General features: G+C 41.1%; 1 protein-coding gene across 1 annotated transcript; it reads right to left on the bottom strand.

Annotated features, from left to right (window-relative positions):
• Positions 1–88,641: 88,641 nt before the first annotated feature.
• On the bottom strand, positions 88,642–1,026,860 carry PTPRN2 (protein tyrosine phosphatase receptor type N2). The gene is made up of 23 exons (XM_075922745.1): positions 1,026,486–1,026,860; positions 919,554–919,604; positions 796,592–796,705; positions 698,913–699,030; positions 694,181–694,343; positions 681,020–681,470; positions 669,469–669,723; positions 666,890–666,930; positions 665,098–665,489; positions 635,456–635,542; positions 604,369–604,448; positions 409,307–409,371; positions 228,507–228,722; positions 200,741–200,935; positions 166,596–166,743; positions 157,560–157,633; positions 147,478–147,555; positions 125,055–125,174; positions 123,620–123,786; positions 117,710–117,763; positions 115,384–115,448; positions 97,465–97,538; positions 88,642–90,386 (listed from the first exon to the last, which is right to left on the bottom strand). The coding sequence occupies exons 1-23, from the start codon at positions 1,026,595–1,026,597 to the stop codon at positions 90,315–90,317; spliced, it is 3,192 nt and encodes a 1,063-aa protein (XP_075778860.1). The 5' UTR covers positions 1,026,598–1,026,860; the 3' UTR covers positions 88,642–90,314.
• Positions 1,026,861–1,058,732: the final 31,872 nt, after the last annotated feature.

Raw genomic sequence — 1,058,732 nt, 5'->3', positions numbered from 1 at the left:
AAATAGCACGCTGAAAACTGCAAAATTCTCTTTTATGGTTCCTGAGATCAGAAAACCATTCTTGAATTTTTTTTCTCAGCTTAACAATTTTGCCCACATACCTGTGTGTATTGTCACCGCATTGAATTCCAATAGTGTCATGTTATGATCGCAGGGTGGGAAAATGTGCCACATTGCTCTGGGAAAGTTGTTTCACCTGCAGCTAAAGTTTAATTTGAAAGCTTCAGAGGGGTAGCTGAGTTAGTCTGTATGAGGAAAAACTTTAAATACAACAACACCTTAAAGAGTAACAAAACATGTAGATGGTATCATGAGCTTTCGTGGGCACAGCCCACTTCAGATGAAAGGCATGAACATTGTCACCTTATTCTGTGACTATTTGTCTGTAATCTTGCTTGCTGTGTTGTGTGTTCTGGTTCTCCAGAATACCTGCTATGACAGCAAGGTTTTGTGGCTGTTCATTGTCTTGAAATTCAGTGACATCTTCGCCTTTGTTGGCTAACTCTTTTTAAGGTTAATAATGTTTGGATCGATGGCCAGTTGACCTGACTGATAAGATTGTTACCTCAGCATCAGGATATTCAGAACTAATGCAATGGAGTTCAATATCTCCTGGGGATTTCAGGGTGGAAGGGCACTCATGCTGAGGGCAAACTAAAACTTAAGCCAGCCTTATTAAAGAAAGCCAGAAAAGGCCCAAGGCACACAAAAAAGGTATAGATAATAAAATATTGGCGTTACCTACAGTAGCATGCTTTGTGTGAGCTCTTGGAATTGCATCCTGAGGATCTGGCATGAGAGAGACAGGGGCCTTGTCACAGTGTCCGATGGGCCAAATTCCTCAAGGAGTTGAAGGGTCAAGTAGTAGAATGCACACAGTGATGGAAAAGACCAGAAAAGACCACATGGACCATGTAATAGGACATGAGCATTATCTACCCTCCATGCCAAAACTGAGCCTTTTCACCCGCACTCTATTGAGATTGTACTTATTGTATAGGTAAACCACCATCTTAGCTGATTATCATACCAGTCACCCATTACTTATGTGGATTTGCAGTTATTACTCCTGTTTCTTGTGGTAACACTTACTGGTACATTCTAACTCCCTACCACTGAGCAAGCTCTCCTTACTTCCCAACATCTAAAGGTAACCCTTAGGCCATTTATCTATGCCAAGAGTTCTGGCCTACTTAAGCTAAATTAATTTATGCTGAAGATAATGTATTACAGGATATAGCGCTATAGATGGTCTGGTGTAGCAGGCAGATCTAAGGAAGGCAAACCAGTGAATATAGTAAGCAAGCTAGCCCAATAGGATACACCTTTCTAGTCTGCCAAATTGGACATAATTTAAAAAAGTGCTTCAACACAGTTCTGTGATTTAGCCACTAAACTGCAGTGATCGGGTGGTCCACCATGAATGTCAAATTCTTCCAACAGCTGGCTAAACTGTTGGTGTTTGAGACTTCCAGCCCTCCTACCTCCGGCTCTGGTTGGCCTCCTTACCACTGGCCTGGCTGGATTGCTGGCCCCGGCCCTACATGCTGGCCCCAGCCCCAGACAAGCTGCTTGCCCTGTTGCCACTGACTCTCCTGCTACTAGGCTCCCAGCCCTGGGGCTCTTTGGTCCAGGAACATCCATGGGCCAGCAGACCACAGATGTTGCCAGAACAGAGAGTTCCGGCTTTGGGAGGTGTACCTTGTATTACAAAAATCTTCCTGATCTACCCCATGTTGCACCCCCCCACACACACACTTGGAATGAGCCCTAGTAAAACTCCCCTTTGCCAGGAAGTCTACAGAACACTTGGCAGGGGCTAGGCTCCAGGTATACTGAGACCACTTCCTATCATGCTGACCAGCACTCTCATTGTTTTCTTGTACTCTTCCTTCTTTCTCTGTATCCATCTGTTGTATCCTGTCCTATACACAGAGGGTAAGCTCTCTGAGGCAGGGGCCCTGTTTTAATTCTGTATTTGTACAACAGTGAACATGGGGATGGGGACCCCTCATTCATAAGATGGGCTCCTAGACACTATGGCAATACAAATGAATAATAGCTGTAAAGGAGAGTAATAATTCTTGTTTAACATAGTAGTCTGCCTACATTTCTCCACAGGCTTGTGCTTTAGAATTTTATTTGGAAAAAGTGAAGTGTACGCCACTTTGCTTCTACAATCATGCAGCTAATATTGATTTTTTGTTAAAAGCACCAATATTTTGGTTAGCCTTGTGAAATGATATTGTACTTTATTTCATTCTATAGTGTAATCTATCAGATGCCTTTTTTTATATGCAGTTTTTTGAGAAGCCACTGGAGGGACACCTCCACTACAAAAGAAAAAAACAGTTGCATCTAACACACACACACGGGCACTCAAAAGGAGGACTGAGCAGATGAGTCAATTCTGGGTAAAAATCAAAGGCCCAACATGACTCAAAGTTACTAGTTTAATATAATGGGGAGAAGAAAAAAAGATGAGAGTACTTCATGGTCAAATAGTTACCTTTAAAGCCCTGAATTTCATACAGCTGATAGCAAAGGATCTGATCATGCAATCCTTACTCACCAGAGTAGTTCCTTTTGATTTCAGGGAGATTATTTGCATGTGGTTGAGGATGGTTTATGTGAGTAAAGGTTGCATGATGGAGTCTTTACCATTCATTGGAATGCAGTTTACAGGAAAGGGATATAAAGCATTTAGGCAAATATAAACTTGTTATCAAAGATGATAGTTGGTGAATGTTTTTATGATAAAAGGTGAGAGATGCAAGTAGCAAAGCAAGAATTTGCATATATTGTCATGTAATACTTCATGTAGAATCTCACCTTCCTCTCTCCTGCCCCCCACTACCCTGCTCATGTTATTGCAAGATCACATTTGACAAATTATAATTTCCTCTAATAGAGAAAATAATATTCCTGACCATCATTTCTAATACCTTTCAGTTAAAATAATTAAATCACCCAAAAAGTGGTACTATGAAAATGACATGTCAAATCTCTCCAAATCATAGAGCAAATATTATTCTATCCTTATATGAAGTGGAAGTCAGAAAATTGTCATGTTTGTGTATGTTAACATATGTATTAAGCTCATTTATAGAATTTGACTGCTATACTTATTTGATTTTCTTTAAACAATTAATGTTGCCTAGATTTCATTGTTCCATGTAATTTGGGGACATTATGCTATGTTTTGCTATAGCTTTAAAAAAGTCTTTTGCAATAAACTATAAGATTATTTGCTAAATTTGTCTTAGTTGTTAATTTAAATCCTTAAATTAAAGGCAATTGTTGCTGTGGACTGTCACTTTCAGAAGGACAATAGGGCTACGTCTACACTGCAACACTATTTCTGGATACCGGAGTATCCCCGAATAGCTATCCCGTGTCTTCATACCAAGCCCGTTATTTCAGGCTCATGATTCCAATGTCCCTGTAAACTTCATTCCACGAGGAGTATGGGACATTTCAGAAGAGCGCTTGATTTTGAAATTTGGCACTGCTTAGACCACGCCAAATGATGAAATAAGCTATTCAGAAACAGCATCAAAATTAGATACACAATTTGCGTAGCTCAAATTGCATATCTTATTTTGTGTTATGGTGCAGTGTAGACATACCTTAGATGACTTGAGTGGTATTTGAAGTCTGATTTATTTTTTTAACAAGAGCATTCTTTAAATCACATAGGACCCATATTTGTGCCATTCTTTTAAAAAACAAATTCTCCCATTTAAATCCTGATTAAAGTTAGTTGCATGCTATGGTCCATTGGTTCGTTATTATTGTACATGTTGAAAATTAAAATTTAGAAAGGAGATCATATATATTTCATGCTCACCCACTAAACTTCTTCATAGCTGAGCTATTGCATTTAAATGCATTTGAAATGAGAAATATTTCACTAGTATGCTTTCTGCTTACAAAATATTGAACATAGAATTAACTGTGTTGTAAAGAAAGATCTGTCGTTCCTGTTTTATTACTATATATAGCTACACTGAATGATGCTTAGCTGTTTCTGTACCCCTGAGAAAAAAGTAAATAGTGATTCATCAGCTAAGGCAGGGATTCTAAACCTTTTTTCTTTGAGATCTTCCCAACGTGCTATGAAAAGTCCATGGCACACCTGTTTTCCTGCATATTAAGTAGGTTAAAAGCCTTGGCCAGTATTATGGGGTAGCAAGCAAGGCAGTTGTCTAGGGCTCCAAACCCCATGAGGCCCCTATGAAGCTCAGTTACTCAGGCTTTGGCTTCAGCCCCACATGGTGGGGCTCAAGGCTTCAGATCTCTCTCTGGGACTCCAGGGAGTCTAACACTGGCCTTGCTCTCTAGCTTATTTTGGAGGATCCCTTGAAAATTGCTTGTAGCCCCCAGGGAGCTCCAGGCTGCTGGATGAGAACCTCTGAACTCAGGGACCTTGATCAATAATCAGAAAACTGATATCTATTACGTAGCAGGGTATATTTCAAACCAAGTTTTTAAGCATTTTTCGCTATGTACATGGGACAGTCCCTACTTCATATTAAGTATCAGAGAGGTAGCCGTGTTAGTCTGAATCTGCAAAAGTGGCAAGGAGTCCTGTGGCACCTTATAGACTGGCATCTGACAAACTGGGTCTTTGCCCACGAAAGCTTATGCTCCAACACTTCGGTTAGTCTATAAGGTGCCACAGGACTCCTTGCCACTTTTACTTCATATTAACAATACCGAGTTTCATAGTTTGCAATATAACTAATCTGAATGTTCTTGGCTGTGAGTCTCACCTTTTATCTATTAGATATATTTTCCAGGAGCACCATTGTAATCCTGCATTCACGGGTTATATTTATCACAGATGGTTTAAGCAGTGGTGGAATTAATTAGGAAATGTCTCAAATGTCAGATCATTAAATGAAATAGCAAAAAGTTAAATTGTAGTAGTTCGTGAGGAGGCATTTCACAAAACGAATACAGATTCTTGAATCAAATTGCATTTACTGTAAAATATTAATTTCTTCTTTCCAGCCAATTCTAGGGACAATATACATGGTTCTATTTAAAAACTAAAAAGTTTCTAATTTGATGTGAATGTCAATGTAGAGTTCATGATTAGGAATTTATTTTAATCTCTGAGGAATGACCGAAGTCTGAACAAATATTTAATTTGCATTTTATGCTCCTATTGAATACATTTTTCTATTTCTCTTTTTTCTTTAAAAAATTCCCTCTGGAATTTATTTGAGTTCTTCATTCTTTGGTGGAAAAATTACAGGAATTAGCTGAAAAACTAATAATAACTTGTAGTGTTTACTTGTTTAATGCACGATCCTCCTTTGATTTATTTCTTACTGTATAGGCGGTGCAATATTCAAAACACAAAGCAAAACAGCATATTTTCATTCCTCCCTTTCTAAAGTTCAGATATTTCTCCAATTGAAATCAGTGTAAAAACTCCCATAGATCTCAAGGGGAAGAGACAAGGACCATAACATTATTAATAGGAGAAATTTGCAACCAAACATTGGTATCTCCCATGATGAATAATTCTGTATTCTTTCAATAAACTATTGGATTTCAGCGACCCTGAGAGAGTTTCTGAACAGAGGTGGAAAAATTGTAATGTAAGTGTAATGCTAAACAAAAAGTAACAGACTAATGCACAACCTTGCTCACAGGGGGATAATTTATTGTTCTCCTTTCCTTCTCCCCCTCACTTGAATCTGTTTAGACTGAACTATCTTTCATTTAGTGTCAAAGTAATGTAGGCAGCATTAAAGAAGTGGGTGGATTGAAAGAGATGCGACTTGGGCTGCATGGTAAAGGTTGTATGGTGAAGGTATCTATTCATAATGCAATAGCCGGCTCAGGGAACTACTGGTACTATGCAGAAAGTGCCTGGAGTATATGTGCAAACACAACAGTGCAAACAAACCATTCTTTGTCATAGGAACTAGTACTGCAGAGCTGTAGTGGAAAAAGAGTCACTTGTTTGTGTGTCTTCACATTAAATACAAGAGCTATAATTTTCCCACTCTTTCTGTTACTTTCAGTGTGTGTGTGTGTGTGTGTGTGTGTGTGTGTGTATCTATATATATACAGAGCTAGGCAAAAGGAGGGGTGTGCCCACTACCAAAAGAAGGGAGTATATGATTATTGTGGTAAACTTATAATATAATTTGTCATATTAATGTTAAATGATAAATACCAAACAGTGAGTTGAAATGCCCTTGAATACATTTAGAGAACTCTGTTGTTTGGTAAGGTGTTAAAATACTTTTTTAAACGCATGAGGTTCCCCAATAGAATCTGCAGGTTACATTAGTAGCCTTCAGGCATCTGCCTACCTAGCATGTCCCTGTGGCAAAACTCACAATTTCAGCATGTAGCATTGGACCATTGTTGCATTAAAATCCATGAGACTGGGTCCTTCCTGCAACAAAGTTCACAGGACAAGACTCGAAGGTTGAAAATCTCCACTAGGATTCCCCTCAGAGTTTTGTCCCAATCGCTGTGGAGCAGAGGGGCTGCTTGCCCCTCTCCACTGCAGAATATGTCCTGGGACCTGCTGCCAACCCTAAGAGATGCCCAGGGATCCACAGGAAGCCAGAGCCACCTGTATGTAGGTCCTTTGCCCCTACACAAGCTTTGGTTTTAGGCATCACCCTTTTCCCCAATCACTGGCAGGACTCCATGACCTTGTGGCGTGAGGGTTTGTTGGCAGAAAATTTATATAGTTCCAGATTGTATATCCAGCAGCACTGGAGAGAAGAAGAGGGGGCTATGGCTGTCCCAGACTCCACTGCTCTTTGTTCAGACCCCAAAATCATGAAGCGAGTGTGGATTGTGTCACAGCAATGTGTATGGAAGAGCGGAAGGGGAGCTCAGCTGAGGGAAGATGAGCCAGATCATTGGTTCAGGCCCATCTCTAAAGACAGATACCAGCTCCTGTGGGTTTGAAGGCAGAGGATTTTGAAGTCCATATCTCAGCTTTCCAGCCCAGGCACCTCTCTAATTGTGTTGTGCTTGTGCACCTGGTACCTGTTGTCTGATACGTTGCAGTATAGTGTTCGCACTTGCAGTACTATCTAAAACAAAAGTGAACTTGAACATTTGCTGTAATGTGGTTCAACCCCACAGTGCTTAGAGAGGCAGGGAGCATGTGCAATCCATTGCCTGCATGCTTTAAAAAAACAGAGTAAATAAAATCCAGATCCATTCAAGCTGGACTGATCCTCAGTCTCCAATGGCCCCCCAGTGTGGCTGGTTATCTTGACTCAAGCTTCCTTTGTTCTTACCTGATGTTCTTTCAGTTATGTAGCTGTGTCGGTCCCAGGATATTAGACGTCCAAAGAGGCGAGGTGGTAATCACCTCACCAGCCTTACCTTATGCCACATTTTTTCCTTCCGGTACATGCCCCAGCCAAAAGAAAAAGCGTTAGTCAGTCACCGATGAAGAGGGAGCAGCGAACACTATATGGATGTAGTCTTGGGTTTTGTTTCTTTTCTTTGTGAGCAGCTATAAATTGCTCCTTGAAGATGCCTTTTATGGCTGTTTCCATCTCCACTCCCTCGTCTTCCTCTTTTGAGTTGAGGATGTTTGAGAAGTACAGATCACGTTGCGTGAGAGCATGGAATATTTGCAGCTTCCATGCATGAATCACAGCTGTTCTGTTTTGTTCATACAGGCGGTATAACTAGGGATTTTGCTATTAGAGAGCTCTTTCTATCAACAGACTTAGACTGGGTATTTTCAAGAAGAATAGGATTATTGAGAAAACAGAAATTGTAAAAAAAAAAAAAAAAAGTCCGGTTGTTTTTTATTTCATTTTATATAGTGATGAGGCTAAAATAGGCATCAATTATATTTGCACAAGTATATTTTTCCTCTCTGTTTTAGCCTTATATGTTGCTCTGATTAAGGGCAATTGATCTTTACTGTCACATGGAAATGGAAAGGCAAACAGGAGTTGAATAACTGCTATGCTGGACTCAAGAACCATAATTTGAGAGAAGGGGGATTGTGTGGTGGATTAGTCAGACCATGCAGACGAGTCTATCAAATGAGCAAGGTGTCATATACAGATTTCTGGTTAGTGAACCTTTCTGTCCCAGCCTCTACATTTATCATTGTCTCCCTGACAGGAGCTCTGCCCTGTTATCCTGACTTGTATGTCATTTATCAGTGTTAAGTACAACAAAAGAGTATCTCTTTAAACCCCCTTTACCCTTTCACATGCTTCTACCCTTGAATAATGATATCTGTCTCCGCAGCCACAAATATTCCATTTCATCTTTCTTTATATTCTGTTAGTTGCTCAATAAATGATTAAATAGCATTGGTGGACTTTAAAATGAGAATTATTATATTATTGCTCAAGTCATGTGTAAGAGAAGAGATAACACTACATCAGTGCTTTTGGCCCTTTATATTCTTGTGAATAAATAGAATTTTATTAAAAATGCGTGATTCAAAACTAGATTAGAACAAAAAAACACCCCCCCAATAAAACTAAAATAATACCCAAAGCTGCATGTGTAAATATCAACAGTTGTTTCCAGAGCACAATGGTGTTACTTATGTAATGAATTTATAGGTCCAAAATTGAAATAGACTTTGTGTCTACCAAAAAACCTCTAACTGCACATTAGTGGGATTCCACTAGTGATAGAGACTGTTTCTGAATATGTACAGACTGTGAGATCTGTATCAATAGAAAATATTCTTATTTCCTAGGCTGTTAGGAGTAATGTCAAGTATACTAAATACCAGAAACTTTACAGAGAAGAAGTATTTTTGATAAAGAATCTCTTACCACATATTCTACAAAAGATGACATCAATATAGTCACCTATTACAGAACTTGGTTCTAAACGTAGTCCACACCCTTCCAACTTCCACTGCAATTAACAAGAGTCTTTTCATTGACTTTTAGTGGGAGGTTTTCAGATCATAAAATTGTGTAAGTTGTAAGGTCTCATTTTAAATTAAGATCAATAAATAGTAAATCATGAAGGGAAATACCTTGATGTTTTTGAATATCGCATGGGGTTTTTAAATTTTTTTTGTTGTGGTTCTATATAGATAAATATAACAAAAATGTGATTAAACTAGAATTATAGTGAGTTGTTCAAAGGCAAAAAATTTGCACCCTCTTCAGCTGTTCATCACATTTTATTCTTACTGCATTGTTAGTGTAATTAACTATACAGCCACCTGAACCATTCTCTTTGCTGGATAAGGCCATATTTGCTCAATTGGGTGTCATGCTTTCTATACTGCTAACATATAAAAGAGATTTTTATTTAATTCCAGTGCTGTGCTTTGTAGCAGGAGGTTTTGAGTTCTATCGAGATCTGGAGAAATAATTCACAATGCATAATTTGTCTGAATATAGTTCCTTTTTTAGCTCACAGAAAATGTATGATAAAGTGGTGATTTCCTTGGATTATTCATTCGTGTAAAGTGTTCCATTTCTTCTGTGACATTTAAAAAAAATCTCTGGATGGATCCCAACCCATCTTTGTGTTAGTAACTTTGTGATTTGGCCTGTTAAATTATCTGGTGGCATTTCTGTTCCCTCTTTGGGTGCTTGTGGAAAAAATAATTAAAAAAGCAAAATTTAAAATTCAGTTTTAGGAAACACTCAGTGGTGAAATTTGCTTTCTGTGAACATTCATGGAAATGTAATTTAATTGTATGAATATTCACAGAACATGAACACACAAGGAGCATGAGCACAGTTGAAGCAAACGTATTTCAAATTCCAAGCCAATAGTTGTGGAAATACTTTTTTAGAGTATCTGTCTTATTTTGCTTTTACTTTTTCCAATCTAAGCGTTCCTGGTTTACAGGATAGGGAAAACGGCAAATTCCTTATGTAATCACAGGTTTGACAGTACTTTTGATGGTGTGCTGCACAAAAAGCAGTGATTCCATCACTAGATTCTATGGTTTGATTGGGATTTGCAGTGGTCACCTCAAATAGGCAATGTCAGCTTAGAAGTGGATCTGAAAATGGAGGTACAATGGACCATTACTGCTCAAAGGAGAAAGAGCTGGTTAAAAGGAGACAATCACTATTATTGTAAAAATAGGCTATCAAATCACGACCTATAATGGGAAAGAAGGGTGGAACATTTAATTCTGCAGGCAAGAGGCAACTGACTAAGAGATTATTATTTTTGTTGGAAATACATGTACTCCTGTTGGGGATTAAACTGAGGAGCAAGAGTGTGGGGTTTTTTTTTGCATCTGCGAGTGGGAGAGGGAAATAAAGAAGAAATGCATGGCTATGTTTTTTTCCCCCATTTCTTTAAAATGTTCCTACTTAGCTGCAGCTGTGAGTGGGAGCCTGGAGGAGCGTCACTAAGGCAGGAGTGGGCATGTGAATTTAATTAAACTCCACTAGGCTGCTGAGGCTGGAGTGCTATGTTTTGTTATTCGTGAACTTTCATGATGCATTTGATTTCGCCCACAAAGAAATTATTATTTCTCTCTCTCTTTCTTCCTCCCCCCCCCCCACGCTTGCACTGTCTATAAGGAAAGAACATTTGAGGTTATGACCAAATCAATTAAAACTAAAATGATGAAATTCAGGCATTTGGAAAGCTAATGGTACTCCTCGTCTTCAGAGCATGTTATGAGTATTGCCTAATTAAGTCCCACCATGTTTCTGAGATAGTGACAGTGCATCATCCATCAATTACAGAAGGGGAAAACTGAGGCACAAGTAATTAAAGTCCCAATTCAGCAAAGTTCTTCAGCAATCGCTTAATTCTAAGTATGCGAGTAGTCCCATGGAAGTTAAGCATGTGCTTAAGTGCTTTGCTGAACTGGGGCCAAAATAATCTGTATAAGGTACAGGGGGAGGCAGGGTTAGCCATGTAATTAGAATGCAGAAATTCCTGGCTCCAAGTCCTCTGCTTAGACTATTAGGTAAAGTGGTATTCTAGACTTGTCCTTATCCGATGGAGGGCTTGAGGGGTTAGTGAAAAAGGAATAGTCCCAGCCAGTAGTTGGTAAAAATAATAATAAAAAATTGACACCCTAATGTGCAAGAAGGCTCTGATAAATGCATCGATGGGCACACATTAGTGCTTCTGCAGAAGACAGGCAAGTACCCCTGAGACAGCAGACCACACCTTCCAGTTGCCTCGGCATAACAGCTGGTCCTCACTCCTAGAACACCAATGAGGCTACATCTACACTGCAGGCTTCTTGTGCAAGAGCGCATCCAGACTGCATGGACGCTCTCTTGCAAGAAAGTTCTGATTGCCATTCACAGAATGGCTACCAGGGCGCCCGTGCGTCTTTCAATAGGCTGTTTTTGCCCAAAAAAGCCCTGCTACCCATCCACACACACCTTTTTGCACAATAACTCTTGCACAAAAAAGTTATTCCTTGTAGAAAAAGGAATACCTATGTCACAAAAACCCCTCTGTTCTGTTGATTCACTGTAAATTTTCTTGTGCAAAAATGTGCTTGAGGTGTGGACGCTCTGTGAGTTTTTGTGCAAAACCTCTGCAGCGTAGACGTAGCCGGAGTACCAAGAGTAGAGGTCTTCTCTTAATGTTTATGCAGAGGAAACTGAGAAAAGGGCCTTTTTCCAGCACAGGCCAGAACTGGACTGTCTTCATGCTGCACTCTCTGTTTGTCCCATTCTGCCCTTTACTCAAAATTAAGAAAAGCCACAGTGTTTAGTTCTGATACCACAGCCAAGGCGGGATCTGCCATCCTAAGTCACATTGACTAGTATCTTACCCTTCAGATCAGAAATGGGCATATATTTACTTACTTATAAGACACAGAATATCTTACTGTCCCTGTATAAAACTATGGTATGCCCATATCTGGAATACTGTGTACAGATGTGGTCTCCTCACCTCAAAAAAGATATTTTGGCCTTGGAAAGGGTTCAGAAAAGGGCAACTAAAATGATTAGGGGTTTGGAATGGGTCCCATATGAGGAGAGGTTAAAGCGACTGGGACTTTTCAGTTTAGAAAAAAGGAGGCTGAGGGGGGATATGATAGAGGTCTATAAAATCATGAGTGGTGTGGAGAGGGCCGATAAAGAAAAGTTATTTATTAGTTCCCTAAATAGAAGAACTAGAGGTCACCAAATGAAATTAATGGGTAGCAGGTTTAAAACGAATAAAAGAAAGTTCTTCACACAGCATGTAGTCAACCTGTGGAACTCCTTGCCAGAGGAGGCTGTGAAGGCTAGGACTATAATAGAGTTTAAAGAGAAGCTAGATAATTTCATGGAGGTTAGGTCCATAAAAGGCTATTAGCCAGGGATAAAATGGTGTCCTTGGCCTCTGTTTGTCAGAGGCTGGAGAGAGATGGCAGGAGACAAATCGCTTGATCATTGTCTTCGGTCCACCCTCTCTGGGGCACCTGGTGCTGGCCACTGTCAGTAGACAGGATACTGAGCTAGAAGGACCCTTGGTCTGACCCAGTACGGCTGTTCTTATGTACTTACCAATAAGGGGTCTAATATTGTAGTAGCTCTGCTAGATCCCCTGTGCCAGTGTTTCTCAACCTTTTTTTATAAAGTACCTCTTTAAAAAATTATAAGTACCCCCAGTACCTACAGTTTTCACACACACACACAATTTTTTTCTATCATTGCAACACATTTGTTTAAACAACTTAATTGTAGCCAGAGGTGGGGGGGAGGAATTAAATTTGTGGGTGTAAAAAGTATAAAAACAAAACACTGTAAAATTTAAAATAAAAATTCAGTTTTCTCCAAATTTAGTTGTTGATGTACCCCCCAGACTTCTCTAGAGTACCACTAAGGGTACTCATACCACTGGTTGAGAAACACTGCCCTATTCAGCTGGCCGGAAAGAATGTATTCAAATTCCATTTCAAGCAATTTTTAGACCTATCTTTCATTGGTTTCATAGTATTTGTGTTGACACTTCTACTAGTAGGACTGTACAGCAGCTAGAAGCACGCATCCCAGAGAGGGTAGACAGATGTGCTAGTGTGCTAAAATCAGGGGGTCCAGATGAATTTGTATTCCAGCAGCTAGCCCACGTTCCCCAAAACTACACTGCTCCTTTTTAGTGCTCTAATCAAGAGCTCATATGTCTAACTATGCTGGGAAGCATGCTCCCAGCTGCAGTGCAGATGCACTGTCAGGGACAGCTGCCATCTTACTGCTGTTCCCTAGGAAGAACTGCCCTCTAATTACATACTGTAGTTTGTATTTAAGTTTTGCTACTATTTTGTTGAATTTTGATTAATCTAATGATGGTTAATGCTGTGATATTCTAAGGCTGCCTCATAAATGTGATTCCTAATAATAGTAAACTTTACAAAATTCTGTTCTCACACACTCAGTTGTTTTAAAACACTGACACTTATTTGATGCTAGCCTTCAAAGCCACCTACTTCTCTGATGGTTTTCTATGTGGAATGATGCTCTGCCTATCCTACTCCATGTCACTTCCAGCCTCGTCATCAAACTGGAAGTGTTGGTGGTAGAATCTGATGATTTGGAGGATAGTATCTTCACAGTGGTAAGTCAACAGCTGACACTCTCCTGTTAACTCCATTTACTCTTCTTGTTTTGGTGGAGTACCAGAGTCAGTGGGAGAGTGCTCAGAAGTTGATTTATCATGTCTATATTAGACATGATAAATTGACCCCTGCAGGATCAATCACTGCCCATCAATCTAGATTGGAGAGAAGACATGCCCATTACTGGGGAGTCTGGAACTGCCCAGTGGTTGTTCTACTCAGACCTAGATGGTAGGAGTCAATTGATGGTGATGATCTACTGATGAATGCAACATTCCTAACTATCAGTGCCATCTCCCGTATGACAGAAGGTGTAATGGTAGACTTCTTGCTGAGTTCATTTCTATACCTAAGGCAGAGGAACACCAGCCAACTAATGGCATTCAGCTATATAGCTCTTGACCCATGAGCCTAAAAATTGGGTCTCTGTTTTGGAGCTGTAGAGCCAACTGGACATAGGTGCTGGAAGTAGGGCTGCAGCACCCTGAGGTTTGAAGTGGTTTCCACTGTTTGGTTCAATGGCATTCAGAACCCCCATTAGAAAAATTGTTCCAGTACCCCTGCAACTTGATACATCTGTCCTACTTAATCCTCAGATTGGGAAAGTCAGAAGCCTTGCTCTTGGGTAGAGGCCACTGGTGTCAGGTTGCTCTTTGGGTCCTTGCTTGTTGAGGTGATTCACTGGCATTCACTTAGCAAATGAGGCTAAGATTAGTGGTGCCATTTTCAAGCAGGCCCTGTTCAAAGGAAGCTGAATAGGATGCAGAAATGTTGTTTCAGTTGCACAGTCTTCTCATGCTGTGCCCTTTTTTTAATCCCACCTGACCCCATAACATCAGTGTATGCCCTTGTGACCCTACATGGCTCAGTTAACTGATTTCATTCGTTGCAAAGCTTTCATCAGGACAACTACATGGCCATGTGCTTGGAATATAGCAGCACACCTGTTCATTAGTTCGAGTGTGTGTGATCATATCTTTCTTTGGCTTCTTTACAGTGGCGTGTTGAATGCACGCTGGTCCTGGGAGGTTCCAGGATGTAGCTAGTATGGGAGCTGGTGACATTTGCTCTCTGGCTGTGTCTACACTAGCTTTTTCCCCTCACATTTTCAAACTAGTTGTAGCAACATAGGGAATACTAGCATCGACAGGACCTCAGCGGCCACCAGTATTTTTACCATCATATAATTTGTCAGTTCAGATCAAATCTTGCTGACTTTGTGGTAAAAATGCCAATGGGTTCTCCATAGCAGCACTCCCATTTTTGTCACCACCCTAAGGCAAAGAATATTTAAGGTATTTTCCCTTGGAATGGCCAGGAAGGCTTCTAACTTCACAGTATCAGGTGTTTGATAAATGTTATTGTGGTTCATAATTGTTATATTACACAGTGTACACATTTACCCAATAAGCCATATGGCTTTCACATAAATAAAATGTGCCTTCACATTCAAAAATGGATGCATCCCCAAATCTGTATCTATCTAGCTAAGTGTAATGGGTACAAAGAAACCACTATTATTCAAGAATGCATAATTAACAAAGTCCACTGTAGCGTCAGTATGTGTTTACCTTATCTGAACTAGATAGCTGTGCTGTGGAGGTTTCAAAGATTTCTAGGAAAATTTTGATGGTGAAACCACATATCAGGAGTTAAGTCGGGGAAACCAATCAGTGATGGGATGGAAATGTATAGTCATGGCTGCATTTTTGCCCATGTTAGTGCCATGCCCATTTTTATTCCCTCTGTATTGTTCAGATAATACAGTCCATATAAGGCTTGAGCCAAAGCCCCACTGCACTCAACAGAAAAACTCCCCTGGACTTCAAAAGACTTTGAATCAGCCCCATATTTTCTTATGAGCTGCAAGAATAAGCCCCTTTAATAATTGGTGAAATGCTCCCCCTGTTCCCAATGGCTAAAGGTGAGTGGAATTACTATAACCCACCTGTATGCGGATAAGAAATAGAAGCAGAAGAAATTAACAGCTCGTTCTTATGTAGCATTTTCATTCCTAAATTTAAAAGAAATTGACAAAGGAGGCAAATTATATTCCCCCATTTTAAATATGGGGAAAATGAGGCATGGGAAGGAAATGGATTTGCTCAAGCTCACCTAGTAAATCAATGGTAGAGGTTTGAATTGAGGCTAAGACTCCTAACTCCAGTGATCTATATGGTAGGGCACACCCTTACGAGCCAGGGGGACTCCTCAGCCCACTTTACAGAAGGGCATGATGAGCACAATGGGATTGAAGGGTATGATGAGTGTATGAGGCTATAGGCCATAAAACCTTGTACATCTCCAGAGGAGGGAGGGAAGGAATAAATAAGCACTTTTCTCTCCAGGCACAACTCCTTTACTGTGCTTTGCACAGTATGCATGAGCCTTGCTCAGGAAAATATGTTGACAATGTGGGGAGAATTTAGCCTTTCCAAATAAAAGCAATACAGCAACTTACAGGAAAGTCTCTAGACACCTTAAGAACACTGCTGGGAGTTGGGCTTTGGACCAATACTGTAGTACTCTGTTGTCTTTCAATAGGGGCCCTGGCAGGAAACAGAGCAAACACAAATACTGGGGAAATGCATTCACAAACATATTAACTGAAAAATCCCACTCAAAATGAGAGCCAACCATGGTCATGCCCCTTTTTCTTCACTATTTGCACACATTTGTGTGAATGGGATTTTAATTGGGGGAATGACTTGTTCTTCCTATGAATACTCTCATTTGTATGCTAATAGGGTACTTGAGTGTGAACAAGAGCATTTATCTGTCATGCCATGGTTTCCTGTGTACAGAATTTCAGTTGTCCAATCAGGAAACATAAACAAGACCACGTGACCAGTAACCCAATGTAGCTAAGGACTAAGGAACAGTCAAAGAACATTTTCCCTGAAATTATTCCCCCCTACACTATCAGATAATTGCAACTGATGAATCAAAGTGAAGAGAAAAATAGGCTGACCCCACTGAATAACCTATTCCAGGGGTTCTCAGCCTGCAGGTATCAGGGGGTTGTGAGGGACAGCCCTGCTGCCCACAATATTAAATGGGAGAGGAGCTGCAGATGTATCCTGAATTGAAGAGGAGGTGGGACTTAGTGTGAGAAAGAGAGTTGCATTATGGAAAAGGCTGAGACCTCCATGGAATTATTCCTTACCAATAGTTGAAGTCAGTCCTAGTATAGGCTACTACTTGGCATCTTGGGACTTCCAAAGGCTAGGGCCAGTGGGCAGATGAAGAATCTGGCTCCACAGGTGAGGAATGAACTCTGACATCCCTGTGTGTTCCGGGGTTTTTGTCAGCTTAATATTATTTAAAAGTCATTTTTTCCTTGACTGGCTAAATTAATTCCACAAAGTATGCAGCTGAAATGTAAACAGTATGCATCTTTGATTTCCTGTGAATATAGAACACATGCTGTTAGTGAAAAGAATGTACAAGATTGCTATGCTTTTAGAAATCAAATGCTAATTGAGTCTGGACTAGCATATACAAAAAGCCTCCTGACCATTCAGTGTGTCCGTACATAATTTCCAAGCATCTGCAACAATCATTCTTTGAAATGCTTTCTCTCTCCCATAGATTTTCACCCACTGAAACAAAAAGAGCCACAGTGCTGTATCTAGTTCTACTGCATGGTGCCGTGGCTGCAGCAAGGAAGCTGTCATCTGTGCTCCCCTTCACAGCCCTCCTCTGTCAGTGTCCAGATACTCACCTGAGCTGTTTAAAAGTCTCTGCTATGTTGTAAATGTGCTATTGATGCTTTGTGGGCTACATTGCACAGTGCATTTCTGATGAAAATGTTTCTCTCTCCTGTGAGTACTTAGTCTGTATATCAAGCCTGGAATGAGAAAACAACATAGTCATGAGCCAGAAGCTTCCATAGCATCAGAATGAAATCAATGGGTGTGCAGATTCTTTTTATCTTCCCAACAATTATCACAAGCGTCAGCACCTAGAGTGTGTGTATATGCATGAGTAGGGATGGGGGCCTGGCTGTCAGTAGCAAGCAATAAGCTGGCATTCAGATTTACTGAAAAAGGTAGCTAATTGTATAAGTGACTCCTCCCCTTACTGTGGAGAATAGCTTCTAGAGTGTCTCTCTCGATTTTGTATGGTTTGATTAACAGAGAGAGAGAGAGACAGAAAGCAGCTAATTTTCAATAATTAACTTTTCAAAATCTTGCTGTTTTAAAATGGAATGTTAAAAATGAGAGAAGGCAGTAGAAAACTTGTAACTGTAGAAATATGTCTTGACTAGCTATTGCCCCCTGGAAGAGTAGTAGATAAGGGCATAGCTACATTTTTTCCAGAACATGGTAATTGAGGAAGGAGACATGAGAAGGGCAGAAGGGCAAACAGTTGGAAAAATAAATCCTATCTCACTTGCTGTCAAACCTTAGCCTCATCCGAGAACTAAACTCAAATCAAACCTTCTTAAAGACCTGGAATTGGATATAATCTCCCTTCCCATTGTCATGTATATCGTTTGCTCTTTCAGGTTCTGAAAATCACTGTACTAAGGATGTTTTAATGGTATTTCCATCCTGAAATGGGTAGTGATGGTAGGAATCTCATGGAAAAATGATTCTTCCAGCACAGAATTGCAATGGTCAGGCTTTGAATAAACATCTGACCCTATTCAGGATGCAGATCCAAACCAAACCTTTAACCTGAACTGTTTGAGGATTTCCCATTGGTATGATTTGTTTTTATTTGTTAAGCACTGAGAATATGCTCTGCCCTCAACATGACACAAAATACAGCTCTGGAGAGCTTTTCGTCTTATCAGTAGAGGCAATTTCAATGTAGGAAGTTAAGAAGACATTTGTAAAAATGGAGATTGATTTTCAATTTGAATACTAAAAAAGAAATCCCTCCTGGTTCAGAATATAAACCAACCTCTAGATCAGGGCTACTCAACTTTGGAAGCCCCAGAGTGACCCTCACAGCACATGCCGAGGGCTGCAACATAAGTGTGGTTGCAGATGCATATAAATACATATGGAAATATATGCAAATAGCTTCTTTCTCACTGACGGGCATGAATACAAAGATTAAGGCAAGACTACACAACACACAGGCCCCATTTAAGTCAGTTCTGCTGATATTAATAAAATACAATATTTACCTGATTTCCACCCATATAACAGCATTTTTAATGAGCAATGACAGTCTAGGAATTTAACTACTAAAATGCATATCAACTAAAGACCATTATATTGACTACTTTTTCCTTTTGGCTTCACAACTGTCCAGGAATTTAACTACTAAAACACATATCAACCCAAACCACACAGTAATCCCAAACTGCACTGTAGGCCACATGTTGAGTAGCCCTGCTCTAGATGATGGAGGTTGGGAAGTAATCACCTACTATATTTGCTTGTTTGTTTTTGTTTTGTTTTGTTTTGCATCTTCCTCTAAAGCACAGACTGGTCACTGTCAGAAATGGCTTGCAAGACTGGGCTCCTGCAGCAATTCCTATCTTTCTATAATTATGTGATTGACTAGTGCAGATATTGTGGTAGAAGCCGGTCTTCAGCAAGGTAGTAGTTAGACTGGCTAAAATTTGGAAGGTATCTCTTTTGTATGTTTTTCTTTTCAATTTATACGCATTCCCATTTCCAATTGTTTTCTGCACATGACATTGAAAAACAAACAAGCATGTTATTTAGAATGTTTTTTCCTCTATGCCTCTTACCCTGATTTTTCTTTAAACAGTCCAATCCTCCTTCAGTATATCCATGTTCAGCATGGAGATTTGTAAGGAAAAATCATGTCATTTAAAAATAAAAATAGTTGAGCTGACTTCTTGTACTGTTTTCTTTAATCAACACCATTACAACTGATGACTCTGAGTCTTGATTACACCTCTTCAGAGGACACCCCCTGATTTTGCTTTACATCCCTGATTTTTTTATTTATTTGTTATCTTTTTTCCCCCCCACTCTTTCCTGATTTCTCAGGCGCAGAGTTGAGGCTCATTCTTGCTTGAAATGAATTACTTGTTTTTCAAGGGCAGGTTATTTTTCTTAAAGGGGCTCTGGGCAAATGTGCTCCCTTTTCAGAAGAAGCCTGAAATCCCACTCATCACATATTCTTCAAGTCCTTTTTTCCCTCTGCCAACCCCTGTGGAGAAAAAGATTGTACCAGGAGTCATTCCTCCCGACCTCTCCCCAGCCCCCATAGAGCTAAAGGGCAAAGGGTCATTTTCTCAGAATCCCTTTGGTAGAAAGAACCAACAGTCACTCCTCCCCCAATCCACCAAGTGTGGATCTGACACACAAATTCAAATCCTTTTGAAGAGGGAAGAGAGACAATGAGAGACCCTGACTTTACCCAGCTTGGAGAAGCGCTACGTGTGAGAAGTGTGTGCCTTGACACTCACACCCATTCAAACTTAGCCTTGGACTCAAGCCTCTATGCTGCTGTGAACATCAGCAGACATGGGTAGTGATTGCTCATCCAGCGGAGGAACTGCCATGCCCCCTGCTGCACAGCCAGCTACCCTGGCTAGCCCCCAAATGAGCCTTCTGCCTGCAACAAGCCCCCAGCCGCCCCTCCCACCTCTCTTCAAAGGGATGGCCCAGGGCTTGGTAGGGAATAATGAGGGGTTGTTGGGGGCGGCGGGTCAAACAGACTTGAATCTCTTAGTGAACCAGGCCCGGTTTGCTTCCAGGCTTTGTGAACCAAACAGCAGGGTTCATTTAGCGAGCCCCTTTACAAAGCAAACCCTACAGGGCCCATGCAACCTCGCTGTGAGCCATTCTCCTTGCCCACTGTGCTGTCACTCTTCCAGCACCTCTGTGGAGGCAGGAGGTCTACTCAGGGCCACATGCTGTTTCCCACGAGGGAAGGAGAAACTATGGGTTATTACCTAAGCAGCTGAGCTCCTTAAAGGAAAAGATTCCCTTTCTCCTGCTTTCCTGGGTGAAGGGGAAAAAACGGTGACTTGTTTTAGTTAATTCCCTTGACTTGGCTTTGCAGGAAAGGAAGGGCAGATCAACAGTTATTTCACTGGCTCCGTGGCAGAAGGGGCAGCAAGAGTTACCCCCTCTGACTCTGTCCTATCAGAAGGGAGGGGTACTCTGTGTCAGTGCCATGCTCTACTCTATGGATGGACAGATCCCTGCTCTTTCTTTCCCTTCCCCTACAGAACGGAAGAGTTGTTCCAGGCTCCGTTCTTTTTCCTCCCTCTATCTATGGAGGAACTAATCACAGGTCACCACCTTGCCCCCATTTTGGAAGGAGACAATAATTAAGCGGGGGAAGGGTGGGAGCTCCTACTTTTATCTGTGAAGTCTTTCAGTGTCATGACACAGGCTGCCAGAGCATGTGGAAGTGGCTGAGCAAAGCTTTAAAAAAAACCCAAAACAGTGAAATACAAATATTGAGCCACATTCTGTTTTCAATTACACTGGGGAGCATGCCTGCTGTGGCTATAAAAATGGGCCCATTTAGGTTCTAATTGCTGTGGATTATTCCTTTAGAGCCCAATCTAAAAGAAAACTGAAGTCAGAGGTAGTCTTACCACTGATTCAGTGTGCTCTGGACCAAACCTTTCTTGTGCTGCAGTCAGAAGTGAATGTAAGCGGGTGCGCCTTGGTGCGCAACTCTGTTACTTTCACCACTGACTGGATTGCTCCCCAAAAGATCACTGAAGATTTAGAATTAGATTCCTCAGTATAATTTTTTGCATTTTAAGTGCTAGTGCCAAATTCTACTCAGAGATACAACAGTGTGCAGCTCCCACTGAAGCCAAGCATCTGGTCTCCTATGCCTTCATATAAGGAAAAATAGAATGGAAGGGCACCAGGAGCCAAGAGAAAGAGGTGTTGCATGCAGGCTTATCTTGAAGCCTGAATTTGTCCCTAAGGTAAAATGGAAAACACATTTCCATCAAGATGTATTAAAAACACAGCCTTTGGTATTTAAAAGAGAGCAGCAATAAGCTGCTCCAGAAAGCCACATGGACTTGTCCTTTCCCATTTGTCCATAAGACTCATTGAAAAAGAAAACAAATTAGGCAACATAAATTAAAATGAAACATGTGCCTGGAACCTGTAGGTGCAACTTTCAGTGCTGTTTGCCGATTTCTTTGATATGCTCCGGATTCGTTTAGGTGGAACCATTTTATAGTGAAGTTATTGAAAAAAAAAATCAGAACAGCTTTTCTTTAAGCCTCTAAAACTGTGATTGCAATGTACACATTTCAGTGCACTGAAACAGTCTGGGGCATTCATATTAAACTATTGCTGTATTTCCACCACAGAGGTGGCTGCACTTTAATGTGGACTGACATAATCTTTATTCCCTGTTTTGCCTATCCCAAATGGGGAGGAGGGAGGCTGGTTTAGTTAATTATTGCAAAATGCTTTGAGATCCTTGAACAGAAGCCTCTATAGAAGTGCAAAAATATTATTGATGTTATTATTCAATGCAGTGTCATCATAGCTGAATTCACCACGGACAACTTTAATCATTGCTTTATACTCATTGACAAGAGGAGAATTTTTAGCCTTTACAAATAAAAAGAATACATTATTCTACAGCTGGGTTTGTTGTAGTACTAGTTCTCTGTGAAGAGTTCAGTTTTGCCCTTTGGATGCATAGCTATTCAGGGAAATGAATCATAGACTTCAAGGGGAGCAGGATCCATCCTCCTATGTTCCATACTTTGTCTTGAACTGGACATACAAGAATTTCTTATAAATCATTCTTATTTAGTTAAATTATTGCCATGCAACTGCTTGTTAAGTCTTATACAATGAACTTTATCCATTGTACGTTCCCCTCCCCAAGTAGAAAGTGCAAATCCACTTAAAATGCTGAGATCTTTTGACTTCTGCTAGAAACTTTTATCAGGATAAGAGGATAAGAAAATCATTAGCTTAAGTTGTATGATTCTAACAGCTCATTAAAGAACACTGTGCTTTTCAATGTGAGCATGCCTCTAGCTCTGTGTTGAATCTGTCAAAGTTAAAGATGAAGGTATAGGACCACTTAACCATCTTGGAAGGCAATTTCTTATTTTTAACTGTGTAGACCACAGGGTTCATTAGATGATTTTAATGAACAGTCACAAGGCTGATGTTCAAATCCCCCTCTCATTTTGTGTCTAATTGCAACTAAAATATGAAATTGCTAAATAGAGCCACCTTCCCAAGGAACTAGAATGTAAATTTCAGTCAGTAACTGTTTGCAGTTTCAATGTGAATTACAGTTATATTGTATAATGTAACAAATATTTTGATTTCAGATTGAACTGCAAAAAAAATCTGCTGTAAAATAATTTCAAATGGCTTCTCTTCAAAATGGAAGAAAAACAGCCAAGTTAAATAAAAGAAAAGCATTATATCTAGCTTTACTGATTTGCTGGGAAACAATGATTAAAACAGGGATCTTAGCCATATTTTAGTACTGAAAAGTAGTTGGGATATGATGTTTTTCATCTGTGGAATCTCAAACAGCATCACCTGACAAAGCTGGTCATTTGCAATAGTTTATAAAATATATGGGGGGAGACTGGAATATATTTTTCAATCATCCTCTGACAGCCTTCACAGCTTTAGTCAATTTATGCATCATCTGTAAAGTTCAACACAGGGCACTGGGTCCCAAAATGTCCTTTGAAGCATCCATAGCAAATCTTCTAATCTTGGCTTTCACTAGCTGAGCAACGTATGCATTAGAGTGGAATTTAGGATAAGCTTTCAGGTTGAGGGGCAAGACATTTACTCAGATAACCTACCATATCTTGGCTTCAAGTGTAATGTTCAGCTAGGGATAAATGATTGCTTTTCATTTCCCCCAAAGATAAATGATAAAAGTTAAAGGTTTATAGGAGATTTATATTTCTCAGTATCTGCATGTCTATGCAGCATATACCTAGCATCACTTTTTAAACTTAGATTAAGTACAAATATTCCAAGTACAAGTATTCTTTTATGCCAGCCATGATTAAAATAATATCCTTTTACAGATAAAGGTTTCATAAATCACAGTCCTGTACCTTTAATTGTCAGAGTATTTATGTCCATAGTATCCTTATTTAATCTGAACAAAACTCAGTATTTTTCCTGCATCTGAGTCTGAGTTTGTAATGCTCTTATGGCCTTATATCAGTCAACAAAACTTCACCTTAGAATTGCATGTATGAGGGCTCAGGTTCTTTCCTTTTCCTTTTCCTTTTCCTTTTCCTTTTCCTTTTCCTTTTCCTTTTCCTTTTCCTTTTCTTGAGATTTTATCCTAATGGATTTGTTATTGTTTTGTATTTCATTTTGTCTCCATGCGTCTTCTGCTTTTTTTTTCTTTATTCTCCCTGGTATCATCTCAGGACACCCCACATATCATACGAGGAAAAACAAGCTATTAGCATTCACAAAATTCTGATTATCCTTGTGGCTATAGAATGTTACCAATTTAATTCACAGTCTGACTGTTATAAAGGCAGATCTCATTGTATCTTTTATTTGTGAGGTGTTATGACCTGAGTTGTAGTAGCTTGTCTGTTCCAGCTTTGTGAAGGTCTAGACAATGTAAGAACACATTCACAATTAGGCCGTTTCATGCAGTGCAGGATCTGATGTTTTAAAAAAAAAAGATGATGAGTTTCCTATAGGCTTTGTGGCTAACCATAAAACCAGTGTAAAACATTTCAAGAGTACTTATTCTCAAGAGATTAGCAATTCTTTGTATGAAAGAGCATTTTAAAATGTTTCTTTTTTACAATAAAACAGTCTTAAGTATCAATATTATTATTCCTCTAGTATCAATCAAAAGCCCAAATACTTTAATATTAACATATTTTGTACTTAATCTAGCTGTGTATTTAAGGTTTTGTTGAACAGAGTGTCCGATTTCAAGTTTACATGGAATTTCCTACAGAAAAAATCAGCACATCAATGACGTGGATTCAGAAATGTTTGTCCCAGTCAATGTATTAGCTGTTAGTGAGAATTCCAATAGCAGATTAGTAGAAAACCAGGCTCATCACAGTTTACCAGTTGGTTGACAATATTTCTGTCTCTCTCCTTCCCTCCCGCCCCCCCGATTGGTTAAGTGGGATCAGAAAGCCTGACACTGGATTGGCTGGGATTTGCTGCTGTTGCTATGACTCTGTTGCTAGGATCTCTGCTGTCTCCAGGCCCTGCAGGAAACATGTAATGAATTATGGATGGTTGATTTTCTCAAAGAGACCTGATCTGTAATGCAGATGAGCTCCAAGTCCCCCCTTTTCTTCTGGATTCTTAAAAAAAAAATCTGAGTTTTAAATCAGAATCTGGCATTTGCGTAGTCCCCAGTCACAGCAGTGACTCCTGAATACTGATGTTAATTCTTATGCAAAGAGAGGGCCAGAGGTCACTATCTATTATTGGTTCAGGAAAAGCATGTAGGATTTTCACTGAACTCTGTGACCCCTTGGGGCATTTTAATTTTTCTATTTATTTCGATTTGGAGGCAAAATAGGATATAAACCTCCAAAATGATATTTTCTGTGACTGCTGGACAGGAAATTGTCCCCTGGATTGCCATGAGGCAGGGAGGGGTTGTGATGGCTAATCTGACTACTGGGCTGGCTAACAGAACCTTTTTTTTGTCCACTTAATCAGAGGAATCTTTGCCAAAATATGATCTAAGACTCTCTGTCTGCAGATTGTGCACAATTTGGGTCTCTTTAATCAATGTGTTTAATCAGATTGGGCTGGAGTGGGGTGTACAGTTACTATAACATGTACAATGTGCTCATTTCATACAAGTGAAAACCAGAATGTAGTTGTTCACATGTAACTTCCCAGCTGCCATTCACTACATGTACAGTGCATCGGATCCTTTAATCTTAGATAGTGGGGAACTAAGCAGGTTTGGATAAGTCATTTAATTTCCCTAATCTCCTGCATATACATCTATTAGGCAGTTCAGTGTATATGATGCTACTTAAATGATAATATATTTTCTATATGTATCAGTGATATCATCAAAATAGATGCTGCCTGGGCATAAATCAGAATATTTAAGATTTTCATTTAGTAGTGACAAAATGATTTGAAGCCTCTTTATATCAGACCTTAGTGGTCAGATGTGAACAGGAAAATTATAGATCTGGCTTAGCTATATGGGCCCAATTCTTATCTCATGCTGGTTTTAAGCCTATGTAACTCCATAGATTTCAATAGAGTTACTTCTGATGCACCCCAGGATAAGGGTTTGATTCTGGAAAGTGTGAAGCTCCTGCAACTCTCACTGAAAATCCGTTGAAGGGAAGGGTACTTAGTATCTTAAAGGATTGGGATGTTAGTGAGAGGAGAATCAAGTCCAGCATTTTCCTTCGAAGTCTCATATTCCATTCAGGTACACATTAAGCAATTAACCCAACACTGAAATTAATGTAAAGCAATCAGATGCATTTCTGCAAATTTTACAATAGGGTTTATGCTTTCACACCCTATAGTTTCAATTGCTTCATGATTCTTCCTCAGGGAGAAGTAAATGACTTAAGTAGCAAGTCTGAAATGAAGATGAAATACACACTATCCCCCATGTGATTCATAGGTATGATCATACTCTGTTTTCCAGGATTAGTAAGCAAAATGTTCCATTGTTTAAAAACCAATGAGCAACTAAAAACCAGTAAACAGAGCAAATCAATTAAATACAGAAAAGGCAGACATTGAAAACATGTTATTACCTGCTTTTACCATCTGTCAATTTCTAACAGATCAATTTATAAATTGATCATTATTATATTATCATTATTTATTATTCTCTGTTATTAAAAGGTTTCATGGAAAAATATGGTTAAGATGAAAACTGCATTCCCCATCTAAACCCTTACACAATGGCCCAATTTGCTGAAAATATTCTGTGTGCATGCATGCAGGCACATGTATGCACACATTTGTGTGTGTGTGTGTGTGTGTGTGCACATGCGTATGTGAATTTTCTGTGACAGTGATTCTCATTAAAATAGAAAACACATTAGCAATTTGTACTCACAGAAAATGTTGGTCATTGTTTTTGTGAACCAAATAATTATATTTTAAACTGTCCATTTAGTGCCTTTTATTTTTTTGTTTAATACCCTAAAGCTAATGTAACACCAACAGGCAGATTCAAACCTGGGACATCTGGAGCTTAGTGCATGAGCATCTACCATATATGAGCTGAAAGCCAGCTGGCTACTAGGTAAGTTTGTAGAAGAGACTCATTATTTTCTCTGTAAGAGGTCTCATTGTCACTAGATGGGACAGTACGCCACATCTAGAAGATTATGTTGGTTAAATAAACACACAGGAAAGTGACAGTTCTCTCAGTTTTCTAAATTACTATGCCATATGAGATGGGAATACAGCCGCTCCCCGAGTTGCGAATGATCGAGTTATGACCGTTCACACTTACGACCAAAGCTCCCAAGGAGCAGTCATAAAGGCGGTCCCCGAGTTACGAACGCGACCTGCGCTTACGAACAGCGTGGTCGTGTGTAACTCAATGGGGTCCGAGTTATGAATCGATTAAGTTACGGCCAAGTGTTTGGTCCGTAATTCGGGGAGAGGCTGTACCTTAAATATTCACCTAGGCCCCGATACAACAAATGACTTGAGCACAGTCATAAAAGCAAGCACATGAATAGTTCCATGGACATGAATGGACCTGGCATCCCTGCATGGCATCCTCTACTGAACAGCCACACTTCTCAGCCAACGGCAAAGTCATGCAACCAGGTGGTACAGCAGCCGGAACAGCTGAGCATTGTTGCAAACATCCCTAACGAACAATTCATCTCTCTTTCTTGGACCTACTGGCATGGTGTATGAAGACCTCATCTCCAGAGAATTCTCTGGCATGTGTGTTATAGGCAATTCCTTCAAGGGAATAGCCTGAGTTCTCCTGACTAAGGCACTATGATTCCCCAGTATTTGTATGCAGAGAGTGGAGGGCAGGGCAAAGGAAGGGCATCCATCTCCTGTTCAAGTACCAGAAGGCTGGGAGACAACAGCAAGACACGCAGTGCAGGAAGTTTGCACAGAAGAAGTGTTTTTTAAGGAAAGATGGGAGTGAGCATGGGAAGTGGGAGGTTGGTATATGAATTGGAGGGGCGTGGAGAAGACAGTTGAGTGATAGTCAGTGGGAATATTTTGAGAGAAAATGCAGAGAAAGTGTCTTCTGATCAAATTTTGCCTTTACAATTGCTGCAAATATGAAATATCAGCCAAGCATCTGTGATTTCACTTTATTTCTTTATGATTTGTAAAATATGTCTCATTGATTAGAGCTGTCTGAAAGACCCATTGTCACCAAAACAGTGTCTAATTTTAAAAAGGTTTAAAGCAAACTTTTTTGGTATCAAAAGCTTTTGTCCTTCAAAAATTTTTTAATCTTTTAATCTTTTAATTGAAAATCCTATCATTCTTTTTCATTTACTGTAAAATGTATTTTTGGGAAATAAAATTTGATAGCATTTTTATTATAAAAGTTTTTAAAATGACATTTTTCACACAAAAATTCTCACATATTTGAGGGTTTTTTTTAAAAAAAAATGCTTTAGAATAAAGAACCCTTTTATTAAAATTAAAAAAAATAGAAACATTTCAAGTGGTTGAACTCACAATCAGTTGAAAACATCATATAGTGTAATGAAGGTAATAAGAACTGACAAAGGTCAAACAGGATATCCCAGCCCACTGCTTCATGGCACCTGCTCAGGAAGTGCCAAGTGAATAGATTGTCCCTACAATGTGAACCAAAGGTCACCAAATCACAGCTTTGTTAGACCAAGGGTGAAATGAGTTCCAGTCTTAGGGCACTCTGTAGGAATACCCTGCCAGCAGCTCTAAAACTCCGTGGATTAGTATGAACAGCCCAATGATCCCAACATCCGGGTTGACGCATGGAGATAGAAAAGGTCTGTGACCCCAACCACAGTGTTTCCCAACCCTTACCTTACAAGGAGGGTGAGCAAAACCGGTGGGCACACTGCTCCTTAATGCTTGTGGATGAACTCTTCTTGTTTATTCTAAACCAAAATCAACTAAAATGCATGTGTTCAGAGCTACATGTTTAGGAGGCAGCTTGTCAGCCCTTACTTCATGTGCCTGTTCTTCTAGGACAGAGTTTAACTGAGAGTGAGAGCATTTATCTTGACACCCATAGTAAAGAATAGCGTCCTCTCATACATCCACTGCTAAAGCACCATTCAGCTATCTGGTAAGCAAGGGCAAATGAGAGAGGTGGGGGAGAAAACATATGGTCAAGAGCAAATATAAATAAAAATTAAGTCAGGAAAATAAGATGGAAAGTGGAGAAGGTGAAAAAATGTCAACAAATAAGGAGAGGGACAAAGACTAGACAAAAAGCAGAGCTATGACAGCTGTGCTAGGGCATGGCGTAAGGAAGTGGAATAGCAGTTGTCTGTCCACTAATACATTACAAATAGGGACTCCTGGCATACAATGGTTGAAGGCTACTGAGTTAGGGGATTGTAATAAAAAAATCAAGCTCCTCAATTGCATCTGGAAATAGACGGAGTCAGCACAGCCCAGAGTACAAGTACGACTCATACATGGCAGCAAATCAAAGCCCTGAACTTTAATAGGGAGACAGGCTGGATTATATTTCCTCAATGGACAGAAACAAAACCCTAGATCCTTTAAGCAAGTTGGCTGCCGTATTCTGAATTAACTGATTTTTCAAAGTGGACCTCAGACCATAGCCTCAAGTAAAGTGTATTGAACTGTGGGATGTGTAACTGTAATGTTAGTCTGACATTTATATGGCTGTCTCAGTCAGTAGCGAAGTCCCCATTGTTGTTGATAGAAACAGGATTTGGCCCTAAAGCTGAATATCTACGAGGGAGATCCTCTGGTGGGGTAAATTGCTATAGTTCCTTTGAATACAAATTACAACAGCGGAGGATCTTCCCTATAAAGCTGGTTTTTGACTTTTTCCCTCCCTGTTTCCAAAACTTCCTTTTCATGTCCTGCATCGACTTAGGCGGGGTGTTGCGCATGGTCAGCAGCAGGAATAGAACAGGGAAAATAGTGAGGAAAGTGGAATGATGGTAGGTTCCTAACTGCAGTGTCCAATGGTCACTCATTGGTCTGACCTTGGGGCAAGACACAAGTTGTCCATTGACAGGCAAATTGATGAAAATGTGTATAAACAAAACCCCTCATCCGGCCTGCTCTTGAGAGGCGGAGTAGTTCTTCCATTTTGTGTCATTTGCATATAGAATGGGGCCATAGCGCAAACTGAGTTAAACCAGAAAAGCTTTACTGACGTCAAAGGCCCAGGGAGCCACACCAATTTCTACTTAGTGAGAAGATGAACCTCACCATACAAAAAAGCTCAGCCTTGTGAGCTTCAATGGGAGTTGATCATGTGTCCCCTCCAGGGAACTGTACAGCACCCTGTGGGATGTCTGAGGTGTACAGTGATGAATTGAATCTAGAGCACCATGCAAGACAAAGGGGCTTATACAATCTTTTTGTGATTAGGTAGCATCTCCTGAAATTTGTGCTCATTCTAGCAGTAACCACTGTATTTAACAGAATGCTACTTTAGTATAAATAATTACACATACTCTAAGTACAGAGCCAGTTTATTAGGCTAAAACAGAGCCATTTGATTAATGAATCCCATTCATCTAGTTATGTGATGAAACAGAAATGTGTTCCTAGCTACACTGTAGCTCTCTCCCTTGGGATTCTATAGTTTATTACCGATTTCTTCTTTTTGAAAATGTGTATTTATATTAAAATAATCAACATACGAGGGACAAGATTGTAAACTCCTGATTCCCATTGGTCATCATTTACTCATCTGAACATTCCAGCTGATGTGAAGGAGACCACTGACTGAGTAACTGCTCACCTGTGGGGGCATGGGCTCACAAACTAACCCTAAATAATGAACCTGACAAGTGCTACGTTGTACACAACACAATGATACAATTTCATTACTAATTTTATATTTGGATTCATAGTGCCCCACCCTATTATTATAATTTTCTATAGATATACTGACTAGAAGATTTACCTAGGATTGCTTGGATTCGTAACTCAAATAAGGTTGTTGTTTTTTTTTTCATTTAAATCATTGGTCTGGGGTGGAGCTAGGGATGAGGTGTTCAGTATGCAGGCTGCTTTGGGAAGAAAGGACAAACCCAGCCCTCTCTCACTGCAGCAGATTAGGGCCAGGTGAAAAGCACCTGCCCATGACTGTGCATGCATAGGCAGGGGAGAGGTGCATGTTCACCAGCTGGGGGGCAGACAGACAAACAGAGACATAAAAAGACAAACTCTCTGATATATATACTAGACAGCTGTTCCTTTCTCCACTTCTGCCCCCTGCTGGCCCACCGGTCCCATCTCTTGCCCCTTGCTGCACCCTTGTGGTCATTCTATAGTATAACTCCCTCCTACCAGATCCCCCCTTTCCATTTTATGAGAAATAATCAAATTCCACACACAACCCATTATCCTGGCACAACCAAATCCTGATCTTGCTTTAGATTATGATAAGAGGAAGGTTCATACCAAATTTGGTGGTCCTAGCTCTTTCTGTTTAGGAGGAGTTCTTGAACAAATGGACTCACAGGCTGATGGACAAACAGACATGCAAATTTCTAAAATATATAGTGAGATTATTGATCATTTATATAGTGGAAGAGCCTAGAGCCAACCAAATTGGGGCCCAATTGTGCTATGCTCCATACAAACAGCTTATAAATGACAGTCCCCAGTGCTTTTTTTGTAAAAAAATGGTGCCGGTACTCTTTAAGACCCAGCCAACTGTCAGCCGTTTTCATTACAGAGGTGCCGATACTCTCCATTCTTTCCAGGTAAGCTCTGACTGGAGGTGCCGGTATTGCGTACCGTGCAGTACCGTCACAAAAAAAGCACTGACAGTCCCTATCCCAAAACGTGTATCGTCTACAAGATAAGATACAGCAGGTGAGTGGGGCAAAGCAGAGTAGAAAGTGAGAGAGGTGAGGTGGTAAAACAATAATAGGTTGTGTGTAATTCTTAGCAGACAGGAGCCATGATCAGCACATGCCTGCTCTTCAATTTACTGTGTATATTATGGAAGATGCGAATTTGGAAAGAGTGACTTATTTTGCCATGTTTTTCCCTCTAGGAGAAGTAAATGGTTTTAAACCACAGCTATAATATACACATAGAATTTAATTAAAGCATCCACATGATTCACTGAAGTAATCCTCCTATATTTCCAGGCTCCAAACAAAGCACCTGCTGAATTTTGTTTAAAAAACATATTGTATGTGTTATCCCTTTGCTTATTAGTTTTTCTTAGACTCTGCTGCTGCAACTGGATCAGTGCCCTAGTCCACTGAAGTTTCTATTGGAACCTTTCTGCAATGGAATAGAACTAAGTGGACAGTACCTTTTACCTACAGTGAGCACCAGTGACTGCTGCGCTTGGTCTTCAGGGTCTTTACTTGTGGGCCTGATGGCAGGATAGGGGGTCCTTAATCTGTAAACTTGTTGAGGCCAGGGCAACATCTTCTTATATATTTGGACAGCGCTCTAGCCTACCATTGCGGGTACTGACATAATAAATAATAATTAATAATAAATAACTAATAATAATTAATGCATACTAATACATACATAATAACAATAATACAATATTTCATCCATTGGAAAAATCCTCAACATTTTTGAAAGCATGTGCATTTAAACAAGACATGCCATTAAAGGTGACTTGCAAATCCTTAGCTGTCTGTTATTGCCTGTCTCTCTGTGTTAGTGGTGGGTTTTTTTTTTTTTTTTGGTTTTTGCTTTTAGTAGTTTCAATGTACTAAAAGGTTTTCATTGATGAGGACAAAAATAATTACTCTTCTGTGAAGTTAGCCAGTTGATTGGCTTTAGTCTCCTTGAACTTTGACCATAGACATAGAGTATACTCTGTTCCAGCGCTTTTATAGAGTACGTGGTATAGGTCCCATGTTAGCACCGTTTTTTTTTTTTTTTTTTTTTTTTTGCAATTGTTTTTCATTCTGGCACTGAGTGGGTAGACGAGACTCTTGAACAATCTGTAATTATACAGTGTCACAGTTGATGAGGTTACAAAGAAGTAAATATGTAGTTGGTATTAGAGGGGATATTTTTAACAATACTCCCTCTACATCTAATGGAGTGCATCTGTGTCCTCTGTGGGCAATCTGCCTTTGATAATGTACCAGGAGGGTGATGGGGGAGAGAGGAGCATAATAAGAGCTGTACAGTTCTTAGGAGAATAATGTTCTGCAAATATATACTTGAAATGTGAACTCTTTCTCACTAATACTGCTCCTATTGATGTCAGTGGGAGCTTTGCCATTGTCTTAAATGGGATTTGGTCCTGAGCACTGATTCTCTTCTCAAAGGGAAATGGAAGTTTCCCAGAATGTATCATCGTATTAATTGGAGATGTCTTATTACATCATCTAGTTAATGGATCTCAGCGATGGGGTCAGGTTTTGGGAAAACACAACTCTCCTCCCCTTCTTCCCAGCTATGTATCTTCTTTGGACCAAAATATTTTACATGACCAATATAGATTATATACCAAGTCTTGGTATTCTGTTGCTGAATGAGTTACTCTAGTGAAGAGACATGGTATAAATAGTATTCCAAGGCTATGGTAGAAATTATCATGGTTATTAACTAGTTGTGTTCCAGCAGAACCCAGGATTCAACAACACACCCTGTGCCCTGAAGTAAATCACTTAAATATAAGTTGAACAGCTCTAGTCCAGAACCCTTGGGAGGGACCTGGCTGTTGCCAAATCAGAGAATTCGATGAACCACGGGAGTCCAATATTGTCTAGAAGCATTACCAACACTTCCACTGCTTACTGGGCTCTTAGAGACATTTGGGGTAAGTAAGAGCTAAATAAGAGCACAGAACACTCAGAGCCAGGGCTGTAACCAAACTTTATGGGATTGCAGGAAACTTAGCCATATCCTCCATAAGAGGGCATCTGTTTTATTAAAATCATGCCAGGCCACGGATGTTGCCATACCAGAAAGTGCTGGATTAGAGAGGCTCATCTTGTATCAGGGCCAGCTCCTAGCTGGTGCAAATCAGGGTAACCCCACTGATTTCCAAGGAGCAATGTCAATTTACACTAGTTAAGGATCTGATCCTGCATATAAGAATGCTAATCAGGCTATTCTGTAATGTCACCTCCCCTCCCCTTACTCCTTCAAAATATTTAGATTTTCAGAAGATATAGCCTCTGAATTCAGTCCCCTGGCTATTACAGTGCTCTGATTGAACTATTCTGGGTGTAGGATTATTCATTGGCTTTTATGTTGTTTTATATGTAGCTGTTCAAAACCTGCTTGTTTTCTGAAGTTATTTGGAGAATTCCTGAGAAATGGCAGTTCATTTGTTGTTGTTTTCCTTGCCATGCTCATTTTCTTTTTTTTTCTCCAGTCGTGACGGTTTTCAGAGGCTGACAATAGTACCGCCTACACAAAACAGCAGAAATGATCAAGAAAGAGCAAGGGGAGTGGTTTTCTGAGCTGCTCCTTGAAACAGCCTCTGTGAAGAGGCAGCTTTTTGAATGAATGAGGAGTCAGAGATGGTACAGGAGAAATCAGGTGTTGAAGTATGTGGCTTTTTAAATCCCTCCACTTCTGTAGCCACAGGAATGGATTGAAGGAGTGCTTCAGTGGGCCTGTTGCAGGATTTATGTCTTCCTCAAGCTGCTGTTAGATTTTGGCTTGGGTTCTGTCATTTCCTTTCTCTGGGGTGTTTCTCTCAGGTATAAATATCTCCCCTGGGTTCCAGTAAAGTGAGCGGCAGACGATGTAATGGAGTTGGGGCTGCGTACTCAAGACCATGAAAAGCAAAAGGAAATCAGATTTTTTCTTGACCCTCCTTATCAGTTACTCTTCCCAGTCCTAATCAACACCATTCCCTTTGTCTGACTATTTCCATGGGATATAGTCTGTACACTCAGTCATACGAATCATCCTTCATGGTTCTTCCTCTCTTTATTTTTTTCTCTAGCCATTAAACATTGCGACATCTGGGTAATATGTTTCCTCCCTTAACCCTCCTCCTCCTTTCTTACATTTCTGTTACATGATGGAACCAGCTGAACATGGAAGGAGGAAATAAGAAATCCTCCGCAGAAATCCCACAGATTCACAAAATAATTTGGAGCCAAATCCTGCCAATTTAGAGTTTAAAATAAACCTCACAGATTGTTTTTTGGCTGCTTTACACTCTGCATTTTGCTGACGTCAAGAGCTGGATTGTTTCTGCACAGCTCCATGTCACGCAGGTAATTGCTATGCATTCTTTTGTATTTCTGCTACCACCTACAGTACCATGTACTTTCTCAAACAATCATTTGCACAGGTTCAGAGCAATCTGTCTCACTCTAGACACGAGGATAACAGCACTTTGATATTAAGGGTCTCCTAGGAGCAAGTGAGAATCTTACACCATTTCCTGGAAATCAAACAGAATGTATTTTTAACCTCTTCTTCCAGATCATTAGCAAAGAGGTGTATAAAACCAAGCTGTCTTTATAACAGTTGCAGCCTCTTCTCAATTGTATTTCATTGGACGATATCTTTTCCACGTGTGCCCTGACTTGATACAGTGTCATTTATCGTTACCCATTGTTTGCAGCCATTCAGCCAGTTGTCACTCCATGTGACAAAGCCTACATTCAAGCCAATATCAATTTATTTTCAGGGAAGACTTAACTAAGGCTGTGAGGCTGCTCTGCAGTCCAGCTTTCCCTTTGTTGACCATCATCGATTACATTCGTGACTTGATAAAATACAAAGCAACCAAGCTTGCTAAGCACGATTCCTACAGTCTATATTCATGTCAATTGTTGTTCATTGTTCCGTTATTTTCCACATCGTCACAGTTTTCATTTTTATTTGATACTGAGCCATCTTTGTAAAGAACATTCAGATCAACTGATGACAAGTGCTATACCAGGGCTAAGTCTCATTAATTATTAGTATTTTGTTGTTCTCATTCCATTCTATTGCACTTAAGTGAGTAATCATTGTCAGGATTTCCCTTTTGTTCCTCTGTGTCTTATAGGCTATTTCCCCCTCTAGATCTAGAAATATAAATATTCCCATACTCCATCAGACTGCCCCTTATCAAATTCAGTGCTCTGGCTCCAACTGGGGGCCATTACCAGCTGCTTGAGAAAATCATTTAAGAATGCACAGTAGGCAGCCATGGGCTCTAACAGCATTAGGACTAACCAGTGTCATATAAGAGTGACTCCTGTCCAACAAAGTTGGCTTCAGCAGACTCCAGAAATGGGAGTCATTGCTCCAGAGACAAGATCCAGTTAGCCATAGCCCCCCATTCAGCCAAATGGAGTTCACGAAGCTATGCTCAATTTGTCGCACATGCAGTTTTCTTGCTAGTGTATAAAAAATTCCTGCTAATGTTCCAAAGTGTGCAAGGGGTCCAGAAATTCTGCAAGAGAGGAGTTCTCCATCCGCTGACTTCCCACACTCCAGGAAGTTCAGCAGACAGGCTCTTGGGAGCGGGTGCTGGCTTATTGTGCTATATTGTGTTGGTGGCTGTACTTCAAGGCAGTCATTTGGGTGAAGAGTATTTTCCCCAATAGTTTCCCATAGGCTGAGTTATTCTGACAACACCATGTTTTATATCCCAGTCTTTGTCAAATGTAACCGAGGCAAAGCCAGTCTTTGTGGTCACCCAAAACTTGCACAAGTTAAACTAACATTGGTTTAATAGCTGATTTAGTTATATGGGTGCAAATTCCAGACCCATATCAGTCAATCTCCAGGCACTTTAGATTATGAGGCTTGAATAATGTAATTAATGACTGAATGATAGAGATGAGCTGCATCTGGGGAAGGTTTAGGCTAGTGTTTGGGGTTTAAGTTCAGTGCCAAATAAGCACTGGGTTTATGTGCCAGAATTTGGTAAATAGCATCAATTTTGTAAACAGCAGATTTGAGTCCCAGGGGACAAGGAATCATGAATCAGAAGGAGTAAGTTAAATGGCCTTTTAAAAATCTTTAACCTTACATTGAGAAAAGCCTCCTCAGGGAAGATCCCTAACTGCTGTATCGTAGAACTGCTGCATTAACCTCTTTGGTGACAAAGACCGATCTGAGTTTTTAAAATAGAACAGAGGTTGAAATCTTGGCCCTAGCAAGTTCAATGTGAGTTTTGCTATTGATTTCAGTGAGACCAGGATTTCACCCAGAGAGTTTAAAGCTTTTCCTTGTATCCACACTTATGACACAATGGACAAAAACCACTTTCTCAGTCCTTTGTGAGATTTCTGGATTCAAGTAAAATCTTTCTCTCCTGTTAGGAGAAATTAAATCGCTTAGTCTAGGGACTCTGATTCCATGACAGCATTGCAATTGGAAAAGAAAGAACTGAGACAGGGCACATATTACATGCTAACAGTAAAGAAGTACAGAAGAGTCAATTTTTCTTTTAATACTGACCAAGAAAGTCCATCAGAATAAAGGAAAATAGCATGATTGCCAAAGCTTTTCTGTGCCTTTCTGTTCCACTGCAAAACTTCTGCCGTGTCTTTCCCTCACCTTGCAGCTACCTGATTGCTTGCTACAGACTGACAGAAACAGTGCACATATCAGGACAGGGTGGAGCTTTTTGTAGTTTGGGGTTCTGAAATGTGTTGTTCATTGAGCATCAGGGACAGCCTAACAACTTACTGTCAGTGTTTCTGAAGGGCAAATACAGTATTACCAGTCAAAGCATTCAGAGAAAAATTCCCTACATGAGATTGACTTTTAAAAAATCATGAGATATTAAAAAGTAAAAAATTTGGGACCTACCATTTGGTTTCTGATTCATTAAGATGACTTCGATCAAGTCTTAGACTTTCTTCATAACCACAAGAGTAAAAAGTGTATCTATAGATACAGAAATTCTCACAAAAGCACTTGAATCCAGGAGCTGGAGATGTATGAAAAGTGCACAAAATAAAGAAGACTAGCTGTTATCAGCAAATTATTGTTAAATATAAATCAGAAGTGGAAAACCAGCCCCTTTTAGGTTTAGATCAGGTCCAAGCAAATTCCTCCAATCTCCAAATAATAAGGGTGTCTAATATGAGTTTTCAGGATTTTGCTGCTCACTCAGTATTATCTTTTTTTCAGGCTTATGAAATGTTTTCATCCCACTATCCACTCTGTATTGTAGATTTAGGAATCATTCTGCTCACCCCTGAAATGGGACTACCTCTGGCAGCATTTTATGCATTTCACAGCTCCATTAAGCCACATTTCAGGACAGGTGGATAAAGCATAAGTGCCCATAGTGAAATGCCAACAGGACATTGGTGCTAACACTGTTATTCTTGTGGAGAGGGCTAGAGGCTTGCTAATGGCCGCAAGTGATAAAGACTGTGCTTTTATGGTTTCCCCAGTTGGCAAAGTTACCTACCTTCCCATTCAGTAGATACTACATTGCAAGGTCTCATTCATGAATCACGTTGTCTCTGAGGTTGTCAGGTGAAGACTCCATACATAAGTGCAAAAAGAAAGCAGTGCTGTACTGCGTCCCCTAGCCCCAAGGCATTGTCTCAGTACTATTTATTTTCTTACAGCCAAGAACTCAGTCACATGCTCCCATTGTGCTTTTCTGATTTTGAATATTTGAGACTTTCCCGAAAGGTCTTCCATACATGGAGTGCATAGGACTTGGGTAGTATTCCTTTAAATGGATTATGAGCCCTCAAGTGGCCCTTAACTGTCTTCTATGATTCAGGAGCCACCAGAGGCCTGTCAGCAGCAACGTGTATATGGAGCCTGGTCTTGTACTTATGTATGGTAAGTAGATGTAGGTATTTGGACCCCACTGTGACTGTGCATTTTCCTTCATATTACATGTGTGGTGGAAAAAGAAACAATAGAAATTCAGACTAAGGGTCAATCCGGCTTAGATCTCCCAAGCCCACTAGATCCCTGCACGCATACAAAATTGGCATCTGCAGCCACATCTGCAGAAATGATCCACGGCTATCCACATCCACATGTGGCTATGCATGGATGTAAAGTGGATATCCTTGCATTTTCAGGGCTCTAAGGACCACATGGTGGTACAGCTGTGTATGGCTCTGAGGCAAATTGAGAGGAACCAGAGTCTTGATTTAAAGCCCATTGAAGCGAATGGCAATCTTTTCACTGACCCCAATGAACTTGAGAGCAGATATGTCCTTGACATATGTAGATGCATGGTAGGAGCAGTGAAGCAAAGCTTGTTTAAGCTGCATTTTGTTAATGCCTACTATAGTGCCATTAACATGGGAACCTTAGATTTAAAATATAATGAACCAGCACAATGTTTTTCTACCATTGTGTACTTTGGAATCATAAGCACACAATTTTTTGATCAAATTTCAGCCCAAAGCAAATTTTCACAGCTAAGTAGCTCTCTAATCCATCTTTCCACAAATATATATATTTGCTTTTAATAAAACTTGTTAATATTTACCAGACATTTAATGGAGCTTTTATTTTTATACAACACATGTACACTACCTATTAAATGTTATACAGTCTTTCTAATACCAAATTAAACATAGACATTAGCATCAACCAGTTGAATTTAGGCATTATTTTAAAAATCTAGCTGTTTTTAAACATTGGAGTGAAACTGAAGAATATTGCTACCTTGACAAATTATATTTTTAGCCTATTGAAGCTAAGTGAGTTAAATTATGTGATTAATTAACTGTGCATCTGCACAATTAGCTGGACATTTTTGTTCCATTAACTTATAGATTTATTTCTAGTTAGAAAAAAAGGAACCATAACATGATAAAAGAAAGAAAATCTTCAAGAATAAGAGAGACCCAAAAATACCACTATATTGTGGTTAAGGGGCCATCACTGTTTCCATTATAGACTTTTGCATTCATTGGCTTATAATCCAGCCATGAAAATTTGAAAGGTCTCATCTTATGCTACATGTTTTTTATTGTTCCAAAAACTGTTATGATTTAGAAATGCCATAAAAGCAGACTTTGGCTGTAGTTTGATTTTTGTGCAATTTTTCCATGTGTAACTTAAAGCTGACGTTAAATGTTGGTGTTTTCAATTTCATTTTGCAATAACGTAAGACAATAGTGCCTTAAAGAAATTAGTCTGTGGGCACATGGAACTCTATGTAGCAGCTGGAGCAGCTTTTTAATATAGGAACAGTTTAGTTCAACAAGAATGGCAGCCTCTGAGAACACAACACTGGTGTCTTCGTTCCCATTTCAGTACTTCCGGAGAAGTTCAAAGACACAAAAGGGAGGGAAGCACTCAATTCTCATTGCCTGTTAGTGGAAGGAAGGCATCAACAGCCCTTAATCACAAAGCCATATTTGAGCAGCAGTGGTTTGTATTGGTGAACTGATATAAAAATCCCTGTCTTCTTATTCCTGCCACATAATCTTGAATAGACTCATCTTGCTACTGTAGTTGCCCTCCATCTCTTTATAAAGCTATTCTTCCAGTCCTTTACTGGGCTTTCAATAATTCACCCCAACAGGACTAGTCTGATGGAGAGGAAGGGTGCTGGAACCACCCTCCAATGCTGATACTTGCCTAACCTTCTTCCAGGGGTTATAGTATCCCTGAAAACAGTAGAGTTACTCTGCTTAGTATGGGCTCTGTAAATCAGGGGTAGGGAACCTTTTTTGAGTTGGGAGCTGCTGACCTACAGAAAAATCAGCCAGGGGTCGCACAAAAGTAAGAAGCAAAAGTGGGAAGCACAGCAGAGCTGGGGCGGGGTGGGGAGTGGGGTTTAATAGATTTTATGGGAGAAAAGCCTCCAGAGGTCTCCTCAAAAGGTCCTAGTACATTCTGGGAACCCCCGACATTCTAATCCATCAGTCACCAGGATAGCCACCGTCTCTCAATACCCTTGCACACCTCCATGACAAGAGCCCTGACAATTATCTCCCAACTGGTTAGCTACTGACCAGTAGTATCTGGAAGGGTTGTGAGCTTCTAAATGCTAATGGACACAGACATCTCCATACTGAGGAGGACTATCATGCTGGTGTGTTACTACTCTGCAAAGCTCTCTAGGGGTATGTCTACACTCGCCACCGTAGTTCAAACTAGGGTGACAATGTAGCCATTCAAACTTGCAAATGAAGCCTGGGATTAAAATATCCCAGGCTTTATTTGCATGTTCCCGGGCGCCTTTTTTAAATGCCCAGTAGTTCAGACTCCCTGCCCGCGGCTACACGCGGCATGGGCTAGGTAGTTCGAACTAAAGCCCCTAATTCAGACTACCATTACTCCTTACTGCAATGAAGAGTAGCGGTAGTCTGAATTAGGGGCTTTAGTTTGAACTACCTAGCCCGTGCCGCGTGTAGCCATGGACAAGGAGTCCAAACTACTGAGCATTTAAAAATGGCGGTGCCCGGGAACATGCAAATAAAGCCTGGGATATTTTAATCCTGGGCTTCATTTGCAAGTTCGAATGACTACATTGCCACCCTAGTTCGAACTAGGGTGGCTAGTGTAGACATACCCTAGGACTGTAGCCTTCTGTGTGCTGCATTTTTGCAGGGCATCCCAGGTTTGCACCTCTATCCAAGGCTACCAGTCAGTGCTAGTTGGCCAAGACCAGAATCAATGCTCCACCAAGTGAAGTCACTCCAGGAAAATGTCTGGCTGAAGTAACTGTTTGATTTCATCCGCTTCTTCCTCCTCTGCTAGTCATACAGGTATATCTATCTCCCACCTCATGCAAAGCCATCTGTCTGCATGACCACCAATAAGTGTAGTGGTGCAGTCTGTTTGCACTCATGCTTGTCAAGATCACAGAATTGAGTGGTGTTTCTGCCATGCTGCCTGGCAATGCACCGTGAGAAAAAGCTCAGGGAGCATCGAAACCTAGCAGCACAACACTGCACCTTCGGCCATCTGCCTATAGAATTCTATGCAATGATTCTGAAAACATGCAGAGTTGTGCGGCCACAACAGAAGAAGCTTAACCTAGCATGAGCAAAGCAGTGTGGTCACAGTCTTTTGCTCTCGTTGTTCTGGTGTGGGCAAACATATGCTGAAAATCCTTTCCCTGGTGGAAGGGCTGTGTGGCTGGAGAGATTCTGGACAGGGATGGGAGTGGAGGGGATGAGTGGGCAGAGTCTTTGGCCCCCCAATAGCTGGCCAGGAACATAAAAATGGATACAACTGCACCACGAAAGAAAATGCAGTAATGATTTCCCCAGCCACTTTCTACCAATGTATATACTGTTTTGGGTCAATAAATGGCATAATTCCCTTTAAAAAATCAATTAGTTTTTTAAAATTAAAGAAACCAGCATATTTTATTGGTAACTATTTTATAAATTTGTCAGAGATTTTAAAATAAATAGAATAAAAATCTAGGTACACATGCCTAGAAATGATTGGAAGATAACATCTAATTTTGCTGTTAATTAAATGAATTCCAGAGCATCTGGTTTTTTTTAAATGCTCTTTTCATTTATGAGTTCTTGTGTATATTTATTTCTATTTAATACATAAAAAGTATGCCTCTAATCTGTTTATGGTTAAATGATTCAGAACCCTCCAGTCTTTTGTCCCTAGTCAACACTACTGAGTTATTTCGGAATAACTAGTGGAGTGTCCACACTACCAAGCCCGTTATTTTGAAATATGTACTCCTGCTTTCCTTTGGGAATAACTCTTATTCTGAAATTGTTCCTGGCCAAGAAGGGACACACCCATACCCTTGACCGGGTCTGAAAGAAAATCAAGGAGATCCTGCAGGCCTATAACAAGGCCAGGAGCAGAGTGGATGCTCTGGTGTGGCACCTCACATGTGGTGGTACTACAATTAGCTTGATCCTATCCTGGGAGGGGGACTGGTCACCTCCCCCCCTGCCACCCGGTTCATAGAGTCTGGTCAGGATACACCTGGTGTCAACCTCCAAGAGTGCAGGGTTGTGGAGGAAGAGGAGCAGGCCAGACAGGCAGCCATGCCCTCAAGCCAGGAGCTGCACCTGACCCTGGAGCCAGTCTCCCACCCCCCAGGATGTCTGCCAGCCATCGGATGAACCCAGGGAAGGCACTTTAGGTGAGTTTTATAACTTTCCCTATACACACACGGGAGCAGGCGGCAGGGTCTGCATGCTCCTCTCGTAACCTACTTGGCCTGGGGGGGCGGAGGTCGCACAACAGCCTGTGCATGTGGGTGCACATGGAGTGCTAGTCCAGAGCACTCAGACCCATGACGCTCTCACACAGGAACCTGTCGATCCTTCTCACAAGGTTTCTGGAGAGGCCTGCCTGATACTTGACTCCATGCTGGGACACCTTCCCACGACAACCCACTACTAAGGAGGTTGGGCTCATGGAAACACACAGCAGTGCTGCAAACGGCACAAGCTCATGCCTGCACTCAACAGCATCTGAGCCTGCTCAAGGGCGGTGATGCAGAGAGGACTGAGCCCATCCATGGGAACCTTCTGGGGGGGAGGAAGAGAAGGGGACCCCAGTAGCAAGCAGCATCAGGTGCCTTCCCTGACCAGCCGATGCTGATGTCGGTGAAGTGTCCCTTGTAGTCCACCAGGGTCTACTGCACCATTGAAAAGTTCTCTTTATCAGAGGGGTAACCATGTTAGTATGGATCTGCAAAAACAACAAGGAGTCCTGTGGCACCTATAGACTAACAGATGTATTGGAGCATAAGCTTTCGTGGGCAAAGACCCATTTCTTCAGATGCATGCTCCAATACATGTTAGGCTATAAGGTGCCACAGGATTCCTTGTTCCTTTCTCTTTATGTAGTCTGAGGCCCAGTGGTCAGAAGCCAGGATGAGGATATGTGTGTGCCATCTATCCCCCCCTGCCCCACAGTTGGGGAAGCCCATGGTGGCAAAATCATCCAGGATGGTGCCAATGTTGCCCAGAGTGATGACCCTCTGTAGCAAGATGTTATTGATGGTCTTGGCTATCTGCAGAAGCATGGCCCCAACTGTGGGTTTCCTCATGCTGAACTGGTTCCCAGCAGAGTGGTAGCTGTCTGGAGTGGCGAGCTTCCACAGGACAATGGCAACCTGCTTCTGCAGGAGGATGGCAGGTCGCAGTCAGGTGTCCTGTTGCCTGAGGCAGGGATGAGCCACTCATAGAGCTCCAGAAAGGAACCCATCGCTGTATGATGATGTGGTTGCACCAGTCTCAACTGGTCTCCCTTCTGCAGAAGCGGTGTTCGACAGTGTCCAGAGGATTGAGGGGCATTTGCAGCAGCAGGAGCACCAGGACCTGGGTGAAGAGGTCCTGTGGTCCGGGCTGGGTGTCGTCCTGCTGGAGCAGCATGTGGGCAGTCCAGACAAACTGCACAATGAGGTGCAGCATGAGGCCTGTAAGCATGACACTGCTTTGTTAGCAGCTCTGGCTCCATGGTGCCAGTGCTGTGGCTTCCACTAGGGCAACCAGAGCACACCGGGTCCATTTGGTGTCCCGCAAGGGGGCAGGCAGTGGAGAAGTGGCGTGTGAGACATGGCCATAAAGAAAGCATGAGTCACAGCTTGCCTGACCAAGCAGGCACAGGAAGTATCCCCCCTCCTGGTGCCCTCCCTAGAGTGCTTCTGGGGGCTCTAATTCCCCCAGGCTCCAAGCAACATGGATGTGCTATTCTGAAAAATTTCTAAGTAATTTCAATGCTCCCCATAATGGGGATGAGCTATTTCGATTTTGTTATTTTGGGACTTATTATTTCAATTGTACTTATTTCAGAATTATTTCCTAGTGTAAGCATGCCCTCAGAGAGTTATTGATGCAGTGCATTGGTTCAACGATCAGGATGATTTTTGAATCAGTGTAACATGGAAGAGGATTTACAATACTGCTACCATAAAATATAATCAACCGCCTAGTATATTTGTCTTAAGAATGATTAAAGCCTTGAATGCAAAGTGGCAGAAATAGAACTGTAATTCTGGTAAAACCATCAAAGGATGCAATAACCAAGTTAGAAAATGCAGTGACAGATCTAATTAATGAACTAAATTACAATCCAGTCCAAAAATAATTGACTTTAGAAGGAAAAATCACATTTCTGTCTGAAGCAGCTCCTCAGCATGTTTGCTGTAGTGATTGGTTAAAACTAGAAAGAAACCCACTCCCATTACTTCTTTAATGCAATTATTACACACAAAAATCAGTCATGAAATCAAATATGCCAAAATAGCAAACGGTTCCCAGCTGAGAAAGAAAGAAAGAAAGAAAGAAAGAAAGAAAGAAAGAAAGAAAGAAAGAAAGAAAGAAAGAAAGACCCATACAGTTTTAATCTAGAGCTAATAATATATGCTGTTCTCCTTTTATGTTCATGTCAAATTCACTACTATTTTTATCCCCCTTCATTTTTTTGTAATATTTTTATTTTCAGCATAAAAATAACAGACCAATTATTTGAAATAGTCTCCTGATGGTGGCTCTAAGTCAGTTGGAGGATATGTCATAGAAGGAAAATTCTAATAGGCTATGTGCCAATTTGCAGTTTAAGTTAGTCTGCTTCTAATATGAGCTGAAGAGCTTTTGTATTAACCTCTAACAATGGATAAAATCAGCCGCTGAAGCTGATTACTTAAGCAACCTCCAGATACATTCACACAACAGATTTGAATTCCAATCAGTTTGCATACTATTTCCACCTATGTAATTGTCCACTGGCCCTTATCATTATTTATTATGCAAAACTGATTTTTTTTGGAAGCATGAAGAATGAAGTAATTTAGTATGCAAACAGTTAAAATTCTCATGTGTATTCCCATTCCATACATGTTGATAAATTCACTTACGATGAGTGACAGTGTGAGATTTTTGGGGTCATATTGGTCACTCTTTCCATGACACTGATGAAAATGATAAACTAAATGCCAGAAGTGTCCCTGGTGCATCATAGGATGAAATGTGTAAAATGTCAGTGTCTAGCCAGCGTCTATTAATAACTAAATATGATTGCGTGTAATGAGCAGAGATTTTCATGTTGATTGAAGTATGATTTCTTTTGATCTTCCAGATGTTGCTGCTTAGAAATTCATATTGCTCTTTTGCTTCTAAATGCATAATGACCTTTTAAAACCTTTTAACTGCTAAAAACCCTATTATTTTCAACACTGAAGTCAAGCTCAGGAGCTTTTATTTTTCACGTAGATTTGAAGTTTCTCTTTTATTGTCATTTTTCTTTTTAGTCTGCTCTTCTTCTCTCTTTTTTTTGGTGTTGCTTTTCCTCTAAAGTATTTATGACCAGAGTTACTCACTGCACATTGACTACTGCACAAGGAGGGACCGCTCAGTAGGACCGAACTCTGCTCTCCCTTTGGTCAGTGCCACTCCCTTGAAGTCTGTGGGAGTTATGCCAATGGAGAAGAGTGAAATCTGTATTGAGCATTGTAGCCAACCTGCTACTACTCCTTCAAGCTACAATGAGGAGCCAGATGATCATACTACCTCTATGCCTCTTGTTCCAGGCTAAAGGTTAGCCTCATACTATGCAAACATGTTGTTGTCTCCCTTTCATAAATTAAAATTATAGCTGATAGAAATAAAGAATCACAATGCTGAGGTTATGGAAATAGCTATTTGCTGTAAAGGAATTCTGCAGCATCACAACTTTCCTGCATGAATAATGTATTGGTAGCACTCACTTTGGCACTTAATCACACATTGCATTGCACATTTGCACCCTTAGTGCTTGCATCTATGCATGAATGGTGGATAGCTGAGAACTAGGATGAGTGAGGCCTAGTCTACATTATACCGCCCTCCCCCCAGTCAATTGTTTTGCCGCAGTGTCTTCCATGTGGTAAGGTCATTGCTGAAGTGTCGATCCACCATCTAGTGTAGACAATCCCTAAAATCCTTTAGGAAGCCATAACACAGGAAGTAGCAGTGTAAGCTTCCTCGCACAAGTCAGCCATCATGACTCAATGATATTTAATGGGTGACAGTCTTTGGGCTGAGAAGTGCATTTCAGATGTTTACTTCACTCACTGGCTCTTCTATTAAGATGGCCACTAGTGCTGTTATTTTTCCTCATGTTGATATCTGAACAGTCATTATTGGTGTAGGAGCAGTGAACTAATTTCATATAGGATAGAAAAGCATCACTACCTGGGAATTACTTTTGTTCAGAGCAATGCATATATTGCTGAATTTATGGATGGTCTTCTTGAAGGGGCGGGACTGTAAAAGAAGTGCCTTGTGTACATATTGTCTATAGTAGGAGTGGTGAACCTCAGGCCTGGGGTCCAGCTGTGGCCCCCGGCTTGCCTGGATCTGGCTCCCAAGGTTCAGGGCTCCCCCTTCAGCATTGGGGAACCTGTGCCTACTACAGGCCGGGAGCACACAAAATCTACTAGCCAGTGCCTCACTAGGCTCTGGTGTGTGAGGGGGATGTGGGGAATGTCTTTCTCCTCAGTCAGTCAGGGTTTGGGATTTTTTTAGCTTCTTATTTGTGTGTGGCTCCTAACTGATTTTTCTGTGGTTCAGTGGCCCCCGACCCAAAAAAGGTTGTCCACCCCTGGCCTATAGTATGGCACTCTATTGGTTAAGGGCCAAATCCTGCTCATCTTCAAGCAAATGCTCTCATTTACATCAAACATTACTTAAAAAAATAACTTGTGTGCTGAGGCCAGTCCCACTTGAAACAATTTAATCATCTCACTGTTCAAAGAAATATTCTAGGCCCCCAGAACCAGAACTATTTAGGCACAGCAGCGAACCACATTGGAAATTGGAGCGCACAAATGCAGTCTTGTCAACTTCTCTCAGGATCTGGATTTGTGGTTCTGAACACCCTTTCATCAGTCACTGAAGTCAAGGGTAGACTAGAGCACTATTCATATATATGTATGTGTTGGTTGTCATGTAACACCGCAAGAAAAGCAACTAATTCTGCACAGATGATATACAAATAAGGAAAGGATGAGGGCAATCAATCTGGACAACCTTCCCTGAAACAAAACGAATTCAGACCGGCTGAATTTGGACCCAATTTTAAAGAGCTATATGCTCAGAATCATTCTTTCTTCAAGTTCAGCTGTTTTGCCAATATGTCTAATTCTGCCAAAATCTAAAGTTCTTGGGAAATCCAGCAAGCCAAATTTCACCATGATGACAGTGAAGTGCAACCTCCAAGTGGTGATTGTGCTGGCTTACCCAGGTCTATTGCATTCTCAATCAGTCAGCTAGTGTGATCTAAATGGTGGCAGGAAAGTTTCCATGGAATTGGCAAAAATCATTAAGGTGTGTTTTTTTTCCTAATCTGCATGTTCCAGAGAGACTAATGATGTTCTCAGGACCTATGTGATGCCTATCACCTCGGTGGCCTGGCCACATACTGTATCATATTATCAGACATGCCAGCTTTATCTGTTGTGATGAGGCAGCACCATCCTCAGTAAAGATTACAAATAACAGCGACAAAACTTGGATAATTTTTGCTTCATGCTGAAGGGCGCTGTATTGTGGGGCATGGTGAAATGTTCTGCACAGCCCAGGGTCACCGAGTTCTCCAGGGGTAAACATTTACCAGCCTCCTTCAATCAGATTCATAGGAGGAAGAGCATCTGGAAGCTCATCTGAGAAGGATGCAGTTCTTGTTTATCTGTACTGCTAGCTGTCTATGGAAATTTACTAAAGAACGAGGTGAGGCTACAGAGCATGCTGTAGGGTTCAGGGAAGCTACTGTGAAGCAAGCAATTTAAACATACATAGTAATGGTTTCATTAGCTTCCTGCCAAAATACTTAAAAAAAACCCAAACCAAAAACAAACAAACAAAACCTCCAACACTGCATAATTAAGTGTGCATTATTTGGAGTTTCTGTCTGTCAGTTTAATACCATTAAGGATTATTAAGAGGAGACCGTGAGAAGACATCATTATACAATGTGATACGGGATGGGGAAGCTACAAAAAATAACGTTAATGACTGTTGAAGTTTAACTCGTGTCTTACTCATGCCATGATTTCTTCAATGGGCCCTTTAATTAGTGATATATTAGTCATTCATTAGTATTATCATTTTGTTGCACATAGTTTTGAGTAAGTTAAGTGACCAACAGTGGAATAGACATAATAGAATTTGGTGGCTTCCTAAAAAAAAAGTCTTTTCAGGAGAGATTTGAAGCTGGAGAGGATGCAGCTTACCAAGGGCGAGTTGCATGCCCCTTTGTTATTCCTTTCCTAGTTTTAGTAATAAACTGTTCCCAAGGAATGGCATTATTCAGGTAGGTGAGCTGTCATGAAGTTACAGAAGGAGCCACCTGATTAGAAGAAGGTTGAACATTGAACCTTGGCACTGCAACTTACTGTTTGCCCCTGACATAACCACCAAACTATCAGAAAGTTCACCTTGTCTTCCCCCAAAAGTCCAAAAAGGGAGATGCATTCACCTTGGTGAGAATCTCTGTTCTAGAGGGTAGGAAGGGTGGCAATGGCACACTGAAATTTTGGAAAGAGGGCAAATTGTCTGGAGTGGTCTGAACTTTTGTTACAAATGTGAGAGCAGCTGACTGGCTTGAACTGATGCTTTTCTTAATGCTTTCCTTGCACCTTTTTATGCAGGCCTAACCCCATGTCAGGTACCCTGATTTCAGTGTGTCTGGATATAAAGTACTGTAAGAATACCTCCTTGCAAGAGGCTGGCTGAACAGAAGACCTTGGGGTCCTCTGGGTTGGTTTCATTTAGGAAAAGATATCATTAACACAAGAGAGTCCCAGGCACAGCCTTAGTTTGACTTGCTTATACACGTGGGTCCTAAAACTGTGGTGGTCACAAATAGCATGCAATCAAACCCCTCTTTAAAGAATCTCAGGGCAACATCAATAATCAGTTTCCACGGAACAATTCTTCTCCACAAAATGACTTTAGTTTAAGAGATTAAGGCAGAGAGCAAATTAGCACAGGCTGCTGCAGATGCACCAAGAATGCTGTCTCCGAAACCAATATTAAAGGTATTTCTTCCAAGACTAAAAACTTGCTCACATGCTGAAAAGAACTTGAAAACACTATGTGTAATAGCACCATCTGGTGATTCCTGACATAACTATACCGAACAATATAATACAGCCTTAAACAGCATCTCACATACACTGCTTTTTAAAAACAAAAATTCCTTAAATAAAAAACCCCCTTAATAATCTTCATTAAACAAATACAGCTGAGAGGGGTTCACTGATGTTGGCAAACATACTTTGGTTTTACTTCAAATATTCCATCTCTTACCATATAGTTTTTCCTTCCCCATCCCGCCATGTTATCTTTGATGCAACAAAAAGGTCAGCATAGAACTCAGATAGAAAGCTGTGTGTAACTGATATTTCTATCTGATACTGAATTTTCCTACACTCTGAACTGACAGAAGGGAGAAGGCACAAGATACTTAAGGGAGCTTTTTGAAGAAGCTATGCTTAAGACTCAGAGGAAGTCTCACCTGCTGTAAACATACTCAGGTAAAATATGCAATTATGCCGTGTTAATGATGGCCAAACATGAGAAAATTGGAAGTGAAATCTTGGCCTCCTTGGAGTCAAAGGTTGAAATTAACTTCAGCAGTGTCTGACTTTCATCCAGGGTGTTCAAATGTTTTTCCACATCACATACATGAGGAAGAACTCACTTCTCACCAGTTACAGATGAGCAAGAAAGAGAGAATAACACAAATGGAGGTAGCTGTTTACAGGCTGAAAGGGAAGGATTTGCAACCTGCAGCAGTTAAAAAGCAAAAGGGCCATTCTGAGGTAGCAACTGATTAGCTTGCTCAGATTTAAAGGACCATCTCTGGGGATCTCATTCTGGGAAAAGCTCTTATAAAAGAATTAACCCAGACTGAAGGGTACATCAACAGCCATAGTTAGAAAGCTGGGAGGCTCCATGGAAAAGGTGCTGAATTCCCTTTTCTGAGGACTCTGGATATGGGTGAGAGCTTGAAATTTCCAGAACTGAATCTAATGTTAATAATTTTCACATAGGACCTGACCCCAAACCCACTGTAATCAATGGAAAACATTCAAACCTTTAGTGGATTGCTCCCTCACATGCTATGGCTGTGCTCTTGGGGTCAGACCCCTTAGGCAAAGGTAAGGATAGTGCACAAAGAGTGTTGCCAAGGATGTATGTACTTGAAAAATCCAAACCTTTGGATATTTCATTAGCAGCACAAAATGGCCTAGGAAACATCTGTGGTTCAGAATTGTTCAACAAATATGTTCCTTTTAGAGCTCCACTCTTATTGCTTCCATATTGGCAGATGTAGTTCAGTGTAGCCTGATCATTCTCTTATGTACGGCCCAACACGGCTCCTACCGAGTTCAGTGGCAATTGGATTGATATTACCTGCAGGTATCTTTAAAGGGATGCTGTTAATATCACATCTTAAATAGCTTTATCAATACATTAAGGCTATGGTTACACTGCCAGCTTTTGCCGGCAGAGAATATGCAAATGAAGCACTGATTAGCATTTTGTCATGCTTCATTTGCATAATCTATTCAAGCCATTTTCATGCAAGGGGTTTTTGGGCAAAAACAAGCAGTGTGGACGTTTCCATTTTGCGCAAAATCCCCTTTTTGCACAAGATCCTTATGCCTCCCCACACTGCTTGTTTTTGTGCAAAAACTCCTTGCGCAAAAATGGCTTGAATAGATTATGCAAATGAAGCATGATAAAATGCTAATCAGTGCTTCATTTGCATACTCTCTGCCAGCAAAATAGGACAGTGTAAACAAAGTCTAACTGGTGCTAAAATATTGACTGCCTGTCATTTTGGTTACTTGGCTCTAAGTAACCTAAAATTTTTAGTCAATAATAAAATTCCTTTGTGACCTTAATCTGTTTTGGAAGATACTGAGCAATAGGTGTGCAGGTAGTTACACTCTTTAAGGAACATAATCCAGTATGATTAGCAGATCCATCATGTATTAGTATTACTGTATTTCCCAAAGAGCTTTGGTCAGGCTCAGGATTTGGTTGTTTTAGGCACCACAAAAGGTATTTAGGCTCCTAACATCTACTGACTTGTGAATCTAGGTCTGTATGCAGAACTAGTCATCTAATTCAGAATGTGTCCCCATCAGATTAGTATATACATTTAACAAAGACTCAATATAAACATTTTCAGAATTACCTAAAATGTCCTTCCCAATGAATTGCTCGTACAAACTAAAATGATTTTATGGGACAAGGATAGTTGACACAGTTAATACTGAAAGTTAAGTACTTCAGCAATACTGAAGTAATTACTGGAGCAAAATCCCATCCTTGCTAAAGGCTCCATAAAGGCAAATCTTTGCAGCCCTAGGGACTCTTTGGGAAAATCACACATCTCTGGCAGGACTAAATCTGTTTACTTTTCTGTCTTCGTTAACAGGCTCCAAAGCCATACCAGGCTGATTCTTAATCTATCCTTCCTGAAGCCACATGCAAGGCTCAGAACTCTCACCTCACTTTGTACCTCTAGTATGTCATAAAAGGGGGACTTAGAACAATCCTGAAAAACTAATAAGGGTCAGACAAAGAAGATTTATGTAGATGGGCCTCAACATGACCACAATAAAACAGGCACAATTTTGCACCCACAACACAGGTGCAAAATTGGAGGTGTGATTATGTGCCCCTGCAAGTGACAAGATACAAAAGCATAAATCTGTGATTTGTGGATGCAGAATTGCATCTATGATTTTGCAGGCTAGTTTTGAAGAATTAGACCAATGTTTTGTCATTAAAAATAGTGTGTATGTGTGTGTGGAGGGGGGAGATATTTTCTATACACAAACACTTCTCTAGATATTTATTTCACTGATTATTGTGTTATATGAATCAGCGAATTGATTTTTTTTCATTCATTCATATAATTAATATAGCTTTGCTGTTCACTGGTGCCTAAAGTAGAACCTCTTAGAAGACTGGGCGTCTTTCTTATATTTCAGTTGTGTTCCTATTTTCTTTTCTGTTCACCTTAATAAAAGATTTAATTAAAAAATCTGAATCTTTTCAGCCATCACTGTATATATGAAGGCTCTGAAAGTTCCAGGCAAGGTCGTGCCTCTGAATCAGACCTGTAGATTGCTGGGAGAATGCTATGGGATTCCAAAGGTAGGTGGTGCTGATAATTCAGTAGGTGGCACTCTTCCCTCTTGAGTTAGGACTTAGCCTAACCTCCAGCAGTGTTCGGAGATCCTGTGCCACTGGAAGGGATGCCTTTGAAATGACTCTGTTTGGTGTTTCTGCATGACATGAAACTAAGTTTCTACTTCCAGTGCACAGGGGTGTTAGCTGTGGCATGCTACTTAAAATTCAGTTTGAGTCATTTCATTCTGCCTATCTAAATCCCCCTGGCAATTTCAAGCAGATGTTTTATTCTTCTTTACTTTCTGCCCTAAAATCTGCTCTGCTGTGTTCAATGCACTTCACTAAAAAATACCCTAAAACAGTTACTGCCTTCTACTCCAGAGGTGATTGCATTTCAGTGGTGGGAGATATGACCCTGTGCAATCCTTAATTCAGAGTCGAATCATAATTAGTTGGCATTTTAAAAGTGCTTTGATATTCCCTAGAGGGGGAAAACATATAGAAGTGCAAAATATTGCTGTTAATTGTTAATTTAACATTTTAAAAGCACAAATCTAGCCACAAAAATACTCTAATTTCAAATTCTGCATGAGAAAACTCAGGGCCACATGAGAATTTGAAAGGTTCTTAATTAGGCAGAATTCACAATGCAGGCAAAAGCTGGAAAGACGAAGATTAGACAAAAAGAAACAAGAATATATTTCATATGAATCTGCAGGAGACAGAGTAGCATAGTGACAGACAGATACTTGGTATAGATAGCAGAGCAAATGTGGATTCACCTAGGAGCTAGCATACACTTTAACATATCCTGCACTATTAAACACACTGAATAAAACTCACCTTGACATAACTCCATCAACTTCATTTGAGTGACGACAGGGACAGATATGGCCCCTTTTGTTTAGCTTCTCTCACCACCGCATAGTCAGAGAATTAGACTGACACTGATAACTGCCTGCACTACAGTTAGAGGAGAGAATGATCATTTGTATGTTGACAACACAACCCTATAGAGGTTTTAAAGTTGGGCTTTTTTATTTTAAAGAAAAGCCCATGGAGAAGGAGAGAGCATTTAAATACATTAATAGTGCATCACAAATGAGTAGCAGACCATGGGATCTTTTTGGGGCAGGAAAGCCACCTTATGCCTCTTGTTTTTTTAATAGGTAATGTTAGTAACCTTTTAGAATAAAATTAGACACAAAGGGCCAAATTCCACTCCAAAACCTGAGTGTGAATCCAGGCTAATGTAACTGAAACCACTGGAGGAAATCTAGTGCAACAAAAAATGGAATTTGAATAAAAGGAGCATAATTTTAAAAAGTAGCTGTAGAATCCATTTGTCTGGACTGGTGCCTTATTTTATTCATGCCTTCACATGACCCATTCATCACTCTTCACTATGCCTACAGATGATCTGCAGCTGCACAGAAAAAAGGAATGGTTTCCTTTCCTTTTGCTTGTTTCATCCATGTCCAGGAATCAATGTCTATGCCCATTTCCTGACCATGGCACCAGATACAGCAGACTCCAGAAAGGCAGTATGCAGATTGTGTATGAGGCTACAGCCACTGCTGGATCTGGAACCTATACAGGCTTCACACACCTTTTCAGAGTCTGACTTGCTCAGGAAGATGATGAACTCTCAGCCACCAAAGTCCATTTTCCTATTAATCCAAAGTTCTGTCACTGGCGGTTTGATGTGAATGGTTCTATCTATCTGGCTACCACTCAATTAACTCCTCACATCATTTTCAATCCCTCTGTCTTTCAGTCTGTTCGCCTGAATTAAACACTATCTAGATTTTGATTCTGCCTTCTTACTCCTTAGCAATCCCTAATCATTTTCTGTTAGTTCTACTGCAGTTCCCTATTTTATGGCATGCTGCAGCAATACTGCTCTGCTGTTCAAGAAGTCTTAAATCCCTTCCTCCAACTTCAGTAGCTTGCTATCCATCTCCAAATTCTGGTCAAATGTTCTCTTATGAGTTTCAGAATTCACTCTCCATTTTATTAAACTGGAACCTACATCCCCAAACTCTTTTCTCTTATTTTAGCTTCCACTCATTTACCATGATCTGTTTTGCCAATACTGCAGGAAGAAGAGACTGGATATTAACCATTTGAATCTTTATAATTTCATGCCTTCTCTGTAAACAGATGCATCTTTGGTATTTTTACTCAGGCTACATCTATACTACAGAGTTTTCTGGGATACCAAAGGTATCCCGGAAAAAACTCTGCATCATCCAGGGAACACGTCTGCTTTTTTGGATCAGTTTCAAAAAAAGCGGGTGCATTCTTTCTGAAGCTCTGTATGCCCCATTTTATGAGGAATAAGGGCTCTTCTGAAAGAGGAGGTTTTCCCCACATTTGTCCCCATGTAAACGGGCCAAATGTCGGAAAAGCCTCTTCCGAAAAAAGAATCTGAAAAAGAACTGCAGTGTAGACATAGCCTCAGTCTACTAGAGAACAAAACCTTGATTAAAGCTGTGAGTAAGTTTGAGTCAGGGAGAAGGACTATCCTGGCAGTGGTAATGGACAGTGATTACCTGCTTTCTGCTGTAGTGTTTAGGCCTTAGTGTTGTCCTACGAGACTTCAGCAGAACCTCATAGCCCTAAGAGCTTTGTATTCAAGAGGGTGGTGCGAAAAGTCCCATACTAGATCAGCAACATCAGTGTTCTGCATAACTTTGAATAAGAGCAGCAGTGGTGCTGAACATGTATCTCTTCAGTTTGAAGAGATCCTTGTTAGTGAAGAGCAGGCTATGCAGAAGTACTGCAGAGGAAGCTACTTCTATAGTGATTCTAAAGAGAGGTTGAGAGGGGTCTCTTGCCTTTTTCCACCTGGCTGAGTAGGTGCAAGACACATGTGCAGAGACAGCTTTCGTAAAGCATGACGAGATGCATGTTGAATGCTATGGATGTGCTTGAATTGTCATGTCTAGCTTGCTACTCAAAAATGCACATCATACCTGAACTGACAAAGACTCTATTTCCTATTCCTTCTCCTGTTTCATTGGAACTTCATGTTATTTGAATGAATTTGGTGGGTTTTATTATAGAAATATCAATAGCAAATCAGATGCAAAATCTCCTGTCCCATACTATATCCCATTATTCCATTTGTCTTACCTCACCTGGAAAGTCAAGCATGTGGCATGGTCCTCTTAGAGAGCATGTTAATTTCTCACCCTAAGATTCCCCTGGGCCTGCATTTGAATTCCTCCATTTTTTTTCTGATAGTTGCCAAACAAGGAATCTTGTCCTACGCTGTGTTTTCATTGAAATGATTCTACTTTAGTTCCCTGCATCTCTTCAATTGATTATGCTTTTTGTTTACCATTTGCTCTAAGAGTTCTGATTTGCATGACAGACAATTATGTTTCTTCCACTTGACATCAAAGGGGCCCACGCTGGTTGCAGGAATTCACCCTTGATTGTGCCATAAGCCCTTCAGCAGAGAAATCAGAAGCTATAGGATCTTTCAAAGAAGGACGAGAAGCAAGATCATCATGAGGGGTTCTGCTAACTGTTCTTCTCTTTCAGGATGCCCTGCTAAATATTTCTGTTAACTTCTCCTACCCCAAATGTACTGATACAGTTGAATAATAAATAGGAAACAAGTGCAGCTGCATATTAACCTAACAGGCACTCTTTCTACATGACCCCCACCTGTAACAATGATTATTTATGTAATCAGTGGAAAAATTCATGATGAACTCAACAGTGCAGGCCAGTCTGCGATCAGTCTGATTTGGATGATCAGAATATGATACAATCATACAAAGTACCCCTGAAAGAAATGATCTGCAGGGAGATAAATGCAAGAACAACACTGAGTTGTTACAGAAGAATACTCTGGATTCCTTCTCTGCTGCCTTGTGCCTCATGCAGTCATTTGCAACCATTAAAAGTGAGTACAGGACCCTATCACTATTGTAGATAAGTAGAGAATGGTGATGATAGCATTTTGCATCCATTTTGCACCAATGTGAATAATTACCTGTGTTTTAAGGCAATAGAGAAGCAGATTCTTTATAGTAACAGAAATGTAGCCGTGTTAGTCTGGTGTAGCTGAAGCAAAATACAGGACTATGTAGCACTTTAAAGACTAACAAGATGGTTTATTAGATGATGAGCTTTCGTGGGCCAGACCCACTTGATCTGAGGAAGTGGGTCTGGCCCACGAAAGCTCATCATCTAATAAATGTTAGTCTTTAAAGTGCTACATAGTCCTGTATTTTGCTTCAGATTCTTTATCTTTGCCATTAACTTTTTAACATAACGAAATAACAAACACACTATCATTTGTTGCATGTTAAGCCAAATAATTTCAAGGCTCCCACAGTATTCTACATGTTATTCAAGGATTTAGTAAAATTAACAAGCTGAAGCTGTGTCTACACTACAAAGTTATGTCAACACATATTATGTGGGTATAAAGCTGCAGAAGTTGATATGTTCCATGTGCACATGCATCCTTGGCTCCTTATATCAGTAGTACATGTATTCACCAGGTATCTTTGTCTCAATGCACCTTGGGAGGCATCCCAGTGTACAACCTGCCATTGTCCAGCACACTTTCAGAAAGTTTTCACAATGCACAATGCATGATGGGGGAGGTGGGTTCAGCATCTCAGTTTGCAACTGTCGCCATCCCATAATGTCACCAGTATCCCATACTTTTTGGACATTTTTTCAAAATCCCACAACCTGTGCTTCCCTTCTTACTGTCTGTCATCTTTGATAGAAGCATGATGTCTGCCCAGCTCTACACTACTGTCGTGAGTGTTGTAAATACAGGGTGCCCAGTCCTGCCATATTTGAAACTTCATAAGAACAACTGAATCAGTAAAGAACATGATGATTGCTGGGAGGACAGTTTGCTGGGTTACATAACAAGAATCAATTCAAAGATGTTGGTGGAGTTCACAGAGCAGCTGCTGATGGTTGAGTGCCAATGTTGGGCCTGAGAAACGAACTGTGTTTGGTAGGATCACGCTGTGATAAAGGCTTGTGATGATAAGCAGTGGATGAAAACTTTCAGATGTTCAAGGCCACATTCCTGGATCTGTGTGCTTCACTTACTCCATTCCTCCAGTGCAGGAACACCAGACTGAGAGCTCCACTGAAAATGGAGAAGCAAATGGTGATCATACTGTGGAAGCTTGCAATGCCAGATTGCTACCGACGAGTTGGAAATTAAGTAGAAGTCAGAAAATCCACTGCAGTAGATCTTGTCATCTAAATGTGCAGCACCATTAATCTCCTTGTGCTATGACGGGCTGCAACTTTGGACATAGGCTGGAGATCTGCTGAGTTAGAGCAGCTAAACATAAGGGCTATTAGAAAAACTCAGTGCAGAGTTCAGCCAGGCTTTGAAAGACCATTTTGACAGTGAGCCACAACAATGTGTTTTGTCGTGGTGAGAAATATCTGCCTTGCCGTTTTATGCTGTCTTAGGACTTCTATGCTGATTGCTGTTCATGTGGGAATATAAAACTGTTAGTACATATATTAATTTTGTTTGTGGCTTTTCCTATGCAGGGGTGCCATTTCAGATTTTTTGGGGTGTGTGTGGGGGTGTGTATGAGACCTGTGCATACTGTGATGGGGGAGGAGACTGAGGATAGAGGCTTCAGCAGCATTAGTGAGCATGCTCAGTACAAGCCAAGCAGAAAACTGGGAGGGAGTACCAATCCCTTTTGCCATGTTTACATCTAAGAAACCTGCTATAGAAGCTGCATGGGTTAAGAATGCAATTTTTTTTCTAGATGATTCGGTATAGTCTGTACAGTGATGTTCAAACTCTGTGTGTGTGTGTGTGTGTGTGTGTGTGTGTGTGTGTGTGTGTTGTTGTTGTGAGGAGGGAATCTCTCCTTGGCACAGGACTTATTAGTATCATCAATCATCAGGGGTGTCATTTCCAAATTCCCTTTCCCTCACCTAATTTGCTAAACCTAATTCTTTATCACACTACACAAGCCAGCATGAGAGATGGAAGTGATAATGAGAGGTGGCTTGCTCATCCATGCTCTACTGTACAGAAGCAATGTGATCTGGCAACTTTCAGCGAGAGGTTTCCCCCCTTGTTTTTTATTCCTTTCACTGAGAGCAGAAAACAGCAACTCCCTGCCTGATTTTAGATGTGGCCCCTTCTCCCCACGGCTTTGAGAGTGTGTTTCATACTCTAAAGGTGCTAGTAAAAGCATTAGTCAACCATCTTTTGTTGCTGGCTGCACACAAGTTTGCTGGTGGTCTGGAGGTATTTTGCAGCACCACAAAACATTTGCTGATGCATCCAGTTCAGCGTCCCGCCAAAACGCTCCTCATTAATCACAGCAACAAAAGGGCAATTTTTTGTTTGGCTTCAAAATTAAAGTAATTTAAAAAAATCCTTGTCACAAACATTTATATCCCTTGTTTATTGAATTTGCCAACCCTTTATTTGGGCAGAAAATTGCTTATCCTTAAAATCTATAGGGGGGAGGGGATTTTGAGTGAAATCCTGGGCTCATTAACAATGGCAAAACTCCCATAAACTTTGACAGGGCCAGAATTTCACCCCTTGAGTGTGACACTTAAGACCCGGTTATGCAAGCCTGGCTCATGTCAGTGAAGTTAATTCACACCAGAGGCTTCTTGATTTTCCTGCGTCTAGTTACCCAAGAAAGGGCCTGACCCTACAATGTGAGCTGTGGAGAAAGGGAGCAGGCGTGATAGCTGTGCAATGGGGCGTTTTGCCCACAAGGCAGGGTTCAGGCCTAATATCCAGATCTCAACTGTACCTAATTATTAATAAAATCAATGTTCTTGGTTGGCCCCCCAAATACATTTAAGGCTCTGCATGGAAGTGCTCATCAGCGTGACCCAGGGTTTCACCATCAGGTTCCTAATGCATCACTCTTTGACGGATACAAGCTCCTCCCCCTGGATCTAACAAAGACAGGCACAGAGCTCTAGCAAGGAAACAGAAACAAACAGAATTAGTAATAACTCAGCTCTAGATCCCCAGTGGGAAATTACCTTCAAAATCTTCAGTGTGAGTGTGTGTGTGAGAGAGAGCGCACGTGCGCATGCGAGCGAGCACTAGCTCTTAATACAAGGAATATATATTTAATATGTATACATTTAATACAAGCACAAAGACTCTGCGCAGACACTCTTGATAGATTGTCTTTTCTAGAGGAAGGAAACTGACTAAAAATCAGGATGCAAAGGTGGCTCCAATTAAATGCCCTTTTGTTAAAAATTATTACATTTTTAAAAATGAGCCAATAATAAATGATTTTGTTTAAAACCAACAGGAGATTTTAACCAAGTAGAAAAGCAGACATTATGGGAGAGTTTTTTCAAAGGCACTAATGGGAGTTTGGCACCCAGCTGCCACTGGGAGTTGGTGCCTAACTGAAAATTTCTGTCTTTTACCAGATGTCCACACAGTGATAAAAATTCCCCGATGTGCCAGGTTTGTAAGCTGGTCCATTGAGACTGGTCTCTGTGCTGACATAGAGCTTCATTGCCTTCAGTGGACCTCTGTATGGGCTAAAATATTGCAGTTTCAGAAAATCATAATCCTCCTGATTATAATTTTCAGGTAATGTTGGGATTGCCATAAAAGAGCCCTAAATCCATGCCTATACACAGAAGTGGGTGAGACTTCCCTCCACAAATGAAGGGAGCTAAAAAGCCCGTGTGTGCTATAGTTATCTGAGAATCCATAGAGAGCTGATTTCTAAAGCAAATATTTTGGTAACAGGAAAAATATAAGAAAAGGCCAAATTGTGACCCCATTTTCCCACAAGGGTAGTCTGTAAGTGCTCCCATTGACTTCAGTGGGATTGTGTATGGAGTAACACACATAAGAGTAACACAATGTAGCCAAAAGGCTATTGATGTGCTAATTCCAGCAATAAGTTCTGATTTTACAAAGAAGGAATTATTGCTCCTCAGGAGAGGCATTTCCTTGCCAAGGAACTCCCAGATTAAAAACTGTGTCAAGTCAAAGTTTTATTGTTAATAGAGAGCTAAATTATGTTATTCAGGGTATCCTTTGAAGTATAAGATTACCTGGGCAGAGACTGTGATAGTCTGTGTCTCTACATGTCTTAACAAAATGAAACCCTATTCTTGGTAGGTACCTAGGCACTACAGTAAACTAAATAATAAATAAATGCCCCTTTTGGAAAAATACTTCCTAACATAATTACCTTTATGGAATAAAGACTGCTTTGTTCATAAATATGAGCTAGAAAATAATGTATTCAGGTAAATTCAAATTCACCCCTCTCAAGAGGGCCAGTGCAAGGCCTATCCAACATATATCCAACATATCAATCCCACTAGAAATTACAGTGAAATCTGGACCAGGACTAGGGTTGACAGTCCTTTCACAAAAAATACCAAACATGGTGGGGAAAAAATTGGTTGAGAAAAAAAAAAAGGCCAATACTGGACACCTAACAACCCTAACACTTACCAAGACTCTAATACTTCAATTGTGCTAGGTTCAAACACAGAGCAAAAAGACAATCCTATCCCAAAGGGATTCACAACCTCGGACAAGAACTATAGGTGGTTACAGACAGACAGGGGGTGCACAAGAAAGCAGTGCTATAATTATGGGGTGGCAGACATCTCGGCTCATCAGCTTCCCTCACCTAATTTGAACTCTGTGGAGTGATGCTGATTTCCACCAGCTGAGACTCTAATCATTGTGTGTCTCTGACATCAAATCATTTCACACCTATATATGAAAAATCATACGAGAAGAGTGTTGGCCAAATATGGCCTTGTGAATCAGGAATTCCAGTCTAACCTGTGGCTCTGATATCTGTAAACTTGAGCAAGTCCTTCATAGCTCTGTGCCTCAGTTCCCCCATCTGTAAAATTAGGATAATAATACTTCCTTCCCAACGGCACAGAATTCTTGTGAGCTTCATTAGTTAATCTTTTTGAAGGTTTTGAAACTTAAAAAGTAGACACCCACCCACTCACCCACAAGAAAAATATTTTTTAATGGATAAGGCCAATATCATTATTATGTTTTGTTAATCCTAATCCAATAAAAAGGCCCATCTGAGTGGTATTTATGCCATGTCTGGAAAATTATCTTGACAATTTTAAAAGGTTAAGTGTGTTTATTATTATGTCCTGATAATAGTCATAACCACCTGTATTTGGATCAGCTGTACTAAGTGAAATCTTATTATTTGCAAATCCTCCAAAATATTCACTGATGTGCAATGCACGTTACAACAGTTTTCAAGGTGGTTATTGAAAACCTGTGTAACAATTTTGTCAAAGCAGACAGCTGAGCACTAGGTTAAAACAATAGCAATTTTAATCTTGAAGACAGATTTAGTGGAATGTATTGTTTTTAATTTGCAGCTTTAAGAAGTGTAACTGTTTCTGTTTTATTTTCCCGGTGGGAGACTCATCTGCTCTGATGTGTGGAATCATTGATTCTCTGTATTAAGGAACTGATAAAATAGATTAGTCACAATAGAATGTTAATTAAGACCACGTGGCACAATCAGCTGCCCCAAATCATTGCCTTTTTGGTAAAAAAAAGCCAAGCCATTATTTGCTGATGAGCTACGGGCTGCATAGAAAGTCAGAAACAAGAAAATAGGCAGACATATGGGTATGATGCCAAAGATAGAATGAATAATGAGACAATACAATCATGTTCTCACCATGCCCTGTTCTGGATGAGTGTGTCTGAAGGCTGTAAACAAGACACCCCATGCACATTTAGACTGGGCGCTGAACTGGCTATTTTCTGACTGGACTTGTTGTAAGTGTTACACATTTGGTAGACTGGGCCTCAGGAGCCATGTGGCCTATATCCAGAGCTGCTGAGTGATTGCTTATCTCGGTGCATCTGATTCCCTTCTTGCCATTTTATTGTCCTGTTTATTAAGACTATGAGCTCTGGAGGGGCAGGAGTGCTTGTACAGAGCCTGGTGCAATAAAGCCCCAGCCACAGCTGGAGCCTCTAGTTTCTAACAAACAACAACGACAATAATAATAATACATAAAATTAATAAACAACTAAAAGAGAAGGACTAGAATGCCTTGTACTGTCAGGCTGTTTAACCATCTTGGGCCCACTATGGCACTCACAGAGCCAGCACTGCTCTGGAGTAAAGGCTTTCCCCAGGCCTGAGTGACCTACCGAGGCTGCCTCCTTGCCCTCTGTCACTCCAGAGGTCTGTGTCTGCAGAGAGGACGCAGTATAATTTTTTTTTTTTTTTGCAGGAGGCAGTCCTGTGTCCCCTGTGCTCCGATTAGAATCAGAGAAATATCTCTGGGCCGTTCACAAAAGAGAAAATGGAAAATGTCATTGTTTAATGTGGCATGAGGTATAGAGACTGTGTTATGCTCCTTCCAGAGACCTAAGAATCCAGTCAAACAAGAGAGCTGATAAAAGCTGCCACCATACAGTGACTCAGCTCCTCTCGCTCTGCTGTGGCAGCAAGTCCCCGCTGCACATGCCATCTCTTCAGGGAAGAGTTCCAGTGACTCCAATTTGAGTTCTGGGCAGAGACAATTTGCAAGGGCCCATCCACTAATTTGAAACAAGTCGTGTAGCTTGGACTAAGTTAGTGGGAGTTTATTCACTGAAATCAATGGGCTCTGAGTCGGGTCATTAGTGATTTGTCCCAGGCCACACAGGGATGCAGTTGTGCGTGCTGGGACTGGGAACGAATGTGAGAGCTGAGATCAGACCATCAGCACACCCGTATGCCTCTTTTTAGCAGCACTATCAATTAGGACTGTGAATGGTTACTTTAACCGGTTAACCGGTTAACCAATAAACCTGTAATGGATGAGGTTCACTAGTTACAGTGAACCAGAGGTAGGGTAGGGGGGGCTGTAGCAGCCTCTACACACTGCAGGCAGGGGGCTGCTTCAGCCCTACAGGGCCTGCCATGGGCAGGCAGCTGCTCTAGCCCAGCCAGAGTAGCCCCAGTTTGTGGCAGATCCGGCCCAGCCCAGGCATGCCATTGGCAGGGGTGTGCTAGACAAGCCCTGGCCCATGGTGAGGGGGGACTGCTCTAGCCTGGTCTCCCCAGCTTGCCCTGTTTATTTGGTTAACCAGTTAAACATAGACTATGTCTACACTGGAGCGATCTTGCGCCAGATGTATGCAAATGAGGCTAAGTGTGGAATATTGCTGAGCCTCATTTGCATCCCTAATGAGCCGCCATTTTGGCAGAAGAGGCTCTTGCGCCAGAAGGAGCTGTCTACACTGCCCCTGCTTGCACAAGAAAAACCCTCTTGTGCAATGCCGTTATTCCTGAAAACAATCAGCGTAATGGCATTGCGCAAGAGGGTTTTTCTTGCGCAAGAAGGGGCAGTGTAGACTGCTCCTTCTGGCGCAAGAGCCTCTTCTGAAAAATCGCGGTTCATTAGGTATGCAAATGAGGCTCGGCGATATTCCACGCTTATCCTCATTTGCATACTTCTGGTGCAAAATCGCGCCAGTGTAGACATAGCCATAATGTTTAACCCTGTAACTAATTAAATGGGATTTTACATCCCTTCTATCAATAGTTTCGAGAAAAGTAAATAAAATGCTTTATATATCTATATCTATCTATATATATATGAAAGAAAGATGAATTCAGACTGAACCAAATGCAGAAGGTGTTATTGGTGTAATCAGAAGAATGAAACTTCAGGAGCTTGACATATTTAGCCTAATAAAACCTGCTTTCCTTACATTCAACAGGATTACTTGTTTTTTTCAATGTCTCAGAGGGATAGTTGTGTGAGTCTGTAACTTTAAAAACAACTTTTAAAAAATGACTAGTCCTGTGGCACCTTAGAGACTCACAAAAATATATGTCTAGTATAATGAGTTTTTGTGGGCTACTCCTCTGAGACCAAAAAAAAACCAACCCAAAAAAGAAAAAGGATGAAAGGCGATAAGAGTGTTCTCTATAAATAAATCAGAGGCATAAACACCAGAGAAGGAGAGGAGTTATTTCTGTTAAGTACCAATGTTGGCACAAGACCAAATGGATCTAAACAGACCATCAATAACTTTAGGCTTGAAATTAGACAAAGGTTTCTAACGACGAGAGGAGTGAAGTTCTGGCATAGTCCTCTAAGAAGGGTAACAAGGAGTGTGGTGGGGAAACAAACTTGTTTCAAGACAGCTTGATGAGTTTATGGTCTGCTAGGAAGGAATTGCCTACAATGGAACATGGCCCATTTAGGATGGCTATTAGTAAATATTTTCAGTGACCTGAGCTGAGTTACTCCCGAGAATGCTTTTCCAGCTGTCTGGCTGGTGGGTTTCTCCACGTGCTCATGCTCACCATTTTTAAGATCAGGAGGGGATTTTCCCCCAGGTCAGAATGGCAGAGCCCCTATGGGTTTTTCCAGTAATAATCCCAACTATATGTATACAATGATGGGGTCTAAATTAGCTGTTACAACTCAAGAAAGAAATCTTGGTGGCATCATGGATAGTTCTCTGAAAATGTCCACTCAATGTGCAGTGGCCGTCAAAAAAGCTAACAGAACCATTAAGAAAGTGATAGATAACAAGATAAAAATATCATATTACCTTTATATAAAGTCACTGTGTGCCCACATCTCAAATACTGCATGCAGATGTGGTTGCCTCATCTAAAAAAAAATATACTTTGGCATTGAGAAAAAAATTAAAAAAGGGCAACAAAAATAATTAAGGGTATGGAACGGTTGCCATATGAGGACAGATTAATAAGATTTGGGACTTTTCAACTTGGAACAGAGAGGACTAAGACTGGATATGATTGAGGTCTACAAACTCATGCCTGGTGTGGATAAAATAAATAAGGAAGTGTTATTTACACTTCATGACACAAGAACTAGGGGGTCACCAATGAAATTAATAAGTAGCAGGTTTAAAATAAACAAAAGTTCCATGTGTGGAACTTTTTACCAGCACATGTTGTGACGGCCAAGACTATAACAAGGTTCAAAAAAGAGCTAGATAAATGCATGGCATTAGGTTCATTAACGGCTGTTAGCCCGGATGGACAGGGATGGTGTCCCTAGCCTCTGTTTGCCAGAAGCTGGGAATGGGTGACCGGGGTTCACTTATGTTCTTACTGTCTATGATTATAAATAAGATGTAAGGACTTCAGCCAAAGATTCTGGGCCTATTATAGGACTGGGTGAGTGAACCTTTAAAGCCTGCCACGTGAAGGAGATCAGAGCAGACCACGATGGGCCCCTTCACTTCTATGACAATGAAAGACTATGCAATAGCACTACTTACTTGCACCAACTGCATTTAAAAAGTCCTGCCCCACACACTGACGTATATCACTAAAAGAATTAGCTATACAATTCTACCTCAGGTTTCATTCCCAGTCACTTATTAAGACATAGCTCTTGTGAGCTATGTCTTAGAAAGGGACTTTTTTTTTCAGTGAGGTCATCCAGTAAGATCCATTTGTGAAGGAAATATGTAGTTGGCCTTTTAAATAATATAATATAATGTAATATAATAAAATATACATGGGCATTTTAAATACATTGGGGCAGGGTGTCTCAGCCATTAGGTCCTCTTTCTAGCAGCGTAAAGGGCGGTGTAAAAAACTAGTGGAGTGTCCTAAAACATCTTGTGGAGCATTCCACATGGGCGGAGAAGCTCTGATCTGGAGGAGCTGGTGCCCCGTCTGAGCTGTGTCTCATCATGGGAAGGATTTTAGCCCCTTATAGGCTTGGGTCCTCAAAACTATATAGGCTTTGCTTACATGTAATGTATTTCAGAAAAGTCAAGGTGCTGCTCATGTGAGTAAAGTTTCTCTCGTGTGTAAGTTCTTGCAGGGTCAAGGTTTTATCCTGTCCATGATTCTTTTGAAAAATTACAATCACCCTGGAAAATAATCTAGGTCTGTGCTTTGGTTGCTCTTTCAGTATCTAAAACAGGTGTTTTAAAAACTGACCCAATCTACAAAGGACTCTTGGAATAATCAAATCTGGGCCCAGATCCTAACTATAGGAGTTATTCTGACGCAAAGACAGCTTACCATGGTGCTGTGAACCACAGCTTCAGACATCCAAGATGGTTCTCAATCTCTGTTCCTCCACTACTCCATAAAGGAAGTAAACTCTGCCAGGTCTCTAGCCAGCACAGCAAACATGTGCATGGGGAGCTATGGGTACCAGCATATTGTGGATGTGGAATGTAGGCTCTATCCACCTGTTGTCCCTACAGATGTTAAATTTCGATTAATCAGCGAATCGCTTAGTTGATGGAAGTTCCATCGACTACTCGATTAGTTGATGGGTGTGTGTGTGTGTGTGCTTGCTATCCTGCTTCTCTGTCTTTTAAATGCAGTAAGAGCCACCTGTGGCTTTTACTATGTTTACAAAGCAGAGGTGCAGCAGGGAACCTGGACTCAAGCAGTCCCCACTTGCGCTGGGTCCTTTAAAAGGCTGATACAGAGGCAACAAAAGGGGAGGGGATAGTTGAGTAGTGACTTGACGACCCGATAAACCTAGGCGTATCGGGTAGTCGACTAGCCGACTTGTTGCTTACATCCCTAGGTGTCCCTTCCTGGATACTCAGAGTGGGGCATTAGTAGCTACACAACTATCCATGATGTAGGCAGCCAGGCCAAGCACCTTACACCCATGTAGTGCAGCACAAGCTGGATCAAGGTTTGGCCCTTGGGGGATAAATAATGTGTTGTATAACAGGCCTGTATAATACACATCAGCTAAAGGTGGTATGCATGGGAGCCCATGTAAGGCGGAGACCATATAAACTGTGGATTTATTTTATTCTTCTCCAATTGCAATCCACTCATTGAGCTCACTCAACTTCCCCACCCTCATCCAAAATCGCTTTAGTAACAGCTTTCTTTCTTTCTTTCTTTCTTTCTTTCTTTCTTTCTTTCTTTCTTTCTTTCTTAAAATCTGGGGGAGACAAGACCATTAAAGACCTCTTGAGTGGCTTCCGAAAGAAAAGACCATTTCACCTGTCAATCAGGCCTTGCTTTTCATTAATTCTATTTCAATGTGTTGTATCTGACCAAGTTTTTGCCTTTGCAACCACAAGAAATCTCAGTGGGATGGAGCAGCTTAATCGATCAGCAATCCTGCTCACCCAGAAAGAGTGTTAATTGGCTTGAACACTTGAAACATGTGACACAGTCTGACCTAATCACCAGCACTGGAGGAATCAATAAATTAGAGGAGAAATGCAGGCAGGCAAAACAAGGACCCAATCCTCCAAACACTGCTGTGAGCACTCTCATTAAAATCAATGGGACTATGTACAAGAGGAAATGTATTCACGTGGCTAAGTGTTGCAAGATCAGGCTCTGGTGAGCTAAGAGTGAAACTAATTGGGTAGCTTTGGTTCTTAGTCCTCTGTCACTTATGTTTTGCATCCATAATCCTTTCATTAAATCTATGAAAATAGTTTGTTTACTTGCCTCCAAAATGCCGACATATCTCAGCTTGTCTTGCGCACACATTGCAATGCTCGCGTGCACGCGCACACGCACACGCACACGCACACGCACACACATACAGGAGATGCAGAATAGGCAGATTAATGGAAAAAGGACTGGGTGGTTGAGGCAGAGGCTGATACAGAAAGGCTAAGGCCTGGCACTTCAAAGCACTCATTGCTGAAGCATTTGCCCAGAAGTTGTTACTGTCAGAAGGCAGCTCAGATATTCTACATGAAATGAGCTACTTGTCGCAGCTCAGTTCCCACCACAGAGCTGCCCACATCCCTAAACCCACCACAATCAGCAGCCCGGTCATGGTATTGTCAGTAGGGATGAGGACTGCGTGGGACTGAACTATCTATTCCCCAGCTCCCTACTTGTGGTCTCTTGGGAGAAGCACTGAGACATGTTAGGAGCATAGCACTAGAGCCAGAAACAGATTTGGGCACTGAATTTAGACCCTCCAAATCCCTACCCAGTTGTTGTTTAACCCTGTAGGTACCTAAATTCCCTATAGAAATAATTATTGGACAAGTAATTTGAGTCTCCCACGTGCTGAGTGAATGCCCCAGTCAGGTCGGCTGATAGTGGGGGAGAGGCACTGGGGCAGTTGCCGTGGGTGATTCAAAGGGCCCCAGGGCACCAGCCGCTGCTGGACTGTTGAGGGCATGTTCTGGGTGGCTCTTAGGTCTGTCTGGAAAGTTGGGGCTGTCATGTGATGCACGCAAGGCAGCACTGGGGTGTGTATGTGTGCCGCGGTGCAAGTGGTGGTGTCAACTCCGCCCCTTCTGACTGCGGCCCCGCCCCCTCTGGGAGCATGGAGCTGCTGAGTCCACCTTGCCCAGGGGTGTGTAGCTGTCAGCTCCTCTGGCCCCAATATCTCGGCTATTCAGTCATTCTCACACTTTCGCTTCCCCAGTGACTATTAAGTATTCCAGCCAACATGGCCTCACCTCCACAGGAGAGACTGAGGGCCACTCAGCTCAGAATATTCCCTAGCCCAATAGTTAGGGCACATCGCCAAAATGCAGGAAAACTTGTGCTACAGTCTTTGCTCTGCAGCTCCTGGATTTGAACCAGGTGCTTTTATAGCTTGGGTGTGTGCGTTAAGCACAAGGCCAAAACTTCCATACAATGTTCCTCTTTAGTTTTTACAACAAAGGGGGGTAACACCTCTAACTGCTGGAGAGGGTTTGCAGCTGTGACTCCTGAACAAAGGAAGGCACCTAAGTCTGGCAGGCTGTGGGCACCTAAATCTCTTTGAAGTGTGGGGAATCACATGACACCTATCATTTAGGTGCTGTTACCTCCCAGATGAGCAGCAGAAGCTGGAAGAAGCAAAAAGGACTATGCATTATTAGATCCACAAGAGGACTTGCAGTCAACATTGTAATACTTAATGTTTAGGCACCCTGCCACCCTAACGACACACAGCCTGGCGCTAGGTGTACACTGCAAGAGAGAGCTGGGCATCTAAGAATGGGACTCACAAAAGCCAGCAAGCTGGGCAAGGAGCTGCCAGAGTTAGCCAATAGGAATGCTGAGGAGAGGGGTATGGCTTAAGTCCCAACACCTCCGAGGGATTTCAGCACCTCACTGTGGGCCAAAGGGAGGAGCCTCCCTTCCCCAGGGAGTCACAGCTATGAACCCTTTTCTGGAGTTAGGCACCTAAGCCAGGTGAGAAGCTAGTGTGGTGCCCTCCTTGGATCCAGTGGTCAAGTGATCTCTTGCACACTCATCCAAAATGCAAGAGACCAGGCTTAAATCCCCAATCCACCTGAGTCAGAGGAAGGACTTGAGCCCAAGGCTCCAAGCTCCCAGGTTGAATGTCTAAGCCCAGGGGCTCTAAGAAGCTATGCTGGGGTAGGCCAGTAGTGCCTGTTGAAGATAGGTCACTTCGTACGACATAATTAAATATGCACTGAACCAGAACAGGAGACTTACTCTGTAGCTTGCAAGTTAAGGTACTTATTTGGGAGCCCCTGGCTCTAGTCCCTGCTCCAGTGAAATGACACTAGTTGTGCCTTCCAAGAAAGTGGTTTTAAAAAGGAAGCTGGGCTGAGAAGCTCTGATAAATCTAGCCCTTAGGAGCTGCCCCAGAAGGGAAGGACTGGGTTATGAATGTTGCCCTTCTTGGATGCCTGCTCTTTTAGCATCAGCTATGAAAGAAGTTCATCAGCAAGAATAATGCAATTGTACACCATCTGTAGCTACGTAGAGATTGTGAGCTCTTTGGTGCAGGAAACTTTTAATCATTTGTAGCGAATCATGTACACTTGTGCTTGATGACTAAATAAATAATCATTAGAAATAACAGTAGCAGGTCTTAAAGGCAGTGGACTCTAGCCTTGCCCTAAAAAATGGGAAAATAAGCAGCCTATTGACTATTTTATGTCTGGGCATGCACTCTTCAGCTGCCTCTCACTCTTTTTTATTACTAGTAGGCAAATAATCTGATCGAACAAAGCAAATCTGGGAATTCTGTCTGTAATGGTCACCTCTTACCCGCCATTTCCCCACAATCTATTCTAGAAGAAGCTGACAGCACCTTGTCCTCCTTGCAGGTGGTGGAATCTCCAACCCTAGAGGTTGGCTTGGCTTGACAAAGCCCTGGCTGGGATGATTTAGTTGGGGTTGGTCTTGCTTCGGGAAGGTGACTGAACTCAATGACCTCCTGAGGTCTCTTCCAGCTCTAGGACTCTATGATTTCAATGCAGAAAGCTAGTAGTAAATAGCAGACAATGTGTGCTGTCCCTGCAAGGTCCCAAACTGAGATGGGCATTGCCATACTGGATGAGACCCATAGTCCAGTAGCCTGTCTCCAAAAGTGACCAATACTAGATGTGTCAGAGAAAACTATGGGGTGGGGTATTATACTACTGCCAACACCAAATATGGTAAAATGAGGCAGACACTTCCCCCTCACACCGTCCCTCCCCTAAATCATAGGATTGGCTGAAAAATAAATTAGTTTAAAAAAAATACAAATTAAGTTGTTTTAATTTCCTTTCTCGGTTTTGCATTTTTAATGGTATTGTGAAGTCAAATGTTAAGGCTTTCCTCCACTGCCATGGAGCCTAGACATCTATCTTTAGAAAGTAAAAGCTCACATTATTACATAGTCACAGGATGTCAGGGGCTGAGACTTTAAGAAAAAGAATGGGTGACCTTTGACTTGTGATAAAGCTGTACATTGGAAACACTGTATGGGATAATCTGCCGAAAGGGGAATCTCCTTGGAGCTAGACCTGTTCAAAATTTTCTAAATTTTGAATTTTCAATGACATTTTTTATTAACATTAAAATTTTTGAATAAGAAACACTCATGTGAAAATTTTGTAAATATTTTTCAGGTGGCAGGCTGGTTGAAATGTTTTGTCAGTTGAATTATTTTGCTGAAATTGCAAAAAAACAAGTAACAAAATTTTAAGGCATTCAGTGAATGTCTTATTTTTTTTAAATAACAAAAACAACTCCCCTCCTCAGCTTTATTAGCACATATGACAGCTCAGGTACTTGATTCCAAGTCCTGTGCTCTATTAGCCTCACAGATACATGTCTGTGCACATGCAGAACAAAATGGTCACTCATAGCCTGACAGAGTTTTAGTGGAACACTGCAAATACCAACTCCAGTACACATGGGCAGAACCTGATATAACAATGTAATTATGGCTGTGAAGTGACTAAAAACGAATTGTGATTACTCACACTGTTAAACAATAATAGATTATCATTTATTTAAATGTTTGAATGTTTTCTACATTTTCAAATATAGTTATTTCAGTTATAACACAGAATTCAAAGTGTACAGGGTTTACTTTATATTTATTTTTATAACAAATGTTTGTACTGCAAAACGAAAAAGAAATAAAAGTAGTATTTTTCAATTCACTGACCACAAGTACTGTAGTGCAACTGTTTTATCATGACAGTTGAACTTATAAATATAGTTGTACAAAATAATTTCATTCAAAAATAAAACTCCAGTGCCTACAAAACCATTCAGTCCTACATCTTGTTAAGCCAGTCACACAGACAGACAAATTCGTTTACATTTCTGAGAAATAATGCTGCCCATTTCTTATTTAAAATGTCACCTGAATGATGTTGTTGTAGCTGGTGTTGTAAGATATTTACATGCCAGCTGTGATAAAGATTCATACATCCCTTCAAGCTTGTCCCACCATTACAGGGGCCATCTGTCCTTGCTTATGTAGTTCAGGTTCTGTGGTTTCTATGTTGGAGTGCTGCTCTTTTAAGACATCTGCAAGCATGCTCCACACGTCATCCCGCTCAGATTTTGGAAGGCATTTCAGATCTTCACACCTTGCATCGAGTGCTCTTGCTACCTTCAGGAATCTCAATTTTATACTTTGTGTTTTTGTCAAATCTGCAGTGAAAGTGTTCTTAAATAGAACATGTGCTGGGCCCATTTACTCAAAGGGAAAACGGATTCATACAGAGGGCTGGCCCAAGGCCCCTCTCTCTCTTCCCCATGTGCAGGACTGGCCCATGCACCCCCCTAACATTTACCTGCATGGGGCCAGCCCAAGACCTCCCTCTATTCCCTGCATGGGGCCAGCCGAAGACCACCTACTGCCTGCTTGTGAGGGACTGGCCTGGCCTGGCCTGGCCTGGCCTGAACAGTCCTTCTTGTTCAGGGCTGGCATTACTGCTTGTCCCCTCTCCTTCCTCACACATTCTTCTGTTCCCTGGTAGGGGCCACACCCCATTTTTCCCCAAAAAACTGTATTTGTTCAGTTTGTTCTTGCCAACTGATGATCACTTGACAAGAGCAAGTGGGACAAATACTGGGTAAACAGTGCCATGCAAACCACTGTTCTTACATTCAGGTGACATTGTAAATATGAAGTGGGTAGCATCATCTCCCATAAAGTAAACAAACATGTTTGTCTTAGTGATTGGCTGAAGAAGCAAGACTGAATGTACTTCCTGTCTCATTATATTGTTTTGTTTTTGAGTGCAGTTTTGTAACAAAAAATTCTATATTTGTAAGTTGCACTTTCATGATAGCGGTTACACTAGCGTACTTGTATGAAGTGAACTGAAAAATACTTTATCGTTTTATAGTGCAATTATTTGTAATAAAAATAATATAGAGTGAGCACTGTTCGTGTTCTGTGTTGAGATACATATATTTGCAACTATATAAAATTGGCATTCTATTGTTCAACAATGTGATTAAAACTAAGATTAGTCATGATTAATTTTTTGAATTGCAATTGTTTTGAGTTAATCGCATGAGTTAACTCATGAGTTGACGTTAATCAACAGACCTAAATATAACATATAAGAGAAAAACTTAAAACTAAAATACAGCACCATACACTAATGGAGGTGCTGTCTACACTGACGCTACAATAAGAAGATGATTTAATGCCTATCTAGAACTTTCAGTCTACAGCTGAACTTAAAGGTGGGTAAGCATCATTATCTTCATTTTATAGATGGGGAAACTGAGGTACACCAAGGCTAAATTCCATCACTAAGGTCACATGGCAGCCCAAGTTTCTTGACATCCAGTTGACATCCTGTTCTAAGCCAATTTGTCTCTCTCTGTTAGATTTAAATACATTCAAAAACTTACCACTACAAAGGCCATTAGGTAAAAAACCCTACCAATTCTTAAATGAGCAGAAATCGGGGTGACGGTAGTGAAGATGTGGAAGTCTTCCACACTGCAGTGCAAAGGAGTCACAAATGTATAATTGTGAGCAAGTGAACATGTGTTTGGTAGGCGTGTTATGATGATTCTCTACCCATAATATACATCTGAAGATGCACTTGACCATCTGTTGTAGATGTAGCTGTTTTCTTTGGGTTTTTTATTTACCATTATAGAGATTTTTTAAGACAGATTAACATCTGCAGTTAAATCTTGGATACACTGGCAAAATACATCATGTTAGAAAAGAAGTTAACTCGCAAGCTTTAACTAACCCCAGTCAAACAAGAGTCACAAGGATGGTCATGAAAGTTCTCTCATCCAATGCTTTTTTCCTAGCATAGTCAAGGCCTACATGACCATACAAGCTAAAAATTAACAAGGGATACGAAGTGGAAGATCATTCTCTTTTCAGTAATGAGAGGTGTTTAGCTAGTATGAGACCATATATTAAATTAGCTAGATGAAGAAGGCAGATCAGATTAGATTAGATTAGATTAGATTAGCAAATAGGAAGGACAGACAAACTGGAAAAGCAGAGGAAACAAAAGTTACAGGTATTTCTAAACAAACAGTGCAAAGATGCATTCATTGCTCTGCTTTCATTTTTCTGGAACTAACAAAAGTACACCATGTCACTTTCACCTCTTGGCCTCGCAGAAGGAAATCTGGATGTATTTAAAGAAACAAAACAAAAAACAAAAACGCTTTCTGTTTGAACTTTCATAATGAAAGGTATCAGACTGTAATGTTAATAAATGCAAAGTAATGCACATTGGAAAAAATAACCCTAACCATACATAAAAAATGATGGGGACTAATTTAGCTATAACCACTCAAGAGAGAGATCTTGGAGTCATTGAGGATAGTCCTCTGAAAATATTCACAATCAGTGTGCAGCAGCATCTCAAAAAAGATATATTGGCATTGGAAAAGATTCAGAAAAAGGCATAAAAAATGATTGAGGGGTTGGAATGGGTCCCATATGAAGAGAGATTAAAAAGACTTGGACTTTTCATCATAGAAAAGAGAAGACTAAGGGGTGATATGATAGCAGTCTATAAAATCATGACAGGTATGGAGAAAGGCTGTGTCTACACTGGCCCCTTCTTCTGAAGAGGCATGCTAATTTCTAACTTTGGAATAGGGAAATCCAAGTAGGAATAAGAGATCCTCTGGAATAGGGCTTTATTCCGGAGGATCGCGCCAGTCTGGACGCTCTTTTCTGGCTTTTCCCCAAGTCGGAAAAAAAGCGGCAGCCATGTTTATTTAAATCCCGCGGGGGATATTTAAATCCCTTGCGGATTTCCCTATTCGAAAGTTAGAAATTAGCATGCCTCTTCCGAAGAAGGGGCCAGTGTAGACACAGCCAAAGTGAATAAGGAAAAGGTATTTACTTGTTCCCATAACATAAGAACTAGGGATCACCAAATGAAATTAATAGGTAGCAGGTTTAAAACAAACAAAAGGAAGTATTTCACCGTGAAGCACATAACCCGTGGAACTCCTTGCCAGAGGATGTAATGAAGACCAGATAAATTCATGGAAGATAAGTCTGTCAATGGCTTGGCCAGGATGGGAATGGTGTCTCTAACCCCTGTCAGAGGCAGGAAATGAATGACAGGAGAGGGATCATTTGATAATTTCCTGTTCTGTTCACACTCTCTGGGCATCTGGTATTGGCCACTGTTGGAAGACAGGATACTGGGCTATATGGACTTTTGCTCTGACCCAGTATGGCTGTTCTTAAGTTCTTATGCATTAGCAGGCCTGTCATGATTCACCTATGAGCCCTTAATTTGGCTAATAAATTTATATTCCACTCTCTAGGGCTACGTCTACACTGGCCCCTTTTCCGGAAGGGGCATGTTAATTTCATGAGTCGTCGTAGGGAAATCCGCGGGGGATTTAAATATCCCCCGCGGCATTTAAATAAAAATGTCCACCGCTTTTTTCCGGCTTTTAAAAAAGAGCGTCTACACTTTGAAGTAGGAATAAGAGCCTCCGGAAAAGGGTGCTTTTTCCGGAGGATCGGGGCCAGTGTAGATGCTCTTTTCCGGCTTTTTTAAAAGCCGGAAAAAAGCGGTGGACATTTTTATTTAAATGCCGCAGGGGATATTTAAATCCCCCGCGGATTTCCCTACGACCACTCATGAAATTAACATGCCCCTTCCAGAAAAGGGGCCAGTGTAGACGAGCCCTAGGGGAACAATGCCATTACCAGCATCGGTCCTGCAGAGGCACGGAGAAGACAGAAATTCCTACCTGACATTATTTGTTCCAGCTTCATGCTCTTGCTGGGCCTGCTGCTTTTGTAGTGCTTTTGTCATGCAGAATGATGCTCAGCGTTTGTGTTGCTCCCTAATTCAGTCAACAGGCAGGGCTTCTGTGCCCTAGGGTGCATCTACACTACACCGTAACTCAAAATAAGATACGCAATTTGAGCTATGCAGATTGCGTATCTTATTTCGATGCTATTTCAATATCCCGAAATAACATTGTAGTGTAGACGTACCCTAGAGGTATAGTTTTTTAGGCCAGCCGAGACCCATTTATCGTGACCTTTTATCCCTCTTAGGGTCTGTCTACACTACAAAGTTAATTCAAAATAACAGCAGTTATTTCCAATTAACGTTAATAGCATCAACACAGGTGTGACGGGCTGTCACTGGTTGGGGGGGCGGGGCGGCCGGAGCCCCCACCGGCAGGGGGCTGACGGCCAGGATCGGGCCCCCCAGCATTCCCCCAACGCAAGCCGGAGGAGGCGGCGGGCGGGGGCACTACCCCCGCGCCTGCGCCGGCTGCAGGAACACAGCCCGTTCCCCGCGGCCCCGGACAGCGGGGGCGGGGCAGAGCAACGCAGCTGGTCGGCCGGGCTGCACACCGGAATGTGCCCGGAAGGGGCGGGGCCCCGGGTAGCGGCCGGCGCGGCGGGCCAATTCAAAAGAGCCCGCCGCCGACGGGGCAGGGGGCAGGCTCCTCGCGGCAGTGGGGGAGCAGCCCCGGCAGCAGGACGGAGCCCGAGCGCCACACCCCACAGCTGTCGGCCCGGCGCTGGTCCCGAGGCCTCCAGGACAGCCACTGCCCTTGGCGGTCGCTCAGCCCCTCGGCAGACGGTGGGCGAACCCCACCACGCCGTACCCGGAGGGAGCGGGACAGCCAGAGGTGGATCGGGACCCGAAAGCTCTCCCCGGAGGCCGCACCTGGGAGCGGGACACCGCAGGACGCCGAACCAGGGTAGGTTCAGGGACGCCGGGCATGATCGGCAGGAGCCACCCGGAGGGAGGAAGGAGCCCGGGGCAGGGCGCTTCTGGCGGCCATGGGTGGACGAGTTGCGGAGGGAATGACCCCCTCGTCCACCGCGCCGGGGCATTGACACGCCCCGCCACTTAGGGCCCCGGGCTGGGACCCGGAGAGAGGGTGGGACCGGGTCCCCCTCCCTCCCTGAAGGAAGCATCCCTCTCCCCAAGACCTTGACGAAGGGAAGGCGCAAGGCGCAACCCCGCAAGGGGAAATTCCAAACCGGGGGCCTTTCGCCCCACCCTGCAGAGACGGGTAACTATTGCAGGGTTCGCTGACCCCCCCTTCCTCCCGGGAGGGGGTGATCGCACCCATTATCGTGGGCCCCATAGCAGGGACCCGAGAGTTGGTGTGGAACCAAGAGGGGACAAGAGGGTTCGCAGACCCCCCCTCTCAGGCCGAGAGGGGGTGATCGCACCCCGAATCTCCACAACAGGCAAACAGCCTTTATTTCAAATTTGGTAAACCTCATTCCACGTGGAGTAATACCAAATTCGAAATAGCTATTTCGAATTAAGTGCTATGTAGACACTTAATTCGAAATAGGGGGCCTCCTGGCCTTCCCAGGGAGCCCAGGAGGCCACTCGGGGCACAACCATGAAAACTTACTCTCCTCTCCCCCAGCCCTGGAGGCATTAAAGGGGTAGACCCTGGCCGCAGTGCCTGTGCCAGTTCCAAGCCTGCCAGCCCAGAGCCAGCAGTGGGCACCGGGGGAGCACCTGACCCATTGGCCCCAAAACATGAGCCAGCAAGCCACTGGCAGCCAGCCCTCCACCACTCCCCAGGAGCAGTCTGCCAGCTCCCAGGAGCCTGACAGGGGCTGGAGAAGGTGGGCACCTTCCTGGTCCAGGGTGGAGATCATGGCCCTTATTCAGGTTTTGGGTGGGATGCCCTCAACATCCATGATCTCTACACTAGATGGAGGAATGCGGCCGTCTATGGCAGGATAGCTGCCAGCCTGGCCACCAAAGGCCACATGTGAACCCAGGAGCAGGTTTGCATGAAAGTCCCCCTTTTTCCACTTGCTTCCCCCTTCCAGTTCCTTCCTCCCAGGTTTCCTCCTCTCCTCTCCCATCCTCTCTCTTCCCCTCTCCCACCTCCTTTTCCCAGTCTCCCAAGAGGTTCAGCCCCCTCCAGTTTTGTTCAATAAACCCAGTTTCTATTTTTGAACATACGTGTCTTTTATTTGACATCAGGAAGGGGGGGCTAGGGAGGGGTAAGTGGAAGGATGTGAGGGAGGAATGGGGCATGAATCCCCAGTGGGGAGGACTGGGGAGGCTCTGAGGGCTCCTTGGGGTGGATGCTCCCCCCCAGGGCCTCCTGGACTCTGACAGCCCCCCAAAGAGCCCCCCCCAGATGGCAGCCTGCAGCAAATGCAGCCGGGCTGATGGCAATGACCCCATGAGACGCACTGGCGTGCCCAAGGGCAGCTCTGGTTTTATATGGCCGAGTGCTGTGGTGTCCTGAGTTCGGGCACTCCAAGACAGGACTGCTTTGCTGTCCCTCATCGAGGTAGACAAGCAAGCAGGGAACCCTGAGAACTGTCTGTCTGGGGTGGGGGTAGGGTCCCTTCAAGCATGGAGTTGTTAGCCTCAGGCAGCAGCCCCACACACGAAATCCTAACCTGATGCCCTGCCGGCCCTGGTTCCGGCCAGTCTTAACTTCGGTTCAGGGTCCACTCAGTGTGGACATGCTATTTTGAAGTAGCAAAATGCTATTGCGAAATAGTTTTTGTGTCTAGATGCGTTATTTCAAATTAGCTTAATTCGAATTAACTATTTCGAATTAAGTTAATTTGAATTAGCACTGTAGTGTAGACATACCCTTAGATAGGATTCTGCCCCCATGGGGTCTTTTCCCACGAAAGCTTATGCTCCTACACTTCAGTTAGTCTATAAGTTGCCACAGGACTCCTCGTCGCTTTTGCAGATTCAGACTAACACGGCTACCCCTCTGATACTTTACTATACATTAATTTTCATCATGCCAACTAAGTCTTGAATAGTGACACTAAACACAGCTTCTAGAAAGTTAGTGAGTTTTTAACACTCCTTTGCAATTACAATCCTGCATGTTACCTTCCATCTCCTGGAATATCTAACCTTCAATAGTTCTTCATGCTCTGATTCATGCAAACAATTTTATTAAGAGCCCTACTCTAGAATTTCTCCTCCTCTTCCACAAACTCAACATCCACCCAAAAGGAAAGTTAATCAGCTTTGCTAATGAAATTGCTTTTTCTTGACTTAAAAATGTTGTTATTCAATAGGCTTTAACAGCCCAGCAAAAGTAATTTTGATTCTCAAGCCACATTTAATTGTTAGGTCATTGACATAAATGCTTAGATTAGAAACTGGGGTAACACACATGGGGCACCTTCGTTCAGAGTAGGCCTTTAAAATGCAACTGCCTGAATGTGGCACACAGGTTAGAAACGGCCCTGCTTACATACAGAAGCACAGAATCCTGTCTGGTGACAAAGGGGGTAAACATCAATGGTAGCAAAACTGCTTTCTGTGACTAGTTGGGCCTATGCCTCCTTATTTAAACTTTTTTCTTTCATCCTGAAGTTGCTGGGGTTTGCTGGAACGCTGTGGACTGAATTTCCTCAGCTGTCTCACTTAATGCCATGAGGCCAAAAATGATTGACGGGCACTCCCATTTATTGGGTTGGAGAAGGGTATGAGGAGGACAGAGCATCTCCGAACAGATAATTAGATGGGTTGTCACATCACTGACTAAATGTGGGAAAGTGGATTTGCTGTTTTGGTTGGTACTAGAGGAACTTCAGCGGGAAAAAGATGTTAGCATGGTAATGTAGCAGCAGCCAGCAGGGTGACATATGCAGTAGCCAAAAAATGATCACACACCCTCTCTCTCCTGCACCCTTGTGGGTTTGGACAACAGTGCTATGCATGGGGCAGCATGTGAACGGGTTTGCCCATGTAGCTCACTTGGCAAACTTCACGGCTTTCTGATGTTGAAATTCCTCCCAGTGCCAGGATGGGACCACATTGAGTTTCACAAGCCAATGTGTTGGGGCGAGCTGGCTTTGTGGGATTTTCTGTGCTTTGATGCAAATTAGTCATGGTGAAAACTTACAGAGAAACAAATCTGGGTGGTATGGAATTGCAGAGGAGCGCACATTTACTCACAACTAAATGACAAAAATTTGTCAAGGCTTGTGTCAGTCAAGCAGAGCAAAACCATTTCTGACCAGGCCATGCATGGGCAGAGAGGGGAAAATGCCAATCAGTCCTGAAGGTTCCTTTTAGGCACTTCTTATACTAGCACATGTTAGATACTGGCCATTGTCCCTACGTGCTGCAGCGCACCCAGGCTGGGCCTTGAGCGGTCATGTAAAGAGCAGCTATGCCATGATGAGATGTATTGCTCTTGGGCTCTAAGTCCTGCCATGATGATTGACTTTGTTGCCAACTTGGGCTTGTGTGCAGAGTGAGCCAGGCATATGGGGCATGTATCATCTGTATTCCTTCCACAGGCTTATCCCTTTGGCAGTCTCCCAAAGTGTACTTGGCTTCTAAGCAGTAAAGCATTGGAAAGTTATGCAGACACAGAGAGAGGGGGAAGCAAGGGTCTGGCACAGCAAGGATTCCAAGTTGTTTTCTCCCTGTATAACCCATTGTAAAACTAATGTCAGCACAGCACACAGAGGTAGGGAGGCGTCAGACACAGGGATGACAGCTTAGGCAAGTGACCTTCTGACAGAAGTGAAAATAGTCTCTTGGTCACTTACAAACAGCATGAAGAGGTTAGAACATAAGAATGGCCATACTGGGTCAGACCAAAGGTCCATCTATCCCAGCATAAAGATCCATTTAGCTCAGTGGTTTGAGCATTGGTCTGTTAAACCCGGGGTTGTGAGTTCAATCCTTGCAGAGGCCATCTAGGGATTTGTGGCACAAATTTGTCAGGGATGGTACTTGGTCCTGCTGTGAAGGCAGGGGAACTGGACTCAATGACCTTTCAAGGTCCCTTCCAGTTCTAATTTAGTATCCTGTCTGCTGACAGTGGCCAATGCCAGATGCTCCAGAGGGAATGAACAGAACAGATAGTCCTCACATGATCCTTCTCCTGTTGCTCATTTCCAGTTTCTGACAAACAGAGGCTAGGGACATCATTCCTGCCAATCCTGGTGAATAGCCATTGACAGATCTATCTTCCATAAATTTACCTAGCTCTTTTTTGAACCCTGTTAAAGTCCTGGCCTTCACAACACCCTCTGGCAAGGAGCTCCACAGGTTGACTGTGCATTGCATGAGTGAGACAGGAATGTGTTACCGTTCAGGTCATATTAGTGCTGTTCGCATTCAAGGGACTCAAGGTCAGACCTCTGTCTGCTTCCATGACTGAGAAATCTTGTTTTTTAAAAGTCAGGGGACCTACATACTGCAAAAACAGAGATAATGCCAGCAAGATAAGAAATCAACAGTGAAAAGGGCTTTTAGCTTGTTTGGTTCACCTTGGAGGCCCAAACTAAAGACCTTGTTTTACTGGTCCTCTTCAGGACCATGCTTGATTCCAGAAACATGCATCCATGAATAACTGTACCAAACAGGTCACTTATATTAATGTTTGCAGGCTCCATACCCTACAACTTCAGAATTTTTCTTGAAGGATGAATTTATATTCCAGCTCCTTTGAATAAAATCCAGGTTTTTTGCTCAAGTCTGGATTTTGTTTCAAGGAGCAGAAATATACATTCATCTCTGCAAAAGGCTTATTTCCGCCCCCAGCGACAGGTAAGAACAATAGCTTCATGTCTGGAATCTGCGATTCCTTTATAAGGAGTGTCGCTATGGATCCAGTTTGATCACCACCATTCAAACTGGTCAGTGGTAGCTGTCACCGGAGAGCTCTTACTCATCAACATGTCAGGCCATAACTGATGTGTTGTGGTAGGAGAAACTTTCTAACTTGGAAAACAGAGGAACGTGTTGGAAGCAGGAAGGGTTTTCCTGCCTAAAGGAAATGTATGTTGCATTTATAAATAAGGGCCCGAAGACAGTGCTATTCTATAATTTCACATACAGTCTAAAAACAAACTACCTTGCTTTGGGCCACTTTTCCTTAGGCTAGAAAGCCACAGTATCTTCTCTCCCAGCTCCCACTGCCACATGCTATCAAACGCACTACCCAGTTACGTGTTACCCTATAGATCTGAGTCTCCAGTCATGCTTTTCTCCTGTCATCGTTGAATCTCCTGCTCTGGTTCAAAGGACACTTAGGGCTTCTGTTGTTAAGAGTTTTACTCATTTTATTCCATAACCAAGATAGCAAGGGCTACTAAACCTGCAAAACACATGAATACTTAGGTGGCGTACCACCTGCCTCCTGAGCATAAAAGCATTGTAGTATCATAGATTATTAGGGCTGGAAGAGACCTCAGGAGGTCATCTGGTCCAACCCCCTGCTCAAAGCAGGATGAACCCCAACTAAATCATCCCAGGTAGAGCTTTGTCAAGCTTGGCCTTAAAAACCTCCCAGTATGGAGCTTCCACCTCCTCCTCAGGTAACCCATTCCCTTGAGCACACTGCACAAGGCCAACAAACCCAAATCTCTTCTCCAGGTCAGTTTCTCTTGGCAAAGAGCATGAACAAGACCACAGTATAATAGCAGTAAAGACAGTGAAGGGGTAAAAATGTGTCCTACTGTGGAAATCCATTGTGCCTACTGGGCTTGTCCAGCTGAGATGTATGCAAAAACAGCCACCTGGACAGAGAAGCTAGAATGTTAAAGGTACTGAGGTGGAACCTCCTTTACCATTGTATCCAAGCATTTCACATTCTTCAGTGCAGTTGTTCTCACAATACCTCTGTGAGGTAGGCAGGTGCTATTGGTCTCATTTTACAGATGGGGCACCAAGGCACAAAGATACTGACTTGCCCAGGGTCACGTAAGATATCTGAGGCAGAGCAGGGATTTGAAACCAGTTGTCAGCCTAATGCCCAAACTCCGACCTAGAGCAAACTTCCTTTCAAGTTTATTCCTTTCTCCTGGCTAGTGAGGAAGATGCATTGCCATTGTCACCAGGGATGAATTTTGCCCAAGCATGAGCTAGCCCAGACTCATTGATGGACAGAGCAGAGATATCATACCTTTCTTTGGACGAACAATTAGCCTATTGGTTCAGGCAGCACCACAACCATGTCCTGGCTCATCTGCCCTTCCCTGAAGTTTTGTATCAAGTTCTTAAAAGAAAGCCAGACTTTTGTAGACTTTGCACATATGACTACAAAGCTCCCTTGTCAGAGGACAAAAGACTCCCCCCTCCTGAGGCCATGATTGAAAGCACTACTACAAAAATCCATGCTCATCGGAATCAAAAGGTGGCAAGTTTATTATACTTGGGCCAGTACAATTAGAATACACAGTGCGGAGGCACATGCCATAATCTAACAATGGAAAACATTAGCAATGTGGTACAGCATAGCAGCTACGTTCTGCTGGACTGATGAGAACCTCTGTGCTAGGATGTTTTACGTGACTGCTGCAATTCACACTTTATTAACATTTCTCACAGGAAGAGCTGTGTTATTCAATACCTGCAAAAACAGCAAGGAGTCCTGTGGCACCTTAAACTCATAAGCTTTTGTGGATAAAAACTACTTAGTTAGTTGCATCACTTCATGAGATCCATGAAAGCTTATGACCAAATTTTTTAGTCTTTAAGGTGCAACAGGACTCCACATTGTTTTATTGACGTTATTTCCAAGGTCTTTTTCAATTCCCACCATTACCAGTTGCACAATTCTCAAAACAGTTTGTGTGTCAGATCTACTGAGGTCAAGAGAAGCAATGCTGATTTATACCAGCTGCATATCTGGCCCGTGTCATAAATATATGCAACATGAAACCAGTGCAAACATTCACAGGACACAAAGCGATGTATAGGTAAGCTTCTGGCTTACCTATGAGATGCTGCAGTAGTTATACAGTTAAATGCACTTCTGTTTTCAACTTCTAGCTGATGTCACCAAAGGCTTAGAAAGCTGTACTGCAGATGAAAGAACTGCTAAATTACAGCACAAAGAAAATAACTATAATAGTGCATATATATTGTTTTCAAGATGAAAGTTACCTGCTTACACTGAAAAAGCTGCAGATATTAAAACCCATAACTACATAAACAAGGGTAGAAGATGTAAAACAAGACCCTTCTGATGAGGAAAAGTAGGCTGTGTAGCCTTCCAACTTTCTGCACATTAACATTTTTACAGTTATTTTAGGGGACACCCCAAAGTATGTTGATTATTCTTTCTCCAAGAACAACAAAATACAACACACATTTACGGACATGAAAATTGCCATCTTCAGTCAGACCCATGCCCCATCAAGTCCAATATCTTGTCTCTCATAATAGATAGTACCAGAAATTTTAGGGGAATTTACAAGACTCCTCATAATGAACAACTATGGAAAGATTTGCTTATGGAGAAGTTATTTTCTAACCCACTCATTTAGGGCATAACTACACTGAAGAGGAAGGTTGACTTATCTACGCAACTCCATATACATTAATTATGTAGGTGGAGTCGTATCTTAAATCACCGTTCACACAGCTAGAGGTTGATGGGAGCAAATGCTCCAGTTGGCTTCCCTTACTCCTGTGAGGAGCAGGAGTTCCAGCGCCAATAGGGGTGCCTCCTTTTCAATTAATGGGTCTTCACTAGATCCATTAAATCGAACCCAGAAGATTGAGCAGAGAAGAGTTGCTCTTCCACATAGTATAAACATGGCCTCAGTGATTATCCTGGCTGTGAAGGTTTATAGTGAATTCTGTGTCAATCCTACCTGATGTAATAGTGAATGGTCTCATTACCCATATGAATCCTGCCATTCTCTTGTAATCAATGACATCTTGTGGTTATCAGTTACATGGATTAATTATGTGCTGTGTAAAAAGGCAATTGTAGCAGCTTTAAATTTAGTCTTTCAGTCTCTTTGCATCTCTGTGCTCCTGTATAAAAGTTCCTAGTCTACTTTTTTCTATATCATTTGCTGTTTTGTATACATCTATTGCGACATTCCTGATTTGTCTAGTTGCTCAGAAAACAGTACTAATCCTTTTGCACTCTCCTCACATGGATGTTTTTCCCTGCCACTGATCAGGTTCCTCCTCCGTTCTGGATTCTTACCTGCAGTTCTGTCTAAATCTGAGCATCCTTCACCCAGCTCAAGAGGGAGAATCTTCTGTTAGAATCTCCAAACATTTCTCATGAAAGTTGAGGATGGCTCTGCTATATTTTGGGTAAATTAGATATAGTCCTCTGGGCTCTGATCAAGATGCCACTGCAGCTCTCATCTGGAAAAGTGCAAATGGCCCATATATACAGAATGAAGATCAAGCAAAGGATAATTTACACATAGGTACAAAAAGGCACCAGACTATGTTGCAGTGTTTACAATACTCCACAGACAATGCGACTTTATTCACAAGTGAGATTTTTACATAGGTAGAATAAAATACTTTGTATAATCTTTTTATTTATCTTAGTTATATACATATAAATAATCTATTATAATCCAATGAACATGAAAGAAAAACTTTTGAAGACATAATGTGTGCCATCAAGTACAGTACGATCATGTGCAAGAGCATCTTCAAAAAAGATCTTGCTGGTGTAATTTTATTTTACTTTTAATGCGGTACATTAAGACTAGTGGAAAAAGTGTCATGCTTTAACTGGATTAAGTATACCATGGTTTTGTAAATTATTTTGTTGGTTTCTTGCAAAAATAAACAGAGTATTTTTTTCTTTACATCATGGTGGGGAAAGCTTTTTTTTTCAAAGGTCCAAGGTAGTTGTAACAGAAAAATATAAATCAAATCTGTAAAGTGTACTCCCGTTTAAAAAGCAAAATCACAGAAACTGTACAATTTTAAAAAGTGAATTATCACAACAGCTTCCTAAGAGAATTTCCTAAACAAATAGGCAGAAAAAAGTTAAAACACAGTCACTGTTCTGTAACAAAGCTAATCAAATATTTATTTTCTATTATAATAAACAATTTTTAAATTAATGTCTACTCCAGTAATTATAAAGTGGGTTGGTTTTTATTATTAATGTTCTACTTGATTAATAAAGCACAAACCCACAAATTACAGGTCTATTGCTGTCATTTCCTCATGGAATGTGCTTGGGTTGTTTTATGCATGTATTTCATATAGATGTACAGTTACATTTTGTTTTTTTTTTAAGCATTTTAATAACCACGGAGAGAAAAGTAGTTCTTGGTATTGGACTACATTTGTATATTGAAGTCTCTGCTAAAATTCCTTCTGAGCACAATCCAACCCCAAGAAAAAAAACACTGGATTTCAGTGGTACCTGGACCAAGTCTTCAGAGTGATATTCAGAACTGCTGGATAAAGCTCATGGGTGAAATTCTGCCCGATGAAGGCAATGGCAAAACACCAGTTGACTTCAATAGTGCTAGAGTTCCACCCCGAGTATTTGGACTTTGGGCATGTGGGCTATATGGGGACTGGTGGGGATGAAATCTACCACCATAAAATGGTGGGGGGGAAAGGGGAGCACTGTGTTACAGTTACATACCACCCTCTACTCTCTTTATGCCAGAATTGCCAGCTATTGGAGTTACTTACTGATGGATCTTGTGGCCTCTCTTCCAGCCTCCCTTTCCCTCATATTCAGAGCTGGCACGGAGTCCCCTCTGTGGCACACTTGGAATACTTGAACTCCCTACCCAGACTGCAGCCTTCTCAAAGCGGTGAAGAGGTGGTGTTCTCGCAGCACTGGGGTTAATTTAATCCTTTCTTCACTTCTCCAATTACGCCTTAGGTCCATGGCAATTAAAGATTCAAACAGCGTCTATAGATTTGGTTTTAATCAATGAGATTAGCTAAACCACTACGTAATGCACACAATTTATTCCAACTCTCCTAAGAGTCGGATGCCAGCCCGAGTTTCAATATTGGACATTAGTTTAATAATGATCAAGCTACTCCACAAAGCACTGCAGAAAGGAGGGGTTGTGATATCTAATACGTTATCTGTCTTAAGGCAGATGTTTTGCTGAAACAGAAGGAAAGAGCCCTTTCTAATGTCGATTCAAAATGCACATGCAAGACAGAGGCTACTAGATGGGCTGGTGAAAAACAACAGAATTCTAGGCAAGGGCAGGTATGCAGGCACAAATCCCACAGCAAAATAGATTTAGTAAGTAAACTTCTACAAAATGGATAAACTTCACTTTAAAACATATTCTTCTTTGCATTCTGACATGCCAGGCTGCACCAGGTAATATTTTCATGGATGTAAATGTCACTTGGAGATGACATGACTTGACACCACAATTTAACCCGATGGGATAAAAAAGTGGATTTTGCTGACAGGCTTGGTATTAATGATAATTGTGAGAAATAGCAGTATTTCCGCCAAACTTTTATAAAGATTAGTGTTCAACTCCACCTACCCAAGCAGGATCCCTGGGTTGCTTTCTGAAGAAGAAAGCCAGAAAATCTCTTGGCCTTGTAATGCTAAATTGTGCAATAATCTTTAGATTACTGAAAGGTGTTTCCTTTTTACAAAATAATCCTGACCTTATGGAGAAGCAGGGTAGCAGTTAATCAGGATGAAACCTATAGGCTTGTAATTGGGATTCAACAGAAAATACACTGAAAACCTATAGAATTTAATGGAAAACATTATTGTCTTTCTGTAATTTGTAGTTAAATTCTGTAGAATTCCTGCTCTATACTGTATTCCCACTCTAGCTGTTTCTGAATTACTAGGGATAACCATTATGTTATTAACCTGAAATATATCATGATTAAAAATTTGCAGAAGAATTAGGTTGAAAGAGATTTTTGAATTTTAAAAAGAAATTGTTAACACTTTGGAAAAGCATCACAAAGTGTTTTACCAACCCAGAGAAATTGAGGATTGCCATTGTCACCCATGTCTGATGTGGGCATTGGGAGAGAAAGTTCTGCAAGTTCTAACAAACTGCAGCGGAGGGATCTGCCCTCAGAAAAGTTACTCTCCCCTGGGATTGTTAGTGAGTAACAACACAGCATCTCTTCAGTGAGATCATTCCATTTGGCAGCAGGAAGTGGGGGCAAGGATGTACCAAGATTGAATCTTTGGTAGGTTATTTTGGATGTAGCTACCTACATTTTCAGAAAGCTGCATCATACTGTCTCCACAATAAATCTAATTCAAACGCTGGCAGATATGGTTCAGACTGATTTAATCTGCCCTGATCTGCAATTTTGTGTTAGCTAAAGTCATAAAGGAGTCCTTTTAAACCTAAATTATCAAATGAAAAAGGCAATTTTCTCATTCATACCCCATTAGTTTTTTTAGTTATTGCTAGGAAAGCTCTAAAATGCTTATGCCATAAAATAAACATGTGGCTTAATGTACAGTATGTGTACTTAAGAGGATGATGGCATCTGCAGTAACTACTCTATACTGCCATGGTAATGGGATACACAAATTAAGCAGTAGCACACATTGAGAAGAGTGTATGAAAACATACATAGAAAAGTAACACGTCTGGCGCTTTTTGAAATAACTCTTTAATCACCAAAAAGAAGAAATCACCAACATTCATACCTACAACACAAAACTGCAACATGTTATTAGATTTCAACCAGTGTCTGTCGTCTCTCTTCTAGCAAAACTGCAATGCTATTTTTAAAACAATTTATCGAATAGATTTACAAAAGACCCCAAAATTAAAACCATTGATATGTTTTGCAATTCTGAAACCAAAATGATTAACGTGGCACAATTAAAAGCATACAACACTTTCAAGTAATTTTGAAAAAATATAAACTTGGAACCAACAACCATGTTAGGTAACATTTTCAAAAGCATCTACAGGGCCTAGGTCCCACTTTCAAAAAGGAGTTACAGAACCCTAAGTCACTTCACTTATGAAAATGTTACTCATAGTTTCTCATTCAAATAAATCAAAGTGTGTCTATCAGCAGTTTTAATCCCTCCTCCCAAATGAAACAAGGAAACATGTGGGTGTGTTTAAGCAAAGTTACATCACTGGATCATTTACAGACATACTTTAGCATCACTTTGCAACAGTAGGTTTAAGAATTTAGAGCACAGAAATGCTACCTACACTTCTTTATCCCACTATCATGAATTAGAATCTGTATTATTTAGAATGGGGGAAAGAACAGAAATATTGCAGAGCGATGAAACCAATGTCTGCATGGAGCCAAATTCATACATTGTAAACTGAAAACTTACTCTTCAGGAATGCCTGGAATGCATTTACTTAAATATCCTTTCTGGTCTAAAAAGAATGGTAACAACACTATCTCAGGGGGAAAATAATGCCAATATATAAAGACGCCCCCATTCTCCCCAGTAATCCTATAAAATCAACAATCTGTTTTCATAACAGCTCAGGCCATTCATCCAGTTGCTATCTTGGGCCTACAACCCACTTCTTGAGGTTACTGCTTCCTTTTCTGCTAGGCCAGTGATACATAATAAGAGTTGTTGTGCTCTTTATACATTGGATTCCCATTAACCTGACCGACTTGTTCTCTGCAGTTGTGACAACTGTGCAGGCCTATTTACTTATAGCTCAGATTTTCTCCCATTCATTGAACAAAGCGGAAAAGTAAACAACAGTTAAGAAAACATTCGCTTGCCAAAGCCCAGCATGAAAAGGCGCAGCCTCTGTATGCAAGAGGGCAGACCTGTGTTTATTAACACACACGGCATTGTTTCACGCTCTTGTTTGGTATTGTGTAAGAACAATCCCAGTCCTTTTCAGGCCCCCTGCTCTTCTTATTCAGCCTCTGAGAAGTTACAAAATATAACAGAACACTGTTTTCTGAGAATATATTGACGGCACTAAATACCCACAATACTGTATAATTGCTATTAAGAACATGAACGTGTGCTTTCAAAGTGTGAAATTCAGAGCTCTGAGGGTGTAAAAGGAATTAGATGGATTGTTCTGTCACGTAATCCGAGGCTTCAAGGTATCATTTTTTAAAATTTTAAAAACCAGAAGCAGAATACACATTTTAACTGTTGAACTTTTACTGGCTATAGAAGTTTGTAAGGACCCTATTACTATGTGGTTACAATAGAAGATACACAGTTAAGGTCAGGTCACGGTTTCCAACAACATTCACAGGGACTGAGAATAAGGAAATGAGGGATGGATCCTCAGGGAACCTCAAGGAGATTGAACCTCTCATTGTGGAAGTGCCTTGAGTATTGCATTCACTTCCTCTGCAACTGCTGTCAATGCAAACTCAAACTGCTCCTGTGGAGAGAACAAATACACAGTCTAAATAATAAAACAAAACGTTTCCAGGAAGAAGCCTGGTGCACTATGCAGTCGTGAAACATCTCCACAGTCATCTTAACAGAATAAAATACAGATAGCAGAAACCAAAAAGAACCTCTTATTATAGTTGGATATTAGCATACAATGACATATTAAAATTATATGGTTAAAAAGGTCTCTGAGCAATGGAGCATTATCCACTTCCATCTGACTGATGAAAACTGGTTAAATATCCACGACTGATGTATGGGAGTAGGCGGGGCACTGAAGATAGGATTCCTTCCCCTCCTTCAACCAGTTTTTCCAGACGATAGCAACTACTGTAAATCTTTCACCACATTAGACACGCTGTAAGAAAACAGTGACTGTAACATTTTGATTTTTCAGCATCTAATACCTGGGACAAATTACAAAGCATTCTTCAATCACCAGCCTGCCATTTAAAATCATGTTTCTCTCTGAAAGTAGCTTTTCTTTGCTACTGATTTTACAGTAAACACAACTGCCAAATTACTAAAATCGATTCTGTACTTGATTATTTTTGGAGATTCACCTTCCAAATACTGATGTGACCTGGTTTTGAGAGATTAGATGAAATCATAACCAAAAGTGGGAAGGCTACAGGCATATACACCTGTCCTATAAAACACCCACATTAACACATTCTAGTCTCAAATAAAGACAGAGAATTTTCACTTCCTCAAGGTGAGTCAGTGTGAAGACACTGGAATAAGTAACAGAATCTATGCGAGAGATCATATGTAAAATTAAAATTTTGATACTTATTTTCTAAGCAATCTATGTTGCTAAGAAATTTCATTTATTGAAATGTTTGAATCTACTTTTTTACATTAACAATAATTTTCTATTTGACTGTTAAGGCTGTTTGTACACAAAGGAATCATGAGTTGAGTGGAATGAATAGTGAATCTGATATAAAATCAAACTTTAGACTACTTTTATTTAGCAGATGTTTTAAATAATCTAAAGCACCCAGAATTTAAAAGACTCTGGAAAAGTTCAAGCACATACATTAGTTCAAGCTGCATTTCTGATGGCTGCTCTGAGGAGCACTCTTTGAAAGGGAGGTCAAGTTAGGAACAAAGGGGGGAAGGCAGGAGGAGCACTGAAAAAATAAATGCAGGTTAACTACATTCAGAAACCATAGGGATGAGCATAGTTTAAGAACCTATACAGAACACAACTGGGTCAGAAGCCACGGTTATTGGGGGATGACTGTGACCATAGCTCAGACATGCTCTGATTAATATGGTTTGGAGCTATCAGTGCAAATACCGCTATTCAATGGAAGAATACCTGTCTCTAGTGGTGAGGGAAGTAACAAGTACACTAGGTATCTTCTAGCCCATGATCTTGACAAACGCTGTGCCGTGAGCTGGAAATCCACAGGGTATACAAGCAAATGCAGTAGTGGCTTATGGCCCCTGAAAATGGAGAGCTGCAAAAGGTGATTATTGAAGACTGGGCTACGAATATGCAATTGCATTTTGTCTCCCACAAGACTCCACCCAGGTGGAAAGCTAATGGAAGAACTGAAGGTTTGGAGGAATCAGAGCTAAAAGTGCTCAGTGGAGAATGACAATTCCATTTCATAGCAAATGTTGAGGTTTTGAAATGTGCTTTCATTCCACTTTGGAACAAAAACAAAACCTTTTAAATGTTTTTAGAAAAATAGAATTGTATTAAAATGTCCATGTTCTCTGATGATTCAAATGTCGAAATAGCCATAAAACAAGAAAGCTGATGATCTTCTGGCCTAGGATGTAGAAGACCCAAGGTAAAGGCCCTGTTCTCCCTGATTCAAAGGAGAATTCTGCATCCGAAGCTCTTTTTCAGGCACTTGATGGTGTCTTAACTTTCCAGTTGCTCTACCTACCAGGCTAAGACTCTCTCTCTCTCTCTCTCTGTCTCCTGCACCGCCCCCAAGAAAGTGTTTGGATTTTGACAAAACAACATATTTCAACAACATTTCATGACACTGAAAATGTTTCAACTACCTATTTCAGACTCTACTGAGAATACATAGTGACTTGTACTTCACTCATTTCAATGTCAGACTTCTACAAGACCTACATTGACTTGAAAACCCTATCGTGTCACAATGAGCCATAGCTAAGGACAAAGTTCCTAGATAGGAATGGATGGGAAAAAAATCAGTATAACTTCTCAGATACATCTGAGATCATGAGTTGTGCAGTCAGCCTTGCAACATCTACAGCCAAACTAGCACATACGTCAGCTTCAAGATGGGGGCCTCTGATTTGGTATTAAATGTCAATCAGCCCTAGAGGGCTTACCCTTGCTAGGCATGGAAGGATGATGTTCCAGTACAGAAGCTCCTCCATAACGTGTGGGGAAACCGCCAAGGGATGATTTGCCTACCTGAATTAAAGTAAAATCTGAAGTGCTGATGGTGGCCACACAGTAGGAGCAGGCATGGGATGTTAGAGCTGATACAGCACACTGAATTCATAAGAGCATGAGCAGAAAAAGGCCAAGATTGGGAAGCAAGAAAGGGCATTCCACACGGATATGCATTTGCAGGGGCACATATGGCCAGAGCACATAATTTTACCTATTCAGAACAAATTTACTCTATGTCTCCAGGTGAGGTTCTCTTGGAGCAGAGGACTCCAATAGAGCTACATGAAGTTACACTACCAGAGGATTCAGGCCTAAATTACAGAAGCAACTCACCTTATAAAGCATAAGCCTGAGAATCTAGGGTTAAAACCAACAGTACAATACTGCAGGGAAAGGGATGGTACAGCCGACGCACAGCACTGTTCCCCCAGCACAGGGCTAGGGCTATCAGGAACAGCGAACTCAAAATGCTGTGGCTTCCAGTGATGCCCATTACTAACTTTCAGAGAGCAAAACCACCTCAGCTATCTCGACACACATTTTTAAGCTAAACCTCCTCAATCTAGTTTCAGAAGGGTAGCTGTGTTAGTCTGTATCTGCGAAAATGAGGAGTCCTATGGCAACTTATAGATAGAGTAACAGATTTAACTGAGCATAAGATTTCATGAGTAAAAACTACTCTGACAGATGCATGAACATCCATGCACGCATGAAGCTGATGAACTGTTTAAGCTTATGGCCAAATACCTCTGTTAGTCTATTAAAGGGTACATCTACACAGCCATTCTGTTATTTCAAAATAACGGATGGCTTATCCCGAAATCTGTAAACCTCATTCTACGAGGAATAAAGCCTATTCTGAAACAGCTATTTAGTAGACACTCCACTGCTGCTATTTCAAAATAGCCCCATACCAGGGCCAGTGTCTCCTGGGGCTCTAAATTGAGATAGCATGTCTTCATTAGGGAAGCCTGCCTTGGACTAATTTTGAGGCTTCACTGCAGAGTAGATGTGCCATTTTTTAATAACTTTTCCAGAATAGCTTATTTCAAAATAAGTGTGCAGTGTAGACATATGTTAGGATTGAAAGTTTTAGTCTTTTTTATATTTGTATTTTAGGTTTAGTAATGTAAAGTAACATATATAATCATATTTAATATTGTAGTAAGTCATATCCTTTAGTTAAGTATATATCTCCTATATTTCCTTGTTCTAAAGTGTAGTGAATAAAGAGATAGAGTTTTGGTATTATGTCTGTGTTAATGAGACTAGAGGAATGTTGAAAGCTGAGGTCTGAATTGTTTGATTTACAATGCCTTTTTGCCTTGCCCAATGCAGATACTGATGTTATGCTTTTGTTTGAGAGTCCTTGTAAAATGATTGTTTGTGTGTGAAAGTGGTACGTATGTGTCGAGATAAAGATGCAAAAGTTATTGCTCAGAACCAGATGGCCGAAGAAGGAGGAGTGAGTGAGGGTGAAAGCTAGACTACCCAGAGTCAAAGAAGAACCATCTATAACCATCGATGTGTACCCTTACTCACAAGATGATTGGATTATTGGCAGATTGACTGTCTTAAAGCGGAGCTAGCACCCCTGAAAGACGATTGATTACAGAATGAGCTTTGGAAATGTTTTGGGAACACTGACATAAAAAAAAAAAAAAGATAACACTCCGGTCACAGGTTGACACAGCGGAATCCATAGACTTCAACAGAGAAAAGGCTTATAAAAGCAGGATGCTTTGCCATGGAACTTTGGGTTTGTCTTGCCACCAACTCCATAGGAGCATCGGATCGATCGACTGACAAAGGCTCTGCTCTCTCTCTGTGATCTAACTGGCCACTAGATTGATACAGAATCTGGACTGGTAACTATGACATTGTCTGGTGGGACTGTGTATGCATGGTGTTTGTGTGTGTGAGTGACTGAATAGTATATGCAACTGTTGTATTCTCAATAAATGCGGCGTACTGCCTTTTCCCCTATAAAAGATCTTGTGTGCTTTGTTTAAGCATAACATGTACCCTAAGGTGCCACAGGGCTCCTCATTGCTCCTAGACCTAGATCAGCAGGTCACCAGGGCTGGCATTAGATTTATTAGAGCTCAAGGCTGAAGCCTGAGCCACACCATGCAGGTTTTGGCTTTGCCTCCCCCACGTAGGACAGAGAGGCCTAGGTGAGCTCAGGGTTCCTGGCATCATTCCAGCTTTCGGGAAGAAAGCTAGAGTAAGGGGAAAAGGAAAGAAAGTTTTTTCTTATCCTAATGAATATTCTCATTCAAAACTCTTCTATTTCACGTGTGTCATTTCACCAATATTTTGTTATTCTGACTGAAAAAACAAAATCGTAAGACCTTTATTGAACCCATCAGAGACAAAATGATAGTTTTATTTATGATTATTATATACTGTACTTTTGAACAAAATATGTCATCTTATAGGCAACATGGCGCTAACAAATCATTTGTACAATTATTGAAAATGTGGAGCACTATCTGCTGGAAGTACAATGACATTGCTGAAGTAACACAGTGTGTCTCTGCCTAGGGACATTCTGTAATTGGCATTTCTAAATGGACTTTTAATCAATTATTTTAAATTACTCCAAGAACCTGATATTCCTTATTTGTATTCAGCTGGGAAAGCACATGGGTTTGTTTAAATACAAATAAAATAAATACATAATTTGCTTAGGACAACATAGCATGGGCATATAACCAGACATTTACAATTTTCAGTGTGCTAACTTGAATAAGTGATTCAAACAGTTCTCAGATGATGATAATGATGGAAAGAGAAGCCAAAGAGATGAGCATTGTATTCAAGCTTTTCATAAACAACGAGGAGTCTTGTGGCACCTTAAAGACCAGCAGATTTATTTGGGCATAAGCTTTTGTGAGCAAAGGCCTGCATCTGATAAAGTGGTTTTGAGCCATAAAAGCTTCTGCCCACATATATCTGTTAGTCTATAAGGTGTTAAGGACTCCCTATTGTTTTTGCAGATACAGACTAATACAGCTACCCCTCTGAAGCTTTTTATAATAGATCAAAGGATATGATTAATTTTATTTGTGAAGATTGTTCTGGTACACATTTTAAGGGGATAACACCACAATAAAGTGTAACTATCAGTGAGATTTCTAGTGATTAACTGATCAAGCTCAGAGACGTTCACTTTCCATTTTCCTACCCTGTAGTTTAGGAATTTTGGGGGGAGGGATGTGCGTGGGGTGATGGTGGTTAACATACCCTTCTGTACCAAAGGAAAGGAATACCAGAATAAGGACTCAATAGAAAAACTAGACTGACATGTATATCTGGATTCAACAGAAAGACTAGACTGACAATGTGAGTCAGGATTTATATTTTCACTATGGATCAAATACTTACTCAATTAGATTCTGTATGCTATTTCTTTTTCTAATTTTCAAATTAGAGTAGAAGAATAATTTGTGATATGATAGAACCTCAGAGTTACAAAAACTAGAGTTATGAACTAACTGGTCCATCACATACCTCATTTGAAATCATAAGCATGCAATTAGGGAGCAGAGATAAAACAAATGAATAGTGCTCTGTGTTAAACCAGCCAGGGGGGAGTGGGGCTGGTGGCACATGGAGCATCTTTCCCCAGGGCTCAGCAATTCAAAGGGGGATGGAATTCCTGGCCACCGCTGCTGCTCCTGTGACAGTGGCAGTAGCCAGAGCCCCAGGCACTGTAAATCTCTGCTGCAGTCCTACCCAGTGCACTGCAAAGCCCCCAGCTGCACACTCGGGATGGCACTGGGGGAGGGAGAGCGGCACAGTCTGGGCAGCACTGAGGGGTCTGCCTGGATTCACCACTTCTGCCTGAGACCTTCCAGGAGCAAGTAGCCATTCTTGCTCCACCTTGTCCAGGAGCCCGATGAGTTTGTGGACTTGCCTGATCATAAACAACTATAACAATAAAAGGAAAATCTAAAAAGAGTTTTGACAAAGTAAGGAAACTGCTTGTTTTATTTTAATTAAGATAGAAAAAAACCTTATTTTTAATTCTGCAAAGTAAGCTTCAACGTTGTATTAAGTCAATGTTCAGTCAATCATTCTTCCTTCACCTACTGCTATGGCACCACATATCGTTGACAATCTTCAGCACCAGTTTTCCCAGGTTAAATATGGAACGGAAGTGAATGGGACTGAGAACAACCCCTTTTTTCCTTGAGAAAAGTTATGGAACAGTATCTGGTACAGAAAACCATCTGTTCCACAACTATGCCAGCAACAACTTTCACTTCCGATACATTACCAATAGATATTTCCATCAGTACCTACTTAATTGTGACCATACCATTGCTCTTTGTTGTTCACGCACACACTTTGTGAGCTCCAGGGATTTTTTTAAAGCAGGCATTTTCTTAAATAGACAATAGATTGTTGTCTTGTCTTGCCTGTCTTTCAGATATGTTAATCAAGACAGATGTGGAAGTTGTTACACAAAAGAATAGTAAACACCGCAGAAAGTAGCTTAGATAAATCTTCAGCATAAATAACGCATACTTGGTAGGGATACAGAGTAATCAGCTAGCGACTTCTGTTAAATTAGGTCATGCCCTCTCTTTTCTATCATGAAAATAACTACAGTGCAATACCTTTAATGTATTTAAAATCCCAGTGGATTTATTGACAGTACCTTTGTCTGAACCATGCCTGGTCTCTGGTCCCTCAAGTGCTCCAGGGTAGCAGCAATATCAATCTCTTTAGCACCTGTAACAAATCACAAATTGGGCTGAGTTCAGAGTAAAAGATAATACATACTGCATCTGTCAATCTCCTGCTATCGGGTTCCCTTTAGGCTAACAGTCCAATTGAAAATTATTACATCCATCCCTCAGCAGACTAGGCAGGCAGCTGCAATTTCTGTGTTAATATATATATATATATATATATATATATATATATATATATATATATATATATATATATAAAAAGGAGGAAAGGGCAGCTTTGATTAGCATTAATTCACAAAATCCCAGAGAAAAAAAATTCTTAAGAGATACCTAGACAGTTACTTCCCAGCAGCAGAACATATTTATTAGAAATTACTAGCCCATCCTGGCAGTGCTTACTGCTGTAAATTGTCCCATTGCAGGCACAGAGGACATGCAGGATTAGGCCCTAAACATTTACCACGATCAATTCTATCCCATTTAAAAAGATGTACCATAAATCACATGACGTGCTGACACTGAAAAGTCTCAAAGTATCTGCAGTCAGGTTTATGCTAATATCAAAGGCGTAAACACCCTGGCTATGTCTAGACTGGCAAGTTTTTCCGCAAAAGCAACTACTTTTGCGGAAAAACTTGCCAGCTGTCTACACTGGCTGCTTGAATTTCTGCAAGAATGCTGACTTCCTACTGTCTGAAATCAATGCTTCTTGCAGAAATACTATGCTGCTACCGTTCGGGCAAAAGTCCTTTCGTGCAAAGCTTTTGCGCAAAAGGGCCAGTGTAGACAGCTCAGATTTGTTTTGCGCAAAAAAGTGCTTTTGTGGAAAAGCGTCCGTGCCAATCTAGATGCTCTTTTCCGCAAATGCTTTTAACGGAAAACTTTTCCGTTAAAAGCATTTGCGGAAAATCATGCCAGTCTAGACGTAGCCTCTGTGTAAGAGAGAGTCCTACAACTGAATGGCATTTTTTCAGGAAATCTCACACTCAGAGCATCCAAAAAAGCCAATTTAAAGTAAACAGCTTAATTTTGTTTTAATATAGGTGTGTGTAGAAGGTGTGTGTGTGTGTGTGGGGGGGGGGAGAGACAAGAAAATGTTATACACTAAATCACTGAGCGTAAGAAAATGTATCGGTTTATAACACCTTCATGAAAATGAGCATTTCTTTATCTGTATCAGAAATAGACCTTTATTCATACAATGGGCACAGCCAGGACAGGTCAAAGGTTGCCACTTGAGATCTCTACATCTAATATTACTCCTGTTGGAATTCTGCAACTGTACTATGGCTCTAAATGCAACTTCTGCAGAATACTGCACAGGAATTTACCTGGAGACTATTTGATGATAAAGTAGAAAGATGTTTAAGACAAAAATAAAGCTCTCCTCGATGAACCAACAGACAATACGTTCCCCCGAAGTCCAATAAATAAAATAAAAACAAAGTGTAATAACATCACTTCTCAGCCACAGCAGATGTCACTAGAATTTCTATGGAAAGCATCAATTTAGGTGAGGACTGCATCACAAAAAACTGCAAACAACAGTTGCTCTTATCTGCAAAACAGGACACTTTTTTACATGGTGAATATTTCATGTTAATGGGAGCCATGCTGCTTAATCCACACCTACACAGTGAGGGAAGGATTTTCAAAGTTTCACCTTTCCAGTGGAAGAAGAGGTAGGCCGGTGCCACACATTTTTCAAAATCTCACCTATAATTTTTATAAAAGATGGCATCCTCTATGCCGAGCCATTCAAATTAAAATGTCAAGGTAACCCAAGTGGGGAAAAGGTTTGTGCTGGTATCTAATGATATTGTTCAATGTTCAGGAAGGCTTCCACACATCCTTTTGTGAATGTTTCAATATCAGGCAAAAGTTGATTTTTACAATACACACTTCTCAAGTCTCTTGAGAATCAACATCCAGAAAAATCCTAAAAGGGCATGAAAACAAGCCATTTACCTCCTTCCTTTCTATTGTACAGATTATGGTGCTGATGCAATGAACATTTCCCGCTCAACAGGGAGTTTAAGTACTATCATCAACAGGACTATAGTCTTGGTAGCGTGCACTGTGTCTGGACACAGGGCCCTGATTCAGCAAAGCCGTTCAGCACATGCTTAAAGAAAAGCACATGAATAGGATTACTGTACTAGTGAGCTTAAAGTTAAGCGTGCAAGTGTTTTGGTGAATCTGAGCATAAGTATTTGGAAGATCAAACAGTGTTGTGTTCAGCATATATACCCTTACTAGAATATGTTAGTTGACAGAGAAGGGAAGATAATGAAGTACAATCAGACAGAATACCCCTTTGCTCTCCCCAACACACACACAACTCAAGTGACTCAGAGGCAGAGGAAGACACAAATTCTTTTGCTGCTCTTAAAAAAAACAGACTTTTGAAATGCTCAGAGACTATGATCTACAACATAAATGCCTACAGAGATGGACCACTTGAACATAGTGCTGCAAAAATGGGCTACTACTTTGAAGGGGGAAAAAAAAAGCGGAATGAGAAAATTCAGAACTGAAGATGAGATTTACGGTAAGAGGAACCAGTGGTAGTTTTTCTATGTGAGCAAAATTCCTCCTTCACAAACACTACCACACCTTTTACATCTATTCCCTGACTGAGCCAAAATCAAACTAAATACGGGTAACTATTTTTCTATTGAAACACAGTGTGTCTAAAGCAAGGGTGCTGGTGGTTTACCAAGGATAGCTCCTGGAGGGCCACTACTGCTGTATTTACCTGGGCCTTCGCAGGTACAGCTGACTGAAGCTCTCATTGGCCACAGATCATCGTTCTCAGCCAATGGGAGCTGTGGGAAGTTGTGTCCTGGTCCATGCCACTTCCCTACAGTTCCTATTGGCTGCGAACAGTGATCCATGGCCAATAGGAACTGCAATTGCCTTTGCCTGTACCTGTGGAGGCACAGGTGAATACAGTGGTAGCAGCCTGTCAAGGGCTAACCCTGGCAATCTAGATCCAGCCTGTGGACCAGTATTTGCCCACCTCTGATCTACAGCTTTTTTTGGTTTTCTGAGTATGCCAGATGGGTAGAATATTATGTAATCACCACTATATTGTGTGTTGGTCTATGGAATAGCTCAAATTACAATACTAGATTAAGGAGGAGATTTTCAAAGTCACCAAAGGACAGTTGGGTACCCGACTCCTATTCAGAACCAAGGGAAGTTGGATGCCTAACTGACCTTTGTCTAGTTGTCCATGTCTTCCTAATTGTTTTAGTGGCACAAGTAACAAATTCAGAGTCTTTATCATGTTGAGATTTCCCTTCCCACCTGGAAGTGCAGAACAGTGACATAATGGATAGCACTTTTCACCCGGGAGCACACAACAGCATTTTGCACATGGTCACCGCTGTGCAGACATCCCTAGGAAAGAAAGCATTGTAGTGGGAGAAAGGGAAGTCTTATCCAGGGACACTAGGTCAAATTCCTGCTCATACAAATGGAGCTGAAAGGACTGCAAATATTTACAAGTCTCATCTGAATGGCTCACACAAAAGCTGCAGGTAATTCAATTTATCTATAGTGGAAAAGAGAAATGAGTTAACTTTATCAGGACTTGACCCTATGACGTGCTTTGCGTAGGCCATTGTCCCAACTCCTTCACCAATACACAGAAATATGAGTATGCCATCTTTGGAAACAACATATATGAGATAGGAAAAGATAAAAAGCACTGACTCAAGTAGAGCCACAGATAACTGGGAAGGCAAAAACAGAATATGTCAGTAAGGCAAGATTCTCTACCAACACATATTCCTCTGTTGTATAATGCCATTGGCTTCAGGTATAAAGTTAAGAGGGCAATAACTAAACTGGATAAAGAACTGTCCAGTTTATACTTTACCTCATAGTCAAAGTCTTTCATGAAATAAATTTGATCACCGCTTGTCACAGGCTGCTTTTTAATAAGAGATTTCAGTCTTTGTTTTATATGTAACCAAGAGCAAAATATACTGAGAGAATGAGTGGCTACTGTAGTAATACTGGTTGAACCTCTCTAGTCCAGCACTTCCTGGTCCGGCTATATCCACAGTCTGGCATGATTTGAGTTATCTGGATGTCTATTTTCATGGGTGTGGCCAAGTTTCCTGCAGTCCCATAAAGTCTGTTTACAACCACCATCCTGACTTTCCATGGTCTGTGCTGTTATTTATCTCTAATTTACCTCTAAATCTCTTCTAAGAGCACAGCAAGCAGTGGAAGTGTTAGTATTGGTGCTAGACAATATTGACCTCTTTCAGTTCAGCAAATTCTCTGGGTTGGCCCCGATCAGGTCCAAAAGCACCAGACTAGAGAGGTTCAACCTTTAGAAGCAGTAATATGACAGGTGAATTTGTAAGTATTTTTACAGGACATAGCTTAGCTGCTGTCATCCCTATTTATGCTGAGGAGCACCTGAGTCTTACTGAGACCAGTACCACTGCATGCCAGAAACCAATATTCAGTTTCAGAAAAGCAGCAGAATTCAGCCTTTAGTAATTAGCAATAACATTTTAAAAGATCACAGCGTTTACAGTGACTGGCCAAAATTCACATCAGAGAATGTTAGCCCAAACAGAGAGAAAACATGAAAAGATGCTAGTTGAGTTATATTTTGCCCCAAGGAGAGAAACCGTTTCTGAAGTTTAGGGTCAACTCTCCTGCAACCCCTGCTGCTCCCCTGGGCTGCAGAGTAGGAACTGGCACTTACTTAGCAGCTGGTGCTGCAGATTAGTAGCCTCCGAATGGTAAAATTTTTGGCTTGCAGAAAATGATATCAGTAGAATATCCAGTAATAATAAATAATACACATGAGCTAGTCAAGATTCACTTTAATAGGCTCTCTGAGCCCGGGTCTACATTAGGGAGTTATTTCAGAGTAAGTCTCACTTAATTCGAAATAACAAACAGAGAATCCACACTATCAAGCACTATTTTGAAATAACAGGCTGGTTATTTTGAAATCTGTATTCCTGCTTTCCTCGGGGAGTAATGCTTATTTTAAAACTGTTTTTTCAAAATAGCGTTAGTGTGGATGCTCCGGTGCTGCTAATTCAAAATAATTGGCCTCCAGAGACCTCTTACAGCTGCACTTGTGGCTACTCCGGCCACACCTGCCAGCTCCACTACTCCCATCCTCCTGTGGAGCTTAGAGTGGCAGGCTGCAGGAAATGGGCTTGTGGCACAAGGAGAGCTTTGCCAACCCTGTGCCACATAGCACCATCCCAGGAGCGATGGCAGACCCCAGTGCTCCTTCTGAGCCCCACAAGGCTGCCAGCCCTCCCGCAGCACCCCCGGCTGCCACTGGCCAGGGACGCAAGAGAGCACTGACCTGAACTGGTGCAGAGATCCTGGATCTCATTGGGGTCTGGGGCGAGGAGACCAACTTCCAGGATCTCTACACCAGGAAGAGAAATGCTGATGTCTACAGCCAGATGGCCACCAGCCTGGCTGGAAAAGGACACAACCGGACCCTCAACTAGGGATGTAAGTGACTAGTCAAGTAGCAAATGCTTATCGGATAGTCAGCTAGTGACTTGACTAGTCGCTTCCCCCTCTTGCTGCCTCTATCAGAGAGAGGAAGAGAGGGGCAGCTTAAAGGCCAGTTCTCCCCAGCACTGTCTCTGTGGGGAGAAGGGGCAGAAGCGCAGCTGGGAACTGGCAGCATGTCCACCTTTGAAATGGAGCCCCGGGAGGGCTCTTGCTACATTTCAAAGGTGGAGGCACCTTTATCGACTAATTTAATAGTCGATGTGAATTACATCAACTATTTGATTAGTTGATTAATCTAAATTTAACATCCTTACCCTTCACCGGGTCTGGATGAAAATCAAATCAAGGAGCTCTGGCTGGCCTACATGCCAGTACTATGACCAGCTCAATGCCATCCTGGGAAGGGGGCCTGTCACCTTCCCTGCATCATCATTGATTTTGGCCAGGACATGCCCAGCGTCAACCTCTACGAGGGCAGGGTTGTGGAGGACTAAGAGGAAGAGGAGGGGCAGGCCAGCCACACAATCATGCCCACGAGCCAGGACCTGCTCCTCATCTTGTAGCCTGTCCTCCTTCCCCTGCAGGATGACTCCCACGAATCAGACAAACCCGGTAAGGACGTTCAGTGTCTGCTGAGAGATCAAGGCCAGGCCTCATGCACAGTGTCTCCTGGGATGATTGCTCCTGTAACCTTTCTTCACAGATGGGCCAGCTGTGAGCGTGGAGCCTCCAACACCTCCCACACCATTTTCCTGATTCCACAGGATCTGCCGGAGGGAGAGAACCCAGGAAGACCTGATGTGTGAGCAGATGGCCTACCTCCAGTCTCTCGTCTGGAGGCTCGACAAGGAGCACCGGGAATGGGCCGTTGACTGGGAGGAGTGCTGAGCTGACTAAGAGCTGTGGAAGGCTGCCTGGGACAAGCTGGCATGCCAGCATGAGGCCATGTGCTCCTCTCTCAGTTCAGTGATGGAGTGCATGGAGTGGGCCACCAGCCACCTCCCTGCCCCTACCCACCCAGGGCTTCCCCAGGGGCCACCAGGGCCCCAGAATATGGGGCGGTGGGCCCTGCAGGGCAGCTGAAGCCTCATGAGCTGACTGAGGCAGGCACCAATCTTAGCCCCATCCCTGAGCCCCCCTCTCTTTCCTCCATTCCAGGTATGTTCCCCAGTCCCTCCCCTGTTTTATATCCCCCAAATAAACACACTTATTTGTTTTAGAAAAGGCTTTTTTATTTGCTCTGAAGGTGAGAAGAGAATGTGGGAAGGGAAGGGTGGGGAGAAGGAAAAGCACAAAGGGGGAATGCAGGGGCCCCTGTGGAGAGGCATGGAGGAGAGTCTCACAGCTGGCCTTGGCTGAAACTCTCCCTCAAGGACTCCTGGATGAGCACAGCCTCCTTATGAGCTTATCGAATGGCACTGGTGTCTGGCTGCTCATAAGCCTTGGCCAGCAATTCAGTCTCTATCACCCCTCTCCCCAGCAGGAAAGTCTCCCCCTTGCCTTCACACAGGTAGTGGAGGACATAGCAGACTCACACCACAAAGGGGATGTTGTGCTCGCTGAAGTCCAGGCAGGTGAGGAGACTCCTGAACCTCCCCTTTAAGGGGCTGAATGCACACTCCACCACCATGTGGCACCTGCTCAATCTGGCATTGAAATTCTCCATAGCGGGGTCCAGGCTGCCCATGTAGGATTTCATAAGCCAGGGGAGCAAGGGGTAGCCTGCATTGACCAAGATACAGATGGGCATGTCCATGTCCCTGAAAAAAGTGCATCTTCTGGAACAGGCGTGAGTTTTGAAAGATGCAGACATCGTGCGCCTTCCCTAACCAGCCGACGTTCATGTCAGTGAAGCATCCCTTGTGATCCACAAAGCCCTGCAGAACATCAAGAAGTACCCCTTCCTGTTATTGTAGTCTGAGGCAGGGTGGTCGTGAGTCAGGATGGGGATGTGTGTGCAATCTATGCCCTCAGCACAGTTGGGGAAGTCCATGGTGGCAAAGCCATCCATGATGGTATCGACGTTGACCATGTTATTGATGGTCTTGGCTATCTGCAGGAGCACAGCCCTGCCTGTGGGTTTCCCCATGCTGAACTGGTTCCCAGCGGAGAGGTACCTGTTTGGCATGCTGAGCTTCCACAAGGCAATGGCAGGTCGCAGTTCTGGAGCCACTGCTGGTCATCCGATGGTGTCCAGGTGATTTAGGGGCATTTGCAGCAACAGGAGCATCAGGACCTGGGTGAAGAGGTCCTCCAGTTCGGGCTGGTCTTTATCCTGCTGGAGCAGCTTGTGGACAGTTTGGACAAACTGCACCATGAGGAGCATCATGAAGCTTGTGAGCCTGGCACTGCTTTGTAGCAGTTCTGGCTCCATGTTGTCAGTGTTGTGGCGTCTGCAAGGGCAACCAGAGTAGACCGTGTCTATTTGGTGTCCTGTGGGGCGGCAGGAAGTGTAGGAATGGCCTGTGAGATGTGGCTGTGGAGAGGAGCCCATAGAGAGGGTGGATACTTACTGACCAAGCAGCCACAGGAAGTATCCATCCTCTTGATCCCCTCCCAAAGTGCTTCTGGGGGCTCTAACTCTGAGGCAGTCTCTAATCTGTGGGTGCACTATTTCAAAATAATTCTGAGCACTAATTCTTACCAAGTACCCTAACTCACCTTATAATGTTCTTAGCAAATAAATGCACATGCACCAGGGGTGGGGAACCTCTTTTGAGTCGTGGGCAGCTGACCCACAGAAAAATCAGTTGGGGGCTGCACACAAGTGAGAAGCAAAAAACCACTCATTGCCTTTGCACACCATTCCCTTCACACACCAGAACCTAGGGGTGCCCAGGCTAGTAGATTTTGTGTACTCCAGCCCTGTGGCTGTGTGGCAGGGGGGCTGGAGCACCAGCATGGGATCCCTGAGCCTTGGGGACCAGATCCAGGTAAGCCAGGGTCACATCCAGCCCCCGGGCCTGAGGTTCCCCACCCCTGACATATAGAATGCACAATTTTCATCTTTTTCTAGAGCATTTGCTGCTATGTCTGAAAGTGATTCCTAGAATGAATACCCTCCTTTGTGTAACACAGATGGTTAGCTCAGTAAAGACACTGGACTCTTATAAGGCTTTTGCCCTTGGCTTCAGTGTAAGCATGTGTGAGGATACTGTGTAATATATAATGCCATGTTTTAGTTGTTCACAAGCTTCCTCTGATAAAATGCTGCAAGTATGGGACCCCAATACCGACTGGGGTCTCTGGGCATTATAGTAATATAAGTAATATTAATATCCTGTTTATTTAGATATTGTGAGTTATCTGTGGGAACCTCGAGGCATGTCTACAATAGGAAATGATTTCAAAATTACCAAAATCAACATAATAACTCCTGAAATAACAAAATCAATAGAGTGAGTGGCAATCAAGGTGGTTGCCCTGGATGTCAATGTCCAGGGTATGTCTACACAGCAGAGGGTTGTTGTTTTTTTTTTTGAAAAACAGCTGTTTGTCAAAAAAAACTTCACTGACGTCCACACTGCAATTGTGTTCTTTCGAAAAAAAATCAAAAGAACAGAGGGGTTTTTCCAACATTGGTAAACCTCCTTCTACAAGGAAGAAGTCGTGTGTGGACGAGGAACAGGGAGTTCTTTCAAAATAAGAGGAAAGAGGAAGAAGCACAGGTGCTCTGGTAGCCACTCTGTCCATAGTAATCACAGCTCAAATGTGAGATAACATCCACACTGAATGGATGCTATCTTTTAAAAAAGCAGATAGCTTTTTTCTATGCACTTTTGCTATGTAGACACTCTCTTTCGGAAGAAGTTTTTCGGGAAATCTCTTCCAAAAGAAGCCTGAAGTCTAGACATAGTCTCTGTGAGCAGCATACCAGCGGTGGGGTCTGGAAACATCTTCCACCTTTGCTGACAAAATGCTCAAGGCTGTTTCTGACAAAATCCATTCGTGGTTGAGAGGTGCTCAGTTAATTACACAGATGAGGGCTAGATAGATCATCTATATTACTGTTTAAATAGTTGTGACACTGGTGTGTGGGGGTATAAACATGGGATTATTAGGACTTCTATTGTATCCTTATGGAAGAGGCTACAAGTTGTGTGAAAATAATCTCTCCTCCAATCAGAAAAAAATGGAACACTAAAGAAAATATAGAAAATGACCTTCCATACATTTCTTTTTGTGCCTTGTAGGTGCTCAGTTTCACCCCTGTGAGCTATTCCCTCTTTAATGTGTCTTTTTATATTTACTATATCATAAAGATTTTGTATTAGTTCTTGAAGGGCAAAGGGTCTTGTTAGGTCTGGTTAAAACCTGTTTTATTAAAATCTCCAAGGAAACAGTCCTGACGACAGTTCTTTTCAATGATATTGCTAGAAGCTGAAAGAGGACCAATTAATATTTGTAAGATGCTGTTGATTGGCAGACTTTCAGCTTCAGACATGTATTGTGCAGTATATGCAGTCTGTCAGACATGCCAGGAAATAATCATTTTGGAGTAACATGCTTTAATATTACAAAATAGTAAAAAAAACAACACATTTTACGGGCATATGTATAATGACAGAGGAGGAAGTCAGATGTCTGATCCAAGTGTATGTATATATTGGGAGAATATTGCCAGTTCACTGACCATTAGTTTCTATGGCACCCAAGCAATAACTCCAAATTCAACAATGTATGAGGCCTATAACTCTTGTCTTTTGTTGCTCTTTTGTTCTCTTCAACAATTTGGAAGGAAATATGAAAAAACAACAACACGGAACCTAAATAAAAAAGACACACCCACAGCCAGGCACAATGTAGGCCTGGAGCCTAAGGGATAGAAGAGTCTTAGGAGTCATGTAGCCCATTGCAGGCTCTTCCATATACCTCACTGGACAAAAGCTAAAACCAATCACTGCCAGTCATAAAAGACTCTGCAGGAAGGATGTGGGACCTCTTCTTTCTTCCTTCTTTCTGCTTTGTCTCCAAGGCAAGTGAAATAAAATACACTTGTAACCAATGTTTGGAGTAAAAACATTTTTTAAATTGAAGATGGACAGAAATTGTAAAAATTTAAGCAATTCTCATTTGCTGCAACTGCTGCAGGTTGTAAACAAAGAAAAGCCTCAGCATAGAGTAAGTGAAGCTGTAACACTTCTGAGGAGGGAAAGAAAACCTAACCATATTTAATACAATACAGATCATAAATACAAACTGGAGTTTTCAGTAAAAGCCTGTTATCCCACTCGGTTGCAAAAAGTGGATTCCAGTGTGTATATTTGGGGATGAGAATAAGAATATTAGATCGAATCTCAAGGGTCATAGCCACTTTTTCAATCCAGACAGCAATACATTTTACTCTTATCCATCCTATTAGGAATCTTCATCCCTGTCAATATATACACACAAGATTTTTTAAAAAAAATCTACAATCAGTGTTTCACATTTTACAGGAAAAGTATTCATGTCACAGTGAAAAGAATATTAAACCACAATGATGAAAAAGGAAAAAAATATTTCAAAAATGTAATAAGGCGTGGAGTGTGCACATATGCATTACACAGACTAATGCTGGGATGCAGCTGGCCCATATGGATCTTTCACATTGCAGGAGGAATATTTATTTTTCTGTTTTTTTATTGGGAGTACATTAGCTAGTGATAGAGCATCCATGAGATACTACACAGAATGAACTGAAGAAAATATGCAACAATTCTGCACAAGTCTATGAAGAGTTGCAATGTAATTAGTTTAAGACTGCACAGAAATTATACTTTGGAGTCATAAATTACATTGTATCTTTAAGCTCAGAAGACTACCCTTTGGTCAATTAAACACTTCTCTTGAAATCCATTTTATGGATTGACTGCATAAAATTAACTGCAAAAATGTAGTTCTTCATTCTGTATTTACCTCATTTTCCAAATATTTGTCCAACTGCTTACTGAACTGATAGCACATTATTTCTATGGCTGCCTTTTCAGTTTGGGCCATATTCTAACCTATCCTTTGTGTAAAGAAATGCTGCCCAAATTCCTTATATGCTTGTCTCCTTAGCTTCACTAAATGACCTCTTGTTTTCAAATTAGTTACTATCTCAAGCTGCTTACTGACATCAATACATTCCTTTCAGGATCTTCTAAAGCTCTATGGGGACCCTATTAGTTTTTCTTTCCCCAAGGTATAGTCTATGTCTGATCAATCTTTCTTTGCAATTCATGTGCCCTATACCCTGAATAATTCGAATTATTTTCTACCTTACTTTAAGTCCCAACAGCCTTCTATAAAATTACAAGAATTGCACAGAAACTTCACAAAATGACTCCTACAGAGCAACCTCTGCGAACTTCAAAGTATTAAAAAAAAATCACATCAATAACTTGTTTGCCTTTTGTTTACAACCTCTATACATCATAAAGGAAAACCTCAGCTCAATCAGTCCTCAGAATATGGTCAGGGAAATATAAACCAGCACCACTTTCCCAGTGAGCTTTCACTCATTTTTCAGGAGAAGCTTGCTGGTATGTTCAAGATTTTCCTAGGTTTTTGTTTTCTTTATTATTAATGGATAACTTTACAGCATCAATCACTCATTCAAAAAAAATGAACATAATGATACTCATCCAAATGTGTTATTTAAAAGCAGAAATGCATACAATTAAAATGTGCTTTTAACTGTTTGTTCTAAGGAGCACAAGTTTGCCTTTCATGGAAAGTCTACCATTAACAAAAAAAATTTGACCGAGACATCCACCGTGCACTTTTGCCTGTGGCTTGGGGCAAAGCTCCCTTTGTGGTCAATTATGTGGTGGAATTGCCTGCAACAAGCAATATTGCTTAATTGTGTTTCCTGAGTAACTCATTGCCAGTTATATTACATAAAACCAATTCACTTGTAGAAGTGCCCTGGTTAATATATAATATGCATATGTGGATGCAAAAAACACCTCCATAAAAAAGACTGAAGAAGAGATGAATAGGAGACCTGAAAAATTCTCTTTAAGCTTGAAAGCTTCTCTTTCTCAATAAGTGTTATCATTTCATCCATCTTGTCTCTTCATAAAAAGCAACAGTAACATTTCAGACATTATTTGACCACCATTATTACTAAGACTTGGATGCAAGATTCTGGAGAATACAAAAATGCAGACAGCAAAACCTAGAACTTTCTTTCACTGACCTTATTTTTTACCTAAATTATCTAAATTTAACTAACTAGATACAGAATTCAAGGATAATATATATAAAATGCAATTAAAACTAAAAGACAAAAATAAATAAATCCCAACTACCCATCTTAAAGCTCAAGAATTTTTCTATGCTAAATTGTCCAGAGGAATTCCATCACTTTCTAGTCCCACTTCACAGCTTCTGAAATGTCAAATAAATAATAAGATGACAATCTTCTCTTTAAACTTTAGATAGTCCATCCACTCTGTAATAATCACTCTATAAATTGTGTTTACAATGGAAACTGTATCCTAGAACCAAATCTACTCTCTTTTTAGCCAGTATAAATCCAGTGTTAACTGAAGTCCAAGAAGCTGACCATATTTACATCACTGTTACTGGAAAATAGAATTTTGCTTAATCTTTATACAAGAACATAAAAATTATTGGATTAAATCCAATTTAAAATACTACTGTGTACAAGACTTATCTTATACAGCCTTCTTTTCAGTGGAGGTGACTTGCTCAGTTGATTATGCTAGTTAGATCTGATTTATGATTACGCAAAATGCCTTAGTGAAAAGGGATCTGTTTCGCTAAATGCTCAGATGCTAAATGCTGTTGGTAGTTATGAGTCACAAGAGGAACTAAGGAATCCTTCTAGCTTTCACACTTGGAAGAAGATTCACTGAGTCTGGCTCTGCTACATCCAATCTTTACTCTGGATTTTCAGGTCCAGAAATTTAGAATGTATTGCAATAGAAGTTGAAAATGCATATTTTCCATCTTCCAAATTCTAATGGCTTCAAAACACAATTAGTATCCTAAATTCAAATAATTATCTGCACTCTCCAAAACTGTCCAAAGAGAACTTGAAGTCTCATTCAGATTCCTTCTTTTGTTCATCCTACCAGATAATACTCGAATAATAGTCTCTTGCAGTATTTCTGTACTTCGCTGCCAGAATGAAGAAGGGCATAAAGGAAAGGTGAGGAAGGGAAGAATACTGAAGTTCTTAGTTTAAAAAAAGAAAAAGCCCAAACAGTTCATGTTTGGTGTGGCTTTGGGGGAATGATCAGATGGATTATTTTATCGAAATCAGGTTCTCCAGTCCTGTGGAAAAAAGCTAAACAAACTCTTGTTGAATATATTAGTGTGAACATTTGAATGAAGAATGTTACAATTCATAACAGGAAACGGCCTCTGAAATGCACTCTAGCAAGCAATCTCTAATCACCAAAAAAACAATGACCTGTCATTTTCTTTCCTCACTCAAACACTGAAAACACACACTGATTTGAAAGGAAACCTCTTAAACTTTTCACTCAGGACCAAGGCTTGGATTAAAAATGTGCATCTGGAAACTGAAAAGGCGGTATTCCCTGTTCACTTTTCTGTAACCCCCTTAACATTCCACTGCTCATTGAAATGGAATATCACCATTTAGAGGTGTCAAGTTCTAGAGCTTTCAGTAAGGCTAAACATGAGGCACCACTCAAGTCAATGGGAATTTTGTTATTGATTTCAATAGGAACAGGATTAGATCTTTGTTATGGCACTGCTCTGCATAAGGAATAATAATCAGCAATATTTTAGCAAAAGTATCTGGATGGCAGAGCATAACACTGAAGCTACTGGAATTGTTAAATATCAAAATAAATTTAATTTTAAAACTTTTCACTGCCCCCATGATAGAGGAATACTTTGGACATTCATATATGACTGATTTGTTATTGCAGAGCATAAAAATGAAGTTGAAGAGACTGTCCATGTTGAACATTTGGTACAGAATGGATATCATCATCATCATGATGTCTTAACTATTCCAATTTTATACAATTAGATTATTTAACATGGCACCTTTAACTAATGGATTTTATAATACACGAATACAGCTACTATGTTTACAATAAAGAGTATACGATAAATCATTACAAACAGACAGCCCAACAAGAAATCCTTCATGATGATGTGCAAAGTCAAAGGGGCTCCAAAAACACATGCTGAAGTTGTTTGAATAACAATGGCAACTGGGAACTGGAATGTGTTTACTCAGCATAGTGCTTCCCCCAGCATCATGAGATCTTTTCATATGCTCTGCCCTCTACTCGAGCACAGAACGAAGGAGGAAATCCTTAACATTTATGACAAAAGTATTCTGGCGGTGCCATTTCAATGATCAGTGTTAGTTTTAATGTTCTTATGCCACTGCAACTGAAGTGTAGTGTGGGAGGTGTTTTGTTTTGTTTTTTTAGTAAGGGGGAGAGTGTGATTAGGAAGATTTAGCAAATGTTATATCATTGTCAAGTTGTACCACTTAACAGAGAATATGAAATCCTTGTCTATTGATTTCTGCTGCCATAATTTTGAATAATTGTAATAATTAATTGTTTGCTTTAAGTGTATAAAACAGTACAGTTTTAGTGCAACTCTGAGCAGCTGTAGTAACAATAGGTCTGAATTTATAACAGAAGTATTAGCACTAATTTACTATGTGATTAGGTGTGGAAATTTTAAACGACAAAAGCATTTACAGTTAAATGTCCAAAGGAAACTATTTCAAATGTAGAAAAGTAAATCATTACATGAAAAAGGAGCACCCTTTTCTAAATCTGCCCTATTAAAACCCCTGCTAAAGAGCCAAAGTGTTTTATTGATTGTTTTCTACTTTCCCACTGCTGAAACTAAATAGTCCTCTATTTACGTCGATTTAAAAATGCATTATTGTCTACTTTCTAATAAACCAGACAGTGGAACAATAACTCAACTTATTCTAAGTTTATTCTTAAAAGTCTTTTTTTTTTTTTTTGAAAGACTGAAGCCTTAATCCTTAAAAGCCTTTTTGAAAGAAATGTTAGTAGATGCTGGCCTTGCAGCTGGGCCCAGATTGAAAGTGCACTTACATTTTTCTGTTTAGAACTGAAGGACTCTAAAGTTAGAGCTAGCCCTCCACATAAAAGCTTTGGAAATGGCATTCTTTGGTACTCGTGCAATTCATTCTTTAAGAAAAGGAAATGGAAAGAAAGATTTCATGTCCAGGGCTTCAGGCCTTTGATCATTTGATGAACATTGGATCCTCAACCTGGGCCTCAAACTTCTCAGGACAGACAAAGAAGGCCTAGGCCTCACAGACTGGGCCTAGATTCCTGTCAGAACAAAACCTTTGGCTGCCTCACAGTGTGACAGCCTGGGAAAGGCCCACCTCAGCAGGGTTGAGATGCCCGCTTTGCCCTTTGATCTTTCATTTAAACTACAGCCAAAGCACCAGGTCAGAGGATTTCAAATTGCACACCCCCATTGGCAGAGGGGAGCAGGTCAAGAACAAAATGGGGGTGACCAATCTAAAAAGCCCTGTGACTCCTTTCTTTGGCCAGTTTCACATGACTTGTCTTGTATTGTGCAACACTAAGCCCACACTTAAAATGGAATTTGACATTACATGGTACAATGGAGTCAATAAATGGCATTCTTTAGTGCTCTTACAACAAAGTCAACCCTTCCTTAAGTGGTCGAAAGCCCGAAGCTAGAAAATACTTCTAATTTATTTCTATATGCAAGTACATTTCATATATTTTAAATTTACTGTTCATCACACCCTCTCCTGGCTGAAGGCTGAATGAAAGTATAATAAATATTTAATAGAAACTGTGAATCAGTTTTACCTTACATCACATATATTATTTGGAGAGATCAAGTTGCCACTGGAAACAAAAATGTACCATGTAGCTGAAATTCCTGCAAATGCTTTCACAAAACACAAATATTTTATCCAAAGAGATTGGAAAAAAATCATCTCAACCTGCTGGAAAATCTTCACTCTGGGACTTGGCATAAAGCGGGCAACATAACTTCTTTTCACATCAATAGCAAGTTTCACATGATGCTCAAGGGCACAAACTATAGCTCTTTATGAGTGTGTTTGATGAGACATGTTACCAGTCAGAACTAGAGGAGAAGAAATGTCAAACTCCTGCATCTGAAGGAATGGCAAGTAATTATTTCTTGGACATGACAATTTCAGACATAACAGAAAATCGAAACCATGGATTTAATTTTTAAACCATATGAAGCTAAGATGAGTTTACTTAATTAAACAATGTTGGTACCGTGATTAGAATGACTGGCCACTGCACTAGTTTTAAAAAAGGGATGCAGAAGAACAGTGATGAGAAGACAAAAGACTACTATTTATTTCTGAAAGTGTTTGGTACCGTACAAACACAAAAGCAACACATTCCCTACCCTCAAAACTCTTACGCTGTAGGAATACAACACAGACAGAAATTATGTGAAAGGGGTAGAACATAGACGCAAAATACTGATTGACCAGGTCCGTATAATATAGGATAGGGTTTTCAGAAGTGTTCAGCATTGGCTTGCCTCTGCTTCTACTCAGGTAAATGACTAATGCTGAGCACTTTTGAAACGCTCAAGTATTACACTTTTAAAACAGTGGGTAATTTACTTTATTTTATGGTCTGTTTCTCAGACAATGACTTTTTCCATGTGCCCTAACATTTCCCATAATCAAATATTTATTGGAGAATAAAAAGAAAGATTACTGCATCACTCCTTAAGACAAGTCATAGAATTAAAAAAAATAATAAAGGTATAATAAATAATAATGTTGACTACTTATGATTTTCAGCTATGTAGCTAAAACACTCTATAGAAAGGAGCATTTTACAGATGGGCAAAACAGAGACACAGGGAAGTTAAGTGACCTGTCCAAAATCTGCAAACAGACAATGACAGACAGGAGACTACAGTTCAAGTCAGCCAACTCTCAATCCATTTCATTGCCATATTCCCTGAAATACCCCTTCTCTAAAGGCAGGTAATTGTGTTTACTGCTATGTACATGAGCTGCTTGCACAACGCACTGAAAAAAAAAATTTACTGATTCAACAACATTTATAAATATTTATCATATAGTTCAAATCTTTTTTTAGCTATAAAAATATTTAAAATAATAAAGTCAAAGATACAAATCCTGCTTCTTCCAACAGCATATGTGTATAGACTCCGTTCACGAACAGCGTTATTTTTTAAATAACATGAGCACTGAAAATAAACTTAAGATCATTCAGTAAAGGGTACAATTTGTTTCTAATTTATTCTTGGGCCTTCTGTGAATACTTCTCTGTATGTTACTATGGTAACACCACCACATCTTTCAGCACTGAGAAAGCCACACGCTTTTTGATTCTCACCTTTGGCCATTTTATTGAGAACCATGTCAATTAGAATGTAGGTTCCACTTCTTCCTGCACCATCACTGCCAACAGAAAGGGAGAAGGAAAACAATCATCAATGAACAACCAGACTCAAAAGAGAGGTAGCTACCATTATTTTTATACTGTTTCATACAGAGGAAGAGAGGATAGATGGGGAAGGAAACAAGAATAAGAGAAGAGGGAGAGAAAGCTTGTAATGGCTTTAATTAACACAAGCTGTTCATGTAGGATTAACTGTTGTTCTACATGGATATCAGGGTTTTGTTTTATAGAACCAAAGATGTGTTTATTTTAAAAATAATTAAACAACAGTGAAAGGGTCAGTAATCCCACAACAGACAGCCATTTCTATTCACAAAGTGTTCACATAATAAGCTTATGGAATCTTGTATCCAAGATCAAGAATCATACAATAGACAATCACACGAGAGCTGGGAATAGAACATCATCTCGAATCCTCCAAAAATGATTGCTAATTCTATTTGTACTTGAGCAGCCAGGTTACTCTGCATATGCACCATAGTGATGTATTTTCCTTTTAGTTATGTTCCGCTTTCCTGGAGTTCTATCCAAGAACTAAAAATATTTTATTACTTAAGGATCAAATTCTTTCTTTGAAAAAAAAAAAAAAAAAAAAGATACTAGACATCTGGACTTGAAAAATCTCTAAATTTCTCTATTGATTTCTTCCCCATCCATCCTGTTTAATTTTGCCTCAGTTGTAATAAGGGGGGAAAATACTACCATGTGATTTAAAAAAAATCTTTAACCTTAGTGTATTTCCAATCCTCCCTCAGAGATTTGTGATCAAGCCTTGTGAGGAGGCAAAGCTTCCTAATCTGAATGCAGTTTGTGTTCCTGTCAGGGAGCAGCTTGTAATTGGCAGCGTGATGTTCTTTTATGGCTGCTGTTAGCAAACATAATTAAGACTTTAAGTAAAAGATTTTTTTCACTTCCCTCACCAATATTTCTCAAAATGGGCATGTGTGGACCAATTGATTAGTTATTTTTTCCAAGTAAATTATTTTTAGTGATACACTTTGTCTACAGTATTACTAAGAAGAAAAAAAACGCAACACTGTAATCTGCTTTATAATGTTCCATCTACATATAGACTGTGAAAACACATTTTTGATAAACCTACATAGGTAGGAGAAGTTTGATCTGAATGATTTACTAGAACAACTTTTGCAGTGAGGCAGCTAGTGGTACTGAGATCTTTTGCTTTCTTTACACCATGCCCGGTTCCTGACTGTAAAGGAAGCAATCCCCTTCCCCCTGAATCTTATTAATTCATCCAAGTAGTGACAACGTCATGGGCAGACCTAATAAAACAAGAACTGCTAGGCTGAATGTTAGAGACATTTTCATCTATTAGATTAAGAGACAGCCTGCAAAATTTTTAAAGAACAGATCTTTCTATATTATTCCTTCTTTTTTGGACCTTCTCAGTGAGACACAGGCTCCCCTCCATATTGTGCATGTTCTTGGAGAGTATCACTACACAATGTGTTATATGACCCTATCCCTATATAATGATCGCAGCAGGCTTGTGACATATGGAAAATATGCTGCTGTTCTCCCCCCACCCTCCAATAACATGAAGGAGCACGTAGTAAGCTATGTGGTGATTCCTTCCAATGTTATGATTTTTCCCCTGTCCACAAAAACATCTTAGGTAGAAAGGAAGTTGGTAAAGAATGAGAACATAGCCTTCTCTATATAACCTGGTCCATACAGCTACAAAAATGAGTATTTGCATTGATACTTTAAGTTCTGTTTTGAGACATCAAACTGCTCCCATTTACATCCACCATACTGGCAGGTTTAAATAAATTTATGTTTAGAAGGTTTGAGCTTACTGTCCAGCAAGAGGACAGTTTTCCCCATCCTATTTCCTCTCATCATGATTATTTAAAGAAAACATACATAAACATAGATAAATGTTTTTATATTTAACAATGCAAAACACTTAGTCTAAATTGGGAATACAAAGAACTGAAATAACTTTGAAGAATATTTCTAAAATCAAAAAGCAGTAAATGAGATTTTTAAATACAGAAATCAGATGTAACTTGTGAATTACCACCCAACATCATATTAAAGGGCAGATTTACCATGAAATCAGATCATCAGCTTTAGTAGCATAAGAACTAAACTAAATAAATATTTGATCTGATACAGAAAGTATTTTATTTGCTTAGGTAATAACTAAAACTTTAATGTACCCATTTGGTTTTATTTACATTAATTTCTTATTGCACAAAAACTTATTTTAAAATATTTTAATATTTTTACTTGCCTGCAGTGAACAATTACTGGACAAGAACGACCCCTGTAACACTTGTTTACTTTTCTGCAATAAAACAGACAACAATTAATAATTATATGTAAAATTTCCTAAGCCAACTGTCAAAATCACAAGTGGTAAGACAAAGCAAATATTCATTGTTATTCTTAATGAAATATGCATTTTTATTAGCTCATGTTTAACAAATAGCTAAGTTACATACATCATTCTGTTTCAAGTTTGTTTCTATTTTCCTGTTAGAACAAATAATTTAAATTCCAGACATTGTTTTACAATGCTTTTTTAGACAATTACTGGTTAGCCAACAAATAAAGACACTTTCTTCCCAAACTCTTTGCTAGTTAAGCAGAATCTCAGGATGTTTTCATAAAATATTTTGATTTTCAAAATGAACCTTGAATTTGTGAACTTACTCACAGAAATGTTTAAATGCAAAAATAAAAGCAAGTATTACAGTCAGAATAATGTGGTCTTGTATGAAAAAGATTATTTCCAAAAAAGCAAAGAGTAAGTACTCTGAAGTAACTATTCTTTCAGAACTCTAATCACTCGTGGTAGAGGTGACTAAAATACCAACGCCAGAAAAGAGCTGCTATACCGATATGCTGTTGTATTAAGGTATTGGGACTGATATATAAGAATACTGAAGTAAACCAAGATACTCAGTCTCAGATTTTGAACATGTGACAAGAACCAAAATCTGTTCAAGTAGGTTTTAAAAAAATGTGTTACTGCTTTAGATATGTATTTTATATGTGAAACATATTACTCATCTAAAAATATAAAGTGTCTATGCATACATTAAAAAGGCAAACAGAACAAAGGATAAAATTGGAAAGTGTTCTTTCTAAAAAATTAAACTCCTTCTCTCTTCTTGATTAGACATTTGATCTCACTTGAAGATCAGCTATAAAACTATTTTATAAGACACCTTCCAAAGGAAGTCTAGATGCACCAAGGCAATAACTGTTAACAGCAAGTGTATAACAGAAACTTAATGATAAAAAACATGATAAAGTATGCTACTGGAATTTAGCAACTATGAGCTTTGGTATTAGACTTTTAAAGCATCACTAATCACTTGAATCATAGTTCTTGGTTGTTCATCTATATTCTGTAACATCTGTGCTAGATAAATATTCATATATAGTTTTAAAAATTGCTTACAGCACAGCTTGAAAATACTTAAGGATCTACATTTGAAAGGCAGTCTTTCAGATACCCACAACTCGACCAAAACTGGCAACCAAGATTATAATGACACCCCAAATAACTCTGTTTTCACAACTGGCTTTTTGTCATGAAGAAGTCTAACCAGAAACTACACATAGTAATAATACATAGTTCCTGTAAAGCACATAACACTGTTAGAGCACTTTAAAGATATAAACATTAAAAATGAATTTTCACAAAACACCTGTGTGATAGATAAGAAAGATTAATCCCCATTTTAGAGATGCAGAAACTGAGGCAGGGAGGTGAAATGTATCCTCAAGGCTTCAGAGCAAATAATAAGTAGAGCTGGGACTAGAACTCTGGATTTCTCCATTCCCAGCCTTGAACTTATTTCTATAAACCATACAGCCACTTACAATTCATTATAGGGACTTTATCCACATTTTTGCTATAATAAGCTCTGATAACGTGGTAGAATAATTCACATTCTCTGAAATACATGTAAAATCAATAAAGAGCACATGACAGTGGAAATTAAGTGTGCTTTTTATCTACTTTCATGAAAGTATTTTTACAATTTCTGAAAACAAGCTAACTTATTACCATCCAAAACCTGAAAACCACCACCCTACCCTCCCAGTTTTAAAAGATTTTTAATTAAAGAGTTATATTTGTCTGTACGGATACATCTTTTGATTACTGTTCTTAATGTCACATATAGGAGTCTTATAACCAACAGATAAATTTCATATTTGGGAATCAACTTGATGAACAAAAAATTAAACTGGATATTTAATTATTTCTGTATTACAGGGTAAGTTAGATTTCAAATGTCTATAACGTAACTGATACAATAATATGTCCAAACTGTAGCCAATCACTCTCTACCCTCTTCTTCCCTCCCCTGCACACCTTGACAGAGTAACTTTCTCCATTTTGAGCAAACAACTAGACAGCAGGTCTTTTGCACTTGTGCAGTTCCATTCCATTCTTTATAGAATAGCAACTTTACCAGGATATTAAGCATATTGTAATTAACTACAGAGGAAAGTATATCCTCAACAAAAACTGCATTGATCCTATTTGTAAATAAGACAGGCAGATATATGTTGGGAAAATTCACCTCAAGTTTAGCATTTATATTGATAAAGTTTCAAACATTTTTATTATCACACATTTCAGACAACATGTTAAAACATGATTCCCAGCTTAGCCTACAATTTTATGAAGATATTTAAAAAATGCACCAGTATCCCATTTCTAAGCAGAGTGAATCTAAAATTCATCAGTAAGCAAAGGTCTTGAATGCTTAAGAAAAAATATATATAAAATACAGGAAGAATTAACTTAGAAAAGAATGATTAGTAATACAAACCAACCCTTGGCTCATTGAGTGAAAAAGAAATCATCATGCAAACCATCAGCAAGCAAAGGTCAGAGGTCGTTAGAGGCTCAGAAAAGGGGTTTCCCACATTGTCCCTGCAGCAGAGTCACAGTTTCCAATGATCACTTTTGTGACTATGCAACTGGGCTCATATTACTAGCTGCAACATCACAAAAATGACACTGGCAACCGCTAATTAGCTGGCAAAATAAGAATTTGTCCATTTTTAAAGTGAGCAGTGTTAGTAAATGCCATTGCACACAGCAAGAAGTGATAGCATAATATATATATTTTAAGCAAAGCCCTCACATGTGATGCTAATTATCTTTTAGCTTAGCAGTGTCTCTTTAAAGTGTAAATGTGCTCCCTCTGGGCTCAAGAAATATTTAATTACACATATCAGTGCATGACTAACAAGCTAGTCCAGAGCTATAATGATTGGTCTATTCTTCAGAATGAAATTAGGACTCCAGAAGCATTAAAACTGACCAGTGGTTTCTGTAGTAGCCTCACCTTTTAAGTACTGCATTTTGTATGGACTTCTTAATATATAAAATAGACTTGTTTCAGCAATTTATACCTAAAAGAACTACATTAAAATGAAATAGTTTTTTCCTCTAGGTTTGATTAACCTGCTAAATGCAACACCATCTAAAACACTGTCTGATACATAAGAAAAAGAGAAATGTAAACTTTCCATTTTCAAAGAGACTTGCAAAATGTACTTCAATATAGTTATAGAATCCATATTTCCATAGACTCTGGGCAAGGTAATTTTGGGAATCCAATTTTTCTTGGTGATGAACTATAAAACTAGAGGGTTGGTTATGTATATGTTTAACTTCATATATGTATGTGAATATATAAATATACACACATATCCATATATATATATATATATACACACACACACACAAACACATTCACTGCACATAAAAACATGGATATTAAAGGGATGAGAGTAGCACTTGCTAGCATCACTTTAAATAAGGGGATGTCAATATTCTGTCAGGCACCTAGTCTGAGGGCTTTATAACTCAGTTGTGATAATTTACCACAGGTGAAACTTCAAACAGCAGGTTTTGAGTGCAAAGCATTTATTTTGAAAACCAGTTATAAAATAAATTATCTGAGTAATAGTGTTATTAAAAATCTTTTGTCATTTGTCATTAAAAAAAACACACACAAACGAGATGGCCAAGAAACTGAGTCATAAAAAGCATCTATTTTGCATGCAAAGATTACTTTTCAGAGGAATATTAATATGCATTCAATATTATGGATCTATAATACAAAATCTACACTCAAGGAATGGTTATGGTAGTTTGTGAATATATATTAAATGACCACTGAAAATGCAGTTAAATCTTAACAGGTTCATTCTGGCATCTATGTCAAGTAGGAAGCATGACAAATGAACTACCTTACCCCTCCAGTTTTAATTTATTTTTTAAAAAATACAATGGGACCTTTCATAGTGTTGTTATTTTTCCACATAACTTCATTATAAGACTGTATATTTTTAATACAGGGATTGTGTCTCACTAGAAGTCTGGTTCTGTAGTGAATTGAGTGACCTCGCTTCCTATTAAAGTGAATGAGAAATCAAGGTGCTCAGCACATTAGACAATCAGGCTGTATGGATTCATTATATTTTCACGGCAATCAATAGAAAACTTTCTACTGACTGCAAAGGGGCAGAAACAGGCCCTGTGTTGGAACAATGCTCTGGACTTCTACACTATAATAGAATGAATTGTATTGTTTATTAAGTGGAAATTCAGAATTGCAGTTTTTTACATTGCAAAGCATGGAACTAGTTCAGGATTTTCACTATAGGATAGTTCACTATAGACACTATTCTATTCCACACAGTACCATTTTTAAAAAAAGGAAAGCAAGCTATAAAAACCACATTATAGTAATATTAAGTGTTTGGATTAGAAGCCAGAGCAAAATCCTTGTAAAACTCAATTATCGCTCCAATTCCATTCTGATGCTAGTGCTCTCAATTATTCCCTCTTCCTGCCAAAACGCACATTGACTTCAGCAGGAGTTGTATCTGAAGATCATATCCATGATATACAAGATAACCTGGGGTATAGGACATATAAGAACAGATTGATGGCTCAGGGATGGAGTTTTGTTCTTAATTCCATGGGTAACATTTTGCTGGCAGACAATTATACAAACACCCACCAACTTCAGTTGGATTTAGGGCCAGTTTCTTCCCTCAAAGGCACAAGAGTAGCTTTAAGTTGGTGTTATGACCATTCACTGGAGGGCAGAAATTGGCAGTAGAATTCCTTGCTTTTGAGCATTTAACTGAGACCTTTAAATTATCTTTGCAGTCTGCAGGTTAATATTACAATAAAGAGAAAACTATACAAGCTATTATTCAGCACCTTGCAGGATTATGAACTGATTGCTCAAAGTTTTCAGAGACTCTTTTCACTGGTCACAAATTTATCACTGTGGAGTATCTAATATAAATTAATAGCTATACAGGACATCTTAAGCATGGTTTGCAAGCAGAATGTGATTATTTCATTCCAATCTTTGTCATTCCTTCTTTAATTTTCAAAATGTAGATTAACAGTAAATATTCAAGTAATCCACTAATTAATAAGAAAGTTAACGAAGAGGTTAATATTTTGTCTTTTTATATATGTACGACACCTGTATTTTGAAGCAGTATCAACCTCCTTTACAATTCTTGAGAGATCATACTTTGTCAGAATTTGCCTCTCCCTCCTCAGACTCCTATCTTCTTTCAACCAAATAAACATTAAGGGTCTGACCCTGTGATCCTTAAAGGCATGCAGCTCCCACTGGCTTGTCTTCACGGTCCTATAACTCAATGGGAATTTAGCATATAAACACTGCACAGTGATTTATTTGTGAGATTCCTGCAGTGAGAGTCAGAGGGTAGCCACACAAAAGGTCTCGAAGATGTAAACCTAGGTAAATGGCAGTGAAAAGGAGAAATAATGCAAAGCCATAGGAAAACTATAACTAGAGGAAACAAATGTTTTCATTCCCTGCATGATAAGCGAGTGGGTCTTAGGAGCCAGGGAACAGTTAGTTTGTGGGAGAATATGAAAAACTACCTCAGCCACCCTTTCTCCCATTACCAACCAAAAAAAATCACTGTTTATGTATACATATTGCAGAATGGGAGCCTACGTTTGTATATAAACAGGTTGTGGCTTCACAAACATGGTATAGAGTTAGTAATTGAGGGACCTCTCTCCAGTACAGAAACAGAGGATAATAGTATTTCCTATACAAATTGTTCCCCAAATTTATATTCAATAAACTGTTAATGCTTTGTGCTGTACCTGCGAAAATCCAGAAGTGACCTTGTGGAAGCAGGAACTTTCTGGTCATGCCAGCTAAGGAAATGGAATTGTGTCACGGTTCGGGTCTCATTGGTCTGTAGGTTTTTCAAGTAAAAGCTCCTCACTAGGAAATCCTCACACCAGATGTGCTCAGAAACCAGATTTACCTACATTATATAGAACGAGAAAAAACAACAATCAAGAATTCAAGTTGAAAGTTGGTCTTTGAACAGAATGGAATCTTTTGAATGAAAAGAACAAGAATAAGATTTATTGTTAGTAAATTTGTATCACCATTGAAAAAAATTGTTATTTAGTAGTTACTGTGGCTGTTCTTGCTACCGTGTGGGGAGTAATTTTTTGTTTCATTGAATTATGCTTAACATTTCTAGATAGTTTTCTTACAAGTAAAAAAAAATCTCCAAATTAAAATTTTAGATTGATTGTAACGGGTCATATAATTGGAAAAGATGCTACTAGATAATATGCCTTGGTTCTACCCTTTTATTCTGCACTGGGAGATGCCCACAATCCATTGATTGAACTGCTCAGGATGATCTGACTAGTTTTAAACAAACAAACAAAAACAAACAAACAAACAAACAAACAAACAAACTCTTTTAAACTTGAGAACTGTAAGTTGATTTATTCAGTTCTGCAGAAGCCTACACATAATATGAAGAGCAGGATAATTTTTAGAACTGACAATATTTTAGGGAACAATGCATAATTCTGGGGTTCAACTAACTACTCAGAATCATTTATTTCTTATTCTTTTCATTGTGTTCATTCTGGCATTATTGTTTTCTTTCATTCAACCAGAAGACCAGGAAAATATAGAAATCCAAAAGTCATTTTATATAGCAACAATGTGATATGATAGACATATTGGACCAGATATATTAAGCAAAAAGAATGTAACTATTTTTTATGTAACTGAGGCAGATGCTAAAAATAGTTTTAATTACAAAGGAATTTATATATATAATTATACACACACACACACACACACACACACACACACACACACACACACAAATATACAGACTTTTTATATAACCCATATATAGCTCTCATAAGGTACAATTCATTATTTATAAATATACGATTTTCCTTTAAAATATAAATATTCAGTTAGAACACACTTTCATATTTTAATATTAAATCAATGAGTAAAAGATTAGCCATCCTTTATCCTACTGATTTAACACATCATTTACTTGATTTTTTTCTATGTAAACAATGCTGTCTTTAAGATATGCATAGGTTTTTTCTGTAAATATAAAACAACTCAAAGGTACTTTTACACTAGCATTATATGGGAGACCTCAGATCAATTTACAGGTCAAATCCGATTAAACAATATTTTTGCTCTGTATGAAATCAATCCACACACTTAATGTCAAGTTTACAAGCAGATATTTTGTTTAAGTACCTCATAGATGTGGTAGAGGTTTGACCCTTCATCTGGCCAATAGTGGTAGCACTGCTTGACTCCATTTTCAGTAAGGGGTGTCAGCATGACAATAACCACACAGCCGTTCTCCCAGACCATCTGCAGACAAAGACAGACACCGTGGCCACACTGTGACTGCCTAATTACTGCGTGACATGTATAATTACTGCACTCAGACACACAATCAAAATTTATTCCATTCACAGGAAATTTATTTCATTTTCATTAGACACTTTTCCTCTGCAGCTGCTTTCAAATCCCTGAATAAACTGGCACCATATTTTGCATGCTTCCTTGAAATATTAAAGAATGTCCAATGAATTCAATCCATGCCCTTAAACCCTCCTCCCCCCCACCCAGAGAAGACCCATAAACTTCCCATCATTAGGACTGTTTTCAGCTCTTTTCCTTTCAACATTCATATCCATAAAAGAAATGATTAAAAAACACAACAGTTTAGTGTCTAATGTTTTGCACTAATACAGGATGGACACATACAATATATTGATTTACTAAGGTAATGCAAACTGAAATTGTTTGTGTGCTCAGATTTGTTTATTTATATATTTTGTTATGTAGAAAAAGCTGCTGAACAACTACCTTAATGAAATAGTCATAAAAATTGAATCAAATCAAACTTAAAGGCCACAAAATACTTTGCTTGAGAAATATTTCATGTGGAGAAATGTTCCTTTCAAAAACATTGCGTTAAAAATATATGTGCAGACACACGCATTTTTAATTTAAATTTTATGTAGGATATAAAATGAAATAGTGCAACCCACCCTCCAGGCTATCCACTCCCAAAACAAGACAGCAGGAGTACAAGAGAACAACGAATCAGCAAACAGCATGACTGTTTAATAATTTAAAATAGCCAGAGAGGAAAATAGGAATCCAAGGCTCTTCAGCTAAGAGTTTGTAGATGTTTTTACACAAACAAGAAAACAAGCAAAGATTGTCTGGCATATCTGCTTTCCAAACACAGCTCATGAATGAACACAAAAACTGCTATGAATTAATATTGAGACAAATAATCATGAAAAAAACATTATTATGGTTTACATTGATATATTTGCATCAACTTTCATTTTCTTTATTAGCATATTACATTACTGTGTGAAAAGAAAAAACTGCTCTTTTTGTAAAGGGTTAAGTTTATTTCAGATAAATGTTTATAAGCAACTATATTGAGATGTAAATTTTGTAAATAAAAGGCCTTTACCTAAACTGCACAAAAATGATACAATTTAAAAATTTTTAAAAGTGCATATTATACAGTAAAATAAAAAGGGTTTCCATTTAATAGTATCAAGACTTCGCATTTAAATCTATCTTGCAACATATACAAATATATTTTTCTTTAACATAAATGTATTTCCTCATGCAATATAATAGCAACATCCTTAAAGCATTGTTTGTACTAAAATTTATTGGCACTTTATGAAATATATTTGGTGTTTCTAAAGTTTAGGACTTTTTGTGATTTTGAGGGGAGTGCAGAGAGGCAAATTATGGGATTTTTTTTTTTGAGTAAATGTATTCTTCCGTCTTCTCACCCTATCTCCCAAGACTGGTCTCTGAATGAACCAAGGTTCCCAACTAGATCTTTAGAATCCGTCAATCCCGTCTAACACAAATTCTCAAAATTGCAAAAATGGCAAACTTGGGTTAAATTGGTATATAATTTATTAAAATTGTTTTCTCATTCTTTGGTGGATTTTTATTGGTTATATGCTATAACTAGACACCTTAGGTACATTAAGGAAGATTCTACCTTTTTTTCCACCCAGGCCTCCACACCTTGAAATTTCTTTAGATTTCAGACGAAAATAAGAATTCTTACATTAAGGTATACAGGCTTTAAAACTATCCTCACTAAATCAGTACTTTCATCACATAACGATTTAATGTGCCTTTAGAAGGTATAGAAGCTCATTGAAGCCATTACGAAAATGAGGAGAAACACAGTTTTTATGAGTGTAATAAAAACACAATGATCTAGACCATAAACTAATCATCTAGCACTCTGCTTGTGCCACCCAAGTGTAACATTATAGAAGCCCACTCATTTAGAGAGGAATCCTTACAATTTGGCTACACTGTTCATTGGTTCAAAGATACAGCATTTCATTACAGAGGAGCTGCCTGAATCTCTGAAGATTTCATTAAGCATAAATCCAAATGAAAGTTAATTTAAACAAACAATTTGAACGTTACTCTGGGGTATAATAGATCTTTTGGGTCATTGTGTGAAAACACAGAAGTCAAATACACTAAATCAAACAGGCAATGAAATCTAGGACCATCAAAATCATCACCACAGGCAATTGTGAGTATCTCCAGAGCTTACATAGATAAGAGATATTCACTAAGACTCATTGACTGTGACTTTAAGATTACCATATTTTCTCCATTTTTTTAAACAACACTGTTGGGCCATCAGACATTTACTTGTATTTCTTCATGGATAAAAGAAGAGGGAGGGACTAAATCTAGTCCACAGATTTCACACTGCAGACAAATGAATGACTTCATGCATAATCTACTGAACAGAACCCATCCCAAAACAGACCCCTGTGGAACTCCACTTGTTACGCCCTTCCAGCATGATTGTGAACCAATCTTAAACCAAGACAGCTTCTTGTTGTTGTTCCTTACACTGCAACCTAGGTTAGGGTTCAGAGTTCCTACCATGGTGGCATTAAACATGACTTCATGCGGTATCACACTGTTGACTCATATTTAGCTTGTGGTCTACTATGACTCCTAGATCCCTTTCTGTAATACTCCTTCCTAAACAGTCATTTCCCATTCTGTATATGTGAAACTGATTGTTCTTTCCTAAGTGGAGTACTTTGCATTTGTTCTTATTAAACTTCACCCTGTTTACCTCAGACCATTTCTCTAGTTTGTCCAAATCATTTTGAATTATGAGTCCATCCTCCAAAGCACTTGCAACCCTTCCCACCATGCTATCATCTGAAAACTTAATAAGCTACTCTCTATACCATCATCTAAGGCATTGATGAAGACATTGAACAGAACTGGTCCCAGAACAGATGCTTATGGAACCCCACTCATTATGCCCTTCCAGTATGACTGTGAAAGAGAAGTTTCTCATGCTGTGTAGTAACGATGATTCTTTGAGAAGTGTGTCCCCATGGGTGCTCCACTGCTGGTGTCAGGCTTGTCCTGGTGCCACGGATCAGAGAAATTTACAGCAGTGCCCAGTCGGGCTGCACTTGCGCAAGAGGTGCTCGGTGTTCCCACCTTTGAAGTTAGTGCATGCAGCCTGATTCCCCTCTGTTTCTTCTCTGATGCCCTCCTGGCAACTTATTAATGGCCAAAGAAGCAGGGAGGGGGTGGATAGAGGAGCACCCACAGGAGGACACATCTCAAAGAAGAATCGTTAATGCACAGAGTGAGTAACTACTCTTTCTTCTTCGAGTGCTGTCCCCATGGGTGCTCCACTATCAATGACTATGTAGCAGTACCCATTTAGATGGTAGGTGGGCTTTGGCTAGTTGTTGCAGGCCCTGGAGAGGACCACAGTAGCTACTGTGGTGTCCGTTGTCGAGAATGGTGGAATTGCATACTGCTTCATGAAAGTATGATTCAACAACCAAATGGCTGCTCGATGTATTTCATGGAGTGGGACTCCGCTAAGGAAGGCAGTTGATGTTGCTATCGCTCTGGTAGAATGAGCTTTGGGAGTCATCATAGAATCATAGAATACTAGGACTGGAAAGGACCTTGAGAGAACATCAAGTCCAGTCCCCTGCCCTCATGGCAGGGACCAAATACTGTCTAGACCATCCCTGATAGACATTTATCTAACCTACTCTTAAATATCTCCAGAGATGGGGATTCCACAACCTCCCTGGGCAATTTATTCCAGTGTTTGACCACCCTGACAGTTAGGAACTTTTTCCTAATGTTCAACCTAAACCTTCCTTGCTTCAGTTTAAGCCCATTGCTTCTTGTTCTATCCTCAGAGATCAAGATGAACAAGTTTTCTCCCTCCTCCTTTTGACACCCTTTTAGATACCTGAAAACTGCTATCATGTCCCCCCTCAATCTTCTCTTTTCTAAACTAAACAAACCCAATTCCTTCAGCCTTCCCTCATAGGTCATGTTCTCTAGACCTTTAATCGTTCTCGTTGCTCTTCTCTGGACCCTCTCCAATTTTTCCACACCTTTCTTGAAATGCGGTGCCCAGAACTGGACACAATACTCCAATTGTGTCTACTTCCTAGACAGTCACTTCCCATTCTGTATATGTGAAACTGATTGTTCTTTCCTAAGTGGAGTACTTCGCATTTGTTCTTATTAAACTTCATCCTATTTATCTCAGACCATTTCTCCAATTTGTCCAGGTCATTTTGAATTATGACCCTATCCTCCAGATTAGTCTCAATCCCTCCCAGCTTGGTGGTATCTGCAAACTTAATAAGTGTACTTTCTATACCAATATCTAAATTGTTGATGAAGATATTGAACAGAGCTGGTCCCAAAACAGACCCCTGCGGAACCCCACTTGTTATGCCTTTCCAGCAGGATTGTGAACCATTAATAACTGCTGTCTGAGTACGGTTATCCAGCCAGTTATGCACCCACCTTATAGGAGCCCCATCTAAGTTGTATTTACCTAGTTTATTGATAAGAATATCATGCAAGACCGTATCAAATGCCTTACTAAAGTCTAGGTATAGCACATCCACCGCTCCTCCCTTATCCACAAGACTCGTTATCCTATTAAAGAAAGCTATCAGGTTGGTTTGACATGATTTGTTCTTTACAAATCCATGCTGGCTGTTCCTTATCACCTTGCCACTTTCCAAGTGTTTACAGATGATTTCCTTAATTACTTGCTCCATTATCTTCCCTGAAAAGAAGTTAAACTAACTGGTCTGTAGTTTCCTGGGTTGTTCTTATTTCCCTTTTTATAGATGGGCACTATATTTGCCCTTTTCCAGTCCTCTGTAATTTCTCCTGTCTCCCATGATTTTCCAAAGATGATAGCTAGAGGCTCAGATACCTCCTCTATCAGCTCCTTGAGTATTCTAAGATGCATTTAATCAATTCTGTGCCCATGAAAGCTCATGATACCACCTGTATGTTTTGTTAGTCTATAAAGTGCTACCAGACCATTTGTTGTTTTTTAAGTTTATAGGAGGACCATCGGCTAGGATGCTAAGGATAGTACTGCCAGTCAGGATGTCGGGCGGGGGGGGGGGGGCAGTACTGGTAGTGCCATAGCCTGTGTGCCCCATATGATGTACATGCTCTGTCTGGGGATGAGTTTGTGAAGAGAATACACTCCTGGTATCCCCCTGACTAAATTGCGATAATGTAGGTGAACGTGGCGAGAGTTGAGAGCTTCTCCTTGATAAGGGGGAGCAGGAACGGTGCCGTGCCGAGGACTTGGCCAGGGATCTGTTTTTTGGTGCTCTGTCAGTCATTGGTGGAACATGTGTTTTGTGAATTAGGGAATGGTGGCGGGATGCTGGTGTATGCCATGGTGCAGAGTCCACTGGTGTCAGCGGTAGAGGCATTGGTGCTGTTGGAACCCCGGGAGACCTGGGGTTAGTCTGAACTGGGAGAGGGCAGTTGGAGCTTGCCCAGTCATTTCTCAGTGGTGGAGGTGAAAGCCTCATCGGGGGCTCAATGGCAACGGGGATAGCACTGGTGCGGTGCCGGCAGTGCCAGTGGTGCCTTTGTTCATTCAGGGCCCTTAGCAGGTGCTGTTTTAGACGGCTGGGGAGCCAGTTTTACAGCCTGTTTAGAGCACGTTTTTGAGCCTGTTAGTGAGGAGGCTTGAGATTTTTCAATGCCCAGGTGCATTATTCATCTCCCTTACTCATTCGTGATAGAAGGAAGCAGACTGGCGAGGGCTTTGTTTTTTAATGCGCTTTCTACGGTGCAGAGCTTGAGAGGTTCCCCTGAGCGGCCGTTGTGCCTGAGCCTTTATTGCCCCCGTTATACAGATGGGGGTCCAGAGCTTTCTCTATGGACACCATGTGTATTCTGAGTTCTCTATCCTTGCAAATTCTCGCTGTCAGACTGTGACAATGAATGCATTTTTGTGAAACATGCATCTCTCCCAAACAGTGAATGCATTCCCTGTGCCTATCAGAGGCTGGCATGGAATCCCAGCATTTCTCACATCTTTTGAATCCGGGAGAGGCCAGAATTTTGTCTGGTGGTGGACAATGCCACTTGCAGCTGTGTGTGCCACCTTTCCTCCTCTTTACATATTTTTTTGGTGGTTTATAGTTTGCTGAGGCTTGCCACTGAGCAGCGGTAAACTGTTGTTCTGACTAACCATATACAAGCTGAAGTAAAGAACTGGGGTTTTTTTTGTAACTATTCACTGTAACAGAAGGAGGAGGAACAGGAACAGAAAAGTCTATGCTATCTAAAACATTTGTTTTCTTCAGAAGTGAGATGAGGAGGAGATAGGTTGGAACTCCGTCTGTAGCTGAGGGCGGCGAAGAAGGAACTGGGGGGAATTGGGCTGTGCATGCTAACTTCAAATGCGGGAACACCGAGCACCTCTCACGCATGCACAACCCAACTGGATACTACTGTAAAAATCTCCGATCCATGGCACAGGACAAGTCCGACACCAACACTGGAGCACCCACAGGGACATGTCTCATAGAAGAACTATTAGTAACTACTCTGAGAACAGTTATCCAGACAATTATGCACCCACCTTATAGAAGCCCCATTTAGGTTGTATTTCCCTAGTTTATTGATAAGATGGTCATATGAGACCATATCAAATGCTTTACTAAAGTGTATACCATGTCCACTGTTTCTCCCCTATCCACAAGACTTGTTATCTTATCAAAAGAAAGCTATCAGATTGGTTAGACATGATTTATTCTTTACAAATCCATGCTGGCTGTTACCTTATCACCTTCCAGATGTTTGCTGATGAATTTCTTAATTACTTGTTCTATTATCTTCCCTTGTTCAGAAGTTAAAGTGACTGGTCTGTAGTTTTCTGGGTAGTTCTTATTTCCTTTTTATAGATGGACACTATATTTGCCCTTTTCCAGTCCTCTGGAATCTCTCCTGACTCCATGACTTTTCAAAGATGATAGCTAAAGGCTCAGATACCTCCTCTATCAGCTCCTTGAGTATTCTAGAGTTCACTTCAGAACTGCCCTGGTGACTTGACATCTAACTTTTCTAAAAAAGTTTTAACTTGTTCTTTTTCTATTTTAACTTCTAAACCTACCCCATTTCCATTAGCATTCACTATGTAAGGCATCCCGTCACCATCAATCTTCTCAGTGAAGAACGAAATAAGTTTCTGGTTATTGTTTTTCTCTTTTCACTGAGCAATGGGCCTAATCTTAGTCTTCCTCTTGCTTCTAATGTATTTGTAGAATGTTTTCTTGTCACCCTTTATGTCTCTAGCTAGATTGAGCTCGTTTTGTGCCTTTGCCTTTCTAATCTTGCCCCTGCATACTTGAATTGTTTGCTTATATTCATCCCTTGGAATTTGATCTAGTTTCCACTTTTTATACAACTCCTTTTTTATTTTTAAATCATGTAAAATCTCCTGGTTAAGCCAAAGTCATCTCTTGCCATACTTCCTATCTTTCCTACACAGTAGAATAGTTTGCTCTTGGATCCTTAACAATATCCCTTTGAAAAACTGCCAACTGTCTTCAGTTGTTTTTCCTCTTAGTCTTCCTTACCATGGGATGTTGCCAACCAGCTCTTTGAGTTTACTAAAATCTGCCTTCCTGAAATCCACTGTCTCTATTTTGCTATTTTCCCTTCTACCATTCCTTAGAATCATGAACTCTATGATTTCATAATCACTATCACCCAAAGTGCCTTCCACTTTCAAATTTTCAACCAGTTCCTCCCTATTTGTTAAAATAAAAAATAGAGCAGCTTCCTCCCTGTAGTTTTCTCAACCTTCTGAAATAAAAAACTGTCTCCAATGCAGTCCAAGAACCTGGATAATCTGCACCCTGCTGTGTTAGTTTCCAACATATGTTTGGATAATTGAAGTCCCCCATCATCACCAAATCCTGATCATTGGATGATTTTGTTGTTTAAAAAAAAAAAAAAAAAAAAGCCTTATCCAGCTCTTCTGGCTGGGTAGGTGGTCTGTAGCACACTGCTAGCATGACACCACCCTTGTTTTTTTACCCCTTTTAACCTAATCCAGGTACTCTCATCAAGTGTCTCCCCTAAGTCTATCTCAACCTCAGTGCAATTGTATATACATTTTAATACACAAGGCAAAACCTCCCCCTCTTTTTCCCTGCCAAGCCTTCCTGAACAAGCTGTACCCTTCTATACCAATATTCCAGTCACGTGTATTAGCCCACCAAGTCTCTGTGATACCAACTATATTATAGTTGTGTTTATTTAGTAGAACATCAAGTTCTTCCTGCTTATATCCCATACGTCTTGCATTTTTATACAGACATCTAAGATACTGATTTGATGTTGCCTCCTAATTCTGCCTTGTCCCTCCTTTATGTCTGCTATTATTGCCCATGCTCCCACACATTTCTGACCCATTTCCCAGGTCTCTATGTATACTTTGGCTAAGCCCTGCTTATCTTCCTCCAGCTTTTCCTACCGGCTGTGAAGATGTCTCAGAGTTTGCAAGTGATCTGACAAGTCTTTCCAGTCCTCGTGTGTGCCCAAAAGGGGTGAGCAACTCTGATTCTAGCTTCCCTGATTCTGAATAGGTTTCTCTTACTTGCTCTAGTATCATCCCCTACCATATCAATGCCAGAAAACTTTGCCAGTCTGAGTCTCTGCCCTAGATCACAAACCATGAAAAACTCCTCACCATTCAGCCATGCTGGCCTTGTACCTCTAAGTCCACACAGCTGGTAGGTAGGCTTGGATCCCTCCTTGTGCATAAGCCATGTAGAATGGTAAGTGTCCATCTATAGTAGCAAGTGGAAGTCCATTTCCCCTAATAAGAGTTTGCCTGTAGCCTGAGTCCACCAAGGCTTTCAGTACTTGTTTCCTCACAGATGTTGGTGTTCGCCCCCTTTTTAAGGGGCTTCTCAAACTACAAATATGCCTATACCAGCACTCTAGGCAGTCACAATCAATCAAGGGACAGTGTTTAATGGCACATTCCAGTCACTCAAAGCTGAAACACAAAATGAGTCTTCCCTGGCAACCTTCCAGATGTTTCCCCTGAGCTGAAGGAAAATTGGGCTGCCTGCATGTCAATGGCCCATCTGAGCTCCAAAAATTCAGTCTGTCCAGAATTCTTCTTGGTGGGAATTCCTCAGCTTCCAGAGACCGGGGTCTTATCTTTTCCTGCCTTATTGAGGTTATGTTCCTACTATGGCCCGGAACTCAGCTTGCTTGGTACTATCTGTCCCCAAATACACCTCTTTCCTTTCTTTCCATTATAGCACTGGCAGAAACTGGCCAAAACAGCCAAACCCAACTAACAGAACCTGCAGAAACTGTTCTGTGACAATTTGATCAATAATTCCCTCTACAGAGCATGTCTTTGTGTACAGCCTGCATGGGGGGATTGGTTCTATTTTACAGTGGTGTTGATAGGCTTCCGGTGTCCGCTCCAACTGATCTAATAGGACTTTGCTGATGAGGGCATGTGATTTTGCCAGCTCATCAGATGGGGCATTATATTCTGCTTGGGCCTCTCGGGAGAGAAGCAGGTGATACTAGGGCCACCCAGGATGATTCTGCCCATCTGTTGCTCTACACACCTTTTCAAAAATACATAAAGTGCCTCCAGGTTATTGTCTGACCCCAGCTTTACCAACCCCTAGACTGCGCTACTGAGCTCTCCTTCTCCGGGAGTTAACTCCCTGAGGTCATTTTTCCCAGGCACTGCAGGAGATGCTCCTTCTGCTTTGCTGTCCTTGCAGCAACTGCAGGAGGTGGCCTAGGTCTGATCAACATGCAGGCTACATCCTCTATTTTGTAGCTTTTCCATTGTTTCTCCTTTTTCAGCAGGGTTCTCACTGGATCTCAGACAAGCCCCCACATGTAATAAAGCTGTCTTCACAGCATTCCCTCCCTTGTGGGCAATGTGTCATTGAAGCAGCTGTGCCTCAATTTCCCTCTACTGTTCTTTGGCCTACTATAGGAGTGACCTAAATATATGAAGTAAACCTTCAGCGTGGCCGTTGTTCATCTTCCTCCTCTTCCCTGGTTCGGTCAATCCCCTAATCCAGGTGCTGGCATGCTCCTCCCATTATGCAGGGTTCCAAGCAGGCTCCAAGTCATCAGGGCCGGAGAAATCTTCTCCCCCTCACAGCCTTCCTTTCAGGCTGCTTCCCAATAAAAGAAACAAAATACAGGACTATGTAGCACTTTAATGACTAACAAGATGGTTTATTAGATGATGAGCTTTCGTGGGCCAGACCCACTTCCTCAGATCAAATAGTGGAAGAAAATAGTCACAACCATATATACCAAAGGATACAATTTTAAAAAATTGAACACATATGAAAAGGACAAATCACATTTCAGAACAGAAGGGGGATGGGGGGGGGGGAAGTGTGGAAAAGGTAAATGTCTGTGAGCTAATGGCATTAGAGGTGATAATTGGGGAAGCTATCTTTGTAATGGGTAATATAGTTGGCGCCTTTGACACAATCTCAGCCGCGCTGAACACCATGCCATCCAGAGTCTCAAAAGCAACCTGGACATTATAATCAAACCAGCTGACAAAGGTGGTGCTGTGGTCATTATGAATAAGACCGACTATAACCAGGAGGCAACCAGACAACTCACCAACACCACATTTTACAAACCTCTCTCCTCTGATCCCACCTCGGAATACCAAAAGAAACTACACTGTCTCCTTAAAAGCCTCCCTACAGCTATTCGGGAACAAATCGACACAGAAACACCTTCTGACCCCCGACCAGGATTGTTCTATCTGCTTCCTAAGATCCATAAACCTGGACACCCCGGACGTCCCATCATCTCTGGTATTGGCACGCTCACTACTGGTCTATCCAGCTATGTAGACTCTCTCCTCAAACCTTACACAACCAACACCCCCAGCTATCTCCGAGACACTACTGACTTCCTAAGGAAACTACAAAACATCGATAACCTCCCCAATAACACCATCCTTGCCACCATGGATGTACAAGCACTATACACCAACATCCCACATGAAGACGGATTACAAGCAATTAGAAACACTATCCCAGAGGACACCACTGCCAACCTGATAGCAGACCTATGTAACTTTGTTCTCACCCACAATTATGTCCAGTTTGAGAACAACTTATACCTCCAGATCAGCGGCACAGCCATGGGTACACGCATGGCCCCACAGTATGCTAATATCTTTATGGCTGACCTAGAACATAGTTTCCTCAACTCCCGTCCCCTTTTATCCCTTCTCTACTTACGCTACATCGATGACATCTTTATGATCTGGACGCATGGCCAAGAAACACTGGAGACATTCCACAGAGATTTCAACAACCCTCACCCCACCATCAATCTCAGCCTGGACCATTCTACACGAGAGATCCATTTCCTGGACACCACAGTACAAATCAGCAATGGAAAATTAGACACCACTCTCTACAGAAAACCCACTGACTCATACAGTTACCTACATGCTTCCAGTTCCCATCCAGCACACACTATACGATCCATCATCTATAGCCAAGCCCTTCGATACAACCGCATCTGCTCTAATCCCACTGACAGAGACCAGAAACTTCAGGATCTCTACCAAGCATTTATAAATCTCAACTATCCACCCGGAGAAATAAAAAAGCAAATTGAAAGAGCCAGACAAATACCTAGAAACCATCTACTTCAAGACAAACCGAAGAAAACCAACAATAGAACACCACTTGTCATCACCTACAGCCCCCAACTTAAACCTGTCCAACACATTATCAATAAACTACAGCCTATACTGGAACAGGATACTAAACTCCAAGAGGCTCTGGGAGACAGACCCATAGTCTCCTATAGACAACCACCTAACCTCAAGATGATTCTTACCAACCACCACAGGACATACCACACTAATACCAACCCTGGCACCTTCCCTTGCAACAAACCCCGTTGCCAGCTTTGTCCACATATTCACTCTGCTGATACCATTATTGGACCAAACCAAGTGAGTTATAAAATCAAGAACACATATTCCTGCGCATCCAGAAATATAATTTATGTTGTCATGTGCCGACAGTGTCCGTCTGCTTTGTACATTGGACAAACGTCTCAGATGCTTCGCCAAAGAATCAATGCACACAAAACAGATATCAGACAGGACCACAAAGAAAAACCAGTTTCTTGCCATTTCAACCAGAAAGCACACTTTCTCAATGACTTAACTACCTGCATCCTACTTCAAAATCATTTTAAATCTGCACTCGAAAGGGAATCCTCTGAACTGTCATTCATGCTAAAATTCGACACTCTATGTGTCGGTCTCAACAAAGGCACCAACTATCTTACCCATTACAAAGATAGCTTCCCCAATTATCACCTCTAATGCCATTAGCTCACAGACATTTACCTTTTCCACACTTCCCCCCCCATCCTCCTTCTGTTCTGAAATGTGATTTGTCCTTTTCATATGTGTTCAATTTTTTTTTAAATTGTATCCTTTGGTATAAATGGTTGTAACCATTTTCTTCCACTATTTCATCTGAGGAAGTGGGTCTGGCCCACGAAAGCTCATCATCTAATAAACCATCTTGTTAGTCTTGAAAGTGCTACATAGTCCTGTATTTTGTTTCAGCTACACCAGACTAACACGGCTACATTTCTATCACTATTCCCAATAAAAGAGTAATTCCCATCTTCTCTTCCCTGGGTCTCTTCCCAACAACTGGGCTCACCTAGCTTTCTACCGAGATAAACCCTCTTCACCTTCCTGCTGCATTTTATTTATAGTTAATCCAGGCTGATTAACTGGCCTCTCAGGGACATAGTAACCCTTTTTACTACTTGTATGTGGTAAACAACCTATCTCGGGTTTTTGTGCTTCTATTAAGCTGGCATTGTGGCACCCTGCTTAGAGAAGATACATTTCAATGACACTCAGAAGGTGGTAGGAGCACTGATGAAGTTATGCTAATTACTGGAAGACCACTTGCAAATTTTGCAAATTGTGTGTGCAATGAAAGAGCAAAGAGATTGATGTAGGGAGTCTGTTAATGTGTTTGTACAGTGCCTAGCACCCTTGGGCCCTAGCCGCTAAATGCTACTGTAATACACAAAGAAACAGATAATTACGTAAAATAAAACTTGTTCATTTAGCTAGTGCAGTTTTAGTTTAATAATTCATTACTGTATAATACTTCCAAGAAGACCAAGAAACTTCAAATGGAATGTATTGCGCAAATGTAATGAAATCATAGTTATATGCGATCTCACTCCTGCTCTCTGTGAAAGCTTTTCTGAGAAATGAGGAGAGTACCACTAGCTAGAAATTTCACAAACTACATGAACATGGATTAGCAAAAATCAATTTAACAATCTTTGGCGTGGTTCTGCTGTCCACTTCAATCTCAAGACAGTTTTCACAAGTGAGCAAAACCATCTTTATCATTCATTACAAATTAAGAGCCAAGTCATGCAACCCTTAGATGAGAAGTATATTAATTTCTTATCATTGGGGCTACTTGTGGGTGAAATTCACAATATGGACAAAACCTGCACTAGGGACATATGTCATGTCAGTCTCAGAAGTGGTGAATAGAACTGGTGAATTTCACTTTGAATGAATAACTTGAATAAGGATTGCAGAATTGGCTACCAAATAAAAACAAAGCTGTAAATGAAAGAATTGATGTAGTGTAACATGACCATCAACAGCAACAATGTAAAAATGTTTTTAAAATAGCTTGGTTATTATTAAATAAAAAATCTTTGGTTAATCACTTAAAAAATTCTCTTGCTTCAGGTAGTCTTACAAGGGATTGGCAATTGTTTTAAGTGTATATTAAAAATATTAGTTCATCCAAAATCTTTTATATGGAAGGGCCATTAATCCTACACTTATTTTAATGTCCAGGGAAGCAACCACAAATGTGGTTCAAATAGAAATACTGCATTTCTTTAAAAGTGACTGATGGACAAATTTTAAGAACGAATGGATTTCACTGTAGACAACATGTACGGTGAAAGGGGCCAACTTCTATTCATTAACAATAACAAGCTGATCATCCAAGTAATCTACTATGTATTTGAGAGAGTTTGTGCATCTGTCTGTGTGTCCACCTGTCAGAGTCCATTTGTTCAAGAACTCTTCCTAAATGGCAAGCTCTAGGACCGCCAAATTTGGTATACAGCTTCTTCTTCTCATAACTTAAAGCATGAGTTTGGTTATGCCATTGCAGATTTGAACCTAGAACTTTTGGAGCTTTGTATCGAAGCCTCTAAGCTTTAGTTATAAAGCCAGCTGGCTCTCAGCCAAAGCTGTAGAGGTCTCTTGTTCTTATCTGTTGCTGTGGTCTAAGTATCACTGCATGGAACACTGAACCACACTACGTGTGCGGGTTACATACTTCCCCTAGCTGAGGAAGCATGTCCTGAGCTTCAGAGACCCACTTGAACTCCTGGACGAGCCCCCACTTGTAACTGCCACCAGGTGGATTTGAACCTAGGACCTGTCAGCTTAGTGTTGAGCTCTCTGGTTCTTATCTCTCATGCTAAGTGGTCTAAGTGCCACTCCAGAGGACAGTTCCACACAAAAAAACATAGTGTAGACATAGCCCTAGTGTGGTTCAGAGGCAATGCAAATGAAGGGCTCATTGGCATTTTCTCATGCTTCATTTGCATAATCTCTTCCAATCCATTTTACAGAGGGGGTTTTGGTAAAGGAAAAAAAAAAAAAGCCGTGTAGACGGGTCCGTTTTGCACAAAAAAAAAAAACCACCTTTGCGCAAGATTGTGTATACCTCCTTTTTTGAGGCATAAGGGATCTTCGCAAAAGGGTTCTTTTTGCACAAAATGGACCCATCTACATGGGTTTTTTGGTGCAAAAACCTCTTCCACAAAACAGACTGGAAGAGATTATGCAAATGAAGCATGAGAAAATGCTAATAAGCGCTTCATTTGCATTGCCTCTTCTGCAAAAATACGTAGTGTAGACATAGCCTCGGTATGTGGGCTACACTAGGACAATGGGATGTGCTTTGAATGTGATTATTTCTCATCAGCTGAAAAGGGAGGAGTGTGATAGTAGGGACAGTTATACTCACAAACAAGGGCACAGTTATACCCCTGAATGACCACAAGCAGACGGCAAGCACCCCAACACCAGGGAGCAGCTGCGGCCAGCAGGATGCCCTGGCATCTGCTGTGGGAGGCAAATGCTGGCCTGCCAATGCAGCCTCCACACTTCACTGTGTCCCACCCTGGGGCAGCCCCCAGGGAGTAGCAGCCTGCCGGGCAGCATAGCACCCCCCCACCTACCTGGGGCTGGCCCTAGGGAGCAGCCAGTGGGCAGGCCCTGCGGTCCTTTCCCTGGCTGCCCAGGCCCCAGGGAGAAGTCAGCAGGCACCCCCACCATTTCCCCTGAGTACTGCACCCAGTCTCCTGTGCCACCCCACACCTTCCAGCCCCCTGTTCTGACTCCTGCACCCTCCACAACCGCAGCCTCCTGCCTTGAAGGACCCAAGCAATGACAGGTAAGTCTTCTAGTAGGCAATATTTTAAAATACATTGCAGCAGAACCATTTTGAGTATTTTAAGAATGGCAGGAAAATAGTAGCATGGTAAAAACTAGTAAATGTATTTTTCACAATTGTAATAAAACCAGGCAACTTTAAAGAAAAGAAAAAGCAAAGCACCAATAAAGAAAACATTCTTTAAAATTAAAATTGTAAAATCATTGCAGAATGAGATATATTTTACAGGGTAGATTTTGTGAAGTTGAATTCATTTAACAGTGATTTATTTTTAATTTCCTCATTTCAAATGAAGAAAGAAAACATATCTGATAGAGTTAATCACAAAATGATTTTTCTAAAAGGTTTTGATTAATGGAAATGTTTACATTTAAATTTTGAGGTTTTCACTGAAAAAACAAAAAAATTTAAATAAAAGCATGTTTTTTATTTTGGATTTGCAAATTTTCACCTAAAATATCAATAAAAATTGATAATTTTCATGAAAATATTCATGGAATCAAAAAAACAATTTCCATTAAAAATGTTTTGATAGAAAATATCTGATGAACTCCAATATTTCACATAAGACAAGAGTCAAACTAGGCCAACTCATGGCTGACTCAGCAAACAGATACTGATGATGATAAAAGCTCTTTGGTGCTCTAGAATGTAAGCCGTGTGTGTGTGTGTGTATGTGTGTGTGTGTGTAAAAAGCCTGTTTGACTGCAAAGATAGCCTTCAAAATATGTGTTCTATAGATATGTGGCTCTGCAGATGGCTTGAAACAATAACTAAAGAACTGGGAGATCGACACCCTGAAAGACATAAGTAAGCTGGACCTAACCCGCACTCTAGACAGCATCAGATCAACAGAATTCTTCTGTCAACTTCGCTACCACTTCTTGGGGAGGTGGATTACTCAGAACAATGGGAGGAGTTCTCCTGTCAGAGTAGTTAGTGTCTGCATTGTACTGCTACAGTAGTGAAGATGCAGTTCTGTAGCTGTACCACTGCAGCAGTTTAAGTGTAGATACACCTTGAGAGGCAAAAACTGTTCCCAGTCATTTAAGTGTGGCATTAAATCAAGCCAAATTATGACAATTTAAATGACAATATTGTTAACCAATGAAACACTGTCGATTGACACAAACACAAAAGAGGAACAATTGTATTATGAAGATCTGCACAGCACATGGCTGGCATTTCATTTTGGTACTGAATGCATGACATTTGGTCAATGGGCAGAGACTTGAAGGCTACAACCGCTACTCCCCCATCCAATTTGAGCTATAAATCAAGGACAAACATGGTTACCCCGCACTTCTTTATTGAATGGCTGTGCAATTACTAATGATGTATTTATTTCACATAACTTGACATGTTATTAAACCTCAAGGGACACAGTTATATACCCATCTTTGCCTTGCCTTCTTTCATTTATCACATTAAATTTGCATATTCTACACATCAGATCACTGTGCCTTTTTTTTTGCCTATTCCCCCTTTTCTGAAGATAAGAACTAATTAGGGATGCAGCAAGTTCAGTTCCATGCAAGGAAAATAAACTCATGAATCAAGTCAGCTTGAAAGCAATCTGTTCTGTATGTATCCCCACAGTCCACAAGAGAAAAATCTGTAGAGATTCCAGTTTGTTTTAAAATCAGTTTTAGAGCTCACAAACCATGCTACCCTGAAAGCACCTGGGATGGAAATCATATTTTTCTTTTGCTGAGGTAGGGACAGAATGCTTCCCCACACAACCCTACCTTACCTTAAAAATTGTGAAGTGCTCTGATACTATTGTAAGGGGGGGAGGCATAAGGGTGGTAGAGAGAGATGGAAACATAGATTTTTTTCCTCTATCCCTCTCCTATATATATATATATATACACACACACATACACACACACACACACACACCTCAAATGACAAAGTGAAGTAATGTTATGCTCCACACAGATTCTCATCACCTACTTCTAATCCAAAAAGATGGTATCAGACACAAAGGCAAAAATGAATGGAAAGGTTAAACCAGAGAAAAATGGGAGGTCCTCTAAGTTCTAAGAGGTTAGAGAGGATAATAAAAAACCTGACTTTTTAGTATCTTAAAAAGTAAGAAAGGGTTAGGACTTTGTACAGAAAACCGAATGCATACCAACTGTGAGATCAGGGAGTCTAGCAGATGTGCAATTTACAAAACTGGAACAATTAAGTTTTTTTTAGCATAAAGATAAGTGATTCTATACATTTATACACAGGACTCCTCACCGCTCTATACATCTGCGCATCTAACATCATCTTACTGGAATAATATGATCAAATATCTTTTTCAAGTTGTTCTGTGTTCACAAGCTAAAGTGAAATTGAGGTAAGTCAAATACTTCACTGTATCATGGAATTATATATGTGGTACATACACATCATAATAAAAGGTTATGACTCCAAAATTATTCACAACATGGAATTCCTGGTCGGATAATTTGGTACATACTAGAAATGTTCTCTATCCTTGTTTTCAAATCATGCTCCAAGAGGAGCCGAGTATTGTTGTTACATCCACGAGGCAGGTAGTGAAACCTCAAATGAAACCAGGTAGGCATAACCACTGTTCCTTCATTCAGGATAAATGTAAGAAATAATAAAACACTATTATGGAATCAGACAGATGAAAAAATAGGAGCCACTGCCAAAAAACCTCAAGCAAATGGTTAGGTTTGAATAGAAACTGAACTACAGATCCTAGGGTTTTCCTTAGAGGCTAATACAGAAAACTCAGGGTACGGTTAGACTATGGGGTCCAGGGATTTTGCGTATCTTTTTCCGATAGATCCTTGCAGTCTAGCCCTCAGGGGCCACGGAATTAATTCTTGGAGTCACACATAGGAGAAAAAAAAAGCAGAAATACACAGAAGGAGCAAACATACCCCAATCAGGGTACTTCTACATAGCAGGACAAAAGTCTAATTAAAGATACGCAACATCAGCTACTTCTATTGCCTAGCTGAAGTTGAAATAGCTTAATTCGACTTTTGGCACTATCTACACAGCAGGAAGTTGAAGGAAGAACACTTTTCCTTCAATTTCCCTTACTCCTCATGAAATGAGAGTTACAGGAGTTGGAGTAAGAAGTCCTTCAGCTCGTTATTATTTCAAAATAAAGGCTTGTCCTGTAGGTGCGCATTTTGTTATATAACAAAATAACGTAAGGTATTCCGAAATAATGCTGCTGTGTAGACATGCCCTCACAGTCAGAGAAGCCCTGATAGAGTGAATCTTAGGAAGAAAGTGAAGAAAAAACGTTTGGGTAAAATGGAATAATGAGGATGCTTGCAGAAATCAAAATTGGTCCAAAAGAATTAAAACAAGAGCTAAAACAAAAGCTTATTGTTTCACTAATGAGATTAAAGCAGCATCTGAAAATTTCCCAGAAAGGTTTGGGGGATGATTTACAGATGGAGCTATAAAGCTCCTGGCTGGGAATGGCAAGATGGATTGATGAAGTGACAAGCAGCCTGAATGCTATTAATCAGAAAATGTTCCTTGGAGGAGACCAAGCATGTTTGGTCGACTTGTTACTTGCTAATAAAGATAAGAGGCAGCCAGGGTTTAGGCAGCTGAAAAATCATCTTAAGGAAGAAATGAAAGGGTCAGAGAGCACAATGGAAGTCAGCTGCCTGGATGTGGAATTGAGCCAATCAGAAGACTTGGCAAGACTGGACATTTGCAACAATTTTAAAATCCTGTTTGTAACCCATAGTGAGCCAGAGTGGGGAGATTAAGTGTCCCAACTCAAACGATGGAAAATTCCACTATTGCTGAGGAAAGAATTTCTAGGAAGTTTATTGGCTCAGTTCAGCATCATGGCTCAAATGAATGGCTGGGAGTTTCTAGCAGCCAGTATAGATCGGGGGGGGGGGGGGGGGGGGGGGGGGGGGGAGAAGAGGCAGAAAAAGAAATGGTGGAGTTACAATATTATAGTATTAGAAGCTGGGGCACAAGCATGGTAATCAGCACAGTGAGAGATAGCAAAATTATATGGACAAATGCAGCCACAATGGAAAGTAAAATCACTTCAGAATACTCCAGTAAAGGCTTTCTGGTTGCAGCTAGAGAGCTTGGAATTTAAAGATGATTATATTGTATAGGTACAGGAAAAGGGGAAAATCAGCAGGTGAAGGATACATGGATGGGCTTGATGCACCAAATAACCTCAAAACTTTTTTTTGTCAGTGTATGTCATGGTTTTAAAACTATTGGACAGTTTGGGGTTGACAAAATTTTAAATTAAGGCAACATTTCTGATGGAAGACAGGCAGGATATAGAAAACTGGTACAGAAAGTGTGATGCTAAAGCAGGGAGAGCCCTAGGCAGCAGTATCTCATGGGGTACCAATGGAACATATCGCTGCTGATGACTTTGGACCCACCTCAGACAGAATTTGAAGATCATTATTTCACAGAAGGGCCTGAAGCTTATGCAGTAAGGGACAAAAAGGCTGTGCCAATAGCAGAGGTCCTGGTTTATGAATATTTGGGGTCCCAGGTGAGTTACCCAGAAATCAATGGAGAAACTTTTAATCCAAAGTTTTTCCACAGTTTTGAGAGATTTAAGACACACAGAAGGACACAGAGAAGGAGCAAAGAATTCCCAGTCCTACCCAGAAAAGCCCTAGTAGGTTGACTCTGAGGAACAAAACAATGAGCTTTTGGATAAAGTGCTGGTTGAAAGAGGTTGAGTTACTTGTGCCCCTTACAGTGCTCCTGTCCACCGCCAGACCTCTTTCTTCCTGGGCAATGTGGTCCAGGAACATCCATGATCCAGCCAGAACAGGGAGTCCCATTTAAGTGAGGATTAGTTTGAGTCAGAAAGGGACAACAATAAATCTATCAGGGCGAGGAAGCAAATTTAGCCACCAGCATATCCAGGTGTGATCATGTCCAAATTTTTGCTGACATTTCCTATAAAGTTTGTTTTTTAAATGCCATATTTAAATGTAAGAAGAGGCATATGTATTCACCATAGCATATATACTCGTACTTGCATGTATGAATACTTGAAATATGCACACAAACATTTTTTCTAAAAAATGAGGCTTTTCATATATTTGCCTGAAAGAATCAGGAAAAGTTAGCTCTATAGACAAAATTACTTCTGGGTACCTTTTAAACTGGACAGCAATAGAGACAGCTTCTTATTACAACAAGGAGCTGCGTCCCTCTTGGAAGTGACTACGTAATAAAGCCTTTGTCCGCATGCTGCTATCCTGGCCATATCACTCCCCACAGCATTGCCACACACAACTATCTGACTCAAGGGAATAAAACAAGGGACACACGGAGTGTTCTTATGTATCCTCCAACACAATGACACAGGGAAGAGTACCTCACTGGCACAGATTCAGGGAATAACTTAGAAGTCACATCTCCCTGGGTGGCCTAACTAAGGAGTATAAGCATAAGAGGCTCAAATAATTGAGTCTAAGGATAACAGCATCCAAAAAACCTGGCAATTAATGGGTGTTCCCATCACTGATAAGTGATAGAATGTCTCAACTCAGCAACTCCAGGGTTTCTGGAGTTGGGTTTTTTTTCCAATTAAATAATCTCTGCCTGAGATTCAGTCCCATCCCTCTCAACCAACTTTCTTTTGTAACCAAAATCAGTTTTGAAAAATTTTGACCTCGATCTTCATTTGTCCACAAATACAGAAATAGAAATGCAAAAGAAAATGTTAACATACTTTGTAAAATAAATACATTGAATATAAAATATTTTGTAATGAAGATGAACTCCATGTTTATGGGTGGACCTGGATAGAAAAATGATGTGATGACTTTCAGTTGAATACAGGCTCCTACGACGCTTCTGAAAATGTTATCTATAGTCCCTCTAACTTAGCTAAGAATTTCCTACATTTGTAAGGTAAAACAGTAGAGCAGTGAATAAAAACATTTTCTGCTCCTGATAATAAGCACCAATAGTTGTAATGCTGTTTAAGCAGAAACAGTTTGATGTTTAGTGTGTTTCTGGCATAGACTTGTTCTTACAAATAAAGGTCTAATTTTCTCTTTGTCACTTATACACATGTGTGATTAACAATTTACCTAGCCAAGTGTCTGCTCAAGTCATGATTTTCCATGTGTTCTCCCAATCAAGCTCATGCAAAGTAAGTCCATTTTCCCATCTAGTTAACTACAAGCTTAGGCCCTGATTTTGCAAAGACTTACGTACTTTGTTTTACACACAGTGGCACGATTCAGGATATTTTCCTTGTCCAGAAGATCACTTAAGGGTGTGGTCAAGTATTTTTCTGAACTGGACCTATTAGGAGTAGATTTAAGTGGTTCTACTCAAGAGATCTTAAGTTAAAAGTGCATACAAGTCTATGCAGGAAAAGGGCCTTAATCTGAATTAGGTTCTCAGGCAAGTCAAGTCTCAGAAACCAGTTTCAAGTAGACATCTAAATATGGAGTTAGGAGCATACATTAGGCATTCATGGTTGAATATTTTGGCCTATACAGATAATGTATTTTCTTTAACATAATTTGTATATTTACATCACTTGGTTAATTACATGTAATATCTTTAAAAGGCATGTAGCCATCTCAGGATAGCTTCTCAACTGAATTACAAAGGCTGCCTAAAATATAATTGGTTTATACCTCTTAAATTTCTAAAAGTGCAGGAAGGTTTTCAATTTAAGACATAAAACCAGCTTCATGCCTGAACTTTCAAAAAGACAGTTATAATTGAGAAAGATTTACCTGCCAGAAGTCAGCAACAGTAGCAGGAAGAGGGCCCTGAGTAGCAATATATGCAGGGTTCCTAGGATCATGGTCCATCTGGAGTGATAAGAGAGAGAATGGACTAGTATTACTAAAAGTAATGATGGTGAGCAAAACATTTTATTTCTGTTCATGAGGTCAGGAGAGCTTCCTTTCCACAAAAGAGTGAGGTTACCAGATCAATATTAGTGTTCGATGTACTAAATATGCAATATAAGATCATATAAAAGAATTTGCTGTCAAAAGCATTTACTTGAGATCCATAGCCTTGGTTTCACAGCAACCCAGAAGTAATCTTAAAACATTTTTCTTCAGAGAGTTAGGAAAGCTGGACACAGCTAAATAACTGCTCCATATTCATTGTGCTACTCAAGAGCTCATATAACAAGCAAAAATGGAGAACAAATTCAGTTTCTGGCTTTCTCTGGCTAATTGATTTGTCTAAATGCATGCTCAGTAGATGAATTTCTGCTTTTTGACTTAATTATAACATTTAATTCAAAGACTGACTGAGCAAGGGGGGAAAAACCTAAGAAACAGAGCCATCAGAGTAAATAGGATTAGCGAGTTACAATGAATGTTTTCAAACTGATGGTTGGTTTTCTTGGTCCTAAATCACAGTCTCCATTCTCCTGGTAAAGATAAGATTGTCTGAGATATTGTTCAAAATACTTATTCTAAACCTTAAGAGACCAAGACAAAACTTTGAATGTACAGAAAAAAAGGGCCAAATTCTGCTCTGATTCTCCCACTGAAATCAGTGAGAATAATTTTTAGCCAGTGCCAAGTTACTGAGAACAGAATTAGACTCAAAGATTTCACTTTATAGTTTTCTGTACTAAAAGTGAAGTTAAGATCTTAATAGAAATGAATGTAAGTTATAGTTTCGTTAACAGATAGCTACTGAATTTATTCATAGCCTATCAACATTTTCAGTGATAGTGGATGTCAGCATAAAAGAAAGTATCTCATAATTATGTGCAATAGAAAAGAGGGAAGGAGCATAAAAGAACAGATGTAAGGTATTCTAATGGAACAACATGATGAATGTTGCAAAAAAGTAAAAGAAACCATTTATGCTTTTAATTTTCTGATTCAGAATTAAAACTGGACCTAATATTAAAATTCACTATTACAACACAATGCAAGTAAAATTATATTGCTAAATCCATTTTGAATAAAAGCCTACTTTTAAAATACAACACACTGTTAGGAGAAAACTTGATAAAAATAAAGTGTTTCTAATTCCTTGTTTATATTATATTCTTTCTTGAGCAACTAATTCATTGAGATGTTTACTTTTTCAGCAAAGTTATGCAGACCAACTCTCCCCATCTCAATAGAAATATAATTATCCAAAAAAGTGGGAATCATATATAGTTTTATCATAAAATTATATTGCACACATATTTGTATATAATGTAATCATGTATATTATTTTCAAAAAATAAAGTTCTAAATTAAGCATCTAAAAAGGGCCAAATTCAGCAAAACATGTGAGTAAGTCCCATTGACTTTATTTACTTTGCTGAACTGGGCCCAAATCGTTTTGTTTTCAAAAGTAATCTGCCCAAAAGGTCCCATTGACTGCAATGGAAATTGCAGTGCACTTAGCACTTTTGAAAGCAGGCCACTTATTTAGATATCTAACTATGTATTTAGGAGCCTGACTTTAGGCTTCTCTCTCTAAATCTCAGCAAAAGTATATAAGTTGTATTATTAAAGCTCACAATTTGGTTGATCTTTTTTGAACTAATTATAAGCATGCATGCGTGTATACACTAGAAAACAACGACAGTGATGATGTAAGTAGCACGGTCTTGGAAGAAATACTTCTAAACATTCATCTATCTGATAAATCAGGAATAGGCTACTCTTGGCATTTCAGCATTAATCGGCTGTTGTCACAAAGGTGCTGTTTGGAACGTGGCAAACATCATAATGAGCACAGAGTGGTGAAATGTATCGTCAATTTAACAATAACTAAATTATAATTACAAGTACTACATTCTGTGCACACTTTGTTATACAGAAAATAATTATAAGCAGGAACACTTTGTATGCGCAGAGCAAATAGAAGATGGCAAAAAGCCCTATCATGCTATTAAATGATCTTTAATTGAACAAAATAGAGCAAAGACTAAACTAATTAAGCATAATGCCTGTTTTTGTTAACATTTTTATATTTACAGCTTCAAAGGCTACTTATTTTAGGAAGGTCCCTCACTTTTATCATATTTGATATGATGTGATCTGGGACAACTGATGAATCAGTTTTTTAATTAATGTACTTTTAAAAGTCTATCAAGTGTACTCTTTTCCTATAATTAATAATAATAGGAAATTATAAATAAAATCATTAATATTTTAATCAACTGACCAATGAGCAAAATAGATCATTTTATATTCCCCCTTAATCACTATCCTACCTCCAGGATCCCCTATCCTATTTCTTCCCCAAAATTAGACACAGACACAGATACAGACAAAAGCCATCCAGAGCAGAGAACATCAGGTTCCAAACTATCAGTTTATGAAAACAAAAATCAACATGTCTGCTTTGCTCAAGTTTTGTCCTGAAACAACCCTTAGAAATCATGTTACATATGTAATTGTTCAATGAGAACAAGATTTCTCTCTGCTCACCCTACAAGCCCCAGATTCATATGGTTTACATAAGCAGTAAATGGATCAGCCACTTTTAGAAAGAAAGTAGTATAATTATAAATGTTCTACTATAATGGAATTTTCATTTTCCACCGCAGCATAGGAATGGCAGAAAAGATTGTATGATAATGTACCAGTCTATTTTTCCATTATTTCATTTGTGGGAAGAAAAAAGAAAGGCTTGAGGGCCACTACAAACCAAAGCATAATTAACTGCATTGATTTTGATCACTATCACTGATAAAAGTTAAAACGAAAGAAAAACTGCAAAAAGAACCTCCGAGGAATTATCTATCCTATGCAGACTTATTATCAGAAAAGGAGTTCAGAAGGAGATCAAATCAAATAACTCATAAACCTAAGATGAGTTAATACCATGTCTTGTCTCTTTTTAGTGTGTTTTAAAATGAAATTTGATATACGATATCTTAAATAGAACAGCACAAAGGATATGATGTCATGATTAGTAGTGCCAACTTTAACTACAATATTTTCAAGCTATGATACTACATAATTATGTTTCCATCTTTACATTGGTACAAAATTATAACGACTGCTTTACTTTTTCTATTTGTTTTTCTTACTATAATACTATCCAACTTGTCCATGATAAGACTTTACACAAATCTCATTGATTTCTACTCACAGTAAAATTCTTTGTTTCCTTAGGTGTTTTAGACATAAGTTCGGCTGTTACATATTTCACTGATAGTGCTAATGAAATACAGCAACATCAGTATATTTCAGTTGTAATCAGCCAACTCGGATGTATTTGGATTTAAGAAGTTGTTTGTGGTACCTGCTAACTATTGTCCAAAAAAAGCAAAGTAAAATAAAGGCATAAATGTATACCTGCAAGATTAGCCATTTTGAAATCTTATGCAATTTACAAATATGTTACATTTATATATACACACACATACTTAAGCCCTCCCTAGAATCATTGCTATGCACAGACAGACGGAGATGGATATACTGGGTCAGATGTTGCATCACTTAAGCCATTTTTACATGTATTTAAGTCCACTGAATCCAATAGAGTTACTCTTAATTTGTACTGGTGTAAGATTAGAAATAGCATATTCCAGCTTGTATGCAAGATTGATACATCTATCATTTTTACAGTTTTTATCATTATAGTAGTAAGGAAAGTAGGTTAAACACTGACCAGTATCTTTAAAGTATGTACAAAACAAGGCTTTTTAGAATGCAATGTTCAGATCTGATTTTTTGCAAAATTAAGAATTTACTTCCACATATTTTTCATTAAGTACAGGGACTATAAATATTCTTGTGTTAATATTGAAATGTCTTCCTTAACAGTAAAGACTAACAGCACAGATAGTACTATTTAGTCATCACTTCCATCTCTACATTAAAATAAAAAAAAAAGATGGGTTAGTAATTGGTCCCTATCTTTATACTTGAATTAACATTTAAAACAATTTTAAAATCCTTCTTTTGAAAACCATTATGGAATGAAAGTAGAAGATCTGGTTGCGAATGTGATTATGAATTACAGTGTCTATTCTCCATGATAAAATTTGTATGCTGTGTTTGAACAAACTGTCATGTTAATGACATTCCTCAGTCTGGTGTCTTCAATAATAAGCAAGCTGAGTTTTTAATGTAGTTGATGGGGTTTTTTTCTCCTCACAGAAACCCTATGAGGAAAAACAGAATTCCCATTTACTTTCATGACCTCTGATTTAAAAGCAAAGATTGCACATTATTTACTACTGGATGATTTCCCTGAAATTTAATGAGGACTAAGTACAAATATGACAGATGTAATTATCACAGTTTTATTCTGCACAGTCAGGGTCTCCTTGTGCTGTAATTGCAAGCTTTTCATTCAGCTGCCAGTAGCAGAGTTATTATCTTAGTACTTTACGTTATTTCAGGGGATAGGGAAACCGACGCCCATCTCACTTTTATTCCATGGAATTTCATAAGAATCCCATCTGCTCCGTTTGCACTAGAATAAAATTAAAGGGATAAGGAAAGAACACTGATCAAATCACTCTGCTGACTTTCCTCATATATGTTCAACCACGCTAAGGCTGTGAGTCTAACCCCCGTTTTCCTAACATACTGGGAGGAATGGACATCTTGAAGGGGTAGCTTTTTAAAAAGAAGAGAACATGTGGGGCAGGTGGCCAGCTCATTGTCTAGTGTGGAGAATTTTTTTTTCAGCCTGTATTGCTGCACTCATTTAGACTTAAATCAAGGTTGAGTGAGCCCCAGCTGGAGATTCGACCACTGACCCAAAAGCTGGGTACACACAGCTACAAGTACACCACCAGAAGCCTCCTTTTCTGAGTCCTGAATATAATTGCTTGATTTTACACTGCACCCCCATGAGATGGTTTACACACGTAAGGGGGAAATCCTCCTCTCATTCAGTTCAGACTGTTCTGATCCTGTGTTTTTAATGCTCACTTTACAGTACACTACAATATTCACTTCCCGTCCAAGCACTCCAAAGCACAAATGCATCAAAAACATCATTGTATAATGTAATAATTACTGATGTTATTTAAACTGAAAGGCAGAATTCTAAATAAGTATGTGGTATGACTATTGCAAGGAAAAGTAAAGGAGGAATCACTGGTATTTCAAATCTACTGTACATCCAAAGAAAGAACAAACCAAATTTGTAGCTAATAAAACTAACAGAAAAGATCTCAGGCAAAAGCAACAGCCACAGGCATTATAGACATTAGGCTCTGCCTTCAATGGTTGTTTCAACTGGGTAAGGACTACAGTTCAAGTGATCCTAGGGTGCGTATACACGGCACTCTTAGCTCAAAATAAGTTACACAATATGAGCTATGCAAATTGCATAACTTATTTTGAGTGTATTTCAGAATAGGTTATTTCGTAATTTGGCACTGTCTACACAGCGCCAAATTTCAAAATAAACTGCTATTGTGAAATGTCCCTTAATCCTGGAGGAACGAGGTTTACAGGGACGTCAGAATAGCGCACTTGTTATTTCGAAAGACATTTCAAAATAACGGGCGCACTGTCAAACATGGAATAGCTATTTCAGTATCCTGAAATAGCGCTGCAGTGTAGCTGTACCCCAAGGGACTAGTTCTAAATGGGCAGGGGAGAGGAAGGATTGGGAAGACTCTTGATTTCCTACGAACTAGAATAGCTCTGTCTTTCCAGTTTTTATTTCCATTATCTGATAGATTTCTTAATCTGATATCAATTTAACTAAAACAAAACATTCTTGGCTCCACTTAGAGAGCTTCTGACTACTAGTTTTCCACCGTGGGCAGGTCACTGCTCCTCAGCAACCTCCCACTGTGTCACCTTGGGGAATTACATTTGGTTTGCAAGCGGTTAAAATGGTTTGCAAGTGGTTAAAATGGATCCCAATGAACTCTTAGGAAACAGCTCTAATCTTGCAACAGTGTTCCTCCTTCATGTAACATAGATGGTGCATGTCAGCTCTTTACAGCTTTCCAATAAACCTGAACCAGAGTGTTTTCTTCTGTCTAATCACCTACAAGTTTCTCTTTGCAGTTTTCCCTGAGAGCTTGATCCTACAAGATCCTTCAGCTCTTGTCAGAGCTATCCACTACAGGTGACAAATGATTAAAAAAATCAATCACGATTGACCACGGAGTTAAACAATAATAGAATACCGTTTATTTAAATATTTTGGATATTTTCTACATTTTCAAATACTTCAGAATAATAGAATCATAGAATACTAGAACTGGAAAGGACCTCAATAGATAATTGAATCCAGTCCCCTGCTCTCACAGCAGGACCAAGCAAGGTCTACTCTAGATCATCCCTGATAAATGTCTATCTAATCTGCTCTTGACTATCTCCAGTGATGGAGACTCCGCAGCCTCCCTAGGCAATTTATTCTAGTGTTTAACCATCCTGACAGTTAGGAAGCTTTCCTACTCTCCAACCTAAACATCCCTTGCTGCAGTTTAAGCCCATTGCTTCTTGTCCTATCAGCAGAGGCCAAAGAGATCATTTTTTTCTCCCTTCTCCTATCTTTTGATATTTGAAAACTGTTATCATGCCCCCTTGCAGTCTTCTATTTTCTAAATTAAACATGCCCAATTCCTTCAGTCTTGCACTGGACACAATACTCCAACTGAGGCCTAATCAGCACAGAGTAGTGCGGAAGGATGACTTATGTCTTGCTCACAACACTCCTGCTAATGCATTCCAGAATCATGTTTGCTTTTTTTGCAACAGTGTCACACTGTTGACTCATATAGATCCCTTTCTGCAATACTCCTTCCTAGACAGTCACTTCCCATTCTGTATGTGTGAAATGGATTGTTCCTTCCTAAGCGGTGTATTTTGCATTTGTCCTTATTAAACTTCATCCTATTTACCTCAGACCATTTCTCTAGTTTGTTCAGATCATTTTGAATTATGAGCCTATCTTCCAAAGCACTTGCAACCCTGCCCAGCTTGGTATCATCTGCAAACTTAATAAGCATATTTTCTATGCCAATACCTAAAATGTTGATTAAGATATTGAACAGAACCAGTCCCAAAACAGACCCTTGCAGAACTTCACTTGTTGTGCCCTTCTAGCATGACTCTGAACCATTAATAACTAATCTCTGAGAATAGTTATCCAGCCAGCTATGCACCCACCTTACAGTAGCCCCCTCTACATTGTATTTCCCTACTTTATTGATAAAAAGGTCATGTGACACCATATCAAATGCTTTACTAAAGTCTAGGTATACCACGTCCATCACTTCTCCCTTATCCACAAGACTTGTTATCTTATCAAAGAAAGCTATCAGCTTGGTTTGTCATGACTTTTTCTTCAGAAATCCATGCTAGCTGTTACCTGTGTATCACCATATTATCTTCCAGATGTTTGCAGATGAATTCCTTAATTACTTGCTCCATTATCTTCCCTAGCACAAAAGTTAAACTGACTGGTCTGTAGTTTCCTGGGTTTCTTATTTCCCTTTTTATAGATTGGCACTATACATTGATTTAAATTATAACACAGAATACAAGGCATTCAGTTCTTATTTTATATGTATTTTTATTACAAATATTTCAATATAAAAAACAACATAAATAGCATTTTTCAATTCCCCAATTAAAAGTACTGCAGTGCTCTTTATCATGAAAATTGGACTTACAAATGTATAATTATAATATAAAAATGAACTGCATTCAAAAATAAAACTATGTAAAATGCTAGGGCCGGGTGGCTGAACTACAACGTTTAGGCTGATTCTGCCCAGAATCTTTAATTCAGCCCTTGAGTTCCTGTTGGGCAGCAGAATTAGGGGCTTATCCCACTCTGCCCGCCCATTGCTCCTCACTCCCTGATTCACAATTCCACCATCTTCCAGCACGTTTAACCAGTTACTTTCACATTCCGAGTGCTGACCAGGGAATAGTCCAGACCCAGAAACATTTAGGGCAGCTTAAAGGCTATGTCTAGGCTACGTTCTATTTTCGAAAGAGGATTTGCATCTGATTTCACTTTCAAAAGTGGATCTTACGAAAGTGAAAGTAGCCCGGACACATTTTTTTTCCGGAAAACCCCCTTTTTTGAAAAAAAACCCGCTCTTCCTTAAAAAATGAGGTTGACATCAGTTTTTTTTCCAAAGAAGGGTTTTTTTTCCTGAAAAAAACGCATCCAGACTACTTTCACTTTTGAAAGCTCCACTTTTGAAAGTAAGATCGGACAAAAATATGCAAATTCTCACAGAATTTGCATATCCTCTTTTGAAAATAGCACATAGTTTAGACTTATGCTCAGCTGCCCTTGACCCCAAGAAACCATTCCAGCAGCTGGGGATTGCTGGAATGCAGTGGTACTCTGGTCATTCCCCTTTGCTCCGGGACAGAAGCCACAAGTGGTTAGTATGCCACCAAAAGATTCTCTTACACAGGAGAAATCCTGATATGGCCTGATCCACTGACTGTTATAGCTGCTTTGCACGACTGATTGCTAGAATAGTCAGAACAGAACTGATGATCTGGTGAACAGAATACATATTAGGAACAAAATCCTAATACTTTACAGCACTCTAAAGACTTTCAGAAGATTTGGTATCTTGTACGGACTCCATGGAAAAGAGTTTCATTAAACGGTTTTATAGTCAAGAAAATCAAGCCTTTCAAATTCTACTCAAAATACCAGATGAGTAGCTAACAATCCTAACAAGATGTGTTTTAGAAAGGGAAGTGTTGTCAAAAAAAAGTGGAAGGAAACAACCTGTAACTTCAAATCTCAGGGATGCAATTTGCCAGTTGCATAGCCTACACAAAGTGGTTTCATTGGAAGAATGACACTGGAAACTGGTCCAAGAGTCTGTAACAGGATACACAGCCTGCTACAGTGTCACCTAATTCTCCAGCTTAAACAGTTGGTCAAAGTTATTTCCTTCTGATTGTTCTAGTGTTCTAAAGTGATACAAATTAAAACCAGCCGTTGGCAGCCTCAGAGAGGCAAGGACTAAGTGGGCAATAAGACAACACTATTTCCTCATGCCTAAACAGGTCCCGCTATGTCGTGATTAAGGCACCATGATAGTGCAGTGCTACTGGCTGTGCCATATGTATTCTTTAGCTAAAAAACAGAGAGGCCTTTGGTTTTTAAAATGACTGCACTAGTCTCTTTCATGGACAAAATAAAAGATGCCTATTCAATTTGTGTGCAGATGGGAGAAGTAGGAGGGGCCTTCTAATGTAGTTTGGAGGGATATGACCTCAGAACTGTATTAACCTCAATTGCAGTTTCAACTATAATATAGGTAGTGGGAAAAGATTCCATTCTCTGCTTTGAGAATGGCAAGATCAGAGGGAGACACATATTGCTGCAGAAGTAAATTGCTCAGCATCAGGAACACAACAGATGAAGGAGGGGAAAAGGAAACGTCACCTCTGCAATTTGAGAAGCAGCACTGACTGGCTTTTGTAAGAAGCCAAGCCAGCTCTCTGTGGCTGCAGAAACCATTCGAATAACATGGTAGGATATGTTAGGATAAAGAAAGTAAGAGTGAAAACTTAGAGAGTGACAGAAAGGCAGGCAAACCTCCTTACACAACTGAAAAGGTTTGTTGAATTAAACATACTATGTTGGGTTATGCAGTAGACAAATCACTATTAACACATATAGGAAAATGACATGCAGATTTAAGATTAGTTATCTATTGGCATTTATCTTCCTTTAGCTACAATCTTCAAAGGTACGTATGTAGTTTCACTCTCAAATGACAGCTTGAGTCATTAATGTTGGAGAACTGGAGCTAGATATTCACCCAGGCTGCTGTTACTACAGTGGTGACTTGCATCAAGTTAACATATTACATTGATATGATAGGATAAAATCTGGATTATTTGGATTACTTCACATTGGATACTGTACTTACAATTGGGCTGGCATTGATGTAGTCTGAATTGTCATGGCTATTCTCAGCTTTCAAGCATATCCTGGAATGATCATCTGCAAAGGCAAAATAAAAGAGGGCATTTCTACCCAACTTTTCCACACTAAAATTAAAAATAACTAAAGTAAAATTAACATTGTTTCAAAAGCAGACAATGAAATATTGGAGGGGGAGTTAGTTTAACTGCTAAGTTAGCTTAGTTTTGAAACAACTGCAGAGCCATTCATGAAATGAAACTCTTTGAAAGAAGATTTTAGAGGCTAACTTTTGAAAACATTTTTTCATGGTAAAAATCTACCACATATGGAATAGTCTCACTAAAGAAGAGAGACAAGCTCCATTGCTCATGAAACTTAAGACGAGACTAGACAAAGTGAACCTAAAAAAATTTGTAGAGAACAACCCTGCAATTTCAGGGAGATGGACTAGATAACCCAATGAGCCTTTTACATCTAGCTTCTTTATACAACGATATTGTTCTGAGGTAGGAAGTCAGGAATTAATACATGCAGACCTTGCATTTACAATTATTTCTCACATGAACAGCAAAATACAGTTTAGTGTTGGACTGAGAGATAAGGAACTGCCCAATTAAGGGACAGCCCTCTGCAACAGTACAGAAGGGAATTAGTGAGGCTGAGTCTTTTCCCCTGGAAAAGAGTAAATTGTATCTGGTACATACCCAGTACAACACTTATCTGGCAAAGCTACCCTGCTCAGTGCAGTTATGAGATAAGCCAGGCCCATTAACAGAATTTTGGGCTCTACTACATCATTTTCACTGGGGTCCTATCCTCACCCTTTTCATTTTAATCACACAAATGTTATAGAAGGGTTTTTTTGGGTGACCCCTGAACTCAGTACATCCATTCTGTTGCCTGAGTTTAGATTACTCACGAATTTCCTGTTACCGATTTTAGGGTTGACAGGTCATTTGTCTCAAGATCAGGCCCAGTATTCAATTATTCTATGGTTGGGAACCCTGACATGCAGTTGCAATACGCACACTATAGGAACTCTTGTATATTTACAAATGTATTAATACACTTATCACAGTCACAAACACTCCAACTTTATAAGACAGATAGGGAATGTACATCTATATTTCCACACTATATACCCCTCTACAACAACCTGAAGTGTTAGCCATCATCTTCCTCATCACCTTTGCCTTCTCCATTGTCACCAGTGGCCCTCATTCTGACATCTCCCAAGGACTCTATCTTCTTCTCTGCTAACCCCCTCGGCTGGGATGTCATTTTTATACTATATTACGCTGACAGTGTTATGTTTGATGCATATTCAGTAGAGGATGTTTCCTTTGCTTTTTATTTGTATTTCCTCACCTTGCAGATGGTGATGTTTATTTTCCCTATAGGTTAGTGTATATCATTGATCTTAACTTATTACATGTCAATTCATTGCTATGGGCCTTTTGTGGTTTCCTATCACATTTGTTATTTCTGTCCTACCTGGTTATTCAGTCTGGTCTTCACCAGTTATTTTGGATTTTTCCAAGTAATGATGTACCTGCTAAGTTTGAGTGTATTCTTGGAAGCTCCTATGCCACTGAAGGTTGCTTCATTTAGGTGAAAGAAATATATGCACATTGACTTTTCTATCTAGGTGAAAGTTCCCAGGCCTGCTAGCTTTGCCTTAGCTCAGTGGTTGTCAAACTTTTTGGCTCGGGACCCACCGGGCTCAATGCAAATCTTTCCTTGGACCAACAGTTGCCAATGGAAAATCGCCATTAATTACACCATTACTCCTGAGCCATTTTGCTAGAGCTCCAGCTAAGGAGAATGGTTTAATTTAACCAGTAGGAAAGGAAATATTAATTTAAATTATTAAACAGACTAAGGCTACGTCTAGACTGTAAGCCTCTTTCAAAAGAGGCTTTTTCGAAAGATACTTTTGAAAAAGCCTCTTTCGAAAAAGAGCATCTAGACTACAACCAGTACTTTCGAAAAAGCAAGCCACTTTTTCAAAAGAGAGCACTCAGGCAGACTGGATGCTCTCTTTCAAAAAAGCATAGTTTTCATTACATAGCGCCTTTTTTTCGAAAGAGCACTTTCGAAAAAAGGCATTATTCCTCATAAAACGAGGTTTTCTGTGGTTGAAAAAACTGCCGCATTCTTTTGATTTACTTTTGAAAGAACGCGGCAGCAGTCTAGACGCAGGGGAAGTTTTTTTGAAAAAAGTCCACTTTTTTGAAAAAACCCTTTAGTCTAGACACACCCTAAGTTTATTAAACTTCATTTTATATAAAGTAAAATATTAATTTATGTCCAACACAAAAGATTCCCATATTTTATTTATGGGAGGAGTGGAGAATCTTTTTTGGGTTGGGGGCCAGTAACCCACAGAAAAATCAGTTGGGGACCACACAAGTGAGAAAAAACCCCCTCCAAAACCATACAATCCTCACTGATGTGGCTCCCAACTGAGACACCTCACTCCTCTGGCACTCCAGCCCCATCAGGGGAAGGGAAGGGACAGGGAGGACTGACCTTATTAATGACCTGGATGAGGGGATGGATTGCACCCTCAGCAAGTTTGCAGATGACACTAAGCTGGGGGGAAGAGGTAGATATGTTTAAGGGCAGAGATAGGGTCCAGAATGACTTAGACAAATTGGAGGATTGGGCCACAAGAAATCTGATGAGGTTCAACAAGGACAAGTGTAGAGTCCTGCACTTGGGATGGAAGAATCCCAAGCATAGTTACAAGCTGCGGACCAACCAGTTAAGTAGTAGTTCTGCAGAAAAGGACCTGGGGGTTACAGTGGATGAGAAGCTGGATATGAGTCAACAGTGTGCCCTTGTAGCCAAGAAGGTTAATGGCATATTAGGTTGCATTAAGAGGAGCATTGCCAGCAGATCCAGAGATGTCATTATTCCCCTTTATTCAGCTTTGGTGAGGCCACATTTGGGCTGTGTCTACACTGGCCCCTTCTTCGGAAGGGGCATGCTAATTTTGAACTTGGGAATAGGGAAATCCGCGGGGGATTTAAATATCCCCTGCAGGATTTAAATAAACATGGCCGCCGCTTTTTTTCTGGCTTGGGGAAAAGCCGGAAAAAAGCGTCTAGACTGGCCCGATCCTCTGGAATAAAACCCTATTCCGGAGGATCTCTTATTCCTACTTTGAATAGCAAAAATATGTTCAGCAATTATGGACATCTGCTCTTTGTGGTGACAATAATGGCAAATAGTGATGGGTGCAATTTTAGTGGACAATTTTGCTATGAATTGTGTATTAAGTTCTAAGCAGAGAAAAGCAGAGTAGAAGCAGCAGCAGCAGATAAAGGCAGGAAAGAGAGGGTACGTCTACACTACAAGTTAATTCGAACTAAGCTAATTCGAACTAACGGATCCAGACTAAAAAACTAGTTCGAATTAGCGTTTTGGATGGCCGGAAGCAGTGCCGGCAGAGCATCAGAGGAGGACTTAGAGCGTGGAGATGCTGTCTCAGGCTAGCCGAGGGCTGTGCTTAAAGAGTCCTGAACCCCACCCCGGACAGACAGTTCTCAGGGGTGCCCCGCTTACAAAGCAGTCCTGGCTTGGATTGACCGAAGTACCCACACTGGGCACATCACAGCACTCGGCCATCAGCCCGGCTGCACTTGCCTCAGGCGAGGGGGCAATTGGGGGGCTGCAGGAGAGCTTCCACCCCCAGAAGCCTGCAGAGCCAGCCCAGTCCTCACCATCGGGGGCACGTACCCCATTCCTCCCTCACCTCTTTCCACTTACCCTTCCCTAGCCCCTCTTCTTGATGTACAAAATAAAGGACAATTGTGTTCAAAAATGGAATATGTCTTTATTGAACAAAACTGGGGAGACTGGGAAAAGGAGGTGGGAGAGGGGAAGAGAGAGGGTGGGAGAAGGGAGGGCAACTAAAATGATCAGGGGTTGGGAACAGGTCCCATATGAAGAGAGGCTAAAGAGACTGGGACTTTTCAGCTTAGAAAAGAGGAGACGGAGGGGGGACAGGATAGAGGTCTCTAAAAGCAGGAGTTGGGTGGAGAGGGTGCATACAGAAAAGTTCTTCATTAGATCCCATAAAAAGGGACTAGAGGACACCAAAGGAAAGGAATGGGTAGCAGGCTTCAAACTAGTAAGAGAAAGTTGTTCTTCACAAAGCAAAGAGTCAACCTGTGGAACTCCTTGCTGCAGGAGGCTGTGAAGGCTAGAACTAGAACAGAGTTTAAAGGGAAGTGAGATCAAGTGATGGAGGTTGGGTCCATGGAGTGCTATTAGCCAGGGGGCAGGAGTGGTGTCCCTGCCCAAGGTTTGTGGAAGGCTGGAGAGGGATGGCACGAGACAAATGGCTTGGTCACTGTCTTCGGTCCATCCCCTCCAGGGTCCCTAGGGTTGGCCGCTGTCAGCAGACAGGCTACTGGGCTAGATGGACCTTTGGTCTGACCCAATACGGCCATTGTAAGCTCAGGGTCGGGGGTCTCACTGGACCACCTTGATTTTCATGCCAACCTGCTCCTGGGTGGCCAGGCTGGCAGCTCTCCTGCCCTAGACGGCCACTTTCCTGTGCCTAGTGCGGAGGTCGTGGACGAGGTCCACGATGTCCGCACTAGACCAGGCGGGTGCCCGCCTCTTGCGGTCCCGGGGAAGCTCCCAGGAGCCGCCAGCCTGGTTCCAGGAAGAGGGGGAGGGCTGGGGGGCATCGCGTGGGCGGCTCGATCCGTGCCAGGTGCAGGGTCTGCTGGCTGGGTGCTGGCAGGCTTGCACCTGGCACGGGCACCGTAGCCAGCCCGTGCCCCTTGAAGGGGTCCGGGGCCGGGAGGGGGGCAGACGAGTTTCCCTAGTGTTGGCCAGAGTGGCCACCAGGGAAAGCTGGGGAGGGCTAGCCTCCCACTAGTTCGAATTAAGGGGCTACACACCCCTTAATTCGAACTAGCTAGTTCGAACTAGGCTTAATCCTCGTAAAATGAGGTTTTCCTAGTTTGAACTAAGCGCTCCGCTAGTTCGAATTAAATTTGAACTAGCGGAGCGCTAGTGTAGCGCCTATGAAAGTTAGTTCGAACTAACATCCGTTAGTTTGAACTAACTTTGTAGTGTAGACATACCCAGAAAGAATAAGGGAGCAGGGTGGGCACAGAAAGAAATTATGAAGTAAGAGAGAAGATATAACTCAGAGAGGCCTAATGCTAGTCATTACTCCCCTAGTTCAAATGTTTACTATATCTACTAAAGCTATGGTAAACACCAGACTAGTTCTTTGTATTTGCATTATTCTGATCAGATAAGCAACATGCAGAGCAAGACATGTGATATAGGAAAGGTGCAGGAAAGAAGGCTACCTAACCGGAGAGAAAGAGTAAGGGAGAGAGGAAGTGCGCAAAAGAGAAAATACCACACACTTTTAACTGGGGCTATATAAACTTTTAACTGGGGCTATATCCCTGCTGGAAAGGGATAACAAGTGGAGTTCCGCAAGGGTCTGTTTTGGGACCCGTACTGTTCAATATCTTCATCTATGATGTAGATATTGGGATAGAGAGTACGCTTATTAAGTTTGCAGATGATACCAAACTGGGTGGGGTTGCAACTTCTTTGGAGGATAGGGACATAATTCAAAATCACCTTAGCAAGTTAGAGAAATGGTCAGAGGTAAACAGGATGAAGTTTAATAAAGAGAAATGCAAAGTGCTCCACTTAGGAAGGAACAATCAGTTCCATACATACAAGATGGGAAGCGACTGTCTAGGAAGGAGTATGGCGGAAAGGGATCTAGGGGTCATAGTGGACCACAAGTTGAATATGAGTCAACAGTGTGATGCTGTTGCAAAAAAAGCAAATATGATTCTAGGTTGTATCAACAGGTGTGTTTGTAAGCAAAACTCGTGAAGTCATTCTGCCACTCTACTCTGCACTAGTTAGGCCTCAACTGGAGTACTGTGTCCAGTTCTGGGCGCCACATTTCAAGAAAGATGTGGAGAAATTGGAAAGGGTACAGAGAAGAGCGACAAGAATGATTAAAGGTTTAGAGAACATGACCTATGAAGCCAGGCTTCATGAACTGGGCTTGTTTAGTTTGGAAAAAAGAAGATTAAGGGGGGACATGATAGCGGTTTTCAAATATCTAAAAGGGTGTCATAAGGAGGAAGGAGAAAATTTGTTCCTCTTGGTTTCTGAGGACAGGACAAGGAGTAATGGGCTTAAAGTGCATTTAAGAGGTTTAGATTGGACATTAGGAAAAAATTCCTAACTGTCAGGGTGGTCAAATATTGGAATAAATTGCCAAGGGAGGTGGTGGAATCTCCCCCTCTCGAGATATTTAAGAACAGGTTAGATAGACATCTGTCAGGGATGGTGTAGACGGAGCTTGGTCCTGCCTTGAGGGCGGGGGGCTGGACTCGATGACCTCTCGAGGTCCCTTCTAGTCCTATGATTCTATGATTCTATGAAAAGTAGGTGTATTTACCCATCTTAGGTACTGATGTAGTCCACATTACCATTGTTGCTAAGCACCTCACAACCTTCAGTGCATTTATCCTCAACATACTCCAGTGAGTTAAGGAAATTCCATTATTTTTCATGTAGGGAAGTGAGGTTCTGAGAGATTTAGTAACTTGCCCAAGGTCACACAGGAAATCTATATCACAGCAGGGAACTGTACCTATATCTCCCAAGTCCCGGATTTGTGTCCTCATCACTAGACCAGCCTTCCCCATACTTAATGTGTGATTTTTTTTGCTAGATTTATAGATATACATAACATACTGTATAGAAATGTGGAATTTGTGAACTGTTGAAGAATAAAAATCAAACAGCCAGATGATTATGTAAAGCTACACATAACTCTTTTCACTTAGTTTACTTGATGTTAGCCAAAAGTTTGACTCGTCTTGCATTTGTCCTGAAATCTAGTTATTTCACAGTACCATTTGTGCAAGGTATGCAAGTACATTATGCATGGGAGTGAAGCCATAAAAATATTATTTTAATGAAGAGGGCCACTGTAAAACATTTACTTACTAAATGAGTCATTTATTTTGAAAAGGGTATATAATTTTCCCTACAAATATATAACCACCAACTGATCAAAATGAAACAATTGAAGCTCTGGCTTGTATTTCCCTACCTATCACTGAAACACCTCTGGGATGTAACATACCAGAATTTTAACACAGCACAGCAACTATACTACAATTTAGAAAATAAAGTAAAGAGCCTACCCTGTCCAAGGCAAAGTGTAAGGGAAACACGAGATTGCATTCTGCTTCAGAGTGTGTTTTCAACATTTAAATTTGCCCAGAAGACTGGGTTTTAACACTCTTACCTTTCTAAAATAGTGATAGAACTATATTGAACTTAAACACCTTCATTTAAAATCTCAGCCAAATTGTAACCTTTCCAGAGCACAGTGTCCCCTAGCACCATACAGTATTACTTTAATTAGGACTCAGACGGAAGAGTCACGTGCAGAATAACCAATGCCCTTTCTTATAGCATCTATGCTTTCTTTGGCAGCCTTCTGCTCAACTACTAACCAGGGATGATCCATCTTAGTTTATGAGATGAGACAGATCACAGCCTAAAGTGGAATGGCTGCAAGTCCATACTGAAAAGCACACTTTAAGGAGATTCATTCTGAGCAGTGTCTGTTAACAAGAAGTGATAAACCGCACTACGCTATCTCAGCAAATATTTTTTCCTATTAGCACTTAAAAGAATGCAAAAGCCTAGCAGTTCTTTCACTCTGGTGGATAAAGTTACTTTTCCAGAACTTGGTGCTTATTACTGCACTTTTGAGATTGAAAAGTTTCTATCGGCATAATTTCAAAGCCCACTGAAATCACTGGAATCTTGCATTTTACTTTAATGGGTGTTGGGTCGGCCCACAATCCTCAGGGTGAATTGAGAGTGCAAAACTGACTATTTTACATTCTGTATTCTTCTGTTTTATATACTCTAAGGAAAAACAAGTGTTGGTTATGATCAAGGTTCTCTTCCCATGCAAAATTGAAGGGCTCTCCAAGCTTCCATGCAATGAAGGGCTAAGCTAAGTAATGTGGCACTAGCAACTCTACAGTTCTAATCTTGGCTCTGACTCAAGGTTACCTGTCTTCATTTCCCCAATGGTACAACATACACTTGCATCTGTCATAGGGAAAAATTAATGTTTTCAGAGCACTTTAAAAATGTAAACAGTTAATGGTATCTGCCAAACCACACAGCTGGATTGCAGGCATTCTTTGAAATAAAACTGTCATTGTAGCTGTGGGTCCTGACAGTTCTTGATTTAGGTTTTGTTCCACTGGTTATTTAATAAAAATTGTGGTGAATTTCTCTTCCTTTTTCTGGAACTCAACAGTCCACAAATAATCTTATTTACTGCCAATGGTGTAATGTATTAGAAATACATACTGTAAATATGCTGCCCGTATTTATATTCACGAAAGACAGCCTCTTACATAAAATAGATTCTAGAAATACAAATATTGGCCACTGTAAGCCTTGTTTTTCTTCCTAAGCCTAACGGAGAACAGCCAGTTCATAAGCTTTTCCAATTAAACCTATAGGGGCTTACTCACTGCAGCTGAGTATCTGATGAACAGATTACTTGCGCTCATTACAAACTGCTGGTATTACTGCTTTGAATGAACATGATACCAGCTCATCCAAAGCCAAGCCAAACTTATTTCTACTAAATAACCATAACTGCTGATCTTGCACAGAAACTGTATTACAATGTTTGAAAAGCAAGCTGGGTGTTGATTTACATGATACAGCGCTTGCTGTCACCGTTCTAAACATTGTGTGATATAACTATACATTTTGCATGCAAAACATAAGGAGACAAGTCAAATGCCTGATAGGACAACAGGCTACATATCAAGCAACTATTGAAAGCTATGGTTTTATTTCAGATAGAAACAAAAATTGTTTTGCATAATGCTTTGCCCTTCACTTTTAGCTTTGATAATGCTTTACCAAAAAGTGATAAAAAGAATATCAAGGAATTAATACGAATTCACTTCAATTAAAGTTTACGTACATGTTACAACACTTTGAGAACGATTCTTCTGGACATTTTCCTCCTTTTGGGCAATGGTAGTAGCATTGGGTTCAGCTTGATAAGCACAAAGGGCCTCCCACTCTTTCTCCAGACGATTTTTATTCTTCAGATGGTCTTCCATATAAGACTGAAATGAAAAGAATATACTGTCAGGCACCATTTTATGGACAGATTTTCAATATACTATAAAAAATATAGGGTTGAGCTAAAAGAATTTATATACTGTATATGAAGTCAAATGTCAAACAGGGCCAACTGTAAGGTGGCACTTATAAAGTTAGAAACCAGAGGTGGATCAGATCCCGCTCCCAATTTCCAAACTCTCAAAATTCTAGGGGATTGAATAGTGGAGAAATGGGAAGTGCAGAGAAGATGCTTCAGTTTGGCTTACCAGTAAGGGCAGGGATGTAGTGTGGCATATATACAAATCAAACAACAGGAATTTTGAACTATGTTTGAATAGAGGTGATGGATGATACATAAACGGTCTTATTGAGGCAAAAAATGTGAATTAGTATAGCTGCAGATTGTGGTTGGCAACCAGTGCATGCAGGTGGCTTTCAGAGGCTAGCTCCAGCATAAGCTCAAGCATAGTACCTTGATTGGTGGACCGTGTTTTCCATTAGCCTGTGCGGGTATAGGAATGTCTTAAGTTTTTGTCGACTTAGTTATTCTTTATCTCCATGAGGAGGAAGGAGGGTGTAAGGGGGGATAAGAGTTTTGACATTGAGTTGAATCATTAATTTGATAGCAGGAGTCTGGCAAAAGGTGGCCAACAATTATTACCTTAAGCAGCTCTAGAGTCAATTAAAACCTTGCAATTCTGAGAGCAGGGGAGATCAGTCCCTCTCTTTATGATTAAAGTTAAAAAAATTATGACTTGCCACTTTAAATCTGTTTACATGTCTATATCTTCCTGTATCTTCTCTTCATAATCTCTTCAATCATAATAAGCAATAAATTAATTGGTGAAGCTGAGGGAGAAACTGATGTTTGAAGAGGTTATATGACATGCTACAGGTTGTGAAAGAAGTTTGGGGCAGAGTCATAAAAGAACCCAGACTGCCTCATTTGGGATAATATATTTTGATATATCTGTTCCTTAAAAACCCTTTGTGTACAGTGAAAGCAGAAAATCTTTTATTGTTTGCTTTTTCACTCATCTTCTAACAGTGATTTCCACTGTGACACTTGCCTGCAAACAACAGCAGGCAAGATTTCCCAAAAAGTTTCCATTGCTCAAAAATATTTTATGAAGACTATCCATACCATGCCACATACTCACTTCCAATCATATTTCAAGGAAGAAGGCTGACATGTCCTTTCCACAGGTTTAAAAGAAAGATATCATAGGCTTTAAAACTGCCTTTTACCAAATGCAAGCTTTGCTAAAATCACCATCTCATCATGTTTCTTATGGAGCATTCAAAGCAGAATACTGTTTTCTCTTGCCAGTCAGTGTTTGTCAGTAAAGAAATGGTGTCTGACACTTTGCCTTTGCTTTCTGAAAAACACATGCGTCTCCCGTGGGCTGGGACTGAGGAGTGGAAATCATCCCACCAATACAAATAGCAAATAAATATGGACATTCGTAGAAAAAAAAGATTTAAATGCTACTCAACATATTGGACTAAAAGACATTTTGAGAGAGGCAGAGAAACAGTGGTAGAATAGAAACACATATGATAGCTACACATGTTGTATCTAACATGCCTGAGAGTGAGAAAAAAGGCATTTATATTGCTAAACAAAGATTCTCTCTCAAGAAAAGTTGGCACACTTGGAAAAAGAAAATAAGGAAAAGGGGTGTAATATACAGGAATTGGGATACCGCAGAACCAAGATTTGGGGTACTGGAGAGCTATTTATTACGAGATGGCCAAAAAGCAGATGACAACCATTTCTGAGGACAGCCAATAGTATCTTCAAATTTGAAGCTATGGTCCTGCAATCTGATTCATATGGGCAGGCACCTATCCCTGTGAGTTCCACAAATGTCAGTGGAACTCTGTATAGGTGTAAGGGTCTGACAATACAGGGTCTCTTTGAAGTCCCTGTAGCTCTGCTTAGTTGCAGGGATCTGTCTGTGCAGATCACATTCCTAAAATGAGACGGAAACTGCTTATTACGCAGCCACCACTATCCTATCCAGGAAGTTTCCAGTTGCTTCTATTTGTCACCTCAGAGATCTCATTTTATTTTTGTTGTTTACATTCCCTTTCTCCGTAAATAACGGAGTTCAGTATAATTAAGGAACTTGGGTTTTTTGGATATATATGTGTGTGTGTGTGTGCGCACATTTTAAAACAGCTTATGCTGTTTTTTTAATTTTTAAAAGGAATAACCTCTTATTCTAGGACAAATCTTTTTTTTTTCCTGACACTTGCTGGTAAACCTTAATTGAAGATGAATAAGAAGAAAATGTACTGAAAACCTTGCCTCTAACAAAGACAACTGTCTCTGAAATCATAATCAACATTTAAAACTGTGTTCATACATCACAGAGCAACACAAACCATTTTCAGCATGGAACACCGAGAATTGTTAGATATTTGAATGGCTATAGCAAGATGTGAAGGGGCCTCTCTCTATTCAGACTGACCTACCAGTTAAAAACAACTGCATAAACAAATGCATTAAAATTATTTTAAAGAAAGAAAAAAATAAAACAGCTTCAAACCACTCAGAAATCAGGAACTTCTACCATAATTAAGCCACATACTTTAATTTATTATCCCTTACAGCAAACTCCATTTCCCCACTGAATCTTGCTAGACAGGAATCTAGACAGGATATTCTGAAACAACCTCATGGGAATTCATGGGAGTATGCTACGCTCACTGGTGTGCTTCTGATATTTCAGAGTTTGTGCATGTCTACTCAAATCCACTCACTAATTAGGATGTTTTCATGAGACATTCTGCAATGCTTGTCTGGCACAATGGAAGTTCATTAACTGCATATCAAACACAAACACCATTTTTCAGTTCCCGAGGAGTACTCAAGAGAAAGGGAGGTTGTCACCCTTACAATTTTGATGTTATTGAAAGCCCTACATACACTGGCAGTGGCTAGTCTTACCAAGGTGCTCACTTATAGATCTGTCCTCAGCAATCTTGAGGGCATTGCTGTTGTCTACAGTGTTATGTGGAAATCCAGATTCAAGTCTCCTTGGGCAGTTTAGCATCATGAGATATTCACTTTCCTCAAGAACAGGGGCCCCAGTGATGCTGCACTTTCACATGTAGCATAGCTTACACATTCCCTTCTACAGCCAGATGAGCTATTCTTCCCAGGATCATGCTTAGTGGCAAGAAAGTGGACTCAAGTGATGCATCCAGTGCACAAAGTGTGTGCAGTGTGTTCTCAACCCAATATCCAAGACTGCAATCAGCAGGGACATGCTAGTTCGAAATTTCAGTGCACTCACATTAGGCTTTTACCAGGGTATTAAAAAAGCTACTCCCAAGGAAGGACAGCGAACTAGCACACTTGGTGGTGTCTTGTAGCCCATACTAAGACAGGTCGCAAACTCCCGAAAACAGGAAAGTAACTAACACTTAAATGTATGATTGGGGTTTGATAAGGACTTCCTGCCTGCTTTGCATTTGATTCACTGATTCTTATGATAGAATAGCAGTTAATTTGATGCAACAGCCATACCACTTGTCTGTTTTTATGTAAGACTTTACATTTGTGTAAGTGTTTTGTGGATAAATTAAGATTAACAAACAACAAACTGAAATCCTAATAGCATTGCTGTATCTCCAAATGCCACTTTTGAAGTTACTGTCTTGTCTGCCTGTTTGTTTACATGTAGCATGACCACCATCTGCTTTCAAAGCACCTGTTTTGCTAATGATTGTTCAGCAGTTACAAATTGCAATTATTTTTGGCAAAACACTTCCTATATTGATCATTGCTTAGAAAAGCACTCCTTTGATGCATTCCGTCACGAACAGGGATGCCTCTTTCAGTAAAAGATCAGCAACTTTAATATGATGGACCCGGGCAGATTTAATCTAATCTCAAATGTCAGCTGTGAAGGGAGGATTGAACATTATCTTAATCCTTATAACCAGTGACCACACAAATCCACACTTTACTCCTGATGGATCCATTGCCTCCAACATCCAAGCTGCTATTTATAAAGACAGTGGAAGGAAATCGAAATAAGAATTTGACATGCAAGAGCTTCCGAGTGTGGTAGATTTTGTACACTCACACACAATACTCTCCGCATAGGGAACATGAAACACATTGAGCCCTGCATCCTTGTCACACACTGGGTGTCACACACTCTCTTACAACCATCACAGACTCCATGGACTCTCCAAGCTCTACAGGGTGCCAAGTACCAAACCGAGCTCAGAAGCTGCTCTGATGCTGCTCCTTGGGCTGTACCCCTCCTCCCAAAAACTCCACAAAAGGCAGAACAGCCCTGACAAGGGATGAGCTAGGCAGAAATGTAATATGTCCTCTGGCTGTATTACATTTCCAGAAAAAACACTTCAGATGTAACTGTTATGTGCACTGTCACCTCAACCTCCTGGAGCCTGCCCACTCTCTACCTCCTCCTGGTGATCCAGAGATATCTAAATGGAACATGTCATGGGGCCACTGGCAGTACCAAGACAAGTGACCGAGACCACCGATGAGGGACATGGACAAGTTACTGAGACTGCCTAACAGAGACAGTCAGAGAAATCACCCACTTCTTTCCCTAACAGACCCACAAGCCACTAGCAGACCAAAGCACATGCTCCACCCAGGTCCCTGCTTGCTTTACTGCCACAGTCAGTGAGTCTATATCCTTTGTGGATGGTATCCTCGAGGATATTTATTTGCTGATGTTTCAAAAACTCACACACCTTAATCTGGGACTATGCTAGTTAGGCATTCTATGTATCACGTGAACTATACAAACAGGATACTTTTAGCTTCCCATAATGCAAGCTTGGCCCTGAACAAATAGTGCCTTCCTTTTTAACTTTATTTGAAGCATTAGCATTAATATTTTTTCCCCTTTGGCTGTACTACATTTCCAGAAAAACCACTTCAGATGTAATTTTGATGTGCACTTCCACCTCAACCCCCCAAAACCTGCCCACTTCTGCCACTGCCTCCTCCTTTCTACATCAGACCCTGGAGCCACACAGCACTTTTTGCAGGGCCCAAGCAAAAAGGGAGAACAGGGCGTTGAAAATAGCTGATCCCATTTCCACTCAGAAAGGCTGGGGAGGGGAATGCAGAGAGAAGGACCCTCTTCATGTCAATCATAAGGGCTTGGTGTTTTCAGGATGCTGTCAATTGTCTCCTAAACGGGAATTCAGATACAAGGGTATTGACTCTGTACATTAGATTGCATCTGAAATATCATATTAAACACTGAGGACTCTTCTTGCAGAACCACATTTGCTTCTATTTCCTTTTATTTTTCCTTGTTCTTTCCAATTTGACCCCAACATTCTATTTTTAATATGAATTTTCCCTTTTGTTGTTGTTAGCCTGCAGTTCCAGGTCTATACATCATGTTAGCACAGTACATCCCATCCCATCATCATCCCATCGCTTCTTTCCATCTAATCTCTTTGTCTATTATTCTTCATATAGCCCTTTGCTTCTTCTTACACCAATATATTTCTTTTTAAGTAATAACTCAATAATAATGCGGGATTTCAATTATCCCCATATTGACTGGATACATGTCACCTCAGGATGCGATGCAGAGATAAAATTTCTCAATGCCTTACATGACTGCTTCTTGGAACAGCTGGTACAGGAACTCACAAGGGGAGAGGCAATTCTCGATTAGTACTGAGTAGAGCTCAGGATCTGGTTCAGGAGGTAACTATTACAGGACCACTTGGGAATAGTGACCATAATATATTAACATTTAACATTACTGTGGTGGGAAGAACACCTCAGCAGTCCAGCACTCTGGCATTTAATTTCAGAAAGGGGAATTATGGAAAAATGGGGAGGTTAGTTAAACAGAAGTTAAAAAGTACAGTGACTAGAGTAAAATCCCTGCAAGGTCTATGGAAACTTTTCAAAGACACCATAATAGAGGCCCAACTTAAATGTATACCCCAAATTAAAAAACATAGGAAGAGACCTAAAAAAGAGCCACTGTGGCTTAACAACCATGTAAAAGAAGCAGTGAGAGATTAAAAAGGCATCTTTTAAAAAGTGGAAGTCCAATCCTAGTGAGGTTAATAGAAAGAAACAAACACTGCCAAATTAAGGGTAAAAATGTAATAAGAAAAGCCGAAAAAGATTTTGAGGAACAGTTAGCCAAAACCTCAAAAAGTAATAGAAAAATGTTTAAGTACATTAGAAGCAGGAAGGCTGCTAAGAAACGAGTGGGGCCCCTGGATGATCGAGATACAAAAGGAGCAATCAAGGACGATGAAGCCATTGCGGAGAGACTAAATGACTTCTTTGCTTCAGTCTTCACGGCTGAGGATGTTTGGGAGATTCCCAAACCTACACCATCCTTTGTGGGTGATGAATCTGAGGAACTGTCCCGGATTGAAGTGTCATGAGAGGAGGTTTTGGAACAAATTGAAAAACTTAATGTTAACAAATCACCGGGACCGGATGGCATTCATCCAAGGGTTCTAAAAGAACTCAAATGTGAAATTGCGGAACTATTAATTGCAGGTTGTAACCTATCCTTTAAATCAGCTTCTGTACCCAAGGACTGGAAGACAGCTAACGTAACGCCAATATTTAAAAAAGACTCGAGGCAACCCTGGCAATTACAGACCAGTAAGTCTAACATCAGTACCGGGCAAATTAGTTGAAACAATAGTAAAGAATAAAATGGTCAGACACGTATAAGAACATAATTTGTTGGGCAAAAGTTAACATGGTTTCTGTAAAGGGAAATCGTGTTTTACTAATCTATTAGAGTTCTTTGAAGGGGTTAACAAACATATGGACAAGGGGGATCCAGTATATATAGTGTACTTAGATTTCCAGAAAGCCTTTGACAAGGTACCTCACCAAAGGCTCTTGTGTAAATTAGGTTGTCATGGGAAAAGAGGGAAGATCCTTTCATGGATTGAGAACTGGTTAAAAGACAAGAAACAAAGTGTAGGAATAAATGGTAAATTTTCAGAATGGAGAGGGGTAACTAGTGGTGTCCGCCAAGGGTCAGTCCTAGGACCAATCCTAGTCAACTTATTCATAAATGATCTAGAAAAAGGGGTAAGCAGGGAGGTGGTAAAGTTTGCGGACGATACGAAACTGTTCAAGATAGTCAAGACCAAAGCAGACTGTGAAGAACTTCAAAAAGATCTCACCAAACTGAGTGATTGGGCAACAAAATGGCAAATGAAATTTAATGTGGATAAGTGTAAAAAAATAACATTGGAAAAAATAACCCCTACTATACATACAATATGACGGGGGGCTAATTTAGCTACAACTAACCAGGAAAGATCTTGGAGTTATCATGGAAAGTTCTCTGAAAAAGTTCACGCAGTGTGCAGTGACAGTCAAAAAAGCAAATAGGATGCTAGGAATTATTAAAAAAGGGACAGAAAATAAGACAAACAATATCTTCCTGCCTCTATATAAAGCTATAGTACACCCAGATCTTGAATACTGTGTACAGATGTGGTCTCCTCACCTCAAAAAAGTTATTTTGGCATTAGAAAAGGTTCAGAAAAGAGCGACTAAAATGATTAGGGGTTTGGAACGGGTCCCATATGAGGAGAGGCTAAAGAGACTGGGACTTTTCAGTTTAGAAAAGAGGAGACTGAGGCGGGATATGATAGAGGTATATAAAATCATGAGTGGTGTGGAGAGGGTGAATAAAGAAAAGTTATTTACTTGTTCCCATAACAGAAGAACTAGAGGACACCAAATGAAATTTATTTGTTTTAAACCTGCTACCCATTAAAGAAAGTTCTTCTTCACACAGTGCACAGTCAACCTGTGGAACTCCTTGCCAGAGGAGGCTGTGAAGGCTAGGACTATAACAGAGTTTAAAAAAGAGTTAGATAAATTCATGGAGGTTAAGTCCTTAAAAGGCTATTAGCCAGGGGTAAGGAATGGTGCCCCGGGCCTCTGTTTGTCAAAGGCCGGAGAAGGATGGCAGGAGACAATTTGCTTGATCATTGTCTTCAGTCCACCCCCTCTGGGGCACTTGGCACTGGCCACTGTCGGCAGACAGGATACTGGGCTAGATGGACCTTTGGTCTGACCCAGTATGGCCATTTTTATGTAACTCTGTTTTACTATCATATGCTTTTTTTTTTTTTTTTACACTTATTTTTCTGCTTTACTATTTACTCCTTACTGGTGTCAGGGTAGAATGTTTTCCTTCTGTCTGCAGCTCACAGAGTTATAGAAGTCAGAGATGTAAAAGACCTAACTCCCCAGATATTGTCATGCAATCAACAGATGGAATTGCGGTGATCTCTACTTATGCAGAGAATCGCATTTTGCTCTGCATAACCTGATCGCACATGTATGGTGCGTGCAAGGTCACGATAGATAGTGAATGCTAGTTTGCTCTACAAAATGACATCTTTTGCACAGTATGACCTCACGTGCACTATTTGTAAGAGGTCTCACTGTGCAGAGGACACCATTTTATAGAGCATGGGGATGGCATTTTGCTATATGGTGTCCCGGCAGGTAATACTTCATCAAAATGGGGCTGTGGTGGCACGGCATCTGGAAATCCTGGCCTAGCCAATCAAGGTCAGATTGTTCCCTGTACTTCAGTTGTTAGAAATGCCCAGCCTCATTTTAAACAGGCAACATTCAACAGTTTCCTGTCAATGCGCTGTTTTAAGCTATTTTCTCTTTCCCAGTACCATTCTATTTGTACTAGTTGGATCTTTTTTCTACTTCCAAAAGGTGCAATTCAGCAAGCTCGTACTATGCATGGAGCACTTGTCGGACTTAATCCAGAAGAATTCTTTTCTTCCTTAGAATGTATGACGACTTATCAGGTCCCCTGTTTAGCTACCACATAGACAGAAGGTGCATACTATTTAATCTTTACATCATAGATTGATCTCTCCAGCTCTGTGATTATTTTTGTTGTCCACTTCTGATCTCTTTCTAGTTTGCAACTAATATATGGGAAATGTGGTACTTTGAATTGGACACAACATTCCAGATGGAAGGACCATATTACATTCCACTACTGGCCTTGCTTACTTTGCAAACTTACATCTAATTTACTGTCCAGTAGAGCTCTTACGTTTCTTTCAGCTTCTTTCCTTCTCACTGAATATATGTCATTTATTATTATTTCCCTGAGGACATGTTTACACTGCAACACTATTTCAAAATAACTAGTGCTATTCCGAAATAATTTAGTCCACGTCTACACAGCAGGCAATTATTTTGAAATAGTGTCAAAATATTGTCGAGCTGGAGAACTTCTTACTCCGACTCCTGTAAGCCTCATTTTATGAGGAATAAGGGACGTTAGAAGAAGAGTGCTGTATTTCGAAATAAGTGCTGTGTATACTCTCCCTATTTCAAAATAAGATACACAATTGACATAGCTCAATTTGAGTAGCTTATTTAGATTTAAGCCCTGCAGTGTGGACATACCCTTAGCTGTATTCCTGTGTTTGTTATACTGGTATGTGAGCCAATGGAGCCATGCAGATCACAGACCCCACTGATCACAACTCACCATGTATTTTAGATTAATTTCATTTTATCTGGTATCCAGGTTTTCAGTCCAGCTAAATGCTTTTGTACTATTACCCCATCCTCATTGGTGTTCGCAACACCTAATTTAGTCCCACTTGCAAATGTCACTAAAAAGTCATTTCCTTCCACTTCCAAATCATAAATGAAGATGATAAATAAAACTCTACTGAACACCAATCTTGGTGGTACTTTGCTAGATACCACCTCTATATATTGCATTTTATCATTACTGTGTCTACCATCCGTTAGCCACATTTCAATCCACGAAAGTCCCCTAAAATAATTCAAATTAATCTTTCAATTAACATTTCATGAGACAGTTTCAATGCTTTATTAAAATCTAAATCTATTACATCTACCATTTTCATTCCACCTACTGATTTATTCCATTTAAAAAAAAACCAATCAAGTTTGTTCAGGCAAGATTTATTCTTTATTAAACCTATGCAGATCTGACTCATAGTGCATTTTCCCTCTGGGAGAGATGGCAGGAGATTTTCTAAAACATACAAAAGAACAAAAACAACAAATGGTCTGGTAGCACTTAATAGACTAACAAAACATGTAGATGGTATCATGAGCTTTCGTGGGCACAGCCCACTTCTTCAGATGAACTCTAGTCATCTGAAGAAGTGGGCTGTGCCCACAAAAGCTCATGATACCATCTACATGTTTTGTTAGTCTATAAAGCACTACCAGACCATTTTTTTTTTCTGTAACAGACTAATTCGGCTACCCCCTGAAACTTCTATACAAAGAAGAGTTAGGCACGTAATCTCCCTCCCTCCCCCTTCACTCCTCAAAAACCAAAAGGGAGCCAAACATTTAATTCCCTTTTATGACTTTGGGTGTGTCTAGACTACTGAGTTTTGTCGACAAAAGTAGACTTTTGTCGACAAAACTATACCAGCGTCTACACTACCGCTGAGTTCTGTCGACATAACGTTGACAGAACTCAGCAGTTTTGTCGACGCTGGTATACCTCATTTTACGAGGCATAACACCTTCTGTTGACAGAGTTCTGTCGACAGAAGGTGTTATTGCCTGTAGGGTTGCGTCTAGACTACAGGGTTCTGTCGACAAAGCAGCTTGCTTTGCCGACAGAACTCAATGTGTCTGGACGCTCTTTGTCGACAGAAGTTTTGTCGACAGGTACTGTCGACAAAACTTCTGTCAACAAAACCCGGTAGTCTAGACGTACCCTTTGTAATTCTCTTCTACTTAGTAATTTCTGTTTTTAATACAAGTTCCATTATTTTCTAGAGTTAGAATCTGGATGTAAGGAATGGCAATAGCTAACACTCCTCCAGATTAAAAACAAAAGTTTGCTTTTCTCTAAATATTTTGGTGCCTCCTCTGTTGTCCACGGTAAATACTGTAACTAATTTCCTTAAAAACTTAACATGCATAGTATCAAGACTGTACTTTCTTATAATTGTTAAAATTCCCATTTTAAAGGATGATCCTTGCTTACCAGAGCTCTGAAGTTTGCAGAGAAACTCCTGTGTCCATACAGAGCACAAATGACTTTACCAAGCTTTGAGAAGAAGCAGGGTTTGCTCATACACATCTAATTACAGGAGTGGGCTTAACTGCAAATTTCTAAGTGAAGACAAGACTTCAAAATTATTTTGAGTCATTTAATCTATTCCCCACCTTCATCTATTTCCTCCTATATTGTTATATAATGATATATCATCTTATATTATTTTCCCCATTAAAAGAATAATCATTAATTCAGCATTAAATATGTTCATGCTTCTCTGATCTTACAAAGTTACAGTAACTTAGAGTATCTGAAGGGGTTGCCAATTTTGCATACTAGACTCTGCACACTTCTGTTAGAAGCCCACGCTGCAGATATTACAGACTATGAGATATTGGCTCCCACTTTTCAGTTTAGGTGGGAATTTATTGGGCCTTATGTGCCATCTGAATAGACACTGGGGCTACAAAAAAAAAAGTCTATTAAAATACCATACGAGACCCAGTAGCTCATATTCTGTTCCTCACCAGTGAGCTTGCCATTAGAAAAAAAATTCTGTAAATTAAGTCACAAAACCTCCTGTGCCTTGCAGAAAATAGGTGGTTATCCTAGGTCCATCGATGTTAATGGTAAAATTTCTATTTAATTTCAGTGGAGCCAGGATTTCACCCATTTATTCCATTACCAATTCATTTCACACGACTATCTAAACTCCTCCCTCTTTTCTCCTTTATCCCTTGTAGTAGAGAGAGAGCCTCGTGCACTGGGGCTTAATGCACAATCTTAGGCCTGAACCAGAGGCTGTGAAACATACATTTCTGCTAATACAGAGACATTCCAGTCTAGCACAAGATTACACAGTATGACAAAACTAGGAATAAGGATGTTGTGTCCCAAGGGAAGTAACAAACATATGTCATGAAATATGGTTAGGTTATGTTCCTTTCCCTGCTGCTCCCTTCAGGTAGGAAAAGGAACAGAACTCCCAGCCCCTGACCTGCATGGACAAGGCTGGGGTTGGGGCTGGCAGTCTTCCTCCTTTTCTCACAGGGAGGAGCAGCGGGGAATGGAACAGAATACCAGCCACTTATCCAGCTGCTATAGTTCTTCCAGCCCTCACCTTAACCCCATCCCCAGGCTCCAGCCCTGTACACAGAGATGCAGCCGCTCAGTGGAGGGGCTGTGGATGACCAGATGGGTGTCTTTCCAGTATGCCATACCAGCTAAAATTAACATGCTGATACTATATGTCCCATTTGCACGACTGGTCTTGACAGCAATAAACCTGGCCGATTGCTTCTGTCAGTGAACCATGTCTGCTGTCTTCCTATAGGAGTAATATTGAAGTCTGCTGGGCATTTTCAGCACTTAACAGCAATGGGTAGCATTACTGAGGTTTGCTGAATCAGCTCTCTGCACAGATCTGGACGGTATAAGGAAAAAACACATACATGCCAAATGACCACATTCCTACCAGCTCTCATGAAGATCTGATCGTTTGAACTGTGCTTCCAATGTGGTCACAAATGAAAATCTCTTGATAATAGAGAAAAAAGGGAGGGGACGGTTGAACTTAATCTGTTTGAATCTTCACAAACCACATTGAGTGCTGATGTTTTTTCTTCAACGTTTAAGAACTATGACTATATTACTGGGCTTTAATTTGATTTTGCTCAGACTTTTCACTATCTGATAAGAATTGGAAGGATCTGAAGAAGTCAGTCAGCCTTGCAAAACTACTGAGAAAATGTACCAGCCATGGCATAGAACATGCTTAATATGATGGATGGGCATTAAATAACCAGACCAAAGTGAAATTAATAATTCTCTCAGGCAACTACTCTTCCTCGGAGGAAGAATTTTGAAAGACTCTTTTAACTGGATTACATGATTAGTAAATAAATGCTAATTTCCATTGTAGCACTAAAGAATAAAAATTGGCACCCGCCCCTTTAGATTTTATATTTATAAATGTCAAGATTTTTGTAAATGACTGAGTAAGTGGAACTGTACTCAGAGAGCACCATACTACAATGGCATGTCATATAATCGAATTTAAAAGATCACTCCTAGGATCTCTAAGGAAATTTCATGTTTATACTGAACAGCATATTACACACTAAACTACACAACTTTTATAATGTTTATTCTCAAGGACATTAAATGACAACCCTGTGTTCTATTTACCTAAATTAATATACCCTTGATACAGTGGATATCACTATGGCCCCCACTCTTAATGCTCTGATAATAGAGTTTTGTAACGTGTAAAAGGATTATTTCAATCCAATCAGCAGGTGCTGGGATCAGTGTGTGTCAGACAAACACTTGCTAATCCCTTTTCTTACAGCTCCCAGCTGCCAAAGGTACTCTATGAAATCCAAATGAAATTGTGGGATACAACCTGCACGGACTGAGGCAGATTTTCAGCTCTGCTGAAGCTCCTGAAAATTACGTTATTCTGACCATTGTTAGAGGCAAAAAGGATGGGGTCAGTAGGCTTTTTTAAAAAAGGTAAATAAGAAAATGAATATTGAAAATGCATAATTCTGAAATGCTTCCACTACCTACAATGTAGTGTAACTCATTCTATAATCTCTTTTCAGATTACCTGCTAGCAGTGGTGTTTCTAGCTTCTAAATCAACCCCCCAACCCACACACACACCTACCAAATTATGCCTATAAAGTTTCATCCCTAAATTACTGTGCTTTAAATAAGCATACAAAATGGAAAAGACAATTACCAAAATACAATACAATTACTTTATTACAAGTTATTTCTGTAGCACCTTCTTTCCAATCATCTGAAGCACTCCCAACATTGCTGAAATGGGGGCAAATATTACTGCCATTTTACACATGGAAAACTAAAGGACGTCAATTGCCCAAGGTCACAACATATCAAACAACTGGGGAAAGAACTGGACCTTAACCTTCCGTTCATGACTGTTCATAAAAGGTCTAAAACTAATGTTAAAGAATATATTTTATGCCACTGTAATAAATAATTTGGAGATGTGTGTGTTTGGGGTTTTTAAAAGGTAAAGTTGCTGGTGAAGACAGCAGTGTATTGTAATATAATTTAACGCAAAGTTATATTCTGTTTATATATGAAATTCCATGTTATGTACAAGAGTGGCAAAGGATGAATTAGCTCAAATATTTTTTTATTTTTTTCTACACCCTCTCTTCCCCATGCTGGCCTTTGATACTAGATATTTAGAATAAATGAAAAGGACTATTTTTAAAAAATAGTGAAATCAGATTATTTAGCTGAATGTTGCAATTTCAGTGTTTGACATATGATAATGTGGATGTTCATGAAAATTAAAACAACATATTTTAAATCAAATCTGCATAATGGGTAGAAAAACCAAAAATGGACACTGTTTAATTATTCACATGAGTGGTTTTGCTATGTGCTTTCAGTAGCTTGGCTAAAAAGCAAAATCCAAAGCTATACAGTTGTATCCAAATTAGCAGATGCCCCAATAAAAAGTGTATACACCAAATCACCACCTCATCACTGTAAGGGTTATAATTTAAAATGTATGTGTTTGCCTGGCCTGGTGCACAACTGTACTTGAAACTTCCATTTTTTTTAGAATAGTAATAGAGATATAGCTGTGTTAGTCTTCTGCTTGCTTCATTTTTCCACTACTGATCTGCACATCAAACAGTAAATGGAAGATGCAAATGTGATTTACTAACATGGGTGTTGTGTACCTAAATGAGACCATTAAAGATATGAGGCACCTATTTACTAACTGAGAACACAAAAATAAAAGCCTCACCTCAAGGTGGATTAACACCATTAGCTAAGTTTGTGTTCCCTATTGGAGACTATATTTGAAAATTAAGGTCTTAATTATCTTTTCCATAACACTAAGACATTCATATCAATTTACTACATACAGAAAATTACTGAGGAATAAATATTAGGTTCTAAAAATATTCAGTTTTTAAAAATGTGTGTCTGCTGAGTTTTACAAAGATAAAGAGACTAGGGAAAACCTAATGAGCCATGACAAAACACACTCAAATACAGTATGTGCATTGACTTGTAGGTGGGAACACACTATGGTCCTCATAGCAGTTGGACATCTTGGTGTCTGTGGGCTGTACAGAACATTATGTATACTGTACTGCAACTCTTCTACTCATCAAAGAAGGCAGCCAATTGTTTCCTAAGAGCAACATCAAGAAAACATTAAAAAACAGAATATTTATGAGGGACAGGAGAACAAGTTATAAAAATGGATGATGGGATAGTGTGCATACACATTCAGGGGTGTGTGTGTGGGGTGTGTGTGTGTGTGTGTGTGTGTGTGTGTGTGTGAGTGAGTGAGAGACACAGAAGCACACAAGTGAAAAAATGCAGTAGAGAAATGGAGGGTAAAACCAGCCCTTTTATGAGAACAATGAAACTAGATCCATGACCATGAAACTCTGGCCAACAGGGCTTCTCTCCATTAAACCCTAGATTTCAGGATCACCATGAAAAAAATTCATGAATCTTGGGACATCTTTCTCGGTAGTGCTGGCTCTCTTGGTAGCAACAATAAGAGCTTCTAGGATGGCTGCTCAGCTTCTTGTGCAGTTTGTAGACTCTGGAATATGTTTCAGGGTACACAGGAAGAATCCACATAAAATTGCTGACCATGTCACCAAGTATCATATGCTGGAAAAACCTTCTAGGTTTCAAGGAGGATGGCTAACGGTGATAAAGAGCTAGGACATTCCATGGCTGGCCTGACACACCAACACCAATTGCAGAATGAACATGCAAAGAGTGATTCTGCAGTGCTGAGGATGGGAAAGTTGCTGTTATTCAGGCTCTGCCCCTTGTATCCCAACAAAAAGTGGCTCATTTTTGTCAAAATTCCATCTCTCTGCCTTGGGATTTTCAGCAGCGCAAGATCTAGCCTTGAGATGAGAAGCAGGATATATGGGGGGAGGGAAGCAAATTAAGGGGAACACAGGGAATATAATATGACATGGAGAAAGAAAGAATTCAACAGCAGCAAACATGGGTTAATGGAAAAGAGACAGGATTCTGATGAAAGCAGATGCTGCTTTCTAAAGAAAGAAGATTATAGAAATGAAGAAAACAGACACATGATAAACCAGGAAAATGTTATGCAGAGTGAAGAAGAGACTCTTAGGAGCATAAATAACATTTGCTCATATTTTACTGCTTTCCCCTGACAAATGTCCCTTTTCACACCCTAAGTTGGGAGGAAAGGGTAGGAGAGCTGTTCTGAGCACTTGGTAAGTTAGTACTACTGTCTACTCAGAATTATGCAGTTAATAATGAGAAGAAAACAACACAGATAACCTCATATTCACAGTATTCATAATAGCTGAGTCGCTGGCAGCCCCCAGTCTTAGCATATTCGGGAAACTGTCCTTGCAAAAACCGCATCCTTTTGCAACTTTGCACAAACTTCAATGCAAGCAAACGGGCACTGTTCTATTCATGATAACAGTGACTAATGGTGACCTAAACACCACGATTTAGGCTTAAAGATTCTTTCTGTTTGGAACTGCCACAAATGTATTCTAACCATTCTAAAGCCAGTTTATCCTGTAACGCAGGTAGCAAATATCTTACCCATAGATTAAAAGGCCAACACTAAATCATCTCTCAGAATAACTAAAAATAATTACATTATCAAACCTATCAACAGAATTCCCCTCTATTTTCACATGTTCTCATGTACCTGTGTGGGGAGGGATGAAGGCAAAAAAATAAAAAATAAAAGTGAAGAAACTCCACCTACAGGTCTGATCCAATGTCCAAGTGAAGTCAGAGGAAATGCCCCCACTAACTTCAATATTGGGGTCTTATCCAGTAAATATTGTAAAGCAAGTATTCTGAAGAAGGGCTGATTGGAAAATGGATTTTTTTGTACTCTGGAATCTGTCCCATTAAAAAATGTTGATATAGATACAAAAATTGTGACAAGCAGCCAACTTGTTGAGTTTTTTAATTAAACAATATTATAGATAAAATATTCTAATCAGAGCATTCATTTAAATAAATTCAGAACACTGTTCTAATTTTGACTATTTTATTCTCTACATGGATATAAAATAAATTTCAAAACAATAAGGTGCATAATAATGAAAAACTAGATCTCTCCAAATAAAATTCCATTTAAATTGGTACGATTTCATGAAAAAGTTCAGTTTAGTTGAAATATCACTGAAAATGGCAAACATGGTTTCAATAAAACATCTTTTTACTCTAATAGTACTCACATGGATACATGTGAATGAATCTTCTTTTGCAGGACTAGAACATTAAACTGTTCATATGCGAAAGTAACTAACATTTTGGTCTCAGTCTATCTGAACCAATGCTTTCATTTGCTACTAATTGTTTTCCTGGTAATAAAGAACATTACTTTACTCTAAACAGCTTGAATGACAATACTGAAATCATGGGGTGTCACTGCAGTTTGTGTGCACATACCTGAGCTAGTTAGATCAGTACCAGAGCACTGAAGTTCTAAAAGCATACACACTTCAGCATGGACTAGCTTTGGGTTTCAGACAGGTTTGTGCAGCCCACACAAAAGTGTGCTGCTGCAGATTCAATGATCCTGTACCCACGCTACTTAGATTACAGTTAGCTTGTGTCTGTCCTCACATTGGGATAGATTCATAAAGACACTTAAGGGTGGCAGTGTTGAGCCTCTCCATGCCTACCTTTTAGGCATATGGAAAATCACTGGGACTCACAAGCCCTGAGTTCAACACCTAAATCCCCATTCAATGAATGGGGAGAGACAGGCACCTCAGAATGGGATTCACAAAAGCCAAGCATGCACCTAAACTAACCAATGAGCGATGTCAACATGAAAGGTGAGTGCTAAAACACGTCCGACCTTGCCATTTTTGGAAGATGCTGTAGGATGGAGGAGAAGGAGGAGGACCGGTTAGCCAAATGATTCTTTCATAACATATCCATAATTTAATCCCTGTTCAAATGCCTTCTCCACCTCTGGAAGAGGTGGGACTTGAACCAAGGTCTCTCACATTCCAGATGAGTACACTAATCATGGGGCTAAAAGCAAGGAGAGTACTTCCTCCACACCAGCTGTTTTGTGCAGGCTTGTCTATAGGACTTAAATCTGATAAATCAGCCCTGAGCCCATTTACTGGATCAGGCCCCACAGGAGAATTAGTTATTCAGATACCTTTCTTCCCCAGTTCATGCATTGCTCCGGGCCTAGGTGATCAAACACTTAGAGTGAAGCTGCAGTGCACATGCCCCTATATGTCAGCCTAATAGGCCAATGCAGCTTATACTGCCAAAGTTTAGGTCCTGAGCGAGATTAGACACCTACAGGGTTTGCAAGCATCTGAGTGGAGACTATAAGTATCAATTGTGGGCCTGATTTGTGATGGAGGTATCTATGTTCTTTTGTGACTCTAGCCCATGCTGCAACTATATACCATGGCTGCCATATAGACATGCCCCAAAGCATAAAGAAGAGATCAATCAGTAACTGAGCAAGGAAGCAGTGATTTGGGTTCAAATAATAGCACAAATATTTCTCCGAATCTGGTATCATTCATTGACACTTGGGAAGCTGCTGGGTGCACGTTTCATTTAAATGCTGAAGTAGGTGCACTTTTGGGCACGTAAAATACTTTCTTTCAAGCTGCAAGATTGTCTTATATTAGGCTTAGCCCACATTCTAAATCATGCAATTATATCTGCCTACCAAATCTTCACTGAAGTTTCCTTCAATGTAATATGATGTACTATTCAACGCCTGCTGTAAACTGTTTATTACAGATTAAAAAGGCCACCTATCTTTCTGCTTAGGTGTTTTTGCAATCATTTAAAATGCAAATATATACAACCAGCATCATCATAACTAAATTGCCTCTTCCAGAGTTATATGTTATTACTGTAGGCTGTTAAACAGCTTCCAAGTTCCACCTAACAGTTGGTTGCATTTCAATGATGAAGCAAGCACCTATATATTAACAGTTTATGGGGCTCAATGCTGCTATAATTCTGGATCCAGGACTCCTGCCTGAAGTCAACAGCAACTGCTGTGGAACAAAAGCAGGACTAGCCCTGCAAGGCCAGTTTTGCTTCCTTTAGTCATCAGAGGGTATATCTACACTACAGGACAAAGTCTAATTAAGATACGCCACTTCAGCTACGTTAATTGTGCAGCTGAAGTCAAAATAGCTTAACTCAGCTTTTGGTGCCGTCTACACTACAGGAAGTCCCTTACTCCTCATGAAAACAAGGTTACTGACATCGGAGTGCCCCTCTCACTTTGAATTAGCGGTCTTAATTAGACCACTAATTCGAACCGTGGAAGATCGACAGCAGCAGATTCAATTTTTCTCTGTAGACGTACTCTGTGCAAGCTGAATGAAGTGCTTAGGAACAAACAGGAGGATAAAGACCACAGGTGAGTCCCATAGTAGAGGAGTGCTCTGGGAACTCACAGGTGGATAGTGACTTTTATGTAAAGTCTACCTGTGCACACAATATCTTAAATGTCACATCTCTAATGCAATCTTAAAAATCTAGCCTACAATTCATATCATTTTGCCAATGATAAAAGAAAAACACAGTCTTCCATAGTATCATCTCCTTTCTTTATTGAAACATTGACTAATTATCAATCTTTTTAAATACACTTCTTGTACTAGCTGTGTGACTAAAATAACGCAAATTAGATTTTGTAAATTTTAGTTTTACTTTTAATCATTTATACTGTTTCGTTTTTGCACACTGTTCATCATCAGCAATGAAAAATAGACTAGTTAGCTTAATTTGCTCATTGCTATAGGATTTAGGATAGCAAACATTGCAGGAAATTATTTAAAAATTAATTTTCATTATAATTTAAAAGATATACGTGTGTGAGCACATATAACACACACACACACACACACGTGTGTGTGTAAATATATTTTCACACAGAGTTTAAAATATTTGACCTAAATATGATATCCTTTAACAAAAACATGAAAACTTGAAAATGTATCACCTTTTAAAATGATTAACAAGGCCTCTCTAAACATGAAGCTATGTTGCCAAACAATGATATACATTTTAAATGTAAAAATATCATCATAATCTAGGACCCAATTCTCTCTTATTTACACTTGCTAATCAAAGCTGTGTGGACAGAGCCAAAGACATAATTTGCCCCTTCAAATAATGGGCCAAAGTTGTGGGTCAGTGTTTTTTCTCCATTGTTATCTTAACAGACATCATAACTTGGTAGGATATTGTGCTACCATCCCACTTCACATTCTAGAAATATACACACAGCAAGCAGCTCTGCATCAGCTCACACATGAACAGCCTCAACTCCCATAAAATATTAATTCATTTAAAAAATATTTGCACCCTGCTGTCAAACTTCGACAAATTCATACTGAGCTTCATAAAATGGCTGTTTTAATGGTAAATGATGTTCCAGAAACCTCTTTCAGGCTAAACACTTTTGTTAAAATTATTTTAATAAGAAAGATTAACAATTTCAACATTAGCTGCTAATCCCCTTTCATTTGAAACTCTGCTGATAAAATTCTTTCCTTGTCATTCAAATAGTAAGTAATAATTATAGATTTGGGGCTTCCATCTCTTGCTTCATTAATAGTAAATTGCATGGAAGTCTGAAGCATAAAGTCAGCTTTGATACATCTTAAAATGCAATTTCCATAGCTTTTCTTAGCTATGTACAATTAATTACAGAGTTAATAAGGAGAATATGTTAATGAAAGGGAAATTATTCACTCAGACCACCTGCCTTTATCAAATTTCTTTTATATATTTCCTTCTGTCTATGAGTTTGGTTGACAGCAAGAACACAATTGATGATATATGTTACTAGTATTGGCCCCTCTGCTATTTTTACTTTTATGCTAGTAAACATATAGGCTACTTAAGTAAAATACAAGAAAAAAGTCTAACAACTAGCTAATGCTAAAAAATTCATTGACTGCTCCAATATTTTAGTGCCTTTTAAAGATATCTATTTTAAATAAAATATAATTATTTAAAATGTGTTGGCATTTTAATTTAAAATATAAAATGACAAAACATTTTTAACAATTAGACTCTCTGTACTTTGCTTAAAGCCTAAACATTTTGTGTCCAATGAAGAGATACTGTCATATTTTGATTTTAACAAAAGCACTGTATATGCACATAGTCAAATCAGTACAAAAAACAACTTAAAATTAGCCATAGTTCCTGGATCCTGGTTGCTATGCTTTTAACACAAATGGAAGGTCAGAGTATTGCAGACAGTACAAACAATAGGTCAGGCAAAAGCCAAAACTTTGTACATTATAGGGATTAAAAACAATGTGGGATGGATGCACAAGTGTACTGATTATGCAAATTAAAAAAAAAACAGACTAAATTCAGCAGCTAGCTTGCCCATGTTAACAGAAGAGCCATCACTCAGTCTGAGGACAAAAAAATAAATGTTATGATTTAGGAGCCAGTCTCCAACCTGACCAACATAACCAAAAAGAGGTAATTTCAGAGAAACAATAATCAGAACAAGAAGAAACAGCCATGCACTAATTCAGTGCAATGACATGACCATCCCTAAGGAGATCTGCATTACTTACAGCCTGACCTTCCCATGCTTTCTACTCTTTATATGACATGAGCAGGGCAACTAGAGAGCCTATAAAAGGGTGAAAACAGGAGCAGCTATCATCTTTCCCCATCTGTGGCCTTGATTTTCTCTGCATGGGCTTTTTGGCCAGTCTAGCAGCCCACATGAACAGTGGACCAACTGGGCTTAATGCCCATAGAAAATTATAAGACAGGAATTCTAGGCAGACATTATAGAACTGGGAGTGGACAGAATAACAGACAAAATGCAACCCTGCAATTTCAAGAGGAGTCTTTGGCTGAACTTGTAGAAAAAAAAGGGGGGGGGGAGGATTCTTTTAAAGGTCCTCCTCTTGGAGGCTGTGGGGGTGAAGGCATCACATGAGGTGATGAGTGGACCATTAAGGTTCAGGTAAGCCACTGGTCCTAAGCAACATGAGAGAGGGGGTATATAAACCCTCTCATTCCACCCCGCCCCTCCCCCCATACCAGATTAAGACATCTGGTTCCCTGATAAAATGAACCTGGAGTAGGGGAAGGCAACCTAACGAATCTTGGGAACAGAGATGTGCCTCCTAAGGTCTCTTGTACATACAGGCGAAAATCCTCTTTCCCCAGCCCTTACGCCTCATACAAGAGGACGACCATGAGATGCCAGCAACAGCTGGGACTAGTTGTGGAGGGATGGGAAACCCTCAGCACCACCAAATAGAAATAGAAGTAGTCATGCTCGGCACTGTGAGAGCTATCACTGGATAACTCCCAGTTGAGTTAAGCTAATAAAGCTGCAGCCTAATTAAAACACATCCCTTGCATTTTATCTTTCTTCTAGCATGTCTTGGACAAAAATAAGGACATGCTGCTTCATTCTAGAACAAAGGAGGGAGATTTTATTCAGAGGGAGATACATAGGAAGAGAAGAGAACATATTATATGAAGGAGGATGAGGATAAGTGGAATAAAGAGCTCTATAATTTGAGTTAGAAAAAAATGTATTTAAGGCTAGTGAAAATCTTTTTTTGTCTGTGTATGTCCAAAATAGCATAATCTTTCTTTACAAGAGGGTAAATCCTGTGGGGATTTAAAAAGGATGTCTTTATATATTTACACAGTATTTAAAATTTAATATTTCTGTATTTAAAAATACATCCAGTGTGCAACTCTGGGAACATGTACAATGTTTAACCATCATCACGTACATAATAGAACCAATGTCCTTGTGAGGGGTCTGGATACCGTACACTGGGCCAGACAAGGCTAATACTCTGTGGGCAGAAGAAATCATGCTTCCCACAGCTATCCTGGGCATGCTCCAAGTGCTGGGCTAGTATAGATGGGAGCAACTTAGCTCAGTCTGGGCTGGATGCTGGAGAAGAAGGACCTTCTGCAGGAGCGCCAAAGGTGGACCAGCCACAGACCCTGACAGTGTGAACGGTAGATCCAGCACACGGATATGAGCCTCCACAGCTCATGGGGCCCTAAAAAATAATTACACTGTGGAGCCTGAGGATCCAGAAACCTCACAGGTCACCCTGCCACCAGAGACGGTAGGAAGCGAGCCAGGGAAGGTGTGCGAGTGGTATCTCCTGCTTGAGTGAGCTTTGTGCGTTTTGGTGGCATTCCCTACTGAGTAGTGGTGGTCAACTCCATTACTGACAAGGCCCTGGATTGGGGCCTGGTGGAGTTGGATGAACCTGGTCCTCCCTATTGGTGCTGGTGGCAGGCCCAATCTAGTGACAGTCCCCTCGACTTTAGCCATTAGGCTGCAATCCAGGGGCTACTCTATATATTCTGGCCATTAAGATGTACCACCTTGTGATCCAGGGGTTGTTCTATAGACTCTGGCCATAAAGCTGTGCTGCCCAATGGTGACTGACTTGGGTAACTGACAGATGGGGAACAGTGATAGCAGTGTCCATGTGCCTCAATGACCTCCCCTCTTGGGATGGAGTGCGCATACACTGCCACAGTCCTATATATGAAATCATACAAATGTCACCTAAGCGGAGATTCTCCCACCATCTTAAAATCCCCACTGACTCATCTCCCACAGAAAAAGCCTATAAAGCAAGAAAACCTTTTGCAAGTTGCCTTGTAGATCAGCATACTCAGGCAGTGATGGGCCAGTAAGGGAAACCAGTCCCATTAACTGAATCCAACTATCTCCTGATTAAATCAGGACACTAGTAACTAAAGAACCTCAACTGATCTCTTCTTCATAATACAGAGAGAGAGAGAGAGAGAGAGAGAGAGATGAGGTCTCTGTACATCCCAATTAGGACTGTAGGGGTTAACAGCAGCACCCTAATTTAGAACCAGAAGTTCAGCCAGTGCAATTCATGAAGCATAAATGTAAGCACCACTAAGCAGAAAAGGCAGCTACAGTCTGAAATTTCTATAGATTTCTGGTTGTTTTAAGGGTATTGCCCCATATATAACCCAGTGCCATAATCTAATATGGAAGTGACAAAGATATGATTTACTGCCATCCAATTTGAGAAATTCTGATCTAGATAAGTCGAGTATGCGCTGGAAGACTTTTACATACCCATGGTTGAGAACCATCGTTCGAGAGATCTACTCCAATCTCTTAAACCCTAAGGCTAGATCTAGACTGCCCCCTCTTGCTCAAAAAAATATGCAAATGAGGTGAAGTGTGGAATATTGTCACACCTCAGTTGCATAATTAATGAGGCTCTGTTTTTGTGCAAGAGGCTTTTGCGTAAAAAGGAGCCATCTACACGTCTCCTTTTTGCGCAAAACACTCCTCTTGCGCAAGAGCTGTTCTTCCTCTTTTTTTCAGGAAGAACGGCTCTTGCACAAAAACCTGTTGCACAAAAAAACCCCCTCATTAATTATGCAAATGAGGCACAGTGATATTCCACACTTCACTTCCATTTGCATTTTTTTGTGCAAGAGCGGGCAGTCTAGACAGTCTAAATGTGGTGAACAAGCCACATCTGCCATGAGTCAGCAGACTCTCTTCAGCTTCATGTGGTTTTAATAAATTCAACAGGATGAATCAACAGGAAAGCCCAGCATTACCCAGGGCAAAACCACATTCCAGAAGAAAATATCAGCCTCATGGAAAAGAGTACATGATAAGCATTCCAGGATGCTGAAGCTCTCTAGACACCCAAAGCAGTTGAGCATCCAGTAAAACCCTAGTTTTCACACCTGAGTAGCCGAAGGCAGGTATACTACTTTAATTTAGGGTCCGTTTCTGTTTCCTCCACTGGTTGCCACCAGCTTTGCCGTAGTCTGATTTGGACTTTAACTAGAGCTAGAGAAATATTGGTGTAGAGGAGGCGAATCCTGCAAATATCCCAATTTTAAACTGATTTTCTTTAGTTGTGTTCATGAACCTTTTCTGCTTGCTTTCTGCTAATATTTTAACAAGCCAGTTCTCTGGGAGGAACTTTTACCAAGATAAGTTTTAAGTGAGTGTTAGGAATATTAATGGGAAATTAATTGTGAATATTTGCACTGAGACCCTGGTTGCACTTACCCACCAGAGTCTAATTAAAACAGCTGAGTTTTGCAAAGTAAAGCCTTGAAAGGACCATCTCACAATCAAACTCCAGACCAAGATCTGCTTTCAAATTATATGGCAAGTTATTTCTAATTACAAATAAATTTGGGAAAAGATTGAGAAAAAATACCAACATTCATTGAATGGTTTCCCTGCTCTAATATTAACCTCTTAATTCATGAGTACTATTTAAAACTCCATCAATTTCTACCACCTCATTTTTGAAGAATGTGTGGCATGAAGAAAACTGATTGGTGGACTAGTAGCAGTGGGGTTCGTGGTGATGGGGAGTCAAATCAGGAGATGAGGAGATTGCTCCTGCTGTGATCTCCCTTATCCACTCAGCTCTTGATGTGTCCTCACCACCACGCTATTAGACCCTGTTGCTCATGTTGGCAGAAAGCAGTGTCCATGGAAAGAGGAAAGCATTACTTCTGCGTTACCAAAGCAGCAGCTTAATTGATAGATGGAGTGGGGGAGGCATGAGCAAAACTCTTGCAGTCTTGTTCCTGCTAAACCAATGATGTCAGAGAAAATTCAGCATACCACTGTGACAGAGTGGCAGAATCAAGGAACTAATACCCTTAGCATGAGTCATTTCCCCCACGCCCAGTTCATTCATAATGAGCATATATAATAGACCCACATTCAAACAGAGCTGTAACTAGTTGGGGTGTGTGTGGAGAGGCAGAGAAGGGACTTGATCGACTTATATGTTAAGTACTATTATAGGCCTGGTCTACACTAGACCAAGCAGGTTGGCTTAAGGTACACAATCCAACTACAAAAAATGTGTAACTGGTTTGGCTTACCTTAAGCCGAGCCACCGCAGTGACTACACTGCAGGATGCTGACAGGAGCACACAGAATGAGGAGTAGAGGAGGCCAGTGGAGGCTGCCCTCAGGGTTCATTTTTGTAGGTCTACATTAGACCCACTAAATCAAACGCTGGAGGGCTGATCTTCTCTGTAATGTAGATAAGCCCATAAAGATAATGATTAATTGTTCACCATGTCCACTGAATGCAAGACAAGTGATGGGCATATTCTGCAGCAAGAGAGATTTTGGTGAGATATTAAGATAACTTTCTAAGTCTAGGGATATTTAACCCTGGAATAGGCTTCCAAGGGAGGCTGTGGAATCCCCAATCACTGGAGGTTTTTAAGAACAGTTGAACAAACCCCAGTCAGGGATAGTCTATGTTTTCTTGGCTCTGGCCTCAGCACAGGAACTGGACTTGATGACTTCTCAAGATCCAATCCAGACTACCTTTCTGTGACTCTATATTAAGGAGAGAAAAAAAACTACTTATTATATTAAAGCTCTATATTAAAAAGCTGCTTACTGCTGTTGCCAGTTATTCCTGTTGCAACATTACAAGTCTCAATTCTGAACAGAGGAAAATATTTCAAAATAACTTTAAAAATCAGAGAGGAAAACAGGAAGAAGGAAGTGCCCTTTGGTAACCATGGGGTGTCAGGGAGGCAGCCTACTCCGCTGGTTCATAAGAAAATAATTTATAAGTCAGCTACTCATTCAGCAGGACAAGGGCACAGATTTCTGTGTTGGTATTTATGTCTTTGTGGATACTAGCTATCTTAGTACTAGCATTAAATCAGTGTTTTAACAAAAGAATGAGCGCTAGATAAGCAACAGCCCTTTCCCGTGTGACCTCTATGCTTGGAATGCTCTTCCTGACCTGGCCTGCAAGGTCACCATCATTTTCTCATTCAAATGCTTCCTGAAGACCCACCTATCTCTCAGGACACCTACAACAAAGTATAGCAGCACAGTTGCAGGGTAATTTGGGAATGAAAAACATCCACATGGGTGTGTACACATACAAGAATGGCTGTATTTTTTAAAAATGTGCTATTTCTCTTTTTCCCCTATTCTACACCTACTTTTTCTCTCTCCTTTTTTTAAAAGAAGATGTAAATCCTTTGGCATGTGCCTTCTTCATATTTGTATAGTTCTTAGCACATTGTGGTGCTACTGAAAACAAAGAAAATTCAAATAAAATCAAAATTGTGAGACATTCTTGTTTGAATCTATTTGGTCTAACTAGTGATTTTATTTTCCTCCCCACCTTTGACCTTCTCTAAGTCTGTCATATAGCCAGAGTGGGGATGTACCACTGTCACTTGGCAAAGAACTCCCAGGCTATAAATGAATCCCTTTCTCCTCATGGAGGAAAACATTTCTCTTTATGCAGATTATGCCCATTATTTGTCTTGCCTTCAGTGGACATGGAGAACAAGTGATCATCCTCGTTATAATAGCACTTAATATATTAAGTCTATCAGGTCCTGCCTCTCCCTTTATTTTCCACAAGACTAGTTAGAACTGTTGAATGTGGATCTATTATAGGTACTCTTTATGAATGAACTGGGAGTAGAGGGAATGACTCATGTTAAAGGTATTAACCCTTTGGTTCTGCCACTCTTACATTGTGATATACTGATTTTGCTCTGACTTCACGGATTTTGCAGAACCCAGAGTACTGAAATAAAGCCAGGGCTGGGATTTTGCTCATGCCTCCCCATCTATCAGTTAAACCACTGATTTGCTAACATAGAGGTAATACTTTCTTCTTTCCATGAACACCGTGATCTGCCAACATGAACAGCAGGGTCTAGTGATGTGGTGGGGACACAGGAGCTGAGTGGACAGGGGAGATCCCAGCAGAAGCAGATCCCCTCCTTCCCATTGCTGCCAGTCCTCCAATCATTTTCCATCAATTTCCACAACCTTGTTTTGAATGAATTGTAAATAGTACCCATGAATTAAGGGGTTAATGTTAGAGCAGGGAAACTGTTCAATGAATGTTGATATCTTTTCTAAATTGCCTCTTTTCCCCCAAATTTATTCATTATTAGAAATATCTTGCCAAATAATTTCTGAGAGTGAATCTCTACCCTCTCTGCTGCGGCCTCTTTCTGCCTGCATTTGAGTGTGTCCTGGTATCCAGCCTGGTAGGATCACTCTTCATGTGTTGGGCATTCCTTTGTCTAGCACAGCATTTTAGAAGCTATAATGTGAGGCAGTTTCGTGATTTTTATTAATGGTTTAGGATGAAATCAAAGCCTTGTGGCAGTTTCATAATTTAGTGGGCAGTTTAACAAGTTGCTTTGCCAGAATATATTTTAAATACCATTCAGCACCATTTTACAGACCATTTAAATGAAATCTGTAGGGGATACTCCCTGCTTCTCAAACAGAAGAGAAAATAAAAAAAATAAGATATTTTTATTTTAAAAAGTGTGTGGAGAGTGCAGTTAAAAAAACAGAATGATGATGACAGAACAGAATACAAATACTGTCTGAAAGCCCTACACCTAAGTTCCAGGGGGCTCTATTCCTTTCTTGTGGCACCACACAAGTTCATGACAATCACTTTGTTAAATCAACTTCAAGACTAAATCAAACCATACCCTGTGAAATGCAAAATACAGAACTTAAGTTTTAGTCTCTACGTCCTAAGTTTGGTTAAATATAATACTTCTAGGATTTCTGTAGTCCAGTTCTAGCTTTATTACAGAAATTCCTCACAGAATAGAAAGTGATCTTTTGAAGAAACATCTTCTGAAGAGCCCATCTTGCACTCCTCAGGTTACTATGTCCTAGCCTTCAATCTCCCATTCTCTTTACTCCCAGCATGCACTGTGGCGATAAAACACTATATATCCTCTGCTCTTGTTTTGAAAAGCACTATACACATGAAGTATCACAAACACTTTGGAGCATTTTTTCCAAAATATATTATTTTTACACATTCTCCGAAGATTTCTCAGACCTTCCGTTTTAATGGGGTTTTTTTGTGTTTAAAAAGGCAAGACTATTCATCCTTTCCTAGATTTTAATCTGTGACTGGTACTTTCAGTTTCACACCTCCTTTACTCCCTCTCCCTGTCTCCCTCACCAAAAAAATGCATAAAAAAGGCAAAGCATGAGAAGTCAATTCTGTTTCTGCACACTCTCACTGATGAAATATACAATATTTAAAGAGAAAAATTTAGCACTCTTAAAAATCGTACAGGCCATTTCAGGAAAATTCATAATGAGTTATGATTATTTTTGTCAAACATGGAGATAAATCACTCTCAATCACTATGACTTCTCCAAAAGTGCTCCCCACTATTTTTTATACAACACCAAACATATCTTAGAATCATAGAATACTAATCCCCTGCCCTGATGGCAGCACCAAGCATCACCCATCCTAGACCATCCCTCCTAGATGTCTGTCTAACCTGCTCTTAAATATCTCCAGAGATGGAGATTCCACAACCTCCCTAGGCAATTTATTCCAGTGTTTAACCACCCTGATGCTTAGGAAGTTTTTCCTAATGTCCAACCTAAACCTCCCTTGCTGCAGTTTAAGCCCATTGCTTCTTGTTCTCTTTGGCCTCCGATGATAGGACAATTTTACTCCCTCCTCCTCGTGACACCCTTTTAGATACTTGAAAATAGCTATCACGTACCCTCTCAGTCTTCTCCTTCCTAAACTAAACAAGCCTAGTTCTTTCAGTCTTTCCTCATAGTTCATGTTCTCTAGACCTTTAATCATTCTTGTTGCTCTTCTCTCTAGTTTCTCCACATCTTTCTGGAAATGTGGTGCCCAGAACTGGACACAATACTCCAGTTGTGGCCTAATCAGTGCAGAGTAGAGCTGAAGAACGACTTCTTGTGTCTTGCTTACAACACTCCTGCTAATGCTTTCCAGAATCATGTTTGCTTTTTTTGACACAATGTCACACTGTTGACTCATATTTAGCTTGTGGTCTACTATGACCACTAGGCCCCTTTCTGCAGTACTCCTTCCCTTAGATAGTCGCTTCCCATTCTGTATATGTAAAACGGATTGTTCCTTCCCAAGTGGAGTACTTTGCATTTGCCCTATAAAACTTCATCCTATTTACCTCAGACCATTTCTCCAGTTTGTCCAGATCATTTTCAATCATGACCCTATCTTCCAAAGCACTTGCAACCCCTCTTAGCTTGGTATCATCTGCAAACGTAATAAGCATACTCTCTATGCCATCATCTAAATTGTGGATGAAGATACTGAACAGAACTGGTCCCAAAACAGACCCATGTGGAATTCCACTTGTTATGCCCTTCCAGCATGATTGTGAACCAATCTTAAACCAAGACAGCTTCTTATCGTTGTTCCTTACACTGCAACCTAGGTTAGGGTTCAGAGTTCCTACCAAGGTGGTATTAAACATGAATCTCATTATATCCTCTGTAATCACAACTTCTCTAGGTCAAATACTGGGATCTTTTCACAAGATAACAATGACATTCTATTTACCTGCTAAAAATGTAAAATTTATAGAAAAAAAACCCAAAAGAACAAAAATTGCACTTTGTCATTACTCAAAATTGCCTGTCCTGATCACCTGAGTCTCTACTTCCTGTGCTAATACAAAGTAATTTATACTACTGTCAGCATTGCAGAGGCAACATATATTTGTGGAAGAGCAAAGTAGTATTCCATCATTTGCCAGACTGAAGCAAGGTGAGCTTAGGGTTCTGGTATTTCTTGTTCATGCATGCGGGCAAATAAAGAGCAGTTATCATTTTAAAAAATAAGACTAAACAGGATACTGGGTATTTTAAGTGAATTCTTCCTCAATTTCCATAACAGATTTGTTCAATTTACAAGTCAAATCAAGATGTTTCCAACTGTAAGTTCTTAACACTATGTGAACATTACAATGTTATTTCCTCTGGGAAGATCCAAGCGACTACAATCAATCAAGATTCTAGAGTCCTAACTCTGCTACCTACTTTATTGCTGAGCATTGTGAAACTGAATGCCACTTTACTGTTCCATAAGTCTATTTGCTCTGCAGTGTGCATCATCTTTATTAGACCCTTATTAACTTTTGCTTTTTTGTACTAAAGCATCTCTGCATAAAATATCTATACAATAATTTATTTCATATGACAACAGCAGGAGAGGATAGAGTTGGAAAGCCTGTTGTATATTGTCTGATTAAAGTGACCAATAAGCTCTGAAATGGGGCCTATGGCTCCCATCTATTAACTACAGGATGTATGAAAAAGCTGATCATTGGCACGTTTTTCTTGCTGCTGAACTCAAACAAGTAGCACTTTCTCAAGGGACATACTAAATTCAGGAAAATAAGGTATTAAGGTTGCCTGCATTTATTTTTGACCAAACGTAAATCAGGTCAGCTCTCAGGTTCCAGCCAGACTGCCAGCATAACTTCTAGTGCCATGCAGTACAGGCAAGCCCAATTAAGTTTAATTAGCTGCTTCAAAGAGGATCTTTCCATAAAAACCCAACTTTGCTTTAAAGAAATCTAGATCTTATGTAAACAGTTCCACTGTCTGCCTGACCCTTCTATGAAACTTGTCTTATCTAAGCTAAATGTGTCCTTTAAAATTCTAACTCTTTTTTTTGCTAACTAGATCCTTGCTGTTTATTAAGAGCAATTATTTTTTGTACTGTTTCCCTTTCTCATATTTAGAGGCAGAGATGCAGATTTCTCTGAAACGTTACTTTGTTCATTTTCATTTTAGGCTAACCAGGTTTAACTTTTTTCACTCTCTCTCCTTGTAAGTTACACTCTTAAGGTATTGTCGCATTTCAGATGCCCTTCTTTGAACCCTCACTATCTAAGATTTAACATATGTTGTTAGATAGCTAACATATGCATGAGTTCACGCAGGGTTAAATAGGACTGACTGAATTATGGACGCTGAACCACCACTGCCACCGCAGCACTCCCAATCAATCTGTTTGTTTTTTAAAAACCCACTGATAGGTTGCAAACATATGGCTTATTTCCACACACACTTAGTTGAACTTTCGGAAGAATTCCCAGATCCAGAATTACTACTACATTGTTCCCTTATGCATGGTTCATTTGGAATTTTGTGATTTTTAGATTTATTTATTTTTAAACTATTTTGCTCCATTTAAACTAGTCTCATTATCTTAAGCACATACATTGCCATCTACTTAGGCAATTTTGCACTTCCTTTTGTTTTACCTGCAGATGCTGGGGATAAAAGTATTGTATCATGGCTCACTATTGTGCCCTTCCTTACTTTAGAGGTTTTGGAAGGTGAGATGGGGGGTGGGGGAGAGGAGGAGGTAGTAGGGGGGAGAAGGAAAGATGTGTTGGTAACTACAATGTCCCAGTAACTGAAGAAACACAAAAACAAGTGTAAGGTTCTATTTCTGAGTAGGCGAAAGTGGAATTGCAAGAGCTAAGGTCACAGACCTCTGGGGTAATATATCCATCCCACATCCCCAGGTGCAGTTGTGCATCTGTTATGTATCAGGTTAAAAACCTAACTCTTCAATTTGAAAATGTATTTACCCAGGAAAGATCTGCTCAGATGCAGCATCTGGTTTTCAAACAGGTCCTGCTTTTTCTCAATTTTATAGCGGAGCTGACTAAGGCTGAAGGAGGTCAGTGACTTGGCTAAGGTCAAATCAGCACTCTGACTTCTATTCCATTTTCTATTAAGCCATATGGCTTCCTCACCAAACTTGGAAAATATTTAAGTAGGTGAGCAGTTTTATGTACAAAACCATAAAAAGAAAAAAAGGTGCACAGAAGGGGGAAGCATGAGACAGCATGACATGGACAGAGCACAAATTCCTTCCCATCAAACCCATTGGTCAGCCCTCTGAGCTATATATATACTGTAAATAGAAAATTAGCGAGGGACAGCAATTTATTGATTGTGATGTGTATTGAGATTAGGTCCAGATGGATAATCCTAACAGTTAGCAGAAGAGAAATGTAGAAGATAAAATACCTTGCTCCTTTCATCAGTCGATTTCATGGAACTCTGCAAAGGAGATCAGTATTACCACCCCCATCTTACAGATGGGGAAACTGAAGCACTGGGATGTGAAATGACTTGTTGAAGGTTACCATCAAAGGCAGGAATGTAACACAGGTGTCTTGAGCTCCAGTGTCCTAACCATTAAGTCATGCTGCCTCTCTGAGGTAGTGAAAAGCCTTTCACTAGCCATATACTATACATACACTCCTGTGAATAAAGTATCAGAGGGGTAGCCGTGTTAGTCTGAATCTGCAAAAGCGACGAGGAGTCCTGTGGCACCTTATAGACTAACTGAAGTGTAGGAGCATAAGCTTTCGTGGGCAAAGACCCACTTCTGAATAAAGTGTCCATCTCCCACAATGTTTTCTAGCCCAGACTCCACAAACAAAACATATTTGTGTAGCTTCGAACATGAGAAAGATCCAATTACTTTAAAGATGGAAGAAAAAGAGGAAGACCAAGTTAGGCTCAGCATTCAGATCTTCCTCCCACCCAACCATGATTTCAGTGGAAAAAAAAAAAAAACAGTCCTCTACACATTGTTAATATTCTACTACAGCATTTACAGCACGATTATACACATGACAGAAAATAAAATGGAACAGAAATCACACAGTCTTATTTAATTGTCCAAACCAAGTAAAATGTTGAAAATAAACAGGACAATTTACTTTTTGTCCTTTTTATCTTCTGTTTAAAAAAAATCTATGATAAATGTCCACGCTAAGAGAATGTATCCTAAACAGAAAACGGCACACTGACAAGGATTTTTTTTTAAATCCAGTTTTAGTTTTAACTATTTAAAGGTAAGATTAATATAATAGGCAAAGGAATTTTTTAGGTTTTGTAAATTGGCATTATCCCTTCAGAAGTTAAATATTTTTCAACCTACTGTAAATTGATGAACAGCATTGATTTCAACTGATTACATTTCACATGCCATAGAGAGAACTCTGCTTACCAGGATCATGTGACCGGTGGAGATGTCCATGTTTGACTGAACTGGTTCCTCACACCAGGATGATGTGCTGCTTCGAGTGGAGGGACTGGCAATGGGCCCATCACTAAGTTGTGAAGAGACACTGTTTATGCGAGATGCGTGTGGGGGCTCTGGTCGATCAGATGATTTTACAGCCATGCGCTGACGGCACAGCTCCTAGAAGACCAAGAAAGAAAGGAACAATCTGGGGTTAATAGAAGCCACTACGGAATAAGTCTGCTAATGACAATACTATTTATAATACCTCTCTAAAGTGGAAGTGTTTTTGTTTCCACTATGAGCTAATAATTTGGGCATCTGTTACTTTGGATATTTACATTTACTAGACCCACTATATGAAAAAAATTGACCATCTCAGTCACATGCAAAAGTTTAGCTATGAGTGTATGCACATTGCTAATAGAATTTGAGCCCCAAAATATTATTTATGAAGCAATTTGAGAGCAGTTTTATACCATACTGCATTCTATGAACTTAATTCTGCAATGTACAACCTGCTGAAGTTAATGGGGTTGCCCTGGTGTAATTGAGAGCAGAATTCAGCCCTGAATTTGCAAGCTCAGCAAGCAATAGCAACTGAATTGATGTGCTCTAATATAAATTCTAGTTGATAGATGGGCTATTTCTCTTCATTAAAATAGAGTATACACAACCTTACTCCTAGATGTGGGACACAGAAAATGAAGGATGACATTAAGAAAGAATAAAAAATAGAAATCTGCCATGTGCTATAAGCACTTTGACAAAGAAAGAAAACTGAATCTACCATACACCCCCATTCAATCACGATACAACACCAAAAATCAAGTGAAAAGTAAGGCATTTTAGTTGTACCATACATGAAACGCATATCTAAAATGTATTGTGCTTATGTAGGAATGGAAAATGCTGATAGCACAAACAGGGGCAGATGACCATTTCGCGGGGCCCCCCCTTTGCCACGGCGCATGCGCGGTGGCGCCACGGCGCATGCACGAGGCTTCTTGAAGCGCGGGGCCCAGGGTGGCCGCCCCGCTCACCCTGCCCTATATCTGCCCCTGAGCACAAACAATGCTTCCAGAGAAACAACACTCTGTATTTTGAAATTCTCAATCTAATTTGGTGAAATAGACCCTTCTTTATATTGTCTTTGTTACAATGCATTCAGATTAACTCACGTGTAGTAAAATTTCAAAATAAATTAAAAAAAAAAAAAGACAATTTTGTTAACACATGTCTATTGCCCAGGAAGAATTTTGGGAAGCTTATGCTGCACACTAAGCCTGGCTATATCCATGGTGCTTAGACGCCTATGTACATGTGGTGTACTTGCACATTTGTCTCCAATTACTTATTTTACAAAAACACGTATAACAGCTTAGGTACTTGCCTCTGGCTATCAAAATAATACATTTTAAAGAATCCATACTGTTAAAATGCGATGGCATCTGTTTTCTTATTCAATAACAACTCCAAGTTTATGAGTATGATGAGTTTTAAAACTCCATAGATCATGGGAAATAAGGGCTTTCTTCTTGTGATATAAATGCATCCATTTAATGCATGAATGTCTTTTTTTAAAAGGTTCAACAGGTATCTTTCATTCATCTTAGCTGTGACAATGGTTCCAGCATTCAAAACTAGGATTCTCCTTTTCAAATGAAAATCTGAATATAGTCATATATAAAGATTGCTCTTGCCACTTCCTAAGCAATACACTGAATAACTATAAGCCAAAAGACCATCCAAATAGTTTGTTTTCCTTCATCTTAAGTTGCCATCTTAAGCTGCTCTGTATTAAGGTCCTTTGTACGTGCAAGGCAGTATTTTTTTGCCTAGGGTGGGAGTGGTGACACATTTATATATAAATTAATGAGAGAGTGAGACAAAGATGCTATAACGTATAATATAAAGATATACTTGGCAAAAGTTTGGAGTACATTGCTCGCTTGTGGCAGATGCGACAATTGTGCAAATCATCCTTAATGCATGTCCATAAATCCTCAACAGGGAAGGTGTCCATTCATGCCTTTTTACAGAAAAAAATATAATTGATTTTTATGTAAAGTAACTTTTCTTTTCTCTTTCCTATTGACAGTTTTCCATATCTCCTTGTTTGTAGCAGTAGATGCCTTAGGGCTAATCTATGCTACATAGGTTCTACCTATGCAGGTATACTGGTAGAGCCCCCTAATATAAACTCAGCATATGTCAACAGAAAGAAGCTTTTCAGACAGCATAACACCACCATCTTCCTGAAGGACATTAGCTATGTTTTCAGAAGCATTCTTCTGTCAGAATAGCTGCATCTATTGTGAGGTTTTGCTGGCATAGCTATGTCAGCAAAGAGGTTGTTGTTGTTTTTCCCCACACCGTTGACTGACACAGCTTTGCTAACAAAACTTTGAAGTGGAGAACTGGCCTTAGTTACCTGGGACTGACCTCATTATGCTGATGAGAAAAAAAAAAAGTAAAATTTAAACCCTAAAATTAATTTTAAATAGCTTTTATATTAGGACTCTGAGGCATACCTGGGTGATCGACAAATGCCTTTGATGTCGACACCCGCGCGTCCAGACTACCGCGCTGAGCCGACAAACAGCTGATCGGCTCAGCGCGGCAGCCATGTAAATTTAAATGAAGCGGTGATTATTTAAATCGCCGCTTCATTTTCCAATGCCTGGTAGCCTGACGACAGAGGCATGTAGTCTAGACGTATCCTTAAACTAAGCTTTTATACTACAGGAAGTCTAGGCTCTCTGCTTTGTAAAAGAGAGAGTGATTATCTCTCTGAAGGGTCACATGAGCTATCAGATGTTAAAATATCACCAGTCCAGAATGACTTTTGCTAGCCCCAGAATTACCTTGGGGCACAGTAATTTTAAATCCCCCTTTTAAAAAACAACTGCATATTTGGGAGAAAGCTGACAATGTTGCATCTGATGGCTTCTTTATTAAAAGGTAACAGCTGTTCAGACATCTAAATATTAGACATTCCTGGTAGGGATGGATTACTGGACAGAGAGCAGATGAAGTGGTTAAAGGTAAAATATACACAGTTTCTCGTGGCTAATACATAAGTGGCTTTGCACCATATTTGGCTTTTCCCATAATTGGGAATCATCCATGATCCTGCCTAGTCTTGGTATAAGATTAAGCAGTCTCAGGACTGCTATAATTTGTGCTCTGCCGCTGCCCACAGCCCTTACAGATTCTTGTAGCTGCCAAGGATAGCCAGAGCACAGTGGATTCCTGTCACGATTCCTATACTTAGCTGGCTATGCTACTCCCTCTCAGGACTATGAAAACTCTATGCCATACATGGATACCACAGTTCTAAGAGTATCTGTGTGACCAGATGTGATGCCTTTATGAAAACAGTAAAAATAGGTCACAAAGGGGTTACTGAATAAGGAAGAACCATATGTAAGTTACTCATGTCCCTGTACATGAAGATATAACCTCCTTCTCAGGCTGCAGCTCTGGGAGGGATTATGCTTCCTGAATTCTTGAGGGTTGCTACACTGTCTTTTCTCTGTTCATGTGGGATTCTTTGCACTCCTGGAAGTAGTCGCAGGAATCAACAACAGGAACTGTAATACTGGCTAGTCCTTGTGAAGAGCATGGCTTGGAGTCAGTGTTGGTCCTTACTCCTCACCCAGGGCAACAGTTTACTCAACAATATAAGAAAGGCTTAAAGAGGTGGTCTGGGCTATACACGGGGGGGGGGGGGGGGGAGGAAAGAGACACACAAAAAAAGGGACCTCACAAGGTGGTCACTGCAAATATTTAATAAACTTAACTGAGCCCAATATTGTTAATATAGAAATTTCATCATTGAGCCCTAACAGAATTGATGTCACTTCATTTACGCCCCTAGTTAAGCCCTGCACATTTAAGGCCATAGTCAAGAGAATCATCAGCCATCTACATTCTTCACTCTCAAGTGTTTATGTTTTTAATTCCAGAAACAGCAAACATTGTGCTCACCAGAGGAAGCTTAGAACCCAACACTGAACCCAAATGTGAAAGTTCCAAACAATTACAAACTCCAGGAACATTGATATCAGCACACACCCATTTAATAATCCTTTGCAAAAAGTGAATTCAATGAATGTGTCACACTTCTGAATTTAACATAGTGGCCATGGCTATTATGATCCTACTGTGACTGTAATGTACTGTCTCTGTATACTGCTTGTCATTCTTCATTTAAAAGCATCATTTACACCTAAAAAAGCAATCATACTGCATACAGTGAAATATGAAGGAGTGATCCTTCTGACCCTTTTGGGCTATGATCTAATGGATGGGCTGGACTTAGACATTTATTTAAAATGTAATTTGAAGTTTATGACATTATTTCCCATTATATGGCAATTGCTATCACACAGAGGTAGTGCCTCTGTTTTTTATTTCCCAGCATTTATTATCAAACTTCTGTGAAATAGACATGCAGCATATAATGGAAAACTAATATCACTGTATGACAAACTGCAATAACCAAGATAAATATTCTGAAAATAATCTCCAGTTAAATGAGTTTAAAGTACAGTGTTATGACGACGTGGAGAGAGCTTTTTCATTTGAGAAAAAAAACCTGATAAACCTAAAAACACAATTAATATTTTCAGAGAAACCTTGAACTATTCCAAGGAGATTTTGAAGTGGTCCTAATTTTTTATTGTTCCATAGAGAGATGGAAGGGTGAAAAAAGAACTTTTATAAAAAAGGGAAAACAACATATAAAAATGGTGTTAAAGTAGATAAATCAAATCTTTAATTGGCATTAAATACAATGTGGATTAGTTGGCACATACAATTTAGCCAATTCTAAAGAAAAGCCTTAATTCACCCAGTGTTCCTCATTACAGGCACAACTATTTGCCTTCTTAGCACAGGAGCCGGAAGTCAGTATTAGTGCAGACCTTTGTAAACCATTATACAGGGAACTTATGCAGAGAGAGAAGCCACAGTAAGGAAATCTTACCACAGCACTTTTTTGAATTGTGATTGAAACCCTCTTCAAGAAGCCAGATAGCAGCTGCATTAGTGAAAGCCTCTCTTTAATCAAAAAGACAGAATGGACACGTGGTTTGTACATTCTTGGCTAGGTCTCCTAACTATCACAACTGATTTTCATGCATAACCTCAACTCTCTGCATTCCCACCAGACGCCAGGAGGCATCATGCCCACTCAGAAATGAATCTCACTCTTTCAATGAGGTGTCAAGCCAGGGCTGCTTTAGAAATGCAGCCAACATAATACAGCAAGTGCCATCTCTTCTTTAGGATGTCCCTGTGCCATGACAGCATTGCGCATTTGCTGCCACATGCTTTTACACTGGATGACAGCTGTCAAGTATCACAGAAGTGTAAGAGAGGAAACTAGAATTTCTAAGAACTTATTTTACCAAGAAGATAGGATTTAATACAGTAAGTACCTGGAAAATCCATTAAGACCGCATGGGTTACTAAAAGGCCTATCTTGAAAGATAAATCCATGTACACTCCATTGTAAGGTAAGTTTATAGCAAAGGATGACATTCAAACTTGCTTGAACTAGGGCTTCAATGGTAGATATCAACCTGTTTCCTTACATGTAATGAATAGTTAAGCTTTCTCTACATCTGACGTTGGGCTCCACCAGAAAGGGGTGTAGGAAGAAAATTTCAGAACATGCTGAGTATTTGCTCTAAAACAGTGGTGGGCAAACCATAGCCCATGGGCCACATGTGACCCACTGAGGCACTACCAACAGCCTGCCTCTGTCTGCCCTTCTCCCCCATATGCCTCTCATGCATTGGGGCCTGGAGCTCTGCACTTCCTACTCCTCTCCCTCCCTTCCAACACTTTCAGAGTGCCATCAATCTGCAGATTTGTGTTCTGCCCCTACTCTCTACCCTCCCTCCCAAATCTGGAAACCACAAAACAGCCTTTTGCAGCTGTTCAAGTTATGGGTGGGTGGGGAAAAAGTGATTATGGAATGTGAATCAGGTGGTTCATGGTGGAGAGAGAAGTAGGAAGTGTGGGGCTCCAGTGCCCCAGTGTGCAAGAGGTGCATGGGAGAGGAGGGCAGTCAGGGGTCTGCAGACTACAAGTGGAACCCCAGTGGGCCGTGGGTTGCTGTGGTCTGCTGAGAAGAAAGAGGGCTACTCATGCGACCCACTCCCTATTGTTGGTTGCCCATCACTGCTCTAAAAGGTGTAAGCTTATCCAAAATAATAGCATGCTGACTTTGACAAAACAGTCCCCTCCTCCCCCGATAATTGTGACAAAACCCCAAAAGACCCTTTTGATGTTGATATTGATTCTCTTTAAGCACAACTATGCAATACATGATAATATGTAGCATAGTTAAAATTAGAGCAAAGTAACTAGCTAGATAACATAAAATAAAACCAGAAGACTGTATGGCACAGTCAGTCAGAAAATGGACTCTGATTAGCACAGCAGGGTGCTAATATCAGGAGATGAAGCCTGAAGATGGCAGTTAAGAGATGCCTGATACACATCTCTTGCTTATACTCATTTCTTTTCAAGATGAGCTGTTGAGTGCTGTCACCCTTTCTTCAAGCCACCTTATATTCAGCTATCACCGTTTATTAAAATGTGTCCACAGTCTGGCTGTGCTCACTGTGCGTGTCTTCAGATGTTTTGCCAGGGCCTGTGCTTTTAGCTCAGTAACAGATTTTGACTCCTGAATCATTTTCACCTAGTGAAAAACAGTAGGCTGGTCATAGGAGCCAGTAGATGCTTTGCAACGCAAACTTAAGGTTACATGGACTCATGATAAAAGATGATAGACTCCATATAGACAGGAATGTAGACTAAAATATTTAAACTTGATCAAGAGACTCTCACTTTATACTTGTGACCAACGTTCCCTCTAATTTTTCCATCCATGTGCAGAATATATTTTGTTATGTGCACTGAGGTATGTGGGGGTGTGCACAATCAGTAGAATCATACGTTGCTGGCTGTGGGCAATTGTGGGTGCTCTGCTAATCATTTGGAGGGCACCTGACTCTCTCCTAGGTGGCTGCTCAAGAACACAGCTTACAGGGAACGCTGCTGGTGACCTAACTCACAAGCAGATATAATGAGCTATAGGTGGAATTGCTCAATCTAGAGCAAACACGAGTATTCTCATAACATCTGACATATTGTGTGTAATATCTATCTGAACACCTGTTATTAAGGTTGCCAACTTTCTAATTACAGAAAACCAAACACCTTTGTGCTGCTGCTTACCCTGCTACTTCTCCAAGGCCCCCGCTCACTCCACCTCACTTCTATAACACGAGTAGCCATGTTAGTCTGTATCCATAAAAATAAGGAGTTTTATCGTACCTTAAAGACTAAAGCTGCATCTAGACTGGCAAGAAAAACTTGCCAGCTGTCTACACTGGCCACTTGAATTTGCGCAAGAACACTGACGACTAATGTATGATCATCAGTGTTCTTGCGCAAATACAATGACTCTCCCATTCGGGAAAAAGCCCTCTAGAGCAAATGCTTTTGTGCAAGAGGGCCAGTGTAGACAACTGAGAACTATTTTGCGCAAAAAAGCCCCGATGGCGAAAATGGCGAGCCAGCATGTCCCTTTAGTTCTTAGGCAGAGAGGTGGCCAAGGGAGCTGAGAGCTGTGCATGCTGCCCCCATCAACAGGCACTGTTCCAACAGCTCTCATTGGCTGTGGTTTCCAGCCAATGGGAGCTGCCAACCTGGCACTTGGGGCAGTATCTGCAGATGAGGGCAGTACTCAGTACCTTCCCAGCTGCACCTCTACTTAGGAGCCACAGGGACTTACTGACTGCTTCACAGGAGCCATGTAGAACTGGATACTGAATCTGCCTGGCTTGCTGCGGCCAACTGGACTTTTAGTGATCCAGGCACCTGTGCTGATCAGAGCTGCAAGGGTCCCTTTTTGAAAGTGTATCCTGGTAAAAAAAACCCAAACACCTGGCAACCGTAGCAGTTATTTTTCCCTACATGCTTACCTCAGTTCTACTGAATAGGAACCTAGAAACTAAAGATTCAAAATTTTCCAGTTTATTTAAAACAAAACAAAACCTTATCCCCAAAACTACACACCAGTACTATAGCCAAATTTCTTCTTTATGCATCTGAAGTTACACAATCTAGAAAAGTCAAAATTAATCCTATACAGAGGCTTGTCATTCTCAAATGCCGTTAAACTGTTGATAATCCAAACCAAAGACACCTCTGCTTCTTCACGTCTATTTGAAAATTATGAACACCAAACCTGGAATCAGAATTAAGATATCAAAGGAAAATTGCAAAGATATCAAATGCAAAGATATCAAAGGAAAATTCAAATATATTAAAAGTTGTGGACACTTACACAGCATGCCCTTTAAATGTAACTGGGACAAAGCATTGCAGAGCCTACTGTAAAGCCCACTTTAACCAGGATATAGTGTAATGATCTAATATTTATTTTCATTTGTAATAAAATTAATGTTTGTACAGGGAAATGAACAATGTGAAATATTAAATTGTAAACGATTCTATACTAAAACTGATAACGAAACATACTGTGAATGCTAAGAACATATGCGAATTATATAGCATGACCTTTAAAATTACTCAGGAAAACTCTCCTATCTGCTTTCCTCTCACTTATTTGAACATTTTTCTTATTTTTCTTAAAAAAAATATCAATCTGCCCTTTACAATTAAAGCAGAACCGAATTTTGCACATACCACATGGATTCAACCATTTTGTTGCACAGCACAACAAAAAAGTTTTCTATATTGAGAAAAATCAGATTAATCAAAACCTGGACTACAAATACTATGATACATTAGTTATAATTGTATGTTGTCATTACAGAACAGAATAAAAGTTGTTTGGCTGCCTTTACAGTGCATTTCCATAGCTTAAAGTTAAATTTCAAAGAAATCCAAACATGTTAACTAAGTTTCCTGGGTTTGTAATACTTGTTTCAGGGATCATTAAAACCTTCCAGTAATTGTTTTACTCTTAAAATACTGAAACAATCTCAACATTAATTCCATTTTACGATAATTTTTGTCCTGGAATACAATAAAAAAAATCATATGTTGTGAATAGTTATGTATATGATTTACAATGATGAAACAGTAACTCTTGGAATCACAGACCATTACAAGAATAAACCATCCGATATGTATTGAAATAATGCTTAAATGAGATGCATCTAGGGAACAAAATGCTAACTTTGGACTAGATGCACACACTAGATAAATACACTTTCTGCTGCTCTTTTAACCCCATCCAGAACCCAAGGAGTGAAGAGGAAGAGGAACAGAAATAACAGATTTATTACTTTAGCTGTAGGTGCAGAATTGCTCTCTAGATTTTAATTGTCTACCTGGATTCTGATACTGCATCAATCACCAGGGTCTCCAATCCCATTATATAATCTCAAGTACTTTGTTGTGATTTCGTTTTTTAAAATTACTTAGATTATGAGGTTATCATTTCTTCTGAGATACTATTGCAAAGTCTATTATCTTTCAGCTAGAAATCATGCAAGGCTTTAATAATCATGTTTGTGTTTTTCTAATAAGACCCCAGTTTTTTCCATCATGATCTTTAAAATGAAAAACTTCAATTAGTTTAGCACTCTAGGTGATTCTTGGTCATGACAAACAATTATAATCCCATACTTTCACACACACAAGAAAGCGGAAGTTGTTGCAGGGAAGTGGAAAGCAAGGGAAAAGTTAGTGTTCCTTAAACTGGAGAGAATTTTTTTGGTTTTGGTTGGTTCCCTTCACTCCTTGGTTGAAACACTGAACAGAGTGATGAATTGTCCTCCCATAATAAGAAAGTCACATGCTAAAAGACCATGAACACATCTATAACGTTTCCCTGGACTTATAATAATAATAATAGAAAAACAAATGTCCAACACTACAATTACTCCATATTTAATACTTGAAGATTTATCCAGTGTTGCTTGGGTCCTTAATTCCCCCCCTCCCCCATTTAAATCATTGTTCTGGGGTGGAGCTGGGGTTCAGTATGCAGGCTGCCCTGGGAGAAAGGATTACTCCAGCCCTCTCTTACTTCAGGAGCTTGGGACCACGTGAAAAGTGCCTCTCTGTGGTCACTGCAGTTCCAGCAGGCACAGCTGGAAGAGCAGTGCACATTCCCCTGCTGGGGCAAGTCCATGTTCATCTTTCCGGTGCTCCCTAGTCAGGGTGAGGAATGTAGCAAACTGTGCACTTTCCCCTTGTTCCCTGATGAAGGGAAATAACCAATAATGTTGGTGTAGGAATCAGGGGGAGGGAGAGGAGCTTCAGCCCTGCCACTCTCCCTGAAGGATGCCCCGAGGGTGGGAGGCTCATGGATGGGGCAGTCCCAGACTGGGGCGGGGAGGAGTGCCCCCAGAAAACCCCTTTCACATGCCTGTTGATTCTCTCTTTTCTGTATGGTTTTATGAGAAGCATTTCCATTCCAGGCACATTCCATTTTCCTGGTACAATCAAACCCTTACCTAGCTTTAAGTTATGCTAAGAGGAAGCTAGATGCCAAATTTGATGGTCGTAGCTCTTACCATGTAGGAGGAATTCTTCAACAAAGAGACAGACAGACACACAAATGCTCTCAAATATATAGTGGATACAAAATTTCCATAATCTCACCTTAGTTCCTCAAATGGCCCCTCATAGCAGATGTTTAACAGTCCATAAAGCTTGTGCTGGTTTTCCTGGGAGCAGAGCCCAGGCGGGGCTCTAATAGTGACAGGTTCCAATGAATCTGTACTGCCACGGAACAATTGTGGTGTGGTTTCTCTTGATGCCCAGAGCACAGGCTTTTTTCACAGAGGATAGTGGCCCTCTGAAGATCAGTGTGATTTGGGGGCAACATTCAATTCTCTTCTGCCACTTTTTCCTAATGGAACAACATGGGGGATAACTAAATGGAACCTGAAGCACACTTCTTCCCCCATACTCTTCCTGCTCTGTGCTTTCCCGGTAAGAGAGTGACTGGGGGTATTCTTATTAGGCCAAGGAATGTGAAAAATAGTCTCATGAAGCCAGAGTCTTGTTTACCATGATTCAAAATGGAAATGCTTCAGAGAGAGAGAAGAAATATACAGTAAGAAAGTTTTAGAACTTTCATTTTAAAAAGGACCTCAAGTAACTTTTCCAGATATTATTGTAATTCTGGAGAGGGACAGAGGTCTGAGGCATACCTAGAAACATTTCTGTGACAGATAGTTTTATCTGTTTGAACTAAAGGCAGCTACTAATTGAATATCACATGGCTGTCATTGCTACTGATGTGGTTGTGTATAATATACTATACACACAAGATAACATGGCACAGCTGTAAACTGGAGAGGAAGGATGGATTTGTGGTAAAGCTAACGTGCTGGAATATAATACAGGGTTCAGTTCCTGGCTCTGCCACAGATAGGAGAGGCCCGAGGCCGGCTACAGCAGGTGGCAGCTAGGCGGGGCGGTGCAATTGACACCCCTGCCTGCATGGCCATCAATGGCCATGACATCATCTCGGGGCACCCCAGAGCCCCATGACGTCATCATCGGGCGCCCAGGCCAGTGGCACCCTAGGCAGCTGCCTAGCTCACCTAGGCTCCCGGGCCGCCCCGGCCACAGACCTTATAGGAGTCATAATAACCAGATTTTCAGTGTTATTATTCCCCTAGAAACAGTGAGAGCTGCTAAGTCTGAGCACTCTTGAAAATCTATTCTTTGATTCTCCAGCTCTGTTTCCCCATCTGTAAAATGGGGATACTATTACTTTAGAAGGTACACATAAGAACGGCCATACTGGGTCAGACCAAAGGTCCATCAAGCCCAGTGTCCTGTCTGCTGACATAGGCCAATACCAGATGCTCCAAAGGCAGGGATCACAACAGGTAATCTTCACGCGATTGCTCCCCTGTCACCCACCTCCAGAGAAACAGAAGCTAGGGATGCCATTCCTACCCATCCTAGCTCATAGTCATTGATGGACCTATCCTCCATGAATCTCTAGCACTTTTTTGAAGCCTGTTAAAGTTCTAGCTCCTACCGCATCTTCTGGCAAGGAGTTCCACAGGATGACTGTGCGCTGTGCATTCTTTTCCCCATCCTTCATCTGTATTTCTATTTCTATGATATGCTCTGTGGGCACAGGGACTACTATTATACGTTTGCACAGCATCTAACACAATGGAATCCATATAATACAGTAGAGGTTAGTATAATACAAATAAATAATAATGGTGCTATTGATGTGATAATACCAGACAGAATCATGTTATAAATGTGTTTATCACGCACTTTGAGTTCATTTGCCTGCTGCCCATTAACCTAGTTTTTCACTATGACACCTTTTTCAGCAGCTGCTGCTATTTGGGGAGGGAAATGAGACAAAAATATTTCCTCTTCCTCTCCCCAAGTGCAGAGCTGCCAAGAACTCAAACTAGGCAAAATTTAGTCCTGAACCAGCTACAGTTTCTCAATAGATAAAAATGTTCAGACCTTATCTTGTGGCCGCCCAGGGGTAGAAATGGGGGTTTAGCCCATTATAAGGAAAGATTTCTAGCTTAAATGAAACATAGCATTTACTTCTAGGTATGGAAGGACCTGACAGATTTTGAAAAAGTTATATTTTCATGGCTCAAGAAGCTATTATAGCCCATTTTAGAGGTTTCTGTGGCTACCCCTGAACACTGGACTCATAAAAAAGTCTGAATTTAAAAAAATATAAAACAGTTTTTCCTTGTAAAATATGGGGTATGTACATAGCAGCTTCTTATTTGGAAGGACCAGCATAATTTACTTTTTTTTAAAGTTAGGTTTTTATAAAGATACCCATCATCATGATTTCTTAATTGCCGCCCATGGAAAGTAAACACAGAATCACTCTCCTCTTCTATGCCTGCCACGGGAACAAACTTACAATTCAGATTTTGTGCAAAATACATATTTTATGAAATGTGAAATTACTGGTGTGTTTGAGGGGGACGAAAAGAGGGAGCTAGGACAAGATTGTTTGTCTTTTGTAAAGTAAAGTCACTATCCCATATTACTTTATAAGAATTTGTGAGGTTCTCTTGAACGGCAGCAAATGTGTATATATATATGTTAAAGAATATGAACTCTCTCAGAACAGGCATTCTTCCCTTGGTACTATAGCCAACAAAAGCCAGAAGTAAAAAGGATTAATAATGGCAGTAAGTATTATTACAGGAGTTTCTGAAAATTAGAATGTACTTACCGGTAGTGCCAAAACTTTAGTGGAAACACAGCAACTTGGATATTTAATATGGGGGGAGAGGGAGGAACAAAAATACAAAGTCTCTGGATCAATTTTCTCACTGGCCTTTTTAAACTCCTATGGTATGCTAGCCAATGATGAAGAGATCACGGCTGATACCCTGATTTGCCTTGCTGCTGTCATATGCAATAAAGATCTTATAGGAACAGGCGCAAGAAAAAAAAAGGGGGAGGAGAAGGGAGGAACAGCTCAGTCCCTAACTGAAGTTTCTTAGCATCTTTTTTAATATAATAGCTCTCTAGTAATTATGAACATAGGCACTGTCATACCAGATAAGCTCTGTGATCGATCTAATCCAGTAACTTGTCTCCCAAACTACAAGTAGGCAGATGCAGAAGAATCTCTCTCCATAAAGATCTCATCATAACTTAGATACTGTCTTAAACTCTAAAGCACGAGGCTTTACAACCCTTTCAAAACTTCTTCTTGGCGTTATCTATTTTAGCCAGGCTATTTTGTCCAATTCTTCCCTGCATCTTACTAAATTCTTAGTTTTTAGGATAGCCTGTGGCAATGAGTTCTACAGTCTAAATATGCGGAAAACCAAAAGCGTTTCCTCTATGTGTTTTGAATTTTCTCTTATAAATTCAATGAAAGTTCCCTTCTTTTTGTATGATTAAAAAAAGGAGAACAGACATTCCTGTTTCATGGTGATAGAACAATTGTTTTGAGGTTGAAGAATGGCCTCCTACAAGGATCAGTATTATCGCCAATGTTATTTAAATTATATTGAAATGACCTACTATAGACTGGGTCTTACAAGTTTGTTTAGGAAGACGACATATGTCTCCGCACTTAGTCACTCTCCTTTGACATGCTTGAGAGCGTTCTGAAAACAAATATGGTGGCTATGGCCCATTATTATTGTCAGTTGCGCCTGATATTATAGTGAGCATCTTCCACTTACATCATGCACACACAGGCAAGAAATCTGTACATAACTCTCAATAATCAGTACATAAAGGTGACCATTATTCAAATCCGGTCTATCTAGATGTCATGCTGGTCAGAATTCTCACGTATCATGACCATCTTACAAGAAGACAAGTGACTAACATCAAAATATTTAACAGCCTGCTTGGGAAACCGGTCCCAACAACTTGGGATGCCAGTGTCCAAGAGCGACGCACTTCAGCCATGACATTGCTATTCAGCTTCAGTGTACTGTATTCCAGTATGGGCTCACTTATCGCAATAAGGATCAATGCATAACTTACACCACACATTATTTCAGGCACACTTAAATCTTCTCTACCATAGTGACTGGTTCCCTGCAACATTGCTCTGCCCTACGTTTGCAGAGAGGAAAATGTAGTAAAGCTTGTGATGAAATTGTATAATATGTCACATCTACTGGAAAGGTGATAGGGAACAGCCAGCATGGATTTGTAAAGAACAAATCATGTCAAACCAATCTGATAGCTTTCTTTGATAGGATAACAAGTCTTGTGGATAAGTGGTGGATGTGGTATACCTAGACTTTAGTAAGGCATTTGATACAGTCTCGCATTATATTCTTATCAATAAACTAGGCAAATACAACTTAGATGGGGCTACTATAAGGTGGGTGCATAACTGGCTGGATAACCGTTCTCGGAGAGTAGTTATGAATGGTTCACAATCCTGCTGGAAAGGCATAACAAGTAGGGTTCCGCAGGGGTCTGTTTTGGGACCGGCCCTGTTCAATATCTTCATCAACGATTTAGATATTGGTATAGAAAGTACGCTTATTAAGTTTGCAGATGATACCAAGCTGGGAGGAATTGCGACTAATCTGGAGGATAGGGTCATAATTCAAAATGATCTGGACAAATTGGAGAAATTGTCTGAGGTAAACAGGTTGAAGTTTAATAAAGACAAATGTAAAGAGCTCCACTTAGGAAGGAACAATCAGTTTCTCACATACAGAATGGGAAGCAACTGTCTAGGAAGGAGTACGGCAGAAAGGGATCTAGAGGCTATAGTGGACCACACGCTGACTATGAATCAGCAGTGTGATGTTGTTGCAAAGAAAGCAAACATGATTCTGGAATGCATTAACAGGTGTGTTGTGAGCAAGACATGAGAAGTCATTCTTCCGCTCTACTCTGCGCTGGTTAGGCCTCAGTTGGAATATTGTGTCCAGTTCTGGACACCGCATTTCAAGAAGGATGTGGAGAAATTGGAGAGGGTCCAGAGAAGAGCAACAGGAATGATTAAACATCTATAGAACATGACCGATGAAGGAAGGCTGAAAGAACTGAAAAGAGAAGATTGAGGGGGGACATGATAGCCGTTTTCAGGTATCTAAAAGGGTGTCATAAGGAGGAGGGAGAAAACTTGTTCTCCTTGGCCTCTGAAGATAGAACAAGAAGCAATGTGCTTAAACTGCAGCAAGGAAGGTTTAGGTTGGACATTAGGAAAAAGTTCCTAACTGTCAGGATAGTCAAACACTGGAATAAATTGCCCAGGGAGGTTGTAGAATCTCCATCTCTGGAGATATTTAAAAGTAGGTTAGATAATTGTCTGTCAGGGATGGTCTAGACTGTATCTGGTCCTGCCATGAGGGCAGGGGACTGGACTCGATGACCTCTCGAGGTCCTTTCCAGTTCTATGATTCTACTGTTAATTAAAGACTTTTAAACCCAACATGTGGTCATTTGCCTGTACATTGTCTGTTGTGAATAAGTTTACTGCAGAGGTGTCATGGCAAGCTTAATTGTCTGTAGAAAAAGTGAAAAACAATTATCTTATCTTGGATCCCACTTCAACCCAAATTTGATTGACCATGAAGGCAATGGAGTCTTTTGAACTGGTTTCATAGTGGACATGGAATTTCAGTGATATTTTAGAGACAGTCCACTATGTCAGTGTGGGCAGTCACAAACTGACATATTGTTGAGGACTGCAAAATGACTCAACTTCCTGGAAGTATTCGTACCTTGAACATCATTGTTAAGAATGCTGTGGCTTGGCTTGATCTGACCAGTTTGCATATACCACCAAAAATAAAAAATAAAAGAAAAAAGGTCTGTTTATTGTAGAAGGAAGACAGAATGGGAATCTCTTTTCATGGGAGTTTTCCATGCTCTTAATCGTCTTTGTCTCCCTTCTCTGAGCCTCTCCCATTCTTCAGTATACCTTCTGACATGGAATAACCAGTATTGTTCACAGTATCCAGAGGAGGCTGAATCATTGATTTATATTTAGCTAACTTCCAAAGCTCTCAAAGAAAGGATTATCAATCAACAATGTTTAGAAGGCCCCTGGGTTGATCCAGATAATCAAGACAAAGTCAAACTGAGAACAGCCTGCTAGGCAATTCTACTATATATTTTAATTTCACAGTTAAGAGATTTCTAGAGAGGTTAATAAGAAAGCCTGTCACTGAATCACAACCCTTAATTCAAGCCAAACACTTTCCTTCCACAGAGAACCATGGAGGGATTCTGTTACTGGCTGTTGGAAAGAGATGGTGTCAGGGGACCTTTCTCCATACTACCAGCCAAAAGGCAGAAGAACCTTTCCTTTTCTCACTATCATCCTCCCCCAGTCCTCGTATTCCTAGTTCAGTGGTCGCCAACCTTTTTAAGCACTAGATCACTTTTTGAATTTAAGTGCAATCCAGGATCTCCCTCAAATCCAAATATCCTTGTCCCATCTCCTTTGTGCTCCTTGCCCTGCCTCTCTCTGAGGCCCTGCCCCTTCTCAATCCATTCTCCCTCCCCCCTCGCTCACTTTCACCAGGCTAGAGCAGAGGGTTGGAGTGTAATTTCTGGTCTTGGGTTAAGGGATTTAGAGTGTGAGGGGCTCTGAGCTGAGCTTGGGGCAGGCAATTGGGTTGCAGGAAGGGGTCCTAGGTACAGGTTCTGGGAGGCTGTTTGGTTGTATGGAGGCTCAGGGCTAGGGCAAGGGCTTTAGGTATAGAAGAGAGTTTATGACTTGGGTAGGGGTTCAGGATGTGGACTCCAGTTGGGCACTGCTTACCTCAGGTGGCTCCTGGGTGGTGGTGCAGTGGGGCTAAGGCAGGCTCATCCCTGCCCCAGCCCTGCACCACTCCCAAAAGCAGCTAACAAACTTGCTCTATCCCTAATTCTGTTGTGCCCCCTCTCTGCTCTGGAGATAGGATACAGGGTGGGAGAAGAGAGCACCTTGACATCATCACCCTCTTCTCCCTCCCCTGTCCTGCACAGCAAGCAGGAGGCTTGGAACTGGGGAACAGTTCCAAGGCAAAGGACCAGAGATGCACAGCAGTGGGAAGAGGAGAAGCTAAAGTGCTGGCACTTGATAGCCATGTGGCCAAACCAGTCATGATCACCCGTTAGAACCTCCACGATCTACCAATAGATCCTGATCTACTGGCCGGTGACCACTATCCTAGTTACTGTGAAAGATCAGTTGTCTCTCCTCCCTTATGCAAATATTCTGCCTGATACATTTAGGAGCCAGAGTTTGGAAAGCACACCTGTAGTACTATAGCTGGGTAGGAATGCCTGCATGCTACCATACCCATCCGCTTCAAGCTCTTCCATTTGTGGGCAGAAATCAGTTGGAATGGAGAGCTGTGGGGCTAAAAAGTTTCAGGTCTCAGTTCATGGAGTGGGGAGGAGAATGGTTTGCCCCCAACAAACATTTAACTAAAGAATGAAGGAAGATTTGCAATATGATAAAGATGAACTGTTCCTTCTTGGAAGTAATAAGTAAGCCACTTATGAGACCTGTATGCTGGCAGAACAATACAGTTCAGGAAAAGCAAGAACAGCCCAAATAACATGAAAAAGCTATGTAGCAGCCTACAACTAGGTTACCTAGACTAAAAACAGTTTGCACAGAACAGAAATAGAATTATATCAGCCTGAAATATCAAAACAAAGTATTTACTTGATCAAAACAGCTATTTATTTAGAAGGCAGTAATCCCAAACAGCAATACAAAAATCACTTGTATTTGCCTTCAGCAAAAATAAATAAATAATGTAGAATGGTTGAGCAAACACTAGAGAAGGAAAAACCCAATTCACTTAACCATTTGGTTATATCATCTGCATCAAACTAGACTTCTTCCAACTAAAAAGAAAAAACCTATTGGGCTTCTCTTAAAATAAATGACTTGTTCTTTGAAAGGCTTCAATTATGTGTGTTCTTTCAAAGTTTCTTTTCTGCGGTCTTGCTGTAGTCATTTTAGAGAAATGTAAGTGATGGCAATTGGATCTGTATGCTGAAATGTGACATCCCCTAGCAACCTGAATTTGAAATGCAACATTAAAAAGGCAAGATCATTCCTGTTATGATGGAACATATTAGAGCCACTATTGCCAAAAATATTTAATGGTAAAGTAAAAATATGAAATAACATCTGCTTCAGTTTTTATTTTTTTCTTATTGTTTTGTAGAATGTTCAAAAGAAGGGGCTCTTTTTGTTTTTTTACTTATCAGGAGGTTATTGCTCCTATGTTTAACACACACAAATGTCTTGGTAAACAGGCACTCTCACCCCTCTTTAGCTGGAATCTTTGGAAGAATCTGAACACTGATATCTCATGAAGCTTATCCCTCCCAAACATTTTTCCTGAGGCTTATTTGATACTGCATAATTTTTTTAAAAAAAAATCAAAGAACAATTTTTTTTCTAGTTTTGCTTTTCAGAGTCTGCCTAGTTCTTACAGGAGTGCTATGTGATCATGTCAGAGTAGTGAATCTCTGGAATAAATTGCCTCAGGAGGTCATGGGAGCTCCATCACTGGAGATATTTAAGAACAGGTTGGATAGACATCTATCAGAGATGATCTAGATGATGCGTGGTCCTGCCATCAGAAAAATTCAGGTTCTGCTCATCTACAGTCCCATAACATCTCAGAGGGGCTACGTCTAGACTGCATCCCTGTGTCGACAGAGGGATGCAAATCAAGTACGTCAAAATTGCTAATGAAGCAGGGATTTAAATATCCCACGCTTCATTAGCAGAAACGTGGCTGCCACTTTTTTTTTTTTTTTTTTTTTTTATATGGAGCTTTTTCGAAAAAACAAAAACAAACCCAGCAGTCTAGACATGGATCTGTCAAAAATAAACCCTTTTTCAACAGATCCTGTATTCCTCAAAAAATGAGGTTTACAGGATCTGTCGAAAAAGGGTTTATTTTCGACAGATCCACGTCTAAGCTGCTGGGGGTTTTTTTTTCGAAAAAGCTCCGTGTCGAAAAAAAGTGGTGGCCATGTTTATGTTAATGAAGTGTGGGATATTTAAATCCCTGATTCACTAGCAATTTTGACATGCCTAAACTACATCTCTCTGTCGACAGAGAGGTGTAGCCTAGAGATGCCCAGGAAGTGAAGATGCGGAGAGCTGTGCCTGCTCGTCTTCCCTCACACTGGCCTATTGAAAGGAACTGACAAGAAGTATGTAGCAGGAAAAATGCTGCTTCTTGACATCAGGGAGACATATTGTACCTGGGCTCCTCCCAAGCAGTCCAGTTCTACCCTAGCCCCAACAGACAGGATCTTCAGTAGTCTCATGTGTTTAACTAGTCAGACTCCCTCCATTCCAGGAATTGTGATCTGACTGCACTCAGTTATTCTGGACCTTTGGTTAGAGGTCTCCCACATTAAATTAGAAATGAATAGCTTTATCTAGTCTAAATGAACTGGGAAAAATAAATTAATTGAATGTGTATGGCTCATTTTGCTGTTGGATGTTCCATGGACCTGTCAGAGCATAATACTATGGTATTGGACACTTTAGAAAACCCTAAGTCAGAGAGAGAGAGAGAGAGCAAGCAAACAGAGAAGGAACAGGACTGATTTTCCTCTAACTTCTACTGTTGTAAATCACAAATAACTCCAATGAAGACAATGGAGGAGAAATCAGATCCCCAGCACTGCTTTTTAAGGAATGTAAAGATGCACCCCATGGGACTGCAGATCAAATACTTCCCAATCCATTAGGCAAGGTTGGCTCTCTCTGCCTTCTCGGTATGGTACAGGCATTGTGCCATAATTGATTTACTACAGGGAAACAATCCACTGCACTGTGCCTGAGAGTAGCCTGAAACAGCTCGAGCTAAACTGGCAGTTAGCCAGTGGTGTCAGCGCGATGAAATTGGGGCAGTTCTGGAAGGCAGGCACTTGGTGAGCCAGAGTAGGGGTCAAGACCTTGTCATTCAGGTAGTGGCCATCACATCAGGCAGAAAAGTGAGAGTAACTGCTGTTGCAAGCTCAGAGAGATGCCCCATCATTGCCAGGGAAGTATAATTGTTGGGTGCTCCTGTTGAATTGGTAAAGAGAAGGGATTTGACCATTTTTAGTTCCAGTTGCTTGTTATTACTGCTGCCACTCTTGCCACCCAGAAGACCAAAATCCGGAAAGAGTATCTCTGAATAAGAGGAGCTTCTTTTCAGACCCGAAATTCAGAGAAAAAAGGCAGGAAAGATAGTTATAGTTACCTTCAGTGTCCAGAGGTACTGACTATTCAGTACACTTTCCTAAGCAAGGCTATAGTTTGTGTTTGGGAAAGATGGATACACTATCTAATAATTAAAGGATAATCACTAATTTAAAACTACTACTCCCACTAGTTTTTTCTTAGCCTTCTCCTGTACCACCAATGAACAAATGAATTATAGGAAGGAACTAGCTTTTTTTATTTGTTCTGTTATGGGCTATGACCAGCTATGGTACCTATAGACAGTAAAATAATAAAGATGACTGAGTTCTATAGAATAAATTTAAATAACAAATTTAATGGGAGAAAACAAACCTCCCTTCACTCCCTGCTGCCACCCATCCATACCAGTCAGGTTTATGGACAGCTGGCTCTCAGAAAGATTGGAATGAAATGAAGTGCCTATGTCCGTCTGGCACCCTCTCTTCCAAGGAATAACAACAGGAGTTCAGTATATACTTCATCTTCTTTAGTAGGCCCTCAAAGAACAACTCTCTCCAAATCTCCCACTTCCTTCTCCAACAAAAGTGTTCTAGCATGGACTGCAGTGCTCACATTACAACAATCATGAAACTATTTTGGAGGATGATGCCTGCCTACAGTCAGGGTGAGTCATTTCTCTCCTCCTAACATTCAGCAAGTCTCAAAAGTTTATTTCTCAATTTTCATATTTAAAAATAATACATTTTCAGTTGATAGCTGAATGTTACTGGAAGGGTAGAAACTCACGCTAATAATATGCAGACTCTGCTCTCCAAAGATGTTCCATAGGGCTTACAATATAGGCAGGACTGTTCATGCTAGAGCATTTAATCAAAGAAAGGGGTACTAAATCTAAATATTTGGCCTTTCAGAAGCTAACAATTAAGTTGGACATTTTTTATTAAACTTTTTCTGCAGGTCACTTCAATGCTAGGAGTACAATAGAACTGTTTGACAAATTTCTAATGCTTTTAAACTCACAGTATCCTATAACTATATTACTATTTCATACATCCTTCTGCTATAACAGGTAGTGAAGTGGAAGTCACATATTCCACTGCACTCTAGTAGTGTGAATCATCCTGTACAGTTAATCAGATAAAATCTGATTAAGAGTTAATCGCACCTTTGTACACCACTTCTTTTGCCGCATCCTCTGTTAGCCATCTATTTAACTAACTTTAATGAAATATTTACCTCCATACACCCACTTTAAATTATTTGCCCTGATATTACCACATTTAATCACCTCACATAATTCCCTTTTTTATTATTATGCACCATTTTTGTATTGAATATACTCTGTGGCATATAAAAACTGTCCCGTACTATGGATCAAGATTTTATGTTACAATGAACTATATAAGTTACATTTATATAGGATTATTTGCTTATTCTTAAAACAAAAATCCAGTTAATTAAAGTATACAAAATAGTTTATACTGGGAGTTTTCCTAACACCAAAAAGGCTCTAAAAAAGAGCAACTTTGAAAAATATATTTATGACAGAGACCAATGTACTTTTGCTTGATAGGATATTGAAGTCTGTCTTGTCACTTTATACTCCCATGTGAGTATTTATCTTTTATAAGAACACAGAAAAATTATGTTTTAACGCTATCATTTATATTGAGGGATGATGCACAAGTGATTTGTATATATCATGCGTGCTATAATACTTAAGGTATTTTTGAATTTCTCAACTTGTCAGATTACTTAGTCACAAAAAAGATCTTGTTTTTTTTCTTCATCAACAGAAGCATATTAGGTTGCACTGTTCCAGAGAGTATTGATAGGCCAACACCATAATAAGGCAAATATATTAATTGTGAAAATTGTATATCTATTAAATATCAACGTGTAGATCACATACAGAGTCTGAAATATCTAGCTACACCATAGTATACCCATATCTGATGATACAAGACTGGCAAGATAGTCAAATTAGAAAAGCATGACTCTGTTGGAGTCCTTCTATCAGATTCTGTTAAAAAAATTGGTTTTGGCAGAATCAGTTTTCAAATTATTTAACAGGCAACTGACATACATTATTTTTTAAAAAGCTGTTTCAAATCATAAATGAGAGCAGAATCAGGGGCTTCCAGTCACGGAGAATTTTACTATTGGCTTTGATATGGGCAGGACCAAGACATTATTAAGAACACATTTTAAGACAAAATATTGCATTTTCCCTTATTTACCTGTCAAAATCAGGTATCTGGGTTCTACAAAAGTGGAGTATATCACTACCCACTTGAACTGATAGCATTCAGTACTTTTAATGTCAACAACTCTTACAAGAGCACTAGAACCCTGAATGCAGACCTCACAAAGTATTTCATTGTCTTAATCTCTCATTTTCTGGTACATCTCCCAACAAAGAAGTTCCTTTACTTCACCCTTGGAGGAAGTAAATATGTTCTTCTGTGCTTCAGTAAACAAAACTTAATAGCCCTAGAAATTGTATCAGTATAATAATAGAGCTCACTAATCATATATCTGAAGGTGTGCATTTAGCCTCAACCATAGTGATGTTGCATGGACCACTAACACTGATGCAAAGAAACCATATTCACTAGCTAAGTTCTCCAATTCAAAATATAAAGCAAGCAAGTAACTTTACATCTCTGTGCAATTCAGCAATCCCCCTCTATGCAAGGGTCAAAAGACAGGTACAGTTGGACTCGCAATACTTCTCTGTGAACTGACAGAGCATTCCTAAACAGTAGGAAAAGCTATGTAGCACTTTAAAGACTAACAAGATGGTTTAATGGGTGATGAGCTTTCGCGGGCCAGACCCACTTCCTCAGATCATATTCCGGAATATGATCTGAGGAAGTGGGTCTGGCCCGTGGAAGCTCATCACCTGTTAAACCATCTTGTTAGTCTTTAAAGTGCTACATAGCTTTTCCTTTTGTTTTAGCAAGATCAGACTAACACGGCTACCTCTCTATTCCTAAACAGTAGCAGTCACCAGCATAAACCATCATTATTTTAATAAACTGCACGCTAATGGGAGCAGCGACAACTAAGATGTGCACTTAGTGGCACTGTTTGCAGGCTGCCCCTAATGCCTGTTTTCCTCTGGGTTATGTCCCAAAGGCTTCAAAGTGCACAAGAAAAATCTGCTTAGTGTTGCGAACTAAATCAAAGAGTATTTGCTGAAGATTCCTACAGAGCTTCTGCCCTAATGTTGTGGAAGAAGGAGTGAGCTTGCCCAATACTACATTTGCTTTCCAAAGACGATCAAAGCAACAGGAACAACAAATACAAACATGACAGAGAGAAGGGGAAATAAGGACATCTCTTTAATGATCTCTGAACTACACTGATTTAAACCACCAACTATACATATACTGGACAAGAATATGAAAAGTACAAAAAGGTACACAAAATATTTGGTCTGGGTCTATGAATAAATTGTGTTTTATGACATATAACATTTGACAAGATAGACAACCATTAAATTTGAAAAACTGTTTGATCACATCCTAGCAAAACCAACCTACATCTTTTCTTTGCAAATGGACAAATTAAATCTGAATAGCACATTTATCCTTCCAAATGTTTGAACCATATTTTTTAAATATTCTGTTAGGGATGGCAGAACAGCTACAGCCAAAGGCGAGCTGTTACCATTATATAACCTCCGAAAAATCAAGGTAACGCAGATATTTCAAATTTGTTTTGCACTACTAACTGACAGGTTCTTGGAAGGCCAATTTTCCCCCAAGTTTTAAAATGGTTGAAACTTTTATTTAAAGTAGTTCACACACACACTATGTATACAAGACATATTTCCGCTAGGAAAAAATAACTGATTGTTCATAGCAGAGCTACATTTCATAACATTCATTCTGTCTCAGCGCCTTATGCAGCAGGCTACGTGCACAGCATGGCTATTACACAGACTTTGTATAGTTAGATTTGCATTGTAACTGTCACAGATCTGATACAATATCAGAAGACTGGACTGAATCCCAGCTCCCACTAGCAGTGTTTCTACAAAGGTAACAGTGAATGTTGACAATACAGTTTGTTTTTGCTTTCTCCCCACATACAGGCTACAAGGAGACCCCAAGTTTTGAAAGAATCCTTCTATGTTCACACGTAAAAATGAAGAATAAGAAAGGAGAAAAATCTTCACTGATTTTTTTGTGGCTGAACTAGGTTAAATCCATAATGTTTTTGTTAAGAATAGAAAAAGTAGGTGGGTCTTGTTTATATGATAAGAAGATCCTCCCAATAAATATAAATGTCAAAATGTTAAAGAGTTCTTCCTACTTGACAATTGTATTTACCAGTTGATTTTCTCTCTCCACTTAATTGCACAGAAGTTAAATCTGATTTGCTATTTAAGCTGCAGACAATAGTGCATTATCAATCTGTCATGCCTTAAACGTCAGCAGACATATTCTGCATCTACCCAGCTAATATTCAATTATGTCATATATTTATTATACATATGTGTTAATTAAGTGGATAGCTAGGAAACTGTTTAAAATTGATAAGGTAAGAAGAGTTTACATTTGAACTTCTTGTATTCAAATTTCAAAGAAACTTTCTGGGGTTCTTCTCCTCCCAAAATATTAGTAGGGCCTGCAGGTTCATCTTTAAGAGTGCCAGTCAAGATCAGGCAACAAGATCATTTGCTTCTCCTTATTTCCATATTTGTTTTGATGATGCAATGCAAAATTTCCATCCCTCAAACATTACAGATACATCTTAGATTTAGCCAAATTCAAAGCAAAATTATTTTTACTCGAAGGACAAGGGCTCAATATTCCTCCCATTGAAGTCCCTGGGATTTTGTTACAGAAAAAAAAAACAGCAAGCAAATGGTTAGTCTGTAACAGACTAACACAGCTACCCCTTGAAGCTCCTGAACATACAAGACACTGGGATTTTGTCACCTTCTCATTAGAAAGAGGATTGGACACTACAGACACACTTGGCTAGATCACTGCTTGATGAGAGTAGCAGTAGCATCACCAGAACTGTCTGAATGTTACCTTTGGCTCCAATTCTGGTGGCTGTTCCTGCTACCATTGAACTCAGAAGTAAAACTCCCATTGACTTCATTGAGAAAGACCAAGATTTTTAGGAATCGAGAGCCAAATCATGCCTTCCCCCCCACTCCCAGTAGTTCCACTGTTAACCAATGGGACTTCTTAGGAAAATGAGGTTAGTAGGATTTAGTCAAAGAATGTCAATTTTATCTTTAAAACGGAATATATTGTTAGCATTTACATATTTTGTTTCAGAAAACAGATCCTTAGATCTTATTTGTAGCAAATTTTTTAAAATATAAAAATCTGGCAAGAAGAAATGAAGCGCACATTTCATTTAGCATCTGGATTACAGATTCTTATTAAACAAACCAGAGCTCATTATAAAATCAATATCAATTTAACCACCATGCCCCCAAGAGAAATGGCAAAAAAAGGTCACTCCATGAAATTCAAACAATTTTCCTGCTGGAAGGGCACGATTTTAATTACAGATACTATTAATTAGAACTGTCACTGGGAAGACTGTCCTGTTAATTATCACAAATTCAGTTTCAAGTGAGATTTTATAACCTGGAGGGCTTTAAAAAAAAATAAGAAGTCTTACATTCATGTTTAAGTGAAGAAAAAGATTACCTATCTAACTGGAAGTCAATAGCAGGTTTCCTATTTTAAACCTTTTTTGCTTCTCTAAAATAAACCCCACTCCATATTGACATGGTTTTCTTTACCACAGACAACAAAACTAGTTTAGAAATTTGTCCATACTTAGTCTTAGAGAGCAGGTTTTATTGACAATTGCTAGCAACCCTTTCTGCCACTTTGATAAATCCAGACTTTGAAACTAAAGTTTTAAGCTTTCACAATTAGATTTCTTCCCCTTGCTTAGAACTAAAGGTAAAGTCATTCCTTTGAAATGCTAATAGCCATGTGTATGTTTGAATTCACCAGTTCTTTACTGAAAAATTCTCTGGACTGCTTAGCACATCTGAACCCAGGAGGAAATCATCTTTACCACAATTACTGAGAGCCTTCAGAACTTTTGAGTGAATTTATTCCTTTTAAGACTTATAGTTTCAAACTTCAAACTACTCCAATTTACCACAATACAGAAAGAGCACTGTTTGATCTTCAGTACAACTCTGGGAGGTAAAACACTTAATGGCTTTAATTCAAAGGCACCACTAAATAGAATATATTTCGTTTTTTACAATTACAGAGAATTAATAGAAAGGCAATCATATCTTGGAATAATACATATAAAATAACATTCTAAATGTTTTGGGGCCCCAGACGTGTAGCTTCAGGGTGTAACATCTATGTTTTCAGACAGCTAACTAACCAGGAAATAAACACTGATTATTCTAAAGTAACCCTCCCCCCCCCCGCAAAAAAAAACAAAAACAGGCAGTTGTCTCTTAGCCTACTGTTTCTGAAACTGCACGCTCAATATTTCCATTGACTTTTGATTTATTTCAGAAAATTCGGGTGAAATATCCCTGTAATACTCGACACGCATCTGCTCCCATTATGTTCCTGGAAACAGTCCTGGGTATACCTCCCCATCTATCAGCATTATATTTCACTTTATCTGAATAACGGCAGAAGGTGGCAACAGATCGGGTCAAAGGCTCTTTTCATATCAGACCCAAGAAGTCGATGATTCAAAGAGAGAGACGTTTCCCGACAACTAATGCGCAAGCCATTCCCCAGACCCGGAGGAGAGTTTGGTTATGAAAAGTGGCAGGGGGTGACAGATTACAGATATTCGTGTTAATTTTCGGAGAGTTCTACGTTTCCTAGTCGATGCACCTTTCCAGCAACTACAAGAACTGGCCAGATTACTAGCCCGCAGTAAAAAGCGGTTACGAGGTATCTGCGGGGCCCTTACCAGGGTGGCTCCGAGCCTGCGTTGAAAAAACAAAGCCACACCCTTAACTATGAATAACTGATCTCTCGCCCTTGGGGCTGAGAAATGATCCTCTTAAGTGTCGGGGGAGGGGAGAGAAGAGCTGGAAGCACAGCCAGTCCTTACCTGGTACGCAGCAGGGGCATCTGAGCCCGTGTCGGTGCCCAAACCGGACAGCTTCTCTTTCAGCCTGTGATGAGACTGGTGGCGGAGGCAGTAGAGGACCCCAGAAATGACGAGGACCCCAATAATGCAGGCGATGGAGAGAAGGGTGAGGATGATGAATTTGGTGGAGTCTTCATCTTCTTCGGCGCGGTGAGGGAGAAGCTTCAGTTTGCTTTTCTGTCGGGGAGGAGAAAGAAGCAGCGACTGAGCATTTGCTATAGACACTTCAGAGAGACAGAATTTGCCACTGAAGGGAGGGAAAAAACACTTCAGCTCTGCGGTTTTAAAACTACGCCGGGAAAAACACCAAATGGGCACAGATGCAAAGTTTCAGTCAAGCACCAACCGGAGAGAAACGGGCTCAGCAAAAACCAACGGGACACGCAAAGATGAAAGCATTTGTTTTGTTGCTGCTTTAATTTTAAGACCAAAAATAAAAAAGAAGAGTACATGCCTCTCTCACGTACCTGGTCTCATTCTGTAAACATTTGCATAGCTAATGGATTGAAACGTCTTACGATCGGTCCTACCACTGGGTAATCAGAAAAAAATATTTCCAACAATAAGCACTTCACGTCTGCAGTAAGTGTCTGCACTGTAACTATAGGCTGATTGCTTTTATTTAAGTTAACGTAGAACAAGAAATCCCTCTGGTTGAATGATAAGCCACCCTAAAAATTGTTCAGTTTGTTTTTAAAATAACAGTACTCAGGACGGGTCCTGAGTATCTCAAATCACGAGTGAATGGTTTAAGTTGTATTTATGTGTTATGGGCTTGGGGCGTTATAATCAAACATCCACTTTTTTCCTTGAGTAAAAAGCAAACAAAACAAGAAGTAGGTGCTTGTCCTTAACTTCTGTAGAAGGAAAAAAAAGTAACAAACAATGCCAAACTCCTCCAGAATTTTAAGCCATAGGAGAGAATCCTTCTGGTACATTTCACTTGTCTCCATGTGCTAAAAAGTTGTACAATAATTTCCCCTCATTAGCTTCATTATAAGCTATATTAGCAACAATTAAAAACGCAACATGAAAATGAAAAGACCAGGCACGCAAATTGCAGCAAGACTCATTTGGCCAGCATTCCCCTTTTCACAATTACCAGGGAAATGAATTGAAAAGCACGCCCCTGCCTCCGTCCTGGTTGCTACAAGATGAGAACAATTAGCAAACTCCTTTCCACCACCTAATTTCGCGTGGTAACAAAATGGATTTTTCCTCATGAATGCCTGGCCGGCCTATTCATTATCTCTCCTCTATTAGTAATTTTCTGCTCCGTATTCAGATAGCCAGCTCTTAATTTCCTCCTGTCTTGCAGTGTACACAGTGGCTCTTATGTCAGGCCCGGTCCATTTTTATCTTGTAATCATAAAGGCCACCAAAGCAATTATCGCTGGTCTTGACTGTAAAAGCTTGTCATTAATTAGCCTCCTTGCCTTCACAGCGCCGCGGATTAGCTGGAGCTGGGGCTGAGTTAATGGAAATGCAGGTTCAATACGGCTCCCAGATCTCCTTGCCTGGCTGAGCTGAGCACAGGAGGCTCGTTAGGTCTGTGAGCCCCGGGAGGTGGAGTGAGCGGGGTGGGGGCAGGCGCTGGGATGAGCACACAGCGGCTTTGCAGTGCGGGGGCGGCTGCAAAGCCCCCTCCTGCCGGCGCCGCCGGAGCCAGCGGCACTTTTCCTGCACCGGAGCGCAGGGGACTGCGCTGGCTCCCTCCTCTCACGCCTGGCTACAGCTGCGAGCTCCCGGGGCGAATTCCCTCCCCCTCTTTCCCCCCTCCCAGCTCGGAGCGCCCCTCCTCCAGCCCCGCACGGGACGGGCCCGCGCACCAGCGCCAGGGCAGACGCTGGCACAGCCGGGAACAGGCTGGGGGCCACACCCGCACTCTCCTCCTCAAGCGCCTGCTCGCCCGAGCTCGGCGCCTCGCTCCCTACAGCGCCGCAGCCCGGCGCGGGACACCCTGCTCCCCTCCGCCAGGCTCTGCCCAGCCAGCCCAGCCCAGGGGACACCCCGCCCCGCTGCAGCCTGCTCCCTGAACGGCCTGGCTGAGCTAGCCGGAGCAAACCCAGCTGCCTCCCTGGCTGGGCACCTCCCCCTGCCCCTTGGGGCGGGACAGGCCACCGGGGTGTCAACGGGGGCTGGCGGAGCGGAGCGAGCCCCTTTGGTGACAGGCGAGGCAGATCCAGGCGGAGGGGAAACCCCGGGTCACGGAGCCCGCTCCGGCCCTGGCAGTTGAAAGCTTTTCCGCGCTGCCATTAGCATGTCAGTGAAAGGACTTTGTCCCCTCCGGGGGAGCGGGAGCGGCCGCATCTGCATCTCAATAGGACATTCTGGGCAGTGGCCGCGCGCCGCGCCGCTCCCCGCGCTGGCGGACAATGCTCCGCTCCCAGCGCCGAGCGAGGTGTTTTTCCAGGCTACGCAGGGCCTGGAGCTCCGTTCAACAGCAGCCCTACCTCCCTTGCAGCGTTCTCCAGCCAGGGGCCACCTGCCACCTCGGCCGCTTCCCCCAGAGAAACGAAGCAAAGGCCCCGGAGTGAAACGCCCGCATGAGGCCAGGTGTGGCGGGCCGCTCTCTTCCCGCAGCAGAATCGAGCCCCACGGTTTATTTTCCAGCGCGCTACCCAATGAGTTGTGAAAGTCTCCGCTCTGTGCAGACGCACATATCAGCCTGAATACGTAGCCACTTAAAGGGACACCATCAACAAATGTATTCGGTTAAAAAGAAACAGAGTTAACAGCAGTGTCAGCCGCTGCCCTTGCCCCCGAATCCCCCGCCACTTTCCGTCGTTCCATGATCACGTTTGAAACAATTTTCTCTCCTGGGTTTCTACTCTCACAAATAACAGGGGAAAGGACTAGAGAGGAGAAAGATGAAAATGACCAGGCGACGTGCTGTCAAATGGTCCAAGTAAACACATTCAAAAGACGGACACACATCCATTTGCTGCCTACGAGAATGTAAAAGCAATCGTCACCTTTCAAAGTCATCTTTTTCTTTGCGACTGTTAATTTTGCATCTTGAAGTAAAATATTTCTACCTCTCTGTGGGTTCGCGGGTTTCGCTTACAAATGCTCTGATAATTGCCATTCAAATACATCAGGGCTTCCAAAGGTAGCTTGACATCAAATGGAGGAGAACTCTAACACGCCAAGGCATGGCTTTCACATGTTTTCCGAGATTTCTCTACTAGACCGACTGTAGCCTGGAAAAGGCACAAGGCCTATCGATTCTTCCAGGTAATCACAAATGATGAATAATATTTCAACGCGGACGGTGGAAACTTCCTTAGGATCAGTCAGAAGGGACCCAATTACATGGCACTGGCACATCTGAGAAATCCTGCAATTAAAGGGTCAAATAAAAACCACAAGAATCTCACTCAGACTTTGAGCAACCGATCGTTTGCAGCAGGGAGTCTTGCTTAAAAATGAAGGCGTCGCTGTTGTCCATTTACTGCTATTTGGGGGTGGGATGGAAGCTCCCATTACTCTGTCATAATTCCTAGCTACTTAAATTCCTTCAGCGTCCCGCTCTCGGGCGGTTCCTTAAAGGAGACAGGCAGGGAGCCAACTCTTGCTCGCCTTTCCTGCAATGCCTTGACTTCAGTGGGGCTATTCTCCTAGGGCAAGAGCGAGATTTGGTCCATGGTCCGGAGCGGCAGATCTCTCCGAGTCACTTGAATGCCAATGGCTCTCCTTTCGGTACGGTGCAGTTCTGGTGGGCATTACTTTAACCCCCAGAGACTGGAGCGTTGCTCTCCCTCCTGCGGTCGCTGTACTCCCCACAAGCTAACGCGAGTAAGAGCTACAACACCCGAGAGCAAAGACGCAGGCACCGCTTTCACTGAAATGTTCCCATCCACACACCGGATGGGCACTGGGCTCTAAATGCCCGATCTCGCTCTCAGTGAGGTCACTTTGCTGTTCTGCTAATGGGTAGCAAGAACGGACCTCAGATTGTCTGGAAAATTAAGTTTATATCACTACAAGTGAGAGCCAAGACTCCTCGATCCGGGGCGCTAAGTGGTAAGGGGAGCTGCCTAGTCATGGGCTTGCTGGAGAGGCAAGAGCTGTTAGCCACTCATTCTTCAGACACCGTTCACAAGGAGGAGTGAGCGTTCGCACTGCCACGCAGAGCGCTGGACACTTACAGTCGCGTGGAATTGGAAGATTTACCAACTTTGAAGTTTAAAAGGCGCCAAACGGAACGCAAGGAAAGAGTGAGCTGGATCGGGCCATCCGCTTATAATCGAAGCTCCCGCCTGGCAGTTACCACAAGCCAAGGGAGCTTTGCTTTCAAACTGATGGCAGGACGGGGCCCAATATTAGCCAGTTCTTGTCCTAAGGATGCTCAACTGTTTTTAAGTTCGCGTTTCTAGCAGCATCGCCGTGCAAAGAACTCCAGTTCATATTTAGTGGTTTCTTTAAAATATGCCAATAAAGCATTCTGATCCCCAGGAGATGTGCGTAAAATAAGTACACATTGTCTTTTTAGCTTTGCAAGTCTTCAGAGGGAAGGAAATGTTATCCATTGTAAATGGTGATCATGGATTTGACTCCATCTCATACCCTCCCACGACCCCCAGCTCCCATAAGCCAGGAAATTCGAATTTCCCAGTTTGTCTAAACCCCTGGATTTCTCTCTGAAATTGGGTCCCAGTCCGGAATAAGAACCCAGAGTTAATTAAAGTCGTCCTGCCAGTCTTGACTTGAAATTGAAAGAAAAAAAATCTTTAAATATTTATGAATTTGACATTAACAGTCGGATGTCTTTTAAAGCAGGTCACTTCTCTCTGGGCCAGTTCACTTTACTGAGAGGAGGAGGAGAAGACACGATATCTGTTGCATAATAAGAAAAGCAAATAAATACTCCTTTCTTCCAAGGCGTAACAAATCAACTGATTATAAAATGTAGCCATCATTAAGTAAATATTAATCTCAGACACGGGTATTAATTATCAAAAGAATCTATAAAGCTGGGGTACACAGGATGTTACTTCTGAAAGATTTTTTTCCTCCTCTATATCATAAAAGCAGTGAACATCGACAATTTATGGCTTAGGAAGTTATTTTAAATACGTGCTTTTTCGAATGTCATATCCATAGTAGGCATGCTTTTAAATGGTCTCCAATACTGAATACCGCACTTAAATATTATAAAAGCATGTATACATTTTGTCTTAGAATATCACAAGTCCTACCACTTAGATTTCAGTCAAAAATTTGTTAACGGCCTCATTTGTAGAAAGCTTTTCTCAAAGAAAAAAGCGTTTAGCCCCCGAACTTTTGTGTGTGTTTTTAAATTCACTGGATTTGTGTGTGTGGACCACACACATATAAGTTCAAAAATGTATAGGAATATTTAAAAGTCACACTGCTATAAAACACTAGCATAATAAAAAAACAACATACTACTCTGTTGTGATATCTAGGGATGCAGCCGTATAGTATATATGTATCTGTAAATCTTTATAGCCCAAAGGCAGAGAATGATTGTAAATATTTAATGTGCTGTTTTAAGTACATATGTTTCCACGCCTATGTTTGTAATGTGGGGGAAAGGCTATGAAGCGACAGAGTATGGCTGATACCTGATGATGTTCACCTTCCAAATATAGCACCACCACTATAATTTATTTATTTATTACTCCAGGATAGAAGGCTAGATTATGAACCAAACTCTTACTGAAGTTAATGGGAATTTGGTCCTTGTTTAAAGATGGCAGAAATTGGGATACAGTTTGCCAATCTCAAAAGTTATTTCTAGGTTGAAATAAAACCTATTATTCTGCCAGTTCTCGCATTCTGGTTTTCTGTTAGTTTGAAAGAAAAAAAGTATTCATTAATACTCATTTTACAAAAAAATTACATAACACCATATATTTTCTGGGAGAAATTGAATTCTTTAGCTGAAATCTTTAAAATGTGAGTATTGCGTCTAAGGAATATCAATTAATTTCTGAGCATAAATACAAATGAAAAGCAAACTAAGCGAGGGCATAAAACTTTAGAATAGGATTTGAAATTGTTTTAAAATATTGCAAAGTTAAAACTTAAGAATGCTATTTTTAATTTGGAATTCACTACAGAATCTAATAAATGAGAGAAGTGAGGTGGAAATAATCATGTATTAATTCTCTGCATTACAAAATCTTTTCAGAAGCTATTATCAGAGCAAGAGGCATTGTGGTTTGGATTCAGGGTGGGAGAAATCCTTTGTGCAACTGAAAGCTATTGTTCCTCTGTGCAGATGAAATTGTACTTGCAAATCTGCCATTCAAGGGGAGGGGAATAAGGCAAGGTGCCTGGGCAGAAGAAAAGAATTATCCAAGAAAATAATTATTCTTAAAAATAAACTTCACTGAAACCAAATTTAGCTTTAACAGTTTCAAAAAAGGATCCGCTGCTAACATTTTCGGGAATTGACATAAAAAAAGTAAAGACGATTGGACACTTTTTATTTATCATCTTCTTAATACTGTCAGCATAAAGAAGGAGAATGTATGTAGTTTAAAGAAATCTGAAACTCAGAACTGATTTCAGTATAATTCCTCATATTTGAGGTGCAATTTGAGAAACATGTTAAGTTTTGCTGGGAAGGAAAAAAACTGAGACGAACAACTCTACAACAGGACAAACATGGCGACTCTCAAAACAAAAAGGTACTCGCAGGCAATTTTCACATATTTACTTCAGTAAAGACAACAACAAAAAGGATATTTTTGTATTGCTTGTCCCATTTAAACTTGCACTCAGAAGAAGCAGTTAGAGTTTTTAGAGTAGCAGGGCCTGATGGTTTACAGGTTCCATGCGCTGTGTTGTTTACTTTGGATACCAGAACTCAAAACTCTATAATCGAACTCATCTGTCGGTGTTTTAAGGCACTATTCTTTAGTGTTGGCAAGAGACTCAACTCTTCTCTCATCCGTACCTCTCCCTCTGCCTCTCTACTAAAAAGTCCTACTTGCAGCTAGGGTATTGCTTTAACATCACTTTCACCTGAAACGAGGTCAATGTGGCGCTTTGACATGGGGGACTGAGATCGGATGGGAAGGTACGTTTTTCTTCTTTTAGGCTCTATATAGGAGTCGGAAAGATTAGACAAAATCGACATATACAAAAGGCAGATGGATTTCTGGGAACTCCAGCTTATTCAAATCACTGAGAAAGGTCACTGCAAAGAGCCACAGATCTATTCATTTGAAGGGGCACAATGATCCTTCCTCAACCTTCAACGCCACAAAGCGCTCTGGAGCTTCTCTATACCTTTTAGTGGGATTAATATCCCGAACAATGACTGAATAAAATCAAGAATTCAGCGAGTTCAAAGATCCCTTGATCAATGGCAGATACTCCCCTCTAGTTTCTTAAAGGCAATAAACAGAAGCGAAGTTTTTGGATGGATTAAAAAACACACAAGCTGTAGTCTGTATTCTCTTATACAATGTGAAGCTATTTTAATGTGAGAGACGTCTACGCATCCAAACCAAGTTTGTGGCATGGGAGGCATAAGGTTGAGGCAGGTGAAATTTTGAGAGTTTCAATGTTTGCTTTGAGTGACTCAAAAACTGCAAGAGAGTTTAGGCGTTGTTGAAGTAAGAAGCAACCAGGATGTTGGAAAGAGAAGCAGGAAACTGAACCCAATACTATTGCATAGACAAGCTACGTATGATTCGCACACTTTGTCTCATATGTGCCAATAATGTTAAGTGAAAGAAGTGGGACACCATAAAGGAAGAGGAAGGTGTTCAAGCTTTAGGTCCCATCCTATAAGGATTCGACTAACTAAGGAGCAAATGGGAAAAGACAGAAGCGCTGGGGGCAGACACTTGAAAATTTAACTCCCCGCCTAATGCTTTCCACCCGGACCAGAAGAGATAAATACAGGGATTTATGCCATATGCCCTAGGTACGACTGTCAGAGCCAGAACCAAAAGGATGCTCAGTCATAGCTGAACTCCATGCAATACCTTCAACAGGAACGTAAGAAACCTCAGACTCTGCCAAAGTTGAATTAATGCTGAATCTGAAGGAATATCATTCAGGAATTAAACCGTCTGCCCGTTTTGAGTGCCAACATGATTAACTGTCAATATATAGAGCGCCGTTTGGATAATTTTATTGTGGAGATGGCCCATCCCACAAGGTATCAGGTAACCACATACAGCTTTAGATGACACGTATAAAAATGAAAATCTAAGAGATCCCAGACCAAGGAGCATCCTTCGCTGCACGGGTTGCAGCAACTTTTGAATCTGTGAGCTAGATTGAAAAGCCTTCCTTTCATTTTTTAAAGTCTTTCCTTGATTTTTTTACACAGAGAGCAAGACACAAACTTGAAGTGGTTAATTTTAAGGAGCAGGAATGGAAAGTGTCCTTCATCCAATAGGCTCTGAGAGTAGTGGTGGTGGGGGAGGAAGGCTGTGCAGTGTTTGTAGCCAACAAATCAGAGTGGTCACCCTTCCAAACTCTCCCATTTAACTGCAAACACGTTCAACCAGCAAATCCAAACAGGGAAGAGTTAAAGACCTCTTGGCAAGAGAGAGAAAAAGGGATTTTAAACAACGATCAAACAGTAAACGGCAAAGTAGCAGCCTCCACTTTTTTCTTTAACTTCAATATCGCAAAGAAACAATGCGTGTCAAACTGACGCAATCACGTGCCCTGCCATGCACAGTTACAGCTAGTGGCTTTCATCCAGGGGTAAAACTCCGCCGCTGCACTGCCCTTTGCCACCCTTCCCCACTAGCCGAGAGTAACGCGAAGGCTGGGCACGCTGTCCCAATCAGACGTGCACTTGCAACACGGCTCCCAGCCTGCTACCCGACTGGGAGCTAACCGTGTCTATTGACTTGGCTAAAAAGAGGCTTCCCCCAAAGCCATCAGTCCTGGTCCCCTCCACACACACTAACACGCACCCGCGCGACCTCCGGTTCAGCCAAACCACGGGCAGCATTCGCCCAGTGACATCTCCCACTGTCTTTTACCTGCTGCCATTGTGCGCTCAGGGCTGGCGAAGGCTGCGGAGGACTCCTGTCCTAACGCACACAACCCGGGCTAGCAATCCTTCTTCTTTGCCAAACTTCATCTCCCCCCCAGGCACAAAGAGAGCAGAGCTCGCCGCGGTACCAGCGTGGCTCGGCGGCAGCCTGCCCAAGCCCCCACTTTCGCGGGTGCGGCAGGCGGTGGAGGAGGACGGGCGCTATTGCTGTCCCCGCGGAGCTGTCCATCACCGTAGGGCGCTAGGCGTGTGCGAGAGATTCCGGAGCGCCCCGGCTCTGCCCCTCCTTATATTCGCCCGCTCGCAGCCCCTGTCGGCTGCAGCACATGGCCCATCCACCGGTTACTATAGCGATGCCTCCTCTCCACATGTTGCTGACAGCAATTGGCTAAGGAGGCCTGGGCCGTTAATAAACCCTTCGCCGGAGTGAGACTATGAATGGACATTGGCTTTGTCACTCATTTGTAAAGCTGCTTGGGGTTTCTGCTCCCCCCCGCGATATTTTTGTGCCACTCTTGCAAGATGGAAGCGGAGTGGAGAACAATGAGGGAATAATAAAAAAAAATTAACGCCAAGGAAAAACTAAAAGATCATTTGCATGAAAATACCGCAAAGAAATTTGCATCGTTTCCTCTTTTTAAAGAGTTTTCCCTAGGGACCCCCTCAAATAAAATTAATAATAATAAGCCAACAAAAAGAAATTCACTGAAACTTGGGTCTGATAAGGTCGTCCCCCTATGATGCATCTAAATATTTTGCATTAAAAAGATACCTTTTGTAAACGGTAATACTTCAAACATTTTAGTTTATAATGAATTTTAAGCTTACGTTAGAAACTGGATAAAAAAAACCCTTCACCTAGCTGATAAAATGTGAATTGCCATATTGTTATAATACAATTATTCATGACTAGAGATGCGTGATCTTGTGCTAGGGGCTGTACAAACACGCAGCAAAAGACACTGAAGAAAGGACAAAGGAAATTGTTTAGAGACTATTAATTGTTCACTCATTACTCCACAAATTTGGATAGTTAACTGATTCTGGGAAGATGTCAAAAACATAAGAAATTACACTCTCCCCAAATGTTACTGGCCTACCTTAAACTCTATTATGCTTAGTAGGGAGACTGCTTAGGTTAAACTGAACATCTGTTTGCAGAGTGTGCTTGAAAGCCCCACAGCTGCAGCAAACAGGAGAAGAAAGCAAGCTCCAGGAAGAGGGGATCTTGTCAGATGCAGCTGACAAGTCTTTGGGAGATCTCTTTAGTCTTTCCAGCTCTTGAAACCCAAAGGTCTCCTCCCGCCTCCCCTCTTCTATTGTTTTCCCTTTTGCTACGACAGCTGGAGATGGCAGGCCCAAGCAGGGCAAAGCGAGTCCTTCCCTAACGACCCCTCCTCTGCCCCTTTCATGGGCCCCCAGCTGCAGAAGGAGGCAGCCGGGCCTCTGCCCTACAGCCCCTGTAGCGCTGCCCGCCGCTGCCTCCTCCTCTACTACTGCACCCATCTGCAGAGGCCAGAGGCCCGCCTGCTACACACAGTCCCACTGAGAGGCTCCTTTCGTTGTGCCACCCCAGCCGGCGGGACGCACATCCTGAGCTTCCTCCACCGCCACAAATCTCCTCCGAGTTCTTCCAATCCAGACCTCTCGCCCTCCGGGCACCTGGGCAGAGCAGAATCGGAATCAGGGGCTCCCAAACCGAGGGTCAGGGGCCCCTTCGAGGGTCTGAGGTTGCATCTGAGGCGCGCGCGCGCGTGTCTCCCAATGGGCTGGTGCGGATGAGACTGTAGGTGTCCCACCCAAACCCTTCCTCGCCCGAGATCTTCTACATTACTCGGGAACGAGTGAGCTGTGCCCGTCAACCTACCCCCCCCCCCCACGCGCGCGCCTGTTTGTCCCCGCACGTTAACGCACATCAAGGCGCACGCCACGCGCCACGCCCTGAACCCACCACTAGCTGCGGCCGGGCTCCCCGCGCTCCCCTCCCCACTCAGGTGCCGTGGCAACGCGAGTCCCCGGCTCTGCGACACGTGGTGCTGAGGTGGCGATGACGCCACCAGCCGCGGGGCGGGGGCAAGGGAGGGAGGAAGCGGAGAGAATGGAAGCGAGGATGCCGTGTCCTCGCTCCAACCCGCTCGGAACGAGCTCCCCTAGCAACGGAGCCCCGCCCCGCCGCCACAGCTGCCGGGAAGGGGGGGGGGGGCGTCACTCACCGCCCGGCGCGGGCCTGCCTGTGGCCGCTCAAGGCAATGGGCGGGGCGGCGGAGCCGGCGGCCTGCAGGGGGAGCGCGCGCTCTTGCTGCCCCACGCGGCCGCCTGGGAAGAAGGGTCAGCGCCTCAGTGCTGGGCGCGGAGAGCTGCCGCCTTGGCGGGGCCGGGCAGAAGGAAGGCCCTGCCCGGGCCAGGATGATTCAAGCATAGGCTGGGGGGAGGGGACAGCTACTGTGCAGCCCGATCTGGTTGGTCTGGCGGCGAGGAGCAGCTGGAGGGGGCCTCGCCTGCCCCGGTTCAGCGAGTGGGGGACGTGTCACTGCCTCGCTCCGTGAGCCGCGCCGCGAACCCCTGGCCTTGTTCGTTACGTTGCCCGGCTGTGTCCGCGCGCATCGCCAGAGGGACCCGGGCCACTTTCACCCCTCCCCCCAGGGCGCTCCGATGTTTCCGCGCGTGCTGTGGGGAGGGGACACGAGGGTTTGGCGGGGAGAGGGAAAGGAGACCGAGTTCGGTCGGTGGGAGAGAGGAGGGGACTGGGTCCGGGTTCTGGTTTGGCTGGGAGGGGAGACGGTGCAGGGTGGATTAGGTGGGGGAGAGAACTGGGTCCGGTCACTGAGGGGTCGGGTTTGGCTGGGAGGGGAGACAAGGTGGAAACTGGGTTTGGTGAGTGGGGGGGGGGGGGGGGTCGGGATGTGTGTGGAGGGGAGACAGGAGGTAGACTGGGTTTGGCCGGGTGTCAAAGAGCCACAAGGTGAAAAGGGCACTTTCCTCCCCAGTGCCTATCCTGCAGCAGCAGGCAATTGCTATCACTGCAGTGGGGAGTGTGGGATTTGCTTTGCCTACCAAGAGTCCGCTTTGCACCAGGGTTGGGCTGTCGCTCCTAGCGGGGTGGGGGTAGGGTTTGTAGGAGCTGGACTGTGAAGTGGGGGGGCTGGCTTGGTGCAGAGAGCACTCTGTCTTCAAGGCACAGCAGGGACGTGGGTCAGTCGTCTTAGCCACACACCACCAGGAAGGCAAAGGCCTTCCTTGGCCAGCTGGGGCTTCCCTGAGCCCTCCCTTCTCTCCCCAGGGAGCAGAGCTCTTCCCTCTGCCTGGGAATCCTGCAGCCCACTCCCACACTGACAGCCCAGCTCAATCCTGGTGGGGGGACTTGCACTTCCTGTCGCAAGCTGCCCCACTTTAAGTTGGGCTGCTGTTCAATCTACAAGACGGAGCTATTACCGTAATGCACCAACACAGCACTGTCTGTACAATTATCGAGTCACAATCAAAGGACTTCGCTGGCTTTCTAAATGGCAGGAGAGCAATTCATTGATAGCCTGGTTCTTATCTTATACTTCCTCTCTACAGTCTGCAATCTGCAGCCAGTGTCTTGATTGTTATCTGCTCCTAGCCACCAAGCAAAGAAAGCAAACAAAAGTGGAAGACAAAGCATGTCTCCATAGCCACATGGACAGTTCATTTCAATCTATAGGTCGTTTGGGAAAGTATCATTTTAGTTGACTATCCCAATATTGGGTACCATTTTCAGAGAGAAGGCACACGCACACAAGTTCATTTGTAGATATAGAATTACCTTGGTATAGGATTAAGGTTTACAGAACATGACTTTTTTGGGAATAATATTTTCAAGAAGGGAAAGAAGGTAGCCACTTTCTTATCCTATATCAACCTGACTAGCAGCGCTGCAGAACAGAAAAATGCTTAGATTTCTAAACTCATTTACGTATTGCCTACATTTAACCAGATACATTTTTAGCACGCATTACATATTATTATTTGTTAATGTACGTTTTCAACATGACATTTTTAGTCTTCTATCACTATATTGTGTTAGTAATATTGTCATAGCATACACGATTGGCTCACTAACCTATTTTTTTAAGACCAGAGATAAACGGACCTGTCAAGGGACTTCATTAAAAGGATATATTTGTGTTGTTTAAATTGATCTTTTTAGTGAACTGTTTCACAAACTACTAAAGAATTCTGCGTTCTAGCTTATTTTCCTTACTTACTAATCCTCTGTTGCTTTTGGGAAACATTGCATATTTTCAAAATCATTAGAAAATAAATTGTTTGAGCACAAAACTAACTTAGCAACAGTATCATGAGAGAAATCAGTACTATTTTTAATACTCATTTGAATTGCTTTTTTCAAATAATTGTATCTTTGAACTTAATTTAACAAACTAGTTTATGTGACTCCTATTATTTCTTTGGCATAGAAGAATTTTAATCATGTGGCAAAACATAATTGAGAGGTATGTTATAAATATTACATTATTTTCATGTGAAATAAACAATGTATTATTTAAAATAAGATGTTTTGTCAAATATAATACACATAATATAAATATGTTCATTCTATGCTATGTATATTATCTAAACAATTTAAATTGCTTTAAACAATTTCCATATATGATTCAGAGCTGATTAAGGCATGTTCTGCAGTTATTTGTAAAATTTAACATTCTATGATAAAATCTCTTTCAATTTAAGAAACCCAGAATGCCATATAAGATATTTAACTGACTTGCATAAACAAAACTATCTGAAAAAAAATCTATTTTTAAACAAGAAAATGAAAGACTGACATCAACAATAGTTTTGTCACTAAATACTACTTCTTGTTTGTCTACAATTAACTTAAAGTCTAAGTGAAAAGCAAACAAATTTGAGACATTTTATCTCTATTTTATATAAATAAAACAAATAACATTTGAAAGATAATGCAGGTTATTAGACAAATTCAAGAGCTATATTTAATATATTTCTATATTCCAAGCAAATTTAAATATGAAAATTTTGGTTATGTACATCCACTAAGGATATAGCACAATTTTTTTTTTAGAATAGCAATATCTAACATTCCAATAATATTAATAATTGTATGCTATATTTTTAAAAAATGCATTAAAATGTTTAACTTTCCATAACTTCTAGTCCACAAATCTTACTGCAATGCTATATTTTAGATTTACTTATATATTACTGAAAATGCACACATGAGGTTTTGTATTAAATTAAGTATATTTCTCTCTCCCTAAAATAAGTCTGATAGCACAATAACAAAACAACAAATGAAAATAAATAATGCTTTATTTTGTTTAAAAGTTTTGTCTAACATCCTTTGGAGCCTTGTCATTTAAATGCAAATCATAGAATGCTGCATAGGCCTTTTCAAAGATATTTTCTGTCCCCAAGGATTTTAGTATGAATCAAAGTTGAATTTCATTCTTTTCCATGCACATATATTCTATTCTAAATATTTGCTTCAGCTTTCTACGTATAGTGTACAATCCATTTCTTTAAAGTAGGTAATGTTTACTGTGTTACATGTGTACATGCTAATAGGAAGATAGACACTCTCTATGAAAATAAAACAGTAAGTTTCCTGAAGACAAAGGTCCATTTCCAGATTATGTTCCTAGGATTAGTCTTTAATTCACTTAGTTTTGTGCATTTTATACACTATATTAGTAGAACCAGAATTATATTTCTTCTTTTTTACTAATTGTGCTTTGAAAAGCTGCACAAAGACATCTCCCACCCCCAAACTACCCAGCTCTTATATTAAAATATTATTTCATTTTGGCTACAATTTTAATTTAATTAATCTATTTTAAGTTTTTCAAACAATTCATTTCAAGGTGGGTACTCTACTTCAGAAACAGTTAAACATCTTTTAAAGAGCATTTAATCCCCTTTCTTTTAATGGAATTAATATAGTTTGAACAATCAAAACAGCTTTTATGACTTCATCTGAGCAAATAAACTTGGACATAAATTTTGAGTATTTCAGTCTCATAAACTGTATTCACTTTGGGGTTTTTGTTTGTTTTTAAAACATTAAAAGATGCAGAACATTTTTTTCCCCAGTGAAGACTGAAATCAGCCTGCCTGAAAAAGGCCAACTCAACCCTAAAGCAGGTTGACATTGTCCCTTTAAAAGCAACTTTATTATAACAAATAGCTTTTAGAGACAGTGGTATAAACCTTACTATCTTCATAAATATTTTTAAGCAAGTCCAGGTTCTCTTTTTTGTTGATGTTATTTGTTTTCTATCATGCCTTTCAAAATAAAGACAATGCACCCATTTGCTGTCTTTGATGCAGTATATATAATAAGAACAGAAAAAAATCCAAAGCAAATTTCTAGATCATGCTTTCAATATTCAGCTTAATTAGAGATGGCATGTCTTAGACCTGCATCTGATCACCTTTCAGGAGCCAGGGCACATGGTAAGACAATGGAATAGTCTTGGTAGTAGTGGTTATGCTTGCAAGAAAAACAGAAAGTGAACAGTTCAAGAGTGATTCCCACCTTCAAATAGCAAAGAGGATTATTAACTAGAGACAGAACAGACTATAAGAAATGCATACAAATATTCATTGAGTGTATCATTTGTGTTAATGATGAATGTTTTAACAATAAATTTCTTATTAGCTTTCAGTTCTGTTTGAATTTTTTTGTAATTTAAAGTCCAATTTTGCACACACTAGTTAGTTCTTTATAAGTCAATGGGACTAATCAGAATACACAACAGTGTTTGTAAGATCGTGTCATATGGTAGAAAGATCAGTATTCCAAGAAAATGTGTATTTAGCTAAAGTTTAATTACATAATAATTAGCTTTAAACTAACACATTTAAATTTAATATATTTAAATTTAAAGTTTGTTTGTGTTTGAAAATGGGAATTTAAATATCAAATTATTGAAAGTCTATTTAAGCAGTGTTATTAAAAAATTACATCAGAATCTGTTCAGTAGTGAAATTTGGGAGCAAAACGTAGATAGCTAATTTTGCATTGTACTTTTGTGTTACAATTGAATATGTCTGTCATTGAAACATCAAACTTATTTGAGTATATTTGGAAAATATTTTTACATAGTATGTCCGTAATGTAACCGTAACACATGAAGGCAGATGCTAAGCACCAAATTCTATGGTTTCACACATAACTTCTACTAAAGGACTGTTATAGTAATAAAATATTACCTAAAAATTTATTTATTTTCTTCCGGACTTCCAAAAACACTTATTAGGTTTGCATATTAAAAAAAAAATGTTTCTAACAGTCAACATTAAAAATTCAGTCTGATATCTACAAACAAGACGTGCACACTCTTTCCAGTTCATCCTTATCTGATTTTCATAGGCAAAGTACAGACACCTGCTGAGATAAGTTTACAGTAGAGAGAGTTGTACTTCGTTATGGGCCTAAATTTACATTTATCCTGCCTGAATCTTAAGCTAGCATGTTTGTACTGGTTTTACATTATTTGCATTATGAATTTAACTATTAAAGAATTTCTAGAAAAATAGTAATATGTACTAAAATGGGCTCTTACACGTCATCTTGTGGACCACATATTAATATGGAGATTGTCTATACCTTTCTTCTATTTATAGTTGCACAGATCTAAGTGCGTCGTCATGGCAAGTACATCAATTTTCTTGTATGAAAAAAGTAATACTAGGACAGACTTGAATGATTTTTTTTTATAAGACAGTTTAGCAACTTGAAAAACAGGAGTAGATAACACCATGAGACTAACCAATGCCCTTTGGACTACCCATAGTCTATCCCATTTAATATTTCTAATTCATATAACTGTTTTAAGTGTGCCTTCCTTGGATCTTGGTTCTAAATTATGACCCACATTCACACTGTAAAAGGTTGCAAAATGTTAGCTCTATCACCAAGAATAATGATCTTAGGACAGGACATTAACTGACAGTTTTGTTGATGGAGCCACTTTGATGCATCGTGTCTAAGAGGAACAAAACCGTCTTTTGGGTTTCGAGTCCACATCCCCTGAAATACACAACAAATCAATTGATTTCAACAGGATTTGAAGTAGGCCCTTTTCCAGTAAAGAAAGCAGGTATGCCCCATAAAATTGTGCTCTTTTTAATATAACTAGTTTTCTGAAGATATGAACACTTTAAAATAAAAGGAGACTACAACTCAGAAAACAAAAGAGAGATACTTGGTACCTTTCAGAAGGTTCTTTTGTGAATAGCACAAGTTTTGAGGGACTTTTAAGAGCATTCTACCTTTTCTAGCTACTCAGGAGGCAAGGTGAATTCTAAAACCTTGATACATGTTATAAAAATGGAATGAGAGCACTTAAGATGTAATGTATTTCAACCTCATAGGGTAAACTTGTGCTTTTAGTTTATACCTGTGGACCAAATGGACATGTATATTGTAGATTTTTATATGTAGCTTCTATGCAAGAACCTGTCCAATTCAAATTCCATTAAAATGAATGACATTTCTATGTAGCTACTGCTTTACACTTGTAGGTATGCCAATTTACACCAAATGAAGATTTTCCCCACATACTTTTTTAGCTATGACTGTTCTCTTGAGGTATGTACACAGCAGTGTTATTTTGGAATAAGCTGTAGGACTTCTTACTTGTAATCTTAATTTCACACAGAGTAAGGGAAGTCGAAGGAAGAGTGTTCTTCCTTTGACTTCGTGCCATGTAGACAGCACCAAAAGTTGAATTAAGCTATTTCGACTTCAGCTATGCAACTGACGTAGCTGAAGTTGTGGAGCTTATTTCGGCTTTAGCTCTGCTGTGAAGATGTGCCCCTAGTGACTGATCTGATTGCCACTGAAGTCCCACTCATTTTAATACAGCTAAAGTCAATGGAGCTATTCTCATTGACACCAACTGAAGTGAGGACTCCATAAAAGAGGAAACACTAGTTGTTGAAATAATTATAGATTGTAAATGGATTTTTTATCTCTTGTTTTTGGAAAATGAGCAATCACAAAGGATAATATTAATATAAGGGATTTCCCATCATTTGTTAATAAAGAATATATTAGATTTTTATTTATATACTTGTTATTTGTAAGCCAGCCCTTGATGCAGCTAGTAATTTAAACAAGGCCACTTTCTGCACCAACTGACACCAGTGAGAACTGCATGTGCAAAGGGTGCAGCAGCAAACCCAGTACCCCTAGTTCCAGCATCTATGCATGTACCTGCATGAAAAATCTGGATAGTATTTTGAAAGAAAAGAAACTATGTTAATAGCAGGTACAGAAATTGTTCACACTGTGCACATGGTACGTCCGGTCTTGACCAGCTCAATATTTAAAGCTGCCAGTAATATCAACGGGTCATAGCTTCTTCATAGTGGTCTACTCCCATGCAGGGCTGAGAAAACTTTCTGAAATTTCCTTTATGGACTTTCCTACATAGCCTTCTATTTATTATGCATTGGGTTTAGCTCCCCACAAGTAATTAGAAGAGGATCCACTTCACAAAACCAGCCAGTCCTCCTAATATCTGAAGAGATAATGAGGAATCCATGAAGGTCAGAACTATTCATGCAAAAATTCGGAGTCCCCTTATTGGTCCTCCCAGTCCCTCTCTGCTACTGTCAAGAAGGCTTTTAAAAGAGCAATGCTTCCATGGGCTACTCAGTAGGTTGCTGTACCTAGAAACTAGGGTAGACATTCAGGTCATCCTTAACATAGTCAGTGAAGCTCTTCAGGGGTGGTGTCAATACCCCCTCCTGAGGCATGAACCTAGAAACACTGTGAAGCACCGTTCTGTGCAGTTGAGAGAGGGAGCCAGTGATGCAGGAAAGGCTTAAACTCTTGCAGGCCACCCATGCTTCAATTCTTTGCTTATGGGAACAAAGGGTATGATTCGGTCCCATTCCACTATAAAAGGTAATTGTGCCTGAAAATATTCCATTGTTTAAAATCATTAGTGTACTGAAAGCTTTTAAAATTTTATTTATAGCAACATCGATAATAGCAGCAGTCTGCTCTTTTGTTCTTACTGCAAATGAAAAAGACACAGTTGAGAAAATGATACGCACAGACTTGTGGTAAAGGTTTTGTTTTACTTAGTCATTACTTCCCCTCAATGATTTTTATTTAAAAATTTCAATCCTTTTAGTTCCTCTTTGCTAAATTAAAGTTTTGGATTGATAAAATTGTCTCCAGCTCTGTAGCACATCTGGTATGTATCTTTAGTGTGAGGTAGACACTCATAATATTTATCTTTCATGTTCTAATAAGTTAAAGGTTCTCACCCTTTCCACATCCAGGGCCTAAATTATTTGCTGCAACATCTTATAATCCACTGCAGCCACATTGTATAATGTATAGCTTATGCAGTGAGTAAAATACACCTGTTTCCAGAAGGTGAGTACAAGGATTACAAAACTCTTTGGCCATATTTTAAGCCCATAAACTGGACCTTAAATTGAACTTTTGTGGTACCCAGGACATGTTCTGGCCCTCTGCAAAGTGGTGAAATAAAAAATAATTTATTATAATTAGTCAAATACAATGGATTCATTAGCTGAATTAATGGAATATATTAGAATTATGAAAAACTGTTAGAATAAGAAATAACAAAAATAGAAAATATTTCCAGAAATTGTCATTATTTTTATAAAACAAGATAGAGTACTTAAGATAAATTAAATTAAAATTTCATCAGTATAGCCTTCATTCTATTGTTGAACAACATTATAAATGAACTGAAACAAACCCCCATTCTTACAGAAACCCATTTTATAAAAAATAAGTAAAGATATCACTCCCATTCACACATTAATCTGTGGACCACGGGATATAACAACATTAGTCTGGGATAAAAATGTGCACTATATTCAGTGAATCATTTTATTTTATTAAAAAATGAAATGTTAAGTATGATGGCTATGCTTGCTCCAGTGAGAAAGAGAGGTGGGGGAGGAGAGGGATGAGTGAGGAAGGGGTTTGTCTTAAAGCCAAATTTGTAATACGTGCCTTAAAAGTCTCAGATGACATTTCATTTTCCACTATGAAATCAGAGAAATATTCACACATGAAACGAGGGAGGGATGTGATATATGGTGGCAGGTGCTAGTGTGTTCAAATGAGTTGTCAGTGCTTTCCTGCACAATCAGGTGCACGTGAGAATGAATTCAGATTTCACTTTTAAAAAATTTGGCTGCTGGAACTGACCTATAACTAGCATTGGCATCATGGCTGCATGGTTGAGACGTGTTGGAAAATGTCGTCTAGTGTTCAAATACTTGATTAAAAGAGACCAGCATATATTTCAAAAGCTCATCCCATATCAAGACTGACACAGACAGGAAAATGAATTCAGACAAAAATATTGATGTATACACAGTAGTAATGTGTACACAAACACACAGCACTAGACTAGATGAAAGGAAACAAAAATGTCTGAAACTAGGCTGATGGCATACGTTTTTTATATTTGAGAGATGTTTCAGTTACTGGTTTGAATTCCCAAATTCTAAGTCCAGCTATGATGTTCACTTTCTCTGTGATCCTGTGCTAGTCTTAAATTCTTTGTGCTTCAGTTTCCCCATCTGTAATGTGGGTATAATTATAGTTGCCTGTTTTGATGATTAACTCAATAGAAGCTGAGTAAGGCATTTAGATAATGAGTATGTCAAAGAGTATACCAATGCGTGTGGACATAGGAGGAAATTCAGAGTTAGAAACAAGAAAGCAACCAAGCACACTGTAAAGTTGATATATATACTAAAGTACATATTTAGATAATTGTAAAGGTGCCATGTGTTCCTTGGGTTTATTTTAAGTAGATAAGCTATACAGCTGGATCATGCATATCAAAGTGAAAATATCTTTTTCTAGTCTAATTACATTTATTCAAATGATATGAGGGGGGATTGAAAAAAGTGAAGTAGTTTTTTTCCCTGAAAGTTTTTTTGTTTAGTCAACATTTTGTGACAAGTTTAATTGAAAATTATTAGTTTTTAGATTTGGACAGGTCAGTATCTACTCTTTCATCTTTTCTCCCTCACCAGTTCCCTAATTTTCTTCTTCCCTGTCCTTCAGTTTTTTTTCATTTGATACCTGAGAAGGGAGTGGTGGAGAGAGAGGGTAGGAAAAAATATAACAGCATTATCATTAGCACCACCACTAAGTGTAAGTTGTTCTGACTTCCACTATGCTGGGAGAAAAAAAATACAGAATTTTTTAAAAAGAATTGTTAAAATCTTCCATTTTTTAAAAAGGCATTTTTTCCAGTGAAAGATGTTCATTTGAAAATGTCTGACCAATTCAAATTATTATTATGCTTGTAGTAAGATAACAGAAAGTTTAATTTTTATTAGCAAAAACCAAGGTTTTCTATAGGAAATAGTGAGGAAAATGGTTTCAACAAAGGAAATACAAATGAAAAAGACTCTGATGATAGTGTTAATACCAAATGCAGCAACAGAATGTTTTACATAGAAATGTATCACTTGAAAACTGGGGTGACCAAACTTTGTCCAGGTTAGCATAATCCATTCTTTGGTTTATTAATTCAAAGTAATCAGAGAATATGACAAATCCATATGGTTCTCCTGAAACCTGTACTTTGCATTTGGATCTCAGTTAGCTGAGAGATGTGCAAAAAATACAAGCACTCACCTCCCTATTGACCACACATCTGTGAGTAGTATAAGGACCCTTATACTACTTCTGTGTAAAGGAAGCATGAGAACTGGCAAGAAGAGCATCAGTTTCTACATTCAGCCCCCTTACTTCTCCCACCAGAAGCCTTATATGCCCTCTCTCTCTCTCAACTAGATTCTCCCCACTCTCACCTCTTTCCATTTATTAAAAATGCAATTAGACTCCAATAAGAAATCCTCACTCGGGGTCCAATTCTACATCCCTTACTCCCACTAACTTGTGATGGAGCCACTCATGAGTAACACAAGATACTATAAACCCATCCCAAAAAACCTGTATTCCACTTCCCATTATTGTATAGTTTTCTCTGGGGCAGAAGTCAGTAGACATACGACAGTTTACACCACATGTGGATTTGTTTAATTCGGTCTCTGCACTGGAATAACGCATACAATCTAAGAATAAAACAATAACAGCTGGAAAAATTAAAAAGACTTTAAATAATTTAGGGCTTAATTAAAGTACAAGAGAATTGAAATGAAAAATGTAGCCAGTGGGTAAGATGTGGCTAGTAGTGGGTAAAATCAAAGATATAGGCATATGTTAATGTATATCACGTGCCATATGCCTTGTCTCATAGTTCAATCCAGAACAAATGTCCTTGTCATTTTTTTTCTCAGACACAACATAGACCTATATAAAAACTATGATAAACATATGAAAATTAAACAGCCTCGAAATTGCAGAGTTTGGAACTACATCCAATATATAGATATCAAGGAAAAACTATATATCGCTATATCATTTCATATCATACATAGAAAGTGGGCTAAATCCTGCTCTGCCCCCATTTGTTCTGCACTGCCCTGGTGGTGCAAACTAACTGTAAAGCTGGCTTAACCAGCTACCTGATCATTGTCCTTGGCTACGTCTAGACTGGCATGACTTTCCGGAAATGCTTTTAACGGAAAAGTTTTCCGTTAAAAGCATTTTCGGAACAGAGCGTCTAGATTGGCATGGATGTTTTTCTGCGCTTTTCCGCAAAAAAGCCCCAATCGCCATTTTCACGATCGGGACTTTTTTTTGCAGAAAACAAATCTCAGCTGTCTACACTGTTTTGCGCAAAAGGGACTTTTGCCCGAATGGGAGCAGCATAGTATTTCCTCAAAAAGCACTGATTTCTTACAGTAGGAAGTCAATGCTTTTGCAGAAATTCAAGCGGCCAGTGTAGACAGCTGGCAAGTTGTTCCGGAAAAGTGGCTGATTTTCCAGAAAAACTGGCCAGTCTAGACACAGCCCTTGTGTATAAGGTATAAAGGTAGTGTAGAGCCCTGCAGTGGCACCATACATCACCTCTCTACTATTCTCAATGAAGAAGGTACCAGTCAGAGGACAGAGTCATGGCTAAGGTGCATTCAAATAGCTGAGGATTATCATGCTCTAAGAAGTGAGCCAAATTCTATTTTTAATGATGGTTTGTGGCATGGAGCAAACATCGAGAACTACATACTATACTCTATCAACAGCAGAACATCTGATCATGCCAATGGAAGAATAGAGCAGAGCATGGTAGGACAAGGGTGTTCCTTTTTATTATCACTATTTAATTTTTGTCCATTGCATTACTGACAGATTTAGCATCAGTCAGTGAAAAAATATGCTCCAGCATATATGTCCTCTGTTCCTGCCCTCTGTTTCTCTTCTTGCCCTTTGTTTCTCCTCCTTTCCACTCTCCTTTTTCTGTTTCTCTCCTTCTCCTCTGTCTGTGTCTCTTTTGAATTTCTTTCCTCGCAGCAACTTCCAGTTTCCACCACGGACTTCTCTTCATCATTTTAGTGGATGGAAAGAGGAAGAACAGTGAAATAGTTCATGTGTAGTATTAAAGTGGTACAGTTGGGTTTTTGGAACAGCACTCCAATGTGATAGCTGGAGCAGGGCAGTGAGAGTTCACACCTCCCAGAATCATTGTTTCAGGCTGTCTGCAGGCTCAGGAAGACAACTCAACTTTGCTGTCCCAGGCAGTCTTAACTGTGTTCTTTTGTGTATATGTAAAACCATTGAGTCCTTAATTCCATAGCCACATATTTGTGCAGCATCCCGTCTAGCTGAATGTGCATGCTGGACAGTGAAAAAGGTAGGCTTGTAAGTGAATGAATCTGGAGTCTGATAGAAACCTGTCACAGTTTCTACAGATTCTGAACAGTAAAGAGTGAGTGAGACAATGGGACAAAGGACTTCTGATTTTTTAGTGCAGAGACTAATGTACAGCATGGGAGTCAGGAGGTAATACAATGAATGCTGAAGATACATGTAAATATTGAACAGCAGCCTCAGTTACTGAGTTCTGTTTATCTTGTACACTGTATGATATAGGGTCTTGCACCACATCGTATGTGATAATGTAAATAATAACAGGTATGTCAAACATTCAACCTCCTTGATGTATTTCTATGGCTTGCATTGCATACTAAGATTCCACAAAATCAACGTCTACATTTTTAAAAAGTAAGCTTCGAGCTCTCCAAGTTGTGAAGAAAACCTTACAAATATGACCTGAAGATGAACTTTAATTCTGGCATTTGCCTGACTTTGAATACTTCATTTTGCCATCTTAATGTTCCTTTAACGTAGGCCTTTGTATGTAATTCCCTAGGCTATTTAAAAAGAAAAAAACCCTCTATTTTCAACATGCACAATTATTTGCTAGACAGCAATAGAATACTACACTAAAAATGTTAATTCAATATACATCTTCACATACCATATAAAAGAAGTCAAGGCTTCTTTTGAGCTCTCCTTTCTTCTACCCATGCTGCTAGGTATTTCTACTCTTCATTTTCCTCTCATCCATAATTTTTTGTAACCTATATATAAAAAGTGTAACTTTGGCTGTTCTGCACAATTGAGTGATCATAAAAATTGTTTTGTAAGTACACAAAATGGCTCCAAGATATGTTTTTTTCCACTTGTATTTCTTAAATCATATTTCTTTGCTGAATACTTAATCCTATTTTTTTTTAGTCTTCAATTTAATGAGATTCAACATAAACATACAAAATAATAGCATATGCTATTGATGGTACAGAGCACTGACTATAAAATTCCATTTAAACCAAGGATTCAATAAAGACAGCTAGTGCCTTTTAGGGCTCATTCCACTCTGCCAGATGTTAGGATTATTACTGAAGGTCTCAACCATGCAACTTAATTGGTGTGGATGGACTCTCTTCTTTGAGGGACTCCTTTTGGATGTAAGGATGTGCACGTGTGAATGCTATTACAGGATCAGGGTCCAAATTATTTTGGGTCATAGGATGTCAGAGCCTCTTGGGATAACTTTCTTTTTCATTGGGACATCCATTTTAAATGTATTTTTATATTGTGACATTCTCTGATCCCTTAAACTCCTGAGAAATGGATGCAGCAATTGCCTTAGCTGTCCTGGGCCTGCAGTGGGCTACCTCGAAGATCCCATTCAAGTTCCCAGGTTCTATTCTGCTGAATTAGGTGTCAGTTAGTGGGGAGTAGAGAGGTGATGCTTAAGGCCTCTGTACCATGCAGTGGTCAAATGTTAATGAAACCTATTATACACCAAGGCTCCCCCTTGTCTATTCTAACAAATTGAAACTCTTGTTCTTGCCTTGGAGGCTGCTGAGGGCTCTCCACCATCATAAATCTCTGATTATATATTTTTCCAAGTCTCCTTCTCAGGGAGAGAATGCCACCTCCTCATTTCCAGTTTACTCTTTCTTCTTTCAAGACCCTTTTAATTGTTCATTTCCTCTGTGGTGGACAAAAAATAACTTTGAGAGGATAAATGATATTTTAGACAGTGGAAATGCATCAAATCTAATCTACCTGGATTGCAGTAAACCATCTGATACAGTTCCACATGGGAAATATTAATTAAATTGGAGAAGATGGAGACTAATATGAGAACTGAAAAGTGAATAAGGAATTGGTTCAAGGGGAAAATACAACAGATCATACTGAAAGGTAAGCAATCAGTCTGGAGGGAAGTTACTAATGAATTCCACAGAGATCAGTCTTGGGACCTATCTTATTTCACTCTTTTATTAATGACTTGGCATGAAAAGTAGGAATGTGATAATAAAATCTGTGGATGACACAAAGTTGGAAGGTATTGCCAGTATGAAGGAGGACCAGAATATCATACAAGAAGTTCTGGATGGTCTTGAAAACTGAAGTAAAATAAATGGAATAAAATGTAATAGTGCAAAGTACAAGATCATACATTGAGGGACTAACAAGAAGAATTTTTGGCATAGCTGGGGACTTGTCAGTTGGAACTTGGAAGTGATAGCGGAAGAGAAAAATCTTGGGATATTGGCTGATCACAGTCTGATTATGAACTGCCAACAGGAAGCATATGTGGTACATCAGTAGAGGCAGGGAAGCAGTATACAGACACTGGTAAGACCTCATCTGGAATACTGTGTGCACAATTCCAATCTCATGTGTTTAAGAAAGATGAAATCAAACTGGAACAGGTGCAGAGAAGGGCTACTATAGGTAGAACCTTTCTTGTCCAGCACCGTCGGGACTTGATCAGTCCCAAATGAGGGAATTTGTTGGATCGGGGAGGTTCCTTGCCACCAGCCTCCCAGAATGCTCTCCTACTCTGCAGCTGGCTCTGCTCCAGCCCCATTGCCACGGGGCTTCAGCCTGCAGGGCTTAGACTTAGGCTCTGGCCCACTGGGGCTCCCTGGGGACAGAGCTACCCAGCTGCCACAGCTCCGTTTCTCCCCTGCCTGCCTGGGAATCCCCGGGAGTGGGGCTTGTCGACTGCCCCACTTTTGCTGTGTTCTGCTGGGAATTCCCAGGGATGGGGCTTGCTGGCTGCCCTGCTTTTACTGCTGGCTGCCCCACTGCTGCCCCACGCAGCCAGGGCTCCCCAAGAATGGGGCTCGCTGGTCCCGCTGGCTGGGGCTCCCCGGAGACATACTTCCCAGCCAGTCTACACTCCTGGGCACTGGGGCTCTCTGATCCAGCAACATCCGTGGTCTGGTAGAGAATCCCAGATTTCAGAGGTTCAACCTGGAGGATGATTAGAGGAATGGAAAACCTACATCATGAGAGAAGACTCAAAGAGCTGGGCTTGTTTAGCCTAACCAAAGGAAGTCTAAAGGGAGATAGATATGACTGTTGTCCATAAATACACCAGAGGGATCAATAACATGTAGAGGAAGGAGTTATTTATGTGAAAAACCAATTAATATTGGCACAAGAGCAACTGGCTATCAATATGCTTAGGCTTGAAATTAGATTAAGGTTTCTAACCATTGGAGGAGTGAAAGTCTGGCATAGCCTCCCAAAGAGTGAGTGCAAAAAACCTACTTGGCTTCAAGACTGAGCTTGATAAATTTATGGAGGGGTATGACGAGACTGCCTACAGTGGCACATGGCTGAACAGCAACTGCTAGTAACAAATCTCTCTGATGGCTAGCCTGATGTGGGAAGGACTCTGAGTTAATACAGAGAATGCTTTCCCAGGTGTCTCACTGGTGGGTGTTGCCACATGCGCACAGTCTAACTGATCACCATATCTGGAGTAGGGAAAGAATTTTCTACTGGGTCAGATTGGCAGAGATACCAGAGGGTTTTCACCTTTCTCTTCAGCAAAGGGCACAGGTCAGTTGTGGGCTTAAATTTTTGCAAATTAGGGAATAACTGTAACTTTTGGAAGCCTTTAAATCCCAATTTGAGGACTTCAGTAACTCAGCCACAGTTTATGAGTCTAGAACAGGATCGGTGAGATTCTGTGGCCTGCAATATACAAGAAGTCAAGCTAGAAGATCATTGTGGTCTCTTCTGGCCTTAAAGTCTTTAAGTATACATGGATTGTTGAATTTTTTTTAAGTCACTTCCTCCTCTGTTGCTTACTTCATCTGTATCTGCTGTCAAAGTGTAACTTCTTTATGACAAGGAAGCCTTGTACAACTCCAACTACATTATGATGTTTTACAAATGAAATGATGATAAACAAACGGTACTATGAATCCTTTTGGTAATCTTGGAGGGAAAGGGAGGCAGTCCTTGAAATTAGGAACAGTATTAGTTTACCACTTATAAATCAAATCAGCATAGACAAAATGCATTAAAACATTAATCCAAAAGCCATATTTTAGGGTATGTCTAGACTGCATCCCTCTGTCGGCAGAGGTATGCAGATTAGGCAGGTCGGCATTGCAAATGAAGCGGGGATTTAAATATCCCACACTTAAATTGCATAAAAATGGCCACCGTTTTTGCCGACTTAGCACTTTGTCAGCAAAAAGCAGCAGTCTAGAAGGGAATCTATTGAAAAAGAAAGCCTTTTTCGTCAGATCCTGTAAACCTCCTTGAAGGAGGCATAAGGGATCTGTCGAAAAGGCTTTCTTTCTTAACACATCCCCCTCTAGACCGCTGCTTTTTGCCGACAAAGTGCTGAGTTGGCAAAAACGGAGGCCATTTCTATGCAAATTAAGCATGGGATAGTTAAATCCCTGCTTCATTTGCAATGTCGACCTGCCTAATCTGCATCCCTCTGCCGACAGAGGGATGCAGTCTAGACATACCCTTACTGTAATAAAGAGCTAAAGAAGAACAATACTAAAAACTATTCAGCAATTCCACAAGAAGCATATGAATCTAAAAGGCAATCTCCTGGGTTAAGCAAATCAGACAAGTGGGATGTATCCCATTTACTGACTTGTGGTTTAAGGCTACACTGAAAATTCATAATGTTTAAGAATGAGCTCCATGAGTAGAGAGCACAGACTGAGGAAATGGGCTCTGCACTCAGGCAGATGTGCATGAACTGAGGAAGGGAATGGTCCACCCTAACCCGCAGTAGCTGGTGCATCAAATGTGTAGCAGCTGGGGCAGAAATAGCAGGTAATAGTTTGCTTCTTCCCCCTACTCAGATTTATGGATAGGTTTATGGAAGTTACTTGTTATGCCCAGGAATGCCTCCACCATTCATCTGTGGTATAGTCAGCCCAGAGTTCTGTTCTGTGCCCACGGTAGTGTGTGGAGACCTCAGCTTTTCTATGGCTCAAACCATCCTAGAACATGCAGGGGAAAATGTGCTGATTCCCCTTACAATCTGGGCCTTTTTTGGCTTGGGTAGGATTTGTCTTTAAAACAGAAAAATCTCCTAGCAGAGAAAATTATCCCAAAATAAAGAAAAACCTTAAAAGATACACATGGAAATTTGCAATAACTCAGTCAATGGGCTCTAAGGTTTTTGTTTCAGAAACATATTTTAATGGACTCACTTGTGCCCTTAGACATGCACACGTACCTCCAGGGAAGTTGCACGTGTGTTGCTACAAATGTATTTAGTCCACTGTAATTATAAAAACTAGCCAACCAACCAGCCTTCTTATGCTTTTTATTCCCATGAAAACAGATTCCTATACCAACAGAGCTAAAGAGTATGTATGCATAAACACATACAGAAATTAAGAGACCTACAGAGAAAACTTAACCCCACTAAAATTCCCATGGACCTCAACGGGGACAGGATTTCAGCACAAATATTTTGAACTTGATCCTGTACTCAAGTTAATAAGAGTTCTGACAATGATGTCAATGGATGCAGAATCAAACCCTTAGATTGCTAGGTTCCAACAATGGTTATAGAAAATGCCAATCCACAATTCCAGGGGCAATATCCCAAACCAGTCAGAGATGCTGGCACACATTTTTTATTCTTTAAAGTTAGCTCTAGTGCTTTTAAGAGCTGAAACTGCATATTTATCCTATACAAAGCAGTTGGGTTATTTACCAGTGAAAACCAATCACTCTGAAAATAGCATTGCTTTAAAATGTTAATATGAAACTATTTCTTAGCACATCTGTGAAAGATTGTACCACAGAGCTTATGGTCAGAAACACCAAAGCATACCTTCTCTTTCCTTTGTTGAATTTTAACTACACATTCTGTTATTTAGATATATTTTTACTTTAACACAACTCTGATGATTTACTGCTTTTCTTAATTAAAGAGGGTACCTTCAGAGTATTCCCCCCCTGTAATGTCTAACATGTGATAAAATGTGCTTGTGCTAATATGTAAATACTGTACTTCTTTTTTGATGGTCAGACCAGAATATCTTGGAATAATAATAATAATATCCCATTTAATCAGAGATAGCTTCTTACTTTTTTTAGACAGGATGATTTTACCAAAATGTAAATAATTCATGTGAGAGAGGATTATAGAAAGCCCCTATGAAATCTATTTGGCCAGTACAAGTATCCACATAATTTTTATTTAAAATGGAGAAGTCATGACCTGGAGGACTTTATCTTGGGTGTAACTGGGCTTGGCAAACAGACACCTAAGTTGGTTGTATGCATGGGAGATTTGGGGCAGATGGGAAGGAACTAGTTGAGTGATTGATTCACTTGTCCTTGAAGGGTATAAGATGGTTTTGCCAACTGGCAAAAGGTTATGGAACTTGTCATTTAAAAGTGTTGCTCAATGTGTAAGGGACTGTCTACATTAAAAAATTCTGAAGTGATACGAGCACCACCTTACGGATTGGTGAGTGCACCATCAATGGAGGTACAATGGTACAAGTTTCCTTAATAGATTCAATCTCCTTTCTCATTGTGGATTCCTATGACTATCTGTTTGGCCTACCAACTCTTCTATGGTGAGACCTCCAGGGTGCTGCTTCTGTTTTAAAAATTGTATTTTAGACCAGTGTTTCTCAAAGCTTTCAGAAAGCTGCTCCACTTTGTTTATCTAAAGCAGTGTTTCTGAAAGTGTGCCGCAAAATCACTTTGAGAAACACAAATTTCATTTGGACGTACGGCAAGGAGACAACATCTAGGTTGCATGGATTTCTGACAAACTTTGTGATCAGTCTAGGTAAACTGACTAGAAAGGAAAAAGTTTTCAGAGTGCTCAGGAAAGTGGAAGGGAGTGCAGCAGAGCTCACATGATGAATATAGTTCACTTTTGTATTTAGGTGTGTTCCTGATTCACTAGTTAACATTCTTGACATCATGACAAAATGTCACAAGTTCAGTTCCCAGATGAGGAGTTTTGACATAATCCATCTTCCAGGGAGGTAGGGAGTTGAAAAATGAAATTATTAATCTTCTTCTGCCAGAATTAATAAATAAATCAAACTGTTTAATTCTTTACCTTGACTTCAAAACAAGTAGAAGTGGCAGAACTGCAAAGGAATGTACAGGCAGTCCCCGGGTTACGTACAAGATAGGGACTGTAGGTTTGTTCTTAAGTTGAATCTGTATGTAAATCAGAACTGGCGTCCAGATTCAGTCCCACCACTCCCGTCGTCTGGGGCGAGAAAATCCCCGTTCGTAACTACGGATCCGACATAAGTCGGATCCGCGTAACTCGGGGACTGCCTGTAAATGTATGAAGTGGGTCAATATAAAACACAACTGATAGTACACAGATATATACATCTATATAGAGAGATATATAGACAGGCTATTATAATGAGCAGACTAAAACAGACACACAAATTGTGTTATCCCATCTTTGTGAAAAATAGAACAGAAATGGCAAAAAAAATATCAATTTTTGTCACAAAAATTGTAACAGGACTTGAAAATGGTATAAAGTTCAGCCATTATTATTATGGTGCCAAGACTGTAATGTTATGGTCTTCCTTGGATACTGTAATAGGCTGTGGATATGGAAAGTCAGACAATCTGTCTTGCCTCCACCCCCTAAACATGAGATACAAAAAAGCATTTCTAAAATTTAATGAGGTTGCTATTTACTGATAGTCTGAAAAAGCTATTTCACTTCAAAAACATCCCTCCTCTGTTTTGATGTAGTCTTATAGAGAGAGAGAGAGGGAAAAAAAGAAAGATGTGAATTGTTTGGCAAAAGCCAAGTTAGCTCTGAATATGTGGGTACTAGATTTGCTATCTTCAGAGTGACAGGATGAATTATCTGCACATCAAAAGACCTACAAAAGATTAGCATGGATTGCAACTATTAAGGCCCAGTTTAAGGACAGAAAAATGGAGGAAGAAGTATACTTAATCATTGAGACCTGGTCTATGGTAGGGAGTTATTCCAAAATAACCCTCCTTAATTTGAAATAATAAGCGGAGCGTCCTCACTTCTAAGCCCATTATTTCGAAATACCAGGCTGGTTATTTTGAAATCAGTACTCCTGCTTTCCTGGGGGAATAAGCGTATTTCAAAATAGTTATTTCAGGAGTTACTATTTAGAGCTTAGTTATTTTGAAATAATTTCCTAGTGTAGACTCCCTAAGAAATTACCTGAAATCAGGACCCTTATTCCTGGTTCTTTACTTGCCTTGAATATGTAAAGTAACCTCTGAGCCCTGGTCTACACCAGGACTTTATTTTGAAATAACCCCCATAAGATTGAATTTGTAAGTGGAGCGTTCACACTACCAAGCCCATTATTTTGAAATATCGGCCCGCTTAATTTGAAATCTGTACTCCTGCTTTTCATCAACTTGCTTTGTCGACAGAACTGAATGTAGTCTAGATGCTCTTTGTCGACAGAAGCTTTGTCGACAGTATCTGTCGACAAAACTTCTGTCGACAAAAGCCTGTAGTCTAGTCGTACCCTTAATGTATACTTTCCCTTCATCCCCTTTCCCTTCACCCAGTACTGACTTATCTTATTACTTCTCATGACATAAGAAACTGTGATCAAGACAGATTTGACACAACTGTGGTTGTGTCAGCTGAAAAAGTTTTGTATGCAACATACATTGCTTCATTATAATGACATTTTATAATGTTTCTGCATGCATTTCAGATGACCATTTTGTTGAGTTTGGAATCCATGAACAGGCAACATAGTTCCTACTATTTAAAAAACATGGCACTTCAATGTTCATTTTGTGAAAAAGAGAAATCGCTGCTCACCACAATTGGGTGGGAAAAAGTTTTCAGATCCTGTGAATATTTGAGTGTTTGGAAATGTTTCCCATTTTGTAAACAAGGAGAAACAACTTTAGGAGAGATACAAAGGGACACCAAAACTCTCAAATAGCCAGTCTGGTGGTTAGGGTACTCCCCTCAGTCTGGTGGTTAGGGTACTCCCCATGGATGTGGGAGGCTTGGTTTCAAGGCAGTGCTTTGCCTGACTTGAAACAAGGACTTGAACCCAAAAATCTAACATCCAAGGTGGGTGCCCAGCAACCAATTTGCTATGGTGTCTCTGTCTGTTTTGATGAAGAGTCATTTTTCAATGAAAAACCATTTAATCTAAAACCTACTAATTCTATTGCTCCTCAAATGCTCCTGGCCATAAATCTGTTAGAAGTTATCTTGAAGCAAAATTCCAGAAGAGTTCTAAAACCAATTCTACGTCTATCTGAATTTAATAGCTGAGTTTTAACTCTATACAATGTCAAAACAAAAGGCTGCATCCAAACCCATCCTAACTGTGTGAGTGAGACACATGGAGAGAGAGACTCAAAAGGTCATTTTGAACATTAGGTGTCAAATCAGTCTCACACCTATAACTTTGAAAGGTGCAGTTCATCCACTAATTAGGCTCTTGATCCTATAAAGCATTAAGTATGTGCTCACCTTCCCAATCCACTGCTTTATGACTGCTCATGTGAGCAAAGTCAAGCATGAGTTAAAGTGGTATGCATGATTGGATCCTAGATAAGTAGAACCAAAAGTTTCCCTTTCTCTCTACAGAAACATAGATGGATAAGAAGCATCTCCTCTTCTAGCATTTCCATACCTAAGATTTCACTAAAACCACTGGAGTCACTATATAGTGAATCTGCTATTACAAGAAAAGCACTCATTATGGCAACATTTCCTTTGGAAGTTCATTGCACCCTTTTGACTATTTAACTATTCCCAGCAGCGGGCAGCAATAAAGCTTTGTAGAGTTGATTTAGTCAGTATAAAAAGCAGCACAACAGTAGTTCAATCATGTCAGTCTTGAAAATGAAAGATTAACTTAAGAGAATGGGACATCTATTTTTAAAAGCTAAAATGGGTTTTCTTATTCATGTTATTATTAGACTGCTGTCCCTTTATATGCATTTTGCCCCAACCCATTAGAAGCTGAATGTGGCAAAACAGGTGTTTAAGCAGGAGGAGGAGAGATTAACACAATAGTCTGGCACATGATAAATAACCCTGAAAACCATCATTTTCTCCATATCCATTTACAGTCATTTCCAGGTGATTTCTGCAGTGAGTCCCAAATAAGAAGGCTATAAAAGGCAGTAATATGCTAATGCAGAACTGACCTACCTACCTACCTGGGAAACAGTTGGCAATGTGTTTGTTGCACTGCTTTATGAGAACCTCAGCATCTTGCCGGATCATTTCCTAATTGCCGTAACACTGTCATGCATAACGGGGGTTTCCAATATCTGTCTACTGTAGGTACTTACCTAGTCCCTGTCACTGTAGTATCTCAGCACCACACCATCTTTAATGCATGTATCCCTTACAACATCTCTGAGAGGTAAGGCAGTACTGTTACCCTGTTTTGTAGGTGGAGAACTGAGGAATAGATAGGGAGTCTAAGGTCTAGATCCTCAAAGATTCAGACACCTAACGTGGATTAAATCAACTGATTATTGTGTTCAATAGGATTAGAATCTGTGCCTGAGGACTTGCCCAAGGCCACACAAAGAGCAGAGACCTGGCCTTGATCTCCTAAGCCTTACACAGGTGCTCTAACCACTGGACCATTCTACCTTTCTCTGTAGTTACTAATTTTAGAAAAAGACTATGTCTGTAAATAGTCTTTGGAACGATACTTCCATGGATAGGTAAATAATGGCATAAACAAGGGACATAGCATTTTACTCATTTATCCACTATTATATCTAAAGGGGTGATCAATGAGAGCCACCAATTATTACACCTGTATATTTGAAAGGATCTGGAGATATACTAAGTAGATCTCTAAACCTTGACATAATATGCTTTTGTAGAAGGAAATAACCCAGTAAAGGAATTAGGTAGGTTGATGAGACAACGGGAGAAGAAGGATCAGTGTATGTATAATCAAACCCTGCTTCCTGATGTTTTAAAATCTATGCTATCTAAGGTTAGTGTCAGTTAACATCTTCACTGATGTGTCTATCACCTGCAAATTATATCAATATGCAGATTCACAAACTGCTGGAAAACATGCAACATGCTTCTGCAAGCTGGTAATCATATGCAGCAATCAATAAACATTTTATATGAGATGTAATTGAAAATAATTTTACAGACAATGACAAGTTCAGCCTAAGTGCAATTTGATAGCAAGGGCTCCTAATACAATAAGACTAGTCAAATCTAAGGGGAATGAGGCTTAGAAAATCTTTGCTACAAAGAAACAAGCATTTTAGCTCTCTGAAGTTATGACATTTTGTGTTGGATAATTTTCTTGGCACGTACTATAGTCCAGCATCAGAAGGAGAAGAAAGAAAGAGACTGTACAATACTTTTTATTTTATACATCATGTGGTGTCTTCTGGTTCGGTACACAAAACAGCTTTAAAGTTCAAGGCTAATTCAAATTGGATTTTAGAAACACAAAATCTTAAACATTTGCACCAAACTAAGGGATAACCACTCTTATATCATCCTCAGGAAAGCTTTTGGGAAATTATAATAGCTCATCTTTTAAATCGGGACCTCAAAATGTGCTTGTCTGTGGCCGTGTCATCTGCTTGGTTGCCTGTTGTCAAAAGGTAAAATGTCATTCTATTGAGAGAAGGATTTGCACGAATTGTTTTCACCTGCTGGTCATCCCAGGTTAAATAAAATAATAATTAAAAATGCAAGCAGTCCTAATCTTTCTTAATGCTTTCACTGCTGGTGAATTTTTTTTTTTTTTAAATTTTCAACCTATTCTTGTACCCCTGTCAGTGGGGACGTTGCTGTTGCCTTGAAGAGGAGTAAGGCTAATCTTTTGGCTCAACAAATGTTCTTTATTAGCCCTCTCCTGCTCCCATTGACTTCAATGTGAGCTGTGATTAGGTGTTGACAGGACACTCCATCAGAGAAATGGACCACATAATGTAATGGGTCACCCAAATGCCATGAGTGAAGCTACTTCAATACAGAAATAACTCCCCCCCCCCCGCGACTGCACCATTATAATTGTCACCTACCACCTTGTCACAGGGAACCCTGCATATCAAGCAGGATTGTCCCTGTTGGCCCAGTGTAGAGTTGGTACACGCTATTGCATAACTGTCCAGATACCCTATGGGATCAGACAGTTGTAATAAGGAAAGCTCAGGACAGCAAGCAAAACTGAGGAAACAATCAGTTTGCAGCCCCTGTGCAGGGCAGGGCAGAACAACCTGACTATAGCCCCTGAGCCTCCTGGCTGGAGCAGACAATGGCAGTTGGGAGTTCTGACCCTCTAAGTGGGGCCGAGCAAACAATGATTCTGTAGCTCCTGGGTGTGACAGAGCAAGCAAACAGTAGCCATACACAGTGGCAAGTGTGTGGAGATGATAGAGTAACCCGACCCCACCTGCTCCACCAGATTCCGATCCAGGGCCTTATGAAGCCAGGAAATTATAAGGGTTTAAACATCGGTTTCTAATACATTCCCTAGATCATGTACTACGACAAGGTTCATCTCAGGCATCTTCTCAGCTGGCATAGGGACAGCCTCTCAGTCAATCTCCACAATCAGCTGGTCATCCATAGTGCAGTTGGGCCAAAGGTTCCCACTGCTTAGAGAGTTGCAGGTTCCTTTTCAGGAGCCCGTGGCACAGCCTCTTCCACCTGCCCAGACTGAGCTGGGTTGTCTCTTTTTATCTGTCCCTTCCACCTAGAGCATGTGCAGGGACAAGAGGGCAAGCTCTCCTAGGCCCACAGCAATTGGTCAAACCTCATTGGGCCACTGTGGGGTTGATAATTCCTATCACACACCCATAATGGAACCCAATATGGGGTCTCATCAAACAATTCCAGCCCATACTCAATAGGGATCATATTCCAAGAGAAATCTTAACCAAACCCCTATGTCTGGCCTTCAAAAAATCCCCGATCTCACCAAGCTTTTGTCAGAAGCAAGCTCCCCCCACATCAGGACACACCAGCTCAAAGCAGCGTCAGACCTTTCCAGAATAACGAATGCAAAACCTGAGGGCACATCTCTACTGTTATGATAACCAAGACTCCCACATCCTACTAAATACACTTTTCAAGATCACTAGGCCCTACACATGCTGATTACAATCTATCATGTAACTTATTCACTGCACTAAATACCTCAATAATAACTGTATGGGTGAAATGAGGCAATCTGTACTTTCTCAAATGAATTCACCTGTAGAAATTATAAAAGACGAAAACATCCTATTACCCAGGGGTGAGTATTTTTCACAAAGCAAATCACTTTATATCCAATCTCTTAGTTCTCACACACAGAGGAAATCTGCACAACACCTTCAGCAGATGAGCCTGGGAGCTTAAATTCATCCCTTTGCTAAATCCTAAAACTCATGGACTGAATAGAGACACAGGCTTTATGACTTATTAAAACAACCTATAACCACCACCCTCATCATGTTTTTTTCCCTTTCCTCCTATAACTGGCAAGGTGTTAATGGGCCACTTCACCTCGAATGGTCTCTTGAATTATGTACTAAATGCTTATGCTAAACAATCTGTTCCACCTTGTTCTTAGCAATACCTTTCCCAGAACTGCAGAAGAGCTCTAGGCCAGCTAGAAGTCTGTCTCTCTAACCAACAGACGTTAGTCCAATAAAAGGTATTTCACCCACCTTCTTTCTTTAATATTCATGTGGATTTTGTGACTACACTGATAGGAGGATAGCCGATGAAGTATTTCTGTCACCTATAGCACACTCTCATTTATAATACACTTTTTTACTAATGCTCTTTATTATATAGCTACATTATGTGTTACGGTCAGCCAGCTATGCGTGCAGTATAAGACACCCACAAAAGGGTTAATCAGATTGCAGAAGTTGCTAGGTAACAGCATCTTGCCCTCAGGATCCCTAATTACTAGACAGCTTGTCTGATGATGTAATGCTTCTGACTTGTGTTTCATTGGCTCAATGTATAATTTCTTGATAGTCTGTGCGGGTGGAGCTCTGCGAGCCTTACAGAAGATTCTGGGTTTACACCAGCTGAGGATGTGTCCTTACCTCTCCATTGTGCAGTTTGAATTAATCTCTCAGTAAAAACTCCCTAATCATGATAGCGCTAATTGACTTCTGGATTCTTAAATATTATTATGCTAAACATTATTACTCCAAGTACAATAGCACCCTCTCTTTATAATGTTTAAAATTCATTAGGAGGCAGCTGAAGTAAATTTGATTTTCTCAAGCTATCTTGCAAAAGCAGTATTACAAAGAGAATAGAATGCATTTATGTTTAGCATACTGCATGCACATATTTTTTTGTTTTCTAAAAGGAAGCAATCCTAGTTTTGGAAAAAAAAGGGAGGAGGAGAGGGAGGGGACAGGGACAAACAACCCCTTCTTCTGCAAACCTATAGGTAGATCTATCTGTACCTGCAATAGGATTAAGGTCACAAAAACACAACCAACATTTTTCTGCAAATAGCCAGGATTAAAATAAAATTATTCCTAGTTATAAAAAGCCCATACATTATTAATACTAGAAAGAATCACGTTGAACTAAAAGACAAAACAAGAGGCTTTAACCTGAGGTAAGAACTTAATCTCCATTATACCTTACATGTGGGGGGGAAAACCCCCCAAACCACCCAAAAAACAAAAACAAAACTCTTCTGTCTGTTGCATTGAGAAATGTACATTTTTGTCATTAGAGATGGGTTCAAGACTGAAAAGAAAATTTGTTTTAAAAATATTCCAGCTGAGAACATTTATATCATTTCCTACTCTAAGATGATATAGATGAGATTGAAGCTCAAGGACTACATTTTGTTTTGAAAATGCATAGTAATAATATGGAGAGACACTGCACAATAAAAAAGCAGCTAAAGAACGTTACGTGTGAATATACTGGTTCTTTTAAAGCATTATGAGCAATATGAAAACACAGCAATTCATAGAAAAAAAAAAACCAAGCCACTAGAATTTTTTACAGAAAGCTGTAATTTGCGTGTTTTTGGCAAACAGCCCATTTGAAAAAAATCAATAGTTCTGTTGTATAATTTAGAAATGGCTTTTCTCCTTTTGTATTAAAATTAATATACAGGTTGACAAATTTTATGCTAAGTCTCAGCTCCCGAGGATTAGAAACAGCGGAGATATTACACAGGAACTTTGGGGGTTATAATGTGAAAAATGCTGATAGATCCAGACAATATTCCCCCTAATCTTTTCCATCCATGTGCAGAAAAATGTTTATGTGTACTGAGGCATGTGTGAATGGGCACCACCAGTAGAAACAAAAACCTAGCTGTGGGCTCTCCGGTAATCAAGCTAGGCGGCATATGAATCCTTCTTCTGTGGGTGCACAAGTGAACAAGTTGTATGTGTGTGTGTGGGGGTGGGGGAGGCACTGGACCAGAGATGATGACACAGTCAGAGGGGCTCACAGAATTGCTGAGTTCTTGGACAAGCTGTGTGTATGGGGAAAAGCTTTGCACTCCTAGAAGGGGTGGGACATGTAGGGGGTGGGCCTGAGGGTTAGCCTCCCCCTGCCTGTCCTTCATTGCTACCTATACCACCTGGTGCTCCAGTGGTGATTTAAAGGGCCCAAGGCACCCGACTGTCACCACTGCTAGGCCCAGGGTCATCTGTCCCCTCTGCCCCTTCCCCATTGGCTGGCCTGGACACAACTGCTGCGATAACTGGTTTATACTGGGAAGCATTTGTTTCATGGGCCATTACTGACAGGGTATAATGTCTAAATCTCCATCCACTTTTTCAGACAAAGAAAAATAGGTTTCGTAATAAACTGAGAAGTCCAGATTGTATCTGCTTTATTACACTATACCCTTGAAAACTATAATGTACCTTAAACAGGCTACAAACCAGTTACTCTCAGCTGGTGAAATTCACCTTATATGAACAGCCAGCACAAGGCCCACATGCCACCTGAGCCCCATGTTAAGACTTCAGATTACTGCGTAAATGGCTCTTGGTGCACTGGCCTCATGTTGGCTTTCTAAGGAACCCCCACTCTGGACTTCCCTCCTGTGGCATGCCATGGCATGATAGGTGCATCTGTCTCAATTTCCAAACCCTTTAGAGTCTCCAGAAATCGTCCAAACTGTCTTTCTGAATTTATATATATTATCTCCCTGTAGTGAGCCAGCGTGGCCTCCCACTGACCCAGAGGAGGAAACCCAGGAGACAGGAAGCCAGGGCTAGGGGTATAAGAAGGGAAGCTCCCAGCTCAGTTAGGGCCCAGCTGCCGAGCAGGGCAGAAGCTCTCCCCTGGCCCCAGTGGAGGAAGACCTGGCCAAGCCGCGCGCCGCAGGATGACTGGGTTGGACTGCCCAGGCTTAGACCGCCCGGTTGCGGCTGGACCTGGATCCCCGGACACCTCTGCAGAGGCTTCTGCCTGGATCCACGGAGCTACCCAGATACTCTGGACCTGTGCAATGCCCAGCCGAGTGGGCTGGACTGCCGGGACCCTTACCTGCCCCGGATCCCGAGCCTACGGACATGCTGCTGGCATCTGCATCCACAACTGACACTACAGAGCTGCATCCAAGCCAGGTAGACCCCTCCTCGGGGGGATGAGGAAGTGGCCCAGGGACAGCCAATCCCGGGGCGGCTGAGGACATGGAGGTTGGCTGGGCAGTGCATTATGGCTCAGAGCTCCACTGACCCAGTGACTTGGACAGTGTGTTACGGCTTGGAGCCCCGTCAATCCAGTGGTTGTGGCGCGGCCACTACTAGGGCCCTGGGCTGGGACGCGGTGGAGTAGGGAGGGCCCATGTCCTCCCTGCTATCCCTTTCTTTGGGTGGCAGATTCCCCCAGTGGGGTGAAACCCCCTGCACTTGTTGGCTCTCCGCTAGCAAGGAGACCCGACCCTGGCTCTGTCTGTGAACAGGCTTGAGCCACTGGACTTTCAGATTGTTTCACTATTTGTTTGCTGTGTTGCCCTGACTCAGGGCCTGGGCCTACAAACTGTTGTGCAACCCACCAGACTACTGTTTAACTATTAATGTGCTGTCTGGCCCTGACCCAGGGTGAATCACTAGAACTGCTAATAGGCCAGCAGTCAGGCCCTCCAGGCTCTGGTCTCGGGGCTTACCGTGAGTCATCGTGGCATCCCTGACTAATCTGATAATTTGTTACAGAAGTTCCATGCACATAAATCATAAATTTCTAGAATCTTAGTCCAGAATTCCCAATCATAGTCCAAATAGTATCTGCAAAACATCAAGTACAGCTCTGTTGACTTTTGCTGGGCCTCAGTCCTTCAGTAAGCTCTGGTTCTTTACTTGCTCCCAAGTTTCAGCTCTCTACCCATTCTCTAGTATGCATTAATGTATTAAATATTGGGGGGAAGAGGAGGGAGTTTCTACATGGACTAATCAATGTACATCATCTTAATGAGCATAAGAAATCGCATCCTTGTGGAGTACCTTACCCCATCATGTAGATGAGCCCTATGCATAAAAATTCCTTAAGGTGTGAAGTAATTGCAACACCTAGCTGTCATAGCAACAGATGCTACATCGACTGATGTACTATATTTGAATATGTGGGAGAGTTTAGGTTGAAGTCATCATAAGCCTGTTTTTTAATATCACTCCTCTCTTCAAACCTTTTGTCTATATAAAATCTGCATATGCATCTCACCCATAGACAAAGTTTTCTTGGGAGATTCCAAACCTGTCAGAAATCTGCTGGGATGGTCCCACAATTAACTCCACACTAAGGGAATGCTGCTGAATTTGCCCACCCTGAGCAATAATATTAAAAGTCTGCAGACTTTGGAGAATGTAAGCCTTTAGTTTTGCACAAATTGTGCTCTTAATTATCAAGAAGTAATGTAATACTGCCTAATACACCATTCAATTCATCAGTCATCACATCAGCTGGGTCTACTAGCCAACATCATACTGCCCTGGAACTGAGAAAATCAATGGAGGTTAAAAATGCACATATCAAGGCATTGTGATGATCCATGGTCCCATTAATTTAAACCATTTGGGGCAGCTAAAAAGCAACCTAATTATTTTCTATTTGCAATTCAAGCATAAAGCTAAAACACAGTGCAATAGCTAGTATATAAGGAAATGTAAACCTGTCAGTTTACTGCTAAGTGACCCAGCTTATGCAGCTGCAATTAGAAAGTTATTAAACTAGAGCCTGGTTAGCCATGGTTTCAACTGAACAGCTCTGCTGCTAATACTCTCCATTAAATTGCATCCATTTATAGCTTGAGCACTAACAGTCTTTAATAGTATTAGTCCTAACAATCAACCAGTATGGGCTCTTTTGAACATTAATCCTTCCCTTCCATGGGCTAATTAAAAAAACAATATAAATTAAAATTAAAAGAACCTCCACACTATCACAGAAAGTCCCCTGCTTTGATAAGAAATGAAAGCCCTCTCCTTCAGAGATACAAATGCTTAGGATCAGATTTTCACCAGGACTATGATCTGCTTAGGATGGGAGAGGGGGATAGAGCATCAAGGAGGAACTGGTTACACCTACCTGATTTTTTTGCCCTTTATATCTTCAGCCATGGCCAAAGGCCAGCTCTAATAGCTACCTAGTAAAGGTCCCTGAGGAATCAGCAAGCTAAATATTACTGGAATATAAACACCTTCATGCCTCTTCCTTCAAGACCATGTGGAAGAATGTCAGAGGAGCAAGCTATGCTCTCCGTATACCAGCTGGAGCTCATTCTTCCCATTGGGGGAATTCTCAGCTAGCCAGACACATCACATATACAGCCCTGTTGAGCCACTGCAGTGCAAAAGGATCAAATCATGGCAAGAATCTGCCTTTTACCATTCACCATAATGCTTTTTGATCCAAACAGGGAATGTGACTTGTGCCTAATAATGAGTTTATACCACCATAAGGAGAATGTCAGGATAATGATATTTTTTCCATGTGGAGCACACATGAAAGGTTCAATCTACCCTGCAGTATGTGGGTATTCATTACCTCCGACTTTTAAAAATCATCACTGTTGCTTCCACACTTAGCTGTCAGGATACAATTTTAGGGTACTTCTAAACTACACGGCTCTGTTGACGGAACCATGTAAAATAGTTTACTCGGCATGGTCAAAAAAGTGGGGATTTAAATAATCCCTGCTTCATTAAAATAAAAATGGCCGCTGTGCTTGCCGGCGATCATCTGATCCGGCACAGCACAGCAGTCTAGATGTGGCACGGTCGACAAGGGAAGCCTTTGTCGACTTCTCCGGTATGCCTTGTGAAACGAGGTTTACTGGAGTGGTTGACAAAGGCTTCCCTTGTCGACCGTGCCACGTCTAGACTGCCACGCTGTGCCAGATCAGCACATCATTGGGACAGCACGGCGGCTATTTTTATTTTAACGAAGAGGGGATTATTTAAATCCCTGCTTGTTTGACTGTGCCGAGTAAACTATTTTACATGGCTCCGTCAATGGAGCTATGTAGTCTAGACGTACTCTTAGTGGTGAAATTCACCCCTCTTCAGTGTATCCATATTAGGACATGTAAGACCCATCTGAAAACCTCATAATATGGCTTAAATGGGAAGTAATTGAGGAATATGCCTTTTTGGGTCTTCTGCATGGGGGCCAAGTTTCAACTCTTTTTCGCTGCTTATATTTTCATTTATACTAACTTTTCTAAATACATATTAGCACGAATTAAACTGCAGACATCTAAAAATGAGACATTTTACTAATTTAAAAAAATCATTTTGTCATGTCTAGACAAATGTCATCTTACTGGAGCTCTAAGACAGAAGTATTCTGGGCTTGCACTGCAGGGAATGGTTTAAATTGACCAGAGAGCATCATATTTTGAGGAGGACTCATCTATTATATGGAAGCAATCATAAAAATTGAATGAGCTCTGGAAATAGCTTGCTTTTTCTGAATATACTTAGAATCTAATTTTTATTTTTAGATTAAAAATAAGTCTTCGCTTTAAGCCATGTATAGGTTGTATACTTACGTACATGACACCCATTTAGAACTGAGCTCGCCAGATTGCTCTAGGTCAGATTTTGGGAACCTTCTTTAAAGATGCGGGCTAGATTAAATGGCTTAATATATTTATTTGCATCAAAATGCCACTGCTTCCCACCCTCCTGAAGGTACAACTGCCCACTTAGCAAAAGCATGCGGGGTTATGGGCACATTTTTTGTTTTTATAGATACATCTTTTACTTTTATATTTAGGAAACAGTGGGAGTGCTTCTTCCAAAGCCAAGAAGAATACACCTCAGCTCAGGAATTAGGCACACTATTTTCTACCTCCCACTCAGGAAGTAGTGCTAAGCCCAAAGTTTATGAGATTGCTTGCATTCCCCACCCATGCCCATAGCCTGTACACCCACTGCACTGAATACCATACAAACACTCACACACACAGAATATTTGAAATAGGTTTTCCTCAATAACTATGTATGTAAGGAGAAGCTTGGTGTTTCATTGAGTATGTAGTGTCTATGTAGATTTAATTTGGAGCGTGGAATAATTTTTATGTAGAATTTTTTTAAATGGTATTTGTGGGACTCCTCTCCCAGAATACTGTGAAAAGTTAGTCGCTAAAGTTATCTACATTATATGAAGCATTTGAAATCAAAGATTTTATGCACTAAATTGTAAGCCTTCCTGGCATTATGAATTAAAATAACTTTATAGAAAACCTGTGAGAGAAATATTTTTCCCTTTCTGCGAACATTTGAGAGTGAGATAATTTTCCCCATTCCAGTTTCATGAAGTGAACATTTGAAAAAAAAATTCAGTTCAAGCCAATCAAAACCAAAAATTTCTATCAAAATGTTTTGCTTTTGTTTTTGATCTTTTATTTTTTCTCTAATCAACTTAAATTTTGTAACAGCAAGTTGTTTCATACCAGAAAGTTGGATTTTTTCAGTTTGAAAATACATTTTTAAAAAATGTTTGAGTTGGGAAATTTGCCAAAATCAATTCTATCCCACAAAGTTTTGGTTTTGATGAATCAGCATTTTGATTAAAAAAACCCATGTTGCTAAAAAATTCCAGCCAGCTTCACATAATATAACAAATCATGTTCTGTTGAAATTCCAGCAACTCTGCATCAAAATGACAGGGCCTTAACACAGTGAAATACAGCATTTCCTGTCAGAATCACATAAACATCATACATCAAAAACATTAATACAGAAAGCATCAGCACTTTTCGGGGGTGGGAGGGGAACATAACTACAGAAAGTTATTCTTTCCCCCAGATGTAGAGGGTGATTAACATAAGGGGGGTGCAGAGCTTCTGAACTGCTCCACCTTCCCACATATCTGCAAAACAGAGATTTTCATTAACAACCAAGCCATACCCTGCCTCTTGGGGAGCACATTCCCCATTGCTTCCTCTAGATATTCAAAAAAGAAATGATCAGATGCTTTTTTTTTCCAAAATACATAAGTGAGTGGTTGTTAAGGTCTTAGCACCTTGCAGGATTGAGCCCTTTATTCTTCATCATTCCATTTTAAAAAAAATACTGTTAAACAGATGGAAGAGAGAAAGGTCCTGATTACAGGTGAAGTCCTTTGTCTGCATGGAGCCCTAATATCATCAATGGAACTCTGTGGTAGTCTGACCCAAGTGTAGCACTTTGCATATACGGGATCACAGGGAACAACTATGTCTACAGACAATGTGTTTTCTTAGTCTTGTCTTTCTAACAATACAATTTGTTTAAAAAACTTGTTAATGGTATTGTCTCCATCTACCATTCTGTCATGTTCTATCATTGTGAAGACTTTTTTTTGCTTAAAATACAGTTTTTGATGAAACTATTAAATCTTGAAATATCATTGATCTAAGTGATATTTCTTAGATCACCTGGTACACACAGTCCAGTTATCATGTTTATAAGGGGCCTAATCCCTCTTAAAACAGTTAATAACATGGCAGAACCAGAGGGGATACACCAGATTAAAGACTGTCCTTTTCATATTGCAGGATAAATGTTTCAAAATAAAAATTAAAGGTAAAATAAAAGTATATTTTTCTAAAGGTACATGGTAGAAATGTAGGCGTTATAAAAATTCATGTTAAAAATAAACCTCTCATATACTGTACAATCCCTTTTTAAACATATTCTCAGGCTATCCAGTCATTGGAAATAGATCCATAAGATTAGGTAAGCATCCATGAAAATTTGAAATGCTTTTGTTTAAACCTGGTGGAGCATTTAGGGAAGATATATGAGTTAATTTAGTCAAATAATTTAAAAAGCATTAATCACCAGCCCCAGATGGTACACATCTAAGAATTTTGAAGGAACTTAAGTATGAAATAGTTGAACTTTTGGCAAAAATTTGCAATCTGTTATTAAAATATAGCTAACTTGCAGGATTGTAAGAATGCAACTTTTATGCCTATATTTAGAAAAGCCTGCACGGTGATCTAGAGATAATTACAGAACAGTAAGCTTTGCACTGGTACCTGGCAAATTGGTTGATGCAATAATTAAATGAGGAATTAAAAATGCATGGAAGATCATACTTCATGGCACAGCTTTTGCAAAGAAAAATCATGTTTCGCTAACCTCATAGAATTTTTTCAACATGCCAGTGAAACAGAGGACACATGAGAAGTGGTTGATAATTCATTTAGGGTATGTCTACACTACCCTCCTAATTCGAATTAGGAGGGTAATGTAGGCATACCGCACTTGCAAATGAAGCCCGGGATTTGAATTTCCCGGGCTTCATTTGCATAAGCGGGGCGCCGCCATTTTTAAATCCCCGCTCGTTCGAACCCCGTGCAGCGCGGCTACACGGGGAACGAACTAGGTAGTTCGAACTAGGCTTCCTAGTTTGAACTACCGTTACTCCTCGTGGAATCATTTTGAACAGCTCAATGAAGACTTTCCCTCAATGTACAGCTCCAGCCAAAAAAGGAAATAAGATGAGATGCGGGGCTGCTCACAATTTTTCCATCAAAATTATTTTTTTTCAATGGAAAATTGGATATTTGATTAACTTTTCACAGAAGCATCTGCTTTTTGTAGAAATGTGTTTTCTGCATGCCCCAAAATAGGTATGTCTGGGAGATTCTGATATAAGACTAAAAGGGAGGTTCATGCGTTATACTTTGTTGTAATAAGTTGCAAATCCAGTGTCCCTGTTCAGTCCATGATTTTTTTGTCCTGGTCTATACTACTCACCTAGGCTAAATCTACACAGCAGTGTTATTTTGGAATAACTGACTTTATTCCGAAATAATAAAGAGCGTGTCTACATTGCAAGCCATTATTTTGAAATAATGGCGAACTGGAGGACTTACTCTGACTCCTGTAATCCTCATTTCATGAGGCATAAGGGAAGTCAAAGGAAGAGTGTTCTTCCTTCAACTTCCTGCTATGTAGACATTGCCGAAAGCCGAATTAAGCTATTTCAATTTAAGCTATGGAATTGATGTAGCTCAAGTTGTGTAGCTTAATTCGACTTTAGCCCTATTGTGTGGTCTAACTACTGACCTAGCAGCCATGTAGAAAGCTCTGTGTCAATGGGAAAGGGGCATTGGAGAAGGTTTTATTTCAGTGTTGAAGCAGGTTCTTGCGTGGTATTTGGGTGGCCTGGTTCCATGATGCAGTCTACTTTTTCGATGGCTTATTACAATCATCTGCAACTCACTAACTTTCCCCCTCCCACTTTTTGTCCTATGACTGCAGAGATGCTAGTAGGCCCCCTCTGCCTCAAATAGTCCCTTACAAATATATGCTAATTGTTCCATTTTGCATTTAGGTGTGACATTTGGAGTTACCTTTCTGCGATGTGAAACTCGTCATGAGTCAAAAGCTCATCCCTCTCACCAGCCAAAGTTGGTCCAATAAAAGATACTACCTCACCCATCTTGTTTCTCTAGGTTCATAATAGTTTCACAGAGGCTTTGAAGATATAAAGTGCCTAGTGAGGCACCGAGCTAGTAAAGTAATTGAGCATGTTCTTAACTTTAAAGGCCCATTGAACTACACACATGTTTAAGTGTTTTGCTAGATCTGACCCTAGGTATTAAAATTTGTTATTAATAACAATTCAGTAGTTAAGGGAAAAATAAAACTAAATAACATGTATTCTACTTATCCTCAAAATGAAAGATGAATCTGTGTTCAGTCCCTTCCTCCTCTTTGCACCTTCTTTAGATGTAGAACTCTTAGTTTTTCTCGTTTGTCAGAGATCTTCCCTCTTCACTGCCTTTTTAAAGGTCCATTGCCCCTATGAATCAATTGTACACTGATCCCATTTGTGCACAGACATTTCCTGATGCCTAGATATTACAGTGAAAATGTGTAAGAATATAATAATGGCCATACTGGGTCAGAACAAAGGTCCATCTAGCCCAGTATCCTGTCTTCTGACAATGGTTAGTGCCAAGTGCCCCAGACAGAATGAACAAAACAGGTAATCATCAAGTGATCCATCCCCTGTTGCTCATTCCCAGCTTCTGACAAATGGAGACAAGGGACACCATTTCTGGCCGTCTTGGCTAATAGCTATTGATTCTTCATGAATTTATCTAGCTCTATCCTCCATTAATTTATTTAGCTCATTTGCGGTTCATTCATAAATATCTAAATAGATGGACAAAGTTACCATAGCCAAAGTTTTCAAATTTGTCTGCCTGCATTCAGGCATACTGAGGCTACATCTACACTACAGAGTTTTTCCAGGAAACGCCTCTGCTCTTCCAAAAAAATTTTCAGAAGAGCAGACACACTTTTTCAGCATCTCTTTAAACTTCATTTTACAAGGAAGAAGAGATGTTCCAAAAAGGGTTTTTCCCCCGACATTTGGCCCAGTGTAGATGGGCCAAATGTTGGAAAAGCCTCTTCGAAAAAAAGAAGCGGAAAAAGCTACACAAATTGCAGTTCGCAACTTGCATAGCTTTTTCCAGAAGAACAGTGTAGTGCAGACATAGTCTGAGTTACTTTAATAAGTATCTTGATTTACAGAATTAATGAGCACCTGCAACACTTGCTGACTTTAATGTGAGTTGAGGATGCTCAGCCCTTTTGTAAAGTAAGCCTCTCAAGTAGGTGCCTAAACATGGATCTAGAAGCCCAACTTGAAATGTCAAAATTTAAAATGTTGCCTTATGTAGGGAAACAATTTTGTTCATACTTGATGGGAGCCCAGTCCTGAAATCCTTGTGCATTCAAACCTCCAATTCAGTTAACTAAGAATTGAATCATGCATAAAGGCTGCTATAAAGGGCCCTGAAATTGGGTCAAAGACCATGCTGCCTTACTGTGTGTTTGCATAGTGCCAACCACACTGATAGCACTTAGCAAATAATAAAAATAATCTGTAACACATCTGAAGTGATAGAACTCACCAATTTCCACTCAGGATGTGTGACCTTTTATAACTTCCCTCAGAAGAGGATGCAAGATTCAAAGATCTGCTTTAGACTCCAGGTTGATGACAAAACTGATGGTGCTTTGGTAAACCAACGAGTTCAGAACAAACTGTGAAATACAAAACTCTACTGTACAGTGTACATGGATTCATCTGGAGCTCCTACTTCAACATACAGAGAAGATAAACTTTCCATAGCCCACTGTTATATAAATGTATATTCTATAGGCTAGGTTGTAGCCAGATTCTGCAGGCATACACAAGGGCTACGTCTACACTGGCCCCTCTTCCGGAAGGGGCATGTAAATTTCACCAGTCGTCGTAAAGAAGACTGTTTTTAGGTAATCAGGAAATGATGTATATTTGATGTTAGAAAATGAGGTTTGGTAAATCTCATAGCTTGAGTGTATCTTTGATTAAAGCTATAATATTTTACATATTGTTAATGTTGTAGTATTTCTTATTCAGAAGTAACTAGTAGAGAGAAAGATTCCAAATACCATTAGAAAGCAATAATACTTTCTTAAATTACAGTAACTGTTATAATGTGCAACATCATTCACTGCCTCCTACACAATAATTACAATATACTACACTGTAATTGTTCAAGCATCATATGACAGAAGAGAAAGGAGAGTGTAGGGTCTATTTTGGTTGTGTGCGCACATTTTAGAAACCTATGCTATTTGTCCAGGATGTATTCTGATCAGCAATCTTCCCCTCCTAGGGTATGTCTACACTATCCTCCTAGTTCGAACTAGGAGGGTAATGTAGGCATACCGCACTTGCAAATGAAGCCCGGGATTTGAATTTCCCAGGCTTCATTTGCATAAGCGGGGAGCCGCCATTTTTAAAACCCCGCTGGTTCGAACCCCGTGCAGCGCGGCTACACGGGGCATGAACTAGGTAGTTCGAACTAGGCTTCCTAGTTTGAACTACCGTTACTCCTCATTTCACAAGGAGTAATGGTAGTTCGAACTAGGAAGCCTAGTTCGAACTACCTAGTTCGTGCCCCGTGTAGCCGCGCTGCACGGGGTTCGAACCAGCGGGGTTTTAAAAATGGCGGCTCCCCGCTTATGGAAATGAAGCCTGGGAAATTCAAATCCCGGGCTTCATTTGCAAGTGCGGTATGCCTACATTACCCCGCTAGTTCGAACTAGCGGGGTAGTGTAGACATACCCTAGTTACTAAGCATGGCTATGTACTAGACCCCAACAAGGAGTTTACGCAATTCAGTTAACACATACAGAGGGAAACATGCCCTTTTCAACAAGCACCATCTAGCCAGGGCACAGCTTGAGCACCAGGATTGCCAACTTTCTGACCAAATAAAATCAAACACGGTTGTCCCTCTTTTCTCCAAAGTCTCACCCCCCTCACTCCAGCTCTCCTCCCTCTGTCACTTGCTGTCTCCCGCTCTCACTCACTCGTCCTTTTCACTAACCTGGAGAAAGCTGTGGGGAGGACCCTTGTTTGATGGGGTGTTCAGTTGAAACCGGACACCTAGTCACTCTACTGAGTATGTTTATTCTATACAAGTCCCGTAAGGAATCTGCATTAGAAAACAAGGACAAATGGACATACTGGGACTCTGTTTTTAAATCAAAGCAAACGTCACCCAAGGAGCTATTTACCAATCAACTAAATTCTGCTGTTGATAATGCCAGCTTCAAAATACGTTTTTTGCATTAATATTTTAGAAATAATATGAGATGTATTTTGTACCATGTAATTATGTTAATAATTAAGTTTATTTGATGTTAAATATTTATTCTTCTCTGACCATAATGGTAGTTTTGATGTTGCATACATTTACTGTGAAATAATGCATTTTCAACTGTCTTCTGTCTGTTTTTAATTATTATTTGTTAATCACAATTCATTAAAACTTTGAGGGTTTTTGGATGATCTGTTTTGCTTTGGATAGCACAAAGAAAAGCAAAAAGTAATTGGGGTTTAGTGTGTGAAATTTAACTAAGCCGTATTTATTTTATTGTCTGAAGTAAGAATAGGCAGTAATTTAAGTTTTTTAACCTGGGCTTTTAGTGGTCTTTTGAAGCACAATCTCATTAAAGTTAATATGACTTACATCTAGGGAAGAATATTTCTCTTTATGTTAGTTCTTTTTGCAAAGAGGGTGAATTGATAAATTCAGCAGCAACAAGTTACCAGAGTTGGGGGGTTATGCTGAGGGAATGCTCTCATGGCTCTTCTACTTCATGCTGACAGGAGTCAGATTTGTGCTCATTCAGAACAGTTGAAGAAGAGAGTGCCGCAGCCATTGGCCAACTACTGAGAAAGCTATGTCTCTGGCTCCTATGACCCCAACCTTTACTGCTAACATGATGATCTCACTTTTCATAAACAAGTCCTGGAGAAAGAAGCAAAGGCTGTAGTAGCAACTTACTATTCAGTGGTTGCAGGCTGAATAGGAAGCAGAATTTATGTAGTTAAACTAGAATTTGGTAAGAATACTGAACTACCAACTCTCCACTTGCAAAAACAATGAGGAATCCTGTGGCACCGTGATTAACAGATTTATTTGGGCATAAGCTTTCAACATTCTAGTCAATGTGACAGGTCAACCAGAAGCAGGAAGGGATCTGTGTATGTGAGTAACATTTTAACCCCTTTGAAGCGTGCTTTACTGTAATATGGGAAAGTAAAAGGTAAATAAGGTCTTGATGATTTAAGAGCTACGTAGACTACGTCTTCACTTTTCCAAAGTAAAGGTGTAAGACATGGCGTGCATCAGCCAACCCAAAGCAAAGGCCTAACACGTAACTCCAGCCAGATTGTGGAGAGGAAAATGAATCAACCCAAAGCAAAGGCCTAACACGTAACTCCAGCCAGATTGTGGAGAGGAAAATGAAAACCTCCGAGGGCCTCCCTGGGTATATTTTCCAGCTCTCTTTATACAATCAGTGTGGGCCATTAGATTAGTACCAATTTGCAGGAGAAAAGTGTTGCTTATTGAATCACAAGTACAACTTCCTTCAGTACCTCTTTTAACCAAGTCATGATCTCACCTAAATCTGCTTAGTTAGTGAGGACTGATGGGCTCATAATGCATCCACATATATCTGCAAAACCAGCACTGTTTACCTAACTCAGAATTGTACATGTTATTGATTATTAGTTCAAGGATACGGCATATGCTAAAACACGCAGAACCTTCACAAGAGCTCTTAATAAAATGTGTTTTCACATTGTAATTGCTTCAGTAATAAGGAAAGATCGATTTCTTTCTCTTTGCCTGAGAAGCAATCATGCAGATTTATATTCAGAGGGATGCATATATTTGAAAAACTAAGCGTGGAGAATCAGGGTAAATTTCAGAGAGTGTGAACTGTAGAAAAAATCATCTCTCTGTGGTCTTACTACTAATGCAATAAGCAACATTCATTCATTTTTGAATGAAGGCAATATGAGTTTAAATTAAATGTCAAATATAATTTAACATTAAAGCATGAAGTGGTTGACTGTGTTCATGGAAAAAAACTGTCAGCTCTTCTGAGTGGTTAATTGCTATCCACCTAGTAATACCCTATAAAAAGATCTCTAATTTTCAGTAGGTGAGTCTTCAATCTACTTCACTAGAATAATCCTAAAGATGTAAAAATCAGAAGCCTTTCCAGTCAGCTGAAGTCTTAGTGATTTAAAAATGACCTTCCAACATGAATGCTCTACTTAGGCCTCTCTTTCAGCTGTCAACATGTTTTATCTTATTTATTGTTACAGGTTATTTAGGCAAAGTGTACAGTATGCTAGACACTTGTCAAACTTAGAAGGCGGCACAGTCCTTTGCTCCAAGAAACTCAGTCTAATCTTAATAAAGAAGTGACTGGCAAATATTAGGACAATCAACCTGCCCTAGGGCAAAGCAAACCAGTACAGATAAACTAAGGTTGTAATCCGGCAAGGACTACACATAACTTATGTTTCACTTCATGCACATGAGAAGGCCCATTGGCTGTGTCTAGACTACATGCCTCTGTCAGCAGAGGCATGTAGATTAGACAGATCAGCAAAGGCAAATGAAGCCACGATTTAAATGATCGCAGCTTCATTTACATTTACATGGCTGCCGCGCTGAGCCGACAACCAGCTGATTAGCTGTTTGTCGGCTCGCGCACTAGTCTGGACGTTCCCCCTGTCAACATCAAAGCCCTTTGTCGGCAGCCCCGTTATTCCTCGTGGAATGAGGTTTACCGGGGCTGCCGACAAAGGGCTTTGATGTCGACAGGGGGAACGTCCAGACTAGCGCGCGAGCCGACAAACAGCTGATCAGCTGTTTGTCGGCTCAGCGCGGCAGCCATGTAAATGTAAATGAAGCCACAATCATTTAAATCGCGGCTTCATTTGCCTTTGCTGAACAAACAAATCTACATGCCTCTGCCGACAGAGGCATGTAGTTTAGACGTACCCATTGTGTCTAATGGGACATCTGTGTGTAAGGTGAAGCTTTTGTGTGACTATCTCAGGCATGAGAACTGTCTGGGTTTGGTACTGTAATATGGAGGTCTTAAACTGTGATAGGAAGCACACATCTTTCTGTAGCCCGTTTTAGTTCAGACCAAGGAGACATTGACCAAAAGAGACAAGTCTAATGGCTGTTAGCTGGCCTAAAGGAAATGAAATGGGTCTTCCCTGCACTGCTGTAGTTAGTGTTTCTCCTGAATCTTCTGGTTCTCTGTGCAAAAGTATTTCTCTGCATTTGTTCTGACTTCTTCTGCCATTAATTTCAGCCTAGATCTCCCATTATGAAACAGGGTTAAAAGGTGGTTATTAAAGGAAGATCCATCTTGGTCAAATCCTTAATCGTTTAGAAGGACCTCAATTGACTCTGCTGAATCTCTTTTGATTCTACCATGTCTGAATAATTCTGACACACAGAATGGAAAGGTAAAGTACCAAGTGGATTGAAATTTTGGGGATAAACACTTTCTATCTCTCAACTGTCCCCGACTTTTTGGATCATGTGTAACGTTCATCACATTTCTTGGTCTTGATTTCATCTTGTGTCCTCCCTTCTTAAATACATGAAGACCTACTTCATTAATGTATAAATGTGTCCATCTCATTTCCCCCCTCTTCCCTCAGAGGCTGTACCAACTTTTGATCGTGTATCTCAGATTTCTTCCTGTCACTGATTTCTCTGTCAAGTTCAGAGCTGGAACCTGTGTTAATATTTTGGTGATATGTGTTAATGTCTTTTCTTTCTTAACTCTTTCTCTTTGAAATGTGCTCACGAAAGGTTAAAAACATTGGAGGTTAATGTCCATGAAGCCTCTCTTTTAAAAAAAATACTCACACAAGGCACAATTGAGTTACTACCGTAGACTGATGTGTGTAAGGCCTTTTTCAGACCCAGAATTTGGTCTATTGAACACAGAGTTCAATGATAGGTATAATGGTTGGAGCTCAGATACTTTTGTAACCAAGGAGTGAACCAGGAGAGTTATATTACATACTCACCACTCCACCATTGGTCTAATGCATCTGTTTTTCACATTGAAATCCAGGTACCCTGTGTTAAGCTGGTTGAGAATGGAACCTTCCTGTTCTGGCAGGGCATTTCTGGAAGACTCTGTAAACGAAGCTACCTGCAGGCATTCAGGGGATTTTCAATTTTATCTGGATTATATTCAATACTGTTTGGATGTTCTTTCTTGTGACTCCCTTTGCTGCTGTTTGGACTCTTTTCATTCATCTGGTTAGAACAGGGGCAACAAAGTAGGAGAACATAACAGGGCCATGAAGAAATCTCTCCCCTGATGGAGTGGCAACTTCTATTTATACCTTTTTTATACAATCTTTTGGAGTAGACTCATTCTCTGGGATTGGTGTGTGTTCATTAAGAGGCAATGGAGAACACTCAGCAGAGGGAAATGTGTCCTTCTGAGTTTTGTCTCACTGCTGGTTTTCCACAATAAAAAGAGAATTGCAAGCATGAACCATACTACTCTGCTGTCTTAATACTGTCTTTCAAGAACTGAAAAGACAAATACTTCTCATATGAGAAGAACCCTTCCTCTAGCTAATATACCTCTAGATGCTTTGTGATTCATCTTTTTAAAAAACAAACAAAATAAAAACCACATGGGGAAAAAAATCCCACACCAGACTTAATCTAGATTTCTAACGCTTTGATGGAATGGGATCAATGGAGAACAGCAATGGAACTCTACCAGGCAAAAAAATACTATAGTAAAGTTGTCAGATGAGCTATTCTCTCTACTTGTTTTGCAGTAAATAAAACATCATGGCTTCTTTAAATTATTTGTTTGTATTAAATGACTCATTTGCATGTTTTGTTTTATCCAAGAGAGGCTATTATAATACAGCACACTCACACACTCAATAAGGCTATTCTTTAGGTCCAAGTGGCAACATGCACACTGGATTTAGCAGTGTTGGAATCTGCTACATAAATTAAAGAGTTTCCTCTTCTCCTTTGTACTTATTCTTGCTTGTTGAAACAACACAAAGTTTGGAGTAACAAAAGGCAGCATGGCCCAGTAGCTGGGACACAGGATTGAGGCGCAGGGGACCTTGTTTCTATTCCTGGCACTCTCACTGACTTGACATGTGACCTTCTGTGATTCACTCAGAGCCAGTTTTGCAGCAGTGCTGATTATTATTATTATTATTATTATTAGATTAAGTATTTTTATTAAGAAAGCTTTCAAAGGCCTCTTTGGGATTTTAACCACTTTGTCCTGGAGCATCACCACTCCATTTGAAGCTAAGGAAAGTTTCAACCCTTCACACGTCTGAAAAATCAAGCTCTCAGTTTTTTAGTGTCTCAGTTTACCCATCAATAAAGGGGGGTGATAAAGGAACCCACTTTTGTAATATACATTGAGAGCTACAGTTGTAAAGCAGTTGAGTGCTAAGTGAAGTCTGACAAGACAATGGTATTGTGGAAGCGGTACACTATTACATAATGGAATTGGAGATTAGCCCACTGAAGATTTACATTCTGAGTGGGATAAAGTACATGACACAGAAACTGGAAGTTAAATAAACAGAAAATTTGTAAACCCATTCAGAGTTTGTAAAAAGTATTGTTGTTTTGTTACTGTTTTTTTTATCTAGATCATGCTTGCTCTGCTTAACAGAAATAAAACATAGGCAGTCTTTGCTTTAATTACTCGCCCTATTCTTCAGTAAACAATGCGACGTGATTAGAGATGTTTTTTGGCATGCACAGTCCAAAGCCACCAAGTGAGAGTTCAAAGAACAAAGCAAATGCTTACTGGAAGAAATTACTCAGCTAACTAAACTTGTATATCTTTGAGTCAGACATTTTTCGGCATCTTTACCCCATTTATCAATGCACAATTACTGTCACTATTGTGTTGTGTCATTAGGCATAAGGTTACAAGTGCCAGTCGCAATAAAAAAATTGCAGTAATGTTGGCATAATTTTTCATTATCATCTTCATTAACCACAGCTAGTGGGAGTAAGAGTTTATCCTTGCTCCTGTCATCGTCATGACAACGCTTCCAAAGCTTGTCTGCTGAGAGTCCACCAAATACAAAAAACTGAATGTCCTCATTATTCCGCCTCTCACACTCTCGCCCATGCCCAGGGTGATCTGGGATGCACAGGGCCCTTGATTTATCCCCTGTGATTTCTCTTGACAGCCTGGTATGGTGTCTCGGCTTAAGGCAATCGGTCTGATTTCACAGTTTAATTACTGCTAATCTGAAAGAGCGTGGCCAATGCTAATGAGCCACCAGCAATCAAAGCAATAATGGCTAAACTCACCCCATTTCATTCTTCTTTTTCTTCAAAAAACAAAACAAGAATCATCCTTGCCTTGAAAGGAGCAAGTCATATCTCCCCTATTCTGAGAGAACATAAGAATTTTGAGTTAATATTTGTAGTTACATAATTTCTAAAATAAAAGAAATGGTTACTTATTGTAATTGGTTCCTCCAGTTGTGATAGACACGTATATTCCACTTAGAGGTGTGTGTGTGTGTGTGTGTGTGTGTGTGTACACATGTGCACGCCCAGTGCATCAGAACTGGAGAAGTTTGCTTAGTAGTACCTAGAAAAGAGTGGTGTGTGTGCCTTGTAGCTGGAGCCCCAGCTCTGACTAGAAGAGACCTTCTCTCAGGTCCTTTGTGCTTAATGGCCAGAAACAAGACAGATACAGAGGGGATGGAGGGCGTGTCCTGGATACACGTCTGCATCACATCTCAAAGAGCCACAGTTACAGTAAGTAATCTTTTCTTCCTCGAGAAGCTGCAGTTATTTATTCCATTTAGGAGACACACAAGCTGTAACCCCTGCAGAAGGTGAGGCTTGGAGTCTACCTAAACAAGGACTGCAGGACAGCTCTACCAAAGCTTGCATCTGGCCTACAAGATGCAGTTATGGTGTTCATGAATATATGTATCAATGAATTATAGAATTCTAGAACTGGAAGGGACCTTGAGAGGTCATTGAGTCCAGCCCCCTGCCCTAACAGCAGGAACAAGCACTGCCTAGATCATGCATACATGATCATGCAAATGAGCAATATGGAAATGTTACTGAGGGACACTAGAGATGTTGTGTGTGCCCTTGTTGAATGAGCTCATTCCTCCAGAGAATAGTTGAAGCTATTTCATATGCAATCTTGGTGCAAGGTTTTATCCATTTGGAGATCGTCTATGAAGAGATGATATGATTCTTCATATGAGCTGTATATGATGCAAAGAAACAAGGTAAAGCACAAAACAGTTGAATCCTGGCCAGATAAAAGGCTAAACATCTCCTGACAGCTAACATATGGAGATGTTTTTCCTCTGGAGATGAAGAAGACTTAAGAAAAGACATAGGTGATATACTACCTTGTTGAAATGAAACTGAGAAACTGCTTTAGACAAAAATTTTGGATACGACCACAAAGTCACTTTGTCTTTTGGAGAACAAGTAGGCTCTTCCATCAGAGCCTGAAACTACCACACACTTCTTTCAGGTGTCATTGCCACTAAGAACGCAGAAAATGACACAAAAGCAGAAAAGAAGAAGGTTCTATGGGCTTAAACAAAGATCCTAATAAGGCTATTAGGATTGAGTTAAGAACCCACATATAAATTGGCTCTTGGACAACAGGATGTAGATGAAGGAGTCCTTTTAAGGTTTTTTTTCCCCATGGTATGAGAGAGGACTGATATTCCCTGAGGGTACGTCTACACTACCCCGCTAGTTCAAACTAGCGGGGTAATGTAGGCATACCGCACTTGCAAATGAAGCCCGGGATTTGAATTTTCCGGGCTTCATTTGCATAAACTGGGCGCCGCCATTTTTAAATCCCTGCTCGTTCGAACCCTGTGCCGCGCGGCTACACGCGGCACGAACTAGGTAGTTCAGACTAGGCTACCTAGTCCGAACTACTGTTACTCCTCATTCCACGAGGAGTAACGGTAGTTCAGACTAGGAAGCCTAGTCCGAACTACCTAGTTCGTGCCGCGTGTAGCCGCGCGGCACGGGGTTCGAACGAGCAGGGATTTAAAAATGGTGGCGCGCAGTTTATGCAAATGAAGCCCGGGAAATTCAAATCCCAGGCTTCATTTGCAAGTGCGGTATGCCTACATTACCCTCCTAGTTCGAACTAGGAGGGTAGTGTAGACATACCCTGAAATACTGACATTGCTGCCAGATGTATTTTCAATCAAAGAAATGTAACATCCAATGACTGAAGGTGCAGCAGGTATTCTAAAACCATGGTATCCAACCAGTTCTGAAGCAGCAGCCGCTATAGTGGCTACTGCTATAGCGAACTAGCCACACTCATGTGGCTAGTGTGTTGGACACCATGGCTCTAAAATGTCCTGGATAGAGGCCAGCATTTGCTGGATTCCATGGGCTAACGATCACATTGAAAATAATTTTCATTTAGCTGAATAGCTATCCTGGTGAAAGCTTTTCCACAGTTAAGGAGTATTTGTTGTACAGCTTCCTCACATTACTCTTCCTCGTTTGATCATGCTGCAGCTACATCATGAGACACAAGGAGTTGAGTGCAGGATGCAAGCTCAGGCCTTGGTTCTAACCAGGTAACTCAGGATGGGGAGAAAGTGATATGGAAGGCTGAACAGATAGAGAGAGACGGTCAGAGAAAGAGAACTGTCTTAACCACACTGGGGCAGTGAGGATGAGCTTGGTTAGATGTGCCTTAAACTTGAAGACAACCTGAAAGATGACCAGAACTGGGGAAAAGGTGTACAGGAGAGCCAACTACTGGGCTGAAGTAGAAAACATCATCCAGGGAGTCTAGACTGAGGCCCCCTCCAGAGCAGAACAGATGACATTTCCTGTTGGCCCTTATAGAAACATGTCCCAAGCTGTGATGATGACTTAGAGGACACTGGTCTTCAAGGGTAACTTGTGATGCAGAGAAACATACCTACTGAGATTTTCTACAAGATAATTGTGAGTCCTGGACAGTGAATGGCTATCCGAGGAATATTCTCTTCAATGTAGAATTGTCCCAATCTGCTCTCTTTTAGGCAGAGCAATCTGGAGTCTGCTCCTCCTTGTTTGTTCACTAATACATATGGTGGCATTGCTGATAAATATGTGTGACAGTCTATATCTATATGTTCATCTTTTTTACAAAACTATAATCAATTTTTGTTCAAAGTATGCCAGTAAGGTATCGTTTGAAAACTCATAATATGCTGATTATTATTATCCTGCTATAGCATGTTTGGCAAGAATGTATGTAAAGTTATATGGTTCTACTTTATAATATTACTGAGACATCTTCCAAGTTTAAAATAGTAAGCACAAACCAATTCTGCAAATATAATAGGCAAACTGATGCCTCAGCCAGGTGTCAACAAAATCAAATGGACTGTCTCCTGGTTAAGGAAACAGGAAAGTAGTATGAGTAAGAAATCTACATTGTGGCAAAGAAACACCTGGAGGTTTCCTACCCCACACTTGGAGATGATTTTCAAAGAAAAAAGAGAACTATGAGAAAGGGTAACAGATACCCTAAAATCTCTACCCTTTCTCTGTGTCCATGGTTCCACAATTACCTGAAGGACAAGAAAATTAACACTGAACTGGGGAAGTGGTCTTGGCTGAAAGGATTCCAGGTGGCAAGATTGCTGAAGCATGCAATGAGAGAAACCTTTGCTTTGAATTCATTTAGCTTGTTAAGGTAAATATTATTTGCATTTTACCTTTTATTTTTCTTGTAATCAATTTTGACTCTTATATCTAATTACTTGTAAACACTTAATTGTTTTAGATAAAACAATGAAGTAAAAAGATTCATTTTAACTGATTATAAGTATCTAAACGAGTGTGTGTTTGGATTGGGAATACAGACCCACACTTTTCTTGGAGATGCAGAAGACCCACTTCTCCAGACTTCAAGAAGTACTACCAGACTATCTGTTATTTTTCAAGAAATCTCAGTTTGTCTTACAAGAGCTTTTCCTAGGTGCAGTTGATAGGAAACAGCCTCTCCATCTCTTTAGAGAGGTGCCTGAATTATAATGGAAAGTGGCAGCCCTCTTGGAACTCAAGGACAAGCTCTGACCCTGTGAGGGCATCAAAGCTGGACCAGGCCACATGGCCTGTTCAAAGAGATGCTCCTTCAGGCAAAGGTAACAGAAGATGCTAGGAAAGCAAAGCTAATAATGGAAGATGACAGGCAGGCACAGCTGCTTAGTGCCTACTTTGCTCCAGTCTTCTGACAAAAAATAACATGCAACTGCATGACCAGTGAAGTTACCATAAACAAATGAAGGGGAAGGGATGCAGATCGGGATACGTAAAGAACACATCAGAGACCTTCTGACCAATCTGAATGAATTCAAATAATCAGGGCTTGATGCCATTCACCCAAGGAAATGAAGGAATTAGCTGAAGAAATCTTAGAGCCAGTGGCAATAATATTTGCAAATTCATGGATAACAGGAGAGGTCACAGAAAACAGGAGAAGAGCTAACATCGTGTTTAACTTTGAAAAAGGGGAAAAAGGGGAAGCCAGGAAACTACAGACAAGTCAGTCTGACTTAGATACCTGGAAAGCTACTAGAGAAATATATAAAATATTCAGTTTGCAAATACCTGCAATCACTAGGGATGTGAATGTGTAACCGGTTAACTGGCTACCTGGTAAGCATCACCCTTAACCATGTTAACCGATGCCCAGGACCAGCCCTCTGCATGTGGTGTGCCACAGGTGGAGGGCTGCTCCAGTCCTGTGGGGCTGCTGGCTCCCATCCTGTATGGGCTGGGAGTCAGCAGGCTCACACTGGGCAGAAGTGGAAGGGGCAGAGCCAGCAGCCCTGTGGGGCTGGAGCAGCTCCTGCCCATGGTTGTGGGGGCAATTAAAGCACACCTGTCCCTGTTTAATCAGTTAACCAGTTAAAATTAACCTTTAGCCAATTAACTAATGAAGCAGGATTTTACATCCCTGGTAATTACTAGCAGTCACCACGGAGATATAAAAAACAAATCATACCAAACCAATTTGATTTCCTTCTTTGACAGGGGAACTGGTTTAGTGGATGGGCGAATACAATCCATACAATATGAAGGCTTTTGACACAGTCCCAGTTCCACATGACATTCTGATAGAATGCTGGTGAAATGCAGGCTCGATGGAATTAACATTAAATGGATAAATAATTGGTCAAACAATCACAAACAAAGACTGTTAATGGAATGATGTTGGAATGGAGGGGGATCTCAAGTGGGGTTCCACATGGATCTGCTCCGGGTCCGATGTTGTCTAATATCTTTATTAATGACATGGATTTAGGAATAATGAACATATTGAACAAATTTGCAGATGACAGAAAATTAGAGGCAGTTGCCAACACTTTGGAGGATAAAGCAAAATTTCAGAGGGATCTTTATATATTGGAGAACGGGGCTATAGGCAACAAAATGAAATTCAACAAAGACAAATGTAAGGTGCTACACATAGGGAAGAAAACTAAATGCACAAACACAAAATAGGGGATAACTAGTTTGGTAGCAGCACTGCTCAGAAGGAGAGAGATGTGGTGGATCTTAACCTCAACATGAATTGGCAATGCAATGATGTTTCAAAAAAGCAAATACAATTTTAGATTGTGTTAACAAAGACATAGCATGCAAATCACAGGAGGTGAGAGCACCACTCTAGTCAGAACTGATTAGGCCTCAGATGGCTCCAGTTTTGGTCACCAATATATAAAAAGGTTGTAGAAAAACTGGAAAAGAATCAGAGGCAAGTGACAAAGATGATCAAAGGGATGGAATGCAAGCCATATGAGCAAAGGCTCAAGGAACTGGGTATGTTTAATTTGGAAAAAGAGGAGATTAAAAGAGGGACAGGATAGTGGTCTTCAGGTACTTGAAAAGCTGCCATTAAAAGATAGAGAAAAGTTGTCTTCTCTTGTCACAGAGGGAAGAACAAGAGGCAATGGGTTCAAACTACAGCCCAACATATTGAGATTTACTCTTAGGAAAACATTCCTGTCTGTAAGAACAGTAGGAAAATGGAACAGATGTTTTGGGTGGCTGTGGAAGATCCTTCACCGGAGGTTTTCAAAAGCAGACTGGATGGCCAGCTGTCTTGAATGGTTTACACACAACAAATCCTGAATCTTGGTAGGGGTTAGACTAGATGACCCTTGTGGTCCCTTCTAATCTACGATTCTATGAAGGTCTTGAGCCATTTGAGTCTTTTCCTTCAAGAAACTGCAGATCACACAACATTCTTTAATGTAGGCCCTGCTAAGACAGAGCAAGCACCATGTGTGGGAATCACTCCCCCCCCCCCCCCCACAATGGACAGTGTTTAAACACCACTGAGGGCACCACCAAGGAAAGCTCAACTAATAACAATCTAACACAAAGGTACTACTAACTGTATACAATAAGAGAAAATTAAATTGTTAAGAGGTTATAACTTTAAGATCATACAGAACTCCGACTCCAGTCATGGGTAGTAAGAAGAAACTGAGGGAGGATTGGGGTTGTACTACCATGAGGTGCACAGCTACCCATCTATGGATACTTTTAGACACATTTCTTCAGCTCCAGTGTACTTGCTACACATACACCAAAATGGAATATACAACTGTATCTACTCAAAGAAGATTACTCAAAGCTGCCATCCCCCCCACCCAGCTTTAATTGCATTTCCCAGGGTATATCATGGCACAATGGATCGAGGGCTGTCTCAAGATCTTGCTGATGGTACTCATATGGTAGCACTGAATCTTGTGGCAAGTTAAAATGTCAGTTATGAATGCAGAGGAATTCAAAGAGAAGTATTTTGTTTATAAATGTAATTAAATATTAAAATGAATAACAATCAATACTGCAGAATACACAAGGGCCTAAACATAAGTTAGCCAGTGGCACAACAGTCTAGTGGGAAATGTTAATTAAAAATACTTGAACAGGAACAGTCTGAGGATAAAAAAAATCCTATACTAAGTGTTTTCTTATTTGAGACATTTACACAAAAACACCCAAATCTTGACATTCATTTCTGAGCTTGTCTGCCACTGTTAAAAGCACAGAAAACATTTTCAGGCCCAAATCCCTGCTCAGTATCAGTGTATCATTTTGGAGCAATGCCATTGATTTCAAGAGTTGTAGCAGTGTCAGTAGGAAGAGTATTGGGCCTTTTGTCTAGCTGGGTGTAGCACAATATATCCCTCAACTGTATTTCAGACAAACTGTTTCTCTAGATTCTTCCTCAGAGAATGTTAGCAAACATTCCTGTGATGGATCCAATGAAGTATAAACCCCCTTAAATTAATTTAAGATTTCTCCAAACAGACAACTGTATATAAACAGAATAGGTCAAACATTGCTGTAAATCTAGTCTAACCACATCAAGTTGCTTAGAGTTATGCCGTATTTACACTAGTATAGCTGAGAGCAGAAACTGGCTCAACATTTAGGTATCTAGCAGAAGAACTGAGTTTAAATGTGCATATGTATAATTCATGTCATATAAACAGAAGGTTATGCAAGGCTTTGCTTTGTTAAATGATCCAGAAAAAGAGAATGACTAAGAGAAATCAGCCTTAAATAAAACAATTCAGAACAATTTTTGAAGAGCATCTGGTGTCCTTCTGCTTGCCTCAAGTTCACCCTCAAACTTTACTCTGGTTAGTTATCCCCAGGGAAAATGGGATTCTATACAGTGGAGCGGCCCTGACCTGAGTAGTAAAATGCTCCTCCTTTGTAGATGAAATGTTTAATCAAAATGTAATTATTAGGCTATGCCATTCTCTTTTAAAAGCAATGCAATTTTAACATACACTATATCAAGATAATGCCACTTCATAGGACTAAGTACATGTGGCCCGTCCCGCGGCCCCCTACAGTCAATCCCTCAGTGGGGACCCATTGATGCTTCGGGCTCTACGGTCACTGCTCAGGTCTTTGACGTTCTTCTCTCCGTTCGAGTCACCGCTGCGATACACTCTCCACTGCGGTGGGGGAAATGGGAAGGGAGAAGGGGGGGCCTGGGCCCAGGCCCGCCCTCGCTCATGGGCCCCAGCCCAGGGCCTTAAGGACTCGGATCTACGGGGATCCAGTCCAGCTGGTGGGGTGTTCCACCTCAACTCACCAACACGCCAACCACACCGGGTTCCGCCCTGGGCTACTTCCCTTCCCCTCGGGAGCCCCCTACCTTGGAGCTCACCTTCCCTTTTGTAGACAGGGTTGCTGGAGGGGGAGTGGCAGTTCCTGGCCATGGACGGCCTCTTCCTCCCTAGCCCGGACCCCCCCTCCTGGTCCGGGCAGCCGCATTTTAAAATGCTGCGACCTCCTCATTCTCCCCATCACCAGCGGGGACTGTGCTGGTGGATCGCCCCGTCCCCGTCCCATGCTGACGTCAGCCCCTGACATCCGGGGTCCAGGCTGCCAGGCCACCTCCGTCTTCCCTTGGGGGCGGGGCCTCTCCCCACTCCCTCTTCACGCCCCGGTCCATCCCTGATGTCGCCTATAATGACGTCAGCCCGGGGCGATGGTTGAACGACGTGGGAGCAAGCCGCACACGGCCAAGCCCCCCTGCCGTGGCAGCCGAACAGCATCTGTCCGGCCACAGAGAAGGTGCAGGGTGAGGGCGCCTCGTCACAGTACATTATAAATCATTTGATTTCATCCATTCAGTCAGATGGTGCTCCTGCCATAAGCAAGGCTGTTTCTTTAACAAACATTCACACTATTGTGTTTAATAACAGAGAACTACACCCTATGACATTGTAGGGCGACGTGTTAGATTGCAGTACCACACACTTATACTCATCTTTGCTGCTCAAGAGAAATGACTGCAGACATGCAGGAAACACAGATGTTTCCTTACTGTAAGAGAGAATGGGCCACATGAAAACAGGGAAATTACTCAAACGACATTTTGCACGGCATGACTCCAAGTCATTTTAAAGAACCACTTCATTTATAGGGAACAAATTCATTCCTAATTAAGTTGGGAAGACCCCTGGAATAACAGACATTATTCTAAAATAACATAGTCCATGTCTACACAACAAGCAATTATTTTGACACAATATCGAAATAATGTCCAGCCAGAGGACTTCTTACTCTGAATCCTGTAACCCTCATTTTATGAGGAGTATGGGAAGTGAGGGGGGAAGAGTGTTCTATTTCGAAATAACTACTGTGTAGACAATGCCAAAAAGTCAAAATAAACTATTTAGACTTAAACTATGTAATTAACATAGCTCAGGTTGTGTAGCTTATTTCGAGTTTAGCCCTTCTGTGTAGATATGCCCTCTGAGAAATCTGAGGTCAGTAAAGCCTTGTTGACATAAAAATAAAAACTGTGCTAGTCAAACCATGCCACAAATCTAGTTCCTTTTACAAAAGGTTCTTGCCATACTGCTTTAGCTTAGGGAAACTGAACTAAAAATCTGCTAGCAATAAAAATAGAAAAAAGTGGTTAACATCAAAATATAAGAGAGTTATCAGTCCTCTATTTTCCATCTAAGGTGATTTTATCGTTCCTGTTATGAGAGTAGCTAAACACTTCACAGTCTTTATCCTCATTTTATAAATGGGAAACTGAGGCACAGAGACGGACTAAATGGTTTGTTCATGGTCATATAATGGAGCAGGGAATTAAATCCAGGTCTTTTGACAGCCAGACTAGTAACCTAACTACTGGACCATTCTTCTCTTTCAACAAAACTCATGGCACTATGAAGAGCTGTAATATTTTGGTCACCCTTGAAGGAGGAAACATAGACACATGACAGGAGATAGTTTTAGTAACCACGGCATAGTTCAGTGTAGTATGATATGTGACCAATGAAATTAATGTCCTTGTTTAAACTGCAATGTGGCTGTGGGGAGGCTTCCAGAGAGGCTTTTCATGGTCCTTCTGCAGAAGGAAAGTCATGACGATAAGGAGACAAAGAGGGTATGTCTACACTACCCCCCTAGTTCGAACTAGGGGGGGTAATGTAGTCATACGGAGTTGCAAATGAAGCCTGGGATTTGAATTTCCCGGGCTTCATTTGCATAAAGCCGGCCGGCGCCATTTTTAAATGCCGGCTAGGTCGGACCCCGTGCCGCGCGGCTACATGCGGCATGGGCTAGCTAGTTCGGATTAGGCTTCCTATCCGAACTAGCTGTACGCCTCGTGGAACGAGGCGTACAGCTAGTTTGGATCAGGAAGCCTAATCCGAACTAGCTAGCCCATGCCGCGTATAGCCGCGCGGCACGGGGTCCGACCTAGCCGGCATTTAAAAATGGCGCCGGCCGGCTTTATGCAAATGAAGCCCGGGAAATTCAAATCCCGGGCTTCATTTGCAACTCCGTATGACTACATTACCCCCCCTAGTTCGAACTAGGGGGGTAGTGTAGACATACCCAGAGTGATCTGTGTAGAATACAGAGTTGGGTGCCGGTTTAAAAATTGGAAGATGTGTTTATTAAGTCTGGCTGGCGGGCTGGCAGTCTGGTATCTTCCTAAGTAGTTTCTCAAATAATATTCAGCTCACTGGCAAGGTCTGATGTTATTGAAACTGTATTTCTTGAATTGTTTGAACTAGCTTGATTTAAAACCTATAATAAGGTTGCCACCTTTTGTTATTCTAAAGCAATGTTGCGGCGGTTTTTCTCCAGGAAAAGAGTGAAATAGCAGTGGACCTGCCTCTGTTATAAAATGAAGAAATCTGAGAAACTGAAAAGAGTAAACAGGACAGGGCACATTTGAAACAACAAGAAGAAGGAAGAAAAACAAGATGAAGAAAGCTCGTGAAACTTTCAGACAAAATGAAGTTTCAGAGTACAAAAGGGAAATAAAAACAAACTACAGGTTGAATCTCTCTAGTTCAGCACCCTTGGGACCTGACTGGTGTCAAACCAGAGAATTTTCCAAACCACAGCAGGTCAATACTGTCTAGCAGCATTACTAACATTTCTACTGCTTACTGGGACATTAGAAGACATTTAGGGGTAAGTTAGAGCTAAATAACAGCATAGAACAATGAGAGCCAGGACTTGTGGCTGTAAACAAACTTTATGGGACCATAGGAAACTTGGCCACACTCATGTTAAGTAGACATCCGGCTAATTAAAATCATGCCAGACCACGGATGTTGATGGTTTGTTCATGGTCATATAATGGAGCAGGGAATTAAATCCAGGTCTTTTGACAGCCAGACTAGTAACCTAACTACTGGACCATTCTTCTCTTTCAACAAAACTCATGGCACTATGAAGAGCTGTAATATTTTGGTCACCCTTGAAGGAGGAAACATAGACACATGACAGGAGATAGTTTTAGTAACCACGGCATAGTTCAGTGTAGTATGATATGTGACCAATGAAATTAATGTCCTTGTTTAAACTGCAATGTGGCTGTGGGGAGGCTTCCAGAGAGGCTTTTCATGGTCCTTCTGCAGAAGGAAAGTCATGACGATAAGGAGACAAAGAGGGTATGTCTACACTACCCCCCTAGTTCGAACTAGGGGGGGTAATGTAGTCATATGGAGTTGCAAATGAAGCCTGGGATTTGAATTTCCCGGGCTTCATTTGCATAAAGCCGGCCGGCGCCATTTTTAAATGCCGGCTAGGTCGGACCCCGTGCCGCGCGGCTACATGCGGCATGGGCTAGCTAGTTCGGATTAGGCTTCCTATCCGAACTAGCTGTACGCCTCGTACAGATAGATCGGAATGGCTACATAGTTCGAACTATCTAGCCCGTGCCGCGTGTAGCCGCGCGGCACGGGGTTCGAACAAGCCGGCTTTTAAAAATGGCGGAGCCGGCTTTATGCTAATGAAGCCCGGGAAATTCAAATCCCGGGCTTCATTAGCAAGTTCGGTATGCATACATTACCCCCCTACTTCGAACTAGGGGGGTAGTGTAGACATACCCTTATAGACTAAATGCTTTATATTTGTACCTGTCATTATTTGCTGGAGATGGTGGGGAGGGAACCAAATATTTTTTTTTAGCTAGCCAAATATTTTATAAGAATTCCTGTGAACAATTAATGTGATTCTGTTGCTTTACAAATGGATATTCATTCACCCAATTTTAACCTATCAAAGAGGGTCACCTGCAAATCCAAATGAAACAAATGGGAAACAGGGTACTCAGTACTTTTTGTCATGTAGCGGGTCTTTTTGACCACGGCCTCATGCGTATTGCCCATACTGCCACACTAAAGCCCCTCACAAGAAAAACACAGGCCGCTGAGGCAGATCCAGAGACAGATCTTGAAGTCCCTCGGGTGCTCAGCACTGTTCTCAGTAAACGGAACTTAACTTGGTAAGCACCCGGGTCAGGGGCCTTCAAGCCTCAGTAAATGGAACTTAACTTGGCAAGCACCTGGGCCAAAAAGATAAGAGCAGGGACACAAGCTGTCCCATACACTAAGTTAATGAGCACTAAAAAACAGGACAAGATAGGAATAAGAGAAATGAGCTGTCGTATACTTCTGTTAACAAGCACCTGGAGCAGGGAAGCAAAAACATAGCTAGCTTTCACGTGTGCCAGTCATGTCTGCATCAGGTTCACTGACCACAATGCCTTGAGACAGATGTCATGTCACAAGGAAAGAACCCTAATATGGTACCGGATATAAATAACCCTAATATGGTACCGGATGTCAAAATTATAGTATAAAGCACCCTGCGCCCTAAGCTCAGGGAGGTTCCATATAAAAAAATAGAAGGCACGTATCGTCCAGCCTGGCTGAAGGGTTGATCACCCAAGGCCGCCTCCCACCTACTGAATCACGAAAGGGTGTATGAGTCCGGAGCATGCTACGTGTTGTTTTGTGTCTGTGCATCGTAATCGTTTCTGGGCTTGTGAGTATTGCTTACTATATTGTATTAACCATTTCATATTTAGAGGTTGTTAAGTATATGTAGATTAATGACTAACTCCACCAGCTGTTCAAAGATAACCATAGAAGGATTGGCTACAGGAGGAATTTTTAGTATTGCTGTATTGGTTTTATTTGTTATATTATTTTTTTGCATGCTGTGCTAAGACAAATCAGAGACAGTGATTTAATATAATCAAATTGTAGTTAATAAAGTTTGTAATTGGTTAAGTGTATTTAAGTCTCGGGCTTTTCCTCCTTCACAGCCCCAGACCCTTGCCACAAAAAAACCACCCCTAGACAATCCTCAAACCTCTGGTTCATCACTTTTAAAAATCAATCCTTAAATAAGTAACATCATGTGATGTTTAACTTCTGTGCCAGGGAAGATAATGGAGCAAGTAATTAAGGAAATCATCTGTAAACACTTGGAAGGTAGCAAGGTGATAGGGAACAGCCAGCATGGATTTGTAAAGAATAAATCATGTCAAACCAATCTGATAGCTTTCTTTGATAGGATAACGAATCTTATGGATAAGGGAGAAGCGGTGGATGTGGTATAGCTAGACTTTAGTAAGGTGTTTGATACGGTCTCGCATGATATTATTATCAATAAAGTAGGCAAATACAACTTAGATGGGGCTACTATAAGGTGGGTACATAACTGGCTGGATAACCATACTCAGAGAGTAGTTATTAATGGTTTACAGTCCTGCTGGCAAGGTATAACAAGTGGGGTTCTGCAGGGGTCTGTTTTGGGACCGGCCCTGTTCAATATCTTCATCAACGATTTAGCTATTGGCATAGAAAGTACTCTTATTAAGTTTGCAGATGATACCAAGCTGGGAGGGGTTGCAACTGCTCTGGAGGATAGGGTCATAATTCAAAATGATCTGGAGAAATTGGAGAAATGGTCTGAGGTAAACAGGATGAAGTTTAATAAAGACAAACGTAAAGAGCTCTACTTAGGAAGGAACAATCAGTTTCACACATACAGAATGGGAAGCGACTGTCTAGGAAGGAGTACGGCAGAAAGGGATATAGGGGCTATAGTGGACCACAAGCTGAATATGAGTCAGCAGTGTGATGCTGTTGCAAAAAAAGCAAACGTGATTCTGGGGTGCATTAACAGGTGTGTTGTGAGCAAGACACGAGAAGTCATTCTTCCGCTCTACTCTGCACTGGTTAGGCCTCAGTTGGAGTATTGTGTCCAGTTCTGGACACCGCATTTCAAGAAAGATGTGGAGAAATTGGAGAGGGTCCAAAGAAGATCAACAAGAATGGTTAAAGGTCTAGAGAACATGACCTATGAAGGAAGGGTGAAAGAATTGGGTTTGTTTAGTTTAGAAAAGAGAAGATGGAGGGGGGACATGATAGCAGCTTTCAGGTATCTAAAAGGGTGTCATAAGACGGAGGGAGAAAACTTGTTCATTTTGGCCTCTGAGGATAGAACAAGAAGCAATGGGGTTAAACTGCAGCAAGGGAGGTTTAGGTTGGACATTAGGAAAAAGTTTGTAACTGTCAGAGTAGTTAAACACTGGAATAAATTGCCCAGGAAGGTTGTGGAATCCCCATCTCTGGAGATATTTAAGAGTAGGTTAGATAAATGTCTATCAGGGATGGTCTAGACAGTATTTGGTCCTGCCATGAGGGAAGGGGACTGGACTTGATGACCTCTTGAGGTCCCTTCCAGTCCTAGTATTCTATGATTCTATGAACATTGTACTGACTACACTATTCTTCAAAAAGTTCCCCATTCCTAAACACGTGGAGGTGAAATCCTGAGTTAGTGACGTAAATGAGAGTTTGGCCATTGACTTCACTGGGACTATGATTTCATCCTTGGGGGACTGTTGTTTTGCCAAAGGACTCCAGAGCCTAATGTTTCCCAGGGTCCATGGGTTACTCCTGTGTTACTGCAGAAGACTTGGGTTCTATATAATTTCAACTAACTACACATAGCACAGGCCAGCCTTCCTGTCTCCATTTCTAAAATAAGGTCAGAGCATTGATTATTATTTATTGCAGATTCATTATACATAAAATAAAGAGTGTCCAAAGATCTGTGAGATTAAATTTTCTCCCCCAAACCAATTGCTATGGCATTGTAATACACAGGAGATACTGTTTAGAGAGGGTCAGAACCAGAACAGTAGATCTGGCCTTCCAGAAACTTTGGCAGAGTAAATGTTATAGCTGTTTTCTTTCTTTGCAATGGGTCAATCCAAGCTCTTTGTCCCCTAGTTTCTAACTGCTCTTGAACGTTGGGATTCAAATTCCAAATCTAGGTCTGAATGTTGTGCAAGATCATGTTGATCAAGATGTTGCTCTAGTTATGGTGGGGAAGGTCTAGGAAAAACTATGTCCCTAGGAGGGTGGAGCACTGGAATGGGTTATTTAGGGAGGTGGTGGAATCTCCATCCCTAGTGGTTTTTAGGTCTCAGCTTGACAAAGCCCTGGCTGGGATGATTTAGCTGGGATTGGTCCTGCTGTAGGTCTCTTCCAGCCCTAGGATTCTATGATTCTATCATCCCCAATATAAACTTTCATTGGCTTTTGTCATTTCTCATATCAGCAGTTTCCAACCAAAAATTAAAACTACAACAATGACACCCAGCATTTAAGAAAGAAAGCAAGAGAAATGTTATACTGTAGTATGACAGATTGTGGCGGTCCATGTGCTGTTTATGAGGGAATGCCCAAATTCTCCATGTCAATAACTGAAACATCCTCAATAGAAGACACATCTCAAATTACTTTGAAAAATTAATGAAGATGATTGTAGATAAGAATAACAAGAAACCATCCATAGTTCTACACTTCAATGAAAAAGATATATGGAGACTGAATATGCTGAATGATTGAGAAGAGGGAGTGATAGAAAACGTCTATTGCACCAAACAGAATAATTTTTGATCTCTCATCAACCAACACTAGACCTACAGGCGTGAGTGAAATCTTGAAGTCCACATATTCTATGACAGATACATAATCTGTAGTAATAAGTGAATACTCTATGTCTGATTGGATCAGTACCCATATTTAAAGAAAGGGGAAACAGATTTGTGGGGCAAAACAGTCAAACAATCAGTTAAAACTTATCTGTAACGTCTGTAATTCACATTCATATTGTTTCTCAGATATGGTATGTGATACAGATTCTATTGAACAAATCTATTCTGAATTCATGAAATGTAAGTGTCTAAATCCCCAGGAATTTGTTTATAGTGTGCTCCTACCTTTAGAATAATAATATGAGAGCTATTTAAGAACTATAATTTTCCAGTTTCTTTACTGGAGCACTGTAAAAGATTTATTGTTCTAGCTTGTATTTCTTGTTACTTGATATCACTTGAATGTTTAATATAAAAAATGTGAACTAAGCTTTCTTATGACAGAATAGTAGGGATCCTACTGGTGTGGCATCAAGAAGATAATAGTAGAGAATGTACATTTAAACAAAAAATGTGTATTAATATAACATAATCAATAGGGTTTATTTAGGCTTGTGTTGTCTTTAACAGAGTCAAGTGCTTACAAATTAATGAGGAGGATTCACACTGATTTCAGGAGATGCAAAGTGTAAACAACTCCCTACTAAAACAATTCAAGTAGAGAACCCTATAAGTGTGTGTTACAAGCTTCTTTTGCTTGTAAAACATGACAGTTCTTAATCCAGATATAGTGAGATAAACCACTTCATGGCCCTACATTGCTCAGACTCTGTTTACATCTTTGACCTTGTATCCCGTCTTCTTCCTCTCTACTCTGTCACTTATGCCAATTTCAATAACCCTCTTTATTCTTTCAAAATGATCTCATTGCCTTCTTCCAAGCTGCCCCTTAAACCGAGAACACCGCTCCTCAGTCCTCTCCAAACTGCATACAGCCAACTTCTCATATTCACATTCCTTCTAACAATTTTCATTGGCTGCTTCATCTAGGAGAAGTGAAAGTGAGGAAAGATGTATTTTTAAAAGTAACAGAACCATCATGCATCTGACAAAGTGGGTCTTTGCCCACCAAAGCTTATGCTCCTACACTTCAGTTAGTCTATAAGGTGCCACAGGACTCCTTGCCGCTTTTGCAGATTCAGACTAACACAGCTACCCCTCTGATACTAGAACCATCAAGACATTCCTCTTCAGCTTCCTCTTCTCACTTGTCTAGGATCCTCACTTTTTGTGTCATACTGAATGTCTTTTGCACACTGTATTTTTTATCTCGATAAAAGACAAATTAGACCCACCTAGCATTTATCTATAAACATGACATCTGTATAAGATTTGGATTATGATTCAGCTAGTTTTGGTTTAAACAATTTCTGAAAATGATAGGTGTGCATGTGGAATTCCCGCCAAATAAATCCTCCAGGAGGGAAGCTCACGTCACTCATAAACTGCAGTGTCTTCTCGTTGGTATGAAAAGCTGTGCTGTGCAAGTGCAAATGTTAAACTCTGGAACAAGCTTCCAAGGGAGGTTGTGGAATCCTCGCCACTGGAGTTTTCTAAGAACAGATTGGACAAAAAGCTGTCAGGGATGGTCTAGGTTTTCTTGGTCTTGGCCTTAACAACTGCTTGAGGCCCTTTCAGGCCTGAATTTCTGTGAATTCACCATACAAATTAGGTCCTCACTTCAGCTAAAAAGCAATGTGTATGTTTATCTGACACACAAGATTCAAGCCTTGATCCTGCAATCTGATCCATTTTATGCACCCCCTGGAGTCTTACTGAAATCAGTGGGGTCACAGATCTGAGTCAAACAGATTGCAAGGACCTTGGATTGTGTTTCATCAACTAGAATTAGCCAGATATTCTTCCACTGAGCAAAGGGACAGGAGAGGATCAAAAATGAGAGAGAGAGAGAGAGAGAGAGAGAGAGAGAGAGAGGGAAAGAGAGATATAGTTGCCCTCATTACTAGTTCTAATTATAACAAGCCATTTGAATCTTGCTCTCTCTCCAGAGACCCCCCCTTTTGCTTTCTGGGTCCTTCACTTTTCCTTATGACAATAACACTACTACTAGAAGGAAATGTATCAGTCTTCCTCCCAATCCTATGGAAGTATTCAAGAGAAAAGCCCCATGCTCCTTATTAACCAACTACAGCAAAGATCTACATAGGCACCAATGATATTGGACCTACTGTTGTGGCTTCTGATTTTGTTGTTTGGGAGTTTTCCAATTGTGCTGCCCAGGAGTCCAGGCCATACGAGATCCCCAAGCTGCAAGACAGTAGGTTTTTCTTGGGAGTGCTGCAGTCTCAGTGGTCACTGAGGGTATGTCTACACTACCCTCCTAGTTCGAACTAGGAGGGTAATGTATGCATACCGCACTTGCTAATGAAGCCCGGGAAATTCAAATCCCGGGCTTCATTAGCAAGTGCGGTATGCATACATTACCCCGCTAGTTCGAACTAGCGGGGTAGTGTAGACATACCCTGAGAGTCAGAGCAGCCCCAGAATCCAGGGCAAGATACCCTCAAGCAAGCTACAGGAATAACGAATGAGCATGGACTGCTTATAATAAATGAGTACAGTATCCAGCACAATGAGGCTTGGACCCCGGTTGGGGCCTCTGAGGGCATCTTAAATCACTATCAAAAGGAGAAATGAAAAGAGATAGACGCAAAAATTAAACAATGTTTCTTGACCACAAAAGTTTAGATCATTTCAGTACAAGGGCTTGTTCAAGTCAATTTGTCTGTCCCTCGTATTTAATCCTTTCATACTATAGGCTTAGCCCTTGAATCAATTCCCTAACACACCCTCTGCTGGACAGGAAAAAGCCAAAACTATGGCTGTGTCCAGACTACATGCCTCCTTCGACGGAGGCATGTAGATTAGCCAGATCGGAAGAGGGAAATGAAGCCGCGATTAAAATAATCGCGGCTTCATTTAAATTTAAATGGCTGCCCCGATCTGCCGATCAGCTGTTTGTCGGCAGATCGGGAGAGTCTGGACGCGATGCCCCGACAAAGAAGCCTTTCTTCATCGACACAGGTAAACCTGGTTTCACGAGGCTTACCTGTGTCGATGAAGAAAGGCTTCTTTGTCGGGGCATCGCGTCCAGACTCCCCCGATCTGCCGACAAACAGCTGATCGGCAGATCGGGGCAGCCATTTAAATTTAAATGAAGCCGCGATTATTTTAATCGCGGCTTCATTTCCCTCTTCCGATCTGGCTAATCTACATGCCTCCGTCGAAGGAGGCATGTAGTCTAGACACACCCTATATGTGGCCATGTATATAGTCAGCTAAACTACTTTTGTCGACAACAAGCAAAAGATGCTGCAGGCCTTATTTAAACAAAAGCTCCAATTCAGGTTACTCTCTTTTTCAAAGTTTTAAGCCTGCCTAGAGTTTTTTAATCATGTTCTTAAAGGTCGAGTGTTTCTGCAAAAATGTTGTTAAGCTCCTTAACCATGTTCCTTATGAACAGAAAAGCTCTGACTTTCATAACATTAACCTTTTTGGAAATTTACAGACAGGAAAAGAACCAAAAGGAAATATTCACAAATGATCTTTAGGTTCCCTATTTGGCATCATTTTATAATCTAGTAAATACCAACTAGTCCATCTAAAGATTTTGCTCTCCAAAACTAAATGTTGATCATCTGAAAATTATCCACAAATTACAAAAATTCCCTCATTTGCTACACTACTGGAAACTGCTAACCAAAAAGACACAATGGTTGCAAATTTATTGTTCATTGTTTAAATAGGAATGTTATATCTATTTTTTAAAATATTGTTTTAGATAAAGGCAAAGTTAGAACCAAAATGAGCCAATTATTCAATCCTAGGATTGCTCTTATCCTGTGTTAACTGGTAACTCATTTCCATAATTTGGTAGCTTCTGTAGCTGATGATAAAATTCCGAAGGAGGGAGAAGTTGATTATTTCCCACTGTTTCTACATAAGCTACCATTACTCTACAAGCTGCAGGTCTGTCGAGTGTAGAAGAACTGACAGATGATTTGAAGACTTCCATTTTGCTGAAGTCTCCCTCAGATTCCCTCTACCCACTGCTTCTGAAGAGTGCTTCTAGATAAAAAAAAAGGCCCTGGACAGAGCTTGAGAGCTTTCTGCACATTCTTAAGGAATCCATGATAGTCAATTAACTGGACTGTTTGGCTCAAAATGTGTTATCATGTTTGGTACCTGTTGAAAAGCAGCCTCCTCTCAACTGAGATGTACAGGCTGTGATGTGGGTAGCTTCTGTCAGTGAGAGTCAAGCATAGGGTTTGGGCTTAGAAGTTGCTGTTGGCATTTAACTGGTTCTTATTGCCAGGCTAACAGAGTCTCCCCATTCCTGCTTCAGTTGTTCCTGTAAAAATCCTTTCTCTAAGACAAGGTGCAGTGAGAGGGGGAAAAAATGAAGAAAGTCTGAGAAGCCAAAGGCCTGAGGTTTGCAAGTCTGGGGGTGGGGGATGGGGAGTGGGGGACGGACGGAGGAAGAGAATATTGCCACAGTTTGAAAAGGCCTGCCCTAGAGGGCAATCTAAAACAGGCTGTTCATGGATGGGAAATTACAAGAGCAATATCTTGTTCCGGTTCAAAGCTGAAAAAGGTGCAAAACTCCAGCAGTTTTTTACCCCCTAAAGGAGAACACGTAAAATGTTCTGGAGCACTGGAAACAGTAATGCCTGAAAAATTACTCATTTGCTAATCTATCCTTAGCTACCTGAAACTACTACAATGTCTAATAAGCTGGTGGCTCACAAAAGTCATGTTCTGATTTGATGAGAGAGGAAAGTGGACCAGAATATAAACAGTGGCCATATTCTGGCAAATCACTGAGTATAGATGCCTAACAGAAAATGCACACACGGGATGTATGGAACAGATGTCTTCAGGCTCAAATGTAGATCCTGCCAAACTCATGAGCAGACTACTCTGCAAGCCTACAAGAGAAGACTTAAAAGGGTGATCCAGGGTGTAAGGGAGTGTGATCTGTATATTTCTCTTTTGCATACAATAATTTGCTCCCACCGCCATGGGCCAAATCCATAGCTGGTGGAAATCAACATTAACATCAATGAATTCACTAGCTGAGGATCTGGTCCATGTGTGCAGACTGCTAAGAGCCGGGATTCAAGCACACATTCATGCTTGCCATTTGGTGGCTACACTTACGAGCAGCCGGTCAGACATCCCGAAGAAGCTGCTTCAATCCAGCATTCAAAATAGTGATAAAAACTGCTACCTGAGAGATTTTTTTTTTAGTTATCTCTGCATTGTATTAGATGCTGTTGGTTTTTACAAGCTACTGGGATGTGCACAAGCCTGAGGTGAGGTGACATTTTCATGGTTACGAACCTTAAAATCCAATCTCTTCTGGGTCAGGCATCCCACTCTCTCAGGAGACAGCTTCCCAGGATGGAAGAGTCACTACCTTCTATTCTATTCACACATACCGTATGACTACTTCTGCCCTGCAACTTGCTATGAAACACGCATTGCTGTTCTCCACGAGAATGCTTTGAGAGGAGGCAGGGCCCACAGCATGGCCAAGCCATTGTAACATTGCTGAATGGCTGCATTCTACCCCACTGTTTTCTAACATAATTAGAAAACAGCTGTGAAAGAACAGTCAATTATTTTTTGGCAGCAATTGTCGATTTTTCACCTATAGAAATGATTAACCAAACCCTGAAAACTAGTAATATCTGCAGAGAGTGTAATGGCAGAAGGCAGGCTCGTGATTTTAAGTCTCACTTACTTCATTTTTGACTGGCTGATTTATTCCCATGTCCCCTGAGATCCTACAGTGTATGTGAATTTCCATAGACTTTATCATAACCCTCTTGGGAAGGGAAATGCAGAGTCAATTGCTGGGATGTGAAAATAGTATAGCCACAGGTAGTGCCCTTTATCCATGGCTCCTCTTTGTCATCAAAATGATGATGGGACCACACTAGTGCTAATAATGTGCCTATTTTGTTTAAAAAAAGTAAAGTATGAGCATGGAGGGCAAACAAAATGATGAGGGGGCTGGAGCATATGACCTACGAGGAGAGCCTGAAGGATTTAGTCTGCAGAAAAGAAAAGAACGAGGGGGGGGGATCTGATAGCAGCCTTTAACTTCCTGAAGGGAGGTTCCAAAGAGGATGGAGAGAGGCTATTCTCAGTGGTGACAGATCGTGGAACAAGGAACAATGATCTCAAGTTACAGTGGGGGAGGTCTAGGTTGGATATTAGAAAAAAACCCTATTTCACTAGGAGGGTGGTGAAGCACTGGAATGGGCTACTGAGGGAGGTGGAGAGATCTCTACCCCTAGAGATTTTTACGTCCCAACTTGACAAAGCCCTGGCTAGGTTGATTTAGTTGGGTTTGGTCCTGCTTTGGGCAGGGGGCTGGACTCGATGACCTCCTGAGGTCTCTTCCAGCCCTATGACTCTATGGAGAGAAAGGAAAAAAGGGGAATTGAAGAAATTGGTATCCCTTCTCTCCCACAGCTTCATGATAATTCTTGCATCTCACCAAAATGTGTGTAAGATTGGCAATAAGGAATGGTACTGTACAACTGGATGTTACTGATCTCCTTCTTGACAGAAACTAAATTCAGCCAACTATATGCCTAGTAATGCAGCAGAAATATTACAATTAGAATAATGCTATTCCTTACAGTCTATTTCTCATCTCTTCTTCTTTTAGTAAAAGTCCATCGAAATATGATAAGATGGCTAAACTTCAGAATGTGAACTGGGATCTTTTCCTAGATGGCATGAGTTGCTATGGCCTAAATAATTAAAATTGCTCTTAAAATATCCAAGGCCAAATTTTCAAGTGAGGTGCAAAATGAATGCCATCATATGCATATGGGAAATGGATAACTGCTAAGAACATATTTTTGTACTTGTTTCAGTGCCTGTTTACATGCCCAAATGCAAATTAGTTGCAAATTTAGACATAACATGTGAAAATGTGGCCCTTTGGTCTCCTTGCTAATAACTATTCTGGAAAATTGTTTTTGTCTTCAAAATTAAACATGTTGGCTCAATACTCTTTAATCTTAATCTTAACAGAGCTAGCCTTGGACAAAAATACCATCCAAAAACAGATCAATATATAATATGGTAATCTGAATCCATATGGCACCTGAAGGAGTGGGAGAAATGAGAGTTTGGTATTAAAGAAATTATCCATAAAGTGACGCCTAAGATGGGAACAAATTAGCTCATTAGCATTCATCATGAAATAGATAAAAATACAAGAACCAGAGATGTTAAAGGATGAGCAGAGAAAAGAAACCCAATATTGTTTCTTAAATAGTTGAGCAAGAGATAGCAATGATATAATCTACACATAAACACCACCTTGCAGAATACAGAGTCAATATTAGGTAGCATTATGGTGTCATATACTTCACTCTTCCCTTTATTGCACAAGGTATTAATGGAGGAAAGCAACGCCGGAAGCTACAACCTAATACTGGCCAAGCTTCCAGTGACTTTAGTGAGTGCATCAAAGGCAAAATTTGGTCCCATATTTATAGCTACAAATACTCACTAAAGAGAAGAAGGATGACCCTGTAGCTCAGTCACCAAGTTGAGCATCAGGACATCTAGGGAGCGATATGTGGCTCTGCCACAGACTTCCTGTGGAACGCAGGCAAATCATTTGAATCTCTCTCTACCTTGGGTTCCTAATTTGATATTGTCTATGTAACATTAAAATGTGCTAAGGTTTTCCACCTATAATATAAGATGTATCTCTGCCATAAAGAATTTACAATGTAAAAGATGATACTGAACAGGAAAGAGACAGATGCAGGATACAATCAAGGGGGCTCACTGATGTACTGTGCAGACATCTTGTTAATTCTATGTGTTTTCCCTTTATGCTTTCCCCTTATCTCACCAAGGGTGTGTCTGGATTAGAGGTTTTTTTTGAAAAAAGTGGCCTTTTTTTGAAAAAACTTTCCCTGTGTCTAGACTGCTGCCGCGTTTTTTCAAAAGTAAATCAAAAGAACGCGGCAGTTTTTTTGACCGCAGAAAACCTCGTTTTACGAGGAGTAACGCCATTTTTAGAAAGTGCTCTTTTGAAAAAAAAGCACTATATAATGCAAACTGTGCTTTTTCGAAAAAGAGCATCTAGACTGCCTGGGTGCTCTCTTTTGAAAAAGCGGCTTGCTTTTTTGAAAGTACCGATTGTAGTCTAGATGTTCTTTTTTGAAAGAGGTTTGCAGTCTAGACGTAACCCAAGTTCAGCTGCCCTTTGTTACCCCACATTTGAAAACGTCCTTGTGCTACATCCTCCCTTCACTTGGTCTTTCATATCATTGGACCTGATCTTACAAGACTGAACGTCCTCACTGGGAGATAAGGGTATTCCACCCTTGGAAGAGAAAGCTCATTAGCCCTCACACTTTTAGTACATCCTCTTACACCGTTCATGAGAGCAACTGGATCCTTAGAATCTTTGCAGGCATTATGCCAATGTGAATCAACCCAGCCGCTAGTCAGCCTGGACCTTCTCACCACTTTGTGGTGTCAATCTGACCCATGGGATTCATAACTAAACCAAAACAGGCAGTTTTGCAAGTTTAACATAATCTTACAACAGTGATGCCTTTCGTACCTCCGACACAGACACAGACCATGGGATAAATAAAAGGAAGCAATTGAAACAATGTGGTGGCAGACAGCATGTTGCAATATGAAATAAGACGTGACTAATGCTTCCAATTGGAGATTATACAAAATGCACAACTAAAGAATTATTTTCTCTTACTTTCTAGGGGAAGGCTATTGGATTTGACTGCAAAAGCAGTGGCCAGTATATCCAGCTCCTCTTCTTTGTGTCAGTTCAGCATTCCAATTTGTGTTAGAAGTATGGACTGAAAATTCCAGACCAGTGAACAAAGGTAACAGACCCATGCCTTTGCTATGTGAGCCTGCACATAAACACTTAGAATGCTCAGCTCAGACAAAGCTAGAAAATCCCACTAAGACCAAGAGTTCCAAGATAGGAACCTCAAATTAGAAAAAAATCTCAAGCAGAGCCTGTAACAATGAAGCACCTACACCAATGAAGCAAAGTGCTTTTTGTCTCTCTCAAACTGATGGTAGTAAACATGACTTTTACTGAACCCGGTTCTGCCAAGGCAGAGTCCATTGGGCTGCTATATGAGTGCTGGGGTGTATTCACAAAGAGCTAGTTGCAGACTTGGGTCTTAAGGTAGTAAATGTTTGCAGGATCTGGCCTCTTTGCACTTCTCATTCTTCCCCATTCTCTTCCCCTCACTCAGGCCATGTCTTTACTAAGTGGAAGATTGACCCTGCTGTGATTAATCTTTTGGAGTTTGTGCTGAGGGCTCCTCCATCGGTGGCTGGTGGCTGGTAATCCTGCTCTTGCAAGGACTTAGGAAAGCTGATGAGAGTGTTTGCTCCCATTGGCCTCCCATTGTGGGGACGGCAGGGAAACTTGAAACCAGGTATGATGATTCCAGCTACATAATTTATGTAACTGTAGTTGCATATCTTGATTCATCTTTCCCTGGTAATTTAGACCTGGCCTAAGAGGCACCCACCTCTCTACAAAATGTTTCCAATCTCTCCAAGAAAACTTTATCTTTTTCTCTTCTGTAAAACAATCCTCCTTCTGAGAAAAATACACACAACCTAGCAGCTTTAATTTTGAATGGGGAACAGCTGGGAAAGAGAGGACAGAACATCCTTTTAGAATATACTTTAGAAATAATGGCGGAATCCTTGAGACATTCCTTGCAAGTAAAAAAGCTGAAGTACCCATGGAACAGGCCTGGGGAAAGAGCTCTTCCTGCTGCATTAGGGTAGATCTATGCTGCAATTAGACACCTGAGGCTGGGCCATGCCAGCTAATGCAAGCTTGTGGGTCTCAAGCTAGAGAACTGTTTAATCACAGTGTAGATGTTCCAGCTTGGGCATCCTGAGCTCTGGGAACTTCCTTCCCTGCAGGGTCCTAAAGCACAGAGTCCAGTCTGAGCCTGAACATCAGCACCTCAGATAAACAGTCCCACAGCCTGAACCCTATGGCTACGGCTAGACTGCAGGCTTCTTTCGGAAGAGATCTTCCGAAAAAACTTCCTGTGAAACAGAGCAGCTACACACAAAAGTGCATCGAAAACATGATCTGCTTTTTTGAAAGAGAGCGTCCAGACTGATTGGACGCTCTCTCACATAAAAGGCCACCTGGAACCACTTCAGGCAGGGCTTTAGGTCACCAGTTGCTTCCAAGTGCTGGTGCCGGAGCCTTGCAGAGACACGCGCTCAAAGGGACCTCCCTGGACAGCCATTTCTCTGCTTCTGCTGTATGTTTGCCTACCTCTTCCAGGGACAGCAAAGCTCTCACAGTACCTGCTGTGGTTGCCCTGCTTTTTTGTATGCCACAGCTTTTCTCTTGGTGCCATGGAGCCGGAGTTGCCCCTGGGCATGCATTGGCCCCACGCAGCCATGCTGCAGTTTTTGCAGTACTTTGTGCCAGCTCCTTTCCTGCTCCTGCATGAGCTTGATCTTGAGCTCTTTCTGGGGACCTTCTCCCTGGGTGCAGGAGCTACACTCTGGCAACCCAGTGTGGAAAGGCGTTTCTGGAGGCTGGACACCAGTTTGGACTGGTGGAACCGGCTGGTCATGGAGCAATGGGATGACCAACAGTGGCTTCAAAACATCCACATGCGGAAGGCCACCTTTTTGGAGCAGTGTGCCTGGCTTACCCCCGCACTCTGGAGATGTGACACCCAGCCTGCCATTCCCCTGGAGAAGTGGGTTGCAATCGCCCTCTGGAAGCTGGCCACCCCCGACAGCTACCGGTCAGTGAGCAACCAGTTCGGCGTAAGGAAGTCCACTGTTGGGGCCCTCCTCATGGAGGTCAGGCACTCTGGGGCTGCAGTCCCTGCCCAGAGGGGGGAGGGCAAGGAGTCCTGGAAAAAGGGGTCCCTCGGGAAAGGGGGGTTGGGCACTGTGGGGCATGGAGTGGGGGTGAGGGAAAGCCCTGTCCCTGACGGGTTGTGCTATCCCACCCTCACACAGCCCTGCTGCTGGGGGGGGGGGAGCAGCCTCATAGGGGGGTTCCTGAGGTGCTTGGGGGAACGGGTGGGGAGGGGATGGGAGGGTGGTGGGCGCCTCATAAGGGCTTAGGCACTCCGTCTCTCATTCTCTGTTTTGCGTGTTTGTTTGTCTCCTTTTGCAGGTGGTGAGGGCATCAACTCGATCCTGCTGCGGAGGGTCATCCGTCTGGGAGAGCTGGACCCAATCACGGCTGGATTTGCTGCCTTGGGGTTCCCAAACTGCGCTGGAGCCATAGATGGGACCCACATCCCAATCCGAGCGCCAGAACATTGAGCAGCCTAGTATATTAATAGGAAGGGTTACTTCTCCATGGTGCCGCAGGCCCTGGTCGACCACTATGGACACTTCATGGACATTTTTGTCGGGTGGTCGGACAGGGCTAACGATGCCTGTGTCTTTAGAAACTCAAGCCTCTACGGCAAGCTGGAGGCAGGCACATTCTTCCCTCGCCGTGAACTTGCCATTGGGGATGTGCAGATGCCACTGTGCATTGTGGGGGACACGGCCTACCCGTCATGCTGTGTCTTATGAAACCCTATACTGGTCACGTGGACCCCAGCAGGGACCAATTTAATGCCCGTCTGAACCTGGGGCTGGATCGAGGTGGAGTGTGCCTTCGGCTGCCTCAAGGTGCATTTCAGGTGTCTGCTGACCCGCCTTGATGTGGGGAACACAACATCCCTGAGGTGGTTGTTGCATGTTGTGTCCTCCACAACATTGTGGAGCAGAAGGGGGAAGCCTTCCTCCCAGTATGGGGGGCATTTTTCTGACAAAACTCTGTAGTGTAGACATACACAATGAGCCCAAGTCAGCTGGCACAGACCAGCTGTGGGTTTCTAATTGCAGTGTAGCTATGCCTTTAGTGTCACCGTTATAGGGTAAGCTGCGCTTGAGAGCCTCTTCTGCCCCCTTTTAAGTGCACCCCTCAGGGGAGAGGCCTGGATGCACCTCTCTCAAAGGACAGAATCCCAGGGTACTATCACTCATGGATTGGGTCTCTGGGATTTAGCTCCCTCTCTCCCAACTGTGTTAACACAACAGAGCCCAAGGTACTTGGCACATGGAAGCCCTTTTCCTCCAGGGACCTCTGACCAGCATGCTGATTAAAGGGCCTTAAAAACAGGTTCTTCTCAAAGCATTATTTACTCACAGGCACAAAACAGCCAGAACAAAGAGTAAAAACAATAAAGATCTGCACACATTTCTCCCTGACCTAAACCTTAATCTTTCCTTACAAGCCTGGGTAAGTTCCATTAAGCCCAATTACCTCCATCTCTCAGCTGGGAGAAGCAGACTGTGCTGCTGCAGAGTGTTCTCTCTGTCTCTCTGTTAGAGGCTGCCCTCCAGCTGCCGCTGACAATCCATTCCACTCTCCACTTCCTGCCTAGGGCTACTATCTGTAAGGTTTTAGTATCTCCCTTGATTCTAGGTTTGGCCTGGGAAGAATAAACTTTGCCAACCTAGCTGGAGCCAGGCCAAGGGGCATTCCCCAATTAATAGCTTCCTCATTGTTTTCCAGAGCACCCTTGGCTGAACTGTACCTTACCATTGCCATTTTTTCCTTTCCTGTTGCTCCACCCCTGTGCAACAACCTCCTTTGATTTAACTCCTTGGAGTCAGCCAGGATAATACAAATTATGTGAGGTGCACCTGATGTTCAGAAAAATAATACCTCTAACTCCTCCATTCTCCACACTGAGGTAAGCCAGGCATTCCCTAATTTAAAAACGTGGGTGGGGTAGAACCCTTTTCTGAAAATGTCATTTTGTTTGCACAGCATACAAAGCATCTCCCCACTCTTAGGGTGTGCTTGGGATCACTGGCAGAGCAGTGGCTGCTTCCCTATCAGCCTTTGGAAGAAAGTCCTTTATTGGCAGCTTACAGGGCAAAATTGGCAGACACAACGTAAACAGAAGCAACTATACCGATAATCCTTTACTAAGCTTATTTTAAAAATGTCTTTCAGATTATAATATACTAGCCTATCAGCAGGGAGATGTAGGGAGGATGTGTTTTCTTGTGTCAGTGTTTGGCTAAAATAAATTAAATAAATGCTTAAGAAGGATATCTTGGCTTTTTGCCTACTATAATAGCGTCTTAATTGTATGTTATTTAGTTATTTGTAATATTTTGTTCATTGACCTGCAATATTTGAAAGGCAGAAAAATGAAGTTTGGTCATATGGGAATGTAATACCATGTTTCCCACAACATACACAACGAATGATGTTATTTTGTTTCAGTTCAATAATCTTGTTTAATACATGGTTTTGAGGTATGAGAAAACAGAGTCCCTGATACTGATCTATCAGGTATAGTAGAATAGCTGCATGGAATTCAATGGACTTATATGGGTATAAGGAAGATCAGAATTAGGTCATAGTCCATTTAGGGATTTGATCATATATAAGGACAATAGCACCAGTAAACAAAGCAACTAGGCTTATGCTTAGTGTTAAGCACTAGTAGACCCACTGCCTTTGGCTGGTTAAACAGGGGATATGACTACCTTGTATTCTAGAGGTGGCACAAAGCAGCCAAAGTAAAACAATGAATCTAGGCAAAAACTGATTTAAATGGCTGATTAGCCATTTTCTAGAAAGGCTAAAATTCTCCATATACTTCTCAGCATTCAGAGCCTTTATGATTAACCTTTCAGTACTCTTCAGAATACTGTTTAATAACAAAAGCACAGACTGGAGACAGAAAAAGGGGTGAGCAAGACTTATGTCATCAAACTTAACTAAAGATGGAGTTAATGGATGGAGCTCATCAATCTCATCTTATATTTGTTACAGAGACTGTTCAAAGTGAATCTATGCCCTAACTATACAAGGGTAGTGTCACATACATGACAGCTATAAATGCAGTGTCAACAGATGCCTTGAAATATTTTTCTTAAACAGTTGTGATGGATTCCTGGATTGTTGAAAGTTTTATGTGACATTTTGTTGTCATGAATTTCCAGGCATAAAAACATCAAGGTTGTTAGTTAATGCTGATACTGTTGAAAGAGTTAAAGAACACTGAACTCTTCTTGTTTACAGAAACCATGTTAGTGTAAGGCGGGGTGGGCAATCATTTTTGATGGGGGGACTATTCCAAGAATTTTGCAGGTGGTCAAAGGTTGCACGCTTCCACAATATTAATGGAGGAGGTGCAGGGTCTGGGATGGAGGTTGGGTGCAGAAGGGAGCTTGTGGAAAGGGACTGTAATGCAGGAGGGACTATGGAATCTGGGAAGGAGTTTGGATGTAGGAGGGGGTTGTGACCTGGGGCAGGAGACTAGGGTGCAGGAGGTGGTGCAGGGTCTGAGAGGAGGTATGGATGTGGGAAAGGATTTTGACCTGGAGAAAGGTTGTAGGAGGGGGTGCAGAGTCTGGGAGGGGGCATGGGTGCAGAAGCAGGGGTATAGAGGGTTTGGGTAACATGGGGTAGGAGTGAAGAAGAGGGGCAGAGGGTTGGGAGAAGGCAGGGGCTGGGGCACCAGAGGCAGGCTCTGACTGGGAGGCGCTTACCTATGTGGTTCCTGGTGAGCAGCCCAGCTGGTTCCTTAGCCAGGGTCCCTGCCTTCCATGCTCATGTACTGGTTGCAGGGGCCATGTGTGGCTCTGAACTCTGTTAGCGTGGAGAGGGGAGAGGTATTTTGCCTGCTGCCATTCCTATTGGCACCTCCCATTGGCTGGAAACTGGCTAATGAGAACTGCAAGACTCTGCTGGGGGTGGGAGTAGCACGCAAAGCCTTTTACCCACTCCCTCAGGCTCACAACATTCAGAGAACTGCTCTGAGCAGTGTGCACGGGTGGGGCAGATGGGAGTATTAATGGAGGCTCACACAGGCCATATTTTGCCTGCATCTGGTGTAAGCCATTCACAGGATGCCAAGACACTGCAGGAGCGCTAAGTTTTCCCATCAAACAATATGTATCTCTTTCCTTTAATTAGTTATAAAGAACAAATCAGTCTAATCCAAAGCCCACTGAAATCACTACAGTCTTCTCACTGACTCCACGCAGACCCATAGTGCCCTTTTTATCTTGAAGGTTCACAAAACACTCTGCAAATGTATAAATCTGTGAAATTCAGCTACTCCTGAAGTGGGGCTGGGCAACTTTTTAACAGCCCTCAGCACTACTACCTGCATTTTAGAACAGGAGGGGAAGTCTAATGTAGCTAATATGAAATTTTAGGAGTTATTTCAGATAGACAGAATTTAATTGTCAAAATTACAAATTGTCTACAATACTTGCTGCTAACATTATTAATGATGTTTATACAGTAGGAAGAATGTGCATTGTGCTCTTTAGTCTTGTGAAAAACGCTATTGGACCTTTCATGACCGTTAGTGATCATGTTAAAATTATATTTGAAAGATGATGCTTCCAGCAGTATTGTGTCTGTACTGAACCATTCATTTAATACTGGCTTCTGATAAAGGACCAACCATTTTTATTGTGGCACTTTGGGTTTTCTTGGTGATCTCCTACACTAATTTTGATCAGGTTCAAGCTGTATAGTGCATTATAAGGTCATGATTAATACAGCTGCAGAGAACACTCTGGGGATACAATGCAAAGTGTCCCAATTCTTCACTGTCTAGTCAACTCATTTACACCTGTACTCAGTGAGTGTAAAATGTTACTATTGTGATTTGGCAGCATCTCATTCCCACTTCATAATCATTGTGCAGAGGTGAAAAAATGAGCATACCAGTGGCTAATGAAGTCCTGTATCTTCACTTTAACAATAAAACCTTCTTTCCATTGTTTTGTGATATGGCTGTAAAAATGTGCATCAAAAATGTTTGAAATGTGGCAGTTTAGAACTAAATCTAGGGGAGATTTTTTTAATAACTACATTAAATGTAAATCTCCTTTTTTTTGCCCTTAGTTCCATAAGTACCAAAATGTCTATTTCAATTTTAAAAATATAGTTTATTTTTGCAAAAAAAAAATCTAATTCAGAATATGGTCCTATGTGTGTTGATATTTTGGTTAAAAAACCAAAAGGACATGATCAACTTTACTGAGTTTTAATATGCTTTTAAAAATATTTCCTTGTATTTGTAATACACTTTAGAATAGTGGAAAAATGTTTGGCTTGTTAGTTTTGATCATTCTTCTGGTAACTTTTTTTTGCCCTTGTGTTTCTCATCGAGACTAAACTTTTTATTAACTTTCTTGCTTTTGCAGAAGCTTCATAAATGAATTCTCTACAGTTCTAATGAAAATGTTTGCTATTGCATGATGCTTTACAGACAGCAGGGGGAGCTCACATATAGTTTTTTGTTGGCCTTGCACAAACTGTCTTCTTAAAAATTCCACTATCAGGGATGGAATGGGTAAGCTATAAAGTCAAAAAGACTTTTCATAAGTTTAATTAAGGTTCAATTTTGAAGTCTGAACTATAGGATGGATTCTTTCGTACTTTTAAAAATGGCTATTGTTGATATAAAGTTACTTTACCAATAAATTCCATAACTATTAATATTTCTTGCTTTATAGATGTTTACTTGGCACATAATAATGGAAGGAAGGTTTCTATAGGTTCTCATTATTACAGAATATATGCTGTGAGTGTTATCTATAACACTGATTTACTGGCTTTTGTCTTTGTGCCAAAGGCTTAATGATACATTATTTATTTTCAGATGTCTGAAATATTTTCTTTAACCACAAAAATCAGATTAAGACCACTAGAGCTTTTTCCGGTATCTTGGGAAAATATATTTCTCTGTTACGAAAGAAAAAGACAGAAAGATTTGCTTACCTATTTATTGGGCAAGATTATGACTTGATTTGAGCGAAATTAAGAAAGCCCAAGTTAGCCTTAAGGTATGTCTAGACTGCACCCCTCTGCCGGCAGAGGGATGCATTTTTCTGGCATGGAGCTTTGTCGGAAAAAAGCGGAAGTCTAGAGGCTGATCTATCACTAAAGAAAGCTTTTTCTGATTGTTACCTTATGCCTCGTAAAACGAGGTATACAGGATCTATCAGAAAAGGCTTTCTTTAGTGATAGATCAGCCTCTAGACTGCCGCTTTTCTCTTACAAAGCTCCATGTCAGAAAAAAGCGGTGGCCATTTTTATGCTAATGAAGTGCGGGATATTTAAATCCCCGCTTCATTAGCTATTTTGCACAACCTAATCTGCATCCCTCTGCCAGCAGAGGGGTGCAGTCTAGACCAGTGTTTCTCAAACTGGGGCTCCACAAGACATCTCCAGGCGCTCTGTGAGGTTGACAAACTGGAAACATCAATTGGTACAACACATACAATCAGTGGACTTCTGGGACGCCACATACATTTTTATGCATGTAAAGGGCTCTAGAGCCTAAAAAGTTTGAGAATCACTGGTCTAGACATACCCCTGATGTGTACATCCAACACAGACACGCACACACCATGAGATGAATGCTTCACTGCTGCCTAATGAATAAACCCAGGTCCAATGTCGCCCAATGAGGCTTATTGATCTAGAAATGTTGATATTCCATTGACTGTGTGAAGAATATATCTCTGGTCTCCTACCAAACAGCGGTCAAAAAAAAGCATTTCAAGGATAATCCCATGTTTGATTTTTAGAGCTGTTCTGTTTTTGAACAGATCCCTAACATTGTTTAAATACGGTCTATTTCCATTTAAAACAAAGCAGGCATGAGCCCAGGGCAATCAATGAAGGAGAGAAAATAAAAGGAAGAAAAAAATTCTAAGTAATAGCACCAAAGCAAGATGCAGAGAAGAGTACATGCCCAAATGGTGCCTATTGCAATAGGTGCCTTAGATAATATTGATTAGACAGATAGACAGAAACTGGTCACGCCGAGCCAGTGGGAAAGGAAAAACCAACTGGGCCCTCTCTTTATGTATTCTCTGTTGAAACAGAATAACTCAAAGGAGAATGTGTATTTTAATAAATTGGCTATGTCTATTGCTCTGACATTGGCCTCAAAACAACAAACACAAAAAACAAGAAAAAGCTCTGTAACCTTTTCAATATTCTTCATTATACTCCACTGTCTGTGACCCCCAGAGTAAATTGCATCATCAAATCAATGGTACCAAAGCCTGCTCTAATTTATGAAAGGCCTCACCATGGAGTCTTCATATACTAGTTATTTAAGCACTGAAAAATCTTACCTATAGATCCTTAAGTAATTACACACTGAGCAGACTCATGCAGTGCAGATTTTCAACTAAGGGAGGTCACTATAGAAACAAAAGCCTTTCACAGCTGAGAACAGACATGTACAGCAGGGTTGGGTTTTTATAACACTGAATTCTGATTCCCTGCACAACGTCAGAGTAAAAGGACTTTCTAAGGAGTATGTATGAGGGTGCAGAAGGGACAACATCATCCCCATTCAACACCAAGGGAGAAAACAGGCAGCTGCACAGCTGTCTGCAGGAGTGCCTAAAGTTCTCTGAATCCTGGGCTTTGAGACAGGGGATCCCCATATTCTGTCCCCAATGCCCTTGTGGGGTAGAGAACCATCACTGAGCACTGTGCTCTCAGTTTGCTACAAGTCCTGCTGCAAGGTAATTCTATGAAGTGGTCGGGACATGCAGCAGAAATTGCCATTTCTGCCATATTTTGGGGAAAGGAGACCAGATCTGGCTTCTTCATGCTTGAAACTCAATGGTTCCTTCCACTGCATAGCACAATACAACACCAACTAAAATGCCATCTTCTTGACAAAGGTGAAATTGTAGAGATAATCTTTTTGCATGTCATTCCCCTCATTCAGAAGATTCCCAAATGACACTCTAGCTAGGCAAGTGAAACTGTCCCTATCCTTTCATAACAGAGTGCAGGCAAGTCATCGCTTAATCTCTCCTTGAATTGCTCTTGGACTTTTTAGTAGAAATACACAAGCTGATTCAAATCAAGTCAGAACTTTTATTCCAAACTCAAAAGAAACCTCAAACCTTTGTCAAGATTTGATCCACTTTAACACTTTTTACTCTCTCTGTATTTCCTGACTCTTATCACAAATATTGAAATTGTACCCAAAACCCTTAGGCTCTGTTAAAAATTTCAGCCATAAACCCCAAACAAACAAAAATACCCACATTCAACAAAAACAACAAGCCAAACTGCATCCCTTTTTCTTATCAGATCAGCAGTTTGCATCTCGCCATTAGAGTGATTATTCACACCAACCATCCAAACTTTGGTTCATCCAACCCAAAGTTTGAGCTATTCATTTGTTTTAATGCATTGCTAATATATACTCACACATATGCTATATAACTTCGTATAGAAAATATATTTGTTAACATTAAATAACTAGTAAAATTATAGCTCCAATTTAAAGATACAAAACTACCACTGCAACATTATGGTTAAGATTTTAAATGCATTCAAATCAGGGAAAGGCAAAAACTCTGTGTCCCTGTGCAACCGTCATGGACGCATTTTGCATACACACTGTTCTGTGACACTACAGTTCTTAGTGGTTATATCCTGGGAAAAACCATGGGATGTGGTGTATTATGGTGAAAATCAGCATGCTTCCATTACTTCAGAGGTGTTACATCAATTTACACTTTGTGATGATCTGGTCCATTGTTTAGAAAGAAAAAATATTTAAAAATTGCACATCATATTTAGTTACTTATGTAATTTCTGTAACACTTGCTACCAAAAAAATAACCAACCAAACAAACAAAAAACCACCACTCAGCTGCTGTGAACTGAACAGCACCAAAGTGTAAAATCATAAAATGGATGCAGTGGTCAAGCTACAGATCATCCACCACCAACGCTCCCGCTTTGACTGAGCCATAACAACACAACAGCAAGGGTGAGGGAAGTTAAAGAGGAAAGTTAAATTAATGGTAACATAGAAGAACTTGGAAGTTCAGAAAACTGGTGTGGAGAACTTGAATAGACAGACATCTTCCTCAGGGAGTTCCACAGATCAGGCTAACACTGGACCAAATACACAGAGGAATGACAACATTGTTGATTTCAGTTCACTTCGTAGGATATATTCTGCTCCATTATACCAAAAATTAGGAAAATTCTAAATGTAATTTTGTCGGTATAATCTACATTTTTTCCTATAGTGCATTCATTCTGTGCACTTAATGAGGGATGGCAGAAAAATATTAAGTGATCATGTAATTAAAGACTATATCATGTTGCATATGCACAAGGGATATTAATTAAGGAAGCATGAGCAACCTTAATTTGGGCATTCCTGAGTTTTGAATACTGGACTGCTTAACCTAAATAATGTTCTTTAGTGTATTTCTTTACATGGAGTTTCTTATATTTTTTTTAAAGGGAAAAAAGTAAAAACAAATTATATTATGTACAAATGTAAGTGTCCTATCGTGCAGCCTCATCAGGATTTGAATCCTGAATTTTCAGCACTGATTGCTACTTTCTGATTTACAGAAGTAACTATAAGGGAGCTGCAAGAGAAGTCTGCTATTTGGAGGTGGGCTGAGGAAAATTCATTAATATTTTTCATATCCATGGGTGGTTGGAGAAGGCAGGGGCCCCAGCCCCGCCCCTTGTGCTGAGGCCCCGCCCCTTTCCCATTCCCCACAGGGTGGCGGGGCAGTGTGCCATGTGTGCGCTCCCCCCTCCCAACCATGGGCAGGGAAGGTGAGCAGGCGGGGGTGCACGCTCACCCCAGTCTGGGCGGGGGTAGAGAGTAGAGGGTATGCTGCATGGCCACACCCTCCCAGCCCTGCAGGAGGGCATGCTGTGTGGTCTGGCCTGTCCCAGCCCAGCCTCACCTCTCCAGTCTCAGAGCACTGGGGGAGGGAGATGGGCACATAGCTCAGTCTCTCGAGCCCCGGAACACTGGGAAAGGGAGGAAGGTGCACCTCTCTGCCCGGCCCTGCTTCTCCAGGCCCGAGGAGGGTGGAGGGAGTGCAGCATGGCCCCAGCCTCCCGAGCTCTGGGAGGAAGGGCATCAGGGGCAGCAACACGAGTGCCTACAGCAGGCGTTCTTGGGGCGGAATATGGGTGGGGCTATGCTTGATGATTTGGGAAAGCAAAGCTCTCCCCTGCCTAACATACTGGATGCCGAAGTTCATACTATATCCTTGTCTGCATTTATTCCTCTCATTTTTACAATCATCATAATCTGTCCATTCTCACATTATGTTTATCTGTAACACTGCTTTCTATTAGATTGCAAAGCAGATTAGCATATGAGTTATGAGCATATCGCCTTTCAGTGGTTGCAGCCTAACAAGGATGTAGAATAGGATTTTCAAAGGATTCTAAGGAGAATTAGATGCCCTAGCTGAGCTCCCTGAGGCTCTGTTCAAAATTTCAGCCATAAACCCTAATACTAACTTTAGAGTGGTAGTTCCACAGATGGGTTAGAGGGTTTATCTGGCACAGGCACTAGAAGGAAAGAAAGAAGGAAATATCTAGACATATAGATCTGCCCCCCAGAATAACACTTTAATGTTTTTGAAACTCACTGATAAATGTATTTTCTTTTCTTTCAGACTGTGAAAAAAGATTCATACAATAGTTTTCCAGCTATTCCAGCAGTTTTTTTCAAATGAATGTTTTGTTGTGAAATTAATATAAAGACTTCACATTTGGCATCCCTATGTCCTCTACCACTAGTGCTTCTATAGTTCTCAAGCCTTCAAATTCCAGCTGTCCTGAGGGCAAATTATATTGTTTAAAACTGAGCAACTGTAACAAGACACTCCTTGCAGACCACCAGGGATTTCACAGCTTCTGTACTGCACACATAGGAGATGAAGTCAAAAAAGCTCCTACGTTCAGCATTGGCACCCAGTGAAAGTCACTAGTGAAAGAAGAAAGCAGCTGTTGACAAATGTTTTTGAAATCAGATGAAACATACTGAAGTAATCTCCTTCCTCTCCCTTGAGATGTGTAATAAATACCACAAATCTGAATTATTAATAGTGCATGAAAGTGATATGTTATGTAAACCATGAATATATAATACTCAAGGATCTCAACTATATATAAGGATCACCTCTCCATATTCTCCAATCAACTTACAGAGTGACTGCAAATATCACAGTGAAAGATTTCTAAGTAGTTTAAGCCAGAAACCATAAAGAATGCCACATCCAGCTGAAATCACACTGGGTACTGTATTGATAGACAGTAGGTATTAGAGATGGCATTTTGATAGGGTATTGGGTATCTGCTGTTGGAAAACTGTCACTGGATTTTCAGTGAACAGAAGATCAACACCATTTTATCTTCTCATCTGAAATACTCCAAAATTCCCCTTCATCATGATGGGTCCCTAGAATGGGTGCCATCTACCAAATAACCAATACCACTTTATACAGCATCATGGTGTTCTTCAAAAATCTCCAATTCAGGTAAGTGACCCTGTTTAGTTTGTGAAATCACACATGATCGCAGGCAAAGGGTGTACTGGTGTAAGGGAAGAGAACAACAAGGATAGGACATATGTTGACATATTTCTTTTTTATTATATTAACAGGAAGAGTATTAACACCAATTACATTTCACAGAACAGAATGTGGCACTGCTTTTGTGCAGATACCTGCAAAGCCTTTAAAGTTGAAATTAAGGGTTGCTGGGAATGAACTGTTATTTCTGAACATTTTTAATAAGGAGGAAAAATAAATGAAACTAAAACTTAGTTTTCATTCTGATGATTTGGAAGACCTTTGTATCAAAGCTAATTTGTAAATACTGTTCTCAAAGCTCACACAAAAGTTCCATTAAACCTCCAAATGATCTACACAAGAAGAATTTGTTTCAATTTTTGAGGCAAAAAAAATCATGAAGTCCTTTTCTTACTATGGGATTTATATAAATAGTTTGCATTTCGCATCTCCAGTATAGGCACACACTTAAGGGGTTGGAAAAAGATGTTGAACTTTACTTTTCCCCCCAAGCCAATATCAGACAAATAGTGTTTTTGTTGCTGCTCCCAGAAAACAGTATTAAAACAGGTATACTTTCCATGTTTTGCATTTTTTAAAAATGTTCAGGAAATTGGTTTGATGTTTAGGCTTCAATATAATCTATTAAAGATCATGTCCACCACTCGGGAAACAAGAATAATTTCAGGTTTTGTTTTAATAACACGAGAAATTATGTTGAGTTTTACCAATATTTACAGTGAACGTATAAAAAAAGTTGGCATTTTTAACAAATTAAAATGGCATCTGTCCTTGGAATAATAAAAGACCACTTTTTAGTAAAGGACAGTTTGTATAATCAGCTCCATGGAGATGTGAATGTTTTGTGGTTGATCACCTTCACACAATTGGAAAATGAATGAAGAAAAGAGAAGTTAGATTACTATTGTTATTATACAATAACTGAATTGCCTACAGACTTGATTACGGCAAGCCCCTTGTTTGTGATCTCATTAATAAGTTCATGCTTTCCATATTTAGGGTACATCTACATTGTACCCATAGCTCAAAATAAGCTATGCAATTTGAGCTATGCAAATTGCATAGTTTATTTTGAGTCAAATTTGAAATAGCTTATTTTGAAATTTGGCGCCGTCTACACAGAACTTATTTTGAAATAAATCGCTATTCCAAAACATCCCTTACTCCTCATAGAATGAGCTATTTCGATATAATGGGCGTGCTCAAAAGATGCGGAATAGCTATTACGGGATACCTCCAGTATCCTGAAATAGCACTGCAGTGTAGATGTAGCCTTAGGATGCTACCGCTCACTTACACACATACACAATAAAAAAATCTCTTCAAGCAACTCAACTGGCTCCCCATTCATTTCAGAATCCAATCCAAAACTAATCCTCTTTCTAAAAATTCCCCCAGATTTTGCTTCCATGTATTTCACAGACTTTGTTTATCTTTGTTCATCTCCTTGCTCTTTCTGCTCATCTACACTTCTTTGTCCTTCGCATAATCTCAATCTACTTTTCTTATACTGGTGCTCATCACATAATTTATGAGTGCCTCTGACGGTGAAAGAGCCCCAGTGTTCCCAAACTTCTTTGCTTTTGGCTTCCAATTTTTTTTCATATGGGAAGATCATTGCTTCCTTGTTTTATATTACTCTTAATATTGTTCTTCCTCTGATTTTTTACTTAGCTTTGTGATTTGTTAACTCTTTAAATTGTTTTGGGATACAGTTTGTCAAAGATTTTATGCAAACTATGGAGAGTTATCTAATTATGCACAAAACTTCACCCTTTTTCACCCTTTTCTATGAAAAATGTTCATAAGAAAGACTATCTTGTAAAACATTGCTGGCCACATTCCAAATTGATTTCAAGGTCAAACCTATTGAAGTCAGTGGAGTTTAAGGGGTATGTTGTGCAAGATAGGACATATTTTAGCTCTATTTTCTTCATGATATATAACTGTATTTCCTGAATACAGATTACATATCAAGTGGATGACGGACCACTCAAACAATAGCTTGCTGGGAGAATTTACATGTGACAACCTCCCAATTATTTTTATTTGTGGATTTCTCATTTTAAAGTTTTGATTTATAATTTAATATAACAAATATAAAATCGATGATAATTTAATTCTGACTATAAAGCATATCTACTATGGATCAATTTTTATATCATGGTTATATGATCTTCTAAATGACAACTGATGCCTGATGGAAAACTTTGACAAGCAGTCTGTTTAGGAATATCAGCTTCTGTCTTCATGTAGAGAAGAAGCACGAGGAGCAACTCTTAAGAAACAAAAATTCTGTGTGAAGCAAAATTTCACCATTCATACCTGAGGTAGAGCACACCTTATTGCTATGTTATGATTGTATTTTGAGAAGCACTGAATTAGGGCTTCAAACAGAACTAGCATATCCTAACTTTCCATTCAAGACTGGAGATGTTCAGATGCACTAGTTTTTTATGGGACTACAGATCTGTTCAGACTTTGGATTAAGCAAACCCAGGTAGACTTCAGGGTTAGATGGGCCTGTTGAAAGGGATGGTACTTGGTCCTGCCTTGAGGGCAGGGGACTGGACTCGATGACCTCTCAAGGTCCCTTCCAGTTCTATGAAAGAGGAATATCTCCATATATTATTATATTATTATTAAACCTTAGATAATGAAGACAATCAGTGCTATGAGAATACCAAAAGGGTTACTTTCCTCTGCCTGTTCCACCACCTCCAAAACTTTTAACTGTAGATCTTGCCTTATTAATTTTGATTTAATAAACTTGAGAGATGAAATAAGTGAGGTAATATCTTTTACTGGACCAACTTCTGTTGGTGAGACAAGCTTTCTTCCTGAGAGCATTTTCTAAGCTACAAAGCTTGTCTTGCTCACCAACATAAGTTGCTCCAGTAAAAGATATTGCCTTACCCACGTTGTGTCTCTAATATTCTGGGACTGATATGGCAACTCCTACATTTAATGAAGTTGAGGTATTTTGGGCACTTTCTAGACAAATTGGGCCCATGCTCATTTTTCATAAAAAATAGCCCTAATATTAAAGCCATATACTAAATTATATAAAAAACCTATGTTAAAAGAAGGATATTTAGGCACACAGTTGAGCATGTGAAAGTGAGGAACATATCAGATTTACAGTAGTATTAACAATCATCACAGTTCTTCTCTAGAGTATTTTGAAGCATCAAGATAGAAAACAAAAAAGATGTGAGTACATGTGTGTGTATGTCAATTTTAATTTTTGGAATTTTGTAGTATATCTGTCCACCATGACTCTCAGTTTTGGAAACAAGAATCAGGAAACCCGTAAAGGAAAACATAGAATTTTTGTCACAATGTAAATAAGAACTAATGAATATCAGGTATCTACTGCAAAGCTTGGGGCCTCAATGGGAAGTCAACTGTGCACCACAAGTGCCACTGGTACAGATTTGTTCAGTCTCACAGAATCACTCCACACAGGATTCAGAATTAGCAGATAGGGAACTTGGTGTCTGGACAGAATCCTCGAACTTGAATCCCATTCTCAAACTGGGATTCAAGTCAACTCACTTATTCCAGGGCATATCTTGAACAGTTTCTAAGCCCTTTCATGAACATACCACAGTAACAATATTTTATCATTTATATAATCAGTACATAGATTCTAGTAAAACCTAGTGTGTGAACTATGGGGACACAACACGATCAGTTATGTGAAAGAAGCTGACCAGCACTAACATTTCCCCTCTTCCCCTGCAGAGGGAGTGGAAAATTCTATCCTTCAAAGCCCTCTGCTTCTGAGGCTTACAGATCTGTAGTTATAATGTAGGCCCTTTTTTAATATGGGACCTTTCACAGGATTTGGTTAATATGATTAATCATTAGATGATGAAGAAGTTTGCTATTAATTCTTTTTTTGGATAAACACTGAACTTGGATGAGGTAACAAGTGGAGTCAAACAATGTTTTTCCATTCCAGACCAGGCTTTTATAAAACAAGTCTAAGAATATACAAACTTTTGCTCAAGCAATGGCTATATTGGGAACTAGTCAGAACTCTGATGGTTGCATCTAAATTGATCACGGTGCAACCATCTTCATCTTTCACACAGAGGTACTGGGCACAGAAATTACATTTATTAGTATTCAATGATCTAGTTTGATCAGCAGCCCATTGTCCTAAAAATAAATGCTTTATTTTAATCTCAACTGGTGGACCAAAAGGGGTCACATTACCTATATCTGAACTTTTAGGATCAAGAGAGAGGAAGTGTGAAGAGCTAATATGTGGACCAGAGACATATGATTCCACTTCAACCACCTCTTTCAGTCAGGGGTCAGGAGAACTTTCATAAATTCACTAGTTTTAAATGCTTTGGATGCCACACTCCAAACTCTGATTAATAGTTTGAGATGCTCTTATAATCTCAGACTCAATTATATTAATCTGTCCTCATAAAGTACATTGTGAATTTAGCTCTAGCTTTGTAATACAATATGATCAGTGATGGTAGTGATGTATCTTTTCCTTCTTTATTTTATTTATTGATTTGATCTTGAATACTTTTTAAAAAAATGTAGAAAGTCAATATGCAAATATAGCTTACTCAGGTGATAGCTAGAGCCATATGTGTTTCTTTGTACAAACTTTACTTTATAAACCAGAATGAATCTCTGTGATATATAGCTTTCCTACAGAGGTAGTTCTGCCAATTATTTTGTTAGTTCTGCCAATTTATGTATTCTTCATATTAACATCTGAAATTGTCTGGGATTGTGTGAATGCATTTTTAGCATTTATTCTGCTTAGCTCCATAATAACTTACTTTTACATATTTTGTATCATCCCAAAAGACTGCAACAAGCTTTAAAAACTTATACAAATGACAGAGGGAGATAGATAGATAGATAGAAACTCACCCACCACTGACATTTAGCAGCAGTGTAATAGCACACAAACACTATTCAAGGAATCATCTTGTTCTCTTATGGTTATTTCTTCAAACTATAATAAATCATTAACGAATAAAAATATTACTTTGTTAAAGCAAATGACAAGCATGTAAGAAAGTCCGTTGAAAAATTATATAAATTGATACATCAATACTTGCAAAAGCAAAATAACCCAGTGACTGGTGTGTTATCAGTTTGGGTCTGAGAGGATTTACAGCCTTCTGTAAAGGGCATATTTATGTACTTTAGATGGAAAATCTTTTGTCTGATGTATATGAAATCTGTTTTTCCTATCTAGATTGGGACATATGCACAGGCTTTAGCTCTGAAGGAGGAGGTGATGTATAAAGCCCATTGAGATTTACAGATCAACAGTCTATTTACTGTAAGTGCAAGTTATTATTATCACTAATTGCTATTGTTCAAAAGAAGATTCTATAAAAATTTGTTCAGCCTCTTCACTGTTTACGTGAGCCTATGTGTGAGCTCCTGCATCATGATGATGGACAATGAAAAGGAGGAAAAGTAAGTGAATAGTGCTCTAAAGAGATATATCCTCCCGCTCCATTCATACAAAATCTTTTTATCTAGGTATTTATACCTCGTTCATTATTGTGGCATCTAAGGGTCCTACAAATTCTAGAGAATAACAATATTAGAAGATGTAAAAGAAGGGTGGTTTCTAACTCTCTCTACCTGTCTGGTTATAACAAAAGATCAGTTACTTGCCAGTGTCTAGAACAAAATGTCAAATCAGAAGTTAGGGTTCAGGTTTGACAAGTAGGCCTGAGTTTGGATCCAGTTTGATAACCAAAGCAGGAACTCTCGTGTTCTTACAAAATTTTCATCAATCAACAGTCTACACTCTTCCTCCACCCATGCACTTGCCTCTACCTAAGAACTTTGCTCACCACTGTTGGTTTCTGTGGAAGAGTGTAACTGTCTCCACCCATCTCAGGTTCCTTTGAGGTCCCAACCAAAATAGAAGAACCATATAAGGTCTTACAGGCTTTGTCATTCCTGTAAGCAGAGTTAAGAAGGAGGGAAGATTGCACCATTCCTGGCTGCCCTGTACAAGGTTGCCCTATTAGCACACTCCGATTAAACCTACTGGCTAGAAGGTACCATTTCCTCTTGATCTTGCAGCCATCTGAAGGGACATCATGGGGGGCAGCCAACCAAATAGCCCTTAAGAGTTTAGGATAAGGGTGGAGTCATTACAAACCTCTTCCAAAATAAGAGTGATCGTGAATAGGAATGGTGACTAAGAACATGGCCTAGGTAAAGTTAAGACAGTATTTCTTCTTACAAAGACCAGAAGTAACAATTAGCTTTTCTAGGGCTTTTCCAAAAATCCAAACCACAGAAGATGGACAGGCCAATATTAACCAATGTGAACTTATTGCACTTGCTCTAGGCCCCAATAGCAAAGCAGCCCTGGAACACTGAGAAGGAAGGACACACACATCAAGTCAGGACCACGTAAAGGATGTGGTGGGGCCTCATGGAGGGTGGGCCATATCTGCACACCGTGGTGAGAGCTAATGAGCTGGAGTGGGGATTCAAGCCAACCACACAGGATGCAAGCTTCTGTGCAGGAAGTGCAGGGCATATTCATGCTCTATGGGGCCTGAACCCAATCCTCAAGTACAGGGAATGTGGAGGGAGCTCAACTGTCATAGTGCAAAAGGTCTTAACATTTTTTATTCCAGCTCTGGATCTAGACCTGACTATCTAGAATCCAGCATGTCTAGGAGAGGGGGCACTTTATTTTCTTCATCATCATAATCTAGTATAAATTGTGAGCCACAGTGTTCCAAGTTGACGTTAGAAGATCTATTGTCTACATTGTAAAAATATTTTCATTGGGGCTATGCAAACCAGTTGCTGGAGTAGGTCAAACAACTAATGATGAATAACGTTTGTTGTTGACATTTACCAGTTTCCCCCACATACGTATTTTCATTTCTTGTCAGCTCTAATATTTGCAAACAATTCAATATCAATATTAAGAGGTTTAAATATTTTCTTTTGCTTTTACAAAGGTTCAACTTTTGTAAAAAAAAACACCCCAAAAATCTAACACCTGCAAAACTGAAGTATTTCAATCAAAATAATATTGTCATTATTATATTCAGAATGATATCTTTTCAATCAAAAGCAGTCATCTTTCTGAATTTTAAAAATTTCACTTAAAACCCACTTAGTGTGAGTCTACAAAGCATAGCAATGCGAGCATCTACATAGCAATTCCAATATTTGAATAAATTTGAAATAATGGACAGCTTATTCCAACTTCTGTAAACCTCATTCCATGAGGAATAACGACTCTGCTGAAATTGCTGTTATGAAATAGCTGTAGTGTGGATGCTCCACTGTTGCTATTTCAAAATAGCATCTCTCTAGGCCCATTCAAAGTAATTACTCCTTAGTGTAATTACCTGGGGGCTCTAAATCGAGGTAGCGTGTCCACATTAAGGGAGCCTTCCTCAGATTAATTTTGAGGCTTCCCTGTAGTGTAGACGTGCTATTTTGAAATAAGCTACTTCGGAGTATTTCTTCTGGAATAGCTTATTTCGAAATAAGTGTGCAGTGTAGATGTACCCTCAGGAAGTTAATGTTTTTAAATTGCAGCAACCTCCTCAATATTGATATGATACTTTTCAAACAAAAGACAGTCCAAGTATAAGCAGGTGTAACTGATTAGAACTACCATTGGATCCGACTACAACTGAATTCAATAGACACGTCAGGGGAATGATCAGATCCTCAGGTAAGTTTAGTATCCCTACTTTATACAACAGGAAGTTGAGGCAAAGAGGTTTAGAAAGTTGAGCAAAAGCATGACAAGGTCAGTGTCAGGCCACATCTTCTTTTCATTTGTTTTTGGACCATCTTTTGTTACATGTCACCATAAAAATATTTTAGTCAAAGCATGATAATACAATTCAGAGTTGATCTTTACTCTGTGTTTTCAGTATGACATTATTGTATTTTCACATGTAATCTGATTCCATTACACAGGTCTGAGTTTCTCATAGCTAGAATTTGAACTAACAACACAAGGAATCATTGATTTTTCTTGTCTCTTCATGAGAAGATTAGACTCTAGTTTATCTTAAAAGGACCTGTAACAGAAAATATATTTAAGAATTTCTTTGCTTTTCCCCCTTTAACTCAAGGTATCTGACATGGTTTATTTTTTCTTTGCCTTGCAAACACATATGATTATCCATTTTTTGTAAGATGACACACACTGAATACAACTGCAGTGGCACATGGTTTTTAAATGGAAACCTCTGCATGAAAACACAACATAAATATCCTGCTCTTCACCCACTGCTCAAAGGAATCTGGGGGTGACAGAGTGTAACCAGAAAGTCCATTTGCAGCCTGCAACAAAACAAATGTTATGATGGAAAAGAAAAGTTAACAGGAAACATATTTTTAGAAAGAACTTAAATCATCAGTTTGCATAGCAGGACATTGTGACTGACATATCATTTTATAGCCGTACTGATTAATAACATTTAAGGATACATTTTAGTAAGGAAAATTATTCAATTGTTAGTATTTATGCTGGGATCAAAATGAATCCTTTAAATATCAGGAAGTGTATTATAAATTTTCACTTTTATCCTTGTAAATTGTACATTTAACACAGTTAACTACTAAAGTTTATATTAGTTTACAGTTGGAATTACTTGCTTACAGCATGGCAGAGAAGCCATGAAAAACATTATGCTTACTGCTTTCTCATTACAAAAATAAGGCCTCATTCTTTCATTTGACTCCAAATGGGCTGCAGATATTTGCTGAACTGTCATTTGCCAGATCAGGGTCAATATTTTATCCTTTATGTTATATTATGTATTTCATTGGGGACAAGTGCTATGATATTTTAGTTAATTTCAGATTTAGGCTAAGATTTAGCTACTGAATCCATATGAATATATCCCTACATCCGCATGGAGCCAGCCACCTGCCTTTTGATTAAAACACCATATTGAATACGGACTCTTGGTGCCTATGGTCAGCACTGCTGGCTGGGCTGCTAAAAATCTGGGAGCCCCAGATCACTTTAAATCGCTGGGCCCTCAGGCAGCTGCCTCCTTTGCACCCCCCTGTTGTGCTATTAGACATCAGTTATCATATTAAATAAATTGCTGTTGTATATTCAAGCAACCAAACTTGATTATTTGAATGTTAAAATAACTAGTAGCTTCTGTTTGTTTATTTATTTCACAGCTGATTAGAAAACCACCTTTTGTATGGAGACAGTATTTACAGAGTATTCATGTAGCAGACAAAGTAATCGGCTTTCTCTGAAGCTGACACTACACAGATATTCAACATAAAACTCAGTGATGTACAAGGAATTTGTCTTCTATCACAGAACTGGCCCTTTTCTTAACACTCTCCTGCTGGATTGTGGGAGGCAGACAAAATAAGAATCTGCTGCTCAGCTGACAAGTCATTTCTGATCTCTAAAAAAAGGAGAGCAGGGCCATGTTAAAAGTAGATTGTTTATAAAAATAGCCCTGTGTAGAAGGAGATGGACGAAAGGTTACATGTGATTACTGTTTATCTATTAAGAGATGCAAGACGACAAAAACATATTGGATCAAAATTGTGCATTTGCATATTTCAAAACAGCCATGAGCCCCTGTAGGGGGAGCAGGAGATGGTGCACCAAAGACTTGCAGCTACCTCTCAGCTAGGCTTAAAAGAGGGCACCCGGCCCTAGAGAGGAGAAAGAGATCTGGTAAGTCAGGCCTGCCTGAGCGCACAGTGGAGGAATCTATCAAGAATACAGCAAGTGAAAATGGTTGGTGATCAAATGACTGCAGGATGTCCTTGAAGAAAGCCGTAGGCAGTTCCTGGGGGAAGACTAAAGGCAGGTGAGTGGCTCGATGGGTTTGCTGGCTGACCCTCCCAAGCCAACGAGTCAGGAGTGGAGAGGGCTGAAGGCAGGAAAGCAGCCAAGGGTACTAAAGGACTCTCACTCTAGAGAGCCAGAGAGAGTGGAAAGGTTCTAGGCAGAAAGGCTGGGGGTGGGAAGAATCCTGTTGGAGAGACCTGGGTTGCAGCTGACTGGACACTACAGGTGTAGCCACACTGCACCGTTATTTCGAGATAACTAGCGTTATTTTGAAATAACAATGTGAGCATCTACTAAGCCATTCTGTTATTTTGAAATAATTTTGAAATAACGGATGGCTTATACCAAAATGTGTAAACCTCATTCTACGAGGAATAACGCCTATTTCGAAATACAGACAGTCCCCGGGTTACACGGATCCGACTTATGTCGGATCCGTACTTACGAATGGGGCTTTTCTCGCCCCGGAGAACACGGGCGGCGGGACCGCCCAGACGCGCCGCGGTCCCGCTTCCCGCGTCCTCCGGGGCAAGAAAAGCTGCTCTGCGTCTCCCTGGTCTGCTGGGGTTCCCCCCCCAGCAGACCAGGGAGACGCGGAGCAAAGCCGCGGAGGACCCGGGCAGCGGGACCGCGGCGTGTCTCGGTCCCGCTGCCCGCGTCTCCCTGGTCTGCTTGGTGGGGGAGGGGGCACAGCTAGTGTGCCCCCCCCAGCAGACCAGGCTTTTCTCACAGACGCCTGTGGTAGAGCAGCTGGGGTGCTGCCGGGTTGGTCCCCGCAGCGCGGAGGTGCAGCGCTGTGGGGACCTACCGGGCAGTGCCCCAGCTGCTCTGTCCCAGGCATCCAGATTCAGCTGCTGTTGAAACTGATCAGCGGCTCATTCCAGGAAGCCCGGGGCAGAGAAACTCTGCCTCGGGCTTCCTGTAGTCAGCCACTGGTCAGTTTCAGCAGTGGCTGAATTTGGACGCCAGTTCCGACTTACGTACAAATTCAACTTAAGAACAAACCTACAGTCCCTATCTTGTACGTAACCAGGGGACTGCCTGTAAGTATTTCAAAATAAGGTGTGCGTAGAAGCTCCACTGTTGTTATTTCCAAATAGCCTTTCACCAGGGCCATTCTAAGTTATTCCTTCCCTGCGCCTCCTGGGGCTCTACATCGAGATAGCACATCTACATTAGGGAAGCCTGCCTCGGACTAATTTTGAGGCTTCCCTGCGGTGTAAGCATGCTATTTCTAAATAAGCTATGTCAGAATAACTATTTCAGAATAGCTTATTTCAAAATAGCTGTACAGAGTAGACTTATCTTCAAGGAACAATAAAAAGACCAGTTTTTGCAAGAAACATCAGAGTATTGTAATGGATAAACTCCCAGCATAGAGGCTCAGTAGAGTGGTGTTTTAAGAACTGTATTAAGATCATAGAATTATAGAACACTAGAATGATAGGGACCTTGAGAGGTCATCGAGTCCAGTCCCCTGCCCTCACAACAGGAGCAAGCACCATTTAGATTAGTGATAGAAATGTAGCCGTGTTAGTCTGGTGTAGCTGAAACAAAATACAGGACTATATAGCACTTTAAAGATTAACAAGATGGTTTATTAGATGATGAGCTTTTGTGGGCCAGACCCACTTCCTCAGATATTTGGTGGTGATGGGGGACTTCAACTATCCAGACATATGTTGGGAAACTAACACAGCGGGGCACAGGCTATCCAATAAGTTTCTGGACTGCATTGGAGACAACTTTCTGTTTCAGAAGGTTGAAAAAGCTACCAGAGGAGAAGCTGTTCTGGATTTGGTTTTAACAAATAGGGAGGAACTAGTTGAGAACTTGAAAGTGGAAGACCGTATAGGGGACAGTGATCATGAAATAATAGAGTTCATGATCTTAAGGAAAGGTAGAAGGGAGACCAGCACAATTGAGGTAATGGATTTCAGGAAGGCAGATTTTGATAAGCTCAGAGAACTTGTAGGTAAGGTCCCATGGGAAGCAAGACTGAAGGGAAAAACAACTGAGGAGAGTTGGAAGTATTTCAAAGGGACGTTGTTAAGGGCCCAAAAGCAAACAATTCCGCTGTGTAGGAAAGACAGAAAATATGGCAAAAGACCAGCTTGGCTTAACAAGGAGATCTTGCATGATCTCAAAATAAAAAAGGAGTCATATAAAAAATGGAAACTAGGACAAATAACAAAGGATGAATATAGGCAAGCAACACGGGAATGCGGGGGCAAGATTAGAAAGGCAAAGGCACAAAATGAGATCAAACTTGCTACAGGCATAAAGGGAAACAAGAAGACCTTTTATAAATACATTAAAAGCAAGAGGAAGACCAAGGACAGGGTAGGCCCACTGCTTAGTGAGGAGGGAGAAGCAGTAACAGGAAACTTGGAAATGGCGGAGATGCTCAATGACTTCTTTGTTTCGGTCTTCACCGAGAAGTCTGGAGGTGTGCCTAACGTAGTGAATACAAGCAGAGAGAGGGTAAGTTTAGAAGATAGGATACACAAAGAACAAGTTAAAAATGACTTAGGAAAGTTAGATGTCAGCAAGTCACCAGGTCCTGATGAAATGCATCCCAGGATACTCAAGGAGCTGATAGAGGAGGTATCTGAGCCTTTAGCTATGATCTTTGAAAAATCATGGCAGACAGGGGAGATTCCAGAAGACTGGAAAAGGGCAAATATTGTGCCCATCTATAAAAAGGGGAATAAGAACAACCCAGGAAACTACAGACCGGTCAGTTTAACATCTGTCCCAGGGAAGATAATGGAGCAGGTAATTAAGGAAATCATATGCAAACACTTGGAAGGTAATAAAGTGATAGGGAATAGCCAGCATGGGTTTGTGAAGAACAAGTCATGCCAAACTAATCTGATAGCTTTCTTTGATAGGATAACGAGCCTTATGGATAAGGGAGAAGCGGTGGATGTCATATACTTAGACTTTAGTAAGGCATTTGATACGGTCTCGCATGATATTCTTATTGATAAACTAGGCAAATATAACTTAGATAGGGCCACGATAAGGTGGGTGCATAATTAGCTGGATAACCGTAGTCAGAGAGTTGTTGTTAACGGTGCTAAATCCTGCTGGAAAGGGATAATAAGTGGAGTTCCTCAAGGGTCTGTTTTGGGACCCGTACTGTTCAATATCTTCATCAATGACGTAAATATTGGGATAGAGAGTACGCTTATTAAGTTTGCAGATGATACCAAACTGGGTGGGGTTGCAACTTCTTTGGAGGATAGGGACATAATTCAAAATGACCTTAGCAAGTTAGAGAAATGGTCAGAGGTAAACAGGATGAAGTTTAATAAAGAGAAATGCAAAGTGCTCCACTTAGGAAGGAACAATCAGTTCCATACATACAAGATGGGAAGCGACTGTCTAGGAAGGAGCATGGCGGAAAGGGATCTAGGGGTCATAGTGGACCACAAGTTGAATATGAGTCAACAGTGTGATGCTGTTGCAAAAAAAGCAAATATGATTCTAGGTTGTATCAACAGGTGTGTTGTAAGCAAAACTCGTGAAGTCATTCTGCCGCTCTACTCTGCACTAGTTAGGCCTCAGCTGGAGTACTGTGTCCAGTTCTGGGCACCACATTTCCAGAAAGATGTGGAGAAATTGGAAAGGGTACAGAGAAGAGCAACAAGAAGGGTGTCACAAGGAGGAAGGAGAAAATTTGTTCCTCTTGGTTTCTGAGGACAGGACAAGGAGTAATGGGCTTAAAGTGCAGCAGGGGAGGTTTAGATTGGACATTAGGAAAAAATTCCTAACTGTCAGGGTGGTCAAATATTGGAATAAATTGCCAAGGGAGGTGGTGGAATCTCCCTCTCTGGAGATATTTAAGAACAGGTTAGATAGACATCTGTCAGGGATGGTGTAGACGGAGCTTGGTCTTGCCTTGAGGGTGGGGGGCTGGACTCGATGACCTCTTGAGGTCCCTTCCAGTCCTATTATTCTATGATATATGGCTGTGACTATTTTCTTCCACTATTTGATCTGAGGAAGTGGGTCTGGCCCACGAAAGCTCATCACCTAATAAACCATCTTGTTAGTCTTTAAAGTGCTACATAGTCCTGTATTTTGCTTCATTTAGATTAGTGTTTCTTAAACTATGTTCTACGGAACACTGGTGTTCCATGAACAAATCGCAGGTGTGCCGTGACCTCTTCTTTGTTTTTGTTACTTCTTTTGTCTGACAACAATTTTTTTTGAAGAAAATTTTCATGTGTGTTCTGCATAAAAAAATATTATTGTTTGGTGTTCTGTGGTCTCAAAAAGTTTAAGAAACACTGATCTAGATCATCCCTGATAGATGTCTGTCTAAACTGCTCTTAAATATCTCCAGTGATGGAGATTTCACAGCCTCTCTAGGCAATTTATTCCAGTGTTTAACCATCCTGACAGTTAGGAAGTTTTTCCTAATGTCCAACCTAAACCTTCCTTGCTGTAGTTTAATCCTGTTGCTTCTTGTCCTATTAACAGAGGCCAAGGAGAACAATTTTCCCCCCTCCTCCTCGTAACATCCTTTTGGATACTTGAAAACTGCTATCATGTCCCCTTTTGATCTTCTCTTTTCTAAACTAAACAAGCCCAGTTCTTTCAGTCTTCCCTCATAGGTCATGTTTTCTAGACCTTTAATCATTTTTGTTACTCTTCTCCTTCTCCAATTTCTCCACATCTTTCTTGAAATGTGGTGCCCAGAACTGAACACAATACTCCAATTGAGGCCTAATCAGCGCTGGGTGGAGCAGAAGAATGACTTCTCGTGTCTTGCTCACAACACTCCTGCTAAGGCATCCCAGAATAATGTTTGCTTTTTTTTGTAAGTGTCACACTATGACCCCTAGATCTCTTTTTGCAGTACTCCTTCTTAGACAGTCACTTCCCATTCTGTATTGGTATGTCTACACTTCATTCCTCTCTCTCTCTCTTGAGGAATGCAAATGCAGACACCCGAAACTGCCATAGCCTGACACATGAGGGAGCCCCAAGACCGGCTGCCCTGTCAAAATATGAACAGTTTTAGAACACACTTTAGAGAAATGTGGGCCAATTTATTCAAATTCAAAAATTAGGGTTCTCAAACTAGTTAGGTACCAAAATAAGTGGCCCAATTTTTCAGAAGTTTGCGGGTTCAATACTTAATAAATTGCCAAATTTCCTCACTTTACAGAGGCTGCAAGTGCACCGGTACATGGCTTTCACTTCTAGGATTTATCAACATTAATGGAATGTTGTCTGATTAGAACTCAAACTGTAATTAAAAGAAAATCCTCGTGAATGTTACTAAATACCACTTTGGATTACTCTACATTATAAAAAGGTTTAAATTACTTTTAAAAAACGTTCCAACATTTATTTAAGTATAAAATACTAGCCAAATAAACAGAGCAGGAGTTTGTTGGTAAAAAACACAAACATTTGGATTATGTGAGATCTAAACCAGAAGCCTATATCATACCAGTCACATTTTCAAAAAGTTGCCAAGGAGTTACTCTGAAATATTTTACTGTAATAAGATTAAGTGATGCTTATAAGCACTCCTCTCATTCTTTTTTATATATTTATATAATTAAACTATGTTAAAAAACAAAGTGAAGTAAAAAAACCCTATTTTTCACAATAGTTGCTTCCTCTTGAGTTTCTGCATTTCTCTCATCTTCAACAAAAGAAGCTAAACTAGATAGTTTCGCTATGATGAATTAATTATAATGAATTTTAAGTCTGTTCTGCTTCCTGGTATCATGCACCAGAGCACAGACAGCACTTGTGGAATAATTTTTTAAACACAACTTTCAAAAGAATTATTTTATTAGCAATCCATTGAAACATTTCTTTTGCTTTTTATTTTATAAAACTTACTTTTACAAAACCTATATATTTTTGTCCTCACCTGTTATCCAGGTGCACTGACTAAATAGAGCTATTTTTCTCAAACATTATTTCTTATTCATGACAGCCAGACTTTGTTTCAGTTTCAAACTTTACTTGAAGCACCAAACAGCAAGCCTAATAATTACAGCCTGCACAAATAGTTTCCACAGAATGTGCTAAAATTTTATTTGCATTTCCCTAGCTTTCATTACCTTATTCTGCCTTTTCTCCCACTGATCCAAACCTATCAGGCTTATAAAAGGAATCTGCTGAGATTAAAGGCCCAAGGGACCAGGTTCTGATTCAATTTTTAAAATCAGTGAATTTTCAAAAACTAAAATTAATGTACTCATAGCCAAATGAAGACATAATATTGTAAAACAACTTTTAAAACATTTCTTTCCCACTTTTCTGATTCTCACTTCCACTGCCACCTCGGCATGTGGTCAATGATGCATCCAAGCCAATCTCCAACACTGGAAAAAACTGCTCTTTTGGCTTTTCATCAAAGAAGAATATTTCTATATGGACTAGAATCTTAGCCTTGAATAAAATAGCATACAGCCCTCTTTCTGTCAATGATTAAAAGCCAAGAAAGCCCCTTTACTCATGCAATCACAAGCTTAACATGGAACGCTCGTACAGTAAGTTATACAAGATTTTTATTATTATATTACACATAACAAAGCCAAGTTAAAAAAGCCTTAAGGTTATGAAGTCAAGCATTCAGATGTTAAGAAAAACCAGAACTAAGGATGCCTGTGCATCCATCCTGTTAATACAGGTTGGGTCTCTCTAGTCCAGCACTCTCGGGACCTGACCGATCCCGAATGAAGGAATTTGCCTGACCAGGAGAGATCCCTCCACCAATGGCCTGTGCTGCCTTGCTGCTCCCAGGCTATGGCTCTAGCCCAGCCTCCCGGAGCTCTCTAGCTGCTGCTGGCTCAACTTCTGCCGGTGTGGAGCGCCATGGCCAGAGCTCCGTGGCTGGGGCTGGAGCACTGCACCACCTGGCTCCATAGCTGGGCGGGACTGGAGCTTCTTGGCTGCCGCTGGGGCTAGTGCTCCCCATCTGCGGAGATCTGGCCCCGTTCTGACCCCAGGGAGCACTGGCTCCGACCCCAGCTTTGGTGCTCCGGCTCCAGCTGCAGAGCTCCATCCCCAGTCACAGAGCCAGGTAGCTGTGGAATTATGGCCCGGCAGCAGCCAGGGAGCTGCTCAGCCAATGGGACCAGAACTCCACACTGCACTGCCTTTCCCCCCTTTCACGGGACTCCCAACTGAGCCGCCAGCCCCTGCTACCGTGCTCCTGTTCCACCACCAGACCTTTCTTTTCCTGGGAGCTGTGGTCCAGGAACATCTAAAGTTGCTGGACCAGAGAGTACCGAATTAGGGAAGTACAATCTGTATTTTGATTTACCCTTATTGTTTAATTTTTGGCCATAGACCTTACTCACTGTACATAGCTACTGCATGGAGAAGATCTCCACAAAAGAAAATACAAGGAAAAAAAAAAACCTTTGGGATCAACTGAAACTTTTAGTTTTGATAAAAACTAGAACATTAGTTTGAGTTTAAGGCTTTTAAAACTTTTATTATTATTATACTACATTTTTTAAAATAAAAGTCATTTCAAAAAGAAAAACTAAAATGTTTTATACAAGTAATGATAATGATAAAATTAGATTTTGACATTGTTGGAATTCCCATGTCCCTCTTTTTTTCTCAAAAACAAAATTTCAGGAATATTAATGCAATTTCACAGTGTTTTAATTTTGATGAAAGTGGATTTTCCCAACGAAAACTATTTTGTCAAAGCTCTTCTGAACAAATCTACTATACACAATTCAAACCCTGCTCTGAGAACAGAGTTAACTTCTTCACAGGCTTTTCTATCTTGCTCACCTCTACCGAATCACAGACATGTACGATTGGTCATCCAAGTCAATAGGTCATCTAGTTTAGTCCTCTGCACAGAGGCCGAACGAAGTGTGATCTAGACCAGTGATAATCAGACTGTGGCTCTTGAATGTGTCTCTTGCAGCTCTTTGCAGCACATGATATTAAACTCTGCATGACTGATTTATTAGACAATCTAAGTTATTAACCACTCAGGGTATGTCTACACTACCCCGCTAGTTCGAACTAGCGGGGGTAATGTAGTCATCCGCAATTGCAAATGAAGCCCGGCATTTGAATTTCCCGGGCTTCATTTGCATGAAGCCGGCCGGCGCCATTTTTAAATGCCGGCTAGTTCAAACCCCGTGCCGCGCGGCTACACGCGGCACGGAGTAGCTAGTTCGGATTAGGCTTCCTAATCTGAACTAGCTGTACTCCTCATTCCACGAGGAGTACAGCTAGTTCGGATTAGAAGCCTAATCCGAACTAGCTACTTCGTGCCGCGTGTAGCCGCGCGGCACGGGGTTTGAACTAGCCGGCATTTAAAAATGGCGCCGGCCGGCTTCATGCAAATGAAGCCCGGGAAATTCAAATGCCGGGCTTCATTTGCAATTGCGGAAGACTACATTACCCCCGCTAGTTTGAACTAGCGGGGTAGTGTAGATATACCCTCAGAATGTTTTTACTATGTTATTGACCAATTAAGTCATCAACTTACACTAAGTTATAAACTTATTTGCTTTGAAAATATTGTACGTATATATTTCTCCTGTCAGTCACACCACTGTTCCTCTTTTGGGTAATGTTCAATGTACATTTGGATCCTGAACTTCTAAGGTCTGAGTATTAATGATTTAGAACACCCCTGACAAGTGTTTGTCTATCTTGTTTTAAAAAACCGCCAATGACAGAGAATCCGCAACCCCCCTAGGCAACTTGATTCAGTGCTTAGCTACCCTAATAGTTAGGAAGCTTTTTCCTAATGTCTAATATAAATTTTTCTTGCTGCAATTTAGGCCCAATATTTCGTGTCCTGGCCTTAGTGGTTATGGAGAACAATTTATCACCTTCTTTATAACCTTTTAAAAGCTTCAAAACTACTATCATGCCCCCTTCAGTCTTTCCCACTATAAGTTAGGTTTTATTAACCTTTAATTATTTTTCTTATTCTCCTCTGGACTTTCTCCAATCTGTCCACATCTTTTTCAGAGCGTGATTCCCAGAACTGACCACAATACTCCAGTTGAGGCATTATCAGTGCTGGGTGGAGCGGAAGGATCGGGATAGTTTGCTCTTGTGCCCTTATTAATGACTCTTTAAAAAACTGCCAACCCTCCAGAACTCTTTTTTCTCTTATATTTCCCTCCTATTATACCTTAGAATCACGAACTCTACTATTTCTTGACCACTTTCACTAAAATTGCCCTCCCTTCACCTTCAAATTCTCAACTAGTTCCTCCTCTTTTTCAGAATCAAATCTAGAATAGCCTCTCCTCTAGTTATTTTATTCATCTTCTGGAATAAAAAAGTTGTATCCAGTGCATTTCAAGTACTTGTTGGATTGTTTGTGTCTTCTTGTATTATTTTACTCTTAATTATTAATTAAACATCATCTTCTCTGCTATCACATGCAAAACATTAGAGCTGGACGGGAAGTGCTTTAGAGATTTAAAAAAAAATTCCTATCTGATATCTGAATGAAAAATCAAAATCTCAAAAAATTTCACAAACCAGAATTAAAAAAAAGTTAGCTATGACCAATAAAAGCATTTTGTTTTTGTTTATTTGGAAATCATTTGTTTATATTTTGGCTATTTAATTTTTATTTTTTTGTAGTACAATTATCTCAACTTTTTAAACAAAGACATTGTCAGCTACAAAACTGGAATTCTTTGTTTCAAGAATTTCAAAACTATTTTTAGAAAATGTTTAAAAGTGAGAAATATTTGGAAAGTGAACCTTTCCCGCAAAATGTTTTCTAGGTCTCAGTGTAACTTGGAAATGCTAGCATTAGGGTCTCAGTCTAGTTCAGGTTCAATGCCCATTCAGTTCAGTTTAGTCCCTATCCTGGGATTTCCAAGAAGATTGTTGTTTAGTGCCAATAGTTATGATTTTTTGGGTGTGATAAGTGGATACCTGCATACTTGGAACTGAACTGATACCATCAAATTGACAATTTCCTAAGTCAAATGGTGTTGATCTAATTTGGAGGAATTATATATTAGACTTTGTTGGGACAGACAAAGAGGAACTGGTCATAGAACTAAAAATGAATAGTAGTTTAGGTACACGTGATCATGGCTTGATCACATTTATGATTAATATACTATAAATTGGTGCTTTAAAAGTGCTAATTTCACAAAGCTGAAAACAATTATAAGCCAAATTGGATGGGAGTAAGAAATTAATTAAAAATGTGAATTGTAAGTGGGGAGTTGTTTAAGAAACATTACCAGATGTCCAATAGGCCACAATCAAGGAAGAAGATAATAATGGTTACAAATATGACCTACTTTAGAGGGGGGAGTAAAAGGCACTTTAAAATAATTAAAAATATAACTAGAAGAAAGGAGAAATGATAGTAATGAATATAATTCAGAGGTTACGGATTATAGAGAATTGATAAGGGAAGCAAAAGGAACACAAGGTGAATTATGTGGCCAACAGCATTAAGGACAATGAGTATGTAAAGTATATTAGAAACAAAACCAAAACATTCTAACAATTATACTGGTCCATTGCTAGATGGAAATAATTATTAATAATAATGCAGAAATGTTTCTGTTTCATATTTGGAGAAAAACACAAGAAGTAGTCATATTAGATGATGATGATGATAACATTCTTTCCACTTCTCTAGTATTTTACAAGGATGTGAAAGAAAAGATACTAATGTTAGATATTTTAAAATCAGCAAGTCCAGATAAAATGCATCCAAAAGTTTTAAGAGAGCTGGCTGTGGAGCTTGCTGAACTGTTAATTTTGATGGTCAATAATCCTGTTACAAACATTGGGAAAGTTCCAGAAGACTAAAATAAAGATAATGTTGTACCAATCTTTTAAAGGGTAAACAGGATGCCCTGGGTAATTACAAACTTGGCAGACTGACATTGATTACAGGCAAGATAATGGAGCAACTGAAATGGGTATCAACTGATTAAAAAATGGAAGGTTATACAACTAATGCCAAACAACATAGATTTATGGAAAATATATCCTGTTTAACTTGATATCTTTTTTGAGGAGATTACAAGTCCAGTTGATAAAGGGAATAGTATTGTCACAATATGCTTTTGACTTAGCACCACACATTTTGATTAAAATTAGAACAATATAAAATTAATATGGCATACATTAAATAGATTAAAATCTGGTGACTTGTAACTGCAAATAAAGAATCACTGAGTGGGTGTTTTTCTAGTGAGGCCTTAAAAGGCTTCATTCTTGGCCCTATGGTAGTTAACATTTCTATCTAACATTTCACATTTTGAGTGGGAGGAAAACATAAAATCATTGATAAAGTTTAGCAAAAGATACAAAATTAAGGGGATAATAAATAATGAAGATGACTGGTCATTGATACTGAGTGATCAGGGTTTCTTGGTAAGATGGGTGTAAACAAATGTGCATTTTAATATAGCTAAATATATACATCTAAGAACAAAGAAGAAAAGCCATATTTGGGGGATTGTGAATGCTACCCTGAGAAGTAGTAACACTACAAAAGATTTGGAGATTATGGCGGACAGTCAGCTGCTGGACATAAGCTCCCAAAGTGACATTCAGGCCAAAAGGGCAAATGCAATTCTGGGATACATAAAGAGTGGAATCTCAAGTAGAAGTAGGTACTATTTTTCTTCTGTATTTGGCACTGATATGACCATTCCTGGAATACTGTGTCCAGTTCTGGTGTTCACAATTCAAGGAGGATGTTAATAAATTTAAGATGGTTCAGAAAAAGCCCCAAGAAAGATTCAAAGATCAGAAATCATGCCTTCGAATAGTTATTTTCTTATGGAGCTCAACATACTTAGCTTAGCAAAGAGAAGTTTACAGTCTACATGGAAACTTTTCAAAGACACCATAATAGAGGCCCAACTTAAATGTATACCTCAAATTAAAAAAATATAGTAAGAGAACCTAAAAAGTGCCACTGTGGCTAAACAACCAAGTAAAAGAAACAGTGAGAGATAAAAAGTGGAAGTTAAAACCTAGTGAGGAAAATATAAAGGAGCATAAACTCTGTCAAATTAAGTGTAAAAATATAATTAGAAAAGCCAAAAAGGAGTTTGAAGAACAGCTAGTCAATAACTCAAAAAGTAATAGCATCATTTTTCCTGCATCCCCTTACATGCAAGGGAGCCGACACACTCACTGGCCAAGGTGGAGGGATAGGCTCCATGCTCCTGGAAAGGGTGGGACCTTGAGTGGAAGGGGCGGGGCTGAGACAGCCAGCCATTAGTGCTGCCCAGAACATGATGTGCCCCCCTCAGAGCTACATAGCGTGTACCACCAAGGGCTCTGGAGCATGCTGAATAGGGCGCCAATTGTGATTTAAAGGGCAAAGGACCCTTTGTCCTCACTGTCGGCAAGCCTGCCTACATATATCTGCATTACAAGGAGAGCCTTCCTTGAAATCAGGGTAATGTTCCTGACAGCGGTCTTTTTATTACTGTAAACATTCAAAAAATACAATTAAGCTAGAAAGCTTGAAACTAAGGGTAGACTGTCAATCCTAGTTAGGCTAAAGTCTAATACCATTCCTTATGTAGAGTAGCTTATGAAGCTCCATTAAAATCCATTTAAAAGGTGCACAGGTTATCTGAATCATATGGGAGATTTACCATAACACAGAAAAATGGATTTCTCATTTCCGAGGACATCCCCCAATGAGGGATAACCAGAAATTTGGATAACTGAGGTTTGCATGTGGGGAATGTGCTTGAATTTCAGGATTTTTAATATGATTGATTTTATCAGTACTTCCCTTTCTTACTAACTGAAACATGAGTGCTTGTGAAAGTGGGAGCCAATCAGAGTATTAGCACACCAAAGGCAAGCAATGGCCAGCTTCCTCAAGCATCTCTGTCATCCCAGCTCCAAAGTGACCTCCTTCAGGCCACTTTGGTCCCAGTGGATGGACAATGCCAGATGAGACCAAAATGCTGTGGCAATTAGAATGAGGCCATTTTGATTTATGGCTGAAGTCAGTATTAGAACTCAGAGCTACTGCAGTGATCACAGCTTCACCAAGCCCCTATCAATCAAGCGCTATGATTACAGGAATGCTTAAGAGCCAAAAGGGGCCATATAATATAGCAGACTTGCTCCCAGGCCCCATCAAGTGTGCACATATCAGTCCTTTCAGGTACAGGCTTGCAAAATAATGTGGATCATCTTATAGAAAACTACCTTTTAGATTTTCTGTTTCTTTGAGAACAGGCCCGTGTGTTTAAGATCTGAAGTTTACTATCTCTGCAGAGAAAAATCTTGCACCACAGCATTTCATTCTTGACATGCAATCTCAATTAATCAATAATCAACCTTTATGTTTTTGTGGCCCATATCTTGAGACTGCCACACATTTCCTTCTGTACGCTCCCTTGCTTTTGGAGAAACAACCATGTAACTGACAAACACATGAAACAAAATTACCCTCCTTGGCTCAGAAGAAGGTGTCCTCTCAAGGTCATACTCAGACACATGGCATGAGCTATGTAATAAATCTACAGCAATTTACTGGGGCGTTGGATAAACAAAATACTTCTGTTTTCTCCAAAGCTCTGATGCTCCCTCCTTCTCCACATCAAGTATCAAATTCACTCCAAAGTGTCGAGAGGGATAAGTACACACAAAGGTTATCATAAAATGAAAATAAAAATTCATTTTCACACAGGATTGAGGTCATCACAGACTATGACGGAATGGTTGTCTTGCACTGGAATGAAAGGGCTAAAACAGCTCTGGGAGAGGGCATGTGGCAGCCAAACAGAGCCCAGCAGGGATGTATAAAAAGATGGTTGACCAGGAAGCACTCAGATCTGGAGGGAGAGGGACCTTGCTGCCTGCTAGCACAGGACACTTTGGCCCGAGTAGTGCTGGGGGAAGGCAGGGTGAGCCAGGGTTGCTCAAGCCTAAATAAACTCCAAGCTAAGGCCCAGTAACAGGAACCCAGGGATGTACTAGGGCATAGCTAGGGCAGGAAAAAGCATCAAGTCTACACATCCTTGCCAATGATGAGTGGTCATTTCTGATTTTAATTCGTCCTAGGGTTGCCAGATGGTTTAACCAAAAATACTGACCCCCTCCCGCCCAAAAAACCCCCAAAGCCACCGGAGGGAAATTCTGTTGAGGAAAAAAAAGGGGGAAACTAAAATTGTTAAGCAAAAAAACAAACAAAAAGCCAACCCCACATGGCCCCTGTAAGAAGTTCCTTTGTGGATTTTTTTCCCTAACAGGCTATAGGTGGCCGTCTGCCATCTTGTCTTCCTGCTCCAGGCCAGACAGCTCCCCTGCAGAACTAGGTAAGCACCCGGGATTTTCGCTTCCTGGCCGGGAAAAAAATCAGACAATACCAGACCTTTTAGGTGTCCAGTATTTTCTGAATTTTTTTACCAGACATGAGGTGAAAATACCAGACTGTCCGGGTGAATACTGGACACCTGGCAACCCTAGTTTGTCCCTGAGTTAGGGGCTAGATGAGGACTGGCAGTGGGTCACTGAGGCAAGATGGGCATAGGGGATTGTGGTTCCCTGGGAGGTGAGAACCCCAGAGTGTGGAGGCACTTCCATGGGGCAGTACATGGAGGGAAAGATGCCACCTTCTGGGAGGAATGTGTGTCCTGATAATTAGTGGAGAACAGACAAAAAGGGTAATAGCGGGTGATACACCACCAGGAGAGGGCACTCTGATGCTGGACTGAGCTAATTTCCAAAGTGACCAACAGGAGGCAACATGGTGGTGAGTCATGGATGGATACACACACATGCACACAGACGCACACACGCGCGCGCGCGCAAAGGAACACAAAAGGAAACTGATTTCCCTCTAATTCCAACTCTAGAAGAATCAGAGGACTTCATTCAATCTTGAAATTAATTTTGCATTTAACAAATGCAACAGCCTTTGCATTGAGTATAGTGTCAACTCTTTTATCTTGATTACTTGTTACATGTCAAACTATTTAGTCTCACCTCCCATTGTGCAATGATTGAGTTCACAGGAACAAACATACTGGTCATAAACACAATGAGAGCACTAGCTTCACTCTAAATATTTGTTTCGTAGAAACTGAATAACTACATGCAAATTGTGCTTTTCCTTCAATGACTTTAATTTAGTTCTCTTTAATTGGTTGCCTGTAAATGTGAACACCTCCCGACACACACTTTTCTCTGTAGTAAGAAGAGCCTGCAGAGGAAATAGAAGGTAATGGTAATGGCTCATTTGTCTGTAAGTACATTCTCAGGTGCATGCTAAAGGTATCTATTGCCCTTATCCTCTTCCTTACCAATGTATCATTTGCCTTTTGTCTAAATTGGTGCATAAGGCTAGATAATACCCAGTTGTATACAGATGTGCAGAGGAAAGGGCACAAGGAGCCTTTTTTCACTTCCTCCCTTTTTCACACCCCCAACAAAACCCAGGTGCAGTCCTTAGCCTCTCAATTTATAAGTCCACCACCAATAGTAGCACATTTATTCTTGAAAGGGTACTGATTAAAAATAAAGCCATAACTCCATGTATTCTTTGACTCTGACCAGGACAGTTGGACCAACGTTGGAGGAAGCATGCACTGCACACTGTTTAAGGAGGTGAGAAAGGCCAATAGTACTTATGGGCTTAAAAGCACTGACACAAAGGCCACGTCTACATGATAAACTTCTACTAACACCTGTGTCAGTCAGAGGAGTACAGGGGTGTGCACCCGGAGTCACACACCTGTGCTGACAAAACCCCCAGTGTAGACACAGTAATACTGGAAAAACTACACATTTTGCCTGTGTAAACTGCATCCACCCTTGGAATGATTTGCTGGTACAGTACACTGGTATAGCACCTAAGTAGACCTGCTTACAAAAGCCTACAGGCTAGAGGAATGGAAAAACAGATGTGGAGATGAAGAACATCAGCACGCTTCACTTTTAGGCACCTAGCACATCACTGATATTCATGAAACCTTAGTTTGGCATTTAGGATCCCTATACAATGAATGGCGACTGGTGCCTAGCACAAAAATCAACATGCTAGGTGACTCCTTGCCAAAGATGGTCAATAAGAGCTGTCACCTTAAAGGGGGGGCTCTAAGACCTTCCACATTTTCAAGTCACGCTTGGCTGTTTTTTGAAAGATTTTCTGTAGGGGTTCAATCTGGTCAGCGAGCTTTGCGCACACTTAATAGATCAGGGCCCACAGGCAAGTTGAACTACCAACCTATGTTTCTATTTTCCCCTTGTTGGTGAATTGTTATGGGGCATAAGCATCCAGATACTTGGAATGGAGCAGCCATTCAGAGGCAGACACACAGGTGCCCAGGAAGCTTTTACTGCCAAAGGTTTAAGTATGAACAGGGCTTGGGAACAGCTGAACAGGGGCTTTGAGAATCCCAGTGGGGCCTGAGTTGGGTTGTAGGTGCCCGACGTGGCAGTTAGGTGCCTAAGTTGTTTTGTGAACTTGCTCCTGACATCTGTTGCAGGTTCGCACCCCTTCCCACTCGAGTTCATATTCATTAGTAGTTCTGTAGGGGTACATCTGCACTTGCACCCTCGTTTGAACTAGGGATGAAAATGTAGGTGACCGAAATTCCTAATGAAGCAGGGATTTAAATATCCTGCGCTTCATTAGCATGATCTCACAGGTGTGTTACTCTGCTGAGCAGCTGTTTCGAAAGTGAAAGTGCGTGCCAGGACGCGTTAGCTCAAACCAAACCCCTTGGTTTGAACTAACATTACTCCTCATTTTTTGAGAAGTAACATTAGTTCGAACCAAGGGGTTTGGTTCAAACTAACGCGTCCCGGTGTGCACTTTCACTTTTGAAACAACTGTTGATCAGAGTAACGCACCAGTGAGATCATGCTAATGAAGCGCAGGATATTTAAATCCCTGCTTCATTGACTATTTCGAATGCCTACATTTGCATCCCTAGTTCGAACTAGGGTGCAAGTGTGGACATACTCTAGGTTACATTGCACACATACAGAGAGAAAATGTGAACAGGACCAATTTGCAGCAATTCTTTAAGATGTCTGAAACATGACTTCATGAGTTGGTATCCAGTTCACATTTGGAGGGTTTTCTTTAACTTTGCAGCACACAGGTCTGTAAAAAAACAAATTTTTCATTACTAAATTTTTATGAAAACGAGTCTTAGCTTCTGAAGCACAAGGCCTTGCTCTGCACTAGGAAGTTATTTGGAAATAACTCCCTTTATTTCAAAATAACAATCAAAGTGTCCACACTACCAAGCCTGTTATTTCAAAATAAGGGGCTGGTTATTTCAAAATAATAACTCCTTCTTTCCTTGAGGTGTGTCTAGACAGTGACGCTATTTCGGGATACTTCCGGTATCCCAAAATAGCTATTCTGCATCTTTTAAACAAGCGCATTATTTCAAAATACCTTTCAAAATAATGGGCTTGCTATTCCAATGTCCCTGTAAACCTCATTCCACAAGGATTAAGAGACATTTCGGAATAGCGCTCTATTTTGAAATTTGGTGCTGTGTAGACAACGCCAAATTTTGAAATAAGCTATGAAGGAACTGGCTATCTGATACACCTTGTGCTATCCAAACTAACCCCTGAATTTGCAATTGGAGAGTCATAAATGGGAAAAGATGAGTTGCCACCAAATCAAACAATTGTTAATATTTAGAAAAATTCTCATACTTTATAAAAATATTTTTCTGTGTTTTTCAGTTCAACAAAAAAATACGAAAACAGCAAGAGCAAGTATGTTGCCTGATAAAATAAACGCTCACAACACTTTAAAAAATATATATACAATTTAGACCTGCTTTTCTACTTGTTTTGCTTCAGAAATCAGGACCTGATCTAGAGCCCATTGACCTCAATGAAAAGAATCCCATTGGCCCTTGCTTGGATCAGGCCTGAATTCCACTGACGATACAGTAATGTCAAACAGGTGTCAGAAATAGAGCAAAAAATCCCTTTGCAATTTCATTTACAATGGAGGACACAAAGATGTGCTATTGTCCACCAGATCACGGCATATTTAAAACCACAATGGGCTAAATTCATATTTGATACAAATTCTGGGATGAATTGGGTCCAGCATATACAAATGCTCAGTATTTATAACTTAGTGATAAATCAGTTCTCTGAACCAATCTTTAAGCTATTATTTTTAAAGGGAAAATAGGAAAAAAAATTCTCAGGGCAACAGCTTTCAGTGTTTATTTCCCCCATTTTCCACCTCACTTATAATATCTGTGATTAGTGACAAAATAATCTTACATTTTAAAAGGATCTTTCTCCTTTTCCTCACTTGGCTCAGGAGCCTCCTTTAGGGCACATCTATACAATGTTTGCATTATAAAAAGTCTTTGGTTGATCACAATGTTCCCAGCAGCATTAAAAATGTGCCTGGAATGTACATTCTGCCTTGGGCAGCTAAGATTTTCCACAGAAAGTACATTCAGCTTTACCCCTCTCTTGACCTGACTGTGACATAAAGGCTCATTATATGGCACAAGATAACTCTAATGGTGAGAAAAACCTCAAAAGGTTGAGTCCCTTACAAACACTGGTTTTTTTGCATATTATAGCGACAAAAGGACTTTTGAAATGTCTTTTCAAAATCCCTAATCACAATTAACTATATAAGCCAAGGTAAAAAACCCAGGATATTGATGTTTTGGAAAGTGTTATTGACATGAAAAATATTTAGCCCAGTATCCTGTCTTCCAACAGTGGTCAGTGCCAGATGCTTCAAAGGGAATGAACAGAACAGGGTAATTTATCAAGTGATTCATCACCTGTTATATGTGTGCATTTGGTGCAAGGAGTTCCTGGCCCTCAGAGACTGCGTATGGGTTTTGGAGTCCAAGGTGGCTGAATTGGACGTGATAAAGGAGGTAGAGAGGTATATATATGAGGCTTTCTGGGACACTGTAGAACTGTCCCTCTTCCAGTCAGACATCCCCTGTGCTGTTAAGGAGGATGAAAGGCTCAGGGAAGGAGAACAGTCAATTGGAAAGGAGGGAAATAATCCCATAGTTGGGCCCCTTCTTCCAGATATTGTGGTATCCTCTTGCACTGAGGATACCTCTCTGGAGGAGGGAACTCCAATCATTAGGAAAAAGGCAGGTGTTAGTAATGGGGGATTTGATCATTAGAAACATAGATAGCTCAGTTTGTAATGACTGGGAGAACTGTTTGGTGACTTGCCTGCGTGGTGCGAAGATTGTGGATCTCTTGAAAAATCTAGATAGACTTATGTGTAGTGCTGTGGAGAAGCAATGGTATATGTAGATCATGGTACACGTTGGTACCAATGACACGGGGGAAGGTAGGAGGGAGGTTCTGGAGGCCAAATTTAGGCTGCTAGGAAAGAAATTGGAATCCAGGACCACTACAGTATCATTCTCTGAAATGCTTCCAGTTCCACGTGCAAGGCCAGGTAGGCAGGCAGAGCTTCAGAGTCTCAAAGTGTGGCTGAGATGATGGTATAGAGAGGTGGGGTTTAGATTTATTAGGAACTGGGGGAACTTTTGCGATAGGGGGAGCCTACACAGGAAGGATGGGCTCTATCTAAACCAAAATGGAATCAGACTGCTTTTTAACATTAAAAAGGTTGTAGAGCAGTTTTTAAAGGGCTGGGGGAAAGCCGACGGGTGTGGAGGAGCACATGGATCAGACAGAGACATCTATTAAGGGAGGTTCTATGTTCTAGTAGGTTCAAGAGGATGGAAGTACAGGCCAGATCAGATGAGACACAATCAAATGAAAAAGAGTCTAACAAACACATCAGGAAATGGCAGATCGATACATTGTGACAAATTTTTAAGGTGCTTATACACAAATACTAAAAGTCTAAATAATAAGATGGGAGAACTAGAGTGCCTCCTTTTAAAGGAGGATATTGATATAATGGGCATCAAGGAAACTTTGGGTATGTCTAGACTACATGCCTCTGTTGCCAGAGGCATGTAGATTAGGCTACCAGGCATAGGAAAATGAAGCGGCGATTTAAATAATCGCCGCTTCATTTAAATTTACATGGCTGCCGTGCTGAGCCGATCAGCTGTTTGTCGGCTCAGCGCGGTAGTCTGGACGCGGGGGTGTCGACATCAAAGGCATTTGTCGACCACCCAGGTATGCCTCCTGGGATGAGGCATACCTGGGTGGTCGACAAATGCCTTTGATGTCGACACCCCCGCGTCCAGACTACCGCGCTGAGCCGAGAAACAGCTGATCGGCTCAGCGCGGCAGCCATGTAAATTTAAATGAAGCGGCGATTATTTAAATCGCCGCTTCATTTTCCTATGCCTGGTAGCCTAATCTACATGCCTCTGGCGACAGAGGCATGTAGTCTAGACATACCCTTTGTGGAATAAGCACAATCAATGGGACACAGTCATACCAGAGTACAAAATATATCAGAAGGACAGAAAAGGTCATGCTGGTGGGGGAGTGCCACTATCCATGAAAGAAAATGTAGAATCGAATGAAATAAAAATCTTAAATGAGCCAAAATGTTCCATAGAATCTCTATGAATAGTAATTCCATGCTCCAATAGTAAGAATACAGCAGTAACATCTAGCAGATGAGCAAGTGGGTTTCAGGAAATATAGAAGTACTAGACAGTCAGAGATTTAGGGACACCTATACCATGGGGTTGCATCCTGACCGTCTTGGCTAACAGACGTTGACGGATCTGTCCTTCATGAACTTGTCTAATTCTTTTTGGAACTCACTTACACATTTGTTCTTCACAGTATCTACTGGCAATGAGTTCCACAATGACAATGTGCTGTGTGAAGTATTTCCTTTTGTTTATTTTAAAAGGGCAGATAAAATCCTCACCGTATCTTCCACTAGTTCCTTCCAGCCTACAGCATCACCTCCGTTTTATTCACAATGACCTTCTTATGCAGGAGGTCAGACTAGATGATCAGGATGGTGTCCATGGATTTAAAACAATCTCAACCAGACACTGGGTAAGGATTTATCAGCAGTGGGTGCATCAGGTGAAGTAGAAAAAAAGAGATCTTGGAGTCATGGCCAGGGTGGAAGTGGTTAATAAGGTTTGATGATTGAGAGGAAAATTTTCTACCCCACACATAAAGGGTGAGTTGAGCTATCAGTCATGGAGGAGGCTGGGCCAATACTTGAGTTGTGTCAGAAGCAGTTGGAGGAAAGAACTTTGCTCAGAATCTGGACTGAAGAGACTTCGCCTTACAAAGCCTATGGCAAAAATGCATGAGTCATATTTTCAAACTTAGGTGCCTAAATTTAGTCATCTACATAAATGGACTGAATTCTAGAAGTACTGAGCACTCAGATTTCCCATTGATTGACCACTTCTGATAATCTGTCACTTAGGTCTCTAACTTGAGGCAACTGAGTTTGAAAAGACTGACCAATTTATTTAGCCTACCTCAGATTCACAGGACTATTAATTTAGTTTCTGTGGGTAGAAAAGAGGCATTCACTGTGAGTTAACCACCCAGGAGCATCTGAAATAAAGCTTATTTCATTCATACTACTACATTATGTGTTGTTTCCTGAATCTTGAAGTTAGCTAAACATCAGAGACCTGCCACAGTATCTGAACCAATAATGAAAAATGAGAATTAACAGAAAAAGTAGAACAGATAAAAGGGAAGTAGCATTTAAGTGAACTGTTCACAGAAAATATATTTTGTCTCATCAAGACCTTCCCTGACAAGCTACATCTCTGCTCTTTATATACATAGAAAATTAGCATAACATTTGATAATGACCTATCAGAACCTATGCTTTGATTACAAGCAGCTGCTTTTGATTACAATCAATGAATCACTAATTTGTGCTCAGCCACAAAACAGTTGGACTCCATCTATTATTCATTCCTGAAGTGGAGATCTTATTTAGAACTGGATTCTGAATTTTACTAAAGCTTTTACCCACTTGGTTATTAATAATTTTGTTTTGAAGTTGAGTCTCTAAGGTTTCATGATGGCCCCTTTTGTTTATGCTTAAACTTTGAAATAATATGTGCAGCTGATGCCCAGCTCAGTGCATCTTTCTCCCTGACCGTATGTCTAGAATGGGCTGAGTTAGTCTAACATCCACATGATATTCCTTTGATTTTCAAAAGCACCAGCCTGTCTGTCCTGTATAAACTGAGCCATATTCACAAGGGATTGTGATATATTTTGGTATGTAATTCAGTAACAGAGGGTCCTTTGAGTCTCTTACTGGGTTTTAAAAATATATTATATATGTATATATTAAAAGATACATATGCAATATTCCTTCAGTATTCAAGTTATTTAGCCTCTAACATATGGGATGTAAAGGCGAATTGTACAATATAACTGAGCCTCTTTGCAAATCAGATCCTGCATCTTGAAGGGTTTATATCTGCAGTGTATGTGCATGTAGGTACACACAAAAAATTTGGGTACATATACATCTTTTGAGATCTGATTTCCAGGGAAGTTCTGTTATGTTATTACTAGTTCATTATGAGATATTATATAGCACTTCTTCCACTATCAATAACAGTATTCACAAGAGAAAGAACAGTCTCTACTGCAGACAGAATATGTTTTGTGCGAGCTGGTTCTAACACAAGATTGTCTGTCTCCTTCAAACAGAATATAAATGACACCTCAGCTGATAAATGGATGATGATTAGATTTAAAATTAAGCTAATGATCAAAGTGTGATGATTTTCTATAAAACAAATAATTTAATAAAATCAACAATAAATGTTTGCAACCAGGTGAGCAAATACATTTACAATTCAAAAATATCTTGTACTCAGTTTGGGTGGTAGGGCTGATAGATTGGTGGCTATAATATAAAAGATCTTTAAACAACTGCAAAATGCATTCTATCTACATGGAAACATTTTCAAAACATCACCTGCATCTCTCCACCTGAACTTTAGACTTAGGCTAATATTAAATTGGACAGTGATGCTCAGCCTCTGGGTCTCAGCCTTCAAGCATGTCACCAGAAGTTGTCTAGGGGAATCATAAACCCACTTCCAGATCTTGCTAGAAGCACCCTATAGGTCACTGTACTAATACGCATGGAGCCTTTCATAAAGTGATGCAGAAATTGTGTATCTTGAAATGTATCTGGAAGCCTGTACAAAATATTTTGGGTGCATCTCAAAAAGTTGTGGGACTGTTGAATGTGTCTGAATGGCTGAAACTGGGAAAGACCCCCCCCTCCCATAAGACATTCTGCTCCAAAGATTATCTTATTAGATTTATTTTTGAATGCAACCTCTATTTTTGGAGGTGCAGTTTAATGCCTGCAATATAAAGCCATAATAAATGGGAATAAATTGAGTTTATGAATTGTGATTTCTGAATTGTGTGACCAATTCACTGTGGGTGTGAACTGTACCCACACAAACAAAGATGCAGTTTGGAACTTACACCTCAGTTTTGGTAACAGGAACATTCACAAAAGAACCCAGTGTGGTATGGTCACTTAGATCAAGGATTCTGTAGTAGCGCTGACTCACTGCCAAGCTAACTCCTGCTGGTTATATTGGGAATTGGCTCTGACCATTGAGTACGCTGCCTTCTGGCTAGTGTCTCGCACATTGTTACTCTGCTCTCTCCACCCTCTGGTTCTGGACCTATGTTGCTCCCTAAACTGTAGTGTCTTCTTCAGCACATTGCCGTCTGGCAGTACCCACGATTCTGATATTGCTCCCTTCTGGGGGTGCCAGTAGTCTTCAGTCTCCCACCTGCCATCGTGGCAGCTGCCCCGTTACACTTCCCCACTATCTCCTAAAATAGTAAAAAATTTGCGGCCAAATATTGTGTAGTCAGGACTGCAATGATCTAATTTATTTGGAAATTATTACATTTCCTTCTAATCCCATAGGATTAGTGAGTAATTTTAACATGAACAAACAACCCCACACAAAAGCATTAGTGGGGTAAATGAGCAAACTAAACTAAATTTAAAACAGATTCTTAAACAAATTGTGTGCACTGATCCTTTAAATAGTGAATAGAAGACTATACTATATAACTTGCTCACTGTGGCAAGCATTTTCTTACTATAATTTACCTGTATGTAGAGCCACTGAAGTCAATGGAGCTACATATGAGAGTACATACCATCTAGTACTATTCTACTCCATATTTATTTGCATATTAAGAGAAAGATTTCCAAAAAAAGACTTTGAAAATCTGGACAGAGTGTCATTATAGGACACTGGGAGCTGAGCACCTTTGAATGCTTGGCCTCAATTGAACACATGAAAATCTGCCCCTAGGAGACAAATTCTGCTCTAGGATGCATGCAGCTTCCATTGAAATCAGCAGGAGTTATATATATACTTATGCAAGGGAATTAGGATCTAATAGCGTAGTTAGAGCACATCTTAAGATTGGAGGAGGCAACAGTCCAGCCCTGTCTCTTCCACCTCAGGCTCTGCCTTCAGGCGTCTCCTCAGCCCTGGAGCAAGGAGAGAGCAGGTGGTGCACAGTCCCAGCCTCTCCAGCCCCAGAGCAAAAGGAGGGTAGGTGGCAAGTGGTCCCAGCCTCAGTGCAGCTGAAGATTGGGGAAAGCCCAGGAGCCATGCTGAAGCAGGGAGCAGAGTGTGGGCAGGGCCATACCTGCAGTTTGGGAAGGCAGTGCCTTCCTTTGCCTCTTATACTCGTCAGCCATGGGTTCAACTGCACTTTCAGGGGTTGTCTATTTCCCAGACATACCCTGCTAGCTCTAACTGAGCTACAGAGCTACAGATCTGAGGCACAAAGGCTAGCCATCCTGAGTATACACCTCTGGTATGTCTAGACTGCATCCCTCTGTCGGCAGAGGGATGCAGATTAGGCAGGTCGACATAGCAAATGAAGCGGGGATTTAAATATCCCATGCTTAATTTGCATAAAAATGGCCTCTGTTTTTGCTGTTTTTCCGCACTTCGTTGGCAGAAAGTGGCAGTCTAGAGGGGGATCTGTCGAAAAGAAAGCCTTTTTCGACAGATCCTGTAAACCTACTTTCAGGAGGCATAAGGGATCTGTCAAAAAAGGCTTTCTTTCTTGACAGATCCCCCTCCAGACTACCTCTTTTTGCCAACAAAGTGCTGAGTCGGCAAAAATGGCAGCCATTTTATGCAAATTAAGCACGGGATATTTAAATCCCCGCTTCATTTGCAATATTGACCTGCCTAATCTGCATCCCTCTGCTGACAGAGGGATGCAGTCTAGACATACCCATAGTGTCTCAGAGGGGATCACACTCAGGACTACCCATGCCAGTGTAGCTGCATACTGTAGAACATTGGGCTAGACCAGTGTTTCCCAAATGGTGTTCCATGGAGCCCCTGGGTTCCACAAAGTGAAAATAAGGGTTCTGCGAGAAAATTCCATTACATATGGAATAACATTTTATGATTAAAAAAAATATTACTATTATGTTATTTTTGTTTTTAAATATGTGCAATTAAGCTAAATGTTGATCTCATGACCTTGTTTAGCATTTGTTCATTATTATCCTTACTTATTTGTGGTCTACTTTTTCAGCTCCATATATTAGATTGTTATTAGGGGTTCCACAAAATTCTTTCAAGTTTAAAAGGGTTCCATGGCCAAATAAAATTGGGAAACACTGGGCTAGAACACTGTAGCTTTTAGTGTTCTAGCTCAGAATAGCAAGCCTGTGAGTCCTTGAGATGGGAATTACCCCTTACCTCAAAGTGTAGATATATCCTAAATGATATTTAACTACCCAGGCAGATTTAAAATGTTAGGAAGGGATAAATGTTTTATTCCAGGTTCTATTTATTTCCTAATTTACTAGTCTCTTACAAACAAACAAACAAAGGAGGAGATGAAACTGCCTTATGTTCTTGAAACACCTCTGGGAAACAGACTGGCTGAACAGAGCAGCCAAGCAATTTTGCTATAATGGATAGTAGCTTCAAACAACACAAAGACTGCCTAAATGTCAGATTTCCATTACTGGCAGCATGAGGTCTTTGCAACCGAGTTGTTTCTATTAAGGTTTCACGTCACAGTTTGCTCTAATTACTGTTAAAATACCATCTATCATGTCAGAAATCTTTCAATTTATAAGCACTTCGAGAGTCCAAAGCACAGATACACACGCAATGACAGGCTGCATTGAAACTATTATGGACAGTAATAGCAAAACTAAGAAAAGAGAAGAAAAAGGACCTGAAATAATACCTCAGTCAGTGACAACACTGAGGTTATGTGCATGGTGGTCAAGCATTAAATAATAGATATTAGAAACTACAGAATCAAATCCCAGAAGGATTATTTCAGAAATTCATCTTTGTAAAATATTGCCTACACAGAAAAGTTGCACCTATATAGGCTAAAGTGTGAATTTAATCAGATGCAGTTAAAATAGTGCAAATTTCTATGTTGACTCCTTTATTTCTATTTACGCATGGCTTTTTAGGTTTAGCGTAAGTTGTCTAGGAACAAGTTTAAGATTAAACAAAGTAAGCCACCCTTACAGTGAAATAAAAGTGTCCACACCGTGATTTGCACTGCTTTAAATATATTGGTATGGAGACTTTACTTTTGTTCTTTCTTGTTTTTTCTGGCCCTAAAATGAAGCCCTCTGTGATACTGAAGTAGTATGTTCGCCAGTTAAAATGAAAAAAAAGTAATTGCTACTTATGGCATATGGATTTAGATATAGGTTGGACGGTATTTTAATACAATCCCTCCTGGGAAAAAAACTGGAAGCAAGAGACATTTTCAAAGCTGAACAATTTCTATTTTTCATAGGCAAGCACTGGCTGACGGGGAGTGCAAGGATAGTAGGGCTGCTTTAAAAGCATTGGTAAAACATATGTGGCCTCATTTTCAGAGATACTGAGCATCTGCAGCTCCCAGTGATTCCTTTTGGAATTCTAGATGTTACACATTTCTGAAAATAGGCTTGTCCAAGAAACTAAATAGAAAGAGAAAATATCTTTCCAGCAGCACCTACAATCTGTCATGATCATAACCTTCTGCAAGAAACACTTAGGGCATATCTACACTACAATGAAGATCGACCCTTCGGAGATCAATCTTCTAGCATTTGATTTAGTAGGTCTAGTGTAGACCCCCAAATCGAATGCTTAGGGCAGCCCCAGCCAGCGTTCCATAATCCTCATTCTGTGAGGAGTAAGGGAAGCTGATGGGAGCATCTGCTCCCATTGACCTCCTGCAGTGCAGGTGCTGCAGCGGCTCGGCTTATGTAAGCTGAATCCAGCGAGGTATTTTGAATAACTGAATGGCATATCTTAAGCCAACCTGCCTGGTCTAGTGTAGACTAGGCTCCAGGGATCATTTTATTTTGGGGCTAAGGAACCATGATTTGAGACAGGCTGCTGAGCTTTGTTAATAAAACAGGGACTGATTCTTCAAAGAGCTGTAGACACAGTTTTATGCTATTTCCAGATCTATTGCCTGTCTGCTGAGTGAAACAGGGCAAATTATGTCACTTCTTTGTGCCTCCAATATCCTCATCTATGAAAGGGGATTACACTTACCTCATTAATACTATCAAATTACACTTACTTCATTTATAATGCTGTTTTGAGATCTACGGATAATATAGGCTGCATTTATTACCATCATCAAATAATTTACAAAAAAGTAAAGTCCCCATGAGTGAAAGTTCTCTGCAAAAGGCTGTCTCTAGAGTGGGCTGAAACTTGGAATATCTGGTTTACCACTAGTTACCTCTAGAAGACAGCAAAGAAAACAGTATCATAACACTGGGTGAGGATGATCACTAGCAACAAACTAGAGTGTAGCCTGAATGCTGAAACAAACTAGCTGTGTCCTCTCTTATTCAAAATTCAGTGCTAAATGGGAAAGTTGATGTAATTAAGGTTTTAACCTTCAGTTGGAGCAAACCAGACATATATTACTTCAGCTCTTGCATGGATCTGGTAAGAATTTAATTAAAAATTTGCCAGCACTTGTATTGTTTTTCCTTTTGAAAAATAACTACATATACAAAACAAGAGAGGATCCCTGGATTGTCTGATAATAATTTGTTATTAAAAGATTATACTTTTATGTTTGAATTGGTTTCTGAACCATATTCCATATATTTTGTATTTCACTGGCCTCAGGACAATGTGAGGAAAGAAAATACAAAAGGTAGGATCTTGATTGAAAAACAAGGCAATCAAACAGACTTGGAAAGACTTTCTCTGTGATTGGCTCCTTCCACACACAATTTAGAGGATCAGATTTATGACAAAAAGAGAAATTAAAGCATGACCTGGAAATTTAGTTTTGCTCACACATTGCACTACCCTGTTTGTTTTTATTGTGAGGCCTAATTGAAACTAATAACAAGTCAGTATACCTTCAGGATGCTTGGAAGATATACAATGCAATAAATATACACCGTACTGTATCTCCACCTACTGTTAACACCCATTTATACTGTGCAGTCTGAAAATATTAAAGTACAGATGTGCATGTGGCCCTGAAGTAAGTATAAAATTTGGAGTAGTTAATAAATAAGTAGCAAACAACAGATTGTGAGGTCATGGGCTAAATTCGAATACTTTTTAATATTGACTAGAAAATAGAGAAAGGTGTTTATTAAAGCTGCAAAACCTCTCTTATTGTGAGCGTTGAGATGTACACTCAGACTTTTCTTCTACTATTTGTCAATGTATGTGTGTATGTGTGTATGCATGTAAAAAGGTAAACACACGTCTACACTCCTGTATATGATCTTTGGTGTTTTCTATCAGCCTTTTCTATGACAAAGATTCATGTGAAATAGGGCCCCACTGAAACTCACATAATTTAAATGTAATAGAAAAGGCTTCTGAGGAAGGAAGCAGATAATACCATCCATCTTATGTTAGGAAAATATTTGCTCAAGGGAGCAGCATGCCCTGAATCTACCTGAAAGGGCTATAGGCCAAAATGTAGACTCTATAAGCATGACTACACAAGGAAATTATTTCAAAATAATAACTCCCGAAATAACAATTTCAAAATAGCACTATTCCTCATAGCAAGCAGGAGTCATTATTTTGAAATAATAAGCCCATTAATTTATTGGTAGTGTGGATGCTCCACTTGTTATTTCGAAAGAAGGGGAACACTGTAGACCAGGGCTTAGAGTGCATCACCCTTTCACTAAATATTTCTGGTCCTCACTTTCTCACAGTTGACAGTGAGATTCTAAACAGATAAAGATGTACTGAAAGCAGTCAAATCATTTGCCACATACACACCTTACCCTACCATATGTATTACAATCATTAATCTAAGAAATTACATAGAAAAACATCAAACAAACATTATTAAGGTTGCAGAGTCAAAGGTTCCTAACTCAAAAGTTAGGAAAACCCAGAATTAAGGGTGTCTATACAAACTTCATTAGGTCCTCTTGTATATATGCATTATGAAACAGTCTTTAATTACATAGTCACATACTATTTTTTTCCACAGGATCTCTCCTTTATTCAGTGCACAGTGAGGCTGGTGCTCAATTAATGAGCAGCTATTCAATAATTTGTTTTCTCCTCATTGTTCAGTGTTTGGCCTCAGGTCTTATTTACTGGATACTAGTCAAAACCTGTGCTGAAGATTATTAATTTTCCTTAGGGGCTTTTCTATGGTACTCACCACTACAGAATCTGAGTGCTTCACAAATCTTAATGAATTTATTTTCATAGTATCCCTGTGAAATGAAGGGATATTATTATCATCACTTACAGAAAGGGAACTGAGGATCAGAAAGGTTAAGGTCAAAAGTATCCACCAATTTTGTGTATCCAATTTGACACAACTAGGACTTGATTATTTTTTTTTAGAATACTTAGCATTATATAATACTAACATTCAAAGCACAGTTTCCATTCTGCACTAGCAGTGCTGATGCTAGCGTAAGATACAAGAGAATATGATGTTATTGCAAGCAACTTTAATTTTGAAATATGTGATTCATTTTTAATAAGCACAATTTCATTTGTTTAGTTAGAAGTGCATTTTAAAGGGCTGGTAATAAGCTGCATCCTATAAAGTGAATCTATTTACAAGGAAAAGCACAAACAAAAATCCAAGGACTCTATTCTCAAAGAACATGGTTAAGCAGGTCATGCTAACCAAATGAATTTTTTTTGGGTGCGCAAAAGCTTGTATATTTTACTGGTGATTCATAAAATCGGTACGCGCATTGGTGGCCTTAGAATCAGCAAGCATATAATATTTCCATATCAAACAAGCCTTGACATGAGAAAATGCTCCTGCAAAATGCAAAAAAGCCATATAAACTTAGATTTGATACAGATCTTGTCCTGGGTAATACATTTTCAAGATTACATTATCTGAAATGGGGCTGTTTAGCTTAGAAGGCAAGGTGGCTCAGATGAGAGCCCAAATTGGAACAGCGTACTGGGTATGGCTTACCAAATCCATCAGTATGTCATATTCACTGCACCCAGTGGAAATATTCTCCTCAACTGTCCACTTCTTGCACATCCTAGGCATCCTCAGATATCTCCCATTCAAGTAGTATTGAAGTCTGGAAGCTGTCTTGCCTACATTAGGGATACGTTTACTACACTGCCCTCTCTTGGGCAAAAAATATGCAAAGGAGGCAAAGCATGGAATATTGCCACGCCTCATTTGCATAAATGAGGCTCCATTTTTGCTCAAGAGGCTTTTGTGCAAAAAGGAGCAATCTAAACTGCTTCTATTTTGCGCCAAACCCCGCTCTTGCGCAAGAGCTGCTCTTCCTGAAAAAAAGCGGAAGAACGGCTCTTGTGCAAGAGGGGGGTTTTGTGCAAAAAGGAGAAGTGTAGGCATCTCCTTTTTGTGCAAAAGCCTCTTGCGCAAAAATGGAGTCTCATTAATTATGCAAATGAAGCGTGGCAATATTCCACGCTTTGACTCATTTGCATTTTTTTTTGTGCAAGAGGGGGAAGTCTAGACGTAGCCTCACTGTTTGCTGGCTTCATGCATGAATTACATCTTCCTTTAGTGGTTGATCCCAATAATTATATCAGCCTTGCTCTAAGCTCATCATAATCGTCTGAACCGAGACCTTTGTTGTTGACTCAGACATTAGGGCTATGCTTCATGCACAGTGTCTCCTGGGATGACTGCCCTTGTCACTTTTCTTCAAAGCTAGGTTAGCTGCAAGTGTAGCACGTTCACCACCTCCCATGCCATCTGCATGACTGCATGGGATCCGCAGGCAGAAAAGAACCCACAAAAACCTGATACAGGTCCAGATGGCCACCCTCCAGTCCCTCATCTGGAGCTTCGATGAGGAGCACCAGGAGCGGACTGCTGACTGCGAGGAGCACTGCACTAACCAAGAGCAGAAAGGCCACGTAGGAGGAGCTGTTGTGCCAGCATGAGGTCAATAACATAGTCATGGAGCTCATGCTGTGTATATGGAGAGGGCCACCAGCTACCTCCCTGCCCTTCTCCTCTCCCATCTCCCAGCCCAACTCCCTGCACCCATACTCCCCTACACTCCCCATTCCATCAGCTTCTCTTCCTAACCCCCCCACCCTCCAGGGGCTGCCAGGCCCCTGAACACGTGGCGGTGGGACCTCTCAGGCAGTCAAAGCCTCCTGAGGTACCTAAGGCAGGTGCTAGTTCCAGTCCCATCCCTGAACCCCCCGCCTCTGCTACATTCCAGGAGTCATTGTGGATAGTTCTCTGAAAACATCCACTCAGTGTGCAGTGGCAGTCAGAAAAGCAAACAGAATGTTAGGAATAATTAAAAAGTGGATAAAGAAGAAGAGAGAGGATATTTTATTACCTCTATATAAAACAATGGTATGCCCACATATTGAATACTGCATACAGATGTGGTTGCCTCATCTCAAAAAAGATATCTTGGCTTTGGAAAAGGTTCAGAAAAGGGCAACAGAAATGATTAGGGGTTTGGAATGGGTCCCATATGAAGAGAGATTAAAAAGACTGAGGCTTTTCAGCTTAGAAAAGAGGAGAGTAAGAGGGGGATATGATAGAGGTCTATAAAATCATGACTGGTGTGGAAAAAGTGAATAAGGAAAAGTTATTTACCTGTTTCCATAACAGAAGAACTAGGGGTCACCAACTAAAATTAATAGGTAGCAGTTTTAAAACAAACAAAAGGAAGTACACGGTCAGCCTGTGAAACTCCTTGCCTTAGTAGGCTGTGAAGACTAGGATTTTATCAGGATTCAAGGAAGAACTAGATAGATTCATGGAGGTTAGGTCCATCAATGGCTATTAGCCAGGATGGGTAGGAACGGTGTCCCTAGTCTCTGTCAGAGGCTGGGCATGGGTGACAGTAGAGGCATTGCTTGATGTTTTCCTGTTCTTTTCACTCCCTCTGGAGCATCTGGCATTGGCTACTGTCAGAAGATGGGATACTGGGTTAGATGTGGGGGAACACTGCCAATTGATCATGAGTGTTCCCAGCCCCCTGTTGCTTCCCCCCACCACCAACAAGAAGCCTGCAGTGGCGGTACAGCCTCCTTAAAAAATAGATCTGGCATGGAGCCTCAGGACTTCCCCCAACATTGCATGAAGGAAGGAAGGCAGCACAGGGAAGGAAGGGAAGACAAAAAAGCGTGCGCACATGCTTCTTGCTTTTCCCTTCTTTCCCCATACTCCAGGAAGGCAGGGGGGAGTGGGCATAGTTAAGATGGCAGTGCAGGATCTGGAGCAGCTGGCTTTCTTAAAGGAGCCGCAGTGCTGCCTGCAAATCCTGCCCCAGAGATTTTCATCTCTTGAGACCCCCAGGTACTTGTTGAGCTGCCCCAGCCTCCTCTCCCCTGGCCAGGCCCCCACCAGCACTGTGCCCTCTCCCCATGGCCAGACCCCCACCAGCACCCTGTCCCCTGCCCCTTGGCCAGACCCCCACCAGCATCAAATCATGGTGGTTGGGGGACAGGATGGGAATGTGAATACTATCTATGGCGCTCGCTCCCCTGCATTTGGGGAAGTCCATGGCAGCAAAACCAGCGACAATGGGGTCAATGTTCTCCAGGATGATGACCCTCAGAAGCAGGATGACAATGATGGCCTTGACTACCTGCATGAGCACGGCCTGACCATGGATTTATCCACGCTGAACTGATTCCCCATGGAACGGCAGCTGTCCCATGTGGCAAGCTTCCACAGTGTGATAGCAAGACACTTCTGCAGGGGGATGGTGGATATCAGCGGGGTGTCCTGTCACTGAATGGCAGGGACGAGCCACTTGCAGAGCTGCAGGAAGGTGGCCTTCTGCGTGCAGAAATTCTGGAGCCACTGCTAATCATCCCATCGCTGCAGGATGATGTAGTCCCACCAGTTGGAGCTGGTCTCCCTCTGCCAGAAGTGGTGTTCCACACAGTGCAGGGGATTAAGAATCATTTGCTGCATCAGGAGTGCCAGGGTCCCCGGTGAAGAGGGTGTCCTAAAGCAGCACATGGGCAGTATGGATAAATTGTGCCATGAGGTGCAGCATCAGGCCCATGAGTCTGGCACTACTTTGCAGCAGCTCTGGTTCCATGTTGCAAGTGCTGTGGTGTCCACAAGGGCAACCAGAGCACACAGCATGGGTTTCGTGTCCCATGCGGGGGTAGGCAGTGGAGAAGCGGGGTGTGAGATGCAGTCATAGAGAGAAGCCCCTTTAAACATGTGTCTCAGCTAGCATTGGCAAGCAGCTACAGGAAGTGACTACTCTCCTGGGGCCCTCCCTGGAGTGCTTCTGGGGGCTTTAAATGCGATGCAGCCTCCAATCAGTATGGACTTGCTATTTTGAAATAATTCTGCACTATTTCAATGCTGCCTTGTAAAGTGGATGTGCTATTTTGAAACACTTATTTCGGGAATTATTATTTCGAAATAAGTTATTTTGAAATAATTTCCTAGTGTACACATGCCCCTGGAAAGTAGCATATTACTCAATGCCAGCATTTAGCATGCTTAACTTTAGCCACACCTTCAAAATCTGTCCCTCCACAGCTAGCGATAATAGGTCAAATTTGGCTTCACTCCCCGCTCACCACAGTGCATGCAATACAGTGAAAAGGCTGATAGACAGTACAATGAACTTGTGGACAGCAAAAACACAGCAAAAGGTGGACTTGCAATAAGGCAAGAAGAGGAGCACCCCAAAGGGCATAGATGTGTGTGTGGGGGGGAGGGGAAGGAGTAGCAGGGCACAGCACTTTCCATAACCGAGCCCTTCTGAGAATAACTGAAACAAATGAATGTTTCCTTAATCCAATGGATTTTTATGGGTTAAACTCCATATTTCAGAATGATGTTTCTTACAAAACGTATAGGCTGTAGCATGATGCTGCAGTTTATGTCATTTTTTTTTTATAAATAAGAGAATTTTTTTAGATTGATCTGAGGCAGCTGTATTTTGCAAAGTGTACTTTAGACTATGCTAATGGACTTTTCTAATCCATTTTGTCTGCTATGGATGGTTATGTTTCTGCAAACTGGAGATAGTTTTGTTCCCATTTCAGACACAGATTTGAGTGAACGTTAGTGATGGGTGAATGGAAATTCTGGAGGTTCAGTTCAGTTTGGAGAAGCACCCAAATATTCATGTTTGGGTTTACAATATGGAACTTGAAATATTTTGTGAGATTTCTAGCTCTTCCTGTTTCTAGTGAAGAGCACAAGAACCAGGAATCACTAGGAGAATAAACATAGATTTTTTTTTTAAATGAATGTTTTTAAATGTTTAGAAAGTTTTGAGTCATGTTCATTCTGATGAATGAAGGGAAGTTCAGGTGATTTGAGACTGCTTTGTTCATTTTCAGATAATGAATATTAATATAATGTTGAACTGTACCAGATGATGGGAATTTAGAGTAATTCCAATATGGCTGACTTTATTCTCCAATACTCATTATACATTAGGTAGTTCCTGGAAACAATGTCTTTGGGATAGCAAGGAATGACACTGAAATGTCTAAAACCTTGGATGAGCACTATCCAAAATGATAATGCAGCATATGTATACATCCCAAGTACTATACCAACATTAACAAACAAATCCACATTATTGCCTATATTTTATAGATGAGTTCACGGGAACAGAGGGGCTAAGTGATCTGCCCATGAGCATAGAGAGAGTGATTGGTGGAGTCTCAGGGACACAGACAGATTCACTTTCAGTATTTCATCCCTCTGTGCAATCCATCAGCTCCCACTGCTGCCCGTAGAGCATGCAATGTTATACGACAGCATGAATCTCTCTGTTTTGGAGCAGTACTTTTCTGAAAGGAACCAGTGCTTTATTTTACCTTTCTGAAATGATTCAAACAAATTGCGGTGCCACATTTCTGATTCTGATGTTGTGATCTCTAAGGGTATGTCTACACTACAAAGTTAATTTGAACTAACAGACGTTAGTTCGAATTAACTTTCATAGGCACTACACAGGTAAACCGCTAGTTCGAACTTAATTCGAACTAGCGGAGCGCTTAATTCGAACTAGGTAAACCTCATTCTACGAGGACTAACATCAAACCTGCTGCTGAGGTTGCTGCTGGTTGTGATTTTTGTTAGGCTGCTGGCGGCGGCGTTGGGGGCGCTGCCTTTGTCTATGTTGGTTGTAAGGTCTAAAGCTTTGGTTGGAATAAAAAGAAGAAGAAGAAGGAGGAGGCCTTTGTCTGTTATACGGCCAAGCTCTCCTGCGCCTGAAAGGCGGAGTGTACATCCCGAGAGTTCTTAACGTGGTTCGGGAGTCTTTTCCGGAGTGAAACACTTGATCCGTGTTTTAGGCAAACAGGGATGCTCAGTCGAATGGAAGGTCTTCCACCTTAGGCTGTAGATCTTTTGGCACAGAAGCCAGGTGGAGCCAAGAGTCACGTCACATGACAGTCGATGTCGCCGTAGTGCGGGAAGCTGAGTCGGCAATATCCAGAGATATCTGGAGTGCATTACGGGCCACTGTGTAACCCTCCTGCACAATGGATTTCAGTACGTCCCTTTTGGAATGTGGAAGATGTTGTATCAACGGCACCAACTTCGAGTAGTTATCGAAGTCATGGTTAGCAAGATGGGCGGAGTAGTTTGCCATCCTTAATGTGGCTGTTGCCGATGAATATACCTTCCTGCCGAGCAAGTCCAGACGCTTGGCTTCTTTGTCCGTGGTGGAATTTCTCGCTTGTGCGGACCTTGCCTTTTGTTGAGCTGCGTCGACAACGATGGAATTTGGTACGGGGTGAGTAAAAAGAAATTCTGCGTCTTTGGCATCAATAAAGTATTTTCTGTCTGTGCGTTTATTGGTAGGGGGCATAGATGCTGGGGTTTGCCAGATGTCATTAGCTACTTCCAGGATAGCGGCATCGAAAGGGAGAGCTAGTTTTGATTTGCTGGACTGCTGTAAGTTTCTAAGGAGGGCATGGTGTTTTGATGGTGCCCCAGAGGTGCGTAAGTTTTGTGACTGCGCTACCCGTTTGAAAAGTTCATGAAATTACTTATAGTCATCCGCAAGAGGAGGTTCGTCGTTAAAAACCACGTCGTCCAGGGAAGAAGAAGCGGCATCTGTCGGAGAGGCCACGGGCTGGTGCTCTGCCACCGGCGACTGAGTGGTATTGTCATGCGGGGCAGAGGTTGTTGATGCATCCCCGGTAGGTGTTGGTGGGCGTTGAGCTGGCGGAATAGAGTCCTGGGTAGTTGGCCGTGGCGAATATAATTGTTGCCGGTCTGGGGACAAGGGTGAGCGCCTTGTGACTGAACGTGAACGATCAGAATGAGGCGAGGTGTGCATACGATGGCGAGAACGATGGACGGTTAGGAGGAACTGGCGGGTCGGACCGCGCGACGCAGAAAAGGCGCGAATGCCGCGGGACGCTCTGAACATGCGCGGTCCTCCGGAGGGGGCTACTGCTAGCAAAAACTTTCCTGTTTGCGGCGCCAGGACGAGCCCGACACCTGTAGTGGAGCACCCACGGGGACATCACTCGAAGAAGAACTTTCTGTTATTAGTTTGAAGCCTGCTACCCATTCATTTCCTTTGGTGTCCTCTAGTCCTTCTATTATGGGAACTAATGAAGAACTTTTCTTTATGCACCCTCTCCACACCATTCATGCTTTTATAGACCTCTATCATATCCCCCCTCAGTCTCCTCTTTTCTAAGCTGAAAAGTCCCAGTCTCTTTAGCCTCTCTTCATATGGGACCTGTTCCAAACCCCTGATCATTTTAGTTGCCCTCCCCTCTCCCACCCTCTCTCTTCCCCTCTCCCATCTCCTTTTCCCAGTCTCCCCGAGTTTTGTTCAATAAAGAGAGTTTCCAGTTTTGAACACACATGTCCTTTATTTTGTACATCAGGAAGGGGGGGTTAGGGAGGGGTAAGTGGATGGAGGTGAGGGAGGAATGGGGTACGAGCCCCCAATGGGGAGGACTGGGGTGGCTCTGCGGGCTCCTCAGGGTGGAAGCTCTCCTGCAGCCCCCCAACTGACCCCCCCCCAATGGCTGCCTGCGGCAAGTGCAGCTGGACTGATGGCCAAGTGCTGTGATGTGCTGAGTGTGGGCACTCAGTGCACTCCAAGCCAGGACTGCTTTGCAAGCGGGGAACCCCTGAGAACTGTCTGTCTGGGGTGGGGGTCGGGTCCTTTTAAGCACAGCCCTCGGCTAGCCTGAGACAGCAGCTCCACGCTCTAAGTCCTAATCTGATGCCCTGCCGGCACTGCTTCCGGCCAGCCTTAACCTCTGTTCAGGGTCCACTCAATGTGGACATCCTAGTTCGAATTAGCAAAATGCTAATTCAAACTAGTTTTTAGGTCTAGATGCACTAGTTCGAATTAGCTTAGTTCGAATTAACTAATTCGAATTAAGTTAGTTCGAATTAGTGCTGTAGTGTAGACATACCCCAAGCTATTTGAGCAGTGTGGCTGTAATGGAAATAGCACAAACAATAGCATATGTGTTTGGCCTGTGTGAATCAAAACATTCTATTGATTTTTTTTTTCAGATTTTGGGCATGGCCCAGGCTACCTCCAAACATTTTGGCCTAGATTATGGTAAAATAATGTAAATAAGGTCAAAATATGACCCACTGTGATTACCTGTGGAGGGACAGATTTTGAAGGTGTATCTAAAGTTAGGAAATATTTAATGAATGAGCTCCATTGACTTCTTTTCCATTGAATCTAAGTCAGGAGAGGAAACATTCCATTTTATCAAGAGTACTGAAGGTAGAAAAGAGGTAGCCTGCACATATACCAGTTTCATTCATAAGAGATAATGAAAATATCTATTTGCTATGCACTCAGAATTTCTAGAACATTAATGACAATTTGTATATTTTGTGGAAGAAGAGGCTGATTTAAAAATATTCTGTACTTGTGAAAATGATGAACACTCCTTTAAGAGAAGCATGTTTGCCTATTTTGCTGAAAGAATTTATAAGAATATGGGCCATAATGATGACACTTTTTTTCTTTTCCTTCAACTCTCTTTCAGATCTCTCTCCAACAACCTCAGCCAAATAATTATTGCCAGAAAGCAAAAACAGGGACATTTATTCAGGTATGGTGTTCCATAAGTTCCTACCTCATTACTTGCTGTAAGTACAACTTTTCATGAATGGCTGAAAGCAAAAGAGTATAATTAGGGAAAATTGTAATTACTAAAAGGAAATCTTGCTGCCAGGGGCAGAATATTCATGCTGACGTAGCTGAGAAAACAGATTTAGGCAGTAGAACCATTCACTCTTCTTTCTGATTTAAAAAAAATATTTTTCATCTTGCATATTTAAAATAAAAGCAGTGAAAGGTGCAATACATTTTTATGAAAAATACCTGGTCTCTAAATAAGCAAATTATTTTTACAAATATATTGGGTTAAGTAAATCTCTAAAAGTACCCATTAATGTTAGATAAAGGAGACTGCAAGCTCTGGAAAGTCTGAATCTATTACTGACCTTGTCAGGCCAGTTAAAACTGGCATCCCAACTACTAAATCCTTTGTATTTTCTGGAGTGACAGATTTTGTCTGTACCTCATGAATTATTCAGTAGAAAGCAGAACAATGAATTAAATGAGCTTTTAAAAAAGTGTGTTAAAAGAAAAAACATGAGGTATAAAAAAAGATTAATCAGAGAACCTCTTATTCCCCTCCTCCCAATTTATGAAAAAAATGTAGGATTTGTAGAGCTGGAGATGTTCTTACTCATTATTACAAGAACACCTTCAATTTTGCACATTTCTCTATGCTGGCTTGCTGTCCGCAGGGTGCTTGTAGAACAACATATGGTATACTGTGGACTCTTTATTTTTTCTTTTCAAGAGCCACAGTACAACTTTGGCAGGCAACCACTTTAAGGATCGACATAAAAACTGGGAGTTTATTTTCTATAGAGGTCCAATTAAAGATTTCCTAGAACTCCCAGAGTCTTTGTATTCTCTGGCTTGACACAGCTGTCAGAAAATTGGAAGTGTGCACTCACTTAAATCGATGTTAGGTCGTCTAAAAACCCACACATACAATACAGATTGTATTACTCAATACCTCATGGTGTGAAGGACTATGAGTCAGTGTCTTCAACTCTTATCATTACAATATCACAGCCTTTGCATTAAGCTTTGCACAGTGCTTTGAATTAATTTCCATTAGGAATCTTGTCTTGTTTTTATTATTGAACATACTTGTTTTCATATTGGAAAGATGAGAATATGTTTTTAAAAGTGTGTACATTATTTACTGTGTTTTCCCAAATATTTTACATGTCCCCAAAGAAACACACAGAAAATGATACAGAGATTTACAGTAATCAGCACAAGATACTTATTATTATAGACTGACAATCACAGAGAATCAGACATTATTTTGAGGGTTTAGTTTTCTATGTAATATTTTAGTCTCCAGTCCTGAAAATACATACATATGTACCTAACTGTACATATGTGAATACTCCTGTTGAAGTCAACATGACAACTTGTGCTTAAACAGATGCATAAGTCTTTGAAGGATTGAGATATTCAGGTCCAATGGGAAAATTCATGATATCTGACAGGATTAAGGCCCTGAGTTATCTGGGATTCAGTCATTCATTGTCTTAATCATGTAGTCCCACTGATCACATATTTCTTTGCAGATTTTTTAAAAATATATTATTTATGTACATATATACGATATGTATGATGTAGTACTACATTCACAAGCACATACATACATACAGAGCTTTATAAAGGAAATTACTCAGATGGAATGGAAGAGCAGCTGGCAATCCATGTTGGGATAAAAGGAAGATGTGACAACTTCAACTAAACCAGCAGACAAAGAATCACTTGATTTGGTCTCTACACATCTTTAAAATCATGCTCTGTGAACATTGTTATGACAGGGAAAAACAAGATTTTTTTCCCTGTAAAATTAAATGTCACTCTCAATAGCATAATATCTGAAACATCATCCTTCCAAGTCCACACCAATACTCTACACAGAAAATTAAACTCTCTCTGTTTATTGAGTGGATAATGCAGTCTTCGAATGTGTGAGAACCCCTGCTAGGTGAGAAATTAAAAAGGAGCACTATAAAGTCTAATGGCATGTATGAAAAAAAAAAGAAAAGAAAAACGAAAAGTAAACTTAATTGGTAATCAGAAGAAATCATAAAACTAATCATGCAATTAATGTCTTAAAAAGCCAGCATATGAAGTGTGTATAATTACCAGAAAACAATGCAATGATGGTTTCAAGCATTAATGATTGTAAGGGGCATGATCTTCAGTTTTACACGATAGCTTTAAATTCATGTAAACTATTACTTTGCTTTGTGTGTACACATACAGGACCGTACTATGCTGTGTATAGAAATTAGTTTCCAAAATAGTATGGGGTATTTTTGTTTTTAAATATTGATTTTGCAAGATTTTCCTTTGGGAAAAAACAAATATGATTCTGTCACCCTTCTGATTCACATCCTTCTTCTGTTGCCAATGAAAACAGAAAGTGCACTTAAGAGGGGAAAAATTTCCCTCACCACATGAATTAGAAGTGACACAAAGCCCAGTGAAGTTTACCCAGTTCAACTGGAGTAAATTAATGAATATATATTAACATACATAAATATGTTTACATTTCTCTTTAAAATGCTACATAACATTTTCTTAAATACAGTTCTTTGTTTTATGTACAATTGATACTTCAGAATCAATTATTAATTTACTGACGATTTACTATATCAAGATGTCAATTTGTTGATTGCAAAAGGGGGAGGAGAGGAGTTGACTGGAAATCATTTTTTTTCAGACAGCTGTATGTCAAGATGTAAACACTTTTGATCTAATGTCACTCTTTAGGCTTCCCGACTACAGGGATTCTGAACACTCCCATGTTAATGAAACATGCTGAAGAAAGAATTTAGATTTTCTAAGTGCAGGAAATGACAAACTTTAGTCTTTGTCGTCTGATTTGCAATAGGGAATCTATTGCTAGAGTGTGAATAGGATAATGATGATGAAAGTGAGGTGGATAGGTACTTTTTAATGACATCAGAGCCCCATAATGCAATCATCTTATAGGAAGAAGCAAAGGATAGTCCTGAGGTTAGGGTACTTATTTAGGAAACTGGGCTCAGTTTTCTGCTTTACTGACCATTTCTTGTGTGACCAATTCTGCAAGGCTAGATTCACAAAGGAACCTAGGTGTGGTGATGTTGGGCATTGTACAGCTAACTTTTAAGCAACTAGAAAAATCACTGGTATTTCCAAAGCCTGAGTTTAACACCTACACTCTCTATACAAGGAATGGGAAGCGAGGATGCCTCAGAATGGGATTCAAATTGTGGGGTGTGAGTCCAGGCTACTTCTTTCTGTGTTGGGGAGCTACAAACAGTCTCTTGGCATTAGGGCACATTTGCAAAAGGTCGTGGAGGGAAAATGAGTTTCCTCATAACTTTTAGTGCTGGGATAGGCAAGTGGGAGACCCCTGGTACAAGTCCACCTTCCAGCTGAGAGGGAGAAGGCATTTGAACAGGGAACTGCTACATCTCAGGGGAGTGCTCTGACTACTGGTCTATGGGCTATTCTGATGGGCCTACTTGAGAATAAATCATTTTAAAAATTCACGGGGCCAGAAAGTGCTCAAGAGCAAGCACAAGAATTATTTTGTAGCCTAGTAGTCAGGACTCAGCATCCAGTAATCCTACTGCAGTGACTATTTGTGATGATGAAACAAAACACAGGACTGTGTAGCACTTTAAAGACAAACAAGATGGTTTAATAGGTGATGAGCTTTCATGAGCCAGACCCACTTCCTCAGATCAAATAGTGGGAGAAAATTGTCACAACCATATATACCAAAGGATACAATTAAAAAAAAAGATATATCCTTTGGTATATATGGTTGTGACAATTTTCTTCCACTATTTGATCTGAGGAAGTGGGTCTGGCCCACGAAAGCTCATCATCTATTAAACCATCTTGTTAGTCTTTAAAGTGCTACACAGTCCTGTTTTTTGTTTCAGCTGCACCAGACTAACACAGCTACATTTCTACCACTATTTGTGAGGATAAGACTGTCACTATTAACTAGGAACATTTTATACCCACTTTGCACAGAAGTAAGGGTATGTCTACACTACCCTCCTAGTTTGAATTAGGAGGGTAATATAGGCATACCGCACTTGCAAATGAAGCTCGGGATTTGAATTTTCCGGGCTTCATTTGCATAAACTGGGCGCTGCCATTTTTAAATCCCTGCTCGTTCGAACCCCGTGCCGCGCGGCACGAACTAGGTAGTTCGGACTAGGTTTCCTAGTCCGAACTACCGTTACTCCTCGTGGAATGAGGAGTAACGGTAGTTCGGACTAGGAAGCCTAGTCCAAACTACCTAGTTCGTGCCGCGCGTAACCGCGCGGCACGGGGTTCGAACGAGCAGGGATTTAAAAATGGCGGCGCCCAGTTTATGCAAATGAAGCCCAGGAAATTCAAATCCTGGGCTTCATTTGCAAGTGCGGTATGCCTACATTACCCCGCTAGTTTGAACTAGCGGGGTAGTGTAGACATACTCTAAATGATTACATGAAATGCAAGGTGCTGGGGAATCAGGCCTAGGAAGGCAGCACACGAGTTTGACTCCCAAAAGCAGGTTCAGAGGAGTGGTCCGAAAGTGCACCTCTGTATAGAACGGTGGATCATACCATCTAAATGCAGACTTTGGGAAGGAGAGAACATACAGGAATGGGAGGGACCCAAAAAGAAATAAGATTTGTATAAGACTCCCATAAGCAATTTTCAAGTAAGTGCAAGTTACCGGTCTATGCAGTCGTGAGCAGTGGGACAACACTGCACAGGAGCACATGAAGACTAAGCCGAGAGTTCTCTCTGCAGTGGTAACATTGCCAGCTCTTACGAACAGCACAACAGGAGTCCAGGGTCAACTCAATCCAATGGGGAGGGCACTGGATGAGGGTTCAGGTGGTGTAAGCTCTATTTTTGGCACTGCCACTGAACTGTTGTGTAACTTTGGGTAAGTCATTTTAACTCTTTGTGTCTGTTTCTCCTACCACCTGTTGTCTGTGCTTATATAGCATCTAGCATAAAGGGGATCCTAGCTGGAGCCTCTGGGAGTATGTTTCTCTGATTACAAAACTGCAACAAGTTTGCATAAACCGATGCAGGGGAAAATGTAAGTGGATGTATAAATATAGGGCATTTCTTAAATCAGCAGTGGGGCCAACAGCCACTGTGGGCTTTAGAGCAAGGTGCATGGGGGAGCCCAGCTCTGTATCCCTGGAAGGGATGACAGTCCACTTTTAACACAGCCCAGACTGTGGCAGCCCTCAGATCTGCGTGAAATTGTTGCTGGCAATTCAAAGGGACCCAGCCACAGTTGCAGCGGTGATAGCCAAGAGCTCTGGGCCCTTTTAAATCACCAGACTCCTGGACAATTGCCCCATTGGCTTCCCCCCCACCCTCGTGGTCTGAATAACAGCCTCCCTTTTTTATGGCTACATATTGTATAGGACTGTAGTTGTTTCCCTAATGTATCTCAAAAGAAAACTTACAGTAGCCATCTTTTAAGTTGATGGGCATTAATGCACTTTCCCCCATATTCATTCATAATTCTCACTGTAATGGTAAAGTTCTGTCACAATAAAATATACATGGAGTGTGAATAAGAAACCTGATTGAAAAAGATTGCTCTATTTTAACTTTTTAATGTTAAACTATTTAAATGGTTTAAATAAAACCAAAGTTAAAATATAACTAGCCATTTTCAGTTAAGTTTTCTTATTAACATTTCAGGTATATATAACGGTTATATTTAATGAAACAGGATTTTACCATTAGAGTAGGAACTACAATAATTGGTGAATCTTTATATTATCATGCATAACAAAGGGGAGAAAACTATTTATTTAGAACCTAGCTTTGTATGCCTCAGTAAAGGACCAGCCATGCCAAAGTGCAAAATTCCATCATTGGATTCAAACTCAAGACTCCTTTAGAATTCAAGAGGAATTCCAGCTCTTCATTCAACCAGAGCATTTGACCGTAGGTTAAAAACGCCTACACTCAGGGATGTGTAGGTCCTTCTTTGGCAAGCAATGAGTTGATCTAAGGCATTTTTCTGCCTGATCATGTGATAAGAGTTTTTATGATACAACTTAGGAAGGAACGATTACTTTCACACATACAGAATGGGAAGTGACTGTCTAGGAAGGAGTATCATACAAAGTGATTTTAGGGGTCATAGTGGATGACACATGAGTTAACAGTGTGACACTGTTGCAAAAAAAGCAAACATGATTCTGGGATGCATTAAAAAGAGTGTTGAGAGCAAGACATGAGAAGTCATTCTTCCGCTCTACTCTGCATTGATTAGGCCTCAGTTGGAGTAGTGTGTCCAGTTCTGGACACCACATTTCAAGAAAGATGTGAAGAAATTGGAGAAGGTCCAGAGAAGAGCAATGAAAATGATGAAAGGTCTAGAAAACATGAACTATGAGGGAAGACTGAAAGAACTGGGCTTGTTTAGGTTAGAAAAGAGAAGACTTAGAGGGAACATGATAGCGGTGTTCAAGTATCTAAAATGGTGTCATAAGAAGGGAGAAAAATTGTTCTCCTTGGCCTCTGAGGATAGAACAAGAACAAATGGGCTTAAATTGCAGAAAGGGTGGTTTAGGTTGGACATTAGGAAAAATGTCCTTCCTGTCAGAGTGGTTAAACACTAGAATAAATTGCCTAGGTTAGACACACCTGTCAGGGATGATCTTCCTTGGTCCTGCTGTGAGGGCAGGGGACTGGACTATTACTCCCATTAAACAACAAAGCTGTGGCAGGAGCTAAAGGCAGATTGTTAAATCCAATACAAAGAACTATCATGGTGAAATGAGATGATGATTTCATGCCTAATATAAGATACTGTGTCTAACAGATATGGGTTGTTTAAGCAAACCAAGGAAGTCACTATTAGATGTAAGATGTACAGTAAAATCTGTGTTATCTGGCATGCTTGGGGATTAGGGCATTCCGGTTATCTAAAAATTCCAGTTATCTGAGGGTCCCAGCTGCTCAGCCCAGCTTCCAGGATGCCTGGCCAGGATGGAGGGTTCAGGAGGGGTCTTGGGGCAGGGTGTCAGGCCAGGAGGGAGGGTACAAGAAGGGACTTGGGGACACTTACCTGGCTTGGCACCCTGCTGCAGCAGGGAAAGCCTCCAGGCAGCATGCTCTTGTTCCTTAGGGGTGGGGGAGGGGGCGAGAGGGAGCTTATTGCCCCCCTATGCAACTCAGTGCAGCTGCAGCACCAGGTCAGGCTTCCCACTGGCAGAGCATGGGGGAGGGGAGGTATAGAAAGCCCGACCTTCCTCGCCAGACCAAACTCCGCCTCTTCCCCAGCAGGCTGGGGAGGGTCGTGTAGGAGAGACACAGCAGCAGCACATGGGGGGCAGCAGAGCCCGAGCACACCTGAGGGGGAGGCAGCAGAGCCAAAGCACACCCTGAGGGGGAGGACAGCAGAGCCCGAGTGCACCGCAAGGGGGAAGACAGCAGAGCCTGAGCATGCCCCAAGGGGGGGGGGAATCAGAGCCCGGGCCAAGTTCCGCTCCAGCTGCAGTTTAAAAACGCCGAGGTCCAAGAGTGGCTACTCAGTACCTCGGACCCAGCCACCCCTCCCACCTCAGCAGCAGTGGCCACTGTAAAAGATGCTGCCTGCACAGGTGGAGGAGGAGGAGGAGGCTGCGTGGCACTGGAGGCCTGTGGGACAGGGGCAGTCCTGCGGGGCGGGGAGGGGGCCGCGCTGTGTATGGGGGTGGGGCAGCCACAGTGGGTGGTGGCATGGCCAGAGCCGCGCGACACCAGGAGCCTGCCCCTGCTGGCACAACTCCAGTGGGAGCTGCCTACGGGCTCTTCTGGGAGTAGAAGTTTTTGCGGAACCCTTAGTTCTACTTCGCTGAACCCTAGGGTTCCATGGAGCACCATTTGGGGAACACTGCCCTATGAAATTTGGCAGTTTCTAAAGTTTTCCAGATAGTTAAGTGCTGGATAGCACAGGTTTTACTGTATTAATCATAAGACAGCATCCAACAGGGATTTGGCTAAGCAAACAAGGTGTGAATTGTAGATGAGTGACCGATCAAGCCTGAGTTTTTGATGATTTGGTCCTTACAGGGTTTCTTGGGTAACTCAGACCTATATTTTCAAAAATATCCATCCATTTTTGTCATCTCCATTTTTAGGAACTCAATTTTGGATAAACTGTTGTCTAAAATTAGGCAATAAAAATGAAGACACTCGATATTAGTGGATACTAGTGCTGGCACTAGGTGCTACTGCAGTATACATAGGCATTAAATATTACAACAATAGATTATCTAGCAATTCCTAACCTGCAAAATGAATAATCAAATAGGGAACTAATGTAACACACACAGCTTCAGGGTGTGGTGTACTGTCCCATCTAGTGGCAGCTAGACCACATACAAAGAGATGCTGAGTGTGCTTTACAACCTTAGCTAATAGCCAGCTGGCTTTTAGCTGAAGCTAGAGCAGGGGTCGGCAATACATTTTTGCCAGGGGCCACTTCAGACATTTTGTAAATGTCCTGAAGGGGTGGGGCCTCAAGGAGAAGGGGTGGGGCCAAGATACTTGCCTGTTTGCCCACTCACAGACATGATTGGCCTGAGGGTGGGAGAGTGCCTTTGCTCCCACCCCCCCAGATGTTCCCTCTAAGTGCCCATGCCCCTGGCAGTGGGAAGAGACTTCCCGTGCTTCCCCTTCTGCCCCTAGGGCAATCAGGGCTTGGGGGCGGGGGAGCACATGAAGTCTCCTCCCACCCTGCCAGGAGTGCATAGTGCTTCTAAGTGCCTCATGCTCCTAGCAGTGTGAAGGAAACTTCATGTGTTTCCCCAGCCCCCAGGTCCTAATTGGCCTGGAGGCGGGGGAGTAGCAGGGCCTCCGCAGGCTGGATCAACCCACTTGGCAGGCTGGACCCGGCCTGAGGAGGCCCTTTTGCCCACCCCTGAGGTAGAGGCTCATGCACTAATCTCCAGCGATCCCAGGTTCAATTCTGCCTGCGGGTATTACACAAACATACACATATTGTTTAATAGTTCGATGATAGGTTTATACAGAATTGGAAAAAGGCAAGATAAATGCCAAGATAACTGTGGTACAGCTTTGTTATTTGAAAAGCAGGGCTGCAGAACAATGGGCTTTATACAGATCCATAAGAATGGCACTGTTGGCCCAGAGACTACACTCAGGGGAGTCAACAGAATCACTGGGCCCCTGGATACGGAAGGAGGCTTGGCTCCACACTCGGAGAAGTGGTGGGGCCTCAGTCAGCAGGGATGAGGCTGGGACAGCTGCCCCTCAGCGCTGCCCTGACCGTGCTGCCCCCTCAGCGCCATCTGGAACATGCTGACTGGGGCTCTGCAGTGTGCCACAGGGGGCTCAGTCAGTGATTTCAAAGTCCCAGGATTCCAGCCACCACCACTGCCTCAGTTGTGGCAGTGGCAATGGCACCCAGTTGTCCCTTTTATCTTCCCCCTCCCACCGCCCCTTTCAGCACACCTGCCTGCACTCAAAATAGTGTCATCAGCTCCAAGCTGCCTGCTGGAATTCTGAAACTGCCTATTATGAATGATTCAGAAGAGTATCTGAGCATGGGCACAAGAGTCAAGAGTGCCTGGTCCAGATTCTTAACCTAAACGGTTGCAAATATGAGAGGACTAACTCCACAGAAGTCAGTTGGACTTAGATCAGTGTAAAACTGCAGCAACCAAGGTCAGAATCTCTCTCCCTCCATGTTCAAATCTGGTTTACAGTCTACAAAGGCAATTATGAGAAAAGCTAACTCATAGCAGTGACAACAGCTCCTCCGACTGGCCTGATGAGCAGCTTTAAAGGTGATCACTAGGCTTATTTAAATAAAAAGATTATTTCAATAGGCTCTTTTGTCAATATTCAAGCACATTTCCCCTAAACAAATAAATAACCTCATTTTGGAGCAGTTGAATCGGGGAAGAGACGGAATCACGAAAAATGCTGTTTGCTGGGTATAGCAGTTCTCATTTTGAAAAGTCATTGTCTTGGTTTGTTACATTGTAATATGACAGAATTAAAGCTGCTGAAATCCTGCCTATTTTTTTTTCTACAAAACAGAATTAAATGCCCATGCAGGGTGAAATTCATGTTATTGAGTGAAGCATATTTGAAACATACATTTAATATTGTAGAATATCGTAATTCAGCAACCATATATATCTTTATGTCCTCCTTAGTCTCTGTGTTCTCTGTTAAGAAATCACAGCAGCAACAACTCTAAGTTGACTTGGAAGGCACCCTTTCATAGAATTAATTGGGCCTGATCCTGCTCATGAGATCAAAGCTTGAAGCAATTTATTTCTGGCTCAGGTTTTGTTCTGTTTCATCAGTCCCAACTCTTATTTAGTTCCCATGTAAGAAAACACCAAATAATTAATTATTTTAACATGAAGCAAATTTATCCTTCTTCCAATAACACACTCAGCATGTCATTATAGATTAATGAAATATAAATATGTGATGCACAGAAATTTGGTATGTATTATCTGGGAATTGCAACAGGACACTTTTTCAGTGTTTGCAATGTGCAGTGCACAAAATAAGTGTTTGAGTATGTATGGTACTTAACAACTCTCTTGCTGCATGTATGTAGAGAGCTCTCACTAAGTTAGTATCATCGAGTACTGGAATCCTGCATTCTTGTCTGACTGACATTTTAATATGCTATATTATATACCAAAACGGGGGGATGAATAAATTGAGCAACTCTGTAAAGATCATTTGCAAATCAGCAAAGATCATCTGCCAGAACACTTTTATGAACTGAGCTGCTATTTTGCCATCTTTGGTATATGTTTTACTGCCTTAAAGTATCATGCATAAGACAGAAACTTGAAATGAAAATCTATTTATCAGTCATCTTTTGTCTCTATTACACACACCAGATTGTTATGATCAGGTTGATTAGGAATACTAAATGGATGTCATTTAGATTTTTTAAGAAAAAAATGCACTGGGTTATTTGCGCCAAATGAAAACATTAGTATATTAACTTTGTGCGAAAAAGGTAATACAACAGAAAAAAACAATATTTTTCCCAACAAATATTCAGTGTCTTAATGAAATCTTAGCAGTCCACAAAAGTTTGAACAAATAATCTTGACATATCTAAAAACACTAAGCCATTACTTCATATAAAAAAAAAACCCTACAATTAGCACAGCTAAAATCACATTGCAGTTTATTTCGCTGTTTTCACAATGTGCATGGGAGGCTTCCCTCTAGTGGCTGGTCCAGAGAGAGATGCAGAGCTCTAATACTACTGTTTCTCCTTTGGTTCAAGTCTTGGAGCTTCTCCAGTAAATGTGTGACAACTGCAAATATATCTGTTGTCAGCAAACATAGATTTGTGAGTATAGTGATGCAGTGTGGCCTGCCTCTGACACAGATAAGGAGGAACCACTTCCCATGTCCTGGTGGGCAGAGTCAGGCTGGGCCTGCCCCTTGCACTGGAAGTGGAGAGACGAAATAGGAAGTATAAGAGATGGGGTCTCCAGCTCAGTTGAGGGAGGGCCAACAAAGGAGTTGGATGCTGCTGTTTTGTTGCTGGCCTTGAACAAGGGACTGAGCTGTATCAACCCGTCTCTGGAGGAACACCCAGAGGAACTGCTATCTGGTAAATATGCTGAGGAGCTGGTGGAACTGCTGGCTGCGGAGTACCCCGAAGAGCTGAGGGACTGTGAACAGATAGGGGTAAGGTAGCACTGCCAATTTCCTGACTGGATGGACCGGACACCATTGATATAAATGGTGTCTGGTCTGACTGGTAGGGAAAGTTGGCAACCCTAGTAGAAAGTAGCCAGGGAAACCAGACGTTAGTTCAGTTGTGTTTGCTGAAGTAATGTCAGCATGTTTCAGCAGGATCCCCACTGACCAGGGGTGGAATTCTCTGTTACTGTTTGGGTTGTAGGCTGCAACCCAGTGGAATAAGGTGGGTGCAAGAACCCATCCCTCTGCTGCCAGCCCCACCTTGGTGAGGGCAGCTTACCCACTTTAGGCCACATGTCCTATGTTCATTTACTGTCTGCTTTGGCCATGGATCAGGGTCACAGGCAGCTTCTGGTTAGCTCCACCCAGAGGGCTGAGCCTAGCTGTGTTTGTTGCCTGACCTAGCCAGAGGGCTGGCTATAAAATCCTTGCCAATTTACAGTGCTAATCCTCTGTTGATTGGCTCTCAGCTCTCACGAAGTACAGGGAGGCTGAGTGGCCTCCTTCAGATGCAGATATAGAGGGAGCACTCCAAGCCATTACAGTAACAGTGCATTTGTAGGGCACTCTGGCCTCAAGCATCAGACTACCTGACTCCTCTAGAAAAGGATGCTTAAGGAAAGGGAGAGAAAGACAAAAACAAGATGAAGTGACACTTTATGCATATGTTTCTCAGAAGAAATGTGGGGACTCATAGGGATTTCTAGTGGCATTTGAGCAGAACTGTAACTCGTTGCATACAGATTGCACAACACTGCAAATGGTATAACACTGTGTAATGGGGTTCGCTCACCACTCTGGTGCCTGCTGCTGGTTGTCTTGGGAATTAGTTCAGCATGGTAGTGCGCCCTGCTCAGGTGGTTCCTTCCCACCTGATTCCTGCTCTTGGACCTATGTCTTTCCAAGGATGGCAGCATCCTCTTCAGTGACACAGCCCTCCAGCCATGCTATCCACTGTGCTCCCCCCTTCTGGGGGATCAGCAGTCCACTGCCCAGCCACTCCCTTCATTGGCCAACTGCAGTCCATTACTCGGGGCCATCTCCCATGTGGTTCCAGCACCCTCTTTGCTCTCGTGTCAGAGCCTCAGTGTGTAAATCCGAGCAGCCAGTAGCTGTTTCTTGTTCCCTCCACCCCTGCTAGCAGCACTTCTCTGTCCAGGGTGCTGGCACTTCTCGCAGCCCTACAGATACACAGACCTTCCTCCCTGGGCTCGCAGAAGACAGCTGCCTTCCTGTGCCTTTCAGTTCTCTTTTAGTACTTGGCCCTGATTGGCTGCCTCTGGTGCAGCCTCACTAGGGATGTTTTAACCCCTATTCTGCCAGGGAGGGGCAACCGCCCCATCACACCTCTTTCCCCTTAAGACTACAACCCTGGGGGGCCGGGAGGTCTCACACTCTGCACGTCTCTGAGATATACCATTAGGGTTGTCCCACTGTTTCTCAGATTTCCTAAATAAAAAACACACATCTTCCTTATAGCATCCCTAAACTCTTCCCTCAGGCATGCCAGGATCATCTTCTTCCCATAGGCAGAGCTGCTCTGCTGCTGCTAATTGGACTTGCTGTATGGACTCCCCCAAACCCTTTTCTCTCGGGATCTGAGTGCCCACAGTAGCCTGTTCCACCTCTGTTTTTGTTCCTGCCTCTCCCTGTGTCCTCTTTGTACCTCAGTCATTTCATCTATGACCATTTTACTACATCCTACTGACTGTGGGAGATTACTCACTGGCAAATCTGTGGCCATCAACAGTGCATTCACCCTGATAGTCTTTGACCCAGCTTGTTTCCTGGACACCCCTTTCCTATCCTGCCTTCTCCAAAGAGGTCAGTGCCTTTTTATATGGCCACCTTCATGGTACCAAAAGCAAGTTCCTTGCCTCTTCTTGGCTACAGGTCTCAATAGTCCTTCATTTATTCAGTCCCTTCCCCTGGCCAGCCTGGATCCTCCAACTTAAGTAAGGGCATTCCTTTGTAGGTGCTCCTGTTGCCCACAGGCACAACATGCCCATCCCCTCCTTGTGTTCACAGGAGGAACTCTCTTGGGCTCTTGCACCTGTCTGCTCCCTGGTCGAGGCTTCAGTACTCCATCGCAGTAGGGGCAATATCTTTTCAAGTGTCCTTACTGCCCACAGGCATAACAATCAATCAGCCCAATCCACAGTCTCCTTGGCCCTGGTGCCTGGCTTCTGCGCATGCTCTGTGCAGCTTCTAGTAAATCCTCTTCACAGCAGCTTCTGTTCCTTAACCAGCTACCCCAAATAAGTCTGGAATATCACTGTGCTGTCCATTGCTTCTCTAGGATTTCCTGCAACAGGATCTTGAGCTTTCCCTGCTCTTTGTTAGGACCTTTCTGCTCAACTAACAACTCCAGAGGTCCAGACTGGGATGGTGCAAGAACTCTGCAAAGAAGACCTCCACATACTCTGGATCCATTATTCTCACACTGAATATCTTTTAGACTCTCAAATCCCTGTGTTCCTGGGCAATTATCCCCACAGTTGCCTCTCCTCTCTTTATATCAGGGTAGCCGTGTGCCCGCATTCTCCTTCATGTATAACAGAATTTCCCTTACTTCTTTGGCACCTCCTGCCGGTTATCTTGGGAATTAGCTTGGCTGGTTATGTGCCTCACCACCATCACTCCTGCTCTCGAACCCACATCACTCCAAGGATTGCAGTGACACTGTCCTCCTGCTATGCCACACACTGTGCTCCCCTCTGCAGGGGGAGCTGCAGTCTACTCTCTAGCCTCTCCTTTCAATGCAGTCTATTACTCCAGGGCCACCTCTCATGTAGCTCCAGCACCCTCTTTCCTGTTGTGTGAGCACCTCAATTTGTAAACCCAACAGCCATGACCGGTCTTGCTCCCTGTGCCCCTGCTGGCAGCACTGCTCTGTCCAGGGAGCTAGCAGTTCTCTCTGCCCTTCAGACAGGCAGCTCCCGGGTTTTTTTTGTAGGAGCCTACTTCATCTTGATTGACTGCTCCCTTCTGTCCTTCTCTGATTGGCTGCCTCTGGCAGAGCCTTCCTAGGGCTGCTTTTAATCCCTTTTCTGCCAATGATGGGCAACTACCCCATCACACATTAGCTGTACAATCATTTCTCTGCTGGTACTAGACAGGGGTCTTCTAGGCCATACACTGTTTTCACAGTTTGATGCAGCAAGAATATGACAAGAATATGAAAAAGAGCTTGCTTTGCTGTTCCAATTTGGAAAATGAAGGTATGCTGCAAACTGCACTGACTGGGAAGTCACAAATCTTTAACACAAAGTAAATGGAGAGAGAAAAGAAGAAATAATTTACTAGTCACAGCAGGCACCTTTCTCTGTAAATTGTAGTGTCAGCAGAGTCACCCCGTGTCACATTTTAAAACAGGATGAAAAAGAAACAGAACTTTATAAGTTTTGTATTTGGAAAGTTTCTGTTTGGGAATCGGATGCTATAAAGTAGGACAGCTGAAGATTCCTCCTCTAGGATGAACTATGAAACTAATTTAAAACTCCATAAAACTTCTGATACCTAGACTAAAGGACAAATTAAATGAACAGTTTTATAATGTGGCTTGAATCATCCACCTTGGAGGTTTAAGCCCATGTATATCCAAATTATAGATCCCAAAGATCACCCTGATTTTCTGTATTAAAGAAGATTCCAAAGGCCTCAACTCAAATTAGAGGCCCAACGCTTTAAGTCTTGTCTTTTAAATTGTAAGCTCTTTGGGAAAAATACTCTTAATTATTATATTGTTGTACTGGAAGGTGTTGGTGGCTACCATCAAGCCTGTCTGATCTATGATAATCCCTGGCCTCACTGAAACTCATGGCCATACTAGTCATCTTTTATTTAGGTGAATGAAAGAAGCAATTAAGCTGCTTTGTGGAGAAAGATAGTTGGAACAACAGAAGTCACTGTGTAAGGCACTGGACCACATGGAAAGACCTGAGCAAAGCAGGAAACATAATGAAGGGGCTTTGGCACCAACTGGTGGAAGAATGCCCACATGTGTGTGCTAGAAGCAGAAAGTGACTAGAGAACCAGGAGAAAATAAGAGAAGCAGCATGACCATGGCTCTTGAAAAGAGCTTTTTGGGAGTAAAGGGCAGGCTGGAAAGACAAGCTTGGAAACTGTGAGCAAGGAAACTGCCAGCTGTTATTTGTTTCTACTGTGTTCAAGAAACAGCACTTTGTAGACATTCTCTGTACATAAACAAGTCTGCACCAAAGAATATACCTGAGTCACACAATTACTTTCCTCTCCTAAAGGAAACAACCTAGCAAGGCTCCAAATGTTGGCTAACTCCTTAGGGCAAGTTGCTATATTTTGTTTACCAAGAAGCAGATATGAAGAAATGCCTGTCCACACCTCAAAGTGCCCCAACAACTATTCAGAATCACAATCCTACAAGCATAACCACCTAGAAGCATAATGCTTACATGCCACAGAAGTATCTAATATAACATGTCAGTAATTCAAAGGGGGCAAAATATATCTTTGTGCAAAGAACTGAAGAAAGACAACGTTGTTCTACTGTCTTCTGGGTGATTTTTGTAATGTGGATTGAGACATATTGGGTACCAACACAGTTTCATTTTACAGGCTGCGTTCTCACCAACCTGTTCAGCCCTGTCACATCAAGATTTCACACTTTGTTTCAGTGTATTCTTTAATCTCAGGGAAAGTTTCATTTCCCAGCCCACTGTTACAAGCTATTAGTCTGGCACAAAGCTCATACAAAATGAAAAAGATAAAAGTACAAATGAGGGAAGAGAACAGTCACAGCTACAACTGCTCTAGCTTCCAGAGACTCTGGGGATTTTCTCAGCCTATCTACTATTAAGAACATGATTCCACCAGCGCTATTGCTGTTGCTCCAGACAACCAAGTACTTCTATCATCCCTTATGCAGATGGGCTATAGTGGCTGTGCTCCATGCCCAGATATTACATTCACTGAAGTCTGTAACTGAGTGGCATGTAACGGAGTGGAAGGGATTGTATCCTAGTTGCTGCCAACAGATAGAGTGGAGAGAACACAGAGCAGAAGAATCAGGAACAATATGCAACAAGTCAGTTTGTGCATGCGAAAGCAGCCCAGCAAGGTCACAGACAACAGCAAGGTCTAGAACAAGTCTTAGTCTTTTGAGACCTAAGGATGAAAAGCACAAAAACCTAATAACAACAATCAAAATTTTTGCATAGTTAATTACTTGACTCTTACATCACAGAATCAAAATGGTCAGAGATAGGAAAGACCTGTTGATATTAGTTCACTCAGCTCATCTCCTTGCCCAGAGAGGCATCTTCCTTGCTGTATATTCTCTGATTAGTTTAAAGAAGAGACCCAGCCAATATACACACTCAGCTTCCTTTCTCCACACCCACCCAAATTAAGTAAAGTGCCCTGAAATATGTAATGAAACCCAGGCAGTGCTAGTCTCTCCCCTCCTAGAAGCCACATGCTTTGGAAATTTTAAAAATGGAGAAAAAAATATTATGTACTGTAAGGGACAAATACACATGGGCCATGGGAAGCAGTGATGCCTAGATCCGCAAAAGGGACTTAGGCATTGTGATGCTGAGCACTGCAATACCTAACTTTTAGGCACCTAAAATATCACAGGAGTAATATTGCAATCCACAAAACCTGAATAAGGCAGCTCAGCTCCAATACAATGAATGGGAAGAGACAGGTACCTTACTATATGATCTGCAAAAGCCAAAATGCTAGGCAGAGAATTGCTTAAGCTAGTCAAAGGAGAGGAGTGTATCCTAAAGTTCATACCCGAAGGGTATATCTAGAATACATGGCTCCGTTGACGGAGCCACGTAGATGAGCTTTCTAGACATAGGGAAATGAAGTGGCGATTTAAATAATCGCCGCTTCATTTACATCAAAATGGCTGCTGCGCTGTGCTGCCAAACAGCTGATCGGCACAGCGCAGCAGTCATTTTGATGTACATGAAGCGACGATTATTTAAATTGCCGCTTCGTTTCCCTTTTTCGAGTACACTTATCTACATGGCTCCGTTGACGGAGACATGTAGTTTAGACGTACCCTCACAGATGAACACACTTAAATCCTGACTCCAAGGAAGCATCTATCTCTGTTTGCAATTAAAAACCCCTTTCCTGAGGTCAGGCAGCTAAGGTGCCCAAGTCAGATTTATGTGAGAATGAGTTAGGTGCCTACCTGACACCACACAAAGCAGCTGGAGAAGGACATGATGGTGCTCAGTTTGTAACTTTTAGTGCAATAGTGAGAGCACTCACATGGGCTTGGGAGAATCAAGTTCAATTTTCCCCTGAGGCAGGAGACCAAGACTTTGAGCAGGTATCTTCCACTTCTCAGAGCAGTGCTCTTAGCACTGAGCAATGGGATATTCTAATGGGATCCCCCCTCCATCACTCCTGTGGAAGCTGTTCCATTTTGGATTCGTAATTAATGAGTCACTGGACCTGGGGAAATGAACTCCAACTCTCCCACCTGGGTGCCTTAGAGAATGTCTCTTTCTGGCCCAGAGACTTTAATTATTTAGGCACAATGGAGCAGCTTAAACAGGAGAGAGTGAGGCTACATTGTATTAGAATATCACACAGTTCAGGGCTGAGCAGTCTTCTGAAATCTGTGTGAGACTTGGGTTCAGAGGCTTTGCTCTATCTGGTGGGCAGGGAGGGTTGAATTTGGGGTCTTGTACATCCCAAGTGATTGCGCTAAACCACTGGGCAAAAAATGTAAGGAGAGCACTTCACTGTCTCCTGCTCTGATCACATTCTGAACAGAAGTTGGTCTGGTATGTGACCTCTGAGCATGCTTCCCCAAGTGGGGAAGGCTCTCTCCCCCAGTCTTCCCTTCATTTGCAGATTGCTCTGGGGCTCAGACAGGAGATAGGCACTTGGACATTTAGAGTGAAGCAGCAATGCACATATCCAGAGGCAAAAATAGCTAATCCAGGAAACTTTTACAGAGAAAGTCTCAGCACTGTGTGAGTTTAAGCACCTACAAAGTTAGCTGGGCATTTTGTGGATTGCAGTAGCACCTAAAACTGGGATTTAGGTGCATAAGTTTGGGTTTTAGGTAACCAGAGAGACTGATTTAGAACTTCTCCATCTCTAGCTAATGGGAGTCTGTAAAGGCAACAAAAATTGAAGAACTTGCAGCAGGTGATACCACCCCCCACAATCTACCATTCTCCTCTTGCAGAGAAGAATAAAATAAACAGAATCTATGAACGTCTTGGGAGAGGTTGAGTGAAAACAAATGGCAATTTTTGTCCAAACATTCCTGTAGTTTAAATGGATTATTCTTAACAGGTGCAGTAATGCTAGTGGAAACAGATATAGCTAGCACTAGTTGGTAGGAAGGCAAAGAATGAATAGCATTTTCAGTCAGCAATAATTCCAGGGAATCCCCAGAAAATATCTGGCTACTGCTGACTACCTGGCAAACAGAAAGTGGAAACACCTGTATGCCAGACACCTGTATGCTGTTGCTGCTGATCCATCTGCTTTTCATACTACATGCTTTCTTCCTCCCCCCTCTTCCTGCTGCACAGTTGGCAAGGGAATTCACTGGAAAGAAAAAAGTCTTTGAAAAACATTTTGGACAAAGGAACTAGCACAGATTGTATAATAAAAGATGGCAGCTCTGCCAATATGTATGCACCACACTTTGCAGGCTGCTTATACCTTCTCACCACTGATTTATTCGCTTATTAACTAGAATACAGAAAATGTACTAAGGACATCACCATATTGATATCTGAGGTAGATCTAGCCTAATGGGAGAAAGATGTTCCAACAGGCAGTTATTCAAATTGTTATTAGCATTTGTACCCATTTCCCTAGCTCAACTAGAAACATGTTATTTTCTTTGGGAGTACTCTCTTTTAATTGGTATTATCTCTTTTCCCCTCCCTGCTATGGCACTTTAGTTGAATGCTCATGATAAAAACCTGAATCCATTCTAAATGTATGTCATTTTCGGGGATAATTTCTTAGGGAATCAAATAAATCAATCTAGATTCTTTCGGGTCCTAGAAAGATTGAAATCACTTCATTACTCATGTGGACGACGATAATACTTAGAAACTAGTATTTAGAATCGAATAGCACCTGCAAATATGCTAGACAGTTCAGCAAAAACAGCTCCCTGCCTCAAACAATCTTCAGGCCAGGATAGGCCTGCATGCAGTTAATTGCAGAATTGAGGACTTAATGTCAGACTTGATTAAAAAAAGGGATGGTAAAATAACCAGGAAGTGCAAGGAAGAACATGCATTACAGACATACAATGACATCGTTTCTCAGCATAGGTGTGTATGTCTCATTGATTCAAATGTTGGCTGTGCTTTCCTTTTTTAAATTATAGTGCAAACATACTTCATTGTAGGCAATAATGGAGAAGTGTATTTTAGGAAATGATGTGAATTCTATAGAGAGGAGATCCGAGAAATAGATATTTGTAACAATGTTTCATGCAAATAAGATAGCACTGAATGACAACAGTGATACCAGAGAGGTACAACTTTGCCAACCATCTAGACACATAATATACTATTAAGAAATCACTTTTAATTAACATTTTAATGAATATTTAAACAAATCTGCCTCACTTTTTGGATAATCTAAGATGCATTTTTCCAAATATAATATTGTTATTGTTAACCTTCCCCCCACCCATATTGTGGCTTCTAATGGGTTTGCTGTTTAATTCAGTGCAATGCAAGGGCTACATAAACCAAGCAAAAAGCAGTACTACTTCAGTTTGTACACATACACACATATACATACACACACTGTTAAAGCAACATATTGCAGGCATCTTCCCATTTTTAAATCATACATATTTTATTAAGCTTCATGCAGAGTTTCTGATTTATGGTAATTGTCAACAAGAGCAAAAAACACAGACATTTTTAACCCTGCAGTATTGAGGATTTAACTGGGATAAAATTAAAGTGTGTAAAAGAAATCACCCTAAGGTACTGGGAGGTTGACCATTGAGACATTATTTGTATTTTATTTATTTTATTTTATGTGTTGTCTGCAGCAGCAGATGCCAGCAGCAACATCTGATTCACTGGACACCTCCAGTGTTATCCCAGCATGCTCATGGCCTGGAGGACTTGGAGTGAGACTAATTTCCATATCAAACCCAATTTAGATGAAACATCTTGGTTAAAAAAGAGCCAGCACATCAATAGCCCCTTGATTAGATTTTCATCTCCTGAGCAGACAAATATGAATATTTATTACCATGAATGCAGCTTTTCCTCTTTCTATTGCTCTGATCTTGAATATTATCCACTGCTAATTTTTATGAAAATTTGGGCAACATAATGTTTTCACATAAACTGACAGTTCTTGAGATAATCCCGTTATTGTTCGGTGGAAAATGACAGTTTCTGCTTATTCATGTGTTAACGAGGGATTAAATATTGTTTTTCATCACCATAATCTAAGATGGACTGGAAATTAAAATTTGAACATTGTATATTAGCAAAGCTTTGAGGACCAGAATTTGTTTGCATTCACTTAGCGAAGATCTGTAAATTAGCAGTTTAACAATCAATTGAAAGCAACAGCATAGAAACACCATTGACATTTATAAAATAAATTCATTACTGTACCTTTTTAGGGCTGAGGAGGTAAAGGGCAAGGTAGCTACACCGCTCACAAAGAGATGTGCCTCAACAAAAGTAACAAAACTGCATCACAGTCAGTGTCAAGAATCTTCATGCATGCTGAATTTATGCCGCTTTGCAAAGGTAAGAAATCTTTCACTGTGTTCTTGTCACAGTTCCTGATGCTCTCTCAAGCACATGCTGCCCTCAGCTCCCATCAACAGACAGATCAAGCACATTTTGGAATAATATCCACTTGTTTTTAAGTCTCAGATTCACTTGTTTGTAAAACTATCATGCTTTCCCAAGAGTGGTTTTCATGTATGCAACTGCATCCTACTGCTACAGCCTATGTCAGGATGAGCAATAATTTGTAATGGGGGGCCACTCCAAGATTTTGGTAAGTGATCAACAGACACACTTCTGTGGAGGGAGTGTGGGATCTGGGACATCAGGTGGGGTATAGAAGGGAGCTTAGGACAGAGGACTGGGGTGCAGGAGGGAGTGTGGGATCTGAGAGGGAATTTGAGTGATGGAGGGGGTTATAATCTGGGGCAGGAGCTTGGGGTGCAGGGTCCGGAAGGAGTTATTGATGCAGGAGAGGATTCTGGCCTGGGGGATGGGATGTAGGAGTGGTGCAGGGTTTGTGAGGGTACGTCTACACTAGCCCCTTAGATCGATCTAGGGAGGATAATGAAGGCAACCGGAATTGCAAATCAAGCCCGGGATTTAAATATCCTGCGCTTGATTTCATAGAATCATAGAATCATAGGACTGGAAGGGACCTCGAGACGTCATCGAGTCCAGCCCCCCACCCTCAAGGCAGGACCAAGCTCCGTCTACACCATCCCTGACAGATGTCTATCTAACCTGTTCTTAAATATCTCCAGAGAGGGAGATTCCACCACCTCCCTTGGCAATTTATTCCAATATTTGACCATCCTGACAGTTAGGAATTTTTTCCTAATGTCCAATCTAAACCTCCCTTGCTGCACTTTAAGCCCATTACTCCTTGTCCTGTCCTCAGAAACCAAAAGCGACGAGGAGTCCTGTGGCACCTTATAGACTAACTGAAGTGTAGGAGCATAAGCTTTCGTGGGCAAAGATCCACTTCGTCAGATGCATGTAACATGCATCTGACGAAGTGGGTCTTTGCCCACGAAAGCTTATGCTCCTACACTTCAGTTAGTCTATAAGGTGCCACAGGACTCCTCGTCGCTTTTGCAGATTCAGACTAACACAGCTACCCCTCTGATACTCAGAAACCAAGAGGAACAAATTTTCTCCTTCCTCCTTGTGACACCCTTTTAGATATTTGAAAACCGCTATCATGTCCCCCCTTAATTTTCTTTTTTCCAAACTAAACAAGCCCAGTTCATGAAGCCTGGCTTCATAGGTCATGTTCTCTAGACCTTTAATCATTCTTGTCGCTCTTCTCTGTACCCTTTCCAATTTCTCCACATCTTTCTTGAAATGTGGCACCCAGAACTGGACACAGTACTCCAGCTGAGGCCTAACTAGTGCAGAGTAGAGCGGCAGAATGACTTCACGAGTTTTGCTTACAACACACCTGTTGATACAACCTAGAATCATATTTGCTTTTTTTGCAACAGCATCACACTGTTGACTCATATTCAACTTGTAGTCCACTATGACCCCTAGATCCCTTTCCGCTATGCTCCTTCCTAGACAGTTGCTTCCCATCTTGTATGTATGGAACTGATTGTTCCTTCCTAAGTGGAGCACTTTGCATTTCTCTTTATTAAACTTCATCCTGTTTACCTCTGACCATTTCTCTAACTTGCTAAGGTCATTTTGAATTATGTCCCTATCCTCCAAAGAAGTTGCAACCCCACCCAGTTTGGTATCATCTGCAAACTTAATAAGCGTACTCTCTATCCCAATATCTACATCATTGATGAAGATATTGAATAGTACGGGTCCCAAAACAGACCCTTGCAGAACTCCACTTGTTATCCCTTTCCAGCAGGATATAGCACCGTTAACAACAACTCTCTGACTACGGTTATCCGGCCAATTATGCACCCACCTTATCGTGGCCCTATCTAAGTTATAGTTGCCTAGTTTATCAATAAGAATATCATGCGAGACCGTATCAAATGCCTTACTAAAGTCTAGGTATATGACATCCACCGCTTCTCCCTTATCCACAAGGCTCGTTATCCTATCAAAGAAAGCTATCGGATTAGTTTGGCATGACTTGTTCTTCACAAACCCATGCTGGCTATTCCCTATCACTTTATTACCTTCCAAGTATTTGCATATGATTTCCTTAATTACCTGCTCCATTATCTTCCCTGGGACAGAGGTTAAACTGACCGGTCTGTACATTTGCATGTTCCCAGCCTGTCGCCATTTTAGAAATTGACTAGCCTGAAGTAACTGCCCGCGTCTACATGCGGCAGTTAAAAGGGATTCCGATTTAAAGCCCCTAATTTGAATTGGCTGGTAAACCTCATTGCAGGAGGAACACCAGCTAATTCGAGTTAGGGCTTTAAATTGGGATCCCGTTTCACTGCCGTGTGTAGACGCGGGCAGTTACTTCGGGCTAGTCAATTTCTAAAATGGCGACCGGCCGGGAACATGCAAATCAAGCACGGGATATTTAAATCCTGGGCTTGATTTGCAATTCCAGTCACCCTCATTAGCCTCCCTAGATTGATCTAGGGGGCTAGTGTAGATGTACCCCGAGGGAGTTATGACCTGGGAGAAGGGGGCCAAGAGGATATTTGGGTGGTGACGTGGGGCAGGGGAACAGGGTGCAGGGTCAGAGAGAGGTATGTGTGTAGGAGAGGATTCTGGCCTGCAGGAGGGTTGTAGAAGGGGATGCAGGGCCTGGGAGGGAGCTGTGACCTGGAGGAGTAGGGAGAGGGGATATAGCGGGTTTGGTTGGTGGCCTGGGGCAGGTAATTAAGGGTAGAGAGGGAGTGGGGTGCCAAAGTCAGGCTCTGTCTGGGAGATGCTTATTTAGGCAGCTCCCAGCCAGCAGCTCTGCAGATTCCCTGCTTGTGAGCTGCCCACATGGCTCCAGCTCAGGCAGAGAGGGAGGGAAGGCATGAGGAGGCTCCATTCTCTGCTCCTGCCATCAGCAAAATTTTTCAGCTCCTATTTGCTGGAAACTGACCAATGGCAGTTTGGGGATTTTGCTAGGAGGCAGGGACACTGTGCGAAGCTTTCTTCTCCTTGCCCAGCTTGCAGAGCAATTAGCAACCTACTGTTTAAAGCGGCTGCAGCTGCTCTGTAGTTAGTGTGCTGGCGAGGCAGCAGTGGGCTGGATCCAGAGACTTGGCCCACTAGCCACCCCTTGCCTACATCATACTGCCCTTGATCAGTACATGCAATCCTATATTGACAATAATAATAGGAATGTTGTGAGGATGACAGAAGAAGTTATTCTTCCACTCTACTTTGCACTGGTTAGGCCTCAGTTGGAGTATTGTGTGCAATTCTGGGCACCGCATTTCAAGAAGGATGTGGAGAAATTGGAGAAGGTCCAGGGAAGAGCAACAAGAATGATTAAAGGTCTAGAAAACATGATCTGGGAGTGAAGACGGAAAGAACGGGGCTTGTTTAGTTTAGAAAAGAGAAGACTGAGGGGTGACATGATAGTGGTTTTCAAATATCTAAAAGGGTGTATTAAGAAGGAGGGAGAAAAATTGTTCTCCTCGGCTTCTGAGGATAGGACAAGAAGCAATGGGCTTAAACAGCAGCAAGGGAGTTTTAGGTTGGACATCAGGAAAAACTTCCTGCCTAATAGGGTGGTTAAACACTGGAATAAATTGCCTAAGAGGGTTGTGGAATCTCCATCACTGGAGATATTTAAGAGCAGGTTAGACAGACACCTGTCAGGGATGATCTAACATTGCTTGGTCTTGCTGTGATGGCAGGGGACTGGACTTGAAGACTTCTCGAGGTCCCTTCCAGTTCTAGTGTTCTATGATTCTATGAATAATGGGAATTTTGCTGCAGATCAAGGACAATATATAGCCTTTCTGGATTAATTACATTCTTAATACCTATGCATGATATCCAGTGATCCTAACATTCACACCTATGTACAGAAGAAAATGCACTTTATGATATTGTACAAGGTGACAGTCCTGTAAAATTGCAGAGGTTTTTTTACAGAAGCTTTTTAATCAGAAAGTGAAGTCTGAGATTGTACATTAACTTCTCCTTTCTGCCAAAAAAGCAGGATAAACTCTAATCTAGGTCAAGAAACATCAAACATCTGTGTTGCCAAAACTTCAAACACTTTTACCAGTGAAAAGATGAGCTGATAATAAAAACAAAAACAACAAACAGACAAAACAACCCACAAAAACAGAGGTCCTAAATTTGGAATAAAATAGAAAGTTTCACGTCTAAATTTAGAATGTAATTGAAAATATTCCAACTAACACATCATCTTATATCTACAACAAATAAAACCTTTCATTCCCAAGGATGCTAAAATGAATGACAATGGGACACCCACAACAGCACTGAAATCTTGCAGTTCCTCGGTGCAAAACATGGTAAAGGAAATGCTGTCCATGGGCACACCAATCTTTATCTTTATGATAAGCAGACAGGTCGTTGGCTTTTAAGTTCTTATGCAAAATAACCGAAGAAAGTTTTTAAAAAAGGACTGCTAAGATTTGAACTTTTAGTACAGGTTCAACCTTTCTTCTCCGGGACTCCTGGTCCAGCAACATCCATAGTCCGGCAGGACTACAGATGTTGCTAGACCAGAGAGCCCCAGCTACAGAGGTTGAGGGCAGCAAGGAGTGGAATCAGTCCGATGGGGTGGCAGCCTGCAGGGGCAGTGACCTGGGGGGAGAGAGCCCTGGGAGCAGATGCCATCACCATGCACAGGGCCAGAGAACCTGGGGAGCTGCCATGCGCAGGGCTAGGGAACCCTGGGGGCAGCTGCCCCGCCACACGTTGGGCTGGGGAACCCCAAGAGCAGCTTCCCGGGGCTGGGGCAGGGATCAGAGCCCCGCAAGCAGGCAGGAGGTAGCAGATCCAGTCAGGTGAGCCACAAGATGTCAGGTCTCCAGGTTGTCTCATGGAAGTTGCCAGGAGGGAAGACCCAGGAGAACCCAGATACCTGACCTCCCCTTGTCTGGCACATCCCTTTGTTCAGGACCACTCAGGTCCCAAGGGTGCCAGACAAGGGAGATTCAACCTGTACTAAGGAATGTAGGAGCTACATTCTTATAATTACAATGGTGAAAGCCTGAAGCGGATCCACTTGCATCAATGGGACTTCCACCAATGTAACACCCACAGTGTTTAAAATGTGAAGCATAGACCGTAAATGTCTCTTATAACAGCCATAAAATTCCAATGATTTTTTTCCTTAGGAAAAGGACAGAACTGTTCTTTTTTTCAGAAGACTCAATTGCTTAGCTCTTCAGTGAACCTTTCTATATAATATACACTATCAAAGGTGAGCGAAAACACAGCTAGATTTTAAAAAGTGAGGGTGAATAATTTTATAATCAAAACCAATATTTCCAGTTATTCAAGATCAGGGTCTAAAATTCTACCAGGTGAAAAGAGCCTTAACCTCCTTTTCATTCACTGGGAGTTGAGGGCACGCTAGCACCAGGCATTATATTAGGGGTGATGAAATCTCAAGCTTCAAGGCATAAGGTGATCACTGAAGATATCAGGAGTTTTGTCTTCATGCACAGCTTTGATCAGTTGACTAGGTGCCTTTTCGGGAGGAGGGGTTCACTTTTGTTTGATTCTCCAGGAACAGGTCACTGCTAGAGGATAGATGCCACACTTCATGGATTAATAACTTAATCTGGTATGGACAATCTTATGCTTCTAATTAAAAATTCTCCCTCTCCCCATTATGCATGTGAATAATGCAGGCTATCAAATCAAAGACTAGAATATGCCAATGATTTTGAAGAACTGCACTGATTTCAATGGTACACTTGCTTATGTAGCCAGTGGACTCATTTCTCGTATCTATCTCATTTTTCTCTAGAGCTCTTTGGTGGATTTCAGATGGAAGTCCTGCTTAAAAAAATCAATGGCTTTATATGGCCCAAAGATAAGACATAACCTTGAAACTAACATATGTTACTTAAAAAAGCTGAAAATGTTAAAAAAATACAGTAAGAGGATGCATAAGTTCCTACAGCCCAAGGCAGATCTTACTGCTTTCATTGTACACAGTACTGAATAACTGTAGTTACCATAGCAACTGCCACATCACTTGGCACTTCTGCTACTTTAAATCAGAGTATTACTGTAAAGAAATTCATAAACCAACATGACACTTGACTGTGTTCATCTTACAATGCTTCGGGAGGAAAATACACATCAGAATGAACTGATAGTTGCCTCTGAATATCAAGCTCATTATTTCTCATATATATAATTATTATTAAAGTTATAATCTTCTTTTTCCCTTATATAAAATGTGTAAAGAAGGACAGGAGGGATGCCATAATCAGAATGTAAGAAAGGAAATTACCACAGACACCAAATTTCAAAGCTGAAGCTGCAACCCGTCACTCACATGTCAAAATACTTCTTTCTATGTAATGTGCACATCAAATGCCGGGAATAAACTTTAGAACTTTACCCTTTCACAGCCAGAATCTTCTTGACAAGTAAAAGACTTACTATCACCTGGGCATGCACTTAACTTTAAGTACGTGAGTAGTATGATGGATGCCAGGACTTCTAATTATGTGATTGAAATTAAACAGGTGACTAAGTAGTCATAAGAGTGGAAGCATATGCAAAAAACCTTAACAACATAAAAATGGCCATAACAGACTAGTGGTCCATCTAGCCCAGGGGTGGGCAGGAGATAGGCAGCAGGTTGAATCTGGTCTGCCACGCTGCTGGATCTGGCCCTCAGCCCTTTCACTGGCACCCTTCCTATAGAACAGCTGCAGCAGCTTTAAACAGCAGCGTGGGGTTGGAGGAGAGTCTACAGATGCAGAGAAGTATGTGATTCACACAAAGACATTCCTTAGGTGAGAATCTGTCAGTGGGGATTCTCTAGTATAGGGATAGCCTAGTAAAAAGGAGTAGATAGAATTTGATAAAGTACAGGTAGGAGCTGAGGAGAAACAGTCAAATTAATGAGTCCCAATCAACTATAGCACAAGAAGACACACAACTAAACACTGAAACATTTTATAATGTCTGTGTACAAATGCAAAAAAGTCCAAATACTAAGCTGGGTGAACATTATTGCCTGGTATTAAATGACGACATTAATATAATAGGCACCACAGAAACTTGGTAGAATGATGATAATGGGATACAGTAATACCAGAGTATAAAAAATTCAGGAATGACAAAACAAATCATGCTGGTATATGAGTAGCACTATATGTGAAAGAAAGCAGAGAGTCAAATACAGTAAAAATCTTAAATGAATCAAACAACGCCATGGAATCTCTACAGATAGAAATTACATGCTTGAATACTAAGAGTATAGCACCTGACAACGATGGTGTTGATGATTAGAAAATGTTCAGAGAGATTAAAGAGGCTATAAAAAGAGAAATCTCAGTAGTAATGGGGGAATTCAACCTTTCCCATATTGTATTGATATATGTCATGCCTGGATGGAAGGCATACATTACATTTCTAGACACCATTTATGACTGTTTCTTGGAGAAGCGAGTATGGGAATCCACAAGGTGGAGGCAATTCTTGATATAATTCTAAGTTACACACAAGATCTGGTCCAAGAGGTGCATAAAGCTGAACTGCTTAGTAATAGTGATCACAATGTAATTACATTTAACTTATAATTACAAAGTAAGGAGTTACTTTATATTTTTGCTGAGATGGAACAGCCAGATGGGCACACAGTTTTAAATAGTGTGCCTACCACAGTTTTAAATAGTGTCTTTATGATCTTTTCTGTCTTATCTATCCAGTCCTTTCTAATAGTTTCTAATATTCTGTTGATTTTCTGAATGCTGCTGTAAATTGAGAAACTATTTTCAGAAAACTATCCACAATGACTCCAAGATCTTTTTCTTGAATGGTAACAGCTAATATAGCTCCATCATTTTGTATGTTCATTACTTTGCACTTATCAACATTAAATTTAATTAATTTCAATATTTTCTTGCCTACTCACCACATTTTTCTGAGATCCTTTTGTAACTTAACTACCTTGAGCAATCTTGTATAATCTGCAAACTTTGCCACCTATGGGTATATTTACACTGCACGGCTATTTTGGGATACTGGAGTTATCCTGAAATAGGTATTCCGCGTGTTAACATGCTGCCCATTATTTCAAAATATTTTTCGAAATAACTGGTGCACTATTTCTGCATCCTTGTAACCCTCGTTCCACGAGGGTTAAGGGATGTTTCAAAATAGCATGTTATTTTGAAATTTGGTGCTGTGTAGATGCACCAAATTTCTAAATAAGCTATTTTGAAATAGAATCAAAATAAGATGCTTAATTTGCATAGCACAAATTGCATATCTTATTTCGAGTTTAGGGTGCTGTGTGGATGCACCCTCACTGTTTATTCTTTTTTCAGATCATTTATGTGTGTGTCTACACAGCAGGATTTTATAAATAGCTAATATATGGCATTTAACATAGTCTGTAAATATTAACAACAATGCATTTGAAAAAACCCCACAAGAACTTACCAAATGAACCATATAACACAACTAAACTCGGTGGGGAAATTTACCTTATGTTTAATGATATTCCTTAGAGTTCTTGAAGAATTAATTCACCAGGCGATTCAGATTCCATTACTCATTAGTACTATTTTATATATTCCCCCACTACTTGCATAGTAAGATAGTACTCAATATGAGTATCAGTTCATAAAATTAAGTACATCAATACTATTCTCTTCAAAATTAACGAGAGATATTTTAAAGTGTAACAGTGACTTAGAACCTGGTATTATTTAGTCTTGTAGATAAAGTCATTGCCGATAGGTGGAGAGAGAAAAAAGGTTTTGAAGTATTTAGACACTGTATCTGTTAATATTTAATGCAATCTCTTGCTTTAGGCATTCCTTCACAATTTCTAAGTATGTGGTCACAATGCAGTCTACATTAATTGTTAATCTAGATATCAACTGCAATAGGAAATTACACAGGAGCAAATATCATACTTAAGACACCCCTCGGCCTGTTCGAATCTCCCTGTTCATTCACAAATAGGAAAAACAAAGGTACCTGCCGGTCAAAAAACTAATACTTTTAAGATAAGCAAGAAGAGCAAGTTCCAAAGCTGAGGATGCTCTGCTAGCTGCCTCATTTTTCTTATGCCGGTGTGATACCACTTCTATGGAACAATGGCAATATTTATGGGTCCAAGGCCCATTAATGCTTTAAAGGTAAAAAACCACATTTTCTATTCTATTTAGTACTTAGGGTAGATTGAAAAATGTTGGCATCACATTCTCTGGCAAAAAGTTCTTCATTATAAACAAGTTGTCAAACTGTGGAATTTCTTCAATCTCTGGATAGATTTACAATGTAGGTCAGTGACAGGCAGCATAGAATAGTGAGCGGGCCACATGAGTGGCCCTCCCTCATCTCAGTGGGCTGCAAGATTAGCATGACAAAGATGGTGTCCCAAGACAGGATAGTTTTGCTAACTGAGCTTGCATACCTAGAATTAGCAGGGGTGCTGTTTGAATCATAACAGTGCTTTGATTGTTTATAGAGGGATAACACAACTGTCACAGTCAATGTTGGGTGTAATCAATATGCACCTCACTTCATGTGCCCTTGCTTTATGCACTTGCTACTTTCGTAATACTGGTAGGAAAAAAGTGAAATGGCAACCTTATGTGTGGGCAATGGTAAAAAAAAATGTCTTGCAGACCATGGATAGAGCCCCAATGGACCACATGAGGCCAGGCCCACTGATGGAGGGGCGGGGGGGGGGGGGGGGAAGTGGTCAATTGCCCCAAGGCCCAGCAATTCAAAGGGCAGAAGTGCCAGTTAGAGCCCCCAGTCCCTTTGAATTGCCACAACACCACCCTGCTGCTCTGTGCAGCTCTGAGGACTAGGGGCTGAAGGGACCATGCGGTGGTCCAGGTGGCGCTAAGGGTTATCTGCCTGAGGCCCCACCCCTTCTGCCTGAGGCCTCACCCCTTCTTCATGAGAACCAGAACTGGAACCCCACACATCTTGCCCCAGGGCTCAAAGTGGCTGTTGGCCAAGCTGCATGGGCTACAGGTTGCCCACCACTTATGTAGGTCCATAGACAGCACATGGCAGTAGTCTAATTTGGAGGTAACAAAGTTATCAATGACAGTTGCAATCCCCACCTCTGACAGAATCTCCTACCCATTTGAGGATGAAAAATGAAGTGCTGTGTTAGCTGTAATTGCTAGCTGATATTCTAGAAGTAGGTGAGAGTCCAACCAGACTCAATTACCCTAAAAATGCCAGCTCAGTGATAGGTGTTGACATAATTTCTGCCATCTCCTCTGATGGTTCCCTCAATTACTCCTTCCACTCTATCTGGCAATGTGCTGAAATTACAACCAGTATAATCTACATTTGAGAGTGTGTGTTTTCAAAGGGAAGGTAGTAATTTGCTAATGTGATGCACATCCCAAGAAGAGTTTATTTCATTACAGACAATCTTCTCCCATATACCCATGACCCCCTATTTCATCATTTCTTCCCCATGATGATTTTTTAAATATTCATATTTATGTTTTATTGTAGTAACACTATTTTATGTAATTTCAGCATAATTCTGAAACTTATCAAAATACCTGAAATGGAGATTTCCCTGAAATATGTCAAAATATCACTGATTGACTCTGGAACATCTGAGTTTACAGCCGAATGCTCATTTCACTTATATTTTGTTTTGAGATATTTCCGCTTGGTTTAAAAAACTATTTTAATTCAATATCTGTCATTACATGAGTGGAATCAGAAAGTGCTATATTTCAGATTCTGTGCATGCAATTAACATTCCACAATAGAAAATTAGTTGAGAAAAATCTGAAATAATGTATCTGTAAGCTGGTGGGCTCTTTCACAGTCCAGGAGAGCACCTGTGCCTCATCCAAATCTAGTTAAGACTCTTGCCGTAGAGCACAATATTATTTTACAAAGACAAAAACTCATGTGCACAAAATACAGCCTTTCCCTCTGACCAACAGCTACAATCACCAGAATTCTCTCCTCTTGCTCCTTTCAGCGCCAGAACTAAAACACTGTCCCTCTAAGAATCTGCTGAGTCATGTAACAAGCAGGAAGCCCTGAATTCCTTTCTTGGCTGTTTCATCCTTTTACAGACTCCTCCTCCTATTTTATGAGGTCTAGAAAATCAAATTGAAGTAACATTTGGTCTGAAACTCTAGCTGGGTCCTTCTGGCGTGGTCATGTCAGGAAGATAGAAAAAGGACTAGAATAGATTTTGCCCATCAGAAAAGGTTCAGGTTGAAAGTGTAGATCCCAAAAAGCACATCCCAGCATACCTTCTCTATTACACTTGGCAATGATGCCTCCTAACTTTTGTATGATTTCTCATAAGGCCATGAAGAATCACAACCCTGGCATTCAGAGGAAAGCAAGGCTTCTTTCAAGATGCTGCTGGAAGGATGTAGAGAATGTGTGACTGGAACAGTCCGCTTAAGAGGGGAAAGTATTCTGCATCCCTTAAAAAGATATGGTTGTTTATATTTTCCCCAGACCAGTGAGGAGCTCTGGTAAGCATTCTACCCTCCCCCACGGGCTTCACAATGCAGGGTTGTTCCTTCAGGGCTCGATTTGGTCCTTGCTGTCTACTCATATTTTATTGTGGCAAAACTCCTATTAATCTCAATAGGAGCAGGATCACAACCTAAAAGATGTAACATAGGGTACGTCTAGACAGCAGGGCTATTTTGGGACACTGGAGGTATCCCGAAATAGCTAACTCACATCTTTTAAATGCGCCCATTATTTTGAATTTTTTTTTTTTTAAATAATGGGAGCGCTTTTCCGGCATCCCTGTAACTCTTGTTCCATGAGAGTTAAGGGATGTCTCGAAATAGCAGGTTATTTCAAAATTTGGCACTGTGCAGACATGCCAAATTTCGAAATAAGCTATTTCGAAATACAATTGAAATAAATTAAAATTGAAATGATTGAAATGATTTGAAGTTTAGGGTGCTGTGTAGATGCACCCATAAAGATATTCCATCCTGTTCTAAAATGATTCAAATGGAAAATGATCTACCTATTAATTGTGTCATGAACATGACTCCCTGAAAGACAAAAAAGTTCATTTCCCACTTAAAAATCAGGGTATTTATTCTGAGACCTTTTTATCTGAACATTTTGACTAAATGATTTACAGTTACCATAACATGTATTGTATCCACAATTTGCCTTTGAACAATTGTATCCACAATTTGCATAGCTGGCTTTAAGTGGACCAAAACTGAATTTGATCCTGAATCAACAAATAAAAGACTTAATCATAGAGCTCCATTATTTTTCATGTAGGTGAGACTGTGCAAAAAATTATTTTATGTAAACATAATCATAAATGATAAAATTTAGATGGGGAAAAGCACAGATTTGAGAGAGACATTTTATGAGTTCATATCTAACAAAATATATAGACAATTTAATCAAAGAGTTTTATCTGTCATCTTAATGCACCAAACAGCTTGGTTATTTTTCCTTCTGGTCACTCTATATGTTACTAATAACCTAGGATATATTTAAACCTTGGATTCATGTTCCACCTGGGCTTATTTCTTTCTCCTTATTGCCTGCTAAAAATGCAGCATGTTCCAAAACTGCAGAATGCTGTTAGCTTTCACATATTTTATTAATCCAAATCAGAGTTTAAAAGGCATTGAGGAAACATCAATCAATCAATCAATATCTCTTATAACAATCTATACACCGTGGGAAAAGTTTCTACCAGATATTTTTCATTTATCCTTCACATTCTGTCCATTTAGCTCTAAAGCAGACACATTCTAGGCAATTTTCACTTTCCATGAAGCAATTCTCCAGCACAAAATATACTGACTGTTAAAGTGAATTATTAAATACTGAAAATAATGCTGAAAATAGGAATCGACTAAACTGACTGCCAAACTATAGCAGGTGGATATCAAATTCAGATTGACAAAAAAAGCTGCACATTGAAACCCTGATCCAAAACACACTGAAGTCAATGGGAATCTTTCCACTGGCATCAGTGGTTTTTGGGTCAGGTACAGAGGCCCAACAATTGAAGTACAGGTGTAACTTTACTAACAGGAGTTGCCCCACTGACTTCAGGGGACTGGTTACACAAGCAGAGTTATGCACAACTTGACCAGGATACTCAGTATAGCACCAATAGAGTTATTGTGACCTACACTATCCAAAGACTGGTCCTGTTACTGACTAACTCAGCTACCCCTCTGAAAGTTATCTACTCACTGTCTCTTTTTTTCTTCCTCCAACTTTTTTCCCTTCTCCTCCCTCCCCCGCCATTTATTCTTGGATCTGGACTTCCAATACTCCTGTCAACTGAAGAAGTAGGTTGTGCCCATAAAAGCTCATGATACCATCTACATATTTTGCTAATCTTTAAGAGTATGTCTACACTACAGCACTAATTCGAATTAACTTCATTCGAATTAGTGAATTCGAACAAAGCTAATTCGAATTAGTGCATCTAGACCTAAAAACTAATTCGAATTAGTGTTTTGCTAATTCAAAATAGCATGTCCACATTGAGTGGACCCTGAACTGAAGTTAAGGCTGGCCGGAACCAGTGCCGGCAGGGCATCAGGTTAGGATTTAGAGTGTGGAGCTGCTGCCTCAGGCTAGCCCAGGGCTGTGCTTAAAGGGACCCTACCCCCACCCTGGACAGACAGTTCTCAGGGTTCCCCGCTTGCTTGTTTAACTCGATGAGGAACAGCAAAGAAGTCCTGTCTTGGATTGCCCTGAGTGCCTGCACTCGGCACATCACAGCACTCGGCCATCAGCCTGGCTGCACTTGCCGCAGGCTGCCATTCGGGGGGGGAGGGGGCGGGTTAAATCGGAGGGCTTTCAGGATTTAGAAGGCCCTGCAGGAGAGATTCCACCCCGAGGAGCCCACAGAACCACCCCAGTCCTCCCCACTGGGGGCTCGTGCCCCATTCCTCCCTCACCTCCTTCCACTTACCCCTCCCTAGTCCCCCTTCCTGATGTAAAAAATAAAGGAAAAGTGTGTTCAAAAATAGAAACTCTCTTTATTTAACAAAACTGGGGGGGGGGGGAATTAACCTCTGGGGAGACTGGGAAAAGGAGGTGGGAGAGGGAAAGAGAGAGGGTGGGAGAGGGGACGGGGAAACCTGGGAGGAGGGAGCTGGAAGGGGGAAGCCAGGGAAAGAAGGAGGAGGGGATGTATAAAACTATGGTACGCCATATCTTCAGTACTGTGTACAGATATGGTCTCCTCACCTCAAAAAAGATATTTTGGCCTTGGAAAGGGTTCAGAAAAGGGCAACTACAATGATTAGGGGTTTGGAACAGGTTCCATATGAAGAGAAGATAAAGAGACTGGGACTTTTCAGCTTAGAAAAGAGGAGACGGAGGGGGGATATGATAGAGGTCTATAAAATCATGAATGTGGAGAGGGTGAATAAAGAAAAGTTCTTCATTAGTTCCCATAATAGAAGGACTAGAGGACACCAAATGAAATGAATGGGTTTAAAACTAATAACAGAAAGTTCTTCTTCACACAGCATATAGTCAACCTGTGGAACTCCTTGCTACAGGAGACTGTGAAGGCTAGAACTATAACAGAGTTTAAAGAGAAGTTAGATACTTTCATGGAAATTGGGTCCATGGAGTGCTATTAGCCAGGTGGTAGGAACGGTGTCCCTGGCCTCTGTTTGTCGAAGGCTGGAGATGGATAGCACAACACAAATCGTTTGGTCACAGTCTTCGGTACATCCCCTCTGGGGTTCCTGGTGTCAGCCGCTGTTGGCAGACAGGCTACTGAGCTAGATGGATCTTTGGTCTGACCCAGTACGGCCATTCTTATGTTCTAAGCTCAGGGCTCAGGGTCGGGGGTCTCACAGGACCAACTTGGTTTTCATGCAAACCTGCTACTGGGTTCACATGTGGCCTTTGGTGTCCAGGCTGGCAGCTATCCTGCCCTAGATGGTTGCATTCCTGTGCTTAGTGTGGAGGTCGTGGACATTGGAGGCCTCCCCCCAAACCTCGATGAGGTCCACGATCTCCGCACTAGACCAGGAGGGCGCCCGCCTCTTGCGGCCCCAGGCAGGCTCCTGGGAAGAGGCGGAGGGCTAAGCAGCAGTGGGTGGCAAGCTCATGCCGTGCCAGGTGGAGGATCTGCTGGCTGGGTGCTGGCAGGCTTGCAACTGGCACAAGCACTGTAGCCAGACCGTGCCCCTTTAAGGGCTCCAGGGCCGGGAGGAGGGCAGAAAAGTTTCCCTTGTTTGGCCCAGAGTGGCCACCAGGGCAAGCTCGGGAGGGCTAGCCTCCAACTAGTTCAAATTAAGTGGCTACACAGCCCTTAATTCAAACCTGCTACTGGGTTCACACATAACCCAAACTACTTAATTCGAACTAGGCGTTAGTCCTCGTAGAATGAGGTTTACCTAGTTTGAATTAAGCGCTCCGCTAGTTTGAATTAAGTTCGAACTAGAGGTTTGCATGTATAGACGCTATGAAAGTTAATTTGAACTAACGGCTGTTAGTTCGAATTAACTTTGTAGTGTAGACATACCCTAAGGTACTACTAGACTATTTGTTGTTTTTTAAGTTTTTCCTGTTATAGACTAACTCGGCTACCCCTCTGAAGCTAAGGTAAGCAAGTCATTCACAGTTTCACCTTAAAGGCACTTTACCTGAAAGTTAGATTTTAATAGATCTAGATATGATTGTACACCACTGAAACCAGGAGGATAATAAGACACTTCAATTGCCTTGCTCATCTTTGGGGATTTTGTACCTCATATACAACAACAAAGCTCGGAAGTGCATTTCTTAATGGCTGCTGAGCTTTACACATAAGTTTGGCGCTTTATTCTCTGTGGGATATGGCACTATGTGTGCAGCAGATTGTATTTTGACAGATGCAGCTGTCCCATAAAAAGTCCCTTAGCATTATTAGCACCAGTAGTTCATATACATCCATGAGCTTTAGGATATCATAAAAGAACAATTAAAATGTTTTTGAGAGTAAAAAATGCCCCCAAGTCACTTACCTCCCCTATGCCTGTCTGCAGAATTTTCAGTCCAGTAGCTTTTTCAAGCTTGTATTTGTTGGCATCTGTTAGGAAAATTAAGATACAGAGAGTTAAGGGAAAGCTGGGATTTGGATGAGTCTGCAGCATTCATGATATAACCAAGCTTTTTATCCCCTTGCCAATGGATACAATACAATTCCTGTTTATCTCATTTATCTATGGACTATGTTTCACTCATAGCGACACTACTATTGAGCATTTGTGTCATTAATCTTTTATCATTATCCGAAAGAGAAAGAGCAAAACCAGATGTGTTTTCTTCAATACGCTATACCCCCTTTAGTTTAAAAGTGATGGAAAGGGACAATATAAATAAATCATACCCAATTCTACAAAGGGGAAGGATTAAAATTAATGGAGTCTGGACCAATGAAATCTCTGGAATCCACACTCCCTGTCCCCCCCCAAAAAGACATTGGAGGATGTCACATAAGACGGATTCATCCTCTTATTTTTTAACAGACTTTTTTCTAGTACAGTCCCTCTGCCCCAGACACTTTCCCCCCTCGTTGAGTACCAGTCCTTATGACTGACCAGTCCTGACTTTCTTTTCCTGCCACAGCAGAAAGTCCTAATCTTCTCCCTCTATTAGCCTCCTCGTGTGTCCCAAACACACTCCCATGTGAGCAATGTTTTATTATTACATTATTCATTCCTACAGTTGTGAATAACTTATAAGAAATTACCTCTGCCTTGCAGATAAGGTAACTAAATAAATTGCACGAAACCCTATTTTAATGAAGTCAGTCAGAATTTAATTGAGATTTTTTTCCCATTTAACACTTTCCATACAGGAGGCATTCAAAACAAACAAACAAAAGTCAAGCACAAAATCAAATGAGTCACTGAAGCATATCACAAAAGTCTGTCTAAATACAGTAAATCCACAGAGACATAATGAAGTAAGTGCCTAAAATGGTTAACCCTTTCAGAAACGAACATTTTAAGTGCTGTAGTTACAAAATATGGCATTTCACATTACATAAAACTATTTTTGGGGACAATATTTAGTGACTTTATTTGGTCAGGGTCAGATGTTGGGTGATCAGGTGTCTAGATTCCTTTCGGAACGCCCAGTCAAAAAGAGATCCTGGCAGCCCTGGTCAATACTGCCAAGCAGGTGTGAACTCACAGGGCCATGGATGAACAGGAATATGGATTCACTTCAACAGAAGAGTTGATTAGGGTATGTCTACACTAGCCCCCTCGTTCGAACTAGGGAGGCTAATGTAAGCATTCGAAGTTGCAAATGAAGCCCGGGATTTAAATATCCTGGGCTTCATTTGCATCTTCCCGGGTGCCGCCATTTTTAAATGTCCCTTAGTCCGAACGCCGTGCCCGCAACTACATGCGGCATGGAGTAGGTAGTTCGAATTAGGATCTCTAATTCGAACTACTGGTACGCCGCGGGCACGGAGTTTGGACTAAGGGACATTTAAAAATGGCGGTGCCCAGGAACACTCAATTTGCTGGACTGGGCCCTAAAATGTAGAGAAATTAAATACATTGGATTAAATACTGCTATCTACTGTTTATATAATGCTTTATACTTGTAAGTGTTCTAGCCACATTAATTGATGTACTTACCTTCACTATGCCGGAAGGAGTTAGTTAAGTAAATTAAGTTAGTTAAAGGAGTAAAGTTAAGTCAAGACAGGCAGGGTCATGCCCACAACTATGCAGAGGATTAGTGCTTGAACCACCTGGCTTAGGATTCTAGACTTCTTAAGCTTGATTTTCAAACTGCAGGCCTGCACACATTGATATTCTTTTCATTAAGGTATTTGCTTATGTACCCAGGCCTATACACAGGGTGTGTGTGAAGGGAGCAAATATTTCATGGTCCCCCAAGTAAGCATGGTCCAGCTGGCCAGGGACAGGCAGGGGTCCAAACCTCCATCCTCCATGCTTCGGCCAGCTGGGGTACGGCTGGGACTGATTTTCCCCCTCCCCGAAGAGCGAGGTCAGGACTCCGGGGGGTTCTGGTGGGCAGGGGCGCTGGCCTGGCCCAGTCCTCCTCTGCACAGAACAAGGTTCAGTACACATGCTTCCAGTGGGGGAGGTGGCGGCAGTTGCTGCTCCGATCCAGCCTCTCCATGGGGGGGCACCTTGGGCTCTCCGCCAGCCCCTCGCTCCCCCGCAGGAGGGTCGGGATGGCAGCAGCTCCTCGCTGTGCTCCGGGCTCCCTGGGGGAAGTGGCTCCAGGTCCCTGCTCTGACACCTGCTGTTGGGCTCCTGAGGCCCAACAGCCTCCTTCCGTGTGTCCTGGGTTTCACCGGCAGGCAGCACCATCTTGGCGTGGGGCAGCTGGAGGGCACTCAGGGAGTTCTGCTGCTCCTCCATCCCCGCCACCTCTGGCCTCACTTCTGCTTCCGGGTCCCGGGCCCCGCCACTCCGCAACCCAGCAGTCCTCGCCACGGACGTACAGGTCAACGCTGCCCAAGGGCCTCACCAGGCTCTTAACCCATCCCGCCACTCCTGTGACCACCACAGAGTCCCCGAACTGAGGTGGACAGCTGGGCTCCGATCACCCAGCTCTCCCTGCCTCAGTGCAGCCCCCCAGGAGCCACACCAGGCCTCCCGGCCCCATCACGTTTCCTTCCTGGACTGGGCTTAGTCACATCCATTTCTGCCTACATGCCAGAGTCACCCACCCTCACTCAGCTCTCGTACAGTCCTCACATACACGTAGCTTCACCCCCCCCACCTGCCTGTCTCACACTCCCATCTGTGCCTGATCCTCCCTCACACACACCCTTCTTCCCTCCCACACCTTAATGCTACTCTTCTTTCTCCCACCTCTCTCTTTCCTGCAATTAACTAGAGTGACCAGATTGCAAGTATGAAAAACTGCAACTTTCAGGGGGATAAAAAGTAAATATATACAAGACAGTCTCAATGATTTTTATTTACCCCTGTATCCTGCCACATGCGAACATATACATACTTTTGCCTACATCTTAACCTGGAACACCTCTCTCACACACACCTTTACACACCCTTTAACATTGCCCCTCTCACATAGCTACTCTCCTCTTAACTCTACTCCCCATGCCACACTGCCCCTCTCTCTCTCTCTCTCTCTCTGTCTCTCTCTCTCACACACACACACACTGCCCCCCCTTTCTCTCTCTCTCTCTCTCTCTCTCTCTCTCTCTCTCTCTCTCTCACACACACACACACACACACACACACACAGGCTAGCTTCCCTGGCTGCCCGCCACATACTAAAAATATAGCAGGAGCATACTATAGGTTGGGGCTGGGCCTTGACCCTGGGGGAGGGGAAGGAAATCAGCCCCAGCCTTCCCCTGGCCAGAAGCACACTTACTTGGGGGACCATAGGTCCACATTTCCAAAAGGGCACACTCTTCCCCCCCTTCCTCCCCTGGAAATTCCTGCATACGGGCTTGGTTCTGGACATAGACATAGACAGGTAAGTGGCCACCTCGCATGCATTTGCACACATATTTGAGACTTGCACATTATCAATGCAGTTTCACAAAAGCATGTATAAGGTGGGGAACTGCTTGAGGGGAATGGTAATTTGAGCTTTTGAATTGCTAGGTTTGTGGATAGTGTGTGATATTGAACTGAACTGCTGCACAGTAGTTACATTAGGGTATTAATTTTCTTGAATTCTTGAGTTATTTCAAGGGTGCCTACAGTGTATTGTATAAATCTAAATAAATCACTCAATCAATCATTGTAATCAACCTCTGCTTTCCAGCCATGTGCTCATTCCCCTGCACCACGCTGCCTCCCACCTACACATCCATTTATAGCATGCACATTCGACACATTTTTATGCCAAATACAATAACTGAGAAGAAGCTTAATAAAAATAGAAAACTCCACAGGCTGAGTCAGAGAATGCTTTGTTCTTCACTGCTTGTAGATGATAAATAAGATGACACAATATAGCAGAAATCAAGTAAACACAGTACAGGTGAAAAAATATAAAATTTCATATGGTTCTATATGATTTCCACAGTTAATAAGAAAATGTTGGGCCTGTTATATTTACTACAGGAAGTAATTTAGTGATTTTTCTTATTTCTTCCCTAGCCTCACTGCCACTGTTGTCATTTTACTTATAATAAAGCCTACTTTAAAACCTCCTTTACAGAATAATTGCCAGTTGATATAGGCCAAAACATAAAAATGTTTACATTATCCCCATTCAACTCAGTAAACCCCATCTCCAATATGGCCAAACTCAGGCTTTGGCAGAATGCAGGAGAGGGCCCTCAGCAGAACCTTCTGATGTTCAATTCTGGACATGCACAGAAGGAGTATTTCAGCTAACCTTAAATCCGACAGCGGGACACAAAAGGAGAGGTGGTCTTGGAAACAGAGGGGCCGCAGGCTATCTAGTGTGTTATAGATTTTCTATACTATCTTGCTTTGAACTCAGAATTGAGCAGGAAGCTAGCGAAAAGATCAGACAGTAAGTATTTTATGCTCAGTATGTACAAACACACCTCAATACTGGGTTTTACAATTGCTAAAAATCAAGATGCTATTTAAGTTTCCTGTGCCTAAATTTTTAGACAATTTTCTATTTCTTAGGAGTTCAGCAACCAAATGCCAAAGGCAAAAAATTCCCTTAGAGCTGTGAATATAAATTTCATTTGTCCATGCCATCAGGTACAAAGACACCTAAATCTTCATCTTGCATCCCTTGTGCATTCATAAAAGCTAATTAGAATTGTGTGGACACAACAGTCTGAATTCAGAAGAGTTTCTGAATGACCAAATCGTCAGGTTTATGTAAGAAGAAATTCACAGCACAATTAAAACCTAAAAATAGTGAAATTACCGTTTTTACATACACAGATACATATGTAAAAATGTAATGTTCAGTTGTAGTTAGTATTATATTAGGACATTTTGAACATGAAAAGTATTTTATAGGGTCTAAGCATATTAAAGTTACCAAGTAGTTCTTGTTTTATTATTTATACTTCTCAATAACAATTTTAAAAATTCAGACCATAATCTTCAGATATAAACACCTAAAGTTTGACACCATATTTAGGCACCTAAATAAAAATGACCTGATTTTTCAGAGTTGTTGACAAATTCTATTGAAGTCAGTTGCAGCTGCTGATCTGACAGTCACAGTGAAGAAATCTGGTTACTCATTTAAAAGCCAAAATATGTATTTTGATGCCTAATATTTGGTATCCAAGTTTGTAGATGCTGGCCTTTGGTGTATAAATGGTTAACCAAGATTTTTAAACACAAAAGACAGGGCATCCAAAAACAGGGATGGAAAACTGAGCCCAGATATTTCTAAGCAAGTTGAGAATCCTTGGAAGATCTGACACTTATCATTTTAAAAGCATTAAATGAAATCTAAAATCACTGCAGTCTAGTTTTTCTATTATAACATTGTTAGACATTTATTTTGCAAATTAAAAAAAAAGAGGGAAGAAATAGGTACAGCCAACACCCTATATTTCACAATCTAGAAAAGCTGTTTTTATAACCCATTTTTAAACTTCTGAAATTATAGTAGAGTTATGACACACTCATCACTAGAGAGGCACTAGTGGAAGCTGCTCTAAAAAGTCTGTGAGCAACCTATAAACCCCCTTTTTAATCTTCTACTGAGACAAAAAGGGTTTCCAAATACACAAAAAAGAAGTCCTTTAAAATTAAATTCACTAGATGAAGGATATGCAAATTACCTGAAGAAGCAGAACCCTATAATGTTCTCAAAATTCTGCAATAGCCTATTTAATTAGTATTTTAATTTATCAGAATAATTCTTTGCACTTGACAATTTATGCAGTATTCCATATAATTAAGTACGTAGCTACAGCAGAACAATTTTGCCTACTCTCTTTATACTGGTTATTTTAACCTGAAAAAAAAATCTGTGGAAGTTTCTTCTGTGATCTAAATTACAATGGGGACAATTTAATGACTTTACTCTATTAGAGAACACGATGAGAGGGGTACTAAGTGTTTAAAGACGGAGGTTGTCCCTGTGTCTAGGCCTTGGTAACTGGAAGGGAGGTCTGATGCACTTTGAGGAGCATCATTTACTTCCTTTCACATAGGTCTTCTTTCACTGACACAGGTGGGAATTCTTCAGTGCTGAACATAATTCACAGTTTATTATCAGCAGAGCCAGCCTTAGATTCTATAGGGCTATATGAGACATTAGCTATGTGAGACTTGATGTAGGTTTCCATAATTTGCACAGCACATTTAAGAGCTTGTGAGGCAGGTGGTTCAGGTGTCATTATTATATAGCACATACAGTGAATTTTAGCAGGTACTATAGTGTGTAATCTACATGGGCAAAGCACTTGCTGGTTATCCCACAGTGTCCTTCCCCTGGGAAGGGAAATTTTTAAGGGAAGCAGATCCATAGGAATTTCTTCAGAGATTTCCCTGCATCAGTCATTTGAGTGGGCCACATTTGTCTCTGTTCAAGGAAAATAACATTGCTAAATGTTGCAGAGGATCTGTGGACGGAGAGGGCCACCCATATAAAGGTCCTTGTGACCGTGAATGCCTGTGGCATCTAGCACATCCCGCCCTGAAGCATCTTGGCAACAGAGCATGGAGCCAAACTGTAGGGGCCCCACCCAACTGCAGTTTCTCCTCAGGAAGGAGAAAGGAGGCTCCACATTAAGGGCACATCTACACAGCCCTCTAAACTCAAACTAAGATACGCAAATTGTTATTTCGATCGTATTTTGAAATAGGTTATTTCAAAATTTGGTGCATCTACACAGCGCCAAATTTTAAAATAATGTGTTATTTCAAGACATCCCTTAACCCTCATGGAATGAGGGGTACAGGGATGCCAGAATAATGTGCCTATTATTTTAAAAAAGATTTGAAAATATTTCAAAATGTTTTGAAATAATGGGCATGTTTAAAAGACACGCAGTAGCTATTTCGGGATACTTTCAGTATCCCAAAATAGCCCTGCTGTCTAGACATACCCTAAGGAAATATAACCTAGGAGTGATTTCATTTTTTGGGAGACATTCACTGGATTCAAGGGAAGACAACATACACGCATCTGAGCCAATTCCACCCCCTTCTACTCCAGCACAGACCCAGGCTGTGTAGAAATCCTTTACAGGGCCTGGATTGTGAATGACAATGCTTTTGCAGCACACAAGCCTTCTTTGTGATCATGCATGGAGAACCCCTCCATCCCCATTAAATGTTAGCCTGAGAATATATTTATTTTCATTTTGCCAGACAGGTCCAAGTTTGCTTGGCCATCCTCTTGTCCTCAACAGTGTTTCTATATAAAAGCTGTGTGACCAGGACAACCATATTGTAATATTTGGACAGCTCCCTACGTGTCAAAAAGAATTAAAAGATTCCCAGAGGAAAGTTGCTTTAGCATAGGAGATGTATTTACTAAGACTGCAGTGGCATTCACACCATTTAGTCTAAAAGAAAAAAGGGACAGAGGAAAAAAATCCTTGACATTTCAGCAGCCTCTGGGCCTTTACCTCCCAGAAGAAGCTGAAATGTTAGGGGGCTTACTTCTCTCTCTCTTTCCTCCGCTGGACTAAATAATACTTGGCATTTATATGGTACGGTTCCTTTCATCTGAGGCTCTGAAAGTCCTTTACAAATACTAAGCAATCCTTACAACATCCCTGTGGTAAACATTGTTTGGCTAAACCTTGTTTACCTTGCAAAAGCAAGTGATCCTGTGACTTGAAATCAATGGGTATATTCAAGTAAGTAAAACAGTAGAATTCAGTTCATTATTATGAAGGCACAGATGGGTAAACTGAGGCACACAGACATTTCAGGGTCTGGTCCCAGTTCCATTAAGTAAATGGAGAGACTAATTTAGACTCCAGTGAACTTTGGATCAGGTTCTCAGTCACCACAATAACAACTGATACATAGAATGATATTCACACAGTTAGGGTATGTCTACACTGCAGAGTTTTTCAGAAAAGCTGCTGTTTTTCCAAAAAAACTTCACTTACGTCCACACTGCAATTGCGTTCTTTCAAAAAAAAATCAAAAGAACAGAAATGTTTTTCTGACATTGGTAAAGCTCTTTCTGCGTTGAAGAAGCTTTTTTCTGAAAGAGCTTTTGGAAAAAGGTGTGTGTGGATGGTGAAGAGGGAGTTCTTTCGAAAGAAGAGGAAAGAGGAAAAAGCACAGGTGCCCTGGTGACCATTCTGTCCATAGTAATCACAGCTTAAATGTGAGATAGTGTTCATTCAGTCTGGATACTATCTTTCGAAAAAGCAGATGGCTTTTTCAATACGCTTTAGCAGTGTGGACGCTCTCTTTCAGAAGAAGTTTTTTCGGAAGATATCTTCCGGAAAAGCTTCTTTCAAAAGAAGCTTGCAGTCTAGACATAGCCTTAGAGACAAGTGTTCTCACCAGTGTCAGTACAAATTGCTGATTTGTGTATGGGTGCAATTCAAGGTGCTAGATTTGCTCTGCTTTGTTTAAGACCTATATATGGTACCTAGCAGAGCACCTTCTGCCAACACATTACACTATTCCAATACTTTCTATGTAGTGAGGCCTATTTCCCTAAATGAAGGCACTCTCAGGAATTCATTCCTCAATTTCATTTGGCAGAGCCACGATTTGTTCTCCTTCCGCACAAGGTGCTATGTTTTCTAGTTTTTGTCTGGATGAGTGAGTGACTTGGTGGAGCTGTATTTCACTTTTTTGATGGGCCAGGGGATTTTTCATTTTTCTCTGATTTTGTGAGACTATTAACAAATCGCAAATCTTCCTTGAGACAGAACTCAGGTTATGCATTAAGCTTGGTTACCAAATTTTGAGGCCAGAAGGAGCCACTGTAATTATCCAGTCCGATTTCCTACATAACACAGGCCATAAAATTTCACTGAGTCGTTTGTGCATCAAGATCATAACTTGTGAATTAGGTAGAGCTCTGGACATCAGCTGTCCCTGGAAGGACATAAATATTTCAATGACTTTTTTTTTAAAGGTAAACTTACAGTTAAGGAACCGATTTAGCTCAATGAGAGGAAAAGTATCTCACTTCTGACAACAAAAATTACATGACCTCAGGAAACCTGGACCCTCCACCGTGATTGTGGGGGCCGGAGCCAAAGCCCAAACCCCATCACTTAGGGTGGGAGAGCCAAACAGTTTCAGCCCCAGGTGGGGGGGGCCTGTAACTCTGAGCCCCTCACCATGGGCTGAAGTCCTTTGGCTTCAGCTTCAATCCTGGACAATGGAGCCTAGGTCCCAGCAAGTCTAACAGCAGCCTAGGCAACCCCATTAAAATGGGGTTGCGATCCACTTTGGGGACCTGACATAGAGTTTGAGAACCACTGAGCTAAAGCATATGTTCAAGAACACTGGGGCTTTAGGAAAAACGCCAAATATTGTGAGACACCAGGAGTTTCCAGCACCAAATATCATGAGACACTAAGAGTTTCCAGCACTCATAAAACTCATTTTAGACACTGAAAATCTATTTTAGAGGGGTTTAAGATTTGCATTGAATCATGTATGCTTAGCCTATTGCTATCAAAAGCATGTGGCTTTACATGGAAAAACACAGGACAAATATTTTCAGAAAGTTATTCTAAATCTCTAAAATATTTCTCTGTGATCTATGCTGTAGATACAGAATAACAGAGAGTGATTTAGCCTACTGTTTCACTGAGACTCACTGTGAACGAAGTCCAAAACTCTTGTGTGGGTTCATCACTCATCAGTAAGTGCAAACCCAAACTCAAGCTGACAAACCTGTATGCCACATCGCAACCCCACACATTTCACACATGATACAGAACACAGATATAAATACACTCAGACTCACATGTGCGCATGAGTGCATACAGGCTATGTCTACACTGCACGTTTATTTTGAAACAATCTATTCCGGAATATATCTTCTGAAATAGCTTATTGTGAAATAGCGTGTCTACACACCAAATGCTCATCGAAATAGTACTTAGCTATTTCGAAATAGAGCATCCACACTGATTGGACGCTAACTTGCATTTAAGGCCACCAGGAACTACTTCAGGCCAGGCATTAGGTCAGCAGTTATTTTGTGTGGCTGCTGCTTGAAGCTATCTGAAGCTCTGCTTAAAGGGACCCCCCCAGAACAGCAGTGTCTCAGGCTTTTTCTCTTTGCCTATTTCTTCAAGGGACAGCAAAGCCATTTCCTTTGTCTGCTGTGGTTGTCCTTACAGACACCTCAGCTTGCTATACATGGAGCTAGGGCTGCCTCTGGGCGGTCTTCAGCTATTGCAGCTTGTGCTGCAACTCATCTAGCAGTTTCTACAGGCTGCAGCCCAGGCCCTGTAGGAACCCAACCCCTAGCTCATCTGGGAGACCATCCTTGGGTCTCTGTAGGTGCAGCTCACGCAGCTGGATCCTGCCCGCCCTCTCCTGTCCACCATGTCCACCACCTCTGGCGTCTGGACACCTGGACGCCTGTGTGTAGAGGTGACTTGTGGAGTGAGGGTGGTCCCACCCCAGAGTCAAGAGCATGGCAGGCATCTCCAGACATCCTGTAGCCAATAGCACAAGGATCCTCTGTGGCAGCCTCTTGGAGCTGTGTGGCCAGAAGCAGTGGAGTACATGCTCCCACATGCACAGGCTGCTGCGCGATCCCCAGGCCGCAAGGACTGAGCAAGAAGTGCCCAGCTATCCCTCGCTGCCCACCCCCTGTGTAAAGAGAACATGATGGCACTCACATGATGTTCCATCCTGGCTTTGGATGATGCCTGGGACAAGTCCACAGGGAGCAGTACTGGCTCCAAGGTCAGGAGGGTGCTGGTGATGGCCTCATCCGGCTCCTCCTCCTCTTGCACCTTCTCCTCCTCATCTCTTTCCCTGTGAAGAGGACGATGGGCATCTCGAGCCCGGAGTCCACAACCAAGGTGGGTGAAGGGACTTCCCCGCCCCCCAGGATGCAGTACAGGTATTTAAAATAAGGGCAGGTGTGGGGTGCTGCCTCAGAGTGGGAGCTGTCCTCCCTGGTCCTGGCATATGCCTGGCGAAGCTCCTGAACCTTCACGTGCACCTGATCCTGTGTGCAGATCTTCCCCTTGTTTTCCAGGCTCTCGGCCATCTGGCCATAAACATCTGCGTTCCTGCATCTGGTGCAGAGATCCTGGAGGTTGGTCTCATCACCTGCAGGGTAGCTCAGCTGTCAGGGCCTCCTGACAACCACAAGCCCCTTCTGCTGAGGCTTCAGTTTTAAGGGCTCCAGAGAAGGGGCGGGGATATAGAGTTTGGTTCAGTGTGGCCGAGAGGCCAGCAGGGCTCCTTGGGAAGGGCTGGAGGCCTCTTATTCCAAAATAACTGCAGCTGCCCTGAATACACGGCCCCTATTTTGAAATAACTATTTCGGAAAACACGTTATTCTTGGCAGAATGAGGCTTATAGATTTCGGAATAACGCTATTGCTGTGCAGATGCTCTCGCAGTTATTTCAGAATAATGGCCATTATTCCAAATTAACTTTGCAGGGAAGATGCACCCACACAGAGCATAGTTAGGATAATATAACCTGATTCCATGCTACATATATCCCAATAGATTTATTCAGTACCACCATTAACTTAAAAAGAATAATGGAATCATTTTTGAAAACAAATCCTTGGAGCAGTGCCTGTGTACATATGACATCATGCCATTAAGGGTTCTTTGGGTGAAGCCTTGCGCACTTTATTCTTTACAGTAATTTTTATTTGAAAAATACTACAAGCGATTGGCATTCCCAGCAACCACCATATAAAATTGATACATTCAAGATAAAAGTCCAGACATACACGTTTGCTGGGGTTTGGCTTCATATAATACAAATGAAACAAACACAGGCAATGCTTTCTTTTCAAGTGTGGCTGTTCCTTTTCTGTCCCAGTGTCTTTTTCTCTTTGCCTCAGAGAATGAGAGAGAGGCTTCTCTTATGTCCTCTCTGAAGCTAATAGGATGCACCTGCCACTATTACTCAATAGTAATTTCTTTGCATCTTCATGCAGGGTTCAAGTACCAGCCATCAGGGTCACCCAGAGGAATTCTACACAGATATATGTAGTACTTTTGAGTACCACATACTATCTCTCAAACACAGGAGGTCTACATATTCATAAAGATATTTTTAATGATACTGCATATTTTATCCCTCTTTCATGCCACAAACTTATTCGAATTAAAGCTTAAATTCTAAGAAGCAGCGTTCTCAGTTATACCTGGCCATTGCCATATAGTCTGAGGCAGAGATATTCTTTATTTATTTGCATCCTGGAGTTTGGAGCAAATAGAGCAAAGTCACAATGTGAACATCGCCTGTCTTCCAGTATCAAATGAAAAACAACTGACTCAACCAGTCAGGTGCAAAGCTGAAATGTTTCCACATCCCAAACCCTAAACATGTTTTGTTTAAAGATGAGTCTACAGGTTATGAGCAAAAGCTGTATAATTGGATGAATAAGGGAGATCTTTCTATTTTGTTGTCTTTTGTGTAATGTCTGGCTAACTGGCAGGCAGACCTGAAATAGAAACAGTTGCATGAAAGCTCAGCCATACTGTAAATGGTTGGTAGCATTTTAAAGACTAACACATTTATTAGGGCAAACTTTCATGAGCTCTAATGCCCTAATATATTTGTTTGACTTTTAAGTGCCACGAGAATCCTTGTTTTTGCTGAAACAAACTAATACGGCTACCTCTCTGAAATCTGGTAAATGTTATGTCAAATGAAAATTTCAAGTCATTTTTCATATGATTTCAATTAGTTATTGTTTCAATTTCATTTACATTAAATTAATGTTTATATCAATGTTTCAGATTCCAATATGTTAAAGCGATTTTTCCCACCATTTCTTGCTGCTTTGAGAAATTTAAAATCTCAGTGTACACATGCAATTTCCAGTGTACACATGCTATAAAACCTACCATAGCCACTCAGACTGACAGGAGAGAGGTGGAATTTATGCCACTATTGCTGCTCTCAATACAGCTTGTACCTTGACTTCTCATAGCCCTCAATACAACACATACTACAGCCAAGGCTACAAGACCACTATAAAGTGAACTTCCACTAGATTCACTAAGCATCTAATTCAGTTTAGTTACATGCACACAGTCACTTGTGAGGTCAATGGTAGTAGCTCAAAGATATCTATAAAAGCAGAATTTGGTGCATATGAGAAGCTGGAAACAGTTCCCACATACTATATATTTTAAAATAACTTTCGAAAGAAAAAAAGTCTTCTCTCTACTACAAATATGGAACGCCTTCCCTCAAATTCTACTGATCTAAGATGCAGATACTATTTATTTTTGGACCAGCAAAATTCTGATATCTCAGAAATCTACACAGCTCTCTTTTTACATTGTTAACATCTATAATCTTATGTATAGCTACTATACATAAATAAATGCAGTTATTTATTTATTTATTTATTTATTTATTTATTTAAAATAATTGCTTTAACTGTTCCTTCTAAATAGAATCATAGAACCATAGAGCTGGAAGAGACCTGAAAAGGTCATCAAGTCCAGTCCCCTGCTCTAGGCAGGACCAATCCCAACTAAATCAACTTGGCCAGGGCTTTGTCAAGCCGAGACTTAAACACCTCTAGGGATGGAGACTCCACTACTTCTCTAGGTAACCTATTCCAGCTCTTCACTACCCTCCTAGTGGAATAGTTTTTCCCAATATCCAACCTGGATCTCTCCCACCACAACTTGAGACCATTGCTCCTTGTTCCGCCATTTGTCACTACTGAGAACAGCCTCTCTCCATCCTCTTTGGAACCTCCCTTCAGGAAGTTGAAGGCTGCTATCAAATCCCCCCTTACTCTTTGCTTCTGCAGACTAAACAGACCCAACTCCCTCAGCCTCTCCTCATAAGTTATATGCTCCAGCCCCCCAATCATTTTGGTTGCCCTCCGTTGGACCCTCTCCAATGCGTCCACATCCTTTTTGTTGTGGGGGGCTCAGAACTGGACACAATACTCCAGATGTAGCCTCACCAAAGCCGAATAAAGGGGAATAATGACATCTCTGGATCTGCTGGCAATGCTCCTCTTATGCAACCTAATATGCCATTAGCCTTCTTGGCTACAAGGGCACACTATTGACTCGTATCCAGCTTCTCATCCACTGTAACCCCCAGGTCCTTTTCTGCAGAACTACTACTTAACAGGTTGGTCCCCAGCTTGTAACTATGCTTGGGATTCTTCTGTCACTTGTCCTTGTTGAACCTCATCAGATTTCTTGTGGCCCAATCCTCCAATTTGTCTGTGTCACTCTGGACCCTAGCTCTGCCCTCAAGCGTATCTACCTCTCCCCCCAGCTTAGTGTCATCCACAAACTTGCTAAGGGTGCAATCCATCCCCTCATCCAGGTCATTAATAAAGATATTGAACAAAACCGGTCCTAGAACCGAACCTTGGGGCACTCTGCTAGAAACCGACCACCACCCTGACATTGAGCCGTTGATCACTACCCCATTAGGCCCGGCCTTCTAGCCATCTTTCTATCCATTTTACTGTCCATTTATCCAATCCACCTTCCCTTAACTTGCTGGCAAGAATATTGTGGGAGACCGTACCAAAAGCCTTGCTAAAGTCAAGGTATATCACATCCACTGACTTTCCCACGTCCACGGAGCCAGTTACCTCATCATAGAAGCTAATCAGATTGGTCAGACACGACTTGCCCTTTGTGAATCCATGCTGACTATTCCTAATCACTTTCCTCTCTTCCAAGTGCCTCAAAATGGATTCCTTAAGGAACCCTTCCATGATTTTTCCAGGAACCAAGGTAAGACTGACTGGCCTATAGTTCCCTGGATCGTCCTTCTTCCCTTTTTTGAAGATGAGCACTACATTTGCCTTTTTCCAATCATCCTGGATTTCTCTCGATCTCCACGACTTTTTAAAGATAATGGCCAAAGGCTCCTCAATGACATTTGCCAACTCCCTCAGTGCCCTCAGATGCATTAATTCCGGACCCATGGATTTGTGTATGTTTAGCTTTTCTAAATAGTTCCTAACCTGTTCTTTACCCACCACGGGCTGTCCATCTTCATCCCATCTTGTGTCACTTAGCGCAGAACAATTTTTAAAACAAATGCACTGTTGTGTTTTAAAAAGTAATTTTAGATTAAAGGGGTTTTAAATGTATTAACTATAATTTTCATCTCCTGCTGGATCCTGTTCTTTTGCAATCCATAGTGATAAATGCAGCTGGGTTCATTTGAAATATTGCAAAAATAGGTTTTATGTAACATATTGGGCACATATAGAAGATAGGATGGATTTGTGTGAAGATTTTATAGGAACTTGTTTGAGATGACCTGAATAAGTCACTCATGACTTTACCACTCATATATAATGCCAAGCTCTTTCCATCTAACCTCTCTGACACCAAAACATCATGTATTCTTTACAAGCACACAGATAGCCATATAAATCTTCTGTAGTTCAGGTTACATGAGTGTTTACATTCTAACCCTCTGTTTTCAATTGCTTGTATATTTTATCATTAAAAAAGTATCAATTTTCTTATCTTTTAACTTTGGAAAAAAAACCTATGAGAAATGTAATAGAAAAATTTTGAGGAAAAGTTAAAGCCACTTTTTTTTATAACTCAGAAAGTCAGGGAAATGCCATAAATAAAGTGATACCCAATAGATTCAATAATAGTAGAAAATGGAAAAAAATGGAAAAAAGTGAAAGAGATGCCTACTGTCACCCATGTTCCCCAATTCTCATCAAATTTCACTTTAATGAAAAAACTTACCAGTTTCAATTCAGTATGCAAATTTTAGTAATTATTTGGAGCCTACAACTGGGAAAGAATACAGAAGCATGAATGTTGGGGAACAGTCTTCCTAACCAGCTATTTGATGGATTGCTTCTTGGATCACAGATCAAAATGAAAGATTTTAATTGTAATATCTGAAGACCTACATACACTGAGTCCTACGTAGTTAGCATTAAACTTATTGCATCCTGCATTCCATATTAAGCTTTTTGCTTAGGAGTACCTTCTAAGGCATAGCGTTATGATATGTTTTCACCATTTTCAATGTGTTTATCTGTAATTAAGATTTAAACAGATTGTTTTAGCTTTGTATTTCTGTTGATCAAAAGTCTACAGTGAGTACTTAGGAGTGATTGCAGATAATGGGCATTGCAGAGATTATTGCATGTTCTAGAGCAACTTATCTCTTTTGCGTTTCTAGTTGAATGTTCTCTGTTCATATATATTCCAATTCCTCATTATCACAGCTGAATCACCTTTTCTGTTCTAGGTTGTTCCCATTCACAGGATAAAGAATGGTCTCCTAATTAAGACACAAGATTTTAAGTCAAAAGGCTTGTCTGTGTTCTCTTCTTGGATCTGCCAAAGACTTTGTGTGTGTGTGACCTTGGGTAAGTCACAATCTCTTGAAAAGGGAACAATAATATTTTCCTGAGTGATGTTTATTCCTGTGTTCTGTGTTTCTGTGTTTTAAAATCTTCCAGAAACCAGCCAGAGGAACAGTAAGGATGTAGGCTTATGTGCTTGTGTTCAATCAGTAAAATAGTTATTTGGAATCCAGTGATACTTGTGTGTTTTCTTCATATTGTTTTTGTAGTGAAGAAAGCTAAAGACACAATAACTGATCTCTCCCAGGTGCTGTGACGCTACTATCCATGTTCTGCCCTCCATATTCACATTAAATGATACCTTCCTCCTCTCAAGGTTTCTCAACTTAGGTAGTGTGCTACTTCATACATTGTGACAGAACCTACCCTTAAAATTGTAAAGTGCTTTGAGATCCTTGGATGGTGACAGTAGTAATACATATGCTCTGAAACTTGTCATATAGAAGCTAAAAAACCAGTGGAGAGTTTCACCAGCCAGGAAATGGACATGAAGCCCCAAGTCCCAGTCCTTTTAAAGCCCTTTCCTTAAGGATCACTTACTGTCTGCCAAAGAGTCACAAAAACACTAAACAAAAACAATAAATCAAATCTCCAGAGGTTTACCCCTACTTTAACCAGTTAGAAGTTGAAGGCATAGTCTTCTCTCTATCTCTCCCTAGCTACATCCCACCTTTCTCTATCTTTTCTATTCCACCCGAGCCAGCCATGTGACAAGCTGAGACCTATTAACCCATTACAAGTTGCAGTACTTCATTTTGGTAGGAGGTGGCTGGTAGGGAAGGGAGGCAGCTCCTAACCCTGATAGACACAAAGGAAAAACTTTCCCTCTTATGGAGCTGGTGTAGTGAAAGCACTCTTTTTGGTTTCAATTAATTTTAATCCCTTTATTGACATGAATTTTGGCTGGCATCATTCTTCCTGAGGAAAAAAGCTGAGTGCATTTTGTAGAGCATCCCAAATGAGCAAAAAATCTCCAAAAACTTGGCACCACAATAGCAAGAATTTATGCCACATATTTGAGAAACATTTTTGTGATAATATATTCAGACTGTTATATGGGGGACATGATAGCGGTTTTCAAATATCTAAAAGGGTGTCACAAGGAGGAAGGAGAAAATTTGTTCCTCTTGGTTTCTGAGGACAGGACAAGGAGTAATGGGCTTAAAGTGCAGCAGGGGAGGTTTAGATTGGACATTAGGAAAAAATTCCTAACTGTCAGGGTGGTCAAATATTGGAATAAATTGCCAAGGGAGGTGGTGGAATCTCCCTCTCTGGAGATATTTAAGAACAGGTTAGATAGACATCTGTCAGGGATGGTGTAGACGGAGCTTGATCCTGCCTTGAGGGCGGGGGGCTGGACTCGATGACCTCTCGAGGTCCCTTCCAGTCCTATTATTCTATGATTCTATGATTCTATGATATTTTATTCCTTCAGCTGCCTTTTATCTTGAGTCTAACTATACTGATCTTAGAGGAAGGAAAAATATAACTATTTCTTTTAAAAGTACCTAACATAGATTTTACTGCACAAATGTAATCTTTTAGAGAGAATGATCTCAGGGATAGGAGCAAGTCTGCACATCCCAAAGGGATGTATGGATTCTGTACTTCCTAGTAGAAATCTTTCATTTCAAGTCTTCCTGGGTTACAAGATTAGAACTGGTCAGAAAATATTTGTCAAAACAATTTTCCGTAAGAAAAAAATGCATTTTTTTCAAGAAATAAAATAGCTTTTGAATAAATTTCATTTAGAAAAAAATAGGAAAAATTATAAACACTGAAATGTTCTGTTTTTCAACACTTTCAGAATGAAAAGTTTTGACTTTCTATTTCGAAGTGACTTTTTATTCCAAAACTTACTATTCATCAGTACTTCTAAACAATCTGCTGTTTGCAGTGAGCCTAAATATTTCTTGTTGGTTGTTAGTTTGCTTTTGATATAGTCTCCTCATTTTTTGGAGTAAATAATTTCAGTTTCTTTCTTGGGTCACCAAAGCACACAAAGGGCACATCTACACAGCAGATATGAGAGTATGTAGAAGTGTCATTAGAGGAGGTTTTGGAAGAAACTATACTTAACAGTAACAAGTCACTGGGACAAGATGGGATTCACCCAAGAGTTCTGAAAGAACTCAAATATGAAATGGCAGAACTATTAACTATGGTTTGTACCCTATCCTTTAAATCAGCTTCTGTATCTAATGTTTGGAAGATAGCTAACATGACACCAATATTTAAAAAGGACTCTAGAGGTGATCCTGGCAATTACAGACCAGTAAGTCTAATGTCAGTACTGGGCAAATTAGTTGAAACTATAGTAAAGAATAAAATTGTCAGACACATGGATTAATATAATTTGTTGGAGAAAAGTCAACAAGATTTCTTTAAAGGGAAATTATGCCTTACTAATCTGATTTACAATTTACTAGTGCTAGTTTCATTCAAAGATATGCACAAAGGGCTCGTCTACACTGGCCCCTTTTCCGGAAGGGGCATGTAAATTTCACCAGTCGTCGTAGGGAAATCCGCGGGGGATTTAAATATCCCCCGCGGCATTTAAATAAAAATGTCCGCCGCTTTTTTCCGGCTTTTAAAGTAGGAATAAGACCCTCCGGAAAAGGGCACTTTTTCCGGAGGATCGGGGCCAGTCTAGACGCTCTTTTCCGGCTTTTTTAAAAGCCGGAAAAAAGCGGCGGACATTTTTATTTAAATGCCGCGGGGGATATTTAAATCCCCCGTGGATTTCCCTACGACGACTGGTGAAATTTACATGCCCCTTCCGGAAAAGGGGCCAGTGTAGACGTAGCCACAGAGTTCTTTGAGGAGGTCAACAAACATATGGACAAGGGGAATCCAGTGGTTATAGTATGCTTAGATTTCCAGAAAGCCTTTGACAAGGTCTCTCACCAAAGGCTCTTAAGTAAAATAAGTTGTCATGGGATAAGAGGGAAGGGCCTTTTGTGGATTGATAACTGGTTAAAAGACAGGAAACAAAGGGTAGGAATAAATGGTAAGTTTTCCGAGTGAAGAGAGGTAACTAGTGGGATTCCCCGAGGGTCTGTCCTGGGACCCATTCTATTCTATTTATTCATGAATGATCTAGAGAAAGGGGTAAACAGTGAAGTGGCAGAATTTGCAGATGATACAAAACTGCTCAAGTTAGTTAAGACCAAAGCAGACATCAAAAAGATCTCACCAAACTCTAGCTACGTCTACACTGCAGGCTTCTTGTGCAAGAACTTTTTGTGCAAGAGTTCTTGTGCAAGAGCGTGTCTACACTGCCATATGCTTTTGTGCAAGAGATGTGGTTTTGCGCAAGAGCGTCCATGGCAGTGTGGATGCTCTCTTGCGCAAGAAAGCTCTGATGGGCCATTTTAGCTTTAAGGGTTTCTTGCACAAAAAACCCCTGTTGCCCATCCACAAATGTCTTTTTGCACAAGCTCTCTTGCACAAAAAGGCTTATTCCTCATAGAAAGAGGAATGAATAACTCTTGTGGAAAATTCCTATGTTCTTACAATTTACTAAACTTTTTCTTGCACAAGAATGAACTTACAGTGTGGATGCTCCACCAGTTTTTGCGCAAAACCAGCCGTTTTTGTGCAAAAACTCTGCAGTGTAGATGTAGCCTAAGTGATTGGGCAACAAAATGGAAAATGAAATTTAATGTTGATAAATGCAAAGTAATGCACATTGGAAAAAAATAATCCCAACTATATATACAATATGATGGGGACTAATTTGGCTACAACCACTCAAGAGAGAGATCTTGGAGTCATTGTGGATAGTGGATAGTTCTCTGAAAACATCCACTCAGTGTGCAGTAGCAGTCAAAAAAGCAAGTAGAATGTTAGGAGTCATTAAAAAAGGGACAGAAAATAAGACAGAAAATATCGTATTGCCTCTATATAAAACTATGGTATGCCCACATCTTGAATACTGCACACAGATGTGGTCCCCTCATCTAAAAAAAGATATATTGGCATTGGAAAAGATTCAGAAAAGGCAACAAAAATGATTAGGGGTTTGGAACAGGTCCCATATGAAAAGATATTAAAGAGACTTGGATTAAAAAGACTTAGAAAAGAGGAGACTAAGGGGGGATATGATAGAGGTCTATAAAATCATGACTGGTATGGAAAAAATGAACAAGAACAAGTTATTTACTTATTCACACAATATAAGAACCAGGGGTCACCAAATGACATTAATAGGCAGCAGGTTTAAAATAAATAAAAGGAAGTTTTTCTTCACTCAGCACACGATCATTCTGTGAACTCTTTGCCAGAGGATGCGGTGAAGGTTAGAACTTTAACTGGGTTCAAAAAAGAGCTAGGCTGCGTCTACACTGGCATGATTTTGCGCAAATACTTTTAATGGAAAAGTTTTTCCGTTAAAAGTATTTGCGCAAGAGAGCGTCTACACTGGCATGTGTTTTTGCACAAAAGATGTGCTTTTGTGCAAAAGCATCCGTGCCAGTGTAGACGCTCTCTTGCGCAAGAAAGCTCCAATGGCCATTTTAGCCATCGGGCTTTCTTGCACAAGAAATTAACGTTGCTTGTCTACACGGCCTCTTGCGCAAGAATACTTGCACAAGAGGGCTTATCCCTGAGTGGGAGCGTCAGAGTATTTGTGCAAGAAGCACTGATTTTGTACATTACAACGTCAGTGTTCTTGCGCAAATACTTGCGGCCAGTGTAGACAGGCGGCAAGATTTTGCGCAAAAGCGACTGCTTTTGTGCAAAATCTTGCCAATGTAGACACAGCCCTAGAGATTCAAGGAGGTTAGGTCCATCAATGGCTATTAGGCAGGATGGGTAGGAATGGTGTCCGTAGTCTCTGTTTCTCTGGAGGTGGGTGACAGGGAAGGGATCACATGAGGATTACTTGTTGTGATCCCTTCCTCTGGGGCATCTGGTTTTGGCCAGTTGGCAGACAGAATACTGAGCTAGATGGACCTTTAGTCTGACCCAGTATGGCCATTCTTATGGTCTTATGTACTTGAGGAAGTAAATTTGAAGGAAGCATGGAACACTTCTCTTTCCTACCAGCTCTCCTAACTCTCCTGGCCACCAAGAACACAACCTAAGGGGTCAAAAAGCTTCAGATTTAGTTTTCTGTTAGTACAAACTAGGACCTCGTCAACACAGGAAAACTAAGGACAAATCCTACAGCCTACAAAGCTAGACAGAGTGGGGAGCCAATGCATGCAGCACTAATCAAGGTCTGAACATTTAGCGTATGTCTACCCTAGGCCCCTAGTTTGAACTAGGGAGGCTAATGTAGGCATTTGAAGTTGCAAATCAAGCCCGGGAGTTAAATATCCTGTGCTTTATTTGCATCTTCCCATCTGGGCACCATTTTTAAATCCCCTTAGTCTGAACTAACTGCCCGCAGCTACACGTGGCAGTCAAACGTTAACTCAAACTAAGTCCTTTGACTGCCGCGTGTAGCCGCGGGCAGTTAGTTCGGACTAAGGGGATTTAAAAATGGCACCCAGATGGGAAGATGCAAATAAACCCCGGGATATTTAAATCCTGGGCTTCATTTGCAACTTCGAATGCCTACATTAGCCTCCCTAGTTCGAACTAGGGGGCTAGTGTAGACATACCTTTAGAAAGTTCATATCTAACCCTTCAGAATTAGGTATCTTAACTCCCTCAGAAAACAATGTATCCACCTAACTCGCCTCCAAGAATTTGCAAAATAGAACATGGTGACAGATGTTTAGTAGGAACAAAAGCGATCTGTGGTGGTCAACACTTAAAAGAACTTGGTTTGTTGGAATTCCAGCTGAGCGGAGGCACCAGATACAGAACACAGTTCTATACTGTATTATTCATATGGGGGAAGAGCTTTTGTTCCCTCAGGTGCGTGTATGCCATGTGTAAAAAATGAATGACAGTATAGGTAGTTTGATGCACAAAGGGCTAGTTGAAAGAGAAACTTGCTGCTTTGCAAGTAGAGTTATATAGGATATAGCAAGAATGATTTTTGTTTTGAGATAGGTGAGAGAATGAATGTAGGATGCTTGATGGGTTCCCACAGCAATGTGTTATACACAAATTAATTACAGGTGCTATAATCTGGGAATCTGGATGATTCCTGTGAGAAACTTGAGCCAGTAAGGAATTTAATATTCACCATAATATTAATGAAATATGAACATCTTATGAAATGGGGCTGTATATACAATATAATTATATGTACAACGTATGCATTTCATGTGTATGAAGTACTGAATTGGAATGAAATTTACATATATATGAATATTCACATTTTCATATGCTTTGACACAAAAATTAAGGATGAAAAAACAGAAGCAGAAAACAAAGAGCTGAAAATAGGAGAAAGATGCATCTTTTTCATTCTCCATGATTTCACACATTGTTCATATTATTGTATTTTAACAGTAAGAAATAGGCGTTAAATAGCATACTACAGCCTTTCTTTAAATGACAAGTGATCAATTAAGGTAGCATATGCAAATATTTAAATCATTAAGATAGTTAATTTTTTTTAAATCAAGTATTGTACAGTATGTTATCACATGTACAAATAATAGATGTTATAATAAGGTATATAATAGAGATACATCTACACTACAAGTCTATGCTTCTTAACATAGGTCAGCTTACAGCCCCTGCAGTAATACTGCGGCAGTTCATGTTCACACTGACCAATTTGTCAGTGGTGCACATCCTCCTCAAGAATGCTTCCAGTGACTTGAGCAGGGCAGTGTGGGAGGGTTGAAAGCCTGGCCCCTGAGCTCTCTCATTCCCGCTCCTGTTGGGAACCCAGCTGCCCACTGGGCTCTGACCTTCCCACCAGGAGCAGGCCAGCTGCCCAAGTTCTTGCCTCCCTGCTCCCCACTGGCAGCAAGCCAGCCAGTTGGGCTCTTGCCTTCCTGCTTCCCGCTGGGAGCAGGCCAGCTGCCCAGACCCCAAGCAAGGATCAGGGAACCTTGGCAGAAGCTCAGCTGGGAGTGGGAAGCAAGAACCTCAGGGGCAGCCTGGCTCTGAGGGGGGATCATAGGCAGCAGCCTGATTGGACCAAGGAGCTAGAATCCTCGTGGAAGCCCAGCAGGGAGCATGGTCAAGAGGCGAACTGGGAACTGGGACCCTGGGGCAGCCCAGCTCTGACCTGAGATCCAGGGCAGCAGCCCTGCTGGGAGCAGGGAACCAGGAGCAGCCTTACATCAATCTCTGTCATGTAGACCAGGGCTAAGTTAACATGTACTTGAAGATTGTATATAAATATCTAGCTATCTGAATAAGATGTAAGTTAAGAATTAGGAAGAATCAAGGTCTATTAATAATTTTATAATGATTCAGTACATTATTGTATTGATCACTGTACTGCATATATCTCATTCCTTCATAATGTAGAATATTATAGGTGACATTTTGTATCCACTTCACTTTTTTGGTTTTTTTTACTATTTAAAAATACCTTCTGCCTTATTTTTAACTTTACTTCAGCACCAGCAGTGTTTAAGTAAAGGAAAGGTAAGGTTTCAACAAAGCCTCACACGGCTGAAGAGAAAAGCACTCAGTGTATCTAAATGTTTTTATGCACAGTTTGAATTGCAGTTGTTCAAAGTGAAGTGTTGCCTTTGGTGTGGAACATGAAGTACTTTGGATAGATGAGCAGAGAAGCATCAAAGGAAGACCCATCATTTGATGCCACAAAATGCATGTATTGATTTCATATTTTGAAAGGCTTCCTTTACCTTGAATATTTAGCAAACTCAATGAAAGGTTTTTCTGATGGCCTCAATGAGTTTAAATCTTGTCCTAACTAAAATGTAATATTTGAGAGGGATACACAAGCTATTCTCTTATTAAGTTGTTATCAGAAAATATTGTATAGATGTTCAGAGAGAGAGAGAGATACTATAGAGAACAAGGGTCATTTGGACTGCAGCAGCAACAAACCCCACAAATATTTGTTGTAAGGTACTATAATCTTCAATAAAATATTACACATTTCATTTCATTTTTTCATTGTTTCTTTTTTAAGATTAAATTATTATGAAGCAGTGCTTTTCAACCCTCATGTCATTTGCTGAACACTACAAAACTTCAAGTGAAGGCGTGGACCACTTTCGAAATCTTAAGATGTAGTCTGCAGACCACAGATTGGAAACCAATGTCATAAGGTATTATAGACTTTCAAAGGGGTCACGATCTCATTTAAAATCAGACCATTAGATAATAATACAAGTTCAGATTAAAAAAATAAGCTAAAATAGTCTCCATGGTATCAGATATATGAAATTCACCCTCCAAATGACATATGGACTGAACAGCACTTGCTTTCTGGACATGTGGTGTTTGAAACCATTTGACTGGACAGAGTGACAGGAAAAACTAATTAGTGCATTCAAAATATCCCCCCTCGTCTGAACCAATTCAAGTGGGAGAAACAACCCTAAATGGATCAAGTGCAAATGAACCAAATCAAGAAAAGCAAGCTTTTCTATAGATTGGGGTGGCCAATACAATGGTAGCAATTCACCAGGGTCAGCCGCCAGCAGGCTGCTGCTGCTATATTTACACCTATGCCTCCTCAGGTACTGGAGATCACAGCTCCCCATTGGCCGCAGATCACTGTTCCCGGGCAATAGGAGTGGTAGGAAACAGCACAGACTAGGACACTGCTTCCCACAGCTTCCATTGGCTGGGAACGGCAATCTTAGCCAACAGGAGCTGTGATCACCCATACCTGCTGAGGCACAGTGGTGGCGGCCCATCAAGGGCTAACTCTGGCTGACCACAGGCTGGTATTTGCCCACCCCGATATAGATCATACCTGATATTATGATGAGCTCATCAATAAGGCACAGCACCTGTAGTGGTGTGACACACTACTATATCCGTGGTTTTAAAAAGGTTTTGCACCTCCTACAGAAAAAAAGTAGCTCTGCGGTGGTTATGGCTAAATAATATTTATCCAATGTTCAAAATATTATTCTAATCAAATTCATTATTCAATTAACATCTGCCTTTGAAGATAGGCTACTCATTAACAGTCAAGAACATACACATTTTTCACAACGTTTTTGAACACAAAGTATCCACAAACAATTGTTTTCATTATTCTGTGAGTTTCAGAAGCTACATCTATAATCAGATAAGGGTGCTCAAGGGGGCAGGTAATCAGCTACTGATGAGGCTATGAAAATGTAGACGTTTAGTGGCTACAAAGGATTTAAGTCTTGATTCTTCAATGATCTCTGTGCTGATGAGCCTCTGCACATGCACAGATGTCATTGTAGGATGGAGGTCTTTGTTTTCCAAATAATTATTATGGCTGTAATAAAGCAAGCTTTATTTTAGGTATGAAGTTTGATTCTGCCTGAACTATTCTTTACCTGGAATTTAACATTTTAAAGGTTCTTTTCAGTTTGCTTAGGAAAAGGGAACAAAAATACTCTAAGTATGTGGAGTACAATTTTCTGGAGGATCAAGAAAAAGTTTTCATTGAAAAATGCAGAAGAAAACTGGTGAAAAACAGTGTGCAGCCTCTATACTGGTTTCTCCCTTGTATGGCATTGAGAAAAATCTCCCAGTGCATTTTTAAAGTAACTAACAATGACAAGCACATTTTGACAGTTTTTAAGATGTTTAGCTCCTCAGTATCTGCAGTATACTTATAAGTCTAAACCCTGGTAATGGATTCACTTCAGCACACCTCTCTGCCTGTGCAGAGCCCCATTTACTTCACTCCACTTGAAGAGTCCAACTTTGAAAAGAAAATGCCTTTCCCTGCTGATTTTGCCCTTTCCATTTTGCAGTTGGTTCTGAGTGTTGGCATTGTTTCAGTTACCTGGTTGTTTGTGAATACTAGAACTGAGTGAATAATTTAGTTGACAAATGTATGCTCTTTAGCCTCTTCACAAGTTCTCTGCAAGCAGCTTGCAATTTTTCAGAACTAATTTGGTCAGTAATTTCTATGAATAATTCTTGGATCCAGGTCCTACCTAGTGCCCTGCTGACTTCATTAGAGTGCACTGTGTAAGCATACTGCTGTGCTCATGTGCAGCAAATTGCAGGATTGCAGCCTGCAGATAAGAGTTAATGAAAATCAGAAAGGCCACAAAATGAGATAAAACTAGTGATAGTACATCTACACAGCAGCATTATTTCGGAATAACTAATGTTACTCCAAAATAACATAGTGCATGTCTACACTACAAGTCTTTATTTTGAAACTACGTTGAGCTGGAGGACTTCCTACTCTGACTTATGGTAACCTTCATTTCAGGAGGAGTAAGGGAAGTCAGGGAAAGAGTGTTCTTCCTTCAACTTCCTGCTGTGTAGACAGCGCCAAAAGCCAAATTAAGCTATTTCAACTTAAGCTATGCAATTGACATAGCTGAAGTTGCGTAGTTTAATTAAACTTTAGCCCTGCTGTGTAGACATATCCTGAGAAAAATAAAGGGTGTGTCTAGACTGGCAAGACTTTGTGCAAAAGCAGCTGCTTTAAAAATTAAAATTAAACATTAAAAAACCTTGCCACCTGTCTACACTGGCTGCGAGTATTTGCGCAAGAACACTGACTTTGTACTGTATAAAATCAGTGGTTCTTGTGCAAATACTCTGATGCTCCCACTCAGGGATAAGCCCTCTTGTGCAAGAATTTTTGCACAAGAGGGCCAATGTAGACAAGCAAGTTAATTTCTTGCGCAAGAAAGCCCGATGGCTAAAATGGAGCTCTCTTGCACAAGAGAGTATCTACACTGGCACTCTCTTGTGCAAATACTTTTGCAAAAAACTTTTCAGTTAAAAGTATTTGTGCAAAATCATGCCAGTCTAGACGCAACCAAAGGGTAACAAGAAAACATTCTAAATATATATTAGAAACATGAGGACGACCAAGGACAAAATAGGCCCATTATTCAATGAAGAGGGGAAAAAAATAAGAGGAAATGGTGGAGGTGGTTCATAACATCTTTGTTTTATTTTTATGAAGAAGGCTGGTAGCAGTTGGACACTTAGCATTGTGAATGGCAGTGAAAATGGGGTAGAACAAATTAAAAATTACTTAGGGTACATCTACGTAACAGGGCTTAACTCGAACTAAGCTATGCAAATTGAGCTATGTCAATGGTGTAGCTTATTTCAAAATAGCTTATTTCAAAATTGGGAGCAACTACACAGAACTTTTATTTCAAATAGAGCACTCTTCCTCCAACATTCCTTACTCCTCGTACAATGAGGTTCACAGGAGTCAGAGTAAGAAGTCCTACAGCTTGACAGTATTTCAACATTATTTTGAAATAACTGCCTACTGTGTAGATATGGACTAAGTTATTTTGAAATAACACTGGCTATTTCGAAATAATGTTTCGGTGTAGATATACCCTTAGATATATTAGATGTCTTCAATTCACCAGGTTCTGAAGAAATACATCCTAGCATAGTTAAGGAGCTGATTGAAGAGATATTTGAGCCATAACCTATTATATTTGAAAAGTAAGAGAATTTGGGAGATATTCCAGAAGACTGTAAAAGGACAAATATAGTGCCCATCTATAAAAAGGGAAATAATTACAACCTGGGGAATTACAGATTTGTCAGCTCTAACTACTGTACCAGGAAAGATAATGGAGTGAATAATTCAGTAATCCATTTGCAAACATCCAGAAAATAATATGAAAAGTAATAGCATGGATTTGTCAAAAACAAACCTGATAGCTTTCTTTGACAGGGTAACAAGTCTTGTGGAAAAGGGGGAAGCAGTAGATGTAGTATATATAGATTTCAGTAAGGTATTTAGTATACTCTCGTATGACCCTCTCATTAATAAAGTAGGAAAATACAATCCAGATGGAACTACATGTTCATGACTGGTTGGCTAACTATTCCCAGAGAGTAGTAATCAATGGTTCACAGTCATGTTGAAAGTTTTGGGACTGGTTCTGTTCAATATGTTCCTCAATGATTTAGATAATGGCATAGATAATACTCTTAGGGTATGTCTACACTACCCTCCTAGTTCGAAACCAAACAAGGAGTAATGGTAGTTCGAACTAGGAAGCCTAGTTCGAACTACCTAGTTCGTGCCCCGTGTAGCCGCGCTGCACGGGGTTTGAACGAGTGGGGTTTTAAAAATGGCGGTGCCCCGCTTATGCAAATGAAGTCCGGGAAATTCAAATCCCGGGCTTCATTTGCAAGTGCGGTATGCCTACATTACCCCGCTAGTTCAAACTAGTGGGGTAGTGTAGACATACCCTTAGAAAGTTGCAAGTGCTTTGGAGAATAAGACTGTAATTCAAAATGATAGAAGAAACTGGAGAATGGTCTGAGGTAAACAGGATGACATTCAAAAAGGAGAAATGCAAAGTACTCCACTTAGGAAAGAACAATCAGATTACCTCAGCAGTGTTAAAAAAAACTGTTGCAAAAAGCAAACATCATTCTGCACTATATTAGCAGGAGTGTTGTAAGCAAGACATGTTCTTCCCCTCTGTTCTGCACTGAATAGGCCTCTGCTGGAGTGTTGTGTCCAGTTCTGGGTGACACATTTCAATAAATATGTGGACAAATGGGAGATTGTCCAGAGAAGACCAACAAAATTTATTAAAGGTCTAGAAAACATGACCTATAAGGGAAGACTGAAAGAACTGGTTTGGTTTAGTTTTGAAAAGAGAGGACAAGAGGGCACATGATACCAGATTTCAAGGAGATGAGGGAGAAAAAATCTTCTGCTTAACTTCTGATGATAGGACAAGAAGCAGTGGATTTAAATTGCATAAAAACAGCCATACTGAGTCAGACCAAAGGTCCGTCTAGCCCCATATTCTGTCTTCTGAGAATGGCCAATACCATGTGCCCCAGAGAGAATGGAAAAACAGATAATCATCAAGTGATCCATCCTCGGTTGCCACTCCCAGCTTCTGACAAACAGAGGCTAAGGAGGTTTAGATTGGACATTGCAATAAATTGCCTAGAGAGGTTGTGAAATCTCCATATTTGGAGATTTAAGAGCAGGTTAGACAAACAGTTGTCAGGGGTGGTTTAGATGATGCTTGGTCCTGTCATGAGTTCAGGGGACTGGACCAGATGACCTCTCATAGTTCCATCCAAATCTATGAATCTATGATCAAGCTGCAGGTACTCAATATTCAGAATTTAACTGATGTTTCTTAGTTTCCATGGGACATAGGTCACATAGCATATTTTTTTCTTGACTAAATGAGAATTAAGGTTTGCAGAATCCATCCTCTTTATAGTACTGGGCACTCTGTCAAATAGCTACCACATTTCATCTCAGAAGTTACTATTTTCAAGAGCGGGTAAAATAAATTTCTATATATTGATTCTACAGTGAGTTTTATGCAGTTGCAGGAGTCACACATGCAGAGCTTATCTTGGGACCAAGGCAATAGTTCTTAGTTAATCAATAGCTTTAGGGTCAGAATGAAAGACAACATGTAAAACAGAAATAGTACTACAGTACTAGAAAGATCAACTGGATTAGATTACTTCTTTTTTTAATTTAAGTCAATGCCTTCAATTATTTTACAAAAGATAAACCTTTTATTTGGAAAGCCATAGGCTTTTTAATGGTAAAATGGAGTAGAAGTGTCAGTAGTCTATCCAAGGATAATTTTGAAGCTTGAAGTCCAACGTAAAATCAAGGCATTTTAGCCCACACTTCTCTGTAGGCTTTTTGTAAAAATATGCATAACATATAATTCATGTTTGAGTGCTTCTGGGCAATTTAAAGAATAGATAATGGAGCCATATCCTCTCTCAAGTTAACAACCCATCACCTTGAGTTTAGCAGAAGTTAATAGATGCATTTTTTTAAAAAAAAGCTATTCTATTTAAAGTCTGATTTTCTTGGTTAATATTGTTATTCTTCCTCAAATTCTTCTTTTCAAATAGCTACACTCCAGTGCAACTTGTACTTAGTATTCAGCAATTTTAACCCTATAGTTTATAAAATGAAATGAAAATTCATACCTAAGTCTTCCAGGGATGCCCCTGCCCTTTGTTTTGTTAGAGGTGATCACAATCAAATGTTTGTTTCCTGAGACAACTTATCAACCAGCACAATTACAAAGATCCTTAATCTGACCTGCTATAGCAGATGAAGTACTAGATATAAAGAGGACACTTGTAGCAGTCTATTCAGGGGAAAGTTCATTTTCAACTTCTGAGTCTTTCCCTAAATTATAATTATCCTTTTTTTTCAGATTTTTATGAACTCCCCCTCTATGTTCTTTTGAAATAAAGCTCTGGTAGGTAAAACACTGTACACAAATATTTATATTTCCTCACTAGGCACAGTCTTTCTTCTCATCACCAGGAGAGCTACTGTGGTCAGACTCTGAGGCTATGTTTACTCAGAAGTGTTATTTTGAAATAACATCAGTTACTCTGATTTAATGTAGTACCTATCTACACAGCAAGCCCATTCTTTTGAAATAAATTCAAAACAACAGGCTTCTTACTCCAACTCCTGTAATCCTCATTGTAAGAGGAGTAAGGGGAGTCAGGGGAAGACTGCTCTATTTCAAAATAACTGCTGTGTAGACAGTGACAAAAGTTGAAATAAGCTATTTTCATGTAAGCTATTCAATTAGCATAGCTCAAGTTGTGTGACTTATTTCGAGTTTATCCCTGCTGTGTAAACATGCCCTGACAGTGCAATTTCCTGTATGGAGGTGAAACTCTGGTCCCACTGAAGTCAAAGGGAGTTTTGTCATTGATTTTAGTGGGATCAGGGTTGTACCCTGGCTCTCTTGACACATGGCCAGTAGAAGCAGCATGTTCAGATTCTTAAGAGAGAGACCATGATCTTCAGGTAGGACTCTAGGTCCTGAGTCAGTAGAGACAATATACTCAGTCTCTCAAGGAAAAATTCCATCTTGTAAAACAATAACAATTTCTTTGGATGTCTAGTGTGTGCATAAAATAAGACCAACTTAGCTAGATTTAACTCCAAACCCTTCCTTTATTAACACAAAAGGATAGCAGGACTGCAATACAAGATCTAAAGTATAGTCCTGAGTTGGGGTTAAGAACAGGTTTCTTTCATTCTTTCACAGCTCTCAATCTGTGGTCCATGACCCACCTGTGATCCCCATAGCCCTTCCTAGAAATATGCGAGATTAAATGTATTGAGTCTCATGCCATGGGGAACTACAAAGATGGGGAGGAGGGGATCCATAAGAGAATATATATGTCTCTGAGGGTATGTCTACACTACCCTCCTACTTTGAACTAGGAGGGTAATGTAGGCATACCGCACTTGCAAATGAAGCCCGGGATTTGAATTTCCCGGGCTTCATTTGCATAAGCGGGGAGCCACCATTTTTAAAACCCCGCTGGTTCGAACCCCGTGCAGCGCGGCTACACGGGGCTCAAACTAGGTAGTTTGGACTAGGCTTCCTATTCCACGAGGTGTACCGGTAGTTCGGAATAGGAAGCCTAGTCCGAACTACCTAGTTCGAGCCCCGTGTAGTGGCGCTGCATGGGGTTCGAACCAGCGGGGTTTTAAAAATGGCGGCTCCCCGCTTATGCAAATGAAGCCCGGGAAATTCAAATCCCGGGCTTCATTTGCAAGTGTGGTATGCCTACATTACCCCGCTAGTTCGAACTAGCGGGGTAGTATAGACATACCCTTACATAGTGATCGATAAGATAAAAGAGAAAATTAATATCTCACCCTGAATACAAGTCACTGTTCAGGACCATATTTCTGGTTCGCCTTAAGGATGCTAGGGAGATGTCTAATGTAGTCATGCTTGGACTGACATCCGTGTCTTGTTTGTTTTCATTAATGAAGGCACTTTATCTCTCACAGACCTGAGTAATTTTACATTAGCCTACTTCAAACCCTGCTTACTTTCCTTTCCTTCCCCTTCTCTCCTTTCTTCCTCAGGGTGTGTCTAGACTACAGGGTTTTGTCGACAAAAGTGGACTTTTGTTGACAAAATTATACCTCTGACTCCACTGCCGCTGATTTCTGTTATATAACTGACAGAACTCAGGAGTTTTGTCGACGCTGTAAACCTCATTCCACGAGGAATAATGCTTTTTGTTGACAGAGTTCTGTCAACAGAAGGCATTATTGCATCTACACTGTCATGTCAACAAAGCGGCTTGCTTTGTCGACAAAATTGGATGTACTCTAGACGCTCTTTGTCGACAGAAGCTTTGTTGACAATATCTGTCGACAAAACTTCTGTCGACAAAATCCTATAGTCTAGACATACCCTCATTGTCCCTTCTTACTTATTATATTTCTTCTTCTTCACCACCTTTTACATCTCATTTTTCACTTTCCCCTATATTTTGAATGTTTCATTTGCACATTTCCATCCCAGTCAGGAAATGTCTGTTTTCCCTCTGTCCCGAATCAGCAATTTAAAAACTGAGCACCATCTGACTGATGGCTGAATCACACCATAAGTGTAAGCTACAAAGAGAAAGGGTGCATGGGGCTCTAAATAAATAGCTTGGGTAGGCAACAAATAAGATTAAGGTGAGAGGGGGTGGAAAATGCTAATCCTCTATTGACAGCTGAAGAATATAAACAGCAAGGAAGGAGAGACATAGTTTAAGGAAGTCCATTGCGATTTGTGTGGGAGCATTTCAATAGAATTCAGATAAGACACACTGAGGCTAAATATTCAAAAATCATTTCCTAAAGGTGAGCGCTATTAGACTGTGAAATAGCCTCCTACAGGAAGTTGTGATAACCCAATGGTGTGGGTCATTTAAAAATGGAATGGACAAAGCACTGAAGGGTAGACAGAAAGGTGCCTATATCATTCAAATGTTGAACATTAGTCTTCACATGGAAGTATATTTGGACTGTCAACTGTGAGCATTTCCCTTTTAAAAATTGCTGCTATGCCTGTGTGTCAAATAGTCCATGTTTGGAAATACAAAAGATAATATCATCTATGTTTCTTATTATTTTGCTATACCATTTAGAATGGTCTTATTACTTTTCTTCATAGAGATAGCCAAGAGGATATTTGGAAAAGACATATTTATATATAATGCATTTTTTTATTCTTTTAGAATGGAAAGAATGGAACCAAATATCCCTCTATAATTTGAATTTTTTAAAATGGAAGAACACAGGATGCAGAAGTGATGAAGTGAGTGTAATGTAGAATATAAAGTACTAAATGTCATAGAATATACTATTCAGGGACCTGTTCTCCCTTCCATGCAGGTATGTAACTTCTGTTAATAACCTAAATTACATATATGTGCACCAAAAGAGGAAAATATGATGACTGACATGACTTGCATTTACATATTACTGTTGACACAGAGGATTCCAAAGTACAATATATTTTTCGTCAATCATAACTATATCATTTACGTACATACACGTTATATCTGCCTCAACATAATTACACATTATATATAATTACTTACAAGAGACTATAAAAAATTGTATATCACTATATGTATCTTTCATAGTTCCCTGCCAAAATTATAATATGAAATAATATATAGGCATAAAAGCATGTCATGTATCACTGGGTTCAAAAGCAGCACACAAATATTTGGACAAGGAGCCCAACAGTGCTCAGTAGTTTTTATTGGAATTCCACCATTACATAGCAGCTTGGAACTTGGAATGCAGGAGAATTTAGGGAAGCAAAATGCATTTACCTATGTGAAAATATTAAGGGAACGTTAAGTTCAAATTTTCAACTTGGACGCTCAGGGAGCTGATGTAACATCTCTCATTGAGCGTTTAATCATTATTACCTGATATGGTACTGAACATAGTTTGGTCCAAGTCTGCACTTAAATGAAATTCAGCCCCTATACAGCTGAGATGATTGTTAACAGCCATAATTCAGGCATGGCCAAATTCCCCAGTACAGCCCAGCCATCTCTGGCAGGCCTGGAAGCTGCACTGTTGCAGCAGCCCCTCAGTGGCAGAAGTGAGGTGCAAGTGGTTCTCAGTTGCAGCACTGTTGTATTCTCAATAACAGTCAGCAAGTGAGCAGCAACCACCACAAATTCACCTAGTTGACCAATGAATTAATAGCCAGTGACATTATGTCATATCCACAGTCCAGTGGAGGTAACCAATGGGTGACTAGCCATGTATAGAAAATTGTTGAAAACGTAGTCAGAATCCCTCAATCCGAATCAGGGTCCCATTGAGTTAGAAGCTAGGAAGTCAAATCTCTGACCACGAAGACTTAGGGTATGTCTACACTAGCCCCCTAGTACGAACTAGGGAGGCTAATGTAGGCATTCAGAGTTGCAAATCAAGCTCGGGATTTAAATATCCCGTGCTTGATTTGCATCTTCCAGGCCGGTCGCCATTTTTGAAATTTACAAGTCCGGACTAACTGCCCGCATCTACACACGGCAGAGACCCGGTAGTTTGAATTAAAGTCCTAGTTTGAACTACCTGTTATTCCTCCTGGAATGAGGTTTAACAGGAAATTCGATTTAGGGGCTTTAATTCGAACTACCACATGGGCAGTTAGTCCGGACTTGTAAATTTCAAAAATGGTGACCAGCTGGGAAGATGCAAATCAAGCGCGGGATATTTAAATTCCGGGCTTGATTTGCAACTTCGAATGCCTAAATTAGCCTCCCTAGTTCGAACTAGGGGGCTAGTGTAGACATACCCTTACAGCTTACAAGACAAGTGACAGGAGAAAGGTGAGGAAGAATACAATCAAATATATACATTCTTAAGTGCGTGTTTATGTTTAACTACAAAGGAAGAATTCTAAAAGTCAGTTACACCCATTTGCCCTGAACCTGGCTATCCCTAACTGGGTAATGCTTATAGCAGTCAAGGCAAAGGTTGGTACTGAGGAGGAATTTGAAGGAGGAGAGAATAATGCTCTTGGAGAGCACTCCAAGTATAACGGGGAGTACTTTAATTGACATAAAACACAGAATCATCACATAATACCAGCTACTCATACACATAACAGGAGGAGAGAAACACACTCAGTCAGACTCACAGACTTTAAGACCAGAAGAGACCATCATCAAGATGGTTTGACAGTCCATAAAGAATGATATGCATTAGTTCTTGGCACCAGAACTCAATGAATTCAAAATTATGACTCTTGCCAAAAAAGAACTCTTTTTCCAAGGGGAATTATTGCAGTTTTAAATTAAATGTTTAATTTAATGGAGATTGCCTATCTCCTAGAACTGGAAGGGACCTTGAAAGGTCATCAAGTCCAGTCCCCTGCCTTCACAGCAGGACCAAGTACCATCCCTGACAAATTTTTGCCCCAAATCCCTAAATGGCCTCCACAAGGATTGAACTCACAAGCCTGGGTTTAGCAAGCCAATGCTCAAACCACTGAACTATCCCTCCCCCTGGATAGAACTGAATAAGTTCCCCCCAACTGTCAGCAGAGCATGCTGAGCTAGTCAGTACAGTACTTACATCAAAAAAGTATCACAAGACCATTACTATATAAAGTTTCAGGTAGATACTGAGTTCTTAGGAGTCACAGGCCTCATTAGCATGCTAATATCAATCTGTGCCAGAATTAACCAGACAAAGTACTCCAGGGATTAAGAGCAGTAACATGAGCTGCAACATTCCCACATCTCTACAATCAATCTATTAATTTCTGCATTCGTTTATACAGGGACATGCAATCAAATGCAGATCTATATCATGATATGGGATGGGATGTGTATTCCACTCTAGCCATGATAGGGTTAACCAGAGAGGTCAATTACATATGCCACCTGAACAAGGAAAGGGGCATGGTTAATTAAAAGTGAAGCCCAACTGGATTAGGGCTGGGCCAGTCCAATCAAGACAAGAAACTGAAAGCAGAAGTGAGCTGCAGCAGGAGGATAGTCAGTTCTTGAAATGAGGGAGGTGATCAGGGACAGGGAGAAAGGACAGGGGAAGAATGAGCCCTGAATGCATGTCTTGGAGTAAGGAGTTGGCAGGAGGCTAAGAGGGATGAAGCAGTTATGGAATAGATTAAGCTCCGGTGGTGGGAGCAAGAAGCAGAAGATAGAGATGCTTGGTCAGAAGGGGCCTAAGGAACAGCAACAGGGAATGAGGATTGGAATTACTGGTTATAGGCTCCTTTGGCTGGAATCCGGTGTTGCAGGCAGGACCAGGTTCCCTCGCCAGATGCTGGCACAGAGACCCAAGCAAGGGCTGACCAGTGTCCAGAGAAATCATATGGACAGTGGTCCTGTTAGACTCTCTAACCTGGGTGCGGCGGGAGGGGGGGGGGCGGAGGTGGACAGAGGGCCAAATTGTTACAAAAAACATCATCACAGTGAGCAACTAGAAGCAAGATGGTACCCGATGCAGTGCAACCTACTTTCCCAGACCCAGGCTAAATCTAGGCTAAATCTAGACTACATTCCTCTGTCGGCAGAAGGATGTAAATGAAGCACTTCAAAAGTGCAAATGAAGCCAGGATTTAAATATCCCATGCTTCATTTGTATAATCATGTAATGGCGCTCTTTCGAAAAAGCGCTATTTTGAAATTGAAACCGCAGTCTAGATGCAGTTCTTTCAAAAACAGGGTGCTTTTTCTAAAGATCCTGTAACATCTAGACTGCGGTTTCAATTTCAAAATAGTGCTTTTTCGAAAGAGCACCATTAGGTGATTATGCAAATGAAGTGCGGGATATTTAAATCCCGGCTTCATTTGCACTTTAAAAGTGCTTCATTTACATCCCTCTGCCGACAGAGGGATGTAGTCTAAATGTAGCCAAGGAAACTAGCTAGCTGTGAATGGCAACCTTGTTACACCATATAACAAATTGATAACTAGAATCACAATGCTGTTCCAATGAACTGCATTGCAGAAGAGAAATCCATAGGCAATAATCACAGTGAAAGAAACTGGTCTGCCAGTGGAGGATTCTGTAGAACAGGCACAATAAAGCTTATGCACTGACTGAAACATGCTTGATAGCGCTTTATTTCATTATCAGCATGCAATGCCATGTAATAAAGAGAAGGGATAAAAGAAAACATAGCTGAAACTTTGGACAGAAATCCAAAGTTTAACAATCACAAGAGTTAATGATGTCACTGAAATGAAGAAGTAAAGTTGAGGGAAAGATCCTTGTGCCATGAACTCCATCTGAATAGGATTTTTTTTGGAAGGCATGAGAGAGGAGCTAAAAGCTGGATACATGTAAATGTTGGAGGTGGATAGAAAACAAGTAGGAAAAAGAGAGGGTGAATTCAGTTGCTTAAACAAAGAAAAATACTTGTGGAAATTAAAAAGGATGCTGAGAAGAGTTTGCTGCATTTTCTGAACATGATTCATTTCCTTTTAAAAACAGTATCCGTTAAATTGTCCATGGGATGTATTCAGATGACAATAAGAGAGCCCCCAAATTGTGCGGCAGATTATCAGACATAACTGGTCTCAAAGGATGAAAATGTAACAAAGTAAAAACTGATTAAAGACCTCAGTGACTAGACCTAGTACCACTAACATAATATTTATGTACAATATACAGTTATCATTCATATAGGTTTCAGCTTGCAGCCACTTATGCACAGATAACTTTAAGCATGTAAGTAATCTTATCTATTTGAATGTGACTACACATCTGCTTAAAATTATGCATGCACTGAAATGCTTTGCTGGACTGAGACCATAGCTATGTACATCTTGTGATTGCTGCACTGATATTAAATCACTAACACAGCAGATTACAAATATTATCAAAACTGTTCTGATATTAAGGGCTTTGTCTTCTATATACAACTACAACTCTCCCATAAAAAAGTGTCTTAATTTTTCATACTTGCTATCTGGTCACCCTACTCTTACATGGACAGTGCTAAGAGATACAATGCAGGCACAAATAAATATGTTGCATAATCATGGATGCGTAAATGATTTGGAGCCCCATTGCCCTCTCAAAAACTTTGTTTATTGCTAAAACTGAATGGAAATGTTTGTAAAGGTTCTGAAATGCAAAGCTAAATTTCAATTTCTGGTTTCCAGCTGGATCTGGAGCGGGTGATTGGGGAACATTAGAATGGGTTGTTGGCTTTTGTAAGTGTCAAGTTAAGAGAGATTCCAGGTGAGAGGCGGCCTGCAGCAGCCACTAGGATAAAAAGCCAGCTATTTGAACTTAATTTGATATTTTATTTCCAGCAACCTAAAAGCCCTTAGTTAACGAAAGTCCAGGTCATATTCAGCAGAAGGAAATTAGAGAGATTATACAGAGAGATGGAAGCCTTTTAGTCGCTCTAAAGGGAAATGATGTGATCCATACAATTCCAATTTCAACCTGCCAGCTTAGTACTCCTGTGGATAACCTTTACAGTGCAGTGGGAGTGAGGGCACTCCCAAAGTAAGAGCTATACAGTTCTTTCCTATGGCAATATACTTCAAAAGAAAAGGTTTACAGAGCTACTTAAAGGTGCTTATGATCCATTTCAGGCATCAAGGCTCGGCTGACCTCTCAGAGTAATCATGTCGTATCTTTTCTGTGGTAGCTCAGGGAATCTTCACAAACCTAATGGTTAGCTGAACATGTGGTAGATTGAAAGCTTCTGATGATCTGCATTTGGGTTTATCAAATGGTTGATCATAGAATGATTACCTCTTTCTGTACATATTATAAGCACAGAAACAGCCATTTCAACAGCTGATGACCCACCCCTTGAAATTCCAACCAATACAAAACAAAAAATACTCAACAACAGCCCAGCAGTTTCAGAAAAACAATTTTGCCTAGTTTTATATAGACAGATTGACTAAGGAAAATATATTTATTGTAATTTAATCAAACTAATTTAGTAGTTGGAAGGATAGCAGAATTGGGCTCGAAAGTTATTGACACCTCAGTTCACACGTAGTAAAATTAAGCATTGTTGGAATGAGATTTTGTGAAGTTCCTGGTGCTATATAACTCATAAATGAATAATATTTAGTTAAAGTTCATACAGAACTTTGAAGATGTAAAGTTATACATATTAACTACAGCAGAGCTGACATTCCACTAAAACAACTGTTAGATTTCTACGTCATGTGGGTGGTGAAATTTTTCAACCAATTTTGACTTCTAAAAGAGCACAAAAAAAATAAATATTCCATCTCAGTCTGCACCATGAACACAAAGACCAAAGCAGAACAAGATGTGAGGCATACTGCTAATTAACCAACTGTGCAAAATTAAAACAAAAAAATCAGCATCCAACTTTCAGTTTTGCAGTCACTGCTCATTCAGAAAAATACTGTGAGGATTTTGGGATTTTTTTTACAACTCCCAAGCAATTTGTTTGAAAAGCTGCACATAGTTCATAAAGAAAGAAGAACAAATAGGTAAGATCATCAAAAGAGCTAAATAGTGACACTCTAATGTAATGTTAGAAACCAGTTGAAATTAGGTACACTACTACTGATTTAATCTCAGATTTCCTTGTCCGATGCGGATCCACAAATACATGCAACAAACATCTCTGTTATGACATTAAAGCCCAAAGTCTACAGCAGGACTGTCAAACGACTAAACCAATAATTACAATGAATCACAGAACTAAAAAATTAACTTCAATTAATTGCTCTGTTAAACATTACGAGAATAGCATTTATTTAAATGTTTGTGGATGTTTTCTACATTTTCTAATATATTGATTTAAATTACAACACAGAATACGAAGAATATATTAGTCACTTTTTATTTATATTTGATTAGAAATAATTGCACTATAAAACCCCAAAGATATAGCCTTTTTCAATTAATCTAATATCAGTACTTCAGTACACTTCCTTTATTGTGAAAGTAGAACTTGATGTAGAATTATGTATAAAAGATAACTGTATTGAAAAATAAAACAATGTAAAACTTTAGACACTACATATCAACTCAGTTCTACTTCTTGTTTAGCCAATCATTCAGATGAACAAGTTTGGTTACAATTTACAGGAGATAACGCTACCTGCTTCTTGTTTACAATGTCACCTGAACATTAGAAAAGGTAGTAGTCAGCGTGACAAGATATTTATTTGTCAGATGCATTAAAATTTCATGTGTGACTTTGGGTATGTGTAGACTGTATCCCTCTGTTGGCAAAGGGATGCAGATTAGGCAGGTCGACGTTTCAAATGAGGCAGGGATTTAAATATCCTGCACCAAATTTGCATAAAAATGGCCACCTTGTTTTGCCAACTCAGCAATTTGTCGGCACAAAGCAGCAGTCTAGAGGGGGATCTGTCGAGAAAGAATGCACAGAGGTTTACAGGATCTGTCGAAAAAGGCTTTCTTTCTCGACAGATCCCCCTCTAGACTGCCGCTTTTTTCTGACAATGTGCTGAGTTGGCAAAACGTGGTGGCCATTTTTATGCAAATTAGACACGGGATATTTAAATCCCTGCCTCATTTGCAATGTCGACCTGCCTAATCTGCATCTCTCCGCCAACAGAGGGATGCAGTCTAGACATACCCTTCATGATACTCATGCCCAAAGCTGACTATAAAGAGTTATAATAAAAGAATTTAAATAAACTGGGTGACTGGGCAAGAAAATGACAGTTGGAATTTAATGTTGATGAATACAATGTTCATTAGCTTGTGAAACATAATCTTAACTATATAAACAAAATGATGTGATCTAAATGAGCTGTTACCACTCAAGAAAGAGATCTTGGAATCATTGTGGAAATATCTGCTCATTGTACAGCAGCAGTTAAAAAAGGCAACATTGTTATGAATCATTAGAAAAGGGATAAATAATAAGAGAAAATATCATAATGCCATCATATTAAATCATGGTAAATCTACACCTGTGCAGTTCTGGTAGTGTCATCTCAAATAAAAAACTATTAGAATTGGGAAAATACAGATAAGGACAACAAACTTGATTTAGGGGTATAGAACAGCTTCCATACACGGAGAGATTAAAAGACTAGAATTTATTCAGCTTAGCAAAGAGATGATGAAGAGGAAATATGATACAGTTCTATAAAAGCATGAATAGTATAGAGAATTTTCTCTTTCATGTAACAGAAGCATCAGGAATAAATCAATGACATTAATAGGTAGTAGGTTTAAAACAAACAAAAGGAAGTACTTCACACAGTGCACAGTCAAGCTATGGAACTCATTGCCAGGGGATGTTGTGAAGGCCAAAAAGTATGGCTGGATTCAAAAAATAATTAGATAAGTTTATAGAGAATATGCCTATCCGTGGCTATTAATCAAGATGGTCAAGGATACAACCTCATACTCTGGGTGAACCATCTAACTGCCAGAAGCTTGGAGTGGGTGACAGAAGAAATCACTTAATATACTACCCTGTTCTGTTCATGCCCTCTGAAGGATTTGGAACCAGTCACTGTTGAAATACTGGCTACTTATCTAAATGGACCATTGGTCTGACCCAGTATAGTCATTCTTATGTACTGCATCCAGGCTAGAGGGAGGTCCCTTGTCTTCGCTAGTGACCCTTTCTCCAGAAGTCAGGCAGTTTAGGTGCCTAAATTATTTTTGGCAGGTTCCCTGCCTCAATCTACAAAAAACAGGTGGAGTTGCTGGTGATGGTGTGCTTATAAATTTTAGCCCAGTGTTGAAAGCCCTCACCTAGGATGTGAGCGAGCCCATGGTCCAAACCCTCTTTTCCAAGGACTGTACTTATTTACAGAGTGGAATACCTGTCTTTCTCTGATTCATGGATTGCTCTGGGACATAGGCAGGAGATCAGTTTCCAGATGCCTAGAGTGAAGCAACAGTGAGCCCACAGGCAGAAATCTAGGCACCAACGGAACTTTTACCCCAAAAACTTAGGTGCCAAGTGTGTTTACGCACCTACAGGGTTAGTTGGCAGCTGAGCAGGAATTTTGCAGACTGCTGTGGCATCTAAAAATGGGAAATATATGCCTAAGTCTGGGGGTTAATCACCTAGTATCTGTGTAGATCTGGGCCCTAGAATCAAGCAACAACATTACTTTGGAAGATTTCCAAATTTTAATCCATAGATGGTTGCAATTCTTGCATAGTCAATACGCTAAAGAGAAATTTGTCAATGCCATGCTTTTGAAAAGGAAACTGTTAGACACTTTGTATATCTCTTATTGTGAAAATAAATCTATACTTTGCAAGTTATGATTAGCTTTGATCTGAAACAGTCAATTGAAACCCCAATGTGGGTCATGACCCCATTTTAACGGGACCGCCAAGGCTGGCATTAATTTGGTGAAGCTCAGGGCTGAAGCCTGAGACTCACTGACCACAGCCAAAGTTTCAGTCCTGGATAGCAGGACTCAAGTTAGATGCCTCTTTACCCAGGTCTGAATCCCTTGTGCTTTGGCTTTGGCCATGGCCCCCTATTGACAGGAATGGGGCTTGGATGGGCTCAGGCTTGTGGTCAGAAGGAGGTTACACTGTAACGAAGTTTGAGAAACACTGGCTTACATGTCACTGATGTTCTTGATATTCCAGATATGTCACTGTATAGAAATAACAGAAAAACACCAGTGAATCTGATCTATTACTTACGCAGCAAGGTTGGCACACTTGGTGTTAGGGAGACCTACAAGAAGACAAGATAAGGAAAAATCCTCCTAAATTTTGACAATGTTCTTCAGATATTGGACTGGATTCTGATCTCAAAAATATCAGTACAAACAGCAGCTTTTCAACGAAAGTCAGTGGAGTTACAATTGTATAAAACTGAAGTAAATTAAAAATAAACACTTTGTTGTGTCAAGTCTATCTATCTTGACCATAATATTAACTTTTTGGTGAAAAGGAAAATAAAATTAAAAAGAGCATATAATTACTACTAATCAGATTTCATTTATCCTTCCTTTGAACAACTAGAAATCGTCAAACATCAAATTTAATTTTGCATTATCATACCATACTCTTCAGAAGCATTGATAAATTATCTTCATAGATATGAAGCTCAGAAGAGAACATTGTGACCATCCGGAAAGGCGCCCTTGATTAAGTTTAAAATAAACACACACACACACACACATACACACACAAACACACACACAAGCAAACAATTGAACTCAACCCCTGATCCCAACCCCTTAGAAGCTGATGAAGTGACCCCTCTGATCAAGCCTTTATGCTCATACTGCAGTGGAAATTTAAAGGTGTTCTCCTATGTTGGTACATTGGCTGCCGAATTGGAAACAGGGTGGCAGCTGCATGCAAGCACATACATTTCAGTAAAAGATAAATGTCAGCATTTTAAAATTAAAATTCATAGTTACTTTTTATTTACAGCACCTGAATAATTGCTGGAATACAACTAATTACCAGGATATAAGAAAATATATCTAATTAGCTGCTGGTAAACAAAAGCACATTTTCAAAGCCCTGCAGGGGAGATGGGTGAAGAAATCCCATTATCTAAAGTTGTGTGAGAGCTCAAGCACTTCTTTGAAAACATACCCCTAAGGTCCTTTTGCATCTATTAGAGTCTCCCTTTGAAGATATTCCCTCCTCCTAATACTCACTTGCATGAATGAAAAGATCATCACCACCCCCAAACATGGAAGGATTTTCATGAATGGAAGAGTGCTAGATTTTTTTTCCCATGATCATATAAATGACAGAGTTGTGTAGCATCTCTCTCTCTCTCTCTCTCTCTCTCTCTCTGTCATTTACTAGGTATTCTAAAACATTTCAAGTATATATTCAAATATAAATATATTAGGAAAAACACAACTAAGAGTGCAAACACGTCTCACAGTCCAATGGCCTAAACTAGCACACAGATGGACCATTCAGATACTATAATGACAGGTGCGATGAATGGGACATTCCAGCCAAATGTGTCTTCCTGAGTTCTCAACATGATTTTTGCATTTGCGTGGTGGCAGCGATACCATTTCAAGGCCATGGATTCTGTGACATTTAGGAGTTTTTAAAAAGAAGCCTTTGGGAGCAGTTTCCTGTAGGCCTTCACTTTCTGCACTTGAAGTGTCAGAGAGGGGAACAGCCTTGATAACAGGTATGTCAGAATTGGGGCCAAACTCTTTGGTTGAATAGGTTTATTTTATTTGAGTAGCACAAAATGAACGTAAACCATCTGGACAATTTCCCCTGTGTAGAGAATGAGTCTGCGATGGTGTACAACTGGCAAAAGTGGTATAACTGCCTCCTACACCCAAACAGTCCCTTCTGTTCTAGTTTAAGGTGAGAATGGGCTTGATAATGCTAATTGCCACTACTGCTGACCTCCTGGCACAGGCTCAGTCACAGAACTTAGGGTGTGTCTAGACTACATGGCCCTGTCGACGGAGCCATATAAAGTAGTTTACTCGACATAGTCAATGAAGCAGGGATTTAAATAATCCCCGCTACATTAAAATAAAAATGGCCACCGTGCTGTGCTGACGATCAGCTGATCCACCATAGCGCAGCAGTCTAGATGCGGTGCAGTTGACAAGCGCTTACAGGAGGCTTACAGGGCTTTCACAAGGCTTACCGGAGCAGTCGACAAAGGCTTACCTTGGCAACCGCGCCGCATCTAGACTGCTGCGCTGAGCCAGATCACCTGATTGTCGGCACAACGCGGCAGCCATTTTTATTTTAACGAAGAGGGGATTATTTAAATCCCCGCTTCATTGACTATGTTGAGTAAACTACTTTACATGGCTCCATCGACAGAGCCATGTAGTCTAGATGCACCCCTACACCAGTGGTAGAAGTTAAAGCACAAAGGGCATGGCTGTGCTTGGCTCTGGGACAGCTTAGATGTTCCAGTTTATACTGGTTCTGAGACCCTGTCCCCTCACAGGATGCTAGAGGTTGTGCTCTACTCCAAGCCTGAAATGTCTACACAGAAATTTTACAGCCCTGTGAGCCTGAGCCCAGATGACACAGGCCGATTGAGGGTGTTCAGCTGCTTTGTAGACATACCTCAAGAGGTCAGCTCTAGCTTGTGCCAGAGATGAGCATTTGGTGATAAGGGAGCCACATTCAATTCCTTGAAGCCATCACTGTGCCCACTGTGTCTGAGTTGCATTTGCCTGTAATAAGAGAACTGAGGCCTACATTACATTAAACAGATATTTAAGGTAGATGAGGCAGAGGAAGGGAGAAAGGAAATTAAGAGGTCAGCCCCCTTATTAAAGGCATACTTTCACAATAAAGAAACATACATTTTATATGGATTCCACAGAAGTATCATTGTTTCTTTACCAATGTAGGTGCACATGGCATTCTACAGACAACTAAATAAACAATATGAAATCTGAACTCCTGACATAAGTGTAATCCAAACTACTCTTTATACAAACAATGGCAGTAACAAAGGATGGAAACAGCGAGACTAGAAGGATAAGAGGCTTGATAGTGGGCTATCACAGATGCACTTAATATTAAAAATGCAGCTTGTGGCTGTAATGGAGGCTAGCAATGGAAGTGGAGTTGACAAGAGGAGAGGGAGATTTCATGGCTCATCTTTGGATCTTCATATTTTCTGTCATTTTCTTTGTCTTGTCAATTTTTCTACTGAATATACACAGATGTTACACATACATGTCTCACACACGTATATCTGATGGGATTGTATCTCTTTTACACCCCATTTCATGTGCCTGACCCTATGGCAAGGTCCTGATAATGCTTGACAATACAATAATTTCCATGGTTGAAGTCAGTGACATCAAACACAGATTTCTGCTTTTGCTACAAGGTCTGAAACAAGGAGAAGTTAGAATCCGAGTGAGAAAGATCACATTTAAGAATATACCACTTCCATAAAATATCTGGGGTAGACATTTAAAATGTCCCACAAGTTAGTCCCTTGTGTATGTCATATTTGCATGTCATATATTGTAGAACTATTTCTTTTAGGACAGAAGAGGCCACACGATATGTTTATGCAAAATGCAGACTATCCATAGCATGCACAGTTCTTTCATTTAATTCAAGGATATATTCAAGTATATGTGTAACTAGGGACTAAGCTAGATCATATTTATCCAGGGGAGAACCTTCAACTAGCCTAAATGAGATACAGAAGCCTCCAAGTTTACCGACACAGGGTTTTCAAGGAACCCTGAAATCAGAGGGGCTGGGGTTTACCTCCCAATGGAGAGGGGAGGTGGCATAAATGTCCAGTTCACACACTTGGGTAACGCTGGGTCATTAATGCAGAGCCTTCGGTGCTAACCTATAAGCCTGCTTCCCCAAAGCAGCATAGATTGACCTGGAGCTTGCTGAGAGGGTTCCCTTTTTCACAAAACATCATCACCAAGCAGGTTAGAAACTATGAAGCTAGAACATAGAGAAATTAATACTAATTTTGGAATTTTCAGAGATGATTTGTCAGGCAATGCTGAAGAACATCATGGTAATATTCTAGCCACATTCCCTTTCTCATGCCCCCAGAAACCTGCCGTGGAACCACTAATACACCGTGTTAGCATGGAGGTTTACACAAGATTAAGAGAGGTGAGAAGATGATTCTACTTTGGCTTTTCTCCCCTTGCTTCACCCTAACAGTTTTTGAGCCATTTTAGTATTTATTCTGCTATTTTCATCCCTTTCACGCCTGAATACAGAGATTTTACAGCCCCAGTGAGGCAATAAAAGTATGAAAAAATCATCTTTGTCCAGAGAGGAATTGATTACATATAGGCACTAGTTTTTCTAGATTGTCAGTCAACTGTGCTTCCAAGCACAAAAACATATGAATTAGATCCCTCTATTCTGCTGCACCCCAGAGTAAACAACACATACTAAAGAACAATGACACACATACACGAAGCCATTTAGTCACATGAATATCTGCTCCCCAGTCCTCACTTGCACCCAATCAAAAAAATCAGACAGATCATCTCAACTCAAACATATGTAATGTCTCTTACTCAAAGAATTATGCAAATTACGTGAATTCTCTCTGGAAGAAGCAATGTCAGTCCTTGTCTATCCTATTCCTCTGCAACACAGCTTGCTATTTCTGAGATTCATGATCCTTTTCTGAAACGAATGTAATGTCTCAAAGTATACCGCTGGTAGAGATGGGAGAATTTTTTTCATCAGATCAGTTTTCTGAAATCAAAACATTTTGTGATAATTTTTAGAGGGAATTTTTTAAGCAATTCAAATTAAATCAAGTATTTATTTTTTACTTTATCATTGTTTAGATTTTGTTTAAATTTGTTCTTATATCATTTCATTTCAATTTTTACATAGAACATGAGAATGGTCATACTGGATCAGACCAAAGGTTCATCTAGCCCAGTATCCTGTCTGCCGACAGTAGATGGCCCAGAGGGAGGGATCATAATAGGTAATCCTCATGTGATCCCTCCCCTGTCACCCATCTCCAGACAAAATGTATATTATATTGTAGCACATATTTTATATTATATGGTTATAATGTTTCAACATTATCAAAATTATATTTGAATGAATTTTTTTACATTATTCAAATTAAATGCTTTGATGAGGTCACTGATGTTCGTGAAACAAAATATTTCAGCATTTCTGCTCTACAGTCAATTTTGAAAATTTAATTTTTTGTGGCAATTGGGGCAAAATGTTGGCAATTACTGTGAGACGGAAATTCTGTTTTCAGAGTGATCTAATAGCTGGTATTATTTCAAAGGAAAATAGCCTATCTATAATCCACACAGTCTTCTACTTGCAGAAGGAGGTAATAAGTATGTGTTTCCAACTGCAAATAGGAAACTATTTAAAACCATTACATATATTCTGCATTAAATATATATATATTATTCTGTTTGAAAGGTAAATACAATAATTGTTGTCAAATAATTCTGTATTTTAAGAAGTTATCAGGCAGAGCAGATGTTTTCTGCTCTCTTTTTTTCCCTATACTTTATGGTAGCTCTGAGTTGTGAATTGTTATGGCTTCTGACAACTTTGAGTAAATCCGTTGTAGGAAGCTTCCCAGTGCAGCTCCTAAAGAAATACTCTACAAGATCAAGTCAGGCTGTTTCTAGTATAATTTAGCATCTATACAAAAACCATTGCTTGTCTCTTCTGGTGTCTGCATTTAATATTCAATTTCATGAAAATTTTAGGCTTACATTACGATTATAACAGAATCAAGTGATCTGGATACAAACATGGTCAGCAATCTTAAAAACTGTCATGTAGACAGGACCTTTCTTTGTTGTTGTGTAAGTGAAACCTAATCATTTCCCTCAAACCAAGGGTACGTCTAGACTACATGCCTCTGTCGCCAGAGGCATGTAGATTAGGCTACCCGACAGAGTAAAATGAAGCGGCGATTTAAATAATCGCCGCTTCATTTTACTCTGTCGGGTAGCCTAATCTACATGCCTCTGGCGACAGAGGCATGTAGTCTAGACGTACCCCAAGCTATATCCTTGCACAGGATATCCATAGTACATCCACATCTTGAATGCTGCATACAGATGTGGTCACCTCATTCCAAAAAAAGATATTTTGGCATTGGAAAAGGTGGCAAAAAAATTGATTAGGGGTTTGAAATAAGTGTCCTATGAAGACAAATTATAAAGACTGGGACTTTTCATCTTAGAAAAAAGGAGACCAAGTGGGGATATGATAGAGGCGTATAAAATCATGACAGGTATGGAGAAAGTGAATAAGGAAAAGTTATTTACTTGTTCACATAACATAAGAACTAGAGGTCACCAAATGAATCAGTGGTAAATTAATTAGTGGCACGTTTAAAACAAACAAAAGGAAGTTTTTCTCCATACATTGCACAGTCAACCTGTAGAACTCGTTGCCAGAGGATGTTCTGAAGACCAGGACTTTAACAGGATTCAAAAAAGAACTAGATAAATTCATGGGGGTTAGGTCCATCAATACTTTCTAGCCAGGGTGGATAGGAATGGTGCCCCTAGCCTCTGTTTCTCAGGGGCTAGAAATGGTTGACAGGAGGAGGACCACTTGATTATTACCTGTTCAGTTCACTCCCTCTGGGGCATCTGGCATTGGCCACTGGATGTTGCTGGACCAGAGAGTTTCAGACTAGAGAAGTTCAATCTGCATAGCTATAATATAAACAGGGTCTTACTGTTTCACCTTTCTTGTCTTACCTTTTTAGCACAAAAACTTCCGCACATAACACACTGAGGCCTATCATTCTTACTCAGTTTTCATTCAATCATTACTCCATCAAAATTCACACATGCTTATGGGAATTTTGAGTGCATGAAAACAAGCAGGGGTATTCATGCTTTAGACCATAGTACAAACGTCAGCAGTCTTGAATTTAAAAAGTTTGTCTTGCTGTCACTTCTCACATACATGTGTTTAATCAGGAAAATGGTTAAATAAAATGCTGACCAATCTAACCAGAACTTTAAGAGGGCAACTGAATCTTTGCAAAAAGGACACAAAGAGCACAGCAAGACAGAATAAAAGTTTGTTGATATTTAAAAAAAGCGTTTATTGTAATGAATAGAAGATGAAGATCTTTTGAAGTTTCAATAACACTTTAAAATAATGGCTTAATCATTATTAATTCCTTTGGTACATCTTCTGATAACATTAATCATGATGAAATCATTTGGATATCATAAGTATTGATATAGCATTTCCACAGTAATTTAGTGTTAATTAACTGGAACATTATTGTACAGTTTTTAACATTAGGGGAACAGAGGTAGAGTACCACTGCATTTCCTGGCAGTTTTAAAATCTGAATCCCGACTGAATAAAAACCCTGCTGGATTGCTGTAATGATGTCTATGGCAAAATACCAAAGCTTCTGTTGCCTTGGGCTACAAATAGCTACTACTTTAACTCCATAGTCAGAGTACTCCGTTGGGACACAAGGAATCTTAATTCTACTGCTGGCAATGGCTTTCCTTTGCTTAGCCACATACACACAACATTAATTTTTAAGCATTACCATATTCATTAAATACTCACTTCAAGGTGACTAACAAAGACATATGTCCCATATGTGTGAATGAGGTTTTGGGAAGCACAAATTTATATGCAAAAATCACACTTTGGAAAACCCCTTTTACCCTATCCTAGGTAGATATTTAATTTCTACAGGATAAATTGCCTGCTACCTATTCATTAACAGTTTGTTCACTGATGACTGACATTTGGATATCAAGGTGAAAAAAATATGATATAGCAGTAGATTGCATATCTTGGAGGAGTAAAAGGCATTCATTAGATTTGGTATTCCAGCAAATGGCATGCCAAAGTCTTGAGAAAAATCATGTCAAATGTCATGTCAATCATTCATTCCTCTCCATTTCCTTTTTTTTACACCTAGCTCAAAAGCACATCTGTCTATCGATAACTCACATAGGTACCTGAAATATATAGATAGTACCTCCCCTCCCCACACTTGAAAGATGAAAGCCACACTCCATATGTGATGCACCAAGATGCTGACTGATATTCATGGACATGAAAATACAAATATACATGATTGTGTATTCCCACTGGAAAGACTTTTGCCAGCGAGGGGCAAAATGGAGCATATCAAACCATAGCAAAGGAATTCAGATCCTGTGGTCTCTAAGGTGCTTAACCCTGTGGTAGATATATAAAAGGAAGACAAAATGCAATCAGCACCAGAGTAGAGGAAAATTGCCATGTCACTCAACAGCCATCTGATCAGCCAATTCAGAAATGGTATTAGCAGGCTCCAAGGAGAACCCCAGCCAGAGCTCTTGATGAAAAAAGGATAATGGCTTTGATTTAGTCCTTAGGGCCACTTTCAAGGGTTAAAATTGAAGGGGGAAATGCAGAACAGATCTTTATAGCTTTAGCAGGAATGGGAATAAAATACAAAATTTTTCTCGGGGGGAAAAAATAAGGACCCTATTACACATCGCATATAGTTAGAGCTGGGGTTCAGAGTAACTGGAATGAGATGACTTTTTACAATTGCCCATTTGAACCATTCAGTAGGCAGAAGAGGTACAGAAGATATGGGAACATGTATCCTGCAGTTAACTCCTATTTTTCTATTCCCATAATGAATAATGATGACAATATAACAATAGCAAGATAATAAAGCAAAAGAGGGAGATTTGAAGTATTTGTGTGGGTTAACCCAAAAGCATAATGCTGCCCTCAGATACTAAATATCCCGCTATCACCAGACATACAATGGGAAAGGTTAAAAAAATATATTATGTGGGGGATTTTTTTTGTTACAATTATTTTGAGGGAGACAATGGGAAAAGGAACACTACTCTTTTAATCCTGTAATCTCTCTGTTGGCAATCAGCTGGGGTACATTTCAGTTTGTTCACTTGTCAACTACATTAAGAGTCCTTCAGAGAGCTTTTCTTTTAAAGTAAATACTGAATGACACATTTATAATTAGATCTCTCTGACCATTCCTTTTTAGGTTTGAAGGATATGAAATGTGGACAAGTCATGAAGTTCCAACTCCTGATCAGTGTGCTAAGGAGCTTAGACTTTCACTGTTGATTAGTGAATTGTGGAACGACTGACACAAAATATACCATGGGTGCTGTTAGTTCAAATATCGCAGTGTCAATTATCCAGTTCATGCAGAAGTGGACAGAAACACGAAATATTTTGAACAGCACCAAAGTAAATCACTCAAACATATCATGAATTTTTACAAATAGGCTATTGAATAATTTAATATTTTGGACACATTATGTGTCCCTGTAAATGCAGCAAGAGGAATAAACACCTGAGTTTAAGGGCAGGAAACATATACTGAGATTATTAGGCATACAACAGGGTATTATTTGCAATTGTATTTATAATTCCCTTTGGGATTCAAATTGTCTCTCAAAATTCATAAGTGGTCAAATTGTCTATCGTGTTTCCTCTCATTTATGACTGAAATGAGGACTTTTGTTCTGTTCTGGATGTTAAAATTTGCCTTAAATCATCCATAGTTTGAGTACTATGAGTACGTTCCTTAACAAACATGCATCATAAAATTTATGTCAGTAGTCTGGGAATATCTTCACACTGTTGAATTTTCATGAGCTTCTCTGAAAAGAAATATAAATATATTCAACCAGAGAATGGTGATCAGTTGTTCTCCATCTCCATTCAAGGTAGGACAAGAAATGAGGGATTATTCTTCAGCAAGGGAGATTTAGATTAGCTATTAAGAAAAACTTTCTAATTATAAGTGTGTTTAAGCTCTGGAATGGGCTACCAACTGAGGCTGTGGAATCTCATTCATTATAGATTTTTAAGAATACCTTCCAAGGATGATCTAGGTTTATTTAGTCCTACCTCAGCACTGGAAGCTGGACTTCATGACTTCTCAAAGCCCTTCCAGCCATATATTTCATTAATTCTATTTTTGTTGCACAACAAAATGTTTTGATGCCGTTTATTGCTCTAGCACATGGGAGGGCAAAATGCCCCTGTATGCCACTAAAAGCGGCCAACTCTGGGGGCCATGTACTCTCTGCACACGAGGTCCCTTCCAGTCCTAGTAGTCTATGATTCATGTGCTGACCCTGCTCCCAGCACAATCTTGCAGCTCTCTTTGGCTACGTCTAGACTGCAAGCCTCTTTCGAAAAAGAGTGTCTAGACTACAACCCATACTTTCAGAAAAGCGAGCTGTTTTTTCGAAAGAGAGCACCCAGGCAGTCTGCATGCTCTCTTTCGAAAAAGCACAGTTTGCATTACATAGCGCCCTTTTTCGAAAGAGCACTTTCAAAAAAAGGAGTTATTCCTTGTAAAATGAGGTTTTCCGCGGTCGAAAAAACTGCCGCGTTCTTTTGATTTACTTTTGAAATAATGCAGCAGCAGTATAGATGCAGGGGAAGTTTTTTTTTAAAAAAGGCCACTTTTTTTAAAAAAAACCCTGTAGTCTAGACACACTCTTTGGGTGTTAACCAGATTCTGGCCAATGGGAGCTTACCGGACCGTGTTTCTGGTGCAGGCAGCATGCAGAAAGATCTCCCCTACAAAGGGCACCCAGCATGCAGAGAGCAAAAGGCCTCCTGCTGCCAGCTGCTTTTAACAGAGTGCAGAGGCAAGGCAGGTAGGGAGCCTGCCTGTGGGTCTTATTTCACTGCTGGCCAGAAGAAGCCTGAGATAAGAGTCTCCCAGCCACAGCCTGCACCTGGTACTCCAACCCCACACTCTCTCCCAACCTGTTCCCCTTTCTATACCCTTGCACCAGGTCACAACCAAAACCATCTGCACCTCATTTTTGTACCCATACTCCTTCCCCGACACTGCACCCCAGATCCCTGCCTCATGTCACAACCAAAACCCCTCTACCTCCTCCTGCGCCCTGCTACAGGTCACAGCCTCCTTCCAGATCCTGAACCCCTTCTTGCATCCCTCCTCCAGGTCAGAATCCTCTGCTGTACCTATACTCCATCCTGGACTCTGCACCCCAATCATCTGCCCCAGGGTCACAATCTTCTCCTTCACCCAAACTCCCTACCAAATCTGACACCCCCTCCTGCATCACAATTCCCTACTTCAAGCTCCCTTCTGCATCCAACCTCCATTCTAGACCCTGCACCTTCTCCATTAATATCACGGAAGAGTGCAGCCCTTGAACACTTACCAAATTTTTGGTATTGTCCCCTATAAAAAAATATTGCCGCTAGAATAAAAATATTATGGACTCTCATTAAAAACCTTCACACTCGACCCTCAACGATAAAAGAAAAAACAATATAACCATTCATTTCATATAGTTAAATGTGTGATTACAATGCCATTATGATGGAAGTCAATTGTAGGGATTTAACAAACCAAAAATATTTTTCAGCTTTCTAATCTTAGCTGAATTTATTCTTTGCCAACAGTATTCTACACTAATACAGATATTTTTGTTTACTTCCTTGTTTGTGCACCAACATTAGCAGTCATGCTAATCTAGATATGGCTAAGGCATATGTAAGTTCAGTTCTGCAGCAGAACTGACTGAGGAAAAACAAGAATGAAATTTGTGTGGGTTGCTTCAAAATTAAGCTCTAAAAACAATTAATCGGGTGGTAGATACCACCTGATTATAAATGAAAATTCAGCAGTTCAGATTTTGGACCTAGACTTTTGATGGTGTCAATTTATAAGTTTCAGAGGGTAGCCCTGTTAGACTGTAATAGAGAAAACTTTAAAAACAACAAATAGTCCTGCAGCATCTTAGAGACTAACAAAAAACGTAGATGGTATCATGAGCTTTCATGTGCACAACCCACTTCTTCAGATGAATGTCAATTTATGTTAGCCTCTGCTAAAGGAGTGCAATTGCACATAAAAAGTGTGTCCCACAACTGCCTCCACAATCCATCCACATAAGAACTGCAAAAATAACCTACATCATCCACACACAGTCCCCACTAAAATCCCTCCACAGGTTTCCTCTCATTTCCTGCATCAAATTCAAGAATTCTAACCTTGTCTTGGGAACTCAACAGAACTTAACCTCTTCCTGCCTTCATTTCCTTTTACTGCACACCCCCCTCCTACACATCATCTAATTTTTTACAACATGACATGTCCCCAAATTAAGCAACTTCTTCACCTGTTTCTCCCACATTCATCTTGGGCTTTTATCTTTGTAAATTCATGCCTACAGCCAGTGCTTAATTTGTACCAGGGCTTGTCAGGGCTGAGTCCTTGCACCTCTAGACTTAGCAATTCACAACTCTGGCATGTCTGGGTTTGCTGCATCAGTTATGAAAGTTAAAAAAAATTGCTTGACCATTAGCACCTAATGACTTGAGTCCTGGCATCTCTTTCATTATAAATTAAGCACTGCTGGGATCACATCTACCATTCTGTCCCTCTCTCATCCTTCAAGTCAAGTCTAAAAACCAAATCCTCTCTTCTGAGTTCTTGTAACAAAGTGTCTGTACCCAGGTAAGCACACCTATGGCTGTATGTACAAACAATAGTAGAAGAAAAGTATTGAAGTGCCTTAACAAAATTAACCTTCAAGATACTTGCATCATCTCCTACAACAACCACTTTATCTCCTTAACAAAGCCCTTATCCTTATATCTTTCTCTTAATCCCTTTTTTCTCAAATTTTGTCTCAACCTGTGGCCTAATCATATGTAAACCTTTCCTACCAGGCACAGTGCACACAATGTTGTTAGTAGTTCCATTAAACTTCTGAGAAAATATGAAAGAAACTACATAAAGTGAGAACAGGGTGTCTAGCTAAGCATGGTGCCTGACTACCTCTCTCACTAAAGACATGAACCTTTACTGCTTCAGCTAAAGGACTAAGAATAAATTCCTAGTGCCGCTGAAGTCAAAGGGAGTTTTGCTGCTCACTCCAGTGGTTCATAGTTGGCAACTGTTATATATTAATTAAACTCTAATGTAGACCAGCTAGTAGAGGGAGACAAAGACCCACAATAATATGTGCCACACAGTAGTAGCAGCAATATCTTGAGGACTCTACTGTTGCGCTAATCTGCCATCTTCTTACAGTGGTGTTACTGGAAAAAAAAAGCAATTGCTTTGTCAGACTGAAGAAATGCTAACAAAAATAAGTAAATTTATCCAGAATAAAATGATTCATACTCAAAGAAACCAGACATTAAGGCTATATCTAAACTACACACCTCTCTGTCGGCAGAGGGATGAAAATGAAGCACTTCGAAAGCGCAAATGAAGTGGGAATTTAAATATCCCGCGCTTCATTTGCATAATCACGTCATGGCACTATTTTGAACAAACAGTGGTTTCACTTTCGACATGGCTCTTGTTCGAAACAGTGCCATGACGTGATTATGCAAATGAAGCATGCTTGGTGCTGCTGTGGGGGTAGGGACTGGACTTAATGACCTTTTGAGGTCTCTTCCAGTTCTAGTATCCTATGAGTCTATGAAATACGAGGAGGAGGGAAATATGACATCTAGCTTATGAACCCAAGTGGTGGGGAAGAAGTGGGTGTTGTCAAAGGTATTTCTGGAATTCACATGAGATCTATTTTCCAGAAGTAGTATGGCAAAATTGAAAGTTATCACAAGCTAAGAAGCAGTACAAATTCACTGCATTTACGCTGTCAAGCTGTACATTGCTTCGAACTAAGGTGTGGGGACAGCCTGAATGTACTACACACCATAATCAAAGCACATGTTTTTCTGCTTAAAATAAATGTGATACCTTTCTTAAAAATTATTTTAAAAACTGACAACCAGAGACCTACCTCCAGCTGTTTACATCAGTTGAGAATCACGTATTAAGAATTAATATATCTTTAGTTCTTTCTGACAATAGTCTTAATTGATAAAAATAGCACTTTTACATTAATATCTGAGAATGAAAGCCACAAATAAGAATCTAAGTGATGCATATGGTGTGAAAGATGAGAAGATTTTTTAAAATTTTATTAATGTTTTAATACTGTTTTTGAAAACAACAAAGCAAACTAAGCTTTCAAACAGCTGAAATGTTTGATAAGAAATAACAGGTCTGATTTTAATACTCTACTATCATATCATGTCATACAGGTGTAACTCCACTGACTTAATGGAATTGATTTCCATGGAGTTATTTCTTATTTACCCTTGTTTGGAAAGGAAAGTCAGGCCCAATTAGTTCCACTGAAACATGAGCCTCTTGTGGACTTGGCAGAAATCATAGAATTAATTATCAGGAAATGGCTAACCATCGAGAGAAACATTTTATAGATCTCAGTAGAAAGCAGCAAGAAGTCAATGCTGGTTTTTCATGGGATTGTACAAGTGTGTGTACTAGAAAAGGTTCTTCATTGAGCCAATTTAGAAATGTTCTTCCTGATCAATTTATTGATTTAGCTTTAATATGATTTCTGGCCTACTGAAGTATAAGTATACTGGGAATTTGGAGCTCACATGAACACATAATGAACTTCATTAACTAATAAAACAGTGATTTGACAATGCACAAGAAGCAGAGTAGATGTTCAGGATAAGTGACTGCTTTTTTGGTGGGGCTCTAGAGAAACTACTCCAGAGTGCACTGCTTCACTTGTATCTTCTTATAAAAAATTAATGAGATGCTGAAATTCCAAAGAGTAGGAACTCTGTGATTCTCAGAGGGACATGGGAAGAAAGTCCATCGTCATTAAATGGCATCTGTATCTGAGAGGGAATTAATCTCTTATTTTATGCTGACCACTAATCAAGTATAATAAAAACACATTTATTTTCAAATATGTATTTCCTGTTATTTGAGCTATTCACCAAAATGTTAACTGGATGTGTGGAATCCATTTTCTTTCCCATTAATGGTACCTCAACATGGACCTGATTCTTCTTTCAAGCCATTTTAAAGCCTGATCCTATATAAACTTATATAGGGAAGTAATCTGTTTGCACAAATCCCACTGACATCATGTTTTGGAATTATCTACATCAATAAAGTTACCTACACATGTGTTTACAGCAGAGATGGGAAACCTGCACTCATTGGGGTTCTATGTGTGGTCCACAAACATTTTATTTACCCATTGCCCATGCACACAGTTGCTGGATTCTGCTGGTTTTCATCCACATCGTTTTCTTTCTTACCAATATTACTAAAGTGACATGAAGTTAAAGCAAGAGCACATGAAGGAGGTATGTGATGATTGCACACGTTGACTTTGCAAACCGAGGGCTCCCTCCACATCCAGTCAAAGTGCTGCTACAGTTCAATCAGAACATCCCACAAATTCCAGGTACGCAAAAGCAATTAGCAAAATTACCCTATCCCAGGAGACCATCTTGGTTACAACAATCTTGCGGCCCACTGAGATGAAGAACCTCTCATGTGGCCCACTCACTAGCGAAGGCTGCCCCATCTCTGGTTTACAGGAGTGTGCCCTAAGTCTTGTGTAAAACCACCGGGCCTGATTCTGATATCAGTTGTTCCAGTGTAAATAAAAAATAACTCCTCTGAAGTCAATAGAATTTCATCAGTTTAAAAAAACAATTTAAATCAAGTCAGGATCAGGTACAGCTAGTACTAATTTACACTGCAGTAAGACAGCAGAATGATTTCCTGAAGGATGTCAATGGAGTAACTGACAGGAGAATGTGTCTCTCCACCTTGAGTGCTGAGCAGAAGTTCGGAGCCAATGTCTTTCTATGGTGTTAAGAGAAGAAAGACATCTCTTTTACATGCTTCATGTCCTATTGTACCAAGCAATGTAATTTTGATAGAAGTAGAAAAGTTTAGACTTGATTTGTTTTATATCCCTGCCTCTTAGAATCATTATTTCTCTGCACCATTCTCTGAAACCCAAACTCAACTTGAGCTACAGGAAAAGTTGGGTTCTAACTTGTATTTGAAGAATAAGCCTGCATGAAAAACTAATAATTTCTTCTTGCTGGAAAATATTTGTCCATTGCCAGGTAGGATCTGCATGATTTTACATTTATAAAGGAAGAGTCAAACAATTCAAACAAAACCACAAACTTTCCCCCCCTGGGAATCAAAGTGGACTTTCTCATCACATACCAATTTACAGCTCAAAATCAGGAATAGATCAGTGAAAACCCTCTGCACCTTGCAAGTTTTAACACATCTTCCTTTTGTCACTCTCAGTAAAGCAGGAGAAGTTATGCAGAGCATGTGGTCTGCTTTCACAAATAATTTCTATGGAAAACAGCAGTAAGACAGTAATACAGGCCCAAGGTGACCTCATTACTGAAATTTGTTCTAGTTGTCATTAGACATATCACACTGTGTCACTCAAATCAGCAAAGAAATAAGAGATACTGACATGTAGCACTGGTGATTAGAGATGAAAAATACTGCTACACCATAAGAATCCCTTGGTGGAAAAGGAATCTGGATCGTATTTAAGATTCACTCACCCCCCGATCTGTCACTTTTGCCTTTATGGCTCTATTCTTTTCTACCTGTTAATTTTTCTCCTTCGCAAGGGACAGCATCTTTTCTGGAACAATATCTCACAGTCAAACATTTACTGGACAGCTGCACTGTGCAAAATACTGCAGAGACTTCAGTAGAATAGATAGCAATTTACATAGTAGGCCAAGACATTTTACAGCAATTCTGGCAAACCAATTTGGACATGATTTTTTTCATTGCTCTAAAGATTTATATTTGTCTCCCTGCCTATTTTTAGATATTACTTCATTCCTTTATATGTGTTCAGCATGCAGTCATAGTGCCCTGGAGTTCTATACCGAAAAAAACATGGAATGCAATCATGGGAGATATTCTCAAATTAAAGATTCTGCAAGGAGTGGTATTAGTGATTCAGAAGGTGGCAATGTTCACTAATAGTATTGAACCAATGCCCTACAAAAATGCTAAGGAAAACTTTGCTGCCTGAAGTGTAATAATTCAAATGAGATTTAGAGCCAGATGTTATGGCTATGGCCATTTTCCCCAGATGAGGCTAACATCCATCATTCATGGCTATTAAAGATCTCAAAAATATCCTAAAGAAAGAGAAAAATATTTGAGACTTATCCCAAGTATTATGCCCAAATCTTGCTTTAAATATTTACATTCCGACACCCAAAATTTTCACTGATATACAGAGTCCTGCATGGATACAAATATCTGTGAATAGACATCGGTATCCATGGATCTGCAGGGCTCCCCAGAGACACTGTGGCCAACCAAGTGGAGCATCGTGCCTGAGAACCAGCAGCTCCTTCCAGCAGTGCAGCTATAGTGCCCTCAGTGCCACCTTCAGCCACTGAGAGCAGGGCGGGGAGGGGTGCAGCTGTACTTCTGGGAGGAACTGCTAGTGCAGAACTCTGGCCAAGGTTCCCTCTAAGCTGTGTAGCCCTCAGCTGCTTAATGTGTCCCACCAAGGAATTCAGGGCTGCTGCAGAAGAGCTGCCTGGTGGGGAAGGGAGGAGGGGCAGCTTCCGGCCGAGGACATGGAATGTCTCCTAGCAGGGCTTTCAATCTTTTTCTGCTTCTGCTGCATCCTCCATCTAAGAATTAGTCTAATTTGATATGACCTTCCCAGAGCAACTTCTTCCTCAGGTGGTAATTCTAAGTACCTAAGACCATCCAGTCCTGAATTAAGGAGCCTGTCAAGACCCCAAAATACCATGTAGCAGGTAGTGTGCATAAGACAGTAACGGAGGGGTCTAGCCTGTCCTCTTCAGAGTGGTCCGTAGGGAAAAAAACATGTCACTCCACAGTTTCACTTTGAGGAGCAATAGGTCCCCAGGCTCATTGGCCTGCTGTGAAGCTTGTGGCACTAGTGAGCGGTGGAGTGGTGCAGATCAAAGACAAAATAAAACCTTTCTTTTCTTGCTGTTGGTGTTGTTTCTTCCTGCATTGTCAGTAAGAGGACCAAAAAAGTGCCACAGTGACTAAAAAACAAAGCAAAGAAGTAGTTAGAGGCAAAAAGGCCTCCTCTGAAAACTGAAACAGGTAAAAAGAATTTGAAAAGCAACTAGCTAAAGACTCAAAAAACTAGCAGCATTGTTTATCAGAAGCCTGCCAAACAATCAGGGGAGCCAGTGGATAACTGAAGCGCCAAATGAGCATTCAAAGTTGAGAAGTTCATTGAAGAGAAGGTATGTGAATTATTTACTTCAGTTTTCTCTGCAGGAGATATAAGGGAGATTCCCATATTTAAGCTATACTACTTAGGAAAAAGAGTTTATGCTCCTTTCTATTTTCCTCATTAGGATTTGACTTCCACTTTTAAAATATGTCTTTTTATCTCTCACTGCTTCTCTTACTTGGCTCTTAAACCACAGTGACACTTTTTTGGTTCCCTTATTCTGTTTTTTAAATTTTGGATATACATTTAAGTTGGGTCTCTATTATGGTGTCTTTGAAAAGTTTCCATGCAGCTTAGAGGGATTGTACTTTTGTCACTGTACCTTTCAATTTCTGACCTCTTCATTTTTGTACTGTTCTCCTTTCTAAAATTAAATGCCACAGTTCTGGGATGCTGAGGTGTTTTTCCCCACCACAGAGATATTACATTTTATTATATTATGGTCACTATTTCCAAGAAGTCCAGATATATTTACCTCTTGGACCAGATCCTATGCTCCACTTAGGACTAAATCAAGAATTGCTTCTTCCCTTGCGGGTTCCAGAACCAGCTGCTCCAAGAAGCAATCATTTAAGGTATCAAGAAATTTTATCTCTGCATCCTGTCCTGATGTGATGTGTACCCTGTTAATTTTCAGTAACAGTTGAACACAATTGGTTGGGGAAGAGTTAGCATGACTTTTGTAAAGGGAGAATCATGCTTCACCACTCTATTAGAATTCTTTGAGAAGGTCAACAAATGTAGACGAGGGCGATCCAGAGGATATAGTGTGTCTGGACTTTCAGAAAGTTTTTGACAAGATCTCTTTCCAAAAGCTCTTAAGAAAAGTAAGATGTCATAAGATAAGTAACTGGTTAAAAGATATGAAACAAAAGGTAGGAATAAACTATCAGTTTTCAGAATGGAAAGAGGCAAATAGTGCTATCCCCCAAGGATCTGTACTGAGACCACTGTCGTTCAACATATTCACAAATAAATCTGGAAAATGGGTAAACAGTGAGGTTGCAAAATTTGTAGATGATACAGAAATTATTCAAGATAGTTAAGTCCAAAGTAAACTGGCAAGAGTTACTAAGAGATCTCACAAAACTAGGTGAATGAGCAACAAATGACAGATGAAATTCAATGTTGATAAATGCAAACTAATGTACATTGTAAAACATAATCCCAACTGTACATACAAAATGATGGGATCTAAATTAGCTATAACTACTTAAGAAAGAGATCTTGGAGTCGTTGTGGATAGTTTTCTGAATGTGCAGCAGAATAGATATGGCGGAAAATTTGATTCTGCCTCTCTACAGTATATGAGATGGTCACATCTGGAATATTGTATGTGATTTTGATTGTCTCATCTAAAAAATATATACATTAGAACTGGAAAAAGTGTAGAGAAATGACCATGGGTCTTAAACAGTTTTTATATGATGATAGATTTAAAAGAATGGAACTTCTTAGCGTGGAAAAGATGTCGTTAAGAGGTGATGAGATAGAGGTCTATAAAATCATGATTAGTATGGAGAAAGTGAATAAGGAAGTATTATTTACTCCTTCACGTAACACAAGAACTAGGGGTCACCCAAACAAGTTAATAGGCAATAAGTTTAAAACAAACATAAGGAAGTACTTCTTCGTACAGCACACATTCAATCAGTGGAACCCATTGCCAGAAGAAGTGAAAGCCTAAACTATAACTAGGTTCAAAAAAGAATTAGATAAATTCATGGAAGATATGTTCATCAATGGCTACTAGTCAAAATAATTAGGAATACAATACAAAAATGCATCATAAAATGTACCATACTCTTGGTGTCTCTAGCCTCTAATTGGCAGGAGCTTGGAGTAGATGACCGGGGATGGACCACTCAAAGATGACCTGTTTCATGCATTAACTTTGAAGCACTTGGCATTGGCTACTGTCAGAAGATAGGATACTGGGCTAAATGAACTATTATTCTGACCCAAATATGGTTATACTTATATTCTTATGTGTGTGACAGGTTCAAACTTTTCCTTCCACCTAGTTTATAATGACACAAGATTTCTGTCTGCAAAAGCTCCAGGGGGCTTTAGTCCAAGGTCACTCATGCTACCAGCTGCTGCACTGCAGAGGACTCACAGCCAAGTTGCTGCCACCATGTTCATTTGGAAGCAATTAAATGGAATGCAAGTTAAATTGAACAAATGGAACTTTATTAAACCCCGTGCACTTCTCTATCCATGTGAGTGAGTTGCTATCAGATTAACTACCCATATTGCCTGTTTTCCTAGTGTTCCCTCCATTGCAGTTCCTCTAGGAAACATGGGAGATCTGATTTTAATTCTATTGATAATTATGCACTGTTTACAGCAACTCAACAGTGATTCTAGAACACCCTGGTAGCTTCTCAGACTTTGAATTTCAGAAGGATGTATACAAAAGAATGGCACTATATTTGATCACCAGCAGTAATCAGCAGAAGTTTTGGTGGCTAAATAAGATCACCAATGATTGAAACAGACTGAACACACACCCAAACCACTTTAAAAACCTAGCTAGAGATTGATCTGGCCAGTGCTTCATTTGGAAATTGCCTTGATAATGATAATGTTTACCCCATACATTGCGATGGGGATGAAGTGATTCCTATATGTAAAGAGCCTTATGTGCTTTCAGGATGAAAGACACTACATAAATATAAATTATGATTAGTAGTGTTCTTCTGTATTTCTGCAGCTGGTTAAATGTTAAGTGTTTTCCTTTTACATTGACCTATATTTACTGTTTCATATAGGAATTTTGTGACGTTCTTAAAACATAGTCAAGAAAATATAGAAAGTGAACATCCTTTTTATCTGAATTATTGAAATATAAAGTGCATTTGTAGAAGTTAGATCTTTCAAGCTGTAAATATATATTTAATTATTTATTATTATTATTAAGGTCATTTATGTCTGACTGAAATTGTCATTTCACAGAGAATTAATTGTATGTCAAGAGCCGAAAGTTAATTCTTAACTTTGCTAATTCTATGGAGTTGTGGGACTACAGCAGTATGAGTTGCTCATCCCCTTAGCAATGAAGATATTTTATAAAATTTGAATAAGTGCAGCTTCCTTTTTAGCCCTACTTGTGCCTCCTCTTCCTAATCCTCCAGTCTGAAACATTTTTCAGCTACTACTTTTGCCGTATTGAAATCTATTTAAATAGAATGTTTTCTTGAAACGTGTGTTCAGTGCTGGCCACTTGACATACTAAAGTCAAAGGTAGATTGGTTGACCACTGGCTTCAACTGGACTAGGATTTGCTTCTTAATTAAATGCAATTAAATTTTTCAGCCTCTAATCTTAAAGAACGGTTATGTGTATGACAGTATTTTTCAGTAAGATTTCCTAAAACTGTTTTTATAACTTTTAAAGACAAAGGGTACCACGGTAACATCTAGTCTAACTTATAATATAGAGCTTCCATGAATTAATTCCTGTTTGAACTAGAACATATCTTAAAAATCCAATCTTGATTTCAAAATTTTCAAATCATGGTGATGGTTATTAAGAAGTGTTTCAGTTGACTTCAGTCAGCCTTTATACAATTCATTACTAGCAAAATGTTTAGACCAAATCATCATATGGTGTAAAACGCATCTGCATACTGATTTAAGCTACGTCTTCACTTATTCCTGTATAAATTGCTTTATTAGCATTGGGATTCATATTGTTCCTATGGGTACTAGATTCCTATTCTCTGTGACAATAATTTAAAACTATGACACAGTTTGTAGTTTACATATACTCAACTCTATGGCTACGTCTACACTGGCCCCTTTTCCGGAAGGGGCATGTTAATTTCAACTATCGTAGTAGGGAAATCCGCGGGGGATTTAAATATCCTCCGCGGCATTTAAATAAAAATGTCCGCCGCTTTTTTCCGGCTTTTAAAAAAGCCGGAAAAGAGCGTCTACACTGGCCCCGATCCTCCGGAAAAAGTGCCCTTTTCCGGAGGGTCTTATTCCTACTTTGAAGGTACTTTGAAGTAGGAATAAGATCCTCCGGAAAAGGGCACTTTTTCCGGAGGATCGGGGCCAGTGTAGACGCTCTTTTCCGGCTTTTTTAAAAGCCGGAAAAAAGCGGCGGACATTTTTATTTAAATGCCGCGGGGGATATTTAAATCCCCCGCGGATTTCCCTACTACGATAGTTGAAATTAACATGCCCCTTCCGGAAAAGGGGCCAGTGTAGACGAGCCCTCTGTGTAGTAGTAATATCAGCTGAATGTTCTTTCAGTAGAATACAATGTGGGTCACACACAAAGTCTGCAGTCAGAAAATGTGTGTGTGTGTGTGTGTGTTGGGGGGAGGATAAACTCACACTACTAAAAGAGCTAGACCGGAGCTTTAGTCTCATAGGTTATATGCCTGGTAGTTTCACAACACTGGAGTGAATGGTTCATGCACTTTGCAAATACCCAACAAACACTCTAAAGGTCATTTCCCTCACCCTTTCACTAAACACCACAAATAGTTACATCTATTTGTAGTTTCTTGTTCACTTTTAAAAGCTGCATTTATGAAGTTTAAAGGTAAAAAGCTTTTCAAGTCATATATTACCAAGCAGCATGGGTAGCTTTTTCACTTTAGCTTCATATTTTGGAATTTCTTTATAAGTCCTGTTAATGGCGGAATGAAAAAAAAAAAACTTACATCTCTTAGATCTGTTTCTAAGGAATTTACTCTCAGGAGTGTAAAATATTCCATCAGTAAGAACTATTTTGTTTTCACACATATGTAAAATGTAAAATCTACCCTCCCTATGTTTATGAATAGCACACTTTCCCTCAACAGCAAGGAAAGTGTAATTTAAGAAAGATCAAGAGGTCATCTGAAATAAAAAATTACTGAAACAAGCAGAGTTATCCTCAGACTAAAAATAAAAATTTTTCATAAGTACCAGTGCCAAGTTACAGCTGTGTGCACAGATCTAACATGGCCTGTTCTACTTTATATTAACCAGCAGTACTTATATGGTACATGGTTATTTATCAGAACAACTGCACATGATGCACCTAGAAACTCATCAATTACATTCCAATGTGAAAGCTTACATTTTGTAGGCTACCCTCGAACTATTTCAGTAGCGAGTATAGAAAGTCAAACACATTATGCCTTATTAAAAACCCAGTGGAACATTGAGAATGAAGGTCTTGCTTCCCAACATGTTACTGCACTAACCTTTAATTGGTAGGAAATTTCCAGTGCTATAAAGAGAACACCATATTCAGGCAACATGCAAATCTGTTTCTAACTTTGCAATATTTCCACATGCATTTTCAACAATAATGATTAGCAAGTTGGGAATTTCTTAGCCTGGATTAAGGGTTTCAGTTTCTATCTACTCGGTTTCATTGTGATCCTCAGATCCTCTAGGTTGTCACCAAGGCCGTGTCCAGACTCAGGGGTTTTTTCGGGAAAAGTAGCCTTTTCCCGAAAAAACTTCCCCTGCGTCCAGACTCAAGCCGCGTTCTTTCGAAATTATTTCGAAAGAACGCGGCTTTTCTTTCGATGGCGGTAAACCTCAATTTACGAGGAAGAACGCCTTCTTTCGAAAGTTCCTCTTTCGAAAGAAGGCGTTCTTCAATGTAAAGAGGCCGTCTTTGAAAGAGAGCATCCAGACTCCCTGGGTGCTCTCTTTCGAAAAAGCGGATTTCTCTTTCGAAAGATCCGCCTGCAGTCTAGACGCGATCTTTCGAAAGAGGCTCTTTCGAAAGATGCTTTCGAAAGAGCCTCTTTCGAAAGAAGCCTGCAGTCTAGACATAGCCCAAATAAAAGAAAATGCCTCTCCATCAGTTTTTGTTCCTTAATCATTAAATCATCTCAGAAAGTCAGGATAGTCTTCCAGTAAGGATACAATTTCCAGTCTGCTCCAGACTTTGTGAGATCTTGAGCAAATCACTGAGGCCCACATCCATAAAGGGATTTTGGTATCCAAGTTCTAGAGTCAGGTGCTATTGAGATCCACAAAACCCCTGATTGGTTGCTGTGTAACTCTATAGGGGCCTATACTCTAATCAGGGACTGGATTTCCACTGCAAAAGTTCCACAGATGCCTATGTTTCTGCTTGCGGACACATGGTCTGCTGTCCATTTCATGCCTACCCCCAACGTGATCATCAGGCTAAGTGGACATAACTGGGGCAATATCTGTTTTATCTGGAGAACCTGTCCAGCTGTTGTACTCTGAGCATGCCTAAAACCACATCAAATATCTGCAGAGGGAGATAGATGCTCCTGCATCTCAAGTGAGTACCCTAACTGTGGGAGTACCCTATATGGAAGGCCTCTTCCTCCCCTCCTCTTCAGTCATTGTGTATGGAGTTAGGCAGATACACAAGCTGCTTGGCTCCAGAAGTTTTGCATGTAAATCTCGAGCAAATATAGGCACCTCCCTCCAGCCCAGCCTTAGTCACCTCCCTGGCTTGGTGGGGAAAGATTTAGGCTACACCTCTCTCATATATATCCTTCATTGGCTAGCTTAAATAGCTCCTGGTCTAATATGCTGGCATTTGTGGATCCCATTCATGAGTGTTTTTATTTCTCCACACCCACAGTATAGGGAGCCTTGTTACCTAATTCAGGATTTGTAGAGAGCGAGTAATTTTCTGGACTCTACAGTTCCTTTGGGGAGCTGGATCTCAATCTCTGTGTCTCAGTTCACCCTCAGTAAAATGGAATAGTTTCTCTTATTGTTTGTCTGTTTTGTCTTTAGATTATAAACTGCCCAAAGCAGGGTCTGTCTCTTAACAAGTGCTTATAAAGAGCCCAATGTAATGCAGTCCTAACTCTAGTTGCAACTTCATATACTTCTGTGCAATAAAAATAATCATAATTCAGAACTTCTAATTATATCCATATTTTTAGGGTACGAGACATGTTGTCCATATTTTGTAAGACATAAAATATCCATATAAAAACTCTTAGGTATGCATGATACAATGGGGAAAAAAACCCTGATTTGTTCTGAGATTCGGTTGTAGGAAGAAAGCTCAGATTAATCAAAGAAATGAATGGTAAGTTTGAGAATCAAACAGAAGAGAAAAAAATTGTTCACTACAAGGAAAATAACAAGCTGTACCCTCATCTTAGCTTCCCAAATGCTTGTTTATTAAGTGCTAGGCCATGCTGCTGCAATTAAAGCCTTTGGGATTATATGCAAAGCAGAATATTTGCATTTTGGCCTAGAGCGATATACCTTCTGCACGACAGTACACTCCCCATAGTTTTGAACATGCTGACAGACTAAACTAACTTCACCTCCCAGAGGATCAGTGTCCAGAACCTATAATAATAAACCAGCGAAAAAGATTACAGGCCTTAAAAATAAAAAACAATATGACAAGCCAGTGCAAAGTTTATGGAAACCCCAGGAGGAAGGGAAGAAGGATTTTATAATGGACAACAGCCCCAGGAAGAAAGAAAAAAAAAAGATGAATGTTCATTCTTGGCACTGATCAATTTAATTTCATGCCAGCTATGGTTCTTACTGGGATTAATCCAAAGCGATTTGGATTAATCCAAAGCTTCAATTGTCAGTAATGCAGATTCACATCTACTCTGCTGACATACATAGACTGTATGTTTTGGACTAGCTTCTATTCTCCAATACAATGTTGTATCTACCCTGTGCAGAGGCTCAACATAATTCCAATGAACCACTTAAAACTCATGGAAATCTACAAAATAGGGCGTCAGTGTGTCTTGACTATTACACAAGGCTTTTGGATTGGCTGCAGAGGAGTGATTTTCATCCCCCTTTGACCTCACAGAAGTCATTGTGGTTATGATGAGCATCACTGATGATGAAATTAGTCCCTCACTTTCCAAACACTTTCATTCCTTTATAGGATAAATGATTTGTAGTACATATCCCGAATTAGAATTATAGGCAAACTGTTTTGGATAAACTGAGACTAGAACCAAACCTTCATCTATTCTAAAGCTTGAACTAAACAAACTATTTTTCTGACGTGTAAGAGAGTTTGATTAACTTTGTTTTGTTTCTAACATTTTGAAGTGTCAATTTTTCTTGGTTTTGGCTGGGACCAGAATCACAAACACCAAAGTTTATAGCCTGGCAAAAAGCGGGAACTATCTAGTACTGTCAGTTCTTAGCAAAAATCAATGAAGATTTTTTTTTCAAAATCTGGTTATACAACATAGATCTAGGAATTTTCTGGACATCTTCTAATAGAGCCTATTCCTATGAGACCTCAGCTGCACTTACAGAAAAGAGAGATTCAGCTAAATTTGGAGTACATATAAATTTACAGAAACTTGTCCGAATAAAAAGGAACCTGAGATCCTTTTGTGATTTGTCATTCACTAAGACCAAAGAGAAACTGTTTTGAATGAGCAGGTCCTACCTGGCTGAATTTTGATCGGCAAAGGAGTTGAAGTAGTAAATTAAAGAGTGATATCTCATGTCAGAGCATGACTTTGCTAAAGCCAGTTTTCTCCACTGATCACTGGCATATCCCAATGTCAAAGAAACTGTCATGCCCACCAGGGCAGCAAGTACTGGGTGAAGACATTTTGGCTCCTTATCAAGACAGCAGAAGCTGAAAAATATACTCACAAGTGAGGTGAGAAAAGTAGGCAAAATTCCTTCTGTTAAGAACTGCATGTACCTATGCCCAGGCCTGTCACCTCATGGACACTTAGCTACTGCATTGCAATAGTAAAAACTGTTCATCAAGCACCCTGGAAAGCTGTGAACAGATTTGGTTTTTAAAAGCTCAGATTCATCAGCTAGTCATGAGCATGTTAATAGCCCCAAATTCACAAAGGAGCTCAATCCAGTGGAACATACTGTACCTGTAGTTAAAGCATTTCAAAATATTTTCTTGCTTTTCTTCATAAGCTGAGTAGGGTTAGGACATAGAAGTACTCAGACGTTGCAGGAAGTAATACTGGTGATCACTAGAATAATAGAATCCTAGGGCTGGAAGAGACCTCAGGAGGTTATCGAGTCCAGCCCTCTGCCCAAAGCAGGACCAACCCCACCTAATCATCCCAGCCAGGGCTCTGTCAAGCCAAGACTTAAAAACCTCTAGCGATAGATTCCACCACCTTCTAGGTAACCCATTCCAGTACTTCACCACCCTTCTACTGAAATAGTTTTTCCTAATATCCAACCTAGACTTTCCCCACTGTAACTTGAGACCTTTGCTCCTTATTCTGCCATCCATCACTACTGAGAACAGCCTCTCTCCATCCTCTTTGGAACCTCCCTTCAGGAAGTTGAAGGCAGCTATCAAATCCCCTCTCACTCTTCTCTTCTGCAGACTAAATAAGCCCAAATCCCTCGTAAGTCAATTTTTATTCTTTTGTGCCACTCAGTCCTCTGAATTAACAGTGAACTATAAAAGGCCCTTAAGGTACCCTGTGACATTTCTGCAATGAGTTGTATCACTTGTTGACCATTGAATATCCTGTAGCACTGTGGTAAGTGTAAAGGGGGTGGGCCCAACCTCTTTGCCAAATTCTCATCTGGGAATTCCGCCTTCCTAAATTTTTCCAGCATTGTCAGTTCAGTTCATGTCTATTCTGTTTAGGTTCTTAAAATGTGTTTGTTGTATTATCTGGGACTGGGTTCCTCTTGCTTTCCATCTCCACTGATTGCTTAAGGCCAGAAGGTCCACCAGACCATCCAGTCCAGTGATTTTCAAACGTGGTTAGGGACCTAGTACTGGGTTGTGGAATGTCAGGCACAGGATTGCCTTGTTGCAGGGTGACCAGTGGGAATGCTAATGTAATCCACACACCTTCTGGGGTTGGTGTACTGTCCCAGCTAGTGGCAGTGAGACCACTTACAAAGAGAATAATGAATCTGATCTACAGACTTAGCTAATAGCCAGCTGGCTTTCAGCTCATGCAATAGAAGCTCATACACTAAGCACCAGAATTCTTAGGTTTGATTCCACCTGCAGATGGAACTGGGGTCTGTTAGTGTTACACTAAGGTAGGCTTCCTCCTGATCCTGGTACTACGGACCATGCTGTGTCTTGGAAGTGATCAGCTGCAGGACTGGCTCCTAGGCAGTAAGGCCATAGGGCTCCATGCAGTGCCCCTTGCTCCAAGCATCAGCTCTACAGTCCTATTGGCTAGTTTCTGGCCAATGGGAGCTGGGATGGTGGTGCCTGTATGGTGGTGCAGTGCATAGAGCTGCTCATGCATCTCTACCTACAAGCCAGACCTGCTTCTAGCAGCTTCTGATGCACAGCGTGGTCCTTCTTCTAAGGAAGCCTGCATTAGCATCACCCCTCTGCCCCAGCCCTGCCCCCCCACAACAATCCAGAGCCCCCTCTCACCACAAACACCTGATCTGTGGCCCTACACCCCCCCCATACACCCCAAGCCCCTCATCCCTGAGCCCCTCATCCCCAGGCCCACTCCAGAGCTTACATTCTAGTCAAGTCACAGGTATCAGCAATTTTCTTCAACTGGGTCATGAGAAAAACAGCTTGAAAAACACTGATCTAGTCTCACCTACTATGTAAAACAGGGAACCGGTATCTACCCATTAAACCCAACAACTGAAATTAGACCAAAGTTTTACAACCCAGAGAAAACTAGACTATTTTGTCCCTATTCTACCCGGTAACATTCTTATCAACAGTTAAAGAGCTGCTATGCTTTGCCACAGACATAGCTTATCTTCAAAAGTGGATGACCATAAAATAAGGAATTGGGCAGAGGGGGAAGGAACTGGAGAGGCAAATCAGTGCAGCGTGGGACAGAAATAGGCTAGCTACACAGGGCAGAACAGTACAATAGCTAGGGCACAGTCCCCTACAGAGTCTGGAAGAGAACCCACTGAGCCTCTACATTGCTTTGCTATTATAAAATAGCTATGAAATCTAATGTGTGTCTCATTCCCACTCGTCCGGGTCAGATCCACACAACCTACTGCTGCTTACATTTACTCCAGCAGTCCAAGGGTCAGAAATCTGTGGTGTAGATCAAAAAGGTTGAATCCTGCTGATGACTCAGGCTGGGGATCACTGTGGGCCCACATGATGGAATATCTGGGTTTTTTTCTGTTGTCCTTTTAAAAATGTGGGAAATTCTTTAAAATCTTTTCAAAAGTTAAAGTTGCAAAGTCAAGAATTAGAATTAGAGTTGCATGTCCAATTAAAATAACTGATTTCCCCATTTAGTAACACTTCTGAAAAGTAAAAAAATCTTCTGTTCAAGTCAAATTGGTGTGCTTCAGAGGGAGGATTGTGCATTGGCCCCTCATATCCTAGGTGCATGCTCTAATCACTGGGCTAATGGTTACATGGGAGTGCAATAGGATGGGCAACACCTCTATCTCCTCCAGCCTATAGCTCGGCAAGCTAACAGGACCCAGTTACAAGTGGACCACAAGTTGAATATGAGTCAGCAGTGTGATACTGTTGCAAAGAAAACAAACATGATTCTGGGATGTATTAACAGGTGTGTTGTGAGCAAGACACAAGAAGTCATTCTTCCACTCTACTCTGTGCTGGTTAGGCCTCAGTTGGAGTATTGTGTCCAGTTCTGGGCACCGCATTTCAAGAAAGATGTGGAGAAATTGGACAGGGTCCAGAGAAGAGCAACGAGAATGATTAAAGGTCTAGAAAACATAACCTATGAGGGAAGACTGAAGGAATTGGGTTTGTTTAGTTTAGAAAAGAGAAGATTGAGGGGGGACATGATAGCAGTTTTCAGATATCTAAAAGGGTGTCATAAGGAGGAGGGAGAAAACTTGTTCATCTTGGCCTCTGAGGACAGAACAAGAAGCAATGGACTTAAACTGCAGCAAGGGAGGTTTAGGTTGGACATTAGGAAAAAGTTCCTAACTGTCAGGGTAATCAGACACTGGAACAAATTGCCCAGGGAGGTTGTGGAATCCCCATCTCTGGAGATATTTAAGAGTAGGTTAGATAAATGTCTATCAGGGATGGTCTAGACAATATTTGGTCCTGCCATGAGGGCAGGGGACTGGACTTGATGACCTCTCGAGGTCCCTTCCAGTCCTAGTATTCTATGATTCTATAAGTGTTAGGTCCTGGTTGGATCAGGTGGGATACACACACCCCAGACTCGGGTAAGGATGGCATCCTTGTCCTGCCCATACAGATTATTTGGAGCAGCTGTGTGTGCAGCTCCTATCAGGCATTGAAACCTTGCTACACGACGTGTACAGTAATCTGGTGTGTGAGTGTGCCTGCGGAGGAGGGGCAGTGCCTCTCATTTTGCAGTATGCACACAACATAGCAGGGGCTGGTGAACACCAAAAGCAGGGCACACAAACACCACTGCAATAACCCCAGGCAGCAGAATGTGGCAATTTAGGTTCAGTGGGAAGGGTCAAATCATAGAATCATAGAATCATAGAATAATAGGACTGGAAGGGACCTCGAGAGGTCATCGAGTCCAGCCCCCCGCCCTCAAGGCAGGATCAAGCTCCGTCTACACCATCCCTGACAGATGTCTATCTAACCTGTTCTTAAATATCTCCAGAGAGGGAGATTCCACCACCTCCCTTGGCAATTTATTCCAATATTTGACCACCCTGACAGTTAGGAATTTTTTCCTAATGTCCGATCTAAACCTCCCCTGCTGCACTTTAAGCCCATTACTCCTTGTCCTGTCCTCAGAAACCAAGAGGAACAAATTTTCTCCTTCCTCCTTGTGACACCCTTCTAGATATTTGAAAACCGCTATCATGTCCCCCCTTAATCTTCTTTTTTCCAAACTAAACAAGCCCAGTTCATGAAGCCTGGCTTCATAGGTCATGTTCTCTAAACCTTTAATCATTCTTGTCGCTCTTCTCTGTACCCTTTCCAATTTCTCCACATCTTTCTTGAAATGTGGCGCCCAGAACTGGACACAGTACTCCAGCTGAGGCCTAACTAGTGCAGAGTAGAGTGGCAGAATGACTTCACGAGTTTTGCTTACAACACACCTGTTGATACAACCTAGAATCATATTTGCTTTTTTTGCAACAGCATCACACTGTTGGCTCATATTCAACTTGTGGTCCACTATGACCCCTAGATCCCTTTCCGCCATGCTCCTTCCTAGACAGTCGCTTCCCTTCTTGTACGTATGGAACTGATTGTTCCTTCCTAAGTGGAGCACTTTGCATTTCTCTTTATTAAACCTCATCCTGTTTACCTCTGACCATTTCTCTAACTTGCTAAGGTCATTTTGAATTATGTCCCTATCCTCCAAAGAAGTTGCAACCCCACCCAGTTTGGTATCATCTGCAAACTTAATAAGCGTACTCTCTATCCCAATATCTACATCATTGATGAAGATATTGAACAGTACGGGTCCCAAAACAGACCCTTGAGGAACTCCACTTGTTATCCCTTTCCAGCAGGATTTAGAACCATTAACAACAACTCTCTGACTACGGTTATCCAGCCAATTATGCACCCACCTTATCGTGGCCCTATCTAAGTTATATTTGCCTAGTTTATCAATAAGAATATCATGCGAGACCGTATCAAATGCCTTACTAAAGTCTAGGTATATGACATCCACCGCTTCTCCCTTATCCACAAGGCTCGTTATCTTATCAAAGAAAGCTATCAGATTAGTTTGGCATGACTTGTTCTTCACAAACCCATGCTGGCTATTCCCTATCACTTTATTACCTTCCAAGTGTTTGCATATGATTTCCTTAATTACCTGCTCCATTATCTTCCCTGGGACAGACGTTAAACTGACCGGTCTGTAGTTTCCTGGGTTGTTCTTATTCCCCTTTTTATAGATGGACACAATATTTGCCCTTTTCCAGTCTTCTGGAATCTCCCCTGTCTGCCATGATTTTTCAAAGATCATAGCTAAAGGCTCAGATACCTCCTCTATCAGCTCCTTGAGTATCCTGGGATGCATTTCATCAGGACCTGGTGACTTGCTGACATCTAACTTTCCTACGTGATTTTTAACTTGTTCTTTGTGTATCCTATCTTCTAAACTTACCCTCTCTCTGCTTGTATTCACTACGTTAGGCACACCTCCAGACTTCTCGGTGAAGACCGAAACAAAGAAGTCATTGAGCATCTCCGCCATTTCCAAGTTCCCTGTTACTGCTTCTCCCTCCTCACTAAGCAGTGGGCCTACCCTGTCCTTGGTCTTCCTCTTGCTTTTAATGTATTTATAAAAGGTTTTCTTGTTTCCCTTTATGCCTGTAGCTAGTTTGATCTCATTTTGTGCCTTTGCCTTTCTAATCTTGCCCCTGCATTCCCGTGTTGCTTGCCTATATTCCTCCTTTGTTAGTTGTCCTACTTTCCATTTTTTATATGACTCCTTTTTTATTTTGAGATCGTGCAAGATCTCCTTGTTAAGCCAAGCTGGTCTTTTGCCATATTTTCTATCTTTCCTACACAGCGGAATTGTTTGCTTTTGGGCCCTTAACAACGTCCCTTTGAAATACTTCCAACTCTCCTCAGTTGTTTTTCCCTTCAGTCTTGCTTCCCATGGGACCTTACCTACAAGTTCTCTGAGCTTATCAAAATCTGCCTTCCTGAAATCCATTACCTCAATTGTGCTGGTCTCCCTTCTACCTTTCCTTAAGATCATGAACTCTATTATTTCGTGATCACTGTCCCCTATACTGTCTTCCACTTTCAAGTTCTCAACTAGTTCCTCCCTATTTGTTAAAATCAAATCCAGAACAGCTTCTCCTCTGGTAGCTTTTTCAACCTTCTGAAACAGAAAGTTGTCTCCAATGCAGTCCAGAAACTTATTGGATAGCCTGTGCCTCGCTGTGTTAGTTTCCCAACATATGTCTGGATAGTTGAAGTCCCCCATCACCACCAAATCTTGGGCTTTGGATAGTTTTGTTAATTGTTTAAAAAAGGCCTCATCCACCTCTTCCACCTGGCTAGGTGGCCTGTAGTAGACTCCTAGCATGATATCACCCTCGTTTTTTACCCCTTTTAGCTTAACCCAGAGACTCTCTACACAGCTATCTCCTACATTCATCTCCACTTCAGTCCAAGTGTGTACATTTTTAATATACAAGGCAACCCCTCCTCCCTTTTTTCCCTGTCTGTCCTTCCTGAGCAAGCCGTAGCCTTCCATACCAACATTCCAATCATGCGTCCCATCCCACCAGGTTTCTGTGGGATCATGACAGAATCATGACAGAAAACAATTTGATCATGACAGAAAACAATTTGATCCTCTCAGACTTGGGTGGGGTTGACTTAGGTTCATGTCAGGCCAAAAAATTAGGCCTGAGCAGATCTATACTTTGGCCAAAATGGCCAAGTATGAATGGCCAAAAATATGCATGTCAAATTTATTTATAGTTTTGGGATGTCTTTTGAAGCACTATGTATTCTGAAAGAAACAGACCCAATCTGTTCCAAGTAGGGCACCCAAAATTAGTGGGCAGCTCTGACAGTTTTGCGTTTAATCTCTCTGTCTCATTTCCCTATGTGTGAAAATGGGGATATTATCACCTAATCTCACAAGGATGATATGAAGATAAATCCAGAGATATTTCTGAAATACTTTGGCTACATCTACACCGCAGGCTTCTTGCGCAAGAACAGCCGTTCTTGCACAAAAACTTGCAGAGCGTCTACACTGCACACACATTCTTGCACAAGTAAATTTACTGTAAAGCGTCGGAACAGAGGGCTTCTTGCTCAAGAGTGATTCTTCTCCCCACGAGGAATAAGCCCTCTTGTGCAAGAAGGCAGAGTGGATGGGAAACCGGGGTTTCTTGCACAAGAAACCCCTATGGCTAAAATGGTCATCAGAGCTTTCTTGTACAAAAGAGCGTCCGCACTGCCATGGACACTCTTGAGTAAAAGCACATGGCAGTGTGGACGAACACTTGCGCAAGACCTTTTGCACAAGAACTCTTGCACAAAAGAGTTCTTGTGCAAGAAGCCTGAAGTGTAGACGTAGCCTCCGGTTATGAGCACTACAGCCCAGCTCAGGAGGAAACGGAAGATTCTGAACGGTGTTTGGTAAGAAGGCCTGGGGCCATACACTGAATAAAGAGAATAAAAAGTAATAATGAGACAGGGGTCATATGGAAAATAGGGAAGGAATCATTTTCTTAAAAACGTAATTTGTACAAGGAGCCAAATTAAGTTTAATTTTACACTGGCAACTTAATTGTTATATTTCCTTAACTTTTGAGGGCTTATATATGCTGTCTTAATGTTCATAAAAGTCTTAGGGCTTTTTGGTAAACTGCATGCAATGAGAAACAGACTTTTTTCATTCTGTTTTCCATTTGGAAAGAACAAGAAACACACCCTGTTGCCCTTGGAGGTGCACTGTACAACTGAGCCCTGTTGGATGGTTTTGGGCAATGTTCTTAGTGTCATTTAGTAGTAGCTATTGGGTGGTGCAGCTGCAGAGTGGTAGCTTCGAGTAGGGACTCTCTTTGTTCTTTACACTGCAGTCTTGGAGCAAGGAGAGTTAGGGGAATCTGGGCCAGACCAAAACCTCTCTGATCTACCTTCCACTTGATAGTCACATACTCTTCCCTCTGAACAAAGCTTGTGGCACATGGTAGAGTGAGGATCCTACTGTTTTACCTTGCATAGGACAGCAGGGAGAGGATTTTGGAGAAGAGCATAGTAACTCCTCCATCAGAGAAGTGGGAACATTTGTGTGCATCTATATGGGGGATGGAGAACTAGGAATGGTGGGTGGGCTGCATTAGTGGCCCTCCATCTGAATGGGCAGGGATTCCACCTGCAGCCCTGTGGCCCCCCGGCTGTCCCCTTCTCCATGTGCCTCTTGGGCAATGGGGCACTGGAGCCTTCACTAACCTGCTCCTTCCCCTCCCTCCCAGCACTTTCAGAGCATGCAAATCCCCTGACTCATGCTCTGTCCCTGCTGTTCCCCTTGACTCCCAGAGCTGGAATGCCACAAATAGCTGATTTGCTGCATTCCAGCTCTGAGGGGCAGGGGAGGACTGGGGACCAAGCATGAATCTGGTGATTCATGGCTCCTCCAAAAGTGTTGGTAGGGAGGGGGAAAGAGTAGGAAGTGCAGGCTCCAGGGCCCTGCTATGTGAGAGGCTTGTAGGGAGGGAACAGCCAGGGGTTCCTCAGGCTGCAGGTGGAACCCCAGTGGGCCAAATGGGCCCTGCAGGTTGACCACCACTGGTTTATATACATCTCCAGGTGTAAAGGAGTGTTGTCTACAAATCAGCCAGAGTATGCTGGAAAAGCTGGAATAGGGAATTTGAATAGATGAAGTGAAAGGGTTACACACACACACACACACACACACACATACACACACACACACGTAATAAATACTTGCACTCAGCCAGCCTGACCTCTCTTTCCACACAAAGATAAAAAAAATAGAGAGCCCCATTGCTTTTCCCCAGAATGCTCCTCGATTCAAAGGAAAAAAGTGTCTTCAGACACACAAAGTAGACTTAGGCAATTCACTGAAATCTTGTTATAAGAAAATCACAACCCAGGAACATCCTATTCTATTTTAGTAACTTTTCTATTATATGAAGGACATAAAATAAATGAACATGTTGACCTGGGTCATGACTTTGCTTACAAAACCCGCATATTAAGTTCTGAGAAAGATTATTGCTGGGTGTCTTGCATCAGTTTTTATCATGGAATGCAGCATCCTATTTTCTGATAGCTAATATAACTGAGAGTCTTTCAACTGAAATATATGCCTCCTGCAAGATTCTATATCAGCATAATAGATTCAGGTTCAAATGCAAGTTTCCCATTTCAAATTGTGTCAGCCCATCATAATTTTGAGTTCAAGTGTCAAAGAGGGAAAGTGATTGAGTTGACAGGCTGTTTTAAATTTCATCATTTAATAAGGTCCAAATGTTTGATGTAAAACTATAAGAGAGCACATGCCAGTTTCTAAAGTTTACCGCATCCTCACTCATAAGATGAATATGTTCTAGAATTTATTTTTATTAGTTTTAGATACAATCTGAAACAGATAATAGTCCTAGGGGAATGCTGCAATTGTTGCATTTGGAGCCATAGTAAAATTGCAGAATTCCCCCAGGACTGATATAAAATATTTAGCATGATTGGATAGGAAACAAAATTACTTCAATCACAAAGGAAAGCAAAGGTTACTTTTATGCATAGTGGGAGGAAAAAAGAAAGGCCCACAAGAGAATGTGTAACTATCCAGTCTTCAGTTCCACAATCTGGCCTGAAGAACGTGAAATAGGAAAGGACTAAGAAAAAATGGTTCTGTGACAGTTTACATCATCTAGGATCTGCCCCATAATATCTTATTTCAGTGTAATGGATTATGGTCATTTTGCATCATACATCAAACCAAAGGGTATATTTTAAACAGCTATAGATTAATATTTACATAGTATTCATAAATATAGAAGAATGGTGCACAAATTGACAATATGCAGAGAAAAGAAAAGTACAGTTTAATAGGAAGAGATTAAAAGTTCTGTATTCCACTACCAATATCCTAAATCATGGAAGTCTCCTAATGTGCCGCAGTTCAAGCAGCATTTTAATACTGAGATTATATGATAATAATTATAAGATGATGGGCTATGTATGAAATGACAACTTAAATCCTATGGCAAACCTACTTCACATTGGGAAGTACCTCATACTGAGTCACTTTCAATTAATAAAATATTTTATTAATATGAAAAAGAGAATATGAAACTAACTTGAATAGAGAGCTTATCCCCTGACCTGTCACTCTCTAGCACACAATTTCAGATCTAGAAAAACATTGCAAGAGAATTAAACAATGACTATGTTCTTGTGTTCTTTGTACATTTGGATCATGGGAAAATATTTTTAAAACTATTCTTATTATACATATCATGGATTATTACCTCTATTAATAACATTTTCAGGAATATTTGTATGGAAATAACATTTTATAGAACTTCCTCACTAAATTCCTTCTCATTATCAAGGAATCAGAAATACTTTGTTAGTCTTAGTCTACTCAGGAAATCATCATGCATGCCAGCAATGAATGATCTGTGCACAAGTGTAATTCCTTATATGACTTTGGCTAGCTATTTATTGAATTGAGAAAGTCAAATTAAGGTAACCAGATTTTCAACTTCATTTATGGAGGGAATGATATCCTTTTCAGGAGACCAGGATAATAGTTCCAAGAGCCACTCTCATACCCTCCCTACCTCAATTTTTGTGGAAAGACTGAACAGAAGAAAAATCACCTGTGTTGGAGATTGGGTTGCCAACATTCTCATTTTCTTACTCTGAAGCCCAATCCCTGCCCTAGCTCTTCTTGGAAGCCCCATCCCCACCCACTCCATTCCCCCCTCCCTCCCTTGCTCACCCTCACCATCATTCACTTGTTTGGAAGAGAGCGAGGGCTCCAATATGGAGCTAGGCATGAAAAGCTTGGGGTGTAGGAGGGTGCTGCAGTGCGGAAGGTGGGGCTAAGTGGTTCAGAGTGTGGGAGGAGGCTCTGGGCTAAAGTCGAGGACTGAGGTGTGGGAGGGGAAGCGGGCTACAGCTGGGGGAGTGGGTTTGGGGTTGAACTGAGCATGAGGAGTTTGGGGTGTTTGAAGGGACTCTGGGCTGGGTCTGAGGGGTTTGAAGTATGGGTGGGGTCTCAGGGCTGGGGCAAGTAGCTGGGATGCAGGAGAGTCTCAGGCTGGGACAGAGGTTGGGGTGTAGAGGAAGTATGCTCCTCAAGCTGCTAAGTGGAGGTGTGACCAGGTAGCTCTGCACGTTGCCCCTACCTACAGGCATTGCCCCTGTGGCTCAGGATGGGGGTCAGCACGCAGAGACCTCTTGGTTACCCCTAGGCCTAGAAACAAAAGGGAAATGCTGCTGGCTGTTTCCCAGGAACCACACAGTCTGTTAGCCCCGCACCAACCAAACTTTTAATGGTGTGGTCTGTGAGGCTGACCGGAGCCAGAGGTGTGGCAGCACCCATTGCATCCCTAGTTCCAGCATCTTTTCCCATCATGCTAGGGCATTGTGCTCACAAAGACAGATGACTTTCCCCCAATAGTTTACAAAGCAAGTGTAAAACAAAGCACAGAAAGAGGTTTTGCAAACAATAAAAGAGATAATAAAGATAATATTGAGAAAATTGAACATTTATATAGATCAGCTAGTACACAGAGTAATGATTTCTGAGGCAAGGAAATATATATGTATTCACCTAACTTAAAAACAGTACAATCACAAACACCAGTGACCTCCCCCAAGTTCAAAAAAACCTTTGACCTTAAAGGCAATCAAACCTTTCTTGTTTGTTTTGAAAAGAGACAGTGGTTGCAAGCTGTTTGGGGGCAGGGTCTATTTATTTGTTATATAGAACCACAGAAATATAGGGCTGGAACTCAAGAGCTGCTGTAAATTTGTGCACTAACTAAACATGTCCGACTTTCTGCAAATGCAGCTCCCGATGCCTTATTATACTAATCTTAGAACCCAATTGGTAACATATAAGAGATTTCCTATGTTGGATTACATTCACATAGGAATATTGATAGTGAAATAATTATTAGAACAAGTCTCTAACATTGATGGTGGCAGATATGTTCTAGAATATTTTTAAAAGGAGCACTATTACAAAATAGCGTATGTTCTTTTAAACCACAGCTTTCTAGCAGCATTAATGTGCTCTTTATTGTCATTACAGTGGAACCTCACAGTTACAAAGATCAGAGTTATTAACTGAGTAGTCAACCACACACCTCATTTGGAACCTGATGTACACAATCAGGCTGCACCAGACATGCGCACACACAAAGCAATTATAATACGGTACTGTGTTAAACATAAGCTACTAAAAAACTAAAGGAAAAGCATTATTTTTCTTCTAGTAAAGTTTCAAAGCTCTATTAAGTCAATGTTCAGGTGTTAACTTTTGAAAGAAGAACCATAACGGTTTGTTCAGATTTACAAACATTTCATATTTAAGAACAATCTTCATTCCTGAGGTGTTCGTGACTCTGAAGTTCTGCTGTATTATTCTATTTATTGCACTATTTGTAAACAGATTATATTTTGTGATGTATTATACCATGATAGTTCCATTTATCAGCCATTAAAGTTGTATATTCATGTTGAGTAAAAAGAGCAATTACTGCTGTTAAACATTAATACATCTGTTAACATATTATTTGTATTTAGTCTTAAATATGAAATAAATTTAACAAATTTAAAATAAACACCAACAGAGGAGAGAGTATATGAAAAAAAAAGAAGAAAAAAACCAAAAAGGCTGAAGATAGATTTTTCTTCAACTCTCAAAGATCCTAGTGTTCCCAGAGAGGTGGGCCAGGGTTGGATTTGGATGCAACAGTCTTGAAGACTTAGATGCTGCAGGAAAAGGTGATAATGATTTTCATGACACTCTTCCTTATAGGTGTGTCTAGACCACAGGGTTTTGTCGACAAAAGTGGACTTTTATCGACAAAACTATACCTGCGTCTACACTACCGCCAAGTTCTGTTGACAGTAAGTCGACAGAAAGCAGCAGTTTTGTTGATGGCAGTAAACCTCATTCTATGAGGAATAACGCCTTTTGTCGACAGAGTTCACTGCTTTTTCAAAAGAAAGTGTCTAGATTCTTTGTCGAAAAAGCGGCTTGCTATGTCGACAGAACTGGCTGTAGTCTAGACGCTCTTTGTTGACAGAGGCTTTGTCGACAGTATCTGTCGACAAAGCCTCTGTCGACAAAAGCCTGTAGTCTAGACGTATCCTGTGGGTACCCTCTGGGTACGTCTAAACTACATACCTCTGGCGACAGACATGTAGATTGAGCTACCTGGCATAGGAAAATGAAGCGGTGATTTAAATAATCGCCGCTTCATTTAAATTTAAATGGCTGCTGCGCAGAGCCGATCAGCTGTTTGTCGGCTCAGCACGGTAGTCTGGACGCTCCACAGTCGACATCAAAGGCATTTGTTGACCTCCCAGGTAAACCTCATCTCAGGAGGCATACCCTATGAGTCTATCAAAACAAATACCCCAGTAAGGACACTGGCCTTTCGCATAAGACACAAAAGATCCCAATCACTTATGGTTGTGAAAGTTTCTATGGTACTTTCATAACAATACAGGCATTGGCCCAGGTCTGTTGGCAAAATAGCAGTTTGGTTAATTATTTTCTGCCTTCTTAACTCCAGTCCTAAGCTGTTGTCTACTGCTGTTGTGCACTGTTAAACATTTCATCTTGTAGGTAAAAGAAACATTTGCTGTTTTATGTGTGTGTATGGATATTGATGCATGCATGTGTACTAAAGAGTTTTGGGTTCCTTTAGAATAAAAGAAACTCTACAAATGTGTTACTAGTTGCAACAAAACAGTTGTGAAACCATCAGATTGTACATAGACATACTAGTTTGATATGACAATGTATGTGCTAAGATTTTTAATTCAGGGATTTGTTTAACATCCTCCTTTTCAGTTGGCTGTTTCTTAAAAAGTAGACTGTACCATCTGTATAGACCATCTGAACTGAGCTGACCCTGAACAAGAACATGAGCAGAATGAACCTACAGATAATCCACAGCACTCTGCCAGACCTGATGGTAGCTAATTTACTTCCAGATAGAATGGACAGCAATCATTCCAGAAATCTTTAACAAACTTAGAATGAGGATTCTCTTATTTTCGGAAGCATTATTTTCTAAAGAGAAATAATTTACAAGAATTTGGCAGCAATACAAAATATAAAAAAAAATGTAATAAGGATTGGTTCTGAATCTGGCATATGTTTTCCCACTCCTGTCAAAACCATTTCCCATTATTTGGCATGAAGTCTCGGCTTTCACTTTATCTGCTGCATATGATACACTGTATCTGTGTCTATGGGTACCACATACAGTATGCTGCATTCTATCCCCAGTGTGTTTGTGTGTCTGTTTCCAAATATGCTGAGTGTTAGTTGGCTGCTACATTTTCCTTCTGGTAGCATCAAACAATAATTAAAGGAAAGCTGATAAAGAATAATTATATTTCAGGAAAAAATGCAAGAGGCTGAAGAGAATTATAACACATCAAGATATCCTCAGGAAGATCTTGGCTGGCTTGTTTTGTTTTCACGCCTGCTTGGTCTTCAAAAGCCCACCTCCCCCCCTCTTTACTGCCTTTAGGCATTCTACCTCTCCGCTACTCCCTCCCCCATGAGGATTGGCTGCATGACAGGAAGTCACTGGTACAAGTCTACATCCTAATTTGCTGGAGGTACTCAGCTGCTGCAGCAAGACCAGGCTGTACCATTCTTGAGCTTGCCTCCCTCGCAGGGAAGTCAGGATAACTCGATTTGCTCCTGTCAAGGAGAAGGGTGCCAAGCCAAGAGATCTGCTTCTGCTGAGCCCTTGGCATTGAAATCAAGCCTGTGGTTTTGTCATGCCCTTTTTGTTGCTTTGATTCATGAGGAAAGACTATGACTGCTTCCTCTCGGCACACAACTAAACTGTACCACCATACGAGTCTTGAACTGCATTTTTAATCAGACTCCCTGCTGTTCTGTGTCATATTCTCTCTTCTTCTCCTTCCACAGCAATTTCATATATATTACATTCTAAAACAAGGGAGGAATTCAAAAAATGAGCGTCCTACATACAATTTTCCAGTGTTCAAGGGCAATTTAGCGCATTCTGCTGCAAATTCCATGACAAGGAATTCAAGAAGTATTTTCTTGTATTTGCTCCCCCTCCTTTTTATATCCTACTAAGCCAGTGAAATCACAAAACACTAACGAGAGTTCTTCACTTTCATCATTATGCTTTTTCACATTTTGTTTAGCTATGCACTTTGTTTGCACCATCTTTATACTATAAGGATTAGCTAATTTTAAGAGACAGATTTTCAGGAGCCCAACTGTCTGATGAAATTGTAAAATTAAACACGACTTATTGTATTTGGTTGCAATGACTGAAATAATGTGGACACAGTTGAATGTAGCTGTATTTGTGCATAACTACATTTTTATATTGAATGTTTTTAGTAATTGTAAAATAAAATGCCTAGAAAATCATCATCTTAAACTAATAACTAAATTGAAGTAATTTGTGAGAGAGTGATAGTGACAATCATAAAAGTAGGACAAATGATTTTTAAAATATAAAAGAATCTTCTTGTCTTCTTGTTCTCTGTTCTTATCTAATTCTTTTCCTGAGGAAACGAAACAAAGATTTTCTTTGATTTAACTGCAAGAAAAACATCAAACATGGACAAGCATCCAGTATCCTTACCTAGACATCAAAGCTATTTTCCCACATAAGGGTCCCTGCCCAACGAAAAATACAGTCTGTTCATATACTATAGTTGAAGTCTGCATAAAGCTGGGAGGGCAAAAGGAAAAGAAATTCAGCTTTCAGGCCATGCACCAATTTACAGAGAATGAAAGCTGGAAGTGTTTTTGGTTGAACTGAGAAATAATATTGTGATTTAGGGTATTGTTTTCAAAAGCACCCACATGATTTTAGAGCATGTCTCAATGACTTCCAAAGAGATTTATGATTTAGGCTGAAGTACTTTTGAAAAATCCCACTCTAGATTTGTGCAAAGTTCAACGTTTTCATCCAATAGAAATCTGCACCTTTGCAAATTTTTCTCTCAAATTTCCAAAAGTACTTCTGTATAATGTTTTCAATTAAACACCTAATCTTGCTCCAAAATAGAAGAAAAAAAAGAATATTGTGCCAAAATAGTCACACAACATTTTTTCTCCTGGAAAGTGATCCATTTTTAATTAATAACAAAATGGAAGTAAATGATTACAAACAATAGTAGATTTGATCAGAGGCAATGGGACACTGGACTATCTTGGTCACCATTCACTGTTTTCAGTAGAGGTACCAGTTCTCCAAAAAGTCTGATTTATTTAAGCTTCAAAAGCAGTGATCATTAAAATCTGACATTTGTGCCAAGGTATACAAACTGAGTTTACTTTTTCATTAGTTGTTTTATTATCCTTTTTGGAGAAAGAAGATTAAATTAAAGTCATGAAAGACTGAGTAATTTTGTGTGATCCCTGTTGAGACTTATGGGTAATTCTGTGTGATCCCAATTGAGATTATTGGATAAAAATACTAATTAAACTGATTTTTTGTTATTCACTGAATTATAAGGCTGTGTTGTTGCATGCTCTGAGAAGTGAGAGTATGGAGGCTTTGATGGTTGCACATAGAAACATCGTGTCATTCTACGTATTATATAACCCTTTTTTTTTAAAAAAAAGGGTTATATAATAAACAAACCTAATTGCCTACAAAAATGTAATAGTCTGGGGAACACAAAGTGTATCCATTTTAGATTTATTTCAGTTTCTTGTTGTATCTTTTCTTTTGCACTGCATATTCATTCCTTCCTTATCTGAGAGAAGTCCTGTGACACCTTAAAGACTAAGGCTTCGCTACAGGAAAGATTGATGATGAGGCAATCGATCTTCCGGAGTTCGATTTAGTGGGTCCAGTAAAGATCCACTAAATCAAATGCCTACAGTGCTCTCATCGATGCAGGTACTCCTCAAGTTGAGAGATGTAAGGGAAATCGATGGGAGCAGCTGGTCCCATCGACTTCCTGCCGTGGAGATAGTACCAAAGGTAGAATTAAGGTACGTTGACTCCAGATATGCAATTAACACAGATGGAATTGTGTATCTTAATTTGAACTTCCACACAAGTATAGTCAAGGCCTAACAGATATATTTAGGCATAAGCTTTTGTGAGCAATGACCCACTTCGTGAGCTGTATCTGACTAAGTTAATTTTTGTCCGTGAAAGCTTATGCCCAAATAAATCTGTTAGTCTTTAAGGTGCCACAATATTCTTTGCTGTTTTTGCAGATACAGACTAACACAGTTACCCCTCTGATACTCTTCATTATCCATAGGCTCACTTTTTAGGATAACCAAATTGGGGGTGAAGGCAAAGTAAGGATTCATCTGAGTTGTCAGCCAAGCTCCAAAAGATCTTTCTTTTGGGTTCAAATGGTTTTTTAATTGTCTTTTAAAACCTTATTTTATGCAGCTTAGTGTTTAATGCTTCTGGCTGGTCTCAGAAGTGGAAGCATCCACATATTATGGGAGAGGATGTGTTCCTGACAAACTTTACAACACAGATTTACAGAGACAAAGGCCAGATTCTCATTTGTGGCTGAGCCTCACTCACCACAGGACCCCAGCAGGAAAGGAAAAGGAAGGTGAGAGAGGGATGTTATGCCACTTCCAACCTAGTTAATTAGTTGATCACTTTGGAATGTAGAGCAGCCTTGATGTGGCTGCAAATTCTTTAGGCTGATGATGGCTCCCGAAGGACTATTCAGCTGGTCCAGGATTGCTGAAGTGAATGGCACTCTGGATATATACAGTATGCAGGGATTCCCTCAGGAGTGAGGAAATAGAGGATATCACCTAAATCAGAATCCAAAATTTTGTGCAATTGCCCCAAACCCATCAAACCTGCCAGCCTTCTTGTCATATTTAATGTAATGGTATTAGAGATGTTAAATATCGGTTAACTGAATAATCGAGTAACCTAATTAATTCTTATCAGTTAGTTGACTAGTCTATAGTCCCTGAGGGAGGGGCCAGCAGCCAGTGTGCTTCTGCCTCACTCCCGGGAAGATGTCTCCCAGGTGGGAACGGATAAAGAGGCAGCAGCGTGGGGGTGGGTGCAGCCACTTTCTAGGGAGTGATCTGAGCTCCTGGACCCAGCGCAAGGAGGAACTGAGCTGGGCTGCCTTCCCACCTGGCTGCTAATACACTTTAAATGCAGAGCTATAGCGGCAGTAGGTCTTGGATCCGGCACAAGCTAGGACTGAGCCGGGCTGCTGGACAACCTGCTAAAAAATTTTATGGGTGTTTGGGGGGGAGGGGAATCATGTAGTCTATAGCATTAACCTATAAGCTTTTGCTTATTGGTTAATTGGTTAATTGACTACACTCTTACATCCCTAAATTGTATCCCTTTGGTTCTTTGACTCTGTGTGTAACAAAATGTGCTGTGTCCTACTCCTCCAAGAGGAATTATTTACAGTAGTTTCTACTCCATTATGTAGTATTATTAGGTAGGTACATATGGTAGTTTAATATAAAATAAAAGAAATGAGCTTACTGGCCTGAAACTTCCTAGAAATGGCAGAATCAACACTGATGAATACGTGTATGCATTTATACAGGATTACTTGTATGCATTATGCTAGCTCCTTTATTTTTTAAAAAATAAGTTTTTTAGCTGGTTTGGCACAAGGTATCTCCTGCAATGGTCACTCTTTACTGGAAATAAGACAAAACACAGAAGTTCAAAAGCTACTGAGGGTGATGAGCTGGCAAATACAACACAAAAATCTGAGTATTTAATGACTTTTGATCACTACACAACACATAGTCCCAGGAGAGGCAATATATTAATCAAAGTAATACAGGAAATTTGCACTCTCCAAAAGCTGCACAAATGAAAACTAAGTTCCACATATTTGGTGCTCGGGGGTTCAGCCCTACAGTGTGTGTGAGTGGGGGGGACAGCAAACAGTGCTTCAGCCCCACAGTGGGGGGCTTCAGCCTTGCAGGGGGCATGGGAGGAGCCACCAGTGCTCAGGGATCCAGCAGCTGAAGCTCGGAACACCTGCAGCTCCCCTCCCACCCTGCCCCACTGCAGGGATGAAATTTACCCCTGCAGCATGTAGAGTGGGGAGGGAAGGAGAGCCACTGGTGCTTGGGGCTTCAGCAGCTGATAGGGTTGCCAGGTGTTCAGTATTAATCCGGACAGATCAGTATTTTCGCCTCCTTTCTGGTAAAAAAAAAAAAATCAGAAAATATTGGACACCTAAAATGTCCAGTATTTTCTGATTTTTTTTCCCCTGCCAGGAGCCGAAAATACCAGACACCTGGCAACCCTACAACACTCAGCAACTGGGCCCAGGCCTCTCCTGGACCCCCTCCCAGGATCTCCTCCTCTCCGCTTACCTGGTTCCACAGGGAAGCTGTCTTGTGGCATGAAGGAAGAAAACAAGATGGTGGCCAGCAAAAAAAGCCCCAATGGCCTTAAAGGAGGAATGCTGTTTTTTTTCTATTTTTAATTTTTTTTTTTTTTTTTTTTTGCTTAATAATTGTGAGGGTTCTTTTTTTTTTTTGGTCTCCCCCCTTTTTTTTCTCAACAATGTTTTTTTGGGGGGGAGGTTGGTATTTTGGTTGAATCATCTGGCAACCCTAGCAGCTAAAGCCCTGAGCGCTGGCAGCTCCTCCCCTACCCCATCCAGGGGAAATATGGGACAATGTGCCTATTTTCTAAGAAAAAAAAGTTAGGACACTAGGAGGAGGCCTTAAATAAAGGACTGTCCAGGTAAAAATGGGACAGATGGTCACCTTACAAGTGAGTCAAGTTCCCATAAGGGTACACTCTGCTCTGCATAAGTACATAATTTGTCTTGTGTAAACTGTTTATCTAAATCTCCATATTGCATTTCTAGTCAGAAAAAGTTATTGAGACATCCTTTGCACCCATCTAAAGGTACATAACAATTACAATAAATGGTCATATAAGATAACTTTAAAAGCTTCCTAAAATGAGAGGGGCAGAGTTTAAAAGGCTTTGTGGATTCAGGGAAAGGTCTCATTTTGTTCAGTAAATACCAACTTCCTTGCACTCCTCCTGTTACACAGCTTGCAGCATCTAATGTTAACTGATAGCTATCTTTGAAATGTCTATAAATCCCTTAAATATAATTACTAAATTTGCCCATTGAACTAAACCAGGAATATCCTAATAGGAGTGAGAGGCTAACAAGCATGAAGCCTTTGAGATGACATCAGTATGTCACACCTCTTGATGTCAGTGAGTTGGTAGAATTGTTACTGGTTCAAGAAGGCATTCACCCACGGTTCTGATTTTATGCATTCTCTTTAACTAAGGTGACAGTTAAGATCTCATATTCTAGCTGAAATGTCAGAATTCACTCCACAAGACCTTTAAAACAGAGCTTTTGTGTGTTGCAAGGGAACAAATCTCTCATCTCAAGATCCTCTATGTGTTTTATAAAGGAAATGGCATCTCCCAACCCTCGGTATCTCTCAGATCCCAGTCCTTTTAGCAAAGTGTTGATTGGAAAGGTAATTTTTCCCCTTTTGTGGATTATGCCACGATCTCGCGCAGCTGGTTTGACAATGCTCAGTTTAGGGCTCAACCATAATGAAAGATGGCATGTTTCATCTAGCAATTTACTCAACTTTGTAAAAACAGTCTGTGAAATTAAGTTCACGGATCTGCTAACTTTCCTAATGTGGCCAGATTCTGTCATCCTTACTGCTGCCACGGAGGATCTTATTCTCCAAGTAGTCCCACTGAAGTCAACAAGATAATTTGCAGCCTAAGGTGTTATTCAACATGAATGTGAAATAATGGATTCACCACTAGAGCACCTCCTTGTGTATAACATTTCTCTCCTTATCTGTCTCCTCTCCCGCTGCTCTGTTTCCAAGTGGTCTGCCTATTCCCAGATCATGATTTAGTCCACCTCTTTCAGGGTAACAAAGTCTCACAACAAACAAACAAACAAACAAACAAACACACAAACAAACAAACAAACCAACCCACCCACTGTTCACATATCAGGTTTCTCACCCCTTTTCTGGACCCTATGGTTCCTGCATACCCTCAGGCTACGTCTAGACTGGCATGATTTTCCGCAAATGCTTTTAACGGAAAAGTTTTCCATTAAAAGCATTTGCGGAAAAGAGTGTCTAGATTGGCACGGATGCTTTTCTGCAAAAGCACTTTTTGCGGAAAAGCATCCATGCCAATCTAGACGTGCTTTTCCGCAAAAAAGCCTCGATCATCATTTTCGCGAACAAATCTGAGCTGTCTACACTGGCCCTTTTGCGCAAAAGCTTTGCGCAAAAGGACTTTTACCTGAACGGGAGCAGCATAGTATTTCCTCAAGAAGCACTGATTTCAGAAAGTAGGAAGTCAGTGTTCTTGCGGAAATTCAAACGGCCAGTGTAGACAGCTGGCAGCTGCTTTTGCAGAAAAACTTGCCAGTCTAGACGCAGCCTTGGGGTTTCCAGTTTTCCTTATGAGCTTCTGCACCCTCATGGTTGGGGAACTCTGGCCCTCCGACCAAATGGGGTTTCAGCTCAGGGATCCTGCAATTAACAGCCAAGATTTGTTCAGTCAAAGATCTTGCTGCTTCTTTCATAGAATTCTTCCTATGCAACCTTTCTCAACTCTTTCCCCTCAACCTCTCAGGGCCCTCCTTTCGAAGCTTTTTAACAAATCAAAGCCAAACCACCTTCCTCAGACTTCGCCTTCCATGACTTCTGCTATTCCATTTTCTTTGCTTTATTCCTTAACCAAACACCTCCATGTCCTTCTCCCTTCTTAGAAGTCTAGAATCTTCTCATTTAACAAGGCTTATCACTGAAGCCTGTTCCAGTGGCTGCATTTTGTCTCTCCTGGTCTCTTGTCAAACTTCCTGACCCAGGAGAAGATATTAGGATCAGCTGTCCCCCAAGTTACTCTCCTACAATTCTCTAATCTTAGGGTGTGTCTAAACTACATGGCTCTGTCGATGGAGCCATGTAGATTAGGCTGATCGGCAGAGGGAAATGAAGCCGTGATTTAAATCTTGGCTTCATTTCCCTCTGCCGATCAACCTAATCTACATGGCTCCATCGACGGAGCCATGTAATTTAGACACACCCTTAGAGAATAACAGCAAATTTCCTTTCCTTTCCTGATAAAGAAGACTCAGTCTCCTCCTGCTCACAACTTCTTCTACTTACAGTCTTGTGCCAGCCCACCTTAGCCAACTTTCTCCTCAATCAATCTTGCCTCTCCTAGATGGTGAAACCTGATATGTGAATTGGTTTCTCAGGCTCCTATTAACCCATTTTTGAGCTAGTCTTGGGGTATACAACCCATCACAATGAGTAAAAGTAGCAGCCTTTAACCCACAGCTTTGGATAATACTATTACTCATATATGTAAGGGTAATATAACAATTTTTATCTTTGATGGATAAAAGATAACAAATAAATATAAGGTGTTATCTCAGAAGACACCATAATGATCATGCAGTAATCACAGCATCCATCTCTGACATATACTATCAGCTGTTTAAAAGCACATAACAGCACTACAGACGAATTTAGGACAGGAAGTAAAGATTATGAAATTGCAACAATTTAGGCTGACAGAATTTACTTCAGGTAGATTTACACCATGATATTGGGCTCAATACTCTATGGAAAACATCAACATAGATCCAATTAGCATGACACAAAGGCACCGTTTCAGTTATGAGACAGGGGAAACAGGGCCATCTACAGAATTACTAGTATCATTTTCTGCAGCAGCCAGGCATTCCTTCGAGGTCTCCTGCATACATGTAGAAAAGTTTAGCTGGCAATATCTGATAACAGTTACCACAGCTGTGACTACCGTACTAATAAGGAAACTGCAAAACGCATAAGTTCCAATGGAGATATGACTGCAAATGTTACTGATAAAAGTACATGAAATAAAACCTATTCTGGATGTGCATTCTTTCCACGTGCTTGATAAATGCAATGCATTTGATAGTTACACAATATGACAAAATATTTCATAAGGACTGTTGCTTTGACTTTACTTTCACAAGGATTCATGGGATTGCAGTTGGTGAACCACAGCAAGATGTGAATGTTAGAAATCATGTATTTCTTTCTGTTTTGCCTCTCCTTGTTTAAGACCATAAATATACTGCTCAGTCAGGTTAACTGAACTGCATCTTTCTTGATAACTAGAGACAAGTACTGCAGTTCAGAAACAGATGGTAGGTTAAATAGTCTCAGCTGGTAGGAGTTATGGCTTTGGCCTTTTCCACTTTATTTCCTTTTAGAATAATAGAGGATCATGACAGGTTTTCAGTAATATTCAAAAAGTGGAAGAGACACTTTACATCCACATACAGACATTCCCTCACTCAGACCATAAACCTCAGCCATCCATTCAATGGTGATGAGAGATCTAACTGTAACAACTTGACTGAGCTGCTAACTCCAAACTCTAATAAGATGTATATTCGCTGATAGCACTGCAGAAAGCCAAGACAGAAAAAAGCATAAATATTCTATTTGCATAAACTTTTCCAAACTAATTTTTTGCACACAGTGACTTTTTGTGTATCCTGGGAAACTAGAATATTTGGGGCTGGTCCCGATCAGTCTGCTCATCTATTGTCTGTCTGCCAAGATCTCAGCCAATAACATATTGCAAGAGCCAGTGTGGTAATTATACAATCTGATCTCTGCATGTCACCAAAATAAACTCAGAGCAAATGATGGCAGTGCTACCACTGTTTAACAGGTTGAAGCTGTGTGCCATATTTAAATGACTTCTCATGAGACCAATTTCCTAATCGGAAAGAGATTTAAGACACTTAAAGGGAAACATGCAGACACTCCTCTCTGCTGTATTCAATAGCTCCTAGTCATATTGGGCCTCTCTGGTCTATCCTTTAAATAAACACTAAAGCTACTTTCTCATCTCCAGATATGAAATTGCTTTCATGGTGGTTGGGTTCTCTCTGTGCTAACCAAATTCTCAGAAATACTCATTGCTTTCATTTTCTCATGCTACTGCACTGAACAAAGATAAAAGGAGTCAAATAAAGATTATTGATTAAATGTTATCATTTCTCACTCCCTCTCCTCCTCTGGAGTGTTACTGGGTATTTTATACCAATATATGCAGTGACAGTAATGCTCTGAACGTATCAGCTTTGTGACTACTTGCAGGCTTGAGTTATCAGCAGCCACCTGTGCTGCGTGGTCTACTGAGGAATTAGTGATTTGGAAAATTACCCAATCCATAGTATCAAATCGAGGGAAAGATCTACTGTTTGCAATTACTCTCACAGAGTTTCCTGTTCCTCCTCCTTCAATTTGATGAAGTTCTGTAAGTAGAACTACAGAGCTGGTCATCTGCAGCTAGATTTCATCAGACCTTATATGTACTTTCCCAATTCTATGAAATGTGGTAAAACTATTAAGAGAGGTTTGATAATGAGTTCTTCTCAAATTCTACCCAGGTTATATAGCAGTGGAGTTAAGAGACTTCAGTTCCTCTCCCCAATATACATGCCTTCTTTTAAAAAAAATACTGAAAATTGCCAATAGTGAAATCTTGCATGTTATGTGGTAGCTACAGTAAGGGTACGTCCACACTAGGAAATTATTTCAAAATAACTAAATTGAAAACAATAACTCCTGAAATAACTATTTTGAAATAAGCTTATTACCTGAGGAAAGCAGGAGTACAGATTTCGAAATAGCCAGCCCAAATCATCAAGTGAAAATGCGTAAACTGAGCATTCACATGATCTCTTATCAACTCTAAATCCACTAATGTAATTTTATCAAACACACTGAGAACAGGCAGCAAATTCAGATTCTAATTCCAAGCACTAGATCTTGTCCTAATCCTTCCTTACCCCATCCCTTCCCTGAGTGAACCTGGTCTAATTCATGAGAGATTTCCCTTTTTGCCTGGTGTCTGTATGAAACCAAGGGCAACTCTGTGGTTCTGATTTAGTTTCACTTTGAAATTCTTTCAAATCCATAACTTTACTTATTAAATTAATCTCCCTTAGCTAATGCAAGTTGTCTCATAGAGAACAACATCTAGAATTTTGTGCTGTCTACTTTAAAAAACTCTATGAAGCAAATTCATTGAATTGGTGCTTAGCACTACTGTAATAGGCATTTTAGAAATACCCGTGACAAATGGATACAATTTGAACAGCTCTAACCTATATCTAACCTGTATGAGTAAGTTCAGACATGATCCTATACAAGTCATGCATGATAAAGAAAACTTCTCTTGCATTCTTGAAAATATTTATAATGAAATTCAAAGCCCTCACCCTTTGAAGTTTTCACATTTTATTTATATTCCAAGGATCTTCTCTGTAAAAAAATGCATAATACTTTAGGATTTTATTTGAAAATGGCCACCTTTTTCATGAAAATGTGTTCACTACCAACCAAAAACAATCCTATTTTTGACCAAAACACTCTATGAATACGGAGTTTCAAAAATGTAGTCTCCACATTTAATCTGGAAGCATTTGTAACCCACACATTATGGAGTGTGATATACTGTCCCACATAATGGCACATAGACCACTTACAAGGAGAAAGAATGAGTTTGCTCTACTTCCTTAGCTGAGAACCAGCTGACTTTATAGCTCAAGCAGTAGAGGCTCAGGCACGAATCTCCACAGGTCCCACATTTGGTTCCGCCTGTAGGCATTACACATACATTTTCACAATTAGTAGAGTTGAAACTTCTGGATGGCCTTGAATGAAATTATAAATATTCTATTCTTCCAAGAAATAGAGTGGTGGGGTTGGGGGATGGGAGAGAGATCACACATTCTACAGAGCTTTAATTACTTTGGTCCTAATCCTATGATCACATTAATAGATCTCATTATTGTAAATTAGGGCCTAGATTATGTCTTATGTCTTTGGTTGGGACTGGTGTGGAGATACACAACCCTGGGGGAGGACTGCCCCTCAAGCAGAATGCCACCTCAAGCTCCCTAGCCTGCAGGGAAAGTACATCATCTACAGCTTCCTTTTTAATAGGTCCAAACTATTTCACCCGTGCCCTAGTCCCACTTCATGCTCAACGAAAGGGGCATGAGATAAGGTTCCCATGTCTTTCATTCCACTCCTGGCGTATTCCGAGGTTCTGTCTACCTCAATGGCTGTGTCTAGACTACACCTCTCTGTCGACAGAGAGATGTAGATTAGGCACGTCGAAATTGCTAATGAAGTGGGGATTTAAATATCCCGTGCTTCATTAGCATAAACATGGCCACCGCTTTTTTCCGAAACGGAGCTTTTTTGAAAAAAAAAAATACCTGGCAGTCTAGAAACGGATCTATCAAAAATACAACCCTTTTTTGAAAGATCCCTTATCCCTCATAAAATGAGGTTTATAGGATTTTTCAAAAAAGGGTTGTATTTTCAAAAGATCAGTGTCTAGACTGCCCTTTTTTCGAAAAAGCTCCATTTCAAAAAAAGCGGCGGCCATGTTTATGCTAATGAAATGCGAGATATTTAAATCCCCACTGCATTAGCAATTTTGACGTGCCTAATCTACATCTCTCTGTTGACAGAGAGGTGTGGTCTAGACACAGACTACGGGGTTAGGTGGAGTTTTTTTCATGGACTCTCCTGACTGTAAGGACTGCAATTCTATAGAGTGGTGGTGATAAAAGCCCTTGTATCCCCCCCTTCCAAAATCTTGAGATTTGTGTAAAATAATAAATGTTGAGCTCTTTCAATTTTTTGGTTTATGTGCTTTTGAGAAAAAACTGTTACTAACCTTCCAGAACTCTTGTCCCTTAAGATGTCCATTCCAGCGTAGGAATGTGCTCACTATGAGCACCACTGCTGGAAAGATTTTTCCCTCAGTGGCATCCATCAAGTCAATTATGGCACCCCTCATAGCACCGTTATAAAGGGCCTCACCAACCCATTTCCCTTTAGATCCTTCTTGCCGGCTAAGTCTGACAGAGAAGAGGAGGGGGCATTTGGAATGGGCATGACCAATACATCTCAAAGAAAAAAACAATTATGGAAGGTTAGTAACCATATTTTCTTCTTCGAGTGTTTGCTCGTGTCCATTCCAAAATAGGTAGGGGGAGGGGCAGGTCTGCTAACAGGGACAGCAAAAGGAGCAACTGCCCTGTGGCTATGCAATTCTAAAGGGTCCAGGTCTCTCAGCGCTGTCACCACCAATACTACAGCAGCAGCAGCAGCAATGGCCAGAGCCCAGGGCCCTTTAGATTGTTGGAGTGCCGCACAGAGAGCATTAGGCATCTTGAAGGGTGGTGGGGGGGGGGGGGATCTGAGTGGTCCCATACATGAGCTTCACCTAGACACTTGAGGCAGCCGCAATAAGAGTCACTCACAGATATAGACTTGTGACGAGACTCACGAGGTTTAAATCCCACAGACAAAGGTATGCCATGGGGCTGGGCAGGGTTAATTCTACTTTGAAGGGTTTGCTAATATCTAACAAATACCTGTACCTGAAATTTAAGTATTTAATTCAATCAACTATATATAATAAAAGAGACACAAGTCCATTGAGGCGTACTTGCTGAAGCAAGACCTTGTTATAGTTTCAGTGACCCATAATGGGCAGTAAGAAGGAACTCAGAAGGGCAGCAGAGGTGTATTTATCAGTGATATGAGGCTGTGACTCCAAGGGGCACCAAAACCAATCTGAGAAATAGCACTGAGGGAAAAAACTTTCTGATAGTGGGTGAGCACATACCTACATTGAAATGGACATGAGAAAGCACTTCAACAAGAGTCATTTTCACAAGCTTTTCTCTCCAACCACAAAGGCTAGAAACAAACTTTTTTAATGAAAGCTGAAATTATCACAATCACATGATTCCAGGGACTGGAGCATTTAAAAAAATAAAAATCATGAGAGGTGGCATGATTAATTTATGGTCACAGGATACTTGTTGGTATCTCGTAAACAATTGGATGCCAATTTTTATTTCACACAATACACTATAAGGTTGCATCACTGAAACAAACTGCATATATAATAGTATTTCTTGCAATCTGGCACAGGACTTCTGGTGGGCTGCGGAGGCCTCTCCATTACTGGCCCCCCAAGTCCTGCTCCTTCGACCAATGCTCTGCCCTGTCCACCCACGGCACCCTGCCCCCCAAGCACATGGCTTTGGGAATCATCTGGGGGGGAGGGCTTGGTGCCATACGGTGGCAGCAGTTATGCCCCTGCACAGGAGCTGTGGGGCAAGTAGAGCATATTGGGCAGGAGCACTTGCTCTGCTGTACCCTGCTTCACCTGTGTCTCCTGACACTATGGAGAGTGGGGGTGGAGAGGCACGACTGCATGGCACCAGGGCTCCAGTGATCCCCAAAGCCATATGCTCAGATTTGGGATGCCACTGGGTGCAGAGGACAGGGTGATGGCAAGAAGAGATGAGGCTTGGGGGCTGGATACAGACAGCCCCTGCTCCGGCCCACCAGGAACCCTGAGCCAGATAGCACAATTGCTCTGGCCAGGACTGGAGTTTGAGACTCCTGGTCTATGGCCTGCTTCAGTAGAAGCAGTAAGTTCTCAGTACCTATGAAAATTAGACCATTATAAGGAGTAAAAAAAAAATCCTCACAAAGGTGATTGATTTCTTAGACAGGTGGCAGTGCAATGTGGAAGCCATTTCCAGTTATTCTTAATTTTAAAAGGTGAATTTTCCTAATTGTCAGACATAAACACAGATCAAAATTTAAGAGCGTAAGGTTTGGAGAGCCAATTTTTGGAGAGCTATTTTCTACTTCACTTTCATGTAATCAGAGGAGAGAGGGAATCAAATCAGTAAAGGCTCCAGACCGAAAACAACATACAGGGCTTATGTTCACTTGACAAAGTATAAAAGCTGTGAATTATTATGTGTTTTATGAGAGGCAGAGAACAGAAACTCGCTAACTATCCCTAGCTTAGGACAGACACCTCAGGCTATGGTGACACATGACCTTTTTAGATATCTACCACAAAAAATTTAAGGAGCAAATAAAACATCATGACCTTTTTAGATACATTGCACAAAACATCCAAGGGGCAAATCATGCTCCCCTTCTCATGGGTGCATAGCAGATGATAAGCAGTTGAGCAGTTACGAGTCTATTCTGGAGAGGCTGGGACAAGAGGCCATGAGGAAAGGGTTCTGTATCCCCCAGTTGCTGTAGTGTACATTTCCACAAGGACTGCCTTTTGTCCTGCTGTGGAGAAGGTAGGGGGCATGGTTGTGACTGTCTAGAAGCGAGACGCCAATTATGTAGATACTACACACAGGACAGCTCACTCACCAAGGGGAGTACAAGGATTGCTATGGAGCCTCATGATAGGAATCTGCCTCACCCCAGTCAGGGTATGTCTACACTACAGCACTAATTCGAACTAACTTAATTCAAATTAGTTAATTCGAACTAAGCTAATTCGAACTAGTGCATCTAGACCTAAAAACTAGTTCGAATTACCGTTTTGCTAATTCGAACTAGCATGTCCACATTGAGTTGACCCTGAACCGAGGTTAAGGCTGGCCAGAAGCAGTGCCGGCAGGGCATCAGATTAGCACTTAGAGCGTGGAGCTGCTGTCTCAGGATAGCCAAGGGCTGTGCTTAAAGGGACCCGACCCCCACCCCAGACAGACAGTTCTCAGGGGTTCCCCGCTCACTTGTCTAACTCGATGAGGGACAGCAAAGCAGTCCTGTCTTGGAGTGCCCTGAATGCCCACACTCGACACATCACAGCACTCGGCCATCAGCCCAGCTGCACTTGCCGCAGGCTGCCATCCGGGGGGGAGGGGAGGGTCAATCGGAGGGCTGCAGGAGAGCTTCAAAAATAGAAACTCTCTTTATTGAACAAAACTCGGGAAAACTGGGAAAAGGAGGTGGGAGAGGGGAAGAGAGAGGGTGGGAGAGGGGAGGGCAACTAAAATGATCAGGGGTTTGGAACAGGTCCCATATGAAGAGAGGCTAAAGAGACTGGGGCTTCTCAGCTTAGAAGAGAGGAGACTGAGGGGGGATATGATAGAGGTCTATAAAAGCACGAGTGGTGTGGAGAGGGTGCATAAAGCAAAGTTCTTCATTAGTTCCCATAATAGAAGGACTAGAGGACACCAAATGAAATGAATGGGTAGCAGGCTTCAAACTAATAACAGAAAGTTCTTCTTCACAAAGCAAAGAGTCAACCTGTGGAACTCCTTGCTGCAGGAGGTTGTGAAGGCTAGAACTAGAACAGAGTTTAAAGAGAAGTTAGATAAATTCATGGAGGCTGGGTCCATGGAATGGTATTAGCCAGGGGATAGAAATGGTGTCCCTGGCCTCTGTTTGTGGAAGGCTGGAGATGGATGACATGAGACAAATGGCTTGGTCATTGTCTTCGGTCCATCCCCTCCACGGTAGCTGGTGTTGGCCGCTGTCGGCAGACAGGCTACTGGGCTAGATGGACCTTTGGTCTGACCCAGTACAGCCATTCTTATATTCTTATGTTCTAAGCTTAGGGCTCAGGGTCGGGGGTCTCACTGGACCACCCTGATTTTCATGCAAACCTGCTCCTGGGTGGCCAGGCTGGCAGCTATCCTGCCCTAGACGGCCACTTTCCTGTGCCTAGTGCGGAGGTCGTGGATGAGGTCCACGATCTCCGCACTAGACCAGGCGGGCGCCCGCCTCTTGCAGCCCCAGGCAGGCTCCTGGGAGCCGCCAGCCTGGTCCCGGGAAGAGGCGGAGGACTGGGTGGCAGCGGGTGGCTGGTTCGTGGCGTGCCAGGTGCAGGGTCTGCTGGCTGGGTTCTGGCAGGCTTGCACCTGGCACGGGCACCGTAGCCAGACTGTGCCCCTTTAAGGGCTCCAGGGCCAGGAGGCGGGCAGAAGAGTTTCCCTGGTGGTGCCCAGAGTGGCCATCAGGGAAAGCTGGGGAGGGCTAGCCTCCCACTAGTTCAAATTAAGTGGCTACACAGCCTTTAATTCGAACTACTTAATTCGAACTAGGCATTAGTCCTCGTAGAATGAGGTTTACCTAGTTCGAATTAAGCACTCTGCTAGTTCGAATTAAGTTCGAACTAGCGGTTTGTATGTGTAGCGCCTATCAAAGTTAATTCGAACTAACGTCTGTTAGTTCGAACTAACTTTGTAATGTAGACATACCCTCATTTAGTTGTTATTGGTCCAATTCTAGGAATACATATTTTTTTTCCTGTTACAATGTCAAGCAGCTTTGCTTCTTATTCTTAAGAGAGATGGTTGCTATAAACTCCTAATAGCTTCCACTCCAGTTAAACTTTTTGGTTCTCTCATTTTGCTCCTACCATAAAATAGGAAAAGCAAGGACAAACTTATCTAGGATATGTATATCCTGGAGTGTAACATTGCTAATAATAATATTGCTCTTGTGCCTATGTTTCTACCAGAGATAGCCAATAGTAATAGTTTTTGGCTAATTTTTGCTCATTTTTTTTCAGCATCCAAGGAGTAGCTTGGGCACCAAAATGTGATACATTGACACTAAACTGTAGAAAGGGAGATTTCAGTATCATGAAACCTCTAGTCAAAAAACCGCTTAAAGTTAAAATATAAAGGAAGTAAAATCTTCAGCGGTGGCATAGATGCTGCTCAAAGAAAACAATTAAAATAGAATCTCAGAAGGCATAAATACCACTGCAGAAAAAGGAAACAAGGAAGACAGGGAGTAAATCATTATGGCTAAATGACAAAGTTTAAGAGGCTGGTGAGGTCAATTAGAAATCCTTTAACATTTGGAAATCTAACCCCAGGCCTAGTCTACATTTAAAGCTCATGTTGATCTAGCTATGTCATACAGGACTGTGAAAAATTTTGTACTTTGAGCACTTTAGTAAGGTTGACTTAGCTGTTGGTGTAGGTACAGGTCAATGGAAGGATTCTTCTCTCCACACTAGCTGCAGCTCGTGGAAGCCTCTATACTGTTGTGATATAGTGGCACAGCTGCAGGCTAAGCATACCCATGAAAATAAATGACAGTGGGAATTAAGTAAGGGTGCACCTACACTGCATCCTTTGTTCAAAATAAGCTACACAATTCGAGCTACACAAATTACATAGTTTATTTTGAGTTAATTTCAAAATACAGTAGCTTATTTCATAATTTGGCGCTGTCTGCAAGTGTCAAATTTTAAAATAAACCACTATTCCAAAACATTATTTAATACTCGTGGAATGAGGTTTACAGCAATGTTGGAATAGTGCGTCCATTATTTTGAAAGTTATGTTGAAATAATAGGCGTGCTGTCTAGACGTGGAAAACGCTATTTCGGGATACCAGAAGTATCCCAAAACAGTGCCGCTGTCTAGACATATCCTAAGAGGGAAATTTGAAGGGCCAAACTTGTTTTCAAAGAGCAAATAATTAAGTGTATAAACATCAACAATAACATTTTTAAAAGAATATTAGAAGCATGAAACCTGTGAAATAATAGGTTGGTCTGACGGATCCCAGGGGACCAAGGGAGCAATTAAGAAGGATAAGGACATTGCAAAGAAGCTAAATTATTTCTTTCCTGACTCTACACCATCAAAGATACTGAACAGATACTTAGCCCAGACCTGCTCTTTTCTAATATAAGATGAGCTACTTTTAGAGACTGAGGTGTTAGATAATAATAAGAGGTTCTGAAGAAAATTAATAATTTCAACCAAAAAGTCATCAGGCCTAGCTGGTACATAAAAGAGCTCTGAAGGAGATCCCGTATGATGATAAATAAGATGAAGTTCAATTAGGACAAATGCAAAGTACTCCACTTAGGAAGAAACAATCAGTTGTGCACATACAAAATGGGAAATGACTGTCTAGGAAGCAATACTGGAGAAAGGGATCTCGAGGTGATCAAAGGTAATCACAAGCTAAACATAAATCAACAGTGTAATAGAGCTGCAAAAAAAAAAAAACATTCTGAGGTCTATTTGCAGGAATGTTGTAAGCAAGCCACAAAAAAATTATTATTTTGCCCTACTCCATGCTGATTAGGCATCAACAGCGGTATTCGGTACAGTTCTGTTTCAGGAAAGATGTGAATGAATTGGAGAGAATCCAAAGAGGAGCAACAAATAGGATTAAAGGTCTAGGAAACATGACCTATTAAAGAAGATTGAAAAAAAACATGGTTTGTTTAGTCGGCAGCAAGAGAATTTTAGATTGGATATGAGGAAAAATTTCTTATCTAAGACAGTAGTTAAACACTGGAATAAATTGTCTAGGGAGACTGAATTCTCAATCATTAGAGATTTTTAAGAGCAGGTTAGACAAACACCTGTGAGGGATGATCTAGAATAGATAATACTTAGTGCTGCTTTGAGTGCAGTGGACTGAACTAGAAAATTTTTTTAGGTCCTTTCCAGTCCCACAGTTTTATGAAGTAGCAAGCTGCTAAGAAAAATATGTAATCTGTCATTTAAAACTACTACTGTTTGAGAGGACTAGCGAGTAGCAAATAAATAGCTATATTTTTAAATGGCTGTTAGAGGTGTAGGGAATGGTAGGCCAGTAAATCTTGCATCTGTACCTAGCAAACAGTGGCAACAGTAATTAAAAATGGAATAAAAAACCTGAAAGATCATGATTTGACAGGCCCTTACCAGAGCTGTTTCTGCAAAGGAAAATTAGTGTCTCGTCTCTTAGTAGATTTTGAATGTACCAGTAAACTAGTGGATATATACAATTTTTTGACATAGCTATTTTAAATCTGCAAAAGATGTTTTACAAAGTTCTGCACCAGACACTACTAAAAAAGCCAAAAGTAATCATGGGGGATGATGCAAGGTATTGTCATATATCAAAACCTCACTATGAGACAAAAAGCAAAGAGTAGGACTGAACAATTAATTTAATCATGGTAAAAGGTCTATAGTAGAATGCCTTAAGATTCTGCATTGGGTCCAATTTTAATATACTCATTAATGGTCTAGAAAGAGGAAGCAAGTAGTGAAATAGCAAAATTTTCAGATGACAAATATTTGATGCTTGTCAGAACAAGAAAGGGCTGTGAGGACTCGATATAACAATTTTTTGAAAACCACATCTTGAGTTTGCACAGCAGAAAATGTCTTTAAGCTCACAGGTGCACACTTAAAAACCAATTGGCTGCATGTGAATGTGCACCTAGTTGAACAATAATCCAATTCCGCACACACTTGTTGATCTGCTGGCTTCACCACACACATTTATAAATAGCACACTTCAATGAGCTCTAGATTTTCTCTGTCTTTTCTTTCTCCCATTTATTTTTTAAAATTTCCAAAGGAAATAAAATGAAAAAAACCCAACTCCAGCATTAGCACAACATTAAGGTTCTTAGATCAAACACACATATATCAGGAAATGCCAGAAGTTCAGGTTGCTCTGGCAGTGTTGACTTATACATGTTGAACATATTAATAATTTATTCCTGCTGGAATTCTGCTCCTCTGCATGCATGCATAATAAATGAGTCACGTATACTTTTAAATTTTTTGTGCAGAAAAAAGCCGCTGCTGAAATCTTGCTGCACTTCTTCCTTTTTCACGTCAGAGGGTGATGCGGCAATGGAACACAGCAGATGCTCCCAGCTAGCCAGGGACACAGCAGATGCTCCCAGCTAGCCAGAGCCTCCAGAGTCTTCTTCACAGCTCCTGTTGGACTAGGTCAAGTGTAGGGTTGTCACCCCATCCTGGTTTCACCAGGAATATCCCAGAATCAGGCCCTATTTCCTAGAAGCTACTGCAGAGAAACTGGGAGATATTGGGCACTAACAGTCTGACAGTGCAGCAGGCCTAAGGCAGGTTTCATGCCCATCTTTATTCTGCGACACTCCCAGAACCAACTGGTAATGTCTCTAGGAGAGGCAGGGGAACAGGGCGCCTCCATGCACTGCCCCTGCCCTGATAATTGACTCCATAGCACCCACTAGCCAGGAACTGTGGCCAATGTCAGTTGCAGGGCTGGAGTCTTCTGACATGGGCAGCACACAAAGCTCCCTGTCCCTCTGCCTAAGAGCCACAGCCAGAAGGATGTGCCAGTCACTTCTGGGAGCAGCCAGTCTCCAGAGGTAAGCACCGCCCCTCTCATACCCTCCTGCACCAGCCCAGAGCCTACAGTCCAAAAACCTGCCCCAGCACTGAGGCTCCTCTCACACCCAAACCCCTGACCCTCACCCCCTCCTGCATCCAAACTCCCTCCCAGAGCCCACACCCAGCACCTCTTCCTGCATTAAGCCCCCTTGCTGCAGGCTCAGCCTGGAGCCCCTTCCCACACTCAAACTCCCTCCCAGAGCCAGCACCTCCTCCTGTACCTGCCACCTCCTGACCCAGGCTCATCTCGGAGCCACTTACTATAATCCAAACCGCTCAGCCCCCACCTCCATTTCAAATCCCTCACTTCCTCCTGCAACTCAATCCTTTGTCCCAGCCTGGTGAAAGTGAGTGAAGGCATGGAGAGGAAAGCTGGTGTGGGAAGGGTCAGTGCTTTGGAGAAGGGACAGAACAGGGGGCAGGGCAAGGGTGTTTGGGTTGTACCATTAGACAGTTGGGAACCCTAGCCAAGAAACATGGGCTATGTGGGACTGCTGGGGCTCAGAAGGCTAGAGAGAGAGGGCAGACTGGAACAGGGGCTGAATGGGAGTGGAGGCATAGAATCACCAGGACGCAAGAGGTGTACGACCAGATGGTGGTGGGGAGGTGTGCATGGGGAAGGGAAGCGGCTGAATGGGGATGCGGGAGTGAGTGTCTGAGTGGAGGTGGAGAGAAAAACAAACAAGAGGTGAGAGGACACATGGGACAGTAGGAACACGTGGGGACAGGAGCATATGTGCCTGACTGAATGGGAGAGGCTATGGGTCAGCCAGGGTGTGCATGGGGGGAAACTTCCTCAGGCCATGTCTACATAACAGCATTATATTATTCCAAAACAATGTAGTGTGCATCTACACAGCAAGCTTGTTATTTCGAAAATAAATTCAAAATAATGGGCTTCTTATTCCGACTGCTGTAAACTACATTTCTTAAGGAGTAAGTGAGGTTGGGGGAAGAGTGCTCTATTTTGAAATAACTTTTGTATAGACAGCGCCAAAAATTGAAATAAACTATTTTGACTTAAGCTTCGCAATTAGCATAGCTAATTTCGCAATTAGCATAGCAAGTTTCGTAGCTTATTTCGAGTTTAGTCCTGCTGTGTAGATGTTCTCTAATAGTCACTCTCTGTCCCCTCAAAATCTGTTCCCACTCAAGTTCCTTCCCAACAATTATTTCCATCATTCTCAGCTCCTCTGCTACCCCTGACTTTCCCAAGCCTTTGCACTGCTTGTGAGGGCCAGAGGAAATATGGTCCTGTATTGTAGTTTAAATAAATTATTACTCCGAATTCTGTACTAGGGATGTTAAATATAAGTTAATTGAATAGGAAAGTAACCTCATGAATTCTTATCAGTTAGTCGACTGGTCTATAGTCCCTGGGGACAGGGACAGCAGCCAGTGTGCTCCTGCCTCACTTCCAAGAAGATCCTGCCAGGTGGGAACTGGTCTGTGAGGGGAGCCAGTTTCAAAACCAGCTCCCCTCCCAGACTGGATGCCTGTCGCCTGTGCTGCTGCCTCTAATAAAGAGGCAGCAGCGCAGGGTGGCAGCAGCTCTTTTATAGGGAGTGATCTGAGCTCCCTGACCCAGCGCCAAGTGGAACTGAGCTGGGCTGCCTTCCCACCTGGCTCCTAATACACTTTAAATGCAGAGCTGCAGCAGCAGTAGGTCCCGGATCCAGAGCAAGCCAGGACTGAGCCGGGCTGCTGGACAGCCTGCTAAAAAATGTACTGGCAAGTGTGTGCAGGGGGAATGTGTATAGTCTATAGCATTAACCTATAAGCTTTTGATTATTGGTTAATCAACTACACTTTCGCATCCCTATTCTGTACTAATATACCCAATAAGGAATCCATTTGCCAGAAATGTTTCTGAATAATTTTGTTCTCCATATTGTTACAGATTTTCTGAAAGATATTTTGAAATAAATGACCAAAATAATGGAAACAATTGTAATTATATTATTTTATTTTGATAAGTAAAATATTCTGAATTTTATATTCACATTTCTGTTGCAGAATTTATTTTTTTGTGCAGAATTCCCCCAGAAGTAATATATGTACTTCTTTTTTCTCTTTCTCTGTGAAATGTAAATGTTAACTCATTTGGCCTGACTAGTGAGGCTAATATTGATTTTTAAGTTTGTCCACCAAACCTGCTTTTAATTTAAATTAAAAGATAATCATGAAAATATACCTGTTTTTATCACATTAAAATCTACACACTGGCTGTGTCTACACTGGCCGCCTATTACGGAATAGGCATGCAAATGTAGCACTTTGGAAGAGGCAAATCTACGGGGGATTTAAATATCCCCCGCGGCATTTGCATTTTCATGGCCGCCGCTTTTTTCCGGCTTGGAGATAAGCCGGAGAAAAGCGTCCTCCTTCCAAGTAGGAATAAGAGATCCTCTGGAATAGGGCTTTATTTCGGAGGATCGCGCCAGTCTGGATGCTTTTCTCCGGCTTATCTCCAAGCCGGAAAAAAGTGGCGGCCATGAAAATGAAAATGCCGCGGGGGATATTTAAATCCCCTGCGGATTTGCCTCTTCCAAAGTGCTACTTTTGCATGCCTATTCCGTAATAGGGGCCAATGTAGATGTAGCCACTGAGTTTAACAGTAGCTTGAAATTTTTATGGAAAAGTTCACAAAAAGTTACCGTTAGAAAGTTTTTTTTTTCTTTACTCCAATAGCCCAGTGCAGATACACAATTAATATATAAGAAACAGTTCATTCCCTCCTCCCCTACCTTCTTACAAACGGCAAAATTGTCAAGTTCTGGAAATCAGCAGAGCAGCAATACCCTGTATAAAAATGTGGAATCGCAAGTCTATTTCTTAAGGTCAATGCAGCTTATGGTAATGAATATGGAAAGGTTACTATTGTTGTCTTTTGTTGATTTTGTCGCAAAAAATGCAAAGAACAAAAAGGTCACTAAGCAATGTTCCTAAGCTAGTTCGGAATTCACTAATCTATCATTGAGGAAAATAAAAAAGGGGTTAATAAAATACACACTAGACACAGAAAATAAGATGAGAGGTGGCATTTTGGCTGTGAAGTCTTTTTAGGACTAAAAAAAAAATAGACAGCAAAGCTAGTCCCTGACTTCAATCATTGAATAAATAAAGCTTCTTGTAGAAGTGGAGTTGATATATAATACTTTTATGAATACTGAGATGTAACAATTTTATGAACACATTGTATGTGGGTCACTGAGGGGAAGTTAATTATGAATTAAGTTACAACCCGTATGGCTATAATGATCTAACTTACATTGGGGGCTGTATGAAGAGCACCACAATGGCTTTCCGGGTAAGAACAACAATGGGAAAACTTGTCACTGTCAAGAACATTGCACCCTATCTCCAGGGAAGATGATATAGGTTCAACCTCTCTCATCTTGGATAGGGATGTAAAATTTCAATTAATTGGCTAATTGAATAATCAATGCAATTTGCATCGACTATTCAATTAGTGGAAAAGGGCACTTCTGCCTTTGAAGTGTAGCAACAGCACCAGGGTTATTGCTATACTTCAAAGGTGAAAGCATTACAGGGAGCACAGGGCCAGCAAGGGCAGTGACCCGGAGTAGAGAGCCCTGGGAGCAGCTGCCACCACCGTGTGTAAGGCTGGGGAACCATGAAAGTAGCCGTGCTGCCATGTGCAGCACCATGGAACTCCGGAAGCAGCTGCACACAGCTGGGGGCAGGGAGCAGCGCCCCACGAGCAGGCTGGGGGCAGCAGACCGCAGAAGGTTAGCCAGAGGATGTCAGGTCTCCAGTTTCTCCTGGGACAGCTATCAGGAGGGATTCCCTGGGAGAGTCTGGATGCCTAACCTCCCTTCATCCCGCAAATTCCCTAGTTTGGGACCATTCCAGTCCTCAGGGTGATGGACAAGGAAGGTTCAACCTGTAGTTTGTTTTGCCAGGATGGGAGCTTGGGAATCTGAAATCACTGCAGAGGAAGTCTAAAAATATTGAGCCTTCCCAGATCCAGGGAATTGTAAGTCCTAATGAAAAATTAGATATGTGCACAGGCCATTTTATTGTTTTCAAAATACTTTTTGTCTGGAATACTTCTGTTCTAAATAAGTAATATTTTTATTTAAAGAGGCCATTTGGTCACTGATTACCACTGTCATTACCCTAGATGGAACAGAACTGCTGGATCTGAACATAAATTAGACCTACTGAGGTGAATCTAGTGAGCACCAGTGCACTGCAAACAGGGCATGGTCTACAAATGCCAGAATGGCAAGATTCCACCTCAAAAGAGGGATTCTGGCTAGAGTCCCAGATGGAGTATGCTCCAAGAGACCAGGAGGGGTCAAGGTTATCTAGTAATTCTGACAATCAAAAGTAGAGCAAACAATTTCACTCCATTAATCTTTTCACAAAGACATTTCCACACACATGCACATATACTCAGATGTGAATAAACAGAGATCCTCAGCTGGTGTAAACTGCTTCACTTACTACAAGGCAACTATGATCATTTATAACAGCTGAATATTTGGCCCATAGTGTTCGTATAGATACAGACCAAATAAGAACATAAAAACAGATTTAAATGTAAAGAATCAGATAAAGAAAGCAACCCCAAATGCCAAAACCAGCACCAGAACAATATATTACAGAAGTTAGGTACAGCTATCAAAGATGAGCATTGAATGTGTTTATTCTTATTAACTTTTTGTATATTTGTTATAATCAGCTTTTCATCTCCTTTAAAATAATCATTTAAAAAAATCTGATACTAAAACAAAGTAGACAGAGTAGCATAAATATCAGAATGGATTATGAATTTATATATTATAGAAATAACCACAATTGTTTCTAAGGTCACGTTCCTGCAAAAACAAACATATATACTTAACCATCAATGCTGTGAGTAGTCTCATTGTTAAGCATTGGACTATTAGGTCATGATTCCTAAAAGACATAAAGCATGTCTTTTAGGGATCATGACCTAATTGTCCAATTTTGTTTAGACTAGGAATATTATAATAGTGTATGTCACAAGGCAACTGGTTTTTAAATTAAAACTAATCTTGATTAATATAGTGTATGAATTTTTAAATAAGATTAATTAGTTCTGATTATCCCCTATGTGTGGATGCTGTAATTCTGGAATAAGAATGAATTATCCTGAGGCTAGGTCTACATTAGGGGATAAATTTGAATTAAGTTATGCAAGTCCAGCTAAATTAATTGCTTAGCTTGTGTTAAAGTATCTTAAATTTAATTTTGGCACTGTCCACACTGCAGAAAGTCAAAGGGAGAACACTCTCCCCTCAACTTCCCTTACTACTCATAGAAGCAGGACTACCAGTGTTGACAGGAGAGCCCTCTCAGTTTGACTTAGTGTGTCTTCACTAGCTCCGCTATTTCAAACCCCAGAAGATCGATTGCAGCAGCTTTGATCTTCTCTGTAGTGTAGGCATGGCCTGAGTAGTTTAATTCACTTGTTTTAGACTAATTCGGAATAAGACATTTATTCTACTATAAGAGCATTCACACAAAAAGTTAAGCAAAAATAGCTCTTTTGGAAAATTCTCCTATGTAGACAAACCCTAAAAAGTGGTACAGGGGAAAAGGAAAACATCTTTGAAGCAAACTATGGAAGTGGGAATTTTTTGCATTTGAAAGTTCTGAATTGCTTTGTGAAGAAGGTATATAAGACTGCGCAAAAATGCAAGTAAATGAACTCACCTTAACATAAGTGATTCCATATATGTTTGTGTATATATTAGAGCTGGGCAGAGGATGGAAATTCCATTTCACAAAATATTCTGAGATTTTGAAATTTGGGCTTCAATCTGAATTGGATAAAACACAAAAATTTCAAAATTCTGTGTGAAAGAAAATTCTGAAAAAACATGGTTTCAGATAGAAAAATGTTTTGACAAAAATCAAAACATTTCATTTCAATTGTGAATTTATATAATATAGTTCAAAATTTCATTTATGAATTTATATAATTAATATAGTCCAAAAGAGAAAATTCTAAACAAAGAGTTATTTCAAAATGAAAAACCAAAACATTTCATTCTGAAAATGTCCAGATGGGACAGTTTGACATTGTTTGGGCTTCATCCTTTTTTTCTCTGAAATTAAATACTAGGTAAATCAACACAGTTTCACAAAACTTTCTAATTTTGATGGAACCACATTTTTATTTCGAAAATTGCTCCATTGAAATTTTTCCAGCCAGCTCTAGTATATATGTATATGCACATATTTTTGTGTGTAACACAGAAAAACATCTTATATGCAGTATAGATATTTATCCCAAGGATTATGACTGCATTCCAATATAACTCCTCTGAGGATTGTAAATAGCACTAACATTTTCATGCGTACCTTCTATTTCACTGCCAAGGCCAAATTTTCCAATTCTGGTCATTCAAATAATCTTGTTTTACATATAAAGAATACATTTCACATAACAAAAGCCCATCTTTCAAACTAAAATTAGTTTAAAAAGTCGGAAAACTGGAATGTGACAGAAAATTTAAAGGACTCTTAAAACATCAAGACCTTTCCTTGATCAATGGATGTTTTCCATTGACTTCAAATATAAACAACATTGGGGCCTTGGAACAAAATCCACTCAGTTAAAGGCTAGAGATCTGGCTTTGAAGATGCACAAACTTCTTTGGAAATTAAGGCATCTCAAACTCCTTCTTAGAATCCAATCTCACAGATCTAAAGCTGCATTTCAAGGTATAGTGACAGAAAGTAATGAAAGAACTGCATTTGCCTTTCTTGTGATGGGAAATGAATTTCTAGATAAACTGAAAATTTGAAACTCTCTTCCCTAATGGACATAGAATTTTATACAAACACAAAATAAAGATTCCTAATGAAATAATACTTAAATGAGGAAGTGGGAGAAGAGAGAAAGCAAGCTAATTTTCTAGGACAGCTGTACCTCACGTTTAGGAAAGCAAAGTGCTTCACTTTCCATCATCAGTTATTTATTCTGAAAAGCACAACATCAAAACCCTGTAATATCAAAAAGACAGAATTTGGCCTTTCTTTTGCGGATGTATTTTTGTATCTGAATGAGAGAAGAATATAATTGCAACACAAAAATACATATGTTTTGTTCCATTTACACATAACTTGATTGTTTTCTGAAGTCCTAGTAATGACTACTAACTTTGAATTACATCCACTGATAATTTAACACACAACTAGTTAGAACAAGACAGCTGCAACCAACAGTTCAAATTGAAGTCACATAATATAGGTATTGAAATTTTCAGAAGAAAATCACTGAAAACATAGATGAAAATAAAAAAGGCCAAATGCTAATCTTAGCTTTATTTGATTTTAAACAGAGGAAGCTTGGGAGAGGTAGAGGAGAGTCCAAGAATAGCGTATTTTTAAAGACTAGGTGATTTGATGCCACATAAAATCTCAGGTGGAAGGGTGGCAAATAATATAACACAGGAGGAGGCTGAAGCTGATGACTGCAAATGATTCAAAATAAATTCCCTGACCTAGCTATGGTCTGTAGATCTGATTTTAATATATCTGCAGCTTAGTTAGGGATACATTTGTCGTCCCGGTGCACCAAAGGGTTTTCTTCTTCTCCCTGCAAGGTGGTGCAATAAAAGAGGGGGGCAGTAAAAGAGAAGGGGTGCCTATGTGTTTTTTGGTTTAGGCTGGCACTGGCAGGCTCATGCTCAAAGGAACTTACAGAAATAAGGCAGGTCTGATGTCTCTTCTGATCTGTGATAAGTAATAAAGGGAGAAAGGGACATTTGAAAGTAGGAACAGAGCCCTCTCAGACTTGTATATTTTTTCTCTTTACTGAAAGCGATCAAGCCATTATCAAATCATAGCTTTACAATGTTGTGTAAAGCAGCTTCCATGCATATTTTCCTTCTTTCTGGTTTCTATTCCTATTCTTCATTCTGTGTTTTGGTGCATCTTTCCTTCATTCTTTTTTATTTTCTGTGGTTTCGCCCAAATTATTTTTGATCCTTTATATGTAGATGTGGGAGTTCTCTACATTTTTTCAGTCTTTCTTCAACATACTTTTTTTTCTTTTTTCTTTCAGCCTCTCTCTCCTTTGCTGTTTTTATTTTGATGCTCTTTCTCCCCTTGTCCCCTTTCACTGTATGTTCTTTCTATCCCATTCTTTTTTTCTCAATCTTCCTCTTTCTTCACTGGTGTTCTTTCCTACCCTGGTGTCTACCCTACAATAGAAGCTGTTCAAACTCCCCCTGCAGGAGTGAGGGAGAAGTGCCACATCTCTCTCATGGGTCTGGGAAAAAGAGCAGACCTCAATGAGTTCTAAACTGCCCCAGAAAAAAATGAGATTGTGGGCACTGCTGGGCCACTGCATTGAGGAATCAGCATGTTTCATCTGCTCATCACCCAGACCTACTTACCCTCAGTCTGTAGATACCTTCTGCTCACAGTAAATAAGCTGCCACATCTTGGTCTCCTGAATGATAACTCAAGAGTCTTCCATTTATTTTACCACAAGGAGACAGTATTTTTTTAAAATGATTGCTCAAGTGATAAAGAATACAATTACACCTCACAGTGACCACATGAACATTTTGTGCCTTGTTTAAGTACCTCTTTGTAGGATTTGAGAACAAATCCCACATGTTGTCTGGTAGTTCCCCGTGTTAACTGGGTATGGTAAAGCATCCATGCTGGTTTTGGTAATTAAAGGACATTAACAGTTATACACAATCAGGATCTAAAGAAAAATTTCTTGGTTAATTGGGTCGCCATGGTTTTCAAGTAATTTCAGAAACTGTTCCAACACTGTAAATTATTAGATAGTTTTAAATTGAAAAAGTACCAGCAAACCAGCTCTAATTAAAGTTTTTGTCTAAAATGTACAGTACATGGATTTCAAATATTAGTGCCATCCATGTGATAAAGGAGGATTTTTTTTATGTGATAAAGGAGGATTTTTTTCAAGCATTTTCAAAATTCAGTCTGAATGAGTTAATTCACTAAGAAATGTGGAATCAGGAGTCACAATATTTCTCAGACAATACATCATGATCATTTTTTTTCAGGAAACATATAATTATTTTGAAATAATTCATGATTAGAAAAAAATCCACCGTGAAATTCAAACACAGAAAACTGGCAAACTTCCCCAAGCAGAATAAGCCAAGAGTTTCTCGTGTAAAAGTACTTTGCCATGTAAACTTTACATACTGTATCTCACACCCATCTACACATTGTGAACTGCTATTTTTAGTACAATGTATAGTGGGGAACTACAACGATAATAAAAAAAAAACCCACTGTAAACGACAATAACAGAATTTAAAATGTAATAATTTAGCCACTGTCTCTAGCCACAGTAGTAGAATAGTACTACCCTGCTGAGTTAGTCTCTGAAGGTCATTAGAGATGTGTACCAATAAACATACACACTGCTATCAGATTAACTGACAAACGGTTACTATGGTAACCATAGGACAAGAGCGCTTGCTTGCATTCAGCATTAATTTAAAATATTTTTTTCTCCTCCGTGAGTCTCCTTGGAGTCAGTACTGTGAAACACAAGTGCTTGGAAGCTCTCTAATCTGTGGCTGCCTTTGAAAACCCATCCAATGTGTGTTGAAGCTGAGCCAATTAACGTTACAAGAATTGGGTGAATTGCAGAGAATCTGGCAAGGCTGTGTTTACCAATTAGGATAGGGTTTTTTATGATGCAAATGTTGCACACCATGCACCAGGAATAAAAGCAAACTATGCTGAATATGAAACTGTTAATTGCATTTTCAGAGACACAGCCACAAGGTGAAACTAATCATACAAATGATAACTGAGTATTACCACCTACAGTGCTTTGGTAATGCACTTTCACCAATCTGTATTGAAAGAGCCCATACATCTTTTCAGTGGAAGAAATCACAGCACACCCTTCTGAATTTTTGGGAGCTAGGAAAGTGCAAAGTTTTGTAAAAACTACATTCAAATTAATCAAATTAATGTTAATAAGTATCATTTATATATGTTGGTTGTGCTTTTTAAAAACCTGTATAAAGATACTTGTTACAAAACAGAGAAGTTTATTAACATAGCTCAGAATGAAAATTCTCCTAAGGCCAGGAAGCAGTGAACTTCCACTACTTGATGCATCAGGCCAAAGTGAAGTTGGGAGATCAGAGGCAGATACTGAATAGCAGCCTTCAGAGAAAACAATATCATAAGGACTATATTTACAGCATCAAAGGTATTCCTTTCCAGACAGCAAAAAGTCCCAAGCCCCAAAGTGCTTCAGCATACAGACCCATATTGTTTGTTGGATCTGGGCCTAATTAGTCTTCAGAAACCCAATCCATCCATTTGCCCACAGTGAGTAAGTTCTTCCTTGCCTCCATGGCACCAACTAAAAAATTTTTTTTTGCAGTATTACATTAAAGAATAGGAAAAGATTGTGTGATTGGTCTATTCTGAGAATTAAGTCTGCTTTCTCTAAGTGTAAAATTCACCTCTACCCAAAGCCCCTCGTGACTCCATTGTGGCTGCAATCTAAGGACCTAAAATAGGTAGAAGATAGATAACAACCCACAGAACAGCTCTAGTAATATGGAGGTCTTTGATGTGGAATACATTTTATGTAAAGATTCTCTCTATGTGTAAAAATCCTAATAAATTAGGGCATGGCTACATGAGCAAGAAGGTTGACCCTCCAGAAACCAATCTTCTAGCGTTCGATTTAGCAGGTCTAGTGTAGACCTATAAATCAAACACTGAGGGCAGCCCCTACTATAATCCAGTACTCCTCATTCTCACTCCTGTTGGCTTCCCTCTATGTAGACACAACCACAGCTTGGCTTAAGCGTAGCTCGAGTGGAGTACATTAAGTCAATCTGCCTGGTCTAGTGTAGACCAGGCCTTAGTTTTTTTTTCTATGGTTATGTCCACCAACCAGAAGGGGAGATAAAGGGAGTAGTTGCCCCAGGGCCCAGCAATTCAAAGAGGCCCAGAGCTCCTAGCTACAGCCGCTGCTACTGCAGGAGTGGCTAGGGTCCTGGGCCCTTTAAAGTGCTATTGGAGAGCTGGACTGAGCACTCTGGGCAGTGCTAAGGGCTGGCTACTTCAACCCTTCCCCCTTCTGCCTGAGGCCCCACCTCTACCCCATGGAGGTGGTCGGCACCCATATCCAAAGTGTTAAAGAACGGGCACTGTTAAAAACATAATATTCATATTTTAATCAAGAGGAAAAAACTTAGAAATATTACTATCAGAAGGATAAAGCATATTAAAGAAAATTAGCTAATTGTTACTTGCTAATTTAATAATGACAGTACTATGCATTTATATTGGACCTAATCCAAAGAGCATTCAACTCAATGAAAGTGTTTCTCCTGATTTCTGTAGGCTTTGAAAGAAGCCCATAGTGCCTGTCACCAAAGATCCCCAAGTGCTTTGCCAATTTTAATTAAGTTAGCCTCACAGCATCAAGTTAGCCTTGTGTGGCAGAGAAGTTCTGGTATCCACATTTTACAGAAAAGGAAATGAAGGCACCTAACAGTTAAATGATTTGATCAAGATCACAAGGCATGTCATTGGCAGAACAAGGAATGGTTCAGATCTCTGAACTTCCAGTCAAGTGAGAAATTTATCCTTTTCCTACTGCTTCCTGTCTTTCGTCAGACAATATATGCTATAAGAAAAACATTGCAAGACCACAAATATTTGCTTAACTAACCTGTTTTGTAGTCAACTATCAGACACACGCAATACTTGGAAAAGATAGGGCTTAATAATGCAAATTACTATGTAGGTTTGCAGTACTAGAGATCTCAAACCAATGGAAAATTAGAGTGAATGAAGATTAGATTCTTGAAGAGATTTTACCAAAAGAATATAGGAAGTGAGGACAGCTGGAAACTCAACTGTAGAGCAGGTTAAGGAGCAAGGCAATGGTATGCTCTATAATAAGTGAGGAAAACACTGGCAATTGCAGAAAGTACATGAAAAAAACCCAGCTACCAATGAATTGCCCATGTGTTTCTAAACTGCATCAATCAACTCTTTTCCAGCAGAAGACAGAATATAAATTTGAATCTCATCTATTGGCAGAGAATGATTAGCCCAGATCTGGACAGTCATAGGGTGGAAATAAAGGGAGAGAGGAAATGCAGTTGTAGGGGATTACAAAAAAAACCTTCAGCCTCTCGAAACTCATCATCAGAAGCAAACTTTCCACAGACTAGGTGAGCCAACTAAAAGCTGCCCCAGACTCCACCAGAAAATCTTCAGAAATGCCAATAGTCACCAACTTGCTTTTTTGACAAAAATGATTATTAGAAAAATCTGGGGTGGACAGATGAGCTATGCAAGAGATGCAAGATATCTGATGGCTTTAAACAGTATGGCTATGTCTAGACTGACATGATTTTCCGCAAATGCTTTTAACAGAAAAGTTTTTCGTTAAAAGCATGTGCGGCAAAGAGCGTCTAGATTGGCATGGACGCTTTTCCGCAAAAACACTTTTTGCGGAAAAGCGTCTGTGCCAATCTAGACGTGCTTTTGCGCAAAAAAGCCCTGATCGCCATTTTCGCTTTTGGGGCTTTTTTGCACAAAACAAATCTGAGCTGTTTACACTGGCCCTTTGGCACAAAAGCTTTGCACAATAGGGACTTTTGCCCGAACAGGAGCAGCATAGTATTTTCGCAAGAAGCACTGATTTCAGACAGTAGGAAGTCAATGTTCTTGTGGAAATTCAAGCGGCCAGTGTAGACAGCTGGCAAGTTTTTCTGCAAAAGCAAGTGCTTTTGAGGAAAAACTTGCCAGTCTAGACACAGCCTATGTGTCTTGCAATTTTTTGTCTATTTATTTACTGAAACATTTCATGCTCTCTGGTTAGCTTTTGTAGAATATCACTTCTTAATAGCAAGTTAAGGACATCCTACCTAATACCTACATAGGACAGATAAAAATTAGGATTTTTCTCTCAGCCATCTTCTTGTTAGGAATTTACTATAGGTACAGATTTGTCATGCATATTTTATAAGAACTTAGCAGGTGTTTTATTAATTCATTTCAGTATATGACAAATCTGAAAACCTTGGTGCAAAATTTAAATAGTCTGAGAAAAAATTAATCAACATAATGATCGATGGATAACAAACATAATTGTTATGAAGATCATAAAGCACCGCGAAATCTTACTGAAGATCTCAGATTGTTTGGGATTGCTGAAAGTGTGAAGACTACGAGGGAAAAATAGATTTGCAATGAATTATAGAAGTATTGGGGTTGCTTTATTATGATCTCCCTTGTATTCCTGAAATAGCCAACAGACCAATAATATACACTAGTCACTAAGGTTATGTCTAGACTACGTGCCTCTGTTGGCAGAGGCATGTAAAATAGGCTACTTGACATAGTCAATGAAGCGGGGATTTAAATATCCCTGGCTTCATTAAAATAAAAATGGCTGCTGCACTGTGCCAGCTCAGCTGATCACTGGCACAGCGCGCAAGTCAAGACACGGATCGGTCGACAGGGAAAACCTTTGTCGACCGCTCCCTTATGCCTCGCGAAATGAAGTTTACAGGAGCGGTTAACAAAGGCTTTCCCTGTCAACTAATCCGCGTCTTGACTCGCACACTGTGTTGATGATTAGCTGAACTGGCCCAGCGCGGCGGCCATTTTTATTTTAATGAAGCCAGGGATTTTTAAAACTTCAAAATAGTGTAGATGCTCTAGTGCTGCTAATTCAAACTAATTGGCTTCCAGGAGGCCTTCTGCAGCTTCCCAGAATGCTTCCTGGGGCTTTGAGTCCAATGCAGGCTCTATTAATATGGACATGCTATCTTTAACTACATTCGATTCTTCCCCGGAGTGAGAACACGGAACTTCAAATTTGTAAAATCGGGTGCCCAGAAGTTGAACTTAGTAAATACAAAATATTTGCCTAGTGTAGACATGGCCTTTCAGTTCTATGATTCAGTGATTTTATGATTTTATTGAATCCCTTTTGAATGAAACCACTTTGACAAAAGAAGGTGATTTTGAAACTTAAAAGTTTAAGCAAGTATTAAAAACTAGGGATTCAAATTATGGCAGAGAGCACTTCATTATGGCCATCCAGGAGGAACGGATCTGCTCACATTATTAACCCCAGGGAAATACCTTGGGCCAAGCTGATCATTCAATTTTTAATTAAATATTTTAAATGTAGCTGTCAGGGTTCATTCTGTTTTTTTTTTCCTGTTTTTATAAATGTAAATATGTGTTTTGTTCATCCTATCATAAGTATAGCAGGAGCAGCCATTTGTTATTATAATAGATAATCATTTCACCTGGTGTTTACATGGTGTCGGATGACATACAAACAAAAAGGAAGGCATGGTCCCTACCTTAGAGGATTTGCAATAAAAAAGTCCATATAAAGAAAAGTGGGGGAAAGGCTAAAACCTGCAAATGGTCGTACTGATAATTAACCACACCTTGGTAATACAATGTGGGGTAATATTATGGGCAGTCAGTTTGTTTGTATGTCAGAAGATAGACTGTTCTCAGTTACACTTCAACCTTGATATTATCACTTAGCCAGATTCTGACAGGTATCACAGTAGATGTGGTTCTCTTTGGGAGATATTTGAATTAGGCAGGAGTAGCTTTGGGGGCTGGATATGGAATATTGAACTATGCTTAGGGAGAAAGTATGGAAACAGCGATAACTCTGTATTTTAACCAAATTACCCAATTTGCTTTCCATAGCTAGAAGACTGATGCTTCTCTTCCCTGTTCCAAAACAAAATGTCCCAACAAGTAAGGGAGAGCTATACTCAAAAATTCTGGGGGTACCAGAAAGCTGCTAAATTTTTACTCAGGAATGCTACTTTTAAGGTTTGATATAATAAGTTGTTCAGTATGTTAACAGAGAGTTTCCCCAAGTTATTGTTATACAGAAATGTGTTCTCCTTCCTAACTACCATGGCAACTACAGCACTAAAAATAAATAGTGTGTAGACAGAGGGATAAAGATAGTAATGTGGCATTCTGCTGGCAGTAGCCCATCAAAGCAATCTTTGATAATGAAAGCTACTGCAGAATGAAATCACACTGATATTTTACAAGCAATGCAGTCGCCCCCATATGGAGTAGAAGTGTAACTGAAATTGAACCATCTCATTGCAGGTCAGGAAAAGCATCTCTGCTCTCTCACCAATTTAGAGATTTCCATTTCAGCAGAATCACACACACCATTGACCTGATTGTCATTTACACACACCGCACATATGTGCTGTGTCTAGAGGATCTGCAGTGAAGAATCCTAGCCCTTAGCAAGACATTCCTTGCATCCCCATGGAGGAGAAGTTCTTCTGATATTATTTGTATCCCTAAAATACTTCATCTAATCTCAGTGCAGAAAGGAAATGTGTTTCTTCATAGGTCACTGAGACCTACCACAAAGAGTTAAATTAAAGTCCAGATGGGCCTAAAGAATTCATTATTTATACAGCACCGAAAACCAAAGTAGCTCAGATTCCTTATATAATTGTATGTGCAGATTTTGGAAATTATGGAGAAAAGTTCATGTCTCATGCCTGCAAGCCTTACACATGCAGAGGGCTCCCAGCGACTTTATGCAGGGTGTTTCCAGGGGTAGGATTTAAGATAAGAAATATCAGCCATTTGAACACCTGGAGATTACATATATTTTGACTTATGTTAGGAATGAAACAAAACGAAGCCATGAGTAGGCACCATTCAAGCTATGCTATTAGTCCTATATAAATACTACCAAGCTAATCACGATGACTCATAAAGCCAAATGTAAAGTAATATGTAAACTATTCACAAGGATCATGCTATCCACCAATTTAATGAAACACAGCAATGCTTTACAACACACAGCATCCCTCTGCAATAATTATGGATTGGTAAAATGATACTGCATGCAACTGAAGTTGCATATCATGTCCATTATCGGGGTTTAGCAAGGAATCAGATGCATGTTAGTTCTGTTTCCATCTTGGGTCTTTCTTCTGATGTCTGCTAACAAATGTAACATGGTGATTTAATGATGTGGACATTCACTCACTGGATTGTCATGGGTTATATCAGTAACGTTTAGTTCACAGTTACACCCATATGTTGTGTGTGCTTAACTGTTAGCATTAAAAAAATCCTAATTTATTTGCAAATATCAGGTATATAAGAATCTATCTGATTTGATGATGCAAATACAGGTTTCATATCTCCAAACAATTGTGCAAACAAAACCTTTGGTACAAGTATAGAAGGCACATTTGGAAATCTTAACGTATTTTCAAACTCTGTTGTAGCCACTTAAATTCACTATGGTTTTACTATGTAACATCTTCCAAATCAGAAATATCAATAGAGTATTAAGACCAAAGTATCTACTGTAATTCTTAATGTAGCTTGAGAACAACCATAATCAGAAAAGTTCATAAAAAAACCATCAATTTGTCATTTGTTTCTCCATATAAGTAAGATTCACAGTGCATATTAAAATAGAAAAATGAAGGTTTAAAATATTAAAATATTACTTACACGGAAAACAGGCTTAAATATGAAAAGAATGAAAAGGACAAGTGCTCAATAGCCAAGGGGAACAGAAAGGAAAGAGTTGGAGAGGATTGTTCTTTCTAATGTTATTTAAAGACTCCATCTCAAAAGAATACACATAGTGCACTGGTGATTTCTGAAGTGTGTTCTCAAAAGGTGTGAAATTTTTTCTACTAATGGTTCTGACATAGTGTACTTTTTGTATAAGGCTGCATTGATTGACCTTTCTATATGACAAAAAAACCTGTACTTTGTGAGAATAAATGATGAGAATGGAACATAGGATAGCTTTCCACTTTTTGCAACACAGGTCTTCATCATTGTGTCTCTCGGACATAGCTCATAAGCGATGGTGTATTACCACCTCAAGGAATTAGCAGAATGCAGTTTGGCTGAGGGAGTGGAAATGTCTCCCAGAGCTCATCAGTATTCAAGGAGAAAATCTATGCTGGTAAAATACTTTACTGCCATTAAGGGATTCCATTGTGGGCCAACTACAGGCATGAATGGGGACATGCCTCCTTCCCATTTGGTAAGTAGTGGAAGAGCAGTTCATGTGTCTCCCAGAGCACACAGACAGCATTTTGGCCTGTCCTAAAGTGGGTGGCGCATGAAGATTATGACTCTTAACCACTTCCCATTGAAGCCCAAGAGCAAACCAGAATCAGTGCCATAGAAAGCAGAGAGAGACCCGATCCACAAATTTTGTGTCTCAGTGTAGGTCCAAACATTTCTAAAGTTTGGGATGTCTGGAGCTGGAGTTTTGTTTACACCCACATCTAATAGAAAAGTGTTGAGGTGTTCCAGGTATTCTGTTACTAGCTGAGACTTATACTATTGTGCAACTATTCTCAAATAATATGTCACCTGAAGATTTAAAAAACTAACTCATTCTGAAAAATATAACCCATAAGAAACCTAATTCTGCCGCCCTTATATTGGTCAGAGGAGCTACTCTGCACTCAGTTCTGCACCTCTTAGTTCTTCAACATAATCATAACAACATCTTCAACATAATTATAAGTGACTAGTGCGTAGGTAAGGGAGGTTGAATCAGTACCTCTGTTCTATATGTTAGCTGATGTTTCTCAGAAGTATTGTCTAATGAGACATCAGCAGACATTACCTACTGATAAACTATGTATTTTTCCCCTTTTCCAGAGATGCCTGATATTCAAACTTTTAAGAAGTGGGATCTCTTTGTTTACATCACTAATAATCCTGCTTACCAAAAAGGAGTGGGCCCTGCAGCTGAAGGCTAAGGAAACAAATATAACACATGCATTAATGTAGGCTTTAAAAATATATTTCCTATTTAACCTGTTGTCTGTATTTCCATTTTTAATGAATTAATAAAGAAACAAGAACTAAAGTTATTTACAGAACAATCCATTAGGAACTCAGTATGTTTTTTAACAATTTATTTAACAGCAGACGCAAAGCTCAGAAATAAAATGCAAAGAAAAGAACCGAGATTATACCACAGAAGCTAGACTTTATGGATTAACAAGCTAGGAGAGCTCATTTAGATCCCCAAAAGAATTTTCCCTTCGGTTTATTTTCCATTATCTGCGTTTTTTCCATGTCAGTGCCTTTTATAATGGAGGCAAGCGGTCGTTATTGACCATTTATATAGGGCTTCGTTATCAGTAGCATTTTGAGGGGAAAATCTCTTTCCAAAAGATCCTCTGTTCCTTTAAAGCATGTAACTCTTTCAGTATGCCAAACGCATATCGTGCTGTGAGCCATCACAGCAGTACACAGATATCGATTTAGATAGAACCAGAGGGCTGGAGAAGATAGAAAGGGCACACTGTGCTTTCTAATGCTTATGCATTATTTAGTTTTTATAGTTTCATCTGAAGTTAGTGCCTATTTAGATAAAATTATAGACTCTGTATCGTTGTGGTCAATACAGCTACATCAAATTACATCAAAACTAAAGAGGCAAAGACCATATGACTTGTTCGTGTTCATAGCTCCCAAGAAAATGGCTATGAGTGATGAGCTACTTTATTTTTCTTCAATATCATATATCTGAACACAAAAGAGTATCCTATTGTGAAAATGAAGAAAACTGGAGTCTATTTAGTTGCTTCACAGATACATGCACTGGACAAGTCTATTAAGTAAATGGTCAATGTTACTATAAAAATTTCAGTCATATTGTAATAATGGAAAAAGCTCAAATGATCACCATAGAACAGCTTGGGACCACTCTATTGTAAGCTGGAGTACAAATAATGGGTAAAAGCAAAGGATAAAAAAAGAAAGGCAAAACAAAAGGAGAAAAGATGAAAGCTATAGATGAGTACTGAGACTAAAAAAAAGGGAAAATTCACAACAGATTATAATATTTATCTCTGACTTTGAATATGGTTCTGCTTCTGACTATCTCAGTTAAGTATTGGCTGGGAAAAAAGTGGAAACGATTAAAAGAATAGCTCAATCTAGCTGCTGGATTGAGAATCTGAAAACTGAAATAGCTATATTAACTGTTTATACCTTTCCTTCCCTAGAAACTTGTTACAAACCATTAATAATATACCAAATGATTATGCCCAGGTCAAATCTCTTAACATTCCAATCAGAATAATGTATGTACTAATGTATTATAAAAATTACTGTAAGTATGCAGTATAGCAGAGACTCTAAGTAATGATAAAATTAGGCAACAAGAACAAAATTTCTGTTGAATAGTTTCATTCACTGTTTGAACAAAACCATACTAAGGGGACCTCAAAATGCAAGATGCTATAGAAATATTATTATTTAAAATAATGGTTGCTATTAACAAGTCAACATATACCAGTATTTATCTTGACACAATATATGACATAGCAACCACTTTTTAATAGCACACATATGAGACATATGGAAGTGTAATAGCTGCTGGCAAATACTGGGTATTGTTTGTTGGGGGTGGGTTTAAGATGGTCACTTATTTGTAAATTTTTTACCTTTATCTGAAAAACCTTATTCATAAGAAAGACTGAATGAACTCAACAGGACTACCCTCATAGGCAATGCTTTCCGTAGTAAGGGTTTGCAGAATCAGGTCCAGGACACTGCAAGCACATCAAGCTAGGGACTGGCAACTAAATTTGCAGTCACATGAAAATACTCAATACACTAACTTTACTTTGTACTATAGAAAAAATGACTTAAAACTGAGCACACACAGCGCAGATGACTCTGCTGTTAAATTCTTTGAGCTGAAAGAAATTTCCAAACAAAGGTGAGCATTATTTATTGTAAATAAACACATGAAATACTTCTTGTCGTATCATCCCACCAAGCAGTTGATAAAAGAGTCCTATATAATTTTAGACCAGATTATAATGTTCTTATTTTATGGAGAAGTATTCCAAAGAGACTGACATTTTAAAAACTTTTGATTTAAAATTGGGTTCTCTTTACTGATCCTTTTCTACTGCACCTTTTCTAAAGGATGCAAGCAAACAAACATAAAAGCTCAAGAAATACTTAACAGTATCTATATAAAACGCCATCAAACAACTGCAAAAGAAAAGCCCTTTTCTTCTATTTAGCAAAGCTTTTACCAACACAGGGTAGCCTCTAGTTATTCCAGTGCCTCCACAACATGTAAATCAGAACGGTAGTTGATTTTCACAATGAAAACAGCTTTCTCATAAACTGAAAAGAGCTCTAATTATTATTATTAATTATTATTTTTATCTGGCACCCCAAACATGATGGCACAATACAAACAGATAATAAAAAGACAGTCCGTGTGTGTAATAAATGTCAGATATTTTATATTTTAAGGTTAATGATCCCCCTGATAAGCATGATAACATTCTGGGGAAGTTTAAAACTGAATCTTTTTAGTCAGCATTCCCTTTCCTAAAACAAAATCTTATAGGTGAGGAACTGCATCTTTATAAGCTGAATAGACTAGTGCAAATGGACAACAAGTAAGCTCTGCAGAAATTGCTATGGGGGGGAAAGTGTTATTGCTGCAGTAGCTAGCTTTCAAACCTCATCCATTTTTTAATTTAGAAAAAACCCAAAGGCTTTAGTTCACATAATGCATTATTGTCCTGCAAACTTCAAAACAGTATCTGAAACTTGAAGGATGCTACTGTTTTTTATAACTCGGAATAGTAATTACATCACTTTTTGTTTAAATGAAAGGGAAAGGAACAAAACAACACAACACCACAAAACAAAAACCCCTTCTGAGCTCAGACCTTTTTCTGCCAAATGTCAACAGGGAATACATTTTTTATTAGCAAACCAAAGATCTGAAAACAGTGTTCCATAATTATAGTGAATGGAGAACGTACTGGTCTGGATTGAATTTGAACCCCATTCCTACCTCAGACCTTCCATAATTTATTATAAATGGATCAGCTCACAAATATCACTATTTGGTCCCCCGGGCCAGTCATTCTTCTCTGTGCACTTTTCCTGCTGAAAACACCATGAGAACAGCTGCTTTCACAGGATTTTTCCTGAAATCTCATGAGATCTGTTTGTTATGTTACTGCAATATTTTGAATGACAGTCGGCCTGTGAAAACAACAAGAATGGAACCCAGGAGGCGGGGAGAAAGAGAAAGGAGGGAGGAAACAATGATAAGTAAAAATGCAGTATAAAATGGAAAGATCAGAGAACACAAGGCAAAAATAGGAGTTAGGAAAGCAGAACATGAGATAAAATTAGTCAAAAATAGAAATGAAGAAAAAAAAAGGACCAATGGAAAAAAGAAATAGGAAGCATGATCCTAAATACAGAACTTAAAAAGATAATAAATAAAATAAAACTGAATAGAAGAATTAAAAATGCAAGGATTGTACCAGGCTTGCAAGAAACATGGAGAAATACCCAAGAGGTCAATACAAAATAGAAAACTGAAGACAGAGAGAGAGAGAAAAAACAATCAAAGGGTGGGAAGTACATGCACTTAACAAATCTAATTCAGGATATTTTTATTATTTTATTTGATATTAGCAAAAGGGGGACTGCATATTGCGTTTATTGTATCCTTTTACATCTTGCCTAAAACATCGCAAGATCAGTAGGGACTATAAAGACTTGCGTGATCTAAGTCCTGCAATGACCGCTAATGTTAGTTTTGTGTGTTTCTTCCATCCTTAGTAATCACGATGAAACAGATATAAAACATAAAGATATTCACTATTATTCATAAAGATATTCAGTATTATTTAAGACGAAAATAAAAGATCAATATTATGTCAAGATGGAATTTTCAGTTCTTTAACCCCAACTGCTCCTGAACATTACTCTTGAGAATATTTTTAAAATGCCAATATGAATACACTTATATATTGTATAGCTCTTTGTTGCCAAAGGAAGTGAATGGTGAACCTTGTGTTATCAACAGAGATTGCTGCTGGCTGACTCAGAAACACTAAAATAATGAAAAACTGAGGTACATTTACGTTTTGATCCTGCCACGATTAAAATCTCTGGGAAAATTCCTATTGACTTAAACGATGGAGGATCAAGCCCTAAGTTTTGCTATTTAGATGGAGGATAGTTATGGTGATTTAAGATTTGGATGGAGTGAAATGGTTTTATTTAAAATGGAATTAAATTTTTATTTAAAATTAAATTAAATAATTTACGAATCTGAACTTCCATTGGCTTCAGTGGACTTTGGACCAGGATCTCATTTTTCATATAGGAAGGGGAGAACTTGTGTTGTGGAAAGTGAAGAAAATAAAATTTTCATGTCCCATGTCTCAAGTATGGCGTGATTTGGTTCAGCAACATTATGGGATAAACTGACACTTGTAACTGAAGCTTTGTTTGAGACAAAACCAGAATCAGAATAATCATTTATCAAAGTTGAAATATCCGACTTCTTATGCTCCCTATCTTACTAGCCATCCCCATACTCCCTGTTGTTATGTAACATGGCATGGAAAATATTAAAAATTATAGAACTTGTATAATATGTAAGTGCCTGGCTCCTTCAGAATCTAAGGGGTCATGGTTCAACAGATGTAACAATATAACAGACAGTGCTAGGTAACATTTGATTAACTGATGAGAAGAGATTTCTACAACATGAATATTTCACCCTTCTTCTCCACCACATATTTTTTAAAATGTTAAAATGTCCATAATATATATGAAAAAGATGAGCCTATGTGATTTTATGGCTATAAATATTTCATTGGACATTGACAGAAATATCAGTTTCAAGACATCAAATGTTACATTTTATTTACTGTATCTTTTCTTCCTTCTAGAAAATATAACAGGTATTTTAGAGGTGAAATAATGTGCAATGGCCACACACATAAGAAAATAAGATTGAATGAAATAGAGGGAAACCAAGCACCTGCTTCAAATCATATTTTACACTGTTATTTGTTATAACCATATAATTAACTTTCTGAACCAAAAAATGTCCAATATATGTTATACAACTTTCATTCTATCTTAAAATGTTAAACTATTGCTAATGCATGAACTGAGCTTATGCCTATTTTCCTGGAGAGAATTTAGATATAAGGCAGCCAAACAATTTTTTTTTCCTGAACTGTTTCTCTCTCTCACACACATATCTTCCCCCTGCACATGCACACCCTTTCAAAATGATGTTTTAATTTCAACTGGAGGTGACTACACATTTGTAAAAGAAAAGAGGTTAAGAGGCACTAAATAAAGATGACAGATAGCTTCATGAAATAATTTAAATTACTCTGAAAAAGAACTGGGTAGGAAACAATTGTTTACAGTAACAATATTTAAAATGTATTAATTAAACCCCACACAGAACTACAAAAGAAACAGCTACTTTGAAGATGGAAAGCTCTGAATGCCACAGGAAGCTTTGAAGTTTCTCTGTTTTCTTTGTTTTTCACTCATAATATGTGAGGACACTATGGCTTTTAAGGGACCATATATTCTGTTTGTTCCACAATTAATGAGAAGCAAATTGATACCCTTCTCCCACTATGCATCCTTGGAATTCACGGCAGAGGTTCTTATTGTTACACTATATGGGTTTCTGCTCCCTATTTTGGAAGGTTGATTTAACATACTGCAGGGTACTCTGCCATCAGTTGTGTCACACTCATCTCAGATTTTCCATGAATTAATCAGAGGTTACTAACCATAGCTTCAATTACATTATTGAGGTGTTAGTAGTAAGCAATTGCATAGTTAAGATTTGTTTTTTACATATGTTCTTTAAACAGGTAAAAAATCTGTTTTAATGCGATCTATTAGATTTTGTCTCTAAGGCCCCCATTCAGGAAATCACTTAAAAACATGCTTAACTTTATGGTTGTTAGCAGCAGAAAATATTCACTTGGAGGCATCTATCATCACGATATAGATGGGAATGATCTTAATTTTGTGAAGAAAGATGGGAAAGAAAGAGTTTCTTTTTCAGTTCTTGATGATGTCCTTGACAGCTGTTGTTGAGTTTGGTATTTGAATATGTTGAATCAGAATATTATATTTACATAACTTTAAAGTTAAGTCCTGCTACTTCCAATTCACCCAAAGGGAAATAAGTAGTTTTATTTCTGAAATTTGATTGCTGTGGTAGTAAAGGTGATTTTTTTTTCACATTTTGCAGATTAAGGTAGAATAGTTACAGTATCTGCATTATATGTATTATCTCTAGAGATAACATGATCACATTCTTATGCAAACACACAAATCACCACTCCTGGTTGTCATGGTTTCAAATTGAAACCCTGCCATCTTTTAACGTGGACGAGCATAACACACTGTTTAAAAAAAAGAGAGAAAAAAAATCAGGAATAGCATGAGTTACATTAGAAAGGATTTTCATAGTCATAGCTTAGAGAGGGCTAAATCACAGGTATTTTTTAAAATTACCATGAGAACTTTTGATATTGCATCTGGGTATGATTAATTAAAATATTTTTACATAAACAGATTCTCATTGCCTCCAATTTCATACTAAATGAAAGAAAAGAAAGTTAGGTTCCCAGCCACAACACAATACCATTGGGAATATTCAACCTTCAACTTAGTTTTAACAATCAGGAAATATTGCACTAGTCAGAATTGCTTTACTTTAAAAAAAAAGTTTTATAAGTCTACTTATTGCTTGATTTAGCACAGACTTGAGACTGAAATACCACAATGCAGGCACAGGCAGTAAAAGCTTGTTCTTCCAAAGTGCCTCTGTAGACCTCTTGTAGTGGTTAGAAGACAGATCACTTTTCTGAACTATTCAGTCTTTGGGCTCTCAGGGTACGACTATACAGCATGCTTATTTCAAAATAAGTTATTTCAGATTTTTTCCCCTAAATAGCTTATTTTGAAATAGCACATCTCTGCTACATGGAAGCCTCAAAATTAGTCTGAAGCAGACTTCCCTAATGTGGACATGCTACCTCGAATTAGACTCACCTACAATCCCCAGCTAAAACTTATCCAACGCATCATCAGTGATCTACAACCCACCCTGAACAATGATCCTTCACTCTCACACACCTTGGGAGGTAGGCCAGTCCTCACCCACAGACAACCCACCAACCTGAAGCAAATTTTCACCAGCAACAACACACCACACCACACCATGTAACTCTAACTCAGGAACCAATCCCTGCAACAAACCTCAGTGCCAACTCTGCCCACATATCTAAACCAGTGACATCATCACAGGATCTAACCACATCAGTCACACCATCACGGACTCATTCATCTGCACATCTACCAATGTAATACATGCCATCATGTGCCAGCAATGTCCCTTTGCCATATACATCGGCCAAACTGGATAGTCCCTAGGTAAAAGAATAAACAGACACAAATAAGATATCAGGAATGGTAATATACATAAACCTGTAGGAGAACACTTCGATCTCCCTGGACACACAGTAGCAGATTTAAAAGTAGCCATCCTGCAACAAAGAAACCTTTAAAAACAGACTTCAAAGAGAAACTGCAGAGCTACAATTCATCTGCAAATTTGACACTATCATTTTAGGATTAGACAAAGACTGTGAATGGCTAGCCAACTACAAAAGCAGTTTCTCTTCTCTTGGGGTATGTCTACACTACAAAGTTAGTTCGAACTAACGGATGTTAGTTCAAACTAACTTTCATAGGCGCTACACTAGCGCTCCGTTAGTTCGAATTTAAATCGAACTAACGGAGCGCTTAGTTCGAACTAGGAAAACCTCATTTTATGAGGATTAAGCCTAGTCCGAACTAGCTAGTTCGAATTAAGGCACACCCCTTAATTCGAACTAGTGGGAGGCTAGCCCTCCCCAGCTTTCTCTGGTGGCCACTCTGGCCAATACCAGGGAAACTCGTCTGCCCCCCTCCCGGCCCCGGACCTCTTAAAGGGGCACGGGCTGGCTATGGTGCCCGTGCCAGGTGCAAGCCTGCCAGCACCCAGCCAGCAGACTCTGCACCTGGCACGGATCGAGCCACCCACCCGATGCCCCCCAGCCCTCCCCCTCTTCCCGGGACCAAGCTGGCGGCTCCCGGGAGCTTGCGCGGGACCGCAAGAGGCGGGCACCCGCCTGGGCTAGTGCGGACATCGTGGACCTCGTCCATGATCTACGCAGTAGGCACAGGAAAGTGGCCATCTAGGGCAGGATAGCTGCCAGCCTGTACACCCAGGAGCAGATGTGCAAGAGAATCAAGGGGGTCCAGTGAGACCCCTCGACCCTGAGCCCTGAGCTTACAATGGCCATCCTGGGTCAGACCAAAGGTCCACCTAGCCCAGTAGCCTGTCTGCCAACAGTGGCCAACCCTAGGGACCCTGGAGGGGATGGACCGAAGACAGTGACCACGCCATTTGTCTCGTGCCATCCCTCTCCAGCCTTCCACAAACCTTGGGCAGGGACACCACTCCTACCCCATGGCTAATACCACTTCATGGACCCAGCCTCCATGACTTGATCTCACTTCCCTTTAAACTCTGTTCTAGTTGTAGCCTTCACAGCCTCCTGCAGCAAGGAGTTCCACAGGTTGACTCTCTGCTTTGTGAAGAACAACTTTCTGTTACTACTTTGAAGCCTGCTACCCATTCCTTTCCTTTGATGTCCTCTAGTCCTTTTTTATGGGAACTAATGAAGAACTTTTCTGTATGCACCCTCTCCACCCCACTCATGCTTTTAGAGACCTCTATCCTGTCCTCCTCCGTCTCCTCTTTTCTAAGCTGAAAAGTCCCAGTCTCTTTAGCTTCTCTTCATATGGGACCTGTTCCCAACCCCTGATCATTTTAGTTGCCCTCCCCTCTCCCAGCCTCTCTTTTCCCCTCTCCCACCTCCTTTTCCCAGTCTCCCCCAGTTTTGTTCAATAAAGACAGATTCCATTTTGGAAGACATGTTATCTTTATTTTGTACATCAGGAAGAGGGGCTAGGGAAGGGTAAGTGGAAGGAGGTGAGGGAGGCATGGGGCACGAGCCCCCGATGGGGAGGACTGGGCTGGCTCTGCGGGCTTCTGGGGGTGGAAGCTCTCCTGCAGCCCCCCAATTGCCCCCTCTCCCCAGATGGCAGCCTGCGGCAAGTGCAGCCGGGCTGATGGTGTGATGTGCCCAGTGTGGGTAGTCCGGGCACTCCAAGCCAGGACTGCTTTGCAAGCGGGGCACCCCTGAGAACTGTCTGTCCGGGGTGGGGATCGGGACCCTTTAAGCACAGCCCTCGGCTAGCCTGAGAAAGCATCTCCACGCTCTAAGTTCTTCTCTGATGCCCTGCCGGCACTGCTTCCGGCCATCCTTAAGCCCGGTTCAGGGTCCACTTAATGTGGACATGCTAGTTCGAATTATCAAAACGCTAATTCGAACTAGTTTTTTAGTCTGGATCCGTTAGTTCGAATTAGCTTAGTTCGAATTAACTAATTCAAACTAAGTTAGTTCGAATTAACGTTGTAGTGTAGACATACCCTTGGTGTTCACACCTCCACATCAGCTGCTAGAAGTGGGCCTCATCCTCCCTGACTGAATTGACCTTGTTATCTCTTACCTTACTCTTTATTGGACCTCTTTTCTTATGCCCGTATATTTATACCTGCCTCTGGAATTTCCACTACATGCATCTGACAAAATGGGTCTTTGCCCACGAAAGCTTGTACTCCAATAAATCTGTTAGTCTATAAGGTGCCACAGGACTTCTTGATATTAAAATAGTATTTTAATGCCCGTTACATCCAAGACCAGATAGTGCATAGCAGCTGCACGGGTAGCAATTGGCGAGAAGCTGCAAAGAGGTTCTGTGGTTCCTGGAATACAGGGCCTATTTCTTCCCATCCCATCCCCAGGGGCTCTGGCCACCACCAAAGAGACAGAAATGGAGTGGGGCCATGGACTATCTTCCCATCTGCCATACAGCTAGCACATTGATTAGCAAACCTTTTGAGTCACAGCTACAGCTCTACTCACCCCTGCATGCCAAAGGAGTCTAGTGGGGATTGTGACTTGCTTCTATTGTGTCTCCAGGGGCCTATGCCCACTAGTCACAATCTGTCCTCAGATGTTTAAAACAAACATTTTTATGAGCTACATGGATCAGTTACATGGGAACTGAAAAGGATGTTTTATTTCTAACAACATAAGCAGAAGGGAAACTGCTCTACAATTTAAGCCACTTGGTACACAAGAAACATCAGCATTGTCTTCCTTTTCACAAATTAATAATATTTGACTCTCACATCTGTCTAAAGTACACTTCAAACCTGACAACAGGCAGTCCTCGACTTACGCGGATCCGACTTATGTCGGATGCGCAGTTATGAACGGGGCTGCCCCGGAGTACACGGACTGCGGGACCTTGTGGTCCCGCCACCCGTGTACTCCGGGTGAGAAAAGCTGCTCCGCGTCTCCCTGGTCTGCAGACCAGGAAGACGCGGAGCAAAGCCGCTGCCCTCCCCCCCCCCCCCCCCCGGCGGCTTTGCAAAGCCTCGGGGAAGCCGGCAGCGAGGCAGCCCAGGTGTGCCTGGGCTGCTCTGCTGCCGGCTTCCCTAGACCTTGCAAAGCCGCGGGGGGGGGGGGGCGGGGGGGGGGGCTCGGGCAGCGGGGCAACCCAGGCGCGCCTGGGCTGCTCCGCTGCCGAATTCCCCAGACTTTGCAAAGCCGCAGGGGGGCTCGGGCAGTGGGGCAACCCAGGCGCACCTGGGCTGTTCCACTGCTGGCTTCCCCGAGGCTTTGCAAAGCCGCGGGGAAAGCCCGCAGCGGGACAGCCCAGACGCCCCGCAGCTGTCCTGCTGCCGGCGTCCTCAGAGGCTTTGCTCCCCATCTCCCTGGTCTGCTGGTCTCCAGCAGACCAGGGAGACTGGGAGCAAAGCCTCGGAGGACCCAGGCGGCGGGACCGCGGTGCGTCTTGGTCCGCCGCCCGCGTCTTCCTGGTCTGCTGGGGTGGGGGGGGGGGGCGCAGCTAGTACGCCCCCCCCCAGCAGACTAGGTTTTTCTCTGGACGCCTGTGGCAGAGCAGCTGGGGCGCTGCTGATTGGTCCCGCAGCACCGCTCTGGGTGCTACTGGACCAATCCAGCAGCACCCCAGCTGCTCTGGTCCTGATTCAGCCCCTGCTGGTCAGTTTCAGCAGCGGCTGAATCAGGACGCCTGGGGCAGAGCAGATGGGGTGCTGCTGGGTTGGTCCAGTAGCGCTGAGGAGCGGCACTACTGGAGCAACCCAGCAGCACCCCAGTTGCTCTGCCCCAGGCGTCCTGATTTAGCCGCTGCTGAAACTGACCAGCGCTGACTACAGGAAGCCCGAGGCAGAGTTGCTCTGCCTCGGGCTTCCTGGAATCAGCTGCTGATCAGTTTCAGCAGCAGCTGACTTGGGGACGCTTGGGGTTCTTAAGTTGATTCTGTATGTAAGTCAGAACTGGCGGTCAGTTTCAGCAGCGGCTGAATCTGGACGCCAGTTGCGACTTACATACAGATTCAACTTAAGAACAAACCTACAGTCCCTATCTTGTACGTAACCCAGGGACTGCCTGTACTAAATATTAATAATATGGTGGGAAATGCACTGATTCACTCAGACACCCTCTCCCCCAAATATTTCTAGAGGCCGAAGTGATAGTCAATTGATAATTCATTTGGTGAAGTCCCCAGGATGGCTACAATGACATCACATTGTTAATCAACAATTTCCCCCATGTTAGATTTAACAAGTGTTTTCAGTAGGGTTGAAGTAGGTTGGGACTTCACGAGGCCTTATTCATCAGACTTCAAGAAAGAGTTCTCTTTGGCCACTACACACCTAAAGGAAATGTCTATTCCACCAGTCATTTGAAGATTAGTAATTAGTTAACAGGATATCTGTCCACGCTTGTGGCCCTTCTAGCAATTCTAAGACAGAAAAGACCTTAGAAAAATGTTATTCACTAGTAGTTAGTCTTCTAGCTTATGACAATCATAAGCATCAATCCAGTGTTCCAGCCTCTCATGCAGTACATTCATTCAAACGATCATACAACCATTAAATAACCTTTAACAGACTTTTCTATAGCTCCAATTATTATGTCCCATAAATCACAAGACCCCATGGCTATCCTTTCAAATACTCACATCTCCAACCTCCAAAAATTTAGCATCTATAGCTATATATTAGGGTTCTCTATTGCTCCTACCACCATAGTATTTAATCAAATAACAGATACGTTTTAATATAATCTTTCTTAATACAATGCTTTATAGGACTGATTTTTTTAAAAAATGTGTATTATGCAGCTGTTACATTTAGGCTGAAAAAATTAGAGGATTAAATGTTAGGCATAGAGAAAGGCACACATATTGTTACTCAGGAAGCCCTATACTCTTTTTTTTATGAGAGAAGTGAGTGAAAATTCACATACAAGAGATGTGAGCCTATACCAATGATTATATCAAAGTAGCTTATGAATGCTGACAGGGGGTATGTCTACACTATCCCGCTAGTTCGAACTAGCGGGGTAACATAGGCATACCGCACTTGCAAATGAAGCCCAGGATTTGAATTTCCTGGGCTTCATTTGCATAAGCGGGGAGCCGCCATTTTTAAAACCCCGTCAGTTCGAACCCTGTGCAGCGCAGCTACACGGGGCACGAACTAGGTAGTTCGAAATAGGCTTCCTAGTTCGAACTACCGTTACTCCTCGTCCGGCCCCCAACACCTCCAGCCCCCTGACCCCAGACCGCATGCTTACCTGGTTCTGCAAGGCTGCCGGTACAAAATGGCTGCTGGCAAAAAGACCAAGGGGAAGTAATGCTCCTCTGGGTCTTAGTGCTCAACTGCTCCCCTGTTCCTATCCCTGTATTCACTCTTAAAGGGGACATGCTGTTTTATTTATTTATTTATTGCTTAATAAGTCTTGGAGTCCTTTTTTTTCCTCAACAACTTTGGTCTCCCCCCCTTTTTTTCCTTCAACAGAATTTTTTCCGATGTTTTTGTTTTTGGGGGGGGCGGGTGTTCGATATTTTTGTTTAGACCATCTGGCAACCCTAGCAGAGACTGTCAGTACCCCTGCTTATTTTACTTTATTTGCAATGCATAATAGCTTCCTCAGAAGCAGGTTGCAATAGATGTGAGCTTTACATAGCAAAATAGCACAGTTTAGGCATATATTAACTTACTTGGTCTCTTAAGTTAAAGTTTCTGTGTTCTTAGTGAGCATAGACTCCAAAAATTCATCCCTTTTCGATTCCAGTTGGCTTTCCCCATCTATAGTTCAAATATGTCTTCTGTGACACATTCTACCATTGGTATGGGCTCTAGTGATGTGGCTTGGAGCAATACAGATTTAGTGAAGACTCTCTGTCTGTCATGCATAGGGAATACACAGAAAATCACTGGACATCCTTTGCTCCTTGATTTTATACCTACATAGTTCAGAGAGATTCATGCTCTGAAAGAAAATAGCCAAACTGTTGCTATTCCATTTATTTCAGTGGAGTTAAAGCAGGAATACATCCAATCCAAGAACTTCTACTGGACTCAAATGCTTCTACTTAACTCTCAGATGTCATGGTACTATTATCTCACAAAGAGTACTAAAACAATTGCTAATTAGCCCTAGTTGTTATTAATCATTTATAGAGTGTTGTAAATTTAAACTAGTGTTCAAACACAGGGATCGAATTACAGTTCAGCCAAAGAAGATGCCAGTCACAGTCTGCAGTATGTCTGCTGCCAGAAAAGAAATGCAATTGAGCAAATCACATAATGAAAGGCTCCCCTCACCACATTTTCCAATTATGTATCCAATTATGGGTCAAGAATGTCTTTTTTGTAAATAAAATACATTTATATTCTTCAGGTGAATGCAAATTCAGGACCTGATTCTATATATGCTTAAATACATTACTTTAGTCACACTAAGTATTTGCAGGACTGGGCCCTTTAGTTACACTTTCATCAGCGTGTAGTCAACCTGTGGAACTCCTTGCCAGAGGAGGCTGTGAAGGCTAGGACTGTAATAGAGTTTAAAGAGAAGCTAGATAATTTCATGGAGGTTAGGTGCATAAAAGGCTATTAGCCAGGGGATAAAATGGTGTCTTTGGCCTCTGTTTGTCAGAGGCTGGAGAGAGATGGCAGGAGACGAATCGCTTGATCATTGTCTTCGGTCCACCCTCTCTGGGGCACCTGGTGATGGCCACTGTCGGCAGACAGGATACTGCGCTAGAAGGACCTTTGGTCTGACCCAGTACGGCCGTTCTTATGTTCTTATCACCTATTATTTCATCCCTCCTTTTTAAAAATATTTTGATCATGAAAAATCTAATGCAATTACTTAATTCAGATAGTGATGGGATGGCTGTCCCTCTCTACCTCCTGCAGAAATTTAGAGATTAGGCTGAAATTCTGCCTTTCAACCAATGCACAATGCTGAAGTGCCACTGTCCATACAGCACTAGCATCAGATACCTATTCATATGGAGCAGTACTTTCAATGGTCCTTTTAAACACAAAATAGACTATTCCAGAAGTGGAGTGCTACCCAATGCAAGAAAGAGGGTATCCGAATATGTCCCACAACCATTTTACCAGCACTCACAACATGGCAAGTCCAGGAATTGCTATACTGGATCAGACCATCCATCCAACTAGTTCAGTATCCTGTACAAGAAGGTGGATAAGCAGCTGTCTGTTCTGGAGTCTGGAGACCTTGCCATAAAAGTTATAAGAGTTACAGTAACAGGTAAAATATGGGAATAATGAGAATCATAAGTGAGTACCAGAGTTCAGCCTCCATAGTACATCACACAAGGCTAGAACTCTGTATAGAGTACCATCTTTAAGGCCTTATTTACAATAGAGATTTTAGGCATCAGTGGCAAGTCACCAGAGCAGCGGCACTAGTGCAAGCTGTGGTAAAATGGTATGAGCCACAATTTGCGTTGCTGAAGCGCACTGTTGTTTGAAGCTTGGCTAAATTGCACCGAAGCAAAATATAGCTTTGCCTCTCTACTACCAGTTTCAGAGGGATAGTCATGTTAGTCAATAACTGAAAAAAATGGGGGAAAAAAACCAAATAGTATGTTTACCAGTGTGTGAGCAAATCCCCAGGACATACAAAATCTCCGTCTAAGTATCATTGCTGTGAACATAACTGATCTGTATTTGGGCATTCTAACGTTTACATTGGTCAGTTTTCTAGATTGAGTTAAATGTTTACCCCTATGCAAAGAGAGGCACTTCTATTTTTAATATTTCCTCCATCTTTAGAGTCCTAAATGTCGGGAACTTTTTTTTTTGTGCATTCTGATGATGCATCAGACTGATTATAAAGAGTCTCAGCTGGTAATAAGTTCTCTTCATTTTTTTTCAAATGCTGTTTTTATATAGTTCTTACAGGAATCCAATTAGCATATCATTGTGACTGATTAAATATGCCTCATGTAAATTTACATGTCAAAATACATACTGTACTTAAACAAATACGCAAGGTTGCCAGTTTTCTGTAAACAGCTTTGCAGGCATAAATGAACTCAGAAACACAAAAGCTTATATTTAAATTCTCAATCACTACCAGCATAAAGATAGAGTGAGAAGAAGACAGAAAAGATAGTGTTACTCATGCATGAAGTGAGAGAATGAATATAGACATTTGTCTCTCTTTGTCTCTGAAGAAAACTATTGACAAGAGATTCCCCATCTGCATACGAGGCTGTCACGTCAGATTAGCTCATCAGGTAATGGAAATTTGGCCTCTGATCCAGAAACGGTCCCTATGCACTATGAATCAAGACTGTTTCAAAGAGATTGCATTATCGTAGACAGCAGAATTAAATTAATAAGGGAATGACTTCTACTGGAGGAAATTTTTTGTTAAACATGTGCTAATGTTTATTATGCATACCATCCACTTCTCATAAGTGATCTTTTTTGACATTTGCTCATTACTTTTTGACCTTCTTTGCGGGGGATAAGAAAATAGAAAGCACCACTGATAAAGTATTGTTAGTATAGGTTGAATGAAAACAAAAAGGCTTTTACACACACACACACACACACACACACACACATTTTTAAACACACACCAGTTGCAACCATTACATTGTCCTTCTCTGAAAAGGTCACACTAATCAGCAAAAATGCCAAAATGATTGCGTCTATTCACTCACATCCCTAATGGAATAATTTTAGATATTTGGATCATTGAATGGATACCTTGTAAACTTATTAGTGACTTTTAATGCATACAAATGTGATTTTATTTATTTACAATAGTTGGACAAGAAAATAATATTGTGCTCTCTATTAATATTTAGATCTGTTCCATTATAAGTTGTTTATTTAAGTTTGCTTTGCCATTCACTCCTGTTATAGAAAAGGCTAATAAGTCCCCCCTTAAAAAAAAGGACAGTAGAATCACTGAAAGGAAAGGGAGCTGAAGGTTCTCTGTACCTTCCAACATCAGACCCTTGAGCCTTTATCCACACAAGTATCAACAAAGTAAGATAATGTTTACTCCCTGGCTTTATTATGGGTTCACAAATCTTTAAAAGAGGTTAAAAGAAGGAGTAAGAGTCTGGAGAGCAAAATGCATCAAGATATAAATACAGGATTATATACACGACAAGAAGAATTAAAATTCACCCAAGCAACCTGAACCATCTCCCACTGAAGTCAATAGTCAATAGGAATTGGACCAGCAAACTACTGGGCATGTCAGAATAACACATGGTCCATTTCACCCTGGACTTCAATGAGGTGGCACGGAGGTGAATTTGACCCAAGGTGTCTGATTCTTCTCTCATTGAAGCTGCTGGAAATTCACTGGGAGTAGGAGCAGACCCATGATTCTATATACTATAGTATATAGAGATGAATTACATGACTTCTGACAAAAGCTTAAAGAGAGATGATTTGGAGACACTGGGAAATAAATCCAGCATGTCAAAATAGTGAAATAATGGAAATATCAGGACAATGCAAAGATGTCTTGTTATTGACATTATAAAAAGCTGAAGTCTCATTTAATTTCAAATAACTGATACGTATCAGTGATTGTTATTAAATCCACATTCTAAGTTCAGTTACTTTGTTTAATATATTAAAAATTTTAAAACATCTCTGCACATTGCTGTACCATTAATCAGCAATTTAGAATGTTTTACGGTCAAATTTAATATTGCAGATTTGAATGTAGCTTAATTTTTATCTCCAAAAAATGAAGAAAAGTTTTCAGCAAGCTTTGGATTTACTACTAATAATCTATACAATTTATGTTTTAAGAAGAAACGACAAAGACAAATAAAATTTATTGTTATTGTTCTAATGACTGTCAGAACAATGATGATGATGATGAAAACATAGGTGAGACTAAAAAATGAGCCAATATTTATTTCCAATTGGTTGAGCTAGAATCATAAAATTGCTGTAACAGAACAGAACAATGGTCCACCTTCTCCAATATCTTGTATGTAAGGCTACGTCTAGACTACAAGCCTCTTTCGAAAGAGCATTTAGACTATAACCAGTACTTTCGAAAAAGTATGCCGCTTTTTCAAAAGAGAGAACCCAGGCTGTCTAGACGCTCTCTTTCGAAAAAGCAGTTTGCATTACATAGCGTCTTTTTTTGAAAGAGTACTTTCGAAAAAAAGCATTATTCCTTGTAAAATGAGGTTTTCCGTGGTTGAAAAAACTGCTGCTTTCTTTCGATTTACTTTCAAAAGAACGTGGCAGCAGTCTAGATGCAGGGGGAGTTTTTTTCAAAAAAAGGCCATTTTTTTTTTTTTAAAAAACCCAGTAGACACATCCTAACAGAAGTTTTAAAAAAAACACTAAAAAAATCCTGTAATGGACAAATATAGAATAATCTGCCTATAGAAAAGTGGTTGTTAAAAAAAACCCTAAAAAGTTAAAGCATGAGGGATTACATGCCTTTAAGAATTTTTCTCTCTAACTATCTAATGCAACTGTGAATTTTTAGTATTAATATAATTACGGGGGCATTTTTATAATGGGACTAGACTTCCTTCTCCTCACACTCTATTTTTAAGTCTAACAAGGAGACTAGAGTAATAGCTCGTTTCTAGAGAAAAGAAGGCAGCTGCACACAGATGTAATACCTTCTATTTTGCCTATTATGGAACAGTCATTATCAATTTTCTTGCTGACTGAATGCTTGATACTGTGAAATGCTGAAGGCCTTTGGCTCACATCAACTTCATTGAGACCTGTGGGCCTTTGGTATCTTCCAGGAAGCACTCCGCAGTTCACAAGATCAAACCCAGGTAAAAAGAGGAGGCAGGAGAATACAAATGTCTTGCTCGGAATTAATACGCTTCACTACTATATAGGGCTGGCAGTTCCTCCAAATGCCCCCCTTTTATTTAGGTGAAAGACAGAAAGTCAGTTCATCACATTCTTGGCCTGCTGGCAATATCGCTCCCTGCATCAACTGGTAACAGGGCAATGCTCCACAGCTCATTCACACATATTACTTATGCACTGAAAAAGAAGACATAAACATCATCATGCTAAAAATCTGAGAAGATAAAGCAACCCATAGTTGCCTTAGAAATCCCATGATTCATGGTTGGATTTTCAATTTTTTTCATCTTTGTGTCATCAGCTATTGCAAAAAATAGATTCAAATATAAGTCCACCTTATGGAAATAGGTTTCCCTCTAATACATTCAGACAGACATCCATTTTTAAACAGACTAATAGAACTGAATGTATCTTGCACAAAAGAAGCGTACATTAAATAATTTTCTGGAGGATGTTATGCTTCAAGTCAGTGTGACATTCCAAATTCTGTTGCTCAAAAGGATACTATTTTCAGATTTAAGAGACTAAAGAGGTAACTTAACTTCATGTAAAAAATGTGAAGGAAAAAACTTCACTAGAGAAATAAAACCTTAACTTGTCCAATGTAGTTATATCACTTTTTTTTTCTAATTATTTGTGTAAGAAAATCTGGCACATTCTAGTAGTGCTTTTTCAGATAGTTTATAAACTTTTAAATTGCTGAATTTCAACCCCTTGTCAGTGACAATAAAGAAATAATTTGGTAGTTAATGAAAACAATATACTGCCCATTCATGTTTAAGGACATGTCCAGTGAATATTTAAAATCCTAGAGAAGTTCAGGATAAATTTTGCAAAAGCACCTAAGTAATTTAGGAGCATATATCCCATTGTTGAAAGTGACTTAGATGCGCAGGTCCAAATTTGTTTCAATAGCAAAGAGTGAGGCTGAATGCAGGTTAAATTGAAGAAATGGAACTTTATTAAACAAACTCTATGCACACTCTATTATTTGTATGGCAGAGGCAGGCACGATCCTCAGTAAGAATCAGAGCCCCACGAACTTTATTAAACCCTGTGCACACACTGTCCATGTGGAAGAGTTACTTCAAGCCTAACTCCACACATTTCCTGGTGTCTCATCACTATCAAGTATCAGACTCCACAGGACTCCTTGCCGCTTTCATCACTATCAGGGTCGACAGAACTCAGCAGTTTTGTCGACACTGGTAAACCTCATTTTACGAGGAATAACACCTTTTGTCGACAGAGTTCTGTCGACAGAAGGCGTTATTGCATCTAAACTGTCCTTTGCGTCCACACTGTTATGTCGACAAAGCAGCTTGCTTTGTCGACAGAACTGAATGTAGTCTAGATGCTCCTGTTGCCCTTGCAGATACCACAGTACTCTAACCATGGAGCCAGACCTGATGCAAAGCACTCGCAGGTTTAGACCTCATGCTGCTCTCTCCACGTGTTGTTCATTGAAGAACAACACTTCCCAACTTCCTCAAATACCATTGCTTCTGGCACTGGGGCTGGTGGGACCGGATCGTCATGGAGTGGTGGGACGACCTGCAGTGTCTCCAGAACTTTCGCATGCAGAAAGACACCTTCCTGGAGCTCTGCAAGCGGCTTGCCCCTGCCTTCTGGTGATCGATACTCACATGAGACCCACCATCCCCCTCCAGAAAGGAGTTGCCATCACATTTGGGAAGCTCATCACACAGGATAGCTACCACTACGTAGGAAACCAGTTCAGCGTGGGGAGATCGACCATTGGGTCTGTACTTATGCAAGTATGGCACTTTCGGACTATTGTCCCAGGAGGGTGGAGAAGCACTGGAATGGTGTTCCCTAGGGAAGGGGGGGATGCACTCTCCTTCTCTAGAGATTTGTCGGTCCCACCTTTGCAAAACCCTGTAAGGATGGGTTTAGTTGGGAATGTTCCTGCTGTGGAAAGGGGCTTGGGCTCAGAGTTCTCCCAAGGGCTCTGGCAACCTGTAATTCTCTGTTTGTATCTTTCTACAGGTGGTGAGGGCCATCAACACCATCCTGCTGCACAGGTTCATCATCCTGGGTGACATGGACCCCATCGTGGCTGGCTTTGCCACCATGAGCTTCCCCAACTGGGGGAAGGGAATATTGACACCTCCCACATCCCCATCCAGGCCCCCAATCACCAGGCCTCTGATTACAACAACCAGAAAGGGTACTTTTCAATAGTCCTGCAGGCCATTTTGGACCATTGAGGCCAATTCACCAACATCAGCGTTGGGTGGCTGGGGAAGGCACACGATGCCCACATATTCTGAAACTCCAGCCTCTTTTAGTGGATGTATGCCAGATGTGGGGTGCTCAGTGGAAGCACTGGGCTCTGCTATGGCAGTAGTGAAAACTCTGCAGGGTCCTGCTGTGTGGCACAATGTGAGCAGGGCCTACATTGTGCTACAAGCACTTTCCCTTCTGCCTGCACCTTTAAAGGCTGCAGGGGAAAAGAAACTATAGAGTTTTGAGGGGTGTGGACAAAGTGTCCACCAGGGCAGCTGTGAGAAGCCCTGGAGGCCAGTTATTTCGAAATAATCACAGCTGCCCCATCTACACACGCCCTATTTCGAAATAACTATTTCAAAATAGGCATTATTCCTCATGAAATGAGGGTTTATTATTCCAGAATAAGTGGCCCATTATTTCAAAATTATTTTGAAATAACGGGCTTGCTGTATAGATGCTCACCTTGTTATTTCGAAATAATGTGAGTTATTTCAAAACAATGCTGTAGTGTAGTCATGCCATTAGAGAATAAAGATCTATATCTCCTTGAAAGACAATAAGGCTTAGGCTTCTAAATGTCAAAACTTGCATAAAAATGGATCTGGTAAACTTAGATATTTTTGAAAATTATATTCAATTTAAAATCAACTAAAATTTGTATCTTTTAAAAACTTTTAACAAAGTTTATTGAACAGTAAAGACCCTTATTTTTCCAGGAAGTCAATGAAGATAAATAAAAGAAAACTGATTATACAATCAGTGCTAATAGGAAAGCCAGGAGATTTTGGTGGCTGTATGCAGGTATACTTCAGTGTGTACTGCCTTTTTTTTTAAGTGTAGAAATGCATAAATAGGAAGCCCAGTGTCACAGGAAATTCTTATCCCAGGGGAGAAAATGGATCCAAAGGAAAGAATGGTTGTTGTTTCAAGCAATTCTACCATTATATTTCATATCTTACAACAAGAAGACTAGCGATATAGAAGCCAGGTATGCTGGATATCTCTTCTCTGGCTAAGAGGATAGTTGCCCATATTACACCAGATAGTGTCTGACCCTTCCTCGGTGACATATTCGGGAGAAAAGGCACTGTACTGCCCAGGATTTCTCAGAGATATTATGCCGATCTCAGGTATTAGGTTATAGAAGCACCAAGGGCACCCTTGCACCACCTTCTATATCAGGCTTCTTACAAAGTAACAAGTAATCCTCACCTATACTTAGCTTTCAGTATGCTCCTTTGCCTGATTCTTAAACACTTCAATTCTTAAATACTTGAATTCCAATGTATTTGGAATGTCTCCCAGCTTAGTGTCATCTGGAAATTTTATAAGCATACTATCCATTCCATTAGCCAAGTTATTTATGAAAATACTGAATAGTGCCAGGCCCAGAACTGACTCTTGCAGGACTCAACTAAATATACCCTCCTAGTTCGCTTATGAGAATGTTATGTGCAACTGTGTCAAAACTTAATATATCACATCCATTGCCTTTCCTCATCCACTACACCAGTAACCATGTCCAGGAAGAAAATAATGCTGGTTTGGCATGATTTGTTTCTGACAAATCTGTGCTGCCTATTCCAGGCATTGAGATTAGCTGACTGGTCTATAATTCCCCATGTCTCTTTTGTTCCCCTTTTTAAAGACAGGTACTATGTTTGCCCTTTGTCAGTCTTCTGGAACTTAATTTATCCTCCAAGAGTTCTGAAAGATAATTGTTACTGGTTCCAATATTGCTTTAGCTAGTTCCTTAAGTACCCTAGAATGAATTTCATCATGTCCTGGTTACTTGAATATAGCTGACTTACCTAAATATTATTTAGCCTATTTATTTTGGATACATTTCTTTCCCATTGTTATTAGTATTAATTGTGTTGAGCATCTGGACACTACTGATCTTTTCCAGTGAAGATAGAAACAAATAACAGATAAAAGACCTTAGCCTCCTTGATATCATCAGTGATTAACTCTTCTTTTCCCATTAAGTTGGTAACTTACATTTTCCTTTATTTTTCTCGTGTTCCTAATGTATTTAAGGAACCTCTGTGTATTACCTTTCATGTTCATGGTTTGGCACAATTCATTTAGGGTACGTCTACACTAGCCACCTAGTTCGACCTAGGGAGGCTAATGAGAGCAACCGAAATTACAAATGAAGTATGGGATTTAAATATCCCGCGCTTCATTAGCATGTTCCCGGGCGGTCACCATTTTGGAAACTGACTAGCCAGGAATAACTGCCCGTGTCTACACGCGACAGTGAAACAGGAGTTCGAAGTAAACCCCTAACTCAAATTAGCTGTTTCTCCTCATGGAATGAGGTTTAACAGCTAATTCGAGTTAAGGGGTTTACTTCGAACTCCCGTTTCACTGCCGCATGTAGACACAGGAACTTATTCCAGGCTAGTCAGATTCCAAAATGGCGACCTCCCGGGAACATGCTAATGAAGCATGGGATATTTAAATCCCGCACTTCATTTGCAATTTCGGTTGCCCTCATTAGCCTCCCTAGTTCTAACTAGGTGGCTACTGTAGACGTACCCTAAGTGCCTTAGCTTTTCTGATATTGTTTCTAGATGCTCATGTTATTCTTTTACTCTTCATCCATGTTTCCACTATTTTTGAAGGATTTCTCTTTTATTTTCAGGTAATTAAAGGGTTACTGATGAAGCCATATTGGCCTCTTATTATTTTTCCATTCTGTCCTTCATGTTGAGATACTTTGCAGTTGTGCCTTTGATGTCTTCATGAGACACTGGCAGCTCTCATGAATTCCTTTTCCTTCTTTATTCCCACAGGACCCTGCCTACTAGTTCTCTAAGTTTATTAAATTCTGCTTTTTTGAAGTCCATTGCCCTTAGTCTGTTGCACTCACTCCTTCCTTTCCTTAGAATCATTTAACTAATTAATTAATTACATTTGATTTTAATTATCACATTCACCCACTTAGCCTTCTACTTTCACATTTGCTACAATTTATTCCTGTTGGATAGAAACAAATCTAACATGACTGACTCCTTGGTCACCTCCTCTCCTTTCTGGAACAAAAATTTGTTGCCAATACGTTACAGGAACATAAGAAATTTTATTTTTTGCCTTATTGCTTTTCCAATAAATATTTCTTGTTACTAATTTAAACACAGATTTAATTATGTGTGTTTTGTGCCACAATTATTTTTATAACTATAAATGCTGGATAATATTTAGATATGCATCTTCTGTGGTAAAGCTGAGACCCAAATATGCTTCCAGCCATAACCATATGCATAGCCTCTGCAGAAAAAGGAAGTTTACACTACAACTATGCTAGCCTTTAAAAGAAAATAATTTCAATATAAATTGAAATCTACCTGAAAATATCCTTCAAAAAGCCCTGTTGTTCTCATTCACTGAAGTACAGACCAGTAATTTACTTTCATCACACACTGTCACTTCCTGCCAAAAATGGCTGCCTCCTTGGAGTAAAGTAAAAGCCAATGATTTTACTATACTTTCAGTACTTCTACAGAAGTACTGAAATTACAACAAGCACTTCTCAAAAACTTTTTTTGTTTAGGTATTTTTATCAGAACTTTTAAGAAATGTGGTTACTTGAGTAGGGTTTGATTATTTTTATTAGAGATTTCTGCTTCTAGTTGAAGGCAGAGGAAGGCAGCTGTAAACATTATCTACCTACCTTGAACATTCAGAACAGCAACAACTATTCCAAATGAAATCCTAACAACTAAGCAGACCAGTGAATATGCAGCATATAAACAGGCATATTCAAGTGAATTTTATAATTCACCTGTCATCAGCAATTGTTATTTGACCTCTTCAGCATTTGTAGCTTGAGTATGTTTTCTTTAAATTTCTAAAAGATTGGAAGGATCAAAGATTTCTTTGGCTCATGTGTCTTACTGTGCATTCAGCATATGTCTACATTGAATTTGTAAATTCAGGTCTGTGGACCAGAGCTTGTGGACTAGGGCTATGTCTACACTGGCGGGTAGTTGTGCTAGAAGTATGCAAATATGGCTAAGTGTGGAATATTGCCAAGCCTCATTTTCATACCTAATGAGCCGCCATTTTTGCAGAAGAGGCTCTTGTGCTAGAAAGAGCTGTCTACACTGCCCCTTCTTGCGCAAGAAAAACCCTCTTACGTAATGCTGCTCTGCTAATTATTTTCAGGAATAACGGCATTGTGCAAGTGGGTTTTTCTTGCGCAAGAAGGGGCAATGTAGACAGCTCCTAGCACAAGAGCCTCTTCCACAAAAATGGCCTCATTTGCATACTTCTGGCGCAACAACTCGCCAGTGTAGACATAGCCTAGGTGTTTCCAAACCTATGCTTTAGCATCCACACTGCACTTTAAACCTGAGCTTACAATTTTTGGACATGGGTCTCAAAATCATGGCAATGTGTCTATGATGCAACACATGGATCTTCTGCCTCAGGTCTATTTGAATGGCAGGACTTGGACCCAAATCACAGAAGGACTTGGGCTCCAACTCATGTGCTAGAAGAATACTAAGAGGTTGTCCTGAGCACTTAGGCTACATCTACACTGCACATTTATTTTGGAATAAGCTATTCCGGAAAAAATATTCCAAAATAGCTTATTTCAAAATAGCGTGTCTACACACCAAATGCTCATCAAAATAGAACTGAGCTATTTCAAAATAGAGCATCCATATCTAAATCGCATTTAAGGCCACCAGGAACCACTTCAGTCAGGGCATCAGGACAGCACTCAATTCCCCTGGCTGCTGCTTGAAGTTATCTGAGGTTCTTGCTTAAAAGGACCCTCCATGTACAGTAATGTCTCAGGCTTTTTTCCTTTCCCTACCTCCTCGAGGGACAGCAAAGCCTTTCTTTTGCCTTCAGTTGGTTGCCCTTGCAGACACCTCAGCTATCCAGCAATGGAGCCGGAGCTGCCTCTGAGCAGTCAATGGTTATTGCAGCTTGTGCTGTGCTGTGCCTCACGCAGCAGTTTCTGCAGACTGCAGCCTAATCCCTGCCAGGAACCCAATCCTCTGATCATTTTGGAGACCTTCCTTGCCCCTTTTTAGGCATAGCTCATGCAGCTGCATTCCACCCACCCTGAACACCATGCACCATTGCTTCTGACATCTGGACACTAGTTCTGACTGGTGGGACCAGCTTGTCATGGAGTGGTGGAATAACCAGTAGTGGCTCCAGAATTTCTGGATGAGGAAGGACACCTTTCTGGATTTCTGTGAGTGACTCATCCCTGCTTTCAGGTGATGGGACACTCACATGAGACCTGCCATCCCCCGCCAGAAGTGGATCATTATAGCCCCGTGGAAGCTCGCCACACTGGACAGCTACCAATCCATCAGGAACTGTGGGGAGAACAACCGTTGTGGCCCTGGTCATGCAGGTATGGTGCTCTCGGGCTATTGTCCCAGGAAGGGGAGGACTATTGGAATGGGGTTTCCTAGGGAAAGGGTGGGGGTGAAGGGTGCGGGTGATGGTGCAAGCCCACTCCCTGGGAAGTTTTTCAGGCCTGCCTTCACAAAGCCCTGCCAGGGGATGGAGTAAGTGGGGATTGCGCCTGCTGTGTGTCCATAGACATGGAGGTTGGTCGCATCATCCCAAACCTCAATAAGGTTCAGGATTTTTGCACCAGAACAGGAAGGCATGCATCTCTTGCATCCCCAGGCAGGCTCCTGGGAGCTATCTAACTGCTCCCTGGAAGCAGTAAGGGGTGGGTGGGAGTAGCAGACTGGCTCATTGTGGCCCAAAGGAAAGCAGTAGCAGCTTCTGAGTGGCTCGGGGCTGTCAGGGTCCCCTGTCTGCTACAAGCCCTTTCCCCTGAGGCTGCAGCTTTAAGGGCTCCAGAGGAAGGGGACGGGACTATACAGTTTTGCTGAGTGTAGACAAAGCAGCCAGCAGGTCACCATGGGAAGGGCTGGAGGCCCCTTTTTCTGAAATAATTTCAGCTGCCCTGTCTACACAGCCATTATTCCAAAATAACTATTTTGGAAGAGACGTTATTCCTTGTAGAATGAGGTTTACCAATACCAAAATAAGCTGCCCATTATTTCAAAATAATGGAATTGCTCTGTAGACACTTGCAGACTTATTTCAGAATAGCACCCGTTATTTTGAAATAATGTTGCTGTGTAGACATACCCTTATTGACAGGGCTCGACAAACTGCAGTGAGATCTACTCGCCAGCCCCTCACCCCGCATACACCAGAATGGCACTGCGCATGCGCGCAGCGCCAGTGAATGAGGCGACCGGCTGAAATCTACTCGCCACGGGTGAGTAGATATAGTGATCTGTCGAGCCCTGCTTACTGACCCATGTCAGATTGACTTATGAGTTGTCAGAAGTAGGGTTTGGGCTCAAATCTGAAGGAGGCTTAGTATTCAGTGTCGACATACTCTCATATCCCAAAACTGAATGAAAAGTTCAAAAATTTCAAGGCTTGTGTTCCAGTTGTGGATGCCAGAAGATGTCTGGCATGTCAAAATCCTATGGCATGCCAATTATTAGTTTAAAGGAAAGGCATCGTAGTTTAAGAATTTCAGGAGTGAGCCAAAGCCCAGAGTAAAGTCAATGCAAAGTCTCACATTGACGTCAGCAGGCTTGGATCAAACCCTTATATATGTAGCAATTCTATTGGATAGGTAAGTCTATAAGGCCGAAGTGTAGACAATCTCTCAGCCATTTTCTAGTCCTCCTCAGGAGCTTATGCTTAGGAGAAAGGCAATATGTATAGAAAATACTACTTGAAGAAAGCTATGGGAAGTCAAAAATTACCTTTCTTTCTTTATTCTTATGTATAATAGTTATAAACGGGGACAATGTTGTAAACCAAAAACTCAGTTTTTAATTAAATACTTGTGAAATAAAGTTTCATATCAAAACATACCCAAAATGGAAATGCCATGTGTATAGATGGAACACTGATTCTCTTGGAAAGGAAAATTATACTTCTGATATACTAAATACATGTTTGCTTAAAAGACCTTAAACCATAGTCCCTAGTCCATCCTATGCTTTTGAGCAGATTAGGCTACCCATATTCTCCAGGCTTGCTTATCAGCTGCCATGTGATCTAAGTCCTCCCATTTCAAAATTTCCTATGTCATTGATAATCATATGCTTCCAAGTCATCCTTGGTCAACCCTTCGTACTCGTTAGATTTTTTTGGCTTCCAACTGGGCCATATAAACTCAAAAATTATCATAGTTGTGAATGAAAACCCACTCACACCAGAAAGGATGTTTTTCCCATATAATTTTTGTCAAATCAGAACGACATTGCAAAAATATCAAGGTTTTTCAAGTTTCAACTGAAAATATTTCACACAGGCCCCCAAAGAGTTATTTTTTCTTACTGAAAAATAAAATTACTTTTAATTTACATAATTTTATCTGCTCCAATCTGGAAATACAAAAAAATTTGCCTGCTATTATTAGTACTTAGTCCAAGTAAGGAGCTCATGATAGTCCTTTATTAGCCAGATTTCCAGTTGGCATAAACTGGCTGGAGCTATGCTGATTTACAGCAGCTGGAAATCTAACACTAGAAATTCAGAAAAGCAGGAAAGGGACATATACAGTGATGTTAATTTTAGTTCACCCTATACGTCTGATGGTTTACACTTTACATAAAATGCAGGCATATAATTGTAAGTAAAAATAACACACAATTTCATTTTCACAGTATGTTTTGCCACAGATGACTAAAAACAGACTTCCTATGGAATTACAGTGTAAACAACACATTCACGCCTACCCAATGAGTTAATTATGATTAGTGCTATTACAATGAATACAAAATTAATGAATAATAAATGAGATTCTCACACTAAACTGATATTAGAAACCTCTTCAACTCATTCATTTTTTGTAACAATCAAGTCATGGTCCACAAGGACCTTCAGAGAATAACAACTTGTGGATTTAATTACAGATAAAAAGAAATCTGGTTTCTATTAAAAGTACGGGAAATTATGCCCTAAAAAAACTGGAATAGATGTTGGGAAGTGATGTCTGTGCTGAAAAATTAAAAGTATGTTAGTTTGTCTTATTACTTTTTTCTTGAAAAAGATTTCAAAAGAAATTTTCTAGGCTGGGGTCAGAATATGAACATTTCAACATATTCATGAAAAGTTTGGTTCTCTTATGATATGTTAAGTAGATAGAAACTCTTCTATAGCCACACACCAAAAGCCTCCCATGGGACTTAACTCAGATGTTAAATTTAGTGTTCAGGTAATATACACACTGGATTTCTCAGGATTCTCAAATGCTGGATTGAATTTTTGGACCTGAAAAGTCCCTTTTGGGAAATAGTCTAGAAAGAGATAATTATCAGCTTCAAGGGCATACAATTAAACATCGTGGCTACGTCTAGACTGGCATGATTTTCCGCAAATGATTTTAATGGAAAAGTTTTTCCATTAAAAGCATTTGCGGAAAAGAGCGTCTAGATTGGCACGGACGTTTTTCCTCAAAAGCACTTTTTGCGGAAAAGCATCCATGCCAATCTAGACACGGTTTTGCACAAGAAAGCTCCGATTTTCGTGATCGGGGCTTTTGTGCGCAAAACAATACCGCGTTGTCTACACTAGCCCTTTTGCGCAAAAGCATTTGCGCAAGAGGGCTTTTGCCCGAACAGGAGCAGCGTAGCATTTCCGCAAGAACACTGACAATCTTACATGAGATTGTCAGTGCTCTTGCGGAAATTCAAGTGGCCAGTGTAGACAGCTGGTAAGTTTTTCCGCAAAAGCAACTGCTTTTGCGGAAAAACTTGCCAGTCTAGATGCAGCCTGTGAGTAATAAACAAAGAGGATTTTGTAAACACCTAGCATTATTTTCCTATTGTTTGTTTTTTATATTCTGTATGTCTAGTTCTTTGTTTATTCTGAATAATTTTTGAAGTTAAAATGATCAACAATTACTATTTCACTACAGATCAGAACATTGGCCTGGTCTTCATTAGGACCTTAGTCTGAAATTAGCTGCCCAAGGTTGGTTTTCTAAGCAATGTGTCCACACTACTAAGCCCATTATTTCAGAATAATGGGTCTTGGAATTCAAACTCTGTTGTTCTGCTTTTCATGAGGAGTAATGCTATTCCCAAACTTGTAAGTCCAAAACAACAGTGTAGATGCTCCAGTGCTGCTAATTCAAACTGATTGGCCTCCAGGAGACCTCCTGCAGCTCCCCAGAGTGCTTCCTGGAGCTCTGAGTCCAAGGCAGGCTTCATTAATGTGGACAAGCTACCTTGAATTACATTTGATTTTTCCCTGTAGTGAGGACACTTCAAATTTGTAAAATCAGATGCCCAGAAGTTGAACTTAGTACATTTGAAATAATCACTTAGGGTGTGTCTAGACTACAGGGTTTTGTCGACAAAAGTGGACTTTTGTCAACAAAACTATACTTTCATATACACTGCTGCTGATTTCTGTTGACATAACATCAACAGAATTCAGCAGTTTTGTGGACGGCTGTAAACCTCATTCTATGAGGAATAATGCCTTTTGTCGACAGAGTTCTGTCAACAGAAGGCGTTATTGCATCTACACTGTCCTTTGCGTCTACACTGTCATGTCGACAAAGTGGCTTGCTTTGTCGACAGAACTGGATGTAGCCTAGACCAGTGGTCCCCAACCTTCTGTGGCTTCTGGGCACCCAGAGGCAGGGCTGCTTACGTGCCGGGCGTCCAGGGGCGGGGCCGCTCATGCACCACACTTCCGGGGGTGGGGCCACGCATGCTTTGTGCGCCCGGGGTTGGGGGCCGCCTACGCGCCCTGAGCCCAGGGCCAGCACCGCACATGTACTGTGCGCCCAGGGCAGGGGCTCCCATGTGCCCTGCGCCCAGGGCCGGCACTGCGCATGTGCCGCACGCCGGGGGCAGCATCCACCCACGTGCCCTGTGCTGGTACCGCGCATGTGCCACGCACCCAGGGCAGGGGCCACCCACGTGCCCTGAGCCCAGGGCCGGCACCATGCATGTGCCTTGCACCGGGGGCAGGGCCAGCCCAGATGTTTCGGCGGGTGCACATAAATGCCCCGGCGGGTGCCATGGCACCCACAGGCATTGCATTAGGGACCACTGGTCTAGACGCTCTTTGTCAACAGAAGCTTTGTCGACAGTATCTGTCAACAAAACTTCTGTCGACAAAAGCCTGTAGTCTAGACGTACCCTTAGTGTAAACATGGCCTTAGTGAGTTACCACAAATAAATGTTACCCCATATCCTCTCACTTCTCACTTTTCCCATTTTCACTCTTTCTTCTGCCCATTTTCTCTTATTCCCCTGATGTTTTTCTCTCTGTTCCCTTTTTTCCCTTCTCACATCTTTTCTTATTCTTGTTTTTCTACTTTTTGTTCTCTTTTGTTCTCTCATGATTTTTGTTGCTCGTTCCCTCCCCACTATTTCTCATTGTTTGGGAAGGCTTTGTGGATCTGGCTTGCACTGCTACTGCAAGAGGCCCAAATACCATAAGAACAGGAAAGATTAAGAAATCCTGGGCTGAAAATGGAGCCTGCAACCCTGTGCATTTGAGTTACATCTGCAGTCAACTACATTAGGAGCAGCTAGAAGGGTATAGAAGACCGTTTTCAAGGGGAGTTCTGCTGCTTTATCTGGAAACACAGGAACATTTTAACTGAACAACTGTTCCATTCCTTCTGCCCTGTGCCCTCTTCTGAGAAAACTGAAATCCATATTCAGGGCCACTGCAAGGCCCCTTAACAAATGATGCATAGGATGCTATTAAAAACTCCAAATAATGTCAAGACATTACAAAGGTAGTGTTTGAAATCATGGCATTTGATGCTTATTCTCTGCATTACTATCACTCACAAACACACACAATCACTATAATTAAAATAAAAAATAGAATGTAAGTTTGTTCTATTTTCCCTTTGCTGGGGTTCAATTCTATACGGTATCAAGCACTTTGGATCAATTACACCAATCTGCAGAGCATTTAGGCACATGTTTTACTTGAAGCCTGGAAGGCTTTCCTGAATTGGGGCCAGAGTCCATCCTGTAATCCTAGGAGGATTCTGCACCATTACAAAATGCAGAATTTTGCAAAAATTAATGTGCTTACAGAATTTCCTCTCCCTCCCCTCCCCGAAATGGGCTGCAGTTCTGCAGGACACTGCTAGGGACTGCTGGACCCAGCAGAGCCCAGTTCAAACACAGTAGATACTGCCAAGGGAAGTGTGTGTGTGTGGGGGGGGGGGAGCGGGAGCATTATCAGAGCTGTATTTCCTTTCCCACCTAGAAGCCAGGAAGCAACACGCAAGAAACTGAATGTAAGCCCAGGATGCAGCATTAGGCCATTTCTCCATCTGGATCCCTGGGCTCTAATGTACAAAGTGTGAGTATCTGGACTGTGGGGGGCATGGCTGGGCTTTGGGAGAAAGATGTGGTTTTCAGGGCTGGGGGGGAGCCTATGGGTGAATTCAGGTGGAGAGGGGGTGTGGTCTTGGGGGGTCCTGCAGATGGACTCTGGTAGGGTCCGGGTGCAGATACCTGTGGGGGAGGGGGCACAGCTGGACTCTGAATATACTGACTGGGGGTATGCCCTGCAGCTGGGCTCTAGGGGGAAGAGAAACAAAAACAGAAGAGTAAATAATATTCTGCTCCTGGGGGAATTTTGCTATATTGTTACAGATATAATTGCTGACAAGAATTTTTAAATAAATTACCACAATAATTGAAACAGTTGTGATTATGCAGTGTTACTTTGACACATTTTATTTTGAAGAATTTTGCATAATTTTAAACTTTTTGGTACAGAATTTCCCCAGGAGTAATCTTCAAGAAGGTCAAAGGATTGCAGTTAATTGCACAAGTTAGATGGAGCAGAAGAAATAGGAAAGAGTTTAGGATGAAAAAGACTGGAGCATAGGCAAGAACCAGTTACTGAAACCCCTGAAGGTGATAAGAGGGGAACTTGGTGTAGAGATCCAGCATTCTCCTTGTCCCTATTGGGAGTGCTACTCTCAGCTACTCCCAGACCAGGAAGCGAGAGAACGATCTGGAATTGACTGTACAGTAGACTCCCTCTAGTACAACATATACTTTTAAAAGCCCTTAAGCATAAATATATAAATGCTCCCATGCTGACAACCTGTGTGCAAGATCTTAGCCTACAGCAATATTTGATTGAATTATCAACATCTCTTCCTTGTAATGAAAATGTAGAGATCCGTAAGAGTTTGTAGTATATGTTGCTACAACTGTATTTTTTTTTTATTTCTTGTTACTCAGGAAAATTCACTAATTGGGCCTGAAGAGGAGATTTCAGATTCAATTCGCCCTTCCATACTTTACAACGATAATGAGATAAGGTGTTGAAAGAATGCAAAATGCCTTTACATTTAATAACTATAATTGTACCTCTCTCTTTAATAAGTCTTAGATAATCAACAGATGACTTCTTGTACTTAACTGCATGAATGAAGATGTGATTCCCACCAATCCTAGCATTTTGTGTCTCTTAATATAAACCATCAGTAGTTTGTTAGGGTATGTCTATACTAAGGGATAAGGCTGAATTCAGATACACAATTCAGCTACGCTAATTGCATAGCTGAAGTCAAAGTACTTTAACTCAACTTCTGGTACTGTCCACAGTGTGGGAAGTTGAAGAGAGCACGCTTTCCCTTCAACTTTCCTTCCTCCTCATGGAAGCAGATCTAATAGCATCACCCAGAACGTCCTCTAAGTTTGAATTAGCGTGTCTTCACTAGACCTGCTAATTCGAGCCCTGGAAGATTGACTGTGCTAGCTTCGATCTTTTCTGTAGTGAATATTTATATTACTTTTATCATTGTATACAAGGTAGACTAAAGGGACACAATATCCCATTCAGTGAGATGTTCATATATCAGACTAGCAGAATTGTCTCCATGTCACATATTTAACTATAGAATACTACATTCTGCCAAAAGATCATGCCCATTGCAGTACTGAATATTTACTAAAGAACAAAATTCTGCTTCCAGAGAAACCAATGACAATATTTCTGTTGGGACAAGACTTTGTACTTCAATGTGTACAATGAAAAACAACTAAAATGAAGCCTTTAACGATGCTAAAGAAATTCCAATGCAGTGTTTCTATCTATTTTCTTTTTACAACTTCTCCTGACTTCTGTTTTAAAGAAATGCTTTATAACAAAAAAAATTTTGAAATGAGATTGCCACATACACCTCTGATAAGTGTTGGACCCATCCATATCAAAGGCTTCCTTAATTGTATGCCAATATCACTAGTCGGTCTGTTTAAAACATTTTAATACAGATTAGAGCTCACTGTTATTTTATTATTATGATTTCAAATACAGCATATCTCAAGGGGAGATCAAATTAGGCTAATTACCCTTTCTACGCTCTTTATCTACAAACAGTACTCCAACAAGCCAACATGAAACAAAAGGTGGATTTATTTAGACTCCCTAACAGTATCAAAGGAGCATTAACAATATAGACAAGAAACATTAAAGTTAGACAAATATTCAAACTTTGTCTCAATATCAACTAGCAAATTATTGGAGAGAAGAAACTTCTTCTACTGCAATATATCTACAAATACAAACAGATAGTTATGGCACTGATAACCTGGATTCCCAGCATTTACTCAGTTTTTTAGTCCTTTTTTTTTTTTTTTTTTTTAACAGATCTTCTCCTGTACTCTACTGGAATTCTGAAGGGTTTACCAGATTTTGAGCCCTTCAGTTCTTCATATTACCCGGAAACAAAGGGATTTGGGATGGAACATGAGAGCAACAGGGAGTGACACACAGTGGCTGAACAACATGTGGGACTGATAATTGCAGAACAAATCCATAAAAGTCAATGAAATTGATCTACATTTACACTGGAGAAATTGAGAAGAGAGTCTGGCTCTTTGCAGTTAAATTAATGCAGTCTAAGTTTATAATCTCATACCAATATTTACATCTAAAATAACTCTGTGAATTAAGAAAATGGAATTGTAATTTAAATAATAGGTAACATACACATTTTTATTACAATTTATTCTAATCATAACCATAACTTGCTTTGAAAGTAACCTAACTTGGAAAAAATCACACTGTAACATAAAATAACAGGTAATACAGAAAGTTTCTTTCCTAATTTTAAACATAAATTTATTGAGTGAAATATTTTAGTGTCAAAATAATGTCTAGCTGGATTCTCAGTTCTTAACTGGAAGCTATTTTATTTTCAACACTCCAACTCAAATGTCTCACTTTACGTCCCAGAAGCAATAACAAAACCTAGTATGGAGGATTTTAGGTGCATATTTCTCATGAATGCTAATGTGAGTCTCACAGCTAAATCTCTGCACATGGATTGAAAATATACCATTGAGAAGTTAAATGTCAATGAAGTAAGATGACGAGTTTGTGGTGAGTCTCTTCAAGAGGAAAAACGCCAAAGAAAGAAAAGTCACAAAGGATAATGTAATTCACAAACTATTTTCCAAGAGAAAGAAGATGAAAAAAATACTTTTGGTGTTTTCAGTGATATCTCTGCCTGGTGCAGAGATCTTGGACCTTATTGAGGTTTGAGGTGATGAGACCAATCGCCAGGATCTCTGCACCAGGCACAGGAACACGGGTGTCTATGGTTGGATGGCCAAGAGCCTGGCCAACAAAGGACACATCTGCACCCAAGAGCAAGTGCAGATGAACATGAAAGAGCTCTGCCAAGCATATGCCAGGGCCTCAGCTGGACCACATTCTGAGGGGTGGGTCAGTCCCTTCTCACACACCCCTGATAGTGGATTCAGGGCTTGAGACACTCATCGTTGTCCTCCCAGGGGACAGAGCTGATGAAGTGGAGGAGGAGGAGAAGTCAAACAAGGCCACCACGATCCTTCTGACCCTGGAACTGGTACCCCACAGGAACGTAACATCATGTGAGTGCCATCACATTCTCTTCAGAGAGAGGGTGGAGTGGGTGGGCGGCGAGGGGTAGCGGGGCACTCTTGTTCAGCCCATGCGGCCTGGGGATAGCACACCAGCCTGTTCACATGAGAGCATGTGCCATGCCGCTCCTGGCCACACAGCACCAGGAGGCTGCCACAGTGGACTCTTGTATTTATTGGCAACAGAGTGTCTGGAGAAGCCTACCATACTCATGACACCAGGGCTATGTCTATACTGGCAGCTTCTTATGCAAGAACATCTTGCGTAAGGGTTCTTGTACAAGAAGTCTTGCACAAGAAAATGTCCACACTGCCATGTGCGAGCCGTGCTTTTGAACAAGAGTGCCCATGGCAGTGCCCATTTTAGCCATAGGGATTTCTTGCACAAGAAACCCCTGCCGAGCGTCCACACTGCCCTCTTGCACAAGAGCCCCTGCGCAAGAGGGCTTACACCTGTTAAAAAAAGAGCATAGCTCTTGCACAAGAAGCCCTCTCTTACCACGCCCTACTGTAAATCTTATTCTGCAAGAGAGAGTGGGCAGTGTGGACGCTCTGCGGATTCTTGCGCAAGAACAGCCTTTCTTGCACAAGAACCTGCCAGTGTAAGCATAGCCCAGGGCGGGACACCCTCCCTCCACAAGTCACCTCTAGAAGGAGGCTGGGGACATCGAGACACACACACACACTCAGCAGTCCTCCACATAGCACATGGGCATGCCCACAGTCTCGGGGCACCATCTACTCCCGGGGACAGTGCAGCGAGGTGCAGGAGCGTCTGCCACTTACACACACCTCCCCACCCAGCACCCTGACCTCCCTCTCCTCAAGCAGGTGGGGATACAAGTTTTCTCCCTGCAAGATGCCACCACTGAGGGGCCTGGTGTGTGTGTGGAATGAAGGGAAACCCAGCCACCCTGAGGTGCCCCCCCCCCGCTCTTCTACCTGCAAGATCCTAATCTGGCCAGCACCTTCACATGCCTGCTTGTCTCTCCTCCCACAACTCCGCTTTCCCATGGCTGCTGTGGCCCCCACACCCATGGTTTTGGGATTGCTATAGCCAGGAGTCACTCCCAGCCTGGGCCCTGAGCCTTTCCTCACCCCTTCTCCCAATTACAGCTCCTTCCTCTCCCCCTCCAAGGTTCTCATCCCCCTCCTTCCCCCTCCTTCTCATCCCTCTCCTCCCCGCTTCCTAGATTCTTTCCTCAATCCTCCCCAGTTAATATAACCCCAGATAAAAAGAGCAAAACAAACTGTCTTTTTATTGTCTCAGCAGGGAAGAGGGGAACTGAGGGGTGTTGGAGGAAAGGCAGAGAAGGGCAATGCATAGGCCCCTAGTGGAGATGCCCAGGGGAGACTGTCACTTGGGCCCTTGTGAGAAACTCTCTCTCCAGGCCTCTCAGATGCACATGGCCCCCTGATGGGCCTGCCAGATGGCAGCTGTGCATTCAAGAGCCCTGCCAATGCAGTCAGCCTCTGACTCCCACCCTGGCAGGAATGCCTCCCTCTTTTGCTCACAAATATTGTAGAGCACAAACCATGTGGCCACTATGTGAGGGATGTTGTGCTCCCCGAGATCCAGCCAGATGAAAAGGCATCTGAACCACGCCTTCAAATGCCTGAAGGAACCCTCCACAGCCATGCGGGCCCTGCTGAGCCTGGCACTGAACTGTTCCCAAGAGTGGTTGAGGTGGCTGGTGTATGGCTTCATGAGCCAAGGCAAGAGCATAGGTCGCATCCCCCACCATGCAGATGGACATGTTCACATCCCTGACACTGATGGTATGGGGGTGAAAAAAGTTCCATCATCCAATTTCTCGGAGATGCTGGAGTTTTGGAACACGCGGGCGTCATGTGCCTATCCTTACCACCCAACATAGAAGTTCGAAAATTGGCCCCGGTGGCCCGTGACAGCCTGCAGGACCATCAAAAAGTATCCCTTCCAGTTGATGAACAGAGATGCCTGGTGGTCGGGGCCCCGGATGGGTATGTGGGTGCCATCAATGGCCTTCACACAGTTGGAGAAGCCCATGTTGGAAAAGCTGGTGACAATGGCGTCCATGTCATCGAGGTGGATGACCCTGCGCAGCAAGATGGTGCTGATATTCTGCACCACCTGCAGAAGGGGACAAACAGAGATTCATAGGGGTGCCAGGGCCATTGGGAGGTCCGTCAACCCCCCTCCCTCACTCCCCCTACATCAGCAGCAACCTCCCACTTACCCCATTCCCTGGCAGGGTTTTGTGAGGGAGGAACTAAAAAAATCTCCTGGGGAGGGGGCCTGCAAAAACATCCTTTTCCTAGGAAACCCCATTCCAGAAGTCCACCCTCCCCTTGAGACAGTAGCCCAAGAGCAACATACCTGCATGAGCACAGCCCCAACGGTCAATCTCCCCGCACCAAACTGGTTCCTGACGGATCGGTAGCTATCCGGCGTGGCGCACTTCCAGTTGATGTGAGTGTCCCGTTGCCTGAGGGCAGGGACAAGCCATTCACAGCTCTCTGGAAACGTGTCCTTCCTCATCCTGAAATTCTGGAGCCATTGCTGGTCTCCCCACCACTCCATGATGATGTGGTCCCAGCAGTTTTCACTGATGTCCAGATGCCAGAGGGAGCGGAACATAGTGTGAAGGTGAGCAGGGCTGGCTTTAGGAAGTGTGAGGCCCAATTCGAACCATTTTAGCGGGGCCCCCTGACCTCCCCCCCAGGATTTTTTGTTGAGCGCAAAAAAAAGCAACCACAACCACACACAAATATCACATCAAGTAGATCTGATCAAAATGTATATCCATATAATTGAACATTTTCAAAAAAATGCCATCCTTTATTATGAAAAATTTTACACAAAATTAAATCAGTTGCCTTAAGTGTAGGTCAAATATTTTCAATTGCAAACTATCCAATTTTTTCCATAAAGTTTAAAGTGTGATTTTTAAAAAGTTACCAGAGAGCGTTGCAGTTTTCTGTTACATTGATTTACTTTTTAAATAGCAAAAATGGAGTCTTTGTTAAGAAAGTGTCAGTTCTGTGGTCAAATTCCAGTCCTTAGTGATTTCAGCACCAATGATTTCTCTAGGTAATATGGTACCTCCATTGCCTCCTTTGCACTGCCCTTCAACACACTGCCTGCATGTTGAGTCCAAGGTCAGTCTAGACAAGATTTTATCAATGATTTTTGCTCAAGCGATCACTGAGACAAGACAAGGACTCTCAATTGATTCTAGTCAGCTCTGCCTTTAAACACTGGGGCTGTGTCTACACTGGGCCACTTATTCCGGAAAATCAGCCGCTTTTCCGGAATAAGCTGCGAGCTGTCTACACTGGCCCTTGAATTTCCGGAAAAGCAACGATGCTCTACTGTACAAAATCAGCCGCTATTCCGGAAAAACTATTCTGCTCCCGCTCGGGCATAAGTCCTTATTCCGGAACACTGTTCCGGAAAAGGGCCAGTGTAGACAGCCCAGTAGTCTTTTCCGGAAAAAAAGCCCCGATCACGAAAATGGTGATCGGGGCTCCTTTCCGGAAAAGCACGTCTACATTGGCCACAGACGCTTTTCTGGAAAAAGGGCTTTTCCGGAAAAGCAGCCTGCCAATGTAGATGCTCCTTTTCCAGAAAAACTGAAAACGGAATAGTATTCCATTTTAAGCATTTCCGGAAATTCATGCCAGTGTAGACACAGCCTGGATGTAAAGTGTCAGATATAATTGAGGACTCCCAAATAGACTCGACACCACCAGAAATAAAACCTGTTTCCATTTTCTGTGACTTTCATTTAGATGTGACTCGCTATCCTCTGCTTAGTGTTCAAGTTATGGTAGACCCTAAGCCAGGCCATATTAAGTTCAGGTCTTTTAATCCTACAATATGGATAATAACATTTCATTCTCCAAGCTCCAAGTCCCCCCTCTCCAAGGACTGGGCTCCTACATCTCACGTTCAGAACTGACTAGGAAACTTATGACCAGATTTTCAAAGGTGTGTAAAGATCAGATAGATATCTTTGAAGATCCGAGTTGGCAACTGTCTCTTTAGGAGCTTAATTACCTTTGAAAATCTGAGTTTAGATTTCCAAGTCCAATTTTCAAAAATGACTTTAGTCACTCAAGTGCTTTTGAAAATTTTAACTGGGGGCCTAAAGAGAAAAAAATAGACAAAAGGCAGGAGATATGGTATTCCTTTTAAAAACGTGTGACATCTATTTTTAACTAAATTTTATATTATTTTTCTCCCAAGGGCAACTGACCCCTCTGGCCCCCTCACTACTCCACTGCCCTCCCTTCTGCAGATCTATCATCTTATGCATGTGCAAGATCTGTCAGAGCCATCCCATGAATCTGCAGTTAGTGTCTGTGGCGCCTGCTTTTGGGTGGTGTCTCAATGCTGCCACATTCACCTCCAAAGAGGGGGCTTCCCAAAGCAGGCCCTTGTTGCAAACCTCCAAGGCATCCACAGGTCTTCTTTCAATGGGCCCACTTCCCAGGGCTCATTGATCTTGGATCTAGCTTCCATCCCCTCTCCAACCCCCATCAGAACTATTGTGCCCTCCTAACTTAGGAAAAGAATAAATAGGAGGATTGGAAATTAACCCATCCAGTCTCGCATCTCCTAAGCAGGGAATGAGCCATCTACATTAGGCCCCAGCTGGAGTATCGTATCCAGTTCTGGGCCTCACATTTCAGGAAATGTGGAGAAACTGGAGAAAGTCCAGAGAAGATCGACACAAATGATGAAAGGTCTAGAGAATATGGGTATGTCTACATTAAAACGTTAATTCAAACTAAGCTAATTCGAACTAACGGATCCAGACTAAAAAACTAGTTCGAATTAGCGTTTTGCTAATTCGAACTAGCATATCCACATTAAGTGGACCCTGAACCGGGCTTAAGGATGGCCGGAAGCAGTGCCGGCAGGGCATCAGAGAAGAACTTAGAGCGTGGAGATGCTTTCTCAGGCTAGCCGAGGGCTGTGCTTAAAGGGTCCCGACCCCCACCCCGGACAGACAGTTCTCAGGGGTGCCCCGCTTGCAAAGCAGTCCTGGCTTGGAGTGCCCGGACTACCCACACTGGGCACATCACACCACTCAGCCATCAGCCCGGCTGCACTTGCCGCAGGCTGCCATCTGGGGAGAGGGGGCAATTGGGGGGCTGCAGGAGAGCTTCCACCCCCAGAAGCCCACAGAGCCAGCCCTGTCCTCCCCATCGGGGGCTCATGCTCCATTCCTTCCTCACCTTCTTCCACTTACCCTTCCCTAGCCCCTCTTCTTGATGTACAAAATAAAGATAACGTGTCTTCCAAAATGGAATCTGTCTTTATTGAACAAAACTGGGGGAGACTGGGAAAAGGAGGTGGGAGAGGGGAAGAGAGAGGCTGGTAGAGGGGAGGGCAACTAAAATGATCAGGGGTTGGGAACAGGTCCCATATGAAGAGAGGCTAAAGAGACTGGGACTTTTCAGCTTAGAAAAGAGGAGACGGAGGGGGGACAGGATAGAGGTCTCTAAAAGCAGGAGTTGGGTGGAGAGGGTGCATACAGAAAAGTTCTTCATTAGATCCCATAAAAAGGGACTAGAGGACACCAAAGGAAAGGAATGGGTAGCAGGCTTCAAACTAGTAACAGAAAGTTGTTCTTCACAAAGCAAAGAGTCAACCTGTGGAACTCCTTGCTGCAGGAGGCTGTGAAGGCTAGAACTAGAACAGAGTTTAAAGGGAAGTGAGATCAAGTCATGGAGGCTGGGTCCATGGAGTGTTCTTAGTCATGGGGTAGGAGTGGTGTCCCTGCCCAAAGTTTGTGGAAGGCTGGAGAGGGATGGCACGAGACAAATGGCTTGGTCACTGTCTTCGGTCCATCCCCTCAAGGGTCCCTAGGGTTGGCCACTGTCAGCAGACAGGCTACTGGGCTAGATGGACCTTTGGTCTGACCCAGTACAGCCATTGTAAGCTCCAGGCTCAGGGTCGGGGGTCTCACTGGACCCCCTTGATTCTCTTGCACACCTGCTCCTGGGTGGCCAGGCTGGCAGCTCTCCTGCCCTAGACGGCCACTTTCCTGTACCTAGTGCGGAGATCGTGGACGAGATCCACGATGTCTGCACTAGCCCAGGCGGGTGCCCGCCTCTTGCGGTCCCGGGCAAGCTCCCGGGAGCCGCCAGCCTGGTCCCGGGAAGAGGGGGACGGCTGGGGGGCATCGGGTGGATGGCTCGATCCGTGCCAGGTGCAGGGTCTGCTGGCTGGGTGCTGGCAGGCTTGCATCTGGCACGGGCACCGTAGCCAGCCCGTGCCCCTTTAAGAGGTCCGGGGCCGGGAGAAGGGCAGAAGAGTTTCCCTGGTGTTGGCCAGAGTGGCCACCAGGGAAACCTGGGGAGGGCTAGCCTCCCACTAGTTCGAATTAAGGGATACACTCCCCTTAATTCGAACTAGCTAGTTCGAACTAGGCTTAATCCTCGTAAAATGAGGTTTTCCTAGTTCGAACTGAGCGCTCCGTTAGTTCGAATTAAATTCTAACTAATGGAGGCTAGTGTAGCACCTATGAAAGTTAGTTGGAACTAACGTCCGTTAGTTAGAACTAACTTTGTAGTGTAGACATACCCTATGAGATATGAGGCAAGGCTGAAGAAATTGGCCTTGTTTACCTTGGAAAAGAGAAGACCGAAAAGGGACATGAGAGCAGCTTTCAAGTATCTAAAAGAGTATCATAAGGAGGAGGAAGAAAAATTGTTCTGCTTGGCCTCTGAGATTAGGATGAGAAGCAATGGGCTTAAATTGCAGATATTTAAGACCAGGTTAGACAGACACTTGTCAGGGATGAGCTAGGGCAACTCAACTTTGGAAGCTCCAGGGGCCACACTGATACTTACAGAACATGCTGAGGTCCTCAACTTAAGTGTGGCTGCATACACAAGCAAATATATACAAATAGCTTCTCTCACACTGACAGGCATGAATACAAAGATTAAGGCAAGACTACACAACACATAGGCCTCATTTAAGTCAGTTCTGCTGATATTGATAAAATGCAATATTTACCCGATTTCTACTCATGTGACAGCACTTTTCACGAGCAACGATAGTCCAAGAATTTAACTACTAAAACACATATCAACAGAAGATCAATACACTGACTACTTTTGTTTTGTCTCCCACTCGCCAGCCATGTGTTGATCCCCACATAAACCCAAACTGCAGAGTGGGGCGCAAACAAACTGGCCGTGGGCTGCATACCATGTTATTAATAAATATTTTATAAACCTTTACCTTTTCTCTCTGCTGCCATGTTTCCTCTTGCTCCATCATCTCCCCTGGTGTCTGCTGCCCCGCATCTCCTCACCCTGCTCTGCTGTCCTGACTCCTGCCCTTCTCACTGCCCTCAGCCCTCCTGCAACCTGCCCCCTCCACCAGCCCTTCTCTCTCCACTCCTCCAGTAGCCCCACTCTGATCATGTGAGTTACCCCTCCTCATCCCCTCTTCTAACACCGCCCTCTACACACCTGCCCTGCCTCTCTCCTCTGGTGCTGGTCCCTCTTCTGCAGGTGTCTGCCCTTCTGCTTCATCCCAGAATCCCCTGGCACCTACACCTTCCCTTACCCCTGCACCTTCCTAGTGCTCCCCCTTCCCTCACTGCCCCTGCCCCCTTTGCCCTCTTTTTCCCTGATGCCCACCCTCTCACCACCCTCTGCCCCATTACCCCTCTGCCCCTCTGTGCCCTCACACATCTTGCTCCATCCCCACCTTTCTCATGCCCACCACTTCTTTCAAGCCTTCTCCCAGCACCTCCTCCTCTAGCCCCCAATGCCCTTCCCCTCTCCTCTCTCCACATCACCCTGTCCCCCTCCCACTGACAGCTCCCCTCCTGCTCTTTTTCTCATTGTCTGTACTTGGCCCCCTGGCATGTGTCTCACCTCCACCCTGACTCTTGGTGCCTTCCCCTTTCTTCTCCCCTCCCCCTCCACACCAGCCTCTTCCTCTCCCCCTGCCCTTCCCTCAGTACAAGCCCCTTACTCTCCCACCCCATCCAAGCCCCTGCCACTGCCTCAGCTCCTGCTCCCCTACCTTCTGTAGGGCCGGTCTGCAAACTGTGTGCACCGCAGTGGCGTGGCACTTTTCAGTTTTAAAATCCTGGTCATGACGTGACGTGATGTCATTCCGGGGCATCTCCTCACCCACCTGCGAACAGCACGCATGGCAGGAGCAGCCGGCAGCGTGCGCAGGTAGGGGCGGGAGGGAGCTGAGCAAAGCCAAGGAAGCCAACTTCCGGGTGCAGGGGCACGGGGCCCGATTCGGCCGAATCGGCTGAAGGCCAGCCCTGAAGGTGAGGGTGGGTGAGATCCAGCTGCATAAGCCATGCCCACATAGATCTGAGAAGGGTCTCCCAGAGGAGCTGGTGGTTGGGTTACTGGAGAGCCTGGGCTGCAGCCTGCAGAAACAGCTGCAGGAGGTGAAGTACAAGCTGCAGTATCTGTAGACTGCCCAGAGGCAGCTCTGGCTCCATAGCTGACATGTTTGCAAGGGCAACCTCAGCAGGCAGAAGAAAAGGCTTTGCTGCCCCTTGAGGATGCAGGCAAAGGAAAAACGCCTGAGTCATTGCTGTACAGGGAGGTCCCTTTACACAAGAGCCCCAGATACTTCATGTGGCTGCTACCTGAGGCTAACTGCTGACCTGATGCCCTGCCAGAAGTGGTTCTGGGTGGCCTGAAATGTGAGTTAGCATCCAATCAGTGAGGATACTCCATTTTGAAATAACTCAGAACTATTTTGATGCGCATTTGGTTTGTAGATGCGCTATTTCAAAATAAGATATTTTGGAAGATATCTTCTGAAATAGCTTATTTCAAAATAAATGTGCAGTGTAGAGATGTAGCCTAAGAGTAGGGCAGATCAATTTTTTTCAAGAAAGAGAGATTTTCATATATTTCTGTAATTTTTTTGCTATTTTTATCAATTAAATTTGTTGACTATGAACACAAATATGTTTCGAACCCTTCAAAATAGAAATATCTTTACAATTTTGACTCCCACCCCTATTTTTTACCAGCTTTATTACATATCCTAATAGAGTCAGAACAGATAAATGTTTGTTCTTATGACATTTCCTACCATATTTTGCAAACTTGGCAAGTTCAGAGAAGCACACAAAGGGTGACTCGGGGGAGCACTGAACCTTGGCAATGCTGTTTCTCTTTTTTTATTTAGTTTATTGGTGGTTCCCCTATTTCTTTTAAAAACAACAAAAACCCTTCAAATTACATGATTATAACATGAAACTACACTGAAGAAAAAATATCCATCATGAATGGCTATTTTTATTAGGGTGAAAACAAAATGAAAATAGTATACATGATTTGCATCAACCACTCATTTGCAAGCAAAGAAACATTCCTTTAGTAAATTACACTTGCATGCATTTTTTTCTTAGAACCCTGAAGTAAAGAAATGTTAACTTGGAGACACCATTATCAGAATACTTAATATACCTACCCATAATGCTCTAATCTCACAATGTAGGCTACTCCTCAACCTCCTTTCAGACAACCCTGTAAACTATGACAAATCAAATTGCTTTATATTATTGGCTCATTTAAGCACAGTGCAAAGCTGTGAAGAAAACTGGTTTCCTCAACTTCTAATTACAAAAACATTAGCTACCTGAGTCTCTTCCAGCTGAGCAGATTAGCATAGATTTTATATGCTGTCAGCTTTGACCTTCACTCCAGCAAACACTTGTCAAAATGCCAAAAGTAATTACCTGGCTGTTTAGGAAGGAGTAATAGGGTGCATCTACCCACCATTCTTTGTTACTGATCTAAAATGTCTATAAAGCTTAGCCAAGAGGCATCATCTAGATTTTGGAATAATTTTTTTTTCTTTCATCCATCTCTCTCTCTCTCTCTTAGTGGACTATTAAATTTTAGCAAAATGATCTCCAGCCAACAAATCACACCACAATTCTGGAGGGTAGACTAAATGACCCACTGCAAGGCCCAAATGATTCTGTGATTGCTCTCACCCTGTGTTTGTAACACAAACAGGAAAAAAAAACCAAGTCACCATAAATGTAATTATTCTTAACAGTTCTAGACTCCCTTCCATCTCTGGGTCTCAAAGTGCTTTATTCTATTTAAACTTATATTTCTTTTCCTCGCAACAATCCTGTCTAAGAACCATATCCCCATTTTACAAATGGGAAGGGCACAGAAAATTTAATTGACTTGCTCAAATATGGTGAATCTGTAATTGGGTTGAAATGATAATCCACATCTCCTGACTTCTGGCCACCACAAGGCTTAAATATATGCCTCGAAAGAGAAAATACTTTACACTAAAGATGTGTGTCCACTGGAATCTTAAAGAAAAAATAAATATCAGAGTTATTAAGTTGATGGCAGGTTGCTACCATGTCCTTTAACTTCTCAATTATATTTACAATTGTATATTAGACAGCTGGACAAAGCAAAACATTATCTCCAAGTTAAATCACTCTCAATGACCTATAACCCTTAATCATCCTATCCTACATGTCAGACCAGAAAACTAAAGTTGATTAAAGTAATGAAAAATTATCCTACACCAAAGACAGAATGTAGAAAACGAACAATTCATGATCACTTACTTCATGTTTACAATATTTCCTAGAAGAGTTACAGACTATTAAATAGCAATAGCTGCTAAAACTGTGGTCAATCCATCGGAAAGATGATGGTCCAATCAGAAATGTTAAAAATTGAAAAAAAAACTAAAAACATTCTGCTAAAATATGCAGAAGGAATACCCACGTAAACGCATTTGCTGAGGCAGAATATGGGCAACATACTTTCTTTTAAATGTTTCAAAACTCTGCCAAAGCTTTCAGATAATTTTCTCACATCACTAGCATGCATGGGGTATTGTTTCATTTTGAATTCACACTGCTATAGACCATCACGGTGTGCTCCCTCCATTGATAGGTGAAGCATAGGGGAGACATGTGGGGTCAAGTCCTCCCCACCCAGATTTCTGCTTGGTCTGCCAAAGGATAGAGAGGGCTCTATTCTTCTCCTTCTATGTCTGCCCCTGGCATGCTCAGCCCGGACCCTGAAAGCTAGGACTGGGCAGGGAGCTCACATCAACTGCTCTGGGTCACAGCGTTAATTAATGTGGCAGCTGCCTGAGAGCTCACCCAATCCCCTTTGCTCCTCACCAGGAGCCTCATTCAGCTCCTGTTCCTGGCAACCAACCCCAGAGAGGGAGCAAAGGGGGTGGAATATGCCACCACCTCCCCAATGAGGTTCTCTCTCAGGTAGCTGCCACACTGCACAGAGCTGTGACCCAGAGCAGCCAGTTTCAGCCACATGAGAAAGTTCCTTCTCATTCCCCACCTGGGCCAAGCTGCCAGGAAGAGTGGCCAAATGTGCCGGGGCAAGAGAGAAGGACAGACCCCTTCTCCCAGCAGATAGCTCAGTGGTGTGGAGAAAGTGGAGCAATGCCCACCTGGGCACAGGTAAGGGAGGTTGCAGGGAAGAGTACACAAATGAGGCAGTCATAAGTCCTTCCCTTTAAATTGTGCTTCCCTTATGGCTGGCAACAGACTTTGCAGAGTCCTGGGCAACGGGCTGGGATTTTGGCTCTGAGCCCCCAGAAGGGTGGGGCCTGAGCTGGAAGTGATGGGGCCTCAGTCAGCCAGCCCTCCTCACCACCCAGACCATGCTGTGCGGGGCTCTGGTGGTGATTTAAAGGGCCCATGTTTTCAGGCCCTTTTACATCACTGGGCACTCGACCAACTGCCCCCTTTGCCTTATGTCAGCAGCCCTGGGTCCCCTCAGTATCAGTAATCAGTGTAAGTAACTGGCAGCTGAGACTGTCTGCTGTTTAGTTTTGTGTGTCCAGAAGGTAAGTTGATGATAGTATAATTTTGTGGGTGTAGTGAGCCGGGGTGGCCACTCACTGACCCTGAGGGGGAAGAACCCCTCTCTAAGCCAGGGTACACCGAATATAGTCCCACCCCTTTAACTCCCTGGAAGCCAAGCGGTGGGACAAAGGGTATAAAAGCACAACCCAGGAGCTCAGCAAGGCCCCAACTGCTGGAGGAAGCAGAGGCCTGCCCTGAGCTCATAAGCCAGGAGAGCCCTGAGGACCTAGCAGAGGCTGAGAAATGCCTAGACTGCTGGCCCTTGCTCCAAAGAGGAAACCTTCTATACCCTGCCAAGGGTTCAGACTATCATAACCCTGAGAACCAGAAGCCAGCATGGAACCAGGTAAATGCCGAGGGGGAGTTAGGCCATGGCCTAGGGGAAGCTGACAACTGTCAGGCTGGCTTTTAACACTTTAGAAAGTGTCAGCGTGTTGCAGGCCAGATCCCCGCTGACCCCAATGGCAGCCACCGCTAGGACCCTGAGCCGGGATGTGGTGAAGGCAGGAGGGCCTATGTCTCTCCCGCAACCACACATACTGAGTGGCAATCACCCCCACCCCGCTCATACCTGGGGAACTACATTTGTTTGGCTGTGCCACCCTAAACCAGGGCCTGAGCAGTATTAACTTTGGGACTCTGTTTGTTTGGCTGCCCTGCCCTGCTCTGACAGCTCGCAGTTTGAAAGAAGCCCTAGACTTTTGCTTACAGACCTGAGCATAGGTCAGGGACCCATGATCCCAGCAAATTGGTTTATAGTGGGAGATGCACAAGTTCCATAACTTCAGTGCTTTTTTACAGAGGGAGGGTGACCTGGCTCCTTCCTGTTGATATGACATACTTACATATTATATTATCTGTTGAGACTCATGTGTGTTCTCTTGATCCGCTGGAGGATATGGATACAGGCATCCTTGACCTCCCTCAGATTTACCACATCTAGAGACACTGCATGTGAAACCTGTCATGAGGTACCCCTGATGTGCTGACAGCCATATGTCCCAAGAGTTGGAGGCAGTGTTAGGCTGATATTTGAGGGCTGTTTTGTACCCTGTCTATAAGTGTGTTTAGGGAGAGGAACCTGTGCTGTAATAGGAGAGCGTTTTAACTTATAACTAATTGAGGTCACCCTCACTGAATTCCTGGCACTGTACTAGGATAAAGATTTCTTTGTATGTGTGAACAAGTTTATTAGGGTTATAGTAACCCTGAAAGCCTCAATGAAGAAATGTACTCTGAAGAGGCAAACCACTTGGTAGGATAAACTGTGATTCCTGGGAGCAAAGGTGAGCAGCTATTTCTGAGAGGATCTTGGACGATACCCTTGGAGCCAATGAAAGTACAAAGCAGTGTACTATGTACTGCTGTGGTCTCACGTTAAATCTGAAGAATTGTCTCTGGGCCTATAGGACTGAGATATGGAAATTCACATTCAGAAGATTAAGAGCCAAAAACAATATAACTGTTCCAGTGCTGGAATGCTCATTACTGAAGTGACCATCTTGAATTCCTGAGCTTTGACAAACTTGTTGAGAGCTCTTGGATCTAATCTGGATCTCCAGCCGCCCTTCCTCTTGCTTATTTGGAAATAGTGAGAGTAAAAACCTTTGCTTCATAGATGTTGAAGAACTGATTATATGGCTCCTAATTGGAGGAGGCATTTCTTGACATGGTAAACTCTTGTGAGAAGGGTCCCTGGTGAGAGATGGGGAAGGGTGCTGTGAAGTGAAGTGAAGTAGATGGAATACAAAGTGTGAATGATTTCCAAGGCAGTCCAATGTTATACATTCCTTGGAGCTGCAGAATATGTCAGCTACCCTGAGGCCTCTTGAGTGCCACAACTGTGACAATGTCAGCTGACCCAGTGCCATTGGTAGTACATAGGGAATCACAGATCTCATCTGGACTGATTGCTCACATGCTGGATGGGGCACTGCTGACAGTACTGAAGATACAATGCATACTGGTAGCATATTCTTACTGGTCTGCTGTCCACCCCTATCTTGGTTCCATTTGCTTAGTGCCTGTGCCCATCAAGTCCTTAGGCATGTTAATGATACCTGCTGCATCATGATGAGCTATGGGAACCAAGCTTGAAGCATCTCCGTAATAATGGGACTAAAGATACTGAACGTGCTGGAGATCTAATGTGGCTAGTTTAGGGCTCACATTTTGGACTCACTGCTCTATTTATTGATGACTTATAAGAGGAGGTCCTTGGTCAGTTTTTTTTGGATCATCTTCCTTTGATGTTGAGGGTAATGGGGAGGACTCATGCCTTCTCGGTAACTCCTGGGATAGATCCAGGGAAGGCTGTTGAGTTGCCTCCAAGAAAATGATCTCTGTCTCAACTCTTTGTCCTTTTGAGACCTGGGTCTAAGTAGTTAGCAGAGACCACACTTCCATGGAACATAGCTTTCCTTGAGGCAATTCATGCAATAAGAATGTTTGGCTGCTATAGGGATGACCTTTTTGCAGAAGAGGAACTTCTTGAAGCATAGTGAGCATATCCCTTTAAGGGCAGAGGTCCCCAATGAAAAGGTGAAAAATTAAGGGTTTTTTTTTTAAAAGAAAAATAAAAGAAGAAAGGGGCTACAACTAAGAGTGAGGAGACTAACTTATAAAATGTTAAAGAAATTAGGTATTGCAAACTGATTTCTACTGTCTCAGTCTCTAGCCAGGGGAGGTTGAGAAGGAAGTAAAGGGGATTAGCTTGTATGTGCTGGTTTGCCTCATGCCGGGGCACAAGGAGGGACAGCATGTGTGGACCTAATGGATATTTACTTCCAAAATTCTTCGATCAGTAGCACAGGGACACAAGCACACCTATCTTGGAGCACACTTCAGGATACAACTCAAAGACCTACTAGCCTTTCCTCCAAAGCACTTGCCTGTGTCACCTCCCCAGATACCATACATTATTTCCACAAATACAGAAAGAAAGGGAACAAAGATTTCTGCCACATTCAGTTCTGCTGCCCCTACACATTGTTACTAATCCTGGAAAGCGCATTTTCATGCTATTACTTTTCTTCAACAAAAGGGGATGATGGTCTGATTCTAAGATGTCAGTGATTTTTTTTTTGTCTTGTACTCTAAATAACAGGGCCATTTTTCATGAAGCTAGTAGTAGTACTGCTGCTACTAAGAGCTTTTATTATTTGGTGGACATGGAGGCTGTTATTTATGAAGACAAGATTACAAATCACATATTTATTTAGTGTAAAGACAGGTTCTTTGGTTATCCCTAGGTAAAAAAGACTTTTCGCCTTTTAACAGTTCAGATAGTGCTTAGTATTTATTTTTATGAATAGTCTAAAATTATTAGGTTTATTTTCTATGTTACAACCTTTGATGATCTGTAATCTATCTGTCCAAAGAGTGGGAAAAATCATACTTTTTTTCCCCAATAAAAACCGGCATACAATACTGTCTGCCCTAAGTTAGGTGATTTTTTTTTAATTTCTATTTTATTTATAGAGAGTCAAAAGCTATAGTCTCAGATTAATGTGCGTGATATACTGATCAATCTATCATCGCTGTTTATGTACAGGTTTCATTGCTAAATGCCTTTTTTATTATATTTCTTCTATCTCCTATTAATTCATCCTAATTCATCTTTCCACATTACTTTGTTTAAGCGTACAGAATAAAGGGTCATACTTCTTAAACGTGCTGGCAAGAATATACTGTGGTAAACCATATTAAAAGCTTTGCTATAGGCAAGATATATCACATCCACTACTTTCCTCAAATCCACAGAGTCAGTTATCATAAAAGACAATAAGTTGGTCTGGCACAACCTGTCCTTGGTGAATCCAAGTTGATGCTCCCTGATCACCTTCCTCTCCTCCAAGTGAGGACCTGCTTCATGATTTTTCTAGGAACTGAGGTGATGTTCAGATCTCTAGATTTTTTTCTTCCATTTTTGAAAGATAGGCACTATATTTACCTTTTTCTAACCATCTGGGATCTCCCTGGATTATATGAGTTTTCAAAGATAATGGCCAACAACTCTGCAATCACATCACTAAACTCTCTGTGCCCACAGATACATTAGATCCAGTCCCATGAACTTGTGCATGTCCATATTTGCTAAACTGTCCTTAATCTGTTCTTTCACCACTGCTGTAGGCTGGGGATCAACTGGAAGAGTTAAATAGGTAAGTGGGCCAGTTAACTGACCAAACTGCATCTGGAGGCAGAGCCAGGGAGAAGAGAATTGATTAGAACAGACTCAGCTGCGCAGGAAGAGACATGACCTGTGCACCAGGAAGTTGGCAAAAAAGGGGCGGGAAGAAAAGAGTCTTCAAACATTCCCTGTGAAAAGGTATGTGTGTCTGGGACTAGAGGCAAGTAGCTTCCAGTTCCATTCACCCCCTGGGATGAGAGAATGGGGTATGGTAAGCCCAGAAAAGGGAGAGAGCCAAGGAGGTAAGCACAGCTCAAGGGGGGGGGGGGAACCAACCTGTAAGGTATAGAGTAGATCAAACTTTGGCTGTTGATGAGAAGGCCCCCAAGTAGAGGGCAGACCCAGAATTCCCCACCAGCCATCAACAAAATGGCACCAGAGGGATAGTGATTAGGAAGATTCTCTGAGCCCGTTGTTAAGTTTGACTTTGAAATATCAAGTATCAGAGGGGTAGCCGTGTTAGTCTGAATCTGCAAAAGCGACGAGGAGTCCTGTGGCACCTTATAGACTAACTGAAGTGTAGGAGCATAAGCTTTCGTGGGCAAAGACCCACTTCATCAGATGCATGTCACTAACTGAAGTGTAGGAGCATAAGCTTTCGTGGGCAAAGACCCACTTCGTCAGATGCATGTAAACATGCATCTGACGAAGTGGGTCTTTGCCCACGAAAGCTTATGCTCCTACACTTCAGTTAGTCTATAAGGTGCCACAGGACTCCTCGTCGCTTTTGAAATATCAGGAGCAGAGAACATATCTTGTGACCAGATGAAAAACTAAGACATGAAGAGAAAGCTGCAGTTCCCAGAGTGAGAGGTCTTCAGAATGAGATGACAATGGGAAGAGACACTGCAAAGGGAAGGCAAGACTCCTGACTGAGGCTCACTCCCAGGACTGGTGAGAGGAGATATTAGTAATGAGTGAACTCCATGACAATCGCCCATTAATGATCACACACATAAATACTAATTAAGCAACAACCAGGCTCCAGAAATTCTTTCCCTACCAATTGCCCGGTGAAGTTAAACAGGGAGAATTTCTACTGTGATGCCACATGGGAATGCTGAACAAGGTCAAACTAGGCTTTGCTTAAAAAAAATTAACATATGTCTACTAAGCATCCTCAAAAGTTACCCTTTAGAGCTTCAGAATGAAACCACTTTTTAAAACAAGTTTTGGACATTTTCAGTAGTTCATAGTAGTTAACCTACACCAATTTACACCAACTGAGAATCAACCTTTTACATTTCAAATGTCAGTTGTTGCATCAGTACAAGAAAAAATGTGGTATTAATTCTTTCAACATGTGAAATGTGTATTTTTTTTCATCTTCACAAGGTCAAAAACAGCTTGAGGGACTTTGATCAAACTTGTCAGAAAAAATCACCTTTGCACTTAGAACAAGAATGGACAATTTTAGCTCATATCACTTAGATGTAAGTCTGCAAGAAGCACCATTGACTTTATTGGATTTCTCCTGGTGTATAAAATTAAGCCCATGCATGAGTCTTTTCATGATCAGGGCCTTTGTGAATGGTCCTCACTAAAAGGAAAGCTCTTGAATCTAAGAATAGTGTTTGATTTTGCAGAGAGGTGCTGAGTGCCCTTATCCACCCACCCCCAAAATATACAGGTGATAGTTCATACACTTACGTGTTTCAGTTTCTCTTCCAACTGCACAGCAAATAATATGTAATATCACAGAGGGAAGGGAGTGTTTAAAAATTAGAGTTTACCAGATAAAACTGTCATGACTGCTTTGGCCTGTTCTACTCAATAATTATTCATTATTTAAATAATTAAAGCAATTTCAAAATATTAATTACAACAGTAGGGAATCTTTCTGTAGTGCTTAGTTGGGAACAAATGAAATCCTTAAAAAAAATTATAGTTGGCTTCTAAAGTCTTCTGTTCTATACTGATTCTAGCATAGGAACATCTCATAGCTTTCCTGTCCTATAGACCAATGGTTCTCAACCAGGAATATGTGAACCCCTGGGAGTACTTACAGGTCTTCCAGAGGGTACATCAACTCATGTAGATGTTCCACTAGCTTTACAGCAGCAAAGTCAATAGAAACTAAATTTTCATACAGGTAAGTTGTACTTGGAAATATAAGTATAATATTTATATTCCAATTGAGTAATTTTATAATTATGTGGTAAAATGAGAATGTAAGGAATTTTTAGTAATAGTGAGCTATGACACTTTTGTATTTTTATGTCTGATTTTTGTCACAAAGTAGTTTTGAAGTGAGGTGAAATCTGGGAGTATGCAAGCCAAATCCGATTCTTGAAAAGGGGTACAATAGACCATTGACCACTGGTATAGGCATTATATACCCCACTCCCACAAACCATAGACCACTGGTATAGGCATTAGTACTGTTATACAGCTGATCACAGCAGATGGTTTCCAAGTTTCTGATAAGGTAGCAATCAACTCACTATATAGTTGAATTTCACATAACCAAGAAAACAGACATACTCTTTGTCATGTTCTTCTACCACAGGCAAACTCCACGTGCTCACAATCTACAAGAACCAAAATAGAGTACTAGCACCATAGAATCACAGAATCATAGAATTATAGGACTGGAAGAGACCTCGAGAGGTCATCGAGTCCAGCCCCCCGCCCTCAAGGCAGGACCAAGCTTCGTCTACACCATCCCTGACAGATGTATATCTAACCTGTTCTTAAATATCTCCAGAGAGGGAGATTCTACCACCTCCCTTGGCAATTTATTCCAATATTTGACCACCCTGACAGTTAGGAATTTTTCCTAATGTCCAATCTAAACCTCCCTTGCCGCACTTTAAGCCCATTACTCCTTGTCCTGTCCTCAGAAACCAAGAGGAACAAATTTTCTCCTTCTTCCTTGTGACACCCTTTTAGATATTTGAAAACCACTATCATGTCCCCCCTTAATCTTCTTTTTTCCAAACTAAACAAGCCCAGTTCATGAAGCCTGGCTTCATAGGTCATGTTCTCTAGACCTTTAATCATTCTTGTCGCTCTTCTCTGTACCCTTTCCAATTTCTCCACATCTTTCTTGAAATGTGGCGCCCAGAACTGGACACAGTATTCCAGCTGAAGCCTAACTAGTGCAGAGTAGAGCGGCAGAATGACTTCACGAGTTTTGCTTACAACACACCTGTTGATACAACCTAGAACCATATTTGCTTTTTTTGCAACAGCATCACACTGTTGACTCATATTCAACTTGTGGTCCACTATGGATCCCTTTCCGCCATGCTCCTTCCTAGACAGTCGCTTCCTATCTTGTATGTATGGAACTGATTGTTCCTTCCTAAGTGGAGCACTTTGCATTTCTCTTTATTAAACCTCATCCTGTTTACCTCTGACCATTTCTCTAACTTGCTAAGGTCATTTTGAATTATGTCCCTATCCTCCAAAGAAGTTGCAACCCCACCCAGTTTGGTATTGTCTGCAAACTTAATAAGCGTACTCTCTATCCCAATATCTACATCATTGATGAAGATATTGAACAGTACGGGTCCCAAACAGACCCTTGCGGAACTCCACTTGTTATCCCTTTCCAGCAGGATTTAGCACCGTTAACAACAACTCTCTGACTACGGTTATCCAGCCAATTATGCACCCACCTTATCGTGGCCCTATCTAAGTTATATTTGCCTAGTTTATCAATAAGAATATCATGCGAGACCGTATCAAATGCCTTACTAAAGTCTAGGTATATGACTTCCACCTCTTCTCCCTTATCCACAAGGCTCGTTATCCTATCAAAGAAAGCTATCAGATTAGATTGGCATGACTTGTTCTTCACAAACCCATGCTGGCTATTCCCTATCACTTATTACCTTCCAAGAGTTTGCATATGATTTCCTTAATTACCTGCTCCATTATCTTCCCTGGGACAGACGTTAAACTGCCCGGTCTGTAGTTTCCTGGGTTGTTCTTATTCCCCTTTTTATAGATGGGCACAATATTTGCCCTTTTCCAGTCTTCTGGAATCTCCCCTGTCTTCCATGATTTTTCAAAGATCATAGCTAAAGGCTCAGATACCTCCTATCAGCTCCTTTAGTATCCTGGGATGCATTTCATCAGGACCTGGTGACTTGCTGACATCTAACTTTCCTAAGTGATTTTTAACTTGTTCTTTGTGTATCCTATCTTCTAAACTTACCCCCTCTCTGCTTGTATTCACTACGTTAGGCACACCTCCAGACTTCTCAGAAATATTTGGAAATATTTCCAAACCACTATTGGTCTCCAAATTCATGGAGGCTAAAGAAGGAAACAACAGAGCACAAAAAAGTGTATAACTGAAGAAAAGCATTTATCTTCGTTAGACATCTGCCAAGATCATGCAAAAACCAGGGGAAGAAATCAAGACAACAAGTAGGACTGGCTAGAGCCCATTTGGAACGATGAAAGACTCCATGGAGAAAAATGTTCCTCATAGTCGGAGGAAGAAACTTTTACTGCTCCTCATAATATATGACTTGTATCTCCTCCAAATACACTCATCACAAAAAAGTAGAAATATATTGTCATGACCCAAAGAATTCAACAGACAATATTGGTAACATATTCATAGCTTCAGAAACAGAAGCAATGGATTGAATAGTAAATTCCTGGATTACATTGAATTCAAAGAAATATATCATGAGAAGAACCTTTAATAGATTACCAAAAATAGTCTCTAAAACAGTATCGGACAAAGGCCAGGCAGTATTTATTTAAGAGCTGATATAATCTATGGGATGAAGGAAGAACTCTCTGAATGCATCAGAGTAAGTACGATTTTAGTAAACCATTAGCCTCTTCTCATTCAAATCCGTCTTTGAGATTATGCCACCGCCTAGAAGAAGTGAGTCAATATTAGCCATTGGCATTTTAAAATATGCTTCTACTTGAGCAAACCCTAAAAGCACAGGTCTAAACTGAATAACAATATAATCTGATTGCTGAAATTCAAGTCCTTCCTCATGCCTGGTACTCCCTACTCTTTTTTTTTTTTAACTCTCACTCAATATGTCACACAAGATAAAATCTTCTTAGCAGGAAATCATTCTGTGCCACCTCAGACACTTTTCATAAAAATAATAAATTATGGTATAATTAATGCAATAACCACACTTCTGACAACTGAGACAGACAAATACAAAACATACAGAACACCTATAAACTAGGATGTAGTTAGATCTCCTGAAGAGTTTACAGATTCTGAAGTCAGACAGCCCTTGTTTTTCTACAGACTAATGTACTCTGTCACCTTTGGTAAGTCATTTTTTGTACATCGTGCCTCAGTTTGACAATCTGTAAAGTAGGGACTTTTACATACTTTCCAAAATGGATTAATTTAAGGACTATAGATGTAAATTATTATTTAATGCTGTTATTACAGTATTTGTTTACATTATGCAGAAACATGGAACAATAAACCTTTTTAGCCCATAAAGATGGCTACATTTCAAAGCTAGAATGAGTGCTGGAGAATACCGAGACTCATAAAATCATCTCTAATACTTTAGGCTGAGAGAAGAGTTGCTACAACTAAGGCAGAATGATTAAACATTTCAATGATACAGAATGTGAATAGAGACCTTTGTTGCAAATATTTAAAAAATAATTGATCCAAACATTATAGCTTGTTGTTGGCCTCCGTCGGTCAGTTGACCATGGATGACGTATCCTAGTTCTCGTCTTGGTTCGTGTCGGATTGTCTGGGACAGCGTCGGGGACAGCGTCGTTGGTGGCTGAAAAGGCCAATCCGGGACAGGCATTCTTTGCCGCAGAAGTCGCAGCTGTAGGTGGTTCCCTGGCTGTTGTTGTTGCATAACTTCCTGCGGGCTCGCTTTTCTTCTGATGCACGCATCATGTTCATTTCGCCTGACTTGAGCTGTGTGGTCAGGGTGCCCCTCCACTTCGGGCGGTCTGCTGCGAGGTCTTCCCAGGACTGTTTATGTTGATGGCTTTCATGTCCCTCTTCACGACATCTTTAAATCGCAGGTTCGGGCGCCCTGTGGTTCTCTTCCCAGATGCCAGTTCCCCGTAGAGGATGTCCTTTGGGATCCTCCTGTCCTCCATGCGGCGTACATGGCCAACCAACGCAGGCGACGTTGTCGGAGCATGGTGTACATGCTGGGGAGGCCGGCTCGAGTCAGAACTTCGAGGTTGGAGACTTTGTCTTGCCAGGTAATGCCTAGGATGCGGCGCAGACCTCGTAGATGGAAGGCGTTCAGTCTCCGCTCTTGTCTCGCATATGTGGTCCATGTCTCGCTCCCGTACAGCAGGGTGCTGATGACGCAGGCGTTGTACACTGCCATCTTTGTTGCGGTTGTCAGCCTGGGGTTGGTCCACACTCGGGTTGTCAGGCGGGCTAAAGTAGAGGCTGCCTTCCCGATCCTCTTGTCGAGCTCAGCGTCAAGGGAGAGATTATCGGTGATGGTGGAGCCCAAGTACGTGAACTGGTGGACGACGTCAAGCTGGTAGTCATCTACTGTGATGGCTGGTGGAGTGACAGTGTCCTGGCTTAGGACGTTTGTTTTTTTCAAACTAATAGTCAGCCCAAAGTCTTTGCAGGCCATGGAAAAACGGCTCATCAGCGACTGTAGTTCTTCCTGGGTATGTGTGACGACTGCTGCGTCGTCGGCAAATATCATGTTCCTGATCAGCGTCTCGCGTATCTTCGTCTTGGCTTTGAGGCGAGAGAGATTGAATAGCTTGCCGTCCAATCTGGTGCGGAGGTAGATTCCTTCCGTTGCTGAGCCGAAGGCATGCTTGAGGAGCAGGGCAAAAAAGATCCCAAACAATGTGGGGGCAAGAACGCAGCCTTGCTTGACGCCACTGCTGATGCTGAAAGGCTCGGAGCAACTGCCGTTAAACTGCACTGTTCCCTTCATGTCTGTGTGGAAGGATTCAAACTCTGCAATTTTGGTGGGCAGCCGATCTTGTGAAGGATTTTGAAGAGTCCGTCTCTGCTGACCAGGTCAAAGGCTTTGGTGAGATCAATGAAGGAGACGTACAGGGGCATCTGCTGTTCTCTACACTTCTCCTGGAGTTGTCGTAGGGAGAAAATCATGTCTACGGTTGACCGTTCTGCGCGGAAACCACACTGTGACTCTGGGTAGACACGTTCAGCCAGCTTCTGCAGTCGGGTCAAGATGACCTTAGCAAATACTTTGCCTACAATGCTAAGAAGGGAGATGCCTCTGTAGTTGTTGCAATCACTTCTCTCGCCCTTATTCTTGTAGAGGGTGACGATCTTAGCATCCCGCATATCCTGCGGTACGGCTCCTTCTTTCCAGCACTGACAGAGCACTTTGTGAAGAGGGTGCAGTAGGGAACACTTGCACTGTTTCAGCAGGTCTGGAGGAATCCCGTCGCTGCCGGGGGCTTTTCTTGAGGCCAGTTTATCAACAGCCTTGCTGAGCTCTTCTACTGTTGGCTCTGCATCAAGTTCTTCCATGGTTGGCAGGCATTCAATGGCATCTAATGCTGCGGAGGTCACCGTATTCCATCTGGAGTAGAGGTCGGAGTAGTGTTCCACCCATCTCCCCAACTGTTGTTGCTTGTCGGAGATTATTTCTCCAGTAGATGACTTGAGGGGTGCTGTTTTGCTCTGGGTAGGGCCCAGTGTTTTCTTGATGCCGTCGTCCATGCCTCTTGTGTTCCCTGATACGGCTGCTTTCTGGATGTCGTTGCTGAGCTGCTGCCAATATTCGTTCGCACAGTGTCTGGCAACCTGTTGAGCCTTGCTCCTAGTAGCCCTGAGAATTTGTAGGTTCCTCTGGCTTGGTGACCGCTTGTATTCTGCCAGGGCAGCGCGCTTGGCTTCTATGACTGGAATCATCACAGAGGACTTTGCTTCAAACCAGTCGTGCGTCTTTGTGGTCCTCTTTCCAAAGGTTGCCAGGGCAGTGCGGTGCATTATGTTCCGCAGTGTTTCCCACTTTTCCATGGCAGAGTCTCCTGTCTGTGTGGCGTCAAGTTCCTTCTCAAGCGCTTCTGCGAATTTCTGCGTCAGGTCAGGCTGCGACATCTTGCTGACGTCGATGCGAGGATTTCCTTGTTTCCTTGAACGATGAAACCTCTTTGGGTTCAGCCTGATCTTGCAGCACACTAAGGAGTGGTCTGTGTCGCAGTCAGCGCTGTGATAAGAGCGTACGTGCAGGATGCAATTGATAGCTGAGTGGCGAACTAGTATAAGGTCCAACTGGTGCCAGTGTTTCGAGCGCGGATGTCGCCAGGAGACCTTATGCTGGGGCTTGGTCTGGAAGTATGAGTTGGCGATGCACAGGTTGTAGAAAGTGCAGAGCTCGAGCAGGCGTTGGCTGTTCTCGTTCATTTTGCCGACGCCAAATTTTCCGAGGCACGAAGGCCATGAGTCATTGTCCGCACCTACTCTGGCATTGAAGTCACCCAGAAGGATGAGTTGTTCCTTGTCGGGGATGCTGTTGATGACAGATGTTAGGTTCTCATAGAACCGGTCTTTAGTTTCTAATGTTGCGTTCCGAGTTGGGGCGTATACGTTGACGAGGGTGATAGGGCCTATGGTGGTGTTGAGACGAAGGGTGAGGAGTCGTTCTGAGCCATTACTGCCTGGTTCTACCATACTCAGTAGGCTATTTTTCACCGGGAAAGCTATGCCATGCTGTCTGGGCTCGTCTGGGGCCTTTCCCTGCCAGTAGAAAGTGTAGTCTTTTTCTTTCAGAATGCCTGAGTCTGCCAGTCGTGTTTCCTGTAGGGCGGCGATGTCTATGTTCAGCCTCAGAAGTTCGTTGTTGATGACTGCTGTCTTTCGTAGGTCGTCAATGTCCCGTACGTCTTCGGAGAGGCCCGTCAACATTGTACGGACATTCCAACATCCCAGTTTAAGAAGTTGTCTCTTTCTCAGTGTTTTGTTGCCTGGTGCGATGGTTGCAGCCTGCCGTTCGGAATGTTCCTAATCCCCATGCACCCAGTGAGGAAAGCAGACTGTGGCGGGGCGTGAAACGAGGTGTACCGGTAGTTCGGAATAGGCACCCTAGTCCGAACTACCTAGTTCGAGCCCCGTGTAGCCGCGCTACATGGGGTTCGAAGCAGCGGGGATTTAAAAATGGCGGCTCCCCGCTTATGCTAATGAAGCCCGGGAAATTCAAATCCCGGGCTTCATTAGCAAGTGCGGTATGCATACATTACCCCGCTAGTTCGAACTAGCGGGGTAGTGTAGACATACCCTGACTGTCTGGGGGCTGCCCAGCTTGAGGCGGGCAGTAACTGCCCAGTGAGACCCCAAGATCCCTCCCACCGTCGGGAACAACCCCTGGCGCCGTGCTCTACGCCAATTGAGCTGTGGCTTATAACCGGTAAACTGTTGCTCCCCGTGTTGTTTCCGCGCTAGTAGCGCTAGCGAGGCTGGAGTGTCCTTTCCAGGGTTGCGAGATATGTTGGTAGTCGGATACTAGCCAGGGCGATGTAATATGGAGGAACAGGCTATTGCCCACGTAGCGGGTCCCCCCATCCACGTCGTCGATGGATCCAAAGGAACAGCAGGGCTGCTACAGTTTGGCATCGGCGCCGTCGCAGGAGTTGCCAGAGCGAGGCTGCAAGCAGCGTCGAACTGCCTTAGGGACTCCGACTCCGGATTTTTCCTCGAGGTTTACTCCTGAAGCCTTTTCCATGGAAGAATATAGCCGCAAGGCAGCGGAGGTTTAAAATCAGGGTTTTCCTTCCCCTAGATGAACTGCCTTCCTAGGCTGACGAGTATCATCTCCCCGAAGCAACTCGTTATAAGGCGCCAGTGACCCGCCTGCGCCCCTTCTCCTGTCAGTTAAAACAGTTCCGCCGGGTTTACAAGCTAAACCGCACGTGAAGGCCAGGAGCTGGACTTGGTTGTCAGAGGCTATTGGAGACGCACGCCGTATAGGAGTACTTTATAGACAGTGGGAGCTTATCCCCACTACCACCCCTGGCTATGACAACCTTGCTATGACAACATTATAGCTATCTTATAGATAAACCACATAATTGAAAAATACATTTCAAGTGAAGACATATATTTTAAAAAAATCTCTCCAGACTTTCAATACATATTAAAAGGCTCCAGATTTATTTTCTATTAAATTTTAAGTGAATCTGTTGCATCTGTTAAACATTAGAATAGGGATGGGCTGGATCTGGCCTGCCAAACATTTCTCTCCAGCCGACCATAAGCCTCCAAGCTGCTAAAAGTCCCCTGGCAGAGCCGGATGCTCAGACAGGCTGCCAGCTTTTTGTGACCCTGGCCACACCACTCCCACAAACAGCTGGCTGCTGCTAGCAAGTGTGTCTCTGCTTGCCCCTTGGGCAGAGGAAAGCAGCAGGTATCCGCATGCTGCCATTGCCCCCAGCTCCATCTTCACAGCTCCCACTGGCCCATTTCCAGGCAATGGGAGCTACAGGGGTGGTGCTTTTGGGTGCAAGCAGTACACAGAGACCCGCTGCCCCACTCTCTACAAGAAGCGCAGAAAGGCAGTAAGCACTTCCTACCCAAGGCCAGAACCTGCACCTTGAATCCCTTACACACACCAGTAGGGTCGCCAGGTGTCCAGTTTTGAATTGGACAGTCCAGTATTTGAGCTTTCTGTCCAGGAAACAAACTGAGAAAATACCGGACATATAAATGTCCGGTATTTTCGAATTAAGTTTTATTATCATCATGAGTATCAGTATGTAGTTACATACTGCCTGGCTGGTAGACAGTAGAGAGGAGGGGGGTGGGGCCGGGGACGGATGGAATCCCCAGGGCCCGGACTCACACGTGCGCAGGACGGCCAGCACCCTGGGATCGGCGCATGCCCAGGCCATCCCCACTCCCTGCCAGCCAGTTCCCCCGCTTCCCTGATACCCTTCTGGCCAGCCCTGCTTCCCGCCAGCCGGTCCCCTCCCCCAATCTTCCCTGGCCAGCCCTGCTCCCCCTGACTCCCTCCCAGCCATCACCGCTCCCCGCCAAACTGTCCCCCCCATCTCCGCCAGCTAGCCCTGCTCCCCCCAACTGCCTCCTAGCCAGCTCCGTTCCCCGCCGGCCGGGTCCCCCCCAGCCAGCTCCTCTTCCCCAACCCCTCCTGGCTAGCCCTGCTTCCTGCTAGCCAGTTCCCCTGCCCTCCCCCAACCCCCATCTGAGATCAAGTGTGTCTGGTATATTTTGTTTCAGCTACACCAGACTAACACGGCTACATTTCTATCACTATGGTATATTTTTGAAACTATCTGGGTACCCTACACACCACATCCTTAATCTAGGTAGAAACACCCCCGGAACCCAAACTCCTAACCAGGCCCTGCATCTCCTCCTACATCCCAATCCCAGGTCAGAGCCCCTTCCTGAATCCAAACTTCCACCTAGACCCTGCATCCATTACAACTCAATCCCCTTCCCAGCGCTTTCATCTGCATCCAAACTCTGTTCCAGACTCCACACCACCTCTCTTAATATAATAGAAAAGGGTGGCCGATGACCACTTACCAAAATTCTTTGGGAGACCCTCTGCAAAAATTATTGCCCAACCCTGAATTAGAAATATCTGCCTAAAGTTGGGCTCCTATGCTGATAGTTTCAAAGTGATTTGGGGATTTGAATGCCTATTCACTTTAGTGGGGCCTGAATGTCTAAATTTCAAGTGGCTTTGCAAAATTCTGCCTTGAGTCATTTTCTAGGCAAGTAATTCACTGGCTTGTTTTTAAAAACAGACCAAGTACCCAGAGCTTTCACTACACTTCAGTGAAAGCTTAGAAATTTCAAAAATCAGGCCACTGATTTGGAGCCTATGAATGGGTTTAAGAGAATAACTTCAGGTCCTTATATTTTGAAAGTATTGACGTTAAAAAAACTACCTGGCTTTGATTCGCTTATCCTGTTCTGGTCAATTTGCAGCAGTAGGATAGGCCAAGTGTCAGAACCCAGCAGTAGCAAACCAGCTACAAACTCACCAGCACACACAAGATATCAATTAGCATAAAGGGGAATAAGTAGTCCTACACAAACTGCCTCCTTACATTCTGATGTGGGAGATGAGGGAAGGGTTAACTATGCCAATTATGGACAGGCATAAATAAGCACATCCCATAAACTTCTCTAATTTATGCCAGTGGACTGGGGTTGTCATTAAATGGCCCAAGAGAATCAGGGAGACATAATTTACCATGTAATACTGTCCCCTATCCTTTATTTTAAGCATATTTGGTACAGTAGAAAATCAACATTGAGTGTATTTGGAAATCTTTCACTGGAGTTATAAAATTTCTCAAGTTTTAGTACACTGTGAGAGAGCGCATTTTCCATGTTTATACATCCCAATAGCATCTGTGGTTTAGCAACATGATATGATTAATTTTTCAATATCAAGTATTTTAAACATATCTGTTAATACCATGATGCTCCATAACCCAAGGATTTAAAAATGGTATGTTTCTAGGCCTCATGGAAATGAAATTGTGAACCAAGTGTAACCCAAGCCGTGTTGACTCTGCCTGAGTCAGCAAACAGCCTAAAACAATGTGAACTGCCTCATTCATCTCAATTAGATTAATTCTAAAATCTAACGATGACGTGTTTTAAATGTTAACATCGGTCACTCTTTTACGGCTGACCATTTTAACACAAATATGCAGCTAACACTGCAAAAGGATCTAATGCAATGTTGGTTGTTAAGTGAATTTGATGATAAATGGAATGATGCCAAAGTTTCTATGTCTAGAGCTTTAGATACCGAAAGTTTCATATCATTAGTAGATTCCAAAACCTAAGACATAAGCTATATTTAAAGTGTATTCATCTGCATTTAAAAATATTCATCAATATTACAATAATTTCTATCTCTGCTGTAGTGGTAGAAATGTAGCCGTGTTAGTCTGGTGCAGCTGAAACAAAAAACAGGACTGTGTAGCACTTTAAAGACTAACAAGATGGCTTAATAGGTGATGAGCTTTCGTGGGCCAGACCCACTTCCTCAGATCGAATAGTGGAAGAAAATTGTCACAATCATATATACCAAAGGATACAATTAAAAAAAATGAACACATATGAAAAAGACAAATCAAATTTCAGAACACTTTACACTCAAATTTGAATAAAAACGCTAATTATCTTACACATTACAAAGATAGCTTCCCTAATTATCACCTCTAATATCATTAGCTCACAGACATTTACCTTCCCCCACTTCTCCCTCCTCCATCCCCCTTCTGAAATTAAACCATCTTGTTAGTCTTTAAAGTGCTACACAGTCCTGTTTTTTGTTTTATCTCTGCTGTGATAAATTATTTTAGGCAAATTATTTTTCTACACTATATTTTATACCAGGCATATAATTAATTTGACTATTTTTTTAATGGCGAATGTGTTCTGCAATGTATTTTTGCAGAAGGGGTAAGGAATGGGAAATGATTCTTGGTCAAGAGTCATACAGCTCATTGTGTTAAGTGATTATGCATGTCACCAGCACAGCTGGAAGGAACACTCTCAAACTTAGAAAGGTCCGCACCTCTTTGATCATAGGGATGGGGGATCATCAGAAAGGGAGTTCTACATTTCAAATCAGATTAGGAGAGTGTTTTTACATTGCTATCTTTATCTAATACTCAAACCATACATGTGTTCTACTTTTAGCTCAGCTCTCATTACTGTAATGCTGGGACTACAAATAAACAGCTATTTTCTTCACATCAGTTCTTCCATTACCATAATTTTGAGAGTCCTGCACTACTACAGTAGTCCTATATATGCACAACTGGTATATCAGCACCCTCACACAGTAAAAGTTTGTTCATTAGAACTTTAGAAATAATTTCTTCTCTCATTCCAAATGAGTTTGATTCTCAACTGCCTTTTTTCAGTAACCGGGTTTGGTTCTTTAAAGGATTTGAAACCACAGACAGAGGAATACTTCTTTTTAGGGTCAAACAAAGATTTTTTATTTTTTCTATTTACTTTATAATTAATTTTTCATTTAAATCAATTCACTATTTTTAATTCTTTTAAGACAATAGAATATACAAAGAAAAATAGAAAAACAGTAGATTAAAAAAAAACAAGGAATAATAACTTCTCCTATAGATATACCCTCCTGATTTACCTTTAAACAATTTATGGAGTTAACAAATATATAATACTCACGTTAAGATAGAAAGAAGCATTGCTTAGATTCAGGAGATATTCTTTTCTTTATGTTTGTCCTTTTTTTGGATTTTTCGTTGCAACTTACAACCGGTGTTGTTCCCCTTTCAGAGCTTATTTGTTCCCCTTTTGGAGCTTATGTGCGGCAGCGAGATTCAGCGCCAGGGAGGGAGCTCTGGTTGATCAGACCTAGCTTTTTGGATTCGCAACCCGTCCGCTCTTGGTCTGTTCCATTCAACCTTATATACCCTGTTTCGGTAGTTTGGTACTCCTCTACTCGCCTGACAATTGCTGATGTTAGATTTTTGTTGTCTCATTCTGCCCTTACAAAAACTTTCGTCTGCTCCATTTGGGGTAATCAGCACTTTGTTGCATACTGCTGTCTGAGTTACTTACTTCCCTAAAAGCGGGGTTATTGTTGGTCATCCAATCAAATTTTGTTTTTATTTTTATCTCCTGTATCTCACAATGCTGCCTTTCCTTTACACTTACAATTAAACTGGTGCTCATTTGACATATTCTGGGTAGACCTCAATACCTTCCTTTCAAACCTTTCACCTTACATAATCAAAGTAAATCCAGAGAGTGTATAAAGCTTTATCAAATCAAAATGATGGCAATTTTACATCTGTTCTGCATTCACTTCACCCAAGTGTAAGACCGTGGACAAGCAGCCTCGGTATTCCAATCATAACACTCACATAAGTATTAATAAGAAATCAATACTTTGGAAACTTCAGCTGGTCCAGAATGCAGCTGATCGAATTTTAACTAACACTAGTTATACGGAGCACATTATGCCAGTGCTTTGGCAGCTGCACTGGCTTCCAGTATGTTTCCGGGCACAAGTTAAGGTTTTAGTTATGACCTAAAAAGCCTTAAAAGAGTTGGGTCTAGGGTATCTGAAGGACCGTCTTCTCCCATATAAACCTGCCCGGAGATTGAGGTCAGCGGGGGAGGCTTTGCTTCGTGTTCCTCCACTTGTGGAGATAAGATTAACATCTACGCGGAACAGGGCATTTTCAGCTTTTGCTCCCAGGCTGTAGACTTCTCTTCCTCGGGATATTCGCATGGCGCCAATGCTAGCGTTGTTCCGGCGTCAGGCTAAAGCCACCCTTTTTACTCGTGCTTTTATTAATGTTTGAGTCTGTATGCGTGTGTTCCTCCTCTCTATATGTTTTAGCTGGTTATGTCCCTTTGAGGTCTCATATTTTAAACTTTCTCACTTTTAAATTTATATATATATATATATATATGTATTTTTTTCTTTGTTCTTCTAAGCCGCCTTGAATATTTTAAATAGAAAGGCAGGGTAAAAATATTTAAATAAAATAAATAATAATAAATAAAATGTGTCATTCTAAAAATAAAAAAAATGTTAAAATGGACTTAAGGTTCTCCAGAAACTTAGTTTAGTATTTTTTTAAAATAGTATATTATGACTTAATTGTGATTTCACACTCTTGAAAAATATGGTTATTGCATCTAGAACTGCAACAGGATATGTCAGGTTGTGGTTTTTTTTGTTTTTTTTTTATCGAGTACACTTTTTGAAATGCAGAATATAAAAGATGGTGTTTTAAAATCTTCTCAGTTAAAGATTTCCTATATTTTTAATGCTTTGCTTTAACTGAGGGAGTCCAGCAACCTTAATTCCATGGAAAAATAAATAGCTATGCTTTATGCTTTTATACTATTTGCACTCTTCCCAGAACTTTATTATGCACAGATACCTTATGTTCAAAACAGATACCTTATGTTCAAGACAGTATATTAGCCAAGATATCTAAGATAGATATTTGCATAATGCATAGGAAGATACTCTTGCAATAATAAAATGTTATACTCAACATCATATAGCACTCATTTTATATGCACAAGGATTATATAAAAGGAATATTTTAGTATCTTGTAGGATCCAGTATGATATAAGAAAATATATGGTAAAATATGTATATGTATAGTTTTTATTGAGCAGTAAAACAGTAAATTTACTACACTAAGGTAATCTGAGGAGGTCTATTCACCTCTTCATGTTAACATTAACGGGAGTTACTAGCCTGTTTGAAAAGAATAAACCACTGGGCGACTCGGGTTATGGCTACACTGGGGGTATGGTGGGAGGGATTGAAGAAAGTAAGCAAATAGTTCTCACATTTGCATACCTTTTTCCATTTTTCCCCCCAGAAATGACTTTTCTGCCATTTGGCCCCATATACATATACATGGGGCCAAATGTCGGGGAAAAAAAAACCCGTTTAGAAAGTCCCTGTAAACCTCATTTTATGAGGAAAAAGGCGGCTTTTGAAAGAGAGGGGGGTGTTTCCAACATTTGGCCCTGTGTAGTCGGGGCCAAATGGCGGAAAAGCCTCTTCTGGGACAAAAAACGGAAGAAGGTATGCAAATGCAAGCACTATTTGCATACTTCTTCCAAACACCCCTCCCCTCCATAGTGTAGCCGTACCCACAATGTAAACCTTCAATATAATTTGAAGAGAGCTGGAATATACAGTAACACAATTCCCAAATTTAATTTCTATACAAAGATCAACTAAGTAACTTATAATTTCACTTACAATACTTGTGAACGACAATGCTGGTTCATATAGAGAAAAATACTGTCCTATGTATTTTCCCTTAGATTTCTTCTAATCTTAAAACAGAGAAGGGGAAATAAAAGATACTTGAATTTGTCTAGTTTTAACGACTATTGTGTCATGTACTGCTACCAAGCCATTTACTTATGGAACTGACTTGCATCATCAAAAATGTTGAGATGTGCAGTTACATTGCATTACTGTGCTTGCCACATCTAACATCCATGTGAGTGGATTATGAAAGGTACACAAACTTATGTATGCTTCTTCCACATTAGCAATATCAGATACATGATACTGACAAATAATAAGGCCATTGTTCTAGTCTAATGGTATACAAAGTTACTATTAGGCAGAGATAAGCTGTACAAATGCTTTTTATAGAAAACAATTACTAGTCTCATGAATCATATGAGCAAGATTGGCCTTATAAGAAGTATACCACACCCAAAGCGGGGATATTTAGAACTAGAAAGGCCAGCATGGATGGCAGGTACAAGAGGCAAGAGGAGGCAATGCCTTGGTCTTAGTGCTTGGCCTCTCCTTTTTTCCTATCGCTATTCTGACCATTCCTGCACACTCCCACAGCAGACTGTCACTGCCTGTTGAGTCTTCTTTCAAACAGAATCTAGCAATTGAAAAGAGAAAAGGCCTTCCAGCTTTGCAGACCTATTAGCATAACATTGAACCATTAAGTGGTAATGAAGCCATTTAACAGGCATGTGCCAACCTGGAGGTATATACTGTCAGCTACTGCATTTACTGACAAAAACAGTTGTGCATTACTGTAATATGTCTACAGGACCTTATTTAAAATTTGCTTTAAATATTTAATTAGTTTGTTGCTGAAGATTATGAAATCATATCTGTAAAATAATCTTTGCATAGATTTTCACATATACAATCTGAATATTGAGCTTTAACCTTAAATGCTTGGCTCTTTAGATATACAGTTTTTTAAATACATTCTTCAAAAGGCCACTCTTTTCTGAAATACACATTTTGGCTGTGTCTACATTGGCACCCCTTTCCGGAAAAGGGATGCTAATGAGACACTTCGGAATTGCAAATGCCACGGGAGATTTAAATATCCCCCGTGGCATTTGCATGAACATGGCTGCCGCTTTTTTCCGGCTCAGGGTTTTGCCGGAGAAAAGCGCCAGTCTAGACGGGATCTTGCGGAAAATAAACCCTTTTCCGGAAGATCCCTTATTCCTACTTGAAAGTATTCCTTGAAATAAGTAGGAATAAGGGATCTTCCGGAAAAGGATTTATTTTCCGCAAGATCCTGTCTAGACTGGCGCTTTTCTCCGGCAAAACCCCGAGCCGGGAAAAAGCGGCAGCCATGTTCATGCAAATGCCGCGGGGGATATTTAAATCTCCCGCGGCATTTGCAATTCTGAAGTATCTCATTAGCATCCCTTTTCCGGAAAGGGGTGCCAGTGTAGACACAGCCTTTAATTTTAATTACTATAGTATAAAAACTTGTTTCCAAAGTCTTCCATTCCTTTTGGTACATCTCTGCAGTAATTTCTCTCTTTACTTCCCTGTTGAAGAGAGTCCTAAAGGGGCAACATTCCTTTTTCTTCCAGATAGCAGGACAAATAAACTTCCATTTCTTTACTTCTGACTATTTTATGAACTAGTTTTAAGAGCCTTCCCCCGCCCCCCCACCCTAATCAGTACCTTAGTAAGATATAAAATCCTTTATTATGTCTAAAATCTTTGGAAACAGATTTTTACCATAAGCATATAGAGAAATTTCATAAACATGTCTGTGGTTATAGAAATCACACAAAATAAAATAGTGTTCCCTTTTTCTAAAATGAACATACTAAACCACTCTGATCAATTTAAAATAATGTCTTTGTTTCAGTGTGTTAAATATGTAGTAATCTGGAATTATTACTTTATGAAGACTTAGGTTATATTTAAAATATAAAATTATCTTAGAAATATTGATTAAGAAAAAGCAAAACAGAGAAGACCTGCATCATGTATTCCATAATATTTAATATTCTAGTCAACAGGACAGCTGACTTGCCCTTACAATGTTTTTGCAAATAAACTTCAAGGTATATCAAAAAACCAGTGACTGACATTTTAGTCCCAAATTTAAGGTGTTTAATTAGGTACCTTATGCATGTCCTGTCTTCACAATCTAGCATGCATAGGAAAATACGATTAATGTGCTTCAGAAAGAAATGTTAGTTTAGTGTGGAGGAGTAGGTTCAAATGTCACTTGCTACCTTTGGGTTTAGGGATTTGGCTAGAAGGGGTGAACAGAGATGGTGAGGGAAGAAAAGAGGGAGACATTGAGGCCTGAGCAACGTGGGGGCAGGGCCTGGGCAGAGTGGGGATGGGGCCTAGGTGCACCACAGCCTGGGAAGCTTGCCTAACCAAGCAGAAGCTTCTCCCACCACTCATGGACATCACAGGGTGGTCATGCTTGTCATTATGTGGATTCCAGAAAGCTTTAGCAACTGCATGAAAGGGATCAAGATATTAATGGCTATGTGAAATATGGGGTTACCCAGAAAGGATTCATCAGCAAGAAGTGGGCATGGAGAGCTTTATCTTTTAGGGGTATGGATCAAATATGCATGCCAAGAGAAGTTGGTAACAAAGCAGAAGCCTAGAAAAGTTCAGGATCCTGTGCATGTCACCACCCTTGCTCATCTACATTTATAGAAGACATATTTTCCTTTTATGTAATGTTGTTGTAGTCATGTTAGTTCTAGGATATTAGAGACAAGGTGGATGAGGTAATATCTTTTATTGGATCAACTTCTGTTAGTGAGAGAGAGGTTTTTGAGCTTACATATAGCTCTTCTTCAGGTTTTCTTTTGTAACTTAGCAGGTTTTGAGGGAATCTCACATCCTTCTCCGACACGCCATTTGGGTAGACCACAGTTGATGGTAGAGAATCCGAAAAAGAGTTATTTTATACATTGACAGGGTACAGCATATGTAATGATGGAGAACACAATTTGTGCTTTCTGGACACACAGTGTAAACTCTGACTGTAAAAATAAATCAAGACTTGATTTTGTGGCAGCTTCTGCTGCACATAAGCAACTCATAAGAACATCCATGGTGGATGTATGTATGAAGCAGCTTGTACATCTGGATTCCTTTCTGTCAATCTGAGCAATTTAAGATATCATAGTATATGAGGTCATTATAGTATCTGAGTGGCTCAATTAATTCTTCTTTCAATCCTTCTTTCTTCCAAAGATTTGATGGTGAGTGGACTTAATCAGTTAGTAGAACCCATTTATTTTCTGTAAATAGGGTCTGGTTTTAAAATCTCCAAACTGATGTAAAATTACTTACATTAGTTCATGAGGTAATACAGTTATTTAGCTATGAAGTCAAAGCAATGAAGTATCTACCCTGAAAATACGCATGCTCTTGTTTTCTTTTGTAGATTTGTTTTGAAGGTATTCCTCTTAAGAGATTTTTTTTGGCAGCTTCAACTTTTAATAAAAATTACATGGTATACAACTTTTTTATTTAAGCCTATTTTACCAATATTAGTAAAATATTGGGACTGTCAGGTTCATGAATAGGAACTTGATGAAATGTCTGTTTAATGCAAGAGAAAGCAGGCAGGCATACAAAAAGAAAAGACTATATCAGAAACATTTCAAGTTGATTTAAAGAGGTGTTTACAGCAGTGCATTTAGTGCATTTACAGCAAGTATGGTTTGCCCTGTGTTTATATAAACTAGTCTCCTTTGTTCCCCATTTTAAAGGGATTTTGCTAATTATTTATTCTTAAATATTAAAACTACCCAAACTATCTCAGGTAATTTGGAAATAAATAAATGACCAAGACAGCTAATTTGCAGAAAGGATTTCTTGTAGTCATAAGAAAGATTACTTCATCACACAGGCGGTAGGTATCTAAGTAAAATATAGTACTCATAACAGTGACGTTTATAGAAACAGTTTAGTTTTAGATATATTATGTTTGTGTCCTAAATATTCATGGGAATTGTCAAAGTAACTAATAAATAAAAGCAAATTTTAAGTTTTTTGTTACAAAGAATTTGGTTTTATTTCTGGAAGTCACAGGTATCAATTTTTCATTTTCAAAATCTCTATTTTTCTCTCCCAGATACAGTACAACACTAGGGCCTTTTTCACTACACTAGACCATGACTGCTTCCTTCTGTTTAATCCAGTCCTCTGCAAACAATAAAGTCTCAGGGAGTTTTAATTGACTCAAAGATGTTACGCTTCTATTTCCCACCTGTGTACTAACCCTTCAACTGTCTCCTTCATTAAAAGACAGCTTTCCTATGAGAATGCTCATTCCTTTTGCTGCTGCTGCTGGTGGAGGTGCTGTTTTCTAAACTGAACAGTACATGGGCACAGGTTAAGGGTTTGGGATTCTTACCTGCTGCTTTGGCAACGTCTGCAGTTGTAATATTTTGGGCATTTGAGTGCACTTTGAAGGTCACAGCTGGTCCCAGCATGCTACAAAAAGATTTTAAAACATGAGATTTGTAACAAAGAAATACAGGATAACACTTCCTATGAAAAACAAGACTTAAAGAAAAGATGAATTTAAGGGACATTATTAAGGCACCCTTCGTTTCTTTTCCTTTTGATTCAATTTACACCATTTGCAACATCCATGTAAACCTTTATATTCATTCTTTTGTTTTGCTGTAATGTATTATATGTCTGAAAGAACTTTGCAGACATTAATTAAGCCTCAGGACACCCACCATGCAGGTATTGTACCTGTTACAAAGATGTGAAAATGAAGTAAAAAAAAACAAACAAAAACCCCAAGTGATTTGCCCAAGCTCCACACAAAGTATCAATGGCACTCAGAATCCAGGATTAAATCACATGTCCTTTCTGTTTCTGCCAGCCCTAGCTAACAGTTGCTTACCTCACAAGTCGCCCCATTAAAACCAATGGATGTCTGAAAACCCTGCCTTACAATGAGAGACAAAAGAAGCTCAACAAAGAGAAGGTGAAGAGACGCTTTCATCTGAGTCTATAACTCTTCCTAGGAAAAAGATTTCTGATAGTAGATATCTCTTTAATCTACAAAAGATGTAGTGACATTCAACAGCTGACAGTTGAAACAAGACAAATTCAGACTAGAAATATGATGGATTTTTAAAAAACAAACAATGCAGGTACTTAACCACTGGCACAACTTTTCAAGGAATGTGTTGGATTCTCCATCACTTCACCCCTTTAAATCATGATCTCTTTCTAAAAATACCTGCTCTAGCCCAACTACAGTTATGGGTCTGCTGCAATAACCACTTAGTAAAACTCTATGGCCTGTATCACATGGGAGGTCTGACTGGCTCACCACCATGGCGCTTTCTGGCTTTCAAATCTATGACTCCATGAGCAACTTACACAGTACAGTACTAATCAGCATACTGAGGAATGGTAGAATCAGATCCATAGTGTTTGCCAAAGCAAATGCCTCAATGTATATTTTTTGAGAAATATATCAGTATCAACAGTCCTGTATTGAGAAGCACCCCAATAATTCCAAATGGATGTGCATGTATAGTGAAGGGGATGAAATTAGAATGAAAACAGATTTTAGTTATAAGAGTCTTATATTATTATTACGAGTGAGTAAAGACAAATCACATATATTTTCAAATATACTGCCGTTTCCCTTTTAATGTTTGTACAGGTATGCCTTGTGAGGTATCATTTAAAAATTCAATTTGCTGATCAGTAATATAATAAAATGAATGCAGCAGCATTATGTGTGAAGTTACAAACCAACTGAAATCAAGACTGAAAAATATGTTTTCCAGAGAGTGGCCAAACCAGTTTCTCAGAGATAAAGAGTAAGCTGAAGCATCAGCTAGGTGTAAGCAAGGCTGATGGACTATTACCTGCTAAGATATTATTTTTTGGCAAGGGGTCTGGGGCAAAAATCCACATCATAGCAAAAAATCAGCATGGAGTTTACTTCTACACAGACTGCCTGTCCCCTTGCTCCCAGCTGGAAATGCTTCTCAAAGTGGGGAGAGGACTATAGAAAGATGGGACAGCATTCCTTTCTCTCTCCCTGACCATCACATTCATATCACCTGATGATACAAAAGGACTAGCCATTGGGCTCTGAGGGAAGGGTGCTGACCTTAAGGGTTTGGTCAGGAAGCCTGCTGAAAGCATCTGGGGAGAACTTTGATTTGAACCTAATATAGTTTGTTAAAATACTTCATAGTGCCTAAGTTATCTTTATTTTTCTTGTAACCATTTCTGACTTTTATCCCTCAGTTCTTGTACTTGCTTAAAATACCTCTCTCTGTAGTTAATTCACTTGTTTTATTCCTTTATCTAATACATTGTATTCAGGTTGAAGCATCTGGCATCTCTATTTAGGATAACACGCAGTGTGCATATTATTCCCTTAAAAGAATAAATTGACTTAATATGTTTGAAATGTCTAACAGAGGGCTGAGCGGTACAGGACATAAATCTCCCCAGAAATATATGAGACCAGGAATGGATCAGGGTCACCCTGTGGTGATCTTTAAGGCTAGTAAGTGCCAAGGTGGGGCTGGCTGCAGCAAATACACACAGAGATATAGCTAGAAGTAAGTGACTTGTTTATGAGCAATCCCCATTGGAAGCTACAGTAGCAAGGCACTGCAAATGACATCCAAAGTTACAGGGAAGGGCATGCACAGCTACTCATTGGTCTGGACTATACGCTGGCATGTTATATTGATTACTATAAATCACATAATCTTTGAGAACAGTTCTGTTTATACTGTGAATTAGGAACAACACTGCATTAATAGACACTACTGTCATCATACATACAATATGCTTAGACTTTCTATATGAGATGCATGTGAAAGCCGAAAAGTTGCTATGTAACAGAAAATGCACTAGAAAATATTTTCTCTTACAGGACTTGAACTACAGCTTTAAAATGCATTTTTTCTGAAGTAATAGTACTTAGCATTTATGTAATAGTATTTTTCATCACGAAAGCAGTTAAATAAGTCATTTTCCATACCTCTGTGAGGCAATCCATATATATACCTCCATTGTACAGAGGAAAAAACTGTGGCAATATGGTTTCAGACTGCCTACAGGTCATAAAATAAATTGACATAAGAGTCAAGATTAGAACTCAGGAACATATTGCTTGGAATCCTATGCTCAGGCCATTAGATCATGCTTCACTAACTAGCTATATATCTAACTTGTATAGTGTCTATCATTGCATTATTGGAGTTATCTTGCTAAAGAAATCAACGAAGCCTACAAAACTTAGTCAAAAAGCTAGTTGTTCTATTATACTTTTGGAAATATGTATTGATGTATTATAAATAGTTTTCCAAACACTGTACAAAACCCAGAAACTAGAAACCAGATCTGAGGCTGGGAAATTTCAGATCCTGACAGTGAGCAGACTATTACATAACAATTAAATAAGCGCATTATTAGAATGATCCTTCTACTATAATAATTCTGACCCTGGATTGGTTGTGGAACCAATGAACACTAGCTGTCATCTCCTTTAGTCACATCACATTCAGTGTTCACATTATATTCTGAGCCATTGTAAATTGATAGAGCCTCTATCGTTTTTTCTTCTTGTACTTTTTAGAAAAAACAAAGTCTATTGCTCAAATGACAACCCTGATGCCCAGTCTCCAATAGCACTGAAGTTTATTTTAATAAATAATGAGTGCCTGAATGACTTGCCAGGAGCATTTAAATAGTATTTCTTAGATTATGATATTTAACATGTATATGCACTTCCATTTCATCTAAGATCATTAAAATGCTTTGCCAACATTCAACTCACTGGCAGATTCTGGCCAAGAACTGGAGGTAGTTTGCCACAAGAAAATCACCCACTTTAGTGGCATTCATTAATAGTCTTCGTAGCGTGCTTCTAAACAGTCTCCCACCATCTGCTGCTCCAAATGACATGGCAGGAGCTGATGAGTGTGCCAGTTAGTAGACACATCCCACCTTTGCGGCAGATTACATCACATGAGCATTCAGAAAAATATGCAGATGACATAGATCATAAATATACAGCAGTGTGGGAGCACTTACAACAAAGCCAGTCAGCAGAGGAGCATCAAAGCCATTTGTGTATTATTCCCTCCCAAAGCTGCACTGACCCTCCCACAATTGTAGCCAAGTATCTAGACTTCAAGATTACATTCAGAGGAGATATCATCCCCACAGATATCAGTGATTTCCTCTTCCCACCATGCTCACATTATGATGCTGGGCCCCAGGACAAGATGCGTGGGGGGGTGGAGAGGGCTTTGAATCTATACCCCAGTATGGGTGAGACCTCATTAAGAAGAGGTGGGGCAGGGATCTAGCCTCCCCTATTCAGCCCTTCAGTGCCACTCAAAACATCACCAGTGATTTAACAGGCCTGGAAAACTGGCCGCTGCTGCTGTCAGCAGCAACCGCAGCAGCAGAAGGGAGCCCCCGCCAGGCTGTGGCAATTGCCCCCTTTGCAGGTCTGCAGAGCTGATGATGTGGAACAGTTATGTTGTTGTTCTACAGTATTTAATTCTTGAAAGTACTGTAAAATGTACTGTAGGATAAAATTACACAACTTTTTAAGGCATATTTACTACACATGGATAGTATAGATATTCTTTTCAGTCCCCCTCAGAAATGTATATTGTAAATTTCAGCCCTTCTCAGAAATTATTGCACATGGGCATGAATTTTGGTTTTAAAAAAATGGAGCTCACTTGGACAAAATTTCATTTACTGTTGAGTGTACTGGGGATGCTCTAATAGCATCGGGAGCTCATAAAATAAAGACTTTTCTCATGAGGTCTTTCTGGCAAAAAGCACTCAAAGAAAAATTTCAATAAGAACGCTTATTCTTGTTCACTATATGTGGGAGGAGTGTGTTCCACCAAACTGTAATAATATGCTACTGTTCAATATTTTTAAGAGCACTATAGTGGGAGGTTTTGAAAGGGTTTTTAGGTGCACAAAAAATGCACCTAAGACATGTAGTGAAAAAGAACTTGGACATTATTTATCAGGGATCAAGATGGATAAACTGCTTCTTCTTGATACTGCTAAGTTCTCTGAAGCCCAGCTACTATTAATGGCCATTGTCTTTACATCACTCTAAATACTGAAGCTCACTGAAGTGCACGCTATTGTTTATGACCTGATGGATTGCAAACAAACTGTTGCCACAAATCACGGATGATTCTGCCAGTTAGTAAAGGCATCCCTCCTTTCATGGCAGATTACATCACTCTAGAATTCATACTGAGCTGTGCAGAAAAAACAGATCATAAATATAAAACACAAATGCCTCGCTTGAAATATAAGGAACAAGCAATGTGGTATTTCTTCAACTAAAAGAGACATTAAAAATGTCAGGAGGCAGCACATTTTATCTAAAAATACAACAGTGCACTTAGATCTTTTTAATAACATTTTGAACTGGATTCTGCTCATATTTACATCAATGCAAATTGGAAGTAAATTCCCTTGACTTATATATAAGAGCACAATTTGGCTCTTAAAATGCATTCTACCTAAATTACTGTAATTACGCATAACACTTCTGATAACACTTTTGCTAAAATGTTTTTCAGCTAAGGTAGGCAAATCTGGCTTCAAGGGTAACAAGCACGGAATGCTCCCTATGCAAAATGTAATGTCTGTTTCAATGATCTGCTAAATATATTACTTGAAATGTACAGACTAATTATCCCCCTCTGTTGGCTGTCAAAATTTCTGCTGGTATTTTTTTTAAATTTCAGTAATGTTTCCTTCAGCCATATTAGTTTTATTTAACAACGACATTCAAACCATATTGCAAATTGTCACCCTTATGTGCTGTTGTCTTATATTCTGTTTACTATAGATAAAGTAATTACAGTGTTTGCACTGAAATGACTTAAAGGTTGATTGCTGATTTAATGCTATTCACACATACCTCTCACCACCAGGTTTATATTATCCATCTGAAGGTTAGAAGGTGCATCTTTCAACATGCAGAGAAAGTAAACAATATGTCTTGTGTTAATATATAATTATAAGTATTTCCTTCCATTAATTGTTTTACAGATCAGCAACACTTTTGTTGCATTTTGCCTGTCAACAAATGAAGTGCTGAAAAAAACAGAGCTGCAGCATGATTAATATGGCAATGTCCATATCACTTTCAAGCCTTAGGTTACAATTATATTTACGAATGACGGGACTTAAATCTGTATAAATTATGTATTGAGCTTTGCCTGTCTGTTTTTCTCCCTCACGTATATAATCGTTAGTACAACAGTATCATATAAGATTGCTGTGAAATACAGTTACAGTCTATCATACCCCCTAGTGGAAAAGGATTTGAGAAACAAGTGCCAACATGGTTATGTTTATTTTTAGTGACCAGACATGGAACTCATGCCAGAAAGAATGAACCTGGACTACATTTTTTTTAAATGATAAAACATTTTTCTTGAGACTGTGGAATATTACAGGGAGCAGTGGATAATTACCACATTAAATATTCTCATATCAATCCTGTTTCATAACACAAAGCTGCTCTTAACAACCTTATGTGTTCATTTAAAAGATCTTTAATTTTCTGGGGTTAAGAAAAACAATTAGTAACACTCCAGAGAACAGTGCAAACTAAATTTTATAGCAGTGAAGGTAATTGTTTTAGGGAACGTTTGGCAGATTACAAGAGTTGAACTAATTGCTTGCAATCTGTATATATTGCTGTGGCTTCTGTGTTCAAGCATAGGTCCATCTTCAATGCTGCATGGTAATCTACTTTTCTCCATAGCATTATAAATGTGCTGAAAAATTAAGAGTCATTCAGTTCTACAAACAGATATGATATGCATCCATATCTAAACACTCATACTTATATATACAGAGCGAGAGCAAATATCCAGTAGTGGCATTTTCATGATGTAGAATGTCTGCATAATGCACAATTGATAAAGCAAAACAGAACCAGAGGTGTGGTGTGTTGGGTCATCCATAAATAACGTAAGTCCAGATGCCTTGGTCCATTGTGCCTGGTTTTGTACGTCCCTTCTTACTCAAACCAGTTGCAATCCCATTTTAACTAGTCAATTAAGACTTGTTTTACAAACACTTTGAACGGAATGGTGCAAAGGGCTAAGATTGTATTAGTGAATCTCACCCTAAAGGTATATTGCATGGCTCAATGTTTTTCATGCTACATTTATATCATATGAGCTGGTACTTCAGGAAAGAAATTCAGGCAAACAATCCAATAAGTAAGCAACCCTGTACGGACAAATCCTATTAAAAATCCCTTCCCCTAGGCTAGTTATTAATCTCCCCAAGAAAATTAATTAGACCGCCTGCAGGAAAATCAATTCCATACTGTAGCTCAACATATGTGAATATTACTTACTCTAACTGTAGGTTCTTCAAGATGTGAGATCCCTAGTTCTATATAACATGTGTGTGAGTGCATGTGCACCATGTCTGAGTCCAGAATTTCTTCAAAGCAGCATCTGTTGGCCCACACATGCAGTAGCTCTCAAGTTCCCAGCACAAGGTATAAGAGACAGTGCAGGTTGAAGCCTCTCCAGTTACTCTTATTTCAAATCCAACAAGATCTGAAGCAAATGGGAATGAGGACAGTGGAAGTAGATATTCCACATATCTGGAAGAACCTGCAGTGACAGCAAGTAACCTCCACTTCTTCTTCAAGTGATGGTCCCTATATGTATTCTACATGTAGATGATTGGCAAACAGTGTTCAGTATAGAAGTGGATGCAAAGGTACTTCCAATATTGCTAATCAACCCACTGCATTTTCAGCTAAAAGTCAGGGCTGGGAAAATTTTTTAGCCTGAGGACCATGTCTTGGTATGGAAATTGTATGGAGGGCCATAAAATGTTCACAAAATTGGGGGTTGGGATGTAAGAGGGAGTCAGGACTCTGGCTAGGGGTGCAGGCTCTGGCGTGGGGCCAGAAATGAGAAGTTCAGGTTGCGGGAGGGTGTTCCAGGATGCAACCAAGGGGTTTGGGGAATGGAAGGGAACTCTCACCTGAGATAGGGGATTGGTGCATATAGGGGAATGACGGCTCCAACAGGGGGTGCAGGCTCTAAGTCCCTCAATGTCTAGTGTGCTTTGGCATTCTGCCTGCAAAGAACCAAACTCATTAGAAAATCACCGAGGGTATGTCTACACTACAGCACTAATTCGAACTAACTTAATTCGAATTAATTAGTTTGAACTAAGCTAGTTAGAACTAGTGCATCTAGATCTAAAAACTAGTTCGAATTAGTGTTTTGCTAATTCGAACTAGCATGTCCACATTGAGTGGACCCTGAACCAAAGTTAAGACTGGCCGGAAGCAGTGCTGGCAGGGCATCAGGTTAGGACTTAGAGCGTGGAGCTGCTGTCTCAGGCTAGCCAAGGGCTGTGCTTAAAGGGACCCGATCCCCACCCCGGACAGACAGTTCTCAGGGTTCCCCGCTTGCTTGTCTACCTTGATGAGGGACAGCAAAGCAGTCCGGTCTTGGAGTGCCCTGAGCGCCCACACTTGGCATATCACAGCACTCAGCCGTCAGCCATCCGGGGTGGTCAATCAGGGGACTGCAGGAGAGCTTCCACCCCGAGGAGCCCACAGAGCCACCCCAGTCCTCCCCATCGGGGGGTCGTGCCCCATTCCTCCCTCATCTCCTTAAACTTACCCATCCCTAGTCCCCCTTCCTGATGTAAAAAATAAAGGACATGTGTGTTCAAAAATAGAAACTCTTTTATTTAATAAAACGGGGGGGAGGAGATTAACCTCTGGGGAGACTGGGAAAAGGAGGTGGGAGAGGGGAAGAGAGAGAGTGGAAGAGGGGAGGGGGAAACCTGGGAGGAGAGAGCTGGAAGAGGGAAGCCAGGGGAAGAAGGAGGAGGGGAATTATCAAACTATGGTACGCCATATCTTCAGTACTGTGTACAGATGTGATCTTCTCACCCCAGAAAAGATATTTTGGCCTTGGAAAGGGTTTTGAAAAGGGCAACTAAAATGATCAGGGGTTTGGAACAGGTCCCATATGAAGAGAGGCTAAAGAGACTGGGACTTTTCAGCTTAGAAAAGAGGAGACTGAGGGGGGATATGATAGAGGTCTATAAAATCATGAGTGGTGTGGAGAGGGTGAATTAAGAAAAGTTCTTTATTAGTTCCCATAATATAAGGACCAGAGGACACCAAATGAAATGAATGGGTAGCAGACTTCAAACCAATAAAAGAAAGTTCTTCTTCACAAAGCAAATAGTCAACCTGTGGAACTCCTTGCTGCAGGCGGCTCTGAAGGCTAGTACTATAACAGAGTTTAAAGAGAAGTTAGATAAAGTCATGGAGGTTGGGTCCATGGAGTGCTATTAGCCAGGGGGTAGGAACGGTGTCCCTGGCCTCTGTTTGTGGAAGGCTGGAGATGGATGGCACGAAACAAATAGCTCGGTCATTGTCTTCAGTCCATTCCCTCCGGGGTAGCTGGTGTTGGCCGCTATCGGCAGACAGGCTACTAGGCTAGATGGACCTTTGGTCTGACCCAGTACGGCTGTTCTTATGTTCTAAGCTCAGGGCTCAGGGTCGGGGGTCTCAAAGGACCACCTTGATTTTCATGCAAACCTGCTCCTGGGTTTGCATGTGGCCTTTGGTGGCCAGGCTGGCAGGCCACTTTCCTGTGTCTAGTGCAGAGGTCGTGGATGTTGGAGGCCACCCCCCAAACCTGGATGAGGTCCACGATCTCCGCACTAGCCCAGGCAGGCGCCCACCTCTTGCGGCCCCGGGCAGGCTCCTGGGAGCCGCCAGCCTGGTCCCAGGAAGAGGCGGAGGGCTGGGTGGCAGCAGGTGGCTGGTTCTTGCCGTGCCAGGTGCAGGGTCTGCTGGCTGGGTGCTGGCAGGCTTGAACCTGGCACGGGCACCGTAGCCAGACCGTGCCCCTTTAAGGGCTCCGGGGCCAGGAGGGGGGCAGAAGAGTTTTCCTGGTTGTGCCCAGAGTGGCCACCAGGGCAAGCTGGGAAGGGCTAGCCTCCCACTAGTTCGAATTAAGTGACTACACAGCCCTTAATTTGAACTAGGTGTTAGTCCTCGTAGAATGAGGTTTACCTAGTTTGAATTAAGCGCTCCAGTAGTTCAAATTCCACTAACGGCTGTTAGTTCGAATTAACTTTGTAGTGTAGACATACCTTGAGACTCTTTATTGTCATAGCAAAGAGGTTGTGTGGGCAAGTCATATCCTCTCAAAGGCAGTCTTGTGCTGTTCCTTACAGTGCTACAAGACAGCAAATATTCCTTCACCAGGGGTATCACAGCTCACTCTACTGAAACACAGGCTGCCTCCATGGCATCCCTTCAACGTGTTCCGCAGGACATTTGTAGAATGGCCACCTGGAATTTAATCCTCATGTTTGTGGTACACTATGCCCTAGTCCATGCCTGAGCTCAGAGGTGGGCAAGTTACCACCCACAGGCCACATCTGGACCTTTAGTCCTTTTATCTGGCCCTCAGGCTCCCACTCAGAAGCACAGTTGGGAGCTTGACCCAGCTGGGGAGCGGGATCAGGGGCTTGCCTTGCCCCGCTCTGCATGTGAAGTGGCTCTGCATGGCTCCTGGAAGCAGACATAGCCAAGGGGCTCCATGAGTTGTCCCGCCCCAAGTGCTGGCTCTGCAGCTCCCTTAGGTCATGGTTCCCAGGAAATGGGAGCTGTGGTGGCATTGCCTATGGAGGGGGAGTATGAAGAGTCACATGATCCTGCTTCTGCATGGGTCTGGGAGCCAGAATGGGGATGGGATGTTGCTTCCAGGAGCTGTTTCAAGTAAGTGCCACTCAGATTCTACACTCCTGAGGCTCTTGGTGCCCTAACCTTCTGCCCCAGGCCTGATGCCCCTCCAATCCCTTCAATCCCAGACCAGTGAACCCTCATCTTCAGGCATGAAGGATCTGGGTGGCACTTACCTGAAGCAGTGGTCCATCTCTCCCCCCCCCCCCCTCCAGCTCCTAGCCCCAGGAAGTGTGGTGTTTCAGCAAAAATGCAGGTAGCCATTATTTGATTGATATGGAACTCAGGAACAATCTTGTGGAGAAACTTGGGGTGTAATTAAAGAAAAACATTTTGTTTGTGAAGTATCATGTAAGGAGCAGGAGCCATAATAGCTCCAAGCTCACTGACCCTCTTAGCTGAGTTAATAGCTACTAAGAATGCCCCCTGCATGGACAGGTGGGCCATAGCACAAGTCGCCGTTTGTTTAAAAGTTATGCTAGTGATCCTGGATGGGAAAGGTTAAGGTCTCATTGAGGAATCGGAGTAAGTACTAGCAAGAAATTCCTGATCAGACCTTTCATGAATTGCACTGTAAAGATAGGAAGGGCACTAATCACTGATAGATGTACATCAAAACCCAGGTGTGTGCAGTCAGACGTAGTACTCATAATAGGGATGGGGAATCAGGCTAAGTCAGATACCAGAAGGTCAGTCTCCAAGACACGCCAGAAAGCAAACCAAGCATCAGCATGCAAGCAGGCTCAGGTTACCAGGAGACAAACCTGAGGAACCTTAGATCAATAACCAAAGTCAGATGGGGTCAGAATATCAGGCAGTCAATCAACAGGAAGCACAAGACACACAAAGTACCAGTTACACAGTCAACTTCTTGTTCCTGCGGTGGGTTTAAATAGGGCTGTGGACCAAGCAGAGCCAGCACTGTTCTGTCAATCAGGATTGGGGCCTTCTGTCTGAGTTCAGCTCCTATTCTCACAGTAGTTAGCAGGTCTGTGAGTGGCAGGTTAGAACCTGTTAACACAAAAAAGCTCTGAGGTATTCAAGCCCCATGGTCACTGACAGTGTACTCCTGGTGAACTAAACTGAAGCCTTCTGGTTTAAGAGTGGTGCAGTCATTCTCTCACAAAAAAGCATCTCCATTTGGCCTGATCATAGCTTCTAGTAAATGCTTTTCTGCTCTGGTGGAGGATCACCTGAATAGGGGCCAGACATGACTTTCTATTTTCCAGACAAGCAGACTTCATTAGAAGTTCCATGAACAAGAACTGTCTTGGCCAGTGAGGTGCTAGAAGACTGACATTCACCTTTGTGTGACATATCTTCCCTATAACCTATGGAAGGGGGAAATGTGAAGAAAGGCAGGTCTAAGGCAACACATCCAAGGGTATGTCTACACTACCCTCCTAGTTCGAACTAGGAGGGTAATGTATGCATACCGCACTTGCTAATGAAGCCCGGGATTTGAATTTCCCGGGCTTCATTAGCATAAGCGGGGAGCCGCCATTTTTAAATCCCCGCTGCTTCGAACCCCGTGTAGCGCGGCTACACGGGGCTCGAACTAGGTAGTTCGGACTAGGGTCCTATTCCGAACTACCGTTACTCCTCGTGAAACGAGGAGTAACGGTAGTTCGGAATAGGCACCCTAGTCCGAACTACCTAGTTCGAGCCCCGTGTAGCCGCGCTACACGGGGTTCGAAGCAGCGGGGATTTAAAAATGGCGGCTCCCCGCTTATGCTAATGAAGCCCGGGAAATTCAAATCCCGGGCTTCATTAGCAAGTGCGGTATGCATACATTACCCCGCTAGTTCGAACTAGGAGGGTAGTGTAGACATACCCCCAGACATTAGCAGAGCTTCCCTTCAGGAGTTGCAATCCATGGCTCTCATGAAGCAAAGTACAGAGAAATGTCTGTTCATTTGAGACACAAGCGATCCCATAATGGAGTACGCACATATCTTGCTCTGATCTGCACTACAAATATCCCACTTATGGTCCATCAAGAAGTTGGAAATATCAGGAAGATATGCAACTGTATTGTGATGCAGATTCTGATGCACCAGTTTCAAAATCTGACAACTTCCTGGCAGAGGAGATGAGATTTTGCTGCTTTCTATTTATATAGACCAGAATAGTGATATTATTTGATGTTATCAGAATATGGAGCCAGTGTATATACTGGAAAAAAGGCCTCACATGAAAGACAGACCACCCTCAGTTCCAGAAAGTTGAAACACAGTTTTGTCCAGGTACCCTGAGTAGTGTGGTTGTCCAGATGAATATCCCACATCCATAATACCGGTAGCCTAGTTGTGCAAGGGCCCACAATTAACTTTTCCAGGTTCAACCATCAATTAAGGAAGGTGGCAACTCTGGTGGGAACAACCACCTTGAAGGTGATGTGGTCCTTGCTTGGGCAATAGATCAAGTGAAGCCAAACTCGTGCCATAAGTGAAATCTGACAAAAGGGGTCACCTAAGTGCATTGAGTCATGTGGCCCACTGTAGTTCATAGCCTGTGAGTGATGTGTGAAATCAGAGTGCTCAGAACATATAACCTTTCTTAGGCTGTAGCCTGAGCCACACTCTCTACACCACAGTTAAACAGCCTCACAGCTTCAGCTCTGTGAACTAAAGTCAGCTGATCTGGGCCAGCCACATGTGTCTAACTGCAGTGCAGATATACTCACAGGGACCATCATTCAAAGAACCACTGCTCATAAAGACATAGAGTGTAAAGCCAACAGTAGTGTCATGACCATCTAATCTGACTTCCTTCATGACACAGACCATTAAATGTCCCTGAATTAATTCTTATTTGAAGTAGTGCATATCTTTTAAGAAAAGCATTCAATCTCAATTTTTAAAATTTCCAGCAATGGTAAGTTGTTCCAGTGGTTACGTTAAATCACTGTTAAACTGTACTGATTTTCTACTTTAGATTTGTGTAGTTTTAACTTCTGTCCATTGGATCTTGTTATACCTTTATTGACTGGATTGAAAAACTAATATCAAATATCTGCTTTTGCATGCAGGTACTCAGAAACTGGTCAAGTCATGCCTTAATCATCTCCTTGTTAAGATAATTAGGCAGCTCCTTGAGTCTCTCACTAAAAGCATATTCTTTAGAATCCTTGAATCTCACAGTTCTCTGAATTCTCTTCAGTTTTTCAGAGTGGAACACAGGATTCCAATAGCAGATTTACCTGTGGCAAATATATAAGTAATATCTCCTCTAATCCTACTTGATATTCCCCTCTTTATACATTTGTACATATTATTTATAATCAACTTTTTAAAAACTTCCTTGTCATTACACAGTACAGAGCAGTGGTTTTCAAACTTTTGTTTCTCATGACCCAGTTGAAGAAAATTGTTGATGACCATGACCCAACATAATTTGACTAGAGCATGGACTCCAGAGTGGGGCTCAAGTTGAGAGCTTTGGAGTACTGTAGGGGGCTTTGGCAGGAGGGGCTTACCTTGAGCAGCTCCTGGTCAGCGGTGCAGCAGGGGTGCTAAAGCAGGCTTCCTTTTCCTCTCTTCCACAGACCATGCTGTGCCCCAGGAGTAGCTAGCAGCAGGTTCACAGCCAATGGGAATGTGGAATTAGTGTTCGGGGCTGGAACAGCATCTAGAGTCCTGTGCTTGCCTCTTCCCCAACCCCATCTAGGAACCAGGCCTCCTGCTAGCCGCTTCTGGGGTGCAGCACAGTTTGTGGTGTGGGACATGCAGGTAGCTGTTTTAGCACCCCCACTGATCACCTGATACTCCTGCGGCAAGGAGACCCAATGTCTGACATTTCAAAACCCAGAACTGGGCCACAATCTACAGTTTAAAAACCACTGGTATAGAATCTGAGTTCCAAGGAGATGTACAACATGGGTAGATAGGAATTTCCATGCTTGATCGGAAAAATAACCCTTTTTGCACTCAAGACCCCCGGGAAAATTTTGGTTGAGCAAATTTTGAGGAAGAACAGCTCTTATGCAAAAGGGGGTTTTTGCACAAAAAGGCGTCATCTGCACAGTGCTCTTTTGTGCAAAAACCTATTGCGCAAAATGGAAAGGAAGAGGAAATGCAAATGAGAGTGTGACATATGCAAATGAGCTCTCTATTTGCATTTTCTCTTCTGCAAGAGGATCTTAGTGTAGACATGGCCAAAAAAATCCGGTTTGGTCAGGAAACAATAACAAAAAAAAACAGTTCCACACAGCTCTAGCAATTAACCTTAACTTCACCAAAGCCACATGGTGATCCCCTCATTGCAGAAAATGGGACAGAGAGGAAAGGAGACTGAGGATAAATCAGAAAAGATTTGCACTCAAAATCTCTGAAGGAGTATCCAAGAATTTGTTAGCTACAGATCTGTAAGGTATTGTCCCATTTGTGCCATTAGTTGCAAAAGTGCAACCCTTTGATTTAAAGGAGACAAATTCTGATAACAGCTTTCAAATATGTTAGGTCTGTTTTAAAGAGGACTGATGTCTAGGTTCCCAGAAAGTAAGACAGTACGCAATAGGCTTAATCTGCAGCAAGGGAGTATCGTGGGGCAGCCACCTCACTTTAGAGGATGAGAGGTTAATGTAGGCTGGCAAGAGCGAGTGCAGACCCTACCAATAAAGCACAGGCTTGTTAGGCGCCAATCAGGAGGCAGCTTGCAGGGGCAGTCCAGATATAAGGAGCTACTCAGCAGAACAGAGGGCAGTTGGGCCCTGAAGATGAAGGGAGAAGCACCTTGGGCAGAGCAGTGCTGAGCAGGCTCAGAAGAATAGAGAAAGGGATACTCCAGCCTGATACCTTCCAGGCTCAGCCCCTGCTACAAAGGGTGAAGAAGATGCAAGAGCTATGGGGAAGTGGCCCAAGAAACATTGGCAGACAAGGAACGAAGAAGGGCAGAACATGGCTAACGTCAGAGGGTCCCTGGGCCAGGACAGAGTAGTGAGTGGGCCTGGGTCCCTCCTTCCTCCTTGCACTGCAACTTGCCACAATGGAGCATGACCAATATAGAGTGTGGATTGCTTCTGAAATGAGGGACTAGACTTTGGGAAATGTCCTGAAGAGGATGCTGCAGTCCACAGAGTGACGTGGGTCTGGCTATAGAGGGTAGAGACAGGAGAGCAGAGTGATGATGGGTGAGACGCAAACCAGAAGGCAGTGCACTTAACTGACTAAGATAATTCCCAGCATGTGATGCCATGATGGTGAGTCTTGACTTTCTACAGGGAGAGTTAGGTTAGCTATTAGAAAAAACTTTCTAATTGTAAGGTTAATTAAATTCTGGAATAGGATTCCCAGGGAGACAGTAGAATATCACTAGAGGTTTCTAAGAACCAAATATCTGTCAGAGATGGTTTAGATTTACCCAGTTCTGCCTCAGCACAAGGGGGATGGACTAGATGACTTGTAAAGGTCTCTTCCAACCCTTCATTTCTGTGATTCTATGGACTTAGCTCATTTTTACGTAAGGGTCTATTTTCCCAGCAGTTGGGAGATTGCTTCCTGTTGGTAGACAGATATAGGCTCTCTCTTCTTGAGCTAGCATGCTAAAAATTGGAGAGTGGCATTGGTGGCATATGAAGCAGCATGCACTAGACACCCAATTATGTACAGAGGGCAGGTTTATATCCATGCTTCTGTAGCCACACTTCTATATGAAAGTGCTTGCTCAAGTTTGGCTAGCACATTTGTCTATCTACACTCGGAAGCGCACTCCAACTGCTGTGTAGACATGACCTGAATATTATGGCTTTTTACTTTGTTGCCCAGAATTCTCCTAATTATTTTCACACATTCCTATTATGTCATTCACTAGTAATGAAAATTATAACCTAGACCACTTTGCAGTTTCACTATATATAAACATACCAAGTAATAGACATGAAATATATTATTTTGGGGGAGGGAGGTGTCATAAAACTCTCAAGATTAATGAAACAGTAAGATTGAGGAATCTCTCTCTCACTCAAACAACAGTTAATATTGAAAATATAGCCCTAATATTGTCTCCTTGTGCTTATGTCTGATTTTTTATATATTAAATGAATTGTCAAATAATATAGTATGTAATAGAAAACAAAATGTAGCTTCTTATAAAAAGCTTGCATATGGTGAGTTCCAGCATAGTATAAACAGTCTTCAAATGATTTGATTTTAAGACTCCTTGAAATTCATAGAAGTTACATTTGAACAAGACTAGTTCCATCATTTGTGTGTTATTCACTCACAGCTATCTAACATTCTTATACAGAATGGACTCTAGTTTGTTGGGCTGTTTATTACATGAAAAGAAAGATAGAAGAAATATTTCCCAAACTCTGAAAAAAATGTATCTCTGTGCTGAGACTAAGTCTGGCAAGTTATCAGAGGAAAATGAAAAAAAAATATTATTTTATTATATTCTGTACAAATGAATGTATGTATTATCAAGGAAATATAAATTCCATCTATCAATAATATGCACAATGAATGTAACATGAGAAGATTTCACAATATTTATGTTCATAAATACAATATTAGACAGCCCTTCTTAAGGAAAGCTAAACCACATATAACAGATTTTTTTTGGTGGGTGTGATGGGGTGAAGGAACCCCTCACAGCTGGGAGCAAAACCTGGGAGGACAGGGTGAGTGGCCGTCCGGCTCTCCCCGTGGTGGCGGGGAAAGCGGTGGCAGCCGACCTGTGCTGGGGCAGTCATGGCACCTGTGCAGTAAGCTCAGGCCCGGAGGATGCCGTCGCATGTGCCCTGGGGGGCAGGCTACGGAGTGCTGGGATGAGGATGCTCAGGGCGGGCCCAGAGGACACCGGCACATGCGCCCAGGGGGGCAAGCTGCTGAGCACCAGGGAAAGGGCGCGCGGGGTGGCCCCGGAGGATGCTGGCGCATGCGACCTGGGGGCAGGCCGTAAAGGGGTCAGGACGCCCAGAAGAGGGGAGGGTTTGGTACAAGAGGGGGAGGCAATGGGCATGGGGGCAGATGAGGGACCACTGGACAGGTGGGGTGAGACCCAAGTGAGGACCTGAGGAAGGGGTGAGGAAGTAGCCCAGGGTGGGCAGAAGGAACACTGCCTGCGGGCTGGCGAGTTTTGGCAGTTAGCCCTGTCAGCCAGGTGGGGGAGGTGACTGCCCTCCACCTTAGGGCCCTGGGCTGGGACCTGGAGAGAGGGTGGGCCTAGGTCCCCTTCACACCCTTTCCAGGTGTTGTGCACTATAGGGATCAAATATAACCCCGCTTCAGGATCTTGGCTTAGACTAGAGGCAAGGACAGTGGAGAGAAGGAGACTCCTGTCATGGACTCCTTCACATGTGGGGTTGGGTGGTGGTTTTTTTTTGTTTGTTTGTTTGTTTTTTGTAATTTAGGGGATATAGGTAACTTTTACAGATTTCTATGGATTTTTCCATTCTTTTCTAACACAAATTATGGAACTAGTCTTTCATCCTGTAGCTTTTTATAAGCATTTATTTTGTTGTGTTTTGTATCAGCTACTTTATTTAAAAAAAAACTCTTAAATAAGAGCCAGTAGAGGATAAACATAAAACTTATTAAGTGAAAAAAGTCTGGGATGCCTCAAAGTACAGTATGTACATTATAAATCATGGGACTCTCTCAGTAACATTTGTCAAAATAGAAAAAAGAAATAGATGCACCCACTGTAGATGAACAATATGTAAGAAGAGACTTGGTGTGCCTCATCACAGAAAAAGGCTTCCTTTGACTGCTTCTCGGAAGAGTGATCACACCAACCACTGCCTAGATATATCCCAAAAGTACTGTGCATTGTAGAACAGTATCTATTCCAGAGTACCACCAGTCCCACTCACTGCCTTTCAGATTTGCACACTGGTTTAAATAAACCAGCTTCACACCATCTTGTCTCTCAAATTACCAATACTTTCCTGAGATGTTCACATTTAGTGCCCACATGTATCACATGTCATAATCTATCAGCATGATGAAGTGAAACCACCAAGCAGTGATCTCCAGTGTTTAGGTTCTGGATGAGTGAATATGATTAAATGGCTGATTGGGTTTTTCAAATGTTAGAAAGAGAACAAGACAAAACAATGAACCAAATCTGTATGATTAGTACACAACAGCCAACATACACATTCATTAAAGGTGGGGCTGTTAGCGCTGCCTATCATTAAGATTGCCTGACACTTTCATTATAACATTCTGTTTTCAGTTGCTTATAATGTAACCCAACTTTAAGTTTAGGCTGAAATTTGACATGCCAGCTGTCTGAAACAGATTGATTTATTTAATTTCTGCCAAAACAGTTAAGTCATTTGCAATAACAAAGGTAGGAAAAATATATTGCTTGGCCCGCATTAAAAATGTCTTGGGCCCTTTACTTTTGAAATATTTTAGCATCCCCAGTGATTTGTAGCAGGCAAAACTGTAGCAGGAAATTTGGCAGAGGGTGGCCTTTTGTATTTGGAATGTGCCTTTACTGTCCCCATGAAAATACATCAAAATTTAGCCAAACAATAAGTGTTGTCTCCACATGCTCAATCCTCTCACAGCTCCTAGTGCTCACCAGAATGGAGACATGGGGGGCATATGGGAAGGACAGATGAATCTGAAAAGGAACTGGGGTATTGGGAGAGAACTGGGACAAAAAGGGGGCAGGGAGGAAGACTGAGACTGACTCAGGAACCTAGGCGGAGACTGGTATAGGAGCCAGTGGGAGGAAGAGATGGATTGGGCAAGAAGCCTACAAGTGGAACTCAGAGTAGCTGGGCAAGGAGACAAGGTGTTGGAAAGGGAAGAGACTCAGAGTTGTGGGGCAGGGGAGAAAGAATGGGACTCAGAAAGCCTGGAGTGGGACAATATATTGGGCAAGGAGACTGGGACTTACATCATAATTCTGAGGAGTGAAGGCTCTGACTAGGTAGACAAGGAGCCTAGGGTGGTGATGACACAGAATTTAGGGCAGAAGAGTTTCTGCCCACTTGACCATACATCTCTGCAGCGTCTGCAAAGCAAGACTCCTGAATCTCACGATTCCTCGTTTGTAAGCAAGTGTTGGTGAACCCATCAGCGAAGTGTATGTCTCAGCCCTACCTAGTGCTTGTTCACAAAGAGAATGGCAACCTACTATTGCTATAAGCTTATCCATTAGCTCAACTGACAGATCTGTGTGGTGGATCTAAAGGATCCAACCTTTTTGATGAACCCTGTAGGTATCAATATGAAGACACACAATGAAATTGATGGGTTTTTTTAAGTTGCCTTTTTTAAAATCACCCACAAAAATCTACTTATTAAGGATGCAAAGTCAAGCACTCCAAATTAGGAAATGTAAGAATGAAGGTTGCTAGTGCAACCATCATGTGGCCTCTTGTGCACATTTATTATGAAATAGTGTTTTACTTACATGATCATCTTATTTTTCCACAAGAAACCACAGAATGGACCAACTCGGGGGGTGAAACGGGTTTGTTTAGTAAAATAGGCTGTTGTTTGTAGACACCTGTCTCATTTGTTGCATTGCACTGAATAAGAGTTTTATGTCACTCAAAAGCTCGTCTCTTGCTCCAACAGAAGTTGCTAGTAAAAGATTATTTCACCCACCTTGTCTCATTTCTTTGACATTTACAGCTCTGCAATCAATGAGGCAGGGCACTGCAGGAGGGGAAAGCAGTGTCACATGATGAAGAGAGTTGAATGCTGCTTTGGAGAATGAAAATCTGGCCCTGCTTCTGAGTTCCTGTGTGAAACTAGGCACGTTACCAGACTTTTTGGGTGTGGCCACTAATTGTGTTATTTTTTTGCCCAACTGGGGACTCTGGACATTTTGAGATGAACTGAACACTTACAATCAATTAGACAGTGCATGTATCTATAAAGTGCCCTATAATGCTGAGCATTCTGACAAAAATTTCCTGGGTGTCTCAAACAGGACACTCAAAATTAGTGGATACTTTTGACCTTAATTTCACTGTACCTCAGCTCCCCATCTGTTCAAGGGGATTATGATGCCCCTCACAAGGCCTTTGGGAAGATCACTGATTTAATATTTGTGAAGCACTCAGTTATTATAATGCTGAGTACCACAGAAAAGCCCAGGAGTAAATTAATAATTTTGTCTTTGGAGCAGGTTTTGAATAATCTGGTAAATAAGGTGTAGCACCACATATTGAACAATGAGGACAAACAAAATACTGAATAGCTGCTTCTTAATTGGACACCATCTATTCTAGACACAGAATGAGGCAGAAGTCCTCTTGTAAAAACAGTTTGTGATCACGTAGTTAAACTCTATGTCATAATAGATATGCACAGGAGGGCAAGGGCAACCTTAATTCCAGCATCTCCTAACTTTTGAGTGTTTGATTTTGAAGTCTTAATAAAGTTCTTTTAATATAGATTTTTGGTAGGAATATATACATACAAGTCAACCATGAGTTACTGGGAATAATGCAAGGAGGTCATATTACATTATCAGAATGCTCTTTTCAGTCTTTAAAATCTATGAATATCTGTATTTAAAGTGTCCTAAAGTCACCTTTCCCTCCCCGGAATTCTATAATTATGCTTCTATAGACTATTTGTTAGTACAGGTTGAAGCTCTCTTTATGGGTCTTGGAGCATGAGGACAGTGCACACAGATGCCCTGCAGGTCCCAGAGCTCTAGGGCAATGTGTGCAGCTACCCGGTGGGTTCTGGAGCCCCATCGTTGGGCTGTCCGGTGGTCCCCAGAGCCATGGTAGTGATGGCTGCCCAGCAGAGTGAGCAGAACAGAAAAGCCAGCAGGAGGTAGGGAGCCATCTGGGAGGACAGCGGCTGGGCCAGGGTGGCAGGGGTCCAAAATGATCTTCCCTAGTCTGGCAAATTCCTCATCCAGGACCAGTCAGGTCCTAAGGTGCTGAAACAGGGAGTTCCAACCTGTATTGGCTATTATTGGTGTTCTTAGACATCACTTTATTAGGCAATGTATAAAAACGTGGACAGATACTCATTTAAGGAGGTTTCACTTTTATTCTCAGTGATTGTCACAAAAGAAAACACTAAAAACACACACACTTGGTAGCCTAAGAGAATAAGATTCAGGGAGCACTAAGACAAAGGTACCAACTCATCTACAAGAGGAAATACCTGCAGAATATGCTTTAGGCACACTGGGAAACAAGAGTAGTATGGAAGCATAGAAGGCTGTGCAAAAGGAAGAGAAGGACAACGCTATAGAGAAATACATGCAGGCGAAGGAAAAAGACCAGGTGTCAAGAAATTTTTACAGAGGACATAAATGATGGCAAAGGGAAAGAAAAGAAGAAGAAAAAGATACTATGAGTAACTTTTTATATACAGCAGAAAGATGGTTAAATTTTTCTGCTGTTGCTTTTCCATACAAGCAATTTCTGTAGCTGCCACAGGAATGATGTTCGGTCATCAATAAAAGATGTGGTATCCACCAGATAATTTCACTTTTAACATGTGGCCGATACCATGAAAATGTTACACAATCCCTGGTCTAGAATATTATCATATCAGAACCATAGACTCCTTCACATTTGAGGAATTCCAATGGTTTAATGACAGCACATTGCCTCAGCAGCTTCTTTGGCATATTTCTCAAACACAAGAGCACCAAGTAAATAGGCATAGGTAAATCATGCTGTTTGTGTCAGAAGAAACCAGAAAGTCTGTGTCTTTGATAATCCAATGGCTCAGGTCACAGAATCAGACTGTCCTTCCTGTTACACCACGGGCAGCTTTAGCATGGGCTCATTGATTCAGTGCACTCACAGAAATCATCCTTCATCAATCCTGAGTGACAGAGTGATCTCATTCATCAGCTCCCAACAACCTAAGAAGGAAACCAACCCTAACCCCATGGGATAGGAGCCTCCTGACAGGGCTGGCTTGCTCTTCAGTATCTGTCTCCCCATGCCTCGAGGCTTCTGCTCTTCCCCAGGCCAATATTAGAGTGATCGCACAGGGCCGCGGACATTGCTGTGGGTGATCAGTGCCCGCTTGGCAGTTTAGTATAATGCACCATTGAACTGGAAGGCCACATTCATCCCTGCTTTACATCATCAACTAACTTAGTAGGTTTTACATTTTTAAACAGTATTTGGATTTTCTTTGATAAGATTCCTTTTCTATAAATTCAGCTGATGATGGCTGAAGAACTGTAATTCCAGGAGAAAGGTCACTCCCCCTTTTTTATGCCTTGTCTCCTGGTATTATCACCCACCTGACTCTAATTCATACTATACCAGTTGAACAATCAATCACCAGAGTCTATGGACACCCATAATTATATTTTAAAATCATAACTATAGTCATTTTATGTCTGCTTGCATAATTACATCAGCATGTTAATATCCTTTTAATGGTCTCTAATGATGTAATAAGAAATAATGGAATTTATTTGACAGCTACATAACCATTAACAAAACATATTAAGCATAACCAGTACTTCCATAAAAATTCAGGTTGTATCTGAAAGTGACAGCTAACATGTTGGATCCTTTTCACAATGTTGAAACATTTTTCATTATATAGTCCCCAAATAGATCCCCACTCATCTGTATCAAGCGGATAGCAAAGTTTATGTCAATGTAACTTGAAAATAAATCAAGTGTAACAGTGAACTGTGCACCCTATGAGTCAAGCTAAGAATATAATGAGGATCCCAGGCCAGCAGTTAAAAATTGGTATATTGGTGAAAAGAGAAGATAAGATGAGCTGATCATCACCCACATCAGCTAATCAAGAAATAAAATAGGAGTAGGATGCAAAGGCAACTGTTCCCTCAACCATATTCCAGAACAGTGAGAGAAGCTAAGATATAGGCACATGATGTAAATATTTATAAGCAAAACTAACTACAAAACAGTAAGGTCACCTCTGAAAAAATCCTTTCAAAATTACTACATTGCAGAAAAACATACATGAAACAATCAGAGAATTCTGGATTATAGGTCCTTTAGAAGAATGTACTGCAGTGCATGTCTCAGAGATAATTCTTATTACGCATGCTGACTTTAGGATGGTCTTTGAAATTAACCCTGTAGTTTTCATTAGTAAGACTGATCACATTTACACAAAAAAATTTCACTCTATTAAGGATCTCTGACACAGAAAATAGTGCTGTCTCTATTATACCATATAGGATGTTGAGGAGGGAGAAGAGATTTCATTTCCGCACCTTATTCACACACTGTGTGGTCATGTCAGCTTCTGAATTAGCCAAACACTTCACTCTCCTCCCCCTTCCACTTTGTTTCAGACTTACTGAATATCCTCCCACCTGGCTACATATTTCAATCCTTTTAAAAACTTGTTGATTGCCTGGGGAGGTAACAAGGATGGTGACAGCCCTCAAACCCAGACTCAAAAGTTCTTAGGCATTGCTTAGACCAGGGGTGGGCAAGAGAGCCTCTGTGGGCCGGATCTGGCCCACCAAGCAGGTTGATTCGGCCCATGGATGATCTGCTCCTTCCCCGCCCCCAGGCCAATCGGAGCCTGGGGGCGGTAGAGTGTGTGAATTCTCCTCCCCTGCCAGGAGTGTGCAGTACTTAGAGTGAATGGCCAGCTGGAGGTTCTCTAAGCGCTGCATGCCCCTTGCAGGGCAAGGACAGAAAGCGAGAGACTTTGCATGCTACCGTAGGCCCTGAATGACCTGGAGATGGGGGGAGTGCAAGAAGTTTTCTCCCGCCCCTAGGTGCACAGGTGCCCACCAGCTGTTCAGAACAGCTGGCAGTTCTCTCTCAGAGGTGGCAAAGACTTCATGCGCTCCCCCCAGCCCGAAGCCAATCAGGGTCTGTGTGTGGGGAAGCCCCGCCCTTCCAGGGTGGCCTAGGGCCACTTCAAAAATTTGTGAAGTGCCCCCACCTTCTAAAATTATTGCCCACTCTGGCTTCAACCATGGCCAACATAGAGCAGCTTATCTGAACCTGAGAAGAAAGAGGCTAGCGATGCTCTAGCTCACAAAGCTCCTGACTGGGGGAGATGTCCAGCCCCACCACTTGGCTGGAAACCCAGAAAGAGGCACACAAAGTTGTCTCAGCAAGAAACAAATCCCTGGCTGCCTGTTACTATGATCTCTGCCTACTTGCCTCACTCATTGTTCCTGCCTCCCCATCTGTTCCTGGTCTTTCCATCCTCATCCCTGTCTGCTCCCAGTTCCTGCTTTCCTTCCTTGGTCCAGGTCCCTCCTCCTATGCTCTACTGCTGAAACTGACTCCAGCTTTGACTTGGCATCTAACTGGCTCTGACCCCATCACTGGCTCCACTCTCTTCACTCTCACCGTCAGGCATGACCCTCACACCTCCTGTCCCTACCTGCATCAGGGAAAAAAAAGTTAAGAAAGTCAAGATGACATGCCAAATGTGTTCCTGAGAAAAAGAGAATAATTTTAATGGCTGAGCATTTCTCTTTGAAAATAGCAATTCCTCAGTGGCTGAGATCAAGTAAAAGTCATTGCACTTGGAAATACCAAAGGTGGATTAGGAATAATCACCAAGTCAAGTCTTTCCTCTCCAGGTGAGGTTATTCAGACACTAACCAACACGCCTCTTAGAACAGCCATGCAGAAGTGCCACAAAAGCAGATGCTTTGAAAAGTTCAAGTTCTTTGATTAGTATAGAAGGCATCTGTCACAATGTTATCTATTGGTTAGCTCCAAATCCCCTAGCACTTGAATGGGAATTAAACCTAGGCCAAAACACCTAATTTGATTAATAAAATAAATGTATTATATACTATTCCTCAGTGACCAGAGCTTTGGGAAATGATTGCATTCTTTTCCCCCTAGGTTATAGACATTATCAAAATAAAGTGCAGAACTGATTTAATTTTAAATCTGTTGTGGTTAATAGAAATAAAGTGCTTTATCCAATCTGAAGTCTGAGTTTATGTTCTAAAATAGCTGCATTCTACTACAGGTTGGACCTCGCTGGTCCAGCATCGTTGGGTCCCAGTCCTGAATGAGAGAATTTGCCAGAGTAGGGGAGGTCTCTTGCCCCCGCTCCCAAGCCCATCACCCACTGCTGGCAGGCTGCCCAGCAGGCAACCCTGCTTCACCCTTCCCTCCCCATAATGGCTGGGCTGCTTGCCCAGCTACTGCTGGCTCCCTGGGCAGCACAGACTCTAGCTTCTGCCGTGGATCTCCATTCCTGTGCAGCCAGGAGCAGCCATGCGGCTGGGACTCCAACCCCTGCCCCATGCAGCCCCAGCCTAGGCCCTGTGCAGCTGGGGGAAGCTCTGGGGCTCCAGCGCCAACCCCATGCAGCTGGGGAAAGCCGAGGGGGGCTCTGGCCCTGGCCAAACCCCCACACTCCTGGGGTTTGCTTCAGGAGCTCAGGCCCTGCACTGCCACGGGGCTTTGACCTCAGCCCTGCACTCTCACAGACTTCTGGAGAGTGCTGCAGGGACTCCAGCCCTGGTCCCAAGCTGCCCCCCATTGGGCTGCCAGACCCGGATATCCCACCTGGCTGGTCCTCCCACCCTTAGACTTCCAGGCTCTTTCATTCAATTGAGTGCCAGATTTTGGAGGTACAATCTGAATATATAGCTGTATCTAGTCCTCTATAGATGAATATGTGCAAGTTAGTCAACTCAGTGTTAGGATCAAACAAGAGAGACTGTTTATGGATGTATCATGACAATGCTGTGTTTCACAAGCACCCGTATTTGGTCTGCCAATTACAAATTAGTTGTGATTTAAACAGTGATGTCACCTAAAGCCTAATTTTGGTCTAATGATTAGCTGGGTATATGCGACTGTTCTTTTTGCAAATAAGTGACGTTTTTGAGGAAACACCGGCAGAGAACTTGGCCGAGGGCATCATCTCTTTACAAGTGTGACAGACTCAGGTCTAACATATGCCACTCCTAATATCTAGCTTGAATTTCCTCCTCAGAAGACAGTAATTGCTGCTCTTCTTGCAATGTTAAAGCTCATTTTCCATTCAAAAAGTCTTATTTTAGATAAAATGGTTCATAAGCAATGAAAACAAATGTTTTACTATTTCTTGAATGAATGAGTGGACTTTCACCTTCTGAGGAAGGAAATCCAGTATGACTGCCACTAGTGAGGTGTTTGTATGTAAAAATGTTTGAAGCTAAATTACAATGTTATGCTACTTATATGGGTAATACATTTGGTAAGCTACTTATTTTCAATAATGTTTACTCATCTGTTAAATGCAAAAAATGGAATTCAGGAAAACCGTGATAGAAAGATACATAGAGACATTTTACAATTTTGAAACAAGCAACATGAAACAGCTGTTGAAAACAATTTTTTTCAATAAAATTTTCCTGCTTTCAAGTTATGGAAACATGGAACATTTTTAAGAAATTTCTTAATATTTGATTACATTTTATCTGAAACATTTTTCCTTTTTTGGAAAACTTTAAGCCATTTTACTCATTTAAACTCATGTCCCTCACAGTGCAATAAAGGTGCCTGAGTTGTATTGTTACTGTACTGTACAGTTTTCTGTTTTCTGCTACCCCCAACTGGATACTAGTGTGAGCTTGTGCATGACTAGTGTGAGCTTGTGCATGGGGCTCTGTTTTTGATAGATATGGTGGCAGGCAGGAATAAAAAATACATTTTTCCCAACAAAGAAATTAAAAATAAAAATATTTTTCGCTAGAAAATCAAGTTGGAGACTGGGAGTTATAGGACATACTTACAGGATGGGGGACTCTATCATGCAAAACTGTGACCCTGAAAAAGATTTGGGGGTCAAAGTGTCTGAACATGAGCTGCTAATTTGAGTTAGTGGCATACAGAGCCAATCCAATCCTGGAATGTCTAAACAAGGGTGTGACTGAGCCAACAGGCTCCGCTCTCCCGGAGCAGGGGCCACACGGGAGGAGACCCGCATGGCGATGTGGTTACAGGGGGCTGGCACGGGCACCACTTGTGGAAGAACCACCATGCTCCATATGCCGGGACTGGAGATTGTGCTGGAGGAGCCGGGGTGATTGCTCTGGTGCAGGAAACCCGCGCATGTGCGGCTGAGGCAAGTGGCTGTGGTGAGCTGGCCCTTCCCTCATGTAAGGAGAGGGAGAGCATACAATGGGCCGGCGTGCGCGTCGTACGGCCAGGGTAATGTTGTGGTTCGGTCTTCAAAAGAGACCCACCATTGGTCAAAGGGGGAGAAGCAGGAAAGGTGAGCGAGGACAGAGCAGTGCACAGGAGAAGGTGGGGGAGTAGGTCTGGCAATGGGGCAGCTGGGATGTGCGGGCTGAGCATCAGGGATCAGGCAAGGAAGGAGGAAAGCAACAAAGGAGGTGAGTAGGAAGTGGCCCAGGGTACGGCATCGTGCCTGTGGGTCGATGCATTTCGGGCAGTGTCCCCATCGATCGTATGGAGAAGAGAGAGAGATCTCACCTCCCTTAGGGCCCTGGGCTGGGACCTGGAGGAGTGGGCGGGCCTGGGTCCCCCTACCTCCCATCTCGCTGGCGTGAAGCGGGACGCAGAAAGAGGTGACTAGCTGGAGAACTAATGATTGCATTACAGACGCTGATCCCTCTGTAAGGCAGCTGGTGTACTGGTTTGGGGAAAATAACTAGTCTCGGGTGGGCAACAGGACCCAGACCGGGACCTTGGGGTGGCGCACCCATACAGCGTGGGATGCGTTTGCTTACAGATGGAATCTTGAATAGAAATAGATAAATTATTTTATCTCTGTATTTGGCAAAGTGTGACCAATGCTATGTCCAGTTCTTGTGCCCACAATTCGAGAAAGATATTAATAAACTGGAAATGGTTCAGAGAAGAGCCATGAAACTGATTAAATGTTTTGAAAACCTGCCTTATAATTGTAGGCATGTTTTCTTTAGCTTAACAAAAAAAAAAAAAAAAAAAAAAAAAAAAAAAAGACTAAGGAGCCACTTTACCATACTCTACGAGTATCTACATAGAGAACAAGTATTTAATAATAAGCTCTTCAATCTATCAGAGAAAGATATAAAATGATCCAGTGGCCAGAAGTTGAAGCTAACCCAATTAAAGTCTGGAAGGATGGCATACATTTTTGACAGTGAGAGTAATTAACCATAGGAATGATTAACTAAAGGACTTTGTAGATACTCCACCACTGGCAATTTTTAAATCAAGACTGAATATTTATTAAAGAGATGCTCTAGTTCTATTCTGTGGAAAAAGATGGCAAACCAGATCATCGCAAAGCTCCCTTCTAGCTTTGGAATCCGTGAATCATTCTCTTGGCATGTGCTATGTACTAAAGCAACTGCAGGGATTAAATGAGATATATGGTAATGTGCAGTAAATTAGCCATCATATACAGACAGAGTGAGGGCAATGGCAGTAAAGATTGAGGAGGGTACTGCAGTACAGGGACACAATTAAGAGGCTAAAATCAGTCAGTCCCTGAGTCCCACCACAAATGAGAATCTACCATACCCGTGTACATAGCCAGATGTAAGCCTGTGGCCTGAAGATTTAGAGGGAAGGGAGTTTGTTATTCTCATCTATTGGTAAAATGGGAGATGAACAGCTCACAGCAACTTCAGATTTACAGATAGGAAGGCGCTTCACTGCCGAGGGAAATCTCTGCTGGCATCAGTCAGAGGGCAAGGAGAACTGACTAAATGGGACAGGCTTCATTTGCATATGATGTGAGGACATAGGGCCTTCTGAATAAAATGCAATTTAGTTTTTCTTACTAGAGCAATTAAAGGCAGTTGATTTTGTCAGGGTGCCAACAGGCTTGCCAGGCCCCAGGACAAGGCGGAAGGTGGGGGTATAGCTCTGCGCTCCCAGAAGGGGCAGGGCGTTGGGTGGAAGGGGCGGGACCGGGACTCTCCCCCAGGCAGCCCTCAAGGACACTCGGGAGTGCACAGCTCAGGGCTCTGGTGGTGATTTAAATGGCCCAAGTCTCCAGTCGCCATTGCTGCAGTAGCAGCAGCAGCAGCCAGGAGTCCTGGGCCCTCTTGAATTGCTGCGTCCTGGGCCAGTTGCCCCCTTTGCCCCTTCCCCCTTCCCATTGGCAGGCCTGAACCTTGTTGAGAAACACAAGGACAAGACACTGAATGTGCCTGAGGTCACCTGACAAAGATTGTGGTCAGGAGCAGTTGAATAAAAGAGCCTGGTCAGAGGTAAGGGAGCAAAAGAGGGAAAAGGCTCCTGACAGATGCTGCAGTTGCTTCCCATCTCTGATCTCACCCTGAGACTTGAGCTAAGACTGCTGAACAGTGCAAAGTCTAGGTAGCTTCAAGCAGTAGTGGCAGTGTGGTGGCAACAGATGATGCAAAGCAGCAGTGGCAGCAGCTACAAGGTGACATACGGCACAAAGCAGTTGTAGCAGCAGCACATCCGAGGTGATGGATGGCACAGAGCAGCGGAAGAGGCAGGCAGCTTAGACTGAAACCATAGAGCAGCAATCTATCCCAGGGACTCTCGTATGGACCTCCATACCTAGCAATTAAAGCTGAAATCACTTCTTCTGAGTTAGGGAATGGAACTCCCAGAGCTACCCAGCTAGCAATGACCTGCTAGAGTCTTTGGATTTCTCCAGGATAACTAACTGTGAGTAGGGAACTATGGATGTAAGAAGTGGCCAGAACACATCAGTCACCCTTACTGGTCAAAGAAGGGCCAAGGTGGATGCTACTTTTAAGACATCCTGGGAGGTGGGAATCTGACATCAGATTTGTTAATGTGTTACTTAGTGTTTTTCCCAAATTAATTCTGTTGTCTTTCTCCCCCTGTCCATCCCCAAAGTTCTCCTTTTTTACAGCCTTTGGACTCAGTGGTTACAAGTGGGGAAGATCTGCCCATAAGGAGTAGTCATAGTGGTTATGAAAGTTTCCAGATTTCTGTAGAGGGGTTGAAGCTAGTGATATTTAAGTCCTTAGGAAACTTCTTGAAAAATTGAACCTAGCCATTTTTGCTGCCAACAGTACCTGGCAAAAGAGTAACCGAGACTGTGGGGAAAATAGCCATATATTATCTCCCTTCTTAGAATTTCTCTGAAAGCTGTTAAAGCCTTCCCATGATCTAATCTCTAGGCTCGATAAGCTTTCTCTTAAATTCTGCTGAATTCCATTTTTCAGCTCTCTCTCATGGAGGAGCTATAATTCTTGTGCAAACATTTCCACCCTTAGAAAATTTAAGCATTATCTTCATTGTACCAAATCTTTCAAGTCCCAACGTGTCCAATTTACAGGTTGAACATGCATAGTATCTGTCAGATGAAACTAACAAAAATAAAACAACGTTTAAACTAGTCTGGACCCCTATGGCTAGTTAAATGAGTGAGCTACAGTTTGAAGGACACATAATCTACTGTTATAAGCACAAGACTCAAAGCTAGAACCTCCTGAGTCCTACTCTACCTTAGACACTACCTCTCCTTCTATGAAACTGAATAGAATACCCCCATATAATACTTATCTTACATAGGTACAGTGAGGGTTAGTTATTTTTTATACAGCACATTCAAGGATTATAAATTCTATATTTTTCCTTTTTCCTTATACTAGTCGTAATTTGAGGATCTTTTGGCAACTGCATCAGATCATTTTTATTAAGTAGGCTCTTGTTAACTGTAAACAAAACTTGGCAAAGAATGTCAGGATAATCTGTCCTCTCTTGCCCCATGTGATGAATTTAATGGTAAAAATGTAGCTATTTCCTTGAGAAAATACATATTGAAGTATAGCCATGAAAAACCATATAAAATAGAAGGAATAAGCACCCTATACCTACTTGACATCATCAAAAGCACTCATCTGCAGCTTCAGGAGACCTGCCACATCCTTTATTAACTCCACACCCTTTTCCGCATTCAGTGGGCTGTTGAAAGGAAGCAAGAAAACACAGCATTATGAAAATGGAACTCATCAATACTTGAGATGCTAAAAGTCCCGAAAGAGTTATCACCTCGGCCTGTCAGAGTCTGAAAATCATTGTTTACTGTATTCCTGTCACATAGCAATCGTGATATCAAGGGAATTGGGATCAGGTGCTTCTTCAGGCATGATGAATCACCTGAATTTTCCAGCAATAAGACAAACAATAAGGTGTAAATGGAATTGTTAGGAAGTGTAATGGGCCCATCATGCAGTGACCGGTTCATCTCAAGCCTCAATAAAAAATGTAATAAAGTAAAAAAAAAAAAAAAAAGAGAGAGAGAGAGAGAGCGAGCGAGAGAGAGAAAGAGAGCAGAAAATAGTGGCGAGACAAGGATGGAAACAATGAAAGTCAAATTGTGGGACTCTCTATCAAATGGACAAGGGAAAAGCATATTTTTAAATTCATTAGTTTTTTTAAATGAATCCTGCCCAGAGAAAGGATACAAAGATATTATGGATTTGAAGGTAAACAATGGAGATATACACACATAGAGCAGGGGAGGTTGATTAGGTAGATAGAAGTCACATTGGTGTCTTTGTGCTGCTGACATAATCTGCCTTCAATCTTTTTAAACTTTCTCAGTGCCACATTTACATTTTTTTAATTTAGAAAACAAGATGCAATCAAGCATAGCACATGTGCAGTGTTATCATTTAAGAAAGCATTTAGCTACATGCAAAATTTCCATTTATAAAAAGTTTCAGGTTATTAGTTGAGAGTAATTTAGGCTTTTATAACTCTAAAGATATGTTGTGAACATTATATTTTCTGTCTGTGATGTTGTGATGGGACGACTCCGTCCCACTCCAGTGGTGCGAGCTCACCCCGCACCTGGGCCGCTCCGATCCCCATGTTGTCCAGGAAGTTGGCTGCAAACCCCCTTGGCTGTGCCGCTTGTTCCCACGCCACAGTTCAGCTGAGTCGCAACATCAGCAGAGAAATGGGAGGGCACCTGGCCCCTGTGAGGTGGGGGAGGGGGCACAGAGACGTGGCGGAAGCAAGGGGTGGGGCTAACGGGTGATGGGAGAGCAGCATGACACCAAGGGGAGGGGGGAGGGATGGAAGTGTCCCGGCGGGGAATTCAAAAGGAGGAGGCAGTATGCCAAGGGTGGGGAAAAGGTAGGAAGGAATGTAGGAGACGAGAGAATGCACCGGGGACCATGAACCAGACTTGTGGGGGTAGGAAGTAATCCAGGGCAGGGCTTCCTGCATATTGCCTGAGGACTGGTGAGTTTTGCAGAAGCCCCATATTGGTCCTTAGGGCCCTGGGTTGGGACCCGTGTGAGTGGGCGGGCCCGGGTTCCCATACCCTCCCCCCCCCCCCCGCGGGAGTGCCTTGGAAGAGGGACCTTAAGGGATATTTATTGACAGGACCGAAACACATCCTCTGGGGTGATGGTCCAAAACTGAGTAAATAGCCTATGGGCACACGGCAGATGGAGCCCCAAAGGAGGTGAAACCACAAGAGAAAGGGGGTATGGCCAAAGACCCTCTTACACTGGTGGAGAATGTGGGTACGTTAGTCCCCAGGACCCTGTTGTGAGGGCATGAACAAGAATAAGGCCATACTGGACTGGACAGGCCTAGTTAGCTGGGGATGCTGGGTTTTTCTTTTTTCATTTGTTTTCTCTTTCTTTCCTCCCTCTCGTTCCGCTGTTCTTCATCAATCTCTTCCCCTCAGGGAGAGAAAGTTGGGGGGGGGGTGGTGGCACAATGGAACCAGCCAAGATATTTGAATGGGTTGCTGAAAACCAAAGGCAGCAACAGCAGCAACAGACAGTTTTGATCCAGCAACTCATGGCACAACACCAAGAACAACAGAGGCAACTGGTAAAGGACTTGGCTGAACAGTTCCAGATGCAGCAGGAAAGGTGGGTCCATCAACAGGGGGCCCAGGGACTAGGACGGGTAGTGCTCTTGGGATCCGAGGATACCAAACAGGATTCCCCAGTGCAGTTGCCTATACGGCTCATGAAGATGGGCCCATCTGACGACCCCAAGGCCTTCTTAACGAAGGGTGGCCACAGCGGCCCGGTGGCCAGAGCAACACTGGGCCACCCTACTGGCCTCCTAACTGACCAGGGCCGCACAATTAGCCTACCGGGGCCTAAACCCCAGGGAGGCTTTGCATTATTATAAAGTAAAAGAAGCTATCCTCGATCAGATGGGGGTAACTCCACAGACATTCCACCAGAGGTTTAGGCAGAAGCACTCCCCGCCGGGGCAAGGTTCAAGGCGGTTGCCCAAAAGTTAAGAGAGTCTGGGTGGTGATGGCTAGAGCCAGACCAAAGAACCAGGACCCAAGTGGCTGAGATGGTGATTTTGAAACAGTTTCTGCAGGGGTCTGTTTTGGGACCGGCTCTCTTCAATATCTTCATCAACGATTTAGATATTGGCATAGAAAGTACACTTATGAAATTTGCAGATACCACCAAGCTGGATGGGGTTGCCACTGCTCTGGAGGGTAGGGTCATAATTCAAAATGATCTGGACAAATTGGAGAAATGGTCTGAGGTAAACAGGATGTAGTTTAATAAAGACAAATGTAAAGAGCTCCACTTAGGAAGGAACAATCAGTTTCACACATACAGAATGGGAAGCGACTGTCTAGTAAGGAGTACGGAAGAAAGGGATCTAGGGGTTATAGTGGACCACAAGCTGAATATGAGTCAGTAGTGTGATGCTGTTGCAAAAAAAGCAAACATGATTCTAGGATGCATTAACAGGTGTATTGTGAGCAAGACACGAGAAGTCATTCTTCCACTCTACTCTGCGCTGGTTAGGCCTCAGTGGGAGTACTGTGTCCAGTTCTGGGCACTGCATTTCAAGAAAGACGTGGAGAAATTGGAGAGGGTCCAGAGAAGAGCAACAAGAATGATTAAAGATCTAGTGAACATGACCAATGAAGGAAGGCTGAAAGAATTGGGTTTGTTTAGTTTAGAAAAGAGAAGACTGAGGGGGGACATGATAGCTATTTTCAGGTATCTAAAAGGGTGTGATAAGGAGGAGGGAGAAAACTTGTTCATCTTGGCCTTTGAGGACAGAACAAGAAGCAATGGGCTTAAACCGCAGCAAGGGAGGTTTAGGTTGGAAATTAGGAAAAAGTTCCTAACTGTCAGGGCAGTTAAACACTGCCATAAATTGCCCAGGGAGGTTGTGGAATCCCCATCTCTGGAGATATTTAAGAATAGGTTAGATAAATGTCTATCAAGGATGTTCTAGAATCTAGACAGTAGTTGGTCCTGCCATGGGGACAGGGGACTAGACTCAATGACCTCTCGAGGTCCCTTCCAGTCCTAGTATTCTATGATTCTATATTACCCAGAGGGAGCCAGAGATGGGTACGACGTAATCACCCCACCACCTTGCAAGAAGCCATCAAGCTAATGGAGGATTACGCAATGGCTGAATCAGTGGAGTACTGTGGGAAACCAACCTGGGACACTCCCCCGCCGGAGGCGGAGATAGGATGTCAACCACACCCGACAGAAAACAGTGAGGCAGGGCCAGCCCAAGGCCTGGGGTGAATGGACGTAAGGCGCTTAGCACCCGTATGGTTGGCACCATCCTGAGAGATGCTGACCCCATAGGGACTCTCAATCAGGAGAGAAGGGGCAAGTAAAGGCCCACCTCAATAAGGGGGCCTGTTTCCAATGTGGTCAGGAAGGATACTTCAAGAAAGAGTGCCCTTACATGGACTGCACTTTCAGGCAAGTGCTAACGGGAGACAATGTGGCGGGGAGCAAGGAAGGTGAAAAATTTTTACGAACAATTGAGATAGAGGGTAAAGAAGTCATCACCCTAGTGGACTCAGGATGCGGGCAGACCCTAGTGAGGGAAGATTTGGTGGAGCCCGGTGGAACTCAAGGTCCCCCCATCTTTGTACAGTGTGTACACAGGGATGTGAAGCCATATGCAATGACATTGGTTGAGATTAAAGAAGGATCAAGGGGGGCATGGTGCTATGTGGCCATCGTGCCGGGGTTAGCCTACCCAGCCCTCTTCGGACAAGATTCAAAGAGATTCCACTGGGTACTCACAAAGGAAAGAAGGAAAGGAGGCCCTCCTAGGGGAAGGAGACGACGAAGAGGAGCGGCAGGAAACCGGTCCAGAGCCTAGCCACAACACCCAAAGAGGCCCCAGAGAACAGGACTGGCAGGGCGACTCAACAGAGATGCCACAACTTGATTTATGGAATGGGGACTTTCTGAGAAAACAAAGAGAGGACCCACTATTGTGACAAGCATGGGAAAACGCCACGAGCTGGGACGAACAGGAAGAAACCGACTGCCCGCTGGCTACCAGACCCCATTTCAAGGTACACCGGGACAGGCTGTATAGGATTGTGGAAGGGGTGGAGGGCGGAGGAAGGGTGCAGCAGTTGTTGGTCCCATGGCAGTACCAGAAGCATCTCTTAGAACTCGCACATGCTAGCACATGAAAAGATGTCCCAACGAATACTGCAGACGTTTTACTGGCCGGGGTTGTATTGGACGGTGCAGGATTTTTGTAACTCCTGCCCTGAATGCCAAAGGTGTAACCCCCTGGTGCGCTTGCTGATAACTGAAGTACCATTTGAGAGGATTGCCCTAGGCTTGGTAGGTCCGCTGGAAAAGACATGAACAGGGTATCAGTATATCCTAGTTGTTTTAGACTATGCAACGCAGTATCCTGAAGCTATACCCTTGCGGAATATGACAGCACCTGTTATAGCGGCTGAATTGATAAAAATCTTCTCAAGAGTTGGGATACCCCAAGAAATACTCACTAATCAAGGGACTAATGTAACTTCAAAGTTAATAATAGAACTATGTCAGTTATTAAAAATTAAGACAATAAAGACCTCTGTCTACTATCCGCAGATCAATGGGTTGGTAGAAAGATTTAATAGAACTCTAAAAGGGATGCTGAAGAAACGCATAGACGAGGATCTCAAGGAGTGGGACAGAGCTTTGCCCGCACTACTATTCGCGATACGCGAGGTTCCCCAAGCCTCGACAGGATTTTCGCCATTCGAACTTTTATACAGTCATCAACCCCCCGGGGGGGGGGGGGGTCCTAGATATTATCAAAGAATCTTGGGAGGAACAGACTGTTGGGTACAAGGGGCCATGCAATATATCCTAAAATTACAGGAACGGTTTCACAACCTGGGGGAGTTCACCCAGAAGAACTTACAGGCAGCACAAGAAAAACAAGCTAAATACTATTATCAGAGGACGCGATTAAGAACTTTTGAGCCCGGAGACAGGGTCCTACTATTGTTGCCTGAACAAGATTCAAAGTTATTGGCCAAGTGGCAGGGACCTTTTGAGGTAGTTTGGCGGATAGAAGCTGTAGACTATAAGATAAAAATGCCAGGTAGGCTTAAGAGCCTTAGAACCTATCACGTTAATTTATTAAAAGCCTGGAAAGCATGAGAAGGCCTAATGTTTAACCCCGTAGCCCCTGAATCTGAGTTGGGCCCTTGGGGAGGAGAAAAAGCTAACTAGGTAATCCCACAACTAGGGCAAAAACTCACTGAGCGCCAGTGTGCAGACCTGACTCACCTATTGAGGAAGTTCCCCCCAGTGTTGATGGACCAGCCAGGCCAGACAACCTTTATATACCATCATATTGCGACTGAACCAGGGAAAAGAGTTAGAGATCCCATGCGGCCTCTCCTGAGGTGGATGTGGGACACCATCATGGAGGAGATCCAGTATATGCTGCAATGGGGGGGTAGTGGAAGAGTCCCGGAGTGAACGGAGAAACCCTAGAGTTTTAGTCCCGAAACAGGATGGGTTGACCCGGCTCTGCATTGACTTTAGGAAGATCAACGCTATATCTAGGTTCAACGCTTACCTCACGCTATGCTTGGATGAATTGCTAGAGCGGTTGGGAGCACCCCAATACGTCTCAACCATCGACTTGACCCACAGCTACTGGCAAATCCCTTACACACCAGCATCAAGAGAGAAGATGGCCTTTTCAACACCCTTTGGGCTGTACCAATTTATCGAAATACCCTTCGGTCTCCATGGCGCCACCACAACCTTCCAAAGATTGATGGATATTATGGGTACAAGAACATTACGCAGCCTATATAGATGATATAGCTGTATACAGTACATCCTGACCAGAACATCTACAGCGCATCGAGACCGTCCTGACTACCTTGAGGGAAGCAGGTCTCATGGCGAACCCCAGTAAAAGCCACTTTGGAGAACGGGAGGTGTCGTATTTAGGCTACACCATGGGTAGAGGCCAGCTGAAGCCGCTGGTGGATAAGATTGAAGCCTTGCATGAGTACCCAGCCCCCACAATTAAGAGACAGGTGCAGCAGTTCCTGGGTTTTGCCGGTTATTATCGCTGGTTTGTCCCTAACTTCGCAACAGCCCCTCACAAACCTAACCAGGCACACTGCACCACAGAAAGTACAGTGGAACCCAGAGTGTGACCAGGCCTTTAGGTCCCTTAAATACCAATTAACACATGCACCGGTTCTGGTCCAACCCGATTTTGCTAAGCCCTTCACCCTGCATACGGATGCCTCAGAGGTAGGGTTAGGGGCAGTTTTGTCTCAAGAGGAAGAAGATCAGGCTCTACAGTTTTTCTTCAAAGCTTTGGAGGAGGAGGGTAAGGGGGTGATAGAGAAATAAAGCATGCTGTTAAAGGTGATTTCTTTATCTAGGCCAAGACAGAGAAAAAAAGAAAATGAAAGATTTTCTAGGACCTGCCTTATTTTTCCTAGCATTTGATCAATCATCACCATTTTGTATTGTCTATTGGGCTGCAAAAGTCCAATGAGCATTTTTATTTATTTATTGTACAGTGCTTTGCATACAGTGCCCTGAGAGTATCTCCATTTAAGTAATAGGAATTACGCAGCTTCTCTTCACATTCCTACACTCTTAACCCCAAATGCTCAAGGAACACCATGTCACACAGACAGAGGTTGCCATACAAACTTAACAGATATGTTCCTGTGTAAGAGACAAGTAAAAAAGTCTAAGCACCTCTTCAAGAAGAAGAAAAAAATACCATGGGTTACTCTTAAAAACAACCTTTCTATTTCAAAAATTGTTATTGGTTAGAACTCTGATTAGTTACAGATAACTATGAAAGCAGACTGTCACACTGACTCAGGGACTGACCTTTTTATTTTATTTAGATCCTTTCTCTCCAAAGATGCTAAGTGTACATTTAGGGAGATGATAGGTGTCAGGAAGTCACTTTTTACTATAATAGCAAGTACACAGAGAAGCTCAAGGAAAGATGAATGCAGAAGGGTAATACTATAAAAGGAAGAACAAAGAATTATAGACCAGCCAGCTTAGCTTGGATACTTAGAAGAGGCAGATTTACAATGAAACATACTGTGCCCTGGCAGGTCCCCGCCCCATGATGGGGGGCCCCCAGAGCCAGGCTGTTCAGCACCTTCTCCCATACAAGAGATGGCCACTCTGTAGTGAGGGAGGCAGTCTGTCTATAAAGGGCACAGAAGAGCAGGGAGGCTCACCTGCAAGCTATAGTCTTAGGAGAGCTGGCAGAAGGCAGTGAGCAGTGCGAGCACAGGCTGGCAGGCTTCAGAGAAGCACGGGGGAGCCGCACAGCCAGCCAGAGAAAAGCGGGGTTTGGAATCCGGAAAGCACCAGTTCTTGCCGTCCGCCACTTGTGCAGCTACCCAGTGCTCCTCAGAAGCCTTCCAGCTGCTGGCCGCCACCTGATGAGTCATGGTTGCCCATGGGAGAGGGGGAGAGTGGCTAGGAAATGGAGAGCCTGGGGAGCTCACGTGGCCAGTGGAACTGTGTTCCCCTCACCTTTAGGTAGAGCTAGAGATGTGTCTCTGCCCACATCTCCAGGCCAGCCAGTGCAGGGCCACTGGGGTGCCTGAAGCTGCCCTCCACCGCCATGGAGATTATCTTTTGTTTTGTGTTTTATAAAGCACCCTTATCCAAAGCACTTTACAAGAGTTAGCTAATGGTACAAACAATATTTGGAAAGATCACTAAGTGGTCCACCAAGACCCTCAGCAATTTTCAAGTGGTCTGTGAAAAGACGTTAAACTACAAAAACAATCAAAGCACCTCACTTTTTTCATTTACTTTTTATTACTTATAATCTAGAAGGAAGATGAAGAAAAAAGAATGAAAAATGGGAGGGGAAGGAAGATAAAATAGCTTCTTCCTCATAGAAAGAGGTTTACCAATGTTGGAAAAACCCCTCTCATCTCAATTTTTTTTTTTGAAAGAACACAATTGCAATGTGGACGTAAGTGAAGTTTTTTCGGAAAAACGGCTGTTTTTCAAAAAAAAAAATCTCTGCAGTGTAGACATACTCTCAGAGCAAAACAAAGCAAAACAGTTCAGGAGAATAAAACACCACTACTGACTATTCTATATTGTATAAACTTTATAATTTATTATTTATTAAGCCATTCTGCATTTTGTAGTATGCTTAATAAGTAACTCTGAAATCACCATCCATTTTCTTAATATACATTCCCCCCAACCCAGGGTCATTACTGTGTAAACCAGTGTTTCATTATTGAAACAAAGCACCTTACTTCCATGGGATTATCCTCTAATACCTTCTCTTTCAGTCACCAGCAATTTAAAACATTTTTCAATTGAAAGGTCACACAGCTAATGAAAAATGTATATGAACCAGTGTCTGTGTTCTTATACAGTCTATCTCGGCTCATTTATAAAATGTATTTTATTTAAAGAGCTAACAACAATGAAGTTATAAACAGCGTAAAGAAATACATATATCTTACTCGTGGGTTAAACAGATATAGATTATAGTCTTTTAAAATTAGGCTCTGAGACTTCACTCAAAAATTGTTCACCACTTTCTTTATTGTACCTCAGTTCTCAGCCTCACATCATTAGGCACACAACTCTGTCATTTAGCTGTACCTGCTGCATCATGTGGCTCATTTTTCTATTAAAAATAGCAAACATTATATGACAGTGTTATATTATGTCTTCAGATGAAATGGCTTTTTTGTTGAAAGCAAGACTGCAGAGGCAACATTTGGCACCATAACACAATCACAGCTCCCTTTACAGAAATTTTCCCATCTCCATTTGTCATTTAAAAAAATAAAGGTCCCAATCCAGAATCCCTTGCTCAGAAAGAAAACAATACTGACTTTAATTAACTGACTTCCACTTGGAGCTCTGTCTGTGTAAGGACAGCAGGACCAGGTTATTGTGCTATTTTAATTAGAAATGGACCTGATCTAATACCCCAGAAACTTTTAATGGGAACTGCTGGCTGCTCAGCACCTTTGCAAATCAGGCCATCTATTTAGATGCCCAAGAGGGAATTCCGGAAACTAACATTAATCAATCACTTCTGAAAATTTGCCACAAAATGTACTTAACGCTGGAATGAGAGAGAAATAGCTCAGCAAATATACCAGCCGTTCGCTACAAGGCAATCATTTACACAGAGTTCCTGCTATCAGAACCTTATATTTAAAAACCATAAAAATAACTAATACTCTAGCAGCACTTTAGATACTAACAAAAAATGTAGATGGTATCATGAGCTTTCGTGGGCACAGCCCACTCCTTTCAGCTGAAGAAGTGGGTTGTGCCCAGAAAAGCTCATGGTACCATCTACATTTTTTGTTAGTCTCTAAGGTGCTACTAAACTATTTGTTATTTTTTTAAGTTTTTTCATTACAGACTAACACAGCTACCCTGCTGAAACATTTAAAGACCAGTTCTATTCCTCAAATCAGTGGTGGATTTAGAGTTAGTGGGGACCTGTGCTCAGCTTCCTTTTTGAGGACCCCATGGGGACCCAGCCAAGAAAAATAACATTCTCTTCCTGCCCCTCCCATTTTTCATTCTTTTTTCTTCATCCTCCTTCTAGATTATAAGTAATAAAAAGTAATTGAAAAGAGTGAGATGCCTTAATTGGTTTTGTAGTCTAACTTTTTTTTCACGAACTCTTTGAAAATTCTTCAAGGTCTCAGTGCCCACTTAGTGATCTTTCCAAATATTATTAGTATTATTAGCTATCTATTATACAGTGTTTTGGGTAAGGGTGCTTTATAAAAAAAAAACCATAATCTCCATGGCTGTGGAGGGCAGCTTGAGGTGCCCTGCACTGGCTGGCCTGGAGATGTGGGCAGAGACCCACATGTGCTCTACCTAAAGGTGAGGGGGGACATAGTTCCACTGGCCACCTGAGTGCCCCGGGTTCTTCATCGCCTGGCTGCTCTTCCCCTCCCCTGCAGGGAGATGCAGATAAGCCTCCCTGCTCTTCTGCCCCCCCCCCCCCAACCCTCTATATAGAGGGACTTTCCCTCCATGCCCCCACCCAAAACAGCCAGCCCCTGTGCAGGAGAAGGTGCTGGACTGCCTGGCTCTGGGGGACCCATGTCATTGGGTGGAGGGGTCGTGCTGGGTTACTGTATGTTTCATTGTAAATCACCTCTGCCTCAAATGAATTCCACTGTCATTATCTGTCAAAGACTTCCGCATCTAATCTGCTCAATTTATGTGGGACAAAAAAGTTATTTCCTGACCTCTTGTTCTGCAAACTCCACCTGCAAGTGTGTCACAGTTAGACCAGGCCATTTCCTTCTTATACACCAGAACAAGTAATAAAGGTTTTGCCAACCAGATTATGTTCTGAGCATCATCTGTGTAAACCCCCAGCCTTCAGTAGGATTACATACAGGGAACTGAGGTTATGTCTGCATTGGAGATTTTACAGCAGCACAGCTGTACCACTATAACTGTAATGTCTCCTGTGTAGCTACTGTATGACAATGGAAGAGAGCTCTTCTGTTGGCACAATTCAACCACTCCAATGGGCGGGCAGTAGCCACAATGGGAGGAGAGCATCTTTTGTTGGTGCCTTTGTTGGTGAAATTTGGGTTGGTCAGGGGTGTGGTTGTTCTTCAGATCTTGTAGTGGTCACAAGAGTAAAGAACAACATCCAGGGCAGTCCACAAGGATTGCACATTTTCTCTCGTGTCAGAAGTGGAGAGGACTCTGTAGAGGCAGACAGCAAGTAAGGTGTAACTTGAAAAAAAGATAGATTTTTAACATTTCAAAACCTTATCTGACTCCGTTACTGAAAGAGCAGAGCTGAGTGCCAGATCAGGAGCCCAGTCCTCATTCATGTTCATGCATTAATTACATATTCCGTACTGTGACATTCTAATGGACATTTCTACAAGACCCCAAAGCTCAGCAGTGCACTTGTAAGTGGGAATATGCAGAGGCTCCCTTGAAGAAGATAGATTACATCTCTCAGGCCTGGGCCTAATGATTATATGTTCAAGGCTATGTTTGCAATTTCTGGTCAGAGAACAAGAAGAAAATACATAAAAAAGCAGCCAGGGGAGTCCTTTAGGGAATGTCCCTAGGCAACATAGCAGCTTGCCTCATACTAGCATAGAATGGCACTCAGCTGCTAATAAAAGTGATGGTGAAGGGGAAGAAAAAAAAAAGATGGAAAATGTATTTTCTGCATTTCCCAAAACTCTTGTGAAAATGATCCCATAAACTGATCCATTTTCAGAGAAAGATTTTATTCTGGTTTCACAGATGGCTCGATTGTTAATATTTATCAGGGCTGCTCTAGCCCAGAGAGACCAATATGTGTCTCACAGTAAGGTTATGTCAGCCTCACAAGCAGTTGCTCTCATTTGTTTTTTCTTCTCAGAGTTGCCAAGTGTCTTCCAAAAACGACTTATGGACCCTTAAAATCCCCATGTGACACTGTTCAAATTATGTGCTGTCTTTTCCAAACTGTACACAGTGCCCTTGAAATACATTCTTAAGCAAAATAATGTAGCACAGTAATGGATAAGCCAGTCAGTTCTGTCAGATTAGTTCAAGTGAATCATTTTCTTAAAAAACCTGAGGAATAACCTACAGCACAGAAATAAGCCTGATATTGGGAATTACACTCCTTAAACCTATCTATCTAATCCACAGTGAAATCTTAACTACATTTTCAGGTACCTGTATTTTTAAATGAAATCTTGGAGAGTCTTAATTGAACAACAGTTTCTTTTTCTATGGAAATTGATGAACTGCCAAATAGAAGCTCCACACGCAAAACTTGTTGCATGACTCCTTAAAGTAACCAACCTTTATTAAACACTTAAGCACACAATGCAATGAAAGTAGCATATGGGGCTTGACTGTGAAATGAAAGGTAACAGCTTCCACCTGAAGATGTTAGCATGGATAAATAAAGTCCTTCTTGGCTAGGGTCATGCATACCTTAGTGTTCCTCTTCTTTGTGTTTTACCCCATCAGCAAAAATGTTTCACTGGACCAGCTTTCCCCCCCCCCCCCCGACTTTTGATTAATCAAAAGAATTCATTTTTTATTTAACTTGAAACTTTCCTCCCCTCATGCCTTTAGAATTGTCAGTGAACTGAAATATCCATTATTCACTTCACTCTAGTTGGAATTTCTGGACACATGAGCAACAGCTTCATGGTGCCATGACACTCCTCCCTCACCTTGCTTAGATTAGCTCAGCCTTTCAGTGATGTCTCAGTGTAGCTTCCTTGTACTTAGTTTCCTATTTCTAAAAACACTCAGCTTGTTACCAGTGAATAATCAAAGCAGGAATATAATTCAGGGTAGTATTGTTAAGAGACCCTCATATGATTTGCATGAAGCTTTGGTTAAATTATGATGCATTTTAATTTTGAGAGCTGAAAAATAATCATGACTCACATTTAATCTGGTTTGTGCAGGTATGTGGTAACTGAGTCGTACCTGGGTATGGTTTCTTCTATGAGAAGCATATAGGAACTGCCAATAACATAACAACCCTGAAAATAATGATTTTTAAAACACTTCAATCTACAGCATCTAGCTAGTTTTCTCCAGTCTTGTTTCCTCCCATGCCTTATTAGGATATTGAACATCCTTAAGCTTACTTGTGTTTCAACAATACAGCACATCTCCACTTTACACATTTTCTGTTCCCTCTCTTCCCATCACCAGTAGGTGTGAAATTTAAACCTATTAATTCAGACAGATTCAAGTCCAGACCAATTTATAACACAGATGACACTTTGCAAAAATCAATTTCAGTGGTCAGACTATGAAGGTCAATGGAGATTACTGTATCATGGAAAGGTAACAGTAATGCAGAAGTGGAGAAGCATAAGCTCTCCAGAGTTATTATGGAAATATAACACCAAACCAGCCTGTACTTGTGGTGTAATCACTCAAACATATGCTAGTACCATCTATTGTAATGGTATGGTTAACAAAAGAAAGGAGAGGAGGAAACCCACACATGTATTTTGTCATTGGCAGAAACATGTTTTTTGGAATTGGGAATACCCTAAGCATCCATCTGTGGCATACTTATAGCTTCTTCTATTTTAAGTTTTAGATTACAAACCACAAAAATATTTTGGGGTGGATATAAAACTGAATAATGGTAGCAGAGGATTTTCTTTGACTAAAAATCCTGGAAACAGTTGTTCATTAATTATTATACTATTATTTTGCATATTTTAATATACACCTCTACAAATGACTCTGGATTTCAGTCACTATTACTGTGCTAGAAGGTGTCTTGCTTGTGACAGGAAATTTATATGATTAAATACAAGAAAAAAGGGGGACACAAGTATAAAGTCCACCTGAAAAAGAATAGTTGACCACTATTGTCCAAGAAAAAGTATCAACTGTAGATACATAAAAACTTCTGACATCAGATAAAAATTGAGAAGCAGCGGAATTACATAACATTATGTTACTAAGACTTAGTTCCTCATCTCCATAATGTTAACAAATTACAGTTTGAGTTCTCTAAATTAATTTACTCAGGAAACACATTTCTTTGGCTCAAAAGACTGGGATTGGAATATCATGCCTCATAATTCTAGATGGCTGGTTCTGGTCCAGCAATGATGAGAAGTAAGAATGATCACCTAATAGCCATCAGAAGTTACATGAACTGAGTTGATTTTACTCCAGTTTTCAGTGTATAAGTGTCTACATCACAAAAACAGGACCCAGCACTGAGCAGTGTCTCCAAAAACCGGGCTGAGGGTCAGGCATAAAAAACAAACTTCTCTCCATCTCCATAGTTAAGCCTCTCCTAGGCCAAGTTCATGCTAGAGTTAGTCCTTCAGGAAGTGCAGAGATGTACAGTCTCGATGGGACATACTACTTGCAGGGGGAGAAACAAGGATACATAGGATGTGGAAGTTGCAAGCTTCAGATACATGGGGAAGAGTCCTTGTTCACAACTAAACACCCTGGCTCTGGCCCTGCCCCTGCCCCTGCTCCACTCCTCCTCCAAAGCCCCTCCCTCTCTCTCGCTCACTCTTCCCACCCTCACTCACTTGCTTATATTCACCAGGCTGGCTCAAGGGGCTGGGTGGAGGGTGAGGGCTATGGCTGGGGGTATGGGACTCTGGAGTGGGGTTGCAGATGGGGGATTTGGGTGCAGGAGGGCACTTTGGGCTGGAATAGGAGGATGGGAGGGGGATCAGGGATGGGGCAAGGGGTTGGTGTGTGTGGGGGGGGTCCTCACACATGCAGACTTTGGGTGGCGGTTACCTCAAGCAGCAGCACATCTCCCCATGGGTCCTTTATGGAGGTGCAGTCAAGATGCTCTGAACGTTGCCCTATCCACAGTCACTGCCTCTGCAGTTTTGGCCAATGGGAACTGTAGGGGCAGCACTGGGGTGGGGGCAGTGTGTGGAGCCCCTGGCCATCTCTTCATATAGGTACCAAAGGAGGAACATGTGGCTGCTTCCTGGGGGCCATATGGTGCAGAGGGCTAGCAGGGAGCATGCCAGCCCTGCTGCGCAGCACCACCAACTGAACAGTCAACAGCCCAATCGCCACCTACATCTCGTCACCATATTTCTGATCCTCCCTTTGATAACGTCTCCAGGCAAAATTCCTCTGAGCCACATCCACTGGCTCCCTGGATGCCTTCAAGGAGCAGAGGGTGCTGTCTAGGATTGTCTGCTCAGAATTTCTCTTTGGAACCCTGCTTTTTATCCTGTGACCCTCACTCCTATCCCTGTGTATGTTTTTTTTTTCATTTATTCTCTCCCATGTTCAATTGAGACCTGCATCTGGTAGCTCCTCTCATTAGGCAGAGGGATGGGAAGGGGAGGAACCATTAGATGTGCATTCCCAGAATCTCAATACATATATAGTCTAGTAATAGGAAGTTTGTTACCTTATTGCTCTACATAGTTTCTGTTAAGAAAGGGTTTATCTTAACATCAATCTATTCATCAGTAACACACTATATAGTACCCGGACTGGAAGGTCTAGCATCCTGGAAGACCCAGTGAGAGGTGATACTGAAATGGCTGCTACAGATACGGCAACTGCAAGTAATTTCCAAGCAGCCCTGAGAATCAGGGGAAATGATGAAAATGGCTAGAAAAGGTAATTTGCACTGTATATTAAAGCCACAGGGGCAAATAACTGGAGGATGAGCAAAAAACTACCCAGGTCTTACTTTTGGCAAGTCAGGATATGTGTGTTTACTCAGTTACACGATTCACTGATAATCCTACAGAGAGTTGGGGAGGGAGGTGGGGAGCTGATAGGTTACATGAGGTCCAAAGACTCTTATGGACATAAGACAACCTCATACAGCATTGGGGGGGAGAAGGCTCCATCACACAGAACTTGCTCGTCTAACCCTCCTGTCAAGTAGCACCAGCTGCAGCCAGAGCCAGGTTCAATATCTAGGGGTTCCTCTCCATCTACCCAACACAGAACCAGCTCAAGCCCCCACTCAGTAACCTGGAAAATTCACACAACACCCCTGGGCGCCTCTGAGAGGCAATGCTTCCTCACTCACAAGCAACCTTTAATAAAAGGGGAGGGAAATAGCATGGCATTCATTTGGGAAAACACCACACACAGAGTTCATAACCAAAACCATGAATAACAGTACCACCCCAAGTAGGTTGGGCAATGTTCTTTTCCTTTCAGGTTCTTAAGTCCAGCAATGCAAATGTCCCTTCACATGCCCAACTCTTCTCTGCATCCCACACACAGTTGCTGCCCTTGGTCAGGACAGACCCAGAGTTCAGAGCAGCATTTACAGAGTTCATCTCCCATTCTGAGTGTGGGGGGGAGGGGGGCAAGGGAGGTAGGAGGCATCTCACTCATTCCACTGGTCACTCGCCATCCACCTGCTTGCTGCTTTCTGCCACCGTCTTGCTGGCCATTCACCACTCCTCGCTGCTGCCGCTCTGCTGGCTGCTCATTGCACCTCTCCATTGCTGCCCTGCTGGCTGCTCATCATGCTGCTGCTGCTCTGCTGTCTACTCATCACATTTTCTGCTGGCTTGAGGTGGGTTTGGCTCTTGGCCCAAGCACAGTCCAGCCACAAGAAATTCCAGTGTCCACTGGAGTAAGTTTAAAATAAAAGACTTATGGAATCTGTTCTAGTTCTATCATTAGAAGCTGATTTCTTCAGAGTTCTCCCTCCCCAGTTAACGTCACACAGCTTTGGCAGACGATCCCTTGTCCATCCAAGGTTCTTTACACTGGCAATGTCTCTCCTTTTGAACTGAGTTAAACACAGTCTGACTTTCTGCATTCCTATAATAACTGCCACCATGGTGATCATATCTTACAATTCTTGCATTAAGTGCTAACACAATTTGTGACCTCACAAAAGCCAAACTGGTTACAATGGACAAAACACCATTCTAATAGCTGAATATCTAGCAGGCCAAAGCAAAGCAGTGCAAAGTGTACTTGCATAAACTCACCCAGAATTTCTTTCCCATTCCAGCTGGCTGTAATGGAAGCAATGATTCAGACCCTGCTTACCCTCAAAAAAAGCAATGGATGCAAGAGATCTATATTATTAATACTACACTACAGAGCTGCATCACTGCAATGTGAAAGTCCCTTGCTGAACTCCTCTGCAATAGATATATAATACCTGATAACCAGAGATGGAAGCAAAAAAAAAAAAATCAAAGGATGGCTAACGAAAGAGTCTGTGATACTGAAGAAAAGACTGGGAAAGTTCAATTGCATAAAATATTACAATGAAGGAGCCAGTCCTCTTTCACAGTTAGACACAAAGCCTCAGTGACAATTTGGCAAGATGGGCTCTGGCTTATCAAAGCAACAGCTGATCAAAGAAGAGTCATATTGCTCATATTCAGTGATCACAGATGAAGGCAAAATCTTGAAAAGGAATTGTAGGACACTGCTCCAGATACCTGATGTCTTGGCTAAGAAAAGTGAAGTAAAAGACACAAAAGTTGAAAACAGTACACAAACTGACCCTGTTATTGTTCATGAGACTGGCAGCCTACTACAAACAAGAACTTATCTAAAGAGATTTTGCAAAATGGGAAGATTGCTTAAATGCCCTAAGGGACCAATCAAGACATATTAATGTTGTGTTAGAGCAATGTGAAGAATTGGTAAATATTTTATTGTATTTGTAATAATTTCTTAGCTTTATTCAAGAGTGTTTCTGTGCAATACAGAAATATAAAGGGTAGATATACTGTACAGTAAGTCATTCAGGATGTGTAAGGATGCCATACTCCCGGTTAACCTCTCTAGATGCAGACTTTGGTTTCCTGTGACTATGATGCACTTTCTGCTGAGACAGAAAGAAAGAACCCAAGACAGCACAGCTGCAGGTTGCAGCTACACAGAGTACAAGGAAGTTTTGTTACCTCATTTCTGAACATAGTTTCTGTTCATAATAAAGGGCATATCTTGCTGTTAGTCTGCTTGTCAGTAAGATAGTACACAACTGAGTATATTGCTGAAGCAGTGTAGGGAAGCCTTTAGGATTTATCTTCCAGTTCCCTTTTGAGCACTAAATTCACTACCTTTTTGTAATGATCTATACTGTGACTGCCCTTAAAAATACCAATATTTACCAAAAATTAGTACACAATGCTAGGAAATGCTACAGTAGTTCAATTTTAATAATTAATACTGTATACACAAATAAAGATAAATCACACAGACTAACTCTGGACACTAATTCAGAGATGTCCAAAGTTCAACCCAAAGATTAAACGAGGCCCACAGACACCTTCTGCAGTTCACCATACTAATTTGCTATGTAAAGGTATGTAAGCAGGGTCCGAATGAGCTCTCCCCCGCCATCTAGTGATAAGTAGGGACGAGACCTCAGGAGCAGACAAACCTACTCTGTCTCTGGTATCAGCAGATGGACTTGTGTTGCCAAACTCATCACTTGTTGCTGTTTTGGGTTAAAATTCACTTTAAAATATCAAAGGCAGTGATAATGAAATGTTGCTAACCTCATTATAATGAGCAAAGAGCAGTAGGACTGTACAAGGCATGTCCTGATTGAGGAGGGGCACCCTAAGTGTTAATTAGGTATGTTAAATAGTATGTTATTAAATGGCCATGTAAACTGCATCAAATTTTAGGGGTTACATGACTATTCTATAGTTCCCGGAAGCAGGGGCAGCAGAGATCAGAAGCAGCAGCATGGGGTGGCAGAAGGGAGCTGGTCCACGAGGGGAGACAGTTTAAAAACCAGCTCTCAGCGCAGATCAGCTCAGGCTTGCTGTCCCTGTCTGCAGAGGGTCCAAGCTAGGGATGTAAATGACTACTTGAGTAGTCGACTATCCGATAAGCCGAGGCTTATTGGGTAGTTGAGTGACTACTCAACTACTAACTTCCCCTCCTCCTTGCTGCCTCTGATACAGGAAGCAGTGCTGGGGGAGTTGGCTTAAAAGCCAGTTCCCCCCAGCATCATCTCAGCAGTGCACAAGGTGGGGGGTGGGGGGCAGGGGGCAGAGAAAGCATAGCTGCAGCAATCCCTGAGCTGGTACAAGCTGGGACTGCTAAGTCCTGGCTTGTGCCGGCCCCAGGAGCTATCTCCACTGCAGCACTGCATTTTAAATGTAGTAAGAGGTCTATGGCTCTTACTACATTTAAAATGCAGAGCCTCAGTGGTCCCGGAGACAAATACAAATTGTCTTGGTAACTGAGAAAGAACCGTTCAAGTGAATCTAGGCAGCTCTGTTGTTAAACACTGGAGATGGGGAGGGATACAAATTGTATCGACCACACAATTAGCCAATTACCTGCCTCTTATCATCCTTAATTGGCGCTCCCATGGACAGAGGTTGCTCCGCATCCCACAGAGCAGCCTCTGTGCATGACGAACATGGGTCCACTGCAGACAGAAGCTGCTCTGTGGGAACAGTCTCTGTCACTGGGGAGCTCAGATTCCATGTGGACAGAGGCTGCTCCACAGCAGCCTCTCCTATCCTCACCCTGTACTGCTGCCTCTGGTGGCGCCATAGAGCAGGTGCTCAGGGGAAGCTGGCTTTTGAGCTGGCTCCTCCCCAATACCAGCTCCTGCCTGCTCCACCCCCGATGCCTGTGTAAGAGGCACCAAGGAGGGTAGGTGGGTTTGTGGAGTCAGCACACATGGAGAAAAAGCTTAAAAGCCAGGTCCTTGCATGTATCGGCTCCTTCTTGCACCCGCCTTTGCACTGCAGCAAGGGTTGAGAGTCAAAGGGGCAGGCAGCATGGGGGGAGAATGTAGTTGACAGGATTAACCAATAAGCCTAGGTTTATCGGTTAATTGTGTAGTCATCTACACACTGACATCCCTAGAGTTGATCTGGCTTGTTAAATGGGGTAATGATGCTAAATCCACATTGAAGTTAGAGGAGGTGGGGACAAGCGTTCCTACCTGGTGGTACAGACCTGTTTAAAGGTTCCAGAAGCCATATGCTTTTTCCATCTCTCTCTGTCTCCAGTGTTTAACAACAGAGCTGCCTAGATTCATTTGAACAGTTCTTTCTCAGTTGCTATTAGAGCTGATCTTACTGATAAGCTGATCTAAGAGGGCTGAACCTTAGACCTGGTAGACAGTGTTGTGGTGAAAAGACATTTTGCACTGTGATTTAATATTGAAGAAACTTAGGTGTACATTGTGTTACTGCGCATGGGTGGAATGCAGGAAAATTAAAGCTGGTTCAGAGAAGAGTTGCTAGCATGATATAAGGTCTGGAAAACACTTTTTGACAGCGAAGACAGTTAACCATTGTGACAGCTAACAAAGGAAGTTAGTAAATTCACATTCAATAAAAAATTATTGAGCTTACTTATAGGGAAGAATAATTATCTCCACTGCAAGAATCAATGGGTGAAAAATATATGGCCTATGTTATATAGCAGTTCAGAAGATATGATCACATTTGGCCCTTTTAGCATTAAAATCTATGTTGGATGTTTATGGAGTGTACTAGAAAGGCAGATTGTCTGTCAGTGAAAGTGGCGAATGTGATGTGTGGGTGTTCAAGACAGACCTTTCACTGGACATTTGCTTGCTTTTAAAAGTCTGTGTGGACAACTGTATTCCAAATCCTAGCTGGCTTTCAACAAATAATGTGATTTTAGTTTTGTTTGCTTTTTGTGAGAATATCCTTGTTTTTTTTTAAGGTAGTTGAAAGTTACATGGTGAAGATACACAGACCTTTTTTTCCTTCGAAGTATTGTTGCATGTAGAAAAACAGTTTCAGAAGACACTGGGATATGTATACAAGATCAGAAATGGGTCTTTGCCCACAAAAGCTTATGCTCCAAAAAATCTCTGTGACTTGATAGAATCATCCCATGAAAAGAAGTGAGCCAGAATGGGGAGGGTAGCCAATAAACTAATCATGCAGAATCATATACTTGATGAATTTGTTGAGATTGAAAAAGTTGAGGATGGGTCTCATCCTGGTCTTGGATTTTGTATCAGGAAGAGCTGAAAGTAAAAGTCATGGTCCCAGTGTCCCAGTGGAACTTCCTCCACCATTCCCAACTTCAACAGGGAGTTGACCTGCTTGAGATCAGTGTCCCATGAAAAGGGTTCCTGAAGAGGGATGGGGGATGTGTAAATGTGTTGTGGACAGGAACTGGATTGTGTACCCTGGTCTGACAGTGTCTAGGTCCCAGCTTGTCAGAGGTAATGGAGTCCCCAGTATTGTAAATGTGGGCAAACCTATCCCTTTGGGGACAGAAGGAAGAGGGAGTAGAGTAACAAGAGTTCTAGTTCTAGAGTAACAAGAGTTCTAGTGCTCTGGACAAATAAGTCAAAATGGATGCTTAGTCTGCACTGAGGGAGGGCTGTCCAAAGCCCAACTGCTTCCTCTTGTGGTATTTATTCCTCATTCTGGGATTGCTCCCCTGTGTGTGTGTGAAAAGTTGCACAGAAGTACGCTTCAGGAAATATTGTTGCTGCTGTGACCCATCCTGGCATTTTTGTGCAGATAACATGTTCACGCCTACGGATTTCTATGTAGCCCTGGAGGCCTTGAAGGAGCACAAAGTGTCACCTGTCTTCTCTGAAAAAAAGAAGTCACTGTCAAAGAGTAAGTCCTTGATGGCTTGATGGACATCTAGAGTGATCCCAGAGTTTTTTAACCAGGGAGAGTTCCTCTTTCTTATTGCTGAGGCCATGATCATGGCTGAGGTATTCACTACATGAAGGGTAGACTGCAGAGGAGTTCTGGCCACCAAGCAGTCTTCTGAAACAAATACCCAGAACTCTTCGAGTGAAGCCTCAGGCAACTGGTCATTGCATTTAGTGGTGCCTGACTGTTTCAAGAGAATCACACTTGGCCAGCAACATTTGTTGATTTGTGATCCTCATCTGTAGAGACAATGGTATATAGATCTTCCTTCCCAGAAGATCCAGCTGCTTCGAATCTCTGTCCTTGGGAGCAGACTCGAACCTACCCTGCTGGGCCCTGTTGTTTATACCACCTTTATAACCAGGAAATTTGATGACGGGTAGAAACAGAATCTCTGAAATCCCTGCACAGAAATAAAGTAGCATTTTGGTTCTTGCCAGCTCAAAGAGTGCATCATTGATTGGGGTGGGTGGGGCACCCTCCTGGATGCAGTGGGCTGTAAAAGGTCCACCAGTTTGGGTGTATTCTCTTGATGGAACTCTGCCTGCCTGCTCAGGGGCGTAGCTACACAGCATAAAAGGAGTTCACATACTCTAAAGATCTCCAGATTAGAAGGGGAGTGTGACGTCATATTGGCTGAGCCAAAATCAGCTGTTTCTCCTGGGAAGATGCACGTAGGAAGAAGGACTCCATCAGTTCCATGATGAAGACAACCACCGATGCCAGGGCTGAAGGTTCATCTGAAGCCACCACCATTGACATGGTAGGTCATTGCATCTTCAAACAGGAAGAAGAGCAGGATCTCTGTGAACAAGTTTGCATCCTACTGAGTCTATGACCATTAAGTTTAGTAGGGCATTGGTAACCAGTAGGGGGTTGGCCAAGTACCTTCATCTCAGCACATGCCAACCTTGAGAGCCTTACTGGTCCACTGTCAGTCCCTGGAGTTCATCAGGAGATGCAGAGTGGGAGAATGATAACTCTGACTCCGAATCAGAGCTCTGGAATCTTAGTGACAGCTGAGGGAACCAATTGGTGTTCTGATTCATCTACCACAGAAAAGGAGGAAGGAATTGATCAGAGCTCCTAATGGTTCTCTTGACACCGAGCATGTTGGTGCTACAGGTAGCATCAGTCCTCATGCAAACAATGGTACCAGAGTGCCTGTATGCACTGATGTTCAAGGGGGTAAGAGCTGTCAAATGCAGTGGGCTAAAAAGGGACCTAAAGCTGAGTTCCTCCCACACCAATTCTGGTACTGGCTCCATTCCCACAATAGGAAGGGAAATGTGTGCATGTGGTGCCCACAGACATAGAGATCACTCCACTTCTAATGGAAGAGCTATAGATGGCACAGCCCTGGGAAAGTCCTGGACAAACAGTGAAGTTGGAACTGAAAAGCAGAGGAATCTGCAGCACCCTGGTATGCTTACAACATGGATACAGTAAGTATCAGCACCTTCCTGATTGGTTCTGGGCTCAACAGACACCCAGGGGCCAGAACTAGAGTCAACAGTACAGAGTATCTGTCCTTCCCACTCGGTACTGAGGAAGGATCAGAAATACCCATGCCAAATAACACACATATGGTCATGTGCCAGTCCATGCTTTTCCTGGGAGACAGAGTTATCATCCTGCAACCTTGATCAGGCCTGAATGGTCTATGAGACCTTATCTTTTTGCTGACAGCAGAGAATGGCTCCTCCACTTCTTTGTCAAGGCACTTCCCTGAAACAAGAGGCAGTAGCACTTCCCAAGCCTGAGGGCAATCTTCAACCTAACAAAGGCCTCAGCACTGGATTAGGCTACATGACCTGTTCAAGCAGATGCTGTTTAAGGTGAAGGTCCCATGCCACCTGAGTCCTTCTTTTTAAACAATGCTCTTTAAGGTGTGCCTTGCCACGACAAAGCAAGCACTGGGAATATGGGTCGCTGTTAGGGATCATCCCCTTACGTGAAGGACAATATTTAAACCCTGGCAAGAGTATCACCAGGGAACTTGATCTTCTCATAAGTAACTAGCATTTATGTTGGAACTAGGGGCACGGATGTATGCCTGGCTTTTAGTAATGACAACAAACACTCAATACATGTAGCAATCCCACTATTAAAATTGTTACAGCTACTATTAACTATATCAAATAAACAGGGCTAAGACTAATTGCAGGATTGTGAGACTACAACCACACAGAACTATGATTCTACTCACAGGCATTGAAAAGGAACTAAGGGTACGTCTACACTACAACGTTAATTCGAACTAACTTAGTTCGAATTAGTAAATTCGAACTAAGCTAATTCGAACTAACGGATCCAGACTAAAAAACTAGTTCGAATTAGCGTTTTGCTAATTCAAATTAGCATGTCCACATTAAGTGGACCCTGAACAGGGCTTAAGGATGGCCGGAAGCAGTGCCGGCAGGGCATCAGAGGAGGACTTAGAGCATGGAGATGCTGTCTCAGGCTAGCTGAGGGCTGTGCTTAAAGGGTCCAGAACCCCACCCCGGACAGACAGTTCTCAGGGGTGCCCCGCTTGCAAAGCAGTCCTGGCTTGGATTGTCCGAAGTACCCACACTGGGCACATCACAGCACTCAGCCATCAGCCCGGCTGCACTTGCCGCAGGCTGCCATCTGGGGAGAGGGGGCAATTGGGGGGCTGCAGGAGAGCTTCCACCCCCAGAAGCCCGCAGAGCCAGCCCAGTCCTCCCCATCGGGGGCGCGTACCCCATTCCTCCCTCACCTCCTTCCACTTACCCTTCCCTAGCCCCTCTTCTTGATGTACAAAATAAAGGACAATTGTGTTGAAAAATGGAATCTGTCTTTATTGAACAAAACTGGGGGAGACTGGGAAAAGGAGGTGGGAGAGGGGAAGAGAGAGGCTGGGAGAGGGGAGGGCAACTACAATGATCAGGGGTTGGGAACAGGTCCCATATAAAGAGGGGATAAAGAGACTGGGACTTTTCAGCTTAGAAAAGAGGAGATAGAGGTCTCTAAAAGCAGGAGTTGGGTGGAGAGGGTGCATACAGAAAAGTTCTTCATTAGTTCCCATAAAGAAGGACTAGAGGACACCAAAGGAAAGGAATGGGTAGCAGGCTTCAAACTAGTAACAGAAAGTTGTTCTTCACAAAGCAAAGAGTCAACCTGTGGAACTCCTTGCTGCAGGAGGCTGTGAAGGCTACAACTAGAACAGAGTTTAAAGGGAAGTGAGATCAAGTCATGGAGGTTGGATCCATGGAGTGCTATTAGGCAGGGGGTAGGAGTGGTGTCCCTGCCCAAGGTTTGTGGAAGGCTGGAGAGGGATGGCACGAGACAAATGGCTTGGTCACTGTCTTCGGTCCATCCCCTCCAGGGTCCCTAGGGTTGGCCGCTGTCAGTAGACAGGCTACTGGGCTAGATGGACCTTTGGTCTGACCCAGTACGGCCATTGTAAGCTCATGGCTCAGGATCGGGGGTCTCAGTGGACCCCCTTGATTTTCATGCACACCTGCTCCTGGGTGGCCAGGCTGGCAGCTCTCCTGCCCTAGACGGCCACTTTCCTGTGCCTAGTGCGGAGGTCGTGGACAAGGTCCACGATGTCCGCACTAGCCCAGGTGGGTGCCCGCCTCTTGCGGTCCCGGGCAAGCTCCCGGGAGCCGCCAGCCTGGTCCCGGGAAGAGGGGGACGGCTTGGGGGCATCGGGTGGGTGGCTCGATCCGTGCCAGGAGCAGGGTCTGCTGGCTGGGTGCTGGCAGGCTTGCACCTGGCACGGGCACCGTAGCCAGCCCGTGACCCTTTAAGGGGTCCGGGGCTGGGAGGGGGGCAGACGAGTTTCCCTGGTGTTGGCCAGAGTGGCCACCAGGGAAACCTGGGCAGGGCTAGCCTCCCACTAGTTCGAATTAAGGGGCTACACACCCCTTAATTCGAACTAGCTAGTTCGAACTAGGCTTAATCCTCGTAAAATGAGGTTTTCCTAGTTCGAACTAAGCGCTCCGCTAGTTCGAATTAAATTCGAACTAATGGAGCGCTAGTGTAGCGCCTATTATAGTTAGTTCAAACTAACGTCCGTTAGTTCGAACTAACTTTGTAGTGTAGACATACCCTAAGAGAGGTCGGGGCTGCACTGCCTCATAAAGTCAGTAGAAGGGCCACTGCTAAAAGGCATGTGCATCACCTCTCTATAGGTACTGCTAGGTATCTCTGGCTCTGGAACAGACATGCTTAAATTAAATACATGTCTTGTCAAAGAAAAATAAAGGAATAAAAACAATAGCACTCTGGCTTTATTGTGATTCCTTTTTGTCCCATTTATTTTAGTTTAAGGTTTCCTTTTTAAAAGCCATCAACATGTTAATCATTTTAAGATGGCATAAATAACAAAAATAATGAAAGATAATAACAGTGAGTGTCTACCTCTGTAAAATTTGTTTTTAGTGACTTGCTTATAACATAGGAAGAGAATGAAGCTCTTGAATAACCCAGTTCAGTATCTTAACCAGATCACTTTCCTTTAGAACCATTAACTTGTGATCATGCTGTTAAAGATTGTATCATTCATCTGCACTTTTCCCAATGCTCTGAAGAGGGTGGTATCCAGGATAACCCCATTTTAGAGAGAGTGTGGCTATTTAACCTAACCCTTCAGTATTGTAAGTGGATAAGACTACTTATCCATCATGGTGGTCTTCAGGTAATTACTAAATGAATAGATGAAATCTATTCTCAGAGTACCCAGGTGCAATCTGCCAAAACAATACTCCAAATAAAAAATGGGGCCAATGACATCTAAGGCCCAGCTTAACAATAAAGTCCGTGAAGCACACTGAATTATTGAGGCCAATCTGCAGAAGAGATGAGCTTTGAATTCATGGACCAATGTTTTCAAAAATATATGTTTAAAGTTAGCATCCTAACTCCATACGTATGAAACAGTATAGAGCCTGATAATTCAAACTACTGAGTAACCAGCAGCTTGCAATCCCTTAAACAGGAGCGAATGAGTTGAACAGGGTGAGAAACTAGTTCCTGTGCAGCAAACTTTTCAAGATATCAGAATTTGTCTTGTTTTGTATCAGGCTGAAACTGAGACCATGTCTCTCTCCACAAGACTAGCCAATAGAGCTGAGTGATTAAGGCATTATCCTGGGATGCAGTGGACCAAGATTCAAAGTACTTTGTTGTTTTCTTAAATCATTGATTATTCTTGACTGCCTCTCTCATTCTGACCATAGATTCCATTGGGAAACTAAGGAAAATTTTATCAAAACTGGCATGTCCCCTGTAAAGTTTTAGTTTTGACAATCCAGTATTTTCCAATGGAAAAGTGTTTTGTCAAAACTTTCCTAATCAGCCTACTGATTGTGGAAAACCAGACCATTGCCTAAAAAGGGACTTGGGAGCCTAACCTGAGGAAAGTTGGCCAGGGTCTCTCAGTCCCCAGCCCAGGGCACACTCCCACAGGCTGAAAAGTATGTAGATGTGAGAGAGCTCTTGTTCTCCCTCTCAGAGAACTATATGACAAAATGCACTCTGTTTTGGCATTTTTATTGTCTGTTAAAAATAAATTTTCCATTTTCAAACAGAAGGAAAAAAAGGGAAGTCTTAGTGGCCCTCTCAAAGGCAAAATCCTTTTATATACTTAATTTTGAAATCCCTATCGATGCCTCCGTGATAATACTTTTTTAATTATAGCAGCAAAGTTAAAAACATATAGAATGTAATTTACTTTTCAATTATTTTTATTCTTGTAAATTTGCCACAGAATTTCAGACACATAATTAGGAGAAAGACTTCCACTTCCACAAATCCCAAACAAAAAAAGGCTCTACAGAAGCAGTTCTATTTTTTAAAAAGGAGACAAAAGTAAATAAAGGAAATAACCCATTTTGATTGGTTTCTCACTATAATAAAGTGCTGAAGCTGCACCTGAGAGGATTTGCTAGACAATTGCCTACACAAACTGTCAATTTGTTCCTAAGATTACCTCGGATGGATAGTATGGTTGGTATGGATTGTACTGCTCTAAGCATTTGAAAGGTCACTAGACAAAACAGCAGGAGTGACCTATTGTTCTTGCTAGTGACAACCAGGCTGCCATTATGACAAGTCTTTAAACTATCGCAAATCTTTTCTTTAAGAATTATATGGAAATATTATCTCTGCTTTGTGGCACAATTAAAAGCTGTCACCTTAAGAGTTCAATGCCACAATCTTAAATATCTCTTTGGGTCATACTTGCAAAGCCAAAAAAGCTTGAGAATCTAATAGTGAATGAATCTCCTCTGACATCTGTCAACTACACCATTGAACACAATCTTTTCAGTTGCATTTTGAGATCAGAATGTTAAAACTACCCCTCAAGCTATCATCCACAGTGTATAAATATGTAGGATTTTTTTTCACCAGCTGACTACTGGTTTCAGCTATAAAAATGAAGCTTCATCATTACAAAAGAGTTTTTGCTAATAAAAAACCTGACATATGAGAAACAGCAATATGTAGCTTTACATTGGAGGCAAAAAACCTATGAAATATACAGAGAATAAGATTCTAAACTTAGGGACTACCTCTGACATTGCCTTTCACCTGTCCATTTATTGTGTACAAAATATTGCTGGAATAAATAAATTAAATCTCAGTATTATCTTTGTAACCATGAATGTCCTAGCTGCCAAGTATGGAGGGGAGCTGCAGCATGTTGCACATTGCTCCAAAATGCAGACATACTAGAAACAGGCTTTAAATTTTAACCCCACTCTTGAGTCCTATAATCATTTTTTTCTACTATTTTAAGACTGTATTTGAATGTTTTAGAATTCAATGAAAATGTAAAAAAAATTAAAATAAATAACATACACACATACACACACGATAATGGATAAAATGTAAAACAGATTTCCTGAACTTGTATGGAGTCCACTCATTTTTCCACTTGTAGTACAGATAACTAGATGGATTAAAGATTTTTCTAGCTGCAGTTCCCATCTCTCTCTAGGTATGAATATATGCCAACATAACACATTCCTGTAGTGATACCCCATTGTAGACTACAATGTTACATTTTCAAAACATGGTAATGAAGTTTGTTACTATTGGTTCCTTACATACAATCATTCCAAGATTTATACTAAGAGAACTTAATACCATTTCAAAAGGTACTAAAGATATGAAAAAGATAGTTGCTGAAATGTATCATTTTATAAACATACCCCACTACCCAGGAGAAATAGTTAACAATCATTGCTTACCTGCCTAACCCCAAAAAGCAAAATATCTAATGCACCAAAATTCAAAAACCCTTAGCTAGATAGTTCTTGTATTTTTCTCTCAGATACTTCCCAATCGTTCTGTAGGACCTGTCTATACTAGGAAACTAACAGATTACTAGAGGTGGTTGTCAGCAATGACACTTTCTCAGTTGTTGCAGAAAAATTTTCCCATAGACTTCTCCCCTCTACCCTAGTAGTTAATCATTTTCAATACCACTTGAGATGGTCCTCTAACAAAAAAACATTTTTAAAAATAAGAAACTTAAACTCGTAGCTTCCAAATGTTTTCCCCTCTTTAAAGCACTATGTTTCACAAGAGAAAAAAAGTGCTGCCTTTTTGAAGTATTGTATTGAATGTCAAATTCATTAGTGACATGACCTGAAATCATTAGGTCTTTCATTCTGAGCTAACTGCATATATGATGTTTGAATTGTGTTATTTTCAGATCAAAATGGAACTAGAGAGGAATATTGTGCTTTATGATTGTGTATCATTTTTCTGAAGAATGACTCAGGCACTGATATTTAGGCTACTTTGAAGTCAAATATTTAAAGTGCACATCTTAACCATAAATACTCTCACTGACATATTGTGCAGATCACGGGGATATCAGAGGATCAAGGAAAAAGTAAATAAAGGGCCTACATATCTTCTACAGAGACAGAATGGCAGCTCTACACTCTTATATTTCCATCAAGGTATTGAGCTTGCTGCCAACAAAGAGTTTCTGATGTGTCAAAAAGTAGTACAGTAAATAGCATTTTCCTCCTTTCTTTCATATTTCATCTGTTACAACCATTCTACATTTCCCCATTTAAAAAATGCAATTCAAGTTTGCTACTATACTTACTCTTTTTCTGTCACGATATAGCCATATTCCTCTTCCTCAGACGACTTCACTTCTAGCTGTAGGCCGTCTCCCATCTTTTTTTCAGGTTTTTCATAGGCACTTTCATCCCGCATCAAAGAATTCTTAATCCAGTAGTGGATTTCAGTCAGCTCTTTAGACTCAGGTTCAGATTCACTTTTCTTCTCAGCTGCCAATTCTCTTGAGAAAGTCTCACTCTTTACATTCTCAACACCAACATTCATTTCTTCTTCTGAGGAAGAAGCAGCAGCTGAGTCTTCTGATTTCTTGATTTCAGTCTTAATAGACTCTTCAGGAGTAGGCTTATCTGGCAGCGTTTCTATTAATGCATTCTGATTCAAGAAGTCCACTAATTTTACACCCAAATTGTTGTCCTGTATTAAAGGAAAAGAACTATTTGTACCATTAAACACATGGTGATATGGGGCTACTTATCATATATAATATCTGGAGCCAATCCTGAAAACCATCACTACTCATGACTGGGAACACTCATGTAATTAAGTGTTTTCAGAATCTGTTTACTGGAATAAAGAGTATATGTATATGTAAATGTAAATATATTTATATTTTGAAAATCAAACTATAGCGCAATATTAAAATAATCTTGAAAGCTTCCTCTATATTGTCAGAGATGCTTAAAAGATTTACATGCCAGGTCAGACTTAATTGTTAACTCTAGGGCTTGTGTTGTTTCAAAATGAAATGTCTCTTTCCAGCTTGACAAATTTTGTCCTCTGAGACATCTTAAAACATCTTTTCTGTCCAGAAGAGGATGAGTCCTGAAGATCTCTCCTCTCATGTCCAGCAGTTCAAACAGATTTTATCCCAGCACGGAGAGATGAAAGGTGACAATATAGAGAACCAATCAATGGAAATCAGTTTTGAATTTTTGAGATTTCTTTTATGGTCTCATTAGTTTTCTTGCTAAAAATTGTCCTCTGAGAGCAGCAGATGTTACCTGCGTGACTGTGGCTAATGGATCTCCAAGTCACCATTTTGTTTCAGACCAATTCCACAAGCCAAATACACAGAGAAAGGCTGAAATTTAACTTCATTCAGAAGTTTAATTATTATGCATATGGTATGAATCGGGATATCGGATGGCTCGCACATTATCAACCAACCAAACAATGAAGCTGCTAATGGTTCTTGATGTCTGTGTAGAATCTGGTGTTGGTCATCTTCCTTGCCAAGTGCAAACTAATGGTTCTTATCAGCCTCTTGTAACTATTTAGTCTTTAAGGTACTACTAGACTATTTGTTGTTTTTTAAGTTTTTCCTGTTACAGACTAATTCGGCTATCCCTCTGAAGCTTATCTACTCACTGTCTTTTTTTTCTTCCTCACCTCCATTTTTTTCCTTCCCCCCACCCCACTCCTTCCCTTATTTATTCTTAGATCTGGACTTCCAACACTCCTGTCATCTGAAGAAGTGGGTGTTCCCCTGAAAGCTCATGATACCATTTACATGTTTTGTTAGTCTTTAAGGTGTTACTAGACTATGTGTTGTTTTTTAAGTTTTTCCTGTTATAGAGTAACTCAGCTAGCCCTCTGAAGTTTCTGAGTTTAGTTACATTTGAATTAATATCTATTCAATGTATGTACATTGATATATAAATTAGAGTAGGTACATTTTGTAAATAAATAAACAAGAATTATATCTACTTGAATGTTTTATTTATTTGGAATGAGGCATTTGTGCCTCAACATAAAACTATAGAGAAATAATTATTGACATGATAACACGGAATATTTGGTTTAACAAACTTTACCGTTTTATCAGCTCTGGCATCTTCTCCATGTCCTCCTTTACCTGTAGGACATGAACAGGGTATACTTGTAGTTATAAAAATACAGAACTTTGTTTTTAAAACACAGAACACTCAGGGGCAGCTCAACTTTTTTAATGATAGCTTTTTACTGTAGATTAAATATTAATATGTTCTAGTTGAAAGGATAAAGTTAAAAGTGTAGTTCAGTTTTGTTCCGTTAGCTGCATTTGCACAGCAAACAAATGCAATGTCAATAGGAATAGTAGAGTTAGAGTCAAAATAATAGTATATTATGCTAAATAATGCAATGATATTGCTTATTATTTTACCATTGTTTACCAATGCCTAAGAAAAAAACAATAAAATAATTCTATCTAGCAGCAGTATCATAATTATATTACATAAACAAACAGCAGCAACATATTCATTGTCCCACACTTTTTGGTTCATTAATGCTGATATGACTAGTTTACTGTGAAAGATCAAAAAAATCCATACATGATGCAGAGACTTTGGAAATTTACCTCATCCTACAATTAAATTATAGCCATACTTCGCAATCACATCACTGTCTGAAGTAAATGGTCCTTCTTACACAAAAAGAACTGCGTCTCAGTAATTTGTCCCAGAATGACTCAGAACAAACCCCCTAGGATTGTTTCATTTTAAACCAGACACAGTAGAGATTATAAAAAAAATAATAAATTTCTTAAATCCATATTAGTAGGAATTTGGGCTATACCTCTATTGTCAAGAGTTCTGTTCCAATCAATCAATCAATCAATCAATCGACCAACAAACAGAAACAAGAAAGTAACTTAAAAGTCAACATTTGCCACAAAATACCACACTGAGTGGTATCTGAGATACTGCAGCATTTCCTACCAAGAGGAGTAAGGAGAAATTGTAATTTATCATATTCTTCTATATAGTCAATGTAGAGTTTTTAATTGCAACCGCAGCTGGATGACTGACTACTGGACCATCAAGGATCTGTGCTCAAACACAAACAAGTAATTATAATATATCTCCTTGATTTCCTGATCAGCAAGGGGAAGAAGTTGCTTGTACAGGCAGTCCCCGGGTTACGTATAAGATAGGGACTGTAGGTTTGTTCTTAAGTTGAATCTGTATGTAAGTCGGAACTGGCGTCCAGATTCAGCCGCTGCTGAAACTGACCGCCAGTTCTGACTTACATACAGAATCAACTTAAGAACCCCAGGCGTCCCCAAGTCAGCTGCTGCTGAAACTGATCAGCAGCTGATTCCAGGAAGCCCGGGGCAGAGCAACTCTGCCTCGGGCTTCCTGTAGTCAGCGCTGGTCAGTTTCAGCAGAAGCTGACTTGGGGACGCCTGGGGCAGAGCAGCTGGGGTGCTGCTGGGTTGCTCCAGTAGCGCCGCTCCTCAGTACTACTGGACCAACCCAGCAGCACCCCATCTGCTCTGCCCCAGGCGTCCTGATTCAGCCGCTGCTGAAACTGACCAGCAGCGGCTGAATCAGGACCTGGGGCAGAGCAGCTGGGGTGCTGCCGGGTTGGTCCAGTAGTGCCCAGAGCGGTGCTTCAGGACCAATCGGCAGCGCCCCAGCTGCTCTGCCCCAGGGTCCAAAACAAAAGCCTGGTCTGCTGGGGGGGGGGCACACTAGCTGCGCCCCCCCTCCCCCCAGCAGACCAGGGACACGGGGAGCAGAGCCGCAGCGGCAGCGGGGTGCCGCGCCTCTGAGGCTTTGCTCTGGCAAAGCCTCAGAGGCGTGGGACCCCGCCGCAGCTGCAGCTTCAGTCCCGGTGCCTGTGGTCTGCTGGGGACCGTCCCCAGCAGACCACAGGCACCGGGACTGAAGCGGCAGCAGCGGCGGTTCCCCGCGCTTCTGAGGCTTTGCTCTGGCAAAGCCTCAGAAGCGCAGGAACCCGCCCGGTGCCCCTGGTCTGCTGGAGACGGTCTCCAGCAGACCAAGGGCACCGGAGCAGCTTACGAATGGGGCTTTCTCGCCCCGGAGCTCGCAGGTAGCAATCCGCCACCTTGACCTCCGGGGCGAGAAAGCCCCGTTCGTAAGTGCGGATCCACCGTAAGTCGGATCCGTGTAAGTCAGGGACTGCCTGTATATGTTTGCTTGTCTGAGAGTTTTGTCAGCATGCAATCATGGTACACAAAAGAATGATTACTTGTAAAGCACAGCACGGTACTTTTTTTTACCATTTATCTATTTAAAAACCAGATTCTTGGAATGAAAAGAATGCTTTTCATTATCATTTTGCTTAAACATCTCATTCTCAAGAATGAGAAATTAGGCCTAATAATGGACCAATTTACCTTTATCCTGTTTATGGAGCTTGAAGACCCAGCTCTGGCAAATAGTCAAATTTACTTTGAATACATGTCTGCATTGTAAAAAGTGAATTTGAAGAATAAAACCTTCCTGACCTCTGGCAAAAATACAAAAACTCTCTCTCCCTGTATTCCTTAAAAATCAGAGAGAGAGAGGGAGGAAGAGAGAGAGAGAGAACATACTACTGCAGTACAAATAAAGAGGGAAATAACTGTAAATTGCTTTTTGTCATGTTTACTTCTTTAGTCCTGTACCTTCTGTGTCAACATTGGCATCCATTAGTCCAGTCTTATAATCTGCTCCTGCTTGTGCATTCACTTCCTTCACTTTTGCTTTTGCTCTCACACCTTCAAACTTTCCAGCTCCACTTTGCTTTTCTTCTTCCACATCAACAACTTGAATGGCATCAGCAATAATATCTGCCATTTCGTTGAGCTCCAGTGGGCTAAGATTATCCACATTCACCTTGTGTTTCTTCAGGTCCTTCAATATATCCTGAATAAATGTTTCTAAGTAAAACAACAACATGAAGATTGATTTTATTTACATACAAAAAAGAAATATTGAGCAAATGCTATATGCTTACAATATTTTTAGGAAAACATAAAACTCCCTTTCCACTTATGGAAACAATGTAATAGCACACCCAAAGGCTGGATTTGATGAACCTCCCCCATCATAGGCTGATGGCAAATGACTGAATTGCCTAGGAGGTGCACTCTGTTTCAGAAAGTAATCTTTGAATTCAGTGCATGACCAAGTTATGACAGATGCTGAAGGATAGGAGTCAGTATGGCTTAGTTAGCTGCACTCATATCTCTAGGAAAAATTTGTTGCTGTTTTTCTTTGCACTAAGAATCATCACATTTTTTCCAGTGTAAGCAGATTCAACTTGACCTTAAGTGACTTAATAATAGCAATCAATTAAGATAACTACAATAAACTTCCGATAATCCGGCACCTTTAGGACCCAGGGGGTGCCGGATTATCAGATATGCCGGACTATCAGAAGGGCGGGGGCTATGAAGGGTCTGGAGTGGGGTGGGAGGGGATGCCACCCCAGACCCCTCATAGCCCCCCCTTATGATAGTCCGGCTCTGCCCCAGGCATCCCTGATTCAGCTGCTGCTAGAGTAGCTGGGGTGCTGCCGGGTTGGTCCCGCAGCGCCGAGGGGCAGCGCTACAGCACCAACCCAGCAGCACTTCAGCTGCTCTTGGGGACGCCTGGGACAGAGCAGCTGGGGTACTGCCTGGTTGGTCCCGTAGTGCTGCCCCTCGGGGCTGCAGGACCAACCCGGCAGCACCCCAGCTGCTTTTGGGGACCCCTGGGGCAGAGCAGCTGGAGTGCTACCCGGTTGGTCCCGCAGCGCCAAAGGATGGTGATGCAGGACCAACCGGGCAGGACCCCACCTGCTCTGCCCCAGGGGTCCCCGATTCAGCCGCTGCTGAAACAGATCAGCGGCTAATTCCAGGAAGCCCGGGGCAGAGCTGCTGTGCCCGGGGCTTCCTGGAATCAGCCGCTGATCTGTTTCAGCAGCGGCTGACTTGGGGACCCCTAGGGCAGAGCAGCTGGGGTTCTGCCAGATTGGTCCCGCAGCGCCGAGGGGCGGCGCTACAAGACCAACCCCGCAGCACCCCAGCTGCTCTGCCCCAGGCGTCGGGATTCAGCCTGCTGGTGAAACTGACGCTGCTGGTCAGTTTCAGCAGCGGCTGAATCCCTTCGCCTGGGGCAAAGTAGAGGGGGTGCTGCGGGGTTGGTCTTGTAGCGCCGCCCCTTGGCACTGCGGGACCAACCCGGCAGGACCCCGGGCTTCCTGGAATCAGCCGCTGATCTGTTTCAGCAGCGGCTGAATCGGGGACCTCTGGGGCAGAGCAGGTGGGGTCCTGCCAGGTTGGTCCCGCAGCTCCGTCCTTTGGTGCTGTGGGACCAACCCGGCAGCACTCCAGCTGCTCTGCCCCAGGGGTCCCCAAAAGCATCTGGGGTGCTGCCGGGTTGGTCCCGCAGCCCCGAGGGGCAGCGCTACGAGACCAACCCGGCAGCACCCCAGATGCTCTGCTCCTGGCTTCCCTGATTCAGCTGCTGGTCAGTTTCAGCAGCAGCTGAATGGGGGAAGCCTGTCCGGCTGCCCCAGCACTTCCGGGTTCTTGATGGTGCCGGACCATCAGGAGTCCCGGAGCATTGGATGCCGGACTAATGGAGTTTTACTGTAGTAAGGTATCTTGAAGATTATTTATTTGATTACATCCAAATAGCACAATCGTGATAACTACTATTACATGTAGGGAGTATTGTGTGTCATTGTCTACGACTGAGCTCTATCCATCATTCTGTGATTTAATTGTTGAACCACATTTTCTAATGTGAGTCTTGTCTTGTTAATAAGTGGTACTAGTATCACTATTGAGACAAGAGATAGCTGAGGATAAGGATTTTGGATAAACACACTTTATGGTGTAATTAATTAATTAATTAATGTGTGTGATATATGAAGTCCCTAAAACATTAAAATTTCAGGAATGGGTGTGGCAAATATCTTGTCCTTTAATCAAAAAGCTCTCATCCATCCAGAAGAGTTTTATACCATAACACAAAACTGACACATTTTCTAAACCACATGCAGTAAGAAGAAACAATACGTCTTGTCAAATGAGAATCCTACGTAAATGCTTCTTTGGCTTGTCAATCATTCATAGAATAGGGGGAAATATTTTTAACAGTTACACTGAGGAAAGCAAATGGAAGATGACATTTCAGGCAGCAGGAGATGGGGAGATGGATTGGATTTATTAGCTCTATAGTCACAAAGAAGGGCAAACACCATGCTTTAGGAAGTGTTACCACACAAAATTTCAAGGACAATGGAGATTACAGATGAATTAAATGAGAAGAGATACATTTGGACATCCAGAAAAATGAGATAATGAGCATTTATTTGACTGTCTACACAAACTTCACCCGAAGAAGAGCTCTGTGTAAATCTAACTATTTCACCAATAAAAGTTTAGCTAATGAACAATAATGCTTCATCCACCTTGTCTCACTAACTCACTATACAGTTTCCTTCTCTGTGTCTGTGTGTGTCTCTGTTTGCAAACAGGCATTTTTAGGTCTGTAGTGTCAGATAGGAAAAAAAACTACATGGAATCACTCATATCCAAAAAGGGTTATAAATTACTTTAAAAAGTTGTATTGAAAAGTACATTCTATGCCCCCTAACAAGATTAAAGCAGCCCATTGAGGTGGAACATGTATGTCTTGAACTAATCGAAGAACCTATACAGAAAGGTTCTACTTAATGTAAGTAAAGGTGGTAGAAATGGGACCTACAATTGAAGGATCCTGCATAATATTGTAGAGCTGTTAAAAATTTTTGGCATATACAGAGTTTATTACTGGCACCATTAGGAAATGAATACCTAACATTAGCCAAAACACAGCGATTAAATGAATGATTAGATGCCTTTTTTCAACTGGATATTTAAAAAAGAAGAAATTAATCTAGGTCTCTTTGCATGGACATGCAGAAACCAAAAAAGCTTTAGTCGAACTTAGCCAGGATGAGACCCAGAAGCTTACTGCTAGAATAAAATCTCAAAAGTTAGCTCAGAAGATCAAAGATTATGAAAACACACTGAGGAAATAGACAGTGAATTGCATAGATTTAATAATACTAGCAAATCATTGCAACTTCCATATATCAATTTAGGTATCATTTCTGTGTTGTAAATTGTTAATATAGCTGGATGAAAACAATCAGGAACAGTATCCAAAATAATGAAAAGGAAATAAATAAACAAAATAGGGAAGAATACTTTAAATATCCACTGCAACCCAACAACAAAAAGCTTTTTGGGTATATTGGTATATATGTACATGGCACATGACAGTACAAAAGAGTATGTTTGAAGCACTATATATGATTACATGCCATCAGAGAAACTATGAAGAAAAAAAAAACAATGGGACCCTTCTAGTGCTTTTTTTTAAACCATGAATTCACATGTACTTTCAGTACCAGCAAGATTTTGAAGGCTTTCATGAGAATTTTCTGCACCTTTCCTCAAACAGTAAAATTTACAAAAATGGTGTCAAATCTTTCTATTATGTAGATCACACTAAAATTTATTTCTGCCTTTGTAATACATGCATAAGTGCTTAATGTTCATTTTCAATACTCAAAAGAGTTAAAAGCCATCTCCATAGTATAATGAGAAAACTTGATTCAGTGACCTTGACCCCCTAGAGTCTAGACATTAAACTTTGTTGTACCAAGAAATTAGAGTTAGAGTAAAATTTTCAAAAGTGCCTCCAAAATCTAAGTCTCATTTTAAAAAAGGATGTAGACACTCATCCCAGTAGGCATACCTGGGAGGTCAACAAATGCCTTTGATGTCGACCGCGGACCGTCCAGACTACCGTGCTGAGCCGACAAACAACTGGTTGGCTCAGCGCGGCAGCCATTTAAATTTAAATGAAGCGGCAATTATTTAAATCACTGCTTCATTTTCCTATGCCAGGTAGTCTAATCTACATGCCTCTGTCACCAGAAGCATGTAGTCTAGACGTACCCTTAGAAGTTCAAGTCTCACTGAAAATAAACATGATTTGGGCTCCTAAGCACTGATAAAAGTGTGTAAAATTTATTTAATTATTCATTTAACTAAGATAAACAATGTAAGTCAGGTAGAGGACAATGGTAACATCATATAGTTTAATTTCTTTCTGTAAACAGGAGAAACATGGGGGTTCCAAGTTAAAATTGGCATTTGGCCCCAGGAGACATTAATCTCTGTCCAAGATTAGTTTCTTTTCTAGAGAGACGGTGACCAGTCATGACATTCAGAATCAGACCAAATTTTCCTCTAACTTTGAGAGCCCAGGTTTTGGTTCAGGTCACAGTTAATTAAAAATATTATAATGTAATAATATTGTATTTTATTAAACCACAATTTAATGTCATCACATCCGAACCACCTGCCAAACCAACAACTGAGTTACTGAACAACAAGCTGTCAACATAACCTTTTTGTTTCAATTTCATTTCACTTTTCACAAGCTTTCACTTTTATTTCTATTGCCTCAGCAAAGTCTTATTTCCCCAGTTCACTGCCATAGGTTCATAGCTGATAACAAAGCACAGTTTCAACCACAAAATGGAAATAAGGGTGAGAGAATTCACACAAGAGAATATGAATTGGCACAGGCCCTGCTCCAGATTCCACTAACAGTCTCTCTACTGGTCCTTCTTGTTCATTTAATAAACCAGAATAAGAGAAGATTCCTGCCTCCCTGTGAGGTTGCTACTCCTGATCTAGCCAATATCATCAAAAAGAACAACTCCTGAAAAACAGAATAATTTCAGTGTTGAGTTCCAACTAAACAAAACCTAGGTATTACAGCATTGTATGCGTCCATTACTGAACAATCATAGTCCTGTTAAAAGACCAGCAGAGTTGCAGAGCTGAGCCAGTGCTGAGGAATTTGAGGAATGGGATATGTTCCCATACCCTGAGGAGGCCAGAAGGAGCACCAGCATAAGTCTGTCCAGAGGATCAATGCAAGTTGGTGAAATTGAGTTGCTTTGTAAAGAAGTCTGGGGAGAAAATTTGTGTATGTACCTGGGAGATACAAATATGCTGATAAATGAGTGTTTTGTTTATTTTAAATTTGGGCATTTTCCCCACTTTTGGTGGCACACAACCATTCTAGTATATCATTTGCAGCTGAGAAGACGAGGAGTCTCTCTGAAATATAAGGGGAGTTTCTAGACATGTGTTGGTTCCTGTATTTTTTAACATCTTTTGGGAATTTCCATGGGGATTTCCTAAAACAAGGAAAAAGTGTTAAAGGTTATTATAATACAACAAGTAGTGTGTGTGTATGTGTGTGCATGTGTGAGCGCATGTGTGAAAACTTCTGAGTATCCACATCCCTCTTCCTCTCTCCAATATGAGATAGAATCAGAAGTGCTGAACTGTCTCTCATCCCTGCTAATGCTGTGGAATTCTAACGGACCAGCATCTTGACAAACACTAAGCCTTAGGTTTTCATATATTTATTATAATACTAATTTTGTCAATGAATCCAGGTGAATTAAAAGATGGTAGCTGCAGAGTATATTACACAAACTAGGCTTTGCACACTGTTTTACATAGCTCCTAACAGCCCTGGTTTGCCCAGTATCTCAATGCAATGGCAGCTGGAGGCAGCAGGAATATTGCTGAGCTCATGAAACATCCATCACTTCTCTCAGATGCTCAGAAACCCAATAGCTGCTATTATCCAATAGCTTTCAGTCCCACCATCCTGAAAGCCCTCTATCAGACTCAGTAAGAAAATCTGAGATGCACCTGGCTGGTGACCATAACATGGGTTGGTTTGGGTATTTTTAAAAAATGTTTTAGATCTTTAAACATGAACACTTGCTTTTTATTAATTAAAATCCCTGTGAATGCTTCTTTTTGTCCTAGGCAAGGGAGCCTGAAAATGCAGTGTTCAGAAAGTCAGAAATGAACTTGTCCAGATTTGGTCATCACAAAGCAGAGTTAAATTACACATCGGACTTGTGCAGTTGGCAGGTTGGTTACTTTAAAAGTTGGACTTTCTCTACAAACTCAGTGCCCACTCAGATCACATCACCCCCTAGCACACGTTGTCTTTCAAATCTGTTTATGAGGGGTTCAAAAGCATGCCCAGAGTGTCTCCCTTCTACTCTGTGAACCTCCTCTTGTTTCCCACCAACTCTTGGGGTACGTCTAAACTACATGGCTTCATCGACGGAGCCATTTAGATTAGTGTACTCGAAAAAGGTAAATGAAGCGGTGATTTAAATAATTGCCACTTCATTTAAATCAAAATGGCCGCTGCACTGTGCCAATCAGCTGTTTGTCGGCACAGTGCGGCAGTCTAGACAGGGATCTGCTGACCCCAGAACCCTTCATCGGCAGATCCTGTAAGCCTTGGAGGCCATTTTGATTTCAATGAAGCGGCGATTATTTAAATCGCCGCTTCATTTACCTTTGTCGTCCTGCCTAATTTACATGGCTCCGTCGATGGAGCCATGTAGTCTAGACACACCCTTACTGATCATCTGCTCAAGCCATTCTCTGTTGTTCTGCCAGTCACCTACTCTTTCTTCCCCTCTGTTGAATCATGTGACTAGAGCGGGGTGCCTCTTCTGTGCTCTATTCAGTATGTGAGCACTTCTGTGGTTGGCACTTTGACTTTCTATGTCAGGAAAAACAGGGAATGCTGTTCCTTTGACTGACTGAAGAAGAATGGGCTGACAGTTTGTATGTGTACAGAAAGCCCACATAATCAGCTACATTAGAAGAATAGTATGAGCATGGAGAGATGGGAAGAGTCAGAGAAGGAAAGGGAAAGCCAAAGGAAGAAACAAAATCTCTCCACAGATGTACAACTATTGCCATCCAGGGCAGTGCAAATCTTCCCCATGGATTCCTGGACATAAAGATCAGAAGAGACCATTGTGATCATCTAGTCTGACCTTCTGCACACTGCAAGTCACAAAATCTCACCGCCTCCTGATACAGACCCCTAATCTCTGGCTGAGTTACTGAAGTCCTCAAATCATGATTTAAAGAATTCAAGTTACAGAGAATTCACAGTTTACACTTGTTAAAACCTGAAAGTGACCCATGCTGCAGAGGGAGGTGAATCCCCCTCTCCCTCCTCACACACATGCAGTTTTTGCCAATCTGAACAGGAGGAAAATTCCTTTCTTACCCCAAATACGGTGATCAGTTCAATCCTGAGAACTGGACAAACCCACCAAGCAGATATTTGCAAATGAATTGTATGTAGTTACTCAGAGCCATCCCCATCTAATATTCCTTATCCAGCAGTTGGGGATTTTTACTACTGGCAGTCACCAATGGGCTACATGCCATTGTTGGTAAATCCATCATACCATCCTCTTCATAAAACTATTAAGGTCATGGCTGAAGCCATTTAACCCCCCCCCCCCCACCCACACACACACACACACACACACACCTACCTCTCCTTGGAACGCTGTTCCAGAACTTCACTCCTCTGGTGATTAGAAACCTTCACCTAATTTTGAGCCTAAACTTGTTCTTAGTGAGTTTATAGCCATTTTCTCTTGTGTCCACATTGGCACTTAACTAAAATAATTCCTCTCCCCCCCCCCCCTTATATTTATTTCTCTGATGTATTCACAGAGAATAATCATATCAATCTTCTTTTGGTTAGGCTAAACCTCTAGCTAGAATTTTGTAATTTTGGTAGAGGCACGAAAACTGCTCACATTGGCAGATTCAGTTCTCATCCATCATAATTTCTGTCACCATTTCTACTTGATACTATGAATAGATTGATGCATTACCTCACAGGTACCTTAAAGGACTTAGTAAACAACTCAAACAAGCAAAAAGCAAAAGAAGCCCCCAGCAATACTATTGATATTTCAGGACATTGAATAAGTTTATATAACAGCATATGTAAAAGTAAGCTAGCAAAACACTCTGTGACTGCAGGATTAATTATGCATGTGAAAGTCAAAGAAGCACAACCCAATGAATTGTGAAACATGTTATTCAGTGTAAGTGTTAAGTATTTTGTTGCCTGTTGACTCCTGCTAGGAAAGGTGAATGGAACAGTTGGAGGACAGTGAAACCAGCATGGGCCTAGTTTTCTTTGAGTGTAGCAGCAAAACTGTGCAACCTGTTGCAAAATCCTACAGTGCCATCTGGATTACATTTACATTACAGTTTGTTCCCTGAAACCTATAATCTCCAGGACCCATACTGAGAATGCTTTCACTTTGGACTTCCTTTGGATTGCAGACATTGTCTCCCTTCAAACAAAAAGCCAAAGTTTCAGCAATTTTGTGTTTTAAAAGAAAGCAAAGAAGAAAATACTTTGTTAGCACTGCAAAATATGGAAGGGACTCATGAAAGTCCTTTTTATGTATGATCAGATGGGGATTAGCTGGAATTAAGAGAGCAAGATCAACTGTAAGGCATCAAATGCACATGCACAGCAGAGTGTGAGAGATTGATTCAGGCACCCTGAAATGCAGCAGTAACATCAGTACTTGGTTTAGTTCAGACAAATATTCAAGTGAAACACTACTTTCCAAACTCTCCTCACCCCAAGCACCCCTTAAATATGTCATAAGATCCCATGACATGTTACACTAGGTCATTAAGTGATATGGATATAAATAAAACAAATTCATTAAAATTTGCTCATGGATATTTAGCAAATTTGGCAAATAATTGTTTGCATGACAGTTCAGCCAATTCTAGCTATAACTCTCATCCTCCTTCCAGAAAACACCATCCTAGCCACCATGTATGTAGAGGCTCTCTACACAAACATCCCACATGCAGATGGAGTACAAGCTGTCAGGAACAGTATTCCTGATGATGCCACAGCACAACTGGTGGCTGAACTCTGTGAATTTATCCTCACACACAACTATTTCAGATTTGGTGACAACATATACCTCCAGACCAGTGGCACTGCTATGGGCACCCGCATGGCCCCACAATACGCCAACATTTTTATGGCTGACCTGGAACAACGCTTCCTCAGCTCTCGTCCACTTACACCCCTTTTCTACCTACGCTACATCGATGACATCTTCATCATCTGGACCCATGGGAAGGAGACTCTGGAAGAATTTCACCATGATTTCAACAGCTTCCACCCCACCATCAACCTCAGCATGGACCAATCGACACGGGAGGTCCATTTCCTGGACACCACGATACAAATAAGTGACGGTCATATCAATACCACCTTATACCGAAAACCTACCGACCGCTATACTTACCTGCATGCCTCCAGTTTCCACCCCGGACACACCACACGATCCATTGTTTACAGCCAAGCACTGAGGTACAACCGCATATGCTCCAACCCCTCAGACAGAGACCTACACCTACAAGATCTTCAACAAGCATTCTGTAAACTGCAATACCCACACGAGGAAGTGAGGAGACAGATTGACAGAGCCAGACGTGTACCCAGAAGCCTCCTGCTATGGGACAAGCCCAAGAAAGAAACCAACAGAACACCACTGGCCATCACCTACAGTCCCCAGCTAAAACCTCTCCAACGCATCATTAGTGATCTTCAACCCATCCTGGACAATGATCCCTCGCTTTCACAGGCCTTGGGAGGTAGGCCGGTCCTTGCCCACAGACAACCCGCCAACCTGAAGCATATTCTCACCAGCAACTACACACCGCACCATAATAACTCGAACTCAGGAACCAATCCTTGCAACAAACCTCGGTGCCAACTCTGCCCACATATATACACCAGCAACACCATCACAGGACCTAACCAGATCAGCCATACTGTCACTGGTACATTCTCCTGCACATCCACCAACGTAATATATGCCATCATGTGCCAACAATGCCCCACTGCTATATACATCGGCCAAACAGGACAGTCCCTACGTAAAAGAATCAATGGACACAAATCTGATATTAGGAATGGCAACATACAAAAACCTGTAGGGGAACACTTCAATCTTCCTGGACACACAATTGCAGATCTAAAAGTAGCCATCCTGCAGCAAAAAAACTTCAGGACCAGACTTCAAAGAGAAACTGCTGAGCTACAGTTCATCTTTAAGTTTGACACAATCAACTCTGGATTAAACAAAGACTGTGAATGGCTCGCTAACTACAAAAGCAGCTTCTCCTCTCTTGGAATTCACACCTCCAGATCAGCTGCTAGAAGTGGGCCTCATCCTCCTTGATTGGATCCACCTGGTCATCTCCAGCCTGATCCTGGCCTGCATATTTATTCCTGCCTCTGGAAATTTCCACTACATGCATCTGACGAAGTGGGTCTTTGCCCACGAAAGCTTATGCTCCTACACTTCAGTTAGTCTATCAGGTGCCACAGGACTCCTCGTCGCTTTCTCATCCTCCTGTATCTTAGGTCTTCAGGAATGGACAGCCTACACATGTTGCATGCAGTGTTTCTTTCTTAACATACTTCAGCATTATTCTCTTTTGGCTAACTTTTCATTTTATCAGGAGTCCTCCAATGGACAGGCAAATAGAACAGAAGGCCAAAACCAATGAGACAGTTCTACCCTTGCATACAGTGTGCAATATGACAGAGGTGCATGAAAGCAGAGTTGAGTGCAAATCAATGTCCACAGTTAGGGGACGTCTAGACTACAAGCCTCTTTTGAAAGAGAGCATCTAGACTGTAACCTCTTCTTTTGAAAAAGTGAGCCGCTTTTTCGAAAGAGAGCACCCAGGCAGTCTGGATGCTCTCTTTCGAAAAAGCCCTGTCTGCATTCAAGAATGCCTTTTTTCAAAAGAGCACTTTCGAAAAAAGGCGTTCTTCCTCGTGAAATGAGGAGTACCGCCGTCGAAAGAAAAGCCGCGTTCTTTCGATTTAATTTCAAAAGAACGCGGCTGTAGTCTAGACGCAGGTTACTTTTTTCGAAAAAACCCTGCAGTCTAGACACAGCCTTAGTTATTGTTTAGAAAGTGCTTTGAAAATGTACAAAGTTATATAAGTGGAAGGTAATACAACATGCAGATTATTTTTCACGTGCATAAGAAGAGAATGGGTTGAAGGATGTGGGAAGCAGTGCTCAGGAAAGGAATGGTTAGATTAAGGCTGTTATGATTTTGAGTATAGTGATCGATAAACATAAATATCTCAGTGGTACGAGGTAGGCTTATTCTACACAATTATTTTAATTCTGATAATGTCTACTATAACTTTGGAAACATGCTTAGGACACATAATGGAATGATAAAAAATAAATATAAATCTTACCATCCACTTCATTCAGAGGATCTTTAGGATCACCCTGAGAAGCAGATTTATAACTCAACACCTCTGAACTTGGTCCCAGCACTACACCTCCAGGTCCCTGCAGGAATGGCTGCTTCATTTTAAAATCTTCGGTCTCTTGTTTGGCATCAAAATGACCAGTCTGAGCTGGACGGAACCTGTTAACATAGAAGTTAGACCATTTAGTCCTGCCAGCGGAGCTTTTATTGTTGTTCCGTGCTGCCATCTTTTGAGAGACATAGGCCTGTAGTGCAGCAATCAGAGCGTTTCTGTCAAGCTCTGCATCTGACTCTAGTGGGTAGTTGTCCAGTTGAGGCTGTTTGAAGGTCCTCACTGCAGGATTCTCAGCATACTTTTGATGGGTCAAAGCAGGTGCTTTTCCTTTGGACTTCTGCATCATGTAGTCTATAATGCGGTCAGGTTGGATGTTATCCTGGAGTGAAAAAAAATAGGTTAGGTCATTATTGCAATGAATACTGCATCATAATGCTTACTCGTTATTCAGAAACTTGGGCATACATTCCATTGCATTTTAACACTAGGCAAAATTAATCAAGAAGTCAGAAACTACCATGCAAACCCTTCTACCAATGTGCAAATTCTAATATACTGGAAGGGGTGCTTTAAACAGATTTTGTTATCTGTGCTACTAATATCACTTTAGATTATTACAAGTGAGAAAACTATAAAATTCAGTTGACTTGCAATTATGTATGCTCTGTTTATACTCAGCTGGACAAAGAAAATCAAGGGGAGTCCATTTACCTTTTGATTTTATTCATTTCAGCTTCAAAATATCAGTGATGCAGTAACTGGGTTTCATACATTGCAGAACAATGTCCATTTGTTTAAAAAGAACTGTTTTCATTGGATTTTTAATGTTTCAAATTAGATTTTAGTTTTTGGTATTTCTTTTTAAACTATAAAAGGCATGTACAATGATCAGCCGACTCATCTAATTTAACATGTATTGTTTAGATGTTAAAAGCATTTTTGTTAAGATTGGATGTTTCCTTCTAAAGCAGGGTGGGCAATGAGCTCAAGGCAGTTCGCTAGGGTTAGCCCCTGGGTGCCCACTGGCCATGGGCAGCCAATATGCTAGATGGGAGAAGGCATCACCTTTCCAAGCCACTAGCCTGGCCCAGACAAACTGGGGCAGAGTGTTGCTGCCCCTAAGCATCCACTCTCCCCATGTTCTGGGGCCAGGGAGGGTGGAGAAGTGCACCATCCTCCCTCCCTGTGCTTCAGAGCCAGGGAGGCTGGGGGTGCCCTTCTCGTGCTGGAGAGGATGGCAGCTTTGTACTGCCCTGCCTCCCCATGGTGGGGGCAGGGCCTTGGTAGAAAGGGCGGAACTGGGGGTGAGGCTGGGGATTTGCCCATACAGTTGTCACTTTATACGGGTTAAGGCCACTTGCCACTCCTGATGGACGTGAATTGCCACGGACGGAAGAGGACTGGTACTGTGCTCCGAAGATCTTTCAAGGTGTTGAAGGCTTTGTCATAGCCCACAGACCATTGACTTTCTTGGGGCTAGAGTTCTTAACTAAGTAAGCAACGGGTGCTACTATTATGATTAATCTAGGTATGAATGGTCTACAGTAGCCAGCCAGGCCCCAAAACCATTTGACTTGTTTCTTTGTTGATGGGATTGGGCAATCAATCAAGGTCTAGACCTTTTCATCCAGAGGTCTATATTTGTCCTTCCTGATAGCATATCTGAGGTATGTTACCTAATGAAATTCCAATCGGCACTTGGCCTGGTTCGCCATGAGGCCTGCTTGCTTGCAGGCCTGTAGGACTGCCAATATATGCTCAAGATATTGATCTCAATTACAACTATTAATGGCTATATTGCCTATGTAGGTTACTACATACTGGCTTTGAGGTCAGTAAGGGCCATCTTTAGACATATGTGACATATGCAGCTGCATAAGGCACCACTGAATTTGGGGCACCAGTGTTCTTCTTATCCATAGATCCTTCACAGGTGCTATCCATGGATGCAGATACCCATGTATATAAAGCAGAAATCTGTAGAGCTGCAGGGCTCCACCAAGAACTTGCAGCGGCAACAGCAGCAGCATGTTTGGCTGCTACTCACAGGAGCCAGCTTCCAGCCCAGGTACCTTCTCCACTGTGGCTGTACCACTCCCATACCTACCACTGGTGTGGGCATCAAGCTCGAAGGCTTAAAACCTTACAAATTTAAAACAAAACATCCAGAGGTAGGCAACACTAGCAATCCAAAAGTGTTTGCGAAAGATTTAGGTCAGGCAAGTAGGACTACCTACCTAACACAAATATGCTCATATATTAGCAGATTTGTGATTTCCTGCTCCTTTGGTAAACAAACACAGCTCGAAAAGCAAAACCACCTCAAGCAATCTTATACAAATTGGATACAAAGTGTCAATCTCAGGCTCAGAGCTGATTCACTATCACGAGGGGACAGTCTCCCAGCAGCTTGACAGGTCACAGCTCTCATAGCTGGGGATACAACACAAAAAAGTTCTAATTAAAGTACAATATCCACAGCTACCTGTCTTGCAAGAACATCCAGTTGCCAGGCACTCTGAGCTAGTTGGGGCCAACTTAATTAAAGAACCCTCCTAGCTGTGTGCAAGTCTTTTCACCTGAACCAGAGAAACAATGCCTCTGAGATAAACAAAATACCACACGGGCAAATAGAAACATGCAGTCTGAAATCTCAGGAAAGACAAGGCCTGGGTAAATAATACAATACTAAAATAAAGTATCTACTAAAGAATAAACATTTGGTATGTTAATTAGTATGAAAAACAGTCTTTCGATTTTTGCAGAAGGAGGAGGGAGCCACCTACACTATGGAGCTTTGAATCTGGTAACTACTTCTTTTTATTTTTTTTCATATCTAATAATAAACATTAAAGGCTACTATGATAATTCCGTTTCAGTGCTGTTTTATTTGATACTCATGTATATGGACACTATACCATTGGTTTGCCTAATTTCATAGTTAAATGAATTTGACAGACTAAAACCTGAGGAAGGTAGTGGTTTGTTGGTTTTTCAATATTCGGAACTGCTATTGATTACAAGGATTTGTAAATTCCCTCTGTGGCACTTTTGGCTGCATGACAATAGAGACTGTTATCCATTATTATGGAAATAACATGTATTGTTTTGCAGATATGGCATTATTCACTTAATTCATGTCATTGCTGTAAGATCCTTAAAATATATATATTAAGCTGTCACCAGTCTTTTTAGGAAAATTCTAGCTCTCCTGCTTTAAAGAATTGTTTTTAATCCCAATAATCCCTTCAAGTACTGATGTAGTGCAGGATCAAAAATACATGAGGGCAACAGAATTCAGAGCAGTGATGCACTAAACATGGCTTTTTTTGGAGAACCATTTGCCCAATGTGGACGAGGTTTACAGATGTTGAAGAACCATTTTAAGAGTACAGACACACACAGCATCCCCAAAATAATTTTACTAGGCACTTTCCCAGAACCTTTCACTTTCTGTGCTTATAAACATTAATTCATCCTTAGCATCCATTAACTTCAGTGAGGCCACAATAGCTAACCCACAATAGTTGAACACCAAGTTCACAGTGCCTATTTGATAAGGTGGCAAAATAAACTGCAACATAAAACACATTCAAACCAGATTTCTTTGGATAATAACGAGAGAAAATAAGAATTTGTCAGAGGCCATAATAAGCTAAAGCTTTTCTTCAGCATATGCTTTTATATAGACGTACATTCTTTCAGTTAGAACAAAGCTCAGTACTGAGTGAACCACACACCCCTGCATCATATGTAAATGTACTATGCCAGAAATACCATATGCTCATATAAATCCTACATATCTGAACAGAACTACAAAAAGTTTAGTCCAATGACTTGATCAGCATGTGGGTTGAGAGTTTTACAAAAATGATATTAAATGTTGTGGCATACTTTCATATAAAGAAAAAGCTGGCTGATGAGACATTTTGATACTCTGGACCAAATTAGGCCTTAGGATGCTTATGTATAATTAGAATTATAGTCAATGAAAACATCCATGACGAATTTAGTCCTCTGGACAAGCAAGAATTAAAACATCTTCTCTCATCACAAATGACTTGTGTACCTATAGCAGTGACATGACACCATGCAAGAAACCAACAACATTTAGTTCTAGTACTGGAAAGACCATTCATATGCACTGAAATCAATAAATGGCATGAAGCAGAGCCCTGCTATAGTCAAGCCATGATAGAATATCAATCACCATGTACACAATCGTTATGTTGATTCATAGTTTTCAACGCCATAAAGGACTATTATTATAATCTATTCTGACCTCCTTTATAACATCAGCCAAAATAGTTCACTAGTAATTCTTCCATAAATATCTTTCACTTCTTTTCTGAGAAAAGTAACTTGGAACCCATTTAAAAGCTACATCAGAGCTAATTGTTAATTATTACCCTGTAGTGAACAATGTCAAAAACTTACTGATGATCAAGCAAAATGGCTCCACAGAGTCTCTTTTCATCAGAATTAGTGATGACTTTACCTCTGAATCCCGATTGTGCAATTTCAGTGTAACAGGATGGTCTGGCGTCTGATTGCATATAATTTGGTAATCTGCTCTGCTGTAAATGCAGTTGGCACAGATTTGATTGTGAACTGTATGGTCTGTCTTTTTTTAAATGGTTAAGTACTCTTGTTACCTTTGTGAACAAGTTCTTCAGTTGTGTTATGAATTTTAATACTAAGGTGCATGCAACTCTTCTTGACTTTAGTGGTGATGCCCCAGTTCTGCTGTTGGCTTCCCATGTCCTCTTCACCATCCTCACCCACCTAGATGTTTATATTTCCCTCTCTAATGTCCTCTCTTAAATCATTCTAGTTAATAGTTATGGAACATCCTAGTCTAGAGCCTTCACAATTCCATCCAGTGACAGTCTGTAGCTCTGTCTCTCTACCTGTTATACCTCCTATTTTGCTAATGTTCTTGCTTATAGGTTCTAAAGGAATAACTTATGCATGAAGTGGAAGTGCCAGTTTGCCTTTGCTTCCATAGCAAAAGAAACATTAGTTTTACCAGATAATGTGAGCCAAATAATTGACAACAAACTCCATATGAACTGTAGGAGTTGTGCATCAAGGTAATCAGCGCTGACTGGTTTATTAGTATTTACCAGTTCTCTTTCTTGGGAATACTTTGCTCACATGTCTTAAGTCTGTTATGGAACTGTTAGGGTTCAGAGAATGGTCTTTAAACTATTTTTCTGCAGGGATATGGTTGTACTGGTACATTGAGATAACTCATTACCTAAAGGCTAACTTACTATAAGCATCCATTATAAACAAATCTTGGAGAAATATACACATTTTAAACTGAAGTCAATGGATTTATTCATCTGCTTAAAGTTGAATGCATGCTTAAGTAATGTGCTGGATCAAAGCCACAGTTCTCAAATTCTTGCAGAATCAAGCCTTAACCTTAAAAATTTCCATCCACGATACAAAACTGTTTGCTGTTCCACAAAACCCAAACATGATATTATAAGTAACAACCTTCCCCCAAAACACATTTATGAAAGACTAATATTAAAATTGCTGTCAACTCCACCTATTCACACCCGAGTCTTCTATGAGCTAATAGTAAATCAGGAAAACATTTTAAAATTTGCACCGGCTCTTACCATCTATTATTTACTGAGGTGGTCATCAAAAAGCAGCCAGCCCTCAGCAAGGAAGCACAATGTGTGATGTTTGCATCATAACACAGCAAAGCAGTACCACATTACAAGGATACTTGTTGAACCAAACTCTAATTTGCATTTAGCAAATTAGAATACATAAGCCTGAGAGGTGCCGAACAACATGTATCATTGGCCATCTGTCCAGGCCACCTGAATAATAGAGATTTTAAATGAAACCATTAAATCTGAGTAGTGTTCAGGTAATTACTGAAAATCAATTACCTGGAATTTTGAATAACGGCCCTGTGTCAGCAGTATAGCTTTGCAGCTGCATCAGCTCACTTCTCCTGACATCCAGCTAGTGTGTCATATCAGCTAGGCTCACTAACCATCTCCTACTTCTGATTGACTGAGGAAACCAGCAGGACTCTTCTTAACGCCAGCCCCAGCAATAGCTAGCTTTGTGTTCAGTGCATGTGCTTGTTGATTCTCTGTCTCCCTGCACCCTGCCTTGTTCCACTCCTGTTTCAGAACCCTGCCTATTCCTGCCTTCCCCAACTCAGGGCAATGCTTTGACAGGCAGCTCTAATTTCTGGTTCTGATTCTGCCACATCCCTGGGCTCTGGCCTTCGTATTCTGGCTCCTGCCTGCTAGCAGGGTTGCCAGGTGTCCGGTTTTTGCCCAGACAGTTCAGTATTTTGGTCTTCCATCCAGTAAAAAACCCCAGAGAATATAGGACATGTAAAATGTCCGGTATTTGCTGTTTTCCTCGGATGGAAGGCCGGAAGTGTCTGCGAGGTTGGGGGGAGCAAGGAGCACAGTAATTTAAAGGCTCAGTGGCTCAAAAAGTTTAAAGGCGCAGTGGCATCTGTGAGGGCGAGGAAAGCAAGGAGCACGGTGATTTAAAGGGGCAGCGACCTCTATTTTTTTCTTTTTTTTGCTCAACCAATTTTTCCCTGCCTGTTTGGGATTTTTTGTGAAGGTATCTGGCAACCCTACCTGCTAGGCCTTAATCCTACTCCACCTTGTAGTCCAGACTGACCATGACCCAATTCCTGATACCATTAGCTGGTACTTAGCACACATAATACCACTTGCTTCACACTTTAGATCTTTAAAGCACTTTATGTCCTTTAAATAATTGGCATCTCACCCCTGTGATGTAGGTAAATTTGATTCCTATTTTACAAATGGTTGAGCTGTACAATCTAAATGAAACCATAGATCTTCTTGTCAGTAAACAGAATATTTTTTCTTAGTCAATAATGTTCAGTCTTCTAGATTAAAACTTTAAAAAATGCATCAACTGGCTTCTCGCTTTTTGTGTCCCAGTTTTGTGCTTAAAACTTAGTATTTACATCTCTAATTATTTGGGTTTTATCCACAGCTATATAGCAGTGAAAGTACTCAAGTCTGTAGTTGCAGTGCAATTCTCCCCTACAATTTTTTCCCCTTCTTAAAGCAAAAGTAGAAACGGCAGACAAAAGGACAATCCCATGGCTAGGGTGCGTGTCTAGGAATTGAAAACTGGATTAAGGTCACTGTGCCATCAAAATTCTTGTATAATTTGAGCCAAGACAATTTCTCTCTCTGTAAAATGGAGATAGTAACACTTCCCTATCTCACAAGAGTGCTGTGATGATAAAGACTACAAAACAGTCAGATACCATTCCAAATGGGACTAGCTCTCTCCAATCACCCATTCCTCTTGTCCTCTAGCTTCTGTCCAGTTCTTTTATTTTCTTTTTGATCTGACAGGCATAAACAAGGATTGTGATATGCTAAACATTCGACTTTAAACTTATTAGAATAGCTTTTAATTTTATTTACAGAACAAAAATAGGGCCCAAGATTTGTAGAATCAAAAAACATTCAAATGTACAGCCTGGATACTACAGACAGCATCATGGCAGGATATTCCATCGCCATATTTTGATCAGAGCAGCTTCCTTCAGGGCAAGGCAAGAGAAACAGAATCTTCTCCACATTCCATTCTCCAGAAGAGCAAAGGAAAAGTAGGGATTTCCTCCACACCAACAAGGGACTAAAAAAGCAGTGTATTCATTCTCCCCTCCAGATTCCCCAGGACTAGGGCTGACATCAGCTGAAGGCAGGGAGGATAAGGCAACTGCTAAAGGTATGGGGTGGGGTGGATCCATGCTTCCCAAGGTACTAAAGGAGCAGTGAAGGCTCTATCTAACTCTTCCATACCCAAATGGTACTAAAGATCAAACTGTGCTCACTCTTATCCACTAGCATACCAAGAAGAAACAACAGGAGAGCCTCACAATCCCAGTAAGCACCTCCAGCACAAGAGCTCAACAGCGTCTTTTCCCAATACATCTAATTCTTTATGGCCAATGTCTATCTATATCCTTTCTTTTCTTAGAGACCCTTTGCCTCTGTAGTATGGCACTTTTCTGTTTTTCACCTTGCCACAGTGGGCTTTGCACCTTCTCCTCAGTCACATTTGTTGAAGATTCCATTCCAAGGCTTTCCAGGAGACCTAGATGTTATTTTAATACATATCCACAATATACCAGCATGGCTGCTGTGAACAATGAAACATGTCCTCCTTTAATACCAAAATGTTATCAATGGTATCAAATATGTCCTGGGCATTCTAATCCAACAAAATGAATCACCTGCTTAGGTTTCAGCAGAGGCAGGGATGTAAATAAAACCAGTTTTCTCTGAAAGGTTAAGACTTGCTCCAATTTAGGGGAAAAATCCATAATTTGAAGCCTCGGTTAGCCTGTATTTTCAGCTAGCTAAACGCCATGCCTTTTCAGAGTGAGTGAATTAAGTCTAGGATTTGATGGAAAGGCTTCACAAATATTGACAGTACAGAAGTTTGCAAGAAGGTAAAGCCTTCATTAGGCCTGGGTGGAAGAAATGCCAGCTAATGCCTAAGGGACAAATGCCACCAAGCGCTCATTTTCTGAATAATCCTTTTCAACAGAACTGCAGTGAAATGTTCTTTAGAGCTGTAAGCTCTGGGAAAGACACTCACCAAGACTTGTGAAGGACTTGCTGTTTGTCTGCGGGTGAGGTCATTATCAAATGCCAGAATTACCTATTGAGCTTGCAAGGGATATTGTCTAAAACGACTAATATAAAAAAGGAATTCAAACTGCTGCAAGCATCAGAATCACTAGGACTTTTGTACTTGAAAGTAAACTACAGAGAAAGTTTGTTGTGTGCCACAATTTAAGTCTCATTATTATTACTGCTGTTATGGTGTGTGAGGTGAACCTCAAACTCAGTGAGAATTGACCATGCAAAGCATGGAATGCTTAGCTGTCTCTGAGGTATCCGGTTACATGTGCATTTTAGAATGATGTTGTACATAATTGTTGACTTGAAACTTGATGAATACGCTAATCAACCCCATTAATCTGCTTAATGTAGACGCATTTGGGAGATGGAAGGAAAACTACAGACCAAGATTTTCAAAACTGGATTTCTAAAGTTTAGCTTTACCCTGTAAATCCCTTAAATAAGAATTTAGGAGCCTAATTTAGAGGTTACATTTTAAAAAAATCAGAATTTTATGAGGGCCAATCAAAATATAATTTCACATTCATGCAATTTTACATTATTTTAATACCACAAGCTGTTCCAACAAACTTTGCCCATACTTCCCAATAGCGAGGAAGTATGTAGGCATAGTGCAGTACTCCCTGCAAACACTACAGGCAGGATAGAATTGCAGAGGACAACACACAGATTTTTTGGGATCCAATTGAGACCTGGAGAGGACATGGCTCAATGGAAGTGGCAGAAAGAAGAGGCCAAAAAGAGTCTATATTTAGCAATATAGATGGTAATTTTCAGTGTAAGAAGTATATGGAACTTCTAGTTTTCCTGTATTTTCAATAAGGAAAGTAAAGAAGAAGAAAAGGGGAGTAACATTATTTAATGTGTGCTCAGAATGCATCTACATATGGAGAAAAATATGAAAATGTGAAATATCCATTGTGGTATGAAATCAAAACTGAACAAAATCTGTATCTGTTTTAAATTTTAAAAGTGGTTTAACTCTATTAAATGCAGTATTAAAGTTATTTTCCTTTTTCAAACCATGAAATTAACATGGCTCGCCATCTGCTTAACTGATTCTTAAACACAATGACTTCTATTTTATTTAAACAATACTCCTTTTACAGTAATACATTGTATAAATATGGAATGTTCCACTTATTACTTTTTGAAAATCAGCAGCTGCCTTTAAATTATAGAGGTTAGAAAGGTCTACAAGAGACTATAAAAGGATAATTAGCATCTGAGACATTGTTTGCTGTCTGTTTTTTACTTCTATTTTGTATTACGGATAACACAGCCTGAGTCACGATCAGTTGTTTTAAAATGTTCCTCAGTGGAAAGCATCCTACAGTTTATTTCTATATGTGCTTCATTTCCAGATTTTCTGCTCTCTCTCCTACTCCCCCAGGTTTCTAAGGACCTATCTCCATGGCAACACTCAATAATGTTGGTGGGTGGTGTTATCACGGCAGGCTTCCCTAACAGAGGATTTCAAACATATGGATTATTTATGAACTCGCATGACAGCACCAGACCTACTGAAATATCTTTTGGGCAAATTTCCTCTTCTCTGAAAGATAAAGGCTTCAAAGAATGCCATTTTCACTCAGTGTCCTCAGACTCAAAAAGCTCAATTGAGGCACCAACAGGAGCGAGCCCATTCATTAGCCTCCCACACCTATTTTGTTGCTGCCTGAAAGTTTCCCTTATTTTAAATAAGTACCTTTTGTCATAGCGTATAAATTATACCCGCTGTTTACTCCAGTCCATGATATTTGCGATACTTCTGATTTCAGACCATAATACTTCAACGTTGTAGTAGCCATGTTATGAGGACATTAGAGAGACGAGGTAAGTGATGTGTTATTAGAGCACTTCTCTTAGAGAGACAATCAAGATTTTGAGCTTACCCCAGGGTGGGCAATATTTTTGATGGGGAGGCCACTCCAAAAATTTGGAAAGTAGTCAAGGGCCACACTCTTCCATGTTAATGGGAGGAGGTGCAGGGTCTGGGATGGGAGATTGGGTGCAGAAAGGAGCTTGCAGTAAGGGATTGGGGTGTAGGAAAGAGTGTGGGGTCTGGGAGGGAGTTTGGGTGAAGGAGGCAGTTGTGACCTGGGTTAGGGGCCTAGGGTGCAGGGGTTTAGGTTGTGACCTTGAGCAAGAGGGGAGCGTACTACGATGGACCTAGGGAGCGTACTACGATGCAGGAGGGAGTGGAGGGGTTTGGGCTGTGACCTAGGGTAGGAGGAGGTTGTAACTTGGGACAGAGGGACTGGAGTACAGAAGGGGCTGCAGGGATTTGGGTTGTGAGCTGGGGCAGGGGTTTGGGTGCAGGTTCGGGGAGGGGATATGGGAGGAGGAAGGGGAGCAGAGTGTTTGGGTTATGTGGGATAGGAGAGCAAAGGGTTGCGGTACCAGAAGCAGGCTCTGGCTGAGAGACTTATCGTCTTGACTCCCAGCCAGCAGCCTTCTCAAGCAGACTCCCTGCCTAGCATGCCCCCTAACTGGCTGCAGGGGCATGTGGTTTTTCAATGGCTACAAGCCTGAGAGGGTGGGGAGAGTGTGCTTTGCAAGCTGCCTGTTGACAATAGGCTACTCCCATTGGCCGGAAACTGGCCAATGGGATTGTTCTGGGGGTGGGGGCAGCACTTGAAGCACCACTACCACTCTCCCCCAGGCTCACAGCTGTGAAAGAAAAAAGGCAGTGGCAGCCACTTTTCTGACGGGGGAGGGGAGGAGGCACCAGGCAAGCAGGGAGTTTGCTTGAGGTTCCCTGCTACATCTGCGGGCCAGATCTGGTGACTTGGCGGGCCAGATCTGGCCCACAGAGGGTATTTTGCCCAGGTCTGTATTACACAGAGCTCTTCTTCAGGTCTGGGAAAGGTACTCTCTTCATGGCTACAAGGCAGAACAGATTTTTTTTAGCATAAGATATTTCAAGGGCATATTCAAGGTATTAACACCCCTCCAATCACAGTGGGAAAAAAGGGCGATGGGAAGGCAGAGAGGGTGGGGTTCAGTGGGATATAGATTGTTGTAATATGCCATAAATCCAGTGTTTCTATTTAGTTCATGATTTTTAATATCCTCCAAAGTTAGGAATGTAAGCTTCCAGGCTTGTCTTTTGAAGTTGTTGTGCAGGTTTCTTTTGAAGATGAGAACAAAGAGGTCAGATACAGAGTGATTCGCTTTGTGAAAAGTGTTCACTCACAGGTGATATGGTGTTTTTGTCTTTTATGAGTGGCATGAGTTCACTGTGAAAGTTCATTTGAGAGTGTGGTGATTGTCTAGTTTCTCCCATATTGTTGTTAATGGGGCCGTTAGGGCACAACACATGTGATAGACATGTGTAGGACCCATTAATCTTGAAGGTTTGTTGGGGGGGGGGGGGAAGTGCTGATCATTGTAGCCGTGGAACTTTATCTACAGATTTTGTATTTCCTGTTCTGGTGCTGCTCTGAGCTGGTGTGTCTTAGTCTGTGGGGAGCTTGCAGCTGATGAGGTGGAAAGGTCTTTGAGGACCCAAAAAGGGGGTTCAAAAAGATTTATTTCAGAATGTGTTCCCCATTGAATAATGGCTGTAATTGTTTAATGAAACCCTATCTGGATTCCATTTTGGGGTGATAGGAGCATAAATTCATAACCTCGTGCACTTTGTCACTCCAGAATATTTTATATGACAGTTAAATAAAGAGTCAGGTACATGTTCCACTGCAGGGAATCACCAGAAGATGCTACTGAGATGGTCTTGCTAGTTCTGTGTATCTGAGTCATTGGCTCTTGAGACGAGGGAATGAGGGGGTGAGGAAAAGGGGAGAGGTTTGTCACAGGTGGCAGTTTGGTTTAGATACCAAGCAAATCACCAGTAGAGTTTATCTTGCATGCCTGATATCTCTCTAACTCTTAAGAATCTTTCTTAGGTGCAGATGCTGCCTCCAAGTTACATTCATGCAAACATCCAACACCTTAAGATACTACATGGTGCCAAAACATTACCCAAGAGGTCAAAAATATCTGCCAGTTTATTCAAAATACCATATTGTACTCCATAAACTTATCAGAGACATGTTTAAAAAAACGGAGCATATCTCTTGACTGTGGATAAATACCTCAGAGTTTATGTATCTACGGGCTTTTATTACATTCGATTTTACAATGCATTTCAGTTGTGGGATATTAATATGCAGGAAGCAAACCTATAACAATACAGCACATTAAGATTGTACCTCTTATAAGCTCACCTTTTTTGTTTTTTTGTTTTTGTTTTTTGTTTTTTGATGGCTGCTTTTATTTGCTTTCCTGTGTGTCTTAACTCAAACAAGAAAAGCTAGTAGCAGAACATAAAGGGAGAGGGCAGAGGAGGAGAAAAGAATTAATATTAAATGTAGAAAGCATCTAAAGGTACAACCTTGACAGAAGCTTTGTCATTCTTCATCCTTGGATATAAATCTGGATCTGCAGATTGTGAGAGAATACCTAGGTAGGTAAGATATTGCTGAAGAGAGTTGGCCAAGTCCACATCCTTTTCCAGCTCATAATTCCTTTCATTATCAGCTCTCTGCTTTGAAATCCTGCATATGAAAACCAAGGAAAAGAATATTACTGGCATAAATGATATATACTGAACTCAGAAAAAGTCATTATATTTTAAATCTGAAGTTATAGGGGTCAGTTCTATGTGAAGAATGATCTTAACATAAAGTATCTAAAAAGTTTTAACATGACACTAGAAAATGTGGACAATTTCTATATTTTCAGCAAAAAGAAAAAAACTACTTATATGGTAATAATGATTATGATTAATGATCTAATAGTGAAGTATCTACAAAGCCTCAATCAAGATAAAGTTTTGTCCAAAGGCAAAAACTATTTGTAAATGCAGAAGGTCACATTTCAGTGTACCTGCACTGTGCTTACAATAGAACTTCAAAGACTTTATTAAAGCTACAATCATTTTATTTCATTTCAACCCTTTTCATTTCAGCCCCACGGATGCATGCCACACCTAACTGGCAGAATCCCTAAACACCACTGGGAAAGGACAAGCACTGACTAATCAACCAGTAGGGCTTAATAGAGATTATGATATGGAATGAGAGTTTCTTCTCATCCATCCCAGTGACAAGGACTCTCACATGATATATAAATTACCTATTTTTATAGATTATTTAGCTTGACTCTGAGCTCAGATTGAGCCAGCATGCAATGGTATGATATAGCTATACCTCTCTGAAACTATTCCCATATTCTTCACATTCTCTTTTTTTAAGTCTCCAACTCTTATGTCTGCCAAAAAGACACGCAAGATCCTCAAATGTGACAGAGGCTATGTCTACACCACCCAGTCTTGCACAAGAACATATGCAAATGAGGTGGGGCAATGAATATCGCCACATCTCATTGCATACTTAATGAGCTGCCATTTTGTGCAAGGGGCTTTTGCACAAGAAGGAGCAGTTTACACTGCTCCTTCTTGCGCAAAAACCCCTTCTTGCATAAGAGCCGTTCTGCCGCTTATTTTCAGCTGTGCTTCAATGTAGACACTCACTGTAGCAATGGGAGGCGTTCTCCCATATCAATAGTAATCCCCTTCCCCAAGAGACAGTATCTAGGGCACTGAAAGAATTCTTCCAGTGACCCTGCACTGTCTATCCTGGGGTTAGGTTGGCATGGTTACATCTCTGAGGGTTAAGGCTTTTCGCCCACCATGGCTTTTTGCCTGAGAAACAGAGCCATGCCAAATTAAATTTTCAGGGTAAACCAGAGCTCGCTTTAGGGACTCACACAAATTTACTTTATTTTGAAGGGATAGTTTGGAAGAGTAACACTGTGCTGAGTTTTATTTATGCATTAATGAAGCATCAAGACCAGGGAATGGATGGTCAGGCCTATTCATCAGAATCCAGGTTGGAAATCAGGAACCAACGAGTTAGAGTTGGAGTCAGGATCAGTATCACACCAACGTTGGGGCCAGAGTTGAGGTCAGGAGTTATGCAAAAGGCTGAGCCAGTGTAAGCAGTCTACCCTATATTAGCATTGGAGTATTTGGTGCCATCAGGCTCTTAATATATTTAAAAAACAGAGCTGCAGCTAGGGAGGACCAGGAGCGAGTCAGGAATCAGCTGACACTGCACCTTCTGCAGTTTTATTAGATCAATCAAAGAAAGGAATCTGAGATTCAATGTAATGAAGGGCCACAAGGGAGGCAGCTTTCCCAATTATATAAGCCCTCAGCAGCTGGCTGAATTTGGCACAATCTTTCACTGGAGCCACATTTCCAAGAAAGCAGGGGGAAGGCCAAGAGTCAATGCACAAGCACTGGGTCTCTGAAAGACAGGCCAGGCAGATGAGATTCTAATAGGAACAAGCGGAACTCACAGCCTGGGGGCAAGTATGGTTATGGTTACTTTGATACACTCTACATCCTCCTTAGCTTGGTCGCTAAATCATTGAGATGGCTTCTGTGGTGAGAGCCTCTTTGGATTAGTTGGTCTTCACTGAAGCAGAAGTGTAGAGTAATTTAGAGAGCTGTAGAGGCTTGCATAGCATATGACAGCCAGTCCCAAGGTACCAGTCAGTCACAGCAAGGTGCCCTGCTTGGAATTGCAGCAGTGCTGCGAGTTGTAGCCCAAATTTGTTCCCCCCATTCCAGAACACTAATTACATCAGGACTTAAAAGCAAGACATTAGAAGGCAACTTTATGGCTGACTTCTATGGTTCTCATGTTGGGGAATCCTCTTCTGTCCAAACATGTGAAGTTTAAAAAAGTATATGCTGCTTTTACCCAGCACAATGGGAGTGTGCTTTCACCACCGTGTCCAACGAGATATGCTGATTCTGGGGGATTCAGGCAATTGCTATGCAGAGGACTATGGGGGCATTACTATAATTTACTGTAGTTCTTTCTAGTTTCCCATGTTACTTACATCCCTGTGCAAGCATTCTGGTACACCAAGATGCCTTCTCTTGTTCCAGAACTCTACATTCTGCCTTGTCAGGCAGGTTGTGCAAGTCAGATTATCGGAGTTAAACTACATGTGCACATGCATGGGAATACACATCTCTCCTCTCTTTCTACTTAGCTGAAAAACAGTCTAATATTTCTGCCAATTTTGAACCTAGTAGGTCAGTAACACTTCTGCTTCAGTGAAGACCAACTAATCCAAAGAGGCTCTCACCACAGAAGCCATCTCAATGATTTAGCGATTCCAAATACCCTAAACCAGTGGTGTAGCCAGAAAATCTGGCCATAAATCTCACATCAGTGGCTGTTGAATACTTAGCACCTTTTACAAATCTGGCCCTTATTTAGGTGTTTTGGCCATTGTGAAAACATATTTCCAATAATGAAGACTGATCACCTAAAACCTGGATTATATTGCCTTACTCATGTAAGGAGCAGGGCATCAATGTTTCAATAGAGAATCAAAATTCTTCTTTAAGAATTCAAAATAATTACTGACATGCCAGTGTATGGCAATTCCCTGAGAAATAATAGTTAATATAAGTAAGAGCAATTTTATTGTACATGCATTGTCTCTCCATTAGTGCTTATTAGCCATTAAGAGTTTATTGTTCAGTATCTTAATTCAGAACATGCTTATATGCTAATGTTAAACTTCCATGTTATTGGACCACTGAGTACACTATCACTAGCCTTTAAAAATGCTATTTTTAATGTTATTCAAGACTAATGCAACTGAAACTTTAATATATAGTTTCTCTCACACAGATACAAGTTTGTTTTCATAAGCTAATTCCAGAAGAAAGTTCTCCTATGGGCCGATTATTTTATAACCGTCTATCCTACTTCAACTAGGATATCTTCAGTTATCTAAAAATCAAAGAGGAGTCCTACAAAAAGTGGAAACTAGATCAAATTACAAAGAATTAATACAAACAAACAACACAAGTACGTAGGTGCAATATTACAAAGACCAAAGCACAAAACAAGATCTAATTATCTGGAGACAAAGGGTACAACAAGAAAATATTCTTAAATATATTAGAAGCAAGAGGAAGATCAAGGACAGGGTAGGCCTGGTAATTATTAGGGGGGAATAACAACTGAAAATGTAGAATTGGCAGAGGTGTTTAATTACTTTGTTTCGGTTTCCACCAAGAATTTGGTGGTGACTAAAAACCTAACATAGTGAATGCCAGTGAAAATGGGGTAGCTTCAGAAGCTAAAATAGGAAAAGAACAAGTTAAAATTACTTAGACAAGTGAGATGTTTTCAAGTCTCCAGGGCCTAATGCAATGCATCCTAGCATACTCAAGGAGCTAAGAGGATATCTGAGACATAAGCTATTCTCTTTGAAAAGACATGGCGGATGGGAGAGACTCCATAAGACTAGAAAAGGGAAAATATAGCGACCATCTACAAAAAGGGAAATAAGGATAATCCAGGGAATTACAGACCAGTCACCTTAACCAGCAAAGAGAATGGAGCAAATAATTAAGGAATCCATTTGCAAAAATCTAGAAGTGATAAGTAACAGTCAGCAAGGATTTGTAAAGAACAAATCATCTCAAGCCAACATGATAAACGAGGTTCAGGTTGGAATTTAGGAAAACCTTCCCAGCGGGGTGGTTAAGTACTAGCATACATTGCGTAGGAAGGTTGTAAAATCTCCATCATTGGAGATTTTTAAAAGCAGATTAGACAAACGTGTCACAGAAGGTCTAGATACTGCTTGGTCCTGCCATGAGTGCAAGGGACTGGGTTTGATAACCTCTTAAGGTTCCTTACATTTCTAGGATTCTATGATTATGAAGTTTTCTATTCTTCTCCCTTAACCAGATGGTACTTGGCAGTATCAGAGACCAGATATTGGACAGGATGGGCCACTGGTTTTATCTGGCTCTTCTAGTTGCTCTCTGATATCAGTGCAATCAATAGATGTACAAGGGTATTATATAAGCCACCAACATTTTCCTATCCTATTATTATTCTCATTCAGGGTGCCTGCAGCATTCACTCATTTTCATCCCTGTTCCTTACTAGCTTTTAAAAATACAATTACACCACTAGTTTCTCCTCATTCTGTATTTGATGATTTACATAAGATTTTGGTCTTCAGAACACTCCACAACTGTATACCCATGACTATGGCATGTAACATTATGGGAGACTTACCTTAATGTATTGGAGCCATCAGTTAGGAATGAATCAGGATGCCAGCGGTGGATTTTATGGATGTTTGACAGTTCCAAGGCAATAACATGTTGCATATAGTCATCTTGCCAGGTAAAACCTGTTAAAGAAGGACATACACATAAAAAATAAGCCTAACTATTTTAGCAACTGACAAAGTTTGGCAAAAACCTGTCTATGTAAACAACTATAAACAGAATCTCTGTTTCCCGAAATGTTTTTCTCTGATTGCTCCAGGAGCCAAACTGCAGGTTCCCCTCTCCTGCTGATACTTTTATTAATCAGGCCTTTGTAAGTACTCTTCAGAAATGGTGATCCTGTTGAAGTGTTCTCCTGTAGGAAGATAGTAGGTGGTGTGATGAGGTTTAAGAGGAGATTATATTTAATAGAATTTTAGTGTGGCTAGACTTTAAGATGCTAGAAATCATCTTTACTGTATAATGAAAAGTTATTTTGGGTTAGTTATTGAGAAGAATTATTTCTAGCTTGACTTCTGTGGTACAGCTTTCTAACTGAATTGTGATTAATAATGGACAGTTATTTCTCACAGGTGATTTATTCACTTCTCTGTACCTCGTAATTTATACAGCACATTGCCCTTTCCCTGTAACCTCCTATAAAGCCAACCATTTAAAATGGTACAGGGATAGTGTTGTTTCAGTGAAAGCAGTTATTGTGAGGGTTCATGTACCATATCTGGGGACCAATTTCTGTTATCTTTATACTCAAATGTAATGACAAAGAGTTTTATAATCAAGGTACATTTAGTTATGAAGGTAACTTCCTTGTGATTATGCATTAATTAGATGCACTGCTGATCACATGATAATTATGCTTGGAATAATGATATAACTCTAAGAATAATTGTTACCCAATTTATAAATTTTACATGTTATAGTAATACTTTAGTTTATAGAACTGCCCCATGTAATCACTGTATTTAATTAATAAACATCATGTAACTGCAGAAATATTATACTTTTATACCTTCCATAGTTGCACAGTAACCATAACACTCAGTAAAGGTTGTTATGAATTTACATGTACCCATTTAATAAAGTCTGTGATCATTGTAAGGAATAACCTTTTTATAAATATTTTCTAGCACGTATAGCCTACGCTTTGAGTTTGTCTTGGCAGCAGGTTTTCTGTGTAGAACACTTACCTATTTCACACACATAGTGCAAGGCTTAGCCCCCATCTATACTTATGCAACAGAGAGCTATGTTCTGGTGTTCAATTTAGCAGGTCTAGTTAAGGTCCACTTAATCAAATGCTGAGTGCACCTCTAGTCAGCACTGGTACTCCTCGCAGCTGTGAGGAGGAAGAGAAGCCAACAGGAGCATATGCTCTTGTCAGCTTCCCAGTATAAAGCCAGTGCCAAGCTTGGCTTATGTTATGCGAACTTCAGCTACATCATGGATTCCCAAACTGGGGGGTGTGAAGAAATTCCAGGGGGCGGCATGAGGTGACCCAGCCCTCCCCCCCCCCAGTCAATTCCTCCCCTAAGTTTTGCTGCTATTGGGGGGGCATGAGGGTTTCTCAAAAATCAAAAAGGGGGCGTGATGCTGAAAAGTTTGGGAACCACTGAGCTACATTATTTACTTAGATGGAGTTGCTTACCTTAAGCCCACCCTCTAAGTCTAGTGTTGACCAAACCTTAATGAATGTTTGTAAAGTGCTTGAGATCCTCAACTAAAATGCATTATACTCTGTGTGACTATTCATATTAGTCTTTTTGTTTCCGTTTTTGTCAAGAAGATTGATGGTGATGGGATGCCTAACATACTGAATGCTAGTGGAAATGGGGTAGGTTAAGAAAGTTAAAAATTATTTAGAGAAGTTAAATGTATTTAAGTCACCAGGGCCTGATGAAATGCATCCTCGAATACTCAAGGAGCTGATAGAGGTGGTATCTGAGCCTTTAGCTAGAATATTTGAAAAGTCATGGAAGTTGGGAGAGATCCCAGAAGACTGGAAAAGGGCAAATATAGTGCCTATCTATAAAAAGGGAAATAAGAACAACCCAGGTAACTACAGATCAGTCAGTTTAACTTCTGAGTCAGGGAAGATAATAGAGCAAGTAATTAAGGAATTCATCTGCAAACAACTGGAAGATAATAAGGTGATAGGTAACAGCCAGCATGGATTTGTAAAGAACAAATCATGTCAAATCAATCTGATAGCTTTCTTTGATAGGATAGAAATCTCGTGGATAAAGGAGAAGTGGTATATGTGGTATACTAGACTTTAGTAAAGCATTTGATACGGTCTCACATGACCTTATCAATAAACTAGAGAAATACTACCTAGATGGGGCTACTATAAGGAGGGTGCATAACTGGCTGGATAACCATTTTCACAGAGTAATTATTAACTGTTCACAATCATACTGTATACGTAGGATGTAGTGGCTAGTACAGCTAATAGGAAATACTTTTCTGTGTAGACTAGACTTTGGGCTTCTGCGTAAGTATCTTGTTGAATATGGGACCTATAGAAGTATGGGGATAGCAGGGGGAAGAGTGCATAGTTACAACATTTGGAAATGCTCTCTAATCACTGAAGTTTCTCTTTGGAGTGGGAAATTTAATTTTTGTTACTTGAAAGTTGAATGAAACCCTAGGAATCACTGGGGCAGTATGAGGGTTTAGCAAATTTAAAAAAAATATTGAAAAAAACTATTTGGCACTTAATGGATCTGTGATGGGGCATATGCCCCACACTGGCCCTTTAAGGGTGAAAACCCAGCCCTGGTAGAGGGCTGAGAGCAAAGTCCACAGCTGTGGCAGATAGTAGCCAATTAGGGCCCAGTTGGGGGCTACATAAATAAGGGCTCGTAAATAAGGAGAGAGGAAGAGAGACTCTTGCTGGGGGCTTTCCGGGACCATATCAAAGGACATTACCCCCAGGGAGTGGGGTGAAAGGTGGAGAAGGAGGCTCAGCCTAGGGCTACTCCAAAGGAGGGGGTGATGAAGGCAGAAACCTCAAATAAGGGAGTCCCTGAGAGAGAGGGGCACCCAGAGAACTGAGGGGATCCACTTGGGAGCCAGACGAGCTTCAATGGGGACCCAAACCGAGAGAGACACCTCTGGAAGGGGGCTGAGACACTGGAGTGGGCACTGCTGAAGGAACATTGTGTCCTGAAGGGGACATTGTGGTCTGGAAGTGACACAGGTCCAGAGCGTGGAGTGAGGACATGGGGAAACACCAGCCACAGGGAGGTACCCTGAGGGCTAACAAGCTAATTCCCAGTGCTACTGGCAGGAGGAGCCATGGAGGTAAGTCCACCCCATGACAGGATCCATTCTCCATTTCTTCTTTCCTCTCCAATCCTCAAAATAAAATTATACATAATTTTACTATGAAAATACTTTCTTCAAAAACATTTCCGATTTTTATAGCTATTCTAAATTATTTTAAACACTGGGAAAAAAACAAAAGTCCAACACTTTTTCAGATCTCTTGCAGTCTTTTCAAATGTAAATCTCACTTTTTCAAAATCAGTACTGTAAGGAGCAGGATTCAAATCATTTGCAGACCTTTACATCCAAGATTGCTCAGCAAATGTATTCTTAGCTGGGCACATTAAGAATGAATCACTGTATGTTTGCAGTAATTGTTACATGGCATTAGTCAATTATTTTAGGATTAATGTGTCTATTGTGTTCAAATTTTTTCCACTAATTGTTTTTAGAAAGTCATATAGAAGAAAATCAGGTACAGGTGATTATAGATATTCAGCACAATGCCTCAATTAGATATAAATGTATATTGAAAGCATTAACATGTCAATAAAACAATAAAAAAAGTCTGTATATTTTAATCAGTAATTCCAAAATAATTATGGACCTTTCCTGTAACTATTTTTCAAATAACCCCACTGAAGTCTAAGGGACTACTCATGTAAGTAAAGACTACTTGGCATGAGAAAAGGTGCTAAAATAGAGCTTGTAGTTGTAATATGAGATTATGAAATAGAGCAAAGGTTGTCAGTCATTCCAGAATATTGCAAACCTTTCATGAGTCTGATTTGTCTTGCAAACCCCAAGTTTCACTTCACTTAATAACTACATGCTTACAAAATTAGATATTAAATATAAGTGTCACAAGTACCCCACTACTGAAAAATTGCTTCCTATCTCAGGCTATATCTACACTGCAGGCTTCTAGTACAAGAAATTTTGTGGAAGAGATCTTCCACAAAAAGTTCTTGCGCAAGAGCGCATCCACACTGCCATAGATGCTCTTGCGCAAGAAAGTTCTGATGGCCATTCGCAGAATGGCCATCAGAGCACCTGTGCTTTTTCCAATAGGGGGTTTCTTTGCACAAGAAACCCCTGTTGTCCAACCACACATGCCTTTTTGCGCAAGGGCTCTTGCATAAAAAGGCTTATTCCTCATAGAAAGAGGAATAACTCTTCTGATGATCTACTGTTCTTTCCCCCAAAGCCAACCCTGCACTTGCAACCCCCCAAAAATCTATTCTGTAACCACTCTGGGGTCACAAATCCCAGTATGAGAAACACAATCCAGATGAGTTGACGATCCCCACAAGATCTCTCCATAACACTAGAATAGAGTGTACAAGCACACTCACATACAATTTTCTAGACACAAAGCCTAGGATTTATCAACTATATTTGCAAAGAAATACAAAACTTACCCCTCTGTGTTATTTATATCCACAGACTTACAATTCAACATGGTTAACAGCCATTTCAATAAGCTTTCATCTACACAGTTCTTGTCAAAAATCAGCCATCCTGGGCAAATAACACCACAGGACAATAAAGAATGGTAATCTTACTTTTTGATGGTCATCATAATTATGTGTGTAGTGGAATCTAAGAATATTTTCTTTCTTTCACTGTATTATATTAGCAATTTTTTCATAATACATCTCAGAATATCACAGGTATGAAATAGCCAAAGTGTGAAAGAATACAACTGGGGCATTAAAAGAGAATAGAAGAAAGAAAAGGTGTCTCATCAGGAAATTAAAAACAAAAGAGGGATTTTCTATTCTCGAATCCTTAGACTTATTTCTAATTCCGATATGGGTGCTTCACAAGACAGTGGTGAGGAACCCAAATCTTTATTAGTTCAGGAAAACCTTCTCTCCTTACCCATTAGTCAATTTTTTTTTCTTTTTTAATGTAGCTAACTTAGGAATTGCAGTAATGTATAACACTAACCTTATACCAATCATTTTCCAGGATTGTTTCAATATAAAAAAATTCTCTCCCACACACTGCGCTCAATAAAATAGCACATGGAAGAGTTCTAATACCAAGCTGACAGCTGCAATCAAAATTAATGTTGAGAAGCAGTGTATGACGCCGTATGGCAATTTCCTGTCCCCTTTGTCTATACCATCACACCTAGTGGCTGCTCCTGGCTCACAACCCAATTATAACAATTTAACTCTGCTGGCTGAGCAGGATCACAGTGGTGCTGTTGTACACACATTACTTCCATGTCACTAAAATGGGACTGTACTGTGGGATACCCAGCTACCGATTAACTGTCCCTGCTGGAGCTCTGTCTAGGCTGTGCATTTTCTAACAATGAATTCCCAGAGATGGAAAATGCAAAACCATATACTTTCATTGTGCACTTTTGTGACAGAATGATACTGGTGGGCAATTAACTGTTGCAAGATCTCTCCTGAGTAACACTGTGAGGTACGGAGGCTTGAGCAAAAGCACAGGTCTTGATATTCTTTCACCTCATAGAAGAAAAACACATATTTCCTTCTCCTGGGTGAGGCAGTAGAGGATTTACTTCCATTTTTACAAAATTGAAAATCCACAACCTAAATTTATATGGAAAAGAAATGATAAGCCAGAATCGCTGAGAGCCTGAGGTAGATCTTCACCACAGCTGTGAGAATTTGAAGTAACTCCGCACAGCCTGAGCTGCTCATCAAAGTGAATGAGTTACATCAATGTAAATCTGAAAGTAACAGAGATCAGTCTGGTCCTTCCCATACTAGTACCAAAGGCTCTCTCTTGATAGTTTCTTTTAGCTGCAGAATTAAACACAAACCATTACTATTATTTTGTTACAAAAGCACCCAGAAGCACCAACTAGGCTCCTAGGCTACATCAACACTGCAAAGCTATTTCAGGATACTAGAAGTATCCTGAAATAACTATGCCATGTCTTTTGAGAAGTGAGATAGAAATGTAGCCGTGTTAGTCTGGTGTAGCTAAAACAAAATACAGGACTATGTAGCACTTTAAAGACTAACAAGATGGTTTATTAGATGATGAGCTTTCGTGGGCCAGACCCACTTCCTCAGATCAAATAGTGGAAGAAAATAGTCACAGCCATATATACCAAAGGATACAATTAAAAAAAAAGTGAATACATATGAAAAGGACAAATCACATTTCAGAACAGAATGGTGTCTTTTGAGTGCACCCATTTTTTTTGAAATATAAATGACTCTCTATTCCGATGTCCCTGTAAACCTCATTCCATGAGGGTTAAGGGACATTTCAGAATTGCTCTTTATTTCAAAATTTGGTGCTGTCTGGACAGCACCAAATTTCAAAATAAACTATTTTGAGGTAATGGTGCAGTATAGATGTACCCCTATTGTGCTAGGGTTCATTTACACAGTAGGACTTAACTCGAAATAAGCTAGGCAAATTGAGCTATGTCAATAAGCTATTTCGAAATTGGGAATGTCTACACAGTGCTTATTTTGAAATAGAGCAATCTTCCTCTGACTTCCCTTACTCCTCGTACAATGATGGTTACAGGAGTCAGAGTAAGAAGTCCTCCAGTTTGACAATATTTCCATATTATTTCATAATAACTGCCTGCTGGGTAGATGCAGACTAAGGCTGTGTCTAGACTGCAGGGTTTTTTCGAAAAAAGTAGCCTTTTTTCGAAAAAACTTCATCTGCGTCTAGACTACAGCCGCGTTCTTTCGAAATTAAATTGAAAGAACGTGGCTTTTCTTTCGACGGCAGTACTCCTCATTTCATGAGGAAGAACGCCTTTTTTCGAAAATGCTCTTTTGAAAAAAGGCGTTCTTGAATGCAAACAGGGCTTTTTCGAAAGAGAGCATCCAGACTGCCTAGGTGCTCTCTTTCAGAAAAGCGACTCACTTTTTCAAAAGAAGAGATCGCAGTCTAGATGCTCTTTTTCGAAAGAAGCTTTATCAAAAGTATCTTTCGAAAAAGCCTCTTTTGAAAGAGGCTTGCAGTCTAGACGTATCCTAAATTATTTCAAAATAATGCTAGCTATTTCGAAATAATGTTGCTGTGTATATGTACCCTGACTGTGTAGGCATGGGTTCTGCCCCAAAGAGTATACAATTTAAGTATTAAAAATTATAAAAATAACCATGAAGATACTATGGGTACTGGAGTTTTACATAAACATGGACAATATCAGAACCTCAATTCAAGAGTTGTCTTCACATTTGTATTACAGTTTCATTTTTATCTTACATGATCTACTAATATCCTCACACTAGTTAAAATCCATATTTACATAACTATTAAAAATAATCACCATTCATAGAATCCATATTTTCCTTGTCTGATTTTTATATTTTGTAACTAACCACTTCCATGTCTCTCTTGTTCTCTGCCTCCTATTTTTGTAAAACTAGGTGAAGATACTTGGTCACATCCTGAGTTGATGTAAATCAGCATAGCTTCATTGACTTCAATGCAGACTTGAGCATCAAGCCCACTAACTGCATTCCTGGGCTAATATAGTAACAATGTTAACATTTTCAAAATTTGATCACTCACTGCTCAATGCATCCCGCTATTGCCATTCCATCCCCAAACCATTTCTCATTCAGAATTTAAAATTTGCCTATTTCTTATATTAATGCTATACTGTGTTGGTCTATAAAGTACAACCATGCCTAAGCTTATAATGACATGCTGGTGTAAAGCAGCATATTTCAATTTAAGTCAAGAGAACTATGACAAGTCACACTAGATGAGGATTTGGCCCATTGAATATGCCCATTCATATTACTGATTTTTTTTCTCTAATACAGAGGGTAAATTATCAGGGCTATGTCCAAGAGTCTAAGAATAAGTCAAATTAACCTGAGTGGATAATGTGATGGGATTACTTTGGCTTTTGTGCCAACTGAAATCCAAAATAATTAGTTCTGCATCAATATATTGGCAACAAAGTGATTTCTCCATATCAAGTCCATTCAAAGTGACAGGAGATTATTATATATTGGCAGCAACCTATAAATTCAAACCTCATCCTTCTTTCTCAGAAATGCTCTCTCTCTCTTCCAGCTATTCATAAGGAACAACCTCAAAGCTGAAGCTACTGCATGTTACTTATTTGCTTCTATTTTTCGATTGTTGCATTAATTTTTTGCCACTTTTTGGTTATATTTTCCTTTTTGTCCCAATGCAGTGTATGTTGAAACAGTTTTCTTTCTCTGACATTATTTCAACTGCTACTTTATTTTAGTCAGAAAACTCTCCATTGTAGAGCTCAGAGAATTTCAGCACCCATGTTATGCGTTGCAAAAAGCTTTTTTTAGCTGTCAGAATGTCTGTAGAACTGTGACTGGCTTTCTTCCCTGTTTTCACAACCAACAGGTCAACATATAGACATCACTTTCTGCAGTCTGCCTTTCCAGAATCCCTAGAGAAGAAGCTCTTGTTCTCATCCCAGACCTACATTTTCAGAATTCAAGGACACAGCCAATGATGTTCACATATTTTAATGCTGGTTTGTTGTCTATTGCAATTTTACTGTCTACGCTGCTGTATCTATAGCAAGATTCATGCTTTCAAGAGCCACATTGTCAACCTCTGAATATAGTCAAAGGTGTTTTCCATTACAATAAATGAAAACCAGGACTTTTTCTAATAGCTATTTGGCAATACAGTCCTCCCTGGCAGGATAATGGCAATAATAATTATGCAGAGGTTACAACAACTCTCCATATAGGTAAGGCTGAAGCTATTATTATAAACCCAATTTTATAAAGGGGATTATATATCTGACTTGGAATATAAATTTGGCCTGAAAATTAATCGATGTATTGTCAAGTCAAACTTACTACAAAGTTTGAAGAAAAATTGTTAAATCATTTCAAATTCCAGTTTACTAAAAACTATCTTGCCACCATCTCACTTTAGTTTAAAAACATGTGGTTACTAATCTTTCACACTTGCCACAGTGTTAATTGTAATTTTGTTCACCAGTTATATTTGAAAATAAATTGTTGTTAGTTACAAAAAGGTATTTATGATTTTGTTGTGAGTATTCTGAATCCAAATAATGTTGCCTTCAATTTCAATAGGTATGATATGTCTAGTCTTGCTCCCATGAATGTCAACTAGACTTTTTGGCAATTGACTTTATTAGAAGTTCTGGTTTTGAGGCTAAAACATCACAGTTCCAATCTGATGTATGCTTTCTTGTACTGTGGACAAGTGATATTCTCTTCATAATTAAGACGGTCACACTGTCTGGATTTGCTCATGACCATGAGTGCTAACCTCAAAGTAGACTTTCAAGAAGCAAGGCAGAGCCCCCAAACTGGTACCTGCTCTAAAATTAGATTTCATCAACCCAATCAAAAATGCAAACTCCTAAAGCACTGTGGGGGCTTGTGTGTAGTATGGAGAAGATTGAACCTGTGGAGGTCAATCTTCTAGTGTTCAAATTAGCAGATCTAGTGTAGACCCTAAATCAAACAGTAGGGCAGCCCCTGCCAACGTTGTGTAGTCCTCATGCTGTAAGGAATAAGGGAAGCCAATGGGAGCCTATGCTCCTGTCGACTTCCCACAGTATAGACTCCGCAGTGGCTCGACATAAGGTAAGCCGATTCTAGCTACACATTTTTCATAGCTGGATGGCATAAGCCAACAGTCTGACCATGGAGTCACAGACAGTCCCCTCAGGCATTCCAATCTATCTTGCTTGATTCTGTGATACTTGGTTGCTGTACACTAAAAAAAACACTAAATATTCAAGTTGCTTCTAGAACCAAAAGATCGTTCACTTTACCCAGGTCTATTTGTACCTTATATCTGTCACCAATGGCAACAGTTGTAGCCTGTAATAAACTAACTACGGACTTATGTAGGAAAATATGTTTAAAGAGGGCAAACATATATACACAAATGAATTTTAAAAGGTGAGAGGTTTGTAGTAATCTGTCAGCTCTGAATGTCTTTTAGGGCTAGCCCAATTTGATTCTTGGTTCCATAGCTCTGGCCCTATGATAATTGAAATAGCAGAAGAAATGAAAAATGTTCTTGTCAGCTATTTCTATTTCCTTCTCCCAGAATTCAAGATGATGGAATGAGCCCTTTTACACATAGCCTCTTCAAGGTGTAAGGGAGCAATTAACAAAGTCTTTATATTATGATGTTTCATAATTCCCCATTGAGCAGGAGACAATCCCTTCTAACTAAATTGACAGTTTCAGCGTAAACTTTTTTGTTTACAGTTATAAAGCAAAACTTAAAATATTAGTACATAGTGAAACCCACATACATTCTGGGTGTGTTGTGTTGTCCTATGTAGTGGCACTTAGATCGCTTAGAGAGCGAACAATGAGTGTGCTCTACAGCCTTAGCTGAGGCTATGTCTAAACTGTGGGCTTCTTTCAGAAGAAGTTTTTCTGGAAGAGATCTTCTGGAAAAACTTCTTTTGAAAGAGAGCATCCACACAGCAAAGGCACATCGAAAAAGTGATCTGCTTTTTCAAAAGATAGCGTCCACATTGATTGAATGCTAGCTCACATTTAAGTTGTAATTACTATGGATGGAGTGGCCACCAGGGCACCTGTGTTATTTCCTGGAGGCTTCTTCTCTTGGAAAAAAAACCCTCCTTCCCGTCCACACATGCCTTTTTCCAAAAGAGCTCTTTCAGAAAAAGGCTTCTTCCTTGTCAAAAGAGTTTTACCGCTGTCGGAAACCCCCCTGCGTTCTCTCAACTTTCGGTTGAAAGAACGCAATTGCAGTGTGGACGTAAGGGTAGTTTTTCCAGAAATGGCTCTTTTTCTGGAAAAACTCAGCAGTGTAGACATACCCTGAAAGACAGTTAGGGTTTAGTTCATGTAGTAGAGGCTCATGTACTAAGCTCCAGAGCTCCCAGTTTCAATTCTACCTGTTAGCATTACAATAGCAGGTGAGAAAGCTATTTTAAGTGAGGTTACTGCAGTAACTTACAAACATTTCATAAAGCCTAAATACTAAACACATTATAATTTCCATACCTATCTTAACCATACTAACACACAGGTGAAACAGACTGGTTTCCAGCACTAAGTATTTCAGTGCTTGGCTGAGGCCTAAAGCCAAGCAAGGGTTGGCATGTGGTCTGCTAGAATCACAAAGACTACAATATGATCCTGTGCCTGATTTTAATTTACCACAGGTAACACCAAAAAGGTGGTGGTGGGTGGAGGAATCATTTTCCTTTCTAATATTTAGAAGAAAGCCTCTTTGGCAGCTTCAAGGTTTTCTGAAAAATCTGGTTAAATTGAGTATGATATAACATGGAATTAGGATACAATGGCTCCTGTTTGAAGACTCTGCAATATTTAATGTTTCTTTGTATCCCTCCAAAATTGGATGACACAGGTAAATTTTAAGACACTGACTTATGCAAGACCCACTTCCCAAGGGCAGGAATAGATATGATTTCTCTATCAGTGAAATATAGGAAATATTTTCATCTACAACTCTCATTGAAGCTACTTTTTAACAATATATGGCAAATTCAGTATCTGGTTAGTTAATCCTTGTCCAATCCCCAGCTTTGTGCCCCTGAAGCCTAAGGGAATGTAGACAGGTATTCTACCTCAGAAGGCAATAGTACTGCCAACCTCAAGAATTCAAGAATGCCACGTCATTCCCTCACAACCCAAAATTATTTTGCAAGAACAAAATCACAAAAAATTGATTTGGCCTGCTATCTGATTTTCTGAGAGAACCACTAATCCCACCAACTCATCCAAATCCCACCAAATTTAACTTGAAATCCATACATTAAATGCTTACATAAAAAGTATAGGCCTGCTGACCACTCTTCAGCAGTGGACTCCACTTCACTTTCTAGAGTGAGGAAAGTGTCATTCTTTCTCTCTCCATTCCTTTTCTCTAAAATTATCCTGCCTCTTTCTCCGTCTTCCTAGCTCCTTCCCTACCCATCATAGATCTCCTTTCCCTCCCAACCCACAGTTTCATTCACCTATTCCACAATGTGGGCTGTTTCTTTGCACATTGAAATGAGTTTAAGAAGATATTATGAGATGATTTTACAATGCTGAAAATGAACTGTACTTCACAGCTATGTTTTTCTGTTGTAGTTTATCAATTCTATTTCAAGATAGTAATAGGACACATCAGCCACAGTATCTGGAAGAACGTCTTAGTTCCTAGAAGAAGGAGTTGGAAGTCTCTTGTCCTTGGGAATTATAACAGCACCTGTGTGACATAGTATAGTTGGACAGAAATGCACTATTGCTTAAGTAAGTAGAGAATTATATAGATATGCCTTTCGTATTCAACTAAGCATATTCAACTCAAAACCCAACTTCCTTCATATACTTTTAAATGCCTATGAGCAAAACTTTTCCGTCAGAGTGTATAGTGCATAATGAACCTTATCTCTGATATACTTCTATCCTTACACCCACTGAACTCCCACTGATGTCCATGTAAATCAATTTCCACGTTAAAATGGGCCTTTAGTTGTGCATGTGAAGTTTATGCCCAAGGATGCAAAACAGATTACTCTGAAAATGCAGTTACACATTTATAAGTGCAAAATCTGCTTTTGAATGTGAATCCTTAAGGTTTACATAGAAATATTTTATCAAATGTATGTGTTGGAAAGCAGCAGTCAGACTAAAAAAACCTACGAAATAGATTTTCAATACAGAACATGGGAGAAACTGGCATACTTGAAAAAAGTGTTAATGAGCACTGTGCACCCACACATCATTCTCTATTTAAGTTACCACCAGTGCAAATCACCCTTGAGAATCAGATTAAATAACTGCCTTTTAAAAAGAGCAGAAACAGACGGCAGTGGTTATATGACGTCTATATTTGTATCTCTGTCTCCCCCATACTTTCTTTCTCATTTTTCTTCTTAGATTGTATATTCATTCAAGCAAAGAACTTTTTGTTGTACATTAGGTACAATGTCTAGAGAATTGGTCCCAATTCCAAAGGGAGCCTGTCTGTGCTACATTAAAAATAGCAATAATTACAAATAATTAATAATTACAATACCTGTCGTAAAGTCTCAGAGGGGTAGCCGTGTTAGTTTATAACTTTAAAAAAACGAGTGATCCTGTGGTACCTTAGAGATGAGCAAAAATATATATGTAATATCATGAGCTTTCCAATGGGTTTTGCCCACAAAAGCTTATGATACTATATATATATATATATATATATATATATATATATTTGTTAGTCTCTAAGGGTATGTCTACACTACCCCCCCTAGTTCGAACTAGGGGGGTAGTGTAGACATACCCTCAGGTGCTAATGGACTACTCATTTTTTGTTTTTTTTTATATCTGTCCTATTAACAATAGAGCAACTGTAAGGATGATCTCTCTTTAGGAATCTGGAAAAGCTCCAATGGCCAAAAGCCAGAAGCTTTCCAGTGAAGAATCTTGGCCAACTGAGTGCACCTGACAAAGATGAACCTTATACAGCTCAAATTGCTCCAGTAAAAATCAAATAGCTGACGTACTTCACATGGCTCAATCCGAACCCATTCCCATGAACAGGATATGCACATTGAGTTTGTTCAACCCAAAAATGCTACCTACCATTTCCAGCTGTAGTACTTTCAACTAGGTGATTTCCATTCTCTTGTATGTTTAATGAGAAACAGCTTTTTACCTGGCTGCAATTCAACCAGATCAGGACACAATGTACGGTACTACAGTAATGCTCTTTGGTTTTCTGGTTTGTTTGGGGTTTTTTTATTAGAAACTCTTGGTGTGCATGTCTCCAGCTGATGTAGCTCCATATTTGAAGTTCATTCCTCCCCCTTGACTCAGCATGACTAGCAGCTCAGTAAGCACCAATGGAGCTCTCTTTTGGAACACTCCTGTGATGTTGATTTATTGATTGTTATTAATACTTTGTCAAGTGCACTCAGTCTGGTCCCTGAGTAACTGCTTTTTTGTAGCTTCTTTACTTTCTGTCACTACATACTGTCTCTTCCAATGGAGTAGATTGTTGCTACTTTATAGTTGTGAAGGGTTCCCCCTGGACTGCCACCTAGAACTGGGATGCCACTGAGCCTTCTGACCAGCAGCCTGGCCTCCCTCTTACTGTACCGTGACAAGCTGCAAAGACCTCCAGCTAATGCTTCCACCAGCATTCACACTGATAGGGAGACAACCAGCTGCAGTTATTTTCTAACCACCTTCTATATAACATAGGATCCTCGAGCAATGCCAATCTGCCCTGGTCAAATTTGGTCAGTACAGAGATTTAATATTCTGCCTGCCTCTCCCTCAATATGAAGAAAACCATCCACACTTGGGCAGAGGCATCCCCAAGCACTCTGGTCAAAACACATTGGTTTAGATTAAAATAAACACAGGATTATTAACTACAAAAGAAAAATGTTATGTAGTGCTGTCAAGTGATTAAAAACATTAACCACGCAGTTAATTACAATTAACCTCACAATTAAACAGTAATAAAGGCTGGACCTCCCTGATCCAGCACTCATGGGACCTGGGCAATTCCAAACAAGGGCTCCACTCTGGTCTGTTACCCCACTCTGGCTGGTGGGGTTCCCTTCCCCGGCCAGGCTCCTCTCCAGGCTCCACTCTGCCCTGCAGTGCTCCACACCCCCACCCAGCACAGCTTCTCTCCAAGCCAGTGTCACTTCAGCCAGCAGGTCTCCACACCTCAGCCAGCAGGACTCCCTGTCCCCAACCCCACTCTAGCCAGTGGGGCTTCTCCCCGGGCTGGTCTCACTACAGCTGCAGCAGGGCTCCAAGCTCCCAGCCAGTAGGACTTCCTACCCCCAGGCCACTGGCCCTGCAGGCTGTCAGATGCTAGTAACCTCTGCAGCTGGGGCTCTCTGGTCCAGCAACATCTGGGGTGAAGTTGCCAGACCAGAAAGTCCCAGACCACAGAGGTTCAACCCATAGAAAACCATTTATTTAAATTTGGATGATTTCTACATTTTCAAATATATTGACTTCAAATAGAACACAGAATACAAAGTGTACATTGCTCCCTTTATATTCTTGATTACAAGTACTTGCACTATAAAAAACAAAAGAAATGGTATTTTTCAATTCACCTAATCTAATCTCTTTATCATGAAAGTTGAACTTACATAGGTAGAATTATGTACAAAATTAACTGCATTCAAAAATAAAACAATGTAAAACTTCAAGGATACAAGTCCACTCTGTCCTGCTTCTTGTTCAGCCAATCACTCAGACAAACAAGTGTGGTTACAATTTGTAGGTGATAATGCTGACTGCTTCTTCTTTACAATTTCATCTAAAAGTGAGAACAGGCATTCACAAGGCACTACTGTAGTACAATTTTTGCATGTCAAATACACTAAAGATGCATGTGTTACTTCATATTTCAATAACCATTCCAGAGGATAGGCATCCATGCTGATAGTGGATTCTGTTCAACAACACTCCAAAGCAGAGTGGACCTATGCATATTCTCTTTCATCATCTGAGTCAAATATCATCAGCAGAAGGTTGATTTTCTTTTAAAGTGGTTTGGGGTCTGAAGTTTCTAAATCTTTTAAGACTTCTGAAAGCACATTCTACACCTTTGTCCCACTGAGATTTTGGATGGCCTTTCAGATTCTTAAAACTTGGGTAGCTGCTATAACTATTTTTCGAAATTTCACATCAGTACCTTTTTTGCATTTTGCCAAATCTGCTGTGAAAATGTTCTTAAAGGAACATGTACTGGGTCATCATCCAAGACTTCTATTAACATGAAATATATGGCAGAATGCAGATAAAACCATGGAGCAAGGGGCATACTATTCTCCTCCAAGGAACTGAGTCACCAATTTAGTTTACGAATCATCAGCATGGAAGTATATCCTCTGGGATGGTGGCCAAAGCATAAAGGGGCATATGAATATTTAACAAATACAGCACTCTTGCAACGACAGCTACAAAAGTGCCACATGAATGCCTGTTCTCACTTTCAGGTGACATCGTAAATAAGATGTTAGTAGCATTATCTCCCATAAATGTAAACAAACTTGTTTGTCTTAGTACAGTAATTGGCTAACCAAGAAGTAGTAGATGTGGATTTGTAGTCTCTGCAATTTACATTGTTTTGTTTTTGAGTACAGTTATATAAGAAAAAAAATCTAAGTTGTTCTTTTATGATAAAGAAATTCCATTATTATGTTAGTATGAGGTGAACTGAAAAATACTATTTCTTTTCTTTATTATTTTACAGGGCAAATATTTGTAATTAAAAATACTATAAGGTGATCACGGCACACTTTGTATTCAGTATTGTAACAGAAATCTTATTTGAAAATGTAAAAAAGCATCCAAAATATGCAATAAATTTCAATTGGTGTTTTATTGTTTAATAGTGTGATTAATCATGAATAATATTTAATTGCAATTAATTTTATGTTAATTGCATGTAACTGTGATTAATCAAAAAACCCAATTTTAAGTGATTATAAGTAAGAGCAAATAGATCAAAAGCTAATTCCCTTGCAAATATACAAAAAAGGCAAACTAAGCTTAATATACTAAATAGATTAGATATGAATTAGCAGATTTTCACTCTGAGAAATGATACAGGGAAAATGCATCATGTTAAAACATGTGTTTAGCTAGCATAATGTTGAACACATTTTAGTTGTGTGTTTAATGAGGGCCTATTAAGATGTTTTAAAATATTGGTTTTGTACTTACTAAATTGAATTTATCTTAGTCTACACCTTTTCCAATGCAATGCTATTTGGGTATAAATAAGCATTATATTTTCAAACAACTAGCCCAGTCTTACTGCCTGAATAGAAAGACAATTCCTGCTCCACTATGGTATCAGAACAGCAATAGCCCATCACTGTACAAATTAATCAGTCATGTTCCATTAAGAAATGTTTTTCCCTTTATGAAACATCTAATTTTTAAATACAAAATCCATTATTTAATCCCTATAGTTTATCAGTCAACCATGAATCATTATCACTAGAGTAACTAGATGATATAATTCAATGAAAGAAGAATGGCCTGTTGCTTGGGACATTAGCCTGGGAAGTGGGAGACCCACATGAAATTCCTTGCAAAGTTGAGCAAGGAATAAAATTCCTTCTGTAGATGACTTTTAGGTTTTGAATAATTACCTGATGCACTGGCTGAATAAGTAAGGTGACATTTGCCCGACATGAACTCTGCTTCAGAAGGGTGAGCTCGAGTTATCTACAACCAGAATAATCTTTGTGTCTTCTGGCACTCCAAGTTCTTTCAGGTGGTCATTCATGACAGGAACAAAGATATAGTGGAACCAATACAAAAATATGTCCTTGTCAATCCTCGATAAGCCTTGTACTCAACTAGAAGATGGACAATACCCTTGAATGCTCTTGGTCGCCTGAATTTTGAAACCATTAGCAGCTTGTTTTTGTGTTTTTCAACAGCATTTGCACACATAAGCAGATTGATGTGGTCCTTGTTCCTCTTGAATCCATGTGCACCAACCACAATTGCACCAGCAAAGGTTGAAGATGGCAAGCAATGCCAAAAGTCCTATTTCATTGGCATGGTAGAGGTTCCTAGCTTACGCCATGTTCCCAAATCAATTCTTAAAAAACACACACATTATTTCTCTGCAACACCATGATCAGCAGACTATTTCTTTCCAGAGACATCAAACTTTCAGATACCATGTCACATCGTAAAGCATGCCAATCAACCATCAGAAAAAAAGCAGGTCTCAGCCATTTCCATATGCTGATAAAAGTCCTTGACCTTTCCAATCAGCACTGGACCAGAAACTGGAAGTCCCTGAGAATGCTTCAAGCAAAACCATTCATAAAACATGTTGTCTAATTGCTTTGGTTTGTGCAAAATACATTTCTCAATTCCTTTCTCATCGTGGCACTTGACACAAATTTAATCTGTTTTGCTCTCTGCACCTTAATAACATAGATCATCGATGAGCCAACACCTAACTCTTTCTTCCTGTTTTCTCCTCTTTCAAGGCCCCTTATTAGGTACAATTCTGGGTTATGGTCAGCACAACCCATTTTCTTTTCTGTCCATTGCCTGTTGCTGGTGTACTGCTAGCCATAGTACTGTATTGTACTGTATTTTGAGGCAGGATTCTACTTAGAGGCAGGACAAGGGGGATGACTGTACTCACAGGCAGGCCAAATACAGCCTTAACTGCTGCAAGTTTGTAAATGCAACTTCCGCAAGCACCAGGGAATGGAAATGTCAGCTAGAGTTTTCTGAATATCCAAGTGCCAGATATCAAGGCTTCTACTGTACTTCCAAAGTTTTGATAGTTATAGGCATCTGTTCTTTAATTTTCTGGAAGAGATACAAGTGTGCAAAGCTCCATAAGAGTGAAGACTGATATTATTATAACAACAGTATAATATTTCAAAAGAGACTAACATTGCAGATTCAGTTTCAAATGTAGCTGCTATGCTCTGTTACAGTATGGATGGAAAGTCTTTCTTATCAGTGGCTGCAGGTATAAAATAACAGTGATATCTTTCTACACAATCAAGTGGTACACTATTATCATAGCTTTGATGTGGTGGAAGAGCATTTGCCTAATTTTCTACCTCCTCGGGGTTTCATGGTTACAGTTTTCTCCCATGCTTGAGAAAATAAAACTGGAAAATTTCTTAAAAGAGTGGCAGAAATGTAATTAGGAAGGGCACTGGTTTATTCACTTGTCTGAAAAGCGTCATCTTCACCAATAAGCTACATAAACATCAATGAAAAGTGTTAGGCAACCTTGACCAAAAGTGGCATTATCACTCCGCATAAAATAATAATGACAGATGGAACTTGTGGCAGTTAATCTGATTGGTATGGAAACTGTTTGAGTTAATATATGACAAATGGTGCAAATTAAAAGAAGCCAGTCTGTTATACTTAAATACTTTACAAAGTATTTAAATGTTTTTATTTAATGTCAGGTCTTAGATTCACTGGCTGTTTTAGCCAGTCTGTTTTTATGAGACTGCAACTATTTAATAGTGATATAATCAACTGTCAACCTACAGAGCAACCATTAGCTAAAGTATCCAAAGGTTCCACGTTCCCGTACATGACTATTCCTGAGTAGAAGAATGGAAATTTGAAGAATTTCTCCTTCAAATACTTCATAGATGTGAGGTAGCAGAAAGGTGATGGAATAAATTGGTTAAAGTGTCTGCTTCATCTTTGCAACTTTACTCGACAAACCATCTTCAACCAACCAACAGCCCCTTCTAATAATGTTAATTTCAGAATTAGCAGTTTTCAGGCCGTCCAAAGATCATACTGTATGAATATCCTTTAACTGCTTTGCAAACATAATAATTGCAGTCCTGTGTAAAAAAAATCCCATAAAACATTTTCTCTCATAGCTTAGACACAAAATGCTACATGTTGCATCTCTCTAGTCCCACAACTTTGGGATATAGCCACTGCTGAACCAAAGAATTTGCCAAACAACCAAAGGTAAATATTGTAGTGAGTGGGTATCTTTATTGTTATTTCACTGAGCCCAATAGATGGAATAGCACTTGCAATGCTGCTTAATAATGTATGACTGTAATGACACACCCTATGTAAGCCTATGCCTAGCCAAAGCTTATCAGCTCTCTTCATAACAAAGTGTTAGTGTTGTTACACAATTTTACTGTATTGGCACAAGGAAATAAGTAGATAAAGCATAAAACATAAAGTAAATAAAAAACATGCTTAAGCTTAGCGGCATTGCCAACACTTCCATTGCTTGCTGGTCTCGAAGACATTCAGAGTGAAATAACAGCATAGAACATCTGGCTATAAACAAACTTTAGGGGACCCTAGGAAACTTGGCCACACCCATGATAAGTAGATATCTGGATAACAAAAATCATGCCAGACCATGGATGTTGCTGGACCAGAGTGTGCTGGACTAGAGAGGTTCAACCTATACTGTAATTCAACAAACTTTGTAAAGGAAAGATGAGAACCTGTTAATGTCATTGTAATCAACCAAACAGACATAGAACATAAAATGATTTTAAAATGTCCTTATTCATTTACTATTTCTGTCATCTTTGTCTTTGTATGTTTTCCAGTCATACATTTTATTTACTTCACACACTGAATGTGCAAACAGTAAAATACCTGAGACACATACTGGGATGCAATCCAGATGAATGGGGAGGGGAGACTTGTAACCCGTGCACTGTAATTTTGGGTGTCTTATAGTGTATTGCTCTAAGATCTCTCACCTGGGGCCTCACAATTTTCCAGCATATAAATCACACACAAACTCACAATGTGACTGCAGCCTGTCAGCTATACCCTGGCTCTCACCAACCTTGGTTATGCTGCAGGATGTCCTCAACATACTCCCAGTCCAGAACTGTATGTCCTACACTGTTAAGTCCTCTCCTGGACAGCACAACTATATTAAGTCTGTTATTCCTTCAATGGAATAATATGACATTTTATTATTTTAAAAGGAGTACAGGCAGTCCCTGGGTTACATGGATCCGACTTACATCGGATCCCTACTTACAAACGGGGTGAGGCAACCCCGCACTAGCTGCTTCCCCACAGCAGACCAGGGAGACGCGAAGCTAGCGCCTTCCCCCCCAGCAGACCAGGGAGATGCGGAACGGCTTTTCACAGCAGACACTTCAGCTTGAGAATAAAGGACTGAGTGAAATGAGGTGTGGGAGAATAATACTGAGCTCTGGAGAAATGTTTGGCTAGAGTTTCCCCTACAATAGGTACCAGTTCCGACTTACATACAAATTCAACTTAAGAACAAACCTACAGTCCCTATCTTGTACATAACCCGGGGACTGCCTGTACTCAGACATTCCAAATTCATTATATTGGATTAGATAAAACAGTAAAATAAATGTATTAACTACAAAGCAACTGCAAGAGATATAAAAGTTACAAATGGCTAGAGGAAAAATAAAGACCAAATGCTTACTAGTTTACACTATATTAGTTTTTTGCCAAATTTTTTAACCACATGCCACAGCAGATTATGGACCAAACTCTCAAGCCAGAAACCACTCACCGTCTCAAGGCCAAAGACACTTTTCCTTTGTTTTTTAGACATGATGCTAGAGACAGGAAGAGGGAGGGAGGGAGGGAGGGTCTCGAGCAGTGTGCCACTTTTTACAATCCTGTCTCCCCTCTGAGAAACATTTTCAGCTGGCAGCAAGGCAACACACAGGCTTGTGATGAAAGAAACTTTTGTGCTATTTTTGGGGGATAAGATGTAGATTTTTATTACTGCCTCCTCCTTCACCAAAGAATGGCCACTTAGCAGGCTAAGGCCTCAGCCTGCCCCATTTCTCCAAAAACCTGGTTTAGTCACTTCTCAAACTTACCTTTGAAATATACTTCAGTCATGATTTCATCATATGTTCAGAACTTTACATATAACATTGTATGTGTATCTTGCTATGGAATTATTGATCAGCAAATTATGGGATGTTAAATGATATCTCACAAGACATACCTTGTATGAAGATTATTACAACAGCATGCAGAGTGTGAAATTCAGGGTATCACAACCTGCTTTCATTAATCACTCAATAACGAAAGATCAAAGATTCAGATCCATAAACAAACCAAATTTACCATTTTTATTGTCTTCCAAACATTTATTTTGACACAACTACTTCTTTTGCATATTATGCTGTAGCTGGTCCACTTTCACTTAAAATGGTGTCAAATTTAATTAATTTTCAACTTATTACATACAGTATCTGGGTCTGTCTGAAACTATTTTTTGTTTTATTTTAAGATAAAAATGTCCAATCTCTCCCCAAGAGATTATTTTTATCATTCCTGTCTGATTGGCAGTATATTATTAACAGAACCCAGATTTCAAGAACATCATTCTTATAACAAAAGCATTATTATGACAAAATTAATTATTTTCAGCAGTCTGTAAATAGATCTCTCTCTGTCTTCATCCATTATATTTATTACATCACTCAATGTTGTCTCCTATCAGCCCAAATGTGATGTCCATGTTCTTTATTTAAAAGCATGAGAATTTTGTTTTTATCTGTTTATTTATATTTTACATTATATAAGACTAAACAATACTGTACTCATGGAGCAAAATTTAACTGTTTTTTTTATATGTTGCAATACACCATGCAGTCACCAGATGTCATTAAAAGTAAAGCACCACACAAGAGCTTCAATGAAATAAATGTCCCAAGTGAAAATTATTCCAGTGGACAGACTTCTCAGGCACTTCACCAAAGAATTAATGCCCACAAATCAGACATCTTTACAAGGAAAAACCAGTTGCTTTTCATTTCAACCTACCTGGACATAATCTTAACAACCTTACTACATGCATCTTACTTCAAAGAGACTTTAACACCAGATTACAGAGGGAAACTTCAGAACTTTTTTTCATGCTTAAATTTGACACTTTACAAATGGGCCTTAACAAAGGTGCTAATTACCTTAACCATTATAAAGATAGCTTCCCCACTTATCACCCTTGACTCATAAATAGCTATTCCCTCCCTCCCTCTCTCTCACCCCACCTTCTGTACTAAATCTGATTTGTCAGTTTAATAATGTGTTCACTTTTTTCATTGTATTCCTTTGGTATATATGGTCATGCCAATTCTCTTCCAGAATATGATCTGAAGAAGTGGGTCTGGCCCACGAAAGCTCATCACCTATTAAGCCATCTTGTTAGTCTTTAAAGTGCTACATAGTTTTTCCTTTTGTTTTTGCAAGATCAGACTAACATAGCTATCTCTCTATTATTATGACTTGAACTCAGAAATTCTTATTTTCCAGGTTTCATCTAGATGCTTAATAAATTATTTGGAGTTGATGGGAGGCATGATTATGAAAATGTGGCTCCAAAGACTTACTTGTTTCCCCCAGCAATGGGAACAAGGGCAGGCCTTTGGTTTAAAGGATGTTCAAGAGTCCTGAACATACTAAGTGTTAATGTAATTCAAGAACAAATGGAATGTAAGGAAAGATGGGGGGTCTTCCCTACTAATGCATCTGCATTATGAGTAGTAAGTTGCACAAGCTGCAACTGAGAGCAGAATTCAGCCAAATAACTAGAATGCAGCTAACAATTCTACTGATGAAGTATAAATGAAAATAGAAACATTCACTCTTCCTGTTCGCTCTCTAGGGATAACAGGAGTAAGAAAGTAGCCAACCTTTTTTTTTTTAACTCTACAGCAAGCAAAGACGACTTCAATACTCCAGGGCTACGTCTAGACTGGCATGATTTTCTGCAAATGCTTTTAACGGAAAAGTTTCTCTGTTAAAAGCATTTGCGGAAAAGAGCATCTAGATTGGCATGAACGCTTTTCCACAAAAGCACTTTTTGCGGAAAAGAGTCCGTGCCAATCTAGACGTGGTTTTGCACAAGAAAGCCCCGATCGCCATTTTCGCGATCGGGGCTTTTTTGCGCAAAACAATATCGTGTTGTCTACACTGGCCCTCTTGCGCAAAAGTATTTGCGCAAGAGGGCTTTTGCCCGAACGGGAGCAGCATAGCATTTCCACAAGAACACTGACAATCTTACATGAGATTGTCAGTGCTCTTGCGGAAATTGAAGCGGCCAGTGTAGACAGCTGGTAAGTTTTTCTGCAAAAGCATCTGCTTTTGCGGAAAAACTTGCCAGTCTAGACACAGCCAAAGTGGGCAGATCTGTTAAAAGTTCCCATTCTTATTTGATCGCTGTCCAGACTAGAAATGCACCAAAAGAATACCATTTTGGGAATTAGACAACATACCAAGAAATATATCGAGTTGCAGGAAGGCAAAACAAGACATGATTTTTATTCATGCTAATATCATTTTGCATAGTTCTGGTATTGAAAGATAAATTAAAATGGGCATAAATTATAATTATACACTAAGTTTAAGGCCCCTTGTCACTTCTAGAGAAGAGTAAATCAGCCTTTATGTAGATGAGAATCAGAATCATTCTATTCTGTTCTACTTAGGTTCCTTCATCATACATCATCATGATAACAGGATTTACCCTACCCAATATTGCTATTTATTGCATGTCATAGGCAGGATTCCCCACAGTGAAACTTCTTCCCATTTTTGATATTTCCACAACCAATTTGTCCTTGATTCATGCTGTCCTTAATAACTCTCTCTAGGCAGCAGATGTCAGGGTTTTTCATGTGGAATGAAGCAAATGTGAAGCCACATCCCTAATAAATTGCTTACTGAATATTTACTTTTACCTACATGACTAACATCTAGCAAATCTTCCTCTGCTAAAGCCAATGTTTACATATTAAAGCACAACATTTACTGAAGCAGCTATTCTTGCCAAAAATATATTGCATTAATAAATCTTGAAAACAAGCCCTAGTAAATGTCATTTCTGCTTAAATGTTCTGCAGAGTCAATGACAAGTGATGTTGCTGCTGCCCTTGAAGAATCTCTATGTGCAGCTTGTGTTTGGATCTGAATTCTAATATTGTTTGTGCCAGAATCAATCCTAAAGCATTCTAAAGCCTGACTCTGAAGCATACAGTAAAAACAAAACAGGAATGCATCAAAAGCTATGTAGAAGGAAAAAGTGACCCTGGGAAACTGGAAATGCTGATATACATGCAGAAAAGCAAAAAGTCTTTTTTTCTACCATTTCATTAGAAGCTGCACTACAAAAGAACTGTCATGAAATACATTTGTTTATTGATGTTCTGCATAGGACTATCTTGCAATAGATTTTATACACTATAAAACCCCATAATCAATTCTATTGACACATCTTTTGTATCACATTAGACACCTTCTTATGAGACATGTAAAAGATATAACTACCGTGGCTAGTTCAGCCTGGTGCTTTCAATGTTGGAATCTATTTTAGCATGATGCCAGGCAATATAGAATGCTGTGAATTTATCTGTGCATCCTTTTTGTTTTTTAACATCTTCATTTTTGGTATGGATTTTATTTTATTTTTAAGGAAAAAGATTTAAAAGATGGACAAAAAGAAAAAGGAGCTACATGATACAGGACTCAGAAGTTGTGCTTGTTTCAAACACAAAAAATGGCAATGCTGCATATGAACTTCATAATTTGGAACTCTATAGATATTCACACCTGGAATGCCCTACCCGGTACAGCTTAGAAGGTCTACACAGTCTGCTGCCTTACCTCTGTCAGCTGCAGCACTCAGGACGGTACTTCTAAGGAGAGGGTACAGCTTCCCGATTCTCTGGCTATTTTAGAACCAGTCACAGCCTACTCTGCAATTAAAAACCCATGTCTTGGTTCACAGAGCTCTGGCTTAGTGGTTTTTTAACTGGAGGTGTAGACATTGGGCTTGTGCTGGAGCCTTGGTTCTAGGACCCTGAGAAGTGGAGGGTCCCGCAAAACAGTGGCCAAATACTTGCTTACTTATTTGGTGCCCATTTATGTAATATTCTCTTTTTTTTAATATATTAATGTTTGACAGACACAACTGCTTTGATAGACATTAGTAGCGTCAGGAGTTGTATTCAGTTTAATGAAATCTCCAAAAACAACTTGTCCTGGAGGTCTGAAGAGAGTCCCATGTAATATTATAATACCATGCATCAAACAGAGATTTGATTATATCACTATATAATATTTCTCTGAACAAAAACACACATGCTATACTGAGTAGCATCCTATTTCTGATGTTTACATGCAGTGATTTGTAAACCTGACAAAACTTCCTAAATAAATAACTTGTCCCGCAAGACCTCAGGTTGTATTGTACAGACTAATTATCTATCTTTGGACCTTTGTAGTGGAAATAAATTATATTACAACCATACTGAAAAGTAGCAAACCTGTTAGACTTCATACAAGAATTCAGAGCATGTAATGAAGAGTTTACCACAATCTCTCATTTCAACTACTGAATCCTCAGAGACATCTTAATTGATAGACTGAAATAAACAACCACTGCTGTTTGTAAATACAAATCCTTTAAGGTGAAGCATTGAAATGCACTGGAGGAAAAGGTGGGAAATTGTGCTTTCACTCATTTTCTTTGACTACATTACAATGAAATTTGAAGCATTTGATACTTAATTATAAGGATCTTTTCAGTGACAGTTGCTGAAATCCCACACAAAATTAACTGGCAGACTTTGATCTGGACTATCTGTTAAAGAAAAATATTCTATGTCCTTTTAGACAGTGCATTTCTGAAGATATGTAATACACTCTTAAGAAACCATCTCAAAGCTGTATACTTAATTCTGAAACACTTTGCCATAAATATTTTGTTTGTTTCATAACTGTGGAATTATAACACTGAACTATTGGGATTCAGGGCCTATTTAGTGCTACTAAAGCTCTTTAATAAGACCAGAAGAGAAAAGGAAACAATACATATTTGGAGTGAAGTTTGTATTGAAGCTCCACAAATTAATTTATATTCTAATTTATAATAAAATAAGGGACTGATTGATTCCTATTCTTTTCATAACATTTCCTTAAAAGGTATTTAAAGGTTATATTTGAGGGAGAGTAGGGGAAAATGACATGAACTTAATATTGTATGCCAGTTGGAAAATGTTAACTTATTTTTTTAAATAATATCATAGTCATTTGCTGATCCAATGTCTGATTTAGGATTTGCCAGCTAATCAACCAGCAATCACAAGTTAATGGTTAACCCAATGCCGTTTCAAAGGAGAAGAGATGGTGGCCAGATGTTATCCAACTCCTCATGACATTTGGTTTTACTAATGGTGAATGAACCTCATATGGATAAGGAGATTTGGTCCAGATGTTTAGTCAAACCTATGGCAACTTCTTATTTAGACTTCCACATAAGAATCTTGAGAAAACACGTTCTCATAACATTTCCTTCTAGTTTCAGTTATATCAAGAAAAAATGTGAAAGATTTCTCCTGTAATATTCCCTCTCCATTCTCAGTCAAAAGCAGAGGTGTATAGAAAATTCAAACACAACTACTACTAATTTATTTTCTGAATTTGGAAAACTATTTAGATTGAGTTTGAGATTTGTATTAAGTCAGAGCCTATCTCTTCCCACCTTAGCTCATTCATTCCTCCTTTTTACCACACAAATAGGTCTAATTAGGAGGATGTTGTAAATGGCCTTGTGAATAGCAGGAAAATATAAATGTGCTATACAACCCATTTTATAAGGGCCTTTCTCCAGCTGTACTGTTGCATATCACATATAAAATCAAACAGACAACTTCCATTCTTGTTCTTCATGTTAGCTACTGTTGTTTGCTCCAACTGAGAAGCCACTGACCCTTGAAATTATTTACACATGCCTTGAAAACATAAATGTTCTTAATTACTAATACCTCACAGCAGTCGTACTTTCAGAATTCTTTGTTTCCCCTGGAAAATATGAATACACAAACAAAAATATATGTAGCAAATTATAAAGGTTTGAAATAAACCTGGAAATGAGGAAATTCAGAGTTCCAGGTTTATTTCAAACCTTTATAATTTGCTACGTATATTTTTGTTTGTGTATTCATATTTTCCAGGGGAAACAAAGAATTCTGAAAGTACGACTGCTGTGAGGTATTAGTAATTAAGAACATTTATGTTTTCAAGGCATGTGTAAATAATTTCAAGGGTCAGTGGCTTCTCAGTTGGAGCAAACAACAGTAGCTAACATGAAGAACAAGAATGGAAGTTGTCTGTTTGATTTTATATGTGATATGCAACAGTACAGCTAGAGAAAGGCTCTTATAAAATGGGTTTTATATGTGATATGCAACAGTACAGCTGGAGAAAGGCCCTTATAAAATGGGTTGTACAGCACATTTATATTTTCCTGCTATTCACAAATGAGGAAATTCAGAGTTTGACTTGAATTATCTGTAACAAATAACACATTCCAGTTCATTTCTATCCTCACGTTTTGGCATACACAATAATGCTACAATTTGGGAAAGCAAGATAACTTGAACTTTGAAAAAAAAAATAACTTTTTTTTTTCATAAAAGTCAGGCCATGAAAACAGACATTTCCAATGAATTCACTGAGGGCAGACCTAACTAAAAACTCTGAAGCACCACTTGAGCACTTCAGTGAAGATACTACTCTACTAATGAGAGAGCTTCTGCTGTCAGCATAGTTAATCTGTCTTCAGGAGGGGCAGTAGTTATGTCCATGGAGGCTTACTCTGACATAACCGCCTTGTTCAGGGGTTTAATTTTTTCATTCTCCAAAGTGGCATAATTATCCTGATGTAAGTTTATAATGCAGACTTGGCCTGACATATTCTTAGCTGATGTAGCAATAGCTGATGTGAAGCTATAATATTGGAAGCAACTATAATATTGTGTTTTCATCAGCAAAAGGACAAAAGCTTTATTTCTGAAGGCTACATTTATATTCAGTGCAATAACTCAAAGTATCATTGCCTGACACCATTAAGAGATGGAGGTCAAATATGTCAAGTTAAAAAAACTATTGCATTCACCAGCCATACAAAAGAGTAAATAGGCTCACATTGTCATGAAGCGCAGTGACATTATTTAAATGTCTTTGTTAATCAGGGTCCTGACATAAAAGACGGTGCTCAGAGAATTTGCTCTTCAGACTCTTCTCAGCATGGGTCAAATCTGCTTAATATTCAAAACTTGCTGAGCCTTGATGAACTATGTTACCTTTATGTGATGTCTCTTTTTTTCCCTTCTCCTCTGAATTCTAGATGCACTGGTATTTTCAGTTTTCATTGCCACTAAAGGGCAAAGAAGCCATGGTAATACACAGTGAAGTTACTTTCAAGCCTTGTTTATAATGATTTATACATTATACAGCTTCTGTACCTCCAGAAACTTTCACAAAAATGTCAGCATGCTTTCTAATTCAAAGGAGTTCAAGAATATTTACACTCAACTCTAATATTTTAACTGTTACTTGATAAGAGGGAGAAAATGGTATTGCTATCTGCTGAATCATGCACAAATCAGAATAGAAGACTTAGTTCTCCTCATATGCGGTTGCAATAGCAAAAGCCCATATAAAGAGCAAGGAAAAAGAGGACCATAGAGTATTAGCATTCAAATAGAATTATTTATTTACCTCAATTAACATTCCAGGACTTACTAATATATGTCTCAGTCCCATGGAGGATGTGTCACAAACTCTGTTAATCCCTTCAGTTTTTCATAATTGAGCAATGAAGGATAAAATACTAGAGAGCTCACAAATTTCATTACTTAAGGAGGATGATACATAACCAATGAGAGAGAGAGCACTGTATTAAATTGAACTTAAGAATGGACATACTGGGTCAGACCAAAGGTCCATCTATCCCAGTATCCTGTCTGATGACAGTGGTCAAAACCAGATGCCCCAGAGGAAGGAATCACAACAGGTAATTCTCATGTGAGCCTTCTCCTGTCACCCATTTCAAGACAAACAGAGACTAGGGACACCATTCCCACTCATCCTGGCTAATAGCCATTGATGGACCTAACCTCCATGAATTTATCTAGCTCTTTTTTGAACCCTGTTAGGGTATGTCTACACTAGTTTGTTAATTCGAGCAAGATAGGCAAATTAGGCAACCGGAGCTGCAAATGAAGCCCTGGATTTAAATATCCCGGGCTTTATTTGCATGTTCCTGTCCGGCCACCATTTTTAAATCCCCCTTAGTTCGAACGAACTGCCAGCAGCTACATGTGGCAGTTTAAGTCCTTAAATAACTCCGGTTGCCTGATTTGCCTACCTAGCTCGAATTAACGAGCTAGTGTAGACATATCCTTAAAGTCCTAGCCTTTACCTCATCCTCTGGCAAGAAGTTCCAGAGGTTGATTATGAGCTGAGTGAAGAAAAGCTTCTTTATGTTTGTTTTAAACCTGCTGCCTATTCATTTCATTCGGTGACCCCTCGTTCTTATATTGTGGGAATAAGTAAATAACTTTTCCTTATTCACCTTTTCCATCAGTCATGATTTTATAGACCCTTATCATATCCCCCACGTACTGTACTTTTTTCTAAGCTGAAATGTCCAAGTCTTTTTCATCTCTCTTCATATGGGACCCGTTCCAAACCACTAATCATTTTTGTTGCCCTTTTCTGAACTTTTTCAAATGCCAATATATCTTTTTTGAGATGAGGTGACCACATCTGTACACGGTATTCAAGATGTGGGCATACCATAGTTTTATATAAAGGCAATAAGAGATTTTCTGTTTTATTCTCTATCCCTTTTTTAATGATTCCTATTTGCTTTTCTGACTGCTGCTGCACATGGAGTGGATATTTGCAGAGAACAATCCACAATGACTCCAAGATCTCTCTCTTGAGTACTTGTAGCTAAAATAGTCTCCACCATATTGAATGTATAGTTTTTCCATTGTGCATTACTTTACATTTATCAATATAAAATTTCATTTGCCATTTTGTTGCCCAATCACTTAGAACATAAGAATGGCTGTACTGGGTCAGACCAAAGGTCCATCTAGCCCAGTAGCCTGCCTGCCGACAGTGGCCAGGGCCAAATGCCCCAGAGGGGGTGGACCGAAGACAATGATCAAGTGATTTGTCTCGTGCTATCCATCTCCATCCTCTGACAAACAGAGGCCAGGGACACCATTCCTACCCCCTAGCTAATAGCCTTTTAAGGAACTAACCTCCAAGAATTTATCTAGCTTCTCTTTAAACTCTGTTATAGTTCTAGCCTTCACAGCCTCCTCTGGCAAGGAATTCCACAGGTTGACTATGCGCTGTGTGAAGAAGAACTTTCGCTTATTAGTTTTAAACCTGCTACCTATTAATTTCATTTGGTGTCCTCTAGTCCTTATATTGTGGGAACTAATGAATAACTTTTCTTTATTCACCCTCTCCACACCACTCATGATTTTATATACCTCTATCATATCCCCCCTCAGCCTCCTCTTTTCCAAACTGAAAAGTCCCAGTTGCTTTAGCCTCTCCTCATATGGGACCTGTTCCAAACCCCTGATCATTTTAGTTGCCTTTTTCTGAACCCTTTCCAAGGCCAAAATATCTTTTTTCAGGTGAGGAGAGCACATCTGTACACAGTACTCAAGATGTGGGCATACCATAGTTTTATACATGGGCAGTAAGATATTTTGTGTCTTATTTTCTATCCCTTTCTTAATAATTCCTAACATTCTATTTGCCTTTTTGACCGCCGTTGCACACTGTGTGGACGTTTTCAGAGAACTATCCACGATAACTCCAAGATCTCTTTCCTGATTTGTCATAGCCAAATTAGCCCCCATCATATTATATATATAGTTGGGGTTATTTTTTCCAACGTGAATACATTACACTTATCCACATTAAACTTCATTTGCCATTTTGTTGCCCAATCACTCAGTTTTGTGGGATCTTTTTGAAGTTCTTCACAGTCTGCTTCTGTCTTGACTATCTTAAAAAGTTTAGTATCATCCGCAAACTTTACTATCTCACTGCTTGCCCCGTTCTCTAGATCATTTATGAATAAGTATATGAACTTAGTTTAATGCCTGTGATAAATATAAACAGAAACAGGAGTCATCAGAGAGATTCATTTGCTAGAAGTGTTCAAAAGTTACCATGTTACAGCCAGAATAAGAAACGCCATAGAGTTGATTGTAGGGCCTCCCTTCTTTGGTGCAATTGCTAAATTTCCTTCTTCGGTCATTCCTTCTCTCATATCATTGGCTGGTCTTCTGGGGTGGAAAGAGCTAGTTGAGCTCTCTTTCAGAAACGCAAAGAGAGCACAGTGGCCCCTTCTCATTCTTCCTCACCTGGGAAAGGTTTCAGAAGGCTTGGTGGTTCACACATTGCCAAGTCTGTACTCCACACTCTAAGTGTGCTCTGTCCATGCTATAGAGTGGATAAAAAGCCCATTTACATTCTTTTTCAGACTGTCTGTATCGTTGAGGAATAGGCTCTTCCACATAAGCTGGCAACATCTAGAAATTCAGGGTTAAACATGAAAGCTACCCTGCTATTAAACTTTCTTTGCCTCTCTCTCGGGCTATGTCTAGACCGCAGGCTTCTTTCAGAAGCTTTTCTGGAAGAGATCTTCCGAAAAAATTTCCTCCGAAAGAGAGCATTCACACTGCAAAAGCGCATCAAAAAAGCCATCTGCTTTTTTTTTGTGTGTGTACACACACTGAATGGATGCTATCTTACACGTAAGCTGTGATTACTATGGATGGAGTGGCCAACAGGGCACTTGTGCTTTTTTCTCTTTCCTCTTCTTTCGAAAGAACTCCCTCTTCCCCATCCACACACACTTTTTTCCAAAAGAGCTCTTTTGGAAAAAAGGCTTCTTCCTCATAGAATGACGATTACCAATGTTGGAAAAACCCCTCTGGTTCTTTTGATTTTCTTTCGAAAGAATGCGATTGCAGTGTAGCTGTAACTCAATTTAAATAAAGAGCTTTATTCCGGAGGATCGCACCAGTCTAGACGCTTTTTTCCGGCTTTTCCCCAAGCCGGAAAAAAAGCGGCGGCCATGTTTATTTAAATCCCGCGGGGGATATTTAAATCCCCCGCGGATTTCCCTATTCTGAAGTTGGAAATTAACATGCCTCTTCCGGAGAAGGGGCCAATGGAGACGTAGCCAAGTAGTTTATTTCCTGACAGCTAACAGTTATGCCCCATAAATGGAAGAACAACATAACAAGGAAGCGGCATATGTTACGTCCCTTCTTGCAAGCCTGGAACTCCGGGTAGGCTGCAGATGAAGTGGGAGGTTGTCTCAGCTTCTGAGGCACTGGTACTCAAAGCCCATTGGTGAGGTTCAATTTGCTGGGCTCTGAGGCAGCCTTAAATACAGTTTTCCTGCTTTGTTTGGAAATTTCCAGGGGTTATTAATTACGTGCTGATGTAGGGCTTAGCTGTTAGTTATCAATTTGGTTCTGTTTTGGATCTACTTGTTTTTTGGCCCTGTTTACGTGATCAGTACATTAGGGTAAACAGAATTGTTTATGCGTTCTTGCCTTTTACCCTTATTTCATACTTGTTCTTGCTATACTGGCAACAATGCTTATCTTAAGTGGCGTATGTTCCCAAAGACTTGCTTCTGGTTCATCAGATATAGGGAAAAGGGGGGAAGGAATGCAGGCCTCACTATCCCTAAACTAGCACATACAAAGTTCTTCCACAATTGACCACTATACCCACGGGTGTTCACACCTTGTTAGTTCCTTCCCCATTGGTGATTTTTACAGTGCAAATGATTTTCTCTTCAACCTCTGATAAAAATGAATAGTCCATGGAATTTGACCACATGTGCTTTGAGTGCTGGCCTCATTCCTTTTTCTGAAAAAAATGTTTTCATCAACTCCCTCTAACATGCCTGATTTAAACACCCTTTTAATCAGCACATGTAGGGGTTGATTGTACATCCATCATGAAAGACTATTAATTACCAATTAGTTATTAGTTTTTCAATAATATATATTACAGGCCACCTTTTGGGTAAATATCATAACAGCATGCTATCTGGCATTGGCTCTTAAAGATATAATGACTATTTAATTAAAACTATCCTAATGCATACACATTAGCAGGCCAAACTAAGATTGCACAGACAATATTAATTCTGGCATATCCTAACTTTTGAATACTTGACTTGCAACCCTAATGTTTTTATTGTAGTTTATTGATCTGATAAAATGTAATATATGATACAGGAAAATAATTAAAACTCTTGTGTGTAGTTTCTCATTAAATATCCTGATATTTTCCTTATTTGGACATAAGTATTTCAGTGGTTAATGATATTATATCTTCTGTATACTGTATATCAATTCACCCATGCGAGTGACCACTTGTTTACATCTCATAGGCTGTTTAATTTAATGATAGTTAATAGTGATATCACAGGAATTCACAACAACTCCTGGATATGCCATGCTTAAAACAGGAATAACTATCTGAATTGTACATAAAGCCAGACTCTGATTTCAATTAAAATGGGGTAAAGCTGAGTTACACCACTTAAATAAGCATCTTGATTTAAAATCGATAAATTCCATGGAATCCTATTAATCAACATTCTGAAGCTTATGTTGTCACACGCAGGGGTATACAAGGTAAAACACTGCTGATTTCAGAATTGTAATGTATTACAGTGAGCTTTCTCAGGTGTAAACACCATCACAAAATACAAGAGAAGCACAAACCAGTGGAGTTCATCAGAATACTGAGCAGAACTGAGTATATAAAATATGAATCCCCATTCCCACCACACACATGCACACGTATTTTGGCCTGATTTTCAGAGGTGCTGAATGTCTGAAGCTCCAATTTAATTAAACTGGAGTTCAGTGCTCAGCACCTGCATAAAGCAGGAACTTTATGTATATAAGATTGCAGTGGTCTGCTAACCTTTCAACAGGAAATCACTGTTACCATTCCAGCTGATAGAAAAGTCTATATTCAAAAATGGTATCTCTATCTACTGCATCTACGACTGTTTGCATTAACTATTTCTATAGGAAATAAATATGTAAAGGCTGCATCAATTACTAAAGTTTCAATTACAACACAGAAAGGCTGGAGAAAGCCATGCACAGAGGAAATAACTAAATTGAAAAAGGAATAAAGTACATTTTTCAGATAAACTGCAGTAATTCCATTTCTGAAGAATTTAGGCAGGATATTTATTCACTCCACATCAAAGAAGATAATACAATCTGTGTACGATAACAATCTTCTCACTTCCTCCTTTGGACAAAGATGCAGTCACAAAGCTGTTTTCATATTCAAATCCCTCAGTTATTAGCTTCACTACCTCCTCTACCTATGACAATCGCCTTGACTTTCCTATATTCTTCTGCAAATCACATCAAAAGATCCAGACATATATGGCCCACATTCTAAAAGTTGGAGGGCAAATATCCAATCATGTATTTAAAAATATAACCAAAAATGATTAGACCATGTATATGAGATTGCAGACATAAGCCACCTTTTACACATGAAGCATAAAGATTAAGTGTCTGATTCAGGCCATTTTATTTTGATTTGGCAAGAGACTATGGGAGGCAGCAAAATGACCTTTCAGAAATCACAAAGGCACTGAGATTTCTGTTCCCAGAGAGGCTCCCCATCCAGCAATAAGCAGCAATGACCACCGGAATTGTCAGTGGATGTCTTGTGAAGCGAGTTCACCTAGTTTTGAAAAGTCCAACTAAGGATGTTATTTTGGGGTTATCTGGCTAATCGTGTAGTCGATACAATTTGTATCAACTCCACAATTAGTCGATAAGGGCTGCTCTGCAAAGCCACAGTGGATGGGCTCTTACTACATTTAAAATACAGAGCGACAGTATTCTGGACCAGGATGAGCAGCCCCTGTTTGTGGGGGCCAGCCTGGATAGAAGCGGTAGGGGAGGGGCAGGCAGCACTGTGGAGATGGTGCTAGGGGGAACTGGCTTTTAACCCTCCCTCCCATTTAAAGCCTCTCAGAGGCAGCAAGGGGGGGGCAAGTAGTCAATACTCCACTCAACTTTTCGATAAGCTTATGCTTATTGGGTAGTCAACTACTCACTAACATCCCTAAGTCCAACCGGTGTGTCTAACTCAGGTTGTCTTGCTTAGGCCACACACACACAGACCCCAAATAAAAAATTCACCTGGCTTCTTGAGATATGACGAAGGAAAGATCCTTCCTCCCTCTCTTGGTTTCACCTAGGAATTGTCATTTCATAGATGCTCCAGCCTTTTGTATTTGGCCTAGTTGCTGCCTTCCAAATCTGGGACTCTGTGGGTATGTCTACACTACATGACTCTATCAACGGAGCCATGTAGATTACTTTTGTAGACATAGGAAAATGAAGCGGCGATTTAAATAATCGCCACTTCATTTAAATTAAAATGGCTGCTGCATTGTGCTGATCAGCTGTTTGTTGGCACAGCACTGTAGTCTGGACGCTCTGCGGTCAACATCAACGGCATTTGTCGACCTCCCCAGTAAACCTCATCCCACGAGGCATACCAGGGAGATCGACAAATGCCTTTGATGTCAACCGCGGAGCGTCCAGACTACAGTGCTGTGCCGACAAACAGCTGATTGGCACTGCACGGCAGCCATTTTAATTTAAATGAAGTGGCGATTATTTAAATCACTGCATCATTTTCCTGTGTCTATAAAGGTAATCTACATGGCTCTGTTGACAGAGCCATGTAGTGTAGACATACCCTATGGACTGGCAACATCCATAGATATTGCTGAACCAAAGAGCACTGGAGGTGGAGATCAGGAGCCCCTGGAGCCCCCCAGCATCAGCAGGGCCAGGTGAGGGTGAGGTGTCCTGCCCTGACTGGAGGGCCTCTGGCATCAGTGGCTGGGCTGCCCCAGCTGGGGAACCCCAGAATACACACAGTGATAGCAGGCCGGGTGGCTGAACGTCCCTGGCTGGGGAACTCTCTGTTGTTATCGGGGCCAGGCAGGGCTGGAAAACTCCTCTTCCCCCCCCCCAGCATCAATAGGGTAAGGAGGCCGGGGATCCCCGGCTGGGAAACCTGGGGAATCTCCAACGACAGTGGGGTTGGCGTGGCCAGGCTGACCTGTCCAGAGAACCCCTGGTAGCAGCAAGATCAGGTGGCAGCAGGGAGGCTTAGCTATGGAGCCCTGGAAAATCTCCAGCAGCAGCGGAACTGGCATCATCCAAGTAGGGACGGTGGCAGCCAAGTGGCCCCAGCAGGAGAACCCGGGGAACCCCCAGCGGTAGCATGGCTGGCAGCAGCCAGGTGATCCTGGCTGGAACACTGGGGAATTCAGGCAACAGCAAGCAGGAGCCCCAGCCTGGGAATGGGGCAGCCAGCAGGGAAGGATTGACCTCCGCTGGTCCGACAAACTCCCCAGTTCAGGACCACTCTGGTCCTGAGGATGCCAGACAAGGAAGTTCCAACCTGTACCAGCTCTTTTAGCTGCTGGAGAACTAAGACTTGGTGGTTTCATCAGTAACTAACTCTGGGAGTTTTTTTCTAGGTAATCAGAAAAGTCCAAATGTTGTTGCTTTCCTTTTCTTAAAGAGGTGCTTCCTAGAGTGGAGTGCAACACGTTAGTGCAGTCACCAGCAATCGGCAATGAATGCCTGGAATACCCCCTCACACAAGCTAAATCCTGAAAATCACTAAATAGAGTGATGTTGTGTTAGGTGCAAATCATTAGGTTCAGGGATATATAGTGACTTTCATCCCAGAGGATTCCAAAGTAATTCACAAATTATTCATTTAGGGAATCCTGCAGCCACAGCTGACATAGGAAAAACAGCCAAAGCGGAGAATCTGCTGAGAAAGATTATAGGAAGTGAAACTTTGATGAAGAACACCTATATACAAAATTCTACTTCTACAAAATGTGCCATAAAATCTTGAATGGTCAAATAAAAAAGAGACTGTATGTGATCTCATCAGAAAGAACAATCTACATTTAACTACATGGACCTCTGTCTCCTCTAACGATGAACCAGCTTATTCCTTTTCTCTACTCATGTCTCTCCATCTTTACTTTTTACCCAATGTACTGCAAAAATACATGAAAAGCTTGATTTTTCATGGGTGCTGCACTCCCACTGACTTCAATAGAATCTGCACATCAGGCCATAACTGTAAGGAGAAAAAAAGAATAATCTTTCCCCTCTCTCTCCTTTCCTCTCTTTCTCCTTCCCTTTGTAACAATATTGCTCACTGGCTCTCTAGAGACTGATTTACTTTAGCCACGAAACTTTAAATTTCACAGTGGCCAGTTCATTTTCACAGATAACAAATACTCAGTAGTTTTAAATTACTGAATCATTCATTAAACCTAAAATGCCTGAAAATTAACATTTTATGGAAAGTAATAAATTGTAATTGCATGCAATAAAAATATAAGTAAAAAGGACACTAACTGATAAATATGACAAAAAATACTTCATATGGCAAATGAATTAGTGTTTAATTAATATCACTTAATTGCTGAAGATCACTTGCAGAATGAATAATCTGTTTTACTATTGATTAAATTCAAATCAAAACATTTTTTCACTTACTAATTTTTTGTAACTTTTAATAATTTTGGTTCTCTGAGTGAGACACAAAATGCCAGACATGATTAGCTTGGAATGATGAGGAGCCATTAAATCCCTGAGTGGGATAACTAGCATGTGTGACCATTATTCAGTGGGGGCAGACCAGATTTGCTGGACACACATGCGAGCTGCAGTGACTGGTTCAGACTTTGGAGATTTTTCCACTAAGAAATTATTTAGAGAGAACACAAAGTCTTTATTAAGTAACTTTTCTATTGAAATCACACAATCCGAACACCCTGACTCTTTTTTTTTTTTGTTAAGCAAGATTTGCTGAGGCTTGAACCCAAGACCTTCTGACATATGCACAGTATTGGTTTGGTTTTGTCAATTCAGAGCAACATGTTGCATTTTTCCTTTGCAAATTTATTCACTTTTTACTTCTTGAAGGACAAAAGCAAATTTTGAATGACGGTGTACTCTGGGCAGGGTTCTACACTCATTGGCTACGTCTAGACTGGCATGATTTTCCGGAAATGCTTTTAATGGAAAAGTTTTCCGTTAAAAGCATTTTTGGAAAAGCGCATCTAGATTGGCAGGACGCTTTTCCGCAAAAGCACTTTTTGCGGAAAAGTGTCCATGGCCAATCTAGACCCGCTTTTCCGCAAAAAAGCCCTGATTGCCATTTTCGCAATCGGGGCTTTTTTGCGGAAAACAAATCTCTGCTGCCTACACTAGCCCTTTTGCGCAAAAGTCTTTCGGAAAAAGACTTTTGCCCGAACAGGAGCAGCATAGTATTTCCGCAAAAGCACTGACAATCTTACATGAGATCGTCAGTGCTTTTGCGGAAATTCAAGCGGCCAGTGTAGACAGCTGGCAAGTTTTTCCGCAAAAGCAGATGATTTTGTGGAAAAACTTGCCAGTCTAGACACAGCCATTGTGTTTGAACTGCTACAATTGAACACTACTTTGAATCATACAATGGTACTTTTTCAGTTTTATATTTAAGCTGCTCAGTCATTAACATTAGAAAAGCTGCTACCTGTATGAACTTGCGGCTTTGTGGCAGAGTTTAGATTAGAATATTTGAAACTTTAGTTTCATATCCAGTTTGCATTGCTCTTCCAAGTGGGAAAGAGTGCTGAGAACATATGTTTAATCCTCTTATGGTGAAATTGCCTGTGGCCTATGCTTAATTTGTGCCAGGGCTGAACCCTGATACTTCTAGGCTTGGCAGTTCACAGCCTCGGCACCTATACGCTTGCTGAATCAGTTATGAATGCAAACAATTCATAACTTGGCATCTCTTTCATTACAAATTAAGCACACTTGGGCAGTATCCCTAATGAACAATTAAGAGGCAAAACCTAAAGTACAGGCAGTCCCCGGGTTACGTACAAGATAGGGACTATAGGTTTGTTCTTAAGTTGAATTTGTATGTAAGTCGGAACTGGCTCCAGATTCAGCCGCTGCTGCTGAAACTGACCAGGGGCTGACTACAGGAAGCTGGAGGCAGAATTGCTCTGCCCCCAGCTTCCTGGAATCAGCCACTGATCAGTTTCAACAGTGGCTGAATCTCGAGCCTGGGACAGAACAGCTGGGCTGCCAGGTAGGTCCCTGCAGGACCAACCCGGCAGCACCCCAGCTGCTCTACTCCAGGGTCCACAACAAAAGCCTGGTCTGCTGGGGGGGGGGGGGGGCGCATTAGTTGCGCCCCTCCCCCCCCAGCAGACCAGGGTCACGGGTTTGCTCCCCATGTCCCTGGTCTGCTGGAGACGGTCCCCAGCAGACCAGAGGCACCGGGAGCAAAGCAGCAGCGGCGGTGGGAAGCCCCTCCTCTGCTTCCCAATCCTAGCTCAAAAGCTGCATTAACTCTCATTTTATTAAATTTTCCCCAAGGAGAATTTGTAACCCAAATTTACCAACCTCTTTCCCACTAGCAAAAACAAAACAAACCCCATCCTTAGTCACTCAATTCTTTTTCAACTTCATTTACTTTCCATTTAACAAATGGTTGGTGTATCAGTCAGGCACTGAAGAACAATGGTTGGTGTTATTTTGCAGCCTCTTCAGGGTAGAATAAAAGGAGAAATCTCTGTTGGAAAAAGCCAGTTCTCAATATTTCAATCACTGCATTATTATTATACAGATTGTCTATGAAAAGAAGAGTCTCAGAATGTCATGAACTCTCAGAAAACATCTAGTTTACAATACCTCTCAGAAAAAAGGAACTTTCCTGACAGAAAATAACCTTTGTGTAAGGAAAAGTTTGATCTGCAATATTTTGTGAGCACTGGATTTACAGAGAAGAGATGAATCTTTGCATTAGCATCATCTAGGCACAGAAATCGGCAAAGAAATTACATCACATTGCACAATCCTAATTATGCTGCTCTCTCCACTCTTCTCCACTGATTGATGTACAGAGGGGCTGAGCAGGATTATGAAGTGTGCAATTCCAATTTAATTGATACATGCTCCTGGAAGAATGGCATAACATAACTGAATGCTGAATCCTACAGCGGGAATCCTGTTTATTTTCAGTGACAGCATTTAAAAAAAAATCTCACTTGTGACATTTCTTCCTAGATGGAATTTCAAGGATGAGGGAAGGGACAAGTCATACCCCCAGGTTCTTCCTTTCATCTAATGATGGATACTTCTTCCATGCAACTGACCCCCAATTTTAAGTACATTTAAATGAAAGCACAATGTTCCATGCTGGCTCTTGTAGGTGCTAAGTATTACTGTTACTATGGACAGTAATTCACAAAACCTTAAGACAACTCTTCTCTTTGTATCCTCGACAGCATGTCCAGGACATGAGAAGGCAACCTGTAGGAAAAGAGCATCAACAAATATTGGCATAAGACAGGAGGAGTCAAGAAGAGACAAGAGTGATGCATACTGCAAGGAGGGAGAGGAAACAAGAGGACATTCTCAAATGATGTAACTTGTTACAAGTCTACTGAATTTACATCAGCTGGAAATTTGCTCCCAAAGAAACAAGAAATGCCTCTCAACTTGCACATTTGTTCTGATTCCTCAAATTTATATATATAGGAGAAATCTCTGTTGGAAAAAGCCAGTTCTCAATATTTTGATCACTGCATTATTATTATATAGATAGTCTATGAAAAGAAGAATCTCACAGAGAGAGAGAGAGAGAGAGAGAGAGAGAGAGAGAAAGTTTTTATGAATTTAATTAGCCATCTCAAAATGTTGAGGGTTTTTGTAGGATCTCCAGCATTTTCATTATTTGATGTGAATGGAGGGAAAAAAGTGTTGAAAACAGAGCATGTGAAAGGAAGGTTGAAAAAAATTAGAAAACCAGTATTGGAAAACGTAGAGAAAAGAGGACTAAATGAGCCAGGGAAGTGCTTATTTTTATATACAGCTTCAAAAGCGAACACGATCAAATTACATTTCCCACACATACAGTTCCAGATTTATCAGAGCGACAGACACTTTATACACTGTCATTAATAATATTTGCAAATTGTGTTGTTATATTGGGAATAAAAGGGCCAAATTACAGCCTAGAGGAATGGACTTGTAGATAAAGTTAAGGGGTGCCATCCTCAAATATCTGAGGAAAGAATTTGTTCCTTAAAGAAACATAAATGCAAATAAACTTTATACTGCCAAATTTGTTCCCTAAACATTTTTATAATGTTTATCATATATTATTGAGTTATCCATAAATTAATCAACATATATAGGGCTCATAAAATTTTGATTTTGCCTTAGATAACTTTCCTTCAGCATTTGAAAGTATTTCATAGGCATTTCCCTATCTTTACATTGGGGAATACATAGGCTACATTGTAAATACTAGTGTGCCTGAGGTACTTTTAGTGCAGAGAATCCTGTATAGCAATAGGCAAGTTTTTAAAATGCAACTGCTATAAGTCAGTTACATTTCAAAAATAGCAAGGCCAGGCAGGTGGTGAGCTATGATTACTGTGATTTCTGCTACTGATTGACTGCAAATTGCGCACATAGTGAGTCTATGGTAAAACAGCCTATTATTTTTGTTACTGCACATTCTGTCTCTTCCTGCCCACTGCCTTCATCCACTTATGTATTTCAGCTATCTGCTATGTCTTGTCTTTTAGACTGCAAGCTCTGCAGGGCAGGGACTGCCATTTACTACAGGCTGGTATAGTGCTTAACACAGTGATTCCTGTGTGTGAACTGAATTTTCAACAAAGTCAGTTATAAAATCAGTGACATTGATAAATCCAGCCTCAGAATCTAAACATGACCAATACAAGCTTAAAAGGTCTCAGAGGAGTCTCTGTGTTAGTCTGTATCTGCAAAAACAACGAGGAGTCCTGTGGCACCTAAAGAGATTAACAGATTTATTAGGGTACAAGCTTTCATGGGCAAAACCCACTTCATCAGATAAGTTGGAGTGGAAATTACAGAGGCAGGGGTACAGACTATCTTCGCTATCAGTCGATAGTTGATACATTCCAAAAAACGTGGATTATAGTGAAACAATTTAAAGTGGGAAACTTTTCCCTGTAAGAATTAATGGAAATGGGTGTGGGGGCATTCCAGAATAGTCTTTACATTGCCTTAAAGATACAAGGCAGGGAATTTTACTCCATAAGAATCAATGGAATAAGGAGAGGGTAGGTTCCAGAACTTAGGAAATGCCATACTTCTGATTTTATTACGTTGTATGGCACTTTTTTATATTAAATCAGTACAGTAATCTGATCTTAAGAAGGTGACATTTTTGTTTGTTGCTGTCGATGGAGAATTTGTTGGAAGATGAGGATGATCAACAGTCATCTCAACATCACAAACATCCAGCACCTCGATGACCGGTGATTCAGCAATACCTGCGTTGTCAATGTCAATAACAAATAATGTCACAACTTCTAGAGGCTCTTCAATGGCTGCTGTATTGGTTTTTTTCTGCTTCTTAATGCCGGAAGGTCCTGGTTGAAGCTCATCTGTGAATGGTTTGGGATCAGTTTACTTTTTTAGTAAAGAAAGAGTCCAGTGTTGTTCCCTTGGTGTGCTTAAGTTTGACATCTAAAATCTGTCTGTAACATGACAAGCCATCTGCCGTGATTGCTGCTGCTCTTGAAGAATGATGAACGAGATGGTCACGTTCCTTGAAAATATTCATCCTCTCCTCATACAGGTTGAAGATATGTTGCAAGACAGGGATTGTGAGGCTGGCATCTACATCTTTATCTTCATCTTCATCAACAATATCTTCTTCGTGATGCTGTTTATCCAACTCTGGTAGATCTTCATTACTGAGAGGCAAAGAGTGAGATTCCAACAACTTTTTCACATTGTCCTCTTTGACTTCCTGAAATCCATCCTCCTTTGCTAATTGGATGATTTTCTTATGTATGAGGGTTTCCAGAAAGCTTAAGAAGTCATGCACAGCTGATGAAAGGGGCTTGTATTGAAAGCGCATGTCATCTAGGACCTATATTTCAAGGCTTTAATTCCAGGAACAGACTTCTTGTTCACAGAAATATAGGTCCTAGATGACATGCACTTCCAATTCAAGCCCGTTTAGTCAGCGTTGAAAATTTGCCATGGATCGCCACCGCCTTCTTCAATGATGGTCTTCAGCATTTCGGGAAATGCTTCAGCTGCATCCTTGTCTGCACTCGTAGCCTCTCTCTGCACTCACACATTCCTGAAGCAATATCTTTTTTTAGAACTGTGAAACTATCCACAGCTGGCATTAAAAGGTCCAGGTTCACCAGTCTCTCCTTCTATTTCAATGTCTTTACACAAGCTTATGGCCTTCTCTTGAATGAAGGCTAGGCTGGTGGGCAAATTTTGCTTATACAGATCATGCAGCCATATAGACAACAATAATAATCATGTGTATGGTCATCGGAGGCAGTCCAAGATGGCAAGTAAAATTGGCAAAGCATTCACCCTTCCTATTACGGTCTAATATATCCAACTTCACATCCTGACTAACACTACTCTGATGCCTCTTACACTCAACAACTTTATTTTTAATAAAATTTGCACTTCCCTTAGGCATGTGGAAGGATTGCACAACGTACAGTAACACAATATCAGAAATAATCAGAAATTAAATGTACTGTAAAGGACCACAAAGCAGGCACGTGGTATCTTGGCACAACGTGACTACACATAACGAAGACAGAGCATCAACGCGTGGTGCAAGTATTCCTCCATGTCTGCTGCATTTGGGCAGCATATGAGCTGTCCACTTCCTTTGATTTGTATTCAAGAGGATGACTCCTCCATACTTGCTCCATCTGCCCAGCACACGAGTTCCTTTTTTCTCGGACAGAAATGGGCTGCAGAGCTGCTGGCCACCACTAGTAGCCACTGGATACTGCCAGGAGGAGAAGCTGGAGAGTTCCCACGGCTGCAGTTCTCGGCATGACCTGAAGGCAGAAGTCAGCATGCAGGAAATTCAACACACGCCCAGGGGGCAGCATTGGGCTGTTCGATAGACTTTTGGTTAGCTCTCTCTGTTCTCAGTTCTTGTCTCAAATATGGGAGGGGAGGAGAGGAGAAAATTACCTTGCTGACAGAGGATAAACTTGAAGGAGCCTCCCATTTAGCAGGACTTTTTGAGAGAATGGTATAGAGTGGGCACAATTTAGCAATCCTAAAAGGCAACTGTGACAGGATCAGATCAGAAAGTTATAAAAAAGCAGTGGAGGGGAGATATATAAGCCTCAGACTGAGGAGATCTCTGTTCCCAGAGTAACAGGCAGGGGCTGTGTTAGAACCAGCAGAGGTAATCAGGGGTAGTGGAATACCTGGGGCTAATTTACCAAGCCTGCAGTCAGGCCAGCGTAGGCTAATTGGGACACCTGGAGGTAATTGAGAAAACCAGTTCAGACTTGCTATAAAATAAGCTTTTCCTGAAATTAGGGCACGTGCATGTAGCTGAGAGAAAGTAATGGAGGACAGTGCTGCTGAGAGTAGGAGAAAAGGAAACACAATGGAACACTAGGAAGATGAGCAGGAGAGAAGGAAGGTGCTGGGGAAGGTGTGGGGAAGTAGCCTGGGGATTTTGAAGTTGTCTTGTAGCAGGTGTCAGGGACTCACATAGGCAGCTACTATTACAAGGCCCTGGGCTGTAACCTGGAGTAGAGGGTGGGCCCAGGTTCCCCCCACTACCCACTTCCCCATTTCCACTCGGGGAAAAGGACTGTGGAGTTTATTCTCTATTTTACCAGACGGTGGCCAATGAGGAAAAGAGCTCAACAAACTGCAAACTAAAGCCTTAGGCATGGTGCCTAAAATTGTGGGCTGCTGTGAACTTCATAGGCAAGCAAATCTGTCAGGAAGCACAGGACCCACCAAATTTTTGTAGGAACATTGTCACAGAACAAAAACCTAGAGATTGGCAAAACCCTTCAGGACTGCTTAGCTGCTGTTGTTCATAGATCTGTTGGATTGGAGATGAGTGAACTAATATGGGAAAAATAAATACCTATTCCCTTAACTCTATGGATGGTTCACATTCTGGAATGAAGTACAAACTGGACAGGTAATTAGACACTCATTTTTTGGTTTTTTTTGTGCATACTTTTTACACCAGTTTTTGGAGATCAGAAATGCCAAACTGTTGTTGAAAGTGTAGGATTGACGTTTTGATTATTCTTTTTTTAAGCGTGGGTCTTTGAGTATTTACTGTGGGTGCGCAAGTGCTCTGTGCATGTGATCTGAGGATTTGGTGAATTTTGGACATAAGATAGCTGATTGTGTTCATCTGCCATTCAAGATTCAGCATGACTACACTATTTGCCCTCTCTGAAAAAAGGCAAATGGCTTGTAGCTCTTTTTTTGAAGGATAACTACTATTTCCATATGGATATATCCACACAGCACATATTTGTCAATTGCATTTTTTTTAAACATTAAATGTTGCCCCTTTAAAAAATGTTTTCATTGCAATGTTGAGCTTTTGTGGAAAAAACAACATAACAAGATGATTTGTACTGTGCTTTTAAATTTGCTGAAAAGAGTGGCCTTTGTCCAGAGGAAGTTTTCCTCTCTGGCAAAACCAGAGCCTTCACTTTCAGGGGAGCTAAATGTATCAACACCGGAAGAAACTGAGTCCTATTTAAACCTGAAAGCCAACGAGAGGGAACAAAACCTCTGCATTTTTAAAAGGAGAAAAGCCATTCATGAGCAGTATAAAATGTAATTTTGTTTTAAAGCTCACTAAAAGCTATATAGGTCATGAAGACAATCAGTCTTTTATTCTTCGAAATAATTCACATTACAGCCCTGTGTATTACCATCCTTATCACAGAAAAGCCTTTAGATTTGTGTTGGCAGATAATTACAAATTGATTTCTGGACCCCTCTTTTTCAGAATTGTTCTGAAAACCTTTCCTTTTATTCTCTTTAAAAGCCTCTTATGATTTTCCTGAATCATACTGAAGAAGTATCATCATGATGAGCTGGTCAGGTGTACTAACCCACAAGACTATACAAAAGAGCCACACAGTACACAACGCAAAATGTTCTGAAAATGAATTGAGAGATGCTGCAGATAATTGCTTTAGACAGCATATTTAATATTAAGCCATCTTCATTCTTTATGTACAGGCAACCCCTGACTTATGACCGCCCAACCTGTGATCCCCTGAATTTACGGCTGCCCTGCTCCGGGAGCCATAGGGCCACCTACCACCCAGCACAGCCCTCGGCCGGCTCAGGGTGCCGTTTGTGCCATGCCACAGGTCTGTCTACTGCCCAGCACAGCCCCCAGCCGGGTCTGGGTGCTGTTTGCACCTCTGGCTCCAGAAGGCTACAACTCCCAGGAGGCAAAGCGGGCCAAGAACAGAACCCCCATTCATAACATTGCCCCTATGGGCAATAAGGGTTCAACTTTTGATGGCCTGACTTACAACCTAATTGGTTCCTGGAGAACTGTTATAAGTGCGAGGGTCCCCTGTAATTCAAACTTGAAATAATTTTACAAATAGGAGATAATTTACAAATGTGACATATTTATGGGCTGCAACATACTGTATGTTTAAAAAGACATACAAATTTAGTTGTATATTTTTTACTTTCTTTCACTAACACACTAATTCTACTCCTGGAGGAATTCTGCACTAAAAACCTAAAAATTCCGTGCCAAAAACCTAAAAATTCCATGTATAATATTTTGAATTCTGAAAACTTCTGCATATTTTCATTGTCAAAATCTTACTATATATTTTTGAAATGTGTGTCTGTTTTTCTATCCATCTATCTGAGTCCATTTTTTTCAAGAACTCCTCCTAAATAGTAAGAACTCGGACTACCAAATTTGCTATGTAGCGTTCTCTTATTATAACTTGAAGCAAAGTCAGGGTTTGATTGTGCTAGAACAATGAAATATGTATGGAATATTACTTTTTCATATCAAACAGAAAAGGAGGGTTGTGATAGCAGGGATAGTTATATTCACAAATCACCACTGGGGGCAGCAAGCACCCTAGCCCCACAGAACATCCCTTTCCCCTTCTTATACTAGAACTGTAAAGGACCTCGAGAGGTCATCAAGTTCAGTCTCCTGTCCTCACAGCAGGACCAAGCACCATCTAGATAATCCACTGGCCAGCAACACTGCCCCTGACATCCTATCCTGACCTGGGTAAAAGCCAGCTTATGCGGCCTCCACTGCTCTGGGCCAGCCCTGGGAAGAAGCCAGCATGGGATCTGTGCAACCCCCACAACCCTAGGGAAAAGCTGGTGAATAGGCTCTGGGCCAGCCCCAGATCTACACAATGCCAGGTAAGTCTTCTAGTAACATTATATAATCAGGCCAACTTGAATTATTTTGGCAATTTGTTTCAAAGTACCTCTCAGCAACCATGTCAGTAACAATACACACTCAAAATAATTTCCTCAGAAGAGTTAAAAAAGCTCTTTGTTTCTGTGCCCAGAAAGGGAGTAGAGCAGACATCCATATCCTCTAGCAATACCCCCAAGTTCCCAGAGCCCAACTGCAGCTCCTCTAGCCCAAACATTTGTACCCACTCCTCCTTCTGAGCTGCTGGGTGACCCCAGCCTACATATCCACACTCCCTGTCCTTCCCTACCCAGTCACTTGCAGTCAATCCCTATCCCCCAGATTTCAGATGTGGGCCCCACCCTCAACCCAGGTATATTCATCGCCTATCCCAGAAAGCCCTGGGATCCAGAGGGAGACAGTTAGAGGTAACATTTCCACAGACTTCACTGGGCATTGCATTGGACCATAGGTCTAATAAGACTCAAATCCAAAGACTATCGGAGATACTCTATGATTGACTGAAAAATATGTTTAATTAACAATGCATTAAGAAAAAGCTTAGCAAAGAAATATTGCATCTAAGGAGTTAATAAAAATAATTCCCCAGTTATCCACTACAGAACAGAGTATGAAGGGAAGGTTCTGAACTATGGTTCCAATGGGAGTACAACAGAGAAGTGGCTATATTTTAGTAGTGTTAGATGTATGTAGAGTTTGCAAAGAAGTTTCAGATTCATAATAATGGAAGATGCTATATGCAAGTGTAAGTATTAATATTCCACATACATTTTATTATGGTTGTCAACCTCTTTTAAAATTGCACTGCATAATAGCAATGTGCAACCCTATAATTTATGTGGCACTTAAAAATAAAACATTTTTTCTTTTAAAAAATTTAAACTTTTCTTGAATGTCAGGGAGGTACTAGTTATAGTACCTTATCTTGTAATCTTGTATCATGAAACTAGTCTTACATATATTACCCAGTTGGAATTGTTATGGGTCCATGGGTATGAGAACTGTGTGTTCATTAATATTAACTTTTGCAACAATTTTGTTGATTCATACAAAGTATTCTGGAAAGTGTTAAGTGTTCCTTGAATTACATTAAATTAAAACCCTACTGGCAGTCAATAAAGAACTCACTTTGTTAACAGGTCTGGGAACAATTTATCAATCAGCCAATCTCATCTCTTAAAGTACCTCTCTTAGGACATGTTAACATCTTTAGAGCCTTGTAAATCCATAGATATCCACTCTTATATATGAGGACATCCACGTCTGGAGATGTGGATGTAGATATTTGCAGCTCATTTTTGCAGATACAGATGTAGCTGCAGATACAAATTTTATATCTAGAACCCTGAAAATTTGCAGATCTCTTCTTTTTAGCCATGGGTATTCACGTCCATGGATGTGGATAGCTGACTTATTTTTGCAAGTACAAATGTGGCTGCAAATACAAATTTTGTATCTGCACAGGACTCTAAACATCTTCTTACTTTATCATGGATCCACCTTGGGTGAAACTTGATATATGCTACTGGTATTGAGTTGCTTCTAATTCAGTTGGTTACCTATACTGTGTGTCAAAAACCTATCCTTGTGTAATTCTCCTTCTAGAGCTTGTGGACAAGCTTTCAAGACCAAATATCCCTACAGCGTATTTTCTTTCAGTTGATCAGTCAATTTTATCTTGATCAGTCAACTTTATCTATCTCATTCTGTCTTGAAAATAAAATACTACTTTCTTCATCCAGTCCTGGCAGAGATTAATCCAAAATCTCCTTGCTGATATGTAGTGTAGCCTCTAAACAGGTTCTTCTCTTCCACCCTAAGCCAGACTTCTTCTCATCCCTCTGCATCCCAGTCACTGCATCTCAGTCACTCAGATTTTCATGAGATTTTTTTGACAATCAAAATGTTTCTCCATATACACAATGCCATGTAATCTGGGACATGGACCATATATGTTTGTAGAATGCTAGGTGGAGTCTTACTAAAAATGTATTGCTAACATATCTGTCAACCTTCCTACTATTGGCAGGCACTACTCATTTAATGGCTTTACATTTTATTGTAGAATAATTGTATACTCAATAGCCAAATGTCTTTTTTTCAGTGTTTATTCCTCTTGAGCTTCATTTCTGAAGGGACAGTACATAATATCACAGCCATTAGCTAATGCTTCAAGCAAGAGTGCTGCCTGCTCTCAAACTCCAAATGGTTTCTGCTGAGACAAAAAGGTTGAGGGGAAGATTGGAAGAGAAAACAGCTAAATATTTCTTCTTATTTCCCAGATGCTTGATGCAACCTGATTAAAAAAAAGACTAGTTACATTTTTTAGGTGAACTCTTTCATGTGTTATGACCCCTTTCTACTGACAAAGGGAGATAGGCAAGGGGAATCCCAGGGAGAGAGGGGAGATAACATTCTCTAGGAATGCACTCCTGACAGCCCCTTGGAGGTGAGAGGAGGCTCGAGTCATTTAGCAGAAACATAGGAGTCAGAAAAGTCAGAAAGAGAAACCAGGAAAGACAGCTATGCCAAAAATTGTAATTAAACAGGAATTACAAGAAGTTGCTTCAGAGAGCATAAGATTCTATACTTCCTATGAAATTTGAAGTAGCTCGACTACTCCCATCACACCTTCATTTACTTGGTTGGCTTTTACCCTGATCTTTTGATAAATATATGGCAAGGCTGCCTTCTCCAGTTTTACAGGCTTCCATTTATGCTCAGAGTTGCAAGGACAGTAGGGCTGATACCAAAAGCTTCTGCACTTCTCCAACTCCTATTTAATCCCCCAGGAAACACGAAGTATCCTATTTACTCAAGCCCAAAATGTTCAGTAGCAATACCCATCTTGTGACCAGGATGCAACCAAGTTTTCCTAAACCCTAGTTAGTTGAACATTTCCTCCAATAGAACTGAAGACAATGTGCTGTCCTTAAATAGCATTATATTTTATATGCCGTGATGGACAACCGAAGCTAGTGAATTGGCCACATCAGTGGCCCTCCATCTCAGTGGGCTGCAAGATTGTCATAACCAAGACAGTCTCCTGGGGTACAGTAGTTTTGCAAACTGCACATGTGTACCTAGAGTTTCCAGAATTTGCTAATTGAACAAAATCAGTGCTTTGTTTGGATGCAGAAGCTCTCACAGTCAACGTTTTGTGCAATCAACACGGAACTCACTTCACGTGCCCTTGCTTTATATGCATGTCAGTGTAGTAATCCTGGTAGGAAAAAAAAACCTACATGGCCAGAAACCACTGAAATCTGGCAATCTGGTGGATGGGCAATGGTAACAAAATGTCTCACAGGTCATACACAGAACCCTGATGGGCTGCAGGTTGCCCATCACTGCTATATACCAACACTTGTCTCCCTTATCTCCACTGTTCCTTATGTACTTCAGTGCTGGATAGCTCAGCTTTTCATGCTAGGCAGTGTTTATTATTCTGATTAAATGCTATAACCTTTACATAACTTTCCAGCTACCACAGTCTTGCTCTAGGTATTTACGGTGCATTTATCACTAGGGTGTCTGGATTATGTTCTTCTACCTTTCCCCTTATTCTCCTAAAATGCGATCTTGAGGCTTTGAATAGTGACTCAAGAGCAAGAGTACCAACCACAGGCCAGACTGTTAGAAACCATGGAACAAACTCAAAATTGTTTGAGTTCTAAACTTAAGATTTCATCAACCAAGTGCAAGCTCTTCAGGCACTTTCAGACCCTTTGATCAAGAAACAGTCACTTACCCCATCTCAACTGCATTTCATACTAAAGAAAATGTTGTTGCCAATCCACTATTAAACTACATAAAGATTATTAAATAGGAAAATGAAATTAAAGAGTTATTCATAACGTTAAAACAAGCAAACAGGCACATAAATGCATTTTAGGATTCAAAAGATATTCCAGGCTAATTCATCAGCAAGCTCTATTTGTTTTTTAATCTTAATCCAAGCTAAGCAGTTGGGATTCTCTTGTTTGCCTAGAAACACCATGCACTGACCCTTATGGCAAGGGGTTTGTAAGGAGAGTCCCACAACTCGCCTCTGGTGGGCAGAACAGGGACACCACTGATCGTTCTGTTTGAAGCAGAGGGGCTGGACAGAAGTGGGACTATGAAAGACCCACCTGTGACTCAGCTGTAAAAGAGCTGCCAGAGGAACAGGACAACTTTCCCCAAGTGCTGGAGCTGGGAACAGATGGAGACTGCTACCATGCCAGAGACCCAACAGGACTACCATAGCTATCAGATACTAGTGACCCCCAACATACTGCTAGGGCTGCCACTTGTGCTCTACCTGAGGGAAATGGAGGACCAACCTGGCACACAGTTACCCCCCAGAGTGGGAGAGTAGGAAGGAGCCCAGGAAGCAAAACAGGTTTTGGCTGTGGCACTGTTTGTAGACTGGCCATCATGTTGATCTAGTACCTGACTACACCACTACTGATAGGACCTTTTTCTGGGATGCGGTGGAGTGGGAGGGTCTGCATTCCCCTACCTCAGCCACCACCTCACCAATAGGCCATGAGGCCTGGATTGATCTAACGGTAACTGTTGGCTGCTCCTCACTGTTCAAGGGCCCTTGGCAGCGACATTTGTTATTACATAGACTGATTACCAACCCAAATTGTACTCTGTTCACTGCCCCATCCTTATTAACAGACCTGGACCCAGCCAGGTCCTGCTAACTCTTGACTGCTTTGCCCTGATTGAAGCTGTAGGACAAACAAGGCATGTCTACATGGCACTGTGAGTTGAAATAAAATGTGTAATTTGAGCTACACAAATTGCATATCTTATTCTGATGTTATTTCAAAACAGCTTATTTTGAAATTTGGCACTGTCTACACAACACTTATTTCGAAATAAATCGCTATTCCAAAACGTCCTTACTCCTTGTGGAACAAGGCTTACAGGGACATTGGAATAACAAGCCCGTTATATTTCAAAATAATGGGTGTGCTCAAAAGACACGGAATAGCTATTTCGGGATACCTCCGATTTCCCAAAATAGTGCTGCAGTGTAGACATACCCTTAGAGTCCCTGGGGCTCAGCCCAGTCACTGGTTAAACCCTGGTGACACCTCATTAATCCCACTGGACAGAGTCATTCTGGGAGGTAGTGTAGTAAGGGAGTGCAGTCTCTCAATCTGCCAGACAAGGAAAGATCCACAAACCCCGTACAGCCCCCCCGTCTTGTGACCAAGCAGCATAAAGATCCTCAGCTCCTTTGGTCTGAGATTTTTATCCTTCTTCTCTCATGTGATCTGTGCTGCAAATTTGCTGACAGGAAGAGTCTTCTTGCATGGCTCATCTTCACAGGGAGGAGAGCAAAACTATAAGAAAGTCTTTAATTCTTTTGATTCCTCAATCCAGGTTAGGGATGTAAAATTTTTATTATTTGGCTAATCCAATAGTCGATGCAACTTGCATCAACTATTCAATTAATCAATAAGGGCACTTCCACCTTTGAAGTATATCAACAGCTGCAGGGCCCCGTGCTCCCCGCGGCGTTCCAGGTTTAGGGCATTTCCTGTTGTAAGATCCAATTCTACTCAGTCTGGTATTAGAGTCTCCTCTTTCAGGAGAGGTATAATAATTTCTTTAGAAGAGCAACTTTTCACACTAATTAATGTCCCTCTTCTATATGCTAATTCGGACAGTCACAGAGACTCACAATACAACCACTCAAATATTACACTACAATACGTAATAGAGATACTACAAATAAGATTGATGCATGCAAAACACTAGAATTCAATTGAGCCAGAACATTTTCTTATAATAATTCAAATGTCAATTTGTCAATATTAACCCACAAATGAGCCAGAGAAATTCCACCTATGTGTCTGTCAATGTCCAGCTGGGACTTTGGCATGTGCTGGCATCTGGTCTGTCAGCATCACGGTCATCCCCTAAGCATCAGATTTCTAATTTCATCTTCCTGACTCCCTCTGAGATTTGGGGAGCTAAAATTTGTGAATGATTTGCTCTGTGCAGGCAATGTAAAGTGAACAAAAAGCAGCACAACTGGTGACAAATTAGAAATCATTTGCTCTTTTCTCCATTGTATCTACCACAACCACAAGTGATCTCAACAATGCCAGTACAGACAAAGGTTACTAGCTTTGAAAATATATCATATACTTCTGTGTCAGTACTGCAATACCTGTTTGGCTTCCCCCTACTTCTCTGAGGGAATGGACAGTAGACTAGTCACAAGTTTCTCACCTCTAGGTCCACAGTTCATAAGAAGATAAAAATAAGATGATATAAAGGAGATTATATCATATGCATGCTGCAGAAGGCCCTGGTTCTCTTCTTTTTTGCCTAAGCAACCCTGGAGAGTGAAAGTATTATGCTCAGTTCCATATTCCTTTTCTCCCTCTGCAGTATTGATTGGTATGCTGGCAGCAAAGAGGTTTTCAAAAGGGAAATAAAACACAAATGTGGAAGAAGACTACTGAGGAGCTATAATAATTACTAATGTCCACCTGAAACTCAAATATGTAGCACCACTTGCAGAACTCATTGATCACAGAAATAACGTCAGCAAGAAAAGCTATCAAGATAGCTTCTGTTCAAACTGAGGCCCAGAAGTGTCACCTGTCCTTTGACAGTGCAGAGCAGTCCCATTTACCAAGGAAAACTGTGAGCTTTATAGCAATGGAAATCGGCATAACTATTTCCATTGTTACTGAACGACTGATTCTCAGGCAGCACGATTCCAAATGCAATGCTTCAAAGAACACGTTTTCTCTTTGTTAAGGTGTTACCACACACACACAAAAGTTTTGCCTTCCACATCCACAATTCCCCTTATTCCAAGGTGTGGTGGGGATTGGCCCAGCTACTGTTAGGCTGGCCCCCCGAGGATTAGCTGATGAGGTCAATGTACCTTCCTACAGTGGCAGAGCATCACCAAACCTGACTCTCTGATCTGTAGCCTCTCTCTCCTTCCAGGAACCACAGTGTCCTCTTCATGGTGAGGCCCTTAAGACAGGTCATTCGGCATTCTCCACTTCTAGGCCAAAATCCATCAATTCTCTGTCAATCCTACAGTGGTCTAGGCAGTCTTCTAGTTCCACATTGCTGCATAAGGAAACCGGGGCCTGCCTTCTACTCTGGGTTTGACAGCCTTACAACTCCCTCCTTCCAGAGAGCAGCCATGGGCTACTTGTTTCTAAAACCCACGCACACACCTCCCCTCTGCCAGAGAATGGCCGCAAACTAGCTCTCTGCCTTTATAGAAGACCCGTCCATTCCCCCACAGGTGAGATTTCCCTAGTTAGGCTGTCCTTTCAGCTTTCAGCCTAATAAGTTAATTGGCCATTCTGACCTCCATTGACTCCTTCAGTGTGGGGTGGACATCCCATCACACGAGCTCAGACGTGAGGAATTCCCTTTCTGATTCAACCAGAGATTTTTAAACCTGGCTTTCCATTTTGCTGAAGTGTACGACAAGAATTAAGAGTATAGATATGATCCAAATTCTTCACCTCTCAAGCTTAATTGCCACTTTTCCTTTAGGGAGGGAAGCACAGTCTTTGAGACTTCCCAGTCTTACCGTTCTGCTTTGTCCTTTAAAGAAACGTAGTTGATTATAAAATCCTAAAGACTCTCGGACTTCCTGGATCAGATATTTTTATGCCAAGTTATTTAAATAAGTTTGTTATACACCATGCTCTGGGGTCACCTTCAGAGTCTCTTCCCCTTCTAAAATTCTTTCCCTGATTGGGAACTTTACTGTCTGAGCTCTCTGTTGTGGGAGTCTCAAGTTTATGGAGATGTTCAGTACTTGGATTCCCTTCTAAAGATCTGGTTTGTACATGGCAATCTAGCACATCTGGATTACAGGCTCGGGTTTCAACCTCTGCCACACATTAACAAGATGCTCCTCAGCCTGGTAAGTCCTTGTGGGTGCGGGAGGCTTGTCAGCTGGTTCTCTCTTGGCCAATTTGCAGCAACAATGAACTACTTCTGAGATAGATCAGCTTTCCTCGTGGGTACCACCCCTTCTTCTATGACAAGTTCTCCTTTTATCTTTCTTTCTCTGGGTGGAGCAGGCTCTGCTGGGATGCCTATTTGTTTCTGCTTGAGTTCAGTGATGCTTGTTAGGCTTCTCCTTAAAAACACTATCTGATGTGCATTTTAATAACCTCAATTTGAAATTCACAACAAACATTTAACATGAAAAATAAGGAAAGTCCCATTTTTGGTGGCACTATCACCTCACGGTGCTCAGAAAAACAAGGCATGTATTAGTCTGTTTGTCAAAGAATTCAGCACATTCCTGTACTAGAACTGTTGTATTTACAGTCTCAGGCGTGCCAGTGTTGCCCATGAACAGGACACTTGTCATAGAAGAAGTGGCGGCAATCAGGAGGAAAGCTGATCTATCTCAGAACCAGTTGACTGTTGCTTCAGATTGGCAGAGGGAACCAGCTGACAAGACTCCCCCACCCACAAGGACTTACCAGGTTGAGGATCATCTTGTCAATGTGCAGTAGAGGCTGAAAGTAAACTGGCATTAACAGTTCTCAGTAGGATCAGTCTCAACATCCTAGAATCTGCCATCAAATCTTTGAAATTAGTATTGTTTCAACATGGAATCTGTAGACTTTGATTCACTGTTGGAAGATGGTACAACACATATTACATTGCAGAGAGGTATGACAATTCTGGCATGTATGTTTATGGCTTTTTGCATAAAGCCACACCAACAAACCCACACACAAGATGTAACATACTGTTCCCTCTAATAACCGAAGACTCTGATGTTTTGACTGATTATATGTGTCAACAGAAGCTCATCCAAAACTTCATCTGTGATGAAGTTATCGAAAAGCTAGTCATCCAGCAGTAAATTTACCATGAGATCATAGCACAACTATCACATTGCCCTTGTTTACACTTGTATACACTTCTGTATAATTATTCTTTCTGGTGACGTAACCTGTTTTAATTATTTTCCAGACAAAATTAATTGTCTGATACTAGTAAAAGTTAGAACTTAATGCTCCCTCACACAGGGGTGCCTTCTCAGAAATAAACAGTTCCTTCTACCCCATTTTATTTGAGCAATGTTTAATCTCAAGGCAATTTAACATATCTGAAGTGTCATTTTCACCCACATTTGAGGGAAGCAGTTACCAGGAGTATGCAAGCAGACTAGAGAGATTTTATGCTACTATCTGAGAAAATTTTTCAGACAAATATAACACCTACCATTGCCCCAAATAGATAAAATCATTGCTAAACAGCAACTATCAATTGGATCTTTTGTCTTGCAAGTCATTCTGCTTCAGGTACTGCCATTGTGGTATGCCTTGATTTATTTATTTTAAGTTCAAGAAGTGGCACATTTTGACACATTATTCAGAATTTAGGCAGACAGCTAGATATATTCATGAGATCATAACAGCCTTCCTTTTGAATCATAATGCAAATACACATGGTGTTCACAATGTAACAATAGTGCAATACGCTTAGAGAAAATTACTTTTAGTGAAAAGTTGGCTCAGTTTTACAGAATGAATCAGTGAGCTTCAAACACTGTCAGATGCTTATGTTCCTGTCCCTCCACTTTTCTTCCCTCCCCTCCATATAATAACAAAAGTCTGCTTCAATTAAAAGAAAATTACAGCAGACACAGAAGCAAGCACTGCAGACTAGTGTATCAATATTCTAATGCCCTGTTTTCACTTGCTAATACCTTTCTGACATTTTCATTATTTTCATATTTTCCATGGTTGGGCTTTGCCCAAAGAAATATTTATTTCTTTAAAAATATTTAAAGTCCACTGATTAGCCATTTTTAAGTATGTGTCAAATGAGGATAAAACCTTTTTTAAAAAAATTACTAGTGATGTTTTGGCTTTTTAAAAATGTTACGGCTGACACCCCATAGGTTTGAAAGTTGAAAATTGGCACTGTCTTGTTCTGGAAGCAATTGGATTTGACCAGGTGATCATCATTTGATAATTCTGGCTTTGCGGATGCATAATATGTTTTTGATTGGTTTGTAACATGTGTTGCTAACAAAGGAAATGCTTACTAGATATGAAGTGCCTTGGGACAAGCCACAAAGACTGCTTAGATAAATTTGCTTTGCTGCAATATCCACGGGAGAAGAGACACATTCTTTTCAGCAGCAATTTCAACAGTTTTCTGAACCACAGCTACTCTTCAGCAACTGTAGTTGTAGGATTATCTAAGATGGATCAGACTGTATGTCTATCTAGTTCAATATCCTTACTCCATCCTGGCCAATAACAAATATTCAGAAGACAGGGCAAATAATTTATTAACAATTATGTAATAATGTTTCCATGGGAGAAGTATAGTTCTAACCATCAGTTGGTAGAACTTGTCTTATGACTTGGAACATGAGCTCTTCTACATTTCTAGCCTGTCTTACATAGCTGTGTATGTTTTCATTAGTTATATAACTATCTAGCCTTTGTTTCTTAATCCCAGTAAACTCTTGGCCTCTTTGGCTACGTCTACACTGGCCCCTTTTCCGGAAGGGGCATGTAAATTTCACCAGTCGTCGTAGGGAAATCCGCGGGGGATTTAAATATCCCCCGCGGCATTTAAATAAAAATGTCCGCTGCTTTTTTCCGGCTTTTAAAAAAGCCGGAAAAGAGCGTCTAGACTGGCCCCGATCCTCCGGAAAAAGTGCCCTTTTCGAAGTAGGAATAAGACCCTCCGGAAAAGGGCACTTTTTCCGGAGGATCGGGGCCAGTCTAGATGCTCTTTTCCGGCTTTTTTAAAAGCCGGAAAAAAGCGGCGGACATTTTTATTTAAATGCCGCGGGGGATATTTAAATCCCCCGCGGATTTCCCTACGACGACTGGTGAAATTTACATGCCCCTTCCGGAAAAGGGGCCAGTGTAGACGTAGCCCTAGGGTATATCTACACAGGGATAAAGAACCCATTGCTGTGTCAGGTCTGGCCTTCCAGGGCTTGGGTAGCAGGATTACAAATCACTGTGTTAATGGTTAGCTGAGAGTGGAGCCCAAACTTTTGGACCCTTCCCTTTTGCAGGGTCCCACACCTTTGGCTCTAGCCCAAGCCTGAATGTCTACAGAGCTATTTTTCAGCCCAAGAGACCAAGTCATGAAAGTCCAGATCAGCTGACCTGCCTACCTGCAGGTTTTTTATCCCTCTGTAAACCATACCCTTAAGAGTCTCTGACTCAGCATCTGCATACCCCACAAGCTCCACTTTGAACTCTAATTAAATTTAAGGCACTTAGGCAAAATTCGGCGAAGTAGTCTAAGCAATTTGTGAAGGAAGTTAGCACCCTCAACTTCCACTGAAAAAAAAAGATTACAATGCTGAGCATCTCTAGGATTTGCTCAGCACTCTATACCCTCGTCTACGCTAGGAAATTATTTCAAAATAATTCCCGTTATTTTTGAAATAACAAGCAGAGTGTCCACACTACCATGCTTGTTGTTTTGAAATAACGGGCTGGTTATTTTGAAATAACAACTTCTGCTTGCTATAAGGAATAATGTTTATTTCAAACTAGTTATTTCAAAATAGTGGTAGTGTGGACACTCTGTGCTATTTCAAAATAACTACTCCCCAGAGTCATTCAAATAATTACTCCTCAGTGCTTCCTGGGGCTGTAAGTCAAGGTAGCACATCCACATTAAGAGAACCTGACTCAGACTAATTTTGAGGCTTTCCTGTAGTATGTACACACTTTTTCGAAATGGTTATATCAGGAGTTATTTCGAAATAAGTTATTTGGAAATAATTTCTTAGCATAGCCAGGTTTGTCCCCAGCCAGCCTGTACAGACACGATAATATTTAGCTGCACATTTATTCTCAGCCAGGCTGTCCAGACGTAACTTCCCTAAATGACAGGCTCTTAAGATCATAGAAGAGGAACTAACCTGGGGTATGTCTACACTACCACCCTAGTTCGAACCCTAGTGTAGCCGCGCGGCATGGGGTTCGAACAAGCTGGCATTTAAAAATGGCGCCGGCCGGCTTATGCAAATGAAGCCCGGGAAATTCAAATCCCGGGCTTCATTTGCAAGTGCGGTATGCCTACATTACCGCCCTAGTTCGAACTAGGGTGGTAGTGTAGACATACCCCTATGTACTTAATGATCTAAGAAAAACAATGAAGACTGTTATAATATTTGGACTATATTATGTGATCCTAAGTTTAATTAGATGGCATTGTAATGTATACACATATGAGGTCAGAGTCAAGGCTACACATATAACTTTTATATTGGAAGTTCCTCACCAGTGAGTGCTTATTTGCACAATTTAAACATTGCAGAAATGTAATGTTTTGTATTTAATAGAACTATTTGGTTTATTATTTGTGTGAAGCCAGTTGGTTTTCTTACACTTCAATCTTTTAAAGATGTATTTATAAAGGTGATTGGAGAAATAATGTGTACATACATTCACTGTATGAGAACCTTGATAAAGTTCATTCATGTCCCTTAAGGCAAATTAGATGAACTCTTATTTAATAGTATTGATGATGGATGCAGTAAACAGCCTTAGGCCTAGAAACATATTCTATGGCTAGTAAAAACTATTAGTGAGGCAAAAAGCTCATTTACAGCTTTCAGGTAGCACTAGCTATCAGTCTATGCCATGTAAATGAGCTAAAAGAGGTTGTACGTTGGGATGCAGAGCATTCTGCAAAGAGTAAAAGGGATATATGTCTAATCAAGTCCCTCCCTGGTGTGTACTTTAGCGCTGCTGTGAATGATGTGAATAGTTGGATCAGTTATCTAGTAATAACACTGTATTCCTTGGAGACTTGGGGAAGAAAACACCAATCAGTGTGAACGCTTCCCTTTCTTCACATTTAAAAAATTCAATAATATTTGCTCCTATGTAATTCTTTCCAGATCTAAATTATATAGAGTGAAATTCACCACCGTGCATATGAACAAAAGGCCTGTTTATCACTTATGTCATCACTTTTAATTCCCATTTTGAGCTGGTCTTGTCAACAGAGATTCATTTAAGTTAAATAATGTATGGGTGAGATCCATAGTCACAGAACTCATCTGGAGGTTAATCCAGAGAGAAGATCTAGCCAATGTTAATTGCTACATATGAAATCATGAGGATCAGTAAATCACAAAAAAAAGCAAAGTTTTAAGTAAATATAATAAATAAAAATAATCAGTAAGCTATCATCTTGAAAATCTGTTATAATCTTAGTCAAGTATAGCTGAGAATTTGAATGATTAAAAGAATAAGAAAATATAAAATAAGTTATCCTATCTAGGAGTGAAAATAACCCTGGTTATTTTAATCGTTTTATTTAAAATTCTAGTTTCATACACCAAAATATAGAATTAGAGGGCCAATTAATCAGGAATTAGCCACGGCACTTGTACTCAGGTCTATAATTTGGGCATTAGTTGTAATTGGGATTTATAAGCACCATTAATAAAAAATAGTAAGGCCAAAAAAGTGATTTAGAAAAGATGGGAGACTGAAAGCAATAAAAGAGCAGACAGAAAATAAGATGTTATATATGTTTTCAACTGCAAAATTAGCAAAGTTACATAGGCCATATCACTAAACTTTCCAGTGTAGCCCTTTAATTCCCATTTTGAGCTGGTCTTGTAAACAGAGATTCATTTAAGTTAAATAATGTCTGGGTGAGATCCATAGTCACAGAACTCATTTGGAAATAAATTCACACATCCTTAACTCTTCCTGGGAAGTAGAGAAATGGCAGCTATCATTAAGCAATGTGAGCAGCCTATACATCTTCATGGATAGTGACAGTTATTTTTGAGAAACTCCCAAAAATAATTGTAAAGTGCATGGTTGCACAGAGAACGGCGTATTTAATTACATGACTACTACTGGGAGAGTGTAGGAGACAGGTTGGAACACTGCCGTAGGCTTTCCAGGAGGCTGGAGGACTGCTGCAGAGTTGTCTGACATTGTTTTGGTTTTTTTAAATTCGAAGGTTTCTTACTTCCAGTTCATGGTGAGCAGCAGCAGAGGGCAGTAAACTGATGCTTCCCAGCACCAGCTACTCCAAGTGACTCTTTCTGAGATTTTCATTTTCATCCAGCAAGGGAAGGGCCCAGTCAGAAGGAAATACACAGAGGGCACAGGTAAATTTCTAGGTCCCCCTTCATCAGCAGGGAGAGGAAAAATCCAAACCTTGCTCAATGTCAAGTATATTTTATTTTTTCTTATTTTACTCTCTTTGCTCCCTAACTTCAGAAACCAATCAATATTTCTTTTACTTAAAACTTATGTCTGTTTCCATTATGTCAGCATACCCAGGAAAAAGGCTGTATTAGTTTGTATGCTTATAGTGGCTATTCCATGCTAATATTACTACATGCTACTGAGAAATAAATGAGCTAAAGTGATATGTGCTTTTGGTGCTGAATCTTTAGGTTTCATCCTGATAGCCAGGATGTCTATGCAGCCATAGTTCTTTACTACAGGCAATTCTTTGTTCATTTATTCATATATTAGAGGTTTTGCAAAAAAGATAGCAGGGACTTTAAAAACAAAATCTTTTTTAAAGCTTTCTATAGCACGACACTGCAGTGTCAAAAACTTGTAATTTTTTTAAGAATCCAAAGGATTCACAATTAAATTATACAAATTTTACAGGAAAGCAAATATTGGGCCCAATCTGCTTCCTTTTTTATTGAATTTTCAGCTGCACAATGAAAAATCCTTTTCCTTACTGTTTCTTTCATACTAGCATAATGCTACCCACCACTTTCATTTTACAATGACAGGTCATTTTGAAAGCCTGCCCATAGTGCCTGCATCTGATATTCTTGACACCAGATGTACACACATTTTAGCAGAATTTCTACAAGGGCTGTTGGAAAGAGAGAGAGAGTAGCCTGACAGGCAGAGAATGTTGTTGCTAGAAAAATTTCAAGGCACTCCCCTGGGTGTTGAAAATCTGTCACAATGCCACATGAAATCTACATATGCTATTTCTGCAGCCAGTAAAAACAGAAAATAGAGAAAGAAGGAATATGAAGAACCACCTGGAGGGGGAACAATAAGTTTATCTACACCCAAAAGACAATCCAACATTTATCTAAGAATGTGATTACCTTTTCTGTTATTAAAGATATTACTTACTGTACATCAGGATAAATAGAGAAAAATATTTTGAAATAACATATGCTATCTGTCTTCATGTTACATGTATGACTTTGATGAAAAGGTCCAAGCAATGAAGTAATATCTAAGGCTATTGAGCAATAGGGATCAGAAAATAATGCACTCAAAATACTGTACTTCCAAATATAATAAAATAATAAGTAATATACTAATAATTAAAAATATTTTAAAATTGTTGGTTTTTTATTGTTACCAATAAATTCCATCTCAAAGCACTTTAAAAATATATAAGCGCTGTTGCCTCTGCGATGGAATGCAGTGATTGTCTAACAGTGAATAGTAAAACCATACAACAGCTGAGGACAAGAAATGGAGACTATCATACCTATAGACACATAAGGGAAACTGAGATAGATAGAATGAAAATTACACAAATTAAATTTGTCCCAAATACTAGAGTTTCTCTCACAAAAGTGCTTGGGTTCCTGAAAAACCATAAGTAATCAGAGCCTTCTGTCGCACAAGAATGACTGTACCAGAAGAAGCACAGTCCCTCCTAGAACTATGCTGGATTATTGCTTTAAACTGACTTTGAGGGGGAAATGTCTGCCTCTCAAGAAACAGTAATACCACAACCCTTTCTATAGCAGCCTTGGTTTTCTTGGAGCTGTCCCATCCAAGTGCTGACAGCCTAACACAGATTAGTAATTTCTTCAAAATATTTTGATAAATTGTACTCAAAGAACATCACCAAACCCCTTAAGCACAGAAGAAATATATTACCTCTTTCCTATCAACATTATTTTTCCAGTGCTGCCACAGCTCTACATCTCTAACAAGCATTGTAGCCAATTTCATATTTTAGTCCTGTGCTCCATACTGTTTTGGGATTTCTTTTCTCTTCCCCTTTAAGAAATTATGACACTTTTTTGCTTTTGACATATTGCTCAATACTTCGTGAGAGTCCTGCCAGGAAATAAATCCATAGCTGTTTTCATGACAGCAAATTACATGCCAAAGTGTGACATTTAAATGCTGAATTTTAATGGCTTGTCAGCAGAAGTGAAATGTATTTAAAAAAATTAATACGTGAGAGAACAATGTGTCTGTCTATAAAATAATTCTGTTCATGGTAGACAAGGATGGTAAATACAGTGTCAAACTTATTCTATTTCTCAAAGCATATCTTCATGTAGAGAGAAAGAACCTTTTATGAGTAGGAAGATAAAATTCTCCTCTCCCAGCCATACTGTGAATCTCTATTGCATGTTCAGTAATCACACTGGTTGTGAAGCTCCCATTGACACCAATTTTAATGAGAGTTCAATGTGTAGTGAAACTCACAGAAGGCAGTAAAGAGCAACATGCAGACAGGAAGGGAGGAGTTTGCCCTGCATCTCTCTTCAGCAGCCAGGGCTGTCACACATTTGATACCTACTAATTTATTTGGACTATATGTGATCATCTGATCAGACAATTATTCCAGATTGTGGGAATTAAAACCTTTTCTTAAATCAAAGACATAATTGACAAAACTTATTCACAAACACCCTCGCAAAACAATTCAGCCAGGCTGTTACCTCTGTATATCAAATATCTCCAATACAGCCACTCCCCAACTTACGAACACACCGACTTCCAACCATCCATACTTACGGCCAACTCCCATTAACCCCATTATAATATTTTCGAGTTGAGAACCATGTATTTTAAGTTTTTCGAACAGTGGGGGCAGGCTGTTTAAGGGTTTTTCCGACTTACGACCAAATCAAGTTACGACCAGGTGTTCGGAACATAACCCATTCATAAGTCGGGGACTGCATGTAATATCATTTTTCCTGTGTGCCCCAAATGACACAGTATTAACATTGACACAGTATTTACTGCTGGTGGATTGTAAAATAAAAAGTTGTACTATTTAACTTGAGTTGCAAACAGTGTAAACAAAATTTGTGTCTCATGCTGCTTTTACAAAGATATAGAATCACTGAAAAACAGAACTGGAAGGGACCTCGGGAAGTCATGAAGTCTAGTCCCCTATACCCATGGCAGGATTAAGTATTTTCTAGACTATCCCTGCAGGTGCTTGTCTAACCTGCTCTTTAAAATCTCCAATGATGGAGATCCCACAATCTCCCTGGGCAATTTATTCCAGTGCTTAGCCTGCCTGGTAGTTAGGAAGATTTTCCTGTTGTCATCCTAAACTGCCCTTACTGCAATTTAAGCTGCTTCTTGTCCTATCCTCAGAGGTTAAGGAGAATAATTTATTTCCCTCCTCCTTACAACAACCTCTTATGTACTTGAAAACTGCAGCAATTTTTTCAATCATTCCTTGTAGGTCATGTTTTCTAGACCTTTAATAATTTTTGTTGCTTTTCTCTGGACTTTCCCCAATTTGTCCACATCTTTCCTTATATATGTTACCCAGAATGGGACACAATACTCCAGTTGAGGCCTAATCAGTGCAAAATGGTGCAGAAGAATTACTCCTCATGTCTTGGTTACAACATTCCTGTTCATATTTCCCAGAAGGATGTTTGTTTTTTTGAAACAGTGTCACACTATTGACTCATATTTAGTTTATGATTCACTATGACCCTAGATCCCTATCTCACTCTTTCCTAGGCAGTAATTTCCCATTTTATATATCTGAAATGCATTGATTCCTCATAAGTGGACTACTTTGCATTTGTCCTTATTGAATTGCATCCTATTTTCTTCATACCATTTCTCCAGTTTATCAAGATCATTTTGAATTTTAATCCCATCCTCCAAAGCATTTGCAACTGCTCCCAGATACATCTTTACAACTTCCTATATATACACACAGGATTACTTTTGATTTACAGGCCCATGATATGGAAAAGAGCATGACTGAATGCAGATCAAGTAAATTCATTTAGACTAAACAAGATTAGAAAACACTGTGAGGATGCTCAGAGGGTCCTAATAGGGTAAGGCAAATGAGCAGCATGGTAACAGATGGAATTATCTGTTGACAAATGCAAGGTAATGTACATTCAAAATATTTTGAACTATGCATATACATTGCTGAGTCCTACATTAACTGTAGTTACTTTGGAAAAAACATAACAGCTACGTCTACACTGGCCCCTTTTCCGGAAGGGGCATGTTAATTTCACCTATCGTAGTAGGGAAATCCGCGGGGGATTTAAATATCCCCCGCGGCATTTAAATAAAAATGTCCGCCGCTTTTTTCCGGCTTTTAAAAAAGCCGGAAAAGAGCGTCTACACTGGCCCCGATCCTCCGGAAAAAGCGCCCTTTTCCAGAGGCTCTTATTCCTACTTCAAAGGGCGCTTTTTCCGGAGGATCGGGGCCAGTGTAGACGCTCTTTTCCGGCTTTTTTAAAAGCCAGAAAAAAGCGGCAGACATTTTTATTTAAATGCCGCGGGGGATATTTAAATCCCCCGCGGATTTCCCTACTACGATAGGTGAAATTAACATGCCCCTTCCGGAAAAGGGGCCAGTGTAGACGTAGCCAACCTGAGTATCCATATGGATAAATCAATGCAGTCATCAATAAAGAAAACAAAATGCTCTAGCGCATAAGGAATGGGATAAAAAATAATACCAAAACATTATAATGCCATTATATCAGTCAAGGGCCTACCCTCACCTTAAATACTGTGTTCAGTTCTGAGCATCTTAGTTTAGAAAACAGAAAAATAAGAGGTTCAGAGTTAGGCAAAGTTAGTGACTACAGGTGTGGAACAACTCACATGATTAGTAGGGTTGGAAGGACTAGATTTTTATTAGTAAATGTCAGTAATTGTTGACTTTACCACCATATATGTAAAAACCAATGAAAAGTTTATTGCCATTGATAATAATGGAAATTTGTCGACAAGCAACATAAGAAAAATGCTGCTATTATAGTTTGATTTCAGGATATTTACTCTGTATATTTTGATATAGGATTTTGACAATTTCTGTTTTAAAGGTTATACAATTTTAACTTTTTGATGCTGTGTCTGAAGTCATTAAATAATTATTGTCTGACCACCACCTTTGTCTGATTTCCCCCTCCCTCCAGAAATTTTGCAACTGTAAAAGAGTAAATCGATAAAAATTTTGGGGAAAAGTTTAAAACTCATCATTTTGTGCAATTGTAAAAGTTTAAATAGATAAAAATAGAAAAAAATGCTTAAAAATACACATTATCCACTGACATTTTTAAAAAATAGAATTTTGCCAAGCCTACTTAGATTGGAATTAGTGGGATGGTTTATTTTAGAGAAATGGACAACACAAACTAAACTAAGACCCTAAGTTATTTAATGTAGACAAAATCACATTATATTTCAATTAACTTTGCACTGGAGTTGATCTGGTTACAACCTAGATCAGGGATGGGCAAGAGGCTGCCAGCAGGTCAGATGCGGCCCACCAAACTACCGGATCTGACCCATGGCTACCTCACATCAGTTCACATTTTAAAAAGCTAGCTGCTCTCCATTCCAGATGAATGGTTGGAGAGGGAAGAGAGAGACTTCTCATGCTGTCGTCCCTCCCCCCTCAGCAAAATCTCTTAGCTCTCATTGGTCAATATCTCAGTTTCTGGTCAATAGGAGCTGAGAATTTTTGCTGGGATCAGGGACAGTGTAACTAAGAAACCTTCTCCCTCCATCCTTGTTCCCCCTCCCTCCCATGCCCAGAGCAGAGCCACGTGGAGCAGTGAGCATCCTACAGCAGACAGTATGCCTCAGGTTTCTTCTGGTAAGCATCTCCAAGCCAAAGCCTGCCTCTGGAACCCCATTCCTTCCCTTCCCCAACCTTCTTCCCCTCCCCACCACATACACAAACCCTCTGTCCCCTCCTGCACCCATCTCCCCTCCCAGATCTGGCACCCCAGTTTCCTGCCCGAGATACCAATCCCCTCCTACCCTAGGTCAAATCCCAAAACTCTGCATCCCAGTCCCCTATCCTAGGTCACAACTGCCTCCTTCACTTTAACTCCCAGGCCCTGCTCTCCCTCCAGGACCCCAATCCCTTACCCCAAGCTCCCTTCTGCACCCAACCTCCATCCCAGACCCTGGAATTCCTCCATTAATATCCTGGAAGAGTGTGGTCCATGACCACTTTCAAAAACCCCCCCCATCAAAAATTATTGCCCACCCCTGACCTAGATGAAAGGCTGCAAATCACATCACCCCTAAAACATCCAGTTCTCCATAAAGCATTTTCTTAATCTTCACCCACCCTCCTTTTTTTCTTTAAACATCACTACAGACTAATTTTAGTTAACTATAGATTTCAGCTTTATCAGTACAAGCCCTGCATCAAACATTCCTATTCTACTTCCATTCCCACTGCTACTCTGGTACAACCAGAAAGATTTCAAGCTCCTAAGAATCTCTCTCTCTTTCCTCCAATCTCTCCTCCCATGTCCCCTACAAATACATGTTTAGTGGCTGGATATGCTGCTTCCACTACTACACGTCTGGACCAGAGAACATAAGATAAGAAATTATGGGACCTAAAATCACACCTCAATGCAATGAAGTGCCATTAAACAGTCATCCACTCTGAGGTAGCTTGAAATTACATTTTCCTAAGATTTAGAGTTTAAAATTTACAGACATACTCTCACCAAGCAGTTAGCCAATTTACTAGCAAAATACCATTAATCCTCTTTGAAAAATGCTAAAACATGTATTACATAATTAGGCATGTCAAATTTTTTCTTTGCTTTATACTTCAAGCTTTTTGCTTAAGAACAGTGCATGAAAAATTCTAATTAGAAAAATGTCTATTTTAATAGCATTCAAACTGCAAACCATGGTGCAATACCACCAGTGAAACCTACTATTTGAAAAGTACAACTACTGGAGAGAAATGTTGAAGGCAACAATGCCTAATTAAAGCAGCAATGACCAGACAGACATGTCTTCTCTACAGACCTCACCTTCAGCTTTATTTAGAGACTCTTTCTAACCTAACACAATTCAGATGTTAAGATGAAAGTTTGTCAATACAGTGACATTAGAAAGCACTTTTCACATTCTTTACCTAAATATGATTACACATTTTAGCATTAGAAAGGTAATATCAAGATATCAAACAAACAGAATCCATAGCAAATTTTCACTATTAAAATTCACAAGTTGTCAATTTACTCCTGAACTTTTCAGTGGGAACCTGTTCTAAAGGCCCATATGTAATAGATTCATAACCTATCAATAAGACTATGTACAGATTATCAGGTAGGACACTAGCAGAATGGTTTGTGGTACTTTCCTACCTAGAGCCACAAGTTCAAACTCATATAGAGGTAACTGATCATGTCAGTAACTTCTGTTCTTTCCATTCAGAGGTATCCCAGGTCATTAAAGAGGCCAATCCTGTTTTCATAAGAATGCATCTAAAACGTACTCTTCATCCCAGATGTGGAAGTATCTCAAAATGCTAAATGTTCTGTGTAAAAAGTGTGAATTTCTCTGTTATCCTTGAAGATGAAAAGGTCTAAACAAAATTTTATTGGAAGTAGCACAGTGTCACAATCTAAATGGAAAAGCATATGTCATTCGTCATTTTCTGAACTCAAAGTCCATACACATGGTGGCAAGCAGTATTTTATGTGACAAATATGCCTTTAATTCTGCTTCTACATAACACAGAAAAGATTATTGTACCTCATCTAAGGGAAGAGAATTCCTCACTATGACAATAAAGTGACCCTATTAGCCTACTTTTTAATAAATTTGCATTTCTCCCCAGAATTAAAGGTTACCCTTGCTATCATTCAAGCCGCTCTCACACAGGGAACTCCAGAGACCTCTGTTGTTTATTTGTTTATTTTAAAATCAGATCTCTGATTACAAATGGAAAATCTGAAGGCTATGATAATAGCTCATCATCATAGTTTAGAAGTTATTATGACTGCATGTTACTGCCAATAATGTCAACCTCGGAATATAAGGGACAGAAATACCAGCAATATGTTTTTACTGATATTACATTCATTTTATCTCCCCAACAGTGATTTTACAGTATTCTCCAGAGATCTAATATTACATTATACCACCATCTTTCCAAATGAAAAAAAAAAACAGCGCTCTTTAGAGACAATATCAATTGCACCATATGCTCCCCCTGAAGGGAAGTCATCTTACACCCTGTCCTTAGGGAATTAGAGCTTAACCACCAACACTCAGCCTCTTTTGGTTTCAATTGTGCAATAGCACAAAAGAGATTATAAATATTCAGGGGCTATCATTTCCCCCCAATCTGTCTCTCTCTCTCTTAGTTCTTCTTGTATTTATTTTTTAAACAATAGGTACAGCAATTTTACTTGGCTACATGGATTCTGCCCTAGAGCTGTGTCTCTTCCAGCTTTTGAACCAAGAGCAGTTCTCATCTCCTGACTACTAAGTTGCTTATAAATGCCTCCTTTACGTTATTTTAGTTTTACTATGCCTCAGGCAAATACATGTTTGAAACAGTTATTCACATCCCCATACCATTACACTAATAGTGTCTCCGTGAGGATTCAGAATTATACTCAAGCAAAATTCTAGCCAAGTGTGAAATTGCAATAATTGTTACAGTTCCCTAGCATACTATAAGACAAAGAACTCACAGAAGGTATTCTCTTCTATCCTTCCTGTCAAAGGTAGGGGCCCGGGCAGAGAGAGGTGCATCCTGGAGGTGAATGCCTGGCTGCGACGATGGTGTCGCCAGGAGGGATTCGGCTTCCTTGATCACGGGGTGCTCTTCCAGGAAGGACTGCTTGGCGGAGATGGAGTTCACCTTTCCAGGAGCGGGAAGGCCTTGTTTGGACACAGACTGGCTAACCTTGTGAGGAGGGCTTTAAACTAGGTTTGTCGGGGGCAGGTGAGCAAAGCCCACAGGTAAGTGCTGAATGTGCGGGACTGGGAGATGGGTTGGAAATGGGGGGGACTACGGCCTATAATGGCAAGGAGAAAGGACACAACAGGGAGGCAAGATCAAATCAGTATCTTAGATGCCTATATACAAATGCGAGAAGTATGGGTAATAAGCAGGAAGAACTGGAATTGCTAACCAATAAATACAACTATGATATCATTGGTATTACAGAAACCTGGTGGGATGGGACGCATGATTGGAATATTGGTATGGAAGGGTACGGCTTGCTCAGGAAGGACAGACAGGGAAAAAAGGGAGGAGGGGTTGCCTTGTATATTAAAAATGTACACACTTGGACTGAAGTGGAGATGAACGTAGGAGATAGCTATGTAGAGAGTCTCTGGGTTAAGCTAAAAGGGGTAAAAAACGAAGGTGATATCATGCTAGGAGTCTACTACAGGCCACCTAGCCAGGTGGAAGAGGTGGATGAGGCCTTTTTTTAAACAATTAACAAAACTATCCAAAGCCCAAGATTTGGTGGTGATGGGAGACTTCAACTATCCAGACATATGTTGGGAAACTAACACAGCGAGGCACAGGCTATCCAATAAGTTTCTGGACTGCATTGGAGACAACTTTCTGTTTCAGAAGGTTGAAAAAGCTACCAGAGGAGAAGCTGTTCTGGATTTGGTTTTAACAAATAGGGAGGAACTAGTTGAGAACTTGAAAGTGGAAGACAGTATAGGGGACAGTGATCACGAAATAATAGAGTTCATGATCTTAAGGAAAGGTAGAAGGGAGACCAGCACAATTGAGGTTATGGATTTCAGGAAGGCAGATTTTGATAAGCTCAGAGAACTTGTAGGTAAGGTCCCATGGGAAGCAAGACTGAAGGGAAAAACAACTGAGGAGAGTTGGAAGTATTTCAAAGGGACGTTGTTAAGGGCCCAAAAGCAAACAATTCTGCTGTGTAGGAAAGATAGAAAATATGGCAAAAGACCAGCTTGGCTTAACAAGGAGATCTTGCATGATCTCAAAATAAAAAAGGAGTCATATAAAAAATGGAAACTAGGACAACTAACAAAGGATGAATATAGGCAAGCAACACGGGAATGCAGGGGCAAGATTAGAAAGGCAAAGGCACAAAATGAGATCAAACTAGCTACAGGCATAAAGGGAAACAAGACGACCTTTTATAAATACATTAAAAGCAAGAGGAAGACCAAGGACAGGGTAGGCCCACTGCTTAGCGAGGAGGGAGAAGCAGTAACAGGGAACTTGGAAATGGCGGAGATGCTCAATGACTTCTTTGTTTCGGTCTTCACCGAGAAGTCTGGAGGTGTGCCTAACGTGGAAAGTTAGATGTCAGCAAGTCACCAGGTCCTGATGAAATGCATCCCAGGATACTCAAGGAGCTGATAGAGGAGGTATCTGAGCCTTTAGCTATGATCTTTGAAAAATCATGGCAGACAGGGGAGATTCCAGAAGACTGGAAAAGGGCAAATATTGTGCCCATCTATAAAAAGGGGAATAAGAACAACCCAGGAAATTATAGACCGGTCAGTTTAACGTCTGTCCCAGGGAAGATAATGGAGCAGGTAATTAAGGAAATCGTATGCAAACACTTGGAAAGTAATAAAGTGATAGGGAATAGCCAGCATGGGTTTGTGAAGAACAAGTCATGCCAAACTAATCTGATAGCTTTCTTTGATAAGATAACGAGCCTTGTGGATAAGGGAGAAGCGGTGGATGTCATATACCTAGACTTTAGTAAGGCATTTGATACGGTCTCGCATGATATTCTTATTGATAAACTAGGCAAATATAACTTAGATAGGGCCACGATAAGGTGGGTGCATAATTGGCTGGATAACCGTAGTCAGAGAGTTGTTGTTAACGGTTCTAAATCCTGCTGGAAAGGGATAACAAGTGGAATTCCTCAAGGGTCTGTTTTGGGACCCGTACTATTCAATATCTTCATCAATGATGTAGATATTGGGATAGAGAGTACTCTTATTAAGTTTGCAGATGATACCAAACTGGGTGGGGTTGCGACTTCTTTGGAGGATAGGGACATAATTCAAAATGACCTTAGCAAGTTAGAGAAATGGTCAGAGGTAAACAGGATGAGGTTTAGTAAAGAGAAATGCAAAGTGCTCCACTTAGGAAGGAACAATCAGTTCCATACATACAAGATGGGAAGCGACTGTCTAGGAAGGAGCATGGCGGAAAGGGATCTAGGGGGTCATAGTGGACCACAAGTTGAATATGAGTCAACAGTGTGATGCTGTTGCAAAAAAAGCAAATATGATTCTAGGTTGTATCAACAGGTGTGTTGTAAGCAAAACTCGTGAAGTCATTCTGCCGCTCTACTCTGCACTAGTTAGGCCTCAGCTGGAGTACTGTGTCCAGTTCTGGGCGCCACATTTCAAGAAAGAGGTGGAGAAATTGGAAAGGGTACAGAGAAGAGCGACAAGAATGATTAAAGGTCTAGAGAACATGACCTATGAAGCCAGGCTTCATGAACTGGGCTTGTTTAGTTTGGAAAAAAGAAGATTAAGGGGGGACATGATAGCGGTTTTCAAATATCTAAAAGGGTGTCACAAGGAGGAAGGCGAAAATTTGTTCCTCTTGGTTTCTGAGGACAGGACAAGGAGTAATGGGCTTAAAGTGCAGCAGGGGAGGTTTAGATTGGACATTAGGAAAAAATTCCTAACTGTCAGGGTGGTCAAATATTGGAATAAATTGCCAAGGGAGGTGGTGGAATCTCCCTCTCTGGAGATATTTAAGAACAGGTTAGATAGACATCTGTCAGGGATGGTGTAGACGGAGCTTGATCCTGCCTTGAGGGCGGGGGGCTGGACTCGATGACCTCTCGAGGTCCCTTCCAGTCCTATTATTCTATGAAGACTGAAGGGTGAGGACAGAGATACAGAGAAGACTCACGTTGGGTGATCCAGGAAAATAAGATAAGAGTCACAAGAACACAAATATATAGAATACCATAAGGCTACTGTATAAGAGGGGTAGCCATGTTAGTTTGAATCTGCAAAAGTGACGAGGAGTCCTGTGGCAAAGACCTCGAAAGCTTATGCTCCAATATATCTGTTAGTCTATAAGGTGCCACAGGACTCTTTGTCACTTTTCCATAAGGCTATTGTAGTTGGGGGGGGAGGAGGAAGAGCTGTCCTATTTGCACTTGCTCTACATGGAAATTCTTCTCTTTAGCAAGGATGGCTTCATACTTAGGATACTAACTGGGGACTTGGGAAACTGGGTTATAGTCCTGGCTCTGCTACAGATTTTCTGTATGACATTAGGCAAGTCATTTAGTCACTCTGTTCCTCATCAATAAAATTGGGATACCAATCCTCCCCAATGTGAAGAGTCAGGGTGTTGTAAGGAAAAAAAAACATTAAAGAGTGTAATGTGCTTGGATACTCTGGTAACAGGGACTATGTAAGAATCTAAGATAGGATATGCACCAGAAAGGATGAAAAAAGTCAAACTTGTGACACTGTCAGATTAGCATCACACAAATTAAGCAAGCACAGTAGCTCGGGCTAGGTGAGCTTCCTTAAAAGCATAAGCTCCCACAATGTTCAGCAAAATGCGGGTAGCCTTCCTGGAGTGCTGCTGCATCTCGTTCCTTGCTGGAACAAGGGCTACACCAGTGGTTCTCAAATTTTTGTACGGGTGATCCCATATACGTAGGTCTGTCTGTGACACCCCTCTTATAATTTAAAAACATTTTTATATATTTAACACCATTATAAATGCTGGAGGCAAAGTGGGATTTGGGATGGAGGTTGACCGCTCATGATCCCCCTCCCTTCCAATGTAGTAACCTCAACCCCCTGACTGGTCCCAATTCCCCGTATGAGAATCCCTGTGCTACACAGTATGGGGCCCTACATCTTCATGCAGACTTCCCAAATACCATGAGTTTTTGACTGAATAATTTTTATGACTTTATCCCATTTGCTGGCTTGCCTGTGCTGCCCTACGTATTAGAGTAAAGGTGTTTAAAAACTGGATTGTTAGATGACTGTACCACTGAAGGATTAGGCAAGGCTGGCTAGGCAAACCAATTTCAGTGTTCCTATGTTGTTTAGTGTCCTTCAATCCATTTCTTTAGGGGGTTTTCTAGAACAGGAGTTTTCAAACTCTGGGTTGCAGCTTGTAAGAGCAAGCTGCTATCTGGCCATGGGATGTCTTTGTTTACCTTTGCCTCCACAGGTACAGGTGATCACAGCTCCTGTTGGCCGCAAGTCACCACTCTCAGCCAATGGGAGCTGTAGAAAGTGGCATCCAGGTCTATACTACTTCCTGCAGCTCCCAGTGGGAGTTGCAATCACCTGTACCTGCAAAATACATGTAAACAAAGCATCTCAGATACAGCTAGTGGCTTACCCTTACAAACCACAACTCAGAGTTTGAAACCCTCCATTCTAGAACATCCTACAGTCTCCAAAATAATGTGAAAACACCCAGCTTAAGAAGTAGTATCACCTTTGCCTGGCTATCCATGGATCTCTCATCTGGAAGATGGGTATGTTCTGCTATTAAACTCTTGGGAATGGCACGGGAGCAAGATGACATCTGTTCTGATTTTGTGTTTTCTGAGGGAGGCAATGTCAGGGGTGCATCATTGGTAAGGACTCCCACCGTACAAGAGTCCCAAGCCCCTGTAAAATGTGTAAGCTGAAATATGGTGAAAATTACTTTTTCAAGAGAGTTTATTAAATCTTATCTCGCTCATCTCAGTAAGTGCCCAGTTTCCTACATAGCAAGTAGGACAGAACATAGTGTGCTAAGAGATATCACTCTGCCCACAATGGAGTCAATGCACTATAAATCCTAAATAAACAAAGAGGATAAATTAAACCAAGTGTCAGGTATGAGGGTCTGCAGCTGGGCCTGGGATCAGCTAGCCTACCACAACTAGAACCCCTAACTGGCCAGACAGCCAATAACTGAAGGGTATTACTAGGACTGCTCTTAAGTCCAGCAATAAGTAGCACTTGGCCAGTGGCTGTGCAGCACACTTGCCCATAGAGTTGCAACTTCTCCTCAGTCTGCTTTGTCCCAAGCCATGCACCGTTCCTGCCTTCAACCTATTGCCATCTTCGTCCTGGTTCCTGACAGTTGCTGCTCCAACCAGTGGATCTGACCACTCACATTCTGATCTATGACACCTAGACATTCTACTACCCTCTGTTGAGATAGCACCTAGAAAAAATAGAAACATTTTTTCCTGAAGAGTAACACACACAAAATACAGTTTTGTTTGGTATTAAAACACAAAGACAAAGCATTTCCCAGTAACAATTTTGATGGTGTTTCTTTGCAGGACAGAATATATACATTCATATAAAAAAGAAAAACAAAACAGAAATCTTGCCCACGTTTCTTTAAAAAAGTAATAAAAACTCCTTAAACTTCCAAGGTAAAACCTGATGCTAGTGATGTCAGTGGAAGTTTTGTCACTGTTTACAATGGGTACAGGATTTCATACTAATTCTTTCTTAGGAAACTCTGATTAAAAACAACACAAGAAACCAGGGGTGATAAAAACCCATTAATATACTATCCATAAAGAAAAATCATAAAGTTATGTAATAGTCTAATTATGTTTAACATGGCATAGTTCATCTGAATTCCAAGGCTGCCTATCTTTAGCCTCTGTAACACCTCTTGGTGAAAAATAAGACTACACACAGATTTTAAGACAGATGGAATATCAGCTTCCAGTAACTCCATTTGCAGAAGATTAAGGGGCAAATTATTGGTTTCTTTCCACAGCTGGATCATACTTAATCTTGGAATGCCAAACCGGATTTGACAGGGATTCATGGCAGATTCTCTTTTGCTGACAAACATTTCATCAAAGTCAATCCATTTGTTTTATTACCCAGATCAGAAGGTGCTGCTGTTCTTATCCTCTTAAGACATGATAGATGAAAAAATAAGTAGTGATGCATACAAAATGAGAAAACAAACGTTGTCACCCAAAATCTCCATATGAAACCCTGATAATTTGTAACAGGATTAGAAAAAGCCTTATAGAATGCCATTATGAATACTATAGCAAACTTCCTAAGATGTATCCACAATGAGTATTTTTCTTACTTGTAAAGACTTCAAGAACACGATTATCTTCACTCATAAGTAGAGCAGTCAAGCAATTAATAATTAATCACAATAATAGAATACTATTTAAGTATTTTTAATGTTTTCTACATTTTCAAATATATTAATTTCAGTTACAACATTTACAGTGCTCGCTATTTTTATTACAATTATTTACACTGTAAAAAACAAAAGAAATAGTATTTTTCATGTCACATAATACAAGAATTGTAGAGCAATCTGTTTGTCCTGAACTCAATGAATTACATACAAAAATAACTGCATTCAAAAACAAAACAAATGGAAAACTTTAGCACCTCTGAGACTTCTCAGTCCTACTGCTTGTTCAGCCAATTGCCCAGATAAACAAGTTTGTTTACATTTGCAGGAGATAATGCTGCTTGTTTCATGTTTACAGTGTTCACATGGCATTCTGGGTGTCACAAGATATTTATGTGCGAGAAGTGCTAAAGATTCATGTGTACCTTCAGGCTTCCACCGCCATTCAAAAGACATGTATCCATGCTGATGACAGGCTTTGCACAATAACAATCAAAAAGCATCAGCATGTTCATTTTCATCATTTAGCCATGATGGGTCAGATTAGCCAGGATGGGTAGGAATGGTGTCCCTAGCCTCCATTTCTCTGGAAGTAGGAGACAAGGGAGGGATCACGTGAGAATTACCCGTTGTGATCCCTTCTTCTGGGGCATCTGATATTGGCCACTGTTGGCAGATAGGATACTGGGCTAGATGGACCTTTGGTCTGACCTAGTATGGCCGTTCTTATGTTCTTATCATCTGAGTTATAAGCTACTAGCAGAAGGTTGATTTTCTTTTTTTGGTGATTTGGGTTCTAGAGTTTTCAAATTAGAGTGTGTCTCTTTTAAGGCTTCTGAAACCATGCTCCACACATTATCATTCTCAGATTTTAGAAAGCTCCTCAGAGCCTTAAACCTTGAGTTGAGTGCTGTAGCTATCTTTTGAAATCTCACATTATGCTGACTCCACTCATAAGATGAATTCAAACATGCTATTTCTTTTGTTTTTTGTTAATTGTGAGAGCTAATTGTGATTAATCAACAGCCTTACTCGTAAGCAAAGACAGTCTGTATTTCCAATGGCTCAAATGATGGCTGGCTAAACTTATAGATCCATGCCTCAATTATGTTACATTGCAGTAAGAATATACTATGGAGGAAATGGCCGTTAGCAGAAAAATCAGTGGATTGGGTTATATTTCTGATGTAGTCATTTATTTACTGTATGATCTCAGCAAGTCAGAAGCTCTTTGCAACTCAGTTTCCCCAACTAAAAAAACTGGATAAAACAGCAGCAATACAATGGGAGAGCTCATGAGGCCTCAATCAAGAGATATTCATGTGCTCTCTGAGACTGCATTAAAGAGTAAAGGATTAATAATTATTATTATATGAATCGTTCTGATGAAAAGCACGGGAGTCATTCCAAGATTGTGCTTTACGATTTACTCGGGAGAACACAATAGTCCTCACAGATGTAGCCCTTCTGCCGGGTAGGCCTGGCAGGAACCAGGGCTGGGTTCAATATCTTGGGGTCAATCTCACAAAGAACCGGCTCGAGCCCCCACCCAGTGATCTGGGAAATTCACGCACCCCTGGGCGCCTCTGAGAGGCAATGCTTCCCCACTCGCAAGCACTGAGTCTGAGTGTAGGAAAAGAACATTTAATGAAACAGAGGAAGAATTCATACGGCATTAGCTTGGGGAAAACACCACAAACAGAGTTCATAACCCAAACATGAGCCCCCACCCCGGCAAAGATTCGCCCGAAGTCCACCGACTCCCCAAAAGTCTCTGTCCCCACAAGTCTCTGTGCCACCCAGAGTCCCAAAGTTCACCCGCAGGGTTTCACCTCCCAACCTGGGTAGAAATGGGGGTGGGGAGATAGATAGGGGGCACCTTATACGAAAACTCCGCTACGCTTCACCAGCTGTCTCGTCCCACACCTCTGGACGCTCTGCTGGGCACCTGTCGCCACTTCTCGCCTGCTGCCGCTCCACGCCACGCCACTGGTCGCCGCTCCTCGCCTGCCGCCGCTCCATGCCACACCGCTAATGGCCGCTCCTCACCTGCCGCCGCGCCACGCCACGCCGCTGATGGCTGCTCTTCACCTGCCGCCGCGCCGCGCCACGCCACGCCGCTAGTCGCCGCTCCTCGCCTGCTGCCACTCTACTGGCTGCAGTAGGTCTGGCTCTCAGCCAAACCAGTGATTTCAGCTTAGTGATTTCAACTCTCAGCCAAACCAGTGATTTCAGCTCTCAAATGAATCCAGCTTTCACTGGACTAGCAAACAAAAAGACTCCTCAGGGAGTCTGCTTTAGGTCTGTCCTTAAAACAAAGGGGGAAAGGTGCAGGCTGGGCCAGTCTTATAGCTCACACCTGGTAGGTGTGAAGCAGGCTGACTCAAGTCCTTTAACCCTTTCCCCCAGCTCTGTTCACTCAACTCTGGAAGGGGGGAGGCTTGTTCTTCCGAGACCTCTTACCATGATGGTGGTGTCTCTCCTGCAAGCACTGGTGGCATGTTTTACAGTTCCCACATTTAGGGGTAGCATGATTAGTGACCCCCACAACATGCCCAAATTATATACAATTCTCCACATTCCATTCCAACACTGACCCTCCATCAGCCCTGGCTGAATGGGATTTACATAGCCACACCTTGGATTCTCTCCTGAGCAGTATTTACATGTCAACAGTTAACAGTTAATTACCTTGTAGAGCTAAACAACTGTAGTGGGCACACCCACTCCTCCTTTCAGCTGGCTGACAGCAAGCAGCAGTTCAGCCCCTGCTTACACAGAGAAGCACAAAAGTCCTTATTGCTCTCAGGAAAAGAAGTATCTCAGAAGACATTTATTTCTATGGCTCACATATTGTACTCGAGGGAAAGACTGTGCTGGATCAAATTAAAATTTGACTTTTAAGGAAACACTAATCATGCTGACGGGCCCAATTTTTGTTCTACTTTTTTTCCTTTCAGACATGTGGGGTGTGTTTAGACTACACGGCTCCATGGACGGAGCCATGTAGAAGAGGCAGGATGACAAATGGAAACGAAGCAGCGATTTAAATAAACGCTGCTTCATTTAAATCAAAATGGCTGCCACACTGTGCTGATCTGCTGTTTGTCGACACAGTGTGGCAGTCTAGACGGGGATCTGTCAACCCGAGAACCCTTCGTCAGCAGATCCTTTATGCCTCGTGAAACAAGGCTTACAGGATTATTTAAATCGCCGCTTCATTTCCCTTTTTCAAGTAAACTAATCTACATGACTCCATCGACGGAGCCATGTAGTTTAGACGTACCTGTGGTGGCAAAGTTTACCTGATTTGGGACTGTTTTGCTTTGAACAACAAGAATTTAAAACTAAATTTGGACTCCAGAGAGGGATGATAAGACAAAGTTTATTTTAAACAACTATAAAAATGTCAGATAACGTTACTGAATTTTACAATGAAAAACTCTACTTTCCCTTTAACTGTCCATGAGCAGGAATATTTCTGACTCTTTCTGGTATATTCACATACTGCTGACAAAAATCAAAATTTTACTTTGCTTTGCTAATACAGAAAACAGGCTGAATTAGATTCCTCTTTTGTCAAACCATTAGCTAAGCACCAACTACAGAATCTAGAACAGATGTTTATGCATGAAGCTCGAAGAACACAGCTTGAAAAGTCTAATCACTGGCTGGCAACAGGGCTCAAAGTCAAAAACATTGGGGCTGTGTCTACACCGGCATGAATTTCCGGAAATGCTTAAAACGGAATACTATTCCGTTTTCAGTTTTTCCGGAAAAGGAGCGTCTACATTGGCAGGCTGCTTTTCCGGAAAAGCCCTTTTTCTGGAAAAGCGTCTGTGGCCAATGTAGACGAGCTTTTCCGGAAAAGAGCCCCGATCACCATTTTCGCGATCGGGGCTTTTTTCCGGAAAAGACTACTGGGCTGTCTACACTGGCCCTTTTCCGGAACAGTGTTCCGGAATAAGGACTTATGCCCGAGCGGGAGCAGAATAGTTTTCTGGAATAGCGGCTGATTTTGTACAGTAGAGCATCGTTGCTTTTCCGGAAATTCAAGGGCCAGTGTAGACAGCTCGCAGCTTATTCCGGAAAAGCGGCTGATTTTCCGGAATAAGTGGCCCAGTGTAGACACAGCCCCAGTGAAATTCTGGCGCAATGGCAAAAATCTGGGTATATCTACCCTGCAATATAAGCCCAGGATAAGTGAGATTCAAATCAGCTGTCCCTGGCTTTGAGAACCCCACCTTGAGCTTCTACACACAGAATGCCAATTCTAGATTAAGAATTTTTCTACCGAGGCCCAAACCCTGGACTCTGGTATCCACACTGCAGTATACAGGCCCAAATCAAACAAACGGTATCCCAGACTTCCTAGTGATCTCCTGAAATGTGGTCACTCTAAACTTATATTAATAGTGTAGTGTAGGAAACTTTGATTGTCCACACTGCACCATATAGGAAGTCTGAACAGTCCACTAACTGAACTAGAAAAAATGTATAATGCCAGGGTTTCCTGACAATCAGACATTTATATTTCTGAACAGGCTAAGCCTCATTTTTCCTTCCCTCCCCCCATATATGTTGTGTTTTTGTCCCTACTGTTAATCTGGAGGAAGCTTTGTTCCCCCTTTTTGCCAGGGTTTATGAAACTGAACCCTGATCTCAGAGTCCCTGGCAAAGGAAAGTTCAGTTATGCTTTCAGGAGGTATAGAATTGTGATTGAATATGTCTTTGGAAAATTGAAAAGTAACTGACGATGCTTAGACCTATTTGGATACTAGTGTCATCTGTACTGTCCACATTCCTGTGACTTGCTCCATTCTTCACAATCTCTGTGAAGCCAGAGGTGAGCCACTTCCCGTTGAATGGGCCTCTGACAGCAAGAGGCCAGTGAGCCAGCACACTCAGCCAGAAAGCACACCTATTGCAGCTGGAGCCATTCTCACACAGACAATAGAAATCAGGGGAGCTTTGTGCTCCCAAATTCTTGCATGGGTCAATGGAAATGGAAAACAGTACCTTTGTTAATGTGCGGGGAAGAAGTAGGAGTGCTGATTGCTTGTGCTAGGAGGGGGACTGATTGCCATATATTGTACTTTTGAGTGATATGACTACTTATGAAATAGGAGTGAGGGAAAGAAACAGCATGGATTGATATATAACTGTATTGTGAGACAGGCTTTACATACCATATTCCAGGTGCTCTTGATCACGTGTTATTTGAAATACACATTATATGATGTGTTGCAATGATGGCAATAACATTTCTTTATAAAATAAAAATATTTATTTATTACACCTTTATTGGGAAAGTGCAATATTAAGCCACTGCCCAGCAAGGCTGCTGTCCCAAACTCACCAAAACACCTGCAATATCAAAAGTAAGCAAGAGTAAAGTGCATAACCACGTGCTAACTGTGAAACTTTGCAGGACACCGCCCCGCCCCCCAGCCCCCATGCCACACACACCCATACAACTTCTGTATGTCCTCCAATTTCCTATTCTTCTTCCACACTTTCCATGAAGTTGGTGCCAGAGCAGAGAGGTGGAGGTACCCACAGGGGAGGGGTTCATCTCTGATGGCTTCATGGAGCACATTTGCCCTCTCCATCCACTCAGGCTACAATACTTCACCAGAAAAAGGTACACAAATTGTACTCTGCAACTAGGGGGTTTTCCAATAGTTTTGTCAAAACAGGCTTTTCCAAAATTTGGCCTGTCTACACTGGGCCAAATTTCAGAAAAATCTTCCTCTTTCAGAAGGGCTTCCGAAAGAGCGTTTCTCGAGAGGGACGTTAAACAGTTCCTTTGAGTATAGTCATAGGATATGCTGCAGCTGCTCCAGCAGCAAAGCTTCCTCTGGGACCAGTGTCATCGTCATTTTATTGCCCTCATTTGGCACATGCTGCAAGCTCCCATTATTATCACTGATGACCAGGCCAGGGGCTCTGATGTCACACTTGTCATAAAATGGGCATAATGAAAGCAAGTTTCCAGGGGTGTAGCACAAGTTCTAAGTTTTCCTGTACTGAGTCTTAACGCACTGACTCCATTCCCTGCACTAGTCACTTGTTCAGTAAGTTTCCTACACCATCAGCTTTTTTGCTATTTGCGGGTATATAGAGTAATTGTTGGTGCTCTTATTTAAAAAAACCTGGCTTTGCACCAAAGATTAACCAAATTCTGACTATGTTCCCACAACCACAATTCAGTATGCTTAGTAAATGACTAGTTTTGGTAGGTATCCACTGCAAACACCTAAGGTTCTCCTAAGACCTCTCAACAGTAAGAATAAAATAGAAGGGTTAAGCAACAAGCTGCTATACAAGAACAAGAGGGATTCCATTTCTCTGGAGCCAGCTGGGCTACATCCACACTGCAGTGCAATTTTGGGATAACAGAAGTATTTCAAAATATTCTCATGGGCTCACTATTCCAACGTCCCTGTAAACCTCAGTCCACGAGGAGCAAGGGACATTTCGGAATAGCAGGTTATTTCAAAATTTAGCGCTGTGTAAACAGCACCAAATTACAAAATTAGCTATTTCAAAGTTGACATGAAATAAGCTATACAATGTGGGTAGCTCAAATTGCGTAGCTTATTTCGAGCCACAGGTTCAGTGTAGACACACCCATGGTGATTTTTGGCAGAGAAAGAGCAAAGGAAGCCAGCCTACAGCATTGTGAGAAACTTTAGGTGAACTCAGAGGACCAGTGTCTTGTGGTAAGTCTTGGCAGTGTCTACAATGTAAAATATTAGGGCTGCAATTCTGGGTTATGACTTACCTCTGCAGGACCAACCCTAACTAAATCATCCCAGACAGGACTTGGTCAATCCAGGACTTAAAAGCCTCTAGGGATGGAGATTCCACCTCCCTAGGTGACCCATTCCAGTGCATCACTACCCTCCTAGAGAAATAGTTTTTCCTAATATCCAACCTAGACCTCCTCCATTGTAACTTGAGACCGTTGCTCCTTGTTCTGCCATCTGTCACTAGAGAACAGCCTTTCTCCATCCTCTTTGGAGCCTCCCTTTAGGAAGTTGAAGGCTGCTATCAAATCCCCTCTCACTCTTCTCTTCTGCAGACTAAATAAGCCCAAATCCCTCAACCTCTCCTCATAGTCATGTGCCCCCTAAGCATTTTGGTTGCCCTCAGCTGGACCCTTTCCAAGGCGTCCACATTCTTTCTATAGTGTGGGGCCCCAAAACTGGACGCAATATTCCAGATGTGGCCTCACTGGTGCTGAATAAAGAGGAATAATCATTTTTCTAGATCTGCTGGAAATGCTCCTCTTAATGCAACCTAATATGCCATTTGCCTTCTTGGCTACAAGGGCGCACTGTTGACTCATATCCAGCTTCTCATCCACTGTAATCCCCAGGTCCTTTTCTGCCGAACTGCTACTTAGCCATTCAGTACCCAGCCTGTAACAGTGCTTGGGATACTTCCATCCCAAGTGCAGGACTCTGTACTTGTCCTTGTTGAACCTCATCAGATTTCTTTTAGCCTAATCTTCCAAATTGTCTAGATCACTCTGGACCCTATCCCTATCCTCCAGTGTATCTACCTTTCCCCATAGCTTAGTGTCATCCTCAAATTTGCTGAGGGTGCAATCCATCCCCTCATCCGGTCATTAATAAAGATGTTGAATGAAACCAGCCCTAAAACTAATCCTTTGGGCACTCCACTTGAAATCAACCGCCAATCAGACATCGAACCATTGATCACTACCCATTGAGCCCAACAATCTAGCCAGCTTTCCAGACACCTTACAGTTCATTTATCCAATCCATACTTTCTTAACTTGCTTGCAAGAATATTGTGGGAGACCGTATCAAAAGCTTTGCTAAAGTCAAGGTATATCGTGTCCTTCCCTTGTCCTCAGAGCCAGTTTCCTCATCATAGAAGCTAATCAGATTGGTCAGGCATGACTTGCCCTAGGTGAATCCATGTTGACTATTCCTGATCACTTTCCCCTCTTCAAAATGGATTCTTTGAGGATTCCCTCCATAATTTTCCAGGGACTAAGGTCAGGCTGAGTGGTCTGTAGTTCTCAGGGTTGTCTTTCTTCCCTTTTTTAAAGATGTGCACTACATTTTGCCTTTTTCCAATCACCTGGGACATCTCCCGATTTCCATGAGATTTCAAAGTTAATGGCCAAAGGCTCTGCAATGACACCTACCAACTCCCTCAGTATTCTCAGATGCATTAAATCCAGACCCATGGATTTGTGGATTTTCTAAATAGTTTTTGACCTGTTCTTTCTCCGCCAAGGGCTGCTCACCTCCTTCCCATATTGCGTTGCCTAGAGTAGCAGTCTGGGAGCTGACCTTGTCTGTGACCTTGTCTGCAAAAAAAGCATTGAGTACTTCAGCTTTTCCCACATCATCTGTCGCTAGGTTACTTTCCTCATCCACAAAGGGCCCCACACCCTCCCTGATGATCCTCTTAATGCTATCATTCATGTAGAAACCTTTCTTGTTACCCTTCACATCTAGATCCATGCCTGGGAGTCAGAGAGATTTGTGTGTAGATGGAAAGGGAGTAAGAGCTGGAGCCTGAATGTGAGCCTGGATTTTCATGGCCAGTGTAGACATACCCATTGACATCATCAGGAGCAGGACTTGCTCATCATATTTTACTTCCAAATTTGACTAAATAAAAGAGTCTAGAATTTGATCACAACTTTACCATTTTTATCCTGATTCTAACTCTACTTCTAAAGCCACCAGTCAGGAAAAAAATTACTGGAATATACACACTGAACCCGTAGAGAAATAAGTTAAGGGAGATCTAGTCCTACCATAATTAATTAAATGCATGAACTATAAAGACACTGAAACAACTTTTATGACCCAAGACTTTAGTTATTGCTGAAATGGTCAGGTAACCAAACAAAAATCAACATCAAACTGAATCTGCTTGATAGTTTATGTGATCAGTTCCAAGAAACTGCTGAAACAATGTAAGAAGTACAATGTGAACTGGAATGACTGTCAAATAAAGGCGTATCATCAGGTGCAGTGAGTTCCTATTTTAAAGTGGCAAATTACAAAGGTTTAAAGATTGTAGCACATTACAATATTAACTTGGGGCCTATTTTGCATCAGAAAAGATTCACCAAGACTGACCTGTCAGACTTTCTTCAGTCAGAAATTAAGATGAATCCATGACTGCATTATCATGAGTTTCACAAAAGAGTTGGCACCATAATGCTGTTATCTGACAAAAGTCTATGGACCAAGTATTCCAGAAATGTGGTACTACTTAAATGATGCTGTAGCTAGGATAAGTGATAAGTACACAGGGGATTTCAGCAAAGTAATGAAAGTTTAATACAAGGAAAAGTTGTACCATAAGGTGATTTTTTTCAATGTCCCAGGCATTGTGGGTATATAAATATAAATATTTTGGGGGGGGGGGGGGGGGGGTTGGCACAAATTCCAGAAAAATACTATAGCTGGCTGGATGTTTCTTACCCATGCATCCAAACATCAGCTCCTCCAATAATCTCTCTGCTGATCCTAAATCACTTGAGTTTACATTTCATGTGCTAGGAGGCAGATATGGTGAAGGGCACACACTTAAACTCAACTGCAGCATGGTTCAACAGAGTGGTTAGAAACACTAAGGTTATAAGGACCTACTGTTGCCAAGAAAGGCCTGGAGGAAAATGGACTTACTAGTCTTCCTACTAATTATATGCTTTAATGAAGAGAAGTAGGCCACCCCACAAAGTTACTCTAGGAGAAGGAAAAAGTGGGTTTCATACTTCCCCTCCCCAAACAGAGCTAATGTGCTTAAGCTTGATCTTCCTATGAAGATTAGCTGCTACCCAAGAGTAGGAGAGGTACCTCAGTGTCTCCCAAAGTTCAAAGTTTGGAGGGAAAACTGGTCACATGGAAAACAATGAAAGAAAGTTCAGGGAAGAATCACTGGAACTAACAAACCAAGGAATGGTTCAAAAGGAGGAAAGAATGAGGACATCAAGTAGCTTGAGATAGAAATAGCAAAAACAATACTTTACAGAGCTGCTAGAAGCATACATTATCATAATCAGGAGAAAAATCATGCCTCCAAAATTGTATAAAGACTGCATTTGACTGCAATTTGGTTTTTAGAAGTCCTTGGAGTTTGACAGTCTTGGATAATCTGTACTTGTTTTCCAGTGTAAGATTTCTTGACATTGTGTATGTTTTTCCCACCAAAATGATGCAAGTAACTGGAGGCTGTAAATCACAAATGCTGCTCTTAAGTGATGGCCATGTAGCTGTTACCAAGTGGAGAATTCATGGTTAGGAAAGAGTTCCCATGGGAAACATCGTCCAGAAGCTACAGTTGCTCTTACAAGGTGTTTGTAAGATTTGGACCACTGCAAACTAGTGGTCCAAATCAATAAAACATTAGGCACAAGCTGAAGTCCATCATTATTCAGCAAAGCATTTAGGCACGTGCTTAATTTTAAGCATGTAATGAAGACTCATTCTTTAATAAAACTTCAACCTATGCTTAAAGTTAAGTATGTTCTAAAGTGCTTTCCTGAATATGGATGAACTACTGAAAGAAGGCCTAGATGGAACAAAATTTCTCAAGCTGAAAAACAACAAACAGATTACATACAGTAAACAGCAAATGTTGCTGGGAACTGTAAGTGGTGACCAAGGACAGGAGGGCTTGTCCATTTAAAAAGGGGGGAAATATTGAAGGTAGGGGAATATGGGGATAGAGGGAGACTGATGGGACATGTAGTTCAAAAGAAGTCATACGGTACAGACATGTTATGACAGCCTAATCTTTACATAACAGGAGCTGCTTGGGCTCAGTGGGTAAGAGGAGCTAGAAGAAGAAACATCTGACAGGAGAAACCTGGAAGGACTGGGAGGCTTAGAATTGTGAGGCCTGTTAGGAAGTGTCACAAATAGGAGTAAAACAAAGATTTAGTGAGAGTCCACATGGTAATTCAGCTTAGGAACTTTGGATTGGAGTCAGGTTTTCCTATGCCTCAGCTCTGCTTGGGGAAGGCAAGCTATTAGCCAGCAGGCAGCAACTGCTGAGTCCAATGAGTGACTAAAGAAAAGGTGCAATCACAAAACTAATGCCCAAAACTGCAGTGAGGCAGCAGATGTGCAATACAGTGAAGGGAGCTAACTATTACAGGGAGAGATGGGCATTCATACCTTTGTTCAAATGTGAAAACAGGAGTTTGTGCAAAGAACCGACATTCCCCATGAAGGTTTGCAAAGAGGATATAAAAAGAGGAATGTGTATGACTGAATCAAACATTTGAATGAATGTTTTTGAACTTTTTCTGTACTATTATACTATCTAATCCCCTTTGAGATGCTGAATATAACAGAGCAGCTGGTTCCCTGCTAATGGAATCTGTTAATAAATTCAATACAAAGGTTTGAGTCACAATACCATGTGTCTGTTAATATAAAGTATTATTTGAAATGAACATACAAGTGTAATACCCTAACTTGCAAGGGCTGAGGCCCCATCAGGGCATCTGAAACTGCTGTGCAGGACAGCTGAGATCCTTTCACTCACTTTTATTAATTAAGAAAAAATTATTTCAAATATATAAACAGGTCATAAAAACACTGGATAAAAAGAAGTGGGGGTGTGGTTTTATCAGCACAGTCAAGCATTTATTACACTGCAGTCCAAGCCGGGAACGTCTAATACAAACTACAATACCATGGAATAAAAATCTCCTTCAACCATTCCACCCATCTACCATTTATAACTTGTGTATCCCCCTGATTGCTCACGGTGGCACTCTGACCCCCTCTAATCTGGAAACTAGATAAGCCAGCTGCAGACTGATAAACCTGCTACAGTCTTGGCTAAGATAGGGATGTCACTGTCAACCCCTGAGTAGATTGGCATTACAACTGGTGGCAGGAAGTGTGTAAGATGTAAGGCTGTAATAAGGATGAGGAATAGCCTGGGCCAGTAATGGGCAACCTAGGCTAGTGAGTGGGCCACAAGTGTCCCTCCTTCACTTCAGTGAGACACAAGATCAGTGATCCCCAACGCGGTGCCCGCGGGCACCATGGCACCTGCCAGGGCATTCGTGTGTGCCCGCCGACAACCTGGGCCGGCCCCACCCCCGGCGCACAGGAGGTGCTGGCCCCAGGCGCGTGACACGCACCGGCGCTGGGTGCGCGGCGCTCAGGCGGCCCCAGCCCCGGGGCACATGCGGGCACTCGGGCACGCGGTGCTCGAGCGGCGCCGGTGCCAGCCCCAGGTGCATGGCTCGGGTGGCAGCACCGGCCCCGAGCCCACAGCACAAGGCGCTCAGGCGGCCCCAGCCCCGGCCCTAGGGCACACGCCGGCGCTGGGTGCAAGGGCATCCCAGTCCCCTGGCGTGCCCCCGGACACGTGGCCCCGCCCCTGGGCGCCCGGCGCGTGAGTGGCCCCACCTCCCGGGCGCCCAGGAGCCTCTAAAGGTTGGGGACCACTGCACAAGATTATCATAACCGAGACAGTCTCCTGCAATAAGAGAGTTTTGCTAACTTCACTTGTATACTTAGAATTTGTGGTATGTGCCACCTGAACTGTAGCAGCATTTTGACTGGATGCAGAGGGAGCACCTCACTTTGCTTGCCCTTGGTTTATATGTGTCTCACTTTAGTAAAAATGGTATAAAAAAATCTATGTGGATGAACCAGAAGAATTGGGCAACCCTATGCATGAGCAACAGTAAACAAAATGTCTCACAGGCCACACTGAGAACCCCAATGGACCACATATAGTCCTTGGACAACAGGCTGCCCACCATTGACCTAGTCTGTCACTCCTAAAAGATCAATAAAGGTGGGCAAATACCATTTCAGTTGGTTTCACAGAAACAGTAGAAACTTGATGCAGAGCTTGAACCCTGGGGGCATGCACCTCTTTCCCACTCTTCCTTGGGTAATGAAATATTACAAGGTCATCTAAACAATGCATCAGTATCCAAATTCTTGCTCTCTTGGTGGTACTTTATGCTGAGGTTGTAAGTGGACAATGCCACTAACCACCAGTGACCAGAAGCATCCAGGGTAGCTGATGTTAAAATGTACATTAAAGGATTATTATCTGTCTGAAGCTCAACCCTTGCCTTGTACAGCTAATCATGCAGCTTGCCTACTATAGCCCATTTTAAATCCAGAAAGTCAAGTTTATGCACAGAGTCGGTTTTTTTCAGTAGGTGGCAAGTGTCAGTTTATGAAAGCAACAGGCCTCCATCCCTCAAGGTGTTCTTAATATAACACCCATCCTAAGCTGCCCAGGCTGGCATTCACATTCAAAACAGAAAGCTTTTGATGACTGGCAAATGCCAAGACAGGAGCCAAGAGAGGAGCTTTGGAGAGGCATACTTTAATTTTCCAAAAGGCCTCTTAACACTGATCATTCCATCATTTCCCAAATGGTGCAGAAGGACGGAAATAGGTTTTATCAGTTGATCCAGGCTTAGCTCTTGATCCATTCCTGCAAGGTGGTGGCAGCGCTGTCAACAGAATTGCTGGGCATCTGGGCAAGGTGCAGTAGTCAGCTCCAGGACAATGGAAGGGGTGTGGCCTCAGGCAGAAGAAATTAGTCTGGGAACTAGTCTCCTCCAGCCAGCTCTTCAGTGATACCCAGACTGTATTTCCCAGGACTTTGGTGATGATTTAAAGGGCCTGGGCCTCTGCTAATATAGCCCAGCCTCTGTGATTACCACTTCATACACCCGAGGAAGTGGTTTTTACCCACAAAAGCTTATGCCCAAATAAATCTGTTAGCTTTTAAAGTGCCACAAAACTCCTCGTTGTGTTTGCAGCTACAGACTAATATGACTACCCTTCTGAGACAAGAACTAGGGGTCACCAAAAAAATTAAAAAGGCAGCAGGTTCAAAAGAAACAAAAGGAAATATTTTGTTACGCAATGCATTCTTTGCCAGAAGATGTTGTAAGGGCCAAGATCATCTGATGATTATGTGTTCTGTTCTCCCTTGAAGTACCAGTTTGCTCCTTTGCTGGGCTTTTCAGAACTTTCTAGAATTCTTTCTGATTTGGATGAGCTTGCAGGTGACTCTCCATAAATCCTTTTTCATTTCACAATCTTCTTTTGTGTGCCCATGTCCACACACTTGTAGCAGAAGATATCACTTCTATCAATAATTTCGACTGACCCTCTCAAACTATGGATGGTAACACCAGCCAGTGCATCCATCACAGGGTCTCAGGGGTGCAACCTTTCAATCTAGGGGATCTGCCAGCTTCCCCACTATAATATTCAGCCAGAGTAGCTGATTCACTTGCTCAGTTAGACTCAGCAGGAACATCTTGAGGTCAGTTATTTCATCACGAGGAGCAGCAGAAGTGAGATTACATACAGAAGTCACCAGCAGTTGATCAGCTTCCCGAGCAGCCAGTCAATTCTCCTCTTCCCTGATATGCCATAGCAGACTGTAGAAGGAGGGAAGGTTCTAGGGGGAAATCAGAAAGCTGCAGAAGTTTAGGGCTATTAAATTGCCAGAATAAGTACCCTACAGTATTTGCTCTGTCATTCCCTGAGCCAAGCGGAAACCAAATATCGCTTTCTTTGCTATTAGTATATATGGTAGCTTGTCTAAACAGCATGAAAGATTTTTCCCTTCTTGATATGTGGACTGGAAGCACAGCTACACCTCTTTCCCACTCTGAGTAGTCCCATACATTAATCTAGAACATTTAGATATGCCATCGTACCAGCAACGGATTGCTTATGCATAATGATCTGATGACATCTCCTAAAACTCTCAGCTAGTTGTAGCCTTTTGATGTTATCTGTATATTGCCATTCCTCCAGCATCTGGGTAGCTTAGTCATTTAAGATCCAAAGTCATACTCTCCAACATGAGTAGGTTCTATGCCAGAGAAGAACTTCCAAGCCAAACCCACAAACAAATGGATCAGAAACAATCACTCATTTGTTCCGCAAAAAACAAAAACCAACCAACCAACCAAAAAAAAAAACCAAACCAACAAAACAAAAAAGTCAAACCCATTCTTTATAGTGGGGGTTGGTAACTTTTCAGAAGTGGTGTGCCAGGGTTTAACTCATTCATTTCTATTTACGGATCTATGTGCTATTGATACTTTTTAAAGTCAATTATAGTCCTATTTACATTTTAGCAGCTTTGTTAATCCTTCTTGGTAGTCTAAAGTGTGTGTTGCATCCTCCTTCACACACACCCCGCACCCCTCCCCCCCGGTCCCCTTACGCACACACTGGCAGGGCAGCTGCGCTGGGACTCGCAGGCCCCCGGGAACAGCACTGGGGCAAGAAAGGGCTGGAGGATAGAGTCACTTCCCTGCCCAGCCCAGCCCAGCTCTTTGCCCAGGTCTCGCCCCTCACCTGCAGGCTGTGGCTCCACGGCTGGGACAGGCAGAGCAAGGAGCTGCTGCACCTTATCCCAAGCCCTGGCACCCCACGGAGGAGGCATCAGTGTGTGACCGGCAGTGCCACCCCGATCTGTGGAGCAACCCCAGACCCTGCCCCCTCCAGGAGCAGGAGGCAGAGCCTGTAGCGGGGGAAGGGATGTTAACCCCTTCGCTCCTGGGAACCGCACGCCCAGGCCAGCAAGGGCAGCCCCAGGTACATGGAGCCCAGCACAGGGTCATGCTGCCTGCTCCGCTTGCACAGCCCCTGTGCTATGCTGCGTGGTGGCCACAAGACTTGAGCCACAGTTTGGGCTTCCCCGGGGGGAGGGAGGAGGCTGCACTCAACCCGCGGACCACCTGGGAAGCATCTGCATGCCACTCAAAATCATCTTGCGTGCCACTTATGGCACATGTGCCATATGTTGCTGATCCCTGTTTTATAGGCTCTGTAAGAGAAGTAAAATGGATGCACAGTGTCAGTAACTATGTTGTATGAAAGCTCAACTGTCTGGGAACACGCTGCCTTGGTGCATTCAGAGATTTAATTTTTCTTGACTATCAGGACAGGATGTTTTGCTCTGCATGAGGCAGTGTCCTGATCAAGCAGCTTCCTGAATGGACCTTTTTTTCCTTTTCTGATAACACATGTTGCTGTAGCAGCTGCAGATCCACAGTGGTTTAATAACATCTCTTCATTATTAATCTCTTAGAATCACTGATCAGAAACTGCTTTAGAAAACAAATGCAATTCCCTTCCAGCATAGTGAATAAAAGAAATGCCATTACCCTTTTTTATTATTGCTTTCAATATGTTTTCTAGTGACATGTTTACTCTAATATTTGGATTTTAATTGAGTTTGACCAAGTGCTTCCATATTGCCTTGCACACTTCTGATAAATTCACTTGTTCATTTGGGATTAATTGACCTTCATACTTTCCCAGAATCTAGGAAAGTACTGGGCATGAGTGATCTCTTTGTGTCTCATTTCATTGACTGTCTGATGAAACTGTTTCGACAAAAAGAAAAATGAACACGTATTTAAAGTTCTGCTAACACTGCAATGGCAAAGAAATTCAGGCATTTTAATGAATAACAACACACACATGCAAAAATTCAGGGGATTATTTACAATATAATATCTTGTGCATTCATTGGGATTCCTCTTCAGGCTTGAACATGTTCTCTTGGACAAGCTCAGCTTCTGTGCCTAACAATTCAGCCCATTTCCTCAGTAGGTCCAGAGCAGATTTAAAATCCTCTGAAACTAGAGAATTGAGTAACTGAACAAGGACGATGACAGATTAACTGAGATTGGTAGGTCCTCTTGTGGTACAGATTACTCCTGTGGTAGTCTTGCAGTATTGTTTGCTTACAGAGGCCACTATTGGTACGAACCTGCAATGTAGGTGGCTCTGGCAGCACAAAGTAAAACGATCTGTCAATGTTCCCCTTAAGCATACTGGTGACTGAGATTCCAAAGTGTGTAAAGTATAGACAGGGAGATGGGTCAATGGCCAGCTGTACCAAGTACTTGAGGAGGCCTAGTAATGTTCCATATCCTTCTTTAAAGAGCAGAAGTACTTCTTTGATCTGGAATGACTTCAGTCATGTTATGGATCCTCTTTTGGGTAAGCCCTAGAGAGGAAGATCAACCCCTCTTTCTCAGAGAACAGTCTGCCTCCAGGGTTCTGTCAGAGACTACTTCATCATCCGTAGCAACGTGAGTGTCTTGGGCGATCCGAAGGTCCTGATGCGGAAGCAGATATCATCACCTGCTCTGTGAAATGCTATTTGAGATACAAATCTCTGGAAATCTGCATCCTTTTCTTGAAAGAACAGCAGATATGATACCTCTCTTTAATGTGGCCCTTGCTGAGACACAAAAGACAATGCACGGGGGTGGATGTCACTATTTAAAATACATACCCCAGATGATGGCCACTGATTAATGCAGGCAAGAGCATGCCACTGGAGCCTCATACCAAAACTAACTAAAATAAATATAACAGTAAGGAAACTGGATACTAAGTTCTAACTCCTCAACTATTAAGTAAGAAAAAATGGCAGGAATCAATTTTGATGGCTGTATAGACAAAAATCCCCAACATCAACCACACACAGAGCATATTTAGTGAGAGGGAATGGAGGATGATGCCTATATATAGGATCTGGAAGGGTCAAAAGGAGGCACAGAGCATATGAATTGCCCCAAGAGGTGCTGCTACAGAAAGCTGTCCAGTTCTGGCATATCAGATGGGCACACTTCTGAGTGGGACACACATGAACAGTCACTCACAGGAGGATAAGAAATGTTTTACCTCCTCATGCATCATAGAAGAACCAGAGGCACAAGCAGATTATTATTACACAAATTTCAGCGACCGTGAAAAGGGCTTTTTCACCACCCACAGCCTAGTTGATAAACTTTTCAGAAAATCTTCACAATGAGCAGTGCCAGAGTCTTGACAAGGATAGTATGAGGGAAGATGTGGAATTGCAGTACTGTGATGTGCTTTGCAGCAAACCTCTGACAGTTGACATAGACAGAAATACTCTCAGTGTGCAAAAAGTCATGAAAATTGTACCCTTGTGAATTTAATTCAACAAAGTCAAGAGCCTTTATTAAGGAGATTAACATCAACAGTATGACTCATCCAACTTTCTACTGTACGCTTTGCTAGTTTTCTGTAACTAAAGATGGCAGAATGTATTATTTGTGCTACATTCTACTTTGATTGTATCTGAATGTCCAACCTTTCCTTTTGCTTTGATCACAAACATCACTTGAAAGTGATCAACACCACCAAAAATAAAGAAAAATTAGGATGGCTAGCCTAATTAGCAATAAGGAAATAGAGCTGGGCATCCTACTAGAGGAGGAAAATGAGGAAGTTACTACCACTGACAGAACATAAAAACCAGGAAAAACAAAACTACAATCCATTGTAAAAATTAAGACCTAAGGTATTAGAAAACCACTCAAGATAATGAGCAACAAAAACATCCTTAATTGGCAATGTGGCTGATGCAGTGATAACAGGAATTTTACCCATCCTGAAATGAATTATAATTCAAGTGTTGTACCATCTTTCAGGTAAAAGCTCTGCAATATGGTCCTATGCCAGTGACAAAAGGGGCAGTTTGATCCTGTCTTTTTCATGGTAGATCTAGCCTCAGCTGAAGCGGATCTAGTTAGTAGTGCTGCTGAAGGACAAGGAAAAATTAGAAATTAGAACTGCTCATGGAGTGATATTATGGAGCAAGTTAAGACCTTCCCTGATTATTTCAAGGCCATCTGTGTGGCCTTGAATAAGCAAGTTTCCTTTGTGTCTGTTTTGAATGAAAGAGACACAATGTTCTGCAGAGTGCACAGGAAAGCAGTGTTAATCATGCAAATGATCATCATTACAACTGACATTAGTGAGTTAAAAATATGGACCTTGATAGCTACAGTAGAAAACAGACTTCCCACTAAGCCTCATTAGGAGAATAATGGATTGGGTAAACATGGATAAAACTCACCTGGCAAAATTGTCACAATAGTGGACACACTTTAAATATTTCTATCAATTGAAGAGTTTTAATTGGTTCTGTTGGCCCAGTTCTTTGTGCACAATGAATATGCCAGTATTTGCCAAGGATGGGGAGAATATGGAAGAAATATGACGAATATTAAATGTGTGTACTCTACATAGCTGTTGTAGATATTTTTAAGTTGCTGTGGTACCTAGGGCCAAGAATATTACATAAGGGAGTTCAAATTGATTTGGGGGCAAGTGGGCAGATGAACATCTCTATGTGTGTTCCTGAATCCATTTTACTAGTAAAATACCCTAAACAAAATGGAAGGCACAGGCACATGTGGTTCATAGAAGGAATATAGCCTTCCTTTGGAAACTTCACCAAAACCACTGCTCATATGCATTGGCTCAGGGGTGTTCTGTTTAAATAAGATCTACAGGATCAAGCCTGAAACATACTGACTTAAAATTTCTGTACCACACAATACCAAACCCCACAGGAAATAACGACAATACTTTTGCTTCTATACCACTGGCTATTGCTCTTCTGCCCCCAGCCCATCAATGAGGGTGGGAGCAAAGGAGGCAATTGCCCTGGGGCATGGATATTCAAAAGGGCCCAGAGTTTCCAGCCACCGCTACTACTGTAGTGCAGGCCTGCACAACTCAGAAATCGGAAAGGGCCATATCACTCTAAAGAAAACAGCTGCGGGCTACAAGTAGGGTTGCCAGATGCTCTCCCAAAAAATACCGAACACGCGGGCTAAAACCACACGTTGGGCATATAAAAAAACCCCCGCACCACCCGGCTTCAGCACGCAATCACAGATTTTGTTGAAAGCTCAAGATTTTGTTGAATAAATTCACACACAAGGGAAAGACTCACAGTCACACACAAAGAGAAGAAATATCTCATGGTGCAAAATTTGTTCCCTCTGATACAAGTTATAATATCGACCCGCCCCGCACTCCAACAGCATCGACCCCCCCGTGATGCACGAGGAGCGCGGTGTTCTGACAGCGGTCTGCACCATGCAAGCAGCCGCCCAGCCGAGCGGCATGCAGGGGGGCCACATCCTGGGATGGGAGCTAGAAGCAGGGGCGGGGCCGCACACAGGTGTAGGGAGGAGCCAGAGCATGCGTGCGTCCCTGACGTCAGGGGAAGAGGCGCCGGCACAAGAGAGCGCCACATTCAAAAGAGGAGTAGAGGAGAGTGGAAGAGAGGAGGGAGGAAATATTATTTCCGAAAGTCGTCACGGGCCGCACAGTGAGCCCCTTCAGGCCGCACGCGGCCCCGTGGGCCATATGTTGTGCAGGTCTGCTGTAGTGGTTGCAGCCAGAGCTCCAGCCCTTTAAATTGCCACTGCCGCCCTCGGCAGTACACTCTGGGCAGCGCTAAGGACTGGTGGGGAGAATGGCAATGACCAGGTGGCGCTAAGGGCTGGCTGCCCCCACCTCTGCCCCTTTCACCTGAGGCTCTGCCACTTCTGGGAGCATGGAGCCAGACTCCTCCCCACCTTGTCCAGGAGCCCAGCAATTTTGTCAGCCCCCTGTCTCTCCACACATTTCTTGGGTCCACTCTCATTCAATTTTTACTATACCTCTTTGTGAAAGCTTCTCTAAGATGATCCTTAGGTGCTGAAGAATGGGGGGTGAAATTTCGTATTTATATACGTCTATCACCGGAACCCGCTGACATCTCCCAAACACTCCATCTGCAGAAAAAAAGGCAAAAGGGTAAAGAAAAAAAATAGTTCTGATTTTCTGAAAAGAAAAAAAAACACATGAAGAGATGTGCCCTTGCAATACGTCCTAATTATATACCAAGGAACCTTTAGAACACAGTTTTAAAAAGTCATCAAAGGACTAGTGGAATTTTGAAGTAGTCAGGAAGTAGTGCATTTTCTATCAGAATAAATAATCCTGGAAGAGGGGGGAGGGAGGATCTATTGTATATCATAAAATTATAAGATTGCGCTTTTTAAAAAATAAAGTAATTTCAGACTCGTGGCTTCTAACTCTTTTGATGTAAGGCTTCTTTTCTGACAACTGTGTATTTGTGGGGAAATGAATTTTCCGTCTCATACTTTCCAGATGAAATGAAAAGCACCCAGAAAATATAAATATTAATTTTCAAGAATGATGAGGATTTGTTGAAATATTTTTAATGTAAGAACTGTTCGTTAGGCATTGGTAAATGCATGCTGAATTCATAATGCCCAGCAAAGGCTCATTTCAAGTAGTATCCTCTAATGAATGCAGTAAAAGAAAACTGCTCACAGAACAATGATATATTAATGGAGCCTAATTTATTTAGCTCCATTCCATTTGTCTAAAATGATAGACTCTTCTCATCAATGTCTTTTCAAATCACACCTTTCTAATTAATTTAGGTCCTAATTAGTCTTTATTTAGAGAATTGTTCATTTTGAGACAAGCTTTCTGTGTATGTGTGGGAGGGAGGGGGAAGTTCAAAACCTTCAAATTACCTTTCTCTCTTTCATATAAAGGACTAATTCAGAGTGTAGGTGCTTCACATACACTCTGACCATCTGCAGCTTTAGGTTTCTGAGAAAAAAGTGGTTTCATTTATTGTTCAGTACAGTTTTACTTTACATACTGATCCAAAGGAAGCCATTCAGACGCAACACATTTAATTAGCAGAATATTCTACACAGTGCTGGTTTTAACTCAATAATTACTGCACATCTGATATCACATTTATGTTTAAAAAAGAACAGCTTCATCTGATTAGCAGAAAACAACATCAAGTATTAATTTGCAAGCATCCATTCATTTCTATGGAATGTTGCAGAGCCAAAACAATGGAAAGAGAACAACTGGCCCAGTTGCTCACAAAAGATGAATAATGCTCATATAATGTTCTAGAAAACAAGCACGTATGTGGCATAGAAGAAATAACATAGTATTAGCCTTCATTATTCTATGTAAATAACTAACAGAAATTAACTGATATTTATTTTCCAGTGTCCTTTTCAGCCCCCTCCAACCTTAAAATGCCAAATAAGATTAACCCACATTAAAAATTCTCTGCTTAGTCCAATTTTTATTTTTGAAAACTATTTTAAACTATAATTTCAATAGGAAGGCATGTAAACAGTTGTGAAATCTGCAACTCACTTTGAAATCCTGATGCAGTTTGAAACATGCACAATAACAAACTTTTTTTAATTGAGAATTATACATTTATAGTGTATACATCAAGAACAAATAATGATCTGATTCATCAAGGATCTTAACATGTGCTCTACTTTAAAAATATGGATAGTTTCATTAAAGTCAACAGGATTCTTCACATGGTGCAGGTTAGCATGTACTTAAATACCTTGTTGAGCTGTGTCATAAAATCTTAAGTGGCTACAAATAAGTACAAAATCAAAATGGTTTAAAATTTAAAACCCCCACATTAAACAGTACCAAGAAAATATAGTATTGAGACTATTTTATTCTGTTATTTTTAAATTAATCTGAATAAAAAAAATTAATCCATATTTAGAATCTAAAACATATTTCGTATTTAATTCTAATTGCAACATTTTTACATACTATCTGAAGTGTACATCTAGACTGCGGTGTTGTTTCAAGATATGTCCATTATCCCAAAATAGCATTTTCTGCATCTTTACAGCACACCCATTATTTCAAAATGCAATCAAAACAACGGGAGTGCTATTCTGACATCCCAGTAAACCTTGTTCCACGAGGATTAAGGGACTTGTCGGAATAGCAGTCCATTTTGAAATAAGCTCGAAATAAGCTACACAATTTGCGTAGCTCAAATTGCCTGAAAGTCATTACCTGAAATGCTATTTCTTCTGCAAGTTCTAAAGTTTAAAAGTGGATTAATTGATACACTTATCTTTTTCTAAAAACTTATACTTGGGCTGGCAACTTTCATGCAAAATCTTCAGCCTGATGCCATCAGAAACAATGAAAATAGTCAAATTTGAAAAATAAGAATTAAAGGCCAAAATCTAATCTAAGTTATATTCCAAGAACAAAAATGAAGTTATAGGAACTGGATAGGTAAGATATCTGCTAATTATTTGGTCCTTACACTTGAAATGCTTACATAATATGAATTAAAGGGGTACCACTGGCTACCATTGTAACCAGAAATTCCATTACCATAGTAGAAGACAGATGGGAAGATAATGACATGCTACTAACTTTAGCTGATTAATGGCATCTCTAAACTGTAAAGGTCCCTCTGTAGCCTGGCACACCTATTTTTGTGGCATTATGATCTTTACCTATTACTGCCAGTTACATTGGTCCATAAGCACCTTTTCAGATCAATTGTATCTACTTGCTTCCAGGGGTTGTAATAAGTTGTTCTATTGTGTTAGTAAGAGCTCCCTCTAGTGTGTCATTATTATTCCATTTGTATAATAAATACTAAATTGTGGTGAAGAATGGGAAACTATGTGAAGTGATGCAAACAAATGCAAACAAAATGGGAAAGACTTTCAGAGTTAAATCGTAAGGGAAATGTTTATATATGATGGGTGATGTTGAAAGCATGAATTATGATTTAATAAATACAGAGTCAAAACAAAACATTGTAGGCTTATAACACCTTTGCGAATGTGCTTATGAAAAATGTTCCTAAAACGCATAACCCAAGAAATAATGGCAACTTGGAAAAAATATCTAGTCCAGATACTTAACAGAATGGGAAAACACTAAGGGTATGTCTACACTACAGCACTAATTCGAACTAACGCATCCAGACTAAAAAACTAGTTCGAATTAGCGTTTTGCTAATTCGAACTAGCATGTCCACACAGAGTGGACCCTGAACCGGGGTTAAGGATGGCCGGAAGCAGTGCCGGCACGGCATCAGATGAGGACTTAGAGCGTGGAGCTGCTGTCTCAGGCTAGCCGAGGGCTGTGCTTAAAGGGACCCGACCTCCACCCCGGACAGACAATTCTCAGGGGTGCCCCGCTTGCAAAGCAGTCCTGGCTTGGATTGCCCGGAGTACCCACACTGGGCACATCACAGCACTTGGCCATCAGACTGGCTGCACTTGCCGCAGGCTGCCATCTGGGAAGAGGGGGCAATTGGGGGGTTGCAGGAGAGCTTCCACCCCCAGAAGCCCGCAGAGCCAGCCCAGTCCTCCCCATCGGGGGCTCGTACCCCATTCCTCCCTCACCTCCTTCCACTTACCCTTCCCTAGCCCCCCTTCCTGATGTACAAAATAATGGACAATTGTGTTCAAAAATAGAATCTCTCTTTATTGAACAAAACTGGGGGAGACTGGGAAAAGGAGGTGGGAGAGGGGAAGGGAGAGGCTGGGAGAGGGGAGGGCAACTACAATGATGAGGGGTTTGGAACAGATCCCATATGAAGAGAAGCTAAAGAGACTGGGACATTTCAGCTTAGAAAAGAGTAGACTGAGGGGGATATGATAGAGGTATATAAAATCATGAGTGGTGTGGAGAGGGTGCATACAGAAAAGTTCTTCATTAGTTCCCATAATAGAAGGACTAAAGGACAGTAAATGAAATGAATGGGTAGCAGGCTTAAAACTAATAAAGAAAGTTCTTCTTCACACAGCGCATAGTCAACCTGTGGAACTCCTTGCCACAGAAGGCTGTGAAGGCTAGAACTATAACAGAGTTTAAAGAGAAGTTAGATAAATTCATGGAGGTTAGGTCCATGGAGTCCTATTATCCAGGGGGTAGGAAAGGTGTCCCTGGCCTCTGTTTGTGGAAGGCTGGAGATGGATGGCACGAGACAAATCGCTTGGTCATTGTCTTCAACCATCCCCTCCGGGGTACCTGGTGTTGACCGCTGTCAGCAGACAGGCTACTGGGCTAGATGGACCTTTGGTCTGACCCAGGACAGCCATTGTAAGCACAGGGCTCAGGGTCGGGGGTCTCAGTGGACCCCCTTGATTTTCATGCACACCTGCTCCTGGGTGGCCAGGCTGGCAGCTCTCCTGCCCTAGACGGCCACTTTCCTGTGCCTAGTGCGGAGGTCGTGGACGAGGTCCACGATGTCCACACTAGACCAGGCGGGTGCCCACCTCTTGCGGTCCCAGGCAAGCTCCCGGGAGCTGCCAGCCTGGTCCCGGGAAGAGGAGGAGGGCTGGGGGGGCATCGGGTGGCTGGCTCGAGCCGTGCCAGGTGCAGGGTCTGTTGGCTGGGTGCTGGCAGGCTTGCACCTGGCATGGGCATCGTAGCCTTCCCGTGCCCCTTTAAGGGGTCCGGGGCCGGGAGGGGGGCATACGAGTTTCTCTGGTGTTGGCCAGAGTGGCCACTAGGGAAAGCTGGGGAGGGCTAGCCTCCCACTAGTTCGAATTAAGGGGCTACACACCCCTTAATTCGAACTAGTAAGTTCGAACTGGGTTTAGTCCTCGTAGAATGAGGTTTACCTAGTTCGAACTAAGCGCTCCATTAGTTCGAATTAAGTTCGAACTAGCGGAGCGCTAGTGTAGCGCCTATCAAAGTTAATTCGAACTAACATTCATTAGTTTGAATTAACTTTGTAGTGTAGACATACCCTAAGACACCAGATTAACATAAGCATATGGTTATCATTAAAATGCTATAATTTGTCAAGCTCTGCCACTACAGTATCCCTTTTTATTGTAGTTTCTCCCAGTATCAGGATCTGTGTTAAATACACGTCACATGTTGATTTAAGGTGACTTCTACTTTTGCTTCCAGAGGAATGACTCCATTCAAATAGGCAGAGAGATGCTTTCTATTGGTTGTGAAAAATTTCACTAGGAATTGAACATAAGCTCTTGAAAGCCATTGTTTAAAAGCCATAGACTAAGACCACCCTTAGAACACATAGACTGATGCTGAGATCACAAAAGTACCAAATTAACATAAGGCATGCATCAGGTAGGATCTTTGTTATGGCTGATGCACTATATAAAATACATTTTTAGAACACAGAATAGCATGGACTATGATATACGAGCAAGGTTTACTGTACACATACCAATCTCTACTGATAAAATATGGAAGGTGACACATGAAACTGAGCATGACAAACTACAAGTCCTCTAGGGATATCTCTGGTGATGCAATTCTTTCAGAAAAATGGAGATTCCATTTACCACTGAGAAAAAAAGTGCTATGTTGCATTCACAAGGGCTTTGTAGATACTGAATTATGTGAAAGGGCTAGAAAATTCAGAACTTGTGATATAGTTTTATAATGTTAGTTGTGTTAAAATATTCCTATCACAATACACTAAACAATCATCATCACATTCTCACCAAATACCAAAAAAGCTTTTGGCAAAATCTACTGAGTGACCTTATTCACCTCAAAAGCAAATCTATTTAGTGGCAGCTGACTCATTTAGTTTATTTTAGGCAAAGTCTCCTAAAATATATCCTGAGTGAAATAATGACTAACCGTCTTAATTTTTACTTCACAAAATGGAAGCAATTCTTGATTAAGTGTTTTCAAATGATTAACTGCTATATTCTCATGTAAAGTTCAAAGCTATGTAGAGCATTCAAGTTCTGAGCTTGTTGCACTGAGCCTAAAGTAACCAAGGTAAAATGAACTAGCAAAAAAAACTGTTCAAACTAGCTAAAATGTACTAAAAAATGTAGAGAAATATGTCCCAAGATGCTAGCCTGAAATCATTCTCCGGTTACTATTATGTAGACATCTAAAAATTGTAATATGTTAAATAACACTGACACTCCTAAAATGATGAGAGTTCATAAACAGATGCAGTAAAACAATTCTGAGAAGTTTTCGCACACAGGATTCTGTATAGCACCTGCAGGCCTGACGGGTGAGGGGGAGAAGACAGTAATTGCTCCAGGGCCTGGTGATTCAAAAGTGCCTGGACCTCCCAGCTGCCAAGCCCTTTAAAGCATCACTGGACCCCATGTAGCACGCTCCAAGTGGTGCTGAGGGCTGCCTCTGAAAGGCTAATCCAAGCCCTGCACTTTCCATCTGAGGCCCTGCCCCTTCTGGGGGCACAGAGCTGTTCTCCTTCTTGCCCAGAGACACTGGTAAAACTGACCAAAGTATTGTTATCATCCATTTCATTGCTACTGAGCAAAGCTATGAGCGTAAGCAGAGGCCCTGGAGTAATCAGTGTGTCTGTCTCATGCTTTCATTTAACTGCAAAGCTTAAATTCCTCAGTAACTGATTACTTCGGTCCAGAGGTGAAAATAAGTGGGTACGTCCCGATAGCCAGCTCCGGCAAGAGCTGGCTGAGTTGCAGCAAAAGCCAGGAGGGAGCTATTTAAAGAGCTGGCAGGGACCTGGGTTGTAATAGGACAGTACCTGTAAGAAATGTTAAGTTACTTTCATTACTGCTTAGGTCTCTATGCGTAGCAAGAAAATTTCCATTTTGTACTGAGGAATGAATTTTGCAAGCCCTTCAATCAGATTGATGCAATTCCTTTAGCTTTTTATAACTGCCTGTATGGGTCAGACAATTAGAAGGCCTCCCATAGAGAGTGGTTAATTGAGTTAGAATGTATAAGTGGACCAAGGCCCATACCTTCCTTACTATATAATAATTTGCTATTATAAAGTTACAATATAAAACTGAAGTTTGTACTTGTGTACACTGTTCACTCTAATTTTGTCCATCAATGTGCAGAATACATTTTGTTATGTACATTGAGGCATGTGTAGATGTGCACCACTAGTAGAAACACATGCTGCTGGCTGTGTAGAAACACATGCTGCTCTGCTAATCAACTGAGCAGCATTTGAATCTCTCCTGGGTGGCCATCTAAGCGCTCAGCTTACAGGGAACAATGCCTGTATATAGTAGATACATCTAAATACACAAAGCCACATGCAGTGATGTTATGTACATGCCAAGATGTATTTATCAACTTGACTATCCCATCTGCACTCTGACCATAAATTAAAGGTCTTATTCTACCACTACAAAGCTTCAAGCAGTTTCAAACAGCTGTCATTTTTAGTAATTCAGTCTGCCAGAAACATGATTTGGTTTTCTCCTTAATATGGAATTTCCAAAAAAAAAGTTGCAGGACATTAACATTCAGTCCTGGACTAATAACAAACCAGAGGCCTGATATTACATGACCCAAAATGGTTAGAAACAGAACTTTTATACAACGGAAAAGGGTGAATCATTAGACTCCATTGGGACACAGTACCTGCTTCTAGACACGGAAGTCTTGAAGACACTGGACTTTAAGATCAAGAACAACTATTATAGGAATCTTATTAAGGCTATTAAAATATATGTTATTTTTCTCCCCTTTGGCTTCTATATAGTAATATACATGCTTTCAAAGGTCTTTAAAATAGGACTCAGTTATGATTTCTAGTGCAATACATTAACCTTGCATATCAATGGCTTTTTATTTCAGAAGACAGTGAGCCTACGATAAATACTGAAGATTTACAAGCATGGTACACAGTAAATAGCATTCTTGGAGTTTTCTATTTATTAAAAACATTTTGTTTTTAGAGAACAAAATATTTTGTTCATCAGCGTTTCAGTACACTTCACAAGAGAGGTGCATCTACCACCTATTAAGCAATACTAGGTTCTACATTGGTATCCACAAGGCAATGTTTTGAAAAATTAAATGTTTTGAATGAGCCAATAGTTAAAAGTCTCATATGAATACTTCTTCAGTACACCTTAAGCTTACAGTCCCTGAAGCTGCATGCCGTAACTGAAGAATGTTAACGTATGGTGTTCTGCAGAGAATCCTGAGTTCCTTTGAGCACTTTTCCATGTTTAACTTTTAAAACTGGTTTATCGTTTTACTCTGCTTGTTTAGATTCAGCATCATGCACCCTCAGTAGTCCTCTTTTGCTTCTATTTCTGAATAACAACAGTGGCACCTAGTGGACAGCTTTATCCCCAGTGCTCAATTCTGATGTCAGGCTTGCAGGAGAATGTTGCAGAAAAGCTTGTGAACTAAGCTATTTGAGTACATGTGGCATTTTATCTGACATCTGTGGGTATCTATTTACCTAGATCCAAACCTTCACTAACATTTATGGTAGACAGACTTGTGAAACAGCACAAGTAGCTGTGTGATTTTAATGTTTGAAAACAAATTAAAAACCACATACCATATTGCTGGTAACTACATTTTTGTTGAAAAGAACAATTTTAGTTCAAAAAAGGAGGATGGTATAAAGAAAACAGTGGCTCATTCACACACTGACTTCTTTGCTAAGACTGCCTTCAAGACATACACAGTGTTAATTGTGTCATTTGTTTGTCTTCAAATAATATTTAAGAGCGATTTAACTTTGCTATCCATGTCATAATGTACTGCAATAAAAGTAAAATCACCCACTTTAAAAAACAGTCAGTAATAGAAGGCAACTGCCAAAATAAAATACATTTCTCTCTGTTGAGAGATTCAGAGGAATCACTGAGGCAAACAATGCTAAAAAGAATCCTAAATCTTTGGGGAAAAGCCTTATTCCTCAAATACCAATGTCCACCCTTCCAATATACTCCAAAACAAAACTCAGGCAGGGGGAGAAGGATTGGTCTGCATTTTCAGTGTTATTTTATGTTTTCTCCTTTACAATATCACAAGTGGCTTTATCCAGTTCCCATTCACATTGAAATGGCTGCTGGAAATGTCAAAAATTTAGAGAGTCATAAAGATTACACACAAAGAAGTAGCCAGCATATATGTAATATCTATTGAACATGCCATTAAATGTGTATTACATGTTACGTGACTATGATATACTTTATATTATATATGAATGTTATACAGTACTTGCCAACTTATGTCAGGACATTTATATCTCAGAATACCTCACAAAGCTAAATGTAGCATTTGGCAATAGAAAACAAAGACCTTCTCAAAATCAAAACACATGAGTACAAGTTACAAGAGTCTTCATGGCCCAGCTGGTTTGGCATACTGTGTTCAAGAACATGAGATATGAGATACACATTGGAATCACAAAAACAGTAAAAAGCTGACTGATAAATTTTAGATTTGGGTAATGAATGGAGGGCTCCCTGAGATATACAGAATCTATTATACTGGGGAACATATCATCTATGTAAGGTGAGCTGAGAGTAAGTAAAAGTTTCAGAGTGTGAGAAAAAGCTTCCCAGATAGATCAGAAAGCCCTGTCACTTTTTCTTTCTTATACTGTACTGCTATTGATTTTTAGCAATAGAATGGTTATGTATGGTTATTTGGCCTCTTGAACATTTTTCATAACAAACCATGAGTGTAGTCAATCAATTGACCAACACTTCTCTCAGGTGACTTTATCCAAAAGTTTAAAAGTGTCCAGTTCCTCAGAGGTCAGTATTCCTGGTACTGTATGGGTAGGAAAGTACAAAATACATTCATGGATAAGTAGGTATCCAATATCTTTAAAGCTCCCAGGACTTCTGTGAACCATTTCAGATCACTAGTAAGCAACACATGGTAAAACTGAGGAACTAAGGTATTTTATTAATCACGTAATTTTTATATAAAGAAGAGGAACAGCTGCATATATGATTAATATGACAGCATGGCATAATTATCCATGCTAACATTATTAGGCAACAGACCTCATCCAGGCAATAATCATGCCCAAAACTACAAATGTATTAATAACACTGCACAGATTGAAAAATAGACAAGTCTATCTTTAAGATGTGTAGTTAGCCTACTGACATCTCTTAATTCAAAACAGTTTTTGTTCTTAAAAATTTTTTCTTCTTTGCCTCTGACGATAGGACAAAAAGCAATGGCTTAAACCACAGCAAGAGAGGTTTAGGTTGAACATTAGGAAAAAAGTCCTGACAGGGTAGTTAAACAGTGGAATAAATTGCCTAGGGAGGTTTTAGAATCTCCATCTCTGGAGATATTTAGGAGCAGGTTAGATAGGCATATATCAAGGATGGAGATGGTGCTTGGTCCTGCCATGAGGTCAGTGGACTGGACTCAATGACCTCTCAAAGTTCCTTGCAGTTCTAATATTCTATGATTCAATGATTCTTAATATAACTATCCTTTTTTATTTCATCATGGCATCCAAGTATACCAAAAATAGTCAGGATGATGAAAAATACACAGATGACCACACCTCACAAATGAAATAGCAAAATCAGTAAGTATGTGTTCTCTCTGACAAGCTAGCTACTACTATCTGTGGCAAAAATAGTGTTTAAAATGCTTCTGAATAGATCTTCAAGTCCTACACAATGGTGTATGCAGTGATTAACAGCAATGTCTTTCCTAACCTTCTTGGAAATACACATCCTGAATATTTTGAGGCTCAAAAAAACCACTTTGTGGTCTGTCTCCAACAATTACAAACAAACAATAGTATTGATGACCCATCCTAAGGAAAGTAGGATGGCACACCATGGTGATTATCAACACGCTGATGTTCTTAGCTAGCAGTGAGAATAATACAATTTAGCAATTACTTAAACACTACTGTAGTGCTGAGTGTTGGCCAAAGATAGTCATTCAAAAGAATGCTTGTCTCAGGAAGTAACTCCTGAGGATGTTCGTGCATGTGCATGTTCTTCCTGACTTAAAAGGGGAACTGTTTTTAGCTGCAAAACCACAGGAGGAATTCTGAGGGCTGTGCTATTTGCACTAAGCTGCTAATAAGCAGTTTGCAAGATCCCATATATAAACAGTACTTCAATTAACTGCAGACAGATTTTTAAGGGTCCAAAGAACTATATGCATGGCAAATATCAATTGTAAAAAGCTAGAATGTCAAATATCAATTGTAAAAAGTTGAGATCTGTCAATGAGGAACACATGGAGAGAAAGAACAGATGGAGAGAAGGGTTGCCAACTCTGGCTGAAGCTATTCCGGGAGCTTTTCCCCCAACATGATGTTATGTCATTTTTGTAAAATAGCCTGTTAAAATCTCCAGAATTGCTTCCAGTCATCATCAGGAGATCAATGCTGAGTCCCAGAGACTCCAGGTCATACCTGGAGGTTGGCAACCCTGTAACATACATCTTTGAGAAAAAGAAGCAACTGATTTAAAAACAGATGGTCACAATGGTGACCAAATTTTAGGACTGCTAACTTTTCCATTGAGAAGACACGCCAAACAAAACCACTTGTTCACTGTAAGCTATGTTGGCTTCCAGATGGACTTATCTGGTCAACTGCTTCCTATTTTCAGGATTGCAATACGAATGAAAGCAAAATGGGAAAGAATTAATCCAATATATCCAAACTGCTACAGGAAAGATACTATAAACTCATAGATGAGATTTATTGCTAGTTTACAGTGAAACTGGCATACACGTCTTCAGTGATAGCACATTTAATAGAGGTAGTGCAAGACTAAGACTCAAGTGAATGTTTCCTTTTCCAGTTCACAGTTTCAGGATGGATCAATACTAGATGGAGATAAGTTTGAGGCACCTGTAGCCAGCTGGCAAAAATAAATGAGACTGAGATGTGGAAGATACCAGTTATTTCTGGGAGAAAGTGTCTATTGAATAACTTCTGGACAGGATACAAACAAGATACAAACTGGAGGGAGTTTAGAGACAGAAAGTGTGAGCAAGAAAGAAAGAAAATATTTAGGGGGCTGAATGGAAGACATAAGAAAAGGTTAGAAGAGATAAATATGTATAACTTGGCTAACATCAACTTGATTTAAAATAAGGAGGGGAATGACACAATCTACAAATTGTTTTAGGGTATTAATACAAACAGGGAGATAATTATTTATGACATTACTAGGAAATGTGGGATGATTTTACAAAAAATGAACAAACTGAATATCTGAACAAGCTTCTTGAGAGTGAAATCTATTCCAGAAGCTCTGGAATAGATCTCCCATGACAGCAATGGGAATCCCATTATTCTGAATATTTAGATTAGGCTAGACACAGAACTAGAGAATGAAAAATAGGGAATAGTATTATAGTTTACTAGCTATAATACTATTAACAGAACTGCTAGTAACTATGGGAGCAAGCAGGAGACTCACCACAAACTAAGGCTTTATGGAAGTAATAGGATGCAAATATAATAATGCTTATTTATGTACACTAATTTTCTCAAGTATCACTGAAATGTACTTCAATCACTTCAAGGATACCCATTACATTTTTGGTTGGTGCCAGTGCTTTGGTGCCAAGAAATACACTGGCAAGGCCTTCATTGTGTAATCCAACTATAGTATGTTTTCACGGCAGAAACGTATCTGTAAAAACAAAAAATTTGCCTAGTAATGTGAAATATTACTTATTTCATTTGACAGCCAAACCTCACTTGTCAAGGACTAGTTGTTCTGAACATGTAAGAGGAAGATTCCCTGAATGTTAAATCTTACCTTATGAGGCATGTCAAGGCAACATTCTTAAGTGGCATCTAATATTTGTGGCAAACTCCTTTCACTTCTGACTTAACCCAAACTTGCATATTTCTAGATCTTCAAAGAAAAATGCCTAGTGAAGCGCTCTATAGAGAGCTTATAAGTTTTGTAAATATATTAGTGATTTTACTGCTTACGAAACTAAAGAGCTACAAGAAGTGGCTTGAGACATACATAGCTGAGACAACTACTGTTCAAGAGGACACTTCTCCATAAAGTTCTGCCCATGTATTGTATAGCGATACACTTCTGTTTCTAAACCATTCTTCAGCAGGGCCTGTTTAGGCAAACTTTTAAGGGAGCCATTAGAAGCTGACACAGATTGGAGCAGAGCAGAGCCTGCATTAACTTACATCTGGGCTATCTCAGCCCCTTGAAGACCAGGGGAAAAGAAGAATGCAAAGGTGGATTATAGCAGAGATCTGGTACAACTAATAATCCAGGCCTAGAACCTTAATTGTGTTCTCAGTGTTGGTAAAGAGGTAACAAGGCAAGGAAAAGGCAATCATACAGAGCAATCAGGGTCACTTGGTCCACTGGGCCATTTCAAATAAATTGAGTTGCAATACAGCCAAATGACAAGTTATACATCTAGCAACAAGGAATATAGAATGGGAGATTATCCTGGAAAATTGTGACCCTGGAAGTACGGGTCTTGAGGGTTTTGCAGCACCCCCTGATTTAAAGTAGTTTCCATTATTTACATGGTTTACAGTTTAATTCAGTGGCTTTCATCACCCCCACTATACAAATTGCATCCCTGAGTCTAGGACACACAGCAAGCAAAGTCTGGAGCTGATTTACATACCAGCATGGGCTAGTCGAGGGCTACTCAACACGTGTCCTGAGGGCCACGTGAGGTCCATGGTCCATTTGTTTGTGGCCCGTGATGCAGTTTGAGTTTACGTGGGGCTTAACACGTGGCTGGGAGCCGAAACAAAAGAGTAGACAATATGATGGTCTTCTGTTGATACGCGTTTTAGGAGTTGAATTCCTGGATTGTCACTGCTCATTATAGTGCTGTCATATAGGTGAAAAATAGGTAAAAATTGAATTTTATTAATATCAGCAGAACTGACTTAAATGGGGCCTGCGTGTTGTGTAGTCTTGCCTTAATTTTTTTATTCATGCCCATCACTTTGAAAGAAGCTACAGTAAAACTCCAATAGTCCGGCACCCAATTGTCCAGCACTCCCGATAGTCCGGCACCAAAATGCCAAGTGCTCCTGATGTAACCGGGATGGAACCCAGAATGCTCAGGTCAGTTGCTCTCACGTGGGTTACATCAGGAAGGGGAGGTGTTTGGCTCTGGAGTAGGGAAGGAGAGGGAAGAGGAGGGGAATTTAGTTACACACGGTGTCCCAGCCAGCTCACTGAAAAGCAGGCCGCTCAGCGCCCATGCCCCAGCGCCTGGAGGGAGACGTATGGCTGTACCGGCTGCCCCAGGACCTGAGTATAAGGTTGGGGGGAGGAGGCGGGAGTGGGACCAGGTTATATCAGGGAGGAGACGTGTTTGACTGCAGGGAAGGGGAAGAGGATTGGGTTACAGCAGGGAGGAGAGGTGTTTGGCTCCAGGGAAGGGGAGTGGGATTGGGTTACAGCAGGGAAGAGAGGTGTTTGGCTCCGGGGAAGGGGAAGGGGAGTGGGACTGGGTTACAGCAGGGAGGAGAGGTGTTTGGCTCCGGGGAAGGGGAAGAGGAGGGGGATTGGGTTACACACAGCGTCCTGGCCAGCTCATTGAAAAGCCAGCTGCTCAGCGCATGTGCCCCAGTTCCTGGAGGGAGATGCACAGCTGTACCGGTGGCTCCGGGACCCGAGCATGAGGTTGTGGGGGAAGGGTGATTGGGTTGGGAGTATGCAGGACCTCCTGATTCTCCGGCATATCTGATAATCCGGCACCACCTAGGTCCCAAAGGTGCCTGATTATCGGAAGTCTACTGTATTTGCATATATTTGCATATATATTTGTATGTATTTGCAACCACACTTAAGTTGCAGCCCTCGGCATGTGCTGTCAGTATCATTGTGGCCCCCAGAGCTTCCGAAGTTGAGTAGCCCTGGGCTAGACAAAGGGCTGTAGTGACAGGGCATTGGGAAGGAGGTTGCAGTACTTTTTGCAGTGCTTAGCTTTACAGGGTCCTTCAAGAGAAATCCAGCGTAAGATTCTAATGGCAATATGGAAGTATCAGCAGTGCAGAACCCCGAACCTCCAATTAATTACACTAAGAATTTCATTCCTTTACCAGTTCCTTGCTGGACTAGTTGCGTTTATCTTATCTTTCTTTCTCTCACAGATGTCTATCTTTTTACTCTGGATGAGGCAAGTATGAATGAAAAAATGAAATCATCCAAGTTCATCTATGAGGGCCCAACGAAAGATTTCACCAGAGAAAATTTTTAAAAAAGTTACAAATACTAATGAAAACAAAAATAATAAAGCATTAATTCATAAATAAACAAGGAATAAAGGAATGAACATTCGGAAAAACTAATGTCACAAAATACATTTGTAATTACATTTTAGTTGAGATTTATGTTAGTTGAAAAAGTATTTCTCCCATAAAATAGAATTTGAAGGCATTAAAATTATAAATCTTTGAATGATTTTCACATCTATTTATCATCTTTTCCAAAGCCAAGATTTTGGAGGCCTGACTTCTCTTGGTGCCTTGCCTTATGTAAGTACCTACTCTGCCAACCACCTCAAGTTAACACACATCTATTGATTTAGCCTGACATAACATTTTCTCTCAAAGGTGTCAACCACAATTATCCTTTCTCCACTTTTAATCTATTTCATGCATATTTAGCAACAACATTAATTTTAAGACATCCATCATTTTGCCCTTTAGTGGACAGCATGCAGAATTGCAGCCATGTGTTATGCTTCCTGTTTTCAGTGTTTGTAAAAGAGCAGTAGAGGCAAGACACCTTGATACCATTACAACATCTGGAACATATTCCTCCAAAATCAAAATGTTCACTCTGAAGTCAGGGAAGGACAGCCTAAAAAAACCCTGCACATTTTAATAAATTTAAATATTTTAAAGGCACTATTCTACGTCTTTTGTGCAATCTTCATTTGCTGCAAAGTTCACGCTCTACCTAAACCACAAGCTGCTGTCATATTTGGTGTAACCTGTTATGGGTAGAAAGATAGCAATAAGACAGAAAAAAAAGGAGCTAATCTCCTCAATCAACAGCACTCAGCTCTGCTCAACAGCCGTTGCCAAGTAACGGGGGCCAGCTTCTCTTATCTGCTTCATAATGTTTCATTGACTATTCAGACAAGAATAGAAAGCTGTGACACTCAGGGTTATAAGCAGCACAAAATGAAAATGGCACATTATGTGGGATGACGAAAAGAAATCTTTTAGCCCTCGCCTTATCTGGACTGTAACTGTTGCTTAAAAAAATCATCTATCATTTTCTGCTCTGCTCATTTAAATACCACAAGATAGATAGATAGATAGATAGATAGATAGATAGATAGATAGATAGATAGATAGATAGATAGATAGATAGATAGATAGATAGATAGATAGATAGATAGATAATCCACATAAATAAGATTTTTAATGCTTCTTGGCAAGTGCTTAGCAATTCACTGACATCAGCGATAACTGTGAGACAGAAAAGCAACAGTTTCTCACTTCCCTATTACACAACCTAAAACCAGATATTCACTATGCAGTCCTGTGGCACCTTGGAGATTAACAAATATATTATATCGTGAGCTTTCATGGGTAAAACCCACTTCATCAGATGTGTTAGAGTGGATTTTCACCAGTTATTCTAAAGCTATTGCAAGTAGATTCAGTGGATTGAAAGATGCTTTCTCACAGCAGGTGGAAAATTCTTGAAATCTTGTCAGCCATTTTTGTGTGTGACCATGAAAACTTTATGATAAAACTGTGATGATCTGTGAAAAACTTTAAATATTAACTTTCATTCACAATATCATCTCTCTCACACAAACGTAGAGAAATTCTGATTTAAAATTCAAACATTGGTACTTTTTATATTAGCTTATTTCTCCATCCATGCACCATGCTAGGTCCAGAGAAATCTTATGCTGCCTCCTTCACTGCTGTTTTGATTGTAGATGAAGGATTACATTTTCAGAGCACATGCCCATCTTTGAAAACTAACCCTTTAGTCTAAGCCTGTCTCTGAATCAGGGGTGGGCAAGATATGGCCCTCAGGCTGGATCTGGCCTGCAAGCCATTTGATCTGGCCTGTGACCAATCAAGACCCGGAGGCATGGGAGTGTGTGAAGTCAAAACAGCTGGCAGTTCCCTCTGTGCACCATGCCCCACTGTCAGGGTAGGGTGGGACTGACTTAAGGGAACCCCTCCCCCCCCCTTCTGCCCGAGGCACTGCCCCTTTCATCTACGGTCCTGTCCCTTCTAGGGCTGGCCTGAGACCACTGTCAACATTGGTGAAGTGGCCCCCCTACAAAAATTATTGCCCACCTTAGCTCTAAACCATCATATTTAGTGTCTGTCATTCTTCTTGCAAGGCTACAACAATATCTCAAATATCTACCTTGACTCTTCAAAAACCTGTGTCAGAATGCCTGCATCATCACATAGTCACAATGTCAGTCTTGATATAACCCCCTCAATGATATAACAAAATATTTTCTGTAGACTTAGGTGTGCTCATTACACAGAAGCTACATTCCTCCAATGAATTTAACTGTCCTAGAATCGTCCATCTCCCTGATAAAGTTTAGGTTTGGAGTCAGATTTGAGAATTGAGTGTGATCCACATCAGAATCCAAACATAAACTTTATCAGAAGTCAGTGTTTATGGTGCACTCCATGTCAGTACCTAGGCAGGGCCAGATCAGGTAATGATCCAAAGTTATGGCATATTGTTCATGCAGCTTACATAGGCACAAGTATGCTTAATGTCAGTATGTAAATCAGGAATATTTGTATGTATAAAGCCCCATTAGCAATGACAATCGATAAATTATGTATACATCTTTATATTTGTGCACCCCCATTTGCCAAATGAAAACATGCATGCAATACATGCATGCACCTAAGTTTGAAAAGTGGGCCCATCACATTTTATGGCATCGTAAGTCTTTCATGATGACATGACATCAAAAACCACCTTTGAGATTTCACATGAGTACGGTTGTATATTAGAAACAATACAGGTATGTATGAAGTGAAATGTATACTTCACATTGTGTTCTCCTATCATTTAGAGACATTCATCTGTTATGATGTGCAATCTGAGCAGAACTGCTAGGCCTGGAGGGATTATAGGCAGAGTTGATTGTCACTGTTTTGGATTTATCTGTTTTCCTACTCTGTAGGGGTTCTGGGCTAAACCAGTAATATTTTCTGAACTCTTGTGTTGTTTAAAGTATCACAAACACAAAAGATTTTCAAGGACTGGGAGGAGAACTCAACTCCTAAACTGATAATACTAGGTGGAAAAATTGAGACAAAGGAAAATAAAATTATTTGTTTGAGGGGCTTTTAATGCTAAAATACAAATTAGAGATACAAAAACATACTAGTTTTTTTAATGATTTGAGAACAGGACTGTCAATAATGACCGAATAGTGATAGAAATGTAGCCGTGTTAGTCTGGGGTAGCTGAAGCAAAATGCAGGACAATGTAGCACTTTAAAGACTAACAAGATGGTTTATTAGATGATGAGCTTTCGTGGGCCAGACCCATCTGAGGAAGTGGGTCTGGCCCATGAAAGCTCATCATCTAATAAACCATCTTGTTAGTATTTAAAGTGCTACATTGTCCTGCATTTTGCTTCAATAATGACCGAGAAACACAATTTAACATTCTCGTGGAGAATAATTTGGATCTGTCATTAGGTTAGCTAATCTAGTAGCACCATTCAATATGCCCCCTTTTTACATATAAGCAAAACACTTATGTTATGCGACATCCATATATTTAATATACTGATTTAACAACACTCTGGGCTTCTCTTTTTGAAGACTTCAGAATAACATCTATAACCACATTATGGATCATCTTTAATTATAGCATTGCAACTATGGCTATTTAAAAACCCAGGCTCTCAGCAAAGTAGATGACAAACATTAATGAGCAGTAATGCACACATGGTAGTGTAAATGAAAGGATAATGAAAGCAATTTATTTGAAAATTAAAATATGATTAAGAATGGCAGCATGTACTAAGGCCCAGATGCCTAAAAAAAGCAACCAATGTGCAACCAGACTCTCATTAATTTAAGAACCTTATGAAATTGCTTTCCTTTCTTTGGCAGTTTTTAATATAAAGTAAGTTAACTAATCGACAGCGTATGTGCTCAAGAAGCCCCCAAACCCTTGGAGATGTTTAGAAAAAAATGTAGTATAATACTTGGGAAATCTCCAAAGTACTGGCCCAGTTCAGTTTAAAAAAGTCACTTGGCTCTCTACCACCTTCCTTATTTCTTGTGCTTAGAACAGTGAATTTGTTATGGTTTGGATCACCAAGGTCCCATTGGAGCTGTCACCCACTGTACTGGTCCTGCCACTAAGCCCGCCAACCTACCCTGCCTGCTGAGCCAGAAACTATGGTCTCCTTCAGCCAAACCACAATGTTAGGGTAACAGCCCTCCTGCAGAGCAACATAGAGGCTGAACCAGCTCAGCTATGGGAGGGCTCAGTAATAAGGCCTTCAACGGCCTTCAACCTAGCAACACAGCCCCCAAAGAGGACAAAAACCCCAGATAAATCTCTCTTACTCTATATAAAAGTTTTACACAGAGAAAGCATGTAAGTTTGCCCTCTCTATCAGTGAAAGAGATATGCACAGTGGTTGCTCCCCCAGGTAACAATTATTTACACTGAGCTTGATAATAAACAAAAGTGTTTTATTAAGTATAAAAAGTAAGAATTAAGTGATTGCAAGTGAAAACAGATGGATCAAAATAAGTTACTAAGCCAAAATAAGCAAAACACACCAATTAAGCTTAATACACTGGGGTTTTGTCTACACTGCGGGGCTTTTGTGCAAGAAGTTTTTGCGGACGAGACCTTCCACAAAAACTTCTTGTGCAAAAGCACGTCTACACCTCAAAAGCAACGTGCTTTTGCGCAAATAAGCATCCACACTGTATGCTTTGCGCAAGAAAGTTCTGATTGCCATTAAGAGAATGGCCAACAGAGCACCTGTGCTTTTTGTGATAGGCTGTTTGAATACGTCTGGACTACATGCCTCTGGCGACTACCCGGCATAGGAGGCATACCTGGGAGGTCAACAAATGCCTTTGATGTCAATTGCGGAGTGTCCAGACTACCGCGCTGAGCCGACAAACAGCTGATTGGCTCAGCGCAGCAGCCATTTAAATTTAAATGAAGCGGCGATTATTTAAATCGCCGCTTCATTTTCCTATGCCTGGTAGCCTAATCTACATGCCTCTGTTGTCAGAGGCATGTAGTCTAGATGTACCCTTTTTGTGCAAGAAATCCCTGTTGAACATCCACACACACCTTTTTGCGCAAGAACTCCTATGCAAAAAGGAATTATTCCTCATAGAAAGAGGTATACCTACACCACAAAAAGCCCTCTGTTCTGCCGTTTTACTGTAAATTTTCTTGTGCAAAAATGCGCTTGAGGTGTGGATGCTCTGCAGGTTTTTGCACAAGAACAACTGTTTTTGTGCAAAAACTCTGTACTGTAGGCATAGCCCAAGGGAAAGTGTTTCAAAGTATGTTCCTTATCCCTCGTCCTTGGTTCAGGAAAAATCTTTCAAGACAGAGTTGTTCTTTCTCTCTAATCTTTTCAGAGTTCTTTAGGGTTATTTTGTTTTCAGGCTTCTTCATGCTGTTAACAAACTCACTATCCTAAACAGAAGAAATGTGGAAGATGGCAGGGAGCCAGCTGATTATTTTAGCTGTCCTGGATCAATACTCCTCTCACATACTCTTAAAGTGTGAAGGAAATTTCAAAAAGCCAGCTGAAGACAAAAGCCTGATTGCTTTCCATTCCTTAAACAGACTTTCCCCCAAGACAAGAACCCATTGTTTAGTCTTGCGATCTCCATGGAAAAATACAAGATTTGAGATGGATTCCAGTAACAGGGGGTGTAGTCACATGTTTTTATAGGACTATCCAAATTTTGGGGTTACAATACCAAAACCATTTAGAGATTATTACCGTAAGTAATGAGCCATTATGCTTCCAGCCCCCATTAACACATTTATAATTATAAGCAGACCCACACTTCATATTTCTAACTTCATGTACAAAAAAGATAAATGCACAAAGATTGAACATACACATTCAGCAGATTGTAACTTAAAAATATGTTACATGAAGCATTTCATCTAAAGTGAGTTGTTCATATTCATAATACAATTTTCATGAAAAAATGGGGGAGGAAGCATGACAGAGCTGTTCAAAACACTTTCAAGCATTATCTAATTAATCCTCACAACACTTCATTCAAGTAGGTATTATCACCATCACTGAGACTGAGAAGAGGTAGGTACTCAGCATCCCTGAAAGTCTGGCCTTAAGAATAGACACAGTCAATCCATATTGAGGCACATAAATAAAGATGCCCTTACTTTTACAGTTGTTAATAATCCATAGTTACCATTGACTCCATGAGCTAAGGGTACTCAGCAAGTCTGGAAAAGGGGATTTTTTTATTTAAATGCCTAAATTTATATTCAGCTGCCAAGCTTTATACACCCCGTGTTTGAAAATGTTAACTTACATGACTTGCCACATACAATAGTGGGAGTCTCTGTCAGAGCCAAGGTGAAAACTCATGAGTGCCCCATTCCCAGTTACTAAACCATACTACTCCCTAGGACCAAAATATATCTTGTGGCAGAAGTTCTCAAAAAAGGGGAGTGAGCCACCTGGGGAGAGTGAGTCAGAATATATTTAAGGGGGAGGCATTAAAAACTTTGGGGGGAAAAATGAGGAGAGCTGATTCATACAGACATATGAGGTCCTCAAATGGCACTGGCCTGCTGTCAGCAGGCAGGGAGGGAGGGATGACAAAGGGGCAACTGCTCTGTGACCCAGCAATATAAAAGGGCCTGGAACTCCCAGCTTCTGGTGTTACTATGCTGGAGCGCTATGGGGCTGCCTAGCTCCAGCCCTGTCCTTTCCACCTGGGGCCCTCCCCTTCCAGGGGCACAGAGCAGGGCCCACCTGACTTTTTCAGTGCCCTAGTGAGTCTGTCAGCCCCACTGAATAGTGCTGCATGTTTGACTCTAGGAAGTGCTATGCATTTTGACATATTTCTGTTAAATTATACAAAATCGTACCTGTATGTTAGCCCATTTGCTGCATACAGTGTGCACGTATAATTGTAAGCACTGATCACAATATCAGTTTTGCATTTGCTCTCATTACAATTAATTGTTGATTCTGCTTGAATCAATGCCTTACTGATTTTAATACTTAGTGAGAGTTGCATGTTGATTTATTTTATCGTTGGTGTATATACTTCTGTGGCAGGGGTTGGGGATGCAAACTATTGCAGACACGAAGAAGATGGGATCCAAATAAAATACATTTGAGAACTACTGTCTTATGGTGTAGTGAATTAAAACCCTGAGAGAGGTTTCACTTTTACCAGTTCTTTACTGTACATAATGACTTGACATTTTGTAAAAGAAAGAAAAGGGGGGAGGGAGACCAACAGTAATACTGATACTAAACCGACTTCCCTGGTTCAAATTGCAGAATGACAAGTGCAGACTTGACACCCTGATCACAAACCCAGAATTAAAAATGGGTATTTGGAATGCAATTCTTGGGGAAAAGTAGGTCCAATTAAGCATTGATTTTTGTTATAAGAGCCCAGTTCATAAAAAATATTAACTTGAATACAAAACATTCATCATCTACTACCTCTCTTTCCAACTCCCAATGAAGAGTGTGCTGTGCTGCTATTAGCAAAACAACTTCATTTGCATTGCATTCCATTTGGGCACATAGCTACGGATACAGAGTACTAGACAGGGCTCTATATGCCCATACTTATTTTCCCTTATTGTGTACAGAATTTCAGTTCAGAGTCTCAAATATCAGGAACCATATGAATTTACACACTCTGGAACCAAGTAACTAACCATTCCACAAAGCTGTATGCATAAATAGCCTTGAATGCTTTAAACAAAAAACACACTCTCCTATCTTAATTAAAACCTGGCCACTAGATACTAAAGCTCTGGATTTTAAAGCCTTTTTTACAATGTATAGTAATCACGGTTTATTCAGATGATGAAAAATAACTAAAGAAAAAATACAGCTGTCACTACCAAAACTCTGGTAAATGTAAGGAAGTTCTTTGGGTCCAGGTCCACAGACTTCTAGGGATATCGTGACTAATTGGAGCTAGCTAAAAATTCCCATCAAAAAGTATTTCAGAGGGATTGATTTATACTGAAAGAATGACATTTCTGTGGGGAAGGTCTGTTGTCAATTATATTTTTCAAGCTTTCATTGAAAAATGAAAACCAGAATTTTTTTCAATTTTCAGCAAACTTAAAAATAGCAGCTGGTTAGGACAAAAATTAAAGTAAATCCAGAAAGTTTTGCCCAACTGGCTGTCATTTTTTAATTCTTCACTGCTCATGAGGCACAATTTGTTCGCTCAAGCCTTACACGGTATTGAGGAAGAAGGCTTGAAAGGTCCACACATCTAATTGTAAGTCTCAGTAAAAAATGCCAGTGCCTCCCACCCCAAAATACATACATATTTAATTCCACTAGGACATTTTCATTTTTGCCCACCTCATAAATAAATCAGTCCTGCTCCCACCAAATAAATCGGTTCCTTTTCTCTCATCCTCACAAAGAAATTTCATTCTCCCAATATAAATCAAGTCTGCCTATGAATCCAAACAATTAGTTCTGTCCCTTAAAACAACCACCACTCAGTTCTGGCCACTAGAAAACACAATTTATCAATTTGTCCCACTCTCTGGCCGTTAATTTTTTCTTCTCCATGCTACACCTCAGGTGGCCAATTTTACCCTCTTCCCTGCAACCTCTTTAGAATCACGGGGCTGGGAGAAACCCCAGGAGGTCACTGAGTCCAACCCCCTGCCCAAAGTTGGACCAACCAACTAAATCATCCCAGCCAGAGCTTTGTCAAGCCGGCCCTCTAGGCATGGAGGTTCTACCACCTCCTTAGGTAACCCATTCCAATGCTTCACCATCCTCTTAGTGAAACAGTTTTTCCTAGTATCCAACCTAGACATCTCCACTGCAACTTGACTTCTTTTCAGGACTCCTTTCCTGTTGTCCCCACAATGCTTAGGTATAAATATCTTCTCCCCACTTGAGCCCTGTACTAATCACTCTCCTTCCCTTCAAAAGGAGCAGCACCTCTCTGTCTGCTCTTCTCATTACTCTTCAATTCTAACCTGTCAAAATGCAGACATTCTAGTGTATTCTGAAAGTGAACCTGAGCTGCTCTGTTTCTGCCTTTCCTTTTCCATCCTGTTACAGAGATAGCATCCGTAGCCTGTGTGAGATAACTGGGAAGCATAAATGTTTTTAAAGTGCTAAGACATCTGAGATCCTCAGATGATACAAGCTATGTAAGTGCAAAATATTATTACAAACCCTGCCCTAGGGTGACAAAGACTGGAGCAGAACTCAGCTGTACCCTCATCCAGTCAAGAGAATGATGAAAGGACTGGCCAGGTAACAGGTAGTAGTCTCTCCACACCCCACCATGCCTCCGAATGAGAGGGGCTTTATCACCTTGCCCATATGGCAAGGCTTTCTGGTAGAATCTGATGATAGCACTACCAAGTCATTGTGAGTACCTATGGCTACATCTACATTTGGAGGTGTGTATACATGTGTGAGAGAGACATAGGCGTGCTAAAAATAGCAGTGTAACTGCAGTGGCAAGCAGTCACATGTGCCCTCAGAATACATACCCACAAGGTCTGTGCAGGTTTGTACTCAGGGCAGCTAGCCATGCCACCAGTCATCACTGTCCATGCTACCACAGATACAGTAGTATTTTTAGCATGCTAGCTTAACTAAAGCTAGCAGGAGTATATCCACTCAAGCTGTGCATCACATTCTCAGTTCCCAGGGAAGGAAAAAGCCTAAATATACTCTAACCATTTTTCTTCAGGTGAGCATTAACAATGCTACTGTTTTAAAACTGGATACAGTATTTTCATCGTCTTTTGTTATAAACAAACAGTAACCCTTATTATCAAGCCTATTTCAGTATTTGAAATAAACGTCTAATTATCCAAGATAAAACTGGCATGATTTTAAGGGCAACAGCTGTACCTACAGTTGATCTTCAAACAGCACTATATACAGAGTAATAGAAAGCCAAGGAAATTGCTCTAATCTAGAGAACATGTGCCATTTTATAATTTTATCTCTTAACAAAAGGCTGTTTCCTGACTAATTTTTACAGGCAGCATTGCTTTAATTATTCCAAGATATTACTAAATTTTACAAAAGAGTCTTAGAATCTGTTACTTCTAACTATTAGGGGTTTGGTGTGGGGTTTTGTTTTTTGTTGTTGTTGTTGTTTTTGACAGTTACATCACCTCACAAACTGCTTCAGTTTCCAGCTAAACTGGAACAATGTCACTTTAAGTTAGGTGACAAGGGCTAATCATCAATGGGAGAACAAATAGAACCAATAGCTGCTTTAAATGTCTATTTTAATCCTTAAGAAATCCATTGGGATATTAACAAAAGGTGGTTTTGTCTGCAAAAAGACATTAACATAGCCATTTATAAAACTAATATGAAAGAGAGCACAGCTCTAATAATAATGCAAGTACACTGCAGAATAACATTATGGAAATAGGATAACAAATTGACCTTGGCTTATCCTGGATGAAGATGACTTGTGAAATGAAAATTTGGCTGTAATTTGTTCTTGCTTTTCCTAAAAGGCTGAAGACATTTCTATTCCAACTGACTGAGAATACTGTTAATGTCAGATCATTAGACAGGATGTACTTAAATACAGTTATTTTAGTGTATTCAAATATTTTTCAGACTTTTTTCATTCTTAGAAAAACTCCCCTGGCTCTGCTGCTAAAGAAAAATGAGTGGGTGTGAGTTATAGTACAACCAATACCTAACTGTTCATTTTTAAACCACCTCAAAGAAAAGAGTATTTACTACAACTGAATCATTTGGATGTTCCACACTTATGTAACAAATGTTTCTTCTTAACATTTGTTAAGGATCCATTGGTTTCAGCATAGGAGAGTCAGTGCAATACAGGACACAATGGTATTCCTACAAGCAAATGTAGAAAAATAAGCAATTATGGATTCTTATAGGGGAAATATGGATTTTTGAGTTTTCAGGTGTCTAAACACAGATGTCATCTTCATCCAGGAGAAGACAAAGTCAATTTGTCAGTTTCAGGAAATGGATTCACCTGACCATATAACCTGGTGAACGAATCTTAGCATCACTGACAGGACCCCAAATCTCAGTAGAGCATATGAGGTAAGTAGATTGAAGTGATTTAGCTTTTTGTAAACCTACAGATATACTTATCAATTTGGACTTCTAGTGAACATACATTAATACCGTAAATAATGCATATTATATTTACCTGCTTCTCTGCCTCTATTGTGAATTTTTTTGTTTCTAGAAAATTAATTAATGTTTCAATAATAAATAAATTGAGTAGCCGCAATAAACAGTGCACATGGAAAATAATACGTATTGTGGTGACTATATTAGTTTTGCCAACTCTCCCCTATAATTTAGAAGAACCATTAGACTGAATAAAGAACAAGAAAGATGGAGCAGGCCTGGAGAAATAGCAGGGAAGTCTGTTTCCAGACAAAAAAAGAATAAGCAAAAATAAGAAGCTAATACAGCAGATGCACTGACAAATATTCTGTGCTTCACAATACAGGAATTCAGACCTATTCACTCAGCAATAGCATACTAACCTCCACTCAGTCATTTTCAAAATACTGCATCTGAGGCAAAGTCAAGACAGATCACAGTCTGCCAGTTCTGCACACCCACAAGTATGTCATCATACTCAACACTTACCATAGCTACTGATTTATCATAGCTAGAGCCAGGATCTTGATGACTATTAATGTTGCTAGCATTTTATTTACGTTTTTCCTATGCTGTTGTGTTTGGGGATATTTTAAAATTCAAGTTATGCATTTACCAGTTAGAAATAGTACAACCTTTAGCACAAAAACAAGAAAACACTGGTAAAAAGGACAAGTATTGAGGCAAAATGCTTTTAAGAAGGGAGTTGATTCAGATAGTATCAGACAGTATTCACACAAATATAGATATGGTGAGGAATAACTCTCCCTGATGAAATTCTCAGGTGTACTATACTTACCTTGTGTTGATGTATTTTTTTATTTTTGTAAGATTTTTACCTGATTTCTTATTACAAATATCCCACAATAGGAGAGGGGATTGTGGTAGAGACAGACATTTGTTCTTTACCAATTTGATATTTTTTGAAGACCAGTATAACATGCACAAAAATATTTGAAAATCCCTTTTAAAAGATACAAAAAGTTGCCTCTATATTTCAGTTTAATAATATTTTCTATTGCTAGATGAAAGCTCAAAGTCCAAAGAAAAACAAAACAGGAAACCTTCTGAAAAACAGAACCATCAAAAATAAATGACATGAAAAAAGGTCTCAACAATCTTCACTGTTTAGCTAATTAACATATTTATTGAATTAGACTGGCAACCAAGACAGCAATATATTGAAATCCAGATTTTTTTCTCTTGATTTAAAAGCAACACAGATGCTTATTACAAAACAGCAGTTCCTTTTCTCATTTTTATCAACCCTTTTTAACAGCCTGACACTGACAGTTTCAAGCTTAATTGTATATTCAGCATGTACTGTTAATTACATTAGATAAATGAATCACATCAGAACAGTGTATTCAAAGGAGATCATGTGCCAATCTTACAAATTTAAAATCAAACAAGCAACTCTGTAGACCCCAACTCTTGAAGCTGTTTATCAGCTGAGCACTAGAGAATATTTTGAATGTCATTATACATCAAAAGATGAAAGATGTGCCCCTCTCTACTATAGCTGGTGTTTCACTTGCACAATGCAATGTAATTATATGTTATAGAAGTGCATGCTTGGAACCACAGTTGTTAAAGGGTTATAGATTGACAGTGTTTTATCCAGCATAAACCCTCTTTTTCATCCATGCAATTTTCTCTCTTATAAAAAGGAGTCTATACCACACCTGGTGATACCATACTTGTGCTAAAAAACAAGACATTTAAACTTATTTCCAGGATTGGTAGAAGTATAGGTGTACATAGAAATCAGCCTCAAAATTGCTGCAATGTCAGTCCATGAGACCTCAGAAAATCAGTCCATGAGACCTCAGAACAGGAGCAGTGGTGGTTAATGTGTTTTGTGTGTTTATGAGTGTAATCAACTCTCCAGGCATAAAATATCCTCATACAAACTCAGCTCTAACATTCTGTCTATTACAATCTCTCTGTTATCTACACAAGTCAGGAATTGGCCAGGTAACTGGGAACTTTTGGGAATAGGCTATCTGTAGCCTGAGCACCAGGGTCTCCAATCAAATTCTCACCTCATATAGGTGGTTGCAAATTGTAATCCATTGCCCCCCATAGGAGCTGCTGAGCAAGAACACAGCAGCTTCTGGGAAGCACCTGTGTTCCATGAGTGCAGCCAAGAAGCTGTCTTGAAGTGGTGCCAAATGAACACATCTCACAGATTTTCTGGTCCCGCCCTTGTCCACACATTTTTGGATCTATGTCACTGGCCCTACAGAAGTTTTGGTTTCCCCATCTGGCCCAAAACACACTCTGGAATACACTGGCCGCCTTTTAGTGTTGTAGTATAGTGCAGAGTGCCTGCACAGCTATGACGACTTCCACAGCAAACTCTCCATTCATGGGTCCTGCAGGTCAGAGTGTATATTCCACACACAGACACACACACACACACACACACACACACACACACACACACACACACTCCTTAAAATTATCCACCAATTTGTGTTTTAGAGGGAGGCAAGGGGATTGTAATCTCAGTGAAACAACTGGTTCCACTGAAATCATCTCGGCTAAAAGCGCAGAGGATTTTGAAGAATTGGATATTGACCGAATGGTAGTTTTTCTTTAAACAGATGAATAAAAGGTTACTAATATGAAAGAAAGCTAAAACTTCAACTATGGTCCATTGAATTGTGCTTCTGATTTGTAGTGCACAAGGTTCATTCACCTATGTCTAGACTGCAAGCCTCTTTCGAAAGAGCCTCTTTCAAAAGATACTTTCGAAAGAGCCTCTTTCGAAAAAGAGCGTCTAGACTGCACGTGGAATTTCGAAAAAGCAAGCCGCTTTTTCGAAAGAAAGCACCCAGTGAGTCTGGATGCTCTCTTTCTAAAAAGCCTGTTTGCTTTCAAGAACGCCTTCTTTCGAAAGAGCACTTTCGAAAGAAGGCGTTCTTCCTCGTGGAATTAGGTTTACCACCGTCGAAAGAAAAGCCGCATTCTTTCGATTTAATTTCGAAAGAACGCGGCTGCAGTCTAGACGCAGGTGAAGTTTTTTCGAAAAAAGGCTACTTTTCCCGAAAAAACCCCTGAGTCTGGACACAGCCCTAGCCAGACACAAAAAGGAGAAACCTAAATTCAGTTGGCTTAAAATCAGGCTTTTATTTTAAAACACGGGTTTTTTGGGCAATCAAATCAGTATCAACCCAATTATTCCTACGGTCTATCTTGTTAGACAGCACGGTCCCTCAAAAATGAGCAGCCTCTTGCAATTTTTCATCAAATCAACCCCGTAATTTGAGAGACAATGCAGACAAAAACATCATCAGACAGTAAGGGCTTTTTCTCCCCACTCAAACCCAAGCATTCTGATTTTTTATTTTTTTTAAACTACTTCTGTCTTCCATGGAAACCAATACATTATTTAGTAAATAATAAGTGGGCTGTTGTCTCCAGATCTCCATGCAAATGCCAGATACTTGCAGATGTTTTCCCACAGCAAGTTCATTTGGTTCACTAAAAAGCAGATAACTAGTTTTAAGTATTATAGTTCACATTCCACATAAGTGGCTGTTGGGAACTGAGGAATCTGCATGAAATTACAAAATGTGTGACATATTTATTAAGTCCTTTGCTGACAGCAATCTACCATAATAAGTACATTAAAAATACACAAACTTTATGCAACTCAAGGAGATCTTAAAGAGTTAGAAAATGTTGGATTACTTTCAAACTGAGGAAAGATGAGACTGTGAGTAACCAACTACCTGAACTGGCAAACACAAAATTACAACCGTCTGTTGCATTCATCCAACTTCTATCCAGCAAATTGAGTAGCTGAATTTGCACTTAAAAACTGACAAGGAAAACAGTGGTATGATAAGGAAGATTTCTCAATTATTTAAAGTGGTTCCCATGCTTCAAAAGGTTCGTATAATTTGTTTCTTTATATATCTGCTGTTACTTAAGTTTGCCTCTAGCTCTGAGACGGGCAACATCGTGTCTATGATGTTGAAAGAGAAAAATGATTCTAAAAGATTGTAAAGACAGTTCTCTCGCTGGGATGCTCGTTCAAGGAAACCTTGTTGGCTGGTTTGGTGAATATTGAAATGCAGGTGTCCTAACCCTAAAGAAAGTCTGTTTCTGATTCCTCCAACACAACGACTATTCCAGTCAGAGTTTGCCAGTCTCTCTTACGATCAAAGAGTAAGGTGTTATTAACATTTTACAGCTTTATGGCATACATTCAATGGGAATACTATGCCATGAAGAGAACACAAGACCCTGGGGTGATCCACAAAAAGGACCTGAGAGGAAGAACCTATTCTAATTCACAGGTATATCACTGATAGACTCTGACATACCGCTTTACTTTGCTTTCTCTAAAGACAGCAATTTCAGTTTTAATTGCAGTTTTGGCCAATAAAGACAGACAATGGGAAAGAGTAGAAATTTCAGGTGTATATCCTTTGATTACATTATTTTGCCTTCCTAAGCTACCAACAAGTGGCATACTCTTCCAATATCTGCCAACTTCTGGCAGCAGGGGTATATTCTTACAGCCTCTGCTCACCTAAATGGTTTCACTTAAGTCAATGAGATGACTTGTATATTCAAGAATAATTCACATGAATAAAATTCACATGAGTGTCTGTATCAGACACTCAATGGCAACTGCAAAACCAATCACTCTTTTGTTAATTAACTTAACACTCTATCTGAATCAGAGAACATATCGTTATGCATGTTGCTCACATAGGTCCTCCCACTTAAGACTGGGCTTTAGACATTAGCCACAGAGGTGAGGATGAGGAGAGGTTGTTTTATGACAGTATCTAGAGAATTCTGGTTCCATTGGCATGTGCTTCCCTTGGGAAGGCAGCACCACTGGCACTAGCCTTACTCTAGCATAAAGACTAGACTCATCACAATAACTATGGAAGTCCCAATGACGAATTTCTTACAACCTTTCCACATGCCTTGATTCAGTATATCTTGATGATGGATGATCTGGTCTATTGAGATGATGGGGAGAAGTAATCAAAGAAACAATTCATAGGACCCAAGAATTCAAGTATTTTGGTATTCCTTTTATCTCCTTTCCTTCCAGTGAGCCTGTTTTCCCTCTGGCTTCCCCTAGCGGAAATGCTAATAAGCTAATGCTCATTCAAAACCACAAGTTGTTTTCAGCTGATAACTCTGGGCTCCTAGCATCTGATCTGCCAAAAGGCCATTGTCTTGCTTTTTTGCTTGGCATTAATGTAGAAGTGAGAGTGAGTACTGGCTGGATATTTCAGTTCCAGACTTCTCTAATTGCAATGTTATCACTGTAGCAAGAATGTCTCAACCACTCTATCCTGCATTTATTTGATCCCTTCCTTCACTAAATCTTTCCTACAATCCCCTGCTATTTTATAGCCAAGTATATTTATTCAAGTGCTATAATAAATCTATCTAAACATTCCCAATGTATCTGTCAATATAGCTTGTAGGTGCAATATTTTAATACTATACATATTCTCATGTGTATTAATGTACATATATATCAACACATACACCCAGTAATGTATATTTCAGACACAGAAATATAATGCCTACATACCTCTGGGAGGATAATATGCACCTATACCAATAGCTCTGAAACTTTTACTAGAAACTTTGATGAAAAGGGGAGATTTCTAGGTTAGTAGTTTTACCCCTCAATGTTTGTAACCTACCTAATAGGGATATTGCGAAGATAAGTCCATAAATAGTTGGGAAGCATTCTGACAAGAACCTACAGAGATTGTAGAGTGCTAAACTTTAAAAGAGAGACAATTGGATGTCCTGTGGAAAAACTAGTTTAGGTCACTCCAAAGATATTTTAAATGTAAGCAAAACTTAGCTCACTGCCTGTAACAAAAATTAAAACAGTAATGATAATATTAATACAAAAATGTCATTACTATAACTGCAAATGAGACTGATTCTAGTAGTCTATGTTGCAGAAATAGCTAGAGAGCACAGAGCTAAGTTTACTTGCTCTGTCTCAAATCTTCTCTTTCTAATCTGTTATGCTACTATCTCCACAGTATCAGCTATTTGTCAACAAGCTCTTCTGAAAACAAGAGGAAAAAAATAAAACAAAAACAACGTACGATTGCTCATGTTAGGACCTTCAATATCTTTAATGGCTTCTCTTTTGACTAGCAGCACTGTCAGTTCCCCAAGGGCAGAATACAGACCTCAAACATACAGAATATAAATTTTCCAATAATACTGCCTTTAATAGTTTAAATCCTGGTATACGTGAAAAGCATACATGTAAAAACAGACACTGATGTCATTTATATTGAGATATGGCAGGCCTTTATTAGGTATATAGAAAATGCCAATACTTGATATAAAACAACAAAACCCCAATATCTTTCCTTGTGAGTGTGATGTCTATCAATAACAGTTTTATTTCCTCTAAACTTCATATAAAACTATTCATGAGGCATCTTTTCAGTCTCTGTATCTCTGATATAAACAGAGGTTCTATGCAGTTTCATATGTGACATTTATGCAGATTGTATAAATGATTTCTTTGAATAACTGCAATTAATTTGCATACAAACATAAATACCAGTTTTAAATCTACCCCATTTTTATTATTTGCTCATGTAGATCTAGTGAATGAAGACCTGGTTTATCCAACAAGGCTGCAGCAAGCCAATCCCTCTCCCTCCCCTTCCCCCTCCTCCCCCCCACACGCACGCACACACACATCTGGTCAACCTGCCTCAACCCTGAACTTAGGAAGTGGGGAGGGACATCCTCTGGTGATCAAAGGGGTAGCTCAGTCTCCTTGGCCCATGAGGTTTCCGGCCTCTGCTGAATCTGCCAATGAGTGCAAAATATGATGGTGAATTATTTATTTGAGAAGTGGGACTGAGATCTATCAAACTAATCTCATTATTGTGGTCACCAAATATCAATTAGATTGGAACAGCTTTTAACCTCTGTTGAGTTAAGCTAGATTCAAACTTCTGACCTACAGGTAACAGGCTATGTATTTCAGAAACACTAATGTGAGCTATCCAGTTCCTCTTCTAAGTTCCTCTAATAATATTAATAATAAGTGTTAATATTATACTAATCAAGAATGCAGCTTATTTTCCGGAAAGGGCCTAATTAAATTCAGTTCTGACCTCTTTGGTGCTTTTCCATAAGCACAACTGGAAACAAAGCCTACACCTGCTAACTTTTCAGTTAGATAACCTAAAACAGGGGTCCTCAACGCAGTGCCTGCGGGCACCATGGCGCCCACCGGGGCATTTATGTGTGACCGCCTAGTGACCAGGGCCGACCCGGGCCATTTTTGCGCCCCGGGCTCCCGGTGCATGCACAGCTGCCACCTCGGGTGTGTGACGCATGCGCGGTGCCACCCCCGGTCGTGGCGCATGTGCAGACCCCGCCCCGGGCACCCAGCAGCCCCAAAAAGTTGGGGACCACTGAGTCCTATAAGATATATTATTTTCAAAGTATTGGTTTACAGATATCTTTTTATTTTATAATCTATAACATGTCATAATATGAACTATTACTGCTGACATATTATGAAATAATGTAGAAGTAATAATGTAAAAATGAAAATTGTCACAAAACTAATTTTTTCCAAATAAAGTTTTCCCAAATGACTATTTTCTGGAATTTTCATGGAAGCGGAAATTTCAAGAATATTTGTTTTTGTTCCAATTTGGACTGTTGAAGTTTCCTGCAGACTTCCCAAGTTCTGACCAGTTCTTGTGATTGTTGATCTGCTAGTATGGGGTTTTCAGGAATTTGGTGTTCCTCCTGAACTGGGGTCCCATCCAGTTGAATCCCCTTTTCTGCCAGCTTCTTACAGATGTTCTTGTAGAAATTCAGATTTTAAGTAATCTCCCCAAATACTGGATCGTACTTACCTCACAGATGTGTCAACAGAAGAGTCCTGTATTAAAACATACAGTCTCCTGAACGTGTGGATGGAACTCTATGTAGCTGCTTTGGAAATGTCAACAGTGATACTTCTTAAAGTGATACCATTTAGGGTATGTCTACACTACAAAATTAATTAACTTTCATAGGTGCTACACTAGCGCTCCGCTAGTTCGAACTTAATTCAAACTGGCCAAGCGCTTAGTTCGAACTAGGAAAACCTCATTTTACGAGGACTAAGCCTTGTTCGAACTTACTAGTTCGAATTAAGGGCTGTGTAGCCCCTTAATTCGAACTAGTGGGAGGCTAGCCCTCCCCAGCTTTCTCTGGTGGCCACTCTGGGTACCACCAGAGAAACTCGTATGCCCCCCTCCCGGCCCCAGAGCCCTTAAAGGGGCACGGGAAGGCTACGGTGCCCTTGCCAGGTGTAAGCCTGCCAGCACCCAGCCAGCAGACCCTGCACCTGGCACGCCATGAGACAGCCACCCGATGCCCCCCGGCCCTCCGCCTCTTCCCGGGACCAGGCTGGCAGCTCTCGGGAGCCTGGCCAGGACCGCAAGAGGAGGGCACCAGCCTGGGCTAGTGCAGACATCGTGGACCTCGTCCACGACCTCCGCACTAGGCACAGGAAAGTGGCCGTCTAGGGCAGGAGAGCTGCCAGCCTGGCCTCCCAGGACCAGGTTTGCATGAAAATCAAGGTGGTCCACTGAGACCCCCCGACCCTGAGCCCTGAGCTTAGAATGGCCATACTGGGTCAGACCAAAGGTCCATCTAGCCCAGTAGCCTGTCTGCCGACAGCAGCCAACCCTAGATACCCTGGAGGGGATGGACCAAAGACGGAGCCATTTGTCTCATGCCATCCATCTCCAGCCTTCCACAAACTTTGGGCAGGGACACCATTTCTACCTCCTGGCTAATACCACTCCATGGACCCAACCTCCATGACTTGATCTAACTTCTCTTTAAACTCTGTTCTAGTTCTAGCCTTCACAGCCTCCTGCAGCAAGGAGTTCCACAGGTTGACTCTTTGCTTTGTGAAGAACAACTTTCTGTTACTAGTTTGAAGCCTGCTACCCATTCCTTTCCTTTGGTGTCCTCTAGTCCTTCTATTATGGGAACTAATGGAGAACTTTTCTTTATGCACCCTCTCCACACCACTCTTGCTTTTATAGACCTCTATCATATCCCCCCTCCATCTCCTCTTCTCTAAGCTGAAAAGTCCCAGTCTCTTTAGCCTCTCTTCATATGGGACCTGTTCCAAACCCCTGATCATTTTAGTTGCCATCCCCTCTCTCAGCCTCTCTCTTCCCCTCTCCCACCTCTTTTTCCCAGTCTCCCCCAATTTTGTTCAATAAAGAGAGATTCTATTTTTGAACACACGTTTTCTTTATTTTGTACATCAGGAAGGGGGGCTAGGGAAGGGTAAGTGGAAGGAGGTGAGGGAGGAATGGGGTACGTGCCCCCGATGGGGAGGACTGGGCTGGTTCTGCGGGCTTCTCAGGGTGGAAGTTCTCCTGCAGCCCCCCAATTACACCCTCCCCCCGGACGGCAGCCTGTGGCAAGTGCAGCCGGGCTGATGGCCGAGTGCTGTGATGTTCCGTGTGTGGGCACTCAGGGCACTCCAAGCCAGGACTGCTTTGCAAGCGAGGAACCCTGAGAACTGTCTGTCCGGGGTGGGGGTTGGGTCCCTTTAAGCACAGCCCTCGGCTAGCCTGAGACAGCAGCTCCACGCTCTAAGTCCTCATCTGATGCCCTGCCGGCACTGCTTCCGGCCATCCTTAACCTCTGTTCAGGGTCCACTCTGTGTGGACAAGCTAGTTCGAATTAGCAAAATGCTAATTCGAACTAGTTTTTAAGTCTAGCTGCGCTAATTCGAATTAGCTTAGTTCGAATTAACTAATTCGAATTAAGTTAGTTCGAATTAGCGCTGTAGTGTAGACATACCCTTACTTAGCCTGTGCTCTTGTAGAATGAGGCTTCACCCTCTGAGGTGAAGGCTTCAAACAGTGTATTCATCAAACAAACCGTTCATGATTGATATGCTAATTGATCCCACCAATGTAACATCTAGGCTATGATGGAAAAATCCCTGCTGGGTATATATGGGCTTTCCTTTCCTTCCTTCCTCACCAGATAGTACGATCATTGGAGAGGCTTCCACATTAGGAAAGAGAGCTTGTGTGGGCAGCTGCACAACTCAGGGCTTTTGGTCATTTGTGAGGGGACAGGACATTTTGCAGTCCAGGGTTTTTATGGTGCTGTTCTCCCATAATAATGGAAAATATGACTACAATCTTTTAGATCCACAAGCAGAGAAAAGTGTGCTCTATTTCCCTTTGTGCAGAAGTGGTCACTCTGTGGAACTAATGGATCAGCAAGCAGTTCACCCTGTTAGCAGTTTACCTTGCAGGCAACCTGAATGTGTTGGTGGACTCCCTCAGCAGCCAATTTGCTATCATCCATGAGTGGAAGTTACACAACTCCATCATAAAGTGTATTTTTGTTGTGTGGTGAACCCCCACAAGAAACCTGTGTGCGCACCCCCATGTCCCAACCCTGTTAATTCACAATTCCAGGGGGCCTCCAGGAAAACCCTGGAAAGTTGGTAACTGCAGCTGAAAATTAGGCTCTGAAACTCACTGGCAGGAAATACAGACACTAGCATAAGTGAGAGCATCTTCACTGATATTTTTTGCCCTTTGTCACACAAGTCCCATGAGCCTGAGTCAGTTGATCTGAGCTCTGAGATTTGCTGCCAGAGTTTTGGGGTTTGGTTGGATTTTTTTGCAAGATAGACAAATGATCCATAATACCCCACTGTACAGTTGGGAAATTATGGCATAATCCCTTTTCTATAAAATGCCATGGGATCGTCAATCTCCAGGCACAGCAGCATGGGCCTGTGTTTCTAAACACTCCCATACAACAGTCTGCATGGAGTTCCACTTACCTAACCCTGAAAAAATAAAAAAGGGTACGTCTACACTACAGCGCTAATTCGAACTAACTTAGTTCGAATTAGTTAATTCGAACTAAGCTAATTCGAACTAACGCATCTAGAACTAAAAACTAGTTCGAATTAGCATTTTGCTAATTCGAACTAGCATGTCCACAGTGGACCCTGAACTGGGCTTAAGGATGGCTGGAAGCAGTGCCGGCAGGGCATCAGAGGAGGACTTAAGAGCGTGGAGATGCTGTCTCAGGCTAGCCAAGTGCTGCACTTAAAGGGACCCGACCCTCACCCCAGACAGACAGTTCTCAGGGGTGCCCTGCTTGCAAATCAGTCCTGGCTTGGAGTGCCCGGAGTGCCCACACTGGGCACATCACAGCACTCGGCCATCAGCCCGGCTGCACTTGCCGCAGGCTGCCATCTGCGGAGAGGGGGCAATTGGGGGGCTGCAGGAGAGCTTCCACCCCCACAAGCCCACAGAGCCAGCCCAGTCCTCCCCATCGGGGGCGCGTACCCCATTCCTCCCTCACCTCCTTCCACTTACCCTTCCCTAGCCCCTTTTCTTGATGTACAAAATAAAGGACAATTGTGTTCAAAAACAGAATCTGTCTTTATTGAACAAAACTGGGGGAGACTGGGAAAAGGAGGTGGGAGAGGGGAAGAGACAGGCTGGGAGAGGGGAGGGCAACTACAATGATCAGGGGTTGGGAACAGATCCCATATGAAGAGAGGCTAAAGAGACTGGGACTTTTCAGCTTAGAAAAGAGGAGACGGAGGGGGGACAGGATAGAGGTCTCTAAAACCAGGAGTTGGGTGGAGACGGTGCATACAGAAAAGTTCTTCATTAGTTCCCATAAAGAAGGACTAGAGGACACCAAAGGAAAGGAATGGGTAGCAGGCTTCAAACTAGTAACAGAAAGTTGTTCTTCACAAAGCAAAGAGTCAACCTGTGGAACTCCTTGCTGCAGGAGGCTGTGAAGGCTAGAACTAGAACAGAGTTTAAAGGGACGTGAGATCAAGTCATGGAGGTTGGGTCCATGGAGTGGTATTAGCCAGGGGGTAGGAATGGTGTCCCTGCCCAAGGTTTGTGGAAGGCTGGAGAGGGATGGCACGAGACAAATGGCTTGGTCACTGTCTTCGGTCCATCCCCTCCAGGGTCCCTAGGGTTGGCCGCTGTCGGCAGACAGGCTACTGGGCTAGATGGACCTTTGGTCTGACCCAGGACAGCCATTGTAAGCTCATGGCTCAGGGTCGGGGGTCTCAGTGGACCCCCTTGATTTTCATGCACACCTGCTCCTGGGTGGCCAGGCTGGCAGCTCTCCTGCCCTAACCGGCCACTTTCCTGTGCCTAGTGCGGAGATCGTGGACGAGGTCCACGACATCCGCACTAGCCCAGGCGGGTGCCCGCCTCTTGCGGTCCCGGGCAAGCTCCCGGGAGCTGCCAGCCTGGTCCCGGGAAGAGGGGGAGGGCTGGGGGGCATCGGGTGGCTGGCTCGAGCCGTGCCAGGTGCAGGGTCTACTGGCTGGGTGCTGGCAGGCTTGCAACTGGCACGGGCACTATAGCCAGCCCGTGCCCCTTTAAGGGGTCCGGGGCCGGGAGGGGGGCAATAGAGTTTCCCTGGTGTTGGCCAGAGTGGCCACCAGGGAAACCTGGGGAGGGCTAGCCTCCCACTAGTTCGAATTAAGGGGCTACACACCCTTTAATTTGAACTAGCTAGTTTGAACTAGGCTTAATCCTCGTAAAATGAGGTTTTCCTAGTTCGAACTAAGCGCTCCGCTAGTTCGAATTAAGTTCGAACTAGCGGAACACTAGTGTAGCGCCTATGAAAGTTAGTTTGAACTAACATCCGTTAGTTCGAACTAACTCTGTAGTGTAGACATACCCAAACTGAATCAACTCTGCTGGAATCTGAACCTGTGATTGTTGGTATACAACTTCTTAGGCATGCCTGTGGCTTTCCATATATGTTCTGCAAGAGTTGCCAAGCTCTAACTGTGATGCTGCCAACAGTATATTCACATTATTCAAACAAACACTGCTGTAATGGTGCCAAGTGATCCCCACTGACATTACTGTGAGCTCCAGTGTTTTCAATTTAGACCATTACTATAATGCATACACTTTTCTGAAACTACTAAAAATAACTGAAGATTATTACTACAAAGATTTAAAAATACACAAATAGAGTTTGTAAATGGTACACAACAAAGTTAAAAAAAACGTTGGAAGTGCCTAGGTGCAAAAGTAATTGTGTCTCTAGATCTCCCATAGATAGGCCTTGCCTTCATGGCCAGGAATTGCACACCTAGCCAGGGTGAAATCTGGAGCTGACCACACTACTGCACATATGTGGACCTTGGTACCATGCTTAAATGTTCTGTGGTGTGCTTTGATCTATAGTATTCTGATGTCAAAGCAAAGTAGGTCAAAACATGCTATGCTTTAGCATTTTCAAGGTCCACACAGCAAACTAGTGCATGATAAGTGAGTGCACTGCAGTTGTACTCCCCATCTTGCTGTTTAAAAACTGATGGTGTAGAGACAAGCCAGTAAACAAACAGAAAAAACCCCCATCAATTTAAAGTCAATTGTTGGGATTACTTGTTCATAACTAGGCGCAGCTGTAGTACTGGAATGATGTAAGGAGATTAGATGAATCCAGAGTCTCCTTTAGCAAATGGTACAACAGCTCCCCATTTGATTCCTCTCCCCTCTCTCACCATAACCAAAAGGTCATTCTTAGCATCAACTATTTCCCTCACACAATAGAGAGACCCTATCCAAGCAAAGCTTTCAAAACCAAAACAGAGAGAAGACGCAGAAGCACCACCAAATCCAATTGCCAATCTATTTTATGCAAAGTGCACAGATATTATGGTAATGGACTGCAGTAAAAAATCCTACCTAGAATAAGAAAATACATTGATTAAAGGGGACAGGGGAAAAGATTTTTTACTCAAATCTTAGATTTGCTCATAGAAAATTACTATCCATTAGAAAAAGGGAGGGAGGCACCTGATATTAACTGAACACTTCATCCTTTTCATGTTTTTCCATTTTCCACTCTCCCTTTAGAAATAATGTTGATATTGTGATTTGTTCTATACTGACAACCTGACATAATGGAATACTAGCAAGGTTTCACCTATTGAAAACAGCTTATTATAAATTCAGCTTGTAAGTTTGTTTGATGTTTAAGATATAGTAGCAGCTGATTGTCGCAGATTACAAAAAAATACAGTCCACCTTGTTAAAGCTGATGATATACCAAGTAGTTTGTGATGGTGTGGCAAACAGCCTCCACGATTCCTGACAAAATACTCCCCCTGCTGTACAGCACACATTATTACACAAGCCTCAGATACATACACGAAAACCCATATAAATACTAATACATAAAATAAGAAAAGATCTTAGATGTAAAATATTGTCTAGATCAGAAACCTAATTCACACATCCAGATTTTTCTGGTTGGCATATGTGAAAAGAGAAATATTGTCTGTTACCATCAAATAGCCTACTGAGTATACCTGACTGTACTAATTAAAATAGGCAAAGAGGTTGTCTTTTGGTAGACTGATAAATTAGGGCTTGACCATCACAAATTCAATAATAATACTAGATCAAATTAATAAATTATGATTATACTATCTACAGATACAGATCTACAGGTCTAGTCAAAATAATCAACACATCATGGGTTTAGGATTATATAAAAGTATAACTATAATTATGTCAAGAATATCAAACTAAGAATGGGTAAGAATCTAGCTGGGGTTCTTTGTTGTTGCTGATGTTGTCAAATATGGTACAATAATTGTATTGCATTATAAATTCCCATCTTTACATTTCATCATATCTACAATGGACAGCTATTTGGAAATTACTGAAAAGTTCATAATGTTTTAGTGTGAAAAAAATCCATAGAAAATTCCACAATAGGCACACAATGTTACAAGCTACATAATCTGATATTGAAATCTGAAGAAAGTTAGCCAACAATTTCTGGAACAAAGTGAAATTGCTATGCTGGCTGAAATCCAAGCAAAAAACACATAATATACAATCTGTAGGAAATGGCCAAATGTTCACTATGTGAATCCTTCCAATTGCATGAGCATGCCATAAAGGATCCCTGCTTCATGAGGTGTGCAACAAATCTTTCAAAGATTATGCATTCAATCATTGCTATTCTTTTGAGCATATGAAAACAAGCAACAAGTTCAGAATTTCCCCAGTAATACTTATATTCTGAGAAAATGTAAGGAAACCGATGTTGAAACAAAATGCATTTTAAAAATTATGCTAATCCACAACATGAATAGGTAATATGTAGAATTTTAAACTACTAGGTTTTTTTTTAGATTTTTAAAATGAATACATTCATTAAAATATCAAATTGAAAAGTGGATTTTCTTTATCACATATATAATAAATATTTTTTCTTGGACCCTCACACCAACCTAACACTTTCCACACCTGCTGTCTTCACTGTATTCTAAATATCTACGGGGAAAAGTAAAGTTCGGGACACCTTAATACTTAAGAAAGAAATGGCCAAGTCTAATAACTGTACTCAAACACAAAAGATGTCTCTGTTGGCATGGTCTTCTGCATCAGATGGACAATGGATACATTCAAAAAGATCCCCTGAACAGAAAATTTACAGGTGGGCCGAAGCCACTTGGCCAAATGAGGTTCAATTTCAAGAATATTTACAAGAGGAACTTTAGAATTTTCAACATCAACATCAGAAACTGAGAAAATGTAAATAGCAACAGACTACACTGCAAAGTTCTAACTGTCCCAAGGAATCAAAAGAGGCAGAAGAAAGATAGTTGAAAGAGAGAGAGGAAAGCACAGAAGACCTCAAGTGCTATTATTCTCTGACCCTGTGCTTATCCCCGCACTATTTTTGGCAAGGACTGTTGCTCAAGAAGCAAACTGTTTTTAGCCACACATCATGCTTCAGAATGACAAAAAGAAGCTGATCTACTTTGATGGTTACATCATCATCTTTCAAGACAGATGACTACTATACTAAATGGCTGTATCTAATAGTAATTTCAGTGGGCGGCAATTTAAGTATATAAATATCTTAAACTACAATTAGAATTATTCTATATTTCTTGCTATTTTCTCCTGAAAAGTTTTAATCTGAAATTTATTACTGATGCCTACAAAACATTAATAAAAAAATCAAATCTCTGTATTTAGAAAACTGCTAACTGAAATTAGCAGTTTCAGAGAGAGAAAGGTAGAAATTTAATAAAAATTACACTGGAGGTAGTCTTGGAATGCAAAAAGTGTGTAAAGGGTACACTTTCCAACAGCTCTAAAACAATACAATATTATATTTTAATTTCTTTTAAACAGTGAAAAAATTCAAGTTCCGACACTTTTAACTGACTTTCTAATTGACAATGATACTATAAGGTTACATCATGCATATATATTCAATGTCTTTAATGTATTGGGAATATTATAACTATAAATACTGGAAAATACAAAAAAAACCACCTTGTTAATCGTGTGCCGTTTTTTGTAAAAACAAAAACAAAAAAACAACAGTAATCACCATTTGGTTGCTGAAGCACACTAAGGTAGACTATCAGCCAGCAGAACACTGATACATTCTGTATATAGGAACACATTTCCACAACATACATGTAATATCTGGTTATATCTATCAAATAAAACCTACTAGGTATAACAACTGTGTCTGTTGTAAACGAACAGGCATCTGCGAATCATTCAACTCAAGAATCAGTATCAAATTATGGCCCTTATCTTAATCAAGACTTGACAAGCTCATACGTTTGCAGTACATCAAGACTACCACTGGATGGCAGGAGAAACAGATGATAATTTCTTCAAGCTTCATAAACTCCCAAGATGCTAGTGAATGACTGTAAAACCAAATGAATCCAAATATACTGTCAATGTGAAGTTACATATGCAATAGAAATGCCAACTCCATGCAAGCTCTCAAAGTGGCAGAAGCTTGCACAATACTGTAGGAAGTCTTAAACCCTACAAAAATATCAAGTAGTTTTAGTGTGGCTCAGATTCAAAGTCATTTCATCATTCATGAACAGCTACAGCAAACAATCTGGCAGTGGCAGAAGTTGCATGATAAACCTGAAATGTACCTCAGAATAAAAACTTGAATATTTAAGTTGATATTAATGACACCAACGGAGATGTGGCACTCTACTGTATCAACCTCACAACACCCAGTACAGTAAGGTTTCAGCATGTGATTCCATACAGCACAGTCTCACAGATGGAAAGCTACCAAACAAACCTATATGACTCCTTTTAAATGAATATGTTACTTCCATTTAAAGCAGAAGCCTCTAAGAGGAAGCATTGGAGACTGGGGCTATGTCTACACTACAAGTTTTTTTTGAAGAAAAAATGCTAATGAGGGATTCATTAGCATGAGTGATGACCTCATTAGGGGATCTGGCACAAAAAGAAGCAGTGTGGACTTTTTTGTGTGCAAAAACCTCATTTTGCGCAATATCCTTATGCCTGTCTGGGGTGAATTTCATCTGCTAATAAACAGACTTGTCTTATGAAACACAAATGTCAACATGTAATTTATTTGTTTAAATGTTAAATAAACCCAGAAACACAGTCTCCTGGAAGCTTGCAATATAAAAGATAATAGTTAATTACACAATACTAAGATATATATAAACAATCTCTTAATTTTCAATTTTTTACAACAAAAATAAAATGTAAGAAAGAAATAAACTCTCTTTTTGGTGTGTCCTTTTGTAAACACTATCACTATTCTATCACTTCTTAAACTCCTTGCATTTGTGACTTAGTTCTTAAGCATTTTCTGATTGTGTGATTAGACAAAGTGCTTGCAAAGTAATCAATACAAGCACACACAGCTGCATGAATGCCTTTTGTTTGATCAACGCCTGGGCAAGTCTTCATTTTCAACTGTGTAACTTGAAGTGAATATTTAGCAGTTACACGATATAGAAGTCCACACAGCTTAACTGCTTGTTTCTTCAAGGCTGAAGCCAAATTGATTTCTGCTTCCAAGAAAGAAACTTATTTTCAAAAACATTTATCAAGATTGTTTTCTATATCCAGAGGTAGTTTAGACCATTGTAGCATTAAATGACAATTGGTAATCTATGAATGAAATTAAAATAAAAAAGGTAGGAAGATTTCCTAACCAGAGTTTGACTCTGAAGCACCAAAAAGTGGTGAGAAGAAAAGTCATCATCTTTCTCAGTTATATGAATTCTCTAATCCAGTGGTTCCCAATCTGGGGTCCATGATGGTACTGTAGGGGGTCTACGGAAAGGAAAGGAAAGGAAAGGAAAGGAAAGGAAAGGAAAGGAAAGGAAAGGAAAGGAAAGGAAAGGAAAGGAAAGGCCCACCGTGGGACTGGGATTTTCCATCAGGTAACTCTCGCCCAGAGCTCGCTGTTTGCAGCCAGCTGCATGCATGATGCCTCCCGCCCTTGGGTTGGGATCTTGATACCCATGGATGGAGGCATCATCCATCCTCCTACCGCCAACTGCGATGCCATTTACACTCTTGCCCTTTCCCTCCTCCCAGTCCTATGGTGGGCACAATACATACTTTTCTTTTCCTTTTCTTCTTTTTTTTTCTCCCTCAGGGCTCTGTGCCCAGTCAAGGACGAAGTGCCAGGGCAGGAGCTGCCTTTTGCCACAAGAGCCTCCTTGCCGTATCCTCCATGGATGGGCAGGGGACGGAAGGGGTGGGAGCTCAGGAAGCAGTGCGGGCCAAGTGATGTGCTGGCTACCACTTCCCAGTGCTTCCATTGGGAGGTCCATACAATTGTATCCAGTTGAAAAGGGGTCCATATGCTCAAAAAGTTTGGGAACCAATGCTCTGATCCTGTTCTACTGCTTCTTCTGCTATCAAGATAGTATTTGATTTTTTACACAAGTTAACAAAGTCATCCTACCTTTCCTTTACCCACAGATACTATAGCAATAAATTTGGACTGAGAGTGGCACCTGCCTCCGGTTGGTTGGGAGGCTTTAGCTGTCTGAGAGGTCCCACCACCCCGTGTTCTGGGATCCCAGCAGTCCCTGGAGAGGCTAGGAGGGGAAACCACAGGGGGCAGAAGGGGGCAGGAGCATTTCCTCCTGCAGATTCCTCAGAGTCAGGTAGATGGCCTGAGAGGTGGGGGATGCACCAAGCTCACAGCTGGCCCAGTTGTGAAGAAAAGTGACAAGGGCAGCCATCCCAGGAGACACCTGTATGAAGCCCTGCCCTAATTTCTGAGCTGACACCGAAGGGTTTGGTTCAGACAATGGCGATGTGCTTTGAGCAAGGCCATAAGTTGCAGACACAGTGAAAACTTTCCTGCAGGGGCACAGACATTCCAGGGGAACAGAAACAACCAGGGATTGGCAGGAGAGGCTTCCTACTGTGTCCCGCACATGCCAGGTCCGGCACTGGCAGTATTCTGCAGAGAGAGAACTTCTATCCTTGTCCACAGGAGAGGGGAAGTGAGTGTGAGCGGCAGATGCTGCTTGCCAGAGAGAGTGCTAGTGGGGTCCACTTCTCTTCATCTCCCCGGCAGGTTCCCATGCAGGGGATCAGTCTCCTCCGCATCACCGTGCATGACCGGGAGCAGATGCTAATGGAGTGTCCCTGACCCTGGGCCATGTGCGGCACTGTTGTGTGGTTCCATGACCTCAGCCTGCTTAGTGGCAACTTGTTGAGGGAAGGTGTCCCATCACAAGAGTCCAGGAAAAGGCAGGCCTCTCTAGGAACCTTATGAGGACCGAGGGATTCCTGTGTGAGAATATCAAGGGGCTGAGTGTTCTGGACTGGCACTTCATGTGCACCCACATGAACAAGCTGTTGTGCAGCCCCCAGGCTGATTAGGCCAAAAGAGGTGTGTGCAGCTCCAGGCAGCCCGTCGCCTACCCCCATGTGTTATAGGAAAAGTTATTGAACTCACCCAAAGTGTCTTCCCCAGGTTCCTCTGAAGCCTGAGTGACATCTTAGGAGGGGGGAGGACTGACCTCAGGGTGAGGAGCTGGTCCTGGCTCATGGGCATGGTTTCCTAGCTGGCCTTCTCCTCTTTCTCCTTGTCGCTATCATCCTCTGCCATCCTGTCTTCCTGGAGGCTGATGCTGGGCGTTTCCTGGCCAGACTTGATGATGATAGCAGTGAGGGATGTGACTGGCCACCCTCCCAGGGTAGCATGCAACTGCTCATATTATCGGCAGCTGTGTGCAGCCACTGCTGAGCACCCACTCTACTCCTTGGCCTTGTGATCGGCCTGCTGGAGCTCTTTTATTTTCATCTAGCACTGGTTGAGTGTCTGGGTGTGCCCTTTGTCGGCATCCGTCTGTAGACTTCGGCATTCCTTTTCCTGGTGCAGAGATCCTGGAGGTTGGTCTCCTCTGCCAAGGCCTCGATGAGGTCCAGGATCTTTGCACCAGTCCAGGCAGCTGAGGGAGGAGGAGGAGTCCTGGCTGTCATGCAAGGGTCTGATGGAGCGCTGGGATCGCCCATGGCTGCCTTGGTTGCTGCTCTCTCCCACCAGGCTTTCACAGCTCGCCACATGAGACAAGCTCTTCTCCTGCTGCTGGGACTTTTACGCTCTGCAGGAGGAGGGGAGCAGTGAAGATGTCAGGTGTGGCCCAAACGGTCAGAACTGCAGCTGCAAGAGGCCTCTGGAGGCCAATTATTTTGGATTAGCAACATTAGAACATCCATACAAATGCTATTTCGAAATAATTATTTCAAAATTAGCATTATTCCCCAAGGAAAGCTGGAGTACAGATTTCTAAATAAGTGACCCATTATTTCAAAATAAAGGGCATGGTAGCATGGACACGGCACTTATAAATTTGACCTAAAGGGGTTGTTTTGAAATAATGCCCTAGTGTAGATCAGGACGGAGAGTCAAGAGCTGTTTGCACTGAATGCACACATACACCAACCACATATCATAGAACCATGGAACACTAGAATTGGAAGGGACCTCAAGAGGGCATCAAGTCCAATCCCCTGCCCTTATGGCAGGACCAATCACCCTTGACTATCCCTGACAGGGGATTGTCTGACCTGCTCTTAAAATCGCCAATGTTGGAAATTCCACAGTCTCCCTAGGCAATTCATTTCAGTGTTTAACCACCTGACAATTAGGAATTTTTTCCTAATGTCCAATCTAAACTTCCCTTCCTGCAATTTAAGCCCCATTGCTTCTTGTCCTATCCTCAGACGTTAAGGAGAATAATTTTTCTCCCTCCTTGTAATACCCATTTAGGTATGCTTATGCACCCAGTGCAATAAACTGGATATCCACTACTCTTCATCTTGCCTCATTTTTACTCTGGCAGGGGTTGTTTTTTTGGGCAGGGAATTTCAAATTATTGATCTAAGCTTAGAATGTGTTTGTTAGGTGCATTGGTCTCTCACATTCCCTCTCTACACTTCCTTGAAAAAATTGCTAATTTCTCTGGTCACTTATAAGTTGGCTTTTTAAATGCCTGTTCCCCCTGAGTAAGCCAGCTGCTGTAGAAAGGGATTTTAAAGGGATTAGGGATCAAAGAATGGCAGACTCTCATTAAGCTCTCATACTTGCCTAGCAAGCACACAAGCATGCAGCAAGCACACAAATTAACTTATAACAACCTCACCCCACATGTCACCCCACTCTTCACCTGGAGAACTCCCTCACTAAACTTCTGTTTGCTCCTCCTGTTCAGAAACTCTCTAGAAAACCCCTTTGATAGAGACAGATTTTAAAAAAATAATAGGCATATTGATTTCACAATCACTTTAGATTCCTACCCTGGGTTGGAGCCTAACCTCCAATTTTGTGAATGTAATTTGCACCCTGAAATCTGGCCCACTATTTTTCCTACTGCAAATGTTAAATAATAATCAATGAGATTCGCAGAAGAAACTTTTCCACATCTAGAAGAAGATTCTTCTTCTGGAGTCACTGAGGCCACCCTATCAAATTCCAAGGGATGATTCCATACAATTCTGCAACTTTTATGGGTAATTGTATTATATCAGTATAAACAATGTCACAAGAATAACTCCACTGATCAATGTATGTTGTGTGTTTTTTTCTTTGTGCCAGATCTGCTAAGGATATAAAACCACTATAGCCCCAGCAACAGATTTTGGCTCTTCATTTCAAGCTGTAGAAAATCCTACTTCTTGAAGTGGAGGAGATCAGTTCAGTCCCCAGTGTTGACCATGATGTGAGACATTTCTTAGGAATAATAAATCTTACTGGATATATTAAAATATACCTATTTTGGAGACCCAGCATAAAAGTGCTGAAAATAAACAACTACAATTAAAATATGGTTCTGAACCAGGGCACCCCAAATTAGGGATGTAAAATCCCATTTAATTGGTTAACTGGTTAAATGTGAAATTTAACCAGTTAATCAGTTAAGGGAGGGGTTGCTCCAGCCCAGCTAGGCTGAAGCACCCCCACCCCCAGCCAGGCTGGAGCAGCTCCCCACCACAGGCAGGGGCTGCTTCAGCCAGGCCAGAGCTGCGCCTGCCTGTGCCTCTTCCTCCCTCCCCCAGACCTGCTGAGGACAGGGGCAGCTCCAAATGCCAAGAGCAGTGATGCACCTGGGGCAGCCACGGACAGGCACAGATCCAGACACCCAGAACAGTCCCTGTCTACAGTGGGCTCCGTGGGGCTGGAACAGCCCCTACCCAAAGCAGGTAGGAAGCTGCTCCAGCCCCCACCAGTTAACCGGAACCAATAAGCATCACCGGTTAAGGTTAAGTTTAAGTCACATCCCTACTACAAATCTGGAAGGAAACAGAACTTTTTAAAAAATGGTCTTGTGCCCAAATTTTATAATTGGCTCTCTTTCTTATAGTGAGACAAATCAAACCCCAAATCTGTTTACCTCATAACTCTGAATGTGTATTTTTAAAATAAATCCAATACTCCAGCATGTAGATCTCCATATTATAATCAGCTGCCCATTTCCTGTGTCTTGACATGCAGTGAAATAGTGTGACAAATTATCAACACCTCGCTTCAGGTTTAACTGCCTTTTAATTGGTACAGGGGCAGTTGCCACCTTATTTCTCTATCATGTCAGGTTATCAACAGACTGAGGCAGACCACACTGCATTGGTTTATATTAGAGTCACAATTTAAAGGACACCTTTATAACCATAATGATTAGAGTCAGGCATTTTAAAATGGAAACAAGTTTTAGGACACAAGATGGCTTCCTAATTCAATCAATCAATTAATAAGACAGCAAGTTGACCCAATGCATCCTTATACCTACGCTAACCTTAAAGTAAACTAACAGCCTTTTTTATAATGTAAATGAGTTTGTATGTGAGCAAGAGTTTAAAAAAATGCCACCATACTTTTCATACCTCTTAATCAAAGTGATTGCTGATAAAGTCTATGAAAAATCAGTCATGTTTTGGAAAAGCTTTGAAGAAAGTTGGCATGCAAGTAATAAAAAGCTTACGAAGAGCAGCTCATAACAAATCTTACATGCCTCAGCATGATCTGTCTGTAAAAGGTTTCTATGAATTTGATCATTGCAAGAAAGGTCATTTTTGACACCTCTGCAATTTGTAAGTGAAGACCCCGTTTTCAAAGGAAGTAACATACTAAAAATTCAGACAGCTCTGACGCACGAAGAAAAAGAAAACTGATGTACACGTGCATTCTAATTTGCATTAAAGAACTGAGGAATAAAGATCCCTTCTAGTAAAATGGCCAAAAATATTATAATCCTTGCATTTGGAGGACCAGACTGTAATAATACTAACTGCACTAAGCTGGGGCACAGATGAATAGAGATTGGGATGCTTGCTCAAAATTTCTGTCTTTGTTTGCTGAAAGAAGGAAGGAAGGAAACTATCCTAGGTATATACCCACCACCTCAGATGGACAGCCAAATGCTCAGAAGTGCGTGCGATTCGCTGATTCTTCCTGCTTTGCAGATGTGAGATGTGTTTCAAAGGATAACTACACAGTATTTTGGAACAAGTCTCCCAGAACAGATCAACTTATGCAGGATAGCTTCACACTAGTGCTCTAAAAATAGTTGTAGAGACTGCACTTGAGAGTTGCTGCTTATGCTGGAGTTCAGGCTCTGAAGCCTGGGAGGTGAGTGGGGCTTCAAAGCAATGTCTTCAAAGCTATTTTTAGAGAAAAAGTTCAAGCTCACTCCAAAATGCCATGTAGACGTACACAAAATTAATCACTATGTATGTTTGCAAATTAAGGACAACTGGCAGCATCTGCTCTGGTTGGCTCCAATACTGCATACTATAATGGCTTTCTAGACCGGTTTTACTAGGTAAATCTAATGAAACATGAATAGCACCTTCCCATACAATGTCTAGCAAAAATATTTGCTAGAAATTTCATGAGAACTACATTTGCAAGTGAATTGTGTCAAAGCAGCCTTTGAGCCTGAAGCCTATTCACACCACTGAAGTAGAATAGACGGTAGCAAGAACAGTGAAAGAATGAAGAGAGTTAGGATTAGAAACCATATTTACATTTACAGTCCTGTATCTGACTTAGGACACTAAAACTTGAAGAGTCTAGTTGTAAAAGGGCCTGCGTGTAACACTATAATGTAGGCTTTCAGTGTTCTATAAGGGCACGTCTTCACACGCCATACCAGAGATCAACATTCTGGCATTTGATTTAGTGGGTCTGGTAAAGTTCCACTAAATCAAATGCAACTACAACCAGCATCTATATTCCTCACAGTTGTGAGGATTAAGGGAAGGTGACTGGAGAATTTGCTCCTGTTGGCCTCCTGCTGCATGGACATCACCAACTTCTGTAAGCCAACTCCAGCTACATAGAATTACGTATTCTACATAAAGGAAGTTGCATGCCTTAAGCTGACCTTCCAGGTCTAGTGTAGACCGGGCCTAAGAGTGCCGGAACTGAAGAGTAGTAGAATAAGAATTCTAACATACTGTAACAGATGGTACAAGCGTGGCATTCACTTGTATTCCAGTAACATTTCAAACACTATCATTTGGAAGCATTAGTATTGCTTTGTTACAAAAAAAGGATGAAAAACAACTAGAATCAGTGGTACAAGACAGAGAAAACAGCAAATAGAATATAGCTCAATTTAATCAGAAATTAGGCAGCCAAACTCCCAAGTAGGGAGATGATAATATCAAAATCAAATAAATAGTGCAATACAAAAAAAGCAGCACTGACTTCAATCAATAGCTGAATTTCATAACCACCAGAAAAGAGTCACCTTTTCAAACCATGGGATTGTATGAGTTTTTTTTCTTGTCCAATTGAGGACACTGAGAATGGTCAAGATGGACTGGATGGTGGTCAAAGGCCTTTTCTCTAATTCCTGTGGTAATGACTATATGTTTTTTTGTTTTCAACTTCTTTAGTATGTTACCACATCATGCAACTCCCTCCTTTACCTATACCTTTCTGTTAAGAGCTACCCTGCGGACACATTCCCTGTGTATATTCTGATAATATTTTAAGATAATGCAATACTCATCTGGATTTTTTAAATAATTATATTGTTTGTCAATGGCTATTTGCCAAGATGGCCAGGGATACAACCTATGTGCCACATGTCCCTAAAATCCAATTGTCAGAAGCTGTGACTGGATGATGGAATGGACCTCTAAAAGTTTTCAAGTTCTGTCCATTTCCTCTGAACCATTTGGCAGTGACCACTGTCAGAGACGGGGTACTGAGCTGGAAGCACCACTGGTCTTTCACAGTGAGGCTGTTCTTCTGTACAAGATCTGCCTAATGCACACCTCTGACTAAAGACTTTATATGCTTTTGTCAATCCCAGACATCAACACTGCTTTGCTAATAGGGCACAAAGTTAAGACCCTGCCAGGAGCCTCTCACTGTTTTTGCTAGCTACATAAAAGTTGTTTAGACACTACAGTGGGACTCCTCTCTCCTTTTTTGCTCAGGTTCTTCCTGCTTTGAGAAGCTGTACTACAGAAGACTAAAGCTAAGGAAGAGACAAAGAACAGGAAAAAGGTGAGTGTGACAAGAAAGCCAACAACCTTAGAAAGAGTAGGAACATAGGCGTGCGCACAGGGTGTGCCGGGTGTGCCCAGGCCCACCCTAATGTCTCAATGGGACGGACCAAGCCAATGGGCCAGGGACTGATCCGTCCTGCACGCAGTCCGTGCCGACCCCTGTGCTTTATAGATCATGCGGGGAGCAGACACCGGTCTGCACCGCCTGTTCTGGTGCAGCAGCAGAGCTGGGCAGCCCCGCAGCTGGGGGAATGCTGAGCCAGGGCTGTGCGCTCACTGTGGGAGGGGGCAGGACTAGTGACATCAGGGGGGACATGCATCAAGATGAGGGGTTAGTAGGGTGGGGAGAGAGTGGGGAATTCAAAAGGGTTGCAGACACAGGATACAGGGGAGGGGGCAGAGGCGTAGCGGTGGGGGGAAGTTGCCCCTGGGCACCATGCTAGGTGGATGCTGGGCCGTTCTGGCTCACGTGACGCTTTTGAACAGAGACCGGGAGTTGGCTCAGTGCTCCTGGCTCTACACGCTGCGAGTGGAGGCAGCAGGGCTGAGCGGCAGCAGCGGCCACTTTAAAGGTTAGATTCACTTACCCAGCTGTTCCATTCCTCCCGTCCCTGGCTCTGGGGGAGGGGAGGATTTGATGGGGAGTGCTCCTGGCACTGGCGGGGGGCCTTGTTCAGGTGGAAGGGTGAGTACATTCGGAAGGTAGTGCTGGGGGGGCTGGTCAAGGGGAGGCATGAGTGCTTTGGGATGGGGGTACTGGGGGGGGCCTGACTCTGGGGAGAGGTGAGTGCATTGGGTTGGAGGTGTTTGGGGTGGCTGGCTCAGGGGGAGGGGTGAGTGCTTTGGGATGGAGGGGGGTGGCTCTGTGGGAGGGATGTGTGTATTGGGGGTACTTATAATTTTTTTAAAAAAGGTACTTTATAAAAAAGGAAAAACTTAAAAAATATCAAATAGTCTAGTGGCACTTTGAAGACTGGCAGAACATGTAGATAGTATCACAAGCTTACGTGGACAAAACCCACTTCTGCTCATGAAGGCTCACGATGCCATCTACATGTTCTGTCGGCCTTTCAAGTGCTAGTAGACTATTTGTTGTTTTTTAAGTTTTTCCTATTACAGACTAACTCGGCTGCCCCCTCTGAAGCTTATAAAAAAAGGTTGAGAAACCTTTGGGCAGGCAGGAGTTTTGGTAAAAATATATCAGACATGTGCACACAGTGCCCGCTCTACCTCAGCTGGTGCTGGATAATCAGAGCCTCAATTCTAAAGGAGTTGGCATTACTGAAGTGATAGATCCCCCCCAAGTCTTTTTGTGGATTTTCCAAAAAAAATGCTGGTGTTTTCTATAGGTCACCCACATCTCCCAGCCATAGCAGAGACTTGGGATTAACATGGCTCTCTCACCTAAGGCCAGCCCAGATCTGTGTGTTTCTTAGGGATCAATGGCCCCTGACACGCAGGAATCACCAATTTGGCCCCGTGAAGCTTGCTCTGGGGAGCTACATTTCCCAGGCAGGTAGGGTGTTGAACCTGGAGGATAAATGTGGTTTCCGGTGCCTCCATGTGTGGGTCCCGCCCAGAGCACTGGGGCTTTGAGCTCTGTGGTTACTACGGTCTCATGTGTCTCTTGAAGACCTTCCGCCTGGCCTTGGGCCAGCAGCTGAAGCAGCTCCACAGACTCCAGCTCCACAAACTGGAAGGCAGAAGGTGGGGGAGGGGAAGGTGGAAAAATAGGGAGAAGAGGTGGGAGAGGAAGAGGTTTGAGCTGAGGGGAGGGGGGCAGGTCAGGAGAAGAAAGGGGAAGGCACCAAGGGACAGGGTGGAGGAGAGACAAATGCCAGTGGACCAAGTGGAGACAATGAGGAAAAGGGCAGGAGGGAGAGGTGTCAGTGGGAGGGGAGACAGCGTGATGCTGGGAGGGGAGAGGGTAAGGGCATTGGGAGCTAGAGAGGTGAGGGGAGGTGCTCGGAGAAGGCTTGAAAGAAGGGGTGGGCATGAGGAAGGCAGGGATGGAGCAAGTCATGTGAGGGCACAGGGGCATGAGGTTGGTGAGGGGGTGGGCATCAGAGAAAAAGAGGGCAAAGGAGGCGGGGGCAGTGAGGGAAGGGGGAGGCACCAGGACGGTGCAGGAGTAAGGGAAGGTGCAGGTGCCAGGGGATTCTGGGGGTGAAGCAGAAGGGCAGACACCTTCAGGGGAAGAACCAGCACCAGAGGAGAGAAGCAGAGCAGGTGTGTAGAGGGAGGTGTTAGGAGAGGGGATGAGGAGGGGTAGCTCACAGGATCAGAGTGGGGCTATTGGAGGAGTGGGCACAGCAGGGAGAGAAAGGCTGGTGGAGGGGGGCAGGTCTCAGGAAGGCTGAGGCAGTGAGAAGGGCAGGAGTCAGGACAGCAGAGAAGGGTGAGGGGTTGGGGGGCAGCTGGCACCAGAGGAGCTGATGGACCAAGGGGAGGAGACATGGCAGCAGAGGGAAAAGGTAGAGGTTTATAAGATATTTATTAATAACTTGGGTGCCACGGTGGCATCTCCAAACAAACCACATGAACTCAGTACCAGCAAACAACACAAAATTCATTCTGCTCATGGAAGGAAACTCTTAGAGGGAACACTTCCCCCAGCCTCTCCGCCCCCGAGTTAATGTCACACACATTGGGTTAATGCAATTGCAGGATAGTTGCATGAGGGGGGTTTGGTGGGAGCCAAACTAATCCCTATTGTTAGGAGGATGGTGGGAAAAGTCCTTCGAGGGGGGGGTCACATGTGTCCATCTTGTCCCGAGAATGTTGCCTCCAGAGGCGTTGCTAATGGGAGACAGAGGGTGTGGCTAATGGGGGGTCAAAGTACATTTAGAAAAAAAATTCTTTGAGTGCACACCCTAATGAAATGTGCTTCACACACCTATGGGTAGGAAATGTTACCAGGGAATGAGTGGTGCTTTCTGGGAAGAAGGCAGATGGAGAGAATTTATTTTTTTTAAAGACAATGGGAAAATGAAACAGAATAAAGAGATCAGCCTTTTTATCCAGGCATGTTAAAACATAAACAGATACAGGTTGTACCTGCTTGGTCTGGCACCTTCGGGACCTCAGTGATCCCAAACCAGGGAATTTGTTGCATCAGGGAAGGTCAATGCGTCGGGAGCTCCACTTTTCACCAGGCAGCTCCACTGCCACCCAGGGCTCTGCTCTCCCCATAGCGCGGGAGAAGGGGGAGCTCTACTTTTCTCCCCGCAGCTTCACTGCAGCCCGGGCCTCTGTACTCTCGCTGGTGGCTCTACCTGCTCCCCAGCAGCTCTGCTGCTGCCCGGGACTCAGCGACTGTTGCCACCTGGGGCTTTGAGATGCACCAAGCAGCTGTCGGGCTCCACCCTCCCTACAGCAACCCCGCTGCCGCCCACTCGGGGAGTTCCGTGCTCTTCTTGGAGGCTCTGCGCTTTGCTTCCCTCCCCAGCACCCGCACTCTGGCCCGGGGGGACACTGCATTCCCCAGTGGCAGCCGTGCTGTTGCCCTCCCCCTAGTGACAGGGAGCTCCGCTCCAGCACTCCTCCCCAGACCAAGACTGGGGACTCTGAGTTCTTCCTGGTGACTCTGCTACCCCCAGGACTCCATCTCGGCCCCCTAGTTTAGCAACACTCCCGGCTCCAGCCCAGCGGTTTATCACCATGAGTTCTCGCTCAGACCATGCCAGGGGTTTTGCTGGACAAGGGAAGTCTGGATTAGGGAGTTGTAACCATATTTTAATCCATATATATATATACACATACACACACACACACACAGAAAAAAATGGGATAAAGTATCTGAGAGGAAAATGTGAGGTATGTGTATAGAGGGATTTCCTTTACATTATCAAAAAGAAGACAGACAGACAGAAAATATCTCCTAAAAACACTGGCTTTCCCTGTGCTTGGACTAGCAGAAGGTGCAAGATTTTTATGAGAAAGCCACTTCTGTTGTGAAAACTTAAATTCTGAGGGTGTTACACTTGCTCATGTTTGTCATGTCCCTGTGTTCCCCTTCTCTCGATGTGTCTCAGTAGGTTTTATCTCCTCTCCCCCCCCCCCCATCTTTTATTTTACTTTTTATATATAAACATATTGTGTTTAAAAATGTTGCAAGCTGCTTCAAATATTTTAAATAGAGAGGCAGGGTAAAATATTTTAAATAAATAAATAAATAAAAATAAAATAAATGTTTATTAAAGGAGAAGCATATTATCAGAATAGGCCCCTACATATATAACAGCATCCTGACTTTCCCCTTAAGTACTCTAGGAAATTCATGATTCTTTATAAAATGTACGCCTTAGACAAAATTCACTTCATTCATATTCCTGAAATTACACAGGACTGCAATATGTATGTGATGAAACTACGCATGTCATAGTAGGCAGTTTTCTGCTTGGAAAGTTGAGGAGTAGGGATCAAAGGGCATCTGAATAGCATTTTTTCCTCCTTGGAAATCTGCACACAAATTATACATTCTTTTTTCCTTTCTCTTGCCAGAAAACATCCTGCCATACCAAATGTTCATACCTATTAATGTTACTTGCTCAGTGAGTTTGTTCTCCCCATGAAACACAAAACATATTTGTTAATATCCTTATACTCAAGATTTTTCTTTTTGTGCTTTTGTAAACTTTTGTTTTCCTTATGAGGTAGCGGGAATGTATGATTGTACGAAAGATAATGAGGATGTCACTGAGTCAGTATTTTTAAATGTATTATTTTTATATGTGGAATTTACAACATGTATTCATTCATATGGACAAAAATGAAAATCTATTTAAAAATTAAATATTTTAAGGGGCACTAAACATCCCATAATTTTAATTTTTCCACATTATTTGCACATTTCTTATAGGCTTTTTTTGGCCTTCAATTCATAACAAATTCGTATGCCAGTCTTTATTATTATAGTGAAAACCTGCATTCTAAGGCTCAAAGGAATAGCAGGACATAGTGTAGTAAATGGGCTAAATTACATCAAGTGCTCATTCAGAGAACATGCCCTAGATTCTAGATCAAGTAATATTCTAGCTGACTATAGCCCTACATTGAAAGGGGTTTTGTAAGTTTTTTTTCTCTTCTTCAGCAAAACAGTGACTGCAAGAGAAGTGGTGCATTCACTCAACTACCAGAAGGTTAACAGAGCAATTGAAAAAAATAATATATTATAGAGATGCTAAGAGACTGCCTTGCATCAGTCCACTCCATAAAGTACGGTAGGTGAGATAATGACTCCTAATCTACTTTTATTAGAAATAAAGAAGAGTACTAGTCAAAATTGTGGAGTGCAAGGGAGAGGTTTCAGAACAAACTGATAGACTTCAGTACAACAAACCACCTGAGCTAGATGGCATACATCTAAGAGCTCCAAAAGACTTCAAGAAGGAATATGAATATACATATAAATATGCCCTTTTTTAAAATTACCTATTAAACTGGAGGACTGCAAGGTAGCAAATACTGCTTTCATCTTTTAGATAGGCACTTCGATAAACCTGAAAAATCACACCCTGGTGACTCATGCCCTCTCTATCACGAAAATTGTCTGAAATGTCAGACTTAACATTTTGGGACTGTTTAGTTTAGAGAGGAGATGAGGAGAGGGCTCCTGGTAGAAAAATGCAAAATCATGAATGGTATAAAGAAGGTAAATTGAACATTCTTATTTACCCTTGCATAATACATGAAACTAAAAGTAGGGATGTAAGGGTATGTCTACACTTGCCCCCTACTTCGAAGTAGGAAGGCAAATGAAGGCGACCGAAGTTGCAAATCAAGTGCGGGATTTAAATATCCCACGCTTGATTAGCATAGTTGTGTCTGGTTGCCCAGTTACCAAAAGTGGGGAACGGCCAGTGCACCAGTTCCACATGGCTTGCCAGGGTTAGCCCTAGGGCCATCAAACCCTTTGTTTACCTTGAATCTCAGCTCTTGTTGGCCACATTTCATCGTTCCCAGGCATTGGGAACTGTGGGAAGCAGTGGGGGATGAACCACCATTTCCAGCAGGTCCCATTGGCTTGGAATGGTGAACAGCAGCCACTGAGAGCTGTGAGAACCTATGCCTGCAGACGCTTAGGTAAAAAAAGTCAGAGGTTAACCCTGATGAACTGCATCCAGCCCATGTCCAGAGTTTTCCTATCTCCGCCCTACACCAGAGGTTTTCAAACTCTGGGTCACAGCTTGTAAGGCCATGTCACTTGCTGGCTGTGAGATGCTTTGTTTACCTGCACCTCCATAGGCATGGGCAATTGCAGCTCCTGTTGGACGTTCCCAGTCCATGGAGAAGGCAGCTATTTGGGAATCGGGGGGTGATGAAACTGTGAGTACACTGTGAGAAGGGAAGGCCTATTTATTATAAGTCTGAACTACTGGCTTGTTTTACATTTTTGTAGCACACACAGAGCACTGGATAGGTGCTTCATAAATGTCAATAAACTACAATAGCTCAAGGCTTAAATTCACGTTCATTTTCAAACTGCCCAAAACAAAAAGATAAAATTTATATTCAGAAAGTCTCTGAAATTGGAGAGCTTTTTATTAGTGAATCAATAATGATTCAATCTATTTACTCTGGCAGGCTCTAAAGTTTGAAAGGATTTAGCTGGTTTCTCAAGCTGCCTAAACAGGACAGAGCATTACAGGAGTTGTCATTCTTCCTCCTGTAAGTTTCAAGCAATATGAGCAACCCAAAGATTAAAACTATTGAGCAGTTTATCCACCTCTGAATTCTCATCACATCATGCTAGCTTGGTAATTGTTGCAGAGAGGCAGATAAAAGTTTAGGTATCTTTTCCAACTCAATTACTTAGTCAAGTCCTCCATTCCAGCATTCTAAGAGGTAATCATGACAGGCTCACTTTAATCACACCTAAACCTTCAAAATGTATTCAGCACTGTCAGCTCCAGCTGCTAGACTGTCATCTGAAGTAGAAGGATAATTACTGTAAGAGAGGGAAATATATCCCTTGAATACACTCAGCATTATATATACATACACACTTGTGTGCGTGCCTACATGCATCCTGTGTATTTACACATGACAAACACTTTAATATATTTCTATAAATTATAAGCAGTGCTTTTATATTTTAAAGGTAAGATTTTTGGATATACAGATTACATAATAATACCTCCAGCTTCAATACGTATGAACTAGAGGTATTATTCAGTGACCTGTGCACCCCAAACTTCCTATCTTACAATAGGACCATGTTTCCGAAAATGGTCTTTGGACCCACTCTGAGAAAGCTGCTACCGGGCCACTCCAGTTTGTTTACTTACCAGTTCACAGCCACAGAGCTTCACAGCTCCCCTTGGCTGTGGTTTGCTACAGAGCTGGTAAGTCAACCAACTGGGAGCATCCTGGGAGTGGCTTATTCAGAATGGGTCCACTATGAGAAACACTGCAATGCAGGATATAAATGAACAAGTTTAGACCATTTCTTCTTGAGGAAACAGACTGAGGCAACAGATCGCTTCTTAGATTATAAAAATACATAGAGTGTTGCTATGTACTTTTTGTATTTTTTTAAAAAAAATAGTAACAAAGCTATATGGAATAGCTCTTGGTAATCTAAAGCTCAGGAAAAAGTGGATAAAGCTCCATTAATAGTCCCTACTCCCAAAGGGATGGGAAAGGGAGAACAGGGACACCTGAGCAGAGCTAAAGGGGATACAAGCAGTGGCTGCACAATGTGCGGCATTGACCTACCATGTGCACTATAGAACAATGCATTCCAAAAGGAACTCTCTCAGTCTGCTGTGGACTTGCACTAGTTGCTTGTTTTTTCTTTTGGGGCTGGAAAATAGTTTTTCCCTCACCAGCAGACTGGCCAAAGAGTGAGGGTCTTTTCCCCTGCTTCTCAATAGGTTGGGGATCTGGTGAGATAGATAGGGAGATTAGGTCAGGATTCCACAACTCAGTAGATAGCAATTGTGGTTGGTGTCCAGCACATTGTAGAGGACGTAATTCTCCCATAAAACAGGAGTTGGAAGTGGATTTAGAAGGAAGCATCAGAAAGAGGGGGATGAGGTTCTAATATTTGGTATGGGTGGAGATAACCCCATCCTCTTTTCCAGCCCTGCCTTGAATGCCAGATTGTAGCTGCATGTGTTAAAAATGCATCATATGGACAATGCTTGAGATGGGTTTTTTTTTTTTGTTTGTTTGGTTTGGTTTGGTTTGATTTTAAAGATAATACACAATAACTTCCAGTGACCTCAGAGAAATGAACTTACATTACATTACATGGGCATATTCAGTACTTGCAAAAAAGTATTAGTATCAAGTTCCTGTTAGTATTCAGTGTAACATTATACTGAACCAAAGGACAAATATCTGAGGGCATGTAAAACTTGGAAAGTTATCGGCATACACAAAAACAAGAGCTGATAATTTTAAATGCAACTGAAATGAACTGCTAGACAATGGCTGAAATGAAGTTAGATTAAAATTGATCTGATTGTCAGCCCAAATCTCTAGCTATTAACAACATACTGATATTCAAACAAAGTCTCTTGTCTGCTTTACCGCATACTCTATGTTGCAAACTGGCTGGAAACAATAAGTATAATTGGGAAGCCATAGAACCAGAATCTAGGATTTAGGGTTCAAGTCTCACCTTCCTTATGTGTGTCTACTAAGCATCAGATTTTCAGTGCAACGTGAGTTTCTAAGAATTAGAACTATCTTCCTTCTTGTCCAATGTACACAAACTTATTTTATATCTCATCAGAATTTGATGTAGATCTTGAGATAACAAATGTGATATAAAAGGGAGTGCTCAGTTCACATGCCCGAAAAAGAGAAGAGAAATAGGTAACAAAATAATAATTTTCCCTACAAATATCCTAGTTCTTGGGGAAATTGGCTTCATGAAATCAAGCTTGCGCTAGCGTGCCCTTCCTCTTAGATGCAAATATACACATGCAGCATTTAAAAGGAACTGATTTAATTCAGTTATTTTAGACACAATGAATTTGCATCAGCACATCTTCGCTTTCCATCTATTTTTCTTTAAGAAATATCTTCCAGAAACAATTATAAGAAAAAGCTGCCCTTGGAAATTGCATTAAGGTTTGCTTTCCTCACACTAGTTTTGCAATCTTGAACAGAGTTGCTTGTTTGTAAAATGGGGATAATACAATGCATACAACTTACTGTACTACCTAAGTGATAAAAACGTAGACACACACAGACACATATGTACAATGTTCAATAATCCATTGATAGACAGTACAGATTTATAAATGTATTTCAAAAGCAGCTCTAGGAGAAGAAAGAGCACAGCTTTTTATTCTATTAAGTTACTGAGTCAAACATGCTATTGGTATTAAGAGGACTCAAGTCCTCTGAAATCAAAGGAGTTGTTCTCAACTGTGAACTTGATCTTTGGAGTTTCACCTTTTTCCAACAGAGGCTACATCTAGACTGCAGGCTTCTTTCAAAAGAAGTTTTTTGCGGAAGAGATCATCCGAAAGAACTTCTTCCGAAAGAGAGCGTCCACACATAAAGCGCATTGAAAAAGCGATCTGCTTTTTCAAAAGAGAGCGTCCAGACTGATTGGACACTCTCTTGCATAAAAGGCCACTAGGACCACTCCAGCCAAGGCTTTAGGTCACCAGTTGCTTCTTAGTGCTGGTGCCAGAGCCTTGCAGACATGCGCTCAAAGGGACCTCCGTTTCTCTGCTTCTGCTGTATGCTTGCCTACCTCTTCCAGGACAGCAAAGCTCTCGCAATGCTTGCTGTGGTTGCCTGCTTTTTTGGATACCACAGCTTTTCTTTTTGGTCCCATGGAGCCAGAGCTGCCCCTGGGCATGCGATGGCCCCACATGCCCATGCTGCAGTTTTTGCAGCACTTTTGTGCCAGCTGCATTCCTGGTCCTGCACAGGCTCGACCCTGAGCTCATTCTTGGGACCCTCTCCCTGGGTGCAGGAGCTACACTCTGGTAACCGCACCCCACAGTGGAAAGGTGTTTCTGGAGGCTGGACACCAGTTCAGACTGGTGAGACCAGCTGGTCACGGAGCGATGAGACGACCAGCAGTGTTTCCAAAACTTCCACATGCAGAAGGCCACTTTTGTGGAGCTATGTGCCTGTCTCACCCCCACCCTCTGGAGACACGATGCCCACCTGTGGCCCGCCATCCCTCTGGAGAAGCAGGTCACAATTGCCATCTAGAAGCTCACCACCCAGACAGCTACTGGTCGGTGGGCAACCACTTTCACGTGGCAAAGTCCACTGTCAGGGCCCTCCTCATGGAGGGAAGGCACTCTCAGGCTGTAGTCCCTGTGGGTAGGGGGTGGAGTCCTGGAAAAGTGGGTGCCTAGGGAAAGGGGGGTTGGGCCTGTGGGGGATAAAGTGGGGGTGGGGGAAGTCCCATTCCCGGGGGGTTGTGCTGTTCCACCCTCACACAGCCATGCTGCTGGGGGGGGCAGCCTCATAGGGGTGTTTGGGGGAGGGGAAGAGAGAGGGACAGCCACCTCCCAAGGGCTCAAGCACTCCCTTTGTACTTTGTACTCACCCACAACTACTTCTGATTTGGAGACAATTTGTGTCTTCCAGTCAGCGGCACAGCCCTGGGCACCTGCATGGCACCACAATATGCCAACATCTTTATGGCTGACCTTGAATATTTCCTCAGCTCCCACCCCCTAACAGCCTTGCTTTACTTACACACATCAATGACATCTTCATCATATGGACCCATGGAAAAGAGACTCGCAAAGAATTTCACAAAGATATCAACAACTTCCACCCTACCATCAACCTCAGCCTGGATCAACCCAAATGGGAAATCCCACTTCCTTTACTCTACAGTACAATTAAATGATGGAGAAATTTCCACTACCCTATATCGGAAATCTACCAACCGCTACACTTACCTTCATGCCTCCAGCTTCCATCCCAGACACATTTCTCAATCTATTGTGTACAACCAAGCCCTAAGATATAACCGGATTTGCTCCGATCCCACAGACAGAGACAAACGCCTACAGGATCTATATAGAGCATCCCTAAAACTGAAATACCAACCTGGAGAAGTGCAAAAACAGATTGACAGAGCCAAAAAAGTTCCCAAACACGCACTACTTTAAGACAGACCCAAAAGAGAAAACAACAGAATTCCACTTGTCATTACCTACAGTCTACAACTTAAACCCCTCCAACGCATTATCCACAATCTCTCTCAGAGGCCTTGGGGGGGAAGGCCTATTCTTACTTACAGACAACCCCCCAACATGAAACAACTTCTTTCCAGTAACCATACTCTTACTACACAGCTACATCATAAGCATCCAGGAACCCATCCCTGCAATCAGCCCCGGTGCCAACTCTGTGAGAAATGAATTTATCACTGGAGCCAACCACATCAGCCACCAAATCAGAGGCTCATTTAACTGCACATCCAGTAATGTGATCTATGCCATCAAATGCCAGCAATGCCCCACTGCAATTTACAGGGGACAAACTGGACAGTCCCTATGGGAAAGAATTAATGGACACAAATCAGATATCCGTAAAGGGGACATTCAGAAACCTGTTGATGAACACTTTAACCTACCTGGACACACATTAAGGGATCTCCAAGTTGTTGTTTTGTTACAGCCAACTCCATAGGCCAAATACACAGATTGGAATGACAATTTATTCACAAGTTTAATTCTCATGCTAATGGTTTAAATCGAGATACTGAATGTCTGGGACATTATCAACCAAACAAACAATGGTTCTTTATGTCTGGGCAGAATCTGGTTTTAGTTCTCTCCTCTCTAATTACTAACTAATGGTTCTTATTTGCCTTTTTTAACTATCTAGTTTTTAGGTGCTAATAGACTATTTGTTGTTTTCCAGTTTTTCCAGTTACATAAACACTAGGCTTTCTCTTGTATACGTATCTACCCTCCACCTCTTTCTGCCTCCCTCTCCCTCCCCTGCCCACCTTCTTCCCTCATTTATTTTAGTTCTGGACATCCAACGCTCCAGTCATCTGAAGAAGTGGGCTATGCCCACAAAAGCTCATACCACCATTTACATATTTTGTTAGTCTTTAAAGTGCTACCAAACTATTTGTTTTTTTAAAGTTTTTTCTGTTTTGTGTGTTTGATGGTCTCCTTCTGCAGGTTGTGAGGGTCATCAACTTGATCCTGCTGCAGAGGGTCATCCGCCTGGGAGACCTGGACCCAGTTGTGGCCAGATTTGCTGCCTTGGGGTTCCTGACCTGTGCTGGAGCCATACATTGGACCCACATACCGATCTGCACACCGGAGCATCGAGCAGCCCAGTATAATAATCGGAAGAACTACTTCTCCATTGTACTGCAGGCCCTGGTCAACTATTGTGGACACTTCACGGACATTTTTCTCAGGTGGTTGGGCAGGGCACATGATGCCCACATCTTTAGGAACTCTAGCCTGTACAGCAGTGGTCTTCAACCTTTTTACATCCAAGATCACTTTTTAAATGTCAGAACAAGCTAAGATCTACCACCCCATCCTTCCCCCAAAACCCCACCCTCTGTTCTCCTCCTCTCCATCACTTGCTATCCCCATCCCTTATAGACTCTCAAGGTACAGCTACTCTGCAGCTTTTTCTTTTTTCATTTCTGTCTAGACTGGGCCAAATATCAGAAAAACCCCTTCTTTCGGAAGCCCCCTTATTCCTCATGGAACGAAGAATACAGAGGTGACAGAAAGAACATGTGTGCTGTTCCACTAAAAAAAAGCGGAAGAACAAACGCATCCCTGGACACAGAAGAGTTTTCCCAGGATACCTCTGGAATCCCGGAAAAACTCCTGCAGTCTAGCCATACCCTCACTGGGTTGAGACAGGATGTGTGGGTTCTGAGGTGGGAATGAGGGATTTGGGTGTGGAAAGGGGTGAGAGATGCAAGGTCTGGGAGGGAATTTGGATGCAGGAGGAGGTGGAGAAGGGGATGCTGGATCGGGGAGAGGGCTTCAGGATGGTGAGTGTTGGGGTACTGAGCAAGAAACATGCTTGCGGATGTGAGGGTGCAGGAGTTTGGGCTGGAGTATGTGAGGGGCTCAGGGCAGGAAGGTTGGGAGTAAGGTGGGCAGTGTATGGATGGTGCAGATTTGCAGTTGTGTGGATGGTGCAGGAGTGTTGTGGCAGAAGACTAAGGATGTTGGGCTGCAGGAGTTTGGAGATGTGAGAGGCTCAGGACAGAGGGTTCCAGTGTATGATAGCCTCAGATCTAGAGTCCGGGGTGGGGGCGGGTACAGGAGTGTTATAATGCTGCAGCCAGATGGGGGCTTGGCCCCAATTGGGGGCTTGTTGGCCAGGCTTCATTTTTAAATAAAATATTATGTCAAACACAAAAAGTTTCAGCATTGTCTTTATTTATGAGAGGTGTGGGGAACCTGTTTTGAGTCAGGGGTCACTGACCCACAGAAAAGTCAGTCGGGGCTACATAAGTGAGATGCAAAAATAACCTCTTCCAACACCCCTCCTCCCCAACCTCACTAATGTGGCCCCAATTGTGGTGGTGGGAGCAGAGGACATGGTACTGGGGAAGCGTGCTAGTGGGTGCTGGGGCAGGAGACGGTGCCAGTGGGGCGCAGGGGACAGCATGCGAGTGGGTTCTGCAGCAGGGGACAGGGTTCTGTGGCAGGGGATGGCGTGCCAGTGGGAACAGGGTGCCAGTGGGTTCTGTGGCAAGGGATAGGGAGTCCCCAGCACACACCTCCTCCAGGGACTCCTCCTCTCAAGAGGAGGAAAGTCCAGTTGCGTGCCTCTTCTCAGGACTTCTAACCACCCACGCACGTAGAGGAGGGAAGCCCAGGCGCATACCTCTTCATGGGACTTCTAACCCCTCCTTCGCCTGCGCGGAGAAGGGAAGCCCTGGCGTGCACCTCCTCTGAGGACTCCTACCTCCCCCCCCCCCCCCCCCACACACACACACACACAGAGTCCCTGGCACTCCACAGACCTGCTTTGTGGTACGGCACCAGCTGTTTGGGGAAGGGGGAGCAGCCTGCACAAATCCTCAAACCCCAGAAGTGGCGCGCAGCTGCTGGACTTCTATCCACCCTGTAGGAAGCCGGCACTACCTCCCTCATTGCTGAAGGTAGGTAGTGGGGCTCCTCTAAGATGAGGGGAAATGAGAAGAGTGCCAAACACCTCGCGATTAACTGGTCAGGGCTTCCCGATCGACCAGTCAATCGCAGTCGATGGGTTGATGACCATGGCTGTACAAGAAGCTGGAGACGGGCACATTCTTCCCCCACCGTGACTCTGCAGTTGGGGATGTGCAGATTCCATTGGTCATCATGGGGGATGCAGCTTACCCCGTGTTGCCATGGTTTATGAAACCTTATACTAGACACCTGGATCCCAGCAGGGACCAATTTAATGTCCACCTGAACCGGGCCAGGATCCAGGTTGAGTGCACCTTTGGCTGCCTCAAGGCATGGTTCAGGTGCCTGCTGACCCACCTGGAAGTGGGGGAGCACAACATCCCCGAGGTGGTTGCAGCATGTTGTGTCCTCCACAACATTGTGGAAAGGAAGGGGGAGGCCTTCTTCCTGGGGTGGGGGCCAGACACTAGCCATGACGGGGTCGGGGATGTCAGGGGGAGGGGGCATAAGCATCAGTTAAGGAGGGGGCATGGGCATTGTTTGGGGAAGGAGCAGAGTGCATGTGTGGCAGAGGGAGGGGGAACAGGCATAGCAGGGGACAGGAGGGTGGTAGGCAGGAGGAGCGACAGCAGGTGGGTATGCCATCATTTCTCTTATGACAGCACACATACTATTGCACCACTGCATGAGCTTGTCCCCAAGCATGGTTCTGCCACTCAGCATCCTCGTGGATCTTCTGTGATGGGGTCTGCTGCATGTTGCACAGGACACTGACATACTGCCCCATATGAGGTATTTCTGGACCCTGTTGCACTTTCGGGTCCCCTGGGATGTGGCAGCTGGCACAGGCAGCATGGCTTGACCCTCAGTCCTGACTGGTTCGGATGTGGAGAACACAAAGAGGGAGAGGCGGTCAGTCATCCATGCAGACACTGTCCCTGAGACCATGCTCTCCTCTGTGAGCAGTGACCAACGGTCCTTGGGCCACAGGAGGAGGATGTCCCGGGAGCAAGGCCTTATGTGGGCTGCACAGCAGGCCCTGCCTCACAGGGGCCCTGAGGTGCCTAGGGGACCATGCCGCCCGCTTCTCCCTCCCCCCCACTATGTGGCCCATGGACAAGCAGGCAAGGGAAGTATCCGGTCACAGTGGGATCCCATGGGTGGCAGAGGAGCTGGGAGCAGCCAGGCCCTCCCTGTGGTCTTCACACAAAGCTGTGGCTCGCAGTGCTGCCCATGGGAGCGAGTGGTACCTTGCACATGCAGGCATGCCCGCGTGCTGCATGCGGCTCTCCTCAGAGAGTCTGGGGGCGTGCTTCTAGCCATGGCAGGCGCTGGGAGGACCTCCCCCCCCCCCCCCCCCCCCCCCCCCCCCAGGGCCAGACATGTGTATGGCCTCCGCTGAGGCTGGCAGCAGGATTTTACACATGCTCAGAGGCTGCCTGCTGAGTCTGTGTGCCACACACTAATGCTGCATGTGGTTCAATGTGCACGGATTGCAGCACAATATCCAGCCCAAGCAGCCCAAACCCCCTGTTCACCCACCTCCCCCGCCTTGTGTGTGTGACAAACTGAGAGCACTCACCTGAAGATCTCTCTCTGACATCAGACAAGGCCTGGGAAAGATCCCGGCTGATCAGCACTGGCTACAGGGACAGGGTTACGATGTCCAACTCCTCCTCCTCCTCCTCCTCCTCCTGCTGGCCCTGGTCCTCCTCCTCCTCCACAGTGACCTCCAACAATGGGGGTCTCGAGGCCAGAGTCCTCAACAAAGGATGGGGAAAATGTTTCCCCACCCCCCAGGAGTTGGTGCAGCTCCTGGTAACAGGGGCAGGTGTGGGGTCCTGTACCTGAGCACGAGCTGTGCTCTCTGGCCCTCACGTATCCCTGACAGAGCTCTTTACTCCAGACCTGTTCCAAGGTTCAGGGTGGGTGTCCACGCTCCGCCAGGGATGCAGCCAAGCACTCAAAGCTCTTCACAGTCTGCTTTGGATGTAACTATCTCGAGCAGTTTTGGGTCATCTGCAAATTTTGCCACCTTGCTGAATATCCACTTTCTCTGGATCACCACTAGTTACCTCTCTAAGTTCTGAAAACTGTCCATTTATTACTAGCTTTTGTCGCCTATCTTTTAACCAGTTATCAATCCATGAGAAGACCTTCTCTCTTATTCTTATTACTTTGCTTAAGAGCCTTTGATAAAGGATAAGTACACTATATCCACTGGATCCCCCTTCTCCTCGTGCTTATTGACCTCCTCAAAGAATTCTGGTGGATTAATGAAATATGATTTCCCTTTACAGAAACCATGCTCACTTTTCCCCAAACTGTTCTTTACTATAGTTTAAGCCATGGTTGGAGAATTTTTGGGGCGTCAGGGGGCAAGTGGCCCACAAAAAAAATCAGTTGGGGCTGCATACAAGTGAGAAGCAAATAAAAAACCAACCCACACCTAGCCCCCTCCTCCAAAAAACCCCAACCCTTCACTGACTGACATCGCCCCTGATTGAGAAGGAGAAAAACACTCCCCTCACACACCAGAACTTTTTGAGGGAGCACCTAGTAGATACTGTGTTTTCCAGCCTAGCAGAGCGTGTGTGGCTGGAGCACTAACGCAGATTCTCCAATGCTGAAAGAGCCTTGAACCTTGGAGGCCAGATCCAGGCAAGCTGAGGCCACATCTGGCCCCCAGGCCTGAGCTTCCCCGCACTTGGTTTAAGCCAACTTGCCCAGAACTGAAGCTAGCCTTACTGGACTGTAATTGCCAGGACCATCTCAAAAAGAGCCCTTTTTAAAAATTGGTGTCACATTAGATATCCTCCTGTCATTTGTTTCAGAAAATTATTTAAAGTATAAGTTACAATTCACAGTTTGTAATTACAGAATTTCACATTTGCAATTACAGTTTTTCAGAACTCTTGTGTGAATGCCATCTGATACTGGTGTCTTGTTATTGTTTATTTTATCAGTTTGTTCCAAAATCTCTTCTAACAACACCTTGATCTGATATTACCTGGCACACCTTGTCTCTCATAAAAGTTAAATAAAACTAAGGCCTAAGCTGCAAGACAACATAGCTGTAGCACTCAGGGATGTGAAAAGTTCATACCCTGGAGTGCCAGAGCTATACTGACCCCATTGCAGATACAGCTAAGCTAGTGGAAGAATGATTCCAGCACCAATCAGTCACATTTGTATCTCTAGTGAAGGAAAATCTTTTGTCACTGTGGGCTGCATCTACACTACAAAGTTATGATGGCATAGCTACAAAATAATACCTTAGCTGCTATAGTGTCTGTAGCGTAGACTTAGCTTAGGCTCTGATAAAACTTATCCCAAGTGGGCATAGTTATTACATTACTTATTCAGCTAATTTCTTGTAGGTGTCTCAGAAGAAGTTGTCCTGTGATACATTAAAAGGAAACATCAATGGGGCTGCAGGTCACATTTTTTGCAAGCTTCCGGTGAAATTAGAGAATGAATCTCAACCTTTCAGAATGGATTTATGTGAAAAAGCTCTTCAAAGCCAAGTCAGTTAGAAGTAATCTTAGCATAGAATCTCCTCAGACACTTTAGGTAGAACAAATTTCATATTCAGTAATTACATCTAAAAGAAAGCAAGACAAAGCATGAAAAAGAGATCAAATGCCATCACAGCTGAGGTGTAAGTAATTCATCAGAGCCACCTGCTGAGAATTTCCATTAAGAACTCAGTAGCTCTGGTTTCGCTATAAAGGCATGATTTGGAGATATCCCTACCTGTATTTCTCTACAAAGGTGCTAAAATCAGCACAGCAGCACAATAGTTGTTTCTCATTATGGAGCTATTATTGCCAAGTCTATAGCAACATGGGTTAACTATTTGAACCTTCCACGGAACCTTTTATTTCATGTTAAAAATCCACAACAACACTACAATTGACTAGCTGTTAAGAGCAATTTCTATGGTACCTAACTGGTCATGTTAATTGAACAAACCACCTTGTTTACAGGAAAATATCATTAGCCATCCAAATTCCCTTTCTGCTGAAGCACAAGAAATTAATCGAGCATCTGTTGGGCCAACAGGCTTATTTAACAACTACTTAATAGCTTAATAATGCTAAAAATCAGTTTATTTACCAGCCCAAAAATTGTAGCTATACTTCAAACATTTGATTTGGTCCTTTCACAACAACTTCTAATTATCTAACTAACAGAAATAAGTTACAATGGAGGAGGAGGGAATGAGGAAATGAAGCTCTTTATGCATTTGACACCTAGCCATCTGGTATCTTAGAAATTCTTACCACCAAAATGACAAGGAAAAATAGAGTTTAGAGAACAGTTTTCAGTACAGCAAGAAAGTGTTTATTCCACCCAAAGATTGCTGCTGGCAACAGATACAGAAATATATAGCCGCAAAAATATAAACATTTAATGATATACTTAATAAAAATATTATGCCAGTACTAGTAGCTCAGAGGAAACCAATGGTAGAAGGCTGTCAAGAAACCTCTCAATTTTCTGGATGTGCTTTGCTTCTCTAGTTTTCTCTTCAATAGTATTAGGACTGAGAGCAGAAAACTATTTATAAAGCTAAGACTCCTCTTCACACATGAAGTCGAACCCAAGGTAATAATACTTACTAAAACAGATTGCACATCCTGAATTAACTTTACATGGTCTGCCCTGATCTCTGGCTATGTCTATACAGCAGCGTTATTTTGGAATAGCTGATGTTATTCCAAAAAAACATAGTCCATTAACTACAAGCAGTTATTTCAACATACCGTCAAAATAATGTGGAGCTGGAAGACTTCTTACTCCAACTCCTGTAACCCTCATTGTATGAGGAGTAAGGGAAGTCAGAGAAAGAGTACTCTTTCTTGGACTTCCTGCTGTGTAGACAGCGCCAAAAACTGAAATAAGCTATTTCGACTTAAGCTACATGATTGATGTAGCTGAAGTTACATAGCTGATTTTGGCTTTAGCCCTGCAGTGTAGACATGCCCTTAGTGAGATCAGCTGGAATATATTATTAGTTTGCCTTATCCCTTCACTGCCGAGGAGAGAGGGAGCTCCAGTCCACCATACTCTGCCATAGGACATTATAGCCAGGGACAGAAGAATGGGATTACTTGCATAAACAACACTGAACTGCTGAAACCACTTTATCTGTAGAACTAAATGAAATGAACAACATGAAAATTCTAAAAATTATTTAAAAAGAAACAAGCAGCGATTTCTGTAAAATACCATGTTTTGTGCAACACCCAACTTTACATTAGTTCTACATGCTAATTGCTAAATTCACATGTAAATTACTATTTACACATGTAGCTGATTTTTTTCATGGCAATATGTGCATAAGCAATTCGGGATACAGATCTGGGCCTTAATTTGAAAAAGTGTGGTCCTATGTCATTTCTGAACATACATATATAAGAAAATCATTAAATTAAAAATATTACTTCAGTTGCTGATCATACCAGTACTTCTAAGCAATGACTTTTCCCACACTTTGGAGAGATTAATTATAAAATGTAGTTCAAGTGGCTAGTCAAATTAATGTCTATTATTGACTCTAGCTCACAATTCCTAAAGGATTCACAGTAGCAGGAACAGAGACGTTTTTACTATTCGATTTTGTTCTAACAGGTGCCATTCAGCAATCAACAAATTTGTGATCATAAAGTGCACTGTGCAGCAAATGAAAGTCAGACCACTGACAGAAAAAAAACATTAATATATAACATGAAAAAGTTTATATCCTGGAAGAACCAGTCAGGGGAAGCATGCTGATAATGGAGACAGATTCTTTTTAGATTCCAGAAAGTAACAGGTTGAGTTAATGTAACTATAGTAGAATGTTACAACAGCTGTTGAAAACAAATTATTTTCCTCATGAGTCTCCTGATATGTGGTTTTTTATTTAAAGCCCCAGGCTCTTGTAATTAACTTTGTGCTGACAAGAAAATCTCAAAGCTTGAAAATGTAGATCCTAAAGTTTCAACAACCAGAATGAAAATTTAAAAAAAATCTTAATTTTAAAAAATCTAATGATTTTAGAGGCCTGACATGATTTTTGAATGATTGATTTTGGTAACACTCAACATTGCTGAAGGACTTCTGGCAAGCTGAAACTTCTCTGACCCATGTTAGGAGATTTTAGAAATGCCTTGTGGAAGTCTTGCTCTCTACTGGAAAAAGCATCATGTTATTATGACATGTTATTAAAGAGTCTAATTTATTTTCAGACTGTAGAGTTACAGTATCTGCATCATACAGTCTTTGGCTCAAATCTGAGCAGGCCTAGAAAAGGTATTTTTCAGATTAGTGGAGACTGATGGCGATGATAAGCCGAACACAAATGCAATGCATGGAGTCACACACACTACATTCATGGCAACTACAAACATCCATACAGAGGGCATAACTATATTTCTGTAAAACCTCTAATTTAAATACAGTTCACATCTGTGCAACATGATTTGCACTGATATCATCTGTATCTGTGTTTGCAGCTACTGCCTCTTGTGGAAGTGGCTTTATTATGCTGCCAAACAAATTCTGTCCTATCAGCATAGAGCGTCTTCACCATATGCATTACAGCAGTGCAGCTTCATCGGTTCAGTTGTGTACTGTAGACTAGCCCTAAGTGGGATCTCACTTTCCTACAGTGGGGATTTAGACTCCAGTTTTTCTCCTCCAGTGGTACAGTGGTGATACAAATACCAAACATAGATACAGCTGATATCAGTGCAAATCATGTTGCACAGATGTGAGACTGAAAGGTTAATATTAAAATAAGTCCTAGATCCATTCATGTAGGTGCATATTGTTCTCTTGCAGCACTCTTTCAGTTTGAGAGTGTCATAAGAAAATATGCGGACTTAAGCAGAGAAATGATTTTGCTTACAGAGCTTTTTTTTAAGGGAGCTAAGGTGTTCTCTATTTTATAACAAGCCAACAACAGCACAGTTCAAACCATATTGTACACAATTTCATGAGCCAGAACGTTAAGACCTCAAAAGTACCAAATTCTCCAGCTGTGATTTGCCGTTTCAAGCTAAATCTGGGCTTATGTTCAGACACAGTTCACTAGACATTAAGTGATACATTTGAGCTAAACCTCATTAAAATTTACCCATCTCTAGTTTCAATTAACCTTCTCTATTTTTGAGAAACAAACATTAACCTTCTCTATTTTTGAGTGCAAAACAAAACAATTGAGAATCAATAAGAATCTTGTCATTGCCAGATATTACAGCACTTTTCCACTCACTGTTCACGTATATATTGGTGAGGGTGTAAATGTGCACATACATATCAACTCCTGAATGTCAACTCCACCAAAAAAAAGACTGAATTAAAAAAGACAAAGTTAAAAGCAAAAGGGCATAAGGTACATAAAATAACTATTTGATGTCTCCCTCAGGCAACTGTACTACTGGACAATGCTACAAATTTTCAAAAGGTTGTATTTGTATAAACTTAAACTCCATTTCCTATGTAATTTATGGTCAAGCCATAAATACCTCATCAACTTATAGAAAAATAATGTACTAGTTTTCTCAGGATCCATCAAGTAATTATCAGACATTTATATATAATTTGAAGACCCATATATTCCAGTTAAGCTAAGCTGTTCTCAACACAGTACAGGATGAGAATGGGATGGAAAAGGTGACAGCAACCTTCATAGTCCACTAGTCTTAGGACCAGGAGGAGAACAGTTTCTTCACATATATACCCACTGCCAAAAGGCCCATTCTCAATACCAAGGATTGTTGTCATATAGGGAACATTTCCTGTGTCTGAGCATAGAATGGGGTAGGAACCATGAGAACAGCTGTATGTCACCCAAGGATTCCCTTATTTAAAGGAAATCTTCACAAGACCATTATGTACAGGGTGTGGATGATTTTTGCCATACAAAGGAAAAAAGGGACTAGATTCTGGCCTATAATATGGAAAATAATACATTGAGAATGACACAAGACATTCCAACAATATAACATACTATGCCTTGGGTTATGACAGGGGAATGTGTCCATCTTTGGATCCATTTTATAGTTTTTTCTCATGAATAAAGAGATAGTTTTAAGAAAAAGCAAAACACACATTATATGGGTAATACTCAAACAACCATGAATTATTCTACCCTTGAAAAGTTCATAAAAGCTGTGTATCATGCAAAAAAATGACATATGTGTTTTCCCTACCTCCTTATAACAAAATTCTCCTAAAACCAATTGATTACATTTCTAAGCGGTCTGAAATTTAAAAAGGAAAAAAAAACATAAAACAAAGTAAAAGAAACATAAACAGCTAGTCAATATAAATCAAACCTATTATCTGATCAAATTTTCAGAAAGAACTGAAAGCTCAAAAGTGGAACAGAGATATTGCATTACCCTATTATGAATTTGTCTGGTACAAGATTCAGTATGAGTTCCTGGTGATTTTTATTCCACTCTTACTTTACTACACTTCAGACAGGTATCTGATATGTGGAGCGTGGAGTTTGTTCTCATGACAAATACTGCACTTTTTGAAAAGAGGCTTGATAAGTATTGTTACAAAAAAAAATATAAATGGTTTCCTCTGAATTTCTGGAGTACATTTTTCAAGAAACATCTTCACTGTGATTTGCCCCCATTTAAAAATAAAAGTGAGAAATGTAAACAGATGGCTGGATTGTAGCTGAATAGCAACACTATTTTTTAGAATAGCTAAGCTTTGCACACGGTTCAATAAAAATATAATTATGAATGAAAAGAGAGTTTGTGATTTCCACAAAACAGAACAAAATGAATCTGTAAAGTAGTATTTTTGTTCTCGTTTTCTAACTGATATGCTCATGTGGAGCTTGTTAAGCAGTGCTTAATTTGTGTCAGGGTTTGCCAGTGTTGAGCACCGGCACCACTAGGCTTGGCAGCTCACAACCCCAGCACCTCTGGCTTGCTGCATCAGTTATGAAAGTAAAATAATTACTTGAGTGCTAGCATCTCTTTCATTACAAAATAAGCTCTGCTGTGAAGTGGTATGTTGGATGTCTGAGAAATACTGAACATCCAGACCCTAACTATGCTCTGACAGGACTTGTCTACACTATAGAGAAGATCAAAGCTGCTGCAGTTGATCTTCTGGAGTTTGAATTAGCAGGCCTACTCATTCAAACTGAGAGGGCTCTCCCATCAGCACTGATAGTTCTGTACTTACCAGGAGTAAGGGAAGTCAAAGGAAGAGTGTGCTCCTGTTGACCTCCTGCAGTGTGGACAGTACCAAAATGCGATTTAAGATACATAAACTCTAACTATGTAATTACTGTAGCTGGAGTTGCATATCTTAAGTTGACTTTCTCCTTTAGTGGAGAGCAGACACAATGTTTATAATGTCTAGTTGAGAATAAATATCAAATTCTACACTGACTTTCCATCTTGGATAGCAATAAGACTTTCCTTAGTCACACATTGGAAATGGAAAAAACTTTTAAAGGGACCTGGGGCATTTGTCATATGGAAAAGATTTTAGATAGTTCAAAAATAAAAACAGGATCCATCAATCTAGTCTAAACAGATTCTCTGTTTTTAAAAATATGAACAAAATAATCCTCAAAAAGATAAAGAGACTAGATACTTCTAAGCTACTTTATCATTATTATTGCAAACACGTAGTCCTCTGTGTTCCTTGTCTGACCTCTCCTTATTCCAACTGGCATGCTTAAGCATACATTTGTACTATTTATTGCAACAGCTCTCCTTTGTCTTCTCTGTTCTATTGTATAATTTTGCTATCTCTGAAAGTAGCAAATGACTTTTAAAATATATCCTAAATTCTTTGAAGCTGCTACTGTTTGATTTTTACTGATAAGGGGAGAGAAAGAACCACCACAGACCTAACAATAGAGAATTAATTACTCTTGTCATGTCAATCATTTCCATAATCAGCATTGTCCAGTGTCCCGAAATGAGTGTATAACATGTAGGATTGTTTTTACGTGTAGGTCTTTGGAGGATATTTTAATCAAGTTTTAATTTGGGACATAAGAAAACAAAATAATGGCATTGGAAGAACTAATAATTTTTATAATTTATAAGTTTCAGACAGATTCTGTACACTATTATTTTACAGAAAGTTTCAAACACCAGGTGTGTTTGCGTCTTTTGGGAGCACTTCCCACAAAGCAACTTTTTTGGGGAAAGTTGGTGAAATGTAATGCATATATTAAAAAAAAACAACAATAGTCCATGCAGACTTTGTTCTTCCCTCCTTAAGACAGATGAGACCAAGATAGTAAAAGTCTTGACATAGATAAAACAGGCAGCTTGAAGGAATACCCTTATATTTATCTTAAAATATGTTGTGAAAAAAAATCCTCCTACCTTAAATCACTTACAAAAAGTGAACAATAATGTTATAAAATTCAGTAATAAATGTTAAATCTGCTCACATGTATATTAGAAAACATACGGATTTCCTAACTTCTGTTTGTTTAATATTTTATCAGCTGCAATACCTTTCTTGTTTATATATTAAATAGCCTTTGAGAGACATGCTAAAGACTGGTTAAATATGTCATATTGATTATATCTTTGTTATAATGGAACTCAGCTAAGGAGCAAAGTGTAGCATAATTTTAAAAATTAAATTTTAATTGTTCTTAAATTATAACATATTAGCAGTAAATGACTGAATTGCATTGCTTTAATTAAAATTTGAAACCATGTGCATAACTTAGCAAGAGTAATATTAATTATGGGATTCTCTTCTTTTTCCAACCACTCCTAAAATCTTCCACTAAAGTTATACAAAAATGCATGTTAATATGGATGGAAAAGCCAACTGTCATTAAATAAATCTATAACTGAGATATAAGTTGAAGTATATGAATATATAGCAAGAATGACTTCTTAATAGGAAACAGTGCTTAAATTTACACGTCAGGTTGAACCTCTCTAGTCTGGCACCCTCAGGACTTCGCTGGTCTTGAACCAGAGAATTTGCTGTACTATGGGAAGTCAATATTGTCTAGCAGCATTATCAATTCTTCCACTGCTTACTTGGCTCATAGAAGACATTTAGAGGTAAATTAGAGCTAAATAACAGCACAGAACACTGAGAGCCAGGACTGGTAGCTATAAATAAACTTTAAGGGATAGTGGGGAATTTGCATATCCAGCTAACTAAAATCATTCCAGACCACAGATGTTGCTGGATCAGAGAGAGTGCCAGATTAGCGAGGTTCAACCTTTTGGGTACATCTAGACTACAGGCTTTTGTCGACAGAAGTTTTGTTGACAGATACTGTCGACAAAGCTTCTGCCGATCAAGAGCATCTAGACTACATCCATTTCTCTTGGCAAAGCAAGCCGCTTTGTCGACAGGACAATGTAGATGCAATAACACCTTCTGTCAACAGAACTCTGTCGACAAAAGGCGTTATTACTCGTAGAATGAGGTTTACAGCTGTCAACAAAACTGCTGAGTTCTCTCAATGTTATGTCAACAGAACTCAGTGGCAGTGTACACGCAGGTATAGTTTTGTCGACTAAGTCCACTTTTGTCAACAAAGCTCTGTAGTCTAGACACACCCTTAGAGTATTTAGGGTCCTGAATTCTCCGTATCACAACTGTAAAATTGTAAACATTGTAAGAGATACATGTCTAGATTTCTTAATATTAATTTTATGAAAGAGCCATAAATCATATTTATTATACATATAAAGTATTTCAACTCTGAAGAATAGAAATAAAAAAGAAAAAGAAAACAAGAGTAAAAAATGAACATGAATGCAAAGTAATAAACAGCCATATCACAATAATATTCTCTGTGATACTGGAGTCAATGGCCACTTCATAAAAATAAGGTGTTTCAGAGAAATTCAGTACATGGGTTCTATATCTGCAGGGCTGATAGCTTTATTCATAATTCCTAGTAGGAATTAGTTTATATTTAATTAGCAGTAACTATAATAAAATTGTATACAGTGGTCATTTTAGTTCTTCATGCAACTAATGTCACAAGTACACTCCCCGGTCTATATTGTACAACCATCTAGTTCTGTTCTTATCAAAGAGAAGAAAGAATCATGTAAGAAGGAATCATAAGAAACTGTCCTAAAATTCTTCAGCATAGATGTATCTTTCCCAGTAGACTTTAAAAAAAAAGGCAGACAAGCCTCAATTTAAGATACAAAAACTAAGAAATAATAGTAGTACAGTAAAACATGAGGTACTAGTTTGTGCCCTCTTTCAGCAACACTACAGGAAAACAATGAGACTCTCTGACTTCAGGAGCTGATGATGGAGCTGTACAAGACAGAAAACAGAAGAACAGCGGTAAAGTGATTTACCCAAAGTTATGCCGCAAGTCAGTGACAGAGTCAATGGGATGCTTCTTATGCTTAAACATAGTTTAAGTGTCTTGCTGAATCAAAGTTTATTGTATTTAAAAAAACCAAAGGGAAGTACCCACATTAAGTATGAACATTCACATAGCAGTATATTTTTTGTATACTCTCAAACAAAAGAAATATAATTAGAGGTCAAACCCATCCTTTGAATAAGATTTAAATATAACTAGCATACATAGATATTTCTAAAGTAATACTTTTTAGAAACAGTTTGTGCTGAATTCTAGAATCTGTCTCCTGTTTATAGGCCTAATCCAAATCCCATTTAAATTAATGGAAAGATTTCCACTGTTTCAATGTACTCCAAATCAGGCCTTAAATTCTAGAATATATATATGAATAATCCTGTGTGTCCTAGGAAGTAATATCTAACTACATCATGTATGCATTTTGTCATTAATATACTGTAGAAGGCAGTGTGTGGATGGTGCAGGAGTGTTGTGGCAGAAGACTGGGGATGTAGGGGTGCAGGAGGCTCAGGACAGAGGGTTCTAGTGTATGATAGGCTCAGGTTTGAAGCCTGCGGAGATGCATGAGCGTAATGATGCTGCGGCCAGATGTGGGCTTGGCCCCAAATGGGGGCTTGTTGGCCAGGCTTCATTTTTAAATAAAATACATCAAACACAAAAAGTTTCAGCATTGTCTTCATTTATGAGAGGGGCGGGGAACCTGTTTTGAGTCAGGGGTCACTGACCCACAGAAAAGTCAGTCGGGGCTACACAAGTGAGATGCAAAAAAAACCAGCTGCTCCAAAACCCTGCAAGCCTCACTAATGTGGCCCCAACTGTGCTGGTGGGGGCAGGGTGCTCAGGCAGGGTGATGGGGCAGGGTACACATGGGGGATGGGTCTGGCCAGGAGGAGGGGACAGAGACAGCTGGGGGAATTACCTGGGGATCCCAGGTCTCAGGAAGCATGCTGGCTGCTCTTCCCCTTCCCCCCGGCACCCGTCTGCTCTAACCCAATCCCCCTCCCCTTCCCCAGGGCCAGGCACCCCCCCTCCATACCAATCCCCCTCCCCATCCAACCTAATTCTCAGGTCCCGGAGCCACTGCCGCCGCGTGTCTCCCTCCAGGCACTTAAAGAGAAAGTTAAGGGATGACTTGATTATATGTGTTCATGACAGCTTTCCGGGTGGTGATGGGAGTGGGTAAATACAATTGGCACCTCTTAAAACATAAGAGCGGCCATACTGAGTCAAACCAAAGGTCCATCTAGCCCAGTATCCTGTCTGCCAACAGCGCCCAATACAAGATATCCCAGAGGGAGTGAACACAGCAGGTAATCACCATATGATCCCTCTTATGTCATCCATTTCCATTCTAGCACAGGCTAGGGACACCATTCCTACCCATCCTGGCTAACAGCCATTGAAGAACCTAACCTCCATTAATTTATCTAGCTCTTTTTTGAACCCTGTTGAAGTCCTAGTCTTCACCACATCCTCTGTCAATGAGTTCCATAGGTTGATTGTGCACTGAGTGAAGAAAAACTTCGTTTTGTTTGTTTTAAACCTGCTACCTACTAATTTCATTTGGTGGCCCCTAGTTCTTATATTGTGGGAACAAAAAATTACTTTTCCTTTTTCACTTTTTCCACCCCAGTCATGTTTTTACAGACCTCTATCATATCACCCCTTAGTCTCCTCTTCTCCCTATTGCTCTTGGATGTGCCACTCTGCACATCTCCAGAGACAAGTGGGGCATAATGCTAAAGGAGCAAGGTGAGTTTTCTATCTCAGGAGAGACAGGAGGCTTAGAGTATCTTTGGACTTCAGCTGTGGGATATATCCCCAGCCCTGATCATGTGGCAGTGGGTCCTGATCCCAGGCTCCAGCAGGTGTTGGCACTGGACACCGACCTCCAGTTCTAATCAAGCAGCAGGAGGCTCCAGCCCATGCTGTGGAGATGGAACACTGGCCCTTCATGCTGATCCCCAACCCCAACTGCACAGCACAGGGGTTGGCTCTGGGTGCTGGCCCCCAAATGCATGGCAGCTGCTGATCGCTGGTCCTGGACACCACTCTCTGACCTGGCCCACACAGCTACGGACTCCTAGCCTGGGCTCCAGTGGATGCTGGCCCAGGCTGTTGACCCACATGCCCAGTAATGCAGTGGTGCCTCTCACCTCCCTGACCATTGCCCTGGCCCCTGCTGCCTCACCCCTACACCCTTCATCTAGGTCTTAACGTTCCAGGACTTGCTGTGAAAAGTGATAAACATTAAATAGCACTTTTCAAATCTTTGTTTTTGAGTAAAAAAAAAAACCCCAATATAAATAAATGTTGTTGCATTAGTAGAAGCATTGGTAGCAGATGTAGGGAAGTGATTATTTCCCTTTATTTGGCACTGGTAAGGCCACATTTGGAGTACTGCATCCAATTCTGAAAGGATGTGGACGCATTGGAGGAAGTCCAATAGAGGGCAACAAAAGTGATTAGGGGGCTGGAGCATGTAACCTACAACAGGAGGCTGAGGGATTTGGGCTTATTTAGTCAACAGAAGAGAAGAGTGAATGGGGATTTGATAGCAGCCTTCAACTACATCAAGGGGGGATTCCAAAGAGAATGGAGAGAGGCTGTTCTCAGTGGTGACAGATGACAGAACGAGGAGCAATGTTCTCAAGTTACAGTGGGGGAGGTCTAGGTTGGATATTAGGAAAAACTGTTTCTCTAGAAGGGTGATGAACTGGAATGGGTTTCCTAGGGAAGTGGTGGAATCTCCATTCCTAGTGGTTTTTAACTCGGCTTGACAAAGCCCTGACTGGGATGTTTTAGCTGGGATTGGTCCTGCTTTTAGCAGGGGGTTGGACTCAATGACCTCCTGAGGTCCTCATTTTTTGAGGAATAAGGGTTATTTCAAGGGAAGGGTTTAATCTCGAAATAACCCTGTTTTTTCTCTCAAAATAGCGCTATTTTGAAATAGTGCCATAACTTGATTATGCAAATGAAGCACAGGATGTTTAAATCCCCACTTCATTTGCAATTGCACGTGTCTGCATTTGCACTCCTCTCTTGAGAGGAATGAAGTGTAGACATACCCTAACAGAAGTTAATCACTGGAACAATTCACAAGGGTGGTGAAGGATTCTTCTATCAGTGGTAATTTTTAAATGAAGGTGGGATTTTTTTTCTAAAAGGTCTAGAAATTATTTGGGCAAATTCCATGCCCTGTGTTATTCAGGAGGTCAAACTAAATGGTCATAATGGTCCCTTGTGGCCTTGGAATCTATTATAGGTAATAATGTGGAATTGGTGCATTATCTAAGGCCAATGCCAACCACTTCTGAAACTCAAAATAAATGAAGCTATTCAAGAGAATCAAAACCAATCAGCAGCACAGGTCATTCCCAGCTTGAACTGGGTCCAGGTCCTACCTCTGCTGCAGCTCTGCATTAAAGTGTATTAGGAGCCAGGCGGACAGGTAATCTGGCTCGCGCTGGATCCAAGAGTTCAGACCTGCCCTTGCCTTCTATATCAGAGGCAACAGTGCAGAGCAACAGGCAGCCAGTCCATGAGGGGAGCTGGCTTTTAAACTGGATCCCCTCGTAAACTAGCTCCCATCTGGCACCCACGCTGCTGCCTTTGATACATAGGCAGCAGCGTGGAGTGGCAGGGGCTCCTAGGGAGTGGGGCTGGATTGCGCTGGCTGCCAGCCCACCCCTGGGGGCTATAGAGTAGTCAAGTAACTGCTAAGAATTCACCAGGTTAACTGACTATTCAATTAACCAATAATTAACATACTGTAAACAGACAGTGGTGATCGCCTCAGCATTGAAGCCTCTATATTCAGGGACTGTAAGGAGCGGCCCAAGGTTGGCTGCGGCAGCTGGTGCCCTAGGCGAAAGGCATGATCGGCGCCCCCGCCTGCTCAGCCGTCAATGGCCGTGACACAATCACGGGGTGCCCCAGCGCCCCGTGACGTCCTCATCAGGCACCCGGGCTGGCAGCACCCAAGGCAACTGCCTAGTCTTCCTAGGCTCACAGGCTGCCCCTGGGGACAGTTGTACATGCTTACTGATATCCGAACTAATACTGCATGCAATGGAACCTAATGCCTCGTCATAGATTGGCTGCTCATTTATGTGTCCCTGGAAACAAATGAAAACGTCACTGTTTAAGGCACTGTGCATGGTCACGCTCCACATTGTCATATTCCATTCTTTGCCTTGTTAATGTTCTTTTATATAAACTTGCTCTCTCAGTTATCATTTGCATACAGCCAGACGCATTGTGCCTTCATGTTCCTTTGGATAATTTTGCTAAAGGAAAATGGTAATGCTCCCAGCAACAATGCTGAATTCAGTAACACAGCTTTATTCCCCTCTTTACAGCACAGATAAAAAAAATTATTTTGCTAAAATATGCTATGCATTGCAAAAATGGTAGGTAAAACATACTTTAGTAATACAGTAGAACCTCAAACATATGACCACCATAATTACAGATTGACCAGGTAACCAGACACTGTGTGAAACTGTAAGCAATCAATCAGGCAGGAGTGGAGACCAAAAAAAAAAAAAATGTATCGTGCCTGAATTGCACCTTAAAAGCAGGCACATCTGGACTATGTCCCCACCCCTACCCAAATCCAAGCCCCATTCACTGAGCAGTTATAGCTAGGAGTGAAGACGCTGAGGTTTGCTGGCAAAGCTGTGAGCTCTTGCTGCCAGAACAAGGAAGTTAGAGCAGGAGCAGTGCAGGGGTCTGGACTGATTTCCTGCAAGCCATGGGGTCTGTTTTCACACACACAACCCGTTCTCTCGCTTGGAAGAAGGTTGTTGTTTTCACTACCAACACCTGCTGGGAGGGGAACACATTTGTTTCACTACCACCACTCTTCCCATGCTAGTAGAGAGGTAGACAAATTTACCTAGGCCCAGAAAAAAAAGCTGCGTGCAGGGAAGCTGCTTATTTGCCTCTGGAACCTGTCCCAGAACGTGAACTGCTGGAACAAGAGTTGTATTTTGTTCCAAGTTAAGAACATTTCAGAGCTGCAGACAACCCCCATTCCTGATATGTCTAACTGGGTTTCTAATTTAGGATGATCAGATAAGAAGACATCCTTGATAACATTTAACTTAAATATATCTGCTTTTACTAACATGTCCTCTTCTACTTTCATCCAGTGTTCCAGGTATGCTAAAATGAGACAACTCTTCCAGTTTCAGGCCAGTTTAGGATTGATTCAATCTTCTTTTCAAAATTTGAGAGCCTCTGATATTTTGGAAATTAGCAGTTAAAGGCATAGCAAAAAAGCCATTCCTTATTATATCATCTCCTCATGATGAGTCACCTGTTGGAGAAATTTTAAGGGGACCAGAAGTTTCTTCAAGATCAAACCACAGCCCGTGGGAGCTGTGAGGGTTGTGTCTGTGAATGGTCAATGTCATCAAAACGTCTTATGCCCTGCCAATGGATTACTCTGATGGACTGCAGCTTGCCTACCACTGCTGTAGACCACACATAGTAAAAGCCTCTGACAATGCCACGGTAAATCTTTATATTGTTCTGAAGCAAAATTAATTCAGAAAATACAGCTGAGAAATTCTTCTGGACCGTCGTCCTGAAACAAACAACTTATTTAGCAATCTATGCAACAAGCACAAAGCAAGCAATAAACTGAGCCTTGGTTTGGAATCAAGTTCTCTATCTTTAAGTTCTTGTCTGTACTGGAATCTTTTTACACAGATTTCTAGTTGGTGCTACTCCCGATGCAACTCTGTTGGTAATAGCAGTGTGGGGAGCACTAATGTAAAGGCTCTTGCAGCAACCTGATTTTATAACATTGTGTTGTTTAGAGTTGAAGACCAGAAGGGACTATTAGATCATCCATTCTGATCTCCTGTCTATTGCAAGTTCCTAAATTGCATGCAGTTATCACTGTATTGAGCCAAATTAACTGTGTTTGAATAAAGCATAATGTGTTTTGCTAAACCACATCTTTCATAAAGGCATCCAGACTTAATCTGGAGAATCCACCACTTATCTTAGCAGTTTGCTCCAATGGCTAATCATCCTCACTATTAAAATACTGTGCAATATTTGAATTTATCTGGCTTCAATTTGCAGTCACGGGTTCTTGTTATGCCTTTCTTCACTAGATTAAAGAGTCCTTCAATAGCCAGTAATTTCTTCCCATGAAACTACTTATACACTTAATCACCTCTCTGTCTTCTTTTTGATAATGAGCTCCATCTGCTTAGCTTAAAATTTCTCACTGTAAGGCAATTTCTCCATCCATAGAATAATTTGTGTGGCTCTTTTCTACACACATTATAATTTTTCATCACTTTTAAATGTGGACACCAGAACTGCATCCGGGATTCTTGTATTCAACTAATCAATACTTCATACAGAAGTAAAATCACCTTCCCATTTCTACTCACCATTCCCATTGCTATAACCAAGGATCACGTTAGTCCTTGTCTCCAACCACAAAAGCAGGGCAGGGAGTGAAATGACACCCAGCTGCCCTGATGTGCTGGGCAGCACAGCTGCAGAGCTGGCAGGTCTGCTGCTCCAGATCATGTGGTCAGACGGCAGGGTCCCCAGGGAGAAGATTGGGGTTGGACACAGTGTTCCCTCTTAGATTTTCCAACCATGAGCAGAGTGAGTTTTGGCTTGTGTACTAATATTGAGGTCATGTGCACTGGTTTGGATGTGTGCCACCGTGGCACCCAATTTATTAACTAACACACACACACACACACACACACACACACACACACACTCCCAGCTGCCAGAGCAGAAACCCTCCTTTGTCCCCACCATGCCCCATTCCCAGCCACTGAAGCAAACACTCCCCACCCCCGTCATGCGGAAGGTTCTATTCCCGGCCCCAGCCGCCAGAACAAGCCCTGCCCCCCACCACCACCACCACGTGGCAGCCCTGGCCACCGGAGCAGACCTCTCCTTCTCCCGCTCCCCTCCTCCACTACACAGCTGCAGCAGGTCCTGGGCCCCTGCCCTAGTGGCTCCCTCACCATGCCATCTCAGCTGGTTCCACCCGCCAGAGCAGAGGCCTGCCGCATAAGTGCTGCCTCATGGCTCTCCAGAGGAGATGGGCAGAGGAAGAATTTTTTGTGCGCAGCCGTGCACCTTAGCAGGAACTATGGTTGGAGAACAGGAGGAGTAGGATAGGAAGTCCTTGGGGGGCAGCCAGAGGGAAAGGAGCAGGTGTTGGATAGGGGGCATTCTTGAGGTATGGTCTGCCCTGATCATTCTTAATGTTTAAGTTTGCATTTTGCTGTATTAAAATAATGATGTTTTGATGGGCCTATCCTGACTGATTTGTACGACTGCCCTGCCCTCTGTATTTACCATTCCACTAATCTTTGTGTCATCAACAAATTTTATATTGTATAATTACTTTCCAATTATTTTTCATAAAAAAATGTTCAACAACATCAGGCTGAATTCTGATTTTTGCAGAAGCCCACAAGAAATAACGCCATTCAATAACTCACTGGTTAATTTGAGAGCCATCAATTAACCAGTTCTTAATTCATTTAACGTGTACTTTATTGATATGTGCTAATTTTATTAATCAGAATGTCATACCTTTATAAAAGTCTATTACTTCTGTGCAGTTATCTTTATTCATCAAAGCTGTAATGTCCTCAAAGAACTAAATCAAGCTGGCTTGACAACACCTTGTTTCCAAAAAAAAAGTTGATTGGCATTAATTATTTCCCTACTTTGATATTTTATTAATTGAATCCCATATCTATTAATTTCCCTGGGATTGGTATCAGACCGATAATTACCTAGACCTCCAGCTTTCCCCCTTTTTAATACTAGCACATTAGAACTCTTCCAGAACTTCCCAAGTATTCCAAGGTTTATTTAAAAATGGACACCATTGTGACAGAGATTACCTCATCTAGCTCTCTTGGCTGCAAATTATTCTGGTCTGCAGATTTAAAAAAATATTTGTTTATAGTCAATATTGTTTAACATCCTCCTTGGTTACTAATTGATTGACAAGTACTTCATCATCCTCATGTGACAGAATATCATGCCGCTTCTTTCCAAATCCCTAAACAGAAATATTGAACATTTGTGCCTTTTCTGCATCACTATTAAAATGTTGCTATCTCCATCTAGTAATGGCCTATGCCTTTGTTAGGATTTCTCTTGTTTCTAATATACTAGATTAGATTTCTCGCTAATGCTACCAGTGATGGAGCTGCAACTATAATTTATTTTATTTTATTTTATTTTTGCAAAGAACAATTTAAGAAATAGCCATACACTGCAGAAGGGAAAGAACATAAGGAAAAATATCTTTAAAATGTGGTGGAAAACAGAAGGTAAAAACAAAACAACAGACTTAGAGGTGTGCATTCCTTTGTCAATAATAACTGTTGGATTAATTCTTTTGTCCACTGCATGTGTTATTACTCTTTAATATTTTTCCTGAACATTTAACCATTTTAAAATGATGGATGTATTATATTTAAGTGAAATAAGTTGCAGTGATGGAAGACATTTGTTCATTATTAAAGCTCTACTTAATTTACAATATTGCAGAAATTGCTGATTCCACAATAATATGCTTTCACTGAAATTTTGATTTTAATTACCTTAATTTGCACAGTCCACAATTTTGCATAATTTTGGGGTTTGCAACACATACTTTTTCCCTATTTGTAGAGTGGTACCCCATCTATCCAATCTGATAGTGGCTACTGCCATGGTGGATTTCCCACTGTCAGTCTGTGCATTAATGACTATACAGTAGAACCTCAGAGTTATGGACATCAGAGTTATGAACCGACCAATCAACCACACACCTCATTTGCAACTGAATGTGCATAATATGGCAGCGGAAGACACAAAAAAAAACCAAGTACAGTCAGTACTGTGTTAAACACAAAGTACTAAAAAAACAGAGAAAGCATTGGGTTTTTTTCTTCTCCATAGTAATGTTCCAAAACTATTTTAATTCAATGTTCAGTTGTAAACTTTTGGAAAAACAACCATAACATTTTGTTCAGGTACATTTATATCAGAGTTATGTACATACTCCATTCCCAAGGTGTTCATTACTCTGAGGTTCTACTGTAAAACAGTTTCAGCAAAGTGCCTGGTTATCAAAAAAATTAGCAGGCATAACATACTACTTGGCTCTGTCTAGACTGCATCCCTTTTCTGTAAAAGGGATGCAAATTAGACACATCGCAATTGCAAATAAAGCGGGGATTTAAATTCCCCCCCCGTTTCATTTGCATGAACATGGCTGCCGCTTTTTTCCAGCTGAGAGCTTTGCCGGAAAAAAGCGCCAGTCTAGACAGGGATCTTTCGGAAAATAAAACCTTTTCCAAAAGATCTCTTATTCCTTTTTTTAAGAGGAATAAGGGATCTTTCAGAAAAGGCTTTATTTTCCGAAAGATCCCCGTCTAGACTGGCGCTTTATTCCGGCAAAGCTCCGAGCCGGAAAAAAGCAGCAGCCATGTTCATGCAAATGAAGCGGAGGGGATTTAAATCCCCGCTTCATTTGCAATTGCGATGTGTCTAATTTGCATCCCTTTTACAGAAAAGGGATGCAGTCTAGACACAGCCCTTATGTTTATATTATTCCAGTTAAACAGAGGTCTTCTCTTGCTTTTCAAAATGATCCAAAATTAATAAAGATCCATTATTACTTTTCCATGTCTTGTCCTCAACTTAGCTACAATTATTTCACAATCACCCTATAATTCAAGTATTCGTTCATTGCTCATTTCCTTGCATGCATGTGTGAACACACTATAAACATTACTGTACATAGATAGTATGAAGTAAACAAGAATCCAGCTTGCTTCTAGGTATAATCCTTGCTAGAATTCTCAGACTTATTTAGCTTCCTAACTTGTTATTTGTTAAATTAGTGCTTAACTTTAATTTAAGTGACAAATCTCATTCCAGATGTTCTTACATCCAACCCAGTTAGTGCATTTGCAATTAATTCTGTAGGTCTATACTTAACTGTCAATTCCACTGTCAGTAAAGCAGAACCAATGTCTGGCTCCGTGTCATTCCTGTCCTCTTGAATTATGCATAGATCCAGCTTTTTGCTTTATATTAAAATAATCAATACAAGAACAGCAAATTAATGAGGGTTTTAAAAAAAATTGAGCTTGCATACTTTAATGAGAATTTCTTTTTTTAGTTTGCACACCTGGTCATTCGCACAGCAAAGCTTGTTACATATAATTATGATATTGTGCACCTGTGCCTCTTCCTACTGCCAGGAAGCTCAAAAATAAGGCAAGCATACAAAAAGCTGTTTACTTTTTAAAAAGTTAATTCCAGGCATTTTTGAGTACTTGCAGTAGCCTGTATTTAAAACTGAATTGACAGCTCTGAGTTAAACTACAACATCCCTCAAGATTGTGCTCAGCTCCTCTGGTACTACAGTTCAGATCAATAGGGTCAAAACTATCATTTATGATTCTCTTAGAATGGGAGGCTCTTGGGAACACACAAAAAACAAATACAGTGACCACAAACATAGTTACAGTATAAACAAGATTTTTCACTTGTAAGTTATAAATTACACTCACATGTCGATCTACACAGACTAAGAGATCCCAAGCAATAGCCAATGTCATATTCATATTCACAAAGATATAAAATCTGGTCATTCATGTTAAAATTCGACACTTTCCAAAAAGGACTCAACAAACATTTGAACTATCTCACCCATTACCAAGATAGTTTCCCCAATTATCACCTCTAATACCATTAACTCACAAACATCCCACTCTCCCTACCGCTAATATCATCAATTCACAGACACTTACCTTCCTTCCTTTCCCCCCCCCCCTCCATCCCCCTCCTGTTCTGCAATGTGATTTGTCCTTTTCATATTTGTTCATTTTTTTAATTGTATCCTTTGGTATATATGGTTGTGACTACTTTCTTCCACTATTTGATCTGAGGAAGTGGGTCTGGACCACGAAAGCTCATCATCTAATAAACCATCTTGTTAGTCTTTAAAGTGCTACATTGTCCTGCATTTTGCTTCAGCTACCCCAGACTAACACGGCTACATCTCTATCACTATAAAATCTGGTGGATTTCGCAACAGATGGTCATCAATAGAGGAATGGTTTTTGATGTGGTCTTCTGAATAAGACCTTCATTTAGGGTCTTCCCACGCTCTCCATACCACACTTAACATCTTATGCATATACATAAGCGTTCCATCCCCATTTTTTTATCTATACTTCTAGACCCCATAAAAGTTGGGATGCCCTCTTTTCATAGGCTGTTCTCTTAATTCCCCTTATTCTCATTAGCAATTACATAAACATGTTTCTGTGTTAACCTGTGGTCAGAGCAGAATTTTCCGTGCTATTATAACCAGTTGTCTTGAAGTCATTATGGGTACATTGTGAGTTACTTTTCTGGAACATCACCTATTGAAAAAACTTAAAAGACAACGAATAATCTAGCAGCACCTTAAAGACTAACAAAACATATAGATGGTATCATGAGCTCTCGTGGGCACAACCCACTTCTTCAGATGACTGGACACCTATTGACACATTCTTTAGTGTAATTTTATATACTTACTGTGATAGGTTCATTCTTGGATCACTCATTCAGGTCAAGTTTCCTTAAGCCTGAGGCCTAGTATGCCTAAGCTAAAATCGTACAGGTCTTAGCCAGTGGGCCTTGCATTAATGCCTCACTTTACTAATATATCTAATACATATTCATGTCAATCTTATATGCTTGTAATCTTACAATTCTGTTAATCAAATGTTCATTATATAGGAAAACACATGAATTAACCATGACAATGAATAACACAATTAAATGATAAAATGAACTAATTGGCAACTAGTCTATTTTCTATATACATGCAAATACATGTTGTGACTGGTGGCTTGGTCCAATGCCCATTGAAATCAAACTCCTTTCAATAGCAGAGGGATTTCGTGACAGGGTGGATCAAATGCTGATCGACTTCAATGGACATCCATTATCTTTCCATTTCTGCAATTTATTTTGTTTTCCAAATATTAAAATAATGAATAATAGTTAATCATCTCTGCAAGTGCCTAGACATGATCTTCTCCTCCTACTAATGCCTTACCAAATCACAACTATCACTAACTTATTGGTAGCAGATAATCCAGTGAAGGCCTGGGAATGCGAAATGAACTACCCTCTCATTCTCCACAGGGGACAGGATTAAAATCAGAGTATTTCATTGCATTCTTACAATTTTCTGTTGCAGGCACTTTGAACCCAAGAGTTTCAACCACATATGAACAGATGGGATTACAGTGATTCATCCTGTGCAAAGCATGCCATTTTGCTCCTCGCAGTGTAACCTCATGTATTCAGTGCATGTAAGGTCACAATTTATGCAGGATACTATTTTGCTCTACAAAAATGCATATTCTACACTGTATGACCTTGGCAATGATCACTCAACTGGATCTCTGTATGTCTGGTCCTGTGAAACCTCACAAATCAATAGAATAAGGATTCCCAAACATTTGTGGGCATGACCCCATTGTATGGAAGTCTTTCTTGCTGGGATTCACATGTACAGTGAGGGCAAAGTTACTCTGTGCATGAGATCACAGTATGTGGAGATGTCACGTTGCTCTTCAAAATGGCAAAAAAGCGTTAAATTGTGGAAGAGTTTTATAACTGGCATTGTGCCTTTTGATATGGCAGTTGCCAAGGCATTACTGAAGTTATGGAATGACACAGTTATGGAATGACAGCTCAATGGGATCAGATGATCGGTCAACAAACTGATCAGATGACCGGTCTACATGTTTCATTAGTTTATAAAGTGCTACCAGACCATTTGTTGTTTTTTTATGATCCAAGTATGTGAAGGTGGTAAAGTACAGACCACAACACACCAGCTTGTTTGCCAACTCTGTGAAGGAGGATCTTGCAGTAACAACAGAATGAGCCATCCTATGTGCATAGTTCTAGAAAAACATCAGGTTTGTGACAAGGACCAAGAAGATGGTGTTGCCAGGAGCATCTATTCTAGGAAGCTAAGATTTTTCAAAATGATGGTTTCAATTCTTGGGTGCTGCACTTAATACCTCCTATAGAGACCTGTTTCTAGACAGCCTGGACCCCCTTCTGCACCCCAAACACCTCATCCCTGACCCAACCCATAACCTGCACCCCCCAACTTGAGCCCTAAAACTCTTGCCCTACTTGGAACCCTATCCCACATTCTGAACCCCTTATGTTTGGTCCCATTGCAAAGCCATGGGGCACCCACAAAATCTAATAGCCCCAAGCCCCAGAAGAGTTAATCCAGCCCTGACATTAACTCCCCCTCCCCCTTGTTCCTTTCTAGGACTACAGAGGTCACATCATCTTGAATGGTCCCTTAGAATATATAACTATTTATGCTAGACAATCTCTTACACTTTATATTTAACTTTGACACTGACTACATTTTCCAGTCTGAAGAAGAGTTGAATGCATCTGGAAAGCTTGTCTTTCACCAACAAAAATCGGTCTAATAAAAGATACTAAGTTACCCACCTTGTATCTCTAAGGATACACGGTGCAACAGCCACAATTCCATCAAAAATCCATCATTACTGCAACATGCTCCCCACCTAAAGCAGTGATTAAAGTAATTAACTTACAACCCATTTGTTAAGAGCTGATGACCTAATTTACTGCTTTTAAATCTCTTCCATTCACAGCCTCTGGAAAAAATGTAATGAATGAAATTTTATTTTGATCATTGATCTATTCACTTATACTATCTTCTAGGTGAAAAAAAATCCTGAGATATAATATAAGAACATAAGAACAGCCGTACAGGGTCAGACCCAGGAGCAGGTTTTCATGAAAATCAATTTGGTCCAATGAGACCCCCGATCCTGAGCCTGAGCTTAGAACATAAGAACGGCTGTACTGGGTCAAACCAAAGGTCCATCTAGCCCAGTAGCCTGTCTGCCAACAGTGGCCAGCACCAGGTGCCCCAGAGGGGGTGGACCGAAGACAATGATTAAGTGATTTGTCTCCTGCCATCCTTCTCCAGCCTCTGACAAACAGGCCAGGGACACCATTGCTATCCCCTGGATAATAGCCTTTTATCGACCTAACCTCCATGAAATTATCTAGCTTCTCTTTAAACTCTGTTATAGTCCTAGCCTTCACAGCCTCCTCTGGAAAGGAGTTCCACAGGTTGACTACACGCTGTGTGAAGAACTTTCTTTTATTAGTTTTAAACCTGCTACCTATTAATTTCATTTGGTGTCTTCTAGACAACTTCCTTTGACAACACCAACACCTTATAATGCAGATAAATAAACGAACAGGTTTGTTTTGCCCATTTGTTTCAAACTATGTTATTTAGTTTTAGGAGCAGCCTCTATGTCATCCTATATTTGCATATTGCACCTTAGAGACTAACAAATTCATTAGATCATGAACTTTCATGGGTAAAACTCACTTCATCAGATGAGTTGGAGTGGAAATTAGAGAATCCAGGGTATATATAACAGCACAAGAAGTTACCTGTTCAATTGTAGGACCAGTGTTAATGAAGCTAATTAAGTCAGGCTGGATGTGTCTTATTTATAGCTTGTGATATGGAAACATCAATATAAAAGATAGGGAAATTGCCTTTGTAGTGCATTAACCAGTTAAGTGATAGAAATGTAGCCGTGTTAGTCTGGTGTAGCTGAAACAAAATACAGGACTATGTAGCACTTTAAAGACTAGCAAGATGGTTTATTAGATGATGAGCTTTCATGGGCCAGACCCACTTCCTCAGATCAAATAGTGGAAGAAAATAGTCACAACCATATATACCAAAGGATATAATTTTTAAAAAATGAACACATATGAAAAGGACAAATCACATTTCAGAACAGAAGGGGGATGCAGGGGGGGGGGGGGAAGGAAGGTAAATGTCTGTGAGCTAATGGTATTAGAGGTGATAATTGGGGAAGCTAGTTGGTGTCTTTGTTCAACCCCGCGCAGAGAGTGTTGAATTTTAGCATGAATGACAGTTCACAGGATTCCCTTTCAAGTGCAGATTTGAAAGTCTTCTGGAGTAGGATGCATGTAATTAGGTCGTTGAGACAGTGTCCTTTCTGGTTGAAATGGCAAGAAACTGTTTTTTCTTTAACCAGTTAAGATCTTTATTCAAGTCTAAGTTGACAGTGTTGAATTTGTAAATGCACTCCCATTTAGATGTCTCCCTCTGTAATCAAGTGATAAAATTCTTTTGTAGAAGAATGGTTACTTTTCAATCCATTATTGAATGTCCAGGGAGGTCCGGGATATAATACATGCCTGGTTTCACAGGTAGCCATGTTAGTCTGTTTCAAGGAGTCCCGTGGCACCTTAAAGACTAATGGGCATTATTGCAAACAAAATGGGTTATTTTCCACTGGAAGTAAAGTAAAATTGGCACAGATATAACATAGTATATTCCTCATCTGACTGATTGATTTGATTATTGATCTTAGGTGGCAAAGGGACACTTGCACTTGGCAGATGTAGCACATTAATTTCAGAATTCTAGCAACAACTGAGTTTAAGTTCAGCTTCCAATTGCTGCTTCTTTCAAAACACTTCCTCCAGTGATGCATTTCTATCTCATTCTCCCAATTAAATCCTTTGTGTTAAAGCCAGATACTTTGTGTCACTCAAAACAAGACTGAACTTTGAACTAATGTATTGGCATCAGCTGTTTAATCATATGGGTATGCACTGAAACTTACTAGAACAGCAGCTATCAATTTTTCCAGACTACTGCACCCCCTTTCAGGAGTCTGATTTGTCTTGCAAATCCCCAGATTTGACTTCATTTTATAACTATTTCCTTACAAAATCAAACATAAAAATACAAAAGCATCACAGCAGGGTCGATTTAGCCCAGGGCTGGGGAACCTCCAGCACTCTAGACATACGTGGTTCACTGTTGGCAGGCTCCCAGATGGTTTGTTTACTTAAGCATCTGCAGGCACAGCTGCTCGCAGATCCCAGTGGCTGCAGTTCAACGCTCCCAGCCAATGGGAGCTGTAGGAAGCAGTGGGGGCCGGGGTATCTGTTGTGGTATCCAGACCTGGATGTTTCAGGAGCTTGATGCCATCTTAACCAGGACATGATAAAGTTAGCCCATAGGACTTGGTGCCTCCAGCCAAGTGTCATAAAAACAGTCTCTAGTTTGTTCCATCTTCGTCATGTTAATGCAACCCGAGAACTGAATATTTATCTGAATGGACAGAAGATAAAGCATGAAGTAGAACCACTCTATCTAGGTGTGACCCTCGACTGCACACTGAGTTACTGTGCCCACCTGAGGAAGGCAGCAGTTAAAGTTAAGACATGCAACAATCTTAGCAAACTCACAGGTTCATCACAGAGTGCTGGTGCCCCAACCCTGCAGATGTCAGCTCTTGTCATCTCGTATTGGTGGTGGAGTACTATGTGCCAGTATGGAGCCGATCATACTCCAAACTGGTGGATATGCAGCTACCTGCCACCATGTGTATCACCTCCAGCATCCTGTGTCTGACTCTACTCCCACGGCTCCCAGTTCTGAGTGATATTGCTCACCCTGATATCAAATGAGAGCTTGCCACTAGCAAGCTACTGGAGAACATACGTGCCAATCCAAACCTGCCACTGCACAATAACCTTTATAAACCTCCAGCAGCATTTGAGACATCATGTTGCCCATTATGGTGTCATCTGCTGTGCCAGGATGTTAAGACAGAACACTTTAGTAAGACCAAGGGATATCTGTTAAAATTCCCAACCAGTCCATTGTCACCAACCCCATAATTGGACTGACTGGTTTTTACCTGCCCCATCATCAGTGGTCCCTATTGAACAGGTTCCAGACTGAGCAAGGACTCTGTGCTGCCAACCAATATCGCTGGAGCCTTTTTGATTGTCCTTTGTTCAGCATAATAGACAATGACGCACATTGTTGATGAATGCCTGCTGACCAGGTTCAACAGTCGTATAGAAGAACATCATCAGACCACTAAAGATGCAATTGCTTGTTTAAGGGACTATGCACATGCTAAATAGACAACCCTGTCATATAATCTGGTTCCTAAATTTACCAATCTCTGACTTAAAACTGCACCACAAGGTGTACATCCAGCAGCAAGTGGTAATTTATTATTGAGAAGTTAATGGTAGGACTTACTTTGCATTTAAGTTTTATTCGATTTAAAAAAGCTCTCAAAAAGAAAACAGAAGAAATCAGCCACTTCATTTTTCATTCAGACCCTAATGTCAGAACCCACCATTCAGAAAAACCCTAACCAACTGGGATGGGGAAGACACATTCTTCACAGCCTCTTGGAACAACACTTATTTTTAAAAAATAAATTGCTACTAGCAAACTAGGGGCAGGGTGTTTGGCCCAGGGGAGGGGTCAGAAGCAGGCTGGAGGTGCAGGGTGAGGAGGTTGGGGGGGGGGGGAGGGTCAGGTTCAGATGGCAGAGGGGACTCAGCTCCAGCAGCTCCTCTCTGGTGATGCAGCACCCTGGGGCGTGAAGTAGGAGCACATGCCCAGAGGGGACAGTCCCAAGGCTGGTCACACCAAGCGGCTGAGGGTGGAGGCAGGCAGCATGAGGATACAGGTGATGTGGTGACATACATACATACAGAGAGAGAGAGAGATTATTATTTTACTGCTGTGCCCAAGTTGGAACAGGCGTCAAACTTTTGGGCAGTTTCAGAGTTCAGAGAGGTGATTTACCCAACATCAACACACACAAAAGATTTCCACTTAAAAAAAAGTACAGTGTACAAAGACAATTATAACTTTTAATGTCTGTAAATCCACATTTACTTCTTGCAGACCACATATTTGTGATGTCAAGACAATATCGTTTTAAAGAAACAGCCATTATATCCTGTTAGCATAGGTGGTGGGTATAAGAAGCCAAGTGAAGGCTAACCTATGCCCTCCCTGATATAGATGCTGCTGCAGAAAACTAAATGGGGGAGGGCTTCTTAGATATGGGGGAGGAGCTTGGGGTTCCACCTGATCTGGGGTTTCTCTGGACCTGAGGGTGATGGGGCCTTGTGCAGAAGGGGCAGGGCCATGGGACTAGCTTCCCCAAAGGAAGGGGGGACCCGCCACCCATGCCTATTAGGGAAAATGTGCTTCGGGATGTTTGACATGTTCCAAGCAACAATCATACTATTATAACATTCAAGGTTGCCCTCTCTCCCAAACTACTCAACTACCTATTGCAGTGGTCTCCAAACTGGCACGTGCTCCCCCTCCTCTGCTCTAGCCCTGCACCCACCCATAGCCCTGCCTCGGGCTGCTGGTCTTGATTTCACACACACATCCCAGCCCCATGGCTCACTCCAGCCTCAGCCCTTGGTCCTGCTCCTGGCCTGGCTCCAAGGTAGGGAGGGAACCATCCTGAAAATTTTGGGGAACACTGACCTATTGTAAACTGAGATTAGCTATGAAAGCAACATTTTAGAAGTGTCCATGTGATGCTATGAAAGATGCCATTTACAGTGAAAGAGCTAGCAAAAATGTAATCTTATCATTTCTGGTTAAATGGTTAATTGACTGTATGAATTCCCCAAATGGAATTTTGATGCCAAAAGAAAATGTATGCATGCAAGCTAATAAACAGTGCACACATTAAAATGTACGGCATAACTGCAGCATTCTGAAATTTACCTACTATACTAAATGTACTAACCATCTCAAAGGAACTGAAGTACTTTTCCCCTCAAATGCAATCTTAGAGCGTGTGTTAAGTATGTAAATCATGTGGTGGAATGAATGTGTTTCGGGTCCAGCAGGTGCTCTCAACTACAACTAATGAATCTGAGACCCACACAGCTCAGCTTCCCTCTATTAACATGCCCATGCTCAGTCTCCTCAGTAAACAAAAACCACCTGTTCAGGTGATTAGCTGTCTTACAGTCCTCTGAGATATGGGCATTTATGGAGCAAGTCAGGAACTTAAAAGCAAACAACCCCCCTGAGGAGTTTATGTTCAGTGGAACAATGTTATGCAGCTAAAAGAGCAGAAACTGCAAATTAATGGACTTACCCCATGCATGGTAATTTTATTTGCAAACCTACATTTGCTCTTTTCAAATGTATATTATTCTGAACCACAGCCTACTAAATGTGCTGCATGCAAAGTCACTCAAAAAATTAGAAAATGACACAGTAAATGTTAACTCTTCCATCTTAATTGGCCCTTAGATGTATGCATTATGACACAATCTTTAATCATGATCACATACTATTTTTTCCCTCACAGGATCGGTCTTCTTTAGTGCAGAGGCACAGAATGGATGATACTCACAGAATGAACCAATATTTGGTTTTATCTTCATTGTTCAATGTTTCACCTTATTTAATACCCACCATTCAAACTCTGTTCTAAATCAAACTTATCAGCTATCCCAATGTGCTTTCATTGTAGCACGTAAGCACTTCGGAAACTGTAATTTATTTTCATAACATCCCTGTGAGGTGAGGAGATATTTTTATTCCCATTTTACAAATGTGAAACAGAAAAATTAAGGTTGAATGAGTCCACTAATTTTGAGTGCCTGATATGAGATGCACAGAACCTGATTTTTCAGCGTTCTTAGCATTATATAGTATTTTATAGATTCCAAGTACTGCTGCCATTGACTTCAGCTTGTAGCTGAGTGTTAAGTAATTTCCACAAATCAGAGCTCACAGGTCTCAGGTCAGGTACCCTGAAAATACTTGTCATTTGTGTCAATTAAATGATATGCCTAGCAGTACAGAAACTGTGGTAGGGGTACAATCCATTTCTCTAGGAAGGCATTCAAATGCCTCAACCACAAAACCATCCTTTCTTCCTAGCCTCATTCATTATATATAGTCCAGCTTCTACAATAAATAAGATGGGACTTGTTTGACTCAATAAATTTCTGTGCACATGGCAGAGGATATAAAAGATACTTCAGACATCTCCACTTTATTTCTTTCCTGGTCCAGCTCTCTGGATTGTGGATATACAACTAAACAGAGTATTTTGAACTATGAACTGAGGACCTTCCAATTTTTTGGAAGTTACCAGAGAGATTTTGCAAGCCACAAGTCTTTTACATCACTGATACAAAGTTCTTATATCAGGTTTGTAATTGCCTGTATGTAGATGCTTGCAGTTTGTCCTCTGTCCAGTACTGAGACAAAACGTGATGTAGTTTCGTCTGGTATCAAGGATGGGTGATGCCATTTTAAGACCATGCCACTCCAGTCCTTCTAGCATGCACTTGCATAACGTGTGCACACATGCTCTTCAAAATGGCATGTCCATGAGGCACAACCTTGCGTACACACTAGCACGTATGTGGGCACCAGCAGGGAGGCAATGAGAGCACAAGAGAGGCACTGTCACTACTCTCAGCTCTGATGCTCAGTACCACAGCAGCCCAGCACAACCCGGGGCAGCAATCATGGGGAAAGTTCTGCTCAGCCCCTGCAGCTCTGGGATGGGACACACTTTGACAATCATGGAATCTTTGGAGAATTTAGCTGAAAAATTAACAAGATTCTGAGCATGTGTAAACTATTTTTTGTTTTTGAAAATGTATACATTGGCCATATTTTGTGCAGATTCTCACAGGGACCACATACTTATCATGGACAACCCCCACACACCAAACTTCAAATCCCTGCCCCAAAGCCTGTAGGAGTTAAAACTTCTCACCAAAACAGCCGTAAGATTTATTTATTTAACACTGACAAAACTTGTTTCCACTCCTTCGTCTAAGAATCGGCATCATTTTTGTTCAATTTCCACTCTCACTCCACACGGAAGATGTCATGCCAAAATGTTGAAGCATGGCAAATCTATGAGCATCTAAAACCAGGTTATATAAATGGGCATTGTTAAGTAAACTTGACTACAGGAGTTACTAGCGAAGCCAGCTCTAATAAGTATTACTGATGCTGCTGGTGTTTCATATTTTGCCTCATGTAAAGCAGCTCCAGAAACAGAAATACACCAGTAAATACATAGCTGCTTTAAGTATCTGATCTATTTATTATATGTCCTTTAGTAAAGGAAGATAGTACTCTATGCATCATTTCCCACATCAAAATATGTTGGCTCTATTTATCTTCATGCTACACGAGAACCACTTCTAATTGCTTTCCACAGTATTAATTCAGCCAAGGTCATAAACTTGTACTTTGTATTAAGTGCATAAGTAGAAGTCATCATGAAACAAGCTAGGCTGTGAATCTAAAGCACAAGAACTATTCTGCACTCACTTGCCATGTGGACACACTTATTCTGTGCTAAAAGTGCCTATCTGCAGTTTAGCTTAATTTACTTCCAACAGAGAGCTATTGCAGACTAGATGTTCCACAAGGGCTGATGTGTTTTATTTCCTTATGCAGACAAGCCTTTCAATAATCCTGTCAACATTATAAGAAGTCAATGGTACTGCTTTCTTAGAAAGTAAGGGTGTGTCTACTCAACAGGGCTTAACTCTAAATAAGCAATGAAAATTGAGCTACGTCAATTATGTAGCTTATTTCAGAATTGGGAGTATCTACACAGCACTTATTTTGAAATAGAGCACTCTTCTTCCAACTTTCCTTACTCCTTGTACAATGACGGTTACAAGAGTCAGAGTAATAAATTCTCCAGATGATAGTATTTCGACATTATTTCCAAAAAAAACTGCCTGCTGTGTAGATGCGGACTAAGTTATATTGAAATAATGCTAATTATTTCAAAATAATGTTGCTGTGTAGACGTATCCCAAGTTCTTTTAATACAATGTTACAATTAAACAAGTTGCAAAGACTCATGTCAACTTACTGATAAGTAGCACATTAGCATTAAACAAGTAGCAGGGAAAGCATCTACACTTCTCTCCAATGGAAGCCAAGTTCTACAAGCCCTATTTCTTGGTTCTTTTACTTTTGTTAAAGCAGCCTCTCTTAGGTGTTTCTGCAGCCTCCAATCAGCATGATTTGTAAAATCAGCCATAATGATTCAAACTTTGAAAACTCATTCCCTTTGCTACAGTATTTGGGGAAATGTGATTTAAGTGCCTCTCCTGGATGCTCAGCGGTCCCACCCCAACATCTGACTGTTGCTTTTCTCAAATTTATCTCTTGCTTTTGCTCCTGACCCTGTACCTAGTTGAACAGGGAAACAGAGTATGTCTACACAGCAGCATTATTTCAAAATAACTGAAGTTTTCTGAAATAACAAAGAGCACATCTACACAGAAAGCCATTATTTTGAAATAATGTCGAGCTGGAGGACTTCTTACTCCGACTCCTGTATCCCTCATTTCACATGGAGTGAGGGAAGTTGAAGGAAGAGTTTTCTTCCTTCGACATCCTGCTCTGTGGACAGTGCCACAAGCCGAATTAAGCTATTTTGACTTCAACTATGCAATTGATGTAGCCAAAGTTGCATAGCTTAATTCAACTTTTGCCCTGCTGCGTAGATGTGCCCAGAGAGGACAGTACATGGGCAGTTTATAGAGCCGACTGCATCAATGAAGACAAAGGCACTATACAGGGAGGGATTAATGAAGGGTAGGTAGAGAAACAGAAGAGAGCAATGCACTGAAGGGGAAAGAACAGAAGAGCAGCCTGTCAGACAGTAGAGGAGGATCTTTTCACAGGCTATTCAGCAATTTCATTCACCAAATTTTCTGCCACTGTAATTTTAAAACTATATTTTGGAAAAATGTCATGGAAATTGAAATTTTGTTCTCAAAATGTGAAAAATAATAATTTTTTTTCATATGCAATTTTTGTTTCAAATGTGCTTACTTTCACAGAAAATTGTCTTGCACAAATGCAAAAAAACCCAACAAGGACCCATTTAGCAATTTGCAGCATAGTAAAAAAATGATTGTATTCTGACCATTCTGAATTTTACTGAAAATATTTCAACTACCTCCTACAGTCACATACATGCAGCATCTTGTGAAAATAAACTGCATAATTGTAACAACATATATATATTGGTTACATATTAATGTATTTTAAAAGATTTTTTTTAATTTTGTTTGATTTAATTCTGTTTATGATGTAAAGTTGTTGTTTTTGTGCACAGCTGATCACCAAAAAGAATACTGGAGATAGCTAAAATAAGCTTGCATATATTCCTAAAAAAGCCGACAGACTCTTAACAATGGCAGCCCTGCTACACATCACTTTAATAAATTCATCTGATTGAAGAAGAGTACCATCTTGTGAGTAGGTCAGCTGAGAAATGCAAAGCAAGCAGAGCATCTCTGATGCCGCAACTGCTCCCAAGATAATTCTCTCATCAAATATGAGGTAGCCATTATCCTGTGCATACATTTATTATAGAATAAATCATTTTAATTTTATATTCTCCAGATACTGAGTATAACTATCATTCCTCTTAAATATAAATGTGCTTGTTAAGACCACAGACTGAACATGAATACTGCACCCCCTGGCGTGTCTGAAAATGAAACCTTCCCATTTCAGACTGCAACTATTATGGTAAAATAAAACTGCTTAAATGGGGGAGGGCAGGCAGCGGCGCTGAATTAGCCACAGGGGACATAATGATTGATTAAATCAAATATACTGGTAGGTACAACAACTACATTCCAGATTAAATTCCCAAAACACAATTATAAGAAGCCATCTCACTGTCTTTTCGGTAGGGTTTTTTTTGATTGTTTGTTTTTATTTTTTGTAGAATAGATACCACCTGCATCTCAGATAAGTATGCCTGTCTCTTTTGGCCTCTTTAGTATTACCTACTTACAAATTGAGCCAGAGCAACAGAGACATTTCATATTGTCTGACATTTTATATTTTTATTTCTTTCTCAATGGGATGACTTGTGGTATAAGGTGCTATCGAGCAACCTTATGATCTAGGCCTTACTGATTTGGTGCAGAGGAAGAGCATATAACAGCAGGATCCTCCTAAAAAAGTATATTGCAATCTGCCTTTTGATATGAAAGCTTGTAATGGGGTGCACTGATCTCTTTTAAGTGCCCTGTCTCAGTGACAGAGGGGTAGCCATGTTAGTCTGTATCTGCAAAAACAACAAGGAGTCTTGGGGCACCTTGGTGGATTTTTGGTGACTCAGGCCAATGGCCGAGTCACACAGTCTGTGTGTGAGAAAAATCAAATCCCCTCCCAGGATATACATCCAACAGAGGGCCAATCACAGCGCCATCTGTAAGGTCCCTCCATCTTCATCTCCATTGGCATCTCACAGTACCCTGGTTCAAACTGTCTCAGACCTTTTGGGCTCTCTTTGCACTCATCTAGACTATGCTAAAGTGCTGAAAGAGGATATTCAAATTCTGCGGGAATTTGCATCTCTTCTTCCGATCTCACTTTCGAAAGTAGTCTGGATGCATTCCCCCCCCCCCCTTTTTTTTTTGAAAAGCCTCTTTTCCTCAAAAAATAAGGTTCACACGGCTTTTCAAAAAAGGGGGGGTTGCCGAAAAAACTGCATCCAGGCTTCTTTCAAAAGTGAGGTCGGAAGAAGATATGCAAATTCCCGCAGAATTTGCATATCCTCTTTCTAAACTTTAGTGTAGTCTAGATGAGCCCTATAATTGTCCCTGCTCTTCCAGCAGTCCTGGCCCTGGTGCGGGACCACATCCCTTTAAATAAACTGTGTTGCTGCTACAACTCCCTGGGTCCCTTCCCCATGGCTCTGGCACATTCTTCACCCTTAGCTCAGGGCACTGTTCTGGTTGAGTTCCAGCAGACAGTGCAGAGCTCCTTGGCATCCCCACCACCTCACAACCTCTGCCATGACTGCTCTGTCTCAGGCCCATGGCTTCCTCAGACAGCCAGACAAACCACCCACTCTCCTCCAGCTCTAGCAAGGAACTGATCTCTCAGTCTCCAGTAGGAGGAGATCAGGTCATTGTCACAAAGGGCTCATGAACAGCTGAATATAAAAACAACCATACTGAGTTAGACCATCTTGTCTTATATCCTGTCTTCCAACAGTGGCCAATGCCATGTGCTTCAGAGGGAATGAACAAAGCAGGCAATCATTAAATAATCCATCTGCTGTCACCTCTTCTGAGCTTTTGGCAAACAGAGGTTAAGGGCACCATCCCTCCAAATTCTGGCTAATAGCCACTGATGTATCTATCGTCCATGAATGTATTTAGTTCTTTTTTAAATCCTTTTTATAGCCTTGGCCTTCACAACATCCTCTAGCAAAGAGTTTCACAAGTTAAAATGCATTGTGTGAAGAAACACTTCCTTGTTTTAAATCTGCTACCATTCATTTCATTTTGTGACACATAGTTCTTGTGTTATGAGGAGTAAATAACACTTATTTACATCCTCTACACATCAAGATTTTATAAACTTCCAACTTATCCTCTCACTCCCCCCCCCAAGCATCATTTTTCAAAGCTGTAAGTTCCAGTCTTATTAATCTCTCCTCATATGGAAACTGTTCCATACCCCTAATATTTTTCTTGCCCTTTTCTGAACTTTTTACAATTCCAGTGAAGATGGAGAAAGGAAGCTAGGTCTGTGTACCTGAGAGAGATCCCTTCCCTGGTGTTTCTATCATTGTCTTGCGGTTAAAAGGGGATTCAATAAATGATGAACTTTCAGAAACTGCTCACTCTGTCTCCAACTGTACTAGCTGTGCACTAACTCAACATGGGGATACATATAGGCCACTGTTCTTAAGCACAGCATGTCAACCATTAGTGTTTGTAGGGGTGGGAGAGAGCCTGTATTTTTTTAAAATGTTCTAAATATTCAGAGAATGGAGTTATGATGCCCAATTACCTTAATGTCACTTGCCACATTTCCTTTTACTGAAATCACAATCTTTTTTTCAGACACTCAGAATAGATAAACTTTCGTTTGAAATATGTTTATTCAACTCATCTCTCAGGATCACATTAGATGAACCCAAATTTCAGCCAACACATCATTAAAATATAAACTCTAGGCTCAGCAGCAGTTTATGAAAAAATGTTGATAAAATTAGCTCTGATTATTTGAAATATAATCCTTTAAGAATTAAAGAAGGAGGGAACCAATGGGTTGGGTTACTTAAGTTTATCACAAGATTCATTTTCTAGGTAATCTTTTAAAATGCTGCTGAAAATATTAATGATACAAAAGTCATGCTATAATTATATTTTAAATGAAACCGTGAGAATTAACAACCTATAATTTATTCTTAATAGAGATAAATTTTAAAGAGCTATAGTACTGATAACCATTAGTGTAAATAGCTATACTTAGTAAAGTGCATCACTAGGTGTTTTGTCTTTCCCCTTAACATAAAATCTATGCTATAGTCTTGCAAAACTTTTACAGTGTTTATAGCAAATGCCTTTGCCAACTTCCTGCCAATATTTTCCATGGTGTGGTTTCTTTGCATATTCATTTCATTTTCAAATTACCATACTACCTGTTATTCAAGTTATTGAAATAAGACATTTTCTACTGGCTATATGTCCCACTTGGAAATATAAAGGCCATACTGACTTGACAGCTGTACTGCCCCTTATATCTTCAATCAGAAGCATGAGGGGAGACATTCTACATGTTTGGGTCAACAAATACTGCTTGGAGAAAACTTCTAGACTCAGCAGCCTGGCATGCATGTACCCACACATAGAATACACGTAGGGATCATCAACTGAAGAAGACCACATGCTTTGGGGAGAATTCTGGACTGGTGCATGGGGGTGCCTTGCAAGTAGTAACCAAGATTGATGGAAACTATAGTGTGACTGACTTGGTTCCAGCTAGATACAGCCACTCAGGGTGTTACATACTGCTTGACTGTTTGTGACCAGTTAAGGTGGGTGCTACAGCAGCAAAGCATCATAAGACTTCCAAAATTGCAAGGTAAGTGATGACACCGACTCTCACTGGTCTGGATTGCACCCTGGAATATCATTATGGCACTAAAGGGGATACACTGCAGTTTTTTCAATCTTTTCTCCCTTTGCTCATCTCAACTTTGGATGTGAGGTCACCACACTTCTTGAAGTGAAAGGGACTATTCCCCTCGAAGGGACCAAATGCTTCAACCTGCAACCCATATTCACATAAGCAGGAGACTTATTAGTTCATTGAAGGGTTTGTATAATCAGTCCCCTACTCTGATTACTGTCATCACCATAATTGTGATAATTGTGAGTACACTACAGCTTTAGACACAAGATGCTTGGCATTGTTCTCCGAACTAGTTGTAAATCGAATTCATGCACAGTGTTTTTTAAAACTTCATCTCAGTTTCAAGATTCTCTTCAACTTCTCCTATATACTCAGCTATATCAGTGGTATAACTGATTCATATATAAAACTTGTGGCACTGCTACAGCAAACAGTTATCTGTTGGCTTTTCATACTGTTCCCAAAAGTATACAAGGAGTCTCAATAACTATTATAATCCTTTACTGATGTATCAAGTTTTCGCTAAGATTGCTAGTGAGGAATAGTTTTAATAAAGTATTATGCTCACACAAACCCTCCAAGCACTTGGAGCAAGGTTATATATTCTACTATTCTGCTCAGCTGGAAGTCGAGATTTAGTACAGTAAGATGTAGTTACTCCTCATTTATGGAGGACACCTATGAAAACAGACACCAAAGGAATGCAGATTCCAAGCAAATGTTAATTTGGTCAAAAACTGATTTATCAAAATTCCTTGTTTTTGGTGACACGGGAGCAGGAAGAGTTCCCACAAGTAAGACTGTTTCCTCGGACTTGGAAATATGCTAGCAGTAGCACCAGAGTTTGATGGTGGACAGAAGCACGGGAATTAAGCTGAGGCCTGGCCTGAAATGAATAATTAACATATAGAGGTAGGTCTCATTTTTTGGAAGATAAAACTAGAGCCATAAATGACTCATCGGATTGAAAACATTATTTTGTGCTAAATAAATGAATAGGTCTGTAGGCTAAGGTGACAATGTCCTAGACAACTACAGTAAGAGGGAGAAAACAGAGGGAACTATTTACTACCAACTAGATCATAATGAATATATCTATGAATATCTATGAAGGTAGAGATAAGGTAAAGAGGAAGTCAATGTGCATATACAGTGCATGCAGCACAAGGACAGAGTCCTGCACAGAAACTAAGCTAATCCAAAAACGAGTACTGCAATGCTAATCCAAAACCGAGTAATTAAATATGTAGTAAATGCAATGAGATGTGTAACATATATATACATTTATATATATAAAGGAAGAAGGTTTCTGTGTAACTTTCGAGTTGTGATGCACCTTGTACCCTTCCCCTCTATGTTTGACTCTGATCAACTCAGAACAGCACCATAGTTTGCCAAATAAAGATACCCAAGCAACAAAGCTAGAGTCAGGCTGGGAGCCAATTAGAAAGAGGTCTCAGAGGGAATCCCAAAAGCACCAGGTTGGCTGGTGCTGCAGATAAACAGGAGATCTTGCAGCAAACAATGCAACTAGGAACAAAGTCCAATTGAAATTGCTTCTCTGCCTTTGGATTTGGTGAAGCAAGTAAAGCCCTGACTGCCCTATATCTCCCTATTTCCTGCTATTGTTTCTCTCTTCTCCTTTAGACTTTCTTTTAAAATTAACACTCACTGTAGACACCTGAAGCTTTCCTCTACCGGATTCTGAAATCCCATTTATTTCCATCACTTTACATTCTGTAGAAAATCTTTCACCCCTGCTTCCTGAGATACGTTTTCATGTTGCATTCCATGCAAGTAGTCACCAATCTATAATATGGCTTTCTCTCCAAGTTCTAATGGTACAGTATCCTTAGGCACTTGCTCCTTCAGGAAAAGTTAGCCTTTCAGATCAGAATGTTCACATTTTCAGAACTCTATGGTTATCACAAAAGTGCTCAGTTCTGCAGCACTCACATGCCATTATGCAGTTATACCTTATGATTTTTTAAAATCTGTTTTTCCAGAAAATGGTTGACAGTGGAACACCTGTGTCTCTCTAAACCTAGATTCTGTATCATTATGATTCCAACCAGTATTAACACCCACACTGATAAAATTCTTCACTTTATTATCATATTCAAGGCAAAAGACAACCCAACTGCATTGACATATGGCTCTGCTCCTCTGGGTATGGAAGATTGCCTGCAGTCTCCTTGACTAGGAAGTGATAATTCATTTTAAAAATCAATGACTGGCATTAATGTGTATTTCCATCAAAGAAGCATCACAAATCCTAATGAATCGTCCTAAATAATGGATGGCTAACAATCATGATCCTGTTTCTTTATATTTTTTTTTAATTGAGTGTGCTTAGAACACATCCCAGATTGTATGAGTACCAGAATTTTTCTTCAGCAAGAAACCTACCCTGAGGCTAAGTGCATACAAAGTGATTCAATTCCTGATACAAAATTTTTAAAATGGTTAAAACAAAAAACAGTAAGAAACAAGGAAAACTAACTATAGTGAAATGTGACTGTGCCTTTTTTTTAAAACGAGACACACACGCCCCAAAACCTTATTCTTATATAGGATGGGGATATTTAACACACACACAAGTCGCTGGTATATGGCTATTACTTAATCATTCTACTGATTTTGAAACCATTCCCATAGTACTGAACCAATCAAATTTGTATAGCTCTGGTAGACATTTTTTTAAAAACCACCTAATTCTTCTTATCTTTTATTTTAAATTCAGCTATAATGTAAGCAACCCCATAAATCACTGGAAAACTATGATTCCATGTTTTACAGTATCATGCAACATTCTTCTTTATCCATTATGGTTCATGAGATATCTGAATTAAAATGTTTTGTGATCACTGGTCAATAATGTGAATAAAGTGTAATTTTCATTCTGTTATCTATTTCTCCACTCCTTAATAGAGAGAATTTAAAACCTAAATAAAAACTAAGTGCCAGATCTAATGACACCATATGAATGGGATTTTCCAAAACTCTCAACATTGACCTATTTTTTACCATTGACTAAAATGGGAGCAGATTTAGACCAATTAGAATGTGGTTTTGAAAATCCCACCATATATATATATCATATATATAAATAAAATATGTACACACTTGTCAAGAAAACTGGAGCTGTCCAAAATGAATGAAAATAAGTCCTCCTTAAAGATGGTTAAACAATCTGTAGTTGGGAAGATATAACATGCATATGACCTTAAGAAGAACCTTGTACAATGGTAGAGAGTTGCATTAATAATTTATTCCAGCATTACAATTGGCTTATCCTAGCATATACATTTCCCCAAAATTCCAAAGAACACCTTAATATCCAAAAAATGGAAGAAATACACTTTATCTGTGGCTAAGAAAAATAAATTGCCTTTATTTTTGAGTCTATAAAGATAGAACAGTAGCCAATTCCAAAACTGATGGTATGTTTAGCTGTTTTGCTTTAAAAAAAATACGTCTGCCTTTGCCAAAAACTTTTCAATGATAAACAGGATGCACATTGCATGTCATAGAGAAGCAGATTTTGTTTAGCAGATTCTTAATGTCATTGTCATGGTTTCTGAAAATGCAGCTTGGAGTGCCATTGCTAGTGGCACTTATTGGACCACAAATAATAAAATGCCCACTTTGTACTGATGTCCACTGCAGGAAACTTCATATAGAAAGAGAACATTTACTCTGGTACTACACTAGCATGAAATATATGCCTTAACTGTTAGGTAATCTAGCTCTGATTCTCTTAGACTCTCTTTTATTCTGGTATATGATAGGAGAATTCGAGTAATCTTAAAGAGTTCTCCTCTACAGACAAATTCTTGTCTCATTCAAGTCACTAAGAATTCTGAGTTCAATGTGTTTATCATTTACTTCTTGCTTCTCAGTACTTCATTACTACATCAAGTGCCACATCAGAGTAGGTACTATTTATTACGCCCACAAAAAAATGCAAGAATGACAGAAGACAGTTAATGAAGGCAGAGAAACAACACGGGAATGCAGGGGCAAGATTAGAAAGGCAAAGGCACAAAATGAGATCAAACTAGCTACAGGCATAAAGGGAAACAAGAAGACCTTTTATAAATACATTAAAAGCAAGAGGAAGACCAAGGACAGGGTAGGCCCACTGCTTAGCGAGGAGGGAGAAGCAGTAACAGGGAACTTGGAAATGGCGGAGATGCTCAATGACTTCTTTGTTTCGGTCTTCACCGAGAAGTCTGGAGGTATGCCTAACATAGTGAATGCAAGCAGAGAGAGGGTAAGTTTAGAAGATAGGATACACAAAGAACAAGTTAAAAATCACTTAGGAAAGTTAGATGTCAGCAAGTCACCAGGTCCTGATGAAATGCATCCCAGGATACTCAAGGAGCTGATAGAGGAGGTATCTGAGCCTTTAGCTATGATCTTTGAAAAATCATGGCAGACAGGGGAGATTCCAGAAGACTGGAAAAGGGCAAATATTGTGCCCATCTATAAAAAGGGGAATAAGAACAACCCAGGAAATTATAGACCGGTCAGTTTAACGTCTGTCCCAGGGAAGATAATGGAGCAGGTAATTAAGGAAATCGTATGCAAACACTTGGAAAGTAATGAAGTGATAGGGAATAGCCAGCATGGGTTTGTGAAGAACAAGTCATGCCAAACTAATCTGATAGCTTTCTTTGATAAGATAACGAGCCTTGTGGATAAGGGAGAAGCGATGGATGTCATATACCTAGACTTTAGTAAGGCATTTGATACGGTCTCGCATGATATTCTTATTGATAAACTAGGCAAATATAACTTAGATAGGGCCACGATAAGGTGGGTGCATAATTGGCTGGATAACCGTAGTCAGAGAGTTGTTGTTAACGGTTCTAAATCCTGCTGGAAAGGGATAACAAGTGGAGTTCCGCAAGGGTCTGTTTTGGGACCTGTACTATTCAATATCTTCATCAATGATGTAGATATTGGGATAGAGAGTACTCTTATTAAGTTTGCAGATGATACCAAACTGGGTGGGGTTGCGACTTCTTTGGAGGATAGGGACATAATTCAAAATGACCTTAGCAAGTTAGAGAAATGGTCAGAGGTAAACAGGATGAGGTTTAATAAAGAGAAATGCAAAGTGCTCCACTTAGGAAGGAACAATCAGTTCCATACATACAAGATGGGAAGCGACTGTCTAGGAAGGAGCATGGCGGAAAGGGATCTAGGGGTCATAGTGGACCACAAGTTGAATATGAGTCAACAGTGTGATGCTGTTGCAAAAAAAGCAAATATGATTCTAGGTTGTATCAACAGGTGTGTTGTAAGCAAAACTCGTGAAGTCATTCTGCCGCTCTATTCTGCACTAGTTAGGCCTCAGCTGGAGTACTGTGTCCAGTTCTGGGCGCCACATTTCAAGAAAGATGTGGAGAAATTGGAAAGGGTACAGAGAAGAGCGACAAGAATGATTAAAGGTCTAGAGAACATGACCTATGAAGCCAGGCTTCATGAACTGGGCTTGTTTAGTTTGGAAAAAAGAAGATTAAGGGGGGACATGATAGCGGTTTTCAAATATCTAAAAGGGTGTCACAAGGAGGAAGGCGAAAATTTGTTCCTCTTGGTTTCTGAGGACAGGACAAGGAGTAATGGGCTTAAAGTGCAGCAGGGGAGGTTTAGATTGGACATTAGGAAAAAATTCCTAACTGTCAGGGTGGTCAAATATTGGAATAAATTGCCAAGGGAGGTGGTGGAATCTCCCTCTCTGGAGATATTTAAGAACAGGTTAGATAGACATCTGTCAGGGATGGTGTAGACAGAGCTTGGTCCTGCCTTGAGGACGGGGGGCTGGACTCGATGACCTCTCGAGGTCCCTTCCAGTCCTATTATTCTATGATTCTATGAAAAATGTGCATTAACTGTAGGAAAACATACAGTATTACTAAAATAGACACGTTCTGTAAAATGGGAAATTCTGGTCCTTTATCTTACCTTTGAACTTAGAATTAAGAACTCAATCCTGCAAGGGCAGCAAGTTATAAGGGACCATAGTTCCTGGGCTCCAAGAATATTTGTGTCTGTGTATATGCTGGAAGGGCATAACAAGTGAGGTTCCACAGGAGTCTGTTTTGGAATCGGTTCTGTTCAATATCTTCATCAACAATTTAGATATTGGCATAGCGAATACGCTTATTACGTTTGCAGATGACAACAAACTGGGAGGGGTTGCAATTGCTTTGGAAGATAGGGTCATAATTCAAAATAATGTGGACAACCTGGAGAAATGGTCTGAGGTAAATAGAATGAAGTTTAATAAGGGCAAATGCAAAGTACTCCACTTAGGAAGGAACAATCCGTTTCACACTCTCAGAATGGGAAGTGACTGTCTAGGAAGGAGTACTGGAGAAAGAGATCTAGGGGTGGACCAAAAGCTAAATATGAGTCAACAGTGTGATGCTGTTGCAAAAAAAGCAAACATGATTCTGGGATTCGTTAGTGTTGGGAGCAAGACACAAGAAGTCATTCTTCTGCTCTACTCTACACTGATTAGGCCTCAATTGAAGTAGTGTGTCCAGTTCTGGGCACCATATTTCAAGAAAGATGTGGAGAAACTGGAGAAGGTTCAGAGAAGAATAACAAAAATGATTAAAGATCTAGAAAACATGACCTATGAGGGAAGACTGAAAGAATTGGGCTTGTTTAGTTTGGAAAAGCGAAGACTGAGAGGGGACATGACAGCAGTTTTCAGGTATCTTAAAGAGTGTCACAGGGGACAGGGGAATTGTTCTCCTTGGCTGCTGATGATAGGACAAGAAGCAATGGGCTTAAACTGCAGCAAGGGAGGTTTAGGTTGGACATTAGGAGAAACTTCCCAACTGTCCCAGTGGTTAAACACTGGAATAAATTGTGTAGGGAAGTTGTAGAATCTCCATCACTGGAGATATTTAAGAGCAGGCTAGATCAACATCTATCAGGGATGGTGTAGACTGTGCTTGGTCCTGCCATGAGGGCAGGGGACTAGACTTGATCTCTTGACGTCCCTACCAGTTCTAGTGTTCTATGATTCTATAATTTCTGGCCCAGAGGCTAGGCTCCACCAAACTTCAAGGCTGGGTCTCTCCCCTGGTCTCACATTCTGCCCCCATGTGCCTCTCCCCGTGCATCCCTCCGCCTCATCTGCCACCTCTGGACAAAGCGCCCAGGGGGTCCTGCTGCCACCACCAACAGTGCAGCAGGTCTACAGTAGTTTCCTGCCTGTTCTTTCTCTATACATGGCTGGTTGTATTTTCTTGTGGTCCCTTTCACAGGGGAGTCTCTATGTACTGCAGCTACCCCAAACCCCACTGCAGCCAATGGGAGCTGTGAGGGTGGTACCTGTGGGCAGCAACATGCAAGGATCCACTCCTGCCTAGAAGTTGCTGCCAGAACAGAGGGTGCTCCAGATAAGCAGCCCATTCTCTAGTCCCTCCACCCCACGGCTTTAAAACATCTAACGCATTGAACAGTCTAAAATGCACTCCTGACCCCTCTTTCTTCCATAATTTATTTACAATTACCATGAAAAAGAAAATGAATTGGAATTTCTACTCTCTGTGGTATCATTTATGGAGCAGAATATTTAATCAAATGCTTAAATACATTTCTCAAACATTCAGTTCCAAAAGAGAGTTGTTCTGTGATCATATATAAATCTATATAAATATATTTGAAATAAAGCTTGACATTACAGCACAGCAAAAATTAATTACATTCAACTGTAACCTTATTAAAACCATAACTGAACTACTAAAAAGAGTGAGGGAATTTTAACATTAAACTTCAATTTTCTCAAAGAATGTTTCTAATATTATGATAAGTAGGCCATAGAGTTTTAAAACAACATTTACTGGAACACTAAAACAAGAAGCTCAATATAAATTATTTCTAAGATATGTAACAAACATGATTCATATCTTGGATCAGGGTTGCTGTAAAATAATCTTATACTTTGCCAAACACAATTACCCATTTATAGCCAACCGATAATCACGTGGCAGTCTGAGCTGAAAAAGAAGCAGAAGTGTTAAAAACCAGGTTACTTCCTTTGAGTATTAGATATTTGGAATCAGTGTTGTCAGACACCACTACCGGTGTGGTGCTCTTGCATCTGTTCTGCTCCCTTCAGTGTTGATAACCATTCGGCTGCGTGTAGTGCATGTGCTCTCTCCAAATACTTGTGCTCTTTCCGAATGCTGTGCAGACTCTGTGCAGGTAGCGAACACCGCAGACTTCTAAAAGCCCCCAATGACCACAAATCAGACAAGGTGCAAAGGCACCGGAACCAGGTTTATTGTCAAACAACTTATGGTCTCTAGCACACAAACAAGTTACACATCACTTCTTACATATCAAGGTGGCGCCCTTAAACATATTTGGTCGACATTCCCTGACGTATCTAGATATCTCCCATTACCTTGTGGTTCGGTGGTTTGATCAAAACATCACTACCCATTATGTGGTCATCCCAACCCTGTGCTGAACCTGGATTGGTATGTCCCTGTTATCTATGGAGAGTGTACTGGTACCAAGCTGTTTCTGCAGTTAGATGTTCTGTTACCATCCTCCTAGATATGTGTATTTCTGCAATATCAGCAGCCCCGTCCTTGCCAAATTTCTGTGAGCAGGACCTGCCTTTTGCTCATAGCTTAGCTTTGCTTTATGTTAGCAAAGCACTGACTGTTGTTCAGGCCTTGGGGGGGGAGGGGAGGAGACCAAAAAAATTATACCAGAGCAGATTGCTAGTGGAAAGTATTGGATACATTTATCTATAATAGTGTATAAGCACCACAAGAAAACATTCAAGACCATCTATATATAAATTAAAAAAAACACAAGACAGTTTGACTACAATATACCAAGTAAGAAAATTAAGGAGCAGAGTTTGAAAATCCATCCTTATCTACCTCCGTTGTGCCTAGGAATTGTTGTTTGTTTTCTCTCTGTGTTTCTCGGAAAGGTAGGAAAATGACTACAGTCTTGGTTTCAATTTGCCTCTGTATAGGGTCTCCAACTTTCTAATCACTTCACCCTCACCATTACATTCCTCCTCCCTTGGTGGCTCATCTTCTCCCACCCTCACTCAATTTCACAGGGCTGGAGCAAGGGATTGAATGCAGGAAGGGCAAAGGCCTCTATCTGGTGGTGTGAGCTCTTGGGTGGGGACAGAAATCAGGAAGAGTTGCAGGTTGAGGTAGGGAGTTGGATGGGTGGGATGTGTACAGGGGGCATGAGGGCTCCAGCTAAGAGGGTAAGGGTCTGGGGATGTGGGGTTCAGGGTGTTAGAGGTAGCTCTGGGTTTAGGGGGAGGCTCAGGGCTGAGGCAGTAGGTTGGGGCTCAGGGTAGAGGTGTGAGCTTACCTCAGGTTGCTCCTGATCAGTGGCACAGCGGAGCTAAGGCAGCCTCTGTGACTGTCCTTGCTCCATGCTACTTTCTAGAAACAGCCTTAAGGAGATGTTCAAGGTCAGCTGGGAAGACTGACACACTGACATCAGTGTTGTCTTGGCAGCCAACATCAGCAATATAGTATCACAGGTCATGAAACCCAAACTCCGCTGGGCTGGCCACTGTGTATATAGGCCTGACACTTGCTTCCCAAAGCAAGTACTTTTCACTCTGTTACCCCTAGGAAGAAGGACTCGCAGAGGGCAGTGAAAATGCTTCAAAGGCATAATAAAGAAAGTACACTTTAAAAAGGGAGGCATCAACCCAACAAACTGACAAGACTCAGCGTGGAACGGAACACAGTGGCACCACACCACACACCAAGCCCCAACTCCCTTTGAAGAGAACAGACACACTCACGAAATAGCATAGGACAAACTAGAAAAGAAGGGGCACAACAGTCCAGCCAACAACTATGTCTCCTCTAAGGGAGGAGGACACTTTTGAAGTAAAATCTATAGGGTATGAATTGGGCTCCTTAAAAACCCACAAATTCACCCCTCTTAGCAGACATCATCCTCTCATGGAAGGACAGCCAAAGAAGAAGACAGACACTTTGCAGCCAGAAAAGAATTCACAATCAATATTTGCCTTGCATTAACTAATAACAGCCCCATTAAATGGTATGTGCAGTGGAAGGAGGTAAGTTTCTAATCACAAGTAGTCAAATAATTTATCATGTATTTTATTGATCATATAAATAGAAATTACTATTACAGTTTTCAAAAATTAATGCAAAATGGTATGGGCAAGGAATAAAAATAGTATGCGACTATACCACTCAGGAAAGCACCTATGTGTTTTAACTCTCTAGTCCAGTTCCTTTATGGAAGTTCTTTTCATTTTCATAGGTGTTTTCTGATATCCTAGATAATTTATTATTTAATCAAATATTTGACTCATTTGAATAATTACTGTCATTCTTATATTATATTTATACCTACATTGATATTTATTTGGGACAAGGGCAAGGAGTAGTGACACACACATACAGCACTGAGTAGCCGAGGAAGTCCAGAATGGGCTTTTTGTATCTCACTTTTAGAAATGTAAACTCTTTAGAGACCTATGCAGTCATCATCATACCAGGATTTCATGCAAGAGTGATTCTTTTAATTCCAGAAACAGGAGTTCAAATCTTACTCAAAAGTGTAGAAGTTTTATAGTCCTAGTCCAGCTATCATTTGTCCTCACTACAAAACCACTAATTTGTTATTTATTTTGCTTGTGTAATATTACTTGAAATACCCTGTTCTCATGTTTATCCAGGTCCTTGGAATGCAAGCATGCAAACAAATCTGTTAAGAAGAAAACTGCTCACTGTCCAATATACCCAAAGTTTAAGACACCAAACACCTTATTCTTATTCAAGAGGTAACCTACAGACTTTCATGATGCCTAAGTCAGATGGACAGGGAAGTGATATGAAGGTACTATAGTATATCTACCCGGTTTCAGTAACGCTACATATCAGTGTTCCCTCTGTCTTTCCACATCGCTGCCAGACCATTATTCTTTGGCGTTCTGTTCAGTCTCTTCAGACCACACTGTCCTTTTCAGACTCTTGTGTTTCATGATTCATCAGACACAAATTTTATTGAGACTCCCTAATCTCCTTTCCAAAATACCAGTAGTTATTCACAGTCTCCCAGCTGTCTTTTGTTTGTTTGTTTGTTTTTAAGTGTAATAAAACAACAATAAAACTGAAAACAGCTCTTTATATCAAACTTGGCAAAGGCTGCCAAATAACCTGCTGAGTGAACTTTTACATCCCACGCAGAAGTAATTAGTGTAAGTCCTTATCGCACATTGGTACATTAAAACCATTAGCAAACCTAATATTTCCAAAATATTTTAATTTATACATTTTGTATCCCTTGCAGAGCCTTTCTAAATTGTTACCTAACTAGCATGTATTTTAGAAAGCCTAAAGTACAAGAGAATCACATTATTTCTAGAATCAAATTTACATTGTGTGCTTCTGAAAGTGAAGTTTTATAACCACCCAAAACATCTAGAGCTTAGGCAGTCATGGTTTTAGCAGAATAGTATGGTTTAAAACATTAGAAATTCTGTCCTAAGCTAAAATGAGACTGAAATTTCTAGGCTCAGGCTTGAGCTCCTGGCCTTAAAACCCTTAAAAATCAAATGCCTAATATAAACCTAAATATAATATGAATCAAAACCAAGAATCTTTTAAACACACATCAAAACTCACAATATATAGTGCACCATTCCACTCACCAAAACACTATCCCACCCAACCCAGATCATAATTTACGAAGACAGATATCTTCCCATGTAAAAAACAAAAGTCAGAGGGACACAAAAGCATCTTGAATTGTACGAAAATTACTTTTTCGTGTGCCCAGACAGAATTTGCCGAAGAAGGCTCTCTGCCTTCTATTTCCTTGAAATAACACTATGGAATTAAAGTTCAGCAGTGGTTCCAAACATGTCAAGTTTAATCATTAAGACAATACACAGGCATACAGCGGAAACCTAAAATAGAATACATTTATGTTATTTACAGTTTTACATACTTCTTTAATCTTATTTGCTGCTACATAGTGGATAGGCAGTCCAGGTCCTGAACAAGAATAAAGGTCCACTAATAGTCATTATTCTATTGTGTTCTGCAAGACCTATAGCTATGAGTGATTTTCAAGAGTAACTCCAAATAAAATATATATGTTAGGTATATTTAGTTTGTGCCCCACATTTTACAGTGAGGTAATCTCTCTGAAGTCAACCGAAGGTGAGGGTATTATCTCACCTAATGTACCATACTGTAAAACTAAAGTACTTTGTTTTCACTTTGGATTTAGCTGGGGAAAGCTCTAGTTACCCCAAGGTTAAAAAAAACCAAACACTTGAGCAGACAAGACAAGGCCAAATATAGTTCTGCACAGGATACGGAGGATACATCAGATAAAACCATTTTATCAGTTCCCTGAAGGTCTTCACATACACTCTGACTAGAAATAGTGAAAAAACTGACCTTATATAACTTAATAAGACATAGCAGAGGGCACAGTAAATAGAGCAGAAGGTGCTTTTGAACCACTGACAATATTCAGAGGCCAATTTTGAAAATTTGGACTGAATTTAATCTTTACTTCCCCATCTGAAAATACTTAACTAATCCTCACAACATAAAGCATACATAAAATGCTTTGAAGATGTAAAGCACTATGGAACTGCTAATTTATCCTTTCGTTTTTAGGACAGAGGATTAGGAACTTCCAGCCTGATGACTGGATCCAGCCTCCTGCCCAATTTGATCTGGCCGACAGCAGAAAGACTTGACATGGGCCAGAAGCACTGAGTGTTGGGGCTTCCCCATGGAGCTGGAACTGCAAGTGCCAACTTTCCATGCTGCAGGAGGAAGCTAGGTTGTCTTAGTGTGGCCCAGGGATGCTGACAGATGATCAGGAAGAGAACAGGGAAGCTCCAAGTTTGCTAACACTGCTCTGCCCCCACAGCTCCCATTGACTGGGAACCACAGCCAATAGGAGTCGTGGGAGCAAGAAGGAGCATGAGGGAAATGAACTGTGCCACTGTTGTGCCTTCCAGAAGCAGCACAAGATCAGGGCAGGGGAGAGCCCACCTTAGCCCCGCATTCTGTATAGTCAACAAATATTAAAATTACTTGATAAATTGTAAGATAACCCTCCTGCTCTGTGTGTGCCACAAGCGGTTACAGGAGATCCTCCAGAGGTAAATGGCTCGGTTTGGATACTATTTCAAAATGATGTTTCTAAGCTATGCTTTTTTCTGAAAGTCAGGTTGAAAATCTCATCTTCCAATTTACTTTTGATATCTTCAGTACTTCCTGACCTGGTGTTAGGCTTAATTTATATTGGGAAAGTACATACTTGGATGAAAAATGTTATACCTTAAAATCAAAGTATGTACCAGTGCTATCTGAAGTATTTCAACAGAAGCTTGAATTCAAATTTAACAAACACTGATGATTACTGTGAAGCTTTGAGAAGCTCATACAGAAATGTATACATTCTACAAAAACTCTTGTATCTTTTCTAACAAAAATAACTTGTCAATACAAATATAACTATAGACATCTGTTAGCTAAGCAATGCTGAGGTGCTTCTCCCTGCACAATTCCATCCTATTAGGTGATGATCTGGAAAACCTCAAAGCATAACACATTATGTGCAAGAAACTGCTTCAGGGCTCCTTGCTCTATTCCTTTATCCACTGTAGCACATATTTACCATTTATGACTTGTCATCAACACACACAATCAATAACATGCCAAAATGTTCATGGAAGCACTTCAGCTTAGGAAAAAAGACAATATTCTGAACTATTTGGAGACATCCAAACCAGGAAAGACTCATAACTCTAAGTTGTCGTGCTTGGAAGACTTCAATATATTGTATTAATCTATGTACCCTCTAACAAGTGCAGCTTGCATATATAAAGCAATATTGATTCAGCTGTGCTCAACTGTTTGTATAGGCTTTCAGGGACACACGCTATCAGACATTAGACCATGTCTTCCTGTGAGGTTTAGTTGCTGTCAATGAGGCTTGACTTAATGATACAGTGTGCAAGCCACTATAGTTAATTAACTTTTTTTTGTTCATCTCACAGAGCAGTTTTCGGCAATCAGATCTTATCTGCACAATGCCTGTTATAGTTTCATGCTGCAAGGAGGTTTGCAACAACAGCATCTTCCATTAATAAAACTCTGCTGCAGGAGTTCTGTGCTCCTTTGATGGGAAAGAAGGACATGGTATATGAGAAAGAATATGAAAGCAGCACAGTGATATTCAGGCTGAAGCAAAAGATCTGGAGATTACCTATAGGAAACAATGCCAGTGATCTACATGAGCAGCTCAAATATTAGAGAGGAATACAGAAAGCTGGGGGTGGCTATTTCCAAAATAACAGCCTTGTCTACACCCAATGTTGTTTACCTCAACACCAGCATAAAGTACACTGTGTTATCTTATAAGAAAAGACAGGACATGCTTGGTTGCTGTTTTCTATCAGCTTCTAAACTTTTGCTCTAAATCTTGTAATTTGATAGCTGCACAGCAACAGAAAGCTGATGTTTTGCATATACTGCTTTACTTATCATGTGCCATGCAAAACAGAACATGACATTTTCCAAATATTCAGTCAAAAATGATATTAGAAAAACCTTAAATATAAATGTTATGAACAGACATATATTCAATTCTCTTTGGGTATGTCTCCACTAGGAAACTATTTCAGAATAACTAAATTAAAAAAAAACTTAAAAAACAACAAATGGTCTGGTAGCACTTTATAGACTAACAAAACATAAATATGGTATCAGTGGGCAAAGATCACTTCTGTGGGCACAGACCATGAAAGCTCATGATACCATCTACATGTTTTGTTAGCCTATAAAGTGCTACCAGACCATTTGTTGTTTTTTTAAGTTTATCCTGTACAAGCTAATTCAGCTCCCCCGTGAAGCTTCTAAATCAGTGTTTATTAAATTGTGTTCCATGGCACACCGGTGTGCTGCGAGGCAGTCAGAGGTGTGCCACGAAGAACAACAAAATTAAAAATGGCTGCCCTTAAAGGGCCAACCGACTCTTTTTCCTCAATAACTTTTCCCCCACCCTTTTTTTGTTTTGCTCGACAAAAAAATCCTTGGTGGTCCTCATAAAAAAAATTATTGTTTGGTATTCCTTGGTCTTAAAAAGTTTAAGAAACACTGTTCTAAATTCAAAATAATAACTCCCAAAATAACAAAATCGAAATAGCATGTCCCCACTATGGGGAAGCCTTGAAATTACTCCAAGGCAGGCACCATTGTTGTGGATGCATTACCTTGACTTAGAGCCCCAGGAAGCATTTGGGAGTAATTAATTTGAATGACTCTGGAGAGTAGGTATTTCAAAAGAGCAGCAGCAGAGCGTCCACACAAACGCTATTTCAAAATAAGCAGAATATTCTCTGAGGAAAGCAGGAGTACAGATTTTGAAATAACCATCCCATTATTTCAAAATAACGGGCTTGGTGGTGTGGACGCTCTGCTTATTATTTTGAAAAAGGGGGGTTATTTTGAAATAACTCCCTAGTGAAGACCAGGGCTGTCTGAGTGCTCTCACATACACACACCATATTCTCCCCTACCAAGTCCTGATTTTATTCACCTGGCTATTCATTTACTGTGCTTACTTCAATTTCTGTTAGCCTCAAAGTATTTATCAGTCTGCTTCTTTCATCATGTAACAATTGAGGTGCTTATGTGGGAAGATCCATTCTCCAGTTTTACAGAGTTCCAAGTTTTCTCACTTTTCTATTAATCCCTTGCTCTTACATAGCATTTTTCATCCACTGATTTCATAATCTTGATAGGGAAACAGACTTTGAATTGGTTTGCAAGATGTGAAATCAAATAGCATTTAAGTCTTTTTATTCTAAATTCTGCCCCTTTTAATGAAAAACTCAGAAAGCACAACCTTTCTTGGCTAATCCTCATATTATGAAGGCATACATAAAAGAATATGCTCCTTTTTAACCATTTGTTGAGTAAGTGAAGTTCAGGAAAACTGATGGAAGAAAATTAATAGCGCTTAAATGCTGCAGGATGTAGCAAATATAAATGAAAACTCAGTACTGAGGCCAAAAAAGGCCTTACACATGATATAACACTGTCTATGCAGACAAATCTACAGCAGTTCCTGCACTGAAAGATGACATATGGCCTAACAGATGTATATGATGTGATGAATGAACCTCTCCCCTCTACTTACATAGATCTTGTGATCCAATTATTATTTCTAACAACACAAACATATTTCAGTTCTCCTTTTCTTTAATGCAGGCAAATGTTTGTTACAAACTTGCAGCATTTAATTTTTAGGAGCAAAAATATTTGGGCTGGAAACTGTACCAAGTTATTTTCTTTTGAAAAATTTAAATTCCACACCTCTCAGTGCTCTGGGTACAGATTAAACCTCTCTAATCCGGCAACCAATAGGGGTACTCATGTGCTTAAAGTTGGACACATGCTTTGGTCTGTTTCTGTATCAGTGCCTTTAAACTGTGCCATATTAAAAAGATAAGATTTTTGACAGTTCTGACAATGCTTAAAACAAACAAGAGTCCCCTTGCTGTACTTGTGCCACTCATTCATGAAGACAAAAGTCCTACGTATTATACTTCGTAATAAAGCTACATTTATTGATGTATTGTACCATTTCGCAGTCATAAACAAATTTAGATACATCCCTTAAAGATACTGGTCCCTCAGGTCAGTGCTGATTTCATACAGCACATTAACAACCCTGGAATGAAACCAAAGTGGTTGCTGTTACCACTCTAGTGGACTTTGATCTGCAACCACCCACTCACACAGTTATGTTTGTTTTCTTGTCTCACTGCAGGGAAGGTGGGAGGGAGAAGAGAAGGAAGCTCCTTAATGCAGCTGTAGCAAAGGGACAAGGAAGTAGTATATCTGAAAAAAAATGGTGGCATCCTGAGCAGACGGAGAAAGATTCTAAAGGGCTCCTTTTTCTTATGAAACCATAAAGGAACTCGTCTTGAAAAAACGAGGATGATAATTACTTAACACTGTAGTTCAAGAAGGTAAAACTCCAACTGATGGAATGGCTAGTTTCTAGCAGGATTATTACAGTTTTAAAAGTTATTTTTTTATGTCAATATATCTAACTTCATTTCTAATTATTTCCAGGACATTTTGTTAGTCATGATGTTGTCTAAAGCCAAGAGGAATACAAACTCCATTTAACTGACCCTAACAATTATTTATCAGCAGTCTGACATGAAATACTTCACTCATAACTTTGTTCACTCATAACTTCATTGCCTATTAAACTGACCTTATATGTAATTACATAGAGGACAGACAGGCAACAAAACAAATTTCTCAGACTTACCATTTATGCAGATCTCAAAAGGTTTGCAAAGGTCATCCTCAAATAGGCAGCCTAAAATACAACAGAAAGGTAAAATCAGTTCAGTTTTCAAACAGTGGATAATTGGTACAGAATACAGACTTCTCAGGTTATTAAATCCTCAGTAAGATGCAGATATCTGTTTGACCTTAGATTTTTAAATTGGGCAGTTCAGAAAAATCAAGAAGATGGAAACCAGACTTTTTCAGACAGCTCCTCTCACTAAACGTCCACTTCCAGAATAACATCAGACCATTTCTCCACTTCTGTGCTCTACAAAGAAATGGATCTTCCTTGTTCCTGACAATAATATTCTGCTCATCCATTTCGGTGCCATCACAAATTAGAATACACTGAGACCAGCACAGTGACCTAGTGTAACATGGAATTCAGAAATCCTCTCAATCCACTTCTATCGGAGGTGAACTGAAGCTGATAATCCAGCAAGTATTGCTTACAGCAGATAAGGGACTATTAAAAGTTTCAATGCAACAGGGCTGGATTTAGGCATTGACATCATAAGGCCCTTTCTAGGGCTCCAACTCAGACTATCAGCTGCCATTTAGAAACATAAAATCAAATTCTAACCCATATGGTGCAGAGGAAACCGTGACAACAGGGCTGAGTGTACCAAAGCGCCTGCCTCATTGCTTCAGTTTGCAGAGGGTCTGTAACAATAGCTCTGACAGAAGTGAACTGCCTCATTTTATCTCAGTCGGGTGTTCACACCCAGACTCACTCTTCTGAGGGCCCCTGCTATCAACACCCAAATACAGAGCTTTGTATGTAGTTACACAGCAAATACAGCCCACCTACTCATGCAGATAGAGCCTCACTGCTGAGATAAGTACTGTCCTTGCCCCTCCCCCCCATTCCCACTCCCTCCCCTACTGTGGACCTCACTACCCTCAATGGTGGGAGTCTTGCTACTATCCCTATTGCTTCCCTTCAGAGAGGGTCACTGTTGCTGTTCCTGGAAGGAGAAAATGGGTCTCCATGATGCTGCAGCTGCAAAGGTCACTCCAAGTGGGGACCACACTGCAGGTGGAGAGTTTCACTGTAGAGGCATCATACTGTGCATAGGGCACCAGTTTGTCTTAGTTCAGACCTGCAGTCCTTTAATTATTCCATCTCCTGCCAATCAAGCCTGACAACTAGAGAAAGAATTGGGATAGGACATACTCAAAAAATACCATACCCTGAACTTAAGTCATGACTTCCACATAGATTTCAAAACTCTTGACAAACATTGTGCTTACCTGAAAGGTAAGTATTGCCTTAGCTTAGGTGCACATATGGCACATGGAGACCCAGAGATGCAACTGACTTGGTCAATGCCACAGAGAGAATCTGCACCGGAATAGCACAAGGACTAACCACTTAAGCAAATTTCCTCTACTCCCAAATCTGCCTGCCTCCCCCGATGAAGAGGAAGTGCAACTATCATAGCTACTACATTTTCTTGGTCAGAGGTAAAGTGGATTGAGAGATATCTGGAGTCAGCTGTTCTAATTTAGATTGAGTAAATGAACGCCTTTGTGCATGTAAAATCCTGAGTCCCTCCCTGAAAGGGAAAGGATTTAGAAGGATATAAAGTGTTGATGAGGGAACGTTCACACAACGATCTCTCACACAAAAGACCCCCTGCTCAGCTATGTTTCTAAACATCTCATCCCAAAGGCGGGGGAAATGGTATGAAGACACACACAGCACCACATACACATACATGGATGGAATCTACATGCACAGTAAGACAGAGTGGGACATGCCGGTATCAAATTATTAATTCCATTTTGTGTTGAAACTCATCTTAACTTGCCCAAGGCAAATCTACTATGATCCATTCCAGACAGATGCTCTACCCAGGAAACATGTTTGACATCTCATCAGTCTGGAGCCATCAACTGGTTCTCAACTATCAGCCCCTGTGGAATAATGAGTGGGGAGGGGCCTACTTAACATGATCCAGCTCTGCGTAAGAAGTCAACCATCACTGTGCATAAGGAGGACTTTCAGGAAAGAGGGTACAGGAGGAACTTTGCCCAGCTTAAAAGAATGGAAAACCTGGGACTCACAAGAAGGTTGAGATCAGACCAGGAGATATGGCATCTCACGGCTTAAATACTCTTAAGAGTAAAGCTTCTGTGGTTAAGGAATTATTTTGCCTTCTTGTCTTGTTATCCCTGAAGATATTAAACTAAAAGCATAGAGTGATCACAATAAGGTGGAGCTCAGCACCCCACATCCCCCCCCAAAAAAACTATGACGAACAAGAGATCTGAATCATGGAAACATGTCCTATGACTGAGGGCTAAAAACAATGACTAGACTCTACCTAATTGACTTGGAAATATGATGGGACCCAGCAAGTGGATCCATTTATCACAGAGGGGTCATTTTACAGTGAGGTACTGAGTCAGGTTGTAACATAGCAGTATTTTTTTAAAGTAGAAAGGCGAAGAGAAGGTCTAAATTATGGTCTACAAAGCGAGCGTGTGAAGCATGAAAAAGGAAACAGCAAAGCTCCATCAATATGAATATATGACTCAAATGCACTCTGTAATTTTGCTTGATCTATTTTATATTATCAATCTATTTTCCATAAAGAGCACAGGGAAAACTGATTATATACTGCGTTACGTTCTCTTTTAATAACAGCTGACTACTAGATGTTGATTAGAATAAGGCATCTGATGCAATTAACCCTGAAAGCCTATGCCTTGAAGAGCAAATTAATAAACTCAGTGTAGGGCAAACCATATTCAACCTTGATTAATGTAAAAAGTCTATATAGACCTCCAAACCTCCTTGAAATATGTGATATTTCAAATTATTCATTACCAGAGTTGAATGCTAGACTACTTCAGCCAGCCAGTCAATATGCTAATTTAACTGCTAATTTATTTTTGTTGTTATTTGCTGTAACATTAAGAATCACAATGTTTCATTTTAAATATCATCTACCTACTAATACTTATGATGGTAATAAGTCACTTTGAAGATTGAAGAGGCAATATAAGCAGCAGCCACATCATTCAATTCATACATTACACAGGATAAAAAGTACATTTAATATTCCAGCAATACAATCCCCCTCCTAACTTCCAGACAACAACATGAAAAGTTCAAGTCCAAGCCCTAATTAAATGAAACACTGTCAAACATTTTGTTTAGACAGAAGCACTTTAAAACAGGGATCACTATTCAGCTGACTAAGGAGAACCGCTCATGAAGAACAGGACCTTTGACAAAGTCCACATTGGTCTAGGCCCTTCTCCACGTATGCATCAGTACCACTTTCCAGTCCTGTACAGAAGTCTCATGAGTATGGGGGGAGATGATCAGCAACTTCTGACATTCCTACAGGGCAAAATTAAGGTTGTAGTGTGAAATCTGCTGTTCCTCTATCAGTTTTGTCCTCACAAGAAATAAAATAAGGATTTTTAACATGTGGTAACTAATGTGGAAAAAATCCTAGTGAGTGAGCATGTTCAAGTACACCTATGAAACAGCTGCCTTATTTACACTAGAATTTTAACATTATTTGTTATAGAATGTGTTACAAGTAAACCTTTTCTCCTAATGGAGATCTAGCCTTAGGGTACGTCTAGACTACAGGGTTTTGTCGACGGAAGCTTTGTTGACAGATACTATCGACAAAACTTCTGTCGACAAAGAGCATCCAGACACATTGAGTTCTGTCGACAAAGCAAGCTGCTTTGTCGACAGAACCCCGTAGTCTAGACGCAACCCTACAGGCAATAGAGGTCGACAGAAGGTGTTATGCCTCATAAAATGAGGTATACCAGCGTCGACAAAACTGCTGAGTTCTGTCGACGTTATGTCGACAGAACTCAGCGGTAGTATAGACGCTGGTATAGTTTTGTCGACAAAACTCCACTTTTGTCGACAAAACTCAGTAGTCTAGACACACCCTTAGTGGCGAGGCACATGTCTCCAGGTGGAGGCAAAGCAGGAAGGAGGACAGTCTATCAGGGTACGTCTGGAAGTATCCCAAAATAGCTATTCCAGGTCTTGTAAGCAAGCCCGTTATTTTAAAATCTAACAGGATCTCTATTCCGATGTCCCTGTAAACCTCATTCTGTGAGGATTAAGGGGCATTTCAGAATAGCAGTTTATTTTTAAATTTGGCGCTGTGCAGGTTGTGCTAAATTATGAAATAAGCTATTTCAAAATTAACTCAAAATAAGTTACGCAATTTGTGTAGCTCAAATAGTGTAGCATATTTTGAGCTAAGGGTGCTGTGTAGATGCACCCTTAGTGAAGAAGGCATTAGCCTAGGACTCAGGTGACAAGGTTCAATTCCTAGTTTAGTTATAGGCTTCTCTGGGTGACCTGGGGAAAGTCACTTAATCTACACTCTGCCCCTAAAATAGGGATATAATTCCCTATGTCATAGTGGCATTTGCAAGGCTACAAGCCATTAACTATTGTTGGCTTCTGACACAACAGCAATAAGGGCCACATAAATATGTGAATAGATAGGTGTGCATTTTTGGATAGGATAAGAACATAAGAATGGACATACCAAAGGCCCATCTAGCCCAGAATCCTATCTTTCTATAGTGGCCAATGCCAAGTGCTTCACAGAAGGAATGAACAGAACAGGTAATCATCAAGTGATCCATCCCCCGTTGCCTATTCCCAGCTTCTAGCAAACAGAGGGTAGGCACATCATCCGTGCCCATCGTGAGTGATGCCCATAGATTGACCTATCCTCCATCTAAAAAAACATATCTAGTTTTTTTCCTCAATCCTGTTATAGTCTTGGCCTTCACAATATCTTCTGGCAAAGAGTTCCACAGGTTAACTGTGTGTTGTGCAAATAAATAACTTTTCAGTCCTTTGCTTTTAAGGTTTTGTAGTAGATATGCTACATGTAGAGCAGCCTAATATAAAGATTTTGTGTATGAATAACATTAAAAGAGTTAGTATTAGTGATTAAAAATAGTGAATGCCAAAAGAGTTTCTGTGCACAAGTAATGAGCACAGATCAGATAAATCCAAGCTGAATACAGGAAGTTCAGCCCACATTGTGAAGTTCAGAGGACCAGTCCAAATAACACAGAGAAAGGGGCTTCTTGTACTCAGAATTCAGCAAGTGAAAAGAAACAGATTCTCTCTATAACGGGTGTGGTGGTCCTCTCTCAAGAATCACTTGCACTATGAATTTGAACATTTTCTTGTGGTTAATAACAGCTGAGGAATCACTTCAGCTGAGCCAAGCATAATCCCCTTCTCCTCTCCCAGCATTCTCTACAACAGGGACAGAATCCTGTGATGCTGATTACATTCTCTGTTCAAGGAAAACCCTCCTTTCTCGCCTAGCTAAGAATCAAGAGGTCCTGTCATGCACATGTTCCAACTTCTTTCTTCTTCTAGTTTATCTCCAAACTTTGAGGAAGATGCAGAGAAATTGGAGAAGGTTCCGAGAAGAGTAACAAAAATGATTAAAGGTCTAGACATAAGAACATAAGAACGGCCGTTCTGGGTCAGACCAAAGGTCCATCTAGCCCAGTATCCTGTCTACCGACAGTGGCCAGCACCAGGTGCCCCAGAGAGGGTGGACCGAAGACAATGATCAAGCGATTTGTCTCCTGCCATCCCTCTCCAGCCTCTGACAAACAGAGGCCAAGGACACCATTTTATCCCCTGGCTAATAGCCTTTTATGGACCTAATCTCCATGAAATTATCTTGCTTCTCTTTAAACTCTATTATAGTCCTAGCCTTCACAGCCTCCTCTGGCAAGGTGTTCCACAGGTTGACTACACGCTGTGTGAAGAAGAACTTTCTTTTATTAGTTTTAAACCTGCTACCCATTAATTTTGTTTGGTGTCCTCTAGTTCTTCTATTATGGGAACTAATAAATAATAACTTTTCTTTATCAGCCCTCTCCACACCACTCATGTTTTTATAGACCTCTATCATATCCCCCCTCAGTCTCCTCTTTTCTAAACTGAAAAGTCCCAGTCGCTTTAACCTCTCCTCATATGGGACCCATTCCAAACCCCTAATCATTTTAGTTGCCCTTTTCTGAACCCTTTCCAAGGCCAAAATATCTTTTTTGAGGTCAGGAGACCACATCTGTACACAGTATTCAAGATGTGGGCGTACCATAGTTTTATTTTCTATCCCTTTCCTAATAATTCCTAGCATCCTATTTGCCTTTTTGACCGCCGCTGCACTCTGTGTGGAAGTTTTCAGAGAACTGTCCACAATAACTCCAAGATCTCTTTCCTGATTTGTCGTAGCCAAATTAGCCCCCATCATACTGTACGTATAGTTGGGGTTATTTTTCCCGATGTGCATTACTTTACACTTATCCACATTAAATTTCATTTGCCTAATTTTCCTATGTTTCCCAATTTTATTTGGCCATAGAACCCTTTTCAGCTTAAAAGAATTTCAAGGAACCCCTAGGGTAAAATTTTGTCAAGCGGAGCTCCAATTGGGAAACACTGGTCTAGGCAACATGAGCTATGAGGGAAGGCTAAAAGAATTGGGCTTGTTTAGTTTAGAAAAGAGAAGACTGAGAGGGGACATGATAGCAGTTTTCAGGTATCTAAAAGGGTGTCACAAGAAGTAGATGAAAAATTGTTCTCCTTGGCCTCTGAGAATAGAACAAGAAGCAATGGGCTTAAACTGCAGCAAGGGAAGTTTAGGTTGGACATTAGGAAACACTTCCTAACTGTCCAGTGGTTAAACACTACAATAAGTTGCTTAGGGAGGTTTTGGAATCCCCATCACTGGAGATATTTAAGAGCAGGTTAGGTAGACATCTATCAGGCATGATCTAGACCTGTGGTTCTTAATCTTACTGCAGTCTGCACCCCTTTAGTTCTCAAAGTATGTTCTCACACTCCTTATTAAAAATCGTTGAAGTAGGTCAGTTCTTTAAACCTAAGATATATCATAAAAATCTAGCATGTCTCACACCCCTAGAAAGGGCATCTCGCACCCCCAGGGAGTGAGTGCACCCCAAGTTAAGAACCACTGATCTAGACAGTGCTTAATCCTGCCAGGAGAGCAGGGGACTAGACTTGATGACCTCTCGAGTTCCCTTCCAGTTCTAGTTTTCTATGATTCTATGATTTTTTTTGGTTCCCATGATGTCTACAAACCCAAAGTCATTCCATGCACACCAGCAAAGAAATATTGTAAAGGGTTATTTCAAGCTCTGCAGTTCCTGAGTGCAGAGACTGGGAATTTTAATCTCTTTATGAGTAATACATTCCTCTTACTGAGTTCTAACAAAAATGATCCCCTCTAACCAAGCTAGGTCACAATGTGAAACAGACTTAACAACAAAGACAAGAAAGGAAAGATTCATATACTTTTATTAAAAAGCTAGAACGATATAAAATTAACATCACGCATTAAATGAATTAAAAGCTAACAATCTGATAGGTCTCCAAATGTAACTGTAAATTGGGAATCACCACTGAATGGAGATTTGTTTAGTGGGATCTTGCATGGATCAGTTATAATCCCTACTTTATTTAATATTTTTATCAGATCTTAGATTGCTTTATTTAAAACAGATTTATTTGGGCATAAGCTTTCATGGGTAAAAACCACTTTTTCAGTTATATACAGAGGCCCAAATAAATCTGTTAGCCTTTAAGGTGCCACAGGTCTCCTTGTTGTTTTTAATCAAAGACCTGGAAGACAACATAAAATCATCATCAGTGTTGAGATTATTTTAAGTTTGCAGATGACACAAAAATTGGGGGAGTAGTAAATAATGAGAAGCCACGTAACTGACACAAAGCAATCTGGATCTTTTGGTAAGCTGTAAGTAACAAAGGATGTGTATTCTAATATTGCTACGTGTTTCTAGGAACAAAAAATGTAGGTCGGTCGTGCTTACAAGATGGGGCTCTATCCTGGAAATCAGTGACTCTGAAAAAGATTTGGGGATTGTGGTGGATAAGCAGCTGAACATGGAATTCTAAGGTGATGCTGGGGACAAAAGGGCTAATACAGTCCTTGGATGAATAAATAGGGGAATCTCAAGTAAGAGTAGAGTTGTTATTTTCTCTCTGAATTTTGCACTGGTGAAACCACTGCTGGTATTTTGTGTCCAGTTCTGGAGCCCACAGTTCAAGAAGAATGTTGATAAGGTTCAGAAGAGTCACATGAATAATTAAAGGGTTAGAAAACATGTGGTGAACCCAAGGTGCTCAATCTACTTATTTTACCAAAAAGAAGGTTAAGTGGTGATTTGATCACAGTATAAGTACCTATATGGAAATGAGTATTTGACAGTGGGCTCTAGAGTCTAGCAGAGAAGTAGAAGAATGTGATCCAATGGCTGAAAGTTGAAGCTAGGCAAATTCAGACAAGTAAAAGGTATATTTATAACAGGGATGGTAATTCATCACAGGAAAAAATTGTCAAGGGTTGTGATGGAGTCTTCATCACTGACTATTTTTATATCAGCAGTGGATGTATTTTCTAAAAGATCTGCTTCTAGGAATTATTTTTGGGAAGTTCTATGGCCTGTGTTATAAAACAGGTCAAATTAGATTATCACAGTCCCCTCTGGCCTTGGAATCTATGAAGTACAAAACCAGACTGTCCAATGGGCCCTAGGGACCAGTGTTCCTTCTAAACTGCATGGCTGCACGGCTTCCCTGCAGGTAGCCCTGAGCCTCTGACTGTGCAGGGCTGATTAATCACCTATGATACTGTGCTGTATCATAGGTATCTAATCTAGGGACCATGCCCAGGATCCCCAGCCAATTAGGGGGAGGCAGAAAAATGGGAGCCCTGCTCCCAACAGAAAAGTGCCTGGCCCAGGAGTCTGAAGCCCTGAAAGAAGCGTTTTGTGGGCAGGTGGTTGGGAAAGCTCTGCACCCAACATTGCTCCTGGGCAGAAGGGCCAGATAGGTGAAACAAACCCCCCTGCCCCAACCCCACAGCCTGACAGACGCACTGAGCAAGTGGCACAGGGAGAAATCCCTGCACCCCAACCCCAGGAGAAGCACTGGGCAGTGAGGGAAGCCCCAGAGTCCAAGTCCCTGCTGCTGCTGCCCCAGGACTGGAGGAGGTCTTCCTTCCTGCCATGATCTCTTTTTGGTGGGTTTCTGGGCAGGTACAGTGAGGAGGAGGATAAACTTTGCCCCCTTGCAACTTCTCTTCTACTGGGGCATTTACAGGTTCCACTCCCTTTCCTGCTGCTGGGGCTGTCAGGGAATCCAGCCACTTCCAACTGGAGGGAGGGAAGGTTTTCCACACCTCTGAACCTGTAGAGGTGAGTCCACAACTAGCTAAACAGTAGAGCAAGTTAAATTCAACTAGAAACCTGTTAGTTATTTCAAAACTAGCAGTATTATTCACAGATCCCTTATTCTGAGGGAGTGGGGGAAAGATGTGTGACCAGAACTAATGAAACCAGCACTGACACTAGCCCATTGGGGGCCCAAAGCAGCAATCTTTTGGGGAACCCCCATACACACATACTAATAATTAATATGGGGGCTCCATTGAGCTGCTCAGGACCCTAAGCAATTGCTTAGTCTGCTCATGCCTAGCTTTTGTTCTGAATTAAACAAATACTAAACCCGGATCTTTTCCTCTTCCCTCCCCCCAGCTAGGTGTTTTATTGTTTACTGATGCCTGTTGACATATGCAAAGACTGTAAAACCTTAAGAGCAGAGACAGTCTTTTTTTATTCCACGTGTGTAAAATGCCTAACACAATGAGGCATGGATGAATAATTGAGACCACCATGCACTGAAATAAATATATTGAAATATGATTCAAGCTAACGGACTGCACTATGGAATAAATGTTTTCCATTGAAAAAAGAAACATGTGACTATTAAAGCTTAAGTCAATGGCTGTGCCCTGAAGCCTCAATTACAATATATATTAGAATCTTAATTGCTTTTTCTTTCAGTATTCTTCTTCCTTCAACCTGTGCTGATAGGAGCACTATAAATACCCAGGATACATAGATAAATGCTACATTGCTGCATGTCATAATGTATGAGTATATTTCTCAATATGCGAGGGGGCTACTTGCTGAGCTGACAAGCTGTCACTGCTTATTTTCATCTTATATGAAAAACTGCTCTCTCAGTTCCCTTGAATGGGGTTAGTATTGAACCCCTTTAGAATTAAATAATTAAAGAAAACCTACTATGTGGAGACAATATTATTACCCTTATTTTATTAGCAGTATATTAATACAATGGTGATTATATCAGTGTAGTTCCTTCCTGCCAGAGAGCATTGATAAAAGGCCACTGCTACCAATAATTGAATGATGTCAGCATTAATAATAGCTTATGAGGCAAGAAGGTGTAGTAGGGTCAATGCCAGCAAAACTCAAGCCACACCATTTGCCCAGATTTCACAAGGCAGGTGGTGTTTTGTTTAGTAAATATTTGCATCTGTGTGTTTCTGTTACATTTGATAATACATGTTAATATACTTTAGTGTGTGTTTCCCCAGCCAAAACTAAAGCCATTTTAATGCTGCTTTATCCAAGCTTTTTTCTCTGGTTGGGGCCACCAATAGCTCACATGCTTTCATGAAGGGTATGACTAGACTACATCCCTCTTTCGAAAGAGATGTAAATTAGACATATCGAAATTGCAAATGAAGGTGGGATTTCATTTTCCCATGCTTCATTTGCATAATCGTGTCACGTGTTCTTTCAAAAAACGCTATTTTTAAAGTGAAACTGCGGTCTAGACGTGGTTCTTTCAACAGGAAAAGCCATTTTTGAAAGATCCTGTACTCTAGACATACCCGAAGTGGATGGCAAGGATGGAATGTTCTTAGGGAGGAAGAGGTGAGATCCAGCTCTGATGACATTCTACCTATTATAATGACCATTAAGAGTACTCAACCCTTCCTTTTAGACAAAATCACTGTATAACAGTTTGCTACTGAGGATCACTGAGATCACCTGAAAACTATCAGACTAAAATATTTATTATTATTATAATCAGTCTAGAATTATTGAAAATCAGCCTAGAAATCTGTGCCTTTAACCCATATCTAGTGTTGATCACAGCAGGCATGAGAGCAACCAGGCACCTCAGGAAAGCCTATATACAGTATAATAGTGATAGAAATGTAGCCGTGTTAGTCTGGGGTAGCTGAAGCAAAATGCAGGACAATGTAGCACTTTAAAGACTAACAAGATGGTAACATCTCTGGTATTGGCACGCTCACTACTGGTCTGTCCAGCTATGTAGACTCTCTTCTCAAACCCTTCGCAACCAATACCCCCAGCTATCTCCGAGGCACTACTGACTTCCTAAGGAAACTACAAAACATCGATAACCTCCCCAATAACACCATCCTTGCCACCATGGATGTAGAAGCTCTATATACCAACATCCCACATGAAGATGGATTACAAGCAATTAGAAACACTATCCCAGAGGACACTACTGCCAACCTGATAGCAGACCTATGTAACTTTGTTCTCACCCACAATTATTTCCAGTTTGAGAACAACTTATACCTCCAGATCAGCGGCACAGCCATGGGTACACGCATGGCCCCACAGTATGCTAACATCTTTATGGCTGACCTAGAACGTTTCCTCAACTCCCGTCCCCTTTCACCCCTTCTCTACCTACGGTACATCGATGACATCTTTATGATCTGGACGCATGGCCAAGAAACACTGGAGATATTCCACAGAGATTTCAACAACCTACACCCCACCATCAACCTCAGCCTGGACCATTCTACACGAGAAATCCACTTCCTGGACACCACAGTACAAATCAACAATGGAAAATTAGACACCACTCTCTACAGAAAACCCACCGACTCATACAGTTACCTACATGCTTCCAGCTCCCATCCAAAACACACCACACGATCCATCGTCTATAGCCAAGCCCTTCGATACAACCGCATCTACTCTAATCCCACTGACAGAGACCAGAAGCTTCAGGATCTCTACCAAGCATTTATAACCCTCAACTACCCACCCAGAGAAATAAAAAAGCAAATTGAAAGAGCCAGACGAATACCTAGAAACCATCTACTTCAAGACAGACCCAAGAAAACCAACAATAGAACACCACTTGTCATCACCTACAACCCCCAACTTAAACCTGTCCAACACATTATCAATAAACTACAGCCTATACTGGAACAGGATACCATACTCCAAGAGGCTCTGGGAGACAGACCCATAGTCTCCTATAGACAACCACCTAACCTCAAGATGATTCTTACCAACAACCACAGGACATACCACATTAATACCAACCCTGGTACCTTCCCTTGCAACAAACCCCGTTGCCAGCTTTGTCCACATATTTATTCTGCTGATACCATTATTGGACCTAACCAAGCGAGTTATAAGATCAAGAACACATATTCCTGCGCATCCAGAAATATAATCTATGCTATCGTGCCGAAAGTGTCCGTCTGCTATGTACATTGGACAAACATCTCAGACACTTCGCCAAAGGATTAATGCCCACAAAACAGATATCAGACAAGATCACAAAGAAAGAACAGTTTCTTGCCATTTTAACCAGAAAGGACACTCTCTCAATGACTTAACCACCTGCATTCTGCTACAAAGACCTTTTACATCTGCACTTGAAAGGGAATCCTCTGAACTGTCATTCATGTTAAAATTCGACACTCTCCAAAGAGGATTGAACAAACACTTGAACTATCTTACACATTATCAAGATAGCTTTCCCAATTATCACCTCTAATACCATTAACTCACAAACATCCCACTCTCCCCACCTCTAATATCGTCAATTCACAGACACTTACCTTCCTTCCTTCCCCCCCCCCCCCCCCCCCCGCATCCCCCTCCTGTTCTGAAATGTGATTTGTCCTTTTCATATGTGTTCATTTTTTTTAATTGTATCCTTTGGTATATATGGTTGTGACTATTTTCTTCCACTATTTGATCTGAGGAAGTGGGTCTGGCCCACGATAGCTCATCATCTAATAAACCATCTTGTTAGTCTTTAAAGTGCTACATTGTCCTGCATTTTGCTATATACAGTATATTAGTGGTGTTGCCTGTAATGAAATAAAAGATCAGTATCACTGCAGTCTAAACTATGTGATCCTTTTCTTTAAAAGGTAGGAGAGTGAATTGAAGTGTTAAAGTGATGTATAGGTTTTCACCTTCACGTCCCAGTCCAAATCCAGGCCAATTTAGTACAAAGTTTCAGTCAATACCATTTCATTGCTGTCTGGTGTTATCTGTAAAATGAGTTTGTTGAACTCAGTCTAGTTCCCAGTAGAAAAATGCTTACATTGCACTCCAAACTGACATCTTTTTTGTACTCTCAGTGAAGAAGTCAAGGTTTGAAGAAAATAGCCAAAACAAGTGAACCATCTCACCACTTGAGAGAGATATTTCCAGTTCAAGGTTTACATACCTCAATAGGAGAGCTTGAGAAACTTTTGCGGTTACTGCCAACATTATATTATTCAGTGGAAAGAATACTGCAGCCTTGACAACTGTCAATATAAGACTTTCCATAATCACTAGATTCTTTCAAATACAAACATGAAAAATTTACTGAGATGCAATCTTTGGTCCTTATTTTACACTGTTCATGGTCTACTTGAATTTCAGGGCCTAACAATTAAAAGGCTGCATCGTTTGAAAAATGGGGTTCTTAAAGTAAAATTTTCTAAAGTCCAGAAGTTATTTCAGAGCTTAAATCCAATTCTCAAAAGTGACAGACACATAGGACCCTGAGTCTCATTTCAATGAAAATTAGTCTCGATTAATTGAAAATTATAGTCTAAATAATTCACAGTTGCCACATTAATTTTTGTTAAAATTGCTCTTTTATGCCTTGGAAATATTCCCATTATTACTAGTCCAATAATGATCAAGAAGAGATACAGTTTATGGACTTTCCTTTGTTGATTGCCAAAACCCCCTTTTCATTTTGCCATAGACAATCTTACTTAGTTAATATTTGCACAATGCTTAAAAGATGTCAATTCAATTTAAGTATAAGCAGTCAGCATCCATTTATCTTCTACCACCTCCAAAGGGATAGCGGCGAGGAGTCCTGTGGCACCTTACAGACTAACTGAAGTGTAGGAGCATAAGCTTTTGTGGGCAAAGACCCACTTCGTCAGATGCATGTCTTTGCCCACGAAAGCTTATGCTCCTACACTTCAGTTAGTCTATAAGGTGCCACAAGACTCCTCGCCGCTTTTGCAGATTCAGACTAACACGGCTACCCCTCTGATACTTGACTCCAAAGGGATTTAATTTACACTCTACTCTGCACTAGTTAGGCCTCAGCTGGAGTACTGTGTCCAGTTCTGGGCACCACATTTCAAGAAAGATGTGGAGAAATTGGAAAGGGTACAGAGAAGAGAGACAAGAATGATTAAAGGTTTAGAGAACATGACCTATGAAGCCAGGCTTCATGAACTGGGCTTGTTTAGTTTGGAAAAAAGAAGATTAAGGGGGGACATGATAGCGGTTTTCAAATATCTAAAAGGGTGTCACAAGGAGGAAGGAGAAAATTTGTTCCTCTTGGTTTCTGAGGACAGGACAAGGAGTAATGGGTTTAAAGTGCAGCAAGGGAGGTTTAGATTGGACATTAGGAAAAAATTCCTAACTGTCAGGGTGGTCAAATATTGGAATAAATTGCCAAGGGAGGTGGTGGAATCTCCCTCTCTGGAGATATTTAAGAACAGGTTAGATAGACATCTGTCAGGGATGGTGTAGACAGAGCTTGGTCCTGCCTTGAGGGCGGGGGGCTGGACTCGATGACCTCTCGAGGTCCCTTCCAGTCCTATGATTCTATGATTCTATGATGTTTGAGGTTGGAGCATCTGTCCCAGCTTCAGTCGGTGAAGAATTTGGAGAGAGATTTATAAAATGACCTTTTTGGCATTTAGCAGCTTTTGTATTCTAATCTAGTCAGGAACTTATACTATACTCTGCACTGATGTACCTGGTCACCTTCCAAAAGTGATGGGACTAAAATCTGTGATATGTTTCCATCTTTCTTCCTTATTTTCTTCATTGGGTATAGTGTTTGATTTATCTATCTCTGTTGCACCATTGATCCTGCCAAGCCAAAATTTCAAGTGAAATAGAAGACAGCAATTTAGGAGAATCATAATATATCCCTTAGTGAGGAATGCAAGGGTAAAGGATAAGCCAGAGCAAGTCATCAGATCTGTGTTTAAAGGAAGTGCTTGCTAGACAAAAATAGGAACAGGTTGACAGAATGAATGGCAATCTCTGAGAGCTCTATTTCAGAGCTGAGAATTCCAAGAGCGAGATAGGGACCGACTAGAGCCTCAAGAGACAAAAATAATTTCACAATATCCAGATTTATAGGTCTGCTAATATTAATTGAAATATAGTTAATCCTTACCAACTGCATTTTAAAAAGCATCTTTGTAGCCCTATCAGATGACTTTGTATTCTTTTGATGACATACTTAGATATGTTACTGAAAAAAAGGTATCATGAGAAATCTTGTAATATTTACACAAAAGTGTTTAAAAAAAGGCAACTTGGTGTGGTCCCTCCCAAACAAATGTTCATGAGCTTAGCAACATATATGTTTCATGAAGGATACATAGAAGGGTAATTTAAAGTCAAAGTTCTTGAAGGAAAGGACTTAGACCGGTAACCCAATTCATTGCTCCACTGAAATGTAATGTAATGTAAGATTCTGTTCCAAATTCATTGCCAGTGTAAATTGATGAAATGCCACTGATTTCAGTGGAGTTACACCAATTTATACCAAAGATTTTGGTCTGCTGAGGGGATGGGTCCGATTCAGATCTCCTTCAGTTGTAACTCCGTTATCTATGGAGCCAGTCCCCAGGTTCCCTCAACAAAAGGAAGAAAGATTTCACAGAGTTACTCCTGATTTACACTGGTCTATCTGAAATCAGAGTCAGGGCCCAAGTTTCCTAGGATACAGCACACTGACTCATTCAATTTGAACTCCAGCCCTGTGAACACAAAATGATTGATGTTCCTTCAACAGACTAACAGCTGGAAAGCAGGCACCACAGAAGCACATATCAGAGTGGTAGTTAAGAAAAAGACTGGAGATTAAAGTAATTGGGGAAGAAGCCAGGAAAATTAGACAATCTAGAAGTGTAAAAAACTGGTGCATGCTGAGTCGCAGTAGAATCAAGTTCTAGTTTCTTCTAAAAATGTAAACAAAAGAAAAAACTTCTCTCTCCATAGAAAAGAATAAATCTCCAAAAATTTAAATGCTCACCCAGCTTTTAAATCTTTTTTAAACCACCCAAGGAATGTTTCCTGTTAGGCAAAATTTCAATTTAATAGGAAAAAATACATGGCTTGGACACCTTCAGTAATTAACAAAAGAGCCTTCACCATGAACAATAATCAAGAACAGTTGCTGCTTTATAGTGATTCTAAGACCTCCAAGTGAAGAAAAACCCTCTAAACTATCTATCGGTTCTATCATATGAATTTGTACCCCTGAAAACAACAGTATTCACATTTCAAGTATCAGAGGGGTAGCCGTGTTAGTCTGAATCTGCAAAAGCGACGAGGAGTCCTGTGGCACCTTATAGACTAACTGAAGTGTAGGAGCATAAGCTTTCGTGGGCAAAGACCCACTTCGTCAGATGCATTCACATTGTGGGTGTGGAAAATTAACTTCACACAACTTGAGAAGCAGAGGAAAGATCTAGGGGAAAAAAGAAACCAGACCCAGGCCTCCAAGCCCAATGTAGTGAAGAGAACTGTACCACTTTGCTCTCCCCAAGCAAATGTGGTCTAATGGACAAAACACTGGACTTGTATGTCCTATTCCTAGCTCTGGCCTTTAGTTTGACCTTGTACAAATCACTCCACCTTTCTGTTTCTTCCCTGTTTGTCTTGTCTATAAGACTATAAACACTTTGGCTACGTCTAGACTACATCCCTTTTACGAAAAAGGGATGTAAATTAGACGTATCGCAATTGCTAATGAAGCGGGAATTTAAATCTCCCCGCTTCATTAGCATAAAAATGGTTGCCACTTTTTTTCTGCACGGAGCTTTGTCGGAAAAAAGTGCCAGTCTAGACGCTGATCTTGCGGAAAATAAAGCCTTTTCTGAAAGATCCCTTATCCCTATTTCATAATATCCCTATTTCATAAGGGATCTTTCAGAAAAGGCTTTATTTTCTGCAAGATCAGCGTCTAGACTGGCGTTTTTTTCCAACAAAGCTCTATATGGAAAAAAAGCGGTAGCCATTTTTATGTTAATGAAGCGGAGGAGATTTAAATCCCCAGTTCATTAGCAATTGCAATACGTCTAATTTACATCCCTTTTACGAAAAAGGTATGTAGTCTAGACGTAGCCTTTGGGTCTTATTATGTATTTTTAGATGCCTGGTACAATAGAGCCCTGATCAGCACAGTGGTTTCCAGGTGTTATTGTAACATAGCTAATAACCTAGCATCTTTATTCAGCTTCTGGATAGCTGGTTAGATAGACATCTTTCAGGGATGATTTAGATGGTGCTTGGTCCTGCCATGAGCACAGGAGACTGGACTTGACCTCTCGAGGTCCCTTCCAGTTCTCATGTTCTATGATAACTTAGGGACATCTTTTGAAGACAAGAGAGAACAAAAAAAAGCACGTAAAAATGTACCGAGGCCATACTAAAAAAAGATATAAGGAAGTTTTAGCACAAAGCAAAAAGGCATTTTTCTGCAGGCTTTTAAAAAATAATTATTTAAGCAGTTAAATGAGTGCCACTCCTATTCCTGTTCAAATAAAGCAGAATAGTCACAACAGGAAATATGCAAAAACCTCTTCCAGCCACTGCTCTGTGGATTGCTTGAGCTTTTTATGTATACCCTGCAAGAACTGATGTGAAAAAAGGGAATGAAAGCATCTCTGGGACATTTCCAAGGAATTCTAATTAACCTCCTGGGGAGAGTGAGCTGTAGATGGACAAGGGGACAGCCAGCCTCCAGGTGACGTCAAATGCTCATGTTCATGGTTTACTTTCGGAATGTTACCGCTCATTCTTTTTTGACTAATTAAATAGGTACTTCTGATAAAGTGATTTTTTCCTCCAAGACCTACCTCCAATCTTATCATAGTGTAAATTTGAGTGACTTATATAAAGCCGTTTGATCTTAATTGGAAGACGAATCAAGGGCAGCTCAACATGTTTTTCTTATTTAAAATAAAGAAAAAGCTTGTTTCAGGCATGCAGCCATCTCTTACTCCATTCTTCTCCAGTGAGAAGGAATTGCAGCCAGTGTGATTGTACTGCAATGGCAGTTTGTGAAGCGGGTTCAGTGCACATTATGTACAGGACATTGGAGCTTCCTGGGGTCATGGCTCACTAGTAGATCAGAATTCATTTCTGAGAACAAGTTAAGGTTGCATATTGTTACCATCCATAGCTATAGTTCAGTTGGAGGCTGAAATCTGTACTATTTATGTTTTTTTTTCCCTTTACCTGCCCTCCAAGAATTGTATCTTCTAAACAAATATTCCATATAGCAACCATGAAATTCTAGCCTCCAAAAATAAATCAGTCAGTAAATGAACAGGTACATTTCATTTACCTTTCTGTTTATGTCTATACTGTCACAAGTCTATCAGTGTAAAAAGCCAAATAGGCGCTTCTTATTCAGCTTTCTACACCTCTTCTTATGTCATCACCATCTATTATTCTGCTCATTTTTTCCATTTCCCTTGTTTTCATCTTCCACCCCTCTCTCTTCCTTCTTCCAGGCTCCCCCTTCTGCCTGCCAATCTGGGAAATCTAGGCCTGGATCCACAAAGGAACCCAGAAATTGCAATGTTCTGACTAACTCCACACCAAACAGGGAGGCGAATGGCTATTCTTAGCTCAGTGGTTAAGTAACGTGCCACTAACGTGGGAGATCCCAATTTAACTCCTTTCTGCAACTTCTCTCATCATCTGCCTCGGATGGTTTAAAAATAACAAATCTTGCCTCCTGCTTAGTTAGGGTGCTTGGGGAAGGACAAACAAGGGTGAGGCTGTGTCTGGGCCTTGTGCTCCCCCTTTTAGGAAGAATCTGTCACCCCTATTCCATAGTCCAGTAGTGAGGGCACTTACCCTACATCCACTAATGCCAAGATCTCTCCCAGTTTCCCCTACTCTCTCCCCTGCAAGGCCTCTCTGAACTCCAGATACGAATCTGTCTGCTGACTCAGCTCCCTCATTTGGTATACATCCCTAAACCTGTAAGTCGGTAGAGTCAACATGAGCACAAGCAGAGGGAACTGAGAGTGCCCCTGAGCAGGATGAGGAACCAAAAATGAGGACTTTGTAATATGGAGAGGCAGAAACTTGGAGGGGGGGGGAGCAGAAGATAGAACATGTTTGTTCGCAGGAGTGAAGGGAGGAAGAGTTTACTCAGGAGAGGAAAAGGGAGTGAGGATCTGTGGGATAGAAATGGAAGTGGCAGAAAACATTTTAGAGGAAGGAAAAAGCAAGAAAGTAACTTTCACAATAGTGTTTTGAGGCATAGTAATGGATTTGAAGTGTGAAATAAGTTCCAAATACCAAAGGTTAGTTAGTGGCAAAGATAAGAGTAGAATACAGGACCTCCTGGCACGGTGCTTAACTCTCTAGGCCAGGGGTGCCCAAACTTTTTTCAAAGAGGGCCAGATTTGATGAAGTGAACAAGCGTGAGGGCCGACCATTTTGCCTGACATTCTTTGAACCATTAAAATGAAATGCAAATTAACTATTTTATGCAAAGTTTATTGCAAACGGCATACTTTTCATTTCGTCACATGGATGACAAATCTAAACAGGTGTTAAATCACTCTGCCTTTCATATCTGAAAACCAGATGGAAAAAAAAATCCAGGAAGCTGAAATATATGTCAGGAACATTGTAAAGTACATTACATATTATTGGTAATAAAGGTTGTCTGTCAACTTTTAAGTTCAAAAAATATGAACAGGAACATAACACCAAGTATACATGTTGTGTCCAAATATATTTATAACTGATTTAGACCAACTGACATTAACTGAGATTTTACAATGTATTCATCTCAATACATATGGATTCGTTGGGGGCCATAAAAGACAGATATTGCCAAATTACCTGTGGGGCTGTATTAAACCGGAACACGGGCCGCAATTGGCCCGCGGGCCGGACTTTGGACATGCCTGCACTAGGCCATATGATTTTGGGCAGCTCAGCTACTGGTACTCACAAGTGTGCCCTTCTGAGCAAAGGGCTCTATACATTTTTACAAGCATCCAGATAACATTTATTTCACAGATAATTTCATTAAAAGCTTTCTTAATTCCCTATAACAACAATAATTTCACTAAAGTTTCAAGAAACCAGACAAATTCTCTCAAAAATATTTGGTGGTAAATATTTGACTTAGTTCTAATTTTGGATTCTAATCCCATAGATGGATATTAAGAGGCTGAGGAGTGAGGTAAACATATTTGCAGGGTCACATGGAACCCAATATTGAACGTGGTTTAAAGTCAGCCTGGCAATTCATGCGTGTGCCTTCTCAAGTTAATTTAATGAACTGGTGTTGTTCAATAAGAAATGTGGTTTTTTCTTCATAAAGAATCCAGCCTGAACCAAAACACTAAAACGGGAAACTTTACAGTAAAAGACTCCCCATTTTACTAATCTTTTGCAAATCTAATCTTGTAGTGTCAGCAGGTCTGGAATTCAGTGTTCTGCAGACAGCAAAGAACTATGTGTATACACAATGTGTAGATTTAAATTATAGTGATTATAAATGCAAAGTAAACATTTAGTTAGAAGATACTCCCTTTATGCAAATATTTTTTATCTTTACAAAAAGGCAGCCCCAGCAGAGGAACAAGAATAAAAAAAATCCCAAACAATTAAAGTGAGAATTTTACAGTGTCTCCTCTTCTTTGAATTATATTGCAAATATGTTTTCAGGCTAACACAAGAATTCAAGGGGAACATTTTAAAGCTTACAGCTATAAATCTGTCTAAGAGCAAATTATGTTGCATAAACAAGCATGGAAGTATTCTGGTATAATGAAATACCGTGCAAGCACACAGACCTCAGCTACCTCTTCATTTCACTTTCTTGTGAATGAAGCTGAGCTAGTGAATTCACACCAATGTCCTAATCTTTGTCAGAGACTGACTACTCTCTCCTTACAGGTAGATAAAATATATGGTAGGTCAAAGAGCAAAGCATAATTGCTGTATCTGCAGTTTAATTTTCTTTTTTGAGAAGAATCCCTAGCTCTTGTACAGATGCCTGTCACACATTTAATTAAAGGACACTTGGAAAATCATTTCAGTTTACGGCGTATGAATTACACTATTACTCTTCTCTGGACAAATCGTGCACTGGCATGGAACTCTTAACTGAGAATCCAATTCAATAAATTATCAGGATCATTACAGCTAAGAGGCTTCTCCTATCAATTCAATCTCTCTTTAGCTGTTAGTGGGAGGTCTGGAGAGCAAAAAAGTACGTTTATACAATTTTCAGTTTAATCAGTGCACACACTTTACAGCTTAACAATTTGTCTGTATTTTTGTAAATGTTATCCCTAATGTTAGTTATCTTTGTGCACAGATAACATGAGCCAACTGGAATGGGCTACTACAAAGTCTAAAACTCAGGTTTGGACCACCAAGAATCCCTGGAAACCACCAGCTCAAATGCCAGCAGGATTGAATCAGCTCTTCCTCTTCCCAACCTAAACACAATAACATACCACTCATCCTCTAGAGGTTTTCCAGTGAAACCTTAAAACCTAAGATCAGATCAGGTCTGTGTAGCAGTTACAGATGACACAGCAATTTATGTAAGAGTACATGTTTGCTCCAGTGTCCTTGATCAAATGTTCCAAAACTTGGCTCACACTACTGTTCATAGAGATGCATTTCAGTAGCACTGTATATAATTTAAGTGGTTTGGCATGCAAGTAGCATATACCCAGATAAAGCACTAGAAGACTTACCCAGCACTGCTGGGGTCCTTCAGGGCAAAGGGCTTGGAGTATGAGGGTGCAGGAGTCAGGGCAAGGGGTTAGGTATGTGGGGGACCTAAGGCTAGAAGCTGGGGGCATAGGGGGTGCAGGAGTCAGGGTTCGGGGTAAGGAGGGACTTAGGACAAGGGACTGGGGGTCTGTTAGGGTGGGAAAGTTAGGATTGGGGGTGAAGAAGGGTTCGGTGGAGGGAATACAGGAGTTAAAGCAGGGGGTGAGGGGCAGAGTGTGAGGCTGTAGGAGTCAGGGCAGGGGTTGAAAGCAGTGTTCCCTATAAGCTGTGTGGTAGCACAGCTTCACGGGTGATTAATCAGTCCCACCCAATCAGTCAGCTCCATGCACAAAGCCCTGAGCCTCTGACTAGGCAGGGTTGATTAATCACCTATGAAGCTGTGCTGCCCCACAGCTTAGAGGGAACACTGGTTGGGAGGTTGTGGGGGGGCTCAGAGGAGGGGCTGGGGTGGCCAGCAGCCATATGACCAACTACCATGGCTACTCCTTAGGGCGAGGGCACTTGCTGTCCCCTGTGGTCATTCTGAGATATAGCCATCTCTATCACAAGCACATTCCATGCACACCCCAATGTCCTGGCACAACCAACCCCTGAACTTTAAGTTATGATAAGAGGAAGCTACATATAGAATTTGGTGGTCTTAGCTCTTGCTCGTTAGGAGTAGTTCTTGAACAAACAGACTCACAAACAAATGGGCACACAGATATACAGTATATTATTAGTAAATCCCTTCATGGCTCTCTATGAAGAAGCGCAGTGTGGGCTTCATGGCAGGTCTCAGTATTTAAGTAGTATATGTTTGTAAATAACTCCATTTGATGCACCCTTGATAAGGCACTTGGTTACATCCCATTGTCCTTAATTCAAAACACAACACAGGTCCCATTTGCAATATATATGGAACTTGGTCAAGATCCCATAGACATGGCCAAAAATAACATTTAATTATCTGCACTACAAATTGAAAACTGGGAGCCCCAGGCTTGAGTGTAATTTTTAAGTTGATGGTACCTTAAAGGTGCTATCAGTTCCATTTCCATCAGAATATTTTAGACATACTCCCTAGTAGGTTACAGAATGTCTCTATACCTTTATCTGTGTTGCTATTTTAGTGCAGAGCTAGATAGTAATAACTGGCAACTTTGGAGCAGATTCTGTTCTCCCAATGTTTCATGGTATTCGTATTTGCCACTGGGCAGCTGATTCTTTACAGATGAGAAGGATTAAATGGAACTCTAATTATATATCTGAAAAACATGCCTCTTAAAATCATTACAGTTCAAAGCAGTAAGGGTACATAAAGAGAAGATATTTGTTATATTTGATATTGCAGCAAGCTCCTTGTATGATTTTAGGGTGCATCTGCACAGCACCTTTCCTCAAAATAAGCTATGCAACTTGCATAGCTTATTTTGATCTTATTTCAAAATAGCGTATTGACTGTGACTGTGCTTCTTGCTCCCTTTCTTTAGTATGTATAAAAAAGGCTGTTGTGGAGGTTGTTGCAGGGGGGTAGTTAGTTAGTTACTCAGTCTGCCTTTTTTAATGTCACAAATGTAAACAATGTAAAAAAACTGTAGGGTCATCTCAGGTTTTCTGAAGGACCTCCTGATAGCCTGTCCTCCATCTCAGTGGGAGAGGCTGTTGGTTAGATCAGCAGCTGTAACTGTGCCCCAGTGCCCAAAAGGGAGGGGCAGAGGCAAGAGTGCATGCTTCATGAGACAGGGCACAGGCTCCTTCTTGGGCCTCTGGCTCTTATAGGCCAGCAACAAAAAGAGAGCAGGTTGGCTGACTCTCATGCTCACCTCCATCTACTTAAACTCTTCCTAGGAGTTTCAAGAGCCTCTGAGCCAAGAGGAATGTCAAAAGTGAATTTGCCAGGCAGAGGTGAAAGTAAAAGGGTGCTCCCCAGTGTGCAGCTCCTGCAAGTGTGCAGCTCCTGGCTAAGCTGCGGCCAAAGACATCAGGGGAGATGTTTAAAGAATCAGCAGGGACCTATTTAAAGAGGGGGGAGCTACTTAAAGAGCTGTTAATTGGCTATTTAAAGAGCAAGTAAAGAGCTATTTACACGGGGTCTCTCACACTGCTGATAGTTTCCCTGCAACAGTGCCCCTACACAGACAGCCCACAGCTCCCTTGTGGGCAGGTAAGATTACCTAGCCCCAGCCACCCTCCACCCTATAGTTCCCTTCCTCCTCTGTCACCACTCCCCACCCGAGGATTCCAGATCAAAGGGGGATGTGAGGCTGACAAGTGCACTGAATCCAATTTTTCCCTTATCTAGCCTCCATGTTTCTTTTCCCCAACCTATGCCCACAACTGTTCTCCCCTCTCTTATCTCTCATCCCTACTATCCCCCTTCCCTCACTGCAGCCTCAATCCCTCCTCACATATTCCTCAGCTCCCTAACTTCCGCTCCCAGAAAGTGTTTGCATGTGTAATTTCTTTTTAGTATTGTTTTGGGGCTTTCTGAATACTTTGTTGCACTCAGATTACATTTCCCCAAAACACAAAGCCCCTTTAGCAGAGGCAGACTGTAAGAATGTGCCTTTTTATTTCAGATTCATAGTGCCTGGGTGATGATTAGGTTAAATAGACACAACAACAATGCTGCAGAAAAGGGATTCTCAATCTGCTTACTAGTGTGAGCTCATATGCAGCTCTCTGTGTGTTACGTGGGCCACATCCACACACAATATATACATATGTGCGGAGAGCCAAAAGAGGACTGAAAACCCAGCTTTCCTCATAGCGATTGTGTGGCTCTGGGGAAGTGGTTCCCAACCTGCACACAGACTACCTGTATGGCCCTGAGGATGTTACAGCCTCTCTCCGAGATACGAACGAGTTACGGACCAAACTTGGCCGTAACTCGATCCGTTCGTAACTCAGACCCCATTGAGTTACACGTGACCGCTCTGTTTGTAAGCACGGGTTGCGTTCTTAACTTGGGACCGCCTTTACGACTGCTCCATGGGAGCTTTGGTCATAAGTGCAAACGGTCGTAACTCGACCGTTCGCAAATCAGGGAGTGGCTATACATGCACTGCAGCTGTGTGCTGACTGGGATGTAAGTAGTCTGTGATCTGCAAGTTGGGAACCACTTCACCAGAGCAACAAAATTTCTATGAGTAAACCTGGGTTTTCAGCCCTCTTTGGCTCTTTCTCTGCACGTTCTCACTGTAAACATAACCCTTTAATTACATATATATTTACATTCACAGTAGCTTACATTACAAATCCTATCTGGGTTTCTGTTTTTACTTCTTGTCAGGTGGAACAGATTCACTTCTGGTTGGATGTGATGTAACTATATTGTCTGGGCCTCACTCATAGACAGTAAAGGTGGACCCTTTTGCTGAAGTAAAGCATTTTTATATTCAGTGCAGCAGTGAAAGTAACTTAACATTTCTTACAGGTACTGTCCTATTGCAACCTAGGCCCTGTCAGCTCTTTAAACAGCTCCCTGCTGGCTTTTGTGGCAGATCAGCCAGCTCCTGCCAGAGCTGTGCACCAGGGCGCACTCACTCACTTTCACCTCCAATTCAGTGTATAAACAGAGATAGGGAGAACCTCCCCCACTTTGATTAGATTAGTCTGTCATGTCAGGTGCACAATTTACACTATAAAGTAATTAAGAATGCCTCCTAAGAATATATACGCCTCGCCCTCCCCCCAAGGAAGGGGCGGGTTGCAATAGGATAATATCTGTAAGAAATTTAAGTTATTTTCATCTCTGTTGCTGGGATAACTTTGGAGCAGGTGGCAGGTGGGTCAGTGGTCACCCACAGGGACATCTAATACACCGGATATGAGCTGTTGACCGATGATCTGAACTGTTGACAGATGAACTGTCATATGCAAAGCTGAAGTTTGGCTCCATGTCCTTCTTGGCTGGATCCAGCAGGAAACCGATACCCAGCGGTGTGGGCAGGAGTGCAACCAAGTAAAAGGCTGGTAGTCCCAGTGGCCAATGAAGAGAAAGGCTAAAAGGGACAGCTCCAGAGGTGAACAAGACCCAAGATTTTGTTGGTGGTCCTTGGGCCCAGAGGAGAAGGGGAGACCTTCAATCTTATCAACCTAAGGTCCCTTTCCTCTGCTGCGGACAGAGGGCAAGGAAATTCAGAAGTGAATCAATTCCTAAGGGTGGACCAAGGAGGGCTGATGCTGGATTATTGGTTATATAGTGGGATTCCTATAACTCAGTGCTGCCCCCAGTTAAAAGCCTGGTATGTGAGAGCAGGGTGAGTGGACAGCATCCCTTCCCAGTGTTTTATTAATAAAGCTGTGAACTAGCACTTAAATCCATTCCTATGTCTGTCATTCATTCTCCTCCATGCCCCAGTCAACATCTCAGAGAATATTTATTGTGAACCCTCATGGTTTAAATGAAAGAAAGGAGAAGTGTTCTTTCTTTTACAAAAGATTCCTTTATTAAAGATATTAGTCATTGACATTACACAGATTTTTTTTTTTAAAGAAAGCAGAATTTTAAACAGCCTAACTAAAAATAATCCTCACTCCCAATTGCTCAGTTTTAACTCTAAATGATGGGGACTAATTTAGCTACAACTACTCAAGAGAGAGATCTTGGAGTCATTGTGGATAGTTCTCTGCAAACAGCCAGTCAATGTGCAGCAGCAGTCAAAAAATCAAACAGAATGCTAGAAATTATTTTAAGACAGATAATATTGTATTGCCTCTATATACATTCATGGCACACCCACATCTTGAATACTGCCTACAGATGTGGTCACCTCATCTAAATAAAGATATACTGGCATTGGGAAAGGTTCAGTAAAGGGCAACAAAATAATTAGGGATTTGGAACTGGTCCCATATGAAGAGAGATTTTAAAAACTTGTACTTTTAGCTTAGAAAAAAGGAGACTAATGGGGGATATTATAGAGATCTATCAAATCATAACTAGGGTGGAAAAAGTGAATAAGGAAAATTTATTTACTGGTTCCCAAAACATAAGAACTAGGGGTCGCCAAATGAAATGAATAAGCAGCAGGTTTAAAACAAAAGGAAGTTTTTCTTCACAAATTCACAGTCAACCTGTGGAACTCCTTGCCAGAGGATGTTGTAAAGACCAGGACTTTAACAGGGCTCAGAAAAGAACTAAATAAATTCGTGGAGGTTAGGTCCATCAATGGCCATTAGCTAGGATGGGTAAGGATGGTGCCTCTGCTTGTCAGGGGCTGGAAATGGATGACAGTAGACAGATCATTTGATGATTACCTGTTCTGTTCTCTCCCTTTGGGGCATCTGGCATTGGCCACAGTTGGAAGACAAGATACTAGGCTAGATGGACTTTCGGTCTGACCCCGTATAGCTGTTCTTATGTCATCACTTCACTATTTCATTTGCTCTAAAGTCAGAGAGTCTTTCACACTAGACAAGACTAATTTTTAATATAAAATAGCCCAAAGAAGAGTCCCTTCGCCTCTCTTTAAATTAAAAAATTCCATGTTGTCAAGTATTGTGATATTATCCTGAGTTTTCTAATAGCTGGTTTTTTGGGGGGGGAGGGGGAGACGGAGGGTTTCTGTTTTTGTTTTGGTTTTGGTTTTTGGGGGGAAAGTCTTAGCACCTGGAACACTCCTCTTTCATAATACAAAATCCTAATTTTTTAACCCTCATTATTCCAAGGAAAAGTTTGAGATTGTGATATTTTAAGACTCAAAAAATCAGAAGGGAATCAACAAAAAGTTAAAATGTATTATTTTACAAAATACCATTATTTTTAAACAAATCATGATTTTAAGGGTCTGACCCATTACTTTTTAACATTTGAGGTTTGCAATACTGAAACAAACCTTTTAGTCGTGCTTTGTATATTTAAAAAAAGAAACAGAATGAGTACAAAGCTCCTCCCCAACCCTCCTTGCTTATCAGATAACTAGTAAACTACAGATTGGAGCTCCCTCATCCACCACCTTCGGGACCTGAGCAGTCACAAACCAGGGAGTTTGCTAGAGCAGGGGAGGTCAATGCTCCCTTGCTGGCCACTAGCCCTCACTCCTGGGCTCATCTCCTGGCCCTGCAGGGCACCCTGCTGCCAACATCCATGCCGCTGGCCCAACTGCACTTTCAGCCACAGCAAGGATTTTGGCCCCGGCAGGGCTCCTAGCTGTCAGCCCTCCATGCCACCAATCCCCCTGCACTTCCTCCCCCCCTCCCCAGCCTGCACTCCTGGCCCTGGCTGGGGTCCTGACCGCCAGCCCCCCTGCTGCTAGACTCAACATCTAGCAATATCCATGGTCCTACTGGACCATAGCTGTTGTCTGACCATGGAGTCCTGGATTACAGAGGTTCAACCTGTACAGATGAAACTCAACATTTCTTAAAATAAATGATGTTCCCCCTTTCAGCAACTCCCCTTGACTTAACAAAACAGAATTAAAGTCTTTTTTAAGTTCAACAAAGTTCAACACAGCACCTGTATATAAAAATATGGAGGAGACAGCTGCTTTCTTGAACGATAGACATATGTGGTACGTAGCAGGCCCGGCAGCTCTAGCTCCCCCCAATGAAGCCCCCCACTGCCCAGCAGCAGCAAGACGTGGGAGTCAGCCGCGGAAACACAACAGCTTCCTGAGCTGCAGGTAACCGGGCATGACTCCACTCCTCCCCTCCCACATCAGTAAACCAAAGGGGATTCCGTCTCTTCATCTCAGCTACTCCAGTCAGCTCCGGAGGGAAGGAGGCAAGCGCGGCAAATGAAATGCCAGCAGGCCAAAGAGTCCCATAAGGATGAGCCAATAGAAGTGAGAGAGGAGGCTGCAGATCCACCTCTACACATCACCATTCTGAAATAAACCAGCCATCTGCAGCCATCCAGATGTGCAAAACAGCTGGGAGGAAGTACATCAAAGCTTTCGCAAGTCATACGTGTACCCGGAAGCCTCCTGCTACAAGACAGACCCAACAAAGAAAATAACAGAACACCACTAGCCTACAGTCCCCAGCTAAAACCTCTGCAACGCATCATCAGTGATCTACAACCCATTGGTCAAACTAGACAGTTCCTACATAAAAGTATAAACGGACACAATTTAGATATCAGGAATGGTAATGCAGGCAGTCCCTGGGTTACGTACAAGATAGGGACTGTAAGTTTGTTCTTAAGTTGAATCTGTATGTAAGTCGGAACTGGCGTCCAGATTCAGCCGCTGCTGAAACTGATCAATTTCAACAGCTGCTGAATCTGGACGCCAGTTCTGACTTACATACAGATTCAACTTAAGAACCCCAAGCATCCCCAAGTCAGCTGCTGCTGAAACTTATCGGCAGGGGCTTCCTGTAGTCAGCCGCTGGTCAGTTTCAGCAATGGCTCACTTGGGGACGCCTGGGGCAGAGCAGCTGGGGTGCTGCCGGGTTGGTCCAGTAGTGCCCAGACGCGCCGTGGCTGTCCTGCTGCCCTCGTGCTCCGCGGCTTTGCTCTGCTTTGCTTCCCCTCTCCCTGGTCTGCAGACCAGGGGGACGGGGAGCAAAGCCACGGAACACACGGGCAGTGGACAGCCCAGACGCATCTGGGCTGTCCGCTGCCCACATGCTCCGCTGCTTTGCTTCCTCTCCCTGGTCTGCTGGAGACCAGGGAGATGGCCCCGTTCGTAACTGTGGATCCGACGTAAGTCGGATCCGCGTAACTCGGGGACTGCCTGTATACAAAAACCTGTAGGAAAACAGTTAAATCTCTCTGGATACACAATAGCAGATTTTAAAGTAGCCATCCTGCAACAAAAAAACCTTTAAAAACAGACTTCAAAGAGAAACTGCAGAGCTACAATTCATTTGCAAATTTGACACTATCAGTTTAGGATTAAACCAAGACTGTGAATGGCTAGCCAACTACAAAAGCAGTTTCTCCTCTCTTGGTGTTCACACCTACACATCAGCTGCTAGAAGTGGACCTCATCCTGCCTGACTGAATTGACCTCTTTATCTCTAACCTTACTCTTGAATGGAACTCTTTTCTTATGCCTGTATATATATATACACCACCTGCCTCTGGAATTTCCACTACATGCATCTGATGAAGTGGGTCTTTGCCCATGAAAGCTTATAAGGTGACACACGACTTCTCATTGTGTTCACAGATTCAGACTAACATGGCTATCCCTCTGATACTTGTTTCATTGCCTGGTGGAGATTAGTACAGCAAATTACTTTGCTTAAATACAAAAAAAATTGTACAAGAAAGCAAGGTTGACTTCAATAGGAATGGCACCAGACTCCAAGGGCTTTGAAAGAGAAGCAGTGAGTAAGGTAGACTGCAACAGGGGAAGAGCTATTATTGCACTCAACACTGGGGTAGGGGAAGATGTGCTGATAAGCCCAGCTGCAGAGAGGAGAAGAAGCTGTCACTCTGCTTTTACGGATTCATAGATTCCAAGGCCAGAAGGATCACTGTGCTCATTTGCTCTGAACACCTAAATAACACAGGACATAGAACTTCCCTGAAATAAGAGATAGGTCTAGAGGGGAGGGAAAAAGAGATCTTTAGGGATTTTTTAACACAATCCTCTGGGAGGAAGTAAGGAAATATACCTGCACTTTATCATAATAGTCTTCCACTGAAAACACGTGGAATTCAAAGTGAGCAATGAAGAATACTCACAAAAAAAGTGGTCTGAATTAATAAATATGAGTATTAAAAAAACCTAACCTAATCTAGTCAGGTCACTGATATATGTGAACAGAGCTGTGTATCCAACACAAACAATCCCACTGAACTCAAATTGTTAATACCAAATATTCACAACAAAATGCTTATGAACAATTTGCAACCTGGAATCATTCAATAAAGTTATCCAGGAATTTCAAATAATCAATAAATCTGTGAAAATCTTGAACTCTCCAACAAGTGATGGGCAAAACAAGAGAAGTGAATCAAATAAATTATTCATTCGATATTCTCCTCTCAGCTTTACCCAAAGCCTGTAGTTACTATGATTTTTGTGCCTATGGAGACCCAATCCATGTAAAGTCTCTATAGGAAAATACCTTGTGCAAAACAGGGTCTCTGGTAGGAATTTGCTACAATGTTAGTCCGTAGTTCTTAGACCAAAGGAAGTTTTCTTGTGTTTTGTATTATAGAAATGCGTAATTACTTATATCTCTTTTTCCCCTCAGGTAACTATATTTGGTTGATGATTGATTAAATGAGCCTGATGAGTGGTATCACTATTTACCCACCGTAATTACTGAATAATTTATATACCTATCAATACCGATAGTATGCTATTGTAGTGCATGCAGCATTTTTTTTATATCTATTTTTAAAATATATGTAGTGCAGAGTTACCATGCCCCATCTCAAACTAACATGGTCACAGTCATCACAATAAATACAATGAAATTCAATGATTTCCCCCTCACTAGTACTCCTACATATTGACTAGGGGTAGAATTCTGGCCCCAGTAACTTAATAGCAAACTCTCACTGAATCCAGTGAGCCTACAAATTCACACAGTTTTTATCTAACTAACTGGTTACCATCAAACCTTAACATTTTTTCTTTTAAGTGCTCTGAAGTGGTAAATAAATAGTATATTGTCTTTTTTACTACAAATCAAACTAGAACTGTGAAGTTTTGTACATAGGAGTCTTCCTGGTATGTCTCCTTTTCACTTTATTTACATTTATATTACACAATTTTCAAACAATGGCAATAACTAGACTTTAAAATGGTAGGGGGATACAGAAGTGGAACATGAGTAGGGTGTTCTAGTTAACCCTTTTTTAACTGAAATAAATAAAAAAAATTATGCCTCAGGATGAATTTACATTTGAAAAATAATGGGCTCCTTCTTTATCTCTTTATTGGAGTCTGACTTGAGTCCCTAAATCAGTGGTCTCCAACCTTTTTACACCCAAGATCACTTTTTAAGTCTCAGAACAGGGGAAGTCTACTGCCCCGCCCCTTCCTTGAAGCCCCGCCTACATTACATGAGGAAATCTAATGTAAATGTACTGCGCAGGTGCGCAGATCAGAGAGGGCTCAAGAGCTACTCTTAGAGCCCCTGAGATCTACCGGTAGATCGCGATCTACTGGTTGGTGACCACGGCCCTAAACCATCCCCAAAGAAAGGAGAGCAAAACTGTAAGTATGTCTCATTTTTCTAAAGTGAAGTGTAAGAGGAGATCTGTGCTTTGATGTATAATGCAAAAGGACATTACTATGGAATTAAGTGTGCAAAATGGATGACTGTGTCTAGACTGGCATGATTTTGCGGAAATACTTTTAATGGAAAAGTTTTTCCGTTAAAAGTATTTCCGCAAAAGCACGTCTAGATTGGCACGGATGCTTTTGCGCAAAAAGTGCTTTTGCGCAAAAGCATCCGTGGCCAGTCTAGAAGCGATTTTGCTCAAGAATGCCCCGATCGCCTTTTTAGCCATCGGGGATTTTTTGTGCAAAACAATTCTTCCCTGTCTACACTGGCCCTCTTGAGCAAGTATTCTTGCATAAGAGGGCTTTTTCCCGACGGGGAGCGTGAAAGTATTTGTGCAAGAAGCACTGATTTTGTACATTACAAAGTCAGTGCTCTTGAGCAAATTCAAGCGTCCAGTGTAGATAGCTGGCAAGTTTCTGCGCAAAAGCGCAAAATCTTGCCAGTCTAGATGCACTCCTCATGTCAAAGATGTGAACAATGGTAAACTTGCTTCTTATCAGTTTGGCAGAAGACAGGTTGTGAGAAGTAAGACACTGTTGACAGGTGGGAATCTCCCTAAGGGTAGTAGCTCTTCTCCTTGAGTTGCCTTGAAACTGGAATAACAACGTCATTTAAATTATCTGCTTTTGCCTTCTCTGTACTGCTAATATGTTAGAAGGATTTTATTACAACACATAAAAGAAGGCCAAAGGGACACTTTCAACTTGAAAATCACATTTCCAGTTGAAAAATTTGAACCTATTATAGTTATGAGGCACATATAAGATGGTTATAACTGAAAGAGACTAGTGGGAGAAATATTTTCTGCTGTTAAATTCTGGAGTTTTACAAGGTACATGTGACAACATTTGGTGCAAGGGCAGAGTTTCGGGAGGGTAGGGGCCACAGAAGCCATACGCACAGGGATGCAACTTGCTTTTCATCCCATTTCCTGGACTATCAGGGAGGAGTGAGAGGCATGCACGGAATGCAAGTTCTTTCACCTCACTCCCTGATAGTCTGAGGAATGGGATGACTCGTCCTGGTGAGGACAATTGCTCCTCCCCCTCCCCTCTTGAAATTTCGCCTTTGATTTGGTGTATGGTCACATTCATGGATCTGCTGTGCACCCTGATGGGACAGAGCTTGTGCGTATTGTAGAGATCAAGAGAGAATTGCAAGAAAGCAGATTGCCCAGTAGAACCTATTATTTATCCCAGAGTCTGGGGCTTGATTAAATTAGAGTAGGTGGGGCTGGAAAGCAATGGAGAGTCAGGACAGGGAAGTGGTTGCCCCTGAACAGCAGTGGAGGTAGCAGGGATATGCTGGCCTGGTGTAGCCTCTTCAGTAAGAGCTGGAGAATATAAGTAGTAGTAATGAGGGAACAGTAGAAGGGGAGACCTTTATTCCCAGACTCCCAACGTACAGATAAAACCCAGCTGAGGCCTAGAGATAGCAGGAAGGGAAACATTATTCCCTCCTCAGGTGTCCTCCTGAAGTCCTCAGAAATTTAGTTGTGGTGTTTACCTCTCGGCTGCCGTCCATGTTACTAAAACAAGCCCAGTCTCATCTGGTGGTGATATTTCTCCAAGGTCTGACCACTCTACCCTGATGGAAAGACCTGTATCAATCCTTATCAACAGAGCAGAAAAACCAGAATAAAAGTTTTTAATAAAAACTAATTAAAAGGCACTGCATCTAGTTGACCATGTCCCTCTACATCAAAATATGCTGAGCTAAATTCTCCTTAGAGGAAAACCCAAGCTGGGAACTTCTTATTCTGGTATAGTAAACTGCTTCCCTTCCTTCACTAGACTAAGGCTACACTACAAAGAAAGTTGGAAAAAGATACAGAAATTGTGAACCGCAATTGCGTATCTTTTTCCTCTTTTCTTTCAAAAGAGACTTTTCTGAAATTTGGCACGTCTACATGGCATCAAATTTCAGAAAAACCTTCTCTTTCTAGCCATCCCTTCTTCCTCATGAAATGATGTTTACAGGGATGGCGAAAGAACGCGTCACTTTTCCAGAATTTTTTCCAAAAAATTCCTTAAACGCAGCATATCTTTTCTGGGATACCTCTGGTATCCCAGAAAAGAGCTGCAGTCTAGATATAATCTAACTCACCAACTCAAAGATATGTGGAAAAAAATAGTTATGCCTGCCCAAGCAAGAGGGCAATAACATAATCATCTCTAAGAGGTGGTGATGTTGTCTCAGAAAGACTTCTTTCAGAGCATTAAAGTATTATAAGTAAGAGTCAGTGCTGGAAACTGACCAAGATTCCCCTTCATGGAGTGACTGAAATATTCAAAGGCCATTTTGTTCCCAAGTTTGCTTCTATGCTGAAGGTGGCTGTGTCAAACTTTCCCCACAATCACCAAATTATTTTCTTCAATTCCTTTTCAACTTATATACCATATCCAAAGACACTTCCTAAGCTTCTCAAGATCTGTGGAAAGGAGGAGAACTTGGATAAAGGGGAGAAGGGTTGTTCTCTCTTCTTTCCAATACCCAGCTGGTCTTCCAAGCTGTCATGAGCACCTAATAATAAAATTGTTCTCATACATATTTTGTTTCACAGAATACAGTCCAAACATTAATCAATCCTCCAGGCTCCTCTGTAATGCAAGCAAATAAATATTAGTCCTTTTAGAAGATGGAGAAAGAGTGGGACACAGAGGTTACATACATTCTACAAGGTCATCAGTCAATGGTAAGTGACAACAGCATATGCAGTGCTATAATAGATGTAAGGAGCACTAAGAAATTTATAGTCGGAAGAGACAAAAACATAAAAAGCACGCTAGGAAACCAGATGAGAAAGTTCCTAGTTTGACACTTTAATTATCTTTGGTAAGAGTGGGTGAGTATTTTTTGTTAGGTGTCAGATCGCCTGATTTCTATGGCCATTGCCTGAAACACTAGACAATAAGGCTTCCCAAGCATGTCACTTAACTTCTCACTTTCCCCCACATGTAAAATTAGAACAATAGCCTATATATTTGATTTCACCCACGGAGTTCAACCCACTTTATAAATCAGTTAATGTTATATTACAAGGATTTTACCCCACCTACTTCATCAGTAAAATGAATATACGTTTTCAATTGGCAATAATTGTGCCTTGGATTAATCTCATTGGCTATGATACTGACACTATGCTACACCTGAATCTCTTTAATCTAGCAACCTTACAAAATAGGCTATGACAGATTATGGAGTTTTCCAGATCATAGGTGTTAATGCATATTTCTATTTTGATGGTGAAAATAAAAACATCTTGCAAAGTACTGAATTTTTATTTCACATGTTACAGAGAGAAATATATGGAAGGTCTGGAAGGGAGATTGTGCAGGAGCATGCTGGTGGTGGAGGTGCAGGGTCTGGGAGGGAGAGAGAGAAGGAGGAAGGGAGGATGGGAGCATGATGGAGGTGTGGGGTTTGGGAGGGACAATGGGTGCAAGAGCATAGTGGGGGTGTGGGATCTGGGAAGGAGGGAGGATGCGTGAGGAAGATGGGTGTGTGGGAGGGAAGGCAAGAGGGAGGGCAAGAGGGAGGAGAGGAGCATGCTCAGGGTGAGGGGTCTGGGAGGGAGGTTGCAGACATAGCTCTGAACCCCGCACATCTCCCAGGCACCACCCTGTCCTGCTATGGAAGTGGCTGGGGAAAAGCCTCCAAAGAAGCACAGCACAGTGCTGCCATTCCCCCAGCTGGGAAGGGGTGGCAAAGGCAGCATGCAAAGCTGTTTCCTCCTCCCATGCCAGGGTTCAAATCACTGGTGTTCCCAGATTAGGGACCCCTGGATTATGGAGGTTCAAGTGTATTTACATATCTCTTTGTTTAAAAATATACACTTATTAATTTAGTTTGAGAGGCGAGCTATGTATTATTAAAGCCAATCAATGGAAAAGGTGGGATCATATCTCAGAATTTAACATATATTTTAGTCTTTCACGTTTGTGCAACATGATCTCTTTTAGTTAAAACCAGAATTCAGCTTCTGACACTAGATCTCTAGCAAGATTTAGCTCTCAGTAGTAGGGCATTTTACTTTGCTATAAGAAGCTAGTTATGCATCCATGCACAGAGTATCTGTAGTTAACGTTGCAGCTTGAATTTTAATGGTTTTTTTTAATGTGTATGCACTGTAGGATATTTACAACTGCTCATAACACAAACATTTTACTACTGCATTTTCTCAAATTTATCAGAGCAGGCATTATATCCTAGGGACAATTTATATGCCCAGTTTCACATTTCAAAATGTTTCTATTGTTTCAGTTATGCTAAAGTTGCAACAATCTTTTTATTCCCAGTGGTGAAATGTATATAAACACACAAAATTCAAATATCTGGAAGGATTTGCTTCAATATTCCCAAAAACTTTAGCCTTCAGGGAAAGATTAACCGTGGAGAAATGTAGTCCAAAAGATTCCCTTTTGACAATGTATTAGTGTCACAATTTTAGGGTAACTGCACCTCTGGCCCCCTCCAAGGGTCAGTTTAGGGATGCCCCCTTAAGTCAGTCTTTCTCTTTTTTTCTCTCTGTAGAGAATCCTCATTCTTCTACTAGACGCAGATTTTAGGCTGCAGCCCTCTGTAATTCACTGATTATCCCACCAAAAAGTCTGACCTAGCTCAGAACCTGCATTCTTCCCCTCTCCCCAGATTAAAACAATGGTTTACCAGAGATCAGACAGACTCATAAAGAGCAAAGTACATTTATTGTAGAACAAAAACGCTACAGAGAAAACACTTTAGAGAACAAAAAGTCTAACAGCATACTAAGCCTACAAGATGTCCTGATGTCCTTCACAATTAATTACTATGGGGAACATGGAAGCTTTGGCCTTCAAAACTTAAAGCAGGGTTTGCACTTGTGGTTAAAGAGTCAGGTCACTTTGCTGGATCAAAATCAGGAACCTCTCCCTGCAATCAGTTCAAGCTGGCCCTTTATATCAAGGTTTCCCTTTATCTTCTGATTTTACTGAATTCCCCCAGCAGGTGTTACTTCCTGTCCCAGAGTATGTAGTAATTACCCCTCCCATACACTGATTTTAGTTCCTGCACAGCATTCAGTTATGCTCCCCAACCAGTCTAGACGCAATCCTGGTGCACGGAGGTACAAATAATCTTTAGAACGTGGATATAATAATCCCGAAACATGCTTGTGTTCACCTTATTTGCCACAATTGATGTCAAACAAGTGAGTTGAGATGAAAGCTTTTTTGACTCTTAAGCCTCTGCCTTAGCTCTCCCTGTGAAACAATATTGTTAGATATAACTCTGCCCCGTCATACAAACTTTGTAAGATCAAAAACTTTTTAATGCATCTGAGGTTTAATATTGGAGATGTATTGCAATGGTCCAAGACAAAACCAAGCTCATGCTGCAGTATTAAAATTGATGGCATTTTCTGCTTTTAACAAAGAACTCATTTAATAGTTAACTGCAACTGAAGAAAAACGGTTTAGGAAACAAAAAGTATATTGACACTCTCAGACTGAAATTCAACAGTTAGAAAAAAATAAAGCTATTGTTGCAAGAATGATGAATTATCTAATAAGGACCAGCCATTCAAATCGGAGCTTTTAATGTACACAAACACATGCACAAAGGTGTGAACGCACGCGCACACACACGCACACACACTCATACACCAGACAAATAAACAAAATGGGAACCATCTTCAGAATTGCAAATGAACCCGAAAGAACCATCTCATATTTTAAGAGCAAGCAAGCAAGACTCCCACTGAGAGAAATAATTAACATTGACAACTGGTACTGTTCAATACATTCACTCAGCTTCTCACAGCAGAAACCTCTCTCGCTAACTGCAGAAAAATAATAGTGGATAATATTTATACTAGTTACTATATATGTGTCTTTCACGTGCAGAGCTGTACCCCACTAGGAGATGTTCTCATATTGCAAAAGGATAACTGTGAGGATTTTCTATAACAGCTCACTTATCTGTGATTATTACTGGACTTTTTGCCAAATTAGCTTTGAAGAGCTTGGATAAAGCTGAAAAACATTATTACTGGCAACTTGGAAATATTAAGACTTCAGTTACATTAGATATCTATTATAAATCATACAGCACTGATTTGCATTGTTCTACAAAGCACAGAAAAAGAGAAAGTCCAAGTCCCACATGATGGGAATAGCTCATAGGTGGTCAGGAATATAGAAGAAGCAACCGTAAATAGCTAAGGGGATATAGCCAATGGAAAAACTTGTTTCACAAGGAAAGCCGAACACACAATATTTTTTTACATATCTTTTATATTGTGATTTTTTTTTCAGCTGGTCAGAAGCAAGAGCAGAAATAGAGATTAGCAAGTAGAAAGAAATGAGTTCTAAAAAAGAATCTGAAGGAAAGTAAGGTTATTAGATGCCTAGAAAGATATGAGAAATGCCCAAACCATCTGATACACTGTGTCAAATTGGCAACTTGAGAAGACCAAGTACTGCAGCTCATTTATGTATGCTTTTAAATAAAAAGTGAATGTGCAACATTATTTGCTTTTACTTCCTTAATTAACTCAAAAACCAACAAAAATCAGTTATCAACCGATAATCTGCAGCTGAACAGCTTTGTCCTTTCACTTAGCTGCAGTGTGCATCTGGAATACACCTTGGGCAACACTAGTGCTATTAAAACATATATAAACTCATAACAGATACGTTTTACCTTGCCTTGTTGTTGAAGTGCATTTCTGGGAAACCTTCTCTTTAGACAAATATCAACATGTGAACATTATTTCACTCAGCATTCTTTGACCTTCATACTTGTTAAAATGCAAATGTCAATGTTTTACTTTCATCAGCCTGTGGGTTGCTCCAGAGGAGTTGTTACCCTGTTACTAGGATCCCTCTTCTTGCACGCAACACTAAGCCAATACTGAAAAAAATCAGCCACAAAACAGGAAAGGTGCTAAATAATACACACCCTATGAATGTGTAGTTAGAAAGTACAGTGATATTGTATCCTACTCTTTGGTATTTTACTGTGTTAAAATCATATTTGACCCATAACAGTGCTAGTGATATTGATATGAAGAAAAAGGGGACTGTTTCTGAGAAGAATAGTTCCTAGTGTTACCGTATTTCTAAGTCACATATTAAAATTCTGTCTTTGTTGTATTTAATCCATATAGTTACCTCTAACAAATGCAAAGTTGTCTGTGACAGATCCAATTACTTTTCCATGCCAAGAGCAAAAATTTATCTATAAATAAAGAAGCAACATTTCTGCTTGTGCTGGAGAAAGAAGTGCCTTGTGAATCTAAAGCTACATTAAATGTTTACATTATAAAATAAACCTAAATAGTCAGCCTGATAGTGTCTTAGAATTGATATATGGGACACTTGATCTCAGACTCCATTCTTTCTTTTTCTGGGCCAGCAAGGCTGAGAGAAAGGTTTGCTAACTAAGGACATGATCCAAAGCTTGCTGAAACCAAAAGAGCCTCAAGACCAGGCCCACGGATGGGTGGAAGGGGGAAAAAGCAGCAGTTGCTGTGGGGACTGGCAATTAAAAGGGGCCTGGGGCTCTTGTCACTGCCACTGTAGCAGTGGCTGGAGTCCCAGACTCTTTAAATCACTGCTAGAGTGCTGCGCTGCATGCTCTGGCCAGCACTATGGGCTGGGGGAGGTGCTATGCTCCTGACTGCACTGAGGACCACCCACACTCAGTCCCATCCCTTTCAGGAACACAGAGCCACCCCCCTCTCCCCCCCCCCGCACCCCAGACCTTCCCTGGTGCCCATGGAGGCTGACAGCTCCACTGCTCAAGACCATGTCAAAACTAGGCTGTGTCCAGTCCTTGTCCAGAAGTATGGTGGGACCAAAATGTCAGAAATTTAATCAATGCATTCTTTTTAATGATCATCATCAGCATGGAAGCATGTCCTCTGGAATGGTGGCCAAAATGGGAGGGAGCATACCAACGTTTCACATATCTGGCACCTAAATACCTTGCAATATCTACTACAAAAGTGCAATGTGAATGCCTGTTCTGACTTTCAGGTGACATTATAAATAAGAAATGGGCAGCATTATCTCCTGTAAATGTAAACAACCCTGTATCTCTCATTGATTGGTTGAACAAGGAGGAGGATCGAGTGGACTTGTAGGCTCAAAAGGGTTATATTATTTTGTTTTTGAGTGCAATTATGTAACAGCAAAACCTACATTTTTAAGTTCAACTTTCATGACAAAGGGATTGCGCTATAGTACTTGTATGAGGTGAATTGACAAATACTATTTATTTGGTTTATATCATAAAGTGAGTACTGTACACTTTGTATTCTGCACAGTAACTGAAATAAATATATTTGATAATGTAGAAAAACAAAAAATTTAATACATTTAAATTGGTATTCTATTGTTTAAAACTGCAATTAATCACAAATAATTTTTTGTGATTAATTTTTTTAGTTAATCACGAGTTAACTGTGATTAATCAACAGCCCTAATTTATATGAGTAGGCAGGTGAGATAACACTGACTGTAAGGCCAGCGTGCAGTATGCAGGTGGCAGCCAGATCCACATATTATACATATCAAATATAAACAGCGCACTCTCTCACTGTTCTCTTTCCAGGTGAAATCAGCACCTGGATGAACAACAGCTGAGCTCACTAAAACTGCAGCCATGAGAGGCTAAGATGCTTATAGGAAGAAGGAAGATCTCTGAAGAATATATCATTTGTATAAATATAGTGCGCAGGGAGTCAGAATTGAGTCCCTATTATGCTTATACTTTTATAGACATATAATACAAGACAGTCCTTGCCTCTAAAATCAGAAAGAAATTATATACAAGAACCTACATTAGAAGAACATTATTTAGTTCGACAAAGACGTGAACTTAAAAGTTAAGAAATGTCAGACTAAAAGTTCCCTGTGCAACCTTAATTCTGCCCCATTCTTTGCAGATCTGTGCTCTGAGTGAGGGCCTTTTAGAAAAAGTATATGTGATCATGTATTTAAAAGCTATAAAGATGCATACACACAATGTTAAATATGGTATTTCCTAACTCTTACATGATTAACAATCTAAAGGTCTGCCAACACAGGAACACTGCAGAAATTTAATACACAATAATTAAGCTACACCAACATAAGGTCACTTTAATTCTAAATCAAAGTCCTCACAATAGTTTAATATAGTTTAGCTAATCCACTTTAAATTCACACCTTTAATTAATTTGTATCATGTAGAAAATATATAATTTGTATATCTAATTTCCCACTTTTTCAGGTTATATATAAATATATCATGTTTTTGAAAAAAATGAATTCATTTCTTTAAATCACATATTTTAAAAATACAGATTTTTTTAAATAAACCTATTTGAAATTAAATTTGACACTGACAACCTACCTTAAGTATTAAACTCATTATAATCTATCATTTAAAATAATCTTCCTGAAATGTAGTACCTAGAACTCAATATACCAGTGGAGGCCTAATCAGCACAGAGTAGAGTGAAATAATTACTTCTCCTGTCTTTCTTACAACACTTCTGTTAATACAATCCCAGAATGATGTTTGCTTTTTTAAAATGTAAGAACATAAGAATGGCCATTCTGGGTCAGACTAAAGGTCCATCCAGCCCAGTACCCTGTCTGCTGACAGTAGCCAATGCCAGGTGTCCGAAAGGAAGTGAATTGAACAGGTAATGATCAAGCGATCGCTCTCCTGCCATTCATCTCCATCCTCTGACAAACAGAGGGTAGGGACACCATTCCTTACTCATACTGGCTAATAGCCATTTATGGACTTAGCCTCCATGAATTTATCTAGTTCTCTTTTAACCCTGTTATAGTCCTAGCCTTCATAACCTCCTCAGGCAAGGAGTTCCACAGATTGACTATGCACTGTGTGAAGAAGAACTTCCTTTTATTTGTTTTAAACCTGCTGCCCATTAGTTTCATTTGGTGGCCCCTAGTTCTTATATTATGGGAACAAGTAAAAAACTTTTCCTTATTCACTTTCTCCACACCACTCATGATTTTATATACATCTATCATATCCCCCCTTAGTCTCCTCTTTTCCAAGCTGAAAAGTCCCAGTCTCTTTAATCTCTCCTCATATAGGGTCCTGTTCCAAACCCCTAATAATTTTATTTGCCCTTCTCTGAACTTTTTCTAATGCCACTATATCTTTTTTGAGATGAGGAGACCACATCTGTACGCAGTATTCAAGATGTGTGTGTACCATGGATTTATATAAGGGCAATAAGATATTCTCCATCTTATTCTCTATCCCTTTTTTAATTATTCCTAACATCCTGTTTGCTTTTTTGACTGCCGCTGCACACTGCGTGGACGTCTTCAGAGAACTACCCACAATTACTCCAAGATCTCTTTCCTAATTAGCTGTAGTTAAATTAGCCCCCATCATATTATATGTATAGTTGGGGTTATTTTTTCCAATGTGCATTACTTTACATTTATCCACATTAAATTTCATTTGCCATTTTGTTGCCCAGTCACTTAGTTTGGTGAGATCTTTCTGAAGTTCTTCACAGTCTCAAACAGTGTCACACTGTTGATTCATATTTGACCCCTAGATCCCTTTCTATGGTACTCTTTCCTAGACAGTTATTCCCTATTTTGTATGTGTGCAGTTGCTTGTTCCTTCCTAAGTGGAGTACTTTGTCCTTATTGAATTTCACCCTATCTACCTCGGATCATTTCTTCAGTTTGTCCAGATCATTTTTAATTACAATTCTATTTTCCAAAGCACCTGCAATCCCGCCCAGCTTTGTATCATCCACAAACACTATAAATATACTATCTATTCCATTATCTAAATCATTGATGAAAATATTGAGCAGAATTGGTCCAAAAACTTATCTCTGCAGAACCCAACTTGTTATGCCCTTCTAGCATTACTCTGAACTATTGATAACTACTCTTTGGGAATGGTTATCCAACCTGTCATGTATCCACCTTATCCTAGCTCCATCTAGCTTGTATTTCCCTTGCCTAAAATGCCTTACTAAAGTCTAGGTATACCATATCTACTGCTTCCCCTTTATCCACAAAGTTTGTTATCCCACCTAAGAAAACTATCAGTTTGGTTTGACAGGATTTGTTCTTTACAAATCTATGCTGACTGTTACTTATTACCTTATTTTCTTCTAGATGTTTGCAAATGGATTCCTTAATTATTTGTTCCATTATCTTTCCTGATACAGAAGTTAAGCAGACTGACTGGTCTGTAATTCCCTGTGTTGTCCTTATTTCTCTTTTTATAGATGGGCCCTATATTTGCTCTTTTACAGTTTTCTGGAATTTCTCCTGTTCCATGGATTTTCAAAGATAGTAACTAATGGCTCAGATGTCTGCTCAATTACTTCCTTGGGTATTTTAGGATGCATTTAATCAGGCCCTGGTGATTTGAAGACATTTACCTTGTCTAAGTAATTTTTAACTTGTTTTAGCTTCTAAACCTACCCAATTTTCATTGGCATTCACTGTTAGGTGTCCAATTGCTACCAACCTTCTTGAAAACTGAAACAAAGAAGTCATTAAGCACCTCTGCCATTTCCACATTTTCTGTTGGATTTTTTTTCCTACTTGTTCTTGGTCTTCCTCTTGCTTCTAATATATTTGGAAAAAATTTTGTTGTTACCCTTTATATCTCTAGCTAGTTTGTGCTTGTTATGTTCCTTGGCATTTTTAATTTTGTCCCATTATACTTGTGTCATGATTTAAATTCCTTAGATTTAAATCAATCCACTCCGGTTTGTTATTTTTAAAAGAAAAGGCAAATTTTATTGTATGCAACTGTAATAAATCTCTTTTTAGCATAAGTAAAAGTACATACTGAAGTGCAGACCTCTATCACTTGAGTTACAGGGGTCACTACTTTAGCAGGAATCAAGAGAATGGTAATGGATGACTGAGACAGGGAGCTGGGATCAGGAGCTCATTTGTGGGTTTCTGACCAGGCATTCGCTATCACAAATTACTCCTGCAGTTAGTCAGGCATTTTCCAGTGCAGTAGCTGCTGCTGCAGTTCAGTGGTATGAGGTTGGACTTAGAATGTTAATGTACAGTTGTTTTGCTGTGTTGGCAAGGTTCCCTCCACGCAAGGGTACGGCAAATCTCAGCCGTTTATATCTCAGCTAAAACAAAACAGAATGTCATGGGGCAAAGGAAAGACATTTCTCAACCCCAAGAGATTTCCTTCGCCTGTTTTCAAAGGTTTTACAAATTGTAGAGGTGTTCAAATATCTTCAAAAAATGGCAAAAAATGTTGATAATGAAAAATATAATGAACAGTAATAAAATGCAACCTTAACATGAGGAATCACTACCAGCTCCTCCTACAATTAAGGACAAAACTTAACATGTGAGAGCAGATCACAGCAAGAGGAGATGGTGGTAGATAAAAACAGACAAGATAAAGGTAACTAATTGAAATACGTAACTTACACAGGATATTTGCAAACTTTGCATGTTCCTATATTTTCTTCTCCCTCTACATCAGCCTACATTACTCAGGGTATTGGCTCTCAGATTGTTAAATGTGACACTTATCTTCAAATTAGCTTGCCTTCAAAAAGTAGGAAACAGCCACAACGTTTAACCAGATCCCAATATTTCTCTAATGGACTGGGAACTATGAGAGTTTATTATTTCTATTTTAAATGTTTAGAGATAACATAGGGATGTGAACATATATTTTTAAAAAGAGGTGTATGATGAATGTCTCCACACACACACACACACCCCATGAAATAATAAACTATAAATGCAAATTTCAAATAGAATATTATGAAATATTTTTCTAAACTGTAACTTCAACTCAAATCACCACCCTGCATTTTAAGCTGGGGAGGGGGCATTTGTCTGGCTAGCCAGAAGAAGAGAGTGATTCTTGATCACTGCAGGGGAGGGGGGGGATGTAAAGGTGCTGGAAAGGAGGCCAGTGTGGTGGCTTCCTCTTCACCCAGGAATGAGAGGTCAAAAGGTCAGCCTGTGCTGAATGAACAGCACCTACTCTTCCTCCCAGTAAATTTACCAGGTTATTGGCTATATCTGCTACGGCTATTATGCTAGCCACCCTGTTGAGGGGGGCTAGGAAGGAGTTTTTCCCTTTCCACCATATTGGCCCAGTGCAGTTGGGGGTTTTTCATTTCCTCACAGCAGGTTCGGGTAGGCCTGTTCATAGAGAACATGACTGTTGATAGGCCATATGTCACAATTCACCATTTAAGGGTACGGCAGATGTTCAATACAGGTTCTCTATAAAAGAAGGCGTACAGTTACAGGTAGATGTCTTGGGGAAAGGGCTTAGTGGAGAGGTATTCAGTAATTGAGTGATAAGGGGGTGTTTGGGGATTCCTATGATTGGTATGGCATAGAGCCAAGCACCCATCATTCTAGACCACCTTACCCCTCCTATGAGAGGGGTGGGTTGGTAAGTTTCAGCAATGGAGTTGCTGGAGGAATCTGGATGGAAAGGAGGAGTTAGTTGAAGTCCTGTCCCCAGAGAATGTAAGGTTCCAGTAATGTATTTACTGGAGGGACCTGGGTGGAAAAGAGGGAGAGCTAGTAAAGGTATTCCCACCAGTTAATTATGGAAGAACACAAGGGAGGGTTACGTGAACTGTACATGCGATTTGACAGGTAGCCCCAGACATGTAATAATAAAGTTGCAGCCTGATTAAATAGTGAATGTCTCCCCTCCTTCTTTTGGCATATCCAGAAAATAATTCAGCAAACCATCTTATAAAGCTTTGACTACCTGAATTTAAGAAGTATAGAAGAGTTAAGTGCCTTTTTAACAAGAATGTATTAATCTGCATGTTCTGGTTGTGAAGCTGCAATTTAAAAGTGTGGCCCATTTGCTCATTTTGTGCCCTCCAGCTTATCATTAGGATGATACCAACTTTCCATTATCTCTGTAATTACTAGTCAGCCAAAAGTAAATTCTAGAAATATGATTGGCGCTATGGGGCAGCCTTTCTGGAGACAACACGGATAAAATAAATTATTGTGTTGGATTTTATTCTCCCCTGAACTTTAAAGTATTTTATTTTGTTTGTTTGTTTATTTAATTAGTAAGAACCAGATTTCTTTAAAGGAAACTTGAGATGAGCAAATACAAGCATCAGGCCTGCCGACGGGGGAGAAATGGTGCAACTGCCCCAAGGCCCGGTGATACAAAAGGGCCCTGAGCTCCCAGCCACCACTGCTGCTACCACGATCGAAGTGACCAGAGCCCTGGGCCCTATAAATTGCTGCTAAAGTGCTGCACGCTGTGCTTCGGGCAGCACTGAGGGCTGGGGGCGGGGGGCATGTCATGTTCTTAGGGGCACTGAAAGGCTGACTTCCCTGAGCACTGTCCCTTCCACATGAGGCCCTGCCCCTTCCATATGCACAGAGCAGGGCTCCCCACCCCCACCTTGACCAGCGGGCCTGGGAGGCTGTTGGCCCCACTGGCAAGCGTAGTTAGCCCCTTCATAATTTCCCCAGAAAATGAAAGTATTCCAGTTCAAAGCATGAGAGTTTTCACCTTCAAAAAATAACCTCCCTCACAGATGGCCAGTCTCTCCATGAATTGGAATTTTAGCTGATTTTCAGCATTAACTCTTATTTACAATATTTTAATATTTTGGAAGAATTTTTCCTGAGGAAACATCATCTTAGGGATGATAATCCATTGCTCTATTGCAGGGACAGACATAGCAGAAAAGATCCTAATTTTTCATGTACTTTTGGATTGGTGAGTCAGTCTAGTGAAGAGAAGGGAGCAGCTTACTAGGAAACCAAAACCCACACCTCAATCCCCATGCTCTGGTACAGGTAACAGTTACTGCTGGATAATGTGATTTCTTGCAATTCTTTCTTGATCCCTATAACACTCGCAACCTCTGTCCCATTAGGAAGTACAACAGAATAATGCAGGGGCAGCAATGATCATGAGATGGTCAAGTTCAGGATCCTGGCCAAAGGAAGAAAGGACAGCAGCAATACACAGCTTCAGAAAAGCAGACTGACTCCCTCAGGGAACTGATGGGCAGGATCTCCTGGATGCTAACATGAAGGGGAAAGGAATCCTGGAGAACTGGCAGTATTTTAAAGAAGCCTTATTGAAGGCACAGGAACATACCATCCCGATGTGCAGTAAGAAAAGCAAGAATAGTAGGCAACCAGCGTGGCTTAACAGTGAAATCTTTGGTGAGCTTAAACACAAAAAGGAAGCTTACAAAAAGTGGAAACTGGGACAGATGACTAGGGAGGAGTATAAATATACTACTCAAGCATGCAAGGGCAAGGCCAGAGTGTAATTGGAATTGCAGCTAGCAAAGGATGTGAAAGGTAACAAGAAAGGTTTCTACAGGCATGTTAGCAATAAGAAGATGATCAGGGAAGATATGGGACCATTACTGTCAATTCAGTGACAGTAGGAGTGGGAGCAGCTGAAGTACTCAATGCTTTCTTTGCCTCTCTCTTCACAGACAAGGTCAACTTCCAAACTGTTGCACTGGGCAGCCCAGTATCCAGAGGAAGTGGGCAGCCATAAGTGGAGAAAGAGGAGTTTAAGAACTATTTAGAAAAACTGGACACAAATCTATGGAGCCAGATCTAATGTATCAGATGATGCTTAGGGAGTTGGCTAATGTGATTGCAGAGCCATTGGCAGCTATTTTTGAAAACTCAAGGCAAACAGGGGAGTTCCTGGATGATTGGGAAAAGGCAAATGTAGTGCCCATCTTTACAAAAAGGAAGAAGGAGAATCTGGGAAACTACAGATCTGTCAGCCTCACCTCAGTCCCTGGAAAAATCATGGGGGGAGGGAAGGGAAGAGACGGGGCTAGTCGGCAGGGGCAGGGGGAGGGAGGGAAGAGCTGGGGTGGGGCAGCCTCGGCCCCAGGTCCTTCGTGGCCGAGAGGGGGGTTGGAGAGTGTAGCAAGCAGGGGGACGCAGCCCCCTAGTATGTTGTAATAAAAATCTTGCTAACATATTAGCAGCACAAAGGCGTCAAAAGAAGATAATTTAAATGGAATTGCTATTCCAACTTCCAGGCAATTTAAGAAGAGCTCCCACCCTTAGGGAGATTCCCACTTGTCAATAGTGCCTTATTTCTCACAGCCTGTCTTCTGCCCAGAAGCATGCTTGCCATTTTGCCTGTCACTGATACATAACCATTTTTCACATTTCCTTCCAACAATGTCCTTCTGCATTAAACATCAAAGCACAGATCTCTTCTGAAACAGCACTGAAAAATAAGAGATTTTATGTTGCTTACATTTCTATCACACTGCTATACTCTGCTTCAGATTATCATTCTTTTGAAACTGCATATTGATGTAACAAATGAGAATATGGGCTACAGATGCAATATGATTCCTCAGAAATACAAGACCTCACTTCCAATGCAAAAATGCTTTTAGGAGCTCTCCAAGTTCATTGAGCCACATCCCTCAGCTATTTCTCAATAAGGGCACATCTACACCACAAAATTGGGTCGATTTTATTTAAAAGCACCTGTGTTTTCCATAAGCAGCGAGGAGTCCTGTGGCACCTTATAGACTAACTGAAGTGTAGGAGCATAAGCTTTCGTGGGAAAAGACCCACTTCGTCAGATGCATGTAGTGGAAATTTCCAGAGGCAGGTATAAATATGCAGGCCAGAATCAGGCTGGAGATGACGAGATGACTAACACAGCTACCCCTCTGATACTTGTGTTTTCCATGTAAATGTGGGTTGGTGAATCAGTCTAGTGAAGAAAGGGGAGCAGCTCACTAGAAGAGAATAATTTCCTCAAGGAAACCAAAACCCACATCTCAGTCCCCGTGCTCTCATTTAATCAAGCCCATTGCTCCAGGACAAGTAATAAGTACTGCTGGACAATGATTCCTTGCAATTTGACTTTGAACATCCAATGTAACAAATGCAATTTTGCATGCCCTCACTTGACGGTTATGGTCTATGGAGCACATCCTCACTGTCAGGGGTTGCATCAGCTCAAGTACTGATGCACTGTGGATACCTGTCCCACAGTCCCTGCAGCAGATTGGAATTCTGGCCTAAGGTCCCAATGCCTCAAGGGATTAAAACATTATTGTGGGTGATTATGGATGCATGTTGTCAAGCTCTCATGTCTGTGGACCAGAACTAGCTTTGTCCTGTGGCACGCTTGTCTAAGCTCCTTTATTTTCATTAATCAATACTGTGTCTCCCTGGGGTAGCTCTTATCCACCATATCCTATATGATTTTGGCATAAATATCAGTGTTTCTTTTGCTGGTTCGGAGCTTTGCCTGCACACTCTCCTCACCACACAGAAATCTTATCCACATTTCCTGAATGCGCCATGCTGGAGGCAGGCCCACCAATAGGAAGGGGTAAATGGGGCAACTGTCAGGGCCCAGCGATTCAAAAGAGCCTGGGGTTCCCAGCCGCTGCTGCTGCTACTACTGCAGCATGAGTGGTGTCTGGAACCCTAGTCCCTTCAAATTGCAGTCGCAGTGCCATGTGCTGTGTTCTGAGATCTGGCTGTGGGAGGCAGTGTGGCACTGAGGACTGGCTGCCCCAGCCCTTCTGCCCAAAGTCCCTCCCCCCCTTTTGGGAGTGTGGTTCCCCATTAAACCTTGCCTAGGGTCTTGGCAATTCTGACCTACCCCTTGGCTGTAGATGTTTGTGACCCAGGGCATGCATGCTCATCTGGGCTGATGAGCACTCCACGGGAAGATGAACATTCAAAAGTTCCCAGTACTTTTCTACTCACCTGGCTGAAGAGTATTGGTGTTCAAAGCATTCACCAGAGTTTCACAATGGAGCACTCTCGATCACCAGCAACTCCAAATTACAATACACTATGTTTACCCTGTCCTTAGTTTGAGGTGTGAATGTGGCCTCAGGCTTTACTCTGCTCATTCGGGTTGCACACAGGTCAATTTTAAAAACCCGTTTGATCAATGGGCAGTGTAGACACACTCATTGCAAATTCCACCTAATGCAGAATACTGACCTCATAGGGTAGACCAGTCGTAAGAGACTGTCTTAACACTTGTTTTCTTAGTTTTCACACATCAGATAAGAGTTATGGATAATGCTTTCTGGGCATTCCCTAATCCTTTATCAAGGGAATATCCAAGCAAGCTACTTCTGCCCCCAAGATTTAACTACTGGACTGAAATAAAATAAACTGTTTTTGAACTCTTAGTGCAGCATGCCAGGTTATTGTCTTCTTACACTAAATGGAAGGCATTCAAGGACAACATCATAAATGAATGATATAATAGGAATTTTTTAGAGAGAGAGAATATGTTATCTGGCAATTCCCTTTTGGATGAGAGAAGCCATGGTAGCCTGATCAAAAGAAAGCAGCAATGGAAGAAGAAAGGGCCCAGGCAATATATAAATAGTTGTGTTCTGAACAATGGGCATATGCAAATAAGTGTCCTTAAAATTCATTCATGTGAGGAAGTCCCCTGGCCTGACAACAATCCAATTCAGCTACCACAGAATTTCTGTCTTAAAATTCTGATACCTTTTGGCTGAGCCAAAATTTGACCCAGTTCTTTGCATTATTGTAGAAAGGAAAACTGTATAGAACAAACCTTATAATTTGAAATATTGCATATGCATGTGTCCCGATGGTGAGTAGCCTTGAGAAAAGATTTTACCGTGACTCTGTTTCAACAAGAAAACAAAACTATCCTTCAAGTGGGAAGGTAAGAATCGTGCTTTACAAAATAACTCTTCTATTATTGTCAAGATCGAAGATTTTTTTATTGTATGGGCCCATTCATAGAGGAAACTTGTTCTCCTTCAACAGGCCCTGCAAATGTTGCAGAGATTGTCAAAATGAAGTGGTCCAAATTCTTTGTCATGACCAGACCACCACTGGAATCTGAAATCCATCTCTCAAACTCAGTTATGGCCTTTTCTTCCTACCCTACCTTTCTGCTGCCACTTTTCAATCAGTACCACTTGCAGTGTCTGTCCCATGAGTGCCTCATGCCAGCCATGCAATCTAGCTCCCAAGAAAATATATGATCAAGACTTCCTTTTCCTAGTCACTGGGTGCAAGGAGTGTTGAATGAGAACTGTGAAATATTCCATGAGCATGTCTTGAGAGAATTTCAACCAATTAATGCATTGGTTATGTTTGCCCACAAGTTTCTTAGATGTTTTGTTACTGAGATGATCCCTACTTCAAACAAAGAATGTGAGTCTAAATGGCACAGACTATTTAGAGAGAATAATGAGTCTGCTCTACAGCCACAGCCATTAGCTAATTGGTTTTCAGCTCATATGGTAGAGCCTAATGCACGAAGTTCCAGAGGCTGAAAGTTCAATTCCCCCTGTCGGCATTACACAAGCAGGAAAAGTTATCAAATCTACTCAGTCATATACTGCTTTAGCAAAATACAGGACGATGTAGCACTTTAAAGACTAACAAGATGGTTTATTAGATGATGAGCTTTCGTGGGCCAGACCCACTTCCTCAGATCAAATAGTGGAAGAAAATAGTCACAACCATATATACCAAAGGATACAATTTTTAAAAATGAACACATATGAAAAGGACAAATCAAATTTCAGAACAGAAGGGGTGGGGGAGGCGAATGTCTGTGGGCTAATGATATTAGAGGTGATAATTGGGGAAGCTATCTTTGTAATGGGTAAGATAACTAGATCCTTTGTTTAGACTCAGATGTAGAGTGTCAAATTTTAGCATGAATGACAGTTCAGAGGATTCCCTTTCAAGTGCAGATTTAAAAGATCTTGTAGCAGGATGCAGGTAGTTAAGTCATTGAGACACTGTCCTTTCTGGTTGAAATGGCAAGAAACTGTTTTTTCTTTGTGATCCTGTCTGATTTCTTGACTTACTTTAATATACTATGGAATACAGAAAGCAAAGAATCAAAACTCCAGTAAAGACAGAAGGGGAGTTCCGCTTGGACTAGAATAAAAAAGTCTAAATAATGACCAGTGTTGCCAACTCTTGAGATTTTATCATGCATCTTGTGATGTGTGATGTTTAACCTAAGGCCCTAGCTTTGGAGACAAGTAATTACATTAGAATGTCTCCTTTCATTTAAAAATTAAAGTATGTTTTTAACCCTTGTGATTATGGAGAAAAGTTTTTCAATGTGACCTGAATGTGCCTTAATATATAAAAAAATCCACTGGTTTATTAGTTTTTTTAAAATCTCATGATTTTAAAGAAAATCTGTTCTTTCTGAACGATCGCAAATTCTGAAAATGTATTTTTCAAAGACTATATAAATGTTATTACTAAAACCAGGAATCTGACACAATATAGTGAAAACTCTAAGTTATAACAGTCTTGATTGGTATCACCACATTTACAAATCTTTTAAAACTAATGGCTTCTGTAGAACAAATAGCCTTTCTTTTCTGTGTTGATTTACGTTACTGGAATGTCCAGAGCAGTTGTTTTAAAAACACTTAAACAACAGTATGAGATATTTGTAAAACTGCAATATGAATGATAAAAAAATATATGCTGCAGGGGGTCAACTTGTTAACTCATCGACTATACGTTTCTGCTAAATTCAGTAGCTAAAGTGAATACTCTAAATGATATTTTCAGAATACGATGGGGAATTTATCGCTTTATTTATAACTCTCCTAAAGAGGTGAAGCAAAACACATAAAGGTCTCAAATCAGTAGAGACCAAGAGATGGTAATAGTGTTGTGTCATAAAACCTCTATTAAGAAATAGTGCAAGCCACAGAATATGCATAGGGCAATACGGGAGTACAGATCATATTCTGGAAGTTAGTAAATATTTACAGTCAGTGAATAGGTTTAGTAATTTATTAGACTTTGTACAAGGAGCAGGGGATTTTCATTGCTTCCTCCTATAAATAGATCACTGCTCATCATGACAAATAGTTCTAGGTTATTGCATGCATCTGTTTCTTAACTGCATTTCATTCATCACTATAATCCACCTTCTCCCAATTTAGAAAAAAAGTCTTTGGATGCAAAATGTCCACCATGTTATAGTCAATATAGATTTTTTATTAAATAATCAACTATACTGCTATGCTATACTTCTCTGTAGAAGCATGTATTGCAAACTAAGTATTAGCAGAAGATATTGCCACACACACAGGCTATGTCTAAACAGGCGGCTTCTTGCACAAGAACATCTTGCACAAGTGTTCTTGTTCAAGAAATCTTGCGCAAGAACACGTCCACACTGCCATGTGTGAGCTGTGCTTTTGTGCAAGAGCACCCGTGGCAGTGTGGACGCTCTCTTGTGCAAGAAAGCTCTGATGGTCATTTTAGCCATAGGGCTTTCTTGCGCAAGAAATCCCTGCCGAGCGTCCACACTGTCCTCTTGCACAAGAGCTGCTGTGCAAGAGGCCTTACACCTGTTAAAAAAGAGCGTAACTCTTGCGCAAGGAGCCCTCTCTTACCACGCCGTACTGTAAATTTACTTACGCAAGAGCGGGCGGGCAGTGTGGACGCTCTGCAGATTCTTGCTCAAGAACGGCCGTACTTGCGCAAGAAGCCGTGAGTGTAGACATAGCCACATAGTGAAGACCAGGATGAGTGCTTCAGATCCCATGCTGAAAGAGGATATCATCATTGCAAATGCAACATATTCAACCCTGGGGAAAGTGACAGCTCAGGTGAAGTGAAAAGAAGGCACTTAGCAGTGCTCTACTGTGCAATCCTCTAGCTTCATCCAGCCTCTAAGTTTGGCCAACTTGAGGCCTTTGAGACTGGAAATAAAGTGTGAAATGGAGAATCCCAAGGGAACTCCCAAAAAAGAATTATTATAAATTACCTGTTACCAACTCAGCACTGTCAGCATTTCACTGCAGTTCCAAAATAAAGTATATGTCATATCGGAACATATCAGCTACTCCAAGAAACCATACAGCCACAGAAAGTATGTTAAGTAATTAATTATATTTTGGCTATACCTCAATACTGAAAAGGAAGGGACTATTATTTTAAACAAAATTCTAGTTTTTATCATAAAAATTTTAGTTTTACAATTCTAGTTATACAATTCTAGTTTTATTATATTTGTGTGTGTATATATATATATATATATATTACATACACAATACTATGAAACAGAAAAATCAGCATATTAAGAGAACTGTAGTTTTGATACTGATGTTGTCTCTTTAGTATTAGTAAAGCAATATATGTACTCTAGAATTTCCTGCAATGTATGCATAATACCTATTATCTGAGGGCTCCACAGACCCCAGAATCCTTATTTATTTGTACAAGTCTCCCTTGTGCTAAGCACTTCAAACACAGAAATAAGAGTAAGCATCCTGTAGATCAGACTTTCTACTTCCCAACTGTACAATTGGTACAATAATTCACCTTCATAAAAGCATCCTATCGTCTTATCTTCACAAACATAACATTCAGTTCTGTACTCCCAAATTATAAAAACAGAGTTAGGAAGCTATATCTTCACATTTTTAAGTCTTTAACTTTATTTGCCAAGGTATATTCCATTTGTTGTGGGCATGTATTTATTAAGGATTATGATCAGCAGCCAAATATAACTAGTCCTTTATCATTTTTATAAATTACAAACAATAAAAACAATACTAACTTCCATATTAACATCACCAATTCGTATAAATCCCCTTCAACTGAGAATCTGATATGCAGTAACAGCAAGATCCAAAACATGTCCTTTTCCATGTCCACATATCTGTACAAGTGATACTATCACAGGGCCTAACCACATAAGCCACAACTTCAGAGGCTCATACAGCTGCACAACTTTTAATGTGATAGATGCCATCAGGTGCCAGCAATGTCCCTCTGCCATGTATATTAGCCAACTCAGACAGTCTCTGTGACAAAGGATAAATGGACACAAATCAGATATCAGAAAATAGTAACATGCATAAACCTGTAGGAGAATATTTTAACCACCCTGGACATGCAGTCATGAGTTTAAAAGTAGCCATTCTTCTACAAAGGAACTTCACTTCCCAATTACAGAGAGAGACTACAGAGCTGGAGTTCATTTGTAAATTTGACACTGTTACTCTGAGCTTCAATAGAGACATTAACTGGTTAACACACTACAAAGCCAATTTCTCCTGCATTTAGCATTTGCATTTCCACATCAAAAGCTATGAACATCCAACCCACTTAATCAGCTTCATTAAACACAGCCTTCCAATTGACAGTTAAATGCTTTTTGCTGTTATATATATCTTGGATTCTGTCATTTCCACTCCAACTCATCTAATGAAGTGGGTTTTACCCATAAAAGTTCATGATTCTATATATTTTTGTTAGTTTTAAGAGGCCACAGATCTTCAGGAGGTCTAAGAGATGATACTCCATGAAAAACAATGTTACTCCATGCAACACTCTTCGTTTTTAAAGTTGCAGACTAACACGACTAACCCTCTTTTCTCATGGTAAAGTAAGAAAGAGCCATAAATAGCATAAAAGACTGTTTTTTCTGGTCTAGATTCTTCTGAGGCTTGCCTATGACTAATACATACTAAAATTAAATCAACAAAATTTAGATTTTATACAGCACTTTACAACTTTGAAGTTTTAAATATGAATAATCTATAATCATTTTCCACATACGTGTAGAGATTAAGTGACAGGCCAAAAGTCACACAAAAGTGAGTAGAAGAGCCAAGACTATGACTGAGAATACCTAGCTCCTAGTCATACAAGTCCTAATTGTCAATGTCCTAATTCAATCCTGAGACAACAGTGGAAAGAATTCTGGGGTAATGTTAATGTGTTCCAAACACACCTGATTGCTGAGCCCACAAAACGAATTTCAAGTCTTTAATCTACCTCAGAAACAATCTCCACTGAACTGTTTCAGAACATTGTTTCGCATGGAGTACCATCTCCTAGACCTCCTGAAGATGAGAGACAATGCACGTTATGACTGGACACCACAGCAAAGTAAGAACCACGTTGTCAGTCAGTGCCTGCTTTAATCATTTGCCATAGCAACTCAGACTTACACCAATGCACTTCCAAATGGGAGTTGTGGAAGTGAAGTCTCCTGGCAAGTACAACACAGGAAAAGAGTTCCCTGGTGCTCGCAGCATGGCTCCAGAACAGGGCTGGGGAGAGGGGTGAGGAATGGTATCATGTGACACCAGTACCCCGCACCCCTGCCAGGAAGGGCTAGACCAGATGCAGGGACTTCAGGGGCTGCAGCTCAGGATCCTAAGCTGAGGGGGCTCCTCTTAGCCCAGGGTCCTGGACTGCAGCCCCTAAAGCCCCTTTCTTAAAGCCCTGTTTGGCACATGCAGGGCTTGGCTCCTCCTAGCCCGCGGGTCTTGAGCTTTCCCTGGGTGCCAGCCCAGCTAGAAGATGTGGGGGGGAGGAGAGGGATGAAGGAGCCTGCCAGCCAGGCTGTTGATCTACCCGGGGGCTAGTTCTCCAAAACTGTGCTGGAAGTAGAATGCACCCTTCCAGTGGGGATATGGAGGAGCTTCAGCGGTGAGGTGGTGAAGGGACACAGCAGAGAGAGGACAAGGAGAGGGGGAGCTGGCCCTGTCCTCCCTGAAGGGCTTCCACTTTTGAACCATAGCAAGAGCCTGGCAGGGCTCTTGCTACTGTTCAAAGGCAGAGACGCCCTCATAGACTAATTGAATAATCGATTGATAGAAGGATTCTGATACCATGCTCACTCAGAGCTTCCATGTTATGAAGCTTTGGTTATGGAATCTCCTTCACTTGGGAGTAGTGAGGTAATATGGACCGACCTTTTCCTCTAAGGATCCATGTTAAGTCCAGAACTGAGGCTGCCTTTGGAGATGGATCCCAGGAGCTAATTGACTCAGAAGAAAGTGGACTTTGAACAGGAGAGTCTGCCCTGTCTGGCTGCATGCTTCCTTTGCTTCTAAATCTATTTATACAACAAGCGTCTGTCAGTAAGTCCTGGTACTGAGAATTCACAATGAAAAAAAAGAAAACTTTAAATATCTGTCAATGGGCAAACTAACTAATGATGCCTAACCGAACACTAGTTCACTAGAACACTGTATATCCAATCTAATTGGGACCAGGGCCATATGGGGTAATAAAAAAAACACAATCTAGAGAATGGAAAAGTGTGAGGCTACAGCAATGTCTAACAACCCCAGGAAAGACTGTGTGCTTCTGGACCTGTGTGCAGTGGTTATCCGGTTAATAGGGAGAGCCAGATAATGCAGGGTCTATATAGAGACTGAAAAAAAATCCATCAAGATATGTAAACAGGATAGTTCCTGCATCCTTGTTGGTGATTGGACCTGAGCAGCCCTTTATGCCCTTAATAGTGGAGCATAAAGACATGCAGGGCAGAAGCATGGCTCTGATCTCAAGAACATGAGATACATGCACACCGAGAGAGCAATAATGTATGAACTCCCCCTCAAAGAAGGATCCTTCTATTTCACAGGTTTGGGGGGAGGGAAAACAAGGCTCAAGAGACTTGATAATTTTTCGGCAAAATATCTAATGGCAGATTTTATTTGCAGATAGACAGCATCCCCATTTACTCAAGTTGCATATATACTAAGCTCAACACAGTCTTTGATGAGAGATGTGTGCTGACTGGCCCTCTCAAACTACTCTTCATGATCAGCCAAGGAAAATGTCACACTACATTCACCAGCCAAATAAACCATGGGCTAAGATTATTATTGATTCAGTTCATTATAGGATGCTTCTCTATATAGAGCTCAAACAGCACTGGCTTTTTATGTTCCATTCTGCACAGCAAACTCACTGCTGTGTTCTTTTCTTTTCTCTTCTCATTACCACACTCATTATACAGGACTAAGTAGCACTTTAAAGACTAACAAGATGGTTTATTAGGTGATGAGCTTTCATGGTCCAGACCCACTATTTTGTTTCAGTTACATTCTATCACACTCATTATGAAATTCTGTCCGATATCCATCATGCTGCACTATGGCTCTCCCAGCCTCTGTTCCATCCAAAAATTGTGTTTGGGGGTTTTGTTCCCTACCCCAATGTTAATGTGGAATCTCTATCATTGGAGATATTTAAGAGCAAGTTGGATAGACATCTGTCAGGGATGATCTAGGTGGTGCTTGGTCCTGCCAAAAGGGCAGGGGACCAGACTTTACAACCTCTCCCTTCTAGTTCTAGTATTCTATGCTTCTGTGTATTATTTTGTAAGGGCCTGGATTCATGGAAGACAGCTGGAGTCTGCTCACATGGATCCATTGCAGAATTAGCATCATGCTCGGTATTTCAGGAAACACAAATATTTTGTATATTGAATATAATGAGACAGCGTAACACATCTAAATAACTAGTCACATTTTATTTGCAAAATACATTCATACAATACATTAGAAATAGATTTCTATCTTATACTAGCTTTTGCCTGTATGCATTTTAATTCAGAATATGACGAGATCATTAGGCTAGGTTAGCTGGTACATATCAAAACAGAAGTCATGAGGCTACACCAATTTATAATAGCTGAAAATATTCTCCAAAATTCCATACTTCCTGTATAATTTATATATTTGTAAAATAAAATGTATACCTATTTCAAATAATTATTATCTGGTTTCAGCTAATTTCTATTGATTTTCTGATCTAAAGAGAATATCAAATAGTGTCTAAAATGAGATAATGTCTTGCTCAATGCTCCCTCTACTTCCTCTTTCTTTCCATTAACTCACTCAGTGGAATCCCTCCTCACAAACAGGATTTCCCTGTTCATTTTTACATGTACAATATGAACTCCCTATGATCTTTCTTTGATCCAAAATCCCTTGCCTTTCATTCTACTTACACCTATCTTTGTTGTAGCTCCTTTCACATCTCAGACATTTCCTTTTCCCACCCCTCATCCCTATGCTTTGAATTCAGTGCAGATCTTAGTCATTTAAAATGCCATTGGCAAAATGCCTACCATGCAGACACCCTTTGTTTCATAATCTGTTGTATCATCATTTAAAGATGAGCCCACTGCAGCTCAAGCCTTTTAACAAGTCGTAATTACATCTCTCATATAATTTGTGTAAGGTTTTCACCAGAACCAATTCTCTCGTGTGTTGCATTGTTCCCCTGACTTTCTTTGTCCAAATCAAATTTCATTCTTAACAACTCTTCCCAATATCTTTGGGTGATAGTGTTATTCACAAAGAACTCAGTTTTCTTGCTCTCTTTCCTTTTGCTTATCTCTGTCATATGATCCACCTCTTTCCTGGGCTGTTCTCACTTGCTCACTTTGATTTCTCCCTTATCACTTGGGCTCCTTCAGTCAGTTCTTCCCTGGATACCATGTGCCCTTAACCCTTTTAGTGGTCCCTTTTATCTCCTCTCACCCTGCTGTCTCTCCCTTGTCTTAGGCTCTGTCCTTTTTCTCTTACCCTACACACTACAAATGCCTCTTCTTGCCCCTCTCTCAATTCTGATATCTCTGTTCCAACTGCCTCCATCCCAATAGTGGAATGGGCAATTTATACCCAAGTTCTTCCCGAGGCTTACCCACTATACTATTTATTGTGTCCAAGCCCTGTTACATTCTGTTAATTTTGCTGAGATAGCATTCACTGTTGAATGGCAAGTACCTAAACCCAATGGGCCTCACTTCTATTCTTGTTGTTCATGACTTAGCTGTTTGTGATGCTACAGATCAATCCTCTCTTTTTTACAGAGACAAGTTTGTTTTTTCTAAACCCTGCCCTGAAATATGTTTCTTCCTACTTATCTCATTGATTTTTCAAGGTACTTGGAAATGATAACCTCTCCTCCCTCACTCATGGGTGTCTCCTAGGGCTCTATTCTCTCTTTTCTCTTTTCATTCAGCTGCTCTTAATATTCTTCCTTCTTAAAAGCTTCAATATGATCTCTAATGTGGATGACATTGTATTCTGCCTTTCCAATGTTTCTCTAACATCTGTCTGTAATTATTTTTGTTCTTACTTCAATTTCTTGTTAATCAAAAAACAATTTTCTTAAAGTAAATGAGAACCAAATAAGAATTCTATTCTCCTACAATTTTCTCTCTCCTTATAGAATCATAGAACACCAGAACTGGAAAGGACCTCGAGAGGGGCAAGAAACAAGCAGGACCCAGTACTGTCTAGACCTTTTCAGCTATTCTTTATTTCACTGCCAACATCACTCGTGTCATTCAGAAAGTTGTTGTGATGTCCTTGGTCTTGATGCCAGGCTTTGAATTCCCAGACAGCCCCTACATCCCAGCCTCCATCCAATTTCCACTGAAATGTGGTAGGATGAGAAACTATTAGGACTGTAGCCCCCACCAAGATACCATTCATGGGAGTGCTTATTGAAGGATCACCCAGTTCCACTGAATAATCCAACTATGCTGTTATAGCCAGAAGGAAGCACAGGAAGTTTGTCTGAGCAACAAAATGGTTTCCTGTTGTGGCTGCATTGGTCCCTGCTTATTTCTTCCTCCTGCAACCAACTTCGTTCCTGATTCCTGCTCTACCTCTCTGGCTCCAGTTTCCACTGTGCTCCTGTTTTGTGCTTGTTTCTTGCCCCTCCTCCTGCCCTTATGCTTTCCCCAACCCTCAGTCCTGGCTCTGATCCCAGCCTACAACTTTTGACCCTTGGCTCTGAACCTCAGCTTTGACTCCTGGTTCTGATTCTGGTTCGACCCCTATTTCTCGTAATTGTTGCTGATTTGGGGCTAATCCTTGGCTTACTACCCCAACTTAGATACCATCTCAAAATCTTTTTCCACTCTTTTTTTAATTACACTTCCAATGCCTAGGCAACCTGTTGCTAATTTGTTCTTTTTATTTCATTGGAATGGATTTCTGATACCTCTATTTTCTTTGGATCAAAGGCCTGCAATAAATAACATTTAATTTTGTGCAATATATTTTAGTGTGCAACTCAGTGTTTTCCCCCATCTGAAAACTTAAAGAGTTTTCTAAAACCATGAAAGTCCTCCCATCCACAATGTTAGTTTTGGTCTTGTCTGAAGTTCATTTTATGCAGGAAGGGAAAACTGTGAATGTAAGTATACTTTATTTTATTAATAGGACTCCTTTACTATCATAGTGTGAGGGCTGCATATAAAGCTGTTAACTGGGCCCTTGGAGTATGTCTTTATTGATAGCATTTACTGTCATCAATGATTCAGACTTTTTATTAAAGAAAGAACATTGTGCTATGATTTATACTTGTATAAAATCTTTCAGTATGAGTCATACAAATGCATGGCCATTTTCCAAAACATTGGATTTACTCATCACAAATCTATTGTAGTGACAAAATTATATGTAATGGACTTATATACCATATATTATGGTTTGAGTCATAAAATGTGCAATGCAGCAAATTCCAGAAAACTCTGGGATGAGCTGTAGCAAGCAAAATTTCACTTGGGGGGGAGGTGAAGGGGTGACTTGTGTTTTTTAGAAAACCAGGCTTATTATAATGGAAATCTAGCATCATCCTTAACTATAGAATGGTCACCAACGCACAGTAACATTATACACTTATAGATTGTTATTTCAAAATACTGATATTTGTTTACTGCCTTGAACTATCAAATGATAGGAATGAGATGAGCACAGGCAAAGACCAAAACATGGGAAATTTAATGCCAAATGGTGATGTATCAAATGTCTAATTTTTACAAAAAATATCAATATGATGTGAGCATAATATCCAATATTCTGAGAAACTACAGCGCTTAAAAAGTAACAAATTATGAGTCAAGTGGCTACTGCTACTCTGGCTTTCATGCTTTTAAAGCTTAAATTAGACTAATATTAAGATTTGTATACATTTTAAATGTACTCAAATAGCATGGTGATAAGATATTCATAAAAACTGGAACAGAATACAAAATAAAGTATTTCAGCTTCTTTAAAGAAGCTATTTTTCTATATCTTTACATATTATGGCCCAGGAGTATGGTAAATGCTATTTAAATACTCTTTTCGCACACACTTCTTGATTAAATTCAATATTAGAAGAAAATTAGTGAGTTTTGTTAGTCTGATTATATTACCACCACTTACAGAACAAAAATACAAACATCTGCAGCCATCTACACTTTGAAATAACTGGCTTTTCAAAAAAAACTGCTAGTAAAGATTTAAAAACTTTTGTTAATCTTGATTAGTAGTCCAAATTACATATTAACACTGCCAGGTTTAACAATTGTAGCATGAACATCAGAAAAGGGAGGAAAGATGCCAGAGACTGCTTACATATACCTTCCTTCATGAATGTACAGTAAGGTGACCAGATGTCCATTTTTTTCCACCAGAACACCTGGTTGAAAAAGTATCCTGGTGGCTTGGCCAGCACCACTGACCAGGCTCTTAACTGTCTGGTTCAGTATCATGCAGCAGGACTGGCAGGCTCCCTGTTAGCCTCTGTGCCACAGGACTCCTGGGAAGTAGCTGGCATGTCCCTGCTGTGGCTCCTATGTGTATGGGTAATTAGGGGCCTCCACTTGCTGCCCTCCCCCCATGTGATGCTCCCACTGGCCAGGAACAGCAGCCAATGGGAGTTGTGGGGGCAGCGCCTGTGGATGCAGTGGCATGCAGAGCACCTGGTTGTGTCTCCATATAGGAGACAGAGGAGGAACCCAACCTGCCACTGCTTCCAGGAGCAACTTGAGGTAAGCACCACACAGAGCCCGCACCCTGGCCTCCTGCCCTAATCCTGATCCCCTCTTGCCCTTCAATCACAACCCAGAGCACCTTCCTGTATCTCCAACTCCTCACCTCCAGCCCCAAATTGAAGCCCTCACCTCCTCTCAAATCCAAGATCACTCATAGAATCATAGGGCTAGAAGAAACCTCAGGAGGTCATTGAGTTCAGCCCCCTGCTCAAAGAAGCACCAACCGCTACTAAATCATCCCAGCCAGGGTTTTGTCAAGCCGAGACTTAAAAACCTCTAGGGATGGAGATTCCACCACCTTCCTAGACAACCCATTCCAGTACTTCACCACCCTCCTAATGAAATAGTTTTTCTTAGTATCCAACCTAGACCTCCCCCACTGTAATTTGAGACCATCTCTCCTTCTTTTGCCATTCATCACTACTGAGAACAGCCTCTCTCTATCCTATTTGAAACCTCAGGAAGTTGAAAGCTGCTATCAAATCCCCCCTCACTCTTCTCTTCTGCAGACTAAATAAGCTGAAATCCCTCAGCCTCTTCTCGTAGCTCAAGTACTCCAGAACCCTAATAATTTTGGTTGCCCTCCACTGGACCCCCTCCAATGCGTCCACATCCTTTCTGTAGTGGGGGGGCCCATAACTGGATGCAATACTCCATGTGTGGTCTCACTAGTGACAAATAAAGGGAATAATCACTTCTCTAGATACTCTGGAAATGTTCCTCCTAATGCACCCTAATATGCCATTAGCCTTCTTAGCTACAAGGGCACACTGTTGACTCATATCCAGCTTCTCATCCACTGTAATCCCCAGGTCCCTTTCTGCTGAACTGATACTTAGCCAGTCAGTCCCCAGCCTGTACCAATGCTTGGGATTCTTCCATTCCAAGTGCAGGACTCTGTACTTGTCCTTGTTGAACTTAATCAGATTTCTTTTGGCCCAATCCTCTAATCCCGTGGTCCCCAACACGGTGCATTTGTATGCGCCCACCAAGTGCTCAGGGCTGGCCTGGCCCCGGGGCACATGGCGCACGGTGAGCGCCGGCCCCGGGAACGCCGTGGATTGGACGCCCGCGCTCTGGGCGCTTGCAGGGGACGCCGGCACCGGGCGCACGGCGCTTGGGGGGGGGAGGGAGAGCGCCGGCCCTGGACGCGTGGCGGGGGGAGCGCCAGTCCCGGGCGCGCGGCGCATGGCGGGGGGAGCGCCGGCCCCGGGCACGCGGCGCTTGGCGGGGGGAGCGCCGGCCCCGGGCACGCGGCACTTGGCGGGGGGAGCGCCAGCCCCGGGCACGCGGCACTTGAGGGTGGGGGCGCCGGCCCCCGGGCGCGCAGCCCTTGGCGGGGGCACCAGCTCCGGGCGTGTGGCTATGGGGGGGCCCCGCCCCCGGGCATGCAGCTATGGGGGGGCTGCCCCCAGGCGCGCAAGTGTCCCCGCCCCCTGGCGCCCGGTGGGCAAACGGCCATGCCCCCTGGCGCCCGGCAACCTCAAATGTTTGGGGACCACTGCTCTAATCTGTCTAGGTCACTCTGGACCCTATCCCTGCCCTCCAATGTATCTACCTCTCCCCCCAGCTTTGTGTCATCTGCAAACTTGCTGAGGATGCAGTCCATTCCCTCATCCAAGTCATTAATAAAGATGTTGAATAAAACTGGCCCTAGAACTGATCCTTGGGGCACTCCACTTGACACCAACTGCCATCAATTGAGCCATTGATCACTACCCGTTGGGCCCGACAATCTAGCCAGCTTTCTATCCACCTTACAGTCTGTTTATTCAATTCATATTTCCTTAACTTGCTAGCAAGAATATTGTGGGAGACCATATCAAAAGCTTTGCTAAAGTCAAGGTTTATCACATCCACTGACTTTCCACAGAGCCGGTTACCTCATCATAGAAGCTAATCAGATTGGTCAGGCATGACTTGCCCTTGGTGAATCCGTGTTGACTATTCCTGATCACATTCCCCTCTTCCAAGTGCTTCAAAATGGATTCCTTGAGAATCCCCTCCATGATTTTTCTGGGGACTGAGGTAAGGCTGACTGGTCTGTAGTTCCCTGGATTGTCCTACCCTTTTTTAAAGGTGGGCACTACATTCGCCTTTTTCCAATCATCTGGGATTTCTCCCGATCTCCATGAGTTTTCAAAGATAATGGCCAAAAGCTGTGCAATGACATTTGCCAACTCCCTCAGTTCTCTCAGGTGTATTAAATCCAGACCCATGGATTTGTATATGTCTAGCTTTTCCAAATAGTTCTTAACCTGTTCTTTTTCCGCCGAGGGCTGCCCACCCCCTTTCCATACTGTGTTGCCTTCTGCAGTAGTCTGGGAGCTGACCTTGTCTGTGAAGACACAGGCAAAGAAAGCATTGAGTACTTCAGCTTTTCCCACATCAACTGTCACTAGGTTACCTCCCTTATCCAGTAAGGGTCCCACACCCTCTCTGATCACCCTCTTATTGCTAACATGCCTGTAGAAACCCTTTTTGTTACCTTTCACATACCTTGCTAGCTGCAATTCCAGCTGTGCTTTCGTCTTCCTGATTACTTCCCTGCATTCTCAAGCAATATATTTATGCTCCTCCTTAGTCATCTGCCCAAGTTTACACTTCTTATAAGCTTCCTTTTTGTGTTTAAGCTCACCAAGGATTTTCCTGGTAAGCCAATCTGGTCACCTACTATATTTGCTTTTCTTACTGGACATCAGGATGGTTTGTTCCTGTGCCTTTAGTAAGGCTTCTTTAAAATACAGCCAGCTCTCCTGGTCTCCTTTCCTCTGCATGTTAGCATCCCAGGGGATTCTGCCCATCATTTCTCTGAGAGAGTCAAAGTCTGCTTTTCTATAGTCCAAGGTGTGTGTTTTGCTGCTCTCCTTTCTTCCTTCGGTCAGGATCCTGAAATCTACTATTTCTTGATTGCTGCTTCCCAGGTTGCCACCCACACCTACTTCCCTTAGTAGTTCCTCCCTATTTGTGAGCAGCAGGTTAAGCTATGCATGGCCCCTGGTCTGTTCCTTTAACACTCGTACCAAGAAGTTATCCCCGACATTCTTCAAAAACTTCCTGGATTGTCTGTGTACTGCTGTATTGGTCTCCGAACAGATATCAGGGTGATTAAAGTCCCCCAGGAGAACCAGGGCCCGTGATCTGGAAGCTTCTCTTAGTTGTCTGAAGAAAGCCTAGTCTACCTCATCCACCTGATCTGGTGGTCTATAGCAGACACCAACCATATCGTCACCCCCTGTGGTTCCTGCCTATAAACTTAACCCATAGACTCTCAACAGGCTTTTCTCCACTCCCTCGGCCCAGACCTCCCTCCCTTCAAACCCTTCATCTCCAGCCCAACCCCAGAACCTGCATCCCCAGCTGGTGCTCTAAACCCCCTTTACATCAGTGCAAAGAGAGTAGTTCTCAAACTGTGGGTCAGGACCCCAAAATAGATTGAGTCTCTCTTTGAATAAGGTTGTTGTACCCACTGCCTACAACATTCTCTCTGCCCTCTGAGAGCCTGCCTCAACACTTCTAGGGAAGGGACTTCCAACAGAGTAACACATAAGAGTTGCATTTCCGTGGTGCATGCAGTTCTTAATTTCTCTGATGGGTTTGCTAATTAGTGCAAAGGATGATAGTGAGTTTGTGGTGTGGGAACTGGCACTCACATTCATCAAACTCATTTCACACAGGGCCAATAATACATCTATTAAATGAGAGCAACTTTTGCTCTGTGCTGTGCTGTGCTGTTAGGTATAAACTGGTGACCAGGGTTGGTAGAAACCATGGCTTGTGGATAGAATAGATTCTACCTTCCCTGGCTGCAACTGCTGCCATGGAACACTGACCCTGCTCCAGCCCTGGGCTGACTTCTGTGGCTGTGGCTCCTCTAGCCCAGGGCCAGACAATGCAGCTGGAGCTGCACCAGCCCTGGGCTGGCTGACATGGCTGGGCTCAGGTCTGTAAGCTGACGGGCTGGCCTGAGGCTTCTCCAGCCATGGGACAGGGAGGGTCTCAGGGCTCTGCCTGAAAGGGGCAGGGCCACTGGGCTAGCCTCCCCAGGGAGAAGGGAGAGTCCATTCATGCCAATGAGTAGAAATTTAGAATCTCTGTTTCCATAAGGTTAAGAACTCATTTTGATAAGTCTGTCTTAAGGGAGGTGCACAGTGTTGCAAGCCTTACTCCTTGGGTGGCCTAGAGCCAGCTAGGGGCAATCAGAAGAGACAAGGCAAAGATAGAGATAAAGTGCAGTGCTTTGAATTTCCCAGGCAGCCTCCGCTATAGGTCATATTTCAAGGCTCTCCTCTTAACTGCACCAGAGATGCAGTGCAGCAGCCCCTTCGGTTATCCACAGGCAGGTTGAATCTCCTCCCCCGCCCCCACTGCCTTCTGTCTTCCAGACAACTAGCAATCATGAAACCATTTTTATGAGCAACTCCTAACGGTATGGATGTGAATGCTGATTTTCCCATCTTGTTATTATAGAACCACCCTAAAACATTCAGATACAAGTCAAATAATAGAAAAAAGTTCTCTATCATCTTAAGTCATGACATTTACCTCCCCCATTATTAAAGGCCTAATGTGAACTGTACAAATAAGACAGAAACTCATTTATTTTTGTAGCCTTTGGATAGTTTATACAGTTGAAGAGTTTTTATATTAGGCTCTCTTGCAAGATAATACATTATTCAGTGATTTATTTATTGGATTTGTTCCACAATGCAAGACTGCAAATTTGTTACTTCAACCAGGAGGAATGATAATTTGTGTAAATTACAGAATTTAATAAACTATTTTAATTGTTTACAGTCAGTTTCTAGTTTCTGATTTCTAGTTCTAATGTAGACTGTCACAATTTTGATTTATTGTATATTTGAAAAACCAGCATCTAACTTAATTTTTAATTAACAGTTGAGCCCAAGAGATCTCTCATATATTGTGGATTCCATGATTTCATAAAATAAGATTTCCACCAGATTTTCTTAGCAACTGATAACCACAGCTACTCTTAATTTTCTATACTACTCCACTGCTAGCATCCTTCTAAAGCAGGGGTGGGCAAAAGGGCCTTCACGGGCCAGATCCGGCCTGCCAAGAGGGTGGATCTGGCCTGCAGAGGCCCTGCTATCCCCCTGCGCCCCCAGGCAAATTAAGGCCTGGGGTAGGGGAGTGCTTCTCCACTCTGCCCCTGCCCTGCGAGCAGTGTGTGGCACTTCAAAGCGCCACATGCTCCTGGCAGGATGGCAAGAGGTTTCATGCGCTTCCCCGCCCCCAGGACCTAATTGCTCGCAGGGTGGGAGGGAGAGCAGAGGAGGCTTTGCATGCTGCTCTGCCCCAGGCTTGATTGGTCTGGTGGTGGGGCAGCGTGCAAAGCCTCCTCCTGAAGCACCACGCGCTGCTTGCAGGGAGGAGGGGAGATGAGGAGACTTTGCGTGCTCCCCTGCCCCCAGGCCTTAATTAACCTGGATGTGGGGAAGCGCACAAAGCCTCCTCCCACACTGTCAGGAGCACATGACGCTTTGAGGTGCCACATGCTGCTTGCAGGGTGGTGAGGGACAGCAGAGGAGACTTTGCGCACTCCCCTGCCCACAGGCCCTAATTGGGCTAGAGGCAGGGGAGTGAGGGAAGTCTCCTTCCATGCCAGGGGCCTGGGCACATTGGAGAAATGTGGGGTGGGGGCAAAGACACTCCCTCACCCCCAGACCAATAATTATCTGGGGGTGGGGAACCCGGAAATATCTTGGCCCCACCCCTTCTGCTCGAGGCCCCACTCCTTCCTGTGAGGCCCGGGGCCACTTCAAAAATTTCCAAAGTGGCCCCCAGCAAAAAATTATTGCCCAACCCTCTTCTAAAGACTGGCCCTCGTTTCAGTAACACTTCCTCTTCTCACCATTCCCCACCTAATATTTTTTCTTGCTAATTTTTAAAAGATTAAGAATTTTCTATTCTCTGTATGAATATGACTTGCACACGGATTGATACTGAAATAAATCTCCAAGTAAATTCGTCTTCCAGCAGAGATTGAATTACCTCCTGTTATAAAGGCATGGCAGTAGTATTATCTAATACCATTTAAAGAAATGGACTGTGATTTCTGAAAAGTAATACATACTTGCTGAAAAGTGATACTTACTAAGTATCACTTGCTATGTTTAGCGTGGAAGGTTAGCACATATATACGTTTACCTGTCTCCTTTTATCTTCTCATATATTTCAGTGTTTTCCAGTTTCATCATCATGTTTTCAGTTTTTGTTCATTTTACTAGATCCTCTGACTTGTCTCCTCTTCACTTTCTAATCTTCTTTCTTTTAGCGTTCACCTTTCCTCTCGCCATATCCTCCCTCCCCCCTCACTTGCAGGCCAAGATTTTCATTGTTCAAAATGGGTGGTAGCACCTATTTTAGAAACAGTGCAGATTAGAAGGGTATGTGGGTGTCCCATATAGTTCAGAAGACGTCTTTTAGGACATCTCATGACATTCTTAGTACTGAATAGGACTTTCATGCATCTAGACAGTTTGCTATTTAAAGTGAGGAGTTTTGTAGTCGTTCACTGTAGTATACAGCAAAAAAATTAGAATAGAACGATATCAAAATACCATTCAAATAGGGCTGTGGAAACTAGTTTAAACAGAATGAAACAGAGCCATTCTTCAGTTAGTTTACTGAAGGTGTGCATGTGCAATCTACTTTCTAACAAATAGATTACAGAGCCTACAATGCTTCTCTTTATAGGATGTTTTGAAGATGTTCAATGGACTGTATAACTTGATGGGAGGTAAAAGCTACAAATCCTTCTCTTCCGTCACAGCAACGGTAGGGTGGATTTTTCAAAGGAGGACAAAGAAATTAGGTTCTCAAGTCTCATCGACTTTTAGCAGATTTGGATGCCTCACTATTATACTCCTTTGAAAATCCCAGACAGAATCTTTGAAAAAAATTGATGAAAGCTGCAATATATGGCATTAACCACCAAAGCAGCCACATGTTCTTTATTGCCATCACCTTTACCCTTCCTTTCTCTATGCCCTGAGGCTACGTCTGTACTGCAGGCTTTTTGCGTGGGAACTGTTTTACGCAAGAGTTCTTGAGCAAAAATTCTTCCTCAAGAGCGCATCCACATTGCCATGTGCTTTTGTGCAAGAGATGTGCTTTTGCAGAAGAGCATCCATGGCAGTGTGGACGCTCTCTTGCACAAGAAAGCTCTGATGGCCATTTTAGCCATAGAGGTTTCTTGTGCAAGAAATCCCTGTTGCCCATCCACAGTGCCTTCTTGCGCAAGAGCTCTTGAGCAAGAGGGTTATTCCTCCTGGGGAGAGGAATAACTCTTGTGCAAAAAGCCCTCTGTTCCAACGCTTTATGGCCGTTCTTGTGCAAGAAGCCTGCAGTATAGACGTAGCCCCAGTGTTTGTTGCCAGGCCTTATCTTATGTCAACTTAAATTTTAAGCACAGAACAAGAATAGGGTCTGTGTCTTCAAAGCACCACCTATATTTATGGCCCTGTGTTAATACAAAGCTCCCCATTTTTATTAAAGGAGAATACAAAAAAAGCATAAAGTCATTTCTGTTCTCAGCCTCTTTCCAACCAGATTCAGAAATGAAGCTCCTTGCAGGACTTGCCCTATGGTTTTAACTAATGCAGCTCCAGCCCTTTCTCTTGTAGCCTTTATACAGGGGGTAGGAATATTATTTTTATTCACTGATTATTTCTAGTTTCTTCAATATTGGGTATCACCTAAGGCTTTAACAGTCTTTCTTTTTGAAGTTTCCTTAATGTTTCAGCCAGTTAAACAGCTTTAGGCTTCTCTCTCTCTTCACCTTTTTTGTTTTTTCTCTTCTAAACTCCCAGACAATATAATAGACCAAGCCATGAGATCCTGTCTGGGCAAGATCGGTTAGGATGCCTTAGCCTATGGTGCTCTCATGACTGCTTTCCTGACTGGTGTGTATCACAGTGTACCCGTGGTTGGAAGTCTGGTGCTTCACTCAAAAAAGACTGTATTGGCACTTTTTTGGGTAGAACTGTATAATCATCCATGAGCAATGAGGCCATCTCAAACTTCATCAGATAAAATCATTTTGCCACACAACTCTATCATGTAATATGTACTGAGTGTACTTCCACCCAACTGAAAATATCTGTAACATTCCTGGGGGATGAGAATTCGCATAAATAGGCAAGAAAGGCACACACTTTTGGATTCATCGCTGTGACACATTCATATTGTTGAAATAAAATTTAGTTCTAATGGTCTCTTTCACAGTTCCATCTGTGATTTGTCTAATCTAGCAGTTTATTAGGATTTTTTTAAACATCTTACTATGAATTTATTTAATTTAAGCAGAATGTAACATGCCACATATTTTATTTAATTCAATATGTTTATGTCCTTTTTGTTTTGTGCTTTCTTTTAATTTTAAACTGTTTTTCCTGATTATAATATACTGTATTTTAATTAGTTCATTTGAATTCATACTAGCTCATGCTGCCACAGTGAATTTCCCTACTTTTATTTCCCTTCTGATCTATAATGTGCTGCCCTTAGCAATGAAAATTAAAACTTGTGTTCCACTGCACAGCACATATTTGCTTCATTAGGTGCCAATTAATGCCAGTTAACACCTAAAAGACATAACAAGGTCTCAGAAGCAAGGACAAGAAAAGATAAAACAACCAACAATATATGGCCCGTTCTGTTCCCCACCCAAACACCTCTACCACGTTAATATAACCACACATTACATATCAACACCTTAACTCTGCCCATGTAACTCTGCCCAGTCTTCCATTCCCAAACTTAAAGGAGGCTTTCCAGAATGCTGTAGGAAGGGCAGAGGTCAGAAGACTCCAGTGGTCCATTTGCAGTGGTGAGAGTTAGAAGAAGGCTGGCACGTCTGGACCAGAATTAAAGTTGCACAGATAATGTATGTAATTTCTTCACTTTGAGCACATATGTTGGGGATTATCAAGGGACTTAAGCACTCAATTCCCATTGAAAGTTGGACTCCCATATGTCCCTGTGACAATCTTAATATTCTTTTAATGCATTTTAGCCATAATAGAAAAAGATGTCCCATTTCATTTATTAGAGAGATCATGACTAGAGTCTCACATATTTACTGTGGCACAGAAGCAAAGACAAATGCTGACATCATTCAACATCTGCCAACTATTTAAAAATATCATGAGATTTTTAGAGACATTAGCCAGTCAAGTGAGAATCAAAAATATATGCGAAACAGCCAGTCTAGCATTCCTTTTGTTTCAGGCATCACACCAAAGCAGGATTTTGCATTCCTCTCATCATTAAGATGTATATGATACCTGTTTTAACACACACAAAAGCTGTAACTGCTGGCTAGAACTAATATTTCTGTTTCAGGACAACTTATTATTGTTCCTGATTCCAACTAAACAGGAAAGATTTAGTCTAAATGAGAAGTTTATTTCCTGCAGGGAGAGAGAAATTTTAAAAGAGAGTGGACACAGATGCAGGAAACTGCATTTCAATCTAATTTATTTATATGTACTCTGAATAGGGAGAAAGCAACAAAAAGAAAGCACAGTTTGTCATTCACAAATGTAACAACACATTCGCAACATCAGCAAAACATCTCTGTTTAGGCTTTCATCTAGCCAGCAGTTTCTCTGAGTCTACTGCTGCTATCAAGACATTTTTTCATACAGCTATGTAGCTAACTCTTCCTGGGCACATTAAAGATTTTTTTTTTCTGAATAGCTGTCTAAGCAGCCAATCTAATATTTAATGTCCCCACAGACAGCATATAGTATTCTCTCAGCTTGGAGAAGGTGTGTCTCCTGGCCCTTGTCTAGGAAAATTTTTTCCAGCAGTGATGCAGCTACACCATTTCAACCAACAGTGTAAGTGCAAGTGTAAACAAGACACTGGAGTTTTTAACCAAAGAGTACTGAAAATTTGCTCTGAGCTTTAAAAAAACTACACTGAACAACATGTACATAAGAACATAAGAATGGCCGTACTGGGTCAGACCAAAGGTCCATCTAGCCCAGTATCCTGTCTACCGACAGTGGCCAGCACCAGGTGCCCCAGAGAGGGTGGACCGAAGACAATGATCAAGCAATTGTCTCCTGCCATCCCTCTCCAGCCTCTGACAAACAGAGGCCAAGGACACCATTTTATCCCCTGGCTAATAGCCTTTTATGGACCTAACCTCCATGAATTTATCCAGCTTCTCTTTAAACTCTATTATCGTCCTAGCCTTCACAGCCTCCTCTGGCAAGGAGTTCCACAGGTTGACTACACGCTGTGTGAAGAAGAACTTTCTTTTATTAGTTTTAAACCTGCTACCCATTAATTTAGTTTGGTGTCCTCTAGTTCTTCTATTATGGGAACTAATAAATAACTTTTCTTTATCAGCCCTCTTCACACCACTCATGATTTTATAGACCTCTATCATATCCCCCCTCAGTCTCGTCTTTTCTAAACTGAAAAGTCCCAGTCGCTTTAACCTCTCCTCATATGGGACCCGTTCCAAACCCCTAATCATTTTAGTTGCCCTTTTCTGAACCCTTTCCAAGGCCAAAATATCTTTTTTGAGGTGAGGAGACCACATCTGTACACAGTATTCAAGATGTGGGCGTACCATAGTTTTATACAGAGGCAGTAAGATATTCTGGGTCTTATTTTCTATCCCTTTCCTAATAATTCCTAGCATCCTATTTGCCTTTTTGACTGCCCCTGCACTCTGTGTGGAAGTTTTCAGAGAACTGTCCATGATAACTCCAAGATCTCTTTCCTGATTTGTCGTAGCCAAATTAGCCCCCATCATACTGTACGTATAGTTGGGGTTATTTTTCCCGATGTGCATTACTTTACACTTATCCACATTAAATTTCATTTGCTATTTTGTTGCCCAATCACTCAGTTTGGTGAGATCTTCTTGGAGTCCCTCACAGTCTGCTTCTGTCTTGACTATCCTAAACAGTTTTGTATCATCTGCAAACTTTACTACCTCACTGCTTACCCGTTTCTCCAGATCATTTATGAATAAGTTGAAAAGGATTGATACTAATAGTTCCACCATAGCTGCACTCTTGGTGTAAGGCAAGGGGTTTGTAACTGTTCTGTAACACAAAACAAACCCACTTCAATGCCATGCTTGACTGGGATGCTCACTTTTCATATGTTTGAGTTTTTAACCCAATGGTGAGCTGAGTATATCTGCGGTGGCCATCACTCCTTATACAGGTCCCTATCTCAGATAACTGATTTCAACATCATTGGTCTTCTGCTATACCCAGTTCCTACACAAAGCTTTGAAAAACAATCATCACTCTCAGGCACTTAAGAGGTTCAAGCCAATGTACTATCTAGACACAAAATACAGTTTGCAGAGAAGTGTGTAAAAATATTATTTCAACAGTGTTTTTGCCATTCAAGGGTTTGGGTAGCTCCTCTCAATTTCTTTTTTGATACTTCTCCCCTCCCCCCCCCCCCCCCCCACACCACCCCAATCTGTTTTTGCAAGTAAGTTTCTTCTCATTGCAAAACTGACCTGTTAGCTGTAAAAATTTATGATGTGTCTACACTGCAACTGGGAGTGAATCACTCAGCCCAGTTTGGCAGACTTGCGCTAGTGGGACTTGAGGTAGTACCCTAAAATAGGAGTGTAGAAGTTGTGGCACTAGTGAAGACAGGCTAGTTAGCTCAGCTCAGACAGAGGGTTGACCAGCCTTGAGAGACTGAGCTGACCCTCAAACTGCAACATCCATGCTGCTATTTTAGCATGCTAGCTAGAACCCTAGAGGCACAAGTCTGTCCACCCAGGCTGGAAGGCTCACTCCTAGCTGCTGTGTAGACATATCTTCATGGTCTGCAGCTGATTCTAAACAATGCCACTAGGGTTCTCTACAGGGCCTTGTCCACATTAAAGTTGTAAACATCCTAATTTCTAGCTGTACTTCACACTAAACTGAAATAAGCAAATGTCAACTGTGCCTATTGCACTGGTTTAAGTAAATCACTTTAAAGTCACACTTTAATTTAAACTCATGCTCACACTTGAATTCAATAATTCCCCCAATTTACAAGCTAGACACTTCTAGTTTCTTTGTCTCCAAATAAGTACAGCTTTCCTGATATGCTACACATGGTGATAGTGTCTGAGGATACCCAATTACTCAGAGCTTTGAATATAAAAAACAGAATATTGAATTGGACATGGAAAGTTGAAGATACACAGCACGTGTATATTGTACTCTCAGCAGCTAGTCCTACTCAAGAATTAAGCTGAATGTGGTAGAAGTTAGAGTTTTTGATTATGCTAGAAGCACTAGGTACTGAGCGTTATTAGAGAGATCTATAGATATGAATATGTATTCTATTATTTTGATTCTCCAGAAAGCAGATTTAATCATATTTACAGAAAACCCCTGTTTCCCTTTATCTCTTACACGAATATTCCCAGTCTTCTAACTTCCTTTGTTGAATTGTCAGGTAAAATGTCAACACTCTGCCCAAGTTATTTTTAACTTTTCAGCCTGGCCTTGAAGGGAAATCACCAGAATGCTGATAAACCAGGTGACAGCTCTAGCCAACTCAGTTAGCATTAGCTAAGAACTGACAAACTCATAGCTGGATACCAAAGTAGCTCACCTGCATGTTAGTTTTGTCCAACATAGGTATTAATCTTATAAGATAGCACGCAGTGTTTTGATTCTGTGAGATGCTTATAGATTGGTATATTAATTAATCTTATTTGTTGGGCCCTACCAAATTCATGACAGTGAAAAACACAATCACAGACTCTGAAACCTGGTCTCCTCTATGAAATCTATTTTTATGTACTTTTATCCAAACCATACAGATTTCACAAAGGGAAACCAATGTTTCTCAAACTGAATGGGAAGGGTCTCAACACAAAAGAAGGTGCTTGGAAGGATAACAAAGCTATTAGAAAGGGGTCACAGTACTGACACTTTTACTTCTGTGCTGCCTTCAGAGCTTGGCAAAAGGAGAGTGGCAGAGCCTGACCGGAAACCCAGCTTTGAAGTCTGCACCACAGCCAGCAGCAGTGAAAAGTAAAGGTGGCAATACCATATCATGACCCTCTTATTTCTCCACTGCTGCTGGCAGTGGGGCTGCCTTCAAAGTTGGACTCCCAGCCAGTGGCCACAGAGTTTCCTACAGCTGGGGGAGGTTCCTGAAGGTGGGTCAGCCTCAGGAGCAGCTCATACAGGAGGAAAGGATGTCAGATGTCACTTCTAGCCAGAACCGTACATGGTAGAAGCATTTAGCCAGGGCACCCCCAGCTTTGCCCCCTATGGTCACCTTGTGACCCTCCCATGACCAGTGTTCCCTCTAAACTGTGGGGCAACACAGCTTCACGGGTGATTAATCAGCCCCACCCAGTCAGTCAGCTCCCTGCAGGGAGCCCTGAGCCTCTGACTGGGTGGGGCTGATTAATCACCTGTGAAGCTGTGCTGCCACATAGCTTAGAGGGAACACTGCCCATGACACTGTTTTGGGTTGGTACCCCCATGATTATAACACTATTAAATTTGAAATTTAGGATATTTAAAATACTACGACCAATAAATTGACCAAAATTGACCATGAATTTGTTAGTCCCCTACTCATTTGTAATACGTGTATTCCAGGTTATACAGAAATATGTTAGTTTGCTTTATAACTTTTAAAATGTTTGCCTTGAACCTGTGTACCCACATATGGGAATCCTCTCCTCCCCTCCATGTTAAGGGGGTCTGTCAAAGGATTGATGAATGGCCCTGTTGCACCATTTAAATACTACATGGCAGGGAGGTTATCTCGTGGACTGGAAGGGTAAACATAAAAGATAAAACAGTACCATTCGCCACCTATCATGTTGCCCTGTTCCAAACAAGAGAGAGTTACCAGTTCCTGTTTCAGTAATTCCTAAAACCAAGCTGTAACACATGGCTTTCTATGGAGCCAGATTTATAATTTGGTGCTGCATTTTTGAAAGATAGTTCTGAGAACTGAGGGAATCAATGCAAATAATTTTAATGCTCTGGTCCTACCAGCTTTCAAAAAAAAAAAAAAAAAAAGTGGTCTGTAACAATATTTATGACTTCTGAAAGTGGGGCTTTGGGGAAAAAATACAATGAAAAATAGAAATACGCATTAGCTAAAATAGGCCTTTTTGGAAGCTAGAGAAGCAGACTTTATGGTTAAGAGTACGAGAGTCTGTCAGTATCAGAAGATATACATTAACTGGGTCACTGCCAAAAGAGGTATTGATAGAGATACCAAACATTGGGCTTTCTAATTCTCTTTTTCCTATCCCAAATTATTATTTGTGTTACCATGATTCCTTGAGGCTCTTACCCAGATCAAGGACCCACTGTGCTAGGCAGATACAGAGTAAGAATCTGTCCCTGTCCCATTCACCTAACAGTTTAAATAGACAAGATAAAATAAGAATAGGAAAGAAAATGAGAACAGAGAGGTAAAGCGATTTGCGCAAGGCTAACAAACAAGTCCCAGGACTGACCCTTGGAGGACACCGCTAGTTACCTCTCTCCATTTACCATTTATTCCTACCCTTTGTTTCCTGTCTTTTAACCAGTTCTCAATCCATGAAAGGACTTTCCCTCTTATCCCATGGCAATGTAATTTACACAAGAGGGACCTTTGGTGAACCCCTCACTCATCCTCAGCCCCACTCCAGAGTAATGATTTAAATGAAGGGAAACAAAAATTAATTGAATTAAAGATCTGAACAATGCCAGGTTAATCTTCTAGTAAATAAGTAAGTTTTGTTGTTCTTCTCCCAATCTCAAATAAACAGAGCTGCGTGTAATCCCAAATGCAATTTACATTTGACTGTTAATTCTGAAATAAGAATTAAGAAAAGGTGCTGACTCTACATCCTGGGAGAAGAGAACAAAATGGGTATTTTCTACGCTATGCAGTTTTTAGCAACAAGGCTCTGTAGACACGGCCTTCTTGCTAAAAGTCAGCTTGTGTGAACGCTGTTTGTCAGCACTTTCGCTGACAAAATACTTCCATTCCCTATGAGGGGGTTTCATTTTATTAGAAGGAGACCACTTCTGCTGACAAAGCAGTATTCGCACTTCCACCTGGCATGGCAAAACTGTCATGGAAGGTGTTTTTTAAGCTACCCTTGAATGACAAAAGTGCAAATGTATATATACCCAAAGAGAGCAAACAGATGGAGTCTAGCAACCTAATGCTACAGGGGATGAGAGGAGCACTGATTCCTTCGCTTAACCATCAGATTAACAGGTTTGGGGGAGTCAACTAGAATAAAGGGATAAGAGCCCCCTGACCTAAGAGGCATTGTGATGAGCTGCTACACAGGCATTCAGAATATATGTGCTTTGCAGATGTTAGATGGCTCCATCTGTGACACGCTGACTTCAGAAGCTGGAGATAAAAACTAAAAAACTGGAATCTAGCCTGAAAATGAAAACCTTCCCTGTAGTGCTATGATCTCCCAGATTACAGATCCTGTACTTTTCTGTGATATCAGTGGGCTTGATTTTTTTCAATTGTCTAATATATGTTTTCATTCTTTGCTTCTTTGATCTTTTTTTGTTCTCTGCACATTTCTGATTATCTTTGAACTTTTCTTGCCCCTTACAGAAACACAGTGGCCCGAATGTGCCACCATTTCGAAAAGGCATTTGGCTACCATGGATGCTGAAGATGGCCGCACATTAATACTTTTCTTCTATTTCATTTAAACTTTTAGATTTCATTTAAAGGTTTAAATTGCTAGAATGCAACAATATTCTGAAATTCCCCATAACTTTGTTTTAATACTTTTTGAAAATTACAGAAATGTTTCCAAATAATAGTTAGAAAGCACAGTGAAGAACAGTGAATAAAAGAAACCTTTGTTCTTTCAGAAATAGTCTTAGTTTTTGTTTTTTCACAGAAGAGTTTGTACGTTTATGCATCATAAAAATATATTTATATGATTATTTTTACATAGGCAAGGCTGATTATTTTCTGTACATCAACACTTCAATATCTACATATCTGCACAGTGGAAAAAGGAAGTGTAACCTTCTTGGGGTTTTGAGAACATGAACTCTTTAAAACCTTGGCCTGGTTGTTCCAGGGGATGAGAATGGTGAAAAAGAGAACAGGAGTGTGTGGGTATCACAGCGTCATCACAGAATCATAGAAGATTAGAGATAAATGATCTCAGGAGATCATCTAGTCCGACCCTCTGCTTGAAGCAGGACCAACCCCAGCTAAATCATCTGACCCAGGGCTTTGTCAAGGCTGGCCTTAAAAACCTCTAGAGATGGAGATTCTACCACCTCCCTAGGTAACCTATTCCAGTGCTTCATCACTGACCTAGTTTTTTCCTAACATCCAATCTTGACTTCCCCCACTGCAACTTGAGACCATTGCTCCTCATTCTGCCATCTGTTACCACTGAAAACAGCCTCTCTCTCCATCCTCTTTGTATCCCCCTTCAGGTAGTTAGCTGCTGTCAAATCCTCCTTCCCACTCTTCTCTTCTGCAGACTAAATAAGCACAGTTCCCTCAGCCTCTCCTCAGAAGTCATGTGTCCCAGTGACCTAAAATCATTTTCATTACTCTCTGCTGGATACTCCCAATTTGTCCACATCCTTTCTGTGGACAAAGGTGGCCCAAAAGAGGATGCAATACTCAAGATGTGACCTCACCAGTGCCAAAGAGGGGGGAATCATTACTTCCTTCGATCTGCAGGCAATATTATTACTAATGCATCCTGATATGCTGTTAGCCTTCTTGGTGACAAGGACACACTGTTGACTCATTCACCTTCTCATCTACTGTAATCCCCAAGTCCTTTCCTGTAGAACTGCTGCTTAGCCAGGTGATCCACAGCCTGTAAAAATGTTTGGGATTCTTCCATCCTAAGTGCAGGATTCTGCACTTGTCCTTGTTGAACCTCATCAGATTTCTTTTTTTCCAATCCTCCAATTTGTTTAGGTCACTCTGGATCTTATCCCTGCTCTCCAGCATAACTACTTCTTCCTCTAGCTTAGTGTTTATCTCTCCTGCCAAGAGGGCCAGCAGTGAGCAGGCTCTCATGTGATAAAGCAACAGAGAATCAGCCCAAAACCTGGTAGGAACAAAACAGATGACCAGGAATGTTGCAGGATTGGAGCAAGGAGGAACTCCAGGGCACAAAGGAATCACCTGAGAAGGACAAACCAGAGCTGGACGTAACATCACTGTCGCCCAGAAGAGTATGGCTCTGTGGTGCACTGGGAACAAGGAAGCAGATTGAATCCTCATTAGGTGGGGAGTTTGTCACTCTGTATGGGTTTGCACCCAAGGAGTTTGTAGGAGAAAGTGTATTGGAGCTGAAGACAACCAGGAGAATCAGTTTCACTGCCAGACTGGAACTCTGCATAGGATTCCTGAACTCTGAATCTAGATACAGTGCTCAGCATCTATCCTTTTAAACTGTGGTACTCTAGGTCCATGGGTCCTTGTGTTGGGTGTAATTCTATTTCACTGCTTCCCTATATTTTTTCCCCTCTGCTGTTTTTCTCCATTCAGCTCTCTGGGTACGTCTAGACTACAAGTCTCTTTCAAAAGAGATCATCTAGACAGCAGCAACATTTTCAAAAAAGTGGACCACTTTTTCAAAAGAGAGCACCCAGGCAATCTGGACGTTTCCTTTCAAAAAAGCCCTGTTTGCGTTCAAGGATGCCTTTTTTCGAAAGAGCTCTTTTGAAAAAAAGGTGTTCTTCCTTGAAAAATTAGGTTTACCTCTGTCGAAAAAACCGCTGCATTCTTTTGATTTGATTTCGAAAGAACACAATGGCAGTCTAGATGCAGGTGAAGTTTTTTCAAAAAAAAATGTGTAGTCTAAACATAGCCTGTGTAAATAAATATTTCCATGTATGTGTGTGAATAAATATTTGTGTGAGAGAGAGAGAGAGAGAGAGACAGAGAGTGTGTGTGTGTGTGTGTGTATATATATATATTTGGAACAGGTTTATATATATATGTTTGGAACAGGTGACCCTGGTGTAGAAGGAAGATTCCCGGTTGCATTCCTGAGCATGACTTTTCTTGGTGAGAGCTCCCTCCCACAGAGCAAACTCCATCTTGGCCATGAGGGATGTGACAAAAGCAAAATAAAGTTAAACTAAGTTTATATAATCCATTTTATTATGCACATAGCAACTACTCATGTTGTCATCAAGCAAAACATACTGCTACAGAAAAGTGTTTAACCTATTCTTGCAGAACACAGTCTGAGTTGCATACAAATTAAATCACACTTTCTAAAGATTAGTCTTCAATTTTTCTTCATAGCTCACACATGGAAAATGATCATATATACTAAAAATTATATTTGATTAAAAAACATTGTTTTAATATCTATAACAACAAAAATAAGGAAAAATATGAGGAAAAATTAGGAAAAATATTTTTCTCTTCAATTTGCATGAAGCCATTGTTTTACTGTTATAACTCTACTGTTAATCAGTCATGCATTTTGCCTATTATTTGTGTGGATCCTACAGCAAGGAAGGATAGAAGAAACCATTCTTAAAAAATAGAAAATGCAATTATTTAAACACAAAACTTGGCAGAGTGACCCAGGAGCAAGGACATCAGCTTGAAATTACTTTTCACTCATTTTTGGAAGTTGACTTGATTTCAACTTCATAATTCCCCATTAAGGACTCAGCAAGATGCTAAGAAGCAGTTGCAAAATGCTAACTAAACTAACTGGAACATGAAAACCCTTGTCTGCAAGCTATATATGGAACATCTCATTTCCTTTGCCTCAATTTGCAACATGGGATTTTGCAGCGATTTCAACTGAAGAAATACCAAAAGTACAGTCTCCATAAGGCAATTTATTTACATGGAGAGCTAATCCAGTACCCGCTGAAATCAATATAATGTTTTTCTTCAATGTACAATGAATCAGGCCCATAGAAAACTGTAACAGAGCAAAATAAAATGCCAACAGGAAGAGTTTCACACTGTTTCTTTTAAGAAGTAAAATTCATTCAGTGGATTGAGTGAAGGGTTTTGTTTGGTTGATTTGTTTTTTCATTTTTCCAGTGAGTCAGATTGTTCTGTATATAACTGTTTGCAGTTATCTTAGAAACATCCAGTTTGACTCCCCTGAATAGTGAATACTGCAAAAAGAACAAAACAGATAGTGCAGAAAAACAGAAACAGTTCTCTGAGACTTGCCCCAGTTAAAAGCATCTGCTAGGAGGAAAATTGCACTACGTGTTTGTAATAATTTATCCCAAACATAGCTTTTTGTCTTTCATTAACTATCTAAAATAATTGTTAACTGTCATTTTTAGCCACTTTATTCACTTTGAACCTCAGGATCTCCCACTATAATTTATCATACAGTAGAATTAAGTAACAGTGGCATATACCTGTTTCTAGGAAAACAAGCAGTTGTGCAATAAATTATGAATGTAGATTACAAAAAGTACTTTGCAAGAACTTCCTACTACTTATGCCATTACAAAAATATATTACAAGAAACAGCACTTTTCAATAAAGTTATTGTTAATGGAAACAATGAAGCATTTCTAGCTTTTACAATAGAATTGGTCAGACTTCTCAGAAACCATTATACAGGATAAATATAAACGATTTTATTCACATAAGATGACACATATACATAAAATCATTTTCTGTGGGATGGTTCACACAGAGGTATCATAGGTTCATACTGGCAATATGACAAAGAAAGAAAAAAAATATACAGAACGGCATATCTTACAAGAATGACATGTAGACATTTTGCCCTGTTCTGTTCATTCTCTCTGAAGCATCTGGCATTGTCCACTATCAGAAGATAAGATATTGAGCTAGATGAATCTCTGGTATGTCCCTAAATGGCCATGGTTATGGTCATGTTAGGAATTGTAATGGACAATATTAATAGATGTACAGATTTAAAGTCCAGCACTATGATCTGTGCTCTGACTTGCTGCATAACAAAAGCCATAAAATTCCACCAAGTAGCTTCTGCATAACTTCTATTTAAACATATATTTTAAAATGACAATCTTCACTGAAAGACTTTAAGTGATGCAGAATTCACTACATCCATATATAAATTTTTCCAATTATTAATACCCGTTGTCACAGGGCAGCTACTTTCTAGGGAGAGTTAGGCCCAGTCTGCCCATGACTTCTTCATGAAGGCCCCACTTAGGGGTAATTAATTTTACCAGGTATCTGATTAGTAAATGCACATCTGGAACTAATAATGGTTACCCAAGCTCAGTCAGATGGGAACTACAAAGGGAGATGGGAGGCATCCAGGAAAAGCATGAACCACAGGGCTGAGCAGGGAGCCTAGGAGGTGAGCTCTCATAGGAACCCACCAGGACAGGATTCCTGTAAAAGATGTTCCTGGAGAGGGAAGCCTCCTGGACAAAGGGCTGCTGACAGCAAGCATCAAAAGGCCATGGTCTCAGCCAGGCCTCCCATGTATAGAAACCCAGCTCAACAGCTGTTCCCAGATGATAGTTGCAGTAGACAGGCCTCCAAAACCCCTGGCTCCAGAGAAGGATGTTATTCCAATAGGGGAGAGAGGCCTAATCACAGGATGAAGATTAGAACCAAGACAGGTGAACACTGGAGTCAGGTGGAGGCAATGGACTAAGATTGACCATATCACCCTGATGGAATGTTGGGGTGAATATTTTGTTTATGTTCTGGGTTGGCTTTTCTGTTAATAAATGAGATGCTCCACAAGCTCTTTAGTATTGAACTGGCTGTTTGGACTTGATACCTTAAGTAAGGGGAAAATCAAGTAAGATCTCATACACAATCTGATAGCCGTCTGTAAGGAGGCACGTTGGGTCAGACTGGAATGATGACACCTCTGCTTTTAACATTTGCGCCCTTTCTAGACTGATTTTTTTCTAGCTTTCGTTTCCACCCCTTGAATCTTGTCATGCCTCTATCTCCTAGAATAATAGAACACTAGAACTGAAAGGTTCCTCAAGAGATCACCAAGTCCAGTCAGCTGCCCTCATGGCAGGATCAAGCAATGTCTAGATCATCCAGATAGATATCTGTCTAACCTGCTCTTAAATATCTCCAGAGATGGAGATTCCACAGCCACTCTAGGCAATTTATTCCTGTGTTTAACCACAATTACAGTTAGGAAGTTTTACCTAATGTCCAACCTAAACCTCCCTTGATGCAATTTAAGCCCATTGCTTCTTGTCCGATCATCAGAGGCTAAAAGGATAAAATTTCCCCCCCTCCTCCCTGTGGTACCCTTTTAGATATCTAAAAACTACTATCATGATCCCCTCTCAGTCTTCTCTTTTCCAAACTAAACAAGCCCAATTCCTTCAGGCTTCCTTCATAGCTCATGTTCTCTAGACCTTTAATAATTTTTAATGCTCTTCTCTGGACTTTCAAGAAAGACTTGGAGAAAGTTGGAGAAATGTGGTGTCTAGAACTGGACACAATACTCCAATTGAGGCCTAATCAGTGCAGAGTACAGCGGAAGAATGACTTCTCGTGTCTTGCTCACAACACTCCTGTTAATGCATCCCAGAATCATGTTTGCTTTTTTTGCAACAGCATCACACTGTTGACTCTCATTTAGCTTATGGTCCACTATGATCCCTAGATCCCTTTCTGCAGTACTCCTTCCTAGACAGTCGCTTCCCATTCTGTATGTGTGAAACGGATTGTTCCTTTCCTAAGTGGAGTACTTTGCATTGTTCTTATTAAACTTCATCCTAGATTAAAAGGTCTCCTACTATCAGAAATGGTGCCAACCAATATTGCTTGAAGCCTGGGATCAAGATGTTTACAAAGACTGTCTCTTAGCCTACACCTAGATTACATCCTTCTGTCAGCAGAGGAATGTAAATGAAGTACTTCGAAAGTGCAAATGAAGTTGGGATTTAAATATCCTGTGCTTCATTTGCATAATCATTTAATGGCACTCTTTCAAAAAAGCTCTATTTTGAAATTGAAACCGCAGTCTAGACGCAGTTCTTTCGAAAACAGGGCACTTTTTCGAAAGATCCTGTAAACCTGTAAAAAAATGAGGGCTACAGGATCTTTCGAAAAAGCGCCCCGTTTTTGAAAGACTGTGGTTTCAATTTCAAAATAGCACTTTTTTGATAGAGCACCACTACGTGATTATGCAAATGAAGCACGAGATATTTAAATCCCAGCTTCATTTGCACTTTCGAAGTGCTTCATTTACATCCCTCTGCCGACAGAGGGATGTAGTCTAAACACAGCCTTAGTGAAATGAAATAGACTGAGCTTCTCCAACCACTCTTTCAAATCTTTTTGAGCTCTGTTTCCAAGTATGGCCAACAGAACTGGAATATTAATAAAATAACAGTCTTACAAATGCCAACTGGTGATATCAATTTAATAATCAATATTCCCCTTTGTATCTACCCAAAGATCATATGAGCCCTCTTAAACATTGCACAGCATTACGACATAATGTTCTACTAGTTATTCATGACATCTAGGTCCTTCTCAGATTCACAGCTTTCCAGAATACAATCCCCTATCTTATCAGTCTGACAAACATTATTTATTCCTAATTGCAACATTCAGCTCAATTAAAATGAATGTTGTGCAAATAAGCTAAAATTTACCAAGAAATCCAAATCACCCTGACTGGCATGTTCTTGTCATTGTTTACTACACTAGTTATTGGATCATCAGTACACTTAACCAATTATGACTTTATATTTGCTTCCAGATCAATGGTACTGAAAACCATTGGGTCAGGAACAAATCCCAGTTATCCAGACAAACATGGTGAAGACAGCAGCTAAATAATGGCCAGATCAGTATGATCCAACTGATGCTTCCACACCTTTAAAGCTAAGAGAATGTCCCACACTTCCAAATACATTTCTTTCATACTGATACACAGAGGCATTGCTTGCCAGAGAAAATTTTTTTGCATGTTAGATCATGAATAGATTTCTGCTCAAAGACAATAGAAAGCAGAATTTTCATAAATATACTATGAATACTTACAGCAACTATTTTGCTACAACCTACAACAAAAAAAAAATTATTCTCATTTCAATTTACCCTCGTCACTATCACTTCCACAGTTTCTCACTATGCTATAATCTGATCTCTGAACCTTTCACTTTTTCATATCAAGAAATTGTGTGGAACTTTTCCCAAATGTTAACAAAATGATCTTCCAAAGATTGGTTTTATTCTGTTATATTTCTTATCTCTGCAGTATCTGATTGCCTTCCAGTGTACATTAAGCAATATGACTAACATCTGTCCACTGTAATTTTCCTCTCTCTCTCTCTCTCTGTTATCGTTTTCTCTGGGGAAAAATTATGTAGCATTTTGCTTTGGTGGGGCATTTTTTTTTGGGCTTTCCATTATCTGATTATATTAATAACAGTAAAGTCAAAAAAAGTGCAGCTTTCATTTGGAAGAAAAGGTAGGGAGGTTTGTTCCACAGTTCTGCACTGGCTCCTAAGAAGGCTCTGTCTTTTGCTCAGGTAAGCTTTACCCTTGAAGAGGAGTTACTGATTACAGTGTTCATCTCAGAGCTAAGAACGGTTAGGTACTCTAGGCTGGAGCATTAGGTACCTTGAAGATATAAACAGGCCTTTAACTTGACTGAGTGTTCTATTGGCAGTCAGTGTAGAGAGGGGAGGAAAGGTGTGATATAGCTCACGGACACCTGTGTCAATATGGAGATGCACAGCTGCATTCAGGGCTGATGACTTCATGCCCACGTATAGTGCATTGTTGTAGTCCACTAGTAAGGTGACAAAGACATTGTAAAACTGAGGTCCCATCATTGTCTGCCAAGACAGGAGTCTCCTATTCAACTAGAGATGGCAGACAACATTACTTGTGGCCACTGCTCTCGGAAAGGTGTGTGTCATCAAGGAATCAAGGAACACTCCAAAACTACAGACTGAATGTATTAGTGTGCATTGTTATCTAAAGGAGACTGAAGTGTGGTTCCAAACTCTAAACAAACCTAGACAGAAATACTTGCGTCATAAAACTCAAACGGAGTGCTTCTCACAAAATGTACATGTGCTTAATAAAAATGCAAGAAGTCTAAATACAAAGATGGGTAAACTAGTATGCCTGGCATTAAATGAGGATATTGATATATAGACATACAGGAACTTGTTGGAATGAGGATAATTAATAGGACAGAGTAATACCATGGTACAAAATATACAGGAATGATAGAATAGGTTGGGGAGAAGGGCGAGGGCAGGGAGTGCCACTACACATGAAAGAGAGAATAGAGTGAAATATGGCAAAAATCTTAAATGGCTCAAACTGTACCCCAGAATCTCTAGAGATAGGAATTTCATGTATGAACAATAAGGAAAGTAGGATATTGACAGTGACTGTGAAATGCCCAGGAGATTACAGAGGGTACCATGGAAACATAGCATTTCAAGAAAGGATGCAGAAATAAAATTTCCAAGCTCCATAAATGATTGCTTCTTGGAAAATCTAGTCCTGAAACCTTGAAGAGGAGAGGCAATTCTTGATTTAGTTCTAAGTAGAGCATGGGATTTGATCCCAGAGGTGAATATACCCAAACTGCCTAGTAGTAACATTCTACAAATATATGAAGATCAAGACCAGGGTAGGCTCATTACCCAATAAAGGAGGAAAGACATTAATGGACAATGTGGAATTGGCAGAAGTGCTAAATGCTGTTTGTTTTTGTTTGTTTGTTTGTTTGTTTGCACCAAAAATGTTAGCAGCATCTGGACATCTTGATATAATGAATGCCCAGGGAAAATAAGGAAACAACAAGTTAAATATTACTTAGACAAGCTAGATGCCTTCAGTGTGGAAAGGTTAGATGAAATACATCCTAGAAAGATCAAGATGCTGACCGATGAGATATCTGAGTCATTAGATAACAGAGAGCCGAAAGAGGGCAAATACTGTGTCCGTTTACAAAACCGGAATAAAAACAACCTGGGGAATTATAGACCAGTCAGCTTAACTTCAGTACCCAGAAAGACAATAGAAGAAATAATCAAGCAACCAGTTTACAAACTTGTCTAAAAGGCAATAAGGCGATAAACAACAGTAAACATGGATTGGTGAAGAACATATCACATTAAACCAAATTTAAAACTTTCTTAGACCGTTATAGACAGAATAATATAACAACATAAGAATGGCCATGTTGGGTCAGACCAAAGGTCTGTCTTCTGACAGTGGCCAATGCCAGGTGCCCTAGAGGGAATAAGCAGAACAGCTAATCATCAAGTGATCCATCCCGTCACTCATTACCAGCTTCTGACAAACAGAGACTAGGGACACCATTCCTGCCTATCATGGCTAATAGTCATTGATGGACCTACACTCCATGAATTTGTCCAGTTCTTTTTTTTAAAGTCCTGGTCTTCATAACATCCTCTGGCAAGGAGTTCTACAGGTTGACTGTGCTGTGTGTTGTGTGAAGAAAAACTTCCTTTTGTTTGTTTTAAACCTGCTACCTATTAATTTAATTTGGTGACCCCTAGTTCTTAAGTTATGGGAACAAGTAAATAACTTTACTTATTTATTTTCTCGATACCAGCCATAATTTTCTAGACCTCTGCCTTATCCTCCCCCCTCCCCTAAGTCTCCCCTTTTCTAAACTGAAAAGTCCCAGTTTTATTACTCTCTCCTCATATGGCAACTGTTCCATACCCCTAATTATTTTGTAACAAGCCTTGTGTATAGGCAAAGCAGTAAATATGGTATATCTTGACTTTAGTAAAGCTTTTGCAATACCTTCTCATAAACAAACAAGGGACAGATGGAACTACAACAAGGTGAGTGCATAACTGATTAAAAAAAACATTTCCAGAGAGTAGCTATCAGTAGTACACAATCAAGTTGGAAGGGCATAATGATTGGAATCCCACAGGGACTGGTCTTGGGTCCACTTCCAATAAATATCTTCATAAATATTTTATGTAATGATATACAGAATACACTTATAACATTTGTGTATACCACCAACCTAGGAGGGTTAATATTAATGGTTTATCCCATTTCATGAGAAGAGTATTGCCTAGAGAACACAGTCCCAACCCAGTTCTGGAACAATAGTGTAGGCACTTTGTGTTCTGTGGGATTGCAAAGAGGTCTATGGTAGGGAATCCCCATGGCTGGAGTATCATATTTAAGTCTCCAGGGTCCATTTCCCACTTGTGACTTTGAGAGAACTCTCCACTTAGTGCATCTGCTGTTGTGTTTTGACATCCTAGAAGATAGGATGCTGATATGTCAATGTTGTGACTGATGCATCAGTTCCAGAGCAGTGTCATCTCTGTGCGTAAGAAATATGAATGTGCACCCCGTTCGTAGTCTGTTCAAAACATGCATGCTAGATTGTCTGTGAGAATTCTGATGGCTTTGCTTATTATTAGAGGTGACAAATGTTTGCATTCTTTGAGAATTGACCTTAATTCCAACATGTTTATATGCATTTTACATTCCAAAGGGGGACCATTGACTCTGAACTGTGTTGTTGAGTAAATGTGTTCCCTAATTGTCAGGATAGTTAATCACTGGAACAAATTGCCTACGGAGGTGGTGAAATCTCCTTCACTGGAGGTTTTTAAGAACAGGTTAGACAACAGCTGTCAATAAAGGTCGAGTTATTACTTAGTCCTGCCTTGACTGCTACACTTCTATGATTCTGTCTGGACAAGGCTGATACAGTATAGTGTACTTGGACTTTCAGAAAGCCTTTGACAAGGTCCCTTATTAAAAGTGTTTAATCAAAGTAGGCCATCATGGGACAAGAGGGAAGGTCCTCTCATGGATCAGTAACTGGTTAAAAGTTAAGAGACAAAAAGATATGGATCAATGGTCAATTTTTACAAAAAGGGCCCTATGCTGTTCATCAAATTCATAAGTAAGCTAGTAAAAGGTCTGAACAGTGAGATGGCAAAATGTCAAAATCTGAAGCAGACTGTGAAGAGTTACAAAGGAACATCATAAAACTGGGTAATCAGGCAACAAAATGGATGGTGTGATTCAATGATAATAAGTACAAAGTAATGCACATTGGAAAAACAATCCCAGCTATACATAGATAATGATGGGGTCTAATTTAACTATTTTATTCAGGAAACAGATCCTGGACTTATTGTGGATAGTTCTCTGAAAACATCTGCTTAATATGCAGTAGTAGTTAAAAAAAACCTAAAAGAATGTTAGGAACCATTAAGAAAGGGATAATAATATGATAAAAAAGATCAAATTGTCACTATACAAATCCTTGGTATACCCACACCTTGAATACCATGTGCAATTCTGATTTCAAAGATATGGTAGAACTGGAAAAGAAATATAGGAGGAAAACAAAAATTATTAGGGGTAAGGAATAGCTTCCATATGAGGAGAGATTAAAAACATTAGGACTGCTTATCTCAGAAAAGAGATAACTAAGAGGAGGATACAACTGAAATCTATAAAATCATGAAAGATATAGAGAAAGCATATAGGGAGGTGTTATCTATCCCTGCACATAACACAAGAACCAGGAATCAATCAATGAAATTAGCAGATAGCAGGTTTAAAACAAAAAACAAAAAAAGGAAGTACTTCTTCAGACACCAAACTGTCAATCTGTGGAACTCAAATGCTGAGAAGGCCAAAAGTATAAGTGGAATAAAAAAATGATAAAAATACACAGAAAATAGGTCCATAAAAGATCAGGCATGCTCCAGGTGTTCCTGAACCGCCAAATGCCAGAAGCTGAAACTGGATGACAGGGGTTAAATTAGTCCAAACTTGTCCTGTTCTGTTCGTTCCTCTGGAATACCTAGCACTGGGAGTTTGGAAGACATGGTACTGGACTAAATGGACCATTGGTCTGACCTAGCATGAACATTCTTATGTTTTTACCAATCTTACCCAGCATGGCCTTTATGTACCTAACAGTACTGTAAAACTGATACAAATATTAACAGATAGCAGGGTCATTGGTAGAGCTGCTTCTCTTCTCCTCAACTATTTAATTGTTTATCCTTTCTAATCCATTTTTATTGTAATGAATGTTCTAGAATTTGACCATAACTAAACTACTTCTTTAACCAATTTATTAGGATACTAGACAACTTTCTCCTGTCTTTGGAAAAGCTGAATCAACGTTACTTCTTCATTTGTCATAGGAACATTCTGTGTAAGGCTGAATATTCCCTGCAGAACAATATAGGTTCTCTGTTGTACTGGTGTTTGCTTTCACAAAATGAACCACTATAAACCCTCTCTATCATGCCAAGATACCGAGGTGCCCTTCAAATCAGAAAATTAAATCAATATATTAAAAAAGTGTTTTAAGGTTTACTTTTGCCAGCTGGCCACATAGTTTCTTTTCACACTTCTGGTTGCATATTAAGTTACCAGTATGTGAATTTAGAAACTTGTTTCTTAAGTGCAAAATTAAACAGTACATATACCAAAACCACCACAGGGGCATAACTCTGTGAAAGAGCTTTTTTTTTTTTTTAATTAAGACTAACGTTCACAAAAGTATTTTAAATCTCTACTCATATGGAAGCTAATCAATACCCCTTAGCATTTGTGTTACCCTTTTTTGCACCTTTTCCAATTCTAACATATTCTTTGAATTGGTGCAATTGCATGTAGTGTTCACGGTATGGGTGCACCATGGATTTATATACAGCAGTGGTATTTTCTATATAATTACTAACTACTGAGAAAAGCACCTTGCAGAAATGCTTATATACATTTTAATAGGTAGCAGGTTTAAAACAAAGAGAAGTTTTTCTGCACACAGTGCATGGTCGGCCTCTGGAACTCATTGTCAAAAGAGGTTGTACAGACCAGGACTTCAACAGGGTTCAAGAGGAAATGGATGAATTCATGGAGGTTGGGTCCATAGGTGGCTGTTGGCCAGGATGGGTGGGGATGGTGTCAGAGGCTGGAAAAGGGTGACAGGAGAGGGATTACTTGATGTTTCCCTGTTCTGTTCATTCCCTCTGGGGCATCTGGCATTGGCCACTGTCAGAAGACAGGATGATGGGCTAAACGGACCTTTGGTCTGACCCAGAATGGCCATTCTTATGGTTACATAAAATACATTAACTACTACTTAAACATGTGCCATACTCCTAAAGATGGTAATAAAAATGCTATGTATTTCTACACCCCCTTCCAACCAGACATTGTGAAATTATTACAAACCAGTGACAGTGATTGGTAGGAACTCAAGATCTGAGGAAGACTCTAGTCATTTTTTTGTTCATCTAAGCAACTATTAAGTGCAGAATATTTTGTTCTGGAATTTATTCACCAGTATTAAATTTATCTCATGGAGAATAAAGATAAGTATTATTGTATTTATTTTAGTAGAACTCTTTTATCCGACAAGTTAATTTTGGTAGCAGTAAAGCAACATTCCAGGGAAAAGGGCCCTTTGCCAAGTTTTACAATCTGCACAGATAGGTAATCAAAGGTAATATTGCTCAAAACAAACACTGCATATCTCAGTAAGAAATTTCTTCTTGAGAAAGAAAGAAAGAAAGAAAGAAAGAAAGAAAGAAAGAAAGAAAGAAAGAAAGAAAGAAAGAAAGAAAGAAAGAAAGAAAGAAAGAAAGAAAGAAAGAAAGAAAGAAAGAAAGAAAGAAAGAAAGAAAGAAAGAAAGAAAGAAAGAAAGAAAGAAAGAAAGAAAATGTTTCTTAGAGTGACTTTGAGATAACTACAGATTAGATTACATATTAGTGGGTTGTGTCCACGAAAGTTCATGATACCATCTACATATTTTTATTAGTCTTTAAGGTGCTGCTAGACCATTCGCTATTTAAGTTTTTTCAGTTACAGACTAACTCGGCTATCCCTCTGAAGCTTTTGTACATATTAGATGTTCTTTTTGTGGCTATTTATGTGTTTCTTTGTTTAACATTGTCATATCTTATCTGCCTGTCTGCATAAATAATACCTGAAAGAGCGTCAAAATGAACAGAGGCAATAAGAAAATGGATTCACCCACTGGTTATACACTCCATAAAAGATCTGCAGCAGAGCAGACGAGTCATTAAAATATGCTCTTCATAAACATCATTTGTATTTTAGTCAAGAATATAATTTCGAAGTGCACATCAGATCCACAACTACATCAGTTCTAGTTCTTTTGTATAGTTTAATCTCCCACGCTTAAACACAGGTAGTACAGAAGGAGGTGAACTTCTATTACTGTGTATTCATAAAGATTTCTTTTCAGGTAGAAGTCTACATCTCATGAAAAATGCACAGTAAATAGCCATTCTATAAATGGTAGAAACATATTCACTTTGTGGGAAAAGTCAGCTAAAGATCCATTCTTTGTCTGTCTGATGTTTAGTTACGTCTTTTGCAGCCCTGGCTAACAACAGGCTCATGAAGTCTCAAAATGAGCAAGAATGGTCCTCATCAGCACTTCGATGGGAGATCTCCAAGTTGAACTCACGTACTCAAAGTGGTGGTTACTGTTCTACAAATAACATTCTTATGTCTGTGTCTGTGTTGAAGCAATACTCCAGGGTCAAGAGTATTGGACTATTGTAGTACAACCTTTGAAATGAAAAATAGAAGTTCCTGACTACTTCTGGATCTAGCAGAGACCCAAGGACTTTTTGTAAGACCAAGACGGTTAGTCATGATGCACTAGACAAATTCCACTTGGAGTAATTCTGTTCTGTTATCCCAAATTCCTCCCTAGCTCCATTAATATGAAGTAATCTTCACATACTGTCCTAAAACTACTACATAGTGTTACTGTACATTTTTAATATCTGCTGCCTCTCATGCCAGTTGTGAGCACATTTCAATGGTGGGAACAGTGATCTCTCTATAAATGTAGCTTGTAATATTTGCAGTGCTCAGACCCCCCTAGAGCAGTGTTTCTCAACCAGTGGTATGAGTACCATTAGGGGTACTTAAGAGAAGTCTGGGGGGTAAGTCAACACAACTAAAATTTGGAAAAAACTGAATTTTTGTTTTAAGTTTTACGGCACTTTATTATTTTTGTACTTTTTACACCCAAAAATTGAATCGCCCACCCAGCTACGATTAAATTGTTTAAACAAATGTGTTGCCATGGTAGAAAAAAACTGTCAGAAAACTGTAGGTACTGGGGGTACTAATAATTTTTTTTGTTTTCAAAAAGGGGGTACTTTATATAAAAAAAAGGTTGAGAAAAACTGCCCCATAGTGCCTTTTCCACTACCTTTCTTCCTGTCGTTAGAGTTTGAATCATAATACTTAGACTTTTTTTTTTACCAAGAAGATTGCAGATAGTTTCCACATCCATTCTAGACAAGGAAGAACATTTTTATAAAACTAGAAATTTGCAGTCTATAACAGTTGTGAAAAAAACATGCAATATGGTTTATGCCCCCTCTATATTGGCCAGGGATCTACTTAGTAGTGTATTAGCAACTTGCTATTTCAAACTTATTTAAAGGTAGTTCTGCCTAATATGATTTCACCACCAGAATTCCCAGGATGAATCAATGTAATTTCTTCAAATATAACATTTTAATTTTATTAAAGGAACACCCTCATAATTTAACTCCAAAATTTCTGCCTAACTCAACATTGTTTTATTATTTCATGTTGAGAAATATCCTTGGGACACAATGTTCTTCTCACCCTATCACTCTATTCCTATGGGAAAGATAGGGATTATTTAGAGTTGAAGGTGGTAGAGGAGCTTCCAAAGAAAAACTTTATTCTCATCCTGTTTGTTCTAGCTGATAATTAACTAGCCTCAAACCAGTACAGACATCTTTGGCGAAACTGCTTATATGATCAGGGCCTAAATTAAATAGACTTTATCATAGGCAGCTGCATGTGGTTAAGTATACAGATTGATAGTTCTCTAGTGAATTATAATATCGATGAGGAGTATCACCGTAACAATATCTGGCACAAGTTATTCACAAATGAACTGTGACTGGGGAAATAGAGCATAGGAAACCATAGTGGGGATACCACCCACAGTGGCATCAATAAATGGCATAACAAAAACAAATCTCTTTCCAGTTAATTGCCATCTGGTGATATTTTACAATATGAAGTTTAGGAAAAGAGGCTGGCTCCAACCCAAAAAAGATTAAGGAAAAAAAGAGTTAAAATAATACTTTGTTAAGGCTCTGCTTTAAACAGAGCTAGACATATAATATTCTACCCATTCCAAGTAAGGCCCATTAAAATATATGATGTCTTGGACCTCCAGAATCCCTAGACTGATATCAGGGCCAATGGGAGTTTGAAAATCATTAATGGATCTGAAAATGCCTAAATCCTCATTCCCTCCAAAATACCCAAAGGAGCATGACGAGAGCTGATGGGGCTAGTTTTGGCTTTGTCTTATGTACCTGAACTACCTACTGAGTGGATTTGCATAATGATGATTTTTCAGCTAAAACAACTTCTTAGTGTCATTCTAATAGGGGGAAAACAAAGATAACGAGGGAAAAAAGCAGCTTAATATTCAGTGTAGATCACGGTGTTAAAAGGGAAATAAAATGGTTAATTGTATACTCAGACACACTTTTTGTGGGTTCAGTAATCTTTTAAAGCACTATTTCATCAGGCATCTGTTTTGATTTATTTTATATTCACTTATACACACACATACACACCATTTTAGTTATTTCTTCATATGTGTTATATTAGCCAATCAGACATCTGCTGCACTCTTGCTTATAACTATTTCCACCACCCTTTGTTACTTGCCTTCAGATTGTAAACCTTTCACAGTGAGCATGACAGATGGACAGACAAACAAAAATGCCATTAAGTTGAGTGTAACACCTCACTTTCCCTGGCTAACTTTAATACCAAATATAATGTAGCCATGGTGCTATGAAATCTTGCCCATGCTCTTCTTGCAAATGCTACTCAATCATCACAGATGGCAGCAATTTCTAATTGCTCCATAAAAAAGTGATCGAGAGATTTACTCTGATTGCCATGTAAGATTATGATTGAGTGATCTTAATGTTCTAGTCTACTGACAGTTCCTAAGATGGTAATGTAACAGAATGCTATATAATATTACTTTGTTTTTTCCTTCATTTTGAATATGTCATTTTTCAACTGTCAATGGGAAGCATCGGTTTATAATCCAGAGCACAGCAATTATGCCTAAAGTAACATTATAGATAGCTAAATAGATATTTTCAAAAGCATGAAATTGCAATTAAAGAATAATAAAGGAGGAAAAAGCACAATTTTTTTCCCCACAGAAATCTTTTCCCATTTCCAACCAACTCCAACTATTTATATAACATTAAAAATGGACTAGAGACAATAGGTCTGATCCTGTTTGCACTGAAGTTGATAAAAGTTTTATCATCCACGTGAATGGATATCAAATATTTTAATCATATAAGTACATGAACATAGAACTTCAATTTTATCAGCATTACCTTTATGAAAATGTCTCTTCTGTCTGCCATATTGTTATAAACCTCATTTTTAAAAAGCAGTTTTCTATTAAGCTTGGTGTATAACTGAAAGACCTAACATTTCAATATTTGTAAAGTATTTGTAAGGTTCAGTCCTTCAAAATGCTGAGCTCTCTGGCTTCATTCCAGAGCGTATGTTCATGCTTCACTATAAGCAGGAGAGCAGTCTCAGCTTAAATGGGGACTACCTGTTTATTTAAAGCTAAGCTACATTTAAACACGTAACTTGATTGGGACCCAAGATCTCAACATTTTGCAGAATCTTGCCCTTTGTTTACTGCAGTTGGAAAAGACAGAAGATCAGTAGAAATGTCCTGAGGTCTAAAATCTGATTTAAATAAGGTACTATTATGTAGTATTTTACATTCCTTCAATGTATTTTAGTATTTTAGCAAAATGAACATGTAAACAAGTGATTTTAGCTTTGTATGACATGGTACATTACAAAATTGCCTTCTTAAAGACAATAGTTGATTTAATTTACTTTAGCACCCATAAAAAGAATTTACCAATAGCAGCTAGAAGATTCAGGCATAATGGGATCATGGTGTTGTGCAAGCTTCCCTACACTGGTATTCCAATGCAACTCAATCTTACCTCTGAAATTCCATTCCTGAACCTATTTTAAGAAAAGACTGTAGATTATAAACTGAAACTTAAACTCAGCTGTGTGAGTTTTTAAAGTAAATTAATTTATTCTTGTGAAAGCTACTAGGATGAGAGATCCAGATAGCAAGGTCCTTTTTCTGTCTAAAATAAAGCTATGGTATGAGGAGGGCTAACATAAACCTTTCCACAATGTTCCCACAAGCCTTCCCGAAATAGCAACACAAAGTTTTGTACACCTAGCAAGACAACTCCAAAAGCAAGAGTGTAATTCAATCTATAAGTCAAACCTGGCCTCTTTGATATGTTTGGTAATTCATTCTAACTGTGGTTGTATTTTTTTATGATGTGGGATCCCTATCTACAACAAACTGAAATAAGTCTAATTAATTTCACATACACTTATGAAGAATCAAATAATGATTTTCAGTCATCATTTAGAAGAGCCAGATTTGAACCAGTGAAGTATAAATGAAAAGCTCTATGGCCCAATATCAACCCATTATCCATCAAACTTCCTTTGTGATTTTTACAATGTTGTGTATTGCAGCTCATCCCAAAATTATGAATATTGAGGCTGTATCCTACTTTCAAGTCATGTATGCATTCACTATTCATTGCTGTTCGAGTTCCATGCACGTATTGAGGACGGCATGTGTTTCCATGTCTATATGTGTACTAACTGGAGACGGAACCAAACCCAAATCTTGGCTGCGAAAGGAAACCCCTTTTCAGATTTATCTCCAGTAATCAACTGTGATACTAAACCAAAAATGTGTTCATCTGATTAAATGTTTTATTCTGATTTTTTTTAAATCCACACAACAACATAATACATGAAAAAATACTTTTTAGTTTTTCCAACCATTCCATCAAACTACTGATGTCTGAGAACCTTTCATTCTGCAGACCCTCTCTTTCCCCAAGGCTCTTTAGGAAATTCATTTCAATATTTTATTTATACCAATATATTTAAGTTACTATGCAAGATAATCCAGTTCTGGAACTTAGGTTTCAAGGCCTGAAACCTCTTACTGCCATGCCAAGAGAGATGTTCCATCTTCGTAATCACTGTGGCCACAATGGACCTTTTTCATCAAGGTACCATGCATCACATATCTAAATCACAACAGCTGAGACATTATCAGTATTGACAACTCTTGCAAGTTTTATGATAAAATTGTAATTTTTCATGTGCTTCCTAAAGCATTAATTCCTGGATAAAGTGACTGCATAAGAATATCTATCAGCTTTCACTTTAAAAAGAAAGTAAGTTTCTAGCATGCATGGTTATGGAGAAAAGCTTGAAAATGTGAAGCCAGAACAACCTAAATGTGCAGGCTAGAAAAGAACCCAGAATTAACTATTTTTAAAACAAATCTCATAAGGCTTATACCAGTTTCATGATTTTGTTGGCATTACTCATGATTTTTGAATACTTGATATTGGGAATATTGCACCATATACCCTTATCTCCACCCACATCTAATTCTATGCCCAAAAAATCATCACAGAAGTTTAATTCCTAACTTCACCACCTTGGGGTTTCTTTAAACTTGGAAAATGTGTTGTGTTTCTGCATCTATGTGGAATGGGAAGAGGAATGTTCAGCAGTAAAGATGGTACTTCTCAAACAGGTGGAGAGGGGTCCCTATTACCTGAAAATGGTTTCAGTAAACCAAGAGACTCACAAGGTTCTTGTAATTACATAGATGGGGAGAAGACTGGTGCAAACAAACCTGATCATATTTAGCAAGGGCTAAATGGAATCTGGCATGTGTTATTTCAAGTAAGGTTCTACAATATAAAAGTAAGCCCTTAACTATACTCTGATATCAAAGAGATCAAAGCAACAACTAATATATTTAAAAAATTAAAATTCTGGATGCCCAACTTTACCAAGACTAATATTGTGTACGATATATTTAACACTTGAAAAAACTCAAATTCCCTAGTGGTGCTTTAAATGGATCAATCACTGGTTGTCACACTTCGAAGCCCCATTTTAAATTCAGATCTGAACAAAATTAAAAATCTTACTCAACTGTTCATAAAATCTTTGCCTATCATCTCCATCTCCAGTGGACTTCCATTCACAGTGGTTCAACTTTGTACTAACTATGGTGTATGACTAAGCAAAGTTAAGACAAACTATCAGAATCTTCTCTCCCACTATTCTTCTCCTATTCTAGCTTTATTTCTAAAACAATCCAATCTTTTCTCCCATTTTCATCAAGTCCCACAAACTAAACCTTCCTAAATCTGCCTCTGAACCTTAATGGTAACTTTAGTAATATTCAGGTAGAACAGCCAAATGTATGGAATGTGTGACAGTCAGGGTGCCAATATGTTGATACAAGAACATCTGAGGCCACCGATCTGGTTTTGTATTGTGAGTGCAAATTTGATGAAGCTGGAATATACATTGCTTTGGGGATCTGTTGGAAATGGAAGTGGAAGTCTTTCAGAGTGCTAGAATCCAATATCAGCAGTTGCAGAGGCAATGTAAAAGCATGAAGGAATGCAAGAGGCTTCCTCCTAGCTTCTGTAGTTTTCGGGGCTCCTGCTGAAGTTGGCCAGGAGAGTTATCCAAAAACCAGGAAGAGGAATCTCAATGGATAGGTGCTGTGACTGTGGGACCTATTTCCTATGATCAGGCCTCCACGCAGAATTCTCTGGGCAGCAGGGGCGGATGAGAGTTTTGCAGGGCCCAGGACACGGGGCCTATTGAAGCGCAGGGCCCGGGGCAGCTGCCCCACTCGCCCTGCCCTATATCTGCCACTGCTGGGCAGTGTCCACTTTTAACATCTTTGAGGAGCAGCAGGCACTGTTAGGAGTTCTCTGCTTGGTATCCTGCTCTGGAGCCTGATTTTCAATCTTTGGCCTTACCTTCTGTCTGGGAGAGAGGGGGAGTTTCCATTTGTTGTCCCAAGAATTCATTTGTGATCTGGGTTCAATAGTTCCTCCCCTCAGTTGAGGAGGCATATTTTTTGTTTTGGATCACTCAAGGCCAACCCATCCCAATACCAAAACACATACCTGGCACGCTAAAGAAGAAACTAGGGAGGAGACTGACATGACAGGTAGTTGGGTGTTTTGGACTAAGGGAAACCTGGATAGCTGAGCCCAGAGCTAGAAGCCTGTCTAGAGGCAGGGACTGGCCTTACACTGCAGCCAGCCTAAAACCCAAGCTAGTGACGGAACGTATCGATCTTGGATGGTGGGAGTGGAATTCAGTTTGAAGCTGGAGATAGCCGGCAAAGTTACCAGCGAAGCCCATCTGGGCACAAGATTCAGTTGTTTATACTATTTTCTGATGGATTGCAAATGAAAGTTTTTGAGGCCCTGAGGAAAGCGAGTGGTAGAAGTGCTGACCCCAGGGAAGCACGCACAAATTGTTCTGGGGTATTTGATATCACTGCCTCTTATAGGGCCTTTTATCAGAGTCTGGTGGAAAGGAAGGGCCTTGATCCCCCTATCAACCTCCCTTCTTGTGGAATGAGCTGAGATGGAGTTTGATTCTGGGTGAAATTCAGACCAGTGGAAGGTCACCTCTTGCCCCACAATCCTGGGTGCCTTACAATGCTTTGCTGCTATAGCTCCCAGGCTGGGATGCTTAGGGTGCATATGCTCAGCAGGGCTTAACTCAAAATAAGCTTCCTGACCACACTTCCTGGATATCAATGGTCTCTGGGTTTAATCCTTTACAGGTAATTTAGTTATCTGAATGGCTGGAATGCTGGGGCAGATATAGGGCAGGGCGAACGGGGCGGCCGCCCCGGGCCCCGCGCTTCAGAAAGCCCCGCGCATGCGCCGTGACGCCACTGCGCATGCGCATGGCGTCACTGCGCATGTGCTGTGGCAAAGGGGGGTCCCGCGGAATTATGCTGCCCGGGGCACCGCAAAATGGTCATCTGCCCCTGCTGGGATGTCTAGAAAAGGATAGTACCTCTCCCATCCATCACACTTTTATATACACCAGTAAACCTGTGAAATGGGTAACCCTTCAAATAAAATGTCTTCCTCACTGCTTTAATACAACATGGAATCTGCTGGTAAAGGATGCTTTATGTTCTTTCTTCCCAACTTATCTTAAATACAAATTTCCTGCCATCTCCTTTCCCTGTTGTCTTGATGGAGCTGTACAGCTTATATGCATTGTCTTTGCCTGAAGAACAGGATGGTCAGAAAATCAAATACATATTCCTTTGTCTAAGTAAGTACTGCTTACTAAAACATGCTTACCCTGACATGCCTGAATTAAACATTTTAGCCATAATTCTAATGTGTATCCGTATCTCTTAATACTCACTATATAGCTACATCACAAAAATATTAATGATCCATGAATTATTAGTTTTCAAATGCTACATAGAGGTATATTTTGCACAAAAAATATTACAATAATGTATAGAGGGCAAATGCAGGGGTGCTCAGTGCCACAGGGACATTACACCCCTTTCTCTGCCTCTTATTAGCTTGGGGTATGTCTACACTGCATCCCTAGTTCGAACTAGGGATGCAAATGGAGACAATTGAACTAATTAATGAAGCGGGGATTTAAATATCCCGCGCTCCATTAACATGATCTCGCCGGCGCGCTAGTTCGAATCACAGCTGATTTGAACCAGGAAGTGCGCGCCGGGACGCGTTAGTTCGGACTAAAGCCCTTAGTCTGAACTAATGTTACTCCTCAAAAAATGAGGAGTAACATTAGTTCGGACTAAGGGCTTTAGTCCGAACTAACGCGTCCCGGCGCGCACTTCCTGGTTCAAATCAGCTGTGATTCGAACTAGCGCGCCGGCGAGATCATGTTAATGGAGCGCGGGATATTTAAATCCCCGCTTCATTAACTAGTTCAATTGTCTCCATTTGCATCCCTAGTTCGAACTAGGGATGCAGTGTAGACTTACCCTTGGAGACAGAAATACTGTAATCACTGAGCCAATGGCTTGCCAACCACAGGGCCCCAGAGGTGGACTGAAGACCCTTTCTTTTGTGGAGATGTTGGACTATGTATATATGTAAAACTCTTAGGGGTGAAAGCAACCTTAATTTCTTACAGGTACTGTTGCATCACAACCTCTCCTGGGGCAGAGTCTCCTCAGGGCAGGAAGTGGGGAGGAGGTTGTGATACAACAATACCTGTAAGAAATTGAAGTGTGGGGTGGAGTGCAGGAGTCTCTGGGGAGCGCAGGGGATTGGGGGAGGGGTTCTCAGGGCAGGGAGTGGGGATGTGAGGGGTGCAGAAGTCAGGGTTGGAGATTCATACCAGGATGCTGCTTGCTCTTCTCCTTCCTGTCACAGTCAGGGAGCAAGAGGAAAGTGCACAGCTCATCTGCCCTCTGCTCTCCCCAGCCAGAGTACGAGGAATGCAGCAAACTGAGTACTTTCCTCTCACACCCTGACAGTGACAGGAAGGGGAGCAGCAAGCAGTGCCCTGGCATGAAGCTCAGAGGGGGAGCATCAGCCTACCTGCCCTCCCTAAATGGCACCCTGGTATATAGGAGGCTCAGGGCTGGGGTAGTCCCAGACTAGTGGAGGGCACCCCCCAGTGGCTTAGTGCTGCAGCCTGCAGAAGAGCCCCAGGAGCCCAGCTGGGAGCACACAGCACCTCCTGCAGCCAAGTGTCCCAGACCGCCAGCTGCTTCTCACCACAATGGTGCAGCAGGGTACATTGGTTTACTCCAGAAGAGAGGAACCCAACTGGTGACTCAGTCAAGAGGGCTGAAATGCTATCTACTGAAAGGTGTATCACCACAAAATTGGAGTGATTGCAGGCAAGGAACACTGATAATAGCAAACAGCTAGGACACAGTGACCTGATCAATAGGAAGCACCACTGGTAAGCCCTGTCCACATCACAAGTGAGTTAAGTAATGTTAGCACATATAACTATCTCATAGAGCTGGAAGGGACTTTGAAAGGTCATCAAGTCCAGTTTCTATCTACCTAGTATTTTTAAAATTAACTTGCAACTGAAATGAAATGTAACTTATTCTGTTCATTCACTGTATGTGACAAGCATGAATGGAACTTACAGTTACTACTTTAGAAGAAGTAGGAAAGATCCTTTTCTTGCTAAACTGAAATGCCGCAAGATACATTACAGCCCATTTGATCTTGGTTTACATTTACAGCAAACTTTGATAAAATAATGTGCCTAACACTGTGAAGGAAACTTTTATTATAGGGCACATAGAAATAATTGATCCCAATAATTTACTTTCTAAAACAACACTTTGATTTATTGCAGTCATATTAAAGATCTAAACATACCAAAGTAAAATTTAAGTTTATAAAACATAGTAGAACTACATTACATTCAAAATGCATCATTAAAATATTTATTTTTGCATGAATAACCACATCCATTTCAATATAATTCACAAGCATCTCTTTCTGCATTATAAAAGTATAATTTGTCACCATCTCTAAAACTAGATTAAACACTGAAATACAATAATTACTTACTCAATACCAATATTAAGGTTATTGTTATTAAGCTTAGTGTTTTAGTTCTAATAAAATGTCATCTTCTCAATGTAATATTGTATTAAACAATACTGACAACTTATTTTGTTCCCAAGTTTCCCAGAGCATCTAAATCTATTAATATGAAAATCAGATCCAGCTGCATCTTTTTTAAAAGGATTCCATCATATTGAAAACAGCAATTCTGTATAAAAGTGTTGTACCTACTATAGTTACAAGCAAAACCCAAGATTAGTAAGAGTTATGTATTTGAAAACATGTTGTGCACAGACAATTTCATTGTTTCCCCGTGTGTTATTTAGTAAGGGAGAAACTGACTAGCTGAAAAGATCCATATTGCTACCAGTAGGGGAATGGGGAAAAAATTAAAACAATTTTAAGGGAATTTGGAAAACATAAGAATAGATTGTTTGTGGGCTGACCTGTCAAACTGTTTGTGTTCTTGTTTTTCAAAACAGTTAATCTCCAAAAATTCAAGTTGACAGTGTCCCTTTAATATATAAGGATTAATTTAGACTATTAAACTATCAGCTCTGGTTTTTATCAGTTTTCTGAACACAGTATATATACACTGGATACAATGTACTCAGCTGTTTTCTTTCTTTGAGAAACTGAACACCTTGTTGGAAAAGATAAGACCTTATCTTCTTGGATATATGTAGAGGGGCTTTTTAAGAGGGGTGGCCATATGTTTTCACATTTAATTGCATGAAAAATACTACTAGTAAAGAATAATTTTAAATGTCAAGAAGCAGTAACAGGCAGAATGTTTTCTTGCTGATGATGGTATCTTATAAAAACACAATTTCACAGAACAAACTTGTAATATGCAATGCAGAGGAAGGAGAAGAGAAGAATGATCTAGAGATGTAATGTTTTATCTTGCCTTTTAATTTGTCAATCCCCTATTTCTTGAAATAACCACATAAGTATTTGTTATGTAACAGGTCATCATTTGAAGATTAGCAGTGTACAGTATTGTAATTAATAACTTTTAGAATAATTTTGTACACAAAAAGTCCTGTGAGGTTCTGCAAAAGAGTCAATTTATATTTAGAAAGAGTCAATCAATAGTGAGACATATGGATCATCTATTAAAAACAAACTAAACAATTTTCCATAGATACATTGTTTTCAATGGACTCCAGCATTTAGTGTGGAAGTTTTAGTGTGTCTGTATATTTGCACTACTGTTTGTGAAGAAAGTAGAAAAAGAGGAAAACAAATGCATAACCTTCACAGCAACCAAAAAACCTCAGTGTTACATTTTGGTTGTCTTGCAGTAATTTTTGCCTACATTTGTACAAATCCTTCATAACATAGTAAAAATTAAAGTTTTGAACACATAATTAACAACATACTGAAATTATGTTCCACAGATGGATTAATAAAACTCTAATACAATGGGAGATTCTCTAAGGGTATGTCTACACTACCCTCCTAGTTCGAACTAGGAGGGTAATGTAGGCATACCGCACTTGCAAATGAATCCCGGGATTTGAATTTCCCGGGCTTCATTTGCATAAGCGGGGAGCCGCCATTTTTAAAACCCCGCTGGTTTGAACCCCGTGCAGCGCGGCTACACGGGGCACAAACTAGGTAGTTCGAACTAGGCTTCCTAGTTCGAACTACCGTTACTCCTCATTAAGTTTAGTATAGGGGTCTCATGATTATGGAGAGGTGAATTTGGGAAATTCAAGTGCAGGGTTTAGTGTTTGGAAGTTCTCTGTGAGAGGATTATTTAAATGAAATCTTAATAAGAAGACTTAGCAGGATAAAGCTCCTTGATGGTCTTCATGGGATGTTGGTTCTATAGTTGAGGGGCTCTCAATGAGTTAAGCTTAACCTAGGGTTCAGTATTGTCAGTGGGTGGGTTATTTTAGGGTCTCCCAGAGCACGTCTACACAGCAGGGTGAAAGTTGAATTAAGCTACGCAACTTGAGCTACATCAGCTGCATAGCTGAAGTTGAAATAGTTTAATTCTGCTTTTGGTGCTTTCTACACAGAAGGAAGTCAAAGGAAGAACACTCTTCCCTAGACTTCCCTTACTCCTCCTGAAATGAGGGTTACAGGAATCAGATTAAGAAGTCCTCCAGCTCAACATTATTTCAAAGTAACAGCTTCCTGTGTAGACATGCTCTTCGTTATTTCAGAATAACGCTGCTGTGTAGACATAGCCTCAGCATGAGAATGCTTGGGAATTTCTGTGTATATGGATCTTAGCATGGGTTAAAGCAGGTGAGATGTCCAGTGAGACCAGTTTAAGTACTAGAAGGTTAAAAACGTAGAGACATTGGTACATTTAGTTTGGGGTGATGGGCAGTGGGGTACTTTTAATTTGGGGGGCTCTGTGATTGGAAGGTTTCAGTGGGAGTTTTATGTTTGCGAGAGGAACTATGGGAGATGAATTTAGTTGGAGAAGCTTCTTTATATATGTGTGTGTGTGTGGGTGGGTGGGGTCATCTCATACTAATGGTCTCAATAGGGTGATTTTGGTAGGAGGCCTCAAGTACACTGTGACATTAGTTTGACGGGGTCCCATGTAATTGGTTTCCGTGGCTGAATTTGATGAGGAAGTTATGGGACTGGTGTTGAGGATCTTTGTGGGAAACCTCACATAAATGATCTAAATGGGGCAAGGTGAACTGCAGCAAATCTCGCTTGAATGCAAGACAAGCACAATGGGGACTTCTCACAAATGGTGGTGTTGGTGTAATGTCTGTCCTGATGGATTCCACACGAAAGTCCTCAAAGAGGAGGTTTCACACAACCATCTCAGTGGGGTGGATTTGGCAGGAAGTCTCTGGATTGGGGCCGATCTCACACAAGAGTCTCATTGGGTTAGGTTTTGCAGTGGAGTCTCTGGGGATGTCAAGCCATGGTCTCAGTGGAGGAGGCCGCTGCTTTCTGAAGAGCTCTATCATTGTGAATTTGGCAATAGCCTCTGCATTGGGGGTAGACTTACATGGTACTGAAAGTAGGGTGAGTCTGTGGGGGTCTTTCAGGAGGCTCTGAACATGGTGAGTGGAGAGAAACTGGGGGAATCACACATGAGGTTCACAGCAGGTTGGGTTGGGGGAGGGGGAGTCTCACAAAAGGTGCTGGGGCTCACAAGGAGGCGTCCAGCAGAGCTACAGGGCACTGGCTGGGCGGCTCACATGGGTCTGTCGGCAGGGGCAACCTCTGAGCAGTGGCGGGCGTGTGCGCTGGGACCGAAGCCTCACATGAGGCGTTCAGCGGTGGGGGGGGGGAGGGCTTAGAAAAGGGGGGCTCACGGTGCGTTCAGTGGGGGGTCGGACATGGGGACCATAGCGGGGGGGGTCTCACATGGGGCATTCAGCGGGGGTCGCACATGGGGACAAGCGGGGGATTGATGGGGGGTCTTACACGGGGCGTTCAGCGGGGGGGCTGCCCCGATGCCCCCCGTTTGCGGTCGCCGGGCGGCCCCCTCACCTGCGAGCTCCCAGCCCCCCCGCCCGCCCCCCCCCGGCCCGGCGCGCTCAACCCGGCCCCCCGCAGCACCTACCGAATCTGGCCTCGGCGGCGGCTCCGGCCGGGGGGAGCTGGCTGAGCGGGGCGGCGGCGAGGACCGGCAGCAGCAGCAGCAGCGGGAGCATGGAGCCGAGCGCCCCCATCATGCCTGGCCCATCGCAGGCGGCTGCCCGGTCCGCTCCCTCCGGCGCTCAGTCCATGCTGCCCGCACCGGGCTGGCTTCGCTTCCCAGCGGCTCCCTAGCTCCGGCAGCAGCAGCTTCAACACCCAGGACAGCTACCAGCGCCGCCCGCCCAGCCGGCCCCTCCCCGGACTCCCTGCCAGGCAGGCAGCGGGCGGGGGAGTCGGCGCACAGGCGCCTCCTCCCTGCACCTGAATGAGCTTAGTGAGGCCGTCGCTTTCCATTGAGTCCCCGGCCAGCACTCCCGCCTGCCTCCCCTCCCCCTGCTCTGGGGCTGAGGGGCTCCCGCCTGCCTCCCCTCCCCCCCCCACCCTGCTCTGGGGCTGAGGGGGCTCCCCCGCTCGCCTCTGCTCGAGAGGGGCTTCTCTAGCTGCCACTGCCACCCAAATGCTTCTAACCCCTCTCTGCCCTAGAGCGAGGGTCCCTATCGGGAAACATTGGTGCTCGAGGTGCATGCAAGAGCAGGTATTTAAAACACCAATGAAGGGCCTCCGTCTAAAATGGGACTCAACCTGCCCAAACATGGGCTTCTGCCAATATGGGCTTCTCACCTTCGCCCACAAACACCGCTGACATCTGCTCTGCTGCCAGAAAGACATTTTCCCTTCTAGTCTCCTTTCTCCATTATGAATATTATTTTACAGCAGCCAAACTAATTCTCACAATACACTAAAGAGGGACCCCTGCCCCGCAGTTTAGGATCTCTCAGCCCCTTTTCGTCCCCCACAATGTTTTGCCTGGGATCCCCTTTTTCCTATGGGCACTGCCAATATTTTTGCTAGGTTTCCCACCAACATTGTCTTCCTACACCCTCCCCCGCAAAAAAACCCTCACCCCTATATCGAGGCAAGAACAGTTCAGCTTGCTTAATTTTAAATCAAAGGGAACCCGTTGTAGAAAGGGGGGTGCTGTACATCCACCTCAACGAGATTTGCTTTTCAAAAACTTGCAACTTCTCAGTGAAGACGTTATTTGTCATCCAGAAGCATGTTGTGAGCCCACAGATGAACCCGATCTAGCAGGGCTGATTTGGAAATATTTGGAGGAAGAATGGCTGTGGCTCCATTATAATCCTAGTTACCGCCCTCTCACAGAATGGCTGGCTATAAACTAGGGGCTAGTAGGATCTCGCAAGAACCTCTGCTACGCTCTTCTCATCACTTCACCGTTGGGGGGGGGGGGTCCCTTAGGGTGCCTAATTTAACAACCAATAAGTCTTTCACAGCTACTCATCCAGCTGTCCTGCGCTTGCCATCAAGCCCAGCGGTAGAACCCTTTTCCAGCTGTGCTGCGTACAAGCAGCTAGACCCAATACCACTTGCTGTTAGTGACTTCATTCATGTATTGGTGCTGGGCGTTTAGGTAAGTTTTTTTTCTCGCTTTAGCCTTTATGCAAATGACCTTCGTTATAATTTCATGACCTCTCTTCTTCCTCTTTTTACTAGGCTTGAATCAGTGTAGCCTTTCATTCGGAACTTTATGAAGGGAAATAAAGCGTTAGCAGTCACTTATCCTAGATCTGAATCAGCAGCATACATCCAGACAGAGCATTGCATTCTGGGACTCGTAGTCTCTCTGGCTTGCTCTTCCGTATTAAGTTTAAAGGAACTGCAATCTCCTTTCTCTTATGCATATTTTGTGTAGACGCTAGCGTTCCTACATTTTGTCTTTACCAGTAATGTCTGAGTCCCTCCCTTACAAGGTAGAAGTGATAGTTATGGGCGTGGTACAGGCTTGCTTGCTTCGTACTTAATCGTGGTGGCATAGATGCAACGAAAAGGACAACTCAATGACGTTTTGGAAAGTAGCAAGTACACAGAAGTGAAGTACATCACTATATTTATTTCACCAAGAATCAGGGAGTTTGGGGACGGGAATACCTAAAAGTGGAAAAAGCAACAATGAGAACAGACAGTAAGACAGAGCGATGAAAGTGCTGCAAGATAAATTAGGCTTTTCTCATGGGTCATGCAAACCATTTGGCTTTAAAGCCAGCAGCAGAGGAAACAATGAAAAAGGCCATGTGAATACATAGGGATGTACAAATTATGACTGAGTTAGGAAGGGGCAAATGTTAGGCATAAGGATATAACAAGCTGTTTAATGTAGCACAAGATAATAACAATAGTGTAAATTATTGTAGTTCCTATTGTTTGCCATGAACTATCTTCATAGCCATTACACATTTATTTATGAGTACAATGTAGATTACATTTGTGTATGTTCTATAGAAAAGGAATTGATAAATTACATGTAGAATGTTACCAAAATTCAATAAATAGTATGCTTAGTATGCAGGTGACTGGAAAGATTACACAATTAAAATTTAAATTGTATGCAAAGACAATTCATCAAAGAAAAGAGAAATAATAGGAAATCTTTTAAGTACACAAAGCCAATGAAGAAAAGAGTAAGGCCTCAAAAAAGAGGATAAAGATTGTGAATTGACAGGTGAGGCAGTCATTCCAAAACTATTAAAATAGCCAGTATAACAGGGTTAGCATCCCCTTTGGTTGGGTGCTGTAAGGAAGAGAGAAGGGCTGACCCATGGAGCTGCCAGGAGGTGTTGAGAACTATTTTTTCCCATAGGTGTTGTAACCTGAGGCACTCATGAAGTCAGTGCCCATGTCCTTGATCAAGCAGTGTCCTTTTGTCTTAGGCCTCAAGAGTCTATCTATATTCATCTGTGCTCCTTTCAAGTAGGGCTCCCTCCCCCATATCTCACTGTCTGGAGAGCTCTGAGCTCCTAGCCAGACTTTGCTCTGATGTCCAGAGGCTACTCTCCCAGGTCTTGGAGAGCATGTTCATGGCCCCTGGACTCACTTTTGCCTTCTGGGATTTGGGGTCTCGGTATGCTCAGCCTCTGATTTTCATAATCGTACACTGAGAGGAGCGAGGGCTCTTTTTTCCTCCTCAGTGAACAGGAACTCTTTGATGAGCTGCTCATTCTTGAGCTTGTGCTCCCTCAGTTATTTTTCTGCTGTCTCCAATCACTTCACCATGTCTTCTTCCCTTAGGAGGGACCTCATAAAGCCCACATGCACTAATCCCTTCCATGTCTTTATCACAGCCCTCCTCTTTTGCGTCTTTCAGCTAGGGTGAATCTGTCAGGGCCTCTGTGCTAGTTTGCACACTGGGTATTTTAGCCTGAGTTCTCACACCATTCTGCTGGATCCTGAACTCTGCCTGGGTCCCTGCTATACTTTGCAGGCGGGAGCCTGCCTGGTACAGTGCAGAGATCAAGAACCTGATAGAAATTTGGAGGGAGGCCTCCAATGTCCATGATCTCCACCCTAGATGGAGGAATGTGGCCGTCTACAGATGGATGGCCGACACCCTGGCCACCAAAGGCCACATCCGAACCCAGGAGCAGGTATGGATGAAAACCAAGGATCCGCGGCAGGCCTATTCCACGGCCACAGGGGGCAGCTCCCAAACAGGGGAAGACCCAGACAGCTGCTCCTGGACCCCATCCTGGAGGGGGCGGGACGATCCGTGCCCCCCACGTGGTTATCAACCCTGGAGCAGAGGTCCCTGACCAGGGCACAGAGGAGCAGGAGCCGCAGGAACCCAGAGGGAGTTTGCCACTCAGCCAGGACCCCTGAGCCATCCCAGCGGACCTGTCGCCGGTGTCATCCGAGGCCGCAGCAACATGTGAGTGCCATCACTGTCCCCATCTGCGGGGGCGGGAGGGGAGGGAGACCAGGGACTGCTTGCATGGGCCTTGCTGGCCACGGCTCACGCAGCAACCTGTGCATGTGCCGTGCCACCCCTGGGCAGAGGGGGGCTGGGCTTCACCCACTGTGTCTCCAGGGATAACTGACCACTTCTCTTGTTTCTTCACAGCCGCAGCAGCTGCAAGTGCAGGGCACACCACCCCGCCCAGGATATCTTCAGGCACCCGGGCACGCAGCAGACTGACCCATAATCAGGAGGAGTACCAGTGGCAGCACCTGGCGATACTGCGGGGCCTGCACCGCACCCTGGACTACAGGGTGCATGAAGACCTGCAGCTCTGGTGGGAGAGCTGGTGGGAGCTGCTTGCCTAGGGCCATGCAATCTGCGACCACCTGCAGACCGTGGTGCACAGATTGGTGCCTCCTGCCTCTCCAGCCCCTGCTGCCTCCCCAGCTACTGCTCCTTCTCCCGCTCCCATTTCTTCCTCCCCGCTCTCCCTACCAGCCCCACCCACAATACCCTCCCCCCCCTCCGGGGATACCGAGGCCCCCGCACCCACAGTGCTGGGACACAAGTGGGCCAGCAAGACCCGCAACCCTGAGCTTCTCCCTCTTCCTCCTCTTACCTCCCACTTCCAGCTCCCTCCTCCCTCTGCCCAGGTTTACCACTCCCCTCTCTCACCGTCTCACGTCCCCTCTCATGCTCTCATTCCCCAATTTGTTCAATAGAGTTTGTTTTCATCCACACTTGTCTTTATTGTACATCAGGAAGGGGGGTTAGGGAGGGGTAAGTAAAAGGACATGAGGGTGGTAAGGCACAAGCCCCAACTGGGGCTCACCAGGGAGACTTTAGTCCTCCTCCAGGTGGAAGCTCTCCCACAGGACCTCCCGGATACGGACAGCCCCCCAATGGGCCTCCCAGCTGGCAGCCATGTGGGGCTGTGTATACAGGCCTACCAAGTGCGTGGCCTCTGCCATCCAGTCTGGCAGGAAAGCCTCCCCCTTCCTCTCACACAAATTGTGCAACACACAACACACTGCCACCATGTGCAGAATATTCTGCTCGGAGAGGTCCAAGCGGGTGAGGAGGCATCTAAAATGGGCCTTCAGCTGGCCGAAGGCACCCTCCACCATGATGCTGGCCCTGCCAAGCCTGGCATTAAAAGTCTGTCGGGAAGGGTTGAGGTGTCCCGTGTAGGGCTTCATGAGCCAGGGTTGTAGGGGATAGGCTGTATCCCTCACCAGGCACACAGGCATGTCCACATCCCCGACCCTGATGTGGTGCTTGGGGAAGAAAGTCCCAGTGTGCAGCCTCTGGCATACGGAGGAGCTGCGGTACACTCGCGTGTCATGTGCTTTGCTGGACCAGCCCATGTTAATGTCCACAAAGTGGCCCTGGTGGTCAGACACAGCCTGCAGGATGATGGAGAAGTATCCTTTCTGGTTTATGTACACGGAGGCCTGGTGGTCCAGGGCACGGATGGGGATGTGTGTCCTGTCAATTGCCCCTCTCCTCCCCCCACAGTTGGGGAAGCCCAGGCCACCGCCAAACCCCTCACCACGTCCACATCAGTGAGGCAGATGATGCTGCAGAGCAGCACTCTGTTGATGGCCTTGACCACCTGCAGAGGGACACACAAAACCGAGAGTCACTGGGGTGCCAGGGTGGCTGAGAGTGCTCCTTCCCCACCACTGCCCTGTGCCTCCACTCCCGAGGAGCAACCCCCCCCCCCGAAATCCTGGCCCCTGCGGGCAGTCCTTAGTGCGGGCGGGACAGAACAAAGGGGACTTGCACCACCTCCCCGCCCTTTTCCCTAGGGCAGCCCATCCCCTCCTTGCATCCTCCCACCCCCGGCACAGTGGCCAGAGATTGCCATACCTGCATGAGCACTGCTCTGACGGTGGATCTCCCCACGCCAAACTGATTCCCCATGGATTGGTAGCTATTCGGCGTGAAGAACTTCCAGAGGGCGATGGCCACATGCTTCTGGAGGGGAATGGCGGGCCTCATGTGCATATCCCATTGCTGCAGAGCAGGGGCAAGCCACTCACAGAGCTCCATGAAGGTGTCCTTCATCCTAAAATAAATACTAAAGGGAAACATCAAAATTACTCCAAGGCAGGCTCCATTAATGTGAACACACAAGCTAGACTTAGAATCCAGGAAGCACTGGGGAGTAATCAGTTCGAATTACTCCGGGGAGTAGTTATTTCAAAATAGCAGCTCCAGAGCATCCATACTGTGCTATTTCAAAATAACTATTTCAAAATTAGTGTTACTCCCTGAAAAAAGCAGCAGTACAGATTTAGAAATAAGCAGCCCTTTCAAAATAACAAGCTTGGTAGTCAAGTATCAGAGGCGTAGCTGTATTAGTCTGAATCTGCAAAAGCGATAAGGAGTCCTGTGGCACCTTATAGACTAACAGATTTATTGGAACATAAGCTTTTGTGGGCAAAGACCATGAAAGCTTATGCTCCAATAAATCTGTTAGTCTATAAGCTTGGTAATGTGGACGCGCCACTTATAAATTCAGCCTAATGGGGTGTAATTTGGAAATAAATCCCTAGTATAGACCAGGGCTAAAAGAATAACAGCTGAACTAGATTTTTTTTTAAAGCAAGGAACTTTAGTAAAGGAGTTTCAGATACTGTGAAGTGATCAAAGAATATACAGGGATCAGCATTAGGACTGAGTTGGTTAATTTTGTACTGATAGGTAATGACATAAGAGGAGGAATGTACAAGAAGGTGGAAAAAAAATGTCGATGGGAGATATGCAAGAGTAGAAGGTAGGGAATTGAGGAAAAAAACAACAGAAAAGTGGTTTAGTCAAAATAGAAAAAAATCAGGTAATAGATCCAGGGATAAAAAAGATGAAAAAGGAAAATATTCTGAACAAATAAATAATACTAAATAGTTTTTCAGGGAAAAGGGAAAAACACTATGAAGAATAGAACAAATATTTAAAGGTATGAGAGAGTTTGATGGAATAAATACTCTAGAATATGTAAACAGAACTAGTATCCTGAGTAATTATTCTTTCACTATGACTAGTGAGGTAATATTTGAAAAGCCAGAACAGTACACACACATACACAAGAATTACAGGGGCTGTGTTCATGTGTTTGTGCAGGGTGGAGTTATGTTCCACGTACTTCAATCTAATATTGGAGAACAAATCCCATTGTCAGTTAATATAGCTACAAAAAAGCAGAGTATATACAAAAGGTCAGTTTCAGCAATTTAATGCAGTAGTTGACATTATAAAAAAGTATTTTCTTAAACGAATAGCATCAAAATTGTATTCTTCAACAGCTAGTCAAATCTTCTGAACAGGTGCAGTGCACATTATCTGTTCTGTTAATGGATCCAAAAACTGCAAGGATCTACCAAGTAGTTTATCTTAGATAAATTATATGGTTTAGCAACCTATATATCTTGCCACAGCTTTAAGATGTTTTTTGCATGAGAGAACATGAGAGATATTTATTTGTGGGATATGTGATGGGTTGGACCCCCTTCTGGGGTGAAACCTGATTTATTGGAGTCCCACAGAGTCTGCACATTCCACCAGTCTGGGCTCCCTTACCCTGTCCTGCTGCTCCGCCTCACACAGGTTGGGACAAACTCAGCTGTAGAATCACAGAGAATTGGCAGTAAGTCCATGTGGGAAAATTCAGCACAGGGAATGCTCAGCACTGGAGTGTAAACACCCTCTGGAATATAAACCCAGAATGATATTTTCTTGCACTATATAGAGATCTATACAGCATAGTTTCATGAAATTTCAGCTTTTTATGTCCCCACCTCAGTTATGAATTGCCCAAACTGGTTATAGAATAAACAAAATACAAGTTTATTAACTACAAAAGGCAAATCTTAAGTAAGGAAGTCAGGCAAATATAAAAGATAGCAAACAGAAGTAACCAGATTAATGAGCTAATAAAACAAACACAGACTAGACTTATTACATTAAAAATGGACTATAAAGTCACTTCTCACCTTAAATGTTTTACGCGGGTTGCAGAGATTATTGAAGGAAAACTGAACTGTTCCCAGCTTAAATCTCCAGGTGTACCCTTCATGGGTTGGCCTCTCTCATCTGGATCATCATATTCAGTAAATACCTTTCCAATGATATCTCATGACCCATATTGCATAAAACATAGCTTATTTATGCCATACTCTTATAACAATATTTCTATGAAGAATATGGAGAGTAGTGTAATAGATGGACCCACAAGATGTATGGAGCTATGTTTGTGCTCTATTTGGGTTCGCTTTGCAGTGTCACTTCCCTCTCATGGATGCTGGGGTAATCTCTTGTCTTCTACACAGTACATAAAACATTTGTTTACATTAGTAAGTGCTGGAGGATTAGCTAATCCACTGATGTGGTCAGTGGTAAAGCCATTGCAGTAAAAGTAAAGGCTGTTGGTGATGATGTTGTGGAGGGCTTCTTTGAGATCCCAGTGTAGAGTGCCTGTTTGAAGGAGCGTTGGCCAGTGATTTCTTCGATAGTCTGGTGGTTAGCATTTTGGTGACCTACATAAACTACTCTAGCAGATGTAGTTTCAGCTAAGTGTCCCTGGATTTTCAGTTTAGAAAAGAGGAGACTGAGGGGGGATATGATAGAGGTATATAAAATCATGAGTGGTGTAAAGAGGGTGGATAAAGAAAAGTTATTTATTAGTTCCCATAATAGAAGAACTAGAGGACACCAAATGAAATTAATGGGTAGCAGGTTTAAAACTAATAAAAGAAAGTTCTACTTCACACAGCGTGTAGTCAACCTGTGGAACTCCTTGCCAGAGGAGGCTGTGAAGGCTAGGACTATAACAGAGTTTAAAGAGAAGCTAGATAATTTCATGGAGGTTAGGTCCATAAAAGGCTATTAACCAGGAGATAAAAATGGTGTCCCTGGCCTCTATTTGTCAGAGGCTGGAGAAGCATGGCAGGAGACAAATCACTTAATCATTGTCTTTGGTCCACCCTCTCTGGGGCACCTGGTGCTGGCCACTGTCGGCAGACAGGTTACTGGGCTAGATGGACCTTTGGTCTGACCCAGTATGGTCATTCTTATGTTCTTATGAGCTGAGAGTCCCCAAAGAGAAAGACAAGCAAACAGAGTACCTCTCCAGGGGTATGTCTACACTACCCTCCTAATTCGAACTAGGAGGGTAATGTAGGCATACCACACTTGCAATTGAAGCCCAGGATTTGAATTTCCCGGGCTTCATTTGCATAAAGCCGGCCGGCGCCATTTTTAAATGGCGGCAGTTCGAACCCCGTGCCGCGCGGCTACACGCGGCACGGAGTAGCTAGTTCGGATTAGGCTTCCTAATCCGAACTAGCTGTACTCCTCGTGGAATGTTTGTGCCCAGATTGGCCACCAGGGCACCCTGGAAAGGCCTGGAGGACCCCTATTTCAAAATAAGCATCTACACAGCTCTCATTTTCATTTAGCTATTTCGAATTTGGCATTATTCCTCATGGAACGAGGTTTACCAATTTTGAAATAAGCACTCTGCTATTTTGAATTAATTTCAAAATAGCGGTTTGGCTGTGTAGATGCTAGGAAAGTTATTTCGAAATAACGGCTGTTATTTCAAAATAACTTCGCTGTGTAGACATACCCTGAAGGATTTGTGTAGTCTCCGAACCAGTTCAAAATATTATTAACAAACACTCATATAAGCAGATTTCTAAGTCTTCAGCTAATGTAAGTCCCATTTATAGTTTTCAGCTAACTAAGTCATCTATTGCTTTTCTCTCAAGAAAATTTCTCTGAGGATATTTCTCCACCTCCTCCCCAGAGCCCTTAAAAGGGTAGAGTCTGGCCACATTGCTTGTGCTAGCTCCAGGCTTGCCAGCCCAGACCCAGCAGTCACTGCCCCGACCCAGTGGCCCTACACATGAGCCAGCAAGCCACAGGCAGCCAGCCCTCCTCCACTCCCCAGGACCAGTCCCCCAGCTCCCAGGAGCCTGCCAGGGGCTGGAATAGGTGGGTGCCTTCCTGGTCTAGTGCGGAGATCATGGATCTAATTGAGGTTTGGGGGGAGGCCTCCAATGTCCATGATCTCTGCACTAGATGGAGGAACACGGCCATACAGGAGGATGGCTGACAGCCTGGCCACCAAAGGCCACATGCGCACCGAGGAGCAGGTACGCATGAAAACCAAAGAGCTGCGGCAGGCCTATGCCAGGGCTACAGAGGACAGCTCCCAAATAGGGACAGACCCACACATCTACCCCTATTTCGACGTCCTGGACCGCATCCTGGGAGGTGGACCATCCCGCCCCCGCCAGATGGGGCAGAGGGCCCTGACCAGGCATCAAGGAGGAGGCCATCATCATCAATCCAATGAGCCTGGATCCCTGAGCAGCCCCAGTGGACCTGTCGCGGTATCATCTCAGGCCAGGGAGGCAACAACATGTGAATGCCATCACTGTCCCCTTATGCGGGGGCAGGGATGGAAACCAGGGATCAAGCAACAACCTGTGCATGTGCGAGCATGTGCTGTGCCATCCTTGGGCACGTGGCCCCAGCTGGCTGCCACACAGGGGCTTTACCCTGTTAGCCACATGCACATGTGAGGAGGCATGACATTCTCCTGACTCCGGGGTGGGACACAGCAGGACGCCCTCCCTCTACAAGGCCATTCTACACAGAGGCAGAGGACAGCCCCCCCCTCACCCACACCATATACACCACAGGGGCATGGGTGTGGTTTCGAGGCAGCTCCCACTTCTGGGGATAGCAGGACATTCCGAACATGGCCTGTCTGCAAGCACATCATCTCTAATGGTGCAGGGAATGGTCATCCTCACCTTGCAGAGGGGGGCTGGGCTTCACTCACTGTGTCCCCAGGGATAACTGACCACTTCTCTTGTTTCTCCACAGCTGTCCCAGCTGTGCGTGCAGGGTGCATCACCCCTCCTGGGACATGCTCCCACACCTGAGGTCTCCGCAGGACCACCCATACAGTGGAGGGGTACCAACAGCAGCACCTGGGGGCACTGCGAGCCCTGCACCGCACCCTCCAGCACTAGGTGCAAGAAGACCTACAGCTCCAACGGAAACAGCTTGCCCAGGACCATGCCATTTGCTAACACGTGCAGACCTGGTGCAGAGTGTGCTGCCTCCTGCTGCTCCATCGCCTGCTGCCTCCACAGCTACCGCTCCTCCTCCCACTACTTCTCCACCTCCCGCTTCTTCCTCCACCTTCTCCCCACCCTCTATCCCCTCTTTATCCCCCCGGGGACGCCGAGGCCCCCGCACTTGCGGTGCTGGGAGACAGTTGGCTCGGTGAGATCCCCAACCGTGAGCTCTGAGCTTCTCTTCCCCCTTCTTTCACTTGCTTCCCCCTTCCAGCTCCCTCCTCCCAGGTTTCCCCCTCCCCACTCCCACCCTTTCTCCTCCCGCCTCCTTTCCCCAGTTTCACCAGAGTTTCATTCCCCCACCTCTAGTTTCGTGAAATGAGGTTTACAGGAGCGGTTGACAAAGGCTTCCCCTGTCGACTGATCCGCGTCTTGACTGCCGCGCTGTGCCGACAAGCAGCTGAGCCGGCACAGCGCGGTGGCCATTTTCATTTTAATGAAGCCGGGGATATTTAAATCCCCGCTTCACTGACTATATCAGATAGCCTATTTTCTATGCCTCTGTTGGCAGAGGCATGTAGTCTAGATATACCCAGTAAGTCCTGATCTGGTGCCCTGCTAGAACTGGTTCTGGCCAGCCGTAAATGCAATTCAGAGTCCACAATTCAGAGTCCACTCAGTGTGGATGCGCTATTTCGAAATAGCAAAACGCTATTTCGAAATGCATTTTGTGTGTAGACGCATTATTTCGAAATAACTTATTTCGAATTAACTATTTTGAAATAAGATATTTTGAAATAACTCTGTAGTGTAGACCTAGTCCCAGGCTTTAGTACCAGACCAACTTTTCTTAGTTTGCATGGAAGTTTTGGCTGTGATGTAAAACTACATAACCCCATAAACTAGATTGCTAGAGAAGTCAGGGGCTGAGTATCTTTTATCAATATAGGGTTTTGCTCAAGGTGTAGGCAGAACCCTAATCTACTGTGATTTGGGTGAAACTGTGATTGTATTTGAATTATTCACATAGTCCTTGTGGAGATGCTAGCACAGATTAAAAGGACTATTGGAGCTGCACTTCATATAAATCTTATTGATGAGATGGCAAAGGCTTTTTTTCCCCTGAGCTTGTGGATGGCAGGCAGAATACTCTGTCTCCAGCACAAGACAGAGCAGCCTTGATGTTGCTTTATTTTACACAGGTTGCCTGTGAGCGAAAGGGGCTGTTGTAGTAGGTCAGCCATCAGGCAGACATAGAAACTCTTCAGCATGGTCACTACAATAATTATCTATGGATGCTTATAACTTCTGCAAGTCATATCCATAGTGTCCAGTTTAGGACCCAACAAATGAGATATCCAAAAATCAGTGGCCACTTTTTAGAACTTTGGACTAAGACAGGCCTGGACAAAATATGGCCCAATGGCAGGATCCAGCCCATGGATATAGTGAGGAGCCTCAGGCTGACTTCCTGCCTGCCTTCCACAAGCTGCTGAGAAAAGCTGCTTCTGTGGGGCCCTGATTGAACAGCTGAACACCTGTGAGCCCAGGGGAGGGGAGAGAGGTTTCACGTGCTGCTCCTGTCCCCGGCACAAATCCATTGGTCAGTTTCCAGACAATGGGAGCTGCCCTTTGTCAACAGGCAGCTTGGAAAGCACGCTTCTTCCTCCCCTCATACTCATGGCTATTCCAAGATCACATGGCCCCTGCAGCCTGTGTGAGGGTGGGGCAGGCAGTGAGTCTGCCTGAGAAGGTTGCTGGCAGGGAATTAAAAAGTTAAGTCTCGTGACCAGAGCTGGCTTCTATCACCTTAACCCTCTGGTTCCCCACCCCACATAACTCAAACCCTCTGCTCCCCTCCCATACCGATGTCCCCTCCCAGATCATGCACTCCAATCCTCTGCCCCAGGTCACAACCTCCTCCTTCACCTAAACTCCTTCCCAGACCCCAAACCCTCTCCTGTACCCCAGTCCCTTACTGCAAACTCTATTCTGCTCCCAACCTCCATCCTGGACCCTGCACCTCCCTCTATTAATATCATTGAAGACTGCAACTCTTGAGCACTTACCAAATTCTTCAAGTTCCCCACACATCAAAAATTATTGCCCTCTCCTGGACTAAGAGGAGGTCTGAAGGGCTCAGTGTGGAAGGGGATAGTTCCAATGAGAACAGATTAGATTATTTATGTGCCCATAAAGTGGATCCCTTGAGAATGGAAAGGCAATTTAGAAGTTTGGACAGTCTGTAAGGCAAAGGGATGGCTTTAGTAGGATGGGGGAAAATAAAACTCTCTCCAGAGAAAAGAGATCATAAAAAGATCAGGTAGTCTCTGAAGCAAAGGTTATGGGTTGGTCTCATACTAAATGACCAGTGTATGATTTGGAAGTTTTCTTGGGACTAAGGAAAACAAAAGTAGACTGAAAACATGAAAGGATAGAAATCACTACTAGGAGCAGCAAAGCCTAGTGGCAGAAAGTGTCTACTGTAGCTTAGTTTTCCTTCCATTGCGATCCATACAAACAAAACCTAAGTGGAATATATTCCTTTTTCAGCCTCTAAGAATCTGAGCCATTCTGTCTGTTGAATTCTTGATGTCCTATTCAACTTCCTGAATCAAAGAATTCTTTTAAAATAAGGATTCTAGGGTCATCTGACTAAAAGAACAATGATATAATAAAGAAACTCTTAGGAGCATGTGACAAAAAACTGCTGTTTCTTGTTAATACCAATAATCAATGCAAATCAAATGTGCTAACATTTCTACCTTTGTATTATTTATTCTAGATGCTTAATGATTAGTCCACCAGACATGCAAATTAAACTCCTTCCTGGCAGGTTGAGCAGTTGGACCCAATTCTACCTTAAAATGAGCCCTTGCAGTACCAATAAAAAGAAAGCCAAGAAGAGAGAAAGCCAAGTAATGCATCACCTAACTCAAGAATTTCAAACTAATCACAGTATCCCATCAATGCTACTGATATATAGGTAATGTATACTGCTGAAATTACTGCATTTCCATTTTACATGAAAATGGGATAAAGCCTGAAGCCAAACTAGTGTGTGTCAGGAAGAGATTGAAGGAGGTGAATGTTAAAACAGGAGGCACTTTTAAATGCTTTTCATTTTTTTAAAGATTAAAGAAGGAGAAAAATGATGAATAATAGAAACAGGAAAAGAGAAAAATTGGTCCCATATGAGATTTTTTCAGAAGTGTTTTCTCTTTCTGTATCTCCCAAACAAAAAGACACATGGAAAGAGAGTGGATAAGGTGTTTCTGGGAGTAAGGCATCTAGGTACTTTCTAAAATCCCATTAAGCACCTTCCTTTATAGCTAGAAACCAAAACAACTAAAATTTGACTCTGAAAGGCTCTTATAGCCCATTACCCATCCTCTGAAACAACCCACTCCTCCTGCAACTGAATTAAAGAAAGAATGAGAATAATGTACTTTGTGATCTTAAAAGAACAGTCTATCAGTTGATTAAATCACTATCTTACAAGGGTCTAGGAATTATTAGCTCTAAAAACTGTAAGAGCATTATAACAACATTTCCTATTATAACAACACAGATAATGAGTGAAGCAACATTATACAGAGCTTTCTCTCTGTGGTAGTCAGAACCCTTTGGTTTAACTTGCAACTATCTTTGGCTTTCCATTGAAGATACAGATAATTTAAAGACAATTATTTATCTTCCTTTCGATAAATTATCATTTTATGTTACTCATCTAAATCTCACAACTTTCTTCTACCCTTAGGAACAGATGGTATTTTAAAGTCTCATATGAGACTGTATCCAGGTGATATTTCTTCTGGGTATTTTTTTTTAACTGAAAGACAATTCTGTTTTTACTTATTAACAATCAAAGCAAGAATGTTATACTTATTACCATTCAAAGAAGTTTTGCAAATGCAGATTTATTTTGTGGGCTAATGTAATCTGTGGATTGAATAAATGGTACTATATTACCTTTATTTTTCAGTGTACATACTTTATTTTTTCCATAATATGATCATATTTTTTTAAACCATTCCTTGAATTTTGTGCAATTTTTCCTTTTTTCAATTACAATAATCTAACAAGTAATAATGGATGAGAGCAAGTTCTCTTCTGAAACTTAGAGGAGGCTCCTTTTTAGATTATGTGGTTTGAATATAGTTCTTCTTAAAATTGCTTTTTCTGATTAATAGTTAACAATTTTACATGTATTATTCACTTTATATATCTCAAACAGAAAACCAAGGCTTTTGAAAATGATACTATGCTAAAGAAATCGTGTATAATTGAAAGAAAGTTACTTTCCTTAAAGTATCATTCTTTGAATAGTTGTCAGTTTGTACTCCACCTCTTGTGCACATGCACTATGCTCTTAAATTCAGATTCTTTTGGCCACCATTGTTGTTTGGGAATTTCCTTGTATTGTTAAGTGTTTTTATGCTACCCACATGAGTGCATAAAGGGCAGAACAGACCCATCTATGCCTCAATTTGTTTTGCCTGTACAGAATCCAGATAGCATGGGTCCCTATAATAGCAGGAGAGAAAGCAGGACTGTGAAATGCATATGGATAATATCTTGTTGTCTGATCTTAGATTACTTATCAACTTTCAGTTACCACCTTTAGGGTTGTCAGGTCCTTAGTCCCAGGATAAGGCCCGGTATTTAATCATTCTATGATTGAGAACCCTGAAGTATACAGTTGCAACACTCACAGTATAGAACTCTTGTATTTTTACAAAATATAGTTTATTAATACATTTAGCACAAACACCTCAACTTCATTGAATCATAGAACCATAGAGCTGGAAGAGACCTCAGAAGGTCATCAAGTCGAGCCCCCTGCTCTAGGCAGGACCAATTCCAACTAAATCAACCCAGCAAGGGCTTTGTCAAGCTGAGACTTAAACACCTCTAGGGATGGAGACTCCACTATTTCCCTAGGTAACCTATTCCAGTGCTTCACTACCCTCCTAGTGAAATAGTTTTTCCTAATATCCAACCTGGACATTTCCCATCACAACTTGAGACCATTGTTCCTTGTTCTGCCATCTGTCACTACTGAGAACAACCTTTCTCTATCCTCTTTGGAACCTCTCTTCAGGAAGTTGAAGGCTGCTATCAAATCCCCCCTCATTCTTCACTTCTGCAGATTAAACAGACCCAACTCCCTCAGCCTCTCCTCATACGTCATATGTTCCAGCCCCCTAATCATTTTGGTTGCCCTCCGCGGGACCCTCTCCAATGCATCCACATCCTTTTTGTAATGGTGGGCCCAGAACTGGACACTGTACTCCAGATGTGGCCTCACCAGAGCCGAATAAAGGGGAATAATGACATCTCTGGATCTGCTGGTAATGCTCCTCTTAATGCAACCTAATATGCCATTAACCTTCTTGGCTACAATGGCACACTGTTGACTCATATCCAGCTTCTCATCAACTGTAACCCCCAGGTCCTTTTCTGCAGAACTACTACTTAACTGGTTGGTCCCCAGCTTGTAACTATGCTTGGGATTCTTCTGTCCCAAGTGCAGGACTCTACACTTGTCCTTGTTGAACCTCATCAGATTTCTTGTGGACCAATCCTCCAATTTGTCTAAGTCACTCTGGACCCTATCTCTGCGCTCAAGTGTATCTACCTCTCCCCCTAGCTTAGTGTCATCTGCAAACTTGCTGAGGGTGCAATCCATCCCCTCATCCAGGTCATTAATAAAGATATTGAACAAAACTGGTCCTAGAACCGAACCTTGGGGCACTCCGCTAGAAACCGACCGCCATCCTGACATCGAGTTGTTGATCACTACCCACTGAGCCCGGCCTTCTAGACATCTCTCTATCCATCTTACCATCCATTTATCCAATCCACAGTCCCTTAACATGCTGGCAAGAATATTGTGGGAGACCATATCAAAAGCCTTGCTAAAATCAAGGTATATCACATCCACTGACTTTCCCACATCCACAGAGCCAGTTACCTCATCATAGAAGCTAATGAGATTGGTCAGACATGACTTTCCTTTTGTGAATCCATGCTGACTATTCCTAATCACTTTCCTCTCTTCTAAGTGCCTCAAAATGGATTCCTTAAGGATCCCTTCCATGATTTTCCCAGGAACCGAGGTAAGACTGACTGGCCTATAGTTCCTTGGATCGTCCTTCTTCCCTTTTTTGAAGATGGGCACTACATTTGCCTTTTTCCAATCATCCAGGATTTCTCCCGACCTCCACGACTTTTCAAAGATAATGGCCAAAGGCTCCTCAATGACATTTGCCAACTCCCTAAGTACCCTCAGATACATTAAGTCCGGCCCAATGGATTTGTGTACGTTTAGATTTTCTAAATAGTTCCTAACCTGTTCTTTACCCACCAAGGGCTACCATCTTCATCCAATCTTGCATCACTTAGCGCATTAGTCTGGGAGCCCACCTTGTCCATGAATACAGAGGCAAAGAAAGCATTGAGTACTTCAGCTTTTCCCACATCATCTGTCACCAGCTTACCTCCTTCATCCAGTAGGGGCCGCATACCCTCTCTGATCACCTTCTTCTTGTTAACATGCCTGTAGAAACCTTTTTGTTATCCTTCACATCCTTTGCCAGTCACAATTCCATTTGCGCTTTCGCCTTCCTGATAACCCCCCGGCATTCTCGAGCTATACCCCTTAAACCCCTCCCTGGTCAGTTGTCCAAGTTTCCACTTTTAGTAAGCTTCCTTTTTGTGCTTAAGTTCATCAAGGATTTCCCCTGTAAGCCAATCTGGTCTCCTACCATGTTTGCATCTCTTGCTACGCATCAGGATGGTTTCTTTCTGTGCCTTCAATAAGGCTTCTTTAAAATACTGCCAGCTGTCCTGGACTCTTTTCCCCTTCATGTTAGCATCCAGGGGATTCTGCCCATCAGATCTCTGAGGGAGTCAAAATCTGCTTTTCTGAAGTCCAAGGTGTGTATTTTACTACTCTCTTTTCTTCCTTTGGTCAGAATCCTGAAATCTACCATCTCATGATCACTGCTTCCCAGGTTGTCACCCACCTCTACTTCCCCTATTATTTCCTCCCTGTTTGTGAGCAGAAGGTCAAGCTACACACATAAGATAGACAACGTACATCTATATTTTCATACCATATACTCACCCCAATTTCTTCTACAACAACTTGAGGTGTTATCCATCAACTTCCTCATCATCCTTGCCTTTCTCATCATCACCAGTAGTCATCATTCTGGCATCTCCCAAGGAATATATCTTCTTCTCCTTCCACCCCTAGGCTGGGATGTCATATGTATACTATCTTACACTAATGCTATGTTTGATACCCCACTACATGGCCATAGACACAAACAGCAAATCTGAACGTCGGTGGTTACAATGGTACTTACAGCTTTTGGCCAGCACAAAGTACTTTTTCTTGGCCCTTTTCAATGAGGGCATAATGGGGTCTGACACAGTAACCTGTCTTGAAGACCCTGTCATGTACTGGCTGGGTGACTCAGGTGGGTATAGAGACCAGGAAGACTTTGACCTCCTGCTCTGCCATCTCTTGCGCCTTAAGCTCCAAGTTCTCATCCACCCACTGGAGGGATGTGTCTAAACTACATCCCTCTGCTGACAGAGGGATGTAGATTAGGCACATCGCTATTGCAGATGGAGTGGGGATTTAAATATCCCACGCTTCATTTGAATAGAAATGGCCGCCGCTTTTTGCCGATGCAGCACTTTGCCAGCAAAAAGCAGCAGTCTAGACGGGGATCGGTCAACAAGGAAAGACTTTTCCGACTGATCCTGTAAACCTTGTTGCACAAGGCATAAGGGATCAGTCGGAAAAAGCTTTCCTTGTCGACCGATCCCATCTAGACTGCCGCTTTTTGCCGGCAAAGTGCCATGGCAGCAAAAAGGGCGGCAATTTCTATTCAACTGAAGCACGGGATGTTTAAATTCCCGCTTCATTTGCAATAGCGATGTGCCTAATCTACATCCCTCTGTTGGCAGAGGGGTGTAGTTTAGACATATCCAAGAAGGTTTTGATGCTCTCTAAAGTCAGATAGGGGGCTAGCCCTAGAAGGTCTCACAATTGCCTCATCTGAGGAAGATGAGACTGACTTAGCCACCACTGGAGGTGCTGAGGACTCAGCCACCACTGGAGAAGGTTTAGGAGTGCACACAGGATCCTCTACCACTAACTTCAGAATGGGATTCCATTACCGGGCCCAGAACCAGTGGGGCCACCGACCACTGCTCTGATGTGGCCACTGAGAAGCAATATGAAGGGGGCAGAATCATCACTCGAATGCACCATGTGCCCCAATATGGCTATTGTGTTGGCCACTGGCCACGCTGCAGTGCTGTGGATGAGGAAACCAAGATGAGAGTCCAGATGACCGACGATATGATTGGAACTACCTCAGGATTCTCAACATAGTGGCTCTGGCTGAAATGCTTTTTGTCCGGTGACCAGCAACTCTCCTATCTTCTGAGGAGTCTTAACAGGGTCTTTCCTTCTTTGAGATCTTTAGTCTAGTCCTGCAGCACTAAAGATATCATAGGAAGAGGTGGAGACCTGTACTCTCTCTGTACATGGTTTGGGATGATGATAGTGCAGGCAGGATTGCAGATCCCATAGTGCTCCCAGAAGTAGGTTAGGGGACATTTCAGGGGGCTAAGAATCTAGTCATGGACGCTTATTCACAGGGTTCTGGAGAAGCCTGATGTGCAAGCCTGAGTCCTTTGGTAGTTGACCCCTGGGCCTTGCTTGGTGCCAGGGAGCACATTTTAGCCTTTATTTTGGTACTGGTGACAGCAAATAATGCTGGAAAGAGCTGGGTGCCAGCAGCACGGCACTCATGGATGAGCTCAGTATGGGCTGCATGGTAAGGCTTGTAAACCAGGTGGAGGGTGAACACTATCAGGAGAGTCCTGAGGTGAATATCTCAAAATTTCTTGCAGATCTGGCAAGGCTCCTTGCTGTGTGACTCCCCACAAGTAATTAAAGCAGCTGCTTTAGGGATCACGCACCGGCATAGGCCTGCTGTAGTTCAACCAGGGCTTAAATCCAGGATCCCAGGGTATGCCCTTACTCCAGCAAATTCCCAGCTGGGACCCTAACCATTAACAGACAGGAAAAACATTCAGCCATTAACTAACACTAACACTTAACAAGCCTGTAACAACTATTTAACACTATCAACAATGTAAAAGAGCCTGAAGGCATGAAATCCAAGGGAAGAAAACTGCTAGCTCTTGTCAAGGAACTGGAAGAGAGGTGCTCCAATTGACCACTATGGGAGGTAAGAAGGAACTAAGGGTATGTCTACACTACAGCACTAATTCGAACTAACTTAATTCGAATTAGTTAATTCGAACTAAGCTAATTCGAACTAGTGCATCTAGACCTAAAAACTAGTTCGAATTAGAATTTTGCTAATTCGAACTAGCATGTCCACATTGAGTGGACCCTGAACCGAGGTTAAGGCTGGCTGGAAGCAGTGCCGGCAGGGAATCAGATTAGGACTTAGAGTGTGGAGCTGCTGTCTCAGGCTAGCCGAGGGCTGTGGTTAAAGGGACACGACCGCCACTCCGGACAGACAGTTCTCAGGGGTTCCCCGCTTGCAAAGCAGTCCTGGCTTGGAGTGCCCTGAGTGCCCACACTCAGCACATCACAGCACTCGGCCATCAGCCCGGCTGCACTTGCCGCAGGCTGCCATCCGGGGGGGGGGGGTCAATCGGGGGGCTGCAGGAGAGCTTCCACCCCGAGGAGCCCGCAGAGCCACCCCAGTCCTCGCCACTGGGGGCTTGTACCCCATTCCTCCCTCACCTCCTTTCACTTACCCCTCCCTAGCCCCATCCCCTCCTGATGTACAAAATAAAGGACACGTGTGTTCAAATATAGAAACTCTCTTTATTGAACAAAACTCGGGGAGACTGGGAAAAGGAGGTGGGAGAGGGGAAGAGAGAGGGCAACTAAAATGATCAGGGGTTTGGAACAGGTCCCATATGAAGAGAGGCTAAAGAGACTGGGACTTTTCAGCTTAGAAAAGAGGAGACTGAGGAGGTCTATAAAAGCACGAGTGGTGTGGAGAGGGTGCATAAAGAAAAGTTCTTCATTAGTTCCCATAATAGAAGGACTAGAGGACATCAAATGAAATGAATGGGTAGCAGGCTTCAAACTAATAACAGAAAGTTCTTCTTCACAAAGCAAATAGTCAACCTGTGGAACTCCTTGCTGCAGGAGGCTGTGAAGGCTAGAACTAGAACAGAGTTTAAAGAGAAATTAGATAAATTCATGGAGGTTGGGTCCATGGAGTGGTATTAGCCAGAGGGTAGAAATGGTGTCCCTGGACTCTGTTTGTGGAAGGCTGGAGATGGATGGCACGAGACAAATGGCTTGGTCATTGTCTTCGGTCCATCCCCTCCACGGTCCCTAGTGTTGGCCGCTGTCAGCAGACAGGCTACTGGGCTAGATGGACCTTTGGTCTGACCCAGTACGGCCATTCTAAGCTCAGGGCTCAGGGTCAGGGGTCTCACTGGACCACCCTGATTTTCATGCCAACCTGCTCCTGGGTGGCCAGGCTGGCAGCTATCCTGTCCTAGACGGCCACTTTCCTGTGCCTAGTGCGGAGGTCGTGGATGAGGTCCACGATCTCCACACTAGACCAAGTGGGTGCCCGGGAGCCGCCAGCCTGGTCCCAGGAAGAGGCGGAGGGCTGGGTGGCAGCGGGTGGCTGGTTCGTGCCGTGCCAGGTGCAGGGTCTGCTGGCTGGTTGCTGGCAGGCTTGCACCTGGCACGGACACCGTAGTCAGACTGTGGCCCTTTAAGGGCTCTGGGGCCGGGAGGGGGGCAGACGAGTTTCCCTGGTGGTACCCAGAGTGGCCACCAGGGAAAGCTGGGGAGGGCTAGCCCCCCACTAGTTTGAACTGCTCTTAATTCGAACTGCTCTTAATTCGAACTGCTTAATTCGAACTAGGTGTTAGTCCTCGTAGAATGAGGTTTACCTAGTTCGAATTAAGCGCTCCGCTAGTTCGAATTAAGTTCGAACTAGCAGTTTTCCTGTGTAGCGCCTACCAAAGTTAATTCGAACTAACGTCTGTTAGTTCGAATTAACTTTGTAGTGTAGACATACCCTAAGAGAGTATGGACTGCAGGCGGCGGGGAGTGATATACTACAGCATGAGCACAGCACTCTAGGGGTGTGTCAAGACTACAGGTGGGTTTTTTTTTTTAAAGTGGCCTTTTTTCGAAAAAACTTCCCCTGCATATAGACTTCAGCTGCATTCTTTTGAAAGTAAATCAAAAGAACATGGCAGTTTTTTCGATCATGGTAAACCTCATTTTACAAGGAATAACGCCTTTTTTCAAAAGTACTTTAGAAAAAAGGCGCTATATAATACAAACTGTGCTTTTTCGAAAGAGAGCATCTAGACTTTTTCAAAAAAATGTGCTTGTAGTCTAGATGCTCTCTTTTGAAAAATCCTTTTTTGAAAGAGGCTTGTAGTCTAGACGTAACCTAGAGGGCTCCATAGCTGGCTGTACAGGCAGCATAAAGGCATAACATTTCAAATGGTTGCACACGTGGGTACACACACCTAGAATTGAACAGCATGAGCAAGCACTTGAAGAAGACTGTCCTTCAGTTCACTGGGTCAGTCATGGCATTCTGGCACTTGCTCTATTTAGTAAGTTACTATCTATGCACTGTATGTAATTATTGCCAGTAACACAAAGTAACTGTAGTGAAAAAATTACAATGCTTACTATGTTTTTTTTTCTGGCTGGAGTCTATCAGTTTATAAAATTTCTCAATAAAATTGGGGGAATGTGGAATCCAACATTATCAACAGAAACGTCACAAATGAGGACACAATTCAGTAGAACAATTGAGCGTAGTTTATTGGCAGTAGATTGCTATGGGTTGCCAGTAGTTACTTGGAATATTGAGTAATAAAAACTGTACAAATAATTCATAAAGTAAGATGAAGTTAGACAGCCTTGTTTAACTCAGTCATATTCTAGAGTAAAAGCCTGCTTGTGTCTATACTTGTGCATTTATCTTAGAGGAAAGTTAGCCAGATCTATATTGCACTCAAAAGGAATACAGGAAAAGTTTGTGTCAATGACAACTGGAAATGGAAAAATTACTTAGATTATATTAAATGATTATACTGTGTCCTTCTAAATGTAATGATGAGTGAGGCAAAAGCGTAGGGCATGGAAAAACTATTAAAAGCTGAATGATAAAGGAAAAGTCACGGTGTTCCTTTTCCATTTTGAATCTTCACTTGAAGTGTGTTCTTTTTGCCCTTTGATATGGTACAGAATGTTCTTGCACAGCACAAGAGACAAAACAGAAGTGTTCTATTTAGTTTCACAAGGGAATCTTCTGTTGTAGCTGAGAACAGAACAGGAGAGAATGACAGATATTCTATGCACTTTTCTGCCCTGTATAATAGATGATGCTCCAATTGCACATTAAGCAAGGTGTAGCCAGACAGGAACCCCCCTTGTAACATCCATTTTTGCTTGCCTGGATATGCAGGCTCAGTGACCGTGAATGGCTGTAAACAGAGATATGCCAATTGCTGGCCAAGAGGCTGCCGAGGAGTGCCCTTGACTAAAACCCATATTGATACGAACACACAGCCGTCCGCGGGGGGAGGAATCTCCCGCCCAGGAAAGAATATCCGGCACTCCTAATTTAGCTTTCTTCCTCTCTTACACGTGTAAATTATTTGAAACTCCCTTGTAAGAACTGGCGCCACAAAATGGACCAGTACAATTTGGCATCTTCAGAGAAGAAAGAGGATACGGGCCCCCAGGGGTATAAAGATGGGTCCAGCAGCACATTTACTCGGAGTGTCAATCTACCATCTATCTGCTGGTTGGGTTAGGTGTTTGACCTCCCGAGGTTCCATGGGGACGCCCACCTCGTATCTGTCTTTCCTAGGAATTGAGGGACTGGCCCTGGCCTGACACGCTGGGACAGAGAGGCATAGAAGGGGGTAAAACTTGTCTTAAGAGTACACATAGACGTAGAGCTCTTTAAAGATTAAGCTGTCACTTGGTACCATTATTTCTATTTTCTCTTCATTTCTTTGTAACTATTTTTAAGATCTATATTTGCTAGCAGTTAAGAAAGAGAGCAATAGCCATTGTTACCATAGGCCTTTATAAGTCTTTTTTAATAAACCTGTAACTGTTTAAGTTTTTAACCTGACTCCTACAGTTGCTGTAACAGAACCAAGCACAATTTAAAAGAACTTCAGCCGGTCATAAGGGACAGGTATAGGAAGAGCTTGGGCGTTTTGGATCGTGTCACTCCCAGGTGACAGATCGGTTGGTGCATCTCTCAGTCTTCCCTAAATTGCCTGCTGCGAAGGGATCCTGTATCCTAGCAGCTGAAATCTGAGATGTAATAAGCTCTTCCTATAAACTCTGGGGCGTCTGTCAGCCTGTTGGCTGCCCTCCGCGACAGGACCCCGGTCCTAGCGGTAAAGACACGGACGTTAAATCTTTTCTCAGTAACACACACACACTGCCCTGACCGTCAGCTGACACATGGGAGCTACTCATACAGGGCTCTTGAATTCCTTATAATGTAATTTTAAGATGTGCTGAGAACCCACAGTTTGCACTGAAGTTCATGGGAACTTGGCACTCCTGAAAATCTGGTTATTACTGTATAACATTGCCCACCCATCTCTTGAAACAAAGTACAGCCCATGAGCTGCATCTTGCCTGTCAGATCTTTTCATCCAGCCCTCAAACTCCTGATGATGGCTCGGCCTGCTCTTCCAGCTGTGGAGCATGGTCAGGGACTTGCCCAGCTCTGTCTGCCGTTCCATTTGGGGAGTGGGGTTGTGGACTTATCCCACTCTGACCCCACACACACCTGGAACACTGGGCATAAGGTCAGAACCGGTGGTGCCCATTTTTTCAGGAATCCGTAACTAGCTGGGGACCCTGGAAAAATACTGGATGAGTGGAGAGTCTGGAAAAGATAGGCAGAGTAAATCTGCTGCTGTCTGGTATGCCATTGTCATAGACACACTTGGTGCCATCATTGTTGTTGGTACCAGACTCAACAGATGCCCCAAGACCAGAACCAGAGTCAATGGTATAAGCTGTTGGAGATCTTGGTGAGGTACTAGGGAGAGGTGTCATGGACCTGCTTCATCCCACATGCTGAAAGTAGTACAGTGCCAGTATGTACTCTTTTTTGAGAGGAAGAATATGAGTCCTGGCTAGGTATATGGGACTTTGTCCTCAGTGGGCCCCCGGAGGGTGAATGGCTCCTTTGTCTTTTGGGGGAGATGTTAGTGTTGGAACATAGTGGCCTCGTTAACTTTGTTCAAAGATGAGATGTGGGTCTTGATGTCAAAACAGGCGTCATGGCCTGCTTAAAAGGTGCTGTCTAAATGTAAGTCTTTTGCCCACTGGGTTCTTTTGAAGAACAACTTACAGGTAGAGCTGCTCCTTTAAGTGTTCCTCACCCAAACACAGCAAGCACCTCATGTGCGGTACTTATTAAGAATTGCTCCTCAACAAACACAATAGGCAATGCTTGAATCTGAGTGAGGTCATCATGCAGGACAGTAAGTATCCTAAGACACTAACTTAACTAACACTTCTATCTAAGGTACTATAAATTATCTAAAACTATATACATGTAAAGCAACTCCAAAAAACTGATAGAGACCACAAGAAGATAGCCACACAGAGTTCTAACTTACGGCATAGGTAATAAGAAGGAATTAAGGGACAGTCATGGTGGCAGCACCTCATATAGCCCAGGGGAATGGTGACCCATTGGGATATTGTTAGGCAGAATTCTCTGTGTCTGGTGTACTAGGCATCCACATACCTATTTGGAATACAGAGCTGCATCTATTTGAAGAACCTTAGATGTCATTAGGCACTCTTCATCCCAAGCTGTACTTTTCCTAACACATAGGAGACTACTCCACTTATCCTGGAAAATGTCTTCTGCTATCACAAATTATTGACTGGCATTGTATCTGACTGTGATGCCCAATTCATCTGGTTCTGGCAGGAATTTTTCATATTTCTTGGCATCAAATCCCTTGGTTGCCTATCTCCCACAGAATAATGGGCAAACAGAGAGATCAATCTTGGAGTAGTATCTTGGCTGCTTTTTGAGTTGCAAGCGAGATAAATGGCTTCCCCTGCTATTCTATGTCAAATCTGCATATAACAATGCAATCCATCCCTTCTTTGGGAATAGTCCATTCTTTGCAAACTATGGCTTTCATCTCCACTTCCACCCAGACTTGCTTGCAAGTTCCCTGGTAACAGCTTCTCTGAATTCACTCTTCCACTTAGACTAGATGCAAAAGGAACCCGAAGAACTCTTGCAATCTGTCAAAGAAACCACCACCGAAAGGGACAAAATGCCCCAGTTTGACTGGGGAGGATAAAATGTAGTTTAAATCAAGGTGCCCATCCACCAAACAACTACAAATACCTGGGCCCTTTCAGAATTATAAAATGGCTGAACGCAGCGGCCTTCCTGGTATACTTGCCTAAATACTTAAAGACCCACTCCATCTTGTGGATAAGGAGGAAGTGGTAGAGGTGGTATACCTAGACTTTAGTAAAATATTTGATATGGTCTCACGTGATCTTTTCATCAATAAGCTAGGGAAATACAAGCTAGTTGGGGCTAGTATAAGGTGAGTGCATAACTGATTGGATAACAGTTCTCAGAGTGTAGTTATTTAATGGCTCACAGTCATACTGAAATGGCATAACAAGTGGGGTTTCACTGGCATCAGTTTTGGGACCAGTTTTTCAATATCTTCATCAACAATTCAGATAATGGGAGAGAGTAGCTTATAAAATTTGCAGATGATACCTAGCTGAAAGGGGTTGCAAGTTCTTTGAAGGATAGGGTCTTAATTCAGAATGATCTGGACAAACTGGAGAAATGGTCTGAGGTAAATAGGATGAAGTTTAATAAGGACAAATGGAAAGTACACCACTTAGGAAGAAACAATCCATTTCACACATACAGAATGGGAAGTGACTGTCTAGAAAAGAGTATTGCAGAAAGGAATCTAGGGGTCATAGTGGGCCACAAACAAAATATGAGTCAACAGTGTGACACTTGCAAAAAAAAAAAGCAAATATGATTCTGGGATGCATTAACAGGAGTGTTGTGAGCAAGACACAAGAAGTCATTCTTCCACTCTGCTCTGCACTGATTAGGCCTCAATTGGAGTACTGTGTCCAGTTCTGGGTTCCACATTCGAAAAAAGATGGAGAAATTGGAGATGATCCAGAGAAGAGCAACAAAGATCATTAACAGTTTAGAAAACATGAGCTATGAGGGAAGATTGAAATAACTGGATTTTAGTTTGGAAAAGAGAAGACAGAGGACATGATAGCAGCTTTCAAGTGCCTAAAAGGGTGTTATGAGGAGGGAGAAAAATTGTTCTCCTTGATCTCTGATGATAGGACAAGAAGCAATGGGCTTAAATTGCAGAAAGGGAGATTTAGGTTGGATGTTAGGAAAGACTTCTTGTCAGGGTGGTTAAACACTGGAATAAATTGCTTAGGGAGGTTGTGGAATCTCCTTCATTGGCGTTATTTAAGAACAAGTTAGTGACATAAAACTCCTACTCAGTCTTGGTGGGTTCTGTGCTTTCAGGCAAATTGCTTGCCTCAAAGGCTCACAGCAGCCTTTAGGCACTACATCTAAGGCATCAGCTTGCTGTTTGTTGAGCTACTCTCATCATTTGGCCAGCATAAGGTATAAAGGGAAGCTAAATTCCAGTCTCGGTGGACTCCCAAATGATACAGGGCTAGGTAAAACCCTTTCTTTTCCCCAGCCAGTCTTTTTCCCGAGTATAAATGGCAAAGTGGATGTTGGGGAAACCCAAGTGTCCCCTCCCCCTCTCTGGATTCCAGCCTAGGGCTCTGTAAAAGCAGCTGCCTATAAGAGTCTCCAACACCAGCTGCGAGACAACTACAAAATACCTGGGCTTCTTCCCCAGAACCTTCCTTTTGTCAGGCTCTTCCTCCTAGTATCCACTGATGCTTGTCCCTTCTAAATTCCCTGCCGCACTCTCTCAGGCCTCTCAGCTCCTCACATGCTAACTATCTGCAGAGATGCCTTTTTACACACGTCTCAGTTTGTTCTTTAATTGTCTCTAGGTATTCTAACTTAGCTTTGGCTCACTTGACTCTAAACCCACTTAATTAGCTCCAGGTTCTCAATTGTCCTGATTGATTCTGTCAAGTTCTCACTGGCTCTGGACTAGCCCTTGGCAGTTTAGCCTAGGAAAAAATGGTCACTTACCTTTGGTAACTGTTGTTCTTTGAGATATGCTACTCATGTCCATTCCATTTAGGTGTGCACATACCACATGCACAGATTGTCGGAAGGTTTTTCCCTCAGCAGTACCCGTTGGGCTAGCAGGGGAGCCTCCTGGAATGGCCCCTGTATGTGCATACATATACACCCCTGCAGGCCCGCCACACCCTCAGTTTCTTCTTGCCAGAAATCTCTGATGAAGGGAAGGTGATTGGGATGTGGAATGGACATGAGCAATACATCTCGAAGAACAAGAGGTAAGTAACTTTTTTCTTCAAGTGACTGCTCATGTCCATTCCATGTAGGTGATTCCCAAGCCATACCATTTGAGGCAAGGTCAGAGCCTTAACTATCAATCAACTGCAATACTGCTCTACCAAAAGTCATATCCTCTCTGGCCTGCTGCGCTAAGGCATAATGGTTAACAAAGGTGTGAACCACGGAGTAGTAGCCCACCCTGCAAATTCACAACAAAGGCGGCTGAGGAGGCCTCCTAGTAGCAGCAGAGTTGGTAACTCAGCCAGATCATAGCAAGCCTTAAAACAGGAGCTAATCCAAGAGGAGATACAGTGGGCCCAAACTGGGAAGCCCTTTATTCTATCTGCTATTGAAGTGAAAAGTTGTGGGGACATGCAAAAGGGCTTTGTCCTGTCTAAATAAAAGGCTAAAACTCATCATACATCCAATATGTGTAGAGCCTGTTCTTTACCCAAAGTGTGTGGTTTGGGGTTGAACAAAGGCAAAAATATATCTTGGCTAATGTGAAAGTGAGACACCACTTTGGACAGGAAAGTGGGATGTGGGTGAAGCCTTCTATTATCCTTAAAGAAAAGAGTATGAGGGGATCTGATGTTAGGGCTCGAAATTCAGATACTCATCTCGCAGACGTGACAGCTACTAAAAAGGATACCTTCCATGAGAGATATTAGCACATTGCCAATGGCTCAAAGGGGGGACTCGGGAGCATCGCAAGAACCAGACTGAGGTCCTTAGGAGGGACCAGTTGATGAACATATGGGTATTGCTTGTCCAGACCCTTTAGAAAATGTTGAACCATGGGATTCACAAAAATGGACTTGCCCTAGGAGTTTGAGTGGAAAATGGAGATGTCCGCAATGTGCACTCTGACCAAATGATGAAGACAACCCCTGAGTCCTAAGATCCAGGAGGCAGACGAGGACTGAGGGAATAGAGGGTTCCAGCGGGGGAACGCCCTGCTAACCAGCCCAGACAGAAAACTGTTTCCATTTTACCAAGTATGTAGCTCTGGTTGTGGGTTTCCTATTCCCCAGCAGAACTCTCTGAACCTGCTCTGAGTACTGTTGCTCTAGGCCTGTCAGCCATGAAGCTTCCAGGCCATGAGATGCAGAGACTGCCGGTTTGGGTGGCGAAGACTGCCAGAGTCCTGAGTTATCAGGTCCGGGTAGAGGGGGAAGGCTATTGGTTGATCTACTGACAGACTGAGGAGGGATGTGAACCAGCGCTGCCAGGACCATGCTAGGATCACCCTGTGGATTAGGGGGAAGGGAGGGAATACATATAGGAGGCTGGGGGGCCAGGGAATTAGGAGAGCTTCCCTCAGAAACTCTGGGATGCGGTTCATGAAAGCGCAGAAGCAGGGTCATGTTGCTGCAGGACATGAAAAGGTCTAGGTGGGTAAATTCCCACCTGCGAATGATGAACCACATCTGCTCCAAAGGACCACTTGTACCCCATGAAGAACCTACTGAGCTGGTCTGCAAGGATCCCAGGAGGTAAGAAGCTACCAGGTGAATGTCATGTTCTATGCAAAAGCCCCATAGGAGGAGGGCTTCCTGGCCCAGGGGAAAAGAACAAGCACCGCCATGTCTGTTGACATAGAACATTGCTGTTGTATTATCTGTCACGGCAAAGTGCTAAGTAGATGGACCTGATGGCTGGCTGTTATCCAAGAGAACCTGTGTCACCTATAGAGAGCAGGAATGGTCCTCAGGATTCAGCCAGGGAACATCCACACCAGGAGGTGGAACAGCAAGAGGTCCGGATGTAGGAGGCAGCCGTGATCCTGTGACAACAGTGCTGCATGAATGGCAGAGGTCTAGGCTGCTGCACTGAGAGACTCAAGAAAGTGCCGAAACAACAATGGCGTGGCCATGGTAGTCCAATGAGTATTGCTCGCATCACATAATGTTTGATCTTCTCCAGGACCTTGCTATCAGAGTAAATTGTAAGAATGTATACAGGAGATCTTCTGTTCAAGGAAGAAAAGTGTCCATGAAGGAACCCTCCTTCAAGCCCAGCCTGGAGTAGAAACTGGGGCACTGCGTTCTGCCTGGTCATGAATACTCAGGGAAAGCCCCTCTCTTATAGAAGAGATGCCACCTCTGGGTGAAGTCTCTAATTGTGGTGAGACAAGAACTATCTGCTCATGCGATCTGCAGTGGCATTCTTGGCCTCTGGGAGGTGTTGAGCCTCCAATGAGATATTGTGATGAACACAGAAATCCCATAGCTGAATTGCCTCTTGGGAGAACACTGCAGAGTGGCTCCTCCCCGCTTGTTGATGTAGAACATAGTGGTCGTGTTGTCCATGAGGACTCCAACCACTCTTTCCAACAGGTGAGGGAGGAACACCTCACACTCTCTCTGGACAGCCTTGAGCTTCTTGATGTTTATATGCAGGTCTGATTAATTCGGGGACCACTTTCCCTGTCTCTGGAGCATGCCAAGATGAGCACCCCATCCACAATCGGAGGTATTGGATACCAATTCCATTGAATGTTGAGACATCTGGAAGGATATGCCCAATATGATGTTCTCCGGAACTGCTGACCACATCAGGGACTGGAGGACCTATGGTGGAATGATAACCAACCTGTCCAGAAGGTCTTATGGGGAGTACACTGAGTCAGCCACAGCTGCAAGGGGTGCATATTGAGCCTGGTGAGGTACACCACACAATATGCAAACTACCATGTGACCCAGAATGCAACGGCAAATCCTTGCCATAATCAGTGGCACAGTGGAAACCTGTGCTATGAGGGTCGTAGGGCCTTGAATCTGACTTGAGGAAACGATGCTCAGGCTGCAGTCAGGTCCAACATTGTGCCAATGATCTCAATCCTCTGAAGTGGTACTAATGTTGATTTTTTGTTGTTTATTAAGAATCCCAGACATTGGCACATACCTTGTAGGAGAGCAACATCTTTCCAAACCTTGGCTTAGAAGCTGTCCTTGACAAGCCAGTAATCGAGATAGGGGTAGATCTGAACACCCTGCCGCCTCATGTAAGCTGCTACCACTACTAATTACTTTGTAAACACCCTCAGGTGTAAACACCCTCACCACAAATCACACTGCAGAATCCAACGCATCAGAAGCGGCCTGCAGTGCTGCCCTGACCACCAAGGCCCCCTCATCAGCGAGTGCCATGGAATCCACCCTTGCTCCCCAAGACCACTGCAGCATAGGTATGTGCATGCATTGTGTACAATTGTTAGTGTATTTTCCATTGGGATACCCTTCCGGGCATCTTGAGTGCCCTTATCACTTTGCCCCACTGCATACTCATGTAAGATAGTGGAGCTAACCCCACTCAGTTCCTTCTTACTGAATAGATTCCAAAAGAAAGGGGAAGAAGGGTGAAACATGGCACGCACATGTGCAACACATTTTAAATAATAATTATGGAAAACTAAGTAAACATTTTCTTCTAGTGGTTCCATATGTCCATTCCACTGTAGGTGACTCACAAGCAGATTAAAGTAAAGCCAGGCATGAAGTCTATTTGACTAGGGATTGTAGAACAACTTGTCAAAAACCAGCAGAGTACCAGGACCAACAAGAAATGGCATAATGAGCATGAAAAATGTGAACTGACGACTAGATTGCTGTTTTGAACATGTCTCAGATAGGTTCTTGTGCTAAGAAGATTGATGTGGCTGTTTGTGCTATAGTTAAGGAGAAGGCATGACATTAGCTAATTGGTAGTACAAGAAATTTAAGAAGAAATTTTCTGAG

The sequence above is a fragment of the Pelodiscus sinensis genome, chromosome 2 (genome assembly GCF_049634645.1).
Source record: "Pelodiscus sinensis isolate JC-2024 chromosome 2, ASM4963464v1, whole genome shotgun sequence".
Classification (NCBI taxonomy): domain Eukaryota; kingdom Metazoa; phylum Chordata; order Testudines; family Trionychidae; genus Pelodiscus; species Pelodiscus sinensis.
This window is presented reverse-complemented; position numbering and strand designations above follow the sequence as displayed.

Excerpts from the sequence above, each read along its gene's own strand:
- PTPRN2 (XM_075922745.1), bottom strand. The coding sequence starts at position 1,026,597 with ATGATGGGGGCGCTCGGCTCCATGCTCCCGCTGCTGCTGCTGCTGCCG. Across the intron at positions 228,723-409,306 it reads TGCAGACAGGCATAGGGGAG|AAAAGCAAACTGAAGCTTCT; the intron begins GTAAGTGACTTG and ends CCTCCCCGACAG. Across the intron at positions 200,936-228,506 it reads ATGCCCCTGCTGCGTACCAG|GAGCTGTGCCGTCAGCGCAT; the intron begins GTAAGGACTGGC and ends TTGGTCTTCTAG.